This window comes from Lynx rufus, unplaced genomic scaffold (assembly GCF_022079265.1).
Source record: "Lynx rufus isolate CCGP_SWC_20201006 ecotype Redwood Valley unplaced genomic scaffold, mLynRuf1.p SCAF_5, whole genome shotgun sequence".
Lineage (NCBI taxonomy): Eukaryota > Metazoa > Chordata > Mammalia > Carnivora > Felidae > Lynx > Lynx rufus.
Window position 1 is genome coordinate 127,819,508 of NW_025814867.1, and position 1,065,000 is coordinate 128,884,507.

Consider the following 1,065,000-nt stretch of genomic DNA (forward strand, 5'->3'; position numbering starts at 1 on the left):
TGCATATATATGTATTTATATGTATATATATATGCGCACACATCTATGATATTAGAGTACATACATGTTAAATATATAATTCCTCTCCACTGAACAATAATTTATTTTTCTCTCTTGGCCAAACTTCTTCACCCTTAAGTTTCTCAATCACAAAACTTGTATGTACAGAAAATAATCAACAGCTTTGCTCCAGAGTATGTGCAAATGTTTTCATACAGCTCTGTTACTAACAATAATGACCTAAGCACAATGCATTTCCAAGGGAATTAATGGCTGGGGTTAATGGCCCGAGGCAAAACCAGCCAGTCATGGATCCCTAAGAAATGCCCTGTGCTTTGATCATTATTGCCTCATTACAACATAAAAATAATCAGCAGCAATTACAGTAGGAACTATGGGAACAGTTCAGCCTTGAAAATTAACTCTTTCAGGATCAACAATGCTGAATATTTCACTGCTTCCAGTGAATTTAGTATAAACAGTCCTGTAACCAAAAGAATTGATACAAATGACCCTGAAATATAATGTGATCCTGAGTGGCCAATATTCCAATTGAAATTAGCGATGTGCCTGGCTAAGCAAAGAAAGCAAAATGAGCCAGTGCAAATAAAACACCAAACAAGTCAACTTGAACTAAGAAGTTTTAAAGAGAAATTTATTTCATGCTCAGAAAAAATGAAAAAATGGGTACTACAATCATGCCCATATTTTGATGAATTCTAGGAAAACAATAATAAGGAAGAAAAAATATAATCTGAATTCCATTTTTCCATAAATTTATTAAAGTTTGGGTAAAGCAAAAATAAAATATTTTAACAATGCATATCATTTTTCAAATTATTCTGCATTTGTACATAATATAAACCTTTTCCAAAGCAATACATATGTTATTGAATTAAAGAATGCTTGGGTAAATTCCTATACATTGAACATGCATATTTTAATAAAAATCAGATGTAAGATTATATTTTGCTGCCTTAATGCTTCTGCAATAAGAACTTGAACTATTGCTCACTAACAACGTCTTTATCAAGAAATCCTAATGGGGTGCCTAGGTGGCTCAGTGGATTGAGTGCCCGACTTTGGCTTAGGTGATGATCTGGTGGTCTGTGGATTTGAGCTCCACCTGGGGCTGGGCTCTGCTCCGATGGATAGAAGGCTGGAGCCTGCTTCGGATCCTGTGAGCACCTCCCCCCCCCCCCCCCGCCCCTCCCCCACTTGTGCTCTGTCTTGCTCCGTCTCACTCTGTTAAAAATAATGTCAAAAAAAAAAAAATTAAAAAAATAAAGGCCTAAAGACTTTTTACATACTTTACCCACTCAGTTTCACATGAACATTTGACATAAACTTTTTTCTTTCTCTCCTTTTTTTTTCTTTTTTTTTTTTGGATCTCCTCCTTTTGCATTTATAAAAAAATGTTTCTTCTCTCTGATTACTTCTCCATTCTGTGTTTATCTCCTTGAACACTGCTATTCTCTTCCCATTCTCTAAATACAGATATTTATTGAGGCTTTTTTTGACATTATTTTTTACCCCTATCAGCACCCTAATAATTCTGGAGTATCATTTTCTTCCATAGGTTCAATGATTTTCTCTTTAAAGACATATGCCATGCCTATTTCTCTGTTACAGTCCTCCCCCAAGTTAATACTTCCTAACAATCTACTAGACATGAAGCCATATATACACTTTGACAATTCAAGATATTATATTTGAACTGGTCTCATCACCTCCCTCTTCTGCCTCTTTTAAAATCCTTCACTTATTCAAAACATCTACCTTTTGATGTGAGCATTTCCAGTCATCAGTTGAGTACTATTTAACTCCCTATCTAGGTACAATAGATTTGGTTTCCATACAATTCTAACATTCATTTGTCTCTTTTAATTACATACCTGCATCCCTAATTAATCTTAAATCTGACTTATTTCGGAAGACCTTATCTCGTCTTAAAATTTCTCTGTCTACCACAAGTAGTGCATTTTTTTTCTTGTTTAAAATTATTTTCTTTCTCGCTGAATTTTACTTTTTGGTTTGTTTCAAGTTTTTATTTAAATTCCATTTAGTTAACATACAGTGTAATATTAGTTTCAGGAGTAAAACTTAGTGATTCATCACTTACAGTAACACCCAGTGCTCATCACAACAAAAGCTCTAGTAGTGTATTTTTAATAAGACTTTTTCTCATTCTGCCTCCAACCTCCAGTTGGATGTAAAATTTGATGGGTATATGTGAACTTTGCGCATCAGATATGGGTCTGAATCTTGGCCTCAATAGTTACCATATATATGACATTGGAGAAATTATTTATTCCATTATATTCTCAATGTCGACATAAATAACAACCTATATTATAAGCTATTATAATATGTAAAACTAATAATTATAAGAAGCCTCTGATTTCATATTGATTATTTTGCCTAAATTTTCTCTGGATCTGGCAGTGCATGTACATGACAAATATGCTTGGAATAAAATGAATCATAGTCGTTTGGGTATCTGTTCCTTTATGATCCCCCTATCTTATTCCCACCAAATATATACACAGTAGCCTATATGCTGCCTCAAGGCAGAGATGGTTTTACTTATTTTAAAAATGTATTCAGTGCTGGTTTGGGGTTTCACTTGGGATACAGAAAATAGGAAAGAATAACACTCCCATCCTTAAAAATAACAACAGTAAAGCTGACCGATTTGAACTTCACAACTTTTCCTGAGCCCGTCAGAAAGCTGAGGCCGCAGAGTAATCTGAAAAAGCAAACAAGACAACGTATTGCCAGGGGAAAATAATCAATGAACCATATTCGCATATGACACAGAGGCTGGCAATATCAGCAAATTTAAAGCATAGTTAAATGTTTCAATGGAAAAGATGGAAACCTGCCAAGCTAGATGGCCATTTTCAGCAGAGTGATGAAAACTGGCAGAAACAGTGGAAATAATAGAAATAAAAAATCAAGTAAAAATGAGGAATGCCATCAGTAGGCTCATTAGTAGACTCAAGACTGCTTGGGAATAGACCAATGGTAGGGTATAGGAATTACCCAAACTGAAACAGAGGGGGAAAAAAGTAGGAAAAAACACAAAACCGTGAAGAATAGAACATCCAAAAGTTGTAAGACAATGTCACATGATCTAACATACATTTATCTGGACTTCCAGAAGTGGAGGAAAGGAACGGGCAGAAGAAATATGTGAAGAAATAAGAGCTAAGAATTGTACAAAATTAATAATAAATATCAACTTATATATTTAAGATGATCAGAGAACAGCAGGATAAAGAAATGAGTAAACTCACACTTCTAGGCATACCGTATTTAAACTACTGAAAGTCAAAGATAAAGAGAGAATCTTGAAAGTGGCCATTGGGAAAATGACACCTGAGATACAAGGGAACAAAGATATGAATTGAAGAAGTCTTCTTGTCTGAAACCATGCAAGTCAGAACACCATAAGTGACATCTTTTAAGTGATGAAAGAAAAAAACTGAGCAGTGAAAAATCTATACTAAGCAAGAATATTTCTCATCATGAAAGAAAACTATTTTCTGAGGTAAACCAGAACTGAGAAAAGTCACTGCCAATAGTCCTACACTACAAAACAACAACAACAAATTACCTTTTTTCAAGCAGAAGAAATACGATACCAGACTATAACTTGAATTTGCACAAAAAATAAACAGGACTGGGACTGAAATTAAAAAAAGACAAATAAAATTTATTTTACTTTTCTTTGCTCTGGGCAAAGTCTGTCTAAGTAAGTATCTAAGTAACTGTCTAAAAGTAAGAATAGAAGCAGCATGTCCTGCTTATATAATATACAAAATTAAAATGTATCAAAAGAGTAGCACAAAAGTAGGACAGAAGAATTAGAAAATACTCTTGTAAAATTATTTGAGAGTAGACTATGTAATTAACATTTACTGTATATACTAGAACTGCTACATTTTTTTAAGAAGAGGCATAAATTATATACAAATAATGGAGATAAATTGAATAATTAAAAACTGCTTATTCACCCCTAAAGAATGCAGGAAAGAGAAAAAGTGAAGCAAATAAAAATAATAATAAATAAAAATAAAAACAAAACATTAAAAAGTTAGAGAGTAGCTGGCAAATAGATGATTCTAACTATATCTATAATTACATTAAATGTAAATCGTTGTCAGATTGGATTGAAAAGGAAGGCATGTATGTTATCTACAGGAAACACACTTAAATATAAACATATAGATAGCTTAAAAGTGAAAATATGGGAAAAATTACACCACGAAAACACAAGTTTGGAATGACTATGTTAATATCAAAGTAAACTATAGAAACTAGAAAAAGAGCGGCAAAAAGTTATATTACATGACAAAGTGGTCAATCTCCCAAGAATACATAACAACCCTAAATGTGTATTCACCTTACAACACAATTTAAAAATAAATAAAACTTGATAGAACTGGAAAGGGAACTTCTTAAATGTCTAAATATAGTTAAAGACAACTCCTCTTTCAATAATTGGTAGAATAAGTAGATGTAAAATCAACAAGTTTGTAGGAGACCTACTGCAATATTTATTGCCTTAACACTTATAGAACATTTTACCCAACAATATAGCAAAATATACATTTTTTCATGTAGTTGGAATATTCACCCAAATCCATATATTATATGCCATAAAAATACTCTGATAAATATTAAAAATATAGATATATTTTCAGGCCATAATGGAGCTAAACTGACCATGAAAGTATAAAACTAGAAATAAATAACAGAAAACTATTTGGAAAATTCTAAAATATTTGGGATAAAAAAATTCACACTTCTATGGGTCAAAGAGAATGGCTCAAAAATTTAAATAAATTTAAGTAAACTGAAAAAGTTTTATGAACACATGAAAATAAAAATACAACATCAAAATGTATGAGATCCAATTAAAGCAATATGTAAACAGAAATCTGTAGTATTGAATACTTATAGTAGAAAAGATGATGGTGTCAAATCAGTAAGCTTAACATCCTCCACAAGAAACTAGGGAAAACAACCCAAAAGTAAATAACACCTAAAACAAATGAAAAGAAATAATAAAGACAGGATCCAAGAAATTGAAACATAAAAACAATAGAAAAAGTCAGCATTAATAAACCTCTAGATTGATTGACAAAAAAAAAAGAAAAGAAAAAGTGAAAAATGACAATATATTAGGAATGAAAAGAAGTCATCGCTACAGAATTCATGGACAATAAACTGATAATAAGGGAATGCCATGTAAAGCACATAGATGAAAGGGACCAATTCTTTAAAAGATATGAACTACCAGACATTACCCAAGAAGAAATAAACAACTGAAGAGTCTTACAAAATGAAGATTAAACATTACAACTAATTATAAATCTTTACTAAAAACTTCTAAATATAGATAGTTTCACTAGTGAAGTCTCTCAAACATTCAAGGAAGAAATAATTCACATCCCACACAATTTTTTTTTTTAAGAAAATACAAGGGACCTCTTCCCAAGATTTTTTTTGAGGTCATAATTACCTAAATATCAAAACCAAAGACATTAGAAGAAAAGAAAATCACAAGCCAAGATCATTCATAGTATGGTTATAAAAATCTTCAAGATAATTATAAAACCAATTCTACCATATGTAAGTATAGCAAAACACATCACAAATAAGCAGGGTTTATCTGAATATAAGACTGGTTTAATATTTGAGTACCAATCAATGTACTTCATAAATATTAGTAAACTAAATAGGAGAAACCCTGAGTATTTCAATAAATGCAGAAAAAACATTTGGCCAAATTCTATCTTCCATCACTAATAAAAATTCTTAGCCAACTAGGAACAGAAGCTTGATAACAGATTGGGTACTCTACAAAAGTACCCAATATCACCCTGATGACGTATTTCTCTCCCTCAAGATGGTGAACAAGACAAGGATGACTGCTCTCATCATTCTTAGCCAATCTCATGCTGGAAGTCATAGACAATGTAATAAAACAACAAAAGAAAAGAAAGGCATTCACATTATAAACAACAACCAAAACTTTCTCTATTCACAGACAATAGTACTGAAAAGTCTACAGAAAAAGTCCTAGAGTTAAGTAGTATTAGCAGTAAAACAAAATTGAAATAAGCAAGGACAATATAGTAAAAAAAAAAAAAAACAATTGCATTTCTCTACAGTAGCAATAAACAATTGGAATTCAAAATGTAAGATAAAATACAGTTTACAACAGCATCATAGAAAAATGAAATTTTAAAGATTAAGCCTAACAAGATATTTGCAGAATCAATATACTGAACACTACAGAAAAAGAGAAACCAAAGAAAACCAAAATTAACAGAAAATCATACAATTATTATGAATTAGAAGACTCAATAGTTTTGCTGATTCTTCTCAAATTGGAATTTAATGCCATTTCAATAGAAATCCTAGAATGAATTTTATAGAAATTGACAAGTTGTCAATTTTAGAATTTTATTCTAAAATTAATATGAAAAGGCAAAGGAATTAGGATAGCCAAAACAATTTTATAATGGAAAAACAAAGTTGGACAAAAAATTCATATTACTGATTTCAAGGTTTGTTTTAAGTCTACAGAAAAATGTAAAAAAAGATGATAGTACGGTATTGACAAAAAGAAACATGTATCATACATACCACATCTTCTTTATCCATTCCTCAGTTGATGGGCATTTGGGCTTTTTCCATAGTTTGGCTATTGTTGATAGCACTGCTATAAACATTGTGATGAATGTACTCCTTTGAATCAGCATTTTTATATCCTTTGGATAAACACCTAGTAGTGCACTTGCTGAGTCATAGGGTTGTTCTATTTTTAATTGTTTGAGGAACCTCCATACTGTTTTCAAGAGTGGCTGTAGTAGTAAAGGTGGATGGAGGGGAGGTGGGTGGGGTGATGGGTTAAATGGGTGTGAGCATTAAGGAGGGTACTTTTTGGAATGAACACTGAGTGTCATATGTAAGAGATAAATCAGTGGGTTCTACTCCTGAAGCCAAGACTACACTGTGTATTAACTAACTTGAATTTAAATAATAATAATAATAATAATAATAATAATAATTTTAAAAAGAAACATGTATCAGTTGAATGAAATAGAGTCAAGAAGTAGACCCACACTAATTAAATAATTTGATAAAGTTTCAAAGGCAAGTGAATGGAGTAAGGATAGTCTTTTCATGAATTTATGCTGGCAGAGTTGACATCTATATGAGAACAAAACAGATAAAAAATTGACCCATCTCTCACAATGTATGCAAAAATTAAATACAGTGTATTATATACTGAAATATAAAACCTAATACTACAAAACTTCAATACATTTATAAAAGTATCTCTCGATGAAAAAAAATAACTGAGGGTACTCGTTGAAAATAAAGCATATCAAAGTGGAGGTGGGGGTGAAGATGGGTGAAGGCACTTCATGAGTGCAGTCATCATGATGAACACTGAGTAATGAAGTATGGAAGTATTGAATCACGATACTGTACACCTGAAACTAGTATAATACTGTATGTTGACTATACTAGAATTAAAATTAAAATTAAAATTAAAATTAAAAAAAGAAAATATCTTTGTAGCCTTAAGTTAGGCAAATTTAAAAAAAATATGATCCCCCAAATCCTGATTTTTTTTAAAAGAAACAAGTGATAAAAATTGAGCTTGATCAAAATTAAATTTAAAACTTTTGTTCAGTGAATGGCAATATTAAAGGACTGAAAACACAAACTATAAACTGTGAGAAACATTTGCAGATGGTTTATCTGGAAGGATTTTATATAGAGAACATGTAGTGACTTTTCTCACTCAACAATGAGGGAACAAAAACCCAATTTAAAAAAAAAATGGGCAAAAGATTTGAAGAGCTATTTTACTATAAAATATATATAAAGGTGTAAATAATAATGTAAAACGATGTTCAACATAAATATTCATGAGGGAAATTGAAATTAAATCAACAGTGTCATACTATTAGAGTAACATTTTTAGGAAAGAAAGAGATGAAAAGAATGACAATAGCAAATGCTGACAAGGTCATAGAACAAACAGAACTGTAGCTGCTGGGAAAGCAAAAGTGATACAGCCACTTTAGAAAATACAGACAATTTAGGGTATCTGGGAAGCTCAGTCAGCTAAGCCTCTGACTCTTGATTTCAGCTCAGGCCATGATCTCACAATTGTGAGATTGAGCCCTGAGTTGGGCTCCACAATGGGCATGGAGCCTGCTTAAGATTTTCTCTCTCCCTCTGCCCCACTCCTCAACCCACATTCTCTCTCTCTCTCTCTCTTTCTCCCTCTCTCTCTCTCTCTCTCAAAAAGACAAGAAAGAAAGAGAAGAGAAGAGGAGGAGAGGAAAAGAAGGGATGGGACAGACAGTTTGGTCATTTGTTAAAAAAAAATAAACTTATAACTTATTCCCACACTTAGAAAGAAATGAAAACTTATCATCAAAAACCTACATACAATATTTATAGTAGTTTTGTTTGTAATAAACCAAAATTGGAAATAACTCTAACGTCTCTTAACTGGGAAGGAATAAATTGTTTTACCTCTATACAGTTGGAAACCCAACAATAAAAATGAATGAACTACTGACAGACTCCATTACATGTTTAAATCTCTTGTATATTTGACTAAGTAAAAGAAGTCAGATCCAGAGGGCAATGATATAAAATTTTGTATCATTCTACTTGTATGGCATTGTGGAAAACATAAAAATGTAGGGATGGAAGACAGATAAAAGTTACCAAGTGTTGGGGTTGGGGAACAGGGCTTGACTACAAAACAGTAACATGAAGGATTTCGGGGTTGGTAGAAATAATCTGTATCTTGTTATTGGTGGTATATGCAGAAAGACAGGCATTTCTCAAAATTTACAGAGCCAGAAAGAATAGACTTTGTTTAAGTAAGTTAAAAAAAGAATATTAAGTCTACAGGGCTTAGGAATGTACATTACCAAAAATTGGTGAAAATTAAATTAAATTGAGTGTCAGTAATATCACAAGTAATTCCAAGTACAAAACACAGATAAGTTCTATTGACCGGTATTAGGAAATATTCCAAGCCAAGGTTTCAAGGTTTCTTTTGACTTAGACCTAAGTATGTAGAGATCATTAAAACAAGGACTATCCTACATTTAAGCTGGGTTTGGAAATTTTTTGGGAACTTCTAAAAAGTGAAAACAGAAATTCTAGGAAAGTTTTCTGATGCTATAACATTTATTTCATAATTAAAAACTTTGTGAAGATTAATACATTTTGTTAGCATAACAATGTGTTTTCATAAATATGAAGTCAGCTTATATTTGCCTTTTTCCTATTTCTAAACAACTCTCAATGTATTGGTTTCTTATTGCTCCTATAACGAATTACCACAAACTCAGTGGCTTAAAACAACCCACATCTATTATCTCATAGTGTTGGAGATCTTCTGATCTGAAATGGATTCTCTTGGGCCAAGATCAGTATATTGGCAGGGCTGTGCTCCCCAGAGGCTCTAGGAAAGAATCTGCCTTCTTGCAGTTTTCAGCTTCTAGAGTCGACCTGCATTCCTTAGCTGGTGTCCTCTTCCTTCATTTTCAAAGCCAGCAGTATAGCATCTTCAAATTACTCTTTGACTTTGATCCTCTGCTTCCATTATCACATCTTCTGATTCTGACCAATCTGCTTTCCCTCTTATAAAAACTTTTGTGCTTACACTGGTCCCACAATGATAATCCGAATAATATCCCACGTCAACACCATTAATGTAATCACACCTTGAAAATCCCTTTTGCCAGGTAAGGTAATATATTAACAGGCTCTTAGTATTAGCATATACACATCATTGGCCAGGGCGAGGTGGGTGGTGGGGGAGACTTCTCAACCTATCATAGCCAATATTATAACCTCTTTGGTGCACACACGGGTGCGCGCACACACACACACACACACACACACAAATTTACCCATTGCCTGTGTAGCTGAACAAAGTTTCACTCAATTTATGCTCACATACTACTCAGTCATGAGCTTCATGTTGTCTTCTTAAATAGGACAGACTATAATTGAGTTATGCTTGCCAGAGAATCAACACCCGAGAGTCTCCTTTATTGTGTATGAGAAAGGATGGAAGACATATGAGACCTGAGTTTTCTCTAGAGAATTGCCTATTAGAAAACAATATTCAGCCACTGTATGTATGTCTTATCAATAAGCAGCTCAGACTTTGTCTGATCATAATGTCCCTCAGCAAATAGACAAAAACAACATTGAAAGCAAAACACAATTCCTTCTTTTTCCAAAGAAAAAAAGCAGGTCATTTAGAAAAAAAATATGTAAAATGTATTATTTTGTTCGATTGCAATATAGAAATTGTATATATAATATTTTTATATATAAACATTTTTGATAGTTTCTTTCTCTCCATTAGGTATTCAACACAGATCAGAAACACATGTGGCAAAATATGAGTGAAAAGAAAGTATAAGTAAGAAATTTTATGATTTAAGAAATTTTAGAATAACTTCATAGTGATATAAAAGTAGCCAAGAGCAGTTAGTCCTTGAAAGACACCTAGCTTTCTTATTTGAAGATGGTTTTGGGTGCCTGAGTGGCTCAGTCTGTTAAGCATCAGACTTCAGCTCAGGTCATGATCTCACAGTTCGTGAGTTAGAGTCCCATGTCGGGCTCTGTGCTAACAGCTCACAGCCTGGAACCTGCTTTGGATTCTGTCTCTCTCTCTCTCTCTCTCTCTCTCTCTCTCTCTCTCTCTCTCAAAAATAAAAAAAAATAAACATTAAAAAAAGATGGTCTAACTATGATTATCACGTTAATGTAACATTACCCATTTTATACTTAAAAAATAATTGGTGTAATAATTTGAACACTTCTATTCTCAAGTTCATTCCAAGTTTGTGACACCAGGAAAATCCACCATGTTATGGTTAAAAAATGATTCTGCTGTTCAATAATGTCAGTAAGATGTGTGACTAACAGTATCTCATTAAGGCAGATGATAAATACCTTGATTTCCCTCTTTAACACAAAGAGCTAACAAAGTATGGTAGGATTTGTTAATTGTTGTTTTCATCGGTAGCCGTGCTCATTTATACTCTATCAGAAACAAAACAAGCTTTGGTGGTTATATCTTTTAATAAAGCCATCTACTTGAACAAAAATATTCTCTATATATGACTTTTTTTTCCTTTTTATGTATTTCTTTTAGACATGTACATGGTAACTGTTCTCAAGATTCCTGTCATCTGCAAATATTTTTGTTCACATTCAACATGGACACAAATCTATACTATACATTTTCATTGTAAAAATAATTATGAATAGATGAATTTGTTAAGCAATCAGGCAATATTTAATTTTTGACCAATATTATGTGCCTAGCACATAATGAATGAAAAAGGAATGTAAAAGGAATACAGATAATGGTTCATATCCTCTTGAGTCTTGGAATTTCATTGGGGAGCATGTTTAATATGAGTAAAACACTAACAGGGTCAGTATGTATGTGATCTTTTAGATTGACCAAGAAGTAGATGCACCAAGTTTCTATGTGGAGTTACTTCACATTTTACTTCACATATTTATGGTTTCTCTCTGACCCTAGAGGAAGAGGAGAGGCTCATCTGGTTGGGACATTTGGGAGAAGGAACTCAGCCTCCTCCTCCTTGGTCTGTCTTTTCCAATCTACCTGCTGGCAGGGAGAATGGGTTCTGGTCAGCAATCTGCCAGACTCTGAGGTGTGGTTATCCAAATTTGGGGCAAAATATATGTCAAACTCCCTGCAGTCTTAGCTCTAGGTAGGTCACAATTTCCAATTCAGCCTTTCCTCATAATAAAGATGATATTTCGGGGCACCTGGGTGGCTCAGTCGGTCAAGCATCTGGCTCTTGATTTTGATTCAGGTCATGATCTCACAGTTCATGAGTTTGAGTCCCATGTCAAGCTCTTTTCAGAGCCTGCTTCAGTTTCTCTGACTCCCTCCCTCTCTCTCTGTCCCTCCCTGACTCTCTGTCCCTGTCGCAAATAAATAAACATTTCAAAAAAGATGATATTTCAAGCCCCCTTTTTCTCATTTGGTTCCAAAGTGGGTGGAAAGGAGAAGCACTAATATTTATCCCCCTAAAATGCCAGTTTTGATTCTTGATGCTCAGAGAAGTAAGAGAAACTGGAGGGCCCTAGGAGATCCTTGCAGGAGGCAGCCTGAAGTTGCTTCAACTGGGCAATGAAGGGTGAGCAGAACCCAATTAGGTCAAATGTCACAGAAAAGGGATTTAAGGCGAGTAAATGACATAAAGAAGAAAAGGACCACAGAGCAAGGAGAGTGATAAAGCTGTGGCAGTGAGGAAGCTGTCTTGGCCCTGGTGGGTAATTCTGGGGGCGTTTATAAGATTTGCTCATAAACATACACAGGTCTTGAAAGCTTGAGCGAATAATTTTGGCTTGATTTGTCAGGTTAACAGAGAAGTATTTTATACTCTGGAAAAGGGGAATGAAATTAAATTGCTTTTTCAAGATGATTCCAGCCGTGATGAAAAGGAGTTGGCCAGGGATAGACTAAATATCAGAGGGCATGGCAGATAGACTAAAGATTGGAAATACCAACCACATAACGTGTAGAGCCCTAGATATGAAGAGTTAGAGAGGGATGGAAGAAAGAATGAGCTGATTATATAAAATTGCCCATTTCCATGGGAAAATTTTCTTTGTGAAGGTATAACCTTGAGAAGAGCAGAGACAATTAGGCATATGGACTTTGTCTTCGAAAAGTATTTGTAATCATTTGAAAAGATGATTAGATTGCAGTTGTCCTGATTTTCAGCTTTGATTACCAAGCATTAATTTAGAGAAAATAGAATTTAAGAGCTTAAATGAGTTTTGGGGATACTTTAGATCTCACTGTATAGATAAGGAAACTGCGTCTTCAAGTAAGTTGGTTCAGGTTACATAATTTGTGTGCAGCTGGAACAAGACCAAGCATATAAATTTTTACATCAATTCTCTGTCCACTAAGCCTTGCTTGTCCTGCCTGAACTAATGCCAACCACATTTTAGGAGACAAATATACACAATAATATATTGGTGATAAATAACCCGAATGAGTTGTCCCTAGTAATCAGTAAATGTGTATAATACAGGATGTGTCTTCAGTTTCCTCAGAGATCATGCCATGCTGTATTGTAATTGACACTGCTCTAAAAAGAGATTGATTTTCTCTCTTACATGATAGTCCTTGTTGCCTTCGCCCCTTCACATTTATTCCCTCATTTAAAAATACTATGTTTTGGCGCAGCAAGGAATTTTGATCAAGATGCTTTAGGAGTGGTGTAAGGCTATCCAGATGATGCACAGGCTCTGTTTTAGCTGATGTGTGCTATGAGGATGGCAGCGATAGAAATACCCCATATGTAGCCGGGACTGAAAGAGTATAAACATATTTGTGGAGTGTTTCTGGACCCCTACCCTGCAGTGCACTTGACTGCAAACATCTAGAAATCTGCAGCTCCTTTTAGTCACTCCACAAAGAGCTGCTGTGTCTTTGGTTTCAGTGAACAAACAATTTGCTATGTGACACAGCTTGCTTCAGCTGTGTCAACAAGACGGGATGTGAATTATGACATGCCGCTGTGTCTATGAAAGCAGAAGACAGAAGTACATGATTACGGCCTGGAGCATGCGGTTAGGAAGGGAGTGATGGTACTTCTCCAGCATGGGTTGCTGATGGAAAACATCTGCTTCCCTCTCTGTCCCCTTGAAAAATTCCCTTGGGAAATAAGCCCTCGAGGCTGTCGCTCCCAACCAGGTCATTACCCTCAGCAAACTTCTGAGGCAATATTTGAATCTGCTGAGAAATCATTAAGAAATAGTACGGATAGCATGTTTGATGGAATAAAAGGGGACGTGATAAGGAAATGTGAAAGCTTGCTGCATTCTCAGCCTTAAAATATCCTCCGTGCTTTAGCTCCTAATTTTCACACTTCACAGCTGCTAATGGATCTCAGCGGAACTGAAGAAGGCTGTTGACAGAGAGAGATGTCTTTTTGTCATCTCTGTCATGTTCCTCGCCTTATTCTCATATTGAAAGTTCTTATTTGCCTCAAAGTCCCTTGATATCAGCTAAGTTGCTATTCTTTTTCTTTTTCCTAACTTGACAGTCTCTCTCTCTCTCTCTCTCTCTCTCTGTCTCTCTCTTTAAAGTGTTTTGCAGCTAACAGAATGATGTAGATAATAAAAGAGATGTCTGATATCTGGATGGCTGTGAGAGTTGTTGGAAACAAAGCCTAGTAGGGGATCCGGTGATGTGCTCTGGTACTTTGGGCTTGAGGCAAATGTAACGGGCTTTGGAAGACGCTATTGGCCCTCATATCTGGGATATTTCCAAACAACATAAGTGACATTCAGATGGGCCTCTTAAGATCCTTAATCAGGGCTAAGAAAAGAGAATTCAAGTTTATTCACTAACCACACAAATGTAAGCAGGTAACAGGAGAGAGAAACTGAGTTCATTCTCTTTAAAACCTTTGATGGCATAACATAATGATATCAACCTTTCTTAGAAAATGACAGACTCCTGGGCTTTCTCAGCTGAATATAGTCTCCAAAAAGTTCTAAATTCCTTTGTTCAGCCATTACATTTCCTCTTAACATTGTGTAATTAAAATGTCATTCAGATATACTGACATAATCTGATTATCTTTGAAGTTTTTCCATCTAATAACTCGATGGCCAAACTCTTTCCATTCTACAGGTTTTTCTTCCATATATATATTTTTCAGAAATATTTATAGTTGCTGCAGTAAAATAAATACTATTTCCCTGGTCCAGGTTTGGTTTTTGTGGTTTGGTTTTGTTTTGTTTGGCTTACATGACACTTTTTTGTCTTCTGAAGTTCTCTCTTTTTTTTTTTTCACCTGAAGGTGAGAACCTGTCTTATTTGCACAAAGTACAATTGGAAATTTTTATATGACTTCTTTTAACCTTATTCCCACTATTTTTCATATTTTCTATGAGATAAATATTGTGATATTCCCTTTAAAAAGACCTTATTACTAAAACACTAGTAATTTATTCATCTAATCCTAATACTAGGAGATGTTCTGCTTTTATTGCTCTGTTGCTTGCCATTAAGAGATGATATTTTTCCAGTACATCTTGACCGTTTCTTATCAGTCATTTGAACTTTAGGTTTCTTTACCAAATAATACAAACCTGAAACTTCAGTTCGTGTGGAACTCTACATGTTGAAATGGCACTTTTGGGCAGGACTAGAACATTCCAGAAAAGATATTCACTGCCAACAAAAACAATACCAAAAAAAAAAAAAACCCACAAAAAACAAAACAAAACAAAAAAAACACACAAACAACAATATAACAAAGCAACCCCCCCCCAAAAAAAATAGCCAAAAAACAAGGATCCTTTTCAGAGTATAGACTCAAAGTTAGGCATACTATTTACATATAAATACTTGACATCGTATTAAACCAATTCATTGCTTTTTATTTAAAACAACCATTTCACAAGAATTTGGAATCAGGTAAAATTGAAGGATTATAGGCTTTGCTATAAAACATGACTGTTTTTCTTTAGATATCTGACCTTGGAGATTTAAGCTCTCTGACCCTCACTTCTCATTTATTAAGCGGGTTTAACAATGACCGCGGAGTGCGGTTGTGAGAATTAAATGAAATTAGGGGAGCATCTGGGACCTAGCAAACTCTCTGAATATTCAATATTTCCGGCACTGTAAATGCCCAATTGAAATGTATGTCTACTTCCCTCTGCCAATAAGTTTTTTATTGGATAAAGCACCTGACAGCAGGAACTTTACAATATAGTTTTAAAAAACACAATAATATTTGTGATGAAATACTCAATAGTGGTTCAGAGTAAATATTATCAGAGAAAGGGAAGACAAGAAAGGTATAATAACTATGGAATGGTTCTCCGATGAATTGAAACTTAACCTTGGCCACGAATAGCACATAGAATTAATAATGTACAGCAAGAGGGGGAGCCATCGTAGTGAAGTAAACTCCACTAAAGATTGTGTGCTGACCAGAACAGTAAGATGCTGTGTTAGGGACAGTACATTTATGTAATGCAAGCAGCACTGTGAGTTGGAATAAAAATAAGATTGTTACAGAAGTTTGGACAAGTTTATGGGAGAATTTTTTTTTTTTAATGTTCATTTTTGAGAGACAGAGAGAGGGAGACAGAGGGCAAGTGGGGGAGGGGCAGAGAGAGAGGGACACACAGAATCCAAAGCAGCCTCTAGGCTCTGAGCTGTCAGCAAGGAGCCTGAAGTGGGGCTTGAACCCATGAACTGCGAGATCACGACCTGAGCCCAAGTCGGATACTCAACTGACTGAGCCACCCAGGTGTCCCAAGTTTATGGAGAACTTTGAAAACTTTGGAGGAGAGCTTGAAATTGACAAGGTGAATTGATGGGAGCCAATTTGATTCACTAAGCAGAAAATAATCTGACTATACTTCAATTCTTACATTGGCAAATAGCAAGTGAGGCAGCGTTTGCTTAGACAGCTTTAATTTCAGCTTCTACTGCCAGGGAAGATTTGAAAGTGAAAGATGGGAAACTACAGTGAAGAAATTCCTTGGGCTTGTACAATAGAAATTATAAACAGAAATAGTTATACTTAGAGGCATAGTTGTCAGGCTCTGAAGCACAGAGAAAAAGCCTCTCTTTTATGTACTGAATTTCTACAAATTCCAGACAGCTCCAAATGAGTTAGAACATATGGGTCCCAGAAGTAGACAAAGTGGAATAGATACAGGAAACAGAGTACTGGAAGATGGAGCTCCAGAAGAACTAGGATGCAAATGCTAGTAATGAAGGATCTCTCTAGTACTAATGTGGGACAAATATATTGTCAATAATTGAATTACTTGGTTGTTACGGCCAAATATGATTTGTTCAATTTAGTGTGTGTGTGTTGGGGTGTGTGTGTGTGTGTGTAGTGGGAGAAGGAGAGGCAGGAAGAGAGGGAGGAAGAGAGGGAGGAAGAGAGGCAGAGAGAGGCAGACAGAAATTGATTAAATTAAGCATCAATAAACAGGATAAAACTTATTTTCAATATTGAATTGTTTTCTTTTGGCATTAATAAGTTCTTCATTCAAAGAAGTTTTTCTTGAATGTTTATTTTGAGAGACAGAGAGAGCAAGACCATGAGTGTGAATGAGTGGGGAGGGGCAGAGAGAGAAGGAGAGAGAATCCCAAGCAGACTCCATGCTGTCAGTGCAGAGCCTGACATGGGGCTTGATCTCATTACCGTGAGATTATGATCTGAACTGAAATCAAGAGTCAGATGCTTAACAAATTGAACCACCCAGGTAGCCCAAAAGAAGATTTATTTTAGGAAAATGTATTTGAACCAGGTGAGGCAAACTGCTATTGTTAGTCATTACCTCTTTTGATAAGAAAAGCAAGATGAAATAGAACTTTGAAAAAAAAAAAGTGGAGAAGGAAAAAATAATATATGTGAAAAAGATATTTAAGAATAAAATACAAGATAAAATGGAATCCAAGTACAGGAGCCATGTTAAGGATAATGTTTTGAAAAATGAGAGGATCATAAACCTTGCCAGTCCAAAGAGAAAGAAAACCTGGGTGGGGCTGGGGACAGGGGAGTTGGTGGAGATATTGATTTTGATGAAAAGATCACCAATGGCCTTCCTAAAAGCAGTTACCATATATGATGGGACTTAAGTGGTTAAGGGGCCAGAGTCTAAGAAGTTACAATTGTTGAAGAAATAGAAGTAGCAAACTTGTATTTTAACTCACTAGAGGTAGCAGTGTTTAGGATACCACAGAAAAATATTTTTGAGGGGTGAAGCGGTGTTTGTTTTTTGGGAGAGGAGATCTGAGTAACTTATAGGAAGAGGGAAAGAAGCCAATGAAAACCATATTGAAAATTTAGCGAGGGGATAATTATTGATAAAACTTGCTCTTTTGTAGAAGTCAGGATGAAAGTGATTAAGCATTGAGGTATTAACACCGGAAAACAGGAGAGTCATTATTTTCCTCAAAAAAGAAAAGAAATGACAACAAGAGGTTGGAAGAAATTTAAAAAAATATACATTAGAATAACAACTGTAGACTATTAACAGAACAGGAATAGAACAAAAGATGAATATATGGACAACTGAGTTACAGCTAGGGCTTTCTGAGCTTAGTAATTACTATAGTAATTATTATGTGTGATCAGTCATATGTATGGACTTTATGCATCAATCGTCAACAAAGCGGGAGAGAAAACAGAGGATACTACAGGTATATGTGATTAAGGGTTTAGGAATGCAGTACAGGCCAAAGGTATGAGTGATTCTAGGGTGTCTTAAAGGGGACCTTGAGATGACAAATCACAATACGCAACCAAAGCAGAGAAGTGAGTGGATTCAATTCAGTTTAACAAATATTTATGGGAGGTCTCCAGTTTCAAGCCTGATGCTAGATCCCAGTAAGTGAGGAAAGAAAAAGACCAGGAAAATGAGCAGGTGCTGAAGGATCAGAGGCCACAACAAGAGCAAAATGGTAAAAAGCATTAGAACAGAGTGGAAGTGGAAAATTAAAAACTGTAAATCACAGAAAAATAATGCAAGTTCCAACTGTAGGCAAGCTCTGAGATGGGGCTTGCTGGATAACTACTCTTTAATTGTAAGTCATTGTAGTTGAAAAAAAATCTAGGAACTGTGGTGCCAGGATGCCTTATAGGTGATCAAAGTAGTTGATAAATGTACTAAGTAGAAAGACATAAAATAAAACAGGGAAGAAAACTTGTAGATGAAATCAAGGTCCATCTGGATAGCAGTAAAGGTTAGCCACAGGATTTAGAGATGAAGGAAACTGGAGAATGTTAAGGAGTTCAGAACAGGTTTTTGCATAATAGCAGTAATGAAACTGTATTCTAAACCAGCAATAAAAAAGTAAGTTATGTTGACCCTTCCTCCTAATCCAGTAATACAGAAGGGTCATAGAGAAGATGTGTATTTCATTTGATAAGGAATTGCTAGAGGTAGTTGTATCATTTTATAATACCACAAATAGCGCACTAGGACTTTATTTGCTCATCAGCTTCACCAAAATTTGGTGTTTCCTTGGGGCACCTGGATGGCTCAGTTGGTTAAGTGCCCAACTTCGGCTCAGGTCATAATCTCAAGGTTTGTGGATTCAAGCCTGACAAGTGGGTTCAAGTGCTGACAACTCAGAACCTGAAGCCTGCTTCAGATTCTGTGTCTCCCTCTCTCTCTGCCCCTCAGAGCCCCTCTGTCTTTTGAAAACAAATAAACATTAAAAATTTTTAAAAGTAATTTGGTGTTCCCGTTCTTTTGCATTTTAATTATTCCAGTGGCTATGTAATGCCATCTCACCGTGGTTTTAATTTGTTTTTCCCTGATGACTAATGGTTTGTAAAATTTTTCATGTGTTTATAACCATTTATATAGCTTCTTTTATAAAATAATATCTGTTCAAATATTTTGACCGTTTTTATCGAGTTGTTGGATATTTTATTGAATTGTATGATTTTATTAAGAATTTTAGATACCAGTCCTTTGACAGATAGTATGTTTGTGAATATTTGCTCCTAGTCTGTAGTTTATCCATTGCTTTTCCTAAGAGGATCTTATAATGAGCAAAATTTTTACATTTTATAAAGTTTAATTTATAGTTTTTCTTATGTAATTTTTGCTTTTGGTGCCATCTATAATAAAACTTACTCTACATCTAAGTCACAAAAATGTTCTATGTCATATGGATTTAGCTATATAGTTTTCACTTCACATTCAAGTCTATGATTCATCTTGAGTTGTTTTCTATGTATGGTATAAGTTGGGAGTCTGAGTTGATTTTGGTTTTCTTTCATCATGAATATACTTTTCCCATTAGATTATTTTAGCCCCTCTGTCAAAAATTAACTGAATTAACTAAAAAATTAATTGAAGAGTGGGCTATTTCTGGGCTCTAGTCTGTCAATTGATCTTGCTTATCTTTAAACTAGTACTACACTTTACTGACTACTATAAATTTATACCAAGTTTTGAAGTCAGTCATCCAACTTTGCTCTTCTTTTTTGAGAATGTTTAGAATATTCTACATCCTTTTTATTTTTATGTAGGTTTTGGAATTAGCTTGTAAATTTCTACAAAAAAAAAAAAAAAAAAAAAAAAAAAAAGAACCCTGATGGAGTCAGGGTTGTGATTCCATTGAATCTACGGTTTAATCTGGAAAGAAGTGACACCTTACCAATATTGAGTCTTCTAATCCATAAACACTGTGTATATATTTTTATTTAGATATCCTTTAATTTTTGTCAGCAGTACTTGGTAATGTTTAGTATAAAACTTATTTGTACTTTTTTATTAATTTATTCTTTATATATTAGATTTTTATTCTTCCATGAATGCATTAAAATAAATTAGCTTTAGAGTGCCTGGGTGGTTAAGCGTCTGACTTGATTTCAGTTCAGATCATGATCTCACAGTTGGTGAGACTGGATGCTGACTCCGGCTCTGCACTGACAGCACAGAGCCTGCTTGGGATTCTCTCTCTCTCCTTTTCTCTGCCTCTTTCTCTCTCTCAAAATAAAAAAAATAAACTTTTTAAAAAATTTAAAAAATATATATATTTATACTGACCCTGACCCAGTGACTAGGTGACCCAGTAAATTCACTTAGTTCTAATATTTGCTTCATAGACATCTTAATATATTTTACATTTACATCATATCAAGCATGCCAAGCATTTTACTACCTCCTTTCTAATCTATTTTCCTTATATTTCTTTGTTTTGCCTTGGTGCATTAGGAAGTAATTCCAATACAATGTTTAGTCTAAGTGATGTAGGCAGACATGCTTGTTTCATTCCTGATCTTATGGGAAAAGTGGTTAATCTCTGACTTTTAAGTATCATATTAGTTGAAGGTATTCAGTATATTCTCTCCATTTTTCTGATGTTTTCTTTTATTCTTATTTCTTGAGAAGTTTCATGATGCTACACTTGATCTTAGCCAAAAGGTCGAGAAGCAATAGAGAAATTTCATGATGAATGGGTATTGAAGATGTTCTCGTTTTTTCTTATCTTCTGAGAACTTTCATGATGAATGGACTTTGAATAGTTCCAAAGGCTTTTTCTTTATCTATGAAAATGATATGATTTTCCTTATTCTATTAATATGATAAGTTATATTAACAGCTTTTTTGTTTTTCATCTGTACCTCACTTCATGGGTGTGGGGTGGAAATGAGAGTCTTTTAGCTCCTCTAGTTCTCAAGGATCTCCCCCTTCAGCTTTTCTGAATTCCGGGTCAGGTGCATATGCAGCTCTGGGTGAAAGATACCAGCTTCTCCCAGAAGCTCCCCATGACATGAAAGTTTGAGGTGGTAAGAGAGGCATGAGTGTCAGTTCTCCATCGACTGTTTAAAATATTAAACCAGCTTTGCATTCCTGGTATGATTATCCTCTTGACCATTATGTTGATTTAACATGTATTGGTGAATTTGATTTGTTTATATTTTGTAAAGAATTTTCCTACCTATGTTCATGAAGGATATCGGTCTGTAGTTTCCTTTCCTTGTAATGACTTTGTCTAATTTTGTTATCAGGAACTTATTGTTTTATTAAACAAAATGGAAATGTTTCCTATTTAATTTTCTTAAAAATATATATTTTAATCTTTATTTTTGAGAGAATGAGAGAGAGAGACAGAGTGAGAGCGGGGGAGAAACAGAGAGAGAGGGAGACACAGAATCTGAAGCAGGCTCCAGGCTCCGAGCTGTCAGCACAGAGCCCGACGTGGAGCTGGAACCCACGAACCTTGAGATCATGACCTGAGTCAAAGTCGGATGCTTAACTGACTTAGCCACCCAGGTGCCTCTCCTGTTTAATTTTCTGAAACAGTTTGTACATGATTATATTATGTTTTCCTTAAATGTTTGATAGAATTAACCAGCGAATACATCTGAGGCTGCAGCTTTCCTTGTGAAAATTTTTGATAATTAATATATAATATATATTAGTTTTAATATGTATAGGGATGTTAAAGTTTTCTACTGATCTTGTGTAAGAAATGGTATGGTAATTTTCAAGAAAGTTGTTAATTTCATTGAAGATTTTCTGTCACAATTTGTATTAATCATTTGTATTTTTGACCCCTAATTTTTTTTAATGTTTATTTTCATTTTTGAGAGAGATAGCGAGTACGAGCAAGTGGGGGAGGGCGAAATGAGAGGGAGACAGAGGATCTGAGGAGGATTCTGCACAGACAGCAGAAAGCCTGACACAGGGCTTGAATTCACAAACCCTGAGATCATGACCTGAGCTGAAATCAGATGCTTAACTGACTGAGCCACCCAGGCATCCTTTGTGCCCCCTATTTTTAATGTGTCATTTTTTTCTTTGGCTAATTAAAAATTTTTCTCTTTATATTTCAGCCATTTGACTTCCACCAACTTTGGGAAATTTTTGCCATTATTTCTTAATTTTTTCTTTTTGTTCCCCATTATTTATCTTCTTTCCTTTTGAGATGTCAGTTACATATCTGCTACACTCTCTCTATGCCTTCCTCCAAGATTAGACTCCTATCCAATTTCTGCTTACTTTTGGTTGTTCTTCAGTGCTTTCAATTAGTTATTATTTTTTTCCCAGAGTTTATAAGTGCCGTTATATTTTAAAATGTAAGTAAGTGATAATATGTATGTATTATCTGTGGATTTTTTTTTCTTTTTAAACACTTAGTATAAACTATGAGTAAAAACCACACCCCCAAATGATTAGGTGATTTAAAAGATTGTACCAATTATATTAGCAATGTGATTTCAGAAATTTCTGAGAGACTTCTCTAAGCATGTATATATGCACATAGGAATAATAATATTATGCACCTCAAAGAACCATTATTAAACAAAATCCATAGAACTGTGTCTTGCCCATGCAGTTCTTAATGTATACATTATGACCAACACTGTTAGTATTTTTGAAAAGCAATACTAATCTACTTCACAAGCATAAATTTTTAAACTTAGAGTAGATTTCCTTAGAAACATTATAGGACCTTGTGTCCTTTAACATTATTTGAACCTATCATTTACAACTCAGTGTGAATTAACTTATCAAATTCTTTTCTAAAAGCAAATTCTTCTAGGGTAGATCAGACTAGGTAAGTTTTCAGTGTGTGTCAGAAAGGCTAAGTTAAAAGCCAGGGTCAAAAAGCTGGTTTATTTTTCTTTTATTAATATCTCTACTTGTTAGTGTTGTCATATGACTCCTTAAGACCATATTCTTCATGTAGCAATCTCTCTGCCCTATACAATTATCCAACTACATGCACACACTCAATGAAGTGGCAAAGTTTCACCAGAATGATGAGTTGGAGGAAGGTCATAAAACTTCATGATAGATTATAAGCCAAGGACAAAGGAAAAAGAATATGCTTTACACAAAACTTTATCTTATTCAAGTAATCTGCCAGAAACAGCCACAGTAGACAGAGTCATTAATTTCTTAGTTTAATAGTTTGAAGTGAATTGCTTTAAGGGATGTTCTGTTCAGAATAGAAGCTATTGTATGCCTTTGTAGGCAGCATAATTAAAGGTAGAATGATTACCTCAATGGTAATAACTGAATTTTGGACATAGCAATGAACAAATGATTTTGTGGATTGCTATCATCACATGAAAACATATTTTAAACAATAACTCTTTAGGCTAATGAGTTTGTTAATGGTAAATGAACAAATGACCTGAAACAGGGTGGGGAGATCTAAAGTAATTGGTATTAAATGATCTAGCAGAGAAATAAAATTAATTTCAGATCCAAACAGCCTTAAGGTATTATAGACTAGAATGAGTCTAAAAGTTCAGTTCATTAAATAAACAGTGAACAAAAGTAAGAATTCTTAGGGCACCGGGGTTGTTCAGTTGGTTAAGCATCCATCTTTGGCTCAGGTCATGATCTCTGGGTTTGTGAGTTCAAGCCCCATGTCGGGCTCTGTGCTGACAGTTCAGAGCCTGGAACCTGCTTCGGATTCTGTGTCTCCCTCTCTCTCTGCCCCTCCTCTGTTCGTTCTCACTCTCATTCTCTCTCTCTCTCTCTCTCTCTCAAAAATAAACATAAAAATAATAATTCTTAAAATTGTAACATGAAAATCAAATTTATATAGGTGGTTGTAAAATGTATAAAACCTCAAAAATTGGAATCCTTTTGTACATTTTAATAATACACATGTTATATTTGTATTCATTATGACAGGTATGATTTGTAAGCCTGGTGCAAGTTAAAATCATTTTATTTTAAAAACATTCCTTTTGATGCATAGATAAATTTTGGGAGTTGTTACTAACGCAAAATGCAGAATAAATTTCTTTTACTAATTGTAGAAAAACAGGTATGCTAAAAGAAGGCTCTGAAAAGATTAGCCACCCTGTGTAGGATCCCAGTATATAGGTGAAAAATTTAATTCAGCAATTTATTTATAAGTACAACTTCTGTCCATTAGCTTCAAATACTTAAACTGAAATTTCTCTCACATTGATTTAAAATATTTTTCAAAGAGCTGACACCTGACCAAGAAAATTAGTTTTAAAAAGTAATAAATGTCAACTTAAAAAAATCCTTCTGTCATCAAGTGATTAAAAAAAGGCTTATTAATAATAGCAATAAAGCATAGTAAATATTACATTGCGATGAAGTATTACTGATAAGAAAAAGACTATTCCAAACTTTGTCCTGTGGATATTTTGGTGGTTCAGAACAGATGTTCTACTATGCGATGATTTACTAAATAATAAATTGTTTTCAAGTTGATGTAATCATGTAACAATAATAATCATTCCTTAATTTGGAACTTTTATAACACAACATTCGACAGTCATTGCTCACAAAGTAAGATAATTACACAAAAATCAATTAACAAAAGTACTTACAATTAAATCTTAATTTAGGTGTGCCAAGAAAGGGGCCCTGCTAACTCAGAGAAGAAAGCAATTGCAAGCATGTTTTTGTTGTTATACAACTTTATAATTCAGATTACTTAAAAAAAGTGACTTTTCTCTTAGAAAATATTCTCCATTTTTGTTGGTTTCCTTTAAGTGCTGCTGCACCAAGATATTAAAGATATTTCCCATAGGATTCAAAATTGTCGATGCCAACACATGTATTAAAGGCATTAGGACAAGGGGAAGCCTCCTTTCTTCAAATATCAAGACAAGGAAAATCTTCTTTGATACCCCAGGGAACTCAGAGAATGTTACTAGAAAGCACAAGCTACTTAATGGCCAGGAAGGGCAATCCAGAAACAGGTATTCATTTCAGAACAAGGGTCCTTATTTTGAGCAATGGAGATCCCTGTTCCACTAATTAAGCTTTTGAAAAATAATCATTAGGGGTGCCTGGGTAGCCCAGTCAGTTACGTGTCCAACTCATGATTTTGGCTCCGGTCATGATCTCATGGTTGGTGAGATTGAGCCCTGCCTCTGGCTCTGGGCTAACAGTGCAGAGCCTGCTTGGGATTCTCTATTTCTCCCTCTCTCTCTGTCCATTCCTTGCTTGCACTCTGTCTCCCTCTCTCTCAAAATAAATAAACTTTAAAAAACATGTATAAAAAAAGAAAGAAAAATAAACATCAAATATACATTGGTAACAACTATAGGAAAAAAAGATTTTTCTGAAATTCAATATTCTGCTGGTAACTAAAGAGTACCTTGATAGAATTTAGCAAAACTTAGGCTCACAACTTTAGAATAATATGCAAATTGTATTTGTCTCTAACAGTTATGGGATTCAGACTTATTTTTCCAATAAAAAACTTTAATTTTAATTGCATAGACAAAGATTTTGTTATTACATTTTAGAAAGATTCTTTTGGGACTCTTAAAAGTTGTACTCGAAATTATTTAGTAATTTTTACAAAGGTACAACATGGAAGTATTATAATAGAAATGCAAAATCAGATGGCAGGTACTCAACAATAGTTTATAGAATTAGAGGTTTTATTCTGTCTGAATCTGAGTTCATATCTTTTGCCCTATACATTTAGCTCAGGGCCCCAACACCAAACCGAACACAGGAATGAACAAAGAAACCCAGGAGGCTTCATGTTCTCAATTTCCCAACTATCTGATCAGAGTATAGGTTAACTGGTAGATGATAACACAAAGGTGCTTATGCAGGTTAATTGGTGATTAAATAAGACTATCAGTGTGTTTCTTAGTGAATTTCTGTCATTTTCAAAGTATTTTAGGCTGGATGGAAACTTGCCAAGCCTTCAAGCTTATGAAACTACAATTCATGGTTATTAAGAGAGAATGCCCTAGAGAGATTAATCTGTGCTATCCCAACAAGCTGACCTTTTCCCAAAGACATAGCAATTTAATTATCTACTTTGAAAAGCACAATTATAGTAAAATTCAAAACCTGATTTATAGACAGGTTTTATATTCTCATTTATAATGCATGTAAATAAGAGTCTTTTGAGTTTCTTTTTTCTAGGATTATTATGTATGTAGCTAATAAGTACTAAATAGTTCTTGCTTTATGAAAGTATGGGCTTGTTTTTTGATTAAGTATCAGTTACTAGTAAAAAGAATATTTTAAGTTGTGATTGTTTTACAACAGGTCTTCACTTTAAATTTTACATGTCATTTGCACTATTATAAATAAACAGGTGCTTCCATCATCTGTGAACCTGAGAAACTTGACCTGGATAGGATTTCTATTTAAGTACATGCTTGTGAAAATGATTTCATCACTTATTTTCTACTTCATGATTCTATATTTTATCTCATAGAAGTACAAAGTAGAAACTCCTCATAAAATGAACTTTATGTTGGAGCTTACCATCATATGGACTTGAAATAACCTAAATTATGTTCTTAGTCAGCTAATCAGTTTCAAATATTTGTTGAAGATCCATCTACCTACCATCATAAGCCCTCTTCAGAGGAGGGAGATATTTGAAGGCACACACATACACATACACACACAACAAAGGACAAAGACCAGAGATATCAGTGAGATATCTGTGCTTGTTTGTTTCTTTGTTTCTATGTAGGTGTCTTGTTTATACCACAATGCTGACTACGAATTGCTAGCCATGTACAATGTCAATGCAAAAGGGATTCTTTGGAATTTTTGTTTGTTTGTTTTTATAATATAACATTCACATTCCCCAATGGGGATATAAGAGTGATTATTTTTTTATAACTTTACTTAATGTAAATGTGAAATTTTAGCACCCCTTGTTTTAATGGAACCTACTGTAGAAATGTAGATAAGAAAAAAGTTGGAGGCTAACAGTCATCCATGAGAGCAAGCCAGGAAGCTGGCTCAACCAAGACCAGATGGCAGACAATGCTCTCCAAATCCAGAGATGTTGTGAGAAGCAAGAACGAATGGAGAGAATGATGTCATAGAAATCAATAAAAAAGAAACAGCAGTTTGTGACTCATAGAGCCTAGTAGCATACTGTAAGCCTGAACTACACTATACAGTTAAAAACCAAACCAACACTTATAGGGCATGTAAAAGAGTTCCCTTACTTCATGTTAGCATTGCTGACTGTCAAATAGTTTCTTCTTCCTCAGTCATCAAAGTGTTTATATATAAATAAACAGATGTGTCTCTCTATAAATAAATATATGTAAATAAGTATACATAAATAAATGTAGACACATATTTGAAGCTAGATACTGTAGAAAAATGCAGAATAACAAAGGTAATAAGATATGTTCTTAGTTAGAACTTATAAATAGAAACTTATTTGTTATTTCTAAGATACAAATGCAAAAACATGTGCATGTATATGGCAAAATTGAACAGTGTTACCCAGGAGATACTCTCAGCTCAGAAGCATAATCATGGAGGTAACAAAAGTTTTCACTTAGAAATCTCTGAATATTGGGGGCACCTGGGTGACTCAATCAGTTAAGTGACTGATTGTTGATTTCAGCTCAGGTCGTGATCTCACAGTTGTGAGATGGAGCCCCTTACCTTGGGCTCCTTGCTGGGCATAGAGCCTGATTGGGATTCTCTCTCCCCCTCCCATTCTGCCCCTCCCCCACCTCTCTCTCAAAACGAACACTAAAAAAAAAAAGAAATCTCTGAATATTGGGAGCATATATTGAGCATCTAGTATCAATGGGAGATTCCAGGAAGAAAGATGGGACCTAAGAGTCAATTTCTCCTGCGCTTTACCATATGCTCCACATTCAATAGTATCAATTGATTGAGAGTTTGTGTAGTTTCTGGAAGTTCTGATATGATCCAGTGTTGTGAGAACCCTTTCCACAGGCACATATGTCCCTTATGCTTCCCCCCCCCCAGAATTTGAGGTTTAAATATTAGAGGAAAAATTAAAATATAATAAAAATAGATGAATGGATAAAATGTGAAATCAATTTAGTTTGAGCTATTCCAAAAAAAATTATTTATAAAAGATTTTTATTTTAATTTTTTAAGTTTATTTATTTATTTTGGAGAGAGTATATGCACATGTATGCACAAGTGGGGGAGGGGCCGAGAAAGAGGGGGAGAGAGAACCCCAAACAGAGTCTCTATTGTCAGTGCTGACAGCACCACGTCCAATGTGGGGCTTGATCTCATGAACTGTGAGATCATGACCTGCGCCAAAATCAAGAGTCCAATGCTTAACCGACTGAGCCACCCAAGCATCCCAAGAAGTATTTCTAAATACATGCTAAAAAGCGATGATTTGGGCAAGTTTATATATTTAAAAATACTTTAAAAGCCAGGATAAAATTTCAGTAATTCTGAATTGATTGGAGATGGGAAAGGCCAGATGGAGATATTCACTTTAAGAAAACAAACACTTTCGGGGCACCTGGGTAGCTCAATCAGTTGAGTGTTGGATTGTTGATTTCGGCTCAGGTTGTGATCCCAGGGTTGTGGGATCGGGTTCCACATTGGGCTCCACTCTCAGAGTGGAGCCTGCTTAGGATTTTCTCCCTCCCTCCCTCCCTCCCTCTCTCTCTCTCTCTCTCACCCCTCCTTTCCCTCCCCTTCCCCCTCTGCCTCTTTCTCCCACTTGTGTTCTCTTACTTTCTCTCTCTGAAATTAAACAAAAAAAAATTCAGAAATACACTAATTTCAGAAATACAAAGTGTCAAAAAAGTTTATCTTCTTTGAATAATTTCTTAAAAATTACATATATTATCTAGGAAAAAATACAAAAGAATACCTAGAGAAAAAAGCACAGTATGTGTGGAAACAGAGGATCTAACGTGTGAAAAGAAAGCTTGGAAGGAGAGCCATTCGGCAGATGTAGAACAACTAAAAATCAATTGGTCTAAATTCTAGTGAAATCCTACAGATTATAAAGGCTCAAAAAAGTATGCTTTCAGGAAGGAGGTGAATTCTATTAAACCTTATAATTAAGAAGATAGAATATCTTGGGGTGCCTGGATAGCTCAGTTGGTTAAGCGTCCAGCGTCAGCTCAGGTCACGATCTTGCTGTCCGTGGGTTCGAGCCCTGCATCTGGCTCTGTGCTAACAGCTCAGAGCCTGGAGCCTGCTCTGGATTCTGTGTCTCTCTCTCTCTCTCTCTCTCAAAAATGAATAAATGTTAAAAGTTTTTAAAAAGAAAATAGAATATCTTAACAATATAATGAAGAAATCATAGTGTATTTTGTTAATAAAGAGTGAAAAAATTATACAAACTCCAGATAAGATTCCATAAGGTTTGGTCCAAATTAAATTGGCATTACAACTGGGGTAAACTAACCTTTCTGACTTATGTTTTATTTATTTATTTATTTATTTATTTATTTATTTATTTATTTATTTCATAAACATGATAGATATTCCAAGACACCAAGAAACAGAGATGAGTCCAGTGTACCGTTGTTTCTTCGTAAAACAAGGAGACACAAATCAGAATAGCCTGGCATAAGCCACCATAATAAACCCTGTGGTTTCATGACTTTTAACATAATGAACATTTATGTCTTGGTTTTATCACAGATGAATGTTGGTCAGGTTGTCCTTCTGTGTGCCTTCTTGCAAAGACTGACCTTGAGAACCACACTCCTTCCATCATGAGGTTCTGAAGTTTCAGGGTTCTTGATTTTTGGTGACCAATGTGGAAAATAGAATGTGCAGGACATTGTAGGGGCCTGTCCTAGAAGTGGTAGCCATCACTTCTATCTATCTTCCATACAGTTCCATGGCCAAACTGCAGAAACACATGGATGTAAGTGAACATGACAGTTTTAGCCACAAATGTCAGGCAACATTACGATACTATCTGTATTATTTGATACCTTGTTATCTAAGGAAAATGCACTAAATGGCAAGGCTCACTTGGTCTTAAAAGGACACCAAAGGGTTTACACTTGCCTTGTCATAAAGCTTTGTGTGATCTACAGGGAACTCTTGAAAATGGAGAAATTATTCTAATCTTTTATTACTCCCTGGGGCATAAATTATGAGCCATAATATCCAATCATAACTCTATGACCTCATTTGAGACAGTGTCACTGTGCAGATCCCTCTCTATTCTTTAACAGGAAAATTTAAAAGAACACAAATATAACATTTGGATAAAATAAGATGTTTTACATGATTTCCACATACTTTTTATCTTATTACCCCCTCATTACAAATATGTAATGTTTCTTCTGGAAGAGAGGCAGTTTCACTGTGACATATTAAAAAATATGAAGTTTTCAGCTCCAATCTAATTTGCTTCCCATGAAAAATAAAAATATTATTGATTATAGTGAGTGTTGGGGAACTTGGATCTCCCAAATCAGCATTATTTTGAGGAATTGTAAGGATAAATAAATCTATGTGGCATTGAAACTTGCAACATTCTCCTTTGAATGGCACATAGATTGCCTAATTTTTTTTCTCCCTGTCCAATCACTTTATGTAGTGCCAGTGTATGATGTGTAAATAAACACCAAATTGAAATCAGAATTTATTGAATTTCAATTTCTAGAATCTGTAGGCAAAGCACAGAAGAATTCATTACGGTAACAGAGTAGAATATAAATACTATACGCTTTGTTGGTGTACAAGTAAAAGAAGGAAGTTAAGGTGTTTATTTATTCAAGTGTGAAGGTGGAGAGTGAAGTTTGTTTAAAATTGATGGAACACTAACTATAGGTTAGAACTGGAACAGAAGGTAGCAAATAGAAGAACTAAATTACAACAACTTAAATGCAAGATTGGGAACAGTATACAAGTAATAGTTACAAATTCATTATTTTTATTGGAAGGAAATCCATAGTGTCTAAATATAGTAAAGACTATAGACATAAACATATTCTGATTTGGGTTAACTAAAAATATGAAACATTGATGGTGAGATCTGATATTGAGGAGATGAGAATGAAGGTAAGGGACAGATAATTCATTTTTGCTTAATACTTTTTATTACTTGAGCTTTTTTTATGATGTGAATGCCTTACTTTATATGTATTACATTTATGGCAAAGAAGTAACTTTGCATTTATAACATATTAGTAAAATACATAGCACTGCCCTAGACATACAATCTTGATATGGATTCAAATATGGCCATGAAATGCTGGCATTCCAGATTCGCATGTAATATAAGGTATGTTGTCCAAGCTTCTATCAGATATGTGAATCATTTCTACATTCTTGTCATTTCTCAGCCATGCTTTAATGCTTCTGGTAAAAGGAAGCTCACTATATTTTTAAGTATAGCATGCTATCTTGTTTAGTAGGTCCTTTTCTATTATGCATCAAAGCTATCTCATTTTTACCTGGCTCATTTCTATTTGAGTTAATTACTGACAAAGTAATATTTGAATTAGGGGAGATTAAATATTAGAAATTTAATTTATAGAAATTTTTTTTCTCAAAAGTGGCAATAAAATACATTTATACAAATTATACGTTTGTTAACAATTCACTAAATCCCATTTAACCACTGTAAATGAGCACCAAGGGATGCATCAAGTTTGTCATCTGGAAGAATCACTCTCCCCCTGTTTACAATAATAGACCTGATTATTAAAGTGTACTATGATCCGTGAAGAAGTGCCTACAGCTTATTTTAATTCAATAGAAAATTACCTCTGTTACCACTGTAAGGACAAACAAAACTAAAAAAGCACTAATCTAAAGCTCCATACTGTTGATAATACATGATCATTTATGAGAGATTTATGTTATGGGGTGTAGGTTTTACAAGCTCTTTCAGTAGCCCTTTTGGTCTTGGGTCTTCTTTGTTATTATAAATTCATAATCATTCTCATTTCCTTGTTGTTGAATTTTTTGTTGTTACTTTCTATTTGATGTTTTTATTCCAAAGACAAGAGAATATGGCAGGGCATTTTTATCTGAATAATGCATGTTTACAGATTTTAATACAACTGACCCTTGACCACACAGGTTTGAACTATGCAGGTGCACTTATATGTACATGATTTTCAATATTAAATTGCAGTCCTATAAATGTATTTTCTCTTCCGTATGATATTCTTACTAATACTTTTTTCTAGCTTACTTTATTGTAAGAATACAATGTATAATACATGTGTGTTAATCAACTGTTTATTTTATTGGAATGCTTTCCAGCCAACAGTAGGTGTTAGTAGTTAAATCTGGGGGAAGTCAAAATTTATGTGTGGACTTTCAATCATGTGTGATGTCAGCGCCTCTAACCCCTATGGTGTTCAAGAGTTACCATGTATCTGTTATATCCATTATAATATATCTGTAAACAGATATCTAAACTCAGAATAATTTCTATAATGATATATCATCACAATCTTTTGCATTCGAGTATTTTAAGTTCCTTCTGAGGTGAAAGAGAATAAGTAAATTCAAAAGTTTGTGACATACTCTCTTGTCTAACACATAGGTGACACTGTGTGATGGTACTATGTGGCCCAGCATAGCAAGGCAACTCTGACTGTGGCTTCTGTTACCTGAGGAAGTCGTCATGGGACCCCAGACAAAAGCTTGCTGTCACACAGGTCCTAGACTCTTAACCTTTCAAAAGCAACTAGACAGGGCATGTGCACATTCACATACAAGTCTTTGAGATAGAAACCTAAATATCGTTAAAAATTGCTGGTTTCCGAACTTAACATCCCCTTCCCCATTTATTTCTTAAAACAAGCAACATGCTATGTTCTCTTAGACAAAAAAAAAAAAGAATGTATCTAAGAAGGACAATTTCTTCTTTTCAAAAAAGAACAAAGGCGATTCTGGGAAGAGTAGCTGGTAGCTACTGTGGAGAGATACTTTTTGAATCTTTCCAATAGCCCTGAGAAAATAAACAGACAGACAGCATCTACAACAAAACTAGATGGAAGTTATCCTCACTAATGACAAAAATAAAAGCAATTGACCCCTGGTTTCCAACCCAGGCAGCGTCACCCCACAGCCCAAATTCTTCCCAACCACACTATGTTACAAAGTGTATGTGAAGCTACCCTCCCACGGTTTTCATCTTCATGGGCTTGCAAGGTTACTGTTGTTGTGTAAAGGTGATGCTACATTGACAGCAGAATATGGATTATTCCCTTCTCACTGTGTCCTAGACACAAAGAAAATTAAGCTTTTTAAAAGTCAGCTTTCTCTTAGGAATGGCATTTATCTATGTTTCTTTGCTCATTTTTGCTGTTCTCCCTCACCTCCAACAGTGAATACTGGAATCTGATCTGTGATCCCCTAGAGGGAACTCCTAAGGCACATACACATGCTACAGAATACTACAACTTACTTGGTGACAAGAAAAGAATTGGTTGAGGGGCACCTGGGTGGCGCAGTTAGCTGAGCATCCAACTCTTGATTTTGGCTCAGGTCATGATCTCACAGTATTGGATCAAGCTCCACATTGGGCTTTGCACTGACAGCATGAAGCCTGCTTGGGATTCTTTCTCTCTCCCTCTATTTCTGTCTGTCCCCCACCCACACATGCCCTCCCCCCCTTCTGTCTCAAAATAAATAAATAAACATTAAAAAAAAGATTGGTTGAAAGTGACAGAATCTAACAATTTAGAGTGTAAATTCTATAGTTTTAGCATAATTATATACAAAACCCATAAAGGATATACTGTGGAATTCTGGTTATAAAATTGTGTGATTTTTTTAGTTCAGAACTGTAACCAATATACATAAAAAACTGCATCCAATTTTTCATTCTTCCAGGAACTATATATTCCTTTTTGTTGCCTCAAACCTTCCACTCCTTGACTGGTAATTCTTTCTTTCAGTGTTGTCATTAGTAGTTCTTGGTCTGTGTTTCAAGACCTTAAATCTCCATGATTATGTTATAGGGGAGGAACAATTTCTTTAATCTTTCAAGATCATTCTACCTGAACTAAGAATCAAACTGAGGAGACATAGCAACATAAGAAAATCAAATTTAGTAGCATATGTATAAGGAATCCACACAGACATGGAAATTCCAAAGACATTCAGGCAACTTGAGGTTTATAAGAGCCAAGGAAAGGTGTAGGGGTCTGAGAATACAAAGTAGAGAAAGATCATTAACAAGAAGGTGAAAGGAGACATTTGGAAAACAAAGGTTGCCCTGTTAGATAAGTTTCTTAGGCAAAGAGAAATCTCTGTTAATAACACTCTTCCTGGTATAAGCAGAAGTTGAAGGGAAGGTAAAGATCTTCTGAAGCTGCTGGGTTTTGATTGCTTTTAACTCAAAATAGCATTCATGTGAAAGTGGCCCATCTTGAGGCAGACTACCCTTGGCCCCTACAATGTCCTGCTTTTAGGTGTAAAAAATCACCTACTGTCTGCCTGTCTTATTATTGCAAGAACAGCCTTTTCATTTGCAAATTTGTACCCTTTCTCTGCATAGGTATCCTGAAAAAAATCTGCTCTCCCTTTGCCCCTAGGAATGATGGTGTTGTACTCTGTTGTCTTTGAAAGAAAGGGTCTCCTAACCTGAACACTGAATCTCTCTTGAGGTATTTCCTGTGTTACCCACCCCACCCCCGCCCCCAAACATCCTCCTAGCAACAGTACATTAGCATTATTTCCCACTTTACTCACAAAGTCAATAAGGCAAATGAAAACATCAACATGCATTTTCAGTACATTGTTTCTTCACACGAGACATGAAGGGTCTGGATGTAGAGTGTCCTCAGATACTTGGGCAGTGGAACAACATCAAAAGTCGGAATTATGCATCATGAAACTCTGAGAAACAAATGCCAGTGCAACGTGCCGAAGGATGCCAGACTGGCAGCAGGTACACAATCAGGTTTTAAACCCATAGTGCAAACCAGGCTAGGCAAAAACGATGGTTCCTGGGTTGAAAACAAGCAAGATAAACACCAGGAGGACTTAATGATGGAGAATTTCCAAGAAGACGCTGGTGATGAAGTGGTAATTTCCAAGAAGAATGTGGACAAAATAGCACACAGCTGTGGGAGCTTGTTATCTGATTCAAAAGTATTTGGGCCTGGGAGATCTAGAAATGTTTATGCATGAGCAACAGGACAGACATTGTTGTGCTTTCTTTTTTTCTTTTTGACTCTTTACACAAGGAAACCATTTAATTAGGAAGATACCAGGGTGAGACCTTTGTCTTGAGTATTTAAATTCCGATTTGGCAAGACATGTGAAAAAAATACTATTCTGAAATCTGGTAAAGTCAATATTAAAATATGATGATATAGTTATTCCTTTCTTATAAATTACATTTGGTAAATTGAAGATATGTGTGTATTATGGAACCTTACAAATGTTGGTTCTTCATTTTCAAAAATAAATTTGAGCAGCAGAGATTGGAAGAATTTGTATATCTTCCAAAATAGATTGCTAATTTTCAAATATAGTTAATATCTTGTGAAAAGAAGGATTTGAGTTTTATCATACCTATATAAACATATCATGGGACATAATAATTACTACTGTCTTTACATGGCAGAAGGAGATGGTGTATTTCTTGGACTTCTTATTAACACTCAAAAATTTCAACACTTCCCTGAGTCTCATAAACAGACTTTAAACATTTTATATGTACTTTTAAATATATGTCAGTTATAAAACATTTGCATTTGAATAATAAATTTTAACTTTCTAGAGTCAAATAGAAAGAGACTCTTTGAATCCAAGTTATTGGAAAAAAAAATATATAACACATGTTTCTTTTGGCCTAAAAAATAGTAGAAAAAAAATAGCCACCATAAACATATTCTTTAAGTGTATGTGTTCAAGAGTAAGAATAAGAATTTAATTTAAATTTCAATTCATTCTAAAATTTTATTTTATTTTATTTAGGTAGCAGAAATAAACATTTCTAGTTAGTTCTGAATTAGCATTAAAAAGCTTATTCTCCTCACTAAATCCTCATTAATTTTGCCACCATCGTAATGTCCTCCCATCCTGCTTCCTACAAGGAACATAGAAAGCTACTGAGTCTACCAGATGGGACTCTAGCTTTAATGGTCTGTTGAAGAATGGGCGGCAATCCTTTCCCTCCAGCAACTGAGCAATCTGCTGCACTCCGAGGCCTGCATTTTGACAGCTAAGGAAGTGAGAGGCCAAGATCTGAATTACATATCAAGTGAAAATCGCCTACCTGGCAAGATGGCATTGAAAGTGCCTGCTGAGCTATTTGAGTCAGCTGTCGGAAAACAGTGATGTTTTCGGAAACATGAGTGCTTGAGTTTTAATCACAGCTCTCTGTACTGCTTTCAGCAGAAATAAAAACTGCATTGGTATCTTTCTCTTGGTCAGACCCCCACCCCAGCCCCAGCAAAGGAACAAGAAAGTATAAAGGGAAAATACAGAGCAACATCACAGATTATAAAGCAAGGTTTGCAGGCTTACCAGGTAATAACACCAGAAGACAGAAGAATACTAGGAAATGCTTCTGTACTATTGCAGATAAACTAATGCTTGAGGGATACCTTGTTGACAAAGAACAACAGATTATTATTATATACTAGTAGATATCTCCCAAGAAGATATATTCATACTATATTAGGTAGGAAAGAATATTTCTCCTTCTTATAAAAGAACATTAGGCCATAAATTTGACCTTTCTGGTCATTTGTTAAAAACATGAAAGAATCATTTTGGTTCAGCCCATATAATAATTCATGTATCCAAAGCCTAAGTGTATCCTTTGAAGGACGGGTACATAGTTGTTCCATTTCTTTCTACACAGACTTTTGTCACTGTATACTATAAAAATAAACATATTAATTACTGAAATTTAGGGACTGTTTCTAGACAATAATATGTAACCACACAGTTCCTGATTTTAATTCTTATCTAGTGACGATTCATACAGTTGTCCGAGTAATTCAACGAAAACAAGATTAAGAAATAATGGGTATAGAGAGAAATTTTCAGACTTTGAAAGAAGTTAGAAATACCTATGTTAACATCTTTACTCAACTATTACTAGATGACAATTTAATTTACATAGGCTCAATTTCTTCATAAATTTAGGATATTTTTAGCAGAGATTTGTGAGAACTAAAATGATAGATTTTAGGTTCCTAGCACAGTGAAGGTGCTCAATATATACTACCTGGTAGGTATTATTTTATCATGGGAGTAGGAGCCATGGTAAGAGGGTGTATTCATTTTATATTGCTGCTGTGATAGTATCATGCAATTAACTGCTTACACAACACATTTATTTAAATCTTCTAATTCTGAATATCAGACATTCAAATTTTTTTTTAATGTTTTATTTATTTTTGACAGAGAGAGAGAGAGAGAGAGAGAGAGAGAGAGAGAGAGAGAGAATGAGCGGGGGAGGGGCAGAGAGAGAGGGAGACACAGAATCTGAAGTAGGCTCCAGGCTCTGAGCTGTCAGCACAGAGCCTGACGCGGAGCTGGAACTCACAGACTGCGAGATCATGACCTGAGCTGAAGTCAGACGCTCAACCGACTGAGCCACCCAGGCGCCCCTGAATATCAGACATTCAACATAGATTTTACAAGGCTAAGATCTAAGTATTAACGGGGTGTTCCTTTCTGGAGGCTTTAGGGGAAAATCCATTTTCTTGCTTTTTCCAACTTCTAATGGATGCCCACCTTCCTTGGCTCATGGCCCTCTTCCTCCATCCTCAAAACCAGCATGTGAGTGGAGTCCTTTCTGTGCTGCTATCTCTTGGGTTCTCACTTCTAGTTCCCACTTCCATTTGTAAGTATCGTTGGGATTGTATTACGCCCACCTGTATAATGTAGGATAATCTCCCTATTTAGTGTCGGTTTATTAGTAATCTTCATTCCAGATACAACCTTATTTACCCTTTGCCATCCAAGGATTAAGGCGTGGGCATCTCCAGAGGTATTCTGCCTACCATAGATGGCTATAGATAAAGTCAGTGTCTAGATTGTGCACATACAGACAAAATCATGTATGTGATACCATTAGTCATAGTAATTACGTTGTCTGAATTATTGTTGAGAAAAACAATTTCGTTTAGTATGACCTGAAGCCTTACAAAATTAAATTCCTGCTTTCTTCTTTCTGTGGCTGGGTCATAATTCCACTTTCTAGTGATGTGCCTGTATTTACCATCTATTAATAATAGACCTATTATAAACATATATACTCACCTAAAGCATCTGTCCTTTCTTAGTGTAAATCAATATTAATTTCATTTTGGGGCTTTCACCAGATCAAAAAAAAAAAGGGAGGAATACAGCTTTTTCCTTTCCCTCTCTCTCTCTCTCTCTCTCTCTCTCTCTCTCTCTCTCTTTCACTCTCTCTCTTTGACCTTGACTTAAGCAAGCCTCAGGGAAAAAAGAAATCTATTTTATTTATATATCTATGACACTTAACTAAAGATAAATTAAAAGTCAGTCACTTTATTTCTAAGTGGAATGAAAAAAACAAATTTTTCTTATTCTTCAAGACACATAAGACTCTCCTTTCAATATTCAAAATAATCTTCATTAACAGTGATACAATTCATAAATAATAAGAAATAAAATTTGTCACAAATTTCAAAAACTAAATTGCTTAAAGGACATTATGGATGGCATTCAATTACAACTGGGAATTTCCCTCTAAGCAACTTCTACTTTCAGGCAAAAAGCAACAAGCCATAGTTCTTGTTCTATGCCCATTGCAAATAACACCTTTAAGTCTCTCACTAGCTTTTTTTGCAACTAACTTTTCCTAATAAAGAAAGGTCTTTCAGATTGCTTCACCAGATGCTTAAACTAAAACAACCCTCATCCAGAAATTGATCAAAATCCACAACTCAATCTTTGGAGTCTGAAAAACTCTGTAGTCTGAGACAACAGCAATCATTTGGGGTACTGATCACTGAGAAATTTTAAAAAGTCCCCCAAATTTATCTGATTTTTCCATTTAGCCATTAGAAGCCAATGACCCAGAGTAAATTAGATTCAGATATTTTGTCATTCTCCTCTCTGGATTGATGTGAGGTAGTAAGACAAACAAGAAGGGTTTGCTTCCTCAGTTGGGAGTTAAGCAATGGCTTTAGGATTCTTACAGAATTGTTTGACAAAAGGCTTGATGTCTTTAGCTCAGTGCTTATCAAAAGTAAATGGGCATATAAATCACCCTGGGATCTTGTTGAAATGCATGTTCTGATTCAGTAGGTTTAAATTGGTGCCTGGGGTTCTGCATTTCTGAACAAAGTCATGGGGAAATTACAGCAGGCCTGCCAGCAATAATACTCTACTAAATTCTCTTCTCTATAGATTTTCTACTCTTTCCATTTACATTCCTTCATGAATTTTTTGTCTTCCCCCAGTTCTCTCCACAATTTCAATAGTTTTACAAGACATACTCAATTTTGCTGGTGGGTTTCATAGCAGTATGGATTATAAAACATGTATTTATCAAATATTTGCTGTACTTAATATGAAGGAAATATGACTGGCCTCTACCCTTCTAAAGACATGAGTTTTGTTTGTGTTTTGTTTTGTTTTGTTGAATCTGCTTTCCAAGAATTACTGGCTTCAATCTGTAAATCAATTTATTTTTTCATCTCTTACTACATTAAGCATTTTAAGCCAGATATATGTTTTATATTTTACTTTATTTTTATTTTATTTTTTTTATTTTATATTTTATTTTTTCCAGCCTTATTGAAATATAATCGACATATAAATTTGAATAAAGTTAGGGTATATAGCATGATGATTTGATATATGTATATATTGCTAAATGATTACCACAGTAAGGTTAGTTAACTCGTGTATCATCTCAAATAATTACCATTTGTGTGTGTGTGTGTGTGTGTGTGTGTGTGTGTGTGTGGTGAGAACACTTAAGATCTACTCTCTTAACAACTTTTAAGTATGTAATATAGTATTGTTAACATAGTCACTAGGCTGTACATTAGATCCCCAGAGTTTATTCATCTTATAACTGGAAATTTGTACCCTTTCACTAACATCTTCCCATTTCATGCCCCCTCTCACCCCAGTCCCTGGCAGCCACCATTTTATTCACTATTTCCATGAGTTGGTAAGCCAGATAGATTTGAATATGTACTTTGTATCATGCATTGTACTTGACCCTGGGAATAAATAATGAATAAGTCCATTTTATTGTTTTTAGTGATTTTGCTACCAAATGCAAAAGATAAGCCATATTCATGAAGATGTGTTTTTCTCCCGGCCATGAATCTATTGTTATAAACCATTATACAGAAATCAGTTTTTATAACATTACAAATTCCTTCCAGAGTTTAAGATCTTAATTTTCTCATTTGCCTTCAAAATCTCTAGAGATACATCCCTGTTGTATCTTCTAACACTGTACTTGTCCCACATAAGTCGGTGTAAATGGCTAGAATATAGTGCAAAGAGTGTAAGTAAGGCAATGCTTTCTTTCCATTTTGGATATGTCTTTGCCTTAGATAGTACCTACCTACTTGATCATGTCAGTTTAGAACTATAATCTTCCATATTGTCCTCATAGCAAATCCATATAAATTATGAGGTGTATTTTTTTCTGGCTGACTTTGGAACAGATTAACCCATTCCTCCCATCTTGACCCTAATGCCCAGAAGAGATAAACACATTAATTGTCAGAAGAGCCTTTAGCTTCCACCCTGGTGCAGAATTCCCTTCCCTATCCTCCATCCACGGCCTCAGCTAGACTCTGGATCTTTAGAGTATGCTCTTTGAGAAAACCCCTTACTCATTGCACAGAAAGATAAAAGGGAGATGTAAGAAAAGAAAGCCTAGTGGTAACCATACGGACTTTGGATCTGTAGTATTAAGATTCATATCCAAGCTTCACAACTTCCTCGTTAGATGATGCTGGGCAAGTCAGTTACATTTTCTCTACAATGGAGATAATGACAATAAAAGTTCCTATCACACAGGGTGCTTGTGATGATTATTAAATTACAGACAACACATATGAGTGACTGGCACATAGTCTGTCCTTGAAAGTTATTATCAGGAGACTCCATAATAGATATGGCTATTTTTTCATCTATACATGGTCTATGCTACCTCTTCAGTCCCCTGAATTTTAGTTCCTAAAATACTTGGTTTTCTGTTATTCTTTTCTATTATTTGTGAAAACTCTGTTCTATTTGATGAGATTTGCGATACAGAGGCAAAGATTTCCCTCTTTTTCTCAAGTATAGCAATGAACGTCCATTTAATGTAGACACAGCTATTATAAGTATAAAAATTCACATTCAAACTAACACTTCTATTTTTATGCTTATGGTTAGAGTTGCCTATAGCTTGAAATATACCCTATTTGCTTTCACTGCTTAATTTCTTAAACCAATTACTTCTCTATCCTGGCACAACTAATTATCTTTGGTCCATTCTGATTTTCTCCTAGGTTCAAAGATATTTTGAAACCATACCTCTCTTGCACTATTCTCAAGTTAATTGTGTTTCAGAATACAACTATAGCTATGAACAGAATTATATCATGTAACAGACTAACTTCCATTTCCAAGAAATTACCATGATTGCACAAGGTTGCTCAATTCTATGCAGATTAAAAAGAGAGCAAAAACATAGAAGGACTTAGGCATAATACCTTTTTTTACCTGTTTTAGCAAACGCTATATTCATTTTTCAGGTGGTGGGATATATTTTTCATAAGATAGTGATCTCTATAATTCCTATTCATATACCAAGTTCATATCTTAGGAATCTATTAAAAATTACCAAAGATAAAAAATATTCAAAAATTATTGATCATAACTTCACATTCAGGTGCATGATTAACACACAAATCAAAGGTAAAATGTTTGTTGGTGCCTTTTAATAAAGTTACAAATCACAAGTAGCCAATTATCTTGTGAGATATAATGGAATATCAATACTACTACTAATAAAATGTTTAGAGACAAACACTTTCCTTCATTTGAGCTGTATTTTATTTTTTTTATTTTTTATTTTTTTAAAAATTTTTTTTTCAACGTTTATTTATTTTTGGGACAGAGAGAGACAGAGCATGAACAGGGGAGGGGCAGAGAGAGAGGGAGACACAGAATCGGAAACAGGCTCCAGGCTCTGAGCCATCAGCCCAGAGCCTGACGCGGGGCTCGAACTCACGGACCGCGAGATCGTGACCTGGCTGAAGTCGGACGCTTAACCGACTGCGCCACCCAGGCGCCCCTGAGCTGTATTTTAAAAGCAAGGCATATCTCATTTTGTTGCACTTTGGTCTATTGTGCTTTGCAAATATTGCATTTTTTACAAATTGAAGGTTTTTGTGGCAGCCCTACATTGAGCAAATCTTTTGGCACCATTTTTCCAACAGCATTTGTTCCCTTCGTGTCTCTGTGTCATATTTTGGTAATTCTCACAACATTTCAAATTTCTTCATTATTGTATTCATTATGGTGATCTGTGATCATTGATCTTTGGTGTTACTACTATTATTCTTTTGGGTTACTACAAATTGTGCCCATATGAGACCGCGAACTTAATCTATAAATGTACCTGTTCTGACATTCCTCCATCTTTCTCCCTCTCCTTGGGCCTTCCTATTATACCTTGAGACACAACAACATTGACAGTTGGCCAATTAATAAACCTACGATGGCCTTTAAATGTTCAAACGAAAGGGAGAGTTTCATGTGTCTCACTTTAAATTGAACACTAGAGGGACACCTGGGTGGCTCAGTTGGTTGAGCCTCCAACTCTTGATCCCAGGGTCATGGGATCAAACCCCACACTGGGCTCCACACTGAGCATGGAGCCTATTTAAGATTCTCTCTTGGGCACTCTGCCCCTCTGTGCAGCTTGCATTCTCTGTCTAAAATGAAAATTAATTAATTAATTAATTAAAAAATAGAAATGATTAAACTTGGTGAGGAAGGTATTCTAAAAACCAAGATAGGCTGAAAGCAAAGCCTCTTGCACAGTTGGCCAAGTTGTGATTACAAAGGAAAAGTTCTTGAAGGAAATTAAAAGCCCTACTCCAGGGAACATGTGAATGATAAGAAAGCAAAACAGCATTATTGCTGAAATGGAGAAAGTTTTAGTTGATCTTTTGGATAAAAGATTAAACTAGCCACATCATTCCCTTAAGCCAAAGCATAATCTAGAGCAAAGCCCAACTCTCTTAAATTCTGCAAAGGCTGAGAGAGGTGAAGACACTACAAAAGAAAAGTAGGAAGTTAGCAGAGGTTGGTTTCTGAGATTTAAGGAAAGAAGCCATCTCCACGACATAAAAGTGCAAGCTGAAACAGTAAGTTATCCAAAGATCTAGCTAAGATAATTAATGAGGATGGCTACACTAAACATCAGATTTTTGATGTAGATGAAACAGCCTTCTATTGGAAGAAGATGCCATCTAGGACTTTCATAGCTAGAAAGAAGTCAAAGCCTGGCCTCAAATCTTCAAAGGACAGGCTGACTCTCTTGTTGAGGACTAATGCAGCTGGTGACTCAGTTGAAGCCAATGCTAATTTACCATCTGAAAATCCCAGGGCCCTTAAAAATTATGCCAAATGTACTCTGCCTGTGTTCTAACAGTGCAACAACAAAGCCTGCATGACAGCACATCTGTTTACAACATGGTTTACTGAATATTCTAAACCCACTTCTGAGACCTACTGCTCAGAAGAAAATATTCCCTTCAAAATACTACTTATTAACAATACACCTAGTCACTCAAGAGATCTAATGGAAATGTACAATGTTAATGTTGTTTTCATTTCTGTTAACACAACGTCCACTCGGTAGCCCATGGATTAAGGAATGATTTTGACTTTAAAGTCCCATTATTTAAGAAATACACTTTGTAAGGCTATAGCTGCCATAGATGGTGATTCCTCTGGTAGATCTGGGCAAAGTAAATGAAAACCTTCTGGAAAGGATTCACCATTCTAGATACCATTAAGAACATTTGTGATTCATGGGAAGAGATCAAAATAGCAACATTAACAGGAGTTTAGAAGAAGTTGATTCCCACCCTCATGAATGACTTGAGGGGTTCAAGACTCCTGTGGAGGAAGTACCTGCAGATGTGGTGGAAAGCAAGAGAACCAGAATTAGAAGTGGAGCCTAAAGATGTGACTGAATTGCTGTGATCTCCTGATATAACTTGAAAAGTCGAGGAATTGATTCCTATGGATGATCAAAGAAGTGGTTTGTTGAAATGATTTGTTCACTACTCCTGATGAAGATGCTGTGAAGATTGTTGAAATGACAACAAAGGATTTAGAATAGTAAATAAATTTAGTTGATAAAGCAGAGGATAAACTCCAATTTTGAAAGAAGTTCTACTGTGGTAAAATGCTATCAAACAGCATCACATGCTACAGGGAAATTGTGAGATGATGAGTCAATCAATGTGGCCAACTTCATTGTTGTCTTATCTTATGCAATGATCACAATCACCCCAACCTTCAGTAACCATCACCCTGATCAGTCAGCAGTCATCAATCAACATTAAGGCAAGACCCTCCACCAGCAAAAAGACTATGACTCGCTGAAAGCTTGGATGCTGGATGAAAACATAATTTGTATATGTTCCGGGAAAATGAAAAATTCATTTGACTCATTTTATGGCGGTATTTGTTTTATTTTGGTGTTCTGGAACTGCCACGTATCTCCAAGCTATGCCTATACGTTGACATTTTTAATTTCTTAAGTATTGGATAAAATTTGTCATTGAGGCCATCTAGGCATAAAGTTATATTTATAAAAGAGACTTCTTAGATATGAATTCAGTTTTTTAATAAATTTAGGACAAAGTTTTCTATTTTGTGTGTGTGTGTCAGTTACGGTGATTCACAAATTTATTTCTCTCCAGAAATTTGTTCATTTCATCTAATTTACCAAAGTTATTGATAAAAAAATATTCATTTCCTTACTATTTTTAATGACTTTAGAACTATGTGATGTCCCCTTTTTTATTCCCGATATTGATCAATTATAAATGTTATTCTTTTCTTAAACCAGTCTACCTTGAGATTTTTTAGATTTACTTTAAAAAATAAGCTTTTGTTGGGGTGCCTGGGTGGCTCAGTCAGTTGAGCGTCTGACCTCAGCTCAGGTCATGATCTCACAGTTTGTGGGTTTAAGCCCCGTGTCAGGCTCTGTGCTGACAGCTCAGAGCCTGGAGCCTGCTTCCGATTCTGTGTCTCCCTCTCTGTACCCCTCCCCTGCTCTCTCTCTCTCTCTCTCTCTCAAAAATAAACATTAAAAAAGTTTAAAAAAATAAATATGCTTTTGTAAAATTTTTAAAAATAAAGTGTGCATAGGCTAAAGTGCATAATTCTTAAATATATCCCTAATGAACTTTTATAAAACAATACACTCATATAGCCACTGATGTGGTTCAGATATAGAATATTACCCGCAAGTAGAAGCCTCTCTTTTAATGTCTTCTAGTCAACATTTCTCCAAAGTTAACCATTATTATAACTTCTCCCACCCTCAGTTAGTTTGGCATGGTTTGAAATCTCTTATAAGTAGAAGTGTACAAAATACACTTTTATGTGCCTGGCTTCTTTAACTATATACATTTGTGAGATTCACCCATGTTACTATGCATAGCAGTAGTTAAGCTGATCAAGGAAAAAGAAAAAAAAAGTAAGTACATGAAAAATAGCCTCTAGATTCCTGTGCTTTTGTGGAACGTTCTCTACCACCATCCTTCCACTTCCTTTTGTACAAATATCCAGTTATGTTTTAAACCTCTAGAGAATAAAGAATATATTCTATGCTTCCCTTACAATATCTACACAGTCCTGAACATGTGGTTGGTTCTCTCTTAAGAACCAAATCAACATTCACTGACCTGGCTGGAACAGTCAGAATCCTTTAGAATGCTACCACAGAGCGAAACCGGAAGAGAATGAGGTTTGGCATTAAAGATAAAAATTGAGTCTCCTCTAGTATCATCTGACTGACTAGATAAGTCATTTTATTTCTGTGTCTCACTCCTCTCCAGAGTGGGATTATATTATTTGCCTTATGCTATTCAGAGAAACAGTGAGAATCCAATAAAAGCATGTGTATGAATTACTTGTCATCAGTAATCCAACAGATTCTTTACAAATATTTTATTAATAAGTGAAGCACTTGCTTTTAAGACTAAAATCTTTTTTTTTGTTTGTTTTTTTGTTTGTTTTGGGTTTTTTCTTTTGTTGTTGTTTTTAAAGGTGGGAGAGGCAGAGGGAGAGAGAGAATCCCAAGCAGGTTTCACACTCAGCACGGGGCCTGGTACATGGCTCAGTCTCATGAACTGTGAGATCAGGACCTGAGCTGAAATCAAGAGTTGGGCGCTTAACTGACTGAGCCACCCAGATACCCCAAGACTCAAATCTTAAAAGGTAACCAAATCCCTGGCTGTCATTTTCTGCCAAATCTGTGCCCAAATCCAACTGGGCAGGTGGTGGTAATGATCAGACTGGACAGAGTAACTCTATAAACATGTCGTTTCCAAACAAGTAGAAAGTTTAATATGAGGTATGTGGAATAGTTTGTAAACTATAACATAAGACACATTTTCAAGGTAGAAATTTGTATTCATTTTAATTTTTTTTTTAATTTACATACAATAAAACACCTTTTCTTGGTATAGTGCTAGCTTTTGGTTTCATTAAGTTTCTCTATAGTTTACTCAAGTTCATTTTTCCACTCTTATAAATATAATTTTCATCATTGTGTACTTTTCTCCTTCCTTCCTTCCTACCTCATTTCCTTCCTTCCTGTGTAGAAGCTTAGAACATTGATTTCAGGCATTTTTTTCTTTCTTAATGAAATATTTAAGTATATAAATTTCTCCCTAAACACCACCTTAGCTGTATCCCACTAATTTGTTACACTGTGTTTGCAATATTATTCAGTGTAAAATATTTTTTAATCCTCCTTGAGTTTTTTATACGTGAATTTTATAGAGCTGCAATGTGTAATTTCTAAATATTTGGAAAATTTTGAGATTTTTTTATTTGCTTCTAGTTTAATTTTTAGGTGTTATTGTAAATAATATTTGCTACCTCTTCATTGCTAGAATATAAAGATTTAGTTGAATTTATATAGTTTTTGCTAAATTCAAATATTTGTTCTAGTGGCCTTTTTTTCTAGATCAAGATTTTCTCTGTTCACATTGTTTTCTGAATATAAACACAGTTTTATCCATTTTCCAATTTGTATTTTTTCATGTGTGTGTCATAGAACATATTTGGTATAATTTCCACTCTTAAATTTGTACAGTATATTTCGTGGTCCCATATATCTCTTTTGGTGCATGTTCCATGTACATTTGAAAAGGACATGTATTTTGTCTTCGTTGGATGGATATTCTCTGTATGTCAATTAGGTCATGTTAAGCAATAATGTTCACATCTTCTAGATTATTTCTGCTTTTTTCTTCTTCTGTCAGTTACAGAGAGAAGAGTGCTATAGTCTCTGACTCTGATTGTAGAGATGTCTGTTTCTCCTTTCAGGTCTGTCAAGCTTTGCTTCATGTATTTTGAAGCTGTTTTTCCATGCATACTATTATGTATTCTTGATGAATTAATTCTTTTACCTTTATAAAATGTCTCTCTTTATCCTTGCCTATGTTCCTTTTCCTAAACTTTGGCTTTGGCTGACATTAATATACTCAGTTCAGCTCTCTTAGGTTTAGTGTTTGCTTGGTGTAGTTTTCTTTTATTCTTTTACTATTAACTTATTGTGTATTTGTAGTGAGTTCATTTTTTTCTCCTGTTAATGAATACAATTTTTTTTTTAATTTTTTTTTCAACATTTATTTATTTTTGGGACAGAGAGAGACAGAGCATGAACGGGGGAGGGGCAGAGAGAGAGGGAGACACAGAATCGGAAACAGGCTCCAGGCTCCGAGCCATCAGCCCAGAGCCTGACGCGGGGCTCGAACTCACGGACCGCGAGATCGTGACCTGGTTGAAGTCGGACGCTCAACCGACTGCGCCACCCAGGCGCCCTTTGAATACAATTTTATGTTATTTTCCAGTGTCTGAAAACAGCTTTTTTTTTTATAAATTTTGGCCAGCTTTATATACGTGAACATTGTCTGGTACCATTATTCCCTCATGGCTGAATTGCTTATCCTTTGGTTATTGTGTCTATGAAGTTAAGGCTATATATATTGTCACCTTCATGTTAATTACTACCCTACCTCCATACATAATCCCTTTATTATTTCTTGGCAATATCTCTCTACACAATGAACAAGAGTTTGTATTTGTTTTTATGATTCCAACTGAAATGCATATTGCCTATATATAAACAAGATTTTTCATCAAGATGTATTTGTAAAAACCTCTAGGAACTAAAATACATATCTATCTACATACTTCAAATCATGAGCCACAATATGGATGAAAATCTAAGCTTCTTCAAACTTGAAATACAGGAAAATGAGGTTTAGCATTTCTTAAATATAATAGTATGTACCTTCAACATTGAACTCGAAGTTGATGATTGAAAATTACTAGCAACTGGGACACCTGGTTAGCTGAATCAGTTAAGCATCTGATTTCCTCACAGGTCGTGCTCTCACAGCTCATGAGCTCAAAACCTGCATCAGGCTTTCTGCTGTCAGAGCAGAGCCTGCTTGGGATCCTCTTTCTCCCTCCCTCTCTACCCCTTCCCCACTACCATGTGTTATCTCTCTCTCTCTCTCTATCTCTCTCTCTCAAAACTAAAATAAACATTAAAAAAGTTGCTAGCAACCAATTCCAAATGTAAAACAAAATTGATTAAGCATAGACTTAAGTGTTAAAAAATAATTTTTTTCCTATGTGATATTCAGATACACAGAATAAAGTCTCAGTTATATAAAAAATTTATGGATTTTATACTAAAAATCTTTTGGTAACAGTCTTATTAAGAGGAATGACACAATCACAAATAATTTATAGCTTAAAATGTTTTACATCACTGTAATAGGTTCTACCAAATTTCACTCAAGCATAGCAGTAGGATGTCTATATATTTTTTAAGTCTTTTTAACTGAGCTAGTGAATTTAATCTATAAAGATTAGTTTTTTTTTTCTTTCTTTCTAATTTGTGCCTTAAACATCACTAAATTAGGCTTTTTTCATTTTTTTTAAGTAGGCTTTATACTCAATGTGGGCCTTGAACTCACAACCCTAAGATCAAGAGTTATAGTCTCTACAAACTGAGCCAGCCAGGCACCCCAAGTTTTTTCCAATTTTAATAAAAGCTCTTAATGAATGATTCTCTATATGTTAGAAAATTCTACTAGTTTAGTTTTTGTCTATCGTCTTCATGTATTGGTATACTCCCCTCTTAATTATCTCCTTTATGTACTATAATGTTTTTATATAGTAGAAGTTGGTTTCTTCCCACCCTGAAACAGATTCCCAGAATACCTCACACAAACAACACTGGTTGGCAATACATATACACAAACATACATGCAGAGCTATATTATATACACATACATACAGTTTATATATATATATATATATACACACACACACACACACACACACACATATATACATATATATATATAAATATATATGTACCCAAAAGTAGGTATAGACATTCATAAATAGTTATCAATCATTATTTTAATTTCAATGTATGAAATCACCCCCAAAATATTACTAAATATAATATTATTAAATGTAGTTATTACTATAAAAGTTATCTATTGTGGATTATTTATTATCTACTATCAATGAAGAGAATATGATATAAAAACAGGTAATTGCACCTAACTAATTCTAATATCAGGCAAAAGAACAGTTTTATATACAAATTAATGTATCTTCACAGCAAGACATTTAAGTGGTAAAAAGAAAATTCAAGTTCTAAGTGACCCCAAATTTCTTATATAAATGTCCTGTATTTTGCCTAGGGCCTATAATTTTATGGGAACTGAGCTGAACACTTGGGAGTAGACCAAAAATATTGAGTGAAAGGAATTTAATTTTTTTTTTATTTTAAAATATTTTAAACTAGAGTAAGTTCAATAGAATATGTTTACAGATTAATTTTCATGGAAATCAAAAATCAAATAAATATTTTGCTAGTCATTTTTGTTGGATGTAGGGACTGAAATGATATATTTGTTTTAAGCTTTAGGGATATTTCAAGGAAACTCTGAAATTATTTTACAGTACATGCTATTACAGTAGCTAAATCTTAGTCACTAGCAATTAATAATTGGCTATATGTTCAGAATTCTCCTTGATTCAATAATCCTGGTTTAACCATTAAAGTCGAGTATTATAATTCTTCTACAGGCTATATTATTTATACTTCTTCCATAACAACCTTAATAATAAACATTTCTACTTTCCACAGTAAAAATACTGTGGAAATTTTTCATGATAAGTCTTGAAGGCACCAAGTGGAATGTTTCATACTGCTGAACATAGCCTGCTGACTTCTCAGTATCATGCTACATTTCCTTCACACTGGGCTTCCCATTTGATTTGTGTTTCTTTTAATCCCAGGTTGCTCATATGCTATCTTTGGTCTCCTGAGATAGATGCTGTTTTCTCTTTCCACATTACCTTCCCAGTGTGTTCCATGTGTTACAAAAGAAACATGATTAGAGGGACCTGAGGGTTTTATTCCCCAACTATGATGCAACCATTTAATGCAGTGACAAATACTTATCTATTTCAACCAGGTCCTCTCCTGATCTGATTAATCAATCATTCCCAAACTTAGACATTTTTAACTACAAAGGAGATAAATATTTGAAAAGTCTTGATCTAGTCTCAGACATTTTCTGAATGCATTTTCTTGGGTTCAGTGTTGTCTTATATGATAATGACTAAGAAATTGAATATATTATTTATAGTAACATAATTCCAATTTAATACTTTGAGTGTTTAATTTCCTAAATATTTAAGCCAACAGGGACCACTGAAACTTCCTAATATCAGTAAGATGACTCACTGTTTTCATTCTCTGTGATCCACACACTGATCTGTATTAAATGCATTAGTCCACAAAGAATTCACTCAACAAAATTTTCACAAGCTGGTGAATTATACAATCATCACACACTGAACAATGTAGCAAATCATTATTAAATTGTTACAATGATCTTATGAAAAGTCAGTAGATATTCTTAAATGTCTTTTTTGCACAATTCTGCTGTTTGGATTTTTTGTAATATTTCCAGATAAATAATATGTATTTTAGAAAATCAAACTCAGCCACTGCATAACATAGTTGATCGTTTTGAGCATGGGCTCTGGAACCCGACTGCCAGAAAGGAATTTAGGCTTGGTTGTTCATTCCAGTATTGTTTATAGTTGTAAAATATTGGAAGCAATCTAAATACTCACACATAGGAGAATGGTTGGATAAGTTATATTATATTCACACAATGGAGTACTATGCAAATGTTCTTTGTGAAATGGTATGGAGGTGTTTTCCATGGTATACTGTTAAGTAAAAAAAAAAAAAAAAGTAAATTGCAAAAGAACATAAATAGTATCCTATCCCTTTTGCAAGAAACAGGGAGATACAACAAAATACATCTATCTATCTTCTTGTTTGTGCAAAATAAACACAGAAAGAAGAAAACAGAAGCCTAAGTAATTTGTTACCTATAGGGGTTGACTGAGAAATGAGCAGAAAGCAGGATCTGTCTTTCTCTTGGAAGGATACATATGATTGCATTTAGGATGTACTCGATAATCCAGGATAGTCCCCTCCTCTTAAAATCCTTAGTATAGTCACATTTTTTGGCTATATAATAAAGCACGCATATGTTCCAGGGATTAGGATGTGGTTACTTTTTGAGGGGCTATTTTTTAGCCTCCCACAGTATCCATGAGTCCCTATCAATGTATGTAATTACAATAAATACATAAATGGGGAAAAGGGACAGCTCTTCATTAGAGATGACTTCAAATATTGAAAAATATAGATGGAGGTAAGGAAATAGAAAGTCACCATAGGCAAACACTATGTAATAATAATTGCAGAAGAAAACCATTAATGAATGCTAAAATCAGTAGGCAAATATTTGAAGAAAAAAATAGATATTTGCATAATCTTAAGGTATTTTTCAGTAGTATCCACCTTATTAATTACAAAGTGAAAAACAGTAATTTTATGTGGAGAAACCCAACAGACACCACTATTACCAAGAAATCAAAGTGAACACCAATTGTAAGACATATAAACATCATGTATGCCCAACCTGATGTACCAAGAAAGACACATAACATTTTTTTTGTAGTATTCTTGCTAAAATGTATGATGTCAATTTAATCACAAGCAAATTTCAGACAAACCCAAATTGAGGGACAGGCTACAAAATAACTAGCTGGTACTAGCTGACCCTAGCTGTCTCAGTTGGAGGAGACTAAGGAGACACACAACTAAATGCAATTTTGGATCCTGGATTGTTTTCTGGAACATAAAAGGGTAGTAGTGAAAAAAAGTGGGTGGAAGTTGAAGAAGATCATTTCAGTTTATAGTATTATATCTATGTTAATTTCCTAGTTTTGATAATTATATAATGACTCTGTAAATTCTTAATATTAGGGGAAGTGTGGGGAGTGGTGTATGGTATATGTGAAAGCTCTGCCTTAGCTTGTCACATATCTTTAAATCTAAAATTATTGCAAAATAAAAAGCGAAAGAAAAAATAAAGAAAGAAAAGGAAAGGAGGGACAGGCGAAGGAAGCGGGGAAAGAACTGTTTAGGTTTTATATAAACACATGGGCCCAGGGACTTTTGGGTGGCTCCGTCTGTTGAGCATCTGACTCTTGCTCTTGATTTTGGTTCAGGTCATTATCTTATGGTTCCTGGGATCCAGCCCCACATTGGGCTCTGCACTGATAGCACAGAGCTGGCTTGGGATTCTCTCTCTCCCTCTCTGCCCCTTCATGCTCGTGCACTTTCTCTCTCTGAAAATAAATAAATAAACTTTAAATAACAACAAATAAATTAAATAAATAAATAAATAAATAAATAAATAAATAAATAAAAAGACCAGCTCCTGGCCAAAAGACCCAATGGACCTAGGTGCTGGCCTATCAGCCATTTTGGTAGAGAAGTGTGATATATGCTTTTTGATGTGCTACAATTTAACAAAGGCCACATCACCATTCTACACACTAATACTAAAGGATGGATGGATGAATGGACAAATAAATAAGCAATCAAGGAAACTGTTTTTATTGCCAAGAAATATCTAAAGCAGACATCCTCACTTCTTTGTTGAGTCCATCTCATCCCTGAACTCTTGTTGGTATTACCAAATTCGTAATTAATCATGATGGGTAAAATTTTCTTAGAAATAAGCCCAGTTATAATGGATCAATAGTAATGATTTTATTATTTTATGATTTTAGTATTTTCTCTTTCTGATTACCAAAGTAATGCATACATGATTTTTAATTGTTTTAAAAAAAGAAATAAATGAATAGAAACGGACTGTATCTCTTTACAGAGTTAGCAGTAGGAAGGTTAGAGTTGTGTTGCTTGTATCCATTGGTAACCAGAAACCATAATATTACATTTTGCTTTAAAATCTTGCCTATCTTAAAATGGTCACAACTCTTTCAATATTGTCTTGTCAGAGTGTTCTTCTTCAACTCAGACCACAGGCTTCATATCACATATTACTAGTATAGTTGTTTGGGGAATCTTCCAAAGGACAGGTGGAGGTAGAATTTTTCTCTGTGTTAATTTTCTCTGTGTCTCTACTCCTGTATGCCAAGGTACTGCCACTGCCACCAACTACCCATAATTCCCAGACTGTTGAGAGAGAAACAAAGGTTTTTGGCACAGTGCACATCTCCTTACACATTTATCTCTGGACGTCTATTCAGCGAGTGGTAAAATTTGGATAAATTGTTCTGGACTCTTGAGATCTCAGGCATTGATGAGTTTGGTCACTACAGTCTAAAAGAGGAGTAATACCAGGCAGAGACTCAAGACCTTAATGCAAAAGTTCTGTCAAAGTGGCTGTCAGGTTTCCTTAGGGCCTAGACACTTTATGATGAACATGTGGGCTTTAACTGCACATTCTCAGAGAGAGCCTGATGCCAGATCAAAGGCTACAGAGCAGTCAGGCCACTGTCCCTTAATTGTAATGGCATCCTTAGCAACTATTTAAATCTACTTTGTGCATTCAAAATCTTTCTGGCTGATATTCTTTCCAAAGAGCAAAACTAACAGAATCATGGCATCAATTCAAAGAAACACTCTCTTATAATCAATTAATTTAATAACACTTGAATATTCAATTCTTGTGATATATAATTTATATCCAGATTATAAACAACTTGTTTTACAATGCTCAGGCCTAACAAAATGACCTCCTAAAAAGTGCTGCAACGGTTTCCTCCCCACACACCCCCACCCCCCCACCAAGGACAAACTCATCATCAAAGATATTCTAGCATGTCCTTTAGTAATACACTACATAAGCTCATATTCTAGCTCTGCTGCTATAATGTAATATGAAATCAGTTTATTGGAATCTTTTTTATAACCTTTTAAAATTAAGTATCTACCTGAACCAGTTAACTGTGTCCTAGATGCTTTTACATACATCGACTTAAGTAATCCCCCAGTGGTGTTAAACTGCACTTCCAGAGGTTAAGGATTTGCTCAGTTGCTCCTCAAGTTTATCAGAGGCACAATCTGAGGGTTTTTTTTTTTTACTATAAAATGTCTTCTCTTGTCCTTGTACATTGTCTTCTATTTTCACATAAGCTGCGAACCCTATGGTTGGTATATTTTTCAGGTGATAAAATGCAAAGAGTAAAATAAAGGCAAATGAGATGATTTCCACATAAACAACTTCCAGTTCCTCCTTCCTTGGTTTCCACAATGAACTAGAGCATATTCTGCCCCATTCCAAAGTGTTTCTCTGTGTTGGAAGGTCCCTAAATTTCTGTAAAACTCTGAGGTCTTCCAGAATCCAGAAAATTTGGTGGGTGAGAACTTTCTATTGAAAGCCAAGAATAGGTTGTGGCTTTGCCAATATATACAAGATGCTCACAGGTGGTAAACTCATTTGTAAAATGCATACAGTCTGGCTTAATGTTGCATACTGTTAAAGATAAGTGAAAACAAGGAACAAAGTTCTGGCAAACTTTACCGAGGCTTTGATCCCTCTGCTTTCAATGTATAGTGGCGTTTTTCCACAACTGTGGAAGGGAAAGATTATTTAAAGTTACATAATTTAGTCATAATTGGATACATGTGATGGTGCCTTATTTTAATGAAATTCAACACATTTTTCTAGAGGATACTTATGGTTAACTCCTTCTACCTTATGTTGTTTGGATACATTTCCTTTATATAGGATTTTATTCTAATAAATGTGCAGGTGGTAAAATAAACCTGATGTTGTGGTAAGTAAATACTTCCTGGGGAATAAGCTTTCCACATCTTTGCAATGAATGCTTACTTACACACACACACACACACACACACACACACACACACACACAAATGCTCTGTGTGTGTATATCTGGCATCTGGGCTGTATTAGTTCACTTGATATGGACATACAGTTTACTGTCATAGAGGAGACTATCCAACATACGACTAAACCATCCGTAAGAGTTATACTGTTCCTTAAAGTGAAATAAATACATACAATGCTTCATAGAAGAGCTTTCTGTTGCAAATATAAATTCTTGATATTTATTGGCAGTTTCAAAGTATGGAAGAAAAACCAGCAGCTGTGATTGTAAGTATAGATGCACTTACAATAAATAGGGGCTTGGAGCTAAACTGATGATTTAAAATTTATCAGAACATGATAGGAGTCCTCATTAACCATTCTGAGTTATTTGTAATAAATAAACTCAAGTAATTTTTGTCTGTGTTATGCTTCATCATGTTACTCTAATTCCTGGCAAATCCCCCTTGATTGTTTTGCTCTGCAAAGTGTTTTATTAATGTCCCTTTTAACATTCTCCACATTGCCAGTGGAAACCTAGACTTAGTAAAGAGATTACATTTCCACTTTTAGCTGTTCACAGAAACTTAATATTTGGATTCTAAGATGTCTCCATCTAAATTTGCAAAATTGATGCCTTTATCTAATCTAGCACATGGAAAAAAATCAATCAGCTGAGTTATATTCCTCTGTACAGGAAAAATGTATTATTAAATTCATGAGACCCATTGTGTTATAAGCAACCATATATCATATCTATATCTGTGTATAGATATATCATTTACAAGCAAACAAGTAGGTAATCGGCCATATATTCAGAAAATACTAAATGTTTTTGCCTCACATCTTGTACAGTATGGTGTGATGAGAATGTAACCTTAGTGTCAGAGATTTTGATTCAAATCTCAACTTTATCACTGAAAAAATTTGTAAACTTGGGCTTTATTTTTTGGTTTATTCATTTATTTTCCCAATTCAAACATTAGATTTTTTATCAATTAAAAAATCATTGACATGGCAGGATTGTCTATAGATTTTTAAATGGCAGAAAAAAATGTCTAATGCAGTGAATGGAGCATAATAGAGATTAAATAAGTCCCATTTTCTCTTCTCTTCTATGAGTATGTGGCCTGCAAATTTTCCATGGTAAATACTCAGTAAATATGTTTTCACTTGATTTACTTATCAGTTAAATATATACAAATTGACCAATTTACTTCAAATAGGTTATAAAGGCATTTCCAGAAAATAACTTTGTTTTTTAAAGTTTATTTATTTATTTTGAGGGAGACAGATAGAGTGTGAGCAGTGGAGGAACAGATAAAGAAGGAGAATCTCAATCAGATTGTGTGCTACGAGCCCGAAGCCTGATGTGGGGTTTGAACTCATGAAACGTTGAGATCGTGACCTGAGCAAAAATCAAGAGTCTGATGCTTAACCAATTGAGCCACCCAGGAATCCACAGAAAATAACTTCTAAAAATATGATCATAATTCCTCAGATCAGCTCCCAATATTTAGTCAATAATTATCATATATTGTTAAGACCTACTTAGGTAAAATTAGCATATATAATATTAATATAAAATAACATGTACAATAACATATATAATATTGCTTATTGATACATACTCATGTTTTTTTTTTTTTTTAATTTTTTTTTTCAACGTTTATTTATTTTTGGGACAGAGAGAGACAGAGCATGAACGGGGGAGGGGCAGAGAGAGAGGGAGACACAGAATCGGAAACAGGCTCCAGGCTCTGAGCCATCAGCACAGAGCCCGACGCGGGGCTCGAACTCACGGACCGCGAGATCGTGACCTGGCTGAAGTCGGACGCTTAACCGACTGCGCCACCCAGGCGCCCCTCATGTTTTTTAAATTAAAAAAATAAATTTACCTGAGAGTGAAAAATTTTGCCATAAGAATGCTTATTATGATGTTATGATTAGTAGTAAAAAATTGACAATGATCCAAGCACATACACATACAGGCACAGAAAATAAAGTATAAAGATTATTGGGAATGAGAGGAAACAAGTTTCTTTCACAGTATGTACAAAATAGAATTCATTTAATGCTGCATTTTGTTAATAGTAAATAAATGAAAATATATGTAGAAAATATAGAAAACAACAGAAATTAAAAACAGCTCTTGGTAAGGCAAGGCACATTATGAGGACCTTCTCTTCCTATATTATATATTTCTCTAGTGTTTGAACTTTGTTTTATATAGTGTATGTTAATATATGTTAATATCCTACAAGGAAAAAATATAACTTCCTGATTAAAAATAAGAAAATCAGGGAGCTTCTCCATAAAGACAAATAACCAGGGTAATGTAGCTCTATATTTTTCAGTTTTCTCATCTGACAAATGTCTAATCTACTTTACAGAATTGTGGGAGTAATTTGAAATAATTTAGGAGAGACTGCTCTGCAACTTGTAGTGCTATCTCATAATTTAAAATCTGAAGAATTTGCTTTGAACCATTGATAAGATTATCTCGCCTACCTCTAATTCCAGGTGGAAGACAGTGCAGTAAATGGCTCTTACAGAGATAAGACACTACCTTCTGTAGCAGCCAAGTTTAACTCCTTCAGAGACAGGCTATCATCATCAGTCTGTATTGCAAAACAAATCTCATACTTTCTGAGAGGAAAGCTCATTTACCAGCTTGTTGAAAAGCCTAAAGAACGGTTCCAAGCAACAATGGTCATTTGATTCTTTGTTTATTCAAATGTATTATTATGCATATGGAAGACACTTCGAAATATTTGCATTGACAAGCTAGAGTACTGAAGCAAGACAGCCTGAGCCATATGGTTATGTAATTATCATAAAGTTATCTAGAAGAGCATAGCTAAACCATTACGGACTATGTCAAAGATAGCTGGCTCATTTATAATGAATGTTGTTCTTTTCTTGTTTTTTTCATATATATATATATATATATATGACAGTAGATGGCAGCGTCCTTAGCAGCATTTGGCAGATTGAGGCAGTTAGTACCTAATAAAATAAGGACCACATTAGTTGTACTAATATTTGCTGCCCTTCATCCAAAGAAATTTCCATAATTATTATCATGTAGTTACATCACCAAATGAAGATCCATATTTGAATTGTGGTTTAAAATGCATACTGATTGTGATTTGATTAGTCATTAGCATACCAAATATGGAATCCACAAGCTTTTGGAAATGTGGGAGGCTAGATTTCAGTATCCTCAAACTGGATGATTTTTACCTTTCTTTAAAAAAAATGTACTTATGATAACCTCCAATGCATTCATTTCTCAGATTTGCCTCTAGATAAATGACTATCTAGGTTTAGACATTAAAATAATGTTCTACATTTCACTTCACTAAGCAGTGCTGAAACTTTCATATGAACCATAATCTGTCCATCCTTTAAGTAAATCTCAATTACAATCAGAAAATCAATTACAGCTTTCTTAGGAGAGTGTCCTTTCTAAACTTAATGATATTTAGATCCTTAAAATCTCATAATTTTCTTTCCAGGTATTTTCTAAGGAATAGATAGGAATTAAAAACAGAGTATTTTAGAAAAATCTGAGAAAAATTAAAATATGACATTTATTAAGATGAAATTATAATTTTTTACTTAAATTCAATGTGCAGAAAGTCTTGAATGCCAACAATATTCCAACCACATAGAACTTCACAAAACGGGGGGGGGGGGGTGGATCCTTGACCTTAGGGGGTACTCTTTGGTAGAGAGATGCTATGCAAAAATATCGATAATATAAAAAGCTATAATGGATTATATGCGCATAATTTTTAGTACTACTCCTACTACTAAAATATCAATACTAATAATAATTATTTTTTTAATTTCAGAATGCTTTATGTACTAGGCACTATCCAAGATACTCTAAACATTTACTTGTTTAACCTGTCCACACACCTTATAAGGTTATATGCTTTTATCATGGAAGAGAAAATTGAGGCTTGAGATGTTAGTTAAGGTAGAAAATGACAAGATTTGTCTCGTTCCAAGATTCTATTGAACACAGCAACTCATAAAATTATAAATAATATGTACAATACAAGACAAAATAGGATACATTATGCAGGAGAATTCAAGATATTAAGCAAAATTCAACGGAGTAAATTTTCAAGATCTTATTGGTTTTATTCAATGATTCATAAATCAGGAACATTCAATTTAGCAGACAGAAAATAACTTCAAGGAGATGTACAAAATGAAAAACTTATCGGCAGAGCAGGAACAAAGAAGTTATACCAGGTAAAAAAAGTGGTTTGGTAACGGTAAGATCACTTTTCTTGAGGGGATGGCAGGGTTCTATCAGCAGATTAGCTAACTACTGCTGATTAGGCAATTCTTGATTGACTAGTTTAAGATTCCTTTTCTGGGATACCTGAAACTGTAATTAAGTATTGGTTTGGTGACATGAGGCTTAGCACGAGTGACTCCATTTGGGGGTCTGTTGTCTTATTTTTAAGAAAGCAAAGGATTTTAATGTCAAAGTGGCAGGCAACTTTATCTGCTTTGTTCACAGATGTATGCCAAGTTCCTAGAACTATGTCTTGTCAATAAAAGATCCTCAAAAAACATTCATGGCATTGAATTACATCTCAAGGAAGTAAGTTTGCATTCATTAGATGTGGGGGTTGTGGTGTGAGTTGGGAAAGGATTCAGATGAAGTTATTTGAAGGAAATTTTACTGGTGTCCATGGAATAGTTACGTTCCTTTTTGTCAAATCTCCCACTCACTGTAGCTTCCCTGATTGCAAAATGAGCATTCAAGCTCTCTTGGAACCCTCTTCATGTTAAGAGAATTTCCAAAAACATTATCTAAATGTAGTAATATTTATATCAGCATGCTTAGATGCAGAATAAGAATGTGTCATACATGAGAAAAAAAAATCAGTGTTTATGACTTTGAAAGGCTCTATGGTCGTGCTTGTGGCCAGTAGAAATTAAGTTACTAGAGTTGAAGAGGGTGAGTACCTGTGAACTGATTCAATTCTACCAGATAGTCATAAACTTTGCAAGAGATAAGGCAGAGAGTGAAAATGTAGACCAGGTGCTGAAATCACTGCAGAAAGAAAAAGAAAATCTGAGCAACTTACTAAGGGACTGTATTAAAGGACAGAAAGCAAACCTTGTCAGTATGAGCTGACATGGGTGGAATGACTGTATTCTGGCCACTTGCAGGGAGCAAGGAATGTGCAAATGGTTTCTGTCGCTATGGATTCCTGGGGGAGTGCATTAGAAGCCAGATACAATCTGTTTTGAGGGAAAGGCAAATAAATGGAAGTGATATTTAAGGAAAAGTCCGAGAATAAATTCCTTCAGCATTTATTTACTGATTCTCTACATATACCAGTCTCTTTGCAGGACGCTATAGATGCAGAAATGTTTCTATTATCAAAATAATAAGCCTTGAAAAGGGCACAATTAAACAAAGGAACAAATACAAATCTGGTGAGTTTGGTGAGAGTAGGACTGAGCTAGTTTGGATCAAGTAGGGAGCCAATTTGGGGGCAGGCAGTAAGCAAAGGAAAGAAAAGGAAACAAAAGGTTTAAGAAGTATGACCAGATGGGATGGACATGTTGCAGTAGAAAATGAAAGTGTAGAATTTAAGGAATATAATAAGAAAAGTTATCTTAAGTAAAGATGAGTCAGACTAATTTTGATATTTGGACAGCTACTAGATATAACCATAAAATTATTAGCTAGCAAATACCTAGAAAAGCACAGTATTCAACCATAACTTAATATGATTTTATGAAAATTAATCACCCCAGAACAATTTAATTTCTCTATGACAGTGATAGCTAAAATCGAACAAGACATTTAATATATCTAGGTTTTAGAAAGGCCTGATGCAGATTTGCATGTCATTTTCACCAAGAAATTTGGAATATTTTGTAAGGTTAATGTATAATTGTATGAAAGTTTATATTCATAGGTGGTTATCAGTGAGTATGTGACAAACTAGGGTTACATATTGAGAGCCATACCACTGTGGTCTCTGTTCTAAGACCCAGTATTTTTCAAATATTTAATCAATGATTTAGGAGATAGCCCCATCCTCCAGCTTAGTGAGAACATTGCCCATTGTCCTCTTGGAAGACAGCCAACACTACAAGGTACAAAAATATAATTCAAGTCATAAAAGTCTGACTTAAAACATAAAGATACACCCTCTAAATTTAGAGACTGAACACTATTTGAATATATGCATTAATACACTAGCATAGCTCCAAAAGACAATAACTAAAAGCAGAAGTTCTTTTTTGTCCACAGAAGTCCAATTTATTAAGAATATCCACAATGCCTGCTATCTCTTAATTGGAGTATTTCTTCTCTCTCTCTGTCTTTAATTTTAAACAGGATGCCACAAACAAGATACCTAACAAAGGTTAATAGATACAATATGAAAACTAATATGTCAGATTTTTTTTTATTCTATATAAGCTATTCACATCCTCTTGTTCCATATTTTGCTCAAGTATTATTTGTTGAATGAATTGATGACTTGAAAGAGAAACTTTAGGGGCAATAGATAGTGAAGTAAAATTCATTCATTTCTATTAATTTGTTCATTTAAAAGGCACTTATTATGTTTTCACTATTTTCCAGCATTGTGTTAGGCACTGGGAATACAGTAATGAGTGAATCATCAAACCTGCTCAGAGTAATCAGCAAAGAAAAAAAAAAAAAGAAAGAGAAAGAAAATCAATAACTCCAATTATATGTCACAAAAACCATAAGAAATGCATGGCAGGACATTAGAGGAAAATAGAGAACAAAAACCTGTCTAAACTGATGGTGTTCTGACTAAAGCAATATTCGAATAAAGTTTGCAGTGAAGTTTCAAGGATGAGTTACTCTTCACTATGGTGTGTGTGTGTGTGTGTGTGTGTGTGTGTCTGAAAGTGAAGAGATGGGAAAACATATTCCTTGCAAGTGGAAATTGAGAGAGGAAGGATAGCTATACTTCTATCAGACAAAATAGATATTTTTTTTTATGTTTATGTATTTTTGAGACAGAGACAGAGAGAACTCTCCTGCGCATGTGCACACAAGTGGGGGGAGGGGCACAGAGAGAGGGGGGCAGAGGATCCAAAGTGGGCTCCGCACTGACAGCAGCAAGCCCCATGTGGGGCTCGAACTGGCAAACTGTGAGGTCATGACCTGACCATAAATCAGACACGTAACCAACTGAGCCACCCAGGTGTCCCTGGACAAAATAGATTATAAGTAAAAATCTGTAACAAGAGACAGAAAAGGTCATTATACAATGACAAAGGGGTCAGTTTATCAAAAGAATATGTTTTTGAATTAAAGATATTTGAATTAAATCTGATTTTTCTTGGAGAGTAGTAATGAGTGTTGAGGCTGGATAGGAACCAGGGTTCTTACTGGTATAAAATTTAGAGAAGCTTAATATAAAAGCTCCTTGTGTGTCAAGTAACTACCATCAATTTCATAAATTTAAAATAAGTGAATCTGAACTAGCATATGGACAAAGTTCCTTTTAAGTTGAACAAAGATTAAAATGTAGGGGAAAGGATCACTTGGCAAATATATTATTGGTTTTGAAAAACTTCCAAGTGTTTAAAAAGTAGTCTTCAAATCAATGATACCCACATGTCCAAGCTTTCTCATGCTCACTATTGAAAAATGAAAAGTAGAAAAAAATGAATAAATTTCAAGAAACCTACAACTTAGGAAGAATGAATCATGAAGAAATAGTAAATATGAATAGATATATAAGAAATCAATAATCAAAAATCTCCCAACAAAGAAAGGCCAAGAACCAGATGATTGCATTGATGAATTCTACCAAACATTTACAAAGTTAATGCCAATCCTTTTCAAACAAATGAATGAAAAGGATACTTCCAAACTCATTTTAGCCAAATAAGCCAAACAAGGACACTACAAGAAAAGAAAATTACAGGCCAGTTTCCCTGATGAACATAGATGCAAAATTTCTCAGTATAACACTAGAAAATCATAGTCAGCAGCACCATAAAAGGATTGTACACTGTGAAAAAATCAGATTATCCCTGGGATGCAAGGATAGTTCAACATACAGAAATCAATTTGATACACTATATTAACAAAATGAAGGAGAAAAAAATGTATGATCATCTCAATAGGTGCAGAAAAAAAGTCATTTGATAAAATTCAACTTCCTTTCACCATTCACCAACTCTCAGCAAACTGGGTATAGAAGGAACATACCTCACATAATAAAGCCATTTGTGTCAAGCCCACAGCTAACATCACACTCAATGATAAATAGCTGAAAGCTTTTCCTCTAAAATCAGGGGAAAAAAAAACAAGGATGCCCACTCTTGCCCCTTGTATTTAGCATAGTACTGGAAGTTTTAGCTAGAGCAATTAAGTAAGAAGAGAAACAAAATATATCCAAATCGGAAATGAAGGAGTAGAATTGTTTCTGTCTGCAGATAGCATGATCTTATAAATAGAAATCCCCAAAGACTCCACCACAATCAGTGTTAGAATTAATAAATGAATTCAGTAAAGTTGCAGGATACAAAATTAACATACAAAAATCAGTTGCATTTCTATATCCTAGCAAGAAAAAAAACTACCTCAAAGAGAAATTAGGAAAAGAGTCACAATTATAATAGCATGAAAAAACAGCAAAATACTTGGGAATAAATTTAACGAAGGAAGTAAAAGATATACATACTGAAAACTATAAGATATTGATGAAAGAACATCAATTATATTTCAATTAAAAAAAATCTGTCTTTGCCCACTTATTTGGAAAAATAAGTATTTAGGACCTAGAATTGATATCTAAAGTTTCTTCTTACTTTGGAATGAAATATATTATTTGGACTATGAATTACAAAACACATTTATTGAGCATTTATTTCATGCTTCCTGTGTCCTAAGTATTTACCTGTAGGACACTTGTTTCAGTCTTCAAAACTTATCACTATTTTAATCCTGCAAAAGTTTATTTCTCTCTCATGTGACCAATCTAGATTATTAGAATATTTTACTCACTGTGTTTATGTGAAGAGCCATACTGAAAGAAGCTTTCAAAATGATCAGAAAGGGGGAAAAAAATCATCAGTAAGAAGACAACTTGGCAAATTAAGCCTGGGTTCTTCATTCATCACTGTTGTTCACATTTAGAAGCAAGTCCCAGGACCAAAACTCATGCTAAAACAAAACAAAACAAAACAAAACGAACAAAAAACAATGGAACTATGTAACAAAAAGTGGGAAAGCTAAAAACATTTGGTGACCACAAAATGACAATCTAGATTTCTTGATTCTTGACTGTGGGCAATATCAGAAGACAATCTGGATTAAAATTTTCAAAGGTGAGAATATAAAGCCCAATGCATTATAATAGGATTCAAATTTTTTTCTTAATCATAATTTTGTACATTCATTTTTTTTCTAAAGGGCACAAGGTTACAACACCACCCCATGTTTTCTAAACATAGTATAATTGTATGCTATTTTAATGAATTTAATGCCTTTATCTGACAATATAGTACAAAGTATTAATTAACATAAAATAATACAATATTATGTAGGCCCAATATTCAGGGATTTCAGAAGTCTTGGTGTGATTAGTTGACTCAAATTGCTTAATGGGGATGCTTGCTTTCAAATCTGAAAGGGGGCACGATGAAAGAGAGAGACAGAGACAGGCAGAGGAAAAGAGACAGAGAGAGAGGTGATATAGGAAGGAAGTACGTTTTTAATGAGGGCAAAATCTCAAGGAAATATGTAATTTGATGTGCTTGCAAAGGTGAAATTTCAGGGGAGCCTGGATGGCTTAGTCAGTGGAATATACGGCCCTTGATTTCAGGGTCATGAGTTCAAGCCCTATGTTGGGTTTAGAGATTGCTTAAATAGACTTAAAAAAAAAAAAACTTAAAAAAAGGTGAAATTTCATTAAAAGAAATTGACCTTTGAATTAAAAGAAATATAATACAAATATATATGAAATGTCTCTATTGTTAATCATATTTATCCATATTCATCTATGTATAGATATTCCTGGGAAAATCACATACAGGGATGAATTTTGTAAACATATGAATATTTTTCTGCATTTCAATTTATTTCCAGTAATAAGAGAGACAATGTCCCTGAATTTTTTTTTTTTTTTATCAAATTCAGGACAGAACATCTTAGGCAATATGTTGCAGTGAGTGTTCTGATCTGGGAATATAAGGGACCCATCATTTCTGACATCATATCATATTTTAAGAGACAACAGATGCTAGATAAAATTATTACAATATCTCCCAAAAGAATCACCAAGGCAGTTCTTTATCATCTCTATCTCCTTTAAACTGCTTTTCACACTTCTATACTTTGCTTTTGAAGTTGTCTTCATTTTACCCAAAGCAATTAAGATGTATTTGGGAGTTTGGAAAATGTAATATATAATTTCCCTGGCTTCACTACTCTCTATTGATAATAAACTTAAAATTTGGATGTAATGTCTGTCAAAGACATTTTTAATATTTATGGATTTCTGCAAATGGAAAAATCTCAAAAATGCATTTACATTTTAATAAATGACATGTTTATTTATATATGCAACAAACTATCTTTTTTAAAGAATATAACTATATTCGATTAAGATTGTTCTGGATAATTCAAAACATTCAGTAGTCATGTCTATGGTTGATTAAATACTCCAGTTTTAAGGATAGCCATGGACAAGATCAGAATGAATGTATATGTACACAAAGAGAAAAGTTTACTGCTCTAGGTTTGTATGTGAGCTTTCTCTTTTACATACTTAACTTCCTTTAATTTTGAAAATGTACATGCCTATATTTGTGTGCATACCCATTTGTCCCTAAGCCATTGAAATGCTATTCTTGGAACTAGAGCTAGTTTTTCATAGCTGTGACTGTTTGAGTAATTGGGAAAATCACCCTGACAGAAAATCCCTTAGTCTATGTACATCAGCAATTATATCCATGGTGACATGACCCAAGAAATAAAACTTCAGGAGATTAAAGACTGAGTGATCTTGAATCCTGCCTCCAGCAGCTAAAGATCATAATTTGATATCTGGCACAGATTTTTTCTTGTGACCTACACAAAACAGGTTAATGATTTTTATGCCTCAGTTTCCTTATTTGTGAAATGTAGTATGAAAATAAAGCTGATCCCAGGGGGAAGAGGTGTTGCTGGGTTTACATGATGAAGTGTGATGTACATGCTGAGTGAATTCTCGTTATGTACGTTATGGCCAGATTATTTTCATGTTATGTAAAAACTAGCCAATTTATAGATACACACAGGTATTGTACTTCATATATAAAAGCCAAGGTCAGAAACGTTTTTCAATTATTATTTTTGAGAGTGAGTAAAAGCTAAAATTAGCTAATGTATGGCTTACAATTTTCTGCATTTTTTGAACAGGCTGCTCTTAGCCAATAATATGAGATATTAGTCTGACTTTAATTTGTAATAAAACAGAGCTAAATATACCCAGTTCTTCATTTCTATTATTTATTGCAGTGCTTGTCACATGAATGTATTGATTTTTGTGCCAACTTCTGTTCTTGTCAAATTTTTGTCATGCAAATTAACTTCTCTAAATGCAGTACCCTCAGTGTACTTTACAAAATATATTGGCATGACATTATAATTTGACCTTTACATCTTAGACTGAGGAACCAGGCCATTTTGGGTCTGAGAGCCATATTCTGTGCTTCATTTTATCCCATTAATTTTGGACTTTTATTGAGCTCTCCACAAAGTAAGGCATGGATTCTGCATGAAACTTTCTTTGAATGTTATGATTGAATACAGGTAGTTCAAATATACATTTTACATTTTTGAAACATGGCTGAACCATCTTTTTGAGCATGTTTAAACTAAGACCATTTATTTAAAGGAAAAACATGAGTAGAAGAGCAAAAATTGCATCCTGAGTTGACTGAAAATTCAGGAACTTACTTGAAAGGTTAATTAATTAAAACAGCAACAACAACAATAAAAAACTTGTTACTAATTCAGAGAGACATTGACATTATTTTATTTAAAATTCTTCATAAATTTAATATCCACAATCTGTGGAACAATGTGGAAACCTTAAAGTGCATTTATAAGGTTCAATAAACTATATTGTGGTTGCTCATCTCACCTGGGTTAATAACTAGCTAGGAAGAACTGGCCCATGATACAGGCCAAGAGGTAAAATGTCTCTCAATCACCTGGTCCTTCATTCATTTAGAAATATTCATTGAGCACCTTATATTTGCTAGGCTCTGCTTGTTTGTTTCTTTACATTATTATTTGTTTACATTTGAGGAATTTTTATACTTTTAGGCAGAGGAGGTTTTTTTTTGTTATTTTAGATTTTTTTTTGCAATAAGAAAATATTTCTGAAACTTATAGACAGTATTCTTTCCATTGAATCACAGCCGAGTTTTAAAATCAAAGACAATTGATAGAGTACTTTTTGGGTAATATTCAACTATTAGATAGTGTAAGGCTGTTATTTTTACTTTTTCATCATTTTCTGGGAATATTACTGCCCCTCTCCAAAATCAAACTTGATTATGCTCAAAGAAACACATTTGGACTAAAAAGAATTAGAAAAGATGATCAGGGTTCCTGGATGGCTCAGTCATTTAAGCGTCTGACTCTTGATTTTGACTCAGGTCATGAGCTCACAGTTCATTAGATCAAGCCCCGTGTCAGGCTCTGTGCTGACAAGACAGAGCCTACGTGGTATTCTCTCTCTCTGCCTACTGCTTCTCTCTCAAATTAAATAAAAAAACTTGAAAAAAAAAGAAAATATGATCAAAATCAGAAGTTTTCCAGAAAGAAAATCTCCATAAACATTTAAAATATATATTTAAGGGTAAACATTAAAATGACAAGCATCAAAATAAAAATGATATGTTTATATTATTTATAATATGTGTTATATATTATACTGTATGTATTATACTTATATATTGTATATAATGTTATTATATATTATATTAATATATAGATATAAATCTATATCTACATTTACATCTATAATGAATTGCTGTTATCAGGTATGATAACAGGTATGGGCCCCAAGGCCCATAAACTTCCTTTTGAAAATTCTTTAGAGAAGACTTGCAACTCTGAGTAATTTATCATGATCACTCTCCAAGGAAGTTCTGAGTTCACAAGTCTTTTTTCTCAATTTATTTCTGATGTCATTTCAGGTGATACTCGGAATAATTCTACTCCTAGAGCAGAGTCTAAGGAACAAGATGCAGGATTATAGGTTCTATAATGGAGCCTGCATTTTATAGTTTCCTTAAAGCCAAATAATATTAATCAGAAAGTCATGCAGGCAAGCCATTGTTGTAGTTATCAAAATTCTGAGTAAAGCAGAACCTAAGGAACCCAAGTATGTAATGAAGAAGAGGGGAAGGTAAAGAAAGAGATAAAGAAGATAAAGTGGATAATACCAGCTATGCGGGCATTCAGAATCATATGAACATCATTTTTTTATTTCTCTTTACATTAAGTCATTATAAGCCAATGTTGGTCCAGAAAGCAAAATTGTGCTTTTCAAGATTCCCGGTAGAGTAACTCCTGATCCCTTTATTCTATTCTTTCACAACCCAAAGTGGTAATGAGCATTAGAAATTATAGAGATGAAATGCTTCATAGAAAATGCAAATATGTCTTTAATTTTTAGCTTAGTGATAGCTATCAATGAATAAAATCTTATTCAAAGAACATTTTATAGTCGTCATTTTTAAACTGAGAAAATGAAGTACTATCATCATTCACTTTAGTGTTGGTTAAGAATTGAAAATTGGATTCAGTCAATGATAATGAAGATAAGTGTTAACAGTAGCTTTCATGTACAAGATAGGTCACTCTCTGTCTCACACACACACATGGAATGAAGAGTTAGGCAGGCTAGGATTGGATTTTTGCATCTAGAAAGACATCTAAGTTTGCCCTAGGTTCCACCCCCAAAATCACAAGATAGCCATCTGTGCAAGAAAGAGTTAACTAAGCAGGCCTATATTGCTCAAACCTTGCACAGCAGGCCCAACACTGGACCTGTCTGTGAATGGATTGGCCCTCAGCTGCTCCTAACAAATGAGGTCTTTGAATGTTCTAATTGATGAAAGTGTTTTGTAGGCTTGGAGCCTTTAACCATGCTGTACCAGTTTTTCCAGATAACCTGTGCAAGTGTGATTTACAGTGAACACCTGCTTTGGGGATCTGGAGGAACTGTGGCAAGTCCTGTAGGCATTGTATGTCCACGTGACCAATCCCCACTGAAAGCCCTGGGCTCCTAGGTCCAGGCACAGGTGAGCTTTCCTGATAGAAAACACTGTGTGCATGTTTTCATATATTGTTGCTAGGGAAATTAAGCACATGCTATGCAACCCCACAGAAAGCAGAATCTGGGAAGCTTCAGACTGGTTTCCTTTAGACTTTGTCCCATGAACCTTTTTTTTCTTTGATAATGTTGTACTATATCATTTTGCTATAATAAACTGTAACCATGAAAATAAGAACTCCTGGCTCCTGTGAGTCCCTTGACAAATCAACAAATCTGAGGGTTATTTGGGAACTCTTAACACACATAATATTCTCATATGAGGCATTAGAAAGGAAGATGTACAGGGGGAAGAAAAAAAATCCTTATCTTGAATCTTCACACAACATCTGTTTAAATCTCCATTTGCTCTCTTATCTTTATCTTCATCTGGGCACAATGCCCAGGGTTCTGTTGGCAAGAAAAGGAGAATGAATATTGGGCAGGCAACCAGCTGCATATTTGCCCACTCAAACATCAACATGCCCCTTATTCCACCCCCCCCATATATGGAAGAAACACAACCTTTTCTCAAAGAAAACCACCCCAAAATTCTCATAGGATTTCTACACAGACCTCAAGGCCCAGGATCTCTGAGTTACATGAAGATCTGTGCACATTATGTTGGGGGTGGTTCTTGTGACTTGTAGATTAAATTACTATAAGGGAAGAATGAGAAATACATAGCAGTCAAATGCCACCTAATAAAAATAGCCTTGAGACTTGGCTCTAGCAGTGGAATTTGTTTCTTGATTAGCCAGTATGATAGGCCTTGATTCATCTCTTGCATAGATTATCACCTGCTCATTTTCCTCCAAGGCCCTGACTTTGACCTCTGAGAGAATTTTCCTTGCCCAAGATCTCCTGATTGTATCCAAGGTGAGTATTGAACAGTATGCCCTTCTTGGGGGTTGTATAAAACCCATGGCTTGCTTCTTACTGTTACAATTTTAAAGGCCCAGAGATTTATTTGTAAATTGAACGGTCATACCTCCTTGAGACAAACATTTGGGATTTCAGCAACACAGTTGCCTAAAATTTAATATGCTTCTGGTCTATTTGTGTCCAATCATCATGACAAGTGTCCATGTGTAATGATTATTTTGTCATTGTTACCATATTTCATTCATTATTTATGACACTAGTGCATCAAAGAAAATCAAAATATTGTTTGTCTCCACCCTTCAGGGGCTTACAGTCTACTGAATGAGATGATACTTCAAAAAATGAAGCATTAGGAAAATAAGAAGCAGCCTATATGTATATATTTAAAAAAAAAGTAGAGCAGGCGATAGGTGCTATAAATACAATTCAATAAATACAGAGAGTCTCTGCTGGAGTAGTCCTGAAAGGCTTTGTGGAGGAGATTTAGAGGTGATCCTATGAAGGACAGATATTTAAAATAGCTGGAGAGAAAGAGAAAAGAACTGCTAAAGATTCAGACCAACCCACGTATAGGATGGCATAGATAATGAATACAGAGTATTTCCCTAAGGAAAAAGAAAGCATGATGAGATATGGACCTACAGATTGGTCTCAAAGATGTCTGTGTTTAGAGAATAAATATAAAATGGATAAAACGTAAGGGATATGCTATCCCAGATGGAGATTTGGCTACACCTGAACTGCTGTTGTTCAAATAAGAGTAGTCAACCTTAAGGAGTCTTGGGATACTCGGGCAGGATGGTAGGGAACTGGGTAAGGTGTCTAGGCATTTGACACTACAGGAGGTAATGGAGCACAGAAGTGATCCAGTTAGTATCTGAATGCTATAAGCAAGTTCTAATAGCCTGTGACCCCAAATTTAAAGGCAGCCTTCTTTTATCACCAGCATCAGTTAATATGATGGAAACTTTTCACCAACATTTCTGAGGCTATCGCAATGCCCGCAACTCCTTATTGCTTCCCCCAACTCTTTCCATCTCTTTTTCCACCTCCTCTTCTCCTTCCTTCTAGGATTTGGCCTTCCTCTACCCACCCTCATGTCCTTAGGGACCAACAAGGCATACTCTTTTTAATCCAAGTGTAGTTTTTAGCCTAAATAAGTTTATCTTTCATTATTAGCCTCTGTCTTTTGTTCTCTTTCTCTGGCTAGTTTAAGTAGAAAGAGGTTTATTAGAGTGCTAGAAGAATAATCTACAATAAGTCCAGCAACAATAAAAGTTAGGAAAAGCTCACCCTTTTTTTTTAATGTATTTTGAGACAATGTGTGCAAGCAGGGGTAGGTATAGGAGGAGAGAGAGAGAGGCAGAAGGAGGGAGGGAGGGAGAGAGAGAGAGAGAGAGAGAGAATGAGAGAATGAGAGAATGAGAGAAAGAGAGAGAGGGAGAGAATCTTAAGCAGGCTCCCCACCCCGTGTAGAGCTGATGCAACAGGGCTTGATCCCACAATGCTGAGATCATGACCTGAGCTGAAATCAAGAGTCTGACACTTAAAACAATTGATCACCCAGGTGTCCCATATTTTTCTCTTTGATAGTAAGCTCCAACTCTGCTCATCATAGCATTAGGCACTTAGGATGCTAGAAACTGTATATTAGAACTTGTACTAAAGATGAAGATAAGGCATTAGTGCAGTAAGTATCTCCCAGTCCCTGACTATACTTGCTTCTTTGTATGTTTTTCATTGCTCACTTCCTCCTTCTAAGTTCATGTATCTGTACCTACTTAGAAGAACCATAACTGCAAGGAAATCCACCTTCAAGGGAATCTGAAAATATTATCTATCTATCTATCATCTATCTATCTATCTATCTATTATCTGTCTATGTAGCTATCTAGCTAGCTAGCTATCACCTATCTAATTTATTTATTTACTTTTAGTTTACCAGTTTATTCATTATAGGAAATTTCATTAGAAAGGGGTTGAAATATTATTGACTTAACTCTTAATTCTCTTAAAATATCTCACTTCAATTTGTTGGAAACTATTATTTAATCCTAATGAATCTTAGAAAAAGTTATGTGAAGAAAGATTAAAATCATTCCCAATAGCAAAAAATAACCAATTTGATGAACCATATATGTGTATATGTGTACTATATATAATACATGATATATAAACATGTATATGCTATCTTTGAATTAAATATAGAGAACTTTACAAATATATTTAATCAAATTGTTCAAATCAAGCATTATTCAGAATATTAAAATATGTTTCATTTGTCTTGTTCGCAGTTGCCTAAGTACAGATTTAACATTAAGTTCAAGGGCTATTAGGCCCATTCATACTTCCAGGATAAGTATCCTTGAAGACACATAATACTGGTTTGTTGTCAATTATTTTCTTTCTGGACCTGTTCAGGTTGCAGGAGTTACCAAGTTTAGAATAGCATTAATAAAGGTTGAAGAAAAAAGACCACAAACATGAAAAAGTTCAATGGAAACACCTATAATGTAGAATTAAAGATAATAATGTTGGGGCACCTGGGTGGCTCAGGTGGTTAAGCAGGCAACTCTTGATTTTGGCTCAGGTCATGATCTCACAGTTGGTGAGTTGGAGCTTGTGTGCTGACAGCGTGGAGACTGCTTGGGATTCTCTCCCTTTATGCCCCTGCCCCACTCATGTGCGCGCGCGCTCTCTCTCTCTCTCTCTCTCTCAAATAAATTAAAAAAACATTTTAAAAAGATAATGTTAATAAAGGGACTTGACCTGAAGCATTCATATGAAACAAAATTTTGAAAGCTATTGTATGAGCCCTAAAGTGATCGGTTTACTTTTTCCCATGGTTTGCAAAATGTTGCCATTTTTTTCATCAGTACTTTTACAGACTTCGGAGCACAAGGGCATGAACATTAGGTGATTTATAATTTCAAAGACCATATTCACTATGGTGTTTGCTTTTCATTTTCCTACCCAAACTAAAATACAAACATGCTAGGCCACTTATTTTCAGAATAAATCCCAAAACAACAGAGTTTTAACAAAATAATTGCTCAATTATCAACACAAACTAAAGTTGCAAGTTCTTATTAAGAACTGAATATTCAAAATAAAGTCCAGAAAGAAAGAATGTGTAGCTACAGACATCTATTTCACTCAAGTATCCAGGTCTCAGGTCGTTGGTGCAAGGGGTTATGAACAAGATTGTAAGCCAGTGGACCAAATGGAGATATTAGGTTCTATATGTTTGTTTACTTTCATATAATTAAAAAAATATTATAGACCCTTTTTTGGGTTCTGTGTTTTTACATATGCTTCCTGTTTCTTTCTGCCAAAGTTTTCTCCAGCCCAGTTTTTAATTCATTATATTTTCTCTCTTGATATCTCAAAAATTGTAACACTATTTTATTTTTCAACCTAGAAATCCAAAACATAATGATCTTTTTCTGCTTCCAGAAATGTGGTTTTTGCATTTGGATGTATAATCTATAATCTATAATCTATAATCTATATATATGGATATATGCTCTGTCCCCCGTGTGTGTGTGTGTGTGTGTGTGTGTGTTTTCTTTTCCCCATCTTTCCTTTCCCATCGTCTCTATTTTCATGGATCTTGCTTTATGGGTCATCCTATAATTCATCTGTGGCTCTAAATTTCTCACTCAATTGTGTCTTTCAAGGAGTAAACATTTTCATCATCTCCAAAAATAAACACAAATTTTTATTTGACCTTTACATAGTTGTAATCTACTAGAGCTACACCATCTTTCTCTTTCATAGCTAAGGGTCTAGAAGCAGTATTTTCCTCTTCCTGTATTTACCACATTCCAATTCCCATTTGTTTTTCAGCTCACTACAGTGTGGCTTCAACTATTCAAGTGGAAAATGTCCTTAGAAAATTACAAGTCTCCCACATTGCCAAATCTCAGACACACTTTTAAGTTGGGATCCTCTCTCTTTTCAATGGCATATAGTCTTCTTAGATTGCTTCATATCCTGACTCTTGAAATGTACTCATTCCTGGCTCCCAGGAAATGAGTGTTTCATGAAACAGCATCTCAAAAATTTTCCTCAATTTTTCTGAACGTTCCTTCTCAATTAGTTTTCTGGGCTCTTCTTCTTGTACATATTATTTATAGTTGGTGTCATATAGCATTCTTTTCTTGGTTCAGTTTTCTTTTCACTCTACAAATTCCCTTCTAAGTGATCTTATGCATATCTGTGTACTAATAAGTGATAAATCTATGGTTGTATCCATATAAGAAATAGTTTCGAGTAGTGTATATAGAGTTTTAGATGTACATAGTTTAGAACTTGTATATAATATATATATACATATATATATACATATATATACACCTACAGTATATATGTGTATGCATATATATGCACATATATGTGTGTATGTATATGTGTGTGTGTGTGTGTGTGTGTATACATGCATTGAGTAGCATTGATTGGGTTTCTTATATAAATCTCACCCTTAGGCTGTCCAAAACTAAATTTAACACTCTCTTCCACTATTGCCCTCATTGCCTCTCTCAACAATCTTTTTTTCTCTGTACTAAGGGGATTGTTAAGCAATTATTCAGTATTCCAACCACTGGAAATAATCCTATTTATTTATTCTCCCCTTGTCCTACACATGCAGTCTTAAAAATCATTGAAGCTCATTTCCAAAAGACCATTCCATCCACATCTATTACCATTTCCTTAGTTCAGACCCTCCCTACTTCATGCCTAAATTACCATGGCAGCCATCTGTCAGGTATTCCTGTCTATATGCCCCAAATATCACTTCACTGCTCTTCTTAAAAAGTATGTTATCAATTCTTATTAATTACTGAGTCTTTATTCCCAACCAGTAAGTATTTTGTCTGGAGCTGGGAGGGTGGGGAGAAGAGAAATATAGAATTGGAGTATGGTTGAGGAATCAGGGCTCAAGTAAACATTCCATGTTGATTAAATGCTTACAGCGCACTATGTATTTTACTCATATTATCTCATATTAATCTTTTCAGTATCCCTATGGGCAAAGTATTATGATCCTCCAAATTCTACAGATAGAGAAACTGAAGTATGAAGACATTAAATTTCCCACCCAAGGTCACATATCTACTAACTGGAGTGAAAACTGAATCCGAGAAGTGTCAGTACAGGGCCATATTCCTTAGGGCTACATGCAATCATGAAATCACAGTAAGTGACACCTTTTGTCTTCCTGGATGAATATAAAATATCAAAAATCTAGTATAACAGACTGTTCTTTGAAAAAGAACTGCACTAAGATAGAGTGAGTTAGAGGAGAAGAAAGGTAAATGGAGCAGAATAAAACATAAAAAAAAAAATCAAAAAAGGAAAATTTTCTTCAGAGAAAAGGATGTGACCCACAATGTTAAGACTACTAAAATGGTAGACACAAGCTATTTCTTAAAAAGCTTTACAATTTTTCTTAGACAATAATTCATTACAGTTGGAAGTACACTATTATTAGAGTGTGAATTGTTTTTAATAACTATGGGTTACAACATTTTAATATTTTATCATAGTTGATAATTTGCAAAAACAAAATAAAGGAAGCAGTTTTCCAAAATTTTCAATGTGGCCTTTTATGCTAACAACAAAACACTTTATTTGCTACTAAAAAAGCACAAATACAGAGAATAGAGAAACTGTGTCATGTTATTTTAATAACTATTTCAATATGAATAGAATGAGACATAATGAAGAACACATGTTTGCTTGGTGCTAATGACATAACATTTTACAGTTTTATAGATAAAGCAAAATGCATAATTTGAACCAGATGTTGAAAAACTTTAGGATTAGTATCTAAGGACAAATATTTCAGAAAATATGTGGAAAGGTTACCACACATTTGCTACTGGGAGTCTTCTATGCGAGTGTCTTTATATTGAACTTTACTCTGTTTCTCAAAATAAAATTGCAATCTGTTCTCAATACTATATGTATTTTTTAAATCCCATAGGAGAAGCAGTTAAGCAAAGTGGTTAAGTGCTCAGATTCTGTAGTCACATTTTTGGCTTCATCATTTTCTGGCTGTGGGATATTGTGAAACTTAACCTCTCTGAGCCTGATCCATCATTCGCAAAATGCAAATGAAAAGTTGAACTTACCTCATAGGAAAATTGTGTGGCTAAGATTAAGTTAATACCTGAAGTACTCTCCACTAGAATATAGCACTCGATAAAAAGTAGCTAGTATTATTGTCATTGTTATTACTAGTACTTTTTTTTTTCATTATTACTGCTAGTAAAACATCCTTCAAAATTATTTACTGCTAAATCATTTCAGTCTTGCTCAGTTTCAGTATTAGTTTGGATCCTGAGAAGTGTATCGATTAGGCTTAAAGTTTGATGGTACAGAATCACATTAGTTATCCTCAGGTAATTGGGGCTTTTTTTTTTTTTTTTTTACAATATACAGGGAAGTTTGAAAAAATAGGAAGTGGCCTTAGAAGCCATTCCAGACCTAAAATATAATTTATTCCCATTCCTTATACAACTCTGGTTCTGTGCATCTGGCTATAGCTGCACTGATCCAGAAGCATCTCTACTGGTGATTTTTGCAGAAACAGGTACTGCCTGGGCTTTAGGGAAATGCTTCTGCCTATCAGGCACCCAGCTGCTTCTGCTGAGCCTGCTATCCTGAACTGACTCTAATGTCAATGTGATTTCAATTCAAGCTCATCTAGAAGGACTGCCTTGAAAGATTGGCCACCATAATCTAGCATGGTGTGTCCCTCCTATGTGGGGTTCTCCCCTTCATTACTACATAAACTGCTAGGCAGTAATGCTTTGTTAACCATGTAGCTAGTGGAAAGGGAACAGGATGTGGCAAGACAATACAGACATGTTTTATTATTTTGAGGCTTCTCAAATGGATCAGTGTAACTGGTAGATGTGTTGTGTAGAGTCACAACACTCTTGTTTAACTCAATGGTTTCTCTGATAACTCATTGGTTTTCTCTACAGTTTTAAGGCAGTGTTTATATTCATAACAGATTGCTCCAGGGAAGTCATTTGGTCCCATCTTTCCATGCCATCTTTGGGGACCACCTTTCCTTTGCTTCCACAGCTTGGCCAGGGACAGTCTGGACAGACATTTTACACACCATGACCTTGTTCTCTCACCAGGCCAGGCAGGCTCATCAGATTCTATTCCCTAAGGATAATCACTTTGCTGAGATACTTATGGTTCACTTCCTGGGAAATTAAAATTGGGATTGAGAAAGAAAAATCTGCTAAAGGGTACAACATGTCAGCTCAGGATTCATCAGCAGCCATGTTTTCTCTGATTTTATTTTGTGTTTTGTTTTCCTTTTGTTTGATTGTTTGTTTTAATTTGCTGTATTTATGGTCAGGAAAATAAGAATAGGCTTATTTTGAGAGAGAGAAAATTGAAGCAGCCATAAAAAGAGGCACAAGCCTTGAAGTTCCCATTCCCAGGCAATTCCTGAGAGTTAAACGTACACCTGTTGTCAGTTATGTGAGGTATTCTTGCACCATAGTAAGATCCCACTTGCGTAAGCTAGTGCCTGTTAGTATTTATTGTTTGAAACTAAGAGTCCTAATGACCAGTACAAAGATAATTTTTTCCTTAAATTAGGCACTGAAATGGCATAGATTATATATAAAATTTCCAGAACAAATTTTGCAACCAGTTTTCTGTCATAAAAAGGGGGAAATCTTTAATTATAAAGTTACGGGAATAATATGGTTTCTATGACCTCAGCTTCTCATTCTACCTTTAAGTTTTTTTGTTTCATCCTTGTTATTGAACTGTTTATACTTTTCAGTAACATACAATAAAAAATATTTAATTATCTTGGATCTTCAACTCAAATAGACACTAATTCTCACTGTTTAGAAATATAGATATAAATGTAGACAATATAAGATGGTATGTGGTTTGCACTAAATCTAGGATATATGTTAAATTTTTAAGATGAGTATCTATTACTAAATCCAAACTTTGATGTAAATTTTTTTTTTGGCCATTTGCCTTTTTCTCTAAATAAGTGTGTCTGTGTATGCATGTGTACATGTGTCTTATATATATAATTTTTGTATTATAAAATTTTTGTATTATACATATATTCACATTCTAAGACATAGACACAGAACTGGTCAGGTGGGTGATATTTAGTACAACCTGGCCTTAGTCATCCCCCAATCACAGTCCTAAAGACATTTCAAATTCCCTCTAATAGCTGTTTATAAATATTAGAGGTTTACTTTTTAATAATCTATCCTGAATGGTTAGATCCAGATAAAACCTACAGAACTCCTAAAAATGATATACATATCTAATAATTCTCTTTCTCAGGAATTTTTTTCTTTGTATGATTCATCTGATGCCTAACCATATTGTTGGAGACTAGGGGAAAGTTTTTTTTGATTTCCCTTCATCCACACTTTTTCTCCAGCTGTTCTAGTCATTATTTCTGGAAAACAAACTATCTCTAACTTAGTGGCTTGAAACAATCACCACCTGGTATGTGCACAGGTTCTGTGGGTCAGGGATTAAGATAGGGTCTTGCAAATATGTCTAGTCTCTGCTCCACGATTCTGGACCCTCAGCTGAGCAGACGCAAATAGCTGGGGATCACTCAAGTATTTTGGTACTAGATTATTCTGGAGCCTTCTTGGGATAAGAGACTTAATCCTGGGCTCAGTTTTACTGTCAACTGGGCTCTGAGACACCCAAGAGAAAGCATCTGGAGAGTGAGTGTTCAAAGAGAACAAAGTAGAAGGCACGTGGCTTTGTTATGCTATAGCCTCAGAAGTCATATAGCATCACTTTCCCACTCAGTTGCTAGGGGAGGGTATATAGACATCATTTTTTAAACAATTTTTTCATGTTTTTATTTATTTTTGAGAGACAGAGCATGAGTGGGGGAGGGGCAGAGAGAGAAGGAGACACAATCTGAAGGAGGCCCCAGGCACTGAGCTGTCAGCACAGAGCCCAAAGTGGGGCTCAAATTCAAGAACCGTGAAATCATGACTTGAGCTGAAGTTGGACACTTAACCAACTGAGCCACCCAGGCGTCCCTAGACATCAGGTTTTTTTAACGTTTATGTATTTTTGAGAGAGCAAGTGAGAATCAGTGGGGGAGGGGCAGAGACAGAAAGAGATACAGAATCCAAAGGAGGCTCCAGGCTCTGAGCTGTCAGCACAGAGCCCAACACAGGGCTCGAACTCACAAACTAAGTTCATGAACTGAGCTGAAGTTGGACGCTAAACTGACTAAGCCACCCAGGCACCCCAACACCAATTTTCAATGGAAGGAATGTCAAGGAATTTGCAACCATTCTAAATCCAATCAATTGAAAGTGGACATGAGAAGCCAAATGAGAATCTAAATATACATCATTGGTAAAACTAGATTGGAAATACTGCAGGGACATGTTACTTCCTCTTTCTATTTGAATTTGCATACCTAGTTGCAGTTAAAATCTCAGAGCATCAGCCTCTTCCATATCTCTCCATTCCATTATAGAGGAGGATAGGTCCTAGGATATTTATTACTTTGGAAGAGGAATGAGAAAAGAATTCATTCTGCTTGAAGGCAGGCAAGTCAGGGAAGAGAGCTTTTGATACACCAATGGTTTCCATGGACAAATTAGATGGTTCTCTGACCCAAATTCAGTGAAAGAGGAATCTCAAAGAGATTAATAGTAAACCAGTCTTCAGTTGAGTTCATGTGCCAGTTAAATGAAGTTGTGCTTTAATTTTCATGCTTTTGTGGTCATGATCCTCAGAAAGAGACCAAAATGTTTACAAACTAAAATAATATAGGTTAGATTATAAATATAATACAACAGAATAGAAAATATGAGGCTGCATCAAATCAGAATAATTTTTGTTGTTTGGGGAGAATTTTGTTATTCACTGTGTAAAACAAATTTCATATTATGTGCCATGGTTAAACATTATTGAAAGCCACTTCAGGGGCACCTGGGTGGCTCAGTTGGTTAAGCGTCTGACTTTTGGTTTTGGTTCAGGTCATGATCTCATGGCTTCATGGGTTCAAGCCCCACATCGGGTTCCAGCCCCACATCGGGTTCCATGCTGGCAGTGTAGAGCCTGCTTGGAATTCTCTCTCTCCCTCTCTCTTTGCCCCTTCCCCACTCAGGCTGTGTCTTTCTCAAAATAATTAAATAAAAACTTTTAAAAAGAGAGAGAGAGAGCCACCTTACCAGGAAAAATCCTATATATAACCAGAAAAAAAGCATGAGAGCATTCAAATAGCATTGTTCACTTTAGAAAAACAACCAGACACATTCAAACATCTGTAAGAATTTACAAAAGAATGGTAAATAAATTGTGGTATATCCAGGTAATGGATACTATGCAGCAGAAAGAATCATGAATAACAGTGAAAAGGACCAATATGGCTAAATCTTAGGGACAACGTAAAAATCATGCTTTTGAAGAATATTTATAGTATGATTTCATTAATATGCATTAAAACATGCAAAATATTAAAAAATAAATATAAAACAGATGCAATTAAACTTTAAAAATGCAACACAAATTTTACAAGGCTCAACAGGCTTGCATTTTCTTGAATCTTTGCTTACCAAAGTCCCTGGTTTACTGATGCCCTAATATTAAATTCACCCAATGTGATTGTAATTTCTGTGTGTTATTTTGGTCCCTAAGTGCCAGATCTTGTCTATTTCTTAATGTTCCTGACAAAGAAAACAAGTTATAAAGGTTTGGGTGCCCCAAAATTAAAGATCCCTCCTCCCACTTCATGGAACTTATTTGCTCCAATAAGCACTAGGTAGAGAGGGAAAATCAAAATTAAAAACCACATCAAACAAGACTCCCTGACCTTATTGTAAATTCTGGAAAAAGGGCAACAATTTTGTAAATTCCATTAATTCTTTGACATGATAACAAGTATTGATGATCTTTCCCCCCTCTAGCTATGATAAAACATGACACCCTGGTTATCCCTGATAGACAGACTTATGTCAGCTGAGCTTAGGTTCACAGATCAGGGGCTCTGGATAACTGGCCCTGAATAACTGGCACATTAGCAAAAGTAAAAATCAAGATTCTCCTTCCCTCTCCACCCTTCATCCTGCAGTTGTTCTCAGGCTCTTTTTCTTTGGTGCATCTCTTGTTTCTGGGAATCAAATTTTGCTTGAATGACTGCTGAATACACAGTTGCTACCTCGTAGAGCCAAACCATGAATAGGCAGACAGAATCAAGAATGTAGTAATCACTATATCATGGAGAAAACATTTTGTTTTCTGGGAAAATGTACTTTAAAGCTCACTCCTTCCTTTTATAATGAAAGAAATAACACTGGTTATATTTCATAGCATTTTCATGTTTTATGGATTTATTAGGCATAAAATAGCTTTTAAAAGGAAATTATCAAAGTGATGAGTCAGCTTCAAGAAGTTCAGTGTTTTGGTTCAACTGAGTACAATTACTCACATTTGATAATTCATTATAAATTCCAGGCTCCATATCTCATTTTTCTTCCAACTATTCAAATTTTATGTTCCTCCAACAGCTGTATTCAAGGTAAATTTGCCAAATGTGAAAATCATTTTCTATGCTGCGGAGACCAGTTGCTAGGAATGATGCTTCATTGTTTTTCTCTTCAATGGCATCATTAAAACTCCAGTCAGTTAATCATCAAAGGAATTACACAAACAAGTTTTTCAATTGCACAAAACATAACAAAGCTTGTCAAATTTATTTTTATACAAAATTTCCATGACAATAATGAAGCAAACACCAATGTCTGTCAGGCATCACAGTTTCTGCATCAGTTTTACATTTATCCATCCTCAACTTGTCAAAATATCATGACCATCCCCAAGCAAATGTATTTGCTTGAGATTTTTTATATACTTTTGCCAAAACAAGTTGTTTAAACACTGTGCATATCTGTGAGAGCTCAAACCTAAATGATAACTAAATATAAACAGGAATGGAAGTGGGTGCTTTTAGCTTTGTGTTAAATCTTTTTAAAAAAACCTCTCACTTGCATTAATGCTCTAATATAGTCTCATCAATCATCCATTACTAACTAGATTATGAGCTATTTCTCTGATGTTGCACTTTATTTTTTTTGTTTATTTATTTTAAGAGAGGGAGATCGAGCAAGGGAGGGGCAGAGAGACAGGGAGAGAGAGAATCCCAAGCAGTCTCCACACTATCAGCGCAGAGCCCAATGTGGGGCTGGAACTGATGAACTGCAAGATCGTGACCCAAGCCCGAGTCTGATGCTTTACCAACTGAGCCGTCCAGGCACCCCTGATGTTGCACTGTAAGCGGATACCTAGATGCATTTCTATGACATTAGAAAAGAAAAGGGAAAGAGGTTAAGTGAACTTCTTTTTTTCCCTTCTGCCAGGCCCCACCGTTTTCTCAATTAGAGAGTCTCAGACTGAAGGCTACAAAATACATAACACAGGGCTCTGAGGTAGTAGCAGAAGTCCTAAGTTTAGACATATACCAAGAATATCTTCTGATTTTATGACTCAAAGTTGAATACACAGGAGGGTGTTTGAATATAATAAAGATCTGTCCACTAACTGGTCCACAGGCTGAGCAACACTGATCTTGGTAAATTATTTGCCTTTCTTTATGATTCCAAAGATTATTTCTAGGTTTTTTATTCCAGTATGAATTAACTCTACAGTTCACAGGTGAGCTTTTTATCAGCATGCTCCAAAGAGGTTTTTTAAAATTTTCTTTTTAATAATATTCACCTAATGAAATATATTAAGATATATAAATATATATATTTATATATATTAATATATATAAAAAAACTCTGTATTTTTCTTGCTTTCTTCTCCATCCCATTAAAAATTTTAAATATTGAAAAAGAATCTCTACCTTGAAATAATAAAATTACATTTCCAAATGCATTAATAGAGTGAAAAACAATTTGCTCCAAGTTATTCAAAATAGTGTACTAACAAATCTTAATACTAAAACTAATGTGTTATAATCAAAATAAATCACAAAATAACAGTAATTAAAGCAAAAATGAAATATAGTACCAGATATTCACAGCAGTCTAATTAGCTGCTTCATCCTGCTTCAAGATTTCTAAAATAACTAGCAGTGCAAGTCCTAAAGCTTTAACAATTTGGTTAAATTTGCCACTAGCAAATGTTCAGTAGATACATAATGTTCAATAATAAACAAATTCTTTTTTTTCGGTTTTTGTTTCAAGTTTTGTTTTGTTTTTTTTAATTCGAATTAGTTAACATATAATATAATATTGGTTTCAGGACAGAATTTAGTGATTCATTACTTATATATGACACCGGTGCTCATCACAAGTGTCCTCCTTATACTCATCACCCATTTAGCCCATCCCCTACCTACCTCCCCTCTATCAACCCTCAGTTTGTTCTCTATAGTTAAGAGTCTCTTATGGATTGTCTCCCTCTTTTTTCTTTTCTTCCTTCCCCTATGTTCCTCTGTTTTGTTTCTTTTTTCTTTTTTTTCCCTCTAATGTTTACGAGAGAGAGACAGAGTGAGAGTAGGGGAGGGGCAAAGAGAAAGAGAGATACAGAATCCGAAGCAGGCTCCAGGCTCTGGGCTATCAGCACAGAGCCTGACATGAGGCTCGAACCCACCAACTGTGCGATCATGACCTGAACTGAAGTCGGACGTCCAACCTACTGAGCTATCTAGGCGCCCCCTTTGTTTTGTTTCTTAAATTCCATATATGAGTGAGATCATATGATATTTAATAATAAATCTAATGTGCTTGTTTTACTTTGATATTTTTGCTTTAATATTCTATGTTGTAATGCATTATTAAATACATAAATAATATATGTAAGCTATAAAAAAATAATATGAACCCACTACCCAATCTTCAAACTAGACCATTTCCAATAATTTGCATCTACCTTTAGGCCATTCTCCTATTCCACCCCATTATGTCTCCTTTAGGGATAACCACTATTTTTCATTCTGTTTACCACTTTCTAGATTTTCTAGTTTTATTGTGTGCTGAAGTAGATATTCGTGTTGCATTTTTTTTTTTTGAGTTCTGTCATTATATATACAACTGTTGTAGTCTTTCAGGACCCATTATGTTGTCCTGATCTGTTTCTAAAGGTCCATTCCTGCAATCATATCTAGCTGTAGTTTCTTTCTTTTTATGGCTGCATTTTATCCAGTTGTGTGAATGTGTCCCAGTTTCTTTATCTACTTTCTTGTCAATGTGATTTGAATTATTACAAGTTTACAAGTTTTAGAGGGACATGCCTTTCTTTTTCCCTTTTTTTTTTCTTTTTTTATCCTCACAAACATTTTCTTTATGTTCTCTAGGGTCTATGTACAAGCTGCTCATTAAATATATGTTTCCCCTTTTTACTGGGCACACAGACGACCTTTCTCAGATTTCCTTGGTATAGGCATGTGACTGATAGCCAAATGGGATGTGATAGCCAAAGTACCTTACATTTGGGATACAGCTGTTAAGAAGAGTGTTTGTCTTTTCTTCAATCTCTTCCCCCTGTACTACTGGTCACAGAAAATAAGAGGCTTCAGAAGATGGTCAAGGCTCAGTATGGAAAGAACCTGGGTCCCTGTTAGTTCACAACCTTGAGAGTTTCCCCAGATGAAATTTGGAACTGTCTCCCATACATGGAGAATCAGGCAGAAAAGAAAGAATCTTTCTTTTAGAAAGAAAGAGGCAGACCACTCCAGACTGGCAGGTGGCAGCTTCAGTTAGCAAGGGAACTTACAAATGAGGCTTTCTGTGGGTGGCATCAAGGTGAATAGATCTTCCCACCTGCCTTCCAAAACCTTAAAAGTTTTTATAGAGGCCTTAATGGGGTCCAGTGACATTTTCAACCTAAGTGGTCTCTACTGCATATTACTTTCTCAAGGATACATATTTGAAATGGCTCAGACTGTGGGAACAGTAGGTGGAACTCATATTCCAGGGACAGGGGAGGGACTAAGGAGCCTCTCCAGTTGCCTGGGTCCAGCATACAAGTCAACAGGCAATAATCCCGTCCTTTGGATGACCTCCTCTGACAGGAGGGGAAGTGGGGCAGAAGCACTGTTAGTGCAGAGTCCGATGTGAGGCTCAATCCCACAAACCATGAGCTCATGACCTGAACCAAAATCAAGAATCAGACGCCACCTAGGCACCCCTGTTTTGCTTTTTAAATTCCACCTATGAGTGAAATCATATGATATTTATCTTTCTCTGACTTATTTCACTTAACATAATACATTCTACTTCCATCCACGCTGTTGCAAATGGCAGGATGTCATTCTTCTTAATGGCCAAGTAATATCCATTGTATATATATGTTCCACATCTTCTTTATACATTCATCAGTTGATGGACATTTGGGCTCTTTCCATAATTTGTCCATAATCAATGGTGCTGCTATAAATATCAGGGTTCATGTGCCCCTTCTAATTAGCATTTTTGTATCCCTTGGATAAATACCTAGTAGTGCAATTACTGGTGGAGGGTAGTTCTATTTTTAATTTTTTGAGGAGTCTCCATATTTTTTCCAGAGTGGCTGCACCAGTTTGCATTTCCACCAGCAGTGCAAAAGTGTTCCCCTTTCTCTGCATCCTTGCCAACATCTATTGCTTCCAGAGTTGAAACAATTTTTAGCCATTGTTGAATTTCAGCCATTCTGACAGGTGTGAGGTGGTATCTCATTGTGGTTTTGATTTGTACTTACCTGATGGTGAGTGATGTTGAACATCTTTTTATATGTCTGTTAGCCATCTGGATGTCTTCTTTGGAAAAGTGTCTGTTCATGTCTTTTGCTCATTTCTTCACTGGATTATTTGTCTTTTTGGGTGTTGAATTTAATAAGTTATTTATAGATCTTGTATACTAACCCTTTTTCTGACATGTTGTTTGCAAATTTCTTCTCCCATTACGTCATTTGGAATGCCTTTCTTCTCTTACCTAATCTTCTATGTTACTATCTGCTATATGTTTTGTTTGCTCTTGTGCTGTTCATATTGATTCATTAAACAAATGTCCATTGGGTGCCTACTATGTTCTATTCTTGTTATGACAATGAACAGAACAGATGGAAATCCCTGCCTTCATAGAACTTAAATTCTAGTGGTTGCTCTACCCATATCTTGACTCACAAGATTGTTGGTTTCTTGATTTCTTTATGGTTGCTAATGTGATTTTCTCACCTGAACTCTTAAATGTGTTGTTTTGCTATCCTCAATATTCCTTCTAGCCCTTTCAGCTACAAACAGATGAAAACAGCTGACCAAGTCTTGACATTGGTTCCAGCTCCATGCACTATAAAAATCACTGCACAGAAATGAAAAATAAAGAAGTCCCGAGAACTCATTTGTCTGATCCTTGAGACAGATTTATTCTACATTTCACCAGAGTAGGAGCAGATAAAAGTAATAGAGATAAGAGACCACATAAAAAGATCAAGAAGTATCCAGAGGAAATTTAGCTTGGGATCTTAAACACTGTGAGTTACTGGGATCAAAATGAAAACTTTTTGTATGCCATTGTACATAGAGCTTTTGGAAATTTCTTGATCATTCATAGATGTTCTAAAGGTATTCTTAGATCTCTGAAATTGTTTTTCAATGTTATTTTTGTTTCTAAAAGATCAACACAAATGCCGGTCTGTTTTTTATTATATTTTTTGGTGACTATGTCAAATACAAAAAATGGGCTGAATAGACTGTGTTTGATAAAATGTACCAATTCTTACATAAGTTATATTTTATTGAGGAAAATTTCAATAATGGAAGGTAGAAATCCTTTGTTATTGTACAGCTATGTAAGAGTGAACTTCATTTCTTACCTATGTTCTATGTATTTTAATGTTTTAATTTAAAAAATAACCTTAGGTAAATTACACAGCAGGCTTTAAAAATGAATAATCACACACTTTCTACATCATGGATATAGGGCCTTAAAATTATCTTTGAAGCGAACAGAAGATCTTTAATTCACTACTGACTAATGCCATATGCCTTTCAGTACACAAGGGAAGGATTAATGATGTGTAGGAACATGTAAACGGAGAAAATCAGTCACAGGTGCTAAAGGCACCATAATGATTGCTTTCCTATGAAATAATAATCCCGATGTTCTTCAGATAGAAAATGGGATTCCTTTTGGGAATATAAAATCAAATTTTGTAACAGTTAAAGGCTATTTTTGTGAAGACATTTTCAAGTGGATTGATGAAAGAACCACATATGCTTTTGTGATTTATATCAAAACAGTTGTGTTACATTTTCTTGTGCACAAGAAACCTACTAAGTGAAACTTCTGAATTTTAAGCAGGAAATAGTAAGTCAAACAATGTTGAGCAATAGTATTTTTTTTGCTTGCTTGCTTGAAGTAAAAACTACAGTTTTTTTCTGTCATATTTTTATAACTTTTAAATTAGTCATTTTAGCTTATATGTGGAAATTACTTTCTAAGTGAATGATAGGGCTCAAAACTAGCAATATTTAATAACATTAGATTGTCTGATTAAGGTGCAGTACTTTATAATCCCACATAGTTGAAATATATATATATGACAAAGACTAGACAAACTTGCCTCCCTAGTTCAAACTAGTTCAACAATGAATTGTATCAATTCTTTCGGCAGTGAATTAATGCATTACTGGAAGAGTTTAGTCATGTTCAAATACTCGTCAGCCAAATGGCTGTCTAAGATATGACATGTGAATCTTTTACTCTGTCAATTACATAAATTGTTTTTAAATTATACTGTGGACCTGGAAACTGTCTTACAAAGATCAGTAAGACACTTCCATCAGCGTCAGAGGCCACTAACTATGGATTATGTGATTTAGTTTTTAGTAAAAGCAGATACAAGAAGGTGGTACATCCAAAGCTGTTTTTCATCCCATACAGAAAACCATATGAATTTAATCTGGTTTTGGATATTCATGTGAAATTTGAGCAACCTAGGTTACATACGAGCCTATAAATCTATCTTTGAAATAAGAGTCACAATATTTTATTACAAGGACGTGTGAAATTCTAGAACCTTGTCCATCTAGGGTCTGATTTTGGCTCATTGCGCAAATTTTAAAAGCACCCCATCCAAAATACTCTTAGATGAACAGCCTTCTCCACCCAACTGAAAATTATGGATGCAACATTTAAGAGTGTCTCAAGAACAATATATGTTTAGTTAGTACTTCTGTAATTCCTGTAAAACACTCAAATTTTCAATTTTTTTAACTAAAAATAAACAAAAAATATTTTTTAACAGAGTCCCTCTTTCATTATTTTACTAACTGGCAAGGAAGAGTTCTTCAGGTTAATGAACTTTCTCTTCTTTAGTGAAAGATTGGGCATAAACTATTGTCAATAAAGTATAGGAGACTGGCTTCATTCAAACACAACAGCTGAAGCCAATAAAGCAGTTTAGAATGAAACTATTATACCTGCCTTTCATTGCCTTTGATTTGTCTCAATAAAATTTGCATTTAAACATGGTAAGATTAGCTTGCTTTGCTACACTTCATATAAAAAACACTCCCCACCCCTACAAAAAAAGTTTAATTTATTTTCCAACTTTTATTTCCATAGCTTGATTGCTACTACATCTGTTGACATTTTGTATAAACATTCAGTAGCTATAGTACAAAAAATATGTGTGTGGTCATCCTAAATAAGAGGTAAATATTTGTTTCAAAAATACCACACATAGTTTAATTTGTGTTAAATATTTATCTCATATATAGCAACCAGATGTAACTGAGATTTAGTTTCTTCCTAGTATTTAATTTTTAATTAGAATGCTTCCTTTAATGTCTACTTGTCCATAAAAAAGTATACCTTCCAAATTTAAAATATCAATTTAGATTATATTTACTGAGTTGTTGATTAAATATGACATGTCTTACTATTTAAGCCACTTTAAAGGAACTGCATCGGTGTTGTCACATTATTTACATTAAAGAAAATCTGTCTTCAAAGTGAGCTACTTAGCTTTCTCTAATCATTTTGTAGATTTAAATTTTTTATGAAAGAATTAGTGTCCATAATAGTAATATGACACTCTTCCAGTAGAAAATATTCAATGGGTATGTAATAAAGGTAAACCAAAACAAATCAATATCAGAAATGAAGATATTTAAACATATTTTCCATATTTCCAATGTTAAACTAATTCTAGATTTACTAGAATAAAATTAAGACTGGTGTAAATTACATGAAACAAAATGGCAAGTTTTCAACCATTAATTGATGTTTCCACTTGTGGAAGAAGGGGCAGAGAGTGTAGAAGAGGAATAACTTACCTACTTTGACTCCACATGGCTGAAATTTACTAGGATAATTGACAACTTTCCCTTTGTAGTGCCCAGACTGGATCTCAAATCAGTTTAAATCATCCCATGTGGTGAAGTTTATCCATTTATAACACACTTAAATCTGGGAAATCTACAGCTATATGGCATTAACAGCAGGTCAACAGAAAATCACATCTGAAATTCAAAATAAACAAGAAAAAGACCAGTCAATCTCAAGCTTGTTAAGTGCATTTTTATTGATTGTATTTTCTTCTTTCGGTGTGAATCCAAAGGACACAAACTGGTCCTGTGGCTTTTACTCTTTCATTTTCCCAAACAAGAAAGAAAGGATGGTATAGAGAACAGGAACATAAAATAGCTGTTTCTGCAAAAATGATCACCTTCCTCATAGCTTCATAATTTACTCCCAGTCCATAAGGTCCTCAGTTCCAGTGATTGGGATGATGGATGACTCCACTTCAGCTACAACCAGCAAAGATGCTGCAATGCATCACTCTGCAGGATATACAATAGAACAAACGAACCAGCAGGACAGAATGGCAAGCAGGAGCGCCAAGGGAATTCTTTTCGGTGGAAGAGTGGATACTTGTTCCCTGGAATTATGTAAAATACAGCTTGTAAATATCGCTCCCATTGTGGACAAGTGCATGTGCATCTTGACAGAAAAGGGCAACACTGGCATAGAAGAATGCAAAAATATTCTCCACTTCAGTGCCCATATTTTCCACATGGCCAGATTTTGCATTAAACAAAGCTCCAGGTCTATGCCCAGTGAATTGTTGAGAATGTAAATATATATATATATATATATATATATATATGTGTGTGTGTGTGTGTGTATATTTGAGTACAGATAAAACCATTTATGGTTTTATCATTGAGATCTGATTTACTCTAAAGCTTGTAATTCAATACTAAAGTAATGCTAAATTGTTTGGTAATACTTGGTTAAATCACCATTCTAGGAACATCCCTTATGACCCCTATGTCTTTATGAGACAATATTAAATTCGAGCTGAAAAAATTAGGAAGTGAAACAATTTCCAGCAAATGTTAGCTCCTCTGCCCTTCTGCCATCAGTTAACAAAAGGAGCTTTGAATTTCCAGACTACACAGACAGACATATTCATTCCCACCCTCGTCCTGTGCAGCTTGCATAGGAAAGAAAAATCCTAACTATATTTCACACATTCTCACATAATCTAATAGAAATCTGCTCTGTACAAAATAAGGCTAAATGCTTATGTCCTGATAGGATCGTAGCAGCTAAGGCCTCATATCAACAGGGAATAAGAGTGGTTATTAGCAGTTCCTCTGAGTTAATAGCAACTAGCAAGAAGAAACTCCTTGAGAGATTCTTTTTATTCATTTATTTTTTTTTAATTTTTTTAATGTGTATTTATTTTTGAAGGAGAGAGAGAGCATAAGCAGGGGAGGGGCAGAGAGAGAGGGAGACACAGAATCCAAAGCAGGCTCCAGGCTCTGAGCTGTCAACACAGAGCCCAATGCGGAGCTCGAACTCACAGACTACAGGATCATGACCCAAGCTGAAGTCAGACCCCCACTGACTGAGCCACCCAGGTGCCCCACTCCTTGGTGGATTCTTAAAGCCAATTTACAGATTGCTTTTGCCAAGTTCTTCTTTATCTTTTACATTTGAAAATTTCTATTCTACAAGGGACTCTATTTGGGAATTTGTTTGTTCATAATTTTTATGCAGGAAGCCTGCTCTTCTACTTCCATTAATTACTAACAGGAACAGGGTCAAAATCATTAAGTACAACTCATAACAAGTAGTGTAACAGAATTTTGGGCGCTCAGGTCTATACTGCCCTGACACACTTAATATATATAGCCATAAAACAGCCTGTGTGTGTGTGTGTGTGTGTGTGTGTGTGTGTGTATGTGTGTGTTAGGGATAGTGGATAATCCATAATCTTAGCTAAAGTGATTGGCCTCATGACAGATGCAATGTCCTTTGTAAGCAAATGAAAAGATGTGGGTTTCATTTTTTACCTATTCTAGTAGACACATTTAATGTATTTCTTAAATCTCATGCAGGTCTTTAATTTGGTGGGGGGGGGCATTGGAAAAGGAAAATTGAAGTAAAGGAGAGATATTAGTCACAAAATTATATTTTGTATACATTTTATTTTCAGGAAAGAGATTCAACAATACTTTTGTTTGATGATGGATAATAGAATTCCTTGCTTTGGCTTCTCGGGACATAAGCTACATACTAAATCAATGTTTCCCATTGTGTTCTATAAAATTATTTGTAAAATAAACAAAAACAAAAACAACAAACAAAACAAAACAAAAGGTTCTGTAGTCAAATAAGTTTGGAAATACTTGGAAAAATAGTTAAATAGGTGTCTTTAGTGTACAACTTTGCAGAGCCTTTCATACTCTCACATGCATTGTAAATATCAAAAAAAAAGGGATATTGTACGCATTTTTTCCTCAAGTATATTTGTATTTGAAACTTTTGTTTTCACTTAAGGCTTCTTAATATTCTGAAGACCTTACATTCTGCAAAGCATATTTTGAAAAATAATGCTTAATGTTGCCTGCATACGTACAAGAAAGAACCTTTGGTTGATCTTATGTTTGGATCATTGTTGTTAATATCCTGAATTAGTGCAGTGTTACAACCTGTGCAGACTTCTCTCTGTTTATGTATTCTATTTTATTTTCCTTCTGCTGCTTTATAGAGCTACAGCCTTGTCTAAGTAGCCCATTTCTTTATTTGAAAAACTTCCAAATAGGTTGATGACGGTTGGTTACTTAAGTGACCTATGTTGAAGGAAAGAACTCCTTGATAACTATGACTGTGTGGCTTTGTAATCTAGAACTCTGAGTTGTTTCCAGCCTGCTTTATAAGAGAGATGCATTGTATTACAAATTATAAAATTATATACAGTTTATAGCTTTAACTTACACTTAGTTATTAAAATTCACCTCCATGTGACATTCAGACTCAACGTCAGTGAAGGAATGTGGAATCTTGCAGTAGAAATAGCACAACAGTAAGGTTCAAGACACCAGAGTTTAATCACTAATAACAGTATAATCCCAGACAAGTCATTTTCAGGGTCACAGTTTCTCATATGTAAGATGAAGAGTGTGATTCATATATTAGAATCTTTCATTCTGAGCATGGATTGGGAAATGAAAACTTGATAAGTATGAAGTTATGATGGCAATTCCTTTCTTGCACATGGGCCATTGCAGATGGAAGTCATTGAAGACTAAATTTGTATTTATTGTTTTTTTTTATTTTTACTCAAAACGTATAAACAAAAATAGACTATGATATTCTGTTTCTTTATCAAAACCTTGAACAATTAAGGCTACATTTCTACCCTATGTAGTCAAAGTATTATAGGTAAAAATATGTGTTGTTTACTACAAATTGGGCAAGGAAATCAGAGACTTTTGTTTCTAGCATAAGTATTAATCTATAGGCTCTTTTCTCAAAAATAGCTGTTAGCCTAACAGATTCAGAATTGACTTGCAGCTCTTTCAACACATCAATCTACCAACACAGAGCTTTTTTAGTGTCTCTCTTTTTAAAGATGGATGTGTACCTACTTGTTAGAAATCTTGGTACCATTTCTCTTAGGTATGTAGAAGATATAATAGCTTGACATTAAAAGAACTTAGCTTTAACAAAATATACCCATTAAGTGTCACAGCCAATTCTTCTTGGCAGGGAAGAAAAGGTATGAAAGAAGAAAAGTGTGAGTTCGTGAGAAGAACACAAATTAAGCCTTTTAAAATTCCTTTGGTTTAACAACCTACATGTCATCCATTGTTCAGTAAAAGACATTCATTACATTTTTTATGATTCATTGCTATATATATTATTTTAAATGTTTTAAATGTGTCAATTTTACCTTCCTCACATCCATGCGAGATGCTTTATGCCATTAAATACCTTGAGGGAAAACACAACCTTGAATATTTTTGAAGCTGTTCTTCAAAATTCATGCTTAAAAATACATTGTGACAAAAGCATATTTAAATGTTTACAACTTCCATGAATTATGAAAAAAGCCTTAGAGAAAATATAAATGTAAAAACAAACAATATTTCCTCTTGAAAAAGAATAGAAAAATATTTTACATAATCTGCTGGATAAAAACAAGTATTTTTCGTTTTGAAAACAGAGGGCAAATGTTCTACTTAATTTGTTGGGCCACTGTATTGTGGACTGTTCTTGTTTATCACTTTACTTCTACATCACTGGGGCACAATTGCCCGGATTAGAGACTACAGTAAGCTTGGTGAACGGGATAGGTGTTTAGTTAGGACTTTAAGGCACACAGATGGACTCCCCAGAGCCCTGAAACACTGAACCTTTTTCTACCTGCAGGGACCCCAGCAGGTTTGTGCCGCTGATGGGGCTGCTCTGAATGGAACATACCACAGGTCATGCTAATTAAGGAAGCTCAGGGAGGGACTGGGAAGGAGCACACAGTTTACTGCTGATGGTGGAGTGCCAAAGGTTAGTGAAAAGCGGGATTGTCTGCTGGCCCGGGAAAGATAAGAACACAAAGGGCAGAGAAATGGATTTGAATACAGACACTTATCAGTGTGCCTTTTAAACTACATAATGCTGCACATAATGGTGTGCTTTTAGCAGTAAAACTGGGAGTCCTGGTATGAATGTACCAATTTATTAACATCAATTTGTGTTACCATTTAAGTAGTTATTCTTTTTTTTTTTTTGTCATGAAGAAGCAGCATCGAGAAAACATTAGGTTAACTTCAAATAAGCTATGATTATAATGAAAGTCAGATGTGTCATGTAATTATAAATAGTTTTATATAGCGCAACTTTACTACCACATTAAGAAAAAATCTTTTAATTTCAATAACATATGAATGACATAAATCTCTATCTTTCCATGATTTACCAGTTATTTAAAAAATGTATGTTTACTTCCAGTTATTTTAAAAATAAATATGTTTATGTTTTCAAAATAGTTTTAAAATACACTTATGTTCATGTGGAATTAAACACCATATTCCACATAACAATATAGTTGCATTTTTAGTGGCCTTGTGATCAACTAACTCTGAAAACAATAAACCAGAATTAATTCATGTTAAATCCATTGTAGATAATTTTAAATTTAATAATTTTAAATTAAAATTTAAATATTATATATGCTACTTCATTATTAGTTACACTTCATTTGAATTATATTAGCCAACAAGTAATATTGCCTAAAGAACAATGACTGTTTAAACAACAGAAGACCCGTAACATGAATATTACAGATTTCAGTGTGTTTTACCGTGGAGCAGCTACTTGTTGATAAGCTGTGTGCAGTCACCTAAAGTGTAACTGGTGATATAATTGATCATTATGCAACTTAATTAAGGTAAAGTTTGTTTTTGTTATCTGCTGTTGCTCAACAAACTACCCTAACACTTAGTGGCTTAAAATCAGAATCATTGTGTTTGTGCAAGGGGTCAGGAATTCAGGGAACAGGTGTACTTGACTAGACATTTCTTATGTTTCATATGGCGTTTCCTGGGGTTACTCATTTGGCTGCATGTAGGAGGGTTATCAGCTAGAGACTGGGTTCATTGGAGGCATTAAGCTAGCAGGAGCTGAAAGGCCCAAGATGTATTTGTTCACCTGCATGGTGTCTCCATTTCAATGACTGGAATATCTGGGGGCCCCTTGGATATCTCTCTTTCTCTCTCCATGTCATCTCTTCAGTAAGGTAGCTGGACCTTTTCCCTGGCAGATAAGGGCTCCAAAAGAGAGGAATTGGAAGCTGGAGACAAGGTTTGACCTCAAAAGTTACAGTGCCAATTTCATTTAATTCTATTCTTCAACACTAATTCACCAGAGTAGATTCAAGGGGAGGGCAAAATAGACTCCAAAACTTCATGTGGCAGAATAGGAGATATTATTGTGGCCATCTTTAGAAGGACAATTTAAATCAGCTTAATATCTTTTGGTTTGCTATTTAAAAACACCATATATTGGGGCGCCTGAGTGGCTCAGTAAGTTAAGCGTCTGACTTTGGCTCAGGTCATGATCTCATGGTTCGTGAGTTCGAGCCCCACATCGGGCTCTGAGCTGACAGCTTGGAGCCTGGAGCCCCTTTGGATTCTGTGTCTCCCTCTATCTGCCCCTCTGCTGCTTGCACTCTGTCTCTTGCATTGTCTCAAAAATAAATAAACATTAAAAAACAAATAAAATAAAAACATCATATATTTTATGGAATTAACATTTAAAATTATAAATCTTATAGACATTATTATCTCTGGAGGAGAGGTGAGAAATATTTTGGGAAAGTTCCTTCCTAAATATATAAAATTGCAGTCATCCTGAAGAACAGTTTAATAAGTCAGAATCTGCACCCTCATTGCCCTGAAGTAGTGTAGAGAGAGCTGTTTCAACAAGAAACAAACCTCAACACACCTGGCCTCCCAAAGAATCGAAACTGGAATGAAGGAGATAAACTGTTATGCATGAGGATTTTCACCACCACTTAAGAATGGCTTTCATCTAGGGACGCCTGGGTGGCTCAGTCGGTTGAGCGTCCGACTTCAGCTCAGGTCATGATCTCACACTCCGTGAGTTCGAGCCCCGCGTCGGGCTCTGTGCTGACAGCTCAGAGCCTGCCTGCTTCAGATTCTGTGTCTCCCCCTCTCTCTGCCCCTCCCCTGCTCATGCTTGGTCTCTCTCTGTCTCAAAAATAAATAAAAACATTAAAAAAAAATAAAAAAAAAAAAAAAGAATGGCTTTCATTTAGAAACAAACTACTGACGTCTTGGTGGGCCATATTGTAGCCTTGCTCATGGCAGTTGAAAGTGGCCATTTCAGGAATTTTATAGCAAGGTATTGAAAACATGGTAACACCAATTTCCTAAAGGGTATACAACACTCACTTCTATACCCAAAAGGTGAATAACATTTTTGTCTTAAGAGATTTTTGCAAAGAATAGTACTGAAATCATGAACTCTAACTGAAATAAAATGTCCTTTCCTTTATAGATACCAATTCTTAGTTCTGAAAGGTAATAAAACAAAATATAATGTAAGAAGAGGATTTGATGCTCATGTATTTCAACACCCTCATTTCATTGGTTGAAACAAGAAAGCATTGAGAGGTGGATTCTGGCTCAGAGTCAAAGGATTAACACGTTATCAAGCCAAGACAGGAAACCAGGTACTTAATCTGATTCCTTTCCACCTCCCATTGCACCAAATTGATTTACATGACTTGCCTCTAAGGCTCTAGATCAGGGATCAGCAAACCATAGACCAACTGTCAAGTCCCATGCACTGTTTTTGTAGAGAGCATAATAAGAATGTTTTTTTCATGCTCAAAATGTTGAAAAGATATTCTGTGATGTGTCTTTGTACATACAAAATTTAAATATTAGTGTTTGTAAAGTCATATTGGAAAATGGCCATACCCTTTCACTTATATAATTCCTCTAGCTGATTTTACACTATACAGACAGAGTAAAGCAGTTTTGAAAGAGCTTCCTTTTGGTACACAAAGCCTGAAATATTTATCATCTTTCCTTCTAGAGAAAAAGTTTCCCTCCCCCACACTAGGTTTTTTCTTCTCTTATTATCTATTTATCCTTTCTTTCTCTACGCTTTCTGTCTTTTCTCTTTCTCAATCTTTTTCTTTTTTTTTCTCTCTCACTTTTTCCTAACTTCCCTCATTTCTCTCCTTTGTTCCTCTCAGAACTTCCTTTTGTGTTACCAACTTTTTCTTTGACTTTTGCAAATTTTTATGTCCTACATATATTTATTCACATATACCCAAACAAATATTTTTCCAAGTATTTTTTTTCAAGATGACACTTTGCCCCATAAGCAGAAATTCATTTCCTTCTAGTATAGGGAGAGATGCAGTCATCAGTCTCTTTTTAATAATTGCATAATTCACCTAAACCAAAAACATATGAAACCTCTCCATTGTTCACTAAAACAGAGAACTATTTAGATTTGCACTTGGGCCCCAAGCATTTGCACAGCACAATTCTTCACTTTCTTCAGGTCTTGGCTTGAATGTTTCTCGTTCATTAGTGTCTTCCTTGGCCATTCCATTTAAAGTTGCATGGGCCCCCACAATTCCATTTCTCCTCCCTATTTTCATTTTCTCCACTGAGCATAGGTCTGAAGCACATAATTTACTTATTTGTTTGTTATATTCCCCTCTAGAGTATGAGCTTCACGTGGTCAGAAATTTTATCAGGTTTGTTTACTGCACATCCTCAGTGCCTAGAACAAAATAAGGAGTCAATCAATGTTTTTTGAATGACTAAAAGAATGAATCTTGGACGTTTATACACATATAAGAAAGTCTTAATGACACAATAACCTTGATTACTTGGCCAAGATTGAAGCCATAATTTTTAAATTTTATACTAAAGAAAAGTCATTTCCCAAACTGACAAACTAAATTGCGAGGATTTGGCCCAAAAGACAGCTCCATCTTCTAACCAAAATTTTATTTCCACTTTCTCTAGCAAAATAGGACAGAGAGGAAACTACTGAGTTGTTTTACGATAACTTAAAATATTTAATCCTTTAGGTGACAAGACAATGCTTTAAAATCCTTTGGCCCAGGGGCGCCTGGGTGGCGCAGTCGGTTAAGCGTCCGACTTCAGCCAGGTCACGATCTTGCGGTCTGTGAGTTCGAGCCCCGCATCGGGCTCTGGGCTGATGGCTCAGAGCCTGGAGCCTGTTTCCGATTCTGTGTCTCCCTCTCTCTCTGCCCCTCGCCCATTCATGCTCTGTCTCTCTCTGTCCCAAAAATAAATAAACGTTGAAAAAAAAAATTAAAAAAAAAATCCTTTGGCCCATTTTAGATGACAAAAAGTAGTGAAAGAAATGACACCTGTTAATGGAGGACAAGAGAAACTTATATAATCTCAAATTTACAGACAAATTGAAGGTAGAGTAGAAAAAAACAATATTTTTCTTAATCAATGGTTCTAAAAATGTCTATAGCACAAAGATCCATCTCAGAATCAGCCATTGGATTTAATTGTTATGTCTTGTGTCCTTCAGTTTGGAATAGCTCCTCAATTTTTCACTAGTTTCTTGACCTTATTATCTTTGAAGTTTACAGACCAGTTGTTTTGTAGAATGTCTCATTTTGGGCTTGTGGAATGTTTCTTCATGATTAGAGAATAAGATTATGCATCTTTGGCAGGAATATCATAGACATGATGCTATTTTCTTCTCATTGCATTCCATCAAGTGTCATGTGATTTGTTTGTCCCATTGTTGTTGATGATACATTTTGATCACTTATTTAAGATGACATCTGCCAGCTTCTCCATTGTAAAATTATACATCTTCCCTTTCTGACTAATAATGGTAAGAATTTGGATGAGAAGTATAGGTACTACGAAACTACATAAATATCATATTCACATTCCTCGTAAAAGTATCAATTAACTTATTTAATCTATCCGTATACATTTGTGTTTTCCTAATGCATTCATTGGGCCATAAGATACTACTATCATTATTGTTTTGACATTCAATGTGTCTCCTCTATGTATGGAGGGAGGCCTTCTAGTTGGCTTTTGCGTGTGTGTGTGTGTGTGTGTGTGTGTGTTTATGTTCTCATCGTTCTTTGACTATGTCATTGCTTTCTGGCACAATAGTGTATTTTGAGTTGATCTTGTACTTTCCCTTCCCTGCCCTGGTATAATTTTCACATTTCTGTCTTTCCATTGGATTATTACCATTTCCAGGTCCTCTCAGAGCTGGGAAATGTAGAAGTGTGGATATCATGGCTTTCTTTCTCATGTGGGTCTCTGCATGCCCACCAAACCTATGTTACTCCATAATTGGGTAACAATTTGTTCTTTTAGAGCATTCACAAGTGCAATTAGTCACTTGCTCTTTCAGTAAAAGAGGTGAGTGGCCAATTTCACCTGCAATTAACCAATTACCTCATTGTTTCATTTGCCATGCTTGAGCCCAGGTGTTTTTACACATTGCTTGTACTGCATCCAAAACATCCAGAGACAGGTCAGGGGCAATTTTTCAAACTCTGTATTAAAGCATTTGAAGTAGCACACACTTTATACAATGGGGACTAAAAAATAAGAAATGGAATAACACAATTACATTTTTTTTTTCTGGTTATAATGAAATGCAGAATCCTCACATAGTAAAGTATAGAACTGCAGAATGGAATATCATTAGTGCTTGTAAAGCTCACTGGCTTGTGCAAAGGCTCTCGTTTCATAGACCATTTGTTGCAGTATCTCTACTAAGTCAGCAGATTTTAAGAAATGCATAATGGTGCTCTCATTTTATTTTCCTTTTCTACTTTTAAGGTAAATATAGACCTAGGTAGATAAATGATAGATAAAGATAAAGATAGATATGATTGAAAGGGATGGCTGCTAGTTTTCATTTCTTTGATGCATTTCAACAGCAACTAAAACATTTCATTTTCAATGAGAATTCCACAATTAAAACACCTTACTTCAAATTTAAGATAGGGAAAGAATAATTAATTGTGTCTGTGTTACTCGTTGGTCCCCATCCTTGTGCCTACCATAGATCTCACCTCATCTCCACCCCTTATCCTTAGTGCCTCTCAGTTGCAAGATTTAGATTTTCCAATTCCAGTAACTTGTATAATTAAAAGTGAGGGAATGATGCTGTACAAATGGTTGATTGCACCAGGTAAGTTGTAAATTGCTGCCTTATAGGTTAAAGAGTCACCTTGGCCATATACCATATGACTGATCTTCCTTCACCTGAGAAAAATGAGATTTGATCAACTGTTCTAGGAAAGCATGTGAATACATGTCTTGATAGTCTATTCCCCAGAAATAATTTTTTTTAATATTAAGTAATGGAGAGAAGGAAAGCATGAAATGCTCTTAAAAGTCTTCATACTTAGCTCTATTTGATAACAATTAGAAAACATTAAGATTTTGATTGAAAGTACTTAAAACCATTTAATATTTTTTTCCAAAAAAAAAGAAAAAAGCTTATTCTAGGGGTGCCTGGGTGACTCAGTCAGTTAAGCATCCAACTTCAGCTCAGGTCATGATCTCACGGTTTGTGGGTTTGAGCTCCGCATTGGGCTCCATGCTGACAGCTTGGAGCCTGGAGCCTGCTTCAGATTCTGTGTCTCCCTCTGTGTTTGCTCCTTCTCCACTCATGTTCTGTCTCTCAAAAAATAAATAAACATTCAAAAAAACTTTAAGCTTATTCTTATGTCACATTTCATAAAGTTACTGGCAACTTACTTTTTAACCCCCCAAAAATGGAAGTCCTTGGAATTTGCTTGACCACCTCCCCTCTTTTAAACAGATAGGAGTTCTATTTCCAAATACTTGTGTAACTGAATGTGTTGTACACAGACTCACTCTATCCTCTGTATTCTTATTGGAAAAGTCTCATTTTTCCATTGACTTAAGCATATCTAAAGAATAGAACATAGTTAACCTCACTCTGGGAAGTCCAAAAGGCTAATGAGAGGCAGGCACACAATAATTTAGCAAAGGAGATTGTGATCAGTGATAACAAAGTAATTAAACACACACATACACACATACAAAATAAGAAAATAATAGTAAGAGAATATGACCAATTTCATGGTGGTAGTGTATAAGGCATTGGCATGGTAGCATGGCATTCCTTACAGGATTAAGAAAGATATAAAGCCATCCCTTGAAGGATAACTACAGAAGAAGAGCCACAAGGATTTGGGAAATGTAAGAAATATTTGGAGGAGTGAAATAACTATTCACTCAATAATTTTCAAGCACCACTTCTAAAGGTTGATACCAAATCTTTGACACTCCTTCCCTTGAATCTAAGAAGACTCTGCTTTGATTAATAGAATATAGCAAAAATTATCCTGTGCTACTTTCTGGGCCAAGGCCATTTAAGAAACTGGCAGCTTCTATATCTTGTCTTTTGAAATACCTGCATTTGAAACCCAGCTCCTGCAATGTAAGGAAATCCAAGCAACAATGTGAAGAGGCCCATGTAGAGAGGAATTAAGGCAGAATAACCCCAGCTTAGCTCCAAGTGGATAACCAGTGCCCACTTACAAGTCTCATGAATAAGCCATTTTTTAACATGTATCTTCATGTTCCGGTCAAATTGCACCAGCTGATGCAATATGGTACAGAGATAAGCCAATCTCACTGATTCTTTATCTTCCCATATGCATATTGTTGACTAAAATATGACAAAAAACTTATTCTTGACAAAATAAGTTTTGGGATAACATGCTGTGAGATCAATAAATAACAGAACAACTGACATATACTCAAACTATACCAAGTCCACCATTACATAGAGAAACTGACAAATGTAAGTCCTGTGTTCATGGAACTTAGTCTGGTGCAGTGGTGCTGGGGTATAGGTATGAAAGAGAGTAGGATATGGTGGAACAAGAATTGAGAAAAGTAAGTTTATTAGTGAATGTAGGGGGTAAAACGTGGTTTTAGATGTAAACCACAGAAGTTTTCTTAAGTAGAGACTCATGCTTTAGGACAGTGAAGGGTAACATCAGTATTTGGGTTCACCTGGAGAAGGCAACACTGAAAGCAGACTGACTCACCATTTAATCTTCACTCCACACTTCTCTTCTGAACTTCATGCCTCTCTTCCAAAGAGCCATGTATTGCTTTAAAAAAAAAAAAGATAAAAAGGATGTATCACTTGACTATGTATAAGATAATCTGAACTACATGTAATATCTCACCCCTCCAGCCACTTACCTGTATTTTCATGACGTGTAGTTTCTTTGCTTTTGTTCCCTTAATATATTCCAGAAAATGTATTTATAGATGGTACTGCAGTAGAAAATATGATGAATAAATATGAAGACATTTTTGTTCACACTCTTCCAAAAGAGGAAGGACAAAAATGGTACAACAATAACCACAATATGAGTCACATACCTGGTACCATAAAATATATTTTCTTACAGCATTCTGATTCTTAGGCTCTAAGATTACCTTCTTCATCAAACATACCTGACAGTACCTTTGATGTTGGTTGACTAAAAGATAATAATCTTCATTTCCCAAAAATACACATGATCATTATCATAGGATCTATATCCACTGGCTTCTGAAAATTCTACATAATTTAAATGGCAAAAAAAGAAATTTGCTAAAAAGATTTGGGAAACTAACCAAATGTCTTTGGTCACAATTACCTATTGCTATAGTTTGTAAAAATGAAAGAAACCAAAAAAGACAAAAAAGACAGGAAAATGGTGTGTTACTTCTTAAGTTAATAATGAACCACCAAATGCATATGTGGAAGTTCACTGAATATTATTTGATGTTTGGGAATTATTGACCCTACTTATATTTTATTTGTAGCAGTTTGATTGTTTTGCATCAATATATTCAAAATAATCTAAAACAAGAATAAAAACAAAATATACTTTATCCATTTTTTTGGAAAAAATTTGGTGACTAACTGCCCAAATACATCCTCTTATTAAAAAAAAAAATTAAAGCTCTAACAACTTATTTTTTAAATAATAGCTCAAAATTACTGACAAAACTTAATGTCTTTATATTTTTTTAAAAAGTAGGCATACACATATTTTTAGTTTTTCAGATGGTATGAGGGAAACTTCACAGTGTCTGGAAGCCATATGCCAACAATGCTCAGTTATTATTAATTTATCTATGCATAAAGCATTGAAAATGATATTTCATGTCATAATTCATCTAAATGTTCATTCTCTTGGAACATTGCTTTCCACAGATAGTAACAGGACTTGGAACAAAATAAAATAGCAATATTATACACATTTTCTATTTCTGCATTTTTCCATTTCTGGAAATGGTCATAGGATCAGTTTGTGACAGATTAATATCATCCATGATCCTAAATCGCTAAGAATAAAAGTGCTAGATTCTTTCGGTAAAGTTGCCATAAGGACCAAATTTATTTTTTTAACCAATTCCTTGGAGTATCAACTGATTTTTAGTTTTACAGCATATGTATCTCATCTCCAACCATTTTGCCCCAATTCTAGTTCTTTTTATCCTTCAATAGTGAGGATGAGAAAACCTGGATGCATATGGATATGGTTGATTTGAAAAGTACTTTTTAAACATTTGGAGGTTTTTCAAAACCAAAAACATATTTGCCAAGTGATCTTTTTCCCCTACATTTTAAACCCATGTGCAACTTAAAAGAAACTTTGTCCATATGCTAGTTCAGATTCACTTATATTAAAATCATGAAAATTATGTTTAATAGCTATTTGACACACAAGGAGCTTTTAAATTAAGCTTCTCTAAATTTTATCTTTCAAAACACACTCTGTTCCCTATCCATCCTCACCACTCCTTACTACTCTCCAAGAAAAGATCAGATTTAATTCAGGAGCTCTAAATTAGATGCTTTCAATCTATCAACGGTGATTACATAATAAGGAAAAATGCATTCAATATTTTACCTCTTTCTACAGTTTTTTTGCTTAAATATCTCCATACAAGTTTTTAATGGCTTGACCTTTATCAGGATCAATAATCTGAGGAATAAAATAAATGTTTGTATTTGTGATTTTATATTTCATTTACAGTACATTAAATACATGAGCATTTTAGTACTTTGATATTTCGTTACGAATAATGCATGAGCCTTGTATCAGCACAAATATAGTAAAATTGTATAAAGAGAAAAATAATCTCATTTTCCTTATCCTCTGCCTCCTCCAATCCCTGCTGCACTAAGATAATCAATGTTAATGGTTCTGTGTCAATCCCTCCATACCTTTAAGAGACAGATTTATATAGTACAATTCTTTTTTAGGTAAAACTACATGTGAATAAAACCATGTGTGATTTAGAACTCAAGAGTGGGATTTCTAAGTAGTTAAGGAAGAGGAAGGGAGAATGAAAAGTCAGGTACACTTAAACTAATGGTAGAATGGAGTCTCCAGTCTTTGTCATATCTGAAGTCCTAACCATTGGACTATTGCATACTCACATTAAATTATGAATAAAAAACATAATAATAATGAATAGACAAGTGTTTAAAGTGTGAATGAAGGATGACCTGTGCTTGTTACTATTATATCACTTTATTTTTAATTTTCCCAAAAAGGTTTAAGTCAAAGTATTCATAAGTTGTTCATCTCTATTAACAAAATATTCATGAAATTATAAATTAGGTAAAATATATATGCATATATAAAGTAGGGATATATGTAGTAGGGATATATATATAATAGGGATATACATATACATAGTATAGTTCTCATATTGCAGTGTAATCAGAGCACCTCATTCCTGTTTATAAAAAATTGATTCTGTGTTGCCAAGAAATAATAATAAAAACAACAAAAATCAACTTATATGAAGTCAGTTTATAGGTTAGGGAAATTCAGATTCACAGTAACAAACAAGTTATCTTCAACTGCAGAAATTTTAATAATATAATTTCCTCTTTACAGCTATAAATGTATGGTTATAAAATCTAAATACAAATAAGCCCATCCAATGTTTGATTATATAAATTTTGCTTGAAAGTAATGACCTTTATTTTGCTCTTACCAGTAGTATTACCATTAGCACAATGCCTCATGCACATCCTTATTATTTCTATCACCCAGTGTTATAATTGACAAAGCACAAAGTCATGCTCAAACAGCCATTTATGCACACAGAGCAGCATTTATCCCAGGATAGACTGTATTTTGGGTTTCTTAATTTATAACTCTTTATTTTTTATTTCCAATGCACAATTTGGAAAGTCTTGCTGTTGGAAAACTATCTGAATGGCTATAGGATCCCTGACTAATCCCCTCCTCCCAATGAACACACCATTTTTTTTTTTTGGCTTATTGTTATAACTGTAATTGTTCTTTAATTTTTGGTGGATTATAACTGATCTACATTTGCATCCTTCAATCTAATGCCATTGTCAAAACCCCACCCTTCAAAACTCTTGTTTTGGTTTCTTTTTATTTCCTTTTTTTTTTTTTTCTCATTTCCTCAAACAAAGGGAGTGTTTGTTTATTTGTTTAAGCAAATCTTTTGTCTGAGTCTCTATGGTACAGATATGAGCACAGTAGTAAATTTAAAGGCTCCTTCATTCACATTAGATTTGGGGAATGCACTGATCACTCTTTCCTCTGTGCACAAGGCAAAGTAGCCACTGTAACAATCTTTAGTGTGAAAACAGTCTTTCCACATTTTACCAGGATTTGGTTTTCATTTCCACCACTGATGCAGGCTGGCTGGTTCTGAGGACAGAGAAGGGTACCCCAGAATCAGCTAAGGGGATTCTTGGCTTTGCATAGGATGGAAATGAAACATGAACCAAGGGGAAGTGAAAGCAGAGTTTATTGAAGACCTAGAACAGAGTATAGATACAGACAGAGTAAAGAAGACAGGAAGGTAAGGGTAGAGAAGAGGGTCTTATCTTTGTTTGGGGCCTACAGTTTTTGTTTTGTTAAGGATGGTGGTCCAGTGCACAGGTCTTCTCAGTAATCCTGGAACAAAGCTAGAGTACTTAGGTGTCCTCCATAAGTCACTCATGCCCTAGAGTCAGGGGTTTTGATGAGTCCTCATTCATGATGAGGCCATATGGTTACTCCCTAGATGTTATATTGTACTAGAAGGCTCCAAAGAAATCATTAAACCTTGACCTTTACAAGGAAGTACATGATCTGTTCTATAAAGTGTGCATAAGGCAGGGATGTAGGTCCTAACAAGAATGGAAGCAGGAAAGGGAGTGAATAAAACAATTTTTCACGGGATCACTTTAGTTTCCCTCTGTCACAGCAATCTCTAGATATTTTGAAAATGATGAAAACAAAACAAAACAAACTTCAAAGATCAAAACATCACTATTCTATTCACTTTTTACTAAAAGTGAAAACTCATGCACAATTATAGCCAAAGCAGCTAAAACAGGATTTTCCCTTTCTAACTTAGTTTTCACTGCTGTATACCTGATGGGCCATTTGGTAGATCAGATATCTCCTCTCTGATCTATACCTGAAAATGAAGTGAATTTTAGACATGTGAAGATATTCATGAGTCTGAAGCCACACTGACATTCTGTCAGTTTGATCACTCTCAGGCTACATTTCCTAAACCTTCAAATTTAGTAATACAGTAAAAAAGAGCCAACATTTATGGAGTACATTCATTGAAACCTGAATATGTTTTAGATACTGCATTGAGAACTTTATCTGCAACATTTAATTGAATCCTCACAGCCACCCTGAGAGAGAGGTATTATTGCTTTACTTACATTTACATAAAGGGATTAAGACTTAGACAAAGTAACTTGACTAAGATCACATGGCTAATGAATTTAAGTTAAAACTGTGAACTTTGAGAAATTCCAGCTCAAACAGAAGGGACTCTTATCCACCCCCCACCACCCCCTTTCTTAGATGTGACCAAGCTGTGGATATACACTGTAAAATTTTTCTCTTATCAGAATGGTCCCCTGACATTTGGGAAAAAACTAAGAGAATCTGTTTCCACAAAGTACAGACTTAAGTCTATACTGGGTATCGTGTATATGGGAGTTCTCTGTGCTATATTTATAAGTTTTCTGTCAATCTAAAACAGTTCTAAAACAAAAATTTATCTGGAAAAATGGGTCCATATATATACCCAATTAGTGTTTAAGGACAATCCATTTTACCACTAACACACATCTTCCATTATAATTTTATTATGTTTTTGCTAAAGAGGGACATAATAATGTACTCAGCAATGAAAAAAAGCTGTTTTCATTAAATCCATTTTTCTTATGTCAGAGTCTTTATTCCATATCTCAAAACCCAGATATTGCGTGGATCATGAAAACACACAAAAGCAAATTAAAGTAGTGAAAAGAAAAGTGTTTACAAAAATGTTATTAATGAAACAATCCATTTACACAAATGTGAGCATATTTTATATTCAGGGATACAGCAGGGAGTGTTGTAATGTAAAAAGAGATTTACAAGTGCAAAAGCTGAGGCGGAAAGTTTCAACTTCAAGCATTAAGATCTTAGTTCATAAATCTGAAGGGAAATAGGTATAAAATAAAAGCATGAGAAGATAGGGAAAAAATTGTAAAAGAATGTCTCTTTCATGAATCTCTGTGAATATACAGCAACACATAAGCTATAGAAAACCAGTTTACTGTTTAAATGATGAATGGGAGTTCAGTGGCATCAACATGGAATTTTCAAGTCAATGGAAAATAAACTCATATTGTTTAGGCAATAAATTATAGTATCCTAGTTAAAAGGGATTCTAGAACATAACTTTCCCTACTGAAACACCTTTTGCTGCTTTAAAAATGTACGGTGTTTTGAGAACAGATTGAAAGATTATCAAATACATACTAGTAAATCACAAACACGTATCCTAAAATCAAATTTAAAACTATTACACAGTTTATTAAAGAGTATTTGTTCTCTTGCTTTAAATGGAATGTATAGATGACTAAAATTTAAACCATGCTAATCTTAAAATGTGCTTTGGATGTCAACTAAAATTAATACATTCAAAGTTTTTATTTTCCTATTCAATTTAATAGGAATTCCAAAAGACCACTTCTTTTCAGAGAGAAACTTGTTGAAATAATTACCTATTGAGGACTAAAAATCCCAGAGGATTAGTTATGGATACAGAGCTTTCAAGTTTCTAGGCCACTGAATGGAATCTGAAACCAAACCCACAGGGACTAAAGAGCATTACTAGGAAAGGCTGTTAAATGACCTTTATCATATGGTCTCAGTGAGAGACAGGTGTCCACTGTTGTTGACCATCTGGGTTAAGAAGCAAGAACATAAAAGGGTATGATTACCCCTTAAAATGATCACCAGAGATTTGGTTTAGGCAAAACATTGGAAGTGGACAAGTCTGTGTGCAGTGAGTTAACATAATCTCTCTCTCTCTCTCTCCACACGCATACACAGCCACACACACACACACACACGTGCATATACGTACACACATTCTGTGTATACTTAATGTGAAGATATTTATTATAAAGATGATTCAGGGAAAGGAAGAAATATTATTTTTCCTTGAAAGAAAAAAAACTAAATTTTCTCAAGAGGTACTGAACGTGGATAAATGATATGTCAAAATCTTACACACGAAAAAGGAAAAAGTGTGTGTTAACTACACAGGTTTTGGAATTACGAAGACAAGCACAGAACTTGTTACAAGATAGTTTCAAAATGCAGTTTCAGAAGTTTATTTTCTCTGGTTTGGGAAACATTGAGCCATTGTCAAGATAGGTCTTTGAAAAGCTTTGGTGGGTGGAAAAACATTATATAATGTGCAACTGGAGAGCATGAGAGCAGTGGGCTACATACAAAATGAAGGATGATATTGGATCAAATTCATTTCATTTTTGCTATAAAAATTGTTTTCATAATCAAAAATGAAATTGAATCTTTATGTTTGCTATTGAGTATGAATATTAATGAGATTCATGTGGTAATGTTGGGGAGTGGGGTAGTAGTTACAAGTCGCCCCACCCCACCAAGAGAAAGAGTGAATCTAATACACAGTCTCTGTTACTTATTTTGGCCACAATCAGTGTGGAGACTTGTGTCTGGTATTCAAATCATCTTTCTACGTAGCATACTAATTTTAGCTAAGCTTCTTCTTTGAAAAATGTGCTTTAAAAAAAATTAGAGCTGCTATACAAAGACTTGAGAATGAAATGGGGGAAAGAGAGCCTGTGGTTGATGAAATGCAAATGAGGCTTGGCTCAGACAGCTGGCTGCTTTGGGATGACATGGGTGATAAATGGTTCTTAAAACATGAGCAGGCATCAGGCTCCCGATTCAGTGTCAGACTGGCAAAAACAGCAGTATTACTAGATGCTTCCTTTAATTAATGCAACACTACTGCATTAGTCCGGACACTGCCGATAAATGGGAAAGAAGTGATATCAGAGGTAATATCAGAAATCTTTCAACCTTGAAGCTGGGATGTGTTGGCCAAAAGCTGCAGTATCATAAGAGGTTTAATTGTATTTGTAATGTACCAGTGCACCATGACAAAAATGGGGAGATAGTGTAGTCAGGACCAGGAAAGGCTGTGATAAATGAGAGAGAATGAGTGATTACACAGCCAAGAAGACTGTGAAAACAGACAAAGGACAAGCAAATGGAAAGGGGGATTTAGCCACCACTGCAATTTGAACAGTAAGAACTCAGAGGAACTTTGAAGTGGGCAGAATGGTAATATTTGGTCCTTCAGGATTTGTCAGAGCTAAGGTATGCATATAACAACATGCCCCTAAATATGGTCAGACAGCATATACTTTGTAATAAATTACACTCTTTAATCTATATCTAAATACATGAGCTCTATTGGGACAACGTCTGAGAAATATCTTTAAGACACACACATACACACCCATACATGCTCACACGATATTTTAAGGAAAATATAATCTGAGACTGGCTTCCTTTTAAGAGGGTCCCCTTAGTCTTGGCTCAAATCCCCACTTAGAAATCAAAAAATCTTTCAGATGATACCAATATTGTAAGTATGTTGCAACAAAATAAGGCTTTATTAAAGAAAGTAACCCAGTAAATAATTTTCTGCAAGAAGCAAATGACAGAAAATTTGCCTCAAATGTGACAATAGACCCCACTCAGAACTCCCTGAAATCCATTCTCCTTTCCCATTTTGTTAAACTACAATCACTACAGCCACAATCACAACCACAACCACACATACATGCTGCCATCTCTCAACACCCTTCACAAAATCTCCCTACTCTGGTCCTGTATCTTTTATAAAGCTTTGCCCTCCTATATCCCTTTAGAGCAAGGGTAAGCAAACTTTTTCTGAAACAGGCCAGATAGTAAATATTTTCAATTTTGTGGGCCATAACATCTGTCTCACCTACTCAAATATGCTACTACAGAGCAAAAGCAACATGAGGCATTAATAAATGAATGGCTATGCTGTATTCCAATAAAATTCTACTTATAAAAACAGACAGCGAGCTCATGGGCACTTGGGCTACAATTTGCCAATCCCTGATGGAACATCCAAACTGTGGTTACTTTAAGCACAAAAGAGAGTCTGGCCAATAATTATACCTCTCCCAGCAGTGTTTACAAAGATAGTGTATGAGCTGGTTGGGGATAACTTCCTCTTAATGTGTGTATACTCAGGAGTGTACTGGGAAATCACCACATTACATTGTGGGATAGGACCCTTTCCTTCCCTTTCCTTCTGACCTTTGCCCTAGAGTAATCGAGGTCACCAAGAACTATTTTCAGTTGTAAAAATTAATCTGTCACCTACACCCAGGATTTTCTGCCTCTTTTTTAAAATCTTTATTGAAGTATATTTGACAAATAAGAGTGTAATAAATTTAAAGTGTACATGATGATTTCTTATACACTGCCAAGGGATTTCTACCACTGAGTTAATTAACATATCGAGCCATCTCACAAATGTATCTTTCCTTTTTTTTTTTTTTTTTTGATGAGAAGCTTTAACTTGTACTCTCTTAGCAAATTTCTATTATACAAAATGATACTATCACCTATGGCCACCTGTTATACATTAGATACTCAGAAGTTATTCATCTTATGACTGAAATTTATATCCTTTTACCAGTGTCTCTCTATTTTCCCAGGCCCCTGACAACTACCATTTCACTCTCTATTTCTACACATGAGAATTTTTTTTTTGGGGGGGGGGATATTTCACACATAAGTGATAACACACAGTATTTGTCTTTGGCTTATTTCACTTAGCATAAATGTCCTCCAGTTTCATCCATGCTGTTGTAAAAGGCAGAGTTTCCTTCTTTTTTAAAGTTAAACAATATTATAGATATAACACATTTTCACTGATGGACACGAGCTTTTTCCATGCCTTGGTTATTATGAATAGTGCTGCAGTGAATGTGGGAATACAGACATCTCTTTGAGATAGTGATTTTCTTTCTTTTGGATATATATCCAGAAGTGGGGTTTTGGGATTATATGCTGGTTCCTTTTATAATTTCTTGAAGAATCTCCATATTGTTTTTCAGAGTGGATGCACCATTTACATTCCCACCAAGAGTGTGCAAGGATTACCTCTCTCACATCCTTCCCAGCATTCCTTATCTCTTTTTGATAATAGCCATCCTAACAGGAGTGAGATGCTATCTAATTTTGATTTTGATTTGCATTTCCTTAATGATTGGTGATGCTTAGCACATTTTTGTGTATGTATTGGCCATTTGTATGTCTTATTTGAAAAAAAAATGTCTAATCAGGTCCTTTGCACAAATATATATATATATATATATATATATATATATATATATATATACTGTTGAGTTGTATGAGTTCCTTATATATTCTGGATATTAAGTGCTTTTCAGATACATGGTTTGCAATATTTTTCCCCATTCCATAGGTTGTCTTTTCATTTTGTTAATGGTTTTCTTTGCTGTGCAGAACCTTTTTAGTTTGATGTAAACCCACTTGCTTATTTATTTATTTGTTTATTTTGCTTTTTTTGACTTTGCTTTTGGTATCAAGTCCAAAAACTTATTACCGAGATCTATGTCAAGAAGCTCACCACCCCCCCATTTCTTTCTAGGAATTTGAAGATTTCAAGTCTATGTTCAAAGTTTTAATCTTTTTTTCAGTTGATTTTTGCATATGGTGTAAGATAGGGATCTGGTTTCATTATTTTGCATGTGGATATCCAGTTTCCCAACACCATTACTGAAGAGACTATCTTTTCCCCATGGACATTTTTGGCTAGTAATGCATTATTATTGAGCCAACTACTGTTTTTTTTTTTTTTTTGCAACACCTTTTAATTTTCAGGGTTAAGCTACAAAGTCCCTTCCCTGTGATTTGAAAGCAAAATATTTGAATTCTCATATAAATTTCATGTAATTATAAAGTGTTCAATAAAGCCTAGACAAATGATGTATTATCTTTAATTCTTTGTCTTGTAATGACCATGATTAATTAAATATATGGAAAAATGTATAAACTGTCTTTCTCCAGGCTTAAGTCTCACATCTATCTCTTGGATTTCGATCAATAGCACTGATTTTAGAATTGAATACATTATTCCTAATGTAAAATCATTAGTCTCTAACTTAGAGATTTTTTTCACATGGCTGTAACAGAGATCAAGCAGCCTTGCTATTCCTTAAGAACTTTCTTGTGTAACTTTAAAACTTATGTCAAGGAGTTACAGCAACTAAAAAACTAAGGATCTGTCCCCCGACCCCGTCCTTTAAGTGGCTCCTCAGGGAAGATGGATTGGACCGGGATGGGTTATAATTCTTTTTTCTACAATGTTCATGACATGCACTAATGAAAATGTTCACCTTTATGTTCCTCTTGATTATAACCAAGGAATTTTTGATGCTACATAGGCATAAATTTTTGTTTCTTGAACGGAAGAAGACAGGCTGGTTGTGGAATCTAATTGCTGAAAAGATGAAATTTGAGAACAAGAGGTCATTCTGAAGTTATAATTCTTTCCCACATCCTGACAAATTACTAAAATTCCTTTTTTTTTTTTTAATTTGAAGTTAAACTTTATTTTCTTAGGTTGCCTTATGGATTAACACTTCCAAAGACAGCTATCTAGTGTATAGTGAACCCCCGTAGGAAACTCACCTTCCAACATAAATGTAAACATACATGTATAAGTTGGCTGAAGAATACTTTTCTGAGGTCTATTGCAGTACAGACAACCGGGGGTGAAAAAAAGGTTCTTTAACACTTGCACCATTAAAAATAATGCATTAGTAGACAGAAGACATGAGTGATTGGCTAGAATCTCAGAAAGATGACTGATGTCTGATTTGTTTCCTTTGTCCAGAATGGGATGTATGACATTTAGGTGCAGGTGAGGATCATGAATAACTGTAACCAAGACTGAATCAGTTATATAAGAAAAAAAAAGTTTTATAACTATATTTTACTGGTTTGTATTGAAACAGACTATTTTCCTTGTGGTATTAGAAAGCTTCCAAACGTTCAACTCTTAAAGCTTCAAATCCTTAAGTGATCTATTTAGTTATCATTTTAGCAGTGTGTCTATCTATTTAATGTACTTGGAATAAAATTTTTCTTCATCTAAGACTTGATCAAAATATAACGAGGGTTATTCAACACTCAACTTGCAAGGGCAGGTGACTCAGAAGTTAGTTGCATCTCCAATCTATTAAAAAAAAAGAAGAGTAATTATTTACTTTTCTCATCTCTCAGGCTTATTCTGAGGATCAAATGAAGTAATGAACAACAGCAATACTTTGTAAGCTGTGAGATCTGAGATACTATAACATAAAGGAGATATTTTGTGTTTAAATATAACTAGGATTAAGGGGAAGAAACTGTTGGCATCCCTGGGTGGCTTAATTGGGTAAGTGGCCTATGCTTGACTTTGGCTCAGGTCATGATCTCATGGCTTGTGAGTTTGAGCCCCACATCAGGCTCTTCAGTGACAGTTCAGAACCTGATTGGGATTCTCTCTCTCCCCCTCCCTCTTTGCCCCTCCCTTGCTCTCTCTCTTTCTCTCTCTCAAAATAAATAAGTAAACTTAAAAAAAAAAGGTTAAAAAAAGGGTGGGGGGAGAAAATGTTGAGATATCTGTGGGCATGTCGATTTCTGTAGTTCAGTCTAGGAGCCATCATCATCTGGCAAAGAAACAAATTTACTGAATGATAACAATATTCATAATTTTTCATATTCATATAGTTATGTGTTATGGGCATTTAGAATATGCATACTCATATGCAATATATTTGAACTTCAAATTTTAAAGCTTTTTATATTTCAAAGTCCATTATTATCACCACCTTTCATTCTTTGTTCTTTGCTAGAGTCAGGCTAACTACTTGCTGCCATCTGCATTAATCCAGGTCTTTGCTCTTGACATCCACCTGCATTAAATATCTTTTCTTTTTTTTTTTTTTTTCTGTTTGATTCCTACCATCTTTTTAAGCTTCAACTGAAAGTTGAGTTCTTACATGAAACTTTCTCTGAATTCTCCATCATACTCTAATCTCCTTTTTTTTTTTTCCTGATGTCCTGTTGAACTTAAGCTGTAACACTCCATTTAGCACATGCCCCATCTCCAGTTTTGTCACATTGTGTTAATCTTGTCATTCCATTAAGCCTGTAATCCCCTGGTGAGCACAGACTATTGAGGAAGAGTGAGAATTGGTTCTCTCAACCTCCATGTTACATCCTTTAAAACTGAAGAAATTAGAAAGCTAGAAATATTCCTAGACTTTGTGGCTACTGTGATTCCAGAAGAGAATGAGGTTCCACTAGGGGCGCCTGGGTGGCGCAGTCGGTTAAGCGTCCGACTTCAGCCAGGTCACGATCTCGCGGTCCGGGAGTTCGAGCCCCGCGTCAGGCTCTGGGCTGATGGCTCAGAGCCTGGAGCCTGCTTCCGATTCTGTGTCTCCCTCTCTCTCTGCCCCTCCCCCGTTCATGCTCTGTCTCTCTCTGTCCCAAAAATAAATAAAAATGTGGAAAAAAAAATTTAAAAAAAAAAAAAGAGAATGAGGTTCCACTAGTTGAGTTATTTTGAGAAGAACTGGAGGGTAGGAATGAGGCAGAAGCCACTTTTTTTGCACCTCATTGATTATGCTGATATGCAATGTTATTAGCTATGTGCTGTTTCTCTTCAGGAACATTATTCTATTTCCCATTTTACCAGACTTACATGCCTCAGTAGCAGCAGCAGCTCTGGTGGAGCCTTTTTAACCCCATCTGCCTTATTCAGCTATATAGGAGTGTGTTTTTTAATTCCTGGCACCAGCAAAAAAAATCAAGTCAAATCAAGATCAGTAGCTCCCAGAGGCCTTGCCTTGACCATGCACTTGAAGTTTTCCAAAGTATTTCTGAGTACCTATTTCCTTCTGTTAAAACTCTTCCAGTTCAGAATTCCTACAGTGATTTCTTTGTTCAGCATTGAGTCCTAATTGATATAGTGGTCAGATATTATGTTTCCTCATTATCTCTGATAGGTCTTTACACAAAGTAGGAGATCTACTGAGATATTAATAAACACTTGGATGATTGTATTAATTATTTGTTGCTATATAATAAACTACACCCAAAACTTGGCAGCTTAATCCAAAACAAAAACAAAAACAAAAACAAAAAAACAAAAACGCACAAAAAACATTTATTTTATCACATAATTTCTGAGGGTCAGGAAGAAAGAAATACTTCAACTGGATGATTCTGACTCAGGGTCTCTCAGGAGGCTGTAGTCAATCTTTAGGCTGACATGGGAAGTAAACTTGACTGAGGTTGGAGGACACATTTGGAAGCACATCTATATGGGTGTTGACAGCAGCCCTCAGTTTGTCACTGGGGGTTGATCAAGAGTCCCAGTCCCCTCAACACATGGTCCTCTCTGTTAATGCTGCTCATGACATGACAGCTTACTTTCCCAGAGCAAGTGATCTGAGGGAACGAAGGGAAAGAGAAAGAGAGAGAGGAGCCTAGCAAAATGAAAGGCACAGAATCTAATGTAATCTATGTTAGAAGTTAAGTACCATTAGTTCTAAAAATTTGTCACATGGCCTAACCTTGTTACAAGGTGGGACAGGACTATAATACAGTCTGGATTCCAGGCTATGAGGGCTATCTTGGAGGCAGTCTGCCCTTTCCACTAATAATTCCTGTGTGTTCTACATGCAAAATAGTCTCACTTTTCTCCAAGGGCCTGAAGTCTCATTCCATTACAGCCTCAGTGTGATATCCAGAATCTCATCATTTAATCAGGCCCAGGTTCAGGGAGTTCTGCTTGTGTGTAATTCCTTAAGGAAAGCTTCATGAGTCCAGGTCCTTTCATTTTGGGGTCCTGTGATCTAAAGGGACATAGGATCCTGCCCCCCATCCACACACACGCCCAACAGACAATGGTGGAGCAGACGCCAGAGAACTTCTATAAGAACTCCTATCCAAAAATTGGGAAAACAGGAGGCACACTTACTGATCCACAGCTGTTCTAAAATCCATCCAGGCAAAATGAAAATTACTTGATTAAGACTCAGTTCAACTCCTCTTTATAAATGACTTACTGTGGTTCTGGGGTCCACCCTCTGGGATCTTCATTCTGTGCTGAGTTATCCTTTATGTTATGTTTTCCTTAACACAAAAAGAAATGTGTGTTTGCAGCTGCATCCTGCTTGTAGAAGTCTGAAAATCCAAAGGTTTTCATTTTCTACTCCCTTTCAGTCAAGCTTTCCATGATTCTCCAAATACAATTTTCTTTAAAAAAAAAATTTTTTTTTAGTCTTCTTGAATCTTTTTAAGGTTCATTCCATTAAACAAAAACTCCCGTCACAAATAACTCTGAAGTAAGTCCTTCTCTAGCTGAGCTTCTGCTAACATAGTGGAGGGAAACTCCCTAAAACTTAATGGGGCCTATTGTTTAAAGGGATTTGTGAGTCATAGCCTTAAAACATCTTTAGAAAACCCTTGGGGCGCCTGGGTGGCGCAGTCGGTTAAGCATCCGACTTCAGCCAGGTCACGATCTCGCGGTCCGTGAGTTCGAGCCCCGCATCAGGCTCTGGGCTGATGGCTCGGAGCCTGAAGCCTGTTTCTGATTCTGTGTCTCCCTCTCTCTCTGCCCCTCCCCCGTTCATGCTCTGTCTCTCTCTGTCCCAAAAATAAATAAACGTTGAAAAAAAAAAATTAAAAAAAAAAAAAAACATCTTTAGAAAACCCTATCTGACTCAATAGTACTCTGAAATTCCAACTTAGGTTTTTCTAAGGTTTTAACAATGCATTTGACAGGCACACCCTCCACTTGAAGACTGCCCCCCACCCCCAACCGTGACTGAATTTGCTCTTTGTAGGAAGACATTTCTTAGTTTTAGCATTGTTTGTTAGCCTGGAAAGCCTGTGAGTATTCCAGGCCATCAAGTTCCAGTTTCCTCATGTTCAGCACTTCTTCCGTAGCTTTTTTTCTTCTAGCATTTTATGATAAGCTCAAGAACAAACCAGGCAACATCTTCAACCCTCTGGCTGGAGTTCTCCTGATCTAAATGAAGCTGTTCCTTAGGTCTATTTGCTACTTTCCACTTTACCGAAAGCAACGGTGTCGCTAAACTTTCTGCCAGTACATACTAAAAATTCCCCATCTACTAGTTTCCAGTAAGACGGTCATCCCTCCTTCGGGCCTTTACTGTTAGTTAGCCTCTTCAAAGGCCACGACACACATTAAGCTTTCAGTAATGTTCTCTTCCAAGTCTTTCCAGCTTCTGCTCACTTCCCAGTTTCCAAGCCACCCCTGCGTTTTTAGGTATTTGTTATATAACACCACATACTTAGGTAGCAAGGTCTGTTGTAGTTATCTATTGTCATGTAACAATTTACCCCAAAAGTCAGCAGCTTAAAACCCACCTATGTATCATAGCACGCATTTTCAGAGGCTCAGGAATTCAGGAGCAGCTTAACTGGATGATTCTGGCACAGAACTTCTTATAATGTTGCACTCAAGAAGTTCACCTGGGATGAAGTCATCTGAAGCCTTAAGTGGGGCTAGAGAATATGCTCCAAGCTTTCTATCATGGCTATGGGCAGGAACTCAAAGTTCCTCACTGGCTATTGGACAGAGACCTCAGTTCCTCCCCACATGTGTATCCCCATAGGTCTGCTTACAACTCTCAGACAAAATGATCTGAGGTAGAGACAGGAAGCAGTCAAAATGTGAGATACAGTGACTTTTATAGCTTAATCTCAGAAGTTAATATACTATTGCTTTTCCATATTCTTTTGGTTATACAGACTAATCCTGATATAATGTGGGAAGAGACTACACAGAGATACCAATATCATTCAGAAGCTGGGATCATTGGGATACATCTAAAGAGTCTCCTACCATAATTGTTGAAAGATTCCCAGATAATGTGTCATGTCTTTCTTGTTAAATGTTTATTGAGTACCTATATCTGCCACAAATTTTAAATATAAATATATTTAATTAATAACATATTTTATGAATCATATGAATTAAGGTTCTCCAGAGAAACAGAACTGATAGGATATGTGGTGCATATGAGCATGGGTGTGTGTGTGTGTGTGTAGGTAGAAAGAGACAGAGAAAGAGAAAGAAAGAAAGAAAGAAAGAAAGAAAGAAAGAAAGAAGAAAGAGAAAGAGAGAAAGAAAGAAAGAAAGAAAGGAAGAAAGAAAGAAAAAGAGAGAGAAGTTTATTTTAAGGAATTAACTCACATGATTATGGAAGCTGGCAAGTCAAACATGCAAGATGGGCCAGCTTGCTGGAGACCCAGACAAGAGCCAATATTATACATCAAGTGCAAAGACTGTCAGGCTAGAGACCTAGGAAAGAGAAGAGATCCAATGTTTCAGTTCAAGTCTTAAGGCGGTATGCCGGAGAATCCCCCTTGCACCTGGAAAATCAGTCTTTTGTCCTCTTTAGGCTTTCAACTGATTGAATGAGGCCCACCTACATTAAAACTGGCAATCTGCTTTACTGGAAGCACACCAATTTAAATCTAAATATTATCCAAAAACGCTCTCATAGAAGCATCCAGAATAGTGTTTGACTATCTGGGCGTTGTGGCCCAGCTAAAATTTGACACAGAAAAATGAACCATCCAGAATTTAAGCACTATACTCGTATTTAAATAAGGTGCTAAGGTATGGTATTTTGGCATAATGAGTTAGAATATTTCTCCCACAACAATATCTATCTGTATTCACTGATTTGCCATTCAAATGAGGCTCACTCTCAGTTCAGAGGTGGTGGGAAGGTAATTTTTAGTCAGCTCTTACCAATGGGTAGAAAGGTAGTTTTATTCATGTCTACTCTTAGTGTTCACAGATTTAAGACTATCAGATTGGGGTGAGGTAACAGAAATAATATTTCAAGGAGGGCCATAATTGATCCCAGGAGAAAATTATCCAAAGAGAAATAAGAACCTAAATATCAGCTATCTTACCTATATGACCTGGGCATCTACACGAGAATGGTGAATTCATGTACAATGAGTGGCAGAAACAGTAATCTATTGCAATTTGACCATCTGATGGCATTACAACCCCTGAGGAGAAAAAAGAACTAAGGGAGTGAGTACAAACAGCTTTTATTTTGGCGCTCTAGACACCCTTCTGCAAGAACACCAAAAGAGAGTGAGATATTTTATTTCTCTTCTTCAAGAGACTGCCATGCTATATCGGACTTGGAAGGGAAAATTGGAAGCTGACATTATTGGCTGGGCTCTAAAGAAAGGAGGATGATACAGCAATTAAAGCATATATTGGCGCCTAAAGGGCCGGGGATAGATTGTGTCTCTGGAACACCATGGTGAGTAGAAGCTTAGACTGGTTTATGATCAACATGGAGAATATCAGCAATAGTAGTGTGAGATTAGACTAGAGATTAACAGTTCTGTGTGAGCAACTAGAAGCTTGAAGCTCATAAGACTGCAGTAATAACCCAAAGATTACCTAAACCGCACCTATTGGTTAGGGAGGGCTGGGAACATTTGGTTTACAAAAAGTATGTACATGATTTCCAAGTTTTCTATTTTCTAGAAGAAAGCTGTATCTTATATAATGTTCCTTGCCTTTTAAAAAAGCAGCAGTCTATACCAATCAAATATTTATTTTCCTGTGTCCTCATTCAAGAGAGAAGAAAGCATTAAATAGAAAAAAAATGCATACTGGGTAACAAGTAATGAGGTCTCTGGTCTTCATGCCATTTACTAAGCAAACATTTTAACCTAATTTCTCAAAATCTCAGTTTCTTCTGTAAAATGAGAATATTAGTCCTATCATTTGGATATAGGCCAAAAAAATTAAATGAGATACTATTTATGAAATAATTGGGTATGCTTCACATGGTGAAGCACAATTATTTTATTTTATTATGATTATTTACTGAAGAGCTATTCCCAGTCAGGAACCGCACAAAATTCTATCTTTCAGTACACACCTTTAAGTAGAGCAATCTGTGGCTGAGTACAAGATGTGATTTATTCATTTAACAATTTCATTGGAACTTATTCGTAACCAAACATCGTGATCATCTTTGCTTTTAATTTGTGACTTGATTTTCTTGATGCTAAATAATTCTACAATACAATTACCCATATTGAGGCAATGGGCTCTAGACTTATACAATCCCTAGCCAGCTCTAATAAGGAATCCTTTCTAAGCAAAAAGGGTAAAAAGGGCCAGATAATATATATTTTAGGCCTTATGGGCAATATGGTCTCTGTTGCAATGACCCAACTCTGCCATTATATCGGGAAAGCAGCCATAGACAATATGTTAACAATGGCTGTTTTCCAATGTACATTATTTTTGAAAGCAAGCATCAAGATTTGAGCCCAAAAGTTCAACTTTGATGACCCCTACTTTAAATAATTATTAGAATATATTTTGGTGAGTATATTTGTATAGTCTAAAGAGATCTATTCCTTGTCTTAAGATATACTTATTTTACAAGTTTAAAAAAATCCAAATGCATAGATGATAGATAGATAGATGATAGATAGAGATAATAGATAATAGTAAAAACTAACCCTGTATCCCACAGTAAAGACCTTTTATTATTTATGTATTTTGCATGTTGTACTTCTAGAATTTTTTGAAAATATATTTTTATTATAGATAATGTAAATCTTATTTTGATTACTACCCAAAGTCATATTACCTTTACATTTTCTCTTCTTGAGGAAATCATTGTGATGATCTTGATGGATTTTTGGACTAAAAAAATATTTATGTGAATATAAACATATATAGAATGTATCCATAAACAAAAATATAGATTTTACTTATATATGTGAGTATGACCATCTACCATTTATTACCTATACCAATGTATATCAGTGGTATATAAATATATCTTCTTCCCACATCCTACTGAATGAACACTTGATATTGTCATGTTTTCAATTTTTGCCGGTTCAAATAATTAAGAAAATAAATTTTTAATCTTTGCCATTTCAATGGGTTCAATTCAATCACTTCTCATTGTTTTAATCTCTGTTTCCTGATTACAAATGAATTTAAACTAATACCCTATGTTTATTAGCTGTGGTAGGCTAAATAACATCCCCCTAATAACTAGACACTAATCTCTAAAACCTATGAACATGATACCTTATATGAAAGAAGAAACTGAATATTAAAATTAAAGATTTTGATATGGGGAGATCATTCTGGATTATCTGGATTCTTCCAATCCAATCCTATGAGGTCCTACAGCATAAAAGATGGAAGAAGAGTCAAAGGAAATTAATGTAAGGACTCCACCTCTATTGCTGGCTTTAAAAATGTAGGAAGGGGGAAAATTTTCAAGGAATGTGGTATCCTCTAGAAACTAAGAATGACTCAGTTTACAGATTGCAAGAAAATGAAGATCTTGATGCCATGATCTCAAGAAACAGAATTCTTCCAACAACCCAAAGGTATGGGAAACAGATTCTCCCAAAGAGCTTCCAGAAAGAAATACAGCCTGCTGATAACTTGATTTTAATGCTTTGAGAACTGTCAGACTACTGACCCTGAGAACTACAAAATAATAAATTTATGTTGTTTCAGCCACTAAGTTTATTGTAATTTATTATGGCAACTATAGAATTGACATTAGTATTTATTCTTTTGTGGTTACCTGTTCTTATCCTTTGCCCATTTTTCTATCAGTTTGCTTGGCTTGCTTATTAATTTGTAGTTCTTTGTACATTTTGTTTACCAATCCCTGATTATAGTCTCTATTATATGAGTTACAAAAATCCTCTTTAGGTCTATCACATGCCTCTTAACTTTTTTTATGAGTATCTTGATATACAGATGACTTTAATTTAATATAGTAAAATGTATGAAAATATGTCCATTAAGGTTATGCTTTTGTTGTCTTAAGAAAACAGTCTTGGGGCACCTGGCTGGTTCAGTCAGTGGATCATGCAACTCTTGATCTCGAGGTTGTGCGTTCAAGATCATGTTGGGTGCAGAGATTACTTAAAATTAAATCTTAAAAAAAAAAAGGAAAAAAAAGGAAAGAAAAAGCAGTATTTCTTTTTCAACATGAAGAAACAACTAGACTATATGCCAGTTTCATCAGTAAGCTAATTCCTAGGTTGAGTGCTGATAATGTCAATTGGCTTCTTTTAGTTTCATGTAATAAGACACAGAATAGAAAAGTGGAAAAAAAAGAGATAAAAAGAAAATATGAAATTTCACTTTGTAGTTGTTATCCACTATAACATTTAGTTTCCATTTTAATATTTTAAGCAGTATAAAACTGACAGTTTTGAGTTTAAACAGTACAATATTGGCCATTTCACATGATTTGATGTATATATTCTTACACAATTTGGCAAAGTTTATAGTTTTTACATAGGTCATGATAAAAGTTAATTTTATCCAGATAATTTGAATTCCCACACTAGATTTTAACTGCTTTATAGGTCATTAAAAAATTTAAAGGAAGCGATATTAAAGTTATCACTAAAGGATACACAAGAAATACTCAGCATTATGGGGTGCCTGGGTGGCGCAGTCGGGTTAAGCGTCCGACTTCAGCCAGGTCACGATCTCACGGTCCGTGAGTTCGAGCCCCGCGTCAGGCTCTGGGCTGATGGCTCCGAGCCTGGAGCCTGTTTCCGATGCTGTGTCTCCCTCTCTCTCTGCCCCTCCCCCGTTCATGCTCTGTCTCTCTCTGTCCCAAAAATAAATAAACGTTGAAAAAAAAAAATTTAAAAAAAAAAAAAAAAAAAAGAAATACTCAGCATTGTTAGGCAAGATGTTTCTACAGGCATCTCGCTACATCTTTCCTTGGCCTTAACTCCCAGAACCTTGAAACTGAAGATTAGACTTGCAGACCATCAGAATAGCATTTTGCGTGGCCTGACGTTCCCATTTAAATCCTATTTATGTATTATGACTGTTACGCAATCCAACAATTTTCCCTAGTGGATCTACCCAGGTTTCTAGTTCATTTTTCAGCTTATACCCTTTCAGATAGGTGTTTTTGTGTGCCTTGCATGGATTTGAAAGATCGCCAGAGCAGATGTTAGCATAGTTTTCAGTTGGAACGTCTTTGCTGTCTTGCAGAAATGCAAGCTATCATTACTTGAAAACTGGATTTTAAATGTTTTGTGTCATTGTTATTGTTGCTGTTGTTTCTTTTTAATTGAAATCAGGCAAAGAAGGAAGTCAAATGCAAATATTAGCTATTGTTGGCTGATGGATACAGTGACCTCAAGTCTCTCACACAAAATGCTCTACAACTTCATGGGTTGGATATGGAAATATAATTTCTGTATCTAGTGCAGGCTTTTATATATTAAACCTTTGGGACGCAGAGGGTATAGAGAGCTATCTATATTTAATGAAGCTCTTCATTATCTGGGGATATAATTTAGGAAATATGTCATGCACTTGTTTCAAAGTCCAAATTTTGTGGTGGCAGATGGAATTAGTCTAAGAATACCCGAAAGTTGATTCTCTTTCTGAAGAAATGATAATCATTATAAATATTGTTATTACAATGATTTATTTCATCAGGGATCTAAGTATTTTATTAACCAGAGGTACAGCCTGGTATAATTTCAGGCTCTTTTTCTTTTTTTTTTTTCTCCTTCTGACAGACAGTTTTTTAGGTTAAAATTAAAGCACATTTTAATGATGACCTTCTTCTACAGGTTAGACAAAAGGGAAAGGTTAACCAGAATTTAGATAAAAACCAGTACATGATTCAGTTAACTGCGATTATTTAGCATTTTCTGACCAGTACACTACCATTTAGTCTATTTATTAGTGAATACCAGTACAGCAACAACAATCTCAAAGACTTAGTGGGTGGATTGAAGAACATTTATTTCAGTTTTTTTAAGGAGGGTCTACAGAACCCTACTCCATGAAATGCTCTGAAAAGTGTATATATATATATATATATATATATATAATACATTTGAAAACTGGTCTCTTTCTATAATATACATATATGATAGAAATAATATAATATATACATGTGTGTATATGTGTATATATATGTATATGTATATGTATATATGTGTATATATATGTATATGTATATATATATGTATATGTATATATAATTTATATACAACAGTCCAAGTTAACATTTTAAATATTCTTAGAATTACAGCAATAAAGAAATTTGTTTGACTCTTTTAAACCGGTTTTTCCCAAATATATTTGCCAATAGAGCTTTTGTCTTAAATCATAACTGTTGATACCTTTGAAAGCATTTCTGGAAAACAGATATTGTGAAACTTTGATTACTGATGAGGTCAGAATCTTAAATATTAAAATTCTTGTTTTGAAATATACAGTTGATCCTTGAACAACATGGGGGTTTGTAAGGCTGATCCCCTGTGTAGTCAGAAACCCACATATAACTTTTGACTTCACCAAGACTTAACTACTAATAGTGATTGGCTGGAAGACTTAATGATAACATAAACAGCCGATTAACAGATATCATCTACGTATATTCTTACAATGAAGTAAGCTAGAGGAAAGAAAATGTTATTAATAAATCATAAGGGAGAGAAAATACATTTATAGTATTGTATTATATAGAAAAAGAAGCTGTATAGGCAGAACTGCACAATTCAAGCCCATGTTGTTCAAGGATTAACTGTACTTCACCTTAAATTCTGGCCATGATCTACACAGAATGAGGATAATATACATCCAAATATTTTGCTTCATCCCTTTCCACTCCAAAAAATTAAATTGGTCACATCTGTTACACTGATCTCACTGCTCTCAACCACCTCAAATGACCTTTTTTTTCTTTAAAAAGAAAACAAAAGAAGTGCAAAATATTCCTCTTCATCTGTTTACCAATTAAGCATAGTGGTGAGTCATCATTTTTTTCCCTGTGAGTTGCAGAATTACTAATGTATAAACACAAAGTATGTCTGTTTTTAATAAAAAATCTGAACTCTTAGAATATTTTCAGGTATCTTTTTTATTAATGCTATGGCCAGGCTAAGGAGGTTAGATTATATATGTAGCTATATAGCTGTCCATTTTTTTTTTAAATATTAGATTTGAAATTCCACTTGGGAAAATGCCAAACACTAAAAGAGATTTATTATATGCATGACTATCCTAATCCATATACAGAAACTTACCTATCCGCACAGTACAGAGAGGATGAGCTCAATTAGGGAGGAAATTATTATTTCACTTTTTCAGTGAACTGTCATTTTTAAAACATTTTTAAAAATGTTTTAATGTTCAAAAACATTATACATAAGAAGGCAGTATGTTAAGTATTGGTTGAATGTCTGAGAAAGACAAAGATGGTTAAATCTCAGATTCTTAAAATCATCACGCAACTGTAAAAATGCAGGTATTTTCCCATGAGTATCATTATGTAAAAGGACACTTTAGAGGAAACTGGATTATTGACTAGGCTTTGGCCTGAAATTTCTTGGTGCTCTCCTACTCTAACACTATTTGTGAGCTTAATTTGGAGCCCAGAAAGAGACCATCATCCCCAGTCCCGCAAAGTATTTTGATCCTCATAATTTTACCATTTTAATGAGTAGTAAAGCCAACCACAAATTTAAAAAAAGAAAGAAAGAGAAAGAAAGAAAGAAAGAAAGAGAAAAAGAAAAAGAAAAGAAAAAAAAAGAAAGAAAATAGCATTTACCCCAAAATGCAAAGAATATCTAACCTAACCAATCTGCTTCCTGCCTTCTTCCATCTGGATCTATGAGAATGTTGCTGGGTCTTTCTTCCAAACATCTGAATTCATTGTGGTTTGAAGATTGCCTCCCAATGGGAGATGATCCATCTATATTTCCAAGAGTTCCCAGAGAAAAGAGTAACCAAAGATGTGTTCGAAACAGAAAAATGACAACTTGATGTGGAAGGCCTCTTAATTTCTTAGTCTGAAAACTCTGTAACATATCACTATAACCCATTTATGTCCTTGAGTCTAGAGTTATAAATGGGGAAGTAGAGAGTTATTGAATTCCACCAAGAGGTTATATGTACGTGTGTACTTTTAGGGAGCTTATATTATAGGGGTAGTTAGTGGCTGTCAAATAAGGCTACACTTCAGATTACATAAATAAAAATGTACCTGAGGCCCCACTCTAGACATCCATATGTTTTTTTTTTTAATTTTTTTTTTTAACGTTTATTTATTTTTGAGACAGAGAGAGACAGAGCATGAACGGGGGAGGGTCAGAGAGAGGGAGACACAGAATCAGAAACAGGCTCCGGGCTCTAAGCTGTTAGCACAGGGGCCCGATGCGGGGCTCGAACTCACGGACAGCGAGATCGTGACCTGAGCCGAAGTCGGCGCTCAACCGACTGAGCCACCCAGGCGCCCCTAGACATCCATATGTTTCTACAACACATCAAGATGATTTTTAAAGCTGCATTCTTTGCTTTAAATAGTCCTAGGATTGCCTTTAGTAAACAAATTGCAATGACAGTCATTAAAAAAGTATAGGGAATTATCTTCACTACATGAGTTATACTCAAAAGTCAAGTGGTAGAGTTGTCTATAGCGAGGAATATGTTTACAAGGCTAGTGCCTATAGTCACAACATCTCTTTGTAAGTGGAGAGTTTATTAACACAAACCAAGCAAAGAAGCCAGACTTTAAGTATAGGGTTAGGGATCAGAACAAGAGCTTAATACTGAGCAGAATTGTTTTGTTTTGTTTTTTTTTAATATTATTCAAATAGGTGTGTGGAAGGAGGCAAAAAAAAATAAGAATACAATTCACTAAATTCAAAAACTGAACTGACCATAATTGAAGCTTTCATTCATAATTAATGGCCTCTGAATCTTTTGTATGAGCATTAATTCTTACAGGTGTAGCAAAGCAGTAGTAAAATGTTTCAGGGTGGTGAAATAAAAGATACATTTCCATTCCCCCACTTACCTCTTCCCATAACATACACACATAATACATGTCTGTAAATAACAGAAAACCTAAGGATCTGCATATCTGTGGATGAGAGTACATGGGGATAATATGAGAGAATGTACAGCTGTCTCATAATTTTATACATTTTTACTCTCTAATATTAAAAGGAGATATGAACTTTTGAAATGTAATTGAAATATTACATATATAATATATAGCATATATGCACACACTGTTTATTTGTATAATACTTTTGGGGCACCAGAGTAAATGATGTAAGATTGCTGGATGTAGTGACACTTCAGGAAGGAAATACATCTTACATGAGGGACATTTCTTAAACATTTGATGTTACTGTCAATGAATCTATGGCTTGCTTCTAAATGAAAAACCTATTACCTTTTGATTCAAATTTAAGTGACAAAATTTTAGGGACATTATGGGCCTGTGTATATAATACATGGGACGATTTTTAATAGGAAAAATATTAGTTCACATAGGTCACTCAGAAAGAAAGTCAGCAAGGAGCTACCATGGGAAAATACTCTAGCAATGATGAAAATTGGAGCAAGTTCACAGATGTTTGGTCTCTGAAAAGAATGAGGTGCCAGTTATAATTTGCCTGTGGTGACCTTTTAAAATAATGTCAAGTCCCAAAGAACTACCACCATCTGGATGGCTGCTGGCTCTAAGACATGGATCTAAATTAGGCATAGAAAGTAAACCAAGGATTATCTTAAACAATGACAAACTGAACTTAATTTGTAATAGGTCTTTATTGGCTTCCTGATTTAGCCCATTACTCTCTCTATGTGGTTTCTGATTTCCTGGGTATTAATAAGCTCAGCCTTTCTAGCTACTCTCATGACAAGACTATTACACAATACACAAGAATGAGCCACTGCCCCTCTTCTGCTTGCTTCTAGATAGAGGTGCCCACCAGTTGAATAGAACATAGGACGTGTGTGATAGGTAACCACATAATTGTCTATACCTAATTCTAGCAAAACTTTTAGGAAAAACAATGGGTCTGTACTGTATCTGGGAACTCTTTCAAGCATATAGGATCAAAATAACCCTTTAACATATAATTAGTTCTAACGCACAGTACAAAGGTCTTCCCAAACTTTCTCCAGACATTCAACAAAGGTAGAACTACCTAGACAATATATGGCTCAACTATTAATTAGTATTTACTTGATTTCTTTTTTTAATTATAATTCTTTCATAAAGCACTAATCCTTTATTTAAAAATATGAGAAATTTTGTGTCTTGTAACCCCTACTAAAATCTTAACCCCCCCATTGTAAAAACTCTCATCGCGTTCTTAAATGACTTCACAGCTTCAGGTAAAAAAAAAAAAAAAAAAAAAAATTCAGAACGTCCTATAGTTTTTCCTGCTTTGTCTCCTATTATGTCTGTGTCTCCACAAATTCTTAGGTACCTATACCTTTTTTTTCCAGCTGCATTGAAAATCCATTTTATCCCTACTATCTATTCAAAATATCTTTTCCTCCTCCTATATCCAGTGAATAAAGCCCAATCAACATCATTTGTATTTTATATTGTTTCATTTTGTATTTCAAATCAAATCTGCTACACAAACCCTAGTAATTACTAAGGCTACATCTTTATGTTATTAAACATCACTGCCCCCCTCTCCAGACACACACAATTGGCTAGAAAAATGTGTTAATGGAAGCTTCATCAGTTATCCATTCCAAAAGTAAATAAATCTACCACCTCCTGCAGGCACAGCTCCTTACCTGGTTTCGCATATACACAATTTGAAAATATGGAATCTGGGAAGAAATAGTTGGGGTCTATAGGACTTGCCTACTATCCTTAAACTTTGTAAGTAATGGACTTAGCATTGAGGTTTTCCCTGTTGGTTTTGATCCTTTTATTCAAATGCCTTTCCCTCCCTCATATGCAAATCACTTCTCTTTGGCCACATTGCCATGCAGGGAAAAAAAAAAAAATCTTAAAATGTCTCTTCATTCAACAAACATTGAATGAAGACCTAACTTTGCACCAGATACAATATTATATTCTTGGGATATGAACATGATTCCTTCTGTAAGGAGCCACTGTCTAGTGGGGAGAATACTAAGCTAAGAACTATGCTAAGTACTACAAGAGACATAAGCGCCATGTTCGGGTGATACCTGAATTCTAGCACAGTAGGAGAAGAAGCATAGTGAAGAGTTAAATATGTTCCTATACACATCCCAGTTCTGCTGCCTAAAACTTATACAACATCCGTGGATAATTTTAGCCTGTTTCTGTTTTAAGTGTGCCATTAAGGGTAATGACATTTTTTGAAAATTACATGCAACATAGTAGGTGAGAAAAACAGGCCAGTTGTGATTATCAAGAAGCCCAGGGAAGAGCTTAATTCTCTCTGAGGAGGATCCAAGGGTATGTGACTCAAAAATTGACATGAGCCAGATCCTGAATTCCCCACAAGCTGAATTAAGAAGTTTGGGCTTAAACCTGAAATTACTTTGCATAATTTTGAGGAGGGAAATGGCACGACTGAAGTAACATTTTAGGAAAAAAACGTTCGGGTCACGTGTGTAGAACATGAATTGGAGACCTCACATGATGACTGTGAGGAGGAAGGAGAATTGCAGTGCTCTTGAATAGCCAGTGGAACAGTTCCATAGAGCTGAATTAGCTCAGTGGCCCTGAATTTGGATGGAACAGATACTGACAGTCAATTGGATGTGACAGAAAGGGATCAGAGTTTAACTCCAAGCATGCTGGCTTAAAAACTGGACATATGGCGTTACTGTTCAGTTGCTGACATTATTAAGGCATAAGCTTTCCCTAGCTCTAGTAGTGCCAAATGTTTGTGAAGAAATGTAACTAATGTCCCTTTGTAGTTTGTGGAACCAGATTCATAACATGTGGTTGTACTGCCTAGAGGAGAAAGGTAATTTGCTTTTAGGATAGTGCCAACTGTACATTTCATCTACTTGTTGAAACTTACTTTAGGTTTCCTGTAATCTGAAAAAAAAAATAAAACATCCTAAACCGCTCAAACTTCTCCTTTATAGATATATACTATTTCTTTTAAAAAAGGTTTTTAATGTTTATTTATTTTTGAGACAGAGAGAGAGCACGAGCAGGGAAGGGGCAGAGAGAGAGGGAGACAAGGAATTGGAAGCAGGCTCCAGGCTCTAAGCTATCAGCACAGAGCCTGACGTGTGGCTCGAACTCATGAATTATGAGATCATGACCTGAGCCGAGGTTGCATGCTTAACCAACTGAGCCACCCAGGCGCCCCTAGATATATACTATTTCTTTTTCTCTCAATATAGGCATATACACAGAATGAGAGCTCCAAATTTATAAAAGTGAAGCTTGCATATCCAGTGATCTTATCTTAGTTAAGTTCAAAGCAAGTACCTAACTCATTTTTGACAAAAGCTTTTTGGCCATATCTTCTTTCTTCTCTCTTATCTAACAAAAGGTGGTGTATTCTGACAGGAAAAGCAACATGATCAATTATCTTTAATATGATTATTTCATACCTTGACTTTCACAGAAATTTTTTTTTTTGCATAATCTTAATATCGTAACTTCTTTTAAACCCTAAATCATCTACATTACATAAAATCACATACATCATTATATGTATTATATATATTATTGTTAAAAAATAACAACACTTGGATAAATGGCCAGTAACAAATTTATAATACTACCTTTCCAGGCCACTAAAACATAATTGCCTTTCAGAGTCAACTAAAACTAGAAGATAACAACAACAACAAAAAAAACAATTAGGGATAATATCAAGCCATGGCAGGCTTAATAATGGCCCCCAAAGTTGTTGACATTTGAATACCTGGAGCCTATCCATGTTACCTTATACAGTAAAAGAGATTTTGTAGATGTGATTAAGTAAGTGATCTTGAGATGAGGAGATTATCCTGGATTATGGGAGTGGGCCCAATGTCACCACAAGTGTCTATAAGTGGGAAGCAGAGATACATTTTACGAAGTAGGTGATGTGACAATAGAAGCAGAGATGGGGGTGAGGTTGCTTCAGCAGCCTCTAGAAGTTGGAAGATTCACCGAACAGATTTTTTCCTCTACCTTCTAGAAGGAACCATTCCTGCTGAGTCTGATTTTAGCCAAGAAAGACTAACTTCTGATCCTCAAAATTGTAATAATATAAATGTGTGTTTTAAGCTACTAATGTAGTGGTAATTTATTTAAAAAAAAATTTTTTTTAAGATAGAGACAGAGCATGATCAGGGGAGGGGCAGAGAAAGAGGAAGACACAGAATCTGAAGCAAGATCCAGCTGTCAGCACAGAGCCCCATGAGAGGCTCGAACTCAGGAACCATGAGATCAAGAGCTGTGCCAAAGTCAGATGCTTAACTGACTGAGCCAGCCACCCAGGTGCCCCAGTGGTAATTAGAATAGCAATAAGCATCGAATATATATTTGATAGCAGAGAGGAGCGTACTGCTGAAAAAATACTTCCAGAAGTATGGAAGTAGCTTTATAATTGGGTAATGGGGAAAGGCTGGAAAAATTATAGAAGCATGATAGAAAAAACTATAAATTCAATAGAAAAATGTTCAAATCAAGCTTGCATTATAATTGCTTGATATTTTCTTGTAAATTATATATTGTTTATCTCCTCTAAATATAATGCAAGCTCCTTAAGAACAAAATTCCTGTGTTAATGATTATTATGTCCCCTATTTCTTGAGCAGTCCCTTACACTTACTAGGCTGTCAAGATATATGGTGTAGATTGAGTAAATAGTTTTTTAAAAGTGTTTGAAAATGAAATTTCAAAAAATGTAAATTGCCTTAAAGAGACTGTTATAGAAATATAGATGTTAATGACTCTGCTAGAGAGAACTCCGAAGACGTGAGGGACATGATAAGCCTATCTTCAAGAATACCCAAAGTGTCATAAAACAGACTAGATAGAAATATGGAGGGTAAAGGTGCTGCTTGTGAGATTTTGTAAGGAATAGAGGAATATGTTATCAGAACTGTAGGGAAAAGTATCTTCATTATACGGTGGCAGGAAACTTTGCAGAACTGTATTCTATAGTCATATAGAAAACAGAACTTGTAAGTGATGAAGTGGAAAATTAGCTGAAGAAATTTCCAAGGAATGTGTTGGGGTGCAGCCTCATTTATTCTTGCTATTTATAGTGGAATGCAAGTGGCTAGAGATAGATTGAGGTAGTAACTGTTAAGCAAAAAAGACAGCATTAATGACTGGGAGAATTCTTAGACTATCCTGATTCCTCAAAGAATGCTACATTGGAGAGTCATTGTCGGGAAGCATGCTCTGGAGAGAGAGCCAATTTTGTGGTTGAAAACCTTTTGCTAGTGCCTCTGAAGGATCAAAAAGTAAATTGTTCAGTCACATAGAAGTCCTTTGAAGAGGGTATGTATGTGACTCGGTGATCCCTTCAGCCATCTCAGCAGTAGCTACCCTCTGACTTCCAAAGATTCACGTTCATCTCACATGCAGAATACATTCACCTCATCCAAAGTCTTCAAATTTCTCAACCCATTATAACATCAAGTACAGATTTTCATATAAGTCTTATCAGCTGAAAATTCCCAAACCTCATCATCTAAATTAAGGATGAGTGAGGTTTTATAAATAATCCACCCTGGGGCAAAAATCCTCTCCATCTGTGGACCTATGGGGACCATTGTGGATTTATGACCTTCAGAACTGTAAGAGAATAAATGTCTTGTTTTAAGCCACTACCTTTGTGTTACAAAAGTTAATATTTGTTACAGCAAGAATAAAAAACTAATAACCTGGCTTTAAAACTTTAAAAACTTTGGTGTTTGTGGTTGGTAACCTCTCTAAATAATAAATAAAATTTCAATGAAAATTTGTCAAAAAAGTTATCAAGATTGTCTAGCAGATTTTTTTTTCTGACAACAAAGTAGAAAAATTTATAGGTTCATAGGAAGTCAGTAAAGACATTCTGTCTAACATGATATATTTTCATCCTTGTTTGAATGAGAATTGAGATATTCTTTTAACTCTAACCTTACTAAATTCCCTTAGGTCAGCAGCCTTTGGCAAGTTAACTTCTCTGAGGCTCAGATTGCTAATGTATAAAGGATGAAAAATAATACCTAATTTATGGGCTAACTAGCGGTGTTAATAACAGCCTTTGTAAATTCTAAAATAATAGCAATGTTAACCTTTATTATTTTCACCTTACTTGAGTATTTTATTATTATTTTAATATCTGTTTAAATAAATCCCTGTTGACCAAGGAAGGAAAAAAAATATTTGATTTTACTTAGGGATTTATTTTTTAAATGTCTAGAATTACAAATTACAAAGTTAAAAAAGATTTTTTGCAGTGTTCAAAATTGCTTCAAACTTTAATAAATGAAATACTTTTAAAATGAATTTCATTTTGTGTATGAACTGAGAACAATTAAGGATAAACTATCAGGTATTCCTTATTTTTAGGAAAACCTAGTTTATAATTTAAACTTACAGAGCAGATTAGGGAATTGCTATTTATTTGAAATATATCACCTAATGGCTTCTTTGAATAACTACCAACGGGAAAGAATTATACACATACATATAAAGTGTCTACAATATATATATTTTTAATATGCTGAGACTACAGGACATTCTCCAGAAAAAATAAAATAAAATAAACATAAAACCAAAAAAAACAGATTTTCTTTCCATTGGAGAAATGTCCATGTGGACATTCTCCAGAAGAAAAAAACAGATTTTCTTTCCACGTGTATACATTTTTTTTTTTTTTAACTTTGAACAAAGTCCCTCCATGCACACAAGGGCTATTTTTAGTTCATCATGAATATTCACAACAATGCATGTTATTAATAGTTTTGGAATCGTTTGCTTTTATACTTATGAATTTTCTTTACAGATACATTTCAAAATTCAAGAACTCTTTTTATGTATTTCCTGTCTTGAATTAAGAAAAATGTGTTTTAAGATAAAATGCTTTATCAATTTAGTTTCAATTAAAAAAAAATATTAAATAGGACAACACATATAAGGTACCTACCCAAATCCTTAATACACAATAGGCGTTTAAAAAATAGAAACAACTGTAGAAAAATAAAAAAAAATAGAATTATATGACATTATTATATTATTACTATTGTAATCAATTTAGAAGAGCCCAAAATGTTCTATGTACATAGATTTATACAGAGTAAGACTCATATTTATGCAAACACATTCTGTACATTTTTAATACAGCAAGAGAAAGAAGTAAAGTTTTAAAGGAACAAATTAATTGTTTTATGTCATATTTTAATTTAACAACATGTTTGGCTTACTTTTTAAGCTCGTTACACATTTTTAAAAAATTCAAATTATTTAGGTTCTATGATACATATAGGTGCTATGATACATACAAAACTGAAAAAAAAAAACCCTCACAGTTATGTTTTCTTTTCTCTCATAGCATGGATTTTTCTCCTTTCCACCTTTTTTATGTGCTAAGTAATATGCACATATTATCAGTATATAATGTCCACTTATATTGAACTTGAGATGGCATTGAGATTTAGCACTATTAGAATCAGAATCAGAAAAAAATGAGAACAGAAATCAGATCATAAAATCAGAATAAAAAAATAAAATCAGCATCAGATTCAGACATAAGAAATAATCAGAATAACATATTAACACTAGAAATCGCATCTGTCTAACTTTACTCCATAATCTTGCTATTTAAAACTATTAAATAACTCTTAACCTTGAAATATAACTTAAAGTACAAATATTGTTTAAAGAATTATAACTTGGGTGTTTTTCTTGTCATTTTCATTAATTATATATAATTTCATCACTACTGAATCTTAAGTAATATTAATATTAACATAGTAAAATATACTATATTTAGTCTCACTGTGCCCTCATTTTTATTCATGTTTATAGTAGAACATCTGTTTGGTTGACATTTTAAAAGTGCCTGTACTGAAATAAGGCTAGCAAATGTTATTTGACACCTCATATAACTAAAATTAATAAATCTAAAAACGCACAACAATAAGACAAGGTGATATTTACATCATTAAAAAACTACATAAGTGCTATAAACATAATTCACTTTTAAACATCTTTATGTGACATGGAAATACATTCAGCCAATCATAGTGCTTAGATATAAAAATGATCCATTTTTAATGTATATAGCAAAAAGTAGCTCTGGAAGAAAGCATATCTTATGGTATGAAATAAGAATATAACCCAATAAATAAGAGTTAATAGTATACATAGAAAAAAAAAAACAGCTTAAATTCAAGCTTTCTATAAAGAGAAGCAATGTGAATACTCTCAAAAGCAATGTCCTATATATTTTCAATGTGTGTTTGCCTATTTACACATATAAAGAACTCTTACAATAATGACACATCTTTGCTGTGCTCTATGCTTGTCAGGGCATTTTCATATGCGTTTAATTTTAACCTTATAGTCACTCTTTAAGGTAGACAGCAGACATTTGATCCCCATTTCACAGACAAGATAACTAAGACTTAGAGAGAGTGAATGGCCAACTAATGAATTATAGTAACATGGAAGCTATAGCTCTAATTCAACTTTTTCAATCCAAATTCCCCAAATCTTGACTTTGGGATGGTTTTTAATAAATATGAGAATCCGTATACATTAATCATGAGAAGGAAACAACATATTTCCCATTAGAACTAGCCTCCTAGGGTTCTCTGAAGGAATGAAGATGATGAACAAGGTTTGAGTTCAAAGGTCAGTCACACAAATATTACCTCTTCTCTGCCAAAGTATGAAAGCAACTGGAAAGACAAAAAGATTATAAAAATGGGAACCAAATACTACCTTTATTGGTACTAAAGTTGGAATTGTAGAATGTGGCTTGGACAACTGACAATGATACACTTCCTACTATTGATCCCAAAAAATCAGAAAGACATAACCCCTCTCCCCCACCCCCCAGTCCCTCACAGCCCTGGACCACCATGAACCTTTCTGTGGGGCAGAGCCTTAGCTTTTAGGGTGATCCTATAACCAAGAGCATCAGACTTCTGTAGGCAAGCAGACCTCACAAAAGAGAGAGGAAGAGGCCAAGGTTCTCATGCCCAGTTTATTCCAATACTTAACAAATAGATGAATGAGGAGGGGGAGAGGGGCAGGAGTGTTAAATGGGAGAGCCCACCCTACATGGAAGAAACTATCAGAAATGGGGAAGAAATGTGTCTTCTCCCTAAAAGCAGGTGTTAAATAATCACACAGACGAGAAATAGAAGTGAAAACTATTTAGATTTTCTAAAAGCCTTTTTAAAAGTCACAATGTGTAAGTATTTGCCATGGAAGGATATATTATTCAGATTAATGATTTTATTAAAATGAGACATTATGGTAACCCCATATTTATATTGGACCTGCAGTCTCCATTGAGCTATTTTAAAAATAATCTATACAAGCATGGCATACTTGACTTTTTCTGCCATCTCTTAAATTGATATAAGGAAAGAAGGATGCAGCTTATTAAAACAACTTTGATGACGGGCGCCTGGGTGGCTCAGACAGTCAGTTGAGTATCTGACTCTCGGTTTCAGCTCAGGTCATGATCCCACGGTCATGGGATGGAGTCCTGCATTGGGCTCCACGCTGAGCATGGAGACTGCTTGATATTCTCTCTCTCCCTCTGCCCCTCTCCCCCATTCATGTTCTCTCTCTCTCTCTAAAAAAATAAAAATTAAAAAAAAAAAAACAACTTTGATGAGACAGCATTATCTCCCAATTAGAGCTAGATTTAAGTGGGTTCCTCCCTTCTCCTCCTGGCAAAGGGAGACTTGTACTGAGTTTATTTACCTTAACCCATAGTTTTGAATTTCTAATATGGTAATAAATCTTATACTTTAGTCACCCCACCTCAAACCCCAGCTGAATTTTTAACTGTAAACCAAATTCTACATCTCTTTATCCATATGATGGGGTAGCAAAGATATTTGGCCCCTGATACCAACTTTTGCTGGAGTTATGACTAGAGAGAGTCAAATTGCTTGGTTACCATCTGTGTCATTTTGGATTACCTTGTAGTGTTGGTAGCCTCGTTTTTAGCTTCTGTCACTTCCCATCGAGCGTCATCGCAGTTCTTTGCTAACCCGTTCCATTCTATGTATGTATGTGCCTTGATGACAGGCTTCATGATGTCACGAGAAGCATATAACTAAATTGAAATGTATTTGGCAAACGTCAAACACTTCCAAATTTTACACAGTTAAATTCACATAAATAAAATGCAGTGAGAGGCTATGTATTTGTTTTCTTAAGGAAATCAATAAGCACATGCAAATTTAGAAAATTCGAAAGTCATGATTGGGGGTTGGGGGATAGAAGGTAGAGAATAATGCATATTCGACTCAATTTGTTTTTCTTCTGCCACAAAGAAACACTCTGATAGCTATTGCACTAACCCACCACGACTCAGAGTGTGGTCGACACACCAGCAATATCCCGGAGGCACTTGCTAGAAATGTAGACTATCATACCTCAACTCAGATCTACTGAATTCACATAAGACCTGATATTGAGAAAGCGCTGTATGATTGCATGAAAACAACTGTTCAAAGAGCATTCGGAGCCCAAAGCACATTGGGATTTTTTTTTTTTTAAAGAAGCATTTAGGAATAAAATAGAAATTATTGCCCTGTCCTTATTCAAAACAACAAAGAATCCACACCTGGAAAGTCTCCTTGATCCACCTCAGGAAATAATGGAGTTGAAGAACGTCTGGAGAACTATAAACTTAAATTACTGAGCGGAAAGAGGGCCTGCCACATGTGGAAGGGCTAAAGACTCATTCAGCCTGCAAACATGAAAGATGAAGCAACAGTGATCAAAGTTTACAAAATCATGAAAGGCATGGAGAGCATGTTCACTGATATTAGTGTCAAGGAGCTGCCTATGCTGGAGAAATATGTCTGTCCTCCACCCCGGCAAATGTAGATTAAGTGTCTGCTACTCAGGCAGCCAAGCAGCTGTTTGTAGTTACCAGGTTTACTTCCAAGGCAGGTTCAGTCAGGACCGAATCTCAACCGAGTGAGAGGAATATAAAGACAGGGGAGGCCAAGACAGTGCACTGGCTGTGTGTCAAAATTCTTCTTTGCTTCATTTCCATCCCCAATTACCTTTCCTCTTCACCCTTCCAAAGATGCTCTCTTCACTTATTTTTGCTGCCTGCCAGTATTCTCATATTATTTAACTGGACTTCACACAGTCTTTACTCCTTTGCTCAAGGGTGTGAAATGCTCTCTTGATCTGATCTCTGACCACTGCTCGGACACGCCAGTTTATCAGCTTTTGATATTCCTTCAGGCCACCTCAGCTCTTTTCGGTGGTTGATTTAGGATTTTTAGATGTCACTCCTTGGACCTTGCAGTGACTTCACTCAAAAAATGGAAAGTATTTCTCTATATAATAGTAAAACTATCCTGTAAATGGTAGGCTACAGAACTACAAATAAATTTAAGAAGGTTTGATATTGAAATCATTAAATCCATAGATTTTTTTATTAAAATCTATGAGACTATTTAAAGGAAGAAACAAGACTTAAATATTCCTGGTTAATATGATGGAGGATCTTTCATAAAACACCCCTAAGTAGACAGAGGCACAGCACTGAGGAAGTGAAATATACTTCTACTCACTGTGACATCTTTTTATCCTCAGTTGTAAATTAATAACATCATTTAGTTCTAAAGTCTCATTATGGTTGAGAAAAGACAAATAGAAATGTCTGGTAATATTTCGCGTATTTTTGTGTGGTTCTCAATTATTTCCAAACACATAGGATATAATTTTTAATTTTCCATATACTCCATATTTATACTTAATATTCCTTAATGATGATTACTTATAAACCCAATCTCCTTTCTTTTCCATGTTATGGGAAATGAATTGATAAAAGTGTACAGAAATGTGCATATGATGTATTTATAAAAGAGGACATTTGTAGATTTGAAGTTGTGGACTGGAAAGAAATTTAGTTCAGAGAAGGGTTTTTTAAGAAAAAAGAGAGAGTAATGGGAAATAAAAAGGACTAATCGATATCTCCTGAGTACCACCATGTGCCAGATACAGTACTTGTCCTTTAAAACACAACCAGGTATATTTCCTATAACCTCAGAGTTTCTATCCAATACCTCTGAGGCCAGAAAAAATATACTAGATGTCACTATACTTCCAGTTTTAAGTTGATTCTTATGTTTTCTGTACAATACTTATATAATGCTTGTTTCTGGCAACATTACCCCATCACCCAACTCCAGCTTGTATGTGGGAGGCAAGAGTGACAGAGAATTAAAGACAGTGGTGGTGAGGATTTATCTGGAGAGACTGGTCAGTGTGCTCTCCCCACCTCCTGTGCAGTAGGGTCAGGAAGGGCTTCCTCTCCTCCCAAGCTAAATAAGGATGGCGTCCTGAGGATCACTGGAGAGCATGGTATATATTGCCTGGACTGACAGATAAAGAGTCTGTTTTCTGTCACTCGTGAAAATCTGAAGAAGGAGAATGTATAACTTTTATCCCACAGAAAGTTTCCTTGCCTGAGGTAGGGCCAGCTGGTTGTGAAAAGAATTAATTGGTGATGTTTGGAGTTTTAATATGATATTGGGCTAGATTTTGAATATTAGGAAATAGAGACAATCCATTATCACCTAAAATTATCTGGAAAAGCTTTGGGCCATGAATGACTTTCACACAGAAGAAAACAATGTATGTAATATATGTTCTAGTCAGAACATCTCTCAGTGTACTTCAAAATATTCATAATATATAACATAATTAGGGGCGCCTGGGTGGCTCAGTCGGTTAAGTGGCCGACCTCGGCTCAGGTCATGATCTCACGGTCCGTGAGTTCGAGCCCCGCGTCAGGCTCTGTGCTGACAGCTCAGAGCCTGGAGCCTGTTTCAGATTCTGTGTCTCCCTCTCTCTGACCCTCCCCCGTTCATGCTCTGTCTCTCTCTGTCTCAAAAATAAATAAACGTTAAAAAATTTTAGAAAAAAAATATATAACATAATTATTAAGAGAAAGCATATCCATTTTTTTAAAAAAATATACACTTATGCTTGCTCATAATTAGATGCAAACTTGATTCATTCAAGCTAAGTCTCTTCCTTTTAGTATACTTCCCTCTCATCCCCACACTTACCTACCCAATGGTGAGGACATTAATGAACAGCAAAACAACTGGGAAATCAGTCAACTAAAATGAAATATTTGCCAATACAAATGAAAAACACATATTAGTAATGCCACTACCCCAAAAGAAATCAAAACAGAACATATGATTCAGGTAAGATCACCGTTAAAAAAAAATACACACACACACATATATACATATGTATATGTATATGTATATGCTTATGTATATACATATATATGTATATACATAAGCATATACATACACACATATATATGTACATATATGTATATACATATAGGTACATATATATGAAATTGTTCTTTTTTTCATTTTTCTATTGCTTCAGCCATAATTATCAAGGTATCAGTAGCTCCAAAATTTGTATCAGGAAAATTCATTATTTCTGATTACACAAAATATTAAATAATGGATCAAAATGCTTAGCTTGTCTCTGCCTCATTTACTGAAATGAATAGATAGCTGATAGATAGATAGATAGATAGATGATATAGATAGATAGGTTTATTTATTTTTACTGTCTCCTGGAACTTTAGAATTTAGTTTCAGTAGTACAGTTGTGCGATCAAGGACTCTATTTTCTAAGATATCTCAACCTTATCTTTTCTATAAATTTACACACTCTCATCCCATTGATAAGATTTATCAACATATGGAGCCCATCACTTCAAATTAACCACAAATTAATTAAAATAGATGTGGATAACAGAGTCATAAAAGATTTACCTTCTTCATAACCTGCTTTCCTCTTTTCTGGCTTCTGAGTCTAAAGTAATAGAAGAGAATTTCTGTAATGTATCTCAAAGTTGAAAAAGATATAGACAGTCTTGTTTTAATGAAATATTTACTATATGCCTGAGGAGCTTAATCTTTGAAACACAAATTTACTGATTTTCTATTAGATTCTCCCAACATCCATAAGCATTCCTTCCGTATTTCTCTTTACCTCTGCTTCCACAGAGACGAAAACAGAAAATGCCAAATACAAGCCAGAGGCCAGCTACCAGGAGAGGTAGAAACTTGGTGGGGAGTTTGAATAAAAGGCACAAAAGTTCTAGAAATTATGTTGGGAGTGAACAGGAGTAAGAACCAAAAGGAAAGTTCTCTACCTTAAGCATGAAGGTATCCCCACAATCTGTTCTGAAAATTTAGAAGTGAAGTCTCCATATCAATGGACTGAGCCTAAGGACAAATACAATGGGCTATATCTCCATCATGTTGTGAAACTTGCTGTTTGAGTTGAAATATTTAGTGTTCATGATTAAAGAAAAGTGATAATTATTTTCTACAATTCCTTGATTCTAATGAACTGTTTGTTGTAGTCTGCATTACCTAGAAGTGTAGGATTTGGGGATGGTACTGTCTAATATTATTACACTGTGACACAATATTTGGCTATGCCTTAACCAAACTATGCCACAGAACTAACCCTGGCAAGACACCGACATGACAATTAGTGTCAATATAAGGTACAAATAAGTGTACATACTATTTGCCATGCATTTATCTAACAAATGTTTATAGAGCATGATTCTTTGTCACAATACCCTCTCAGAGTGAAAAAGACAGAGAGAAAATGGAACATGGCCCCCAAAACACAGAATGAGACACAACTACAAAGACAAAACTACATCTTAATCTGAATTTACCAAGGATCGTTCCTAAGAGAGGTAATTTAAGAAAATACCAAAAGGTAGGTTTTGTAAAGAAACATGGAAGACTACATCTTTAAAAGAGTTTGTAAGGGAGTCGCATCACTTTTAGAGCAAGAAAGCTGATCCACAGAGAGAACTCAAGGAGACATCAATTCACTGATGGATACTTAGAGGTTCTAGACCAATGGTTTGGGGATTAGAATTAGACCAGGCATGGTGGCCTATTTTGGATATCATCATAGGTTAAAAGGTAAGGCGTTTTGCATTTGACCTGTATCAGAAATTCAGGAAACAAGGGATATGTAGAACATGAAAGTCTCTGCCGGTGAGGTTCTGCAATGCTTGAAATACTTGAATACATCATCCTCAGTGTACTAGATATCATCGACTTTATTTTATTTTTTTAAGTTTTTATTTTAATTCCAGTTAGTTAACATTACATTAGTTTCACTACATAGTATCACATTAGTTTCTAGTGTCCATTATAGTGATTCAACACTTACACACATCACCCAGTGCTCATCACAAGTGCACTCCTTAATCCCCATCACCTATTTCACCCAAACCCTCAGCCCCCCTCCCCTCTGGTAACCATCAGTTTGTTCTCTATAATTAAGAGTTTGTTTCTTGGTTTCTCTCTATTTTTTTTTCTCCTGTGCTCATTTGTTTTGTTTCTTAAACTCCACATCTGAATGAAATCATGTGGTATCTGTCTTTCTCTCACTGACTTATGTCACTTAGAATTATACTCTGGCTCCATCCATGTCATTGTGAATGGCAAGATTTCATTCTTTTTTATGGCTGAATCATATTCCATTGTGTATATACACTACATCTTAATCTATTCACCAATTGACAGCACCTGGGCTGCTTATATATCTTGGCTATTGTAAATAATGCCTCTAGAAACATAAGGGTGCATGTATCCCTTTTAATTTGTATTTTTGTATTCTTTGGGTAAATACCTAGCAGTGCAATTGCTGAATTGTAGGGTAGTTCTATTTTTCAACTTTCTGAGGAACCTCCTCCATACTGATTTCCAGAGTGGCTGCACCAGTTTGCTTTCCCACCAACAGTTCATGAGTATTCCTTTTTCTCCACATCCTCACCAGCACCTGTTGCTTCCTGTAGTGTTGATTTTAGCCATTCTGACAGGTATGAGGTGATCTCTCACTGAAGTTTTGATTTGTATTTCTTTTAAAGTTAGTATTTCTGGAGAGGAGCAGGAATAAAGGAAGGGAACCCCATTCTCTTAACCATCTAGGAAGTAATGGTTAACATGCTTCTTATATATTTTATATGAGTGATTGGAGACAAGAGAAGCATGGGATTAGGCATTGCTTAGGCAGTTGTGGAAAGGAGGTTATTACACTGAGGAACTAATAGTCTACCTCAGGCATTTAATTTGTCCAAAATTCCCCTGTAATTCTCACTAACAGTAGTTAATTTAGGTAACAGGGATAAAAAACAGAGATCCAGAGTAACAAAAAACTAAGTATAGCAGCCTTCCTGAAGTGAGTTGGGCAAACACGGCATAGAAACCATATCCTCTCATGGAATTTCTTTTGGGGTAGGGGGTGGGGGAGAGGGCATTATTCCAGGACAATGGAAACCAGGTGTCCCCAGGTATATCCCATTTGGACGTAAAACTTCAGGCCCAGCAATAGCCACAAAATTGGTACAGTTCTGGACCTTTCCCTATAGCTCTGTAGGAAAAGCGCAGACCCCAGCCTATACCGTCCTGTCAAATTTCTTCTCAGTTTGTACTGGAGGTCACCCCTTCCATCACACATATGCTCAGAAAATAGTCCTGACAGTGAGTCTGATTTTCTGCAGTGCTAATCCTTTCCTACTGAACTGCAGCCTCAGAGCGGGGCTGCCGGGCCTTCCTAGACATCTTACCTTGGGTTCATGAAACCCTCCTTCTGGTTTTCCTCTGTCCCTGCTTCAAACCTTGTGGCTAGGCTGAGACACTCATCTTCAAGGGTTGCAGTTAGAGCACAATCTGAGTGACCAACACTAGCCCACTCAGAATAACTGCTCCAAAACTACCTGACACCCACCCACATACTCACAGTGACCCCATGCCCTGAAACGAACTCAAAATGGTTTATATTCCCAGGGTGCCTGGATGGCTCAGTCAGCTAAGCAGCAGACTTCGGCTCAGGTCATGTGATCCGTGAGTTCGAGCCCCGCGTCGGGCTCTGGGTTGACATATCAGAGCCTGGAGCCTGCTTCAGATCCTGTATCTCCCTCTCTCTCTGCCCCTCCCCCACTCATACTCTGTCCTCTCTCTCTCTCTCTCTCAAAATAAATAAACATTAAGAAAAAAATTTTAAAAATGGTTCATTTTCTCTAACTCTTTAGGATTTATTCTTTTCCAAAGAGCTTCAAGGAATTACTTCTTATTGCTAGAGGATATTTACAAGTTCTGTTCACGAAAAGAGGCCAGGGCCAACCAATTACCCTCCCACAAAATTTTACCACTTCATGCTGTATCTCTCTGAATAGTTGCCCAACATCTCCCATCCTAGGCCAAAGCAATGAGAAGTTTGATGGTCCAGGTGTAGTTTCAATAAATGGCCTATCATCCTTGCTAAAATACTGTAATGTGTTTAGTTAGGTTTCTGAAATGAGTTGCACAGGATTTGTGATGAGATCAGCATTTACATTAGGCTTTCCGATCACACCTAGTTGGTTATAAAGAGCTTCACAACTTCACAATAATGCAGCAGAAACTTCCTGTTGTCAAGAGCATTGCAGCAGACCCTGGTTAGATACTCACCCATTCCATTTTCTCTTGCTGAGTATGCGGGAAGGAAATTTCAAAGATTCTTTTGAGGTTAGCTTAGAGATCCATCTGATTAGTTTTATCTAATGAAATGTGAGTGGAAGCGATATTTGCTACTTCCTGTCCTATATACTAAAATCTCCCAGAGGGGTGCCTGGGTGGTTCAGTCAGTTAAGTGCCCAGACTCTTGATTTCAGCTCAGGTCATGATCTCATGGTTCTTGAGATGGAGCCCTGCATGCATCTTGGGATGCTTTCTCTCTCCCTCTCTCTCTGCTCCTCCCCCATTCGTTCGTGTGCACATGTGCACACTCGTTCTCTCTTTCTCAAAATAAACATTAAAAAATTAATTAGAAAAATAAAATAGGGGTGCCTGGGTGGCTCAGTCGGTTAAGCTTCCAACTTTGGCTCAGGTCATGATCGGGTGTTTCATCAGTTCGAGCCCTGCGTCAGGCTCTGTGCTGACAGCTCAGAGCTTGGAGCCTGCTTCTGATTCTGTGTCTCCCTCTCTCTGTCCCTCCCCTGCTCATGCTCTCTCTCTTTCTCAAAGAATAAACATTAGAAAATTAAAAAAAAATAAAGTAAAATAAAATAAAATCTCCCAGAGATACTCAGCTAGAATGTCCTCTCCCATTTGCCCTGAGGACAAATGCAAAAAACTTAGACATGACTGAGTCACATGGTGAAAAGAGCCAGAATCTTCAAATCACAAAGTTGGAGAAGAATCTTGCCCAGGAGACACATCCAGTCTACATCAGACTTGAGATTGTGATGTATATGTGCATGTGTGTGTATGTGTGTGTTTGCATGCTTGAGTGTGAGTGTGTGTGTGTGTTAGTGTGGTGTGTGTGTGTGGTGTGTGTTAAACCATTGAGGTTTGTGGGTTATTTGCTACAGCAACTAGTGTTGAGCACCCTGTCTTGTATGGTGTCAGGTGATATCTCCTGGTTTTTATTTGCATTTCACTGATAATTACTGATACTGAGCATCTTCTCATGTGTCTGTTGGCCATATATATGTCTTCTTTGGAAAAATGCCTATTCAGGTTCCCTGTCTTTTTTTCAATTGGATTATTTATTTTTTGGTATCGGATTGTGTAAGTTCTTTATATATTTTGGATGTTGACCCTTTAGCAGATATATTATTTGCAAATACTTCCCCCGTTCAGTAGGTTGCCTTTTCGTTTTGTTGTTAGTTTCCTTCATTGTGCTAAAACTTTTTGTTTTGATGTACTCCCAAGAGTTTATTTTTGTTTTTCTGTTCCCTTGCCTAAAGAAACATATCTAGAAATATGTTGTCAAGGCAAACAAATGATAATTAAAAAAAAGTAATCAAAAAGATTACTAAGGCTTCCTTCTAGGACTTACTGTTTCAGGTCTCACATTTAGGTCTTTAATCAATTTTGAGTTTATCTTTGTGTATGGGGTAATAAAAATATTTCTTTAAAAAATATCAGATCCATTTTATTTTAGGCAAGGATGACAGACTTCTGTAGTGTTCCTGAGATGACATCAGCAATGCCATGTATCAAGCACTAAGGTAAATAACACATATTGCATAAGTTGATACCCAGTAAAAATGATTTAGGAATATGGTTTGTTTGAATGTATGTTGTTATTTCATTTTGACTTTAATAAAGGACTGCCTCTTTGGCTTGCCTGACAGCATGGATTTTTAGAATGTATAGTTTACCTTTGAAGCTAAGTTTTCTCTACTTTGGGAGAAGCACCAGGAAGAGTCCTTCAGTTGCATACATATAGGACAAATACCCACCTATCATTCAGGGATAAAACTTGAAGTCTTATAAATTGGAACAGAAATATTGATGGATTGTGTAGAGTTATATAAGTTGAGTTTATCAAGAGCCACACAATAATCTTATAAGTGATATTTTTTCTTGAAATAAGTAAATAAATACATTGGAATATTAGTAGCTTCTACAATAGGTCACTTGGGAGAAATAGTAGAGGTTTTTGGGAAATTCCTTGTGCACTATTGGCTTATCTTGTTCATTATATGTATTTCTTTGTTTAAAAAAAAAAGGAACACATACTACACATTTAAAAAGCAGTAAAGGACTGGCAGAGTACGTAGCTGATTATAAGTTTCTTAACCTTACATCCTGAGGAACTATGAGGGGGGGTATAGAGACATGGTCAGTTAATATTGATCCAAACAATTTAGTCTGCCCAGGTCTTGATGATAAACTAATGTTGGTAATGGACACTACCTTAGATCAGTAAGACTTTCCAATGACAGTAACCAGGATTGGTTTACACTTGGTCAGAACTAACTCTAGTGGGCTTTGGAGAGTATCTGAAGAAGAGAAGCCAAGAAATAGAATGAGAGCTCCTCAATTCAAGGAGTCTGTGTCAAAGCCATATTGATTTGACTACTAAAAGGTCACAACCTTATATTTAACATGAAGTTGGTGAAGCCAGACAGATAAGTTATTAGGCTCCTTTCCCCAAATTCTTTCTTATATTGCAAAAGTGTATAGTTATGAGCCCTTTCTCTGATGCTGATTATAGGTTTTCTTTATCCTTAACTTCATTCTGCCTTGCCTGCAGGAGGGAAAAGAAAGTAAAGCTTGAATGTTATTTTTAAGGCTTACTTGAACAAACATGGCATTTTCTTCCTTCAAAATGGCATCCTAAGTACATTCTAAACGGGGTTTTGACACTTGGGTAATCTCTTAGAAGTTCACCAGGCCTATTATAAAGGAATTCTGCTTCATCATAAGGAGACATTTTTGCCAGAGGGAGGCAGTCTGGCCACTTAGCTTCAAAGCCAACTTACTTCTACCCTACTAGCTCTAATTCTTCAGTATATTGTAGCCTTTAGCAAAATAGCTTTAGCAAGAAATAAGGAAATGCAATGAATGAAAAAAATCATCAAGGGCAATGAAAATAGCCTTTTGAGCCATCATCTCAGACTAAAAATATAAACTTTATCAGGTCATTCTCAAGTCAGTTTGCACTTGGCTAGTTAATGGCATGAAAGAGATGTGATGAAGTTCATCTCTACAAAACACTGTGATTTCTTGTTTCCTGGGTAGTAAGTATTTTTCAGCTTCATAGCTCAATATATAAAATGAACAAGTTGACAACCCAAGCCTCATTTGTTGTCATAAACAAAACAGGATGTATTTTCTCTAGGATCTTGTCACATCATTAACTTAGAGTACAATACGGGAGAGATGCCTTACTGCTCAAAATAATGTCATTGCTGTATTGATTCTTAGACCAACCATGATAAAAAGAATTAGCGCTGTTTTCCACCTCTCATTAAACAGAAGGGATGGAAGGCTTGAGAGAGAGGTTGATCAACTGGAAGATGTGAGGCAGTGGACACACATCTATCTTTCTCCTCAGAGCAAAACTGAACACTGTCCCTGGTTTGTATGTGTTAGTTTTTCCACATTTTCAAAAATTGCTTCATGTAAACATCCTATAAATTCAGACAGAAGAGATCACTAGTAGGCTCAACCAAAGTAAGAAACAGCTCTCTGATACCACAGGTCACATGACACCAGTACCTTCTGTTTAAATAGGTTCACATTGTCTGTCAAGTCTGACTAAACTGTCAGACAGAATTTTTTTTTTTTTTGAAAAGGCAACATGGTTATTCAGTGCACTTTTAAGAGAAAAAAAAATGTACTGGGAAGAAGAATTACCAGGAATAGCGTAGAAATAAAATTTCCTATTTTAGGCAGTTAGATAATAAATTGCTCAAGCATGGAAATGTGGAATACTTTACATCAACTGGAGAATTGTGGTTATTAAAACGATCTGTCAATAGAAACAAAGCCAAGTTTAGGTGATGAATAGCTAGCAGCTGCACCTTCGCTGCTCAGTCAGGAATTTATAATGAGGTGTAGGTGCTGCGTTTCTTTTCATTTCACTTTTTTTGGTAAATAAACAGAGAGGCCTAGAAACAGCCTCAGGATTATACTTACAGTGGATTGCATCCCGTGTTTTAAATGTTGTAGAATATTTATGTGTTATGAAGAAATTTGGGGGGATGAAGCAATGCATTTCTTCTGCTCATACTGTCTTCGTAACAAACCTAGCAGTCCATGAGAGCTTAGCTAAGAAAATTTATATCAAACATAAATGCCTATGGGTTGAGGATAGAATCTTTCAGATAATGATTACAAGCTCTGGACTTTCTTTTATACAAGAAAACAGAAACACATTAAAAAAACCATTAAAATCATCTTAAATCTTTTGAAACATATTTACAACAAAATTGACATTAAGATGAAACATTCAAACTAACATAGTGCCTGACTCCCATACTGTATTACCTAAAAGACCACTGCAATTTCAAGTCTCTATAATCCTAATATAAAATATAAATGAAATTGGAAAACTATGGTATAATTGATCTTGGGCTATAGTTACCTTTCTTGACTTCCTAGCCCTCAGTCTTTCTGAACTTTGTATCTAGGGCCACTTAGCTTCATCAATTAGCTCCTATCAATGTTCTGGACCAAAGTCTAACTCTGGTCAGGTATACTGTATGCCAGCTTCATGGAAAAAGGAAATCTTATTTATTTGACCAAGCCTATTGATTCTAAGAACTGATCTCTTTTATTTGTGGAAGCCCATTGACCAAAGACACCCAAAAACACAAATGCAATGTAAGAAAGTGAAGCATGATAAAATGATTTATAATAAATGTATATTTGTTCATTCAGTGACCAGAATATATATTTCAGGTGTGTTTGGTTTTATCCACAGTTTCTGAAAATTCTTCACAGCCATAAATGTGAATGAGTGTCTTATTAATGGAGGTGACTTTTGGACCACGTGCAAAAGGAGCAGGGGAATTGTAGCCAGGAGGATCAACCATGTGATTAAAGGGTTGGAACATTCAGTCCCAACCTCCTGACCTCCAGGGAGGGAAGAGGGGATGAAGGTTGAATCGGTGAATGGCCAATGACTTAGTCAATCATGACTATGTGATGAAGTCTCCATAAAAACCCAAGACAAGAGCTTTTTGGACTGATATTTTGAGAACTTTCATGCCTGGGGAACCAGAACACTTCCATGTGCCATCAAGACAGACCCCAAGCTCTATGTGGACAGAAACTTGTTAGGGACCTCACCCTATGTATGTTTTCATCTGACTGTTGATTCGTATCCTTTAATAAACTTGACAACATAAAGTGTTTCCATGGGTTCTGTTAACTGTTCTAGTAAATTAATTGAACCCAAGGAAGAGGTTATTGGAACCTCCAATCTGTAGCTGGTCATCAGAAGTATAACAGCCTAGGACTTGTGACTATTATTTAAGTGTGCTGTAGAGGGCCAGACTTATAGAATTGAACCTTTAACCTTTAACCTTTAATCTGATGTTACCTCCAGGTAGACAGTGTTAGAATTGATTGGGTATCTTAGATGCCCTGATGGTGTTATGTGTGGAAGAACCTCTCCCTGCCCCCAACATTGAAGTTGGGTCTGGGAATTGGATTAGGTTTATTAGTTTCCTGAAGCAAAAGAGAACACATACCAGAATTATTGTGGGGGCATTTGGAAAGACCATGGGAAAGAAGAGGATCTCTTATAGGGTTTTAACTTGGACTGGTTGACTCTAAGCAAGAACATAGAAGTGGGGGTCCCATTTTGAGATGGATGCATTCAAGAAGTTCTGCAGTTAACTATTTTAATAATCTTTATTCAAGAAATGGGAGAAATGAAACAGGGCTCTTGATGTCTTTGGTAATAAGGTAGCAATCACTCTGAACAACTGGTCATTGGTAATATTGTGGTTGTGGTGTGGCCTTGAGTATGACTCTGAGAAAAACATTTTTTTTTAATGTTTGTTTTTGAGCTGGGGGAGGGGCAGAGAGAGATGGGGGACAGAGAATCCGCAGTGGGCTCTGCCCTGACAGCAGCAAGCCCAATGTGGGGCTTAAACTCACAAACCATGAGATCATGACCTGAATGGAAGTCAGAAGCTCAACAGACCAAGCCACCCAATGTGCCTCAGAAACACTGTTTTTGTTAGCTTTGTTCCTGATCCATTGTGAAAACATTTGATTGTCCCTTATGAACATCACTGTCATAATTATCAGCAAGATTGATTTTTACTTTCATATTTTGTTCCTGATCCAAAGAAGTCTGTCCTACATATCTCAGCTTCTTATTTTATTCACTGGATCTCACTATCCTACTTGTTTCGGTTTTCTCTTCAATGGCACTATCCTTCTGTTTCATTACTAAAGACCCAGCACATGCCTCTGAATACCATTTGGCTGGAGTTGCAACAGTTTTGAACATATCTTCCTCATGCTAATGGCTTTATGGGACTCAGCTGCCAAACTGTGTCACCTGCCAGGACATCTGCCTGTTTTAACTGCAGAATATTTTAGTTGCTTAAACTTCCTCCATCGTCTGCTTCAGGAACTTTTCCTGATTTTCTGCCTTATCATTTTTGTTCTGTTCAGCCCCTCTTGCCCAACCACCAACTGGACTCCAACAGAAATGAAGAAACACAGAAACAGAAGTTGAAAATTTGGTCCAAAAAAGGAATGTTTCTGAATATATAGGTGTTTGGCAATTGACAATTCGTGCTACAGACCACACCAGTGAATATTTTGTTGTTATCGTTATTTGCCTTTAAATATGAGAACAAAACACATTAAATTAACCTAAAACAATTAGTGATGAAAGGGAAGTGTTTCTTCTTTGTTTCAAAACTGAGCCAAGATAGCTTGGGTTTAAGCCTGTCTATGCTTTTACTACCTAAGCAACGCGATTGTAGAAAACAATTATTTAACCTCTTTGTGCGTTGATTACCTTCCTCTGCAAAAACAGATACAATAGTCTCACCTCATAAGATTGTTGATATCTAAAATACATTGTGTGGCACGCAGTACCTTGCCATTATTATTTTTAATAAAGGTAATTACTAGAGATGGTGTCATTGGAGGGAACAACATTACTGAGACCAGCTATAAAATTAATATTAGGAATATTTCTGGAAAACATGACTTAAAAGGTTTATTCTTAACATTTAAATGATTCTTTTAGTTTAGTGCCATTGAACAGGAATATATATGATGACAAGAATGAGAATAATTCAATAACGTAATTTCTGAGATAATACACCTAAGGTCTGCCAATGTGAGTAACAGTGGTGTTGCAGGGCTAACACAATTCTTAAGTGCCACTGTTAGCTATGCTATTGTTTAAATCATGTAGCATTTTGTAATTTACATGTTCCTAGAGATTTTAAAAGTAAGTGCACGTTATAAATCAAAGGAATAATAACAATGACCATAGACATTATCTTTATCATCAAATAAAATATGACTACTGGATTATCTTAGGCACTTTCAAACTAATACTCATGTATAATGTGTTATTATTTTGCTTCCCTTAAATATTTGTTTTAACCCAATATTTCATATTCCATACTCATGCTTAATGTTTTGTGTAAAAATATCGGAATCTTTTGCCATCCAATGGAGGAATCATTTAAATTAGACTACTTCTATCAACCTTATATGTTTTTTTACTCCCAATATTGCACTGGACACAGACATGTAAAACATCACTTTGTCAGATGGAGATGGTGGCAGCTTTCTGAGCCCCGTTTAGCAAGCCCTCAGCACGACTGAACCCCTTCATCCTCGCCTTATATTTGCTTACACAATTTCATTTTCTTATCAGCCAATTCAACACAGTCCCTAAACCTCGGAACAGAAAGCTTCTATTGTACTTTTTACCTTTATCGAACTCCAGCAAGCATTCTCCACCTAAACATTCTTGAAAATTAACTTCAAATCTTTGCCTGAGGGGATTTCTTTTTCGCCTTCCAATTTTCCACTTCTGTGGTCCTCTCTTTGCTTCAGCATATTCTGAAATGTGTGCAGTTGATAGGAACACATTGGAAAGCCAGTGCCAAGGAGCACCCCACTCGTCGGCTTTTTCCAGGTGGCTGCTCTGGTTTCCTGTGCTGTGTGGTCTGTGGTGGTGGTATACGCCTAACGAGGCAATGGTAGTTGTCTATGTATTAGGTGTCTTGGTAGGTTTCAACATCTAGTCTCTCTCTCTCTCTCTCTCTCTCTCTCTCTCTTTTTTTTTTTTTAATTTTTTAACACTGAGACAAATTGTCAGGGAAATGAAATTTAAATAACAGTCACAAAAACTCTCCAATGTAGGTGACATAAAAGCCACTTACTAAAGTAAATCATATCTTGGCAACTTAATGTCTTGCAGTAATGAGAAAATTTGAAGTCATTCCTAGGAACGATAGATCATACAGCTCTGTCCTTAACAGGAGCTTAAGATAAAATGGCGGTGGGGGGGGGGCGGGGGGAGGCAATAGCCATTAATATAGGAAACAGCTATGAAAATAAAACTTACAAGAAGATATACTAAATCAAGATGTGAACATTTTAAAAATAGTGCTGCTAAAAATGGGAAGCAATTTTAGGCATAGTAAAAACCTTTTAAAAAAAATTGAAGTTCACAGTCTTCAAACCCAGCTTCATGTGAGGCAAAGCCCTAAAACACACAGAGAGCATAGTATGGTCACTAAGATATATGCAACCGAACCTTAAAAATAGAATGTGAAACTTGTTCCTTCTGATTGGTACTTACCTCTATGAAGTGTAGGTACATTATTTTATTCATCACAAGGAGATGCTTTAGAAAATAATTGATCACTTCTAGAGAACTGATTTTATCAAGCACAAGTAGCCATCAGATTCAAAGACGTTATCGATAGCTAACAAACTCAACAGGCACTGAATATTAAAGTTGATGTCAATGTGTCAATTGAATCCAGGCAAGCGGAGAGGGCAATAATGTTCCATGTATTTATTCTTCTCTTATTACCAATGTAGGAGTTGTTCATGTAGACACTCTAAAGAATATGGAGAAATTGAAAACAGAACATGAAAATCAACCACAGGTGTATCATCCAGAGAGAACCATCGCATGACTTTGTAGTGTCTTTTCAGCCTTTTTTGCATATTTTTATACATTACTTTGTGTACATGTGTGTGTTTTTATTAAGTTTTTAAAATTTTAATTCCAGTATTGTTAACATATAGTGTTTTATTATTTTTGTTAGGTTTTTATTTAACAATATAAAATAAATATTTTTGATGTAATAAAATATACTTCTAGAAAAATTGTAGACACCTATAATACTGCATTGTTTATGCAGTATTTGAAATCTAAGAAGGTAACGCATCTCAACAACTAACCTTAACTCAGGAACCTCAACTTTCAGTGATGGTACCAAATCTTAATCTTAGAATTAAAGAAAACTGAATCTCCTGTGGATGAGATTTACATCACATTCAAGATTCTTTTTTTTTCCTTTCTGAGATGTTGTTTGTATATTGGGAGAAAGTTATGCATGGTGGACATATATGCATGACTATTGGGTTAGAGGTAGTTTATAGCTGACTTCTTACATGCCTCTTCCCCCCAATCTGGTCCCTGGTTCTGGCAGAGTCCGCTGTTGCCTACAATTTCAACTTGGCACACATGAGTGGAAAAAAGGTACCTAGGTTCTAGATTTGATTTGATCTCATATCATTGATTCTTGCTGCTTTTGTGGTTTTGGCAAAGATAATGTCCATTTCCTCACTTTTTGGAGGATCCTTAGCCTTTCTCCTTTTGACTTCTGTCAGCATCAAAAGCTGAATCCTCAGAAGGTCTTATGCATCATCACTTGGCTGAGTGACTTCAGGCTTTGGTTCTTCTCTCTGATTCTAAAGAGCCTGGTAGGTTGTAATCTATACACATTGACACCCAAGGACAACTGGTAGGGGAAAGAGGAAGGAAGGAGTTTGCCTTCCTGGCTCTCCAACCTCAGCAGAACAAATATCCCCAAGCTGCCTTGGAGAGTATACTCAATGAACCCCTATCTTTAGAAATCTCTAGTCAAAGAAAGACACTTTATTTTGGAATCACTTCCTTATGTGTAACCATGGCTGGACCACAGTGCTCAGGTATCTGGCCAAACATTATTCTGGAGGACATTTCTGTGGAGTTATCTTTTGAATGAGATTTACATTTAAATCAGTGAACTTTGAGTAAAGAGGTTACCCTCCACAACACGGATGAGTCTGATCCAATCTGTTAAAAGTCTTAAAAGAACAGAGGACTGACTTCCCCCAAGCAAGAAGGAGTTCTTCTAGCAGACCGCCTTTGGATTCAGACTGGCATTCTTCCCTGGGTCTCCAGCCTATTGGCCTTCCCTGCAGATTTTGGAGTTGCAACTCCACAATCTCATGAGCTAATTCCTTAAAATAAATCTCCTGATGGTAGATGATAGATAGATAGATAGATAGATAGATAATATCTCTACACACACACACATATACACACACATCCTATTTGCTATTTCTCTGTAGAATCCTGACCAATATGCCATACCCCAGAAATCAGAGAGATTTTTTGCCTCTACTTCCACCCCATCTTACAGGATTGGGAACTTGGTTTTTACTTTCTCCTCCCCTTAAATTAAATGGTAATGTAATTTATCATTAAATTACCATTATATCTCCAAGCTCAACAGAACACTACACTTCCCCAAGCTATCCTGGAAAGTATACTTCAGTGAATCCCTGACTTCAGAAATTTCCAGTCAAAGAAAGGCACTATTTCTTTATTTTGGAATCACTTCCTCTTTAGTGGCTAATTTTATGTGTAACCATGGCTGGACCACAGTGCTCAGATATTTGGTGGATTAAATGGTAACACTCCCCTGTCCCCAAAGATATGGCCATATTTAATGCCTGGAGCCTATAAATGTTATATTATTCGAGAAAAGGATCTTTGCAAATGTAATGAAGTCTAACCTGTATTATCTTGGTGGACGCTAAATCAAATGATAAGGGTCCTTATAAGAGAAAGGCAAAGGGAAATTTGAGACAGATAGAAAAGAAGGAGACGATGTGATCGTGGAGGCAAAGATTGGAGGAATATGGCCACAAGTCAGGAAATGTGCACAACCGCTAGAAACAGAAAGGAACAAGGAATGAATTCTCCAAGGTAACCCAGAAGGCTGAGGGAACACTGAGCTGCTGACACGTTGAGGTCAGACTTCTATCCTTCAGAACTATGAGAGAAGAAATTGCTATTATTTTAAGCTACCAAGTTGTGGTCATTTGTTATGGCAGCTTCAAGAAAGTAATACACTCTTCCTCTTTGCAATTCAGCTTCCCCTTAAATTCCTTTTTTTTTTTCCCTTTCCTTCCAAGCACACTTTATACGGGAAAATGGAAGCAAGCGAGATAGAGAAGCAGATTCTTTTGGAATATATCCCATATAAATTTCTAGTCACTCCTCACCTACCCTTGAAAACATGCAATAGTGGCCAGGAACAGAGAAGGAATATCTTTAAAACAAAAAGCTAAAGAATGTGGCATCATTTAAAAATTTTCCTGTCGACCAAAAATTATCTTTGGTTCATATACTTTTACCATATCAAGTTAACCAATATTGAGGTTGTTGGGTATTTATCATAAAGAAGATAGCCGCAAATGATCATATTTTGGCTAAATCCTTACCCACAACAAGGATGGGGAATTTTTAAGTGGAAGTGCAGGGCTGTAGAAACTGCAAAGATTAAAAGATTCTGGCGTATTTATTATGCCTTCTTATTAGTCTCCCTGCTTCTGATTCAGTGTTTCCCAAAGTGTGTTAACAAGAGATATTTATTCCAAGAAGTTATTAGTGAAGAGGCAGCAGGTAGGAAATAAGTTCTGTAGTCACATTTCTGGATATTCATTACATAGTGGTAATTCACCATGTTTGAAAGAATCTATATTTTAAAGTCCTTCAACAGGACTCCTGCTTCCTCTTTCAGAGTCTGAACTCAATTTCTCGGTCTCTCTTGCAGACTGGATGGTCACATTTACCTTGTCTCCTCCAACCAGATGCACGTGCATAATTAGTTTTAGAAGGGAACAGAGTGAAATTACACATAATTATCAACTTAGCGGTGGAGGTGGCCAGCTTTGCTCGAGCACTTTTAGAAGAATTTCTGACATGAAACCTTAACTCTCACTGGTATGAACTGAGATCATGGACTTAAGTAGTCGCAATGTTTTGCCTTGAAAGCAGCCCGTGTGGTATACCACTGAGGTTTTTTCTTACTCTAGACCTTACAATCCTTGCTCTCAGGACCTCTTGGAGAATCAGTTAGTTGGTTCATATTTTTTGATAACTAACTTTCAGCTTAAACTCACTAGTGTGGTTTTTCCTTTTTTGTGATAAAAACATTGACCAACAACACATTAAATAAGTTTGAGAAACCCAGGGTTAAATTTTCTCTGCAGTTTTATTTACTAAAGACAACTTTAGCATATTTATTGTGCATTCTGACCTTCCAGGAAGATAAAGTATGCAGCTTTTCCTTAAATCTATTTGACTACAATATACTTACTCTGAGAAAAATCATATAAAAACCATGTCCCATGAAAAATTATTTGAGAAATGTTTCAGGTTTCTCCAATCTACCTGCCATGAGAAAGACAGAGTAAGCTTGCCAACATGCAAATCTTATGGCTCCCCTTTTCCATAAATTCCTCAATAGTTTTCTATCGGCCTGTAAGATAAAAATACAAACTCTTCAGTGAAACATAATATTTTACATATGCCTTTATTTATTTATGCCTTCTGACATTTAATTCCTGGTTCTGGATCCAACCGCATGGCCCTCCTCTGTTATCTCCTACTTTCAGTTTGACAATATTGAACTGCCTATAGATTCCAGAAAAAGCCTTGCTCCTCTCTACCTTTGTATGCACTGTTCCCTCTGCCTGTATCTTCTCCTCTGAGGAGTCTAACCAACTTTCTACATCTTAAAACTCTCAACTCAAATACTATATTCCTCTGTAGCATTGAACTTGACATCCCCAGGAATATTTAGGTTCTTCTCCTATTGTACTTGACACACACAACATTAAAGCGATTGCCTTATGAGCTCCAACTGCTTATTTGAAGTGTCCGCTCTTCGGTAAGCTATCATTCCAAGAGGACTCAGGCAGCATCTTCTTTCTTATATAAGGTCATTTGCGTGGAAAGGAGACTGGAGTACAGTTCTTTATAGAATCAAGTCTCCTGTCTCTGCTAGTGGATAAATCAAGTAACCTAATTCAGACTGATATACAGAGAAGTTCTTTACTTCTGGTCAAAGGTTTCTCCACACAGATTCCATTTTGAATGGAGGATGACAAGACACCTATAAGGATTATTCAGCTCACCTACCAGTTCCTTCCTGAACATGGAAGAATAATATTCTCCCATATTCTTAACTCCAGTACACTTGGGAGAATTGCCTTCCTGTAAATTTCTATTCACCCCTTCTCCACATGCTTTGGAGTCCCTTAAGGAATGTTGCTCCCCTGATTCCTGCCCTGTGATCTTGCCTCTTCTTCTCAAATTCCATTCTTGGTTGACAAACCTTCCCTTTGGCCTAATATTTCTTAGAATGAAATGAAAAGTTTCAGGTCTCTGAGATTAGGGAAAATACTGAAGGAAAGAATAGCTGTGTCAGCCTCAGGATCAAATATCAATAAGAAAACCAGCCATTTACATTGTCAAGCAAACTTTCCATAGCATAACTATTGTGTTTTTATGCAGAGAGAGATCTTTTTCCTTTTTTTTTCCTCTAAGTTGTATTTAAAGGTCCATATCTTTTATTTTACCTCATTTAGCACCGAGAAGGGACGCATTTTATGTCCAAGAAAGTGATAGTGATACATTGGTGGAAAACTCTCTCCTGCCATCTTTGCATTCTCAATGTCCAGCATGACGAGGACACATATTATGTATACGTAATTGTCTTTTACACTATCACAAAAAATAACAACTGAATATTTCTTTTTGTTTTGTTTTGTTTTAATGTTTATTTTTGAGAGGGAGAGAGAGAGAGAGCACACAACAGAGTGTGAGCAGGGGAGGGGCAGAGAGAGAGAGGGAGACACAGAATCCAAAACAGGCTCCGGGCTCTGAGATAGCACAGAGCCCAATGCCGGGCTTGAACTCACTAACCATGAGATCATGACCTGAGCCGAAGTCAGACACGTCACTGACTGAGCCACCCTGGTGCCCCAACAACTGAATGATATTTCTAAGTAAAGAGCTTAAGTGTATAATAAGGTGTATATTAACGATAATTAGTATCATGACAAGTGATACTGATACTGGAAGTTCTCCAGTAGAAACAGTATTTAGGTCACTTTTCAAAGCTTTTCTCAAAGTGGAACAAAGCAGCATTTGGAAGGATACACAGGGTCAGAAGTTTTCTTATTTGCTTGTTTTCATTTTTGTTTTTTAAGATAGGAAAGACATAAACATATCAATAAAATGAAGGGAAAAGCTCTTTGGAGAGTAAAAAGCTAAAAGTCTGAAAATTGAGGGCACAAATTAGGAAGTAATGTCCCCAACAAAAATGAAGGGAACATGATCTTGAACACACATAAAAGGATCCACTTTGCATAAGAGAGACACTGTCTTTCTATTGAGGATGGGGTGGATGTGAAAATGGACACAGAGGCAATTAAGTTGATCACAGATCAGTAATTTAAAGAAATTTGAATCCGAGAGCTTGTCTCTATTTAGGCATATAATATATATGTATTTTTTTGTTTGCCAAGAGTTGACTAAATTTAACTCAATGTGTGGTGGCACAGACCCATGTAAGTTTCCTTTTCCATTTTATTTATCCATCAGTTTTATCACTATTTCTACTTTCACTCATCTACTCTGCCCCTATTGGCACTTGTTCAAATGTCTTTTACTTATGATATTTATCTATCTGATGAGGCATTATTCCTAGCACATGCATGTGTAGATGCAGCTGGGGAATATGTCAGTGAACAAAACAGAAAAAAAAAAAAAAACAAAACACCCTGCCCTTGTACATTCTAACATGAGGAGAAGAAGCAGAAAAAGAGAAAACAAAATAAGTAGGTAAAGCATATAAATCTTAGATGGTCATTAGTGCTATCAAGAAAAAAGGAATAAAAATAGGAATGCCCAGGAAACATAAGGTTGGGGTTTCGATGGGGCAGTCGGAGTATCACTGAGAAAGTGACATTAGAACAAGTACTTGAAGATTTGAAGCCAAAGATCCTTAGAAAGGCCTGCAAAGCCCTGTACACCTGCCCGCACTCTACCTCTGTAAATGTTTGACCCACTCTGCCTCACTCTTGAGGTCCAGAAACAGTAGACTCTGTGCTGCTCTTAGAACACACCAGTACCTCTTGCATATGCACCTGCTCTTCCTTCAGCTATGACTCAGTGCCTGCAAATATCCAAACAGCTCACCTCCTTACCTCTTTCTACTTTTTCCTTAATTGTCACTTTCTCAACAATTCCCCAGGGAATGCATTTAAAATGAAACAGCTAGGTACCCTGAACAAAAATCGGAGACACATTGTATCTATGCTTAGGGTGGATGGGAAGAGGGTTCCCATAGATACAGGATACTCTCTGCTCCTTTTAATGGCCCAGACTGAGACAACAATTGCCAGATTTTCTTCCCAGCTCTCCAACTATGAGGTCCTGCTACCCCCAGGAAGAGGGAGTTAATAAAGTCATTGGGGCATCCAAAAAGTAATACATAAATTAACATACCTTCTACCCCCCATGTCTGCAGTCTCTATCCCTCTCCCTGCCTCATTTTATTCCATAAAATGTATCTCTTTCTAAAATGCTATAGAAATGGCTCCTTTCATTTATTATCTGTCTCCCCTCAATTCTCCTCTGCAGCCCCCATGGGCACACACACTAGAAAGTGACCTTCTAGGGAACGGGACAAGGAGTATTTCTTTTCTGTTTTATTCACAGATGTATTCACTGATCACCCACTTCCTCCCTGCAGTGCCCAGAAAAGTAGGCTTTCAGTAAATATTTAAGAAAGACATGAGCAGAAGGAACAAACCATTGGATATCTGTAAGACAGCTGGGCAATGCCCAGGGGGAGTGGGCTGAGGGAAAAGTGTTCCTGGGTTGTTCAAGGAAAGTAAAGAGACCACGATAGCCCAAATAGATGAACTTGGAGAGGACAGCAAGACAGTGGGCAAATGGTGCTGGGTTTTCTTGGCCCCTGAAGGATTTGGAAGCTTTGGGAGAATTTTAACAATTGACTGTCATGGGCCAAGGGCTAAAGCTGGGAGCTCAGTCAATAGAGCAGTGCAACAAGCCAGAGTAAATACGATGGAAGAAGCTTAGCTTCTTATAAAATGTTTGGTGTCATTTTGTGCTAATGTATTTTTAACGCATACAAATATTACTATGATGTTCTTCCTCTGTCTTACTTTTCTTTTTTCAGTCAGCAATATGTTTTTATAATCTGTCTATGCTGATGGGTGAGCAGCTAGTCAATTGCCTCTAATTGCTATGTGTTATTCCACTGTCCGCATCTATTTCATTTTTCCTAACGTGAACTAGAAACATGGCTAAGATTGGGATAAGCTGTCATTAGGGGAACAGTGTGAAGAGAATAACGGTAAGGAGACAATTACCAAGGAGAAGGGGAGAGTGTGAGCAACTCAGAACAGAAATGGGTTGGATTAAGTAAACAATGTTGGAATTTGCCAGATGGGGGCAGTGAAAGAAGGCAAAGGTCAAAGAACTAAAAGAACTGGTAAGAAACTGACCAAAAGAATAAACCCTGGGCCCTTCTGGACACTAACAGTAATAATAACAACAACAACAACAACACTAACAATAAGGTAGTTTTCCCTAAATACGTTCAGTACACAAGACACCAGGTAGGTATTCACATGCATTAATTGAGGAATGGACTAATACATTTGAAGAACAACAAAAAATCAGGTTTTGATACCACATTGAAATGAGCAAAGCACTTTAGTGAAAATAACAAAATGAAAGCATTAGAAGTATAGAGTATGATATTCAGAAGTACTGATACTTAATTTTCCAGAAGCAAATACTTTCAAGACTACAACCAGGTCTAGTGAATGTCATCACAGCTGGATGAGAAACTAAGATATGTTAGCAAATCATGTACGTGGATGTTGATGTACTCTGAGGTGATGGTAGGAAGTACGGTGGAAAACTGAGACGATCGACGTATACTGACTGCAGTTGTAATTGAGAGATAGACAATGACATCTTAACTTCCGTCCCATTGATGGGCAGGGAGGAACAAGAAGCCCATGCAGAGGATGGACCATGAGAGAAGCAATACCACTGGAGGTCAGCAGATTTAAAGCAACACAGAAGGAAATCAAGGGCAGACACTGAGGTAGAAGGCAGTTTCTTGACGGTGGCACAGGAGGCTCCAAATTGCACAATAATGAGGTCTAAATGAAGATAATGGGAGAAAGTACAAAACCATAGCGGGGGTCAGAGGAGGGAAGAAATGGCTGATAAAACAGGACTTGCAATTAGGCAGAGAGATCTCATAGTTCTAAATCAAATAATGGCAAAGTTTTCCCAGTTAATTAAATAATGAATTTAGAGTGAAATCTTTAAATCTATCTAGACAAGTGCTTTAGCTCCCTGAATCTAACCCATGCAGCAAGCATAACTTCCTGATGAGGAAAGACAGCCTAATTCCTCCGGCCCCCCCCCCCCGCCTCCCCACCCACCACCCATATATTCATGCACATATACAAAATAAAATAAAAATTTCCTGTTTGATCAATTGGAAAAAATATAAGATATCATCTCAATAACTATATTAAATGGCCTTTGATTCTCCTTCCACTTTTTAGAGCAAGTAAGAAATTAAATTAATCTGCTTATGACACTTAACAATTTTAGCTTTTAAAAATTTTTTCTGGTTAGTCCTTTGGCTCTCAACTTTTAAAGTAACTTTTTCTTCTTACCTACATAATATTTGATACACACACAAGACATTAACGGGTCTGAATTATAAATAGATATGCAGATGTCATTCTCTCACCTCAGTTTTTGCACATCATTCTAAAAATAAAATGTGATAAACTAGAGTAGTTTATAGTTTAGGAAATCACAGTGTGTTTATAATTCAAGTCATAGGATTTGTTGTTTAAAGTTAAAAAAAACTGTATTATTTGACTTCTAATTATAACAATTGTTATATATGTGAACATATATATATGCTTAGTTGTTATATATGTGAACATATATATAACATGAATATATATAACATGAATATATACACATACACATGTTCATGTTATGTGAACACGTATATTAAATGCAGGAGTCAAGGGGCGCCTGGGTGGCGCAGTCGGTTGGGCGTCCGACTTCAGCCAGGTCACGATCTCGCGGTGCGTGAGTTCGAGCCCCGCATCAGGCTCTGGGCTGATGGCTCAGAGCCTGGAGCCTGTTTCCGATTCTGTGTCTCCCTCTCTCTCTGCCCCTCCCCCATTCATGCTCTGTCTCTCTCTGTCCCAAAAATAAATAAAAAAAAAACGTTGAAAAAAAAAATAAATGCAGGAGTCAAATAAACTTCCATCTTTGAGCTTTGTGTCTTTCCTTGTCTCTGGCGACATTCACCAATGCTCACATACACTTTGAAGTGAACTTGGGCCTAACGTTGTTTCCACATATGTTATAAATCTCCCATAAGACTGATAGTGACTGGATTATGTCCTAAGAGGTTTCAGTCCACAGGGGAAGACCCTATTCTCTATTTTCCCAAAACCCTAGTAAAGAACATAGGTAACTACTCGTAGGGTGTGAACTCATTCCCATTGCCAGAGAATTGCCACGTAGAGCAGTTTACTAACGAAAGCATTCCACGGTGCAGAGACACAAGCTGAAGAGTTGGGCACCACCATATAACATCCGTTCTCGTTCACCGAATAGCACTGTGAGCCAGATGCAGGATGCAGGGATGAAATGAATGAGGAGTTTCCCTGGAAGAACACACAGTTCATTGAAGGAGACTGATGCATAAACAAATATTTATAATAATAACAATAGCTAATACACGTGCCTTCTTAGTTGTGGCCGAATAATCTGGAAGAGCAGGAAAGATTTTCCATTAATGGAAAGAAGTCTACCTTATTAGTAATCACTTGTGAACAAAACAAAGTCAAACATGTGATAACAAAACCTTTTTGCTTCCTCTAACCAAGAAAAGTTCAGCCCCTTTAAGGTTCTTTTCAGATGGCCATCAGGTGACTCTTTTCTCCCTGGCTGTCCTCTCTGCCTGCATTTTTGTGCGTCTTTTCACCTTTTTGGATTTTCCTGCGGAGTCCTGGTTCTAGGCTGAAAAGATGGTAATAGATCCTTATTGGCCTTCACACACAGAAGCTTTGGTCTTTTAGAGTCTCCAAAATAGAGGAGATACAACATAAATCGTTATTAGTGTATGTACTTCCACACTAACATTGAAGTTTTAGTGTACTTCCAACACTAATGTGAAGTTTCTCTAGACAAAACTGTTCCAGTATCAATGGACAAGGTCTGATAATGTGAAAAAATGATCCGGCTCATGGATTCTGGAGTCGGATTGCCTGGGTTTGAAACGCTGTTCTGACAGTATTTAACATCTTTTCTTTCCTCATAACATTGGTTGAGGATTAAATTAATGGATAAGATGTGTAAAGAGCAAGGAGAAATTGAAAAGCAAAACAAAAAAAAAAAAAGTGAGAGAAACAGCAAACCTCGTTCTGCCGTAGAAAAATAAATATGCAACTCTGGAAATTCAGGGGCATCAGGCACACTGGTTTTGTGTGAATCCTCTGTCCTGGTGTCATAGCTCCAGACCTCCTTCTATCTGGGAGAAATTCCAACTGTTCTGGTCTCCAAAAGGAACTGCCTCCCTGGGGCTGCTATTCCTGTGGCCATCTACGTGGAGTTAGTCTTAGCAGGTTGATACAGTCTTCTCCAATCATGTCAAAGTGGAGAACTGATTCACCCTCTGCCTCCAGCCTATTTGCCTTGCCAGGTGGGTAGGTTCTTCCCCATAATGGTGACCAACAGGTTCCAAGAGCCCAGGACTCTGATCGCTCACCTCTCATGTCTGCAACATGCTCAGATTCCTTATTGCTTTCCTTTTCTGATACTAATGGATGGAGGCTTTGTTTGACCATTTTCCCAGCTGAAGTTAAAGCAAACAGCTTCTATTTCAGTTCTGTAGAACCCAAGGACTAGTCCCGTGTATGCAGTTTCCTCATCCAGAGATACTTAACTGAGCTATCTCATTCCATCACCTTCCTGGCCACGAGAGTCTCAGGTCACCCCAGGGCAATTGGTTTACCTTGTTAATGGGAGGACATTTTCCATAAACATGGTAAGAGGGAGGTGCTAGGGAAGATGGAACTGGGTTGTCCTTTCTCCTTTGGTTGGTGAATGTTTCTCAAATCAGGGCCCCCATCTCCATTCTTCTGAAAATTTCATTTTTTTACGTCTTTTTAAAGTTTTGGAGCCCTCATTTGATTATCGCCTCCATAAAGTGAGGTATTTACAATCCAACCCTCAGCTGAGCACATAAGATCACACAAAGACTGTGGCTAGGCACTTTTTTGTTTACTTTTAATCTAAAATCTCTGAGAAATATCACATGGAGAGTTTCTTCTATAGAGTAGTAGTATGTGCAAGGTCACAAGGAGAGTGTTCGATAAACTTTTACTTCTAGCAAGGAAAACTGCATATAGTCTTAGAAATCAAGATTTTAAAGAAATCAGTCCCTAATGCCTTCTGGTCTAGAACAAATGGCAAGCAGAACATCACTGAAAAAATTTAGTCTTAAATTAGTGAAAATGAATTAAAGTCTGTCTCTTAACTAGCTTCTGATCTTGAATTATTTACCATCTCTGAGGCTTTGTCTCCTCATCTATAAAGTGGGTATACTTATATCTTCTTGATATGACTTATGATATAATAAAATGAGAAAACATGTAAGCAACTAGCAGAGTATGGTGATCATCATGATAAATCACAAAAACCCTCTTGTTTTTCATTATATTGAATTCAAATAATAATCATTGAATTAGTCAACTGTAATTTCCAAGAGTCAGTGTGGAATTTCCTACAAATTACAAAAAAAATAAAATAAAATAAAATAAAATAAAAAGGTCAAGTTAATTTACCTCTCTGGAATATTTAAATATAGCTCCTCTGAAGGAATTCAATGATTGCTTAAAGAACCATGTCTGGTGGAATTAGATGATTTATTTAGCTCCTTATCTTAGATTTCTATTTCCCCAAATAAAGAATCACAAAAGATTATGCTATTCCTGTAGCTGCATAATTAGTACCCACTGAAAATGTTTGTGCCATACTCTATAATGAATGCATTATTCTCTTAGTTGCAAAAAGCTCTATCTATAAGAGGCTGTATGTTTTTTCCAGATCATGGAAGTGTTGAAGTCAGTAATTGATATTATTAAATATGTTTACTGCTGATGCAGTGACACAGCTGAAATGTGCTTGCTTTTCTATGCTGAAAATTGATGGGATATTGAATTTGATTTCAGTTCTGCAGTGGATGTCAGCAAAACTTCAACATGTGAACCAAAGAAAGCAGGAACAGTTGATAAATGCCCTTTCTGAATTAGTCTCAGAAATGAGAGCGAATCAAATGCCTGTGGTAACATATGCTGCAGTTTCAGACAGAGTCGGCGCATGAAGCCATTAATAGCTGGTTCAAAGCAGGTTGTTATCCACAGAATGGATAAAGCAAAGCCCTGTGGAACCGGAAGAATTGGCTCTCAGCCGTACCTTCGGACCCAGGCTTGCTTGGGGCCTGGTCTATGCTTGTAGCTGCCTTCCTCAGAGATACACATTTTCTTTGCCTGGAAAGGTGACTTTTTTTTTTTGTTTTTGTTTTTGTTTTTCTCACCACACTGGATAAATGGTAAAGAGTGTCAGAAAAAAATAATCAGGCATATATAGATGAGAGAAATATGTTTGTAAAATAACGGCCAGAAACATGAGGTTTATGTTAGAAATAATGTAAAATGGATATTTCTTTTTTTTCCCTTTGCTTCTATGGTACATTGTGTCTAAGTGTGCATTATTTAGACAAAGATTTATAAATGGATATTCCCTTCCCAAAGAAAACAGCATATCCAATGTTTTCTGTTTCATAGTTTTTGTTGTTGTTGTTGTTTTTAAGTTGATTTATGTATTTTGAGAGGGATAGAGAGCACACAAGCAGGGGAAGGGCAAAGAGAGGGAAAGAGAGTACATCCCAAGCATGCTCTGCACTGTCAGCGTGGAGCTGGATGCAGGGTCCAAACTCATGAGCTGGGAGATCATGACCTGAGCCGAAACCAAGAGTTGGTTGCTTAACTGACTGAGCCACCCAAGCTCCCTGTTTCATAGTTTTAGATGGAATCTTTTATGCATATTAGGCTATTTCCAGGAAGGGTAAACATTTATATCTATTTTTATAATATCATTAATGCTGTAGCAAAAATGCTTCATCTTATTTAGTTGCTAGAACAACCATGTGACCGTGTGGCATAGCATTTTACTCACCATTTACACATTAGCATACTAAAATTCAGGGTAGGGAAATGACTTGGTCAGTGTCAAATAACTAATAAGTATCTCAGCGATGGCTCTGTTTCATCTATTCTGATTTCAAATTGAGTGGCTTTTTTTGTTTTCGTTTTATGCTTTTGTATATCAGAGCACCTTTCCTGCTTGCTTTGCACCATTTACCAACATAACTCAAAAGAGAAGAAAACTACCAAATTGTCCCCTCTATCGTTTCCTTCGTTAGATATGATTAACATTAAAGATTGTGTGCTCTCTGAGCTAGGATCACAGAATGTTAGACTCGCAGATGTTAACAATGATGTAATTCAACCCTTACACCAGGTTTGCCAAATCTTTTCTTCATCTACACCTCTGTACACTTGGCAGGACTTCTCCATTGTTCCTGTTCTATGGTTATCAACATATCAATTCCAACTTTACTTATGAGGTATATTCCCTGGGTCTGTTGCCATCTTTCCCAAATAAGATGTTAACAAATCAACTGGGTAATTGAAGTCATGTTATAAATGAATGGATTATAAGGCGTGGGCAGAGTAAAGAGGACTAGTGTGGTACCCTGGAGTCATTACCTCTGGGAGGCCTAAAGGACCCAGGGACAGGACAGACACTGGAAGCTAGAGAGCTACAAGAGAGGGCTGGAGTGTAATTGGCAAGGCTGAAGATAGGGAACCAACACACCAAACTCTCTTTCTTCTGAACCACCTACTATCATGCTATGCCTCCCATTATCTCATTTCTTTTTTGATAATTATAAACTGGAAACCAGATGATGTATTAGCCAAAGTGTATTTTAAACATAGCTTATGCTAACATATTCTTTGGAAAGCTAAGGTAAGGGAAAAAAGGAATGAGGTAACAAAGGGAGAGAAAATATTTAAAAAGTGCTTTACTAAAATAGCCCCATCTTTGTAAGCTGCAGATTGCTTGGTTCCACAAAGTATCTCCAGAGAACTGCTATGAAGCTGTGATGTCTCTCAGGAGTCTAAAGGGGCCCATTGGCTATTAATAGCCCCATGAAGTGTCAACGCTTCTGATCTGGACCATGTCATGCTTGGGCAGTAACTGGTCTCACGGTGTTTTCCACTCAGCAGCAATGAGGAAGCTGTAGGGTACAAGGAAAGAAGTGGCCAGCTTAAGCCAAGGTTCTATGGGGTGGGGACAGTGAGCAATCTAAAGGAAAGTGAACCATCAAAACAGAGGCACCTTGGGCCTTAAGTGGGAGGAAAGATCTAGCTCTATGATCTAAAGAACAATGTTAGCCCTCACTAAGGCCACACCACTCAGGGAGCAAACAAGGCAATGGTGCAGATCTAGGGATCTATGAACTGGGTCTGGTACAGGGGTAAGAGTGTCCATAAAGACCAGCCTCATAGGACGCAAAGGGAAAGCAGGAGCTGGGGGAGAAGAGAGCAAAGTGGGTCTGGAGGGAAAAAACAGAAAATATACATCACGTAGGTAAAAAATGAGAAGATGTTTCTACAAACTGGCCACGACATATTTTGCAAAACTGTATCTCCAAACCTTATTCTTTTTAAGATTCCCGAAGTTAAAGTGGCAAGATAGAGTGGTCTAGCGGTAGAGTCTGATTGCCCTGAGTGTAGTCTTACATTTTGCTCTGTCTCTTTTAGTGGTTGATTTTCATCCAATTGTGGTTGGATTTTCATCCAATCAGTGGGTGATTTTTCATCCTGTAAAACTGCATTGTTACACACAACCCACCCTCACCATTTTCTCAACACTGTCATCTCTTGCTGGTGCCTTTGCTTATTGCCAAACACCTAGGACTCATTATATTCCTTCCCACGTCATTCTTTACAACGATAACAGAATAATCTCTTAAAAACACAAAGCTGATCATATCATTGTCTCTTTTAAAAAGACTCTACCATCTTGTACATAAATCATCTTGTAATTTAGTATTGTAAAATAGTATGCCAGTTTTACGTGAAGTTTTATTTATCTCAGTCTCATAAAAGGGTCCAATTTGGTGTCTTTATAAGGGAGCAATATACTTTTCAATTTTTAGTAGATCTGAGCACAAGGAGGGCATGAATTTCACTAAAAAAAAATTGAGTGTGAGCATGCCCGCTCTAGAGAGAGCATGCATGCGTGTCCCATGTTACTCAATTGATTGCATTTTTTCCACTCACATTCTCTCTTGATGGAAAGGTTGTCCACTCCTCCTGCTTAGACAGACCATTTACATACCTTCATGATAGTTTTTGTGACATAGTTCAGTAATTTTCTCTAATTATCTCTCTTCCTCACTTCTTTAAGCCCGACAGCGAGTCTTAATCATGTGAGACTCTCAATAGTTGTTACTCAGTGAGTGGTTTTGATTGAAATATAGAATCGAGTGTATTAATAGTATAGGTTTTGCTTACAAGCCTATTTATTCTTCATTTTATTTGTATCTACATATATTTACATGTGCACTGATATTCCATTTTGAACACTGACTTAATTTAAAGGCATACACTTTCAGTAGTAAAAACAAAAACCAAAATATAGGTATTTATTATTTAATTATACAAAGCACACCCAAGAATATATAAAAAAAAAAGCCATTCAAAGAAGGGTTTTTGTTCTTGTTGTTGTGGTTGTTGTTTTGTTTGTCAAAGCTACTTCTCTAGCTTTTTAGGTATCCTATTCCTGAAAGGCATTAAATAGTTTTTACCACTTAATAAAAGCATGTCAACTCACCAGCTAGTCTGGCATCAGTTTCACAGTCTGTCAAGTGGGAGGAATAACATCTATCTCCTGAAGAAATGTACATAGCATGCCTAGCCTAGTTCCTTGAAAGACTAGTGGACTCCTCTACTCACTCTGTTGAAAGCTAATTTTTAACAATGCTTGATATATATATAAATTTGGCAATAAAATGTAAATATTGGCCAGAAGTCGAAGAATATTTTCATAATTGTAGAGTATGGCAAAAAATATTTCATTTTCATACCTTCAGGTCTTTATCATCATCTTCAGAAAAGGGAGTTAAGAAATGCTTTATTGACTTATTCATTCACTCGGCAGATATTTGTGGAGTTTCAAATTTGCACAACGCATGGAGCTGAGCACTAAAGATAAAAAAAAAAAGAGCATTGGTTCAGGTGTGGTGTCTTCCTGCCCCTTAAACAGATATAGTCACCCAAGATCTACTGGCTTGTGGCAGCACCTAATTATCATTCATGCCTGGGACGTGGAGTGTAATGTTCCTAATCTCCTTCTTGCAGAATTTGCTTCTGGCCTCCTCACCTCAGTGTCTGCCCCACCTTGAAAGTTTTACCAGTGTTAGAGATTTATACATGTGTTTTAGTATTTAATTCCTTCTTATACATTGCCTTATCATATTTAACCCACTAATTTTTTTCTTTTTGATAATTACAATAAATTTTAATTGTAATCACTAGTTAAAGAGAATATCATTTCTCCTTTCCAATGTTGTGGAAACTAACCTGACCTAGAAATGTATTTGCATTTATTAATGTCAAACACCATCTAGTTATCCGTAATTGTGATTGGAGCCACATGGGGGGAAAAGAAGTAAAAAAGGACTTGCCTACCTCAGCTGTCTAAACTCAGCTAACAATTAATATTTGCAGGGGCTGGAAAATGTCTTATAAGGTTGCTGCCAGGGCACACGTTGATTCACCCTTGAGGCATGGCATTAGGCCTCCAACTACATAACCCGGAAAGGAATTGTGCAGGTACAAAACAAATCCACAGATGAATTGCCCAATGCTTAGTTTTGTACTCCTCTGATTCTAAAGACAATGTCATTGGTCTGATTTGTATTAAGATAAAGATCTAATTATAAGTAAAGACTAGAAAATATTATAGAAACAAAGGATATTCAACAATACGAATAATACATTCTTGAACAATCATAAATTATTCTGATGTCTTTCCTCATCCTTGTCCTCACCAAGTTGCATATGTAAGGCTACCTTTGCAAAGATGGTACATAAAATTCCATCTGTGTGATTAAATCTTTTGGTATAGACAGGAGTGGATATAGTACAGAATAATGTTTTTCACCAGAATGTTCTTTTTGTTTAGGTGATGAGGGAATGGGGAGTGTCTGCAAATAGGAAATTTTCAAGAAGCTTAGTTCTTCCTTGCATGCATGACAATCACCCTGGCAACAACCGCAATAGCTAAATACAGAATGATAATTTCTTCACAGTAAGGAAATAAAATAAGCTATTAACTCCAGAACTAATATTATGTTAGAATAGTTTAAAAAGTACAGTTTTAGAAGGCAAGGGCACATTTTTGTAAATTTCTTCCTGTATTGACATTTGAACTTTGAGGCTGAGGGTAGATGGTACAAGTTCCCAGGATCTGAGTTCTGGAACAGGAACTAGACTCCAAATACGTTGCATGTCATTACCATGCCCACAGTTCTGTTTTGGTTTTTTGGCCCTGTTACCCTTTCTGAGGTCTAAGACAGTTTGTTTTCTTTTGTTTGTTTGTTTGTTTGTTTCACTAGTACCAGAACCCATTTTTGGTCATGTACCGTATTGCTAATGTTGATCTACTCCAAATCTGTGTAAATAAAATTGGAGCACATTTTGACACATATCTACTTTAGAATTGCAGTTCTTCAAGTAACACTGTAACATGAACATCATTATTGAATGTTCATGGAGAATGAAAATTTTCTCAATACTACCCTACGTCTAGATTATTTTCTCCTAAAACTGGTAAAATCAAAAAGAAAAAATCAAAGATTAAAATTTCTTTAAAACACAACATTAAAAAATAAGTTGAGTTATGCTGCTAGATTGATCCTTAAAGGTGAAAACTACTATCTTAGCCCCTCTTTGTTTTTATTGGTAAAGAAACTAAGGTCTAGTGATGTTAATTTAATAGGGCAAGAATAGAGTAAACCAAGAAACTATGAATGGAGCCAAGGTGATTTGTTTCTTTTTCTTTTTTTATGTTTATTATTTTTGAGAAAGAGAGACAGAGAGCAAGCAGGGGTGGGGCAGAGAGAGAGGGAGACACAGAATGGGAAGCAGGCTCCAGGCTCTGAGCTGTCAGCACAGAGCCCGACGCAGGGCTCAAACCCACAAACCACAAGATCATGACCTGAGCTGAAGTCAGCCACCTAACTGACTGAGCCACCCAGGCACCCCTCAAGGAGGTTTGCTTCTAATTCCAGTACCGTTTCACCACTCCATGCTGCTGGATTCTATTTAAGTCATAAACCAGTGTTTTCAAAATATAGACCCCCAGGGTCTACCTGCATCATCGTGATGCTCCCTAGCTATAGTTTCAAGACCACCTCCCGAGATTAATTTTGCAGATCTGGAATGAAGTATTTTGAATGACAACCACCCAGGACATCTGATGCACACTAAGATTTTAGAACACTGCCAGCAATGTGATACCTTGGATCACTATGTAGACACACAATAAATCCTGACTACCCGCTTCCCATTCATTTCCACTCAAATGTACATGGTATCTCTAATTCAGATATTAGTACTGATCCTCTGATGGAAAAAAAAATTAACATGTAAGACTTATCTATTTATTCAGTGAAGCAATAGATAGAGTGTAAGATTCGGTAACACAGATTAACTCTCATTCTATAAATGGTGTGCACTGAGTCAAAATCAGCTATAGCATTTTCCTTCTTCACAGAAGCTGGCAACTAGCATCAAACAGGATGGAGTGGATGTATTTTTCCTTAGCTAAAAGCCGCATACATATGGGAATGGTGAGATCCTCAAGAAATATTCATTCAGCTAGCAGCACTTGATTATATCCAGCCCCAAATTCAGAACTGGTGACATTCTGAAAAAAAAAAAAAGATGGGAAGTTCCATTTACCAGCTGAGAAATGACACTGCCGAGAGCCAATATTAATATTATTATGATCATCGGCAACATGCTAGTACCCATTTATTTGTGAAAGCTGTGATGCAATTTTCAACTGACAATGTTCAACAAGAATCAAGATAACATTTTTCATGTCAGGTTTTGATTTTGTTTTTGTTTTTGTTTTGTTTCAAGAGAGTGAGGGAAGGAGGGGACCGAGAGGTACTTCATATTGAAGTTTGATTGAAAACAAGCAAATGCCTGCACCAGTCTACATACAAGACGAGGCCTCAAGTTTTCTCATTTCAAGCCTGAGTAATTTAGATCATCTGGAAAGCACGTGGGTGCAAGGCCACGGATTCCAGTCAGTGTCAGTTGCCTTTGTACAGGAGACAATCAAGCAGCAAGGCACACTGTAATTTTTCTTTTATGTTTCAAAGGGTTCTTTAAAAAGATTGTATTCTTCCCTCACATTTTCATTGCCACAGCTGGTGACTCCCTTCTAAATGGTATATTAGGGCCCTCGAGCACTTGATGTCTATCTTCTCTTACTTGACTGACATGATGTGTGTCAAAATGTAAATAGTCTAATGCAGAAAGCACATGAGTTCAAGGAGAAATTATAAAACTGTTCCTGAAATGTCTCTGAGAGGCTGTGCTCTGAGAAATTTCAGCCCTGTGACCTCCCAGCCTTCTCTAATTCTAAGCTGGTGGATTTATAAAGTGTGCTAATGACCACACTAATCTATACCCACTGAAAGGACCAAAATGTTCTATTTCCTCTACTTGAATACACAGCGCTTTCTGCAGTGATCTAAAGCAGATTATTCACAGCTTGCAATATAGCCCTACCGTTCCTGAGAGCTAAATTAAATTAAGCCCATTTCAGATTCTTTTACTGGTTATTAGGAATAGTGCATTTCATGTTTGGAACCTTGCTCTAATGAGAGTTCTGTTGTTAATGAAATCATTACGCATCGATAATGCTGTCTGCATCTGACCAACAGACAATTGAATGTGGTCTTGGCATGCTAGAGATGGCAGGAGGTGAGAGACGTAGGACCATTTAGTTGGGCCTCCCCTCACCGTATTTTTCAGATGCAGCATTCTGTGTGAGCTGACGTTAACAGCTAATCCTGCACCTGCTCCTGGGAGGCATCTGCAGATGCCTCCCCGTTTTGCTACGGAGCCACTGCCTTGAAGGTGAAGATGGAGCACAATCTTTATCATGAGTCCTGGTGGCAGGAGTCAGGTTCTCTTGGCGGGTCAAATGCAGGTCTCAGAATCTGTGATTCTCTCCTTACTCTCATCTCTCTTACTCGCCATGTTTACTGACTGCCAGGTTTTGTGAAGTACTCTGCTAAAGATAGAGTTTTGGAGATGAGCAAGAAATTGCCCTCAATAAGCTAATAAGTAAATAGTTGTAATTGTTTATTAGTGACACAAGACAAATATTAAAAGAGACACCGTGAGGATGAAAAGGTGAGGTTCATTTGCATGATGATGGCATGCCCCTGTCTCTTTCTCCAACCAGGTAAAAGATCACTCCTTCTTCTCTTGCGTTCTTACAATACCTCCCAACTAATGGTTTGGCATGATCAGAGTGCTCCTACTCTCTCAAACATGCCTTGGCATTTCACACCTACCATCCTTTACAGGTTTCTTTTTTTTTTTCAGGGAATATTACATAATGTAATGGCCAAAATGACTTCTTCCAAACATGGCCATCTACTATTTCCCCACCTCTAGAGCACACAAACATCCTCCACACACGCTCACTAACTCCATTTTCTGTGGGATCACAATGTACTTCACTGTGAAGATAATACACAGTAGTCTAATTTGCAGAGATTTAGATCATTTTTTGAACCTGTGATTTATGTCTGGCTGTTTTGAGTAATATGATAATTTAAGCCAATCTCAAATTCTGTAACTGGCCAGGTTTACCAGATCAAAAGACTGTTGCCTTGTGTCATCGTATATTTTACAGAAACACATTCCATCTAAGCTCTGAGATCCTGGTTTCTAAGTCGTGTTGTCAAAACCAAACTTTGCATACTGAAGGGTTTCAACTTGTAAGCAGAAAAATTCAAGGCTATAGGAGCAAAGAGTTTCAAGTTCCTCACAGACTAAGAAATTTTCATGGACTAAGTATGAAAGTTAGTTGTTTTTTTCAGCTGATTTGTTGCCTAGTGCTCTTCTTTCTTATTTGGATCAGGGTAGGTGACTCTGGGGAACAAGGAAATCTAGAGATGATATGAACAAACTTGGCATTTGAGGATTGGCTGGTGTCTTCTGCTGATTTCTGAGAAAAGCTGTGAATTCCCGTAAGGTTAGGTTAATTTTCCTTTATGTACTGCATTGACTGTCTCCATTGTGTTCTTAACCTAAGTAATTCCATTTTACTTTGATTCCACAATATGCCTGTAACTTGTGATAAAGATAATCCATCTACTGAGACCCACAAAATGGAGGATGCCCCAGTGGTGTTGCCCATATCACAAATCAGCTGACATATAGGGAAATGCCTCACTATCAAGGAAATCTAAAATACATCAATCTCAATACCCCAACTCAGCTTTAACTAGCTTACCTTACCCTATAATATAGACTGGCTATATATAAAATCTCTGATCTTCCAGCTAAATCTTGTTTCCACGGTGCCACATCTAACATTCTATAAAACTCACTCTTGCCCCAAATCCCTGTGAAACAAGTGCTCATGAGACACTCTACTCCCTAATTCCATGGATGGTTTTACCTTAAACACATGACATCAAACTCATTATTAATTTTTTTTTTATTTTTGTCATTTGACAGCTGTCTCCTGGTGAAATGTGTTTATTTCTGAATTTGTTTTTATAAATACATTTGCATATAATGGTGTATTTATTTCTAATTGGATACAATCAGTTACATTAGGACTTCAGTTAATTTTAAAAAGTTAATATATAGCTTCAAATAGAATATTGGAATCATGTCCTTAAATCTCCTAGGTCACTATTTTTTTTTATTTAGATAGGGGCAATGTTATTGATGGTTAATTTTAACCATTACATGTTAATTCTTTTTAATTTCACTCAAGAAAAAGGTAATCTAATTTCATAGTTCTAGGAACCTATTGTTGACTAGGATGGAAATCTGAAGGGGCATAGTAGGATCCAATATTAAGCAGGTGCTTCACCACTTCATAGTGCAAGTTTTACATCAATTGAATAAGTAATGCATGTATTTCAATGCCAATAGGATGATAAAAATAATCCACATTTGTACAGCATTTTGAATGTTAAAACAAATACCAATTTATTTCATTCTCACAACCCTATAGATGGAAAAATTATTTTCAGTAGATAAATCATTGATGTTTCTCCCAATAGTAGAAAAAAAATCCCTCATATAAAACATTCAATTTGCCTAAAAGTGAGAATTCCTGGAATGTGATTTAGGTTTGTTTCTTTAGAGCTTTGAAGAAACAGCAGAGCCCCGCCATACCAGGTAGAGGTACCAACACTCACAAACTCCATAGGCAGGGATATTTTCATGCATATGTACATCACCTCATTCTTGCTGGTGAGGGGCAAGGAGTGTGTATGGATGATGTAAATCCACAAATAATCAACAAACTTCTTTGGCTCAAAGGGTTTGCACTTTATCCCCAAGGAGGCTTTGGTCCTGATCTCTACCTAGAAGGAAAAATTGACTGCTCTTTCTTCTTCCTTAGATCCCCTTCTCAGCTTGTGGCCATGAGACTCCCCTCCAGGAGTTTATGTAGTATCTCCATTGGAGGTCATCTTTTTTTCATCACCATCTGGAGGTCTTTTCCCAGGCACTTTGGTTACTCCTCCACCTGATTACAATATCCCACTGATCCTGTTTTGCACTCTCTGCTTCTTAACAGGATCTCTCTTTAGTGTCCCAACACCATAAAGAAGTTAATAATGCATAATGAGCTTGGACATCAATAGTTGGAGCTGTCGTGGACTAAAATCACCCTTCTCTTTCATGTCATCATGAAGGCAGAGTCTGATCACTGGCTCAGTGAATTCCCATGTTGTCAAGACAGACATTGTTGGGTGCTTTGTGAACAACAGTAAGCATGTGAGGATAGGCCATAGCAAATGCACTTCTCTCCCTTGTTCTATTCATCTGGAAAACTGATAACTTTGCGTCTGTCCTTGAAGAACCAGCAACTACTAGTCTGGAAACATTACCTTTGTCTAGTAAAATGCACAATATAATCTTGGCGGTTCCCTCATAAATCCAACTTGCCTTTCATTGCCTTTGGTTCCGTGTTGCTTAATAAATTATGATTAGCATGTTTAGCCACACTTTTTAAAAATATCTATTTTCTTTAAGAACATAGCAGAGTCCTAGCTTAGATATGTCAAGAGCTTCTAAAATCATATTATTTACTTTCTTTTATTACGTTAATAGAAAGGAAAATAGTGTCTGCTTTATGAATTGATTGCTTGGAAAAATAAAACACGCTTACAAAAGCGAGTTTTTGTTAAATGAATACATGAATTAACTAATCCTTTGAAACAACTTGGGTACATGGACAAAACATTTGGTTTGGGGAGAGGACAAGAAGTAGGAGGCAATTTGGGATCAGTATTTGCTCCAATGAGTGTAATTATTGTGTAAATTGTGGCTCTTGACAAAAATCTCTGAGTCCTGTGGAGATGTTGTTAATGCCCCGGGAAGAAGCCTGCCTTCTCTAGTGTGATTGCTTACAAAGATGCTGCTGCCTCCTTCCTCCTTTTCCCACAGGAGATGGGCAATTTGCCAGTGTTTCATTTTCAAGTGCCATTGTTCACCTAGAGCTTTAGGAAAAGCTCCTGCTTTTTGATTGTTAATCCAAGCCTAAATGATGACCTTTTTAAAAAAAAAATCCTATAACATTGTATAACAAATTTATTAGGCACTGACATTAGCCACTATGGCACAAAAAAGCTTTGCCACTTATTTTTTAACTTAACAAGTCATTTAGTAATTTATGCAGCCTGGGAATTACTTTATTGGTTTACGAAATCTCCCTTTATGAGTAATTCATTGGAAAAATTATAAATCTAGAGCCGCTTCAGCATTACCTTTCAAACATCATGCTCCAGTTACGATTCTGACAACAAAGCGGTGTGGTCATGTTTATTACATGATTTAATCCTTTTAGTGTCATATTTTACATTGCATATGTATATGACACTGAAGAAAAACAGTCCAATTGTCCTACAGTCTAAGGAAATAAGATACATTTATTCATTAAAGAAATTGAAGAAAAGGTTAAAGATGTTAATGATCATCGAATATGAGCTCATGCTGGGACCTTATGTGTATTAGATTTGGCAGTCTTGGACTAATTCTTCATATTTAACACACACTACACATTCGGGGGTAATTTCCTGTGTTTTATCATAAAGACTAAAGCCTGATCAAAATGGATGCCAGAATTTGAAATGGTTCTAAATGGTTCTATGCAAACATGGAAAGCAGGTAATCTTTGCTATTATCGCTCTACATCCCATTCAGCACGCTTGCGCTCCCTCCTCGTACCCTCACTTCTCATAGCCTGCACACCTTCTAGCACTTGTGGTCTGTCACTCACCAAAGCCCCTACCATGAGGGCATCGCTATGCTCCCAGCCTTTCCCATTTCCCACACCCTCAGTTCCAAAATTTGCTCCAAATGTTACATTCTTTAAGAGTCTTGTCTACTCTAGAGAACAAGAACACTGATTTGTCTTTAGGAGTTAATAGCTGGTAGTAGCTATTAATGTGACACCCTTCCCAGATATAATTTGCATTTAAACAGCTGCCTTTAACTGAAAGGAGTGGAGAATGCTGGCAATTCCAGACTCTGAGGCAGGGCCAGTGAAAGTGACTTTTTGCCACCAAGCCCTTCCCAGTACCCCTCAGGTGTTTAATCTGCTTAGGTAACATTAGGAGGCAGAAAAACAAATAAATAACATTCTGATTTCATGCCCAACTCTGATAATTACTGGCTATGTGACCTTGAGCTAGTTCTTTAGTGTCCTCAATCATAAAATAGGGCTAATAAGGTTTTATGGGGACTGAGTAAGATAGCTAAGACTCCTAAAAGGTTTACCGTTATAAGAATGTCAGTTAAAAATCTTTTGGTTATAAATGACAGAAATTCAACTCAAATCAGACATTCTGATATAGGAGGAGTGGGTTGTTGTCTAGGAATGTGTATTTTTTAGCAAGCTAAACAAGGGTAGATTCTGATCTGGGATCACACTTCAAAAAGCAAAGAACACTGTTTTAAGGGATCCATAGATGTGAAAAAGAAAAAGAAAAGAAAAGAAAAGAAAAGAAAAGAAAAAAAGAAAAGAGAAGAGAAGAGAAGAAAAGAAAAGAAAAGAAAAGAAAAGAAAAGAAAAGAAAAGAAAAGAGGCAGGAGATTCTAGACAATATAACTGTCCAGATCTAAAATCATCTGAAAGAAGGTGATGGAAAGCTCAGTAGGTCAGAGTACAAATGAGATTGAAATGCCATGCCTAAAGTAAACTGAATTATTCACTAAATATTTACTCAAGACTAATCTTTGACAATGGAATGAACTGAGTTTAAAGAAATATGGAAATTACTTATAATCAGGGAAAATAGTTGGACAGCTGTAACTGCGCTAACACGAGGTCGCTCCTTGGTGAGCCACAGATGGAAAGTGCACCAGGTATAGTTGTCACACGAAGACAAATTTATTTGCAGCAAATAAGGAGATCACAGGGAATGACTTCCAAAGCCATGATCCCCTGAACATGGGTGAGTGAGTTCCTTTTATTTAGGGTTAGGGTGAGTACTCAGAATTCGTGTATAGAGGCTGGTAGAAGGTCGCACATGTGCCTTGAGGAAACATGCTTATACATACATTGTATGTTATGTAAATGAGGTTTGTGTTCCTCCTCAGGTGGAGATTGTAGTATTATAATGAGGTAAAGGTAGCTGTCAGTCACTCCATGGGTCATTCCATGGTCCATCTGCGCAGGCATGAGGCGGAGGTTGAGCTCAAACCAGGTGGTCTGGAGCCACCAGGACTCTTCAACAGGGTGGTCGTTATTGCTTCAGGGGTAGTCTTAGTTTCCATCAAGGGATGCTCTGCCTGTCAGGTCTTTGGTCTGAGTTAAGAGATAAGCTGGAAAGAAGAGCTTAAGAAAAAATGTGGGGCAAAGTTTGTAGATATAAGCAGGTGGGCAGTAAAGGTCAGGTTTTGAGGTCTAGCTAGTGACACTACTATCAGTAACCTGACAAAAGGAGCAGAAAATGAAAGAGGTACCAAAAGACTGGAGATGATAAAATGTAATCCCATTTTTCTTTAAAACACCAAAACTTGGATTTTTCCAGATGCAGAGCAATGAATCTTGATGCCAACGTCAAGAGAGATTGCTAAAAAAAAAAAATGTTGAATGAAAGATGTTTTCTAAAAAAAATTTTTTTAAGTATCTTTTAACAGTAAAATTACTTGTTATGTAGAATTGGAAATCTTCACTGTACATTCTTAGAGAATGAAAGATAAACATAATGCCTTAGTATTATTAAAATGTAGTTTGGGGGTATCTGGATGGCTCAGTTGGTTAACCAACTGAGTCTTGATTTCAGCTCAGGTCACGATCAGTGTTTGTGAGATTGGGCCCCACAGTGGTCTCTGTCCTGAGACCCTCTCTCTTTCAAAACAAATAAATAAACATTTAAAAAGTAATGAAATGTAGTTTTAACATTGCAGACCCACCCCCAAAAGATCTGAGAGAACCCCAAGGATCTTGGATTCATTTTTTGAGAGCTATTTCTTCATAATTTTTAGAAGAACAGTATCATTTAACATAGACAAATAAAACAATATCTTTTTGAAGTCAGAAAAAGTATGGGAAACTTAAAATGTATTCTGATAAAAAAGTTAAAAAAAAACTGAAGAGTACATTTAGCAAAGAAAAAAAATAAAATTTAAGGAATCATGATATTAATATTCAAATATTTAAAAGGCCAAACAAAAATGAAGACTGATTCCTCTCCTCTTGAATTCACTGGAATTTTAGTGATTTGCTTCTCATGAATAAATTGAACAATAAGTGATACTGAATAACTTCCACAGCTAGGTCATACAAGGAGGTAGAGCTTACCTGATCATCGCTCTGGACAGTCATCCTTGGAACCCTGCCAGTATGTTGTGAGGAAAGAAGCTCAGGTCACATGGAAAGACCACATGCAAATGTTCTGGCCACCAGCCCAGGATGAGGTATAAATCAATAGTCAGAATCAAACACCAGACATCTGAATGAATAATGCTTCAGCAAAATCAGTCTTTGGACCCGTCCGGCTGAAGCCGAATAGAACAGAGACAAGCTGATGACTGCCAAGCTCTGACCAACTTGCAGATCATGATAAAAATGTATGTTTTTTTTTTTAATATTTGCTTTTGTTTTTGCTGCTTTTTTTTTTGCCACTAAGCTTTGTGGGTGGCTTGTTATGATGCATGAATATCTGAAACAAAGAATAGTTACTTCTTGAAGGGTTGCCACTAAATTTTTGGTGACAATTATATGAAGTCCAATTTTGGTTGACTATAGGAAAGATTTTTATGATGAAAAATCTATCCAAAAAATACACTCATAGAATGCAAATGTTTAATGTTGATAGAATTGTACCTTACAGTTATGTCCAACTTTTTCATTTTCCAGATAAGGAAATGTGGACTCAGCAAGGTTACATGATTTGCTCCTCTATTCTTTTTTTTTTTTTTTTTAAATTTTTTTTCAACGTTTTATTTATTTTTGGGACAGAGAGAGACAGAGCATGAACGGGGGAGGGGCAGAGAGAGAGGGAGACACAGAATCTGAAACAGGCTCCAGGCTCTGAGCCATCAGCCCAGAGCCCGACGCGGGGCTCGAACTCACGGACCGCGAGATCATGACCTGGCTGAAGTCGGACGCTTAACCGACTGCGCCACCCAGGCGCCCCATTTGCTCCTCTATTCTTTAATGGATCAGCCAGAACTAGAACCAAGGAATCTTGACAATTAACTTAGTTTTCCACTACACTACTTTTGTTAGGAAGTCTTGGTTTTCCTACTTCCAGAGCTCTTTAAAGATCATGACTTCCCACTTGTCAGGAGTGTAATAAAAGGAGAACAAGGATGGATTAGTGTTTTGACTAGATGATAGACAAAGACCTTTCTGAAACTCAGATGTTATGATTATATGACTTATAAAGGACATGTGTCTGGGGGCACCTGGGTGGCTCAGTCGATTGTGCCTCCAACTTAAGTGCAGGTCATGATCTCCCAGTTTGTGAGTTCAAGCCCCACATTGGGCTTGCTGCTATCAACACAGAGCCGACTTTAGATCTTCTGTCCCCCTCTCTTTGACCTTCCCTTGCTTGTGCTCTCTCAAAAATAAATAAACATAAAAAAAGGCATGCATTTGCACATTTTTGAGAAATAAAGGTCTTTCCTAAGCACACTACTTACACCTCTCTGTAGTCCCTGTCTCCCAAACTAGTAATTCGCATACTTTTTTATAATTTTAAATATTATAGTGTTTCAGTTGTTAATTATCATTCAAAGAGACTGAGAGTTTCAGCATGCGTTTCTGTACTAATTCATTCTACTGATATTTGTTAAGAGCCCACATGTGCTCCATGTTTTACACATTTAAAGAACTAAGAATATTAATTTCATCCCGTCCAAATCTAATTGTTCCAAATGTATTTTCATCTAATTTAAATTACTTTTTGTATTTATTCTATTTTTCTTTATGCTAATTTTACATGTTTGAAAAGGGTAAGAATTAATTTGCTATTTTCGTTAAATTATAGATTAATTAGTAGAAAACATCAAAAGGAGTTAAATGGACATATATTGTAATCATAGGAAGATGTAGGGATTTTTGTCACAAGCCTACATTGTAAGCTGGAAATACATAAACTGTCACTAAATGGAGTATTTGCTTTCTTTTTCCATCATTGTAGCTGACGTATCTGAGATGTTTAAGGTGAAAAATATCAAAGTAAAAGACAAGCATTTTCCATTTTCCAGAAGGAAAAGCACTTTAGTGTTAATTGCTATTTCCATACAAAATTGTGAGGAAACCAATACAAGTTACTGGTTGACAGGGCAGATCTATAACTGAACTGCCTGGGTTCACATCTCAATGAATCCACTTCTTCATTTTCTTACTTGGGATGAGTTACAAACCTCTTTCTACTTTCTTCATTCATAAAATGAGGATGACCCTAATAGCACCAACTTCATGTAATTGTTACAATGGGTAATGTGGTTAATATTTGTAACAATACTTAGAACAATGGTGCTGTACAGTCATTGGTGGTTTTTTGTTCTTGTTGTTTGTTTTGTTTTTAAAGATTTTTTTTAAATGTTTATTTTATTTATTTTGAGAAAGCACACGCCGGGGAGGGGTAGAGAAAGAGGGAGAGAGAGAACCCCAAGCAGACTCTGTGCTGTCAGCACAGAGCTAGAGGTGGGGCTTGAACTCACGAACTGCAAGTTCATGACCTGAGCTGTCATCAAGAGCCAGATGCTTTACCAACTGAGCTACCCAGGCACCCCTGTACATTTGTTAATTAAAATATGGGCACGTCATAATAGTTGGACTACTCTCCTCTTTCTTCTGATTAATTAAAAAGTTCAGTTTTGTAGACTTAACTAACATTTTAGGAGTAACAGTAATCTGCCCATTTATTTTTCCTTCTATTTTTAAATCCTCTAAAATCTTACAACTCAAATGGCTTACAATCATCATAGAACTATTTAAACTTAATCTATATTGTTCATTTAATTTTACTCTAGTTAAATGCACCTCAGGATGTTTGCTTCAGGGACATTAAACAAACATTGTTCACTCCAGAGGTAAAGATATGCTCCTAAATTTTCATATTAACTGTATAACCTTCATTCATGTTTAATCCACCTAAATTTTAAATCTTTGAGTGGTGTAGAATAGACATATAATTTTTTATAATCCTCATAGTTAGCTAGTTTCCCAGTGCCATATATTAAAGCCATCCATATAAAGAAATGTCCATATCTTTGTCATATACCAAATATCCATATATTCATGGCCTTATATTTGGACTCTTGAATGTAATTCATTGGTCTATTTTTTTTCCTATGCCTTGCCAGACTTTTTTTACTTTTACAAATTTATAGTAATAGCCAGTCTTTACTGAGAAATAGTGTAGCATTCAGGATGCTAACTACCAAACTATAGAATGCAATGAGAAAGTTACTTTGACACAAGTGAAAGATATGAAATCACTGAGGAGTGAGCAGTAAGGCAAGAAAAAAGTGGATGAAAGAAAGCAGGAATCAGCAAACAGTCCTCAAATGAAAAGCTTATTAATTCTCAAAGTGAAACTATTGTTAGAATTACAAGTCTAATCTCCAAGAGACTGACCGTATGTGACATTCAGACAGCTGTTTTAGCCCATTTATAATCTATTTAAGATACTAGCTTCAATTACCAATGCAAAACTCGATCATTAGCAAAAGTATCCTGAAGAATTAGACATCATAACATGGAAATTTTCAATGGGTCCAGGACGCCCTGGTGTCACGCTGACAGGTGGAAGATGTGGAGCGTGTCATTCTCACCTTTCTCGGGCTCGGTTGTAGAACCTAAGATAAGAAAGGGGGTGAATGAAGACTTTGACAAAAGAAACTAAATCACTTAAAAAATGTAAATAATCAGAAAGCTGCTTGAAATGTGACACAATTTTGTCTATATGCTGTTATCTGCAGACAACATTTTGAAATGTATCCCTTTCTGTTGGCTGCTAATATTGTAATCGTGCTTTATCCTGGATTTTCATAAGAATTCTGGACGATTTCAGAAAGACCAATTAATCAATGCCAGAGTGGATAATGATTTATGACCAGAGTAAAAATAGGAGAGCATACATTTCAATGTGGTCCCTTCTCTTGTTGACCAGATTTTTTTTTCTTTTTCTTGGAATGACTCCAAACATCTTGCTGGCAAAGAGGATGTATTTTTTGAGATAGCAAAGTTGTTTATTGAGCCTCTGAGTTCAATCAGCATTAGTAACTCTCACAGTAGAAGGAAAATTGGTAAGAAAAGGCTTAGTGTAAATCTTTGAATATGGAGTAACCCATTAGCTGGTTCAGCAAGTCACAAAATGGGACTTAGAATGTGTGAACACATTGCATAAAGAATGTGTGTTTGTGTCTATTTTAAAATATATGGGATAGTCTCTCCCTATCCAAGCATTTTTATTATGTTACCATATTTGTACCTAAGTATTTTGATACTATTCCTGGCATAGCACTTCCAGACAAAATGGAAGATATATATATTATTTTCCTGAGTTCTATATTGATCCTTCAAGATATCTGTTTCAGATATTCAATCAGACTTTATTACCTTTGTTTCCAAATCATAAATGGTTTAACAAATGCCCCATCATTGACGTGTATCATAGAAGAAGGTAATATCTTATTTCTTTGATGAGTGATTATGGGATACTACCTTTATACACTGAGATTTATGCTACTCTTTTCAGCAAAAGCTAGTGTAGGATGGTGAAATGAACAGTAATAAAGTTGGCAGGCTGAAAGCCGCTATGTGTGTCTAATGTCTGAAAAAGGAGTCTGCTTTTATGCAAATACAAATTGGCTGTGAAGCTTGTAATTCTAGAATCCAAACATCTAGCATGTGTCCTCTGTATGACCCAATGTGATTTGAAAGACAGAGCAGAGACAACGGGTGGAGAGGGCAAGGATTGAGAAGGAAAATATTAATGTCGTTTGTAGATATTTGTTAAAGGTCACTGCCTGTTAAGGAAGGAGACTCAGGAATGGAACTACTGCTAAATTACAATCTTAGTAAAAAAAAAAAAAAAGAAGAAAAGAGAACTGTTATTATTTTTCTATAGCAACGACAAGGGTTAATTAATATCTAACACTGCCTTTGGTATTGAGTAAATAGATGATTTCATTTTATTAAGTGTGTTGTGAATACTAACAGTGCTCCTTTTGTGAGAAGGAATAACAAAGAACAGGAGAGAGCTATGCCTGCTAGGTCCAACCTGTAAAAAGAGCCCCCTGCAATCTGAGAGTTGGCACCCTAGGACCATTCTGAACCATATTAAAGAGGTTATTGGGTCCCCAGTGACCACTGACATAAGAACTGGAAACTGTGGCTTTATATATCTATACTGGGTAGCTTTTGCTTGTTCTGCCTGGAATTCCGTCTTCTAGAATTCTCACCAGCAATTAAGAGTGCTGTCAACGAGGGCTATGTTTTCACGACTCCATCTTTTAAGCACCTTGATTGGTGCAAGAGTATAAATCTGACCAAAGCTGGTAGAAATAGGGTTCCTTGATTCCCGGCTAATGTCACAGGTCCAGGCTGGGGGACTCCACCACCCAAGACCAATCAGATACGTCTGTCTCTGAGATTTAAAACTTTAAGATGAAAAACATAGAAAGTATTAAAAGCCATGCTTTCTGCCACACAGAAGAAACTTTTATACTTTTGTATATTCACAAAAATAATATAATTAGGCAAATGGAAGCCCAGCTAGAGTCCTTCAAGTCCTGTTTCTAGGGGTTCCTAAGCCTCAACTACATTCCCAACTTTCTTATGTACTGAATGTTCATTTATACCTTACATTTCTTGAGTTAAAATATTGCCTGTGTTGTCTAATTAATACAATTTAGGATTTTGTTACTTGAAATTGTAAACCTCGACTAATATAATTTCCCAGGTCAATGATGTTCAGGTATTCTTGATTGAGGAATGGTTAGGTATCAACTCCAGTATACTACGTAAAAAATTATGGTGGCAGATTTCTGTCTAGAATTGATCAAAACTTTTTTAAATAAAATTACTTATATAAACTATATTTCAAGGATTAAATAATGCTGACAAGCTTCTGATAGTTAAGTGTTACACACATTAGTACAAGTATAAATTTAATCCCTTTATATGTGATTACATCAACAGAAGATACTAAATCATTTCTCTTTTTATTCCAGTTCACCAAAAAGTTTGTAGATTTTCTATATACAAACTAGGTCAAACTTAGCTAGATGACCACTAAGTAAAAATAAATACGTAATATAAGTTACAAATAGGTTAGATTTGTTTATCTCTTTAGGGATTTGTTTATTCTCTTTAACTATTTATATCTTTTTATTGAGATTCATTGATACAGCAGCTACCAGGTAGCGAGTAATGAAGACAGAACTCCTAGTCTTGAAAAAGAAAGTAACATCAAAATCCAAATAGCACACACGCACACACACACATACACACAGATGAGATAAGAATACCTACTTATAAGGATTCTGTTGTGAAAATAAAAATAATTCAAATTCAGAATGTTTTAGAAGAATGTCTTAGAAGAAGGTACTAAATGTATGCTAGATGTAAATGAACTCTTTCTCCATACCAGACTCATTCCTCACATTTGTGTTGATTTGTGATCTTTATATGCACCATTGTCCTTTCTTCCTCTTCTCTATCTTCTTCAACTTTTTATAAACAGACGCACTGATTTCCCATATGCAGATTCAGCATACCCAGTTTTCCTGAATTAGTCCCAGTTGAGCCAGAAAAAAAGTCTCCACGGCAGCCATACCGACCTCTCCTTAATTCCAACCTAATCAAATGGGGCTTTCAATCGTTAGGTCCCTCTACTTACCATTAAAGGTCCAGTCATTATTTCCCTCCCAAGTGTCCCTTGCTGCTAATTTCTGTAAAATAGAAATAATGCTGTATATCTCATGGGGCTGCTGTGATTATTAATTTTTAAAATGGAGAGAAAATGCTTAGACAAATGTCCCTCATAGTATAGCTATATTTATTATTTTTATTGGTGATATCTGTATTTATTATGTGACTTTTTCCTATCATTATTATTATTATTAATTATTTGTAAGTATTATCTTCCAAGGCCTAATTATGAGTGCATCTATACCTCTCAAACTAACATTCTGGTGTTTGCACTAAATCTTTAGGATTGATATTCTTTCTATAGTCCACTATCTTAGTTCATTAGTTCAATAATTCATTTATTTAGTTAATATTTTTCAATAAGCAGCAGGTAAAAGAAGGCTTAGATAAAAGACCAGAGGTGAGGCAACTGGGGTAGCAAAACTAACCTAGCCAGTTCAGCTTTGGGAGAGATGGACGTAGACAGGATGGTCATACCCATACACTATAATAAAGACATGGGTCTTTATTCCTGAAAAGGGGTAAGAAAGACTAGAAAAGAGGTCAGAGTGTCTTATTAGGTTTTTCAAACCATGTAACCATGATCTCTGACCTCAAGAACAATATAGGAAGAAAGACTGATATATAAATATACAATGTAATACAGTATCCAAAGTGGAATGCATTTACAAATAGTAATGCCAATAGCTAATAGTTATGAATATATATTATATGTGAAGCACTGTGTCAAACCTACTCATATGCTGGAGCTGGCTCTTATCTGCACAATGGATGCAATCTGGTACATATCTATTCAACTCTACTTCTAATTTCCCTTCCCTTCTTCCCTCCTTCCTTGCTTCCGTCCTTCCTTTCCTCTTTCATTCTTTCTTTCCTCTTTCTTTCTTTCTTTCTTTTTCTTTCTTTATTTCTTTCTCTCTTTCTTTCTCTTTCTCTTTCTTTCTCTTTCTCTTTCTTTCTTTCTTTCTTCTTTCTTCTTTCTTTCTTTCTTTCCTGGGGATCTGGTTGTTAAACACTTACCAGAATACACAGCCTAAATTATTTAAACCTATCATCTTACTATCTTATTTATTACATAATCCTGAGTTACTGAGTTACTATCATTATTCCCTTTTTTCAGATGGATTGTTTTAAAGTTTTGTGACCTTCCCAAGCAAATTAGCAATTGAGTCAAATTTTGAATTCAGTCTAATTCCAGAGTCTGCAGCTCTAAACATGATAATAGCCCAAAGGGGGTTGATATGAAGGTAAGACCTTGTGTAAAATGGCTTCCTAAAGTTGTGCTGGATTTTGTGTTGAACAGGAATTCAAGAATGGGCTTGGAAGATATGGGAAGCATAGAAGTTGGATGTTCCAGTTCTGATTTGGCTTTAAATGAAAGAGGAAAAGGAGAGAAAAACATCTTAGATGCTATCACACTGGTAAAATTCACCTGGTTTTTGCTTTTCTCCAGTTGCATTATTATGCATTAAAAAAACAAAAAACAAAAAAAAAAAAACTCTGTTTCTACCTTATCACTAACTGGCAATTCCTTCTTTCCAATTATCCAGGCGAATACCTTAAGGTTATTCTTTAAATCTTCCTTTCCTTTAAGTGTGAATCCATTTAATCAACAAATATGAGCTCTACTTTCAAAATCTATCCAGAATCTGACTACTTTATATCAACCAACAATCACCCTCACCTAAATTATCATCGTCTCTTGTTAGTCTCTTTGATTCCATTCTTGTCCTGTGGAGGCTTGGCTTCATATAATGTCCAGTAAAGTAAAACCATGTCATTCCTCTGCTTAAAACTTCAATGGCACTCTATCTCACTCAGAATAAAGTACTAAATATTTACCACAGTAGGGTCTGCACAAACATACTGGCTGAGCTATTTGACCCTGAACATGAATTGCTCCTTCGTGACTAGGGTAGGAAGAAGTATGTCTAAAATTCAAGGGAAAATATAATAAGAATGGAAAGAGAAGTGTAGATGTACTAAGCAAAGTTTTACAGACAGAAATCCCAGCTCAATCTAAAAAAGCTAGCCTACAGAGTACATCACATCTTAGAATTGTCCAAGTCAAGGTGTAAGAAAGTTGAGAATTCATACCCTCATAACAAAATTATTGTTCAAGAGTTGTGCCTGGAGAGACATAAGTTGTTTTTTTTTTTAACATTTATTTATTTTTTTGAGAGACAGAGAAAGACAGAGCAGGAGCAGGGGAGGGGCAGAGAGAAAGAAGACACAGAATCCAAAACAGGCTTTAGGCTCTCAGCTGTCAGCACAGATCCCAATGTGGGGCTTGAACTCATGAACCATGAGATCATGACCTGAGCCAAAGTCGCACACTTAACTGACTGAGCCACCCAGGTGCCCCGAGACATAAGTTTTAAGGTGTTTCCCACTCTAACTGTGTGAGTAAAATAAACTCAACATTCTGTGGACAGCCTCATGGGCAAGAGAGGCAGGTTTTGACTCTTGGAATCAGAGTGAATGAACTGGTTGATTTCAGGGAATGTGTGTGAAGTACAAACAATGTCTTATACAATCCACCCATTTCAGTGGTGAGATCCATGCAATCCTCACATTAAATTTACTGTACTGATTCCTCAAGAAGGTGCTTGGCAATACTCAGAAAAAAAAAAAAGAATTCTCAAAAGAAAGATCAGCAGGTTGAGCTACAGCTGCCACTGCTGTAATTGGTCTTGAGGCTTAGGTAATATTCATCATCTGCCTCTTTTCTCTCACTCTCGGCCAACATTTCTCCTGTTGTGGGCTAATGAAATGGGTGACAGATCTTTATACCTCAAGAGACTGAGCCCTTATTTGGCTAGGGTCTGTTCATGGTTAAAACAAAGTTTGAGATCACCAAGGATGCTGTAGTATGTCTCTAGAGGCTTGGATATACTAGTTTCTGCGACTTTGTGTAGAAGCAATTCTACTTCCTCACAATGATCAGGGCCCATTACCATTGCCAATAGGGTAACATTCTTGTGTGCAAGTCTACTGGCATGAGGAACTCAAAATGCCAGGTAGAAGTCATAATTTTGGAACTCTAGATCTGCCAAATGTAAAATTGCAAGGGCAAGAGGCACAGATTCTCTAAATGGTTCACTGGGAGTGATGGCGAGAGGGGTTACTTCTGCTTCCATCCCATCATTTCTGGACTCACATAATCTAAGTATCAGAGACTCAGGACAAAATGGCCATTAGCTAAAAAGTATATACCATATCAGAAATCAATTCTCCAAAGCGGCAAGGTATTATTTGCAAGTTGGATCCTCAGGCATGCCTTTGAGTGGTCATTGCAGCATTATATTAGGCCGTCAGGCTTTGAGTCGTATAGAAAATAGTAAGGCTAATTTTCCTTTGGGCCATGTTCAATGTTATGATCATTTTTCTGCAAAATGTGTCCTTTTATCTGAAGAAATATCATATAAGATAAAGTGTCAGTAAATCAGACACACTGTAAGCCTTTAAATACTGACCAAGACACTAAGGGCAGGAAAGGAAAACACATACCAACACATGTGTTCATTACTGCCTATTCCAGGGTGGATGAAATCTGATGTAATCATCTTGCTATCAAGTAGTTGATTAATCTTGAGAACTGATAGCATTTCAAGAGCTGAGCATCACACACTTTTGCTGACAAGTCAGACATTTAACAGCAGTAGTGGCTATTTCAGACCTGTTAGAATAAGCCCATACTATAGACCCATTTATAGCTAACATCTCTTTTACCATGATTAGTCCATTTATGGGTCTACTTTGTGAGCACTGGCACAGATAAGTACAGAGGGTAGTTGACGTACTGGATGAATCATCCTGCCCACAAGCTTATTAATGCCTCCTATGCAAAGTGTTCTCTAGTTGACATTAATGTGGGCTACAAAAATCTACACACCATGAGTTCATCCATATGTCTTTCTCTAGATTTCCTCTTCAGTCTTGCTCTTTCCAAGCTACTGATCAATTGGCCAGCCATTTACAACTGGTCAGGAATCTGGGTATGTCCTTACAACAGGCCACTTCTTTCTTTATGTGAGAGAGAAGAGTAGATGCACTACACAAACTCGGACCACTGGGACGATTTTTTTCTTGCCACTGTCTTTCAGGATTCCTTATGCAGAGGACCGGCAAGATCCTCTTGGACTCTACCATGGCATACAGCAGGAAAGTTTAAGTATCATTGATCAAGCCTGGAATGGATATTAATTACTGTCTTCCCTAGCTGTAAATATATCCATCCCATTAAAAACTCCAAGTTTAGGAAATGACCACATAATGAACCCATGTTTTCTCTGGAATTGGACAATAACTCCATTTATCACTTGGCATTCCTCTATAATAGGTGGTCACAGTGGGATTTGGGGTCCTTGATCTCATTATAGGTTGAACTTATAACTGACAACTTTCACAAATTCTGGGTATTCTACCACCCCCAATGTATACAGATTCTTTTGGGGAAAGATTGGGTGAATTGCTATAGCATAGCAGGATCCTTCCTCAAATTTACTTGTATCTTCTTCAGTCAAGCTCAGGTCTCGAAACTGGATGAGGAATAATAGTATTTCTCCAAGGTGGCTAATATCAGTTCATCTGCCCTTAATCTTTTTTTGATTATATATATTAAGCTATACTTTTTTGATTGTCCATTTTCCTGGTTCTTGAGAATACCATGGTAAATGAGCCATAAACATAGATCCCTGTGGGTCAGCGCCCCCAGGTTTCTATTCCAACCTTACTACCCATAATGCTAAATATACTCAACTCTGATGATTAAATGCTACCACCTAGCCTCTGCCTTTCTGTAATCATATCATCCCCACAAACAGCAGGTGCAGTTTCACAACATTTCTGCTTATTAATATTGGTCTCCAGTGGATAGCCATCACTCCACCACTGAGCTTCCATTTCCTAGTTGCTTGCAGACTTTAGAGTATAGACTTTCCAAGGCTATGAATTTATCATTCTTTGTAGCTCTGTAGGATTCACCATTGAGTTCTAAGCTTGAACCTCAGTGTGGGGCTCACTCTCTGGCTCTAGCTGAGAAGACCCTCTGTTAGTGCTGCCATGGAAGAAACTTTCTTTTCTTCTTTCTTTCTTTCTTTCTGAGAGACAGTGAGACAGAGCATAGTAGGGGAGGAACAGAGAGAGAGGGAGACACAGAATCCGAAGCAGGATCCAGGCTCTGAGCTGTCAGTACAGAGCCCCACACGGGGCTAGAACTCATGAACCTCAAGATCATGACCTGAGCTGAAGTCAGACACTTAACCGGCTGAGCCACCCAGGTTCCCCAGAAATTTTACTTTCATATTACGAATTGATCATTGACTTACCTGAACTTATCACTCTCTTTTTTTAGCTCATCAGTGACATCTGGCAAAAAAAGCAATCAATTCCACAATTTTAAAAATAACCATTACTCCTACATTACTTGAATGCTAGAGATATTGCACAAGCCAATACACCATCTCCCACCTTCAACCCATTCTGGTTTACCAGAAAGGAAGGTTTCAGTAAATGTAAGGCAGTTTTATACCAGGAATTGCCATCCATCCAATTTCACCAGTATTGCATCTCTGTTGCCATCTGGTTAAGGGTGACCTCACTGCAGAATTCCCTTCTGCCCATCTTTTTTTTAAACCAGCTCTGTTAACAACTATGCTATACTGTATTCTCCAAAATCATATTCTGAGACAAGGTTTGTAAGTTTGGAGTTATTAGAAATAAATAACTAAAAAAATGGCATAAAAGTGGGGTAATAAGACTTGAAAAGGGTGATGGTCAAGCAAGGGTATGCTATCAAGAAAATTCTTTTTTTTTTTCAATATATGAAGTTTATTGTCAAATTGGTTTCCATACAATACCCAGTGCTCATCCCAAAAGGTCCCCTGCTCAATACCCATCACCCACCCTACCCACCCTCCCACCCCCCCATCAACCCTCAGTTTGTTCTCAGTTTTTAAGAGTCTCTTATGCTTTGGCTCTCTTCCACTCTAACCTCCTTTTTTTTTTTCCTTCCCCTCCCCAATGGGTATCTGTTAAGTCTCTCAGGATCCACATAAGAGTGAAAACATATGGTATCTGTCTTTCTCTGTATGGCTTATTTCACTTAGCGTAACACTCTCCAGTTCCATCCATGTTGCTACAAAGGGCCATATTTCGGGGCGCCTGGGTGGCGCAGTCGGTTAAGCGTCCTACTTCAGCCAGGTCACGATCTCGCGGTCCGTGAGTTCGAGCCCCCCGTCAGGCTCTGGGCTGATGGCTCGGAGCCTGGAGCCTGTTTCCGATTCTGGGTCTCTCTCTCTCTCTGCCCCTCCCCCGTTCATGCTCTGTCTCTCTCTGTCCCCCCAAAAAAATAAATATTGAAAAAAAAATTTAAAAAAAAAGGGCCATATTTCATTCTTTCTCATTGCCACGTAGTACTCCATTGTGTATATACACCACAATTTCTTTATCCATTCATCAGTTGATGGACATTTGGGACCTTATGAAGATAAAAAGCTTCTGCACAGCAAAAGAAAATTCATAAATATCAAATTAGTTTTCCATTCCTATATAACAAATTGCTACAATTTAATGAAAAAAGTCCACTTATTAGCTCAAACTTCTGCAAGTCAGAAACCCAGGCAACTCAACTATATTCTCTGCTTAGGGGGTTACATGGTGAAAATCAAAATTACAGGCAGGTAGAGCTCATGTGGAGACTCATGAGAAGAACCTGCTTCAAAGTGTATTCAGGTTGTTGGCAGAATATAGTTTCTTGCAAGTGTAGACGCCGTTCATTTCCTTGTTGGCTGTTGGCCAGGGGGCACTCACAGCTCCTAAAGGCTATTGTGCACCTTTGCACATGGCCTCTTCTATCTTCAATGTTAGCAATGACCCTTTGAACCCTTCAAGTACTTCATATCTCTGACTTTCCCTTCTGCTACCAACTGGAGAAAATTCTCTGCTCTCAAAAAGGACTTGTGAGATGAGGTTAGGCTAATATGCCGTATAGGAACCTAGTTCCTATGTGATTTTGAGGCTGGCTGATAAAAAGCTGCTCTATAATGTAAGGTATTTGTCTCTCATTTGGTTTATGTAGTCTTGTTATTCACTGTAACACATTCTAGTCCTTGACCATCTGCGATGGAATGTCCGTCTACGTTCAATCAAAACTCAAATTAAACCTGACATACACATAGAGTAGTTGAAGTTAATATTTCTCTCTAATAAGGTCAACTGATTAGGAAACTTAATTAAATCTGGAAAATCCCTTTTTCCACGTAACATAACAAAGTCACAAACATAACACTATGAGGCAGAGATCATGGAAGACAGCTTAGAATTCTGTCTACCACAGTCTGCCATAGATTGCCATCAATAAATATTTGCATCAATTAATTTACCTATAAAATAAAGCTAATAATACCACATAATCACTGGATTGTTGTAAAGATTAGAATAAAAAATCTATTTAAAATTACTTATTGTAATAGTTGGCACATAGTAAGCTATAACAATTCACTTATGTAGTGAGCGTATTAGATTCTCTAAAGATGGACTTCAAAGGACCAAGCCTCCTAATATTCATGCCATATGTAATTCCCTTCCCAGGAATCTGGACTGACTCTTATGACTAACTTGTAAATAAGTAATATGTGATAGGAATAATACTGTCTGACTTCTGATCCTAGGACATAAGAACTCTTTTTTTTTTAAGTTTATTTATTTTGAGAAAGAGACAGGTTGCAAGCAGGAGAAGGACAGAGAAAGGGAGAGAGAGAGAAAACCAAGCAGGTTCAGCACTGTCAGTGCATAGACCAGTTCAGGGCTCAAACTCACCAACCATGACATCATGATCTGAGCCAAAATCAAGAGTCAGATGCTTAACTGACTGAGCCACCCAGGTTCTTTTTATTTTTGTCTCTTAGAATTCAGGCTCCAAGGAAAGCCAGCTCCCTCAGACTTCCATGTTCTGTGGAAGCTCAAGTTATTCATATGAGGAAGGAGCATGGAAAGAAAGATATCTGGTCAGTCCTAAGGTGTCCCACCTCAGGCAAATGATGTACCAGTTATTGAAGTATACATCCTGTATATCCATCCTTCAATGTTACAACTGAATCTTTAGCACAGTCCAGACCCTTCCAATATCTAACTGCAGTCTCATGGGAGACTCACAGAATCAGTAATGGTAATAATAAATTGTTGCTTAAAACCATTAAGTTTGCCATGGTTTTTTTATGTGGCAATGGATAACCAAAACAGAGTTTTAAGCAAGTTACTCAATTAAGTTCTTATTGTAGGATTTCCTTGTAGTTACAATTTGAGTTCTATCTTTTCCTGATTCCTACATGGTTTTGAAGCTGGTCAATATAAAGGTTTTCAGTCTCTCATTTGGTTTATGTAGCCTTATTATTCACTGGAACATACTCCAGTTCTTTGACCATCTGTAATGAATGTCTGTGTCTATATACAGTCAAAATTCAAATGAAATCTGACATACACACAGTGGTTGGAGTTAATTTGTCCTCCCTTGGCTCCCACTTATTACAGAAAGACCTGTTCATTTAAGTGTTTTCAAGTTACACGTTTCTATAGTTGGAAGTTATTACATGTTGATAGTTATCTTCACTGACATTCACTAGACTTGATATGCCGGGGAATTTTAAATGGAACTGAGAAACAAAGGCAATACAGTTATGCAGACACTGGAATGTGAAATAACACTCCAGTGACTTAAAGAAATGGGATCAACGTAGCCCTAATAAAATATGAAGGCTTTCCAGTCCCAGATCCTATTATCTCCAGTGATACTCTAGTTGTCTGTCTTTTAAAAGTGCAGATGCAATCCAGTTAGAAAAATGTCACAGCTCTCCTGCAACAACAGCATGCTCAACACTCACAGCAATAAAGATTTTCCCCATCAGTGAGCATTGTTGTCTTTGGTCCCTGGGACTGAAAAGTTTCCCCCAAAATCTCACAATCAGTTTGTTTGACAAGTGGGCTGATCTCAGCCACAATAGCAGCAAATGTCTTCTTTCACTTTGGTAAGTTGCCAAAATTAAATGAAGGAAATGATCCAAGAAGAGCAATAAACAACAGAGCCTGGGTGCTAGTTGAGTAGCCTCGCTTGGCATCTATGTCCAAGCAGAGTGCCTACATGTACTATTGTCAAGGGCTTATTGATGATAAATGGCAGAGAGGTCATTATTTCCCTGAACCCAATTGCAAAACCTCCTCATTCTTATAAGCACAGTCATGCCTGAAAGACATTTAAGGATATTTGTGACTGTCTAGAAGCATGAAGGCGGCAGTGCCAAGCTTAATGGGCAGAAATGTGCATGGAAAGAAATAGCAAAATTACCCAAAAACCCAAGACTTCAAAATGTATGACAGTGAAATAAGAGAAGTTAGATTCATAGAAGTGTAAGACCAACAAATTAAGAGGATATTGTTTAATAGGTTCCTTTATAGCAAAACTGTTAGCTGCACAAAGATTGTGCATCTAGCTAAGTTAGAGATCCATATTTCTCCTAATAAGGGACTCTTTTTTGCCTTGATTGCTTTCCCATTAAATCACATTCTATAAGTCGTTAATACAGCCATGGTGTATGTGCCTACTTGGAGGAGCTAGCAGGAATAGATCAACAAATAATCACAGAACTAGAAGAGAATCTAGAATTTTACTAGTTCAATTCTATCATTTTACCTTTCCCTCCATGATACCAGTCCAGACATTGAATTAACTGAAGCACACACAGCTCATTTGTGACAGTCGGGACTTGAACAGAAGTTTTTGCCTCTGGGTCCTTTGGTCATCCCATTGCTTTTCCTTGATGCTGGATATATCTATATCACATGCATATGCTTTCTCTTTAATTTCTCTATAACTTTTGGTTATATTATTCTTTATGTAGCCAAGGTCTTAGCATTGATGTGATGAGAGAGAAAGAGGAGGAAGAAGGGCTCCTGTTCTACATTTACTGGGTTTTAAGGAAAATGGTGCAAGCAACAAGTTTATGAATAAGAGAAAACTGCTAATGTTCCAATAAGGACATTCTATAGAATGTTAGAGATTGTTGACAAGGTATCTTACCGAATCTTGAAGTTAAAAGAGTATTAGTTTATTCCCTACTTTTTAAAAAAATATTTATTTATTTTTGAGAGAGTATGAGAGGGGGAGGGGCAGAGAGAGAGGGAGACACAGAATCTGAAGCAGGCTCTAGGCTCCAAGCTGTCAGCACAGAGCCAATGTGGGGCTCCAACTCACGAACAGTGAGATCATGACCTGAGCGAGAGAGAGATGCTTAACTGACTGAGCCACCCAGGCACCCTTAGTCTATCCTGTTTTGAGGAACAAAGCCAATACTTGTAAATATAGCCAAAAGGGGCTTTTACAATCAGACCACAACTTCTAGACTTCATTTTAAAGCTCTCCCTGCCTTTCTTCCCGAAGACTGTATGTTCTAGCCATATGTAATTTTTCCCTATTCCCTGTTGGTTCATCCTTTATTCCTCCTAACTTAATACTTTGGGTTTTTTGTTTTTTGTTTTTTTGTTTTTTGGGTTTGTTTTGTTTTGTTTTGTTGTTTTTCAACACAGCAATGTTCTCAGCTAAATGTTTGCTTTCCTAGACTGTCTTGTTGCTAACAGAGGTGGTGGGGTAGAAGGAAGATGAAAGGGAATGTGTGACTTTAGCTAAAATCATAGGAGAAGGGAAGAAGGTTCTAGCAAAGCTCTATCTTTCCAGGTAAAATAGGATGGCTGGTGACACCATTTTGTCTTTTCTCTTCCTTTTGACTGAAGTTTGTGTGTGATATTTGGAGCTCTAGCAGCCTCCCTGCCACCATAAAGGAAAGACATACCTAATTCCCTGAACCATATCCAGCAAAGACCTATTGAGACTTTTCTTCTTATGTAATAAAACAAAAACAAAAACAACAACAAAAAACCTACTGTCATTGAGTGTTCTGTTACTTGCAATGGGTAACATTCCTAACTGATACATTCTTCCACAGTGCCATTATTTTCCCATGCCTTTTCACATACTGACACTTTTGAAATGTTTCCTCTTTTTATATGAAATGTGTTATTTTACCTTTAAGAAAGTGATTACCTATAGCATTTCCTGTTGAATCCTTCTTCAATCCTCCATGAGTTGTTAATTCCAAACCTTTATGTGTCCTCATAGCTGTTTGTACTCACATTCATTAGGTATTTCTAATATGTTTATGATAATTTTGTATATAATCTATACAGTTTCTATAGACTCCATAGGAGTTGTATTAACATTAATATTCATTTGTTATTTCAGTTCTCTCACATTTATGATGCTGCAAAGCAGGAAGTTTCCATAAGCACACCACACTCACTTCTCAAGTATTGTGGACATCACATGTAGGCAAAGATGAGTCTTTGACTCTGGATTATACTGTTGTTGCAGTCTCAGGCCTCGCCTGGTAGAATCTTCTGTTCATCAGGCCTTTGTTGGATCTAATAAGTATTTTAGCTCTCTGCTCTACCCACCACAAAAGCTCCTTCTTCCTGGGAAAATGAAGTTCTGATCTGGGTACCGAATCTAGGGCAGCCCTGAATGGCATCTGGCGTACTGTGGGTCCTCGAACAATGTTTCATGAATCAATGAGACCAAGGAAGGCTAAATGACAATGTGCAAAGCTGTTTGGCTAGTTAATGGTGGAGCTAGAAGTTTCTTAAGCCCACACTCCTTCCTCCAGATGACCTTAAGGAAAACTTGGAGCATAATGAAAGCCGAACGGATAACACTGTTAGCAGTAGCTTCGATTCTCCGGGAAAATCTCTTTTTTGCAGTTAAATCTAGGATGTATAACTTAACAAACAGGAAGCCATCATATCCCACAGATGATCTGTGCTCTGTCTCACACTGCCTGGCATGCCATGTGCCTTGAAAGCCCATGGATAATCCAAAAAAAAAGCAAAGTGGAGGACAGCTCTGCTTCTGTTAGAGAATTTACAAGGTCCCAGTAGAGTTCGTGTTCTACTAGTCATATGGGGAAAAATCAAATAAATAAGCATGGTCAGATGAGTGCATGTGACTCAGTCACTCACTTTCATATTCATCTATACACATGCATACACCACCTACACCTACATATCACTTCATTTAGATGTATGTCAGCAAACTCAGAAGATAGGGCAAAGGGAACTGACAGAAGCAAAAAGACAGTAATCAATACTTGAGTTGCCCTGGCAACTGGTGGAGGGAAGAAAAGCTACTGCCAAGTGATTCTTATAACAATAGTCTTCCAGGAGAGTCCTGCTGTAGCACTGTGAACCATCTGGCTTAAAAAATAGGGGAGAGTAGTAGTGCCAGGGCATCACATTATTTTATTCCTGCTTCACCCTACCCCCCAAACCCAGGCTTCTGACAGAAACTAGTACTGATTCAGCTAAAAAAAAAAAAAAAAAAAAGATAAAAAAAACTACATAGGATGTATTCAGGTGAGGGAGACAGGAATTTTTTCTTTTTCTCTTTTCATTATCTGAAGTTTTAAAATAAGTCTTGTATTATTCTGCTCAGGCTGCCATAATAAAATACCACCAACTGTGTGGATTAAACAACAGAGATTTACTTTCTCATAGTTCTGGAGGCTAGAAAACCCAGCTTCAAACGGTCAGCAGATTTGGCTCCTAGAGAGAACTCTTCTCCTGGCTTTCAGATAACTGTCTTCTTGCTACTTCCTACCATTGCCTTCCCTCTGTGGCATGTGGAGAAAGAGGGGGAGAGAGGGAAAGAAATCCTTTCTATTATAAAATAAACAACGATGTCAGATTAGGGCTCCACCCATAGGACCATATTTAACCTTAATTACCTCCTAAAGGCCCCTTCTCCAAATACAATCACATAGAGGGTTAGAGTTTTAAATAGAGTTTTGGGTGAGAATTCATTTCATAGCTTAAAGTTTGTACCTTTCTCACATGAAAAATACATTAATTTTACCTCAACAGCCCAAAAAGTCAACTCACTTCAGCATCAAGTCTAAATTCTAAAGTCCAAGGGGCGCCTGGGTGGCTCAGTCAGTTGAGCATCTGACTTCGGCTCAGGTCATGATCTCACAGCTCGTGAGTTTGAGCCCCATGTCAGGCTCTGTGCTGACAACTCAGCCTGGAACCTGCTTCGGATTCTGTGTCTCCCTCTCTCTCTGTCCCTAACCCACTCACATTCTGTCTCTGTCTCTCTCAAAAATAAATAAACATTTAAAAAGATTACTTTAGAAATTCTAAGGTCCAAACTCCCATCTAAATATCATCTAAGTCAGGTATGAATGAGACTCAAGGTATGATTCATCCTGAGGCAAAATTTGTTGTCAGCTCTGAATCTGTGAAAGCAAAGTATGTACTTCCAAGTTACCATGGTAGGAGAGGCATAGGTGGGACATTCTCATTCTAAGAAGGAGAAACTGGAAAGAAGAAAGGGTGACAGGCCCCACCCTAGTCCAAAACGTGGGAGTGCAAATTCCACTCAATCTTAAATCTCAAAAATAATCTCCTTTTGTTTAATGCCCTGCCTTCCAGGCCTACTGGGCTGCAGTGTCACCCCCTGACTCTTTAGGGCATCCTTCTTCCTTTGCTGCTGGAGTCCCATCCTACCCATGCAGGGGGGCTTGTTCATGCAGTTATCAGTGATGGCCTCTTTGTCCAATGAAAAGTAGGCACAAATAGTCTTGCCCCTGGGACTATGGCGGGAATGGCATCTCTCATGATCTCTGAGCTGACTCTCGGGTCAATCTTCCTTTTTCTCAAAGTTTAACACATATGTTTGCAGCTTTCCTTCAATCCCTCCTATTTTCTGTTTCTGTCTGGTGTTTCTGCTGGCATAATGCCATCTCTGATCCTGCCTTCTACTGAGATGGGTGATTAAAATCATGCTTTATACTTGTAGAGGCCACTTTTAAACAACAGTCTTGAGCGATGGAGACCTGAATAAGGTAAAAGGACCCACTGTAACAACTACTGGGCTGAATACAAACAGGCTCATAAGCTGACCCACCTCATAATATCCATAAGCCCTAGCTGACCAATGGTCTACTTACAACCAGGCCCAGGTACCAAAAAAGGAAAATCCCATATGTTCCCATACCTTTTCCCACTAGACACAGCCCCCCACCCCTGCCACATGGCATACTGTCTCTCCTTTGGTGTCCTGCCTGCCATTCCCTTGTAGTGTATTCAGTAAACTTCTATCTCCATTGTTCTACCTTGGGTGAATTCCTTCACCCAATTGGGTCACCCCACACTCAAACTAATTGCTCTATCAACTGGATTTTGGTCATACCCTTTGTGTTCTTTTCAGAACCAACTTTCTCATTTTTTGCAATATACACAGGCTGAGAATTTTCCATATTTTCAAGTTCTTGTTACTTTTTGCTTAACAATCTGTTCTTTATTTCATCTCTTTCTCTCCTTGTGCATTTTACTATATAAACAGTCAAGATAAAGCAAGCCACTCCTTTGATACTTGGCTTAGAAATCTCCTCCACTAAATATCCAATTTCATCACTGGTAAGATCTACTTTTGACAAACATTTGAATATCCACACAATTCCACCAAGTTCTTTGTCACTTTATGATTGCTTTTCTTCCAGTTTCTAATAACCTATTTCTCCTTCCCATCTAAGATCTCACCAGAATGGTCTTTAATGTCCATATTTTGACCAACAATCTGTTCATGATTTATGTCTTCTGTAAGAAGATGGAAACCTTCTCTCTAGCTCTCCTCTGCTTTGTTTTTTGAGCTACCACCAAAATTACCTTTAGCATCAATATTTCTATCAACAGTCCCTTCTCCTCATTCTTGGCTTGTTCTAGCATGCACCTCAAAACCCATTAGGAGAACCTGGATGGCCCAGGCGCTTAAGTGTCTGACTTCGGCTCAGGTCATGATCTCATGGTTTGTGAGTTTGAGCCCTACGTCGGACTCTGTGCTGACAGCTCAGAGTCTGGAAACTGTTTTGGATTCTGTCTGTCCCTCTCTCTCTCTCACTCTCTCTCTCTCTCTGTCCCTCCTCCGCTGGTGCTGTCTCTCTCTCAAAAATAAACATTAAAAATATTAAACCCCTCCCCCCGCCGCAAAAAAAAAAAAATTACTCAGTTCCAAAGGAACTTCCTTATTTTTAGGTATTTATAATGGTAGGACTCCATATCTCAGTCCCCAGATCTGTATTAGTCAGCTTTGGCTGTCATAACAAATACCATAAATGGGGTGGCTTAAATGATAGAAATATGTTTTTCAAACTTTTGGAGGCTGGAAGTCTCAGATCAAGGTCTAGCTAGGTTGCTCTCTGGGGAAAGATCTCTCCCTGGCTTGCAGCTAGCCTCCTTAATGCTGTTTCCTCACATGCCCCTTCCTCTGTGGCAGGCCTCTTTTCTACCCGTCTACTCTTCTTATAAGACTACCAGTCCTATTGGATTAGGGCCCTATTCTAATGACCTCATTTAACTTCAATTACCTCTTGAAGGCCCTTTTTCCGAGTACAGTCACATTGGGAGGGCTTCAATACATGATTGGGAGAGGAGAGGACATAATTCAGTTCCTAGGGAGACTGTTCACAACATACAACTTTTTCTAAAACACAACTTGATGAAAAGGAAACAAATATTTCTGGGGTTTAGTAAATGGACATGAACAGATATGAATGGATAACATGATTTCCTTTTATTATAATAAATTATTCCAGGTGTTAACCAACTATTCTAGCTAGTCAAGGTATTTTAATTAGGTGCCATTATTAGCCACAATGAGGTACAAACCTATAGTTCAACTGGTAGCTAAAATAATTTCTTCTAACTATAAAAGAAGTATGATGCAAATTTCTTTACAGGAATGAAGAAAATATAAACTAGGTAATGCAATTGAAATTTACTTTGAAATTATGGGTAATTACCCAGAGTTTAGAGATAATTAAACCTAAAAAACATGTGCCCTCTTACCTCTTGGACCATCTTTCTAGACTAATTATACACTTTTGTTCTTCTATGGAGAAGGCAGCTGAGTTGGTTACTTTATTCTCCAACTCATATATGTTATAATTCTCTCTACAGACTAATGACAAGAGTTTTGTGATTGATTTTGCAGAAAAAAAATGGATTTAAACATGTAGGGTGTGAGGATTAATATATCCACTGTAACAAAGTCTGTGTTGTATTTTTCTTCAAATGTAACATGTAGTAATAGTTTTCTTCTAACAAGTGTACCTACATTTACAACATGCCTTCAGCATGTACTTCAGTGACTTCTCTTAAAAAATGATGGGCAACGGGGCGCCTGGGTGGCGCAGTCGGTTAAGCCTCTGACTTCAGCCAGGTCATGATCTCGCGGTCCGTGAGTTCGAGCCCCGCGTTGGGCTCTGGGCTGATGGCTCGGAGCCTGGAGCCTGTTTCCGATTCTGTGTCTCCCTCTCTCTCTGCCCCTCCCCCGTTCATGCTCTGTCTCTCTCTGTCCCAAAAATAAATAAACGTTGAAAAAAAAAATGATGGGCAAAACTGCTTAACATATCCACATGAACTTGGGCTCTACATTGCTGTCTAACCATATCTTAAACCATATTCATTCTATGCTCTCTGATAATGGCATTATCATAATGGGCCCAAATGGGAACAATATGACAACTCTTAAAATGAGATAATTCAATGACGGCTCAGTAGAAAAACTATATACAAATATGTAAGATAGATTGAAACCACACCCAAAAAGTGCTACCATACTTAGGACCAAAAAAGATTGTGGAATAGCAGTGGCTATGGAACCTGGGAAGAAAGATCCCTTTGGAGAAGACTTGAAAGAAAACGTGGTCTTTAGTGGAAGGACATTGCCTGAGGCACCCCCATAAAAAGGGCCAGAGAAAAAACGATCTTAACTTCTTTATTCTTCCCTCAACTTTTAAAAAAGAAAAATCAGAGCTCTGCAATGGCCAAATCTAACTACGAGCCAAAGTTAAGGGAATCCATTGTTATAACCTATACCAGTCATCTACTGGGGCAGAAAGCTGGATGGTGAAGAGTATTTTGGAGGGACAATAGCAATAGCCAACAAATGGGGTATCATTATGTTGTATTTGTGATTCTCTCTCCTCACTAAGGGTGTTAGCATATACCATTCCTTATCCTTGAGCAATCCTATTCACTTTGCTAATTATTATTTATTCTTTGGATGTTAGTTTAGAAAGTGATTTCTTTAGTTAAGCCTTTTTTAGCTCTTTATTAGTCAGGATATTTCAGGTGATACTGTGATAATAAATAACACTAAAATCCCAATGGCTTCATGCAATGAGGTTATTTCTTACTAGCAAGGCCAACTTCATGAGCCTGCAACATAGGCAGTGACACAGGACCTCATGCTCAAGAAGGGCCAATGTCTGGTTTAACTGCTTTAGTCATCTTGGTATTCTTGATTGTTTTTAAATTGTGGTAAAATATACATAACATGAATTTTTGCCACTTTTAAATGTACAATTCAATGGCATTCATTCAGTACATTCACATTTGCACCAAGCCCTACACACTGTATAGCCAGTTCTGTTCACTAATGGCGTATGTCCATCATGGGAATCTGCTCCAACTATTCACTGAGTCATCCAGGCCTATGGGATCTTCAGAATCTTGTATCTTCAATCCCAGAAACACATGGTCCCTCCAATGCCTCAGCAGGAGGAGAACAGTCCAACAGATAGGCACACCTGTTCTTCTATTCTGCCTTACAAAGATATGTAGTTGGAAAAGGAGGAGTATTTTAATAGTCTTTTCAGATAACAATGAATAGTCTTTTTGATAACATATCAAACTTGACAAATGGAATTTTCTGAAATTAAGTTGCAACGTAAAATTTGTAGCCATATCACTGAACTTTTAAAACTCTGTTACATTACAATCCATTAGTCTATCATGCACTTTGAATAGATCCTTTGTCTATGTAAAATTTTAAATATCATGCTATGGCCATTTGGAAAATACTGACTCACTGAGTTATGCAGATCTTCTAATTGCAGCCTCATTTTGTTACAGATCAAAAATCATATATACTAATATCATTGCCAGTATCACTAGAAAAGCCTTTAAGGTATTAGAAGGTTGTCAACTGCATGGTAGCCCGGGCAAGTTTTCAAAAATTCTAATTTTTTCTTGAAAGCTCAAATGTTTTCATTAATAATACTCTCATATTTGCTTGAAGTGTTAGGCTCACTTCTTCCATTTTTGAAAAAAAAATCTGTTGAATGTTCAAATAGGCAGTAGTTATTTTAAGTCAGTATGTTCTATTTTAAAAAGTGGTTACTTCAGTCCCACACATGGTTTATCTTGGAACTCCCATTCATATGTTGGTATAAAGCCGAAGTGCTTCGTGGGTGCTTCCTATCCACTGCATCACACATAACAAGATGCGTACTCAGGGTTTGAGATTTAACAGAGTTAATACTTTTTACTGCATCATCAAATACTCTTATTATTTTTTTTTAATGAGAATTGTGTGATGGTGAATACCATGGGCTGAATTCAGCTCCCCACCCCAAATGCAAGTGTTGAATTCCTAAACAGTAGTACCTCAAAATGTGACTGTATTTGGAGATAGAGTCTTTGAAGAGGTAAATAAGGTAAAATGAGGACATTAGAGTGGGCCTTAATCCAATACAACCTGTGTCCTTGTAAGTGGAGGATACTAGGATACAAAGGGAGGACCGTATAGAGGCACAAGAAAAAGTCAGCTACCCACGAGCCATGGAGAGAGGGATCAGAAGAAACTGCCGATATTTAGACCTTGGATTTCTAGTTCTCAGAATGGTGAGGAAATAAATTTTTGTTTTTAACTCAGTCTGTGATATTTTGCTACGGTAATCCTAAGAACTAATACAAAAGCTACAGTGAAGAATACAATGACTTCTAATACAGTTTGATGCTACTAATTTGATTTGTGCTAGAGGGGTAACAGACCTACCTCTACTTTTGCATTCTCATTGTAAGTATAGACTCAATGAAAAAGACAAATAGCATTTTAATATTGTAATAAAAATAGTGTTGACCTCACAGTCTCTCTGAAAGTGTCTCAAGGACACCCCAGGTAGAACCACTAGGTTATCCATATTATACATTTTATTTTATTATTATTATTGTTGTCTGGTCCCTCTAGCAGCCCACTAACTCCATCTTTTCTGAAATGTCTGATGATTCACATAAATCTGGAAAGATCTCAAGATATCTATTTTTGCTAGAATTTTTCAGAATCTGTATGAAACATGATCTCTTGAAAATAATTAACATCACATATAAGTCTCCTTTTGTATGATTGTATCTCCAAATGAAAAAAAAAATGTTTTGAATATAGCTTTAACACTCTGCCATTTTTTTTCTTAATTTAATTAGAAAGAGTGGGTAGGACTGGGGTAACATTATTCCATAACTAACTATATTTATTTTGTTGCCAACTCATTCATTGCATCTACTCTGAAACTATTTACACATTGGCAACGTGTTAAGTTATATTAAATCTGTATTTTTAAACCATTTTGGGGGGGGCATATTCTGTCTGCATCCAAAAGCTTTATCTGATCCAGGGGTATTCTAATGACAGTTTTGAAAATAAAAATTATATTTTTTCTTATAATTTACTCCTTGTGTTTAATATGAACCTTAACAATTTGGATTGGCAGTTCGGAAAAAGAAATTAATACTCTTATGATAGTAATAAACAAGAAACCAGAATTGAAATGTTAATAAGGCTGAAACCTGCTCCCTGTTTTCCCTGATAATTGCCCCTGAACCTTCCTGTACTGAGGAAAACCAGTGTGTATATGGCACATTCATCAACACCTGTATGGAGAAATGTAGTTTCACTCATTTCATTGATGAGTGTCTTGTTTCCTGAGTATATTCAGTGACTTCGTGGGGGGGGGGGTGAGGTGGAGTTCAACGAATGTACTGCATATTCCATAGCATAGCTGAGTTCCTTTAGAGGTAAGTTCTTTTGTGGGAGCATATGCCAGTATCATTTTTAGCTCAAGGACAATTTCTTCCATATAATGCCACATTCAGGCATTTGGTAAATGCTTAAGGTGGTGCAAGGATCTTCTCATAGGAAAATATTGACTCTGCTCCCTAAGTATATGCTGCTTAAGTGGATTGACCTCCCCAGGTATAAAAAAAAAAAAAAAACTGGTCTACCGCCTACAGTTTAACACCACCAATAAAATTGCCTTGAATACGTAATATTTACTGTGACTTCAACCCTCAGCTTGTATAAAGGGTTTATATTAAAAAATGATCTCTTTGAATAATAGTCCTCTGACTTTTGCAAAGCTGCAGTTGAAGATAGTGCTACTGCCTTACCCATCATTTATACAAAAAATCTCCTGCTAAGTTTTTGCTTGCTTGAGATTTTAGCAGAATAAATGTTTGTCTCTTCAGAGGAATTTTATGCTATTTACTTTGACATAAAGAGGTAAAATGATGCGGTATGATGTTGTGCTCCTCTTAGGTGGAGTTAAGTCCAAACTTACCATTCAACAGCCCTGTGACTGGTAGCTTCTAAACACATTTTTGTTGCCTTCCATTATGTTTCCAAGACTAATTAGCTTATTTTGCAAAATGTTTAGACTTTAAGCTCTTAGGGTATTTAGTCAAATGGAATAAATGCTTTTACAAGGAAAGTCACAATGCCATTCAACTTAATGTGGTAAAATAATTCAGTGGGTGCCAGGATATTCAAATCAATTCAATATTTAGGCAGCCCTTCAATTCGGCGTTGTGTCAGAAACTGGCAGTTGCAAAAGGAGTAGAAGCCATGGTATTTTAGTGCCGTACATTTTTAAATTTTTCACAATCTTTATTTAGAAAGTCTCAAATGGTTGGGAAAATAAATATACATGTCTTCAAGGGGAAAACATCATCTCTAATAGCACTAAATTCAAACACGGAAAACTTGAAAATCCCTGATGACAAGCTAGAACTAAAGACAGATATCAAATAAAGTGTGGAGCAGGAATAGTTTATGCCTGGGGAGCGAATCTAGCAAACTCACACTCCAGAGTAGGTTGAATATTGCCTCTAAGTCTCAGAGCAAGTATATTTGGTCAGAAAATAGTTTTGCATGCTGTTTGTATGTGTGTGTTTATGCATGTGGGTGGGTATCACAACATTAAAGTTCTTGTGCATTTTAAAACTATGGAGTCATTTTAAAAGAGAAATTTGCAGGGAATTGATGATTAATTATATTTTGCCATTTCATAATTATCCATACTTAGTCCCATGCTCTAATTATTTTTCACGTTTCTAAGCTTTTCTGTAGTTGGTCTTTAAAAAGAGATAATCAACAACTCATTAGGATCCTGGGGAAAAACAGAATGGAAGGAAGGAAAGGCAGGAAGACCAAGATTTGCTTTCAAATCTATTTTTCCCTTCTAAGTTTTATTGCACATTATCCTTGTTTTCATTCATGTATTCTTTCCAGGATATAGTTTTATTTGTTTTTGCTCCTTTTGTAGTTGGTCCTCAGGCAGATTATTGTTGCAAGATTTATCAGCATTGTGTATTGTCCTTAATTTTCCCTAATGAAGTTCCTATTTGAGCCCTGGGGTCTGGCTTGGCTCTGCCGCATTCAATTGCGTATGTGTAGAGAGTCGCTCTGCCCCATTTGGGATTGTATTGTATTAATCATAATTGGTCTCATTCTGCTTCTGTCTGGTATTTCTCGTTATTGTTTACATGAAACTATACACTTTCTAAATGGGGATATTTCACACTCTGTTATAATTATGATATTTATTTTGTTTGTCGATTTCAGCTTATATAACATTCTTCATTGGGAAACATACCACATGCATGGCTAGTTTGGATACATAAAATTTGGAGGTAGAATTGAATTTTCCCATTTACAAAAGCACAAATCCCCTTTGAGGATGAGGTGTCCTTACATCCCCAGAATGGAAAAGGAAGCATGTGAAGTGGTCGTAGGAGACTGTGTTTTGTTACGTCCTAAGTGTAGGCATTCTTAGTCTAACTCTTTTCATCCCATTCACTCTTTCTTCCCCAGTGTATCTTTGTTCTATTGTTTTCCAAACATTCCATACTATTGACTATTCCACTTACCATTTACTATTCTGTATTTACAATACTGTAGCATCTCAAGGCTCCATGCTTTTGCAGAGGAAAGTTGAAGCCCATATTTATCTCCTTTGTCTAGAAGCAACAGAGACTGTCTGAGGCATTATTCAGTCTGGGATGCCTATCTTAACTCCTGGAGTCTGAATCTGAATTAGGTACCCACCTTCCATATGCCACAGTAACACTCTGTGTATATTTATCATACCTTGCATTCCACCAAATTGGAAATGTTGGTTCAGTTCACTGGTTATTTCATTAGACTGTAGTTTCCTGTAGGCTAGAGACTGTATCATGTCTGCTGGGTCTCCTCCAGCCTATCTTCTATCAAATCCTTACAATCAATAGGAACTCAAACTCTTTTATCACTGAAGTCTCACGTGCCCATACACATCCTCTATGCCTCCTCCTACCTGTTAACTTCTCAAATTGATTTCTACAACACTCACTATCTTATATGATTTGCTTCACTTTCTACTTCTAATAAAATGTTCACTCTGTGCTTTATATTGCCCTCCAACTAGTTTATGAGATTCTATTATTTGTTATTGCCAGCCCCCACTATATTGTGCCAAGCAAAATACTGTGTATACAACATTTGTTTATTCATCTTAAAACATTTGGTCATTTGAACAACAAAATATACCCATTCCTTCATATATACATATGTATGTATTATATATATGTGATGTATATAATACATATAAATATAAATACACATATAAAATGAGAGTATGTATACATATATGCAAATATAAATGCATATATATAAACATAAATGCACATAAAATGTGTATATGTACGTATAAATGCATATGTAATTTGTCTAGAAAAATAGAGATTATCGGAAGAATTGTTCTGTCTGGAATACCTATCTTGACCCCCATAGTCTTTGTTGGTGTCCGTTTTTCAAAGTCTATGAGTCTATTCATCATATCTTAGATTCTACTGAATTGAAAACTATTCATATATGTACATGTGTATATATGCATGCGTGTGTGTGTGTGGATATGTGTGTGGATATGTGTATGTGTTTGTGTACATGGATGCGTGAATTTCCTATGACATTCATTGGTTATACAATACATTTTAAGTTTTATAATTCTTTTTATTTGGCTTATTATTAGAACAGATTCAAAATATCTTTCTACTTACGATTCATTGATGAAAACAGTTATCATCATTATAAATTTTAACCTTTTTAATAACTATTCAAATTATTTTAGTAGGACTTAGATGGTATTGGATATTTAGCACACATGTTCTTTAAAGTTGTCATACGTATATGGGTGTTTGTGCTATACTTTTTAGGTACAGTTGTGGAATATATATCAGGAAAATGCTAGGAAAAAAATAGTATCACCAACATTAATGAAAACAAGGTGTAATCCTTGGTGGACAATTACTTGCACAAGAAATGCTTGCACATTTATTGAAAATGTTTTAATCCCTCTTTTTAAACTGAATGTTCCTCTCCGTTTATGTCTTTTTTTTTTTTAGGCTGCTTCCATTTGTCTGTTCCATCATTTTTATTAGAATAACCATTACCCACAGGCAATTACTCTCAAATCACCTATGTTGGGGCATTTTAATCTATTGGTTGCATTCATCTACCATCTCAAAATTAATTAAGTAAATTTAAATCCTTCCTTCCTACATTTCACTTTAATTTCTCTTATATTCTTTTATACTTAATGCTGGCCACAGTGTCTGTAACGATAATACTCAATTTCTCTTTTGTACTTTTATATTTATCTATTTCTGAGTACACTCATTTTCATCATTACTTAATTGGCTGCATTTTGCTTTCCACCGGGACTTAGTTCTTCTGTATTGTCTTACCGAGAAATCGTAAGTCCTCTCTCCCTAGTTTTTTTTGGTATTTGTTTTGTTATGAAATTATTTTTAGCACTATTTGAAGTAGAACTTTGCAATAATCAGACAGTAGCCTTAAAAAGGAGTACATTATCCTTTTGTGAGAGTTGGGAGCTGGGTGAGGGGAGACAATGATTGTATTTTTATGCTTTAGATTTAGCCAAATGATTTGGAGACTTAGCCTACAAAAGGATTGTGGAACAGTGAAAGAACATAATGGAATCATACCTGTTGCCCAAGTGCTAAACACTGATCTCAGGTAAGTACTTACACTTTGTCATAAATGGGAAGGATACATGCAATTTCTCACTGAATAGTTTTTCTCTGTTATCTCTACAGAATACCTGAGATTCACACATTTCTTTGTCATGAGTTGATACCAACTTTAAAAAACCACAGCAAGGGAAAAAAAATGGCAAAGGTACTTTGGGACCATTAATGCAGAGCCTAGGGACAGAATGAAGTATGATTTCTAGGAGAGTATTTCTCAAAGTGAGTGTCCCAAACTCCTAGTTTCACAAGATGCCTCAGGACAAAGGTTTCTATGTTATATAACATTTGAGCAACTTTGAAAAGGAGTCAAGTAATAAAGAAATCTCTTTATATGTTCATCCATTCTTTTCTTCTTTATTTTTAAAATACCTATTAAAATTCCATAGACTATTTTGAGAAAGACTGGAATATGGATAATATGACAGGGTGAGGGGGTATGAATGAAGCTAATGCAGATTTTATTGCTTGAGAATATATTTAAAAGCTTTGCTCATTGTCTCTCTTCCCTTAGCTCAAAAAATTTCATCAAAAAGATACTTTCCTAGAGATCAGGGCTGTACTTAATAGAAGATACTGATCTATTTATGAAGGCAAAAGCTATTTCTGTTTTAACCACGTTCTATATTTCTTAGCACAATGTCTCAGTACTTGCTTGCAAAACTAATGAATAAATAACCAAAACAGCAACAACAAAAAATCCAAACCGTTTGTCAGAAACAAATTATTGGTAAATGTTGTCTAGAGAAACACCATATAAAAATTGTCCAAAAAAGTTGTCTCCTACCTAGAAGCTGCATCCATTAAGGTATTTTCCAGGCAAAGGATGCTATGGTGTTATGAGCTAAGGGCATTTATAGTGACCTGCAAATTCCCTATCATGGACATTGACTAGAGCCCAAGGTGAGTGTATTTGAATTATAAAAGTGCCTGTCTCTGATTAATTACCAAGATAACTGAATATATATATTTCTTGTAGCTTAACTGCTGCCAGGAGAAAGTGTGTAAGCTGGGAGGTACAAAGGCAGGTCACACCCAGCCATACAATTGTCTTGCATCTGTCTCTGGGATCCTTGACAGCTTTGCATCCCTCTCTTATACCAAATACCTTCTCTGCACCTGAAGGAAATTCCCTCTAAGGCTGAAAACCAAAACCAAGACTGCACTAAATTCATCGAGGTAAAAGAGTTCCTGAAACTTTTTGGAGACAACATATTATCTTCCTTTCCTGGTCTTTCCATGTGTCTTTTCTTTTGAATTCTTACAACGTGCTTTTCAGTTATTGCAGCTTTATTTCACGTCTTTGTTAGGAAGTGAGATTTAGCGTGAATTTGGCTGATACTCTCTTTGGATGATATAAAATACATTTTCACAAATTGACGACATTGTGTTATTTCTTGTTAAAATGCTTTCCTACAACACGGATATATCTTTTCTATGGCTAATATATAATAGTGAAGAGAGCGTAGTGTATCATTTTAATAAATCTTTCTGATAATTTTGTACTTTTGCCATTTTCAGGTGTTTCCGTAATGCACCCAGATTCAATAAAGCAATGATTGTTTTGTAATTCCTCTACTATTTGTCATATAGGTAAATGATAAATTTGTCTTTAATCACACATATTATGGATTACCATTATATTATATTAATGCAACGTTATTTGTGATTCTTCCAATACTATTTTATTTTCATGTTAATTTATTTTAAATGAAACTCTGAAGTGTATTACCCACCTACCATGTGCTTTAAAAATATTTTTTAATAAATTGCTTCAGAGTTCAATAAGTTCCTTTTTTCACTTTTACTATTACTATATAATTTTAAAGAATGCATAACCTTCTTTTTTATTTTTAGAAATAATTTGATCTTGTAAGTGTAGTTAGTGAAAAAGAATTAAATATTCATGGAGTATAATAAAATTGGGACTTTTTCTTTTCTATCCAGTCTCTAAGATAACTTTTCAACATCCATCATCTTAAAGTTATCATTAGCTACTCGAAAGCAATTAAGAAATATCCCCTTTCTTCCAATTCTCATACTTATTTATATTTAACGAATGATTTTTAAGGTAATTTTGTAGACAAGAAGTTTGTATACTATCCATCTGTAGGTCTTTATGGGGTGGGGAAGGTCAGATCTGGAAAGGAGGGCGTATAGAGTGGAATCTATGATATCAAATGCTTTTTTATATTCATCAGTGTCATTAGTATAGTCATTTATATAAGTCAGTTCCAATTTGTATTTACCACTGCCCAACCCATTACCACACGAGAAAATAAGATTTTGCATTTGGTCACAAAATATTAATGGGGTGTTGCACAAGTGACTGTATGGTCTGTTTTGATTATTCTACAAGGCAAGTCTGTTTTACATAAATGGCTTTTTTACAAATTTGAAATGTGAATATATTTTATTTTTTCCCAGTGAGTACACAATACACAATTCTTTGACAATACTATTAACCAATTTTATGCCAATTTCTTTTCTGGTCTAATAACATCAAATGAAACACATTAAGATTTTGGACGCTGTTTGGTGACTTAAACAAACTAGTTAAAAAAAAGTCAATCTATAAAACAAAGTATAAAAAGTCTACCCACGGCCACAAAATCCCTTATCTTGCAACACTTTAAAGTCACAATAAATGATTTTGAAAATGAGATAAGAAAAATCAGTAAACTGAAATTCATTTAAAAAAGGTATGGGGTTCCATTTGAAGTACACATTATAGAGAAGCAAAATAAAAGTAACTTCATCTCTAAGATAATGTGGAAAGACATGTTGCTTTACACCAATTCTTGGCATGTAACTTGATAAATACAATGTACAGAAGCAGATGTACAAATTAGTGAATGTCATGGATCTGCATATCTTTAATACTGATACACAATCACTTTCCAGTGGCGAAGATAAACCACAGTTTAGAGCTCATCGGCATTGTTATAATTATGTTGTCAATGGACAATTACCTAAATTTGTTGAACAGAAATTGGAGGTGTTCTATCAAAGCTCATATAAACTTTCAACTTGAATCCCATTGAAGATATATTTAAATTCCCAGAGCATTAAACTATGACAAAGAACACCATTTTATCTGTTTTGTTAGAGCAAGTATACGTGCAACATTTTTACTTCCCTTTGGTTATATGACATCTTAAGTGTTGGTCTTGATTTTCCTATATGCTCCCTTGTACTGAGTTCGAATCCTATGAAGGAATCCATTGTTGTCAAGTCCCTGGACTATCCCACTTTAAATACATCATGGAAAAGATCTGGGGAGGGGTGGGGCGACTCTCTCTGCACACACTGAGGCATTCCTGAGCTGGGACACTGATGGGCATTTCCCCAATGGAGACTTTGCGCGTTGAGAATGGAGCTGTATTGTTCAGGGCCTGGCTGCACCGTGGCATTGCCTGTGAGTGTGAGATAAGTTTACATTCTCTTTCATCCAGATTTCCCTCTGACAACTTATACAGGCCTTGTTTAGACCTGAAGAAGAGTGAGCTCAGTGATTTCTAATGACATTCATTGACTGGGCTACAAAATGAAAAAAATGACATTCTCATACATGTTTGTATTTCTTTAACGACATTCTGACTTATGCTGATTAGAAGCTTTTTACATATACCAAGTTGTCAAAAGCTTTTGATTTTTTTCCCAGGATTCCTGAAGTCATTTGGATTGCCACAGCATTTGATCTTGTTCTAAATCTGTGAGGATGATATATTGGGTGCAAGATTTTACTGACCAATTTATTTAAAATTAGATTTAAAAGGGTATGTGGAATATTCTAAAAGAACATTCTAGGTAACCAACCATAAGGTCTCTGTTGCCAAAAGCTAACCAGAACAGTTAATTTTTATACACTGAAAATAAGAAGGTTTAAGGCTATGTCCTACGTTATTCCCGAAGTCACTTGCATACACGTAATCTAATTTTGAAGTCTTGGTTTATTAGTCACATACACCTTTTACCAGGGTACAAAGTCTATGTGTAATAAATGTAATGAACTAAAGCTTTAATCTAAAGTGGGTTATAGAATAGCATAAAGAGGGAACACGAACAAAACTTTGTTTTTAAACGGAAAGAGGTGAAGTAGGGAACCGCATAAGTAGAAATTAAATACCTCACATCCTACTGTTGTGAATGTTATGTACTCATTCTTCACAGAAACTTTTCACCTTCCGTGGACAATCTGACCCAGAGAAACCAAACTGCATTCAAATCAGGCACTGATTATAGGAAGTTGCTACAGCATTTAATAAGTATGTTTCAGAATAGTTTTTTCTCTTCAGTGAAGAAATGAACCACATGGCACCAAAAACATTGGGGCCCATAAAGAACATTAGTTTCCTCCACTCTTGCCTGTCTTGATGCAGTCTCAGGAAACAAAAAAGGGAAAAATCAAATTATGTTATCCCTTTGCTATTACAAATATGACATAGAATTGGTGACTGAGCCAATAATGCATGGAGTATGAATCATCACTCAAGCGGGTCCCATATTTTACGATTGATTCTAATCGTTACATCGAATATTTTTCAGAGTACAACTACTGAGCACATCATAGGGAAAACATGAGAAAGTATAACTAGAAGTCGAATTTACAGCTGTTGTAGGCAGCACATGGAAAAATGTCACAAGTGGGAATTTCAGGGAAGTTTTCTTCTACTGGACTGCTTCACTATTCACATACAGTGGCTACATATATTTCGAAGCCATATTCATTTTGACCATACATGACTGATGTTCAGGAATTTCTTGTTCTCAAAGTCGTGACAACAAATGAGGCAGGACACTGTGATTAATGTCCACTTAACGAGGTTTGGTTTTATTTAAAAAGCGTATAAACATGCATTGTTTCTCCTTTAAAATTTTTCTTTTCAATTTACTCATTCAAAATGGGTCAAACATATTTTAGTCGGTAGCCAATTTCTGAGACTGTACCATAAAATGTTTCTTTCGATAAATCTACTTACTGTGAACTGAACATACTCTGAGCACTGCTTTTTAAGCACTTACAATTTGGCTATACATCTGGTGGCATGAACTTCACCTTTTAGTCAAACAAAACACAGAATTGTCTATAGACTGCATGATTTTTTTCAAAGTCATAAATTTAAGCGATGCAGCTCTATCCTCTAGTGTGTACTGAACATGTATCAGAAAGATGAAACAAGATATTGCAATAGAGTTTTTGCATTTGGAAGCAGCCCGAGTATGTCCTAATAATAAATTGCCTCTTTAACTATTTGCTAGATATTCTAGAGTTCATTTTGTTTGTTTCCTTGGGGAACTTCATATTAGATCCTGACTTAATGAGTTGGAGAGATTAATTATGGTAATTCAGAAAATGCTTCTTGAAAACACTGTAATACAAACACAGCTCTTGCGAAACACCTTCATTTCCTTTTGCTTGTTATAATTCTCAGATGGGTCAATTACAATGACAGGTAAAGTTGATGCTACATGTAACTTTCATTTTCATTTTCTTCTTCTTTCTCTTTTTAGCGAGTTTAGTACATCTTTGCTACCTGTGTATTTTAATACCTATTTAGCCTTAAGACTTAGATTTCCTTCTTTGACCCCTGCATTTTGTCAATAGTAAAAGCCACCTTTCTGCTTTTCTTTTTATTGACTCAGTCCCTGGTACTCAAGGAAGACTTCGCCAACACCACTGTTCCTTTGCATCTTCCTGTTTCTACACCCCAACTGCAAACCATCTCACATGATTGGTTCCAACCAGCATATCCAGCCTAGCTTACAGTACAGAAACTCCCTTCACATTCAGTCTTGTTCTTCATGTCACGAGGAGTAGAGATTTGTGCTTATCACCAAATAAAATTGCAGTGCAAAATTTAAACATAAAAGTTACACAATTAAAAGTTAATATATGGCACCACAGCCTATTAATTCACATATAGTACAACAGACCAATAAAAACAGACAATAGTATGAACAGAGCTAAAAAGAGTGAGCTTGCATAGCAACGCACAAAAGAAATTATATACAGAGGAAAATCCTTTTCTTCCTGGAGGGCGAGTTTTGTTTTCTTTCTTTTGTATATACTCCTGACAAGAAAGAGTTAAGGTGGGTGGTGTACTTAAGAGAAGAACACAAGTAAAATATCTGTGGGATATGTGTGGCTGTGTGTCTTTACATTGCATTTACAGTCTTTTAATAGTACATAAATAAAGAAATTGTTCATTGCACTGTTTAGTGTCATCACTTCCATGAGTTCAGACCTGGTGGTCCTTCAGAGCAGCTTTGCATGTCTCCTCTCAGTTACTCTACAAAGAGATTAAAAAAATCAGAAGTAAGTTTGTATTGAACGTAAGTAGTCTTTCATCCTGACCAGTATAACAAAAAGCGAAACAGATAATCAACGAAGATGACATCATCGGATAGCCTTGGTGAGTGTGTAAAGTTAAGAAAATGGACTTAGGGGAAGGGAAAGAAAAAGAAATGGCAAAACTTGGAGATTTAAAACCCAGGTAGAGCTATTTCTGCACTTCTTGCGAATCTCTAACTATTCTAAAAGTCAAAGAAAAATCCAAGTAGTCATGACTCAAATTAAAAATTATAAACATATCTTACTAATAATCAGATTACTAATAGAAAACAATAATGCTAACTCTAGTCAAGAAATAACTTACAGTCTGAAAGTACTTTTAGTTTCCATTATTTCATGACATCCCCCAGTCTGTGATGTAAGCATAATAGTAATGCGATTTTTAAGATAAGGGGGTGGAGATTAGGAAGGTAGTTTACTTGTTCTGGGCTAAGACTGGAACCCAAGGCTGTTCCTTCAGCATTGCTTTTAAGCTGAATTCAAATAAGCAGCTGAAAATACTCAACAAGTATAATTTGGACATTGGATAGCAGAAGTGGTCAATTTCAAGAAAAAAATTAACACCAAGAGTTCAGTGCTTCTTACTATGACATATTGTGACATCCTATCTTTCTCTGTCAGCTGATATTATATTTTTATAGATTAGTTATACTATCAATGCTGGCTCTTTATTCAAAAAGAAAATTGTATATATATATATATATATGTATATATATGTAATATGTTATTATAATCAAAGTACTTCAAATGAACTGAAATCAAAAATCAACTTTAAAAAGTTGACTCTTAAAATAAATAAAGAAAGAAAGAAACAAATAAATAGGGGTACCTAGATGGTTCAGTCAGTTAAGCATTAACTCTTGGATTTGGCTCAGGTATGATCTCAGGGTTGTGAGATCGAGCCCCGCATGTGGCTCCATGTGGAGCATGGGTCCTACTCAAGATTCTCTCTCACCCTCTCTCTCTACCCCTCCCCCAGCCCTCACTATCTCCCTCACTTGCACAGGTTCTCTATGAATACATACATACATAAATGAATAAATGAATAAAGACAGACATCAACTAGGGAATGAAAAATTCTTGAGGTTCTTTAAAAACTAACAAAGGGCCAATATGTTTCCCTTTCTTTATATGCTCAGTTAAAAAGGTAAACAAAACTACAAATAATTAACTTATAAATATTAAAATTAATTGTCTAAAGATAGGCAATTTTTGTATAGTATAAGTCAGACTTGAAATAGAAGAAATGTTTATTTAATAGACAGCTGGAAATAGCAATGGTCTACATTATGACCAAAACTGCTCAAAGTCATAAACAATTTTTTTCTCATAGCACAGCAAGATTTCTACTGTTCTGAAATTTGTCTATTGGGCCAATATTATTGTTGAGGTTCAGGACATACTACTGCCAAATATGACACCTTGGCACACTGAATATCTGAAGCTGAAAGAGTTTGAGAAACCAACAGAAGCAGGAAGGTCTCTTTGACCTCCCTCCCTCAACCCAAGTTTTTTTCTCTGAAACAGGTCCTAAAACTCCCACGTGAAAGATACCCTCCTTGTACCAGGAAGAAGGATATTCTTATTCCCAGAGACAGGGAGTTTGGGGGCTGAGAAACTGTGAAAACAAACCTTTTTAAACTAACCCTTTTCTTCCGAGTTACTTCTTTACCGTTGACTGCCCCTACCCAAACCCTTCTGTCTCCTAAAACCTTCACAAATTTATTGCTTCTTTGTCTAAAAGATATAATAGCTTTCTGCTCTGGTCACTACTTTGGGTCATGACTCATTCTCTTGTGAAGGCACCCATGTACGCTTTTCTCCTGTTTATCCTTTTTTTTAAAGTTTTTATTTATTTATCTTGAGAGAGAGTGTGTGAGCAAGGTAGGAGCATAGAGAGAGGGAGAGAGAATCCCAAGTAGACTCAGCACTGTCAGTGCAGAGCCCGATGAGGGAATGGAACTCATGAACTGCAACATCGTGACCTGAGCCAAAATCAAGAGTCAGATGCTTAACTGACTGAGCCACCCAGGTGCCCCTCTCCTGTTTATCTTTATCAGTTAATTTTCAGACCCAACCAGGGACCCTAAGAGGATCAAGGAAAACTTTTACCTCCCCTGCATTATTAACCCAATGTTAGTTCTGAATCACCAGAGCCTTTCAAATGTCCTAAAGCACTTACATAATTCACCTGTAAACTGTCCTTGACTATTTGAGCCCATGTATCCTATGTCAAGAAGGTCGCTGGCATTGCGCTGGTGACTTCCCCTCAAAGCCTCGGCTTTCCTAGGTCCAGTGGATCCTTTAGAAGAAGCTGTTCCTGATGAGCTGTGACCTCCTGGAGATGGGAAACTGGGCTTGCTGTAGGGCACCAATGTCTCCTCTGAAAAAGAAATACAGAGTGCTAAGCTAAACAGCAACATGGAGACAAAAGAAATTTAACTTTAAATATTAAGTTTAAGACGGGCTATTCTACCATTTCACTCTTTAGTAAAATTAAAAATAAGAGGTTTAAGAAGGCCCGGATATTAAAAGAATTTCCATGTGCCAACATTTCCTATAATAGGAACTAAAACAGGATTGAATCAAAGGAAATTTGGGGATAAAAATATAATATTACATATCACTTTGAACATTTAAATTCTTTACAAAAGAGAGCTGCAGACAACGAACCTTATTGTTTAACAAAAGCATCTCTGAGCATAATTTCTGGAGTTCAGTGAGGCTCCAATTAAATTTTTCCATGAAGACTGAATAAACATGGTGTTTTTCCACTTTAAATTATAGCGACATTCTCTCAGTCAATTAATATGAAGAACCATGTATTAGTTAAAATAAGCTCCTTAAATTTTTGCTGTTTCTTGGGATATAAACACATTATTTTAAAGATTGTGTACTTACTTAAAAGAAAAAGAGAGATACACATTTTAACAAATGATAAATAGTAAATAAAAAGTTTTTTTAAATGCAGCAACTCTCTACAAATAACTTGTTATGTGTATTATTAAATACCCAATATTTTGAAACATTTTTTTTCTTTCCTTCTTTCTTCCTGTCTCCTTCTCTACCTCCCCTTTTTTTTTCTTTCTTTCTAGATTTGAGCTACAATTACTGTGATGACTGCCACTCTATTTAGATGGTCTTTATGAAATCACAATAATCACATGGTTTTTCTCTCACAGCCTGCATGATATAGCTTCCTAAATGTTTCACTAAATCTCGACATTCAAGTTGATATATTTTGGTTCTTGCATACATTACATTTTCTCAAACTTTGAGCACCCAGTTGTGATATCGTATCATTATTAAAAATGCATGGGTAGAGGATATATCTAGAAAAGATGGAGTCCAAGTTCAAAAATCAATGTATAAAGAAACTCTCAAATGTCATCTGTGTTTGTGTGTACATTTTAATACTCAATGAAACCTGATACGAGAAGAAATGTTCCAAAAAATGTATTTCTATAATAGGCCCAAACAACCACCACTCCTCCAAAAAAAAAAAAAAAAACCCAACCACAAATAATGAAATTTATTTTGTGACAATTCCAGGAAGTTTGATTCATAAGTAAGAATATTTCCCAGTGAAATGTTAACAACCCACTAAATTTAACCAGCTGGAGAAACTGTAGGCCCTGTTTAAGCTCTTTTTTTCCTGAGAATACTGTGACTGGGCATTTCAGTACAACTTTTGTTATTTCAATGAATTCAACGAATTGACTGAAAGGAGCTCTCCTTTCAAAATGACTAGTTACTTCAGTCAAAACGAAACTGGTTGAAGGCAGAGATTGTAGTGACATTAAGACAAAATTTGGAGGTCTTAAAAGCATTCAACATAAACATTACAAGGCAAAAAAATCAAATTGTCTCCTGAACAATCCAGGTAAAAAAAAGCTTGGAGGTCTCTTGAGCTCAGACCTCTATGCAGAGGGTAAGGAACAATCCCCATGGGAATGAGACTTAAGATGTGTCAGTGAGCTCTGCCGAGGAATCCCAGCTTTTTAGTGATTCAAGGCAAACATATTTCAGATGTTCTTAAACAACTGCCATTTCTAAGTACCTGGTAGGGGGGGAAAAACAGGTAAAAGTCCACACTTTCTTAGGACTGTGCAGAACACACCTGATCCAACACTTTGTTTGTGTAGGGCTTTCCGTATATCTTCTTGGCGCTCTGTGGAGTTTATCCATTCTTGGGTTTGTCGCTGCCACTCTAGGGATGCTCTAGCTGGACAATCCAATGAGCTCTTTGTGTCTTCTAAGGTGGATGCTTGTGGTGTCTCCAGAGAGCTTCCTTTTCTCTCTGTTGAGGTTTCCACGTTACCAGCATGCTGGCTCGGGCCTATTTGCTGCCTTAAACCCTGACCTGGAGGGGGATCTGGTGGTGGTGGAAGATCTAAAAATTGTGAATAATGTTTAGAATGGACTACAATGTAATGAAAAATACAGGTTTTGATTCAAGATGAAGAAAAAAACCCGTGCCCTCGTAAAGGTCTCACTCATGCAAAAGAAATTTGGTGGGGGGAGGCAAAGGTCAGTTATTTCTACCTAAAATGCATATTATTGATCTCTTTTCTACCTTTTGATCACACTGTATTTGAAACAAAATTGACTAATTTCAACTATTATATGTGGAGAGTGTTTTCAATTGCACACTGAAGCTAATGTTCAAGGTATAGAAGGCATTTTATATTTTCTCCATATTTTATCCAATGTTCACCCCCACCTCCCCAAAGTAGAAATATCATGACACAAAATGACTAGACATTCTAGCAGCTGTGTTAATAAAAGTCCCCTGGAAGAATAAAAGCTGTCCTGCCAATCTCCATAGGAAATGTTGCCCTCGGGAAATTAAGAACTATATGCCGTATCATATGCAACATATGACTGCCTTTACCCATGTATGTGGTACATTTAGCAACAGTCAAAGGGTTAAGCTAACATTTATTAAATGCAATTAACATTCTGCCTGACAACCAATTCTGGCTGTTCGTTTCATGAGTTAGCTAATGAGTTACAACTAATACATTATAATCTTCCAATGTATTAATTTTAATAAGTAATAACCACTGTTCAGAGTACAGATAGAATATGCCTCATGGTGCTAGAGTAGACAATGCATCATAAAAATTTGAGATGTAGTAGAATAGATAACTTTGCCAAAAAGCTCTTTGAATTAAATATAAGATGTGAAAAAACTAAAAAGTTCAAATGCTTAGCCAATTTTTCATTTTCCTTTTATTAGTTAGCTGTTTGGATCATGACACCTTTATACTTTGTCTTCAACTGTGATATCATAGTCTCTTCTTTCATATTTCTTTAAGTATTATATTAGTTCTATTATATGATTTATGCCATTATACTAGTTCTAGAATTACTTTGTTGAAGATTTTGAAATCTCCTGAACATTCTAAACATTCTTTTGGATTATTATCTTGTAATTTTCCTGGTATACTACTGCAAACTTCTCTGTTCATCCTCAGAATATCAGTGATTACATAATGTCAATTATTATTGATATAATATTGATACAATATATATTGATATATTAATTATATATATCAGTGATATATAATTGGTTCATAAAATCAAATGCCATATATAATACACATATTTATATTATTAATAGGCGATATTGCATATAGATAGTCCATTATTTCCCACGCCATTGTTGTATTTGTGCTCTTATTTCTAAGAGTACTGTTTGTGACACTTAAAAGGAAGAAGTATAAATTTCTTGTGTACAAAAGACAGGCTTCCTCCAGAAAGGCTAAGTTGCTCTCTTTAAAGATTTTATTAAGAAGCTTTATACCTTCTTTCTTAACGAGCAAAATGATATTGTCCTCCACTGAATTGACAATAACACTCTCTTCTGCATCTGCTTTGGGAGTTCCCATATTGAAGCAGCATTCCCAATTCGTACGTATGTCCTCTTGGTAGATTATGAATTACTAATTATTGAAGGGAACAAGATTTCCATCTGGGAGAATACAGTTGCATTTGGAAAATTTCTTCCAAAATGAAGAGCTAATCCAATATCGTGATATCTGTTCGTAGAACAGTCCACCAAGGGGTGTAGTGTTTCCTTTATATTCAATCTGACTTCCTTCAGTATGTATTATTATAAATGTAAAGCAATCATTTCATTGGAGTGTTTGGCCTTAAGACTGCCAGCAGGGGGGAAATTATTATATTTGCTTTCAAAATAACATATCTTGTCATTGATTTTTATTCTCCATCAAAGGAGCTTCATTTTTAAAATGGACAAAATGGCATCTGCTTATGCTAGCTGAAATTCTGATTACTATTTAATTTAACCTGAAATTATATGGCTACATAATTAAGTCATATACTTGGAATTTGTATACTCTAAGAAGAAAGTACATGGCGTGCACATTGAAATAAACGAATTGGAAAAAGATGGGATTAAGAATGACTGTGGAAAAAATAAAAATACGTAATCAAATATGTTTACTTAAATTTATTATTAATTTCCATGTTGATTCATTTTGACTAAATTAATTCACTAACGAGTCTCTTACTGGCTTACTCAGGATTTGCTGTTATCAGGCACACAACAATCCAATGCAATATGTGCCATTATTATCCACTTTTTAGAAAAAAAAAAAAAGGCAAAAAGAAATCAAATACCTCCAGCTTGGATCTCTCCTCCCATCAACTTCAGACTCACATGACTAAATCCACACTTAGGTGTTCTACTTATTTAGAAAGCATCTACTTTCACATATCAAAACTGAGCCCTGGACCTTCCTTGGCAAAACATGGTTCTTCTCTAGTGTTCATCATCTCAAATAGTAGCAATTGCATTCTACAAGATGACCAAAACTTTGGCATAATCATTGACATCTCTGCTTTACAACCTGTATTTAATTTCAGTAACAAATCCTGTGGTACCAATCCCAAGCTATAGCCAGAATTCAACCTTTCTCATTGCTTCCACTGATTCTACCTGGGTAGAAACCTCTGACATCAATTCCCTATATTACTTCTACAACCTGCTATGTGGTTTTTGTGCTTCCACGTAGAAGTGCATTTAATCTATCTCAACATAAAAACGGGGCGCCTGGGTGGATCGGTCGGTTAAGCATCCTACTCTTGGTTATAGCTTAGGTCATGATCTCATGATTTGATTTGTGAGTTTAAGCCCTGCATCCAGATTGGGATCCTGCTTGGAATTCTCTCCCTCCCTCTCTCTGCCCCTCCCGTGCATCCCTCCTTTGGGAGCACATGGACTCTCTCTCTCAAAATAAATATACTTTAAAAAAAAATAAAAAGAAAATAAAAATATAAGTCAGATCATGTTACTCCTCTTCCTTAAACACACACACACACACACACACACACACACACACACACACACACCCCTTCAGTGGTTTCCTGTTCAAAGTAAGAGCCATAGAAGTTTAAGGTCTTTTGGTGCCTGGGTGGTTCAGTTGCTTAAGCATCTGACTTCAGCTCAGGTCATTATCTTGTGGTTTTTGGGTTCAAGCCCCATATTGGGCTCTGTGCTGACAGTTCAGAGACTGCAGCCTGCATCAGATTCTGTGTCTCCCTCTCTCTCTGCCCCTCCCCTGCTTGTGCTCTGTCTCTCATTGTCTCTCTAAAATAACATTAAAAAAGTTTAAAGCCCTACAAACACTGGTCCTTGCTTATTTGTCTAACCATACATTTTATTCTGTGGCTGTCTCTGCTTCAGTCACACTGCTTCTCTTTTTATCAAACAAGCTTCAGGCTTCCAGTTGCTGTTCTCAGTTTCTGGAATGACTTTTCCTCGATATCAGCATTGTTTTTTCCCTTTTAATCTTTTAGTCTTCTCTAATGTCATCTTCTTGGTCAAGCCTTCCTTGAGACTCTACTTAAAAAAGACCTCGCCTAACCTTTGTATTTCTCAACTTCTTATGTTTTTTCTCCATGACACTTATGACCATCTTACCTACTTTTATTTTGTTTGTCTCTATCTTCTCTCAACAGAAAGTAAACTCCAGGAAGACAAGGAATTTTGTCTGTTTGGTTTCCATTGCCTATCATTTGTTATGTGCTTAGTAAATATTTGAATGAACAAATTAATAAATAAAGAAATTCGCTCAATGGTCCAAGCCAGTCTGTGGCAGAACTAGGAAAGTTCTCTAACCAGGACATTAGGAATGAGGGGAGAACAGGCTAGAAGCAGCTGATCTAGGGAAAAAAGGTTGATGGATAGAAAAATACTTCCTCTGCCTTCTTCCTTCAGTATTGGTTAATATATTGGCTTGAAAAGGTATTCTTTGACTTATGCATGTAGAAGAGAAGATTTGGATGGAGCAATGGCTGCTTCGAAGAGAATTCAAAGGAGCAGAATGTTCCTTGACATGTGTGTGGGTTTTTTCATAGTCTTTAAGACAGAGCCTTATGTTTACCACCATTCCCAATTCCTCTTACTAGACAGAAGAGAATATCACTTTCCCAGTAGTTAGTCTGATGTCATGTGACAGTGTACTTGTCAGTGAGATGATAAGGGATATGCACCACTTGCAGGCCTGACCAGAGAACGTCTCAAGTGATCACTCTGTTTTTGTCTTCCCCTCACTCAGAAGCCATAAATGTCGCACTGTAAAAATGATGGTATCCCAATACTGAAAAAGCGTATTTTCTTACATTAGTACTTAGAGGAGAGACACCTGACCTTGATAAATTATTATGTTCATGGGAAACAAACTTTTGTGGTGCTGAGCCACTGAGGGATAGAAGTTCTTTGGTATAGCAGCTGGCAGTAATTATTCTGATTAATTTACTCACAAAACACAATTTTAAAATGTATAAAGCAAAAGTTTTAGTGTAAAAATGTCTAGGCACTAAGTGCTGCTAAACAGCAACATGCCCCAAAAGAATGGTTTGATTTCACATACAAATAATAAAAAAAATTATTACTAATGCCTGGATTGATACCATATAAATGCTATGACACATACATTTGCTATAAAATAGCAACATCCTTAAGGATAATCTGTAGAGTGTCATCTGCAATAAATGCCCTCATATCACAAGTAAAACATCATTGGATCATACACTTGGGAAGACATGGGAGCCAAAATTCCCTTTGCAATATCACTACTTCCAAAATATTTCTACTAACAACACATAATCCATAACCTGGCTTTGCAATGCTGGCAAGTTTAAAAGTTAGGAACCTATTAGTTGTTGAGAAAGATAAGCAATGTATTGATCATGCTTTAAACTAGGTGGAAGCTTGCTTTAACCAGACATTCTGCTAAAAATTGCAAGGAAAGAATTTTAGGAAGAAAAGGAGAGCTCTCTATTTTGTTGATTTATATTTTATACCTTCCACATATTCTGGATATAATCTTCAAACATTTCAGAAAAAACGTTTTTCTTCTCTTTTTCCACAACATTCATAGCAGAAAAACTATACAAAATTATTAATTCTGAGATTTATAAGTAGCATACCAGTGGGAGTGGTCCTTTTTATTTAGAGAGTATAAGATCAACACTATTGACTGCTTTAAGTGCTCAACTAATCTTCAGACCATCTGAGGCAGCGAGGCAGCGGTGAGCATTTTTGTTCAGCACAGGATATTCGCTTATAAAGCACCAAAATCTCAAGTGTACCTTTGCCCTCATATCCCATAAAACACTTCCCAATGAAAACAAAGTAACAGGAAAGATAAGGAAACCTAAAAGCTTTTAGAACAAGTTATGTTTGACTTGTAAAATCTTCCTTGCCTTAAAAAATGACAAAAGAAATCACAAAGATGGCTGCCAGATACAGACCTCCCCCACCCACCCAAACTAATAAAGAACAGATGTTTCTTTCCCAACTAGGCCTCATTCTGTCCTATAATGGTAAGTCCAAGAGAGTAAAATGAATGCTAAGGACTCACTCACAGCATCTCAATGCTGGCTGCACGTTAGATTCACTTGTGGAGCTTTAAAAACACTCATAATTGGTTTTCACCCAGAACAATTAAATCCCAATCTCCAGAGTACATTTTATGAGTTCCCTAGATTGTTCTAATGCGCAGATTGGCTAGGTTCACTCTTGTGGTGTTTAGTAGAACTACCTCAAGACCAACTCTGTGTGTTTACAGGGGATAGTGCTGAGAAGAGGGAACAAATTTACCTTTGGCTCAGACATCAAACTAGGCTCTTTACATATACCATTTTAAATATTCCTTAGAATAAAACTTCATGATAAATAGTTGTATTCCTACATTTAAATGTATGAGAATTAAGTTGAACATATGGGAGATAAATCCTGCTCTGTAAAGCTACTGAACTCTTCTTTATTGAAGAAGGACATGTCCCAGGAATATTGTGCTTCCTGAAACCAACAGTGTTTGCTGTGCAAAGACTGAATGCTATACATAAATAAAAGGATTGGAATAGATCAACAAATGGGCCATGGGCCAAATTCAGCCACTGCCTGTTTTATCAATAAAGTTTTATTGGAAATCAGTCACACCCATTCATTTATTTTTTTCTGTAGCGACACTCAGACTACAATGGCAGTGAATAGTTGTGACACAGACTGTATGGCCAGCTAAAGTCAAAAATATTTACTATCCGGACCTTTATAGAAAAGTTTGCTGACCCATCCATTCGCTGATCTGTAGCTAGCTTTTAGGCCTGAAATTCATGAAACTAAAAAAAGTTACTAAGTTACAAATCATTTCATGGTCTTTTTCAAAAGTGAAATACCACTGAAGTTACCTTAATTTGATATCAGAAATGTTCCAAATTTAGTATCAGAAATGCATGCCAAGTGCCCATGCTACCTATGTTTTTTTTTTCCCCCTAATCTCAAAAGGGAATGTTCACTAAAAGCATTGATGGAAAACTCCAGAATGGTAGCAAAATCAACATTGGAAAGTGGTATGGCATACATTTCTTGGGGCTTGGTAATATAGAAATAACTCCAGATTGTTAAAAAGAAAAAAAAAGAGGGTGTTTTATTTAAACAAGACCATATTGCTAGATTTTCTGCCTTGTTACGTAATTAGGCAACGCCTAATCTACCATAGCTACTTTAATGTAGGTTAATGACTTGCACAGAGCACACCTCTTCAGTGAGGAGACAAGAGACAAGGAAACAAACCTACCGTCTGTCATTCCTTCCCTTCGATGAGGCAATGCTGGTTGTTGGTCCATTCTCCCTCCCTTGTGTTTTTTAGTGGGCCGAGGCCTCTGACTCTGACTCAGGGCTGCACTGGTATTACTGTCAGTAGAAAATGGGCTGGTTGGTCGAGGTCTTTGAGAGGAGGTAAAAGCTTTGCCTAAAAAGAAAACAAAGGGAATGTGGTACAGAGGACGTTACAAGGCAGTGATTGTGCGTGTCTTGTATTTCTGCTTTTACTTAGACTAACCTATAAACTTGCCTAGAGATGCCATTTGAAGATACCAAATACTGGTGCATCTCCATAAAAAAATGCCCTGTTGCATTCATTTTATCCAATTTTTAGTAACCAACACACTACCCGCTGAAAAAAATTTAATAAATGAATAAAAAAACAAATCCACCAACCAAAAGCTTGAGATTACTTGGTTTATTATTTAACCTTGATGATCTCAGTGATATTTTCATGGATATATGCAAATTAATGCTGCTTTTACTTCTTAAAATTAAGGAAGTTATTTCTGAAATGAATTATGTACTGTCTTATTTGCTTCATCAAATTTTATCCTTGGAATCTTATAAACTCACTTTCAGCACAGAAGAAATGTGTTGAAGTAAATGCATTTGAAAATTTACATGAAAGGTCTGCTCAAAGACGTATATTAAACTGACCTTATCACCCATATAAATACACGATGAATTTTACTTCTTTTACAGAAACTCAATTGTATTAGTGTATAATATAGGATAGATAGCAGGTTAAAACCACCTTGCATATCCAAAGTGCAATAGGTATTTTCTGATGAATATTATTGTATCTGAGCAGACTCCAAATTCTCATTGCAAAATGAAATTGTGTTATGTCCTTTTTTTGAGCTTTAGTACATACCCAGGGAAGTTTATTTTGTGAAAAGGGTAGCTAATAAATTTTCAACATCTTATGATTTCAATACAGTGTTTATTATGGTGAGAGAGGGTTGGTTTATGTGCATGTATTTATTCTCTTGTGCATGTTTTCATTTCACACAAAATTATTGTATGTAGTTACATTTTCTTAAGTCAATGTGACATGATATTGCTTAATGCTTGATTAGATATTAGCATACATGCAAGAAATGCACTTATGCCTTCTAATTTATTAGTTTCCTTGCACTGTCTCACTGGTGTGCTTACAACTAGCCACAAAAAAACACTCAGGCAACATAAAGTTTCTGACTTATGCCTTATAAAGCAAGAAAATTCAAATAACCATTATATTACAACATACTTTAGTTCGGATGCTATATGAAAAATAAACCTCTGCAATGCTTGGAGAAAATTTTTTATACCATTTGACGATTCCTAATGCATACTCAAAAGAAATACTGATGTTATAATTCAGAGAAAATGTCCAAGACTGATTTTTATAACCTGAGAGTTTAGTGAAGGGTCAAAATCGTTTTTCTTCACTTTACTATTTGAATACTATTAAGATTTCAAAAATGCATTTAAAGTTTCATTAGTTTGTTTTGTAAGGTAGTTCAATTTAATTCATATAGTAGAACCTTCTTATATGTGCATTTAAGAATTACAGTCATATAAAAGCATGGATCATGCCAAAGTTATTTTTTTTCAGTAAAACAAACACTTACAAATTACTGATCTATTATTAGAATGACTCTCATATTCATTTTGGGGAAAATAATCAGATATATGAAAAATTACACAATCGGTACTCGATTATTCTCAGAAACCCAAAGTAGATTATGCTACAGAGCAATACGCATGCAGTCATCATTTTATTCAAGTTGCAAATGCAGTGGGTGTATCTTTAATTAGCATCCTTTAAAACAAATAATACATTATTGAGTTAAAATTTTAACAGCCAAACAATTAATAAGACCATCAGCCATTTGAACTGTTAGACTGACAGCCTTAGACCCAGTCACCCCATGCTGAGGGAGCCTTCCCAGAAAACCCATTTGCAGAAAGAAATGGGGCAAAGGAAAGTAATGGAGATAAAAGCTGAATAATTTTAATCACTGGGCACATTATTGATTGTGTGAGAATTTTGCAAAGTGTGAGTTATTGAAAATTTAATGGCAATCTCAGTTGCAGCTTGGCTGTAATATAGAAAGGAAGCATATTCCAATTAATCAGCAGAGCCATGAAGGGAAAGGGAAATAAAGGATAGAAGGTGGTGAGTAGGAGACCATTCTTGGCTCTGCAAAAGTAGCATCAGAAGAGAGTTCTGGTAATTGAGGATCCCAACCGTGGTCATGCATATTAAAGAAAGCCCTGCCGTCAGACTCACTGAAGAGAAAGAACAGGAGAAATATAGCTCGGTGTCTAAAGGATGAGAATCTCTCATGCAAAGAGTGTTGACTCGGAGTCTACCAACCTGTTCTTGTAAGGCTGGTTCCATCCAGCCTAAAACCAGCTTTATCTGCTGCTGCCACCAGTGCTTGTGCAAAGCTGCCGCTGGCAAAGATGGAGCCATCTGAGGAGCTACCTACACTAGATCTATGACTAGAAAAGTTACGATCCTCATCAGATGCAGAGCCCCATCCATTTACCATTGAACCTAAAAACAAATGTAGTTGTCTAGTGAGTGGGATATACTGGATAGCCCATCTGCTTGCACACACTCTGCTAAGGAACAAATAAGCTGCCTCAATTCCTCACTCCTCCTTGAGGCAAGTCTGCTTTCATCACCACTTCTCTAGCCACACGCAAGCATCATCCATGTTTTACACATTCCCAGTGCGGAAGAACGAGTGTTATTTAAAACCTGTATCTGTTTGCAACACGTGAACAAAACATGTTTCACAGGGTTCCATTCTTACATTGTTCGAATCATTACATACTCATTTTCCAAAAGAGAATTACTATGTATATCTTGTGTCCTACAATTCAGGGAGGAACGCTTTTGTGGAAGTAAATTATAGTGCGTAAACTTATCAAAGACTCAGATGAAGAAACAGTGTGAATATATCGTGAATTTAGTGTTGGCTTTAATGATAATTTCCATTAAATATACGCTTGTATACTGGGGAAGTGCTAGAATTATTCCAAGGATTTGAAATGCAAATTTAAATAATCAGGAAATATAACAACAAACATTATAAACCAAAAAAAATGTATAAATGGTATCAGAGCAAATAGACTTAGAACAAAAGGAAAAAAATGTATCTTTGAAAATTTCTATGAATTTCAAAGCTCAGGATACTTTGTTGGTATTTTAATTGTTTTAGGAATTCTAGTTTTCTCTTTGTTGCTAGTCTTTGTCTTAGAAAATTAACCATTATCAAGAATACAATTGGCATTATTATGGATTTTTCTGCAAAATACAACATGGTGATAGAGGAAAAGAATCACCCTTTGATGTGCAAAATATGAACACACTGAGAAATAACTTTCATTCTTAATTTTTTGGCAAGTTATTTACAATTTTATATTTTTTCCTCAACCAAGTAATACTGAAACCGTAATCTATTACGTAATATAATTAACATTACAATATTTATTTAAGTTGTATACCATTACTTCATGACACAGTAAAGTGCCAAGTGTGGCTTAGCCTAAATTTTATAAAGAGAGGGCAAAAAGAAGTATTTATAAGAAGTTAATTTTAGCTTTTCTAAATAAACCAATCACATATTCACATAAAGAGATTAAATTCAAATGCTAGCGATTCCCTCCCCGGCCCCCGCTTTTTCTCCAATGTTTAAGAGACAACAGTATAGTTAGGAGTGTTGCTGTGATGAAGTATTTGTATGTGTAGTCTGGGTCCCAGGATACAGTAACATGGGTTCATGCACTTGCAAGAGAGAGAGAAAATAGAAACCAAAGGGGTTAGAAGAATCTGAGAAGCTAAAAGGGTGTTAAGTGTAGCAGAGAAAGATAAGAGCTTTGATTCTATTTGCCAAAAGCACAGGGATACACTTCTTACTTTCCAAACAAATTCCCCTGACACAGGCCACTGCAAGGAAGCGCAGATAACACCAGCAACCGAGCCTCCTCTGAGAGAACCATTTCTGAGTTAATAATCGCAAGTCAAGGACCAACAGCCCAAAACGAAGGAAGAAATGATGTCATGGGCTTTGCAGTATAATGCTACGGTAGATAAGAAAAAAGAAAATCAAAGTGATTCAGTCCATGATCACCAGAGAATATGAAACCCTAGAACTGAGGATAGTTTTGAAATACACGAAAGCTCATTCCTGTCCCTGCTATGTACTGTTTTCTGTATTTCTAAAGGTCTGCTGAACATCTGCAAATAAATCTGTGCTATCTGAAACTCACTCTCCAAACAAGCATCTCCTTTCCTACATCTCCAATTTCATTCCTAAGCTCCTCCTGATTTCCTTCTGGTCCCTTTTGTCTTCAGCGTCATCGGAACTATTTTTCTCATCTATCACATGACTTGGTTCCTTCACTCAAAACCTTACCTAGTTTGCCAGCGCCACATTCAGCTAACGAGTTAAGCATCTGAGATCCTTCAATATGTAGTCCAGCCTCCCTTTCCAGCCCCAGACCCTCTTAAGAGCCTGTGTACTCCCACTGCCTTCCCTACGTAGCCTTACCTCTCATTCCTTAACACATCTCTGGATTGTCACTAACTCTATGGACCACTGTCAAACTTTAAAGTCCAAATCAATATCCCTTCTATCACCTTGATTCCACCTCACCTCGAACTCTGTCTTAGGAAGAATCAATTTCTCTGCTTCCTGTGTTTTTCAAACACTATGCATACAGTAGCGTTATAAGGTCTCTACAAACTATAGTTTGTTTCATATAAAGGTTTCTTCTTAGACAGTGGAACTCTAGAAATTAGGGACTCTTACTTATTTTCATATTTTTTCTATAGGTGCTTTTCTATAGGTGTTTTGTTTTCTATAGGTGCTTTCTATAGGTGTTTCAACAAACATTAGGCATACTGGATTAAATGTCTCCAACATTCTCATTACTCAGCATAATTTCTATGTGATTCTATCCCTTGTGCCATTTCCCAGCAATGAACTTATGATACTTATAGAAAAAATGTACTCAAAAGTACTTCTAAAAAATATAGTAAACAAGGAATATAATGTCAGTCAACTTTTGTTGATAACTTGGAAAACAGGAAAAGAAGTGAGTTATTACCCAAAAGGGAAAATTTTAAAAATGATTAATATACATATCTTGGCTATGCTTTGATACACTTGAATATAGATATTTGTCAATATCTTGATCAAAGTAAGATAATAATGTTATATTAAGTGGCAATTTACTTTTTTTTCTCCTGAACTATCTATCCACACTCAACCATCTATCTTAATGTATTTAGTCCATTTTTGAAATAACTGAGTCTTTTTGTTTTTTTCCCGTTAATGTTGGCTTGCTGTGTGGTTCCAGCTTGAGGATTTGACATTTTGACAAATAGTCTCTGAACCTGAAAATGTAGGAAAAATCCTATACCACAGCAGTGCCACTACAGAAATGCCACTTACGGACATCTCTTAACAGAGTTAGCTTGACTTTTTCAAAAACACTCTGTTCATCTCCTGTGATAGTGAGTCCTTCATATAAGGATTTCAATGTACAAGTTTGCCAGTCCCTAAACATACCAACTACTTTCCTGCCTTTGTGTCTTTGCTCTGAGTTTATCTCGATTGTTAATGCAACTTTCCATGCCCTCAGAAATCCCAGTTATTCATGAAGTTTTCTTTGGTGCTTTCTTTTTTCTTTCTCTGGGAAAAGAGAGTAGCATGGAAGACATGGCTTCAAGTAGGTTTTGGTCAATATAGAAAGAACACCACTTCTGTTTTCTTTACTACTCTATGTAAGAGCTAAGAAATTAGATAGATGACTTCAGAGTTGAAGACACATGTGTCATATAGATTTGGCCATGGTGGACCACAGGAATCCTCATCACTGAAGAGAGGCAAGTGCCCTCAGTTCCTATAGTTGAGTTCACCTTCAAATGGAGAGCAAGAAGGAAACACATCAAAAGAAGGCAATAGATTTTCTTTTTTCTTTGTCCCTTGGACTTTATCTTTGATAGCCCCTCTTCTGTAGTTAAATGTGATATATGGAGTGGGTGCATTTGTGCAGAACATTTTTATAGAAAATTGACAATACATCATGAATTAAAAACATATAACATAAATTAAATTTCATCCATGTTGTAAAATTGTTTTTTAAATATATTTTTTCATGTTATTTATTTTAGAGAGAGAGCATGAATGGGGAAGAAGGGCAGAGGGAGATAGAGAATCCCAATCAGGTTCCATGCTCATGACCTGAGCCAAAATCAAGAGACAGATGCCCAACTGAGTCACCTAGGCACCATATAAAAGTGTTAAAGTTTATTTAGCAATCACTGATTTACCCTATCTGTGGCTGCCATGCTTGTTCTTTCTTTAGATTTAAGCATCAAGAGTGACCTGAACATATATGTAAACCATTACAAGAAAGAAGACAATGATAGGAGGAAAAGAAAAACATTGATTCATGAATTAGAAAGTAAGCAAGTTTGGGGATAACTGGTTTACTTTCATAAAGGTAAATATAAAAATTAAAATTAAAATAAGATAAAAACAGAAAGGAAGGCAAACCATAAGAGACTCTTAAATTTAGGGAACAAACTGAGGGTTGCTGGAGGGTGGGTGGGGGAATGGGCTAAATGGGTGATGGACATTAAGGAAGGTACTTGTTGGGATGAGCACTGGGTGTTATCTGTAAGTGAGGAATCACTGGGTTCTACACCTGTAACTAACTTGAATGTAAATAAATAAATTTTAAAAAATTAAAATGAACATGAAGTGAAAGAGTTCAGGTAGAGATTCTTTACAAATTATACACAATCCATCCAATTTGACATGTTATAGCCCCAAACATAATCAATACATATTTAAACATTTAATGAAAAATGAATTTATGCCACATAGCCAAATTTATTTGTGTTTACATTTTCAATCTTCTGAAATTTCTCAGGCTTAAAGTTGCTGAAAGGCCAAAAAAATCTCAAATTTATTCAAGCTATTAAAGAAGAACTGCATATAGGACATTAAGTTGTTGCTCAAATGTTACTGAGCAGTAAAATACCATGATAAAGTGGCATCTTTCTGTGTCTCTATTACATCTTCAGCACTAAAATTAATTTATGATCAGTCATCAATTCATTTACATGTCGTTTTATGCTAAATCCTTCCTTGCTGATAAATGCTTATCCTTAGATCCATTAAGCTAGAGTAAAGTCTGTGCTTTATAATATGACCCTGCTAATTGTTGCATTACCATTTTTATGAGATACAAAAACTGGCTGTCCCCCATTTTTTCAGCCAATATTTAATCGAGGAACCCTTCCTATTAAGTGCAATCAGTCTAACTATGTGTTAAGTAAAATCTTCAGCTATACTTGTCTTTGGATAAATCAATCCAAATATTGACCTCTGCTTAAATGGAGAAAAACATGTCTAATATTTAGAAATTCTTCTCTCCCTCAAACATATTGAATATGCAACAATTCCACCTGCATTCCTCAGAGAGAGAAAGAATGTGTAATATACATGAAAGCAAAATAAGCAATTAAAAAATGTCTTCCTTGGGACATATGACACCTGTTAGCTTGCTCCACTCAGGTGAATATGTGATGTTCCCCTTTTATCTGCGAAATCTGAAGTAAATATTTAATTTATTTTTAAATACATCACAGTCTAAGATAATGATTTCATTATTTTTGGCATCATCTCTGAAATTCTCCTAATACTACAATATTTTCCTTAAGTTTTTGCAACAAAAACAAGGCATCAGGTCACACTTTTAAGTGGCCAATTCTCTAAAAGCTGTGTGGTCGAGTAAGGTGGTGAGGCTGCCAGGTTTTACTGTGTTCAAAATGATCTGGTTTGGGAGTTCCAGTAAAACCTCCAAAGACATAAAATACTGAAAATATAGAGCCGCGATTTCCTTTCAGCCGTGGTATTTATGTGGGGTCCAGCAGTTAAGGAAACTTTTATTCATTTCACTTCATGGCCTTCCCTCTTGGTTGTACTTTTGGTGATCAGTGAAGCAGTTAGAATCTTGGCTTCATGCTCAGGACATTTTCCTTCTGTCCTCTCTCACACTGCCTTCTGTTTCTTTTTTCCTGTGGTGGAGTCATTAAATGCAGGAAACACTTACCCTTGACTCCCATCATGGAAGATATAGAAAGAAGTATTAACTCCTCTCCCTACCCTGTTGCCCAAAAATGGTGAATTTGGCATTTAGGAAGAAATATAGCAAGCATATTCCTAAAGACTGAAATAATTCCATACGTTTACTTTCTAGCCCAAATCGGTGTGATGTGCTATAATCAAGATAGTTTTAGACTTTATTACTACCGAAGAGATTTAAATTATGCTATAAATAAATTAAAAATGAGATTCCCCACAAAAAGTGCTGATACAGATGATTCTTGTTAGCAAGAGTCACCATAACTGAATATGGAACTAAATGTAAGATAATAAGTAATAAAGGTTACGGCTAAAAATTAATATTTTTTACTCTTGATTAAGTGCATGGGGGAAGGATTAATGTTTCCAGAGATAAAATTATATGTTGTATTTGTATGAATATATATTCATATATGTACACACATACATGCATGCATGCAGAAAGGAAGAGAGACACAGAAAGACAGAGACAGAGATCTGTATGTTAGGTAATAGACCAAGAGATCATTTTCCTTTAAAATATGTTAAATTCAGAGATTAAAAAAAAAAGTTGGTCATATCCAGAGCAAGGATCATGGTCATTTATCTTGAAAGTAAGATACTTATTTTGAAAATTCTTTTGCCACCTATCAGGTGGGTATAACCTTAAAAGATGTTAAACCCCTCTGTGACCCAATTTTCGTATCTGTAAAATAAGAACTAAAATAGGTTTGTGATAGGTAAGGGATTTAATATATGTTAAAACTTTAGGACAGGGATCAGCAAACTTTTCTATAAAGTGCCAGATACCAAATATTTGAATCTTTGCTGTCTCTTTTCATTTGTTTCATGTTCTCTTACAATTGTTTAAATATGGAGGCAACATTCTTAGCTCATGGAGTCACAACAAAAAATCAGGTCACTGCTTGAAGAGTGCCTTGCACTTACTAAGGGCTATATATGCACAAGATAGTATTCTTCTTGTGGATGGCATTATTATCATTATCATTATTATCATATTTAAATTCCTAGCCAACAGTTTGGGAGGAAGAGACATTTGGTAAATGTTTGTTGTAGGAATAAATAAATAATATAGTAGACTTGCAAATACATTTTCCACATTACTGTTTTAGAAACTGAATGTTTATTTCTCCCTAAAATTCATGTGTTAAAAGCCCTAACCCCTAATGTTATAGTATTTGGAGGTGGGGTCTTTGGGAGGTAATTAGGTTTAGATGAAGTCGTGAAGGTGGGTTCATCAGACAGAATTAGCAAACTTTTAAAAAAAGACCAGAGAGCTTGCTGTCTCTCGTTGCCTTTTGAGAACACGCGTGGAGATACCTGGTTGTAAGCCAGGAGGAGAAATTCACCAGGAACCAAATCTCCTGGCACCTTGATCTTGGACTTCCCAGCCTCCAGAGCTGTGAGAAATAAATGTTTGTTAAGTCACCCAGTCAATGGCATTTTGTTAGAGCAGCCTAACAAGACTAAGACATTGAGATTATGGAATAGGAAACTGTTGATATTTTCCTTTCTTCTTGCTTTTCCATTCATGGACCATTATTTCAAAATTTAAGATGTCTATCACAAATTACTTAGTTGTTTTGAAAATATCTGGAATTTATATAATTATTTCTTTATAAAGATGGGCTCTGCACTTATTCCTTAATGTGATTAAGTGCTGGAATGTTATATATACAAGTAAAATACACACCGGCTTTTTAGCCCATCTCTGTGTTACCACTGAACTATCATTCTGGTTGGATTTAGAGTTTCAGGGAATGGAATGTAACTTTTTGTCCCATTTAATAAAAATGGTTCTTAGTCTCATGAAAATGAAAATCTCTACCAAAGAGTTTAGGTGAAAGTCATGACTGAATTCCTCACACCACGTACGAATTTAGAACCCTGAGTAAATTACAGTAGAATCAGAACCCTCTCTGTGGGCACTTACCATCTTAGAAACATAAAAAGCCAATGGCAACAGTGTCTGTTTTTACTGCCCACCTCAATTAAGGCCATTAAACTAGGTTTAAGGGTCTGAAGAAAACATAAACACATTAGAACAATATTCATCAGCATGTTGATTTCTGTAACATTTGGTCCATACATACATTCACCTTAGGGCCATCCCCATGTATGCTTACATGTGCATATGTGTGCACACACACACTTACACACTCACATATGCTTACAATCCTATTTATACCCACACACACCTACACACACTCACACAGAGCCCTAAATACACTCACACATGCAGTTATAATCACAAACCCTATCAATATTCTTTCACACACACATCCCACACTCACTCACACTTCCTACACACACACTTTTTAAAGAAAATATATTTACTTTGGATTTATATTTACTTACATTACACTTACACACTAGAAAACAAAACAAATTAAATCTTTGGTCATACCTTCCCCACAAAGTTACTGCAGAGGCAAAAAAAAAAAAAAAAAAAAAGGAAAAAAAGGAGAAGAAAAAAAAGAAAAGAAAAAAGGAGAAAAGAAAGAAAAGAGTTTCCTTTGGCTACTTCCTGTAGACTACAACTTCTTTCACTGAGAAGATGCATTATTCATAGGGCAAATTCATCATGTAATACACACCTAAACACCGTGAGGTTTTTATATACAGCAGTAATTAAGCAGTGAATTCAAGTAGGAAAACAGACTGTTTTCTTAGCAATAAAAGCTTCATTTGGAATGAACAGTATACCAGCTACAAGGAGAAAGGCAGATAGGTTTTAACCATGTTCATATTAGACAGCCTAACAGGTGAGCATGTAAAAGTGCGAAATGGCAATCTTCTGATTTATAGATATATTTATCATCTTTGACATTATAATATTTAATAAAAGGACTACATAGGCTATAGCTGCCCTTTTTTGTGTGCTATTATTGCAATTCTTACTGCATTCCTAATGGAGAGGAGTTCAGTATCATTAGTGAGATATGCAAAAATATGCAGAATTTTACCCTGAAGGAGATTATGTTGGAAATTCAGGCAAGAGGGCTTAACATAATAGTGCACTAATAAGTTAGCTCTCTGCATTCAAAGACTCAAACTTTTGCTTTGCCACCTTCAGTTGGATCTCGATTTCAAATCACGGCAGTATATCTGGAGTTCTTAAATCTTAATTAGCCTGGCAAGCAGACAGCCCCCAGGTAAGAAGCAAAACAAAAAAAGTGGGTTCCTGCATCACACATTGTATTATTCAGGAAGGCATAGAGAGGAAACATATAGGTCCTCATCCTTTTCCATCACTGTCCTAAAGAAGTTTCCTTCAGTGTTGGCTCAAGTCAGAGTGAAAAATCTTTGCAAGTTGGGAGCATACACATGAACTAAATGGGACCACGGTACACGCCTCCTAGGATGAAGATGATATTATCAAGGTAAATAGAGACATGGGTGATTTTTCTGAGAAGACCCAATGCCTGCAAAAGCAAGATCTACATTTGGGGTAGTTGCATCTTTATAGTCACATAAGAGACATTTATGTATGTGTGTCAAAGAATGGATATCTACTGGAATAGAAAGACTAAATTTTTACATTTCTCCAGATTCATTGTGTACACATTAGGATTCAAGTTTTTTCAACAAAATTGGATAAACTTAAATCCTTTCAAATAGGTTGCAGTCCTGGGATCATCTTAGGAGTGTAGCAACTGCAACATTTCACTTAGTGAACAAAGCCAGAGGACGCCAGAGGAGTAAACTGCAAAAATAACTGTATTACTTGGGAGAGGAGCAATTACTGAATCCAACGATATGAAATGCGTAAATGTATGGCTTATCTCGCTATACATTTTCTCCACACAATACCTTGTGCAACCTTAGAGAGGCTCATTCTGAAGACTTGCTTATTTTCATCAGTGAATGATTGTACAGAGTGAAATATCAAGAAGTGTTTGGAGATTGCATTCACTTTGTATGTTGCTCCTGATATACAAAATATATCATTTCTAAAAGTCAAGGTTTTTTTTTTTTTATGTAATAGACTTGGTTCCCCAGTAGAGTGAACTTTTCTTGAAAGCCCTGGATATAATTGAGTTTTCTTTCATGTCTTTAAGGCTTTTTAAAATTCATGAATTTTCTTATCATTTTTGCAGCAAAGCAAAAGTATTTCCAATCCTTTTTGAATTTTGTGTTTAATATTAACATATTTAAAATGTTATAGAAATAGCTGGAGTGGAATAAATCTTACATAAGAAAGTGTCTGATTTTTGATGCATTTGAGTGTAATAAATAGGTCAGTTATTCCTATTAAATCAGTTACGTTACCTGTCACAGAGCTGTCTAGATTGTCCATACTGGATCCGGGTGTCTGCTCTAGTGCCCTCAGGGGCCTGGGGATTTCTAAAGCTTCTTCCTCATCATCAGCATCATCATCTGGAACATCCGTTTCCAAATCGGAAATCAAGGCTCCGGACATGTAACCTAATGGTGGAACCGGGGGCTGTGGAGGTTGATTATTGCTTTGAATGTGCCTAGAATTCAAATGGGAGGAAAAAAAGAGGGAATTCATTAACAACCCACAAAATTATAATTAGAATTAAACAGCATGTTACGGCGACTAATTTTTTCTTCTTGCTTTCTATTAACTAATTTTGGAGCTTATGATGGTTTCTCAGAAGAGACAATGGGCTATGTATACATGACTAGTCAAAACCATAACCATATAAACTATTACACTCTTCTATTGGTATTCATGGGGTAATATACAGAGAAAAAATATACAGACCTAGTATTTTTGTGTAAATAAATCATCAAAGGAGAATAGGAACGTTTGCACAAATATTTAAAGTTGTTTTTGTTTTTGTTTTTGTACCATAAGAGTATAATAATTTTGTTTCCAGCTTAGTGTGGAAGTTGCATTCAGCCTGTGTGGAGGCCATATGAAGAAAAGATGTCGCATCAAGAGTTAATACCAATAACCCTTCTCCCAACCATGAGCACACTGCCTGACCTACAAGGCTTTCTTCCTGCAGGCTCCCCCATGAATCAGGCCGCTGGTTGTTTCCACTTTAACACAGTTTAAAGTAGGAATGACTACTTTGTGTTCAGGCTACTTATTTGTGCCTCTGTTTTACCTACTGAAGTCTAAAACACTTAAAATACATAAAAGGTTCATCTCAGCATTTTCTGTGTTTAGAATATCAGGTGTGCTAAACATACCCTTTGCAATGCATGTGTATCTTCAATCTCAGCCTTGTGAAGTAGACAGAATTCATATTTTCAGCTCTTAGAACCTACCCAAGGGATGTTCAAACTTAAGTGACTTGTTTCAAATGGCATGGTTAGCAATATGTAGAGTTGGACCTAGGTTCAGTTGATTCACTTTGTGACTACTTAAGAATTTCTTCTAGGTGCACCTGGGTGGCTCAGTTGGTTAAGCTTCCGACTTCAGCTCAGGACACGATCTCATGGTTCGTGAGTTCGAGCCCCGCATTGGGTTCTGTGCTGACAGCTTGAAGCCTGGAGCTTGCTTCGGATTCTGTGTCTCCCTCTCTCTCTCTCTCCCCCTCCCCTGCTTGTGCTCTGTTTCTCAAAAATAAACACTAAGAAAAAAATATTTTCTTCAGAATTATAAAATGTCATTATATCTATGTATAACAAATAAAAATGGCATATATATAACATATATATAACAAATAAAAATGACATATATATGTATAACATATATATATATAACAAAGAATGACATATATACATATGACATACATATGACATATGTATATATGTCATTCTTATTTGTTACTTGTTAGTTGTTATTTGTTCCTGTCATTAGGGAGTGAATATACCACATATCTTAATACAGTAAATCTTTTTTTTTTTGCCTTAATACAAAGTATTTAAAAGACATTGGCTATTTAAGGCAGATGTATAAGTGTTATGCATTTTCACCCAAATATTTTGAGTTAGAAATACAAGGTTATTTTTAATACCTGCATTTTGGGGGCAATTATTTCATTCGTCCAGAATTTATTTAACATCCCTCTCCCAAACGCATTCTTGAACTGGCGACCAACTCCAATGTTAGCAACATTATAAATTTTTCAATGGAAAAAAACCCTTAAGATGTTAGTTCCAGAAGCCACCTCAATATCATCAAGTCCACATCTTTAACTTAATGGGTCAGGAATATGAGGTCCCAAGTCATTATCTGACATTCATTATAGCTCATTTATGTAAAAATCAGAAAGTTTCTTAACTACCAATGCAGAATATCTTGAGTGTTGATGATGACATCCTGTAAATGTTGCCTCAAATTCTGTTTGTGAATCAAGAATGGACTGAGTCAAGTCATGAGCAAGAGAATACAAGGTGATATTTACATATATGATTCCTTCTCTAATGGTGTGCACTTTGGTCCTGGAAGGTACTAAATAAACTGACATTCTAGTCTTACATCATTGCTGACACCTCTTGAATGGAACAAATATACATTAATGTAAAAAAACATATTTCTTGAATTCAGCAGAATTAGGAGATAAACTAAAATAGGAAGAGGGTGCAAAACATTTACAAATATCTTCTAGTGACAAGCATGTGCTATGCACTACATGGGTCAATATATACAGAGTCCCTGGAGGTGGAGCCTAGGAATTATTATTTCTTAAATATTCCTCCTGTGATGTTGATGTACAGCTCAGATGAGGAGCATATTCCATTCCTGAAGGGTGAGATCCTGTGTGAGTACATAGAGGTTCATAACTTTTACATAGGGAGTCAGCAATGACACTCTGGAGGATTGTTGGACTGAACAGAAACATACTCAGAGAAAGAAACAGGGTTTTCCCTATGGGTACTTGGAGAAGGTAAAGAAGAACTAGTTTGTTCACTCATTTAGCATATATCTGTGCAACACTCACTAAGGGTAGTGCTCTTCTAAGGGTGGAAATACAGCAGTGAACAATTTAAGTGAAAACCCAAGCTCTTCTGAATAACAGCTATATTACAGCTAGATATTGTACTTAGTCTTGTATATGAGGAAACTCATTAAATTCTTTTTTTTAAGATGTTATTTTTAGTAATCTCTAACATCCACGAATCTAACATTCGTGGGGCTCGAACTCATAACCTCGAGATCAAGAGTCACATGCTCTACTGACTAAGCCAGGAAGAACTCATTTAATTCTCACACAATATGATGTGTAATAAAGAATTTGACCTTGCCCAAAGAAAAGCTAGGCTTTTGTCATGTGCTCCAGGGAGGTAATCTCTAAGTTCTAGAATATCCTACCTGATAGAAGTGTCTTTGTTCACCTGCTAATCTTAGGCTTCTCCAGAGAGTCCAATAATGTGATTTATGGTAGGGGCTTTTAGTCACATGGTATCAGTTTGCCTTCTGGAGGAGCTAGAGACTGAGGTCAGCCATGCAGATAGCTAACAATGTCTATGACAAAGGTTCAAGAAAGACCATGAAGCTCAAGGTTCACGTGAGTTTCCCTGGTTGGTAATACTCCATGCATATTGTCACACGTTGTTGGTGGGAAAGTAATGCTTTTCAGAACTCCTTTGGGAGAGGGCGACTGGAAGCTCTACCTTTGGAACCTTCCCAGACTCTGTCCTGTGCATCTCTTCTCTTGGCTGATTTTAATCTGTATCTTTTCAATATAATAGACCGTAACTTTCAGTATAATGGCATTCAGTGAGTTCTATAGTTCTTTCTAGTGAATTACTGAAACCAAGTGGTCTTAGAGACTATGCTCTTACATTGTATATGAGCTAATTGGTATTATCATCATCATTTTACAAATGGGAGACTGAAGCACAGAAATGTTAAGTTGCTCAGTGTCATATAGCTTGTAAGTAGTGACAGTGCTACTTGTCCCAACCTCAACTGCCCTCAGTCAAGTCCCCGACCAGGCAATCTGGAATATCTGAGGGTGGGGACTACATATCAATATATTTTAAGGTTATCCAGGTGAAATGCAGGTGAATTTGGGAACACCTAAGCTATAATCTGTGTCTTAAATTACTGAAGTACATGGCCACATTAAACTGAAGGAAATCCTCCAGCTCTTAAAGCAGTCGGCTTCAACTTAAATAGTGGTATTTTATGAAGCAGCCTGATGCAAAATAATACTGTTTAACAGATTTGCTTTGACCTTTGAAAACACATCTGATGATTGAGAAAAAAATGTTTAAAAACCTCTGGTTCTAAGAAAAGATCCTATGCTCATAAGAAGCTTTAAATAATACTCTTGGTTTTAGTATCTCTTTGTACATTTTGCTGTATTTTTAAAATAAATAGTTCATCAACACTGAGAATGAGATATATCTCATTATCAACTATCCCAGTAACTAAGAGTGTCAAAAAAAAAGCAAATACTATTTCATAAAAATCTAACTTCAAAGTACATCGTGGAAATCAACAGAAGATAATCAGAGGTATGTCACTGAGATTTCATTTTCAAGAGTCAGACTTATATGTCACTATTTGAGAGAAGAGAGCACACATAAAAAACAAAACAAAACAAACAAAAAAAAAACGACTGTACAAAATTGTGAGAGCCGGTCCCACTCGTATTTTTTCCATGCTTGCACAGGATATCTCAGTAGATTGCCATCAATACCTAAGGAAAGGTTATGGGTTGATTGGAAAAAAGGAATTTGGTTATTCTAGGTTTTATTTTTTAATGCACTTACTGTTACTAATATTGCTGTTTTTTTCTTCCTGTCTCATTTTATTCAGCCCAAGGATCTTTGAATAACTGACCATATGTGATTTGTAGAAGCTTACATTTACATATTCATGACCACATACAGAATTAATCACAGGCACTTTGAACAATCCAAAAGGAGCCTTATATTGTAGCACTGGAAGTGAGTTCAAGGATAAGCTAATCGAAGCTAAACTGTAAATCAGAAAAGATTCTGGTGTAGCCAAAAGCACTTTAGCATGCAATTCAGCAGATCTGAATTCTTGCTCCGGGTCACTCCTTAACCAGTTATATGACTTCGATCCAGTTATTTAACATTTTCTTGGTCAATTTCTTTACGCAGATGATAGAGGAACTGCAAAGAAGCATTTCTAACCTCAGCTGTATAGTTATATGAGAACTCCTTATGAATTTCTTGCAAAAGAACATCTCCTCTGTCCCTGTGCTGAAGGCATGGGTCTCCTGACCTAACAAGAATACATACCATGTTTGCTTTGCTATATCAAACTGATAGGCTCTGGTCAGCTCGTCCAGGTGAGCCTGCAGCATGGGCTGCATCTCTTCCCGTGGGGATGGAGTGAGGGTTGCAGTGGACTGCTGTCCAAAGGAAATAGCAGGCGAAGAAGCCACGCCTCGGACTGGAGGTGTCGGGACACGATCATCATCTTCTTCCAGTTCATCTTCCATACCCTGGTGTAAGTATGTTTGCACGGGTAATGGAGGACACCAGCTATCGCTGTCATAACTGAAATCAAGTGAGAAAATATAAACTCTATCAACACACACGTCCATACACACATACACACAATCATACTGGCAATAAATAACAACCACCATGGGAACAACAGCACCTAAAACGTTCTCTCGGTTTATTTTGTCCTGATTTCAGTTTGTTGGTGGGACCACGGTAAATCACCTGGCTGTTATCTTAATTTCTACTCACAATTACTACTGCTATCTCAATATCTCAATCTATTCTTACAAGATCTTATTAGCTAATTGTTACCCCACAGTTACAAAAGGCAATAACTTCCTAACAAACTTACTCATGTGGAAAAGCCAAATTGCTAATTACAGACAATTAATGAATTAATTTAGTGCCTTAGTGCTTGTAGATTTAACTACTTTCTTCTCCTGTTCATCCCTGTGTACGCCAATATTGATCATCAAAGAAGTGTCTGAGAATTTTACTTTTATTCTAGATCTATGCCAACCTTTCAGTCCATATGACACGTCAGTCTTTAAGACTTTGTACTACGAAATGGATTCAATGGCCCTTTGATGCTCCTGATTCTCTAACTTCCTCAGTAAAAACTCATGCTTGCCTGTATCTATAAAACAGACGTTCAAAAGCTAGCCTGAAGAAATACATATTAAAAAGAAAAATAACAACTTCTAAAGAGAGTATTTTTTTTAGGGACTCTGGTAAGGGAATATAGAAAATTAGCCCAAACAGTTTTCATTGTGACACAACATCAGTGGCATTTCTATTTGCACCTTCTCCATATACTATCATTTTCATAAATCAGAAAGATCCCAGTATGCTTTAAAAAGGAGACTAAAGAATGGGATAAACAATATTATTGAATAAAATATGTATTGAACGTAATACTATTGAATGTCCTATAAGTTCCACTTCTACTGAATCTTTCTCCAATACTTCACCTCTACTTTCATAATCACAGATCAGAATCCTTCTGATGTGAACTAGCTCATTAACTTGCTTTCCTAGTCTCTTGGGATTTCATCTCCGTCTCTTCTATCCTATCTTCCATGCAGACAATGGGATTATATTTCTAAAATCCTCATTCACATTACACTTAGGCTTTGAATTATTCAGTGATTATCACTATTATAAAAAAAAGTTCAAATTCAATAGCAGGGTCTAAAAAAAAAAAACCCTTTCCCATCTGATCAACCTACCTTTCTTTTTTTTTAATTTTTTTTTTCAACGTTTATTTATTTTTGGGACAGAGAGAGACAGACCATGAACGGGGGAGGGGCAGAGAGAGAGTGAGACACAGAATCGGAAACAGGCTCCAGGCTCCGAGCCATCAGCCCAGAGCCTGGCGCAGGGCTCGAACTCACGGACTGCGAGATCGTGACCTGGTTGAAGTCAGACGCTTAACCGACTGCGCCACCCAGGCGCCCCAACCTTTTTCTACCTATTTCCCCAACATCAGCCTACTGTATATTTTTTTCTAAACTCTGGGCTATTCTCAAATCATCTGCCTGTGAGTTCCAGTTCTTCCTTCGGGTTCAGTTCAAATGTTTTCACTTTTATGAGGTATTCTCTGCCTCTGCCATATGTAATTGATTGCAACTCCAAAATACTTACATTGTGGTACTCCCCATATTATATCGGGATTACTTGTTTCATGTCTATTTTCTCCTACTGTTCTATGAGCTCTTTAAACTTAGAGCTCCATCATTTTCAACTTTGCATTTCTAGCACCTGATACAGTATCTACCATATAGAAGTTTCATTAAAGAAACTAAAACTAGATGACTATTACAAGTGTATATATGTAGTCTTGACCTCCCTAACAAATCCTAACTCGTAAATGTCTAGATGATTCTCGAATATTTTTACTCAAGTGTCTTCATGTACCTTTTTAAAGCTGAATTTATTAAAAAAAAAAAACTACACATGGATGTTTCTAGCAGCTTTATTCATAATTGCCAAAACTTAGAAGCAATCAAAATCTCCTTCAGTAGGTGAATGGATAAATAAACTGTGACAAAGTTCATCCATAGGCCAAATTTGAAAATTTTCCAAATAATGGAATATTATTCAGTGTCAAAAAGAAGTGAACTATCAAGCCATGAAAAGAATTAATGGAAAATTATATACACATTACTAAGTGAAGGAAGCCAATCAGAAAAGGCTATGTACTGTATAATTCCAAGTATATGACATTTTGGAAAAGGCAAGACTATGGAGACAGTGAAAAGATCAGAGGTTGCCAGAAGTTAAGGGAAGGGAGGGATGAATAGGCGGAGGATGGAGGATTTTTATGACAATGAAACTGCTCTCTATGATATGATAACGGTAGATACATCTCAGTGTACATTTGTCCAAGCACACAGAATATACAACTCTAAGAATGAATCCTAATGTAAACCATGGACATTGGGTGATACTGATATATCAATGTAGGTTCATCAGTTTAACCGTGTATCACTTTAGTGGGAAACATGGATAGTGACTGAGGTTATGCATCTCTGGGGGTAGGGGGTATAGGGGAAATCTCTGTACTTTTTGCTCAGTTTTGTAGTTAACCTAAATCTGATCTGACAAATAAAGTCTATTTAAAAAATCCTTGAATCGATAATCCATGTACTTGATAACCATGTGCTAGGTAACTGCATCTACTTACAGAGCATGCAATCCGGTGGGGCAGACTGATACTAAGCAAATAATCAACAATGCCAAGTACTATAGAAACAGGGAGGAGAGGGGCGCCTGGGTGGCGCAGTCGGTTAAGCGTCCGACTTCAGCCAGGTCACGATCTCGCGGACCGTGAGTTCGAGCCCCGCGTCGGGCTCTGGGCTGATGGCTCAGAGCCTGGAGCCTGTTTCCGATTCTGTGTCTCCCTCTCTCTCTGCCCCTCCCCCGTTCATGCTCTGTCTCTCTCTGTCCCAAAAATAAATAAACGTTGAAAAAAAAAAATTAAAAAAAAAAAAAAAGAAACAGGGAGGAGGGAGAGTGAAACTAGTTTTGGGGTAGGACAAGGCTATGCTGACCACAGGAAAAGGGGATATTCTAAGTAACACATATGGTGGCCCAGAGAAAGAGAAAAGATAACAATATTTGAAGAACTCACATAGTTCCCTAACTGGTAAGAGCTGGAAAATAAAGGGAGTTGCCCAGAGATGCGGCAGGAGAGGTGAGGAGGTGCCAGATCATGCAGGGCCTCACCAGTCCTGAGAAGGACTGTAGGTGATGGATAGTTATACTGAGAGGTTTTTTACTGGGAATAATATCAGCTTTAGCTGCCAATTTTCCTCTTTTGTTGAGGCTACCTCAATAATCTACCTCAGTGAGTTGTAAACTGAAGACCTTGTTTGGACGCCCTGTTACACTCTGATAGGAATATGCCTTCAAAATATTGTTTATATTGTAGTATAAGCAGGCACACTTAAATATGTTACAGACAACAATTTTTGTTTTGTATTAGGAAATTCCATTGGTTAAATTTGTATTCCCATCTATTGACTAGGTAAGTACTTCTCTGACCTGAAAAAAATACATTGCTCCAAAATGATGCCATTTTGATCTGTTTTATATGTTGGAGATCAGAGTTAGATTTCATTAAAAAAAAAAAAAAGGTCCTTTTGTGTACAAAGTTTGCAACCCAAGGCCCCAGCTGGATTCAGTGCTTCCAGTTTTTCCCATCACGCCACTTACAAATTGGTCTATGAAATCATGAGAATTGTTTGAATAAAATATACTTTTCCATTCTGATCTATTAAAGAATTCAACTTATTTTGAATAAGCTGAACTCCTCCAATTTCATCTACCTTAATCTTACGGAGCCTTCAAGCCACAGGCTATATCCCATATTTTTATAAAGATTGCCCTGATAAGGCCAACTAGCACTGATATATTACTCTTCTGAACTTGAACTGACATTTTTGCACATTTACTTGGAAATTGATTATGCACAATGTTATGCCATTTCCAACATTGGTTTATTTAACTATTGTCTAATTTATTTTAGAATTTAACCTTGCACATGTTGATAGTGTCTTTTCCTCAAGTGGATTTATGCTACATTAAAATTATGGCATTGAATTACTTCTGTTTGGCCACACCTGCCATAATACTTTAAAAATAGTAGATGATAAGCCTATTTATTGATTTGAAATGAAAACACATAAATTGATTCATTAATAAAAATACTCATGATGTTCAATGACATGGATAGAGGTACAGAGTATAATGCAAGTATAATGAAGTCAGTCAGTCAGAGGAAGATAAATGCCATATGATTTCACTCATATGTGGAATTCAAGAAACAAAACAAATGAGCAAAGGGAAGAAAAAAAGGAGAGAAAGAGACAAACCAAGAAACACTCTTAGTTGTAGAGAACAAACTGATGGTTACCAGAGGGGAGGTGCATGGGAATACGGGTGAAATAGGTGATGTAGATTAAGGCGTGCACTTGTGATGAGAACTAGGTGTTGAATGGAATTGTTGAGTCAGTATATTGTACATCTGAAACTAAAATTACATTATATGTTAATTATATTGAAATTAAAAAAACAGGACGTTTAGGTTTCTTTTATTAACTTAATTTTTGACTTTAAATGGTATATTATAAAGTCTAACAAAAATATATATAAGAATCCTAAAAAAAAAAGGACAAAAATGAAACACCTGCCCATTTTCAAGAATGAAATGTGAGTGCTATTATACTTCATCCATAGTTATAATTAAATTTACTCCAGGGGCGCCTGGGTGGCTCAGTAGGTTGAGTTACGACTTCAGCTCAGGTCATGATCTCAGTCTGTGAGTTCAAGCCCCGAGTTGGGCTCTGTGCTGACAGCTCAGAGCCTGGAGCCTGCTTCAGATTCTGTGTCTCCCTCTCTCTCTGCCCCTCCCCTGCTCATGCTCTGTCTCTGTCTCTCTCTCTCTCAAAAATAAACATTAAAAAAATTTTACTCCATAAAATATCACATTTTTTTTGTTCCGTAAGTTAGAGCATGTATTTCCTTTGTTTATGTTGGCTTATTGCAAGGGATTTCCTACATTTGAATAAATAAAGAACATGTTTATATATTCAATCTTTAATTATTCTCTAAAATTCCCCTACTTCATAAGTAGTAAACTATCCTTGCTTCTAATAATCTAAAGAGAACATACATGAGAATGAAAATATGTAGACAGCATAAGAGAAACAAGAAATAATGTTATATGTATCATATGTTAAGTTTACATAGAAAAAAATTGTAATTAGTTGCACTCAACTCATTTTTTTGTTATTCAAATACCATCAGGCAAAAGACAGCCTAACCAAAAATTATACAAACACATTGCAGAATGTATTAAATGACTGAAAAATTTTCCAGTAGCTCTTCTTAAATAGAATGGGTGCTTATCATCACTTTTTCTGTGTCTTTTCTACAAAGGTAATCTAGAACGGGAGAGAGCAAACTCCACCAATGCAAAACATAGGCAAAACTGAATATGGGATTCATCTCAGAGGTTTGAGCAAGAAGACAAAAATAGAGAGATGAGGATAAAAGAAAGACTGGGAGAAGGATGTGGCAGAAGAGATGAAAGAATTTGGGACACAGAGCACATGATGCAGCCGGGAGGGCTTTTCACCATCTCTGGGGTGTCTGTATCTTAATCCATTCCAGAGCAACAAATGCTAGGTTTCAGACCATTTCTGAAGGGCAAGGAAGTAACAAATGATTCTATAAAGGTTATCAAAAGTGTAGCTTTGTTTTTAGTATTTTCTTCACATTTACAGATATATATCTTATTTGAGTGATGGAATTTCAACTTTTCTAGCAGTAGCATAAAGAAGACTGTGAAAATGCTCCTGATGCCAAACTAATGGTCCTTTGGGCCAACCATTCCTAGAAAAGATTTGTTTTGTTTTGTTTTTTGTTTGTATGTTTGGTTTTTTACTTATTGTCAGTGAAGTAAGAGGCATCAAATTATCTGTCTTGCCTGGGAAATAATGAGAAAGATGACAACAAATCAATGTTGCATGTGAACTAACTAGTTAAAGGCCAGATACAAATACCGAATTACTAATAAAAATACAATACAGTTCAACACCCACAAAAGCTTGCCAATCTCTAATTGTAGCTACAAAGAAAAGCATCAGATTTCTATTGAATCCTTACTGAATTCTTCCTGGCATCATATGAATGCATTAAAAATACATTATATTTATGGCTAAGGGTGAATATATCGTGATACATTTTTATCAAGCCGAGAGGGGTATATTGATGACAGAACATTTACCAGTTTTGTTATCAGACTCCCTATATGACATCCAACTCTCCACAAGTGGCCTTAAGACACCTCTTCAGATTATCTTCTACTATGAATATTTCAAACTCAACAAATCTCATACCAGTTGCTGAAGGATACACACAAGCAATTAGAATGCAATGTGATGTAGGACTGACTACAATAGAGGAGGAAGCTTAAGGAATAAGAAAATTAAGGAAAGGCAAGTAACCTTAACTAGAGTAGGATGGGGTTTTGAAGGAAGAGTGGGAAGTACTGAAGGAAAACTAATGGGGCTATTCATTTTCATTCTCATCTTTTATTTCTATATTTTTCCCCTTTGGCTACAGAAAATTCTCTCCATCTGCACAGCAAATGGTGACATTAATAACATTTAGTTGTAATCGTTTGTTAACAGTTTATTTTGGAATCTAGGCTACTTTAGGTTAGGGACCACTTCTCGTTATCTTTGCTCCTTTTGCTTCAGAAAGCTCAGAGCTGGCATCCAGCAACCACCTAACTCTGGGTACAATTATTTGTGAATAAATGATTCAAGATTCACCTCAACACTGAACTATCAGATTGCTCCTACTTTACCTGGTATACTTGGTTATCCTTTCCTGAATGCAAATTATTATTTTGTATACATTGCTCATCTAGGGCTTATCATGCAAAATAGTGTGTGTGTGTGTGTGTGTGTGTGTGTGTGTGTGTGTGTTTTCTGTTATCTACCTACCACTCCTGTGACTCCCTAGATCAGAGATGAGATCTTCCTGAATAACTGTGTGTTTGTTTCTTTCATTTCTGTTGCGTTTCTTCCTGGCACTGGGCTTAGCAATTGTTATGTACTTGAAAAAAAAATGTGTGTTGAATAAGTTCTCAATTATGATATATTATAAACAACAAAAATAAAAACTATGTATCTCCATAAGAAGTAGAGTTGCAGAATTCTTTTTTTTTAATTTTTTTAAACATTTATTTATTTTTGAGATAGAGACAGAGCATGAACAGGGGAGGGTCAGAGAAAGAGGGAGACACAGAATCCGAAACAGGCTCCAGGCTCCGAGCTGTCAGCACAGAGCCCGACGCGGGGCTCGAATCCACGGACCATGAGATCATGACCTGAGCCAAAGTCGGACGCTTAACCGACTGAGCCACCCAGGCGCCCCAAGAATTCTTGATTGTTAAAATAAAAATTATTAAAAACCAAGAGGTGACATCTACACTTTTTGTTGTTTGTGTTTCAAGAAAACGTTGGGGCACCTGGATGGCTTAATCAGTTAAGCATCTGACTTTGATCTCAACTCAGCTCATGATGTTACAGTTGGTGCAATCAATCCCCACATCAGGCTCTGTGCTGATAGCACAAAGCCGGCTTGGGATTCTTTCTCTCTCTCTGCCCTTCCACCACTGGTTCTCTCTCTGTCTCTCTCTCTCTCAAAATAAATAAAAACACCTAAGAAAATAAAAACTCTTAAACCTATATGAATTTCAAAATAAGCCATAAAAAATTCTATAGAAGAACTCATCTGTAAAATGTTCAATGTTAATATCATGAATAGCAGATTATAAAATAATCTAGGAAGTCTTTAAAAATCTTTCCTTTTCAATATTAGAAAACAAAAAAGTATAAATAGTATATCAAGAAATGGGCAAAGTCATCACTAATCTACTAATTTTAATTTACTCTTGTCATATTGATTTTAAATATGTGTTGTCATCACCAACAATTGAAAGAAGAACTTTGAAATATTAACATTTGAAAAATTAAGTCCAGGGAATAAGAAAATTGAATTCTGCTGTCAGTTTACTGACAGATTAGACTTTATTGTTAAGAGTGATAATTTTTATTTTAGGAAATACTAGGTACTTAACACAAATAACTCAAAGGTTCTTGAAAACCAAACTATAAGCTACAAAGACTTTTGAGTAGATATAATCAAAATATATATTTCTTTACCTATCTAAAGTATCCAATGGATTTTTATAAATCTTTTACAAAAATGGGATGCCTGGGTGGCTTAGTCGGTTAAGTGTCCGACTTCGGCTCAGGTCACGATCTCACGTTCGAGAGTTTGAGCCCCGCGTCGGGAACTGTGCTGACAGTTCGGAGGCTGGAGACTGCCTCGGATTCTGTGTCTCCCTCTCTCTCTGCCCCTTCCCTGCTTGCACTATTTCTCTCGCGCGCTCTCAAAAATATATAAACATTTAAAAAAATTTTTTTAAGAATTTTTACAAAAAAAAAGATTTTATAATATCATCCACCCTGACTAAATATTAAAATTATTTGGGTAGGAATGCCTATATATTTTATAGCTTGATGTTCAGAAAATAATTTATATCAAAAAATAAAAGTCTTCGGCAATATGTAATAATTCATTCATCAAATGAATATTTCTAATTCTACTGCTGGGCAGTAAAATCAAGTGAGACATTTAGCATTTATTTGGAACAAATAGTTTTATTTCAATGGGTAACAGCTATCATAGTCTATTTTTAAGTGGACTTAGTGGGAAAAGAAAAAAAAAGATTTCAAATTACCTACAATATTCATGTGATCTGAGTTCAATTTTTTTTTAAATTTTTTTTTAACGTTTATTTATTTTTGAGACAGAGAGAGACAGAGCATGAACGGGGGAGGGTCAGAGAGAGGGAGACACAGAATCGGAAGCAGGCTCCAGGCTCCGAGCTGTCAGCACAGAGCCCGACGCGGGGCTCGAACTCACGGACCGCAAGATCATGACCTGAGCCGAAGTCGGCCGCTTAACCGACTAAGCCACCCAGGCGCCCTGAAAATTTTATGTTTATACATGTTTGTCAGTACTATTTACTCTTCCCAATTCACAAATTCTATTTTCCCATTTCCTGAATACAGCCTTTAAAATGAAGATTCCTGAGTCCTGGATAATCTCCTCTTGTGGAAAGTACATCTTTTTTTTTTTCCTTTGACAGGCTCCTGTGACCTGGGCACATTTACATTATTGATATGTATTGCATAAGATCGTATGCAAAATTTAACTTTTTAAAAAGTCAGAGAAAATTTATTTCCTATTTCGAATGTGAACTTTTTAAAAATGTAAAATAATAATGATATGTATATAAATGGGAATTATAATCCTACAGAAGCAAGTAAAGCCCTTTTTGAGGAAGAGAAAGATGTAGAGAATAACATATAGAGAAGTATGTATATGAATACATAAGTGTGTTTGTGTGTGTGTGTGTGTGCATGCATATCTACCTACATCTCTGTGTATAATGTATATATATTTATATATATGTAGTATATATGTATTATGCAATCAAGAAAAGGTAAATGAGGTATTTTGAAGGAAGGAAATGCTGTGACATAGAATGTTCCAATTAAGAAAATTAATTTGGAGATATCTAAGATAGCAATCTGGAGTTACCTAAGATAGCACTTATTTAAAAAGAAAAGGACAGGGCACCTGGGTGGCTTAGTCAGTTATGTGTCTGACTCTGGATTTTTGCTCAGGTCATGATCTTATGGTTCCTGAGTTCAAGCCCCACATCAGTCTCTGTGCAGACAGCACAGAGCCTGCTTGGGATTCTCTCTCTCTGTCTCTCTCTCTCTCTCTCTTTCTCTGTAGCTCACCCCCCACTTGTGTGCTCTTTCTCTAGCTCTCTCAAAATGAATACATAAACTTAAAAAAAAAGATTAAAAAAGAAAGAAAGAAAAGAAGGGCATCTAAGGTGTCTCAATCAGTTTAGCATCCAACTCTTGATTTGAGCTTGATTTCAACTCTTGATCTCATGATTCATTAGATCGAGCCCCACCTCAAGCTCTGCTAAAGATTCTCTCTCTCTCTTTCTGGAGGAAGTGTATGAGAAGACTAGGAATTGTGAAACTAGAGCATCTGTTTCAAAGGCATATGAAGGGGCACCTGAGTGGCTTATTCAGGTGAGTGTCTGACTCTTGATTTCAGCTCAGGTCATGATCTCATGGTTTGTGGGATTGAGCCCTGTTTGGGATTCTGTGCTGACAAGCATGGAACCTTCTTGGGATTCTCTCCCTCACTGTCTGCCCCGCCCCTGCTCTCTCTTTCTCTCTCTTTCATGCATGTGAGCACACGCGCTCTCTTAAAATAAATAAACTTTTAAAAAATAAAAAGAAAAGGAAATGAAGAAAAAAAAATTGTGCTGTGATCTTTACAAAAAACAAGACAGGGAATAAAACATTATTCAAATAAACTGAGGTGTCTTAATATCTAAATATGTTTAAATTAAAAAAAAAACTTGGAAAAAGAAAAGCTGCCTTATTCTGCATTTTTCAGTTTCAGTGAAAAGCAGTAGTGACCTGGGAATTGTGAGGAAGACGGAGCAGTTAGAATTATTAAAATAGAAAAAAAAAGACTGAGTATATTTCTCCTCACTTGCTATTTTATTAGAGAATAAAAAGTATCAATGTCTTTCTGCTTTAAACTCAATTAACACTTAACAGAGGCAAACTAACTCTTGAGACATATTTGGGAAAGAATAAGGAAACTGGTCACATTTAAAGGCCCTTGAAGGAAATTTTCTAACTTAAGAGAGGTTTTGTTACAGAATGTGCAGTGGCTTGAACCTCTTTCATGTTCCAACCCTTAAATTCCCATCAAAGCCGATGATTAAATTCTCTACAATTACACCATGTGATGGAGCTCAACAGTAGGTGCTCTGCTATGGCCAGACGAGTCATTAGAAAGCTGTGAGAGATGATGAATCAGGTTATTTTAATTCCCTTTTCAACCCTGCTCAGGAGTGGCTCTTTAGTTCACAGAGCTGTGGACATTTGCTTTCAAACTAACAAGCAATATTATAAATGGAGGCTGCATTATCATGATTGCAGACAATCTAAGGCACTTGACAGCCAAGGATTCTAGGTTCTCAATATGTGCTGTGTTGTGTTTATCAGCTAAAATACAGAGATGGTGCAAACAACAGAAGTGGGGTTGTGCGGAGGGCAATGAACAGGGTGGGAAGGGGGCAGGGAAAAAAGTAAGAGAATCCCAGATAAAGACAAAGAAAACACAATACAGAGAAGAGGAATGCCCTGGGCATTCTGTTGGTATAGAAGACAATTTTACCCATTTTCTTGCTGTTCCACTGCGTAGTGTTCCAGCTCTGTTCCAGGAAGGGGCTGGACTGGGGGAGGAGGTAGAGGAACATTGGCCCAGGTCGATCCATTGTTTTTCTGAGGTTTAGAAGAGTTTTTAGTTTTCTTCTTTTTTCCACCTTTCCCACCTGCAAGTAATAATGCATCTATTCAGATATACCAAATATCAGAAGAAACACAGTCATTGGGTGGGAAGATGGATTTATGTTTTTGAAACACCACAATGAGTATATTACATTTGTTAAATGCTATAAACAATGAATTGATCTAATCAGAAAATGTTTTTATAAATCACTCAACATTATATTGCTTCTTTCCCAATGCATGAACTACAGTGCTGAATAAACCAAAAACATGGGTCCTGTAGCAAAAGCACACTTATTGATTTATTCATGTCTGCTGCCTCTACGTTTTCATTGTTAGACAAAATAATGGGCCATAACAAATTCTTTCAAATGTCAGATTTTAGTGCGTTTATAATGCTCTTTTGCATAATCTCTCTCAGTGGAAAATGCAGTGTCTAAGGATACAGGCTAAACTTTTCCATTAGAATTTACTCTAATTAATCCAAGAGAGTACAGTTTTCTCTCAAAAGTGACTGATAAAAATCAATCAAATATAATCTGGGTACTTATAAATCTTCCACAATGAGAAGTTTTATAGAATTTTAAACTAACGAATGGCGTAGTTATTTTTGCTTATAGTGAGAGTAGTTCCCAGATGTTTTAAGCATAGCATTTTCTAAAATTCCAAAAAGAGGGGGCGCCTGGGTGGCGCAGTCGGTTAAGCGTCCGACTTCAGCCAGGTCACGATCTCGCGGTCCGGGAGTTCGAGCCCCGCGTCGGGCTCTGGGCTGATGGCTCAGAGCCTGGAGCCTGTTTCCGATTCTGTGTCTCCCTCTCTCTCTGCCCCTCCCCAGTTCATGCTCTGTCTCTCTCTGTCCCAAAATAAATAAACGTTGAAAAAAAAAATTTAAAATTCCAAAAAGAGGGGAAAAATTAATGAAAATGCAGTGATCAGTTTCACTACTATTGTTAATACAAATTAGTTCATGCACAAAACATGAGCAAAAAATGACTTGGCAGCATATGAACCAAATCTGGAATTACTAGAGCTTAATGAAATATAAAAATAAAATTCATCATCTGTATAGTGTCATAGTTTTCACTCTTCCAAAATTGAAGTAAATCAAATTTCTTCCTAGATGTGTCATGGTTGATTGTAAGAATAAGTACTTCTGAAGCAGCATAACAAAGGATGTTGTTCTATAGAATGCAAGTAGCTTTCTTCACTCCTACTATGGCTATCGTTATATTTCCAAAAATAATGGTATTGACCCCTTGGGCTTCATCTTTCTGGACCTGAAAGTTGTGAGCATCAAACACTTGCAGCAGGGCTCTCAATAGACAGACATAGTACCAGAAGTCTCATCTCCTTTCTTCAACCAACTGTTAATCTGCATCAGCAACTGGCATCAGCTAGTTGATGATCAGCTAACGGCATCAGCCAACTCAGAAAATTATGTCATACAGTAATGACTTATTGGAGTGTCAGAAAGTAATGTAGCTGGTAAGCTGGGCAGAGACACTGTTGCCAATTATGGAAGTATGTCTGTTTTCTATGTCATGAGCACAGATTTAAAAGCTTATCCCTACAGACAGAGTGCTTTCTTCCTTCCTTTCACTTCCTATCCTGGGCAAAAGGAGAGGTATTTAAGAGAAAGAACAGCAGGTATCTTCTGTTGTGAGTATAACAGCTTAATCTGGGGTTGAAGACTAATTTCTCATGTATCTGTATAAATTACTCAATAGATATCACTTTGATTTATATCTGTAAAACAGATACAAATTTCCTATTTCTTTGGGGTATTTTGAGGGTTGAAAGAGACAAAGCATGTAAAGGGCTCAGATTGTACAGAAAGCTCAATAAATGCCACTTATTATTACTCTATTTCATTTCCTCTATCTTAGAGCAAACATGGTTCTACCTTTGTTTCTACAGCCTTTGTCAAGCCCGACTTCTCCAACCCCAATGAGTATCCCAGAAATAGTCTGACTCTCAGAATAAAAATAATGAAGTTGCTTAAATATGTCTATACTTCTTGATATAAGTCTATAATTTTTGTGTTTAAGATGGATGAGCCTTGACCCTTTGTTTCCTGATCGTGCACCAAAATCACAAACCAGGATCATATCTTTTGTGTAGTCTCAGAATTATATTTTAATAATTAAAAGAGGAATGGTTCGGGCTATGTGTTTTTAGTGGCTTTTCCCCTAGTTGGGCACCCTTTATTCCTTATATATTTATATGTGTACATTGGTTCCTTCACTCTTCACTTCACGGCACTTTAGAAAATGTTATATGATCACCACCAGAACTGAATGACACAAATAGGGAAGTTCTTCCATCTCTAGAAGCAAATTCTGTAACAGTAAACTTAATTCGACTAAACTGAAAGGGAATAATCACTTCACTCTTCACCTCCAAAAGAATGCTTTCTATCACCAATTTAACTAATTTTGTATTCAAATGTAGATGAAATAGTTAATAGATGATGAAACAGAGTTCTTTCTGAGTGTTATTTGGTCCATATTCACACAGTAGGACAAAAAAAAAGAATGCAGCAGCTTAACTAGAAATTACTATTACTGGAGTCTGAACCCAACTCTGCTGAGTTCTTTTCCAAGTTCAAAAAAGGCATTATCAGTTATTCCAAATATCAGACTGAAATATGTTTGGGGAGAGGCGCCTGGGTGGGTCAGTTGGATACATGACTGGCTCTTGACTTGAGCTCAGGTCACGATCTCATGGTTCCTGAGATGGAGTCCCAGGTGGTCCGGCTCTGCACTGACAGTGCAGATCCTGCTTGGGATTTTCTCTCTCTCTCTCTCTCTCTCTCTCTCTGTCTCTGTCTCTCTCTCTCCCCCCTTCCCTGCTTGCACTCTCTCTGTCTCTCACTCAAAATAAATACATAAACAAAAAAAATGGGGAAACAAAGCTGATGCAAAGAGGGAATTTGTGAGGGCTTTCAATCCAATGTCCACTTTCTCCTCTTAGGGGAAATTTCTGCTCTGTCATTGTGTGGAGTCTTGATGGGACTATGAATCAATATGTTTTGTCCTCTCGGGGAGGCTGGGTGGCTCAGTCCGTTGAGCATCCGACTTCAGCTCAGGTTATAATCTCGCAGTTTATGAGTTCAAGCCCCATATGGGGCTCTTTGCTAACAGTTCAGAGCCTGGAGCCTGCTTCGGATTCTGTGTCTCCCTCTCTCTGCACCAACCATCCCTGTCCCCAGCCTCGCTCATGCTCTGTCTCTCTCTCTCTCTCTCAAAAATAAATAAACATAAAACAAATTTAAAAGAATATATGTTTTTTCCTCTTTTATCAATGAGCTAAGAGGTGGGCTCTTCGCTTGGTGGTGGGCATACGATGTAGGCTAAGGATATTGTGTTTATCTAAGATCTAAACCTTGAGCTAAGCGAGCCACCACAGCTCGTTGTTGTTTCTTGCAACCGAAGATCCCCAAACATTTTAAAGTGAGAACTGTCTGCAGTATGTTTTATGGGAACATATTTTGAAGACCGTCAACTATATTTGACCCATTTCTCTTCAACTCAAAATGTAAGTATTTAAACTGACATTTATGCTGAACAAATAACTTCTTTGTATAGAAAATTATAAAAGTAGCTCATTTTCAAGTTAGTAAAACACATAATTAAAAAAATACTGGTGTATAAAAATATTTCATTACCACTACTGATATTGTGCGCTATATATATGTGTATATATAATTATGATTTCATATAGGTTTTGAGAAATCTGAGTTTTCTTTTATATTTTTTTAATGGTTAGATTTTTAACCCAAGTTCTCAAAACTTATGTATGGAATAAATTATAAAAGTGTTTCAAAGAGGATGAGAAATTCACTGAAATAATTTAGAAATGTCCAATTTTCTTTATTATTGTGATTATTTTATTGTGATTATTTTAAATTGATTTCACTGCTGTGTACAAATTAAGAAAATCATATAATATGATATGATTAGATATTCACAGGGCAGTTTGATCTTAAATTTGAGGCTTAGAAAACTTATCTATGATTATAAGAATAAATCAAATTCTGTAAGATTAAACTCAATTGGACTAAACTAGAAAGGAATAATCACTTCACTCTTACCTCCGAAAGAATGCTTTCTATCACCAATTTAAGTAATTTTGTATTCAAATGTAGATAAAGTAGTTAATATAATTCATAGATATATATAAATGTCACTCAGGAGATTAATGGATTAAAAAAAGCAGTAAGCACTATTGTGAATCATGTTCTGCTTACAATTACTCAAAAGGTAACTTTTAAAACTCAGTGTCAATCAACATATACAGAATATTTAATGAGAGATTCACAAAAGGTCTTATGTAATTCATGGCTTAATATATATAGATTTTTAAAATATGTATACTGCTTGGGACTTTACATATCTGGAATGAAATAGGCCTAGGATACATTACTTTTTAATTATTCAGTACAATTGTGGGATGCGTTATAAATAGATGACAGTATAAATGACATATAAGGTTATTCAAAATAGCCTTCGATATTACTAAGCCAGTTTAAATTCATAACAGATGTTTAAAATTTTCTGGATTCTATAATGTATCTAATTCTACCAAGAGCAAATGCCTCATTGTGGAGGGAAGAGAGAGCATTAACATTTCAGACTGAAAGGGTTCTATCTCCTGAGGAAAAGTCATTTAGTAAATGTTACCCTAATGATGTAAAAGAGTTAACTCTTTACAGCTTGGTAGCTTGTGACATATCATAATACACTATAATCCTTTACTAAGAACTTGTAGATGAAAAAAATTCATAAAAACAAATGGCATACCATTAATATGAAAAAATAAGCAAACGTAGTGGTGCGCACAATAGAAATGTGCAGATAAAGCCATCCGTCGTACAGTGTGCATGTTATGGTTGGAAGTTAGAGGGTGTTGACCACAACCTCCTTATTTTAGATGTGAGGATCCTTGAGCCTGGAGGATATCAGTGCTATTCACTACAATAGACATATATTTCTATCCAGTGAAAATTGGCCCTGAAGTGTGCTCCACAATGCCTACATGGTAGATTGTTAGTTTGTCTGTTATATCTCTGATAGATATTGACATTTACTATATAAAAGAATTATCGATATGAAAGATCATATTTTTGGGGGAAATCAATTGTGAAGAATAATGTCTGATATTAACATTCTTGGTTAGCACGGTAGAAGCACCTTACTCTAAATACTATCATTCGAGAGATAATAAATCCTAATATTTGGGAAAAAATTGTCCAAAAATAAAAAGGCCCATCCCTGGAATCTTAGTATTATGAAAAATGTCCCAAACAATTTGCATTTTAGCTGAATTTATCGTTGCTGACCATGTCATGGAACTGACTTTCCTGTATGATCTTTTTTTTTTGTTTTGAAGTTCTCTTGGCTTTTAGGTAGGGTTTACGGCAGATCAAACTCATCTGTTCTCTCCTAAATAATGGTAAAATGATACACTATTTTTGAGTAAATATGGTGTTGTACCCTTAGTACATAGTGACAGTGATTTTTATTCCCCCGCCCCTTCCCAAAGCATGATTTCATTAGGATACACTGCGATTGTCATTTGAAAGATAAATGCCTGACAGTGAGTTGTGATTCAGTATTTCTTCACGGTTGTTAGGAACACAGGTCATATGCTGGTGACAAACAAATATTTCTCCTTACTGTGATGAGACCAACCTGAGAGACTGCCACTCCTCTCTGAGCTGTTGTGAGAGCTGGTGGTGCTGAAATCCTGTGACTGGTTGTGTGGCATTCTATTAGACAATCCCTCAGCCAATCGGTAGTCAGGGATGTAAAGTAAGGCTAAGGGTTAAAGGGCAGAGGTCATAGTGGCATCATGTGATTAGTTCACAGCACAAGCCCATGCAGAACATGCAGTTAGCAATTCAGAAGCAGATGTCGTGGGACAGTGGAGGAATGTTTCCTCTATCCTGCCTAATGGAAGTTGAGATGGATTACTGATCACTCTATTGAAAAAGAGCTAAGCGGATGAAACCGATTGGTGTTGGAGTGTGGTGGCAGTGACGGTGGCGGTGGTGGTGGTAGGGATTGTGCAAGGTACTGAATACATGCCGATAATATTTTTTTAGTTTAGGTGGTGAACCTGGTAATGAGTCACTAAACTGAACAACAAATACTAATTTCTATCTCATGCACAAATGATGTGAAGATAACTCCTCGGGTAATAGGAACCTGACTCACCATTGTTACCTTTGTTCTGATCAGGTAGAGAATAACCAAATCCCATCAGATCTGTTTTTTGCTGAATCGAGCTTTTCCATTGTGGGTCAGGCAGATCGACGGCCAATTCATGTATGCTATTGGAATGCAAGATCTGTGTTGTGGCATATGGGGTAGCCTGTGTTATCTGGCTGGAACTGTTGTAAGTGGTTTTGGTCGTGAAGTCAATGCTGCTATAAATGGCTCCATCTGAGAGCATTGTTGCTGTTTTATCCCCTTGGCCTGGAACTGGTGGCAGCACATCTGTGGTGAACATAGGGAAATGAAACAATTTAATGATGCGCAGGAAGCCCCAAACTATCAGGATTGAGGATGAAAAATAAATGTGTCACGCCGCACGTTTGCATTTCAGCTGAGATGGGCTTTATGAGCCAATGAAGGGGAGATGATGTACAACCGTCGCCAAGCTATCAGCCTCAGTGACAGGCAGGCCTAGCGCTCGCCCTTCACGTCTCACTGCTTAACACATCCCTTCCCCCATCTTCTTCAACCATGAATGAGATGTTTGGGATATTTCACTACAGAAAAATGCTTTCGGTTGTGCATAGTGCTTTTAGAACCAATGGAGTCGTCAGCTCTTTACGGAAACGATGGTAAAAGTGATTCTACAAATTGTGGATGAAAACATCTTTTTCCACTTTACCCCAAAAGATATAGAATATAAGTGCTGAATAGACGCAAAATTTCCCAAAATTATAGTAGACAAGCAACGATGGGATGCATTTTTCTAAAATCCCAACTTGCTGTTTATCTGATTTGGTTTCACATTTCTAGTATGGAGTGGAACTGATGGCAGCCTTTTTTTTTATGACAAAGGAAAATTTTCATGAATAAGTCATTTTCACAATACAGCAGGACTGAACTATAGGAAAAGCAATCTGAGTGATCAGTGAGTTTAATTTATGCTACTAACTCTCAGTGAGTTTAATTTATACTACTAACTCTTAGAAGAGGAGAATTACAGTTTCAAGTTTTAATACAGCAGGAATAAAATTAAATTTTAGTAACAACACTGAATATCAATCAGTCCATTTATCTTTTGGTGTGCTGAATTATCTTTACACGATGCTTTCTGGTTCAGAAGTGCCATCTCTCTCCTGAGCTCTTATTTTTCCTTTTTTTAAGAAGAAAGATACTAAAATTAAAACAACAACAACAACAACAACAATAATACTAAATGGCAGATTTTCAATCATGTAGAGTTAAGAGTGAATCTAATTATAGTATGTTCCTTAATAATCTATGTTCTGAAAGCCACACTTCATAGGACTTTGGGTCATCAACCCACTTGATTTCTTCAATTATAGGAAGTTTTCAACTAGTTATAATAGTGTAATATTAAGTAATAAACCTAACTATCGTTGTACCAAAACTAAATTATCATCACAAGAAAAAGTGGAAGTAGAAATTTAGTCAAAATATCCTAAAATTTTTAGATTTGATGATACCTAATAGCACTTGAAACAAAGATTCTTATAAAAATAATAATTTGGGGGCACCTGAGTGGCTCAGTCAGTTGAGTGTCTGACTCTTGATTTTGGTCACGATCTCACAGTTGGTGAGATCGAGCTCTGCAACGGGCTCTGCATCTGTCACCACAGAGCCTGCTGGGATTCTTTCTCTCCCCTTCTCTATGCCCCTCTCCTGCTTGGACACTCTCTGTCTCTCTCTCAAAATAATAAAAATAAACATTTAAAAAATAATAATGATAATTTTTAAAGCTAAAAATTATCTTCTTTAGCAATAGCAACAAGACATGTATGTATGTATGTATGTATGTATGTATGTATGCATGTATGTATTTTAAGCTTATTTTTGAGAGAGCATGAGCAGGGGAGGGGCATAAAGAGAGCAGACAGAGAATCCCAAGCAGGCTCTAGTTTCCAGAGCAGAGAACCATGTGGGTCCTGAACCATGAACTGTGAAATCATGACCTGAGCTGAAACTGAGAGTTGGAAGATTAACCAACTGAGCCACCCAGTCACCCCAGGAATAAGACATTTATAATGCATTTTGTGCACTGTATAATTTAGGTCTTTCAGAAGTCTGGAATTCCAACTTGCTTTACAATGATGTGGGTATATACTTTATTGAAGTAAATATTTTAAATGCCTATCAGTGGATTTATTAAAGATATTCAATATATAATATTTCACAAAGTTTTATAAGCAAGTAAAATTGTTTTTTGATTTCCAGATCCCTTAACTATTTTTGTCCTTCTTGCTTTTACTTATAACTAGAAAATTTGATAATGAAAAAGTGTACTTCATTCTCAAATGTCAATATCATTTTCTTTCTCAAAGACATTTCATATTTAGTAATATATCAAAATTATGAAAATAGATCCTTCATTCTGCAGACATTTTCAGAGTGTTGTTTCTGCCACCTCTCACATTGTTCATTGGTAATATTAACTTGATAGTCAGGTTTCTCCAGCATGGACCCCAATTCCCCAAAACCTTGAACTTAAGACCTTCCAAAACTTTGTACTTAGACTGTGAGCCAGGTTAACTACAAGTTTTTGAAATGGTTACATGTTCAAATGTTTAAACATGGAAAAAAAAGTTGTCTGAGGATCTAAACCTATAGAATGTTATTCTGCAACAACTAAAGCTGAAGTGCTAGAAATAGAATCTTTCTCCCTGCTGGATAAAATTAGCCAGCCTTCAAGTCTAAGTGCTTCTCTATTGATTTGGGAGCCGCAGATTTCCTTCAAATATTATTTGATCACTCTTACATTTTCAAAAAACCATCGAATTATATTCAAACATTGAAATATTGGAAGACTATAGATGAATATCTGGATGTAGGGAAGCATCCTATAATATCAGCTGGTTTGGAACTCTGGACCACCCTTCCTCTAACAGATAGGACATGAATCCGTGCTTCCATCATTAGACAGGACCTTCCATTTTCCATTTCTTACAGCCGACATCTACCTTTCCTGAGTGCTTTAGGCTGACTTGCACTTGTTAACGGTGGAGTTTGAAACCTATGAATTACAGAAACCCTTTCCTCCAGGTGGAATCAGTCATGATTCATTTCTCAGCTTTTAGCACCTTAGTGATCCATGCATTTTTTCCTTTTGGCCTGGTACACTTGCATACATGACTATCTCCTTCCTGGTATTGTAAGATACTTAGGAACAGGAACATATGGGATTTATGTCTGAATCTCCATAAATTCCTCACCTAGTGTTTTGCAGAGAGTAAGCACTCCCTAAATGATTAAATTAATATTTTATAGTTTGTATTGACAAAATGCAGACTTATGCAATAATTAGTAACTTTATTATTCAAAATACTATTTTCATTACATTTCAACATGTATTAGTATTCCATTCTTAAAAGGGAAATGTCAGTATCCACAATAATTCTTTTAAGTGAACATAGTTATACAATCATACATGTGAATCCCACCTTGAGAATTGCAGAACAGTGCATATAAAAGAACGTAGACTTTAAAATGTGTTAGACCTATATTCTATACCTAGATCTGAAGTTATTCATTTTGATAAACCTTAGTTTCTTGGCCTTTAAAAGGTAAATATGATTATTTATTGTCTATGCCACACATTTATTATGCAAAGAAAATGAAATAAAATGTACAAAAAATCCTACCTACTCCTGGTACACAGTAAATGCTTAAAATACCTATCACACTGAAAGGAAACACAGTAAACCTTGCAAAAACTTCGTCTTGGCCTTGATGTTCACCTGTGAAATATTTCATAAAAATGAGGTAGATATGGAAGATAAACCTTGAAAATCTGTAAATGTATCCTTTGACTAAATTAGACTGAGACATTTTAGATGTTAGTGTAGCCTGCTACAAACTGAAAAAACAAAACCAAAACAAAACATATTTTCCATCTTTAGGCATTCATTTGTTGATGTAAAGAGAGAATGGTGCACTAATCACCTACAAATATAGCAAGTAAAAGAGGCATCTAATCCTTGATAGATAAAAACTTTCAGAACAGAATTTTTTTTTTACAAAATCATTCTGGGTAAGGTAGACAGGAGTCATCTGCTCTCCTGGTGAGGAGATGCTCAGACATAGAACCCACTCATGGAAAAGTCATAGCCTGTAATTGCAGGGTTCAGAGTTTGGTCACTAGGGGAGACAGCCATTTTCAGAGGCTTTGGCAAGTAAGAATCCTAAATGGGGTGGTTACAGAAGCTGAGAAGTCATACAACAATATATTTTTTTTAATTTTCTTATTTACTACACTGATGGTGGGCACTGCTGTATGTCACGCTTTGTGCTAAACCAGTATATGTAATCACCCATTTAATCCTTATTATATACCTATGACACGGGGATTGCTATTGTCTGTATTTTATTTGAAGAATGAGAAAAGGCCCTCTTTCTTAAAGTTGGTATTGACAGAATGCCGACTTATGCAATAATTAGTAGCTTTATTATTTGAAATACTATTTTAATTATATTCAAGCATGCATTGGCATTCCATCTGTGAAGAGAAAATGCCGGTATCCATAATTATTCTTCTAAGTCAGTATGTTTATGCACTCATGTCTGTGAAGTCCCCATCTGAAGTCTATAATAGTTTAGCCTAGCCCTGGGTCCAGCATTAATTCCACCTAGAAGTGTAGAAATCCTCTAGCAGATTGAGCCACACTTTCTTGGCTCATAGCACCCCTTTGCTAATTAATCACTCCATTTTCTACCCTAACTCCACTCATCACTCAGCAGAAGGCTGGATGACTTAACACTGTACTTGGATCCTAGCATTCTCCTCTTACAAATTCATTGATGCCTTCTGACTACCTTTTGGACAAAGTTTAAAGTCTCTCTGTGACTTAGAAGGCCCTCTGTTATCTGTCCCTCTGTATTTTTGTTGTTGTTGTTGTTGTTTGTTTGTTTGTTTGTTTTTACCACTTCTGCTGCCTACTACTTTATATTCACTAGGAAATTCATTCCTTTGTCAACTAAGTCTATGTCTTTCTTATTTACAAACCTTAAATGGTTGTTTCCTCTCTACACATTTTTCCCACAATTCTGACTAATCTCTACCCCTCCTTCAGATGTCAACTTAAACAACACTCCATTCATAGAACTTTCTTACTCCCAGTGGGCAGCTTTCTCATGCTGGGTACTGGCAAGGCAGCTCCAGTGCATTTACTATCTACAGAACTTTCCACCAATGGAAAAGTCAATTATTTCTGCCAAACTAAACACTGAGGCCACAGACTTCTCTTGTCTCATCTTTCTCTAAACCCACCACTCTCCTTTTGAATGGATGAAAAGGTAGCAGTAGGGAGGAATTATTTATAGTAGGTCAAATTCTGCCTCCTTATAAAGACCTACAGAGAGGATCGTGGCAACAAATTTTGAAGACCTTAGCATATGAGCTACTTAGCACCTTTTTGTCTTTTATTTGGGCCACTTGTTAACAATGATAGAACTAGATTTAAGTTATGTCAACTTAACATGCCAACTCTCAAGAACTGTCTACTCTATAAGATATATCATGTGAGGATAAGGACCATCTCTCTTTATATTGATATTTTATTTTTAATATCTGCCATAGTGGCAGGAACACAGGACATACTTAATAAATCTATGTTGAATGACATGTAGAGAACTGAAATGACTAGTTCAAAATCCTAATTTCCAGTTAGCAGCATAGTTCCTGATTTCACTAATAGTGTACGAATAGTCCTAAAAACAAAATGTATTATGAATATTGTCATTGTGGTTAGTAATCACTTCCTTAAAGCTTAGTTTTATTCAAGGTCATATAGATGCAATAGTTTTATACATAAAATATTTAGCACTGTTCACACATGCGCTACACTAATTTTAATTATGGAAGAAAATATTCTCTAGTACATGTTTTCAAAAACACTTAGGAGGAGCGCCTGAGTGGCTCAGTCGGTTGAGCATCTGACTTCAGCTCGGGTCATGATCTCACGGTGAGTTCGAGCCCCCTGTCAGGCTCTGTGCCAACAGCTCGGAGCCTGGAGCCTATTTCAGATTCTGTGTCTCCCTCTCTCTCTGACCCTCCCCCGTTCATGCTCTGTCTCTCTCTGTCTCAAAAAAATAAATAAATGTGAAAAAAAATTTTTTTTAAATTTTTTAACGTTTATTTATTTTTGAGACAGAGAGAGAGCACGAACAGGGGAGGGGCAGAGAGAGGGAGACACAGAATCTGAAACAGGCTCCAGGCTCTGAGCTGTCAGCACAGAGCCCGATGAGGGGCTCGGACCCACAGACCGTGAAATCATGACCTGAGCCGAAGTCGGCTGCTTAACTGACTGAGCCACCCAGGCGGCCCCAAAATAATTTTTTTAAAAAACACTTAGGAAAGCCAAGAAAACAAATGACAACATTTTGAATAGCACAACTTACCTCCACGTCCAAAATTCCCAATCTCATTCGGGCCACTATTGCTATTGTTTACTGGTAAACTCGTGGCTGGCCACGAATCTGCAAGCCATGGATAACTGGGATCACCAGCATTTAGAAGACCAGGACGGCTAAAACAGAAATTAAAGGGAAATCAACCCATGGAGCTCAATGAAAGATGTGGACACTTGTCTCATGCACAAGATTAAAGAATTGCGGAAGCTTTTAATTCACTTCAAATGAAAATGTGTAGGTTCTCAAGAATTAAGGAAATTCAGTGGTTAAGACTATATATAGCCTGTCAATAGAAGCAGAAGCATTCTGCCTGGGATTCTGCTGACATCCAAATGAATTTAGTTGTCTGCCCTGAAACTGGTGGGAATTGGCAACATAGCAGGATCCTGAAACAAGGTTTGATGATAAATTGGTACCTCAAGGGAACAATCGCTCAGAGTGACTGCTCAGTATCAGCCATTTCCAGGACTTTGGGCTATTGCTTCCTCGATTCCTGCAGCCCCCATATTTATCTGTCCCCTGTAGGCTGTAATCCCTGTTATGAGCCCTCATGCTTGATTTAGAGGCAAAGAACTTGAAGAAAATTAATGAACAGTATTTATATTGTTCCATCAATAGCACATTTCCAAATTCTCCAAATTGCAAAATATTAGGGGTATATGAAAGATCTTTAAGGTAATTAAAGATTCACTGTGATCTCATCCAGCATGTGAGTAGAGACTATGAGAAAAACTTCCCTCACATCATATTTAATAAAGAATTCCTATTTTTGATATAAAAGATGGGAATCCGATTCCTTTCCAGATTATTAGCATATTTACAAAGAAATAGCAACATCTATAATCATTGTACTTTATTTTTGATAGACCATTTGTGTGCAGTCCCTAAGAGAAACATGTGTTTCTATGGAAACTGCAATAAGAAGATCCAACTGCTTACTTGCTACATGCACTAGCTCTCATTAGACCTAATCTTTTTTTGCTAAAATATTGATTAAATGGGAGATTGGAAGTTATTACCAGAGCCTAATTACAATCTCCATATTGGCAAAGGGAAAATAGATGAGGATATATGGGTTTGTTATCAGCTTTTATCAATTTCAATTGAGTATCCAAAGTTGTGGAATCCAGTCCTATCAATCTACAGCCTATTCATCATCCATGAATCATTTACTTTGTGATCGATTATGTGTAATTGTTCACTCACAGCAATTTAGTGAGAGCCAATAAGGAGTCTTAAACAACAGCAACTTCATTTGCTAATGTCTAATTAATGCAATAAACATCCTGCTAACAAATGAACACATTCCTTGTGATATTTACTACTAATTTCTTCAGGGGCATCTGGGAGATATGAAACATCTGGACTTGATTCCTCTAAAGTGCACAACAGATAGATCATTAAACCTTGTGGTAAGCCATTTAATTCCTGCTAGAATTCTCAGACTTGTAAGTGATCGTTTATTACAATAATAGCCTTTACTATAGCGTTCTCAGTCCTGATTAAACTAAGAAGAAGAAAGAATCTTCTTAGCATACCTCCCATTGCTCATTAGTCCTCCATCTCCTCTTTGAAATGTAACTGTTAACAAAAGAAAGACACACACAAGTAGTCAATATTAATTACGATTAATAACAGCTACATACTGGTCCTTACTTTAGGGCTGAGGCCTCTGGGATTGTAACAAAATATAAGTAACATAATTGTACAGAGAATAAGAAGCAGTGGTTTGGCCCAGGGCAAAGCCATCGTTTAATAAGACATCTAAAAATACTTCAAGCCAATTGTATGGTTAAGTCAAAAGGGCAATTTGTACTTAGAGGTCAAAAACTCTTACAACTGGAATATATAGTGGCAGTGGAAGATTACATGCATTAATGGGGGATTATCAAACCATGACTTTTAATCTTAATATGTGGGTGTCCTAATTAGAAGGCACAACATAAAATGCACATAATAGAAATTGAAACAAAATCATTCATGGGGCGCCTGGGTTGCTTAGTTGGTTGTGTCCTACTTCAGCTTAGGTCATGATCTCATGGTCTGTGAGTTCAAGCCCTGCGTTGAGGTCTGTGCTGACAGCTCAGAGCCTGGAGCCTGCTTCAGATTCAGTGTCTCCCTCTTTCTCTGCCCCTCCCGCCTCACACTCTGTCTCTCTCTGTTCCTGAAAAACGAATAAACCTTAAAAAATTTTTAGAAAGAAACAAAATAGTTCAAACAGGCAATAATATTCTGCCAGTGAAAAAGATAAACAGGTATTGATTGACGACATATTCCTCATCATCACAGATCCTTTGAAGGACACCATTAATCACTATGAGTTGAACAACTACAGTTACAATAGACATAAACTATAATTAATAGAGAATAATGTGCTGAGTGCTTTGTTTTATCATCCAACCTTCACAAAAAATAAAATCTTCAAATATTTGATACTGAGTCTATTTAAATTGTATGTAATAATTGCAAAAACTTAAGTCCTTTATAAAACTCTTGAACTTATTAGTCACACCAACAAGCATCCCATAGAATTAAAGCTGGAGAATCTACTCCCTCCAGACACTAGATTCCATTCCACAAAGCTATCAACATAAAAATGGGTTTCAAGGATTGGCCAAAGAACGTAAATATCAGTTAGGATCCATCATTTCTTTTCCAAAACCTTTGAAAAGCCAAACATATTTGGTATTCAAAATGTTTCAGATTCAGAAAGGTAATATAATGCATTCTACAGAGAGGATCTAAGACAGAAACTCTATTCAAAGTTTTTTTTTTTAAATATGTTTGCAATAAAATACAAATATTCATGATTAGTGGGATAAAATCTATAAATAGTTTCACATTGGCATGGATCAAATTTTGCCTCTCAAAGAGTTAACTCTAAGATAATGGAAAAATTTTGCTGTTTAGTTTATGGATTGCAAAATGGCAATTCTGACTAAAATGAACATAGATCAGCTAAACCCATTCCTGGGGATGAAGGAAAAAACTGATGGCTATCAGAGGGGAGGTAGGTGGGAGGACGGGGGAAATAGGTTATGGGGATTAAGGAAGGCACTTGCTCTGCTGAGCACCGGGTATCGTATGGAAGTATTGGATCACTATATTGTACAACTGAAACTAATATTACATTGCATGTTAAATAACTGGAATTTAAATAAACACTAGAAACATTAAAAAAAAAACAAGAAAAAAAAAAACATTGCATAGATGTGAATCCAATATATCCCATATTTGGAATCTACAAATTATATTTACCACGATTTCCTAATGAGTAAATGTAAAAATAAAAGTTTATGAATTGATTCATATATATGTATATTCATACATATATATATGCGCATATATATATATATATTTTTTTTTAATTTGGTAGACAGAGAGAGCACTAGTAGGGGACAGGGACAGAGGGAGAAAAAGAAGAAACTTAAGCAGGCTCCATGCTCAGTGTGGAGCCCAGTGTGGGGCTTGAGCCCTAGGCCCTGGGATCATGACCTGAGCTGAAATCAAGAGTCAAATGCTCGACTGACTGAGTCATAATGTTAGGGGACATTATTCCCCCCAAGAATTGATTCATATCTGAAATACATAGAGCCTATATTGTCACTTAAAATATACAGACAGTAAATCATTTTAATTTGAATAATCTCTCCATAATTCATTTTTCCTCAAGTTTTTGCTATGAAATATGATTGCTCTTTAAATTTTGTCAATTTTCAAATGCAGTTCCCCAGTCCCTTCCCTAAGGTCATCCAAGGACATATCTCTCACAACATCATAATTAGGTGACATGATCATGATCGTGATTCCCAGGGTCTGTCAGGACTTCAGAAACATCTTGCTGGCACCTGAACTACATTGCCTCCTCAATTTTTCAGGTAACATCTCAAGTTCATTACAAAACAGTCCTGACATATCCTTTGCGTCTGCCCAGAACTGGCTTTGGACATCTCCTCAGAGAAGATGAAAGGACACTGATCGCTACTCTACTTCCTGACAAGCTCGCTTAAGTGATGGGAGACAAGAATCAGCAGTGGCCCATACCACATTGGGTCCCATTAATAATTGCCTTTAACAAAAACAAAAAAAGGATTAATTTGAAACAATTGATAAAAAAAATATTGAGCACTGGAGCTATTAAATAAAGTCCTGATTAAGGAAAAAAAATGTGCACACAAAATGTGAAAACAGTACAGCTAATTAGCTTTTTTCCATGTGATGTGACTTTCTAGTTATGTGTTTTTTTTTAATGGGCTATCAAGTGAATGTTTTACTCTACTAAAAGAGAGTTAAGATAATGTTGTGAATATCATTGTGAATATGCAAATAAGCAGGCACTGATAGGCTACACCTCAAAATGTGCTATTTCGAAGATCTGTGGAAACAAGCTAAGTATTTTTCCTAATTTAGATGCTCCTCCATCCCCATCCAAACTTTCCGTTATTGTTAGAGCAATAAGTGATATTAGAGGGGAAAAAAAAGGCAACTGAAGCAGAGGCCCAAAAATTAAATTGTACTTTTATATACTACTGGTAAATTCTTCATAAAATATGAATTTTAAAGTTCTAAGGCCACACTCAAAATTTTACCGAACAGAGAGCATTCAAATGGCCACTAAGCCCTGAAAGGATGCTCAGCATCAGTGAATATCAGGGAAATAAAAATCAAAATTACAATGAGACACTACTTCACATCCATCAGGATGGCTACTAGGCAAGACACAATAAATAACAAGTCTCGGCAAGGAGAGAAGTTGGAACTGTAGTGAAATTGGAACGGGTGGCTCCTCAAAATTTAAAAATATAAAATTACCATATGATCCAACAATTCCATTTCTGAGTATATACCCAAAATAACTGAGAGCGAGGTCTCGAAAGATATTTGTAGACCCATGTCCATAGTACTGTTATTCACAATAGGTAAAACTTGGAAGCAATCAAAATGTCCATAGATGGATGGATAGATACGAAAAATGGTTTTATATACATACAATTCAGCTATAAGAAAGGAGAGAATTCTGACATGCTAAAACCTGGGTGAACTTGAGGACATTATGCTAAGTGATATAAATCAGTCACAAAAAGGCAAGTACTATATGATTCCACTAATAGGAGGAAGTTGGAGCAGCCAAAATCATAGACAGGAAGTAGAAAGGTGATTTCCAGGGATTATAGCAGTGGAGGGGGAATGGGGTGTTATTATTTACAGGGTATAAAGTTTCAATTTGAAGATGAAAAAAATTTTGGAGGTGGATGGTGGTGATGATCGCACATCATGAATGGTTTTAATGATACCACTCTGTATACTTAAATATAGTCAAAATATAGTCAAAATAGTATCTTTTATGTTATATGTATTTTAACACATAGAATACTGGGGAAATATCATCAAGGTTAAATTAAAGACGTGTTAGAGAATGGAATCTATGCTAAGGACTCTATGCTAAATGTTGTGAGTAAAATATATTTAAATTTCAAAGCATTTAGGACATATCCATTTTCAATTTGTGTTCCAGTCATCATTAAAATACGTTTTCAAATGTTTCTAGACCTCTTTTGGCCAAATATTCCATACAGACTCTTATCTTTGCACCTCTGCATACGAAATGTACAAAGGCAAAAATAAACAGGACATTATATAAATGCATGACCAACTTAAAATGGTCCAGAAGCAGAATTTGGTATACATGAAAATTCTCTATTTTGTATGCTTCCATGACAAAAGAAACCCAAAAAACAAACAATCAAACAAACAAACAAACAAACAAAAAAAGAAACCCTAACTATAAAATGTTTGATTAGTTATCTTTGTAAAGAAAGAAAAAAAATATGACAAATATTCAAGTTTCCTTTTTACCACATACTCCAAACTTCTGGATTTGTTCCATCTTGAAAAGTAGACCAAAAGTAACTTTGTTGCATTAGACCATGAAATGAAAAGTAGACTAGAAATAAGGACAAGCAATTAGAACTCACAAATAGAAGTCATATATGGTGTTTTGATTAGCATTTTTCTCCTGTCTTCTTTCGTTTTCTTTCTTTCTTCCTTCTTTCCTCCCCCATCCTCCTTCTTTCTTTTCTCCTTTCCTCCCTTCCTCTCTTTCTCTCTTTCTTCCTTCCTTCCTCCCCTGCTCCCTCCCTCCCTTCCTTCTTTCCTCTCTTTCTTTTCTTTTCTTCTTTCTTTCCTTCCTTCCTTCCTTCCTTCCTTCCTTCCTTCCTTCCTTCCAGAGGGGGGAAAAATAAATGCCACAGAAAATTGCAAGCTATTTCTTCTGATTTGATTTGGCTTTCATTTCAAAAAGATGTTGAACTTCCTTGAATTTAAAAGCAAGAGGGAGGGAAAGAGAGGTCGTTGGAAAATTTGGCTCTAGTCATGATTTTGATAATCACAGTGTAATAACTTTGTGCTTACCAGAGATAAATTTGAAATAAGTGTGAATCTTTACCAGGAACGAGTCCCTACTAGTATATAAAGTTAAGAACTTTCAGGGAACAACATATAGAAGTTTTTTTTTTTTTTTTTTTTTTTAATCTAAAGCTAACTGGATCATGCTAAGATGTCCAAAAAGTTCTACAGACACCACAATCTGAAACGTTTTAGAATTGCATTAAATATTTTGAATTTATTGCAATATTTATAAAGGAAATAAGGTAAAGAGATTTTGCAAGTTTATGTCATACAGAAAGTACCTCTACTATTATCTGACAGGATTAATCCTAATCTCATGCCTGCTAGAACTGAGGGGGAAGGGAAATGTAACTACGTGGTAAATTGACATTTTGAGGTAAGGAAGCTTTCAGAGTGCCTATCTCTAGTAGGCCACATTTTCCTACTCCAAATGGAAACTTTAATGTTGCCAGCCAAGCCTCATTCCCTCTCCTGATAAGCTAGTTCTCAAATATGAATGTAGATTAATCCTCTTTTAATAAGCATTAACTCAGCCCAGATAATCAGAGTATAAAAATTCCATCAAATCTTTTAGCTCTCTTTGGATAGTTTTGTCAAATAATTTATATTTTACCAACAGTTTTAAAGCTATGTAAGAAGTGTTTAGCATTTCATAATTTGCTTACTCAATAATATATTGTTTATATTTGCTGAGTTTCATAAAGCCTGTTATTCGCAGAGGTAATATAATACTTATAAAGTATCACTCACCCCTTTAAAGGTGCAAAATATATACTTTCATTAAAAAGTTGATGACTTAAAAATTGTGAATAAGAAAAGTGAACAATGTAAGTTTGAAAAGAGTCATTAGCCTTCATGAGGAATATAAAATGGATATATATGAGTATGTATATTATATATACATATAGCAACATAGACCTCTCCTGTGAGCTACATGGTTTTTATTCAAACTTATGTTGTTTATTTATCTATTCACAAATACTGTTATACCTGTGATCAAACATTTACTCCAGATTCAAAAATCACCTCATATGCTCTGTTTTTTCTGCCCAAATCTTTTTACAATTCATTTGATGTTACAACAATTCAAGTGGTGAATTAGTCGAGCAGTCATGAACCTCACAAGCAGTGACAAGTAGACTTTTAGTGCTCAATGGAGCGTAAGATAAATAACATTGTATGATGCTGTATGAAAGTATAAAATGATTTCACATAGAATATAAGGATTCCCTTTTTTGTTGTTGTTCAAGCTGCCTTTCTTTGCACCATATGCAAAGAGGTGACATGTGATTGTATCTGAAGAATTAAAGAAAGGATAAATAGGAAACAATTGAATAAGAAGTTAGCATGTAACATTGCCCTGGGGAAATCTCCACTATCTGCTATGTAAAGAAACAAAGTATATTCAGGCCTAATTCTCCTCTCAGATCATTTAAATATATAAGTTTGCATTTAATTCATTATTTTAAGGTTATTTATTTATTTTGAGACAGCAGGAGTGTCAGAGAGAGAGAGAGGAGGAGAGAAAAGCCCAAGCAGGATCTGTGTTGCCATTGGGCTTGAACCCAGAAATCGTGAGATCATGACCCGAGCTGAAGAGTAGGACACTTAACCAACTAAGCCACCCAAGCGCCCTTGCATTTGATACTTGATATTCATTTTTACAATGTAAGGTGTCATTCACTAGTGTTCTATGATAAATATGTTAAATCCTCCAATATATGAAAAATATCAATACTGAGTAGCATGTTTTTATTTTATTTCCTTCTAAACATTCAAATATAATTTTCCACATGACAGATACACAAAGATTAGCTTTAAAAAAAGTCAGTAAGTTTTTGCCTGCACAGGGTGAGTGGAAGGCTGCCTGCTGAGAGTTAGAATTTCCAACCTGAAAGATATTGAAATGTCTTCCCACTAGTTAAAATCTTCCCTGTTCTACTTCTAGTGGTAAGAGGAGATTTGGAATGAAGCAGAGAAAAGGGAGTGCCGAAATCAAATTTTACCTGCTTTACAATTCTACTTAGAGTCAGTCAAGCTTTATTAAAATGCATGTATAGGGGCAGCTGGGTGATTCAGTTGGTCAAGCATCTGACTTCGGCTCAGGTCATGATCTCAAGGTTCCTGAGTTTGAGCCCCGCATCAGGTGAGCTTCAGCCTCCCCCCCCCCAACATAGGGTGAGTTCAAGTCTCCCTTTGGGTGAGCATGAGCCCCGCTTTGGATGAGCACGGGTGCCCCACTGGGTGAGATCGAGCCCCGCGTCAGGAGCCTCGCTTTGGGCTCCATGCTGATGGTGTAGAGCCTGTGTGAGATTCTCTCTCTCTTGCCTTCTCTCTGCCCCTTACTCAGTTGCACCCTCTCTCTCTCTCTCAAAAAAAAAAAAAGTAAATAAAACAAAATAAAATAAAATGTGTGTAGATATGCAAATTGCACGAAATATATATTATATCTTAATATATATAAATTGCACCAGATGTTTAAGTATAATCCAAGATCACAACTGAGGTTGGAAAGAAAGGAAATATCTTATGTTACAAAATTAATCTAAATACTTATCCCAAAGTAGACTTTTTGTTTATTTAGGGAAAAAAATTACCAATGCTCTCATGAATTAACAATAAAGTTTGGACACTATATAGACATTACCATGCAGTAAAAATGTGAAAACAGTAGGCTTTCCATTTTGTGAGAAAAATGGCATTGCTTTCATACTGGTAAAATTTAAAACATTCCCAGAGAAGTTTTATGAAAACCAAAATATAAATAGAACCAGTACAAATCAAGTATATTCCCTATAAGTTTTATAACACACTTCAAAGAAAGAAAAAAATAGCCTTGTATGAAATCTTTGTGCTCCTACAACATCAGAAATTTAAAACTTTGATACATATTCCACTAATCATTCCTATTTAAAATCCCCATTTTTAAAGTTGTATAAGGACAAGAATATGAAAATTTTAACAGGTGAAGGGTAAGATGTATATGGACGGAGATTATAAAAAAGATCATAAAGTCAGATATACATTGCTAGGTACCTGTGGTTTGGATTTTCATTTGCTTCTCACTTAGCAGAGAACATCAGTTGCTAGAAGGCAAATTATTAGTTGAAGGTAAATCCATTCTGGGAGTCAGCCATCTATCAATTAAGTATAAAGGTTTTGAAAGGCTGCTCTCTGGCTTGGCCTTATTCCAAAATATTTGAAGGGCATAGCACCTTCTGAGTTAGCAGTTCCTCTACAAGCAGATGGATATCAATCACAATGAGAAATGATAATAGGAACTGTACTATTCTTGTCAAGCTCAAAAACCAACAGATATTTTCAAATTAAATGCATAGGTTTTAAAAAGAACTGACGTTAAAAAAAAATAAAAGGGAGAAGAAAAAGAAGAACAAGGAAGTCTGATATAGTTTTACTAAAAGCACAAACCTAAAAGTTAAGAGAGCTATGTTATTTGTAAGGAGTGAGGGAATGAATGTGGGGGATAAAAATGCAATGCCTCGAATGTGGGTATCTTAGAACTTTGCAGTGAAACTAGCACGGTCAATCTTTTATTATTTTCACTTAGGTCAAGCAAAGGGATAAACATAAACTAGTCCATGAATTAAGTCAGTTCTTCCCTATGATTTAGATGATTTGTACGTGCATCACAGGGATGAACTGTAACATGGTGATTGATTAAATAGATGGGTTGATGGACAATACCTACAAGGAGTGAAAGTAGAGGACTGGACTGCAGAACAAGAAGTACATTAAATATCACGAATGTTCAAGACTCTGACACTTGGCAGTTATTACCTAGTATTCCTTGCTGGGAAGAATGCCTCCCTGATGTGGTGAGATAGCACTCAGAATGATAAAACACAAGGGAGAAACCATCAGCGACCAATGGAATATGAGAATGGGAGAATGATTGCAAGTCACAAAGTTTGGAATCCCCTTTTCAATGGATACACTATACTGCTTTCTCTAGTCTTTGAAACATATTCTAACCAGTAAATAATAAGCTTTATTTTCATAAGACACAGATATAAGCCATAACGTTAGAATCAAATCATCATATTTAAATACTGTTAAATAACCAGTAAGACAGCCAAGTGGGTCCTATCCCTTCCATTTTGCAGTATTTAGACATTATCAGTGGCTTAGAAGCCTACAAGCTACAGCAGCATATAAGCTTAATAAACTATGAAGTTTCTGTCAAAATCAGTTATTAAGACATTTATAAACATTTAAACTTAAAATTAAAACTAGAAATAGAAGACTGAATAAAATGTGTCAAAAAATTCTAAAATGTTTGTAGGATGATGTTAAACAAAAATTATTCCCTTCTAAATTCTAGAAAGTGTGAAATATTGTGAGACAACTTATTTTTATGATTGTTGTTAGAGGAAATGCTTAAAATGAATTGCAATTAAAATAATTATTAACCATAGCTTCATTACTGAGTTCACTCTTCTAATCACTGACTTGATAATTCCACCCCTCCCCTATCTCCTCTGCCTCAGAAATGTTTTGAAGGTCACAATTTTTGACTCCTTGAAATTCTGTTTCAGACTCTAAAAAGAAAACATTTTTGCAAATAGAATATCTAGGATCTTCTTTTTCTTCTGCTGCTTCTTTTCCTTCTCCTTTTTCTTCCTTCTAAAATGATGATTGGTTACCTTGAAATAGACACCCTCTTTAAGTGATTATTAAGTCATTTAATTCATGCCTCATCAGTCTTATTAATTGTGATGAGATTTTTTTTTTGCTTATTTTTATTTGCCGTCTGGGACATGTCCTATTGTAATCTGCGTCTTGAAATACTAAAAGCTATATTTTAAATATTTTTGTTCTTACTGAACATGTTAGTAATGCTCTTGCCTAAATCCACTTCTCAAATAATGGCTGCATAGCATGCAGTCTGTGTGTGTGTGTGTGTGTGTGTGTGTGTGTGTGTGTGTGTGCGCTGTGCTTGTGAGTGACTGTTTTGAAGAACTACTTGAGAAAAAAATGGTTACACATATCCATGTGCATTCTTGTTGCACTTCATTGGAGATACAAGCAAAAAGCTTGCCTTATGTTTATAACGTAATATGGTGAAAAGAGATGCATTAAAGCACGTTGTTTATAATTGCATTTTACAGAGCAGGTGTTTAAAACAAGCCCAAAACATCTATTCATTCATTCGTTCATTCACTCATTCGTTATTCAATTCCATTCCTCCTCTTTCATTTCATTACATTCCTAAAGATAAGAGGTTTTCTTAGCTAGAAACCTTCTCTTACCAGCATAATTACTGAGTCCCTTTCTCTTCTTTCTTCGCCAATACAACCAGATGCTAAAACCCATCAAGATTACCCAGCAGGCACCACCAATACCAGCTATAAAGGCTGGTTGCTTCACAACATCAGTGATTTGTTCAGTTATGCTGTTATTGTTTTCAGTAATGACAACTTCATTACGTCCCCCTGTGGAAGAAATAATAGTTTTAGTAAACATTATTATGAAAGTAAACACAGGAATACCTACATGGTGTACCAAAGGCAGAGAAAATTAGAAAATTCCTATGAAGGCAGGTAATAATTGTGCCCTGAGCCTGTCAAAATTATTGATAAGCGTATATTATACGTTTCAGAAGAAGAATCAAGTTATGAGTTTAAAATGTGATTAAGAACATTGCTCCCTTATGCTTGGGGTTACTATGAATAGATTCAGAACTGCTTCTTGATTTATTGCCTTATAAATAAGTACTAATGCAAGTGCTAGTGGGCAAAATAACAGCAACGTTTCTTCAGCCAAATAAAGCATATTTTAATATAGTCTTGCTAAAATAAAATTTTAAAAAGCAACTACAACATTCACAGGGTATTTATAAATTGTCTTTCCTCTATAGCACTGCCTAAGTTGAAGTGTTCAAGATTTAAAAATAGGTAACTTAATATTATCCTTAATATTCTAACAGGGAATTTATTTTGATCAAACAGCCTTTAATTTTTTTGGAATGTATTAAAACTACTATATAAAACAATGACAATTATAGAAGTATATTTTCATAGAGATTAGTGTCTATAATTAAAATGTCACAAAAAGATAAATCTCACATATTCCTTTAAAACTAAACTAATTTGAAAATCCACTTGTAGGTTTAATTAAAAAGACAACTTTAAAATTAATTCTAAGGTCTATGTTACTAAAGTAAACATTTACTTTTTAAAATTTATTTATTTTGAGAGAGAGATAGAGAGCAAGCAGGAGATGGCCAGAGAGAGAGGGAGGGAGAGAGAGAATCCCAAGCAGGCTCTGTGCTGTCAGCATACAGTCCAACATAGGGATTGATCTCAGGAACTATAAGATTCGGGACCTGATCTGAAATCAAATCAGACGCTTAACCAACTGAGCCACCCAGATGACCCACTAAAATAAACATTTAAATCTGGACTATTATTCTAGAAATACTCATGTTTTTGAGAATTTAGACCTCTCAGAGATAATTAAAATCTTAATCCACATTTTAAAATAGTTAAAAACTCATGGAATCATAGTATCACTTAAGAGCAAAGATTTAGGTTAGGTGTTTATATAAGAGATTAAGAAATTTACACACTGATGTGAAATTATTTGTAATGTCAACATCATATCTTATTAATTACTAATCAAAGGCTTTTTAAAAGAAATTGAAATCGAAATATAAGTGGCTAATTTCAACATATTACATCCAAAGATGTTCATTGTTTTAGTTATCATGTCACTACAATATATTAGAAAGAACACAGTCTTTGAAGTTTTCTGTTTGAATATCATCCCTGCCACTTACTAGCTTAAGTAAGCAATAACCTCATGTAGGTCACTTAATCTTTTCAAGTACCTGTTTCTGCTAGTTGGCAACAGTCCTGTTTCAAATATTTGGGAGTGTTATTTAAGATAATGTATGTAAAGAGGCTGATAGGAACGCAGTAGTTTGATTCAAAATTAGGACCCAGGTATAGGTACAGGTTACTTTAAGAACCACTCACATAACTTCAGGGATGTAAGTTGTATATTGTCCAGATGTGAGATCTGGAAAACCACAGATGACTTGTTTACTAGTTTCTTCTTTCTTTCAGGTCAGAAATTAACCTACATTTCCCAGACTCACTTGTAGTTGAAGTGAAACAAAGTGACTGAGTTATTGGCCAATATAGCAGGGGCACAAGTTATGCATACTACTTCCAGATCTGACCCAGACACTACTGTAACAATACTTGACATTCTCTTTCCTTCCTAATGTTAAATAGAAAAAGCGGATCTTTGGAGGATTCTGACCCCGCTCAAAGATGGCACAGCTAGTGACTGGAAGGATTGAAATTCCCTGAATAACGGTGGAGTAGAAGCCCCACCCATTCTGCTACTCCATACTAGACAGGGCTATGAATAAGAAAAAACAAACAACCTTTATTTTTTTAAGCCAATCAGTACATAGGCTTGTTTCTTACAGCTGCTAGTATTTTTGTTATGCATACTTATATTCTATTTCTGAAATGTCTTTTGTGTTAAATTCTAGATGTGAAAACCAGATTCACTTATGTAATAAACCTGGTTAATTTTTCCAACCTATTTGCCCTTTATTATTATACATATAAACTTAGTTTAAAATGTATTTAAAGGGGCACCTGGGTGGCTCAATTGGTTAAGCATCTGACTTCAGCTCAGGTCATAATCTCATGGTTCATGAGTTCAAGCCCTGCATTAGGCTCTCTGCCTCTCCCCTGCTCACTTGCCCTCTTTCAATTATAAACATTTTAAAAAATGTATTTAAACTGAGCTCATGTTTTCAATATGAGACATACACATATCTGGCGATTTTTCTAACCACTAATAGTTACTAAAAAGAAAACAAACACCTTACAGAACAAAGAGAAAAGAAAATGTGTCCTTCATTTGTGTAAAAGGTCCATAAAATATCATATTTGGTGTAGTGTGATATATGTTACCCAAGGTTTATTACTATTTCCTATGCTTCTGGTATTTTTGAAAAATGTTGTCAGTTGGACTAATTAGAGTATAGACAAGGGATGCATGTGACCTGTAATGCTCCATTGTTCTTGCAGACAAAAAATATAATGAAATGTAATGTCTTTCTCCCATTGGAGAGTAATGAAGAACAAAACTAATTTGTTGGACTAAAAATTAATTAGACACATCAGATTCGATTGTACCTATTACTGTGAAAGTTTGCAGCTGTTCCACATATTATTACCAACTATATAAGGTAAGCATTAAATGGCCAAATGATTAAAGAAACAATAGATATATTATTAAACAAGATTGCTTGAAAATTTTAAGTCAAAGTAAATTTGTTATATGGCATACTCTTTGATGCTTACATATGTAAATATATGTGGTTGCATTTCTGTATCTGTAAATGCAACAGTACAGAACTACGGACACTTTGAGGTAAAAGTCATCTTACCAGTGGAAAATACAGACAAAAGAACAATATTGCCTTTAAACTTGTGTAAGGCTATTTATTATCTTTATACAATATTTTAATATTCCCTTAATGGAACTTTCTGGAATGAAAACTAAACTGAGAAGAAATAGATGAAACTGTGCATAGTCTGGTATGAGACAAATCTAAAGTTATCAGCCATAAATTACATCAAATGCCAACACATGATTTAATTAAAGCAAAGTGGAAGTGTGGTAGAGCTTGAGTCCCTTTGAGTGCTGTTTCTAGTACTGACTAGAAAATAGAGAAAGCACAGATTGAAACAGAAAAAGAGATTAGCCATCCTAAATCACTTTTCAACTAAGGAATAACAGTTGTGTAGATAAGGTTATCAGACAAGATGTTAAGGTAGACGTGCTGGAGTAATTAAAGAAACAATTAAAGGCTTCTTCCCTACAACAGTAGATATTAAAAAGAAATAAATCTCTTGAGGACAAATAGCCTTTTCTGCATTGAATTGTGCGTGTGTGTGCATGCATGTGTTTTTATGTGTGAGTGCATGTATTTATTTTCAATTCTATTTGATTATAGCTTGAATATTGCATATTCTAGCTGCTTGAACAGAAGATAGAAATAGTGTTTATTACATATTTTTATTCATAGAAAATTTGGAAACAGTTATATGATACAGTAAAATAACCCAAAAGGTACTAGCTATACATTTGAACACAGTCCTTTTAAAATGATAGAAATTTAAGAAAATTTTATTTTTGATTTAAAATACTCTAAATTAGCTTTCTTTTTTTAAAATTACTATACAAATTGGATCCTGAAAAATTTAACAGAAACCCATGGGGGAGGGGAAGGAAAAAAAAAAAAAGAGGTTAGGGTGGGAGACAGCCAAAGCATAAGAGACTTAAAAACTGAGAACAAACTGAGGGTTGATGGGGGGTGGGAGGGAGGGGAGGGTAGGTGATGAGCATTGAAGAGGGCATCTTTTGGGATGAGCACTGGGTGTTTTATGGAAACCAATTTGACAATAAATTTCATATATTAAAAATAAAATAAAATTACTATACAATTGTTAAAATTCTTAATTGACATCACATGAGCTTAGTTAAATGGTATTCTTGTAATGTTGTACTTGCTTCCAAGTATAATAAATCCCCCAAATATGGGGAACAACACAAGTAGTCCTACAAAAAAGAAAAAAAAACCTTCCCTTGCTTGAGAATTTTACTTATTAATAAAGGTAATAGAAAAAACAGGAAATAAAAATATAGATACTTGATAATCTTTGAATTAGACATATTACATTTCATATATGCATGAGAGAGGAGAAATGCCTTAAAGCTTTGTTTACTTATCTGTTTCTCATAGAAAACAATGCTTTTTAAAGATATTTCATAAACATTTTTTCAGGGAAAAATTAATTGCATATATATATATATGCATACATGCATTATATATATGTATACACACACACATACACACACACACACACACACATATATGTCAGTTAAATCCTTTTGGGTGTACCTGTATTTTTCTCTTATTCCAATTTATTTTAGAAAATCTCAGAAGGGCAAGACTATAGGTTCCCCTCAGGTTAAGAAATTAATTCAGTCTGTATGACTAATTAAGAAAGGGAAGGCAATTTAAAGGAAAGTTAATACTATAACTTTTCTCTTTAATTCTTTTAATATATAAAAGAACAAAAACTTGGAGGATATAAAAAATCAACAATATGACTGAATGTTAAATCTCTTCATATTCAATAAATACTTTGTAATAAGAAACAATTTTCCAGAAATTGGCAGTGTGCTCTGTGTGTATCATTTCAAAAATAAAACAAACAGAAATCAATGGAACTGGCATATTCTTTTTTTTAACGTTATTTTTCAAACAGGGAGAGAGAGAGAGAGTGAGAGAGAGAGCAAGGGAGGGACAGAGAGAGGAAGGACAGAGGATTTGAAGTGGGCTTTATGCTGACAGCAGAGAGCCCAATGAAGGGCTTGAACTCACAGCCTATGAGATCATAACCTCAGCTAAAGTCAGACACTTAACCAACTGAACCACTCTGGTGCTCCCTGAGACATTCCACTGTACCAAACTCTCAGCAAATATTCTTAAAATATGTAAACTCTAGGAAGAGTATTTTTTTAAGAATTAAAGATACTAATAACCAAATGAAAGCAGAAAGAACTAAAAGGATTTGTCCCTTGAAAGCAGAGAACTCTAGGGGAAATCTGTACTTTTGAGGCTTTCTTTTCCCCTTGAAGATTTCAATCCCTACAGTGCTGGGCAGCTAGGACCCAAGTTGCAATCCTCAATTGTACTGGTCTGAGGTGTCAGAGGATAGTGTTCTGAAATGACAGAATGACTGAAAAATCTCACTGGGAAGCCATGTGAAAGAGCCACAGGAAAATGATATTCCCAAATCCCCAATCGACACTCTTCCCCTCCCCCAACCCCCGCAGAATCCTAAGGTTAACCCTTAGTTGCATGAAGAATGAAGATTCCAAACATCTCATGAAAATCAAAAGCTAGAAAGCTGAAAGGCTAAACAGACTTTCAACAGATGTCCACTGCAAAGATTGTGTTCAAACCTCAAATTTCATCAAGTTGGGAAAACAGATAAACATATTAGGTTTTTCACTGAACCATCTTGAGAGCCATGATTTAGAAGAAAAGATCATGTTGAGATTTTGCTTGAGAATAAGGTCAAATATAAACAGCCCTATACTAACAAATGTAAAATCCAAACCACCACAAGATCAAGATGATCAGCCAGTAACATAACTTACTTTAGAACAAAACCCAACTTTCTTTAGAAGATCACAAAATTTTATGGTATGCATCAGCAATATCTAGTATACAGTAAAAAAATACTAAACACGCAAAAACAAGCAAAATAACAGCAAAAGAAAGAAAGAAAGAAAGAAAGAAAGAAAGAGGCACAAACAACAGGAAAAAAAATGACCAAAGGTCAAGAGAAAAGGTAATCAATAGAAACAGACCATAAGATGATACACATGTTGAAATTAGGAGACAAGGACATTAAAATGGCTATTACAATATGTTCATGGACTTAAATTAATAGAGTCATTATAAACGAATATATGAGGGATGAAAATGTAAAAGAAAAACAATGGAAATAGTAGAACACAAAAGTGTATTATATAAAATTAATAATTCACTGGATATTTTCATTTCTGCCCATAAAGAAATAACAGGTATGGGACATGTAATCTCACCATAAATAAGTAGAAAACTAAGCAAATATGTAAAACAAAAGGGAAGCATTGTGAAAAAAGGGAAATAAACAAGGGAGATCATATTATTTTCATAGCTTTTGGTCAAATGTGGCTAAGTTAAAGAAATAGAGGAATTCAGGGACATTAAGGAAATTGAATTTATGGAACAAAATATCTGAAAAAAAATGAGTAACATAAAATACTTTCCTTAGTTTTAATTTACTTAAAAGAGAATTAATGATTTAAAGTCAAGCAAAAAGTAATACCTTAGTTTGTATATTGGTGTTTATTATATGTATAAGAGTAAAATTTTAACAATAGAAAAATATTGAGAGCAAGGAAAATGGAATTATATTTTTTAAGATCCTTATAGGCAAATCCTAGAGTAACCATTATTAAAAAAATAGTGGATATAAACTATAATATAGAGAATTATTTAATTCATCCAAATGAAATTGGGAACTTAGGAAACAGGAATAGAGTTAGATAGAAAACAAATAGCAAGATGGTAATTCTAAGCCAAAACACATCACTGATTACATTAAAGATAATGGTGTAAGCATTCCAATTAAAAGATTGTCATATTTTTAAAAACTTTTTAAATGTTCATTTTTGAGAGAGAGGGAAAGAGCACATGAGCAGGGGAGGGGCAAAGAGAGAGGGAGACACAGAATCTGAAGCAGTATTCCGGCTCTTAGCTGTCAGCACAGAGCCTGATGCAGGGCTCTAACTCACCAACTATGAGATCATGACCTGACCTGAAGTCAGATGCTTAACCAACTAAGCTAGCCAGGTGCCCCAAGACTGTCATATTGAATTTAAAAAAGAGTTAACATGCAGTTTAAATAACAGAAATGTACAGTTTCTCTGTAAAAGGATGGAAACAACACAAGCCATACAAACACTTATAAGATAATTAGCTATTAGTATAGCTATAGCTATATAACACTTATAAGATAATTAGCTATTAGTATAGCTATAGCTATATAACACTTATAAGATAATTAGCTATTAGTATAGCTATAGCTATATAACACTTATAAGATAATTACCTATTAGTATAGCTATACTAATATAAGACAAACTAAATTTCAGGAAAAAGATCTTACTGGCTTATAAAGTGGGGCATTCCATTGTGATAAAGGGTAAGTTCATTAATAAGATATAACAACCCTAAAATGTATTCACTTAAAAGGAGTAGTAAAAAACAAAAACGTATAGATGGAAATGAGAAATACCCAAATCTTTAATTACAATAAATTTCCAGACTCCTTTCTTATTGATTGAAAGAATCAATAGGTAGAAAATTAGTAACGACCTAAATAATACTACCAACTAATCTGACATGACATTTATAGAACATTCCACTGTAAAACAGAAATATATACATACTTTTCAAGTGCACAAGGAACATTCATTAAGACCTAATGCTGGGCCATAAAATAAGTCTCCATATTTAAAGGCTAAATTCATACAATATACATTCCCTGAACTCATTGGAATTAAATTATATATCATAAAGAAAAACCTATCTGAAAAATCCCAAAACATTTGGAAATATAATGATATGCTTCCAAATAACCTCTACAAAGTAAAAAAAGTCCTTTGGGGAAGTGAAAAGTATTTTCAACATTGTGATAAATGGAAACATAACACCTCAAAATGTGTAAGATTCAGCTGAACATGTGTTTAGCAAGAAATGTATAACTTTATATATCCATATTAGAAAAGAAGGAAGGTCCAAATCATTGATATAAATATCCATCTTAAGAAGCAACATAAAAGTAAGTAGAAGAAAAAAGAGCAGAAATTAATCAGAAAGAAAATAGCAAAGTCAAAAGTTTCTACTTTGAAAAGATTAATAACATTGATAAATCCATATCAAGACAGCTTGAAATTGAAGGGTAAGGAGCAAAAAAAAAATGGAGGAAAAAAAAGAGAACACAAATTCTCATCATTTAAGCATAAAAGAGATGACATTACCACACATCCTGCAATCATCACAACTGAGTGTATTATAAATAAAGAGGTAGTGCAAATAAGCATATGATTATAAATTCAACAACTTAGATGCATTAGACAAATTCAAAACCAAATGTCCATTTATCACAACCAACACAGGACTAATAAAATTCTAAATAAATGTAAATTCATAAATATAAATAGAATCCACAAAAAAAAAAAAACCTCTAGGCACAGATATTATCACTGATTTCGACAAAGTATTTAAGGAAAAATAATTAAAAGGCCTACAAAAACTCTTACAGACTATAGTAGAGAAAGGAATACTTCCCAATCCCTTTTATAAAGCTAAATACTCTGATTCTAAAACCTGACAAAGACATTAGAAGAAAATAAATCTATTGATCAATATCCCTCATGAACATGGATGCAAAATTTTTTTTTTTTTTACCAGATGTTAGCAATTAGATCCAGTAGTATCTACAAAAAACATATTTTGACCATGTGGGATTTAACCCAGAAACAAGTGCAAGATTTATTCACCTTTAAAACAATACAATAGAATTTACCATATTAAAACAAATAAGAAAAGAGATAGAATATTACTTGAATACACTCAGAAAAATATGTCACAACTATTAAAATAAATAAGTGAAGTAAGGTCAAAAGATAAAAGGGCAATATATAAAATTAACTTTATATATAATTTAGAACAGTTAGAAAAGGAAATTTTACAAACATACTTATAATAGTATAAAAAATCAAATAGGGAAAGTTTAATAAACCATGGGATGATATACTTATTAAAATAAATAAGCCTCAAACCTCAAACCACATGCAATTACTTTAAGATGAATTATAGACATAATTATAAGAGCTAAAATTATAAAGCTGCTAGAAGAAAATATAAGAAAATGTCTTTGGTATCTGTAGGTAAGACACAATTTCTTAGAAAGCACTACACATAAAAGAAAAATGTGGTAAATTGTTGTTCACTAAAATTTAAAAATTTGCTGATCAAAAGACACTATTAAGAAAATAAATGCATAGACCAGGAGAAAATATTTGCAATACAAATATATGACAAAGATCTGTACTCAGAATATAACTTCTTCTACCCAGTAACAAGAGACAAGCAATACAATTTTAAAAAGGCAGAGATTTGGAAATTTTACATAAGAAAATATGCAAATGGCCAATAAACACATGTAAAATTGTTCAACATCACAAGCTATCAAAGAATATTGACGTTTAAACGACAGTGAGGTAGTCTTTAAACTCATTAGAATAACTAAAATTATGGACTGGCAACTTCAAATAATATAGATGTACAAAAAGTGAAAGTCATATTCTTTGTTAATGAGAGTATAAAATTATACAACAATATGAGAAAGTGTTTGCAGGTTTTTATACACTATGTCAATCCTATTACCCAGAAATGCCACTTCTAAATGTTTCTCTAAAGGAAATAAAAACGTATGTCCTCAAAAAGACTTACACAAGAATATTCACTCTCTCAGGAGAAAAGCAGAGAAACAAAATATGATACATTCACCGACTGAATACTGCTCAGAAATAACACATATGAATTGCAAACCTGGGTAAATCTCAAAACACATTGTTTAGTGAAAGTTAGACACATATTATTATATTTTGCCTGATCCCACTTAGATATATTTCAAGAACAGGCAAACACAATGCTACTAGGGAAAAATGTTCTGTAATCATGATAGTAGATTTGATAGGCATTTCTTCTTGGGGCACCTGGGTGGCTCGGTAGGTCAAGTGTGTGACTCTTGATTTCGGCTCAGGTCATGATCTTAGGGTTTGTTGGTTTGAACCCTGCATGGAGCTCTGCCCTTACAGGGAAGAGCCTGCTTGGGATTCTCTATCTCCCTCTCTCTCTGCCCTCTTCAGCTCTCTCACTCTCTCTTTCTCAAAATAAATAAGTAAACTTAAAAAAAAAATAGGGATTTCTTCTTCAGGATAATATCCTCCGATTAAAAAGTTTCTTCTGGCATGTTTCTGGTTAAATTTTGATATTTTTCTGGCTAAAAGGAAGTATGCAGGTTTGAAATATAATGCATTTTTTTCAGTAACTGCCTCATTTCCTATTATATTTCAATGACATCAAAATTATTCATGAAATTACTGACTGAAAATTATTTTCAAATTAACTTTCAGCATTTAAAGACTTAGTGCTAATAATTTAAAGAAGTTTGTGGGAATCTTAAGAGCACAAGAAATTGCTAATGATTTCTTCAAGAAGCCCTAGTGAGTCAGCCTATTTGCCTATGTGATGAGGGCACCCTCTCAATCATTGCTGCATATCCACTCTTAGGAAATAGGTTAAAAAAACCTACACACACTGGTACTTACCAATTATTATCGGCTGCGGTTCACTTTTTACTCCAATCCCTGCACTGGTACTAGCTGCAACCTCTACCCGGTATTGAATACCTGGGAATAATCCACCAATTATGACAGATCGAATGGCTGCATCCACAGTTTTGTTGATATGGAATCGCGTTTCATTCCCCAGACACCAGATCTATAAAAATGTAAAGCGAATAACAAAAGAATATAAAATTATCCTTTCTGTTAAGTTGATGAAATATTTTTTAGTAGTAACCAATCTATTCTCTAGGCTTATAGAAATATTTGTAAATGACATTTTCGAGAGCCTAATTTTGCAGTTTATTTATATATGTGTATGCGTGTTTGTGTGTGTGTGTGTGTGTGTGTATTAAAGGAAGAACAATAATAAAAAAAGGAAGAACAATAAGGGAAGCTAAAACTATGCCATGTTCCTTTATACCTTATAATCAACACTGAACGCTCATCACACAATGATTCTTTTAACACTTCTGTAAAGTGGTCTTTGGTTATACACAACATTCGGGTATGGATTAAAACACATAAACTCCTCTGCTTAATTTATTTATCAAGATTTATTATGCATATAATCTATTAAAATACAGTGATTATGAGTTGTAATATCCAAGGTATATAGGCACACATCTAAGTAATTTATATTTTATTTAAGAAAATATTAACTTACCCAGAAGTAGTTAACAAGATTAATTGACCTAAGTTATAAGTATTGACTGAGATGAAATTAAAGCCAGTATTTACATCGACAGTAATAAATCTTAATATTGATCAAAACATATGTACACACACACATACACATGCATGAGAACAAAGTGGTGAAAAGTCTTTAAACACTGATGTGAGAGAACCTAGGCTTTTACCACAAGTAAGAATCACATTTTAAGGCATACTTTTTTTCTGAGATATGGGGATTTGTTACTGTCAAATGCATTACAAAAAGGATTACACTGTGAACATATATTTGTATTCGTAACACACAGTATTTCATAATCTACATATAGACACATAATTGGGAACACACATAGTTTGTTCCTGAAATGGGTAAATTCCTGACTTTTTATTTAAAATAATTCTTGTAAACTGTATATTTCTTTTATTTGCACAATGATATCTAAATTACTAATGTAGGAATATTTAGGCCTCACCAAAATATACACTTTGTTACCAAAATAAGGCAATCTCATATGAGTGAAAAAGGTTACAATTTAGGACAAAATCTATCATGTTATAATCAAAATCAGTATTTAAGTAAATGGAATTTTACTAAAATTTAGTTCCAGATAATACAAAAGTATAATCTTAACTTCATTAAAACACACACACACACACACACACGCGCGCGCACATGCACGCACGCACGCACAAGTATGATCATACTTTGCTGTTAAAACGATGTGCTCTAATCCTTGTAAAATGTCATATATATATTTATAATTATAATTATGCTATTGTAAAACTTATATTTCACACACATGTTTCTTTATAAAGTGATGGGAATAATTTTAGAGTAAGTGCTTCTGTACATTGCTTGTTCCAGTAAGTTAACCTTTAACTTAGGAAAATTCTATTTTGAATATATTATTTTTTATTAGAAATAACAGAATTCAATCTGCAATGATTTCAGTGCAATTATTCAGCTTCATTTTACATAACAGCTATAAACTTTTGGGGTGAGGTGGGGTGTCTAGTTTTCTATTCTAATAGATCTATCTAGCATGTTAATTTTCAAAATTCCATAAATAACTATTAATAGCAAAAATCTTAGTTTTGAATTTTTATAAGGTTTAATGAGGTGTTTTACCGTTGTATGTGTTCTAATCACATCACAGCTAATCAAAATTTTATTTCTCAAAGTTAGACTTCTTCTGTCTCTTAAACATCAAACGATGGCAAAAAGACAATGGATGTATACTGTTTCTAAACAGCAACAAATTTATCAGGAGCCTCTGCCTCCAACTTTCTAAACCTTGGAAGCATCTTTTTATGAGACCACAGTTTAAACATATCCCTGCTAAGGCCCATTACAAAGAAAGTTAATAACAATGATACAGGAAGTTTCTGGAAGGAGAGTTTCACTACCCACTCTTGAACCCAATCTCTCTAAATCTTTGAGGTTCTGAAATCATGCCATACTAAAAAAAACAAAGACCAAAAACCAAACACTCCACTGTTATGGTTTACTAGTCCAAGTGAGTTTGTGTTATCTGTGTCTTGGGGTTCGTTTCTAACTCCTTATGCATTTGTTTCTTTACCTGTCATAAAACAATATAAAAATTACGTTACACCCAGACTCAATCAGAGAGCCTTTGGAGACATGCTTCATGCATGTGACACTGAGACTTCTTTGAGAAGCTTCTCTGTGAGCCTTTCTTCTTCACTCAGGCCCTACCTTGTATTCTTGGATAATTCCATTCTGATGGTCTGGAGGAGGAGGATCCCAGGAAACACTAATACTTGTGCTATTGTGGCTTCCAACTGTCAGCACAGTGACAGATTGTGGAGGGGCACTTGGGGCTGCAGAGGAAGTAATTAGAATAAACACAAACTGTAAGTCTTGATGTGCATTAATACCGCTTATAGAATATGAGGATAAGTAGCATGAGGTCTGGTTTCCAGTAGTTCTGAATTTGCATGTATTATTCAACAGTGACAGTTTTTTTTTTAATGTCCTTTAAATATAATGGATAGATTTAAAGCAAATACAACAGCTGTGTTAATATGTGCTCAATAATAAATTTAACAACTTACATTCTAATGAGTGTTTTCTGTATGCCCAGCGCTGAGCTAAGTGTCATATTTAATTATCACACTAACCTCAAGAAGCAAAAACAACTCTTATCTCAGTTTTACAGAAAAGGAAAGAAGAGAGTACTAAGAAGAGAGCTGTCTAAGTCAAACACCAAGGCAGAATTTGAACCCAGAGAGGTCCGGCTATAGAACTTTGGTTATTTGACTCCAATAGGCTCTCTTTCTGGAAAAAAACAAAACAAAACAAAACACCCCTTTCAAAAGTATTCTGAGAGGATGCATTCCTCAAATTGTCATCAAATGTTTTCTCTGAATGGTGTCATTAATGACAGTCTTTTTGTTTTGTTTTATTTTGTGTTTAATAAATAAAATTAGAAACACAGCAATAAATTTCACCAATATAAGAAAATATACTTTTTTTCATATTGGGAAAAATAATTAACATATACATAGTCTCATAACGTAAGATTTAAAACTTATATAGATGGGCAAGACTTTCTGAAGTTATAAATGAAAACAGTTCATGTTGGGTCAGATGTGAAATGGATAGGTTTTAATTTCCTATACTTCTCATTCTTTATGGTTTCTCCTATAACTAATTATAATCATACTGAGAAAAGATGAGTGAGAAAAAAATTTCTGATTTTAGACTGCAGCATCTGCTCTCCAGTCTATCTGAGAGCTGAAAAATACTGATTTACAGGAATTTTATCAATTTTCAGTAAATCTCTGAGTAGGAAAAACAAAATGAAATACCAGTTGAAACAAAAATCAAAGAATTTTGTGGCATTAAAGGATTTCTGTGTAAAAGGATCAATGCTTTCATAACTCTAGAGTTTAATCCTTTGAACATATGTACAATTGAACGGTAAAAGATATTTTAAAAGCCTATTGATAAAGTCTCCCACGTTTAGTAAATTTGTCACTGAGGTATGACCATATTTGCATCAAGATATTGGATATACACAGACATGGTAGCACAATACCACTCTTTATTATTCCTCTATATGATAACATTGCTCCAACATAGGGCACAATGATATAAATCCAACCACGTGTTCACCAGTGTTGTGGTGCATTGAAAAATAACACTTTTGAAAACTGCTTTCTCATTTGCCTTGCTGCCTGCTTAGAGAGAACATCATTCCCGCTCTCCTGACAGGTCAGTTATTCCAGGGCTCAGCTTCTTTCTACAGATGTGGAAGAGCCCAAAACACTGCTTGTCATTCCCACATGCAACCCAGCTGAGTTCCCGTTTTTTACCTTCCGAAGGCCACATGCGTTGGAAATGAACGCATACCGAATGGTGCCAAATGTCTAGTCGAGAGGAAAAGTCTCACTATGGTGAGATTCATTTGTGGAAGGAAGTAGGCTTCAACTATAGCATTTTGTATCAAATTCGCCCACGGCACTCAGGAGTAGTACATATTTTCAATATAAAGTAAATTTTAACGGTGGATGAAGATATTATTAATTTTTAGGAATTTTTTCTTTACATATCGTACAAGTAGATTAATGGTATCTTTAAGATAAGTACTACAGCCCATGTCAGTGTATCACATTGTAAACCAATGTGAACATAACATTTTCACTGGGATGCTGATTAGAAGGTATGTATAACTTAACAGCTCTTTTGTCAAACATGAACATCTACATTAGCATAAGCAACCTACATACATTTTCTTAAGTTGTTCTCATATGGATTTATAAACAATGGCTTTTTTACAGAGCTGTGCACATAAAATTAGTAGAAAAGCAGAAAAGGAGGGGGTTATTGTACTTGGCATCCGACTTTTTGTACTCTGATAGTACCATATATTATAAGCCTCTCGTTTAGTGAAGGGGACACTGGTAAATTACTGATTCAAAACCACGTTAATTTCACGTCCATCACAGATTGACTTTAAAGTATCTGTGTGCAAGACAATTTCTAAATGGGGGAGGGGGAGGGAAAGTCACTAATAAGAATGCTATTGCAAACATGCAAGTGGCCTTCTGAATGAGAAATTAGGAGTCAGACTGGCAGAGCCCACAGGGAAGGAGGCTTATAAAAAACAAAACAAAACAGAACATACAAACAAACAATAAAAAAACAATGTAATGCTCTGGTACGTCAGAAAAAAAAGACAATGAATAGCCTGTGTTCTTGAGTTTCCAGTAGCCTGTCCCTTAATGAAGCCAAATGAGCTCAATCCATATTAAGAAAAATAATACGGGACAATATCATAATCAAATTCCATTGTACTGACAAACTTTGGAGTAAATGTTTACTGAAGAAAAATTCACATTACTTAAATGCCATTTTTAAAAATCTCTCAGATTCCGTGGGATTCTCAGAAAAAGGAGAAAATGACACTTCCTGAATTCACTTTTTATATCCTCTCTTGATATTCTTCTAAGGTAGGTGATAAATTAGAACTTCAACAGAAATTGGCTTCGTTATGTTTTAAGTTTGCCTTTTGTTAGAAATCTGAAAACTGACCTTCTTCAGTAGTACGAACTATTTTAGATTCACTATCCATTCCTTGGAACTCATTAAAATATGGTCGAACTTTAATTTCGTAAGTCACCCCCTTTTTCAGGTTGACTAAGACAGCGCTTCTCTCGGTTGGGACTTTGGCATCTAAATTCTGCCATGCTGATGTAGCCTGCAGGCCTGAAGTCTGACGATACATCACTCGATAGCCTTGAATAAACTGGGGCTGGCGATCAACCTGAAAAACACAGCATAAAACCAAATGGAAACATTTTAGATATGACAATGAACCCATCCTCATTTCTCTTGTACCTATTTCAGTCTTCAACTCTCTCATCTGGGTGACACCACTGCTTGGTAATTTATCTTCCTGCTTCTTGTATCTAATTCCAGTTCTGAATTCACATGGCCCTCAAGTTATTATTCCCAAAATGAAGAGTGGAACAACTCTCTCTCCTGTTTAAACTACTCCATAGTATCTAAGATATCTACTTAGTTAATTCAAATTCCTTAAAGTAGCACAAAGGTCTGATAAAGCCCAGACCTGCTGATTTGTCTAGCTTCATTTCTCATCTGTCCATCCTCTTCCTATATTCAACAGTTCCCATTTTTATGAATGGATATGTAATGTGCTGCTTCTCAGGAATTTCCATTCTTATCTTTTGTCCATTCACTAATGTCTTTACTCACTCAAAACCTTTCTTGAACTCCTACTAATCAAGTTACTGGTCAAACTACATTTATAACTAATACACATAAAAAAAATGCTGTGAATGAGATGGACAAGGAGCTAGGAAAACCTGGAGTAGAGAAGAAGTTGACAGAATCAGGAAGGGGAGAAAGCATTTCCCTGAAAAAGAGCAAGTGCTGGGATCTGCAAGGAAAGTAGGATCAATTATTCCAGAGGAAGAAGTGTAGAAACAGCATGTATAAAATTTCTATGGTGGGTTGGCTGGGTGGCTCAGTAGGTTTAGCATCCAACTCTTCATTTGAGGTCAGGATATGACTCCAGGGGCGTGGGTTCGAGTGCTGCATCAGACTCCATGCTAAGTGTGGCACCTGCCTAAGATTCTCTCTCTCTCTCTCTCTCTCTCTCTCTCTCTCTTTCTCTCTCTCTCTCTCCCTCTGCCTGCTCCTGCACATGCTCTCTCTCTTTCTCTCTAAAACAACAAGCAAACAAACATTCCTATGGCTGGAGGAAGTATATGAGAAGACTGGGAATTGTGAAGCTAGAGCATCTGTTTTAAAGGAATATGAAGGGGCATCTGAGTGGCTCAGTCAGTTGAGTGACTGACTCTCAATTTAGGCTCAGGTCATGATCTCACAGTTTGTGGGATCGAGCCCTGCATAGAGCTCTGTGCTGACAAGTGTGGAATCTTGATTGATCCCCTCTCTTTCTCTCTGCCCCTCTTCTGTTTTCATTCCCTCTCTCTCTCTCTCTCAAAATAAATAAACACACTTTAAAAAGGCATATGAAAAACTCCTACCCACTAGCAAATTATTAAATGAAAGACTTTAATTAATTTACCAGTTTCTAGCTCCCTGAATAGACCCACTATTGGCACAATTTGATAACTTTCTTGATCCTTTCATTCACTTAAAAGACAGAGAATAAGCAGCTGTTTTGAATGAAAATCTGAAATTTTGACTCTGAAAACTCATACCGAATAAAAATTTGAAGAAGCTCTATTGTTCACTCATAATAATTACATGAACACTGAATACATAAAAAATGGAACCTACAAATAAAACATGTTCTCCTTACACATTTATTAAACAATCTCTATTGGAGTTTCACCATTGTCTCATTTTCAGGGAGAAGAGGATTTTTAGCTTTTTAAATATTTTTAATGACATTTTTTGTAAGAATTGCTTGATTTAAAAATAACTATCACAGCACCTTCTTCAACTAATTTTCCATAGATTATAGCTTAATAGCCATATTCTAAGAAGCCTTTAACTTGACATATTTCACTGTCAAATAAAGTATAAAACTTAATGGAGAAGAGATGGAAGGACCTCATTTCAGGAAAAGTTGAGAGAGAAGAAATAGAGAAGATGAGGAAGAAAATGGTTATTTCAACTTTTTAAAAACTTCATCCAACTATTAACACATGAATAAAAGGTATTCCCTTATGTATTAACATCTAACATTTATTTTTTAGTTGCTGCATTTAACAATTATCTTTAAGTGAAAGCAGAAAATTTTAAAACACAGAACCTCAATCAAAATATAGTGGAACAAAGGGGAATTTTTCTATATTTAGAACGTCCAAGCTAGAGAATCCATGAAGCTGGTGGGCTGAACATATGTGTTTCTATGTCTAGCTAAGTCTTAACAACTTCCTTCATCCACTTCCATCTAACCCTCAAAGACTTTCTGGAATTAGTGCTATACTCATATGAGATTATGTCAAGAAAAGTTATCCCAGCTCTGATGCCAAAGCTCATGATCTTTGAATCTTTATCCATGCTTGGTGTTTGTACCAACAGGCATAATTTTTGAAGTGCAGAAGTTCTTCTGACACTACAAACAAGGCAACTCAAAAGCAAAAGTTAAATTGATGAGAGCAAAAGAGAGATGTCTTTAATCAAAACTGTCAATGTTCAAAAATTCCTTGCAGCATATGTTAAAACAACATTAAGCTGGCATTTTATAAACTTCTCTGCATTCGCTTTAAGTGAATTTATATACTGAAAGAAAGACATAACTCACAATAATAGCTTGTTAATACTGAAAGAAGCAAGCTGTGTTTTTAGGAAGAACATTAAGCAGCTGTTTCCAGATGAAGAGAGTGTGTAAATCAGGGTAAATTGGTTTTATCCATGTTTGGTTTTCATTAATTAAGTGTTTTAGGGACTTTATGAAGCTAATGTTTACTACACAGCATCGCCTTGCTCACTTCAGTGTACATTGCGTTTAACCAGTATATTCTCGTGGCCTGCTTAATAACTGAATAGTTTAACTTGGTTTTGTGCAGTTGCAATATTCTTTTCAGAAGAAAATTTGTTGTTACAGGTGGAAGCAGAAATGAAGATGCCGAACATTACCTTTAAAAAACTAGGTGGGATTTGTATTGGATATGTGTTCTGTACCACTGACTTTTAGAGCACATTTTGACAGGTGGTCATTTTCAAGTTAAACCATATGCTTGTCACTGATTTTATTAAAATTCTGTTTATAAGAAGGAGGATTTTCTTTACAGTTGATGATAATCAGAGTCCGGCCACAAAATCATGGGTTTACAGAATTTTAAAAATTTGTATTTTCTGAAATAGGAATAAAAAAGCATTGTCTTCAGGAAAAAGTCAAAGGATGAAGCAAGTTTCCATCTTCCAATCATAAGGTCCCAAATGAGCTACAGTTCAGCCTTTTAAATTTTCTAAGCTTCAGTTTTCTTTTCTTTTCTTCTTTTTTTTTTAGAGATAACTATTGTTTTATTTATTTATTTTTTTATATAACTTATTGTCAAGTTAGCTAACATACAGTGCATATAGTGTGCTCTTGGTTTTGGGAGTAGATTCCCGTGATTCATCACTTACATGCAACACCCAGTTGAGCCTCAGTTTTCTTAATTTGCTCAAATAATATTCATATTACATGGGTCCAGATACAATTAAATGCTATCATAAGTTAAAGAATTTTGTAAGTTGTAGGCATGCACAATGACAGAGCACCCTTGTTAAGTTAGGGATATGGTAAAGACAAAAAAACGTCCATATGTGACCCTCAAATCAGCATGCCCATAAATGTTTAAGTGAGATGCTTACCACCATCTTTTCAATTTAAAAAAAAAATCCATCTCAATTGAAAATTCAAAGTGAATTTTCTTTGGTGAGCTAAGCCTGCTAAGTGGCTGATCTGGATTAAGCTGAGATGTGAAATTCTAGTTTGCCAATGCACACTTTCAATTTCAGTAGCTGTGATGTCTAAAGGGCAAAGGATCTGTGGTTCTTTTTGTCCTTGAACAAAAACAAGACAGACAGACAGACAGACAGACACACACACACACACACACGAATAACTGTTTATGAAATAAGAGATTTATTGCTATTTTCTTTGTGAAACATTCATTTTCTTACAATTTTTGCCTACCCTCATTATAAGAGCAGTCATCTTTAGAAAGCACCCATTACTAACTACTGTTACTTCAAGATTAGCCTTGGTAAACCACGTCAGCTGGCCTCCAAATCTAAATACATGGGTTGGGGGATATATTTCTCTTCTCTAATATCACATCTGTAATTCAGATACTAACAGTGTAATAATTTATTTATTTATTTTTATTTATTTATTTTTTAACATGAAATTTATTGTCAAATTGGTTTCCATACAACACCCAGTGCTCATCCCAACAGGTGCCTTCCTCAATGCCCATCACCCACCCCTCCTCCCTCCCACCCCCCATCAACCCTCAGTTCATTCGCAGTTTTTAAGAGTCTCTTATGGTTTGGCTCTCTCCCTTTCTAATTTTTTTTCCCCTTCCCCTCCCCCATGGTCTTCTGTTAAGTTTCTCAGGATCCACCCAGTGTAATAATTTAAAGAACGTATACATTTAGCAGTTGAAAATATGACATGGAAGTAAAACATTTGGCTATAATTTCTTTAGCAACTGACCCCTCCCCCATTCTGACTTTATTTCACTTAAGTTACCTCTCAGATACACACTTACCTCATGTGTAACTACTGATTCGTGGGGAACAATACCCTGTGATATAACTGAACACTTTCTTTTTTAAAACAAAAATAAAAATGTATTAAAACAACTGATCTGATCATTCAACAGACAGTAATTGAAAGGGCATTCTGTAATAGATGCTCTGCATCATTTCACAAAAATGAAAAACATGGACTCCAGACTCACAGAAGCCAAACTCATGAGAGAGAAAGATATGCAAACTAATAATGACAAGCTTCGTGGGACACAGAGATGAATATGACAAGGTTCCTCTCCTGGAAGAACTCCCAGACTACAGACCTGCAATTTTGATCTAATTTGATTTATTCTTTTAAACTCAGTGACTTTTAAAGTGATTAACTTCATAAACATAATGACTTTGATTCTTACTCAAATAATTTCCACATTTAGAAGCAGCTTAAAAGAAGTCCTTTCAAAACTCCCCACAGAGCTGAGACTTTTTCAATTGAGATTGAAGAAAAATCTGCTTTAAAAATACAACTATTTGCTTGGCTTTCTAGTTTTATATTTGGCCAAAGTTACAGAGAGATGGAAGAGGCATGTCAGATACTACCCTTCCTGTGCCACTGGAAAAATGATGAGGTCATTATGTTCCTTCCATGGGAGTAGAAGAACAGAAATCATTATACACAGAAAACAGGATAAGTCTATGCAAAATAATGTTAAAAATGGAATCAGAAACAATGTAGTCTTAAATAATTATTATATACTTAGTTTTATTGTTGTTGAAGTGTTATCCACTTTTGTACTCATAGGCCAAAATTTTGATCATGTGATCTGGCTTAAGAAGTAACAGAATGTCCCCATCTAGGACCTAATGCCAAATCAATTCCACCATTAAAAGGTAGGCCTTCTGAATATATATTGGTCTACAGTTTATCTTTAAAGTAAAACACACACACACACACACACACACACACACACAAAAGTATATTTAAAGTAAATAAATTCTAATCCTATTTTTACAGGTGTGGGATATTGGGAATATTGTTCAACCTGAATACATTGGCTTCCTTTTATAAAGTTATAGAAGTACACTAACCAGCCTTAAATGTTATTTTGGGTTTTCCTGTTCTAATATGATAACGCCTTCAAATTTCCCCATATAGTTGAAAATAAGTGGTGATGCCTTTTCTGGTGCCTGAAGATAGAGTTAATCACTTCTTCTTTGATTGAAACCTCTCTATAGGGTACATATATGCCTGTTATGGCTCTTATCCCTGTCTATTGTCATTAAGAATTTCCATGTTTTTCTCAAGTAGATTTGTGTTTTTTTGATAGTTCTCCACCAGATCTAGTATAAAATTGGCCCACAAAAAATGTTTGTTGGGTTGGATTTCTTCAATGGATTTATTACTGAGGGGACACTGGAATAATTCTCTTTAATGTTATTTTATACTTCAAATATAATTAAGAACTGATGAAAAATAGCCAGTTTTCCTTTCTCAGCTCCCTTTTTGATGGAGTTGATAAATGGTTATTTCCCTAAAGAAACATGGACTCTAAAAGCAGATGGTGAAAATCCAATTTCTTCTTACTTAGTCATTCTTTTACTACAACAAAAGAGCAATGATAGTGACAAAATTATAGTCTCCCAGTTAATATCAAAATTAAAGTAAACATTTTGTAAGTATCTGTAACTCAAATGTCCATTACTTATACAATACACAAGATCTATCACAGACATAGAGGGCTTAAAGAAGTTGTGGTCTTCTAACATCCTGATATATTATGGATTTTTAGAGGTTATAATAGAGAAATCGTAGATATAAATAAGACGTTGGCACTAACTATGTTATGCACAGGGAAGAACATTATCTGGCTCTTCTCAAAACACAGACACATACATAGATACAAACACATATACACAAATGTTAGTATTCTCTAATATGACTAATGTGGCTATTTTTACGCTATTTGTTGTTTTTACTCTAGTGGCTACCAAGTGATCAAAACATTTTGCATTTTATATAACAGTGGGTAGGTTGGCATTTAACAATGATGGAATTGAATATTCCTAACTTATACTAACATATCAACTTGCTTCTTAAAATCCATTACTTTCTTACTATATATGTCCAGTTATTAAAACCATATTCATGTTTTGGTGCTGCTACTTGAGATTCGGCTAAAAGAATTTAGAGATGATTTATTTAAATTCAGAAAGTAACTCGGTCAAATTAAAAATTTTTGTGCTTCAAATGACACCACTAAGAAAGTCAAAACCAACCCACAGAAAAAATATTTATGGACAAAAAACATTTACAAATAATATATCTGATAAGTGGTTTGTATCCAATATATAACAAGCACAAGTCTAAAATAAGGACAAACAGCCCAACTTAAAAATGAGCAAGGAATTTGAACAGACATTTCTGTAAAGAAGATATACAAATGTTCAAGCACATGAAAAGATGGAAAACATCATTAGTTATTAAAGAAATGCAAGTCAAAACCACAAAGATATTCCACTTACACCTACTAGAATGGTTATAATAAAATAGAAGATAACAAGTGTTGAGGAAGTTGTGAGAGAAATTGGTGAGGATGTGGAAGAAACGAACTTCCAAGCATTGCTGGTGAAAACAAAATGGTATAACCACTTGTGAAAACATTTTGGCAGTTGATCCAAATGTTACAGAGTTATCATTTTACTCAGCAATTCCTAGGTAGATACCAAGAGAAATTAAAACACATGAGAGAAATGAAAACATATGTCAACATGTACTCAAATGTTTATGGCCCCCTCATTCATAGTAGCCCCAAATGGAAACAACTGAAAGGTGCATCAGGCGATGAATAAACAGAGTATGTGATGTATCTGTGTGATGGAATGCTATCCAGTAATAAAAAGGAACAAAGTACTGATACATATATTACAACATGTTTGAACCTGGAAAACCTGACACTGAGTGAAAGAAGCAGGACACAAAAGACTACACATTGCCTGATTTCATTCATATGAGAGGAACAGGCACATCTACAGAGGCAGAGAGTAGATCGGTGCTTGCAAAGGGCTAAAGCAGGGGGAATGGAGGAGGCACTCCCAACGAACACAGAGTTCTTTCTATTTTCAGATGATGTAATGTCCTAAAGTCAGATTTTGAGGATGATTGCACAATTCTGTAAATAGAGTGAAAACAGAGCTGCACACCCTAACTCTGATAGGTTAATTATATCTCAGTAAAGCTTTTAAAAAATAAGATGAAACACATCATAGTTCTATTACAAACTATCTTACTCTTCCATTCTATTGAATATTTTTCTTTTTTGCCATTGATTCCACCTTGATTTAAATGATGAGGGCTTCTGTTACTATTTGTGTGTTGATTCTCATTTTCCTTGTTTGATTTGTTTTCTCAAAGGAATAAAAGAAAGTGCCATTAACACTGCCTTTGAAACTTACCGTCCACGTGACTTGAACAGTGGTGGGAGTCAACACAACTGGAGTATGGAGACGGACAATGACATCTCCCAGTTCTTTCTGTACTTGTCTATGGTCCACTCCTTGTGCTGGTGGGCTGATATCTACAGAGATAACCATTCCCAATAGTTAAAAATTCATCATAAAATTCCAATTTGTATTGTATAAGACAATATTATAGGTCATTAGAAATAATTGCAGAGGAAAAAAATGAAACCTTTATTGACAAACAACACAACAACAACAACATTAGAGCATATTTATATACATACCACCCAGGGGCTAGGACATAATTTGAGAGATGATATTTATCTTTCCTAAAACAATATTAATAAAAGTGTTCATAATCTCTTACTCCCTTCAAATACATTGTTCTGGAAGATCTATTATTTGCTTATTAAGGAATAAAGTATGTGCCATAAGACTTCTTTAGGAACATGAGTTTTCTATAGACGCTGGCATATGGAAGGACTTTCCTGAGTAGTTAACAGAGCAATATCTGAAAACTGCTGTTATAGGAATTTTTTTAATCCCTTGTCCCAATTGGAAGACTGTGTGTTCTTACTCCTTGACCTATTCCAGACTGGAAGCATGGAAATAACATAATCAGGGGAAACTGAGAAGTGAATTATGTCACCAATGGTTAACAAAGTGAGTGAAAGAAGGGAAAATGCCCCTCACCCTCCAAATTCACAAAAATATTTTGACCGAAAAAAGTAGAATACTGATAAACTGTTCTAGAGTAATAAACTTTGAGCAGGACTTCAATATCTGACAAATAAAAAAGGAATTCAGCTGCTTTTTGGAAGTGATAAGAGAGAGGAGAGGGAAAAATCATTGCAATATTTAGAATGATATACTCTCAGCCATATATTGTTTGGCCCTGTATCCATCATTCATATAATACTATTCTATTGTTCCATACAATGGTTTATATCCTATGTGCCATTAAGAAAAAACTAAGATAAATTACATTCAATTCATCGAATTGATATCACAGACTAAATTTCACACATACTCAAATCAACTGCTTTAACTGGTGCACAGCAATATTAAGTTGAATTGTTTTTTCTCCAACTAATTTCTTTTTTTTTTTCCTCCAACTCTTTTTCAAGGAAGGAGTCTAATTTGAAATAATTCATTTTTAATCCTGTTTTCTCCTATTTTCTCAGGCCACAATACAACACTCTTGCAAAAATATTTTTAAGTGCATATCTCAGTCATAACTTAAATTGGGTACACTAACTTAAATCGGGACATCAATAGTGAAGGGGGTGAAGGTTATGGGCAAAATGGGTGACGGGGAGTGGGAGGTACAGGCTTTAGTTATTAAACGAATAAGTCATGGAATAAAAGCTATAGCATAGGGCACATAACCACCAGAAAACAAATTGGTGGTTGCCAGATGGGAGGGGGATATGGATGAAATAGGTGAAGGGGAATGAGTACACATATTTTGATGAGCGATGAGTAATGTATAGAATTACTGAATCATAATGTTGTATACGTAAAACTAATATAACACTGAATGCTAATTATGTTCAAATTTAAAAATAAATTAATATATATTTTTAAGCCACAGAATAGGGAACATAGTCAATGATGTTATAATAGTGCTGTATGGTGACAGATGGGTAGCTACTCTCGTGGTGAGCATAGCATAATACAGAGATGATGGCTCACTATGTCGTACACCTGAAACTAATGTAACATTGTGTGTCAACTATACTCAAAAAAATTCAAAAAAGAAAATAAAATTCTCAAGGATCTTAGCATGACTTGGAAGAATGCATTAATTTGGCATTAGCATTTGGTATATAATTAAAGTGTTGCCTTTATTAGTATTTGCAATTTATATCAATAATTTACAAACTTGATTATAATTAAAACAGGATTAAAATATCTTAGAACTCTTCTGCTGTTTTCCAACCCTCTGTACCAATCTGAGTAAAGCACAAACTTATCTCATGACTCAGGATATATATTTGCTGCTATTATCTGGAAAATGTAAATGTAAATAATAAAAAAAAATGAGTGAAAAAACCAGGACATTAATATTTGGGAACTACACTTTGGTGATTTTGTCCACAGTTCCAGTGTTTTTCATCCTTAACATAAATAGCATAACTAGTTTTACTTCATTTAGGAAAAAAAAACATTAATAATATTATATGAATAATATTGACCTTGCTGTCATATCTATGGTCTCCTGTGATATTGATAGGACAAGTATTTGCTGCCTTTCTAAAATAAAAGATTTCTAAGTTCTATGGTACTTAGTATCTTTAAGTATATTTAAAAACATCTTTAATATCTTTAAAAATGATGTTAATATCTTTAATATTTTAAAAATAAGAGCTCACATAGCAAAGTATTCTTTGAAAAGAAGTGCTTTGCTGAATGCAAAGCTGCTAAAAGTATGATGTCAAAAAATGATCCTGCCATTCAGACACAAAACATGAGTTTTCCTATTAAATATCTGTTAAGAGAACATAAGTCTTTTGCTCTATGTAGTCTCTCAACTGGAACAAGCCAGATCACAAACAACTTTTCATTAATCTTTTTTGACCTTTTCACCAAGAAGTTATTTTATGAGTCAAGATTTAGTGTCTGGCAGTTATGGAATGATCAAGAAGGTCTGCCGGATATAATCACAGCAAGAGTCTCCCCCATCCTGTTATCTTCCACCTTTCACTGCAACTGCACACAAAAACTGACTCTTTCTCTCTACACTAGTAAAAATGACCTTGTTACTGTAATTTCTTGAGTGAAAACCATATATGTCTTCAAGTTCAATAATTTAATTTACTCATTAAATCCAGACACACTAAAGGAGACTGGATCTAAGGAAGGTGAAATATAACCAGTTTCAGATCTTCAAATTCCTTGTTGTACTTTTTCTTTCTCTAGAGACAGGTTCTTTACCTACAGGCCCTTTATCATCATGGAAAATTAATCACATTCCTGCTTAGAGAACAATAGCAAAGTGGCATTCCCTCCTCCCTTGACTGTCATCATGTCAGCAACGTTACAAAATCACGTGGTGACTTTATTTCACTTGATTCCTTGGCGCCCTTCTCTGTTATAATAGCACGCTAGTTACTATCACTGAACTACATTGTAATTATAATAATATTTTTATGGCTGTATGGTGCTTTTCATTGCATAAAAATACTACTTTGAATTATATCCTGTTCAAAGCCTTTTACAAATAAGAAATAATTAACCCTTTCTCAAGAACCCTGTGGGAAGCAGGTTGTAACAAATAATAAAGCCATAGTGTCTGCTTTATTATTTCCAGCTACTACTAGTAGGAAGGGAAATTGTAATGCAACATCCTGTATTAACCCCTAGACTTCATGACATCTTAATTTGAAGAGACAGGCTAATAAAGATTAGAAGAAAAACTTCAGTTTTGAGATTATAATATGCTGGGTGGGTTTTTTTGAGTTTTTATTTAAATTCCAATTAGTTAACATACAATGTATATTAGTTTCTGGTGTACAGTATAGTGATTCAACACTTCCTATACAACACCTGGTGCTCATCACAGCAGGTGCATTCCTATATCCCCATCAGCTCTTTTACCCATCCCCCCACCTAGCTTCCCTTCGGTAACCATCAGGTTATTCTCTATAGTTGAATCTGTTTCTTGGTTGGCCTCCCTCTTTCTTTTTTCTTTCCTTTGCTTGTTTGTTTTGTTTTGTTCTTTAAATATTTTTTTTATTAGCCAAAATAATCACATACCTCACAAAGAAAACTTGATTTACTCCTTTCTGAAACAAATTGCTCCTTTAACCGTCTGATAAAAGACACTATAGGGATGCTTGTCAAACTTGACCAAACATCAGCTGGAGAGCACCTTACCACAGATTGCAGGGCTGCACCCCCAGAGCTTCTGAACTGCGGATCCAGTCTGCCTTTCTAACATGGTCCTAGGTGATGCAGATACTGCTTCTGTAGGAACTACACCTAGAGACTCTCTGCACTAAAAACAGAATTCTTGAACACTACGACTAATGATGATATCCCTATCTGGGCATTGTATCCATTAAAGATCAGTTTTTGCTATTGCAAAATTAGTTTCGAAGGTGGCACATGTTTCCTCCCTTTGAAATATGGTAAAGCCCTAACTTAGGTGATTTACTCTTACTATGTATATGGACCCAATTATTTTGTTTATCTTTTACTAAACAGACCCTGACAATTCCCAGAAGAGGACACACTCACCAAGGTGAACAGCAAGTTCCTTTCTCCTTCCCTGGATCAGGTCTAATGAATCATTGTAATAAGTGATCAGACACATGTATCTTTCCTCACACAATCCCATTGTTCTCAAAGATCTGCTTAATGCCTCCTTCCAGAACCAGTCATGTTTACAGCTATTGAAATTACCTTGTGTGCGCACAGGATCTGACATGGGGCTTGGGTCGCTCAGACCTTGGGGGTTGATTGCTCTGACCATGAATAAATAGATCGTGTTGGGCCGCAGGCCTCTCACTGTAAAGAGGGTGGTCTTCACATGGTTTGCCACTGTCTGCCAGCTATTGCTCACGGATTGGCTGAAACATGAACAGGACTTTCATTTAAAGAACTGTCTTAAAGGTATCGGAAATGGAGTTGGGCATCAATGACAAAAGTTAATGGCTGAAAATTAAACACACACACGCACAACACTTGAAGTGTTAAGCCCAATAAATGAAACATTTGGATGATTTCTGTTTATTCAACAACAAAGCCGAGCCCACCTAACGGAAGTGCCATGCACAACAAAATTAAACTCAGCCCAGGAGATGTGACAGCACTTTGCTAATGCACAGCAGCCCACTAAATGAATACCTGTAAAAGGAACAGAGGCCAAGATCACAACATCAAGTTTATACAATAAATATGGTCCTCGTAAATGTATATATATATATACCTTGAAAAGAATTAACCTGTAGAAAGAATAAATGGACTACAGAGTAAATTATGCCAATACATTTTCCTGTTACAAGGTGTGTTTTCTTTTGCATCAATTCCACATGCAATATTATAATAGAGCCTTCTAAAACTACATATCTGTAAAAGAAGAAAGGAAGCACGTAAGGAATATTTTCCCTTGGTCACATTTTTAATAAAATTGTACATTACATAGTACTGTGATTTCTCATCTTCAAATGGTGAAATAGCTCTGAAAATATGTGTGGAAACCCCTTAGCAGCCACTTACAGATGGGATGCCCATTTACAAAACTTTGTCTAGAGACAAATGCTGTTTTTGTTCATAACGAGAAGAAAATTGTGATTTTTCAGGGCCGACCATTTACTTTTCAGCAGTTCTTATATATTAAAGCATGAAAATTATAGAAAAACAGTATTTTGAACGTTGGACATGACATATTTATTGATCATTACCTTAAATAGATTAGGGAAGCCTAAAATGAAAGTAATGATTTGTCCTAATGCTTGAAAATGACAGTGGCTATCACTATCTTTATAAAGGCAAATCAAAGCACATTGAAACAATGCAAACTTCATTTTCTCATTTGTATAAAAATTTTATTAAATTTTCATGGTGATTTTATCATGACATTTGCTAATTTATAGTCGATACCCTTACATTGATGAAATTTTTTTTCAAATAGCAATTGGGCATATCTTTGTTTTAGCAACCAGAAGTACATGGAATCAATTCCGTGGCTGTAGTTTTTCATTTTTAAGGCATATCCAATTAATGTATTAAAATATAGAGCATAAAAACAATGGAATGACTTTAAGTTCTGCTTTAATTATTAGGAAGCAAGTTTCCAGGGTTCCATGCCTCAATAAATATTGCAGAACTTAAAAATGTCTGTGCCCAATTGAATTACTTTCTGCCTAGTTCTCATGACAAAAATCTCATCTTGAATCTTTACAATGGTCAGGGTAAAGAAGGGATCTATACGATTATGTCATGAGCTAGATCCCCATAGGCTTAGGCATGGGTAATGCATAATTTAATCCTATAATCAACTTATAAATGAAAGAATAACAACAACAACAAAAAACTAGAGTAAATCCTTGAATAAAATCAGATATAAAAGATAAGTACTGAAAATGCACTGTTAAACATGTTCTTAAGATAAAACAGCAGGATAGCTCACATGAGATTTTAGGATATAGGAGCTAAAGCAAAAACCCATGGAGAAAAGAAAAGGAAGTGTCCCATACCTGAAAGCCTCAATGATATATGCACTTGCTGGAAAGGCTCCAGGGGTACCTGGTTGCCAGGACAAGGTGACACTGTTCTTAGTAACATCAGTGACCTGTGGTTTGGATGGTGGCCCTGGCAGGTCACTTAAATCATAATTTTTACTGATTGTTGCTCCAGAGTCTATAGAGGACAAACAGAAAATGCTTCGTTCCTGATTGCATATACTGACATAATACTTAAAAACAGGAAAAACAGTCTGTTAAAGAAATTGACCTAGACAATGAGCAGTTCATTTTCATGAATCAAAAGTATATAAATGAATATTTGCTTTTCCGACATGTTACCAAATGCTTACTTTCACATAAGCTCTAGAATTGCTTATTCTTCAGAGAGAGATAATAAATGCACTTATCAAGGACAAAAAGCAAGAAAATCTCTCTCCTTAACTATATCAGATTGCATATATGCAATGTTTTGTGGAGGAATTGAAAAGTGGCATACGACTTAGTTTTTACATTCAATGAATTTAAAATCTGAATCTGAATTCTGAATCTTCAATTGTTATTTGGTAATAGCTAATCACTAAAATGGACTCGAGTTTTCTTCTGTTAAGGTAATTCCCAAGGACTCACCAGTCACATCCAGCACAGCACTCCAGGAAGTCTCCCCACTTGAACTTGTAGCCACACAAGTATAAGTACCAGTATCAGAAATCTAGTGTGCAAGGAAGGGAGAGAATTCAACTCTTTCAATTAATTTGTATTTCTTCAATCTCAACAAGGTAATATTTAATTTCTTAAAATGTGGTGTGTTATTTAGCTGTCAAAATTATTCATTAGAATGAATAATAGGTACACATAAAATATTAAAATAAACTCATATAATATATTATTTTATTCATAAAAGGAATTCAATGATTTTTTATTATACTTCTACAATTAAATGTTATTTGGTAAACTCTCTTTGACCCTCTTGCCTCCGTGGTAATGCCCTTATCTTTGTATAACTCCAATTTATAATGGGGCTTCGCTGTGTGAGAGTTACATGCAGGCAACTCAGGACAGAACTTTTCAGAACCTTATAAATATTCAGAGATGAGTAATGCAAAGCTGTCCTCTCTATCTCCAATACATTACGTTTCAATGGAGAAAATGTACTCAGGAGTAAATAAGCACTGAAATAACACAGGGCTGACTTTTCTTTTTTTTTAAGACATGGAGAAAGTGAAGAAGGAAAACACACACACACACACACACACACACACACACACACACACACAAAACCTAAGCAACTAAATCTCTCCCCATAAATAAATTAGTATTCACTTATATTTAAGTTGGAGTAGTGTGACAGAGAATGAAATAAAGTTGTATCATTAAAAACCAAGCAAACCATGTCTATGGAATCATTGCACTTTAGAGCTGAAAGGGACCATGCAAATAACTCATTCATTACTCTTTAAAGCGTACTTAAAAATTGCCATTTCATCGGTCACTTAAACTGTTTTTGTTATTCATTTGAAGAGTGGCAAAAGATTTTTAAAGTAGTTGAGAATACAATCAGTTTGATCACCAAACTGAATGAGGCAGGTCATCTGACATAAGATTAAAATTCTGTGATAAGGATGAGTCTAATTGTTGATGAAATCTGAGACTTCATGGAATATACCTGCTGGGTTCAAAATGTAAGTGCATTGGTGACTCAACCTTCCACAACTAAGTTACAGGTAAATTATTAGTGCATGGATGTTACTGCTGTGCCACTGTTTTAATTGATTTTAAATGTCATTATGTATTGTAACTTGAGTTTCAAAGTGCTCATCATTCAAACGGCACATCATTCTTTAACATGTTATCTTCATACAATTGTCTTCTATTATACAGCAGGATGATGGGGGATAGCCACTGTAGAAAGAGCCATTCTTTCAAATGTGGCTGTGCATGCATTATAGTCATTAGAAATCTCTCCATTTAAGAAGCATCACTCACAAACTAAATATAATGAGCCAAGGTTGGATTTTAATGCGATGTTCATTTGAATATGGTCTGTGAAAGAGTAAAGAATTTGCATTTTATTATAGCTGTTGAACTAAAATGTAGCACTTGTTATTATGTGCAAATGCTAAAATAAGTGTATGTAGGTAATGCTTCTTAACTACATCTCCTTGTCATTGTGTAGAGACACGGTCTGACATTAGCTGTGGTAGGTAGGTTTTAATGAGTATGGGAATATTCTACTTCTCGAAAGACACAGATTCAGTTACCAATTAGCTGGACTATGAGAATACAGTGTTCATCACGTTATTTTCCCCCCTTGCATTAAGTACCAGAAAGAAGGAAGAAAGAAAGAAAGAAAGAAAGAAAGAAAGAAAGAAAGAAAGAAAGAAACAGTGAGACACAAAGGAATATGACCTACAGAAACCTCTCTTGACTATATGAATGAAGTACTGTAAAGCACATTTTTAGCTCCCTTTAAAGACAGTCATTTTACAGAAAAAGAACAACATTTTCATACTGGAGTTTATCAAAAGCAATATCTGAAGCTGAAATATCATTGCTAAAAACTCACTCCTGCATTACCATCATCGCCACTACATTCATTTTTATTCCTTTAACTTTAAATATTTTCTTTTCAGGTACTTCATATCTCTTCTATCCTTCTCTCTTTATCTTTAACCAAGTGCTTTAAAAAAATTAATGTGCTGGCACACTCTATCACCTGCTTTTCTCCTCGTGTGGTTGGCTGTTGACAAGCCTCCAGGAGCTTGCATCCCAGAGAGACTGCTCAGAAGCCTGTCACAGGGCTCGAAGTTTGTTTGACATCATCAAGCACCTACCTTTAATTGCTTCTTTCAAACACTACTGGGGATCTTGACTATTCAAGCACACCCTTTAATTCAGCAGTACAGTGAAAATGCATTAACCTCCATGGCCCAAGACTGACTTTAGCCCAAAGAGAGAGGTTCAAGTGTTTACTCAAGGAGAGTTGGCATTAATTTTTTAATAACTCCCATTTGTTCAAAGAAGGTTAACAATTAATTTACTATCAATAAAAAGGCTAAAATCTGTACTAATTTACTTTTCTTTTAAGTTAATTTGACAGTATTTTTCTAGTTAAAGCGATAATTAATGCTATGTCTTAAAATGAAAATGAAAAAAAACTATATATTAATGTTATGAACAAATACACAAATTAACAAAAGTTTGTGTGTGTATGTACATACTGCAAAAAGAGTTCTTCTTCCTTTTTTGTATATGTCTGTGTGATACACTGATAAATACCAAATTAAGAAGTGATTGTAAATATATCTGTATTTTAAGATAATAATCCATGTTGTAATTGTTTAAAAATAGATGTTACAAAAAATATTTTATCTTCTTCTCCTAGTTTCTGAATGGGAAAATTCAGCATTGTTTTTCCCACCTTTTTTTTTTTTTTTACCTTGGTTCTACTTAAACATTTTTTGTTTGTTTAACATTTATTCATTTTTGAAAGGCAGAGAGAGACAGAGCGCGGATGGGGAGGGGCAGAGAGCGAGGGAGACACAGAAACAGAAGCAGGCTCCAGGCTCCGAGCTATCAGCACAGAGCCCGACGTAGGGCTCAAACTCACGGACCGCGAGATCATGACCTGAGCCAAAGTTGGCCACTTAACCAACTGAGCCACCCAGGCACCCCTCTTGGTTCTACTTAGATACCAGATTCTACTAATTGTTCATCCGCCAAATAATTTTTAATTAATTTTTGTTCATGCACTATTATATCTTATTTCTGGTTCTCATTCACAATCTTTTAATTATTCTAGCATGTTCTTCTATTTTAGTGTAGTGATTGCCACATGGAGGGGAGGCTGTCTACATTTTGTTGAATGAAGTGAATATACTTGTAGAAGGTGGGTGGTCCCCATGATAACATCCAACTGGTATTCACATCTTGTATAATCAAGTCCTCACCATGAATGTGTGTGGGAACTGTTGACTTGCTTCTAGACAAAAGAATACAGCAAGGGTGATAGTATGTCATATTTGTAATGCATAAGATGTCACATCTTATGTTACATAATATTATAATGCCTGTCTTGCTAGAAGGCTCTGTACTTTCTTGAGTTTCAGGAAGCAAGTAGTCATAATGGGAATATCAGTATGACAAGGAACTAAAGGCAGCCTTCAGTAAACAGCAAATAAGAAGCTGAGGTAATCAGTATGGTTACCATAAGAACATAAGAACAGCCATAAGAAACTAAATGCTGTTAACAATCATGTTGCTCAGAGTGAACCCTATCCCCAGTCAATCTTCAGATGAGACCATAACCCTGATACCCGATTGTAACTTTGTGACACCTGGAAGTAGAAGACCCAGTTAAGTCATGCCCAGACTGCTAACCCCACAGAAACTATGAGAGTAACTCTATGTTCCTTTAAGCCTTTAAATGTTTGCTAATATTGTTAAATAGCAGTAGACAGCTAATACGATATTCAGAAATAGGCATTTGAGTTGCTTCTGAAGTACGTTTAATATGTTCAGTTGGCAGGAATGGTCATTCTCTAGCACATCATCTTCTGTTAAAAGAACAACAATGACTTGTCCTTGCCCACAGGTTTAAATCTATACTCCAGAGCAACTTAACCAAAAATGTAAGATTTTCCACCCACTAGCCAAAGCTGCCTTTTATGTACTCAATCTTACCTCTAGTTTTTTCCACATAATAGTTTGGCCAAGCCAACTTATCCACAATTCCTTGAAAGCTTCCTTTACTCAAGAGAGTAAATCAGAAGCAATTGACACTTTCTAATTATAAATATCCTATTATTATCATTAACTTCATGTATTTAAGATTTTTAGCTTTATCATTTGGATAAGTGTGAGCTGGGATGAAAGAATAAAAAGTTTCTAGGTCTGTTATGAACTTATCACCAACATAAGGACTTTCCTTCTAATTTCAATTCATCATTTGTAAAATAAGATATAACATGGCCTACCACAAAAGGTAGAGCAACTGTACTAGTCTGTGAGATTTTAAGTTCACAAAGCAATTTTTCCCTAGGGTGATACTTATGCGGAAATGAAGATCCAAATACAAGTCAAACATTACTTACCCGTAAATTCTTAATCTGCAATGTTCCTTGTTCTTGTATAGTTGCTCTTGGATCTCTACCCAGAAAAGTAAATCCCTCCTTTAACCAGCTAATTACAGGAAGAGGGTCACCAGTTGCTTTACATTTCAGTAACGCTGTACCATCTACTGCTAGTGTTTGGTTGGCCGGGCCTTGTAGAATTATGGGTGGAGGTCTATCTGTCAAAACTAAAGGATACGAATATTTTCAGGATATTTTAACTTCTAAGAAGTTATATTATACGATTAGATGTGAATTACACACATATTATAATTTATTCAGCATATTCTTTATCCATTATGTATTTATCGTCTATATATACTATACATACATTATATTTACTGAGGACATACTATTATTTGTAACTAATTCTGAATTACCTACAGTAGATGACAATGAAATAAATTCTGACATTTTAGTATTGTTGAAAGTCTTAATCATATTGAAATTAAAATTAAAATATAGAGAGCTCATGGCAGTTATTCATAAAATGTCCATTTTGTCTCTTATAGGCATATTTAAGAAAGTCTGTGGAGTGTCATATGGGTATAAACAATTTTTACTTTTGCTTTTATTATAACTATATGCATAATACATAATATCACCCTTCAAAGCACCTTGCTGTATTTATATAGATTATGATATTTTGGTTGATGTTAAGTTACTAGGTATAAACACTTTATTTCCAAGACTATGACACTGGGAGTTAGAGTACAGTAATCCAATTTGGATGACATGATTTTACTATTCCTTAGAATTAAGCAAAGAAATCTATTTGTACTATATTTACGGTATGAAAAAATAGCGTTTTCATTTCAAATAAGTGTTTACCTATATATCAATTTCTATGTTCATCTGTGTAAAATTTATACAATATCCTAAACTTCTAGTTCAGTGTGTTTTAAAAAATATTTTGTAGCAGTATTTGCAGTGCCTTTGGAAGTATTTTCATAATGATTTAGGAAGTATATCAGAATGTATAGTATGATTTAAATGAGTGATACAAATAGGGAGTCAATTGGATGCAAACTTTCATCCAGAACTCATTAGAACACTACATAATAAAGCTGACATGTCCATCCATGTCCAAGTGAGGCTTTCTTAAGAGAAAGTTCTGTATTCAGCATAGAGTTTGGTTAGCTACCCAAAATATTTATGTATGTTTCTATTACATTTATGATATAATTACCAAAAATCTTTATATCATATATAAACACAAACTTCCACAGAAAGGAAAAAAAAAAGAATGGTGGATTTTAATGATTTGATGATTGCTAAGCAACTATGAGGAGAAAGTGGCTTTGAAGAAAGTAATCTTGTGTTAAATGTACGTAATCAAAATATCATTTTGCTCATTAATACTCTAATATTTTTAGTCCACAGCTTTCATGAATAATAGTTTATATGATTAGCTATTTCCCAATCCATATGCATGATATTTACTATTAGAATTCATGGTTTGGGGGGAAAAACATTAAATTAACCAGCACTTTTATAGCCTACCATGAGAAAGCCAACCAATTTTAATTTAAAATAGAAGTTATGAAATAGATCCACTGCATGTCAAAATACAGTGGATTTTCAATCACACTAACACTACTACCTCAAAATATATATTACAATGTGTGCTTAGGTCTGTGTGTGTATGTGTGTGTGTATGTAAATAAATATATATTTGTAAATGTACACATATACATAAATATATATGTATGTAACAACCTTATAAAAACCTAAGAAAACAATAAAATTTTGTTTTTATATTGTTTGTAAAGAAAAATTAGAACCAATTATTTCCTAATTTTCTTGATCAAATTCTTCATTTTAAAAATAAATAAAATAATCTTCAGATAGTGTGAAAATACGATATACACCAATACTGACTCATCTAGCAGTAACTGCACAAACTGATATTCAAACTGAATATTCATGGAAATTACTTTCTTTATGGGTCATAAATAGAAGGCCAATTCACAAAATATTATAAATGATTTCTAAATTTAATGAGAAAAATGGGTCTGCATTACCAGGGTAGAATCCATTTATTCAATTTTAAATATTCCTACTCCTTTGTTTCAATTTAAATATCTCTACAGAATTCAGGTAACTTCTTATGGCCTGTTTTTATTTTTATATCCCTGAAATCATTAGATACAGCCAAGGACATCTAATTAGTTTCTTTCTTTTTTATTGCTCAAATGAGTAGCTCAAAGTCTTTTTAATGAATTTGATCAATAAAGTAATTGAAAATCTCCTGGCCAGAAGGAATTTTCAGTTTCAAAGATGTTATGCGTGAGAGATGACCACAGGTTTCCATGACACTGAGGTCAAAGGTTAAATGAACATTTAGGGTTTCCAGTGATCTGTGAACAACTCCACGGTTTTCTCTAACTATGCATTATAAATCCTCAATAAACCATTCATATAAGATCATGGTGTGACATTTATTGTCAATATAATATATAAATACATTTCTTCTTTCCAGTCCCTTTAGATTCTATTGGCTCTACTCAGAATTCTCATTACAATTTTCTCATTCTCTGAGATACAGAGCAAAAGAAAAGAAGAAATGAACAGTGCCAATGAATTAATGAGAAGGTCTTCTAAAAGGATATTTTGAAATTCAAGTATATTGAAGCATCTTCATTCAATCTATAATCAGTAAAATTATCACTCAACAGAACATTTCATCACCATTAGCAATCTCATCTTATATGAACACTTGAGTTAAAAATACTTCCCAGAAAGGAGTTTAAGTGCAAAAATGTAGCAACAGAAACATCTCTATGGATGTTTTGCTTGTTTCTCTGAACACAACATACGTTTTTATTTTACACTGGAATTTCAATTGACTCTAAATTGCCCTGGGTCACACCCTCCAAAAAATGTTCCAAATGCAAATGATAGCTCATGTACCATTAAATTGTTAACCAATCTGAAAAATTCAAAACTATGAATAGAAGCAAAGTCATCAGCCAATGTGGCAAGTTAATATTAAGAAACAGTTATTTATAATAATAGTGTCTGTGTGTGTGTATGTGTTTATGTCTTGAAGTTAGAGTTTTTTTACTGTCAAAATCAATAACTCTATAACCTTCATTCAATGTTTTTGCAAAAGGATCTTCACTTTGTGATTGCTTACTTAAGTAAAAATCAATGTAGGAATTAATATTCAAGCCAGTTGTAACAAAATGTTCACAGTCATTTCAGTCATCAGGTTTAAACTTGTTTATCACTCTTTTACTTTGAACCTCAGAAACAAAGCTAGAATAACTACTGTTCCATGAGATTATGTCATCAACCAACACCAGGAAAATAAAAGTCTTCCTTTTCATTGCATCGGACATGATTCGGAATATCTGTCCTATCAATCGGCTCTTCTAATTCATCAATTTTGCTTTCTAAAATATGGTTTGCCTTTTACATAACAATTTCTTTATTTAGAAATGTTTTAGAGTCTGTCCTTTGTAAAATAATATAAGCAGCTAGATTAACGTGGAGGTCTTCAGGATTATGTTTGGAATATCTTTTATATATATCATATATATATCATTATATATATATCATATATATCGTATATATGATATATATCACATATATATCATATTATATGATATATATCACATATACAGTATATTTGATATATATATCATATATATATAAAACAACTTAGGCTATGGCCAGAATATCTTGTTTTCCCAGTATATGTACCTGGGTATTTTTTTAATGGTAGAAAATATATGGACTTTAAAAGGATGAATAATTATCTTTTATTTCTTTTAAAAAAATACATAGGTATTAAGGATCAAAACTCTTGCCCATATAAAGGAAGAATTTCTTAGCATTGTTACTCTTGAACCTGACTTCTTTCAGTTTCATGACAGGTCTCTGCAACATTAGCAGGTACAGCTATTAATGACTGAATGTTCCCTCGGCCAATGTTTGTCTGTTCCATTCATTCCTATTCCTAACATGGTGCTGAATCAGGCAATATCATGGACAGATATTTAAAAAAATATTTCCTTTCTATTAATTTTAAATTACCACATAATATACATGTAAGTTTGATTTATAAAAGTGCATCAAATTTCATGAGCAGAGAAGGAAGAAAATCAAAGAGGTCACAAACCAAAATTCTTGAATCTCAGAAGTCAGCATCAAGGGAAAATAAAAACCTCACAAACCTCAGAATATAGGAGAACAAGAGAGAATTTTTGTTTTAGTCATCACAGAACAAGGCTTAAATTCATACTCAGGGTCAGGAAGTATCTAAACTGCCTACCTATCAATTGTGACAAATAAGCAATCAGGGGAGAAAAAACAGATTATGAAAATCGCTATATTTTTTTCAACTATCACTATAAATGTAGCCGTTTCAGTTAAGATTTATAGTACATATGTACAAATAAAAAATAACAATTTTAGGATCCATCAGTAGTTTGGAAGGTATTTAATTAATTTACCTTAGTGAATGAATAATTAAAAAGTCATAGGATATCATAATGTGATTAGCTAACTGAAAATTCATCTGTTTCCACTGATAATATTAAACATGATATCTCTTCCTCTTTCATGAAATAAAATTATTAATGTCCATCAGAAGCAATCATGTCAGCATAAGACTAAAAACATATACAGATGACATTATACACACGAAGTATGATGTCATTTATTTAAAATAAGGCATCATTCTATTTTTAAGAATAAAATAGATAATCTTTGATATTCTTCTTTGGGAAAGCAAATGGTATTAAATCAAGGAGAACTAGAAACTGTTAAAAATGTTATTTTACCTAGAGTTAAACTTAGAAGATAAGCATTCATTTACATAGTTAGCAACCCAAAAATTTCACTTGGTTAAAATGGATCTTGAAATAAAAAGTACTATTTTCCTAAGACAAATCAAACAACAATATCGCACCATCAGTAACTTCCAGTTGAGCTTTTGCTAAAATGCTTCCAGCCACAGTTAGGGCCTGGCAGATATAATAACCCGCGTCCGATCGCTGAATGTTGGTTATTGTGAGGTCTCCAGTTGGCGAAACAGAGCATCTACTGTTGGGTTGCTGGGGTTGGTTTGGGAAAAGCAAGTTCTGTGGAAGAAACACAATCTCATCAATATCTTTTCCCATTCAGAAGGACAATTACATTAACGATGGCTATTACGATTACTGGAATATTGTTGGGAAAAGAAAATAAAGTTATTATAAAAATATGGTGTTGAAATGACTAAATGCCACATAGTGTTTCACTGGGAACTTTTTCCAAATCATGCAAAAATAATATGCTCTAAGAAGTCAACATGCTCTATTCTGAAGGAATAATCCTTTAAAATACCTGGATCTTTATCTTAACCATTTACTCTCTCCCTGACTTACTGCTACTTACTCAATATCTTTGAAACATGATTTACTCATCTGTAAAATGGGCATAATAATGACTCTCATCAGACATTGTGATAATGTGGAATGTAACTTAACTATGCATGTGAATTATGAACTGCATATCACTAAGGAATGCAAAATCGATTTCCACTTATCATTTTGAATACTTAATGTAATTATCTGAATTTCTCATAAAGGTATTCAAAAGGGTGTGGCCGAGACTGACAGAGAGAGACAGCCAAATATTCTCCTGCTATAAGATTTCTGGAGATTGTAACAGGTTTTTTTAAAATATTTATTTTGAGAGAGGGGGTGGGGTAAAGAAAAAGGGAGTAAGAGAATCCCAAGCAGGCTCTGCACTCTTAGCACAGAGCATGATGTGGGGCTCGATCCCACCAAATGTGAGATCAGGACCTAAGCCAAAATCAAGAGTCGGACGCTTAACTGACTGAGCCACCCAGGTGCCCCAAGTAACAGCTTTGAAAGGAGGTAGGTTTAAACAATACCATATATGCAAGATTAAGCAAATCATTGAAAATAAAAAGGAGATGCATAATGCTTCTGAAGTGTGCATGTGCCCTTAAAGAATTTCATAATATGGACTTTTTATGAAAAATTACTTTATTATACATCTCACCTTAAACACAAGCAGCTTAATCATAAAACTTTGAAAGTCCCTATATGAGAACAGTAATGTTAACTTGGATGACCCATGTTGCTTTACTGTTGTTCAATTAGGTAAAACATTTGGGTATAACAAATCATATTGAGATATGTTTCCAGGTTGGATTATAAATAAGAACGTATCAATTTTTATGTTGTATTTACTTACAAAAAAGCACATTATAACCCTCTGGGATCTGTTTCTCGACATAGTAATTAATTTTCCAGGTTTGTAATTAAACAGTTTCAATACGTTACAATCAGGAGGTAATAACATTCAATTAAAGGCCTAAGACACATTTTCACCTTAAAATGTTTTTACCCTTGAAGTAATACCAATGGAAGAGGATAAAATAGGGTATTAACACTTTTCAATTACGCTAAATGACTTTAATCCTACGAATGATGTCCTACTTTAATTAGAAGCTCTTCTCTTTATTGCAACATGATGGATGTCCACTTTATTAGATTTGAGTGTGACACTATAAGCCCACTTTACATAAACATTACCATGTTATTAAGCCCTTTCTAAAAGAACTGATGTTTGCAAGCATGTCAGGAATATAATTTCAAAATGCTATTGCCCTCCTATAAAACTTGTATTACTATATAAGGCTCGACATTTTCATGCATATGAAACAATTTGAGAACAAGCTAATTCTCTTGTGGAATCCAAATATATTACTGAAATAAACCACCTAAAAAAGAAGGGTCTAAATTTTAAAGCCACTTGCAAATGATACAATAACTCAAAGTATGCACTTTCCTGCAATTAGCCATTAGAATACTAATTTACATAGTACTAATACATCAGATAGGCTTAATTCTCTCTGGGATCTCTTCCTCTACAACGTAATATCAGTCCACCTTCTAAATGATTCGTTGACATGGAAAATGGCATATGATTGAGGTTAACCCATCATCTTTATTCGCTGCTTGTGTGACATAGGCACAAGAAAATGGATTGCAAGCAAAACCCAGGAATTCTACAGAACTCCTCTTGCCCTGAAGTGTCTGGGTATCCTATTAGTGCTAATAGGCATTATCAGCACATATTGAGGAATATGGACCATTAAGTCCAGGCTCTTAACTCTCTCTACTGATGGAGAGTCATAGATCACTGTAAAAATTGGATACTGGAGACAGTAAGACCAATTTATTTTTCCTAATATTCCAATTCATAATTTGAAACTTTACAATTTGCTCAAGCAATTCACTTTTATTCTCATTTACAGTCTCTCTCTCTCTTTCTCTCTCTGATGCAAGGGAGATAGATGAAGATAAGAAAACCAAACCTACGAACATAGTCAAATCAAATCATCTAACTGGAATTTTTTTCCAGAGATTAATGTCTCTGGGATTACATGCCACTTTGTCAAATAACAGAAAAAGAAGTACCTTAATGCTATTTGATTACTTTAAAAAACATTAAAGCAGAATGTAGCATATTTAAATATCATGTTTATTGGGCCACAGGACCAAAACATGTTCTGTTTTGACCAAAACATTATGATGCAATATCTTGTATCAACCTAGAGCTATTTTAGGGCATGATATTTACACATGATATAGCTGTATCTATATAATAACAACATATATAATAATGGTATTTGACTCAATACATGGATTTAAAGTGTAAATTTGCAACAATCAAGTTTCTCTACACCATTATATTTATAAAATTGATAAATAAATAACATATTCATATCATTATGTTTGCTATCAGTGGCTTAAAGGAGTAACTTTTATGGACCCCGTAGCCCCCCAGGGTGGGTGAAGGGAGGGAGCTACAGGAAAGAGAAAGGATCTTGTAGAGCTACCATGGCTCTGTAGGGTTCACCCATCCTAGGTCTCTCGAACACTGTGTGAGTCTGGGGCTTGGTGAGGGGCAGTAGTGTCCGGGCAGTGGGGGAGTTCAGGTCCTGGCATCCCTGGCCTGAGCAGAAGTATGAACTTGCCACTTCGGCCAGGATACAGGGGAGGCACTTCACATTCTCCTCATTTCTAACATCTTGTCAGACCTTCATAATGTGCAAGGCAGTTCCACGTAGAAACCAACTTAATCATGTAATCCTCATAACTTATGCAAAGTAAAATGTATTATTCTCACACTTTAGATTAAGAAAAGAAGCTTCAGTGAGGTTAAATAGTGCTATAAAGGTCGCACACTCATAAGGAGGGAAAATGGCTTTTGAATTCTTTCCTTTTTCAAGGTGTTTGTGTGTGCACGTGTGCACACACATGTGTTATAACTCTTTCATGTTGCTTTATACTCACTTTAGAGTTCAGGATGTTTTCATCAAAAAGCAAATTTTAAGTGAAGAATCAAGAACTTTTGTGAGTAGAAATCTATTCAGTCACTAATTAAAAAAATGAATATTAAAGCCTGGAATAGTTCTTTTTTTTTAAGTCTATTTATTTATTTGGTGGGGGGCAGAGAGAGAGGGAGAAAGAGAATTCTAAGCAGGCTCTGTCAGTGAGAAACCTGACGTGGGGCTTGAACTCATGAATTGTGAGATCATGAACTGAGCCCAAATCAAGGGCCAGACCATCAACCGGCTGAGCTACCCAGGCACCTCAGGCCTGGAACATTCTGATGTGGGATAAAACAATGGACAGCGCTTCATCTCATCTTTCCATCACTACCTTTACATCCCATAAATCATAAGGGAAGTGAATCAAACAAGGAGCTTGAGGAAAGGGAGAAAAACAGTTTGTCTATCTTATACTGAGCTGCTAAAACTGTTAATTTTGGGTAGTACAGGAATGTATAGGAATCGATGACATTTAAAGATGATGATGAAGTCAAACATCCTGATGCTTCTCTACTCAGATAATCATACATAAATTCTGACCAACAGTTTTTTTTTTAACATAGCCTAAAAATCTACCATTTTTAGATTTCCTCAGACTCTTAATCATGGTTTTCATTATTCCCCAGGAAATTCTTCCAGAATTTGGACTAACAATAACAGGGGCTGAAATCTCTTTCTGAGAACTGTATGCCTCCTTGAAGATGATTCTGGAAAGTCTACAACAAAAATATGTCTGGGTCCTTTAGGAACTCACTGATAAGTCCTTAGGCAAAGAACAGTTTCTAGTGTAAGCTAGAAATGCCATTCATTGCCTGAGAACCTAGAGGCCAAGTGCTTGTCCAAGTTTGGACCACGTTGTAAGTGAAAAAAAAATAGTGTATTAAATTGACTTTGAGCAGAGAGTCTGAAAGGCCATGCCACCCAGAGATAGCCATGAGTGGACAAACCAGGGCACGGCAAAGAGCAGACAAGTGTTGGCTCCTTCTGGTATATAATGTGTTATATACCCCACTATGAAGGAACCCAGAAGAGATGATGGAAGTAAATACTTCTCCCACTCTTAAATGGAAGTATCCTTAAGTTACCGGTAAAGAAAAGGTATTTATACTATCTGTCCATGAAAGGGGATTGAAACTGGTTTCTAGATGGACTGATAAAGGAAATATTGTTTGGCCGTTTTACATGTGCCTGGGATAGTCTAAGCACTTTTTATATACAAACTCATTTAATAATCCCAATTCCACTCACTGCAAAGAAGTAAAATTATTTTTCTGTTCAGAGATTTTAAGTAGCTACAGATTAGACTTTTTCAGATAATTTAGAACACAGAGTTGTACCTATTCTTTTTAAGAGACAAAATTTTGGACAACTCACACTAGACAATAAAGAACATTATATTTGAGCATGTTCTCTCCTTAGAAATAAAATAAATACATCATTGATAGCAAGAAAAGCCAGACAAAGTGAGGAGCACCAGAGATAGGAGGGGTTCAGAAGAGCAAAGTTCACACTCACCTGGCTGCCTTCTTTTTGCCAAAAAACAGCTGGCTGGGGGTTTCCTTTAGTTTCACAAGGAAATGTCACTGTTCGACCTTGAGCAACAATCTGATCTCTTGGCCTAACCACAAACTGTGGAGGAGCTATAATTTAAAAGGAAAGAAAGTATATAAATATCAACCATTGACAAAGAAAAAGATATCAGAGAAAATCTGGCACTACATGGATGGCTCAGTGCCAGACAGAAGCTACAGTTTTTAATTTTTTTTTTTTTTATTTTGTGAAGCATTTTCCAAAACATGATGGGGAAAGGAGAAGAGCACTCTATAAAATATAAGGAAAAGAAAAGTAAATCTATCAGTAGACATTTTCTAAATGTCGTATATTATTAATCCTGTAGCTCATATATTTGCATAGGAAAATAGATTTTTAATGATGTCCTAATGTTTTTAAGGAAAAAACATGGTTTCCCAATTTGGTTTTGTGTTTTGCATAGATAAAGGTAAAAAAAAATCACTTCGTTATACAAGTATGTCTTCTGAAATTAGTCTATTCACAAATATTGGCCATTCCTATATTATTTGTAAGACGTTGTTCTATGTGCAGAGATACCAGAAAGCTTAAAATATAATTCCTATCCTCAAAGTGTTTATATCTAGAATTGAAGAGTTAATGTGTTGAACACATCAAAGGATTGAAGAGCTGGGAATTAAATACAAATATAACTAATTATATAATGTCATGTATGAAAGTAGTTGCTTCTACTTAATTCATTTCATTTAGATAAATAAGCATTAGTCAGACAATTACTATGTTCCCCTACAGGACACTAAAGATACAGAGATAAAAAGTATCTATCTTGCAGCTTTCAAGGAACTCACAACCTAAGGGGAAACACAAAACATGATGACAACAGCAAAAGGAAGGTAAAACAATGATCTAAAACCATGCTAAGTTCAAGAAGCAAGAACACATCTCGTGTACACTGTGTAATCTGGCAGAAATGAAGGGTCCAGGTTTTGTAAACATCATTGGCTAAAAAAGATGGATTTGGATGCAGCCTAAGAAAGTCTTTGAGAAGCCCAAGTGGGGATTTTCTTCAGGCTCTTTCTACGCTAAGGAATGCTCGATGCAAAGCAAAATCGTTGGAAATTTTAACCCTCTCAGGAATAAGATATGGATTGTGAGGGAGGCACATCAGTCAACAAAGTAGGAAGTCTGGTTGGAAGATGAGGGAAATGACATAGGCAGAGATAATGAGACCTACACATGAGTAGCTCCATTAGAAAAGAGAATAAAATGATGGGGGTAAAAATCCTAAGGAAGTTCAAGTTTAAGTTGGGAGTTAACTGTAAAAAGAAAGAAGAAAGTGAAAGACAGGAGACAGTATAACTGGAAGTTTTCACAATGACATCTTCTACATATCAAAGCCCACTCCTGTTGAAGAAAAAACAGCGTATTTATTCCATGACTTTTCTCATCATCTGTTTACACTTTAAATCATTGCTGATGCTGAAAAAACTTAAGACCAAGAAAAAAACTTTAAAATCAACGTTAATTTTTAAAACCTGCTCTACATGGCAACCATCCTAAAATGTGAACTCTAAAAACAATTAGAACAAAAAAATGACATTCAATAAAGGTCTTTACCCAAAATTCTTTCAGCCCTTCAGGAGTACACAAAAGCAGGTCCAAGAACAGAGTAAATGTAGGGTAGCCTCACACATATAACAAATTACTCATTCTTACAAGAATGCTAGTATAGAAACAGCAGCCGCATTTTTTTTTTTAATTCACTGAGATTTGTAGTGACTTATTTTTTGGTGTTCTATTAGACTGCCTCCCAACTCGACACATTCAACACATACCCCAGGGAGAGCGGGAATAAATCTACTAAGTGAAATTTTCTTCTATAACTATAGATAACAGAAGACTCAGTCTAACGGGATGGAGAACCCAGATTTATGGATCTATTTGAAGAGAATGTGGTTTATGTTGCCTTGCATTTTCAGGAGATTACTTGCCTCTTACAATCTTCTTGTTATTTCTACACAATTTCACTGAATCAGCAGATACATTGATTTTTGTTCCATGTTTTCTAATAGGAATGATAGATTAAATCAATGTTACAAAATTACTTCAGGGACAACTCTTAAAACATTGCAATGTCCATTTTTCAGGGAAGAGGTGAAACTACCAGATTATTTACACCAAACAAGACTTAAGATTGGTCTCTATCGTCTGTAATATCCAAGAAAGTAATGTGTATTAAGTAAAATTTAATGATCAAATATAGTTCCCACTTCTTAGTAATCCTATGAAAGACAAGTTTAGTGCCAATATGGACACTAAGCCAGAAGTATTGAGTAACTTAGCTTGTATCTCATTAAATAAAAAGTAGATTTAGTAAAAATCATTTAACAGTATGATAGAAGTCACATATTCAGCTTATTTGTTCATTTGTATTGCTTTGGCTCACATAACTAGTTAGTAAAATCTTACAGCTCCATATGTGCTATGAAGCCTCTTCCTTATATAATTAATTTTTAAAATGAAATAACCGAGAATACACCTGATTGAAATCATCAAATGAAACACCAAATTACAAAATGAAAATATATTTTATAGTTTTCAGCATATTACGCCTACTCTGTATCTATCCATCTATTTCAGTAAAATGAACATCTATACTTTAATTATAACTACAGATTTCCTTAAATTTTTAAGCTTTTAAGAACTTGTTAGTAGATGAGTGATTTTGCAAAATGCTTTTGGAGTCTAGATCTTATAATTTTAACCAGCTGCTAAAAGATACCCCCCAAAGGGACTGGCAAATGACCACATCAATCTCTCCGCTTTCCTGAAAAGATAGGATTCATTCATTTATTCATTCAAAATGCATTGATTGACTACAAATTATGAGACATTCTGTTTGGTACAGAGGACGGAAAGCCAAATAAAAAATCAGCAGAAACTCCCAAGTAAATAAGTAAATAAACACAAATACAGAAGAGTATGATTTGTATAATAATACAAATAGCAGTGGGCATTGGGTGAGAAAACTTGGAAAAGCCGCAAACAGACCAGGTGATGAACATGGAAGAGGAAGATGCCGGAAAGGGCCATGGTTGAGTTGTGTTTTGAAGCACAAGTAAGAGTTCACTGGATGAAGAGAAGCAGGTCACTTGGAACAGACAGAAGCAGACATAAGGCAGAGACACGAGGGGCTGGATGTGTTAGTGGAGGGTAAATGACCTTAAGAATAAAAAAATGGAGATTCAAAAGTGTTAGAGGGACAGATAATTTGTGCTAAAATAGCTTAAATTTTGCCCTGAAAGCTATGGATACCTGTTCAAAAATGTTGATGCAAGAAAGATGTAATAAAATTTGTGTTTTAGATAGAATGTTCTTTGTAAAAGAGAAAGGACAGATGTGAGGCTGGAAAATCTTAGCAAGCCAGGCAGAAAATCCAGTAGAGGACCGTCAGTCATGGTAGCAATTAAAGAGAACATTTCATCAGAACTCTTAAAGGACAAAGAAATTCTGCAATATTACAATGTAATATTTGCTAATAATGATAGAACCTAAGAAGGCAGGGAATCCATTTTTTTTGAGTTTTTACCCAATACTGAACTTTTTGAAAGACCTCTAACATAATACTCTCAGCATTTGTGTTGTTCATGCTGTGAAGTACTCTTTCACATGATGTTCATTTATATTGTATTTTTATTCCAAATTATTATAAATATACTCCACTTCTAATGTACCAAATAGTTTCTTATCACCAGAACTTAAGCCACACTGGAATGGGACTCACCTTTATCATTTCTAAAATTGAACAAACAAAAATAAACATATCAAAGCCAAGCAAAAAAATTCAAAAGTATTTAAGTCTCTGAAAATGTACATCCTTTCCTATTGTCACTTTCATTTGGACCACCAAACAAATTGCATCAATCACTTTTACTTCTATGGACTCTGTCTGCTCAAGATCTATATTGCAATCTTCTGTGAAGGGATATCAGCTGAAGGAATTTATTTTTGAGGTTTTAAAATGAAAAACTGCATCAATAATTCTTCTGCTAACATTTCACATTTTCAGTATTTCTGCCAGGTGGCAGTGAAAATGGTTTGAAAAGGCAGTGCTTGGCTGAAGGTACCAATGGGAGGGAGTAGACAGAGACGTGGCATTTTATCAATACGGCACTGTAGCAAAAAGTGTGCTATACATAAAATGGATTTTCTATGATGCTCTCATTATACATAAAAAAAACATGATTGGGTCCTCAGGATGACAATTCAAAACACACATTTAAACCCAATGTGAATTAAAGAGGTTGAGTTATAAACTCCAGAACAATATGCTACTTACAGAAATGGCAATTCTCTTACATATTTCTAAGACAGAAGACTATAAAATACATATTTATATCCTCTCTAAAATCCAAAAGCAGTAGACAAATCTTTTGTGGCTGCGATGTAATAACAGAGTTGCTTAATCTGTTAAATGATTATACCTTATTGTTACAGCTGTAACAAGAAGTGAGATGAAGAAAACAGTGGTACAATTCAGTGTTCAATTGATACTCACAAGTTAAAAACAATAGCTTTAGAGGAAGAACGTGTTGTGTGCTTTCCAGAGAAGTATACCCACATATAAAAAGGTCAATTAAGATTAGAGGTCTGGTATTGTTCACTTGAAACTGCATTTTTGAGAATTTAAATACAATGCACAGTAAATTAGATTTGATTTCTGCTAAATTATGCTTTGATACTGCATTCAGCCCAAGCTGGCTTCAATCAAAGTCACGCTACAGCTCTGTTATGCTAATGCCCCGCTGGTGGAAGTGAGTGGGTGTTATGGAAATCAGATGGCTGAACATGAGTAGGAAGCATAGGCCATGCATGAGGTGGGCTTGGGGATGAGGGGATGAGGGAACCAAAGGTTAATCACATCATGTTCCGAGTTGTTTTTACAGGAAAATATGACTTTCTATGGCAGGCATGAACATGGAGATAGTCATGCAGCCGTTGCATACATTAATATGTGACAGGATAGTTACAGGCACACTCAGCAGATCTTTCTTTGGGTGTAATTTTTGCTTGACTGAATAAGCTTCTTATTCTGTAACAATAAACATTTTGAAATATGTATCTTAAAGAAGTAGAACATGTTTTTTGGCTATTTAATATTTTTTTGCTTGTTAAATTCTAAAATATTCTATGAGCGTGTTTGAAAAACACACTCATTTGTCATATGCTTGTGTTAAATATTTGTTGAGTCATAAATTGCTGAATACAACAATAATTAACATTAATTGAGTGCTTATTAAATGTCAGGGTGTATGCCAAACCATTTGCAGGCCTTGTCTCACTTAATATTCAAAGAACCCTATGTCTTAACTACTACCATGATGATATGAAGATCACAAACTAGATCCTATAAAGGGAACACAGGGTTTTCAAGATTAAAGCACTAGATTGGAGAACAGGTTTGACTTACGGTGCATCTAACACCATTGTTGGAACTCTTAAACACTGAGCCTTTAGATTAACTTATCTGACTTCAAACCATGATCTGGCTAAAATTTGTCATCTCTAGTACCAAACAGAAAGGTAAGAATTATACGCTATGTTTTCCAATACGGCATAATGATGTTAAAATCATAACATTATGTTTTTCCTAAATATTTGCTTTGTTAAAGTAGCAGAAAACCTATGATCTTACTCTTTCTGTACTACTTAAAAGTACAACCTTTCTTAAGTATACTTATTTCATGTCATTCTTTATTCAAAAACCTACAGTATTTTTTTTCTAGAGCTTGCCCTTGCAATGCTTGCAAATTATTCTCCTCAGTGCAGCATTCTGGCTTCCATTAACTGGCCCAAAATTTTACCATCCTGACTCTCATCCCAAACCGACTCCAGTATTTCAGCAGAACAGCCTCCTTTCAATCACTCCCACATGTATTTTCTTGTTCTTGTTGTTCACCCATCTTGTTATCTATTATCCTTTGATCCATTTTGTTAACAATGATTAACCTGAACACACTCTACGTTGTACTTTTCTTGTGTTCTTTCCACTTTAAAGTACCTGCTCTTGCTTGCATGGCTTTTTTTTCTCTATTTTTCCCCCTGCCTAGGTGTCTTCCCGGAATAGGGGAGAGGTATCATTTTGTGTTGAAATGGTATCTTTATTTGGCCTGGAAAAGCCTCAAATAGGGAACACTAAATGGGTGTCTTGAAAAAAAAAAGAAAACAGAAAGAGAGTTCTTGATCTCAAGCAAATACTCAACATTTTTTTCCATCTTATCATACCAGAAGGATATGACACACTCCCACCAGCGACAGTGACTCACTATTGTAGTAATTCGGGTGGAGGCATGCCAAAGAAAATACGTTGTTTGAAGAAAATCTCCCAACTGATTCTGATATGCCCCTCTGTAGAGAAGGCCCCCCATTGCACATTGGAAATTTATGACACAAAGACTATCAATGAGTAGCCACCATGTGAGAGGGATAAAAGCAATGCAGAAAAACAGAGGAGTTGTGTAACAACCAATTCTAGATGTTGTTGCAAAATATTAGTTAATAGGCTTACCTCCCCAACAATAAAGAGTGAAAAGTCATTTCATTAAAATGCAATATGGAGTAGGAATAAGAGATGAATATTTACTTAGTTTATCACCAGAACAGACTGACTTCTAATTGATAAATGATTGTTTCTTCAACCTATTTAATTCTGTTTAATTTTTACTATTTAACACTTCATTTGACTTCAAAAGAATTTCTGTTAGTATTATTGGAAATGCATAATGTCAAAAAATATTTGATTTGAAGCTTATTAACACATAATTCATCTCAGAGGAAGCAATGCATTTATAATGGAAAACATAATTTAGGGATATTACATTTATAAAGTTTGTTTAATCACATTTTATCCATTTGTCATTATTCTCAAGGAATACAAGTGATCAACTTGCTAAATTACCTACCTTTCCAGTTAATCCCTTTCTTGCTGAATCCATGGCAATAACTCTTCTAGAAGAGTGCTATATCTTCTTTCTTAGTCAGTATCTTACTTCTGGCTAATGTTAAAAATTCTTATTCCATGCTAAAATGCCAGTATCTATACCTTTTATTTTCACAACAATCTAATAATCTAATAATTGTCTATCCATATATGTGCATTTCAAAAATCTAATATTTATCAATCATCTATTGATCATCTACATATATAGATATACTTCTTTACTGTCTAAATGAAAAGGTAAAAGTACTAAATGGCATGCTGCTTTCAGAAACATGAAAAGAAAAGTAAATGTCCATACGCAATAGAATGACTACAGGAAATCACAATTCTTATGTTCTTCACCTATTCAGACTTTGCATTCTGCTCTACCTATGAAAGGTCTCACATACACACATTGCATTCAATCCTGTATGAATAAAGACTTGTAGCGATCATGAAGCTATTACTCTTTACATTTTTGAAGTGCTTTTATTAGTCTTTAATTTTTGAAATATTCTTTAATTTATTGATTATGGGAAGACTACTTTTTGAGGATTCAAAAATAGCTAGAACTCTAAAAGTAACTCATGGCCATTTGAAATCTGATGATCAAATGAGGCCATTGAGTTAGTCAAATGAATTACACAGTGTGACTATAAAATCATGTAAGAGGCCTTCTATATATGTGTAGGAAGCAATTCCAAAGAGGGTTGAAAGTACCAACTTTTAGTAGTAAGTGTGACACCCACACAAAAGTATGCATGTTTGGTAATAGCGGTTAAAAATCATTTTTTGAAAAAATTATAGTCACATAATATACTTCTCCCTGAAAAGGAAAAATAATATCAAAATGAAATAATTCTATGATTATAGAGAGTGCCTAGAATGCCTTTGAAAAGAGTAAATTCACTTGGTTCAAAATATCTTGACATTTGGATTTTATGGGCAAGCACAGAAAAACAGTGTTATATAAACATAGCTATTTTGGATTTGGTCCTAATTTTTTTTTAAGACATCACACCGTTGGAAAACACCATGGTAATAAAATTATGCTAGAAATGAATTCAGATATTGGTTGGCACTTTCAACTCATAATACTATTCAATTATTTTAAACAAACATTTTTTGGTTTTATTTTGTGCTAGGAGCTGAAGGTTCTAAGATCTCTGTCCTCTGGAACTCACTGGTACCATGGAAACTCACACGGAAACAATCAAGTCTGATGCAACATGAGGAACATGAATGAGGGTTGTAATACAGGATGTCCTACCATTATGACAATAACTTGACTCAGTCTGTCTCCAACAATTGGGGAAAGCATGAAGACAGGAGGAGACAGAGAAAGAATGAGGGAGAGAGAGAGACAGGTTGAATTGTTCCTTGGAAATAAAGTAGATAAGGAAGGGAAAGTGGGATTCACAGAGGGAAAAAAGGCATGCATTATATTACAGATATGTTTCTCAGACTGCAACAATTATTACCCTGACCAACCTACATGACAACTTTTGACAAATCAGTCTGTTTGTTGAAGTGAAGGATTATGTTGCTAGAACCATGAATTTTTTCCATGTAAATAATTTTCATTGGTTTTAGCAAGTCCAATTTAATCCTCTAATGGTATTAAATATTTCTGCATTGCAATAAATGTAATAGTTAATTCCAAAAGTAATAATTTGGACAGGCTCAAAGATAATTTTAAACTTTATTATATTCCAGATTACCAAAATAGATTTCATTCTGATTTTAGGTTAAGTACAGGAAATCATGTAACTACAGTAAATAATTCTGAGATTCAACATGCAAATTTCGTAGACCTTCCAAATTCTACAAAAATTATAAATTAAGAATACTTACAAAAATATGTCAAAATTTCAAACAAATTTTGAATTGTTGAGCACATGTTACTATATTATTCTGTCCATTACCAATAGTAGTTTTACTTCTGTACTTGCTTTCCTGATTGACTAAAATACTGAGAACAAAATAAAATTTTGTTTTCTCTAAAGGATTTCACATTCTCAAAAAAAAAACTTTTAACGTAAAAGCTAATGAATTACCAAATAAGGCAATATTTACATTATATTTTATATCTCATTTTTTACCAACACAGAGAGAATAGTTTAACGAGTAATGAAAAACACTTATCTAGATCCTAACCTGGGAAAACTAGACTTTTCACACTGCAGATAGAAGGGGCCATAAATATGGGGGTGAGAAGGGGATTCTTCAAGTAAATGGTGAGACAAGACATCCATTTTCACTCACTTAAACTGTCAACTTGCCAGAACTGTCATGTCAGCACTTGAGCTAAACCATGAAGGCTGATCACATCCCATTATCTCATTTTTTTAGAAAAAGATTGCATGAAGATGCCAATCAGAAAAAAAAAAAAAAGGAAAAGAAAAGAAAAAGAAAAAGAAAAAAAAAAGGAAAAAAGGACTTGGAACCAAGAAACAAATGTACTGATGCTGAAGGGCTGCTTAGTTAACGGAATTTTAATATGCAACTGCAATGTTTCTTAATAACATTAATTACACGCTTAGTAAGGCACCATCCTAACTCATTAGTGCCTTCTTTTTGTTGTATTTTATCTCCTACCAGCAGAATGGGGACTATGTGATTGGCCTGTTACCATTAATGTTGCTTAATCTTTTTATAGCACTATTTAAAGCTGCTTGCATAAACATTTTCTAGGCAAATATTACCTATGTATGCATATGTGTGTATCAATTAACTGCACCAACATTTGGCGTGCCCCTACCACATGTAAGTGTTATGCTAGACCTAGAGGCAGCAGAAAGATAAATACAACAATGTATTTACTAACAAAGAGCTAATAGTTTTGTAGGACAGATGAAAATAATATCCCTAATAAATCTGGAAAGCAATGCTTGCCATAAGAGAGATTTTAAAAGTCATTCAGATATATTTTAACTCAAAATGTAATTTAACTTGGTAGCTTATATATTTTTAATGCATCTAATTATGTACTATTCCCTTGAGTGACATTTAATATGTTTAAATAAGTAGAGTCATAATTCAAATGTCATGCATATAATTTTTAGGTGTAATGCATATCATAATATCTGTTTTAAGGTACACATATACACACATATATGTATCATGATATCTCTCTCTGTCTATAAGTTACTATTACTTATATAAGTGAAAACTTTGACTTTCTTATAAGGTGAGACTAAAATGTTCATGCTTTTTTTTCTGGCAATAGACAGGGAAATCTCTTAATACTTATTTCCTAATGCTATTTCAGTCCAAAGTATTATCTTATTTTGATGTTTTGTATTTATAGTACTTTAATTTTAACTGCTAAGTTAATACATTTAGTGTTTATTTTATTCTTATTTGGAAAAACTCCAACATTAATGAGTATTTAAGTTTTTTTGATACTCGGGTTAAGATAATAGAGTAAAGGTTCATTGTTCCACTTTCCTCTATTTACTACCAAAGAAACTAATAATGTACAAAAACTACCATAACCCCAAACCACAAATGGTGAACTACCCTTACCAAACACAGTCAAGTCTGGAGAAAATGAGGAAGTTTGGTAAATACCAACTAGCCTCCATCCACAGTCTATCAATACCAATTCCACAAAAACTATGTCAATGGTGTGGAAGTCCATCCCATGGATCTTAGATGAGAAGAAGAAAATTTAGAATCAAGAAGGAGACTTGGGAAATAGGAGATGTGACTTTGTAGACAACCAGTTACAATTCAGAAGTTGAGGAGAAGGTACCAAAGGAAAGGAAAAGCCAAGCATACTGTTAATGGCCAAATTGTAGGGTGGCCTCCATGAACTTCACTTACTGGAGAAACTCCCATGATTATGTTATGTTACATGACAAAAGGAATTATGTAAATGTAATTAAGGTTACTACTCAGTTGACCTTAAGATAGAGAGAATAATGACCATGGGTCTAACCTAATTACACGAGTATTCCATCAGGAAATTTTCTCTACCTGCTAACAGAATGGGGAGTCAGAGAGATATAGAGCAAATCATACAAAAGATTCAACAGATCATTGCTGACTTTGAAGGTTGTGGGGGTCATGTGCAAAGGCTAGCAATTGAACTGTGAGCAATCCGTTGCTGGCAGTCAACAAGAACATGGGGACTTTAATTCTACAGACGCAAAGAACTTAATTCTGCCCACCAACCTGAATAAATTTTTGAACTGGATTCTTCAGGAGAGTTTCCAGAGAAGAGCTCAGCCTGGTCAAAATCCTGTTTATGGCCTGTGAGATGCTAAGCTAAAGACTTAGATAAGCCTGTTTCAACTCCTGACCTAGGAACTGTAGCCTAATAAATGGGTGCTAATGAAGTTGCTCAATTTGTGGTAATTTGTCATGCAGTAGTGGAAAACTAATACACCTAAAAATCATTTTTTATTATGAAGCAGTAATTATGAAGAAAAATGAAGAGAAAATTTCATATGGAATACGGAGAGCTTATAACTTAAAAGAGATTTGCTGTGTACCACCAGGAACACCAGCATACCAAGAAGAAACAACTTCTTTTTTGATAAAATATTCAAGACGTCAGGCCTAGTACAGATTACTGAATGACCCTGGTACTTCCCACTTTCTCTTCTCCAAACATGCAAACTCTAATCTTCAGCAGTTAACTAAATGATTAATAATCAGGTAGGGCCTAAAACAGGATCTATATAGAACAAAATAAAACAAACTATACAGTAACTAAATGTATAATTATTGACAGAAAAAAAACATATTCAATTAATAAAAGAAAGAAAAAGAATCTCTATTGTCAAAAAATTACCCAAAGAAACACAGAAATACTTTATACTAGTTGTCCATAGACTAAATGAAATTTCATACAACAGGGTCTCTCTTTTTTAAAAGAATCAAATTAAAAAAAAATCTTTGAAAAGGAATAAAAGAGCTCAAAGGCAACTGGAGGTGAAGAATATTATATTTAAAGTTAGTAAGGAACAAAAGAGAAAATAAAATTAAGAAATGAATATATTTGGAAACACAAAAATGATAACTGCAGTTGAAACAGGGGGACAATATAGGAATTCAGAAATCAGACAATATGGGGAACCAGGATGGCTCAGTTGGTTAAATGTCTGACTCTTGGTTTCTGCTCAGGTCATGATCTCTGGTTCAAGAGTTTAAACCCCACCTCGTAATGCCAGTACAGAATCTGCTTGGGATTCTCTCTCTCTCCCTTTCTCTCTGCCCCTTCCCTGCTCGTGCTCTTTCTCTCTCTCTCTCTCTCTTTCTCAAAATAAATAAATTAAAAAAAAAAAGAAATCAGACAATATGAAATAAAAATGATGACTGAACTGAATAAATTATTATATTGAACTGAATAAATATGGAATTAAGATAAAGAAAGCCAACATAACTCATGGGAAAAATTAGCAAAAGATAAAAGAGAAGAAAACACTCTTCAAATAGAGTAAATTACAGCATGAATCTGCAGATTTGAGGGGCTTGTATTCTAAGAATGTTACTTACAGGGTGACCAGAACCAAGACATAATCCAGCAAAGTTACGGAAGAAAGGACTACACTGGTATTCAAATAGTAAAATGGAATCTCAGCCAAAGATAAAAATATTCTACAAGCCTCAGACTTCACTATAGTAACATTCCAATACTAAAGCAACCCAACATTTTTGCTAAGTTCTGAGAAAAAATATGACTCGATAATTTTATACCTATCTTCTTTAGAGGCAATGAACAGACATTGTCCAACACACAAGGCCCTTGAAGAAGAATCAAGTCAGTGACTCAAATCATCCAACCATGAGAAGTAACTAGCACTTGCTTTTCACTTTAATAATTAGCATTAGCTTATTTTAAACGTTTCTCATTATGGAAACTGTTGGAATGTACAAGACAAAACAGAATGCATTATTTTTTTACCTCCTATTTAATCAAAACATATGGAGCAATGAAAACGCGATGCTCAATAAAAATTAAATTGGACTCTGCATAAGGTAGCTAATTAGCGCCAGGTGCAGGAAACATTAAGTGCTTGTAGGAGGGAGATGATTACCTCGGGTCATGGGGTAACAGCTTGTCCAAGGAAGAAAGTCTGCAGGGAATAAAAGTATAGGTTTCCTTTCAAGACACACTCAGGATGCCTTTTGCAGAAAAGTGGATCTTGACATGAAAGGGTTCATATATAATACCTACATGTTTTCTGATTTAAAAAAAAGAAAGCCTGGAATATTTCCAATACTAAGTTAAATTATATACAGCACATAACATTTTCCAGATTTCAAGGTGGGTAGAGGGTGGTGGTATCAAAAATATCAATTGCCTTATTCTGTAAGTAATGTCTACTTTATAATTTTTCCTGAATGAATTTCTCAATTACTCACTTTTTATTGGATCTCTTGGTGGTCTCAGTAATGTGCTTTAGAGCATGTTAAAACAAAACTGCACTTCAGTTCAAAAGAGATTTTTCTAAAAAGAGGATAGAATTATTTTTGTGTTTAAGCAGTGAAAACATTGAAAAAGCAATGTGCCTATAGATTTTTGTTTAGAACAGTGGCTGCTTCTTTTAATTAATAATAACAACATGGAAATTTTGCCTAAAACATATATATTTCTAAATACCTACAAACTCTGCTGTGGCCAGTCATGTTCTTCCATCAAAAGAACACATCGTTTTGAGTCACTAAATAAGGAAATATGTACACGATTCCATAAAGTTGTGTATTGTCAGTTTGTTTCTGATGTTTTAAGCAAGTTTCACCTGATGCACACAGCTTTTCGTCTCCGTACTGGAGGCAGTCAGCATCTAGCATATGGTGTACATGATAGAAAACGGAGCAGGGCTCAACTTCACAAGCAAGGCAGCTGGTAGATTTGACAGTTCTTTTCCAAATTACTCATCATGTTTTGAGTTGCTGCTAGGAAAAAATGTGTTGCCCATCTCCAAAATAGATGTTCTTTTTTATTTTTAAGCTTGAGAAAGGCTTCCAATAGAAAATAAGACAGATGGGTATAGGAAGCAAGTTATTTATCCCTATTTAGACTATTTTCTTCTGTCAGTTCCCTTATCAGAACTTATCAGAAGAGTTTTCCAAATAAATGGATATTTCCACATTTTTTGCTAACTGTGTCCTATGATGTACTTTTTCATCTCATGTAAAGAATGACTCTGGAATAGTAAAACGTCAAAGCCGCGGGAAGGGCTGGCAGACATTTGATAATCAAAGTGGCCTTTGTCTAGATTCTGTGGTAACCAGCAAATATGAAAGTGGGATTAAAGGACTCTTTTCAGACGTTGATAACATTGCAGGCGAGGAAGTGAAATCTGGAGAATACTCTTCTTCATTGGCAAGTATGTGATTGTCTGCTTTCAGTAATGTCTCCCACACCAAGGATCCTCTAAATCAAGAGTTATTCCTACAATCTCAAAAATAGAGACCAGAAGGTGTTTATTCCAACTGCAAATTGCAGAGTTGCCAATTCTTTAATTCAAATGCAGGTCATAAGAGTTATACATATGGACAAAACTCCCAGTTTGGGGGTTTATAATGATTTCTAAATGGGCTTTCCACCCATACTACCAAGTGTTTTTTTTTTCTTTACCCTATATGTAATGTAATGATTCATTCTGAATCTTTACAGATATTTTTACATTTTAAAAATAAAAATTTACAAATTAAATTTAATTTACAAATTAAAATTTACAGTATTTACATACTCTGGAATCTGAATATATTTCTAATTTTCTTTCAAAAGCTTTATATAGGAACTATCCCTTAAATTTTCTCTAAATTTTATAAACTTGGTGCATATTTCTTCACCTAATTTATATGGGACTTCAAGGCCAGATTTTTTTCTCCTTTCTGTGGCTTCTACTTTGTTATATACCCTTTATGCTATCTCTATGAGCTTCAAAGTTGAAAAACTTACGTTTCAGTCCACTAACAAATACTAATATTAATGTACTTTGCAGAGAACTTCAAAGTTGAAAAATGTGTGTCGTAGTCAACTAACAAATATTAATATTAATGCAGTTTCTATTATTTGAATATTTAATTTATTATTTACCTGATTTGTACCTTCTTACATTACAATAAAAGTTGGCATATCTATCACTCCTGAATTCAAATTCATGTAAAAAGTTTATGCAAAGATTCATATACACCAACAATGAAGCAACTGAAAGAAATCAAGGAATCCATCCCATTTACAATTGCACCAAAACCCATAAAATACCTAGGAATAAATCTAACCAAAGAGGTGAAAAATCTATACACTGAAAACTATAGAAAGCTTATGAAAGAAATTGAAGAAGACACAAAAAAATGGAAAAAAGATTCCGTGCTCCTGGGTAGGAAGAACAAATATTGTTAAAATGTCAATAATACCTAAAGGAATCTACATATTTAATGCAATGTCTATCAAAATAACACCAGCATTCTTCACAGAGCTAGAACAAATAATCTTAAAATTTGTATGGAACCAGAAAAGACCCCTAATAGCCAAAGCAATCTTGAAAAAGAAAACCAAAGCAGGAGGCATCAAAATCCTGGACCTCAAGCTATACTACAAAGTTGTAATCATCAAGACAGTATGGTACTGGCACAAGAACAGACATTCAGATCAATGGAACAGAATAGAGAACCCAGAAATGGACCCACAAATGTATGGCCAACTGATCTTTAAAAAGCAGAAAAGAATATCCAATGGCATAAAGACAGTCTCTTCAGCAAGCGGTGCTGGGAAAACTGGACAGCGACATGCAGAGGAATGAACCTAGACCACTTTCTTACACGACACACAAAAATAAACTCAAAATGGATGAAAGACCTAAATGTAAGACAGGAAGCCATTAAAATCCTTGAGGAGAAAGAAGGCAAAAACCTCTTTGATCTTGGCCACAGCAACTTCTTACTCAACACGTCTCTGGAGGCAAAGGAAACAAAAGCAAAAATGAACTACTGGGACCTCATTAAAATAAAAAGCTTCTGCACAGTGAAGGAAACAATCAGCAAAACTAAAAGGCAACCGACAGAATGGGAGAAGATATTTGCAATGGACATATCAGATAAAGTGTTAGTATCCAAAATCTATAAAGATTACCAAAATCTATAAATATTATCAAACTCAACACCCAAAAAACAAATAATCCAGTGAAGAAATGGGCAAAAGACATGAATAGACACTTCTCTAAAGCAGACATCCAGATGGCCAACTGACACATGAAAAAATGCCCAACATCACTCATCATCAGGCAAATACAAATCAAAACCACAATGAGATACTACCTTACACCTGTCAGAATGGCTAACATTAACAACTCAGGCAACAACAGATGTTGGCGAGGATACGGCGAAAGAGGATCTCTTTTGCATTGTTGGTGGGAATGCAAGCTGGGTGCAGCCACTCTGGAAAACTAAAAATAGAACTACCCTACAACCCAGCAATTGCACTACTAGGTATTTATCTAAGGGATACAGGTGTGCTGTTTGGAAGGGACACCTGCACCCCAACGTTTATAGTAGCACTACCAACAACAGCCAAAGTATGGAAAGAGCCCAAATGTCCATCGATGGATGAATGGATAAAGAAAATGTGGTATACACACACACACACACACACACACACACACACACACACACACACAATGGAGTATTACTTGGCAATCAAAGAGAATGAAATCTTGCCATTTGCAACTACATGGATGGAACTGGAGGGTATTATGCTAAGTGAAATTAGTCAGTCAGAGAAAGACAAATATCATATGACTTCACTCACATGAGGACTTTAAGAGACAAAGCAGATGAACATAAGGGAAGAGAAAAATAATATGAAAACAGGGAGGGGGATAAAACCTAAGAGACTCTTAAATATGGAGAACAAACAGAGGGTTACTGGAGGGGGTGTGGGAGGGGTGATGGGCTAAATGGGTAAGGGGCATTAAGGGATCTACTCCTGAAATCATTGTTGCACTATATGCTAATTTGGATGTAAATTAAAAAATAATAAAATTAATTTAAAAAAGTTTATGCAAAGAAAAAGCAAGCTAATTTCCTCATTATCAGTGTCGTCTCTGGTGATCGACTAAAAGCATATCCAACGTTCAGTTTCCAAAATTAATAGCAGTTGTCAAGTTTAAAGTATAGTTCTTCATATTTCTGAACATTGTCATAAGTCATTGGAGATAGATTTATGAAATGACAGACTTTCCCAGAACAAAACACAATGTGTCAAAAAGCTATTCTTTAGTTCCAGTCCAATGGGAATTAAAAAAATCATTTTAAACAAGAATAAAAACAGAAATAACTTCAAAATGCCTTGCAGGTGACAAGTACATCCCAATACTCTCTGTGCATCACATTTTCTATTAATGTACATCTTTTCTATTTATGAGTTTTAAATGTATTGGAAATTATTAACATATTGTTTTATGTTCTGGGAACTTGTGAAGTAATATAAATCAAGTGGTCATGGTTTATCGGCATAAGGTTTCTACATATAAAGATCTACAATTTAAATGTTATTTTTCCTGTTAACCAGAAAAGTCATCTTATTGTTTCCCATTCACTTCTTAATGTTTTATATCGTACCATAGATATGTAAAGTTATCATTAATAAGAATTCATACAACACTAAAAAATGAGGCTTAAAACTGTAACATATTCTTCAATTTCTTACATCACCAAGTGTAAAAAAGCATGATCAATTTAATAATTATATTGAAAGAAAACAAGATTGTATTTTATGACTGCAAGACATAGCTATGTTTCAAAAACACAAAAGTATAAAATAATATATGTCTCAGAAACTAGGAATGTTGATCAATATTGGCATACAAAGTGTTTCCACATATATAATCCGACCTGAACTCATTTCATTCCTACAACAGCTTTGAAAAGTCAATATTACTATCTCCATTTTCTAGGTGAAGTCACTGAGGATCAGGGATATCAAACAACTAACAAAAGAAGCACTGCTCAGAAATAGCAGACCAGAAACTCAGATTGGGAAACCAATGTTCTATTTTCTGTATTGTTATGTATGTAAGAATATACTACATAACAATAAGGTTTGTGAATGTTTCAACTAATGGAAAAAAAATGTTATGAGTTTGGACCAATATATATCAAATGTCAATGTCAAGTCAGTGTATTAAGAAAGATTTTGAAGTTAGATGGACCATTTACAGAGCTGTGTCAAATTGACAATTTATTAAAGTATCTCTTGTTATATTAAAAAAGAAACATACTAAATTCATTCTCCCATCCATCCATCCATCCATCCATTTATGCATCAATCTGTTCATTTCCTTATAACACAATTACCAAGATTTCTTTTATTTAAACATGTATTGGTTGGTTAAGCTAAACTTTAAAAGAGATGCAGAAAGATTATTAGATCAATGAATTTGAAAAGATTTTTTTTCCAAATGTTTACAAATAATTACCACTTAAATTACTGCAAATGCAAACAGTTAACTTCACTTTTGCAAAGCTGAAAGAAGGATGAGATATATTAAAACCACCAACTTTCCATGCCAAAGAACACAATTCATCCTTCCCTTTCCCTCTTAGTGTAAGCATCTCCTTAGAATAACTTGAAGCATTCTACCACATTTTGCTTAAATAGGCATACAGATAATAAGTATACAGCAGTTAAAAATGCCCATAATAAACAAGGACTTGAAGCTGTTTATAAAAAAAAAAGTGCATCCAGTAGTCAAACTTCTTAACTGAGTTCATAATCATTTATCTTAATGAATATCAAGTATAACTAATACATGATTATTTTACATATACAGGAAAAAAGAATTATTGTATTTTTCTCTTTAAGAAAAGTTAGCAGTTTATAGTATTAAACATTCATATATTATTTTTCAGGAAAATCATTACCTATTCATTGTTAATACCAAAAGTCACTATAAAATGTTTATCAAACTGATGAAAAGATCAGGAGCAATTTTTTACAGAAGACAGTCCCTCAAGTAATATTTAAACATGGGTGATAAATATATTTCATTCTCTTAAATCCTAGTATGCGTGAGTTATGAAGCATTGTACAAAGCCATGCTAAATGGATAGAAGGATGGCTACTTACCAACAGGGCGAGCTGTAGACATTACAATGGTGTGGTGAGAACATAAAGAAGAAATTAAAAAAAAAAGAAAGAAAAGAAAATTATCAGAATGCATGATGTGTAATGTTACATTCAAGTATGGACAGTAGAGTGATTTCTAGTCTTATAATTCAAGTATGAACAGGATGTCTGAGTTTGACTAAAACTGAAAGTTATACATATAATTTTAAGAAAATAATTATTTTGCATTCCAGAATTAGCTCTATGTGATGTGAGAGATAATTTCATGTAAAGTTTGATTGTCACCACTTACTATAGTTATTATTTCAAAGAACTTTTTAAACAGCCTGTATTACCCCCAAAGTTAAGAACCTGATGAATATAACCATTCAAGTCACAGACTAGCAAATGTCATGTCAATAAAAGAAGGCCTCACTGTCTGATTTAAATAGGAATTGGATTTTAAGCATGGTTAGTCAGAACCATTACAAGGACTACAGAAAAGCCCCTGACGCTGCTTTTCAGCCAGTAATAAGTTAAGATCACATCACTTTTCATCCGTGGACAGGGTGGATGAAAATATAACAAATAGGTTGGAACATCCTTAGAGATTTCAACTGAGTAGCTCCCTAACTACTGTTAAACGTTTTTCTTCTTCTTCTTTTTTTTTTTTTTTTTGGCAGAGGGCAGGAAACAATGACTGACAAGTTGATTCTTGTTCACTCTGAGAATGGCTTTCAAACTGCTGCTTCAACAAATTATTATTATTTTTTTATTATACCATAACTTTCAATCACTAACATCATTAGTAATAGGCTGGCCCTGTTATTAATGCATAGCAATTGTAAGAGACACACATGGGCTTAATAGTACTTTCTTTACAAAGAATAATGCCAAATCAATTTAGATAGTAAACCACTTTATATAAAAGCAATGGAAAAATATAAAAACATATGGTGCCATTATTCCAATGAAGAAGAAATATATTTAGTAGCATTTGAACTTTTATGAACTCTTACATTCAAAATATAAACTTTAGTGACAAACAAGTGTCTCACCCACATCCTAGTGGATAGCTCTAGTGCATATATAATGTGACTCTAGAATTTAGCATAGTTTTGTCTTGATGATGTCTCATTGGACATGATGAGATGGATATAGTCATTGAAACCATATTTATAGGCATTCATTCACTCAACCAATACGCCATGATTCTAACTTTGTGCATTTTCTGAAACAATATGGTGCTGCCTATTTAGGAGATGCATGCCTTATATTATTATTTACTATTAAAAGAGGGATTAAGATAATTCAAAGAAGAGCAAAGCAATTATAGCAGCAGGATGAAAATTCTAGCTCAGTGAAGCTCTAATGTGTCCTACAGTCTATGATGTGTTCCCATAGCAAGAGGAAGAAAAGAAGAATGTTGCCCAATGCACAATTTCTTTCCAATCTTGGGGGGAGGTGCACAAAAAAAATAATAACCAAGAACAAGATATCAGACGAAATCATAAAGTTGTGCCTTGTTCAAAATATATATCTCTTAATTTATCAACATCCAGTAGGAAAAGAACTTTGTCTTTTCGTTTTTAATTTGCATTTTCAGGTGTCACCTGAGGCTAAATCTCAAACACAATGTTTCATTTAGAAACGAAAAGGCATTTTGAGTCTATGATAATAAAGAGAGAAAAAGAAGAAACCATGGTGAAAAATCAGGTTTAAAAAAATAAAATATATTTCTCTTTCACCTAGTCTAGGGTAATTCAAAAAGGAAAAAGTTTTATTGCCCTAGAAGCAATATAGTTTTTCCAATGAAGTCTTGATTTATGCAAAGCCAATTTCAGCAATTGAAATGGGGAAAAATGTTTACAAATATGCAGTTTGTGTTAACACATTCTGGAGCCATTTAAAAAAGCTCTCTTAGATCATGAATTATTTGATTAGAATATAAATGCTAGGAGGCTGGTTGTTGTTTAGCATTACTTCTTTCTAATTTTATGTTCCTCAAGTCAGCAAAGGGAGCCACTTGCTGTTAAATTTAATTTTATAGTCTATTTTCACCTTATTTTGAAGTGGAAAACAACTGAGTAAATCTGTGTTCCAGATTTTGACTACAAAAGTCCTTTTCCTTTTCCCCAATTGAATATCATGATAAAATTTTAGCAGAAACATCCCAATTAAACTTCTTGTTTTTGTTACATAGCAACATTTTATCTTGAAAAAAACCCCAGCAGGTGGATGTTTTCAAAATCAGCAAATTAAACTAAACTGTGTCCCTGCATTAAATGGATGAAAATGGATGTGGCCTCTTGGGTCGGTTGACCCTGTTCTAATAAAACAATCCAGGGAAGGGCTAACCATTTCACGTACGTGCATAGAAAAATGAGCACAGAAAAAAATTAAGTCATAGATAATATGCGTTTTCTCCTGTTAACCTCTTAGCATGAGAAGTTCCAACTGCTTTTCCTAATGGTAAAAAATATTTTTAAACAATATTTTACTCCACATTCTATTGTCTTATGGAGATTCTTTTTCTTTAACCCTGTTGCTGAGGTTCATTCAGTCTTAGATGAGTAATAAATACATACCACACAGATTAAACTCTCTAATCCATCTACAGGACACAGATTAGGGGAGAGACCATTTAAGGTTTGCTGATTTAAAAAAAATCCTATTAAAAACAAAAAAACTCTATTAGTTTTTTAAGGTAGCTCTAAACATCCATGCGAGAGGAGCATGCTTTGTTAAATGAAATGTTAAACCTGAAACTTTCAACAAATTACGAAAACAATTAGCTGGGAAATATTTTAAAGCAAACAGACCACTTCATGTCTCATTCAGCCAAGCATTCAAGTATAAAAAGAACTGCTGCTTCTACAAACAAACAACTCCTCACATTTTCTCACCATTTATGTTTAGTCAGCAAATATTTTTTTTTTTTAAATGGAACATTTCTTGGGGGGGTGTTTATTTTTTTCCCCCGCTCACTTTAGAAACAACAAATAAATAAGCTTTGGGGGAAATTTGGTCAAGTGATTGTTTTCCCAAAGAACTAGCACACAAATCTATATTAATATAGAATCACCTACAGGGAATGTAGATTAGATATAGTAAAGTGGCTTACAAAGACTATCAGATTTTGATAATATATAATCAGTGTATATATTTGATTGTTATATGATCATAGCTTTTTATGATCTGTTAACTAATGAGGAATGGAAATGTTTTTAAACAACTAGCTTGCCAATTTTGTCTAAATCTGTTCTGTACCTAAGTTCACGCTAGAATGTCTGGATGGGAGGAAAAAATGGATTCAGTGGAATAAAAATGGAGCAATTGGAAAGTATGGAAATCATCAATATTTTCCAAGTCGTTCAAAGTGCATGTCTCCTAATAGTTACCCGAAGGAAGTTAAGTTTTGGGTTCTGTTTGTTTGCTTGTTTGTCTTGTAGTGGTTTGATGCTGAAATCATGGGTCAGCAAAAATCATTTTTGGTCCAGATGGAGGACCAACATGAGAATCCCTGACACATTTCTCACCAAGCCAAATTCCTCCAAACCTTTTCACCCATCTGTGAAAACTTCTGGGAGTACAGCTGCACAAGGTAGGAGGTGTGACTAAACAGGATGAGATATAACTGAGTCTCTCAGTTACAGGGTGCGAGCATGCAGCTGACCTGATAAAGGATGAGAGGAGAAGCCATCAGTTGGGGTGGTGGGAGAAAGGTGGAAAGAGATCAGAGGACGTGCTTGCCTATCGCTGTTTGAAATCCCGTGAGTGTAGGGGCGCCTGGGTGGCGCAGTCGGTTAAGCGTCCGACTTCAGCCAGGTCACGATCTCGCGCTCCGTGAGTTCGAGCCCCGCGTCGGGCTCTGGGCTGATGGCTCAGAGCCTGGAGCCTGTTTCCGATGCTGTGTCTCCCTCTCTCTCTGCCCCTCCCCCGTTCATGCTCTGTCTCTCTCTGTCCCAAAAATAAATAAAAAAAAAACGTTGAAAAAAAAGTTTTTTAAAAAAAAGAAATCCCGTGAGTGTAAATGATGTGGTGGGTGATGTCTCTTTGGCAAGAGTAAGTGTAGATGCCCACATGGTACCACTTGGTAGCTGGGGCTATATAATGTACTCATGTGAGTCAACAGGCACCACCAGGAAGACAGCTGATTCATTCTACCTCACTGTAGGGTTAAGTACTGCTTTCTTTCACTCCTAACCAATTCCAGGGAGTCTATAAATGAATATTATTCCCATGAATGAAAAAGTGCATGACACTTTTCCCAGAAAGTGAAAGTTGTTACAGGAGCCACACTATTTCAGTTATTCAAGGCCAATGAACTTCACAAATCACTCTCTCAATCAGATTTTCTCAATGCGGTAGCTCATTTGTATCCATTTTCCACCCTGCAAGCAGTGTCAGTTTTATTGTTTTTAATTGCTTCTTGGATGCTGAAATAAAAAGAATTTCAAAGTAGTACTCTACTAGTATAAACCCGACAAACTAGTAAACAGAAAACAGAGTACCTTTGAAACTGTGACACTTAAAAGCAGTAAATACTTCAAAGCGGTGGGACCACGAAGACTAGTATAAATCTTTTCTACTCTTAAGATTTACTTTTAAACCATATTAACTATTATTCATTAAATTAAAAAATCGCTTCAAATAATCATCCTTTTGAACCAAATTTGAAAGTAATTTTATTTCAATTAATAATAGAAAGGACACAAAATCTAAACATTTTAGTAAAAAACAATAGAAGAGTATCAGCTATTATTTTGACTGGGAGTTCACTTACCAATTTAACCAAATATTAGTCTGCTGATTCAATTGTGTTTCCCATCTTATGTTTCTTACCTCGGACTGTGAGAGAAGCAGAGGCTTCCACTTTTCCAACCCGATTCTCAGCAATACACATATAGGTGCCTTCATCTGTACTCATGGCCTTTTTAATTCTCAGAGTATAATCATCTTTGATGTCATACCTGTGTAGAATACGAATTGGTCTTATTAAATAACATTTCAGCTATATTAAGATAACACTGTTTTCATCTTCATTTCTTCTCTTTTGTGACTGTATTTCAACTAAAACAAAACACATGTACACATACACATGTAATATGCCGCCACAAAGTGTAATTGCTTAGATTTAAGGTTTTACTAATAAGATCATTAAGTTCATATGTGACTTCTTGCCGTTTGATTACCAATGATCGATACTTTATACACATATACATCTCTTACTGCATCAAAACTATAAAAGGCATTAAAAGCACTTTAAACTTTTCCGTGGTAGTTCTTAGATAATAAGGAAATAGTGTATATTTCAGTGTCTCAGTGAGTTGTATCATTTTGTAAATTATGCTGCATTTAAATATCGGATTTAATTTGGGGGCATCTTGAATATAAAGCTAAAATATATTAAAGGGCATTTTTTCTCTTATTGGCCAATTGACACAAACACCTGGTTGAAAGAATTAAGAAGGAGCCGGGGTTTTTTTTAATTAGTAATATTAACTCTTAAAATATCAACATGACCTGGAGTGGTTTTTGGAAATGCACATCCTCAGCTCTTTCACACATATTTATTTGCTTACTTCTATTTTTTTAAGTTTATTTATTTATTTATTAAAAAAATTTTTTAACGTTTATTTATTTTTGAGACAGAGAGAGACAGAGCATGAACAGGGGAGGGGCAGAGAGAGAGGGAGACACAGAATCTGAAACAGGCTCCAGGCTCTGAGCAGTCAGCACAGAGCCCGTCGCGGGGCTCGAACTCACGGACCGTGAGATCATGACCTGAGCCGAAGTCGGACGCTTAACCGGCCGAGCCACCCAGGCGTCCCCATTTATTTATTTTGAGAGAGACAGAGACCGTGCAAGTAGGGGAGGGGCAGAGAGAGAAGGCGAGAGAGAGAATCCCAAGCCGGCTCCACACTGCCAAGGCAGAGCCTGATGCGGGGCTCAAACCCACATCTTGGGGTTTGAGATCATGACCTGAGCAGAAACCAACAGTTGGATGCTTAACCGAATGAGCCACCCAGGTGCCCCTCATTTCTATTTTTTTAACAAGTAGACTAACACAGTAGCTCAGAAAAGAATTATAAAATTTTAATATGAATCTGTTGAAATGCTTTCATAAGAATATGCTTATTAGATTCTAAGAGATTACGATTACATAAGCAGAAGAACAAAGCTATTATCATCCTTTTCATATCTGATCTTTCCTCTTGATTTTCACTGATGGCCTTTGTTATTTCACTCACACAATTTTGCAATAGCTTTTGACTGATCACATTGACTTTCTTCCTCACATATATCACGCAGATAAAGCTGTATTTTAAAAATATTACCTTAATTGGTTCTGTCTGCTCACAACTAGCTGTGATTTCCTATTGCTTTCAGGACAAAACAAACTTTTTAGGCTTGCATTGAAGATGAGTATAATCAGATTTCTTCTACTTCTGGCTTTAGCTAAAAGAATAATAGCTTATGTTCATTGCAGTGTAAGACCTAATAATAGTTCTGTTTTATAGAGCTTTGAGTGACAAAAAGCAATGTCTATGAACCAGTCTTGCCAACTAAACGTAGCTATCCATGATCCTCTATCCTCCAATAATGCTGGTTACTTTATTGTCAGCATGTTTTCATTTAAACTTCTGCTGAGTTACAATGTCATAAGTTGTTAGGAAAGCTTTATCAAACTCTTGTTTGAAGCTTTCCATCTCAATAAAAACTGTAATTACTCTCTCCTTGAAACCTACTGCTATACAATCATTCTGCACTTGCTTACTTTTTGTATTTGTTTATTTTGATTAAGGCAGAGATCCTGTCTGCTTCACCCATTGCTATACCCTCAGCCCCTAACACAGAGCTTTTAACATCCAGTAGCATAACTGAGTAGTTTAGAGGACAGTCTCAGGAGCCAATGGCCAGAGTTCTAATCTAGGAGTCTACTTCCTCCTATGCTGGTAAAAGTGGACAAGATACTTAAACTCCCTGGGCCTCATTTTCTTCATTAGCAAAATGGTGCTGACAATAACAACTACCTCATGGAGTAGAAGTGAACTTTGAAGGAGACGTTACACATAAAATGCATAAAACTAGGATACAGAAAGCACAATACACATTATCTATTTTTATTACATCTTATTTTTATTATTTTTATTATTTTATTTTTATCTATTTTCATCTATTTTTATTACTTTATTTATTTTTAGTTTTATTACACCTGAACCTAGTAGGAGTTCAGGAAATATTGGCTGATTACATGATGAATATCTCATTTCTTACTGATATAAGGGTCAACCAAATCTAAATGATTGCAAGGCTGCAAATTTGCCACATTTGTCCAGTAGGGTTTTCTTATGAGCTACATTTACAGTTTAGGAGGACAAGTCCTGGGCTAAAATGCATACAAGAGTAACAGTGCATGTAAACTTTCTTTGCTTAACTTTGCCAATTAAAAACATGAAAAAAATTTTTTTATGATGGCTTCAGAAAAGGTGCTGGTGATGTATTTAATGTATTTAATGTCTAATAAAAATAATCCTTCCTACAGTTAGCCTATTTCTGCGTGACATGCTAAGCTCTCGGATACAAGGATTGAATAAAAATATAGTAGAACAGATCAACAAAACCAGGAGCTGGTTCTTTGAAAGAATTAACAACATTGATAACCCCTACCCAGATTTATCAAAAAGAAAAAGGAAAGGACCCAAATAAATAAAATCAAGAATGAAAGAGAAGAGATCACAACCAACACTGCAGAAATACAAACAATAATAAGAGAATATTATGAGCAATTATATGCCAATAAAATGGGAAATCTGGAAGAAATGGACAAATTCCTAGAAACATATACACTACCAAAACTGGAACAGGAAGAAATAGAAAATTTGAACAGACCTATAACCAGTAAAGAAAATGAATCAGTAATCAAAAATCTCCCAACAAACAAGAGTCCAAGGCCAGATGGCTTTCCAGGGGAATTCTACCAACATTTAAAGAAGACATAACACTTATTCTTTTGAAGCTGTTCCAAAAAATAGAAATGGAAGGAAAACTTCCAAACTCATTCTAGGAGGCCAGCATTACCTCGATTCCAAAACCAGACAGAGACCCCACTAAACAGGAAAACTACAGACCAATTTCCCTGATGAACATGGATGCCAAAATCTTCAACAAGATACTAGACAACCAGATCCAACAATACATTAAAAGAATCATTTACCATGATCAGGTAGGATTTATTCCTGGGATACAGGACTGGTTAAATATTCACAAATCAATCAACATGATACATCACATTAATAAAAGAAAGGATAAGAACCATATGATCCCCTCAACAGATGCAGGAAAATATTTAGCAGATATTTCTAATTCATCTCAAAACACTGAATTCTGGTTAGAGTTTTGTTACTGGCTCTTATTTAACTTAGTAAAGTCGCTTCACAGCACTCTGAATTTTTATCAAAAGCTAAAGGAGAGGAAGATAATCTTGAGTGTCAATAAAGGCCTCTCTGGATCAAACACACATGAAAACCATATTCTAAAAAAATTTTTTTAGTATTTATTCACTTTTGAGAGCCAGAGCACGAGTGGGGGAGGGGCAGAGAGAGAGGGAGACACAGAATCCGAAGAAGGCTCCAGGCTCCGAGCTGTCAGCACAGAGCCTGACACGGGGCTTGAACTCACAGACTACGAGATCATGACCTGAGCCAAAGTCAGACACTCAACCAACTGAGTCACCCAGGTGCCCCAGTATTCTAAGTTTTATAAAAGGATACTTATATTATCCATGATTTATGATTTGTCGTTGAGGAAAAAAAAAATAATGAATTGTATGTTGCCTCACGGTTCAAACAAACAAACAAAACACAAAAATACACATCCATTAGTGTATAGCATACTCAGAATAATCCTCTGAACCAGAAATTGTCATTTTACAGATGAGGAAACTGACCCTTAGTCGAGTGAAATGATTTGCTCAACGTCATTTTACTAATAAGAGAAAAATCAGAATTCAAACCTTGAACACTGCCTCTCAACCTGGTGCTTTTTCCACTCCTTATGTACCCCTTTCCTACAGTAAAATACTTTGTTGAATTTTTAACGTAAGACATATATGCCACAATATCTATATCACCTGGATAGAAATATAATTTCACATTCAGCAAACATAATTATACCTTATGGCAAATTTTACCTCACGTTAGATAAATTCATTATATAGGGAACAACATGGGGGATAGAGTGACAGAGCTTTTTATATCTTGCTTTAGTAAGAAAAAGTATTTAGGAGAGCCTGGGTGCCTCAGTCAGTTAAGCGTCTGACTTTGGCTCAGGTCATCTCCCGGTTCATGAGTTCTTGGCCTGCAGTGGGCTCTCTGCTGTCAGTGCAGAGCCTGCTTCAGATTTTCCGTCCCTCTCTCTCTGTCCCTTCCCTGCTCTTGGGTGCATCCCCTATCTCTCAAAAATGAATAAATACTTTTTTTTAAAGTGTTTAATTATAACTTACAGATTACATAATACTTGAACCCCAAATCAGAAAACCCGAGTCTGATTTGAAATCAGACTTGCTAAGATTTCTCACTTTTTTAAGGAGTTAAGAAAGCCAAGAATAGTAGTGGGGATACTGTATCAGTGTTTTAGTATTTTTAATTGTTTTTTGTTTATTTGTTTGTTTGTTTACCAAGGGTTCCTTCATCAGGGATCCAAGTAATTGTGCATTCTACTCAATAATTGTAATTTGGTCTCCATAAGAAAAATGAAAAATGAAATGCACCTTAGAGGAATAAACTGAATTAATCTTAGCTACTAAGAGACAACCTTTCAAAGATACCATGCTAGTATCAGAAAATAGTAAGTAAACTTTTTTTTTTTCTAACTATAGACAGGGTTTTAGTAGCAGGCTGTAAAAGTCTGGATAAGGACAATGGTCTGGCGGTATGGAGATTCTGGTTAGAATATTTGCAGGATTCCAACTAGGTACAGAGAGTACATGTATCCAGGTAATAGGTCCATTTGCAGTGAGATAATTAAGCCTGGAGAAGAAAGAGGTTTTTGCATGATATTTTTTTTAAGATTATTTATTTTTAGAGAGAAAGAATGGATGGGGGAAGGTCAGAGAGAGAGGGAGAGAGAGAGAATCCCAAGCAAGCTCCACACTGTCCACACGGAGCCCAAAGCAGGGTTAAAATGTACAAACCATAATATCAAGACCTGAGGCGCACTTGACCAAGTGAGCCACTCAGGTGCCCCAGGATAATTTTTAATTATAAAGTGCTTCCCTATATAAAGTGCTTCCTGGGTGGCTCATTGGTTAGGCGTCCAACTTTGGCTCAGGTTATATCTCACGGGTCACAAGTTTGAACCCCAAATAGGGCTCTATGCTGACAGCTCAGAGCCTGAAGCCTGCTTCCGATTCTGTGTCTCCCTCTCTCTCTGTCCCTCTTCTGCTTGCTCTCTCTCTCCCTCAAAAATAAATAAACATTAAAAAAATTAAAGTGCTTATTCATTGGAATTAGTAGATGCTCATTAAACACTGCCTCATTTCAATTTACCTTTGAAAATCATTGACATTTGAGAAAATTATAATAAAAATGTAATAATTTTAATTATTTTATTCAAGAAATCCTAACTTTTAAGGAGACTTACATTTCTCCTACATGCCAGGTACTACCTCTAAGACTTTTCCAGCTAACACATATGTTTCTCAGTCCCAAAGTTTGATATGCACACATTTCTGAGGGACATACTGTCTTATGACAATTAGAAATAACTGCTAACTACACTAGTCTTTCTGGGTCCCATCACACAAAACCAGTAAACCAACCATAAAAACAACAACAAAACAGATTTGAATACTCTCTGATATCTTGGGGTGCTTAGAATCTTTAAATTCTCATTTTTCACTGGATCTTTGCCTTAGAGAAGACTGTGAATATTACCAGCATTATGGATTTATTTAAAAGTATTTTGAATATATATAAAATGTCTGAATCTTTCCATCAAGAGAAACTTTAAAAAGCTCCCCTTCTGCAACCATCCATCAACATTTGAATCCTGTGTGCCACAATCTACCAACCAGTCTTCCAACTTATTCCTATGATGAATGATCTCTTTCATTTTTGAACATCTCTATTAGATGATCTATAAATGATAAAACACTTCTTCCAGAAGTTTCAAGTAATCCTATTACTTCCTGTGCCAATCAGAAAAGTGCACTCTCTCTCCTGCTTGAAGCCATCTGAATTATTTCACTTTTAGGTCAAATATTTGTAACAACAACTGAATAATGTGCAGCAGATATATAATCTAAGGGCTTTAAGAAGAATGAAGAGCATCAATACAAATTCATCGGTTGATATACCTAAATATGATTATTTCATTCTACCTAAATATGGCTTCTCATTCAGTCACTCAGAATAAAACCAATTTCTATAATATTCAATGTTTTAGATAATCGATTCCTTACCTATCTGTCAAGGCTAATGTTCACCCTCTTCTAACCACATGACCCTTCTTTTCCTTGTTTAAAATAACTACCTCGTTGCTGTCACAACTTAATGGAATGCCCTTCCCCCACATCTTCCATTGCCAGTCCTTCTTGACTTTCAAGATTACTTAGATATTCCCTCAAAGTTGTCTTTCCTGCTCAAATAATGTGAAGTAGCTTTCTACCCACCAGTAATTTTTTTAAATGTTTATTTATTTATTTTAAGAGAGAGAGCAAGAATGCAAGAAGGGGAGGGGCAGAGACAGAGAGATAAAGATAGAGGGAGAGAGACAGAGAGAGAGAGAGAGAGAGACGGAATCCTAGGCAGGCTCTACACCATCAGCCAAGAATCCGGTGCAGGGCTCAATATCACAAAACATGAGATCACAACTTGAGTTGAAATCAAGAGTTGGATGCTTAACCACCCGAGCCACCCAGGTGCCCCCCCTCCACCAGTAACTTTAAAAGATTACTTTTCTTTCTTTTTATTTATTTTTTTATTTCTTTTGTTACTTTTATTATTTTTTAAAGCACATAACTCTTTCCAGTTTTTAGCTTGTTTGTTGCCTTTCAAGAGCATGTATGTTCCATGAAAACAAGAACTGAATCCCTCTTGCTCCAAACTATTCACCTCCTGTCCTATAAAATACCACCTGTGATCTTGGATGTGCTCAATGAAGGCTTATCGAATGAATGATGAACCACCCAACAAATGCTCAAAACTACTCTGTAGTTCTTTCTTAGCAGGGCTACTAGTAAAACAGAAAGATGAACTAATTTGAAATATATCAAGAAATATAGTAATGTTGTTAGGTTTATACATCAGCAGTTAGCTCTGGAATGTAGGCTAAATTGATATCAACATAATGCTATAAATTTAAGAACTCAAGATATATAATATATAAATGCTACTTTCTCTTTCTAAAGAGACAAACCTAAAATAAAGAAGATAGCAAATCTTGACCAGCAACTAGACATTTGGTTTACATGTTATCATCATAAATTTCCCTCTGTAAATTAAAAACATCAAAAAATAATCTCTCTTCCTACCACAGAATAAATAAAGTGACTCTAGTAGAATATCTAATATAAATGTGAAGACTATGAGAAAACAGAGTTAAAGCTTTGTGTTTTGCTGAATGCTTTCAAATTTATCATCTCATTATTTTGGCAACTAGGGTGGTTTCTAATCACATGTCTTGTGAAAATAAAACAATGACAATAAAAATACATTTGCATAGTGTTCTCAAATATACTCTTTAATTTATCCTCATAAAAATTCTGGTAGGTAAGGAGGAAAAATATGATTTCCCCCACAAAACTTAGAGATACACAAAACTTAGAGATATAAAGTTCAACCTGACTGAAAGCAAACTATATAGCTTTTTAATAAATACACTTTTATAGGGGCATCTGGATGGCTCAGTCAGTTTAGCCTCTGAGTTTGGATCAGGTCACGATCTCGCGGTTCATGGGTTCGAGCCCTGCGTCCGGCTCTGTGCTGGTAGCTGGTAGCCTGGAGCCTGGTTCAGATTCTATGTCTCCCTCTCTCTCTTCCCCTCCCCACTCGTTCTCTGCCTCTCAAAAATAAATAAACATTAATAAAATAAATATGCTTTTATAAAATATAGTATAGCAGAATCTGGGATATAATGTTTAATTTTATTCCATATGTATCCCAAGAGGAATTGCAGACATGACAATCATAAAGGTGATGTACATGAATTTAAGCTCTTCACAAGTAAAAATGAAACTTAGAAGAATACTATTTCAGTAGAGAAAACCATGAAGAACATGAATCGGTAAACATAGAGATATTCAGTATACCGATATTAAGGGTGAACACTTGAAGCCTAAATTAAATACCTCTAGGTGAAGTGGGTGGGGGTACTAATTAATTATATAATTAGAATAAAATACACAGAAATGAGTTATTCTAAGAAGCTAACAGATAATAAATTCTGAGACAGACTAAATAACTAAAAAAAATTGAGTGTAGTTTAATATCCTAAGTTTAAGATTAGAAAAATAGCACTTCGCTATCCAGAATGCTGAAATTCATTGGTAGCAAAGATTTAGACCGTATGTGAATTTAGAATCTAGATTTTTCATCAACTATATTACAGAGGTTAGAACTTCATACCAAGAGACAGCACCAAGATTCAATTTTTTAAAATAACATGATGTATAAATCTATAAAGAAAAATTAAAGTAAGCATGGGGATACTACCAAAATAGCAGCTGCTCCTATAAATTTTTCCTTAATGGGTTCAATAAATAAATGGTCAATGCCTCATGGTCTGGGTACAGAAATTTATACTGGGTAATATAAATTCATAATTGCAATTTGGTTATTTGTGGGCTGAACTATGCACGAAAACAAGGTGTGTGTGTGTGTGTGTGTGTGTGTGTGTGTGTGTGTGTTTGCCTCACAGATGTTTTTAAATTACTGCAATAATTGATATTGTTTAAAGTTTTGATATCTTCATATACAAGTTTGGATTTTTGAATCAAGGTCTATTTTACTTTAAAGTACACACCTTTTCTCCTTTATTACATTGCCAACCCAGTGGGTCTAATACAGTGGTGCACCGCACAGCTGGGGACACTATTCCTCCCAACACCACTCAACCACTGTGGCAATTTCTCGTCTGAACCCTGAACGTACCCTGATGAGCCCAGGGGACTCAAGCACATCATGACCTTTAGCAATTTTTACAGTAAGAAGTATCTTAGGTCAGAGAAATGATAGACTTGCAATGTGATCAAATTAACTCTTACTTGCAAAAACTTAAGAAATACAAGAACCGATTTTAAATAAACTGTATCCCAAAACACTTCAAAACTGAAAAAGAAATAAATATGTGGCTCATTCCTAATTTCGCATTTAGGCAATGTGAGGCAAAAATGACAAACTTCCTTTCCAAAGGCCACACATTGAGGCAATTATAATCAGGGAGAAAACTGTCATGAGTATCTACTACTAGCCTCTGTTTTCTCTAATGGGTCATCATTTCTCTGAGATAATAAATTGCCTCCAAAAACTACATATATCACCAGCAATTGGACGTCAAATATTTCCACAGGTCCAATAAATGTGGCCTTATTTCTTATATTTCTTTCTGGATAAGCTGGGATGTGCACAATACTAATCTCATTGATGCTTTTCACTACTGCATTGGATAATTGGAGAAATAATCATTTTTCCCGAGAAAGTAAATATTGACTGAGTAATACACAAAACTATGAAAACAACTCCTTACATTTAGAGAGATCTTTACAAAAGAGTTTAATACACGGTTTCACAACAATAAATGATTTAGAAAAAATTGCCTATTTCCAAACACCATTTTATAGAAGATTCTGAGATTGTTGTCTTGAGCTGTAAAGAGACTAGAATCTGTGTCCTCTGCAGCAAGTACATTTATTCTTCTAACATAGAGTGATACGCCCCTTCCATTTGACATGTGTGTTATTGCTGTGTGTGTGTGTGTGTGTGTGTGTGTGTGCGCGCGTGCACATTGGGCAGGTGTGCATTTCTGCACCAGTGATTTTATATTCAGAGTTTCAAAAGTTAAAGAAAATAACTTTATTAATATTTTACTCGATATTTCTCTAAAACCAACTATAATCCTAGGAGCTTCATACATGTGTTTACTAATATATGCACACTTTAAAATCATTCTTTAATTAAACAATCAAATGTACTTAAATTTTGCCTTGATTTGTTCTCCCTTTAAATAGTTGAGAATCAATTTTAAATAAGTAAAGCATACTTCCTATAAAAGAGATACTTTGTAAATATGGTACAATATATATGATCAACATGTAGGAGGTATTGTCTGACTTTAATTAAAACCAGGGGGGAAAGAATGAAATAGAGGGGCAAAAAAATACTGGTGAGGAAATCCTAATAGAAATTGGGTGATTTTGATTGTAAAAATCTGTCAGTCTCAGACTTACATAAATGCAGTCATTGTTGCCAGGTTTGATTAATGACAGTTGTACAATCATGTGCTGACAGTCCTCACCATAAAGATACCTTTTTTTTTCTGATATGGAACACTGCTGAAAAATGCAACCCAATCAGATTTGGCCCCCGGACAACATGTGCTATCATCACTGTACCGTGAATTGAGATTGATTGGTAACCAGCTGTGACAAAGTGGGAAAAGAAGCTCTGTTTTTTGTGTTGTTTTTTTTTCCTCCAAATTAAAAAAAAAAAAAAGGAAAAGGAAACTGAATTGTGTCAAAACCATTACCATATGTTCAGCTAAATAATAAACAAAACAATAAATTTATTTTAATACTTAACACAACAGTGTATGTGCGAGGCTCTGTTTATGCGTGATCTTATGTTTGATGATCAATCTTAAAAGTGTTTCAAAAGTGAAAGTGTTATTCATGTTCAAAAACCAGTACTATACTCTAAAATCACTTCTAAATGTAAAGGATCTCTTATTCCTTTCATGGATAGTGAGGAGATTGCCTATAAATCTAAGTTTACTTTGAAGATACCAAACAAAATTTTTGAGAACTGGCAACATTTTATACATAACCACATCGCATACATTTCTCATACTTTGCAATCCCTAATGCATTGTAACCTTCTAGGATAGGAACTTTTCCTGATTTTCTGCCTTTTGTAAACATAATTCACATAATTTAGGGACCTCCCCTTCCAAGCTTTCCACAGTGGCCTTAGAATTTAGGAGGAGTAAAGAACAAAAGAAAATACAACACAATTTCTATTACAAGGTGGAATTTTACCAGGTTCATTTCAAGCCTGTGTATCTCATTGCCTTGCTTGAATTATGTGAGGATTCTGCACGAATAAAACTTCCTGAATGGCTGTTCTCATTTCACAAGCACCTTTGTTTTTTTATGAGAGGAAATTTATTTTCTCAAGATCTTTACTTTTTGAAATCACCTACTACTTCTCGCTACGAGATGTCTGGCTCTAATTTTAGAACAAATGTTTTGAATTAGCACTTAACATTTTATGATGTATCTGCTTTATTAATCATTATGTTGGCCATTGGTAAAAATTATGAATTAAACCAGGAAACATCAAATGTCTAGGTAAGTAAATATGACTTTACTCCCTAAAGGAGAGTTAAAAAAAAGTTTGTTTTCAATTTTCAAAATATTTGCACTCAATCCAAATAGCTGAAGATAACCCTACACCTTTTGGACTCTTGCAGAAAATGAAGAAATGTCTACAATAAGGGCCATTCCATAGTTCCATAATTCAATGCAAATTTAATTATGGAGACTTCATATAAAAATATCGCAAAGGCTATTGCCCTGCTTTCAAAAGAAGGATTTTTAGGGGCGCCTGGGTGGCGCAGTCGGTTAAGCGTCCGACTTCAGCCAGGTCACAATCTCGCGGTCCGTGAGTTCGAGCCCCGCGTCAGGCTCTGAGCTGATGGCTCAGAGCCTGGAGCCTGTTTCCGATTCTGTGTCTCCCTCTCTCTCTGCCCCTCCCCCATTCATGCTTTGTCTCTCTCTGTCCCAAAAATAAATAAACGTTGAAAAAAAAATTAAAAAAAAAAAGAAGGATTTTTAGGGTAACAGTTACTCGTGAATCTTTCAGAGTCATTCACTGATAATTAAAGACACACTTATCAACTAACTAACAGCACTAGCATGGATTCCAGTGGACACGGAGATATAGCCATTTAGAACCCATGGTGATGAGTTTCACCTGCTCAAAAAAGCATATGTTAACAACTCACAACATTAAATTGAGGCACTCCTATATAAACATACACTTTCTTGGAGAAATTTAAATCTTTTGCTCTGTTCAGGCTTGAAAGCGGATAAAATAGAAAAAGTTGCTCAATTTTCCTAAAACAATCTTTCTGCTCACAATTATCGCAACAAAATCCTTCCACAGACAACACTTGAAACTGTCATTACAACTCATGTAAGCGTCTCTTGGCAACCTAAATCTCAGGTGATAATTTCATACTCTCTAATACTTAAAGTATATCCTGAAGTCAAGCTCTTAAATAAAATTGAAGTCTGGGAGCCAAAATGAGCCCAGTGGGTCATTATCATGCTGGCAAATGGATACCGAGTCAAGTTTTCTATACTTTAGAGACAACTTGGGTCACATTTTCCTTTTTATCTATCATTATACTATTACTAATATCATCCTAATTATAATATATAATAATATATAATAACATACAATACATAATACTATATATTATAATTATATTGTAATTGTATTACACTTCTAAAAGCTAAGGTTTGCAGTTTGAGGAAGAAATATTTACGTATTCTTTCAGGATTCAGGTCATAAGAGTTTCTGGGCAGGGCACCTAAGAACAGTATGAAGTGCAGGTATCTTCTTAAAAAATAAAAACTAATGCAACATTCATTGGAAAGGGAAAGAAAATAAAAAAATGTGGAAGTTCAGACTTCTAGGGAAATATTAAGAGGCAAAGTCGTCTCTGAAAAGAACTTGCTGTACTGTGCTGGGAGCCTCTACTGAAAGCCAAGATGAAATTTAAAATATGATGGCATCTGACTCTGCCCTAAATAACCAAACAGTATTTTAGATTCTCTTGGCTTCCCCTAAAGGCTCTCCTCGTTACCTCCATCTGAGGCATAGGTGGCTCCCTCCTTGTCAGCCTGACCATAGATGGAAAACCCTCTACCAAGTCTCCCTTTAGCACAGCTGAGGGAGCAGGACATTCTCCAACTGAAAAGCTGAGAGAAAATAAACAAACAAAAAATGTTTAAAAATGCCCACACTAGGATAAAAATACTATAATTGGTTTAATGAAGTGCAGATTTCAGATCACAGGGTAAGTAGGCCCCAAAGAACACTCCCGGGGTTCCCTGACGCGGCCGACCATCTTGAAACCGGAGCCTCTCTCTGGGGCTGGAGTAATTAAACTGAACTGCAGCTGAGCCCTTCCAGAAAGGCCAAAGCACACCGCTCACCCCAAACTAGAAGTGCCTGCGAGTTTTAATCACTGTAGCCTGCTGCCATGTTTTGAGTGCCCCTGTCTACCCATCTTCCACTCCTCTGACAGACAATGGGGCCTCCGGGGATTAATTCTCTTGGTGTACTTGTGAACAACTGTAAAGTTCACAGCCTGTTGTCTTTAGTCACCACCCGTTTCCATCTTCTCTTGTTATCTTATTCTCTCATTTTTCACTTCTACAGTGAGCTTTGTCTCCTCGGATGCAACCTCTCACAATTGCATCTTGTAGCCACCTCCACAAAATTTTTCACTATGCCTTCTGGAATACTAGTTCACTGACCTGTAAAACTTCCTTATACTCTCTCGCAGAATTTTACCTTCACTTCATGTCTTAATGAAAATCTGGCTTTTTCCTGAGTTGGTGAAAGTGTGGAAGAGGAAGGGATGTAGGAAGTATACTCCCTGCCACTCCAAACAATAACTCAGTAACTCAATAACTCAGATCTTCACCTGAGCCGAAGTTAGACTCAGCCAGTCTAACTGACTGAGCCACCTAGGTGCTCCTACCATCTTCTTTATATACCAAGAGTAGACTTACAAATGCTTCAATTTTCCCTCAACTGGCTCTCTAGAGAAAAGTCCATCCAAACTTCTAAACCTGCCCAGTATGTTCTTTCCTGACCTAGTCTCTGCTAACCTCTCCAGTCCCACCTTGCACTATGGCCCACTTTATACCTGAGCCCTCAACTGTACTCCAGAATTCTCAAGTTCTCTCCTGCTTCTGCATCTCTGCATATGCTGTGTCCTCACATCTGGACTTTTCTCCATGCCTCCCCACTCCCCGTTTCTCCCTCCTTATAGCCTAACTACTTCTGCTTATACTGGTATAAAATCAATGTGTTGATATCTATCTACACTTCCAGGGTTTAAGCTTCACAAAGGCACGGTCATGCCTTTGTTCACAGTTGTATCCTCAGAGCTCAGTACAGTGAATAAAGGTAGTCAAGACCAATTTGTTCATGAAAAATTAATTTAAGGCTATACACACACAGGAAGAGGGAGGTTCTATTTTTTCACCAGTATCAAACAACACTGATAACAAAATGCCAAATCTGTATAATAGAGCGTCTGTGGACAACACAAGACACATTCTGAGCATTTAGACTCACTTTGTTTTCAGTTCCCTGAATTTTGACTGAGTTTACTTAAATTGTATCTTCTACTCATAGTTTTTATCTCAAACGTTTTTCTGTGTTCATTTTCTCCAAATCATTGACTAATACCATAATTAACAACACACTAGAAGGGCCCCGGAGCAATCCATAGTTTAATGGAGATACTCAGTTACAGAGTATACTCTTACTCACACCTGTCCTTGTTCTGTGATTTAACCTGTTGCCTAGATAAACAAAAACAAAACCAAAACAACAACAACAACAAAAAACTCAAGTTCAACATACATCAGTAAGAAAAAAGTGAGGTCCAAAAAGTTTAAGAAAAAATTATCTTTATGATAAAAATTATCTTTAAGATAAAAATTATATGATAATATATCTTTTATCACTGATAATCTTTTCATTATACCAAACATTAACATAAAAGGGCTTAATTTTACAATCTTAAAATTAGAACTGTGTGTGTGTTTTTTTTTAATTGACATGCTATTCACTATTTGGCAATAGAAATTTTGTTTTGATTGCTATAGGTTTTCTTTCTTTCTTTCTTTCTTTCTTTCTTTCTTTCTTATTTATTTATTTATTTACTTACTTATTTACTTATTTATTTATTTATTTTTGGTGTTATCTGCAGATAGGGCACTGACCTATCATTGCTAATTACATTATTGTTTTCAAAACTGCAGAGAGCTTTTAATATCATCTTATACTGATTTGCACTAAATTTAAATCCCTTAAGTTTAGAGATTGTGTGTGTGTGTGTGTGTGTGTGTGTGTGTGTGTGTATGTATACATCATGTTCTACTTTCTGTCACAGTCATATAAGATTAAACTCAAACCATTCTAGAGATATTAGAATTTCATTTAGCTCATCATAGCAGAAAGGCCTATTTAATTATTTTTATTGCTATCCTTACTATGCAACCATCCTTGTGATTTATTCAAATAAAATAATATCTGCAATTCCTTAAATGCATTACTTTAAATGCTTTTAAAACTTACTAGTATTATTTCCATATGTTTGTGTAACTAATTAGAACATGAAAATTTATGGTAAAAATTGCAAATAAATCACAATTAAGGAAAGCATTTTGGAACAAATAAAGTGGTGTAGGCAGGTTAAATTATCCTTTAATTTAGAAATAATTTTTGACTTAAATTCATTCAAGGAATTTTGATTTTACAACAGGACTAAGAAATGTAACATCAGGTTTGGAAAAGTGGATCTACTTCATAATTGTGTGTTTGGTTAGAAATTAATCTCCACTTTACATTCATTTAGAAGAAGGATTTTGGGGATTAAATCCACAACAATCCATAAAATTCATAGCTTACACCAGATGTTTTTGACAGGCAGCTTCTTGTACTCCTCTGAGTCGAGAATGAACACTGTGCAATAAGGGACTGCAAGTTCAGAGTGAAATAGATCTTCAAATGTGCCATCTGTCTGGTGGCCTTGTGATCCTTACTGAACAACCTTCAAGAAGATTCCATTGGTGTTGGAAGGGAGCATTATCTGAGGTAGAATGGAAGTGTTCTGCATTATCAGTTTGTGTTGTGCTTTGGAAGATTCAAAGGGCTCTCTCTCCTCTTTACTTCTGCCCACAAAAACCTCCTCATGAAATGTGTTTCTGGAATAATTTAGAAATTCAACACAGCTACATAGGGGCACTTGTCATCATTAAGTGTGTAACATACCATAGAGGTTGGTAGATATATTTGAAAATAGAAGGTTCAGACACTTCTCTAATTAAGCTACTCTTAACTAGTTTTATCAATTCAGCAACTATTTAATGAGCAAGAAATATAAAGAAACATTTCATGCCTCATATATTCTAGAAAATATGCAAGAATATACATTTATCTGAAGTCATTAGTGAAGCAAAGGACCTTCTTGCATTTGGTGATGACCTATTTATGTCAAGTCTTGCCATGGCACTATTTGTCCATCTCGCTGGTATAACCTTCATAGCCAAGGCAATAAGAAATGACTTTGAGGTCTATTTCTTTCAACAACATTCTATTATTTTTGCCTAACATTAAAAACAAAATTAAAAAGCATATAAAATAGCATTCAGGTAAGCAATTCCTACTTCATCTTTTCTACTAGTTCAGGGTTTCTTGACCACAGCACTTAGTGACATTTTGGACTTTTGGGCCAGATTATTCCTTATTGTGGGACTTGTCCTGTGTATAGTCAGCCATTTAGCAGCATTCTTAGCCTCTCCCCTCCAGAAGACAGTAGTACCTAATTCCCCAAATGCAGCAATCAAAAATGTCTCCTCATATTGCCAAATGTCTCTCTGTAAATGGGAGAGGCAAAGCTGGCCCTCGTGAAGAACCACTGCACTAACTGTGTCTGGTGAGCACCACATAGCAGATACAGGGCTGGACATTTAAGAATGAAGATAAATATGGCAAGGGGAGTTGGGAGACAGAGAAACAAACAATTACAATAACAAGACTAACACTGTTTTCGCTTAGTTACACAGAAATTTAAAAAAAGCCAATGGGTGCTCGCTTCGGCAGCACATATACTAAAAAAAGCCAATGGCTATTGAGTAAAAAAAATGGAATGAAGGGTGTTTAAGATACAAATGGGAAATGAATGCAAGCTTTCATGTCAGAGAGACCTGCGGTTTGCATCCTGTTTTGCTACCCTCAGGTCCTGTGACCTTGAGCATTGTGCTCATTGTCCTTAAGCTTCATTTTCCTGCACTGTTAAAAAAAAAGGGATTCATAGGGTGCCTGGGTGGCTCACTCTGTTAACCGGCTGACTTGAGCTCAGGTCATGATCTCAGGGTTTTTGAGTTTGAGCCCTGCATTGGGCTCTGTGCTGACAACTCAGAGCCTGGACCTGCTTCAGATTCAGTATCTCCCTGTCTCTGCCCCTCCCCAGTTTGTTCTGTCTCTCTCTTTCTCTCTCTACCCCCCTCCAAATAAACAAACAAAAAAAGAGGGGGAGGTGATTCATACTTTAAGGCTATTGGGGAGATTAACTATAACTGTACAAGCACCTAGCATAAAATCAGTGGGCCCTCAAAAAAATACCATACTCTTTATTATTTTAATACAATTTCCTGTAAAGATAAATTATTTTAGAGGCACTCAGCTGGTTCAGTCGATATAGCATGCAACCCTTGATCTCTCAGTATTGCGAGTTGGGGCCCCACATTGAGTGTAGAGATTACTTAAACACAAAATCTTAAAAAAAAAGATGAATTATTTGAGTGAAGTAGTTTAGACAGTGGACTTGAGGGGTAATGTGCCTAATTGGGTTCAAATCTCTACCACTTGAATTTGCCCCTCAGATTCCTCCTTTGTAACATAAAAATGATAAGAACACTTGTTTCATGAAGAAACCGTGAAGATCAAATGAGTTATCTACATGTAAAGCACTTGAAAAATTAGCTATTGTCCCATAGTCAATTTGAAGATACACATTTCTTCTATTTTAACATCTCTGACATTAAAAATCACTTTCCATAGATGACATATTATATTTGATCAAGCAATTTTTTTTCTTCTTCATTCAGAGAAAGTATTGTCAGATCTTACAAACAATTCCAACTTGAATTCAATGACTTATAATATTATTATAGGACTAAAAATAATAGTTGGGTTAAACAAATATTTTGACTTCTGTATTTAATAAAGACAACACTTCTTATCCAGCACCCAAGGTATAAACCTCAGTATTACTTTTATCCCCTCTTTCCCCATGAATCCTGACATAGAATCTATCTCTTTAAGGAAAAACAAAACAAAACAAACAAACAAACAAAAAACAAAAACACAACCTTTCTTTGTATTGCCATTTCGTATATTCACAGGAAATAACCCAAAAGAATCCCCTAACTACCTTTTAAGCAACTTCTTACCAGGTATGCTTACCTCTGAACATTCTCTACTCCAAACTACCCTACATAAAATTTGAGAATCAATTTTTTAAACCTAGAGACAAAGACACATTTGTATTGAATGTGCTCCAGTGAATCCCCATTTCATAGTGTGTTCAGTATAAAACACTTTACTTGGAATTAGAGGCTTTCATAATAAAGCCTCAGCTAACCTTGTTGGCCTTAAGTGCCACTCCACTCCACTCCAGGCAAACGGAACCACTAATTGTTGGCATATTCTTTCCGCCACCAATGGTTTTTCATCCTGCTTCCATCTCTAGGAATATTCTTTGCAGCTCCACTTATGAGAATTCTATTCTCCTTTCCAGACCCATCTCTAACATCACATGGGACTAAAGCAGCTTTTCCTTTCTGCAACTCTAAAGAGTCTGTATATCATAGCTTTTTTAAATAGTTTGCTTTATTTAGTAATTAACATTATACATATCTCATACCCTCCCCTCAAATCCTTGAGAACAAACTCATCTTTTTTTAATTTGTTGCATTAGCAACACTAAAAATGTGCAATGAATATGTATGATTCTTTTTGAATTTTTGAAATGTAACATTTTATTAGTTCACATTAGAGATATTTGTTATTCCTTTGAGAGAATTGCCATCTTGCTATAAATTGTGTTCATAGTAAGGTTAAAGATATTTTCTTTCTCTCTCTTTATAAAATTCTTCAAATAAGGGTAAGAGTCCTGATTGACTTTTTTGATTCTATTATTTGTGGTATAAATGTTGAACAAAACTTAGAAAATGTGGGTTGATGGATGAAGTATTTATAGCTTCCATCAAACATATATTTTACAGAAAGTGCCAGTTGTATGAATGGCTGTGATAGTTAACCAGGTATTCTTAATAAAGGCACCACACACTCATACATTTGATGAAATTAGTTGAAAGGTATTACGGTAGGTCATATAATTGTAACAGTCACAATAATCTTAAGAATGATCAGCAAAATTTCCGCACTGAGATCTTGTCACAGGTCTATCCTATAGATTTATATGACGAATCACTTCTCAGAAGAGACTTCTAGTACTTTAATTTCTTGGCAAAGGTTCACTGTGCCCCAATAGCAGCCCCCACGCCTAAATAGGTCCTTTGAGAATGAAGCTCCAATGAGTTGATGCTATGCACCAACTAAAGTAGATTTCTTCAATAATTGATTCTATTCTGTGGAATAGGGTATGTTCTTACAATGCTTTGAAAGCATTTGGTTTTTGTATCTTTTTTTTGACAACTGTATCTCCTTCACACACTAAGGAAGACATACCCCTCATTCATCATGTTATTGTAATACTAGGTCTCAAGTTATTCTTTTTTTTTTTCCTCTTTCTCTTTCAATTCATACCAGTTGATTTGAATAATTGATTTGAATAACCATAATGATGATGATGATAGCTCTACACTTGAGGAAATATAGAGTCTAGAAAGACTCATTCCTGTCAGGGACGCGTGGGTGGCTCAGTCGGTTAAGCTGACTCTTGATTTTGGCTCAGGTTATGATCTCACAATTTGTGAGATTGAGCCCTGCATTGGCTCTGTGCTGACATCGTGGAACCTGCTTGGGATTCTCCCCTCTCTCTTTCTATGCCGCTCCCCCCCCCCACATGTGCATTCTCTCTCTCTCTCTCTCTCTCCCTCTCAAAAATAAACAAATAAATAAATAAACATTAAAAAAACTTTAGAAATCAGAACTGTCAGCCAACACATAACTGCCTATGGAACTGTTAATAAGCAAATATTATCAAGAAAATATAAAATAATGCTCTTTTAGTAAAATTAACCATTGCCTAAGTGCCATGAGACAATGCAGATGAAAAGAAGAATTACATTATCATGCTCTAGAAAAGTTCATTGTTCTAGATTTATATACCTATACTATTTAATTCTCTCAGCAAGCATTTCTTTAGCTTCATTTGTATTACCAGTGACTTCATTTTTATTTCCAGATACAGTGGTAAGAAGAATACAAGACTATATTAAAATAAAATATTCTGTGATGATAAAGACAGAATTGCTTTAAACTTTGTTTCAGTGGGCTATAGGAAATAATGATATTTTTTAAATGATGCAAACTTATTTATTTGATACAATATAATGGATTATATAGTACTGATAAGTGCCATTATGATAAAAGTTATAAAAGCATTAATATGTACTTTATTACACAGATGTATTTTGTGACCATCTAATAGGCAAGCATTTACTAAGCTGTTTTTTTTCCTAATCTACAATCCCAAATGGAGAATGGAAAAAAAAAATTGTTCCCACTTAGCACTTCTAGTTAATGGTCAAGATTGTGGACCTTGAAGCCAGTCATCCAAGATACCTTACTAGATTATTGACTTCACCTTACTTACCCTCTTTGCATCTCATGTTTTTATTTGTTATATGGGAATAATAATAGTATTTATATCATACGGTTGCCATAAGGATGAATGTTTTCATGTAAAACGCCTAGAATAGGTATGATATAGAGTAAGTATGATGTAAATATAGTTATTAATATTATATTTACAGGAAAGGAAAATGCAATAAAAACAACTCTTTTGAATCAATATTAGCCTTTTCCTATAAAAACCTAAATAGGCATTCAGGGTCAAAGGCAATTTTAAATTTTTAAAAAATGTCCATATATACATAAAAATCTGATAGCATATATGCAAAACATAAAAAAAAAGTAGTTATCAGTTATAAATGGTTATATGAGTAACTTTACTTTTCTTCATTAGGCCCATCCATGTCAAATTTGCTTTTTTTTCCCTCCTATAAAAATGTGTTATACTTTTTAAAGTGTGTTGAGTTGTTGCCATTCACAGAATGATGCCATTTCAGAATTTAAAGGCACCACAGAAACCATCCAATCCAACTTGCACATTTTGCAGGCACCACAGAAACCATCCAATCCAACTTGCACATTTTGCAGGTGTAGACCCTAGTACTCAACATATTATGTAAATGATTTAAAACAGCATGATGCATTTTTGCAGAGCTGGGATAAGATTGTTAGTCTCCTAAATTCAACTTTACCTTGTAAGCCCACATTGCAATTACAACTTATTAAGAACAGCAACAGCAAAAAATCAATCAGAAGCATATCTTAAGAAAAACCCCTGGGTGATTAAAAACCATCTAAGTGATTCTAACAACAAATTGTCATATGAAGGCAAGGATTTGTGTTAATATAGTCAATTAAATAACTTTCTTTTTAATTTTTTTTTATTTTTTAAGTTTATTTATTTCTTCTGAGAGAGAGAGAGAGAGAGAGAGAGCTGGGGAGGGGCAGAGAGAGAGAGGGAGAGCAAGAATCCCAAGCAGGCTCTGTGATGTCAGCACGGAGACCAATGTGGGGCCAAACTCACGAACCATGAGATCATGACCTGAGTCAAAACCAAGAGTAGAATGCTCAAGCAACTGAGCCACTCAGGCATCCCTCCTTTTTTTTAAATTTATTTTAAGAGAGAGAGAATCCCAAACAGGCTCCATGCTGCCGACGTTGACCCCAATGTGGGGTTTGCTTTCATGAACTGTGAGATCATGACCTGAGCTGAAACCAAGAGTCAGATGCTCAACTGATTGAGCCATCAGGCTCTCCAACTTTCTCCTTTTTATATTTTGTGTATAGTTGAGGTAAGAATCTAGGGTACTAGAAAGTGTGTCTCCAATGGTAAACACCCAATATATCCACCTGAGTCTTGATACAATGACTGTCTCTTGGTAAACCTTTGGCTTGTCCTACAATTTGGGCTAAGTAAAATGCTGCCCTAATCCTGATCTCTGCCTAGGGAATTCTCTAACATCCTACGCTATGATGGAAGAAACAAACCTGCCCTAGCTTCTATGTTGGACAACACCCACATGCCAATGACAGGTGGCACTCAGACAGATCCTTTTGCAAACTGCACCTGGTCTTGGCTCTGCCTTGACACAACACAAGAGCTGCCAGTTAATGGGCATCTTTGACTTCGAGGCATTTCATATTCCAAGTGTGTCCCAGCTTGTTAGTTGACCACTGGCCAGAACCCAAATTGGATGCCAGTTCCTGCATTGTCCCTGAGCTGAGATTCTCAACAGATGGGCCAATGTGGTCACAGGATGAGGTAACTTGCACTCTTCAACCTAGGTGGCAATTAGTTTTGTGTTAACAGCAACTATTAGCACCTATTTGATGAAAACACAGAGAAAGTACCATTTTGGCATCCCTCTGAAAGTTGCTAATTAATTCTGTTTGTAAACAAATATCTATATCTTCAGCTTCCAAGAAGGTAACTTTGACATGGTCCAAATATAGATTTCCAAAACATGAAGACACTAGGTGTGCTTATGAAGTTGGTCTAAAAATTACACTTAACATTCCTATAAAGTTATTCATGATACAGCGTTTCTGAGTATCTAAAATTTTATCAAATATAAAATTAGTCAGTGGCTCAAGTCCATAAACAATTAATAATCACATAATTACAAAGCCCAATAGTTTAAAATATATGTTTTATGCTGGAAAGATTTTAAATCAAGTCCTAGCTCTAACACGTATTATTGTGTGACTTTGGAAGCAAGTTACTTAAACTTCTGTTTCCATAGCTCTCAAATGAGGAATCATATTATTTTAGAACACTATTTAAACTAGTGTAATTAACATATGGAAAGCAAAAGTGCGTGGCAAATAACAAGTCCTTCAAAACTACATGCTTTTGGGGCGCCTGGGTGGCGCAGTCGGTTAAGCGTCCGACTTCAGCCAGGTCACGATCTCGCGGTCCGTGAGTTCGAGCCCCGCGTCAGGCTCTGGGCTGATGGCTCGGAGCCTAGAGCCTGTTTCCGATTCTGTGTCTCCCTCTCTCTCTGCCCCTCCCCGTTCATGCTCTGTCTCTCTCTGTCCCAAAAATAAATTAAAAAAAAAAGTTTATTATTAAAACTACATGCTTTTATTGTTACATAATCTTCTTACACAAGTGATGTTTTTTTTTTATTATCAGTACACAACTGATATGATATAATGTGTGAAATTTGAAAGTCCCAACGCAAATGTCTTATTACACTGGGCCTACAATAAAATATGTTGACCGTATACAAACTTTGAGAGGTAGAAAAATCAGAGGTAACTTTCAGGCTTGGCAAACTGGCTGGAAAAATTTATAAAGAAATCTATATGATTTAAAAGCAAAAGTGGTATCTATTAAATCAGTAAGATTTTATGTTTCTATAGAAATTGATTGGCCAAAGAAATTGAGTATCCATAGAAATTGTATACTTTATATTTTTCACCTTTAATATATTTTCCTTGTAGTTTTCTAGGTAGCTAATAAATGCCACCAACCAGCAGAATTTATAAAACTGGAGCACTTGTTACGTGTATCCAGTGTATAGTATTTACATTTCTTTGAATGAGTTATATGATTTTAATAACCCTTTGAGTTAGAATGGATGGCATAATTATTCACCCTGTACAAATGAGTCAAAGTGTAGGTTAGTTATTAGTCCCCTTGCATTTCTGGTCCATTTCTTCGGAATGTAAAACACAAAGAGTTGAAAAATCTTCTTCAAGGTCACACTCCTAGTTAGTGGTAGAGAAATATGTCAAACACCATTTCCAGAACATGGGAGTATAACTAAACTGATTAAATGATTGAACAGTGTCAGAACAAGCCTAAAGTTTAATCTCTGAAGATGGCCTCAGTATTCTTCATGTTATTCATAGCTACATTAAAAGATCTCACAGTAATTGTGCATGTAGTTCTATTTTCTTTTCTAGACAGAAATGGCTAAGGCATCTATACAGCTGAAAAATTACAGAGTATTCATTAACACATTTCTTTATATTTCTGAGCCTTAGGGACCAATTCACTTTTCAGATGTCACATACAATGTTTATATACATTGCTTTTCTCCTGCTCTTAGTTCTTTCTGTTCTTAATTTTTTTTTAATTGACCAATCTTGATCAGCCTACCAATCAGCATGGTTATTTATCAGGAGCCCAAATTACCACATGTCCTTGAAGCAAACGCTGTATGTGAAGAAGGCCCATCTCCTCAGCAGGGTGGCGGAGCACCTGTTCAGCATCTCCGCATCCCAGAAGCACATTCTCTAAACAATGGAGCTTCAAAACAATTAATATAAGAACATTTTCCAGGGCTAAGTGAAAAGAGCCACTTAGTGTAAAAAATGCCACACACACACAAAAAAGAATTATAAGTGGTTCTATTCAGTTTCTTTTCTTAAGGATTCGTGTATTTATGTGAATCTCGCATTTCATGGAACTAAGAACTCTAAAAAGTCTCTCTTAAAATAGACTTGCACTTCAGAGAAAGGAATTTGTCAGTGGCTTCAAGAAAATTGATAGAATTTTCCACCATATATCTTGCAACTCTTATTCTCTAGTCCTTTATCTATTTTTATGAAATATTCATGAATTATATCTAGTATGTGCAAGCCATCAACTGCATTTAGAATTTGCAGGCATACATAAGAATGTAAATGGCATATTTTATTTCCTTTTTGCTCTGACAAGCTATTATAAACATTCCTTTCTGTACTCTAGATCTTTATTAAGAAAGTTAGTGTCACTTTAGAGTTGGTTCAGAAAATAAATAAAAATGAAATTAAAAAATCATGGAGCTAACCATATAGTGATATAACTAAAATTTATATGAATGGTAAAGGATGCTAAATCTCATATTTACAATTCTTTAAAAGACTGGTAATAATTAACTGAAACACAATCTATACTGACAAGACCAGATAAGAAATTACAATCAGATTAATCACACTACTTTTTAACTAATTTCTGAGAAGGGATATTTTTATTCTTCTCGCTAATATTAGATTGAACCAAGTATTGTCATGTTGGTGTATTTTAATTTAATTTTTTTATTTACTTCATTGTAAATTTATTATTTCCTCTTTCTTTTTACATTAGAACACAGTATTTTCATAAAGCTTCAGCATATAATGCATATTATATTTATTTTTGATTTTGGTATAACAAAAATATATAACATCCCTACGATAAGGTGGAGCATAGCACAGATGAAACATAATCACAGAATTAAAATACTGGCAACTTTTATCACATGAAACACTTTATGGAAAGATGTAGTGAAGGCACCTGGTCATCAAGAGAGTATTAATTAGCAAAAAGGTCTAGGTTTGCCTGTGAAAAAAAAGATATACTACCCAAGGAAGAAACTAGGATTACTTTAGGCCTGAGTTTCTTTAATGTATGTAAATACTTTTCTATATCACCCATCTGGTTAACATAAAATAAAAAAAATAAACAATCAATAACTATATTTATTTTGCTTAAATATATTTTTTTACAGACTAATGAGCATTAAAAATATCGGAGGCACTTAATAAATGTAGGTAAATCTGAAAGCGTAACTTTTACAATTTAAATTATGCTTTAACAAAACCTGTATTTAAAAAAAAAATCATTATACCAGTACCTGGGTAGCTCAGTCGGTTAAGTGTCCAACTGTTGATTGTGGCTCAGGTCATGATCTCAGGGTTATGAGATCAAGCCCTGAATCAGGCTCAGAGCAGAGCACAGAGCCTGCTTGGGATTTTTCTCTCACTCCTTCTCTCTCTCTCTGCCCTTCCCCTTCTTGTTCTCTCTCTTTCTCTCTCTCTCTCTCCCTCTCTCTCTCTCTCTCTCTCTCAAAAATAAAAGAAAATAAATAAATAAAGTTTAAAATAAACAATCATTATAAATAACAAAAAAAAATGTCTTTCCCCCCATCTCCTGTTTTGTTCCCTCTACCCACTTCATTTCCATATTGGTATGTGAAAGTATTGCTAGCCTTAAGAAATGCTACTTTTCCCACCTCACCAAAATACTCATCAAATCAAAAAAATACCAACTCACCAAGGGTACATTTTAATTTTATTAAAGATAAGTACTGAGAAAGGTCAGGAATTTCAAGGCTAAATCAAAGAAAGAGGTATATAAGTCTACTAAAAATAAATTTTCAAAGTAAAGGAAACAAAAATACTCCCCCAATTCATCTCTGGTTACTGCAAGTTTGGCACAGATATCTTCTTCTGTGCTGAAGGTTTAAATAGCTATCACAGCATTTCATAAATTTATACTTGAATTGAAAAGCTTTTCTTGTCTCCAAAAGAAAAATAGTCACATATTACTTACGTAGTAATTACAGGCTATGCAGCTGCCCTACAAAGCTTTACTATAAATGTGTTAAGCATGAACCACTACACAAACCTTATTCAAATTGCATTAAATGTTAAGCCAAAGAAATGTCATCCTCCACACCACTTCACACAATTGCTTACACAAGAACAATGGCCATCTCCCTAGTCTGAGACTTAAATAATGTAATAGAATCAATGTTGTTGATTTAGGCTATGGTTGGTTAAAAGTCATTACTGTTATTCCTCACCAAGTAAAGAGGTCTATTTCCCCCTTATTATGCACAAGTGAAGCTTATGCTAATGCCTACAAATCTAAGAATGAATAAGCTTCTTTGAAATACCATTTAAAGATTGAGAACTCATGAAATAGTACCTCGTTTCTATCATGATAAAAATATTGACCTCAATTTCTATATTGTGCTGATCCTTACTTTAAGCCTTTCTAATGTACAATTGAAAGCTTATACAGCATTTCCATTTGCTTAATACTTTAAAAATATTAAGCTGGTCACACAAAGCACTGTAGTAGTATCATGCCAGTAATAGAAGAATAAGGAGGCCAGAAACCTATGAAAATGTTTTAAGGAAAGTTAATGGAAGTAAGATTTCTCAAAATCTCAACCTCACCTTTAGAGGTCTTTATATCATCCATTCTAAACATGTAGTATTAATAGTATTGTTTGCTTTTTGTGTATTATTTGAACTTTGAAGCAAATGAATTTGGTAAGATTGGAGAATATTATAGCAACTAAAGGTGTCAGGCTTATGACCTAACACCTACAGAAATTTGGGAACAAATTAAACTGGGCTTGATTAAGTTTTATTTTACCTCAATTCAAAGACATAGAGCCATTAAAATGCAACACACCCATACTACTTTCTATTTTTGAAACTTTTTGGAACTGGATCTTGTTTAATGATTAAAAATGGCAGAATCATGAGGGATGTTATATAGACATCATTAACCTCTGACATCATGTGACAAAAAAATGGCATTCTCTGTGGCTTTCTTCCTAACACCCCACAAATCCAGTCTAACCATGAGAAAACATGAAACAAATCCTAGTTTGGGGTACCTGCCAGTACCCCTTCAGGCTGTCAAGGTCATAAAAAAAATGAAAGACTGGGGAAATATGACAAGCAAATGGAATATTCTATAATATCCAACTAAATAAATACCCTCGATTGGAGACTGGAGCAGAAGGAAGACATTAATGAGAAAACTGGTGAAATCAAAACAATGTATAAACTATAATCATTATGTATTACCATTTGTTCATTCAGAGTAACAAATATTTCCTAGTAATGTAAAATGTTAATAATAGGGAAAACTGAATGTCAAGTATATGGGAATTCTCCATATTATTTTTGTAACTTTTCTATAAACCTGAAAATATTCCAAAAAAAAGTTTTTGTTAGTTTGTTTGTTTTTAATGGATGAGTATATTTACTCCCAGTAACTGAAAATTAACCTTTGTGTACACTAGGCTAAATTTTACTATATAATTCATCTCTCAATCTTACATCAACATTTAAGAATTACACATTAACTGCTCTCAGCTCCATCAACTTTTCTTGCATTTTAACCCACTTCCCCACTGAGAAGACTTGAGGAACTTCACATTCACAAACTCCTGTAACAACACTCCTTTAAAACTAGATGTCTAACAGCAAAGTGACATAGAGGTAACTTTCCCTACGATACAGGCTAAAAAGTTAACCAAATTAAAATATTTACTTCTTTTATTTCTATAGATTGCAAAGAATGTCTCATTGAGTGTTAAAAATGTTTGGTCCATTTGAGACCAGTGCTGTTGATCATATGACTTCAGAAAATACAGTATCAGAGAAATAATGATAAATAAATCAAGATTTTGAAATAAATGCATAAATTCAGGAAAGTATCCACAGTAGTTGCTGGTGAAAGCAGATAAAAGGCAACCAATGTCTGTGTAAGCAAGTTTAATTTCAGTCAGTTGAATGAAACCAAATTTCTCTCTTTTTTCTTTTAGGAAAAAATTACAAAAAAGCCAGGATGTCAAATCTTATTCAGATGATTGTAGTCGGTTTGATGGCTGATGGCCTTAGTTTCAGAAGGTAACACTAGAAGTAAGGCAAAACTAATCTTAAAGCTAAACTTGCTCATTATATGGGGAAACAAAAAAAAATACTTGAATGATTTATTTGGTCATAAAGGGCAAGGTCTCAGAAAAATCTAGACAGCAAAAATGTTAAGTGTATTTTTATAAAAGGATAACAAGCATGTTTGGACATACCCATGGAAGTTGAGTGACTAGGTTAAGGAGTTTGGTGATAGGAACATTAGATGGAAAAACAGGTCTCCATGAAGACATGGAAAGTGAGAAAGTGACAGGCAGTCCCTAAGTGAGAAGTTCCCTCTGCGGATAGTGATATCCAGGACTTGCAGCATTTTCAGTGTTGTGTTGCACAAAACCTCTCCTTTACTCCAGACCTTGAAGTCAGCTAGACTCAGCAGCCTTTGGTGAGTGATGCTCTGGACATCACTAGGAAGGCAGACAGCATCCAGTGTGGGCTGAAGCATCATGCCAACAGAATAGTAGTTGGAGGAATTAGGATAAATAGTCAAGAGTTCACTAGGAGCAGAATAGCAGACCTAGGAGGGGCCACCTCCGGAAACTTTGATATTTGGGGGCAGTAGATGAAGTGGAGAATCAGGCATTTACGTGAAAATTCAGTGAAAGAGCAATTGAAAGCTTGTAGGACTTCAGTATATTAAACAGCAGATACGTGGCTTGCATATGTAAAAATCAGATGTCTGGAAATAATACACCAAGATATGCATGTCTGATGGTAAAATCAGGATTTTTTTTCCCTCCTAATTATTCAGTGGTTATCTAATGATTTTCCATCTGTATGATGTTCTTACCTTCCTCTTGGCAAGTCTGCATCATCCTTTTTCCACCGCACAGTTGGTTGAGGATCTCCCTGGACCTGACAACGAAATTCTACAGCCTCTTCCTCCAGCACCACCTGGTTAATTGGCCTCCTGAGAAATGTGGGTCGTTCTTAGGAAAAAAAAAAGGGAACAATGGTAAAATGAAATCAATGCTGTGCATGTCTTAAGAACATTATCAAAAAAAAAAAACTATCTCAACTATATCTTGATAAGACCTTATTAATCCAATGCAATTGAATAAAATAAAATATTTTGGAACACAGAAGTAGTTACGGTTTGTATATAAGATCATATAATCTTTTGGGAATAAAATGGATTCTTCAGTGAATTCCTGAGCTATGGAAAATCCTATCACAAAAAAATCTGAACAGCGCATTCCACAGAAACACGGAAAGATATAAAAACGATTACTTTAATCTACCCCAATAGCTGAGTGAGAAAACTGAAAGTTGAAACTGATGGAAACTATCAAAAAGGAAACTAATATTAATGTTCCATCAAGAATGCTAGCATTAACTAACTGGAAATAAGACAAAAAAACAAAAACAAAAACAAAAACAAGAACCCTACAGTGAATACACACAAAAAGTTGTGCTCTTGCACATGGTGTTATTTAAATTTTCCCACTTAGGCTATCACTTCACAAAGACTCAATACTTCCACATATGTTTTCACCTCGTGTATGGAAAGCTATCAACCCGATTTAATTTTTCTTAAATATAAAAGCTGTCAATCTGATTTTTTTCTTAAACAAAAATCACCATTATTATTAATTATTGTAAACTACTGTCATACATAATTTTCTAAGACCACTTCAATTATCTTCTCCTCAGTGTTTCACAGATTTACCCGTTTTTTCTTTACTTAACTTTTATGTTTCTTTATTTCTCTAGTGTTCAGGTTCAGTTTTCCCATCCTTTACTCCTTGTTGTTAATTTGCACCTATCACCCTTAATTTGCATTTTCCACTCCTCTACATATAGCTAGGGAAAAATAAATCCCTGTCTATGAAAATTTTACCATTGAAGAGAAATATAAAACAAACAGTAGTTTTACAAATCTCTAAACACTTGAATTTCTTGTCTAGTTTCTTCCCTTTTTGATAATGGTCTGATACAGGACACATTACAACTTAAGATTTCATTAGCACATGTCTCCAAATCATAGGCAGTCCAATAGTTCTACTTATTGAAGTAGAAAGAGAAATCAAGGAAAAGAAAGATGAAATCCATTGGGAATTGACACAATTTGTCTGGCCATATGGTCGTATTTAGTCACTTAAGACTTTAGTTTCAAACCCAATTTAAAAATGTCAATAGTGGCATAAAAAAAATTGAAACATATTTAGAAAAAAAAATCTTTAAAGAAAATCAATCACTTCAAGTAGCATATATTAAGAATATAGGATGGAAGTACATAATTTTATTGACTAAATAAGATCTAGATTTATAAAATAAATGTGTAAGTTGCAATAGACATATTTTATTGCATTAAAGTCAACAATCATTGGCATTCAGAAGGAAGACAACTCCATCTCTCCAGCGTGAAGTTGACAGTAAGGATCAAAATTTTCTCTAAAACAGCGACCTGAATATTAAGCATTAAGTACCTGCACTCTGAGACCCCAAAATCCCAAGCCATAAAACAGGCAAATAGAACTTCTCATGAAGAGGTTTTTTTAATGAAGAATTTAGAAATAAAGAATAAGAACTTGGAAGGGGGAAAAAAAAGGTGCTCCTAATTAGATTTTAGGTAGTCAGAATCAATTAACAGTTAAGTGTTCCCAACCCCACCCCTGCTCAAAGACAGAACAAATCTTCATGTTGGATGCAGTCATTTCGTATTATTCTTTTGAACCTTGGACACTACATGCTCCCAACAACTATTTTAGCACTGGCTAGTTGATACTGAGCTACTGTTTCTGGCGGCAAAAAGGCAACAGGATCAGTATAGTATCTTCATATGAGTGCTTAGAATGTTAATAGCAAAAATGAATCATTAGCCCAGAAAGCAGGATTGACTTGTTTTCTTTGCAATCACTCAGGGATGTTCATTCTATTCATCTAAAACTGAAATACCCAATATTAAAAGACAGCTAAGCCACTGTTGATGTCACTTGAGATTGAGAAATGAGGAATTTTCCTGCCCCCTTTGATTTTAATGAGTGTATTGTACTACAACCTCGTATATGGACAGAAGTCATTCCCTCACCCACTCTTCCATTTAGCACATATTAACACAGCTTTTCCTATGTCAGGCTTTGAGCTCAGTAGCTGGTGAACAGCCAGCAGCTTGGTTTCATCAGAAAAGTGGTGGGATGGGCACCTGGGTGGCTCAGTTGGTTAAGCTTCCTACTTCAGCTCAGGACATGATCTCACAGTTAGTGAGTTCAAGCCCCGTCAGGGGCTCTGTGCTGATAGCTTAGAGCCTAGAGCCTCCTTCAGATTCTGTGTCTCCCTCTATTGCTGTTTCTCCCCTACTTGCACTCTGTCTCTCTCTCAAAAATAAATAAACATTGACAAAAATTTTTTAAAAATTAAAAAAAAAAAAACAACAAAAAAAGAAAAGTGGTAGGAAATGAAGCCAGTCAGATAGTGAATGGCAAGACCATGAAGGGCCTTTCAGGCCATGTCAAGGAATGTGAGTTCTGCCCTAAGAGTGATAGAGAGATGTTGAAGTGTTTTAAGTACAGAAGCAACATTTTAAATAAACATGTGAAAAAGATTGTGTTGGCAGATCTGTGAAAAATGAACTAGAAGAGAAACATGAAGCAGTGAATTAGGTCAAATGTATTTTGTAAGAAATTACTTCAGCTTTGGCTGACACGATGGTTCTATGGATATGGAAAAGGGGCAGAATGAAAAGGTATCAAAACTGGGTGATCAATCAGAAGTGGATATTGAAGAAGAAAAGTCTAAAAGGATTCTCCAGTTTCCATTTAGCAGATTGGAACAGATTGGCAGGTAAAGCATGGATATGGGGTGTGTATGTCTATGTGTGTGCAGATCATTTCATCACAGAAATGCTAGACAGGAGAAAAATGAACACCTATGCTTAAGCCATTGCTGATCAGGTTTCTGTTACTTGAAGTTAAATGCATTTTTTTTTTACATTATTTATTTTTGAGAGACAGAGACAGAGTGTGAGCAGGGGAGGGGCAGAGAGAGAGGGACACACAGAATCAGAAGCAGGCTCCGGGCTCTGAGCATCAGCACAGAGCCCAACACGGGGCTCGAATCCACAAACTGTGAGATCATGACCTGAGCCGAAGTCTGACGCTTAACCGATTGAGCCACCTAGGTGCCCCGAAGTTAAATGCATTCTTATTTAAGAAGATAAAGGAGGCTACTTACAAAATAGAAGGGAAAAAGAAAAAGTAAATGTGATCATACCTAGATATAGAAAAGCTCTTGAATTTCAAAAAATAAAAATAAAAAATAAAAAGGGAATCAAAAGAAACTTAAGCATGGTGAAGATATTTTATCAGAAATTAAATCAAAACCTCTTTTTAAAACTAGTATGCTAGGGGTACCAGGGTGGCTCAGTCGGTTAAGCATTGGACTCTTGCTTCATCTCAGGTCATGATCTCATGGTTTTGTGCATTCGAGCCCCACATGGACTCTGCTCATGGCATGGAGCGTGGTTGAGATTCTCCCTCTTTCTCTGTCCCTCCCCCACTCACACTCTTTCTGTCTCTCTCAAAATAAATAAATAAACTTTAAAAGTAATGCTAAAATCATGCCTATTAAAATCAGGAACATGATGGACATGCCAACATTAGTAATCAATAAGAAAAAGAAAGAAAAGTGTGCGTATTGGAGAATAGAATAACAATTTTGATAATCGATAATTGCAACAAAAAATAAGAACTACATAGGATCAATGTAGTAATGTTGACAGTATTAGAAAATGGGTGCTTTTAGAAAAAATGTGACAAATTCATACACTGCAAAATTAGTAAGTCACTGGAATCTTAAAGCTATTTCTATATTATCTATCTATCTATCTATCTATCTAACATGGAAAATTTTCATGACATGATGCTAACTATAAAATAAATTGTATAACAGTATGTGAGACTAGTTCCATTAAAATACACATGAATATTTTCAGGCAAAGATTTTGTATGCTTTCTTTAACATACTACCTGCCACAAAGTTGCAACATATGAATGCAATGAACCCAAAGGATAAACTTTACATTAGACTTATTCTGAAACTATAATTATTAAAACTAAAGTTGTCTCTTTATCCAGGGGACAGCATCAGGATCCTTGAGGGTTTTATGGCTTTCATACATGTTCTAAGCCCCACTGTTTTATATGGAGACACGTGGAAGAACCTGATTTATAATTCAAGAAGAAGGAAGATATAGGATCCCCTGCTGCTGTTCTGATGAACCCAGCAGGGGTGGACAACTTCGCAATGAACTTTTTCTATTCCCTTCTGCCCTCAAGCAGAGTCTAGTTGCCTAGCAACTAAATAACCACAGGAGAGTATGTGGTATAGAATTTTTGGAAGTCTAGAATTGGCTCATGATGGAAATGTAATTCAATTGACAGGAAAGAGAAATAAAAGACAATGCAAATAAAAGTCATTTGCACATATAGGAGACATCAAGATGGGTTTTATACTGGAGTAACTTAGGTTACACCTTCCAACAAAGTGACACTGACATTTACTAATATGTTGGAGTTTGGTCACAACTTTTAAAGTATTATTCTGGGAATTTCCGTAGTGCCCATTACAGTAATTATCCCTAAATTGTATTATTCATTATTCTAATTGTTTTCTGCTAATTATAATAAAATCACCTTCTACTACAATTTAACTGCCTACAAAAAATGGTATGTTAAAAACTGTAGGTTTGCCTAACATTTATTAAATGGAAATATATTTTTTGTAAGAATCATTTTCCAGTTTCCTTAACTAGACTTTATTTCCAGAAAAGTCTGAGAATCAGAAACATGAATATTGAAGACTAAAGAAGTTGTACAGGCAGAAAACATATTTTTAAAGGCTTTGCCTTTGCAGTGACTACTATTATTCTAAGCCAAACAAAAGGTGTGCTTTCAGACACAAATTATAAAAATTATAAGGAAATGTCTTGGGATTTGCTGTTTTATGTCAAAATGATCTGCAAATAAATGTAAAGTTATAAGGATTAGATGGTAAATTGGTAAGTAATCCCATTTGATACCCATTAATGCCCCAGGAGTTTGTACCCCATGAAACTTTGCACAATCAAAATAAATATATATGAAACATCCTGAACTACTAAATAATGAGAAAAATTCATTTTGAGGCATGTAAATAAGGTCACTGATTTTTCCATGTTATCACCTTATGTCTGATCACATATTGAAAACTCGGGAAAAATCTCAAGGGCTGTTTCCTAACTGCTTATCAATTAGATTAGAGTCCCTCTGAATGGCCTGATCCCTAATTATATAGCCTTGGAGTGATCAAAGGCAATGTCTTTGCCAATGCAATTAACATTTTTTTTTATGTGAGATTAACTGGATTTGAATCACCTGCATAACTTGCTTACAAGGTTAATCTCTCTTGAGACAGTAGTGTTGTTTGGCAGTGTGGTACTATGTAAAGTACAGCTCTCAAGTAGTCAGGTCAATTTAGTTTCAAATTGGCATTCTGGAAAATCCAACTGTGTGTGGCTATAATAAAATCAAATGCCAAGTCTCACTGTAGTTATGCCAATAGTGTTGAGAAAACAAAATGAGAAAACAATTTATGAGAAAACAATAAATCTGAAATGGGGTTGCATAATATCTCTTAAGTTTCTTATTTACATGCTACAGTGAAAGAAATTAAGTCCCCACTGAACAAGTTTCTCTTTTCAACTGCATTGAATATGGCTGTAAAATTGGCAATGGCTGTGTCATGACAGCTCTTACTAGGATAATCTTAACAATTTTTTAAATAATCTTTGCTTGACATTATGAAACTGGTGTTACAGCAATAATCACATAGGTAAGTCCTTTAGGTCCTATAAGACCAAAGGCATGAAATAAAAGGACAGTAGAGGTAACCACTGCTTGTAAACCTTATCTTAACTTCAGCTGGCCTGGAAGTACTTGCCAAGCTATAGTGTCTATTAACCTGGGAAGTCAGATGGCTAGCCTTAGTATGTCTCTTTTTATTTTACTGGGTATGCATGAGGGGACAGGGTTATGATAGCCATTGAATGTGAATTATTGTGCCCTTCCAAAACAGACTGGATGATAATGATCAGACTGTCTGAATGTGATTAAATAAATCCTGGCTGCATTAACTTTTTTTCTTGCCAAGAATTTTCTTTGTCTGAGAGAAGTCATCCTGTGAAGTAAAGACAAACATAGGTAAATGTTTTCAGAGGGGAAAAAATGCTTCTCTCACCATATCTTAGAGGCAAAGTTTCATGTTATCATTGATAATGTGATGTAAAAGGTCTATTCATCTTACTACTATATTAAATCATTTAAACAGGGTTTGGCACATGGGAGGTGCTCAAGGGATGTTTGTTAAATGAGAAAATGAATAAGAAATGTTTTGCTGTTTTAAAGTTTGCAAGCAAATATTATTTAAAAGATAGCTTTCAATAACAGTCTTAATTTTAATAATGCCTTATATTTGGAATTCTTAAGTGAAGGCCCCAGGATATCAATAAAACTTAGATATTTCTTATGGTTTGGCTCTAAGATATCTTCTCTAATAGCTTTGCCTACTGGTATTCTCTAATAGCTTTGCCTACTGGTACAGTCAGGCCACCACCTAAAATCTCTAATCTAATTACTGAAAATCAACATCAACAGCCCTAAATTCTGTCCTCATTGCCAATGAATGGCTACTTCTCAATCTGATCATTGTACAGTGAAAGCCATCAGTTGACACAGAGTTTCTAATAGTCTTTTTAGTGAGCAGCTATTAAATATGAATGAACAACAGTAGATCACTTGCTATTTGAAGAAAGCCTCCAGTGTAAAAGACAGAACAAGGGAGAAAAGGAAGTGGAGAGGGAGTCAGAAAAAAATGAAGCAGGAAGCATCACAAGAAAGTTTTATTTGAAAAAAAAAGAGTTATTAAAATCCTGTGACACAAGAGAATTTAAACTATCCATGAAACAAGAACAGAATATGATAAATGAGGAAGAATGAGAGAAAAGAAAGACCTGGGAGGTTTCACATCTAATTAATAAATATATATTTGACATATAAACTGAATAAAAATTATGGGAAAGGATAATTCACTAAATTGTTTAGTAATTATCAGATTGAAATTGTTCACCAAGTAAAGGGAAAAAAAAGTGGCAAACTGAGGCATAGTATTGAAACATTTTAGAACACTGGAATAATGATATAGCACTAAAACTGGAAAGAGGAAAGAAAGAAAGAAAGAAAGAAAGAACGAATAAAAGAAAGAAAGAAAGAAAGAAAGAAAGAAAGAAAGAAAGAAAGATCACATAGGAGTCAGAAGCACAGTAGACTTCCCAAAGCAACAGTAAAGCTGAATGATTTTGGAGGAGAGATTTTAGTATTATAGTCAAAGTTTTTTGTTTTTGTTTGTTTTTTTAACTACATTTTATAACCAGCCATAGTATCAATTAAGTTTCAGATAGAATACATGCTTTTTACCCTGAAATTTATTCTAGGCTCCAGTCAAATAGAAAGCAGGAGAGAAACACTGTTCTGATATAGGAGTTAACCAGGAAAGAAACAAATACAGGATGCAACAAACAGGAAATCCAGCATGAGAGAAAAGGGGAGTAAACGTCAGGATGAAATTCTGGAGTAGATCTGAACAGCATCCAGCCTAGTTAGATTGGCAGGAAGTCTAAGGCCTCCAGGAAGGCAGTAGCAAAGACAAACTTAAGAGCTAAGTAGAATGTAAAGGATTTTAAACCTTCTGTTAGAGAATGCAAGAGTTCATGACAGGGGTAGACAAACATAACTAAAAGGAAAAAATGGCTTTATTGTTAATTTGAAGAACAAATAAGTGCCAGAAAAGAAATGCCATCATAATAGTGTAACATTTGCTCACAGTCCATATTTACATGGTTCTAACCACTCAAATTCGGAATCTTAATACAACCCATGTTTCTAAAGTCTATATACTGAAGGAAAGAAAGAAGGGGAAGTAGAGGTGAGAAGGTAGAGAAGGGGATATAAATGGGTCAAATCATCATCTTCCAAATAGGAAGTCAAAATAATGTATAAAACTGCAGAATATGGATATATTTAGAAATATAGAAATAAATCCCAGAAGAAAACATAAAACAGTCTTGTAGTTAAGTTCAAAGATGAGGACTGTGTGTGTGTATGTGTGTGCGTGTGTGTGTTTGTGCGAGTGTGTACTGGAAGGAGGGGTGGGGCTAGTTATTTTTGTATTTCATTATAAGTTTGGTAATAGTTCTAATGTCTATTAGTAGTGTAACATAAAATGTATTTTCATGGATTACTTTGATAAGCATTTAAAAATCATTTGGAAAAATTTATGTCATTTTTAAGTGACAGTGAAATTTTGGATAACAGATATCTCAAACCTACCCATAATTAGAAATTCAATTCTAGTTTCTCTGACAGCAGGATCTTTAGAACTTAATTAATATACATAAAGTGCTAGGGAGTATTCTTTTTGAGGGCATCTAGACTGTGCCATAGATTTTAGTGTCCATTCACACTTTGATGCCTACTTCTTAATTTTATATTTGGTACTTCCCACTTAACTAAGCTGTTATTTATGACCAACATCTATTAAAGAAAAACAAATAGAATAAATGATTCATGGAGTATGGAATAGTAACATTTTGAAAATTAAGTTACACTGATCATGTCTTTGTCTAAATAGCAGATTTTTACAAGATAAACTGAAATGTTCAAACTAAACAACTTCTAAGTCAAGCCCACACACTAAAGAATCACAATACTTGTGGATGGCTGTTGGATACCAAAGACCTGTTATTCCTTTCACTGTTTTTCTTGCCATTTACGAGTGAATTAGAATTATACATTTTGAGCAATTAATACCATCAATTACTTTTTGTGTATAACGTGCTTAAAACTTTTTTTTAACATTTATTCATTTTTTTGAGAGACAGAGAGAGACAGAGTGTGAGTGGGGGAGGGGCAGAGAGAGAGGGAGACACAGAATTGGAAGCAGGCTCCAGGCTCTGAGCTGTCAGCACAGAGCCTGATGCGGGGCTTGAACCCACGGACTGCAAGATCAATGACCTGGGCCAAAGTTGGGTGCTTAACCGACTGAGCCACCCAGGTGCCCCTGGGTATAACATACCTTAAAGTAAAGATTGAGTTGCAAAGAACATTTAAAATCTTCTGTAGCTACAGAGTGGTCACAGTAGCCAATTTTTTTTTCTTTTTAAGCAGAATTGCTGCTACATGAAAATAAAATTGAGAGCGGGGAGGGGAAAAATGTACCCAGTTATACTTTTATAAACCCTAGGTCAGAAATAATAATATCTAACAATGATGAAATATAAAGAGGTTTATTAGAAAATGTGTATGGATACAAAAGCACCCAAATAAAATAAAGAATTCCCCATTACACATAGGACACTGGTTATTTTCTCTAAGAACTGAACAAAGTGCCTCTCTCAGGCAATCCTTGTCACATCCTTGATTTGGACAATCACTACTGTTGTTATGTTTTATTTCTGGGTTCAGATGATGTTTTCTTATCAATAATGGAATTTTAGTTTTTCCTTCAACTTAATACTGTACTTATAACCCCCAGGTCAGTTCTGACTAGTTTACACCATCAGATAAATGTTCTTAGTTTCTTAAATCAATTCTTCCAGAGGTACTGCCCCTAGACAAATCCAATCTCTTTGCTTTATGGCTATTTTCAAAATAATTTAGAAGTTCCCCTGTAACTCCTGACATGTCTAAGGACCTCCTATATTTCCCATCATGTCTTTAGGGAACATGAGGTAAATATTTCATAACACAGTCACATTTTGGTAAGTCTAATTGCTTTGGTAATGACATTAAACCCTTTCAATTTCCTTTCGAAGGCAGTATGTACTTTTGGAATGCAACATTTTTCTCTTCCAAAGATTGTGGCAGTTACAGAAAAATAGTAATGAGTGCTTCTTTAAATAGAACAGCTGTACGTGTGGGTTTTCAATGCCAATGTTCAGTGACCACTAATTTCATATCTTACCAGGAAAAAACTGTATTTTATTCATTATGGAGTGAAGCACATTTTGAGACTCTTATAGCTGACTGCATGAAATTGAAGGGCAAACTGATACTTGCCTGAGCTCTGCGGGACAGAAATTTACATGCATACTTTGAGCAATTTTATTTTTACTATTCAATTCCTTTAATGAATTATGGACTTTCTCCTGGTTTGGTCATTTGGGACTTCAAGCTGCTTAGTATCCATACGGAGTATTACCAGAGATTACTCGGTACTCAGCGTGATTGAAAAGAGAGGCCTGTTCTCAGGTACACATTCATAAAGCACACCTTAATGCTTTAAATGTAATGGAAATCATAACATGGCTATTTTGCTTTGGGGCGCTCCGATAACACCATGGGATGGCACATCTCAAACTACAAAAGCAGTTTCTTTTGGAATGTATGCAGAATTCTGATGCTTCGCTCAAACATGTTATAATGACCAGCAGTAAGATCTTACTCTAATTCATTAAACCAGAAGATTATTTTGCTGGCACGAAAAATAACTTAAAAATCACACTTATCTCCTATGTTTTAAAAAAAATCACACAATATCAACAATAGTCAAATATTTTTAAGCTACAGATATACACACACATGCATACATACATATACATGTGTGTGTATATATACATGTATACATATGTGTGTACGTATAGACAAATATCCATACACAGACTTAAGTGGGATTTCAGTGACTTCTGAAGGAATATTTCATTTTCCAATATCTTTAGGATCCCTACTTTCCCTAATTTTCTGTAATTTTATTTCTTTTTCAATTTTTCACAGCTGCCCTATAGCATTTTCCTTTTTTGTTTACTGTGCCGTCTTTATTCTACCCAATTTTCTCTTTCCTAATGCTTTGTCCACAGTTTCTCTGATACAGATCTAATCAAGTTTTAACCTATGAATTCTATTACTCTGCTAAAGAGTCCCTTGGTTCTGAAATCTGAAGAAACATGAATATCATAGCAATGAGGTAGGGAAGCTGATGGCACTCCATTTACAAAGTTTACAAAAAATTCCATCTCTGCTGTTTTTCTGCTGGGCCCCATGTACTCATGCTCCATATTTTGCCTCTGAGTAAGCCAAGGAAGCTCTGTTCCCACTTCAAGGGGGAAGCAAGAAAGTCAGTCCTTCTCTGAGTTTTGTCTTAGGGCCCAAACACCTGTTAACACCTAAGAAAAGCCAGATCCCAAACACATTCCAGGACGTTAGCTTCAAACAAACTTCAGCTGACACTGGCATTAATACCACCCCTTCTGTGATTTATGGAGTGAGACCTATTGTTCACCTGACACTTGCCTTTGATTGGACCCTACCCTGGATTCCTGGACCCTTAGACCCTTTTGAATATAAACCGTTAGTCTCAAGCAACAAACAAAACTCATTCTTCTTTCTTTCAGAGTCTCCCACTCTGTCTGCTATTCTCTGTCATGTATACTATTCAATAAATGCTATTTTCACTTACTCTGGCTCACATTTGATTTCTACCCTGTGTAAGCCAAGGATCCTTTTGGATGGTCCTCGGGGACTCTCTCCTGGGTTCTTGGACCCAGCCTGCCTGCATTAGCAAGAGAGTTTATGGTTGGTTTGTTTTTTTCCTAATTTGGATTGTATATATTTATATGTATGTGTGCGTGTGTAGCTGGCTAGTTTTTTTTTATCATAAGCTAAAACTGCAAATATCTAAATTTGAAATTTTTTTTTTTTTTTAATTTTTTTTTTTTCAACGTTTATTTATTTTTGGGACAGAGAAAGACACAGCATGAACGGGGGAGGGGCAGAGAGAGAGGGAGACACAGAATCGGAAACAGGCTCCAGGCTCTGAGCCATCAGCCCAGAGCCTGACGCGGGGCTCGAACTCACGCACCGCGAGATCGTGACCTGGCTGAAGTCGGACGCTTAACCGACTGCGCCACCCAGGCGCCCCTAAATTTGAAATTTTTAAAGCAGAAGACAAGTGAAATGTATTTGCACTACACTAAAAAAAAAAAAAAAAACACAACTTACCCAGTGTCTTACCCATAAAAGATACTTAATAAATACATTACAGTGGATAAATTTTAGATGGATATAATATCTCAAACAGAATTTGAGAAAGATGAATTTTTTTTACATTCTGATGAAAGGGAAAATCCTATAAATATATATGAATAAAGTAAATGAATTATTGTTTCAAAAGTTCTATTTTTATTCATATCACAGATTTCATCTGACGGATAGAACCAGAAACCAAGACAAATCCAGTCCTTCGCTACTCACCATAAGTCATAAGCAACTGTCCTTCTATGTCCTGATGTTTAGTATTAAAACATATTTACAATCTGAGGAAAAGTATATATAAATAGCAATTTATAATTTAAAAGAGAGTTTTACCAAAGACAGTCACTTCTGCTGGATCACTGTCTCTTTCTCCCACCATATTGGTGCCAACACAGGTATACATCCCTGCATCGCTTTTCCTCGTGTTGGAGATCATCAGTTTTCCACCACGAATCTGTTAAAAATTAAAAAAAAGAAAGAAAGAAAGAAGAGAAAGAGAAAGAAGGAAAGAAAGGAGAAAAAAGAGAGAGAGAAAGGAAGGAAGGGAGAAAGGGAGGGAGGAAATGGAAAGGAAAATAAACAGCAAAGGGAAGGTGACTAATAAATCATTTTGAATATTTAAGCACAACATTTTTTTTCCCCTCAAGGAAATAGCTCAGTGTCTAAGACAGAAAACTTTCCCAGTATTTTGGCATGTGTCTTTTCTTCTCTTAAATTCTCCTTCAGGATTAACCTCCATATTCCCTTTCTAGAAAATGTGTTTCATTCTTTCTCTCATCTGGTCCTATTTTGAGTCTTGTGAGTGCTTCTTAAATCTTAATGGTTAATCTTCACTCTGAAGTAGGTTGAATGAATTGCTATTGATAATTTGTTATCAGAAAGAAGTACTAAATACCTGCTTTTGGAAATATAATGGAATCCAACGGACCCAAAGTGATTCAACAAGCATTTACCAAGTACCTTTATGGGTTCCGCAGTGTTCTAGGCACTTGAGGTTCAGTAGGAAACCAAATAATAAAAACCTCTGCTTTCATGGAGCTTACATTTCAGTTGTTAGCATTAACTATTTATGTCTTACCTTAGCTGTATTTATGAAATAATTTTTGAAGAAGAAGGCGGGGGTGATAAAAATAAATACATTTTTTAATAATGAGTATGAGTTGGTACAAATCATTGGCTTCTAAAATGTGTTCCCTAAATGTTTCCTAAATGAGACACATTTATTGACTGAATAAACCAATGAAAATGTTAAAATGTCTGTTTGTTAAAGAGGATATTGAAGCAGAACTAGGTTTTTAGTAAGTGTATCAGCAACTCATAGCTTCTTTTCCAATTTTGTTTCTTTGTATTTATATAATTCAATGATCTTAACATCACAATGGCTGAGTGTTCTTAAAGAGATATGAGATAAGAACATGCTGGTTTCCTCTGGCAATTTTTATCTCCTAGGCAAACAAAATCCACATAGGCATGTTCTCATCAGAGATATTTCAGGCTCTAAAACTTGTCATGTCACAAAAAAAGGACTTTCAACTTTGTTTTTCCATGGAACAAAAAGACCATCAACCTATTAATTAGGTACAGTGGAGTATAATAAACTATAAGTTATAAAAATGTCCATGGAGGCCACTCCTCCTCCCCCTGAAGCTGAGTTTGGCAAAATTACTTGATTTGACAGATGAAACTAAAGAAATGTTTCAATAGAAGGAAAGTGCTAGCACATTGAGACTTATGTTTCCTTGCTGCAGCTGGAATCTTGAGACCACTATGGGAACCAGTCTGAGCAGGCCTGCTGGAAAATTATAGGCCAAGAGAAGAACGAAGATGCCCAACTGGGTGTAAGTCAATTGCCAGACATGTGAGTAAGGTTATCCTAGATCATCTGGCTGCCAGCACATCTTTTAAACAAGCCACAGAAGCATGAAAAAACCTAGCAAAGATCAGCCAATCTGGAACAGAATGAAGAATTGTCATCTTACCCACAAAACAGTCTAAATAAAATGGTTATCATAAGTCTCTGTATTTTGTGGTGGTTTGTACAAAGGGAAAGGTAAATGACGCAAACATGAACTAGAAACCCTTCCACATTGATTTAACTCTGTCACCAGGAACACATTTTCATGTTTGGTACCCAAACACAGACCATTGAGAGCCAAAGTGCCCCCAGTAATGCAGATCCTCATGCTGTCAAGAGTTTAAGCCAGAATCATAGGAATATATATTGTGATCCCCTATATGGCCTGTCCAGTTCTGTGTTATGGTGTAACCATAGTGTGCATGGAAAAAAAAAATCCTCATTTACAAGATATTTTTAAATAGACACCTAGACTATACGGATTTTTGACAGAAATGTCACATTTGCTCAGAGAAATGGACATTATTTTAAATAAAGTATGTTTATTCTCAATAATTGTATTAAATATAAACATTGTATTAGGAATAACCTCAGAAGTTTGAGGCATTTCTACTGTTTCAGTGGACTGGTTCCCATAAGTGTCATAAACAAAAGTTGAGTGGATTCCACAAAACCATAAAATAATTGCATGTCTTTCCCCTTTTCTACCTCTTTACAATGTTCTGGGTGTTTTGTTTTGAATATTAATTGTTATGAACCTAATCACCAATTTCCCTTGAAAGCAGACTATTCTGCAAGAGCTAAACTGCGGAACCATAAAAGTCATGTTTACTTTGATTTTACTTCATACCTGCTAAACTTTTAAATGAATTCATGTATAAAATTTTAGTTATAAACATTGAAAAATTGGAAAAGGTGCTTGAAGGACCTATCACCTCGAATCATTTTCTCTTATAATTTTGAAAATGGTGTAAAAAGAAATGTTCTAGGTAATTTGTTTCACAGCCATCATCTAACCTTTATCATTCATGTACAGCATGATCAATAAATGTATTTGGATATTAAAATAAACCAAGTCATCAATATTGTAGTGCAATGATGTATGTATTTGAGATGTTAAAAAACCTAAGTCATCAATATTGTACTGCAAAGACATATTTACATATTCAGATGGGTGCAATTATTACTATATCATCTATACCTGAGTTGTTTAATTTCTGTCTCTTTGAAGACTCATCCTAAAGTTTTTTTGTTTGGGTTACTCCTTTTCAGTCCTTTCAATGCAGTCTAAATGGTAATCAGCATTCGATGCTATTCTACAATTTTATTAACAATAACAAAAAATAAAATGATCCATTTTAAGACTTGATATTCAATCTCTGTAGGAATTAATTTTAATTTAACTCACACTTATTCTTTCTTCCTTGTCATCAATTCGAACTTTGTCTTTTTTCCAGTAGATGGTGGGTTCTGGATGTCCCCTGGGAGGTTGGCACTCCAGGATTGCGGGCTCTCCAGCTGCCACTACAACATCTGTGGGATTTTGCCGGAAGTCATCTCGTAACACTGAAGAAAAATAATTCAATGTTTTTGAAAGAAAATTCAATGACAGCAACTTTAGCTTTCTCTTGCAAAAAGTGACTTCAAATCTTACTTACTTCATTTTAATAAACGTTGAATATTTACTGAGAACATAGCCATGTCCATTTTAAAATATTCTAGGGTCAACCTAAATGTTCAACAGGGAAATGGCTGACTATGTAATCATGTACCTTTGCTATAAATCTAATTTAAAAAATAAGAAAAGCCTAAGGAAAATAAGAAAAGAAATACTTGTGATATAGTTTTGAGATTAAATATTCAAGGTACAATATTTTTTATGCAGTATGATCCTACTTTCTATAAAGAAAAAACATATATACACATATGTATACAAATGCATTAAAATAAACACGTAAATTGTCAAGTTAGACTTAAAAGCCCAAAACAGGTCATGTGCACATGGTCTGTGAGCACATATGTATGTCAGTCTGGGAGGGGAAGTGGAGTGAGGACTTTTTGAGAATGCATTTTCTCATGACATGAATATGGACAAGATCTACACTGTTTTCATTACACTTCAGAAGATAGACTCATTGTTCACCCTGCAACGCACTAGCACCCACATACACAGGGCTACATTTTCATTCTCTCTGCTTCTCCACCTGCCAAGCGACATCTGGGCAGCGTGACATTCAGAGCAGAGATATCCCTTATAGCAGTTTGGCCAGTCTGAATTTCCCCTCCTTTCATTAGGAGAACAGCAGGTTGGACCTCCATTGTAACCTCCGAAAATCTGGCATGCCTGGCTCTCCAAATGTCACCTATCTATCTGTGTGTGCATTTCTTCTGTTGGCAGGATGAAAAGCCTGGAGAAATGACTTGGCCCTATCAGATTGCAGGATGCTGGGTTTCTTTAGCAAATAAGGGCCATGTCTATTTTAGGATAAGCATTCAAAAAAGTAGTTCAGACCAGGAATATACCATATACCTCAACAGCCTTTGCTTTGTCTAGCTGCCTTGACTTTCCTATTCTTTTATATTCCAACAATGACAACTTTGTTTCCTAAGTATATCTAAAGGCAACACACACAACACACACACAAAACAAACATATGAACATACAGTGCATTATATCTATGCATATATATATATATATATATATATATAAATTGGTTAAGCTATTTGAAATCAAAATTAGGTAGATTCTGGTAGTCTGTTATGTAAATCATCTGTTACAAATGTGGATTAGGTCAAACCAACTGCCTTTGGTGTCCTATAATGAGACCCACTTCAGCACTCTGCTCCTTTTTGGGCAGAGTCTCTAGGTTAATTGTCATTCTACAAATAAATAAAAATTCCCTGGCCTGAAAATAGCTCCAGAGAGACAACTGAGTGACTTTTAGGGCTTTTCTTCTCTTTTCTCTTGCAACACATCCTTTAACACGGTTTTCCATCTTAATGAAGTCACGGCCCTTTTAGAGATTAGAGAAACTTGTCTCCGTATTGAAGGAACAGTAAGAAAGAATTCAGCACAAATTGCTCACTCTCAGCTTATAAGCTGATTAATTTACTGCCTTTGCTGCTAAGGAAATGTGTTCCATTTTAGCATGGTGAACTGCACATTTTTGGTTCTCTTGTCTCACTGGCAAGAGAGGTGTGATTTATATGCATAGGATTTGCTTCTGAATGGGCTGAGAGAAGAGTGCATTTAATGTGACATTCAGGCAGGGGGATGGGAAGGGGTTAACATCGTGGTTCCCTTTTGCAGGTAAATCCTCCTGGGAAAGCAAGCTGGTGACTCATTTATATTCTAAATACAGAACAGCTGCCTATTTATGCAATGTTAAGACATGCAAAAATATGGTAACAGAGTGGTGAGCACCCCTACAATATCCAGTACTGGCAACAAATGGTGTTTTGGCAGGCCCTCAATCTGTTCCAAAATGACACATCTGGCCAGTTGAAGGACCTTCTCTAGAACTGGTCCCCTAACAAATGACACGCCAAAAAGCCTCTGCTCAGATGGTACTTAAGGCCATTGCAAATCATTCAGAAACACAGTGTTACATCAATTTGCAACAAGCCAAATTAAGAAAGGAAAAAAAAAAGGTCCTTTGACATGGAGGACAAAAAGGAGAAAAATATCATAACAAACTAAGGACTGCTACTCTTAAACAATGTAACATGTGTTTATGGCGTTCACAAAAAGAAAATGACTCCAATTTGCAAATGAAGCCAAGAAATCTAACATCAACTGTAATTTTAGGCTTTCAGGCTATTCACCCAGAGAGTAGGGTGATATAATAGTATAATTGGTACTGTACCCTCTTCAACTTGTAAAATGCTCTTTGGGGTTTTTGGAGCATCCAGTTAATTCATTTTTTGCTTAGTGATACCATTTCTTTTACCTTAAATCTTTGGGGTAATAAAATGTGTTTCTTCTCTGTCTCAATAAAACATTCAAGAGAAACACATCCTTTACACCAGGTCCTAGCACAGAATGTACAAAACTTACTCTTAGGGAAAAGTGAAGTCAATTTTACTCTTCTCACACCGTACCAAAGGTTAAGTATGTTCTGATATTTGCTTACATGTTTCCGAGGTTTTGATATCCATTCATTAATATTAGCAAAATAAAATGAAATAATGTTTATTATTTCCAATTTTTATGCTAGTTATCCATTTCTGTCTTGGATTTTGCCCTACACTTTATTGCAGGTGATAAAGAAAAGAAAGTGTTCTTTGCAGTAAAGAATTCATGCATGTGAGGTGAAAGGAAGTAAAATGGTCTTGTAAATGTAGGAAAGCAAAGCAAATCTAAATTAACTCTATATTTTTTTCTCTTTAAGCCCCTATTTTAGAAAGAATTGAGGGCTACATTTTTGATGTGGCTTGACAAATGAGCCAAAGCAAGGGCACACGCAATACGTGTAATAACTAAAGCTCCAAACAGTTCTTTATGTAGAGTGAAACAAAATAAAGTAAATAAACCTGATTAACTGAGAAAATAATCTGGTTACAATGACAAAAGCTTAGTGGATAGTGATAAATTATGCTTGAAAGAAAAAAAAAGATACAAATAGGTACAGTTTTGATATAGCATTTTTTGTGGAGCTAAATTTAGATACAAAGGTTCAAATCCCCTGGACTGTTGGGGGGGTGTCTAATTGGCTAGAACCCAAATATTCATTTCTGTATATGAGCTGAAAACCATAAATGAGAGTACACCTAGGTACTCATAATCTGGGTTAGATTTGCATTCTTTTTACATTGACATGCACTGTGACTTAGTAAGTTATTCTGGAAGATCAGAAAGTTTTGAATTACTGTGTGTTTGATAAAATATAGTTCTTAGTCATGACATAAAGATTTGCAACAAATTAATTCAATTCTCCAGGAACATAATAAACACAACAAGGGACTTGGCACTGTCCTATAAAATGGTGAAGAAATACGAAACAAGCATGACATGATAATGCCTGTGGTAGGCTTTTTCTTTAATATCCCTCCCTCCTGGCATTTATTTTCATGTGTAATCCCCTTGCCTGTTCTGTGGGCTGGACCTAGTGACTTGCCTTTAATGAATAGGTTATTGTAAACTTATGGAATGTCATCTCCAATATTGGGTTATAAGTGATGATAACTTTCATCTTTCTTACTTTCCCTAGCTGTTTTCTCTGTCACTCCCTTTCTTCCTTTATGGAATTCCTTGATCATGTAAGATACCTTTTTGCTCAAAGAAGAGGTCCATTTGACAACAATCTAAAGGCAGCTTCTAGGCAACAGCAAGCAAGGAACTGAGGCTTTCAGTCCAACAAGCTTCCTCAATCGAGCTTTCACATGATAACACAGCCCTAACCAACACCTCACTGCAGCTTTGTGAGAGATCCTTAGAGCAGACGCCTAAGATATATCTGGGTTCCTGATCCACAGATGGAGAATAAATGTATGTTATTTTAAGTCACTGAGTCTTGTAGTTTGTTGCACAAAAATAGGTAACTAATATAATGGCCTGAAAGAGTTTTAGATCTAGTTGTGCCTTTACAGCTTATATCTTTGGCTCCTGTTTCCTCATACCACCTTCTTTCACTCACCAGGTCCTCTCCCTTCTGTCCTAAATCAACAGCTGTCAAGAATTTTAAAGACATATATTTTATATCTTTATATGTTTTATAAAGTATTTTATATTTTATATATTTTTTTACATTTTTATTTTCTATTTTGTCAACATAGACAAAGCAAATCATGACTCAGGCATTGCCATCTTAGTTTATTAAGATAAACTAGCAATGACAATGAGATGAGGCTACATAATTAAGAGACTAAAAGATGTATTTCTGAATTACAATGTATGCATGCTTCTAAGTAGTTATTAGAAATACAGAGCCTAGAGAAATTACTGATGAAAGTGTTCATACACACCATTGGATAAAAAACATCACCCGCAACAAACTAAATTGATCATGAGAAAGGTAATCTAAAAAGAAATTATAATTAAAAGCATTGTTAGCAGCAGTAGAAACTGATAGCAGCTCAGAGCAATACTGATAACAAGGTTTCTTTGCCAGCAGGGTTTCTCTCTGTATGTGCCCAGAAACTGTCACAGCTGTGTGGCTCAAGACTTCTCGGTAGAAAACATACAGAGGAACGTCTAATTATCAATGTACATTAGCATATGGTGGTGTGTTGGGTTGAAAATCTCCCCCAGATAGCCCTTTGTTTCTTTACTTTTTCCTGTTCCTCCCTTCAAACGTATACCGTTCCTTCAGGGTCAGCCTCTGACTTAGTCTATCCGAAAAGTTTTTCCTTCTATTCTCACACTGGACTAGGTAAGCCTCCAATAGGCTCCCATCTTGCAGGGCATCAGAAGAGCTCATCGAGTGTTCTTGATAGGTTGAATCGATGAACTCCTCTTCAAGAGGTGTGTTGTAGTCTTTTCCTTATTACATTAAACAAACCAAAATATTTTAACTTGATTTTAAAATGCTGTTTAGGAAGAACAGTTTAAGCTGGGTGGATTTAAGAGACAGAATACTTGAATTGCTTACCGATAAGCCCAGAAATATCTAAAATAAAATCCAGTCAGTTCAAGGTCAGAAATCAATCCATCAAAGACACAACAGATTTATGTCAACTAGTAAAACTGTTAGAACAAATTATACTATCGGTATTATAATGGACTAGAAAAAATATGCTAGCCATTCCTACAGCTGGTGTATATTGTTTCCCTATTTCTAACCACTACCACTACCAGCCCCACCACTGCCTATATCATCACAGGGAATGGGCAGGTGTAATGCCAACCAGACTGAAGCTTAGGTCTTCTACCTCTGAGGAAAGAACACTATCTCTTCCTGCTGTACTAAATGGCTGCTGTTGACAGCCAGGCTGTGACCCCAGGGGGAGCTCCAGTCTGAGGATGAAACGGAGGCCACGCACTTGAAAACATCTGGGTTCTTGAGGACCTATCTGGATAAATAAATCCTGAAGACTGGGCTAAATCTGGGCTTTCTAGTTACATGATCTAAACAACCTTTCTTTCATATTTAGACCAGTTTAAATTGACCTGCCCCCTTTCAACTGAAAGGACCCCACTGACAAGCTATAGTAATTCTGTATTTTTCTGAAGTTTCAATGACTCAAAGACCAAATACACTGAAAGAGGAATCATCATTCACAACAAACTATTTTATTATACTTGGTATGATCAAGCAAAATATAGTCAGAACAGACAGGCTAGCCACCAGCTAAATAGATGATAAAATCTGGTATCTAGGGGACAAGTCATAAGTGGTTTCTTCTGCACAGAAGGGGAATGAGAAAGAAAGGACTCAGTGGGGAGACGTCCTGCTACTGCTGTGCAAGTTGACACTCTGGCACTTTGGCACCCCTGCAGCATGCTGACAATTCCAAACTGAGACGCTCTCGCCCTCCCACCCCCGCCCCCGTCTCTACTAAGACTCCCTGTGCAAGCACATTCAGTCGGCAAACGATCCTGATAAACCAGTGATATGAAGTGGAGCATGCTGAATAAACAAGGATGCCCTGTGACTTGTTCATTTTCAAGTTCTAGCATTTTGTGAAGCCTGGTAATTCTGCAGGGAATAAAACACACACATACACAATTCACAAGAGGAATGGCCAGCCCCAGATTTCTTAGCTAAGCCTTTCTTCTTCCCCCTTTTTTTTTTTAGCTCTGTTCTGTCCTCACCAGCAATATAATTTGAAGTCCTGCTAAGAGTGCCAAGTCTTCCTTAATGTTTTCCATTAATGTTTAAAACTTGCTGAAGGATTCTTAGAAATTGCATGGAAACATCTTGCTCTCTGTAATTTGTATCCGTAACCTCTGTAATGCATATGTTCTCCTTGGGGACCAAGTGTTGAGATCATTCATAAACTCTTGGATCACATGTGGCACTGCAAACTGGTGACATCTGACCACAGCAGACTCAAGGCCTGCCTCTGGCAATCATTTCCTTTGGTTTGAGTTAAGGAGCCGGCAGTTGGCATACCTTCAACACTTGGAAGTCCTATTTTTGGCAAAGCCTAGCATCTGATATTTGACAGGGATCTGCAAACTCTATCCATTAGCTTAGGAGGAAGTTGTGGATTGAAGCTAATTAATGTTTAATCAACTCCCCTTTTTTTCTTCCTTAAAGTGCCATCGTGCACAAAATGTTCATGTGGGAATGATGCCTCCAGAATCACAGAGAGCTCAAAGGGATGAGAGCATCTTGGAGATGTGCCCAAATATAGTATGTGAGGAGGAGGATGGTGTCTAGAACAGCAGGTATCAGTCTAAACACATTCAAGGCAATGCCTTCCTATATTCAGAAGAAAAACCTCCCCTGGATACCCTCAAAATATTCTGCTCTGATTCCCAAACAACTTCCTTCTAGCACCTGCTCCATTTAGGGGTAATTCCAATCTTGGTTACGGAGGTGCCTACAACTCTGGGTAATGAAAAAAATAGCACATTGAATTTAAAATTCAGAACTACAGAGGCTAGCATTTTTTTTTAAGTATTATGTAATGTTTTTCAGAATGGTAACAAGGGGAAATACCAGATTATGTGAAGCTTACAATACTGCGTCCCATTTTCTCTAGATCTAGGTTTGAGTATAAACAAACAAACAAACATACAAATAATCACAACATCTTTATAGGATTTATATTTACAGGCTGATTACAAATAGCCATCTGTCTGCTTCTAGCTTTTCAATCTGTTTCATTTCCCATGAGCCTCAAGTCTTCAGCCAAAGCAGTTAGGCTCTTAGGTACCAGGAAGGCTTGTTACAACTGCTTTATACATCGCTCTTTTTGCCCATTACCTCCCATTACTTCCTCTCTTTTCTCTTCCTGTTCATTTAATCCTCACTATTAGACCAAATAAAATAAAAGCTTGAGAGTACTGAATATCATATATGCAGATATGTTAAAAAAAGGAATTCAATACATTTATTTAAGAACACATTTAAATTTAAAATAAACATGAGTATATGTTTAAATTCTAACTTCCGGATTCATTACTGCTGTACAGCTACATCTGTCAATTTGAATAAAGGAATAAAGAGTGCTATCAAGTAAATATTAATGTGCTGCTCCATTGTGGATCCCCATAGATTACCACCCTCCTCCTGCCTTGTTAGTTCTTATCTGAAGGCATTAGTTTTTACAGCATTCCAACACTGCATAGTTCACAGAGGTACACAATCTCGACAGCATCTTCCTGTCATTCCACCCTGTCCCGGTATCAACGGGTTATTACTCCAATATTTCTCTCCCATGGTGTATTCTGATGTGCATGATCAACATGAATTACAATGCCAAGTAACTGCCAGATGTCATGAGTTATAAACTCAATAGTCTAAGGATTATTACACATTAGGGCACCCTACAGTGCAAGGGTGTCCTGGAATTTATGTGTTATTTATTACCTATTGGCAGGGTCTCAAAGTAATCTCACCCCTGCTGATGAAATGAGGGTTGGAAGGAGAAGAAGGTCAAGGTTAACCTTCCTTGTCGAGAATGCCAGTTACTTCTAAACTACTGTTGCTTTATCTTTTTTCCCCTCTACCTGAAACTCAGTGAAATCTCTGAATAAAAGAAATATATATTATAATGCGTTTTTGGACCTTCAACTTAATTATGTTGATTGCACAATTTTCATCATGTTTCTTATTTTAACAACACATTTCACAACCATAACCAGTAGAGGTCCGATTTGGAAGGTAACCATTACACCATTATAATCCGTAAATCTGAAAATGACCACTTTGAAATCACATTGTTTATTTTCCTGTTTTACACAGGAACATAGATCAACTACATGAGATTTATTTACATTTTTAATGCAACAATGAAAGCATTTTTTTAAAAAAAAATTTGTGTCCCACATGCCTGTGGACTTTTCAGTCTTTCCCATCCAATATTAAGATTTGCATATGTCCATACCACAAAATATGGCCATTATTCTAAGCTGTCATGAATTTTGCTGAAATGGATGTAATGTGACATCCTATATTCTTCTAGAAATGTTGTATTTGATTACAACATGACACAGAGTTTGAAATCTTTCCTAATGCAGAATACAGTATATTTATTTTCAAATTGGCTGATTAAAACTAGCTCTATCATTTCTCTATTCTATCCCAAAGACCCAGTAACCTTCTTTTCTTTTGCCAAGTGAATTCTGAATGCTGCAGTTAACATTCAGTAATCTCATTACCTATCTAACATAAATCTTCAAAAGCATCACCATGTTTTGACAGCTGAGCAGGAGAAGAAGCAAGGAACATACATACCCAGGCACTTTTTATGAATGCAAATGTGCTAAAGACCACACTTAAATGATTTCAGAAAACTCGTATAACACCATTGACAACAACTGGAAACAATGCGCTTGACAATTTTTGTTTACCTATGAGAAGCACAATTTCACTTCTTCCTGATGCTAAGTCCACAACCCACCTCCACTCCACCCACTGTCATATACTCTATGAAAACAAGCTGACACCAAGAAAACCCAACAAACAAACAAACAAACAAACAAACAAAAAAACAAATATCATGTTAGGGTAAGGAATACTGACTTCTCATGATGAAAATTTATTGTAGGTATATTTTCCTGAAAAGTGTTTAAATATTTATTTCAACATTCATGTATACTTTAATCAAAACTTCATATCTTATATGAAACTAGAAAGATGTCATCTTAAGCATGGAAGTTTTTTAAAATATCCCTCTCTTCCTCTGACATATCCTAGAGTCATCCTTGGCCGTCCACAGAGTACATGGTCAGCCATAAGGGAATAAATCTTCTGAGTCTCTGGCTATATTTTTATTCTCTAGGCTCCACTGTTATTGTGAGGACAAGGTAAGTAATACTTTTCATTCCTAAATTAAGACGAAGAGTAAATAGAGCCACTTCCTGCTTGGAGAGGTGCCAACTCCCTACATACAGATAACTGCCTCATTGCATCTGATTGTTTTAGCTTCTGTACCTGAAAGGATACCAAAACTTGATAAGAGTTATCGGAATCCATCAAACCTTCATTATTTTGTCCTATTCAAGGCCATTTGTGATACTACTAAAATTAACAAAGTATTATAATACCAAATTTTGGCCATTTTTAATCACAAAATATCAACTGCTTCACCCCACTCATCCCCAAAACTGTCTATAAATGGTCAAATTAGAGACATTTTCTTGATGTTTTCAACAAGCAGTCAAATTAAAACTCTTCTGAATGTAGGGCAACATGTCTAAAATGTGAGCAACAAAAGGAAAATCTGAAGTTGTCAAATGGGATAAATTTCAAAATAAATTAGTAGCTCCCAAATAATCAGATGTTACATATATTTATCCAATGATGTCTGAAACACATGTTTAATACTACTCCTGGCATGTTTCTCCCCACATTTACTTAAAAGAAATAGCTTTGCTTCAGTAAGTTTCCATGAAAAATGGCTTCAATATATCATGAGGATGTCATCAGTTGACAAAAGTACCAGGTATGGAATTTGGACTAAAATATCTCTCACTTTCCTACTAATATCCCAAGTAGCCACCAAAAATTTTGTTCATTTCTTGTGAAATCTAAAATCAATTTTAGCTATAAGTTGGATCACCATATATTACTCCATACTAAGCACTTTGGAAAACAAAAGGAAGCATTCTTCAGAATGATGCCAGGGCAGTTCCAGCAAATCCAGGTAGGACACTCACTTGCCCCCGTCTTTAAGTCTATGTAGTTTACCCTCTAAAACTCTACTATCTCGTCCTTGCCACTCAATCATAATACTCAACCCACACTGGCCTTTCCTGGAACACAATGAGCTCCTTTCCGTCATTGGGCCTTCATGCTGTTGGTTTTCTCTTCCTGAAATGCATCTTACTTCCTCTCCACCATTTGCTCAGGTGCTTTCATGGGAACTGGAACTTGCATTTAATTTATGTTTATGAAAATACTACTATTTGTTAAGGAAGCAATATGGCATTGTGGTTAAAATAATGGATGTAGTCAAAGGATTGGGTTTGACTCAGCTCTGCCACTTTATTAACCAGATGGTCTTATACAATCTGAGCTTCTTCATCTATATAAAATGGAGATAATAAAGCTTTTGTCTTTGGATTGTTACAAAGAATTAAAAAAGTGGGGCGCCCGGGTGGCTCAGTCAGTTAAGCGTCTGATTTTGGCTCAGGTCATGATCTCATGGTTCCTAAGTTCTAGCCATATGTCAGGCTCTGTGTGACAGTGTAGAGCCTAGAGCCTGCTTCAGATTCTGTGTCTCCCTCTCTCTTTGCCCCTCCCCTTGCTCATTCTGTCTCTCTCTCTCTCTCAAAAGTAAAAAAAGAAAAAAACATTAAAAAATTAAAAAGAATTAAAAAGCAATCTTTCTAAAGCACAATGTGACATAAAGAAAGCACTTCATAAATGAGAATTGCGTTTGCTGTTGGGAAATAGAAATGCCAGTAAATAAAAAGGGCTTTACAATTCTATTTTTGTATCTAATTTCACATGAGTTCAATGGCTGTCAATTTTTAATTCCTCTGTCAAGAAGTTAATAATATTCAAGAACAATGTGTATAAAATATTTCCTACTTTAAAGTCTTGATAGACTGTCAAACTCTATGCAATTGCTAGTAGATAATGATAATTATTGGAGTGAGTACTATAGGAGTTGAGATTTATATATAATAGTATAATTCTAAGTCAAACATATTTAGATATTACTTATGTTATGTTATAAAGTATTAACAGGACAATAAAATATCATTGATTCCTCCCAATCAAAAAGTTAAAGTTTGGCCAGTTTTACCCAATTTATTTAAAAAAACACAAAATTTAATGTTTATTTATTTTTGGGAAGGAGAGAGAGAGAGAGAGAGAGCACCAGCAGGGGAGGAACAGAGAGAGAGGGAGACACAGAATCCGAAGTAGGCTCCAGACTGTCAGCACAGAACTCCTCTCAGGGATTGAACCCAAGAACCAAAAGGTTATGACCTGCGCTGAAGTCAGCCACCTAACTGACTGAGCCACCCAGGTGCCTCTTGCTCAGTTCATTTCTAAACGGTGATTTTAACATAACATTTAATTTTGCTTTAGTGGATATAGGATAAATTAGAGATTCTTCACTTTCCAATCACTTCTAGTTGTAACTACATCTTTTTGATAACAGAAGAGTTTTTCAAATCATTCTCTTCTTTTAATTTTTTTTTTATTTTTAAGTAATCTCTACACCCAATGTGGGGCTCAAACTCACAACCCCAAGATCAAGAATCACATGCTCCACTGACTGAGCCAGCCAGGTGCCCTTCACTTCTTCATTTACTAAATAGGTACCGCATATTTTGTTGTTACAATGTGCTATGTAACACATTTAGAAGTATGAGACACTTCAAGCCTAGATCTTGACTTCAGAGCACTAAAGAGATTTAGGAGGGTTACCATAGAGAACTCAAAACTACAATCTGAAAGAAAAGGGAAAAAAAAAGCATCCAGTAACAGAGAACTACATTGAGAGGTGCATCAAAAATGCTTTAAAGTCCAATGGAGAGGGGCACCTGGGTGGCTCAGTCCGTTAAGCATCCGACTTTGGCTCAGGTCATGATCTCGCGGTCCGTGAGTTTCAGCCCCGCGTCAGGCTCTGTGCTGACAGCTCAGAGCCTGGAGCCTGTTTCAGATTCTGTGTCTCCCTCTCTCTCTGACCCTCCCCCGTTCATGCTGTCTCTCCCTGTCTCAAAAATAAAATAAACATTAAAAAAAATTAAAAAAAAAAGTCCAATGGAGAGAAATATGGCATTCAACAAAGAAGGCATTTTAGAGGAGCCAACTTCAGAGTTGGGTTTGGAATATACAGCATATGCTTTAATTAATTACAAAAAGGAAAGAATCACGCTGGAATGTGCTTGCATGGGCATAAAACAATCTCCGGAAGAAAACCTAAGAAACCAATATTAACAAACGTCTTTGTGGAGAAAAAACTGGGAAGTAAAAGACAGAAAGGGAAGGCTTCACTATATCCATCTTATATTTTTTGATTTTACAACCTTGTGAATGCAGTAATTGTTTATTAATATTTATAATGAACAACGTATGAATAAAAATAAAATCGACTCTGAGTGTTTTACAAGTGTACGCTCTATCCCAATAGATTCAACAGAGTTGTAGACAGGGTATGGAAACCTGGGTTTTCCCTAGTCACTCAGTGACCCAGATAGCAGGTTTACAGAAGAATGGCGATTTGAAATATAAATGTCAACAGAATATCTGTAGGTTGATGATAAGCGTGAGATCAAAATATATAACTTGATTAATTAGCTTTTTTCTAAAATAGAATAAAAATTCAGAAAACTTGAATATTGAGACGACCTCTCTTCATGGATGGTCAACTGCAGCCTTACTATGAGCTTTGTACAAGAGATATGGAGGTGAGTAAGATGACACTTTTTTTTTTAAGTTTTTATTTAAATCCTAGTTAGTTAATATATATGGTAAAATTGGTTTCAGGTGTAGAGTTCACTGATTCATCACTTACACGTTTAACACTCATCACTTACACGTTTAACACAGTGCTCATAACAACAAGTGCCCTCCTTAATACCCATCACCCCTTTAGCCCATCCATCCACCTCTCTCCAGCAACTCTCATCTCGTTCTCTGTATTTAAGAGTCTCTTATGTTTGCTTCCTTCAGATGACAACCTTTTGATGCACACCTAGGCCTCGTAGTGCCTGAAGAGAGGATTGGATAAAAGGCAAGGAGGATATGGAGGAAGGAGTAAGTAACGGTGACTATGTTTTAGTTGAGAGAGCCTCGAAACCATCACCTGTTAACTGTCTTCACAGAATGCATCAAAACCAAAATATCATTTATTTAAAAAAAATTTTTAACGGTTAATTTTTTTGAGAGAGAGAGAACGTGAGCAGGGGAGGGGCAAAGAGAGAGGGAGACACAGAATCTGAAGCAACCTCCAGGCTCTGAGCTGTCAGCACAGAGCTCGACACGGGGCTCGAATTCACAAAACCGTGAGATCATGACCTGAGCTGAAGTCAGACACTTACCCGAGTGAGCCACCCAGGTACCCCCAAAATATCATTTATTTAGAAAAAGCTCCTCATCTCTCCCAAATGGTAAGTTGTGAGTCTACAAACCCGTTTTAAATATGTGAATCAAGAAAATTATAAATGATTCATTCTTTAAAAATAAAATCTTGTCTCCAATTGAAGGTAGCTCTTCATGGAGTTTTCTTTATTGCAAATGTGAAAAAAAAATCATTTAACTTAATAAACATTTTGATTTGTTATCTTAGATATGTCTATGCCTTATATATTTCATGTGATTTGCATATATAAAAACATCATTAGCTTTTTATTTTAAAAGTGAGGAACCAGGATACGTGTATGTACAGATTAAGTATAATGATATTATTCAATCTTTTAATATAATTTTTCTTGTAGGCTGATAGTTGGTGGTATATCATAAAATGCATTATATTACATCTTAAACAATATAATTAACTATTGAGGAAACTTTCTCTATCCAGTAAATTCAACTTTGTCTAATCCTCGGGTTTATGATAATGTCAGCTCATTAAAATGTTAGTTAAAACTCATTAAAAGGCACACTCAGAGGTAACAGCTTCATTACTGTAATATGAGGTAAAGACAAAGAGAATACTTTATTATCATTTAATTGTTTTCAGAATTGAATATATTTGCATAATAAAAAGGTTCATTGTATATTTTCAATAGTCTTCAAATATTAAGCAGCCCAATAACTTAAAAATGCATTTTCTAAAAATGATTTTGTTACTGCAGAATTCTTCTTGTTCTTTTTCATTTAGAAAAAGTTGGCATATTAGAGATAGGAAATGATTTGAAATAATATAAAATATGTTACCATAGTCTATTTCTCTTTCAATGTTTATAATGTTTAGATGAATAGGATTTCCATATGATAGTGGATGGCTTAATCAAATGTTGCAATTAATTGCCTTCACTAGATATGTCAGTAATTTGTAAGAATGAAAAGTCAGGTAGAAATTACATTGGAAATTAGCTATATCTCCAATGCAGATGTAATTATTTCATGTTCACCTCCCATAGTAGCTTAGCCATAGTAAATACTTGATAATAGTGTTGAAAGTTAAGATGTGGAAAATTCATATGAGTGATTTTTTTTTGTATTTTTCCCTAAATCTGACATGATAAAGCCATTACCATTAAAGAACTGCCTAAGATAGATCTAATTTTATTATATATTTCCTATCTTGTATCCTAAGATACTCTCCTAATTTTCCTCCCACTAGCCAACACTCTTGCATGTACTTTGCGAGAAACTTCCTGTTCTTAAAGCATAGTCACTACTACTCAAAAATGGAGTGCCCTCAGAAACACATTTTTCCAAGTGACCCTCTGCCAATCCTGCCTCCATGGTGATGATTCTAAAGTGAATGCCTCTAGCCTTGAGCCCTTTGGAGCTCCAGACTTGCTTGCTTGACATTGCCACTTGAGTGCCTAAAAGTATCTCGAATTTAATGTGACCAAAATTGAATTCTTGACTTTTGTCACACAAATCTTCATTTCCCCAGTCTTCAGTGTCTTTGTATATGGTGCCGTCATATACAAGCTGCTCAAGGAGTTATTAGTTTTCCTCCATTTTTGTCCATCGTGGACACACACACACACACACACACACACATACAATCTTGGCCATCAGTAAGGCCCAATGATTGAAACTTCCCCAGAATTGATTTTCTTTACCTCCACTGCTGTCATTGGTTTGAGTCACTATTATCTCACCAGGAACAGTGAAGGTGACTCTTAACAATATTACTTTAGTCTTACCCCTCTTATAATCAACTCTCCACACAGCAGAGTAATCTCATTAAAATCATAAGATAAATCTTGTCATCCTAAAAATTTTCCAAAGGACTCGTCACATTTACGAAAAGAAAAATCAAATCCTTACTCTGACCTACAAAGCATCTTAAGATCTGGCTCTCATCTACTACTATTCACGCCTCTTACTCCATTCTCCCCAGCCAGTCTGGCTCTTTTCTTCTAACAAGGCAAATGACTTCTTTAGGTCCTATTCATACACTATCGCTGTGAAATTTTCTTTTCCTAAGATTTCCTTTTAGCTCTCCTCTTTTTGTCCATCAAATCTCACTTTATATGTCAATTCTTTGGGTTCCCCTCTTAGGACTACCCAATCAAAAGAAGCAACAAGATCACACATATCACATCTTTCTGGTATTTTTCCCCTTGTATATCACATATCACTATGTGAAATTATTATAATTTGTTTATTTGTTCCTTATCTATCTGCCTTCAGTAGAATGTAAGCTAACTCCATGAAAGCAGGAACTAAGTTCATTTTGTTTTTTGTTGTATCCCCAGGGTCTAGAATGTTATTCTTGGCACAAAGTAAATGCAGAGTAAATATTTATTGAATGAATAGATGAGTCAAGGATTTCAATTCTCGCCATCAGCTAAACTGGATTGAGTTGATTATTACATATGCATCATTAGAAAGTTACTTAAAGTGACTTAATGATTTTACTGAATAAATGTACAGAGAGTTGTTTGTTCTTTATTTTAGTAAGTAATACAGTATGCTATGAGAGACATTATTGGGGACTCTCTTCCTTGAAATGCTAGTACTGTCTTATTTTCAAAGTTAAAAACTAACTCACAAATTTCAAATTATTCAGTCAGAAGAAAGAATCTCATGTCACTGCTTACCACATTTATAACGATTTCAAGTTCATGTTCTGAATGTTTATTTTAAAATATTTCAGTTTTCTGGTAGAGTGGGGTAAATCAAAGCCTAATAATTGATGCGATGTCCTGCCTAGAAGGTAAGTGGAAGCTTCATGATAACCCAGTATGGTAGGTAGGTTTATGAATGAAAAGACAGCTGTTTTCAAGATGCCAACTTCATCCAGTTAATAAGCTAGGATATGAAAATAAATCTTCTGTTTTTATTCTAGAGCCTACACTTAAAGATTATGGTGGTGAAAACTTAGGCATAACAGACATATTTTGTAATTCCTGAACCTAATGATTAAATATACTAAAAATAATTTAACTTGGTAACTAAGATGTTCATTATAATCAGTTATTGTATCATGCTGTGAGATGGTGATTTCAAACATTAGGCTAAATCTATGTTTAACTCAAAATTCATACTGAAACTTGCTTCTTTGAATAAATCTCTAATATGAACTTGATTTTACACAATTGTTTTTTTTCAAAAAAACCCAAAAACCAAAAACAAAACAAACAAACAAACAAAAAAAAAACCCTGAAGAACAAAAGCCAATGGTGAGTGAATTGCTGATAAGTATTATATTGCTGTGTTTCTAATGGTAGGAAGTTTTTTTAATGGTACGCTCAAGACCTCAGAATTAGAGTCTTCCTTTTTCTTCCTTCCTTCCTTCCTTCCTTCCTTCCTTCCTCCCTCCCTCCCTTTCCTCCCTTCCTTTTTTTTTGTGTTTTTGTTTTTGTTAATATGTAAGTCAATCTCTACTCAGCCTCAATCCTTTCTTCTCATTTTTAACAGAATATTAGGACAAATATGCAGCCATCTTAGAGATAGTTCCCTTCTCAGAGTGATATAATCATTATGAGGTTATAATTTTTCCAGTTAAAAGTATAGCTAGAATCTTGCTTTAACTATTCCTTACCCTCTGCAAGTTAGGCCCTGGTATCTCACAGGTTTTGGTGAAGGAAATCATTCCGTTTGAGTCCTGACATCATTACTTATTTGCTATGGGATTTAGGACAAGTTATTTACCCTTTATAAGCTTCTGCTTCATCATATGTAAAATGGGAATAATGGTAACTCACCCAGGATGGCAATGAGAATTAAGTGAAATAATTTTTGGCATTTAGCATATACCCCGCAAAGAGGAAGTTATAATATATACTCCCTTATAAGGTACATATATCCCCACAGTGATAATTACCTTGATTATGTTAATGGATTTATAAAGAAATTGTAGGTGACACACAATAAAGTGGAAAATTCTCTATTATCACACAAATTTAATAATGTAATATTTAATGAGTAATGCTGAATAATATGTTGCATAAGCAAAATAATATTCGTTGGTCTAAATAATCAGTTTAAATATTTATGCTAATTTTTAGATGGAAAAGTGACACTTTAATTTTGCTTTATATTAACTGAGAAAAACATAATCATTTTCTTTTTGCATAGTCTTAGTAAAAAAAAAACATAGAAAATGTGGGTCAAGACTTTTAGCAAAGAAGGGATCACAACAGGTACAAAGTAGGTGCAAAAAATGACTCTATAATGTCAAGCAACTTTTATATCTAATTCTTAGGGAACAATCATTTAGTCTTACTTTAAATGTCTATATTTCAACACAAAAACGTAGCTTCTTAATGCAGACTTTCACTATGCTCAAATTTATAAGACATTTTCTCTCTTCATATTTTTAATTGGTGAACACATGTGTTTTCATTATTTACTAGATTGGGTACCAGATCCTCAGTATTATATTAATTATTGCTGATTAAAGATTAAAATTGATCATTTATTTCAAGATCACAAAAAGAAAAAAAAGTTCAAATAGTGAGAGGAAAAAACAAATCAAGTGCTTTAGTTCCTAGAGAACCTAAAATCACCTGTTCCTGAGAGTTCCATCTTCCACTCTCCAAATCCCTGCTAGTAAAAGAAAAGCAGTCCAGTACACCCCCTGACATCTTTAATTGACTTCCTAGAGAGCGTTATCAAGAGCTAGTCAAGCGGGGCTAATAGTGCCTGCAGATTGCTCACACATGGCAAAGCTGGGTGAGCTGGACTTTGAAAGGGCTAGAGGAAGAGTATAATCTCTACTCCATGTGGGGGCAAGAACTAAGGGTTATCTGAAAAGCAACAAATAATCCTTCAGCACTCTTGAGACAGAGGAAAGACGTGTAATAGGAGCCAGGAAATTTGGTGCCTAAATGCAGACTCCGTGGAGATGCCTCCTATCCCCATATTTAGATTGTGCCCCTGAGTTGTTTTAGATGATGGGACCTGAATGTCAGCAAAAGACACCGGCCTCACTGAGTCTTCCTTTTGACAATTAACGTTGTGTCTTCTGAGAGCATATTCTACCTGGAAGAGCTGTGCTATGTTGAAATGAGACAAAAACGATCTGGCAGAATCAAACAAACCCAGTCATCTCAGTTAAGTTTAAAAGATCATCCCCATAGGGAGGTCAGCACATATGGTGCCTAAGATCTCTGCTTGGAATGCTGCCTAGGCACATCGGGATAAAAAGAAGTCTGTTTGTTTTCTTTTCATGTTAGTTTTGCCACTGAATTTCTCGCTTCTGTACTCAGTATTTAATTGGAACAGAATGAAAATCTTGTATGCATATCTCAGCACGTTGTATCTTTTAGCTTTTATTAAAACATCATATTTTCACGTGAATGTTTGCCCATCAGTTCCAAGACTGTCCGCTACTTCCTCTCTACCAAGCTAAGATTCTTTCCTTTGAAGCAGAGCCAACCCTTGACATATCTTCCACCGCCAACAAAACATAAACAATTATGCTTCATGTCTAAAGACAGCAACTTCTGTTCACTCTTAGGTTTAGATATTCAATGACTCTTTTCATTTGCTTGCTGTGTCAAACTATGAAAAACTTTACATACAAGTGAAAACTACGAAATAGCTTTTAACATTATTGTTCTTTTCTAGCTGATATCCAGTTGAATTCTATTTATTTGTAGTTCTATATAGAATGTGCTATGATATTATGCCATATTTTTACAGCAGGCTACTGAACAGTGTGCTCAGAATTCAAGGGGATATAGAGAAACTGATAGTATTTTCTGAATAATTCCTCTATCACTTTATTACAAGAAGACATGAACAGCCTTGATAATGTCTTTTTTATAAGAGGAAAGGAAATAAAGATTTACATCTATTTTGCAGATTCGTTCCACATTCAAAGACACTTTATAGACAAAGTTCCTTAATTATCATTCACTTCCAAAGACCTTACTATAAAGTGAAATGTGAATATTGTTTTGCAAATGAGATCATATATATGATGATGGTATTTGATGCTTATTAATGAATGATTTAAAAAGGAATATTGGCTATTGTCAACCACATTTTTTTAAAGAAAAAGAAGAAATATCTTTATTCTTCTTAACATTCAGATACACATGTTTTGTCTTATTTAACCATGTTCGCAATGTCAGCTACTATAGGACTTTTTTTTTTTTAGTGTCATACTTTTTGAATGTTTCTGTACATTTGCCCCTAGTTAGTGTAACTTAAAAAAAGATTTTTCATTAGTGATTGGAATTGCTCACACATTTTTTCTTCAAGTTTTATTTGATGATTCTATATTATCTTCTCAAAGGTGCGAAAAAAAGTTTTTTACATTAATCAAATAACATACAAGCTTTGATAATTATAATGGCAATTCTATTCATTTTAAATTCAGTTAAATTGGTAGCTTTGGAGTCAGCATTATAGTTTCATTCTTCTATATTATCGCATGATAATTTTACCTTTTGAAGTTATAAGCCATAGAATGAAACAAACAAAAACAAACAAACAAACAAAAACTACTTTAATCGGCAACAGTAAATTACTCAAGCAATTTCTCTTGCCATATCCTAGCATTAAGCCACACACTTGTGGGAAGGCAGACTAAATCACAGGCGCAGCATGGGTGTAGGAATGAGTGCACTACAAGGCAAAGCTATGGTGCCCAACAAACTTAATTAGCAGCATGGCAACTCCCATTGCACATGGATGGTTATAAACAAATAATAACTAACATAAGTAATCAGAAAGGAAGAAAACAAAAAGAATAGACAATGAGATAAAATTACCTATCATGAAAAAAAATAATTCTAGAAATTTTTAAGGGTCCATGATGGCCTCTTATGAACTTAGAAGAATGTCCAAGAAATATTTAACAGACAACCTTTCAACAACATGTGAAATATTATAAGTCAGATATGCTACGGATTGAGAATAAATGTCTGAACACATGATGCCAGTACAGAAATAAAGTGATATCATAGCATAAATTATAGCTGTGTAGAAGATTAATACAAATATTTCCATCTTTCTGCCTCAAGATATATTAGTATAAGTAATGACTAAATGAAAAAGTTCCTCAATATAAAACCTGGTATGCAATCAGGAGAGTTTTGATTGCAAAGGAGTCTGGGGTTCAGCATAAGTGCATGACCGAAGTGATGATAGTGGAAATGTATCGCAATGGATGAGGCAGACTAGAGACTGCTACCTTTAGCAAGGCAGGGTACCAGAAAATGCAAAAACAGAGAAATAAATTGAATGCTCATCTCTTTTTTTTTTTCCAAATGCAACCATGTTTATATGATAAACAACAGAGTAGCAATCAAAATAAACATCAATGACCAGAACAAATTAAAAAAAAAAAAAAAAAAAAGGAATGCACTAGCAGATATTTGTGCTATAAATGGATAAACAGTTCAACAGAATGGTATACAAGAAAGGCTCAGCTTAAGAAGATTTTGAGGGAGATGCCGATCTCAAATAAAGCTACACACAAGTTCTATTGTTTAAATTCCAATGAGGGTATCTGGTTAATCCAGCTCTAATCATTGAGAATAAGGAGTGAGAACAAATGTGCTGATTTAACAGGGAGAACAACAGAAAGGGCATGCATTTAGAAACACTTGAAACACATCAGATATCTTGCAATCTCCTAGTGATTCATCCTCACTTTTCTTCCTAGAAGCTCACATTATAAAAAGGTCAACTTGTTATTTGCCTTTGATTTGGGTAGTTAATTAATGTAAATTAATCAAATGATTGTTTAATTACAACTTCATGCCATGCACCTGGAAAATAACAGTTAATAAATATAGTTTCTGTCCTCAATGATCTAAGCATCTAATGGAAACCATGGTTAAAAAACAGGAAATGTTAAATAATTTTCAGAAATAATCAAAAATATCAACTTAATTTTATATACTTTATTACTACAGCTATTTGGCAATGGGAAAAATCTCAAATTATTATAGCTCAATTAATATCTTCAAATTGGTGGATTAGATTATTTCCAATTCTTTTTAGCCCTTACATCATTCTATACCATAAATAAAACAGTAATGGAAACAAGCAAGTGTAGTCAATGAATGTGAAATTGTAAGTTCTAGTTAATGGATATGATTAGAAATTTAGAGTAAAGTAAGAAAAAAAGAAACCAACCTTTAAAACTGTAATTTATAAGAATCAACCATTCAGATGAATGTTCACGAGGAACCACTGTTTATTAAACTCTTCCCTTCCAAAGTCTAATATAGCGATTAGGAAGTTGCTCAGTAGATGTTAACTGAGTTAAAAAGATGATGTGGAAGATCATTTATGGAAAAGATATATTTTAATTTTCTTTTATAAGTATTTTTCCGAATTTTTGGAGTAGTTTAATAGATGAGGTAGTACATTTAATTTTGGACAAGTGAGAAAATAGAGTAATGGTGAGTGTAAGACATTCAAGTGGTAATATTCAGTAGGTTTGGTATGCAGATGTATTGTAACTAGGCTGGAGAAATGTTAGCACCCATGAAGTAACTGATGATATGAGACAAAGGCATTGCTGAAGGAAATGGTAAAGTTCTTAAGAGAATTCTAATACTAACTTTACAGAGCAAGTTGAAGAAATGGAAACTGTAAAGTTTGCTGAAATTTGATTCACATTGAATTGTATGTGTGCTCTTGATATTCAAACATATTCCTGCAAATCGAATGAACTTTTCCATAGATTTAAATTATTAAGTCATACTTCTATAGAAAAACACATTTTGGGGTTAGGACACACAATAATCACATTTATCATATTAATCATTTTAAAACTGATTTTGCCAGCTACAAGCTGGGTCTTGTTACAATAATAGCTAATACGCTTATTGAGTAGTTGCTGTATACTGGTTTCTGTCCTAAACACCTTGCAGGCATTATCTGTATTAATCTTAAAAATATTCCAGAGGTGGATATTGTTAAATTGCAATCCTACTAATGAGAATCTCTAGCCATACAAATATATACCTGGTAACTATTTTGCCCGGTGTTCCCATTGACAGTAAAGTGTAACTGAAAGATTGGAATCTGCAACTGTTTTATCCAAATCCATGCTCTTTTTATTCACTACATAAGTTTGAAACATAAACACATTGAATTAACCTGAATTTAACTGTACATACTCAGAAGGAGACAGAGACTGTATTTCTACAACTCTGCCAGTTCCAAACACTATTGGATTTAGAAATCTGTTCTCTCACATTCTCCTATTCCACATGTAATGTAAGCACCTCATTATTCTGAATGTGATTAGAGAGTATGATACTTTATGGATGATTTGAGGGATTTTCAAGGATGAATTTTACATTATTTTGCCTGTGAACTAATTTTTAAAATTATTTCCTATTTAAATGTAATTCAGCAAGATGTTTATGGTTTTTCTAGAGGAGAAAATGGAAGGTAGGGAGAAAAAATGAAAGGAAAAAAGAGAGAAAGGGAGAAAGCCAGGAAAGAAGGGGGGATAGGAATGAAGAGGAAATCAGATAGACTTTACACATCTTGACCGATAATGGTGGAATACTCAAATTTCAAAGAGAGATCTTGCACTCATCTTCTCATTTATTCATTTAATATGTATTAAATAAAAACCAACTTTGGGCATGCACTGTGTTACCATCAGGGGATGCAAAGCTGAGCCAACACACACATGAACCTTGTAGGCTTTCACTGAAATAAATATGCCCTCCCATCAGGAGGACATTAAGCCAAGATTGTGTGATCTAGATAGTAAAAAATATGGGAGTTCAAAGAAAAGCACTGTGAGATCATAGAATTTAGGAGAAAGGTAGGAATGGGAGAAGATCGTTTTTTGTTTTAAGTGTGTTGGATTCTTTTGGAATGTCAGTTGAAAATTTTGTTTTTTATAGACAGGAATGATTTTTAAAACTTCAAAATTCAAAGGTTTTAAATGGAGAGAATTAGAAATTATAAATGTTGTTTAGTGAAACTTGAAAGGAATTTCAAGCTATTGAAGCAAATTTTGATGTAAGGGGGAATTAAAAATGGATAGAAATCCACTTATATATCAGCTGTTATGATTTCCTTTGAGAATCAGACTGTTCTCAAATCCATTTGAAGTTTTGAAAAATTATATATATATATTTGAAATTAAAAAAAATATAGCTATTGAAACTGATTGATGAATATAATAAAATACGAAAGGCAACTATGGGGGTTGAGGTATAGTTTTAACTGCAGAATTCCAAATATGCATTCAACAATTAATAAGTTTGAGTATACTTTGAATTTTAATTTATAAGGGTCAAAAATTAACTCTCTTATTACTCATATTGAATGCCAACTATTATCTCAAAAATTTATTCTAAATATGCAAAATGTAAATAAGGTATTTTTCCTCCCACTACCTTTGCTTTTACCTTTCTTTGACTTATGAATATGGCAAGGAAATCTCTAGTCTTTCTAAAAGAGAAAGGCTTTAGAGTTGTTCTACTCACTCCACCATCTCAGATATTAAAAAAATCCAAAATCACCAGGAAAAGTAACTACAAATAATATTTAATTTTTTATATTAACTCCCTGGATAAAATAAATAAAAATAAAAAATTTATTACATATACTAGTTCTACTCATCATCATTATCACATCATTCTTGGGATATTATTATCCAGCAGGTAACCATATGAGTATGTAACCTCCAAAACTCACACCAGCTTTCAAAAGATTATCTCCAGTTCAAAGATGCATGCTTCTGAGTTTTAGAAATTGACTTTCCAAATGTCATAGAGCTTAGAGTTGGAAACCCAGCGCTCTTTGTCTCTAAAACATATACTCCTTTTACTTCCCTTACTAGAAAAGGGCTTTTACCAGTTTAAGTTGCATGATTAATATTCCATGTTAACAATAAGGAGTGAAGCACCTCATTCAACAGCAAAGTGTTAGATGTTGACTTGAACACTTTAACAACTGCATTCTCAATTCAAAAAAAAAAAAAAAAAAGCTGACTCCACAATGCAATTATTCTAAAATATGCCCAGAGAAAAGTGTCTAGATATTATCTAAAGATTAGCAACCAGGTATTTCTCATGTGGAAAAACAAAAGCTTCTGGCACACATATTACTAATTTACAACAATTTATTTTTCTGTTTACAGGAGACCTGTAGTTTTTCTTTTACTAGAACTGAACTAATAGAAGCTGAACCAGAAAATTAATTTATTAAATGGTGGAATTCATTATTTCTATTTTTATGTCAGTTAAAAATAAAAAGCCCATTGTGCTTACCAAGGAGGTCTGTGCTTTACTCTTAGCAGAGCTGGAACGGCTCACTTGATAATAAAATACTAGCCAATCCCCTACGGTCTTTTTCGAGGTCTGACTTTGCTCACTTGAGAGACACCATTTTTTTCACTTGAATAATTTTGTATAAATAAACTCAGATTTTGCTAGCTAAGCACGTGGAAGTCATATAAAGCACACCTAATCACACAGTTTAAGCATTCAAAATGTAGCATATCACAAAAACTGCAGTGCTGTTTCTGTCAAAACCTGTCACCTGATGCATAAAATTGTTGGTTTTATGAGTCATTTTTCAGTGAACTCTAATGGAAACATGGTTGATGGGAGATTTTAATGAAAGATGCAGATTTCTTTTCCTTTCTTTGAATGAAACTCAACCAAAACTGTCCTCTCTGTGATTAAAATTAACACATTGTGTGGATAGAAAAATACCTTTTCTAACATACTTCAAAGACTATAGATTTTACAGGATATATATTTTCCCTTAACTTCTCTAGAATTATATTTGCCAATCTAATTGCATATCCAATAACCTAAAAATTCATTTGCTTCAATGTGGGTTTTTTTTTAACTCAAAGATGAAACTTAAAGATACATACCTTTTTTTCTCATCACTATTTGTTTTTATAATCTTAATAACCATTTGTTGCTATCATTAAACCTGATTATTTCATGCTATGAACTTCAAGCTCAAGCTTTCTTTTCTAAAATTTAACTAATATTGAGTTATAGAATATAACATTTGCCAAATGTTAATTCCAAAGATCAATCTAATTATACTTTTTATGATTATTTTATATCTTCATGTTAAATCAACTGACACGTTCAACCGAATATACAGTACTTTTAGAAATGTTTACACCTTTCATTTGATGACCAGTAAAACCACAAAACTTACTTAGAGAGCTAAGATACTTACAAACAATTCATAGAGATCTTTAAACATATATAGATAATTTTGTACTTCAAATAAAACAATATAATCATATTAAATGAAATGGATTATAGATGGATTTTATCCAAATTTCCTCAGATAATTTATTTTCACATAGATATGCATATAAATATTTTTACCCTGGCTCATATAATTGTCTTTATGAAGAAAACATTAACTGTTGGTCTCAAGCCCAGAACTCAGTGAGAGGTTGGAGGTGACTCTCAGGCTCAGTAAGTGGCAAAGTTTTGTTGCCCAGTTTGCTAGTGAAATTGCCACTCTCTTGAAGCAAAGATTTCTACCTGTTTTATTTCATTTGATTGGATAATTTTTCTTTGCTATCTACCATGTTCCAGCCAGCATAAGGCACAGAAACATCATTAATACCTGCCCTTTCCTAACAGGCATACACATTAGTTAACTCTTGATGTTGTTTTTTTTTTTTTTAATTTTTTTTTTCAACGTTTATTTATTTTTAGGACAGAGAGAGACAGAGCATGAACGGGGGAGGGGCAGAGAGAGAGGGAGACACAGAATTGGAAACAGGCTCCAGGTTCTGAGCCATCAGCCCAGAGCCCGATACGGGGCTCGAACTCACGGACCGCGAGATCGTGACCTGGCAGAAGTCGGACGCTTAACCGACTGCGCCACCCAGGCGCCCCTAACTCTTGATGTTTTTACCCCCTCAAAATTTAGTAGCTTAAAAAAAGCCAACTTAATGACTTACAGCAACTATTTCATTGGCTCTCACTTGTGTGGCTGAATGATTTAGGTGAGACTTTGCTGAGTGATTCTTCTGCTCTTGCTTGGGGCTACTCATCCATCTATAGTCATCTGGGGCATCTACTTGGAACTGAATGGTTGAAGATAGCCTGATCCACATTTCTAAGCAGTTGGTGCTGGCAGGGGTTACTGGTATGGCTATAGGCTGAATGGTTGGACCACTCTCCCTACTCGGTCTCTTAACCCCAAAGGGTCTAGGTCAAGCTACTTCACATGGTGGCATCAATGTTCCAAGCAGGCCAGTGTGAAATCAGCAAGACCCCCATGAGGTGTATGCTCAGGTTATCAATTCTTGGCATTCTATTGGCCCAAGAAGTCACAAGGCCAGCCTAGTTTCAAGCAGTAGAAAAATGGACTCCTTCATCTTTATAGAAGTGACAAAAATATACTGTAAAGAGTATAATTACAGGGGTGGAAGGAATTATTGTGCCCATCTTTGCAAACACTCTATCATAGCTCTATTTTATTTTTTTAAGTTTATTATTATTAATGTTGTTTTAGGAATCTTTACACCCAATATGGGGCTTGAACTCACTATCCTGAGATCAAGACTTGCATTCTCTTCCAACTCAGCCAGCCAGGTGCCTCTCTACCAAAGCTTTAAAACTTAATGTGACACTTTATAATGTTTATGTACAATACGCAAGAGTTTATACTCAACGAAATATTTCTCAGGCACTAGGGATTTAAATTGCTCAATATCATAGGCACTTTTTTCTACCTCTTACAGTCTTTCAAAGAAATAACTAAAAAATTAAAAACAAAACAAAACATAAAGGTCTAATAAACGTAGGTTCTCTTTTTCTTTGTTGTGTTATGCACTAGAAATTCTCAATTAGTGAGCTTTAATTTTGGAACCAGCAGGTGAGGCCTCAATTTTACTTGTAATTTATCAGGCAAATGTTCATTAGTTCAAAGGTACACCATTCATGATGTGCCTGCAGGAACTGTATGGATATCATATATGAATTCCATCCCAATCAAGGTATGATGCCAATTTTTTTCCCCAAAATTTACATGGCCTATCTTGTGACCCACTCATCTCTCCAGAGATGTCCCATGAACATAATGAATGGGTTTACAGGGCAAAAATGGACTGTTATTTTAAACTTTAGTGCATAAAAATCTTAATGTTTAACAGTGTGTTTTTCTCTTATGTTCTCAGACTTTAACAGATGTTAACAATCCAGCAATACTAAAGAACCTCATCATTATTAATGGGTGGAAAGAAAAGCACAAGTGTTGAATATTCCAACACATGGCAATCAGAATCCACGTCTCTCATTAGGACAAGTTTCATCAAAATATTAATGGTGCCTTCTTCCTGTATATACAAAAACAGATAGATATTCACGGACTGTCTAGCAATACTGCTAAGTAACTTATTAGTCTTGGCTGTTGTTACGGAACATTTCTGGGCATAGTATCAATTTAAATCTCAATATATGTGAGAGAAACTTCCCTCAAATAGCAATGGGTTATAGGCAGGGTTTCCTTTATCAAAGTCTGCTCTCACTTTTCTTTGAGAAAAGTTCTGACTCTCAATGAAATTAAATGGCATCTGATTGACTTGCTTACACTTTCTCATTTCCCCAAACCATTTTGTTTCATTTACTGCATTCTGTCACAATGAAAGTGATTTGGGGATTTAAAATGGATTCATCCTGCTCAAACAGATGTCAAAGATGAGGTACATTGGTTTTAACAACTATTTAGGGGCCATGAGTGGAACAGCTTTTCCCATGTAAAAGCCTATCGTGAGCATCCAAAGGATTGTTGTCTGTTTTTCTCCATAGCTATATTTCACTAAATTTTGTCAAATTTACTGGGCAAATTTTTGTGCAGAGAACTGACAAGCATCTTTAATTTAAAACACTTTGTTAATGTATTGTTGAGATTGTAGGACATGGAAATTAGTTTTGTTTTACCAGAAACTACATTTAGCATTTGAACAGTGTGCAAAATACACAATGTCTATTTTAACATCCATAAAGTGATTTTAAAAGAAAATCAAAAGTTATACCCTCATATCCAGCTTCAAAGGATGTGACAGCCCAATGAACAGATTTGGACATATGCTTATTCTTTGTTGTATTTTTTTTGTAGTAGCAGAACTGGTGTGTGAAGAGAAATTAATATTTGCCTGGTGATTAAATCAGGCATGGCTTGAGTTGGTGACATCGTAGTTCGAATACTGTTTAGAATTGTTATTTTTTTTCAAATCATGTAGTATCTATTATAAAATATTACCATATGAGGCGGAGGAGAAAGAGAATATTAACTGCCTGTGTCACCATTTTCTTTGTGTTTGTGTGCATGTGTGTGTGTGGCTTTGATGTCTACAATTGTGTCTTAGTAAGTGATTCTTTGACAATTAGATGGCGCTGAATAGTATTTAATGACCTGAAGCATGATGCTATTAACATCAGCTTGAGAGACAGAAAAAATCAATACAAATTTTGCTCACAATTAGTAAATAATTCAATGATTTCTTGCTGGTTCTCTAGAGAGGAGAGTTGTGGCATCCTTGAATTCAAGGGAAGTTAATCTGGATTAATTTCTACAGAAAAGCTTGTCTCACAAACATGATGAATAAAGGCCTAAGTCTAGATGTGTCAATGTCTCAGGGTAATTGGAGCTACAGACCCAAGTACTACACATCATCCGCGGTGATTATCTCACCTTTGTAGCGCGTTAGATATTTCAGGTACTCCTATGGTATATATTTCCAGGAACACCTCGCCTCCTGGGGCACCTGGGTGCCTCAGTGGGTTGAGCGTCTGACTTCAGCTCAGGTCAGGATCTCACAGTTCGTGAGTTCCAGCCCCGCGTCGGGCTTTGTGCTGACAGCTCAGAGCCTGGAGCCTGTTTCAGATTCTGTACCCCCCCACCCCCCGCCCCTCCCGCACTCACACGCTCTCTTTCTGTCTCTCAATATTTTAAAATTTGTGAAAACACGCTTTTCCATTGTTGAAAAGCAACTGTTACCTTTCATTCCAGGAAAGTGAATGGAACAAAAGCATAACTTTATATGTCTTTCTTTTTTTCTAAGAAACTACCCTGGGAATTCTAGCTTACACAGTTACCAAGTTAAGCTATGTCTGTATTTAAACTGCATTTACCTTATGGAGAGACTTTCTGGAAACACTTAGCAAATCCCTAACCTCGTTTCACAGGATGATCTACTGTTGCAAAAGTCTTCTTTTCTTTTCATTTTATGAGATTTGGTCAAGTCACTTTCAGATATGATCATTTTTATATGGATACTTCAGGGCGAGATTATAAGAAGTATACGTAATTATTGAGGAGGGGTACCTTTTGCAGGCAGTTAACATGCTCATATTGCCCAAATAAGTTTTTGTCTGTTTATTTTAACTTCTATCTGACCAACTATGACCATTATTGAATGTTATGTTTGTTCACCTGGTTGCTAGCTGAAATATTCTTAATCCCAGGATCTTTTTACTTACATTAAAAAAGGACTGCAATTTTTTAAAATGTTTCTCTCTACTCTTAGCCCAGAGTGGCTAATGATGCTAGAGGCCAGGTTCCCATCTTTCTGCTTTCATGTCAGTCATCCCCCTTAGACACTGAATTATTTGAGTCCTTGAAAAGGCTGCATCTAGGGGAGAGGCAAAATATGTCAGTGATACAGCAGGAGATGTCACCAAACTGGTATGGCACATCAATCACTTACTGATTTCTATTTGCCAAAAAAAAGGGCAATATGCCATTTAAAGAATGAGAACGGTTCCAAACCAGCTCCGGTTTTGGAACTGAAAAGCACCACACTGCAGACATGTGGCCCATCCTGATTCAGTCATCGCAGTTAGAAAGGGTGCCTCCCGACACTGCAAACATTGGTGACAATTCTGCTGACAACTCCTAACTCGAGATACTACTAGCTAACCAGATACGAAGCCCACGCCCTTCCTCTACACATTACATAATGTAAATAAAGGTCTTTCCTGAGTCCCAAAGCCCTAGATGAACAGATGTGCTCTTTTCAGTAATGGCCACCTTTTTCCCCATACACGATTTTATGTTCGATTCGCTCAGAGACTTCACTGTACAGGCAGCATTTGTTCTTTTTTTCTTTTTTAATGTTTACTTATTTTTGAAAGAGCACAAGCCAGGGAGGGGCAGAGAGAGAGGGGAAAACACAGAATCCGGAGCAGGCTCCAGGCTCTGGGCTTTCAGCACAGAGCCAGATGTGGGTCTCTAACTCAAAAACTGTGAGATCATGACCTGAGCTGAAATCAAGAATTGGACTCGTAACAGAGTGAACCACCCAGGCCCCAGTATTCGTTCTTCACGGAGAAGTCAATACTGCTAAATCAAGAATTCCCATGAACATTCTAAACTCTTTACTCCTCTTTAAAATTTCTCTCAGGGTATCAAAATGTTATTTTCAATTACCTAAACATAGCAAAGTATAATTTTCTATCAAAGGGCAGACTAAAAACATCAACAGGTAGAAACTAGTATAAGAGGACATTCAACAGAGTTATTGAGGATATTTATGTGGTGATATGAGTTAATGTATACAGAATGTCCATTAAAATATGAAAGTTTTATATATACATATTCACCTAATCAGAATAAGTACATAATTACATACTCAAATCTACCAAGCACCATAAAAAACTTATATTCTCTTAACCTTATCCTCTGTATTAATTAGGTTAGTCTTTCTAATAAAATATATAAATATATGAACCTAAACTAATTTATGCAAATATATGTGTAGGGAGGAGAAAGATGAATATTAAAATTCTACTCAGCAGTATTCCTGAATTTTCTTTATGTAAAGTTTAGAGGAGAATATTGAATAAATAGAAGAGAAAATTTAAAATCAAAGCTGAAGGCATGGACAATAATAACTGACAAATGCAGAAATAATCAGAAGAAAAATAAAAGAAGTGAGAACACTTAGGGACATTATCTGCTTAATTTGTAAAAGCATGCAGCTTGGGGTGGTATATACAGATGATTTTAGAAGGCTGTAAAGTTGGTAACAGTGACATAGGAATCAAAAAAGAAGTAAGATTTGGCTCTTTAGTAGCTAAACTCATGCCATTACTTTTATTCCTTTTTTCATCCAAAATGGATGGCCATCTTAAAGTTATGTTTGCCTACTGGGTAACTTGCCTATGACTTGCTTGGGAAAAGAGAGAGTTCTCCAAACAAGGTCAGAGGATCTAAATTCTTTTTATTAATATGAAAAGTGATTAAGATGTTCAATTCCAAATTGCTGATCTTAGTGTCTGATAAGAAGAACATGGAAATGTTTTGGAGGAAAAATGAAGTTAATTTTGTATTTTTTCTCAAATTGTTCTAGTATTACAAAAAATTCAATTTCGGTGGAAGTGTCCTGCCTCTAAAACAGGAAATCCCACTTTATTATTCTGAGAGGGTGCTTCATGGTATTGACAATAGCTTACTTGTTACAATATTGAGTAGCACTGCATTGCACTGAGTTGACAAGTATAGACAGAGTATTTTATGCACCAGGAGATGCAAGTGATGTTGACCCATTCATCCAAGGTCTTAGATGAAGAAGTCTTGGAAATCTACGGTTTCAAAGGAGAAAAAACAAATCCATATGAAGCTGAATTTATTTTTCTTCTTAGTCTATTTCCCATTCTGGAAAAAAATAATAATAATCAACCTTTCCTAAATATCTGACTGTATTGTTTTGAAGATTATTAAACATAATGTCTGAGAAATGACTCTCTAAACTTCTCAGAGCTACATAAATATTATTTTTAAAATATTTTTTAATGTTTATTTATTTTTGAGAGATAGAGAGTGAGCAGGAGAGAAGCAGAGAGAGAGGGAGACAGATTCCAAAGCAGGCTCCAGGCCCTGAGCTGTCAGCACAGATCCCGACGCTGGGCTTCAATTCACAAACCATGAGATCAGGATCCAAGCCAAAGTCAGATGCTTAACCGACTGAGCTACCTAGGCACCCCTATACAAATATTATTACAAACAACAATATGAGTTTTAATTTTACATTTATTTTTCTTCTGATTGTATCTGACCAAACTCCAGTAGTCCATAGAGGTGTCAAGGGATCCAACAATGTTAGACTTGAATTTCATCTTATAGTTGGTTGCTTACTATCTTTAAATATAAAAGAAAATAATATGTGATAAGATATATTTTATATCTACCAAAGGTGCTGCCAATTTAATTCACTTGAACTTGAATCTAACTGACATTCAGAGCTTGAATTCAAAAGTTTTCCTGAGTACTGAATGCAAAATTAAAGTGCTTATTATTAGTAGTATTTACACAGCATTGTAAAGTTTGCAAAATCATTTCAGGCACTTTATATAGGATGCTCACATACATTAAATTACCACTGATTTTGGATCTGAAGGTTGAGACTTATCATTAGATTTTATGATATTTTTGTTGACAGTTTATTCACTTGTCAAAAAATAAAAATGAAACTTATTCACTTGTAAAATGGTACAAATGAGAATGCTACACACATAAACTCTGGTAGGGCTAGTTGATGCTTAGGGAAATCTGCTATGTGGGGTAGGGTACATCACAGTGCTATTTCACCAATACCAAAAGATATAACATTAGTCATAACAACATGAAATAGACTATAGTACTATAGACTCTTAATATTCATCAGTTTTAGATGCTTATCATCAGACATTTGTAATCATGATAGGTCTTTAAATACTTTTTAATTACATAGATTGTCTCTTACATAACATAATGGTCTTGTGCAATGGCTATACTCTATTTTTGAGCTGTAAATAGCATGCAACAATTCATGACTGTAAACTTCATATTACTCTTACATTTTAACTAATATTTAGAAATTAATTCTAAAAGGTTTCGTGTTTAAACCTAAGGAAAACAAGCAAGTTAAAATTTAAAATGTTTTAAATTTTAACTTGCTTTTCTTGCTTTATAAACAAAATGTCGATAAATCCCTGCAAAAATGATCATTCTGAATTTGTTTTTGAATTGCCAAGAATAATAGCTTAAGGTAGCATTCTTCCAGTATCTTTAAGCTTATTCACCAAAATTGATTTTTGAAGTTTAGAAACTAGCAGTTTATTGTCTACAAGAGGCAAAAAAGTCACTCTGAGAACCTTGACCAAAGACATTTATCTTATAAATTTTACTCTGGGTGATCATTTTTCTCTTTTTTTTTTCTTTTTTTTTTTTTTTAGTTTGATCCCAAAGGTCTCACTCAAACAGACGTTCTTTGGAATACTGATTTCTTTTACAGTGCAATTCAATGTATAAAGGAATTCTTTCCTTGTTAAAATGTAGACATGGAGATCCATATTTGTTATATCTTATTTTTAACTTTCCCCAAATGCTTTTTGAGTACTGTTTTATAATAACGTTAAGTAAGATGTGTTCCTATTTTTTTTAATGTTTATTTCTTTGAGAAAGAGGGAAAGAGCATGAGCAGAGGAGGGGCGGGGGGGGGGGGGAGACCGAGAATCCCAAGCAGGCCTCACACTGCCAGCATAAGCCCACGTGGGGCTCAAACCCATGAACCTTGAGATCATTACTGAGCAGAAATCAAGAGTCAGATGTTTAACTGACTGAGTCACTCAGGCGCCCCAATATGTTGCTATTTTTCTTAAGTTTATTTTGAGAGAGAAAGACAGCACGTGTGCAGTGGGGAGGGGCAGAGAGAGGCGGAGAGAGAATCCCAAGCACACTCTTCCATGCCAGAATGGAGCCCTGCAAGGGCTCGATCCCACGAAATGTGAGATCATTAACCTAAACTGAAACTAAGAGTTGGATGCTCAACCGAGTCCCAGATGCCCCTGTTGCAATTTTTAACATAACAATCATTATCTTATTTTTACTATATATTATTTTCAGTAATATACATATGATGTACATAAATACACACATATATACACATTTCTGTCACTCTTTTGAAAACATTACATGCTGTGCCCAGCAGACTTCAAAACATGTTGCTTGGATTAAATTAAGAATACAATGCTCACACTGAAGAGAAATGGAGAAAAGCTTCCCCATGAAAAGAAACACACCACACAAAACAACTACATAAAAACAACTGAACAATGAGAGTCACACGGGGCCAACTTGCAAAATGAAAAAGAAAATGTTCAGAAGGAGAGGATGACATGTGGGACTATCGCCTACTCAATACTCTACATTTTTCATGTGCATGTTCCCCATTGGACGTTGACTTTCCAGATTCAGTATGAAATCTTTGTCAAAGAATTGCACAGATTTTGTTAAATCTAAAAAAACTTAGGGAAAGAAAAGGGAAAAAATGGGGAATGCAAGGAAAAAAAAGAAAGTTGACTTAGGGCTTTTCCTGGATCTGGGTGCTCAATGCAAGAGATTCCCCTCCCATCCCTTTTCCCTACCCTCAAATATTTTTGGAGAGGTAGTTTCCAGAACTAGGTCAATTCACACCAGTGGAAATGGAAGAGGAACCTAGCAAAACTGATCAATATCAAAGACTGTACTTTAGGCTGTGACTTTCCTTCTTTCCATGTAAGAATCAATAAATAATAAAAGTAGGTTTTCACATTAGTAATGTGACTTAGGGGAATTTTTTTTAAAGGTTTATTTATTTTGACAGAGAGAGAGAGAGGGAGAGAGAGAATGAGCCAGGGAGGGGCAGAGAGAGAGAGAGAGAGAGAGAGAGAGAGAGAGAGAGAATCCCAAGCAGATTCCTCGCCCTGAGCCCAATGAGGGGATCAATCTCATGATCACAATATCATGACCTGAGCAGAAATTAAGAGTCGGATGCTCAACCAACTGAACCACCCGAGCATGAAATTTAGGGAAATTTTAAGATATTTTTTCTAAGGAGAGACCATAAGAAACTACCAAAGGTTAACTTTACTATAAATACATTCTTTGATTGTTCATATTACTTCTAATAGAATAAAAGATTTTTAAAAACCTTCAATTTATCATGTAATGACCCATATACATTGGCTGAGATAGTATATATTTACAACTACTAAAACCATATGCACAAATCATTACAAAGAAATAACTATTTATTAATATAAATGTAAAATTAAATTTATTGAAAAATAGTAGGCATTGCTGTAATTTAACTTTTATTTGGATCAAAAGACTCGAGTTATCAATTAATTTTGTCATTCAGTACAAAGAAAGATGTAAAATGGCATACAAAAGTAATTACAAGGACAAAGTTCTGGATTCAGTAAGTACATGATAGCCATCTATATATTTTAAAAAAGGCTTTTTTTATTGACCAAATGATAAAATGTGCCATATGTAAAGACAAGATAAAGAGCCTCAGAAGAAAGGATATGTTATCAGCAGTGATCATTTTATTAAACTGTATTTCTTTCATTGTTATAGTCAACATGTACTAGGCTAATATAAATTGAAACAACTTGTACATTTTAGCTACATTTATATTCTTTGTTTCTCAAATTGAACCTATATATAATAAATAACTTATGATTTTAAAACTATAGATTAAGTAAAAATTTAATTCCACGTGCATATTTTTCTGCCACATCATTCATTCAGCAAACACTATTCTGCTGCCTGGTGGACCAATACCACACCAAAGTATTTAATGTGGTTAAAAGACATTTAGAATAGGGGTGCCTGGGTGGCTCAGTTGATTGAGCGTTCAACTTCGGCTCAGGTCATGATCTCACAGCTCGTGAGTTAGAGTCCCTTGTCGAGCTTTGTGCTGATAGCTTGGAGCCTGGAGTCTGCTTCGGATTCTGTGTCTCCCTCTCTCTCTGCCCCTAACCCACTCGCATTCTGTCTCTGTCTCTCTCAAAAAATAAATAAACATTAAAAAAAATTAAAAGGCATTTAGAATACACCAAATCATTCTGTTATACTTTAGATATCTTATAATTTTGTTTGTCAATGACACTTCAATAAAGCTAAAGAAAAAAAGCCATTTGGAGAACAAGGTATTCTAAGCATGAGGGAGCCTATCTAGAAGAGATCTACAACATACTAGAATGTGAAATGTTCTGTTCAAAATGTTCCTTAATGCAAGGAACCCTCTTTCTAGTGTAAAGAAGACATTTTTTTTTCTGTGGCTCTTGTTCTATTCTACCCTGAACACCATAACGATTTATTTCAGCACATGCCAGAGCACAGAGGAAGAGAAAAATGCCGTCCATCTTTTCCAGAGTTAAATTGGATATCAAATTACTAATTCATATGATAAGAGGCCACAAAACTATACAGCTTGATAAAATATAGATTCAATGCAATGGAAAAATCATCAGATTCTTCCCTTTTATAAATGACATATTCCTCATATTTTAACATATGTCCTCGGTCATCATGTTCAAATCCTGAATGAAGTAGATAAAGCAGAGTGTTATTTCAATAAAGCTATGAGTTCAGAGTCTGGAAATTTTAAGATATTAATTGCTTCTTAATGACTTACAAGATATCATTCATTTTTTTGCTATTAACTTAATGGCTAATTGATAATGGTAAATATAGGGTTCTATTCTATTTGATTAACATTGAGAAAATTAACTGCTAAAGCTGATGGTAATTGTAAAGACTTGAAAAATATATATAATATTCTTTGGTATTTTGCATTTTTGTCCTCCCCAATTATAATGGTTATAATTTTTGCTGTTCCCTTGAACTACTGAGATTGCTTTTATTTTAAATGAACCTAATAATATAGAATACTACCTACTTGATATCTCTACATGCAATACTACTTTGAGAAACTATTTCATTTTTTAATTTTTAAAATTTTTTTAATCTTTATTTATTTTTGAGAGAGAGACAGAGTGTGAGCAGGGGAAGAGCAGAGAGAGAGGGAGAAACAGAATCTGAAGCAGGCTCCAGGCCCTGAGATGTCAGCATAGAGCCCAATTTGGGGCTCGAACTCATGAGCTGTGAGATCATGACCTGAGTCTCATGAGCCGAAGTCAGACACTCAACTGACTGAGCCACCCAGGCTCCCCTTCAATTTTTCTTATAAAACTAATTATGAGTTATTCAGTTTCCTAGGATAATTATTTACTAATGCAAACTCAAAAAAAAAAAGATATGTCTTATTTTGTATGTACTTAAAAAACAGTTTAGCATAGGGGTCTGCAAATAACAGCCCTTAGGTCAAACTAGTCGTTTTGTCCATTTTCTTATGGCTAGTGAGATAAGAATGCTATTCATATTTTTAAGTGGTAATTTAAATTGTTAATTATATACATGATATCCTTTATTTATATATTTATATATATTATAGACATATCTATTAATGCTAAAGTAATATATATATCATATATACATATACATGTATAATATAATGATATAATATATATATCATATATGCATATATATATATATATATATATATATATATATATATGTATGTAAAATCTCAAAAACAACTACTAATAGCCTGGTGTTGACTGGAAACCTTACCAATAATATAAAAAGTCAACTAACACACATTTTGTATGTTATACAAATGTATACCTGTATATACACTGTATTCTTATAATAGTGTAAGCTGGAGAAAAGAAAATGCTATTAGGAAAATCATAAGGAATGGAAACTACAATTATAGTACTACATTGTATTTATCGAAAAATATCCATATATAAGTGAACCCACACAGTTGAAACTCATGCTGTTCAAGGGTTGTGTGTGTGTGTGTGTGTGTGTGTTCCCTTTCCTTTGGTATACACGCCTTTTCATATACACTCTTTTCAGACTAAACACCCTTAAATACTCCAGCAAAGTACGGCTGCTCTTTCACAGATCATATATGTGTAGTCTCTCCATGCATACATTTTATACCAATTTAGTATTTGAGAAAACTCAGTGTCAGGTCTGAAATGCTGGGAAATCAGTATAAGTGGGCAACAATTTGTACAATTCCTCATCTTGCTTGTCCATCTTGGTGGTACCATTGCTATTTGCTTAGCCACCTCAGGGGCCAGTCCTGATTTGTACAGAAAGAGGAGGAGAGAGTATTTCCAGACCAGTAAAGGCTGCTGAGACTGAAGAGTTTGTATATGAAACTGAGTGTATACTGAAGAAGAATGGCTATTGTAAGACAGTGCAAATCTCTCAGACATCATATACAAGGTAACCTAAGTCTTAAGAATTATTTAAGTTGTTACAAAGCATAGATTTTCATTACCACATTAGTAGGTTTTATTTACTATCCTAGTTTTGCATACCATCTCTTTGGGCTTCCAACTGATAGAAGTTCTGGTATCCAAATCCTAAGATAAGAATAGACTGGGGCACCTGAGTGGCTCAGTTAAGCGACCGACTTTGGCTCAGGTCATGATCTCACAGCTCGCGAGTTCAAGCTCCGTGTTGGGCTCTGTGCTGACAACTCAAAGCCTGGAGCCTGCTTAGGATTCTTTGTCTCCCTGTCTCTCTGCCTCTCCCTCCCCTTGTGCTCTGTCCCTCTCTTTCTCCCAAAAATAAATAAATGTTTAAAAAAAAAAAAAGAATACACTGGTCAGAAAACACACTGTGCTCACAGAAGGCTGTCATATTTCACTTTCAACATTTTCAAGAGAGATTTTCTTTGATTTTTCAGAAGGAATTTTGAGTGAGTAGGAAATTACCAAATAAAAACTGAACCATTTTCTATGCCAGACTATGAAAACAGTGTCAAATCCCCTCACTTACCTGCAAGTTGTGATGGATGATATAATTAATAAAGGAAGTTTTCTAGTTCCATTTCACTTAGAAAGCTTAGACATTCTCCAGTTCTATGCAAATATATATATTTTTTAATGTAGACATATTTATTTTGAGAGAGAGAGAGAGAGTATGCATGCTTGTGTGAGTAGGAGAGGGTCAGACAGAGGGAGAGAGAGAATCCCAGGTAGGCCCCACACTCAGTGTGGAGCCCAACACGGGTTTTTTTCTCATACCATGAGATCATGACCTAAGCCAAAATCAAGAGTCTGATGCTTAACTGACTGAGTCACCCAGGTGCCCCTATACAAATATATTTTTTTTTAATATAAGAACCAAGGAAATAAACAGATAAGATGCTTTCTTAGGAGGTACTTAAAACTATGTATATCTTTTGCTAACTTATAAAACTAATAACAACTCTGATGTATTTTTGTTTCTAAAGTAATAATAACCGCTGCTTCTATTTAAATCAAATATATGACTCATCACATTATAATTTCAGTTCTCAAGCACAAGTTTTAGAAGACAAAAGGAAATATTGTGCAGTAGCATTTGAGCTTATTTGAAATGGCATCAAATAAAATAGATCCTCACATTATGAACAAAATTTTAGAAATCACAAATTAAAAACATAATAATTTGCCAATCATTCAAAAAATGTTGATGCTGACAGGACAACTTATTGCTGAACTGGGTTTATACTATCACCACAGGCTGGGACCACTTTAGCAATTAGAAGAAAAAGCTGTCATCCTTTGTGAACTGTGAATGACAGAAGATTTGGACTATGCGAGGTACTCAGGAACATATTTTCCTGCATGGATTACAATTGCAGTGTGCTAATATTGCTTTAGACCTGAACTATAAGGTATGTAAAAATAGAAACTGATGTATATGATTGGTCAAGGATTGCTAGTATAGAAGATTCACCACACTTCTTAATGCTAACACAAGTTGTATAAACACAGAGAGGGAACACGCAGTATGTATTGCATGACTATTGCTTTGTAGAGTTGACAGATATTTCCTGTGAATATAAGTTATCATGGTTGTTTGTTGTCCTTTCTGTTTGGTTTTGGGGAGTATTTTTTATCCTTATGCATTAGGTTTTAAATCAAAACAAACACTAAAATTGGCTTTAAAAACCAAGATAACATCTAAATAAGAAAACTCCAAAGTGCATATACTTTTGGGGAGGTAATATTCTGATTATTTTTATATTATTTTATTCTGAAATCCAATACTGCTACACATGAATTAGATTCTATTTTATTTTTGTATCATCTCATAAGCTCACATCTCACCATACTAGAATCCTCAAAAATCCCCAAAGACATGCTAAGTTGAATAATTGATAAACTAGAATATCTTTATTCTTGAAGTACCAATGTTGATACAGAATGACACCTAGTTTTTCTCTTAAAATAACAAGTTCCAGAAAATAAAAACTGCAGATGGGAGGAAAAAAGAAAGTTTGTGGTAGGCAATTTTTATCCATAGATATAATGTCGCAATTAGCCTTCTGTGGTTCTATAATATAGTGGTTAAGACTTTACAAAAATAATTTTTGCATATGCATATATTTTACTATAGCATATTAAATTTTATTCCACAGGGAAGAAAGCTAGTATCTGATGAAATCGCACTTTATGATTACGCTAGAAAATGTTTCTTCCATCTCTTAACCTTTTACCAGCCCAGCTGGATATATCTGATTTTTTTAATATCTGAAACTTAAGAATATCTGAAGGTAATATAAAACATGGATTGGAGAACCTGCATTATAAATCAGACACATTCAGCTCTCTAAGAACATGCACAGCTGTAGGAGAAACATTACTTGGAGAATTAAGTCCAGAGTCATAATACATGCATATGTTTAAAGTAAGAAATAAATGGTTCTATTTGTGAAGGGGTCAACTTTATGGTACCAAAATATCATGAAAGACACAAGAGATATATTGAATAATATGGCATTTTATGTTCCACATTAAATTCTGCCGTCAGGTTGAAAGAATGTATGCCTATTCTAATAAAAACCTGGAAAAGACTGAAAGGTAAACAGAACCTTTGGTTCCCAGAGGACTATACAGGTCAACCATTAGGATCTAAATAAAGCCTAGAGGGAGGTGTCAGAGAATTCTGGACTTGAGGACATTTGAATATAAGTGTTTGATAGAGGCAATTGGAAACAGGTTTTAACAGGAAAGATTTCACATATGGTAAAATGAGAAAAATACTGAGTTCACATAACACCTTTATCTCACGAATACACAACAAATTCATTCTCAATTAAGAAGTGTGTCTTAATTTCTTCCAAGTAGATGGTGACATAGTATTTTAGTCATCAAATATTTATGCTGTGAATTTTTTGGACAGTAAGTCTACTGAATTCCTTTATAAACAACTATCACATAAACTTTGAAGATATGTTCATTTCATGGTGTCCAATAATCTTGGATACTGTTTCTTTCATGACCTTTTCCCACCCTGTTTCATTCTTAACTGGTCTATGCTACACGTTACACATTGATCTGTAGACAAAGCATTGTCACATGAAATCAATATATCATTCCTTTGGTATTGAGACTGGCTTTTGCTTAGTTTACTTTCATTTTTTAAAGTAGATCAATAGTGCTAAACTGATGCATTACAAATTGGGGGTACAATTAGTATCTGTCTTCAAGCTAGTTAACATGGGAATACAGCTTGATGGGTAGACGTTGGATGGAAAAAAATCTTTTGAAACTATTAAATCTGTATTCAAAATCACCTCTAAAATATGAGTGTTTTAAAAATAAAATTGTAATTAAAACCACAGCTACTTTTCACATTTCTTACTATATACTTGGTTTAAGAAGACATTTTCTTTTTAGATTAGATATTTCATAAAATATTATTTGAAATAAAAAACTTTCCATTGATGTATCAGGCAAAGGAGTTCTTTTTGAGTGTATAACCACTGGTCTAGAAAGAAAATAAATGGATTCATTAGAGTATTTATTTAAGATACTTAGTATTGATTTAAAATATATTTTCTGAGAAAATTAGCTTTATTTATCTACATTAAAAATGCAGTTATAATTTTGAAAAGCCCAAGAAGTTAAGAATTAACTTTTCACACTTAACACAGTTACTTTAATACCTTCTCTACTTACTTTTTAGTTTTTATCACAGGTTCATCTCACTGGTGACAAAAGAGCATTGAGCCCATTTTCCTTCAATCTCATCAATATATTCATTAACAGGACTTCATCAATCTCACTGCACTAAGAAAATATTAAATCTTCTAAGCATATTAAAATTGATTTCATGATTTGGGGATCCAGTATTCATTATTAGGCCATTTCTTCATTTTATATGGGAATGCATTAAAAATAACAATATTCAGACTAAGTGGCCTTAAAATAAAAGAGTGACATCCAGTGCAGCCATTATCTATGTAACAGTAATAAGGTACACAATTTATTCAACTTGACCCTTAACACCAAAAACACTGTTACATATTGATTTGCTCTTCCCTTACCTAGGATCCAGTTGCTGGACCTCATCAACGTTTCATTATACATGCCAACGGGGAACAAGGAAGAGAGCAAATAACCTAAACCTTCTTTGCAGTATATTACAGTGCACAGTTTGAGGGTCTGATAGCCTAGGTTTGAAACTTAGTTTTACTTAGTTTACTTAGTTTTACCATGAGTCCTGTTAACGATAAATATCTTATAATACTGTGCCTGCTAAATGAGCTATTCATTCAATCAGTAGATTCAGCCAGTAGATTTGTTTCTTTCAATATTTATACAGTTGTTGTGTTAGGGGATAGAGGCACAGCCCTAACCAGGAATATATAGCCCTTGCCCTCCTAGAGATTACATTTTAGTAAAGCTGACAGATTTTACATAATTATGTACTAATTTAATTAATCATGATTATGACAGCTACACATGGGAAATCTAGGGCACCTTATGTAGTCTGATCATTCTTGGAAAAGTCACATTAAGAATATGATTTAAGTTCTATCAAGAAAGTGGCCGAGATATTGTCTAGTATAGGGAAGCGGGGGCCTTCTCAGCAGAGGGAACCACATGATCAAAGATAGGAAGAAGAATGGCATGTGGAAGGAAGTGAAAAGGCTACATAAGGACCATGCAAGGGGACACCTGGGTGGCTCAGTTGGTTAAGCTTCCAACTCTCAATTTCAGCTCAGGTCATGATCTCACAATTTGTGAGTTGGAGCTCTATGTGAGGCTCTGCACTGACAGCACAGGGCCTGCTTGGGACTCTCTCTCTCTCTCTCTCTCTGTCCCCCCTTCCCCCCACACTTGCATGAGCATTCTCTCTCTCTCTCTCTCTCTCAAGAAATAAATAAACTTAAAAAAAGGACCATGCAAGGACTGGTAGGTGACATGAACAATATTGGACTTTTTCTGAAAAGCAAAAGGAGGTCGTTGAAAAGTTTCAAGGAGAAGAGCGACATGAATAGGGCTAAAAGTGGCTTCAGGTAGACCAGATAATAAGCTGTTTCTTATTCCTGTGGAGAAATGCTGTTGCTTTGACCAGGATGGTGGCAGCGTGGATAGAAAGAAGCAGATGGATCTGCAATGATATTTAGGAGAGAAAATCCACTGAATTGATGAGACACAGAAACTAAGGGAAAGGGAAGGGACAAGATTGACACAGCAACTCCTGGACTGCAAAATTTCATAAATGGTGGAGACACTCACTAGTTCACTAACACAGGAAATGAAGGAAGAATAGAATAAAAGCAAAAGAAAACAAAACAAAACAAAAAAACCAAGACTGAGCCAAATAGAAATGTTTCCCAGTACACAGTTGGATATCCAGATCTGAAGCTCAGAAGATGGGTTACTTAAGTTTTGAAAATTTGAGTTATCACTTTATAGAAGGCTGAAGCAGTAAAGTAGATGTGATTGATGGTCAAGAGAGATCATATAGGTGAGAGGTTTGAGAGCACATACAACTCAGTCTAGAACAACTCAATCTTTGAAAGATTATATAATGATGATGATATCTAGGAAGGAGGAGGAACAGTTCTTAGAAAAGAAGAAGAAGAAGAAGAAGAAGAAGAAGAAGAAGAAGAAGAAGAAGAAGAAGAAGAAGAAGGAGAAAAACATTTGGAGTTCAGTGCTGGAGAATGCCAACCACCTTGCTGGGCCCAAGGCAAATATTACATCAATGTCATTGAGCAGTGATAGTACCAGTATAACATAGAAAAATAGAGCATAATACAGAACCATTTAGGAAAGTTCAATACAGAATAGGGAATATCTAGTTTATTTTCATCTCTCCTGGCTAATAAACTGAGATATCCAGGAGTCACCCAGGAATGCCCTTTCCCTCCTCACAACTGCCTATAATACCCTCTTTATCTCCCATCCTTGCTTTAGTGGCTCCTGACCAAGACAAAATCTTTTAACTTTCAACTTATGTACACACAGTACCTCACCCCAAGACTCACCCTGAGGAAGGTCTCAGATGCAGAAAGGCTATAGTGGGAATAGTTGTGGTGAGATGGAAGGAAGCAGAGGAGATTCAACCCTGCAAGTGACCCCTTCACCATTAGTCTCCAATACAAGCAATATCCCCAAATCTAGCCACACTTCCTCACTTCTCCAAAAGACCAGAAAATGATGGAAGAAATTAACCCAGCTCCACTCTCTACATGTCTCCACTCTCTTATATCCCCTCCTCAGGCCTTGTGAATCAATTCTGGCCACATGAAGTTATACCAATCACTGAATGGTAGGGCAAGAAAATACAAGAGGAAGCTATGAGCCACAGCAAGCAAGCATACTGCTCTGGTCAAGAAAGATCCATACCTAATCTTCAGAGTGAACACTGAATAAAATTACCCACAATTCACTCTCCTTATGGTGTTAAAGATTAAGGACTACCTAGCGATAGACAAACTTTTTCTCTGAAAAGTTTGGCTTTATAGGCCAAAAGGTCTCTCTTGCAACCACTAACTTTTGCCACAGTGACCCTAAAATACCCATAGACAACATGTTAAAAAACAACCATGGCTTGGGGTGCCTGGGTGGCTCAGTCAGTTGGGTGTCTGACTTCGGCTTGAGTTATGATCTCAAGGTTTGTAGGTTTGAGCCATGCATCAGGCTCTCTGCTGTCAGCTCAGAGCTTGGAGCCTGCTTTGGATTCTGTGTCTCCCTCCCTCTCTCTGCCCCTATCCTGCTTGTGCTCTCTCTCTCTCAAAAATTAAGAAACTCAAAAAAAGAAGAAAAAAAAATACAAGCACGGCTGCGTTCCAATAAAATTATCTTACAAAATTAGGAGGTAGACTGGATTTGGCTCTCAGATCATGGTTTGCCAACCCCTACTCTATAATATCATTTGTGCCTTCACAGCCTTCAGACACTGAACTAAATCAAGTTTTGTAGACTGGCGTGGGATAACTAAAAAACTATATCTAATACTGTTTCTATGCAAAATGATCCATCATGTTGCAAACTATTGTTTACCAATGAATTTGGGGAACTTGATAAATTCACAGAGGGCACCTGCATTCCTTAAACAGAATTCACTTTATTGATACATGATTAAAAGGGAAAAAAATGTCATTCCTTATATTTCCTATAAAATTATTTAAATTCCACCACTCTAGCTTGAAAATGAAAATATTTTGTTTTATAATTCCCTCTTTGTCCTTGTTCTATATTCATTAATAAAAACAGAAGAGTTAAAACATTTTACAAAGATTTTATTCCAAATTGCTAAAAACAAAAGTATACTGCTAAAAAAGGAAGCATATTGTATATGCATTGTATGCTACAGAGGGGATTGTTCTGCCTGGTTTTGCTGAATATTTATAGCTGTATCAATATCTAACACAAGTCTCTTATCCTTATCCTTAGTTACCGATTTTGAAATTCAAGGGTATCTCTAAAACTGTTGGAGTTTTCACTCTGAAAACAATGAAACAACAGAATCAAGCCACATGTTTTTATTATTGAATCTTCTGTATAGACTTCCTTCTAGACCGATAGACTTTTAAGATTGACAGTAATGACAACAATCAAAACAATCACCTCTCTAAATTTAACCACGGGTAAACATCTTCTCTAGGCTTAAGAATTGAAGTCAACTAGCCTGCCCCTTTTCATTACTTTCATTACAGCCGTTGTCTTTTCTGGAGCCCAATTAGAGATTCTATATTCCTTAACCCATAGTTATTGAACAGTATCAGCCAAATACTGAGCTAGATGCTGGGAACACAGGACTGACTGGGAACACAGTCAGATAGACTGCTTTGGGAAGGCTCAGACTCCAGTGAGGCTGCCATTTCCGGAAGAATGTGTAAGTAAGGTCATCACTAAAAGCTGAAAAGAGAAGCTTAATTTAATAGAAATCAATAATTATTTATATCTAGTTTTGAACTGTAGGTGACTTCAACAATTAATTAGAAAATTATCCTGTAGAGCATATAGAATGTTTAGCTTTTCCTCATGACTATTGGCTCTTCCATAGATACTTGCTGAATGCATGGATTTTTATGTAAGTACCACATGCTGATTGATCATAAAGCAGATCTCCACGAGTGGCTTTTTACATCCCTTCTCAGTTATGGTATCACCATAACCTCTTCATCCACACATAAACTGTTGAAATCTTTAACTCCATCTTGCTCCCATGCCCAAATCAAATTGCACCGATTTTCCCACTTTGGTTCCCATTGATGTTGAGATGATCATCACCTCTCATACACTAAGCACTTGTTTGCTGTAGCCAGCTCATTCTGGGTCACAAGAGCCAAGAGCTAAATTTTCAGGTATTTTGTGAGTTTATTGATAAATTATGTACATTTACAATCGGTGGAAAGCTGAAAAAAATTTCAATTTGAAGAATGTCATTGATATAAGAATAAGAAATAGTTTAACAGTAGGTCATATATTAGATCTAATGAAAATAAACTTACTGGGAAAAGAATTAGCAGATTACGATGCAACTCCATTTGGCAAATTATGGCTGAATTGCAACCACGGATCGGCTCTAGATATAAGACTTTGCCGGGGTACCTAGGTGGCTCAGTTGGTTGAATGTCTGATTCCTGATTTCGGCTCAGGTCATGATCTCGGGGTTCTTAAGATCAAGCCCCATGTCATGCTCTGTGCCAAGAGCATACAGTCTGCTCTCTCAAAATAAATAAATAAACATTAAAAAAAAGAGTTTGGCAAAAATCAACCAAAGCAATCTGCGATGAGATTATAATAGAGGATATTATATATTTTATTATTATGTACAAATTGTGTGTTCCATATCCTTGCATCAGTAAAATTTAGAATAATAAATATTTGCATGAATGCACATTTTTATTTTGGTGAGTTGTCAGTTAAACATCTAGTAGCACATCTCTGATTAATAGCCACTCCCTGCTAATGCACACACATGCATACAAAAGCAATGACAACAAAAGTTCAAAGATGTCTTCACAGATAGTAAAAACTTCTTAGCCTTTCCTCCAAGATTTTCCACAAAGCATCCTTCCCTATATCCTCATGCAGACCTTTGACTTTCCTCACTCTTCTGGTCACTTTCAGCAAAGTTCTCTTGCAGGTTCCAAGATAAGACTTTGCTCTTATCACTCTCCCAGTCTGAACTGATCAGTTTTCCTCCCCACCTGTCAATTTCTACTCATCCTTCAAGAACTGGTCCAAGTCCTCCCTTCTCTACAGAATTTATTCAAAACCACTCACCAAAACTGCCTTAGATTTCTATCTCTTATTCAATGTCTTTGCCATGTTTCCAGGCACACGGGGTAGAATTATATGAAACATGCCTATCGTTGTCTGTTCCACTACTAGACCAACTCGATCTAATCCCCTGGTCACAGCACAGTAGACTCTCACTCATGGGATCTGGCATGCTAATCCAGATGTGTGCTTTTTCCTCTCAACTGTTGGCAACCATTAATGGGGATTGGAGCTGAGAGGCCATGAAGTTGTAACTTGGATGGGACCATTTCATACCACAAGTAAGAGGTTTAAACAGGGAGAACTAAGAGACATCAACATGCAGAAAGAAATAGGGTTCAGAGAGAACACTGTGTTTCACAGAGAAGACGGCAATCTTGTTTTTCGACTTTGCTACTTTCAACTTCACTTTCCTTACTTGCGTGAAATAATGGGTACACCTTTTCAGTAAACGAACTTTTCACGTGAATCATTTTGCTTGCTTGCTTATTTATTTATTTATTTATTTATTTATTTATTTACTTACTTCTTGTAACCCAAAGATGCATGGACAGAACAGAACAGGAATGTCTTTGGTTCTCTATACTTTTTTAAAGGACAATCCTCAGACACCAGTAGAGTAGATTTTACTGTTTGGTTGATTGCATAAAGAATTTCCCATCAGGTTGGGGGGAGGGAGGAAATACCAGTTTTCTACTCTTCATTTCCATTCAGTGCTTTCTAACAGGTACTAGTTGGGGCCATAGTGATGGCTTAAAAATATGTGGAAAAGTCTGAAAAAAGAAGTCAGGTGCATTTATGGGGTGGTACTAAAATGCAGCTGCTGGCCTATTCACAGAATCACTAAATGAAGAAGTAAAACAGAGGAGACAGATTGTATTTGTGACCTAGCATTCTCCCATATTCAAGAGTAGTTGAAGACACTTTTTAAATTCATATTTGGGGATTAAATAACTTATTGCTTATGATAGGTCATGACTCTAAAATTTGCTCTGTTGTTTTGTTATATATGTTTCTAATATTTTCAGATGAGGCAAAATGAAGCTTTTTAACAGATACAAATTACTTAGCTGGTATAACTTTAGATCAGCAGTAATTATTCATTTGGTTCTAATCTAAAAAAAGTCAAAATTCTACAGTATGGTTCTGACTTTCTCTTGCACAGATATACATTTTGACACAAGGTGCATTCTTTTTGTTTTATTATTAAAATGACAATGTTTAAAACTAGAAAAGTTCTTGATGTCATGCACACATGCATTAGAATCCTGGTATGCAGTGGACCAACATAACTACAAAATAAGTATTTCTTGTAATACAATTTTGTCCAGCCACCACAAAAACATAAAAATAAATGGAAAATGAGCACTGTTCTGAGAACTTCAAATGGACATTAACACTAAAATATTCCCTAACCTTTGATGTGAATGCCTGAAACCTGAAATATTTCCATTGTTATATATTTTAAGTCACACAGATTTGATACTGTATCCCTATGAAACTTCCTCTAGGTGTAACAAATAAAATCACCCACTTCCTCTAGGTGTAAGAGGAAGAGATCAACCTTCTAAATGAACAAGACTAAGGACTATGTGTACCTAGGTAGGTTCAAAATGATGAAGATTTCAGTAATGCTACTAAACTGCATGCACTTCAAAGCTATGCTGTAATGATTTTTATTAAACAGGTAACATTTGTCTTGTTGCACTTTCTTGGTAAGTCACAATATTTTTCTGTTCCTGGAATGAGATATCACAGTACGAATTCAAAGATAAGATAAATGCCAAGTTTTTAATGAAAAACCCAGCTCAGCTCAACTCTGCCAAAAGACGTGGCTAACGGTTGCCTGTAAGTTTAAAAATAGAACATAAAATTAATCGTTTTATATCAAGGATCAATGCAAGCTGAATAGTCAAAATTATTTCTCCTTATTAACCATTATCTTTAATGATTTATTGCATTCTTTATTGATAGTTTAAATTATTCCAGTGAGGTAATTAGCAGATCTTGCAAACACAACGAAGCTGACTACATGATTCAGGTGAGATGAGTCAGCAATGTTCCAGGTGCAGAAACTGCAAGCCTTGCACTTGGGAAAATTATGGTTTATGAATTAACAACTTGCTGTTATTTCCTTCTCTTTCGCTTTTCACCAGTGGGAGCCAGCAAGCCTTCCACCCCAGGCAATAGCCAGCTTTCTTTCCTCTGGGACTGGAAACTTTTGCCCCCGTGCGCTCCTCACAATCATCAAAAAAACACCTATTCTGCGCACAGGAGTTCAAATCCTAGCTTTACCACTTAGGAGCTATGCAAATTTAAGCAACTGAAACTAACCTCAATTTCTGTATTCATAAAACAGAGATAAAATTGTGCCCATCTCAGGACAGTATGAGAATTATACGAGACAACACATCGACTGCTTACAGCACTGGCTAGCACGTTATAAATATAATACACATTTACTATTTTTTATTATTAGTTTGGCCCTGTCTTTTCAGTAGTCTGAAACATTCTGAGGTCTGACAATATTTCTATCAGATACAACTTCAGTAGCAGTGGCAGGGGGTAGCCACTGGGGCTAATCCCAATGCAAAGATTTTTAGGGTTAACCTCTGTTCCAATGCCTACGCACATTTACAAACTGGTCCTACATATTCCACACATTATGTATGACCTGTCCAGTACTCCAGGTCACTTTTCTGTAGCAATGGCATTTCTAGAGGATTCAGCTAGGTTTAAATTAAAATGTGAAGTTCATTGTCAGCAAATAACAAAATGAGTAAGAGTCTCACGAGAGAACACAGAAATTGAAATATTCTTACCCGATGTGAACTTTGGGAGCTGAATTACACTTATTTATATTTTTATAAGTTTCTTTTTACATTCATATACACCTTTGGGGGGAAGTAAACTGAACTGGTAAATTATTTGAATTTTTGAAGTTGATTTGAACACAGCTTTCGCTAGGCAAGCAAAGTTTCCCTTCTTCCCTCTATTTCTCCCTTCTTTCTTCCCTCCTCGCTTCCTTCTTTCCTTCCTATCCGAATAATATCAATTATTCTTTTCACTCCTGAAGGACATGGGTGTGCATGTGTGAGTGCTCATGCACACATACATGTACATATATTTATATTTTATATATTCATATATATTTACATTATATACCCATTCAGATTAGGTTTGATTTTCTCTTTATGATCAAGAAAAAGAGAAATTTTATCACCTCAATTATCTATACATTTGCATTATTCAAGTCTATATCTGTCATCTAAATCTCACTCCTGATTTCTAAACCCTACAAAGTGTCAATCAAGCATCACAAATAAAGCTTATAAAGCTGAACTCTCCTTCTCATCCACCCCCCCCCCAAACCTGCTCACACAATGGTTCCCATCTCTGTTGGTGGCTCAGCCTTTCATTTTGTTGCTGACGTTAGAAATCTGTAAGCTGTCCTGCATCAGTCTCTTTTCCTTACATCACAAAGTACTTCATCAAGTTCTCACAGCTCTATCATCTCCCTAGTACTTCTAGAATCTGCTCATTTCACTCCACTTCCACTGTCATTACCCTAGCCCAATCAACCATGCTTTCTTGTCTGGATAACTTAATAGCCTTCTCACTGACATTCCTACTTCTTTCTTCTTCCTCTCCAATCCATCCTCAATATGCAGGGATCTTTTCCTGTTAACACACTCCCCTGCTTAAAACACTCCTGTGCTTTCTTATAACACAAAGAATAACTGAATCCTTAGCATGGGCTGCATATTCATGCCAGATCTGGTGACTCTGGACCACCCATCGTCCTTACATGCAGCCTCCTCCTTTACCCCTCACTCATGAGTTCCTTTCGCTGGTCTACCACAGGTTCCTTTAGCCCACAAAGTTCTTACCACAGGACCACTGCATATATGGTTCCACTTCCCTGCCTAGTAGTTTCTCCCTGATTGGGTGACCCAATCTTTCATCTCAGGTCTCAGTTTACATGTTACTCCCTCAGAGAGAACACCTCAGGAGCACACCTTCTCCAGAATAGGACACCCTCCCCAACTGGTTTACCACATCATCCATTTACTTCTCTAAATATATTTTCAACAATTTGTAACTTTTATTATTCAATTGTTGATTATCTATCTCCCACCAATTCAAAACTCCATGGGGGCAAAGCCCATGCTCATTTTTTTCTTTTTTTTTTTTTTGCCATTGCATCCCTGACTGCTAGAATGCTGAGAAACATATGGTGAGCACTCAATAAATGGTTAAATGAACAAAAATGACTCAGTAGAGGAAACATTTAAATATTAGCCATGAGTATGAGTCCAGCTGACACATATATAATTTAAAAAATTAATACTCTGAAACCAGTTGATAATAATATCTTTTTTTTTCCAATTCACAGTAATTGAGAGAGGATACCTATGGTGACTTTTCTTCGTAAAATGTTATAACCAAGGCCAAAAACAGAAAGAAAAATTTCTATTAGCTGTGGATGTCATGCGATGGAAGGGTGGTACATGGGAGGCTTAATACCAATCCTAAACTATATTGTCAAGGGAAGATTTCTTTCCACCAACTTCCTCCAACGCTGCTCCTTATGAATTCACACACGCAAACACACACACACACACACACACACACACACACACACAGTACTCACATTTATCTGTAAGAAACATATAAAGGAGAACTAAACTATCTAAGAAATCTCAGTATTTTAAGAAGCTAACAGAAATAATTTGATGGTGATTAAAAAACGAAAAAGAAGAAGAAAAAAACCACTTTATAGTATCAAGGACAAAAGGCCAGTTGTTTTAGTAAAGTAGGAATATATTTATGTTTAAGCCAACTTTTAAAGTCTGAGAATAGGGGTGCCTGGGTGGTTCAGTCTATTAAGTATCCAACTTTAGCTCAGGTCATGATCTCATGGTTCGTGGGTTCAAGCCCTGTGTCGGGCTCTCTGCTGACATTTCAGAGCCTGAAGCCTGCTTTGGATTCTCTGTCTCCATCTCTCTCTGCCCCTTCCCCACTCATGCTCTGTCTCTCAAAAGTAACTAAACGTTAAAAAAAAATAAGTCTAAGAGTATAATCAATTTTCAACCCTGTTCTAACTTTTTATGTAGGATACTTTTATAATTTGATATTTATTTTTCAACCTAGATAGGACAGCCTCTAGCATCATACACACACACACACACACACACACACACACACACACACACAAACACAGATAGATAATAGATAGATAGATATAGAGAGTAGATAGATTATAGATTTAGATAGATATAGATATAGATATATATGGCAAAAACCAAAACCGCATACTTTCAAAGGACATGAGGATGACCATTGACTAGTTTAATATTCTCTTTGCTCACTCTTCTCTGCACACTTTAGGCTTTCCTGCCTCAATGTTTTGCTCATATCACTCCACTCACATTCTCCCATTTCTGCCACCCACCTTAATTTGACCCATACTTTCAGACTTGATTTAAATCTCAGTTATACAAGATTGTCACTGACTGTCATTACCAAGAGTTATCCCAGAGTTACTAATTCTTTGCTTAAAAATCTGTGCCAAAGATCTCCCAAGTGTTGGAGACATTGGTACCTGAAGGTGAAGCCAAGTTGTTATAGAATAAGATACATTAGTGAGCGCAGGTTTATAAGCAAAGAAATATATTAAACCCATATCAGTTTAGATTATTTTTAACATTTTGTTTGTACTCTTCCAGCTCTAATTCAACTCTTAAAGAGTAATGGCAAGTTATTTTTCTGAGCCTCAGTTTCTTCATGTATAAAATGAGGGGCAGAAGTAGAAAACCTGTAAGGTCTCTCCCAGTTCAATAAATACATTGTCACTGAATTATTAACATAGTCACATATTTATTTGTTCAGCACTTACTTAGCCTTGGTTAGATGCCAATCATGTCAATAAGTTCTATAGATACAAATAGGTTGTGACATCTACTCTCAAGGACACAAATATGTTATGACATTACCCTGAAAGAATTACTTTTTAGGAAGGACCAGGGTGGGGTAGGCACATATGAAATCACATACTCTAGGGTACTGCCGTATATTGACATATTTTAAATATAAAAGGTAGCAATCAATAAGGTGGTATCCACCTCATCCTGTGAATTTCAGTAAAGATACTTTGAGCTTATTGTGCTCTAGCCAAAACTATACAGTTGGGGAAAGACCTTCCCAGAAGAGGGACCAACAAGGACTGAGACATAGAATAGAGGGAAAGCGGGATATTAGGTTAAATTATAAGTTTGTAGTCATACTAGGTCAACCACAGCTTAAAATGGACAGTTTTATATATTTCAATCTAGTATAATCTTAGCAATAATTTCTTTCAATATTTTACTTATGGTATTTGTTCTGTATTTTGCATCTGTACTTATGGTATTTGTTCTGCATTTTGCAAATACTTATGGTATTTGCATTCTGTAATTACAGTAAAACCTTGGTTTGTGAGCATAATTCATTCCAGAAACATGCTTGTAATCCAAAGCACTTGTATATCGAAGCAAATTTCAAGAACCATTGGCTCAAGTTTGATCATGTGACATTTGGCTTCATGTGCTACTCATATTGCAAGAAATCACTCATTTATCAAGTTAAAATTTATTAGAAATGTTTACTCATCTTGCAGAACAGTCGTAGAACAAGTTACTTGCAATCCAAGATTTTACTGTACTTTGAAAGCTTGTGGCATGAAAGGTCCATTTCTTATATAAGAATATCATTGACTCGGAGATAGCTACTAAATAAATATGTAATTAATATGATGATAATTCATTTAGACTTTAACATTTTTTTGATGTTTATTTGTTTGTGTGTGTGTGTGTGTGTGTGAGAGAGAGAGAGAGAGAGAGAGAGAGAGAGAGAGAGCGCATGTGGGTGGGGGAGGTGCAGAGACAGAGGGGGACAGAGGATCTGAAGTGGGCTCTTCCCTGACAGCAGAGAGCTCTATGCAGGGCTCAAATTCACAAACCATGAGATCATGGCCTGAGCTGAAGTCAGACACTCAACTGACTGAGCCATCCAGGTGCCCTGATAATTCATTTAAACTTCAAAAGTGATTAATCTGAATAGCATTGTAGAGACTAAATAGTAAGGTTGAAGAAATCTTGCTTCATAAACTGGTTAAAAGTATAGGGTCATCATTTACTTAACTGCCATATAGTTTGATTCTTTTCTTTTTGCCTAATAAGCAATGGGGGAGGGGGGAGAACCAGTTACTTATACCAACATAGTATTATATTGCATCTGATCCCACAAAATCTTCTTTTTTTTAATCATTTAACTCCTAGATTATACAATTCTGACTGCCACAGAGAATATACTTAGACTATATATGGGGCAACTGGGAATTGATAAATAATGAAAAATAGTAATTTACATAAAAGACTCAATGATTACCTTCCAGTGGCATAGCTCGAAAAGTGAGCAAAGTGTTTTATTCAAAGAGTACTTGAGCACTCATAAAATGAAGGCACATTATTTTCCAAGCCTTCTATGCTTTTATCAAAAGTCATATAATTATATAATCATAGGCTGACACATCCATGAAAAATAGGTGCAAATCACCATGAGTGTCCAAGCAATGCCTGCATGCTTCAGCAATAAAGATGGAGTAATTCAATGAGGGGAGGTCAGATAAATGTTCAGAAACACATTAGCCATGTTTTGCAGAAAAATACTAAGATGATTTTAAAATCCATGCCTGAAACAGTTCTGTTTAAATAATTCTGTGGTTCGATATCATTGAGCTGACTGTAACTTTTGACACAGCAGTTTGGGAGCTGATGGATTCCAGAATTATACTTCTATCCTAGAAGGACACAGCAAAGACATTAAAAAAAAATGTGTGCTAAATGCCCACCATATGCCACAATTTGTGCCAGGAATATTTTGAGATCCAAAGATAACCACAACATTGGGCAGAAAGTTACATATTAACTGTAAATGCCTTCTTAACCTTCATTTCTATTTCTGGAGAAGATTGTCTTGACATAAAAAGATAAAGTGGGTATAATAGGGAAGTGAAAGGTGTAAAATGTCAAAAATAAGAGCTTGCTAATCCCCCATCCTTTCTATACCAAGTTGATTTTGCCTTCAGGTATTAGTACCATAAGAGCACATAGGCTTCTGTGCAGTTAAGACTGATGTTGCAATTAGGTAAATGGCTTCTTGACTTTTGTGACTTGTCTGCCGATGTTGGCATTTTCTACGGTGCTACCTCAGCAGTTAAAATTGTCAGAAGAGTATAAAGCAAAGTGCCCATTAAATGAAAGAATACAAATCAGTGCATGAATCTAGTATTTCATGATATTTCTAATCCATTTGAATGGATTTTGATGAGCTCCAAATTAAAGGAGTCTAAATTAATAGCATTCATGTATAAAGGAAGATAACATGCTTTAACACTAGACATTCTTTTTTTAAACTTAAAATGATTTAAGGTCTAACTACTTCATTCGCTCATTTTAATAAAATATTTACTTAAACTACTGAAAATAAGATTATCAATGGATTGCTGTTAAATCCTTTTTGACTTCTATTTTCCTCTTTCTACTTGTCATTTTCCTCTCCAGTTGACTCATTTCTGCAGACTTTTTAACAGTATTATGTTCACTGAAGGTGCTTGCTAGTTCATGCTTTTAATGATTAAAATCTGAGGCCCAGTTAAAAAAAAAATGCCTAGATAGAGCATTTTCCTGGAACTGTTAGGAAAAATTTTGTGGATTTTTTTTTCTACCTATACTTATGCTATTATATGGACTAATCTTTACAAAGCATTAATACCTGATCCGTATGGAAATATTCTTACACACAAATTCAAACTGATGTTGTGTCACTTCTGTCAAATGATATTAAGGCATAATGTTGAAAATGACAGAAATTCAAAGATGCTACACATGGCCAGTTTGCGATGAAATGAGAAAACTTGAAATGGAACTTCTCTGGATGTTTGTCATGATGTAGATATCATTGGGGAAGATCATTAACATAAAACACAAATATATAGAAATTATATAAAATTTTAAAAAGATAATACTCAATATTTACATGAAAACAAATGTTCCATGTCATTTCCATACAAACCTAATCCCTAAAATAATGCTATTTTCAGATTACAAAATTAAGGCTCAGACTTGCAAGTGAGCATGCCCACAGGGCAAATTACGGTGGAGGTCAGGTTCTACTTCACATCTATGTGATTAGAAAGCCTGTGATTTTCTTCTTTCTATCTTAAAAAAAAAAAAAAATAGAGACTGAGGTGGGAAAATACATGCGTTGGAAATTCCAATGAAACTCTGACTTCTGAATCAACTCCACTCTTCATTTTAGAAAGGCATGTCCAAATCAACGGAATGTGGTAGCCTGAAAGGAACCTCAGGCACAACAGGAGTTAACTAACAGCACATATTTTCTATATGAATATCTGACCAGTATAATTTCCTTTTAAAAACTGAATCAGAGTGACAGACAACACATTTGGTAGAGCTTCAATCCCGCCCGCTTGGCTGAAATCATTAGAGGAGCAGGTGGCTTTCATTCTGTTGGCCGTTTCCCAGTTGTACAGCTGCTAAATGGGGAAGTAAAGAGAGCAGCCACTCCCAGAAGGACGTGTGCCCAGGAAATTTGGCCCTATGGGTGGACCTCTTCTTTCTGAATAGCAAGAGACAGAGCAAAAGCTACCTTTTATATTTTATTTTGAGAGACACACTATACATACCATATACATACATTTGGATATATTAAAAATCATTTAAAAACAATGTCATTAAAAACAATGACTTTTTATACATATTGATTTGATTAATGAAAGGTAGCATGTAAAATCTTTACCTTATGTATTTATTTACTACAACTTCTTCGAACTAGAAATTTATGGAGCCACTGCAGACTTAGATCACTCTTACATTTTAGAGCCTTCTCTTCCACCTACATGTATCATCTTTTTATAAAACAGTGAATTCAGGAAATAGGGTTTTTGTAATTGGGGGAAGGAATATTTTGAATACCTACCTTTAACTTGGATCAGTGGTTCTCAGGTCTTTAGGATTAAAGAATTATCCTGGATCATTATTTAAAATGTAGATTGCCTCGGGGCGCCTGGGTGGCTCAGTCTATTAAGCATCAGACTTCAGCTCAGCTCATGGTCTCGCTTTTGGGGGGTTCGAGCCCTGCACCGGGCTCTGTGCTGACAGCTCAGAGCCTGAAGCCTGCTTCTGAATCTGTGTCTGCCCCTCCCCTCCTCTGTCTCTTTCTCTCTCAGAAATAAATAAAAGTTAAAAAAAAAATTTAATGTAGATTGCCTCATCCGAGTTCCTGAGATCTCGATTCAGAAGGTGCAGAGTTGAGCACAGTAATCTGATTTTTAACTATTCCTCCAGCCCCCATTTGCAGGAAGACCATATTGAAATCTCACTTGAGAAATAACAGCCTGATAAAGCAACTCAAGAACTTGAGTCCCAGCACAGAAATTAAATCATTTTAGAGTTCTTGGTTTTATTTCCTTTTTTAAAAATATCAATTTCCTTATAATGGCATTTCATATTAAACTCTAGTTTACCAAATATAATTCTCAATCCCAAACAGTAGGGTCTTAGGGCTATGTCTACTATAGCTTTCATTTTTATTATCATAGTAAGTGGCCATATAATAGTGTTACATGGTGGAAGTGGTTTTGTAGCAGAAGGCAGAAGCAGAAAGCACTAAAAAGTAGGTTGCTTATCGTACACGGAGTTTCATTTCCATAGTCACATAACACACTACTGTTATAATGCTTATGCCTATGTATTATGTGTTTCTTTTTTCAATTTTTATACCAATATATGTTCTCATGTTCAATTTATTTTATTACTACTCTGCTTATCACATGTGTTTAGAGATACTATTATTAATTAACCACTTTACACTTCAGTTTTCTTTCCTTTGCTAAGAACATGCTAGTACTACCTTTAGGGTAAAGATTAAATGAGATAATATATGAAAAGCCTTATCTGAATTCAATACATGATAGCTGCTGTTAATAATATTTACTATTATCCTGTTAGATAGGTCAATGTAGCTCTGTAAACTGACAGAATATAATTTAAGTCTATGATAGAACATTACTGAAACCACACCAATGAATTAAGTTGCCTTAGAAGACCTGTACAGTATCTGCCTCTTTTTCTTTCAGAAATTAAAACAATAAATAATGAGAAATCGTTATTTTTCATAAGTAGGCATGGGGCAGTTTCTCCTTAGAGCCTCTGGAAGGAACCAAATCTTGATTTCGAACTTCTGATCACCTGAACAAAGAGGAATAAATTTCTGTTTTAAGCCACCAAGTTTGTGCTAATTTAATATGTCAGCTCAGGAAGCAGTTGCACCTATTATTTCTTTTTTCCAACCCTCTTTTGTCCACCTATAAACAGCTATTCTTTCATCCTTTATGGCATATGGAACTTGCCACCTTTAGTAACGCTTTCTTGATTTCTTAACCATTGTTTCTTGGTGTTCTCACTGCTTATCACTTTTTAAAGTGTTGCAATGGAACACATTATATTCTATCTTGTGTTATTTAAATGTCTGTCTCTAACATATTATTAGCTCTTAGAAAAGGAGGTTGGGCCTTACCCTTTTAAGTCCTGTAACTTCCAGTCAAACAGTTTGCACAAAAGTCTCAGTTATACGAATGCATGAATACAATATTTTTCTCCATGGTACTTAAAAGAAATTTTAGTTAAGTAGTATTTAGAGTGTGAATCTCCAAGTAAAACAAAAAAAAAAAAAGAGAGAGAGAGAGAGAAATACAAATGAAAATGATAAAATAAACTATGAAGGCGCCTGTGTGGCTGAGTTGGTTAAGCATCTGACTTGCGATTTCTGCTCAGGCCACGATCTCACTGTTCATGAGTTCGAGCCCTGTGTTGGACTCTGATGATAGTGCAGAGCCGGCTTGAGATGCTCTCTCTCCCTCTCTCTCTGCCCCTCCCCTGCTCATTTGCAAATGCACGCTTTCTCTCTCTCGCCTTCAAAATAAATAAATAAACTGAAAAAAAGAAAAGAATAAATTTTAGATTGTAAAATTTAACATTATTAAATTAATTCTAAGCTATCTTTGATAAGTTGAGCCACGCTTAATAAAAACTACCATATAATTAGAAAGGTTACTACTTATATCTGTAATAAAAGTGTACACTTGCTTTGGGATATAGATGTACCCAATAAGTTGCAAAGTTATGGTTCTATAATAAGAATATAGCCCCTGAATGAGAAAAGGCTAATTAGGAGAACACCAACAAAACTGCTGCTCAAGTACTATACTTGTCCCATGCTAGACCAAGCTGCCATGGCTTCAGACACTAGAAGTGCCAAAAAGGCTGCTGTGACCTTTTCATAGATCTCTCTGCAGGTTTGAAAATTGTTCAGGGTGAGGTTAAAAACAAAACAAGGGAGCCTGGGTGGCTCAGTTGGTTGAGTGTCTGACTCTTGATTTCATCTCAGGTCATAATCCAGTAAAACAGTTATGGGTCATGGGACTTAGACCACGCTCATTTCGGAGCCTGCTTGACATTCTTGAGACTCTCTTGCTCTCTCTCTCTCTCTCTCTCTCTCTCTGCCCCTACTCCCCTGCTCACAATCTCTCTCATCCTCTACATTTGCTGAAAGGAAACAAAACAAAACAAAACAATAAAAACTGGCAAAGCAACACGGCTTATTTATTAAGTCAGTTAGTATATTCATATATTCCTTATTTTATCTTTTCTGCTGCCAAAAAAATACCCCAAAACAAACAAAGCAAACAAAAAAACCTAAACACTTTCAGATATAATGAAGCCATTTATTTGAAAAAATATTAAAAATAAAAACAAAGAAAAATTTTCTTAAAAGCAGGTAAAAAGTGAAAATTGTAAATATTTTAACAATGAAAGCAACTAATATATTTGCCATGATTATTCATTAAATTTAGCTCTAAGTTTCTAGGTAAAAAAGCATTGCATTGAGTATATGTGATGTCACAATAAAAATAACAATATCAAATTCATGTGAAATCTACCTGTTGTAGGTACCACTTTCTGAGTATGAGAATATTATGATAGCATAATTAGAAAACAGAAGAAAAAATTGTGGCATATCATGAATTTCTTTCATTTGTTAAAAAAATGAATTTACTAATTTTTGAAGTTTTACAATGTATCAAATACATAGACCAGAAAGATATAAATCAATGAGGTCTTTGTGGATTGGTCAAATAAGGAATCTATTCTGTCATTAAATAGCCTTGGTGTATAATTAATGACTTGGGAAATGTGTTAGGGAGCTTGATGTATTTATTATGTATGTTTTATTGAAGTTCTTGGAAACCTTAAGACTATGCCCCAAAGCATTTTCCTCTGGTCACATAATCTATGTAAGAAAAGTAAACTATTTCTCCTCTTTGATGTGTATTACCACTTCCTTTCTAACCATTTTGCAGTTTTGTTTTATTTTTATTAATGGATTGGTTGAATGTGAATATATAATAACTAAGAAGAAAGTAAAATATTTCTGGCTAATCTTATAAATGACAAAAACCACAAAACACACATACACACACACACACACACATAAAACAAAATTTCAATCAAGAAAATGTGGTCATCATGCACTAAAAATATTGGGAACCCTTGCTTTTGCTAAGTATATAATGAATTTGTCCTTTAGTACTGAATGTCCTTCACATCATTTTAATTGCACCTAATTATTGCTAATTTTATTTCGCTATTTCTGTTGAGTTCAAATGATAAATCCAATGTCCATTAAAAGAAAGGAAAGATGTCAAAGAAAAATCCCAGACTTTCTAGCTGTTTCAAACTATCGAACACTGAACACACACATAATGAACTCATTGTGTTTGGTCACCTCCTGACCCAAACTGCTCATCCTCTGTATTCTATATCTTGACAAATGACATCAAAGTGTAATTTTTACCCTGATCAGAATCCTGTAGTCATTGTTAGTTGGTTCTCTTATTTTCCAAATGAGTCTCAAGTTCTGTTTCCCTTCCTCTAAAATGTCATATTAGGATCTACCCACCCCCCCCCTCTATTCTATTGCCCTTTACTTTGTCATTTCCATATTATATTTTTCCTGGACTATTGCAGAGGACACTTAATCATTAATGACTGCCAGTTTGGCCAATCTCTCCTCCACATAGCTACCAGACTTATCTTTCTATAATACAGACATGATTATGTCACTATTGATGTTTATAGAATAATATCCACACTCCTTACAATAAGACTCATTCAATATGACTCTAATCTACCTGCCCAAGCTTAATTTCTGCCTCTCTCTTTGTTTCAGTAATTTTCAAAGCCTTAGCTTTGCTTTCCCACACATCTCCCAGGCAAAGTTAAACATTCACTCTTCTGTTCCATATACTTTTATTTCTCTGGTTCAGCACTTACAAACATCTGATACTAATTACAATAATGGTGAACATATGCCCTGAATATAACTGAATAGTCCTCATGTTAAATATTCTCTCCTGTTGTCAGCCCATGGGTGGGGTGATCCGTCCTGATTTTTGTTTAGAAAAAAATGGTCACCATATCTTGGGGCTTGTCCCACCAGATAGGCAGCTCCCTGAAGGCAGGGTGGGGTCTTAGTAAGCATGAGCACTCAGTGCTTCTTTGTCTAATTAAACCAAATTGGAAAAGGAATTCTCTGTTTATACAAGTGGACTATAAAAGGAGCCATATGTGATAGATTACCAGAGATCTCAACACTGTCTGGAAATCTGTTCTGTTTCAACACAATTCATTGTTTTTCTACAAAACAATGGAAGCCAGTTTCCATTTGTTTGTTTCCACAAACATTAATGTGAAAAAATGATCTTGCATCGTGACCTGTACCCTACAAAAATCAAATATATATGATTATCTACCTCCTTTACCCATATAACTGCCTCTGGGCCCATTACCTACCATGTGTCATGAATGGATGATCTATGTGTCTAGAGTAGAGCAACATCTCCACTTGTCCCTAGCCCCCATCTCCTTGTGTCCACTCAAGGACAACTGCTTCTGTGATTTTCCCCTTTCTCTTCTGTATTATTAGCTTTTCCCTCTTTACTAGATGATTCCCATAAACACACAGACAAGCTTTAACTTACCTCATTTTAAAAACAAATGAAAACAACTCTTCTATTGCCCCCACATTCCTCTTCTGATGCTCCCCAACTCTCTCTTCCCCGTATTGCAGAACTCTGGGAGTAACCTCCTTACTTGGGGTCTCCAATTATTCTTCTGTCATCCTCTCTTGAACTTTTTGTAGTAAAGGCTTCTCCACGACTCCTCCAACAAAATTGCTCCTATAGTGGTTACCAGTGACCTCCACATTGCCATATCCAATGATCAGTTCTTGCTTCTCACCTTCCCTGACTGTTCAGTAGCATTTGACTCAGTTGAACATTCTCTCCAACTTTAAATATCTATTTCACTAACCTGAGACATCATATACTCATTCAATTTTCTGTCTACTGGCTAATGTTTTTTTTTTTTTTTTCTTTCTGCTTTGCTAGGTCCTCTACCTTCTTAACCTTTAAAATTACAGTGACCCAAAGTTCAGTCTTGAGATTTCTTCTGCCTCCACACACTCCCTGTAGAGTGTTATCAAACCTCATGACTTTAATTACTACATGGATGCTAGTATTCCAAATGTCCAAGCAAGATCTCTTCCTTGGACTCATACCTCCAACGACCCACTTACTGTCTCCATTGTTAGATGTCATCAGACATCAAATTTGACTTATCCATAAAACCTTCACCTCTCACAGTCTTTCATTTCAGTAATGGTAATTTCCTTCTTCCAGTCTATCAGATAAAAGGTGAGTCATCTTTGACTCTTGTACTTTTCTCATAACCTCACATAAAGTGTTCTAATCCTGATGGGTTTAGATTCAAAATTTATCAGATCCTAATTATTTCTCACCACCTCTACTGCCCCCACCTAGTTAGCTCTCACCTGGATCACTGTATGTTATTTCCCTGTCTCAGTTCTTGCTCCCATGTGGGAAGTTCTCGACTCAATGCCAAGAGTTATCCTTTTAAGACATAAGATGTATTTCATCTTTCTCAAAACCTTTCAATGGTCTAGCTTGGTATCAAAGCCAAAGTCCCCAGAGGAAGTGCATGACCTGGCCTCTGTTCAATACTCTTACCTCAACTCATCACTCAGTCTACCTTCTCCTGGACCAGGCTACTCTGTTTGCACAAACCTTCCAGCACTTCCAATTTGGGACCTTTGCACTTGTTCTTTCCTCTACCTAGAACATTTTCCACCCGCACCCCTCACCCCCATTGTTAATTTTTGTTATTTTTCAATTTCCCTTAAGGCTTCACTCAAAATTCACCTTCTCAGGGAGGTCTTCCCTGACCACTTGATCTAAAATCACAACTCCCCAGCTGCTCACCACCCATCCCCTCCAAATACACATAAGGTTTTTCCCATTTTATGCTTTCTCTCTTCTACAACTCAATCATATGAACAATATGTTCTCTTTATTTGCATTTACTGTCTATATCCACTTCTAGGAAGAAAGCTCCATGGAGATATTTTGGTCTCTTTTGTTTCCTCTGGAATCTTCAGTGCCTAGAACAGTGCTGAGCTCAATATCATGCTTGGTAATTTGAAAAAAAAATATATATATATATAGAGTTTTGAGAATTTGCTGCACTGACTCATCCCCAAAAGCTAACAGGTATTGGTTATAGTGGAAAAGGAACATGCTTTCCTAGCTCAGTGCCCCAGGCAGAGGCTAGCTCAGTATCAAATACTAGTATGGGGCTGGGCCTACAGTGAGCAGAGAGCCCCCAGGAAATGGATTAGGAAAGCATTTCTGGGAAGAATCCTGGCAGGATGGCGCTTTTAAGGCCTTTGCAAAGATTTTCAGATCTTTAACAGAGAACCCTGGGCTTGGCTGCTCAAAGATTGCCTAGAGCTTAGGTGTTCCAAGAACCAACACTTCTGGTATGAGATCGCACTCTATTTACTGGGATCCAGAAAGCAACAGACCCAGAGATTTAGTCAGGGAGCAACACTGCTCAAATCAAGGTTCTTCTACAAGATCTGAGTCCGTAGATCTGGAGGAGGGATGGGGGAGTCTTTATTTTTTAGAAGCACTGCAGCATTAAGCAAATGTCACGTGTGCCTTTATAAAAACCTATGTCATAACCACAATTTAAGCTACTCTGGCTAAGAGCTCAGTAGTTCTGTCCCTTCTGGACCTGGAATTGGTCCCACTTAGTTTTCTAAAGTGCAGTTGCCTGGGAGCCTTCTGGGCATCAGGCTCCATTCAGAAGCTTGCTGTGATTGCTGTGGTACTTCCTTGTTTTGTCAGGGAGGTGCATGAAAGCACTACAGCTCTCTGGCTTGCTGGGCTCACTTTAATCAAATGATCCTGCCCACTCTGCCTAGAAAGTCCTTTTGGTACTGCCCAAAGCTTAACCAGTGAGAATTCCATGTGAATTAACACTGTCCTCTTCTGACTCAGAAACATCTCCGGGAGGTATGAGGCTGTCAGTCTACAACACACTAATGAATTTAGGCCATTTTTCTAATAGCCAGTCAAAATCAACATCACTAAAGTGGGGAGGAGGAAAAACATAATTTAAACATTCGAACTTGATAGATCAGGTTGGTGAAGAAACGAGAAAGGATGAAATGTATTTTTGTATGTATTTTTTTAGCATACAAACATTTTTGAAGTTTATTTATTTATTTTGACAGAGACAGAGACAGCGTGAGCAGGGTAGGGGCAGAAAGAGAGAGAGAGAGGGAGAGAGAGAGCAATAGAGAGAGAATCCCAAGCAGGCTCCGCACTATCAGCACAGAGCCTGATGTGGGGCTCGAACTCATGAACTGATCAATGACCTGAGCTGAAATCAAGATTTGGACACTTCATCGACTGAGCCACCCAGGTGCCCCTATAGTATAAAAACATTTTTAAAGCTCTTTGTAAAATGTCTTGCTCCAGGCTTTGTCTTACAGCTTCATCCAGTTCTCATCTCCATTACCAAATAATATTATTAATGTTTTCTATGTCCTTCCAAATATGGTTCATGCATATATTGCTACTTTGCACAGATACTCATATATGTACCTATATGTTCATTTGTCTTACTTTTATAAAATAGTTTTAAATGGGAATGTACCATTAAGCACCATTATTTTTCCTGCCTAATAAAGTATCTTGGGAGCCTTGCTGTATCAATGCATAGTGGCCTTCCTGTAATCTCCTACTGACTTCATCCTATTTAGGTTGATGACTATCTTTTACTATATAAAACAATGCTATAATGCATAAATTTATACATAAAATGCCATTTTGCATGCACACACATGCACACACCAATTTATCTGAAATATACAATTACTCAAGTGGAATTTCAGGGTTTAAGACTACAGGCATTTTATAAATTTAATTCATATTGCTAAATTGCCCTCAATAAAGGTTTTATTAATTTGCACCCACACCAGCAATGTGGCCTCAGGGATGATCTTGGACAAGCCTGCAAAAAGCCTACAGGCACTTCTTTCCTAGGAGAAAGGATAAATGGGCAACAGGAGTCAGGAAAATTCTGAAAATGATACTAAAATATTTTATTTCCACTCTGTGCTTATGAGAAACTAAAAATCACTGAATACTTTATTGTATGTAACCCAGTCATCTTTGTGAGTCATTCCATACCAGAACTGATACAGGCCAAAAAAAAAAAAAAAAAAAAAAAAAAGAAAGAGAGAGAGTTATAACATTTTCTAACACACTTCTAAATGAAATTTTAAGACCAATAATAATAAATTTAGAATTGTAAACCTTACATTAAGGGTAGGTGATTTATATATTAACACATACACTAAAACCTTTGAAATATAGAAACAGATTCCACACAGATCGATCGCTCTATCTACATATTTTTTAAGTTTATTTATTTATTTTGAGAGAGAGATGGTATGAGCAGAAGATGGACAGAGAGACACAGGGAGAGAGAATCCCAAGTAGACTCTGTGGTGTCAACATGGAGCCCAGTGCAGGTCTCCATCCCACCAACTCTGAGATCATGACCTCAGCTGAAATCAAGAGCCAGAGGCATAACCAAACGAGCCACCCAGGTGCCCCCACAGACAGATATATTAATCCATTTATCTGTCATGGCTCAAAATTTGTGGAAGATTTCTGCATCAAATGTTAATACAAAACCAATTTTGGTACACTAGCTCGTACGTAGAGTCAAAATCATCGCATAGCTACTGTTTCTAATAGGGCATATATATCAGTTATTGCATGCAATTTACTGGTCACTTGGAAGATAACCCATTATCTTGTAAAGATTAGCAAATATACATGTAATTATGTAAGAAGTCGTTTCTGGTTCATATGTATTTTTACTGTGCTGTTCTAAGTGTGAATATCTCTAGATTTCAATTTAAATCTTGATACTGAAAAATTATGTGACCAGAATTTGTGTATGTATTGAGGGTGTGTGTGTGTCTGTGTGTCTGTGTTTATTATCAGTATTCACTTTGGTCCTTTGCTTTGCCTGATAATTGGAAATATTAGCTAGAGACACATTGCGATTGGGCTCCATATCTTCATCAGAATCAATTGAGCTGCCAGAACATTTTTAATGCTATTTGAAACCGTTAATGACAAAGAGTCATCTGCTTACCCATGGTCCAGTCCTTCTCCAGTGAAAATTACTGGTCATGAATCTGGTGAACATTTACAGGAATCTGCAAATGAAACAGCTAAATCCTTGCTGACAAGGAGCCTCATAAAGGCGGCTCATTTATTCTCTCAGGGCACTCATCCCTGCCACTGGGATCAATAGAAAATCTCATCTGATATATTCTTAAATGCCATAGTGCAAATGCTCTCTTTGCAATTTTGCAGGAGAAGAGGCCCCACATCTACTTTAAGGGACTGACACCAAATTCACTAAATAAACACAAATAACTTCATCCTGAGTTTCCTTTAGTCTTAAAGCCTGAGAATACAAATCATGTTTTTGTTTTTCTCTCATTTTCTAAAACAAAGTAAGAATCAGATATTTGAAGGTTTTGATATTCACCACTAAATAAGAGTTTATGATTTGGCCACATAGCTAGCAACATAAATATTAACTGCTTCAGAGTCTCAAACAAGGTATGAATTAGCAACTTGTTGTCGTAGAACTGTTCTGTAACCTTTACTGGTTTACTCCACAGAAGGCATTTTAATCTCCATAAAGGACTTAAAATATATATGTATTTGAGATGCTAGCACCAACAATTCTAAAACACAGCTAAAAAGACAGAAAAGGACTCAGTGTAGCCTAAATAGAAGTTAAAACTCTGTTAGCAATTGAAAAAACAGCAACAACAAAATAAAATTTATTATAATAGGTTTTTAGCCCAGAACCTGATAGGATATTACAAATATGGCAGAAAAGATTTTACGTCTTCTATAAATGCCCTCCTTTATAAATGTCATGGCTGCTTACTAGCAATTTGCTGTTTAATTAATATAGGGGGTCTGTCAATTCTAAAATCTTAACATCCTAATAAAATGCCTTTTGGCAAGAGTACAGATTCTATTATGGCTGGTAAATTAGAAGGCTAGGGTATCTGTAAAGGGGCACGTGCTTCCCTTTCAACTTAGAAAAGCTTAACAAGGATATTAAACCTTTTTATTCTTTCCTTCATTAAAAAGGCAAAAGTAAAACAGCACATACACACGCACACAAAACACATTCATACAAAAATGTACTATGGAACTAACATACCTAAACACACAGAGGTGTATGTATTCTAAGGAGAAGTCAGTAACTACCTGGCGTATTTATTCGCCACACTATAAAGGCTAGAATGTTCCTCAAGGATAAAATACCTGGATGTTTATTCAGGGAAAAATTTTGCTTTTATTTTTCATTTCTCCTCATCCCCACCCACCCACCCACCAATTGCTATTATAGTTGTAAATGCACAATTCACTGACAAATCTGTACAAAGAATATAATTTGGGGGTTGGGGGAAAAGGGCATAACTTTCTAGCATAATCAAAAGTAAAGGTTTATACTAGTGCAGGTTTTATTGAATCTAGTAGTAACAGACAAGGTAAAGAAATGTAACTCCATAATCCTGCCAGTGACCAGGTATGTATTACTACAATAGTTTTTTTTTTTCTTTTTAAATCAAAACTCCAGAAGAGAATAATCATTTCTATACTTTTTCCATGCAAAGGCATTAAAAACCATAGTCTTAAAGATGAGACATCATGTCTTAAGAAAGCATGTGCATCACTTTTATGAAAATTTGCCTTTTTTTCTTAAACTGTGAACATAGTTTGGTTTAGGCAATGGCCTAGGAGGCAACAGGCCAGCAGGAGGCCAGGAGGATTATCCCTAATTACCTCATGTTTCACCTTAATTAACTCCTGATACAAAAAGTAAACGCTGCAGGAATGATGGGGAGACCTTAGGCCAGTCGGCAAGATATCTAAGCTCTCATTGTTTGCACATGATAATCTTTCTTTTGAATTTCCCTTAATTCCTCCAAAAGATCAACTGATGGGCACACAACTGCACTGTGATTAGTTGTGCAACAGAGATATTATGCTATTTTTCATATTTGTTCTTGGCATGGAAACCACATTCTCAACAAGGCAATGTGTCAGTGAACTGTCATAGTACTTTTCATTATATTTGTTTATAAGGTCATATAAATCGTGAAAAGCTCTTCTAACAGACTCAGGACAAAGAATCCTGTGGTTGATATAATATTTATTTCAGAAGATATTTCACCAAACCACTGATAACATTTTTTTTGAATCCACCAAAAATCCATTTTCTTCCACATGTCCCTGTACCATGTATTCCTTGATAGCAGATGGTAATGTGGACCCTTCCTATTTGTTCGTCACTTATTATTGATAAATATCTACAAACATAAAGGGAGTTATAGCTATTAAAAGCAATAAAGTCTTTTCTCCTATCCTTCCTCATAAAAGTGCCTCATCACTGAGGTCTCACCACATTGCAATCTAAACTTCAAATAAAGTTCAAACATTTGCTAAGTTTAAAATATCTAATGGATGGGGGCACCTGGGTGGTTCAGTCAGTTAAGCATCTGACTTCAGCTCAGGTCATGATCTCACGGTCCGTGAGTTCGAGCCCCACATAGGACTCTGTGCTGACAGCTCAGAGCCTGGAGCCTGCTTCAGATTCTGTGTCTTCTCCTGTCTCTGCCCCTGAATGCTCATGCTCTGTCCCTCTCTCTGTCTCTCAATAATAAATAAACATTAAAAGAATAAATAAAAAGAAATATCTAATGGATGGGGCACCTGGGTGGCCCAGTCAGTTAAGCGTACTACTTTGACTCAAGTCATGATCTCAAGGTTTCTGAGTTCCAGTCTCATGTTGGGATCTGCGCTGACAGCTCAGAGCCTGGAGCCTGCTTCAGATTCTGTGTCTCCCTCTCTCGCTGCCCCTCCCCTGCTTGTGTTCTGTCTCTCTCTCTTTCTCTCAAAAATAAGTAAACATTAAAAAAATACATCTAATGGAGTGGGGGCAGGGAGTAGCACTGAAGCCTAGAACTTAAAAATGTGTAAAAATCCAATGGACTGTGAGTAGTCACACTTTTCCTTTTAGCCTTATCCATAAATATATTCTAAAATCCTGGGAAAGAAAACAAATGAGACAATACCTATGCTTAGCATCAAATTAATTATGATTGCTACATATAACGATCTTGCAGTCAGCATCTCATTCATATTTAACATGTAGAGATAATATAAGGTCATGTTAATAAAAATTTAAATCTGTTGCCTCAAACCTTGCTTATAGGAACTAAGAAAAATAAGTGACTCATTAATATCTGATTCTGTCATTTTAATTCTAATTTTTATTTGAAAGATAAAAATCAGTACATAGAATAAGTATAGAGGCCTCTAAGTTTTGCCATTCAGCAAACTTTTCCTGTAAAGGGCCAGAAAGTAACCATTTTCAGTTTTGGGTGTGGCTAGATTTGACTCAAGGATTCTTTTTGCTGACCTGTGCAACATTAATAATATTTCTTGCATTCCAACAACATTGTGGGGCGTTATTCCTCTAATTTCCCTTAAACTTCTAAATTCCTAAAAATCTCTGATCGTTTAGTAGACTTGGAAAAATTATTTGGCAAAACGTTGTGCTTTCTAAAATTAATATTTATACTTAATTGATTAATGACAACTCTGACTTCTGCACATTTTTAATCATTGCCTCATTTTAGTTGCAATGTTTACTTTTATTATGTGGAACACTGCCACACTTACTGCAAAGTCTTAATTGTTATCTGAGGTTTAATTGTAAGGATAATATGAAGATATTAAAGGTATGATGGTAATATTTTAAAAAAATGTTTTAATGTTTTTATTTATTTTTGAGACAGAGAGAGACAGAGCATGAGGAGGGGAGGGGCAGAAAGAGAGGGAGACACGGAATCTGAAGCAGGCTCCAGGCTCTGAGCTGTCAGCACAGACCCCAATGCAGGGCTTAAACTCACGGACTATGAGATCATGACCTGAGCTGAAGTCGGATGCTTAACCGACTGAGCCACCCAGGTGCCCCTGGTATGATGGTAATCTTAATTTTTTGTTAATGAAACCCATCTGAAGTATTGAAATGATTACATATTTTTAACCAAAAAAAGCTTTAAAATATTCTTCTATTCCTATGAAAAAGTACAATTTCTACATCCCTAGTGATTGAAATGAGAAGTCTTAAGTCAAAGTAAGTAAATATCTGTGCAACATTCATTCACTAGCATATGAACTCATTCATTTATTTTGTTCACTGAGTTATAGATTTTTACTCTTCACCTATTGTGAACTCTCAGCCCTGACCCAGCAGTCTATGAAATAGGAAGCATCTGATATTTCAAAAATAACTGGGGATGCAAAGATATATCATAAGAGAGGTCACTGCTTTCCAGAACTTCGTAGTCTGGTGAGATAGATGGGTGAGTGAATAATTCTGTGAATTTTCCACTCAGAGAAGTATGTGCATGTATATGGATCAAAGACACACAAGACCTGGGGAAACATCATCACTTGCGGAGGGTCTGAGAAAATTTCAGGGCAGAGACAATGCCAAGGCTAAAGCTTTACTCAGCATCCATTGAAATCTGTCCTTCAAAATCAGTTCCAAAACCTGAGTCTTTTTTTTGTCATGCTATCATCTGAATACAATTCATTCCCATTGACTGAAATTACCCTCATTTTATTCTGTTGGATTTTTAAAAATTCTAACAACACATGTCAAGTAATTATAAGAAGAAGAGCGAATGAATATTTCACTTTCCATTTTGCCAAATGTCCCATAATTGATCCCAGGTAAGTTCCCCCTCCCCCATTAAATTCTAAGAACATCCATATGTCCTTGTAAAATGTTACATTAATCATTTGGAGAGAGTTTTTCACCTTTCATATTTCATTTGAACATATGCAAAGAATGACATGCTTTGAACTGCAGAACGCATTTTTTCATATTAGAAGCAAGCACTGGGATTCCATGTTTATGCCGTGCCATATTGCCGACCTTTATGATCCCTTGTTATTTACGTGTTTATTCCTAGACTGATTACTAAGTTTAATTATGACATCTGTAGGCTCTTAAAATGTCAAAGCTTGTTGTCCAACAACTGTGAGAAGAAATACTGTAAGTGACACACAGAATAAGAAATGTAATCATGAAATTATCTGCTTTATATAAACACAACTAAAAGTCAGTTTTGCCTCCTTACCTCTTATATACATGCTCACACACTTAATGTTTATAAAGAGGGGTTGTGTACATAAAATTACACATGAAATATTATATTTCATAAGGCTTTGCTGTCTTTTAATGATTTCCCCATGCCTAATGTTTGTTTTAAAACCAAGCACCCATGAGTAATGATATTCTATATAGAGACCATCACATAAAATTTTTGCAGCCTCGATGTACTGAGGAATTATTATCCTGCAATTCCATCACAGTCGTAAAGGAACTGTGGTACTTGGGTATCTTTAATTGGATGCACCCATTTGCTTGTGTTGTTTTAATACAGCAAATGCCAAGTGAAAAGCAACCGTTTGTAAGCATAGTGCCAAATTGTAACACTGACCTGCTCCAAGCTATCCACGTCTGAGAACCAAGTGCCAATGGTGAAACCTTATTCTCTTAGTCTGATTCAAGCTCCCCTGTCCTTGCTTGGGTGCATTACTCCATTGAAATGTTTGGTCTATCACTGTTTATTAATTCCACAGAATATGTCCTTTAGAACTTTCTTTCCAGTATCTTGATGCTCTCTAAAGTACAGCAGACCACCAAGTTTTTAAATACATATCTCTTTTATATGTCCAATAGGTTTAATTTTGCTTCCCTCTATTTAAAGAGTTAGGATAGTCTTCAAAATGAATTATACTGCAAAATCCAACTCAAGAAGCATTTGAAAAAAAAAATCTGAGTTGTATCCAGCATATTTACAAGGCAATATAAATATATGCTGTCCTTGTCCAGAAGATGTTTAAAATCTAGCTATGAACAGAATATTTGGGTTTGTGAAAAGGTCCATAACACTGGGATGAATGGGTGCTTAATTCTAGAAATATAAACAAACTTCTTTTGCCTTTTAAGGTTTGGAATCCCCCTCCCTGAGTTCAAGCAAAACAAAATAAACCCTGAAGTAATACACGACCAGCAGGATGACATTAAATATATATTCATAATACATCCATTTAGAACTGGGTTTTCAAAAAACTGTAGGGCTTATGAAGTAATCTAACAAAGACACAAAACTTCTGGACATATTTAACTCCTTCTACAACATCTTCGTATCCCCAGTGTCCCTGGCTTCCATGGAGGAAATAACCAAGAATCCAAAGAACAATCTGAAACCCCACAAAGTCCTATATTTTTATTCTTATAAGGACCCTCCCAGGGAAGGTAAGAAAGACCATAAAAGTTGTCCGCATGAGTTAAAACTTACTTCACAATAATAATAATAATCATAAGGCATGGAAATTAACAATACAAATTTTGTATTTAGAAAAAGGTTGGATTGTAATTAGAAATTTACCACTCAGTAGATGTAAAATTTTTAAACATTAATTTAACACAGCTCTACCTCATTCTACCTCATCTTGAAAATGGAGATCTTAATATCAGCCTCATAGGGTTGCTGAGCACATTAACTATATCTGCATCTGGTTCATGCCTGAATGCATAATAAACTATCTAAACCAGCCATAAAAAAGGGCTCTTTAACCAATAATAAGGCAATCACAAAACAAGCACAGCTTATCAAAGAGAGCCTCCTCAGAAGAAGAGTTGCTCACAATATTTCACTCTTAAAACAGTAATGCAAAGTAACTCTTCCAAACCATTTTTTATAAAATAATAAATTTAGAAGAAAAAAATGCACTAGGTGGATAATTTTGATTAACTAAAGAGAATTATCTGGCTTTTTGGAGCTATGCTCCCCAATGTCTGATTTACTTGACAAGGCCCCCAAAGTGACTCTAGAAGAATCCACAGTTGATTTCACATTATCAGTTCTTAATAAAAGCTGCAGGAAAGAAACTATGTGCGGTTTAGAAATATCAATACTAGTAATTATTTAAGATGTCCTTAAAGTCATTGAAACATTTTAATAGTTCTGTTTGATTAGAATTTACCTAGAGGCAGATTACTCATGTCACCCATTCATTCCCCTTTGATCTGAATCTATCATTTTTTTTTTAAGTTTATTTATTTATTTGAAAGAGAGAGAGACAGGGAGCCTGCACAAGCAAGAGAGGGGCAGAGAAACAGGGAGAGGGAGAATTGCGAGCAGCCTCCACGCTGTCAGCACAGAGCCCAACACCCAACACTGAGCTTTATCTCACAAACCCTGAGATCACGACCTCAGCCAAAACCAAGAGTTGGATGCTTCACCGACTGAGCCACCCGCGTGCCTCTAAGCCTATCATTTTTTACGGTTTGAATTTTTCAAAGCATAATGACAACCTGGGCCAGAAATAATGGATCTTTTTAAGCAAAGGCAAGCTCCATGGTTAGAGTAATCACAAAATGGAAATTTTAAAAAGTAGATTTAAAAATCAACTTCAATGCTTCTGTTCCTAATTCCATCCTTTTCTCTACCTGCCTATCCATTTTCCTAGTCATGTGTCTCCACATACGGCCCCCTCCACCTCTCTTTTCCCACCTGCCACGTGTACAGCAAAATATCTCCCAGCCCAGAAAAACCTGGCCCAAGGCAGTACACTGCACTGATTTCAACTTACACCATAGTGTGAGGCTTGTATGTCATTTTTAGCACCACGACTCCTAGAGCTATGTGATTTTTGCAGATTACTTAGGGTTTATATGGTCTATTTTCCTGAGGACAACACAAGTTTCTATTTTTGACACATGTAAAAGGCATTTTAAGGATAGATAGGTAGAGATGGATGTGCACACACAGACAGACACCCCTCATGTATTCTTACCCTTGAAAAGGTGAGACTATACTTAATACTGTTAAGTACCACATAAGTGTCAGTCATTATCATGGCAATCCTAAGTCAATTTACCTTTGGATATATGATTGTCTCAGTCAGTTTGGGCTGCTAAACAAATTACCGTTGATAGGGCGATTTAAGAAGCAAACATTCACCTATCAGAGTTCTGAAGGCTGGGAAATCCAAGGCCAAGTTGCCAGCAGATCCACTATTTGGTGAGAGTCCCCTTCCCGGTTTGCAAATGGCAGTCTTCGTTCTGTGACCTTATGTGGCAGAAAGACAGAGAGAGGGGAAACAAGTGCTCTCTTCTCATAAGGGCATTAATACCATTATGAGGGCTCCAGTCTCATGACCTAATTACTCCCCAAAGGTCCCACCTCCAAATAGCGTCACATGGGATTTGGGTTTCAACATATGAACTTGGGGGAGACACAACATGAAACCCATAACAATGGTTTCATTTTCATTAAGTTAAGATTTCATCCTCAAGAAACGTAGGCATTTCAAGACTTAGGACTTTCTTAGAGTTTGGCTTTAAGAGGTAGAGTTTGAAATTTGTGTCAAAGGACATGGATTTCAGATTCTTGATTCAGCAGCTAAAGTTGTATCCAATTGTGATGTAAAAACAAAACAAAACAAAAAATAAAACAAACAAAATATTGTGTGGTCAAGCCACACATTGTAAAGAAACCACCAAGAGACTTCCATAAAATATGTCTTGACTAAAAGACCAGGATAAATATGTCTTTTGTCACCAAAGAATGTTTTCATTAGGGTACCCTGTCTGCTGAGATTTTGGGGGGAAGAACTGTAGATATCAAGGAGATTAATGTACCAAAATAAACTTAACTCTCTGCCATTCATCCAAAGCATTTAACCAGGCTATTCCAGTAGTTAACAGTCTTAAGTGCCTTCCTAGAATTATTCATTGCAGTTCACTTAAGTATTTTCTTGAATCTATATGTAATGAGAAATGGAAGGAGGGAAACATGAAAGCAAACAAACAAACTTGGCAATTTAACTTGTCTTTTCAAAGACACTCTCAAAGTCACCTATTAGCAACCAACTACTAAATAGCATCAAGTCTTTGTTAGTTTCTCAAGCAGGAGCTTGAATCCTTTAGAAAGGAGGAAAAAAAAAGACCTCTGTTAACTTCAGGCTATTTTACAAGACTTGGCTTAAAGAGGTCATTAAAAAAGAAGCCCATTAAAAATCTATGTTGTCTATAAACTTGACCCAGAAAAGTTTCTTACCAAAGTAAATTATTTTTTTTTATGTAGGTAATCTTACATTGTACAAAATACAGTCTAACGATAGACTACAAAGTTTAATCTCCCTCTCTTTGTTCCTGTCTCTTAAAATTTCAAGAACAGATAAATAGTAAGGGGATAGTTACTAAAATTAAGAAAAATCTCTTCAGCTTGGCATCAAGACCTCCCACAGCTACGCTTTCAGTCTGAACACTCACTTCTTGCCACCCAACATTCCAAACTAATTCCTGCATCTTCTCTGAAAATCCTCTATTTTGGTTTCCCTGAGTCAAGAGAGATTGCAAATGGCTCAGATGCCTAAAGCCCAGTTAAGTGCAAAAGAGAAGGTTAATATAATTGGCTTAAAAATGACTCATCTGATTATTGAAGTAAATATTAGTGTATATAATTTATATATAAATTACACTGAAATGTAATGAAACATTCATAATGAAATATATGTAATGAAACATAATGAAATATAATGAAACATTCATAATGCACTACATAATTCCTCATGTTTATAAAATATAAAGAAAACTATACACTTAAATGTTAAAGACATTCTTTTGGTACTAGTACTTAAAAGTTTATTTTATTTTTTCTCTTTCTATTTGTCTTTCTCCTTCTGGTTTGTTCTTCCTGCACATTTTTTTTCCTAAAAATAGCATATACTACTAAAATAAAGATTTTTGAGGTAAACTCAGAATGCAACACAAACCTAGGAACAGCACTTAAGTTTTTTCCACTTCAAGACAATGCAGAGCTCTTAAATGTTATACATTACATTTAGTAAAAGAAAAATAATCTTTAAAAATAAATACCATTTAGGGGGTGCCTGGGTGGCTCAGTCAGTTAAGTGTCCCACTCTTGATTTCGGCTCAGGTCATGATCTAATCGTTGATGGGATCGAGCCCCACATTGGGCTCAGTGCTGACAGCGGGGAGCCTGCTTGGGATTCTCTCTCTCCCTCTCTTTCTGCCCCTCTCCCACTCATGCGTGTGCACACATGCGCTTTCTCTCTCTATCTCAAAATAAATTAATGAACTTAAAAATATTTTAAAAAGTAAGCCACTTATTAACTCCAATTTATTGCCAACAAACACTTTATGAATCATATTGGAACATTCATGGCATTTATTTATAGATAAATGTCATACATACACACTTTATCTAAAGGAAGACATACATCTTTGCCAAACACTGTGGTTACTAAATACAGAGAAGTTACATGAAGAAATTTTTTATGCAGGATTTTTTATTCAAATCAACTGATTGTATTCTCATCTATAAAGCTCCAGCTCCAACCTGGGTTATCATAAGCCAGAAGATGGACAGAACTTACTAGGTAAGAGCATATGCTATGATGGAACTCCTACCAATGAGTGTCTAATGTCTTTGATTATTATTCTCAGTTATACCTGGTTTAAATGCATTTTCATGAAGAGCATTTCCACCCTGTATATTTTTATGTAGTTTGAATTCATTGAATCTCTTGATTTGGTAGGGTACAACAGAAGGACACAGCGTGACCATTTTTACCAACTAAGCCTTTTTGGTCTTGTGTGAGTTGCTGGGTATGCACAGAGTGATTCTCTTTTGGATTCTCTTTTTTCAGAAGCATGATTTATTTCTACAGTAACACTATGGATATTTTCTTTGTAAAACATTATTAACACAACACACACAGATTCAAATATAACCTACCTTTAAATATCCTTTGAGTATTTATAATCAGGAACTTTTAACATGTATTTATATTTAATTAAAACTTGCAAAAGTTTTCTCAGTGCATTCACTTTTATTATGGACCTCAAACGATGAACTCTCCATCCCCTCCACAAAGAAAAGCCAAAAAATGTTCTATTCATAGTGTCACTGCATTATGGAATAACTTGACCAGATAAGTGTCTCCCTTTCCTGTGTGTATCTAATGCTATAAAACAAAATTGACAACATTAAGACAAATGGCATGATGAAGTTTTGCTGACTAATTGCAAGATTCAAACTATCCATCCTCATTGGCAGTTGACAGACTTCTATAACGGAGACACACAACAACAGCAATCTAATCATGGCAGAGTCTAATAGGATGATTGTGTCCAGAAGACATTTAGCAGGGTGGGGGGAGGGGAAGATATCACCACCTGCAAATAGTTACGTGTCTAAGTACACTAAATTAAAAAGCAATGACTCTGAATACTTGTGTTCAATTAGTCTCTAGTGACTAAAGTAACTACAACAGTTATACAGAATAATTTTAAAGATCAAGTGTTTTATGTCATTACTCTTTTGTCACTGCATTGTCATTGGAAGGTGATGAGGAGGCTCTCATAATTTGATTTTCAAAGACAAAACAACTGAGAAACATAGCAAGGAAGAAATTTACTTAGAGGGAACAAGAAGCTGCTTAGCTTTAGAAGGTTTACTCATGCTTCTATAATTTTCCCACAAATTATGAATCTTTTATGCTAGAGTGGTAACTGAAAAAGCATGACCTATCATCATCATTTAGCCTGTAGACATGCAAATAGTAACCCAGGAAGCAGATGAAACAAAAATCTTTAATTTGAACTTTATCTTGGGGGGGATGGATGCAATTGAGAATGTGCAAACATTTTCTTTAAAAGTTTCTCAGACGGGGCGCCTGGGTGGCGCAGTCGGTTAAGCGTCCGACTTCAGCCAGGTCACGATCTCGCGGTCCATGAGTTCGAGCCCCGCGTCGGGCTCTGGGCTGATGGCTCGGAGCCTGGAGCCTGTTTCCGATTCTGTGTCTCCCTCTCTCTCTGCCCCTCCCCCGTTCATGCTCTGTCTCTCTCTGTCCCAAAAATAAATAAACGTTGAAAAAAAAAAAAAAAATTTAAAAAAAAAAAAAAAAAGTTTCTCAGACATAATTTTAAGACCTTATTGCTAGATTTGAAAATACATAATTTTCTTATTCAGATATCCAAAGAACTAAGTTATTGCAGAACGATTTTGCAGTAGTTGAAATGTCCAGCATGCTTCCAAAATTAATTAGAGGGGTGGAAAAAAAAAGAGTTCTGAACACAGGCAAAATGACAGCACTTTGAAACCTATGGCTTGTTCATGTCCTAAAGAATAAAAAAATCTATGCAAAATATAATCCAACAAAATTATAGTTAAATAAACTTAAATGGTAGATTGAGGTATCACACAACACACATTAAATTCCTTAAAAACTTTTACTGATAACTAAATAATTAAGTGAATTGTTATTAACAATTAGACTCTCATAAGGGAGGAACTACACTGTATTATACTCTACTACCATTAGAATCCTTTACAGAACTTATCCTGATGTCATTTTCTGGTAAGAATACAGAAAAACTTGTTGGACTGACTAACAATGATAACAATCAATTAGTGTTAGGTTAGACCTTGGGTATTTTATTCGTCCACAAACATCTAAAATAAGATCTAAGTAAAATACTGACAATAAAATATAAGCAAAGATTGAGTTTAAAGGCCAAATTAGACCATCTGATATTCTTACTCCTTCTAATTTTGCTCCTCTCCTAAAGCATAAATCTCCTTCTAGTCCCTCCAAAACGTTCAATTTTTAATAAAGCAACATCTGGTTTCAGGAGGAGGCTACACTACCTGCTGTTCCCCCACCCCTGCGGGAAAGTGGAAAAGTAAGCAGTTACTCAACATCACTTTTGTTATCCTACTAACAGCTGTGGTTTTTAAAGGGATAAAGCAGGAGAAATTAAAAATGGGAGTACTGGAACACCGTGTGTGGAATATATTGTGATACATTAAGTTACATTAAACTTAATCTATCCTAATGGAAAATTAGACTGTGGCAATCCTGAATGGGATGGGGGCAGGAAGGGAGCAAATGCTGGATTATGTGGTAAACTATTTCCATATATATAAATAAATTAAAATAGCAAAAGAAACCATTAGGGAAATTATTTTCTTTGCAGATTGTCTTTGTGAGTGTAAGCAACCTGTTAGTACAAAAAATGGAAAAACACTGGGCCTATTGATGCAAGTAGGACTTTAAATAAATTCTCAACTGAGTAATAGTTATGAATGAAAAAACTGGCATTGAATTTTAAAGATGGTGTAATATGACTAGAAGCTCGTTCACGTCTTGATATCAACAACTGTTGCTGATATTCATTCCACAGAAATCTGATGAGGGAAGATTTTACCTAAGGCTATATTATAGCTATAGTGACAGTTTTTGGAAACATTAACAATCTAGGCATCATTGGTATCTTTATTGTTATTTTTGAAGACATTTTAATATTTTTTTTAGTGTTATTCTAAATGGAAAAAATGGGTATTCAGGCAATGGAAAACTGACCAAAGGTAAAATGAGCTAGAGTCACTTAGTCTGCATTCTCAAAACCCTTATTTCGGAAATATTTCAGGAAAAAGAAACGGAGAAGTTAACCTCTTCTGATCACAAAATAGGAAACTGCGATACCAACTAGGCTATCCTCCTAACAATCAGTATAGAAATATGTTTCGTTGTTTTTTTTTTTAATCGTAATTCAATATTTCAACCTTCTTTTAACTGGTGTTTCTTCTTCCCTTTATTATCCTTAATATATTCCACTGAGAGTTTTCTTTCACTTCAAGAATAAGGAGGCGACCAGCCAACGGCATCTCCCTCCCAGAAGCCATTGCCGTGAAAACCTGCACACTAATCAGAAGTGGGTCAAATGGTCTTCACATGAAAGCATCTAACAAGGTCCCTGAGGAAGCCCCTGTAAGTGGCAGCAGGGAAGAGCACGATTGCTTTTTTATGGAAGACGGATGCTAGCTTCCATTGGCCCATCTTAAAGTACAGATGCTTGCTGCTTTGAAGTTACTATAATCACGCTTGCTTTTGAAAGACTATTATGGTGTTGAAAACAAATTCCCCGAGATTTGGGATCAGAAGCAGTTATGAGGGCTTGCCATGCAGGGAAAGACTGCACACATAAAAACGACTTTTTTTTTTTCTTTTTTAAGGGGGGAGGCATGGTTTGGTAAAAAACAAAAACAAAAACAAAAACGTGTGCGCGCGCGCGCGCGCACACACACACACACACACACACACACACACACACAAACTTGTAACCTTTAATTTCTCAGTGTCCAATTGTAAATGTTTAAATCAACTTAGTTTAATAAAGTCTACTGCAGATTTTAATAAATTTGCAGAATGGTTTATACATGTATATAAAATTAAATTCAATATAAGATGAATGTAAAATTACATTCTATAGGCTTAGTATATTAAGAGAAGAACCCTAAATTTGGTTGCAAGGAACAACCAAATTGATCAAGTTAAATATGCAACAGTTAGTGTATGAATAGTAAATTAATGACTATTGAATAAGAATAGTATGACATTTCGATCAATAAGGCTATAATAAATTTTCTCCAAATAAGACTATTTTGAACAGGACAGGTGTTATTGTCCTGGCTATCTGATATCTGTCGTCATCAAATATCATTGTTAGAGAAGTCTATCATATGACATAATAGTTAATTCATTCACGAATCTATTCACATGTTTGCAAGTACCTTACTACATGTAGCCATTGTGCGGGACTATAATGATAAGCAATTTTTCTTCCATCCTTGAGAAACAATATTTGGGCATATAAAATGAGATGGAGTATCTATGTTTATTCTCTGGCTTCTAGAAGTTGTAGTTCATGCTGTTTTCAGCTTCTAAAACTCTAAACTGCTTTTACAAAAAAAAATACAGACAAGAAAGACTAAATATAAATTTCCACTCAAATGCAATTTTGCCAACCAGGTTAATGAACGTAATTTTAGAAGTAAGAAGAGATTGAAAAGGGGAACTGACACACCATTCAATTTCTATAAGAAATAAAAATATGTTAACTGGTATTATGTCAATGAGCAAATGAAATTAGAACATGAGATTTCATTAAGAAAATCTGCAATAAATCCAAATGTGTCATTGAAGAAGGTTTAAAACATAACTGGAAAAAACTGGAGCTCTTCCTAACACATAGAAATAAACAAATGCTCTATTAATATATGTGCTTCAATTTAATTTAAAAATGGCATTAAAGTCTTTGGAACCTACCGTTTTATGAGTATCCATGTTAAAATTTCTAATATCAGAACAAAATAATGAGAAAGGTCAAATATTAGTGACATCACAAACTTGTTTTGTCCAAGATTTACTTTGTATGTATAACATGAAACAGACCAAAGTTCATAATACTTCTGCAAATTCAGGAGGAAAAAGACAAAGGAGTAACCTCCTTCAGGAATAAAAAAAATAGTACTATGTTTAAATCCCACAAAATTAATGTTTAGCTCAAGGATTTGCTGTTCATCTCAGAACCCCTCAAGCCTGAGGCAGGATTAGGCCAGACTCATGTTCGAACAACTGGAGGAAATCAATGGATTTCACTTTATTAATAATTAAAAGGCTAATGCAGACTGGCAAGTGATTAAAAATGTGTAGAACACATATTTATTACGGCAATTTCAAATACCTCCACAATATATAATTTTAAATTGGGCCACACAAGAAAGAGACAGGTTATGCTAAATAAGAACAAGTAACAGACAGAAAAAAAAATTAAAAAAAAAGAAAAAGAAAAAAAGAGGCAGATTCCATGTCCACTGTAGGTTTAGCAAAGTTTCTGCCTGAAGCGGGGTAAGCAAAGCTCATAACTAGTTTGGATCTATGACACAATGCAGGGTTATTGTTGCAGCTCATTCGGACACCCATAACTAAATTAATCCCTATTAGGATTTGTCAAGGATGACAGAAACAAAGTTTGCACAATGAAGGACATTAATGCTCTTCTGACAGAGTCAAATAGGTTGTGTTTTAGCAATTCAAAAACAGTCTACTAAAGATACACATTAGACCACACAAGCAGTACCTCATTTCTAGAATCCACAGTAACTTCATTATTGTAGCCACCAATAGTTTAAATATGATTTATGAAGTCAAAGAATAGATGAATACACTTCTAAACGAAAATGCCAACCTTCAATTTAACATCAAAGCTTCCTTAAATATCACTGCTTTGACAGTTCTTATTTCACACTGCAATTTCTTCTATAGATAAAAATTTGTTATGCATGAGCTGGCTAAAATTAAGTTTTTGAAATAATAAGTCTCAAGGGATTAGAAAGAATATGGACAATAGATCTTAGGAAGCAAATGAGGTATTCCAAACATACTAAGGTGTATCCACTTCTTCCCTTACAAAAAGGAATCCCTTTTGTTTTCATATTTACATACCATATTATAATACATATTCAGGGAATTATAGTGGAATTTGGATTTGAACAAACACTTGAAGCTATGAGCAATTTGCTAGGAACATGTTTTGTCTTGCACTTCCCTTATTTCTCAACTAGTACAACACCTGGCTGTATGAAAACATTAATTAATATAAGATAAAATAATGTTCTCCTCACAGTGCACAGACTGTGCACTCCCTGGACTTCGAGAGAAATATGCTGGAAGGTGGTGCTAACTCTTTTTGGGGGAACATAATGGACATGACACCATGAGACTCAGAACTCAGGAGGGCATCTAAGTGAAGGCAGACTTGGAATGCAAAGGTACTGGAACAATCCAGAAAGTGTAGGGAAGGGAGAGGACACATGTGTTTACTTATCTGAAAGTTGAAAGAGCTTCTAATGAGAGATAAAGACTGGAGAGATGCTCTAAGATGTTGGGATGCTGGGGAATCCATGGACTATCACCCCAATAAGAATGTTTTAGACACTGTGTAGACTGAATGTGATGCTTGCGGGAATAATGGACAATCTGGATTGCCATATATCTTTAAAATATAAATGATCACAAATTACTTTAAAATATAGTGTTTATTCTTTTTTTTTATTACATTTTGATTATAGTTTTCATAGATCAAAAAGAAAACCAAAGTACTTAACTTCGGGAACTTTTTTTATACCGATTTTAGTTTTTCAAGGAGGAGGCTAATCAGTTTACAGATTATCTGTAGATTAGGTAACATAGAGAATCTGGGGATGCACTCAAAGCTATATTGTTGATGTGGATGAAGGGGCTCAGAGACCAGCCTGAGGCCCTGGCTCCTACCATCATCATCCCACCAACTCTTACTCTCATATAGGTGGTCCAGCCCCAAGATGGAGCCCACTTCCCCTGTTCTGAATATAGATCATCGTACACCATCGAGTAAAATCACAAATTTATAATCCTCTTTTCATTCCTTCAGAGTGAATGTGTTTGACATTATGAAGTGTAAGGCAACAGTATAACCTTGTCCTTCCATGGCCTGGAGGAGCACCTCTTTGGATTTAGTATCTATACTAGCTGCAAGTGATATCACAAACACACACCTACATGGATATAATGTGGTTATGCCAATGTGATCTTGTTGAAATATAAAAAAAAAATAAGAAAAATATTAATGGCTTAGGTCAAAATTAAAATTATTCAAAGAAAAAGGGGAGTAAGGAAATACATACATATAGTTAGAGAGTTATACATATATATATTCTATATAAACACATATACATATTCTAGATATTAGAATGATTTCTGTAATACTCTCTGATTTTCTTGATTAGTTAAATCTCCAACTCTATTGGACAGTGCTGTCCAAGAGAACTTGCTGTGATAGAAATGTTTTATATCTGTGCTATTGAGATACAGCCACCAACACAAGCAGCTATTGAACAGTTAAAATGTGGCTAATGAAAATGAGGAACTAAATTTTATATTTTATTTAATTTTAAATAATTTGACTGTAAATAGGCACATGGAGCTAGAGGCTACTGGATTGGTAGCATATACCTGGGATGGAGGGATTTTTTAAATAAGAAATTAAATATAAATAAGGAAAGATCTCCATAGCCAAATCTGAGTTCAGTGTATGTTCTATATTTACAAATGCTAAATCCTCTTTCCATTTAAAAATTGGTTTTAGAGAACGCTGCTTTTTAAGACAAATTTTTATAGATTTTATTGGTGTATTAAATTTCCTCCCTGATTTACAGTCAATTTACTATGGTGGTAAAAGGCCAAATTGAAGAGTGTGATAAAGTACTCAAGATGCATCACTCCTTCCCAGCAGAAACTAGAATTTAACATTAATTGTGAGAAAAAGAAAGAAGAGGGGGAGAATGAGAAGGAGGGGGAAAGGGGAGGAGGGGACTGGGGTAGGGAGAGAGGGAGGAGAGAAGGGATCATAATATTGATGTAGTGGAAGGAATCCAAAAACATTTTCATCGTTCAATATAAATTGAGAAAAGAATCCCACATCCATTTACATTTTAGTAAAATTTTACTTTTATAGGAAAAGTACATGTATGAGTATATGAATGTCTACACACAGAGTTTGAGCTGGCAGCTTATAGATATTAAGAGAATATAACTAACTTTGCTATAAACATCTGACTACTTGGCAAGGGTGAGTGGTGGGACAAATTATATTCATTTTCATAATCAAAGCAAAAATACTTCCACATTTGACCTTCAAATGTTACCCATTTAAGAAAGAAAAATGAAGTTAAAAAAGAGAATTAATCTAGCTGAGAAAATTAACTAAATTTTAACAGTTAAGAAAACATGTTTTAATTAAACGTTTTATGACCCTCAAGTGCTACTAGAAATGTACCTGATGTAATTAATACTAAACTAAATGTTGCTATAATGGTGTATTACTTAAATGTTTGTAATCTGAAATGTATACTACTGTGTCCATTATGAGAACAGGCTCTGAAGTCAGATAGAATTTGAATTGATTCCACTTAGGATACCACTGGCTGTGCAATCTTGTGAAAAGTATTTAACTTTTTTAAGTTCTAATTTTCACACTTGTAAGGTAAGGATAATATTAATTGTCACTTTTGAGGGTTCCTATAAAGATAAAATAATAAAATACAAGTAAAATACTTAGCACAGTACATAGCTCTCCCTATTAGAAAACACTTGATAAGAATTACTATTAGAATAATAAAATATAGATGTCATTACAAATTTATTTTACAAGCAGCATTTCATATTTTTGTTTTTCTTTGTTGTATTGTTGTTGCTGCCGCTGCTATTGTTAGATTTTACTTTTAGATTTAAGATTAGAAATGAAGTGATAGAAAAATCTCTGGACAGAGTGTTAGGATCTGTGTTCTAGGCTCAAGTCTCTATCACTCCTCATTTTTTTTTTAAGATTTTATTTTAAAATCTGAAAGTCCCAGCGTAGGACTCGAACCCACAACCCCAAGATCAAGAGTCTTATGCTCCACCAACTGAGCCATCCAGGCACCCTTTTGTCACTCACTTTATTGAGGGTTTTGGGTAAATCATCAAAACCCTTTGGTGAAGTGTCTTCATTGTTACATGAGACAGGAGAACACAGCAAGTTCCCCTTATAGGACTGTGAAAGGAGGTGTCTTATTTCATTTGAGAGTTCATTCCAAAGACCTCACAGAAGTGAAAACTTTTGTAACCCAATTTTCCCACAAGAAAAGATGTAAAAGGTATCTGGAGGAGGAACTTCCTCAGATATACCATGGTAGACGATTAGGTTTCTTCATAGCTTATCATTGTTAAACTCTGTTCCAAAGTTATCACCAGATGTATTTGCTAGATCCAAGCACTGCCTTGAAAAGGTCACATCACAATTGATATCACAATTGATATGGAAAATATCTGAAATGATTATAATTGTGAATGTTAAAACAAAAGGGCAATACTACGAAAATCACTTACAGATGATCTAATAAATGCTAAAACAAAGAAACACATTTTATATTTGAAATGGTAGGTGTTTCTACCTACCAGAGAATGAAAACTGTCTCCTAGAAAGAGTCAGCAATGTAATGAGCCCAAAAGCTTTGAAATTGTGGAAATTTTTGAAAAGTTTGGGGTAGAGAGAAGAAGGTTTACACCACTTAAAGTTTTGTTCATTAGTGGAAATGTCCATAAATCTAGAAGTCATATTCTAGATCTCAATATTTCAAGTTTCCATAACTCAAAGTCTAATTGTATTTCATTGATGGTTCAAGACTCTATAAGGAACATTCAATATATGTTGCAAATTTCTTATTGTATGTATTAAAATGACACTGAGTATTACTTGTGTCTCAGGTAAAGTACTAGGCATATAGACCAATGAGGCACAGTCTTTGTGTTCAAGCAGTGTATAATCTTCTAATAGTTGACTACAAGGCTATCATGCAATTGTTTCTACAAGATGAAGAGAGGTACTTATCTTCTGTTCAAATAGAGGATCTGTTTATCTATCTGGGAAATGGGCCTAAGGAGTACTTTTCAGTCTTAGGCATTTTTTTTGGGGAAAATAAATTTGAATATAATTAATAATGGAAGCTCCACAGATTGGAAAGAGATGAATTAGGGGTTCGTAACTGTAGTGTAAGTCATTACACAGTCAGACTCTGGGAAGCAAGTATTATCAGAGTATCTGGGAGAAATTAATTAATATATTTCAGACTGGCATTAATAAGATCCTCTTTAAAGAGTTTCAGTTGATTTATAGATTTTAGCACCCTGGTAAATAATTTAGCACTAATCTCCACCAAATATCACATATATTTATGATGAGTGCATAAAGAATGCATGCATTTATGATGAATGCATATTTATGATGAATGCATAAAGAAGGTATAGGAAAAAGTAGTACCAATCCTGATTCTCTTTTTCTGGAAATATTTTGCATGTAAAAACACTCAGGAGAATGTGTTTTGCTTTTGTCAACTGGCCAATTCTTCCTAGAAATACTTTGGAAATTTTTTATAAAACTCTTTTAGTTAAGTTGTTCGAAATATAATTTTTTCCTTCCCCAAACATATATGGATGAGGTCTTGGAATCTGTAGTGATTTTATTTGAGCTTGTCTAGGCTAGTGCACTAAAACGGAAGTGATAAACATCTATGAAATACTAAAGATCATATGATGGATGAAAACTCTATTCTGTTGTAAAGAAGCATGGATGAAGCAAAGAGAAAGAAAATAACCCGAATCTTAAATTTCCTACAGGTAGCACTCTTCAATCTCCTCTTCCTCCTTGGTAAAGTGTAGAAGAGAGTTCTGGACTCAGTAGCTTGTGGATCACAAAGAATAAACCTACCTTTAGGGACCTACACAAAACTTTCAGCCCAATTTTGATTGCCCTAATAATAAACCTTGAAATTCAATACAGTTCAATGTAGAATTAAGTAAGGGAGACTCTACAAGTCATGATTAATGAAAATAATCATAGGTGTATAACAGAATATAAAATGGGAATGTCAGAAATGTCTACTCTGTCTCATCTGAAATTTTAATTATTTTTTGATATCCATTTCCAGGTTTAATCTTATCTTACACAGCTTTCTATTCACAGTAGGCCTGCCATTTCCTCTGTTTAGAAAATAAGATCAAGAATGAAACAATCTTTATTTTAATATGTGCTCACTTGTTGGTATGTCCCCAAAATATCAATTCCTGACTCCACCAGGAATTTTGAATTATTTGCAAGGCCTCAAGGACAAACTTAGCTTGGGCATTTAATGCATATTATCCAAGGGGTGGGGGTTAAAATGAAATCTCCTGGACATATCGTATTTATCCCTAGAAAAAATTAGATTTCATGTCAAAATGGTATCAAGTCTCATATAATCTCCCCACCCCCAACAAATCAGAAAATTTCCATGATGAATTCACATGAACAGTTGAACATACATGAATACAAAAGGACTATCAAGCAAAACAAAATAGCAATAGCAAAAATAAAGAAGTCATATGGGGTGAAAAAAAAACAAAACTGAATACTCACATCTGTGGACACATGCAAATAGAATTTCCTGAGATTTTCTATGCTCATGTTGACAAGTATCCTTGCCCGAAGTCACTTTTCTTCTTCAGAACCTAAACATTCACAAATATCTAAACTTGTGATTATCTAAGCATGGGTAGTGTGTGTACTATAATATGTGCCTCAAGGGAACTGCAAATGTCAGGAAGATGCAAAAATAGTCAGAGTGTGAAATCATCAAAGGCATACCGAAAGTTTAGAAGCTATCATTTAAAAGGCCCTTCATGCAGAGTTTCTCTGTTGAAAACAGCCCTGCATTATATTTCTGAAGATCTAAGTTAAGCTCAAGAGACTGGAAATCTGATAATGGCTTTATGGGCTAACAGGGCATCCTGGATACGTTAGACCTTCTGTAGGTTCCATGGAAACAGAAAATGTAAGAACGCTGTCTTGATTATTCTAAATGTCTGCTTTAAGAAGAAATGGGGAGAAATGCCAGTTTCTTTTTCAAGGGGAAAAAGGAAAAGGAACACTCTGATCTGACTCTCTTTGAGTCTGGGGCTGGAGTAGGGATGCAGGAATGGCATCAAAAGATGGAGGTTTCTCACACATGCCATTTGAGATTGTACTAATCAGTGGGGAGAATAAGAGAAACATTTCTCTTCACACAGATTTATCACTGAAGATAATCTCTGTAACACTCACCGCTCTGATTTCAAAAAAGAAAAAGAGAGAGATAAAGAGAGAAAGAGGAGAAAAGAGTGACACTTTAATCCAAGAAATCAAAGTATTTTAAGAAAATTAAGCACAACTAATTCTGTCAATTATTGAATTCTAAAAAATCCCCAGATGTAATTTATCTCTGTTATTACCCTTTTATTTCCATTTTCACTTTGGTCCTGTGTCTTTTAACCTTCCTTCAAACTCTCTATTCTCCTCCTCTGTGATGGACACAGAAGAAAGATCATCAATCGGCCAGCATCCCATGACATCCCTACATCCAAATCAGCGGTGCCATACTGACAATGGGAAAAAATAATTAAGAAGGAAAAGTTTATTTTTTTTAATTTTTTAAATGTTTATTTATTTTTGAAAGAGAGGGACAGAGTGCGAGGTGGGGAGGGGCAGAGAGAGAGAGAGAGGGAGACACAGAATCCGAAGCAGGCTCTAGGCACTGTGCTGTCAGCACAGAGCCATGACACAGGCTGTCAAACTCACGGACTGGACCGCAAGATCATGACCTGAGCTGAAGTCAGATGCTTAACCAACTGAGCCACCCAGGCGCCCCAAGAAGGAGAAGTTTAAACAGCTCACTTTGCTAGTGTGTTTCAGATTCTAAAGTAAAATTTGCATTATTTTGATTTCTTACAAAAAAGTAGGAGGTTTTTTTTTTTTTTTTTTTTTTTTGGCTTGCTGCTGATTATAAGAAAAGAAATTCAAATTTAGGTGGTTCACTGATGGCAGTTATTTTGATAGATGTTTCTTGTTTCATAAATTTAATATTAGTAGCCTACTAATATTATCCTATTGCACAGAGGTGCAAAGTAAAAGTGTTGAAACAGAAAATGTGCTTTAGGAGTGACTATCCATTAAGTCTTCCTGAGTGTTTTAGGGCAATCCAAATAACTTTGCTTCTCCCAGGAGATAAAGACAGATGATCTGCCTGGCTGAGAAGTCGAGGATGAAAGCTAACAACTGAACTGCCACAGGATAGAGACCCTCTCAGGGGACCTGGTAAGGCAAATGGGAGCCTGAAGCAGATTGTCATCTAGGAGATGAGTCAGGAGTAGCAAGACCAGGAAGGAGACGATGGGTACAACAGGGAGAGATTCCAAAGAAAGGGCTCCACAAGAGCCAAGGAGTGTGTTGAAAACAAGTAGCAAGAAGGTCAAGTGGGAGAATTTCAGAGTACCAGATTTTAGAGGCACAATAGGGTTAATTCACGAAAGATAAAAATTATTTTAAAATATTTAATTTTTTCAAAAAAATTTTTTAACATGTATTGATTGATTGATTGATTGCGACAGAGAGAGAGCATGAACGGGGGAGGGTCAGAGAGATGGGGAGAAACAGAATCCAAAACAGGCTCCAGGCTCCAAGCTGTTGGCACAGAGCCTGACGCGGGGCTCGAACTCCCGGACCGCGAGATCATGACCTGAGCCAGAGTCGGATGCTCAACCGACTGAGCCACCCAGGATAAATTTTAAAAATTTATCCAAATTAAGAATGTAAAAACACATTATTCCATATTTTACTTTAACAGTATCACATTTCTTCAAGGTATATAGCTCAAATTCATTACAGTTAAGCAAATATTAAGATAGAGACATTTAGGACAGTATAGGAGTTATCAATTTTAAAATGTTTTCATTGATTGCCTACCAGGGGCCAAACAACATCCCACATGCCTTAGATACAAAAACCAAGTCACCATACTTTATTTAAAGGTATCGTAGACTACCAAAAAGAGACACGTTTCAACAAATACATATGAGAAAGCGTTGGCAGGTACCTAGCTAAGCTGTGGAAACGGCAGAGGAAGTGACACCAAGGATAGATGACAACCTTGACTGGTTCCACATGCTGGGTCAGGGGTGGTATGACCAGAGAAGGCTTCCCAGGAGAAATGATAATTGAACAGATCTTAAGGAGAGATCTTACAAGCATCTATGCAGAAACAACTGCATAGTCAACCATGACCCAGAATTATAAAACATTTCAAAGAATCTATGATTGCTTCAGTGAATGCAAGGGAAAATTTACTCACCTCAGTAATGCACAACCTACCTCAAATATCTTTATCTACACCTATGTTTATGCCTACATGTATATTTACCCATAGCTACCTAGTGACTAAGACTATATAGAGTTGCTGTCAGACGTGGAGCCAAATCCTGGCTTTGCCACTTAGTAGAGACATGGCATTGAGCTTTTTGAACTCATTTCCTCATCTGAGAGCCTACATAAGTTAAGTTCAGGGGTAAAAAGTAAGAGTGCTGGAGCTAAATGTCTTGCTTATTTTTTGTTTTGTTTTGTTTTGTAGTCTTTTTTTGTTTGTTTTTGTTTTGTTTTTGAGAGAGCTAGCCTATGCAAGTAGGGGAAGGGTAGAGGAAGAGGGAGAGAGAATCCACAAGCTCCACACCCAGGGGCAGGGGAGGGGGGTGAGGGTAGGGACGGGGTGGCCACCTGGGGCTTGATCTCAGACCCTAAGATCATGACCTGAGCCCAAATGAAGAGTCGGATGCTCAACTCACTGAGCCATCAAACGCCTTTTGTTTTCTTTTAATTATGGCTCTACTGAATCCTAGTTCTGCTGTTTTCTTAGCCAGTTAAATTCTCTGCTCCCCATTTCCCTGTCTTATAAAAGGGGGCTAATAAAAGGGAGCTACTTCATAGTGGCTCAATGATTTAATACATGCAAGGCTCCTAAATCAATACCTGGTAAAGATAAATTTCTCAATAAATATTAGCTGCATTGCCAAACTGTAGAGAACAATTCTTAACTATTCCGTTGCAATAAGATTATGGTAATTTCCAAAAATGTTACTTCCCTTCCAACCTCAAATGAGAAAAGACAGGTAAGTCTTTATATGTTTTTAAACAAACAGGTCTAAACAAACAGGATTCTTTTTTTTAGTCCTTTTGCTAAGAACTAGACTTAGTTGGTATCACCATTTAAAGAATGCAACAGATAAAGCTTTCTTCCAGTACATATAGACATGACCTAAATTACTGCAAAGAGAATACTCCAGAGAATCAGAGGAAAGAAAATAAAAAGTAGCCCTCACTTTTGACATATACCTGATTGTATCTTCTGATTAGTTCTGAACTGCTCTGTTTTGCTGCCAGGCTGAAGAACGACAGCCATTAGTCACTGCTATTAAGTATTGTTTAAGTCCAGCCTAATGGCAAAGGGTTACGGGAAAGTACACAAAGGATTAGACACCAAAAATCCTGGGTTTTCCTTTTGAAATGGATATACCCAACTAAGTCAGATACCTGACTCCGATTGCAGTAAGTCAATAAGCTTCACTCACTTTAACAACATGGTACGATGGCCAGACACACTAACCATGGACCATCATGGTCTCTCATATTTTTCATGTGGTTTTGGGGACCTAACTGACTTGTATATAAATGCCTATTGGATTTGTATTCCACAAATGAAGTTCAACAAACAAAACTCAGTTTGCGTACAATATAAAATGCAATGCTTATCTAACTATAGAAACGGAGGAGGATCCTCTCTGGTATAGATATTGAAGGATCACCATAATATATCAACTAAAATTTCAAGGATCAAAAAAATAGCATATAGCATATTAACTTCTGTATAACAAAGGGAGAGGCTAATGTACCTTTTATATGTGTATTTGCTTGTATCTATCTACACAAAATATTTTAGGAGGAACAACCAAGAACTCTGAAAAGAACAACTGGATGGGCTCACAAAGTAACTTTTTCTGTCTATTCTGTCATACTTTTCAATTTTGAATCATGTAAGCTTACCTTATCTTCAAAAATAAAAACAATATAGATTTAAGACATAATTAAATTTTCTAAAATAGGTAGGAAAATCAGCCTCTGGTCAAGCGCATAAATCACTACATAAAGGGGCACCTGGGTGGCTCAGTCAAATGGCTGACTTCAGCTGAGGTCATGATCTCATGGTTCATGAGTTTGGGCCCCGTGTCAGGCTCTGTGCTGACAGCTCGGAGCCTGCTTCAGATTCTGTGTCTCCTTCTCTCTCTGCCCCTCCCCCACTTGTGCTCTGTCTCCCTCTCTCAAAAAACAAATAAACATTAAAAACAAAATTTTAAAAAATCTCTACATAAAATTATGATTTTAGTAAACAAGACCTTTTATCCTAAATACCTTAGATTTGGAAAAGAACAAATTCGGTTTAGGAATTACTGCTTGAAGAGAATGAGGGAATAATTTGGGCTGACACTTTCTCATGGATACAGTAAGATTGTTTTCAGGAAGGAACCACATTTGATTTTACCAAATAGTATCATATTAATTACATTCTAGAAATGGTAGAATTAGCAAGTGAATAGTCATTGGATATTATGATAGCCAAAGCCAATATGTGCTTACAGCTCTTCCGCTCTAACCCCAGCACTGTGCTAACACTGAGGCTGTACCCTCAACGGGCTTACTGTCTCATGGGGAGTGTCATTTAGAGGTACATAAGATGTGCAGGTAATTAGAATTCAGTCAGATTAAGGCAAGTTAAGTGTTGGACATCTTGGGCTTTATGGAAAAGTGACTTTAGAATGGCCTACAGGAACCACACACCTGGATTTCTTCATGAACCCTTCATTGCTTGTGATATTTTAACCTTAATGCAAACTCAGAAGGAATTGAATTTGTGCATACAAACTTCATAAAAGTTAGATAATGTCTAGTGTAATGCTGGTTTGTTTTCTGTAGCAGTATCTGTGACAGGATCTGGTATCAGTAGCTATATCTCTAACAGCTGTATCTCCAAGAGAATATTTCCTGGACTGTCCCTACATCCTTCAAAATGGAAGTCTAAGAGCCTTAATTAAGGTCTTTAGAGACAAAGATGGTCTATTTGAGACAGGAATTTTTTTTCTTTTTTTCTAAGTTTATTTTTATTTATTTTGAAAGAGATAGAGAGCAAGCAAGGGAGGGACAGAGAGAGAGGGATACAGAATCCCAAGAAGGCAATAAGCACAGAGCCTGACACAGGGCTCAAACTCATGAACCATGAGATCATGACCTGAGCCAAAATCAAGAGTCAGATGCTCAACCAACTGAGCCACCCAGGCTCCCTGAGACAGGAATTTCTTAGTCTGAATTGGCTTGCCAGGCTTTCTTTCCTCTTTACTAGTTGGAAGTACTCTAATAATAGCCATTTTCATGGCGCACTTAAAAGGCTTTTAGCTCCTACAGAGCACCTCTGTGCAATTACTCCTATGTGTGCTGAGGGATGAGTGTGAGCAGTGACCATTTTAGGAAAAGTACGTGGTTATAGTACAGTGTGTATCAAGTTTGTAGACAAATGTGTGGGATAGCTCACATATAAAGGTGTCTTCCTGAAAGAAAAGAAGACAACTGAGAACCTACATTTTGCATACAATGGAGGCCATTTAACATCTGACGACTCTTCATTTCAATTAGCTTAGCTTGAACCCTAAGGTGTTACTAGTTTTTAGACAGATTCACAGTAAAAAAGTCTAGACTAAAGGATTAAATAAAAAATTACTAGTCATCATAAGTGAAATCATGTGTGAAGAGAGGAAGTTATATCAGCACCATCATCTGGAAAGCAATATGGTGAAGTTCTAGGTTAAAAGTTTGATCTTTTAGGGGCACCTGGGTGGCTCAGTCGATTGAGCGTCCGACTTAGGCTCAGGTCACGATCTCACAGCTCGTAGGTTTGAGCCCCACGTCTGGCTCTGTGCTGACAGCTTGGAGCCTTCTTCAGATTCTGTGTCTCCCTCTCTCTCTGCCCCTAAGCCACCTGCACTCTGTCTCTGTCTCTCTCAAAAATAAATAAACATTAAAAAAAGTGTAATCTTTTACAATAAAAAAGTGTACCCTTTTAATGTTCTACTCTTAATTATTTATATGACAGCTGCTTGATGTGACAAAAAGGAAAACAAAAATGAGAAAGAAGAAATCTATCTTATTGTCATTGGGAACTGAGTGGAGTTTAAATACATCTACTCAATGACAACAGGCCCTAAGAAACCAGTTTTAGCTTCATTCATATACCATACCACACTGAAAGCAAAGGTTGTTTCAAAGAAATGTTTGAAATATTCTTTTATAGAGAAATGCAAATTTAAAACAAGAAAACAAGAAGCTGCTGAGTCAAATACTGTTACTAAATTATTTCCGGATTAAAGTAAAGGATTCTATACATGCCAACAACAAAGTTCAAAGTTATTAAGTCGCTACTTACTAATTCAGTCAGCACATCCCCATTACTATATTAGTAAACTGACAGCAAAGTATGTTTAAACTAATAGAGTAAAATCTTATAAGAGCAACTGAAGATAACAGAGTAAATTGAGAATAAGGCCAAACAGAGAAATTCCAGAAAATAAACGCAGAGAAACCTAAGGAAGCATAGTGAATTATACTGAATGCAGCAGTAATCAATAGAGAGGTTTAAATGACAATATTTTCTCTTGAACACAATTATTGAAGGCTCCAGAAAGTCAACATATCCTTAATTAAATATAAATTGCTGACACTGAAATTATATGTATTTTTAAAAACCATACCCATTGCCCAAGAAGAATCCCTAAATTCCTTTCTTTCACAGAATTTATTCTAGTTACCCCAACCTATTTTTTTTTACTTGATTCCAACCCAAATTTCAAGGCTTTTAATATTTTTCTTTTAAAAATACCTAAACAACAGGGGTGCCTGGGTGGCTCAGTCAGTTAAGCATCTGACTTCAACTCAGGTCATGATCTCATGGTTCGTGGACTTGAGCCCTGCATTGAGCTCTGTGCTGACGGCTTGGAGTCTGTGGCCTGCTTTGGACTTTGTCTCTCTCTCTGCCCCTCCCCTGTTCATGCTCTGTCTCTCTCTGTCTCTCAAAGATAAATTAACGTTAACAATTTTTTAAATAAATAAATAAAATATCTAGATAACAGATAGAATGCACAATTGGCCTCATAGTATTGAAGAAAGGATTCAGAATCTGTTTTGGATTTTGTAGTCCAAATTTTTTTTTTTTTTTTTAATCTTCTTTGGTATCAAGGTTGGTATAATCATTCCCAGGAGAAAATGACAATGCCAAGAGCAGGCCCAGACAAGAGCAAGCCAGAGGAGATGACCCTTTCTCTTTCCTTTGGATAAAACCCCACTGTGAATTGTCTCCCTAAAGTGAGGGCTGCTGCCCCTTATAATTTCTCTGATATATCACAATCAAAACATGCATTTTTTTCAGTTCCCTCTTTTCACCAGGAGGTAGCGCTGTTCTGGAGAGAAGTAATTCCCTTGGTGCTCCTTGAATTGGCTTTCAAGTTTGTTATGAATACTATTATTTTTGAGGACTGTAATTTTTTTATATGCTAGGAAGCCTCTACAATAAATATATAATACTAATAAGTAATAAAGGGCAAGGCTTTTTTAATAACAAAAAATAAGCCAATTAATTGATAGATATAAAGATACAGAGATACATAGACAAGACATTTGCAAAGAATTACTTAAGTTCAATGAAGTTAAAGTGAAACCCAGAGGTAGTATCACTTGTATTTAGTTGTTTCATCATTAATGCACAAATAAATAAATTACTAGATGGAATAATACTGACAAAGGTATAATTAAATATACCTTGATGGTTTGCAAATTTTTCCTCTAATACTTCCCTTTCCTTCCCAAATTAAAAAAAAATCTAAAATGATAACCATATCTTGTTTTAATTATGACTGTATTACAATAAATTTATTTCTCATCCATGATTTTAACATAACTGGTTGGGTCAATGGGAAAAGTATGTCACCTCTGCTTGATCTAAACAGAGAACTTTAATAGTTAACACAGTAGTACATACACTTCTTGAACTGTCAGCTGTCAAAAACACCATTAATAAATAACAGAGTAGATATTATTCATGAAAAAAGAAGCTCAGCTCAGAAGTCTTTAGTAATAAAGCCTTAATCCCTGCCAATCATTCTATCTTAAGAGGAAGGAACTGCATTTAATGCAAATCCAATGATAACAGTTTTCACCTGAACTACAAGTAACCAGCAAGATCTGCCTCCACGCCTTCACTATTTTCCTCTACTGAAAGAGAATTGCATGTTTCCATTCCAGGAGAATAAAAATTTATTCTTTAGTAAACTTTAGTATGCATTGTATGTGAGCATAGTATGTTATTCTTGTGTTAAGTCGATGGAAACAATTATTCTATAATTTTGAGCTACCTACCTTTATAAATTTGCTACTGTCAGTTATATTTTATGCACAATGAGATCATCTGTTGTCCAAGAGACTGATACTTTTCAGCTTTATAATGAGGTTCCATTACTTATTTCCTTCCTGCCTACCAACTCTACGTGGCATAGAAAGATAGTTAAAATGTAGTATTTGTGGAGGAAACTTACCACCACACTCAGAGTGAAAAAGAAACTTAAGGCTTCTTTTAGTAACTCTTAACATTGACTTGTGACTTTTTTTTTTTCTGTTTGAGAGCTTCTTCATCATGTAGAAATTGACTCTGCATAAATCTGGCAGATTTTTATTTTTTATTCTTTTTAGTTTTTAAAAAAATTTAAATGTTTGTTGTTTAGAGAGGGAGAGGGCCAGACGGAGAGGGGCACCTGGGTGGATCAGTTGGTTAAGCATCCGACTTTGGCTCAGGTCATGATCTCACGGTCAGTGAGTTCCGGCCCCAGCTGGGAGCCTGGAGCCTACTTTAGACTCTGTGTCTCCCTCTCTCTTTGTCCCTCCCCCGTTCGTGCTCTCTCTCCCTTTCTCTCAAAAATAAGTAGTAAAAACAATAAGAAAAAAAAAGAAGACTCATCCTAAGAAGCTTAGTTTGCCTGTATTATCTATGCTATGTATATGATGAGTATACTATCATCTCACTGAAATTTCAAAAAGTTCTAGCAGGTAAATACTACAAATGAAAATACAGTTGTTAAGTAAATTGTCTGATTTTACACACCTAGTGTAAGTAAAGTGTGGATTGAAACCCAAGAACATTTGATTCCAATGTCTATGTTTTTAAATAGCATGCTATATTATCTGCACCAGATTAAGAGAAGACAGAGACAGAAAGACAAAGAGAAGAGAGAGACTCAGAGAGGTTAAATACATTCTAAAATGTAGGTTTTATCCTGTAGTACCTAAAAAAAGTAGTTACGGAGAAGACACAACCATGAAAACAGTTACATAATCATTTAGAAAAGTACGTGATTATGTTTTGAGATGACTTTTGTGAATTTCTTTGTATTAGCAATAGTTTTCTCATAAATGAGATCAGGCATGTGAAACTGCCAAGCTTCACACTTGGAACATAAAACATTGTTAAGAGCTGTAAAATACATTTGAATTTATAAGTCCAATTCTTGATTTAGTTTTACCCTCATCAATATGGAGTTGAAAAATCATTATCACCTCTTTTTATCCTTTACTTTCCTCATGATATCTGCTCTTCTTGTAGGACCCACTGCTACAACATAACTTCAACCCAGCCCCGTGCTGGCTGAAACACACCACAGCTGTAAATACGCCACGACTTTTCTGAATACTCTCAGTCCATTTCCCTAGACTATCCAAGGCTGAGATCCACACACTTTTCCTCTTGTGGCATAGACAGCATGTGTTTTAGAATTTGGGGGTCAGGGACACCTGACCCATTGGGCTCTGCACTGACGGCAAGGAGCCTTGGGATTCTGTTTCTCTTTCTCTGCCGCTTCCCTGTTTCTCTCTCTCTCTCTCTCAAAATAAAGAAATTAATTACTTAACAAATAAATAAATACATGCATACATACATAAATTGTAAGAAATAAAATAAAATAATAAAATAAAATAAAATAAAATAAAATAAAATAAAATAAAATAAAATAAAATAAAATATGGTGGGGGTCATAGTCTCTGTTATTAACTTTATCTGCTCAGCTTTGCTGTTGTAGCAAAAAAAGTCAGAAATGAATGAGTGTGGCTGTGTTCCAATAAAATTATTTATGGAAACTGATACTTGACTTTCATTGAATTTGCATGTGTCCCAAAATAATATTCTTCTTTGAATTTTTATTCAACCATTTTAAAATGCATAATCATTCATAGCTCACAGGCCATACAAAAAACAGCAGTGGCCTGGACTTGGCACTGGTCATTGTTTGCTGACCCTTGCTCTAAACCACAGACTTCCGTAACAACTCAACTGGAATGAGTCCACTGTTCAGCCCAATATACCCAACCTGTAAATTATCAAGCCTCAGGGTACCCATGGAAGGATACCCAATGGTGGGAGGATACAATTGTAAATTATCAAGCCGCAGGGTACCCAATGGTGGAAGGATACAGTGAAAAACCTGCATCAACAGAAGCAAAATGAGAAAGAGGGTGGTAATGAAGAAAGGGACTCAGTATCTTGTAGCTCAACTTCAGGAACTTTATTTCTGCATGCACACACATACCATACCTCAGTGTACTGAAAGGTGATTGGACTCATTCACACTAGTAAAGAGACTCCATTGTTATGTGAGATATACCAAAACTCTGAACTCAGTTTTCTGAGTGATGTGTTATGAGAATCCGCTTCTATATAAGAGGTTAGAACTATCTAAAGATGGCAAATCAATTATCCAGATCCACCAAGCCCTTACTATTTCCTAGATATGCACCAACCATTTAAAATTTTGGCTCTCTTTGTGGTACTTTATTCAGATCATCACCATTCTGTTATGACAACCATTACTTTGGACACATAACAAATTGGGAGCATTTGGGAGCATTCCAGCTTTCAGAGGACTAGCATAGTCTTTGTAATCTGATTTGCATCCCTCTAGCTGCATCAGCAATAGGTTTAAACACAGATTTTTAGGTGGTTCTGCAAATGCCTGAGTTCATTCATTAGATGTCATTTATTAATAGTTTTATAACATGTGGATGACCTTTCTCAAATACTATTGTCATCTAACACCGAACTTCAATGTATTAGTCACAGATGTTCATCTTTTCATCTACATAAGAAGGTCAGGGACAAACTACTTGTAAGAATGTCACTCTTGGGAAAGAAAACTCTATTTGATTACCAGACAATCTCATACTTCATCTGGCTTCAGGCAATCATAGAAACCCAAGTCAGTCCCCCCCAGTGAATAGTCTAGCATCCTTTAGCAAGGAATCAATATCAAGATTCCAACAAACCTTAATTTGTATTTCAAATTGTCCCATTATTTTTCACAGGTGAGTATAACTCTATGGGATCCAATAGTGATAAACCTGCAGCTTCTCTGTGGCCCTGTAGAACTGTCTTGTGTGAGTCATTCTTGAAGCACTGATCTCTGCTTTGGCCCCCTGTGCCTTCTGGCAAAGTTTCTTCTTTTGATCTATAAGGAATTCATAGTTATCCTAGAAAGGTATGAGAAAAAGTCCCACACTTTCAAGAAAGCATGCAACCTGCCTGGTTATGGCCTATATCCACAAACCTACTACTAGAATCACTTGAGGTTTTACTTGGCTATCTTTTTGTTTGTTTGTTTTGCTTTGTTTTCAAGGGACTCTCATTCATTTCCCAGAACACTTAGACTGCATCTGCTCAGTGACTCATGGTAGGGCAGCATTTCCCTTGGAACACATTCTGTGAAACCTGCTACACTCCAGGATTAAACTAGAGCAAAGAAATTGAGGCAACTAGTGTGCAAAATTTAAACAGACACTCATCCTAGGGTCCTGCATAACACCTGCATGACCTTCAGAGGGAGACTCTCCTTAAATTTTTCATGCTAGGCACCTGACTTTTAAGATGGTGTCCACTCCTGTCCAAGAACAAGGTTGGCACGTGTTTACTCAAATGCCTCCATAACACTGCATCCTAGGTACTGCACTTGCCTCAATCTGGTCCCAGCTCTGCCATAGCTATATGCAAGGCCAACCTCAGACAACACTATTCTACTTTCCCTGAATGAATAAGAAGATGCCTATATATTTTCTGTGATAGTGTCACCAGTGGTTTGGTATTTGGAGCCAGATGCCAATGCCAGATAAAATTTTAACATCCTGTAGGTTCTAAATACATAGTTTTTGAATTAATAAACTAATGTAAGGTGACTTTACGGTTGTTCTGACATATATTCATACCTATCAATACTGTTAAACTATAAGATAAATGCCTAACTTTGATATCTCGAAATCTGCACTGAAAACCTTTTGTAGTGTTAAGTAATCAATTCGGGAAAGAAAGAAGTATCTTCACATTTAAAATGTAGGTAGGCAAATGTTTTAAGATTATCATAAAAGATGCAGGACAAAAAAAAAATCAATGAAAAAAGCATTACCATGCACACACAAACATGGAAGTATGCACAGGAGTGCGTAGCAAGGAGTAAATAAACACGGAGTCTGTATCTTGGGTGGTCATGTTGTCTAGTATTTTGATGCAGTCCCTGTTTTGAACATTAGTATATTCAGTAAAGAATAACATTCAGCATAGTATAGCCAGAGAAGTATCAGCTAATGGGCAAACAATCCCTGGAATTTCATATAGCTAGTGGCTAGAGATGAGCAGATTCAATGCTCAAGGTTTTTGTTTGTGGGTTTGTTGCAATTTCATGCCAGGGACAAACTCTCACTTCAGAATCCCAAAGCCAGTCATTATATACACGAAATTTTCAAATATGCAGGCACCTATGAAGTGTCTATATTATACATACACATTGACATGAACACATGAATAAATAATAAATTTTATACATGCTCTTAGATGCTTAATTTTGGCTTTCTTCTTTTTTTTTTTAATGACAAAGAATAAAATGTATTAGACTCCAGAATTGCAATTAAAAAAAAAAAGGAAAATGATGATGGAAATTTGGTATGGATGAAACACAAAGAATAAAGGCACTTGTATACTATAAGCTATACCCTTTAAAGACAACTAGAATCTGTTTAATAGTCAAACACTTGGTACATGTATCACAAATACTCTAAGAAAATATTTACAATGAAGAGAGAGAGAGGTGACATTAAAAACATCATCCTAGGGGCGCCTGGGTGGCGCAGTCAGTTAAGCGTCCGACTTCAGCCAGGTCACGATCTCGCGGTCCGGGAGTTCGAGCCCCGCGTCGGGCTCTGGGCTGATGGCTCAGAGCCTGGAGCCTGTTTCCGATTCTGTGTCTCCCTCTCTCTCTGCCCCTCCCCCGTTCATGCTCTGTCTCTCTCTGTCCCAAAAATAAATACACGTTGAAAAAAAAAAAAAATTAAAAAAAAAACAAAAACATCATCCTATGTATAAGATGTAATTTTTCTCCTTTAATTTCATAAGTTAATATTCTTAGATGGAAAAAAAAAACCTTAAGTTTCCAAAAAACTGTATTATCATTCAAAAACCCATTTTTCATTTCTACTAAAGACTGTTACAAAATTCTGAAGCTCATTAGTCAAATATTTACATAAAAAATCACAAGCAATATAGTAGAGTTTTCAAATGCAGGTAAATCTTAGCAGTCTAAGAGTTAACATGAGCACAGAATCCCTTTGGGAGGATAAACAGAATAAATTTCTGGAACCTAGAGGTAATATTTCAACCACAGAGTTTATTACACACAGTTACGTTGCTAAGCATAACATGTCCCACAGAACCACAGAAAATTACTATTGCTATTCTGGAAGGGTGAGACTCCATCTCTTCCTGATAATCCCATAGTAAAATGAAGAAAATGTCTCTTGGCATCTTCACACCTTTAATTTCTCATGCTGAATGTCTTTTTTGTTTTATTACTCATCTAAGAAAACTATCAAGAGCTCAGTTATTAACCTTAGTGAGTTATTACTATTTTTAAAGTGGAGATGATTCTCAGTGTGTGTTTTAGAAACCAGCCATCACTTATTGGGTGGAAGGTGAGGGAGTGGGGCAGGGAAAGGGATACTATACTCCAAAGATACTCACAAGGATATAGATATTAAGGATACAGATACAAAGGAATACACTAGCCATGTCCTTAGCAAATGGACACTTGTGAATGATCAACATTTCGCTTTGGTTAATCAACAATCACTTTTTGGTTAATCACCATTCAATCAGCACAGATTTTCTGCTTACACTTTTTAATGTATATAACCACATGGAGACATGATCATATAGTACCCAAGGATTCTTTGAGCTCCAGACTATAGTGTATGCACAGAATCAATAACAAGCAATGAGATTATAGTCAAGAAACTGCTCAGGTTTCAATGAAGGAGGAAGAACCCTGGGCAGAAATCCCCACACAAGATAAATTGTATATCCTACAAGACTTGCCAGGTTTCTTCAAACTCTTTCTTTCTAAAGATTCATAGGTGGCTGAGTAAATTTATTATAATATATATTTCTTTTCAAACTCAACCACAACAAAAAACCACCTTGTTTGTACTTTCATTTGGTTATCATACCTGGACTGTTCTGTTATCTGAGTGTTTTATATTGAATTATCCTTTAAAAAGAGACAGAAGAGAAAAATAATAATAATTTTCCCTACTCAAAAGTATTTTTCTAGTCCTTGCAACTCCCTTGGATTTTTCTAGTCCTTGTAATTTCCTTGGATTTTGTTAGATAAAACTTTTCTCTCCTCTCCAATGAAATACATTGTCCAATATTTGGTCTAGAGCTTCTATTCATACTTCTATGTCTTTGGGTTGTCTGGGATAATTCACTGAAGGCATTTTAATGGAGTCTGTGCTATACCATGAGAGCGTCATCATATTAGCACAAAAATGAGCAAGTGAGTCACAATTCACTATGAATTTTCCTACTGCTTATGTGAGTAGTTTACATGTAGCCAGGAAGGCTTTACTAACTTTCCACACCTAACTTGTCTGCTGGATCTCAGGTGTTACACAAAGCAATGAATCATTCTAAGAAGATAGGACAATCCTTTCCAGTCTAATTATAGGTATGGGACATCTATTTAGACAAAGGCCTATTAAAGCCACTGAACGGACCAACAACCCATCAGAATGGTACGGAGATTATCTTAAACCGAAAACATCTGAACAAACCACAGCTGCAGGGAAAAAAAAATTATCTAAACTGAAGCAGAGTCTCCTGAAAATACAGCTGTCATTAACCACCCACCAAGGGAGTTTCCTACTTGAGAGAAGACTGACTCTTAGCACTGGGAGATGAGTTCAGCTGCCATATGCTCCCCCTGGAGAAGCTTCCAGCCAAAAAGGAGACTGCGCATTAGCTTCAAGATAAAAAAAGTCCAATATAACCTTCTAGACTTTTCCACCAAACCCCCAAATGTCATTTTCATCAAGCTTGTTTATAAATCCTTACCCCTGGGTATACTGGCATATGCATACCCTTACATCTGGCTATTCTGTAAATTCCTCACTATTGAATACTCCCACATTTGTCTGAATCAAAATTTTTCTCCTGTTGATCTGCTGTCAGTCAATTTGCAGACCCCTGACCTCATGGACCTAAGCTGAAAAAGGAAGAGTCTTTCTCCCAACACCAGCACCAGGAATTAAAAGCATTATCATCTTATGTAATTTCAGTAAACACATTAAGTGAATTATTATTTTTTAATGTCATTATTTCATTTTACAAATTGGTAAATCAAAGCTTAGAGAAACTGATTGCTCAAGGTCATATCAACTAGCATAAGGTAGAACCAGTATTCTGGCCCTGAAATGATTTTCTTTCCAATATGCACTACCTTACCCACAGAGCCTCTGAAAGGTATGTATATATGTATACATGTAGTCATATCCATATGTATATATCCATTTGTGAAACATGGATGGACCTAGAGGGCGTTATGCTTAAGTGAAATCAGTCTGACTCAGAAAGACAAATACTGTACAATCTCACTTATACGTAGAATCTTAAAAACAAAAATAAACAAAAACACCTCACAGATACATAGACACAAAGAACACATTCACTGGTGGTTGCCAGAGGTCGGGGGGGGGTGGGGTGCAAAATGGGTGAAATAGTCAAAATATACAAACTTCAATTATAAAATACGTAAGTCATGGAGACGTGATGCACAGCATAGTGACTGTGGTTAATAACCCTATACTGCACATTTGAAAATTGCTAAGAGAGTAGTTCTTAAAAGTTCTCATCACAAGAAAAAAAAATCTTTATATATGGTGACAGATATTAACCATACTTAGATCATTTTGCAATATATATGAATATTGAACCACTATGCTGTACAACTGAACTAAAACAATGTTGTATGTCAATTATATCTCCATTAAGAGAAGGGAAGGGAAGGGAAGGGAAGGGAAGGGAAGGGAAGGGAAGGGAAGGGAAGGGAAGGGGAAAGGGAAAGGGAAAGGGAAAGGCAACGGGAAAGGGAAAGGGAAAGGCAACGGGAAAGGGAAAGGGAAAGGGAAAGGGAAAGGCAACGGGAAAGGGAAAGGGAAACAGAAAGGGAAAGGGAAAGGGAAAGGGAAAGGGAAAGGGAAAGGGAAAGGGAAAGGCAACGGGAAAGGGAAAGGGAAATAGAAAGGGAAAGGGAAAGGGATGGGGAAAGGGGAAGGGGAAGGGAAAGGGGAAGGGGAAGGGAAGAGTAGAAAAGAGAACAGAATAGAAGAGAAGAGGAGAGGAGAGAGAAGAGAAGAGAAGAGAAGAGAAGAGAAGAGAAGAGAAGTGAGAAGAAAAGAGAAAAGAAAATAAGTCAGTCCCTGAAGCCTTCAATTGAGTGGCAACCTGGTAATTATCAGTGTTTTAGTTCTAGCTGAAATATTTTCTGATGGTATTCAATATCTCCATATGGATGTTTTAGAACCAAACCCAAAATTTAATTCATGATTTCTCTCTTCAAACTCCTTTGTCTGTTTCCGGGAATGGTGCTACCACACAGAGCAGAAACATGAGAGACTTTTTAAACACTTATATCTTCTTTAACACCCACACTTAAGCCATCAACATTTATTTTAATTTTCTTTCCAGAATAGCTCTCAAGACCATCCAATCCTCCCTAAATACACTTCACACAACTAGAACATGAATGAGGGCTATTTTTGTATAGCCTGCAAGTTACATCTTGAAATGGTTAACAACAACAACAACAAATTAAAAACTACTATATGAAAATACTATGAAATTCAAATTTTAGTATCAAAAAAAGTTTTATTGGACCACAGCCACACTTCAATTGCATATCACCTATGACTTGTCTAAAAGTAGAAGCTGAGCTTTGCATACTTGCAACAGATAATGTATGGAGGTAAATCCTAAAACATGTACTACGTGACATTTTCCAGAAGAATTAACCAATCTATTTTGTAAAGTACCATGATCATTTGGCTGGAGGAATTTACTGACCACCCAGGAAATGCTTTATAAACCTTCCAGTCAGCTCTACTCTCCTTCAAACAGCTAGATTCATCTTTTCAAATGGAAATTTTATTATTTTCTTGAAGCCTTGCAAAGTTTTCTCATCGGTTTCTAAAATATGGATCAAAATGCCTACCGTGTCCCACTCTATCTTTTTACAGACCTCCTCTGCAGCCTTTTTAGTAACACTAACTGCTCATTGGATTTCAACCACAGATGCTTGCTTTCAATTCCTTTCTACCAAGAAATCCACTTCCTTTCTTTAACCTGCCACTTGCCCAATTTAGTCCCAGTTAGCCTTTGGTTTTAGCCCAAATTTTACCTCTTCGGGGAAATTTTACCTGAAGCTCCCTCTTCAACACATTAGTTAGACCCCCCATTGTAAGAACAGTTTCCTTCCTTACAGGCTATTCTGTATTTGTGAGATTATGGGATTAATGTTCTTTTCCATTAAGTTATAAATTCCAGGAAGGCAAGGATTATATTTGTTTTGCTCCTCCTTTAGGGCCTGACATTTTTGGTACCCAGTGAACATGTGTGAAATGAATTAATGAGTGTACATTAACAAGATCCTAAATTTATTTTTACTCCATCCCTCAACCATTAAAAAAATAACTGGGTCACTTACACACATTTTTTGTTGTTGTTGTTACAGACATTTTTAAAGAGGATTTGATGTATAACATTTTAAAACTAATTTCCAATACTTTTTTCCTTTAAATTAGTGTTGCCAGTTGAAAATAATATATAAACAGAACGACTTGTGAAATTGAATTTGAGATGAACAAAAAACACTTTTTAATATAGCTAATGTTCCATGAAAATATTTTTCCCCTTACTAAGAAAAAAACACCTATTCGTTATTTATCTAAAATTCAAGTTTAACTGGGCATCCGGCCTTTAATCTGGCAACACTACTTTAAAGAGGTCACCCATGAAAAGTAAATTTGATTTGCCTATTGAGGTTCTATCTTGGCATTAGCATAAACAGATTACAAAAGTATCAAGGAAGCTGCCTGATAGAAATGAAGTGATATAAGATTTTAAAGTAATAATGCTTGTTTATGGAATTGAAAAGGGCATTATTTTAGAAATAAGCAAATCACCAGAATTAAGACAAACAAACCACCAACAACCTCTCCTAAGCAGAAAAATAACAACAAAAAAACAAAAAAATAAAACCCCCAAAACCAAACCAATACAAAACAAAAACACAAACAAACAAACAAACAAACAAACAAGGCTAGGCAACATGCAGATAAAAAATTTTAGCTCTGAGTCCCTATGAAAACCTTTGGATCTTTCCAAACATGTAAAATGTGGTGAGATAAAAGTGCAAAGAGTTAAACTGAAAGAAGGTGGGGGTGGGACACAGGCCCAGCAATTTAAGAGAGCAGCTCTTGAAGTTTGCGAACACACAAAACACTTTGCTTCTTCAAATATATCTTTAGTTTGAAATGAAAGCTAATGGCAGATTACAGGTCACAGTTTTATGTCTGTAACTAAAAACAAACAAACAAACAAACAAAACCCCTCCTAACATCGTCAATGGTTATATAAGGCTTGCATGCACTAAACTATCACAAAGGAATTTACTGATAAAACACAGACATTTATCATCTGTATAAGCCCAAGACCGCATTTATAGCATTTAATAATGACACATTCTAACAAAGCTCATTGATTTTAATTACCTAGATGAATTTACTTTCCCCTATTCCCAACCTGCCCTCTACCCTCTATCACAAAAAAATAAAAATGTGTGATCATTAAAGCTACTTTTCTATAAGTGCCAAATTTGTGACAACTTTTGTAGGAAATAAATCCTTCCAGGGCTTCTAAATCTTGGTGGAGTTTAACTGCATTCCAATTCTTGCAAATTAGTGCATTTGCAGCTAGAATATCTAAACTGCTCCCCTGCTGTCCAACAACAGGGCTCCCTGAATTTGATGACTAATGAATAGTCGGCCTGACCACAGGTTGCTAGTGAGTATTACCTTAAGTGCTCAAGTTGATGCTGGGGGATTCCATTCCTAGCAAGGGTGGGAACACGGTGGAGACTTAGTACTTCAATTTTAACACTTCTTACCTATGGATTCATCTATTTCTGAATTAAGGACTGAATTAAGAAAGCTGTACTTAAAAGGTCTTTTGTTTGTTTTCTCGAGTGGTCTATATTTGTCTCTTCCACACAATCTGTTCTGGAGGCAACCCAGACCATCATACACTCCCACTCCCACCAGGAAAGGTATCCTTTAGCAATCCTTCATTTCTAGAGGCTCACTGGACAAGGATCCTTGCAGAGTACTCTGGAGAGGCATATTTGAGGTCTCTAAATCTGCATAGGCAAATTTTATTTTTCCAAAACAGATACTTCCTGCCTGAAAGGACAGACCTGTCATCTCTTTTCTACATTTTATTTTTACGCTATAAGGGCTTGAAATAGTCTCTCTTTTGAATTTCCCTTGATCACATTCCATCCATAGCATATAATAGTTCCAAGCTCTCTCAGCTGACACGGAAATGCATTTTTCTATTACCCTTTACATCCCTGCTAGTCTAAGCAGATTTGCCCAGGTGCTTCAGCTTTTGTAGTTCAATGAACAAGCAGATGTCCCTGAGAAGCGAATAATATCCAGTTTTCTCTTGTTTCTTCTGCATGTCTCCCCAATAACTTTTGATTCCTATTTAGACACTCCTGCATTGCTTTCTGTTCAAGATAGAGCAGGAAGTCAGTGTGAGAAAGAGGGCTAATCTTTCGCTTAAGAAAAACAATTTTGTTTCCGTGAAGACTTTCGGCTAGAGAAGAAAACAAAACAAAATGGAATAAACAAAAAGAAATGCGAACCATACTCACTGACAGCTTTTCCTACCATGATTTTGCATGTCTTGTATGCCTACTTTAACAATTTACATCACCAAAAGGTTATGTAATAATTTGTTGGACAAAAATACTATAAGCTGTTCTGAATTAGGAGTTTGAGGAAAGGTAATACAGTTTTATGCTACTGGTTTCTTAACTAGTGTGATGCCTTCCCAATCTCTTTTTCTAAAGAAATTGTTATTTAGATAATAAATCTCAACACAGAATAATAAGTGCTAAGGATTAAAACTGTGTGTACTATTCAGAAATGAAGTGTAGCATATATAGATGCATGTTTCAATGGTTTAACTGGTTTTATTTTTTTTAATTTTTTAATGTTTTTTAAAATTTATTTTTGAAGGAGACAGAGAGAGAGAGAGAGAGAGAGAGAGAGAGAGAGAGAGAGAGAGCACAAGTAAGGGAGGGGCAGAGAGAGAGGGAGACATAGAATATGAAGCAGGCTCCAGGCTCTAAGCTGTCAGCACAGAGCCCAATGCGGGTCTCAAACTCACAAACTGTGAGATCATGACCTGAGCTGAAGTCAGATGCTTAATTGACTGAGCCATCCAGGCACCCAGTTTAACTGATTTTAATGCTAAATATCTACCAAAATCAAGAATGAAACCTTACACTTAAAAAGAAGGACTTTTCCTGTTTTCCTGTTGTTAGGGCTTGAATTGTGTCCCACAAAAAGGTATATTGAACTCCTAACCTCTAGTACTTCTGAATGTGACCTTATAAGGAAATAGATTTTTACTAGAGGTAGTTAGTTAAAATGAAGTCATACTGGAATGTGTGTGTTGATGTAGGGGGGATCGCTAAATAAAAAAATCATCAGTGTTCTTATAAAAATATGTGAAGATACAAGAAGAGATCGCCATGTAAAGATAGAGGCAGGGTTTGAAGTCATAAATTGTAAGCCAAGGAACACAAAAGGAATGAGAATCACAACCAGAAGCTAGGAAGAGACATGGGAAGATTGTACCTAGGGTCTAAGGGGGTGCAGGGCTCTGCAGAAACCTTGATTTCAGACTTTTAGACTCTGAAACTACCCATAGAGAGTAAATTTCTGTATTAAGCCAACCAGTTTGTCACGCTTTGTTATAATAGTCCTTGAAAAGTAATACACCTGTTTATCCTTCAACATTTTTAGGGGGGATAAAGTCTGATACTGGATCTTTCTGAGAATACACTGTTTCTTATGCCTGGTAGCAGTTCAAAAGTGAAAATACAAATATGTTGCACCCATCCCTATTAAACCTCTCAAAAGTTTAATTCTTTGCTAATCTTTCCAGAAGAAAGGTAGTTTTAACTTGGACCTCTCTTCTCTACTTTTTCTCAAATCCTGTTTTCTGTTTCCCTAGCTCATCTCCTTATAACTCATCTGATTTAGGCCTAGCACCAGGCTCCTTCACATTTCTTTTCCCAACTGAAAAGTTGCATTTGGTGACAGAGCATGGAGGTTAAGAACTGGGGCTCTGGGGTGAGTCAGTAGGCTTGAGTTAAAATTTTAGTTCTATCACTTGATTACTGGGTGACGACGGATAAAAATGCAGGCTCATGTAGGTCCGTTTTCCAACATATGTGAATCACAGAACTGTTGTAAGGGTTAAATGACAACATACACATAAGACATTTGTGAAAGTATTTTAACATACAGTAACTTCCCCCAAGATGTGGTTTAATATTTATATCATGATAATCAAGAGAAATCATAATGGTATCATCTCATTCCATTTCAAACACTTCTCTCCCCACCTCCAATTTTAAACAATGTTTGTTATATTTCCTCAGTATATTTCCCATTTATTTCCTTTGTGCATCTACGTAAAACACACAAAGATACACACACGGGAATATTATTCAGCCATAAAAAAAATGAAATCTTGCCATTTGTGACAACATGGATGGACCAAGAGGGGATTATGCTGAATGAAATAAATAAAAATAAATAGAAAGACAAATACCATAAGATCTCACTTGTCTATGGAATCTAAAAACAAACCACCAAACAACTCACAGAAATAGAGAATAGATGGGTTACTGCCAGAGATGAGGGGTTGGAGATGAACAAAATGAGTGAAGGTGATCAAAAGATATAAACTTTCTGTTAGAGAATAAATAAGTCCTAGGGATATAATGTACAACATGATGACTATAGTTAATAACACTGTATTGTAAGGTACTGTCCCTCGTATATTGTAACCATTTATTAATATGTATTTCCCCCCAAATAATATATATATTTTTTTGTTTTCTTAAAAATATTCATAAATAGTATACTATTAGACTTCTTCAATTTTCTCACTCAACATCATGTTTTTGAGATTTTTCCCCATTGATATATGAGTGTCTAGATTATTTAGGTTAACGGCTGTAAGGTACCCCATTGTATGATTATTCTGACTGTTTATGCATTTCTTGACTGCCAATATCAATAAAAGAACAAGCATATATCTAAAAGTCAACAATTTTACTTTTAGATAAATATCTCGAGAAATACTTGATGCATATTTATTGAGAGTAAATGAGTAAGAGTAAAAACTGCAACAATGTTTGTAAGAGCATTATTTTAAATCTTGAAAACAGTCAAACTTTACAAAACATATAAAGAAAACTGTGAGATTTTCTATAGAATCATACCCAAACCCATATCCCCTGCAGAAGTGAACTCCTGTTAACTTTTAACCATTTGCTGTGCATCCAATTGATTTCCTTTGTACTTACTCTCTCCCTCTACTTCTCTCCTCTCTCTCAATCTTAATTTCAATCTCAATCTCTTTCTCTCACACACATAATCACAAAAGGTGTGTTTTTTTAATTAAAAAAAAATTAAGTTTATTAACTTTGAGAGAGACAGAGAGAATGTGAGCATGGAAGTTGCAGAGAAAGAGGGAGAATCTCAAGCAGGATACAGGCTGTCAACGCAGAGCCCATGTGGGGCTTGAACTTAGGAAACTGTGAGATCATGACCTGAGCTGAAAGCATGGGTCAGATGCTTGACTGAATGAGCCACCAAGGTGCCTCCAATTTTTTTTTTTTTAGTTTATTTATTTTTTGAGATAGAGACAGAGAAAGAGCAGGGGAGGGGCAGAGAGAGAGAGAGAGAGAGAGAGAGAGAGAGAGAATCCCACGAAGGCTCCACACTGTCATTGCAGAGCCTGATGTGGGGCTCAAACTCACAAACCGTGAGATCATAATGTGAGCCAAAATCCAGAGTCAGATGCTTAACCGACTGAGCTACCCAGGCACCCCTCATAATCACAAAAGGTTGTTAGCTAGCAATGGCATCATGCTAAACAAACTGTTTTGCAAGTTCTTTATTTAATATAGAACTTTCCATGACACCAAATATATCTGGTTCATTTTTTCCAATGGCTGCATATTTTATTGTTCCAATGAACCAAAATGTACATATTGATTCCACTATTGATGCACAACAATCTATGCCCACCTATAAAAGTTTTACTATAGAATGGAGTCCTGGATGTGGAATTGCTGAATCAAAAAGTAATGAGGATAAACATCTTTTTATATGTATATTGGACACTGTATTTCTTCAGCAACCTTTTTCCTGCTTTGCCCATTTTTCTTTTAGGTTCTTTGTCTCAGAGATTGAAAGCTGCTCATTATATAGTATGTATGTCAATACTTGGTTATATATGCTATGCATGTTTCTTTTGGGTTGCTGGCCTTATAACTTTGTGGTATCTTTCACCTTATACAAATGTGGATTTTTTTATATTGCAAATTTTCCCTAATTTTATTTTTTGTTTTGCTTAAGAAGTCATTCTTCATCCTAAGATTATATTAAATAAGTCCCCTGAGAATGCTTTTAGTGCTCTCATTGTTTTTAACATTTAAATTTTTAATTTAGCTAAAATTATTTTTTCCCAATTACTTTTCCCAAGTAGTCTCCTTGCTACTTGTATCTAATCACTAGAGCTTCCATCAGTTCAATTCCTAAAAGGTTTCCTGAATCAACCATTTCTCAGGACTTCCATTGCTCCCACCCATGGAAGCCATCATCTCCCTTGTCTAACCTGCTACAATCACCTCGTAACAACCACAACACTAGGATACTCATCAGAGCAGTGGAGTTATTTCCATAAAATATAAAGCAGCTGACATCGCCCTCTGCTCAAGGCCCTTGGTGTATGTGCCAGAGTATGAATGCATGGTAAATCAAAGAAGGCAGACTCAAAAGGCTACCTAGACTTTGATCTAATGTGTAAAATACTCTGCAAATGGCAAAACCACAGAGACAGAGAGCAGAGTCATAGTTGCCATCAACAGGAAGTGGAAGGAAGGGCTGACTCCAAAAGGACCCAATGGAACCTTCTTTGAGTGACAAAATTTTCTTCATTTTGATGATGGAGATGGTTATCTGACTCCATATGTTTATCAAAACTTACAGACCTATCTGCTAAAAAGAGTGAATGTTACCATTTGTCAATTATACCTCCATAAACTTGACTTAACAAAGAAATTTCCAGTGGCTCTCTGCTGTATTTGAAATAAAATGTAGCTTCTTATTTTTTACAGTTTTATTTTAATTCCACCTAGTTAACATTCAGTGTTATATTAGTTTCCGGTGTATAATATAGTGATCCAACACTTCCATGCATCCCCCTGTGCTCATCACAAGTGCCCTCCTTAATCCTCATCACCTATTTCACCCATCCCCCCATTCCCCTGAAATGTAGCTTCTTATCACAATTTATAATGCTCTGCCTGAAATCAGGCCTATGTCCTTCTCAATGTTATCTGCCACACCTTTCCTTTTAACTCATTCTGACCCAAGCATGCATGGCTTTTTACTCTTTTGGAACCATGCTGAGCATGTTCTGAGGGCCCTGAATTTGCTCTTTTCTATGCCAGAAATACTTTTCTTTGTGATTGTACTGGTTAGGATTACTAGCTTCTAAAAAATACCTATGTTCTGGCATTGGCCACAGGGATTCTGAGTCAAATAACACCCTCATTCAACATACTTCCACACTATGGGAGTTCATGGAGATACAGCTATTTCAATTATCAGTCAAGTTCCTCATCTAAAACCAGGACTTAGGCTTTCCAGAGATATCTTGGTCTCACTACTATAAAGGGAGTTTGCTTATTTACATTCTTTTTCCAAAGAAAATTTGAAATGTCTTCTGAAATCCAAAATGTAAAATCAAATAAGACTAAGTAGATGAATGTATCAAGGTGAATGAAAATTAACATAGGAAAATAAGAAAAAAAACTTCAGTGAGACCGGGACAAAAAAAGCTGTGATATTTTGTATTAGTCCTAGAGATGTGCCCTAAATTGCTCTGCACTTTCTAGTCTCCAGTGTAAACTGAGAAACAATCATTTTTATAACTCTCAGCGTCCATGATACCAACAACAAGTAGATCAGGAAAGACAAGACTATTTTTGGTACTGAGCTTGGAGATATATTTCTCCTGGGAGCTCTCATGAGGTGTCCACTGGGCAATGCAGAGAACAACATCCTTAACAAAATTCTTACGGTAAATAAAGTAATGAGTTTCTCAGGGCTGTTTCTTCTAAAGATTCTCAATGTGGCCCAAGGGCATAATTCCAAAAAACAATTCAGAAAAACAATTCAGGCCTGGAGTTGCAGGAGAGACTGGGGGTGGTAACACACAGTAATTAATGTAATTCATCTATACATTTTTCTATACTTACAGTTTAAATAAAGAAGAAATTTTAGATTTTCTAGGACAATATTTTCCAACATATATTCTGAGCAGTGTTAATAAGTTATTGCATTAAGAAACAGTTTCCATGGTAATTTATCCTATACATGAAAGAACTATTTTGAAGCATATGAAAGAAATTGAATACCGAATACTCTTCCTCTTTGAACATTTTTGTTTCAGCACTGCTATTCTTGATTCACATAAAACGAATGGACTTGCACAGAAATATACCATACTCTTCCTGGTTCTTAACTATGCACAGACATATGCTCTCTTCCTATTAAGGTTTAACTAAAATGAGACCTTGTCTTAAAACTGCCTTCTCTGAAGAAGCAGTCACTGTTCAAACTCTCATGTCATTAACAAAACCCCAAAAGTGTTTGTGTCCCACACTGCAGAACTGTATCACCTGGCTACAGGTATTTCTTGGAGGAGAGACTACAAACTTGAACTTGAGCCCAGAATTGATTAAAGGGGCTTATAAAATGGTCTTTAAAAAATTAACATTAATAATAGCCTATGAAAAAGCCTGAGTCAATTAGAACTTTTCCTTCATTACAGAATTCAGTGGATCCATTTTGGAAAGTCTATTGATAACCTGTAAACAGGAGATTCAATCAAGCACTGGCAATATATGACCCAGAAGATTAATAGATCTGTTGGGACGAAATAAACTGATTATAAGGATTTTGTGATGGACCTTATGAAATGAGATGTTTACATCCAGATATTCTGCATTGTCACTTTCCTGACCTCTCAATCTGGCCATGTTGTCACAGAAGGAAATACTTTGCAACATCCAATGTCTGTAGTAAATTAACATAAAATCAACTCAACATAAAGACTTCATTCCCATTGATGACTTCTTCATTGCCAAATTGGTGCTAGTGATATTGAACTCACAAAAAGGTATGATGAGGGTAACTCTCAATGATTTGTCCATTAAAAAAGAAAACAAGCATTAACAAAAGCATTAAAAATGATCAATTGTTTTCATAATTGATGTTCCTCCTTTTGGTAACATCGTTGTGCACAGATGCAGACACAGGAGGTCAGACAGCCCATTTAAGAGTATCATCTACAATACAGAATGATCCACAAATTACGAATTATAATGAGTTGTCATCATCTCTGAGTCAAGAAGTTTGACAACACATCTATAATTTTGCCCCTATACTCAGATCCCAGGTCTTCTGTGATAACTTTAAAAAGCGTACATCTTTCATTATGCAGCTCGGTAGTACTTTGGCCTGAGTTTAATACAAGCTCCTTGAGAAAGTTAGTATGAAATGCTGATACCTGCATTTCTTGCTGCTAGATACCCCAGAATATGTTGTGCTCTTTCTACTTATAATGTTGACATAATGTGTCCTTCCTGATTCATCCTTAACAACTTTAGGCTAATGAGAAATCATGGTTAATTACTAGAGTGATGTTCCTTTTTACTTGCAGATAAATGTAAGCTTCCTGATGTCTAACACATCACACCTTCTTTGTATTTCCACATGGATGACTCTGCCATCTTGTTGAGGGAAAAATGTCCAAAATGAGGTCCTTAATGTTTTCAAAGGCTGAACCCTTTATCTCAGTTCACACCCCCCCACCCCCCATTCCTTAGGTCCCAGTTAGTGGGCCTGGAGATAACTTTCCTTCTCCTACTCATCAACCCTTCCACCTGCCATCATTAGTTCCTTTCATGCTCCCTCCAGCACAGTCATGTCACCTGTTACTACTCATTTTTCACTTCTGTGGTAACTGAATGGTGCCTTGACTTTAAAGAGGAATTTTTAGCACTAAGACTAAAATTCAGGTGTTCTTATTTAATCACAATGGCAGTGTGTTTTGATGTTTATGTTGCTCTTTATTTCTTGAAACTAATTATTCAAGATCTGACTATGGTATAATAGAAATTTGAAGTTGTCAAAATAAACCTCCCTAAGATTTTCATCCAAGATGAAATAAATTAAAATGGAGAGTAAGGAGTAAAACAAACAAATAAGAAGAAAGCTTTCTTTCTAGAAATAAACTATGTTCCCTGAATGCTGTTAGCTATTATTCAAAACTTAAAAGGGAGGAAGACACCAAAACATAACTCACTGAAACACATATAAATTATCAATGAAAACATTAAAAACAATCTGTGGCCAACTGTGTTTGGGAAATCAGAAAGTCAGCAAGTGTGTGTTTAGCTCTCAGCCTGGCTGACTTAGAAATTTGGTTTTCTTGGGGCGCCTGGGTGGCGCAGTCGGTTGGACGTCCGACTTCAGCCAGGTCACGATCTCGCGGTCCGTGAGTTCGAGCCCCGCGCCAGGCTCTGGGCTGATGGCTCGGAGCCTGGAGCCTGTTTCCTATTCTGTGTCTCCCTCTCTCTCTGCCCCTCCCCCGTTCATGCTCTGTCTCTCTGTGTCCCCAAAAAATAAATAAACGTTGAAAAAAAAAATTAAAAAAAAAGAAATTTGGTTTTCTTGTGTGAAGACAGAAAAGGAAAATTGTCCATTGGGCCTCTCTAAGTGTCCTATTCCCTGCACGAGTTCCTCCCCACTCCCTCTTACAGGTGACCTTAGCCAAAACGTTCCTTCTTCACTCCTTTTGATAAAAATCCAAATTGCCAAAATGATGACTATTAATCTGCAAGACCAATACCTCTCTCTGCTGAGAACCAGAACTGTCCTTGACCAACTATTTCCTTAAGTTTGCTGAATTTCAGCTGATACTTCCTGCTAATGTCCTATTTTTAAAAATCCCCTCCTCCTTCTCTAAATTAGGACTGTCTTTCAGGGTCTTCTCTTGCCCAGCATTTCAAATATAGGCTGACACTCTGAAAGCTCTGGTTCATTTTCTTCCACAGCTGAAAGATTTAAAAGCACTTCCATATTCAACGGAAGTGGGAAAAAATGCAATTAGCCAAGTTAGGGAAATTGATATATAAAATCACAATCTGATTTTTTAAATCCTTAGAAAATAACTGTCAAATAAATCAGAATATATGTGACAGAATGATCTCCCAAAAGCAAGCCTCACAGAAGCCAAATCATAATCATAAGGTCAATTTATTAACTTTTAATAAGAAAACAGTTAACATCAGAACAAAATCGCAGGGAGCACATTTTGCCAGGGATTTTTCTGCTGTAGGGAGGCAGAGCATGGAAAATCAATTATTAATCATAAAGTTGTTTGGTGATTACAGAATAAGAAAAAAAATGAGTTAATGAGATGAATCAATGTTCACTGGTATCACTAAAAGAGTCTGACTCATCCATGGACACAGAGGTCCTGGAATCACAATTTACTGGTTGAATGAAGCTTTACTCCCTTGGATGCATTTTACTAGCTTTTGCTTTTGAGTATTCTTTTCAAGTGCCTCTAAGTCTGTCTTACCTTATTAAAACTTTCTCTTTAGAAATGGTAAGCCATTTAATCAGGAAAGGTCCCTTTGGTTTAAAAGCAATTCTAGTTCTTTAAGGAAACTGATTCATTATATGTTGATTTCATAGTGTAACTCTCAGAAGGCAATCTTATTTCTTTATTTTCAGGTTCTTGGGGGACACTGCACTGTAGCTCCCAAGAACAGACAACACTATATTTTTAGCACCTATTGTAGTGGAAAGAAAACCAGGTTACGAGTCAAGAGAGTTGAGTTTTGGTTTAATCTCTGACACTTTAACTAGTTTTGTGACCTTGGGCAAGACATATAATTGCCCTCATTTGAAAAATAAAGAAGATGATACTTGCTGTATCTACCATAAAGGGTTGTAGCCAGCACCAAAACATCAAGGACTCACATATTTACTCTTTTTTTTTTCTCACCATTAAACATTTACTGACCACCTACTATATTCTAAGCTCTGCTGTAGGCACTGAGGTAGTGGGAAAATGCAGACAAAAATAATCTGCCCACATGGAGTGTATAGTTTAGACTGATGATAGGTAAGTGATCAGAAGATAAAATAAGAAAGAGGACTTGGAAATACGTGGATGGGGAGATTGCACTGTAAAGAGGAGTGACAAAGGAAGGTCTCACGGAGAAGGTTTATGAAGAAAGACTTGAAGAATAGGATTGCTGACCAAATGGATATGTACTGTAAAAGCTAGGGGGAAAAACCAGTCATCTGGGAGAACACAAAAGGAAGTGAATGCAGACTTGGCAATGGGGAGGCTGTTGGGAAAGAGGTCAGAGATGGGATGTGCCCTGGTGCTAATGGAGGAATGTACCAAATGGAGGGAAAGACAAACTTAGAGAGACTCGTTGGGAGGATTTTGCCATAATTCAAGTAAGAGATACTAATTGACGCTGGGTGGTGGCAAAGGAGATTAATATAATCTATTTTCAGAAATAGATTAAAATAAAAGAAACACATTTTCGCTATGGATTTCATAAGGGATTGGAGAAAGATGTACAAGACCAAAGATCTTTGGTCTAAGTGAGTGGAAAATTGTGGTTAGAGCAGGTTTTAGAGAGGGAATTAGAAATTTTAGGAGTTCAGTTTGGAGTACATTAATTTTGAGATTCCTTTTGAACATCTAAATGGAATATTAAGTTGATAATTTTGGAAGTTCAGGGAAGAAGTCCAGGCTTCAGGTATTACTTTGATGATTATCAACATAGAGAGAAAGTAGTTAAAGCCATTAAAATTGTTGAGATCACCTAGAAAGTACATTTTGATAGAAAATGAGGAGGTTGAAGGGCCATGAATGGGGGGACTCCAAAATATAAGGTTTAGGCAAGAAAGTGGAACCAGCATATGTATCAAAGAAGTGGCTAGGCAAACAGGAGAAAAACAATGCAAGGTGCCTGTCCTGGAAGCCATCAAAGGGAAAAGTGTATCTAGAATGAGGGAGGGATCATCTGGATCAAATACTGATTATAGGTCTATTAAGAGGAATACACAGGGGCCCCTGGGTGGCTCAGTCGGTTAAGCGTCCGACTTCGGCTCAGGTCATGATCTCGCGGTCTGTGAGTTCGAGCCCTGTGTCGGGCTCTGTGCTGACAGCTCAGAGCCTGGAGCTGTTTCAGATTCTGTGTCTCCCTCTCTCTGACCCTCCCCCGTTCATGCTCTGTCTCTCTCTGTCTCAAAAATAAATAAACGTTAAAAAAAATTAAAAAAGAGGAATACACAGACATGGCCATCAGATTTAGTAATGTGTAAGTCACCATGGTTCATGATAAGGGCAGTTTAGGTAGAAAGACTATGGAAAAATGTTGGACTTTAGGGTGGGTTCAAGGAAAAATTGGAAAGAAATTGCAGACAGAAAAGATAGATAAGGGAAGACAAAGGTGAATTGATACAATAAAGGTTCTTTGTGTTTATTTTTTGCTGTTTTTGTTGTTGTTTTAATGAGAGAAATAAATATAATCATGTGCTGATGGTAATGGTCTAAATCAGAGAAAAAGAGAGGGGACCATTGCCACAGCAATATTTTTAAGAACAAGGAAGGGAAAATTATGATATTTTTTATTTATTAATATAAAATCAGAAATGAGTTCAGGTATGAAATGCAATACAATACACTGTGGTAAGCAGAGGCAGGATTTTAAAGATATCCCTGGCAGATTCCCTTCCACTGGTCAATCAATCAGTACTGCTGTAGAGAGACTTTGCAGGTGGAATTCAGGTAATCACCTGCAAAATGGGGAAATTACCCTGGATTATATAGATGGGCTCAATCCAATCTCATGGCTTTGAAAGGGAGAAAATCTCCTCTGCCTAAAGGCAGAAAAGGCAAGGTAGGAGGGGATTCAGAAGGGGATTCTACCTTTGAGAAGGACTCAACTCTCTGTTGCTGGCATTAAAAATGGAAGAAATGGGCCACAAGACAAAGAATGTTGGCAACCTCTAGGTAATAACCACTCCTCCAGCAGACCCCCCCACCTCATTCCCATTGTCAACAGCCACCAAGGAAATGAGTTCAGCCATACAATTGCAAGCAACTGAATTCTGTCATGAACCTGAATAAGGTAAAGAGTAGATTCATCCCTAGGCTTCCAGAAAGAAATGCAGCTTTGCCAACACCTTGATTTTGACATGAAACCCAGAGGAGGAAAAAGCTGATCCTTGACTTCAGAACTACTAAACTGTGAAATAATATATACATGCTGTTTTAAGACATTAAATTTATGGTACTTTATTACACAGCAATAGAAAATAAATACAAACCCTATTTTTGAAATGCTGCTCAATGACACTAAAAAAACAGCTGATGTTATAAGAGTTGAATGAGAAGTAATAAAACTAGACCCAGGAAGTAAGTTGATATTCCATTCTATTAGCAGTAGAATTGAAGGAATAATCATAAATGTATGTATAATCATAGCACTCATGAAGATTATAAAGGTACATTTTTAGTTTTTTTAATGTTTTAATTTTTATTTTTGCGAGAAAGAGGGAGAAAGAGACAGAGCACAAGCTGGACAGGGAGAGAGACAGAGGGAAACACAGAATCCAAAGCAGGCTCCAGGCTCTGAGCTGTCAGCCCAGAGCCCGACTTGGGGCTTGAACTCACAAACTGTGAGATCATGACCTGAGCTGAAGTCACACGTTCAACCAACTGAACTATGCAGGCGCCCCTCAAATGTACATTTAACTTAAAATTATGACTTGCGGGGCGCCTGGGTGGTGCAGTCGGTTAAGCGTCCGACTTCAGCCAGGTCACGATCTCGCGGTCCGGGAGTTCGAGCCCCGCGTCGGGCTCTGGGCTGATGGCTCAGAGCCTGGAGCCTGTTTCCGATTCTGTGTCTCCCTCTCTCTCTGCCCCTCCCCCGTTCGTGCTCTGTCTCTCTCTGTCCCAAAAATAAATAAACGTTGAAAAAAAAAATTAAAAAAAAAAAAATTATGACTTGCATTTGTTGTAAAGAAGATTACCCTTTGACCTACAAATCTTTAAAGTATATCAAGCAAGGATGCCTCAATGTATCAAATGCAAGCTAAGATTGAAAGATCATTACCTGTTTAATCACATAAACTGCTCCGAAACACAAAAACATCTAATGTTTGGTGGAAAGGATTATCAGACTGGTGGTTTTGTTTTAAATGCCATAGAATATGATATGCTTCATACGAAAATTAGCACAATGATAGAGGTACATTAATATACAAGAGCCAAAGAACCAACCAATAATATGTGCAATTTCAGAATGTACCATGTTAGTCACTATAGAACAGCATAATTAACATTTAACCTACATTAACAGGCAAATAATGTGGCTAACATTTTAACATAATAGACCAAATTGGCTGTTAATTGGTTGAAAAGATTACTACAGCAATGAATTGAAGAGTATACTGGAAAATAATCACCATCAATTATGCTGGACAATGTCTTGATAATTTATTCCCAGCATATATTTTCACCTTTTGATTTACAGAGGTGTTTAATATCATTATTCCATTAAATAAAGTTAATTTAAGTGCCTGATCAGAAGAAAGACATTGTTATATAAATGTGTACTCTGGAGAACAAATATGGATATTGAAGTTCAAAGATAATTATGTCAGTTACTGGTTGAAAAAAAAAATAACTAGGGATTTATTTATGGGCATCAATTCCATGAGTCCACATACTAAATACTAAAAATACTGTTTCTCCCTGAGGTAGCCAACCTCTAAGATGGCTACAAGTTACTGTCATCTCCTGGTATTCATGACCTTATATAGTTCCCTCCCACACTGAGTAGGGTTGACTTGTGTGAACAATAAAATACAATAGTATAGAAGTGAGGGCATGTGACTTTCAGGAGTAAGACAAAGAGGACATTGCTATTTCTATATGCTCATGGATGGCTCAGGAGAAGTCAAATGCCACATGAAATCAGCCCTTACTAATATCTGAACTAAAACCTCATTAACAGGTATTTTTTCATGTTTTGGAGGAATCTCAAAAGCCAGAACCCTATATTCGTGACCCATATGAACTGTGAAGGATAACGGATACTCATTGCTGTTTGAAGCCTCTAAGCTTTGGGGTAATTGGTCATACTACAATAGTTAACAAATGCACTCCAACTCAAAAAATGGAGGGTTAAAATGTTCATTATGCTAGCTTAATGGGTTAATCATATCCAAAAGAAACGGATTGTTAGAAGATGAAGCACTTTAAAAGCAAAAGGCTTTTAATATGAATATTTTCAAAGGTACATAAAATTATAACACACACTATGACAACTCCCAAGTACCTGCCACCTATCTTTAATAGCCACCTGATTTCTTACCCAGCTAGCACTCCTCCCATCTCACTTTTGACATATTTCACTTATCCCCCTACTTTTTTCTTACATATTTTAAAGCAAGACCTACATGCCATATATTTTAAGAAACCATGTTTTTGATAATGTATTAAGGAAACTGTTTCATTTGCCTGGATCTTTATAAGGGTGACTCTTGTCATTCCAACTTTAAGTCAAACATCACACTCTCACTGTGTTCTCCAGAGGACTTCTCCTACCACCCTGGGAGGATCACTGTATCTCTGTATCAAGGTTACTTTTTTATATTCTCTGCATTTACAACTCTTGATCATTTACTTACTTGTTTATTAATTGTCTCCTTTCCCTAGAAAATCAGCTTGAGAACAGGGATTTTATTCTGACCTCCCACTCAACATCAACCCACATAACCTGGAACCTGGCAGATAGCACAAGCTCAATAAAACAACAACAACAACTGTGGAACATTTCATTGTCTTCATCTTATTCATTACATTGGTTTGCAGGCTCTGAGGTAACTCTCTTATTCACCCACGTCTTTGCTTTGGACTTGCCTTTCCCTGGTGTTTGCTCCCTTTCTCTTTTCAACTGAAAACTCATTCTCATGATTAGATGTTATCACCAGTGAAAAGCCATTCATTTATGAAGAATTATGGACACACTTTGTTTTTCTTTCAATAGCAAATTATGTTAGGCACTTAACATATTGCTCTGAAACTGTTATTTATTTATTTATTTATTTATTTACTTACTTACTTACTTACTTACTTACTTACTTACTTATGCCAACTATTGGCTCCTAAAGGACAGAATGTTGTTAGTTATTCCTTAGCTACTATGCCCCTTGGTCTACCCCTCTCCTGCATTTAGTCGGCGCTTTATCAGTATACAAATAAGTGGACTCATGAATGACAAATAGAAGCAGTGCTCAATCTGTTGTACATTTCCATTAAGGTGATAAAAGAAGAAATTATAGCTAGAATATAGAACATTATTTAATATTTGAAACACATTTTTTAAAACATGTTATTTTATTTATTTATTTATTTATTTATTTATTTATTTATTTATTTTGAGACAGAGAGAGAGAGACAGAGAGAGAGACAGAGAGACAGAGCATGAGTCAGGGAGGGGCAGAGAGAGAGAGAGACACAGAATCCGGAGCAGGCTCCAGGCTCTGAGCTGTCAGCACAGAGCCTGACGCGGGGCTCTTATCAATGAACCATGAGATCACGACCTGAGCTGAAGCCAGATGCTTAATCAACTGAGCCACCCAGGGCCCCTTGAAACACATTTTGTAATTTAGCAGATGTACTCCCAGCATATAATGAAGATTAAAAAAACGTACTCCAACTTATGGATAAGACACCAATTATCAGTTATCTAAATCTACAAACACCTCTTACAGCTTCATGTGGTAAGTGCAACAATTCAGTCCCCTCTGCTGCAAGTCAATTTGTGCCATAGGTACTTACTATGGACTGAACTATATCCCCCCAAATTCATCTGTTGAAGCCCTAACCCCCAATGTGACTGTATCTGGAGATAAAGTCTTTAAGAGTTACTTGTGGTTAAATAAGGTCATAAGGGTGGACTCTTCATCCATCAGGACTCTGTGAGGACACAGTGAGAAGCTGGCAGTCTACAAGCGAGGAGGACAGTTCTCACCAGAATTGAACCATACTGGCACCCTGTTGCTGGACTTACATCATTCAGAATTGTGAGAAAATAAATTTTTGTTGGTGAAGCCACCCGCTCTTTAATATATTTTTATGGCAAACTGAGCAGACTAATAAAGTACACTTGTCTCTGGAACAACAGGGGTTTGAACACTGGGTCCACCCATATGAGGAATTTTTTTTTTTTTTTTTACTAAGCATACTACATTACTATAAATGTATTTTTCTCTTCCTTATAGTTTTCTTAATAATATTTTCTTTCCTCTAGCTTAATTTATTGTGAGCATATAGTATATAATACATATTACATACAAAATATGTGTTAATTGACTGCTTATACTATCAATAAAGCTTTCAGTCAACAGTATGCTGTTAGCAGTTAAGTTTTGGGGGAGTCAGAAGTTATACTTGGGTGTCCAGCTTTGCAGAAGGCCAGTGCCCCTCACCCTCACATTGTTGAAGGGCCAACTGTAGTTTAAAAGCAATCACTATTGAGGAACACAGTCATGGGCTTCGTGGAACTTATAAAGATATATGATAAAATGGACCTCACCTGAGAGACACTTACAAGGAGGGGCACAATGGGTATACCAATAAAAAGAATGTGTGTAGGGGGAGAGGGCATGTTCAACAAAAATGATCCAATAAAAGATGCCAAATTGGAGAGCTGGGGAGAAACATTCATCAAGAGTGCAACACCATTGGTACCAGCGAATGGAGAGTCTCCAGCTTCTCTGTCTCAAAGGAGCTTCCTAGTGCCTCTTAGGGTACAGCAAAGAGCTCTTCGGATGTATTAATGTGGAAAACATATTCACGCAGCCACATAAGCAGATATTCATACATGTAACTGTCTGGTTACAAAAGAATAATTCTCTCCGCAACAATTATGGTCTATTTTATTTTTTAAGAATCAACTCTTGGAATTCCAACTAAAGCAGACGGTCTGTTTTTGTTTTACAGTGACCTCACACTGCGCTTTCAATCCAGGTGCTGAGAGAACAGAGCTGACACATCCTACGCTTTCGAGACTTTAATGATGCCCAGAGCTTTCATTTTCTTTTACACACTGACAATGGAAAACATGGTCTCCTTATGTACAACATAAAACCTAATAAAGTATCCAGCTGTTCTTTCCCTGGTGATTCCTGCTGCTTCTAGCTGAAGTACAGTAATGTCAAATTTTCATGAAAGGGTTGGAAAACATACTGTAGAATTGTACTATACCAGAATATCCACACTACGCTCGCCTGTTTCTTTGTGCCTGCCTTTATATATCAAATACACACACAGAAGCTTTATTTCCCAGTGGCTTAAACCTAGAAGATAATGCATATTCTTAACATCCAGTGATTCCTACATTGCTCTTTCTTGCAATATTCCAAGAATATTCTTTGTTCTCTTTTATTTTTCTGCCTTGGACTACAGATGCATTCATTTCTAATAAATGCAAAGATGAAAAGAACTAGAAATATATTTATAATTAAGATCGTCTTAATCAGAATGAACTTATGACCACTCATGTTCTACTTTGCCTCTAGAAAATTCTACTATGTCTATTTCACAAAGCACAACCTGTGGTGTTTAGGTGCTAAGCTGGATTGCAATGATCAACACTACATTTTTCCAACACTGTAATGTGTAACTCCAAACAGCCAGTACCAGTATCTATAATATAGAATCTTAATATTCTCTTAGGTGGAACAGATCCTTGAGAAGCAATTTGAAAGTTTGAGGAAATTATTTTTCATTATGTTATGTGCTGCTGTTTCACCAGCCACACAAAATGAGATTTCCTCAGTTCTCATTAGCCACTGGGCTTTGAATATTTGTGGGCAAGCTCAGAGATCCACATAAATTAGTCAAAATAAGTTAGACTTAATGTGTTGAATGTTTTAGGTCTTAAAGGTATAAGAAATATAAGTATGTAAAATGACTACTACAGACAAGTTTAAATGTACAACCAAGATTTGCTTTTCCATTTTTTCTGATGTGGTCATTTTAGGGATGGTGATTCCCCCATGACTGAAGAAAAGGCCAGATGTGTAATATGTAATGATTTCTGTTCATATCAGTAGCCCTACAGTGGGAAACTTTGAGAATTAACCTCTTATATGCTGGTACTCAAGTAAGGGAGTCAGCAAACTTTTTCTGTTAAAGATCAGAAAATAAATATTTTAGGATTTGGAGGCCATATGGTTGCAGTGTGAAAGCAGCCCTAAACAAAATTTAAAGTAGTGGTTCTGGCTACATTCCAAGAAAACTTTGCATCAAGATTTAAATTTCAAATACTTTTCATGTTACAAAATATTATTTTTCTTTTGATTTTTTTTGTCAACCATTTAAAAACATCAACAGCATTCTTAACTTGTGGTTGGCCAGATTTGGCCCGTAGACTATTGTTTTGTGATTCCAGTTCTAGCACAGAATCAATGACAATACCTCAGACTCTAAAGCTAAACTTTTTTCACCTAGATATCTTTGCATCATCAGAATTGTTAGCTAGTGCTTCTATGTCATACTGTCATTATCTACCATATGGAATACGTTCTTACAGCTGGGTAACTAGTATTATAATTAGTAACCAGTTTGTATAACCTGAACTTTCTGGGCAAGATCTGACAGCTCATTTAGAAACAAAAGCCATCTGATATAAAGGATTTAAATGAATTTGAACATACGGTTCCCGTGAATAGGAGCAACCCAACTGGGTCTTCTTGTTAGTTTGTAGCCTATGCCAGCCAATGAAATAGACCTTAAATGCATTTCTAAATATGGTGATTTGTGTTTTTATGTCTAATTTTTAACCTCATTTTGCCATATAACTCAATAGTGCAAATAGGCAACAAACAATGATTTAAAAATACAACTGTGGACTCCTGCAAGTATCAAAGAATGAAAATCACTTACCTAATAGGGAAACAAAGAGCCAAGTCATTCAGAATCAATCAGCAATCATAGTTTCCAAATCCACATTAGTAAGACATGAAAGAAAAGGAAACAGAATAATTCATTAAGGTATTTTCTTCAGAAAATGACTTCTACACAGTCTCATTACTAATTCTATCGTCAGTAAACCACCACTGTTTGGAAAACCAACTGGAGGCATTCTTTTACTGTTCTCATTACCACTTATTACAAAGAAATGATTTTAGAAATATCTGATAAAAACCTGTATAGTACTTGTATAGCTAATATGAATTGAACAGTCTTACCACTTATGATAGCAAGCAACATAGCACAGTTTTGAAAATGACTTGAATGAAATCTCTATCTGAACATCAGCAGGCAAAGGGCCAAGGTGGAATTTATACAATGAGAAGGAAATTGAACAATTCAGATATGTTTATGGAAAGCTTGCAACTGGGGGCATCTCATTTGCCATCAAATAAAGCTGTTATTCATGATGTGCAGCAACAACAAAAAGTAGCTGTCTGGTATGAAAATTTTGCCAACAGGGCAAATCCAGGCAAATGAGCAGTTTTCAAATAAATGCATTGGAGAGGAAAGAAAAAAATAAAACTATAAAATGTTTGCATGATGTTTCCTAGCCTCTTCAACTCTTTCTTTAATATATATTATGATGCCTAAAGCCAGAAATTCATGAGTAGGTCATCATTCTCCACAAATACACCTTTTTATTCTACGCAAAGACCATAATAATAATGCTTTCTTCTTGCAGACCTAAAAATGACATCGATTTTAAAAGATTCCCCAAAGATACAGGAAAATTGAAAAGCTGCTCTTCTTTCATTTCAGTGGATCGCTCTGATGCTATACTGGCCAAGATCATTTCTTGCATTTTGAGGCTCTGATGTTATCCACTAATGTAGGTTTTGCTAAAGTTTCCTATTCTGAACATCTACAATTACAAAGTTACATTTTTGGGAAGGTTGAGATTCAAGCAATTAAAAGATTGTTTCCATATTAGAAAGACAGTGAAACATATTTAGAAGGATCAATCTCATCACATCTCATCTCATCAGATAATTTCTTCATTATCTGAACATTTCAACATCTGTTTTGTTGAAATTACCCATGTAGCCACATTATCTGTATAATGAACTCATGCCCAAATTCTCTTTGCTCACCTAATCATGGTCAACGTTTACTAGGTTAACTGCAGATATCTTCTAATCATAACCTAATCCTGGATACCCCTACTTTAACCATATCTGTTTTTTTTAACTATGATTTTTTAAAAAAAATTTTAACCTTTATTTATTTTTGAGACAGAGAGAGACAGAGCATGAATGGGGGAGGGGCAGAGAGAGAGGGAGACACAGAATCGGAAGCAGGCTCCAGGCTCCGAGCCATCAGCCCAGAGCCCGACACGGGGCTCAAACCCACGGACCGCGAGATTGTGACCTGAGCTGAAGTCTGACGCTTAACCGACTGAGCCACCCAGGCGCCCCTTAACTGTGATTTTTAAAAGGTATGCAGTTTTCTTGTGTGTTTATCATTTGCCCAAAAAATTAAGATAAGAAAAGCTCTCTCTGTGTCCCCATCCTTCTCCATAGGGAAAAGTAAATATGTTACAAATGATTAATATGATAAGTTAAATAAGCATTTTGAAATTGTACTGAGGACTCACCTATGTGCTGTTTCTATATTAGATAAGCAATTCCAAAACAAATCAATTAATTAAATTGACTAGTTTTATTATGTCAGCAGCACTTATCAGTAAAATATGGAACCAAAAATTATTTAAACATCTTACTCAATGGAAATGCAACAGTTCAGAAAAAAAAAATGGTATTGTTTTGCTAATCTCAAACACCTAATCCTAGCAATTTTTTTGACTGTGACAAAATATATTAGGATGCTTTAAAAATACTGAATACTCATAATTGCAGATTGCAGATACTCAAAAATTGCAGATTTTTAGTATTTGCAACATATCTAAACCGATATTTTAATTTAATAGTTATATTCCATGGTTCCTTAGAGATTTTTGTATGGTTTTCCCCCCTTTTCATTTCATAAAGATTAATATATTCTTTAAAAATAATCACCACAATGGGGCGCCTGGGTGGCTCAGTCGGCTGAGTGTCTGACTTCGGGTCAGGTCATGATCTCGCGGTTCGTGAGTCTGAGTCCCGCATCGGGCTCTGTGCTGACAGTTCAGAGCCTGGAGCCTGCTTTAGATTCTGTGTCTCCCTCTCTCGCTGCCCCTCCCCTGCTCACGCTCTGTCTCTCCCTCTCTCTCAAAAATAAATAAACATTAAAAAAAAAAAATCACAACATTGCCTCATTGCTCTGTATCAATTATTTTCATGTGTTTGCTTTTTGTATTTTATTTTTAGAGTTATTTATCTGAAAAACATGAGCTGTGTCTTCTTGATGTTCATCTGCTCCTTTTTCAACCACTCTAGTGAGGTCATGATGATCCTATCTGAGATCTCATGAACAATTCCAGAACAACCAGATGTGGGGGGCTGACCAAAACAAGAGAGGAACAGATGGTATCTAAAAAACAAAGTGCACTTCCATAAAAATATCCTAAATAACGAGAGCTAGAAGAAGCCCAGTGTGGACTCTGAAGTATTTCCTCCAAACAAAGATTTTTCTTAATCCCTTGATCAAAATAAAACATGAGTTCTAGCTTGTTTATACTTTAAAAATAGGCCTGTAGTCCCCCTTCTCTGATGCCTGTTTTCTGAAACGTAGATTTAGAATTAGAAATAACCTCATTTTCTTTGTTCTAGACAAGCATATTATTACCAACCATAGTTGTTCATTGGAAATTTGAAAGTTTGGTAGAACGTTTCAAGGATGCTGGGATTAAACTTCAACCAATACTTACAGATTTATTATTTAGAAAAACTAATTTGATTATACGGGTTTGTGGAGTCAAGTCGAGATTTTCAAGCAAGGAAACAGAAACTTAACTAATAAAATTATTTGGGATAAACCTCTTATATTGCTTATACATACATTTTAAAGGGTCTACCATTTCTACCATTTCAAGGGCTCTACAAAGTCTAATACAAAGACTCCCCCCCCCCGCTAAATTTTGTAACATGTTCCTAAAAGAAATGAATTTAGCACCAAGATTAGTAAATGTTTATGTGATCCTAGAATCAATCTACTTTGTAATGTTCTTACTTAATGTTTTGTGTAGACCTAAAGTAATAGCTCTTTGGGACAGGATATATAGTTTGCAAGTTAGTTATTAAGTTCAAGTAAGATGAAGGAACAATGCAAGAAACATAATCAGTACATAATTCCATCTCATATACAGTATTTTTTTTATTAAAGTAGCCTTGACATACAATGTTACATTAGTTTCATGCGTACAACATAGTGATTCAATATTTCTATATTTTATGCTATGCAATATAGCATTTTATAAAAATTATTCTCAGAGATACTCTTTTTAAAAATATATATATTTATTTTTTAAGTAATCTCTACACTCAATGTGGGGCTCAAACTCACGACCTCAATATCAAGAGTTGAGTTTTCTTCCGACTGAGCCAGACAGGTGTCTTGTATCATAGTGGTTTTTTTTAAAGTTTGTTTGTTTGTTTGTTTGTTTGTTTAGAGTGAAAGAGCACATGAGCAGGGGAGGAACAGAGGGAGAGGAAGGGAGAGAATCTTAAGCAGGCTCTGTGCTCAAGGCAGAGCTGATCTCCCAAATGTGAGATCATGACCTGAGTCGAGATCAAGAGTCTAACGCTTAACCAACTGATCCACCCAGGTGCCTCTTGAAAGTACTTTTTCAAAGTACTGTGAACTCAAGCTGAGGTAACATAATACATTTCAACATAAAAATGAATTTTGTGGTTCAAATACATTAACTGTTGAACATGAGTAGCCTTTATTAAAAAAATAAACACAACGCTCTAATTTCCCTTCTGGTCATAAGCATGGACATAATTGGCTGCCTCATTCTTAGCCCAATATTTTGTGGGCTAATCTTGGGAAAGAAACGTCATTTTTCTCAGAACAAAATTTTCCTTCTGAGGAAGAAAGTCATGTATCTTCTGATAATTGTGCCTGCTGTATGGGTGGAAAAGGCAAACTGCGCATGTTTGAAAGAAAAAAAGAAGACATTTTAAGGCTCCAAATTTATCTTTCTGGCAATGCCTGTTTAGAAATAGTAGTTGACATTCTAATAGCTAGAAATTGGTGGTGTTCCTTTTGAAAGTGAACAATTGCTTCTGGATGTAAAATCAGCAGTTTAAATTATCTGTACTATACAAACTCATGATGACACTTCATCTCTTGGGGACCATCTTTCCTCCTTTCCCTTTTTTGAGAACTCGTATTTCCAAGTATTTGTTGGACAAAGACATCACCTCTTCCTGGAGACACACAAAACTTAGCAAAACAAGAGCGGAACATGTCTCTCCCTTTTTCCCCTCCAAATATTTTCCACATCCTTTATTTTTGACCTTGGTAAATGGCTTCGCCAATTGATTCAGTTTCACAAAATAGAAAGCATGCTTTTTATTCACCATTACTCTTTGCCAGCAATAAATCTTCACAGACTGCCTATATTGTGCCAGGCAGTGGCACAATACACCATGCTTGGGGAGGGAAGGTGAGATCTTTCTCTGTCTTTGCTCTCCAAGGTGGTGGAGGGAATGCCCTATTCCTTCTATCAACTACTTTTTTTGTAGAAGGCACTCATGAGTTTCTTGCTGGGCCTACTGCTAAATTTTCAAATTGTTTTACAAATGAACAGACCCTACCCCTCTCCCAAACCTAGTCGATCTACCACACTGCTACTAGAAGAATTATCCTTATACTAAGAACAGAAGAAAAAGATGAGGAGAAGAAAAAAAAAGGGGGGGGGGAAGAAAGAAAAAAGGAAACAAGGGAGGTTGGAGAAAAGGCCAGAGATGGGAGATACAGAGACTAAAAGTTCACAAACAACTCCCTCTGGACCCCCTGTGGCCCATAGGACAAAATCCACAGCTTTTTGGCTTAACCTAAGAGGTCCTTTGTCATCTGACTTCAAAATATTTAGTCTCACTTCCCATAATGCCACACTCTGCACACGATGCCTCTGGCACAGTGACTCTCTGTTCCCCTATAGAGCCCAAGGGCACTCTTAAAAAAAAAAACTCCTCGGGGCGCCTGGGTGGCGCAGTCGGTTAAGCATCCGACTTCAGCCAGGTCACGATCTCGCGGTCCGTGAGTTCGAACCCCGCGTCGGGCTCTGGGCTGATGGCTCAGAGCCTGGAGCCTTTCTGATTCTGTGTCTCCCTCTCTCTCTGCCCCTCCCCCGTTCATGTTCTGTCTCTCTCTGTCCCCCCCCAAAAAAAAAAAAAGTTGAAAAAAAAAAAACTCCATTTGTGCAAGTAGGACCCCTCTGTTTAACTCTTTCTTTTTCTTTTTCTTTTTCTTTTTCTTTTTCTTTCTTTCTTTCTTTCTTTCTTTCTTTCTTTCTTTCTTTCCCCTTCCTTCCTTCCTTTCTTTTCTTTTCTTTCTTTCTTTCTTTCTTTCTTTCTTTCTTTCTTTCTTTCTTTCTTTCTTTCTTCTTTCTTTTCCCCCAGCATATTCCTGCTCATTCATGAACCCATCTCAAATACCATTACTATGAGGCCATTCTTGCCTTTACCAAGCAGTTACTGGAGCCCCCATGCTTTAAATTCCACCCAAGCCTTAATAGGCTATTAACAGAGCCTCTTTTCTGTGATTCCACAGTGCCTTGCATACAGCACAATTACTGCAATTTCCACATTTTTAGTTTATGAGGCTGTTTCCCCCATCAAATTATGAGGGCTCATTAACTGAATATTAGTTAGCACTTAAATTTGGCACTGTCTATCTCTCCTATTATAGTGTCAGCATTTTTTTTTTACTGTCAGCACTTTAAAGCCAAAGTTGTCTTATCTAGCATATATACAGGTTCAGCTGCCATTCAGTAAGTGATTGTGCTTTATTTCTTCTTTTTTCTTGGTATCTTCTCTAAGTCAGAGAATGACCTAGCACTTAGTATACTTTATGTCCAATAATCCCTCAGTAATTATGACCACTATGATCATGCATAGGCCCAAATAAGTAGCAGGTGAATTACGAGTGGGCTTGGGGTATGTAGTAAAGGAACTAATCTAGCGAATGAATGGAGGTAGAAAATCTTTATATCCCAATGTAAAACTAAATACCATAATGCTCTTTTTTCTAATTGAGTTAAAAGCATAGATATGGAGATGAAAGATAATAGAAGTAGAGATGAAAGAACAGACTTTTTGGGGGGCCTCTATCTTTCTGATTTTTCCAGGTGTGAAATATGATCACTTATCTGCTAAATTCAAATGAATACAGAAATTCAATATTAGTCATATAGTGTACTTAAACAACCTTTGGAGAAGACTATTTGTCTCTTCAAGTTTTAACTCCTCTTTGTTTGTGTGATCTGTATCTTTGTGAAGGTCCATCTTTCTTGCCTACTGCCATAGACTTGAAAATGTCAAACGTAATGAAAGAGATAACCTTACAAAATAGATATGTGTCTTGCTCATACTATCCTATAGGGAATTCCCTTATGGGCTGTGTAGAGTTTTCAGGACCTCAAGTAAACTTGAGTTATAGGGCTTAATAATTGCCACCTTTGCTGCAGGTTTGTGTCTCACTAGGGCATACACCATCAAAAAACAATTCGTGAAAAATAGCTTGTGTCAATTTTTTCCTGCCAGGCTTAAAAGTATCTGTCACTCCTCTGAGCACTACCAAAGAGCTATTGCCTCTTCTTATGCCAGGAAGCCTGTTATTTTGTAAGGAATATCTGAGAGCTTTAGAAGTGCCTGGGTATGTTAGGGAATGAGGAAGGGAAAGTGGGAGAGAAGCATATTTGTGCATGAATGAAGCACTTAATGCTTCCTTTTATCTCAGGCCTGGAAAAGAAAGAAAGAAAGAAAGAAAGAAAGAAAGAAAGAAAGAAAGAAAGAAAGAGAAAAGAAATCCCTCTTAAGACCTGAAAAACTATTTAATGGATTGTATTGTATGAGGATAGAAAATTAGTGCCTGCAGCTAAGCACAGGCAATCTGGGACGGGTCCACCAAAGATGTCATTGGAGATGATGTTCAGCTTCATATGGGTCAACAGTGCCCAAGGCAGCATTACACAGCTCAAGTGCTTCTCTGGCCCCCTCTCACTTTCTGCCCTGCCTCTGTCCTCCCAAGATCTTCAGTCATAACTTCTTTCAGTCCTTGATCCCAATGTTCTTATTTTTCTCTTTGGCTGCCTACAAAATCTAAGTACACCTGAAAGTTCTGAAATTATCACTTCCTACCTACCAATTAAAACTTTCATTCTTTCTGGATAGTTGACTTCACCTAGGCATTTAGAGAAAAGGACTTGTAATATTTATCAAGAAAATTCACCTTAAGGTATAGGTGTGTGCAGAAGAATGGATCTTAGATTTTGCCTTTAAAAAAAGAGAGACAGAGACAGAAAGCTTACTAAATCTGCATGAATTCATTAGTAGAGTGTTTGGGACAGACATTCTAATCAGAGGCCTGCTGGTTCCCCTGGCCTATGCTGGATTAATATTCTTTTCATACACATCTTAGAAAAAAGGGGCATTTCTGAAAAATGCCCACCTCCTACCAAACTATGCGTAATTACGTGAAAAAAAAAACTAATGTGATGATTTTCATTATTGAAGCAAGGAAACAGTTATACAAATCAGTCTTTGTTTTGCATACCATATTTGACTGCAGATGGTTATAACAACCTAGTATACAAACATTTGTAAAAATTTAGGCATATGTGATGGTGAGTTCTGAACACATGAGATAAAACTCACCACCAGGTTTATTTTCAAGAGTCATGTGTGCAATGATTTGTCACTATTTATTACAATAACAACTCTAGTTCTCTTCACAAACAGATGTGCTAAATTCAAATCACTGGTTTATGACAAAATTATAGGAATAGATTTTTGTTCATGTAGACCTTTTCATTTAAAACCTTCTATATTTGCATTCTGTTCATAATTATTCATGTAATGAAACTAAATTCTGGGATTCTTTATGTTTTCAACTGTATGGAAGCAGACAGCTTCCCTTCAAAGAGTAAAATTAGAACTAGAGTAGAAGTGGTCGAGGAAATTTAGGAACAGCCAAGTTTAATTAAGGTGTTTCAGATACTATCTTTAGAAGGCATGATTGAATCAACAAATCTAAAGCTGTAACCTCTTCACAGTTAATAAAATAGCTAATGCTGGAATATAACCAAACCTCAACTGAATCCATTATAATAAACTGACTTAAACCAGCAGAACTGTAATCACATACATTGCATCCTGTCAAATAATTCTTTCTGGGGGAAAGAAAGGAGTCTGGACAAAGTATGGAAAACGGTAGATTGTATTCAACGCCAACTAGAAATGGGGAAGAGCAAATCATCAGACACATTTCCTGATTAAAGCAAGGAACTTTTCCATGGCCTGGGTGAAATCTGCATTAAAACTTGATCTCCCTCTGTTTTAACCCAGTATTCAACAAGCACCTTTCTGATGATGAAACTGAACTAACACTAATAACAACAGTAGCCCTTAATGCTACTTATTAATTTTGTGCCCCACATGAGAGCTAAGGTATTTACATTGTAAATACCTTTAGCTTTAGATTTATTGATTTAATCATGCATTATTTCTTTTCATCATTATGATAATCTAAGAAGGTATGAATGGCAACTGCTCATTTTCTAGTTAAGGTGTAGTGAAGGTACATTAACTAGGTCAAGGATACATAAAAAGAAATTGATGGGGTCGGGATTCAAGGCTACAGAGTTCAGTTCCAGAACTTAAACCATATACTCCATTAACTCCACCTCTGAAAAAACCACCCACAAAGCTGAGGATCAGGCTAGATGATGAAGCCACAAAGCCACTGTGCTAACTGCAGAGACTTCCTGGTTCATCTTCCACTATATCTTTGCATCATAGTCCTATAATTTTAACAAATACGGGTGGTCACAAAAATTTCAGATGGAAACAAAGGCAAAAGTAAATATATCACCTGGTTTCTTTATCCATTTTAAAAGTATTAGGCAATAGATATGAATATATGTTATGTCTACGCATACCAAAATAAAGAGTTTTATTCAACATCAAAGTTGTTATCTGAAGAGCAATGTTAATTTGATTTCTATTGTACGAAGATCTCAAGCAATTTCCAAGGGTTTATTTATTTTTTTAGATGTTCATTTATTTATTTATTTATGAGAAAGAGGGTGAGAGAGAAAGGGAGAGAGAGAGAGAGCGCTGGGGAGGAGCAGAGAGAGAGGAAGACAGAATCCCAAGCAGGCTCCATGCTATCAGTGCAGAGACTGACTGCAGGGGCTTGAACTCACGAACCATGAGATTATGACTTGAGCCAAAATCCAGTGGGACGCTTAACCTACCGAGGTACCCAGGTGCCCCTCAGAGGTTTTAAATACAGAGAACAAAGAATATCAATGGTTATACCAATATCATATCTAACCAGAAAGGCAACAATTTCAAGCTTGTAAAAAAACAGTGGTAACACTGGTAGTAACTTTTGGTTCAACTGAATATCAGATAGTAAAATTGGGATTCTTTGAATCTCATAAAATCTAGATATCAGATTTGCAATACTGTTTTTTTTTTCTTTGCCTTAAGTATTTGAATTCAGCTGCTAAGAGGGAATTTTTTTTATTGCTATAAAGTAGAAATTTGATTACTGATAAAATTTGATACAACACTCTGGGGCATATAAACCACATCTAAGAAAATACCCAGCTTTATTGTGTTTCAGACTACCCAACTGCAGCTGTAAGTGTCCTCAAAATGTCACCAACAATAAACTGCAAAAGGCTTCACATCTCCTCATTAAACAGTCTCCCTAAGGCACTAGGCTGTAAACAGAAATTGCCTGGTTCCTAAGATGGAGCTTATGAATTCAGACATAGACATTGGCACTTTCACTAAACACAAAAGTTTATATTTTGAATCTTGTTTGTGTAGTAATCAGTGCAGAGTACATAGAAGCAAAGTATTACTCTAGATAATTACCATATTAATGGGCTTAATATATTTCTGTCATATCCCAAACATCTAGGGCACATTTTGAAATCTAGATTGGAGACTGTGTATTCCTGATACCCTGGGGCTCTTTTCTTGTCAGATTCAACAGTGCACCCTCCAATGACAGAAGACACATCTAAGTTTTTCACACTGAGTGACAAGATCTACATCATATAGTATATTATACATGACTTACCTTTTCTTTAAAAATGGATGAAACAAGTCAATCAAACATTGAGAAACAATGTCACATAGCTAACTTATTTCATGTTGGAATCAATAATCATCAACATTTAAAAAAACCACTAATACTTAATCAAATAAACAAAGAATCTTACTGAAGAAGGACAAGACAATGCTTAGTAAATACACATTTTTACAACAGGTCGTCAGATCCGAACACAAATTTATTTGGTTGCCTTTCAAGGCATTTATGACCACCTACCAAATTTTTAATTTTTTACTCTTGTGCCTGAACACGGTATTTCAAAGTGATCTTCTAATAACCCCCTAAACACACTTCATGCCACCTCTATCCATTTGTCTGGATGTGCTTCTTTACCACAGTTGTGGCTCGGTCATAACTCACTGCCACTCACTCAAGTCTACATTTGATAAACATGCCAGTTCTAGGTCATTCTCTGACACAGCATGGACACCAAATCACCAATTAAGTGGTACTTTGAAATATGCCTTCCATTTGGACTTTGAGGTAAAGTGGAGGAACCGGTGGTTTAATTTATACTAAAAGAAGTTAAAATTTGTGTGTGTGTGTGTGTGTGTGTGTGTGTGTGTGTGTAAAAGTAGTAAAATTGCTCAGTGGTAGAGAAGGAATTCAGTTTGAATTTGTCTAATGCTATTTCTACTAATTTTTCCTTCATACTCTTAAGTTTCAGAGCTATGAGAATTACATAAGATAATATATGTCAAGCACAGTATCCATTCCATCAGCTCCCACTGCTTACGTCATTGTGCTTCCTTTCACATGATACTAAAAGTAGATGCAGGTTACAATCTTAACATGGTCAGTATATATCAACAAGTTTTGGGGTCTGCTTGACTCTTGAAATTGGCTGCACATGAAAATCTCTTAAGCACTATGCAAAGTAAAGACCCAATAAAAGGTGCTGGGCAGTGGGGAATGGGAATTAAGGTTACATACCCTGGAGAAAATGACCAAAGACCTTACTATTATATCACCTTCACCGGACTGAACTCTTTTGGAATTGCCTTTTACTATACTTATGGGCAAAGAGCACTCTGGAGGATGTTTATGTTTCATAAGTGATATGGGATTGCTCTTAACGTAAACAAGAGTTTGTGTTGTTCCATAGTCTGAACACAAGAGTCAGTAGTATTTGTTATATTTTGCCATGTGGGCAAGAAATGAATCTTAATTTCTCAAACAATAGAAGGAGAATAAAAATAGAAACAGAAGTTCCCAGAAATCTCGCCTCAATCAAATTTTATCCACATGTATCTGTCTAGAAAATCTTACATCTGGTATTTCACATTCCATCATTTTTCTCTTTATTAAAAGCTTGGATTCTGATTTGCTCCATGCTATTTAAGCTTCAGATTATTTATTTTTATCCTTCAAAGAAAGACTACATCAATATCAACATTAGATCATTAATTAATGGGGAAAACCCAACTGCCAAACTCTGTTTAGGCACTAACGTGTGTTTTAGAGAAGCTCAGATAAGCACATAGGAAAGCAACAGAGCAGAGGGAAGTTCAGGGGCTTTGACAAAAAGAATGCAAGGAAAGGAAAAATAGAGAGCTGAGTTCCAGCATTGTTCTTGAGATTACTGCCAAACTATCACAGATTTTTCAGCAGTTTATGAAAACAGTATTTTGTGTTTTCAAATATGCTCTTAAATTTTTCACAGGATGTATCAGATGGGATGCATTCTTGTCATTTTTGGATTATGTGGAGAAAACAGGCATGCAAAAGACCAAGAACAGCATGTGGGAATAACACTTTCCATGCTATTTTTATGCCACTTTTTTTTCCTCAGAGTATAAAGTGTTGTGAAACGTTAGCAGGGGCAATGCAGTGTTAAAAGGTTTTAAACTATATATCTATCTCTTTTATTGCATTGAAGTGCCCTGTTACGTTTTTAACATATGCCATTATTATTAATGCTAGCCCATCATCATTACTGTAAATTAAACAGCAGATCAATTGCCACATAATAGCAGAGCAAAGGGTATACATAGAAAAAAAATGATGAAATGCTGGCAGGTGATTCATATTTTTAAAAAGCTAGATTAAAACTTTAGATTTGGTTAGATGCTGCCAGTCAATAAATTCTGGCTTAATAGTGTGGCCCTATAGGATACAAGTTGGTATATCATTTCAGCTTATAAAAAACTTACATTGCAAATGGTGTTCCATGTTTTAAAATAATAATTTACTTGAAAATGTGACCTAAATTTTATTGATAAACTCAACGGCAGCATGTGGTTAATTACTCAATTCGCTGAGTCCTTATGGTAGCCTCCTATGTGTCTCTACATCACAGGTTATGGGTGCACCAGAGAAGAAAAGGCTTATGACAATTTTGGCAAGGGAGGGGATGTGTGGGAGTAGGGGGTGTATAGAGAGGATGGAGGGAGAAGTGGAATGAGGTGTGTACAATAGGAACATTCCAATCATTTGCTTTTTAATACAACATGTAGCTACTAAGCATAGTTTCAGAAATATTGACCCATGTGCAGCCAAGATCCAGGATTATGTTCTCAGCCTTTGACAAGCAGGGTCTCTGCATGCACCTCACTCTTCTCTTCCCCACACATGGTTCTTGTTCTCAAGAGAAAGGCCTTAATCTGCAGAAGGAGGTTACAGCAATGGAGAAGGGATAAGGAAATAAAGAAAACCTCAATCTGTAAATTATCCTCTGTGTCTCTCTTATGTCCAGGACACTACTCCCAGAAGGTATAAATCTACCTGTCTCTCTAACCCTAGAAATGACACCCTGAATGAAATGACTCTGAGGGTATCCCCCCCCATCCACTCAAAAAAAAAAGTTTTTTTCCCCTCCAATACTGGACCCACAACATGGGTTAGGAGTATTCTTATAGAACTATTATTATACAAAGAGATTAGACTTTTATAGTAATAGTTACAAGTATATTCAGTTACATTATGGGTTAAATAGGATTTGGAGGGCTGTTCAGGAAACATCTTTTTTTTAAACGTGTGTTTGTTTGTTTATTGAGAGAGAGAGAGAGAGAGAGAGAGAGAGCGAGCACACACATACAATTAGGGGAGGGACAGAGAGAGGGGGAGACAGAGAATCCCAAGCAGGCTCTGTGCTATGAGAGCAGAACGATATTTTTATGGTATATGACATCCCAAGTTCTAAATTGTCTATAATTTATCCACAGACTTTTACAATATGCTTCAGTTATAAACTGGGAACTGTCCGCACTCTGCTCCTTTCTGACATCAAGTACATTTCACTACCTCAGTTAAAGCAAAAGGCTAATTGTTGGTTCTTGGAACACAGAATGAGTAAAAAAGTCTTCAAAGCAGAATTTGCATTGAGGGATTCAAATAGAACCCAACTAGGAGGGAAAACAGCAAATGAGGGGTACCTCTAGCACCACCAGGGAGACTTTGCAGGAATTAGCGTGTGTTGTGTTAGTTCTTATCCCTGAAGAAGCAAGGCTAAGCTATTTGAAGCTGCTTTCTCAGAGGGATTATCTCCTTCAATCTGTTTTAATCACAACTAAATGCTTGCAATTGCTATATACTGAGCTAGAATTAGAGAATCAGAATTCCATTAGATCTTTGAGATTTGGTTGGAAAAAAAAGAACCACGCACACTCACACACACATACACAAATGCTTTCTCAAAATTAAATGGTCATTTGCCATTGTTCGGATTAATCAAGAAATATAGAAAGGTTATATTTTTAAAAACAAGATCAATGCATAAATAAAATATCATGTATATCATATATGAAAATGCTTTAGAGTTTAGAGATGATTTTAAGAAATGGTCAAATAGATTCTTCAGAAAATGGCTGCATTTGCAGGTGGTCCCTATGGCTAAAAGTAAGTAATCTGAAAAACAGAATGGCAAACTGAGCTACAATTTATAGACTAGATATTATTTACTGCTTACTTTGCCCATTACTAAGATTCTGTATTAACCACAAAAATCCTCACACATTTATTTATGACTCTACAAATTTTTAGCGTTCTCAAAGAATGTGTTAATCTATGTACTGTGATGAGAGAATTCCATGTATGATTAGAATCATTGCATCAGATAGAAGCTAACTCACAAAAAGCTATGAGGTTGATAAAACCTCTCTTACTTGCAGTGAGTATTTGTTAGACAGTACAAATTTCCTTTGATGAAATGAACAATTATTTTATTGCATTTAAACTAAAAAATAAAATAAATAAAATAAAATAAACTGAGGTTCACTGAAAGAATTCCATCAATTTAGAGTCTTCAATTCCATGAGAGAAGAAGTTTAACTCAAGATGAAAACATAGATCCTGGAACTAGACTGTCTGCATTTGAACCATGATTCTACTGCCTTCAAGTAGTGCAATCTGTCCTGTCAAATGAAGATCGAGATAATACTGCTTATCTAAGATTGTTGTGAGGATTACATGACCATGTAGTTTACTTAATAAATGGAACTGCCAGGAGCCCAATAGATAGTCACGTTTCCTATTTGTGTGAACCTCACTTAAAACAAAGGATCACAGGGGCGCCTGGGTGGCGCAGTCGGTTAAGCGTCCGACTTCAGCCAGGTCACGATCTCGCGGTCCGTGAGTTCGAGCCCCGCGTCAGGCTCTGGGCTGATGGCTCAGAGCCTGGAGCCTGTTTCCGATTCTGTGTCTCCCTCTCTCTCTGCCCCTCCCCCGTTCATGCTCTGTCTCTCTCTGTCAAAAATAAATAAACGTTGAAAAAAAAAATTTAAAAAAAACAAAGGATCACATAACCAATCAACCAGGTGAATTTTTATTTTCAATTCTCCCCACCCTCAATTTCAAGACTTTAATGGCTACCTTATAGACATCAATAGGTTCACATTTTGCCCAAGAATGTAGAGCTATCAAGTAATTTTATGCTGACATCAGTTGCCTCTTGACAGCTCTAAGATATGAAATAACAAGCAGTCAACATCAGTGCTCTTAAATCAAGCCCAAGGGCCCCCATGGCACCAGACAGTGTCAGCTTGTTACTGCTAAGGAAATGTCAGTCCAGTCAAAGTGTGGTGCAGTTGTCAAATTCCTGGTTGTATCTGCCCTGGTATAACTAACATTCTATAAGGTAACATTCATAAAGATGCTATAATGTTGCTAAAAACCCTGAAGCAGAACAGCCAAGGTGGCTCTCAGAGTTCAAGAAGTTGTTTGACTTCTTCCATCACTGAGATTCCCTCCCTCCAGGAGACAGACTCATTTTCTCTGTGGGCATGACATTTAGGATCAGGGAGCATATTTTCTCCCTGCAAATGTTATAAGAATATACAAGCAGACATCAGTATACATGTGATTACTGACTATGGCTTGCAATGCTTATGAACCACTCCTTATTTACTCCTTAAATGCTTTGGCTTTCAGAATTACTTGCCCCCCCCCCCCTTATATTGTAACTGCACTTTAATTTCCTTCTACTTGGCACTGGCCCTGATATCCTGCTATTATCCATTCTCAGTCACAGCATCTTTGCCGGGGTAAGTATCACTTACCTCTAAGGTGACACACGGGTTGAATGAAAGGATCTTATTAGAGATTTTCTATTTTTATTTAATTTTTGAGAATAGTTTCCAGGTAATACATATGCTCATTTAAAAGATCCATTTTTGGCTATGCCTATAAAGTACGGTGAAATTTTGACTCTGTTTCAACTTCCCCTTACAACAAGCCCATTTCTAGGCTCTATGCCACAAAAAATAATAGAATGTACTGGCTGTTCTCAGTCCTATTTTGCCAGTAAATATCACTGCTCATAGATCCAGTTTTTCATTACACTTGGCGAAGACCTTTAGTAGCATTTAAGGGCTTCAATCCCATAGTACTGTACAATCACCAATCAGAGTTCCATCTTTTGAGCCCATACTAGGGAACTACATTCATCACCATACTGCAGTACCTGGATCTCATCTTTTGCTGACACTACAGACAGTCCCCTGTGACTTTTATCGTGAAGAGTGTGTTGGGGTTAGAACTGGGTTATAGTCTATGATCATTAATCTAAAGTCTCACTGTGGACTTTTGTGTGCAGCAAATTGCAAGTCTCCCTCACCTTCTTCATATACCAGTGTCAAAGGAAAAACTTACATCTGTGCTATAAATCAATTTGAATATATGGTAACAGAAACAAACATATGGGTTAAATTTCCTTGAAATTACACATGGTTATAAAATTGACCTAAAAAAAGCACTTGGAAAAACATGTTTGGGATTTGATTGAACAAAAATATTTTAAAATATCTCAAGCTGTTTGGCAAATCTCAAAAAATGCCAAGCAATTTCCAAGTCTACTCACAACTTCCTTTGTCTAACACGAGTCTTTCAAAGCATGACAATGTGTGTGTGTGTGTGTGTGAGAGAGAGAGAGAGAGACAGAGACAGAGGGAAAGAGAGAGACAGAATGAAACAATGGGCTTTGTAACTATCTTCAGAAGTTCATCTATAAAAACAAACTAAAGAATAACATTGCTCAATTTGCTAAAAGATTGTTATTAGTATTGCAAATTTTTATCAGGTACAAGTTCAGCTCTCCATACAAGTAGATTCCAAAGGTATGTACTTGGTGTGATTAAATGATGCCAAAATTATTTGACATGAATTTTCTTCATCAAATGGCATATTTTCTACAGAAAAACTATCCCTTTCAGTTAATTTGGGGAAAAGGCACAGGTTAAAATGCAAATGTGTTACTCTATTAGCATGGGGTAGCTCTTCAGATCACATACTTAATCTCATCATATACTTGATATCAGGGGCTTGATGTAACAGTTGTAACAATTAAGTCTCAACTCAAGACAGCAGATGAGAAAAGTAAAGAGCATGAGGGCATTTCCAAGGAAGGGTTGATGCATTTGGGGCATGACTGCCATAATCTTGGGCAGTTGGAGATCATTGGATAGTGAAAGTGGGGTAAGCATGGGGGGCTTCTAGAATAGAGAATGTGTTGATGGACATGGGGGGTAAAACTTTATTTGATACAAGTAATTATGCCTGTGTTTAATACCTGTAATTATTATATACATATGTGTGTATGTGTATATATAGACAGATAGATACATCCATTTACATTTATGTAATATATGCTTCACATATATTATGTACTTTATACATATGTGTATATACATACATTACATACAACATATATATGTGTAATTGCAGGTATAAGGGTACTATATATATGTGTGTGTGTGTATAGTTTCATAATGAAAATCTGAGACTATAAACTTGAAAATATCTATATGTCTATAGAATATGCATAAAATAGAGCCATTGAACCAATTAAGGATATTATCTAAATAAGCGTTCATATATCTCCTGACATCCCCATTTCTTTACTTATGGTTGCCTATCTTGGTCATCAATTTGCTAAACTTGCTTCTGATCTTATCTTCAGAATTTTACGTTCCTTCACATCAGTGTGCAACTTTGCCACCAAAAGCTTTCTTAAGCAGTATGTTAGGCAAACAACACTTCCAATTAGAAATGATCACTTCCAACTGACCTCAGAATAAAACCACAACTTTGATTGTGCTAATTCTCCATGGTATTTGTTGAGGCAGACTTTCTCAGCAGTATTTGTTGGTATTTGTTGAGGCAGACTTTCTCAGCAGTACTTTTAAATTTGAGTCCCTCCTCATTCTATGTCTCCTTTAAGTCATACAGTAGAGTGAGAAATGTAACTCCTTCCAAGAAACACTAGGCTAAGACATCAAACTTAAACACAAAACCGTCATTTCATCAGGCAATTTTTGACTACCTGGCATTATGAGAATGAATCTATAAGCTTGTAAAATTATTCATACTTATGCGTGTGACCTAGGGGTCAAGAACCTCATCTTCCCTCATTTGATAATTTATCATGGTATGAACCTGCTCAAGGTTTGCTTTAGGAAAGTTATTAAAGAATGTGTTCCATTCAGCTCTGCCCAGATAAGCCCTCTATACTTGAAGGCCCATTTGCCCTGATTGCTCAGAACCACTCCCTGAAGCTCTTTGTGCTTTGGTAACACTTCTATATTGTGCCCAATCTCTTGATCAATTCACCCAAACTTCTGTGCTTCATTGTTCTCCCTGGCACTCAGGACAGTGGCCACTCAGTCCTCGGTGTACTCCCCTTTATACATATCTCTACCAGCCCTGTCTCATTTGCTTACTCATCTATTTGCTAGACTCTCTTAGGTCTTGTTTGTATTTCCTCCACATTGTCGAGCGTATAGCACATTCTTGGTATTGCTTAAATACTTTCCAACTGGATAAATGAATGTAAACAAATAAATTCAAGTTATAATTACAACTCTGAACTCACCTCAAGTTCCATTTAAATTCTAATGCTTAATTTTTAACTATCTGCCGACTATACCACCTCTCTCTAGAATTTTTATCATTCTGAAATATTTTATATATGAAGAGAAGGATTTCAAATATACCTCCCACCCAATTTACACTTAAACTTTTAAATTACTTTAAACACATCTTATAAATGGGGAAAAATGCAGACCCATTCTACTAACTATCTTATCGGTCAATTGGAATCCTTTCATTTGGAATTGTGTATTGTATTTGTGGGTTACTGGAGAACAAATACATAATAAAGTACTTTTGTTCTTTTTTTTATTAAAATTAAGTTTACTAATTGAAAAGATTCTTGAGTTTTAAGGAACTCAGTTTTAGCTGCAAGGCACATTAACATGTCTAATAAATAAATTATACATATTAGATAATGTTTTTAAAAGATAATGCCTGTTAGTTTTCAAACATTGGATCATAGTCCATAAGTGAAATACCACTTTGGACCACTAGAGGGAAACTACTTTCAAACTCACTAAAGAAGAATTTTGTCCCCTTGTGATTCAACAAGTCCCCATTCCTGTCTAGTCAGGTATTTGGTCAACATACAAATTAGTATCCTTTATTAACAATAAACATAATGATAATGTTTAATCAAATAAAAGTCCTATTTTCTAAGAGCTAGAAACAAAGACTCATATAACTGGCAACTGCTGTTTGCATCCCTCTAGAGGCAAAAGGAAATCTATAATTTGCCTTGAGAAAGTAGAAAGAGATCAGAGGCAAAAGACAGAAGCGGCACCAAAGTGCACTCTTATTCCTCTACCATCTGTCACAATCCCTGTCATTCCCCAAAGGCCATGTTTAAAAATGAGACAAAAGGGAGCTCCTAAGAACTTGAAAAAGGTAAGCATTCTGAATCAAACTGAATATTAAAATTCAACCATACAAGCTAGAAACTGCCAGAAATCAAGAGGAAAAATGTCTTCCAGTATAAGCCTATAGTGAGGAGAAGGGTTTTAAAACACGTAGGGAAAGAAGAGAATGAACCCAAAATAAAACCTTTAGAACTATGTATTTCATAGGGAATGGCTGTATGTCTTGAAATTTATTTACTTAGAATATTGGATTAAAATGTAGAGACATAATTTCAAGAATTATTATACTGCTATGATCTGAACAGATGAATTCATATTACATGTAATAAATTTATAATTGCTCAGCTGTTATATACCGACAAAAATTAATCAGGCACACAAATGCAGCCCTAAGTCATGGACTGACCACGTTATCTTTTCAGGCTCTCAGCTCTCTACCACTTGGGGGCAGACTAAATAGCATAAGGAAAGAAGGATAAGCAATATAGTCAACAGATTCTATAAGTGATTTTTAAAATATAAATGGATGAGTGGAAGCCACTTAACTGCCATTTGGATCTATCTCACATATACCTGAAGAATGAAAGTATTATGACACAGCCAGAGTATAATTTGAATAATTCCACACTTTTTTATGGAATATTTTATGAAAAAAATAATAATAATGCCCCAGGCATTAGTGATAGTGGAAAAAGATACTAGAGAGTCTTTTTTTTTTCCTTTCTATTTCCCTATTCTCTTTAGAGGTTTCCACTAAAGCTATTTTACCAATAGAAGAGTCAATTGTAGTACAAACTTCCCAGCCAATGGACAGATCTCAGATGGATAAATCTCAGTGACCAAACAAAGGTTCAGCCTATATTGATAGTCAATGCTTGTTCTGTCAGTCAGCATGGGCAATCAGGTTTCTGTTTGCAGCAAGTCTAGGCAGGTCCAAAGACAAATCCTCCTCTTACTTAAATTAGGAGATTTCTGTAGGTACACCTGATCAATGACTGATGTCATTACAACAAAAATCCATCTTTCCACACATAGAAGAAATGTAAAATATAGAATATATAACAATTTGCTCTTTCTCTGACCATAATTAGAGTAAGGTATGAATTAAATGTATCAGAGTTCTGTGGATTCATCTTTTGCTTTCTTTAGATTCAAAGGATGGTTTTCTGAACACCTGATACATGAGCAATTAAGCTCATAATGGACTTGGCCAATGCCCATATTGTCAATGTAGTAAGATCAAATTAAAATGAAAAGTAGAAACATAATTACTTTCCAGGCATTGTAATATTGGACAAGGAGCACAGGCTAATCAAGATCATTGACTTAGTCACTTCTTTAGAAGATGGATCCACAGATATGAATGGAAAAATATAGAGATTGATAGAAGATGAATAATAACCACACTCATCTTAGAGAAGAACCTCAAAGACCCTAAAATAATTCCAATGACCTAAAGTACAGTAATTTGATAAATATTACCTTGACATTGATTTCAATAAAACATCAATAATCTTGAACTTCTCAAGCGTAAAATGTAGAAAAAAAACATTCATCCATTGGTGGCAGTACCAACTACTTACAGAATGATTATTATATCCTAAGCATCGTGTTTAGTCATTCAACTACACATGTATTGTCTAATTTAGGATGTGATTTTGTGAATTAGGTGCCATCTTCTTTAAAAAAAAAACTGAGGTTTAAAAATGTTAAGTAATTTGCACAAATGGTATGGCCCTGGTGTGAATTTAAGTCAGTTTCACTTTGGAACCTATAATTTCAATTTACATTGTCTCTTGTTAATTATAACTCTGGTTTGCTGAGATTCCAGCCCAGCGAAACAACAATTATAAGTAATAGAAATATTATATCATTATTATCCATTATGATAAAATAGCTCTCTTTGGCAGAGATCACCAGTTTTTGGTGTAATACTTTTATTCTCCTTTTCTTTGTTTATTAATAGAGACCTAGTTTTAGGAGCATGAATAATAAGCAGTGACAAAACTATACTGCACAGCCTTCCTCACAATGTGTGGCCTTCTGATAAAATGCTGGATAAAAAATGTAAGCAAAAACACCTGTTCTTCTTAAAAGGGGACAGACTCACTAGCCACTTACCCTTTAGGTTTTTGTCATTCTCATTATTCTATAAATAAGATTCTGTGAAGACCTTCTTGCAAACCATGCAGGCAATTATGAGAGGAAGTCCAAAAAAATTACAAACACCTTGGGTACATTAATCCATAATTTCTTTATGACATTAATTTTTAGATATATTTTACTAGCAGTTGAATAAAGTCTCTAACTGGTAATAGTCTGGTTTTCTGAAATGTAAGGAACTGGAAGATACAAACTCAAAGTCACTTCTAGCTCTTAAACTTTATGACTTTATTAGATTAAGCATCCCAAAGATAAGGAGAGACAAACAAGTCAACTTCACAAGCATTACTGTTTGGTCCAACACTGTAAAATTTGATTAGGTAAAGCCCAGACTTGTTGTAATTCATCACAGAATGCCATTCACCCTTGGACCTTGTAACTCAAATATCTGAAAGCAGTTTGATCAGATAAAATCAATGTGGTCTGAATAATGAAATTTCATTTTCATTTACAATTGTGTGATTGTTTATATACCATCACACTTACAATGCTTCTATTTATGTAGTTGTTTTAAGACTGATCTGCAAACTCGACTTTCATGCTGTTCCAAGTTCATATTATTTGTGTGTAAAGGTCAGTTTTGTTTTCTCCCTTTTGCAAAAATGGAAACTGAGGCTTTGGAGACATGAAGTAACTTTATAAGTCACAATAATGAGGTCCAGTACTCTTCTCCCTGTCCCACATTTTATTATTAGTAGTAGTAGTAGTATTTAGAATATCCCTGTACTTACAAAATAATGGTAATAACTTAGGCAGATAAATATAAAATCTCCAAACAGATTGATTTGGCTACTGAAATTTAGCCAAAAAGGCCAAAAGAAAAGCCTATTTTTTTAAATAAAACAACTGTAACCATATTCCCTGTGGCAATGTTACTTTCCAATGAATTGAATAAAACAACTTCATGGTAACAATTTCTCGGGTAACAATTTGTGGTAACAATTTCCCACCCAAAATGGACTGATATATGTTGCTTGGAGTACAATCTTGTTGAAATATAAACACTAGATGACATATTTTTAACAGTTCCCTGTCAGCCCTATGATGTTAGGATTCTATGATTCACAGTCTCTACTCTCTAATACTTACAAATAACATAGAAAACACAGAAACGATTAAGTCTCAGGAAATGGTAAGAAAATATGCCTGAACTCTTTGATGGCAGAATTTCATGTGTAAATCTTATACCTGTTGAATCAATGTCATAATTATTGGGCTTAGTTACTAATGACACATTCACTGTTTGTTTTGATAAGACAAGCAAGACACCTTGAAACAAAACAAAATAAAACTCCCCCAAACAAATGAACAAATACATCAATAGTACATAGAAGACAACCCTGTTGAAAGAAAATGAGACCAATGCAAGAAGCAGTTTTTGAAAGGAGTTTAATTTTTAAATATGGAGTCAAATTGGCATCTAGACTAAATAAGGTTGGCAGAAATGGGTCTCTACTGGGGTTGGAGATTTGTAGTTAATATCTGTATAATCATTATCATTGTATACCAAATGGTTTTGATTGTCCCCTCTTTTCAGACACATGACTAGGTTGCCTTCTGGCTTCTTTATGGTTTTGTGTGGCCATGTGACTTGTTGCAGCCTGTGAGTTGTGAGAGGATATGGCATGTGTTACTATAGATGAAAAGATTTGCGCTGATGTGACAGCCTCTGGAACTCTCCTTTCCCTCTGCCACTGTCATCAGGGTGTCAATATCCCTTCGCCCTCCACAGTGAAGTCAAGGCCCCAGTCAATTTGCAATAGGGATTTAAACCAAAGGAATGATAAAAACTTATTTTGCTTTAAAACCACTGAAATTTCAGACTGTTTGTTACCACAGAATCCCTAACCCATCCTGACTGATAAAATAAAAATTGGTACTTGAAATAATGTATGTACACTTATGCTTTTCTTGTTCCTTTAATTTTTCCTTGACAGAGGGTGGAGTAGGTTATATCATTTTCACATAAGAGGCATTTTCTTTTATTGAAAACAGCTGCTAGGTTCCAATTAGACATTTTTGAAAATGAAGATAAGCTTCATTCTGTCAGCTGCGAAATTAAGCATGACTCTAAAAGCCATCAGGCAAGTGGGATAAAGGTCGTAGATTTATAGATTTGGTGATAATTAAGATTTCTGAATTTAAAAAAAAAATGTGTGTTGAGTCATTACCATGAGTACCTGACATACTAAATTCTGAAGCGTGGTTTTCTATTTTACTCTCAAGATAAAGAAGGACTATTTCCTCTCTTTGCTCAGGGTAGACAATTCACTCACTAATAATACAAACTATGTGTACTTTTCACTCCAGACATTTAAAGTTTAACAGGAGAAAACATACACTCATCGAACTCTTCCTTGATTGAGGAATCTATCTTTTATACTTTATGGCTAGAGAACAAAAAATGATGAATTATCTGAATTTTCTAGGTACACTCACTCAAAACTCTGAAAGGAGATATGGATTTCTATTTTACTGTCTTACTACTTCCATAATGGTTTATTTATGAACTGAAAGGTAAGACAAAAAGAACTCAATCGCTTTCTTTTGTGTTTTCAGTTAGATACAGGAATGTGAACTTTTCTATTTTTCTAAGGGCATATATAAACCTGACTTCATTAAATGCTTCCAGATAATACAGATAAAGTTGATCATTTGCAAACAATACATGGATGATATGATGCATACTGGGGATCAAAACATACTTGAAGCCACTAGCAGGTTGTTTTAAAAATAGCTCAGGTATGGGGGGAAATGGGTAAAGGGAATCAAATAGTACAAGCTTTCAGCTATAAAATAAATAAGTCATAGGGATGAAATTTATTGCTTAGTGGCTATAGTTGATAATACTATATTGCATGTTTGAAAGTTGCTAAGAAATTAGATCTTAAAAGTCCACATCACAAACAAAATAAAATAAAAAATCAATTGTACTTATGTAAGATGACTTACGTTAACCAGACTTATGGTGGTAATCATTTCTCAATGTATGCAAATATTGAACCATTATGTTGCACACATGAAATTAATGTAATGTCGTGTGTCATTTATAGCTCAATAAAAATGAAGACAATTAAAAACATAGCTTAGGTATGTAATGACAAAGCTATTCAGTAAACAAATCATTTCTATTCTTGTTTTTTTTTAATGTTTATTTATTTTGAGAGAGAAATAGCACACAAGAAGTGGTGGGGTGGGAGGCACAGAAAGAGGGATACAGAGAGTCCCAAGAGGCTCAGTGCTGTCAGTGCAAAGTCCAACATGGGGCTCAAACTCACAAATCCTGAGATCATGACCTGAGCCAAAATCCAAAGTCAGACTCTCAACTGACCGAGCAAACCAGGTGCCCCAGTACTTTTTTTTTTTTTTACTTTTCCTTCTTCTTCTTCTTCTTTTAGAAAGAAAGAGAGAAAGTGCAAGTTGGGGGGCACAGAGAGAGGAGAAAGAGAGAGAGAGAGAGAGAGAAAGGGAGAGAGGGGGGAGAGAGAATCTTAAGTGGTTCCACATTAAGTGCAGAGTCCAACGTGGGGGTCAATCTAACCACCCTGGGATCATGACCCCAGCCAAAATCAAGAGTTGGACACTCAACCAACTGAGCCATCCAGGTGTCCTGTGTACTGTTTTCACTTTTGTAGTATCAAATGTTGTAAACATAATATGAAAAAAAATCTAGTTCAACTGCCTTTCATATATATGAATAACTGCTAGAAGAGGTAAATTTTTTAAAAACTGTAAGTTTTCTGAATGATTTGCTTTGAGAGAGGATGACAAAGTGAGATAGTTGCTTATAGAGAAAAACTGATTATGGAAAAGAATTTGTGATCAAAATTAAGGCACATTCTACTCTCAAATACGGCAAGAACCTTGAGATGTTAAGTAGTTTTGTTTTACTGAAGTGGATCTAGTTGAATTCCAATGTCCTGTGAGTAATAATGATGGCCACGATGATTGCTATGTAAGAACTTTCAGTAAATACTATTTTTTTATTCTTAATCATCGACCCAGTGACTTCAAAATATTTTCAGCAATTATATTATCAACAAAGATGATGATAACCTTAGCCAGATAATTTAAGAGGGAACAGAAGTCAATTAAATAGCCATATATTTTGCTAATTGACTATATGTTGGAAAATCCTGTTATGCAAATATGTGCCTCATCTTCTTTGATGTTGTCTGTAGCAACATTTTTCTAGATATTTTTCCTAAGGCAAAGGAAACAAAAGCAAACATAAACTATTGGGACTACATCAGAATCCAAAGCTTTTGTGCGGCAAAGAAAAATCACAAACAAAACAAAAAGGCAAAGTACTGACAAAGAAGATATATGCAAATGATATATCCAATAAAGTGTCAATATCCAAAATATATAAAGAACTTACATAACACAACACTAAAAGAATACCCAAATAATCCAGTTAAAAATGGGCACAGGACCTGAACAAGCTTTTTTTCAAATATGGCACACAGATGGCCAACAGACACATGAAAAGATGCTCAACATCATTAATCATCAGGGAAATGTGAATCAAAACCACAATGAGATATTACCTTACACCTGTCAAAATGGCCAGAATCAAAAAGACTAGGGATAACAAATGTTGGCAAAGATGTGGAAAATAAAGAACTCTCGTGAAGTGTTGGTGGGGATATAAATTAGTACAACCACTATGGCAAACAGCACAGACATATCTCAAAAAATCAAAAATAGAAATACCATATGATCTAATAATTCCACTATGGGGTATTTACCCCAAAACAGACACTAATTCAAAAAGATATGTGCATCCCTGTTTATCGCAGTATTGTTTACAACAGCCAAGATATGGAAGCAACCAAAGTATTTATCAATAGATGAATGGATAAAGAAGATGTGGTACACACACACACACACACAAACACACACACACACACACACACACACACACACACACACACACTGGAATATTAGCCATATAAAAGGATGAGATCTTGCCATTTAAACCAACATGGATTGACTTTGAAGGTATATGCTAAATGAAATAAGTCAGACAGAGAAAGATAAATATCATATGATTTCACTTATATTTGGAACCTAGAAAACAAAACCAATGGACAAACAAACAAAAAGTAGAATCAGACCTATAAATACAGAGAACCAACTGATGACTGCCAAAGGAAATGAGGGGTAAGAGTGGGAGGATGCGCAAAATGGTTGAAGGGGAGTGGGAGATACAGGCTTCCAGTTATGGAACAAACTAGTCATGGGAGTGAAAGGTGCAGCACAGGGAATATAGTCAATGGTACTATAAAAGCATTTTGTGACAGATGGTAGTTACACTTGTGAGCATAGCGTAATGTACAAGTTATTGAATCACTCACTATATTGTACACCTGAAACTAATGTAGTATTTGTGTTAATTATTCTCAAAAATAAATTGAAAAAATGACTTATCTATAAAATCTGGGAAATCATATCAAAGATACACTTGATCAGAGTTATAGAAAACAGATATTCTAGTGTACATACAAACACACAACATTGTTGGATATGCTAGCTATATATAGTTGTGTGACCTTTGGCAAAAACTAGAAACAAAGCTGAAAAGAATGACTACATAAATTACAGCCCAGGCAACTGATGAGGAAAAGAAAAAAAAAAAAAAAAAAGAAATGAATACATACATTGAGGGAAATCTCTTATCACCAAAATTGATTTTTTCATGCATTTTAGATTTTGTTTTGATTCAATAAATTAAATGAGTCAGAAAATGAATTTAAATCTACCCACAAAAATTCATAATAAAATGTATGGTGGATTACTTCTGCTATGACATTTCAATTCACTCATCAGAAGACATCTGATTACTCATGAGTGCTTATATTACATTAGCCTCTTTACTTATGACAAAAGGCTGTATCAGGACTAATCCATTATGGGTTGTTGTTTTCTTTTTCCACTTAAAGCTCATCACTACTATCCACATTACATTCTATATTTAAATGGTAAGACATTGAATTGGTAAATCTTGTTATATAATATAGAGTTGTTCTAAATTATTTCTTCTCTCTCAGAATACTGAATAATTAAGATAACAGAGCTTGAGTCTTCAGTGAAACAAGATTATATAAATTTCTGCAATACCATTTAATTTTGAAACATCTCAAGTGGAAAGAAATGCACAGTTTTTCTGAAGTTCACAATAGCTCTCTCTGGATTTTATTTTTCTTTTTTCTAAAACCATATTTGACCTGAACAGCAAGATGAATAGACACAGACAAAATCTTTTCTTCTAATATATTCTCAATTGTAGAGATGTGATACTCCAAACAGAACTGGAGCCACTGTCTTGCTTTCTTAGTTGTTTTGGTATTCTCAGGACAAAAAAAAGGAAATTAATTTCTCCTAAAGAGTTCTCCAAAAATATCTTTCTCAATTTAATTTCTCATAGGTCTTCAACTGGCTGCAATGCTCTATTAGAGATGTAGGGGATATAATTTAATCCAAAACTTTTTTTCCAGAGACCATCAGACTATACATACTTAATTTGGTTAAGGTTTAGATTCAGCTTCCTAACAAGACAATTTGCCATACATGGACCATAGATTTGAATTTATATGTATTTAAAAATCTGGTTTGTGATCCAATGAAAGACATTTAAAGTAAGAGGAGAAGGTGTTTTCTAAACCATCATAGGTAGGAGAGGCCATCTTATTCTGAATGGACAATCTCTGGATGGCCATCCTTCATAGAAATGAACTTGAAGTTTTCAGATTTTTTTTGAGAGAGAGAGAGAGAATGAGCAGGGGGAGAGGGGCAGAGAAATAATTTTAAGCAGGGTTCACGTCCAGTGCCAAGTCCAACATGGGGCTCGATCTCACAACCCTGAGATCATGACCTGAGCAGAAATCAAGTAGGGTGATTAATTGACTGAGCCACCAAGGCACTCCTTCAAACTCTTTCAATACAAGAAAGAGCAAATGTCTAACTACCACTTTTTCCTCATTTTCATTTACTCTGAATTATCTGTAGAAGAAGAGTATATATTGATGAATGAAGAAAATCATTAAATTCTTCTACGCTTTACTTTTGTTGTTTTTCAAGTTTCATTGCTTTATTTTTTTAAATTTTTTTTTTTCAACGTGTATTTATTTTTGGGACAGAGAGAGACAGAGCATGAACGGGGGAGGGGCAGAGAGAGAGGGAGACACAGAATCGGAAACAGGCTCCAGGCTCTGAGCCATCAGCCCAGAGCCCGACGCGGGGCTCGAACTCACGGACCGCGAGATCGTGACCTGGCTGAAGTCGGACGCCCAACCGACTGCGCCACCCAGGTGCCCCAAGTTTCATTGCTTTAAATATCAGAGTCATACCCACAGCAGACACAAATGTGGTTCTTGCTGATAGAAATGTTTGATTCTTCCTGGAATTGTCCAGAGGGATGTTTCATCAGGGTCACACAGTCTCTAGAGATGGAAAGATTTACATTTTGTCTTTTGCAAACAGGGCAATTGTTTTCACTCATCTGGGAAGGAAACCAAAAATACTGGTCCAGGGATTAATTTGGGAGCCAAGCTATAAGGAATAGAGTTGCCAGATAATCAAATGTAATACAAATAGTTTTATTTTTTAAATCTGGCAATTCTAATTATGAGCTTTTCATCACCATCCAGTAGCTTCTTCCAGGAGAATGCAGACGAAGGGATCTCTCCAGAAGCACAAAGCACCAGGCACACTAGACAATCAGCCGAAGCTCTTTCTGCTCCCTCTAGAGCTATGTCATGTATGCACAAAGCTGCTATTATTTTGTAAAATGACATATTTAAGGTGATAAGGTACCATTTTTGAGGTTGGGGAGGAGGTAGTGAGGATGCATTATTATTATTTTTTTTAAGTTGACTTATTTATTTTGAGAAAGAGCTAGAGTGTGAGCAGGGGAAGGCCAGAGACAGAGAATCCCAAGCAGCCTCTGTACCAGCAGGCAGCATGGAGCCCAATGCGGGGCTGGAACCCTCGGATCCTGAGATTATGACCAGAGCCGAAACCAAGAGTCGGAGGCTTAACTGACTGAGCCACCCAGGCGCCCTAAGGATGCATTACTGAACATTTTTCAAGGGTAACTAGCATGAAAAGTGATATCCTACATTATCAAATGCAGAGACAATATCTTTCATACATGATGCCTTTGCTCCTGATGGGAGCAAAACAACATCAGTATGACATTTGATTTTGAAGCGAAGGTTTCTAAATGTTTTAGCGACTTTTGAAAGCACGGTTTGTAGGATAGCACATTCCTCTAGTTCTTGTACTAAACTGTGAGATCTCAATTAAGAATTTTTTTTATTACAGAACCATAGCAAGGAGATAAATTTCTTCCACACACATACTGACATAAACAAGTTTTATGTTAGGTGGTTTATGTCTCTATCTTTTTCAAAGAATGATTTATTTTCAAAACTCAATTTGGCTTTCAGAAAATAGTTTATTGATCTATTAGTGAACTTATCTCTTTGAAATAGTGTCACACTGCATTTTTTAAATGTGTGTTTAACAGAAGCTAAGATTTTGCTCTAGAAGAAACACATTGCAATGTGTTTAATGTGAGATATGTTTCATCATACTAATAACCATATTTTACAATTTTGAGTGTTGCATATACTTTGCTTTGCCCAAATAATCAAATGCTTTAAAAAGATTTTTAAGATTTTCTTATTTTTAAAAAAATATTTTGGTTTTATATTTTATTAATCAAATTCCATTCCATATGTATCAACAGAGCTCTCAATAAACAAACAAACAAAAAACATGTGGGAGATTTCTGAAAGGTAGCTTTTACCCAAGTAGACTAAAGCAATATTTTGAAATTTGTTTAAACAGGGCTCTTTTAAAATCCAATACTTACATAGATATATCATTGGTTACTGAATAAATGAATACATTTTTCAGTATTTACTATTTGAGCAAACTTGAAAACTGAGATAGAAAATATATTTATTTTCATTTAATATTTAAATTATTCTTCTATTTCTAATGAGACTATGTGAAAGAAGAGAAAATAGGATATTCTCATTATTTCCTCTACCCAAAATATTTCCATGTCTTTTTAACTTATTTTTATAACAGAAAAGAAATTACCTGAAACAAATATATACAACATAAGTTATTTAAAAAAGTCTTTTTTTTTTCTAAAGAAGCATAAAGGATATACACACACACACATAAATATCTAGGTAAATATTCAGGCTTATTCTCCTTTAAATATTATAAAACTTATTTCATATTCCATCTTAACAACTCTGGAAAAATTTGAATTTTTATTATTTTTACATGGAAGTCTAGCAATTTTTCAAAATTCAAAGTAGTTTTTTGTTTATTTTCTTGTTTCTTTTTTGTGGCCTTTTTTTGTTTTTTTTTTTTTTAATTTTTTTTTTCAACGTTTATTTATTTTTGGGACAGAGAGAGACAGAGCATGAACGGGGGAGGGGCAGAGAGAGAGGGAGACACAGAATCGGAAACAGGCTCCAGACTCTGAGCCATCAGCCCAGAGCCTGACGCGGGGCTCGAACTCCCGGACCGCGAGATCGTGACCTGGCTGAAGTCGGACGCTTAACCGACTGCGCCACCCAGGCGCCCCTTGTGGCCTTTTTTTGTACTGATGGCAAATGATAATTTTAAAATAGGTACTAAAAAAAAGTAAAATAGTTATTGAACTTGGAGCGAAGATGTTGTCCTTCAGGCTGAGGATTTTTTTTTATCATAGGCTTTAATTCAGTTTTGACAATGCCCATGTGAACATGGGTGAATTCACAGACTTAAATTTAATGTTTCAGAGTTGAAGATAAAGGGAGAAACCAACAATATCTCAACACCACAAACTGTATTCTTCTATCCTTTTTACATCCCATCTGAGAGCATCATCCCACAACGTGTCAGCTTATAGTGCTGACGTATTGCTGTGCATGGCACATTCTGGGACTTGGATATGTAGGCAACCTTCAGTTTTATAGTCTAACACTAAGAAAAAAGCAATCAGGGTGATCCGCTAGAAAATGAAATGAGGCATGCTTCCACAAGGGCAGCTGAAATTCCTTGGTTTACACCTCTGTTAGAAATGCAGTGTTTAAAAATTCCACAATGACAATTGGATGCTTACTGTATATTTTTACAACTACACTTGAAGATTATTTATTTTTCAAATGTCACAAAACAAGGTTCAAAATCTCTGCAAAATCAAAGCAAAACAGCCATCTACTTTTATTGAGCAACTTTTCAAACAGAACTGCTTAAATTAACTCATTACTGAAGACAACTGAGAGAGTCCTTATGAGCAATAAATATTCCGAGAGGAGTCAAAGAGCTGGGGGAGTAAATTCTTTACAGACCAGTTATAACAAAACCCAAAGAGAAATAAATAATGCAATATATAGAACTGATCATTGTAGGGTGAAATACTACAGGCTTACAGATGCATTTGCCAAAAACTACATTTACCTACATATCCTCTACCTATCTGACACATTACAAATAAATTTACTCCTCTCGTAAGAACAATCTTCTAAGCACAATACATAGATGCATGTACCAAATTTATCGCACTGCTATTGGACCAGAAAAAGATCAAATTTTCTCATACAAATAAACTGAAAATGGTTCTTCCAATTTAAGGCCCATAAAACACTTATTCAAGATAAAAGCAGGTTATTTAGCAATATTGGAGTTCTTGAGATGCGCTATGTGTGCACCAGAATGAAATAGAAATTTCCGTGATGGAAAATCATCCTCCTTCCCTCTCGATACTATAATAACCTTTTAAATCATGTTTGACATTTGTAAGTTGAGTGAGCTGCAGCCCTGTAAAGTCTATGTGGTAATATATGTGGTAAACCCTTTCTGGAGCAGTAATCTCATTGCTGTGTCTAACGGCTCTCACTTCATGTGGCCGACTGGGCCCCAAGAGACTTATTTGACTCTGCCTTTCTCGAGCCACTGGTTGCTAATGTTCCTTATTATGAGGAAAGCAGAAACGTGCCTTCAGGCAATGGCCACTCTGCTAGAGGTACAGCCACCAGCCAACCTTCTGCTGAGCTGTTTTGTTTTAAACTATTAAATATGCACATGCGTTATACAAAGGGGGTTCTTTGTGCTTCAAAAAACAACATGACAGTGATATTTACTCTGCTCCAATTGCTAATCTGACAAGCTCCATCTGGTAAGCAGACCCTTTATCTTCCCATCACCCTAAATCTCCGAAGGAAAGTGGACACTAGTGGCATATGTCCATGGCTGGTCCTTATGCTTAACGAGGTAGAATATTTATAGGTTTAAACTTTAAGGATACCTATAAGACATGTTACTTGGTGTTGAGAGGAAAGCTTTTCCACTAAACAGAGCTACATGAGTCCATTTTCTATCACCTCACTTTCCATTTAGAAAGGAAGCCCAGCAATGTATCTCCTTACAAAGGTGAAGTGGAGATTTAATTCTTCTTAAAACATTACATGATTCAGCATTCCCAGAGAAACCTCAGCTTATCCTTAGTTCTTGACTTCTCGCTTTTATTTTTATTGTCTTCTCATTGATCGGTCTTTCCTACTCAAGAAAGCATTGTGAAGGCAAGAAATGTATATTATTCCATACATAGACACAGAAGATGCTAATATTAGTTGTATGAATAAATGTAGACACTTCCACTCTGTTAAAAACATGGAATATTTATATTATAGGAGTATAGATGGTGTGAAAACAATCCTTCTACCATATCCCCATATCAAATGCATAGGTTGGGTATTTTTGCCTTCCACAGTTTACTAAAGAGTAAACTCTTGTCCTTTGTTACTCATTAAGCAACTCACTCATGGAGTGTTCATCCTGTGCAATCTATATTTGTCCATAAAAATATTATAGGGATTCCAATTTTCAAATTAACATAGTACTCTCTACGTATATTTTAACCTATTGTGTTTTGTCTTGTTTTGTTTGGATGGAGTGCTTCAAAACAATTAACACAGATTACTTCACAGTTCCTAAGAGTCAGTTCACAAGTGGGTGAACAGGGTAGTTGTGGCTCAAGGTCTTTTACCAGTTTCAGATAGATTTCCACCATTGTAGCCGTCATTTTAGGGACTGACTAGGGCTAGAAGATCTGCTTCCAATCTGACTCACTCAGGTAGCTTAGCTAGCAAGTTGGTGCTGGCTGTGGTCAGGGGCTGTCAGTTTTTTTCAGCTAACCTATTGTGCATTGTAGCAGTTTAGAAAGACACTGGCATGGAGGTACTATTATATATTCATATCTAGAAATAAATGTGTATCCTGAGGGAATTAGTAATATCTATCATTGAATTTGGTAGCATATTAAGTCCCATGAATTCCAGGTATGGAGGGATTAAAATTAGTTATTTGTTCATTTTAAGGAAAGAAGTATTAGTGCTGTTTCCTATCAGATGTGGACGAAAAAAATCTGAACACGAAAAGATAAAACATTGTCTTACTAAATTTGTGATTTACATACAATCTGAAGCCGACTTTATATGATTGGGATATAAAGGTATCTAAGACTTTGGTTTAGAAGTGGGAAATAAATGATGAAATTTCCTTGGCCATTTTCTGGGTCACTTTCTCACTACATAGGTCACAACCAGCGGCTCTTGTTGCCTTCCAAGTACGTATTTCAGCTGGATTAATGTATTCTTTTTATTTAGAGGATAATTAGAACATTTTCCAGTAAGTATTTGAAATTACAGTTGATTTTAAACTTTTCAAAATAATAGAATGAGTTGGAACACAGTAGAAAAGATTTGGAAATTTGGCATTATCAACTAGATTTGGTGCCCATAATTACCAAAACCTTTAGGAATTTATAGCTCAAGGGGCACCTGGGTGGCTCAGTTGGTTAAGCCTCCGACTTCATCTCAGATCATGATCTCATGGTCTGTGAGTTCGAGCTCTGCATCAGGCTCTGTGCTGACAGATTAAAGCCTGGATCCTGCTTCAGATTCTGTGTCATCCTCTTTCTCTGCCCCTCCCCTGCTCCCACTCTGTCTCTCTCAAAAATAAACCTTTAAATAAATAAATAAATAAAAATGTATAGCTCAAGAATGTTCATTAAATATATGGAAATATACATGGGTACACTTATTGGTTTATTGGTTTTATTTGCTTAGCTAGTACAACTTACAATTATTTGGGGATGATTGTGAAAAGTGAAGGGTTAAGCCTAACACTTATGTATGTATGAAGAGAAGGGAGGCTTTAGTCAGAGCAATAATAGTTATGCTTAAATTAAGTGCTCGCTATGAAAAAGGCGATATTCTCAGTAATTTACTTGCATTAGTTCAATCAATCTTTTCAACCACCTTATGGGGTTGGTACTATAATTACACTCATCTCATTAATAAGAAAGCTGAGGCTCAGAGAGGTCAAGTAACTTGCCTGAGGACACATAGCTAGTATGTGCCAAAATTTAGCTGTTTAGCTACAGTAGTGTGTTTAGCCACCATATTGTGCCTCCAGTAATATTTGAAGTGACAATATTTGACAACTGGCTTCTGAACTAAGGGGAGTCTCATTTTAGCCATTATTAGGAGTACAAGGGAGGCAGTTAGAAAAGGAAATTTCTCATTTAACTGTTTATGCCTATTTTGCAAATAGATAATTTTTGTGCACATGTGAATTTAGATATCCACATTTATATGTGTGATAGGATCTCATTAAACATTTGATGAATGGATAAATTGATAAATGAATAAATACATGGATCTCTGTATAAAATATATCTATATCACTCTATCATTATAAAAGCTATATATGGGGGAGCCTGGGTGGCTCAGTCGGTTGGGCAACTGGCTTCGGCTCAGGTCATGATCTCATGGTCAGTGAGTTAGAGCCCCACATTGGACTCTGCACTGGCAGCTCAGAGGCTGGAGCCTGCTTCAGATTCTGTGTACTCCCTCCCTCTCTACCCTTCCCACACTCGTGCTCTGTCTCACTCTGTCTCTCAAAAATTTTTAAAAATGTTAAAAAAAAGGTTTTAAAGCTACATACGAATAGTTAGAATCCTCTACTGAGCATCATGTCATAAATTGCATTTTGCTAATGTAATTGATTATATTATCAGCAATGATGGAATCTAATTAGATTTCTCCTAATCACCATTGGTAGTTATCCTGACAATAACATTACCACTAATAGCAACATATTAGGGACTCAGTATGAAAATTATGAATAAAAATATCTTTAGAAATGTTGTCCTTTTAAATCAGTAATGTATGATTTAAATTTTTTTAAATGCACCTATTCTTCCAATGTAGGTTTAAGACAAGTCCCCAACTGCATCTATTTCAGTAGATTATAGCACTTAAGCCTCTCCTATAAAAAAGTTCTGGATATACCCATTATCCAAAATGTGGAGGTTTTAATGAAAAACAAAAACAAAAACAAAAACTTGAGGTGGAGAGAAAGAGAGAGAGCAGAAAAGTAAAAGGTCACATGGTTTATTCAAAAGTGAAATGGGGCACCTGGGTCGCTCAGTTGATTGAGCATCAGACTCTTGATTTCAGCTCGGGGCATGATCCCAAGGTCATAAGTTGGAGCGCCTCCCCCCCTAGCCAGCTCTTTGCTGAGCATGGAGCCTGCTTAAGATTCTCTCTCTGCCCCCTCAACACCCACCCCCAGCTCCTGCACATGCTCTCTCCACCTCTCTCAAAAACAAACAAACAAACAAAAGTAAAGAATATGGAAGAATACCAGAGTCACCTGACTGGCTCAGTCTCTAAAGCATGCTACTCTTGATAGTATTATGAGTTCAAGCCCCACAGTGGGCATGGAGTGTACTTTAAAAAAAAAAAAAAAAAAAAAAGGAAAAAAAAAGGTAAAGAATGCCAAATGAAAAAATGATTAGGTTTAATGTATAACACTTTTTTCTTCCTCTTACCAACAACTTATTTTTTTTTCTTTCAGCCTGTTACTAATAGTATCTTGTGTAGCATAGCAGAGATAAAACTAAAAATTCCAAACCAATATAAAAATAACCTTTTTTAAAATTAGAAAAATGAACAGATGGGTTGGACTGTTACATTCATGCTTCCTATATTGTACTAAATTGAGTTAAAAGGAATAACCATCTCTTGGGGTCCCTGCCTAAATATCTAGTTAGAGCCTGAATCTTAAGCTACTATTGATTACCTTTAATTCTGAGTGGCTGCATCATAGACTAAATTAACTGTCTCAATAACTCTTTCTTAGAATACATCTTGGAATATGTAAGACAGTTTTTACAAATGGATAAAACTCTAGGCAGAGTTCAATAGCTTAAACAAGAGCAATAATAAACATGTGATTTCCCTATAGCATTAAATATTAAATTCTGTATCAATTTCTTTTTGGCTCTGAATCTATGCTAATCTGCAAAAGTGATTAAAGTTACAGCATACGCATTGCTACCCATGTTGTGTATACACAATATATAACATGTATGGCAGATTTATATGTTTATGGGTGAAAGAATGAGTTATTTTTTCCAAGTATGAGAATATGATGAGTGTTATAGAAATATTTGCATTCCATATTTATTTTCATGACTCTGCCTTTTTCTGTGTCACCCAGGCTCAGAATGTTTGAAGTAACTTGGAGTCCCCACCTTCCTTCTTTTAGTTGCATCTAATTGGCAGACCTTGCCTGTCATTCCTCTGCTCTTTCATCTGTGTCATAGTCTTTATTCTTACAGCTGCTCTCTAGTCCCACTCTCAATTAGTCTCAGCTAAGATTTTGCAGTCATGACTTAATGCACCTCTCTACTTTCCTTCTTTGTTCTCTCCAAATCACCCACGGCTCTCACCAAAGTTGCTCTTCCTAAAACACATCCTGACACCCCCATGCCACTTCTCTCTATCCCAGTGTCCCATCCCCTATCTCAATGTCAATTTACGTAACACTTACCCTCATATTTTAGGCCTGCCTGGATGCAACTCCAATTCACTTTCCTAACTTTATTTTTTAAAAACGTTTCGCATTCAGTGAAACACCACTGATTTTATTCATACGTGCTTATCTTTTCCCTCTTTCTAAAATACTTTTTCCTTATTCTTCACCATATACATCCTACTTACCATTCGAAATCTGGTTCGAATTCTACTTTTTTTTTCTGTGAAATTTCCTGGACTCTCATAATTCTATTCACCACAAAAGAAGAAAATAACACCTCTGGCTTCTCAGATTTCCTGGCTACTGATTATTCTAGACATTATAACAGACTTTTCATAACCAGTGTTTTATTGTAATTATGTTCACATTTGTCTTATCTTCCCTACTAACTAGAAGCACCTTACGTGCATATCTATTTGATTCTGCAGTGCCCAGCATGCTGACATGTACTTAGGAGACACAAACGAATGAATGAATGAATGAATAAATGAATGAATTTGTCCATAACAGAAAAGAATTTGAACTCGAGTCTCCTCAGTTCCCACCAAGGTGTTCTGTTCACTCCTCTGCTGATGGCAACTTGCTATTTAGTCAGCTGTGAACGTTATGGTGCCCCAACTTCAACACTATACTTTCACAGTATCAAATAACCCTCATTACAATTTTCCACGACTGATGTAAACCTTTCCCCACTGCAATTCAGTCTCCTTATATTTTCCCCTGGTCTGAAGGCAACATGACGGAGTAAGAAGACAAAAGGCCTATGAGGTTAGCAGTCTGGATTCTAGGCCCCCCTTCTCACAAATTTGTTAGCTTGGCAAATCAGTTAGCCTCAGTTTTCTTACTTGTTAGATGAGAGGTTTGGACTGGCTGATTTGAGAGTTCCTTTCCAGCTCTGAAATTCAGTGGAGGTGAAAGGCATAATCTGCTAACCTTGACCTTTAGAAAATCATTTTACATGCCTGAGTTCCTAAGAATTATTATTAAAAGACTATCTTCTCTGGTGCTAGTTGGTATGGTTCTAATACTCATTCTGAGCTCTGACTTTCAAACTCTGTGTGAATATTGTTCAGTTCACGCTGAGAATTTCCCTACATCTGTGTCACAGCCCTCAGAATTTCCCTGGAATTCTTCACCCAAAAGGCTTCATTTCCCTATCACTGAATCCTTTGACGGTTTTAACGCCATTCATTATTTGGTTGAGGAGGCTTTGCTGAATAACCCACAAGCTTAATGCCCGGCCTCTTTGGGTAGCCATCCATTGACAGACTCCTGCATCTGCTGCCTGGTTTTTCAACCATCTTGGCACTTGTCCAGTGACTCCTCTTCCTCTTTCTGACCTTCATAAGTATGCCTCTTCATGTCAATGTGACTTCTCTCCCAGACATGGTCTGTTTTTCTCCTTTCTACCCATGTTCAAGGTCTGTTTCCTTCCTTTTCTATCCTGTACAAACTTCTTTTACTTCTTTTGTTGGCCACTTTCTTTGTCCTCTCTTCAATGTACAGACTCTGAGTGCTCAGTGGGGTCTAGAAAAGTAGAGGCATTGATAAAATTGTGTGGACTTGACATAAATGTGGGAAAATAATCAGAACCAAGTGACAGAAGCACAAATGTTTCAAGTTACAACCTAGATGGCAGACAATTGAAAATACAATACAGTAAATGTGCTATGGTCTATGGCAAACTTCCAGGGGAGGACAGGATTCTGTCATTTCATCACAAGTATTCTGGAAGCCGGTTCTTTTAACTGGCTCTGCCTTGAAAGAAATCATCTCTGTTCTGTGAAAAGGGTACTTAGACAAACACCTTAGGGCGCTCATTTTAACTTCCTCTCACTTCCAAAAACCAACAGATTCTTGTTCACTCTGAAGATTAACGTGCCCAAAGTTTAAAATCAAAAATATCGGTAATTATTAGCTCTAGATGAACATTAAACCCACTAATGAAACCCCCAAAATTACGCTTACATATCACCTCCAGGTTGACTTGTTTGGGCCTGGATATCAGTATTTATAAAAATTTCCCTCCAGCAATCATGAACCATGCCCCTTGGTATTTATCCAAAACGGTTAAAAACTTATATCCGAACTACCCCCTGAACACGGATGTTTACAGCAACTTTATTCATAATTGCCAAAACTTGGGAGCAATCGAGATGTCCTTCATAGATAAAGGACAAACGACGAACTACGTTACATCTAGATAATGAAATACTATACAGCATTAAAAAGAAATGAGGTATTAAGTCTTGAAAATACTTGGAGGAACCTTAAATGCCTATTACTAAGTGAAAGAGCCAATCTGAAAAGGCTACATACTGTATGGTTCCAAGTATACGATATTCTGTAAAAGGCAAAATCATGGAGATAATAAAAAGATCAGTGGTTGCCAGGGACTGGCGGGGTGGTGGGGGAAGAGTGAATTGGTAGAACACAGATAATTTTTAGGGAAGTGAAAATAGTTTGTATGATAACATAATGATGGATACATGTCATTATACATCTGCTCAAACCTAGAGAACATAAAACAGGAATAAAATATAATGTAAACTATGGACCCTGGATAATAATGTGTTAGTGTGGGTTCACAAATTGTAACAAATATACCACTTCGGTGGGAAATGCTGATAATGGGGAAGGCTATGCATATGTGGAGGCAGGAGGTATATGGTAAACTCTGTACCTCCCTCTTAATTTTGCTGTGAACCTAAAACAGCTCTCTCTATCTCTATCTCTATCTCTATCTCTATCTCTATCTATTATCTATCTATAATAAGTAATTGTCATGTTCAATTGAACTTGAAAACTCAGTCTGACTTAGATCCACCTCTGGTGGCTGGGAGACCAGAGGGCTAAAATTTATCTAATGACTGTTTAAGAACCATTTTGATTTTTTATACATTTTCTGGCTTTGTGATAACTTAAATCTGAAGAAAAAGGAAAAGATTTATGTTTCTCCACTCACTAATGATCTCAAAAAAATGACTCCTGTTAATTTAAAAGTATAGACAAGACAAGGAGTCAAAATATGAGAGAAAAAGCACAGTCAACCCTGTTCAAGTGTTTCCCGGAAAAAGGTGGGAAGTGGCAGGTGGGTAACATGTCTACTAAATGACTTGAATGGCTTCCCATTACTACTCAGCAAAGATCTAACTAACTCTGCATCTTGGCCTAGAAGGCCCTGTGCAGCCTAACTTCTTTCCTTGCTCTTCAGTCTCATGTTACACATGCCTCTCTCCAATCCTTCTTTTCTTTGCCTTCCAGAAGCAGTAGCTGACCTTTCAGCCTTATTAAGCTTTTTCCATGCTTCTGTCTTACCACAGGCCTTTTCTATCTGCCTATAATGTCTCCCCAATGGTTCTTAAACTTTGGATATTCTGAAACTCTCAATGCCCAGGTCATGCTCTGAGCAATTAAATCAGATTTCTAGAGAGGGGATCCAGGCATTAGTAACTTAAAGAAACCCACAATTTCTAACATCCTTCTGATGTGCAACAAAGTATGTGACCCAGTGTCCTAATGTCTTCAGCTCATCTGCTTAACCTCCAAATGAACTTTAGGTCTCTGCAAATTTTCACTTTCTAAGGAAAACTTCCTTAATTCACAGTCTGGTTAATACCTCTGTGTACAATCTCTCAGGACCAACCACCTTTCCTCATATCACAGGGTTAATATTATATTTATTAGTTGGGCCTACTGTCTCTATCCCAATGTCAACACTAGACTGTACAATCTATGTAGAGAGTGATTGTATCTGCTTTTGTTAACCAGAGTACCTCCAGTTCCACAAAAACAAACAAAAACAAAATTTGCCAATATCCAGATCCTTAAATTCATAACATATACAGATTTAATAAATCATCTGGTCATCATACAGATTTGTAATGGTGCTATAAATATATTGACAACTTAGCTTCTAACTTTTAATGATAACATTATGAGATCTGATTATACTGGTAAAGATAATATAAAACAGTGTAATAACACTTTTCAATTCTGGACCCAAGGTATAATCATTTGTATGCACAGGCTTGAATCATCCCTAGTCTCCTTCATTTTCCCCCCAGTACAAATGAACGCAATCCACTAATTGTAGATCCGTTGTAACACATTCTGTTAATGCAGTTGTTCGGGAAAAGTGTGATTACATTTTTGTTTGGGTGTATTTTGTAAAAAATCTGCCACGTTGAAAATTTCCTCAGCTGTTGGTTCACAGAGGGTGTCAGACCTGTGGGCTGTCACATGGTCAAATAAGGAAAACAACACAACAGGCATGTTAATTAGTATTGCATAAGCACAGCCATAATGAAGTCTAATTGCTTTGCTGTGGCAGTTTCCATAAGACCCCAAACCCAAACCTGTACCAGTCTTCCGTGAAGAAAAGTCAAAACAATGGGAATTTTTTTCCAAAAAAAAAAAAAACTTGTATGCTTTTAAGCATACTGGCTTAACATGCAAATATTCTATAGAGATGTTTGTCTCCTGAATGCTTTTGCTCTATACCACTATCTCTGTACTTTTCTCCTTCTCTATCTGTCACCATCATCCTTTCCACGCACACATTTTTACTAACTGCTGTTCATCTGATTCTTGCCATCTAAACTAGCTCCCACAATTTCTAAAAACAATTTCATGCTCGGTCAGTTTTGCAGTCTGTATTTGATCTTCGTGTAGAAAAGAGAAAGAACAAAATTTATCACGACACACATAAAATAACCCTGTTCTTCAATAAACCCAAGAACTAAATGGCAAACCTAACAGTTTTTCATGAACCTAAATTACTACACACAAGATATCCACTTTTAATCAAATTTGGAGTGATTCAATGAGGAGCTAATAGCCAAATGCCAATTTTATACATAATATCGTCACTGACCCTAAAGGAAAAAAAAATAATAAAGTCTGTATGTGCTTATTTGGTCAGTTTCATTCATGCTTATGTTAATTTAATTCAAACTTTTCAAGGAACAAGGACTGTCAATTACATTAAATTATACTCTAGGGAGAGGCCTTGTGAACAAGTGGATTACAATCTGCAAAAGAAAAAACAAGACATCAAAGCATCTCAGTGATCTGAATTGCCATCATCTTTTAGAATGGCATCCTAAGGAATTTTAAGAGCAGCAGAATATGAGTGGCTCCTCTCAAATATCTAAAATCCTCTAAAAATCCCTGTCCCACATAAATAGCCTTTTACTATGTTTCTTTAAATTTTATTCTTGCAAAATCAATAGTTTGGATTCCGACAGTCTAAAGATGTGAAAGAAATAGCGTGCTTCAAGATTTGAGGAAGGAAAATAAATTCTGAAGTATCTAGGGATTGCGTGTTTCAAAAATAATCCCAGCTTTATTTCTTTTTTTTTTCTTTTCAATAAAAGGAAATGTATCATAAAAGCATTTTGAATTTAAAAAGGAATAAGGGGTTATTGGTTTGGAGGAATAAGAATAATTCCTGCAGCTGAATTCAGAAATCCATTAAAAGATAATGTTAAAACAATATCTACCCATTTGAAAAGCATGCTGCGATTCCATTTTATGGGATTTTTTGTAAGGGCATAACTCTCTAAAGGGAGCATGTGTTCATAGAGGGGTTTGTGGGTGTTTATGTGTACAAGTGAATATGTGTTACTGTGCATATAATATAGCATCTTACTTTACAAATACTCATGGGTTTATTTCAAGAGTAGAAGGGATTGTATGATGAATCAATTCCATAAAACAATAGCTTAAGAACTCCAGATGTAATGCTTTTGCACTTTGTCTAATAAGCAGAGGGATTTGTCAAAAAGGGCCTTCTTTTCTAAGAGAGTCCAAATGAACATCAACCTCTATTTTTATCTGTTTAGAATTCTAAGTTGTCTTTTGCTTGTACAGAGGAATCAAGAGTGAAACCATTTGCACTTCCATCTTTGCAGCATATTATTCAACATCTAGTAAGGTCCAAAGTTCTGACATATAATTTAAACAAACTCCTGGCTAAAATGCAACGAACAAATAAGAAAAAAAAAACTAAGAATGTTTCACATAGTTTTCAGGGTACACTTCAAGAACAATAGACTAAATATTTATTCAATACATTCATGTGAAGGATAAGGGGAAACCGCATGGATAAAATTGAAAAAAAGCCAAACAAACAATTTTCAGCATAGTTCAATACATAAACATTGCTTTTAAGTTCCTCTCAAAGTTACAAAATGAGTGTAAGAATAATCTACACTGATGACGTCAAGAAGGCAATTTTATCATATTTGCAAAAAAGATATTGTCTTGTAATTTCAGGTCTCTATGCTCCCATAGTATCTTTGGATATTTTAAATTCATTTTATTTATTAGTATGGAAGATCTTCAAGATATATAGGATTCATTTAATGAAACATGGTATAAGAAAATGTCTATAGTAAGCTACCAATTTATAAAACACAAAGCTTAATGCATATGCATAGATTATTCACAGATGTTAGAGATTTGTGTAAGAAAAACAGCAACATTTGTTACTTCTAAGAAGGAAATCAGATGCGTAGGGGTTAGAGTGAGAAAGAAACCCAATTTTCCCTATGTAGCTTTTATACTTTTGGTTTTGTACTAATAAAGCGTCATCCTTTTAAAAATAAACAAAAGTTAATGTTAAAAATATATTTGACTACCATTGTAAACCTAGATCTTTATGGAGACTTTTTTTATCTTGCCTTCAAGGAACATGTATGTAGTTTGGAAAAATGAGTGAAAAATAAAAGACCGATTCTGTCAAAAGTTGCATATTCGGGACACCATATGGGAACAAGGTTGGCCAAAGTAGAGTCCCATTTGATTACAGAGGCGTGTGTGTGTGTGTGTGTGTGTGTGTGTGTGTGTGTGTGTGTGTTGGTGTGGACTGCGTAAAGCTGTGGAGAGTAATGTAGATATAAGTGCATAAGTGCTGAAGTGAGGCAAATGGATCAGATGGCAGAAAAAATTTTTTCATGATTGTAAAAGCAATCAGTTATACTAATAAGCAGTCATACTTATTTGATTGTCTTTCCTTTTCTGTCTGTCTTTAATTTTTTTTCTTGTAGTCATTTTTTAAACTCAAGTATAAATACCTACAGTGAAATTCACAAATTATAATTGTTCAGGTCAATGAGGCTGTACACAGTGAACATACCCACGTAACTTGTACCTCGATGAAGATGTGTAACCTTACCAGTCTCCTAGAAGTCTTTATTATTAATACCCTTCCCCCATACATGCACACCCAAAGGTTACTAACAGTCTTTTCTATTTCCAAAGATTAGTTTTTCTAGTTGTAGAACTTTAAATAAAGGGATCATATCACACATGCTTTTCTGGGTCTGGCTTCCTTCACTTGTTATGTCTATCAGATCCATCCCTGTTGATGCATGTGGCAACACTTGACACAAAAGGGTTAACCTTTTTAGCCCTTTTGGCTAAATAATTACACATATTCATTACCCAAAAGTGTAAAGCATGGAAGTGAGAAAAGGTTAATTAGGCATTAAAATCTGTGATTTGTATTACACTTTACAATTCACCTTCCTACATATTTCTTATTTCATTTGCCCTGTACAATAACACAGGCTATTGGGAGATACTATTATTATTGCTATTATTATCATTATTATTTTACAGATAAGAGAGTTTGCCTTACTTGCTGAAGCTTTTATTTAAACAGCAAGTAAGGGGTTAATTGTCATTCACACCCAGGGTTTCCACCTTCAAAGTACATGTGGCTATAATACAAAATGACATTATCTACATTATTATTTGAACAAAGAAAATGGAAAAATCCATTTCTCAGCTTCCATGACCTATCATTATTCCTTAGAAAATGTGATGCCAATGCTAGGTAACATTTGTGTTGCATCTACTACAGGTCAGGCCTTTTCCTAAGAGCTTATATTCGTCCATTTAATCATCAGAAAAATCATTGTGAAGTAGGTGCTATCATTATCCCTATTTTATAGTTGAGAAAACTAATGCCCAGAGAGATTAAGAAAACTTGCCCAAGATCACACAGTGAGCTAGTATATCTAGGTTAGTAAACTCCAGTAAAGAGCTAGAGAGTAAATGTTTTAGGTTTTGTGGGCCATACTGTCTTTGTTGTGACTATTCAGTTCTATCCACTGCAGGACAAAAGCAGCCACAGACAGTAAGTAAATTAATGGGCATGGCTGTGTTATAGTAAGGCCTTATTTCCAAAAACAGGCACTGGGTCAAATTTCAGCCCACTGGCTATAGTTTGCTGATTCAGTATATCAACGCTCACAGAATACTTGAAAATACTTTATGCAAATTCTCAGTAAAACTTAATTTGTGGACGAAGCTGTAGAAACACTTGCAAAACGTAAATATTAAAACATGTTGCAGAAGTAAAGCAGAATATATCTGACCCCAAAAGCATCTAGTTAGCTCGATTCCATCATAAGTAGCTATTACATAGTGAGTGATTTGAATCCATCAATGCAAGTGCATAGCCTAAGCCAGAATCAAAGGACGAGTGAAAGTGAATTTCCTCTATAAAAAGTTAGCCTCAACCTTTCCTTATTTATTTTGCATATGGAACAATCTTTATTCTAGGGCTTGAATAATCAGAATTGTGAAAAGTGTTATATTGGGCAAAGGCTGGATTTCACTGGTCCAGGAGTTAGTAAAGAAAACTAGTCAGGTAGGTTCAAAAGACTCAAATAAAAAGAGCAAAATTAAAATGTATAAATATATCATCATCTGTAAATTTAAATATGCAATTTCCATCATTTTAAAGAGTAGTTGGTGAGTATATTTTTATTTTAGAGATGAAAATGTGTCTTACTCCTATAAAGAAGTCCAAATAATAGCTCTGCCATTTTTGTAAATTGTATGCTTTGCTTGCCCTTGTCTTAGAATCCAGTTTATTTTTAAAACAAACATTCTGAAAATCTTTGATATCACATTCAGCAATCCATCTGCTCCAATGTAAATTCTTTCAAGTGCAGGTGGCCTGTAACGTTGTGTGAGAGCAATTAATGAAGTTTTAAATCTCTTTTGCTCTTTCACGCTCGGCTGGATGGTAAAAAGGGGTCATCATCTTTCATTCTCTAGCTTAACAGTATACACAATTAGATATTTTCATGCCTTTTCATTTCCCTTTTAGATACATATATTATACATGTTTTCCGGGTAGTTCTAGATGCAGACCAAATAAACTCACCAAAGGAAAATGAAAGTATTAACATATAACATAGGTTACATTAACAATGCTTTAGAAAAGAAAAAAGTGTTATAAAGAAAATATTTCAATTTGACATAATTGTCATTTGTATTTTCAAGATTACAACAGCAACTTAAAAAAAAGCTTTTTACACTAACACCAATTATTTAATGGAAAAGTGAAAAAAATGAAATATTTATTATGTTTCATTTCATATGTAAAAATTCTCTTCATGTGTTAGTATAGCATTCACTCTAGTTACGTGATAATTTAATGGCAGATTTATAAATTAATTGATTGGACCCCCCAGTTTTTTCTGATTATATATTATGCTTTGAGCCTAACAGTGACTCAGATCAAATTATGCTTAAAATAAAATGTATTAGAACTTGTTTAATTTATTACCTTATTTGTGTAGATATACTTATTGTAGTTTGCTAAGTGCATTGAGAATTAATTTGTCTGACACTGAACTCACATTTTATAAGGCAGAGATGGTGTGGATAGCTTTGTGAAGAGCCCACTTGTTTGTTTTAACCTTTAAGATTTGTGCTTCTACATTATAGAGAGAAATATGTCCTCATCATTAAAATCAAATTTGTATATTAGAGTACATGTCATTTATAGCAATAATTATGGACACACAGTAAACAATGAAGAGCAAGGAATAAAGTTTCTGAAGGAAGTAGCCCATACAGTAAGTCTTGTCATTCTGGCCACCTACAGAAATGTATCTATAATACCAGTTATCTGTCATCCAACAACCATACTATCCTCTGTACACACTTATAAATTGTATAAAAGTAATTATATTTTCATGTTTTAATTCACTTATTTAAAAAATTCAGTCATAAAAAGAGAGGGGAAACACTAATGAAGAACTACAGTGGTTGATTTTTAACAGCTTTAACAGTAAAATATTTGCATTTTAAGGATATTTCTAGTATTTTTTTTAATTTTTATTTATATTTAATGAATAAAATCTTAACATAAGGACTTAGAAAAGTTATTGTCTAACTGGAGACTTGCTATATTGAAGTCTGGAAAAAAATCTGTACTAAAACTGTCTGAATGAAACCTTTTGCTTTTTTTGTTTCTGTAAAAATATAATTTTTTTTGAAAATCAAAGTCTGGTTTTAACAGAACAAAGGACTATTGAAAATTTCTCAGAAAATAAAACTAAAGTAGACAGCAAATCTGATCTGAACAACTCAAGACAGAGTGCATGCACATTTGGGACCCATCCACTGTCAAGTTGAGGTCATGCTCATAACAAAATGGAAAGTTGCAAGTATCTTCTGCTAGGGTGGTATATGCGACCACTGAATGAACACTTTTTCTAGTAGGTTATGATGGAAAGTATAAGCACTGCCCATAATGCCTTTTCTAAACAACAGTTGATAATCCAGCTAGCTTTACATCCCACTTGATTTCTCTAGAGGCATTTATTATTCTATACCTTTGCATATTCTGGTCCATATGCCTAGAATTTTTTTCATCCCTAAGTTTCTACTGTGCCCAAATGTCACTCACCTAGTCCTTGGACCTAGTGCCAGGCATTCCTTCACTTTAATTCTTAGTTATGCTTTTTCAATGTGGATTTTCACTGGTTTTATGTCATGAGTATACAAAAGCATGTCTAGGGTTAGATAGATGATCAATACAATGAAAAAGAAGGTGAAAACACTGAAAGGAAGAAAAACACATACTTTTTTTAAAGTCAGAATTAAACATCAAATATTACCACTCACAAGAACCTAAAACATATAAAAGCATATTGTTAGTAGGAGCTTCATGAGACCACTTATTTATCTTATTTTCTAGTGTAGGGCTATGATCAAACTAGTGTGGAAAAAATATTTGATTTGTTCTATGGATTTATAGCTCTAATCATTCCTTTTGATTACAATATGGAGTAAACATTAAAAGAGTTCATTAGAAAAAAGTGCCCATCCTCTCAGTAGCCAGGTCAAGTGAAATCTGTTCTTAGCTGTCTACTGGAGGTTAGGGGTGATTGAACCAAGAGAAGACATGATTTCTTTTCTCTAGTTGGAGAGACAAAGCATTCACATACTTATCTACTATAAATTAGCTATAATTGGTTAGATATCTGTTTTGTAGGGTATATAATAAACCAACTACAAATATTGTAGAAATTCAGCAATGAAAAATATCATCGTGACTTAGGCACGTTGGGTAAAGTCTCTGAGCAGAAGGATTGTTCATGTAACCCTTTGGGTGGTGGCAGAGAAAATTTAATGATCATGCATTTATTGGAAGCATAAAAATTGTATAGAAATCAAACGAGAATGGGACATCTGATGAGCAGTGAGAACGATGCGATGCTTTGTATTGTAGAACAGCCCTCAATGCTAAAGATTTGAAATCATAACCAATAGTTAATCAAGAATTAGTAAGTCCCTAAAAGAGAGGAAAGGCCTGACCTACTTAAAGAAATAGTTAAGAAAATGCACTTTAGTTTACATTGAAGCAAATATATATGGCAGTTTTTCAAAAAGTAACCACTAGGTATTTTTTCACTCTCCATTAATAATTGAATATCCATGTGGGCTTGTGTGTATAAGACACCAAAATCCAAATAATCCTCTAAAACACAATTTAACATACATGATAAATTAAGTCCCAGCCACAATATTCTAGTTAATAACATAGACTTGGTAGAAAAACAGACACCAAGACTGTTTATTCTTAATATTATTATTTTCTTCTACTTTGAAGTCATAATAACTAGAATGTACTTAGTTTTGTGTTCTTAATATTTAAGAAAATACTGTCTCAAATGGAGGAGTAAAGAGGACTCCACATGTTAGTGTATGTATTCTTGATGCCTTATTTAAAATTTTAGTCATTTAACTGAAAAAAAAAAACAAAACCTAGCTGGATCTGGACTAGTCCACTAAGGTTTCCAATATTTGCATGCTTAAAAAAATGCATATGCATGAATTTTGAAGTAATCATTATGAACACACCCCACAAGTTAAGCAGAATTTCCTACTATACATATTCAAAATGTCTTTTTCAAATGCTAATTTGTTAATTACAAACTTTTTCTCAAGCTTAACTAAACTCATAGACTTCATTGCAATTCATTTGCATAATGTTTCCAGTATAGGCAATGGCATCATTAAGTGACTGAAATTTTGCAAATGAAAAGGTACATTTTATTAAACCTCAAAGGAATAAGTTTGTTGTTCAGGGCAGTTATACTCAGAAAAGATATACAGCTCTGCAAATTTAAGCAGTTAAAAATAAATGAAGCACTACTCATTTTATATGGTGATAACTATGTGTGTAAGATGTTTTCAGTTTTCGTAGGGCACTATTTAATTATCCTTCACACCTCTCACAGCAACAAATAATCAAGAACACCACTAATAAAATATTGGGGTCTAGAGTCTAAGAAATATGATTAGCATCTCTGACCTTCTGTCTCCTACTCAGTAAAAGTGCTACTGTGAAGGTGAGATGATTTAGTAAGTAGTTAACTAATGCCAGCTGTTATCACAATTATGATTATGACAGTTGTTAGTTTCAAAACAACCAGTTCTGAAGTTCTGAGTTGAAGTCACATTTCTTGTTTGCCATTTTTTCATCCTGTTGGCTATTTTGTTCTTGTATTTATTGCTAAAATGTCTACAACTGTAAAGGCGGAAAGATATTACCACCCAAAGCAAGGGTATAATTAAAATTTAAAAAGTAAAACACAAATTAGTCAACTCTTATTTTTATACTCTCTCATTGTGACCATCAGTAAACTTAGCTATTAAAACCAGTATTTAAAATGCAGCATGGGTATTATTTTACTTAAATATAAAATGTAAAGGCTGCTTTTGGGCAAGCAGGTATGGGCGATGGAGTGTGGAAGGGTCCAGAGCAACTACCTGGCTGAGTACAGGCAGGCCCATCAGGTGACCCACCTCAAAATATCCAACGACCTAACTAACTGGTGGACTACTGGTGGACTACTACTGGTAACTAGGCACAGTTACCGAAAAGGGGGAGATTCCATGCATTGCCATAGCTCCTCACCTTCCCTCTTTAAAAACAGCCTCCTCTCACTACTTCCTTTCAGACAGCCTCTCCTCTGCCTCCCTGCCCACTGCTCCCTGTGGTGTAGTCAATAAACTTCTATCGCCTTTGTTCTGCCTCAGGTGAATTCTTTCACCTTCCATTCCTTTGCCTCCACCTGGTCATTGCCCCAACCTATCAGAGGCACCACATTTAGATGCGACATAAAATTGGCATAATACAAGTATCTGTTCTATAGTTTGTTGTGAGGAAAAAATTAGAAAATCTATGTAAAGTTAATAGCTTTGTACCTGGCTTCTAGTAAACACAACATATTTAATAGTAATTCATAAATTCTAATCATTCACATTTCAACAATCTTGCGTAAATTAGTATTATTTGTGAAATCTGTGTGTCTTTGCATTATATTTATTTCCTAGTAAAATGACTCTTCCGCCCAAGATATAATCCCTGAACACACATTTACTTATAGGGTTTGGAGAGATATCAGTTACATGGTAATAGGAAGGCCAGAGCTGAGGTTGGATATAGGATTCTCAAATCATCATTAACATAGTAGGAGCCTACTCCAGGAGCTATTGGAGTTGATTATTATGACAGATAACCTCAGTCCTTTAGCACTGCCTTTTCCATAGATTTACATAGCCTTTCACTCATGGAACAAATATTAACTCTATGTCAGTTATGAGAACAAAAATGTAAGCTCTTTGCTTACAAGGGAAGAGTCTAGCTGTTTCTCATCTCTTCCTATCCTCCATGTACTTTCTGAAATGGATAAAGAAAACTGTGTTCTCTTGAATTGTATAATTATTGAAGCATTTCCAGGTGGAGATCAGAGGAGATAATGACCAAGAGAATGACCAAAAAAAAAAAAAAAAAAAAAAAAGAAAATCCCTATGCATGAGAATGTGTCCTAACTATAGCTGACACAGCATGCATTCAGAATGGGGAAGATTTCAACGCCAACAGGCAAGCATAGATTCTTGGGGTGGGGGAGGCAAAAATTAGAGTATTAGAGTATTTTTACATATAAAAGCACAGCTATACATATAATACATAAGCAGATATAGTCTATCTGTACTACTAAGATTTTATAGGGATAGCATTTAGGAAAAATTGTTGAAAAAAACTCCTTTCTGAAGTCCTAATGAATAAACAAAGGTGAGAAATGTTATGCTACAGATATCAGAGTTGTTTTTTTTCCCCTCAATCTGTTAACTATTAACACAAAAGGACACACCTAGAAAAGAATAGATACAAATAAAACGTATGGAGAGAATGAAGAGAAACATACATAATTTTTATATACAACATTTAGGGATTTCACAACCTCTCCATAGATTGTAAAATCAATTCAAATTATATAACGCATCCCTAGCACATGGATATGTTTGCACTGCACCATATGTAAAGGAGGAAAGAATTGGATATGGTAATTTAGGAAATGCATGCTTCAGTTTGCTTTAACAGCTTCATGTAGACAAAAGTGAAAGCCCTGAAGAACAAGACAATTTAAAACAACTTTTTCAAATACCAGATCACATCTTGTGGTCCATCTAGAGATAAATTGGGAGATAACAGTTTTTAGGACATATTTGATACCATATTGTACACCCAACTGTGCTCCTGGAAAACTCTTGCACCAATTATTTTTTTGCAATTTATACTATAAAGCTTTATTATTTTGTTATGTGGCTAAGAGTCAGAATTTCAATACTGTAAGCATGGGGAAAACATTCAATAAAACAGGAATAAACTAAGATAAAGAATAGATGCACAAGGGGGGCCTGGGTGGCTCAGTCAGTTAAGTGTCCAACTCTTGGTTTTGGCTCAGGTCATGATCTCGTGGTTCATGGGATCAAGCCCCGCATCCGGTCTGCACTGATAGCACAGAGCCTGCTTGGAATTCTCTCTCACAGTCTTTCTCTCAAAATAAATAAATTAATTAAAAAAAACCACAAAGAATAGATACATGAAAGAAAAAAAAAAACCTAAAGATATTTGCATTCATATACCAGCTAATTTTTTTTCAAGTGTTCTATTTCTTCACTAGTGGTACTTACAACTGTAAGTACAGAGCAACTCTGCTGGGGGGAGAAATAGGGAAGACATAAAATGAGTGATTATTCAGACAGTGTGCTCTTTATATTTTGGCAGGATCTCTGCATACACTCAAATTCCTCAGTGACCCGGCATCATGAGATGCTAACATTCCTCCTGAGGCTATATCCAAAAAGGTTTTGACATATGATAGTTTTGAATGGCAGAAAATTTAGTTTTGACTTAAAGTTTATAAAAAATTCCCTCATCACACATAATATCTCCTCAAAACGGTGCCTAAAATTTTGTCTTCAAAACAAACCAAGTTTTCAAAGTCAATTACGTAAGTTGGTTTGTTGTGTGTGTGTGTGGAGGGGTATGTGTGTGTGTGCACGCACACATCTGTCTATTGAATTATGAGATATGTTTTCATGTTTCAAATAGGAATTCTAGATTTTTGAAATGTTCTTTATCAAATGATTCAGTTACTTCTCTAACTGTAATGTGAATCCAAGGTGGTTATCAGTAATTCAGATAGTTAACTGAAAAATATCCATGTGTCAATACACTTTTTAAATACATAAAATAATGCCATCCTTGACTTGTTCAAATTCTTAGTAACAAATTTTGATTCATAAATATAGATATCCAACTTTTATTTTTTTTTTCAACGTTTATTTATTTTTGGGACAGAGAGAGACAGAGCATGAATGGGGGAGGGGCAGAGAGAGAGGGAGACACAGAATCGGAAACAGGCTCCAGGCTCTGAGCCATCAGCCCAGAGCCTGATGCGGGGCTCGAACTCCCGGACCGCGAGATCGTGACCTGGCTGAAGTCGGACGCTTAACCGACTGTGCCACCCAGGCGCCCCCAACTTTTATTTTTAAATAAATCTTTCTTTTCGTTCTAATCTGAAACAGAAAAACATTGTAACTGTCTACTGTCTTACAGGCGACTTTAAATTCATCTCTTTGACTCAGTTTATGAATCCACAAAATGATGCTGTATGACTATCCATTCTAAGTACTTATTTTTAAAATTGTTCATAGAGAGGAAGAAAGTACTTATTAAGAGAAACATGATGATGTTTACGAAAACAGTTTGAAAGAGATGCTACATCTTAAAATTCATTCTATCTATTTAAATCCCTAGCTTATGATTTTATTTTCTTTTCCAAGATGGAGAGCTTTTAAAAACATCATTAAAATGAACCTGGATCTCAGAATATTCATTAGGCAGCCATCCATGCTGCTATTTCAAAGTGGTTGGGAAGTGACAGGTACAGTTGTTACCCAACCCAATGACAGATAGGTTTTGCTAGTTTTCAATGTCAATTCTAAAAATTTTATTTTCATGAGTTAATATAAAACATTTTTACAATATATACAAGTGTAATTTTAATAAGTGGCTAGCACTCCCCATCTGTCTGACAATAAAGCCATTTAAAAAGAGTGAAACTAGAAGAATCATGCCAAGTTATTTGGCTTTAGTGCTTCTTAGACAATAAAAAAGAAAAAAATAGACCATATGTTTCCTAATTTTCCCACAACACTTTATATGCAAACTTGGATGTGAATGCATGTATTTTATATGCACTTGTGTGATAAATTTTTCTTGGGAAAAAAGTGCTTAGTTTGGTTAAAATTTTATACTTCAATTTATTCTGTTCAAATGCTCACATTGCAACCAGAAGAATATATTAGGGCTGTAAATTATTCCATTAGTAACTTCATTAATAAAATGTTAGCATGGCTTTAATTTATGGGCAAAATCAGAAAAAAAGTCAAATTATCTAGATAACATTGACGTGAAAGTGAAATAAAAGTTTTTAAAACCCTATTTGTATATAATTGCCATGCAATAAAAGTAACCAATTTTAGTAAAGAATTGGATGGATCTTGAAATTTCTGTAGTGTGATACAATAACCACCATCTTGATGATACAATCATAATAAAGAACATTTCCATCAACAACCACACAGTTCCCCTTTGACCTTTGCAGTTATTCCTCTCCCTGAAACCACGGATCAGCTTTCCATCAATACAGTTTTACCTCTTTGAAAAGTTTGTATAAATAACACCATAAGGCATGTAATTATTTGAATCCAGCTTCTTTTATTTAGTATAATGTTTTAACAGTTATCTGTTATTCTGTATCAGTAGTTCCTTCTTTTCCTAGCTATGCAGTATTCCATTATACAAGTATACCACAATATACCACAAATGTATACTCACTTATTGATACTTAGGTCATCTCTAGTTCCTTACCATGATGATTAAAGCTGTTATTATTGCAGTCACAAACAGATATATGTGTAGACATAATCAACATTTCTCATGCATAAATATCTACAAGTGGAAGTGTGGGATCATGGTAAGTGTGTTCTTCAGGAGAAACTGCCAAATATCTAAACTCTACTGTTTTGCCTCCCCATTAACAATGTATCAGAGTTCCAGTTGCTCCAAAATCTCAACAACGTTTGATATTGTCAGTCTTATTAATTTTAGTTAACTTAGTGTGTGTGTAGAATATTTCATTGTGGTTTAATTTAATCATCTCTAATGACAAGAGTGAGCACCTTCTCATGTGCTTATTTGCTACACATAGGCATTCTTTGGTAAAATGCCTATGCAAATTTAAAACATTAACTGAGTTGCATATTTTCTTCTTATTGAGATGTAAAAGTTGCTATATGTTTTTAAAATAGTCCTTTCAAAAGCAAGCATTTAATTTTTATGAATTCTAACCCATCTTTTTTATTATGATTTAACAACTTATAAGAAAATCTTTGTTTACCCTAAGATCATTTGATTTTTCTCTGTTTTTTTCCCTTTTTAAAATTACAGTGTTAATAAGCTCTTTTATTTAAGCTAGGATCCGTTTTGAGTTAACATGTATGTAGGGCACTCAGAAATGGGATAATAGTAAAGGTTTTAAAATTTGTTTTTAAAATTAATTAATTATATATATGTATGACAGAACTATTTGTTGAAAAGACCATTCTTTCCTACATTGAATAATCTTGATACATTTGCCCAAAACCAATTAACCATATGTACAGGGAACTATTTCTGGATTCTATTCTTGATGTCTATCATCATATCACTATTACACAATCTTGCTTACTGTAGCTTTACAGTAAGACTAGAAATCAGATATGTAAGTCATCCATCTTTGCTCCTTTCTACAATTGTTTGGGTAAATAATGCTTATTTATTTATTTATTTATTTCAGTAATTTAAAGAAGTCATCCTACTGTCACGTTAGCATGCATAGACTACGAGGAGAATTTACTCTCACTTTTATCATTGTTCCTTTTTAAGTATTGTGTCTTTACTTCTAGATTCCTAAAAATCTTTTTTCCCTAATCAGAGGTTTTTAATCATTTGATTATAATGTACCTTGACATGGTTTTCTTTAGAGTTATACTCCTTCAGCTTTGTTGAGCTCCTTTAAATCTGTCAGCTCGTAGTTTTCATTAAATTGGGAAATTTTCTGGCTATTACTTTCATAACTACTTCCTCCATCCTTTTAATTCTCTACTTCTGGAACTCTACATAGAGGCTGACTTGCTTGGTATTGTCCCACTATCAAGTAATACTCTGTTCATTTTCCCCCCTATTTCTTACTTCTGTGCAAATTCTGAATATTTTCATGTAACAGTTCTTTTAGTTTGCTGATGTTTTCTTCTTCTTTTTCTGTTAGTCCTCCTGTTAATCTCATTCAGTGGATTTTTTTCATTTCAGCTGTCATATTTTTCATCTTCAAGAGACGGATCTTTTTACATCTCCCATGTTTCTCCTTATCATGTTCATGTTTTCTCTACTTTCTAGAACATATGGAATCTGTTTATGACTGTTTCAACTTCACTGGCTACTAGTTCCATTATCTATGCTGTGTTTAGGATTGCTGCTGCTGCTGCTGCTGCTTCTTCTTCTTCTTGGAGAAAGAGAGGGTGGGGAGGAGCAGAGGGCAGGGAGAATGAATCATAACCAGGCTCCACACCCAGTGCAAAGCATGACACAGGCTGGATCTCACACTGTGAGATCATGTCCTGAGCCGAAAGCCAGAATCAGATGTTGAACTGACTAAGCCACCCAGCTGCCTCTAGGATTGCTTATAATTGATATTTATCCTGGATATGTGTCATATTCCCTGCCTTTTTGCATGCCAGGTAATTTGTGACTGAATGATGAACACTACCAATTTTAAATTATTTCCTACTGGATTTTTGTTGTAATCCTTTAAATAGTGTGCAGTTAAGGGAAATCAGCTGAATGCTTTTGAGGTTTGCCTCTGATCTGTTAGGACAAGTTCAAGCCAGTTTTAGTGTAGAACTAATTTATCTCTACTACTCAAGTGATATTCTTTTGATGATTCTACCCATTGGAGGGAACATAAACTTTTCCCAGCTCTGTGTGAGTACCAACAGTTTTGGTATTGGGTAGTTTCCTTCCACTTATGAACTGATTGCCACTAAGCCAAAGATTTCAGGGGACCTCTCTGCAGTTCTCTAGAGCTCACTCTCTTCCCCTCCACCTTGAAATTTCTTCTCCACTGCTTGTAAATGCTAGATACACCAGACTGTCCAAATAATGATCTCTTTGTTTCATCTCAGTGAGACCAAGAGGCTCATTTGGGCCGCCTTCTTTAGACAGTAGTCTGGAAAGTACCACCAAGAAGAAAGCTAGAGAAACTGCAAGACTCATCTTTTCTGTTTCCCTTTCCTCACACATCACTGCCTTGAACTTCCTCCTACCCAACACTGGAAAAGCACTGTTTTGTATATGTTGTCTGGTTTTCTAGTTGCTTAGGGTCAGAAGATAAATTTGAAGCATCCATCCATTATAACTGAAATTAATTTTCATATAGCATCACTGATAATGATACCTTATATACATTAAAAAAATAGTTCTTTTTATTCATTGGCTTTGCTTCCTAACAGTTATTTTTATAAAATATTATTTCTCAATATTTAAGAACTATTTGTCATAACTTGTGGTTACTATTATTTTTAATGTGATTTTGCTTTTTATCAAGCATGAATTTATTTTTTTAGCATACCCCTACATCTCAAAAGAAAAAAATTAAACATCATGCAGAACAAAAAAGTACCTTTTATGGCCATTTTGAAGATTTAAAAAAAGACATACCAAATAACAGTATAAATTAAGGCACAAAAATGTTTGAATATTTGAAACAAAACAAGTAAGAGTAGATAAAAAGACCATTAGAGCCAAATTAGAAACTAGCAGAAAAGCCTTAAAAAGAATAGAAACCATAAAGAGTAAAAACCTGAAACTATCCTAGAGAAAATTTCATTTTTGTTATAATTGTGTATAATATATTACCTACACTATGGTAACAGCTTTGTAAAACTTTTAGAATTATTTTTTGTTTTTCTGTGTATTAAGACTGAGATTCATGCATATTCTTCAGATATAGTTGGAATTATCCAGTCATGATTCCAGCACTTTAGCAAGGACTATCCATGCTTAAGTCTGCCGGACAAGGGAATTTGCAGACATCTTCTACCCTTTAAGAAAAGACTCTGACTTAAAAACGCCATGTAACAAAACTTTATTTCATAAATAACTATGAAGTTTCTTACAAAGATAAGCCACAATTACAGTAATGAAACTGTGATAACTTATGATAAAGATACACATGGAGCAGAGTAACTAATGGATAATTGCTACCACTTTTATATTAACTTGAACCCAACATTTATAAATCTTTCCCCATCACTACCAATTTTTCATTTTGATTAGAAAGCTTGGATTCTTTTTCAAACATTTTTCAAACTAGTGCAATTTAAAGTATCAGTTGCACGAATTCTCCATCTATGGGTTTAATTAAGATGGCAAACCAAGAAGGTCGAGAGAAAAAGGAAAAGAACGTTTTCATTCACGTGGCGTAAAATTATAGCCACCTGCACTCTGTTTGCAGGGTTACTAACCCAAATGAAAAGCTCAGAATTAAGTACTTCCTTCTACACTCTGCAGGGAAGTGTATCACAGAGTGAGGGAAGGAGCCATTCTTCACCACTCACACAGGCATGCTAAAAATAGCACTCAACACTCTTGCTGCAAGAACTTGTTCAGAAGATAAAAAGGCTGTTGGTTAACCATAAGGAAAAATTCTCAAAATGATGAAACAACATGAAAAAGGAAAAGTCAGGTTCCATGGGAGCATCTAATTTTGCTACAAGGAAGTTGGTTGTTAATGTGTAATTAAGGGCACCTAAAACCCACAGTAAAAGAACACCAGCCTACATCTGAGCAGTACTTAGATTTTTTTTTTCTTTTTTGCTTGTGATTCTATCTCTGACTTCATTATGTTTTGTACAGGGGCAATAAAAAAATGTCACTAAAAAATTATTGATGTGATTCTGTAGTGAAAGACTAAGAATAACACACTTCAGAGAATCTAATCACAGTTTATGCTTACTTCCTTACTCGGTGCTGATGTTTCCTTGATCTTTCAGCTGTTGCTTCTAAATACTTTTCAGGTTAATGCTTGAGACACTCACTTCTGTCAGGAGATGGTACCATGTTTTTAAAATGTTACATAAAACAAACATATCCTCCATAATGTATTATACCTTTCTATTATAATTTTACTAGTGTATTTCTTTCTGCTTTTGGAAGGCTTCCAACTGTTGAATATTTTTTTTAGGAATTATTAGAGAAACATTGAAAATATTCAGGTATCACTGTAGTTTATACTGCAAGTTTTTATCAGCAGAGAAGGTAATCTTGTTTAATATTATATTCCCAACACCTAACACAGAGCAGCTCCTGAATAAATATTTGTTGATCTACTGTATACATTAAATAGAAGATATAAAATCATAGGCATAATGCATAATTTTTAACAAAGAAGGTGAAATTTCTCAAGGCTGAAAATGTAAAAACCTATCCTACATGTGCATTGATAAAATGATATTTCTTACATAAGAGTACAAAAAAAATCATCTCAATTATGATATATAGTCTCTATTAAACTAACTCTAAATTTTCCTTAAATATTTTGCATGTCATTTCAAACACAAGTGACTATTCTTATATCATTTATGTAACTTTTGTATTACTGTAAACACATCAGCAGCAATCTTCAAACATGATTGATTAGGGATTCTTGTTTATTATGATAATATGTTGAACCACTGAGTTCAATATTGAGGCATTTTAATGGATATGTTCAATGGTATAACTTAATGTGATACCAGATACATAATTCTGAGAAGCAAATTATATCTGAATGGCTCCATTTTCTTAGTGACTATGTCAGAATGTGACTGGGTCTCACTCTGGCGATAACAAGATTACTTGTTATTTTGTGGGCCAGCATAAAAAGTAGGTCAAAAGCTGCAAGTCTTTCTAATGTGAGACAAGAATGTTTAATCAGAAATGGTATTGACTTGAGCATTCTAGAATGTTCTTAAAGAAAAGGTTAATTTTTGGTTGTTTCTGAGGAGTACTAACATTACAGCTACAGAATTTAACTACGGAAGTAATGGGAAATGAAAAGTGATATAGAAAATAGAATAAATGAAGGTAACTACTTAATTCTCACTTGTACCAGCTTTGGTTGATACAGTTCAATTCTTAAAATTTGAATTCAATTTAAAACATAATTTTGCATTTTTATACTTTGAAATGTTTCATGTGCCATTTGTTACGTTTAAATTTTAATTAGAGGGCTTTAAAAGATTAATATAATTTGCAATGTAGCTTTCACTTATTTTTAAAACACACAATGAATTCTAGCTGCCAAATTATAATTGAGAAGCAATCACACCAGGCCAGAGAAAAGCTCTTCTGCCAACACAATTTCTGAAAACTATCAAGATTTTTTCTAATATATGGGAACGATGATATCAGTGATTCATCCATGCTTATTAGTAATCTCAGAAATATATATTATAGATGATCATCCCTTATGCTCTGCTAGATATAGGAAACTTGGGAATTTTTCCTTTAAAATGTTGGTCCCTTTACAGGCAGATATATTGACGCTTTATCTTGGAAAACCCCTTGCTCACCATGTTTTCATTAGAATTCCTAAAACTATGGAACAGTAACCTCAAAGGGGATTGTTTATTAGAGTTTTCTAGGCACCTTATATACTTGTGACTTGCAAATGAATTCTAAATGAATGCTAGAAGTGCCAAAATCCAAAAGAATAGCCCATGTGGAAAAAAGATGTATCAAAGCCTAAAGGATTTATGTTTAAATTATTGAAATTCAATTGTGGATGCATGGCTTATTTATGCTGATTTTCTTTCTGGCTGCATTGTATGCTCTAAGTCTACTGGGTTTAGGACAGAAGACAATGACTTCTTTTCTGTATATTTTAATATTTTTTCTACATCACTTGTCCATGTTGATAAGACTAGTGACTCAAAAATGAAAAATTTTCATGTAGCATATGTGTAAGTCAACTTCCTTTTCATCTGTCCTTTAATTGACTCTGAGATCTGGATTTTCACCGCAGAGTGAGGAAAGCATTCATTTGTTAAAGAAGAAAAGTTATGAACATATTTTTTATACCAATAAAGGAAATGCAACCAAATATAGTGAAAATGAAAATGTTATAGACCTAACCAATATTTGATGGAACTATTGCATAAAATATATCTTGCACACACCATGAACACTGTAGTAGCAAGCTATGTAGAAGCGGAAGTGTTTTATGGGAAGCTTATTATCACAAACACAAAAGTAGACAGAAGTATCTTATTGCTCTTTGTATAGATGGGTGGTGCCCTGGAGAAACCTAGGGTCCAGCCAAGAATCTATGGCTGTTTCATTCTTCTTATACACCTCTGGCTTCTTCTCGGTTGCTGCAAAATCTGCCAAGAACTGTCCTCAGAAGAGGAGAAAGAAAGTAAATATGAAAATACTTTAGACTCTGCATTAGCTAAAGACGTATTCGTGTTGCCTGCAATGATGTTCTTTCTGAATTCTAGGGAAGACTCTTTCTTAGACCTTATCCACCTGATGGGCACAAGCATATGTCAACTTACTGACTGGCTTTCCTAAAATAAGGTATATTTTACTGATAAGCATGGCATCAACTCGTATTCCTTCATTTTTCTCTGTTTGATGGGAAAATATGAAATTAACACAGTATGTACACAGAAACTTTTTCTAGTACTATGGTCATTGGTTTTCTCCCAAGTGGCATATGACATGACCCAGAAAGCATACATTACGGGAAGATTCCAGTGCTGATGTTGAGAATTCATAATCTTACGGTGTGAAGCCTTTCTTCTGGAATTGACTCAGATAAAAAATTAGAGTACACTCAGTATTTAAAACATACACTGTACTTTTCCCCCATTATTTCATATAAATGTCCTCATATCTTTTTTTAAAACTTGCTTCTGGGTAGGAATTAAAATATATTCATTTTTCATTGAGCATAGGCTCCATTTTTTATTAGAGAAAAAAGAAGACCCAGACAAAAGAAGCTAATTAAAAAACACTAAATGTTTCTCTGGTGTGGTGTATGAACAGTCTTTAAGAATTATGTTATAACAGTAAGCTGTAATTATAACATGGTATAATAATGATATAATTCAGCAAGCTAAAAGCAATTCTACTATATCCAAATACAGTAAATACCCAGCAGGGAAAGCATTTTACAACAACTTGCTTTCCTGTTCTATGCAGGTCATATAATATTTATCTTTTATTTCACCGAGTGTGATCATGATACAAAATAATGTGCTCTGTTGTACAGAAAGGGTTAAGTTATGGCCTTTGTGAGCCATTAGTTGGAGATTTATTGGGGGAGTTAGTGAGTCTATAGTTCAATATGTGGTGATTGAACAAGGACCATAGGTGCAGAGACGGGGAGAGGAAGAGAGCTGAGGCAAATGACGTCCCTAGGGCTTTACAACATATGGCCCATCAGTCAAGGGTCAAGCCCCCTCACAAATTGCATGCACTTTACATAGCCATCTGCATCAATAAATTACTACTCTTCTGTGGCCAGGCACTAATGCATGAGCAAGAAGGATCAGCCTCACTTACAAATAAACTGTTTTATTTATTCTTGTTCATTTTGGCCCCATGGTGTGACCTATCTTTCCACAGTAGAATTTTTTTTCCCATGGTCACTTCAACCCACTAACACACACCCTAGCTTTTAAAAATGTACACTTGTCTTTTGCAGAATGATAAAATATGCCTTATAGAGTAACCAAGGTGCAGGTGAAACAGGTCAGAATGCCCATGAGAAAGTGCACCTGGGAAGAGGAAACTTCAGCACATTCATTTATCTTCTTTCTCTCCACTGAGATTCCCCTTGATGCCCAATAGCTGGCTGGCTGGGGAGAACTTCCAGGAATACTGTACTCTGCAATTTTAGATGTTGTTCACTTGCAAACGAAGACGGTCAGCATGAAAGCAACTAGTTCTTTTGACTATCAAAGCAAAGAACTTTTGAAACTGGAAGTCCTAACCACATTTGAATGGGCATACAAAATTGATCTCATTTGGGATGCTTTTTGTGTACTTTCAGTTATTAGTTTTATTGCCCTATCTCTATTTTTTTTATGTTTTCCCTGCTTTTACACAAAAATACTGAAGTTTTGTGAGTCTGACAATATCTGTTATATTTAAAATATGACAAAAATATATAATACTTGGCACCATATCAGAAGCCAACACTTCTGAAAAAGTATAAATATTGGAAAAGTTCATCAGTTTGTAGCTATGTGATTGGCTGGTGGTACATTTAAAAAGCCAACTTTTTTTTTCTTCATAAAACCAGGATATTTGGGGAGGAAAAAAATGGAAAAGAGTATGAGGAGGAAGACGTGCCTACTTTGAGCCAGGCATTGTGATTCTCATAAATCACTCCATTTAGTTCTTGCAACAATCCTCTGATGTGGGTATTTGTTAGCACTATTTAACAGATGACAAAATTGAGGATTAAGCAATATTAGGGGATTTTCCCAAGATCACACAGTGAGAAGAGGTGAAACAGGGATTAACAGATGGTTTTGCCTGGTCCAAAATTCACCACCACTCATTCTTCGAAGAAAACAGAAGGCAAGATGGAGGGAAGCTGTGAGGTCCATGGAGGAACTGTGTGGAGTCATGGAATCCCAGGGGAGGGAAGGCCCCCATATGCAATATTGCTCAACCCCTCCCTGCTACTTTCACCTCATCTGTACTAAGAAGTACTCACAGGGAACAGAAATGGGGGAGGAACAGCAAGCAGCTCAGTTAAAAAAACAAAAGCAACAGGCTCTCTGCTCCTCCCCGTTCGACAGACAGCCACATCTTCTGGTGCAGTGCCAGCCGCGTCCCCGAGACATGTTGGTGAAGGTCGGAGTCAATGGATTTGGCCGTATTGGGCACCTGGTCACCAGGGCTGCTTTTAACTCTGGCAAAGGGGACATTGTCGCCATTAATGACCCCTTCATTGACCTCAACTACATGGTCTACATGTTCCAGTACGATTCCACCCACGGCAAATTCCACGGCACAGTCAAGGCTGAGAACGGGAAACTTGTCATCAATGGAAAGCCCATCACCATCTTTCAGGAGCGAGATCCCGCCAACATCAAATGGGGTGATGCTGGTGCTGAGTATGTTGTGGAGTCTACTGGGGTCTTCACCACCATGGAGAAGGCTGGGGCTCACTTGAAGGGTGGGGCCAAGAGGGTCATCATCTCTGCCCCTTCTGCTGATGCCCCCATGTTTGTGATGGGCGTGAACCACGAGAAGTATGACAACTCTCTCAAGATTGTCAGCAATGCCTCCTGCACCACCAACTGCCTGGCCCCTCTGGCCAAGGTCATCCATGACCACTTCGGCATCGTGGAGGGACTCATGACCACAGTCCATGCCATCACCGCCACCCAGAAGACCGTGGACGGCCCCTCTGGGAAGCTGTGGCGTGATGGCCGAGGGGCTGCCCAGAACATCATCCCTGCTTCTACTGGCGCTGCCAAGGCTGTGGGCAAGGTCATCCCTGAGCTGAATGGGAAGCTCACTGGCATGGCCTTCCGTGTCCCCACCCCCAATGTGTCTGTCGTGGATCTGACCTGCCCCCTGGAGAAAGCTGCCAAATACGATAACATCAAGAAGGTGGTGAAGCAGGCATCAGAGGGCCCCCTCAAGGGCATCCTGGGCTACATTGAGGACCAGGTTGTCTCCTGCGACTTTAACAGTGACACCCACTCTTCCACCTTCGACGCTGGGGCTGGCATTGCGCTCAATGACCACTTTGTCAAGCTCATTTCCTGGTATGACAATGAATTTGGCTACAGCAACCGGGTGGTGGACCTTATGGTCCACATGGCCTCCAAGGAGTAAGAGCCCCCTGGACCACCAGCCCCAGCAAGAGGAAGAAGAGAGAGGCCGTCAGCTGCTGGGGAGTCCTTGCCCCCGTTCATCACCCAACACACTTGAGAATCTCCTGACCTCCAGTTTCCATCCCAGACCCCCTGAAGAAGGGGAGGGGCTTGGGGAGCCCTACCTTATCATGTACCATCAATAAAGTATACTGTATCCAACCAAAAAAAAACAAAAAACAAAAACAAAACAAAAACAAAAGCAACAGAGATAAGAAAAGATGCACTGTAGGTGGGAATGCAAACTGGTGCAACCACTAAGGAAAACAGTATGGAGTTTCCTCAAAAAATCAAAAATAGGAATTACCATATTATCCAGCAATACTACTTCTAGATATAGATCTGAAGAAAATGAAAATAGTAACTGCAAAAATACATATGCACGCCTATTTAATTGTAGCATTATTTACAATAGACAAGATATGAAAAAAAAAAAAAAACAAACAACCCTAAATGTCTATCAGTGGATGAATGGATAAAGACATGTGTGTGTGTGTGTGTGTGTGTGTGTGTGTGTGTCTGTGTGTGTGTATAGTATACAATATTCCATATATATATATGCACACACATATATACATGCACAATGGAGTATCATTCAGTCATAAAAATGAAGAAAATCTTGCTATTTGCTATACATGGAATGGACTTTGAGGGCATTATACTAAGTGAAATAAGTCAGAGAAAGACAAGTACTATATAATATCACCCATAATTTTTTAAATATTTATTTACCTTTGAGAGAGACACACACACACAGAGTGTAAGCCAGGGAGAGGCAGAGCGAGAGGGAGACAGAATCTGAAGCAGGCTCCAGGCTCTGAGCTGTCAGCACAGAGCGTGACACAGGGCTCAAACTCACGAACCGAGAGATCATGACCTGAGCTGATACATACTGAATTAAAAACAAACAAACAAACAAACAAACAAACTAAACAACTTCACAGATACAGAGAACAGATTATGGTTGCCAGAGGCTGGGGTGGGAGATGGATAAAAATAGGTAAAAATGGTTAAAAGATACAAACTCCCAGTTATAAAATAAATAAATCCTGGGGAGGTAATGCACAGCATGGTGACTGTATTTAATAATACTGTATTATATATATGAAAGCTGTTAAGAGAGTAGGTCTCTACAAAAGTACTGTTATATGCTGGTACACCTCAATAAAAAACAATTAATTATAATTTTCCTTTTTTTAAGAAAAATAAAAGAGAAGGAGTAACTGGAGATCAGTACATCTCTGAAGTTTAAATGTGGCCAGAAACAGGCTCAGTGATTGCCCAGAATAAGGACAGGTTTCACTCATAAGCTGCCTGTAGCACTGAGTAGAGCAGGAGTCTGAGTGATACCCAAGATCAATGAGAAAAAAAGACAAAGAACGGCTTAGAAAATAAATCACATGAGGAAAAGAGGAAGTTTAAGGAAATATCTGGGCCTAATGAGATATTTTTGAACTTACCTGAAAAACTGGTAGAAATTTCTTATACTTTATAAGGGTAGGTCTGGATATTCTTTTGGAAAATATTCTGATGCTTCATATCTTATTGAATATGCAGGATACCATTATATGTACAAAATTATTGAGATACGTATCCTTAAAATTTTTTCTTTTTATGGGTTGGGATGTGTTAAAAGGGCAAATCTGGACTCTCATAAACCCTATGCAGTTCTTTAAATACTCCAAAGTAGTTTACCAATGCAAAACTTAATTAATTACCTTTTAAACTGAGAGCATATAGACAGAGGCATGATTTAGTATGAGAAACACAGATGTGTACTTCACATCTGAGATTGGACTCTAGTTCGTGAAACATATTAGAGTGGACACAAGACCAAAGTCTTTTGATTTAGATGGAAAGTATACAGTAAGATTTGCATTGTAATGGATCCATTGACCCCTGGTCAAGATGGAATTGTCAATAGAAGTGTCTTATGTATGGTATGAATCATATCTAATGGTTCTATTAACATCATATTGAGATTGAAGTCTCAAGGAGCATGACTTAGAATAATGGAAATGGAAAAGGACTTTATTTATTATTTTCATTTCATTTCTGTAAGTGTATTTTTTTCACTTTTATACCATCTCTCATAAAAAGTAGGCAATGATATACCTATTAAAATAATATCAAGGCACATAAGCTTGTAAAAGCATCTAATTTTAAAACAGATGTTTTTCCCCCAACAAGATCAATTCCCTAATGGCCTACACCTTAAGGAATAAGGAGAATAAGGACTAATGGAAAGAAGGGTGGATTCGCAGTGAGCAAACATAACATATTCTGCTCCTCCTGCCTTTGACATACTGTGCAACCATAGGCAAATGACTCTCTCACATTCTTCAACTGGAAAATGGGGATAACATGATGCCTGTCTTTCTTCTACATCACGGGATGTGAGGATGAATCAGATAATATAAATGAAGCACTTGGAGCACATTAGAAGAAATTGGTTTTTGAGTTACCATAATTATTTAATGATGTCTTATTCTAGTTCCAACGGATAGATTACATTCTGGATTTAAGTAGTAAAATGAGCAACCATCACTCCAGACAGCTTTCTAATTGTTCAAGGTATTTCTGAAGGAATAGGAATAAGAGATTGTTATGAAGTAGTATACCTGAAGCAATAGTATCATATGCCATTTTAATTTCTAGAATGTTAAAATATAATATCTTAGCTACATTCTCCATTTATTTTAACAGTTAAGTGGAAAGGCTGCTCACTATTCAGACTCGTCAGCAGCACTACAATGACTAATAAAACTATCAGTGAGACAGGAAGTGTTAAAGGGACAAAGATGGAAAAGCCTCCATCTCACAGTATGTGCAACTATCTACTAGCAATAACCACAGTGTAAAGCTGTGGTTCTAGCAGATTCCGAACGGCGATGGAAGATCATGCAAAAACAAAAAAAGATTGAATTCTCTAGAACGATCAAGTGCAGGAACTAAAGGAGACTTTTCTCAGTAGACAGAGGCTTTTTCAAAATGGGGGAAAAGTCATAAAAATGTAAAGTTAACATTCCTATGATGGCTGAGAATAAATCTGAATAAAACAATAAATCTAGATGAAAATTACAACCTTTATCCACACGTACACAAGTAGAAAGGAAATAAAAATCTAGAAGTTCATGTGAAATGGCAGTTGTTACAAAATCAGTTTGATATAAAGAGTAACTGAGAATAGACAGGACCAACAATGAAGGAAGAGTTCAGGTGAGAGATTCACTAACAAAGCTGAAGACAACATTTGTCCCTGGATGTTTTAACTTTCACTTTAGACCCAGACCAGGACCTATAAAACCAACAAATATCCTCTGTTATTATAAACTTCTGATACAACTGTGGTAAAAAATATTTTAGAAGAAAATCATGGTCGTACTTTCCATTGGTTATAAGCACTTAATTAGAATATTTAGAAATTCTTATTTAAAAAATGGTATTATTCTCTTGGACGTAGGCCTTGGCACTATATTTATGACTATATCTCCTCAAGAAAGGAAACAAATGCAAAAATAAACTACTGGGACTAAACCAAAATAAATCTTTTGCATAGCAAAGGAAACTATCAACAAAATGAAAAGGCAACCTACCGAATGAGAAGATATTTGCAAATAATATATCCAATAAGGGGTTAACATCCAGAATATATAAAGAACTTGTATAGCTCAACACCAAAAGAGCAACAATCCAATTAAAAATAGGCAGAGGAACTGAATAGACATCTCTCAAAAGAAGACATAGAGATGGCCAACAGATGCAAGAAAAGATGCTCAAAACTAATAATCACAAGGGACATGCAAACCAAGACTACAATGAGATATCACCTAATACCAGTCAGAACGGCTAGTATCAAAAAGACAAGAAATAACAGGTATTGGTGAGGGAATGTAAATTGGCGAACCACTAAGGAAAACAGTATGGAGGTTCCTCAAAAAATTAAAATTAGAAATACCACTTGATCCAGTGAGTCCACTATTGGAGTTTACCCAAAGAAAATAAAAACACTAATTCAAAAAATATATGCACCCTTATATTTATTGCAGCATTACTTACGATAGCCAAAATATAGAAACAGCCTAAGTGTCCAATAATGGATGAATGGATAAAGAAAAAAAATATATATATATATACATACATACATACACACACACAGAGAACGTGTGTAAGCACATGAGAATAGAATATTATTCTGTGCTAGGATACTCTCCCTAAGGAAAGAAACAACAAAACAAAACAAACAAAAAAAGCAAAAACAAAAGCAAACTCAAGGCAACCTGGCTATATGCGTACCTGACAACATCCTCCACAACCCTGTAACATGCGACCACCTAATCAGACTACATGTTTGTGTGTTACCATATATGGGAGACAAAGACTTAGAAAATATATAAACACTATGCCATGTGATGTTTGGGGCTCAGTTCTTCCGTAAGAACCCAACTGAGCGGTGCTGGCACAAATAAGTTCCTTCCTGGAAAGAAAAGCCTTGGTGTCACGACTCTCTGTGCGAGAATCTTGCTACAATTCAGCCATAAAAAATAGATATTGTCATTTTTGACAACATGGATGGGTCTAGAGGGTATGATGCTAAGTGACATAAGTCACAGAAAAACACCACATTATTTCACTTATATATACAATCCAAACAACGAAACAAATGAACAAACAAATCACAAACTCTTAAATACAGAAAACAAACTGGTGGTTGCCAGAGGGGAGGTGGGTGGGGGAATGGGTGAAATAGGTGAAGGAGATTAAGAGGTACAAAATTCCAGTTACAAAATGAATAAGTCATGGAGATTAAAAGTAAAGCATTGAAAACAGCAGATAAATAGTTTATTACTTAGCTTTCAGGGAATGCCGCTGTTTGTTTTTTGTTTGTTTGTTTGTTTTTAGAGAGGGCTTTTTCTACTACTAATGTAATTCAGAATTTTAAATTTCTTTACCTTATCAGATGACCCTACAATTCATTTTGCAACTTGTTCCACTGAGGTGCAATACAACACAGAGAACGGAATGTTCCATTTAGCGATGGTGTGATCTCAGAGAACCTATGTAAACATTGTGTCTCAGGGTTTTGTTTTTGTTTTGTTTTGTTTTCATATGTAAAAGGCGGATGATAGAGAACTGTCATGGGGATTAAATTAATCAATAACTAAAGTGTTTAGTGTAATTCTCAGTTTGTAGCAAAGTTAGCTCTGATCATCATCATAGTTATCATCAGCATGAGCATCACCATCACCAACTTTATCTGTTCTCTCAAAGATTTACTATAATCACTTGCCTGTTTTATAACATCCCAACCCTGATTTATGATGCCCAATGACAATGGATAAAATATGCATGCTATCCCAAGTAGCTTTTAGAGATTTTTAAAATACTTTTTCTAGAGAGATTTTTAAAATATATTTTTGGAGTGTGTGTGTGTGTGTGTGTGTGTGTGCTCGCACGCACGCAAGAGAGGTGCGCTTACTCTCCACTTCCAGGTTCAACTTGAAGAAGCCCCAAGGGTTCCTTCAATAGCACTCTATTACTTACAAGGATGTATAGCCAAGGTCCATCCAGACTTTTATGGAGAGAATGCTCTCTCATTGTGAATGCACAACTCCCAGTACACTTATCAGCACAAGCACCCTTTCGTGAGTACTTTGGGCAATAAAAACCTGGTTCCAATTGATCATTTAACTCACTACTTTTTTCACCTCTTGCACGTCTTTAGCAATTTAAGTACCACAGCATTGTGGCCATTTTTTTCAATTTGCAAAACACAGATTTCAAAACAAAGGCAAAATAGCACCCTCTGATGTGTTTTTCAGTCACGGGAGATCATCTGCCCCATATAACCTACTGTGTCACTTGAGACTATCTATTTGTTTAAGTTTCCTCCCAAAGATATCCTCCAGCTACTGTATTAAACAATGCAGTTGGTGATGCATTTGTTCTCACCCATAATAGTTTTTGAAGATACAAAATTGAAGTGGTAAGTATTACTAGGTGGGCAGCTTTAAGTCACAATTTTTCAGAAAGTCTGAGAATATGTCAATCGGTGTAAGGATATTTTAGAGTACTACAAACTCTTCTCCCATCTCATTCACACAAAAGATGAAGTCTGAAATGCATTCTTTTGGCAACAGAGCCGCCAGAGGTATTTTTGGTCCCAAATGGTACTGACTTTCTTCCAACTAAGGCAATAAACCAATTTTAAAAAAATATGCATACAAACGTGCATATATGAGCGTATATGTCTGTGTATCTTAGCATTTTACTGCTGATATATGAATGGTAATATTGTCATGATTTTTGATTAAAACATATTCTTGTACATAAAAGCACAGATTCTCCAGAACAAAGGATTAAGCCACAATAAAAGCTCCCTTTTATGCTATTTCCTTAGAGAACTGACAACACAGTGTAGCAATATGTCTTGTTCTTTCCAAGACTAAACATCGCTTAAAAGGTCTGTTCTCAGTCTACAAAAACGCTTTAACAGCTCATTCCTATTTAAAGTGTCTTTGGAGAGAATATCATCCTTCCCTTGGATCTAATTGTCACTGTTGTCTTAAGTGGGTACATTACTTGTAAGGTTGCTTCTGTAAACCCGTCTGCGTGTTCTCCAAGAACACATTTGCCATTTGGGCACAGGCACACTCCACAGTCCTGTCTCTCTCTCCATTCCTGGATATATTTAAAATGAAGCACCTAGTTCCTATTGCAGACATACAGCACAGAGGCAGATCTCCAACCAAATTGCTTTCCCATATGCTCCCTTTGCCCCAAGTTACTTCCTCAGATATGTGACAGGCTGATTAGAAACCAGTGGTCTGGGAGCACCTCATTTCATCACTAATTCTGTGTTGGCAGCCTGTCTGTGAAATTCCCATGAAGCCCAGCTACCAGGAAGAGGTTTCAAATAGCTCAAACAAATGCAGTTTCTGTCACGTTCCCTGCCTGGCTGTAGCTGCCCCACATCCCTACCCCCGAAGCCACCCCGGGAAGGTGACATTACGCACCGGGGCAGCACAAGTATTCGAGCATTGAAAGTGAAGGGGATGTTGCACAATTATTAGGTCATTTCATCATTTCAGAGACTCGATTATCGTGATTGACTCTCTTGTCAGTCCTACCATCATCAAATAATTGTACAAACCTCATCTAGACTTCCACTCTGGATCTATGGCCTGTGTGACCTTGGGTAAGTCATTTAAATTCCCAGAGCCAATTCTTCTTGCCACGTGTAACACACTAAGTGAGTGTTTGAGCTGAATCTTCTTTGTGCTGTATCGCTTCATTTAAACTGAGGGGTTTATTGCAATTCAAAACAGTGCATCAGCTTGGTTCACCTTAGAGAAATTTCTTAAATTACAGTTCTATGGATCACAAAAAGTCATTTTATCCATCCAGAGTTGCAAGGAAATCTTCAAATGACCCAGTCCATTGGCTGCTGAGAAATAATGACCACTCCTTTTTTTTTTTTAATTTCACAGGAATTAAAATGCTGTTTAGTTATGCTGTGAAGTATTATCACCTCAATCAATATGCTACTTCAATAAGTTGGATTAAGGGCTATAATAGGGTGTGTCTTCCATGCTCCATGTGTTAAATAATATATTCATTAACTTGTAAGAGTATTCATATTCATCCACAAATGGGCTGCCGATCCGTGAAAAACATCCTCTCCTAGTGTTATGCACCCCTTTCTTAATTTTGATGACCACCTGTTTTAGTACAGGGCATTGCAGATACATTAAGAGGAATAAGTTGATATGGTGTGAGAGTCATTTAAAAGGAAATTCTAAACGGAATGACAAGAGGATCTCATAAACGGCCTGACCCTCACCATGTCCCACAGGTAGTGCCACGGCCCAGCAAAGCTATTAGTGTAAACATTCAAGAGACAATAAAGAAGGCTGGCCAGAGCCCCAGATGGTGCTGCCGTAAAAATACATTCCGAAGCTTGGCATCTGGATTTTGCAGCTGCCATGGATAGCCCATATGTGGCAATAAATATTGGTTCTGAGGTTGGAACGGCTAGAGGTTAGGGTCAAATGGAACCATCTGAACCATCACAATGAAGCAAACAGACAAAGCACGGAAGTGATTGTGAAATGACATGTAATTTTTCATATCTCTTACTTCTCTTATTATTGTCAGCTGGTGAAATGCTAAGGTAAACTTTTAGGGAGGAAGAGTTTATTTGTCAAACAACAGCAGCTAGTATGCATTCCTGCTTCTTTGTTCCTGCTGTGATTTTGCTCACTTCCAAATACGAAGCTCTACTCTTGTCATCTAATTGTTTTGTCATCTTTTAAATTCTTAGTACTTGTGTCCAGCTATAATTATCCTTTATGACACAACCTCTTAGCAACCAATTGTCTTCTTTTCCAAATGTACAATATTTGTGTTCATGTATTTTCTTAATCATTCAGTAACTATTTTATTGATTATTTACTATGGACCAGGCACTGCTCCAAGCACTACAGGTAGAGGGATATACAAAACAAAGTCCCAACTCTTAAGATGCGTCCATTTTACTAATGTTAACTTATCCATTCACTCCCCAGTATTTAGTAAGCACTAACCATACACCATATGTTTCTCATCTGAAAGGGAGAAGAAATTTTGTTCCAGGGGACAGACAAGAAAACAGACAAAAATAAACGTGTGAAATGCTAACTTCAACCATAAAGGATAATTTCCTGAGAACACAGAGAAGGGTCATTAAATTGGATATGAATATGACAAAATTATTAGGGAGGGCTTTGCAAAGTAAGAGAGACCTTAGTTGAGAATTGGAAGTTTAGAAGGAATTAGCTGAAGGGACATTCAGGAAAAGGACAACCCAAGAAAAGAGAATGGAGTCCTCAGAGCTCAGCCAATAGTTTAGCAGAGGTGGAATGTCAGATGAGAAGAAAATACGGAAAGAAACTAAAGGCACAGTGGACAGCTGTGGACAGTCATCAAGGGCTTTTGCAAAGCACCCATGAATTAAAAGATATTTAGAAAGTTTATTTATTTATTTTGTCAGAGAGAGAGAGAGAGAGAGAGAGAGAAAGAGAATGAGCAGGGGAAGGGCAGAGAGAGGGAGAGCGAGAACCCCAGCAGGATCCATGCTCAGCACGGAGCCCCACGGCAGGGTTCGATCTTACAACCCTGGGATCATGACCTGAGCCAAAATCAAGAATCAGACGCTTAACTGATTAAGCCACCCAGGCACCCCAAAAGATATTTTGTCTTCAAGGCAACCTAACTGGGGAGATTTATAGGTAATAAACACAGATAAACAGATAAAAGTGATAAATTCCCCAAGAAAGATATTTTGGAAGTTGAAAAGAAAGATCTGGCTTATTTATAGCCAGAAGATCACTGAGGAGGCATTTAAGCTGAACTCTGAAGCAAAAGTAAGATTTTATAGAAAAGGATTGTGGGCAATTGGGCAAAAATGAGCACTGACCTACCTGAAACTCTTACTTGGACTTTGAAAATGATCTGCTCCTCTGAGGAAAATGTGTATAATTTTCTTAAGTAGTAAAGTTAAGAAAATTGAGGAAGAACGTATGATTAGAAAAACTGTAACAGAGACATAAACTTCTATAACACCCATGTTCTCCCCTCCAACCAAGTGACCTGGTATATTTTCTAATTATTTTGGTTATTGCTTAAACTAGCACTAATCTCACTTCTAACTTTAAGGTCATCTAAAATTTCCAGATATCCTTTCACCTGAAACCCATTCAAGTGGATTTGGACTATATCTACCTTGCTAATTTCCTATACACACTTTCCATGGCACATGGGACTCCCTCATGCTGGCACATTATTTCAAATTTACAGAATGTATCTTGATAGGTTATAAAACCAATACATTTTGTCATATACTTCCTATCTAGTGGAGTTTAATACCTAGATTGCCCCAGATTCCACTCAAGGCATTTAGCTAAAAAACTGTTTAAATGACATTATAGCAAAGCATTTTATTTATGAGATAGATTCAAATAACGTGCCGTGGCATTATTTTTATGGCATTATTTTCATGGCATTATTCCTTCTTACAGATCATTTTTTGTCAATGTGTATTGTGTCTTAGCCATTAATATAATCTGAAAATACTGGTAACAGTACCTTCAGTTATACCACTGATCTCTCATCTCGTAAACCGGAATTCAAAAATCATAAAGATCCTGAACTCTGCTCAAGTAATCAGGTTAGGTAGGTAGTCAATCCTATGCTAAACTAATGCTGCTGAAAATGTAAGTCTGACCATTTTTTGCCAAGGGTTTTTCACTATTTACCTAGAGACTACGTTGTCCTTTATTTTTACTGACAGTTTGCATTTTCTAAAAATTAATGCTTTTAATTTCTTTCCATCAATACCTTGTGGCTTCCTCTTATTTCTAGCAATCATTTCTTTTGAAAAAGTGTTCTAGTTCCCTACTCAAGTCCAAAACGCATGCCCATTTTTCATGGTCTCTGCATTTGACTACAACAGCTTGCCAATTAAATCTTGCCAGGTCTCATCTCAGCATTGAAAAGAGCTTCTAAAATCCCACCTGCTCTGTGAAGCTTCTCAGCAATAAAGACCATTCACAGGGCTGTGTTTGTTCTGCCTTGTCATAACCTTTGGGCTACATCCTGTTTGCTGAAAAGCCCATCTTTTCCCTGATATGGCTTGCTTAGGGCCCAGTCTGCTTTGTGTACCATGTATATTTAAATAATAAAACAGAAGCTAGTGATCACAGGGACCCTCATTTCAGATTATCAAGTGTAAATTAGCCAAGTGTTTTGATAGCTCTTAATTATTGACAACAGACAGTCTCATGGAAGAGTCTGCATGAGCCCCGTGTCTAGGTAATACGAAACCTCGCTCCTCTCCTTGGCAATTACATGTCTGCTGAGATATGGGAAGGGGAGGGGGACCACCAGGTGTCCACCAAGAAGGATAGAATTTGTGGATTAGCAAAAAAAAAAAAAAAAGTGAGAGCTAATGAGGCTGTGTTCTAGGAGGGCTTTCATTAGCAGTGCTGTATTAGTGCATAATTTGGAGACCATTTTCAAAAAGCCTCTAAAAATTGCCTGAGAAATCAGTGGCACACAACATAAATTACTGAGCCAGGCAGGCTGGCTTACTCAGACATTGCAGAGGTTTGTTTGTTTTGGTGGTCCTTGTGAGCCTTGGTTTTATATTCTGCTCTTAACAAAAGGCTCTCTTGGGTCAAGCTTATTCCTCTTTATGCCTTTCTCTATCAACATTCTTAAAAAAAATACTCCATAATACTAACTGATCTATTATTGAAGATTTTTTGTACAATTTTTTTATACTAATACTTAAACTTCCCATCATCTTTAAGTTAAGTAAGATATAAGAAACTATCAAGATGTTTATGCTGAGGAAAATAGAGATTATTGGGGGAGTATTGTTCACACACACACACACACACACACACTGAGAAGCACACTAAGCATTTTACTCTTTTGACTTCTGTTTATACTTTATGATGTTGATGTTCTCCTTATCATGCACATAAGGAAATTGATTAAATAATTTTCCCAAATCACATAACTTGTATTTTGGTACAGACTTGCTCTTAACACAAAGATGTATTCCAAACCTTTTAAGCATTACAAAATATAAAATAAGTGCTAAGTATTGAAGATTTTTAAAACTATTTCTAAGATGATAAAGTGCAAAGAATTTTAGATCTCGGTTTTGTTGGCATCTGTAATTTGATCTATTAACCCTATTTCTGCTACTGGAATTAAAACAGGAAGATCACTAGCACCTAAAGACAAACGATCTCAAGACAGAATCTTGATCAACTGTTGACAATTAGGTGGCTTCATTGGGTTAATGAGTTTATAGACACATTCGCTATCACATACAGAGCTTCAATAATTGATCATTTTGGAATCAAACATATTTTTTGATGTGATAATTGAAACACATGCTCAGGGCTGACAACAAAGCTGGCTTACAACTACTCAACCTCCAGACACAAACACTGTTGGTCAGTTTTATGAACGCAGCAAAATGTCTACAAGTAACTGGAAGCCTTCTGTTCTTACACATGCAGAGGATTTCCGTTGGCAAGACTGTTTTCTCATTGCTTTCTATGGAATAGATTAAAACGTACTTTCCAGATAAAAATTGTGTTGGCGTTTGGGATCCACTTAAAAACACCATGTCTTCTTTCACTATGACTACAAAAGAATCTGAAATGAAATTTAGCTCCTATTCTTGCTCATGGTTTTCATCCTGTGGCATCTGTAAAATAGCTTTGCTCTCCAAATCAACAGGGTTCCTGCATCACTACAGTGAGACTTTGGGTAGCAACTCTGGATGATGTATACTGTGTTACCCCAAACTCTTTGGCCCCTGAGTTCAGAAACTAAGTTTAGCTACCATGGACATTTTGCGCTTCCCAGCACTTATGAGGTTAATTTTCCTCACTGGAGCCAGTCTCGGAGATATACATACTACCACAAGGTGGCAGTAGAGATTTGTGGTCACATGGTTAGGAACCTCCAAGAATAGGCCTTAAATACATTCATCATCTAGCCTACATTTATTACTTATTAGTTGAATTGTTTTTCAAACACAGAATCCTTTATTCCAGGCTCATTTTATTAATTCTTACAAACTGTCACTTTGCCAACAATTTTCTTTAAACTAGCAGGTGCCTTTAAGAAAGGTAGTCTCTACTTTTAGACTTGAATATCTTAATTTGATCTCAAAAACCTCAAAAAAGATTTTGGTTTCCCTAAATTCATATTTCAGTGGATAACATCACATTTACATTTTTTTTCCAAAAGAAATTTCAGTCTCCCCAGGATTAACCTAAATGCTACCTCTCTAGATATCTGGCATCTTGGTGAAAAGTCTCAAGTCTACTTTTCCCTTTGACAGTAGAGTTGAAACTTTGTATTTCAGTGTATTTTTCTCTCTAAGAAAGGATACAGTAGCCTGTTCCTATTATGCACAAAATTGGCAATTGAAGTTTAATGGAAAGGTCATTAGACCTTGGGTCAGAAGATCTGGGACCTTGTCCTTACTCTGCCACTTTTTTGCTGGGTGACATTGAGCAAGACACTTAACCCCTTTGACCCTTGGTTTCCTCTTCTGTCAAAGGGAAATGCTGGCTCAATAAGGAAATAAGAATTAAATAAAAGCAAACGAAATAAGTGCCTAGAACAGAGCAGGTCTTTAACAAATGCTACACTCAAGGTGCTTTAAATTCTAACTCTAAGTTGACAATCAACAAAAAGATTATGGAGAATAAAAATAGCTTATAATAAAAATAAACTTTAAAAAATAGAACAATTCTTTCCTTTTTTCTAACAGTTCTGAAAGGTGTTCAACATTGCCTAAGACCACATGTAAGAATCTTTGGTAGTTCAGCTTACAGATTTTAAGTTCTCAGTTTAGAGAAAGGAGCCAAAATCATTCTATCAAAAACCCAAGAAAGCACTATTTTAATTACTTACTGCATGGTAAAGGTACTTCAAAGGGTTAGTCCTCTTTTACTCCCTAGAAAATAACTACCACATTAGATAAACTAAGGTTTGTATTGATCCAATTAAAACATTAATATGTTGACTTAATATAGCAATCACTTAGTAGCAGAAATTATGTCTTCAGAGAAAAAAAAATCAAGGCAATATTTTCATTATCTTCCCAAACAAAATCAAAATTAACTGCTTAGCTAAAGTGTCCTTAAGCATAGTGATTAAACAAAGTATAAAACAATATCAAAAGAAAAATTATGTCCAATATGTGTTTTTTAAAAACTATTTTGAACGAATGTATCAAATATTATATATTAGGATTTTTAAGTGTCAATTTATATTCATGGTTGTAGGTCATTTCTTTACCACTCTTTCAAGTTTATTGGAATCTAGAGATTAGAATCCATACCTGTCTCAGTGAAAACCACAATCTTCTCATGGAAATAACTCATATATTTGAATGGAAGAATATGCTATTACCCCACTGCGACATGTTGTCATTTCTCAGTGGCAGAGAAGAAAAAAAAGAAAAAGAAAAAAAAAAAAAGAAATCTGATTGTCCATCATTCTGAAGTCATGCAGGCCAATTGATCACATTGTATGATTTTCATTGCCTAATTAGATTTGGATTCTTCCTACCAGGAAAAACTTTGTTTCATGCCATGACTCATATTTCATAAAACTTTGGTAATACCAGATTTAATTTAATTTTTTATTTTAAAAAAAAATTTTAATGTTTATTTATTCTTCAGAGAGAGGGGGGGTGGCATAGAGAGAAGGAGGCACAGAATCCAAAGCAGGCTCCAGGCTCTGAGCTGTCAGCACAGAGCCAAACATGGGGCTTGAACTCAGGAACCGCAAGATCATGACCTGAGCCGAAATTGGACGCCTAACCAACTGAGCTTCCCAGGTGTCCCTAGATTTAATTTTTTAAAAAGACAAAACTTATGATTTTTTAATAGAACTATTCAATGAATATTAAACTTATTTCTGTAGTTTATTTCACATAGCTCCTTTTGTGAATAAATTCTAGATAAGTCATTTTTTCTCCACCTGATTTAATTTCAAATTATTTTTCCATACAAGTGTATTTAAATACCTGAATCAACTTGCAGAAATACTTCTTTGGCTTGTATGAACTTTACAGTTAATTTTTAAATTCAGCTATTAAAGAAGTCTCCTAGGAACTACAATTATCTTTCTAATATTCTCATTCAAGTCCAAACTTAGTGCTGAAATTGTGTATATCAAGGGCAGTCCACTTCATACAGAATCAAATATAAACATCTGTTGGCCATCTGGAGAAACACAGATATGCTGGCTTGAGCACTCCTAATCTGTGCTTACTTCTTCCTTCTCAAAAATTTGTTTGCAATACTTCCTAGTTTTCTTTAACTTGGGTCTTAATGTGCTCCAGACAGCTCTGTGATGCCAGCTTCAATGCACCCATTCATTTTTCCAAACAACATAAATTGAAGGTTAATACAACTAGCCATATAAATTAAATTAATGGTATTTTGTCACATAGAGTAATCTGCCTTTTCTAAACAGGTGACCAGTTAGCATTCATTTACCATAACTTTCTGTTTCTTCCTAATTTAAAAATAAGATGTAAAATGTTTGTTCTTTCAAAAGAATCAAATGCCATTTAAAATGAATGAAGTGATTTATGAATAAGCCATGCACACATTTGTCACTCTTAGTCACCATACTGAGCCTGGGCTTTTTTTTTTTTTTTTTTTTAAGAAGGCGTGGTCTCTCCTTGCTCATGAATCACAGCTGCAGAAAAGCAAACACTGAGAAGGACACCACTCAGGGGTCATTAAGACACAATCCAGGTGTATCCCAAACCAAGTCAAAGGACTGGCAAGGGGGCAACATAAAAGAGAATGCCTATTCCAGTCAGTTATCGCTTTAATGTTTGATTCTGAAGCAAAAGTCTCGTGTCTGCTTCCGCTGGTATTTTGTGTACACAGCTCAGTCATGGTCCACAAAGACTATATGTACTTTGTCTAGTTTGACTAATTTACCTTTAAGAAAGGATTAAAGAATGTTCAAACCTGAAAAGTAAAACCAATCATTGGCTCAAGTGACATTAGTTTTCTCTCTGAGATACACTGCATTTCAGCATATGGCCCCAGCTCTGCCTCACGTCCAGCACGAGGAATAAGAAAGACCAGGGATTGAAGGAGGAAAGGGAAAGGCATTTCCGCCAGTGGAATGATAGAGACAAAATGGAAAGAAGCTGAATATTTGTTGAAAGCCCAATACAGGGCAGCCCAGTCATCTTGGACAATTACCAAACAGAATCCTCCAAATGATCTTCCGAGGAAGGCTGAGGGCCTCCATTTTAGAGAGGAGGAGACTAAAAATGACCCCACGATAAATAACTTGACCAGGATTACAAAGTGAATCAATCAAAATTCAAGACAGAACTCAGTTCTAGGCCTTTCTAGATCTGCAGTTAATGAACTACTCTGAATTATCGTGGTTTTGAAGTAAGCTAGTCATTTTTAGTTATGACTCTATAATAACAATATTTTAGGGCTATAATTCTGACTTCCTGCATGTATAGCATTAGTGTGCTATGACATAACAGCATTTTTCTGTATTTATGTAGAAAAAAATTTCTTTGGAGTGGTTCCTTAAAAGCAGGGTTCCTCAAGTAAAACTTATATATGGAAAATCGGGAAAAAACAGAAAATCTAACACTCTTTAACTTTACAGCCAGCTCTTAGTTTTCTGTGCGTCTCACAGGTCCTAGATGGCATCATCATCATCCTATAGAGTAGTTATATTCAAATTTGGTTAGAAAAGGAAAGATTTTTTTAAAAGAAACATTCTCTCTGACTCCTAATATTAATTCTTATTTGCTTCATATTACTTAAATATGAATATGAGTTCAGAAATATAAAATAAGGTAAAGTTTCATATGTTTACACCCTTAGGCAATCACAAAATGTTTATATATAAAGCTATGCGTTTTCTAAAATTTAGATTAACAACTTCATTTTAAGTTGGTAGGTGACATTGACATTCAGCTGAAACTAAGTACCACCTTCAATATAAAGATAAAGCAGACTGCCAGGCACTGTGTGGGGAGCAACTATCCTTTTCTGTTCGAAAACTGCAAGAAGTTTTCAGCATAGTACGTTGCCTTAAAGTCACTGATTTTTCCTAATACTTCATCTGTATGGAGCTTTGGTTATTTCTCTCTAGATCACAAACATTAAGGAAGTGTCTTCTGGAACAAAAACAACTGTAAAAAAAATAGACACAGAAATCACAGCAGAATACTTTGTCATAGCTGGTTTTCAGGTAACCCAGAAAAAAGCTGTTTTGTTGTGCTTTTTTTTTTCCAGGTCTCAATGAAATAAACACCCAAATTTAAAAACATGATGAAGAGTGGGAGAGAGCCAAAGCGTAAGAGACTCTTAAAAACTGAGAACAAACTGAGGGTTGATGGGGGGTGAGAGGGCGGGTAGGATGGGTGATGGGTATTGAGGAGGGCACCTTTTGGGATGAGCACTGGGTGTTGTATGGAAACCAATTTGACAATAAATTTCATATATTAAAAAATAAAAAAAAATTAAAAATTTAAAAAAAGAAACCAAAAAAATAAAAAAAAAATAAACTGTGAAATAAGGAGGGAAAAAAGCTAATCTGTTTTCATTATAGAAAATACTTGTAACTATTGGTATTACATGTATTCTAAATCCAGACAAAATGTCAAGAAAAAATTTTAAGCATGTAATCAAGGATAAAGATGAGGATTTGGGTTTTTTCCCCTTTGTATCTTAAAAATGTAGGTTACAAAATATCTTGGGGAGCCTGGGTGGCTCAGTTGGATAAGCATCTGAATCTTGATCTCAGCTAAGGTCATGATCTCACGGTTTGTGAATTTGAGCCCACGTTGGGCTCTGTGCTGACAGCACAGAGCCTGCTTGGGATTCTGTCTCTCTCTGCCCCTCCCCTGCTTGTATTCTCAAAATAAATAAAATAAATGCAAAATTTACTTCTCAAAATAAATAAATAAACTTTAAAAAATAAAAAAAAAATAAAAACATGATGAAGAATCTTTACACTTATGAGAATAAAACTGGTAGACTGAAATATAAGAAATACTTCTATCAAATGATCTCTCAAACTCATCAAGTAATTTTCTTTCACAGGGTTATTACTAATTTAACAATGTAATTTTACTTGTTTAACATCAAACAGAATGGGGCAGATCTAGGTCTCAAATCCAAATCAGTTGGATGCCTTGAAACACTAAGGGAAATGGTGGGGAAATACTAAAATCCAAAGGAAAGAGAACATAACATGGGCAATTTCAGCAACATTGTGCCTTTCAATCAAGGAAGATAATTCTATCACTCAGAATTTCTGGTTGTAGGGGAAATATTTTGTAAGCAACACAATTACTCTTATTGAAGAGCAGAAGAGGAGCCCATGTATTTGTGAGCAAATAATTGAAGGATGACAACTGGCCTCATATTTGAGATGTGAATATCCAATTACTCTCATCACTATCCACAAACATCGTCCAGCCCCCATGTGCACAGTACTCTCTCGGAAGACCTTGCAGCACAACCAAATTCCGAAATTTTACAGAAGAAAGACAGTATCTTCTCACCTAGAACATAAATAGAGTCTGCTGATTTCTCCCCTAGCTCCATGACAACCTCCTCTTGCCAGCTCCAGGAATAAAGACTAGACTCAAAGCCTGAGAGCTATTCTGAGTTGCTCATGGGAACAGCATTATACAGTTTCACAGAAATCATTAGTGATACATTTAAGTTAAATAAAGCGGTTCTAAGCATGGAATCTTTAACTAGCCACATGGACTAAAGACTTCAATCTGTTTAGAATGATTCATCACTCGGTAGATAACCACCCAAATAATAAATGTAATTGTTGACTAGAAGTGAAATATTTTAAAGGTTGCCCCCATTTTTTTTCATGAGCATTACCTTAAACTTTTCATTAAGTTGAATATAATTCATCCTACCCCTCTTCGACTCTCAGCACCAGTTGTCAATGACCAGTTAAGCAATAAAGTGTTTGGGGGAGGCAAATAAACATTTAAATCAAACAGTCAATATATCTTCCTGTTTCTTTGACTGAAAAATTATGCCCCAAGAGATAGCTTGTGTAAAATAAGATGGGATCCAACTATAATCAAGAGGCATATTCTCTCCAAGGAATGGCATGTATTTAAATTGAATTCATTGTTTACCAAAAAATGATAAATTGCTTTCCTGATAGCTTTCAGAATATTTTAGGGAATCTATACAATACTGCCTTGTAGCTCCATCAGAACGAAAAATAAAGCGTTGAGTGCCAACACGTCGAGAGAGTTGGCATCTCATGATTCATGCTTCCTTGAGAATGCTGAAGCACAGAATGCCTTTGCCATGGAGAAGGGCTTATTTTGCTATCTCATATTTCACGTTTACTCTTACATGGTGGCTCAATACCTAACGGTTTAGATCTGGTCCTATTACTAAATAATTGTCCATACAACTGAGAGTTGATCCAACCCATATAGGTGGGATCAGAGTGAGTGTAGCCACATGATCTCGGGGTTCAATATTCTTACAGTGGACCTCCCCTTCTTACTTACCCATCCAATATGCACCTGTGTGTACCCTTAGTGGTTTGAAGCCAAACTCACGTTTCAATCCTATCACCAGGATCTTCTGGGATTCAGGGAAAACTGATGGATCTCTCTTTGTGGCCAGGAAGGTGCAAGCTCGTTAAAAAGTGGGTTAGATTCACTATTCCTATGCTGTTTACCCAAGAGGCAGGAAATTCAAAATAATAAAGGTAGGGAAGGATGACTAATTACAAATTATTCACTTTGTTCATGGTACATATTTATTATTTGACATCATAGTACTATTTCACATGTTTTCAGTTCACATAATTTAACTTTCTTGCTCCTAGTGACTACCAAAAAAAAAAAAAAAATGAACCTCATCTCTGATTTAATTAGCAAAACAGCACTTACACAGTTATTACAGCAGCATACCTACTGAATGGTATGTCATTTATTTTTATGCCTCAGTCAGATCCTTCAGCTAAGTATGACTCCCAATTTTATAAGTAACTCAGCAATAGCAAGATCATTCCATGATACCTGGTCTAACTTAAAATGTTTTAAAATATCGTGACTCCATTTAAATCCTAACATATTATGGTTGTATTTTAAAAAGTCACATTGTACGACACATCAGCTTCAAAGAAAGCAGCAGCAGCAAATAGCAGAGATTTTCCCTCAGTCTCTATGAGAATCAGAACGCATACTTGTTGGCCACAGTTTCTCTGAAGTCTCCATTGTATTCGCAAAGCCACATCCTAAAGAGAGTTGAGCTAAATGAGTCAGCATGTTAATTATGTGCTCTGGGAGCACAGAGAAGAAATAAAGAAGTTATTACCTTCCCAAGTTTCTCAGGTAATGAGACCCACTTCTGCAGATATGTGGCACTGTACCAGAATCTATCATGAGAATGAGCTTTGCAGTACAATGCACAGAATTAATTTTTTAATGAAAGTCCTCTACCAGTATTCTGAGTCAAATCCACCTGACAAATGTCACTGGTCAATGTCATTACCAGTTAACCAGCACAAGGCCTTTAGAACAGATGGTGTAGCAAAGCCTGTTCAGGGAGGCCGGCTAATTTCAGCCACCCTCCCATGAAAAGGAAATAAAATAAAATTGGCTCCGTGTCACTCAATCATGACAGTACTTTGGATTTCTCCCCCATGATGTTTTTTAGCCTTGAGGCAGATATGACAGGCGCCTTATTAAATTCCAAAAATAAATGTGGAGCAAGAAGGCAGTGCATTCCAATGAGACATCCAACTTGTTAAAATGCAATACGCATAAAACTTAGCTCATTTTATTTTTAGCCATCTTCCTCATCATTTTAAATCAAAACAGAAATATATTTGTAACCATAAACTAGGTGAAAGTAGTCCAAAGGTTTATTTTTTTTCTTATAAAAACTAGTTATTATTCATTTGTTCACAAGTACTTAAGTTGGGATTTCCCCAAAACACCTCCATCAATATCTGGAAATAAAGCTAAGAAAAAAAATGAAAAGCTTCATGGAAGATTTCTTACTCTGTATTTTAGCATCTTCCATTCATCCACTAACAATTCCTTAGACAAATCCAGTATTTATGGATCCCTCCCTGCCTTTCTGCACACTATACATTTTCTTATCTGTGTTTTGTCTCAAACGATTCCATTGCTGTCCAAAAATTTGATTTTCTCCATCTTTCCCCTACAGCATCATAAGTAATTACTCTTCCTTCTGAATTTTTACAATATGTGTCTTGTTCATCTACTAATTAGCACATAATTCATTTATTTATTCTGCTTCATATGTTGACTAATTTCTTCCACTAGAAACATATATATTGTCTACTAGTTGCCCTTGTTGCGGAAAAGAGTCCTTATGCATCCTTATATAACCTAAGGCATCTGGCCTGAGGCCTTCTACATATCAGAGACTCAATAAATGTTAAAAAGAAAAACATGACCAATTACATATATCATAATGATACGATCACTATTGGTCCATCACTAATTTACTACTATGAATCTAAGGAATTTGGAATCTTGAATACTATGATGCAATCCAATTCTGAAGTCCCAAAATGTGTATTTTGGTACAATAAAAAACAGATTTCAGAATGTGTTTCTTCACTTCAATGAGGTTTCAGCTGGTGTAGAGACATGGGCTTTGAGGAGATTGCTGGGGAAACCGCTGACTCATTCCACATAATAATGATAGCTAACATTTGCCTTAGGATTAATAGTATCTAAAGTACTTTTTTTAAGTTTTAATTTAAATTCAAGCTAGTTAACATGCAGTGTGATATTCGTTTCAGGTGTAAAATATAGTGAGATTCAACACTTCCATACATCACTCAGTGCTCATCACAAGTGCACTCCTTAATCCTCATCACTTATTTTACCCAACCCCCTACCTACCTCCCCTGTGGCAACATCAGTTTGTTCTGTATAGCTAAGAGTCTGTTTATTGGTTTGTCTCTCTTTTTTTTTGCCCCTTTGTTCATTTGTTTTCTTTCTTAAATTCCACATATTAGTGAAATCCTATGGTATCTTTCTCTGACTTATTTCACTTAGCATAATACGCTCTAGCTCCATCCATGTCCTTGCAAATGGCCAGATTTCATGCTTTTGTATATATAACCCCCTCTTCTTTACCCCTTCTTCAGTGGATGGAAACTTGGACTGTTTCCATAATTTGGCTATTGTGGATAATGCTACTATAAACATTGGGATACATGTATCTCTTTGTATGAGTATTGTTGTATTCTTTGTGTAAATGCCTAATAGTACAATTGTTGGATTATAGGGTAGCTCTATTTTTATCATTTTGAGGAACCTCCATAATGTTTTCCACAGTGGCTGCCTCAACTGGCATTCCCAACAACAGTAAAAGAGGGTTCTCCTTTCTCCACATCCTCACCAGCACCTGTTGTTTCTTCTGTTATTAATATTAGCCATTCTGACAGGTGTGATATCTCATTATAGTTTTGATTCATATTTTTAATGAATTAATATTAAAACATTCCTATAGAGGAGGAAATATTAACTTGGTGTTATAAATCAGAAAACAGAGATTCAAAAAGGTTAAATCAGGTGGGCAAGGCCACCCATCTGCCAATAAGGTGACAGTGCTGGGGTTCAAGTTCCAGCATGTTAATGACAAAAATCATGTACTGTGCACTTTCAATTACTCCACAGTTTCACGAAGCACAAATGCACCTTCCAAGGAACCTAGAGGAGACTGGACTAGCAAAACCAAGACATCGTGTCCAGAATATTTACTCCATTCTACTCCAGTGAGTTTCTCTTACGGGCTAACATCTGCGGAAATGAAACACCTTCCATGACCAGCTCCAGAGAGCTCTGGAAAAGTTCTTTCCCTCCAGACCAGGGCGCTCCTACAGATACTCCTAAGGGTCCCCAAGCCCTTGGAATTATAATCATGTAGGTCAGTACCTGGGTACAAGCTAGCAATGATAATCCAAATGATGAGTAATGTGCTAAAATTTAACTTATTTTTATCGGGTTGTATTGTGTTAAATAATATCTCTCATGTGAGAAGCGAATTAATATTTTTCAATGTCAGGTACAATCTGAACTGTTATGCAAATCATTTTTACATCTAGGAAAAGGCATAAGGTTAAGGCAAGATCAAAAAGATGAGAAGGGCTTTTGCTATACCTATAATTCTTCCAGTGAATGTCTCCTGCGACTTCCTCCATCAGAAAGTTGACTAAATCAGGCTGGAGGAGGTATGTGGGTTCTCATTCTCTCTCTCTCCCTCTCTCCCTCCCTCTTTCTTGTTTGATTTGATGTTTTTACTTTCATTTAATTAATTTGAAACCAGGTAATATCCGGAAATATTAAGGCACACTATAATAAGCCATATATTACCTTCCACACTGAAAACTCATACAATTTGAATGTCTTATATTAGATATGAAAAAGAAGGCAGTAGAGTCGGTACTAATATATATATTTTTAAGCAAACACATAATGATACCATCAGCTGCTCTCTCCTTTGCCTTAGAATTTACTCTACATGTTAAAGATTATCTCCTTCTGTTCTTCCTTCTACATTTTTTCTACTTTTCTGTTGAAATTCAACAAGAAAGCTGTTTTAAGGAAGAACATTTGCTGTTTATACCACCCTCTTGTAAACAAGTCGTGTCACTGTTGATGTAATGTCATATCTATAGCAAAGCTGGATGCATAGGAACTTCCCACACATTGGAGAAATTATTTTAGTAAACTGCAGAAGAGAATATATCCTGAATAACAACAGCATTGAAGGGAGTGTTTGTTTCTCTAGCAAACACCTTACCATACCTTAGATTTAAATTGCTTTCTCTAAATAATTATTTTTTTTCAGTCAAAGATGGTACAGTAGAATATATCCCACAATTTTTTTTTTTTTTTTTTTTTTTTGCTTGCCAAAACGGAGCTTTGACAGGAAAGGATCCTGCCACCTCTCTGGCCAAATGCCATGATTTTGCCTTTTGGTTATATTTTAAGTAACCATTTTCTTTTCTTCTTCTTCTTCTTTTTTTTTTTTTTCCTGACACAAATATAAATGTATCCAATCTTACTTGAAATGTGTGAATCTTTAACACTAAGAGCCCCTGCCAACTGCAATCCATAAGGCAATACATATTTCAGCACATTATTTGAGTGTTCTCTCAGTATAAAAAATAAAAGAAAATAAAAATAAATTGCTAAAAGAAAGAGTTTATTTTCCACATGTTAGCAAAATATCTACAAAAGAGTTCACAGATTTGGGTACAGTACATGTCTGTGTTTATCAGCAAATCTGCTGATAATAATAAAGAAAAGACTGTTCACTAGTCACTAAAATAGGCAAAGCTTTCAACTTTTGACTTCTTCAACACTTGGTAGTTTGGATTCTAATCACATAAAGGAAAGACTGATACAAATGGATGATCTTTTCTTGATACTTAGTTTGCTTCCTGGTATTGATTAATCATACTGCAGTTGTGAGAAGCCCTGAAATAGAGGTCAGAAGATGGATGTTTTTATACTAGCATAGCTACTATTTATTTCCTGTGTGAGCCTGCCACCTGACTTAACTTATCTGTGCCCCAATTTTCTCCTCTGTCATTTGGGATCCTTAATGATTTACCTCTAATCTTATGAAAGTCAAATGGATAGTGCTTATTGTTTTTATTTATTAGCATGATTCCTATTAAATAGGTGAATTAAAAAAAGGCATTTAAAATATAAAGTTTTATTGAAAATAGTGTTTTCATTAAGTAGCATAAGCTGAATTTGAAGGAAACAAGAAAATTGAAATAAAATTTGTTTTCGTACAATAATTATTTTACTTTTCGATTTGTGCATTGTATGGTTTGAGTTAAAGTTAGAAGTAGAAAGATGAGATCCTCATTCTGTTAGTACCATTCCAAAAAAAGTGTAATTTTCACAAGTGCTTCTATTTCACCAGACTTACAGGGTGTTGTTGTGTAAAATTTGACTTAATTAATTAATTAATTTTTTAAATGTTTATTTATTTTTGAAAGAGAGCATGAGTGGGGGAGGGGCAGAGAGAGAGGGAGACAGAATCTGAAGCAGGCTCCATGCTCTGAGCTGTCAGCACACAGCCCTATGCGGGGCTCGAACTCACAAGCCGTTAGATCACGACCTGAGGCGAAGTTGGATGCTTAACAAACTGAGCTACACAGGTGTCCCCCAAAAAGGTGAGTTTATTAAAGTGCAGGGACAGCACCTATGGGCAGGAAGAGCTGCCAGTTAAAGTTTGACTTAAAAGTACATAAAACTTTTTGATGATTTACCTCAGCTAGTCTTTGATATTTTATAGGATATTTTACTATCTGAGGACAACCAGTAAAAAGTTTAGTGAATACATCTGTCTGCAAAAGACCAGTTAATGCATAAATGATCAAATATGTCCAAAGCATAGAGATTTCTGCATAAAACAGAAGCATTTTTTTAATCCATTCATCAAATCTGGTTATCAAGAGATGTTTATGTGAAGTTTGTGAAGTATTTTCATTTAATTGTCATACCTGCCAATCATCCCTGACCTCTTGCCTAATCATCAGACAAAAAGAAAAATCAAAGAAAACGTGTAAAATAGAGTTGTAGCCGAAATTTGAAATTACTAGAGTCTGATGTTCATTTTTGGTTGTGTTTTGTTAGCTGGTTTGTTTACAATTTTCCATGAGGTCTGTGCTGCTATGTAAAGTTATACAGTTTCCCCAAACATATCCATTTAGCTATCATTTTCCCCCTTCTATCTGAGTGGAATAGTATTCTACCTTCATCAGAAATATGAGTGATTTGCTGAACTCAGTAAAAAACATGAAATTTTAATCAAAACACTATATACTTCTCAAGATATTAGCTACCTCTTCTTTTTATTTATTTATTTTTTTTTTTTTCAATGTTTATTTATTTTTGGGACAGAGAGAGACAGAGCATGAATGGGGGAGGGGCAGAGAGAGAGGGAGACACAGAATCGGAAACAGGCTCCAGGCTCTGAGCCATCAGCCCAGAGCCCGACGCGGGGCTCGAACTCAGGACTGTGAGATCGTGACCTGGCTGAAGTCAGACACTTAACCGACTGCGCCACCCAGGCACCCCTTTAGCTACCTCTTCTATCTGTAGTAGTAGAGAAAACAAGATTATTCCACTGTACAAGTCTGTATCCTAGGATACTGCTGCCCTGAACATAGTACTGAATACAGAAAGTACTTGCTGATGTCCAAGGTGGCCTGTTGGCCTAAAAATGTCCCAACTTAAATAAGCGTTTTTGAAAGAGATGAAAAATGTGATCATAATGAGTAACAGAAAAATATCCTTAGTCTACTAATGAAATAGGTCTCTAAAAAATAAAATTAGATTTAAAATATGGCTAAAGTTATAATTAAAAAATATTTAATAATACATGTTCTTTAAATTAATTTTTCATTCAAATCCATTTTAATGTTAAAAGATAACTATTAGAAAAATTTAAGCCATCAGTATTCTCAATAAAAATGGTCAAATGGAAAGTAGTAATAGTGATTTGAACTTTGTTTTCAGGGGCAAAGGCATCAAATGCTAGTACCAGAATTTTCTGGCAGAAGAAAGGTTAATTATCCAAATGAATGCTTTCGAATCACATTTTAACTTTGGCAGTCAGCAGGATCGAAATGTCTTAAAATAAATATTCTTAAATCTCTGGGACTTTCTGTCTAATACATAATTGAACTTAAACTTTTGCCGATGCATAATATCACAGCTTTTGATGCTGCATTAAAAAAGCATATATAAAAGTACTATTTGTTCAAGTTAATATTATATAGGTAAATTCAACTCACACCATTACTGTCTTTTTCTCCCATACTATTGAATTTGTAAGACTTGAGCTAGATAAAATCTTTCAGGTCATATAACAGTTTTAGTAATTAACAATTAGCATTTATACTATCCTATGTTTCATATCTAATCAGCACTTTTATGTATTATATTTTTTATCTAAAATGTATGTTTTAATGAAGCTTATTTAAACATTATCATAACACATTATGAAATCTACCCAAATGATACAAAGTCACTGTTTTTCAAATGGTCATTTTTTTTAGGGGGGAAGATACAATAACACCTCTTTCCATTTTGTCTGATTGAATTATTCTGTCTTCTCTACTTCAAATACTTCAATTACAAAAATGCATAACTTTTCAGTGTTACAGGGAAAAAATATATAGCCACAATGCTAAATACAAGCAATCATCAGAAACCCCCAGAATTAAAGTAAGGTCACTTCTTCCCTTGATGCTGACATCATCCTCCTGAGCATCAAGGAACGAATCCCAAAAGTCCCTAACCAATAACCATGAAAGCTGTGACATTGAGAAGATAAGCTCTAAACAGACACTATTTGAACCTTTGTCATTGAATTTTTAATTCTGTTTCTTTTTCAATAAACTCGTCCCATCTGATGACTTTCCCAGAAAGAGTGAATGTTACACAGACTAAGCACTTACATAGGTCAACACGAAAATTACAAAAGAAAAAATGATAAAGAGATTGTAACATTTAATTGAAAAAATATTAATAAAAGTCTATTCTTTTTAAGTAGTTTCCTTCGCTCCTTGGGGGATAAATGTCCCTTTCATATGCCAGATAACCTTTAAATAGATGCATCTTTCATTTCAAAGCATGCTCTAAAAAGCAGCAGATTGTCTCTGTGATTCACCTAATTGTATTATGCTCTGTCCACATTCACATGAAATGACTGTGGTATAATTCTTGAAGCCAAAAGAATTCCACCGTCTGAAAAGTAATAACCGATATCCAGGCATGATTAGTACTCAAATATTTGACTGCTCTCTCCTCGAACCCTAATCTCACTTCATTTTAACATGAACAACCACCCTAGGTTTTCTGAGATGGTAATGATGTCACAATCCCAAGGGCAGAAGTGGGAGAAGGGAGGGGAGATGAGTCAGGTTTGATTTCAGTAGACAATATGAGTTGTTGCTCTTCTATGAATTTTGACATTGCCCTGGAATGATGGAAGGATCCTGTTCAAAGCCAGCCCAGACAAAGCAATATTAAATATTTAATTTCCAAAGGCAAAAGCCCAAGGTCCCAAAGCTCCAGGAAAGCTAATGGTCCTCTCCTTAGTTAGGCTGTAAGGGGCAAAACAAATTCAGAACTAATTTGACTATACTATACAAGGACTTTCTTCGGGAATATTTATAAATCCCAAGGTTCTTTTAAAAAATGTTAAAACAGAAACACAAATATAGCATGCATATTTTTAAACTGTGCAAATATTAACTTCTATGCATATTTATATGCTAAAAGGATTCACTAACACATATCTTATCCTGTATAAGGATGTTAAGAATCAAATGAGTTTTAGTTTCCTTTAAGTATTATTTTTCTTGAGGAAAAAAAAAATCAGATTTAAGTTAAATAATGAGGATTCATTTGCTCTCATTTGCTCACATTTTCTAAATTTAATATAAACATCTCATTATATATGATATTAATTTAAAACATAAAACCTATATGAACACCAATTTACAATTTGGTTATAATTCGTAAACATTATTTAAAATGGTAAACTTTATACGTAACATGGTATAGCTATACAGAAGTGTTATACTAGAATTTTGTTAAAATTTGAAATACAAGTCAATCCCCATTGTCTTCTAGACTCAAACATGGATTCCATGTACCGGATCATGTCATTTTGCATATAATAATAAACAGGGTATCCTCCCTTCTGTAACACACAGAGGCCCATGAAGCAGATGTTGCCTTTGTCCTCTGACACCAGGGCCTAATAGTGTACTCTTGTAAATCACACTGCCTTTCCCAATGTAGAACTGCTTCACATGGGTCACCTATAGCCCACAGAACTACCAAATAAATTAAAGCAAGAATTGCTTTGTTCAAATTATTTAAATCACATTCAAAATACAATACAAATAGGCTTCATCTCATTGACATTACTGAACTGTTCATGATGTTATTAACTTAGAATTTTCAGACATATTAGTTGATGAGGCAGCAATCAATCAGATTAGCTATGCGGAGACCTAAATTGACCACAGAGATAAGTAAAAGCTATTATATGACCTTGTTGCAGACTTTTCTTCCTTTTAGTTTTCCCATATAAGTAGAGAAAATATAGTCTACCTCTTCATATTTGATTGGTTTGGTGTATTACAAGCACCAGTCTTAAACACAGCAATTTGAACTCAGAATATGTGTCAGAAGCAACTGGTGAAAGTAAATAAAAGTTATTGTTTATGTTAAAGGAATAAAAATCATTTGACAATTATATATTCCTGTGGCACCAACCCAGAAGTACTTTGAAACGGTGAGGCAATTGAAATCGACACCTGAATATCGCACCAGATGCTGGAAAGGGGGCTCATGGGTCAAACAAAGAATAATAAGAAACAGTAAGAAATATTTTTTGTTTGTAATCTACTGGAAGCCATAGAAATACATATGATTGACAAAAAAAATCTAAATAAAAATCTAAAGTCAATAACGACTGAATAAATCTGATTGCTAAGAGAGGTTTTTTTATGGGAAAAGAAGTGGAAAGTTAAGTACAAAAACAAGGGGACAGATAAGTACAAGAAATATCTGGAGGGACATCAGGGATTCCATGTTACTAGACTTACAGTTTAGAAAGAAGAATGACGAGACCAGGCTGGAAAGGTTGGCTACAGGGAAACTTATGGAAGGGTGTGAATGCTATGTGATGAAACCTGACTGTTTTTGAGTCCTGAATCTGGACAATGATAAAAAAGAAGACAGAAAAAATAGACTTATAAGAAATAGAATCAATCAAAGGTAGATATTTAGTATCAGTATATAAATGGACTGGAGGAATGAAGTCCGTAGGAAAGAGAACTGTTTGTACAATAGCCCAGGACAGTGGTAATGAAAGCTTGAACCAGGTAAATGGCAGTACTAACAGGAAAAGGAGATAGATGTGACATTAATGACAAAGGCCTTGGCTACTGAGTGTGTGTAGGTAGCAAAGAAAAGGGATCTTGACTGAATATTGAAGAAGAATAACCAAATATCCTTATAGAACCTAGATCAAAAAAAAATGGAGAATGGTGGTATCACTAATATGAAATAGAATCCAATGAAAAATGTTTAGGGTGAAAGCAAGATATATAGCAACTTAGCAGGAAGAGAGCTAACTATGAGGTTGTAGAAAATTGACAAGCATGGTAGTTAGAGCAGGGAACTAAGAGCACCTACATCTCAGGGATATTCTCCTACAAATGGCCACCACCTCCCACACCATCAATTTCTCTTCAGTCCTGGATCATCCTCCGTAGCATACAAGAGTGCCAGAGTATCTCAATTCTAAGAAGCTTCATAAGTCCATTATACTTCAGAGCCAACTTTGGAAAGAAATTATACTCCTTGTCTCCATCTTTTCATTTCCCATTGTCCTAATCTACTTACCAACACAATCTGGAAGCTGATCTTACCTGATTCATCATTCTTTTTTTTTTTTTATATGTTTATTTATTTATTTTGAGAGAGTGAGAGACAGAATCTCTACCCGGGGCTCGATTTCAGGAACCTTGAGATCATGACCTGAGCTGAAATCAAGAGCCAGACAATTAAATGACTAAGCCACCCAGGCGCACCAAGATTCATCATTCTTGTGTCTGGACCTTTCCACTTGCGCTTTCCTCTTTCATGATTCTTCTCCCTTTGGCTTTTGTAGGATGGCCCCTCTTGGTCTCAGTTCAAATGTCACCGAATAAGAGAGGATAGTCCAGATCATGTTGTGTCAATAGCTCCCTTGATCCAATTACTCCAAACATCATTACTTTATTATATTTTCCCATAAGATTTAATACTCATTTTTAATTAAATTATTTAAATGTTTCTAAATTCATTTTTTTCTCTCTTTCAACAAGCATGCAGCTCCATGATAGCTGGAACATATTCCATCCCAGTAACTTGTGTATCTCCAGTTTCTCTAACATTGCCTGACTCGTAGTATGTATGCAATAAACAGTGACGAAAAGAAAATCAATGAATTTGAAAAAAGAAGGAACAACACAGAAAGGTTGAACATAGGAATATAACCAAGAGAGTACAATATCACTGGATTCAAAGAAATAAATATTCAAGGAGAGCAAACGCTCAATAATGTGAAGGCTACAGAGAACAAGGACTGGGTAAAGCATTAAAAGACGTTAGTTTCAGCAGAGCCACAAGGTTAGAGACTAGACTCTAAGAAGAGGGAATAGGATAATCCACTTCCACAAGGGGTGCTCAACAGATAGAGTGGGGACAAAGACTCAGTGGAGAAAAACAAGTAAGAACTGTCAGGGACAAAATAACATTTGACAAAAGAGTTAACAGTGTAAGAAATAAAGCACCAGTTTAAAGTGGAAGTATCTATCTTTGAAACTGCAAGGAAAGCAGAAAATTTTAAATAACATATAAGAATTTATAGATAAATCAGATCAAAGATTTTAGCATGGCTACCTCTTATTTTCTTTGTAAAGTGGGAAGTAAGATTTTTAAGCACTCATACAAAAGAGTTGGGCAGAGCATTAAAAGACGCAATAAAGAATAGGAGAACCTAAAAAAAAAAAAAAAAAAAGGATAAAGAATAGGAGAACCTGATCAGGGTCCTAGAATTTATCTCCCCCTCCTCGTTTTTAAATGGCTTTTACTTTATCCTAAGGCTCATACCACCAAAATATTATGTGATCTTACTGACCAGGATTATTCTGAACTAGTGAGAACGTAACTCACAATTTTAAATAAAGCAATTTTTTTAACCAAACCTTCCAAGCACATGTTCAATCACACAAATTGCTTTCATTAGCTGAAAATTAAACTACATTTTGAGTAAATATTTTTTAAAGCATGCTTAAAATGAAACATTAAATCAAAATAGAGGACCTAAATGCTCACCCCTGTTAACAATTCTCACCAAAGAGTTAATAGAAGAACAATTACGCATTCAAAAAAAGTCTAATTTTAAGGAAAACCAAAATTGTTGTTTGAAATATTCTCTACCAAACAACTATTCAACGTTTTTTTCTTGATTTAAAAAATGTCCTGTGCTTTACAGAAACTTGAGTTTCTCTATACTTTATGCAGCAACCAACCTTCTAGTTCTTTCATCAAGACTTTTTGAACAATAAACCAGATTTCAGATAACAACTTGAAGATTTGCTTGAAGGATCCTGACAGAAAAGTAAACTAATGTAAAATTAAATTAATTTACTCTAATAAATAGGTGTCCACTTGATATAGCCGCATACATCTATTTCTAGGATTAATATACCTTTAATGTTCTTTTCCCATTGGCTTTGACAGGACCCATTGCATTCACTTTTGCCTTCAAAAAATCTATGTTAACATTACATTTGTAACTTCTATTCGTATTATTATTGTTGTTGTTGCTATAGTTTAAAAAGTAGTCTCAGGGTGCTGGGGTGGCTCAGTCAGTTAAGCGCCTAACTCTTAACTTTGGCTCAGGTCATGATTTCACAGTCCGTGAGTTCGAGCCCTGCATCAGGCTCCACACTGATAGTGTAGAGCCTGCTTGGGATTTTCTCTCGTTCTCTCTCTCTCTCTTTCTGCCCTTCCCATGCATTCTCAAAATAAATAAATTAAAAATATAAAAATAAAAAGTAGTCTATCATGAATGATTTATGTAACAACCGTGTATTCTCTGATACAGCCCAAAAATGTACTTCCTAGCATAAAATCATTTAATAAAGCTCAAGATTTTTATTTACTAGATAAAAGAATAACTTTACTTCTACATAAATTACCATGTACATTTACCATCAAATCTAAGACAGCCAGATCAAACAATTTTTATTATTTTCTTCAAATGTTTATTCAATTTTGAAAGAGAGAGCATGATTAGGGGGAGGGCAGAGAGGAAGGTGGGGCAGGGGATCCGAAGTGAGCTCTGTGTTGACAGAGGCAAGCACCATGCGGGGCTCAAACTTACAAACTGTGAGATCATGTCCTGACCGAAGTCGGGCACTCAACTGACTGAGCCACCCAGGTGCCCCAATAATTTTTACTATTCTATAAAACTCTGAAGTAAAAATATACCTAACTAGTATCAGAGAGTGAAATTCTGAATATAAGTTGTTAGGAAAAATAATAATTTCGTGATTCCCATGGGTTGAAATATGTATCACCTAAAAGAAACAAAGATATGCAACATGAAGGAAGCAGGGTATGCCCTGCCCAGCAGCAAACACTGTACTGCCACTAATGAGCTCATCCAACTTGCTCCATTCATTTAACTTTCCCAAGCCTTGGTTTATGTATCTAACAGCTTTGATGATATTCATGATGTTTGTCTCTGGGGGTGTTTCTGAAAAGCAAATTCGAAATGTATACAAAACCATCTAAAACTATACACAGCTGCGTAATACAGTTCGGTATTGAATCACACACACAAATATACACACAAACGTAAACACACACACACACACACCTACACACACACCTACACACACATAACAAGTAGGTGTGTTTGTGTCATTATGTCTCATTTGAGAGAAATACGTTACAGAAACGATGCTAAAGTCTTAGAAATTAAATCAGCCCCAAATGTAAAAACAGTTTCTTAGAGATTAAGTTCATTGGTGTAGCAGCTATCTTTTCAAAAAAACAGGCCAAATGAACCTGGCAGATGGAATTTTTATTGAGCCACATAAATGACTTGCATGAAAACTAAAAATGAGTAGTTCAACTATTTTATTTATTTATTTATTTATTTATTTATTTTTTTTTTTTTTTTTTTTTTTTTTTTTTTTTTTTTTTTTGAGAGAGAGAGGCAGAGTGCTAGCAGGGGAGGGGCAGAGAGAGAGGAAGACATAGAATCTGAAGCAGGTTACAGGCTCTGAGCTGTCAGCCCAGAACCTGACACGGGGCTCAAACTCACAAACTGTGAGATCATGACCTGAGCCGAAGTGAGTCTCTCAACCAACTGAGCTACCCAGGCGCCCTGTGAGTAGTCCAACTATTTTAAACTTTTTGTCCTATCCGCTAGTTTGTTGACTTAATGAGTTTAACTTGGATTAGAGCATTTCAACAGAGTAACTTCTTTAAGAGATCAGAAATAATTAGGTCTTTTACTGGATCAGTTCAGTGATTCTCTCTGAGTTTTATTAAGATTTTATTTTTAGTCTTGCAAATAAAATAAAAAACTGTGTGTGTATGTATGTTTCTGTGTATGTGAATTACAGTATCTGCTCTCCTATTTATTTAATGCAAATCCTCAATAAAATCCTGGAATTTTAGCTAGTTTGAAATCAATAATACAGAGAACATATTGAATGGTTCTGTAAAGAAGCATTTTAATTGGATGTTTAACCTATTATTTGAGTCTGAAGAGTAGTCAGTCAAATATTAGAAAATATGGTGTTGGATTAAACTTCAGCCTTATTTCTCTTCTATACACACCCATACCCATTAACATTTGCTATAGTTTCCAACACGTGGGCTGACATATTTGTTATGTCTGTTTTGCAAGAGTGAGGTCATAGAGTTCATAAAATACAGCTCTGCATGTGTGCGGAAACTAGTTTCACTATTTTGACTGACTTGACAGTCAATGACAAGGTAAGGCAGTTGAATGAACAATCAGTTATTTGATTGATTTGAGCGGATAGTATGACCTGTTTCCTCTCTCTCGTCCATCCCCAAACCCCACCTCAACCTGATCCAACCTGTCCGTCAAATCCATCACATACAAACTAGTTTGTACATGTAGACATTAGCTTGGGAAGAGCTACTGAGTGCATTTCTAAAGAAGAGAACTATCTTTACAAAAAATTAACTCTCTGGTATATGTTGTCCTTTCCTTAGAAATGGTCTGTGCTTGAGTGTCTGCCCAATAGCAATACAAAGGAAACAAATTTCTAATTATTTTACCAGAATCCTATTTTAGGAGTCAAAATGTGTCACTGTAAACTTTTTCCAATAACGACCTTTTGAAAAAATCTTGTTCAAGCCCATTAACCGGAAAATAATCTATTTTAAGTATTTTTCTTGACTGTCCTAAGTGGAATCAGGGATATAAGGCAACGTGACAAAGTTGTATGTCTGAATTTTACACAAATATTTTACTTTTTATTTTTTTTAAAGTTTCTTTATTTTTGAAAGAGAGAGAGAGAAAGCGAGAGAGAGAGAAAAGCACAAGCAGGCGCGGGGGCAGAGAGACAGGAAGAGAGAGGATCCCAAGCAGACTCCGCACTGTCAGAGCAAGGCCTGATGCAGGGCTAGATCCCAGGAACCTTGAGATCGTGACCTGAGCCAAAATCAAGAGTCGGACGCTTAACTGACTGAGCCACCCAGGCGCCCCTTATATGAGTATTTTAAAAGACATATTTGTTGTTTTTTTAACTGAGGATTATGACACCTTATATGCCTTTTTTAGTCAACATTCTTTAATTTGATTTATTTTTTACTTGGATTTTGGGGTAGTTAACATAATTTATTAAGAAAGATTACTTTTGTATGCTGACAAATGAAATACAGAACCTATGTTTTCCACTAATGCAAAAATGAAATTATAAACCTAAAAGCCTTTTTATAAAAATCAAATTTGCTTCTAAGGTGACTTTTTATTGTATAAATGGACAAGAATTTTTAATATAAAATTACATTTCCATTGGCATCACAATTCAAGTTTTTAAGAAAAATCAACTTGGTCAGAACCACTCATTTTGAACTGAGTGACCTTGTCCTTGTCAATAGAAACAATATGAGGGGTCAAACTTACATTGTTCTAAGTGCATTTAGTGCAGGTAACAAAATCCACAGCATGTCTGAGCTGTGTGAGATAGAAAGCAGGTAAAGATCAGAAAGGAGAAGATAATAGGGGAGATAGTAAGAAATGGGGACTGAGAAAAACTGCCATCAAATGAAATCCAACACAGTAGTCTCATGTGGAAATTGAAGAAAAAAAAAACATTAAACTGCCTAAAGAAAGAAGATGAAAGAAAGAAAATGTTCATGTAGTCCTAATAGGGTCATTTTGTTTTACTAGGATAACAATCTCTTGCTGTTTCCTTATTTCTTAGCAACATAAGTTATGTTATTGCAGTCAAAATAGCTTTAATTGAATCTGTTTGTGTAATTTCCATATTTCTATAGTCTCCCTACTTCTATAACATTCCTAAAATAAAAGATTCATGGTATATTATTTCTTGCAAATAATAGAGGAGTAGAACTTTATCTGCAAATGTTTATTTCAATAGTTCTCCAGATGCTCAGAATAGCAATGGGTTATATCATATGCTTAACTGACTCTCATGATACAGAACACTCTAATTAAAATATTTCTCCCTAAAATCTCAACTTAAGAAATACTGTCCTAAACTAAACATCATGAATATCTTCCTCTGATACTGAAACTTGCGAAGCATCGAATCTCATATAGAGGGGGCACCTGGGTAGCTCTGTCGGTTAAGCAACTGAATCTTGATTTTGGCTCAGGTCATAATCTCACAGTTTGTGAGTTCGAGGCCAACACAGGAATCTGTGGTGACAGTGCAGAGCCTGCTTGGGATTCTCTCTCTCTCTCTCTCTCTCTCTCTCTCTCTCCCCCTCTCTCTGTCCCTCCCATGTTCTCTCCCTCTCTCTCTCAAAATAAGTAAAATACACTTTAAAAAATCTTATATAAAAATTACATTTCTGGCTGAAAATAAAGGACTTTGTTTAAATGTTTATAGCTTTTTATATACTTTTATAAGCTTACGAGTGTGAATTCAGCTTCAATGAAAGAGTCACTTTTTATTCTTTTAAGTGCATTTTAATACACTATTACACACAGTCACTTGATGGTGAATATGCTCATAATTGATTAAGCTGCACACAGTATTCCACTCTATCTCTTTAGTGTATATATATATATATACACTATGATTTTTAAATATATATATGTATACATATATATATATATATTTAAAAATCAGATTAAGTAAAAAATGACCCACACAGAGCTTTATTTAATTTATTATGGAATTTATGTTTAAAAAAAAAAGGTTGACAGTAATGCATGGCTGCAAGTATATTAAAGAAATTGAACTTTGAAGAACAAAAGTGGAAAAAAAATCACAGGACTTCACCCAGTCTGAGTATATTGTAGAAGATGAGTTTCCTCTGAGCAACAGAATCCAAAGGTTCTTAGAAAGAATAAAAAGGTGCTTTTTCATGATTACATATTATGCAAAATTGACTGAAATAGAATCCATTAATGAAAGCAAAACAGGAGAAAATATCCTTTAAAAAATCTATTCTTTGTTTCCAATAGAACAAAATAATATAAGCTTAGGGCCAATTTATTCCATCTTTCATTAAAAAATGCTGAGAATAAATTTCATTAATTTTGTAAGGAAAAGTCTCTATATCTTTTGTGAAATGCATACTAAAATACCTAGTAGTGAAGTGAAATGCTTTAATATACATTAAAAGAGATAAAAATTATAGCAATGTATTAGTTACAGTAGAATCTAGGTCATGGTTATAGATCATCAGATCATTATGCTATTTTCTATAATTTTGTATATGTTGAAAAGTTTTTGTAGTAAAAAGCAAAAAAAAAAAAAAGAGACAGAGAGAGAGAGACCCTATAATGATAAATTAGGCCATTTATGTTAAATCTGTACCTACGTTCGAACCTTTTCTGTACTTGATGCAAACCTACCAACTAAATGTTATTTATTAATCTTATAGGACACTATCAGAAATCTTCTCTAGGGAGAAATGTCTAAAAGTGTGTCTTATCTAGCATCCATGTAATCAAGAATTTCAAATGGGTTCTCCTACCTTTTCTCAGACTCTGACCCTTTCTATTATTTTAAGAGAAAACTAGTAAATAAACTTTTGATTTTAGTTTAAAAAATAAACTGCCCCTGAAAAAAAAAGGTCAAAGATTAAAAACAAACTTTAGGATAAGCTCTAGAATTAACATAGATTTAATTCAATAATTACTGTAGGTAGAATTATTGTTAATATGGATAGTGATAGTATGGAAGCATTATAAGTCCCAAGAATACTAAATGCTGTTCTTTGTATTTTATGAACGCATTTTCTAAGTCAATAAGGATTTCTTTGCAAATGTGTAAGCCAAGATGCCATAATCTTAAATTAACCAGATATCTTTTCCCTAAGCCATCCTATGGATACTCTATTTTACTTAATTACACAGCCTTTCAGCTCTGGTTTTTAAGCTTTCATAGTTTATGAAAAACACTGTCCATTATCTTTGGACTTGAACTATATGGAAAGTAAATTCAGAAATCTGTGCTGGGGCCCAAAACTACTTTTCCTTTCCTATAGTGAAAGAACTTTCTTCACATCAGTTGAAAACATGTTAATCAGCACTGTTAGAGAATATGGTTTACAACTAGTAATCCAAACAGGATGCTGCTACTTTTAAGATCACAGGCTAGAAGTGCTCTAATTACAACAGATCATTTTAAAACACAGAAGGGGCTGGGGCGCCTGGGTGGCTCAGTCAGTTGAGCATCTGACTGACTTTGGCTCAGGTCATGCTCTCACGGTTCGTGAGTTCGGGCCCCGCATCGGGCTCTGTGCTGACAGCTAAGAGCCTGTAACCTGCTTCTGATTATGTGTCTCCCTCTCTCTCTGCCCCTCCCTGCTCACACTCTGTGTCTCTCTGCCTCTCAAAAATAAAGAAAACTAATAAAAAAAATTAAAACACAGAAGTGGCACTGCCTCATTTATACAAATTTAGAAGGAGATGACTTGTAAATTCATTCTAAGAGCAAAAGTATATATTTAATTGCTTTATAACATTTGAACAACAGTGAGGATACCACATATAAATATGATACAGACTGCTGTGGGAAACCCAGCAATCCATAGAACATTAACAAAATAAAATTTCAAGCTAACCACTTAGACTTGATGCAATCACGTGGAAGTTGACAAAGAAAACTAGGAGGAAGACAATATGAGGTTTATTTCTTCTCCAGCTTTAATAAAGCATTGTACTAACTTCTAATATGATCTGCAAATAAACACAGCCTAAGTCACAGTTTCCCAAAGTGATTTTTCTGTTTGTTTGTTTTTAATATTCAAAAGTTAAATACACCTGGGCAACTCAGTTGAACCAAGGTATCACAGATATCTTTATTACAATTTTGCAGAGAGTAAAATGGGTAAAATTTAATCATGAATCTACAGGAGAAGGCAGAGTAGGTAACATTTGACTTTGGAATCCATTTGGTATGAAACAGAGAACGGAGTAGACAGGCATGCGTAATTAGTATTCTGCAGGTCACAATTTTGGAGAATGTGGGTCTAAACCTCAAAGAAGCAAACTGACATCAACTATGCATCACATAAGAAAATGTTAGCTCAAATGCTTAGCTTAGTTTTTCCCTTCTGTTAGGAAAGAAAGTTAGCAATATTTAGCATTAGTATCCATTGAATATGAGTATTTTGCACGTAGAACTGTTGTTAACAGTTTTTTAAAACTTGAGCCCTTTCCAATGTGAAATATCAACAAAAGTAGAAATATTCTGAAATTCTTTTCAAGTCCTATTTGTTTGAAAGTTTACAATTTATTTTTATAGTTGAACTATTAAAAGCTCACAGGTCCATCATTGTAAGTAAAACAGTACAACTATTAATAAAAGTAATGTCACCTAAACTTCCAGCTTGGGTAACACAAGAGCTTTGAAGGTGACTAAAACAGCAAATGAAGCAAGATCATTGTACACCTCAATGATCTTGGAAATCATTTTCCCAGGGTAGAAGGAGAAGAGGTCACACATACACTCTATTTGATTCTATTTTGACAGGGTGAAGTGGATTACCAAAACAACAGTTCATACATATTTAAAGAGGAAGGAAAGCACTCCTTGGGAGCTTCAGCTTTAAGTGCTTTCTCCACCAGATGTCTGCGTTTTAATGGGGCTTCTTATTTAGGAAATGAAAATGAAATTAGGAGTAGACCACATTTTCCCATAGAACAAATGTGTGTATCACATGGAGCAAAGGGACATATCACCATGCTGTCTCATCAGCAGCTTAAAGTTAAAAAAAAAAAAATTAGGTGGGAAAGAAATGCTTTTTAAAAAAAGTTTTCTTTGTAAATGCCTGTATATAAAGATAAATTACCTGGACATCAGTTGTTTCCAATGACCTAAAGAAAATTTGAGGAGAGAAAACCAATAAGTAACATCTGAAGGGAAAAACAGACTCTGCTTTGCACGCTAAGTCTCTCTTGGAAGTTCTTACATTCTGTTATATTGGAAAATGTTACAATATATATTTTTTAAAAACCTCCTAGAAAGCTTTCATTTCATTATCACTGAGTGATTCCTACTTTGAAAAGCCTCTGTGATGTTCAAATTCTTCTGACAGTAGACTATTGGTAACATATAATCCACTGAAAAAAGATACACCAAATTAGAGATTAAGGGATCTTAAACAGGTACTGGTCTCTATACTTAATTCTTCATACTGACATTTATATAAATTCTCTTTTCCCACTAAGTTTTTTAAACAGGAGGGTAAAATAAGATAGAGTATTAATATTTCACTAGAATACATATTTTTAAAAACAAATGTGCATATATACACACACACATATATATGTGTGTGCATCTTATGACTCATTTGTTGGAAACTATTGTGTATCTTCACCAGAACCCCTTTCCTTTGGGAACTCCTATAATTTTTGTCCAAACGGCCACGTTTTCACATGTCCCAGTAGACTGGTGCATGAATGGGCACTCGAGCTGAACTGGGCAGTCAATCCTTTTTATCTGAGGGACATTCTGTTGGATGAATTTTTAAAAGACGCATAAGAAGGTCAGTTTACGGGGAGAGAGAGAGAGACCCCGGAAGTCAGATAGGAGAGATGCAAGAAAAGATTGCGTAAGGGTCTGAATGCTGGTGTTAGGCGCAGCTTTCTCTCTGTGCATTGGATGAGTGGCACTACTATCAAACACTTGGATAATAAAAGCCTCTTTAGTTTACGTTGGTTGAAGTTATATTTCTGTTATATTTAACAAAAGACTACCAAATAATACAACGCACTCCAAAAAACTCACTTTAAAAGAGCAAACGTCTTCTATCTACCTTGAACGTGATCTGACTAATGGGATTTGAGTTGTAGAGCCAGGCAGTGCAGGTAAGCAGAGCACCAGCATGCACATTCCGCCCTGCAGAGGGGACCAAACCCAGAACAAGTGCTCCCAGAGGTATGAACCACAGAACCACGTAAAGACAAAGCTGTGTACCAGTCATATTTGGGTCTGTGGTGTTCATGTAATTGATGTTTTCCTTGCCAAAATATTTAGATCACAAAAAACCTGAGGAATATTGGCAAGCTTTATCATCACATTCATACAGGTCACTGAAAATTGCACTTAATGCTAAATGCTATCTTTGCCTCCACCACTTGGCTTATATTTTCTGTGAATCTACTTCACCTATTTATTTTTGTAATAGAAAATGTGTGATTTCTCTTGTTATATAACATAATAATACTTAGGATGCAAGTTAAACAATAATTAATCTTTTTCAAAAAGATAAATGGGTAACTGGCTTGTATAAGACTGAAAGTTCATTAATGTCTGAATGATAAAAGAGATACTAATCTCTCTTCATTAGTCAGGTGAAGCTAGTTACACCTACTATGAGAATGTATTCAGAACTTACATGATATTAAGTACACATCAATGGAAGATTCTATGGTTCAACTAGAACATTAGGAAAAATGTCCATTTAATCATCTTGACAGATCCATGCCTTTATTTTTTTTAAAAGATCATTTAAAATTTCTATAAAGAAATCTAATTGAAACTCATTAAAATGGTAGAGACGATAATATTCTCATATTTTAGATTTATGGGGAAATGACAAATATAAATGAACACTTTTTAATATATGTAAAGCACTGAGTTAAAATGAGTAATTTGAATTAAGCAATAGTGTGGCACACTCTTATTTCTAAGAGAAAGTATATCTATATTTTAGTTGATGTCTGAGTGTAATATTTGTGTGTGTGGAAAAGTTGCCAGTTTGTAAAGACATACAGGCATGTTTTCTGAAGCTCTGTTCTGAATATTTTCTATTGTCATCTATAGTTTTGTTTGGATATGTCATTGTTCCTATCTTGCCACAGGATTTAAATGCCTTAAAGTAATTGAAATCTACAACTTTTTACCATCTCATAAATGTATTTGAAGTTAGTTTCAGAGATCTAAAAAAATCCTGTACAATTTGGACTTTTACCATGAAGTGAAATTAGTACAGGTCTTTTACATCTATAAAGCATTTTTTTTAACACTACATCTAATTTACAACTGTGATTTAATGAGGGAAAATGCTGCTGTTTAACCACTTTATAAATCAGAAAACTGATGTTTATTAAAGGTAAATGACTTCCTCAAGGTCCATGGTCAAATTGCAGGACCACAATTCAAATCTTGAGTTTCTAATCCAAATCTGTTACCCTCCAAAGGAAAACACCCAGTGTGATATGCACTTAGGTAGTTAATATTGTTCTCTCAAGAATTTACTTGTAAAATAAAGACTGATGAGTTTGGTGTTAATCATTCAACCAAACCAAGGTGGGGGGGGCAGTGTTGCAAGGTAAGTGAAAAGTAGTAATAATGAGCAAAGGTACCCAAAAAGAAGGTGATAAAACATAATGCTAAAAATATTGGAAAGAGGAGACCTTAATTCAATCACAAACATTTAATTAACACTTTCAAAAAACACATAAAAGTTTAAAAAAGTATAAAAAGACATTTTCCTTGTACTCTGTTCTGTTTTACATTTTAGGTGTAGACTATTACAGAAAAATGTATAGTTTTCAATGGCTTAAAACTTATAATCTAGCAGGAAGGTCAGATATTAATCAAACAAATAAATATATCACTATAAATTGCAGGAGAATTATAAAGGAAAAAAATAGGGTGATATGATAACTAAAAGAACTCCTGTAAGGAGAATTCTGTAAGGGAGAATTTCAAGTGAACTCTGAAAGTTAGGTAAAAACCAGACAAGCAGAGACAGGATATAGGGAATTGCAGGCAGAAGAGAGATTATTAGTATGACGTTGGTGAAGGTATAGATTAGATCACTAAGGGCCGTGTTTGAAGAACTTACTATTTAGTCCCCAGTCCAGTCAGAAACCATAGTGGGCAAGGGTATTTAACACATACATACATGATGATTGGACCCTACAAATGATCAATGCAAACAGAGATATGTATACTCTTAAATCTGGCTCAAAATTTTCTTGGAAACTGTAAAGGAGTATTTATTTATTATAAAATATCTTTCTTGAGATTCAAAGTTAACTTTTGCATGGATAACCAGGGCTTGTTACAATGTATCCAAAATGGACAAAAGATAAGCTAATTTTAAAAGAATTAGATATTAACTCATATAGATGGAAAACTACTCCAGCCTGCAACGTTAATCTGCTTTTTGTGTGTGTTCTACTGTGCTTCTTTATAAGCCTAGACCCTGAGTTTTCATATGAATCCAAATGCTGTGAAACTTAATAAAATTAATAAAAGAACATTCATCTACATTGCTAGCTCACATGAGTGTAATACCTAAAGAAATACCTCCTACAATGTTTTATGTAACTGGTTCCCTTCAGGTGTCATGCTAATAAGCGTGGATCAATTAATAACTGTAATTGAAGCTGAACATAATTAAGCATTTAATTTTGAGCTATTCAAGTATAATTCCATTAATATCACATCGTGAAACTGGGGCTAAATAAAGAATTATTGACAAAAGATAATTGGGAATCAAAAAGATTCATCATGCAGTGATGGCATGACTTAATCAGGTCCAAACTGACTATTAAGTATGTATATCTTCAAGTAGAAAATAGAGAAATAAAGGACCTATGCACATATGAATTTCTGCTTGTGATCTTTACACCCCTAGTTTTCCCTTGATGAAATTATCTCTTGTACCTTGAAGCTCTAACATCAGTTACATAGTATCTTAAAATGGATCTTTACATTTTTAGGCTAAAGATAAAAAGTGTCCTCATGCTACTGATTTCCCCATACAATCTTACATACTTGCCATTGGGTTTTTTTTAAAGAAGACAAAGTAACAAATACATTTACAAGAAAAATATGTCAGTCAACACAAAACAGAAAATAATCTTCCATAATTTCATCTCTTTAGAGATAGAAATAACTCATTATGGAGGTGTTTTGCATGGGAGGTTGTTTTTGTTTGTTTCCTTGCACATGTGAGATTTTATTTTGGTGTTTTGTTTGCTTACAAACATAGGATAACAATCATTTGGTAATTTGCTTCCTTTACTAAATAATATATAGTGAATATTTACCATGTCAGTAAAGTAAATATAGTTCTAGCACAGAATTTTTAATCTCTGCAGAGTATAATATTGTATTTTTATACCGAATTTCTTTTAACCAACTTCTCACTTTTGGGTATCTTTAAATTAATATTTTAAATTATGATATTTTAGATTAATTTCTATAATAAAATATATTGTGAAGAATATCATTATACATAGGTCTCTGAACACAATTTAAGATCAATCAATGGAAGGAAACTACTAGGCTAAACCACAGGCAAATTTTGAGATCATTTTCCAAATTATAGGGGAAAGGTGATCTTTTGAGATATTTTTAGAATATCTGCACAGGATGCTGCTAAACTACAAGAATATGAGCTTATTTCCAAAGTAGTCTTGAGAGCCCAAGAGCCAAATCCATAAATGCAGCTTGATTTATATTATAAAGATACTTAGAAACAGCTTAGAGACACAGTATGTAAAGGTTTGTTGTTGTTTCTTTTAAAAAGGGGAATCTTTTTAGGAATTGTATATCTCAATTGTTCTAAAACATAGTTTCAACATCAGAATCACCTGGATTGCTTTGTAAAAATACCTATCCCTGAACCCCACTCTAGACATAATAATAAGTATTTCTGAGTATACAATCTGGGAACTAGTGGCATTTAAAAGTTTCCTAAAAGATATTGATGTGGCCAGCCTGACATTTGTCCCTGGACCAGCATTTTGGATCAAACTGCCTACTCTAATCCTTTCATTTGGTAGATTAGGAAAGTGACTCCACACACATTATGGTGTTTGCCCAAGTGTCTAGTTAAACAAGCAGATAGAGACCTCTAAATCTCAAACCAGTGTTCTTTCCACAATATTAATTTGCTTCAATTGTTGTCAATATGGCATACCCATGTGCTGATCAGCCCACTGGTTCCACCGTTAAATGAGCAATCAGGAAAGAAATGGATTATTTAATGATATTCATTGCATGATCTCACAAAGTGGAGCCCATGCCTTATGAATCCTGTTTATTGCTGTTTGGATCTCAGTTCTTTTTTTAACCTTGAATTTATTGAAAATTAGATGAAAACTATCAAAGCAGTACAGTTTTACACAATCCTGCCCTCAGTAAAGGTGTCTTTCTGTGACACAAGTCCACTAAAATATGAACATTTCAATAATCAGCAACAGAGAATGTTTTTTAGATTGTCCAAGGCATATAAATATTTAATTGTTGTTTTTTTTTTCTACTGACTATGTGGTCTTAGATTTATAGAGCATGAAACAAAAATACTGAATTTTAGGGGCACCTGCGTGGCTCAGTTGGTTAAGCATCTGATTTCAGCTCAGGTCACGGTCTCACAGTTCATGAGTTCGAGCCCCCCATCGGGCTCTGTGCTGACAGCTCAGAGCCTGGAGCCTGCTTCAGATTCTGTGTCTCCCTCTCTCTCTCTGCCCCTCCCCCACTTGTGCTCATCTCTCTCTGTCTCTCAAAAATAAATAAATGCAAAAAAAAATTTTTTTAAATAATGAACACATGCTATAATGTCAGGAAAACTGAGTGTAAGGCATCCAAGTCCATGAGGTTTAAAATAATTACTTGGGGAGCTTGGGTGGCTCTGTTGGTTGAGCATCCAGCTTTGGCTCTGGTCATGAGCTCACGGTTCATGGGTTCGAGCCCCACGTCAGGCTCTGTGCTGACAGCTCGAAGCCTGGAGCTTGCTTTGGATTCTGCGTCTCCCTCTCTCTCTCTGCCCCTCCCCCACTTGTGCTCCGTATCTCTCTCTCTCTGCCTGAAATATAAACAAACATTAAAAAATATTGAATTCTAGTTTTTCCTTACCATTCACCTTTGTAGTATAAAACTCACTGCCAAATTAATTCTAAAATAAAGTCATTAATAGATTAATATATTTCTAAAAACCTTTATTAAAACTTACAAGACCATGCCTACCTCTCAAAGAATCAGATTTGAGGTCAATTTCTTAGAATTTTCAAAAATTCCACCAAAAATGGAGAATTATTTACAATATATCAACCATAATGTTCTCCTCAAAATACATAATCTCAGTCCATTATTCAAAGCAGCCCAATGGCTTCTTTCTTTAAAATTCAGTCTAAGTGCCTAGTATTAACAAAATACAGCTCATTGTGATTGAACGTGCCTTTCTCCCTGACTTATTTTCTGCTACTTTTCCCCTCACCTGCTATGACCAATTACATTGGCCTTCTTTCTCTTCAAGTCCGCCAAGCTCTCACACATTTGGGCCCTGAAACCAGCAGCAGCTCTGGAGTACCATGCTTCTGCTCGAGAGAGTTACAGGGTTCTCTCAAGCAAATGCCTCTTCTTCAGAGATACCATGCCTGACAGCCATGTCTAAAATGACGCCAATAAAATATTTTGCAGCAGATTTTAATTCTCTACAACAGTTATTATCTATTTCTTTTTAATTTGCTTGTTTGTATATTTGTTTGCTTTTTTTTCTATTTACCTTGCTCCCCTTGTCCCCCAGAATATAATCTCCGGGGAGTCGGAGCTATGTTTCTATTGTTCACAGCTAGAAAAAATGGTAGGAAGAATGAATGAATGAATGAATGAATAATTTGTATAACAGATTGGACATAGTATTATAGTTAATATTTTATTTCTTTGTCAATTTTTCATTTTCAAATATATTTTTCATTATGTGAAATAAATTTGTTATTTTAATTCATGACAGTGAGAAAGTCAAGATATCTCTGTATCACGTGAAATATGAATATATGGTTTTCTTACACAAAACAATAATTTCAGGGGTGTCTGGGTGGGTCAGTCAGTTAATCATCTGACTCTTGATTTTGGCTCTGGTCATCTCACAGTTCATGGGATCAAGCCCCACATTGGCCTTTCTGCTTAGAGTGTGGGGCCCGCTTGGGATTCTCTCTCTCCCTCTCTCTGCCCTTCGCTTGCTCTCTCTCTCAAAATAAATAAATAAACATTTAAAAAAACACAAAATTTCAAAATGTCAGTAAGTCATTGTGTCATAAGCCATATGGCCCTATGCTTATTGTCTATCTTCAAACAAATATGAGACTGAGTTCTCATTTATGACTGTATAATAATAGTGTCTTCTATTAAGTATTAAATTTTGTCCAGCTTGATAGGTTTTCAGGAGTTAAATATCAAGAGGTCAATGAAAACATGCTAACAATTATAATACTATTCATTACCAGTCAACAGAATGTTGTCTGTCATGCCAGCTTGTGAAACTCTACTTATCAGTTTCATTTCAATTGCCATGTTCTTTAAAACAAAAGAAAATATAAATTTATGGTAAGATTACCTGATACAATGTTTAACTTGATCAACCATATCAAAACAAAAATCTCCCCCGATACTACATTTCATCCAAAGAAAAATGTAGTTCTACAGACTAAGAGAACAATATAGTCACAACTCCTGAATTCTTAGGGAGCTTTGAGTTCCAGGTGAGATACTTTTTAAAGAGATATAAATGAGTGGACAAGGTCATGGGATGAATACATTTCCTAATCAGTCTGTTCACACTAGGCAGAGCTTTGACAAATGGTTTAGAATCACAAAAGAGACTGGGAATTAAACTCAGCATCAGCTAGTTCTAATGCACAAATCTTACTCTTTACAGGAGAGAGCTCATGATAGATTCGTTATCTGAGCCAATTGCTGCCCTCAGATATCCAGGGACAATTCCCACAGTGGGAAAGAATCATCACAATCTCGTGTTGAGTATGAAATCAATTCTCAGGGGTACGAACATCTTTAGTGCCCACACTTTTTTAAAAGCAGCAAGGATCTTAAAATGTGAGCGGCATGTAAGGCATATCATTAATAGACTTCACTCAAAGTATTTAGAGGTTGAAACACAGAGCCAATAAATCTGCAACTGCTTCATATTAACCAAGGATACTCTGAAAACAGCTGCACACTAAGAGCCCGTGACTATCTTTTTGCGATCACTGGAACTTTCCTTCTAATCCTGTGCATAGTGTACGGTGCGTGTGAAACAGTGAAAATAACTGATCAGCAAATAGTGTTAACAGTGAAAATAATTCTGGATCTCATATAGGCACAACATACAAAAATGTCAGTATGAATTACACTCTCATTTCTTAGGTCATGTCTTTATCAAAAAATGATGTTGAGATCACAGTCTTTTCATGTATATTCCTAAGTATGTTTTAAAATTAAAATGATGGCTAGGGGTGCTTGGGAGGCTCAGTGTCAAACTGAGTGTCCAACTCTTGGTTTCAGCTCAAATCATGATCCCAAGGTTGTGGGACTGAGTCTTTGATCAGGCTCCGTGATGAGTGTGAAGTCTGCTTGAGATTCTCTCTTTCCCTCTGCCCCTCCACTGCTCTCACATGCACTTGCTTAAGCTCTAAATAAATTAATTAATTTAAATTAAAACAATTAAATTAAATTAATTTAAAAATGATGGCTAAAGTTAAAAGAAGCAAAACTATAAATTCATGAATGGATGTTTTCTTTAAATACCTAAATATAAAATTCACATCAAAACTGTAATTCTGACTTATTTCATATACAACTAGGGTGAAAATTGATTCTTAATATAGATAGTATGACTGCTAGAATGGGTTTTATAGTCATGTGAAGTGGATACTTTAGGATGACCTTTCCTAAAGAAAATAGACATAAAATAATAACTCTCTCATTTCTTCCACTCATACCCCAAACTCCTTCCAAATCTTAAACTTTTGATGGGAGAACTAGGACTTAATATCACATGCAAATAAAAATATTCCTCACATTCTCTATAACTGTAGTTTGTGTGCCCAAATAAATCAATTAAATTGATATAATGTCCATATTTAAATGAAATTATTTTAACAACATTCTGTATTAGTAGTTTATGGGTATGAAATGTTATCTAGAGACTAGATTACCTTAAGTCACCAATCCAGTGATAAAAGGAAAAAACAATGGCCCAACCAAGTGCCATGCTTTGTGTAGGGCCAGTCAGTAAATAGTGTGCAATCACGTAACAAATCAAGAGTACTGCAGTGTATTTGAAATGTCCATGGAATGGGATGGCTGGGTGGTTCAGTCAGTTAAGCGTCTGACTTCAGCTCAGGTCATGATCCCACGGTTGGTGAACTCAAGCCTGGCATCGTGCTCTGTGCTGATAGCTCAGATCCTGGAGCCTGCTTCAGAATCTGTGTCTCGCTCTTCTCTCTGCCCCTCCCCTGCCCGCACTCTGTCTCCCTCTCTCTCAAAAATAAATACACATTAAAAAAAAAGAGTTTGAAATGTCCATGAAAAAATAAAAGATCCTAAATGTGTAACAGAATATTTTCTCATAAGAACATATTGCTACAATATTTATATTCATGGAAAGAAGGCCCAGCACTAGAATTATCTTATGCTAAGAGGGAAATACTATCAATTAAAAAAAATCCATATCTTCATCATTATGGGTTGAACTATGTCCCCCTAAAAGATATACTGACAATGTAAACCCCAGTACCTACAAATATGACTTTATATGGAATAGGGTCTTTCCGGATGTAATAAAGTTAAGGTGAAATTGTACAAGAGTAGGGTGGGCTTCTAATCCAATGTGGCTAGTGTCTTTATAAGAGGATGAGAGACAGACATACAGGAAGGAGAACACCATGTGGAGACATAACCACAGAGACAAGAGAGCCATGTGGGCACACAGGCAGAGGCTGGAGTTAGGTAGCCAGAAACCGAGGAATGGTTGGGGCTATCAGAAGCTGGAAGAGACCAGGAACCATCTCGTGGAGGATTCACAGACAGCATGGTCTTTGATTTCAAACCTCTGGTTTCCAGAACTGTAAGAAGTAAAGAGCATAAATTCCTGATGCTTTCAGCCACCAAATTTGTAGTAATTTGTTACAGTAGTCCTAGGAATCTGATCTTGTTCCCCATAAACCCACTTTGAGAAGGTTTCTACGTAATTTATTTCAATATTTTCCCACTCATCAAAGCGAGCTTATTATTCCTTAAAGCCCTTTTTTGAAATAAAATCGATTATAATTTTTTTTTGCCTATGCATTAAAAAAGTGTGATAATTCCTCCAATTGCACAAAACATTAAGCTACTTTAAGACTACATACAACTAAACTACTGGTATGAGTATTGACACATTCCTACCTCCCTGTGTAAGTTCTGGTTAATTAGATTGGCCAGTACTAGACATTTTCTTAACGAAGAAAAATAAAGATAATTTCCCTTGGAGCATATTTTTTTTTCTTCGTCTACACACTTACAGGAGAAAACACTAAATTATTAAAAGTAATCTCAGGTGAAACACTCGGTAGCCAAACTTCAATAAAGAAAAAAAAATTGCATATTCTAAAAATATTATAAACATTTTCCTATTTTAATTAGAAATGAGGGGGAGTCTAGTAGTTTAAAAAATGTTCGAAATACAGATTTAGACATATAGATACTTTAAAATTATAAATTCTGTAACAGAAAACATGGTACTTAAAGGTATAAAGCTATTTGTCAAAGATAACTTCTAAAAATATTTCATATATTTGTGTGTGTGGGGGGGAATGGTTCCTTAATTCTAAGTTATCATGCAGCTTACCAAAAAAAACATTTATTTGATATGAAATGTTCACGTAACAGAAAGAAGTATTGTGTTAACAAAAAAGTGGTATTTTTAAATTGTATCCATTTAACACAATATTATGATCAGTGTGACTATAGGAAAACATTACCCAATATTATGTAATTGTTATGAAGCAGGTGTAGAAATGCAAAAGAGAGAAACTGATGGTACTTTGTACCATCGAGTAACAACTGAGTTGTTACATAGAGTAACAAACTGAGTTTGACTATTGATCATATATCTGTAGCCACTCCTTTGGGATCCTGCAAAATTAAGCCAGATTTGGATGGTAGGCCTGTCTCAAAACAGACCCCCCCCAAATTTTTAAAATATTCTATACAGGTAAATCATTCTTATTTACCTTCTTCTGTAAAGTGGATTAACTTTCTACTTTCTGGGGATCAGTGTGGGTTAAGCCAGGCCATACTATGGGTCGTATTATCTCAAGATAAACAGTAGCCAAAAGAAAAGAAGGCCTTACTCTCATCTAAGTTGCCCTTTTCATGCAGAAGTAGTTTTGCATTGAAGTTAAGAGTCCAGACTTTGGAACCTCGCTCCTGTACCTACAGGCTGTGCGGTCCTGAAGATATTCCAGAGTCATCTGTACTTTCGTGTGCTCATCTACAAAATAGGGATGATTATAGTTCCTATTATGATAGAATGGCAGTAAGAACTGAATTTGTAGAGAAGCCACAAAGCCTCATTCAGTAAAAACATGAAGCAGTAAGAAAGGAAAAAAATATATATGTAATTAGTAAATTGGCATTTAGTTTTTTGAAAAAGACAGACAAATTTGATTCAGTAACTTTTAAACAGCAAGTACATTCAAACACTTTAAACCTGCCACTTATTTTTTTTTTATTTTTTTAATGTTTACTTAGGTATTTTTGAGAGAGAGAGAGAGAGAGAAAGCACAATCAGGGTAGGGACAGAAAGAGAGGAAGACACAGAATCCGAAGCAGGTTCCGGGTTCCAAGCTGTCACCACAAAACCTGATGAGGGGCTCAGACCCATGAGCCACGAGGTCGTGACCTGAGCTGAAGTCAGACACTTAACTGACTAAACTACCCAGGTACCCCTAAACCTGCCACTTTAAATGTTAGCACTATCATTGGATCCTGGTGCCTTACTTACACATCAATCACACTTACACTGCTTTCCCTCCCAAGGAAATGTAAAACCTAATTTATTTTTATATTATAAGCATTTCCAAGAAAAAAAATAGTTTCTTAAGATGATTTGCAAACTTTCAAAATGCCATAAACAGTTTATGCCTCACCCGCAAGAACTGAATGTGATCAATTATTCCATGACATATTTGCACCAAGAATTTCTTAATACTATTGACCAACAAAATCAGAAAAGTGGGTGAGGTGCCCTTCTAGCAAAAAAAAATATCCTACAAATTGCACAAACCCTTCACATAGCTAGGATGGCACATTTATGTGCAATACTTTGTCTTCCAGCATATGTGGAAATGGAGAGCCATATTATGTGTTTTATTTGATTCCTTTAGGCACAGTAGGACACAACAATCCACTTTCCAATGCCAAGAGAGACAGGTCTTCCTCCAAATCCCAGATGACTTTACAGCATGAGTGGGCTCTCAGAATTCTCTGCTGGCAACCAATCCAGCTGCAATTTATGAGGGGCTGAGATTCGATGTTCCTACATGCTAAAAGGCACTGTGGATGAAAATATCTCTGTTGGGGAACCTCTGAATGAGAGCTCTGCTAGAAACCATCCTTGCTGAGTGTTTCTTGTCAAAAGGCTTTTCAGTTAAATTCAGTCATGTAATTCTGAGTTGAGTCATTTGATTTCATGGGGCTGCTACAGTCATCCGAAGAGATACTTCATAGGCAATAAAGTAAATATTTAATGAATGCAAGAAAGGAATAAAGAAAGAGAAGGAGATATATAATCAAAAAGACAGGGAGAAGGAGTAGGGAACAACAGTGAGTGCTAAACAGTAAGAGAGGAAGGAAGGAGGACAGGAAGGCAGGAAAGCAGGAAGGCAGGAAGGCAGGAAGGAAGAAAGGAAGGAAATCAAGTATTAAGTTGAGGGCTTTCTTACATAATGACTTCATTACTCATGCTAAGGAAAATCAAATTGCCTATAAAGAATAAATTTTAAAGCAATAATGGGGTTAGACAGATAGGAATAACTATATTTTAGATCATAAGCCCCACCTGGTCATTTCCCCATGTTTTAATGACAAGGGTGATAGGACAGGCTCACATAAAGACACTCACTAGTGGTTGTTACTATGTTATCTCTCCTGGAATAGCACTAAAATGTTTTTCTTCAAACCATTCAGCTTTTCTCTGTTCCTCCAGAAGACAGACAGGTAATCAAATGGAGCAAATTAGAATAAAGTACCATGAGGTAGAAGCGTTCCACACTTCAGAAAACGTGTCTATAGCAGTTTGAAACATATGGTCAAAACTCAGAGAAAAAGCCCCGCAATCAGCAATTTCACAGTTGGCTAGCTTCTCTCTGATCTTTGATATTTATTATTCTTCACTCTTTCTTTGACTTCTAAGTAGGTGCATACCTATCTGAACATGCCAAAATTAAAGCTACTAGTTTAATCAAAATGTAGATTACATGAGAATCATACACACCAACAAATTAGCTCTAAATAGCCTGTATACACAATTAGTTTAAATCTTAGGAATTTGTGAGCAAACTAGATGTATAATTTTTAAGTTAGTAAACCCAGTAGGCCATCCGTAATTTGTCTGCCTTTGAAGATCAAGGTATAATCTTCATAAAAACAATATTTAGTAAGTTGGCTATTGGCAGTTGTATAGCATTGTATCTTAATATAAATTTCAGAATACAGGTCTTTCTTCACAGAAATAACACCACTGATGTGAAAACAAAGACCCAGGGGCGCCTGGGTGGCACAGTCAGTTAAGCATCCAAATCTTGATTTCAGCTCAGGTAATGATCTCATGGTTCATGGGTTCGAGCCCTGTGTCAGGCTCTTCACTGACTGAGCGGAATCTGCTTGGGATATCTCTCTCCCTCTCTCCGCCCCTCCCTTGCTCTCATATTCACATGCTCTTTCTCACTCTCTCAAAACAAGTAAATAAACTTAAAAAATCCAGTTAGTATAAACACTGTATTATATTTTATTATTTATTATGATAATAGAAGTATAACAGAGATCTTCAATGAAAAGCCAAGAGAAAAATATTTATTTTCCTTGTATCCTATCCAAATTCATGATTTCATGATTGCTTTCTGTACCTACATGTTTTCTGTAGTTTGGTTTGTTTTTTCATTTCTTTTTTTTTTCTTTCACAACCTTGAAGTATTACTCTGTGGTATGTAAGTGTATTGTTGATTTATTATATTTAGAACTTGGAAGGTCATATAACCCAACCATTTCCCTCAAAATCTAACCATATGTCCAACAGTTACCCTGGATGCTTTTGAAAAACAGAAGTTCCTAATCTCTGCCCCATACTCATTAAATTAGAATCTCTGAGGAGTGGGTCCATGAGTGTGGATTTTTAACACATTCTTCAATAATCCTTTTACTCTAAAATTGGGGTATGTCTTCCCTGAACTCACCAGTCCAGTTATGCAGATAGTCATGCATAAGGTCGAAAAGTACATTTTAGGTGACAAACGCTTAGATGCTCTAAGCTCAGTTCAGTGTAAACATTCCAAGCAGTGCAGAAACACTCTGTTATTGTGCCATGTACAGGGGATACAAGGCAAACAAAACTACTTTTATATAGAATTTATAGATGGAAAATTGGGGATTATAGCATCGGCCAAAAAAAAAATATATGACTTTCCAAACTGTTTTTACGTTGTTCGTTGGTCTATTCAAGTTTAGAGGTCTTGTTGTTAAATCAATTTCAGAGGCATAAAGAGCAACACAATGGATATAACTTTAAAAATAAAAAAATTAAATTGTAATTTACATCATATGCTCAAATTCCAAGTTAATCTGAGATGGTTGCAATGGAACCATCTCATGTTACTTTTTGGAAGGATTTTCCTTTTACATTATCCTATGACATTTAAAAAAACTCTTTTTTTAAAAAAAAATAATGTTTATTTTATTTTTTAGAGAGAGAGAGAGAGAGAGCACACGCATGTGCGGGAGAGGGGCAGAGAGAGAGGGAGACACAGAATCTGAGGCAGGCTCCAGGCTCTGAGCTGTCAGCACAGAGCCTGATGCAGGGCTTGAACTCATGAACTGTGAGATCATGACCTGAACCAAAGTCAGCACTTAACCAACTGAGCCACCCAGGTGCCTGCGTTTATAAAACTCTTAATGATGAAGTAGTGAGATATCACCTCACCAAAGGAAAAAAAACTGTGAAGTTGTAGAAAGAGCACAGAATCCAGAAAGATCTGTGCTCAACTCCAGGTCACCCCATTTTATGAGAGGTGTGTCCTTGACCAAGTTAGTTAAAATCGGTATAGCTTTCATTTTCCACACTTTGCACAATGAGGTTAACACTACCTTACCTTTCAAGGCTGTTGTAAGAATAACTAAGTGATACAGCACTAAAAATGACCAGCACCTAGTAGGTGCTCGAGAAATAATAACTAGGAGAACAGAGGCAATGACAAAGGCAGCATGTATGCTAATTACAGTCAAATCACAAATACTCATTACAGCAAAGAGAGACCTGCAACCATGCAGTTATGGATTACTCGGAGCCTGAAGGCTTCAATGGGGGAAGGGAGTGCTTGGCCTGTAGTGTCTGAAGTAATCCTTGGTTGCCAGTTGGCATGTCATTCAGAGACGATGTGCTTAAATAATATGTGCTCTCCAGTCACTCTTATCTGAAGGATGACAGAATATGACACCCCAAAATATGCCATTTTGCTATAAGGATTATTTTGAGCTAAAGGCACTTGGAAATTAGCAGGTCCAAGAAGGGTGCACTGATCCTTTTTCATCCTGAAAGCAGGAAATTAAATTCCCATGTGAAAGATGGTCTCCCTGTACCAGAAGGAAAGAAACATTCTTACACCAGAGATGAGGAGTCCAGGATGAGAGAATACTGTACAAACAGACCTTGTTAAAATACTTGTATCTTGTTTTAGTCTCTCCATATATTCAGTTACTTTTCCATAACTGCCTCTCTTCGTTCAACCTCATATATATACGCACTTAGGTTTTTGCCTTGGGTCTTCATTTCATTATAAATTCATATAAATTTGTATGCTTTTCTCTTTTTTATTCTATTCTTTTGTTAGAGAGCCTCAGACACAATCCTAAGATATTGAAAGATTTGTTCCTCCCCTACATATCAAACACACCATATTTTACATAAAAATATGTATTTTACATATATATATGTATATATATATACACATATATATATATATATTTTTTTTTAAGAAAATTAACTGGCTTTCAGGGACCTCTGCTTTTAAGAACAATCTCATTGTGATTGTCTTCTTTTTTCTTAGTCCACAGTCAAGGCTAAGAAAGCAGCTGAACTATGGCTCTTCTGATAAAATCTCACAATTGAAGGAACATCCAATCTACATGTTAGATGAAGAATACCATCTGCACTTGACACAAATAGACCAACGAATGGGGACCTCAAATAACCCTTACCTCAAAGTAAACACCATTTTTAAAAAAATTCATATGACCAATCAGGGGGGTAATACTGTTTTAATTTTTCTAAGTTGCATTTCTTGTGTTGCTTTTTGTGGCTCTGAAACTGATCCAATACCAAGCACAGCTACCAAAAGTAACCATATCTAGAATCTTTGAATTGTTTTCTATTTTATGCCCTTTGCCTACAGTAATTAGACTATATGATGGATTATACAGGTTACACATAAACACACAGGCACACACACACACACACACTATTGGTATATATTTCATTACTACCAAATCCTTGTAAATCATTGAGATAAAATTGTTAAAATGAAAGCACACTAAAAAGAAACCTAAAAAACAAAAAAATGAAAGCAGCCCATAACACCTTCTAAATGTGATCCCCTTTCCAAGAGTAAATAGCCTTGTTGAATCCTTGCACATCATTTCTTATACATATACATGTAAAAACACATAAATTAAATGTATTTTATACAAATGAAATCATGCTCTTTCTACATTTACACTTTACATTCAAAAATGTGTAAATGGGACATTTCCATGTCAACTCATAAATCTCTATGAGTACACTATTCATATGTGATGCAAAGAGACTATCAGAATGAGAATAGCCTGCATCACTGCCTACTGTGCACAGATGTATCAGCTGAAGGACAAGAGGTCAACCATTTTGACCAAGGAATCACTGACTTTTCACCTACAATGAAAATAGCTGAATTAGCATTTGTGATTTTTTTTTCCTCAATACTCTTGTGTTCGCTCCCTGAATACAACCTGGACACCACCATTTAGATAGCAGTGACTCACTGCACTTACTCAAACCTTCAGCTAGCTCATTTGATGCCTCCAGCTCCCCAAATAGTGATCAACCCTATTGGTTGATCTATTGGTTCTCTATTTCAGTTGCCAAGGGAGAAATAGGCAAAGAGCTTGCCTAAAGAAATAGTGGTTCTCTATTTCAGTTGCCAAGGGAGATAGGCAAAGAGCTTATGCTTCAAGCCACCTTATATAAAAACCCCAATGCACCAATGCATAGCAAAATAAGAGAGAAAACACTTGCATTAAAAAAAGGAGTCAAGAAGTACTACCACAAGGAATGAAAACCCAGGAAGGAATCCTGCAAGAGATTATAAGATATCTTTCACCAGCGGGGTAACACTTCACTTTACCAACTACTGAATATCATCCTTCTGGGAATCATTACTATTGATCACTATGTCATTTATATGTATCACACTGTATTGTAATTATCTGTTTACACATCTGTCTCCCTGGAGCCTAGGGTCTTTGAGAGTAAGGACCATTTAAAGTTTATCCTTGAAGACCAAGCACTTGGACACAGAGTATATTTTTATTAAATACTTATTGAAATGAAATGCCTTTCTAAGAAACATTTTGGAGCCTAAGTCGTGTACAATTGAAACTCTTTACCTTGGTCCTCAAAAGCTCACGCAGTTAGGCTATCATGGCCTTCCATCCTCCTGTGAGATAACTCCAAACCTTGTTCACTCCTCTCCAGCCACTGGGGCTTCTTTCAATTCTTAAATTAGCCAACTGCTTATTTTGTTCAGGATCTTTAGGCAGGTGGTTCCTTCTTTCTAGACTTCTTTTCTTCTGGGTCTTTATGAGACAAATTCCTTCCATTCTCAAATTTCAGATTAACTCTTCCTTCCTCAGTGCTGACCACTCTGACCAAGCCTCTCTGCTATTTTCTATCAATGCATGCTGTTTAATTTTTTTTTTCAGCACTTACCCTAACTTCTAATCATTTTGAAGGTGGATCATTCTTGTTTAGTGTCTTACTCAAATGAAACAAGTTACATGAAGGGAATGTACCTTAGTGGCAGGATCATATGATATACATCCAATTTTGAGGCCTTCACTGAATCTAAGGGTAGAATGCTAGCTCTCCAAGTGCCTTACTGCATTTCTCTTTCTCCTCTAGCTGAACTTCTGAATACGGCAAGATGGCAGATGTTTGCAGGTCACAGTCAAGAGGGAATTCTTGACTAGCTTGGGGAAATATATACGCTGGATACAAAGGGCTTTCCCCCAATTGTTTTAATGTTCAACAAATATACATTATTTCAAAGTAATATAACTAGGATATCATAAGTTTTCTTTTATATTTATGGGTTACAAAAGTTGAAAAGCCATGTTCTGTAGCATTGATTCATTTGTTCACTATCTTATTCATTCAAGCAAATATTTACTGAGCACCAGCTGTATGCCAGGTGCTATGTCGAGTGCCAATGATACCACTGTGAACAGGACCAACTTGAGGCCATTGTGAAGATTATGATCTGGGAAGTCAGAAGATAAACCAAATAGAGAGACTTGACTGGTGGCCCCTTTCTCCATCCTCAAGACCAGCAATGGTGCATCTCTCTGACCCATCTCTCATAGTCACACGTCACTCTGGGTACAGTTGGGAAGGCTCTCAGCTCCAAAGGACTGTGTATTTAGATTAGCTCCACCTAGATAATGCAGGATAACCCCCTCATCTCAAAGCCCTAACAATTACAGCTGGAAGATCCCTTTTGCCCTGTAAGACAACATAGTCACAGGTCTGAGATTAGGATGTGGACATCTTTGGAGGTCGATTATTTTGCCTATGACAGGAAGCTAAATGAATTACTTCTCATCTTCCTTTGTATTTGGATCTTTGGATGTGTGACTTACTGTCACTTCCATTAGAATGGCATAAAGATAGAAGTCAGCAGTGTTCAGACCAATTTCTTCTCCCCCCACTCCCCAGCCATTTTCTGAATAGTCCCCAGTTGTGTTTCACTGGAACCAACAAACTCCCCAGTGAAATTTGTTTTTTAAAGAACATAAGAATTTAACCAGTTTCTACTCTGCTCCTACATGATGCTTAGTAACCAGTTACTTTTTGGCACTGTGTCATACAGTCCCAGTTAAGAATATTCAGACTGTGAACATTCATCACCAGGTAGATAAAGTCAGGCCATCTGTTGCTCAGTAATGAAGCTTTCCACATAAATTTAGTCAATAGTAGAAATGGTTGATAACTACATATGTAGTCCTTTTTAAGCTTGCAAACATAGTATATGTGAAATTCCAGTTGGGGAACTTGGAAGAAATAAGATTTCAAAATTGGATTGATGACTTTCCCCCAGATAAATCATGTGGAAGACTTCCTATCCAACAGAAATATATATATATATTTTTTCATGAAACCATAAAATATTTTAGGAAATAGCCAATGGTTTCATGTATGAGAACACTGGACCTAGCTGAATAGTTGGAGGTTTTGCATTATTCATTTTACTTTGTCTTTTTCCTCTTTCCACTTTCTTCTTTATAAAAAAGAATTTATTTGGGTCTCTCTTTTCCTTAATTAAATGAAATTATTTCCAAAATGTCCCTACTTTTTTTGATTCTATTGTGTGTGTGTGTGTGTGTGTGTGTGTGTGTGTGTGTATGGTTACATAAGTTAAATTGTCTAATGAGTAAATCTAATCATTGAAATTTATCTCCTAATTTTTCCTGATTTTGCTTAAGCAGGTACAAGCAGCAAATAAAGAACATTCTTGTTTGTTTGATTGTTTTTCTGTGTTTATCTGAGTCTCAGAAGTTTGCTTAACCATTATCTTTTGGATCTCTTGTTGTGCCTTAAGTAGGGCCATTTTTCTTACCCATATAAATTAAAATAATAAAAGATTGACTTAAAATGAATGCATGCACACATAAATAATAAAGTGTCTATGTATAATATATGTACCTATACCTTTGAACTGCCAAATATATTTAAATGTATCCTGATAAAATACATACTAAATTATTAGGTAAAAAATAATCTTAAAAGTATAAAAGAGCCAAATTTAACTAATTTTGTTGAATTTTGCAAGAGGAAAAGAGATGGTCTCCTCCCCATCAATTTTTGTTAATTCTGTAATAGAAATATTAAAATCCTTCTCCAACAATTTATTACAAACTTACAAAAACTATTTAAGAATCCCAAATAGATCTTGGTTTGAGAATTTTGATTCTTTATAACTGAGTTCCTACATTTTCCAACTAAAAGGATGACATTTCAAAACTACATTTTTAATGAGACACTTAAGTACAGGTAGTACTGGGCTAATTCACACACACAGTTGTACCACAGTGTATAATAGCTAAAATCACATGACAGGTTTTCAAATGGATTTCTCATGTTCTCATAAGAAGCAAGCAGAGCATTGCTCTACCTGTCTCTTGCTCCTCTATTTAAGCTCTCTACGGCTGCCCTCCAGCAAGGTGCCAGGGAATGCTCCAAACATATTTGATTAGTTTCAGGCCTTCATTTTTAGCGACTCATCACCCTCTTAACAGCAGATGATGCCCCCTAGTTCGAATCAATGTGAGTGGCCCTGGTTACCATGGGCTGGATTAATGATGAAAAATGTGTCGTCAGCCTAGAGGTCCTTGGACATTTATCACCCAATGGGTCTGCCAATTGGTGGGCTGCCCCTAGCTCATCAGCACAATACTTTCCCAGCTTTAAAGAGATAGTGTTCTTTTCAGATTAATTTAATGAGGCCTGGTAGGTGGAGAGAGGGACCTGGAAGACAGTTAACTTGACAGTTAACTTGATAGATTTAGGTTCTATACATTTCAGTACTTCCATAACAAGTGTGTTTCCTTTTGAAATTTGCAAGGCAAGTACACACTGTATCTGGAAGTCTATACTTGGTGGTGTTTCATTCTATTTTTTTTCTTATAAAATAAAACTAGAAAAAATTACTATTATAGATATGACAGATTTAAAATGTTTGCTGTTAACTATGATATTTCCAGAAATCTTAAGTGCCTGATTAATTATCAAAATGAATATAACCTTTAAAATTATTTTATCCTATCTACTCTTCTTTTTTTATTAAGTTTATTTATAATTTTACTGTCAGCTTAGAGTTCTTTTCTTGAACTTGATCATTAGTGCATCTACTTTCATTTGAAGATAGAAAAGCTGTATAGAAGCACCTTAGGTAAGTTATCCTTTTTTAAAAAATTACATTCAATCTCTATTCAAAAATGCTTCCTTAACATTTCATTGACCAATTCTTATACTTCTCCAGCTCACCAAACTAATGGATATGCAGAAATTAAAATGAAAAAAAAAAACTATTCTATATTTTGTAAACAAGTCAGGTATAATATAAAAGTTTCAATGACAAATTGCTACTTTGGCAAATGTAACAAGAAAAAAAAAGACATGCTTATTTGAATTTAATGAAATTGAGAACAAAATAAGTTATTTAAAAAAACTTGTTAGCCACTGAAAGGAAATAACACACTTATGTCTGGGAGGGAGAGATGAGATATTTTAAAGTCATTTCCAACATGGAAAATCCTGATAACATTGCCCCTTTATTCTGAAATTTTCTTCTAAGAGCCATCTGATATTCAATTTTTAAGAAATTATAATGATTAGTATGAAAAATGACTTTCTGATATGAATCAAATATTACAAATCAAGCTTTACACTATAATTACTCCTTCGTCCAATGCTGTTTCTAACAACTCATTAATGTAGTCTTATTTTTTTCAATTTTTGCCTGAAAGATAAAAACCTGTCATTTCATAGGAAGTTCTAAAAAACACAACAAGTCTATGACACTATAAGTTAACAATAGCAGTTGACCTGATGTTTATTCCAGAAAATTTGTAAATATTTTTTCAGATTAGTCAAAAATATCCGTAAACATGATTTAGATTTACCCTATGAACCTATCATTTTGGCAATTAATGAGTTCTCAGTAAACACTTACTGAGCTGAATAAATCAACTCAATATTCTGCAGTCAATGAAAGAAATATTAAATACTAACCTATTGTATCCAGTAACAGAATGTTAATATATGAAAGAGTATGGAATCTGGAGTGACCAGAGAATATGAAAGAGAGATTAAGTAACACCTAAGAAAGGAGTTACTAAAGGTAACAAATAACCATGTTAACTTTGACACAAGTGAACTTACATGAAAAAGACACAGGACAATTAGATGTTAGCAGTGAATGAGGCCAATGACAAGAAGAGAGCTTAACAGGAGAGTCCCCTAGAGAATTTGGAGGAAGGCTGTAAATTGATCTACTGGATTAAGCTGCCACTGATCTTACTATCAATTGTAACTCTAAGAACTAGCTGTAACATTTAGGATGTTTTTCTGGGTGGGATGTGAAGTAATAAAGACAAAATCTTTGAATCAGTATCCCATGACCATTTGTGTTTGCATAACCTGTCATCTCACATAAGTTAGTCTTTGTGGGTTTTTGTTGTTGTTCTGCTTTTGATTTTTGACAGCGTTTGGGAATAATAAAACAGAATGCAAAACTAAGCTAATATTTGAATAGATAGGTTCCTGATTTCCATATTAAAAAAATAGACCCACATACATTGGTAAAATACATAATTCTTAGTACAGCTATAATCAGTAACTAGAACTTCAGAAAAAGGAGAGTGCTTCACTTTCATTCTTATATTTTTTTTTTCAGTCTTATGTGCTTTTGTAAGTTTTAAGACCTATATGGGGTTTAGCAAAGAAGAAATCCTTCCAAAGATTGACTAGTAGAATGACCACCAGGGTGATGATATGGTTTTATTTACCCTTGCTGATGAGGTCATGGCCTATTCTCACCTTCTGCTAACCCGAGGTCATGATCCAATTAGCAAAATGAAGGAAATTTGTCTATTAAATTATTTTGTTGCCTTAAAAATGATGATTCCAAACGTCCACAGATTCATCAGAACTTCCCTACTGGTCATCTTAGTAAGCCCTCACATCAAGAAGAGTCCTTTCTGTATAATTTTTCAAAGAGCTAGGCAGGACTCTGCCCTGGATACCGGCATTATCTCTGAAGCCAAGAAGTGACTATAACATCACAAATTTTGTTCTAAAAGCCATTTTCTACTCCTTCTCGTTGTGATTATCCCACCAGGGTGAAATCTCAAACCATATTGAAATAACATTTACCTTTTAAATTGGTATTCCACTTACAAATCAGGCACTTCTGTGAACATACTGTGGAAACATATTCTATTTGTATAGCACAGTACATATCAAAATAAAACAGTGCTGTTTCATTGGAAGGAAAAGAACTTTCAAATTTAATAATAAATGGCTAAGAGCACCGCATTTGTTGTCTATAGGACCATTAGAAAATACTTAAAAAAATTACTGGCTAAGAAAAGTTACCTAGTGGCTCCAGTCAATCCGCAGATAACTCATTTTGCTAACATTGGGATTAATACTAAACCTGAGTAGCTGCAGTTAAAATTTAAAGCTCTGCTTATTCCAGGGACACCCAGCTGGCTCAGTTGGTGGAGTACATGACTCTTGATCTCGGGGTCATGAGTTCCAGACCCATACTGGCCGAAGAGATTACTTTAAAATGTTTAAAAAACATAAATAAACAATAAAGTTATACTGATTCTAAAAGAATTGTCTCCAATGAATGCATAAAGACAATCCAGCAAAGTAGAGAAATTTGTGGTAGTGTGAACCCACTGACTTTAAGAATTGGAAAATACTCATTTTAAATTCTTAGACAAATATACTTCCCCTCAAAAAAGAAAAAAAAAGCATAGCCAACATATTAAACATACTCATAAAGCAGAACACATTTTTTAACAAAATTATGAAGGTAAGATAAGTGCATCGCGGGTATATTGGCATTTACATTTTATTTTTAAACTGCCTTAGATAAAAGAAAGACATGTCTTCTCTGCTAAGCATCAAAAACTACATACCCAACTTTTCTGAACAATGTGAATATGCTTGCTTTTTCAATGTAGTTTACCACTCCGTTTGGATATTACCACTCAGCCCCACCAATTGCTTCCCCAAACAGAATCATTATTCATTTTATGACCATGCTGTGTACTATCCACAATCATCTTACATTTAAAAGAAAAGTGCTATTTATAATGTTTATCCTACTTGCCAGTATACTTTTACAAGTCTTTGACATGTCAACGTGAAAATTTATAGATGTACAATAAAGCTTCATTGTAAGGATTTTCAAATAAACTAAAATGCATTTTGTGTTTGTCTAAAAGGCTCAGTAATGAAGCCCTGGGGACTTGTTTATGCATAGTGTTTTCCCAGCAGGAGAACCAATATTGGTCAGTTCTCCATCCTCAGAGACTTTTCTCACTAAATGGAACAGCATCAGCTTTGTTCTTTAAGTCTAATTAACAACCAAATCATAAATTGTAGTCTTTGCCCAACTGGGTTAAGCTTTCAACAATATTTGTGTTAAAACATTCCTACTGCCTTGAGTTTTAGCAGGTAAAAAGGAAAAGCAAGGACAAAATGGTAAATACCAAAGGCAAGCTAGTGTGCAAGTTTAATGCATTAGCCTCTTATCCCTAGAGATCATGGTTCCTATCTGCCTTAGGTCGCACTTTTAAAGAGTTGAATGATCTGGAGAAATCCCTCATGAGTATTTAGCCCTATCACTGAGTCCCTGAACAATTAAGACTCTCTGCTCAATTTATGGCTCTCAACTGGACTCACTGGTAGCACAACAGGTCAAAAAATTAAGGTGCTCACAATAACTTGTTCGCACAGTAATCTTACATTGCTCATTAGGGTTGTTTTAGGAATAAATACACTAATATTCTCAAAGTACAATATCTGTCACCCAGTAAGTCATTAATATAAAGTAGCTCATATTATATTACTTCCCATAACTTTTTTTCTCCTTTCTATTACTGACCATAAGAACTTAAACAAATATTCCAGAGATGTAGAATACCTGTGATTTAGTATCAAGTAAGAGTCTATATGTGAAAGGCAAGGTTATTTATTTTTATCTTCGTAAAATTCTGCATTTTTGCTTAAAATTTGTGTTGTTGTTTATAATGATTGAGATATTTCTAGGAGCATTTATTTTTTTATTATTTTTTTAATGTTCATTTACTTTTGAGAGAGAGAGACAGAGAGCTAGCAGGGAAGGGGTCAGCACAGAACCCAACGTGGGGCTTGAACTCGCAGATCATGAGATCATGACCTGGGCAGAAGTCGGACACTCAGTCGACTAAGCCACCCAGGTGCCCCTAGGAGCATTTATACTAAAAGTACTTCTGAGATGCAAACTTTTTTTCCCCTGAATTTCTTGTACATGTTTCTTGCCAGTGGGGCCATTCACCTTTAAGATAAACAACTTTAGCACTTTTGTGCACCACTATAAATTATAGAAGGAAAACAGGTATTACCATTTCAGAAGTTCCCGAAAGTTACACCAGCATAACGAACTTGTGTATACACACCTTGCATTGCATATAGTCTAAGAGTGTAATTACTGAATAAAACTCTCCTTTTCAAAATGTAATATAGAACAGCAGAAACAAATTCTTTTTAGGCATATTCTTTTTAAAAAGGCTTTAGCCAAGATAAAAGTACAAAGTATGTTCAGCCAAAACGTAATGCTTCTTTGCTAGATGCTGCCTGCCAAGATCCTGTGAGTATTTGACAAATTATAATGCTGCTTCACTGTTTTTTCTAAAAAGAAGTTATATAGGTTTTGTCTGAAAAGAAAATAGAGTTCATTTTTATTGGATAAATTGGGAGGAATGCTAAAGACAGCATTCAGGTCAAGATTTGTTTACAGAGCTTTCAGAGACAGTATCTTTTATTTTGAGAAACATCTGGCACACGACAGTTAAGAGATCAGAATTCACTTTTACTATTTTACACAGAGATAAAGCCACCCTGAACAAGTCGCAAATGATTACAAGAGTATTGTCTGGCACAGCCAGAATTTTCCAATAAGTTTAAGTTAATTGTTCCTTTTTAATTGTATTCTAGTCTTTTGTGAATGTTTGGAATATAATGGGTGTTTAATGGAGATATGGATCTTCTTTGCAAAAACTCATGCATTCTTCAGAAAAAGGTTCACATTTCACATAGAAAAATGCCTCGTGAAACAGATACGTAGTTTCAAATTCAATGCTAAATCAGCCTGAACTACTTTTTCATGGAGAGATAAAGAATATGGACAAGACCGCTAAGATCAGTAACTTGAGCTGATTGTAGTACCACAAAACTCAACTAACTTGTTTAAAACGATTGCCTTTGTTCTGCTTAAGACACAACTACACACACAGCTGTCCTAACCAAATATTTTCTTTTACCCTAACATTTATTTTTATATTAAAATAATACATATATTGTGTATATTCACATGCCTACTTACATGTTTAATAAAAATCTCACCATACAATAAACATCATATTTTAAAGACTAATTATTTCAGGGATATAAAATGGAGAATAAAGTCTGCATTCAAGAAAAGAAGTAGAATGAACAAGCACTGTTTTGACATGTTCAAGGTTTGCTATTTCTTTGTCATAGTGATTGAGTGCTTGTAAGTGATACATTTTACCATACCCCTGATAAAAGAGGGCACAGATATCTTCTTTAAAAAACAGTTATCATGACATATGAGGTAAATATAATTTATCATCTTTCCATGGTCACTTCTAAGAGGGTTTGTTACAAATCTTATCTTCAGTGTTCGTGTTTCAGCAAACCTGGAACTTCTTCAGTTTCCATGTAATCTTCAAGATGGTCCAAATTTTAACCCTATCATATCTGTTTACAAGAGTTCACCATGTCAAACCAAAGCAAATTAGTACAACAGCATTTCAAACTTAGTCACATCAGGAAAATGAATTTCTCAGAGACTACACTGGGAAATCAAATGAATGAACCCGCAGGAAGATTCTAATTCAGCTAGAATAACACAAGTCCATTTTTACAAAGTATATAACTCAATACTTTTATTTAAAAATGAGTTCTAGGGGTGCCTGGGTGCCTCAGTCGGTTAAGCGGCCGACTTCGGCTCAGGTCATGATCTCGCAGTCTGTGAGTTCGAGCCCCGCGTCGGGCTCTGTGCTGACAGCTCAGAGCCTGGAGCCTGTTTCGGATTCTGTGTCTCCCTCTCTCTGACCCCCCCCCCCCGTTGATGCTCTGTCTCTCTCTGTCTCAAAAATAAATAAACGTTAAAAAAAATAAAATAAAAATGTGTTCTATTTAAGTAAAACTTTTGTATTTTGAACTAGAACACCAAGTGTCTGTCTGTTTCCCTCCCTCCCTCTCTCTCTTTCCCTCTCTCTTTCTCCCACACACACACAGACACACACACACAGACACACACAGACACACACACACTCAGACACACAGTTATAGAAATAATCTGGCTTCAAGTTGTAAATACCTGCTCTTAAACTAGAAATGTTACCATCTCCCACCATGCATTGCTTGAAAATACATCCAAAAAATCCTTTTCTTCTAGACTGCTTTTGGGCTCTGTCAAGGCTATTGATCTAAAAATATTCATACCCAGAAACGTATGAATATCTCTTCACCTTTGTTTCTAGGGCATTAATGAGGAGGCAGGTGTCAGAATTTTTCCCCGTAATCCTGACAGGTCATTTTGCATATAAAACACATCTAGACTTTAATAACCCTCTAGGGTAAAGGTACCTCTATTTTGACAAATATTAGTCATATTACTTTCATATTACTTAATCCTTCATATTACTTAATCCTTTAGTTGAAAAAAAATACACTAATTTCCCCAATATGTTTATAAGTCCATTTGGTTGCCTTTTCCCTTCAGAGAAAATCATGTATAAGTGAATAAGCCTACTGGATTTCAAACTTCCCTTCCTTCCTTCCTTCCTTCCCTCCCTTCTTCCTTCCTTTTTTCTTCCCTCCCATCCTTCCTTTTGTTTTTGTTTTTTTTGTTTTTTTTTGTTTTGTTTTGTAACATGCAATTCGAAGGAAGAATCCACATAGTATTAAAGGGAATTAATATGTAAGCAAGGCATAGTAGACCTGAAACTTTTCATGTTTAACATTATATAAAATACACTCTTTCTCATTTACTTCATTTGAAAATATTATGCCAATATTTTATGGTAATACAGAGATTGGAAGCCATTTTACTTATAGCACACATGTGATACAGACAGTGTATTTCTAACTGGATCAGAACAATTATATTTAACATTCTTTATACATTACTGAATTTATCTCTTACTCAATTTTAAAATAAAGAGGTAAAGTTATTCTCTGATACTTACACCAGTGCTTTATGATGAAAGAAAACACATACCAATTCTAAATTTATAAATTAATTTTGAACATAATACACTTTAGTTTTTATTCTTGAAACAATTGAGATTTGGAAATTAAAAGAGTTGCATAATTGCTTTTCCTACTGTAGAGATTCTAAATGCAGAAATGAATAGAATTTGAGATTGCCTAGGATTTTTTAAAAGGAAAAAAATAAGTACAAATATGTAAAATTCTTTACAAAACATCGAATGTAAAGACGTACAGATTCTGCAGTGGGACAGAAGTATTTTATAAGTGCAACAAGTCCTTTATAGTCATCTGCCTATCAAAACAAGAGCAAAGCCAACTATAAAGATAAAAATCCTCATTATGAATATAAAGCTTTTAACTAAATATTTAAGTTTGTCTACTTTTAAGTATTATGAATTTAAAACTGGCATATAATAACTTTAGGTGGAATTTGGGTTTTGGATAAATGGGTCCTTTGGGCACCAAACAGAACTTTCAGATTCCCAAGAATGGCAAAAGCAAACCTTATGCTCATTACATTTTAAAATGAAAGAATTAGGGGTACCTGGGTGGCCCGATCAGTTAAGCATCCGACTTCAGCTCAGGTTATAATCTCACGGTTCATGGGTTCAAGCCCCGCATCCGGCTCTGTGCTAACAGCTCAGAGTCTGAAGCCTGCTTCCGATTCTGTATCTCCCTCTCTCTCTCTGCCCCTCCCATACTTACACCCTATCTCTCTGTGTCTCTCAAAAATGAGTAAACATTAAAAAAATTTTGTTTTTTAATTTAAAATGAAATAGTTTAACTTCATTAAATGGCAGAAGTTTCAAGTTAATCTAGGTAGACAAGTTAGTTTAATAAGATCAAATACTAATTTTTGATTCTTCTGCTAACCACCCTGTAGAACAAATATCTTTTTTTTTTTTAAAGGCTCCTTACATCCTCCATAGGCCTTCTTTTTTCTTTTTTTTTTTCTTTTTTTTTTTAATTTTTTTTTCAACGTTTATTTATTTTTGGGACAGAGAGAGACAGAGCATGAACGGGGGAGGGGCAGAGAGAGAGAGGGAGACACAGAATCGGAAACAGGCTCCAGGCTCTGAGCCATCAGCCCAGAGCCCGACGCGGGGCTCGAACTCACGGACCGCGAGATCGTGACCTGGCTGAAGTCGGACGCTTAACCGACTGCGCCACCCAGGCGCCCCCAGATATCTTAATATAGATGGCTTATTTAAGCCTACATCCTGTTTCATTTTTATCTTTACAATGAAGGATCAGTCTTACTGTCTTCATTTTCATTTAGTACAGTGGGAATTTTGCAGGAGAAACAGTAGCAATGATTACATTTGTGACAATGATTACAGAAAAAGTACAGCTTTTACTTCCTGCCTCCAGAATATTAAAAGTACAAGTTTATAATCAGCTGATGCCAATGTGGTTCATATTGTATGATATGTTATATATTTGTATGTATGATATTGTTATATCTATCTATCTATCTATCTATCTATCTATTTATCTATCTGTCTAAAACAATTCAGCGGACCAGTTAGATCTGTAAATAATATTGCCTAATCAAAAGAAGGTTAAAGCAACTTTGTATTAGCCAATCAGCAAGAAAAATCAGTAAAATGCAAAGTAGTAATAACTGATAGGTTGCAAGCTTGAAGCCAGATGAGCAGTTAGAATTCTAACTTGGCACAAATAGTTGTATGATATGCATCATGTGATGAAATCTCATGGAACCATAGTTCCCATGTCTGTAAAATGGGATCACTGTATCTACCTTCAAGAATTGTTACCAGGTTTAAAGAGACAACCATTAAAAACCATGCTCTCATTACAGAAAATAAAATAAAACATACAAACAAACAAATCCTCCCTGTGTCTTGGTAAAAGTCCTACACAGCCCTCTGTGCTCTGGAGAAACTATTTGCCTTGGACTGAGGTCCACTCATCATCAGTTGCTTTCCATCAGAATTTAGATTTCTCTCTTGCCTGGGTCATCTCTCTCTCTCCTGAAGGGTCTGTTCATCCTGCTGTTCTTTCAAACTATGACCTTCTACCTTACTAATAATCACTTACTTATTTTTTATCCCCTTGCCATTTAGAATAGAAAGTTATCAATATATGGACTTTGCTCTTTATAAGATCATCACTGAACTTTCTGATATTTAAACTTTTGGCCTTTTCCCCCTGACTTATTTCACTTGTTTCCCCATAGCATTAGCTATTGTTGTATACTTCTAATCTCCTTTGTCTCCATGATGTTGACGTTTTGTATCCCTTGTAGTTGTCTGACCACTGCCTTGTTTCCTTATGTGGTTTGATTTCTTCTCTCTTCCAAAAATATTCATTCTTCAAAAACCTGTTCTTCAGCATTATCTACATCCTACACCTATAATGTCTTCCTACACCTATAATGTCTTCTTTAGTAATTGGTCCTGAACTAACATTCTAAACTGATGACTCTTCCACTTTATATCTAAGTCTAAGATGTTTATGATATACTTCAAATGGTAGATCTCCAAATGAACATATTTTCTTTCAACATAAACTTATCTCCACCCTCACTCTTTTTGATGGGACCTATTTCTATGGCAGCCTTGAATCTGTACAAAACTTTCTCAAATTTTGAAGGATCTGTTGTCAGATATCTCCTCCATCCGTTATGCTCTATTTCTATGGTTACTTAGCTATTTCAGACTGTGATTACAATTAATTCATCAGCAAGTTCTGTAAACTACTAAGTGCCAGGCTCGATGCTAGAATCTGAGCATGTAAAAATGAGCACTGTATTATCTGTTTTATTTTCCCAATTGCAGATCCCAAAATATCCTCTAAAGCTTTTCTCTCCCAATTCATTACATATATAAAAGAAGCAGAATATTTTCGTATGAGACCCATACTCAGAAATAGTAGATGTATTTTTACTTTCTATATGATAATATAATTTCTTTATTTTTTTAATTCTTAATTCTTTTTTTAAATTTTATTTAATCCAAGTTAGTTAACATACAGTGTAATAATGCTTTCAGGAATAGAATTTAGTGATTCATCACTTACATACAACACTCAGTGCTCATGCCAACACATGCTCCCCTTAATGTCCATCACCCATTTAGCCCATCCCCCCAAGCAACACCCCTCTGGCAACCCTCAGTTTGTTCTCTGTACTTAAGAGTCTCTTATAATTTGCCTCCTTCTCTGTTTTTATCTTATTTTTCCTTCCCTTCCCCTATGTTCTTCTGCTTTGTTTCTTAAATTCCACACATGAGTGAAATCATATGACTATCTTTCTCCGACTGACTTATTTCACTTAGCATAGTTCAATCCATATTGTTGCAAATGGCAAGATTTCATTCTTTTTTATCACCAAGCAATATTCCATTGTATGTGTGTATACATACATATGCCATTGTATATATATATATATATATATATATATATATATATATACACACACACACACACACACACATACATACACACCACATCTTCTTTATCCATTCATCATCAGTCAATGTACATTTAGGCTCTTTCCATAATCTGGCTATTGCTGACAGCACTGCTATAAAAATTGGGGTGCATGTGCCCACTCGAATAAGCATATTTGTATCCTTTGGATAAATACCTAGTAGTGCAATTTCTGGGTTGTAGGGTAGTTGTATTTTTAATTTTTACAGAAACCTCCATACTATTTTCCAGAGTGGCTGCACCAGACTGCATTCCCACCAGCAGTGCAAAACAATAATATAATTTCTTTAAGCTGACATTGAAGGATTACCTGATAACTGCATTTTACTTGTATTTGAGAAAACACAGGTATTTTCTTATCTGTGTTTTCACTCACATTATCCCACCAGGTTGAAATGCCCTCTCTCTTTCATGTCCTTGGTGTGCAAACCCAATCCCACCATCTGTTTTTACCCAAAATACAATTGCCAACTTTCCACCAATCACTATTTGGTTCCCATAGACAGAAGCAATTCTTTGAACTTTCAGCATTCTACCTGTATCACTCCTAGATTTGATACTTTCCACTCTATCATAGTTCCTTAACTTCACATGTCATCCCTTATTAGAATGTAAGATCATTAACGGCAAAATCTACATCTAATTCATCTTCCTATCTCCCACAGTGCCTCATACATGGGGAATGCTTCATAAATTTTCATCAGTAGGATGGCTGCACTGCTAGTTTTGAATTATGTTCAAGAAACCAAATATTTCGAGAATCTCAGAATTTAAAAGTGAAGTAAGATTGGTAAGGATGAAAGACATGTACTTTATAATTAGTCAACATCAGCTCTGGAGGTTCAGGTAATGTTGTCCAGCAATAAGAAAACCTCTAGAGTCCTTTTTATTACACCTATCTTATAAACATGCTCCTAATCATTCAATGAACATACCTATAAATATTTTTATCCTGGAGGTTTGGGTGGTGTTTAATGGGATCTGATGATGTCCAGGGCAATAAGGGAATAGATAATAAACCTCAGATGCAACCTAATATAAACTACAAGATGATTGAAGACAGCAGAGAAATTGGCACTGAAGTGTTCATGTGATAAACAGCATAGTACAAATCAACCAGGATAGCAGCGATTTTTATGAATCACAGCATATCACTTGAAAATAAGAAAGTTAATCAATTAAACAGTGATTTACTAAGCATTTACTATATGAACAGTGATCTGTACCATGTTCTGGAGGTGACCAAAAGGTCCAGTCTGTGTGAAGTATCACGGCAATTGAACCTGACAAAATACGCAAACAATAACTTCCATCACTATCCTATTAGTTTGTATGGCTGCCATCACAAACTACCATACTGTGGGGAACTTGAACACCAGAAATTATTTGAGATCAGGTATTGGTAGAGATGCTTCCTTCTCGGGCCTCTCGCCTTGGCTTGTAGGATGGCTGTTTTCTCCCTGTTTCCTCACATGATCTTCCCTCTGTACGTGTATGTGTCCTAATCTCCTGTTTATGAAGACATCAGTCTCACTGCATTAAGACCCACTCTAATGATTTCATTTGAGCTTAATCACTTCTTTCAAGACTCTATCTCCAAATATAATTACACTTTGAGGTACCAGTCATTATGACTTCAACATATGAATTTTGAGTGACACATTCATCCTGTAACAACTATTACTACCTGGCCATGTGTCTAGTTGAGGAAGTAATTGCTATGGCAACACTGGAGAAGAAGCAACTTTGAGTCTCCTGGAATTTCTAAAGATCATTGAAGAGCAAAAAATGAGGAAAAACTTAAAGCTTTGAAGGTTGGAACAAGCAAGGTTTTTTGTTGGTGTGTTTCATGTTTATGTTTTGTTTTGAAAACATTTAATGGGTTAGTAACAATAAAACATGAGTTGGCATTGGTGAAAGACAGAGTGGCAAAGATAGTGTGGAATCTGTAGGTACATGCTAAAGGCTTAGGGGAGGGAGCAAGCTCAAGGAAGTTTTTTTGTTTGTTTGATTTTGTGTTTGTTTTTTCTTATTTCTTCTACCCCCTAAGTTAGGAAGAACAACTTGTAAAACATTCAGAAATGCTTAAGTAACATTTTCATTTAAGGATGGATTTGGTGACTTGTATTTTACGAAAAGGGCTTGTATTCAGGAGGTCTCAGATGATGTCATTTATGGCCTGGTTACATGCATCTCTAGACATTCTTTACTAGTACCTTTATTTTTTAAAATTTCTTCTGCTATAGGAGGGCATCATCTTTATAGAGAGACTGTGCAGCTCACCAACTCCTTGTACTTCCAGGGATAAAGCTACAGATGGCACTGAGCCCTGCTTCTGTCAGCTCACTATTCATTTACCTGCTCAGTCTACAGTCTGTCTTCTCATCAGCTGATCGATAGGTTGGCAGCTCTCTTTGGCTAAACTACTCAATTTAGGAGGATGGACTGTTGCTCTCTCATGCATTATTCAATAGAACGGGCTCGAATTCAATCCCTCCCCATCCCACCTCAGACAGAATTAATCACTCCCTCCTTCAGAATTACTGTTCTAGCTTGTACCTATGTCTATTACTGCGCTGATCACACTACCACCTTACAATTTATTTTCATGTCTTTCTCCTCTCCTAGACTAAGGACTCCTTTAACATGGGGGCTATGTAGATCTTTATTGTCCCAACCCCAAGCACAAGGACTGACTGTTAGTCCTTCAAACACTGTTTGTTGAATGAATAAATGAATGAATGAATGAGTGAATGAGTTATATGGCTTAGCCCACTACTATCAATATAAATTGTTAGTGCTGTATAGAATACCAATATGAGTTGCACACATAGTTGGTCTCAGCTGTTGAAAATTTCTTGATAGTCTCAAATCTCAATTGGCTTTGTTAAGTTGGTTTAAAACATTGCCAACCATAAGTTATTTTCAAAGCAATAAAATAAACCTCTATGAATGAAACACTTACAGAGAATCAGAAGGTGACTTTTCATAACAGCTGGATACATATGGCTAAAACTGTACTGATTTTTGTGGCTCATGAAGGATTCAAGGTTACCTTAACTAAAATCAATCATGTACCAATAACAGAAAGGTTAATAGTTCTACCTACTTAAGAAATGCTTGATTTAATCAACTTTATTGGACTTAACCACCAAACTATGTTAATCAATTTACATGTGTCTTTGCATTTCAAAATATTTTCAGTATAATTAAACATTTGACAAATTACATATACTATAATAACAGACATCATTAATACATTCTGAAAGACACAAAAAGCCAGCATATTTGTGCATCATTTTCCTTAGTTATAGTAGTCAATAATACCTTTTCAGTCTAAACATTTTATGTTCAGAGTGATTTGGTTGAGTCGTGTCCTTTGTCCTCTTTAATTTCTGCAAAGATTTTAGAAATGGAAATATACTTTACAGCTTAGGGATCCCAGGCATGTGTGAGAAAATATTAGCTAAATATTACCATTATGTCCTGATTTTTTTGTCATTTCACATGTTTAAAATTATATACTGAGATAAAGTACTTAATGTGGCAGAACAATCCTATCTTAAATTCAGACCTAACATTCTCAAACGTGGATGAATTTATTCCCCAGAATGACACACAGCTTTGCAACCTACATGGAAACAAGGAAAAAGTCACTCTATTAGTTTCTCCTGTGGGAATGGGTTGTATCTCATCTCCTCCACAGTCATCCTCTCCACAGCATGTCAGGTAATCTTGGCAGGTCACCTAATCAAGTCAACAGAAGTTCAGTATGAATTCACTACAAACCCTAAGCTGTTGAAACTTCCTGGACAACCAAAAGGCATTTCAGATTATCTTCAATGTTTCCTCTATTACAGCAGGTGGGCAACATTAAATGTTGGCAATCGAGTGAGATTTAAATACTCTAGTACTTTTAAATTCTACTTTTATTTAATTAGACTCTGAAGGTCACATGTGGAGGATTATTACAATTCATAGTAATAAGTATGTGCAAATTGTTATACTGAGTTCTGGTAATAAGTTAAAGGCAACTCAGTAAAATCTGGACCAGAAGTAATGCTTTTTCAATAATATTTTTACCTGAGAGCTCTAAAGGTCAGTGTTAACATCTAGGTGCTTTGGTGGGATTTTATGGGTGTATATTATGGGCCAAACAAATAGCACATATAAAAGTATACCTTAATATTCTTTTATATAATTTATCTCTCTCTGTCCCTCCCCCTCCCTCTTTCTACATATATGTCTATATCTATCTATAGCTATCTATCTGTCTACCTACCCACCTACCTACCTACCTATCTAGATATCTTTATGTACAAGTCTTAAGATATCTGGGAAGTATTTGAGAAGAATTTGCTTTTAAACAGAATTACGAGATGAGATCTTTAATTATATAGAGATAATATATCCCTAATGTGTTTATGAACTTCATGGCACTTCCTTTTAAATTTATTTTCTTTCATTCAACTGAGATGGAATATAGAAAAATGTATAAAGGATAGTCATAGGTAGTTTAGAAATATTTTCTATTCTTTATCTCTTCCCCCAAACCATTTAACACTTTTGTTCTCAACTGATTAAACTTTTTCTTCTACATTTGGTTTGATGGTTCACATAGGTTTATTTTTCTAGACCTGGGCTGCACCATGGAACTCATACAAAATATGCTACTTGTTCTGTTTCCCCTTTGTGGTGCCATATACACTTACAAGTGTTCTTAGTGGTAAACAGAAGATTAAATTTAAGAGTTACACCTCATCAACACTAAACATGGGGGAAGGACGTCTGTGGCTCTTTTCCAGGCGGCAAATTAATGCATCGCTGGCAGTGGTACTCCAAACAAGCCTTGATGCTTTTATCGACTGCCTCACCATCTCAAACACAGCCCGGTATTCAGTCAATACTTGTCAGTCCATGGGAGTCACTAATTCACTGTTGCTGTCAGCCTTCCTTATCTAATTACAAATGGGCTCCTGTTCATGAAGGTATCTCCTTAACAGAGTATACCCAGGACTGCAACTTGTTAAGAGACAATGTAATCAAAACTTTACTCTTTAAGACCCCTTCTTGTAGTCACATTATTTCCTTAATAACAGCAATGTTTTTTTTTTTCTGTTTTGTTTGTTATGTTTGCTCATTTGTATCTTTACAGAAAGCAACAAAGTCTATGGGAGAGTTAAGATTATATATTTATGCGCAATATATAAAAAAGTTGATTAAGGATAGCAACAGAAAAGAGTGTCAATCCATTCCTTTTAATGCCATTAATTCTTATTATCTTGATACTGCACAAATTTAAACTGTGACTTTTTTCCTGCCTCCTACTTTTCATTAGATATTTCTCCTGGTCTAAACATGTTCACATAAAATATTTATGATTTTTTAAATAAACAAGTTTCTTCAAAACATGAATTTTGTTAAATGCACATGTATTTGTATACCTTCATACATTAGGCAAAAGAATAAAATATATTTGCATGGCAATACAGAAAAAAAAACAATTGAAAAGGAGATAAGTACATGAATCTTCTATTTAATTTTTTTCTTTGTAGGTTTATTAAGTAAACGTGCCTATAGCAATTCAATCTCTTGAGAAGTGAAGAGTTATTAGCAAGTGACCAGGAGTTTTGAAGCCTATTGTGTTAAGGATGGAAGGGACACTGACAAACTATACCTAAAGGCAGTTGCTAAATATTAAAGCTCTCTGAATTTTCATTATGCAACAAACAGTTTAAAAAAAGTTTTTCATATTGAGTATTTCTAAGGAATATTCTGTGGCTCATAATAATGAGAATAACTAATTTAGAAATAAAAGGAATACATATAGTAAGTAGCCACACAGTACATGTCACTATGTACCTAGGATACAAAGTACATCACAATGAATTATTTTGGTACTATTGGCTGAGACCCTAGTCATCCACATTGATATCAGTATTCAAGCATACCGGCACCAGTGTGGAGTCTAAACAACAAGACCAGAGAGAACAAGATAAGATTTCTGTTCCAACTCAGACTCAAACTTAACATTTTGAAAGAAAAAAGATTAAATTTGCTTTTGTTATACACAGCCTTCCTATTTTCAAGATGTTTTTGCAAAGTACAAGAGAAAAAAAAAAGAATAGTTATATCTTTAAAAACATTAGTAAAAAAATAAAAATATTTAAAAGCAACCATGATGGGGCACCTAAGTGGCTCAGTTGGTTAAGCGTCCTACTCTTGATTTGGGCTCAGGTCCAGATCTCACAGTTTTCAGAGTTCCACCCTGTGTCAGGCTTTGCAGTAACAGCATGGAGCCTGTTTGGGATTCTCTCCATCCCTCTCTCTCTCTCTGCCTCTCCCCTGCTTGAGCTGTCTCTGTGTCTCTCAAAATAAATAAAATAAACTCAAAAAAAATAGAAGCAATCATGAGTCAAAAAATCTTATGCAAATTGATGGTTTTATATATACCTGGCAACAAAAAATTATATGTACATTGAGAAGGTTAAAAATTATTTCAATGAACTCGAATGGTACGTATTTGAAATACAATATTAGCTGCTCAGATTTTTAAAATGTTCCCTTTGCTGGTTCTCCTGAGCATACATTCTCAACTGTTTAATAAAGCAGAGTGTCTTTCATTAACCCGAAGAACTGAGATCAATTTCTGAGTGTGCGTTTTTGTGTCAACAGGTTTTGGAGATTTCAAATCAATGCTGTTGAGCATGAGTTGAGGGCTAACACACGGAAGAGCACATTTTCCTCTAAAATATCAAAATCTACAGGGCGCCTGGGTGGCTTAGGCAGTTAAGCATCTGACTTCGACTCAGGTCATGATCTCACGTTTTGTGGGTTCGAGCCCCATGTTGGGCTCTGTGCTGACAGCTCAGAGCCTGGAGCCTGCTTCTGATTCTGTGTCTCCCTCTCTCTCTGCCTCTCTCCTGCTTGCACTCTGTCTCTCTTTCTCAAAAATAAATAATAAACATTAATTTATTTAAAAATAAAATAAAATATCAACATCTACAACTGAGGCATCAACATACAGTTCTACGTGGCAGAGCTTGGAGGTATTCTAAAATCATACTCTAATTGGTGTGTTGGTAACTCCAGTTCCACAAGACAAAATGATCAGTAAACGGGCAAGATAAATATGGATTATACATTATTGAAAGGGTACGCAGCAGATATCTGCAAGGTCTGCCTTTTCCCATTGCTGTTTCCATCTTTCCTACTCCATAGTGCCCCCACCCCCACAGCCATTTCTCTTCTCCTGTCATCTTTTCTGTTGTCTTTACTCTGGAACTGATGTTAAATTTTATGTTGTTTTTAGGTTTACCTTCCATGTACCTCTTTCACATGGAAGCTCTTTACGGACAAATCTTTGTCTCTATTATCTACTGTTCTGTACATGACATTGTAGATGCTCACTATATATTTAGCTGAATAAATGTGTTAGAAAACATTGAAGGGATTGCAGAAAATCAATTGACAAATGCAATACTCCTTTTACACATTTGCATTCATATTTATGAATGAAAGGGAAGTCTATGTTGATTAACTGGAAAGTATGAAGGCAAATTACTTACCAATTCATCCCCAGTCTTTGTAGGGTATATGTATGGCATTTCTATCCTCTTTCCTATTGATTACAAATCTAATTTTTTTTTTCAACGTTTATTTATTTTTGGGACAGAGAGAGACAGAGCATGAACGGGGGAGGGGCAGAGAGAGAGGGAGACACAGAATTGGAAACAGGCTCCAGGCTCTGAGCCATCAGCCCAGAGCCTGACGCGGGGCTCGAACTCACGGACCGCGAGATCGTGACCTGGCTGAAGTCGGACGCTTAACCGACTGCGCCACCCAGGCGCCCCCAAATCTAATTTTTAATATACATGATTAATCAGAAAAATGGAAAGCTACACTGAAAACATCACCAACAAAATGTAAATGATCATATTATAGGAAACGATCATATGAATAAATAAATAAAAATATTATTTGGTGTTTAAAACAGATAGGTTTTTAGAACCAAAGGGCAGAATGAAGAGTGTATCTTGTACTGGTCTGGTTAGATGAAACAAACAAACAAACAAACAAACAAACAAACAAACACTTTTAGAGGCTTTAGACTTAAAACCTGTTAAATGCAAAGGTATTTTGGCTGCTTTTTTTATATTTTCCAGTATAATCCATGAGATATATCCAAAGTTTTAAGATACAGTGAAGTGAAAGTAAACAAATAGTATGTCACCAAAATTGACATCTGTTTGAACTACGTTTGTGTATCTTACGGATTTTTGAGCCGAGTACTTAAAGAAGTCACAAAACAAATTACCTATAGTATATTCAAAGATATACTTTGCAAATAAGGAAACTAAATTATTTTTGTCCCAAAGGAGATAGAAGTTGATTGAATACACCGCAAGGGAGTGGCAGGTAGCACAGAAGAGGACAGACTATCTGCCATTTTTGTTGTTTTTGACGTGGAGGGTGTCAAGTTTGTGTTTCTGTTTCCCAGTTTTGGTCAGATTCTCAGCCTTGAATGTGGAAGTCCTACTTAATAAAGGTAAACCATAGTTCACCAAAATAAGATGGCACATAATTCTGGATCAAAATTCATTCTGATAGTTTGAACATAATGCAATTTATTCCTAAGAAAATGAAGAAATTATTTTCATTAATCTAAAATCTTTTTTTTATGTTTAAGTATGTGTGGATATAGTTAAGATCCACAGGTTTTTGTCAGCAGAGATAAAGAATAATAAATTGATAAAATAGGAAAAGAAAAAAAAAACAACAGGGACACCTGGGTGGCTCAGTCGGTTAAGAGTCCAACTTTGGCTCAGGTCATGATCTCACAGTTCATGGGTACAAGCCCTGCATCGGGCTCTGTGCTGACAGCTCAGAGCCTGGAGCCTGCTTCGGATGCTATGTCTCCCTCTCTCTCTCCCCTTCCCCCACTCACACTTTGTCTCTCTCTCTCCCCCATTTAAAAAATGGGAAAAAAAGTACATCTTGGTCTTACTTTATAATGAAATATGCTTCTGAAATGCTGTGTATAAGATAGTTTATAAAACGTTATATTTCTCCATTGGCTTGCATTATAATTTTAAAGATGTTTGAAACTTAATAAAAAATATAAACTCTAAAATTTACTTTAATGATTATGTGTTTATAAACAAATAGTCTAAAGACACACAAACCCTGAAAGTATTCAAACTGACAATCTGTCCACATAAACATCATATACTATTTATTAGGCATTCTCACTGGCTTATTCTTTTTTTTAAATTAATTTTCTTAATGCTGTATTTACTTTTGAGACAAAGAGAGAGACACTGAGAGAGACAGAGAGAGAGCATGAACATGAGCATGAGTGGGAGAAGGCCAGAGATAGAGGCAGAATCTGAAACAGGCTCCAGGCTCTGAGCTGTCAGCACAGAGCCCTACATGGGACTTGACCTCACAAACCGTGAGATCATGACCTGAGACAAAGTAAGATGCTTAACCAACTGAGTCACCAGGTGCCCCTTCACTGGCTTATTCTTATTTAAGCAGTCAATCTCTGTCCATCATTCTTCAGGGTCTCAGTACTGATCACTAACTGAAGGCTATTTCTTTACAGACTTTGGTAAAAGTAAACACTCTATTCTCAGCTCTGAAGTATATGAAATTTGACCACTTTCTGCTTCTTCAAAGTCTCTTTCTTTTCATTATTTATGACTCCCCAGATTCATTCAACCTTTTGGAGTTCTCCTTTCCTATTCCTTCTATTGCTCTTGCTACCTGCTACCTAAATGTAAGTGTCACTGCAAGCTAACTCTCAGCCTTCTCTCTCTCTCTTACTTTTTCTGTACTTTATTCATGATTCCATCGACTCAAGAGTGTCAACTTCCTCTAACTAGATGATTCCAAAGACTATTTTCTGCCACTGACTTTTCTCCTACTTATGGAATGACATTTCCAAATTTGTATCTGGGTTTCCCATTAATATATCAGACTTAACAGGTACCAAGCCAGAAATCACCCAAATCCCATTGTCTTCCTGATATTCCAGTTTTCACCAATGGCTCCTCTATATTCTCATTATGAATTTAAAGTCTTGGAGTCATATCTTTCCACCTTACCTTTGATCCTATGGTCCATGACTATTCCAGCTCACAAATCCTATAAATTCTACCTAAACTATTCTGACAAATATATCTCCTTCCCATTCCACTATCACCTTCCTGATTTAGACTCCATGGTTTCTCATCCACACTACTGTAATAGCTTCCAAATGATTGTCCATGTTATCAATGTTTTCTGCTTCAATTTCTCCTACAATTGCTAACATGTAGCCCCAGAACTGTCACTTCATGTTCAAAATGTTTGATAACCCCTCATTATACACTAATTACATTAAGTCAGAATTTTTGAGTCTACAATTCAAGAACCTCTGTGATATAGTTCCAACCTACATTTCTGTTCTTATTTCATGCTACTTACCTTTAGATGCTTCACATACAAAAAAGTAAAATATATATATGTATATGTATATATATATATGTATATATATATATATATATATCTCAGGCAAGTTTTTAATCTATGACTCACTTTCCACATCTGTAGAATAGAAACAGTAATAGACCTTTTCATACAGTGTGAAAAATAGATGCATTGTTAATTCAAACCATTAAGACTTTGTGACTCACTGTATGCTTCAGGTATTAAAAGTGAGTTATAATTGAGGTACCCGGGTGGCTCAGTTGGTTAAGCATCTGACTCTTGTTTTTGTCTCAGGTCATGATCCCACACTTCGTGAGTTCAAGCCCCACATCAGGCTTTGTGCTGACAGTGCAGAACCTGCTTGGGATTTTCTCTCTCTCTGCCCCTTCACCACTCTCTCTCTCTCTCAAAATAAATACATAAATACATAAATACATAAATACATAAATACATAAATAAATAAATAAATAAATAAAGACATAAGTGAGTGAGTTATAGTTAAAATATTTCATGATGATCATTAGTAGTATTTTATGTTTTGGCAGGCTTTAAAATGTTACTATTTAAGAATATCTTCAAATGGCACTGTCTTTTGCGGCCTTTTAATTTTCCAAAACTAAATTTATTTTTTTCTAAGAAATCTTACAGATTTTTTTTTAATTTATCTATATCGTTCTGTGTTTGACATGGATGAGAGGTGGGTATGTTTCTATTTTAAGGATGATTCAATAAAGAGTGAAATTCCAGAAAGAATGGATACGTGTGAGATATAGAATGGGAGTAAATGAAAATCATAAACATAACTAGATAGGTTAGCCTTAGGCAAGAGTCAGAACAGAACCAGAGAGATAAGGATAAATGAAGGTTTGGAGCAATCTTTAGATAAACAGAGAAAAATAAGTCACCTAATAACTACATATGTCTTCATGAAATTCAGGTTGAAGTTATCCTCTAAGGTGGTATGAGAGGAGGGGAGATCCACAGGAATGAATCAGTTTAAAAAAAAATTAAAAAAAATAAACATTATAGGCTGAGTTGAAATGTTTTGATTTAAATGCTTTTCAATTTAAATCTATTAATGGAGGTTAATATAATAGTTTCTGGATTGTATAAAGAAATCTCTTCTCCTTTGCAAGAGTAATTTATATTATTTTAAAATTTCAAAACATTTTAATTGTTCTCTATGCTTGAGGCAAAGCTAATTAATACTGCAAGTCTTACTTAAAATTCACGATTAGAAGGATTTTCTCAGTCAATTGACACTATAGGGATGGCACACCTATGACCCAGTTAATATTTTGGTTAAAAGGTATAATAACTTTATAAAATACCTACTGTAGGAAACCTAGCTTGAGGATAGAATTCTACTCATGAGGGAAAAAAAAAATGAGTGATAAATGAAGAGTCTGGAATGCAGTGCTGAGGATTAGGGTTATTCTTTCATTCTTTCTTATACTTGCAAATAAATAAATAAAAAGATGTGAAAAGTTGGGGATATATCACACACGAACTTTTAAAATGCCTAAGTCATTGTATATCACAATGAGAAGATAGAGCATGCCAGATGGTAGGTGTTTGGAATCAAGAGCAATTTCCCTTATGGTCAATTCTAAAACAACAAAGGTTGTAGTTTCTAATCTCGAGAGAATTGAAGGAGATAATATTCCCTCTCTCTAACCATGAGGCCTTCTAAGACCCTTCAGATATGATATCTCCAGAAACAAAATATGCATTGCTAAATGATTACAAAAATGTTTTTGAAATGATTAAATATTAATAATGCCTTAGAATAAATGGATATACACATGCTTTCTATGTAAAAATAAATAAATAAATAACAATGTCAGACCTGTGTTAGGATGGATGGATAGATAGATAGATAGATAGATAGATAGATAGATTTCATTTGTTTCATTATTTCATTTCTTATGGAAACTCTTTGAGATGGGCATTAATATCCCTACTTTACAAATAAGGAAATTGGGGGTCATAAAAGTTCAAGTAACTCACCCATGATCAGATGTTTTTATGTAGCCAAGTAAAGCCTCTCTGACTCTAAATCTAAGTCTTTGTATTACATATGTGAAAGGAAACACAATGAGGAATAAAAAATAGCCCTAAAATATCAAGGTCATTTCTTGTTTCCGAAGCAATACACTTGCCAGATTGTTAATTGGAAAAAAAACAATAATGGCATGGAAACTTTTCATGAAACCTGAACACTCTCCTGGCATTGAAAAAATATATATATTATAATACATAAAGATTTTAAAAATAAATATTTGGCAGTCAGATTTCCAAACTTCTAAATGATATATCATTATAACAGAGGCTTAAATATATAAAAATTGCTAACGTACTATCTATTCTTAAAATCTACTTATATCTTCTAAATAGCTTTTCTTCCTTTACAAAATGTCCTTAACTTCCAAAGTCTTTAAACATATGGGCCACGCTCTCTAAATTATGGGTGGCTCTTCCTAGGGATTGATTCTGCCTTGTTGATTTACCTTGTCTATCTACCTGACATCTCCACTCCATTCAGAGTTCATTGAATGCAAACATTCTTCTGATTAATGGCTAATTTATTATTTGCCTTGCAAATGTTTATCTGCTGGGAAATGGGATAAATACTTCAGTTCTGACAAGTAGGAGGGCCACTATTTTAGTCCTGATGGAATGGTCAGTTGATGGCATCCCAGAGGACTTGTGCCCTGCCTTGGTTTTCTGAGACAATCTTCTGAAAAGCTGAGTATCTATTTTTAATGAGTGCAATGGAAAATCAATTAGCCGGTGGTTTATGAGAGGAAATTAAAATAACTTTTGTACACCATCTTACAAGCCCTATCAGAAATAACCTCCATATGCAATCACTTGACAGTATTGTAACCTACTTACTTAAAATAAAAGGACACCACCAAAACCATAGACTTGTCTACATATTTACCAATCTTGAAAATAGCATCGCTGAAAGCACTTAAAAAAATACATACACATATAGATACTGAAAATTTTAAAACCAAAAACAAAATAGGCAAATATGAAAATGTTAACAATGTTTTCCTGTAAATGGTAGGTAATTATTTTCATAATTTGCACATTTTAATATCTGTCTAATTCTATAAAAGAACATTCCTTTTAAATCACATAAAAAGGGGCACCTGGGTGGCTTAGTCAGTTGAGTGTCCAACTCTTGGTTTCAGCTCAGGGCATGATCTCACACTTCATGAATTCAAGCCCCACGTTGGGCTCTATGCTGAAAGGGCAGAGCCTGCTTTGGGATTTCTCTCTCCTTTTCTCTCTGCCCCTCCCCGGCTTTCTCTCTCTCTCTTTCTCTCTCTTCCTTTTTCTCAATAAATAAATAAATAAACAAAAAAAAACATAAAAAAATATCATATAAATCATATTTAAGAACATGTTTCTCACAAAGAAAAAATGCATCACAGATGGTAGAAAACTAACATTATATATTGAATTATTTTCATCTCTACAGTGACCAGTTCTGTAGAAAGCAACTCTCATGAGGCAACTGAGTAAAAGCCTAGAAAGTATTCCCAATGTATCCTTCTTGTTGAGAAGTAGACAAAAATGTGTTTATCTATGTATTTACAGGTATTTTCACTTTGATGTTAAGATTATCTGCAGTGGAGAAAATTTTCTAATTCGTACAAAACAAAAATACCTGTAAATTTGACTGTGTAAAACCATACTCATTGTGAACTTTTCCAGTCAAATTCCAGGAGAACATAGTAAATTTATGAAATGCCTAGCCTGAATATAATAAATTAAACACATGAAATTTATGAATTAATACAAAGAAAAATCTTTTCCTGAGGAAAAAAAATACAATTAATTGGCAATTCCCATGCTCCAGGTAGTCTGACTAGTTTAGGTGTTAGCTTCTCTACAACTAAATGTAGGCATTGGAAATATCATTCTTTATCTTTAAATTTGTTTGAAATTATTATACAAACCCGGGCACCTGAGTGGCTCAGTTGGTTAAGCATCCAACTCTTGATTTCAGCTCATGTCATGATCTCATGGCCTGTGAGTTCAAGCCCCGCTATGCTGATAGCTCAGGGACTGCTTGGGATTCTCTCTCTCTCTCTCTCTCTCTCTCTCTCTCTCTATCAAAATAAATAAACTTTAATAATGAAATTATTAAACAATAGGACAAAAAGAAAGGGAAAGATGAACCTTTGTAGAAAATTCAGAAGTTAGGTACATGTACTACATACCCTACCCAGAACTTAAATGATGCATTTTTGAAAAACTGATAGAGGTCAGTATTTCATTCTGATACTGATTCAATGCAATTCAAAAGTTGTACATTTGGACTTTGGCCAATAACATGAGACCAGGAGGAAAAGTCATAAAAGTTATCTTAACTCATGAAATATACTACAAATGTAACTATTTCTAAAGAATAAAAATTCGCCTTTCAAACCCATCTGAATTCTCCAGAGTCTATTTTATTTAGAAAAAATAAGCAAAAATGTGTTTTTTTCTGATATTAACTCTCAAACAAATAAGCCAACAACTAATGCTCTCCCCCCATCTCCCCCCCCCAAATTCCATGATTAATTTTCTAAGCAGGATGAGGCAGAGTCCATGTTACATCAGAGGTAAAGGCAATGTGCTGTGGCCTTGTTATTCAGACATCATATATGTAACCAGTCCTGACAACTGCTGATTATATCTTTTTTACAGAAGTGCTTTCCTCTTTTTTTGTTTGCCAGTTATATCCTCTAGTGTATATGCCAGTGCAGGCAATGTCCCATCACTGGTAATTGTCACTGGGCTGTCTGTCAGTGACGAGGAGAAAAGGGTGACAGCCTTGACATCACACCAATCATCCCTCTGGAAAATTGATATTGTCCTTCCCAGTAAACAACAGCTCAAGAATCGACCAGTCTCACCGGCACATCCCTGAACAATCAGCTTCCATTAAGGGCAGAAGCCACACATTTATCCCACCGCAGTTCAATCAATAGGCAATGGACTTTTTCTGTCCCTTGTAAGCACTCTCTACTTGTATTCTACACTTAATACCCCCCAATTATAAACACCTTGTGGTCCTCGTTTGCCTCACTAAAATCCCCAGTAAGATTTAAGACGTCAATTTGGGAGGTGGTAGAGAAATCCCCAATGTGTATTAAATATTTTATTTTTAATGTCATTACTATGCAAACATTGGAGAGACACAAATTTCTGCCCATGTAGATTTCTGCCTTGCCAAATTTTTAAAATATTTGCCATAACCTTACATCTCTAAAAGCTGGAGGATCATACTGTGCTATTTACATGTAAAACATAGTTACAACAAAATGAAACCAGATAACAGTCCAGTTGATTCAGGCATGGCTTTCTAGTAAAGTGATACGTGCTTCACAGGGAAGTACATATTTTTTTAAGAAAAAAAAGCAATTGTTACTGACCTCATGGCAATGGTGACATTCTGATTAATGTTCAAAGTATTCCAAATGCCTAACTCACAGACACTGAAGGATTCTTATCATTGAAAATGCTCGACAGTATTAATTATAATACAAGACCATTAAGTGCACTATTTTATCAGTGATTACAAATACATGTAATTAGATTTGCATTGATACATTTATATACTCACTTTCTTTCACAAAAGAAATACACTTGGGATTGTTTTAGGTTGTATACCCAATGACTTTAAGGAGATTCTAGGACTTTAGGCATAAATAAAAACAACCTTGTCCATAATGACAGTGGTTTAATAATATATAGGCAGCCATCCAGATAATACCACCTAGGCAGAATATGAGAGTAGATAGAGAAAAGACAGAATTCAGCGACAGCTGACAAAGAATGTACACTCTTTAAAAGGTGACAGGTGTCAGCTCTGGAGGGAAGGCAGTGGCTGAAGGATCATGCCAGAACACTCACTTGCTGATTTATGAAGCTTCCCTGGTGTCAGTCTGGGAGCATGATGTGCTGCTCTATTTCCGGACCAGAGTTAGGTACAAAGGAAGGAACCAGTGAGGGAAGCCCATCACTGTCAGATCCCACCCCACCCCTTGGAGCCTCTGGGAAAACTGCGGTGGGGAGGCTTCTGCTCAACTCCCACCCCCTTTGTGGGGAACTGTGGCTGTTTCCCTTGTAATCGCCACCTTTTTGGCACACTTTTAACTCATGAACTACCTTCTTGAAGTGACCTTTACCTTTAGAATTAAAAAGAAAGGGGAAAAAAAAGGTGAACATCAAGGCAGATTACTAACCTGGGTTTCCAGTTTAAGCACAGTCATAGGTAACAGAGAAAAGTTTTCACTGAAATAGTATAGATAAGTAGGTTTGATTTACAGGTAAACAAAAAAAAGGAATTTTAAGAAACAGTGTTCACAAAAGTCCAACCATATATATCAATATTCCATTCAGCATATGAAATTTTTAATAATATCAATGGAAACATTTTCACAGGAGTTTAAATCCAATTCTGATACCTAGTAAGTCAGGAGTCTTATGATCTCTCTCTTTTTTTTAATGTTTATTGATTTTTGAGAGACAGAGACAGAGTGCAAGCAGGGGGTGGGGCAGAGAGAGAGGGAACACAGAATCCGAAGCAGGCTCCAGGCTCTGAGCTGTCAGCACAGAGCCCGACGTGGGGTTCAAACTGATGAGCCATAGATCATGACCTGAGCCGAAGTCAGACGCTTAAATGACTGAGCCACCCAGGCACCCCCCTTTTTTTTTCTTTCCTAAAAGGAACTTTCTTTTCTAAAAGAACTCCTGTCTAGTAGATAATAATAAAGATTCATTAAAGCATGGAAGACAAAACATGAAACAAAATGGCCATTTTAGTCATGGTATCTGAAACATCCCATTAAGAATGCTAAAAAAAAAAAAAAAAAAAAAAAAAAAAAAAAAAGCTAAGTGTACAAGTATCCAGGTGAAGTTTTAAAACCAAGAGATTGTTGAACACTTTACCTGGAACCTAGTCTAATGATTTGATTATGACCTCAGTGGACACATCTAATGATTTATTCATGAGTTTAATGGACACAGACATATATTTTATATATTCACATTTGTTGAGAAGATGGAATCTGAATGTTTCCCATTTGTATATGTACAGGTACAATGAGAATATTGTAGGGGGCGCCTGGGTGACTCCATTGGTTAAGCGTCCGACTTTGGGTCAGGTCATGATCTCACGGTTCGTGGGTTCCAGCCCCACATCGGGCTCTGTGCTGACAGCTCGGAGCCTGGAGCCTGCTTTGGATTCTGTGTTTCCCTCTCTCTCTGCCCCTCCCCTGTTCGCACTCATGTCTCTCTCTCTTTCTTTCTGTCTCTCAAAAATAAACAAATATTTAAAAAATTTTAAAAAGAACATTATACACATGGAGAGAGTAAAAATCCTATTTCTTTGCTCATTTAATCCTCTCCTTTGAACACTGGAAATGAAATTACTGTTCCCATTTTCTGGTAGCACTTAAAAACAAAACACACTTGGCAGAAAAACAGTTATCTAAACCTGGGAGAACACATTTGCATATATGAGAATGGACAAGTCTGCACACTCCAGCACCAATTTTGTCCTTCCTTGAAATGGATTCTGATGTTCCTCAAAATGATACAGGCAGGACTCCAAGTGGTGAGAAGCAAAGGGAACTCTCTGGGAGGGAGAAACTGGATCCATTTGTTTATTCAATCATGAAAATGTTCTCCAATTAAACAGACTTTTTTGCTGTTGTTTTATTTTGTTTTGTTTTTCATTCCCTGCTATGGCTTACATAAGCTACGGCAAATAATCACAACTGCATGTTATCTGTTATAAAGATATAGCATTCCAATGATATATACACACACATTACTATGATATAAACACATTACTCTAAGAGTGTGGGGAATGTAACCTGTTCCAATAGCTCCACTGTCTGAGTCTCTATGATTAAGGAAATGAGAAAAGAAAGATCAAAATTTCAAATCGGACTTGCTATTTCCTGTTTTTCCTGCAAGTTTTTAAAGCTACAAATTCACACATGTAATTGAGTAGAAAAATACTCCCAATAGAGGACAGATAACTCCATATAAAGGATTACATAGTGACATTTCTTTTCACTGGAGACAGTCAAGACTAGCATCAAGATTAAGCACCATACTGGTAACACAGCCATTCTGCCATTGACTTTATCATGTCTGGGGATAGGAGGTATGGTAAGCAAAATTCTTGAAGGTTTATTGTTGTCAGACACAGGTATAGTGATGGAATGCCAAGCCACTGGGAAGTTCACTGCACCCTCAGCTTTTTACCAGAGGGATACAATCAATACCTTAATGGGGATGTTTGGAATCAACCTTTTGAGAACCAAACTGGCACATTACAACACTTTTCCAGGCTAAGCACTGAGTTCATTTCCTTTTCTCATCTGAATTACAAATCCCATTCCTCTGATCAAAATGAAGACTGGTTTCTCATTTACAAGCTCAGAGTTTTGCTCTGTTAATGTTTTACAGGGAACAGTAAAGTTAATGCAGCAGTGAAACATCATGTCACCCCTCTTTGTAGATAACTAGAGAGGTTTCCATATTCCAATAATTCTGAAGGAAGTGGCACAGAATCTACCATAAAAACATGGCAAACTTGTGAAGTGAGAAGATCCAAGACATCTTCATAAAATCCTAAAATCTTAAAAATATATCCACTACTGTAACAATGCTAGTATACTCCACAAATGTGTTATATTATCTAAAGCGTCATACTTCCCTAAAATCTAAGCATGACACAGAAAATGAAGTGATTATTGAAGGGTATAGAAAGACACGTATATATTTATGAAATGAAATACAGTTGGCCCTTGAACAATACATTCAAGGTTGGAACTACGTGGGCCCACTTATATGCAAACTTTTTATAGCACAGGACTGTAAATGCACATTCTCTCCCTTATGATGCTTTAAATAATATTTCCTCTTCTCTAGCTCTACATATAATATACAAAATATGTACTAATTGTTTTTTTTAATGTTATCAGAAGGACTTCTGGACCACAGAAGGCTATATGTAATTAAGCTTGGAGAAAGTCCTAAGTTATACACATGTTTTTATTTGCATGGGGTGCTGGTGGCCCTAACCCCCATGTTTTTTTTTTTTTTTTAATTTTTTTTCAACGTTTTTTATTTATTTTTTTTGGGACAGAGAGAAACAGAGCATGAACGGGGGAGGGGCAGAGAGGGAGGGAGACACAGCATCGGAAACAGGCTCCAGGCTCCGAGCCATCAGCCCAGAGCCTGATGCGGGGCTCGAACTCACAGACCGCGAGATCGTGACCTGGCTGAAGTCGGACGCTTAACCGACTGCGCCACCCAGGCGCCCCCTAACCCCCATGTTTTTTAAGGGTCAACTATACATAGGAAAATAACACATATATAACTGTAACTGTCACTCTAGTAGCCCCTCTTATACTTAGAACTCAAGGAAAGAAGAAAAGTTCTCAAGTGGCCCGTGGGGTATACAACAGAGAGTATACTTGATGGTGTGAGGCCAGCCAGCTCTTCAAAAACTGTTTTAACCGCTTGGAAATTTAAATTAGACAAGTTGTATAGAATTATTATAGCATAGATTCAAATCTGAATGTTCTGAAATTCAATTCAGAACATAACTGTGCATAGAATATTCAAAAGAATGTAGGAATAATTGCTATTCTACCCAACGCAGTAAATGGCAAAGTATTGATATAATGATCTATTCCATAGTAGTAACACTATTTCAAATATGGTATCATGGTCATACATAATGTTTATATAAAAATAATAGAATTTTAGCAATCGAAAGGAATCTAATCAATTCATTTCAAAGATGAGGAAGTTAAAGTCTAAAAAGACCAACACATTTCCCCAAGTTCACATAGTTTGTAACAGAGTTGGACATGGGTTTTTCTACCTGGAAATCGAATGAACCTATCACCAGGTCACTTATTTATTACCTCATAGGGACGAGATACTAAATTAGATTTTTAAAAGAAAAAAAATTAAAAGACCATAAATACTAATTAGTCCAAATTTGTAACTTTTTCTCTAAGACCTAAGTATATATGAGACGTCTTTCTATAATACATCTGGCTTGGACTCCTCAAAAATTTTTGTGTTGTGAAAAATAAACAAAAGTGCTTAGAAAACATTCAACATGAAGAGATAGAGAAAAAAGAGAATAAAAAAAAATAAAGCCTGATCTTAACTTGGATCTTGTACCAAAAGTAATAATGCATATAAATAGAGTAATTGGGAATATTTGGCTATAATGGTGTTGTATCAATATCCAGTTTTTGAGTATGAAAACGTTTTTGAGATCATGTAGGAGAATGTTCTTATTCCTAGGAGATGCATGCCAGAGTACTTATTGATAAAGTGTCACTATCCGTAAGTACCGTTCAAATGGTATCTATATGTAAAGAGATAAGGGGACTTTCGCAATATTTGTTAACATTTTATAATACATATTTATTTGTTGATATTTTATTGGATATTTATTTATTTAAATATTTATTAATATTTAGTTTATACACTAATATTACAACTTTTTTATATATTAATTTTTTTTCAAAACAGGAAAGTGGGGATAAAATAAGACTCAACCTCTGAAGGCAGAAGTCAGGACACCTATTTGGGTGCTGGTTACACAGGTTTGCTCAGTTTCTGAAAATCCATCAGATTGAATATGTGTGAATTATTTTTTACTTTTCTTCATGCGTGTTATAATTTAGCTAAATTTACAAAAACATAGGAATCAGGCAATACGGAAAACTCATAAATGTACTAACACATTATCACTGATGTTTTAAAATGTTCTCAAGCTGGCCTAATTCTTTAAATATGTAAATTAAATGTGTGGAGACACAAAATGTCTCCAATTGCCACAGTGATAATAAAAAGAGTTGTTTATTTTTCATTTTCCATATCTGGTAATGTTCTTACACAAATTCCATGTACCATTTTTATTTTTATTTATTTATTTTAGACAATTGTAGATTCATATGCAGTTATAAGAAACGATATAAAGAGATGCTATGGACCCTTGACCTAGTTTCCATCAATGGTCACATGTTGAAAAATTATAGTACAATATCACAACTAGAATATTCACATCCAAATGCTATTTTACCTATATGTTTCTGTATTAGAGTAGATTCTCTTTACAGGCAATGGGGAACTGATGAAATATCTAGTTGAATTCAAATATATTCATCCTAAGAAAACAATTCTGTGTGCATATGAATATATCTGTATTTACCTATAGACATACAGGCATGCATATAGATAGGTATCTAGCTAGCTATCCATCCTTCAAGAGAAACCATTTTTGGTAACACCAAAAATAAATCTGAAACATATACAATTGTTTAAAATAAATGTAAGACATGTAAATTTATAAACCCCCAAAACAATTTTCTTTAGCTCCTATTATATGCCCCAGACCATGTAATACTTACATGTTTGTATTACATGTAAGTTGTTTAACAAAAATGAGCTGTCACTTGAGAAAACAGATATTAAACAAATGAACACACAGATATAATTTCAAATTATGAAAAATATTATAATGTGAAATGACAGGGTACTATGAAGAAAAATAGCAGGAGAACTCTAAGGAATGTCAAAGTATAGCTGATCACCATAAGTAAGGAGTTTTATAATATACAACATTGTGAAATGAATGGCCCAGAACACAATATATGTCATTGGCTTATTGTAATCTCTGTAAGTTAATAACAGTGTAATGATTTGCAGGATTGCTGTCAGAGTCAGCTAGACCTCTCCATTACAGCAATGATGAACTCTCATTCTTTGATATTTGTGGATGATTTATATACTGTAAAATAACATTTGTGAAATCTCTGTCTGGGTTCTTTACTCCTATCGTGTGTGTACATGGCAAGAAGAGTATTTTTATTATATACATTTTCAAAGCTAGGGGACATTGTTGACATTGGGAAAGGCAAAAACATTGTACATATTGAAAAGAAGCAAAATTTGTAAGACCATCTCTACTGAAATCTCCAACGTAATAACTCTCAAGACTGAATTGGAGGATTTTGAGTGTCTTCCACATCTAGTGTCAATCTCCACCCCTCCCCTCACACATCCTGATCCAATGCTTTAAATCGTCTCCGGGCTTACTAGAGAAAAAGGGAAATGTATACTGTTTGTAAATGATAAGTTATATGATTCATGTAGGAGGGAGATTGTTTTTAATGTTCTAGGCCGCATCACTTTTAATCAGGGAGAGAGTGACACACAGGCAGGTATCTATTGTTTTCATTAGCAACATTTCAAGAATTCATTAAGACACTAAACTTGGCATCTATAAGATGGTACTTTTGGATCTTACCTGTGGAAATACTATTGTTTATCAGTTGAAAGTTATTTTAATTAAATTCAGAAGACAATGGTAGCTGTTTTCCTAACACAATAATTTATGTAGTATATCTAGATATGTAATATCAATGTTTGTTAAGCCATGTATTATTTTAATATCCATCTTCTGGGGCACCTGGGTGGCACAGTTGGGTAAGCCTCTGACTTCGGCTTAGGTCATGATCACACAGTTCCTGAGCTCGAGCTCCATGTCGGGCTCTGTGCTGACAGTCCAGAGCCTGGAGCCTGCTTTGGATTCTGTGTCTCCCTCTCTCTATCTATCTGTCCCTTCCCCACTCACACTGTCTTTCACTGTCTCTCAAAAATAAACATTGAAAAAAAATTAAATATATCCATCTTCTAACTAGAATTATATATTTTTAAAGCACCCCAAAATTTTAAAACCTGTACCATGAAAACAAAAATATAAAAATATATATTGTGTTATTACTGGTACAGACATAATATTTATTCTGAAACTGCTTTGTTGTGTTTTTTTTTTCTTTTTTAGCTATTCTATTTTGCAGACTATGCTTTCTGCCATATGTCCTCTTTTTGTGATATTGGAGAGCTACGACTTAAGAAAGTTTGTAAATGTCCTAAGTTAAAACTCAGGATTTTAACTCTCAAGTTGTTATACACTGAATGTGAGAAGACATGAATTACATCTATATCTTCTTTAGAAAGAGATTTTTTTTATTGGTACAATTGAATTTGCAATAGAGAAGTTTTGTTCCTATATTACTTTCAGACCACGACTTTGTATATAATTTGGATCAAGTTACTAATTTGACAATCATTTGGAATATTCTTGTGCAGAAATAACTACATATTTCAGTAAAAAAAAAAAAACATGACAGCAGAGAATGGGATGAGAAACAATAGGACGGAGGCAGAAAAGAATTAAAAAAAAAACCTGAATGATTGTTGCCTGTCACAAGAGAAACAAAGAGAAGATGTATTTTTAGAAAATACATGGGAGTGAATGAAAGCTAGAGTATTAATTAATTTTCAGATTGAATTCTTTTTTATTTCTGAATCTGATTTCTTAAGAGGAGCCAAAAATAGAATATCTTTGGGCCATATTTCAGAAAATGAAAGCACATTGCTATGGAATCACTATCTAAATAAACAAAGTTCAATTACTTTACTTCTGTCATGTTATGAACAAGTATAGGAGGTTAATTACTCTGAAAAAGAAAATAATAATCTTTTAACCTTACTTTTTCATATCAACTAACGACTGTATACACATACTTGTCCTTAATAAAGAGTTGAAACATTTCTTGAAGAGTGGTCACTGGGAACCTTTAACATTATGTTAACAACAGTGACACCATAGTCAAATGAAACCCGTATCTAGCTCCATATGCAAATGAAGCACCATAAAAATGGTGCCGAGGTTGCATTTTATGGAAGATGGAATCTTGTGTTGCAGATGCAAAAATCCAATTCCAAATACATAATTATTATTACGGTCATAATGCGTGTTTCTCAACACCTAAACAAACAACTAAAACCCCCTGGGATTGAGATGCCCTAGGCAGTCATGCTCCATTGGTTCTATCTTTCTGAGAAGTGCAGACCATGAAGCTTACAGGAAGGGAGGGTTGTAATTAGCAGCTTCTTCCAACCCACTGGAGTTCTCCTTCTTTTACCTATCTGTGTAACCAGTTAATCATTCAGTCAGAAAGGATGCTTTAATAACACTTTACATATTCCAATGCGTATTCTAATAGGAAATTGGGAAAGTTATCATAGCAGTAAATTATTCTTCAGGAGACCAAATTTACAATACAAGCCATTCAAGATCAACATACAGTTTCACATTCAAGTTCTACTTTTTAGTTTAAAATTACAGTATCAGTATTTCTTGAGGTCAATATAAACTGTAACTCCTATGTAATTACGTACCAAGAATGCAGTAATTATATGTTTGGTGTGTAACGTGAAGTAGCATTACTATAGCTGTAGTTCAAATATATTTTCTGTACCACATGTTGGCAACTCTTCACGTCTGAACTGCATGGCACACCCCAGAGATATCCTGAAGAGCTACATCCTAATTACTGAACTAAGTTACATATATCAGTTTGTAAAATGAAGTAATTCGGGTAAATAAATAATTGGACTTCTTTTTTTTTTTTTCATTGTATCAGCATCTTCAACTTCTGGGGCTATATTATTAAATAAGTGTTTTTCAGTAGTAAAAGAAATGGCTAATCATCTAACACACTAATCCACTAAAAATACCTCAAGATCATGTAAATAGAATAACATAAATAACATGTGCCCTACAAAAATAGCTTCACAGTTGGTAAGGAAAAAGTATTTCTCAAGACAAGCCTTATACAAATAACTGTGTCAGTATATTTTTCAAATAAGGGTTAAAATTTCTGAAAACTTTTATTCCCCTTCATACATAAAATTGCTGTCATAGGTAAAGGGCTTTCCTAATCACTGGAAAAGCACATCTATACTTACTTAGGAAATAAATAAGTTTTCCATAAAATATATGAAAAAGTATGCCTGTGTTTTTGCCCTTCACAATTACTACTAAGATAATAATCAGAGAAGGTACAGTTTACATTCTATAATAGTGTCCATAATAGACACACACACAAATGTGTTATCTCCGGTTAAATCTACATTTCTCTCTTTATTCTTTCTCTTCTTTTTTTTTTATAACTAATTCCCACACTAATGAAGTTGTGGGGGGCTAATTTTAGAAGAAACATAGAACCAGTATAACATGATATATTATTGGCAAAAAAAAAAGTTTACAATTTAATCCCACTGTTGAAGAACTTAAAATATAAAGGATAAGAGTAAGTTTAAACATTTTAAATATAGCCCATCAGTTCTCTCAGATGAAGAGAGATGAACCCAAGTAGGAATTCTCCCCAGTTTTAAAACATGATTTATTTAACTTGCACACTTTAATAATTTCAATATATTTATATGACATACCCTGAATTTTATATTCTTATTAAGTTATCCAAGTTTGGTCACAGATAGACTACAGAGAAACATTACTATTCATCTCCTTTAATTTTTTTTAATGTTTATTTATTTTTGAGACAGAGACAGAGTGTGAGCAGGGGAGGGGCAGAGAGAGGGAGACACAAGAATCCAAAGCAGGCTCCAGGCTCTGAGCTATCAGCACAGAGCCCAACGTGGGGCTCAAACCCACAAACTGTGAGATCATGACCTGAGCTGAAGTTGGAAGCTTAACGAACTGAGCCACCTGGGCACCCTATTAGTATGCATCTTCTGAGAGGAGTTTTTAATCCCTGGATTTGGACAGGTAGACACACGTTATTCTCATTTTCTAGACAACAGTAAACAAGTCATGTGCTGTTCTTCATGGATGCCACTGAGGACGAAAGAAGGGAAAGTACCGGACACAAGTACTATTAGCTGGGCGTTCTCCACGCTGAACATCCACTGGGGAAGTACTGTGCAAGCATTGCTGCCAAGTCTGCGGTAGGAAAACTAGGGAACCTCCTAAAACACCCCCTAGTGCAATAGCTGGGAAATTCATTACTAAAATGTAGTCATCATCTCGCGAAAGTACAAGCAGATTGCACACATTACCTCCCGCAGATTGAAGTGGGAATAACTAAAAGAAAAAGGGTAATGATGGTCGGGGGAAATTGAATTTTCATGGCACTTATCTTCTGTGCCATTCTATTTGCATGAGAACAATGTTAGCTGCAGACATTACAGGACCCTAATGAGAACAGGAGCCTCTCCCAATGGGCAGGATCCAGGATGGGTGTTGATGAGACCAATCTATCAATGGGAGTTTAAAAGGTGCAATAGTCCCTGCCTTCCTCAGAGCTCATGTGGGTGGGCCTTCCATCTAAGGAGAGAAGAAATTAAGAATGATGACTGGAGAGAGTTCAAAGCACACTTGCCTCTCTGTCAGCTGGCCCTTAATGATAACGTACTACTGCTTTCCTTAAAGAGCTTCATGTCTCATTCAGGGTAAATGGTGAAAATGTGGCATTTTAGAACCCATGATGTGTTTTTCTATTGATGCTGTCAGTGTGACCAGCCACTAAAGGAAGAGTTGTTTGTCAGCTCCCATTCTCTTCAGTGATTCATCAAACACTGGCAGTTCATGCATGCAGTATCAGAAGAGGAATAAATAACTTAACAGCTCCACACTGAACACTCACATATTTTATTAAGCTGCCACCGACCCCAGGGCAATTCGGCATGTCAGGAGACAAACTCTTCAGGCGGAGGTCTCTTAGCGCATACTTGAGATACAAGCTAATTCCTGCTACAAGTATTTATTACCTAAAGATATGAAAACATCTCTTGAGTTACAAAAGCTCCAGGTGCATTTTATCCTTTGGCCCTATTCTTTATGTCATAAGTATACTAGTAATGATATTTGTTATTAATGTATTCAATTTGTAAACCATTTTTCCTCCAAATAATTCAACTTGCAGTATCCCCAATTACATATATTAACTTACCTCATATGGTGAGCCGTCTGGTTTTCACACACTGAACTACATTAGTGCCTGAGTGGTAGCTTTCTAAATCATAGCTATTTAAAGGCAAGTAACAGTCTTCAAACATTGATAGCAGGGGCCGTTCCCATATAGGCTGGATAGCCCAATTACTCATTGAGGGAGGTTCTGCTAACCACATTTGGTTATCAACAAGCTCCACCCCATGTGGGAACAGGGGGTTTACTGGGTCCTGGCGTGTGTCCAACTTACACATCGTCAACATAAACTCCTTCAAAGTTTCCATTGTTAAACTTTTTCACCCCTGGATCAGCCTACAGGGAAATGGTACTTAACTATACTTTCTGTGACGACATTTAGAGGCTAGGTACCTTGAATGAGATTAATTTCATATGAGAATTTTCAGTTACAATTTGTCCACTTCCCTTCCCTTTGTTTAAGTCAAACAGCTGAATTACGAAGGCTTGGCTAAAGGCAGGGCTGCATTTCGGGATTTCTTCTGTGCCCTGTTACTCGCCTGGCTCCCATAACTCCTATCAAATTTTACTAAATAGGTACTCACTAAAATTTAATATCTAAGTAGCAATGTTCATTCTCCAGAATAAAATACAGTTAATCTCTGTTTCCCAAAAGCTCATTTAAAGTTAGTTTTAGAGCACAGAATGTATTTCCTCATACATTTGTCCTCCTCCTCAACCTGTAATAGAGTGAAGCAAGGATGTTCAAATCAATTCATGATCAGCATGACCCAAATGAAGGAATGCACAGCTTCTTCACTTGTTACTAATTGCTAACCAGTCCCCACCTCATGGACTCCATTGGCCTTCAGGGTTACCTTATTCTTTTCTTTTTTTTTTTTTTATTTTTTTTTTTCAACGTTTATTTATTTTTGGGATAGAGAGAGACAGAGCATGAACGGGGGAGGGGCAGAGAGAGGGAGACACAGAATCGGAAACAGGCTCCAGGCTCTGAGCCATCAGCCCAGAGCCTGACGCGGGGCTCGAACTCACGGACCGCGAGATCGTGACCTGGCTGAAGTCGGACGCTTAACCGACTGCGCCACCCAGGCGCCCCAATTCTTTTCAATGGGAGTAGAGCAAATGTGTAAAAAGAACTGCTCTGTTCCCATACAGAAAGCAAAGGAATTCTCCTCCAAGTATAAACTTGTTATAAGTTTCTTCCCTTGGCAATTCAACCTGGGAATTGGAGAATCATTAAGCTTCCATAATGAACTAAAACTTTTAGCACAGGACATTGAAGTTAAATATAGTTTACAATAAGAACATTCAATTAATTTCTAGACATTTAAACCTTTTAATTATATGCTATCCTAAATATAATTAGGGACACTAATTATTAAGTCTGTTATCTCTTGCTTAGTAAGTTGTAATAAAACTGAGTTATTTGCTTATTCTGTTTCAGTGGCCATAAATTTGTAAGTCAAAAATAATAAGAAAGATGTGAGGTGATTGTTGGATCTATGGATTATGAAAGATATTGGTTCCCAATATTTGGTGTCCATCAGAGTCATTTGGATAGCTTATTAAAACATTTATTGCTGGGCACCATCCCAGAGTTTCTGAAAAAGTAGGCCTGGGGTGGGGCCCAATAATTTATATTCCTAACAAGTTTCCAAGTGATGTTAATGCTGCTGGTGTGGTAACCACGCTTTGGAAACCACTGATACAGGAAAGATTACAGACATTAGAGACAGAAGCACTCTATTCAAATCCTAGGATGTTTACTCACTAGTTAGCTTAATCCTTCTAGATTCTCATGAATCAATAAAAAGGAGTTCTAAGCACCAGCACAAATTTATAACAATTAAATGAGCTGCTGTGAAGTAATACCATATTACAGGAACTTAAAAATATTAAAACTTTATTGCACAAACACTACTAAAATCTTTGGAAAAAATGCTGTAATTTGTCACATCAGAGTGTGAATGGAATGTATTCTGTCCATTAAATTTCTAATGACTAATATGTGTGCCAATGGATTTAACTAATAATGGTTTTCCAGTGTCATATGTACATCAATCAGACATTCACAACTCAACCCGGCAGTAAAAGCAAACCAGTTGATATTTGAGATTCAACAAAATTGGCAATTGGCATCAATGAAATTGATATTACTTTCACTGTGGAAAATACAAAACATTATTTATATGTGTAAAAATATGATCTTATGTTATTTAACATGATTTCAGGTCAATTCAGATCTGACTGCATTTCCAGCACATCTAGGCTACATCACCTCTCCCCCTCCTTTCCAAGTGGAGCCTACTTCTCTACTTTCTCAATCAATCCAGAAGGACACATAACTTAGGACAATGGTGAAGGAAAACACCAGGAAGAAAAGCTCAGAAACCTTAATTCCATATTGGTTATTCTTTATGTTTCCCAGATTATGATTCCTTATTATTTATGATCTTAGGTAAAAAAGTGGTGATTGAGACTAAAACCATGCTAAAATTATATTGAAGACGGGGTGCTTCACTTGCTACTAGGGTTACTAAAGTATTTTAGCAAATTGGAAAAGTGCATGACACTCACAGGAGTTTTATCTTGATCCTAAAGGCAAGAGAAACTATTAATTACAGATGTGACATGGTGAGGTTGACACTAAAATTACTGTGACTTAAAGGTGGAAAACAGAATGAACACAGACCAGGGTGGATGCAGGTGGGTCATTTAGAGGTAGTCCAGGTGAGAAATGGTAATGGCAAGATTAGGGTGATGCTGGTGGAACAGGAATAAAAATTAGGATCAATTGGCGATACATTTAAAAAATTATATCTTGATTATGAAAGGAGGAAGAGAACAGTGTCATGTACACAAGGAAAGTTATGAGTTCGGTTTGGGAGATGCTGAGTTGAAGAATCTTGGAGACAGAAAAGGAGATTCAAGTAGGCAGTGAGCTTTATGGGTAGAGCTCAGAAAGGCGGTCTGGACTGAAAATAGAAATATGCATGCTATATAGAATGACAGGCAATAAAAACAGTTAATGCAGATAAGGGCTTCTAGAACAAGAAGAGGAGAAGGCTCCGTTACAAAGAAAACCACAGGCCCCAAATGGCATCACTTAACCAAGTTACCAAATCTGTTCTTAATCCCTAATCTATTTGCAGTTTCAACCTCCCCCCCAAAATGCTTAGAAAATGGTAGTAGATACTTTATGTGTATGTTTCAAGAGAAAATTCATTAGGGAATTTAAAGTATAGGTTACGTTCTCAGAATTTGTTTTTAGCTTAATCACATTATATTTTTGTTACAAAATCTGCTAAGAAATGCTTTGCTGCCTACTGATATATGAAGGGCTGTCAAAAAAGAAAATAAAGTAAATTGTTCCATACTACTCATGGTGACAGAACAAAAACTGAATGTACGTAGCCTAGGAGGCAGTTTTCTGCTTAAAATAAATGAAGTCCTACTAAGTATTAGACTTGCTAATAATAAAATGGATTACATTATGAAAGGTAATTACCTTGCTAGTGTAAGTATTCAAGAAAGGGGTGAAGGGCTATTACCCTATTGTAAAATAGTAATGTTAAAAATAATATTGGGTAGAAGGCCGCATTAAATTATTATCAAGTTTCTTCCAATATTTAGTATATGGACTTAACTTGGATATGCCCTATACCATGTAAATATATAGGTCTTTTTTTTTTTTTTTTTTTTGAGGCTGGTCACTTACATTCATTATTTCACTACGAGTACTGTCTTTTTCCTATCTAGTTTTCCTTTATTATTTAAATGATCTGTGCATCTTATGGGGGACTAGTAAGTCAACTGTAGCTACACAAATAGTCTGGTTCCATCATTTGCTCTTAGGAATTCATGAAGATGTATTCAAGTATACACTTCCCAGGTTTTATTTTGGTTGTACTGTTACAATGCTAATTACAGGTAATGCTGTTTGCTGCATATTACATGGAGAGTAGTGAAAGAAAAGCTGGCTTTCCTCAATTCACTTAACAACCACATTTCATTCATGGAATGGTATAAACAGATTTTTAGAAAGACACAATCCATGTAACATGATTCAAGAAGAAATAAAAAATCTGAATAGACATAAAGCAAGAGAATGCACTTGTAACCAAAAACAAAACAAAACAAAACAAAACAAAACAAAAACTTCCCACATAGAAAAGCCCAGGCCCAGATGGCTTCACCGGAGAATTGTCCCAAATGTTTAGAGGAGATTTAATACCTATTCTTCACAAACTCTTCCAAAAACTAGAATAGAGAATACTTCCCAACATATTTAGAGACCAGTGTTACTGTGATCCCAAAAGTAGACAGAGACATCACAAGAAAAGAATAATGCAGGCCAGTATCTCATAAATATGAATGCAGTAACTCTCAGCAAAATACCAGCAAACCAAATCCGTCAGCATATAAAAAGTATGTACTATGACCAAGAAGTATTATTCCAGGAATGTGGTTTTGGTTTAACAAAGAAAAGGCAATGAATGTAATATATCAATTAATAAAAGAAAACAATAACCACATGATCATTCCAACAGATGCAAAAAAAAAAAGACAAATTCCAACTCCTCTTCATCTGCAAAATATTCAACAAGAAAGGAAAATAAAGGAACTTCTTACCCTGATAAAGACCACCCAGGAAAATTCCACAGCTAATGTCATACTTAATAGGAAAAAAACTAAGTACCTTCTCCCTATGATGTCTGGTCTATCATTTCTCTTAAACTTCATACTGGAGGATCTAACCTGAGAAATTAGGCAAGAAAATTAAATAAAAGACATACAGATTGGAAAAAAGAGTAAATTTTTCTCTGTTCCTAAATGATCCTGTGTATAAGAAAATCCTAAGGAATTCACATATACAAAAAGGAAAGTATTAGAATTAACAGTTTAGTTAGGTTGCGAAATACAAGTAAAATTGATTAAACAGAAAATAAATTTAAGAAAACAATTCATTTATAGTTTCTTCAGAAAGGATAAAATATGTAGGAATAAGTTCAGCAAAAGTAAGTATAAGCCTTATACATGGAAAACTATAAAGTACACTGAAATAAATTTAAAAAGACCTAAATAAATGGAAAGATATGTCATATTCATGGGATATTGAAAGACAATATTTTAAAGATGGCAAAACTCCCCAAACTGACCTATGTATTCAATACAATTCCAATAAAACTCTCAGCTGCTTTATTTGCAGAAATTGGAAAGCTAATCTGAAAATTCATATGTATAGCCAAAATAATCTTAAAAAAAGAACAAATTGGAGGACTCAGATTTCCCAATTTGAGAACTTATTACAAGTCCATTCTAATCAAGTCAGTGTGGTTCTAGCATAATAACAGACATATGGGTCAATAGAATATAACTGAGAGCCCAGAAATAGATACACATATCAATGTTTATTTAATAATGGATATTGGTACAAAAAAAATTCAGTGGGAGAAAAATTATTTCTTAAACAAACAATGCTTGTACAATTGGATATCCACATGGGAAGGAGTAAAATTGGGCCCCTACCTCCCACCACATATAAAAATTAACTCAAAATTGATCACTACCTAAATGTAAGAGTTAAAACTATAAAACTCTTCGAAGAAAATATACTGATAAATCTTGACTTTGGATTTAGCAATACCTTTTTAGATACGATACCAAAAGCATAAGAAAGTAGATGACAGATAATAGAAAGATAGATTGATGATAGATGATAGAGAGAGAAAGAGAGACAGACAGACAATACTTCAAATTTAAAACTTTTTGCTTTAAACAATTTGTCCAAAGATAGTGCAGAGAATGGGAGAAAATGTTTGCAAATCATATATCTTATGAGGAACTTGTATCCAAAATATATGAAGAACTCTTACAACTCAACAATAAGAAGACAAATAATTCAATTAAAAACTTGGCAAAGGATTTAAATGGACATCCCTCCAAAGAAGATATACAAATGATCAATAAGCATATGAAAAGATGTTCAACACTATCACTAATCAGGCAATGTTAATGAAAACCAAATGAAATACCACATACATCTCCCAGGGTGGCTAGAATAAAAAAAAAAAGATCAACAATGATTGATAGAAAGGATGTGGAAAAAATGGAACCTCCATATGTTGTTGGTAGGTTTGCAAAGTAGTATAGCCACTTTGTAATATAATCTGGCAATTCCTTCAAAAATTAAACATAAAGTTACTATATGACCTAAATCCATTCCTAAGTATTTACCTAAAAGAATTGAAAATATATGTCCAAACAAGAATTTGCACACAAATGTTCATGGAGTATTATTCACAATAGTCAAGAGTTAAAACAACTCAAATTGCCATCAACTGATGAGTGGATAAACAAAAGGTGGTACATCAATGTGTTGGAATATCATTTGTCCATAAAAAAGGAATAAAGTACTGAAACATGCTACAGCATGGTGAACCCTAAGAATATTTTGTTAAGTGAAATGAGCCAGATGGAAAAAGGCCATATATTGTATCACTCCATTTATTAAAAAAATGCCCAGTATAGGAAAATCCACACATAGAGAAAGAACTTTAGTGGTTGCCAGATGCTGGGTAAGGGATATACATTTTCCTTCCACCATGAGAAAAATATTAAAATTAGATAGCAGTAATAGCTGCACAACCTTAAATATACTAAAAACCACTGGAATGTACACTTTAAAAGGGTGAATGTATGTTATGTCAATTATATCTCAATAAAGCTGTTATAACAGATAACCCATGGTATATGGAGTAACACTAATACCAATTTTCTTTACATGTGGGAACCTAGAAATTCTACATCAATAGTAGAACAATGCTTTTTTTAATGTTTATTTATTTTTGAGAGAGAGAGAGAGAGAGAGCAAAAGCAGGGAGGGGCAGAGAGAGAGGGAGACACAGAATCCCAAGCAGGCTCCAGACTCTAAGCTGTTCTCACAGAGCCTGACATGGAGCGCGAACCCACAAACCCCAAGATCATGACCTGAGCCAAAGTCGGAAGCTTAACCAACTGAGCCACCCCGGCGCCCCAAGCAACGCTTTTCACTCTTTAATGTGCATCTAATATACCAGGGATCTTTGTTAAAATGAAGATTCTAAACCAGGAGAGGTCTGGCGTGGGGCCTGATATTCGACACCTCTAACATGGTCACAGGTGATATGGATGCTGCTTGTTCAAAAGGCACACTTTGAGTAATAAGCTCCTAGAGTCAAAGCCGTCTTATGTGGTGGCCACCAGACACACATGGCTATTAAGCATTGAAATTGTGGGTAATTTGAATTAATATGTGCCCCAAGTGTAAAGTCTGCATTGGATCTCAATGACTTAGCGTGAAAAAAGAAAATTTTAGATCTCATTAATAACATTTATACTGATTACACATTGATACAAAATTTTGGATATTGGGTTAAATATAATGGTAATTTCACCTATTTTTTTTAGCTTTTTAGTATGACTCCCAGAAAACTTTACTTATATCGCTTACATTATATTTCCGAGACACTGTTCTTCTAGTGCATATTCTCAGTATCACCAGCAAATAGTATTGTTTTACTACATAGGACAAGACATTATCAGTATCAAGAATGTTCTTAGTTGTCATCAGCTGTAAACAGGTCATAGTTGTAGTACAAATGTACTGTGCAGAATGAATACAATTAAAAAACTTAAAGGACTATACCCCAAATATTATGTATAGTGATCTTAAGAAGTGTTATCAAAAGATGAGCAGAAGGAAAGTGTCTTTGAATAATATAATACAGCTGAGGATTGTGATGGTGTTAGAGTGGTAGAAAGTATATACTAGAGCCTAACAAAAGCAACAGAGTAGGGGAAAAAAATCTAAAGGCTAGAGCTTAATGGGAGAGATGCCATGAAAACTAACAGTATATTTATTCATGCCAAAATATAAATTTTACCTATATGCACTATGGAAATTTATAATCAATACTGCTTAATCCCTTCAACCTCAGTAAAAGATGTCATTTGCAAATGCAAACTTTAATATAAGACATAGAAAAAAATATCATCTTTTGATGCTGAGCTAGAAATGGGAAATAAATGAGTCTTTTTCTATGATTTAAAGTGGTGTTGGGGACTTACATCATTAAATAAGCATAAAATAGATCAACTTAAGCATTGTTACAAACTTAGTCAAGGACAACCTGAACAGCAAATCAAAGTTATATGCTGACCAAAGACTGTAGGTTGAAAGATTGGTGTCCACATAAAATTACGCTGGCGATTAGAAACAGAAGATTCACAAAACATTCATCCTGGCAAGGTGGATGAATGAATCTTTGAGGTTGTGACTAATTGCACACTTATTAAAAATCAAAAGGGCCAGGAAAAAAGTAGGAAACCAGGCAAAGATAACAAGAACTTTAATGCATCTCTCACTTTTTTTGTTTTGTTTTTTTAAATTTTCTCTAAGATGTCAAAACATTTTCTTTTAATTTTTTAATTTTTTTAAGTTTATTTATTTTGAGAGAGAGAGAGAGAGAGATTGAGAGAGAGAGAGGGAGAGAGAGAGAATCCCAAGCAGGCTCTGCCCTGTCAGTATAGAGCCTAATGTGGGGCTTAAATGCACAAACCATAAGATCATTACCTGAGCTGAAACCAAGAATTGGACTCCTAACCGACTGAGGCCACCCAGATGCTCCAGGCACTAGGATGTCAGAACATTTTAAAAGGCATTCAGTGAACCACATGATACTATGCCAAAACATATATAAAGGCCAGTATCGAGGTTAATTTTCAATGCAAAACTGAAATAAATGATTTTTAAGTTCACATACACCTTAACTCAATGTCTACACATGCATATTCACTAATCAATTTTACTAAAAATACAAATGACCTCTCATATTGTAGATATATTATACTATCCTGGTACAATTAAAAAAGATATTCTAATGAGCAGAGCAGACATTAGGTCACTAACGCCAATACTATATGAGGACTTCCCACTATGAGAACTGATAATGAAAGAAAAAGATGAATGTTGCATTAATGAGTTTAAGAGATTTCATTTAGATTGGGGCAGGGGCAGGATGGGTATGCCCAATGAAGACTTACTCCCCTTGAGTCATCATTTCAAAGGATGGGTAGACGTCACACAGAATATTGACAGAATTGAAAAATACTGCAAGAAAAAACATAATATATGCAAAGGCTCTGGGGCAGGAGGTTGATAAATTTATAAAACTTAAAATATTAGCCTGAACCACAAAGAGAAAGGAAGAGATACAGTATAATACAGAGAAAATAAGTAAGAATTAGTCCATGTAAAACCTCTTAAGCAATGGGAAGCTACTGAATGTATTTAATATAGAATATGACTTGATCAGATTTTATTTTGATATATCACTGAGAATACAATGAAGAGGAACATGAGTTAGAAAGAAATTGTGGTAGTCTAGGTGAGATGTGATGGCTGTTTGATAGAAATGAAAAAATTGGAATTATAGGAGAGATTATTTATTTATTTATTTACTTACTTATTTATGAATTTATTTTGAAGGAGGTGTGCAGAGGGAGAGAAGAGACAGAATCCCAAGCAGGCTGCGCACTGTCATTGCAGAGCCCGAGCAGGGCTCAATCTCAGGAACCCCAAGATCTTGACCTGAGCTGAAATCAAGAGTTGGACACTTAACCAACTGAGCCACCCAGGTGCCCCAACAGGAGGAATTTTGAAGAGGTGAAACCAATAGGACTTGGTTCTGGGTTGGATATAGGGGTTAAGAGAGGCAGGAGTCAAGGAGGCATAACTAAACAAACAGACACCATTCCCTGGACTAGCAGTTCGTGAAGAAGTCGCTTTGGGGTTGAGAGACGTCGTATTAGTAAGATTTTGGACATTTTGAGCTTGAAGTGTTCCTGAGACTTTTAAGAACAGTTGTCAAATGCAGAGTTGGAAACATGGATCTGAAGCTTAGCAGAATGGTCTGCCTCAGAGATATAAATTTGGTGTCAGCATATTTGCATAGTTGGAAACATGCATAGTTGTTTTGAGAGACATAAATTTGGCGTTAGTACACAGGTTACAATTAAAGTCATGTATACGGATGAAATAGTTTAGGGAGCACGTATAAGTTATGAGGAGGACTTAGGACCAAGCCTTAAGGAATTCAAAGTTTTAATAACCTGGTATATAAGAGCAATCCTACACACAAGAAAGGGAAAAAAAGCCAGAGATGTAAGCGAATAACATGATTTGCCTCACCTGGAATTAAACAGTCTTCTTTTGAAGGGGAATTCTTATTTATCCCTGAAGCCTCAGATAAATTGTCATCTTATTTCCGTGGCATGTTCTTAACCTGCACAGCTTCGCTGAATATTTGCACACAAAATTCTACTTTGGCCCATATAATATCGTAATAAATTTCTTATATTCTTATATACTCTTTGGGGGATAATAGATTATGAAAGGAAATAACAACGACTCTTTTGAGGATAAAAGATTACTAAAGGAAATAACAACTAAATTCTACCCTGGAAATTACATCTATTTTTGTCTTGAGACTAACAACACACCTAGGTTGATTCTTTTAATTTTGATAAAAAGAGGGGCGCCTGGGTGGCGCAGTCGGTTAAGCGTCCGACTTCAACCAGGTCACGATCTCGCGGTCCTTGAGTTCGAGCCCCGCGTCGGGCTCTGGGCTGATGATGGCCCAGAGCCTGGAGCCTGCTTCCGATTCTGTGTCTCCCTCTCTCTTTGCCCCTCCCCCGTTCATGCTCTGTCTCTCTCTGTCCCAAAAATAAATAAACGTTGAAAAAAAAAAAATTTAATTTTGATAAAAAGAGGTTAAGTCCTAGGTTCATACTTCAGTGTTTCTTTTAAAGTGTAGAGTGTCACACCTAATAAGAAAATTATGATAATGCAATTTGATTTTAATTGAGAAAATAAACTGTATATGATTAAAAACTCAATTATACTTGCAGCTCTTACTGGTATCTACTATGTCTTGAAAGCATCTGTTCCTACAATTAATTAAACTTGACTTTTACATGGTCGAATTCTGCCAACCATAGTTTCCAAATCATTTCCATTCCCTATTTCCATTCTGCCATAGAATCACATCCATTCCTGTTTCTTTGTATTGCTTTATAATAAACTACCAAACTGCCACTATCCTTGGGAAATGAAAAAATAAAGAGCTAGTATCCTTATGGAAACAGCAACAACAAACTTCTCATTGCAGGATTTCATTAATACAGCCAAATCTGGGTTTATAATTTATAAGGCTTCTCCTGCCCAGCTTTGAAATATGATGACCTATAGACACTTTTCTGTTGTTCTCTATAGAAAAGGGTGGGGGTGGGGAGAAGGACAGCCTCTTTCTTGGCCATAGACATTTTATTCAAAAAATTTCCCTTTTCTGAGATACAGACAAGAAAGAAAAGAACCACCGCTTGAGACAAAATGTTCCTCTCAACTTTCAGAGACTTTTTTTTTTACTGTTAAAAGATTACAAAAAATGACCTCAAACGTGAATGAGTTACTCATCTGTCCTTCTCCACATTTTACTATGAAGAATTTTTCTTTTGTTCTCAATGCAAATGGTCATTGGTTCATTTTCTCTCACTCGGGACAGTTATGTCACATCTCTTGACTAATACGCATGCATTTGCCACTAAAAGACATTTTAACTGAGAGCTGTCACATCCGTCATCTCCACTCGGCCTGGTTAAAAATTTTATCTGCCGTCTTGAATTAATTTCAGCTTGCCTGAGCCCAGCAGGGGAGTTTAGAGTGGTTTAGTTAAATTCTTCATTTCAAAAGAACATTATGGTTCCCTATTTAGAGTTTTCCTCCACATCTAATTTTTGTTTCACATTACTGAAACAATGATATAATTATATATCCACTGAAAAGGGGGGAGGGGCAAGAACAAAATATTAAGTAAAATAATCATCCAATTGTCACATTTTCCTGAGGAAGCATTTTCTTTCACTTTGTGCTTTTTTTTTTTTTTTTTTTTTTTTGCCAATTTTCCTGTTACGGCACAAATTAGCTATAACCCTGCCTAAACAGTACACAATTAAGAAATAAATATGCAGAATTTAGAGAAAAAAAAAAGCAAATGGGAAACAGAACACTAATTGACAGTAGAATCACAAAAGCAGGAAAAGAAAAAGCAAAATGGGAATAAAGCCTAATCATCAAAATATTTAATACAGATCACATCAGGGATAAGACTGGATGGAACCACGTCAATAATCCATGTTCCTCAAAGCTGTTCAACAGTTTGCTGTCCAGGCAGCCAACACGCACATTGGTAGGTGAGGAAGTTCACGCTGTGAGTTGGATGACAGGGATGTTTGAAGCTGACTAATGCCACCAGAAGTTTCTAAATCTTCTAAAGCCACTACTGACCTATGGAAATATAAAACCCCTGCAACAAGTACCAAACTCTTGACAGATGTGTTGTCTTATAGGTTGTAAGTTGAGTTCTCTGAGCCTACACACAGCTACCAAGAAAGCTTAGTAAGAGCGTGCGTGGTTACTAATTCTCCAGCCAGTGTCGCTAGTCTACCTAAAATACTACTATCCACATAAGTACGTTGGTGCAAGATACCATTAGAATTCCCAGCGTTTCCAAGCTTTTAATTAATGTATTTTGGTTAGTAGTGATCTTAATACCTTAAATCACAAACAGCAGAATCATTCTTGTGTAGCTATAATTCAAACAGGAAAATTTCTCAAGCATTTCGTTAAAAATTTTCAAAGGGAGAGGATGTAGCACATGCTTCTACTTTTATTTAATCAGGATTGTGGAAATTATACCTTTTAATTAAGCTAAATTGGTAGTTTAAAATTCTGTATTTAATTTCTTTATTAACCATACGCTGTATTATGAAACAGTGTCAATATTTTGTTTCATATTTAATGGCATTCATTTGACATAATGGTATGGAATATTTGTAAAATCTCATCTGGTATGAATTATTTTTGTGTCTATACTCTAGGAAAAACTGAAAAGCTGTAATACCAATCATCTCTTCTCTTTAAGATTATCCTCACTTAACTGCTGTAAGTAAAAATGTGTTTACTATTAAATAATGTGTTTTCTTGGACAGAGAACATGAGAAATAAATACACAGTAGTTACTTTTGCATATGCCTTTAATGTTGCACAAAGAATAAGAAATAAGTTGTTTAGGTAGTTTTTCTTTTCTGTTAAATGTTATAAGAGTAGAGACAGAAACTAAATTTTCATGCAGAGATTATCAGTGGACAGGAAGAAATGCCGACTCATATTTGGGTTTCCCCCATTTCCAATGTAAACAACTAGCCGTGAGTCATAATATGTCTTCTTGTAAAACAGGCAACACAATATTGTGTTATTAAAATCCTTTTAATCAATGGAAATGATGAAAGTGGCTAAATCAAAAGTGGTCACCAAAATAGTTGATTGCATCGGGTGAGGGGCACTGAAGACGGATGCACAGAAGTGTTTTAAGCCTATATCCTTTAAAATTTACTAATTCAGCCATCTGGCAAGTTTACTGCTATTATTATAAATTCTTATTTAAATGATAATAAAATCACTTGCTGACAGGAAATTAGTCATGCAAGGGCCTGCAGATGCACTGCCTTCTGCCCAGACCTTGGAACTCTGTGTGCAAAGTTCAAGGCTGCTCATTTGCTCAAACCACATGGGGTAGTGAAATGCTGACAGCTTTAAGTCTTTCAAGGTATCCCCAAATTCAACAGATCTTTTATAACTTTGGGGGATATAAGTGTGTGTATGTGTGGGGGGGTGCATTTATAAATGTCGGATCCTCTTTCCAAGTGATTTCATTTTTTTTGTTAGATTAAATGTTGAAAACCCAAAGAAAAAAGCATACGTCAGTCTGTATAACTTTTGCACTAATTCTTGGCACAACAAAGTTACAGCAAAGTTTAGTATTGGCAATAATATTATATTAAGACTGCCACTTTGATTCTCTAGAATTATTTTGTCAATTGTATATGATAGGGAAGTACATCACAAAAAATATTTTAACATACAAAACTGTGCTTTATGCAGGAACTATTTCTATGGAACTTGTAGGATGATGGTAACAAAGTTGTTTTTGAAAGGATTTTGCCCTTAGAAAGAAAATATATTTAGTAATGAAACTAAGTATTTTATCTTATGCAGATCATGGCTAAACTTGCTAAACATCAATATTAACAGGAATGCTGTCTAATATAACATAACTTATATATTGCATTACTCTTTGAAAAAACACGATTATTATAGTAAATGCCCACCTTTGGTATCCCAGTAGGTGCCAGTATTCCCTCTTAACAGATGAATATCTTGCACCTCAGGCAGATTAAATAACCTACCCAAGGTCACAGAACTACAAAATACTACAACACAATACCAACTGTGGCAGCCACTCATCAGGTTTTCTGACTTGAAACCTAGAAGACTTGACACACGATTGCCACGGGTCATCACTAAGAGTGGAAACAAATTGAAAGAGCCATGTTTAACCAAACAAGTTGCAAAAGAAAGCTGATGGTATTATTTCTTGTCAGGTAAATAACTTCCCAATGCAAACAGGTGTGTATTGTATATATCATAGGTACGAGTCCATGGTACAAAGATTTACTAAATTTACTACGAACTTCTGAAGTTCTTGTTATTTCTTTGATACATTAGACTGATTACCTTTTGCAATGACATCATTTGAAGGTTTTAAAGAAAGGTAAGTTTAAAAAAAGACCCCAGATAATACGATTCATCATTGTATTCATAATTTTGTTTCTTTTTAAATTTTTTTAAATATTTATTTTTAAGAGAGAGAGAGAGTGTGAGTGGGGGAGAGGCAGTGAGAGAGGGAGACACAGAATCTGACACAGGTTCCAGGCTCTGAGCTGTCAGCACAGAGCCCAACGTGGGGCTGGAACTAACCGCAAGATCATGACCTGAGTGGAAGTGGGATGCTTCACTGACTGAGACACGCAGACACTCCTATATTTACAATTTTCTATGTTATTGAGTATATCACTTATTGACAGATAAGATCATCAAAACGAGCATTAACCTTGTTTTAACTGAACCTCTCCTCCATTCAACTTAAGGAGGAAAAAAAAAAAAAGATTATTCTTACAGGGAAAACTTATCTTCTATCAACCGATACTGTTGATCATGCTTTCCCATCTCCCTAAAAGCTGGTTTTGGCTCTTCTGCACGCAGTAATGAACTCCTTTCTGACAGAGCCATCACCCTTCCCCTCCTTGCTCCACCCCCCTGCGTCTATTTAAATTCAAACATGCACAGCTCATGTATAAGCAAACAGGTGCAGGGATCTGGGGCTGCCAAACCCGGAGCAGCCAGGAGGTACATGTGTATCTCGCTGATTGTGGCACACCACTGATAGAAGACGACAAGCCCAGACAATGGGGAGGGTCAGTAGGTGGCTCTTTGATTTCTCTGGCTTCCTGACACGGCAGCAGGCTGGGAGTCTACAGCTTGTAGAAGAGCACTACACTGTAAAATTTAAGTAGCAGGAATGAAAATTCTAGATGACCTGAACAGCAGCAATCTGTGCTTTCTAATCACCACCTTCAACATACTGGCACATGAGTGTTACCTCAGAAACTTACGACACCCAAAATTCCAAGCCACGTGTTACCTTCCTCAGAAATTTCAAGAAACAACAGCAATAATGCCACACCTTACACACAAATGGAGAAGCATGCTATAAGAATTTCAAATCATTTTTAACAATGAACAAGTATTAATTAGAAACTAAGACTGAAAGGGCACCTGGGTGGCTCAGTCAGTTAACTGTCCCACTCCTGATTTTGTCTCAGGTCATGATCTCACGGTTTGTGGGATCGAGCCCTGATTCGGGCTCTTGAAGAGTCTGTTTGGGATTGTCTCTCTCTCTCTCTCTCTCTCTCTCTGCTCCTCCCTTACTCGCACTCGTGCTCTCTCTCTCAAAATAAATAAACAAACATTAACAAAAAAGAAACTAAGACTGTTGTCAGGTTGTTTATTGGTCATGTAGAAGCCATCTTTTCTATCAACACTCTCACACAAGTTTATGACATATTTATTTCAGTTTTTTCATCAATTATCACATTCAGTTGGTGGGGGTAGGGGGTAGAGTCATAAAAATAACCTCCTTAAACCATGAAAATGAAACCTTGGTACATTTAATTTTAAAAGATCCATCATGGTTCTATAGTTTGCCTATTTTTAAAGCATATGGGAGTATTTTGAAACACATAAAATTTTATGCAATGTTTTATTAACACTTTTAAATAGTGTCTCTCTTAACTTTTTAAAAAAAATTTTTAATGTTTATGTTTGAGAGAGAGACAGAGAGAGAGCGTGAACAGGGGAGGGACAGAGAGATAGGAAGACATAGAATCTGAAGCAGGCTCCAGGGTCTGAGCTGTCAGCACAGAGCCCAATGTGGAGCCTGAACTCACAAACCGCGAGATTATGACCTGAGCCAAAGTCCAATGTTTAACTGACTGAGCCACCCAGGCGTCCCTCTTTTAACTTTTAAAGCAATTTAGAAATTTTATTTATATGTATTATAAATGTACATAACCTAAAACACAGTACTTATCCTTTAGAAAACTAGCTACAAGAATCACAGTAATATCCTAGAAAACTGAACATATATTTTTGTAACCATAGTTGTCATGGCCAAAATGTTCAATTTTCAAACATGTCTCCCTTGAATCTGTATTTATGTTATTTTACCTTAATACTTTTGAAAAGACCAAGAGATGACGAACTCCTTTCACTTTTGGAACTTCTTTGTTTGATTTCTTGAGTTCCTGGAAATGTGCAGTCCCCACATCATCCACGTAGCCCATGTTCAACCCAGCTATGCTGCACTAGTCACTCTTCAGATATCTGTTGTGGCCATCCTGGACTGTGAAGTACAAAAGCCACAAACTTCCTCTATTTGTTTTCAGCGTGAATCCAAGGTGACTTTATTATTTATAATATTAATATTTTAAAAAAATGGCAACAGACAAATGAATCAGGGACACTGACAGCTTCCTGTCATGATTCATACTTTTGCATTTAGAGAGATTAAAATGAGACAAAACAAATGCTCAGAGAAGTGTCTACTGCCCATTTTTATCATCACGCTCTATTGAGCAAGGTATTAATAAATAATTGCTTCACAGGCTCACGCTATCTTTGATATTTGAGGCATGACCCTGATTGAGAACAAAGTATATCTAACTTTATCACAAAACTTTCACTAATTCCATTGATGAAAATTCTACTTACTTCTACCTGCTTCCACCAGTTGGCTTTTTATACTTCTTAAAAATTAGTAATATAACTTCATTTCAGATCTCCAGTACCAGATATCTTATCATAATTTCATCCATAGAGTCCACTCAAATATGAATTACTATATTTTATTCAATATTTTATTGAAGTTTACAAAGTTTACATAAATTGTGTTCATCTATTTTTTCTTTCTCTCCTTTTTTTTAAAGTTTATTTATTTTGAGACAGAGATAGAGAGCAAGAGGAGTTAAGGGGCAGAGAGGGAGAGATAATCCCAAGCAGGCTTCATACTGTCAGTGTGGAGCCTGACACAGGGCTGGAACCCACGAACCATGAGATCATGACCTAAGCCAAAATCAAGAGCCAGACACCTAACCAATGGAGCCATTCAGGCACCAGGTTTTTTTTTTTTTCTTTTCAAACAAGGTTATGAGTTTATGTACATGAGGATAAATATATAATATACACAAGTAAAAATGTAGTATTCTCTTTTCAGAAGAACATGCTAGGAAGAAAGTTGCATGAAGAAATCATACATGAAACATGTTAAGAAATTTAAAATGTTTAGAGGCACTATGATCATATACGAAATTTTCAAGAAGAAAAGTGATGGGAGGGCACCTGGGTGGCTCAGTCGGTTGAGCATCCGACTTTGGCTCAGGTCATGATCTCACAGTCTGGGAGTTCGAGCCCTGAGCCTGCTTCGGATTCTGTGTCTCCCTCTCTCTCTGCCCCTCCCCTGCTCACATTCTGTCTCTCTCTCAAAAATAAAATAAAAACAAAAACAAAAAAAAATTTAAGGAAAAGTGATGGAAAGGAAAAATTGATTATCAAGAGTTAAATTATGTGAAAAAACCTGGAAGTTCAATGGGATTTCAAAGCTGAAAGGGTGACGATGATCTTGAGTTGTGGGAGAGTAAGTCTTGATAGAAGAACTACTATTTAAGTTTTGTTGTAGGCCACATTTAAGAAAATGAAGGGCAAACTGCCTAAACAAGAAAAGGCACAGAGTCAGAAACAACATCAACATAAGTGAGACATTAAGGGGTTTGGTCTACACAGAGAAGGCATTTCCTGATAGAAATTATGAAATAAAAGGATTTCATAAATAAAGTGGGACCAGATGATGCAGGGCATTGGCAGCCCATCATTGAAGATTCTTCTTTCTTTTTAACTTAATCTGACAGACAACGTGCTTTAAGAACAGAAAAGCATCAAGGAGAAAGTAAAGTTTTTGTCACAATTAAATTATCAGTAAGCGTATAGGATGGAAGGGAGTAGCAAAAAGTCTAGAAAAGGAATGAATAAGTGTTTCTAGGAATAGTCCAATGTCTGTCAGAATAGTGAATATGAAATAGTGAATGTAAAAAAAAAAGAACAGGAAATGTATGGCAGAGTAATTCTAGAAGAATACAAATATTTATATATCCGAGAATTTAGCAGAAATACATAATATTGCATTGAAGTGGGAAAAATAACAAACAAGTCTTCGGCAATAAGTAGTAAACACAGCTGAGGAAGAGGCAGTGTGTACTATGCTGATTTTATAACAGTTATAAAATGTAAAGTGACATCCAACACTTTAAGTGGATGAATTGTATGGTATGTCAAGTATCTCAAAAAGTTGTTAAAAATGGTGTCAGGGAGGTGAATTGCAAAACTGCCATAAAGTAACACAGCCAGAAGTTTGCTTTTGCTGCTGGCTTGCGTTAAGATACACAGAGCCCAGGTTCAAATTTAGTTTTGCCAGATTTCAATTAGTGTAATCTTAGGGTGAGTTACTTCATTTCTCCCAGGCTTACGCATTTTGTTTTCCATTTGCATGGTAACTGCTGGGGGGCAAGCCCTGTGCTGAGTATTAGGAAAACTCTCTTCTCATCTGGAAAGACAGCTCTAATAATAACACCATCCTGAGCTCTGGTGAGGCCAGGCTGCAATTCTACATGGGCTTAGCATGGCGTTTGACCCACCTCAAGCCCTCAAAAAAGGTAGCTGCCTTCCCTCACTACGGCAAGCTGCAGAGGGCTCCCTTTTAAAGCAAATAGAGAATTGATAGACCTGTGCTCCTTGAAGGCACCCATGTGTGAGGAGGAAGTGATGGGACAGAAAGAACTTCTCCCTCCATTAATCCTGGTAGGGAAGCCCAAGAACTGACTTGCTTGGTACTTGGACAATTTATTTTGTGTTCCATGTGTACAAGAAACCAGTAGCACAGAAGTCAGACATCACAAAATCATCTGATATAGCTACCTTTTAGACTTTACAATTTCTCCTTTTCAAACAGTTAATTCTATTTTATTAGCATTTTTATTATATACTTAATATTAGTTTATCATATATTGGCACTCCCCGAGAGAAGTATCACTTTGGAGGAAGATATATAGATGTTTGCATGTGAATGTGTGTGTTCCTATTCTTTTAAGTATATACTTAAATATACTTGTCTATACAAGTATATTTCCACTATGTATTCAAAGTGAATGATATATTAGGAGTTTAAAACTATTAACTATAAGAATATGGTTTCCTGGTTAAATTGCCTTTTAGAATCCATCTTTAATTTTAATTTTAAATTTAAACTTCAATCTTTAAAATTGGAGAAAGGTGATCTCAGGATCTGAGTCTATATACACATATCTAATAGGTTTTAAATGCAGAAGTGACAAACGGAGGGAATGAAGGAGAAAGAGAGACAGAGAGATTTTTCTAAGTTTTGGTGGCTCTTTTCCAAATACTCAGTAACCATTCGATTTGTAGGAATGCATAAGTGTGCTAACTGCAGACTGTACTTTTAATTGAATACATGGTCTTCAGTCATTTTGAAGGTATATTAGCTGAGTAATTTGCCAACTCTTCCAATCAGTAAACAGGTAGTATAACATCGGAGTAGGGGAATACCCTAGTGTTAGCACAATTTCTGCAATAGAATTTTACCCAAGGATGCAGCAGAAATGAAAAATCATTCACTAAGCCTGTTTGGTCTGCCTCTAATTTATCACGGCTTACATCTCTTGCCTGCCAGCAGAGCCGAATTCATACGTTATTGTCCCAAACCTGTCACTTCCTGGACTGCTTTTTAATCTTCCTCTCTGAATTACATTCAGAAAGGTCACTGCTATCCAATTAGAACCTTATCAAAGATGCACACGCAGTCCGGATTCACGCTTATCGAGAATGGGTCATAAATCCAGAAATTGCACATCACAAAGTGCCATTACCATAATGAATAACTGAGGAGGGGATAAAAAAAAGTGACAAAACACCTGTGTATTTTCTAGTCTTTGACTCCATTCTTGGGGGTATCAAGAAAGGTGAGCAACTGGAAGGTAGGCAACAGGGCAACGGAGAAGAAAAGAAGAAAAAGCAATGGTCTTCAAGAGTGTTCCCAAGAGCTTATCATTCTGTTTGAAGAAATATATGTCTAAGAACAATGACTGATAATAAAATAAGTGTATCTGTTATGAGACGCTTACATATTTCACTTTAGAATATAAAGGAAAGAGCTGGTTGGCCAGAACACAAAATTATATACCCACAACTCATTACATTTCTATAAAGACTTGAATTCTTAAGTATCTAAATATGACTTGCTATAAGAATCTGTTAGATTTGTTCATTGCAGGAAATACACAGCACACTTCCTTTTAATTCTAAATTATCGTTGGGTGATAACTTTCTGGGAAAGTGATGGTTTCTTTCATCCTGAAAGCAAATGTCCCACTGACAATTCATCACAGCATACCTAGAGGTAACTTGCTATATAACACTCAAAGAGTGCAGTAAATAAAAATTTTGATTTAAACTAGTGAGAAGCAAGGAGGGTTTTTTTTTCATTTTATTGAGATATAATTGGCACTCAGCACTGTGTAAGTTTAAGGTGTATAGCACAGTGACTTGTTGCTAATGATTTATCGTGCAGCAGGATTTATTACCTTCTAGAAAGAAGAGAAAGTGGTGTTGCTATAGATTTTCTTCCAACAGAAAGTCCTTAGAGTATTTAAAATAAAATGACCAAAGGAATTTTAGGAAAATTGTTGATTGTATAAAGGAAAGCACCCCATTTTAACCTCACACCCTATTCTCTTATGTTATAAAGTGCTAGAAACACTGAACCTAGGCTAGACTCATAAGTTGACGGGAGTGCAAGAATTCTAATACCAAAGGCCACTTGAACAGAAAGTCTCCATTGCTGATGCATTTCTGATTTGCTCTCTTTATGTTTTCAGGGTCAGTTATCAGCAGACTCAATAATGCATATTTCCACAAACGCTGATTCCAGGGAAACTGAAAAATATTGTATAATTAAATGTAAATGAACCCCTGACTTAATCTGAGCAGCGCAAATTACTATCAAATTATAACATAAACGAAATATCCCTCTTCTTACTCCTTCAATGCTTAGTGAACAGAGCTATGCAGCTTTATCCCTATAATGGTCTTAGCCAAATTTTTCGTTTACTCAGAATTTAGTTACAAAAAGAGCATTATTCACCCCCCACCCAGCTTTAAAACATTCCATCTCCCTCTGAAAAACTAAGCTGGGTTCAGAAAAAAACGCCACAATAAAACTAAAGCCTCTCCCTCTAAGGCACTACAAGGTCATGCCGTTAAGAGAAGCATTTGCATTCCGTCAGGGTGCTCATAGTCCATGTTTAACAAGCGGAATGGAATTGTCCATTTGTGGAGCTTAAAATTACAGAATCTCCCTAGAACCATATATCTGCGGTTGACAAAGGCAGGGCACGCAGCCACCCTTCCTTCATCCCCTCCTGCCTCTGGTTTTCAGTAGGGCTCGGACTTTAGCTGGTCATGAGGAAGTAAAGATAGACTCCCAGGGTTTTGATGTTGACAAGCATGTCATCCATAACTTAGGCTCTGACATGTGGCGTTGTCAGGATTTGCCTTGATGGGAAAGTGATTGACCTTTGCTCATAATTATCAAAACAAGGGGAAGAAAAGTGACTAGCGAGGCAGCTGCTACTTCGGCTGCTGTCCAACTCCAGAGAAAGTGGGGACGAGAGGTCCTTTTAAAGTCTGAGGGCAGGAGACATGGCTTACATGAACACAAAACTGTACTGGAAAGTGCAAAAGAGTGTTAATACTGATGTGCTCTGAAGGAGTGTTCTGCTGGGGGAATGTGCTGATCTTTCTAGCTCAGAACAGTTAAGTGACTGAACGGGTTTCAAATCTGCATCATACAGCCACATTTCCAAATCTCTCAAGTGATGCAGGATTCAAAAACAAACTTGAGGCGGTAAATTAGATCTTTCCTGTTAAGCTCTTAAAGTGTTGGTATATCTGATTGCAAGGCTACTTAGTATTAACACACCATAGGTAAGTTATGGTTTGATGTACTGTTCCAAGTACGGTCTATTACTAGACTTATAATTCCATAATTTTAAAATGTAAATGGAGTATATTAGTGAAATTAAATACATGAAAGTAGATTTTTGTTATTTTATTAAAATATTCGGAAGATTTCCTTGTCTAGTACCAGATTCTTAATATCAGGAAAATGTTCACATATATCTAAAATTTTTCAGCGTATATATATTTTTCCAGCAGGGCAGTGGGAAGCAGCTATACTCTTCTCTACTCTCATTCTGTATGTACTCTTGAGAATAACCAGATTAACTCCCGGGAGCAACTGAAATGTAGACTTTCAACATTTTTTCCTCTATTGCTCTTTTTGTCTATTCTCTACTCAAACATATTTTCCTATAGATCCAGAGGTTAGAGCTGTCCAGACTGCTCCTGACCATTTTCCCTTCAGTAGAATATAATTCATAATACATTCTCATTTCACAAATAATTTGAAGCACAGTTCAATTGCTGAACCATGGTCTAGCATCAAAAGCCTTTTACTTTTCAACACAGACCTAGACATTTTTCTTTCTTCACAGCCAGTCACTTTCGCTCTTGCATTCATGCATATGCTTTCTCCTTGCTAAGAGTGGAAGCCTACAATTGGCTAAGCCTCCCTAAGCTTTGCAATTGTTCCTGTGATTCCACATTCAGTGTGCTTGCTTGTGACCACTTTCTGGCATCAAACAGAACACAGAAACAATCATTCCAAGTCTTTTTATCTTTGTTATTTGTTATACTGTTGACTTAAAACTAAAAATGGAACTTTAAACAAGGAGTAAAACACACACACACACAGGGTTTTAAACACTCTACATGCTACATTTAAAGGCTTTTAATCATCATTTTAGTCCTTTTATCTATTTCTTCATATAATGATTGGTCTCTCTTCTGCTAATCACAGTCCATGCTGTATGCCTAACATGAAAACATGTATTTGAGTATTCTAAACTAGATGCACAAAAGATTCTGTAACAGCTTGCATGTTTGTACTCAAAAAGATTTTTTCCATTCATGATTCTGTCATTGAAAGTGTCAAGGTATCTAAATTATTATTGAGAAGAGGTTCCATAAACCAGGTTTAAGTAGTTTGGTGAATTAAGCAGTATGCAGTAGACACTAGGATGCATTGTACTATTACAATTAGCTGTATTTTAATAAAATTAAAATTAACTGTATTTTAAAAAGATAGAATGAGAGTGAAAAGAGACTATGGTTGTTCAATGGGCTATGTGAATTTCAGGCTATACGAAAGCTAGTATAAAAACTAGACTTACAGCAGTGGGCTGGAGAATTGGACAATATCATCAAATGATCTCTCATGATGATAACAATTAAGAAACTACATTGCAAGAGAAATTTTGGAGGAAATAAGAGGGAAGGTTCATGATAGTCTGTCAGATTCAAATAGGTGTTAAAGCCATCTATGTGTTCCAAGTTTTCTGTGGTGTCTGGAATATTGTGAATGCTAAAACTTTTCGTTAAATTTAATTGTTTTTACTTGAAGCTCCACACAGAGACCTTCTCTATCAAGGGATAGCCCAGCTCTAAGAGGGAGAATTCTGAATACACTGTGCTGTATTTCATTCATTAAATTTCCAGCTTAAGCCTATAGAACTGAGCAAAATGCATCTTCTCCTCCACATTTCCTTACTGGACAATCGACTCTTATGGTCAAGCAGCCATTTAGAGAGTTACCCTCAAGCACAGACTTGTCTGTGCTCACTGGACTGTACAATCAGAATCCCCTGGATAATAGGGGGGAAATTTTCCTCAAAATTGGTGGGCATAGAGCCAGAGTTTTAACAACTTCTATCATCATGTAGTTTGTTACTTCTCAAGTCCCAAAAAGTTAAATGCAAATAAAAGCAAAGAATAATTTTAATTTTGAATAATTTTAATTTCAAGAATAAAGTGAAATTCACCAAAGCATTTTTAAGACTAAAAAAACCCCCACATTTTTTCTTGCCCCTTCCTACATAAAAGGTAAAAGATACCAAGATAAGAATTAAAGAGTAGTTTTCCTTGGACTATATTATTCTCCAGAGACGCAACAATTCACATGCAATAATTTAGCATATCTTAATAGAAAACAGTACATTGGCATTTAATAGTAAGCTATTTTCAAAAAAGCCTAGGTCTGACTCAAGCCAAGATAAAATTTTAGTTAAAATATCTATTTTTTTATGAAGAGAACTCTAAGGTCTATTTTGAAGGTCTCTTATAATTTGTTTACTGCTGCCACAGTTAAGAATAACATTTCACTGGGGTGCCTGGGTGGCTCAGTTGGTTGGACATCCTACTTTGGCTCAGGTCATGATCTTGCGGTTTGTGAGTTCAAGCCCTGCATTGGTCTCTGTGCTGATGGCTGGGAGCCTGGAGCCTGCTTTAGATTCTGTAACTCTCTCTCTTTGCCCCTCCCCTGCTTGTGCTCTGTCTCTCTGTCTCTCTCTCTGTCTCTGTCTCAAGGACGGATAAACATTGAAAAAATTGTAAAGAAAAGAATAACATTTCACTTCTGCGATTTATCCCCCTGTAATAGCCCATTTTGCGTTCAACAAGGAAATGTGAGGTATCTACCGAAAGCCAATTGTATGCACAATCTCTCAAACCCAAAATACTTTAAAAAGATGAAAAGTAGTAAAAAGTGCATCTCTATTACTGCTACTATCTTTGTATATTGCACTATATAAAATTCCTTTCAGACACCAAGTTAAGAACAATGTACTTTTACATTGTTTGGGAACATACATTCTATACGTGGAGAAAGAGAGTTATTATGAGAATTCTCAGCAATTATACTAACTCTGCTCTGAATATTTTCCTTTCCTTCCCCCGCCCCCGCCCCCATTGATGTTGAAAGGGAGTATCAAGAGTTACCACCGGAAGTAAAGAGATGGAAAATTGTTCCAAATAGAACTAGTCTCTTCAAGATCCTTCATGTGAGTTACAAGAAAGGTCAGAAGAGTAGCTAAGCCCAAATTTCTGCAACCAACGTTATTATTTTAAGGTACTGCTTTATCTGGAAATCAAGATTTGACTGTAGAAATAGAACTAAAACAGACCCACGGTAGATTTCAGGTCACTAGAAGATCAAGTTAGCACCCTGACAAAGCACCATGTTGCTGTTTGGCCCTCATGTAACTTTTTACATTATAAAACTAAAGTTTAAACTCCATCATTCCCGACTATTTAAAATCATGACCCAGGGGTTTTCTGTGTTGAAGGCTGCCAGTAGGATTGCCAGGACTGTGTAATTGCTGCACAAGCCTCTTACAACCGGCTTCGAAGCTGATCTATGGAACCACTCAATTCCACAGCTGTCAAAGCACCGATACCAACTGCAGTTAATGACACCGCATCATCCTCTAGCTCGTATACCTGCCGCCTTGCAAACAAATAGCCACAGGCAGCAAAGAGTGGGGGGGCCACAATGAACGGCAGATACCATATTTATCATAATCACTATGATCCACGGTAGAGGAAAATCAATTTCTCTTAATCGAGTAGAGTGACTTATTAAGGGTTATGAGTCCTGGCTGGATAGCTGTACTGATTTGATTATGTTGGGAGGGAAATTAGCAGTGGCCTCCTACACGGTCTTTTCCTTTGTCTTCAGGCTCAGAGTTTGTTATTAAATTATTATCTTATAAAAGCCTTAGTGAGCAGGTCATTCTTTGATCAAGAAGAAACTGAGAAACAAAGTGCTGAAAGGTTTCAGAAGTGCTGACAGGTAGAGATGTGAACACTCACAATCAGAGTCTCACTGCAGAGTCATTGGTTCCTAACTGAAAGGGCATAGATACAGCATTCGCCCATGCCAATGTTGGAACCTTCTTGAAAGAATCCTAACATGAGCTAAAACCTTTGTCCTTCAATTTCTCCCTCCTGTTTTTGATATATAGCCTCACACATCTGATAAGTAAGGCACCCTGATATGCTGTCTGAGAAGAATAGATCAGTAGGTTAAAAGTCATTTCCATTTTTTTAATCTTTAAATACTGCTTTGACCAAAATCAGTAGTAAAAAACCAAAAAGTTAAATGTGCATTGTTTTTAACCCTCCAGATTTTTAAAAGGTCACAAATCATGAACAGAAAGTAGAAAAAATTCTGTGGAACTTAAAGTATTTTCTCACAAGAACCACCTTTCCTTGCCTACCTATCTCTGATGTAACTTTGGGGAAAGAAAACAATAAATTTCAGTTGTCTTCACTTCTGTTTTTCTGAACAGTTTTGTTTGGAGTTTTACAAACATGTGAGCAACCATCAGAATGGTTTCCCTCTCGGTAACTAAAGAAATAAGAAAAGGATTAGGCGTCTCTTGCAACATATATAACAAACAAATATGGCAGATATAAAACCCTTTGGAAATAGTTGTATTTTATAAATTATCCACATGTACAACCAAATATGTACAATTTTTCCTTAGTAATAATATATTAAGATATTAACTAAAATTACTGGGTGGGGGCACCTAGGTGGCTCAGGGGGTTAAGCATCCGATTTTTTATTTTGGCTCAGATCACAATCTCACAGTTCATGGGATGGAGGCCCACATCAGGCTTTGCACTGACAGCATGGAGCCTTCTTGGGATTCTCTCTCTCTCCCTCTTCTCTCTCTCTCTGCCCCTTCCCTGCTTGTGTGTTCTCTGTCTCTGTGTCTCTCTCTTTCTCTTTCTCAAAATAAATAAATACAAATATTTTTAAAATTTTATAAATTTTTCTAGAAGCAAACATAAAAAAATTAAAGGAATCCCAAAACAGAATGTGGTTTTAGTTGAGCAGAGTTACTAGATTGCTTTCTCTTTGTCTTTTGCAAAACACACAATCCATGAGATATACATAATTCCTTTAACAATGATACATTTGTGTTTTAAACATTTTAGATTTCAAATATTTTGGTCAATATAATGCCAAGATTCTTTTGGTGGTCTCAAAGTTCTTAAAAGTGTTGCTATCTGATTTCCTCATGAGTGAAGTTTTATTGCTAGTACATTATATTAACAATAGAGTGATGCAATTCTTACAAATAGGACAGTCGTGGTTCCATAATGTGTTATTTTGATAATCACGCAATGTTTTCTGTTTCCTCTCTCCAGTGGCCTAATCACTGTGTCCTCAAGAAATTACCTGACAAAATGTAATTTTTTTTTATTCTATAATCTCCCTTCACCTTTCAACTCTCATTCCAATGGCTTTTTGGTCTTTATGACCCAGAAAAAAATTAAAATTGTACTTATAAACCATAATTACTGTAAAATGTTTCAATCATGCATTTTACCACATAAATAAATAAGTACAGAGGTATACTGCAAGATTAAAGAAAGCAGGAAGTAAAAAGTTTTTTATATGTCTCCATTCTTGGTTCTTTCATATGTTGTGTTCTAGAAAAGATTAATAAATGTCTTCTATCTATTCATTTCTCTTAGCATACATTCATTTTTATAACCCTGCAACCTAGCATACATCCTAACATACAGAAGGTGTTCAAAAGACATTTGCTGAATTAAATTCAACCAAACTATAAGCATATCAAGCATAGTTTACTTGAATTATTTTCTCTCCATAGATTTTTATTCCTGCTAGTAATCCACATTTTTCTAGCACTTCCAATTATTGGAGACATTTCCATATTCTAGAGACTAAAGACTGCTATACTTAAAAAGTCAGTGGTCAAAAAGATTCAGTGACTGGATAGAAACTTCCATTAGCCTATTAGAAATAATTACAATTTTCCAAAACTACTGATACATAGGTCATTTATTTCATCTAATGTCTATAAAGGCATTAAAGGTATTTTTGGTTGATCAGGCAGTAATGAAGAGTGACTTTTTCATAAGGACTTTCCTGGTGGTATAAACAATTTTGTTTGTGAATGTAATGATAGCTCAGTCAAAATGGCCCTTTCTAAGAACTAAAACTACTATAGCTAGTTTGATGATAAATTTGAATCTGATAAAATTGACACATTACACCAAAAAGACCATATTCATCAGAGAGTTCGAGAAACATTTGCTACTGAGCTCTATGTAGGATCATTTTATTGCTTATCAGTCAATAATCGCCAAATACATTCAAGTACTCTGTCTCCTGGCTGAGAGAAATTAAAACTACAATAAATCTTCTGACATACAGTATTACAGTATTATTAAACACCATCATTCAATACTAGGATGTTGGATAAAAATCACAACCCTATAATAAATCATATGTATTTTGTAGGTAAAGATTAAAATATACTTATCTTTATTTTCATAATTTTATGAGGGAGTCATGGAAATATATTAGGTCATATTCTAAAGGAAACTACGCATTGAAAGTAATCCACTTCAAATACACTTTAAATGACTGACTTCAAAATAATCCATCTAATAATTTAATAATGTGTTTTCCCTATCTTTAATGACCAGGTTTTAGAACATTATTCTTTTTAAAAAACACAGTCACATAAAGAAAATACATAAACACTATATCAAAAAGTGTTAATTAACTGTCTTCTAATTAATTTAATACTTCCTTTGTTAAATGGTCAAATCTGATAGAAACTTAGGAAACTAAAGAATTGTTCCTAAATTCCTTAGTCTAACATGTAAATTGAAATGAAGAGTGTGGAAACTATATCATATTTATTCAACAAATTTTATTGAGCATTGATAATTGTACTAGGCACTTTGATACATGTCATAGATTTTTAAAAAATAAGAAATATATACTTCTGCCCTCTTTAGACTTAAAGCTTATCAACAATTTACTTTTCATATTTATGGATCCCAAAGATTGTATGCCCCCCCCGATGTCACCAGCAGTTTTAATAGCTCCTCCAGCACCAGACTTTAAGTCTCTTGACCAGTGACTCTTTTGTTGTTAGCAGTCTTTAGTCACTAATTGCAGTTGTCTTAAAATTTACATGCCACCTGGGTCCAGCAAAGTAATGTATGAGTAAAGCATTCAAGCTGTGGATAAATCTGGTTTGTAGGGCATATGGAGATCTGGAAAGAACAACACTCACCTAAAAGCATAAATGCAATTAGAATACAACAATAGCAAAACACTGTGAGGGCTAACAGAGTCTATCTATACTTAGCCTTTGGGCCACCTGCTCTAAAATATGAAAAAAAAAAAAAAGACAGAAAATTCAAATACCTCCAGTGTATCTCAGGGGAAAAGTACGTGTGGTGGGGGGAGGGAATATCCTTCATGTGAACACTCAGTATTAATTAAGTCTAGGATTCTACCAAACCAATGGAATTGGAAAGGTAGAAATGACATCCATGTAAAAAATACACTGGATCTGTACATCTTAGTCACTTTAAATGCCATTCTTTCTTTTTGCTAGCTGTCTAAAACTTCTCCAATAATATGTACCAAAGGGGAAACCAATAAGAAACTCTAGTACTATAATGAGAAAAAACAAAAGCCAAATTAAGAAATCTATTTCTGTAACTAGTTATGTAAGATGTTCACATACACTCACACACAAAAAAAGATTCACACATAAGCAATGTTATCTTTTTTTAATGTTTTTAATTTTTAATTTTTCTTTTTTTTTTGAGAGAGAGAGAGACAGAGAGAGAGAGAGACAGAGAGAGAGAGAGAGAAAGAGTGTGAGTGGGGTAGGGGCAGAGAGAGAGGGAGACACACAATCAGAAGCAGGCTCCAGGCTCCGAGCTGTCAGCACAAAGCCTGAAACGGGGCTCAAACCCACAAACCGTGAGCCATGACCTGAGCCGAAGTTGGACGCTTAACCGACTGAGCTACCCAGGCACCCCAGCAATGTTATCTTAATATTGTCAATATAACAGATTAGTAAAAGGATTATGGGAAATTACATATGTATCTATTTTAAAGTAGTCACTAAGAAATCATGGAGGGTACTTTGTTTTCCTATACTAAAATGGAAAACTTTCATATATGCACATACATACACACACCCAAGAACATGAAAAGAACAAAAAAGAGCACTTCAGTAGGAAAAGCACTTAAACAACAGGAATAGCCCATTCACAAAAGAAGAAAAGAATAAGGCAATTATCACCCAACAAAAGTTTTAGCCTTACTAAAAATAAAATGTAAACTTGCTGAGATAATGACTTCATTTATCATATAGGCATAGGGAAATGTCCTAAAGGAAGCATATGAGAAACCTGCACTCTCAGGAATTACTGAGTTTAAACTAAAATAGCATTACTGAAGAACTTTCAAAAATTCTTAAAAATATCTATACCCAGGGGCACTTGGGTGGTTAAGCATCCAACTCTGGATTTCAGCTCAGTCACGATCTCCCACTTCGTGGGATTGAACACCAAGTCAGGCTCTGTGCTGACAGTGTGGAGCCTGCTTGGGATTCTCTCCCACTCTCTCTCTGTCCCTCCCCCACTTGAGGTGGCACTCTTCGTCCCTTTCTCTCTCAGAAGAAATGAATAAAATAAAATAAAATAAAAAAAAATATATATATATATATATATATCTCCCCAAACCCATTGACTCAATAATTCTATGTGTGAATTTACTTGAGAAAAATAATCAGAGATGTGCACAAGAATTTTTATCATAGTACGTATTTTATAGTTCATACGTTCATATACAATCCTGAAAAACTAGATATGACTTAAATATCCAATGATGAAGAAGAAGAAACTTAGCATACAACGTGAAATGGAATGTACAGGACAGTGAAGAAAAAAATGATCTGAGAAAATATTTATAAAATGTAAATAAGCAAGAAGACACAGCTACCATGATAATCTGGAGGAAAAAAACCCACAAAACATATGCATACATACAAACATGCAAAAATATAGTTATCCACAAATCATTACCAGAGGACTTCCAAGTAAGTTTATTTTTGTACATCTACACTCACATATTTTTCAAATTTCTGCATTGAATATGTAAGCACTGAGAATATGAGCTACTGGAGGCTACAAATGACATTTTTCTGGTTTATTCACTGACATACCCCTAACATGGCACTTAACCTGGTACACAGTAGGCACTCCAACCATTTGCTTAAGGAATAAAAAGTACATATAATTTTTTAAACAGTCTTCATAACTCATAAATGAATCAACCTTATATAATTATAAAATTATATGTATAATTTTCACAAAAACCTTATAAGGCTAGAATCATCATCCAACTTTATAGGTGAAAAAAACTAAGATTAAGAAGTTAAGTGATAGGTAATCAGTAATCTATGGTAAGTTATCTGTAACTAGGACTGGGGAGAAGCTCTTTTGTTTCCACTTCATCCTTTGGGCTCTCACCTCAACAACAACAACTTCATCTGTTCTGCTGGTCAGAATATTACTATATATAGATTTCCTATGTATAATATATAGTATATATATTTCCTGTATGTAATATATAATATATATTTTCTATATATATTTCTATATATTCCAATATATATTATATATATGTATATGTACATATGTACCTATTTTAAAGTAGTCACTAAGAAATCATGCAGGTTACTTTGTTTTCCTATATTAAGATGGAAAATATGTATTCAAACTAATCCACTTCAAATACACATTAAGTGACTGACTTCCAAGTAATTTATCTAATAATTTAATAATGTGTTTTCCCTATCTTTAATGACCAGGTTTTAGAATATTATTATTTCTTAACAACACAGTCACATAAAAAAATACACACTTTATCAGAGGGTGTTAATTAACTGTCTTCTAATTAATTTAATACTTCCTTTGCTAAATGGTCAAATCTGATAGAAACTTAGAAAACTAAAGAATTGTTCCTAAATTCCTTAGTCACTTGTTTGTCTATTTAATTCACTTACTTAGACAAGCCAAAACTTAAGCCTTAACTGATGACACAACCTATGAGGAAGTGTCACTCTAGTCTTCCGTTTTATTCATTTCTTAGGACAGACAAAATATCAACTTAATGTGGAGACATTATTTTAGGAAAAAAACACCATGCTATACTTGTTAGCAATTAAGAGATATTGCACAGAAAATTTACATACAATATGAAAATGTTCTTTTCCTAAATGGAGTTTTTCTTTTTTTTTTTTCTTTTCTTTGTAATGTATATTTATTTTTGAGAGAGAGTGTCAGAGCTCAAGTTGGGGAGGGGCAGAGAGAGAGGGAGACACAGAATCCGAAGCAGGTTCCAGGTTCTGAGCTGTCAGCACAGATGTGGGGCTTGAACTCACAAACCGTGAGATCATGACCTGAGCTGAAGTCGGATGCCACCCAGGCATCCCCTAAATGCACTTTTTCAAAATATTAGGATCAACCTTAAATCAAAATTATAACAGTCTACTCATAAAGGGTATCTCTGTTAAGATAAGGGAACTTTATAATGCATGATGAAAGATAAGCTGTAACAAAGGACATAGCAGTGATCATAAGGATATGAGAGAAGGACAACTATGCATGAGAATGTACCAGAAATAAGATGTGATGAGTTTTATGAGCAAGATGGAGCATCAGATTACTGCACTTGAAACAAAAGCAATGTCTGTGAGGATACTTTTGAAGAAATCGTAGAGATGCATATGGAAATTGCAGGGTTGCAGGAGGAAGAGTGTGGAGAGACAGAGTTTCCTTTAGGTTAAAATTTCTACAGGACTTTTCATTAACCAAGAAAAGGAAGTTTCAAAATCAAATATACAGGAAATATATTCCACAAAGATGTCAACATCTTTCACAAGGAAATAAAAATAATTATTGTGCATCTATATTCCTTCTTTCTCTCAACCATAACTTTAAAATGTTGATAGAATTCCCTTGAGAACTTGCTGAAAGCCTGACATTAAACTACTAGGCAACATACAAATGAAAAGTGCTGAATAATTTATTATGAACTGGTGATTGTGGACAGAAATGTCTAAAATAAGCTGATAGAGACTTAATGATCAAGAAGAAAACAACTAAAAATATGAACTGGAAATACCAAACCACAAGGGATAATCTTTTTAATCCAGTGTTTGCTACTGTATTTCTCTTACATAAATTGGAATCACTAAATCTGATTTGTGAATTTTAAGTAGGCCAATTACGGATCAAACAGATGATTACTTCATTGCTTCTATAATAACACAGCTAGGTAACCAATTCAAACTTATATTTAATGGCCGTACATTTTCTTTTAAATCATCTTCTGAATACATTTTGGAAATGGACTGTGACAATGGTTTCAGCTTTATTCCTCTCTTCAGCTACACGTCATCACAATTTTGACTGTAATGAGGTTACTCTGCATCTGTCTGTCACAAATAACCTAGTAACAACTAAATGGATTGCCATCAATCTTTCAATTAGAATGTATAACTTTATTAGCACAATATTTTTCGAACTGATTGTATTACTTTGAAAAAGGGCTTTCATTTACTTTGTCATTTAGGGTCAAATGTGTGCAATCGCTGGGAGCTGAATAAATAATAATAACCTGTTTTGAATTTGTAGGCTGTAGACTTGGCTAACATGTTTTCCCTTAATTATGTAAACTAAACAACTAGTAGTACACCAGAAGTAGAAATGAACCAAACGCAAGCATACTTTTATGACTGTTCTGTATATTTTATTCTATAATGTCAATTTCTAACAATCACACTCTGTAGAATCAGTTGTTAATCACTTGACTCATCATGAAAACTTCATAAAAATTATAATACACTATATAACTGGTAAATCCATATATTCAAAAAAGATTATCCTTTTGGTGAAGAAAACTCTTTCTATAGCCAAACATTTTTTCATAGTTCCTTATAATGAAAAGTTTAGATTCCTTCATGTCACACCTTTGATCAAACATTCTAAGCACCTATGTACAGCTTAGACAATCTCTGTTTTCTCTCACTTCTCAATCTTTTCTTTGTTCATGAGAGAGAGTAGTAAATGTCTACAGGTAAATCAAGCGCTAGAATTTGGCTAGAGCCACAAATTCAGCAGAATTAATATTAACATATTAAAACAATAGCACCATATCTGAAAGAAACGTAAAATAATTAATGAAACCAACACCATTAGAGGAGCCAAGTCCCTGGAAAGGTTGGAAGCTGTGATTTGCACTTCAAAGGCAAATCTATCCCTCCAGCATAATCACCTGGATCTGCCTAAACAACACTCTGAGAGGTACAAATCCAGAGATATTCATGTGGCAATGACTGTGACATTGTGCAGACAGACTACAGCTGTTATCATTAATATGGCTTTCCTACTAAGTATTATATTATATTATAGTTCAGGTCTCATGGAAAATAAAGGTTGCATCTAAACACTACCTAGAAAATAAGCAGAAACAGGGACTTACTATTATCTAAACTAAGTATTTGAATAGTACCTGGATTCTCCCCTTTTCAACCCTGATATTCCTGTATCATGAGGATATAATCTTTTTATATTAGAGTTTAATAGTTACAATAATTAAAAGGCCAGTATCCTGTATGGCAGAAAGAGATATAGAAAGTAGAAAGGAAGGGAAAAAGAAAGAAAGAAATGGAGAATAAAGATAGAAAGTAAGAGGAGAGCAAAGGTGAAGGGAGGGAAGGAAGGAGGGAAGGAGCAAACGTAAGTCCCTGGAAGCTGTAAGCAATTAAAATGGATAAATCAATTTACTACTTTTAATCAGAACTAAAAATGGTAGCTCAAGTAAGATGTATACTGTAGTGTGCATTTATTTCATGGCTAACATATGGCATAAAAAAGGTAACTGCACTACTATTCCCAAAGTCAGTATTCCTTTTACCAAAATGAATACAAGAACCTGGCAAATATCTCCACTCTTCCCCTACGTTGGCTTGATTGTGCAAAGTAACCCATTCCCACCAATTCCATGAGGTGTTAAGTCATAGAACACTGATCTCATTGTGTCATATCTATTTTCGATGATGACCTAGACATAGTCATATTGCTTCTTGGATACTAAAAAGAAAAAACAAAAACAAAAACAAAAACACAAAACAAAACAAACACCTCTACTTTCGTGGTTCCTGTTAACTCGGCTCTACCTGACCTAGACATCTGACACGTCAATATTTTAAATTCTATTCATGCCAACCTGGTCTTCTTATAACCCTTCAAAAAAACCAGTTTCTTCCTGGCTTCAAGCGCCTTCATTCACAATATTATTCCTTTCTGATATGCCCCCATTTTCCTCTCTTCCAATTTTTTAAAATTTTAGTTTGGTTCAAAAACCATCTGTCCGATGAGGAAGGCTTTACCCACCTCTCTTACCACGGCCCACATCTAGCTAAGGGCTCCCTGGTATCTTATGAAAATGGCTTTAAACTATTTGAACTCTCTGAAGATTCAAGAAAGGAAGGAATAGATGACCTCTGCTTTTATCCGACCTAGACTCTGGACACTGGGGTTTCCAATAAGAATTTGTTTCACGAACGTATTCAAATGCTTCACACGCAGGCAGGCACACACACATATGCACATATATATGTATATATATTAAAGCTTCTGTCCTATAGCATCTACTTATATTTCTCACCTTCTTGCCCACTGTCTATAATGGTCAACAGTTCCGCATGTGTATGTTTAATTTTTCCAATTAGTATATAAGCAGTCAAAAAGCAAGGACCACACCTTAATTCAAGAGAAAAGCAAGCTAGATTCATAATAAACTATAGTTAAGTACTTCCCTGATTAAATAAATAATTGAATAAAATACTTCCAAAGTTTACTAATAATCAGCCTCAATTATTTTTTTGAGTTCTCTAAGTTCTTACACGTCTTTGCAAAAGCAATAATCTAAAAAATATCTCACTATATAGTAGAACTATATAATATAGTGTAGAACTAAGCTAAAAGTCACTTTGCAGAGCATTTTAAACTTCTACCTTTACTTTTCTAAATGATGTTGTTCCATGTATGTTCATGAAAACCAACTGGTTAACTTTATTGTGAAAGCATTAAATTGTATATATAGGGCTAATATCTTTATCAGCAAACTGCTTTCTGGAGTTCAGATTCTGAACTGACTTTGTTTTTACTGCTGATTCCTCTCCATTCTTCTCCTTTAATAACAAAGTAATATGGTTTTGATCAAACCATCCTTTGCAGCCTGAGAAAATACCCTCCCAAGCTGTTCCCAGACTTACTCTGGAAGACCGTACATCGGAAGCAGTGAAATAGCACATTGGCTCAAAGGCCATTAGGCAAGAGCTAGGGAAAAAAAGGCAGGGCATTCACTTTTAATTTCAAATCTATCAGACATGGCTTGTCGACATTATGTCATTGGCCTGTCAGAATGAAAGAATACAAGACAAAACTGTTTTAATACTTCACTGCTTGCAATATTACCGCAACACCACATGTGGAATAGATCTGAGAAGTAAGCTTTGAGTAAAGCATCATAGCTTCATTTTTTATGTTGTCATCACTGTAAGAAAGATATTTGACTGGACTTCAGCTTTTTGAGTGGCCATTCTCTATGAGTTTAGTACCAGTGTAGCAATAATCTGAGTTTAAATTAGCTAACTTTGTGGATTTCTACATCTTCTTTGAATATGAAAACGAATGAAGAATTCCCATGTTACCCATTTCAGTTCACACAAAAGGAAAGATATGGCAAGAACTAAGTTATAACCTCAACTCTTCACCTAGGCAATGCTTACTCTGTACACATCTGTATGGATGACCACCAAATATATATCTGGAGGCTTAGGTCAAGGGGCAATAGTCAAAAATTAAAAACAAACAAAAGTTCTTATGCTTATGATCACAAAGTAAACAGTCCACATTTGTATTGCTGGAAACAGACTGTTGAACATCCTTATTTTGCGCTCTCTCCCAACACCCCCCTCCCACACATACACACTCACTTGTGTTTTGAACAATAAGCTGCTTCATCTACATAGAACAAGAGTTATACTTCAATAAACCAAGACCCTGAACTCACAGACTCAGAATTGTTTATTGCACTTCATATTCACAAATAGATCAATCTTAAGAATTCTCCCTAATATCTAATACTCTAGATATTATTTAAAGTGGAAAGCTATCCAGATCATTGAACTGACACGTGGGAAATGTGCCAAAAGTCTCCTCTTACTAGCTGTATGGCTTTGGGCAGAATATTTGCCCAATCTGCCATTTAATTTCTTCATAAAGGAAAAAAGAAAATAATATCCTAAACATCAGTGGCTTGAAGTGAAGATGAAATGTTATATGAAGTTTCCAGAATATAATCAGTGTTCAACTTATGTAAAGGAAAAGCTGAATGTTTCACTGTGAAATAACAGAGCATGGATATTCAGGATTTCATAAATATAAAGAGAACCAACACTTAGAATTATTACGATGATGAGAATCACCTAAGAGATTCCAACTAATATAATATAGGATAAAATTTCTAAGAATCATTTCCAACAGAGCATTATGGCTTGAACAAAACAAAGAGATCTGGCTTAACTAAGATAACTGGAAAATATTTAAAACAGAATGTCTCATTCCTCACTCAGTTTCAACAGGTCAAGGACTTACAATGGATAGACAGTGAAATGGATCTCAGTAAAAGTCAAGAATTAAAAAACATTATCATTAATACATACATTCACATTGACGTAGTAACACTAAACATCTACTAAATAATGCTGAAACCTATTTGTTTACCCAAACACAGATTAATAAGGCATTTTTTGGGGTTCCTAAGTGTAAGGAGTGTGTGAAACAAGGCTGGCTACAGGTACAATCAATTTCCAGCTTTAAATTGCCCTTTCAACTCAGTGTAATAATTGCTCAATTGTTTTCTCTTAGTTTTTGTTGTTGTTAGTTTTTTGTTTTGTTTTGTTTCATTTTCCCTAAAGGCTGTATTCAGACTTAGCTGAGATGTATACTATTCTGAATACAGAAGAGAGCAATATACTTAGCTAACAAAGTTTTTTTTTTTTTTTTTTAAAGCCAATTGCTATCACTGTAATTCTAGCTATGCTATTGAATTCTATCTTTGTAATTGCTGGAAATCATAATTGTGCCATGCTAAAGTTAAATTCATAGAATAAAGGGAAACTTTCCTTCTAAATTTTGTGTAGTTACATCACATTTAAAATTTTCCTATCAACTTAATATTAGCATATCATCAGTTTTTTGAGAGGCAATTATAATATGAATCAATCCAGGTCAGAGGTACAATATGATTTACTTTGAATCCTTTCAGCTCACATTGTAGAAGCTTCATAATTTGCCAAATTCCCCTAGTGCCTAAATCCTTTCAGGTCATCCAAGTAAAATTGTTAGATTTCTATGCCAGTATCACTGACTTAGTTTCTTTTCACATCTTCCCAAAGTTATCCCGCACAATGCATTTGCTGGACACACTGGAATAAATGCCAATGCAGGTGACAAGTTAAAATAATCATTCTTTCATCCACTTATCAAACTGTTCCTCACAATGCTTTAAAAATGGAATTTAAATGCAGAAAATCAAGGTCGTTGATGATGCAAAGCACTAATCCAATAGTATAAAAGAAGCGAAAAAATATCATTGATGCTTAATAGGGTTGATGAAAAGAAAACAGTCCATGATAAAAGTCATTCCAAATTACAAATTACTGATTCAAATGCTCACAAGGGCAATATAGAAGGCAGCATTTAAAAACTGTGGCTCTGAGCGTCTTCTTACATTACATTTTAGTACATGAAATTGGCCAATGTTAATGTCCTTGCATGAAAAATCATTACATGTCAATATGAATTCTGTAAAACCGTAAGTCTTGGACTGTCAGCACAGAAGTCTCTAAGAATGGATGGCTGTGTATTCTCTTCCTTACAGTCTGTGTCAATGAACTCACAGAACATTAAAATAACATACTTCACATTGCTGGAGCTTTATATACATCATAAGGCATTTCCGCTATTTTGTTGAATTTCTTAGTCTCCCTGTGAGGTTACAGATGATAATATTCATTTCTGTGTGAAAGCACCTGGCAATCTAACCTAGCAACATTCTTTTACCCAAAGAAACTTCAACACAAGCAACTCATATTATTGAATATTTTAATCTAAGTTGATGCACTTTTATGGAATCACAAGTTTCATTATGATGGACTGATCCACATGATCTTTATTCCAAAATAACGTATGTCACTTTTCCATGTTGTTTGTTTGATTTTTATGGAAATATCTGTTGACCTACTCCTGGCAACTTACATACAGTTTATATGTTAGAAATTGCAAATGAAATTTTTTATGTTATTTCAGAGACAAGTAGGGTGTAAAATAAAAGGAAAAGATAAATTTAGATGTTTAACAATTAATCAAAATATGGAGCAGAGAGTGGCCCCTCCCCCAATTTTGAAAGCACAGGGTAATATATTTGAAGAAGTATTAAGTGTTGTTCATCATATTTAAGAAGTTAAAGCAATGATGGATGTGGAATGTTCTAATATTCAGGGGGGTCGGCCTTTAAGGAAAATGTTACAGTGGCTTCCCTGTGATTGCTCAAATCAATTCTCCAAATCAAATTCAAGTATTCTAATCTGACCTCCTTGATTTTTTAATTGTGTCTTATCTGAACATTCATGACAGTGTTTCTGACTCGCACATCTAGATTCAAGAGAGGATCCTAAAATTTGCATTCATCCAAAAATTTTCCTGCCAACTTAAAAGTCTCTCCCAAGGAGAGATGGGTTGATTAAATGCCATACTCAACTGCTGAAGGTTCCCGCAGAATCATAAAAGAAACCTCACATATTTTTAAGACAAATCAGGAAGTCTTTAGCAATGAAAAAAATGACCATATCGCCTGTAACATTGTCAAGTTATCGCATATTGGAAAAAAGCTAGACATTCCACAGGGCCTGTCAGTTTTATGACAAGAAGTTTGTATTAGTGAATAACAGAAACTGTAATGTCAATGAGCTCAATCTTTATTTTGTGAACAAAGATAATATATATTTCTAGGGGTGTCTGGGTAGCTCAGGTAAGCATCCTACTCTTGATTTGGGTCAGGTCATGATCTCATGGTTTAGGAGTTCAAATTCTGCCATTGGGCCCTGTGCTGATAGTGCAGGGATTCTCTCTCTCTCTCTCTCCCTCCCTCTCTCTCTCTCTCTCTGTCTCTCCCATGCTCACACACACTCTCTCAAAATAAATAAATAAAACTACTTAAAAAAATAAAATAAAAAGATAACATTTCTAAGTTCTTATCAGCATGAAAAATCAAGAAAATGTGTGAAAGTAAGCTCTTTAAAGACTCAGAATCATTTTTAGCTTCACAAATATTTTTATGAAAGCACACATAAATATTAAATGTTGGATTGTCATAAAGTAGGCCATTAGGTACACAGAATATAAAGATACAGGAATAGTCACATGAAATATTTACAAATGAGAGCCAAAATAGAAGTTAAGCTTATTATCTGTTGTGACCTATTAATTTCTCAAGAAGTGTGGCCAGATTTCAAGATCTGAGCACACATTAAAGCAGACTAACCTGAATCATATTTGTTTAAAAAACCTAATCACAAGATCACTCTTAAATTTTATGTGAAAGTTTGAAATTGGAATGTGAAGAAGATTGTGTTGGAATAAGTTTTAATGAAATAGAGGAGTAGAGTATATCTCTATATTGGATTAGCATTTGCTATATGATTCTTCTTATTATTAGAATCCATTTGGGATAAAAGAACCCCTTACAGTAACAATAAATAGAAGAAAGGTATTTATAAATACTTTTTGGATGAATTTGAATAGTAGGTATTTGAGTTATTTTGTTTTGCTAATCCTGTAACTTCAGTAGACCAAAAACTTAAGACTGCTATTTTAATTCATTAAAAATTGTAAATAGAGTATTTTGACACAAGTAATCTTTTTATATGTAATACAGTTTCGAAAGTATTTCCAAATACCTGTTTCATCAATTCCAAAATATGCTTGTTAAAAGAATGATAAAAACATCAGCAAAATCAGCACAGCATGTTTAAAGTACAAGTCAGTTCTCATTCCGGCCATAAACAATGTAAGCTACTAGGTGCTTTTAAGTTTTCAAGTGTCAGGGCAAAACTCTTCTAATTCCTGTGACTTCTGTCTTATTAATTCTGAGCAAAATATTTCCAATATCCAGCTCTGTGATCACACAGGTAGCTGAGCATGTTATTGTCGAAATGAATGTGTTATGAGTCCTCAGATGATGGACTGCACTGAGGCCAGATGTCAGAGGTGCTGAAATTGATAATCCATCAGTAATTTTCTATCTGTCGCAATAGCTCTGACCCATTGAACTAAATAAATATGTTTAATCACTGACTGGTCAACTTATCAAATGGTGCCCTGGGCGAAGGGGAAGGACTTGTCAAATGTAGAACAGATAAAGCAAGAACCACAGCCACAGGCAAGAAAGTAACTGCATCCTTTATCTCTACCCCCTTCATACCACCTTAGGAAAACAGACTTAGGAAATCATATTAGGAAAGCAACTTTCAGGCTAAAAAAGAACAGACAAATCCTTCCTTAAAGTTCTAAGGCTTTTCTTTCTTTTCCCTATAAACGAAACTGTTCATATATTTCAGTTAGACTGCAGTTATATAAAGACATACCAAGTTCAATGACTGAACACCAATAATGGGGAATGAGTCAAGGAAGAGCTGTATCACTATTGTTTTTTGCCATGTGGCAATAGCGATTGGATAATGAGCTCACTAAGTCCTTAAGATAAAGCTCTCCTCTGGAAAGAGAAATACCCTTCACCATTCAAGTAAGCTAAGGGATTCAAAACTGCTGAATATGAACAGTTACATGACAAGCCCATTACATACAAACATTAATCATAGTTAATGAGATAAAAGCTTTCCTAACGTGTGACATTGGGTAAGTGATAGATCAGCCATCCTTTCAATGAATGTGCCAACAGCTATGTGATTATTAAAGGCCAACTGCCATCACTGTCCAGGAATGGAGCAAACGGAGATTAGATGCACTGCACTGACCACAAACAGTAGGATTTCTCCAGCAGGATTCATGGAGGTGCCCAAAGAGCGCTCACAGTATTAAGTTCTCTATGTCTTACTTTGCCACTGCCATGAGCTGGCAGTCATGACACAAAACTCTTGAACTTGTTTATTCACACTTGTTTAATCCTGATTCTACACACTGACTCAGCCTGTGGGGTTAAGAAGATGGATGAGAGGAGCCAGGGCCATGAAGGGGTCAGGGTCATGATGTCACTAGATCTCATTAACTACATCACTCAAGACACCAGTCACTCCAAAGGTCACTCCAACTGAGGACTCTGGATAGGTAAAGGAAAACCAGTTGGATGAAATGAACTGATTTTTCTTAGAACTGACATCACCTATAAAAAGCAAACTATATGAAATTTGATTTCTAGAGCCACATATATGTACTTGTTAAGTTAGTTTGAAGAAATGAAGAATTGTTGAATCACCATATTGTACACTGGAAACTAATATAGCACTGTATGTCAACTAGCTAGAATTAAAATAAAAGCTTTAAAATGTTTTCCAAAGAAAAGAAATCAATAAAATTTAAAAGGAGAAATGAAGAATAAATCACCTACAAACTCTCAAGAAAAAATAGATAAACATTGCTAAAGGGGCCATCAAAGCCTAGTTAGTTAGTCCATGAATTAACAATTATTATGATTTCTTACCTTGTCAAGTTCGGACTACCATATATGTTAGCTGGTATAAAAAGGTAGAGAAAAGGCTAGTATTCACAAAGCTATCACCACAATTAGAAAGCTGAAAAACTTCTTTGTGGCAGAAAAAAATAATGTTTTTAATTTATTTTACAGAGATATTATAAAATAGTTGGCAGTAAGACCCTTACATGAAAACATTCAAGAAACCACAATGTTACACTGCGGAAGGACTTACTAAACATGTTTGTAACGTAGATTATTTCTATTTCCTGAGTACATGTGCAAGTCATTATTACGAGACATCCAAATTCCTAATACTTTGAAGAAATAAAAACTGAAATTATGTTACATCTTATCCAATTTGACCAAATTATAGAGCTATTCATTTATATGTGTGGTATTTCTAGCTTTTATTTTACTGAAGCATTACACAAAATTTAATACATTTCATAGACTATTATTAAAGTGATAGTGTTCACAAATAAAAACAGTGGAAATAATGTTTATTTCTGGCGGTAATTTTTTTATTTTATTACTTTTCTATAGTTTCTAGCCTTTCTAAAATAAGAATATAGTACATAATAAGAAAAACATATGAAAGTAAAATACAAAATAAAGAAAAGTAAAACAAGCAAACAGATATTCACAGCAGAAAAGGCTTTATAGTAATTTAGATAATATTGGTCCAAAGAGAAGGGAAATGTAATATTGCTCTAATATACGCCTCCTTATGTATATAATTATAAAATACAGGTGAAAATATTTTGGTAAATAGCAAACAGGCATTTTACCTAATAAAATACTGTATACACCAAGTACAAGTCAAATATATAAGTAAAAAAATAATTTGTTTCATTTCCTTTCTAGAAAAACAAAACAAAATCCAATTTATATGCTAGAAATTTATATTTGTTTGTTTTCATTAAACTTAAAGAAACCAGAAATACTGGTTGAGAATGTACATAATTTTTCAAAAAACACCGCTTACCTTAGACCCTAATGCCTGAATGAAAAAGAAAAATGACTTAATTACATGGTGACAAGGTGAATAGGGATTGCATAGATGTGGATACATAATCAGTTCATTCCTTAACAGACATGTAAGATTAAGGAAAAACCTCATTTTACCATTAATATTATCAATTACTCGTTGTCAACCAGAATTCACATGAAGAAATGGTAAAAAAAAAAAAAAAAAAAGTCTTATCAGGGCTAAGAAGAAAGTTGGAGGAAAGGCCAGTTAAAAAGACTGCTGCTAAATTTACTTGACATCCAAAGTTGGCTGTTCTCAGTTTTCTGGAAGCAAATGTAAATGATATGTTAGAAATATCTTTTTTCCAATAAACACGTTGACCCTTTATACTAGCTCAGTTCGATTTCCCTTTTCTGGAGGACAAATGATCTAGTCCAACCTCCTTACCTTAAATTCAAGAAAACAGACCCAGAGAGATTAAAAGGTTTCCCCAAAATCATGGACTTAGTTAACAGTAGAAAAAGGCCAGAATCTGGTGCTTTCTGGGAAAAGAAATTCCCAGAATTATCTTCTCTCTACCTTGCTGTCTCATGAAACTGACTCCCGTATTTGTCATCTCAAGCCTGCCTCTCATCAGCTGGGAGCTCTGATTAAGTCAGTTCACTTCTCAGGACCTCAGATTCTACTTTTGAACAAGAAGACTGATGATCTCTAAAGTTCCTCCAACCTGCCAGCTTCTAAATGCATGATATTATGATGACCTGATTCACCCGAAGGTTGCTTTTTTTTCCGATTTAATCCTACATTCATTTCTTATGAGAAAGCTTCCATTAATGCCCCTGTAATTAACATCAAACCCAAATGGAATGAATGGGAGATTTTCTTATGCACAGGATAAGGACCCTTAAATAAGAATGAATAATGATAATATTTCCCAGAAGACAACTATGGCAGCCCTCAAGTATGATTAACTAGACCACTCCTTGTCTCTCTTTCTCCACAGAAATAGAACAGTTCATTTGCATGTCATCTGATATAAAGAGAGATTCTAGCATATAATGGGTTATTACCATTGGGTACTTCATTAGTAAAGCTGTTCCTTATGATGTGACAGAAAAGAAAAAGACAAAGTAAATTGAGATTCTTACATCTCTATTAATGATACACACATTTGAAGATTAGATCCTATCAGCTTATCCATCAATCCTAAAGAACCAAACAAGTACTTAGGAAGGGTTTTGCAAGTTGACCCCTTTCTAGGTAGTCCTGTTTAACAACAGGCTTTTGAGAGAAGCTGCTTTTAAAAAGAAAATCCTATATGAATATTAAACACAGCATTTCCCCCCTTCTTTTAAGAATATTCAAAGCAGACCCAGGAAGAAAACAAAAATAAATCAGGCTTTCTATCAAGCTGCTCTTGAATCTGGACATGTGGTTCCTGGGGAATTATATGTTATAAATGAGGGGTTGGGCTACAAAATGCAATTAATTTAATTGCTTATAATCTCAAAGGATTTCAAAATAAGATGTGTAAGACGTATGCACAAATGGGATTTTTCCAAGGACTTTTCATGAAACATGATAATACTAAATTTAAGGACATTATTTCTACTTATGAAATTCCTTGTGACTAGGAAAGTGATGAGGATTATTTTGCAACTGAACAGTTTACCAGCACTGTTTTTTTTGTTTTTTTTTTTTTAATTTTTTTTTTCAACGTTTATTCACTTTTGGGACAGAGAGAGACAGAGCATGAACGGGCGAGGGGCAGAGAGAGAGGGAGACACAGAATCGGAAACAGGCTCCAGGCTCCGAGCCATCAGCCCAGAGCCCGACGCGGGGCTCGAACTCACGGACCGCGAGATCGTGACCTGGCTGAAGTCGGACGCTTAACCGACTGCGCCACCCAGGCGCCCCTACCAGCACTGTTTTGTTACTTTGTTTCATTATTGTGGAGGCTGGTTTTTCCTTTGAGGAAAAACATGAAGCAAACCCCTACTAAAATATGTAGTTGTACATAATTTTTAAAATTCTCTTCTGACCACATCATCACATTGGTTCAGGTTTGCCTATAATTCCTTAAGATCCCAAGAAGGAACAGGTGCATGATGATCATTGCCCCACATGTAAGGCAAAACCTGCAGCTTCCATCTACTGGTCCTTTTCATTCCTCAAAGGTCAACAGAACAAGTATGTTCTCTTTGTCTTGACAGTTTTTGATGTGCTTGGTGAGAACTACAGACCTACCAATGTCTTCATTGCTCCTGGCTGAATAAACCCAGTTCCTTCCACTTTCCCGACTTGTGACAGTCTTAAATCCTGGATCTTTCTCTTCTAGAGGTATTCCAGGTTTAATGGTGAATTTAAACTGACACTCAGAACTACTGACAATATTTCACACATTTTCTCAGCAGTAAAGAATCAAACTGGATTACATTTCTTAATCTCAACTATTAATGCAATTTAGAGTAAGAGACTTTCAGCCGCCAAATAATGGACCCCCATTCATTATCATGCATTAGGGACTCTTTACTCCCATGAACAACCACACCCCTTTTACATTAACCTCTCCTTCCCCTTAAGAAATGCCTATCATTAAATTCAAAAATCATGATGGAGCAAAATCAAAAATGGAAAATTTCACAGAACTGTATGTAGTATGTACCACATGTTGAATTTATGAATTTCAAACTATGAATTTGTAAGTCTGATTAAGTAGTTTTAAGCAGATCGTGAACAATTAACAAAAATATGAATTCATCAGTATTTGAGCAAAACATTTAAATATTTAAGAGTTACAAAATAAATTATTCAGTTCCTAATAAGATATCTCTTATGTATATTTTATTGTCTACTTAAAAGAGTTGGACAGCTTGTTTATTTTAATTTCTAATTTTGAGTTCTTTACAAATTCATAGGAAGTTGTAAAGATAGTACAGAGGTCCTTGTACCTTCACGCAGTTTCCCCCCCAATGGTTACATCTTATATAATTATTCTACTACAATACCAAAACTAGGCACTTGACATTGGTACAGTGTGTGTGTGTGTGTGTGTGTGTGTGCATATGTGTGTGTGTGTATACATGGTTCTATATCATTTTACAACATGTACACATTTGTGTAACCACCATCAAAATCAAGATACACAACTATTTCATCACTACAAACATCATTACTTGTTCTCCTTTATAGTCACACCCATGCCTCTATTGCCCATCATCCCTAAGTCCTGGCAACCCCTAATCTACTTTCTATCACTATAATTTTGTCATTTTGAAAAGGTTATATAAATGAAATCATACAGTATGCAACCTTTTAAAATGGCCTTTTCCACTCAGCATAATGCCCTTGAGATCCACCCAACTCATTATATCAATAATTCATTCCTTTTTATTGCTGAGTCGTATTCCATGGTATGGATATTTTGTTTAATCATTCACCTATTGAGGGACATTGAGTTGTTTCCATTATAAATAAAATTGCCATTAAAAATTGTATATAGTGTTTTGTGAAGATACAAGTTTTCATGTCTTTTAGGTAAGTGCCCAGGAGTGCAACTGTATAATAAGTGTATGGTTAGTGTTCAAAGAAACTGCCGGGGCGCCTGGGTGGCGCAGTCGGTTAAGCGTCCGACTTCAGCCAGGTCACGATCTCGCGGTCAGTGAGTTCGAGCCCCGCGTCAGGCTCTGGGCTGATGGCTCAGAGCCTGGAGCCTGTTTCCGATTCTGTGTCTCCTTCTCTCTCTGCCCCTCCCCCGTTCATGCTCTGTCTCTCTCTGTCCCAAAAATAAATAAACGTTGAAAAAAAAAAAAAAATTAAAAAAAAAAAAAAGAAACTGCCAACTTAATTTTCCATAGCGGCTGTACAATTTTACATTTGCCTCAATAATGTATGAGAGATCCAGTTTCTCTGCCTTCCCACCAGAATTAGGTAATGTCACAATTTTATTTTTATTTTATTTTATTATTTAGTTATTTAGGTTTTTATTTGAGCTAAAGGTACACAGTGATATCTCATCCCCTTCTTAATGCGCATTCCCCTAAGACTAGTGATGTTTAGCATCTCTTCATGTGCTTGTTTGCCATCTGTAGGTCCTTTTTGGTGAAACATCTCTTCCTGTCTTATTCTCATTTTCTAATTGGATTGTTTCAGTTAATGTTGAGTTTTAATGTCAGAGAAAGACAAGCATCATACGATTTCATGCATATGTGGGGTTTAAAAAATGATACAGATGAACATTGGCTGGGGGGGGGGGAGAGAGAGGCAAACCAAGAAACAGACTCTTAACTATAGAGAACAAACTGATGGTTACCAGAGGGGAGGTGGGCGGAGAGACAGGTTAAATGGGTGATGGGTATTAAGGAGGGCACTTGTGATGAACACAGGGTGTTACATGTAAGTGGTGAATCACTGAATTCTGCACCTGAAACTAATATTACGCTATATGTTAACTGGAATTTAAATAAAAACATGCAATGAACAAAAACAGAAACAAAACAAAAAAGAAAAACATGTTGAGTTTTAAGAGATATTTACACATTATAGATATGAGTCTTTTATCAGATATACGTTAAGATATATGTTGTTTACAAATATGTTCCCCTAGAATATTACTTATCTCTTTATTCTCTTAACAGGATCTTTCGGGGTGCCTGGGTGGCTCAGTCGGTAAAGCATCCGACTTCAGCTCAGGTCATGATCTCGCCGTCGGTGAGTTCAAGCCCCGCGTCGGGCTCTGTGCTGACTGCTTAGAGCGTGGAGCCTGTTTCAGATTCTGTGTCTCCCTCTCTCTCTGACCCTCCCCCGTTCATGCTCTGTCTCTCTCTGTCTCAAAAATAAACGTTAAAAAAATTTTTAAAACAAACAGGATCTTTCATAGAATAAATGTTTCTCATTTTAATGAAGTCACATCTAGTTTTACAGTTTGCATTATGGCGTCATGTCTAAAAACTCTTCACCAAGCCCTAGGCACCAAAGGGTTTATCCTACCTTCTAAAAGTGTTATAGTCTTATACTTTGTATTTAAACCTATGATCAATTTTTAATTCATTTTTGTATAATGTGTGTGGTTTAAGTTGAGGGTTTTTTGGGTGTTTTTTGTTTTGGTTTGGTTTTTGGTTTTTGTTTTTTGTTTTTTGGGTTTTTTTTTGCCTATGGACATCCAATTGCTCCAATATCACTTACTGAAAACACTATCTTTCCTCTTTCAATTCATTTTAAAATTAAAAGCAGTTATTTGAAAGTCAAATTGACCAATGCTAATGATACTAAACACTGGACTTAGAAATTATGAAAGTCAGCAAATGTCTATGAGAAAATGCATGTCAGTATGTTTATAATTCTCAAGAACTCTAGAAATATTATAAAGGTATCATTATTATTATCATGCTCCGTTTTCTATAAAACTTAGTCAAGTTATCTTTAGATGTTAAATGATAGATGGCTCATCTTATAAATTGGATTCTTCATCTTCAAGCTGCTTTGGCCTGCAAACATGTCAATAACAACTGAAAGTGATGGATCTTCCTGATGCTGATATTTGACAACTAGGAACTGTACAGAGAAAATCAAATTACTTGAATAAACTAATGAGCTCTCAAATGTCAATATATAACTAAATAAAAAGAAAGAAAAGATTACCCTTTCTGTTGTTTCTTTCCTTTAATATCCCATGAGTCACAGAATTTTAACACCAAAACAAAGCTTTAGACTTCACCTAGTCTGGTGTCAGCATTGTATCTATAAAAGCAGATCACCATTTCTGAGTAAAATAACTAAAACAAAGGCTAATGATTTCCTCTACACATTGAATGATTTCGTTTAAAAGAATCAAGGAGGACTCCTACCTTAGTGGTGAACAAAGAAGACCCTAGAGGAAGGTTGCCTGAGTTCAAATCCTGACTCTTATTACTGTGTAAAAAATTATGAGTTAATTCTTTGGGCTTCAAATAAAATAGAGACCAAATAACAGGGTTATTTTGAGAACTTATAAATCATAAGTATAAGACATTAAAAAAAGAAGCCTGCCATTTAGTAAGCAGTAGCAATTAGTATTATTCATTTTCTACCCAGAGAAATCATTCCACTTCTGCAGTTCTCTTAGCAGAATCAACCCCTTCTTCCTTTGAATCCCCTCAGAATGTCAGCCAGAGGACATACCACATGTTGTATCAATATGTTAACACACTGTGACTTTATGAGTCATGTCTTACTCTGTTGTGTTGTTGTTGTTGTGGTTTTCAACTGAAGTTTTAAAAAAATACGTAATATAAAGTATACTATCTTAACCATTTTTAAGTGCACAGTTCAGTAATGATAAGTATATTCACATTGTTGTGTAACGGATCTCCAGGTCTTTTTCATCTTATGACAATGAAACTTTATACACGTTAAACAACACTTGTTCTAAATATTTGTATCCTCAATACCTAGCTGTATACTTAGCAGCTAGTACTGTACAAAAGTATAGCAAACAGAATTTATATCATCCCAAGAACCCATCTTCATGACTTAAATGCTTATCAATTCTCTTTTGGAATGCCATCTCTCCTTTTTCTGATATCGACTTAATTCATCAGCGTAACTCAACCCTCATCCTACTGTACCTTAACTTGCGGTAGATCTCCCCACCCATGAACCCCCATGCTCCCATCCAACACACATTGTGTTTAACAAATCTCCTTAGTACTACACTTCCAAGTAACACTCCTTAATCAAAAACGCCAAAGGACTGCTTAGATCTTCAAGGAAAATGTAGTAAGCTCCTTAGGATGTTGACTCATTACCAATCTCTATTTCCTTATTTAAATTATCTCCCTCTACTCCCCTACATCCATTTTCCAAATCAACATATGCTCATTTTCTCCCACACTGGCCAAGCACAACCTTAGGCCTTTGCTTTTATACTTCTCTCCGGTTTCCAAAGGCCACTTGCATTCATATTGATCCAGAAGCATTTGGTGCCACTTTGACCTCCAATGGCATGCTCTGTCAGAAGGCCCTTACCCTACACCACAGTGGAGGGTCACGTGATGAGGCTGCCCAACCCTCTCACTGGTAACACAAGGACCACTGAGACCTGGATCTCTTAAACCACTTTCAGTTCCTAACAACTAGAAACCCAATAAAGATGTTTTAAAGGACTTAAGGAAAAATACTGAATATGCTCACTCAATGTGAATAAGCAGAGAAAACAAGGAAGAGGAAAATGAGGCCAGTTAATATATATAAAATGGTTTATATTAAATATGACTTCTGGGGCGCCTGGGTGGCTCAGTCAGTTAAGCGTCCGACTTCAGCTCAGGTCACGATCTCGGGGTCCGCGAGTTCAAGCCCCGCTTTGGGCTCTGAGCTGATGGCTCAGAGCCTGAAGCCTGCTTCCGATTCTGTGTCTCCCTCTCTCTCTCTGCCCCTCCCCCGTTCATGCTGTGTCTCTCTCTGTCTCAAAACTAAACGTTCAAAAAAAATTAAAAACATAAATATGACTTCTGTTATGAAAACAAAATAGTTACATTATATTTCCATTTAGAAACTATAAAGTTTGTTATAAAAATCTTGGTACAGATTTAGATGTTAGATAACCACATTAAAAAACATAATGATTGCTTTTATAAATACTTGTATAACTAGGAAATGGCCTGATTTTCAGGGGGAAAGGTATAGATAATAAAAAAAAAAAAAACAAAAACAAAAACAAAAAGAGCTCCTTCGCTGCTTACATGTTAATGTAAGCTGAATTCCCAACCTTTACTTGCGATGCTACCAGTGAGCCAAAGACAAACAGCCAGACTTTTGGAGCCTGTAATCCAGGGTGACAACCTTGTTTGTCGGCCTTTTGAGGATCAGTTGTACGACAGGTTTAGATTAATCAGTGAATACATGATTACAGATGGTAGATTTTCTGCAGAAACAAAATAAACATACCAAAAAAACCTGTTGGGATTCACCAGGGTCTGGGCCTATGTATCAGTCTGTCTGTCACGTCATCAAAACACCTGTCTCCCTTACAATCCTAGCTTCATTTCTACTCAAGGCCCAGAAACACTCATCTATTGCTGTCTGAGCAGCCCAGGAAGGTAGTGCTAGGAACTTTAGAGAGATAATAGAAATCACCCCAAGCAGGAGCCCAAATTATTTCTTGTAAAACATCTATCCAATTGCCAAAAATGTATAAATATCTCCTAAGTTTTCTTAAATGGTGGTTGGGAGTGTTGTTTTTGCTTTTGAAAATAGCTTAAAGAGAAAAACCAATTCCAATGATACAGAGTAAAACACTTTATCAGTTTTACAATAGAACCTCACCCTTTGGCCAGTGAAGCCACCAACTGCCACAAGAGGAAATTGCAGAGCTGAATAAAATTTCACGTACTGTTTTCACTTCTATACTCTTATGAGCTCACCATATACACCCACTCACTCATGAAAGAAGTACAATCTCCTTCATGAAAAGATAGAAACATTGTGGGGGCTGCATGCGAACGGAAACGTGTATTAGACGTATCAGAAACGAATTCAATCTAAAGAAGAAAACTGGAGACCCGGATTCTGCTGAAACACAAATCTTGAGAGAAAAGCTTATAAGTTGCAGCCCAAAATTACGTTTTCTAGGTATAATGTCAACCGTATCAACTTTTATTTACACACCAATCAAAAGCTAATAAATTGAAGGCTTATACGTGGGAAATCCTCCAAAACCTTGACTTTTTTTTTTTTTAACCACATCTGAACAGTGTTGCTGGGGTTGAAAACCAGCACTAACCAGAGCATGTTTTGTATTGACCCATCTTGGCATCATTATGAACAGTTTTGATTGTCACTCCATGGATAGTATTCACATATTTGCAGACCTCAGGACAATACTGTTTTCAGAAACAATCTTTTGAGAAAGGCAAAGGACATCAAGATTTCACTTCATTTATGTGCTTTCCCTGGAGTCAGGGTTAACTCATGTTAATTTGAGTGACTAGCAACTTGAGACTTGTACCAAAGAGGGGTTGCATGCAGTCAATTCAATCAACAGAAACCTGATATCAAAATATAGCATACCTATTTAAATAGACCATAAATTCAAACATGTCCCCCAGCAGCAGCAATTTCACACCTTCACTTGCGAAGCTTAAGGAAACAACATGTATTTGAAATAATTTGATGGAGTTTCACAAAATTAAAAGGTACACACACAGAACAGCCCAAAATAACACAGATGTATGCATGTGCACATACACACGCTTCCACAAACATCTGTTTTCTGATACCAGAATGTTTGCTACTTTGTCTTTTGTTTCCAGTTGAATTTTTTTTAAATAATCTCAACACCCAATGTGGGGCTCAAACTTACAACCCAAGATGCAGAGTCATAGTCTCTATAGACTGAGCCATCCAGGAGCCCCCAGGTAAAGATATTTTAGATTGATTGATGCCTACACATTCATGGCTTATAATACATTCTACTGAGTTCACAGATTTCTTTTAAACCAACCTCAGACCAGCACTGTGGGTGTGGGGCAGAACAAATCTATAGAATGCAAACAATATTTGATTCTCAACATTACTTTCCTCTTAATACTATCTGTTAGAAGGGATTATTCTTGTATTAAGATTAATGGCCTGTATTAATTTGCTATAGCTGCCATAAGATTGGGTGGTTTAAACAACATACATTTATTTTCTCACAGTTCTGGAAGCTCAGAATCCGAGATTGAGGTGTTGTAGGGTTCCGTTTCTTCTGAGGTCTCCCTCCCTGGCCTCCCCCTTTTTGCTGTGTCCTCACAAGGTATTTCCTTTCTGCACTTGTCTCCCTGGTGTCTCTCTACATGTCCAATTTTTCTCTTATAAGGATACCAGTCTGATTGAATTAGGACCTAATGTAGTAGCTGCATTCTAACCATTCTAACGGTTCTACCTTCAAATAAACTCACAGTCTGAGATACTAGGGGTTAGAGCTGCAGCGTATAAATTTGGGGGGAACACAATTCAGCCCATAACACGGCTCAAATACTTTGGGCTATGAACATTTTTCAGCTATTAATATTCCCTACCCTACAAAAAAATTCTGAATTCTTTCTTAAAATTTGTACAAATACAAATGGAAAAATCATGAAGAAATCAGTTGCACCTACATTCTTTACGGTCCAAATCTACGAATATCAGCTCCAGATTGACTCACTGTCTCTTATGCATTAAAAAGGATAGGTTTGTTTGTATGTTTATTTCTTTTAGGATAGTTATGGTGTGATAACTTCAAAGTTACATTAAGTTCCTCAAAAAGTGAAACAGATTTACCAGCCATATGACAGCAATTCTATCCTTAGATATATACCCAAGAGAATACCCAAATGAAACCAAATTTCTACACAAAAAAAAACTTGCACAGGAATGTTCATAGCAGCATTATTCATAACATATAAAGAGTGGAGAAAATTCAAATGCATATCAACCAATGAGCAGATGTATAAAATGGGGTATATCCATTCTATAGAGCATTATTCAGCAATATAAAGGAACGCAGTACTGATACATGTCATAACAAGGATAATCCTTGAAAACATTATAATAAGGAAAAAAAGTTAGTCACATAGACCATATACTATATGATTCCATTTATATGAAATATCCAGACTAGGCAAATGTACAGGGATGGAAAGATTAGTCTTTGCTCAGGGCTGAAGCCGGAGGGTTTGAGAGGAATGGGGATTGACTGCTAATGGGTATAGGGTTTCCTTTAAGAGTGATGAAAATGTTCTACATCAAGTTGTGATGTGGGTTGGGCAACTCTGTGAATGTACTGAAAAACAATGAATTGTACACTTTTAATGGTAGATTGTATGGTAAGTGAATTAAATAAAGCAATAAAGCAATTTTTTAAAAAAAGTTCTCCATGGTTCAACATTTTTTGAAATTTAACTTATTTTGTGTCTTTATGGAATATAAAGGTAATTTGCCTGGCTAACATTCATTTGCAGCCAAAATAAAATGAAAGAAAAAGAAAAAATTCACATACATATCAACTTGGAAATATCAAGAAACTACCTTGTGTTCATTTTTAATGCCACCTGTGACCTCTATTACTAAAGTCAGTCTACTTCTGTAACCTCTCTTCCTTGTACAGATAAAACATCAATTTAGTTGTGGATTTAAAGCAAACAGGATCATTATGTTTGCAGAGTGTTCCATAGCTTTGCTATTCTAGCAATCTGTGACCTATAAATAATGCAAGACCTTTTCCTTGTCTAAATGACTTTCTTGCAGCATGAGTCTTGATACACAGAAAGAAAGAGAAGAAAGAGAAGAAAGAGAAGAAAGAGAAGAAAGAGAGAAAGAAAGAAAGAAAGAAAGAAAGAAAGAAAGAAAGAAAGAAAGAAAGATCAACCCACAGTCATGGAATTCCATCTATTTCTAGTTCCCCAATTAAATTATAAACCGCATCTATTCTCTCTTTTGTAGTTGCATCAAAAGCCACCTTTTAAATATTTTGCCATTTTATTTTTATCAAAGCAAAAGTCTATCAGAGCTAATCTGTAAAGTTTTTGTATTTTGCTTTTGAAGTAAGGAAAGCAAAATATATATATATAGAGAGAGAGAGAGAGAGAGAGAGAGAGAGATCGGTTTCTCTGTGACCCCTGACCTTTGAACCACAACCTCCTTGCCACTAAAGCGTTCAGCACCTCATTTAATCTCCCCTCTCTACAGTGGCATAGTGCTGAGAAAAGGAAACAGAAAACATAATCTGGGGACTTCATCAATTTTTCATGAATTTTCATTTAGGCCAGAACCCCCTCTTACCCTGGTCGATAGATCAAGCTGCTGTCATATATTTACCACCTGGGGCTACAGCTGCTATCTCTAGGGGTTACCACTGACTCAGGCTATATCACAGGCAGCCACAAAATGTGTAAGGACCCCTGTGCTCCTTCTGCTCCAAACACAGGGACAACTGGTATTCACACTGAAATCCTATCTGCATCAGCTATGCCTCCACTCTCTTGGGCTCACTGGAAAACTGTATTAACATCTTCGGTGCCAGGTGCTTTGGTGGGAATCCCACAATTCTGTTTCCCAAATACGTAAAAGTTGCTTTCACCTGAATACCTTTCTTGAGTTCAAGTGATTTGAAAAGTACTTTCTGGATTGCTTTTTTTTTTTTTTTTTTCTTTACAAACTAAGAGGGAGAAAGCAAACATGAGGTAAGTGATTGGACACTCCATATCAATGATGCCCTCTTGAATGTTTTTTTTTTTCCTCAAGCGCATTATTATGTTACATAAAACTGAAGTTTGTATGAAAGGAAAACAAAAAAGTGTTTTTACAGTATGGTAAAGAATGGGCTGACTTCTCTACAACCTGCCAAGATAGATGGTTATCAATAAAATTGCACATTTCATTTGACAGCAGAAACCAAGATTTTTGAAATTAAAAATGAAAATCAAGGCAAAGCAAAGAGAGTCCAAAAATTACCGTATTTTTAAATCAATAATCTTTTCACAATAAAAGTTGTAACAAGTTTGCTACTTATCCGTATACTCTTAATCACCTAGATACCAGAGATCAGTCATTCTCAACTGATTTGACCCCTCAAGACACAACTGGCAGTCCAGAGACATTTTTGGTTGTCACAACTGGGACGGGGGGGGGGTTGGGTGGGGGGAGCAGGTCTTATTGCCATCTCCTAGGCAAAGGCCAGAGGTGCTGTTAAACATCCTGCAATGCAGAGCACAGCCCCACAACAAAGAATTATCCAACCCCAGATGGCAATAGTGCAGAGACCTAGATACCTTGCTCTAGTTCCCTCACAATCCACTCACAGCTAAATTCTTGGGAGAATGGCAGCATTTGCCACCCCAATTCCACCGCTGATTCATTCTTCAGCTGACATGCTCACTTTCCACTCCTAGAGCCCACAGGTACTTTTTATTTAACCGTCACATGACATTTGCATTGCAAAATACTTTTTCTTTCTTAAAATTATTTCCTTTTCTTGTCCCTTCACTCCCCGTACGCCATCACGCTGATACCTCTCAGCGCCTCCTGAGCCAGTACTTCCTTCCTTTGTCCACCATTAAATATGGGGGTTCCAAGCAACAGGAGTGACCTCAGCCCTTATTAACCATCCCTGACCACAGCCTGCCTGGGCAGTCATGTCTACTTCTTTTTCTCCTCTCATCACTTTACCCTCTATGTGGTAAAGACCTCTCTTCTCAATTCTAGAAATTCCCTTTTTAATGGAACATGAGATATGTTTACCTCGAGGTCTCATTGGTATGTCAAACAATACAGCCAAAGCTCACCTCAATCTCCTATTCCCATTTCAGTTGTGTCTTCTCTCCTGTACCCGCCACCCCTACGGATGTAGCACTATAGACCTAGCCACTCGACAGATACAAACAAACAAAAAACCAAAGAAGCAACCACTGGGAATCATCTCATATCCCCTGAATCCTGAAACTGACCATAAAGTGATATGCCTTATAATTTCTAAATATGACTCATACTATTTCCTTCTTTCAATCTTCACTGCTATTTTCAGTTCAAAATCTGATATATAGTCTTTTCTGAATGATTTGACAACTTATTGACTCATCTCTGACTTTAATCATCATCTCCTTAACCCAATTTTCAATTCTCTTTCAAGGACTATTTTACGTAACAAAAAAAAATCTACTTTCCCAACTTATGGTGCTCACCAATCTTTCAAGCTACCTTATAGTTCTCATACACAGTGTTGCTAGGCTTCCATTCCTTCCTTTACTGGATGAAAAAGAGATGTGTCATAATTGAGCATTTAGGTTACGTGTTCTAAATTATGAAGGCCAAACATGTACCTCATCTATCACTATTGTTGTATCATTTTATTTAAAAATATATACCTTGGTAACAAATAATACTGAAATACCACAATGCTTTGACCCAAATTTCCATATTAATACATTTTATGAAACACATAAGGAAAGACAGATGACTGATGATCTAATGTGAAAGAGATGAGTAGCATATAAATGGGTATTATTTGATCTTGTGTTGCCTCAAATGGCATGAACTGTTGACACGGCATTAGAAGAAAGAATTTTATTCACTAGCTAAATCCAATTTAGAAGCCTTCTTGTTTTCCTCTCTAGGTCAAAAAGTATTTTTAGAATTTCTCAAAGCTCATTGATTTAAAAATAAAAAGTGCTACTGTCACATTACACAAGAAGAAAATCATGGTTTAAAATTTTCCTCCTAAAACAAGTGTGATTGATTATTAATGACACAAGTAGGAAAGCGAGAAATCTTTAGATTAAATAAAAACACAAGATGAATGCATGTAGGGAAGAATTTTAACAAAGCTAAGGTTCAGGGGAAAAAATGTTTATAGCTGCCCAAAAATAAAATGACTGGCAATTTAGATAAACTTTAATATTAAGAAGAAAAATTAGTTGAAGATTAAAAACAGATATTTGCTGCTGAGTAGATAAAATTTAAAAAAAAACATTTTAATTAAAAATTCTTTATTGCTATTTATGGAGTAGGCCAAATTTCAATTAGAGTGTTTTCCCAAATATGGCACAATTCCCTAAAATTAAAATTAGACTAATCAGGATCTGGTCTTCAAATCTCCATTAACTTATTGCCTAAGTCTTCGTCACTTAACCATCACGGGCTTCATTTTATCTATAAAATGGGAGAATAATGCCGATAATATTTCCTATAAAGGGAGGTGGGGGGGGGAATCAATGGAATTTGACATTGAAATATTTCAATGCGTTTGAAAAATTCCAGGAATAAGATATTTCAAAATAAAAATAGAAGAGTCAGGAATATTTATTTTTGAGGTTTTTGTGTGTACATTTCAAATCTCACTAAGCTGCATCTAATTTAGCTACTTTTTGAAGTCAATTATAAAAATGAAATTACCTGGGACCTTGTGCAAAATAGCATTGCTAGCTAAGGTTCTAATGCCCCTATCGCAAAGTACTTCACAAAACAAATTTGGGTTTTAGAATTCTTGTAGCCTTTCCTATTGGACATACACATTTCAAGCATTAGTGTGTTTCAGATTTCCTGGTACAAACTGTAAATCAAAAGTTCAGACACTTAAGAACAAAAGCTTCCATCTAGGTAGCTGAAGAAGAAATCATATGATTTTATTTACTAAAAGATGCTTCCCTGTGTAAAGCTGATGTATTCCAGAGAATTGCAACACACATATATGCAAGTTTCCCAATCCAGTTTGATAACATGTAGCACATGAGTATAACTACCAAGTTTAATTACAGACATGAGACGCTGAGCTATTATTTTGCACTCCCTTCCCAGCTACATAAATAAGTCTCATGCATCTTGAAGCATCTCAATTTTCTTATCTATGAAGACCTACTGGTACAACCAGAAAGGTGAAGAGTAAATTTTTTACATCCAATTGTTACCATCTTATTAATGATCAATTCCAGATAAAATCTTTCCACAGAATAGCTAATATCAAAATTTCATGGTACTGTTTAAAATAGGACACAAATTTGATCCTTACCTATAAACCATAATAATAACAATAATAATAATAATAATAATAAACAAATCTATCATGTATTTTAATACATTCTGGAAAATAATGTATGAACTTACGAAGGCAATGTTCACATAGATGCAAAGCATTGACCTCTTGACTTACTAGTGCTATTCGGGCTATCTGCTGAACAAATATATATATATATATATATATATATATATTTTTTTTTTTTTAAGTGCCAGAGGTCAAGCCTTTAACTATTGCTGACTCCCAAGACTGAACAAGACCCTTCCATGTATAAACATTTTGTCCTTATAAAAACCAGGTTTCTTCCCTGATGAGTTTTGTTGGTAGAAAAAATAAACAAATAGAGTTGTTGTCATTGTTCCTGTATTCTCCCCTACACACCTAGGGTAGTGATTCCTGAGTTCAGACTGGAAGTAATAAAAGAGTTAATATAATCTAGGGAGTATATTCTTTTTAAGGTCGTTTGTTAAAAGTTAGATTTAGCAATACTAACATAATAATATAATATAATATAATATAATATAATATAATATAATATAACATAACATAACACACTATATATAGATAAGTAACACAAACAGGTATAAAATACTGAATTTATGCCCTATATTTGAGGCCATGTTAGACATAAATTTTGCATTTCAAAATAGCTGACTTTATGGGGCGCCTGGGTGGCTCAGTCGGTTAAGCATCCGACTTCAGCTCAGGTCATGATCTCACAGTCTGTGAGTTCGAGCCCCACATCAGGCTCTGTGCTGACAGCTTAGAGCCTGGATCCTGGTTCAGATTCTGTGTTTCCCTCTCTCTCTGCCCCTCCCCTGCTCATGTTCTGTCTCTCTCTGTCTCAAAAATAAATAAAAACATTAAAAAAAGTTTTTTTTAATAAATAAATAAATGGCCGACTTTAATACTTGATTATATCTTTCATTAATAATTCCAGTTTTAAATATCAGCATCATTGCCACTTTGCTTTAATGTAAAAGCATAATTTCCACTTTGATTCAATATAAATAAATTTACTGTAATACCATAGCTTGACATTATTTTGACCAGCTTTCTTTGGAGAAGGCAAAGTAAAATTATGCACAGTGTGTTGACTTTTCTTCTTTAGGTATTAAGTAGCCACAGGGACAAATCAAAGCTTACTAAAAATAAATCAAAGTTAAAGTGCACGCCATTTATAAGATTCACTGTGTTTACTTACATGCCACTTCCAGAGATGCATTTCGACTCACTGCTTCACCGAGATAGTTCCTTGCAACACAAACGTAGCTTCCTTCATCAGGTTTGCTTCTGCGCCCATGTACAATGCGCAAGAAGAATAAGGATCCGCTGGGCAGAAGCATCCTGTGAGACCGGGGATCATCCTTGTCAGTCTCCACCCGCTCACCATCCTTGTACCACTCAATGGTGGGCGTTGGCCGGCCCTCTGCCTTACAGTTCAAAGTGGTGGGCTCTCCCTTAGAGACAATGACATCTGAAGGGTGCTCCACAATCCGTGGCGGGAAGTCTTCCTGGCGAAGACGAGATCCTACAAACAGGACAGAATGAAGACAAGCTTTAACATTTCCTTATCTATAGCTCTTGTTTGGCTTAGGTTCACATTGAAATCCCCAATTATTCAAAATGCCCTTATTACTATTTTATTCATGCTTCATTCTTTGGTTCTTGATGCAGCTCCTAAGTCGTTGCCAGTCCTTTGCAGAATGTGATAATATACCATTGCATTAATATGTTAATTCTGATGAGTTAGGTTTAAATTTTCCATGAATTGTGACAAGCAAAAGTAAAAGAGAATATGAGATTTTCTGTCAGGCGCTAAGAAGAGTAAGATTAATCTCCTATCCTTGAAGTGATTACTATCTACTGGGGGACAAAGCCAAGTGGGCAACTATCTAGAATATACAATGCAGTGTATCATACTGGCATTGTGTCATCAGATTTAACATAAAAAGATAACCCACAAATTATATACAAATATTAACTCAATTTAACAGATAAGGAAGCATCTCAGGAAATGACATCAATTTCCCAGAAATGTAGAGGAAATAAGCTGATGAGGCAGGATTTGAACTCAGGGATATATGACTGAGGAATTCAAGTATAAATCATTATATTAAAATAAAATAAATGTTGCATGGAGGTCCAAGAAATGCATTACAGGAAGAGAGTGGAAAAAGAAATGTTAACTTTAACTGGATTATAATGAGGCCTCCCCCGAAAAGGTGACATTTAATTGAGCTGTAAAGAATAAAACTATGTAAATAGAGGGGAAAAGACATTCAAATTGAAGAAACAATGTGAGAACATGAGAGTATATGCATAAATAATATATTTCATAATCAGGGAGGAAATTGATATGGCAGGTGGGGGTGAAGGGTAGTTTTGGAGCCCAGAAAAAAGGGCTTTAAATAACATGCTAAGGATTGTGATCTTCATTCTATATGGCTAACAGATTTTGAGGGGGCAGTGACATGACTATCTGTATTAGATAGTTTTGGTGCGCAGTATAAAAGATAAAGAGCAATGGAGGCAAAAGGAGAAAGTTACTTAACTATTCTGGAGAACAATAAAAAGAACTTGACTTTGAGAAATGATGCTGAAGGTAGAAAAAAGAAGACAGAGGCATACCATAAAATAACCCTTGATAGAATCTGCTATCTCACCATAGAGTCAGGAAGAGTTGTAGGCACCAATGACTTCCTTGTAAGTACAATGAAAGGGGAGCCATTAAGTGGTAGAAAAAATAGGAAGAAAACAACCTGTTGGTATTTTGAGATCAAAATTTTCATAATGTGTTGTTTTATATATTTTTAGTTTATAAGGTGTCACTGGCCATTATTTGTGAAAGGGTCTTACCAGCTCTTGCGCATAAATCTAACAGAGATGGTGAAAGAGATAACCGTGTCAGTTGGGGTGCCTGGATGGCTCAGTCAGTTAAGTGTCAGACTCTTGGTTTCAGCCCAGGTCATGATCTCTTGGTTTGTGAGAGCGAGCCCCATATCAGGCTCTGTGCTGACACTGTGGAGCCTGCTTGGGATTCTTACCCTCTCTGTGCCTTTCCCCTGCTAGTGCTCTCTCTCTCAAAATAAATAAATAAACTTAAAAAAAATAACCATGTCTGAGGCCATAATGATAGTCTAGATACAAGTTTTAACATTTTCCAACCAATCATCTAATATTAGCACATTTCAGCTTCAAAAATAAATAAATCTGAGAAATATTAACTTCCCAAGGTTGTTGAATACAATTTGTTATCTCATCAGATCCAAGAAGGAACTTAAACATTACAAGTGCTGGGTACCTAAAGCAAAAGAGTACAAAGGTCAGAATTTATTTTTTTTTTAAATGCACTAAAAAAAAACCCAAAGCATATAAATATGGACAGGTAATCACCTTGTGCATCACAATAACAAAGAAGGTTATATATATATTGAAAATACTGGATCACAAAAGCAAATGAGGAATTTCAAGAATATAAAAAGAAACAATCAGAAAAGATCTCAAAGTATTTAAATATGAATGTTTAATCACAGTGGCAAATCAGTAACATATTCCCAAATGTAAAGATCTGGTCTCAGAGCCATACAATCTGATCCTAAAATGGAACAACAGTTAATCTTACTCCTCATGTAACAGGCATATAGGCTACAATCACCTTGTTTAGATACCTTTCTTGTTCTCTAATTTGCCACGTGCACTTATCTGCAGCCCCCCCATGTCAAAGTTGTTCTGTTACTAAAACTAAGCAAGTCAATCATCCATGTTATTAGAGTGCTCTTCACTTTATCACATAGTTCCCCACCTTATTTGGCAGTTGGCCCAGATAAGGCCTACAAAGAACCTGAAATACACAAATACTTATTAAATAAAATAGAAAATAATGGACTTATAAAAGGAAAAAAGGCAAAATATCTAGCCCCCTTAGCAATTACACCTAGAATCCAGCATGTCCAATAAGCCCTCAGAGAATTTTACCCATTAATCACTATAGCATATGTAAACCTAATCTGGTGTTTTCACCCTGGGATATTCTTCTAGTCATTGTATTCCCACTGTTATAAAAACTTCAAAAAGACATCTACAATCTAAATGGAAGAGGTAAAACTATCCATTAGAAGAAATTATAAGAGCAAATTTTCATGACCGTTGAGTTAAGGAAAACTTTCTTGGACACCAAAAGCACATGCAACAAATCAAACAGATAAATTGGACTCATTGGATTTAAATATTTGTGCTTGGGGGGGGGGGGGAATCAAAAGAATGAAAAGACAACCCATAGAATCAGAAAGAAAATATCTGCAAATCATATAGCTGATAGGGGACTTATACCTAGAATATAAAGAAATCATAGCATAATAAAAAAAATGCAAATAACCAAATTTTAAAATAAGCAAAGGATTTGAAATAGATATTTTGCAAACAAAGCCAGACAAATGGCCAATAAGCACATGAAAAGATTCTTGACATCATTAACTACTAGGGAAACATAAATCAAAATCTCCAGTGAGACATACTTCACACCCAGAAGAATGGCAATAATGAAAAAAAAAAAAGTAAAATAACAAGTATCGCCAGGGATGTGGAAAATCTGGAAGCCTCATACATTGCTGGTGGGAATGTAAAATGGTGCAGCCACTTCGGATAATATTCTAGATTTTCTCAAAAATTTTGGAATTAACATATGACCGAACAATTCGACTTCTGGGGATATAACTCAAGAGAAAGGAAACCTTATAGCCACACAAAAACTTGTACATGAGTCTAATGTAATGTTCATAACAGCATTATTCATAATAACCAAAAAAAAAAGAGAGAACCCAAATGTCCATCAACTGACTAATACATGTTGTACATCCACATAATGGTATATTATTCAGCAGTGAGGAAAGAATGAAGTCCTTATACACACTGCAACATGGATGAACCTTAAAATCATTATACTAAGTGAAAGAAGCTTATCACAAAAGGTCACGTATTACATGACACCATTTATATGAAATGTCCAGAAGAGGAAAATAGAGACACGATGCAGGTTTGTCATTATCTAGGGTGGGGAATAGGAGTTGGATGTGAAGGGGTATCAGGGTATCTTTTGGAGGTGATGAAATATTCTAAAACTGATTACAGTGATGGTTGCACAACTCCGTGATAATAATAAAAGCTATCATATTGCACACTTTCGATAGGTGAGTTATGTGGCATATAAATTATTTCAGTAAAGCAATTTTTAAAAAGTTATGGGTAAGGCATTGTGAACAAGCTTAACATAAGGGGTAAGAATTCATATTCACCCATGCCAACAATTAGGTTATTATCTTCATTTATAATTCTTGTTTTGAAATATAATCATCAGGTCAGCAATATCCAACAGGGCATAAAATAAAGCTGAAAGGTTTCACCATATAGGTTGATAGATACACAAACAAAGACAGACATGTAGATCTACAGAAATATATCTAAATTTTAAGATGTTATTAAAACTGAGGGGATTAATTCTGAACTCCCTTAAATTCAGACATTATGCAATATAGCAGTGACCTTAAGATAGATAAGCTTTAGGTAGGTAGTGAATTCTTTAAAATTGTACAAAAATGGGTACTCTTGTGTGGGCAGAACAGGAGAATCGTGAGGGGACCAAAGATTTCATCAAATTTGCAAAGAGGTCTGGGTCTTTAAAATTAGGAAGGACCACTAAAGTACTAGGTATGCTACATTATTGGGCCAAATAACCCAATTATTTCGTTAAAAAAAAAAAAAAAAGACAGCTGAGTTGTCAGCCAAACTTAATGGGGATTCAATACTGAACAGTAGAGGGGGCTGTACTTTACATGAAGTGTCCTGAAAACTGTTGAACTTTGACATCCAAAGGCAAATTGGAAAATACAGGACTCCCAGCCCAACCCAGGACCTACACAATCAAAATCTGCACCCCCTCAGGGATGCCTCTGCAGGCAAAGTTTGAGAAGCATTGTTGTAACCAGTTTTTGCATGGCCCTCCCCTAAGAACGTTTTTACATTTTTAGTGTTGTTAGAAGACTAAGGAGAAGGAGGAACAATTAAAAAGAAGGTAGAAGAGGAAAGAGACCTCATGTGGCCTAAAACGTTGGAAATATCTGCTGATACTTTACAGAAAAAGTTTGCCAATCTGCTTTAGAGTACCTGTTTGTCACTTACCATTAATAACTAATTTTTTCACTTATATTTCTTTTATATAGGATCATAAAACTGTTTTCTCCAGATTTCAGATGGGAAAAAAAAAACAACTTTGACTGCAGTGTTAATATTGCTCATGTAATTATTTGGGATTCTTATACGAACGGATCGGCTAAGCAAAATATCAGATTTACCTGCAATTCTAACTTTACTTGCAGCAAGTCTAGACACCTTTTTATTTCAATTATTAATAGGACAATCACATAGTCACGTGTTTGTTTTTTTTTTTAATTTTTAATGCTTATTTATTTTTGAGATAGAGAGAGAGAGAACATGATCAGGGGAAGGGCAGAGAAAAGGAGACACAGAATCTGAACCAGGCATCAACACTGAGCCCAACAAAGGGCTCGAACCCACGAACTGAAATCACGACCTGAGCTGAAGTCGGATGTTTAACCAACAGAACTACCCAGGCACCCCAGTCAAGTTTTAATTAAAAGCATTTTATTCAACTTTCTTCATCTCTTATTTAAAAAAAAAAAACAAAACAAAACAAAAACAGAAAATAGTCACAGGTACTTAAAGATGAACATCCAAATGTTTATTGTTGCTAACCATGAAAGTAAACTATAAAACAGCCAAGTGACTTGTTCATAATTAAAGAGCTAACAGAAACAGAATTAGAACTTAAGACCTTTAATCCAAAATATTCAGGATTCTTAAAAACTGGATGTAAGAATAAGTAAAGAACGCACATTACAACTACCCTAATTCCAAAACCCTCCTCTAAGTTTGACTGAAATGAGTCAGATAGATGCCTCTAATCACATTTTCCTTGGTTTTCAAAACGTAATTCTCAGACTACCAGCATCAGCATTACCTGGGATATCTCCTTAAAATGCAGATTCTTGGTCCCCACAGTGAACAAGAAGCATCAGAAGTTACAAATGGAAGAGATCTAAGACACTCATTTTTGGTGCTGACCAGGAGAAGGTCATGCCCTCTGACCTGATCTAAACTGGTCTGGAAAGTCATGACTTATACCTGGCAACAAATTAGTCAGGTGCATGCAGAAGCATCTTTGAATGAGGTTCTAAGCACCCAAAATTACATAATGGATTTTTTCTGCTTCTCAGGGATTCTCAAACAATGATTTTGAAATGATCGTTGGTAAAATATTTAATAAAAAAACAAACTGAGTAGTTTATTTGCTCTTCAAATGTTAGAGAGTTGGAGTAGAAGTATAAAATCCTAACTCATAAATATATTTATAAATATATTTAATATATATTTACTTAAATATATATTACTCAGTGAGTGCTAGAGTAACTTTTGTTTTTAGAGTGACTTCAATTACACAGTATAATAAAAGAGAATAAAGCACCTAGAAGAACACTTGTTGATTTCATTTCAGAGGTAAACTGCTCCTTCCTCATTGTTCACTTAGAGTATAGTATTTCCTTGAACTAAGCTTTACTTTTCACTCATATTTCACTCATAGTGAAAGCTATACTTTTCACTCTATAGTCATATCTGGTCAAGTTAAACAACACAAACTTTTCTGATTTTTTTTTTAAAAGGCAGAAGAAATTCTTGGCAAATACACTCCCTCCAGCCAAATTTCTGTGCAGCATCTGTTGTTGTTGTTTTTTCCTAAAAACAGACACAGTACTATCTCCTAGTTAATAATAACCATGTGTTTTGCTGTTGTTATTTTCTTTTTTGTGTGTGCAAAAAGTACCTTTATTAAAGCATAGGGATAGGACACTTGGGCAGAAAGAGCTGCACTCTGATTGTGAGGAGTGACTGATTATATATGTTTAAGTTGGGGTTATGCAGGTAGAGATAAAGGAAGTCTCTAAAGGAATTTCATATGTTAAAGAAGACTTACAGGATCCTGGAGGTCTGGCTATTGTCAAGCTAAGGTTGATTTTGACCTCTAACAAAGCATTAAGACAGTTATGAATATTTTCAAAAAAAAATCCTAGTAAGACTAAGCCAGCAAGGTTCTCTCTGATTACTCAAATTTTGAATGTGACCAGAGATACTTCCTGAAGTTTTCCCTCCCTCAGAGAGGTGCATAGTGCTACATGAAAAAAATCAAGGCTTCCTGACCCATCACATTGAGTAGGAGGTCACTGTGGAAGGAAAAAGGGATATGGGTTATTAACCAGCAAATATTTATGCTTCACTTTACCAGGTGCAAATCAGAATACCAAATGACTCATCAGCCAGTTTGGATGATGAAAAGAAATTACACATAGACTACCAGGACATGTAGTGAGCACCTTATTTTTTTTTTCTCTTCTATAAACAAAGATTTCCCCCCTCAATATTTCCTCCTTAAAGCCCTAATCACAATGCTAAGAGTTGATGTTTTCTGAGGTCATTCTTGCATTAATGTTTTTCTGCACGGTAAATTTTAGCTAGACCAGGTTGATCCCTTTATACTAGATTTCAAAATGAGTTGTTACTGCTTTCTATTTTGCCAAAATAAATCCTATCAAAATTTTCTCCATGGAAAGCAACATATCTCAGTGCCACTATAAACTCCATCCACACTGATTAGTGAGCTAACATAATTTGTAATGAAATGGAATTGATCACTCCATCAAGTCTGTCCTTGTAACTTTTCTATCCTTGAATTCTTCATGATGAATAAATTCTAGTATACTTCCTTTATGAGGGAGGGGGGAAACAGATCATTTTTCCCCCCACGTAAGTCCTATATATGATAGGATGTGGTGAGCAAGTCAATATTCAGGAAACACAAAAACTGTTTTATCCATTTAACCTTAGTAAAACTCTCTCAGGAGATGACCTGATTTGGCAATGAATTAAATAAATTTATAAGATTCTCATTCCTTCTGGAAGCACAGCAGTACCATGTTAAAAATAAGTTTAAATTAAAATTGAGAACTCCAAAAACTACTTATTTACTATAAAATTTCTGTATGGCTTTTCAATGTCATAAAACTAAAGGGCAAAGTATATGAATGGGAAGTGACAAGTATAAAAGATGTTTCTTGTCAAACTTAACAGGTAACCTTGATTCTGGAAGTTTCAGTTATGCACAATGGCATCCAGCAGCATCCCCATTATCCAGTTTTCTAGGCCCAACAGGAAGAAGATGAAGCCACGAAAGACCCTCTCATCTCAAATCCCCACATTACAGATGAGAAGAAAAAAGAAATAGAGAACCAAAGAACTGAAGTTTTTCTCCAAAACTGAGACTACAAGAACTACAGTTACCATATCTAGGAATACAAGCTGTTTTTAGGATGAGTTTTCTTTGTCCATTATGCCTCTTTCTTAGCCATATTTTTTTGGAAATTTAAAATGGAAAGTCCCAACCAAGCACTAGATTTCAGTTTATTTTTGTTTTGGCTTAATTGATTTTTCCCCCCTGGGTCATTGTATGCATTAGGTATATGACCTTAAGCAAGTTACCTAAACTTTCTTATAACACTACTTTGTCATCCTAAAATTGAGGCAAATGGAACAGTAAACTTCTACAAATTCATTGTTTCATAACATGACAATGGCTGTCACATCATAATGGACATAACGACAAGAGAAGATAACAGGTAGCAGGCTTAGATTTACTAGCACAGAGCAAATTTTTAAAGATACATGAGGTAGATTAATGCTCATACTTTTAATAAAATATAAATTAGAAAGTTTGCCTTGATAAGTCTATCAAAAGAAATGGCTAATCAAATGTTTTCTTAGGGAATGCTCCAAAAGTTAACAATGCTTTAAAAACTTTTGTTTAAAAACTAGCTCATGTAACCCTTGTAATTTATTCTTACATTTCTATGAAATTTATTTCCATGGCCAATAAATACATCGTTCTAAAAATCATCTTAACCAAAACCAACTGCTAAGATAGGGATGCTTATCTTAAAAGTAAATATTTTATGAATTATGTAAAATACAACCTTAGTCAAGATATTTAACATTTCTTTCCTTATTCAGGGTAAACAGGTTGCTATTTTAGGGGAAAGCAACTGAGACAGATTTCATAAAACTTTTTCTCTGAATTTCACAAGTGTATGTCAGGGCTTTATTTAAGTACTCTTAAAAGAAATTGCTGAAGATACTAAAAGTGGAACACATTTTCCATATTTTTTTCCTCCACCTCCTTATGTTATTTAGTACCTTCATTATGTAAGTTTTAATTGCTTTTTATTACACATTTTCTGGCTGCCTAAATCCAATGCACTGAGCCGCCGACCTCACCTGAGAAGGTGGATCTAGGCAACACAGCCCCAACATACAGGGGAAGGCATGACTGTTTGGGAAAGTTAGACCAGTAGCCAAAAGAAACTGAAGCCAGGAGTAGACACATGGGGATATCTCTACAACATTGCAGAGACATTTTGAAACCACAAACCTGAAAGGTTTTCAGTAAATTTTTAGGAGTGATTTCCTCTGGAGAAATAACAAATTAATTTCCTACTTTATGAATTCATTTTCCAACAAGTCAGTGTGGAGCCAATGTATTAACCTGGACACTCATCCAATACTATTTCAAATCAATTTGCTACACCTTACCATGGTTGAAGGCATTCTTTAAAGAGTGATTTGCCACCAAATCAGAGGTTTTCATGGGTTATGTAGATTTGCCTTACAATGACAAAGCAAACTCTATTCCAGGAAGATATCCTTGAAATTCATCTTCTTATCATCATATTTAAAATATTTCAATGTGGTTTCAAAATTTCATTAGACTTTATAAGAGATATGCAATGGGACAATTTCCAAACTCATTAAAATGTTTAACGATGTTTAATTTTCTAAAAACATCAACATATATTTGATGGAGACTATGAACTTATTTCAAAAATATGGCATTTGTTTTATGTAAGATCCAATGGAGTGATAACATTTAACCTTCTACTTTATTTCTTAAGCGATATATTTTGAAAATTCTGTAGCAATAGTGTTAACCATTGTAACTATAGATTCCAAAGCCCCCAGTGTCAGCATCAGAAAACAACATTCCTAACAGCACTCATATTTTACATGCATGCTAAACTTTGTTAAATATTTAGTCTCTGCTAATTGTGTAGAACTCGTGATATATTTTCCTCTAACCTATTTTATTATAAACTTAAATTGAGATTCAGTGACCTAGTCAATATTGCAAACTTCTTTTACCATATAGTATACTAAAGATTTTTTAAAAATAAAATTGAAACTATCAGTACAATTCAGAAAATTTCTTAAGAGAATAATTGCTAAAGCATTACCCAAAAAATTACAACTGGCACGAGCTACGTATTAGCTGTCTCATGTCTAATGCACACAATGATTTGAGCCTTGTTCACTTCCAATAGACAGTCTACAGTGACCCTTAAACAACTTGGGGAGGGGGCTGTAGACTCTGACTCTCTAACTCTGTCGACCCCGTAGTCAAAAATCCACAAATCCATGTATAACTTTTGCCTTTCCAAAATCTTAATTACTACTAGTCTCCTGTTTACTGGAAGCCTTACCAATAGCATAAACAGTGGATTAACATATATTTTCTATGTTATACGTATTTTATATTATATTCTTATAATAAAGTAAAATAAAGTAAACAAACTATCATTAAGAAAATATGAAGGGAAATTCATTTACGATGAATCTGTCTTTTGCTTCAACAGCGTTTGGATAGAAAGACCCTGATATGCCCTTCTTCCAAGTTCCGACTACCCTCCAACCTCTTTTCTAGCCACAGCCTTCAGAACCATCTTCTCAGCTATCCTCTGCCTCCCAGACCAGTCAACAATGTTTTTGGGGGTTTTGTTTTTGTCGGTTTGTTTGTTGAGCTTAGCTCCTTATTGCCGACCAACCATGAGCTCCCATATTCATCAAAATTAGTCCACTGAAATAGGGGCCACAAACAACCCTCAGGTCAACATGTATCTGTGGCCCTCCTACACTTACCTCTCTCTGGGTTTCTATTTTGACCATAAGTGGCTCAGGAGGACAAGTGCCACTTATTTGGGGGCTGGTCGAGGGAATCTCAAGGGTGTCAAGTGTCTCTTGAAAACGCAAAATCAGCCCAGCAGCTGTGCGCTCCCCTAGGAAGTGCAAAAGCTGTCCCAATATAAATCGGTAAAACCCAGGGTGCCGTGGAAGCCACCATGGTCCTGAAGAAGAATCTGAACTAAGTCCTTTTGTATCTGCACATCCTGGGTTCTGCCATGCAAACCTCCACCTCTGTGACTTCCTGGAGAATCACTTCCTGGTTGAAGGAGTAAAACATCAAGAAGATGGTAACCACCTGACTAACCTCCACAGGCTGGCTGGCAGGCCCTGACCCTGGGCTGGGGGAGTAGCGCTTTCAAAGGCTGTCTCAAGAATGCATAGGAGCCTCGAGAGGCCAGTGGCTCTTGGGGAGCCCCTTTGATATCCCTCTTGGTGTCAGAGCCTCTGCCTGAGCCTCTCCCTGCAGGCACGGGGAAGCTTTTTAACCCCTCTGGAGCCCTCGAGCAAAACGTGGATCAGGTGCAAACAACAAAGCTTTTTATAGCCAGAGCATTACCAAAAAAAACAAAAAACAAAAAAAACAAAAAATGGGTATAAGTGGACCTGTGCAAGTTCAAACCCATGTTGTTCAAAAGCCAGCTGTAGTTATACTTAAGAAGTTGGCCTAACATATGAATCTCACGGCATTGCTCTATTATCATTTTTTGATATGGTTCTTAAGCCACAGATGGGCTCATGTGGAATGGCAGAGAAGAGATGTCAGAAATTGGATGCAAATTTTTGTGAACATCTGTGCATGTGCCTTTTTATAAGGTACATCTTTGGCAGTTAATAGAGACTCTCTTAACAAGAGGACTCTGACTTAAAATTGTTCTTATCCAGGTGCTGGATCAGATTGTGAATGCAGGCTAGTTTCTTACCTTCCCCACATGTTGTTTTCCTTATCTATAAAACCTATCTAATAACAGGACATATCTAATAACATTGCTGAGAAGGCTGAATGATTTATTTCCATGTGCAAAGCACAAAGTAAGCACTCAGTAAAGGTTTACTTAATTAATGTTAGTATAAAGTGTAAATTTTTTAGTAGGATAAACTCTCTCACTATACTCAAAGGAATCTATGGCTCTATAAAAACAAAGGGCTACCATCCACAAAATGGTCTTTTTTAATGCAATAGTATGTCATTCAAAATACAGCTTCTTCCCATCTCTGTACCATGATTTGTTACTACTGCTTGTTCCTACCTACCAATTAAAGGTCATTCTGAATGATATACCCTACCTACATTTCCCCGAAGGCTTCATGTTTTCAACAATTCTGGGCTTGCATTTGTCACATACTGTACTCAGTTTTAAAGATGAGGGGTGCCTGGGTGGCTCAGTCGGTTAAGCATCTGACTCTTGATTTCAGCTCAGGTCATGATCTCACAGTTTGTGGGTGCAAGCTCCATGCTGGCTCTGCACCGTCGGTGGGAGATTCTCTCTCTCTCCCTCCCTCTGCCCCTCCTCTGCTCATGCTCTCTCTCTCTCAAAATAAATAAACTTTAAAGATGAAAATATTAGGTGCTAAGTCAATATGTAATTTAAATTCATGAATAAATATATTCTTTTTTTCATTCTGTTAATGGAGCTATATTTAGATACCTAGATTTTGACTTAAAAAAGCCTCTATAACAGCTTAAGAAAGCTTCTACTTTTGTAATTCGTGACAAATTGTATACCTGAAACTTTAGTACCAGACATTACTACCTTGGCATGATAAAGAAATTATTTGTGGATTATAGTAATTGATATTTAATTAAATATTAGTGCCTAATAATTCTTTGTACCCCTTTAAATATTTTCTTGAAACAGATTATACCATTATCAATTATTTTTCTTTATAAAAATCTTAAAACCAATGTGTGATAAATACATGGGAAGCTTCTATTTCAGGGTTGCTTTTGATCATAAGTTTAAAGAGAATAAAAGAATATCAAAAGACATCTTTCGAAGGCACAATAATATGAGTTAGGTTCGCTCATTATTAACCTTAATAATATTCCTGTTACAGGAATATTATTAGAATACTGTCTGAAATTAACTTGCCAGGGGTTTAAAGGGGTGGTTAAAACAAACTCATTTTCTTCCTTTTCTTCCTTTTAAAGCAAAATATTACAATTTTATGAAATTGTGTGCCTTTAAAATAAGGCTAAACCTCTTGCAACAAAAGACTCAAGTCAATGATGAGTACAGTGATCCCAAAGATGAAAAGAAAGATTTTCTCTCAAATGGTGGGAACGGCTATATTATATTCAGGGTTTTTTGTTTTGTGAAATGGCAGGTTGGAATTCTTTTTCTGAAGCCTGTACCTTGGAGAGTAAAGGCAGTTTATAAAGGTAGCTGAATACAACTTGTACTTATCGCTTTGTCTTTCACTGTCACACTCAGAGTGAATGGGTTTTCACAGTTGACCAAACTGAATGGAAGCGACAGCATCACATTTCTGCAGAGTTATTTGCAGGATACACACTAAAATTCACCTTTAAAGTGTTTACTCCACTAAAAACACGCTGGACAAAATTTTGATCCAGAATAGGTTGAAAAAGAGGCCATGTTTAATCAGCTGCAAACAGCTCTTAAGCTTGGAATTAAATATGTGTTTAAATCTTTAGAATATTGTAGAAAAATTTCAAGCCAGCATTTTGTGCCTCACTTTATGCATTGAATTAAAGAATCAATATAAACTTCAGTTAATCTCTTTAAGAAAAACATTCTATCCAGTTTTATTTAGTAAATCATAATGAATTTGATATGACATCTGTTGTAAGGCTATACAAATGGTTGGTTAAATTTAGACTGGAAATCAGAGTTGCTTTAGTCTATTAGATAAAGAATATGAGTTACCTTAATCATCAGTATACCTTTCATTCAAGGGGCCTACTTTGTCTTCATTTTTCTTTATTTACAGTATCTGTTGATGCCTTTAAAAAGTGAGTGATTTAATAAAACTTTAAATTTCCTTTCAAGGGATATCTTCTGTTTCAGAGCAAAATGACCACCAGATAACATCATTACTGCAACAGAAATACCAAGTGTAGTTTTCAGTTAAAAGATTTGGTGTGCATAGAGAAAAAAGAACTTGTTTTTCGACTGAATGGAGAAAAGCAGCAAATGAGAGTGTTATAAATGTTTCAAAATGATCATGTTCTGGTTGAATTATGTTTCGCTGAAATAGATCAGAGACTCAATTCCTTGGGTCTCTCAAAAAACATTTGCAGTTTCTGGAAAACTTACGAAAAATGTTATTTCCCATTCAGTTCATTTACTTTGAAGCCTTATCAGATGAAGGATCAAATGAAACCGATCATCCCCTGGTTTTCCCAGGTTATTACCATGTGGATATGGACTTAACCTCCATCTAGCCACTCTCAAAATGAAATGCCTTCTTTTCACAAAGCAAAAGGAGTGGAACACATAGAATTATTTTGGATTATGCTAAAGGAAAAGAAAACATTGACAGGCAGGGGAATAAAAATGTATAGAGTTATAGCAATTATGAAAGACAAGAATAACAAGAGCTTAGATTAGGGTGCTATTTTTTAAATGTAGGAAGCTGCTTTTACCGTCAAGTACTCAATACATCAAACTCTGACAAGTTGGATTTTATAAACAAGCAGAAACTGAAAATCTGGAAGAAAATGAAAAGTATGTGAATTTATTGTTTTTAAAATGTTTATTATTTTTGAGAGAAGGCAAGTGGGGGAGGGGTAGAGAAAGGGGGCACATAGGATGCTAAGAGGGCTCTGCACTGACAGCAGTGAGCCCAATATGGGGTTCAAACTCATGAACTGCAAGATCGTGACCTGAGCCAAAGTCGGACACTCAACCAATTGAAGCACCCAGGTGCCCCAAACAGTCGTGAATTTTTAGAGTATAATGTTGTTTGATTAACATTTCATGTAGAAGAGGACTTTCATAGGAGCCAGTAATAACAGTGCTTTGTTCTTTAACAAACTACAACTGACATTTAAAAAAATTACAGGGGAGCCTGGGTGGCTCGGTGAGTTAAGCATCTGACTTCGGCTCAGATCATGATCTCACAGTTCATGGGTTCGAGCCCCGCCATTGGGCTCTGTGCTGACATCTCGGAGCCTGGAGCCTGCTTCAGATTCTGTGTCTCCCTCTCTCTCTGCCCGCACCCCCTGCCCCCCGCCATTCACATTCTGTCTCTCTCTCTTTCTCTGTCTCAAAAATAAATAAAAATTATTTTTTTTAATAAAATGAAATAACAAAATAATTACAGAACATGGTTATTGGTTAGTTGTGTTACAAACTTCCAGAATAAATGGGAGGAAAAATATCTTTGAGTTATATGTAAACTACTGAACTAAAAGTCTAAATTGAGTCTAATAATTCCTGACTCGGTTAATGCCTCTCAAGGTGTGTGATGTAGGCCTTGTTCTCTTCCATGCTTACCACAGGGAACCCATCCCCATTCACCATGACAGGTATCGTTTATATGACAAGAAGGGTCAAGTCTCCAGGTAAGGAAAGCTCTACGCTTGGTCCAGTTGCCCACATGAATGTTCAATTAGAATCTCAAATTCCATAAATCTCAAAACAGATCCCTCACCTCTCTCTCCTTGTTCTACACCCCATGCCCCTCATCTTTCTGACATAAGCCCATTTACTTCAGGTCCCTCATGCTAGAAATCCCACTTAGAAGGATTAACTCTTTAATTTCTTTCACATCCATTCAGGCATAGATTCCTATGGATTTTTCCATTCTTCCTTCTTTCTCTCATGTTATATCTGCCTCTCAGTTCCATCCCTCTCTAGACTTGCATCACACTATCATTATTCCAAAAACTTCACAGTTTATCTGTTCCAAGTATATACTATTCCTCTCCCTTGTCACTCCATACCCAGAAAAATATATATAAGGATTTCGGAGAGCTAGGTATAACTTCTTTAAAGAAACAAATAAAGAAGTAGGTTAGCCAAGTAAATCTCAAACATTCGTGGGATACTCTAAATTCTTCTCATTCCCTTGGCCAGTAGAAATCCATTTCTTTGGCCAGCTGAATTACAAATTGCACTTTTGTAAGTCCAGATTTTGCATCCAGGATTAAGCAAATTGCCCTGTGAGTCCTATGATGAAGCACAAAACTCTGAACCAGCATGCCAGGGCTCTGCATTTACTTGGACAGTGCTTCCTCATGCTTCCATAATGTCTTTGCAACACTGATTTATAGTCAAAGGTGCCAGAACATCACTTACTATATTAAAAGTTGGCTGTGTCTCTCCATTTCTGAGTTCACCAAAAATTTGAAAAAATATGTCAACTGCAAGGGGAAAAAATGAGATGCAGAAGCCCCCATTTCCTGGAGGTAGTTTATACCTGATATATCTATCTGAACTTCCTGTACTGAAAGCAAGCCTGTGGGACAGCTGATTCATACGTATCCAAAAGTGACGACGCAAGCATCGATAAAATCTGGCTGATTTTTTCTATTTGGCTTTCGAGTGCCTTTAAATATAAAACAGAGAAATATTACCTAATAAATAGGGGTCTCAAGTTAATTTCTGAAAAATGTTTGTGAGATGATTAGCAAAAATAAATATTAAATAACATGAAACCATGTAGTAGCACTGATGTACTTGACATGCATTCACTAGCCTCAGTATCTGTATGTCTGATATGTGGGATTTGAACTCACGTATGCAAAAACACTGAAACACAATTCACGGCAAAACTATATCCACTGTCTAAAGCCTATCAACATAAAAAAATGGGGAGATTGTATGGTCATTAGTTGACAACTAAGTGATTCCTTTAATTATCCTCGTTGGGGCTCAACAAGGTATTAAACACCCAATAATCAGTCACAGAAACAAAGGCATGAATGAGAGCACAATGTCTGGCTTTGCCAGGCTCCATAAGCACCACCTTGATGTACTGATGGTTCTTAATAAAGACAAGACTCCCAATTAGATGGCTGACAATTGAAAACTGAAGCAACAAACAGGAACAAGGGACTGATCCTCAGTACTAAATTATTTCTAGGTGGCATTGAATACTCTCACAACAGCAAAAGACAAATTTGGAGGATCGCTTTTTACTACAACAAGGAATTCTGCTTTACACTTTATGCTTTGCAAGCTTACATCTTCGTTTGATTTTCTACTTTCTTCTATATTTTGCTGGAATCCAGCTTGATACACTCTCTCATTATGATCAGCTTGCACTGATGAGTATACAGTTAGAAAGATGGGCCATATGCACTGCTTAAATATAAGACCCTAAACAGAAAGTGCATAGATTCTGGATTCAGACATACCTCAGGCTCAATCCTGGCTTCTAGAGGGCAGGTTATTTTTGAAGCAGACAATATGAGCATCAGATTCTTTTGCCAACATTAAGAGTGTCTCCAAAAACTACCCTTGTATTGGAGTCTGGGAAGGATGTAGAAGCTTCAGGTGAGCATGGGGGAGGAGTGGCCATTTATATAAATATATCATATATCATAGCACATATCTATCCATATATCTACCTATCTCTGTCTATCTGTATCTATATCTTTATCTGTATCTATCTCTATCTATATATCTTATTCCTACATTAAGAGCATTGCCCGAAGAGCTCATTGCCTATAGAATTTCTTTGTTAAGCCAAAAATTAATACGCTTTTGTACAAGCCACTGCTTTCCTCCACATAGCAAAAATAGAAATTCTTCTTGCCTGCACACTGGCAGGCAGCCCACATTTGCCCGTACTACGATTATTTCTGAATGACTTGGCACAACCTTTAATGGTATGCTTCTTGCATCATAGGATTCGATGTTCCATTTTTGCCCATCTCATCGCTTTAGCCTTCAGAAGCTGTATTTGTCTGATTGCTATTAATACAGGGATACTTCTGCATGGCTGTCCTTAGATTCCATACTCTTGGGCTGCCTTACAAGGGAGACCACCTTTGGATCTCCACTGGCTCAGTTCCTTTGGACGGGATGCAAGACAGGCTGCCTGATGTTGAATTTCACTGCTGTGTCCAGTGCTGTAATATTGAGGTTCCTGTGTCAATACCCTTTGGATTTTAAAGAGTCATGTTCCCAATATAAGCCTAAGCACTTAAAATGTTGTGTTTCTTTTAATTTTGTTTCATCAAACTTTTTTCTCTAATGATCAGGTCCAAATACTTTATATCAAAATGGACAACAGTAACAGCAACGTGCGATTTTCTATAAACTCGCACATAAATAGCACATGCGCATGCGCGCACACACACGCACACACACGCACACACACACAGGTATAAACACAGTCACAGAATTACAGGAACAGAATTTTTCTCATTCTTCTCTTCAAGGAGGAATCTGGCATGCAGCATTAATGTCAAACTTGAGTCATTAAATAAAACTTATAACTCAAGTGAGTATCTTATAAAAACCAAAACGTAGAGTATATATAATTACATTATTGGATTAATATAGCTACTCTTTTTTTAGTGGAATTGTGCCTAGTTATTAACGCCAGACTTCAAATAACGATATATTTATGAAGAGGAACACGTGAGCAAAGATTTTAAGCTTACGGTACTCATGCCAAAGGCATAGGCATGAGTATGCATGAGGAAAAGGACACAGGTCTCTCTGTCAACTGTGGCTAGCTCAGCTGAAGGGAGCTTTCCAGTTCTTGGCAGAATAACAAATTCTCAAGCAGAGAGGGGATAAGGGTGAGATTTTTTCTTCTGTAAGTAACTTAATGAATGAAGTACTAATTAACATTATGGCATTGATAAATGGAGAGAGAGATTAGGGATGTACTCGATATTCAGACCTTCGCAGATGGACTGTCAAAGCCACATTAATTCCTATCTCATTGGAGCATCTGCTTCTCCCATAATCCACTGCCCCTTGGTACGAACAACACAAACTGTTGTGACTCAATTCGATTTATATCAATCTAATTTCTCTTAATCCAATTTGTATTCCAATCTACTACCTTCTAATCACTTAAATCTTCAGCCTCCATCTGGTAAATTTTCTCTCAAAATTAACCGAGCAGATGCCTCTGCGATTGTATTCCACAGTCAAGCTAATCAGACCCTCGCAGTGGCCTATAGAATCCACTGAATAGGTACGTGACTTACGGTGTTGCCCTTCCAGTTACAAACTCTGTGAGGTAGGAAGACCATTTTATCTATCATTAATTGGTTCATTTGCATAACACTGCTTGGGAAGGAACACTGGTCGCAAAAGCCAAGAGAAGAAAACTATAGGAAGAGAGCAAAATGTGCTCATTTGTCAAATGAGCTTTGCAGTTCAATCTGTCTTGTTTTTAGGTTAACAAAGGTGAGGTGAAAATATTGTTTGATAGTTCATGGTCTTAAAAGCTACCCTCTGCATGCTATGGGATTAGAGGAGTTTTGTCTATTAATCACAAAGTCATTCTGTGGTTAACAGAATTTTGGTTAACAAACATGTTCTTAAAATAAGCTTCTGAATTTCAGAAGTCTGCACTAATTGATTCACCAGAACATATGTGATATAAACAATACAGCCCCTGGCTAACATTGACTTTCACTCCCATGGAAGTTCCACTGTGATCCATAATTAATGTCACAAATTAAATGTTCCCCTATGAGCAGACTGGACAGCACTACCTGTGGAATAAACATCATTCTGAAACACAGAGTAATTAAGAAAAGATGTAAATAAATAAAGGACCAGGACATATAAAAACAAACATTATATTGAACTACTTAGAGGTAGAATTGATTTTCATGTAAGACTTAGGAGATTAATTTCATTAATTTATAGCCATACTTTTTACATAGTGTGTCCCGATAATATTGTAAGTTTGTTTTGTTGTTTTTTTTCAAATTTCAAGGCATAATGAAGAGGAATATTGCAATACTCAATGTGGCCACATAAGAAATTATCCTTTAGAAAACTTTTGCCGTTAGAAAAACCTGAAAGATTAGCCAAGAAAACCATTAAATCTAGAACATAGTCTATCTTAGCTTGAAGAATGTCTAAGAAATCAGTCTCATTAACATTATGAGACAGAAAAGTATCAAAATGCCTTCATAAAACAAAACATAAACAATTGGATTAGAGTAGAAAGTGAATTTGTTTCCTCAGTTCTGACTAGAGTAAGATAAAAAAGACATGGCCTCATGATCAGACAAACACAGTTTGAGAAGTCAGACAACATTGGACCTTCTGAGAAATTGGTAGAACAAATAAACTGGGGTTGGGGGAGCAGACAATGAGAGACAGTGAGTGATCCATTCCTCTATCTCAGCAGAAAAGAGTGAGTGACACAACCACTCAGTGATAAAAGCAACCACTTCTGGACCCAGTTCAGGTTCACATTTGCTGTTCTTAGCCCAAATTGCTTCCTCTGTAAAGTGGGTTGAAAATTATATCTGCTTCTATATACTGTGTTGACGATAAAATGAGATCACCCAGGTAAACCACACTGCTTAAATTCTAAGTCAGCATGTGAATATAAGACATTAGGGCCATTTAAGAACATGGAGTCTGGGCTCAAATTGGAGATCCAGACCTAGGAGTTGGGTAAGTGCAGGCAACTTACTAACCTTCTTGGTAACCTGGTGTAAAATAATGATGATAATATCTCCTACCCCATGTTAGGGGAAGAAAATAATTAATATATTTAAAGTATCTAGATAAGTGCCTGAGACAACATGTCCCATGAAAACATAAGTCTGTTATATGATAAAAATTAAGAAAGCTGTCTTTATATTGTAAGTTCTCACATAAGTCTGGAGGTGCATTAACTGTTGACTAGCTACAGAGTAGTGTCTATTTTTTCAATGGCACTGTTCTTTTCAGTATTAAAAGTACGTTATTCTATTAAAATAATAGAATTATTTTGGATGCTACAATGAGGTCTATCTATAGATAATATGCTTTATAAAGTACTTTTCATTGGCTCTTACATGAAAACAGTGGTCTCAATGATATAAGTAACTTTAGTAATTACTGACACAAATAATCCTTGTATCCTATGTGCCAGGCACTGTACTAGAGGAAAGGAGCCCCACCTTCAAGGAGTTCAGAGTCTTGTGCCGTGACAGTTTGATTAAACCCTTTTTCTCTTCTGCGCAGTAAAATATCTGAAGCAGACAGGTCATATGTTTCTTTGAATGCCAAGGAAGCTCATATAACTGACCCAGAATTATAAAAGTATGGATCAAAAGCCCACTTTCATGATCCTTATCCCAAGGAGAATATAGAGATAGAAATGAGCAGAGATTCTAGAACATGCAGGAATGATTCTGCACTCTGCTGAGCCACCTGTATACTCAAAGAGAACCCCATCCATGCAACACCTCTGATAAAGCAAAGAATAACCTTTGGGGCACCTGGGTGGCTCAGTTGGTTAAACGCCCAACTTCTGCTCAGGTCATGATCTCACTGTCCATGAGTTTGAGTCCCACATAGGGCTCTGTTTGACAGGTTGGAGCCTGGAGCCTGCTTTGGATTCTGTCTCCCTCTTTCTCTCTGTTCCTCCTCTACTTGTATACATGCTCTCTCTGTCTCTCTCTCTCTCTCTCTCTCTCTCTCTCTCTCTCAAAAATAAGATAAATAAACATTAAAAAACTAATTCTTGATGAATAAGATATGAAAGAGTGTATTTGTATTCATATATATTATTAAAAAAAAAAAAAAAAAGACGACCAGATGCTACTCTAAAGGAAAAAACAAAACAAAACTTGAAAATCTGGATAAGATTGGAAGGTCTGTTTGGTGAGGGATCATAGTCCCAGCTGATACCAATCATTCCTGTCTACTCTTTTACCAATGGCCTCTCAGTGCCAAGCCCCATCCCAGCAATCATGTACCGGAACTAAATCCAGAATTGACTAGTTTTGCTGGTAAATTGTACATAAGAGTACAGGAAGTATTCTTATCAATTGTTGTCCTAGAATTTTGTTTATTTATATAGATCTTATTTCTTCTGCAAGATTTAACTTCATATTTTTGGTGCCTAGCACACTACTCTGGTGTATGCATACGTTTAATAAATATGAACTCCTTTTCAATAGCACTAATATTCAATAATAACAGCAAGGATCACTATACTTATATCTTGTTGAATAGGCACCAGGTGCTTTACAAAGATTATTTTATTTCATTCTTAGTACAACCTTTGTATAATTATCCTTGAGTTACAGAAGAGAAATCCAAGAATTTAAATCGCTGTACAGATTTATATCCTCAGCACTCAAGATTATCAAAACATAATACAAAATTCTGTGCTGTTTTTCAAAAAGCAACAATATATACTTCAAATGTGCTGCGTATTGTGCTTTTTTGCCCCAAGATTTTAGGAAGCATTAAGTACATTCATCAGGACAGAGTACTGGTTTGTTTAAATGAGCTGTTCCAATACTATCTTTGAAACTCCCTATTATCAAACCCCTTACTCAAACAAAACAAAACAAAACAAAACTTCAGCATCATCAATTTTAAATAGTCAATGGGGTTCAGCACATTCTACTCCAAAACAGGGCAATTTGGTATTGATTATTTCATGCTGAAGGAATATGAGAAGTGGCAAGAACACCAAGGACTTCCTGACCTTCCCCTGAAGCAGGTCTTCAAATAGTCATGGGAGAGGTGACCTCCCTATGCCTGAAGGAAAGGTGTGTCTTTGTCTCTGAAGACTAAAGGACAGAGAGGAATCTGAAGCAAAAGGCCTGGTTAAGTTTCCTCCATTTCATTACACTTACCTCATACTCTTTGTCCAATCACTTTTTCCCAGGACTTTCTACTCCTCATCAAAACTCACATAAAAACACTTAGATTTAACTACTTCTTGGGGTCTTCATTTCCTTATTAAGTCTCCCGTGTCACATAAAACTTATTAAGTAAACGTGCATGCTTTTACTTCTGTTAATCTGGGTTTTGTTCCAGGAGCCCCAGCCAAGAACTAAGAACGGAAGAAGGAAAAGATACTCTCCTCCCCCTACATAGATCTTTACAAAACTTGCACTGGTCAATATCAGTCTGCTGAAACTTTTAAGGCAAAAATGGAAGCTCATAACCTGGAGCTCTTTTACTGGAGAAGAAAGCTCAAAACTCTCTGTAAATGCCAAGCCTATAATTTTAATTAAGGCAAGTGATTAATGATTCATGTAGATGTATCTGTAGGTGATAGTAAGTTATATGTGATACAAAGTGCTACATTATTGATATTAGAATTTATAGTAGGTTGTGGTGAGATACAGCTTGGTAAGAGGATAGTTTGTCTTCCCTCTAATTTTACTTGTTTCCTTTACCTTTTAAAATCTCTATCACTTAGAAAAGCAAACTTTAAGCAACAACAACAACAAAAACACAAACCGTTGTTAGATGTTTTTGTACCCTATTTGCTAAAACATCTTCCTTCTCCCAAACAAGTTTTAGACATTTAAATTAGGTACTATGTATACAAACAAGTCTAACCTAATCCCTAAAAAATTAGAGTGTTTATAAGAAAAAGCAGGAAGCACAAGAAAGCACAATAACATGGGTACAATAACCATAGTGTAGGGGAAAAAAACATAGAAATCATACATTAGATCTTATGATAAAGTCAAAAAAGAAAATTATAAAAAATAATGAATCTTTTAAAATAAAACCTCAAAATAGTAAAATGAACTTGAGCTTTTCAAACTGTTTTCCAACTATTATCATTCTTTTCCTGATTTCAGCAAAAAACAGTAATTTCAAGTCCTATTAGTGTGCCATTAAAGCACCATAGTACATGACTTACCATCCATCTAATTATGTTGACCACATTTTAGTGTATATATTATCATAAAATACAAAAAAAAAAAAACAGAGTATTTGTTCTATTAGTTGTTTTCCTCAGGGGATTATTAATTAAAAGAAACAGAGTAAGGCCCACCCACAATGACTCTTAGAGCATTCCTCCCTCATCACCTCCAAGTTCTTAGTAAATACAAGGACAGGAATCCCAAATCATCTCAATGCACTGCCCAGTCTTGGAAAGAGGGGGGAAATATTACTCTTAACTCTAAAATATTGCTGATGTCCCCAATTTCTTTTATTACTCAAATTCATCAGTATGTTCATCTGAGGTATTCTTATTTCTACAAAGCATTCTATATACTGTACCTTCAGATACAGTTATGACCAAAAACACATTCTCAAGTAAAATTAAGAAAGAAAAATACATGGGGCGCCTGGGTGGCTCAGTTGGTTAAGTGTTGGGCTTCTGCTCAAGTCATGATCTCACGGTTCATGAGTTTGAGCCCCACATAGGGCTCCACACTGATAGTGTGGAGCCTGCTTGAGATTCTCTTTCTCTCCCTCTCTCTCTACCCCTTCTGTGCTCTCTCTCTCTCTCTCTCTCCAAAATAAAAAAATAAATTTAAAAAAAAAAAGGAAAGAAAGATACAACTGGTAAAAACCTGGTTGCTCATGCTACAAGGCTAATATTAGGATGCTACCACATAAATTACAATGCTAACCTATAAAGAGTTACATTTTATGTATATGTGTACTTATTTATTGTTGACCACAAGCTAAGTGACTTCTCCCCTTATACTTAGGCCCATTTATCATAAGCTAGGTTTTACTGTATTCAAATTTTTAGTTATGAAAATTTAAGTGATATGACAGAAACATGAAACCCAAAACCATTTTACTAAAAACAGTCAAAGTACAGTTTGACATTTTTAGGTCCTTCCTCTCAAGACTGGGTAAAGAAAACACAGTACTTTAAATACTCAGAGAGGAGGGGCGCCTGGGTGGCTCAGTGGGTTAAGCCTCTGACTTTGGCTCAGGTCATGGTCTCATGGTTCGTGACCTTGAGCCTTACTACCTCCAGCTCTGTGCTGACAGCTCAGAGCCTGGAGGCTGCTTCTGAGTCTGTGTCTCCCTCTCTCTCCCTGCCCCTCCCCAACTCACACTCTGTCTCTGTCTCTCTCTCTCTCTCTCAAAAATAAACATTTTTAATAATAATAATAATAATAATAATAATAAATACTCATGAAGGAATACTTCCTTTGGAGGAAAAGTTTGCTCCACTATGATCTCACTCTGCCTTTAGGGACATTTATGCTGAAATCACATTACTTCTTCAAAGGACTGCATTAATTCATTCATTCATCATTTATTTATAGGTAATGTGCCAGTGGCTCATATACATCACAGAAGGAACAAAAAACAATAAAGGTGATGTTTTCTCTAGGAAAGTTTACTCTAAAAATCGGAGAGAAATACAAAGCCATGAAGTCACCCGGGCACGACTTTTTTTAATTGAACTTGCTGTATTAGTTCTTCTTCCATCCTAAAGGAAACATCTGTCAGCAAACCAGCTGAACTAATAAACACTCTAATGTGTTAGAAAAGAGTATGACTTGATTCATTCAAAATATAATAGATAAATACAAAGACCCTCCCAGGAATGTAACTAATTGTGTTAGTAGACATTTGCAAGGAAGCAAGACACATAAAAAGTCGTCTGTTCCTAACTGCTTCTTTTATGTTCTAGAGTTATTGGACAGGTGAAAGGGGACAGATTTTAACACTGAATCTTCGAGAAAAGATGAGGGAACACGAGTCAGGATGATACTGTGACACTTCAAGGGAGCCTTCACACATGTGGAGGACCAAAAATGCAATTACGTCCCATACTAATACTTGGAAAAACTTACAACGTACATGAATATTTTTGCTACATCTAAATTTAAATCTGTATTTATAATCCATAAGTGGTTTAGTGCTAGTAATAAATATGAAATATTAACACTACCTGTTTAATGAGAATGCATTTGTTTGTACTGCACAGGATTTTAATTTGCAATGGAATTGTTGTGTACTTTCATATTTGTATTACGATATATATGCCCAAATGGTTATCAAAATAGCTAGTTTCCAATAAGTTAAAATGTATGATTTAATTAACAAGCTTCATTTACTCTCTTTCCTTGAGTATATTTTCAAGTCATAATCTCTGGCCAGGCATAAAGCCACATGCCTGCATAATTTCACACTCAAGGAGAATCCCATGCCCACAGGACAATCCTATCTGTTCACCCTCAATGTGAGGGTCAAGCTGTGTAGTCCTCAGAAAGTAGCATTAAATAAGACAACATAATAATGCACTAGGGAGGAAATCACTTAATATTCATGTTGACAGAACAGAAGATTAATCACGGGGATTTTGTGCCCTCAAAGAGGACTCAGGAAGACCCTAGGTCCCAGCTTCAGGAAAGCTGATTGCTTTAAAGTAGTTCACAAGCAACCCTGTGATGAAACACTAAGGTTTACTGCAAATTGGCACTGGGTGACAAATGAGGCACCTTTCTTACTTCAACTTCAAGTTAATCTTATTGTCCCATGGATCTTTGTTTTCGGCCACACACCCACTCTCCTCTTTTGTACGGCAGGGCAATCTTTGCAGTGAATTTTAAACAATCATAAAGAATATTTCCTTTCATGTTTACTTCACCCGACAGGTGATTTTAGAAGCAGCACGCTCCTTTCTCTTCGCGAATAAAAACGTGTTCCTAGCACTCTGCTCATTTTTTTACGGCAAAGAAAACATAAGAATAATAATGGTCGGTGTTTACCAGGTATTCAGAACATCAAGTTAAAAGCATTCAACCTGTTAAAGACTATTTTTAATGATAGTGATTAAATATAATTATAACCCTTTTCCCTTGAGCAATTTATTAACCCCTTAGGATTGAATACTTGTTTGCTGTAATTTTTAAAGGGCAATTGTTTTCATATCTATTGAGCATTTTCCTCAAAACCTATCTACAAAACCACACTCAACAGCTTCGATATTACAAACATAATAAAGGCTTAGCAGGTTCATTTCCTATTCATGTTTTGTAAATGATTTCCCTTTTGACTTCCGGTAATCATTGCATTTAACTAAATCATGATGGCCTAACCGTTCTTCCATTTAAAAGAAATGAACTTCACTCTGTTATGTTTATAGTAAATAAAGATAAATGCAATCATGATTTTAAATAAAAACAGATTACTGTGGGAAACAGCCTCAGTGAACACAAACTTTGGGGACGATGAATGTTTTCAGTCTCTAATACATATTAAGCATAAAATATATTCATTCACAAATATATATGTGGAGAACTTAACCAGGCTGGCACTGAGTATATACTAGTGAACAAAACAGAGACTACCATCTGGTTGTATATAAGTATATAGTATGTAAGTGTATATTTAAAAACTGTGGGGGTGTCTGGGTGACACAGTTGACTGAAGCATCCGACTCTTGATTTCAGCTCAGGTCATGATCTCATGGTTCGTACGTGCGAGCCCTGCATCAGGCTGTGTGCTAATAGTCAAGAGCCTGCGTGGGATTCTCTCTCCCTCTCTCAGTCGCTCCCAAATTTTTGCTCTCTTTATCTCTCAAAGTAAATAAATAAACTTTTTTTGAAAAATGTGATAAATGCCATAAAGAAGGATGTAACAGGAATAACTCATTTGGATTACTGGACATGAAAGTTTTCTCTAAATAAGTGACTCTTAATCAGAGTCCTGAAAGATAAATGTAGTTAGCTGAGGTAAGAAGTGGAAAAGACAATCCTGGCATGAGTATCCAGCATAGGCAGTCTCCTGAATGGGAAAGACCGTGGTATGTTCTAGAAACTGAAATAACATCAATGTAGCTACAGCATATGATGAGGGACAGACTAGTGAAATAAAGTTTAAAGTAGGTAATGAGGGCCAAAACTATGTAGGAATTTATAAGGCCCACTAATGAATACAATCCTATCATAGTGCAATAGAAACCACTGAGATGTTTTAAACACCTCAGAAAGCTAACATCATCTGGTTCAGCTCTTCAAAAGCCACCTTGGCTACTCTAAGTAGAGTCCTGTGGAAGCCTGGGCATCAACCAGGAGGCTCTTCAATAGCCCAGAGAAGAGATGATACAGTCGGAAGCTGATAATTCCCTAATCACTTTTTAAGTGGCCTAGAAAGACCCTGAATCAGGCACAAAGACAGCAGTGCCTAACAGGAGGGAGCATGTGCACACACCATCAATCCCAGCCTTCACCTCAGATGGACTCTGCTGGAAAGTGTCTATGCCCCTTGGGCAAGCTGCTCAATGGCCATGCTTTGAAACCACCATCATTCATTGCAAGGAAATAAGAGAAGAAAGAATGGATGAGAGAATTCATTTCATTTTTCATTTATGAGGTTTGCAAGTGGGGGAAGGAATCGCTTTTCTTATTTCTAGGCAAAAAGCCCGAGCCATGAATTTTCAGGTAACAAAAATCATAAGGGACATTTATGCTGAAAGTACCGTTTCATTTTAATTTCATCCTATTTTAAAGTTTTCTGCCATACTTTTTACTGAATGAACAGGTGTTTCTAAAAAGTAAGTTTTATCTGGGCTAGAGACTTGTTCATTAATTGCACTTTATGGGGAAAGAGCAGCTCTAGTTTGGAAGGGGATATACGCCATCTTAGAATAAAAAAAATACTTAGACTATTTCCTCAGAGGGCTGTAGACAGAACTACTGACAATGGTCGCTCCTCGAGTGGAGACTGGCAGACAGGGCTAGAGGGGGGACTTGTTTCACAACGCAACCTTCGGTAATTTGAAAGATTTATAGTCTGCTAGTACTAATAAAAATAAATAAGCAAAGAAGCAAATTAATAAAAGAGCCACCCATGATTTCTCCCTACTCTGTAACACGCCATTCTTAGTTTATACCTAATCAATCCAGCAGCGCGTCTTCCAAACCTGGTCCCACTTCTTCCCATTTGTACTGAGTAGCTGCCCTCCTCTCTATAAGGGCCACACAAGCTTTCCCTTATCTCTACTCCTGTCCCATGACAGCCCATCCTCTACACAATAGCCAGAAACACTTATTTAAAATGTACCTCAAATGATGCTACTGCTTCTGTGCTCAAAACCCTCCAAGCTATTTTCTTTGTATTGGAATAACATCCAAACTCCTCACTGGGATCTACAATACCCTCTCTATTTTATCTCTTGCCTACCCCCACTTTCATTCTGTACTACCCCAGCCCCTTTGCTGACAACTTTGTGAGCATATAAGCTGTAGAGAGTTGACCGATACCCGGCCAAAAGTCATGTGCATCCGGACCCATGATGTAGCCTTATTTGGAAATAGGGTCTTTACAGAAGTTATTAAGGTAAGGGTGGAACTACAGTCATACTGGATTCTAGTGATTCCTAAGCCAATGAGGGTGCTTTTATAAGAGACAGAAAAAGACATACAGAGTCATTGGGGCGGGGGGGGGGCGGGGGGGAGTCCATGTGAAGATGTTGGCGGAGATCGCAGTTATGCTTCCATAAGCCCAGAGACACATGGGAGCACCAACACTGAAAGAGGCAAGGAAGGGGTATTAATTTCCTAGGGTGGTTTTACCAAAGTATCACAAACCAGGAGGTTTAAACAACAGAAACTTCTCACATAGTTCAGGAGCCTAAAAACTCCAATCCAAAATATTGGTAAGATTGGTTCCCTCTGGGAACTGCAAAGGAGAGTCTGTTCCAGGCCTTTCTCCTAGCTTCTGGTGGTTTGCTGGCAATCTTTGGCATCCCTCAGCTTGCAAATACATTATTCCAATCTCGGCCTTCATTTTCCCATGAATTCTCCCTTTGTCTCTGTGTCCAAATTTCCCCTTTTTATAAGGACATTGGTCATATTAGATTAGGGCCCCACCCTAATGACCTCATATTAATTTATCTCTATAAAGACTAAATCTTCACAAAATAATCACATTCTGAGATACTGGGTATTAGGATCTCAACAAATCTTTTTAAGGGAGCACACATGAATCCATATGAGGATTCTTCCTACTGCTTGATTGTGGACTTCTGACTTCTAGAACTATTAAAGAATGAATTTCAGTGGCTTTTAAGCTAGAAAGTGTGTGGCTATTTGTTATGACAGCTCTAGTAAATAAATATATTGTACAGGCTTCCTCTCTGATTCTGGAAATATAAAGTGGAAATATTCTTTTCCACTTTAGGGGCTTTGACTGGCCTCTTCCCCCTTCTGGAATGATTTTCCTGCGGATCTTTGCAAGACTGGCCCTTATACAGGTGTTTGCTCAAACATTTCCTCCCACTAAGACTTCTGCTTTTATTTTTTAATTTATTATTATTATTTTAATTTGAGTGTGCAAGTAAGCAGGGGAGAGGGGCAGAGGGAGACAAAGAGACAATCTTAAGCAGGCTCCATTTCCAGCAGGGAGCCTGACACGGGGTTCAATCTCATAACCCTAGAATCACAACCTGAGCTGAAGCCAAGAGTCAGAAGCTCAAGTGACTGAGCCACCCAGGCGTCCCAAGATTTCTGATGACTCTATCTGAGAAGGCCTGGCCTGCCTGGCACTCATAACACTATATAGTATCTTTAAACACCAATCTGTCTTTATAATTACCTAACAATTGACTTGAGTGCTTGCATATTATCCTCTCCTCCTCCCCTGCTAGCTCTAGTAGAGCAGGTACTTTGTCTGTGATGGTCATCATCTAACCCTAGCACCTAAAAGGATGTTTAAAACAAAGGTACCCAGTGCATGCTTGCTGAATTAATTAATGAGCACATAAAAAAGTCAATGTAACCATTGGACATTTTGACCAAGAGCTTGAAAGCTTATGCTTGAATAACTGAAGTACTAGAAGTCATTGACTCATAAGAAAAAAAAAAAAAAAGAGGGGTGCCCGGGTGGCTCAGTTGGTTAAGTGTCTGACTCTTGATTTCGGTTCAGGTCACGATGTCACGGTATGTCAGGCTCTGCACTGACATTGTGGAGTCTGCTTGGGATTCTCTCTCTCTCCCTCTCTCTCTGCGTCTCCCTCACTCACACCCTCTCTGTCTCTCAAAATAAATAAATAAACTTGAAAAAAAAAAGGATTCAACTATAATAGTATAATTTTATTAGCCTATTCTTTTTTTTTCCACATTGAATAAACATATGTGTCAGTAAAATTTTCACGTATTTCTCCTAACTCCAACTTTACCCCTTTGTGTTAAATATACCAAGCTAACAATTTTCCCACATGATAGCGGACGTCTGAAGTGGATAGCACTCTGATGCCAATTAGCCACCTTTTCTGGCAAAGTATCACCATTCTTTCAACCATTTCTTATATCCTGTCTTAAAATCCACCTCACACTTCCTCCTCCTCTCTCCTAAGTGATCTCCTTAAATGAATTCCAGTTTGTCTATTTCTGTCTTAAAATTTAGCACTCTCATAGATGGTCCCACAGCATACATTAGAGCAAAAGCAACATCCCTTATATTTTAAATCCGAAATCAGCAAACTTATTTTTTGCGGGCAAGAAAATCTGATTGAATAAAATTTTCACTTAACGTGAAATATTATTTTACTCTTGATTGTTACTCAACTATTTCCAAATGTGAAAAAAATTACAGTTTGTGGGCCATATGAAAACAGGTGGCAGTCCAAATTTGGCCCAAAGGCTGCAGTGTGCCCACGTCTACTTCAGATAATGTATTCTATAATAAACCCCTGGAATCTCACTAACATGTGGAAGTGGGTTGTGTATCATACTATGGAATAATATTGAATTGAATTTCACAAAAACATTAAAATCCTTATCTACCTAGTCTACTCCCAATCCTGTAGTCTCTCATGCTGTTTTGATACCATTTACCCTCTTCCACAAATGAATAATATGCTTGAATTATATTTTCAAGATATGTTTTCTCTTTAGAATGAATATTAAACTTGACTGCTAAGTGACTAGTTGGTAGGAGGTTTTAGAAATTAGTGCTAGAAAAAAATGATTATGCTCTATTCTATACAATGCTCATCTAAACAAAGATTATTCTCAAAAGGGTATTTCTTCATTCTCATTTCACAGAGTCAAAACAAAATGGCTTCTATCACTCCTTTGGGAAATGATGGCACAACAGAAGGAAACATCTTTGCAAATGCTGTCTTAATTTTACTCGTTTCTGACACATAAGACTGGCAGCTTTCTTTCACCATGAAAATATGTTTTCTCATATCAAATTAGATTCACACCCCTAACATAAATATCAACCAAGAAGCCTGTGCGTTCCCAGTGGTGAGAGAGAAAAACAGCTCCAAAAGAGGACAGCCTCTTCCTCCCGTGACAACAGAACAACAAGGACAAAAGCAAATGGTACTTCTTTGGAAAATTTTGCAAATATACACTTACAATTATCTTGGAAACAACTAAAAATGGACCAAGAACAAAAAGAAAGAAGACAAAATAGCAGAAAGATAAATACTAAATAAATATTCAGTCATAACTGTTTAGAGTTGAAGAAGATTATCTTAAGCAGGTACATCCTGTGAGGAATTAGTAATGGCGATTTTAAAAATCACTATACGAAGTAGTCATCAATAAAAGAAAAAAAGAAAAAAAACAAGTTTGAAATATCCTCTGTAACCTATTTAAAAACTGAGAGAACCTGTGGATGGATGCATGCCATGTAGGATTAATTCCCAGGAATTTCATACTGAAAGCAGTCTTGGTTTTCCCACATACTTCCTAAAACTCTATGTCCTCTGAGGCTGAAGATAATATGTCAGTAAAGAACTGATGACATGCGTTGAAAAATTTATGAAAAAAAAAGAGACAAATATTCAATTTAGCAGTGAGTATATGCCAAGCATGTTGGTAGCTGTTCTCATGTGTTATCTTGGTTAATTCTCCCACGAAAATCCCATGACATTGTCCCTAAACTTTTCAGTATGTTAGTCACATCTAACTCAAAAGCAGTTGATTTTAGAGACACATAACATAGATTCTGTTTAATTTAGTACAGATAAAACCCTTCCTTTTTGTACTCACAATTGTCCATTGGCTTAACTTTCACTAAATACGGATGGTAAAGAAAATATTGGCTACAAGTAGCAAGCAAAACAAAAAAAAAAAAATAACTTTGAGAACCATTCAGCTGATGAGAGCACAAGTGACCACACACAAGAATACCCTTTCAGCCACGTATGTTTGGAAGGACTCTGGCTTCAGTCCGTATGATTTACAAATGAAATTATGGCTTAATTAATCCAGCATTACAACTTTGGTAGTCGCTAAAAAGGAAGTAGAGGTGCACCTGGGTGGCTCAGTTGGTTAAGCATCTGACTCTAGATTTTGGCTCAGTCCATGATCTCATGATTTGTGGGTTCGAGACCTGTGTTAGGCTCTATGCTGACAATGGGGAGCCTGCTTGTGATTCTCTCTCTCTCCCTCTGCCCTCTTTGCTCTCTCTCTCTCTCTCTCTCTAAAAAAATAAATAAATAAATAAAATAATACAATTTGATAACCCAAACTCAAGTGTTAATTTTAAAAATTACTGCAATGATACCAAACACTTGCTTTTGTTTTCTTTTGAGTAAGTAGATGGATAATGCGGGTAGAACTGTTGTACGTTTTTGTTTTTTAATGTTTATTTTTGAGAGAGAGAGAGAGAGTGCTCATGCGAGCACACATGCACACGAGCAGGCGAGGGTCAGAGAGAAGGAGACAAAGGATCCAAAGCAGGACTCTGTGCTAACAGCAGAGAGCCAGATGCAAACTCACAAATCAAGAAATCATGACCTGAGCCGAGGTTGGCTGCTTAACCAACTGAGCCACCCAAGCACCCATGTTTTACATTTTTATTTAACTCTCCACTACACAACACTAAGCAAGCATTCCTTATACATACTTTAGAATTTGTACTATCAAAAACAAAAATAAAAACAGTCGTTGTGCCCCAAAATCTAGATTAACTATATAATTGAAATAGGAATATTTTTAACATTAATGTTTACACCTCCATACATTAACTTGTTTTCCCCATTTTTGGTCTTTTAAATTCACCATTCACATATTGTTGCATGATTTACAGGGTGACACTATATACAAACACCTTTCCACATAGAGTTTTTCTGGCTAAGGAACTTTTTCAAATTGATCTACTGTTAACATACACGATAACATCTTTGAGAAATGTTAAAATCTGTTTGTGATTAAGACAGGAACGTATGGAACCAAGAGTTGATTTTTAAACCAATTATTTCCCCATCTTTTTTGACATCTAGTATTATACCTATGCACTTAAATTTTTAAAGTTTATGATAAATATAAATAACTTTCAATTTATTGGAATATAAAGACAATCTTTATTTTTCTCAATATAATTGAGTGAAGGTAGTAATGAAACTACTGGTGAGATCAAGAAGGTGGCCGCTTCAAAATCATTCCAACTTTTATCTCTTCATTTCCCACATGCACTCCCATCTTAGTAAATGTATTAGATTGTTATTGTGCTATTACCAATTACCAAACTTATTATGAGGAGACATAGTTCTTTACTTCTAAAATTGAAGGAACATATTCTAGGCCATTTGTATAGATTAAAAAAAAAAAAAGACGTAGGCAAGAATCTTCCTTTATAGTAGAAATACCTTTAGCTTTGATGCCAACAAAATCCTAGGAGAATGCCAATTACGCCAATTTCACAAAAACAGACGTATGGTGATTTTGAGATATAGACTATTTTACACCAGGGACAAAGTCCAAACCATTCATCTCAATTTACTTAGGACCCAAGGCTTAATTTGAACTCTGACCTTAGAGTGCAAAGGTCATCTGTATATCCAATAACAGCACAAGGCACTATTTTCAAAGAGAAACATACATACTTACCTTCATATTCCACTAGTTTCTCAACTAATTATTCAAAAATGATATTATTTGACTATTTTATTTGTCCCTTAAAACAACCCAATTCCAAGAAATGTTTAAAATTTGGGCCATTACTAAGGTAACAAAGTGTTTAATCAATAGTATGGATGATGGCCATTGATTGAAACTCCTCATTTAAGGTGCTCTCAATCTTGATCACTGATAGTCAAATGACATCTGACTAAAGATTGCTAAGAATCTTGTTACTCACTGACTTTAATGGAATTTTGAAAATAGGTCATAGGAATGACAGGTAATTGGGTTTAAATGAAAATACAAAGCAAAACAATGAGCTATTTTTCACAATTAATCATGAAGAAAGTTTTGACTTGGTCATTCATTTCTTATAATGAAAAGCAAAAAACTTTATTTCTATAACAACGAGTTGCAACCTTTGCTGACCAACCTATCTATATTAAGAATACAAGTATTCCTATTTAAAAGATCTCTTCAACATGTAATTTATTGCCCTACTCCTTCCCAGGGAGCTTCTGAGAATTAATGAGACAATTGCCAATTGCTTGAGGCTCCTTAGGGAAAGAGTGGTATAATATTACTAAACATTATTGTGATTATTATTTTTTTATATGCAGTCCCCTCAATTTTCTTCCACTAAGGAATTTAGTGCCCTTGGTTAAGCCAGACCCACCTTGCCTTTACATCACTGAATAAAAATACTTTGTGAGCACTCCTGCCTCCCAAATCTGAAGAGACACACAATTCTGGTCACTTTCCAGACCCACTTCTGTTGCCTTCAGTTAAGCATTAATGCTATCAATACATTCCTATCCCTTTGGCGGGCATCAGCCTTATGGAAAAATGAGAAATGAGAACATCAGGGAATTATTATTGCAAATACTTTATTACAGAAAATAATTTGCGTTCCCTTTTTCCAAAAGGAAAAAAAAATATTTGAGTGAGAAAGCACAAATCATTATTATATAGATAGGATTCTGATTCAAGTATTAATCTGTCCCCAATTTTTTTAAAGATTTTATTTTTAAGTAATCCCACGCCCAACATGGGGCCTGCACTCACAACCTTCAGATTAAAAGTCACATGCTCACTGACTGAGCCAGCCAGCCAGGTACCCCCCACCCAATTTTTAAATTGTTACAACTTTCTGCACTTTTTATTATTGAATGAAATATGTTTGCATTATATCTTGAAATACCGCTAATATTCAACTATTAATTTTATTAAAATACATATAAAACAAATTTGAGGTTTACATAAAAATATATTTTACTGTGAATTTTTCATATGCTTAAATTTTATTTTATAAGCTCTTATAAACTAATCTTTATATTTTAATCTCCTTTCTTTGAAAGGAATAAACTGACATAATTGAATACATTCTCCTTTTAAAGTAGTTTTTAAAAATAAAATCAACTCTTTTTGATAAAAAAGTGATAGTAAATAAAAACAATGAACTCGCACACTTTCTTTTCATGACATTACATAATAGAAAGCTTAAAATAGTAACATAGGCACATTAATCTTTCTGCTGGCTTTAAAATTAACATGAGGGGAGGCTGAGTGGCTCAGTCCGTTATGCATCTGACTTCGACTCAGGTCATGATCTCAGGGTTTGTGAGTTCAAGTCCCGCATCAGGTTAGCTTGAGCCTTGCTTCAGGTGAGCCCCACTTCTCTCTCTCTCTCACCTTCTCTCTCTCCCTCCCTATCTCTCTGCCTCTCACTCACTTTCACCCTCTCTCAAGAAAAAAAAAATCTTTAAGTCAACATGAAGAAAACAGGTTTGGCTTTCCATCTAGGTAAGTAAACTAACAATTACAACACTAAATGTATATTACGAATGAGGAACTGGTTTTATTCACACAAATATGGATAGGCTATAGCCAAATCATATTCAGAATACATGAATAGTGTATATTCAGAAAGTAATGAGTAGATAATTTTTAATTTGTATACACTATTGATGAATTCAGTAAAACCAAGGTTAAAGAGTAATTTTTTGCTGAGTCTGGAACAAGTAAGGACAAAGAAGGGCTTAATTAAGTGGGGCATTTTAATTTAATTCCACAAGTATTTAGTGAACACTTTTTATGTGCAAAGTTCTCTGCTACCCACAGCAAGAAGTAACAAGGAGGAAACAGCTCCTGACATGATGTAGCATAACATAAGTATGATTCATAATGCATGTACATAAATTATTGTAAAGTAAGCCTTTTTAATGTAACTGGTCTGCATGGAGGCTCCACATAGCATCTAGCAAAATCCAACTCTGTTCTCAGCCCAAGGTAACCCCCTCTGAATCCTTTTTTCATCCCCAGAGTAGTTGAGGTTCCCATACAATATGCTTTCATGCCGCCCTGAGGCCACCCCTAAGCTAACAGCTAATCACACTGTATGCAGTATTCAAATGTACCATCGGACCTCTTTTACTAGCCTGTAAATTCCCCAGCAGGCTAACAATCCTCCAATGTCTCCCCACTGCCTTGGAATAAAATTCAGAACCCTTACCTACATAATCTGCAGTCATGAAGCCCAGCCTTCTCCTACCTTTCCTTTGCCCACAGCTTTCCCTTCTACTGTTCTAGGTTTTCAGAGACGTCAGGGTCTCCCCACCACCACTCCCTTCAGGACCTTATATCAGCCTGGAATGCTATTCTCAGATCCCATTTCTCACATGATTATCCCTAATTCCACAGCCTCATCATCAATATTACTCCCCGGGAGGCCTCCAGGCACAATAAACTAAATTTTGTACATATTTAAATCTCTTCATGACACTGTACTTTCTTCTTTTACAAGACTTAAATTCAATTGTAAGTACAAACATATTCAGTATGATTATTACCTATCTTTCTCACTAAATTGAAAGCTCACTACACTATTATAAGCCCCAGGACAATGCAGAGGCTTAGTAAATATCTTTTGAAGGGAGTAATGAATGAATGCACATCTGTGCTATCATCTAATAAAAGTCACACACCTGGTAATAGCAAAACAAGATGAGATTTTTTAAAAAATAGAAACTTACTCCTTAGTGCCATATTCTGCAGATCTATTTTCCATTACTTTTCAAGAATACTTAAGGTCTTCGCTAACCCTGAGAAGAGGTACAAACTCATTCTCAGGTGTGTTATGGAACAGGTGGGCAGGCTATACCAGATAACACACAATAATCTTGTTCTTTAAATTACAATAACAAGGCTATTGCAATATTACTTACATTCAGCTGGAACTTGCCAGGTAACTAGACGTTAGAGTACTGTAGTTATAGGTTCTATCTGAGTTTTGCCTCAAACTACGAAATAAAGCTAGGTTGTTATCAAGCTAAAATAATGTATGCATAAAGGTGTTTTATTCATTTACTCAAATCAGGTGATATTTGAGAGCTTTGTAATAGACAATGAAAATGTTACTTATCGCCAATATTGCAAAAGAATTTTCTTAATAGAAAATTAGGAAGAAACGTTAGTATTTCTTTTTCTAATATTTTGTATGTTGTTAATATTTCTAATGTATTATAAAAACAATACACACACACACTTGCACCTAATAGTGAAATTCAATCATAATCCTAATCCAAGTACATATTAAAAAAAGAAGGGGCGCCTGGGTGGCGCAGTCGGTTAAGCGTCCGACTTCAGCCAGGTCACGATCTCATGGTCCGTGAGTTCGAGCCCCGCATCAGGCTCTGGGCTGATGGCTCAGAGCCTGGAGCCTGCTTCCGATTCTGTGTCTCCCTCTCTCTCTGCCCCTTCCTCGTTCATGCTCTGTCTCTCTCTGTCCCAAAAATAAATAAACGTTGAAAAAAAAATTAAAAAAAAAAAAAAAGAAAAGAAAAACATAAAGCCATAAAATCCAAAGCAAAAAAGGATGGCTTACATGTTGGTAATTAACTCACAGGAATGCTAGGACAAAAGTAGAGAAGTTCAAAACCATTTGAGCTTGCTTGTGGACATTTTTAACTAATTCTAAGCATTTCTATTTTTGCATATGTGTGTTTGCATGTAGTTTTATGTATATGTGTATACATATGTGCATGTATATGTATACATATATTACATACATTTGGGTAAATATATATTCCTTAATCTATAAAACATGGTGCATAGTTTAGTAATTATGACTATGGCCTCAATTCAACCATTTATGTTTTATTTTAAAAATATTAAGCAACATATTTGAAAAAAAAGTAATTATTTTTATATTATTGTATCTACAAGCCTTAACAAAATTGCCATAAAAATCATGTCTTGTACCTTAGTTTTGAGTTATCGGTATATTTGGAGTTGTGAAAACTATACCAAATATACTATAGATTTTTCCATAACTGCTTCATTCCCAATATTATCAAGTTCTCAATTTTTAAAATTGTCCATATGAATGAGAAGTTGGTAGTTTCTCACAATCCAAAATGAAATATTACACAGTACTCGTGTCTTCTTATGTATTAAAGCATACCAGGAATAAATATATTAATAATTCTAAGCAGTAGAATATTTCACTTTACTATATATATATATATATATAATATATATATAATATAATTATTATAATAATTAATTATTATAATTAATAAATTAATTAACTAATATAATATATATATATAATTAATAAAAAATTAACTAATATAATATATATATATACCACATATATATATGGCTTAATCATCGTGAATCTCATCAAGCAAAATTAGGTCTTTATAAGCTTACCAAATTTGCTTGAAAAAAGACGGAAGAAGAACAAGTTTTTACACAGATATATCCAGAAAGGATGACTTCACCATTGATAGCCTTAGCTACATTATAGAAAAATCTGGGAAACAAGATATTGGATCTTTGTGGCCATCATCCCCTTTTCTTGTTCCAAGGAGTTTATCTTGTTGGAACTTTCTTAGATTGAGTGTGGCTTCATAAAGTTGTTTCTCAAATATTTCAGGCCTTCCTGTGATCTAATGTTTTCCCACGGAAGGCAACTTTCATCTTTGAGTAAGATAAATACATACAAAGTATGTCCTAAATCCTCTCCCAAAAGACATTATTCATATCATGCACTCATTTATAAGGACAACTCAACTACTCTAAGTACTCTATTTATCTTTTTGAATTAATGCTGCTTAAAGTATTGTGTTTTATAATAATCACTATTTTGCCTAACCAAGTTCAGTTTCTAAATGTTCTTTTGGTTAACTTGACCTTAATTTTAAACTTGACATTAGAGGGGGAAAATAAGAAATGACATAATAGTTAACACAAATTTACAGAAATAAATTGATTGGGATTGGGTATAATAAAGTTACCCCACTCATTTTGATTAGTTCCTCAGGGTACGAAAATGTACTTTAGTTATATTTTTGTAACACAATTTACAGTCCAATCCAATTTACGTCATTTCATATGTGGATATACTGAACTTAAATGAGTCCTCCAACTTCTCAAATTCTGTATAACCTTCACATGGAATGGAAATTGAAGGTACTCGGGAGTATTGTGATATGATAACAAGTTAGGAAATCACAATGCATAGGAAAAAAGGTAAATGAGTCCACTATATGTTCTTTTGAAGCATCCATATTTCTATTTTAGATCCATTATGAGACATTCTGTACTTCTAGTCATTTATATGTGCCTCATCAGCAAACTAGTCCCTCCAGAGTTCATAGACTATTATGAAAATTAAAGCCCTTTCATCAATACAATATGCAATTTATTGGTCCAATAATAAAACCAGGTGAATAAACTTTATGTAGAGACTCCTACTATCAAGGCCATCCTTTTCAACATTAAATGCTCTATGTTACAGAATGATGGATTCCAGATGCAAAAAGATTTGATTTTAGTGGGAAGAGGTGGTGCTCCTTGAACAGAAAAGAAAATCTTTAAAAAACATTAAACTATAAAAGTAGGTTATAGAAACATACAAGGGTGAGTTCCAGGTGAGTAAGTTTGGCGTGCTATTTCTTAAAAAAGAATGAATGCCTCTCTAGTTATTCCTGTACCATAACTCCAAATTTAACATGTAGGCACTTAATTATCAGGGCTCCTATGTCATTATTGACACATTACACTTTAGGAAAATATATGTAAGACACACATATATATTGATGAAATTTTGTAGAGTTAGACTCCCCTCAACAACTGGTTGCAATGATGTTATGGCACCGTGCCCATATGCTTTCAAACGTTAGCTAGGATATTGCTCCACAGCATGTCAGTAACATAAAACTGACAAACTAAAACCAATTAGAAACTCTAGGAATTGGCCTCCTCACCTCACTGTCCATCTCAACTTATTTCTTACTTTTGTATTACGGAGATACTGGCTCTATTCTATTTCTGTCTATCACTATCTCACACCAGGAACAAAAAAATATGAGGAATTCTAAAGACCAGGGGGAAAGGAGCCAGCACGGTTTTACAGTAAGCTGAGAATCTCACTTGTACAATCATCCCTGGACCATTATCCTCAGGCTACGTAGCTTATTAATCCTTAAGTTTGTACGGAGGACATATTTACTTTGAAGAGTCATTGTCCAGGCTTCCTTCTCTCCATGTCATACTTCCTTCTTCTACTGTAAGGAATCAAGATCCTTCACTTCGACAGGAACTTTTACTCTGGAACATATGTGGGGACACACGGCATAAAAACTGTCTATAAAGAACAACTTAATTATTCAATATTAATAGAGCTCTACTCTGTGCAATTCAGCAGATATAAAATGGACCAAGAGGTAAACATGTGCCTTCCTGTATACTGACAGAAAGTAGAGACACCACTTGGAACGCTTTGTGATTTGTTCTTGATTTTGAAGACACTGTATTTTCTATCCAAATGGAACTATTTGAAGTTTTCAATGGAAAGCATGTATACAGTAGTTGGTGTTATACTTTTAAATTACTTGCAAATCTAGGGGTGCCTGGGTGGCCCAGCTCAGGTCATGGTCACACAGTTCGTGAGTTCGAGCCCCGTGTCTGGCTCTGTGCTGACAGCTCAGAGCCTGGAGCCTGCTTCGGATTCTGTGTCTCCCTCTCTGTCTGCCACTCCCCCCACTCACGCTCTGTCTCTCTCTCTCTCTCTCTCTCTCTCTCTCTCTCTCTCCCTCAAAAATAAATAAACATTAAAAAAAATTTAAATTACTTGCAAATCTAAAGCTGAGTTCAAATTTATACAAGCTCAAACAAGTAGAAAGAGAAGAAACCACACGTAGCCAAGAACCACCAAAGTCTTCAAGAACATCTACAGAAGATCAGCAAAGAAGGGCATGAAGAAAAATCATTCCTGTATAGTCTGAAAGATTATTAAGGCAAATGTACTTGAAGGTGTCTTATTTTTGATTCACTTTTTCAAAATCCCAATTTAAACTTAAACCCTTAGAAATATCTGCTCTTGTACTTTCTCTTTACTTTGTTCCCCTATACCCAGTCCAATACTGTCCAATCTACCTCCACTACCATTTCAGAATCAGTCTCTCTCCATCCACATCTAGTGGTTTTCTGTTTGTTTATTCCCTCACTATTTTATCCCTACAGGACTTTCTCTGCCTTTGGTCTTTTCATCTTTAATAACACCTTGATAGAGGTCACATCTTGTATTTTTGAATAACATTAACCCACTTTAAAATTTCTAGATGGAGTTTTTTTGCCTTCCTTCCATGACTGAGCCTTTCTCAGGAAACCTTCAACTCCATTTCCAAGAGGAATATTCTCTCTATCCCTATACCTCAATTAGAAACACCACATCGCTGAGAATTGGAGGGAGGTTAGCAAAGAACCCTGATGTTTCTCCACCCCATGTTTACAACTAGATATCACCCACATCCATGTCAAACTGGAGAATGACCTGAAGACTGGTAGAACAAACCCCACAACTTAATATAGAGAAGAAGCTGCATCTGAAAGGTTAGGAAAGACAGAAGGGCAGGGGGAGGCTGCTAGCAGGAGGGAGGGAGCTGATTAGGTATGGAGGGTGGAGAGACAGACCCTCATACCAGGGAGCTACACAGGGAAGATTAATACCCATAATGTTCGGCTTTCAAATCAAGAGGGGCTGAATTCCATGAGTTTGTATAACTAGTGGGCCTTGGATTCTGGAGCTTTAAAAGTCAGCTGAATCAGCACGGGGCTAGCTAGGAGAGTGAATGATACTTGGGTCACAGCCCTTAAAGGGCCAGCATCCTGTGCAGAGAGGCATCATAAAAACAGTAGTTTATACTACACCTGGGGGCAACAGGAGGCAAATCTGTTCATGCTGATTTGGGAATGTGTTGAGGGACTTCTCTAAAAATGAGAGAGCTGGCAGGTGCCATTTTCCTTCCCCCCTCCATCATAAACACAGATCCATCTGTGGGAGGTGGGGCTACACAGACACTTGCTGTCTCACCTGCTAGCAGTGTTCTAAGCCCATGAGCTCTGAGGACTCTCCCACTCCAACCCTGCTAACCTTGGCCATCGACTCAGGTTATATTTTGTTAATGCACATGCCTATTCTGCCAAGGGGTACACAGCTGCCACCATGAACCACACCTAGCCACCCCAGTGTGCCTACTTATGCCTAGCCATCACCACATGTCACACCCAGCCCCAGATACATCATGCCCCCAGCCATCCTGGGTCATAGCCCCCAGCCATCACAGTATTTCAGGGTACCCAAAATAGAACTAGTGGCCCAGCACAAATTTTACTAACATCCTTACTGGTTCTCAAGTTCCCCATCAGGCATGCCTCCTCAGAGCTGACCTGCCTGGGTGCCACTAACACCACAAAGAGCAAGCACAGCCCACAATAGGCAGAGTCGGTTCAGGTGACTGCACTGAAAGGAAAAGTGACTCAGACACAACAGCAGGGCATAAGCAATATACATAAAATACTCTCCTGAAATGCCAGGTTCTGAAAACTGGAGACACTGCACTGCAAGGCACTCCAGGACCTCTTCTTCATAAAGTTCCTACTTTCAAGAACAGGATACATAGCTACTTTCCTTAACACACAGAAAGAGACACAGAAAAGCAGACAAAATGAGAAGATAGATGAATTAATCCCAAATGAAGGAGCAGGACAGGGCTATGGCCAGAGATCTAAGTGAAACAGATAGAAGTAACATGCCTAATAGATAATTTAAAGCAATGATCATAAGCATACTCACTGGACTTGAGAAAAGAGTGGAAGACATGAGACCCTTAACACAGAGATAAGGAATAACATAGCAGTGATAAAAGGCTCAATAAACAAAATGAGAAATATGCTTGATAGAATAAACAGCAAGATGAAAGAAGCAGAGGAATGAATTAGTGACCCAGAAGACAGAGTAATGGAAACTACTCAAGCTGAACAAAAGAGAGAATTATGCAAAACAAGAATAGACTTAGGGAACCCAGTGACTTCATCAAAAGTAATAATATTGGTATTATAGGAGTCCCAGAAGAAGAAGAGGGAGAAAAGGGGGCAGAAAATTTATATCAAGAAATAATAGCTGAAAACTTCCCTAATCTGGGGGAGGAAACAGATATTCAGATCCAGGAGGCACAGAGAACTCTCATCAAAATCAACAAAAGTAGACCCACACCAAGACATATTGTAATTAAATTGACAAAATATAATGATAAAGAAAAATTTTTGAAAGCAGCAATACAAAAGAAGTCAGTAACTTACAAGGGAAAACTCATCAGGCTAGCAGGATATTTTCAACAGAAACTTTGCAAGCCAGAAGGTAATGACATGATATATACAAAATGTTGAATGGGAGAAAATCTGCATCTAAGAATACTCTACCCAGCAAGGCTATTATTCAGAAAAAAAAAGAGAGAGAGATAGAGTTTCTTAGACAAACAAAAACTAAGGATATCATGACCACTAAACCAGCCCTGCAAGAAATATTTAAGCAGACTCTTTGAGTGGAAAGGAGAGATGAAAATGATAATATAAAGGTAAAAAACACAAAAGCAGTAAAGATTAATATTTCTATAAAAAATCAGTCAAGTAACTCATAAAAATGATATAAAATATTATAATATATATCTAACACGTAGAAAGGAGAGGAGAAAAGAATGGGCTCAAACTTAAACTACCATCAACTTAATATGGACTGCATATTGGGGTGCCTGGGTGGCTCAGTCAGTTAAGTGTCCGACTTCGGCTCAGGTCATGATCTCACGGTTTGTGAGTTCGAGCCCCGCATCAGGCTCTGTGCTGATGGCTTGGAGCCTGGAGCCTGCTTTGGATTCTGTGTCTCCCTCTCTCTCTGCCCAGCCCCTGCTTGTGCTCTGTCTCTCTCTCTCTCTCTCTCAAGAATAAATAAAACACTAAAAAAAAATTAAAAAAAATAGACTGCATATGTCAAAAACGACAAATAAATATGCAAAGAATAAGAGAAAGAAATCTAAATATATCACTGAAGAAAATCAGCAAGCATGAAAAAGATTAAGATGAGAAAGGTTCAGAGCATATCTTCAGAAACAACCACAAAACAAGTTATTAAATGGCAATACATATCTATCAATAATTACTTTGAATGTAAATGGACTGACTACTCCAGTCAAAAGACACAGGATGACAGAATGGATAAAAAAAAAGTAAGACCCATCTATATGCTGTCTACAAGAGATTCATTTTACATCTAAAGACACCTAGAGATTGAAAGTGAGGGGATGGAGAAATATCTATCATGAAAAAGAATGTTTGAGAAAAGGAATGTTAAAAGAAAGCCAGAGTAAGGGGTACCTGGCTGCCCCAGTTGATAGAACATGCAACTCTTGATCTTTGGGTCATGATTTCAAGCCCCAAATGGAACTAACTTCTAAAAAAAGAGAAAAAAGAAGAAAAAAGAAAAAGAAAATAATAGAAAGAAAGCCAGCATAACAATACTTATATCAGACAAAATCAACTTTAAACCAAAGACTATAACAAGAGACAAAGAAGGGCACTATATAATAATAAGGGGACAATCCAACAAGAAGATATAACAATTATAAACGTTTATGTAACAAAATACATGAAACAGTTAATAACAAACCTAAAGGAGCTAATCAATAATAATACAGAATAGAAAACTTTAACACCCCACTTACATCAATGGACAGATCATCTAAACAGAAAACCAACAAGGAAAAAATGGCTTTGAGTGACACTGGAATAGATGGATTTTACAGACATATTTAGAACATTCCATTCTAAAACATCAGAATACACATTCTTTTCAAGTGCACATGGGACATTCTCCAGAATAGGTCACATATTAGCCCATAAAACAAGGCTCAACAAATTCAAGAAGATCAAAGTCATACCATGCATCTTTTCTGACCACAGCACTATTAAACTAGAAATCAACCACAAGAAAAAATATGGAAAGACCACAAATACATGGAGATTAAATAGCATGCTACTAAACACTGAATGGGTTGACCAAGAAATAAAAGAAGAAATTTAAAAAATACATGGAAAGAAATGAAAATGAAAACACAATAGTCCAAAACCTTTGGGATACAGCAAAAGCAGTTCTAAGATGGACGTTTACAGCAATGCAGGCCTACCTCAAGAAGCAAGAACAATCTCAAGTAAACAACCTAACCCAACCTAATCTGAAGGAGCTAGGAAAAGAACAACAAAGCCTAAAGTCAGCAGAAGGAAGGAAATAATAAAAATTAGAGCAGAAATAAATAATATAACAACTAAATAACACAATATAACAGATTAATGAAATTAGGAGATGGTTCTTTGAAAATATCAATAAAATTGATAAACCTCTAGCCATATTTATCAAGAAAAAAAGAGAAAGCACTCAAGTTAATAAAATCACAAATAAGAGAGAAGAAATAACAACCAAGACCACAGAAATACAATTATAAGGGAAAATTATGAAAAGCTATATGCCAACAAATTGGACAACCTAGAAGAAATGGATAAATTCCCAGAAATGTATAAACTACCAAAACTGAAATAAGAAGAAACAGAAAACTTAAACAGACTGGTGACCACCAAGGAAGTTGAATCAGTAATCAAAAATCTCCTAACAACAAGAGTCCAGGACCAGAAGGCTTTCCAGGGGAATTCTACAAAACGTTAAAAAAAGACTTAATATCTATTCTTCTTACACTATTCCAAAAAAATAGGAAAGGAAGGAAAACTTCCAAATTCATTCTATGAGACCATCGTTATTCTGATACCGATACCTGATAAAGACATGACTTAAAAAGAGAACTACAGGCCAATATCCCTGATGAACATAGATGTGAAAATCCCCAATAAAATGCTAGCAAACTGAATCCAACAACACATCAAAAAAAATCATTCACCATGATCAGGTGGGATTTATTCCTGGGTCACAAGGTTGGTTCGATATTCACAAATCAATCAACATGATACACCACATCAATAAGGGAAAGGGGATGAACCATATGATCATTTCAGTAGACATAGAAGAACATTTGACAAAGTATAACATCCATTCATGGTAAAAATCCTTAACAAAGTAGATTTAATGGAAACATAACTCAACATAATAAAGGCCATTTATGAAAAGCCCACAGCGAACATCATCCTCAATGGGGAAAAACTGACAGCTTTTCCCCTAAGGTCAGGAATAAGACAAGGATGTCCACTCTCACCACTTTATTCAATATAGTACTGAAAGTCATAGCCACAGCAATCAGACAACAAAAACAAATAAATGGCAAACAAATCAGTAAGGAAGGGGTAAACCTTCACTATTTGCAGATGACATGAGCTATATATAGAAAAACCAAAAGACTCTACCAAAAAACTTCTAGAAGTGATAAAGAAATTCAGTAAAGTCGCAAGACAGAAAATCAATGTACGGAAATCTGTTGCATTCCTATACACCAATAACGAAGCAGCAGAAAGAGAAATTAAGAAAGCAATCCCATTTACAATTACATGAAAAACATGGGGCGCCTGGGTGGCGCAGTCGGTTAAGCGTCCGACTTCAGCCAGGTCACGATCTCGCGGTCCGTGAGTTCGAGCCCCGCGTCAGGCTCTGGGCTGATGGCTCGGAGCCTGGAGCCTGTTTCCGATTCTGTGTCTCCCTCTCTCTCTGCCCCTCCCCCGTTCATGCTCTGTCTCTCTCTGTCCCAAAAATAAATAAAAACGTTGAAAAAAAAAAAGTCTACAATTACATGAAAAACAATAAGATAGCTAGGAATAAACCTAAGCAAAGTGGTGAAAGAGCTGCACTCTAACACAAAACGCTAGAAGCAGAAATTAAAGATGACACCAAAAAATGGAAAGACATTCCGTGCTCTTGGCTTGGATAAACAAATATTGTTAAAATGTCTATGCTTCCCCAAACAATCTACACATTTAATTCAACCCTTACCAAAATACCATCAGCATTTTTCACAGAGCTAGAACAAACAACTCTAAAATTTGTATGGAACCACAAAAGACCCTGAATAGCCAAAATAATCTTGAAAAAGAGAAGCAAGTCTGGAGGTATCACAAGTCCGGACTTCAAGTTATATTACAAAGTATAATGATCAAATAAATAATAGTAAATAATGAGACCATGAGAAAAAACACAAAGAAGAATCCCAACCCATGTAGTCAAACTTAGGTATTATTTTCTACTCCTGTTATTTTTGCAACTCTCTACAGAACAAAGACTATAACTTTTTTCACATTTCTCTTCAACTGTACAGCCCCAAAGGGTGCATGTCTAATGAGACCTCACTTTTCTTGAAAGTAATAAAAGAATTATGTTCTGGATCCTGTTTAACCAATGAGTCTGATTACAATTCTTGTCTATTTACATAGTGGACTCATATTGTGTACTACCTTTCTCTTGAAATGAAATGCAACTTTGTACTAATCATCTCCTATAATTCAAGAATAATTTTAAATATGAGTATTTTTCATCTAAACTTAACTCATTGCTTCCAAATTTTTTTGTGACTCAGTCATGAAAGTAGTTGGTAAAATATTTTAAACATGGTTACATTTTTGCCAATCTTTTCCTTCAATATTTAAAAAAAGGTTTAATGGGATCCATTTTTATCATAGGCCAGGATATACAGAGTAAACAAGTACATCCTTCTCTAGTCTTAAGAGGACAGGAATTTTCCAAAAGAAATAAGTCTCTGTACTCACTGCTGCTTCTATTCTACCAAAATCCCTCTCACACTCTCATGGTCTAGCAATGACGTGCAAAATGAGAGAAGTATTTCAACTGCACTTAAGCCACATTCATTGAAAGAGGATCTCCCAAGTTAGTGGTGCAACACTCCCTAAATGGGCACTAGAATCTCTTGACCTTTAAACTGGGGCACAAAACTCCTAATTTGAATCACATTCTCTCTGCCCCCACTCCCATATTTATCCCCTGGGCCCTTCCAGTTTTATTGGTTTGCTGGCTTCTCCCTCTACTTATATATCTAGATTTCTGATTATTTCCCTGAAGAATTCGTTTACGTTCATATACCAAATGAAGCGTTAGTTCTTACTCTGTTAAGAATTTTTGCAAATCATTTCTATGCTCATGGGTCGGGGTGTTAGGGAGAGTTAGGATCCAATAGCTTTCTAATGTTGGTTTTATAATTTCTTTTTATCATCTTGTTCTCAATTTTATATCACTAATAACAATGTTCAATCGGACCTCACTTGAAGCTGATCTCTAGACATCACCCACCAAATCGTTACATTTTCATCTCTGATTGCCCTTGGGTATTACCACCTCTTAACAAGGTATTTCACTTTCATAGAGTGAAAAACAGGTTGCAGGAAGCACCGTGCAGAGCTTTTTAAATGTTGTTTGTTCTCATATTCAGACTACAATAAAGGCTTTTCAATGAACATGAGTACATATAAAAGGACCGGTCTAGGCTGCTACATCAAAAATAAATTGAAAATGTAAAGTGAACAGCAGAATGAAAATAATTGTAAAAGAACACTAAGGGTTTGCCTACTTTATTATCTAAATATTACCAGTCGTGATGACATGATAATCACACTAAAAATAGTATGAAAGCAAGCATCACCTTGCATTTTCTAGTTGCCAAACACAGGCCATCAATTGGAAGCTTTTCTATTGATGCGTCTCAGATGATTAACAAGGTTCCTAAACCTCAGACAATTTTATTTGAACTATGCCATGTATCCAATGTAATCAAAAGATACAGAGAAGAGAGATCATAATGATAACATCTCAAGTCCCTTATGCTAAACTAGCCTATAGATATCAACATACATATATACATAAATAACAACTTCTTTGTAAATTACACAGTCTCTTACACTCAAGTGCTCATGGGAAACTAGCACCTGCCACCCTTAACACTTTCTCATTAGATGCTTCTCTAAAATCTCAAGAGTACTGTAATTAGTTTCTTTATCAAACAAACAAAAATGTGATTTGGGTGCTGTGAAAGAGATCAGCTTAGACAACATTTTGAATATAACATCTAACATCACCTTTTTAGTTTGATGATCATCACAAACATTGCCAAAATATAAGAACAGTTAATTGATTTTTTTTATAAGTGTTCACTTGGGATATTTTCACCATTTCAATTGTATCGTAACAGTTCATGAAACACTATTAAAAAAAAAGACTATTTCAGGTATTGAAAATTTAGCAACTTCTTTGTCTAAAGCTTTGACAATGTAGAAGATCTAATTTGCAAAGGAGCCAAAGTACTATGAAGACCTTTCTTGTCTGCCTTTTCCCCCCCATTAAAAACAGAAGGTATTAATCACCCGATTTCAAAGGCAGCTGACTGATGCTATTCACTGAGTAGGGCATTCTCACTAATGTGGCTCCATGAATAACTCTCAAGGCTTTTATTATTGCTCTGAGTGGACTCTTAGCAGCACAGCCTCCCTTTAGCAACCCTCATCCCCTCAGGCTCCAAAAGGATTACAGATAGCGGCTGAAAGAAAGCATCATTGGTAAAAACAAAAGTTTTTAAGGGGAAAAAAAATGGGAGTAAAGTGGACATATTGGAGACAAGTCATGATTCATGGCCTACACTGTGTTCTGCCTCCCTTTCTCTTACTCAATACACTCTTTAGTTTTACTGCGGGATAAGAGGAGACCAGCCCACTGCACTTCTCCTAGCAACCAATATCAGTCAGCAAAGAAGGCATGTCATCTGCTCAAAGGGAAAACGGAAGAATTTGGGGTCATACAAAGCCAGACACATGTTCTTTTGCATTTGATCCCAAATTGATTATCAAAAAGGATTCAGTAAATGCTAAATAATTCTGTTTTATGTGAATGTTAACAATCCATAGAACTAAATATCAACTTGTCCACTTGCTATATAGTAGAGTTTCAAATGCTGGTCCAATTCATTTGATTCAAATGTTCCATTTTTCACTTTTCCAACATCCCCCCCCCCACCAGCCTCTTATCCTTCAGAGATTGCCCCTCCCAGGTACATCCTTGTACCTCCTGGACTAGTTCTAATGCAAAGATTATGTGTAAACTCCTACAAGCACTCCATGTTCAGAACACTTAAATTGAATCCTAAGACAGACTATAAAAGCAAGTGCCTGGTTGTCTTTCTGTGCAAGCCATGTTTAGCTGCTGCTTAGAAAGATAAAAACCACTTTCTGAAAAGAAAAGTTAAACAAACTCGGAATTTAAACCTAACACAATGAGACACATTTACTGGGAGCCTCAAAAATCTGGGGAGAGTTTCATAAGATCCAACTGGTGAACATCACAGGTGTTACAGTTTAACTGAAAAGTACAACAATAATTCATAGCCTGGAAAATGTTCTTCTTAAAATAAAAGTTGTCTGTTGGATTGTGAGTAGAGGGCAGGCATCAAAAAACTCAAGTTTATTCATATCTTACAGCCATGTGTGTATGGGGCAGAGGGATAAGAAGTATCTTTGCCCACAATCTGTACCCACATGTTATACATATTTTTCTCATTCTTTTTTCCTTCATTTTGTATTACAAGTTGACATTACCCAGCCTTTCGAATCACATAGGTGGATTGAAACACTTAAAAACATACTTAGCTACAAAATCACCTACATGTTTTCAAGATGGTGAGTGAGGAGCTCCCCAGTTAAATCTGTTAGCACTTCTTCTCTGGTGAAATTATTAAACAGTACTTGTGAGGAGAAAAGGAAGCTGAAAAATCAACTGAGTGATTGCTGAAGATTTGTGAGTACAGGGTGCAGGTACCATGAAAATATGGTAACTTGTGAGACTATCACTGCAGTGAAAAAAGTAGCTCTGAGGCCATCAAATTCATGTTCTAACTCTTCACAGTCCATTTTTCATAAAAAAAAGTGCTGTGGAATGTTCAGTTATCTGGCATTTTCTTTTCAAAGGTTACATCCTTCTTACTGAGTTTCTCTTCCAATAGATGATCCAGTTGGGGAGGGGTTCACATAATTGGCATTTGTGTGATGGCTTCCTGTTGTAGTTTCTGCCATGCAATGATTTTTTTTTAATGTTTATTTTTGAGAGAGAAAGAGAGTGAGTGGGGGAGGGGCAGAATGAGAGAGAGGGAGAGGGAGACACAGAATCCAAAGCAGGGGCCAGGCTCTGAGCTGTCAGCATAGAGCACAATTCAGGACTCGAACTCACCGACCTCGAGATCATAACCTGAGCTGAAGTCAAATGCTCAACCGACTGAGCCACCTAGGTGCCCTTCAAAGATATTTTAGAATACACAAGCTGTTTGTATATTAAGGAGGGAAAGGTGAAAAGTCTTCTGTAGTTCAAAGGATCAACAATAAGATTGGTTGTCAATAACTACACTGTTATTTGACAATACATTAAAGTTCACTTTAAAATAAAGATACAGACACATCTTGGAATGGCTATTGCTAGGTTCATCCTTAATGTTACCCTGAAATTCATATTCCATAATTATCAGATTCACTTAAATGTTTAGTTTCACTATGTTTTAGCATTTGCTAGTATTTGGAAATAAATATTATAAAACTTTAAAATGTGTCATAACCTCGATTTATGCAATGTATAAACCTTTTCTTTATAAAGAAAAATTCTTCATTTAATTTTTTGGAAAATCAGAAGTTCTCCCTTTTTTGACCATACTTTTGAACATTTTTTTTTAAAGTTTATTTTGAGAGAGAGAGAGAGAGAGAACGCACATAAGTGGGGGAGGGTCAGAGAGGAGACACAGAATCCAGAGTAGGCTCAGCAACATCAGTGCAGAGCCCGATACGGGGCTCAAACTCACTACCCGTGACATCATGACCTGAGCAGAGATCAAGAGCCTGACGCTTAACCAACTGTGCTACCCAGGAGCCCCATGAACATTTTAATTGTTTGTAACTATTGCACAGGTTTTAGACTTTTATTTATTTTTCTTTTTTTAAGTTTATTTTATTTATTTTGAGAGAGAGAGAGAAAGCACACGGGAGGAGCAGAGAGAGAGGAAGAGAGAGGGGATCCCAAGCAGGCTCCGTACTGTCAGCATAGAGCCCGATGTGGGGCTCAAACTCACGAACACTGAGATCATGACCTGAGCCGAAATCAAGAATCAGCCGTTTAACCAACCGAGCCACCCAAGTGCCTCTAGACAAATCTTTCAAACAAAAAAGTTTTCAAGTGGGTGTTCCTTGTTTAAACTTGAAAAGAGATAAAATGAAATAGTTGAGTTCTATTCCATGTTCTCCAACTTATTTCCAAAAAGGCTTGGGACCAAGAGCTAGGGGAAAATATCCCACATCAATCCTTAAGATGGAAGTTAAAAAGTGGCTATTAACTCAGTTAGTCTCCTGAGCTAAAACTGCTGGGTTGCATATGGTTCTAGTTACAGTGGCCATAAGCTAAGTACACTGGCTTAAGACTATTGTTGTCTCAGTGTTATTATTTTTAATTCAATTTATTCATAAAGAAACCATACATCCCACTGGTCATTAATGGATAAAAGCGGATGCAAATCATAAGACTGGTGAATTTTGCCTATCATCCATATTCACGTCATTAAGCCCACACCAAAATACAGGGTTATACCCTAGGCGGATTGGACAATAAACTCATTACACCCAAAGACAGATATATATGGTTTTAGATAATTTCTTTCCAGCCTAAATTTTCTCCTCAATTGTAGTCAAACATAAGCATAAACAATAAGACATTAAACTAAATTACTTACAATAATAGAATTTAAGGCTAAGTGGATGCTGGAGATTACACAGTCAGGTCTCATCTTTTTTTAAAGTAAGTATCTAGGGGCACCCAGGTGCTTCAGTCAGTTAAGCACCCGACTTTGGCTCAGGTCATGATCTCACAGTTCGTGAGTTCAAGCCCCTCGTCAGGCTCAGTGCTGACAGCTCCAAGCCTGGAGCCTGCTTCAGACTCTGTGTCTCCCCCACCCCCTCTCTCTCTCTTCCCTTCCCCTGCTCATGCTCTGGATCTCTCTCTCTCTCTTTCTCTCTCTCTCTCAAAAATAAACATTTAAAAAAATGTAAAGATCTAAAGTCATACAATTAATTAGTAGGAAAGCAAAAGCTGCAGTTCAGAGCTTCTGACCACCTAAAGTGTGTGCCTTCCACGAGAGTGATGATATCATTTTACTCAGGTTATCCATTTTGATTTACACAACCACTCAATGTGGGAATCTAATTAATGGATAATTGTCAAAATTATTAGAGTCACTGTCTATACTAAATGAGAGAAAGATAAGTAGGCTATTTAGAAAAAATATGAGTGCAGACTGTTAATTTTTACAAAGGATTTTCGATACCAGAAGTGTTTACTTAGAACCAAATAAGTTTGTCTTACGCAATATTGATCTTCACGGTACTCTATATTAAAAGCACCAAGTAAACAATATTCTGGATAAAATGTAAATCAGTCAGCATGAACCAAAATGCAGGTTTATATGAGCATGCTCTACTTGTTAACAAATTGCTATTTACAGTAGGCCTCTCTTGTTGATTCCTTCCATTCATAATGCCACTCACTTGGGAATCCCTCCGTAATCAGCATATGATGCAATGGTAACACACCTGTCTGGCATGTTTGGCACAGTTGCATAGGCGTGGCCACAGATGATTCCCCTTAAGAGGCAATAAAAGTCCTTAATCAGTCACCCGAAGACTCATACTTGAAAGATGACATGAAAATTATCATGAAATGCATCTCATATGCAGCCCATAATCAGCCTGATAGCCAAAGTCCTCTTAAAATTGCTTATAGTCCACACTAGAAAAGGAATAATGATATAATAAGAATAACAATAAATAACACTTAGAGGCGCCTAGGTGGCTCAGTCGGTTAAGCGACTGACTCTTAATTTTGGCTCAGGTCATGATCCCGGGGTTGTGGGATCAAGCCTCGCATTAGGTTCCCTACTAAGCACGGAGACTACTTAGGATTCTCTCTTCTCTCTCTCTCTCTCTCTCTCTCTCGCGTGCGCACGCGCGCTCCTTCTGCCCCTCTTCTGTGTACACACTCTCTCTTTCTCTAATATTAAAAAAATTTAAAAAATAAATAAAATAATAATAAAAAACCCCACTTAAATGGTGTTTGTTATGTACCAGGCACTCTTCAGAACATTTTATATATAATTTCTATATATATAACATATATACATATATATATATATATACTCATGTGTTTTCATGTATATATGTTCATATATAAACATACATATATATATACATATATATAAATACATTTATTCCTCACATTGATTGTATAAAATATATATTATCACCCTGTCCGTTTTATAGATAAGGACACTGAGGCATAAAAACTTTAAATTACTTACTCAAACTCACTCAACAGTGTTTGTTGACTGACTCTCTTTCGATAATCATCTTCCACTTTGTCCCTTATGGACAACCCATGTTACAATTCAACTAGATGTCTTGCCTTTCCCTTAGCACACCTTCGCATCTCCATACCATTCCTCCTGTTATTCCTTTTGCTTTAATGTAATGTCCAATCTTTCTGCCTATTAAGACCCCACTCTTCCTCTAAGTGACCCATTTGATCTTGACTTCTCTCAGATTGCACCAGCTGGAAATCAACTATTCCTTCCCTGAGTTCCCACACTATGCTGTATATACCTTCAACCACTTACCAGCCACTACTTTTGCTTTTGTGACTGGAACATGAGTTATCTTGTCTTGCATTGGGGGATCTTGCTGAAGGTGGGAACTATTTAACAGGTCATTATGTTCCTCACAGAGCCCACAGCAAGTTGCCTTGTTTACAAATGGATGCTCTATAAACATGTGCTAAATCAAATAAATCACCTCAATGTATCAAGCTAATTGTCCTGTTGACATGCTCACAAAACAGCTGGCCATTTCATTTTTATTTTTTTTATGTTTATTTATTTTAGAGAGAGAGAGAGAGAGTGAGTGCGAGTGGGGAGGGGAATATCGTGAGAGAGAGAGAGAGAGAGAGAGAGAGAATCTGAAGCAGGCTCCAGACTCTGAGCTGTCAGCACAAAGCCAGACATGGGGCTCAAACCCACAAGCCGTGAGATCATGACCTGAGCTGAAGTTGGACGCTTAACTGACTGAGCCATCCAGGCGCCCCAACAACTAGCCATTTCAGTAACAAGAGTCTGGAATCCTTGTTGAAGAGTTCCAGGGCTGAGAAGTTGGAAACTGTCTCTCCAGAGAAGCATGATACATAGAAATAAAGCATCTCTCAACTATAGTTTCAGTTCTACCATTAAGTAGCAAAGGGATCTGTGACAGAACACATAAAATCTCTGAGCTTCAGTTCTACAGGTGTCCAACCAATGACAGAGTTGTACTGCATAAGTGCAAAACTTCCAGCTCTGACTTGCAATCATTCCATGACTTATATTTAGTATTACTGAAGTCTCTGCTGAAAATGAAAAGTTCAATTTGGGTTAATTTCAATTTGTAAAACTTTATGGAGTGATTGGAGAAGACTTAGAAGACAATCACTGAGGAGATTAGAAATGAGCACAGATGGAAATTTAAGGTTTATTATTATAATATTAAAACTATTTCACTATAAGACACCATATCCAACTCATAAAAGCCATCCAATGTTTGCTTTCCAAGGTGAATTAAGAGAATATATTTACCCTATATATTGTTAGTAGGAATGTAAAATGGTACAGTTGTTTTGGAAACCAGTCTTGCAGTTCCTCAAAATGTTAAACATTAGAGTTCCCGTGTGACCCATCAAATCCACTCCAGGTACGCACTAAAGAGAAATGAAAATACATGTGCACACAAAGATTACTACACAAATGTTCACAGCAGTAATATTTACAATAGTCAAAAAGTAGAAATGACCTAAATGTCCATGAATTAACAATTCAAAGGAAAAATGATATGGAATACTACTCTGCAATAAAAAGGAATGAAGTATTGACATATGCTACAACATGGATGAACCTTGAAAACATCAGACTCAGGGAAAGAAGCTAGTCATGAAAGACCTGATATTATATGGTTCTATCACATGAAATGTCGAGAATAGACAGATCTATAGAGACAGAAGCAGACAAGTGGCTTCCTAGGACTGCCAGAGAACTGGTGGATGAGGAAATAGGATATAGGGTTTCCTTTTTTTTGGATAACAAATAAGGTCTAAAATTAGATTATAATGATGGTTATATAATTCTGTAAATATGCTAAAAACCACTGAGTTGTATATTTTATATAGGTGAATTGCATAACCTATGAGTTACATTTCAATAAGCTTGTTGGGAGAAAAAATATTTAATTAGCAAAATTTAGGGATGTCTATGTTGGCCCTTATCTTATTATTATTTCTTTTTTCGTAAATTTTCCAGTTAAGAATCCTTTGAATTTTTTTCTCTAAATCAAAATTAGGTCTATAAAGAGGTTCTACCTACCAAATTCCTGAATATATTTCAATTTAATATCAATAATGATAAATAGGGCCCTGAACATAATGATTGCAATAGCAGACAGAGTAGAACAACGCCCATTATGGGTATTGTTTAATCTTCTTCTTTTTCAATTATTAGTGAGCCACATATTTGGAGACTAATTTTAGAAGTAATCCAAGTATAAAAAAAATTTAAAAAAATAAAAAAAAAAGAAGTAATCCAGGTAATTCTATCTCTAAATATTCACTTTTCTTTTGCTAGTGCATACATGGAAATCTGCCCTAAATGTACAGAGAAGTCTCAATTTCTAAACTAGATATCATCATATAAGTCAACACTCCTTAATGGGGAGAAAATGTGTATGCTCTTATTAAGTAACCTAAATCATTTAAAGGAGTTCCCTGTCTATACACATAACATTCAACAGTGTGCTAAAAAACAGCGGTGTTGGGGCACCTGGGCAGCTCAGTTGGTTGAGTATCTGACTCTTGATTTAGGTCAGGTCATGATCCCAGGGTTTTGAGATCAAACCCTGCAGCAGAAGCCTGCCTAAGATTCTTATTCTCTCTCTCCCTCCCTCTCTCTCTCTCCCTCCCTCCCTCTCTCTCTCTCTCCCTCTGCCCCTCGTCCCCACTCACTCTCTCTATATATAAATAATAATAAAATAGGGGCACCTGGGTGGCTCAGTTAGTTAAGCATCAGACTTTGTCTCAGGTCATGATCTCATGGTTCATGAGTTCGAGGCCCTCATCAGGCTCTGTGCTGACAGCTCAGAGCCTGGAGACTGCTTCAGATTCTTTGGCTCCATCTCTCCACGCTTCTCTCTCTTTCTCTCTCTCTCTCAAAAATAAATAACCATTAAAATAATAAAATAAATAAAATAAAGATTAAAAAATCACAGCAGTATTAGTGTGGGCTTTGGGGGGAGAGTGACCGTGAAAACTACCACTACAGAAAATATTCTTGGTTAGATAGAAGGTCAAATCTTTATCTTCTGCCGGGTGAAAAGCAGAATATTGAATCACCAGAAATAATGATGTCACTTGTGTCAAAATACTCATGCTTGATAACTCTCTTTCTGTCTCTCACTAGACACACATGCACAGGTGCCCACACACAGACTCCAAAATAAATAAATAAACCTTGTTCAAATGGTAAATGTTTCATGTGTTGAGGAGGGCATGAAAATAAACATCTCAAAAGACTCCATAAGCACATTTTCATTTATTCAACAAATATTTGAATATCTCGTATGTGTCATCCAGTGCTCCAGGCACTGGAGGAACATTATTAAACATGACAGACAAAACTAAGTGTCTGCCCTAGAAGCTCAAAGAGTCAGACGATAAATAAACATTTCTAACTACCTATTGTTGGGAGAAAATTCTCCATGTGCAAGATTTCTGCACATCTTGCTAGCAGAGCCACTAATACTTTTATTAAAAACTATCTTTTCAAGTATACTTAGATACCAAATAGTCTTCTAAATTCGAGATGGACTCTCTTTTTTTTTAATTTTTTTTAACGTTTATTTATTTTGAGACAGAGAGAGACAGAGCATGAACGGGGGAGGGGCAGAGAGAGAGGGAGACAAAGAACCAGAAGTAGGCTCCAGGCTCTGAGCCATCAGCCCAGAGCCCGACACAGGGCTCGAGCCCAGGGAACGTGAGATCGTGACCTGAGCTGAAGTCGGACGCTTAACCGACTGAGCCACCCAGGCGCCCCTGAGATGGACTCTCTTAAGAGCAGAAGGCAGATATGCTTATTATCCAATATAGTCAAGACAATATCTTCCTCTGAGGCAAAGGTTAGGCAGTGTGCTTATTGTCTGTTATAAACTATCTGGGTTCCCAAGATCAGGGTCCCTCAACTGTAAGGCTAACCCACTATGTGTGCGTAATCTCTCTGGGCCCCACTATACCGCTTCCAAGGCATTTCAGGGGCAAGGTAAATCGAAACAAACATAACATCATGCTACTCGCTATGGCATGACTAATGAACTCCATCACCTCTGACCCAGAAGTCTCATTTCTTCCCCCAGCATTCATGACGTTGTGGCAGCCTAACTTCTTAGCTTGCGGGTACGGTAGGTGTCAGTCCCTTTATCATTGTTTATACACACACACACACACACACACACACACACACTTCCAGGAGGTAATAAGTGCTATGAAAAAAATTAAGACAGGTAAAGGAGGAAGCTCGATAGTCTTTTAAGGGAAGTAATTTTAGATAGGAATGCCCATATTTCTGAAGAGATGTTATTGGATAGGGACTTATTAGATCAATTGAAAGATTTACCCACGCAAAAATCCATGGAAGTATATTTCTGTTAGAAGAAAGAATGAATGCAAAAGCCCTGAGTCAGAAACAGAACATTAAAAAGAAAAGTTTTAAATACAGGTGGGGAGTGTGAGCAGATGAGGGCAGAGAGGCAGAGAGGGGCCTGAATAGTCTTGTAAACCATTGTGAAGAGTTGTGAGTAGAAGCCATTACATGGTTCTAGGCAAGGAGCTGCCATTACATGCTTTTAAAAGGTCCCTTTGTCTAGTGTGGAAAACTAATTTGCATGGGGCTAAGGTGTGGGGAACAGAGGGACAAGAATGGGAGGTGGAAAATCATTTATCAAACTATTGCAATAGTCCAGTTTTTGACCGGGATGGTAGTGGTTAAAGTAGTAAGAAATGTTTAGTATCTAATTATTTGAAAATGCATCAAAACAATATAATGGATGGGATGGTGGATGGATTAAATAGGTGATGGGTACTAAGCAGTGCACTTGTGATGAGCACAGGGTAATATATGGAAGTGGTGAATTACTGTATTGTACACTTGAAACTAATGTAACACTGTATGTTAACTAAATGGAGTTAAAATGTAAACTTTAAAAAATATATAATGGATGCTTAGAAGAATAGATGAATGGATGTTTGTGGTAATCAAGTACAGTAAAATAATGCTAGAATCTAGGAGAATGTTCACTATAGACTTCTTTCAGCTTTGCTGTATATTTGAAAATGCTTAAATGTTGTGGGAAAATCACAAACATACATAAAATCATTGGTATCAGGATATATTTCAAAGGGTTTACTAGCAAGTTGGATGTGGACTATGAGGATAAGTCAAGAATGACTTCTAGTTTTCGGTCATGAAAATCTCTATGAATAGTGATGCCATTAACTCAGCTGGAAATGAGAAGCAGATTGTATCATCAGCTTGAGTCTGATTTTTTTTTTAATTGAGATATAATTGACATATAACATGATATTAGTTTTAGGTGTACAACATAATGATTTGACATCTGTGTATTTTGCAAAATGATGACCACAGTAAGTCCACTTACCATCTAAGTGTGACATATGCTTATTAGATATCAAGCAAAAATGTCAAGTAGTCAGCTGGATATGTCAAACACTGTTCCAGGCACTATATTCCTTCACACAATGATTGCAGCAATTTGAGAAGTATCAGCATTAAGATGGATTTCAAACCCATGTGACTAGGGACACCTGGGTGGTTAAGTCAGTTAAATGTCTGACTTTTGATTTCGGCCCAGGTCATGATCTCATGGTTCATGAGTTCGAGCCACACATCAGGCTCTGCACTGACAGTGTGAGGCCAGCTTGAGACTCCCTCCCTCCCTCTCTCTCTCACTGCTCCTCCCTCCACCCATGTGCGCACGGACACGCTAGCTTGCTCTCTTTCTCTCTCTCAAAATGAATAAACTTAAAAAAAAAAATGAAACCCACGTGATTAGATAAAACTTCTTAAGAATGAGGTGCAAATGGACAAGAAAACACTAACTACTGAGGCCTAGGTTACCCCAACACAGTTTTGAATTAGAAATAGGTATCGGGTGAATATACCATACTTTAGATAGCATATTAGGTCTCTGTTATGGTATTACATATACGGAAACATTGAAAAAGTTGATGGGAATTTCCCTTTGAAAGACTTTATGTAAGTATTCATTCATGCTTTATTCAATAATTTAAAGAAAGAAAAAAATCTATATTAATATTAATGTATTGATAGGTTGATAGGTCTATACTGGGATACACTATAAGAAACATAACATATTTTCCTTTAAAAATAAATCTGTAAAATGGCAGTCTGTAAATTTCCATTGTCTGAACACAGATCAGTAGACTTCCATTTGTCTAACTGGAGAAAGACTGGTTCTATGCAAAATAAGTTTGCATAAAGGTATAGAGTATTGCAAAAGAAAAGTGTTGGTCAAGACCCCAATTGGATATATCCAAAAGTAAAACACTATTAATATATCTACTTTAAAGGCAGATTTTTCTAAATTGTCATTCAAGAAACATATCTTCTTCACTCTTCAAATGTAAATGTTTCTCTAATTCTTTCCACCTGGTCCAAAAAAAAAAGGGGGGGGGAGAAAGAAAGGAAGGAAGGAAGGAAGGGAGGGAGGAGAAAGAAGAAGTGGAAGAGGAAGAGGAGGGTCAAGACAAGTGGTTGAAGAGGGGAAGAAGAGAAATAAATAAAAGGAGATCTTTTCACTAAAACCCTTCAAAAACCAAATCATACATTGGAGGTAACTGTACCTCCTACAGACTTCAGGAACTACTAAAGCAGATATTACTAGACACACACATTCCACATAACTAAGTTCCTCTCATTACAGTATATGTATCCCAATATGTGTACAATGTGCTTACAAATCAATATTTTTATTGTCAAAGATGCTATTTTATAGAAGCTGCTCAAGGATGAGATGACCAGAATTATTATTATTATTTTGTATAATCATGGCTTTTTTTTTCTTTTAAGATACTCTGTTTTGATGTTCTAAGAAATCTTCTTGGTTTAAGGTCCACAGGTTGCCTAGAATCAAAGGTTATTCAAACAAAGTCAATTCAAAGTGATATCACTACATAGTTGTAAGAACAAATTTCAGGTTATTTATAGGCAGTTTAAGTTCTGAAGTGGACTACATATTGCTATGATAATGTGCCCATTACTAAAAGAAACACTTTAGCAAAATGTATGAGATTATGCATCTACACTCTGCATGCACATTATCTTTTTCTCCCCAAATATCATGTGTGCCATTTTCATTTAAGAATATAAGATAAGAACATTAAGAATTAAAGATAAGAACATTATTCTTATTTTGAAAACATCTTTTCACAACGGTAAAATTACTGAATTGACACAATGCACGGGCGATGGATGTAATTAAAAAGCGTTGTGGTAATTTATGTCTGTTCCCTGTAAATGACTATAAAACCACAGTCTCACTTAAAAATAAAGAAAATCTGGAGAACAAAAGCTAAACGTGATACATATTCTCCTATGGAACAGTAAAGAAAAATATGCATGCCATTCATTATTCTGTATCAAATAAGAAAACCTTCATTTACAACCCAAATAGAAAAGTTTGTCTGTAGCTCTCAACTAACTTAATGTTTATTCTCTATGGATTCCTACAGACACAGGATACTGAAAAATCATAAATAATATTAGCACATATCTTCTATGAGGAGGCAAAACTCTAACATTTTTCACATACTATAAAAATGCACATATAAATAACCTACCAAGCAAATTTCAATGCAAATCTATGTATCATTTGTCACTGAATAAAATTAATTTCTGTGTCTAGCACGAGGATAGTCAGTATATCTTTGAAATGGTACAAGCTTCTCTAAATTTGAAATTCATGGGGAGAATAAGCACACACTTCTAAGAAGGATAATAAGTAAATAGAAATCATAGAATCCTGGAAGAGAAAGAGCTTAGAGATCTTACAAACCAACCCACTCATTATATATGTGAGCACTCAGTCCCAGTGTGTTGAAATAGCCTAGAGGGCAGTGTTGTCTACATCCCAAATTTTCAACACTCCCCATGGAGAAGCTGTCATCATTCTGGAGTAAACCAAAGACAATCCAATGTCAAATGTATGCTCTATGTACTCATTCAGTAAGTGTCCACAGCTTCCTTTGCTTCTGGAGTAGTAGACGTTAAATATAAAAACTAGTTTCACAAACAAACAAACAAACAAACAAAAACAAACCAAAAATTACCATTCCTTTTCAACTTCTCAACACTGCACATATTTCACTACATTGCCATGAATTTTGCTGCATAATTGTGGCCTAGACATAAATTTTCCCCTTACCCTATAATATTAAATCAGAACAAAGGTCCTAGGCGTGTCTCTGGGACATGAGGGAGGGGTGAGGAAGGGGGAGAAGGAAGAGAAGAAGGGAGGCAGGATGGGAGGGAGGGAGGGAAGGAAGGAGAGAAACGATGTCTTGCTACTGCTGTTCCAGCAAGCTGGTTAATTGCATTTGTTTCATATATCTCCAAACACCCTGGTACATTAATTACATTCTGTAACACCAAGCTCTTCTGATTCCCTCTGTCACTTCCACTGAGCAATTTAATTGTATTCCTCTTAGCTACACACTAATTCCAAAAGAGAAAAAAACAACTTGGTGATGATTCTATAGTCTAACATATAGTTTCTGCATGCATTTCTGGTATTGAAATATGTAAATTCATGGTTTATGAGGACATATTATCCAAAAAGTTATATCAAAGTCTTCTTATCAGGATAATCCAACACACTTGGGAGAAATACGTAAACCTTTTGGTTAGGTCAACCTAAATGTATCGTAAAGGTAAATGTATTGAAAAAGAAAATGCATGGTGAATGATCAGGTAGGACTATAGATATTGTCACAGTGTGATTCATAATGATTAATTCCTAAACATCTACTACTTAGAAGGAAAAAAGAAAAAGCAGTGTGCCCACATGAATGCCTTGCCTACTATCGCTGGGGGCAAAAGTACTCATGTAGTCCATGATTGAAAACAGCCACTTGACAGTAGGTAAACTCATCTGTACTGCCTCATGTTTATAGAAAGCCTTCCTGTTTTGAGTCTGATACGCTGGGTTCTGTGCAGCAGCAGCTGCCTGGAACAAAGTTAGCTCCTACAGGCGGGCAAAAATAGGCAGTGTCCCAAATAATGAATTCGTCCACAATGCAAATGCTGGAGGAAAGTTTATGTAGCAACAAGCTACCATGATGGCTCAAATATCTGGACCAATTCACAGATTCTTTACAAGTACAATTATTGCAAATCTAAAGTACTACAATCCACATTAAAAAAAAAAAAAGCCACGCTCCTGTCTTCTCTTTACACATATCCTTTCTATCAATTTAAAAACTGAAGACCCTAGAAGGTTAATACCAAATGTTCTTTCGACTTCTTACGAACTAACAAAAAAAGCATGTTAATGATTACTTCCACTCATCATTCAAAAGAGCTACAAGAAAGGATTTTGCAATCCTCCCACAAGAAACTGACATCCTGTGAAAATATCCCAGGAAACCATATCTGAACAAAAGACAGGAGAATCAGAGGCAGACTGCTGTCTGCTTGACAGACTGACTCAACCCAGAGGGAGACACCTACAGTACCTGTTTCAGATCCCCATTGTGTTTGCCACTGGGGACTGAGCTGAGTGTTCTGCGCCCACAGCCAGCCCCGAGCTTATGTTTCCCCCCTTCCTGGAGCCTCGCCCAGTCTTACTTTTGACAGTTTTCTCCCTGTGATCTAAATTCTTGATTCTGATTTCACACTAGAAGAGCACTCACCAGCAATAAGTGATACACATCGATCCCTGAGATACCCTGCCTCAAATTCCTAACCCACTGAACCTTCATTCAAGTGTCTATTACTATTTTTCTTTACTTAAATTTCTAAGCCAAAGTTCAGATACAAGAACAAACACCAAATAGCAGTAGGCACAAGAGTATTCCAGAGATTTACTGTAATATTCCTTTTTCTAACAAAACTAAGAGCCCATTATTTATTATGCAACTCCCCCATTAATTAAGCAAATTGCAATAATAACAACAATAGGTGACTACTAACGCCTTCCACTTGCAGCAGTTGAGAAACAAAGACTTAAAATCTCTGCCCCCCAAAAGTCCCGGTGCCTGACCAAAAGGGACTAATAGACACAATGTCATTTTATTGATGGCCCACAACTCATTCAGAAATAAATGGGCTTTCTGGGGGGTGGGAGGAGGATAAAAGTATTTTTAACTTACCATCAACCCGAACATATAAAAATCCACAGAGCAGTAGTTGTGTAAACATCAGCCGACTCATTTTGACATATTAAAAAGGATCCAGATTGTTTTAAGAAACCAATCCCAGAGAGCAAAAGTACAAAAATAAGTATCAAAAAAAGAGGTAGGTCCAAAGTTTAGACTTTCCTAGATGCTAATTAAAGTCAAGAAGAGCAAATCGCAAGATCAGAAGGGGTTAGTGGAGAGGTCTCGAATGGGGCACATTTAGCTCCATCCAAATTAACAGAGGGCACTCCAAAGGCTGCTGTATTTCCACACTCTGGCTTCCTAAATTCCCACAAATTCAGCCCAGCCGGAGGGATTATTCAAGTGTGTCTAACCCTCTGTCCTCAGGCTCCATTGCCTTCCAAAGCCAAGTTCTTTCTTCAGCAGTCAAGAAGATGAAGAGGGAGGAAAAAGACCTAATTCCTAGAAAGTGTTCCACAAACTTGCCAGCGCGCTGCCGAAACACCATTGGCCTGCCTACTGGTTTTCCTTGCCCGGTCTCCTTCTCGGTAGCCGCTCCACGTCCAGAGTTTTTTCACTTAACTTCCATAGTAAGGATGTGTCAAAGCAACACTTTGCAGGCGGGCCGACTTGGCGGGCCTCTCCCTCGCAGCCTCGCTGCCTCCCTCCACCACTCCCGCTTCAGAAAGAGGCAAAGGGAAATCAGGGCGACTCGGGTGGAGAATCCGAACTCCTACGTGGTGGGGCTGCAAGGGAGGGAGGGAACGAGGGGCAGGGCTGAGGCAGCGGCCACCCTCGCGGTGCCGCCTGAGAGCGACGGTGAACCGCGGCCGCGGGCGACCGCCGAGCGGGGCGAGCGAGCCCAAAGCCCGGGAGCGGGCGCGAAAGGGAGCGCGCAGTGCAGCCGCCCGCCCCGGTGCAGCCGTCAGTCCCTCCGCTGCAGCCGCCGCCGCCGCCGCTGCTCCCGCGGCCCCGCAGCAGAGCGTCCGCCTCCTCCAGCAGCTGCCGAGGGTGGAAGGACTTAGAGGAGGGAAGGCGAGGAGGCGGGAGGGGTGGGGAGGAACGAAAGCTGCTAGGAGTCTGCCCCGGGGAGGGGGGCAGGGGTGACGCGGGGGTGCGCTGAGCTTTCCGCCTCCAGAGTCCGCCACCCGCACGTGCAGGGGGCGCCAGCCCGCTGGGCAGTCGGGGGAAGCAGGGGAGGGGAGCCGAGATTCCTCGGGGGGCGGAAATTAACAAATTTGGAGCCCGAGCCACCCGTCAACTCCTTCCCCCTCTCCGCGCCTCCTGCCCGGGGCGGGGATAGGTAGGCTCTAGTCCCCGGCTCCTCGCGGCGTCCCGTTTAATGGGCAGGTAATTTTCTCGGTGAGTGATTCCATGGAAGCCCTTCCTAATTATTCATCCCTCCGTCTGCCCGAGATGCACGCGCTTTCTGGAAAAAGATCATCCTCCAGGACCCAGGGCGCAGCCTCATTACCCGTTAAAATCACACAAACACTCACTCTTCACCTTTTAGCAAAATGAGAAGCTGAGCGGGAGGGAGAAAAGGAAAGGAAACAAAATATAACCACCTTTCGAAGCGGAAAGGTTGTGTGTGGGTGCTTCCTATGTCGTTAAAAAAGCACAAGAAAAAGAAGGGGGGGGGGGATTGAACAGAAATCTCTAGCCTCTACCGGCTTGTTTTAGCCAAGATCTATGGCCCCCTGAGGAATCCCCGGGGGAAGAAGGGAGGGGAAGGGTGGCATCCCCTCTTATGTTACTCAGTTGCCTTATGACCCCGCAAAGATGAGTTTGACGCGGGTTTGTGGCATGCAAGGAGTTCAGCAGAAGATGCTTAGGATGGGGAGAGGGGATCAGAGAGCTCGGGGCGAGAGGTGTACTCGAAGCCCTTATCCCACAGAGACTGGCAACTCTGAAAGGAAATTTCGGAAAACACAGGATGGAGGAAAGCTGAAAACCCACTGAGCTAAAAGAAGCTCAAAAAGAGCCGAATTTCAGCCCAAAGATGACAGACCCTGAAAATTAAGGCAAAAAACACCAAGTCAATGCCATCGGGACCGGGGATGATTAAGGAAGGCCACGTTGGATCAAAGGGATGCCAGTGTCTGCGGTGCCCCCGGTGTGGCCGGCGTGGCCAGGCCCACGTGTGATCACAGGCTCACTGGTAGCTGTTTGATGCCTGTTCCGGTGATTAGAAGGCGGGTTATGGGAACTCAACGCAGGTCCCCGAGCCCTGCTAAATGCTGGATAGTGAGTCTTTAGTTCCCCCTACTGGAAAATATTAGGAAAGAGGCTCTCTGTTTGAGGCCGTTTCAGGCCTTTTGTTTGGTGGATACATTTTGGCGTTGCCACTTAATTCAGCTCTCCTTTGCCTGTTACGGACGTGATATTGTGTGTTTCAAATAAAGGGTGAGCGACGCTTAAGCAATTAGGAGAGCTCTTGTGGCACCTCAACATGCTTGAAAATTATGGTGATGAAATAGTCTTGCAAAAAATAAAACAAACCACTTTTCTTGTGAAGCACTAAGAGTAATTTCAGGACACTTTCGATCTACATTATTTAGTTGTAAAAAAAAAGTGCATTAATGTGCTGAAGTTAAATCACTGGAATCTTCACAGTAAGGATTCTGACTGTGTTATTGTCTTACCACTCTCTGAAAGAAAGACTAAACGTGCACATCTTTTTGTTTTTGTTTTTCTTTTCTTTTTGTTTTTTTCCCCCCAAAGGGCCAAGACTAAATTAATACCCGTCTTGGAAAACCTCAAAATTCATTGGAGTAAAATTTCGTATTTATCTGAATACTGAAAAATAATTGATTTTTTTTAAACTTGTATTTTAAAACATTTTGACAAAGATTTAGCTTAAGGGATTATAAAGTCTACCTCAATCCTCTGAAAATACTATACCCCCCCACACACAATTTCTATCTAAATCTAATTTCCTTACATGACTACAACAAAAATACTCTGAAAATAGAGTCTTCCTAATAAAATAATACAGAAATTAACAAAAGACAAAGATTTAAAGCCCTTAAGTTTTAGCATAGGTCTCAGAAAGGAAGGTATTGGAACATTTCACCTGGAAGAGTTTTCTCATGGCTATCAATTTATAGGACAAAAGATAGAATCCATTTTATACTTGATAGACTCACCATGTATAGATACTTTTCCTTAAGTGATCTATAAAATCACTCAGAGGCAGAAAGGGTGTGTGTGGGAAGAAGGGGAGAATAGGTTGGAGGAGAATGACCTACCATTTACTATTGTCCTCTGGGGCAGAAGTGTGGCCTCATATCTCATAGAAAGTTGTCCTTGTGTAGAATATGACAAGCTCATAGAGAGGAAAGGCTTACTTAAAGGAAATCGCTCTGGTTATATTTACTTGGCCAAGCATCATCATTTTGCATTCATAATACTTTATCTACTCCGAGTGTCAAGACAGTGATTTCAGTCTTGTGCCACTTTTTGCTATAAATTACCTACATTATGTAATAATGATATCTATAACAAAGGAATTTGGAGTCCATGTTTCATAAGTGGTATTTTTTTATTTATTTTTAAATTTTTGTTAATGTTTATTCACACAGAGACAGAGTGCGAGTGGGGGAGGGACAGAGAGGGAGACAGAATCCAAAGCAGGCTCCAGGCTCCTAGCTGTCAGTACAGAGCCTGATGTGGGGCTAGAACTCATGTACGGAGATCATGACCTGAGCTGAATAAAGTCGGAGGCTTAACTCACTGAGCCACCCAGGCGCCCCTCATAAGTGATACTTTAAAAGAATGTTTTGTCCAGGTGCCTGGGTGGCTCAGTGGGTTAAACGTCCAACTCTTGGTTTCAGCTCAGGTCATGATCTCAAAGTTTGTGAGTTTGAGCAGCTTCAGCTCTCAGCTGACAGTGCAGAGCCTGCATGGGAGTCTCTCTCTCTGTCCCTCCCCCAGTCCCCCCCCCCCGCCCCCACATGCATGCTCTCTCTCTTTCTCAAAATAAATAAAGAAGCCTTAAAAAAATAAAAGAATGTTTTGTCAGTATCTCATTTGATATTAAATGTGACTAAGGAAAACTGATGACATTTTTAAAGAATCTCATACCAAGTAATGGTTTAAGATTATGACCAAAACTCTCACACTGTCGATAGCAGTGAGAGTCAGCAGACAGAAATGTCATATGGACAACATTAAGTCCAAAGGGAACAAAGACGTCTCCTTCTTGGAGATTTGATAAGATCTGTATTAGAGAAATCTGTGTATTTCAATTAAATTTAGCACACCTCTAGTGAGCACTGTCTACAGAAAAAAATAATAATTTCTCACTGTAATTTTTTCTTAAAATAAAGGAAAATCTTTAAAACTTAAACATTCTACTAGAAATTGGAAGTTCAATTTTAGCGGTGCTTTAGCTACAAAAACATTTTTTAAAGGTTCGCAGTAAGACGTAAACTAGAAGTGGCTTAGAACAAGGAAGAGAGTTTAGAACAAGGAAGAGAGAACCAAATCAGAGAGTTTAAAATACAGAAGATGAAGCGGCCTTTTGGTTTCAGTATCTTTCCAAATACAAATTGCTTCTTCATCTCTAAACAAGCAGCTGAGTGGAGAAGTGTACATGGAAATCTAGGCTCCTTTTATGTAAAACTTGGAATGGTATTATTATGTACTCAAAATGTGCCTACCAGATAAATATACATTTTAATACAACTAAAGACAACTGTGTGTAAGAGACTATAATTAACCCTAATCTGGGTGAGGTGATCAAATGGCCTTCTTTGTGATTGTTCTTCTAAGTTGGCATCATAGAGAACCATAAAATACTCATCTGAAGGCAAGCTGCACAATATATGATGCAAAATATTAAATATTTCTTTTCCATATGAGATTCTTTAAAAATGTGGTGTAAGTGGAAAAAAGAAACATTTTTTTTTACTCTTTCCAACATACTCTTTTTATTATAATTGTAAGATAGTATATATAGGCAAATCAAACGTTTGATCCATGATGATAATTTTCATATCTGCCACCATGTGGTGAGCACTGACTCTATGTCAGGGATTTTTCTAGCTTTTAAAAATTCATTACAGTGTTTAATTCCTATAAAAGTTTTATTATGTGGTTGATATTATTCCTATGTGCAGATAAGAATACTGAAGATTAGATATCTAACCCAAGTTAATAAAAGATACAATATCCCTTTGAATCCAGAACCAACCATCTAATTTATGCTAAGTGTTAGGCTATGTTTCCTAAGATTAATTGGAGATACTTTCCACATTATAGAAACACTTAAATAAATTTCCTTGATAAATTTAAGAAAATCCCTGATGTACCAAAAATATAGAAATATGTAATCAGTTTTTGTTTGCAAAATTACAGAATTTTTAAAGCCAAGAGATAACCATTTGTTATCTGTTCAGTTTCAATTTTTCTGTATAAGATTGTCTTACCATATTATCCAGAAACACCACATTTAGGGTTGTTATCTACAAAAAGATATGAGACAATTAAAGTAAGCAGAGTATTAGAAATCCAGATCAGAAAAGGATGACTCATTCCTTCCTATGTTATTTTTTTATTATACTCTACCTTGTTCGAAAAGTGAACAAAGGGCGCTTAAATAAATTAAATATTGGTCTTCTGAAATATGTTCAGAGTATCTAATTTCAATCAATTCATTTTCAAGTTTTCATCAATACTCTTATATATTTAATAAGTCTACCTACATATGTATCTATTGATGAACAGTACTTTGGGTGCATTACTTGTAGTTATTAAAATATTCTACTTTTAGAAATCTGGAATTTAAGTTGACTAAAATATAGCAATCTTTCATAAAAATGAAGTGTTTCCTGCCAAATACCATCACTTGTGATCAAGAAGAATTTTTTTCTTTCTTTAGAATTAAAGTCAGTTTGGAAAATCATTTCCTGTCTTGATTGAAAAGTTGACTGACACTTTCAAATTTAGAGCTCTTGAATAAATAAAATGCTACAGCAATTGTAACTCGAGGCATAATTTCTCTAACTGCATACACCTTAAAATTTGGATTTTTTAAAAACATATAAAAAACATCTCAGAGTTCATTGACAAAAATTATATCTTCAGGGTACCTGTGTGGCTCAGTTGGTTAAGCATCCGACTTCAGCTCAGGTCATGATCTCATAGTTTGTGAGTTCAAGCCCTACATCAAGCTCTCTGCCGTGAGAGCAGCCCATTTCAGATCTTCTGTCTCCCTCTCTCTCTCTGCCTCTCCTCACTCTTGTGCACACCCTGTCTGTCTCTCAAAAATAAATAAACATTTATAAAATATAATAAAAGAGTTTGAAAATATATATCTTTATAATATCAGTACTCCACATTCTGCAGTTGCCCATCTCTCTCCCTGCCTCCATTTTTTTTTTTTAATTTTTTTTTTTCAACGTTTATTTATTTTTGGGACAGAGAGAGACAGAGCATGAACGGGGGAGGGTCAGAGAGAGAGGGAGACACAGAATCGGAAACAGGCTCCAGGCTCTGAGCCATCAGCCCAGAACCCGACGCGGGGCTCGAACTCCCGGACCGCGAGATCGTGACCTGGCTGAAGTCGGACGCCCAACCGACTGCGCCACCCAGGCGCCCCCCTGCCTCCATTTTAGTAACGTCTAAAACTTAACCTCTACCCAAGTGAAAAAGTACCAAAGACAATAACCTCAACCTTAGATTAGAAAAGTGCTTTTTATAAATAAGCAAAGTTGTCAACCTCACAACCTCACTATAAGTGCACATCTCTCTGTGTCCTCCAACCATGACAGGCTACGTTTTGCATGTGTGCATGGTCTTTTTGTGCTCCGTATTTTATTATCTCTATTTAAAGCTTTTGAGTTCTTATTTTAGTATATAGCCTAATTTCGATGACATTAAGTAATACACTTTTTGCTATTTTTACATCACAATATCATGAACCAGAGAAAATCCCTTTGATTCTTTGCCAAACTATTTCAAGTCCATCTGCTCCAATCTGGGCCTTGTATAATTGAAATTTACCAATGCATAACTGTAATCCTAACAAGGAAGATTTTTAAAATCCAAAACAGAATTTCTGTTGTTCTTACAAAGAAGGGTTTGTCAAAGATGGGAGAAGAAGCTTATCATACCTATAGGTCTCAGATTTTTATGTTATCTGCTCTCCGAGTGTCTTTTAGACATACTTAACAATGGATTCCTCAGATTCAAAAGAAGTTCCTTATTCTCCTTTACAATAATATCATGGAATTAATCCAAGGGCACGTGTAATCCAATTGAACTGCCTATGTTTCTATCATACAGAAGAACTAAATCTGTTTGGGAGCAGATTCTGATTTTCTTCCAATCACCAGATTATCTTATTCTGCCTGATAAAATAACTTCTGACTGCCTGTGGAGTACTTGAAGTCCTTCTTTTCACAATGATTACTAGAGTTTTGGTTGTTAGATAACATCAGGAAGTCTAGATAATATAATTTTGCTTAAAAACATGAGAGATGTAAATACACATTCTCTTCCTTAAGTGATAAAGTGAAATCTATGGACAAAATCACCATGATCCAAATTTATAGACAAAGCTGCAAATCAAAGAATAATAATGACATATACAGTACCTCATGTCAAAATACTTTAATTTGGATGAAATGTCTTTTAAGCAGTTTCTACTGATTTATCTTTTACTTAAAAAGGAGTATAGGAATAAATGATTTTTGCTCTCTGAGTAATTTCAGCTTTTCCTTCATCTACTGGTACTAATGTCAAGGGACCAATGGAATAAATGATTAAGATTGAAAAATGCTAGTGCAGCTTCTAACAATTTAATAAAAATTGTATTATTCCTCTATTGCATTAGCTTATTTTCATTTTTAATATATTTTCTTTATTTTCAATAACTAGTTCCTTACATTTAAAGGAATATAAAATTTAAGAATGTATTTTATCTAATATAAAGAATAATATAAGAATTATAAAATATTATATTATAAAATATAATAATGTATTATATCTAATATAAGATATGTTGGGCATCTAAATACATTTATGGGTTTTAGCAATGAGAAAATTTTTACCAAATCTCTTTCTTTAATTTCTCTCTCTCTCTCTCTCTCTCTCTCTCGTTTGTTTGTTTGTTTGTTTTAAAGATTACTCATTTAGGATTCTTTCCTTTAGCCATCTGGCAAACATGAGTGTTTGAAGTACTGATTTTATAGACAGGGCCAATGAAAATTACATAGCATGATGATCATTGCGGGATTTTTTTAAAGCCTGTATCTATAGCTCTCTTAAGTCCAGGTTATTGCTTATCTTTTATTCCGTTTCTTTCTTCTTCACTTCCCACCAAACACATATTAAAAAGACATTATGACACAAAGCTGGATGAACATTTACAGGGTATCTGGTAGTCTATTTTCCAGCCTTCATTCTGAATCATGTTTAAACTATCAAAAAGAGATGAAAATTTAAAGATTTCAGTGATTTTACAATATTCTTAAGTAAACCATTCACGTGTGATCAGGAATTTTTTTTAGTTTAATACATATGTGAAGTAGCATTTCTACTCCATTATCTCTACTAGAAGGTATGATTAATGGGTACCTAAATGTGAAAAGATAGAGCATGCTGGCTAAGAGCTTGGACTCTGGAGCAAGCAGATCTGGATTCTAATCTTGGTTCTACCACCCCCAATGTGATCTTAACAATTGCCTCAACTGAAACAAAGATAACAATAGTGCCTATTCAGAAGAGCATTTGAATGATGCACTTAATGGCTTTGGCACAATGGACATTTTAACTGGTTTCCAACACTTTGGTCATTGGGGTGTACTAATGAATCTCTCTCATGGTGGCAAAGAGAACGTTGAATGTTAACCCAAAATCATCTTTCCTTTCACTCAAAGCTTGGCCAAGTTTCCCAAATTTCCCTGCTTCCCTTATAGTTAGATTAGATCATGTGATTGAATTCCAGCTAATGGAACACAGGCATTTCTAGGTCTGGCTTCAAAGATCCCTCCCATACCTTAGGGTTCCCCCAGACAGAACCCTCTCTGACTGTTGTTCTGTCATTCATTTGATGATTAAATCCTATAGAAAACAGCTACCAGATGGAGTGAATGATAAATGAATCCCAGAATGATTGTGCAGAGCAGACTATCCCACTTTGGTTCCAATCCTTCAACTATGAATTGAACAATGAATAACTTGTAATGTGTTAAATTATTGAGTTTTTAGTATTCTTTGTTTTAGCACATAGCTTATCCTGGCAAAAATAATCAGTTCCTTTGAATTTTGCCTTAAGTATGAATGGAAATGTAATGTATTTCTTCACAGGACATTAAACTGAGATTAATATTATAAAAATTAAATTATAATACCTACATTTTTAAAAATGAAATAAACTTTTATGTTGATTGTCTTAATTATCACAAAACATAGAAGGGTGGTATTAATTTTAGGCCCATAATTCAGAGTTGTTAATGTAAACTCAAATTGATGAAGAAACTTTTCAAGTGTCAAAATTTGAAACAGAAACTTACAGCCAGTATCAACAAAACCTATGATATCACCGAGGATCAGCTAGGTTATTCCACAACAGTTTCTCAATTTTTTTTTTCACTTCCACCTCTAAGAGCATGTTTAGAGATTTTTTTTTTCTAATCACCTCTCCATGGGCCTTTAATACCAGGTACTGTATATACATACTTTATACATTAAAAAGTAAGATTTTCTTTTGCCCTCAAAAACCAATTTTATATTTCTTCTATTGAGAGTGCATATTCTACACATACAAACAATTCCCAAATCTCAAGCAACAAAGGTTATTTCTTTCTATATTGTGAGTCTGCTGGGGACTGTGCTCTACATCATTCTCATTCCAGGACCTATTTCCTGAAGAACCATTTTCTAAACAAATGGAAAGGCAGAATATAGCTGTTAAATCCACTGGCTGGAAACAATGGCATTATTTCTTTTATTTAATGTCTTGTTGCCACACCAAGACACAAGACCTAGCCATTCCCCCTTCATGAAAGGTAGAAAGCTGGATAATTGTTGAACCACTCTATTACTATCACACATATCCATCTCCTACAGACATATTTGCTTCTGAAAGGAATTGTGTGACTTCGCTATGGCAATATTGGTTACTGCAGATTGAAGAGAAACTCTGTTTGATTATTACATGATTCCGTCCTGGGTTGAGTGGTGTTTCCCAAATTCATGTCCATACAGAACCTCAAAATGTAGCCTTATTTGAGATAGGGTCTTTGAAAATGTGGTCAAGTTAAAATGAGTTTATATTGGATTAGAGTGAGCCCTAATCCAATGACCAGTGTCCTTATAAGAAGAAAGAAATTTAGATACAGACACAGAAGCCACAGGGAGCAGACAGCTGTGTGAAGACAATGGCAGAGATTGGAGTTATTTCACCTTTTGACAAAAAATGCCGGAGCTATCAGACCCTGGGAGAAGCCAGAAGAGATGCTTCTCTAGAGCTTTCAGAAGAAATTATGGTCTTGTTACATCTCGATTTTCTAGCTTCTAAAACTACATTTCTCTGGTTATAAGCCACCAAATGTGTGGTATTATTTTACAGCAGCCTTAGGAAATTAAGATAGCCATTACCTATTTCAGTAAATTCAAAATGGGAAAATAACTTTCTAATTACTAAACCAAAGTGGATAGATGGTAAATTAGTAGAGTCCTTGGAAAATAATGGTGATATGCATTCTATATCTATTTAAATCAAAAGTTTAATATATACGCACACACACAAATAGACACATCTATATCTAAATTCAAAGAAAAATTAAAATTTAAAAAGTTTACTTTAAAATTCCATTCTAGAATTTCAGAGCTGAATGGTAATCTTTAAGATCATCTATCATAATCTCATTATACCGCTCAAGGATAAGACACCAATTTAATAATAGACATTCATAAATTAGTCTTTTAAGATTTATATTAATTTAACCAAGATAATTTTAGAATTTAGATATTCTAAATTCTATTGTCAATTGTTATTACAACCTCCAGTGCTTTCTGATTAAAATTTATTATATACACATTAGCACATTTTAAATTCTTTGTATAATTAGAATTATGAAAATTAAAAAATAACTTTATATCATGCAAATATTAGAAGAAATACTAAAATCTATTCCATAGTCTCTATGTGAGAATATAAATAACAATATTCAGTCCTAGCTCTATTCATATTTATTACTGAATGCCTTTGCAAAATGTCATAAATGTTATCACAGAACCAGATTTGTACAACAGACTTTGGCAGTGAATAGAAGACTTAAATTCTTTCCTTTGTTGATTTATATAATGTCTTTTGACAGAGGAAGAAGGCTTAACTCTCATCTTTTCACAGCTCTCCTTTTAAAATAAAGAAAAAAAATTAGCTAAATCTCAGTTTCTATGTCACTAGTCCATTTCCCCCATCAGTTTTCTTCTACATCCAATTAGAAACAGCTAAAAAAACCCACAATGTATTCAGGGCACCTGGGTAGCTCAGTTTGTTAACCACCTGACTTCAGCTCAGGTCCTGATCTCACAGTTCTTGAGTCTGAGCCCCGCATAGGGTTCTGTGCTGACAGCTAGGAGCCAGGTGCCTTCTTAGAAGTCTGTTGTCTCCCTCTTTCTCTGCCCCTCACCAGCTCACACTCTGTCTCTCTCTCTCTCTTCTGTCTCTCCCTCTCTTAAAAATAAATAAACATTAAAAAAAAACAATTAATCTTTAAATAAATAAATAAATAAAACAATGTATTCTCCAGATTTAGAAACTCCCCAAATTACCAAACACAGGACCTGTCCTGGCAACCTTTTCACATGTACATTAGCCCTGACAGGAGCCAGCCCATCATGATAATTATTAACAAGTAGCAATAAATACACAGGCCCACTTCAAGGAACATAGTCTCATCAGTCTGTTACTTTTAGTTTAAAGTGACATCCATAACAAAGATTGAAATATATCACAAGCTATATTTATACAGAGAAGCATACATGAAGTTCAGACCAACATCTGAACCAAATTCATAAATAGGTGTACTAATCAATGATATTTTGCCCAGTACTTAGTGCTATGTTTTGCACAAAACTTCAGTGTGAAAGGGAGGTACTAGAAAGAAGAAAGAATTTTTCACTTGTCTTATGGTCACCAAAGTAATAAAAAAAAAAATACAGAGAAGATAGATATTAAAAGATTTTGGAGGGATGCCTGGGTGGCTCAGTCAGTTAGGTGTCCGACTTCGGCTCAGGTCATGATCTCGCGGTCCATGAGTTCGAGCCCTGCGTAGGGCTCTGGGCTGACAGCTCAGAGCCTGGAGACTGTTTCAGATTCTGTGTCTCCCTCTGACCCTCCCCCGTTCATGCTCTGTCTCTCTCTGTCTCAAAAATAAATAAACGTTAAAAAAATTTAAAAAATAGATTTTGGAAAGGAGTAATACATTCCACAAATATTCAACCCCATTCATGGTAGCATGGAGCAAAACATCGCATGCATAGAACCAGGAAGAAAAGACAAGTGATGTCAGATTGTTTGCTAAGGTTTTGGAGGATCTAAAACAGATCAGAGGTAGAGAAAAAGATTATTCATTACGAATGATAAGAAACAAAAAACAAAAAACTGAGGTTCTGAGAATTTAAGTAATTGCAACAAAAGAGTGCAAAAACAAATAGTGCTGAGACCTGAATGACATCAGAATCCATTTCATTTCTATGAAATTGTGTTAACTAATTTAATGTTAATCATTGTTCTCCAGCTATAAAAAGGGTGTGTAGAATTTTTTTTTTCCGAACATTTTTAACTTGAGGAAAGCACTGACGATTTAGTAAGCCTGGATTTCAGAACAGTTTCTTGTTTATTTGTCTGAATCAAGTATGAAATGGAGTAAGAGAATAAAACAGAAGAAAAGGAAAATAAAGGTGTGGGACAGAAAGGCAGGAGAATGAGTCAGTAGAGAGGAATGTTGGATAAACTTAGTCTCTTGAAGATAAAAACAAACAAGAGAAAGGCGTGTGATTCCATATTCTTTGGGCTGCTAATTTCACTTCTCAGCCTAGTTAGTATTCTTGCTTTTGATTTCTTTCTACCCACTTCATTTTTGTCTGGTAAGAAAACTGAGATGTAGCCTCATTATTTACACCACAGCCCGTTTAGCTGCAATCCTCCCCTTCACCCCCACTAAATTAAATACATTAGTACTTGACTAATACCCTTAGCAGAAATCTGAGTCTGACTTTCCATGATCTTTAAGGGAGCTCTCACTGCTTAGAGGATTATATTAATTGCTATAGTTCCATAAAGTGCTATGCTGACATAAATGTGGCAAAGGTTTTCTTTAACATTCCTATCATGACATGGAAAGAGTTAAAGCACCTTAGTGAGTGTCATGTAACAATTTCCTGCTCAAAATTTGGTTTAACATTTACTGTCCAATTTACTTTTGTTGCAATACATGCTCTCCGGGGTGTCCAAACTGGTGATGTCTGTGTGTGCTTTTGCATTAACTTTGAAAGCAATAGATTAACAATTCAATCTTGGCCCCTTTCACATGTGCAATGTCAGTTTCCTGGAGATGTCACTCTCTGAGTGTTTGGGCCATCAGCCTGACAAGAGACCTAACTGCATTAGGAGCTTCAGGGGGTTTCTTCCTACCTGTTTCCCTCAGACTGAGATTTCTTTTTTTGTAATATGATCTTGTCATCACTATTGTCATCAGAAAGACATATAAGGGGGTTATTAACATTATTGTTTGTCAGACTTCTATATTCATTCTCCTTGAAATAGTACTGTCTCAACTGAGGAATAGAATTATATTTTGCCTTGTCTCCAGAAATGCTTTTAAATTAGAATTGATGTTTAAGCTACATGACTTTCCACTGCTGATGTAATTTAGTTTTTTTTTTTTTGAATGTTTGATAAGTAGCAGTATGACTCTATTCTTCTAGTTACAAATCCATTAACCGCCCCCCCCCCAAAAAAAAGAGCTGTTGCTCTATAACAGTAGCTTTTATGCTAAAGACAAATACCAAAATACATTATCCTAGTCAAAATGCCTGCACCTATTCCTGGATAAATTTCTTAGGCATGAGAAATTTCAGTGGTTGGAATAAATAAGATCAGGGAAAAAAAATGATTCATTTGTTCAATTCACTCAACAAATTTTTATTGAGCACTTTTACACGCCAGGCTATAACAGAAATAATGTCTGCCTCATAAACACACATTGCCTTTCTGGATTTTAGTTCCTTCATCTGTAAAATGAAAGAGCTGGACGAGTAACTTATAGAAACTAGTCCCCTCTAAGAAAAAATATTCTATGACTTAATTTTGCTCACATAGAAGACATTTCCAATGATTTCAGCTCTTGTATTAATAATCAGACTTGAGCCCTTTGCAAAAGGTAAGGAATCATTGCTTCAAGTGTCAGATTCTGTGAAATAAGGTTGCTTTGAAGGCGGTGATGTGGGGTGGTGTTTACTTTGTGGCTTTCATTGGCCAATCTAGTCCAATCCTTTATGTTTGCATTGATGTGAAGCCGTCAGAATGTTAGCAGTTTTTCTTCACGGCCAAGTGTAGACTGGAATGTGTGGTCATCCCTGGTTGCTGGTTCATCTCTTACATTACATATGAATAATGTACTCGCCTTATCCTAATACCTCAACCCTCTTAAAATATAAGAGGATCCCTGATATAACACAGCTTATAATGATACCTATATAATATCATAAGGGTCAGAATTTACCTGTCGATATTAAGTGGTCTATAGGGATTCCATTGAGCTTCGTTATTAAAACTTATAAGACTGAAAGAAAATACAGTGCATTCTCAAGATTAAAACAAGAAAAGAGACTTAACACCCAGCATGAGCATATACACATTTCTGTCATTTGAATATCTTCTTACAATGAGCATTTAGTTTTGACTGTTGATTTGATGGTGGTTGTGTGATCGTGGTGAAAGAAATTTTTAAAATAAATAAATGGAAATGTTGAGGTGTGCATAGCAGAATTATATATGCCCGTAGACACTGTTGAAGGTTGTTTCCTTATCAGGTACCACTTAAAAAATAAAACTATGTAAAACATCCAGCTAAAGGCAGCAACAAAGAAAATACTTCTCAAGGAGTGATGCAGAGATTTATGTGGGTATCTTCAGTAACTGCTCCAGGGATTCTTTCATGTTAATCCCCAAACACTAAGTCTGTAATACTTTCCATAAGCACCCTACTAGCCTATTCTAATACCCCTCTGCACAAATGATACCACCCAGGAGATTTTCCCTAACAGAGTTGTAAAGATTCTTGGGATCGTTTGCATTTCAAAAGAAATTCACTTAAATCATGAATCTTTTGTCTAACCTTATGTCATCTCCTTTTATGTTCAGTTAGGAGCAATTTGTCTGTTCTTTCAAAAACTTTGGTTAGTTATCATGTTAACTAAATTTCCAAGTCACTATAGGACATTACTCTGGTTTTGACCTTAGCAATAAGTTTATGTCTGAATTTGTAACACCAAGAGAACTGGGAAGCTTCTGCCAATTTAATTATGGATATCACTTGGGACATGTTTAATTGTATTTTGTCTTTAAGATATAACATTGTAGCAGAACCCCAAATAAAAAGAAACAATTTTGGAGGAGTCTTATGAGCTAATGGCAGGTTTAGGAAGTCATTAGTGAAGACAAGTCCAAAATAATAATTAAGAGTTGGAATGCAAATGACATTCGTTGATCTCAAACATCTAATAACAAAAAATTAAAAGAAATAATTTTTTCATTACAGTGAAAAGTTTTGTTAGAGGTTTATGGCCACTTCCTTTCAACATGACCATCACACATTCAAAAGGGAGGAGCTAGCCACCCAGTCTCCTGCCTTTTAAAGAAGGCACACTAAATTAATTTACTGCCAAAGGACAGACCTTCTGTCTTTTCAAAAAAGTCCAAGAGAAAAAAAACAAAACAAAACAGGAAAAGGTCAAACTCGTGGTCATTCCACTAATGCGTCAATGTCTTCACTTTATGGTATTCATATTTTCCAAATCATGTCTTTTCCTTTTCTAATATGGTATTAAGTCACAAATCCAAAATAAAGGCAGATTTCTGGAACAATAGTTAACATATGGAAATGTTCCAAAATGGTGATACTAGGATTCAGGCTATGAAAACAAATTTGAATTTCTTTTTCCTCTTCTTTTGCTTCATTATTATTCAAAATGCAATCCATAACCACTGGTACCTGCAGAATCCCCACATCTCCAGCACTTAATTATTTTTCTCAGTGACAGGCTACAAATCCAACGTTAGGTTTTACTTTAAGTACCCCATTCTCCCTAAACACCGGATCATAGTATCACATGCATTTATGTCCACGAAATCTACAATTTATTTTTTTGAAGCTGAGATGACTCCCTGTTTGTCGGCCCCTGTCCCTCTCCATCAGCTACTCAAGCTGCCTGTTTGACTGCCTCAATTTCCACACAGTTGTGCCCAGTGCCAGAGCTGTTTCTTCAGTGACACGAATATTCAGACAAATAAACACACAGGGCTTAATGTCATTCTACTGGATGTCCCTGAGATTCAAACTCACCCATCTGGCATCCTCTTCCTTCTGGTTTCCTCTTAAATATTTCTGAGATAATAATTCGATCATGCCGAAATATTCACACAATTCTCTGCCTATTCAGAAGTTTAATTGGGTAGGGATGTGCTAAACCAATCTGTAAAGCGGTATTCTGGGTGCCTGTTGAGAATTTATAATAACTAAGTGAATCCATGTTGGTCTGTGTCTTCCCTCAATGTACAACTGACTTTCTGTGCATATATTTGTTATCAATGTACATGATATACAAAGAATCTGACTTATTAGACCTGAAAAAAAGTTATATCAAACACTACATTTTTGTACTCCAAGAAGGTAAACTAAGGTGGCTAATTGTAACTATAAAACATGCTGTAAGTATTCTTAATTTAAAAAAAAATATGCATGAGTCTTTTATTGTGTCATCTTATGTATATTTTATAATTTTAGCATGATCAATATTTATAAACACTGCTTTGGCTATAGATATCAAACACTAACAGACTCATTAAAATAAGAAGCTAGTAAATTGACAAGAGAATTTCACTAGTATAGGCAGACTTTAATTTCTCTGTCTAGGTATGTGTTTGAAAGAAGTGTTTTAAAATAATTCTGTGTAGATAAGAGGGTAATTAGGATTTTTTTTTCATACTTGTCACTAAGAGGCTGTATTCTTTCAACACTGTGTCTAAATTCCTTGAACTCTAAAAATACTAAAACCTTTGACATACAAATGGTTATTAAACTTATTGTACATCATGACATTTTAAATCCAGTCATAATGTATCTCAACTGTTTTACAATCTTTTGGAGACTGATTTTTTTTTATGATTTTATTGCCTTATCCACTATTTGCCTTACTTTCCAGTACTTTTCTGGAGAAAAAAAATAGTTTGCAAAAATATTATTGCTTAAGCCAGTCACAAAAGGACAAATAGTATATGATTTCACTATATGAGGTTCTTAAAGTAGTTAAATCTGTAAAGACAGAAAGTAAAATATTGGTTGCTAGGGTCTGGGAGAAGGGGGGAATGAGGTACTTTTAATAGGCATAGAGTTTTGGTTTTGAAAATGGAAAAGAGTTCTGGAGATTGAAGGTTATGACGGTTGCACAACAGTGTGAATATACTTAATACACTGAAACATACATTTACGAATGGCTAAAATGGTAAATTTTATGTTATGTTAAAATGATTTAATTTCATTTTATGGTATATTTTCCCACTATTGAAAAGATATATTAATTTGCATGTTTTCTTTTGGTAAGCAGATTTTTCCACTGCTTATTATAGAAAATGTGTAAATACTAAAAAATATAAGGATAAAATTTTATACAACTCACAATCTTACCATTCAAGAAATAAACAGTGTTATCATACATTTCCACTTTTCTCTGTATAGTGCTTTATAGTTGTGAGCTTCGTATTTATTATCCTGTATTCTCTTTTTCTTCCATATAATGTTGAAAAATAAAACTTTTCTATGTTACTAAACTTATAAACACCATTTTATATGGCTTATGATATTATATAATATGAATATACCATATTTATTTAATAGTCCCTTATTATTTGACATTTAGGTTATTTCCAGGATTATTCTGTTTCCTTTAATAAACAACACTGACTTGAACATATTTTCTATAAGCTATTGTTCACATTTTTCATTTCTTCATTAGAATTTATTTTTTTTTTTTAATTTTTTTTTTTCAACGTTTATTTATTTTTGGGACAGAGAGAGACAGAGCATGAACGGGGGAGGGGCAGAGAGAGAGGGAGACACAGAATCGGAAACAGGCTCCAGGCTCTGAGCCATCAGCCCAGAGCCCGACGCGGGGCTCGAACTCGCGGACCGCGAGATCGTGACCTGGCTGAAGTCGGACGCTTAACCGACTGCGCCACCCAGGCGCCCCAATTTCTTCATTAGAATTTAAATGTTTGCTTAAATAGATTGACTTACTGACTCAAAGGACATGAACTTTTTCAGATTTAATATGCATTGCAAAGATGCTGCTGAGAAAAACAGAAAAAAATTACACTCTCACAGTCCATGAATAAGAGTGTCTATTTCACTAACGCTTTTAAGTAGAGAAAGTTCTCCCCATCCAAATATCTGATAAATTATTCAGTTCTCAGTTTTTACTGCTTCATTTGTGGTTTTATTTTTACATTTGACTATAAAAATCAAGATGTATTTTCAATTTTAGTATAGAGTGAAGTAAATATCTCAATTATGTTTCCCAAAACCTACTCAATTTTTATTTATTATTCCTCCTTTTTCTACTTTTAAAAACAGCAAAATATCTTTTAATAGTTCTAACAATATATTGAAAATAATGATGGCTAGAATCAATGATTGTCCTTTATGTTGACAATGCAAAGCATTTTATATACATGAACTTGATTATTGTCTGGATTCTTATTACCAAGTCCCCATCACTGTAATCTTTACTAAGTTAACCAGCTAGAAGTGGTAGAATTGGGGTTTAAATCCAAATCTGTTGTCAGGTAGGATCCAAAATCTTAACCTCAAGAGACATCATTTTATAGAAACCGACTAGTCTCTTTAGATTCGTTTTTCAAAATTCTCCACAGAATTTTTAAAACAATCTCTTAGCAAAATTATAAATACTGGTGGATGAAAGAATCACTCAAAAATCATTTAAAGTGAAAATGATAAAATACTCAAAATGGAGGGTCAGTTTGGGCATTCCCGACTGTTTTCATCCCCTGTGACATTTTTCCTCCTGGAATTCCCCACTTACTATTTCTATTTGCCTTCTTCCTTCCATTCTCTTCAAGGACCCTCTGTTTGTGTTAATACTTATTTTTAGGAGCACTCATTTAAAATTTCTCCTAAGCTCCTTGAGGTTCTAGTAGAGGACCATTGCCATGTTAGATCGCTGATAGAAAAAAAAAAAAAAAAGATGCCCTATCTTGGAAGGAAGACCTTGCTGGCCAACCACCAACATGGGGAGAGATGAAGAGGAGGTACCACTTTTTCTTGGGATTCCAACATGGCAGAATCAACCGTGACAATCATGAGGTGACAGGAGATGCCACCAGATTACCCTTATACACCAATAACTTGTATTTTTTTAAAAATCTCTATATTGAGTTTATAAATGTTAGAATTAAAATGAATTTAAAATATTGCTCTGAGTTGATAAGAGCTTTCACTTACCATATATATCATGTTCCTAAGCTTTTCTATATAAAGACAATAGAGAGGGCTTTAGCTAGGCTTTCAATATTCTATTAATATAAATAACAAACAGAAACAAAGTTAGAGCCTTATGCCCATAACATTTTTGATTATCAATTACAGTGCAAGTCAAAAAGAAATGGAATGTTTATTGAATATTTATTAAAAATCGTGCGAGTCACAGCATGTATTTAAAAATAAAATTGGGCTCTTCAGATACATGTCCACACAAAAAAAAATAAAGTAAAAGCATGCAAATAATAAAGTAAGTAATCTTATAATCTTCATGGTCTTATGTTTTCTCCTGTTGTGTTTCATTTTTAATTTTGCCTTTTTTTTAAGTAAATGATTTATGTAGGACCTAAAAGTCTTTTTCTAAGGATAGGACAAAATGTAATAAGATGTTAAAATCTTTCCAATTTGTTTCAGCTTAAGCAACTGTTAAAAAAACTAGTTTTGTCACTCTAAGATGATTGTGAAAGAAAACCATGTTCAATCTACTTCATACACTTTAATTTCTTGGGTTCTAATAGCCATTGGATGTTCACTCTAATGGAGTCAAATAATCTTTTCATAAATCCGTGTGACTTCCCCCATTTATTTACTTTACCTTCCTTTTACAGTAGAAAGTTTTCTATTGTGGTTGTTTTGTTTTTAGCTCATTTCCTTCAAATTTAAAATATGAAAGTTTATAGACACAAAGTCTGATCATTTTCCACCTAGCAGATTCTGGAATTAGGTGCAAATTCCAAGGCAACGTTCTCACGTTTTAATAGCCTCTTTTGTTGGTTTTTGGTCTAATGTGTTTTTATTTTAGTTCAAAATTCTAGACAAAATAAAGATCTCCTGCTTTGATAATAGCACGAGGTAAGATTATTGTGTAATGAACTATATAGTAAGTTAAATACGATTGACAGCTGATGTACCCATGGGCTTTAGAGGAACTTTAAAGTCTTACATAATCTATGCTACCGATAGCTGATCAAAATCTTACTAAATGTTATCTAAATACATGAAACTCACTTCATAAAGAAATGTAATCTGTCTGCTTTCATGCTCCTATGGAACTTAGGTACCCTTTGAATAACCTTACTCTCTTTACATTCAAATGTTCTGAGCATATAGGGTAGCTGGATGTGAAAAGATGTGAAAGTTGGAGAGATGTGTCCAAATCCCCACCCTAACACTCCTGGAAGTGTGGCCTGGGGCAAAGCTCTTCTCTGTGAACCTCGGCGGCTTCACCTAGAGAATGGAGAAAATGATTGCATTGCCAGGCTATCGTAAGTATTAGAGGTCATACTAGATTAAGCCATATGAACATGTCTTTGTAGATTAAAAAAGTCAAATAGTCAAATAGTGACTATCTCCTATGTTTTGACCTAATGTATATAAAGGTCATATCTCGGTTACATGGTATTAACATTACTATTACCAGGAGCTGGATTTACAAAGATAAATGAATATGATGTCGTTTTTGGTGGTTGAGAATCTTACATGCATATAAGATAGTGAAAGTGTGCTATTAACAAGCAACAGTAAAGCATTATCAGGTTTTGTTTTTTGTTCTGTTTTTAGAGAAGAGATATAGATTTATGGATGGGTCTAATTCACAGAGGCACCATGATCTGACAAAGCAAATTAATATGAAGTGTAAAACTGCAGGTGAAAATAATATATGAAGACATGGACACTGAGAAGTAAATAAAACCAAGTAGTAATACCAGATATGGATCAAGTTATATTTCAAATATATGAATATACCCTGCTAATGTAACAAGTCATTTAAACAGGTTTTACTTTCTTGTTAGGTTAAAGTTTAAGCTTCCTCTTCTGTTCAGGCAAACTATCATTGTCTGGTTTTCAAACTGCGGGTCATAGACTGGAGGTTGGGATGTAATGCAGGAGAAATCCACCTAAGCCCAACTTTAGACAGCCCCTCTCTTTAGTCTTAGCAGGTACATTTTTAGCATTGTATATATCGGGGGTTCTTACAAGAAATAAGCTGTTAAAATTGTTTGGAAACTACTGGCCTATATGTTTAGCCCCTTCTAACTCTAAAATCCATTGATTTTTATAGCTCTACCCAATATCAACACTGCTAAATGTCATCCTAGAATATAATTTGCATAGAGTTGTTTTAATCGTGGGTTGGTTATAGGTTAAGTATTTCTTGATCCTTCAGTGACCTTTTAGGAGACATTCCAAGAAGACAGAGTAAAAATGGAGTGTTCTCTTAAAATATCAAAGGCAAGGAAAAGATACAATCACTAATACCACGTTAAATTTCTGTGCTTCCCATAAATCCCATAAGTGTACACAAAGGCCTTTTCATTACAAATTGGTCACAATTTTTAGAAGTGACAGCACTAATAACAATCCTTAAATGATATTAATCATGTTTAAAGAAAAGAGATTTCGCTTTAGTAAAACATTAGCTAACTCTTGTTAAATTGATTTTGGCCTTCTTGGTTAATTGATTTTAAACACTATTTCCTTAGAGCTTTTATGATGAGCTGCTCTTGGGCGGTGGTGGGGCGGGGGTGGGGGGGGATGACAAGCTTTCTCCTGAAATACTGGCTAGAAATATGTTTCCTTTTTCTCTTAAATGAGTGCTTTCTCTTTTAGGAGACTTTTTGTAAGTTGAACTTTTAATATGTAGGAATGATACAATTTAAAAAGCAACTGTCTTAAGTTCATTAGAATTCATTAGATGTTTATGATTGTAATCTATGATTTTTGATGACATAAACACGACAATTTTAACAATAGAAACCTAATTGATAGAGTGAAAGATTCATCATTCAGCCAAAGTAAGAAAGCAGGAACGCAAATGCTGAATGAGACTCTGCTTGTTCATTTAGGTGCTTTCTCTTTCTCTCTCTCTTAATTGCCAGCATCAATCCACAACTCCTTTGCTTGTCTGTGATAATAGAATAAAACTTAGGTGGTCTTTTGACCACCCCCAGTCTCCAGCTGCCCCGGGTCGTTCCTCCCTTAACAAAACCAGGTCTTTTCTGGTACAGCACCTCCCATTTTAATTGACCTGGCAACTCCACGTTTTTTTTTTAGGTTTTTTTTTTTTTAATGTTTATTCATTTTTTGAGAGAAAGAGTGAGACAGAGCACCAGTGGTGGAGGGGTAGAGGTACAGGGAAACACTGAATCTGAAGCAGGCTGCAGGCTTCAGGCTGTAAGCACAGAGCCTGCCACAGGGCTCAAACCCACCAACCAGGAGATCATGACCTAAACCCAACACTTAACCAACTGAGCCACCCAGGCACCCCTACAAGGTTTAAATAGGGATGGAAGAGTCTGATGGTAAGAACTTCCAATTCCGTGTCATGTTCTCAGAGGTTTTACACCTTACAAGGTGAGTGTGAAACTGCTGGGATCTGTATCACAGGGTAGCCCTATGTGAAGTCACATGCTTGTATGCTGGTCACCTTATGAATAGCACAGGCCACTCCCTATTCAAGCACAGCTGTGCCTGGGGAAAGACTGACACCCTCCCCCAACCCCGTCTATTGTGATCTTAATCAGAGTCTTGCCAGGGTCTTCCAGTGGACAAATTACCTAAGTTGCTTGGGAAAGAGGGATGTCAAGTGAAAAAGTAATCCATTAGGTGGTTGTGTGGGGAATGTTGAATAAGAGACCAGACCAATTTAGCAGCCATTAAAAAACTTTTTAATGCATTAAAACTTTAGAGTCTGTCAGACCAAATGTTTATACCCTCTCAGATTCAGGCTCAAAAAACAAGGAAAATGAGATTTCGCTCAACAGTAATCATCCTGAAAGTATTTGGGCAGATGTCACTAAAAAAAAATTAACCATGGAGAAACTAATGTTTATCAAAATGCTCAATCTGGGTAACTGATATTACAGAATGTTCTAGGTTAGTGGAAGTGCATAAGCATTTTCAGTTTTTAGAGATACTGTTCTTAACTACATTCGCTTAACTGATGAAGGCATCTGTGATAATTAAAATTTGTTTTAACTTTAGGATCTTAAAAAAGACCATATTTACTAAAGATACAGAGATACTACATTACCCAAACAGAAAGGAAGCAACAGCATGCTTTATCTAATCTGTTCCTCCCTACAGATTTCATTATCTTTCACTTATGTCTAGAGCTTTAAATGCATGGGGATTGAGATGCACTATTTCTTGATGCATTTAAATACTATACCATATTTATTGAAAAACTATGCAAATCAGTAGACTCATGCAGTTCAAACTTGTTATTGTTCAATGGTCAACTGTATTGTTATTTTAATAGATATCTGTAATTTTTATTTAAATACATGATTTGTAAAATAACTTTACATCTGTTATATTTGCTTTCTAGACCACATTCTTCATCGTACCCCACTATAAGAATCATGCCTTTGCATTTATAAGCCCAAGTCAATGGGAAAATATAATTTAGTTAATAGAAATTACCTCTACAGCCAATCTTTCAGAAACACATCTGTCTTATAAATTAAGGTGCACCTATAATCTAATTTATTTTATCATTATTTTTCTACTTTCCTTTAAAAATATTTCAATTCTTATTAGATTAGTGATGTGATGCCTAGTGATTGCAAATTGTATTATGACACCAATATTGGCTAATGCTTAAAGATAAAAGGATTTTTATAGAAATTTCTATTTCTTTTTCTTCAATGAATATATCTCCAGTCAACTATATTTTCTAAATCTTACTTTAACATCTGAGATCAAAAGAGAAACACCTCTTCTAAAAAAAGTGGTGCTATTAAAGAAACTGACATCAGGAAGTGAAAAGGTATTAGAAACAGAAATCTGAAATGTGGAAATGGGATTAATAAAAATATGCCCATGCAAAGAGATATACAGCTAAAATGGATTTAGGAAGAGGCCATAGAAAGTAACACAGAAGCTGATCATCAGAACTTGAGTTGACTGAAATAAAGATCACCATGCCAACTTCTAGGCATTTGAATTCAGTATTTCTGGGCTTGGGCCTGAGAACATGTATTTTTAAACTTTTGTCAGGTAATTCTGATAATTAGCCAAATTTGGCAATTATTGACTTATAAGTTTCCATAAGACCAACTTTGACAATAAAAGCTTCTCCCCCCAGTGGTCATCTGATCTTTCTAATCCATCCACATAACTGAAATTCCTATGATTAGGTGACTCTTCAATTTACAACAAAGCATACATAGTATTTCCCAGAGACTAAATTCACATATAATTCAAAATTTGTTGGGTAGTGTCATAGAGTCATTTACCATTTGCTGTTTGTTGACATGAACTTGGGGAGCTAATTTCTATACAGGAAGTTTCATGAAGCCTTGAAATGGAGAGCCAACAAAAGGGGTAAGATCCCAAAGACAAATTTGCAGATATCCATTGTTTGGTGTCTCTCTGCTCTGAAGTCATACATCTTAACATGGACCATGAATAATTCTAAGATATGCAGTAGTAGACCCAGGGATACAGAAAATCACCATGTAAAATGTGCATATTCCTAAAGTATCAAATTTGTGTATTTATTTTATTTATACTATAATGGACATAAATATATTATGAAGTGAAACATTTTATATATCCTATGAAATATATATATATATGTATATATATATACACTTAGATTAGAGAGGGAGAATAAGAATACACTTCAAAGAAATTTCAAGCCTACATAAAATTGCTTTAGGCTGGGTGCTCATATCTCTTTTTTTTTAATAACATATCACCAAATGATAAATCAATTCATTACTTTTGTAAATATGGGTGAAAAACCTTATGAGTGAATTTTCAAAATAAGTGTCCTAGCAGGAAACGTATGGCACACTCTAACTGGTATTTTGAGGATAGTTTAATGATGGTACTATTTACAAAAGTTTATGTAATGCTTACAGAAAATTACACTGGAGGTATTACCACCCCTAGTCCTGGAAAGCATAGCTGTATGGAGATGTCCCTCTGACAGGACTGTGGCCTTTTGTAGAGGGCTACAGAGATGCAGCCACCTTGGGTCAATTACTCTGAAAGGAATTCCGGTAAAAATTTCCAAGTTCACCTTCTTCCTGCTTTAAAATCACTTGCAAGTGCCCCCCATTGGCCAAACTCAAGTACAAGCCAAGTTTTTGATATTGTTCCAATTGATCAGTCTCGCAGGGCATCAAACGGGGTGAAGGGTGGAGATGGGCCTTGAGAAGCAAGCAAGAAGATACCCGACACAGGGAACAAGTCATTTTGATGCTCCTAATATGTATACTTATTTTGATTTGCATGTAAAGATAGCCATTCATTCATTTGACAAATATTTACTGAATAGCTTCTATGAGCAAGTCTCTGTGCTAGACAGTAAAGATATAATAGTGAAACAAACACACAGTAGTCTTACATTCTTAGGGCTTTCTTTCGGTATATAAAGAGAGAAAGAAAGAATTTTAAGTGCTATAGGTTTTATGAAGAATAATACAGATGGCGGGTAGAGAGTGACGGAGGTATGGGTTTCAGTGGTGTTTTACTTAATAGTTCAAGGGCGGCCTCTGCAAAATATACAAGAACTGTGTGGAGCCAGCCATGAGGTAATTTGAGGAAGGCATCTCAGGAAGAAGGAAGAGCAGGTGGAAAGGTCCTGAGATTCTAACAAGCTTGGAATGTTTAAGGAAGAAAACAAAGGGCCAAGGAGCCAGTAAGATGGTGGAGTCTGATGGGAAGTAAGGTTGGAGTGGCAAGATGTAGTCTGCTCACACGGGAAATTGTGATTTATTATGAAAAGTGTTGTTTTCATTATAAAAGCAGGTGTCTTTGGAGAGTTTTCAGTAGGACAATTGTGATCTGAAAATTTAAAAAGTTGCCCTGGTTATTCTTCCTTCAAGAGTAACAGAAAACTGGTGATAGAACTACTGCAATAGTCCAGGCTAAAGATCATGGTGGTATGGGTTGGTGGGAGGTAGAGATAGGAGAATCAGATTCAGCATGTGAGTTGAAGGTCATTCCTATACATGTAGTTCAATTTTACTGAAATCAAACAACTAATACAAATTTCGAATGGTCAAACTCTTCCATCTACTGCTTCTGAAATCAACCAAGTTCAGTGAAAACAACATAAAATTAAGCCTATTAACTGATCCTTTAAATCAGCTTTTGATTTTGCTTGCATACAGTCATTTCAATTAAATAGAATTCTGAATTTACACTACTTCAACTTAAAAGCTGAGTATATCTGTAAATCAAGATCTAACTGGGTTATAAAAGTTATTTTTCATTAATGATTCTTTGGTAAAGACATATAATTTTAGAATAACACTTTCAAAAATGCTATTATCCTCTCGAGTATTCTAACTAAACATATACAAGTGTGGGAACACCAGCTGTGGCTAAATGTCATTACCATTGTATTGCACTTAAACATTGCTTATGAAATAATTCTGCTTTTTAACTATAACCCGTATGCTGTGAATAAATTAGAATTGTCAAGAATATGAACAACATCGGATTACAGTTTTAATTTTTTTAATTGTTTAAAATTGAGTTTGATTCATTGCTAAAAAAAAATACCTTAACTTTTAAATAAGTTAGTCTACTTAACAGTGATTTACTCAAATAAAAAAGAAAATCAACTCAGAACCTCAATGAATTTTCTCAATATTTAAATGAATTATTGGTAGAGTGAGGACAGGTATTCACAAATTCTGATTCTTGGTCCAAGGTTTAACATTTATGGTAATAGCAATCATAACAATCATGCTTATTATGAATCAGTTACTGTACTAAGTCCTTTAAACAGGTTATATTGCCTAATTATACCTTTAAAAATATATATTTTTTAAAGTAATGTCTACACCCAACATGGGGCTTGAACTCATGACCTTGAGATCAAGAATTGCACACTCTTTCAACTGAGCCAAGCAGATGTCCCTATTTAATTCTTTTTGAAGAAAGGGTTAATTTATCTTCATTAGACAGATGAGGAAACTGAGCATGCAGAAATATGCTTTGGTGTCCCTACTGCTGACTTTATTATAATGCATTTATCATCACTTTTTAAAGGGAGAACATCCAAAGAGTAGGAGGCCAGTAAATGAACAATAGTTTATACATCTACTCAGCAAATGTTTATTAAGCTTTTACTTTATGTCATATAATTCCAGGTACTGGTGATAAAGGAATGAACAAAGTAAGTAGAAAAGTCTCTACTACTGTGGAGCTTCTCCATTTAGGCCTTTGAATTTTCTGTTTAGTTTTTATTGTTTTCCTTTTGGATGATTTTAAGCAACTCTGAAACAAGGCTCTAACATTAATATCTCAAGATATGTTTTCCAATTCTATACCTCTAACCTACATCTGACAGACCTAAAAATAAAAGGAACAGGTGCTCTTTGGAAACGATGGTTTATGCTGTTTAAGTTACTCTCCTGTCATTAGTTTCCAGTGTAGGCTTTCCTAAGCTGTATGTCCTTAGAAATCATGGGCAGAGGGTGTGTCTGTTTTATTAATTACTATAACTTCAGTGCTTAGAAATGTTCTTAGCTCATCTTTGGTAATAACTGTTGACAACTTTTTTGTAGATACCTTCTTTGTTTTCTACATATAGGACTCATCATCTTACCAGATACAAAGTGGCAAGAGTTATAATCAAATGTGTCTTTCTTAATGTGGCTCAATGAACAGAATCAGAATTCTCCCAATTACAAGGAAAGAAATTTGAAGCTGGAATTGACATATATTTCTTCTTCACCTCACCTAATAATTAGGTTTTGACTTAATTGGTCACACACTATGTACATTTTACCACTTTTAACTATAATTCCTTCAGAATGTACATCCGTTACGCATATATATTTAGCAATGAGAATAATCATATATGCATGGTACAAATGATTTCACTTAGAAAAAAATCAATTCTATATATGGATACTGTTCTCAAATGAGAAGATATTGCCCTCTCTCTTTCCTATATTTATGGTATCAGTTCATTTAAAAATTTTTTTAATGTTTATTTATTTTTGAGAGAGACAGAGACAGGATGCGAGTGAGTTAGGGTCAGAGAGAGAGAGACACAGAATTTGAATTCGAGGCAGGCTCCAGACTCTGAGCTGTCAGCACAGTGCCCGATGTAGGGCTTGAACTCACGAGCTGTGAGATCATGACCTGAGCCAAAGTTACATGCTCAACCAACTGAGCCACCCAGGAGCCCCTCAGTTCATTTTTTTATAACACCGATTGTGCAAAGACTATATTTAATTTAATTTGGATTTGGGCTTTGTTTTAGATTACACACTTAAGAAACCAAACTTTCCTACTATTTTTATTTTTGGAAAAAATCATACAGTGATGTATTCTTAAAACGCAATGATGCTAATAATTTTGATATAGTGTGCTTGAAACACCAGGAACATGAACTTATTTTTTCTGATGGTTTCCAGGTGGGAAAAATGAACTATGATAAAAAAATTTTAAATCTATAATTTTAGCATAAACTGTATATTCAGATAAGATATATTAGAATAGACTAAATCATGCAATGTTGAAATCCATTTAAAATAATAATGTTTTGCATAATTCCTTGACTAGTAGAAAAACCAACATTTAAATGTAAACTAGAGAAGCACTTTTGGAGAGTAACTTTAGAACTGAATAGAATTGTTAAAAAAATGTATATACTGAGACCCACTAATTTCCTGTTTTTGAAATGTATCTTATAGAAATATCTCACGTATATGCTTAAAGATGTACATACAAAAATGCTGTGGGATTTTTTGCAATGAAGAAAATTAGATCCTACTTAACATCCAGAAGTACAGAAATGGAGAAGTATTATATATACCCATAGTATGGAATAGTATGCAGCTACTAAAAAAAAATGTAGCAGATTCATATACACTAGCATGAAAATACTTTGCAAAATTTTTAAAAAAGCAAGTTGCAGAGGGGCACTTGGGTGGCTCGTTTGGTTAAGGGTCCTACTCTTGATTTTGGCGCAGGTCATTATCACATGGTTTCGTGAGTTTGAGCCCCTATTGGGCTCTGTACTGACAGCAGGGAGTCTGCTTGCGATTTTCTCTCTCCTTCTTTCTCCGCCCCTCCTTCCCTCATGCTGTCTCTGTCTCTCTCAAAAATAAATAAATAAACTTAAAAAATTATTTAAAAAAGCAAGTTGCAGAATATTATCTTTAGTAAAATCCCAATTTGTTTAATGAAATAAACTGTGTAAGCAAGTGTCTGTGTGTGTGTGTGTGTGTGTGTGTGTGTGTGTGTGTGTGTATGTGTGTAAATGTAGAGAACACAGATAGAAACGAGACCTATCAAAATATGGACAGAGGCACAGTCTCTAAGAAATGTAGTTGGAATGATAGATGATATGAAGATAGCTGTTCATAATTTTGAACAATGCAGACTTGGGTAAAAATGAAAAGTATATAATGAAAGTAAAATAAACATGGATATGTATTGAATTTTTTATGAGTTAATAATTATCACCTAAATTTCATAAATTCAGATACCATAAATTGGTTATATAAAATATTAACAGTTATAAAAATCACATATGTTAGCATGGATTTAAATTAGGGTAGATTTCCTCACCTCAGCTTTTCAAAGTCAGTAGTCTCTTTCCACACTTTGTTACCCAAGGTCAACTGTCGTCAGAAAGTAGATGATCTTCCTTCTGACATTGTCAGAAAGTCAGTAGTAGTCTAACACTAAGTCTAAATGCCTGTGTCATTCACCTCACTTCATCTCATCACATAGGCATTTTATCATCTCACATCATCACAAGAAGGGTGACAACCGTACAGTAAGATATTTTGAGAGACAGAGGGAGACCACCTTCACATAAATTTTATTATAATCCATTGTTATAATTGTTCTATTTTATTATTACTTATTGTTGTTAATCTCTTACTATGCCTATTTTATAAATTAAAATTTATCTTAGGTATGTATGTATAGGGAAAACCAATATGCATAGAGTTCAGGACTATTCATTATTTCAGGCATCCACTGGAGGTCTTGGCACATAACCACTGAGGATAAGGGGGGGATCCTACATCAGCTGAAAGAAAACTATCCTCATATTCATCAACAAGGCTCTTCCAGACCCTCGCTGTATATTCTGTCTCTTCATAGTAGCCTTAAATGTTGATTAAAGAAAGTATGGTTTCTACTTTTGGATCTTTAATTAATTCTTATTACCTCGGTTGAGCCTATTGCTTTAAAGTCTCAATAGATTAAGGTACAAATGCCCTTTGACCTTTTACTTAATCTCCATATATTTTCCTCATTGTTCCTAAACAAGCTATATTACCTTTTTGATATTTTTTTAACTAATGAAGAATTTACAACTATTAACTATACTTCTTGTTATATTTATTAAGATTTAACTCGATTTTTATAGCTTCCTTTCATATTTTTTATCACACATCCCTTTGTCATTATATCAGTTTTATGATGTTTTACTTTAAAACTTTTCTATACCTCTTTTAGTTTTTATTCTCTTATGTATATCCCCAAAGTAGTTTCTCTAAATTTCATTTTTTCCTCTTACTGTAGAGCAATGGTAATAAATATTTTAAGAGTGCTTTATCATTTATAAGGTACATTCTTAGACACTGTTGTGGAATAAGTTTACCAGTCCTATCAAATAGCCATTGTTAGGTCCAATTTACAAAGAAACAAAGAAACAAAAACCCAAGCTCTCTCCCTCCCGCCAAAAAACACAATAAAGCACTAAGTTTCAGAGAAATCAAAAACCTTGTATACAATTTACAGAAAGAAAACTAAGACTCAGAGAAATCATGAGACCCGAACTGACTTATAATCAGTAGGTAGCAAGTTGGGATTATTTTAATCTAAATCACTTTCTTGGTTTTTTTTTTTTTTTCCTCATCACACCCTGTGACCTTTTTCTTTCTGATTTCCTCTCATCACTTTCACAGTTATTTTTTCTAAAATAACTTTAAAAGTCTTACTGTAGCATTTCCCCTACTTCCTTTCTCTTTCCTTTAGCTCTCCTCAAACTTGGATGCACATCAGAACTTTTCAGGGACATTTAAAATAACACAGCTTTCTTGAACCCATACATACACACATACACACACGTGCACACATATTTTACTATTCATCTTTCATCATCATTTGTTTAGTATGAACATTATAAGTGTCATACCTAGTTCTGGATGGATCAAACTTGAATTTTATTTTATTTATTTTTTTTAATTTTTTTAAACGTTTATTTATTTTTGAGACAGAGAGAGACAGAGCATGAACGGGGGAGGGTCAGAGAGAGGGAGACACAGAATCTGAAACAGGCTCCAGGCTCTGAGCTGTCAGCACAGAGACCGACGCGGGGCTCGAACTCACGGACCGTGAAATCATGGCCTGAGCGAAGTCGGCCACTTAACCAACTGAGCCACCCAGGCGCCCCTCAAACTTGAATTTTAAAAGTGTGATGAATCCTTAACATCATAACAAAACAGGCTATTGTGTCCACCAATGATGCCGTATCCGCAGGATACCTGAACTCTTTCTTCTTAAGATTGTTTTCCTGGGGCGCCTGGGTGGCTCAGTTGGTTAAACATCTGACTCTTTTTTTTAAATAAATTTTTTAAAAATTGTTTTGAATGTTTATTTTTGAGAGAGAGAGAGAGAGAAAGAGAGTGCAAGTGTGAGTGAGGAGGGGAAGAGAAAGAGGGAGACACAGAATCTGAAGCAGTCTCCAGGCTCTGAGCCATCAGCACAGAGCCCAACGCGGGGTATGACCTCATGAGCTCTGAGATTATGACCTGAGCCGAAGTCGGACGCTTAACTGACTGAGCCACCCAGGTGCCCCAACATCTGACTCTCCATTTCAGCTCAAGTCCTGATCTCACAGCTCCTGAATTCAGGCCACTCCGTCAGCATAGAACCTCCTTGAGATTCTGTCTCTCTCTGCCCCCCCACTGCTCGGGGCTTACTCCTTCTCACAATAAATAAATAAACATTAAAAAAATGGTTTTCCTATGGGCCATCCCTTCTGGAGAGTTGTTTTGTCAAAAGAGGGAAAACATCTGAACAATCTCATTTTTAATCACACCTTAATTCTCATAACATTCTCCCCACTCCTCCACAAGAGGAGCTTTTTATATATTTAAGTGAGGAACCAGAATGACTGATTATGTAAATTAGCCTTCCTAGTTTATCTTCCATAGGGTGGTAACCATCTTAAAGTTTTTGATGCTCTTTTTCGTTCTAAACTGATGTGTTCTCTTACCGCTGCTGACCCAACTCTCTCTACACACTATTGAAACAGCAGTGTGATATGGTATCTGAGATGCAACAAGCACTTTTCTGAAACCATAAACAGGTTTCTACAATGTACACTGTTTAAGTTGTTCCGTTATCATTACTACAGAACAGGCTTCCTTATGGTTTATATCCTCAGAGATTATGGGCAGAGATTTTGTCTGTTTTATCAATTATGATAACTTCAGTGCCTAGAAATGTTCCTGGCTCATCTTTGGTTATATCTGTTAACAACCTTCTCAGATTGCTCATGTTTGGGTGAATACAGAAGTGACTGTCCTCACCTGTTAGGCAGTAAAGATTATCCTATAGTCAAAAGAACCTGAGAAGTGTTTGCATTTGCAAGCACATATATGTATAGTCTAAGTAAAACTCTTCCGATTTTCTTATAGAGTAGAAGGTTATCAGTAAATTAGTTTTCAAGAAAATGTATTTATCTAATAATTTACTCATTAAAAAGTAAAGATTTGGAAAACCAATGAATTCTTTGAAAGACGAAGAGACAGAATATTTGTAGATACTCAAGTTTTAATGCAAACAACGTTCCAACTAGAAGAGAAATGCTTTTGTCCTTTTTTATCGTATAATCTTCCTTAAGAATCTGAGGGTATGACAGCTATGGAAAGCAATCATATTCTTGGTCAAATTTCTTCAGAATCATATACACAAACCATAAATAACCCACTCTCATCATAGAATCAAAAATATCAGACTACCAATCCATTAGTCACTTGTCTAGTCTCCCGTCAGCCTTCTGCTGTCATTTATGCCATTTTTTTATTTCCTTAAATTTATAAAACACTTTTTTATTAGTCCTCCTAGAGGATATGTATACATATCAATGCCTCCAACAAAGCTCTTTCTCTTCCCACCTAGCTTATGAACATTATCAAAATATAAAATCCATTTGAACAACAAGTAAAATTATCAGTACTGAATGATACTTGCCTTTACAGCATAAGTTCATTTTACTTATAAAATATATTGACTCACAAATATAAGGAATTACACGCCAAACGGATAGTACACTACCATCACTTAGCAGGATACTAGGGAGTGTCAAATCTGTTCCAGAATCCATGTTTGGTGCTGTCACTACGAATGCAAAGAAGACATGGGCTCTGTCTTCAGGAAGCTCCTGGAGAGGTTGGAACTAAGCTCTGTCTTCAAATACTTAAAGTGCATTGCCAGACACCAAAAGTGGGCAACTAGCCACAGGGAGTTAGAGTGCTGTTCAGTGCGGATGTCATTTGAATGGGGAGAGGTTTGACAAGATATGAGCAGTAGGAAGGAATTTGCAGCCAATGGAAAAAGCCTATGGAAAAGGCATGATGTTTGGGGGGCAATATTGCCCGTGAAATGTACAAGAGGAAGATTGCAGGGTAAGATGGCTGGAAAAACTGCTAAGGTAGGTGGAATCTATAAAAAATAAAAGTTATGTCATCACCATGATATTATTTCAGATAATCATCTAAAATACCTGAAGAAACAAATACCAGCACCAAAACATTTTACTGAAGGCAAAAGTCTATAAATGGGGTTTTCTTCTGACTTCTGCTATAGTTCTCTCAGTAATCAGTCTGGTCCCAAAAGAATGAATGAGAACTTTGATGATAAGCAGCTTTCAACTGAAATCAGACATTTGGTTTAGATTGGTTCCCTGGATAAGTTAGAAATACCATAGACATTGTATAGCTCCAGGCAAGTGATTGACCTAACCAGGGTTCCTATTTTCAGAGGGAGTAAAATGTGGAAGTAAGTATACCTTCAATTACAGTCTCTGGTACTTTCAATCCTGCACTATTACTCAACTAGATGTCAGCAAGGAACAAAGAACTAAAAGCCGAAACCATTGTTGCCTATGGATTTTCTTTATATCCTTTTCTTTTCTTTATTTTATACCACTGGCTGAATTACAAGCCACAAAGCTTGTTCCGATATTTAAGAAGCTAACCCGAAGAGCTATGAAGATTTTATTAATGTCAATAGCCATTAAATCCTGAGGTTTCTAAAAAGTTTAACGTGACAACAATATAATCATGTTACTGAGGCACATTTTTTAAGTGCCCAGAGTTTATTACATAGGAATTTATTATAAACATACTCAAAATTAATTATGCTTGGCTTAGATAAGAAGTTAAAGTTTTCAAAGCTTTTTTTTTAAAGCTGATTTATCAATTGAAATACAATTAAAGAAGTGAACATGAATTTGTATATGAAAACACATTTTTTAAAATTCTTTTTAATATCTATTTTAGAGAGAGAGACAGAATGTGAGTGAGTTAAGGGCAGAGAGAGAGGGAGACACAGAAGCAGAAGCAGGCTCCAGGCTCTGAGCTGTCAGCACAGAGCCTGACGCGGGGCTCAAACTCGTGAGTTGTAAGATCATGACCCGAGCCGAAGTCGGATGCTCAACCAACTGAGCCACCCAGGTGCCCAGAAAACACATTTTAAAGTTTGGCTATGTATTCTTAGGCTGCCAAGTCCATAACGAATGGCTAGTGGATCAGCCAATTAGATAAATTCTAGGCTGAGAGAGAAAAGATGTATTTCACAACTTTCCCTGGAAAGATCCAGTAGATCCGATTAAAGAATCCTCTTCTAGAAAGCCTACCCTGAAGTTAGTCTACTGGGTAGAGAAGTGGCTTGAAAAAGAATAAAGACTGATGATTATAATAATTATTTGTTGTTGTTGAGCATTTATTTAGTATTTACAGCATACTTTTCTAATTACTTAACAAGTACTGTCTCATTTGTCCTCACAGCACTATGAGTTAGGTAACAACATTAAAGTATTCCCCAGAAAGAAATTTCTTATTTTATTGCCCCTCTGGATTACTCTTGGATATGGACATCTCTTGTTCCTGTGTTTTCCTCAGCTGTAGACACAGCAATTATCATGGGATTGATGTGTTCCAGGAACTGCGGAAGTGATGTGCTGATTCTTATTTCATAGAGGATATTGTTGCTAAACCAGGTAAAGAACTATAAAGGTGCTACTGAACAAAGAATGTTTATTAACTTTAAGCATCTACAATATTCAGAAGTTCATAGAGAAAAACATTACACACTCTCTATGTGGAGATAAAAAGTAGGGAATGATATAGTCAATATACTCAGGTGATAGGTTGTTTTTTCCTTTTGTTTTTCCTCATGGTTATACAATATAAGGTTTTTAGGGAATATTTCAATTCATCTACCTTAATTTCAGTGTATTTCTGGACATATGGTCATTCATAAGAATGCTTTGATCTTGTCATTAAACATGAGTGTTTGAGTAGGTATTTTACTCTTCCTTTTTTGTTTTTTTTTTTTTTAAAGCAAGCTCTACACCCGTCATGAGCCTTGAACTCACAACCCCGGGATCAAGAGTCTCATGCTCCACTGACTGAGCTAGCCAGATGCCCCTCCCTCCTCCTTTAATATTTATTCTGGATATGTACTAAATAAATATTATTGAACTATTTCTCTGGCTTTCATGGGTGTGCCAGATAAAAAAGAAAAACATAAAAAGGTAACATAAACCGCAACTAAATTAATAATTATCTATGGGCTGGATTTAAAGACCGAGACAAAAGATATCATTGGAGATTAAAATCCAGATTGAAGTATTTTGCCAGTGTTTAGACAAGACTAGAAACTTCAAAGCTGAAATGAAGTCTTATATTTGTATTAGCTCTTCTGTAACTAAAGATGACCCCTTTCAATATAATGTTGTATCTTATTATTCTAGTATTAACTGGACCTTTGAATATTCTCAGCTACTTTAATAAAGTATCAGTTTTAGAGTTTCAGAAAATTATTTGCAATTATAAAATAGTTGATGCTAGACTCTGACAAATATTTTAACCCAAAATAATGTATTATCAATATAATTCACGTCTTTAAATAGATCCAGAGTCCTTAGGATTTAGGTTTTGTAAATATATAAATATTAGGGTAAAATGTTCAGGGAAAGAAACATCTTATTTGATGTGTAAATTAATGCAAATACTAATTTCATTAATGATGCTGAAGTTAACTTTTCAAGTCCCATAATATGGAATATAAAGTTCATTCCAAGAGTTGAAAGTGATAATCTAAGGACAAATAAAATAAAGCATTAATTTGAACACCAAAAAATGAAGAACCTATGATGTTAGCGTGGTTGAAAAGTAAATTCCATTAAAAAATATTTCATGCATGATAATTAGTAATAGAGGACTCATATGTATTTCTGCAAATGTATTTACCATAGTCTTTCCAATGACATAATATATTTGAAATGCTTTCATTCATTTAAAAAGTCCTCACCGATGGTCAGTTTTTTCCCTGACATTATGCTAGAATTACCTAGGTGGAAAGAACACACAAAGAAGAAGACAAGGTCCCTAACACTAAGCAGGAAGATGGTCACACACATGTGTGCAACAAAACATATTAAGTATTTTTGGAGCACTAAGACAGCAGTGATTGTTTAGTTTTAAAACAGCCCATTCAGGATTAGAAATACGTTCATAATGACATTATTGTTTGAGAGTGACATTAGGAAGGATGATTTTGCCTATGCCTAAAGAATCTTGGCACCAGTAGCCAATTGGGAGTTCTGGTCTAGAAGCATCATAAATTTGAAACAGGATGGGGTTTATCATGTCCTTATGAAATTCAGAAGTTACAAGTTGCACCACTTAGAAGACCTCGAAAAGCCCCTTTGAAAATCCCCTCTCAAAACCCCCTCCACACGTCTTGCCAGTGTTATCCATCATTGACCATGTCTGAAAAGATCTCCTGATCTTAGAATATGAATCATATTTATACTGTGGTTTGAGATATTTCCATTGTGATGCTCCCAATTCTTTTTAATATTTATAGAATGGTGCTTCAGTCTGTTGCAAATTCAGAGCATATGTTCACCAGTGACAAGAACCAGAAGAATGCCATACATTTTATGAACTGTTAATAAGTCCGTAAACTGATTGTTTTGTAGCCAAAACTCTGCTACTACTGGCATTAACCGACATTCCAATTTTGATTTCTGCTTCAAAATGAGTCTGTTCTAAAGTAATGGCTCTGTTCTTGCCCTACTTTTGCTCAAAGTAGCATCAGATTTCATTTATGGCACATAATTTTAGGAAGAAAAAGAAGTGGGGCTGCAGTGTTGCTTCTTTGTTCTTAGGTGAAGCCGGCATTCTCTGTTTTAGATTTTGTGCATATTCCAGAAAGTTAGGAGGCACACAGTGTCTGTTGGGTAAACTTGTCAAGCCTCAGCCTGGCTTTTAAATACATGCTGTTGGAATGGATAGATTAACACCTATAGAATGTCAGGGGAGGTTTTGGAAAGTACCTGTATATCTAAAGCAATTCATTATGCATAAATTACAAATGTATATAACAAATTACATAGTATCTGCAAATATGGTTTTCAATTACAATGCATGTCGATTTGAATGATAATTACAACTTTATTTTAATATTATTTTGCTCTGCAGTTTCCATCCCACTTCCTTACATTCAAGATACCTTTCCCAGCAGATCAGCATCATCATTAACAAATGTCTATTGGGACGCCTGTGTGGCTCACTCGGTTGAGTGTCCTACTTCAGCTCGGGTCAGGATCTCAAGGTTTGTGAATTTGAGCCCCACGTAGGGCTCTGTGCTGACAGCTCAGAGCCTAGAGCCTGCTTCAGCTTCTGTGTCTTCCTCTCTGTCTGCCCCCTCCCCTGCTCGTGCTTTGTGTGTCTCTCTCTCAAAAATAAAATAACGTGAAAAAATTAAAAAAAAAAACGAATGTCTATCAATTATGTACCATATTCAAAGTTCTGTTTTAGTAACTATGCATATAAAAATACATAAGACATGATCCCTATCCTCAAGGTTTTTTTTCTGTCACCAGAGTTCATAGTTTATATTTGGGTTCATTCTTGGTGTCGTGCATTCTATGAGATTGACAAATGTATAATGACTTCTATTCTCCATAATAGTATTATAAGAGTATTTTAACGACACCCAAAATCCTTTGTGTCCACCCTATTGTTCACCCTTCTTTTCCCTCAAACACCTGGCTCATGGAATTTTAAGATATCTGAAATGGCCTAGCATAGGATAAAAATAGCTAAAAACATTAGCTACCCACAAAATAAGTTCCTGAGTGTTTGCAAACATAAATAGCAAAAGGTTTCAGAAGAAGGAATGACCACTTTGGCCTGAAATGACCAGCAAAGGCATAGCTTAAGTGAAACATAACAGGAGAGGCAGGACCTTGAATAAGTACAGGAACAGAGGAAAAGATATTTAGACTGAGACACTGGCAATGGGGGACTTTGGAGATAGGTTGTGTATATGGTATGTCTTTGGCATTTAATATTTGTTGTTTTAACAATTCTTATTAAACCCAAAGACCTTTAGTGACCTAGCAGGAACACATAATATATATGGCGGTGAGTCACTGGTTAAGAGAGTCCATCCACATCTGGCCATAGTTCATATGGGAAATGCCTCTTCCTCAGTGGCCTATTTCTATGGGAGCATTCTTAAAGGTCTGGGGTAGTATCTTTAGCCAAAACTAAGGATTGATACTTTTTCTGCTCTCCACTCTTCCTGTCTCTCTTAGTGGATATTAATTAGGCCATCTTGTCCCAGGCAAAAGTAAAATATAAAGGAAGAATATAATAAGTCTGGAATTGTTGGGAGTTATAGAGTATAGATGGCCAGAAGTTTACCAGAAAGTATATGTTGAGTATTTTATGTTTTGTTCTAGTTGCAGCAAAGGATACAAAAGCAGTGACATTTATCTGTATCTTCAAGTTTGCCAACACAGAAAGGAAACAATGCATGGCACAAAACACACAGGTTATTTTGATAGGGAATTGGAAAGCACGTACTTAAAATGCTGAAGGTCAGCACTGTGAAATGAGTCCTGCATTAGGAACCTTGACACTGGCAGAAAGCGTACAACTCTTAAAAAATGTATTCATGCAAATCTCAGGGGCCCTTCGTGTATGTTATCAGTCTTGACACAGAGTTCTTGCTAGAATGTGGGTCTCTTCTGTTTTTAGTCAAGACCTGGAATTCCTGTAATTATTACTAGAGGGAATACTATTAACTAGAATGCAATTTCTCCAGGGGATAAAACAAGAATGACATTTCTAAACTATGTGATGTTATTTTAACAAGGAGTCATTTGACAGAAGCATTTGGTTCTGCTGAGTTGTGAAGACATAGGTAAAAATATGTGTAAATAACAGTGGACACATTTTTCATTTTAAGTTAAAGGGCACTGTTATCTGGAGTAAGGGTCTTATAGGAACCCCCAGTTATCTGCAAGAGGGTTACTGACTTTATTAGTGATAGCCTCAAGTGCACTCTTGTACTCACACTTGGTCAGATTGAGAGCCAGCCGGGCTGGAGGCAACAGTATCAATCCTAAGTCTGAGCGGAGGAACAGAAGTACATTTCACAACACACAAACAGGTGTTGGGGATCGTCACCCATTTTACGGTAAATCTATGTTCCATTAGTCCATGATTATAAATGTACATCATCACTCTGAGCTGTATGCCTAATTACAAGACACAGAAAACCTTGTGGATTTGGACTAATTTGGAGGGAGGCCAGTATGAACTTTAACACAGTGTCATTGATTTTGAATATAAATATTAATTTGAGCTGAGAGCTAATTAAATACTTATAAGCTGAAATCTTGCTGGGATTGCTTCAATAAATAGATAAGTTTATTAAGGTCATTTAAAACTGTTTTATTAAGCAAATAAAAATGCTTCCTACAATCAGGCTTACACCCTCAATATTCTTGGCAAATCTTTCTGCAGTGTGTGTGAGAAGGTGCACTTAATTCAAACTTTCCAGAGAATTACCAGCATGCTGGCTTCATTAATCACTAAGCTCCCCGAGGCGTGAAAATTAGTCATAGGCTAGTTGTACACTCACCGGAGAATATCAAGATGTGAAGGTTTTTAATACTCAATTGTATAACTTTTTCACTAAAAGGAAATATGATCTATTTAAAGTAGCTACTATGCACAGTATGTTATGAGCCTCAGTTTCCATACCTGTAAATTATGAGTAATAATATTTGTCCTACTGATTATTGTGAGGATTACATATATATGATTTTTGTCATGTGAGGATTTAAATATATTTGGAAGTTTCCTTTAAAACTCTATGAAGTATAGGGGTGCCTGGGTGGCTCAGTCAGTTAAATGTCTGACTTGGGCTCAGGTCATGATCTTGTGGTCTGTGAGTTCGAGCCCTTCATTGGGCCTGGAGACAGCTCAGAGCCTGGAGCCTGCTTCAGATTCTGTCTCTCTCTCTCTCTCAAAAATAAACATTATAAAAACACTCTATGAAGTACAATATGTATGTTAAACCTCGTTAGTATTGTCTGAGACTAGGTTCTTTGACTTTACATTTTCAGTGCAGATTTATTGAAATGTACCTTCAATTTCTCCTGTTCTCCCTCTCATCTTGGGTTAATGTTTGTACAGTCTAGCTGAGTCCTTCTGTTTCCTATTTTCCTTCTTTCCCTCCTTCTCTTCCTCCCTCTTTTCTTTCTTGTATATAGCAATTCAGAATGTGGCCACATATATCCTTTTTAAAATTTTTCTTTTATTTTTAGAGGGAGAGAGAGAGTGAGAGAAAGGGAGAGAATGTGGGGGAGGAGTAGAGAGATACAGAGAAAGAGAATCTTAAGTGGACTCCACATTCAGCAAGGAGCACGAGGTGGGGCTTGATCCCACAATCCTGGGATCATGACCTGAGCTGGACTAGAGTCAGATGCTTAATTGACTAAGCCACCCAGGTACCACCAGAATGTGGCCAAATATATCTTATGGAGTTCCTATAAAGGTTGTTGTAAATAATTGTCATATTGATTTCTTACTTTGCTCATTTACTTATATTTAGTGTAAAATTAAACTTCAGCCTTATGCTCAAATTATTCCTAATTGTAAATTAATTAAAATTCTACCCGTATTAGCATCTGGAATAGATTTGACAGTAGTATTTTCAAATTTAAAAAAATGGGACTTACTGATTAAAATAAAGTTTTGCCAAATTAGGTTATGTTTTTGTTATATTGCTCACTGTAATACTTTGTTCACTTTTTGATAAAATGTGGAAATTTCTAGAACATTTTTATGGCTTATGGGATGCTGAGGACAAAACATTCACAAAGGTTTCTCCAGGAAAACAGGATATAATTTCATGAGAGTACAATCTCTCTAAGGGCAGGTATCAAGTTACTATTTCTTAACAGGATACCTATAAAGCCTTGCACACTATTGGCTCATACTATGTCCTCAATAAAGACTGGTTAAAAGATAGAATAAAAGATTTCTTACTACCTATCTTGATTCAGTATTTAATCAGGCTTAAGATGAGAATTTCAGGGAAGTTATAAGACAAATGGTTTATTTGTATTACAACTGCTATTATCCTGTTTGCTCACTGCAATCATGCTGGAGTCAGTTATAATCACGAAAGAAAGGGATGACCAATAAAAGCAGCTTCTAACTTACACAACACATTCAAAAAGTTTGGAGTTTATATTGGGAACTCAAAGAGTGCTTTTTCTTAGAAACAACCTTACAAATAATTAGGTTCCCAGGCCACAACACAAATTTCTATTTAATCATTAACAGCTAAATTATGTTACTATTGGAACAAATCTAAATTCAAAGTTCTGACAGATGATGGACGTACAACACAGGAAAAAAGAAAAAAAAAAGGCTTTTTTCTTCGTTTCTTCTTACAGAATTGTCCAATGCTAACATTTCAAAAATATGTAGATTGTCTATTGGACTCATTTACCAGCTTTTTCTTTCTTGTTTTTTTTTTTTAAACTTTGTCCTACTTAAAGGCCCCCCAAATTTTCAGGAACCCTACCCGTCAAAGTGTGGCATAAAACTTACCTTTCTTTCCTCTTCCTGTTTAAATAGAGCAATTAGGGTGGAAACATGCTAATTAAACCAATTCACACTGAAGCATGAATGACTGAAAGCCTTTTAACAAGATTCAAGAGAGATATTTGCATTTGTTTTTTTTTAAAGTAGGTCATTAACCAACTCAACTTTAGTTGAAAGGATTTCGAGCACTATTTGAAAGCAATGTTAAAAAAAGAAATAGATGATGTGAGTATGAAGACATTGTGGGGCTGTTAGCTAGAACAAATAAAGGTTTCTTTTGGATGATTTGTATGTGATTTTTTAGGATCATTTTCTCTAAGGTGTCTTTGAATTTCACAAATTCTTACTTCTTCGTTTTTCAAGACAGAATTACTAAAACCTGCAAATTTAAATTTATCTAATTTTGTAATTTAAAAAATAATGCTTCCCATTGGTATAACATTAATAGCTCTTTTTAGAAGGTAGATAGAACAAAAATTGATGAATAGAAGATTGGCTATTAAGTCAGAAGTTTTGAAAGCAAGGAATGTTTTGATTTTTCTTACAACTTTTTTTTTTCCTAGCCCAAATAACCTTTGAGTTCTTATTTTATAGAATGCCCATGGTAGAAAGTAAGTCTCTTTAAAAACAGAAAACCTGATCTGTACACTCTCTAGTTTCTTGTGGCTCAGTACTACCTGTGGCATTCAGCAACAGGCCATCCGTCCCTGTATACAGAAACAAACAAAAAAGTTTCTCATACTTTTAGGAAAAACTTGTTATGCCAAGATTTCAAACAAATTTCTCTCATGAAAAATTGGTCCAAGTACATTGTTTTTCTCACCCTGTGCCTCAGGATGTGTGATCTTCAGTAACCCGCTGCTATTTTTACCAGGGTGGTGCTAAGTCTTTACTGCTGCTAACGTGTATCTGTCATTCATTTAGGAGAGCAGAGCTTTAAATGCGTTTATAAGGTTTTTTTCGTTTGTTCGTTTTTACTAAAGGTAACATTAAAATATATATTTACTACTCTCTGGGATATAGATAGCTTCTTGAGAATGGTTGATATGGTCTGCAAGACCATTGGAGACAAGGACCTAGGAGTGAAAGCAAATTAATGCCACTGGTTTAATTCCTTCTTTATATTACACTCCTCTTATCTCACTTATTTTACCAGAGGATGAATTATTCTGTGGGAGGGTAAATCTATTTTTTACAATGTATTTTACTTATGCTACAGGATAGTAAGTAATTTTGGGGAGGACAAGAAGGTCTATGTTCTGGTTGGCATACATTTCACATTCATAATAAAAACAAGCATCAGCACTGAAGACCTGGAAGTTCTATTTGGTCATAGAAATTTATAAGGGACAACTGCTTTAAATTTATATAGTTTTCCATATGTACAGCAGAGTGAGTATCTGATTAAAAGCTTTTCAAATAACCCTGCTTTTGAGGATATATGTCCTCCAAGCAAGGGTCAATAGCCTTAGTGGAATGAAAAACACGAATTCAGAGCTTTTTGAACCCTGCCATACTCTATATTCTCTGATAGTTAAAGCCTTTCTACTCCCACTAACGATCTATTCACTTGGTTTCTTATTGCAAATCAATAAGTGTCAGGATATTCACGCTGTGCATATTAATACACTAAAAGCATTGTATGTTAATTTAACAATAGGGCCTTATATGTATTTTCTACGGTAAAGAAATTATTTTTTCTCTTCCTTGGGTTGCCAATGTATTATCTCTTCTAAATTCGCAAAACTCAATAAATACTATGACAAAAACAAAACAAAGCAAAACAAACTGAAACAGCAATGTGGAACCGTGATTTATCCAGCTCCCTTGAACAAACACAGAGGTTCTAGCTGATGGTGGTTGTAAAAATATGAGCTACATTTCATTGTAATTGGTATCGATGACTTCAAACTGCATAAAGTGAAAACTAGAAAACAGTGTATACTGTGAGATGATATTGCATTTAGATTAATTACTTATATGATTTAGAATGTTGCAATACAGTATACTACACAATGGTTTGGAGGAACTCCTAGCCATCATTTCCTGTAGGAAAAAAATGACCATACATAAGTTTTAATGGCTTTTATTTGGTAATGCTAATAGCATTGAGTTGTATGCTGAATATCATAATTTTTAAAAATATTACCAACATTAGGTAGAGCTAGTGTTTACTAGCTTTAATATGTTGATTTTCTAAATTGTTACATTCATAAAAAACATCAAACATTAAGCAAACTTGATATTTCAGAAGTTCCCAGTTTCTTTCAATAATGAATTTGCGTAGGCAGTATATTCTTGTGTCCATATGTCCTCACTGGAGATATATGTAAACAAAAGCTACCTGGTTAAGCTGAAGAAAGAAAGCCTTCTGGCTAAGGTTATCAGAATAGTAATTTTAAGAGGGGAGAAGAAAATAAATCAAGATTGACCCTATAAAGTTGGTAATAGGTCTCAACCCCGCTGTTGCATTTTTACATTGTATTTTGTTTTTAAATAAATTGGGGAAGAGTGAGGGAAATTAAATATCTATTTTTCAATAAGCCTCATAAAGCAAGTTACTGGGGTTGAGAAGGAAAACAATAGTCTTACCATTCTGAGACCTATTCGATCTCGAAAGATAAAAAAAAATTATAAATTTAAACCATCCATTACTTTAAATCCAGAGGTTTAATGATAATAATAGGATTCAGGAGGAAGAAAGATGAATAAGTCTGTTAGGTGTAAAAGAAGCACAATCATTTCCTTGTTCACACACGCCCATGTGCCTATGTGTGTGTACACAAGCACACACATACACCATGTCAGAAAATTTTATTTCATCTATCATTGTAACTACCTCAAATGTTTTGTCCCAAATATCCTGCCAAATTTCTCTCCACACTGTCATATCACTGTTCTAGCACTAAATGCTGAGTCTTATTGAGATACTGGGATTGTGGCTAGGTGAAAAATTGGAGCCTATAAGAGGAAACATCTCCAAACAAGGACTAATCTAAATTGGGGTGCCTGGGTAGCTCAGTTGGCTAAGCATTTGACTTCAGCTCAGGTCATGATCTCCTGGTTCCTGACTTCAAGCCCAGTGTTGGGTTCTCTGCTGCCAACTTGTAGGCTGGAGCCTGCTTTGGATTCTGTGTCTCCCTCTGTCTCTGCCCCTCCTCTGCTCATATTCTGTCTCTGTCTGTCTCAAAAATAACTAAACATTAAAAAAAATTGAATTAAAGGGGAGCCTGAGTGGTTCAGTCAGTTAAGTGTCTGACTCTTGATTTTTGCTTGGGTCATTATCTCACCGCTGTGGGATCTAGCCCCTCCACTGAGTGTGGAGCCTGCTTGGGACTCTCTCTCTCTCTCTCTCTCTCTCAAAATAGAGAAACATTTAAAAAATTTAAATGAAATATTATTTTAATAGCATAATACTCAATTTTCTATTACTTTTTTTTCAAATGTTACCTTAAAAATAGTGGCATGTTAATAACACACATTTCAGCCCAAATGTTCCTTAAAATATAGATCGATTTTAAAACAAAATCCCTCCCAAACTATTTACTATGACAATAATTGGTAACAGAAATTGTGTTTTTTAGTCTTGTCATGTTATATGTTGCTTATACTCATTAGAGTATTTGTATAGGGTGGGATCAGCCTGTACAGATTCAAAAGCTACTCTATTTCATTGGTCAGTTTACATAACTTTTCTGTGCCTCAGTTTCCTAATTCATAAAATGGATATAATAATATCTGTTGTAAAGCTCTTAAAATATGATCAGCCTGTATAAGTCCTCAATAAATATTATCTATTATTATCTACTCTCTGCAACTTATTTTACTATTTTAGCAATTTCACATTAAATGATTTTCCTTTTTTTATTATTAAAGTATCAATTCTTCTGTTGGTAAGTGAAAATAAGAATGGAGAGTATTGACATTTAGCACCAAAGAATCACGTTAATAAGGATTTTAAGGAGATAATAAATATGAAGAGAGAGGACTAGCGTCTCTTCCATGAATCCTGAATTATGACATAATATTTTATGCCAAATACATTAATTTTCTAAATAGCACAGTGGGGAAATTTGGAGTTTCTCTGTAGAGTGGGTTTTGAAATGTGTAACCTCAGAACGGGCAGGACTGGAGATAACCAAATCTACTTACATGTAGTGTGGGGCTAGTATCTATCCACTTCTTGATCTCAGAGCACAAACTGCCTTTCAGAAAGAAAGTTGTTTCAGGCTTTGTTGTCAGAACAAAGAATCAGAGGCATGCAGGTCTCAGTTCTATGCAACAAAGGCAATTACTGCAGTGGGAAATAACAGGGTGTTGAAAGAAAAGCCTACACCAGCAGAGTGAAATGGAAAATAAAGAGACTTAACAAGATAACTCAAAGGAAAAGCAGGAAGGAAAGAAGGAGGGAAGGAAGGAAGGAATGAAGGAAAGAAGGAAGGAAGGAAGGGAGGGAGGGAGGAAGGAAGGGAGGGAGGGAGGAAGGAAGGAAAGGAGGGAGGAAGGAAGGAAGGGAGGGAGGAAGGAAGGAAGGAAGGAAGGAAGGAAGGGGGGAAGGAAGGAAAGGGGGAGGGGAAAAAAGGAAAGAGGGAAGGAAGAGGAAGGAAATAAGAATATTCTAGATTTCTGACCTTGACCATGACCCAAACTCCCACAACACAACTTAGGTAAATTATTGATAGGGTTCTGTGGAAAGTGCTTTTTAGACTGACTTATTCACATAATTGACTCAATTCTCAATTTACTACTTCACTTTGGTGGTGGGGATGTGGCCAAAGAGGATTTTTGGCAACCATCCATTCCCCTCCTGACCTCTTCCTAATCAGGTTAACCACAGATGGAAATACTTGATTTAAACTATAGTTGTATTTGGTCCTTGATGAAACTGGGAAAAACAAATTTACAACCCTACCTTTAGAGATGGTACAAATGAGTACTTCATAGGATTATTACAAAAGTCTGATTTTCTAACAGGAGATAAGAAGAGCAATTCTGTAATGACCATATCAGGAAATAGGTTGCATAAAATTTTAGTTTGTCTTGTAATTACCTTTCAACCAAATAAAGTATAGCTTATGTATGTGCATTTTAATGTAAAAAAAGTATAATTTTCAAAAATAAAAGCATATATGCTGAAAAATTATCTTTATACGTTATTTTAATACTGCTTTGTTTTTAATTCTTAATCTATTCGTGACAGAATTAAACCTTTTAAATATTAATAAATATACTTTTAATTCATTAAATGGTTGCCATGCAAAAAAAATCTTGTAAGCTAAATGAAATGCATATTTTGGGTAATTTTAATTTAAACTACTCCTAGGGGGATACCTGTTTATGCACAAATTAACTTGGTAATCAGCACTGATAATAAAGAATATGTAGGAACTACTGTATCATTTTGAGGGCGGGGTATAGAAGAGAAAAGTGTAAAATTATTGATTTGAACATAAAATATACTTGGCTTTTTAAGAAAGTGAAAGATCAAGCTAAGTTTCAAAAAATGCATGAGTTCTTGATGGTATAAATTCCCTTGCAACGTCCCAGTAAAATATATTAATACATAACTTTCGCCTTATATTTTGTGACTACTTTTCCCCAAAGACAAATACGGGCAAGTAAATACTGCTAGAAGGCAAGAAACTCAGCTATAAACCCTGATGAAGATTTCAATCAAAGGGAAGTCACACATAGACTACAGCATTAAGAAAGAAAATAACATCATCCCCTCCCCCACTTTCCCCATGGCAGTGTGGAGCTTAAACAAAATGAATAGTGCGAATACGTCTGTAAAAGCATGGTCTTTGTAAATGGTCAAGATCTCTAGAGGGCAGTGTATTAAATTGCAGATATTATCTAGCTAAACCCCAAATCATAAAAGCATGAAATTAGTAATTGACTCAATTTGCCTCATTTATTAGTAGCTCAGACCTCTGCTTGAATTAATATTGCCCAATGGAATTTCAAGTAGTGGTGACATGGCGTATCATGACAGAGATTAGTGCCTGCTTCTATTACTGTAGTTCAAACGTCCCACATCCTCCAATTAGGTTAGCTCTAATCTTACATGCATGCTTTTGGCATTTTTATTGTCAATAAGACGTGACATCATTTTTTTTATAACATCATGTTCATTTTAGTCAGTGGGGGATTCATTCTGCCTTAATTTAACATGTTCTTTTCAGTTGCTTGTTGCATCTTGTTCCAGCTAGAAGTTCTCTTATTATATTTTCTGTTGGTTTCAATAATATATATCAGTTAAAGGTGGAGGTTAATGGTCTATCCATACCTAATATACAAATTGTGAATAACACACTGAATGATGCAAATAGCATAACCAAGAGCAATTATCCACTTTTTAACATTGTATTTTTGTAGGTGATGATTAGTATTTTCATACATGTACATATTGATTTTATAATGTTATAGCATCTCTTTTTAAAGAATTGCTAATATTTTTATGTTATTTTAGTAATAACTAAAATATTTTTGTCTATGAGAATTAAGAAAATTAATCCATGGTAGAATATTAGTACTTTTATGGTCATTATGGTGATGGGTTACAGGAAATTAAGACACTATTTTCTGTTTTTAAATGATTAAAAATACATTTTATGAAGAAATCATTCCTTATAGAACCCACATCAACCTAGGTACCGGAACTTCACCATAAATTTGGCCTGCATCTTGAAAGCAGTAACATAAATCTTTCAAGCAGTGGCAACTGCTCAGAATTTTAATCTGAGCAAATAGCCCTGCAGATAAACACTCTACATTTTGCAACTTGGATTGTTGTAAGTTTTATCATTGGTCAATGAGCACTATATAGCAAATTATTTAAATAGGTGCTTTGGGAGGTGAGGGGAGAAAAAAAATAGGTGCTTTGACTTTAAATTACTCCACACCATTTATTAATGAGGATATAATACATCTTTGCCATTGTGGTGGTATAAGAAAACAATGCAAGTATACAGAACAGATGAAATATCATAATCTGAATCTATTTCAAATGCTTATGAAGTCATTTTTTTTTGTAGTCAGTGTGTAATAAAAGAACATCTTTAAAAAATGAAGATTAAAAAAGTCCTGTCCAAAAATTGTATTAAGAGAAGGGAAGTAATTGTTACAAATGTCCTTGTAAGATATTTCCAACAGAATTAATGGCCACATGGAGTTAATGGCCCTAGGACCACAGGCACTTCCAGTTGATCATTAATCCTCAGGAAGTACTGGCATTGCATATGTTATTGTTGAAACTATATATAGCCAAGAGTTCTACTCTGTGCCTTCATTGTTGCTTGAGTTATATCCCACCTGTTGAGTTAAAGTTGACTATGCAATGGAAAAATTTCTGAAGGTCATTAGCTATTATAAGCAATAATTATCAAGTTGATTTTGTCCCCCTAGACAGAAATGAATTGCTGCAACTTCTATGCAAATATAGGTTATCTTCACTTGACAATTTTCCTAGCCACTGTTTTCCAAAAACAGATATTTATAAAAGTTTTTCAGTATTACACATACATATCTTAGATACTTTCCGATGTTTAATAGTATTAAGATTGATTATAACTATTAATTAAACATCTAAAATTGAAAATGCTGAGCCCAATAAATTCATTTTACTAAGATTTTTGAACGAGCCTAAACTTGAACAAAAGAGGAAAGAAATAAAAGAAGTAGAAAGGTACGCTTCAACATAAATGAAGACTACTCACATCATTCCATATTGATTAATAATTATATTATTATTTAACTCACATCAATTTTATATCAAGTAATAATTCTGAATGTATTGTTTTGGTTTGAAGATAAATTATGCATGTATATTTACCTGTTATTACAGTAAATGTTTTTGACATATACATATATGTATTTTTGTGTAAAATTGAACAAATTAGAAATGAAAGAATAGATGTAATTATGTTTAATAAATTTTGTATTAGAGTAGTATAAAATAGTTTTTCTAATTATACCTCTTTTTGTCCTTTATTCTACTACTTCACTACTCCACTCCCTCAATTTTCTTTTTTTATTCTTCCTATACCACCCTGATCCTAATACAACCTATTCCTATATGAATCAGAATTTATACTTCTTTTCATGTTTTATGAAACATGTCATTCATGTCATTCTTGCTGTTAGGTCCACCCTTCCCACAACCTTTTCATGCATTTTTTAAACATTTTCCAGAAGAATGGTTAACTTAAAGAAAAAGGGTCCAAACCCTGTCCGGATTACAGTAAAAGCTTCTATCTTCCCTGGTGCCAAACCACCATCATAGCCTAATAGAATATGAATATCTTATGGGTCAGCCCTTGGAGAACTGTAGGCTTAGAAGAGGCCATGGTTCTGGTTTTGCTTCTTTTATATTTTTTTCTACCCTCTCTTAAACTCTCTGTTTTTTTTTTTAATGTTTATTTTTGAGAGAGAGGGAGAAACAGAGAGACAGATCAGAGACACAGAATCCGAAGCAGGCCTCAGGCTCTGAGCTCTCAGCATAGAGTTCTATGGTGGCTTCAAACCCACAAGTCGTGATACCATGACCTGAGATGAAGTTAGACACCCAAATGACTGAGCCACCAGGCGCTCCCAAAACTTGCTGTTTTTAAATGATTTGATCTGCCATAGTGAGTCTTAGAAGAAGGCTGAGCTGCAATAAGCAGGGAACCAAAATATCTCGTGCAAATTCCCTTCAAGTAGTTCAAGAGAAAAGAATTTAAAGAAGAGAGAGACGGAATGGTAAGTTTCAAAACAGTTTTGAAGTCTTATAACCTGAATATGATTCTTCACTCTATCGGTTTTTAGCTGATTTTGGTCAAGTGACTTAAACTTGTAGGAATTTGGTTTCCTCATTTAAAAAAAATAAAGTGAAGACATGCTACTATTATCTGGACACAGTGAAATAAATATGATCATGAATGTGAAGTTACTTTCTCTGTTGTCTACTACATAATAGGTTCTTAATAAACATATTTTTTAAATCTTTGAATGAAATCAGATCAAATCTACGTGTTTAACCAATCAGTATTCCTCAAGTACATACTTCTGATATTTCATCACACATAAGGTCAGACTCTAACATTTGGTGAAGAAAAGGAATTAAAACGATCAATATGGACATTATCAATTGAATTCGTGAATGAATCTTATTAATAAACCTTTATTTGGTTTAGATAAATGTATTCACTAAATTATGTATCGTCTACAAAATGAAGCATATGCTTTTCAAATCCTTACGAAAATTTGAAAATTGTTGACCTAGTGACCTCTTTTCTAAATATTGAATATGTTAAATACTGAATTGAGATAAAAGCAATGCTAAATTGTCTTTAATTACTTAGCAGTTACCAAAACTGGATATTCTACAACTTGGGTATGACTTTTTAAGTCAAATAAATAAGAGGAATTGTAATGGTAGGGCACCCGGGGGGCTCAGTTGGTTAAACATCCGACTTCAGCTCAGGTCATGATCTTGCAGTTTGTGAGTTCGAGCTCCGCGTTGGGCTCTGTGCTGACGTCTTGGATCCTGGAGCCTGCTTTGGATTCTGTGTGTGTGTCCCTCCCTCTCTGCCCCTCCCTTGCTCATGCTCTGTCTCTCTCTGTGTCTCAAAAATATATAAATATTTTACAAAAATTAAAAAAAGAAGAATTGTAATGGGTATTTATTTTTAGAGATTTTCATAACGAACCATGGTGAAATGGAAAAAGATATATATATAGAGAGACATTCATTCACTGATGATCCAAATATGAAACATCACTTTCAATATAATTTCTGATATATTTTAATGTTGCATGTAACAATTATATCTAAAATTATATTCGATATTATTCATATGCAATTACAAAATAAATAGGTATAAATTTACAAAATATAACTCTCCCTCACAGTTTGTTTCATGATATATATTCATGCGATAAAAGTATACTTCAGCAAAAAATTCATAGGAAAAAAATTCATATGAAAAATCAAGGGACCCAGAATAGCTAACACATTCTTGATAAAAAAGAACAAAGTTGAAGGACTCACACTTGCCAATTACAAAACTTATTACAAAGCAACACCATTCAAGATAGTGTACTTCTTCATAGAAAAAGAAACAATCAACGGAATGAAGAGGCAATCTATGAAATGGTGAAATTTATATTTCAAGCCATATACGAAATAAGGGGTTAATATCCGAAATACATAAGAAACTCAAGCAACTCAATAGCCAAAGCAAACAAACAAATAATAGGATTAAAAATGGCATAGAAGATGAATAGACTTTTTTCAGAGGAGATGTACAGATAGCCAAAAGGTACATGAAAACGTGCTCAACATCACTAATCATCAGGGAAATGCAAATCACAACCACAATGAGATATCACTTCATATATGTTAGAATGGCTATTATCAAAAGAACAAGAGATAGCAAAATGTTGGAAAGGATGTAGAGAAAGGAAACCCTGTACACTGTTGGTGGGATTGCAAATTGATGCAACGAGTGGGGAAAATACTATGGAGTTTCCTCAAAGAATTAAAAATATAGCTGCGATATGATCCAGCAACCCCAGTTTTGGTTAAATATATGAAGGAAATGAAATCACTATCTTAAAGAGATATCTACACTCTTCACTGCAGTGTTATTCACAATAGTCAATACATAAAAACAACCCTAAGTGTCCATCAGTGAATGAATGGATAAAGAGAATATGGTATATGTGCATCAAATTATCATACTGAACACTTTAAACTTAACACAATATTACATGTCAATTACATCTCACTAAATATAGAGGGAAAAGAGAAAATGTGGTGTATATATTAATAGAATATTATTTAGGCACAAGAAAGAAGAAAATTCTATTGGCAACATGGATGTGGCTTGAGGGCATCATAATAAGTGAAATAAGTCAGACAGAGAAAGACATTTACTGTATGTTGTCATATACATATGTAAGATCCACAAAGTCAAACTCACAGAAACAGAGACTAGAATGATGAATACCAGGGGCTATGGGGTGAGGGAAATGGGGAGATGTTAATTTAAGGGTACAAATTTCCAGTTATAAAATGACTAAGTTCTAGTCATTTTAGTTAGCTGGGTGCTAACATCCAGCATGGTGACCATAGTTAACAATACTGTATTATATACTCAAATTTGCTAAGAGAGTAGAACTTAAATGTTCTCACCATAAACTCACAAAATTGTAATTATGAGTTGATGGATGTGTTAACTACCATTATTGGGTAATCATTTAGCAATGTATACATGTAACAAATCATCATGTTGTACACCTTGAGCTTACACGATGTTATATATTAATTATTTCTTAGTAAAACTGGGGAAAATAATGACAGAAATAATAGCAATAGAATAAGACAATGTAGTATTGGCATAAAGATGAACATGTAGATCAATGGAACATATTTGTGAGTTCACAGAAACCCTCACATCCACAGCCAATTGATTTTCAATAATGGTACAATATTACTTAATTGGAAAAGTGTCACTGTTTTCAACAAATAATGCTAGAACAACTGGATATCCACATGCAAAAGGACAAATTTGGATATCTACTTCATATCACATACAAAAACTAACTCAAAATAAATCAAAGACCTTAACATAAAAGCTAAAACTTTGAAAAAAAAAGGCAGGGGTAAATTTTAGTGATCTTGCATTTAGTGATAATTAAAAAAAAAATGACACCAAAACAGAAAGCAACAACAGTAAGAAACAGATCTATTATTGGACTTCATCAAAATTAAAAACTTTTATACTTCAAAGGACATCATCAAAAAAGTGGAGACACCCACAGAATGGGAGAAAATTTTCACAAATTATAAATCTGATAGAGAACTTATATGTAAAATATAAAGGAATAATAAATATTATGTCATTAGTAAAAAGTGAAACCACCCAATTATAAAATAGGCAGAAGATATGAACAGATATTTGTCAAGGAATCTATACAAATTACCAAAAAGCACATAAAAAGATGTTCAATATCATAGTCATCAGAGAAATGCAAATCAAAACCCTGATGAGATACCACCTCACACCTACTAGGATGGGAAAATAAGAAGTGTTGTTGCGGATGTGAAGAAATGGGAACCCTCATACACTGCCAGCAGAAATGTGAAATGGTGCAGCCACTTTGGAAAACAGACTGGCAGTTCCTCAAGACTAAACATAGAGATGCTGTTTGATTCAGCATTTCCACTTTATACATAAAAGTTCATAGCAGCATTATTCATAATAACCAAAAATGTGGAGACAACCCAAATGTCCATCAATTGGTGACTAGGTGACTAGATTAAAAAATGTGACATATTTATACAATGGAATATTATTAGGCAATAAAAGAAAAAAAAATGGTGATATGTGCTATAGCATGTGGATGACTCTTGAAAAATTAGGCTAAGTGAAAGAATCCAGTCACAAAGGATGATATATTAAGACATATACAAAATGTCTTAGAGTAGGCAAATATCTATGTTTACCATATGATATATATCTATCTAATATGAGGTAGAGAGACAGAGAGAAAGAGAGGATTATTTGTTACCTAGTGCTGGGGAGTAGGAGGAGTGGATGGAAGGTAGAAATGGAGGCTTTCTTTTTGGTGTGATGAAAATGATATAAAATTGGAATGATTTTTGACATTCCTGTTAATATAGTAAAAAACATTGAATTGTACCCTTTAAATGGATGAATTGTATGATATGTGAATTATATCCAATATATCTACAAAAAAGGAAGTACTTAAATGATAATATTAAATCCATTTCTAAAAATGCTTAGTTCAAGTCGTATAAATATTGGAAGAATAGGCATTTTGTTTCCCCTTTACATTGAACATTTTTTTCCTGTTATTTACGCTATTACAGTAATGTGATCGGTGGTATTCTGTTTTGAATCTCCTAGCAAGAAAGGTTGATATTCCAGCTTCCTTCTATCCAGCAGGCTCTTACCACCATACAGTAGCTGAAGCTCTCAACATACAGTCTTTAGTTGTTTTTATAGATTTAGGAAGGCTTCAGTAGGTTAAGGGGAAAAAGGGAGTGCTATTTCTATCTTCTGGTTGCAATGTGGTTTAGCCACTACCAACCATGGAAAGCCCTTGAGATTGAACTTCATCTGCATCACACTGAGCCATTCTGGAAGCTGGAAGGCAGCTGAAACTAGCAATGGAAAAACATCCCCCATTTAGCTTCACCACCTTCTCATGAATCAAATTATTTCTTGGTGTTTGGGACCAGATGTGTGCCCTTCTTGCACATCTCCATATATTGCCAGGTTTACGCCCTTTATAACCTTAGGGAGCAACTCAGCAGAGAGAAATTTTTTACCGGGCTTCCACATAAAGTTTGGAGCAGGAAGTTCTTCAATTGTCCATGAGTATAGCTGATTCCTAATTAGTGCTTGACCTTATGAAAGTGTCCAAGCCTCAATGACAGGAATCTCCTTAAGATGCTATGCTGAGAGAATATCAGAAAGATAATACAAAATACATGAGGCAATGAAGACCTTAAAATGTAAGTGTGTGTGTGTGTGTGAGTGTGTTTGCATACACAAAAAAGTAAGTGGAGGAAGTCTACTTTTCCAGCACAGTGAAGAACAAAACAGAAACAGAAACTGAACAGAGCCCTCAGAATTCTGAAATATCCTTGGAAGCCTTTGCTTGGCTAATTTCCTTTAAAAATTGCGATGCATATTTGGTATATTTGTTTGTGGAACCTCACACACACAGCAGGGTGATAACATACTTTATTTCCACCATTGATTACATAATGCAGCAGTTTCTCTTCTCAAAACTAGTCAAGCATCTGGTTACCTATTTTATTTTTCTCAGGCATAGACAACTCAGTTTTTCAGAACCCCCAAAATATCCTCTATAATGTTGTTTTCATTTTTTAAATCCAAGGAGTATTGATTTCTCTGGTTATTCATTTTGATTTTGTGAGCAGTATAGTTTCACCTGGCAACAGAGAGCTAAACTCAGCTATTTAGAAGAATCTATCACATTTATTCATTGTTAAAAGATGCTCCAATGCATTCCTGTAAATCTCAGGTCATTAAAGGCACTTGTGATATTCTTTCTTTCAAATAAAAAGATGTCAATATGTATTTTGACAGGAAAAGTAAAATGAGTGCTTTGTCTCACATAGGATTAGTATTTTTATTCTGAGATCATAAGACTTATGTATAAAGTAACCTTCAATATATTACAATTAGTTGCTACTCAACAAAAATAGACTTCTAATGTAAAATGTAACCTGAATCATAGTCTTGAACGTATACTCTCACTATCTTGAGCTAGATTACTTGCTTTACTTAGGTTTGAATTTTCAGTCACTTCAGTCATAAATTTTTAACATTGTTGAAAACATAACCATAGAGATCACCAAGAATATTTTCAGGTCCATATATAATTCAAACTCAAAAGTTCATACACAGAAGAATATCGATGTTTGGAATCTTGAGCTTTGAATGAATGCACAGCAATTCATACATTTTAGATTATTACCAAAAATCCGTGGAGATAACTTTGAAATATAAACTGATTTTTGTTAATTAAGCACATTCATATTACATATATATTTTCTGATGAGGATATATTATTTTTATCTGAAATTCACAGGTTATTTTCTTATATTGATAAGTATTATTTTCAGAAAGATACTAAAATTGATTCTAGTTCTATGTGGCTATCAAATGCTTTACATCAAAATAAAGCATACGAGATACAAATCAATTTAACTGCAGTTAAAGCAAAGCAGAAGATATAAAATGTTTAGCTGAAATCTAGTTATGTTATAGCTTTCCCCTTATTAGAAGGTTAATAATGAATTAAAAAATTTATGAAATTAGTTGTCTTGACTTAAGGTATCAGAGCTTGCTCTAGTGAGCCCTATTTCTATTTATAAATGTTCTCAAAGAATATCTTATAATCCGTGACAGAATTCTTTTCTTGCACTGGCCTAAGCCTTAGTATAGGTTTCCATAAAATAATTATCCTATTTACATTCGCCTATAATGAAAATGCCTTAATTATCTACAATTTATTAATAACCTTTTTAGACATTACATAAAACAACAACAACATTGGCCATCCACCCTCCCACAAGATCAATTTTATATTCAGAAATCATAACAAATGTTCACTATTACTCTGTTGAAAAACTTTCCTCTCAGTAAAGCTCTCATTGAAAAAGTTTGTTATAATGCAATGCATAATAGACAGTGATCTTGAAATTGGTGGGGTATTGGTAGATATTAATATATACGTAGTGAGCCGCCAAGCTTGTTGAACTACTCAGAGCTTCCTTGTATGAGATTAGCTGGGATAGCTAACCCTTGTTACCTCATGCACTGCTTACTCTCCCTTCTGGTATTTGGCTTCAGTTTCAATTTGCCTGAAAGCATTTACATAGGGATGCCATTACCAGCATGAATAACAAAGTCATAAAACTATAAAGCAAAGTCTGGAAAAGAAATTGTGTTGTTCAGTAGCAAATGTTGAATAGCAAAAGTGAATCATATATTATTAAAGTGAACACCGGATTTATACTCTGATTTAATTATTTGTTCTACTTTGGTTTTCAACAATACCATAAGGTGAACTCACTTATTACTTTTCACTCAGGTTCAACATGATGTTCATGCATTTTGCATTCTTTGATATGAAATTCTTCTTAGCAATGGGATTTCAAAAATAAAAATGTTTTGTTTTCACGTATTAACTTTTCTAAACATTTGCCCATATTCTCGGATGAATCATTCATTTAAACAGCTTTCAAAGTGGTAAAGCACGTGTGACTCAATAGAAATCAATACAGAGAGTCATTATGTGTCCTGCTTGGGGCTGGTGGCAGTGGGGGCAAGGGGCTGGATAGACAAGATTATTAATTGTCAAGGAATGTCACTATTCATGTTACATGTGAACTTGCTTACCAGCCATTCTTTGTAATGTTTCCTACGGACATACTAGAAACACAATCTAAAGATTAAACAGATAATAGCAGTCACTGCAATGTCATTTCCATACAATTTAGAGAACGGTCCACACTTCCCATGACATGCTTAAAACAATAACAAAAAAATACGCTAATGGCAACGTCTATTTGTGTGCTTGTGTGAAAGTGTTATTGAATCTACAAAGAAACTTATTTTATATTATTGAAAAATAACAATGGCCTTATACTTTGGGATATTGAGACACAAGCTACAAAGTAACATGAAGACAGTACAATATACTTCCATGTTTCATCTACCCGGAAAATGTCTGTTCTGCATGTTTTCTATCACATTGACTAAATTGAATTTGTAAATCCCTATTCCTCTCTTTCAGATTCTGTGAAGGGAGCTTCAGTTTAAATATTTAAGACATATTGCCACTTCATATTCTCTAAGAACTTCTAACCAAAACGCCATGAAAAAATAGTATACTTTGACCCTGGTAGAGGCTTAAGTTTCCTTTCAAAGAGTTGGAATTCGGTGGCGCGTGAGACTCTATATTCTCACTCCCTATCTGTCCATTTTATTTTATTTTTTTAGTTAAAAAAATTGGAGGGGGCACCTGGGTGGCTCAGTCGGTTAAGTGTCAGACTTTGACTCAGGTCGTGATCTCATAGCTCATGAGTTCCAGCCTGTGTCAGGCTCTGTGCTGACAGTTAAAGCCTAGAGCCTGCTTTGGATCTGTGTCTCCCCTTCTCTCTGCCCCTCCCCTGTTTGCACTCTGTCTCTCTCTTAACAATAAATAAACATTATTATTTTTTTTAATTTTTAAGTAATCTCTACTTAAAGGGCTTGAACTCATAACCGGGAGGTGCTCTACCAACTAAGTCAGCCAGGCATCCCCTAGCAGCCCACTTTAGGAATGCCTATTCTATGGTCATCAATCTAGCATACTGGAGTTCTAGTTATATCTATATCACAGTTAAATCCTGCCTTCATTAGCAAAATCAACATATGTATATAATTTATTTTATAAATTTGTTTTTTAAATATTTTTTAAAAGTTTATTTATTTATTTTAAGAGAGAGAGAAAGTGCAAGTGGGGGAGGGGCAGAGAGAGGGTGAGGGGGAGAGTTCCAAGCAGACTCTGATCAGTCAGTGCAGAGCCTGAACCCATGAACCAAGAGATCATGACCTGAGCCAAAGTCCGATGCTTAACTGACTGAGCCACCAAGCACCCCTATAATTTATTTATTTATTTATTTAAGTTTTTTCAATATATGAAGTTTATTGTCAAATTGGTTTCCATACAATACCCAGTGCTCATCCCAAAAGGTGCCCTCCTCAGTACCCATCACCCACCCTCCCCTCCCTCCCACCCCCCATCAACCCTCAGTTTTTAACAGTCTCTTATGCTTTGGCTCTCTTCCACTCTATATAATTTATTTTTTTAAAGGTTTATTTTTGAGAGACAGAGAGTTGAGGAAGTGGGGGAGGGGCAGAGAGAGGCAGACACAGAAGATCTGAAGCCAGCGGCTCTGTGCTGACGGGGCTCGAACTCACAAACCACAAGAGCATGCCCTGAACGGAAGTCTAACGCTTGACTGACTGAGCCACCCTGGCATGCCTACGTATATAATTTAAAGCATGTCTGTCAAAAGAGTTTTGGAGATACGCTATTTAGAAACATTTTCTTTTTTAACTGTTAAGAAAACTGACCTAATTAAAAAAATATGCTCGGATTTCAAAAAGTATTGATGTTTTCACAACTACAGTGATAAAATGACTGCAGTTAAAGTTAAAGGTAGAATTCAAAAAATAATATAAATCAGGAGATGCTCTTGTAAGGCAAAAAGTAACAGTTTCTTCCAAAAGTAAATCAGGAAAGAAATCTTGAGGAAAATAGAGGAAACAACTTTAACATCATTGTCGCTGTTATATGAAATGTCAAGCCGAGACAAGAGATGGAGTAACAATCCTCTACATCAGCTGTCTCCAATCCCTGGGCTGAAGCACCCTATAAAGAAGTGCTGAAAATTGTTGCAAAGTCCCAAGAGCACACCATGTATTTTTTTTTTTAATTTTTTTTTCAACGTTTATTTATTTTTGGGACAGAGAGAGACAGAGCATGAACGGGGGAGGGGCAGAGAGAGAGGGAGACACAGAATCGGAAACAGGCTCCAGGCTCCGAGCCATCAGCCCAGAGCCTGACGCGGGGCTCGAACTCACGGACCGCGAGATTGTGAGCTGGCTGAAGTCGGACGCTTAACCGACTGCGCCACCCAGGCGCCCCAATGTATTTTGTACAATGTATATTCCATGCCTATATTACCGGTTTCTTCCATATGTTACATAATGAGATATAAATTCTTATTTTTTTTAAGTTTGTTTGTGAGAGAGAGAGAGAGAGAGAGAGAGAGACAGAGCATGAGCAGGAGAGGGGCAGAGAGAGAGGGAGACACAGAATCCGAAGCAGGCTCCAGGCTCTGAGCGTCAGCACAGAGCCCAGTGCAGGCTCGAACTCAGGAACTGAGTTCATGACCCAAGCTGAAGTCAGATGCTTAACCGACTGAGCCACCCAGGCGCCCCTAGATACCAATTTATGTTAAAGCATTTCTGCATTCTAAGCATCTTGTTATTTTGCATCAAATACTATTACTATATTATGGGGGTTCATTTCATTTTCTTAATTAAGAAGGAATCCTCATACAGAATGAGGATGGTTTATTATGGAAGATAGGAAAATGAAGACATATCTTTGCTGCCTTTAAGTGCTGTACCATTTCTGCTTTTCTGAATGGTATCATTTAGCCAACTGTAACAAGCCATTCCCATCCCACAAAGCCCTTGAAGAGCTACCATACCAATAGCTGGGGGAGAGAGGCCAAGAACATTTCTAAGAATAGATGGGTTTAAAGACTAAGTGAAAAAGGCACATTTCAAGCAACAGATCTCATAGGAATTTAGAAATGAAAATTTGTAATGAAGTCCAAAAAGGTAAATGCAACACCAGGGGGGTTAATGGAACAGAGAAGAATTAATAAGTAAATAAATTACAAAGCTTGTGAGAAACATGCGTTCAGTGACCAGATCACCTGTATTAGACTTCCCCCTTACTAGGTAATCAACCTTGGGCAGGTTACTTTCTACATCTGTAAGCCCAAGTTAAAAATAATAGCTATTTTGTGACTATCAAATAAGTTAATTCATAGGGCTTTACTAGATTATGACAGTTTCTGGCCAGCCCTTCATCAAACATTTTCCCTTCTCCCCAAATAATAGAATTACGCCCCACCCCCATAAGAAAAGAGGTTTTGAAAGGCTTAAGAAATAGGTCGAAATAATTGCCTCCTGTTTTAATGGATACAAAAAGAAGCAGTTTATTAGAGTTTTTGTCTTTTTTAATGTGGTAAAATTTTGCCTTTCAAATAAAATATTAGATAAAATTTTCCCTTTGTTTCATGAATGTGAAAAGGCTAATCTTTTCTAGAAAGACTATTTTAGAAATGGAAATAGTGTGATTTGTTAATATTATCATCCCAATTAGAAGAAGTGTTATGAAATGTTATCTCTTATGTGATTAACAGCGACTTAAAACTTCTCATACTGCCACAGCTTACCCTAAATTCATCATATGGAATTTTCTTTCCTTGGGTTTGTTATATCCCTGCCTCCAATTTACTGCAGTTTGTCAATGGAGTGATAGCCCTTAAAAGATGATATTGTCTATTGCATTTTGAGCTAGACTGGGAGACTTGTGTAATGGGATTGGGGTAGCACAATTATCTAATTTTTTATTATCTTACTATTTGAATTCCAAGCACAAGTTCTCATACATAGTTAGAACTTTTAAATGTTCACTATTTCATTGAAATTTGAGAGCTATTGTTCAGAAAAAGTCATGACATGTCTCCTGTGTTTGTAGTTAATGCCCATGACATATTGAAATATGGTGTCTATCATACGTGAAGACAATATTACTGATAATAGGGTTTAAGACGTGGTGACTTTTTTTTTCCTTCACAGTAGAGGTTTGGCTTTGGGTTCTACATTAATTATTATGTTCAATAATAATGTGAATATTATAAATATTTTTTCCTGCAGTATTCTTAATACAGTGGTATGTATACTGACTTGAATTCTGTAGTGATTTCTTTTTTCAAAACCTATTTTTGTTATTGTTTTTGTTTTAGAGACATAGAGAGAGAGAGAGCATGCATGCACAAGCCAGGCAGAAAGATAAAGAGAGAGAGAGAGAATCCCAAGAAGGTTTACACCCAGTGTGAAGCCTGACTGGGGGCTCCTTCCCACGATCCTGGGGTCATGACCCAAGACAAAACCAAGAGTTGGAGGCTCAACCGACTGAGCTACCCAGGCACCCCAAAACATTTTTTAATGCTTCTCTGCCTCTCTCATGATGAGAGGTAAGGAAAAAAATTTATAATTACCTGATGTAGGTAATTTTCAGCAGACTACTGGAGCAGATCGCCCACTGAGTTTCTGGGACTTGGCCTAAGGTTTTGGCACTAGTACTGGCAGAGTTTAGGTTCAAATGGAAAAGTAAAGGGAAAAGAAAGCCCAAACTTGGAAAGATACAAATTTTATGCTTTGACACAGCTGAACTTGGGTCTCAATTTATCTTGTTGTAAGACGAGGTAAATAAACTCTGTTCACAGAGGCCTCTCATGACGACAGGCCAAGGTTATTTATGTCAGCTGAATGTTCCATAACTTATGAAATACAAACACTACTTCTATATTGAACAACTAAACAGCTCTTTAAAAACTTTAAGCATAAGAAAAAGAAAAAAAAAAGAACAGTAAGTTTCCCTATCTCTAACTTGTTAGAAGCTGATAATGTTATTTTGCTGTTAGTCATCCTTATTATAAAAAGCATCACTTATATTTGTGTACATAATATATATGCATATATGCACATATGTTCATGAATGTGAACAAAGAGTCTCAGCCATGCCCCCTCCTACTAATAAAATACAATTAACACTGTACTATATATTCAAATTTTCTTAGAAAAAAAGTCAGCAACAAATAACAAACTGGAGTACTAGACAGGTTAATGAAGAAATATTAAAATTTTTTTCAATATTCAATTTCCACAAAAAATCAATCCACATAAGTATTTTTCTTGAATGGAAGGTAGTGAAATGTGCTTCATTCCCAAACGTAAGATGCTTTGTAGGGATGGAGCCTAACTAAGCAGGTGAGATTTCTGTGGAGACTGGAAACTTGTCAAGTGTTTTTTTTTTTATTTATTTTTTTATGTTTACAGATCAATTGGTAAGAAAGAGGTCCACCAGCAATTTCCTCTACAGAATTTGTTAATGTGTTAGCTATGATTCTCATGGGGGCTCTTGAGCTGAAGGAGAAAAGGAAAGAAGAAAAATACAGTCTCTATTAAGGTTATTTGGGAAACACAAGTATCAGATGTTAAACAGTGAAGTTGTCAGGGTTTGCATTTAGATGTGATCAAAATGAAGTTTAGTGTAAGTATATTATTTGAACCTGTTTAATCTGCTTTGTGATTGAATTGCCAGGTTAGAGCCTGCTCACGGCTGTATTACCTGCCACATGAGCTCCATTTGCTGTGCATTTAGCAATTGCTGAGGGCTTAGTACACCACCACTGGGTGAGTTGAATCCAGTTAGTAAGTTCTTAACTGAATCTGCATCTCTTAGTTTTGCTCAATAATTTGCCTGCAAAATAGAAGCCTTTTGAACTACAAACTGCATGCGAAAATGTAAATGTTATGATTTTCATTTAAGCTCGGTAAACTACCATGTGTTTGTCTATCTGAAGAAAAAAACACACATGAAGAAATTTCTTTTGACAACTAAAGTCAAATTGATACATTCAGAGTGTGTGGCCTTTTAGCTTGCTCATTTTTTATGGGAAAAATTGAGATGTTTATTCCTGCCACATATATGTGTTTATCCTTCATTTTTTTAATATATCCCATCCCACATATAAAAATCTAACTTATGTTAATTCAACCATGCCCAAATTGATAGTAAACCTGGTTACATAAGTTCAGTTTATATAGCTATTAAGTAATTGGATCTTTTTCAAATTCAATATATTTAGATCAAAACATTCTGGAATATTTAGTATATCTTTCTCCTATAGTAGGATTTGTAATCCTTTTACCATCATCTCCATGTTAAAGGGAGCAACACATCAGTGTCAATCATAGCTTGAGAGGCAGAAGTTTCTGAGAGAAATGATGGGCAATTAATCATAGGAGATTAAATTTGGAATGGAAAAAAAAGGCTTTTGTCATTTTTAAGGCAGAGAAAAGATATTCCTTCATACAATTTTTCTTCAGTAGTTTGTTATTGTAAGTAACTATATACAACAGGTGAATATACATTAATTATTACGTGACTCTCAAAGGCAGAAGTTCATAGAGCAATGGGAAAAGCCTGGATTGAAAATAAGGCAGATGAGAACTTGAATCTTCGGTCATAAATATATTAAATATGTAATGTTAGCCAAAATTCCTTAATTCTTTCTGACTCGGTTTTTCTTGTCCACAAGATGGAAATAGCAATCACATACATTTCATAAATTTGCAATGAAAAGTAACAAGATGATATATGTGACATCACATGACTAATGGAAGGGACTCAATAAAAATAATCAAATCTAAAGAAACTAACAGATGAGGTGCTGATATGAGATGAATTTCTTCTTTAGAAATTCTCTCATGCTAAATAATCATTTGTCATTTGTTTATTTTAGTGAAATGTTATTGGTTTACTAAGTATTCCAACTGAGCCATTTACAACACTAATATGGATTCACTACACTGATTCATTGCCTTAGCCAGGCATCAGTCCTCATGCATCCTTACCAGTTTTGTTTCCTGGAAAGACTCCTCTGCCACTTTCCATTTAGCCCTTTTCCAGCTTGTCGATTGAAGCTAGTGAAAATGGAAGCCAACCAAATGCTTGGCACCCGTCCAGGCCACAAGGCTCACTCATTTGAAGACATTAGTTTTTCATCATGTTTAGAAGGGTACTTCTAGTCCTGATTTGGCTACAAAGTGAGGTCACCTCTCAAATATGAATTAAATAACTGAATTCTGGCTAAATTTATCTCCTGGTAATTTTCTTTCTTTAAATGATATATTACATTTCTTTTTAAAGAATAAGTTGTGGTCACACAGTAGCATTTTCTTAAAATCTTCTTTCCCGAAAGTAAAGGAAATGGTAGAGTTAGGCCCTTGAGAAAGTGATGAATCCCCTGACCACAGAGAAGCAAAATGACAACGTGGATAAATACGTTGTCTTTTAACCCAACTTTCAAGTGACTGTGGCCAGTCACAGCAGAAATTGTAATGAGGGGTCTATGGAGAATGGTTCTTCAGAACAAACCAGTAAAGCATTGGTGGAAATGTAAGAAAATGATAGTGGTCCCAGAGGAATTTCCTTTCTTCCAGGCTTACACTTTGAAGCTTTGAATTCTGAACTTTTGAACTATGTTGGCTTTATTTCGTCCCTTTGGAGAGATTTGCAAGGTACTCTTATAGCACTCACTATAATTATATTCTTAAAAATTAATGATACAATGATTTTCAAAGAACAACTGTCTGCTTCAAAAATTCTAAAACTAGCAAACACACAGACACACAGACACATACACAAAGCCCTTCTGATATGATTGGTTCTAACACAGCTTAAGAAAAAAATAGTCCTCTTTGTTAAATCTCCGAAGCCCCCAATAATTTATAATAAAGCTTGTAAGTCATTATCAGAGACTGGAATGCTCTCTTTATAACCAGGAAGAAGACATAAAGGGAAAGCTAAAAGGGTAGAAATCAAGAGAGAAAAACCAGCATGTGGCCAGCCGAGGATATACAACTGAGGCTGAATATATTCTTCAAAAGAATTATTTTTAACAAATCATTCTCAGTTTGATATATGATTCAGCAAATGTACTGTCTCAGGTTTTGTGGCTCTTTGGTACTTAGAGACAGAGTACATCATATTCTCTAAAATAATAAAATTAGGTTATTGGAACAATTTACTGGAGCTTAGAGACTCTCTTGCAACAAAGACTAGTCTCTCAAAGACCCTCTATGTGCTTTGCAGACCAGTTCAATTTCTGGTATAGTATAATGAGAGAAGCCACAGTCACACAAAAGGGGCCTGGTATTTCAATTAGTCATTAAATTTTAAAGCTTCATTATTTTCCAGAAGGAATACTTTAACCTTGTTTTCTATATGAACATGTTTATGTATGGATCCTAAAATCTGCAGTAGGTAAGGTCAAATTTCCTAGCCACCTTATTGAATTCTGCAATTTTCACTTCTTTTCAAAGCTCATTGAACTGAACCAGTTCATATTCAACTGAACCACTTGATAGCCCCACCTTACAAACAGTTAAAGAAATGCCTTTCACTTGTTTTGAGTCTTTATTTAATAAATGTATAAGTCTCCAAATGCTGTAGTACCAAAACACACATTACCTAGATTAAAACATAAATTAATGAAAAGCTATCCATGCTGGGTAGAATAACACTGAGACAGATCACACAGTTACACAGCTGTCACTGAATTAACTTTTAAAAATGATTAAAAGGGAGATATAAAGTCTTGAAAAATGTAAACCACTGAAACAGCATTCTAAAATATAAACCGTGTTGTAAAAAAGGTAACGTACATAATGAGAGTGAATGTCGCATATTTGGCTGACGGTATCCATCAATCATTGATGAAATTATAATATTTATGATGGTTTTCTGGCAAACAGTACAAACCTGATGAAAACTTGCCTGTGACAGTATACCATCCTCAGTTTTAAAAATTGAAATATTCAAGATGTAACCTTCACTGGAAGCTAGTAGAACAGGAAAGAATGAATTGCAAGACACTTCTGGGAAACATAGAAAGTTTGAATCATTGTCTTAATCATTGATATTTTACCAGAATATCAGTTATTTTGTTATTAAAATTTCATATATACATATATGTGATTCACAATTGTATGATAAATATTAACTATTGATTTTATGCATGTTAAATTCATGTAAATTTCCAAAGAGGAGACATTAATTAGATAACTATGAGACTTCCATAATATATTAATATATATCATCATGTTAATAATATATATGATTAGCATAACTTAAATTAAAGAGTTGTAGATGCTTCCTGGAACAAATGGTTACCTATAATGATATTAGAAATTGTATAAATATAAAATACATCTACAAGACCAAAGTACAAGACACTATGCCTCATATATATTCTAGAGAGAGTTACCCTAGATCTATTTGCCATGGACAGTTTCTCTCTCAATCATTATTGGATGATTATCAGAAATACTTAAAAATTATTGGAAATATATTAAAATATTAAAATTTATATGTGATGTTTGAGTGTAACTAGGAATTTGGATACTCAAATCATGTCATGCACATTCTAATTCACTCCAAATATCAGGAAAAATATAAACATAAACAAGGAAACAAAAAAAAACCCAAACAAAATGTAAACCTTCCAAAGTCAAGATGTAAAAAGATCTTGGTCACTTCTCTAATACTACCAACAATGCAAGACTTGTGAGATCTGAGATATAAGCAATCAATTTTAACAAGAGGGAAATAGTATTGTGGGGAAAATGTACATGGTAAACTAAGTCCTCAGCGTTCTTTTTTTATGTTTTGCTAATGTCTTAAGTGTGTATGTATAATTCTGGATATGTCTTTTTACCTTTACATCCATCAGTAAAATGGTTACAGTAGTAGTTAACCTACTAATTTGATGTGAGAGTTAGAGGGGTTGTATACAAAGTGCCTAGCAAACTCTCTGTGCTATGATAGACATTTAATAATGGCACATTTAGTGTAGCATTTGTATGCTGCTTGCTGAATGTTGTGGGGGGCCTTGCACTTAACGCAAAAACTGATTACCCAGCTGTTACAGGTAAAATTGAGATGTATAGATGAAATTTTTTCTCCATATATCTTAAACCTCCTGTTTTGGACCCATGGTAAACATACCAAATATTGTTTGAATGCTTACTGTGTATCAGGTATTTTATCTCTGGATCCTCACAGAATCCCAAAATACAGGCACTATTATTATTAGTCTTATTTTACAGATTAGGATACCAAAGCTGAGGGCAGGTGAGTGGACTAGCTTGAAGTCACAGAGCTGGCAAGTGAAAAGTTAAGATTTGAACCCAAACAGTTTAATAACAGTGACTAAGCTCTTACCTATTCAACCATAACCTCTCCACTTCTTATCTTCCCATTCATCAGTTATGTATTTGCTCATATTCTCTCTTCTCTTCATCTTACTCTCATTATAAGACTTAATATAAGACACAGAGTAAAAAGATTTAAAGCATACTTGTTCACAAATTCTGGCTCTGCTATTTACTAGCTTATGACTTTGGGAATTCTTACTTAACTATACCATGACTCAGTTTCCCATAGTAAAATGGAAAGAAAAAGGAATCACACAGGTAAAACTCTTGAACATAGGCCCTCAATAAATATTATACATGTATCATTTATAGTCAATAAACTATGAGTATCTGCATTTAAGCAATCTTTATGAGTCAAATAAAAGATCTGCCTAGTTAAATGAATGTAAAAAAAAAGGACAGGTAGGAAAAAATTTATTGATATGAGTAGTCTTATACCAGTGCCCACGAAAGGAATAAGAATCAATATTAAAATAATAATGGCTTAGCAGCTACCTTTTGCATTATGACATTGTGGAAGTTTCTTTACAGAAATATCTAATTCTTATCACAATTTAAGAAAATATTATTTTTTCATGTCTAATGGACACGAAAGAACAGATTCAACATTTAACTTCTAGACTAAGGTCATACAGCTATCAAGTGTCAAAACAAGGATTTAGATGCTAAAGCATATATGCTTTCCACAGTTCCAACCTTTCTCTCTGCACAGTATGGGCACACATATCTTCCCTTTGGTGGAGAACTGGCCCCAAGATACAGCTATGCAATGATTGAGGAATAGGAGTTGGAACATTTGCAGATGTTTATTGAATCCACACAAACACGAAGGCAAGGAGAGTTGGGAAGGCAGAGGCTACTGATCTCTAATGTATACCTGGGAGGTATACCTTGTCCTATTTCAGCGATAGAGGTAGGCTTGCCAGAACGCAGGTCATCTCTGTCCATGGAAGTGATGTTCAGGTTCTCTGGATTTGGCTGGCAGGGAGACCTCTGCTATAAGCCAGAAGATGGGTGGCTTCAGCTTAATAAGCAGGAGATCACCCTTTCCACTCCTAGTCCACCATTTTCACCCAAGCACACTGTCGGCTCAAGCCTTTTGCTGACTCTCAGTGCCTGTGTCTACTTCTTAGTCTTATATCCTTGTCCACTAGTCATGTGACATCATGTGACATGGCAGTAGGAGATCTTTTAGAAATACCAAAAAAAAAAAAAAAAAAGCTTAAAGTCCATTTGGGGTATCAAAGACATTTAGATGTGATATTTTGATTATAATAATTAATTACAAAGTGGCCCATGGAAATGTTTTCTAGTCATTAAAGAGATAAACTAGTAACTAGTCAATTTCTAGGTAATTGTAATGACTATAAGTCATGAACAATAATAAATCTGAACTGCTTGCTGCTCACAATTTTAGGTTATATCCAGTGTATTACTTCCTAGAGCACCAAACAAACAAAGTGGAAATACAAGCACTAATGTCAATGTAAAGTGTAGAAGAAAAATACTTCCATTGCAAAGGGAATAGCAGAATCTGAATCTGAGACATAGAACGACCTATAATTGGTGATCTAATCAAACCTTATTATTTTATTTAGATAACAACTAAGGCAATGAAGATGATATATTTGGAGTCTATTAAGAGCTGGATGAAATTCAAAAGGTCATCAAAAATTTGATCAATCATTTAAACCTTAATATGAATTAAAACCAATGTGATGCCAGCCCCAGTACTATCCATTTTTCCCTTAATGACTACATGTATGAGAAGCAATCCTGGATTCTCACCATTTCCACAAAACATTTACAACCTTTAACAATGTCACACTTTACTGTTTAACTTGTTCCTCCATGGGGAAATATTCTAATCTGCTATTCACCCTTGAAGTTGAACTCAAAATCATATTTTCTTTTTCTTTTCTTTTCATTTAGTGCAGTGACTAATCCTTTGTGTCTGTGTTATAATTAGCCTTGAGTTCAGTTGGTCCTAGAGGTGGGGAGAGAATAAAACAAATGGGATAGAATCTGAAAACTATTCTGGCTTTTTTTTTTTTCCCTTTGGCTGTTCTTCATGGATTTTATGTTTAAAACTTTAATTTTCTAGTTTTTAAATTTACATATTTCCGAGTAGCTTTTTGTAGTACTTTGATAATATAGGTCTTTTTGATTTACAGGCTATCTCTCTAGGGACTGCTTGGAGAAACAAAGGAAAATAAATAAGAATAGAGGAAAAGTTATTTGGACAATTTTATTGCTGCTTATTTTTTATATAATCTAGTGCTTTACTGTCTGTAAAAGTTTAAGCAACGCTAGTATGGGAATAGAGATAAAAAGTTCAGTGCTCAAATTTGCCAAATTCTCTATGAAATATCTGAACAGAAACAGGTCTAGAGAAGAAGCATGTATTCCATAAAACTTTTATTCTTTAGATCACTCTGTATAGTCATGGGGCTTCATCAGTACGAAATTCCTTTTGTGGTAAAGGCATATTTTGATCAGGTGCACAATTGTAGTTCTATGTGCTTTCTGAAATTTTCATTTGAAATTCATTCTGCATCTCTTTTATATAAGAACTCTTTAAAATGTTAGTTGAAACTAAGATTGATCAAAACAAATATTTGGAAGATGAAATACATAAACTAAAACAACTGATCCAGATAACCATGTTTATGTAATCAGATCCGTTACACATTTTATGATCATATTACTAAGAATATAGGGTTTAGGACTAGTTCCAAATAATCAGTATTAAAAGGGAAGAACATTTTGTTCTGACCCCAATATACAGAGTTTTTAATGTTTTAAAAAATTGTTTTAGTCTTCCCTTTATCCTCCTAAATTAATTTGAGTAAAAACATATGAACATGATTTCCTAATTTTTAAGTTGATAGCTGAAGTGTTTAGATAATAATGTCTTAGATCCATACACCAAAAATTTTCTGTGAAGCATTCTTGAAAAAAGAAAAAGGAACATTGTGATATGTGCACCTTTTCAGCTATCACATATTTGGGTTTATTTTACATTTTCCTTTGAGGTCCAGGGAAATCTAAACTATGTGGGTTTTTTTGTTGTTGTTTGTTTGTTTTTCCCTCTGTGGCACATTAGCATATAAAATATAAATATTTAGAACTATCCATGGAAATTTTGATTCAGTAGGGTTTGTATCTTTTAACAAGCTTCAGCGCAGATTCTGATGATTCGGCAAGGCTAAAAACCACAGTCCTAAAGACATCATCTGACTGAATATGGGCCCAATGTTGGCCCAAGGCAAAATTTTGCTAATGTTCCTAGATTTTTTAACTGTGCCCAGTGCCAGTGACATACTTGTGTTCATATGCAATAAACTATTGGATGTTCAAGTTGCTATCTTAGGGAAACTACTAGATGCTTGACAAGTGATAACAGCAATCATGAGGTAGATTTAATTTTAATAATATGAAGTTCTGAAAATTTTACATTTTGTTTTCTTAGTTATCTTCTCTTGATTATATTACTTTATATTTTTACAATGCAAATAACACTACAGCTTTTTCCTCCCAGGTATTAAAAAGGTTATTATAATGAAAATACTATAAGTGGATTTCTTAAATTATGAAATTCTGTGATAACATTAAAAAAAAAACAACAGAGTCTGTATCACCTTTACATCTTAAAGAGCTGTTCACACCTTTCTAATTTCACAGGAACTCCACTTAAGGTTGACTTCATTTAGGTGTGAGTAGTCACCTCTAAATATTTATTGAAACATTTTTTTTCTTTTTCTTACTTAAAATAATCTTAACTCTTGATACCAGAGTTTAGTGGAAAATTTAAACATATTTTAAATTAAAACAATATTGAAGGTTATATTTTATATTTACATGCCATAGTAGACACGTATGCTCACCTACATTTATAAAGGGCTTGAGAAAAGAAAAAGATCAGTGTGTTGTTGAAAGTCAAGGTGATTAGAAAATGGTTAGCAACCCACATCAACAAGAAATATAAAAAGATATTTCTACTGTAACTTCCTCTACGTTTCTTCCCAGTATTGAGCTATGGTCACGGTGTGGGTGTCAATTCATGTATTGCTAACGTGGAATGCATTTTTAAAAATAATTATAGCTAAAAATAAACCAGTATTATTTGGGGTTGTTTGTATAAATTCTGCATCTTAACCTTTAAAATTAACCTCTATTCAGAAATGTCAAATTGATGAGAAAACTCAAGAACGGTTTTTGAGTAGTTTTCACCTGTGTAGCCAGCCAAGTGATATAATTCATAATTTTTTTCTGAGATACTCAGAAAACTGTTAACTCTCAATTATCTGTAACATTTCCTAAAGCAAAGTTATTGAAAGCAAACCATTAATAAATTATTTCTAACAGGAAAAAAAAGCCCAAGAGTGAAATAATAATGATGGATAAGTTATGAGGAATATGAAATGGAATTTAGACACTGAAGTATTTTGGACTCCTCATTTCTGCTTGATTTTTTCTAGCATTTCCCTTCACACACTCATCAGCAAGTAATCATTTTATACTTGTGAAATGAAAACTCCCTTTAGTTGTCCTCACATAAATTCAATAAAAAATTAAGTTTTCATAAACAGATGGAAATGGTCTCTTAACGTTAAAGAAAATGACTTACCATCCATTACTTATTTAAATTCAGAAAATGAATAACAAATGTACATATGAAAAGCATAAGTTCATGTGACTGGCAGGGATGTGCCTACATCATTAATCTCTAACGACAGAAACTTAGCAGCCTTGAATACTTGTATTTGTTAATTCCCTGTGATAGAAAACTACCTTTAAACACTGTCTTTGAACACAATGTTTGCTCTTTCTCTGCTACTTATGCAAACGGTGTCACTTCAGTACTCAATGAGCCCACCACTAAATTGGTCCTCCACAATAGGTCTGAGATCAATAACTAATTTTGAAAACTGATTAGTTTGCACCAGAGGAGTAGACAGTTCCGAATTTTGCCAGAGGACATAATCAGCCAGTAAATAGAGGTATTAGTGCACGAGTAATAGGTTGGTAATACAGCCCAACTCCACCATAAACTCTTTTCCACAAAGGGCAAATTGAGTCTTTATAAGCAACTTCACTTGTAAATTAAACTTTTTTTTTTTTCTTATGTTGAAATAAAGGTTGGTTTTATTGCTCTACAGAACTGGTTAATAAGAGTTGTTTGTAAATGAATTCTAACTCAGAAAGCAAGCTCAGCCTTGGGTAACTGTTAAAGATCCACAGACATATTTATATATATCAGTTGGTTGTGAATTCCAGATGTTTTCAACATGAAAAATATGTTATGTTCTAACACTTAACGTTGTATTGTTAGCCATTCAGAAGATATATCTTTCTGTTAGATGGTGATATTGCTATGGAGATAACTGTAAAAGTGTGACCTAGGAGAAGAGGTGGGAAGCAAATTGTTTTAAGGGAAGGAAGAATATCAATTATACCAATAATTGAAAATATAGTGAAAAGGTAAACATCCATAATTACTCCTAGAAAACATATGTAAATGTCTAATGCATAAAAATGGATGTTGTTTTAGCCTCTTGCATTGGCTTTATATTCAGCTTCATCAAGTGACCATGTGGATAAAACCTGACCACTTGATTATAATGTGCACTGGCACTAAACTGAACACATAGCTTTAAAAATCATTCGAAATGCATAAACTACATGTATTTGGCCATGGCTAAAGGGTCATGCTAGTTCTGTGATAAAATGAAACTTCAGAAAGTTCTAGTAAAGTATACCCTTCTTAAAAACTTGAACAGTTGGGATTCCACAAGCAAAGCAAGTCTACAAACCCGTGAAATGGCACTAGGGTAACATAACACTTCAGATTAAATTACTACTGCAGAGTTGCATCATTTGGATTGGGATTTTAAATGTATATACCCAGTGCAATTTGATGCCTAAACTTGAGCGAAGAGAGGAAGAACAAACGGATGAAAACCACAAACTGTATTTCAAATAGAGATTATTTGTTTTAATATCGGGTGGGACCTAAATACTTAGAAAACCGATTGTAATTCAGAACCTTAGCACACAATGGTGGCAGTGCTGCGAGAAAGCGTTTAGTCTGAAATATATAATTCACTTCAGTGAAGAAATTAATATTTGTTCTTTTTCGTTTTTTACACTCTAAAGAGTAACATTCCACCCGTAATTCCATTTGGAAGGAAAGCAGTGAGAAAAAGAAGGAAAGGAGAGAGAAATGAAGGAGAAAAGACGAGGAAAGGCAGCTCTTTCACTTGCTGAAGTTTCAATGCCCCTCAGAGGACCTACATGTGGGTAAACTGCGCTCATTCTTCCAATCTGGTTGTGAACACAATGTCCTCACTTCAAGTTCATCCAGAGTAAAATTTTACCACTTTCTTAACAAAGTGGTATATGGGAGCTAGCATTGATTCCTTGCGAATTAGTTGGAAAAACTCACAGATGATGTTAATTCAAATATTACAGAAACATTCCAAGCCCTGGTAAAAGACCTAACAGTGTTCTAATGTTTAATAACCTTTAATATTAGAAACATGATGTTGATTGAACTTTGGGGGAACACGCAGTGAATGGAAGTAATAGGGAAAGAATATTCAAGGGAACTAAGTTGAGTTTTCTTTCCTAAACAAGAGAATATTGGAAGCAAATTGGACATAATAAGTAAATAAAAATCAGAATACAGAGAGACTATTCTACCATTTATCTGCTAGAAACACACTGTTATTTTTAGTACTTGAAACAAACAAACAAAAACGGCAACAAACTAAAACATTTTGATAGTTTATTCATAAAAATATCAATATTTTGAAAGGAGATGATATATTTAAATTTAGATATGAAACTTCTATATGTTAAACATGGAATTTGAAACAGAAGCTTAAAGTCTGTTTTCAGGACATAACAGTGAATCTTTAGGACCCTCAATTTTAAATATGTGACTTCGGGATTATACAAATGTTAGTTGAGAAGATTAACTTGGACCAACATCCCACCACCCTCCTTTGTTTATCAGACTGGCCTACTCACAAAACTTTTCTGCTGTGTTCTTAAAAATTCAAACTCTTTCATATTGCTCTGATGATTTTAATTCAGTGGTTATAGGGTTAGAAAACAGGGAGTTATTTCTTAAAGAGTATAGAGGTTCTACTTGAGGTGAAGAAAATGTTTAGAAACAGATATTCTTGATGGTTACACAATTTTGGGAATGTAATTAATGCCACTGAATCACACATAAAAAATGATGAAAAAGATGGTTCAGTCCATTAAGTGCACAACTCCTGGTTTCGGCTCAGGTCATGATCTCACGGTTTGTGAGTTCGAGCCCCACGTCGGGTTCCATGCTGACAGTGTGGAGCTTGCTTGGGATTTTCTCTCTCCCCCTCTCTCTCTCTGCCCCTCCAGAGCACGTGCTCAAAATAAATAAAATAAACTTCAATTTTATTAAATAAAGTAAATATCTCAAAATAAACAAAGTCAGAATAAATAATCTCTAATTAAATAAATAATACATTTTCTCTCTCTCAAAATAAACTTAAAAAATGATTAAACTGGTAAATTTTAAGTTATATATATGTATATGTAATTTTTTCTTAAAAATTTTTTTTAATGTTTATTTTTGAAAGAGTGAGAGAGGGACAGAGCATGAGCGGGGCAGGGGCAGAGAGAGAGGGAGACATAGAATTTGAAGCAGGCTCCAGGTTCCAAGCAGTCAGCACAGAGCCTGATGTGGGGCTTGAACCCACATACCGTGAGATCGTGACCTGAGCCGAGGTCAGATGCTTAACCGACTGAGCCACCCAGGCACCCCTATATATTTTTTTCTCGATTATGTCCATGGAAAATTGCAATTATATGCTTCCTGACTTTGATATAAAAGTTAGGTTTGTAATTATTTTCTCCATTATGACAATGGAATGTCAATATATTCTCAGATTTCAAAGGCTGTTGGCATGATGTTATTATTTTTATTGCTTAATGACAGTAAAATCATCGTGAGAATCATTGGAAACTATTTTTTGGACAATATTCTTTATTTAGCTTATCCATACAATGTTGTTATAAGCAGAAACCTCAAGCCTTTGTCTATTTTTATTATACTTTTATGCTGAGACACTGTTTAAGAGTCTGTCTTCTGGTTGTGGGTATAGGGGTTTTTCAGCTAATCTCTGAAGTGTGTAGATAAAGACATGGTGTTACATGTGGTGGGAGAGATCTATGCACTTCAGGTGTGGCAAACTAACTAGAATAGATCCTTGGTCTGAAATAAGGTGAGAAAATACAGTCAGAGAACTGCCTGTATGGTAAGATTATACAAAATGATTAATAAAGTGCAGTTGCATGTAAGTTATGTTTTATTAGGTGTTATTTCAATTGCACTGTCCTAATGTATTGGCAGAAGTTTCCCAAACAAACTAGTGGTTGATGAAAACCTATTGGGACATTTAAATGTGCCCTTCTCTGTAGGGCACATTTATAGGTAAATTTCTCTATGCGTAGGCCTCTGGGTTCATGTTTTATATATTGAAAGAAAGGTGGTCTCAAACTTGATAAACATTTTCCAATTTAATTCTGCTGCCTAAATATTTACTCTGTTGAATAAATAAACGAATCAGTTGGGAACTGTAAATGTCAAGTCACTGAATTTTCTCACTTCGTTGTTAAGTCACTCAGCACATATAACTGAATAGATATTTGAGAATGAAAGACAGTCAAGGTTAAGACTACAGCTTTATGGCATTTAAAAATTCCCTTTAGCAAAGGAGCACTTGAGTACAGATTTGCTCTAGTGGAACATAGGATGCCAGCCTTTATGCGTACAACAGTAACACACACACACACACACACACACACACACTTAAAAAGGAGGAGCATCTGGTCTTTTATGTTAACTTATTGAGATTAAGTTATAAGAGAGGGAGTGATGTGTGTGTATGTGTGTGAGAGAGACAGAGAGAGAGACAGAGACAGAAAAAAATAGAGTTGGAGAGAGACAGAGAGTGTGTGTACTTCCAGGACAGTATCTTCTCACAGGTAACCAACCACATTCCCTAGCAACCATAATACAAAATGATGTTTGGTATATCTTGTACTTACTCAACCATTAATATAGATTGAAAGGACCATTTTGTTGTAAAAGTTAATTTCCAAAATGAAATTCAACATTCTATCAGGGAAGAGTGCTTGGTGAATTGGAAGTCTATTGAATTCTATGAATACCAGTGAGACAATGGTGTCCTTGAGTACATAGAATAGAACTGCAGCTTTTTAGGTCTCATCCTTATCATTCAGGATAATATTAAGTTTGAATTAAATGCCCTTAAGTCCCCTTTGCTCCCTAAAGCTGCCTAGGCACACTACAACACATGGACATATTCTGCTCTTTACTTGCTGTCACTAAATATTCATCCCTTGAATGAGCCTTACAAATATGTGCAGCTTAATCATTTGGATTACACCAAGTTTCCTTCATGGGAACAGTCATATTTGTTTGTTTCAAACTAAAATGCACACTCACTAAACGTTCTTCTTGTGGCTTTCAAGATGGGTGGCATTCACAAACAGCAGAGAGCTGAAGTTAACAGCTGTCCATCTTCACAAACTTTCTATTATAATAAGAGTATGGTTTTCAAAAATAGAATCATGCTCAGAATCAATTTTTAAAACACTGGATAGCATTTGTATTTAATTTTCTATCTTGAAACTTAAAATTTCAGCATTAGTACATTGTCATGATTTTTGTCAGAATGGTATGGGATGACAAATTTTTCGACAGGTTTTATGATGATTACTAGTGTTTGACTACATCAAAATGCTAGAATTACTAACTACCATTTGGTAGAATTTTATGGAATGTGTGCAAATTATAGTCAAGAAATTAAAAAAAAATTGACATCTGTACAAGTTAAAATCTGAAAGTTTAGTTGTTTTTTTTTTTTTTTTTTAATTTTTTTTTCAACGTTTATTTATTTTTGGGACAGAGAGAGACAGAGCATGAACGGGGGAGGGGCAGAGAGAGAGGGAGACACAGAATCGGAAACAGGCTCCAGGCTCTGAGCCATCAGCCCAGAGCCCGATGCGGGGCTCGAACTCACAGACCGCGAGATCGTGACCTGGCTGAAGTCGGAGGGTCAACCGACTGCGCCACCCAGGCGCCCCTGAAAGTTTAGTTTAATTCAAACTAAATGAAACTAAATTTAGTTTAATTAAAACTGCTGACCATGATGAAAGAGCAGCAAATGTAGTTTATAAATTGTATTTTAATTATTATTATAAATATATATAACTACTGAATATTTTATACATAAATATATACAAAAATATGCGCAAACATTTGCTAAATATATAGAAGAGAAAATTATGCCATGTGATTATTTCATGACTCTACAAAAATTTATTTCACAGGCTGAATATGAAAGTAGCCTGTAACGAGAGAGTAGTTTTGCCTTGACCTGATGTAGGAATTATTCATGTCCATTGACAATTAACTATTGTATCAGGTGACTTAAAAAATGTTAGTAGACATGGTCAATTTGAATGTAGGTTGAGTTTTCAAGAATATATTGACTATGTGATGGACCTAATATTTCATATGCCATTGACTTGTGCTGATTCAGAGGGACACGTTACTTTCAAAATAAATTACCAGATATAATTTACCAAAGTTATGTACTTATGGACCATGCGTATTAAAGAATACATTTTTCATCCTGTAGAACAAAGTAGGGAAAAGGCTGCCACTGGAAACTTGATGACAAAATTGAAGAACCTGAGAGTTTCCTGATAACAAGGGCTATTTACATGTACTAATACAGCCTTTGGCAATGAGAAAAAATCTGAAGGTATAGCAGTTAGTTATGAGAAAAGTGAGAATAGAGACAATTTTTAAATCATGCTTTATAATAGTCTAAGAATGGCTCAAATCTTGTGGACCGGTGGAAGACCATGTTTTTAAAAGAAGTTACCTGTTCTTACTAAGAAAAATTTTAATTAACTAAATAAGAACAAAGGAAACACTCTTAAATAGTACATCCTTCCTGTTCTATGGGGAAAAGCAAATATGATGATATGAAAATCAAAAAGTAATACATCACTTAAACAAGTTAAGAAAGGGATTAAAACCAGTATTTTGCCCTTTTCTATCTTCATATAAATGCATGCTTAAAACACATACACACATGCACACATAACTTCAAATTTACTTTCCCTGTATTAACGTTACTTCAGGTGACACATATATTGCAGAGAAGTAAATATAATTTCAGATATATCATCAAGTTAGTGTTGAGTGAACCTAGAAGACTGGCATTCAGTAAATGAGGATGTTAACACTCTAAAAGAAATAGGATCTGTTAGGAAGGAAGATGATATAACTAGAGTGTTAGTTCACAAACAGGACAGTGGAAATGCATTGGGGAAAACAAAACAAGTTGTAGGAATACATTTCAGTTCTTCAGATGGGTAAAGAAATGGTTGATGGAATTCAAATTCAGATCATGAGAGAACTGAAGCCAAGTATAAAAAGATGGTGGTTTTAACTTTCTGTATACCTGTAAAAGCTGATAAGTTCTTGACTTTTATTGCCTTGATGATAGCTAGACTGTGAGTAAATGAATCTATCTTCAACTCATATCCATATGAAAGTGACAGTGAAAAGAAATAAAGCACATCTTAGAGTTTCTTATAACCTGGGGGGGGGGTTCATTGGGCATGACCCAATTCACACTTTAGATTGTTGCTACTTAAAGCATGGTCCATGAACCACCTGCCATGATAAGATATGTACAGCAATTGAAGTGTTTAAAACTTCATGTTAACTGAAATGGCTGTGACCTCCTAATATGTAATTATTCTAATAGTTCACTTTAATACATTTTACAAAATCCATAATGGATTAGAAATAAATAATAACAATTTCTGGATTATATATAGCTTTGAAATGAGATTTGCCATTCTAGAAAATGAGGGTTTTATGTGTACATGGGAATTGAAGTTTACAAAAGACTAAGCAATGAAAAGACTAATTTGATTCTGTTAGAGAAAGAAGAAAACCAAGAAAAACTCTGGCTTCCTACTTGCGTAGAAACTAAAGGATTCTACTGTTGGAAAGAATGGAGTAATTTCTCAATTACTTTTTTACTATCTCTGTCAAAGACCACAATCTTCAAATTGTAAAATAAGTATTTATATAAGGGATTCTAATCTCCCCAAATTTAGGAAACTGTAAAGAAAGCCTCTACTAGTACAAATTCATTAAAATATCTGGCCTCTGTGAATTGTATCCCAGGGTATTGCAAAGGTGATCACCAAACTAATTTCAGGAACTTTGGAGAATTTGTGACAAAAAAAGAGATGTTAAAAATGTATATGTCATTCTAATTTTATGAAGTGGAACACAATTGGTTCAGCTAACCATACCAGGATGGTTTGTGAACTTACTGAGAAAGCAATGATTACAATGCCTCAATATGATTCACTAAGAAGTGATTTTAGAATAAATGTCTTTTGGGGCGCCTGGGTGGCGCAGTCGGTTGAGCGTCCGACTTCAGCCAGGTCACGATCTCGCGGTCCGTGAGTTCGAGCCCCGCGTCAGGCTCTGGGCTGATGGCTCGGAGCCTGGAGCCTGTTTCCGATTCTGTGTCTCCCTCTCTCTCTGCCCTCCCCCGTTCATGCTCTGTCTCTCTCTGTCCCAAAAATAAATAAACGTTGAAAAAAAAAAAATTAAAAAAAAAAAAAAAGAATAAATGTCTTTTCTCTCTTTGTAATGTTTTTAGGCAAATAGAATACAAAAACAGAGAGTACACAACAACAGTAGAAATCTTGTTGATTTTGCCTGCAGAATATTCCTTACAGTAGTAGCCGACTCAGCTCTTTTGGGAGTTGGCCGTGCCTCTTCTTTTAATTTCATGTCATTTTGATGGGGTTAACCCTATACTGGGTCCAGGGACAGACATTTGATCCGCACAAATGAGAATGATATATGGATTTTTTTTCTAGAACTACTAGAAAAGAGAATATCAACTTCTGGTGGGGTTGCCAAATTTATGAGAGTTAGCTGGTTGTCCTTCTACACTTCTTAGGAAAAAATAAAACCAATATGAGAAAAGCATATCTGAGACATGAAGCTGATTTTTGTGACATCATTCGTCCACCGGAAATTAGCTACTTTAACTACTGGACTTTTCTAGTACATCATGCAAAAAATCCTATCTCTGGCTTAAGATACTTTGATTTGGGACTCTGTCATTAAAGCTGAAAATATTCTGACTTTATACTCAGTATATATGAACATCAGTAGATTATTTGTACTGGAGACAAGATAAAGGAATAGGGGCTAAATGTAAGATAATTTAATGAATTGGAAATTAGTAGAATGGCCATAATTCAGCTTTATGGTTATTGTTAAATAACACAGGTTTTTTATGTTTATTTATTTATTTGAGAGAGAAAGAGAGAGCAAGAGCAGGGGAGGGGCAGAGTGAGAGGGAGAGAAAGAATCCCAAACAGGTTCCATGTCAGTGCAGAGCCCAGTGCAGGGACTGACCTCATGAACCATGAGACCATTACCTAGGCAGAAATCCAGAGTCAGATGCTTACCCAACTGAGCCACCCAGGTGCCTCTAAACAACATGGTTCTTAAGTAAATGTCCTGTAATACTTCAGGTTTATCTTTGTCACAGTAAGTATGCTTCCAAATGACTTGGAAGAAGAAATAGAAGATGGGACTGTATTTTAAAATAACAAACCTGAAAAAATATTTCCATTACAAAACCTTGGGAATATTTGCTAAAATAATATAATCATGATAAAAAATGCTTGCATGATAACAAAGGACGTTCTCAAAGACAAAAAACAAAGCAGCAAGAAGGCTGATTAAAAATCTCTTCACGGGAGCCACAGTTGCTCAGTGAATTTTTAACAATCTCAGCACCCTTAAGCGTCAGGTTTTAATATTCATCTTGGGAACAAGAAGAGGCAAGGTAAACAAGTTGGTCCCATTAAAGTCAGGACCCTTGAAGGACTACACTTTTAGTGAAAAAGTCCACCCACTAACCATTGGAAACAGGTGGGTAGCCTCTCAGACTCAACCTAACTCGTAGATTAAAAAAAAAATGTCTCTGTGAATTCATAATTACATGACTACCTTCTATCTAGTTTGGAGTTCAGATTTACTCTTCCTGAGAGAGACAAGATTTTAATAGAGAACAAACTGATGGTGACCAGAGGAGAGGGAGAACGGAGGTTGGGTTAAATAGGTGATTTGTAGGTGATTAAGAAGTTCACTTGCCATAATGAGCACCAGGGGATGGAAGGAATTGTTGAACCACTATATTTTACACCTGAACTGAAAATACCATATGTTAACTAACTGGAATTAAAATAAAAAAATATATATCTTAACACATCAAATTATGTCAATATGTACTTGGTATCAAATGAAAGCAAAAAAAAAAAGCAGACACAGACCCATGATTACAGAGAACAAGCTGGCAGTTGTCAGAGGGGAGGTGGGTGGGAAGATTAGCAAAAAGAGGTGAAGGGGAGTAAAGAGGTGAGGGGAGTGGGTGATACAGGTTTCTCGTTATGGAATGAGCAAGTTACAGGAATGAAAGAAAATATGGTCAATAATACTGGAATAGCATTGTATGGTGACAGATGGTAGCTACACTTGTGAAAATAGTATAATATATAACTTGTCAAATCACTATGTCGTACACCTGGAAGTAACATAACATTGTGTGTCAACTATACTTCCATGAAAAAATACATAACCAAACACCAAAATAAAATTACTCTTCCTGCTTCATCTAAAAAACTTCAAGTCCATAAATTAATCAAAAGTTTTCCCTATTGTTAGCAATGGCTTGTAGATGAGGTGCGGCCAGAAAAGAGAAAAAAAAAAAAAAAAGAATTCTCTGGAAAAACACACTGTCAACCTAGACTCCACAGGATTCTAATAAAACATGACATGCTTAATCCAAAATTGAATAACACATGAGGAAACACATACCAATATGAGTAACAGCTAAGAATTGCCCACCACTAGACTACCACAGAACGGAAATCTAGAAATGTTCATCAGAAATAAAGGAAAAATATCTTATTAGAAAGTTCTGAGATTCAGTAAGTAATGGTGAGCACAGATATTGAAAAACATGTGGAAAAATAAAAACCAAAATTGACTATAAAGCAAATAAATAATTTCCAACTTTAGGAGATTAAAGCCTCCAGCAAGATAACAACCAATGACATGACTTGAAATAAAAAGTATTGTTTTCGGATGAGAATGGTGACAGAGCACAGAACTGCATCATATGCAACTGATTGAATTGAAGGAATTCAGAACTGTTAGCTAAGAGAAGACACAACTTTGGGACAATAAAATCTTTCTTAAATAATTGTGAATGATGTAATGTACTGAAAAACATATTTTATTGTGAATCTTACTAGGTAGTAAAGCAAGAAACAATGAAACAGATATATATATGTATATATAGGTATAGGTATACATATATACATGTATACATATACACATATATACAGGTATATACATACATACATATATATATCTGTGTATATATGTGTATCTATATCTTTCTCTCTCTCTCTCTCTTTATATATATATCCTTTTGTTCCATTAAGAAGAGAGTGGACTTCCTCAAAAAGACATAAGTTTCTTGTCTCTAGAGATATCATACATAAGTTGAATGGCTGCTTATATGTGTTCTTACAGAAAAAGTCAAGTACTAAACAGATGGGTTAAATATATTATAAGATTTCTTCTGAACAAATACTATTCTGGGAGTGTGATTATAATGTAAATATTATTTTTTCTTGACTCATGAAAAAGGAATTAAATGCATTAATAAACCTACCAAAGATATGGAAACTTTTATCATATGGTGATTTTTCAATGGTAAGAAGAATAGTTTCCAAATTATGCTTCCATTTATGATGGAGTAATAGAACTAGCTCTACCCTATCACCTGAAACAATGAAAACGCCACACTAAATATATGAAACACTGCTTTTCAAGACATTGGACATCAGGCAAAGAAAGGCATTACATTTCTGAGGGATGATGGGGAAAGGAGCCCTATGTTTGCCCCTAGGTTATAAACAGAGACAAGAAAACAACAGCTAAAAGAGCATGAGTGAGTTGTGGAAACTCTTTGGATGGTCTGATATAGGTGCAATTGTAGCCTCTCAAAAAAAAAAGGTGTATTTGGGGTTGGGTAGAAAAGATGTGTAGAGAAAAATGTCCAATTTTTTTCAAAATTTGATGAAAAGTATAAAACCACCGAACAATGGAGCTTAATGAACCCAAGCACATATGTACTGCCTAACAAACACCCGAATTTGTGACAGAATACTTCAGGTTCCAATTCTTCTTCTTCTTCTTTTTTTAACTTTATTTATTTATTTATTTATCTATCTATCTATCTATTTATTGAGAGACAGAGAGAGAGATTGAGTGGTGGAGGGGCAGAGAGAGAAGAGAGATAATCCCAAGCAGGCTCCTCGCTGTCAGCCCGGAGCCCAGTAGGGGGCTCAATTCCACAAACTGTGACCGGAACTGAAATCAAGAGTCGGTCGCTTACCTGACTGAGCCGCCCAGGTGCCTCTCCTTTTTCAGTTTCTTAAAACATACCACGTTCCTAAGTGATGTCTAGAATCTTTTAGGATTTAATTTGGAGCTAACATACCTGTGGATTTACAAAATTATAAATTTCTTAAAAAAAAAAGAAAATTGTACGTCATTTGTTTTGTAGAGTGTGAGATGAATGTTACTTGAGAAAATTCTATTATCTGAAAATATCAACTATTGGGGCGCCTAGGTGTCTCAGTCGGTTCAACATCAGACTTTGGCTCAGGTCACCATCTCACAGATTGTGAGTTAGAGCCCCACGTCGGGCTCTGTGCTGACAGCTCAGAGCCTGGAGGCTCTTTTAATCTGTGACTCCCTCTGTCTCTCTGCCCCTCACCACTCACACTCTGTCTCTCTTTGTCTCTCAAAAAATAAATAAAAATAAAGAAAATATCAACGATTTCTTTTTGGTGATTCAGTAAACACAATTATTTTGTTTTAGTGTAATTAACCTTGTTCATTTGTACTTTTAAAATTTGCATTAGTGAGGGTAAGTCTAGCATTTATCTTTTCACCATCTATAAAAAACACATTTATAAATAAAGTAAAAGTATAATATGACTCCACATTATGTATACAAAGTGCTTAGAAAAGTTTTAATTTTCAATGACTTACTAATTGTAGACATACTATTTTATATGAGACAACTGGGAATTTAATAGAAACAGATCTTTTTATTGGAAAGTCTTTAACTGCTAAGTTAATTCTAATTACATGTATTTTAAAATTTAAAACTTTAAAAAATAATTTTGACTTTCTATAAATTCACCATAATTTTTCTTCAATTAGTCCAAAGTATTCTTTAAAGCAATACTCTGGACTAGAGGGGCACCTGGCTGGCTCAGTCAGTAGAGCACAAGACATCTTGGGGGTTATGAGTTCAAGCCCCAAGTTGGGCCTAGAGCTTATGTGAAAAAACAAATTTATAAAGCTTTGAATTAGACAAGTAAGCCCAGCTTGAATTGTTGTCAATTTGTCATATTACCATATCTTCAATTTCCTCCTTGTTTATAAGTTAGGATTTATATTACCTGTCTTCTGTGTTCCTTAAGGAGTTAATAACAGCATAATATCACCTAATAGCACTCAGCACAGTATATAGGACAATGTGTACTATAAAGATAACAGACAGGGGCGCCTGGGTGGCGCAGTCGGTTAAGCGTCCGACTTCAGCCAGGTCACGATCTCGCGGTCTGGGAGTTCGAGCCCCGCGTCGGGCTCTGGGCTGATGGCTCAGAGCCTGGAGCCTGTTTCCGATTCTGTGTCTCCCTCTCTCTCTGCCCCTCCCCCGTTCATGCTCTGTCTCTCTCTGTCCCAAAAATAAATAAACGTTGAAAAAAAAATTAAAAAAAAAAAAATAAAGATAACAGACAGAAACTAACCTAACTCTCAGTAAACTTTATTAACTTTTCAAGGAACTAGGTAGAAAAAAAAGTGCTGGCAGGAAAGATGGCTTCTCTCTTTTTTACTCCTTGCAATAGTTCTATATAACCGTGAATGTGTGTTAGTTTTTAGTCTTTTGTGTAAATCCCAGTTATTAAAACAGGGTCATTATTTTCTAGTTTGGCAACTGATTTCAATTGTAAAGAAGCAGTAACTTTAAGTGGTACCTTCCAATATGTTTTACAGAAACTTAGCATGCATTTTTCTGACTTTCTTAAAGATCTAATTCAAAAATTCATTATCTGGGAAGTTTGGGATCACTAAAAGGCAGGTTGGAAATATGAGAAGAGCAATTATAATTGAATGACAACCTTAATAATAAACAACAAGAGTCTTTAAATGTTCTTGCCAGGTCAGCAGACACAGCTACTAACAGAGCAATGAATGGTATGTAAAGCTCAAGACAGAGAAGGTTGGGGGTTTGTGAAGGGGAATTTCCGAAACACAAATACCAGTCCTCTGAGGCAGCTCTTTCAATAGTCCATGATACAGACTTCTTAGAAAGGACCAACTGAACGTAAACCTACTGAAGAAATGCTAAAATAAATTTGAAAGCACATTTTATTACTGGAATGATACAGACTTCTTAGAAAGGACCAACTGAACGTAAACCTACTGAAGAAATGCTAAAATAAATTTGAAAGCACATTTTATTACTGGAATATTAAAAGGTATTCCTTCTGGGTTCCTGGGTGGTTAAGCATCTTGACATTGGCTCAGGTCATGATCTTGCCATTCCCAAGTTCGAGCCCTGCGTTGGGCCCTGGGCTGACAGCTCAGAGCCTGGAGCCTGCTTCAGATTCTGTGTCTCCCTCTCTCTGCCCCTCCCCTGCTCACACCCTGTCTCTCTCTCTCTCTCAAAAATAAATCAACATTAAAAAAATGTATTCCCTCCCTCTCTACACACAGCTGAAGAGCTCACATGAGGTTAGGAAAACATTAAAGGAGGAGCATTGCATTAAAGTCTATGTCTGTACAAAATATTTTTAATAGTAGGGTAAGAAGAAAATAATGCCACAAAAGTGTGTATGACAATAAAGCTACACGTCTTAAGAGTCTAAATGAACTGGAGTGTGACCTTCTACGTACAGTTCAGTGTTCAACATAAGATGAAGCATAATATTTTAATAATATTATTGTTTCTCCAGCTAAGAGATAGAAAACTGGAGTAATAGGAAGTGAGAGATGAAGGACTTCTTGGGGTCCATCCAGATCAATTCTTTATTTATAGATGGGGGAACTGAAATGAAAAATTAAGAGGACTATTCAGGAGTATCTTTCTACTTGCTACATGAGATGTTGCCTAATTTATGAATCACTTAATAAAGTCAATTGTATCTTCAACAACAACAAAAAAAGGGGACTGACTGTTCAATGCCAAAGAGGATTCCAACTGGAGTTGGAATCATCTAAAACTAGACTTCTGGATTCCCAGAGGCCAGTGTTTCCTGTGAGCCCCGTTGAATTGTTTCTATTTTGCATGTCCCCTGGAGTCAAGGAGATGGGCAGGTACAGCCAATGTAACTGAGTGTTAAAAAGCAAACCGAGTCACATGTGAGGTTCTGCACTTCCATAAGCAGCTGTCATGGGCATGTTCATAAATGAAGCCAACACTCTTTAAATGTCAGTGGTGCTTCCCGGGCAAAGAATCAGAAGCAAGCTCAGTGGACAGCCTTCCCTTTCTACATTGAAAAGAATGTTGCTTATGTAATGCATTTATCTTATGAGAAATCCCAGTCTGTGGAAATAGGGAGTCAGAACAATTAAGTGGGGTTGGTTGTTAGATTTGCATGTGCTACTTAGCCCGTGATGTTTCTCTTATAAAATTGAAATGTTTCACTCGTAAAAGTGAGGTGTGCTTTGCAAATGAAAACCAGGCATTCCACTGGGGTGATAAAAGTGTCAAACTTAGAGCTGCTGGGTTGAAGGATGAAAAGGAAAACAAATCAATGTGTTTCAACAGGAAAACATTTAAAGTAGAAACCACTAAATAGTTTAAGTCTCCAGGTTCTAACTAACTATAAATTTCCTATATAGTAATCTAAATATTCATCGTATACACAAATTTCTTTTGTATCATAATGACTTAGGGTAACTTTCAGAAATGTATCGCAGGGTCTTTTTAGAAAATATATTGCATGGTCTTTCTACAGAATTGTAACATTTATTATTAATGCCAAGAAAATATGCTTTCTTTTTGATAAGTTTTAGTAATAACTAAATTTTAAGTAATTAATACTTAATTACTAGTTACCTACAAATTATATTCTAAGAGAGTCCATTTTCTGTAGTGGAAGAGATCTTATTCTTTAATATTAAAACATTTGTATTTTTAAATTTTGCTGATTGGTCAAAGAGATTTATTAGGCAATAATCATGTATCAGGCATTGGGTTATGTTCTAGTAATATAGTAAAGATCAAGTTCTGTTGTAATATGGTAAAGTTCTACTATAGCAATGCCCTCCCAAAGATTATGGAGAAGTAAGAAAGAGGAACATAATAATTACAAAGACATTAGAAGGGAAAGGTCATTGGGTCTAAGAGATTATTGTTTTTTAAAAAAAATTTTATATGATTTTTTTTTTTAACGTTTATGTATTTTGAGAGACAGATGGGGGGAAGGGCAGAGAGAGAGAGAGAGAGAGAGAGAGAGAGAGAGAGAGAGGATCCAAAGCAGGTTCCATGCTCACAGGGCAGACCCTGGTTTGGGGCTCAACTCACAAACTGCAAGATCAAGACCTGAGCCAAAGTCCAACGCTTACCTGACTGAGCCACTCCGGTGCCCCTAAGGGATTATTTCTATTGTTACAGGTTATAACACAATTTAAGAGATAACAAGATAAAGGAGAAGAAAGCTTCCAAGGAGAGGGAACAGCATGTGTGAAGATTTGGCTTTAAAAGAACTTGGCTTAATTAGGCTTTAGGGGAAGGCCAATGCAAGGCAAGGAAGACCTTGAAAGTTAGGGAGGAAGTGGAATAATATTGTCCTGGAGAGGAAGGCAGAAGTCAGACCATGAAGGACCTTGTGAGTCTTACTGAAGAATTTATGTATGCCAGGGGCACCTGGGTGACTCAGTCATTAAGCATCTGACTTCGGTCCAGGTCACAATCTCATGGCTTGTGAGTTTGAATCCTACATGGGGTGAATTCAAGCCCTGCTTCGGGTAAAACATGAGTCCCCCTTCAGGTGAACCCTGCTTCTCTCTTTCCCTCTCTCTCTCTCTGCCCCTCATGGGATTCTCTCTCTTTCTGCCCCTCGCCCACTGTGTCCTCTATATCAAGAAAAAAAAAAAAAAAGAATTTGTGCTATAATAGGATACATTCTAAAGCACTTAATGTAAACTAGTAACATAAAACATTTTGAATAATTTAAAATGCTGGAACCATTTAATAAATTATTTTTAAAATTATCCCTATATTGATTGTTCAGAGAAAGTAGTAAAGGAGTACAAGAATGGAAGCAAGGAGGCCAACTAAAACTACACTGGCATGTTAACTGGAAAAAAGTATGTTGGCAAAATAGATCAAGAAGGATGTATTCAGTTGAGACATAGTTTGGACGGAGGATTGACAGCATTTAGTGATGGAATAAGGGACATTTTAAAGATGACTCCAAAACTTTAGACTTCAAAAAAAGTGTGGCTGAAGGTATAAGTTGGTGAGAAAAAAAATTAAGGATGGAAAATATTTGGGGGACAAATCAAGGGTTCTGTTTGGATATGTTAAGTCGAAAATGCATTTGAAATCATTGTTGACCCTGTACTGAGAATAGCAATTAAATTAATATGGTAAAAAACCATTTAATCCTCTATTGTAAAATCTGTATGGATGGGCCTAGAGGGTATTATGCTAAATGAAATAAGTCAGACTGAGAAAGCCAAATTCCATATGATTTCACTCATATGTGGAATCTAAAAACAAAACAAAACAAAAACAAAACAAACAAAAAGCAACCAAAAAACACAAATGAATAAAAAAAAAAAAACAAAAAGCAAAGTCAGACTATATAAATAGAGAGCAAACTGATGGTTGCCAGAGGGGAGAGGGGTTAGGGGAATGGAAAAGATGGGGAATAGGAGATATAAGCTTCCAGTTATGGAATGAGTAAGCAACAGGAATAAAAGGCACAGGATAAGGAATGTAGTCAATGACATTGTAATAGCGCTGTACGGTGATAGATGGTAGCTACACTTGTAGGGAACATATTATGTACAGTTGTGGAATTGCTATGTTGCACACCTGAAACTAATATAATGTTGTATGTTGGCTATACTCAAAAAAAAAGAAAAGAAATTAAATCTATAGCTTTAATATTTGGCAGTTTCAGAATTTCTTATTGCCCCATCCCTCATCTGCCATGCCTCGTTAGAAATTAATTGTTGATATACAAACCAGTCTAGAAACTTACAGAGTGTTAAGAAATAGTGTTAGCAACAGATGCAGTCAGCTATGAAACTAGTGGGTGTGCAACTTGTTATATATAATGGTGAGAAAATGGGGCTATTGAACACTCTGTTCTGTGTTCATAGTCTTTAGATGCGGGGGGGGGGGGAAGAAAACTTCACAAGAAAGGAATAATGTGCCTTATCATTAGTATTGACTCTATTGAATATTTACTCATTACAAGTTTTACCAACGTTAGAACTACAGTTTTCACAATTCATTCCACCAAATAACAGAATAAACATGTCTGCTTTCACATATGTTACCATAAAGGTTTATCAAGAAATATCTAAATAACCTCAAGAAAAGTTAGCGGAAAAATAAACATATTTTGAAAACCCAATTAGTGCTAAATATAGGGCAATTCTTTTCCCTTTTTCTTTGTTTTTATTATTATAAAATATCTAAAATGGAACCATGCACCTTTAATTTATTATGCCAAATCAATAACAGATATTATCTTTCAATTTCCTGGCTTATTCACCTCCTTTTCTTTCTTAAACAGTTCGGTACTTTGCATCTTCTTCAGTGAAACAGTGCAGGGCTGGGTTTTTCTGTTGTTTGTTTTTTGTTTTTTTGTTTTTTGTTTCTTTGTTTTTTTTGGTGCAGAGGTGGCTACGGATTGAGCTACATGTGGCCAACAATCTAAGAAAGGACCAGAGGATTCGCTGTACCTGTAGTACCTGTGGTGTCACTCATGTGAGCTGACTATCTACCAATTTCTAGAACTGTAGTAATTCCAAGACGAGCAGGTCAGCTGAGAAGAACATAGTGTAGGCTGGTGGCCCTGGAGGGCTAGACCCAAATGATCCAGCCAAGGAATAAGTTGATAATGGAAGCAGGCCAATTAAAGAGTAGAGAGATACAGAGATAGGGGAGAGTGTGCAGCCTCAAAGAAGGAAAAGTAGCCATGATTGCCATCTAGGTTCTAGGCACCAGTTTTCGGAGGACTGCCTGTACTTTCTAACTATTGGTTCCATGATAATTCCTGTATTGTCACACTGACAAATAGCACCGAGTACCACCCTGACTTTTTACTTGAACTGATTTTTTTTTTTCAAATAACACAAGAAATAGTACTAAGTGAACATGCCGAAATGTGTATGGGTGGGTGGAGGGTGGCATGACACCGTATATATAAAGATGGCTATTTAACCTCATGCATAATATTGAAACACTGAGGCCAGTATAAATAAATGCTGTTATATCTATAAAACTGGAAATTATAAACTTGTTGCACGTACATGCATTGGGTTTGGAATTAATGCTAAAAATGTACAATCATAGTTAGTGTGATGTCAAATACATGGAAGTGGTATTCTCTAGAAGGGTGATGGGCTGATAGGTTATTATTTTATTTCACTGGCTTTTCTTTATTTTTAAATTATCCAAAATAAGCATGCATTGTTTTCCTAATCAGAGTAATAACTACATAAGAAAAAGAAAATATGCTTATCATAAATCAAAACAAGGAACAGAATGCAAGATTATAATAAACTATGATTGTACTTATAATTAAATAAATAGAAGGGTATATCTTGATATGACTTCAGTACATTTTTATGGTAGCAGAGTATGGTTTTCTTCTCTTTTCTTTTTTTTTTTTTTGGTCTTTTTACTATTTTGCATAGCCCTTCTCATAATCTTTAATAGGTAGCATTATCTGCCACATATCAAGCATGTTTTGGGTAGACAGTTGAATCAGGTATCCATAATTATGTTAGAGTAAATTTACCTGGCCCTTATATGGATAGCCATATGTTTTAACTTCCCAAACCTGTATTCTGTTGTGAGGATCAACTGCTGAAATACAGAAGTATCTTATCTCACGACTACCTTTCACTTCAGGGTTTTGCCAAGTTCAAGCAGGAAAATGAAGAATCAATCAATGTGGTGGTTTGAGGATAAGGAGGGAGAGGTCAATATGAGTACTGGTTTATGGAGTCACTGAACACTATAAAGGGTTGGCTAGTTAATCTAGATGCTGATCTTCATTTTAACACGCTGGCAACCTCAGTAATTGTCCTGGAATAATGTTTCAAACAACCACATCGTAGCCAGATATGCTCCTAAGAATATAAATACTTAACTAGGTTTTACATATAGAGAAAAAGAACCAAATTTAAATACAAGAAGGTTAGAGAGTAGAACTGTGTTAAACACCAAAAACGTAATTACTATATAGTCTAGAAAGACACTACTGCTCTAATTAAAACGAGTTCTTAAAACCATTTTCTCCACCAATGTCATAAGAACAACCACACTTCTGTAACTAGTCTCTTTACGTGTAACAGGAATATTCATTTACAAAGAAAGCCTACTAATATGGACAATTTGGTGCTAGATGTAATGCGTTCACTCCAGCAAGAAAATTAATTTATCAATTCTTGCTTTTAACACCTCATAAATACTCAGGCCACACCTTCTCTGACTTAGAGGAGCAAAACCATTCACAGTAATGTTTTCATTTTCTGCCTTGAAGCTGTTACACATGAAACCCTTAGACATTTAAAATTCTTCTCAATTTCAAATGTAATCTATATTGAACTGAATTTTAGAAATTTGTATGCAATTAGAGGCTGTATGGATATTTCATATTTATAATAATAAACACACAAATCATGGTTAGAAGAGGACATAAGACAAATCACTTTTCCGTTATAGAGATTTTCACATTATTTTGGAAAGTTACAACATATCTATGACTCCCTGAATTAAAGTAGGTTTCTGTCCCTGCAAATACATCTATTTCTTTTATGAGAGTGTAAATTCACTCGTGTATTTCATATCTCTAGTGTCTACCTTTCCCTCACTTCTTTTTCCATGTGCACATCATGCGCCACCTAACATGATGTGATGAGAAGGGCATAACACCACTTTTGTGGAATTCCTGCTAAAATGCATTACTTCAATCTATTCATAAGAAAAATTCAGGCAAGTCCACATTGAGGAAAACTGTAATGAAATAATTGACCTGTACTCATCAAAGCGACAAGGTCAAAAGAAGAAAAAAGAAAGAAAGACCAAGAAACTGTCCCAGGTTGGCGGAGTATAAGAAGATATGGAATATAGGGGTGCCTGGGTGGCTCAGTCATTTGAGCACCCGACTTCCGCTCAGGTCATGATCTCATGAACGTGAGTTCGAGCCCCGCGTGGAGCTCTGTGCTGGCAGCTCGGGCCTGGAGACTGCTTCGGATTCTGTGTCTCCCTCTCTCTGTTCCTCCCCCACTCACACTCTGTCTCTCTCTCTCTGTCAAAAATAAATAAAGATTTTTAAAAATTAAAAAAAAAAGAAGATATGGAATACAAATGCAATGTAATATCCTGGATTGGATGCTGGACCAGAAAAGGAATATTAGCAGGAGTATTGGCAAAATTTAAATTAGGTCTGTAGGTATGTTAATAGAAATGTATCATTGTTAATTACAGGTAATTGGATAAACATTAGGAGAGAGTGAATTAAGGGCATGAGAACAGTGGGTATTATGTTTTGCAAAATTTTTTTGTTAAGTATAGTATTAAAGTAAAAAAAAAATCCACATTCTTAGCCCAAAGGGCTTGAATTTTTATTTTATGTGTGCAAAAAGCAAGACAATTCTAATAATTCCTACAAAAGATCTTGGCATTGCAGAAAATTTAACTAGAGAAATAACACTTTTACCCTTCTGTCACTTCCAAGTTGAAGTGAAGATGTTTTCCTCATGAAGCATATGCCAATAGGACACTGATTACATTTTATTCATGCGTTTATTTTTTTCTATTCATCAAATCATAAATGCCACAAGAATTAAAAAAAATGATATTCTAAAAATTCAGAAATAGTAAAATATAATTACCACATTAATTTTTCAGAGTTGAAACCTTCATTTATTTAAAAAAAAATGTGCTTACTTATTTATTTATTTTTGAGACAGAGAGAGACAGTGCATGACCAGGGGGAGGGGCAGAGAGAGAGGGAGACACGAAATCAGAAGCAGGCCCCAGGGTCTGAGCTATCAGCACAGAGTCCACCATAGGGCTCAAACCCACAAATCATGAGATCATGTCCTGAGACTAAGTCAGACGCTTAACCAACTGAGCCATTCAGGCGCCCCTGAGTTGAAACCTTTAAATCTCTGAAATGTTGTTCGAAGACTAGTTTTAAAGGTGGTATAATACGTAGGTTTTTTTTTTTTCCTGCTTTTGACCGCATGCTATATGCAGGCTACTTGGCTAGGAGTATGACAGCATGACGTTGAGGGAGCAATTTATGTTGACTATGAATGAAATTGTCATTATGCTCAATAATCTTCCTTAAAACAAAGTTTCTAGAACACAATATAGTTAAAGCTTTTAATGGATGCACTGTAATCCTAGATATTCCTTAAAGCAAATTTTATGCCAGTAAATATTAAACTCCTGAAAACAGTGGATTGATATGGAGTTACTGGCAACATCCAAACTATTTTTATATAAATAATATTCCTATAATGAAATATTATTTTAGGAGAGATAGGATTGTGTCTTCATGAAACAGACACATATAATGGCAGCTGATGTCTGGAAAGTATTAGATTGTGGTTATAATAATCACTATAATTGTAACAGTTCATGCTAGCGCAACTGCACATCTATTCTTCATTTGTCTCTAATTTGTTCTACATATGAATATATGACCTTCATCAATTTAAAGTGCCATCCCTTGGCTATGTGGATCATTAAAGGAAATACATAATGTATGAGTTCCACAACCCAAACTTAGAGGGGGGATATCTTTGTCACAAGTGTGAAATCATTGCTACAAGGCTGCCTTCTGAGATTTAATCAAAATCAAGTCAAGATTACAAATGACCATCAATCAATACCAGGGTTATTCATACATTTTGTTTTGAACAGAGGAGTTTCATTCACAATTTTGCACCCCTTATTGATCATTAGAGCAACTAAGATCATCGAATTATATAGATAACCTTTTTTAATATGAAATTTATTGTCAAACTGGTTTCCATACAACACCCAGCACTCATCCCAACAGGTGCCCTCTTCAATGCCCATCACCCAGTTTCCCGTCCCTCCTACCCCCCATCAACCCTCAGTTTATTCTCAGTTTTTAAGAGTCTCTTATGGTTTGGCTCCCTCCTTCTCTTTTTTTCCCCCTCCCCCTCCCCCATGGTCTTCTGTTAAGTTTCTCAGGGTCCACATAAGAGTGAAAACATATGGTATCTGTCTTTTTCTGTATGATTTATTTCATTTAGCATATTGAAGAAGAAGACCAAAGCAGGAGGCATCACAATCCCAGACTTTAGCCTCTACTACAAAGCTGTCATCATCAAGACAGCATGGTATTGGCACAAAAACAGATACATAGACCAATGGAATAGTATAGAGACTCAAGAATTGGACCCACAAATGTATGGCCAACTAATCTTTGACAAAGCAGGAAAGAATATCCAATGGAAAAAAGACAGTGTCTTTAAAAAATGGTGCTGGGAGAACTGGACAGCAACATGCAGAAGAATGAAACTAGACCACTTTCTTACACCATTCACAAAAATAAACTCAAAATGGATGAAGGACCTGAATGTGAGACAGAAAACCATCAAAACCCTAGAGGAGAAAGCAGGAAAAAAACCTCTCTGACCTCAGCCACAGCAATTTCTTACTTGACACATCTCCAAAGGAAAGGGAATTAAAAGGAAAAATGAACTATTGGGAACTCATGAAGATAAAGAACTTCTGCACTGCAAAGGAAACAATCAACAAAACTAAAAGTCAACTGACGGAATGGGAAAAAATATTTGCAAATGACATATCGGACAAAAGGCTAGTATCCAAAATCTATAAAGAACTCACCAAACTCCACACCCGAATTATATGGATAACTTAATGAAGATAAATAAATTTCCTATAGGGCATTGCTTTTCCAAAGGACAAACAATCTAGCCATAAGAATGTGCTGAGTTCAGTGGAACCAGTTTATTCAAAGAGCACAACATAATATTTGGGATGACAGAATAATTAGTGAGTTTGCTTGATAGTAAATCACAAAGAGCCAAGAGGAACTATTTTTGATTAATACTTTTGGGGGCTCTATAGTATGGGGAATATGAAGAAACTGATTATTAGGGAAGGAATATAGCAAACATGATGATGACGCTAATACTATGACATCATCTTGACTAATCTATTTTAAGAAATATTATTTTATGTTCTACTTCCTCTCTGCTTCCTCAAACCTAGTTTCAATTGCAGAGTTTTAAAAAGAATACTGTCATCCTAACAAAATACATGTATCCTGAAACACTTACAAAATATGTATGTCCAGCATCCTGCAATTTAGCCTTGAATAGTAAGGATAATAGATTTTTCAGGGAGATGGCTTCATCACACTTAGCTAAGTTCCTCTTTCTGTGATTCTCTAAGAGTAGATCAGACTCAGACATTGGGAGACTTAGACAATTGTTTTCAGGAATGCCTAGGTGTCAAAGTTATGTGAAGAGTGAAATGTGAAAGGTCAATTCTTCTGTGTTTTCTTCAAAGTACCACCTATCAGTACTAACTTCAGTGAAAGTTTAGCATTTGTGTTCAGGTAGTTCTCTTAAGTAAATATGAAATCTTAGAATGGAGGTTTGTTTTCTTTTGAACTGATTTTTTTGTGGGTGGACTTTTGTGCAACAATCAGAAATAAATGGCTTTTTTTGGCCAGAAGTTTCTTTGCAGTTCAAGTGAAGAGGAAAATATAGCTACAGCATATGGCGAGTGGAGGCATTACATAATACACTGGGGATTATAGTTGCAAAATTGACTTATGATTTATATTTCTTTTCAGAGATGCGTGTGTGTGTGCGTGTGCATGTGAGTGTGTTTCTAAACATGCATACAAATTGATGAGACAGGATCATTTCTTTTTGTGGTCATAAGATGACATTTCTATTTACCTTGTACATTATCTAATGGTATGGACTAAATGTCTCTTTTAACTCAGTACCAAGATGCTGAGCTATTTATTATGCACATTAAATGAATGTAGAAAATATTTTTTCAGTATTTTATTTTTCCTTTATGACAAAAATGTTATGTTCTTTTTCATGTCTTCTAAAATACTAATTCTAAAGCAAGCGTGCTACCAGATTTCTTAAGTTTTACACGCTGTACATTTTTTTTTAATTTGTATTCTATGCTTAGAAATCCTGAGAAAACTGAAAACCTACTTGGTATTGAAAGTCATTAAACCATATAAACTACCTTAAAGCCTTTGCATGATGATTCTCAGTGGAGATATCTAGGCATTTATATTAGCTTAAAATATGTGTTTAACATCCTTTTAAATAGAATACTAGGCTAACAAAAGAAATAAAAATATTGCTGATGACAATGACAATATAATAAGCTGAAAACTCTTATGGGTATGTATATATGCACACATGTGTATGTTATAAAACACGCAAAGATGTGGTGTATAATATTTTTTAAATGTAATATAAATATTTAAGTAAATTGCAAGTTAATAAAGGAATCAGGTTTTATGTGTTTTTTGAGGTGGTGAAGAGGCGTATGTTTGACCTGAAGTAAATGTGTGTTGAATTGCAGTCAAATGAAAACTGATAGCTTTCACTATTTTACTTTCTGAAGTAAAATAAAATAAAAATTAAGCTGACAATGTGTTATGTATTTCTAAGTATAAAAATGCAAATGGATTTTAGTTCTGTTCATCCATTTCACTAATTTCAAAGTTTTTCCTTAATTGGCTTAAAATTAAAGTTTTTTTTTTTAAAAAAATTTTATTTAAATTTTTTTTTTAATGTTTGGGGCGCCTGGGTGGCTCAGTTGGTTAAGTGTCTGATTTCCACTCAGACAATGATCTCGCAGCTCGTGAATTCGAGCCCTGCGTCAGGCTCTGTGTCGACAGCCCAGAGCCTGGAGCCTACTTCAGATTCTGTGTCTCCCTCTCTCTGCCCCTCCCCTGATCATGCTCTCTCTATCTCTCTCAAAAATAATGAATAAACATTAAAAAATTAAAAGAATTTTAATGTTTATTTATTTTTTGAGAAAGAGACAGAGGGAGACAGATGACAAGCAGGGGATGTGCAGAAGAATGAGGGAGACAGAATCTGAAGTGAGCTGTCAGCACAGAGCCTGATGCGGGGTTCAAACTCATGAACCATGAGACCATGACCTGAACCCAAGTTTGATGCTTCACAAACTGAGTCACCCAGGCAGCCCTAAAAACCTTTAACTTAATGACTAAATCAGTGAATTTTAATTTTACATGTCAGTTAAACTTCAAACCAAACAAAGGAACTGTAGCGAAACTAGAAATTTTTGAACGCCATAAGAGAGCAACAGAAAATACTCCCTCTCTCTCTCTCTTCCTTTATACAACCCTTGCCCCTATTTTTATCTATTCATTCATAAAGCTCCCCATTTCTTTTCCCAGGCTTTTCTCTAAGTACTGGGAATACAGCAGTGCAGAAGATGGTAAACATGCCAACACTCATAGACCTTACATTCTAGTGGAGAGAAAAAGGGAAGAAGCTTGATAATTAAGCAAAATATATGATGTTAGTGATTAAAAAGTAATTAAGCAGCGAAGATGAAAAGGAAGGGCTTGAGATAGCGGTTGTAGTGTTATTTATGGTAAACTTCACAAGCTACATTTGAGAGAAGGTTTGAAGGAAGTGAGGGCGGGAGACGTGCACAAAGAATGGTGAGGAATATTCCATGCAGGAATGCTCCCTCAGATGGGAGTGTGCCTGACACATTTAAAGAACAGCAAGTAGGTCAACGTAGAGGGAATTAAGAGGAAGATGAATAAGGATGATGTCAGAAAGCTCAGGAGAATGGAAGGGAGAACACTATATGGGTTTCAACTTTTATTCCGAGTGAGATCTGAAGCTACCACAGAGTGCTCTGAGCAGTGCTTTCATATCCCTTGTTACATTTTCAAGGGTTACCTTGTCTGTTAGTTTGAAGGTGGAGGGGTCATAGTGGAGACAGAGAGAACAGTTAGGAGGTTGTTACAATGATTCAGGGGAGAGACCATTGTGGCACAGGCCAGGTTGACAGCAGTGGATGTAGTGAGAAGTGGCTGTATTCTGGATATGTTTTGAAGATAGTGTCAAAGGATTTGCTGACCAAACAGGTATTGTTCACAAGAAAAAGAGAAATCGCTTTATTCCTCTTATTCCAGGGTTTCTGGTCAAAGCATCTGGAAGAACGGAGCTTCTCCCTACTGAGATGGTGACAAGGCAGAAAATCAGCAGCTCAGTTTTGGATATTTTATACTTGAGATACCTGGGGTAGCCAAGGAGTTGAGGAGAGACTAGAAAAGGTAAAGAGTGACTGAGAGAGAGAAAGAACACCAGCAAGTTCTGGAAACCTTGTGAAGAAGTCTGAGTTGGTACACTTTTTGAGATCCCTGAGAAATTTCTAAGAATGGGTTCAGAGAAAAGGGGAAACTAAGTACATGGAGGCAGAGAAGTCTCCCTTAGTCTCAACGAGACTATGTCAACATGCTTTGGGTAGGAACTGGAAGGCCGTTGCTCCCCGAGTGTTAGTTTTCTACTGCAGCTGTAAGAAAATGTCACAAACTTAGTAGCTCAGTAATAACACAAACGTATTATCTATAGTTCTATAGGTCAAAGGTCAGACTCAGTCTCAGACTGAAATCAAGGTGTTAAAGAGGTTGCATTTCATGTTTGGAAGTTTCGAAGGAGGATCTGTTCTTTCACCTTTTGGAGTTTCCAGAGGTCACCCACACTCCTTGGCTCATCCTTTGTCTATCTGCAGAGGGAGCAGGATTGCATCTTTCTGATACATTTTTCTTTTTCCATTTTTAAGTTCCCATGGATTACATTGAACCACCTGGCTGATCTAAGGTAATCTGCCTATTTCAGTTTATTTTGTAAATTTATTTATTTTGGGGGGAGAGAGAGAGAGAAAGAGAGAGAAAGGGAGGGGCAGAGAGAGTGGGAGACAGAGTATCCCAAGCAGGCTCCACGCTTGTCAGCACAGAGCCCTGTTTTGGGCTTGATCCCACGAACTGTGAGATCATGACTTGAGCTGAAATCAGGAGTCAGACGCTTAACTGACGGAGCCACTCCGGTGCTCCCTGATTTTTTTTTTATTTTTTTAATGTTTATTTTTGAGAGACAGGGACAGAGCATGAGCGGGGGAGGGGCAGAGAGAGAGGGAGACGCAGAATCAGAAGCAGGCACCAGGCTCTGAGCTGTCAGCACAGAGCCGGATGGCTGGGCTCGAATTCATGAACTGCGAGATGATGACCTGAGCGGAAGTTGCACGCTTAACCACTGAGCCACCCAGGCGCCCCATCCTTGCCTATTTTAATGTCAGCTGATTAACAATCTTAAACATTTGTAACATTAATTCTCTTTTACCATGTAAATTAAAACAGACTGACAAATTCTGGGGATTAGGAAATGGACATCTTTGTGTGTGGGGGGCTGTTATTTTGCCTACCGCAGTGAGAATATAAAATGCTCTTGGATGAGAAATCATTTTTTTTTCTTTTTATTCATATAAGCATATTTATTTTTCCACTAAGCCTAATCATTTCCATGTAGGTAAACAAACCAGGGCAATATATACACAAAGTTAAAAACACATTGTTGCTTAACCAGTTACGGCAACACTCTTGAAAGGTAATAGGGAGGTATATGCAACATACGAAGTTTAAAAGGCATCCAAATTGGCAAGGAGGAAGTCAAACTTTCACTATTTGCAGATGACATAACGCTATATATAGAAAACCCAAAAGATTCCACCAAAAAACTGCTAGAACTAATAAATGAATTCAGTAAAGTTGCAGGATTCAAAACACACAGAAATCTGTTGCATTTGTATACAACAACAATGAAGCAGCAGACAGCAGCAGAAAGAGAAATCAAAGCATCAGTGCCATTTACAATTGCACCCAAAACAGTAAGATACCTAGCAATAAGCCTGACGAAAGAGGTGAAAGACCTGTACTCTGAAAATTATAAAATACTGATGAAAGAAATTAAAGAGGGCACAAAGAAATGGAAAGACATTCCATGCTCATGGATTAGAAGAACAAATATTGTTAAAATGTCTACCCTACCCAAAGCAATTTGCACATTTAATGCAATCCCTATCAAAATACCACCTACATTTTTCACAGAATTGGAACAATCTTAAAATGTATTTGGAAGTGCAAAAGACCCCGAAGAGTCAAAGCAACCATGAAAAATAAAATTCTAAATTTGGCATATGCAGAAAAGTTGAGGATGTAAACGGATAGCATACAATAACGTTGACTATATGGAAATTGAGAAACATCGCGTGTGCAACTGCTCAGTTTTGTTTTGTATTGTGCAAGTGAAGAAAGAGCCAAAGCCAGCACATTGCCCTGGAGGAGATGGTAGAAGGAGAGCTAGATTTCGGTTGCCAGGCACAAGCAAAGTCAGGAAGCGTGGACAGAAACTGGTATCAGGAAAATCTTATGTCCACAAAGTTTAATAAGACAAATATGCAAGAGAGGATTTTATGTCAATATTGGCTCAAAAACAATAATAACGAATATACAGAGGGCAAGATGTAGAAGCTCAGCTTTAGAGATAGGCTTCTCGAGTGGTTTTCTTGAAGTCGATAAGTTCCTTTGTATGGCACTGATAATTTTCCATGTTCCAAACAGTTCTTGTGTGCTATTAAGCTCTGCTGAGAGGTACACCACCAAAGGCAGTCTCTGTGAGTGGATCTTAAAAGTGCTCATCACAACAACGAAATTAGTAATGTGATTGATGTTAATTAGCTTGTGATCATCTTGCAATGGCATATAACAAATCATTATGTTTTATACCTTAGACTCATACATTGTCCCATGTCAATTATGTTTCAATAAAACTGGAAAAAAAAGTCTTTTATGTGTCTTATTTCTGTGAAAAATACTCTGCCTTCAAGTAAAATGATTATTTACTAAACTTATGTTAGATGTAATGTAAGGTGCTATGTTCTCTGATAACATAAAAATGCTGCTATTTAGCATTTTACAACAGCATGTATGTGGATAGAGCACAAGCATAGTAAAATCTTAAATAGGCAAATATTTAATAGCAGTACATTAACAAAATGTGCATGTCATTTCATAAGACCACAATGTAGGGTTTTATTAGGGGGAAAAAACTAAAAAAAAAAAAAAAAAAAAAGCAGTTTTATTTTGTATCTGACTCAATAAAAACTCAGTTTAAACCTGAGTGGGAATTCAGTAATAGTGAGTCATTATGGGTTTTTAAGAACAAATGAGGTGATCAAAGCACTATTGGAAAGAGATTAGTCCAGCATGGCAAATAAAATAGATTATACAAGGAAAAGATCAGAGTCATAAAGACCAATTCAGACTTTATTTGAATCATTCAAGAGTACAATAATTTAAAGAGAACCACTGTGTTTAGAAATGGAACTCAAGACATAGCTGGGAGAGAAATTGTGAAAAACAAAACAAAACAAAAAACCAGAGAGGATGAAAATAAAAAGTAAAACAAAACAAAACAAACAAAAAACCCGGGAAAATTTGATGACCATGAATATAAAAATGATAGAACCCAAACTTCTATGATAACACTCAGCCTGGAGACACTGAATACAAAATACCACGTAAATAGTGAAAAATTATATTAAGAAACTGTTGGGGGAGGTGGGGGGTGAAGTGGATGAGGAGGGAGGATATGAAGTATATAATGAGTTTGTTTCCTTTGAAGGTTCATAAATGGAAAAAAAAGTCTGTGCAATTTCATAACCCAAAGATACTCATTGAAAACTGTGGTATATTTGCCTCCATATTTTTCTATACTTTTAAAACATGTATTTAAAAGAAAAGAGCTGTACTCTTTATTAGCAAATTTGAAGAGGTTTTGATGAAAAAAACTTCTTATATATTGTTCATATAAAACAGTATTTCCTTCCTGCACAACAATTTGAGAATATTGTAAAAATTACTTAGTTTTAAAAATAAAAATAAACAATACTTTTAGAATTTAAAAATGCTGAAAAAATACTTATAGACTTTGTTCTAGTAATCCCATGTCTAGGAATCTATTGTGAGGAAATAATCAGAGATTCCGATTATTTATGTACATGGATGTCTATTACTATGCTGTTTGTAATATTGAAAAATTGAAAGAAAACTATGGATAGTTTAGCATAGTTTGTTTTGTATGGGAATTATCTTAAAAGGTCCTTAGAAATTAGGAAAAATTTACTGAAAAACTTATTTGACCAAGAAGTTTTGTTGCTGTTGTTGGGGAGAGGGTAATTTCCCAACAAACTTTGTGGAAATGTATTTCATAATGCTAGTTTTATGGACATATTAGAGTTGTTTCTACCTGAATTCAATGATAATTAATTGACTATCTAGTAAGATATTCTATATCGTATAAGAGGAGTAAGAAAAAAATTAGGAATAACAACCAGAGTCCAGCAATGCTCCCATAAATACTTCTGTATTCTCAGTAATTTCTTAAGTTCAGTAATTTCTTAAATTCAGCAAAGATTTAGTCTAAGGTGAGGCTGGGTAACAAATTTTAGTTTAGTAAATTACTTTGGACAAAAATAATTACTTTATCCATTATTATTAGATAGGCTTCAAATGCTTGAAAATGATTCATCTCCTTTGGTTTTTAAATGAAATGGATCCTCAAATAGATTACAGTGGTGTCTCTTTGAGCTAGACTGTCCTCAAAAACAGATTATTTGGAGTCATTATTACTGATGAGTTCTTTAACTCCCCTCTGTAGATTCTTAGCTCAGTTCACGCTATTGACAATTTCAAACTTAAAAAAACTTCCTATGTTTTGAAGTATCGGATTTAACCCCATCTTTTCAAGAAACTACCCAGATCTTCTGTCTTTACTTACTACCTTGTATTGATAATCATTAAAAGTGAATGCACATCCATGTTAGTAAAGTAAATTACTTATGGATATGAGCTAGGTGGGAGAAACCAAGCTTTACAAAATGAGTTATGAAGCTACTAATGACAATACACTTTCACAATACTTCAAATACAGTATCCTGATGACTTTTATGAATGACTTAAAAATTAAGGCAAATTATAAAAAATGTCCTTTTTGTAGGTGAGTAGGGTACTTTTTTCGGAGTGAAATTTCCTATGGAGACATTTCTATAATTGGCCCCTAGGATCAGTTTTCTCTCATTCTTCACACACCATTAAAATACCACTCCATTTTTATGTTACCCTCTTTGCCTAAGTATCCTCATGCTCAATAAGAACCCAAAATATCGGGGCACCTGGGTGGCTCAGTTGGTTGAGTTGGTCCGAGTTCGGCTTGGGTCATGATCTCATGGTTGTGAGTTCCAGCCCCGCATCAGGCTCTGTGCTGACAGCTCAGAGCCGGGAGCCTGTTTGGGATCTGTGTCTCCCCCTCTCTCCACCCACCCCCACCACCCACCCCCACTCACATTCAGGCTCTCTCTCTCAAAAATAAATAAACGTGAAAAAATTTATTAAAAAATCTCCAAATTATTCATACAAGCAAAAGAATTTCAAAACATGAGTACAAAAAATGTGGCCACATTTGACTGAACTTCATGTCATTTAGACATAGTCAAACTTCTATGACACAGCAACTCTGGGAGTCTGGAGAAGAAAAAGCAATTTGAATCAAAATGTAAATATGAAATTCTTAGGTAGAAGTTAAAATTAAAGCCATCATATTTAATTGAGGTAGAAATCAAAACATACTATCTTTTAGCCAAATGGAAGCATGGCAGTTTTTAAGACCATCATTTCAGGAGAGGATTGCGTAGCCACTTAGGACAGGTCTGTCCCTGTCATCATTCCATTGGCCCCATCTCTGAAATACAGTTTGATCTTTTCTTTGTCCAGGCTTTTTCTAGTCTGATTTTATCCGTGTAATTCTATAGAACATAGTTGGCGCTTATTGAATATATTTTAAATGAACCTACCATGATCTCGTGACACGTTTCAGTCATGAGATCTTTGTAATTCCAGTTAGTTCTCTTTCCTAGGTGGCTCCATTTCCTGGGGTTGCATTTGCTCTCCCTCAAATAGCACTCCCAGAACCAACCCCTCTGGCCCTCGCTACTGTATTCCCTCCCGTGCATCATGCACTGAAGAACACAAGAAAATATGAGGAACACATTGTAAATGTGAAAACAATATTCCACTCTTTTCAGTCAATTAAAAACACCTCTGCCATGTTGTTTAGGTATCCTCCCTCGAAATACATGTGACCTAACTTTAGCATTTTGATATGGAAGACATTTAATACACTGATGTTTGAAATGAAACAGTTTACGGTTAAATGAAACTAACTGTAAAAAATATCTATAATTTACCTCTGCAGCAAGGGTTTCTCTGGTGTCTTCTGTGCTTTTTTCAAGCCCAGCTTGTAGTCTTATGACTGCTGTTCTAAATTCTTGTTTGGACACATCGGTTATGTCTGTTTTGAACAAGTCCCTGGCTGTGATTTCTTCTCGACCTTTCTTTTGGGGAGAATTCCTCCATCTTGTCATTTTGGCTAAGTTTCTGTCTTTTGTGTGTTTTAAAAGCTTGTTGTGTTTCCTGCACCTGAGAGCATTGCTATATTAAGAAGGGGTCATGCACTGTCCAGGGCCTGGAACTTCAGAAAGTATTTCTGGTGTATGTTGTGTGCACTCTGTTATGTTTTGGCTGCTCTATGCCACCATTTAGTCCTCTGCAAAGCTCTTCCTTGCTTGCTGTAGTGGAGTGTTTGGACCTTTAATTAGGTGTGCCTTGATTTGTTTGTTGAAGTAACCCTGGAAAAAAGAGGAGGGTGAGAAGAAAGTTTGATCCCCAAAAAAGAGAAAAAGAAAGGAAAAAAATAAGAAAAAAGAAAGAAAAGAAAAGAATAAAAAACCTTGCTTGATCCAAAAACAAGAGTAAAGAAACTGAAAAAAAAAAAACCCATAAAAAACAAAAAAAAAACTATGAGCCTGATTCAAAAATAAAAAAAGAAGAAAAAGAAAAAGGAACTGTCAGTGTTGTTTTGAAGCACTGGATTTTCAGTGCCCTTGTGTATGCAGAGTTCTGGCTGTGCTGGCTGTGCTGGTCTTCTGGAGGAGAGGCTGGCTGTGTTGGCTATGAGTCAGTTTTGCCCCAGTAAATAAGCAATTGCCAGGAATGGGCAGAGGGTGGGGGAGGAGGTTGGTATAATTGGGTCCCACCTCCACTGGGGGATGCTGTGGTGCTCTCTGAAGTCCCACCTTGTTGGTGTTGGGGGGAAAATGGTATCACTCCATATCTTTCATCCCCAGATTGGGGATCTCACACCCCCTGCAGTCCAGGCAGTCCTCACAGAAAAGCAAGGACCATCAGCTTCTCTAGTGCCACAATTCTCTTGCAATTCTGTATTACAAAGCTGTAATTATCAAGACGGTCTGGTACTGGCACAAAAACAGACACAGGGTTCAAGGGAACAGAATAGAGAACACAGAAATGGACTCACAAATGGCCAACTCATCTTTGACGAAGCAGGAAAGAGTATCTCATGGAAAAAAGACAGTCTCTTTAGCAAATGGTGCTGGCAGAACTGGACAGCAATAAGCAGAAGAATTAAACTGGACCACTTTCTTACACCATACACAAAAATAAATTCAAAACGGATAAAAAGACCTAAATGTGAGACAGAAATCCATCAAAATCCTACAGGAGAAAAAGGCAGCAGCCTCTTTGACCTCGGCCACACACCTTCTTACTAGAGATATCTCTGGAAACAAGGGAAATAAAAAAATGAAAATGACCTCATCAAGACAAAACACTTTCGCACAGCAAAGGAAACAATTGACAAAACTAAAAGGCAAGTGATGGAATGGGAGGAGATATTTGCAAATGACATACTGGGTAAAGGATTATTATCCAAAATCTATAAAGAACTTATCAAACTCAACACCCCAAAAAACAAATAATCTAGTGAATAAATGCGCAGAAAACACAAATAGATACTTTTCCAAAGAAGACATTCATATGTCAAACAGACACATGCTCAGCATCACTCATCATCAGAGAAATACAAATAAAAACCACAGAGATACCACCTCACACCTGTCAGAATGGCTAACATTAACAACTCAGGAGACAACAGATATTGTGAGGATGTGGAGAAAGGGGAACACTTGGGCACTATTGGCAGGAATGAAAACTGGTGCATAGCCACTCTGGAAAACAGAATGGGGGTTCCTCAAAAAATTAAAAATAGAGCTATCTTGTGACCCAGCAATTGTATTACTAGGTATTTATCCAAAGGATGAAAATCTTGATTCAAAGGGGGCACATGCACCCCAATGTTTATAGCAGCACTATCAACAATAGCCATATTATGGAAAGAGCCCAAATGTTCATCAACTGATGAATGGATAAGGAAGATGTGGTCCTTTTATACAATGGAATATTCCTCGGCGATCAAAAAGAATGAAATCTTGCCATTTGCAACAATGTGGATAGAACTAGAGTGTATTATGCAAAGCAAAATATATCAGTCAGAGAAAGACAGATATTATTTCACTCATATGTGGAATTTAAGAAACACACCAGATGAACATTTAAGGGGAAGGGAAGGAAAATAAAGTAAAAACAGAGAGGAAGGCAAACCATAAAAGAATCTTAAATACAGAGAACAAACTGAGGGTTGATATAAGGGAGGTAGGTTGGGGGGTGGACTAAATGAGTGATGAGTATTAAGGAGTGCACTTGTTGGGATGAGCACTGAGTGTTTTATATAAGTGATGAATCACTGGGTTCTATTCCTGAAACCAATACTGCACTGAATGCTAACTAACTTGAATAATTTACTTACGTTCAAATGTAAAATCTGGAAAAATATTTTCCAAAGTTTCAACATCCATGCTAGGTATTATTAGGCAAATATGTAATGTAACCCAAAGATAAATCAGAGCTTGTAAGGTCTTTATAGTCATTCACTTATTTATCCAACAAGTATTTATTGAGTTTTGGTAGAGAAGTTAACTTGTAATGTTGGTCACTGTATTTTGCATTTCACACATAATCTCACTTTATCATTTTAATAATTCTATATATGACTTATTCTCGTTTTGCATATGAAGAAATGAAGCCCCGAGAGTCTAAGTGTCAGAGGACACACTGTCAGGTGGCTGAGTTGAGATTCCGATTTATGGCATTTTTAATCTAAATTCCTTGAATATATAAATACAATGATGGCTCAATCTGATTCACTGAGTTTGTGCAAAGAACTGGTAGGTATGCATTGGGAATACTAACATAAATTGAATATGGATTCTGGCTTAGGTAGCTCTTAGTAAAAGTGATAATATAGATACATAAATCTACAGTCATGCAAAGTAGAATGTTATGGTACAAGAATAGATATAGGTCTATTATAGTTTATATGATAAAATCTTGTTTATTTTTTAAGTTTATTATTTCTGAGAGAGAGAGAGAGAGAGAGTGTGAGTGGGTGAGGGGCAGAGAGAGTGGGAGACAGAGAGAATCCCAAGCAGGCTCTGCACTGTCAGCACGGAGCTCCAAGAAGGCTTGTTAAACCATAAGATCATGACCTGAGCCAAAATCAAGAGTCAGACGCTTAACCAACTGAGCCATCCAGGTGCCCCGATAAAATCTGTTTAGATGAAATTATAACTAGAAGATCTGTGTATTTTTGTTCCAAATTCTTAAGTATTTTGTCCACTGAACAATGGAAAAAGAAAAGATTGAACCTAAAAATAACAAATGATTTCCAAAGTCAAATACAACTATTATATAACACTGTCGTGTTTTCAATATATTCGTTTTTGGTTTGTGAGTAAATGCGTTAAGAACAAATGGAATATTTCTAGATCACACAAACTCATGTTCATATTTTTTAGTTTTTCATTCCATTGTTTTTTCTCATTCATCTTTTAGATCTGAATTGGGAAAAACACAGGAGGAAGGGTCAGGCTGCCAGAGGCCAAATTCAGCAGCACAACTGCTTAGTTTCAGGTCCCTCGGCACAGTAATAGACAGGGCACAATGTTTCTGTGATTAATCTTTCTGATGTACTGATGATAACTTTGTGGAACAGAATGATTACCAGTGGTTATTGACTCTTTTCCCCCATTTTTGGCCAATGAACTAGGCCAATGAGCCAGAAGAGCTCTATTAGAAAACCAAAAAGGAACTAGAGTTGTTAGCATTTTCCTTTTCTCATTATGGCCATTTCCTTCAGTTCACTGAGTTTGGACAGAGCTTATTTGAGGAAACAGAGACTGCATTATTGCTAATCATCATACACACACACACACACACACACACACACACGTACTCAGCGCCATTTTAGCCATACTATATTTAGTTATATACCTGTTTACATACATGTGTATTCTTTCATAGTAAAATCAAAATGGAGTGATTGACTTTCTGAAGTAGAACATTATCGGGGACATTACCCTTTATTTTTAGAAAGGATGATAATGGTGTTCAGAAGCTAAATGGCAGGGAGCTGTTACCTTTGAGCCTCCAGCAATGATTCATACTTTTGATAGCTCTGAGTGAGTTAAGCTTTGTCTCTGTCATAGCAGCCTCTTTACACCTGGATGAAGGCATAAATCCTGGGGACAACAGAAGCAGTGGAGCCCGTATATGCTGTCCTTTATGCCAGAAGCAACTCTGTGACAGTCAGAAACAGGAAGAAATGTAAACATTCCTACTATTATTGTGTTCTTCAGGAAACAAAGCTTTATTTCATTGAGTTATATTGACAATAGATAAATGAATTCCTGATCACAAGAAGATTGAAAACATGTTAGTTTTTCCCTCCCTCAGGAAAGTTGGAAAGCCCAGTTTCAGTGACTAAATGAAACAGTAGCATTCAATGTACAGCATTGACTCTTACGTGGCTTTGATGGAACCAGAAGCTCTGTGTTGAGTACGAGGTCTTTACAACGAGTCTTGGGACTCTGGAAGGCTCCTGGCCTAAAAAGTCTGTCCAGTGAGATCTGGGGGTGGGGGAAGTAACAAGGAATGAGTTCCAGTTTCACCTCTCAGACTCTGTGAGGTGCGCAGACAAGTGAGGATCTTTTAGAGTAAGCTGGGATAGATAAAATTGCTTTTCACTTATCATTCCAAGAGAGGTCTTCCTGGGCCACTGTCTTCCCTCCTGAAATATGTCAACTCCCATCTCAAAATCACACCTCTTCCTCTCCCTTCTCATGCTTCAAGAACAAAGGTGTGAGGTTCTTTCAGTTGAATGCTTTGGTTGGGTCTCAATTTTACTACTTATGCCGAGATGGTACCTAAAGCTACAATTATCATTTCCTCCTTGTTTTCGAAGCAGTCGGTTAGTAGAACTACCAGAGTATAGGAATGTCTCCTTCGGCTTTATATTTTCCAGCTTCCATTATAGTAACTTGCACATTACATTCCATAGTAGTTGAATAATTCTTTTTGACTCAGTTCTATTTGTATTTTTATTTGTTCATAGAAAAGTATTTTCATTCGCTTTGCAGAAAACTATGAGGTTTTATGATTCTTCTGGTATGCATACTCACATCTCAACACATTTTAAAACAAAACAGAACAAAATTGGGCAACTACCCCAGCTCACATGACTCCAAACAGTCAGATATGATCCTAACATTCTACTAACATTTTCGTCTTTTAGAACTATAGCAACAATATGACTATTTCATGATTGATTAGTGTTCTATTTTGCTCACTATCTCAAGGGCTCAGAATGGTGCTTGTCATGTAAAAAGTGGCCAATGCTTCTTAAATTATCAGTGCAAATATTTGAGTTTGTACATGGCAAAATTGGGTACATTTAAAATGGATATTTCTCATTTGGTTTTTTCCCATTTACTTTTTATAATTAAACTAAATTAATAAGAGGAATTCTTCATGGGTCGAACACATATCCAACTGTAATACATTCTAAATCACCAACCATGGAAAGCATATATTCAAGTGATGACATCAATCAATTTATTATGGATCAATTTGCAGCCAAGCATTCCCCTAAACCTGTCTAATGTTTTGGCAAGGAACTTGAAAGGACTCACTAAAAATTTATTAGTGTAGCTTGAAATAGGTTTTTTTTTTCATTTTCTGGCTCAACAAAGAGAATACTGTTTGCCCTCTGAACATATAGATTTTATAGTTTAACGTAGTAATGGGTATGCTTGCCAAGAATCACAGTTTTTAATGAGCCTTTATTAAAACCATTGCTGTGTTTTAGCTTTCATTTTATGTACTGCATTTGTATTTAAAACTCATTCTATTTAAATTTGCCTGTTTAGTAATCAAACTTAACTAGTAGCTTGGAATATATCTTGCATCACTTTGCATCTTCCTTCCAAAAGATTTGAACCTAAACTAGTTTAATTAATTGATACTAATGTTGAACATATGCATTGTGTAAACTTTGAAAGCAGAATTCACATTCATGTTAAAGAGTATGTTACTTTCATATGCAATGCTTTTAAGTGAGCTACAACTTTGAAAGGCTATTTCAGAGACTGATTTAAATTTCAAAAGTATTTGTTTGGTGCAGTAGACACAGCACCAAATGAACAGCTTTGTAGGTTACTGTATATTATAAATTAGTATTTGTTGTCTATAGAAGAGACCAAAGAGTAAAAATTCAAAGTGAGACCTGGAAGGATGAACTTTTAAACTCCAGGTCTGTGTGCAATAAAACTTAGTTGCTGCTCTTGACCAAAAAGTGTCAAAAGTGAACCTGTTATTCCTTGATGAAATCTGAATGATGGCAGCACATTTATAAATAAAATTTTCCTAAACTCTCTCATTTTGAGAATGTTTTATGAATAAAATAAGTGAGTTTTGATTCCTTCAAGTGTTACTTTCTAATAAATATGATATTTATTTTTTAAGCTTCTTTGAGTTATAATTGACATACAAAAGAAATGGCACACATGTATGTATGTACCTTGATTAGTTTGGGCATATATATACATTTGTGATACCACCATTATAATCAAGGTACTAAACATCCATTACCTCCAAAAATGCCCTTGTGTCCTTTGATGTGTGTGTGCATGTGTGTATGTGTGTCCTTTGTGCTAAGGACCCTTAATCTGAGATCTATCCTCTTAAGATATTTTAAAGTGCATAATACTATAATGTTAACTATAGATACTATGTTATACAGGTAAGGTATGGAAACAAAGCAAATGTCCATTGGTGAATGAATGGATAAAGAAAATGTGGTATATACATACAATGGAATATTACTCCTATTTTAAAAAGAAGAAAATTCAGCCATTTGTGACATTGTGGATGAGTCTAGAGGACATTATACTAAGTGAAATAAACTATTCAAAGCAGAACAAATGTTGCATGATTCCACTTCCAAGAAGTATCTAAAATAGTTAAACTTATAGAAGCAGAGAATAAAATGGTGGTTGCCAGGGGCTGGGAGCAGGGGGAGGAAATCAGGAATTGTTGCTCAGTGGGTATAAAGTGTTTTTGTTTTTGTTTTTTTAATGCAAGATAAATAAGTTCTAGAGATCTACTCTGTTTTCTATTACAATAATGAGACTTTAGGCTAATTCTCTCCTCAAAATAAAAGAAGAAAAACACGTTCTTAAATCAAGAAAAAATGAAATGGTTGAAAGACAAATGATATATTAGTTGGCAAAAGTGGCCTGAATTTACTGGATTTTGGATTACTACACTTTTTTCTCCCTGCTTTTTGAACAAGACTCTACATTTCTGTTTTGCACTGGGCTTTACAAATTGCATAGCCATTTCTGACCAAATCTTATGTGTCCAATTTTCTTATTTAAGATGAATAAGTTAGGTGGGATTTTTTTTCTATTTATCTTAATATTTAGAAAATATAACTGATCTTTGACAGTAAACTTTGTCAGTCACAAAACAAAAGCTTACACGTGACTTTGCAATAAAGCATACTGCGGAGTTATTAGAATTCTGCAAATAGTTTAGAATTTCTAGTTTTGAAAAACTGCTGCAACATTGCAAAATGAATAGCCTCAGGTTTAAAAATGCATATTAAATTTTAAGATCGATTTTCAGTGCAAAAGGATACAATTTTCAATATGAGGTTTAGATGAACCAATTATTAAAAGACAATTATTACCTTTTGTAAAGTGTATATACAAGTGCTTATGTATATACAAGTGCTTTGAGTTGTTTATAAATCAGGAAGCCATTTCTTGTTTCTTGTACGACCCCTACAAAATTGTTGGAAATGTCAGAGGAAACATGAAATGGTTGCTTTATAAATTTACATTCAGAATTAAATTCAGACAAATGTGAAATTGATTTGTATGAAGAGATAAATCTTTTAAGAAAAAAGTTCCCATTGAGGCTCCTGGGTGGCTCAGTCTGGTTAAGTGTCTGACTCTTGATTTCGGCTCAGGTCATGATCTCACTGTTTTGTGAGTTCAAGTCCTGAGTTGGGCTCTGCATTACCCTGAAGAGCCTGCTTGGGATTCTTTCTCTCCTCTCTCTGTCCCTCCTCTGCTTGTGTTCTCTCTGTCTCTCTCAAAATCAATAAACTTAAAAAAAAAATTCTTGTAAAAATCAACAGCTTCATGTGTGCTAAAACTTGAACTAAAACTTACATTTTAAAATAATTTATCAGAAATGTCCCCAAATTGTCAGTCTATAAAATGTTCTTAACAGTTTTGGAACATCAGAATGATACTCTTAAATTAAAAATTATCAAAAATTGTTTGCTATCAAACATTTGACACCACTGTGAATTATGTGGATTGAAAAAGAAGTTTTTAAAAGTATACATTTGGATGACTTAATACATTCATAGAAAAATAAGCCAGAAAAATCTTATGATCAGTAAAGACATCATATTAACAAAATGTTAATGTATTATATGAAATTATGACACCAAAATATTATTTTTTTGCAATTTGTAAGTTATTACTCATGTGTTACCCCATCATGTTTTATAAGTAATAAAATATTTTAAAATAAATTGCTTCATATCTTAGTACTTTTAACTGTACCCCTCCCCCCTGCTTTTTGTTTTTTTTTAAATTTTTTTTTTTTCAACGTTTATTTATTTTTGGGACAGAGAGAGACAGAGCATGAACGGGGGAGGGGCAGAGAGAGAGGGAGACACAGAATCGGAAACAGGCTCCAGGCTCTGAGCCATCAGCCCAGAGCCCGACGCGGGGCTCGAACTCACGGACCGCGAGATCGTGACCTGGCTGAAGTCGGACGCTTAACCGACTGCGCCACCCAGGCGCCCCAGCCCCCCTGCTTTTTGAACAAGGGACTCCACATTCTCATTTTGCACTGGGCTCTACAAGTTATGTAACCAATCATGATCAGTCTTGTATGCCCAATTTTCTTAAACAAAATAAATAGGTTAAGTAGTAAGTTTTCTTCATTTAATATTTAGAAAAGTTAATATAGTACCATTTCCTTATTGTGATCTTTCCTTTTCCAGTGCCTTGAGTCACCTTGATTACTTAACTTTCTTCATACTTGCTTATATTTTCCAGAGAGATAAGAAAAAAAAAATCCTGGATTTAAAATATAAGCCATAGTTTTCTAGCTCACCAGATTATCCATTTGTGTGACTGTCACCAGCCAGATTTTAAAAAGAACCTTTTTTTTTTTAACCTCAATGAGAAGTTCCCACCAGCCATCATTGGCCATATTTGACACAGCTGGTGAATGAGCAAAAGACACAAATTGTTACAAAATCCCAAAACAAACTGCACTCTTCTTTCAGCACCACCTGGGGCCTCTTAATGTCTGAAGCAGGAAAAGGAAATATGCAAATGTTGATATTCATTTGCATAGAGCTGATTCCACTGAATAGTTTTCTTGGGTTTCCTAACATTTTCATGGTTTTTTTTCAGCACACACTTATCAATCATTTTTCTTGTCAGTGAAAATCTCATTTTTTTTTTTTGTTTCCATGTTAAGTGTTGCCTGAAGGTTCTGCAATTTCTGAATCCTCTCAAGGTAAGAATTTCCTTGGAAAATTCTATAATTCTCGACAGAAAAGGAACACCATTACTGAAAAAGCAAATAGCAATGATCCCAGTGCATAATAAGCAACAGACTACCAGACTTCATTCTTTACTTTAATGGGACTCTTGATTACCATACGTAGAACATAAAAATGAAGCAGAAACATTATGGGTCTGATGCCAAGATGCAGTGTTCTTCCCTCTGGGTATGGATACCCCCCTGTCCATGGATCCCAGCCTTGGTTTATCAGTTATTATCATCAGTTGCTATGTTTAACAGCCACTAAAATTTAAAAGTCCTATTCAAGTTAAGGTGTATCTCCTTTTCCAGTCAATTTGTACTTTTGGGGAGAGGATGACCCTACAATTAACTAAAAAAATAAGCCAGAATCTCTCTGTTCCTCAGATGGATTAGTACTTTCCTTATTATAAGACTTTGTTAATTGAAAAAACGAAATAATGAGTGAGGGAGGCAAGGCCTTTTGTTCTCATATTCTTGTGTGAACTCAAGGAATCCCTTTGGATTTATTCTTTTTCATTCTCTTTTTGAAAAACATTTGGAAAGAAATCCATTGCTACTATTCCTGTATGATATATAGGACATGGTTAAATCCTGAGGTATCATCAAGGGAGAAAATTTTTTCTTTTCTTTTTTTTCTTTCTTTTATTGTATCTACATGATATGATGAATGTTGTTTAAGCCTATTGAAAGAAAGAAAAAAAAAACGAGATGGAAATGTTATGGTGTTGGTTTATTTGCTCTTTTTCTTTAATTTCAGATGACCACATAAAAATCATTCTGGCTACTTACTACCTAACATAGATTTTTAAATATACTGAGGTTCACAAAAATTGTGTTTAAAACACAAAAGTGTGTCTGTCTACAAAGCCTCCTTCATTTCCATTTTCTATCAATTTTATTTTGCTGTATCAGACTTTGTTTGCCAAAGTTAAGATTTCTGCAAAACCATGTCTCATTCAAATGTAAGTATCTGTGTAATTCACATCAAAAGGTCAAGTAAAAAATGAGCTCTTTAAAACAACCCCATATTTATTCAAAAGAACTGTAAGCAACCATTACATTTTATAATTTTTTAAAGTCTATTTATTTATTTTGAGACAGAGAGAGAGAGCATGGGGGAGGGACAGCAAGAGGGAGAGAGAGTGAATCCCGAGAAGGCTCCCCACTGGTGGAGCCTGATGAGGGGCTCAAACTCACAAAGGGTGAGATAATGACCTGAGCTGAAATCAATAGTCAGATATTTAACCAACTGAGCCACTCAGGCTCCCCCGCAACCATTACATTTTAAAACCTATTCCATAGGTGTTGTGGATTGAACGTTCTGTCTCCCCCCAAATTCATGTGTTGAAATCCTAACCCTCAATGTACTGGTATTAGGAGGTATTGGAAGGTAATTAGATGATGAGGGTGGAGCTTTCATAACAGGATTTTAATACCCTTACATAAAGAGGCAAGAGAAAGATGGCTTCCTGTCCCTGCTTTCCTGGGCAGAGATGAGAAGATGCCTGTGGATATGAGAAGATGGCTGTCTGCAAACCAGGAAGAAAGTCTTCACCAGACCCAGTATTAGCAGCACCTTGATCTTGGACTTTCCATCCTCCACAACTGTCGGAACTAAATATTTGTTCTTTAAGCCACCGGGTCTATGGTATTTTTGTTATAATAGCCCACACTCACTAGGACAGTAACCTGTAAGCAGGAAAGGACAAGGAAGTCACAGAACTAGCTGCCTTCCTAAAGTCATGCTCTTCATTCTTAATGCCTTCGCCCATGAATACTAAGGCTAAAATCATTTCATGTTCTGTCCTTACACTTTTACGATGGGTTTCTCAGTACACAGAAGATGCAGGGCTCATGTGTATCACGTATATTTCAAACTGTTTGCTAGACATGGATAAGCACTGGGAATGGCGAGGTAAATAAAACAGTAATCATCTTTCCTGTCCTGCAAGCTATACTCTGCTGGGAGAGACCAACAATAAAGAAATAAAAATCATGAAAGAATAAAACACCATATTAATAAAACTACAAATAGGTGTTTCAAAAGATAGAAGAGAAGGTTTTCCTGAAATTATGTTCCTGTTTAGAGGGACTCGGTTTCTGTTTCCATTTGTAATAACTTCACTTTGGCAATGGTAAAGCCCAATAGATAAAAGAGCACATTCTTCCCTGCCTTCCTCTTCTCTTTGAAAAGAGCTCTCTTGTTTCTCATCTGTAGAAATTATTCTCATTTGCTTTCTTTCTTCCAACATGCACCTTGTTCTATAACCAAATTGAGAAAGCTTACCAAAGTATATGCAATATTATCTCATTTGTCATTGATCTTGATGTAGTCTCTCTAATACCAGTGTATGTATTGTAATGCATATACCAAAAGACATTGCACAACTGTATAAATTTGTCCCAATTTCTGTGCTCAACTTCCTGATAACTCTGAAAGAGAAAGACATAATATTGACCAAAAAATAAAAGTAAAAAACATACTAACAATTGAGAAGTGACACAGATGTTCTTGGCACCAAGATCTGAGAATTATTTCGCTTGTGGTTCTTTAGGAAATTGAGTACCTATGATATCATAGTAACCATAGGTAACAGTTATTCATAATATTAAAAAAAAATTAAGATGGTGTGCAAATGAATGCTAATATACAAAAAAAGCCTAAATCTAATCAGGGAAATGATGAGATTATGTCCCATCATATCTGCATTTTGATTCTAAAAATTTGGTCAGCATGGAAGGGTTTACTCTTGTTGGTAAATTCAGGAGGCACTTAGCATAGAAGTCTGTATAATGCTGATAACCTTCAGGTTGTAGATTGTGGGTTTAATGTATGTGGTATACTCTGTGCATTTGAGAATAAATTTTAGTGATTCCCATGAATATAAATATTTAAGGGTAATTGTTACACACTACCAACACAAAATGCTTGGTAAAAGTCCTAACTTTTAAGCAATTATTTTAATTCAAAAATTTATATCAGGAACTGAATCAAATTTCAGTCTGTTTTGCACTTAACTCATCTTAAGGGGCATTATTTACCAGCAAGTGTTTGGAACGGCCCCGCAGTGGTCCAGCAAGTAAGTGGCTGAATTCATGTAACTGCCACAGTGTTTCTGGGCAGAATAAAATAAATCTCTTAAACACACACGGTGCATTTATTTATTCACCAGATTTAGTCTGTCTTTAAAAAGCCTATTAGAGTTTTTAACTACAAAATTTTGTAATAAAAAAAGACTCTTAAGATGTTGAATCACAGATATCTTGATTTATTATAGTACTGATAATGCATAGAAATAATGTTTAAAGAAATATTAAAGTAATATGTAAAATATACATGCAGCATGCAGGTAGAAGCATATCCTTAATCAGTTCTAAATAATAGACCTATTTTCTTTTCCTAAATTGGCACCTGTGAGTAATTGAATGCTATGCCCTTAGAATACCTTGCATGCTTTTATGGATAGGGAGAGCCTGACTCCCTCCATAATGATGATCTTCAAAATAGGTAAAATGTCCAGAGGGATGTCTCTTTAAGACCTCTCCCACCCCATAAAATACTCATTCATACATCAACTCAGGCAGTTTCATGGGGGGAGGCCCATTTTGAAAGAGGGTCAAGGTTTCAGATTATAAAGTCGGAAGGCTCATCATACTTTGCCATTTCCTTTCTCCTCCCACCCTATTAATTCAAAATTTTTTACAAGGAGCGACAGTAATTAGACCTGATCTGGACCACCACCAAGGTTTTCTATCAAATTTCTTTCCTGTTTATGTTTGAGTTACTCAGAAGTTATCTGTGTGCCCTTTGGACATTTAGGGCCTATTTTTTTAAACTCCCTCTGTAGAAAGAATGTAATCTTAGCTGACTTGGCTCTGGATTGTATCATTGTATTTCTCCATTTCAACTGAGAAATCTCAGAGTAAAGAGCAAAAGTAGTAATTCATCATAATAGTCCCCTTCCTCCCAATTTAGGGAAAAAACCCACACTTTTTTTGTTTAAAAGGCTTCATTGCCTAAGATTGACTATATACTATGCAATTAACTGCAGTTGAGTCAAACAGAAGTTTTATCTATAAATTATCCTCTTAAGAAACAATTTTAGTTTGTTTCTCATATGATTTTTTTCCTTTACCTCTTTTTGAAGTTTTATTTGGGTCATTAGTTGAAGAATCAGAAATTGGAAAATAGAGCTAACAAATTTTATCAATTCAAATTATAAGAAAATCTAGGATGTTAACTGGCTACTGATTATCATATGCTGATAAAGTAGACAGGTTTGTAAATTATTTTATCTAGAATTTCAGCCTTCTGAGAAACCTATGTTCCTTTATAGATATCCTTGGACAATTTATGTTGGGTTGTTGCTATGATTCATATAATTTCAAAAATCTATCGGAAAGACAATCATTACTTCAGAAAGGAAATAAATATAATTTTCTTATCTACTTATATCTTATTTCTGAGTATAAGCCTTATTGTACTCCTAGAAATAAAAACTTCTCAGGTGTGATTGGGGATAGGAGCTGCTATATCATGAGTTCTCTAGAACTTTAAGGGATTTGGGGGAGCATCTAATTCAGTTCTTTCCCATCACAGAAAAAAAAGAACATATACAGAGAAATAATTTGCTCAGGTCACAAACTGATGACTCAATCAACTTTAGAAATTTGAGTCTTGGGGTGCCCGGGTGGCTCAGTCAATTAAGCATCCAACTCTCGATTTCAGCTCAGGTCATGATTTCGCAGTTCGTGAGTTTGAGCCCCACATCTGGCTTTGCACTGACAGTGTGAAAGCTGCTTGGAATTCTCTCTCTCCCTCTGTCTCTGTCCCTCCCCTACTCATGCTGTTTATGTGTCTCTCAACATAAATAAGTAAACTTAAAAAAAAAGAAACTTGAGTCATATGTCTAGTATTTAATATTTTATATAATATTTTATATTCCATTATGCTTTCAAAATTGGCTTTTAATGTTATAATCTGAAAGTGTATGTGACTGAAGGGTCCTATTGGAGATTAATTAGAGGAGTTTTGGGTTTTTTGTTGCCTGCTTAGAAAACTTATAGAACATCTGATATAGACATCATATACATTGTTGGTCAAAAATTTTTCTATTTAAATAATCCACTAATGAAGTTTGAGAATGAAAAAACACTTTCAAATTTGGTAACAGTAATAGCACATATTTGAAGAATCTGGAAGAACTGCAATTTTTAGCTACAGAACATCTATAGTTACAGGCACTGCTGACAAACTTCAGTGGATTGCATAATTGGGTACACTAAAGTCTTTCTTTACAAACTGAATTTAAAAAGTAACCCTTCTAGAAAACAACAGTTCTCCTCACCTAGCCTACTCTTTGTAACTTTGATTGTCCTTTTCACCTGATCATTGTTATTTGTCAGCCTCAATTCTAACCCATTTCTTAATCCTTGAAGAGATACAACTCTAATTTCTTTGCACTTGGGGTTTAAATTTGAAATCCACTGCCATTTTCCCCCATGACTTGAAGGGAGGAAAACATATATTAAGGAAAGGGTTTCCAGTTCTCCTTGGAAATATAAAGTGGTAATGAATTTCACAGAGGCTCCAATACATCATTATGAGGTATAAAGAAAGGATGACGTCAGATCAATAAGACTTGTGTTAGAAACAAATATTATACCACTTGCTGACAGTCATTTCCCCTTCCTCAGAAAGGACCTTGTTGTGTGCCACAGGGTTTTTGATCTTAAAAATGAAATCTCCAGCAAGCACCACACTTCTTCATTTCTTAAAGTAAGTTCCTGCTTAGCTGCTAAATTATCTCTTACTTGTTTATCTCAGAAGTACAGATGGCACATTTTAGAACCTATCCAAATGCCCACCAACACATACACTATTAAAACCATGTATTTTTCTCGGGATCACTCAGGAGACAATCTTGTGAAAACTATTTGAGTAGAGTACATAAAGCACTGGGAAGTAACGATAAAAAAGAACTTGTCCACCTGAAAACTTTTTTTTTTCAAATAATTACATGACACTTGCCTCTTCTCATAAGGAAATAACATAAAAAGTACATTAATGATTAATGCTGTATGATATATATTCATTTCTTGTAAGCATTATTTACATGGGCAAAATGTGTTTGATTTCTTTTTTCTTTTAAGGTGTGTGATTTCTAAAACCTTGTTTTCAGAGCCCATTCAAACCAAGTTTTTTTTTTTTTCTTCAAACCAAATTTTACCTTTCTTATCATGTCATAAGTGTATAAAGAAAAAAAATAACTTAAATAGCGTCATGGTCATGAAAGTTCAACAGACCCATCTATAGTTGCTGAGGATATATTTTCTTTAAATTCAGTGGGTTTTACAGCCGCTAATAAGTTAATAAATGCTGTAGATTTTTATAACAGTGTCCCAATCAGATAATTAAGATAACTTGAGTGGGACATGGAAGTAATGCTTCTCTGAGAACAACTAGCATGTAAGAGGAGGAACGTTTAGGGGTGCCTGGGTGGCTCAATCAGTTAAGTATCTGACTTCAGCTCAGGTCATGATCTCAAAGGTCGTGAGTTCGAGCCCCACATTGGGCTGTCTGCTGTCAGCGCAGAGGCTGCTTCTGATCCTGTCTCCCTCTTTCTCTGCTTTTCCTCCACTTGCAAGCATGTTCTCTCTCAAAAATATAAATAAAATTTAAAAAATTATGTAAAAAAAGGGGAGGAAAGTTCATAACCATTTTAACCTAAACTTATGTGGATTTTACGAAGGTAATAGCAGTAGTTATGTGTTAGTTTTGTAGCATTATTTAACCACCATGAGTCCATATTGATTTTAGGTATTAACAAAAATAGTGGGAGGAAGTGGAAAGCTCAGAGAAATTAAGAAACTTGTTACAAATAGCTCTTGAGAGGAAAATCTGGGACCCTATTTTCTGACCTCATGTCCCACACTCCTTTCCACGCATGATTCTGCCTCTGCAGTAAATAGTATGGCAATGAAAAGAAAATATATTTCCCTTTTAAAATTTTTAGTCTCTTGGAAAGACCAGCTGAGAATTTTACCTGAGGTAAAATTTGCTTTAAATTTTGAGTTTAATAATCTAGAATTCTGAGACTTTTTGAATAATAAGACCTAAGTATTAAAAGGTTTTCAAAAGATGCTGGATTAAAATGCCAAATTAAAAATAATCTACAGGGGCGCCTGGGTGGCGCAGTCGGTTAAGCGTCCGACTTCAGCCAGGTCACGATCTCGCGGTCCGTGAGTTCGAGCCCCGCGTCAGGCTCTGGGCTGATGGCTCAGAGCCTGGAGCCTGTTTCCGATTCTGTGTCTGCCTCTCTCTCTGCCCCTCCCCCGTTCATGCTCTGTCTCTCTCTGTCCCAAAAATAAATAAACGTTGAAAAAAAAAAAATTAAAAAAAAAAAAAAAAAAAAATCTACAAATAATTACTGAATAAAGTGAGGTCAGATTCGATTGATCTTTATACCGTCATTTCCCTTGTGCCAGCATATTGTAGTCAGTGTGTGTGTGTGTGTGTGGGTGTGTGTGTGCATGTGTGTAAAATAGATAAAAAATCTTGTTGGATTCATTTCTGTCTGTTTACATGTGGCTATCCAGGGTCAATCTCAAAAGTTTTGGGGTCAAAGCACCCCAAATTGTTCCAAGGCACCATTAATTGTTCCAAATTAAAAAAAAACAAACTACAAAAATGTTAAAGATGATAAGAAGGTGTGTTGTTTCAGTTTTATCAAGCTGAAGGAATAAGACAATTCTCTTGATATTACGTACCAAGTCCTTTATTTGAACATTGATCACCTTGGAGGTGTAATTCCTATCAACTTCCCTAATACACAGGTTCCTCAAAAACAAGTATATAAGACATGAAGAGTGAAATAACTAACTCTCCTAAGGAGAAAATTTTTCAGTATACCTTTCACTCGTATTTGTGCTTTATCTGGCTTTCTTTTTCCAAAATTAATCTTTCGCCTCTGCTGGTGAATTCTCTGTGCCTCTTCAGCCACAGCTGCTCACCAAAGGATTGCCTAAGTAAATCGCTGACTGCAGTTCGGAGTGTAAGTGCCACAAGGATAAAAGCTGTGAGGTCCTTTTGACAAACTTCGGCAAGTCTGTGGTTTGAGAATCGTTCTACTCTAACATTTACTCAAACCAATCACCTTGGTTTTTCTGCCAAATGGTTCCATGTCAATGACTGACATATCTGCGTCTATGCTGAGAGTGCTGCTTTGTAGGTGAACTACATTTTATCATTTGAGTCAAGAATTAAAGTTGGAACAGAACCAGAATGTTGGGGCTACCCAGTTGGAGTCACATATAAAACTTTCAATACTAATTATTTGCTTCACACACCAAGCTTCATCCAAAGAACAGAAAGGAATCAATGTTACAAAGAAACTTCTTTTAAAAAAATGTTTAGGGTTGACTATTTATCTGTGGCTTTTGACTTATTTGGGACATGGTAGTAAAACAGAGAGGCATGTACCAATATCTGTGAGGATCATTTCACTTAGCCATTTAATTAATGACTGTGTTCCCATTAGACTGCTCTATTATGGTAGGAATTATGTAAATGTTTGTCTCTCTTTTTGGCTTCAGTATCTAATAGACTCTATCCCATAGTAGGCACTCAATAAATATTATCAAATGATTAAGTGAATCTTCGAGAAGTCAAGAATTTTTATTTTGTCCTATTTTTTATCCATGGTGAAAAACTGTGTCTGTTACCATTATTAACTTGATTAAATATATCTGCTATTGGCTGCAAGAGGAGAGAAAATGAGATGGGGAGGAGGGGTAAAAGATACAAGAAGTAAAAAATGCAGAATCCAACTTCATTATACAGTAAGATTCTAAAATGTTTGCTTTACTGAGGGAAATTCTATCATCTTTGTGTAGGAAAGGCATAAAATTAACTTAAATACTAACATTTTTCATAAAAACTAAATTACTATGCAGTCTAATGGGATCTTAACCAAATAGACTTACAAATTCAAAATGAATCATTTAATATACTTGTAGTCAAACTGGGAGATATCAATACAGAAATGAAAGAGGATAGAGTGAAATCTATAGTACAGTAGGGAAAAGGGATGAACATTTAAATAATTATATTACGAGAGCATGTGCAGCAACATGGTTAAGAAAATAGATTCTGGAGTTCAAACTGCCTAAGTTTTAATTCTAACAAGGCCATTTACTGTGTGTGCCCCAGGTGAGTTACTTAACATCTCTGTGTCATAGTTTTATCAACTACAAACTGGATAATAATGCTGGTACATATCACATAGGGTTAGTGTGAACATCAAATACATTAGCAATTATATATTACTACATTCCAGGTTATTTTCAGATAATAACCATTACTGTTAGCTGATGAACTCAGTGAATTGCCAGCTGCATGCAGTGTGTCTGTGTAGCTGAATAACCCAATGAATAAGGAAGTTCTTTTGAAACTCAATTGCCCTAATATTTTTTCATGAAATATATCTAAATGTCCCCCACACCTACACATACTGCAATCTGATCTATTTCATACATGGTTGTAAGACAGAAATATTAAATTCAATTATATAATTTAATGCTAATATATGATTGAAGGAAGATGTTTATGTCCAGTATTAAGATTTTACTTTCCATAAGAAAAAAAAAAAAAAACAAAGCAAAAACGAGTTCGTTTTTGGCATGAGAATGGCTAGTGGATCTCACAACAGCTCTTTATAATTATCTGTGAACTACAATAATAAGCAGACTACCATTATACATGTTTTTAAAATCTCATCGCATACTTGCTTTGAGGAGAAGTTCATTTTCTGCCTGATATAACAAACGTAAGCCACAGAAGAAGAAAAATTTTTTTCTAGTTTTTATCGATAGCTATCAATCTTCATATTTGTCTCAAAACTTTGATTTGATAGGAAAAACGAAGATATTAAAAGATGAAAGATGAAGTTAACTCCAGGATCTAAATTTGGGAGGTGTGGGTTCCAGATTTTTATAGCAGAGATAGTAACAGATACTTTCATGATACTGTCTCAGGACAACAATCTGGTTTTCCTGAGCTCAAAGATGGCGGCTGGGTGAGGAATCTAACCAACAGGAAGAAGATCCACAACAATTTATGTCAAGAATAAAAAAAAAAAATTCCCAAGTTATATCTTGGATTTTTATACATGATTTATAATTTTTAGCACTGGTAGTCTCCTGGTGGAAAAGATAACAGATATAGATAGATATAGATATAGATGATATAGATATAGATATAGATATATATTTTTTTAATTAGGAATTCCTTAGTAGGGGCCAAGACAGTGAAGAGGCACTCACTTGGGAATCTGGAGAAAAGGGTTTGAGTTACGGCTCTTCTAGCTTTCTATGATCCTTCTGTGCTTGTAGATTAAGGTAAGGTTTTATGATTTGGACTAGTGGGAATCGATCCTAATCGATCCTTGTAATTCTCAAGATAATCTGATACTTGAAAACATACACTTTAAAAATGCATATTATAATGTCATGTGTCAGGTCATGAAAGTCTCCTTAACTTTACACTAGTTTCACGTGGAATTTTTCTACTCCGCTAACGTATGTGCCCTCAATACTTGGCCGCCTTGCCCTTAATCATCTTACTCCCTTTATTCTCAATTATAATGCTTTTTCATTTCTAGAGTGTAGGACCTGCAGCTGAGGAACTAAAGAGCAGAGGAAAAGCATGGCTCTCCCCTCAGTTGTCTTCCTCCACAGTGGCTGGAGTACAACATCGTTCTCCTCAATACATTTCCACTCCTTTGATCTCACTCATATCCTTGGAAAGTCTGTCTAGAATAACCAGAATTTAAGCAAAACTCTGAAACTTAGTTTTTCTTCCAGTAATACTTATGTTAAAAAATTCAACTCAACTCAACTTTGGAGGTATCTTGCATGATTTCTAAAAAAAATTATTTTTCGTTTCTTACAGAAGCAATGCTTCAATCTCTCAAAAAACCATGCATTTGGGAGAAAAGATAAAGAAGCATAAAGGATATCTCTACCAGAGTTAGTTTTGAATAAGAGAAACGTAGTTCAGAAATAATCACTGGTGGCAGTGGAAAGGCAAAAAGGGAATTCAGTCACAAACTCACACTGAGCAATGATAACGTTCTGGAGATATAAAATATGCGATTTTTTCTGCCCTTGAATGCTCACCTTCCTAGGGTAAATACAGATAGAATAATAGGCAGATCAAAGATTTAGGACCAAACCAAGATGCATACTTATACTAAATGGATTATAGGAGCCAGTTCTTTAATCCTAGTCAATCTCACTTGCCAGCAGGTGGAGGCAGCGAGAAAGGAGTGCATTGTCTGGTTCCATGACTGAAGAGGTATGAGGCTAAAACCTCAACTTGGAAAAAAAAATCTTCTATGGAATCATTCCATTAGATAGATGCTATGTCTTAAAATTTTATTAAAAGAGTAAGACACTTCAATTATATCTTGGTTTAATACATTTTGTCAGCTTACCTTTTATACCCAATTGCTATATTTAGGAACATTAATATGACAAAATGGGTTAAAACAAATTTGAAGAAAAGCTTTTTCTATAGCTCATACATTTTGTTGTACTCTCTAGGTATGATGGACAATTCTTATAGTTCTGTTACGGAATCATGTCTTTGCCTTAGCACACATATGTTTACATCCTTAAAGATATATTAAAGTGTTTTCAGCAAATTCATTTAAAAGTTAATCCTAAAAAAAACCTAAAATATGATAAAAAGTACTTGATTCTTCTCTATACATTGCCATGTGTTCTGGGGAGAAAGATGAATTTGATGGTTGTTCTTAGGTGTGTGTGGTGAGATGAAGGAGGGAGCAGGAAGAAAAAGTTTAGGGTTAAACCAAACTAAATAGAAAAAATTAAAAAAAAACCCATGTGCATTAAATCCATCAATTACATATGTGAACATATTTCTTAAGAAATTAAATTGGATTAAAAAAGTGTTTTAAGGGGTGCCTGGGTAGCTCAGTCAGTTAAGCATCCAACTCTTGATTTCTTCTACATGTGGAACCTGCTTGAGATCCTCTCTCTCTCTCTCTCCCTTTGCCTCTCTCCCCCACTTGCACATGCTCTCTCATTCCAAAAAAAAAAAGTGTTTTGAAAAGAAAGAAAACAGTCATATTTCTCAAGCATCTGGGAAAAAAAAATAAATAAATGATAATTAATTAACAAACCTTCCTTAGAACTCAAAAGCGTCCTTTGTTACCAAGAATGCTTCCAGAATAAATATTTATCGCATTCTATATTACCTACAAGGGATCATCATATACCTGTTTGTATATGATGCTCCCTGCATCATATATAAAGAAACAAAATTAATTTATAATTTCTTTAAAAGATGTATATTGAGGAGCATCTGGTTGGCTCAGTTGGTTAAGTCTCTGACTCTTGATTTCAGCTCAGGTCATGATCTCACATTTTGTGAGATCGAGCCCCACATTGGGCTTTCACTGACAGCGCAGAACATGCTTGGGATTCTCTCTCTTCCTCTCTCTGTCCCTTACCTCCCTTTTACTTTTTTTTTTTTTTTTTCAACGTTTATTTATTTTTGGGACAGAGAGAGACAGAGCATGAACGGGGGAGGGGCAGAGAGAGAGGGAGACACAGAGTCGGAAACAGGCTCCAGGCTCCGAGCCATCAGCCCAGAGCCCGACGCGGGGCTCGAACTCACGGACCGCGAGATCGTGACCTGGCCGAAGTCGGACGCTTAACCGACTGCGCCACCCAGGCGCCCCCCTTTTTCTCTTTTTAAATAAACTTAAAAAAAAGAGCAGATATATGTTGAGTGCCTACTGTGAGCCAAGGATTTAAAATCGAACAAAACGCTTCAAAATGCTTGTCCTTGTGAAGCTTATATTCCTGTACCAAAGAAATAATACAAACAAAAATAAAAGAGTTAAATATATAATATGGCATTTGGGGATACATTATGGAGATAAAAGTAAATTAGGAAAAGGGATAGAGAATACCCAAGTATTACAATTTAATAGAGGGTGAAAAGGGCAAAATCCACATTAACCTTTATATTTGTGACTGGTATCAGTATGCTGTTGCTCCTCAGAAAGTCAGATGAACTCAGGGTCTCATTACAGTGAGAAGTTTTCATTGAGTGTGTGTAACTTATGCTTAGACTCTGTTTTATTCAGTATTTAATTTATTCATAAGCAATAATTTGGCTTAGGTTATTCAGCCTAAACAACACAAGACTGTGAATGTATTTTTCTTCATTCTATTTTCCTTTAAGAGTAACTGTGAGCATAGCTGCTGTAAAACACCAGATGGAAAGGAAACAGTTTGAAACCATCTTTTCTTCATCTGCATTGCCATGGTACTCAGTTTCTCATTGCACACAGGAACTCGAAAATTCCAGGTCTCAGATGTGGTTGCGTCTATCCTGGGCTGCCTACTACAGATTTGCCTTCAAATGAACCACAGGAATGTTTATTTCTTAATAATCAACAGCAGCTTCCTTTGTAATGTGTTGTTTTGATTTTACATATAGGCTGACAGCATCGGTCCCAATTTCTAGGTTTGGCTGGCAGGTCACTTTCCCTTTGGGAGCTTTAAAATCATCAATATTAATTTAATGGTGCCTAGTTCTTGTCAAAGGCTGTGGATAAAAAGAAGCAAGCCAAACTAACAAACAAACAAACTTCCAAAGTCTTAACTAAAATGTGACAATCCATGACAATCCAGGATCTATTCATATTGATGATCCTTTTAAGGATTTGACACAACTTCCTTATTATGCATGGTGTATAACATTATGACACCACCTGAAGGGATACGCCATCTAATGAATTGTGACAGAAGGGTCTTCTCCAACTAATCTAAGCTTAGAGTCAAACTTAAAGTTAGTCAAACTGGGCAAAAGGTCCACTCCCATTCCATCACAGAAGGTCAAAACTTAGCCAATAATATTGCTTCAGAGCAATAAATCTCTCAGTATGTTTCAAAACATATACTAATGAGTACAAAATACATAATTATGAGTATAATAATTAGTCATTAATATTCACCTAATTCTAAATAATTTGGAGAGTGTGACATTGAGGTAATGAAATGTGAGATTAACCATACCCCAGAGAAAGAATGGAATGCAAACGATGAGGGTGGGGGCTTTGCCTAAGTTGGTCACCTTGAACAATGTCTCACCCTTAAGAACTGCTCAATAAATGTTTGATTAATAAATGAAAAAAATAATATCTGTTCATGTCAAATAAATCTGTGTGGATGTCAACATCATATCCTTGTAAATTAAAGGATTATCCTTTTTATGGAAAGAAAATGGCTATTGAAGAAATTGAATAATTTAAAAATAATTTACAAAGATTATAATTAGATAATATTAAAATTAATGTGTTAGTGTTACATAGCAAGATTGACATCAAATGTTTGTGAAATAAGGTGTAAATCTAAGAGATAATTTAATTTTTAGATCCTAAGCAGGAGGCATTATTTAAATCCACGTACATTTTTTACATTTGTTATATTATACAATGATATTTTCTTCATTACTCACTAATCATCTCCACATATATGAGCTAGCATGCTTTTGACATAGAAACTGGATTAGATTTTTGCTTTGTTCAATCACCCTATATTTTTTTAAAGATAACAATTGAGAAAAAAATTGTGAACAGACTTTTAAATGCCAGATCAAGAGCTCTATCAAAACTTTCCCATCCCCTCTTTGAAAAAAAATCTGGTTTTATTTATAGTACTACACTAGATTGGCTGTAAAAAAAAGAGAGATTTTCCTTCTAAGGAAAGTGGAGGAATGTTTGCATACATCCTGCATCTGGTGCTGGTGATTTTGAAAACACATGGAATCGGTGCGCAATTACCCTTCTTCCATGTCTTAGGGTTGTCACGTGACCCATTCTTCTTTCCTGTCAAACACGTAGATGATGAGGGCTTTGTACTTGAACGTCTACAGTTCCTGGCATGGAATCCTTCCCTCCCCCCAATAATTGGAGTATAATAAATGCCAGCTAGATATACTCTTTTTCTTTCTATACTGGAGATAGCAGAACGTATATTTCTAAGAAATATTTGTATTAGTAAAGAAATGGAGATGACCCTAAAAATACAGAGACATTTATGTTAATGTAACAGTGTTTCTTCACATCACCATACATACTACTGATGGAAATTTTGCTGTTCTCAAACAAATGTAAGCAGACTCACTGAACTGATAAAAACTAAGTAAAATTCCTCCGAAAACTTAATTGGGTGGCGTGGTGGGTAGAATCTTTTGTTTTATATATAAATGTTCTCTAAACTGAAGTTGGAAATTGTTAATATTCATTTGTCAAACGACAAAATGAGATTAAGAGTACTAAATACAGGAAGTTAACATGTAAACAATTGCTATTTCACAATGGTTTTTGAGTACATATCAATGGACATATATATAATAAGTTAGAACTTATGTGTATTAAACTTTCCACTCTGTATACTACCTATAAATTCTGTCTATCAGTAACCATCTTTAGTATAGATGCTTTAAAATTGTAATTTGGTACTTATTATTAGATGAATTTATTGAATCAGACCTGTTAGAATTGTTCATTTGTCATATTTTTCAGGTTGACTGATGTGATTTAATTGTGTTAAAACTGTACTCAAAATATAAAGGAAATTAAAGTGTAGCACTTTAAAAATATAGCTTTTATATTAATAAGACATACATGTAATTGTTATAATTTATATTTATCTTACAGAAGTGTTCTATCCTGTGTTCCCTCCATGAGATACAATAATTTTAATTAAATAATAAAGTACACCAAAAGACTCAGCAGTAACTATCTGCTATTGTGAATTCTATGGGGGAAATGAACAAGCCCTCATGTCCTTTTTGAGAGACAATTCAACACATTTCTATTCATATCCTTTAGTGGTCAAGAGGTTATCTCACCATAAGTAGTATTCTGACGCGAATATATGTTGTAGAAACCCAGATAAAATAACTATGAAGGTACAGAACCTATACTGAGTTATTAGCATTTTTGTAATTTGTCATCAAGTATTTATTTAATGATAGATTAAATATATGACAACATGATATCACTATTAGATATCCAACTGAAGAGAAAGCTTCCATGTCAATTGTTTACTGGTTTAGTCAACAACATAGAAACTCTATTTTAAATCCAATTTAAGAACTTAAAAAATTGGAGGCCACACTGTCTTTGAAGAATTTCATTTTAACCAGATAACCAGAACGTACATTTATAAAGGGAAAGGTACACATTGACAAGGTTGATTTGACCTTCAGGGCCCTCTAGCTTTAACTGGTACTTTTATTCTCCTAGCACTTACCTCTTTACAATCAAGTCATGTTGGTTAGTTTACTGTGTCTGCACTTTATACGGACATCTGCACTTGTCACAGGGCATGATTTTTCTATGTGCTTGGTATTGATGTCAGTATTACACCTTCTGTTTTGCTTTTTTAAGAATATGAACCTCCTGTGTCTTAGACATTTTCAGGGATAGAAATTCCGGGCCTCACACAAATCATCAAAAAATTCACTGGGATGTTTCAAAGTTTTACAAAACTGCTGAAGCTCTCTTTAATGTAAGTTAAAGCCAGTGGGTTTTTTTTTTTCTTTTTTAAGGCAGCTGTTTCCTGATGTTGTTATGCAGTTACACAAGAATATAATTAGCATTTTTTATGTGTGTCTAAACTTCAATCCTATTCCAACTACTGATAGATCCATCATAACTATGAAGTGAAAATGAAAACTGTTTTGCATACTATTTATGCACCATTATGTAAACTGGGTACTCATATTTTGGACACTCAGTGCCCATCATATTTTTAGACCCATGTCTAACTAAAAGATCTGAGAGTACTCTAGGGGCACAATGCTTAGATTCACATACAGTAGTGACAGCTGTCCACACTCTGGACTAAGCACTAAGTGTAATTTAGCACCCCCTGCCTCACCCAGCAATGATATAGCAGTTAACGGCAAATGAAGTCAAGATTTGATTCCTGCATATTTCACATTTTAGAGATTAAGATATACTATTTTAAAAATACTCAGAAATTTCCAAAATGTTGACAAATTCTCCTAAATGTTCTCAAATATTTAACATCAGAATTATTGTGTCCTAAAATATTTAAATTGTCCTTTGTAATGAAACTATGATAAATTCCCAGTTAACAATAATATCAGAAAATGAAAATTGTATCAAGTAAGCTATATAAAACTATAATTTCAACACTTAACTTTAATTTATGGACTTGGTCAAATTCCAGTTGCTATTTTTTTTTTAAGTGAGAGAGTGAGAACAAATAGGGGAGGAACAGGGGGACAGAGAGAAATTCTCAAGCAGGCTCCACGTTCAGTAAAGAGCCCGACTTGAGGCTCGATCTCACCACCATGGGATAATGACCTGAACTGAAATTGAGTCAGATGCTCAACTGAGCCACCCAGGCACCCCTCTAATCACTAATTTTAACAACTGGATAGGATTTATATTAAAATCTAAGAATTGAAGATTAAAGCATTTTATGTGAAAGAGCATCATCTATCCCACCTCTCTTCACTCAAAAGCACTTATTTAAAATATAAAAATACTTTTATTTATTTATTTTTTTTTTTTAATTTTTTTTTCAACGTTTATTTATTTTTGGGACAGAGAGAGACAGAGCATGAACGGGGGAGGGGCAGAGAGAGAGGGAGACACAGAGTCGGAAACAGGCTCCAGGCTCCGAGCCATCAGCTCAGAGCCTGACGCGGGGCTTGAACTCACGGACCGCGAGATCGTGACCCGGCTGAAGTCGGACGCTTAACCGACTGCGCCACCCAGGCGCCCCTAAAAATACTTTTTAATACTATTTGTCTTTGTATTCAATGCAAAATTTAGTCAATATGCCCTTACAACTTTAATAAACAAAAAGTTCTAAAATTCAAAAATCAGTAACATGAAGAATTCAAAGGTTGAGGCTGCTTTTACTATTTTAACTGAAAATACCATTTTTCTCTCAGTTTCAGGGGTGATCATAGTTTAATTCCTTATATTTAAAGATAGGCTTAATATTAAATAACATAGAATTCTCTAAATAGAAATATTGATGTATCATCCTCAGGTTTTTTTTTTTATTATTATTTTAGATTTTTTTTTCAAGTAATATCTACACCCAACCTAGGACTCAAACTTACAGCCCTGAGATCAATAGTCTCATGCTCTACCGACTGATCCACCCAGGTGCCTTCATCCCCAGATATTGATAGTGTACATAATGTTTGTAGTAGAAAATAACAGGTTCATTACATATGAATGTACATTCATTACATATGAATGTAATCCAGTTTCTATGGAAATCTAACCCAGTTTCTATGTCAAAAGCATGCTAGCTCATATATGTGGAGATGATTAGGAAGTAATGAAGAAAATATCATTGATTAATATAACAAATGTAAAAAATGTACATGGATTTAAATAATGTGTCCTGCTTAGGATCTAAAAATGAAATTATCTCTTAGATTTATATCTTATTTCACAAACATTTGATGTCAATCTTGCTATGTAACACTAACACATTAATTTTAATATTATCCAATTATATCTTTGTAAATTATTTTTAAATTATTCAATTTCTTCAATAGCCATTTTCTTTCCATAAAAAGAAGGGTTAGGAATAGATTTATTTTTTCTGCCAGAGATCGAGAAAGCAGTCTTCTCTCAAATACACCAAATTGGCAGTGACACTGCAATTAGGGCAATGAGCTCCTGGTGGTGGGTCAGGTACAGGATTCCAAGTAGAGATGGGACCTCCCTACGTGTTTATGATGAATGAGAAGGCATTCAACCTGTCCAAAGAGCAAAAAGAAATTCCTATTGTTCCTAAATGCAAAAGTTCAAGTAAACAAAAAGTGCAGTTTTGACAAAGTGAGGAATGCATAGGGCAGTCTTGGGAGAATTTGAGCTGTCAAAGTGAAATGACTTAAAAACGTCTTATTCCAAACCAGAAAATATATAAATAAATAAATAACCATAAAATAACCAAGTTCAAGTAAATGAAAACTATGTTCTTAAACAGGAACATAAAATGTTTTCTCACATGCTCTATGATGCAATCTTATATTTTAAGTTGTGTTAGCTATTCTGGTGTACTATTGCAGAATCTCAAGAATTTAGCTTTGCTACTTATGAATCCAAAGGAAAGTAAAACTTCATTTTATGAAGGTTCCTACTACTGTTTTCATAGCAACTTTAAAAGTTTTTTTTTTAATATTTATCTACTTTTTAGAGAGAGACAGAGTGTGACTGGGTTAGGGGGAGAGAAAGAGAAGGAGACACAGGACCGGAAGCAGCCTCCAGGCTCTGAGCTGTCAGCACAGAGCCCGACTTGGGGCCCGAACTCAGGAACCATGGGTTCACGACCTGAGCCAAAGTCAGACACTTGACCGACCAAGCCACCCAGGCGCCCCTTCAAAGCTACTTTTAAAACATCATTATGTGAGCTTGTACTTGGTCCTAATCATATAGATTTCACCGAATAATTACTAAGGAAATTATATAGTACTGTGTTATAAATATATGCTGCGGTAAAAGTTAATGAATAACAAATGTATTATAATTAAAATATAATAATTGTAAATATAATAGAAATATAGAATTTTATGACATTAAATGTATGGTGCTCTGGGCTCTGTTTTAACTACCTCAAATTTTGAATTATTTAAAATGTATAATGATTAGTTTACAGTGCATTTCATTTAGGGGCAATATGAAGTGGGCATTTTGAGTGAGCACATATGTGTTTTGCTTGAGGGACTTGTTGATAAATTTATTTTATATGTTTACTTTTTAAAGCCAAATAATATTAGGGCCAAAACATTAGAAAATTTAACTGATCCTGAAAATACTTCTTTTTTTTCCAATATATGAAGTTTATTGACAAATTGGTTTCCATACAACACCCAGTGCTCATCCCAAAAGGTGTCCTCCTCAATACCCATCACCCACCCTCCCCTCCCTCCCACCCCCCATCAACCCTCAGTTTGTTCTCAGTTTTTAACAGTCTCTTATGCTTTGGCTCTCTCCCACTCTAACCTCTCTTTTTTTTTTTTCCTTCCCCTCCCCCATGGGTTCCTGTTAAGTTTCTCAGGATCCACATAAGAGTGAAACCATATGGTATCTGTCTTTCTCTGTATGGCTTATTTCACTTAGCATCACACTCTCCAGTTCCATCCACGTTGCTACAAAGGGCCATATTTCGTTCTTTCTCATTGCCATGTAGTACTCCATTGTGTATATAAACCACAATTTCTTTATCCATTCATCAGTTGATGGACATTTAGGCTCTTTCCATAATTTGGCTATTGAGATTGCTGCTATAAACATTGGGGTACAAGTGCCCCTATGCATCAGTACTCCTGTCTGAAAATACTTCAAGAAGAGAATATATAAAAGAAAAGGAAGGTAAATATGATGATGAAGAGTAGGAAATAGAGGAAGAAAGAACAAAAAAAGAAACAAGAAAAAATTTTTTCCATGACAGAAATGCTGCAATTTGAAGATAAAAGTCTATTATTATTTGCTTTGAGAGTTTCAATTATTTTTTAATTACACAAAATTATATTAGAAAGAGGCTGAGAGAGCACATGAGCAGGGGAGAGTGGCAGAGGGAGAGAGAGAGAGAGAGAGAGAGAGAGAGAGAGAGAATCCCAAGCAGGTTCCACACTGAGCATAGAACCAGATGTGGGGCTTGATCCCACAACCCTGGGATCATGACCTGAGCCAAAATCAAGATTTGGAAGCTCAAACTGACTGAGCCACCCAGGCACCCCTAGAGTTTCAATTTTTACTAACATGTTTAATATGGAAAGAATTAAGACAATACGTTTTTTAAAAATTTAATATTTATATATTTGTTTTTATTTTAGAGAGAAACTATGCAAGCAGGGGAGGGGGTGGAGAGGGAGAGAGAGAGAGAGAGAGAGAGAATCCTAAGCAATCTCCAAAGTCAATGTGTAGCCCAACACAGGGCTTGATCTCATGATCCTGGGATCATGACCTAAGCCAAAATCAAGAGTTAGTTGCTCAACTGAGCCACCCAGGGTGTCCCAACACACTATTTTTAAATATATTTTCTAACAAGACAAAAAACAAAACTAAGTCACCTAAAAGAAAACATCCTTGTTTTTTCCATACAAATATGGTCAGTCCCATTTGTTTTTCTTGAATTAAAAAAAAAAATTTTTTTCTGATTTATACTGTTGGATTAAGTCAAACCTGTTATGATTCAGAAAAAAAGTGTGACTTGATATAGATGAATGTGTTTTCTCCAGGTACTCTGACTCTGACGAACAGACAAAATAAGTTTTTATATTTCTGAGCAAGATTAAAATTGACTTGAATAATTTTTAGTTAGGAAACAATTCAGAATCCAGAACTGTTCAAATGAGAACTATGATAATTTACTTTACCTCTGGTCATAAAATATTTCATTCTCAGACATCTCTTTCATATAACAACACTGCCAATGGCAGGCAAATATAGTAAATAGATCTGTTTTTCAAAGACACATCATTCTTCAATAGAAAGAAAATTATATAATAATAATTGGAAATTATTTTATCTTCAAGGATACATGAAAGCAATGGCATTATTATATACTTTGACATACCAATTCAAGATAGAGAGATATACTAAATCACAGACATCTATGATTTAAACAGGCATTTATCAGTTTTAAAAGACAACAGCCTGATCCCCAGCAATAACAAAAAGATAATTCAGTTATCGTATTTTTGATCCACAGAGATGACATTTTGAAATATCAAAACATATACAGAATCATATCTGTATACCAAAAACCTAATAGGATCTAAAATGCACTGAATTAACAAATTGTAATGGAAATAATGGTAATAGGTTTTGTGAAATTGGAGGAAGGAATGTTTTTTCTCCAGAGATAAGTAACACCTAAGTAACAGCTAAGTAACCACCTAAGTAACAAAGTATAGGCCAAGAGTTCTAAGAGAGATAGGACTGTCCAAGGGAATGCTTTATTAATCCTTACCACTGAAAATTCGAACAAATTCCATATCATTTAGGCAGAATGTTTTATCAATGCATAGCCTTTATGTTAAGATAATTATTTAAGTTTTGGTTATAAAAATTAAAAAATGAACTAATTAAAATAGTTTTCCAGAGGAAATAAGCTGTACTTTCAATTAGACCTTACCACAATTTTGAAGACTTTCCTCTTTCCTATCCCCAAGATTATCCCTGGCCATTCTGTCCCTCTCCAATGAAAGAGAAATGAATCAAATGAATTTATGTATGCAAATGACTTGTCAAAAGGGGAAGAAATGATAATAACATTACAAAAAAAGCACACATAGGATAATGTTTAATAAATACTTTCAAAAAGCCAAAAATGTTAATTTTAAGTAATTGATAAAACTGTGAGATATTCCTGGGAATGGAATGGTCTCCATTGTTTTCTTTGGAAGAGTTGGCCCTGGGAAGAAATCAGAATAGTTATTTATCTTTTGAGGTAGGAGGTTGGCCCCACTATTCAGGTAATGATGATAAGTTGAAGGGTTGTTAGAGCATGTAGAAATTGTCTTCAATTGTTCATATTTTCTCAGTGAATTAACAAGCAAAATGATCAGCTTACAGAAAGGGATGGAAAGGATGTCTTATAGATTTGAGAATGGAAAAAAGTATCAGTCTTGGGAAGAGAGAAAATGAATTTGCTAGATAAATGAAGGAGGAGTTCTTGCCTCCATTGAAAGTCATTGGTCATTAATATAGAATGAATCGAGCCAATCTGGTTGTGTGTTTCCCTCCAGCTATGCAGGTAAAAAGTAGGCAAGGAATTTAATCAGATTTACATTTTTGTCAGTTGAGTAGGGCAGATGAAGAGAAACATTGCAAACCAGGAGAGCATGTATTTGAGAAAGTGATTATTAGGTTGGTCCAGGAAATTGAAGTCGGGTAAGGAGAGAAGTGAAGTAATATAGGACTATCAGACAATTAGTCTATGAATTAGAAATCCATAAGGATTGGAATTATTGTTGGTAACTGGGCACTAGATGGGGTGGACAGAACAGATAGGAAGTGACAGCTATCAGTGGAATGCTTGATTGGAGATTATGGTAATGATTATTGGCAGAGGCAAAGAGAGGTTAAAATAACAGGAGGCAAAGTCCAAGAAATCAGGGCACTACAGTGTTGGATGTGTCAAATTTGTGGATATCATTCATAATCACAAAGATTTAAGGCTTCAGTGAATTTTCATAGGGAAGCTGCCTAGGAATGCAGATCTTTGTGTGCTGTTGGTGCCCTTCCCTTGTGTGGTCTCCATATAGGGATGGGGTTACTAAACCAGAGACTGAAACAGAGTTCTGAATGTTCTGGAAGACATTCCCCACCTCCCATCTCCTTTAATAATGTCAGTATTTATAGCTTCATTGCCATAGTCTTCCTAAAAATCCATAAGTCCTGATCTCATAAATGTCCTATATTCCTAGTAGTTCAAATCCCCACAAGGAACTCAACTCCCAAATCCTCTTTGTGCAGAGACTTTTATCCTTGTATGCATATTCCTAAATTTGCCTACCATGCCACCTCTCTTGACTTCTAGCACTCTCTGGTAGTCATGCCACTTCATCAAAAAATCCTTCAGTGTTGTCAGCTTCTTCCCTGAATGTTACAGAACTGAAATTGCTATTTCTGGTGAGGATATTGTTTGCACTGTATCCCCTAAAGTGGAGGAAACGTCATCTCCTTCAACCTTTTTCCTTGAGCTCATTGAAATTTAGGCCATTATTTCTCCTCCTCTCTCTCCAATTTATTTTAGTTTCATGAAGCTTACAACATTAAATTCAACCATCTACCAATAGTACTTGTTTTGGTCATCCTAGAACCTTTCTGTCATTCTCTGTTTTGTCTTGAAATGTTATTAATTAGCACTTTCCTGAAAACTCTCTCTTCCTCTCCCATACCACACCTGCCATAATTCTTTCATTTCAGTATCCATATCAACTCAAGAAGAGGTAAAAGGACCAATAGACCCACAACCATAGAAAATACTGTAAAATTATTAGTTAGATATCTAATCTTAAAGACATTAAATTTCTAATGGTTTTACATTGATTTTTATTAAAAAATTAAAGCTAATAATTCCTAAGTTACTTAAACTGAGAAAGAACATAGAAAAACATAGAAATCACTCCACCTTATTCAACAAAGTATCATATTCTTAATACACAAAATTGGATGATAGTAGCACAGAAGAAAGCTATCGTTCAATATTAGGAAGATAATTTAATGAATTATGAAGGTAAATATAAAATTCTAAAACACTGGCAAATAAAATCAAAAACTTTAAAAAATCTACCATGAAAAATACAAAGGTGTTAAATATTAAGAATTATACAAATGTCATCCATCATGTTAATGAGTAAAAAGTGAAAAAATAAACCATGTGATTTTGATTGATGTTGAAGAAGCATTTGATGACATTCAAAATCCATTCCAGACTTTGTACTTGCTCAGCAAGCTTGTGAAAGAAAGAGCTGTCTTGATTTGATAAAGAGAATCCACCAGAAAACTTCAAGAAATGTCACACTTCATGGTGAAATATTAGAAACATTACCACTAAGGTGAGCAGTCAGATAAGGATGCCACCATCACTGACTGACCCAGTGCAACAAGCAAGAGGAATATTCAGAGTGGCAAGTGGGGGCGCCTGGGTGGCTCAGCCGGTTAAGTGTCCCACTTCATCTCAGATCATGATCTCACGGTTCATGGGTTTGAACCCACTGTGGGGCTCTGTGCTGACAGCTCAGAGCCTGGAGTCTGCTTTGGATTCTGTGTCTCCTTCTCTCTCTCTGCCCTTCCCTGCTTGCTCTCTGCCTCTCTCTCTCTCAAAAATAAATAAACATAAGACAAAAAAGAGTGGTGAGTGATACTGAGTAATGTATGGAAGTATTGGATCGCTATATTGTACACCTGAAACTAATATAGCACTTTATGTTAACTACACAGGAATTAAAATTTAAAAACTTTAAAAAAAGAGTAGCAAGTGATTAAAAGGAAGACACAAAATTGTTATTATTTAATGATAGTGTCTACTGAGGTAGTACAAAATAATTAATGAAAAAGACTGTTTTCCTGAAACTGGTTGGAGTATCCAGTAAGAGTCAGTTATAACTTCAACGTAGAAAAAGCACATTATAAGTGATCAATAAAATATGATAGAAAATATGTAATTCACTATGGTAACAAAAATATATGAATTAACTATAAATCATCCTAAGAAGTTTTCAAGCCCTGTATCAAAATTTGGGGAAAGATCAGTCCAGAACAGAGGAAGGACAGATCCTTAAAGGGAGGCACTTGAGATGAGGGCAGAACACCCTTGATATTCCCATTTTACTTTTTTAAAAATATTTATTTATTTTTGAGATAGAGAAAGACAGAGCATGAACAGGGAGGGCCAGAGAGAGGAGACAGAGAATCTGAAGCAGGCTCCAGGCTCCGAGCTGTGAGCACAGAGCTCCACACGGCGCTCTAACTCACGGACTGTGAGATCATGACCTCAGCTGAAGTCAGATGCTTAACCGACTGAGCCACCCAGGAGCCCCTTGATATTCCCATTTTAGAACTGCTTAGCCCAGGGTCACCTGGCTGGCTCAATTGGTAGAATTTGTGACACTTGATCTTGGGGTTGTGAGATTGAGCCCCATATTCGGTTTAGAGCTTACTTAAAAAAAATAAAGGTATAAGAAAAAACCCTGCTTAGTCTAGTAGTTTTTGTTTTTTGTTTGTTTTTACCTGATTTTATTTTTTAAAATTTTTTTAACGTTTATTTTTGAGACAGAGAGAGACAGAGCATGAACGGGGGAGGGTCAGAGAGAGGGAGACACAGAATCCGAAACAGGCTCCAGGCTCTGAGCTGTCAGCACAGAGCCCGATGTGGGGCTCGAACTCACAGACCGCGAGATCACGACCTGAGCCGAAGTCGGACGCTTAACCGACTGAGCCACCCAGGCGCCCCCCTTTTTTTTTTTTAATTTTTTTGTTTTTACCTGATTTTAGGTAATGAAGTGGCCAATCCTGTGGACTCAAAACAGATAACCTGAGTTCAAAGCCTGACCACATAATATACTAAGTATGTTTGTTGATTTAAGCCTTCTAGGCCTCAAATTTATATTCTTAACAACAAAAAGAATGATGATAGTAATTATTTTTATTGGACTGTTACTAAAAGTGAGATATGCCATGTAAATTTCTTAATGCAATGTCTGTCACATGGTAATAGTTCAATAACCCACTATCATTTTTCTCATGGATTATTATCATATCTTCCTAACCAGTCTCTCTAATGGTACCCCTGGCTCTCTACAATCTGTTCCCAACACACAGTGATCCTGTTAAAAAGTATCTTAGATGATGGTAATCTTCGGTTCAGAATCCTTAAATGGCTTCCTTTATATGTGAGTAGAAGTCATCCTTACAATGGACTAAAAGACCTTTTTATTTGGAATCATGTTCTCTCCCTTTTCCTACTCCATTCCCGCTTCTTTCTCAGGGAACTTGAATTTGTGCTTCCTCTGCTTGGAGTACTCTGCCTTAAGTTTGCTGACTCACTTCCTTCATCTCTTTGCTCAAAAGTCCCTTTAGAGAACCTTCTTCACCACCCTATCTAAAACTGAGAAATGGGTACCTGTGTGACGTCTGACTCTTGATTTTGGCTCAGGTCATGATCCCAGGGCCATGGGATCAAGCCACGCCTTGGACCCCCCCACTGTCAGCAAGGAGTCTGCTGGGGATTCTCTCTCTCCCTCTCTCTTGGCCTCTCCCCTGTTCTCTCTCTCTCTCCCTTAAAATTAACTTAAAAATATATAAAAAAATAAAAATAAAACTGAAAAACAAAACAACCCCCAAACTCTCATCCTAGCACTCCTTATTCCTGTTTTCTTTTAAAATTATTTTTCCATTATTACTATATAATAGACATTATACTTGATACAAATATCTACTATTGTCTTCCCTACAAGAGTGTAATCTACATAGTGGTAGGGATCTTCACCTGTTTTCTTCTTTCCTTTCTCCCTTTATCTAGAACAACTCTTGGCATGCGGTATATATTTAATGAAAAATTGTTCCATGACTTGTTACTCCAACATTACTATAAACTGGAGCATTGAATTCATTTCCATGTGTTAATGTACTTACTACTAAATGGTACCAATTTTCATCTTTCAACAGCATATTTTTATGGCGATTTTATCACTTTGCTCCCTTTAATTCCTAGCATAGGTGAGCTCCCTTTCAGATGTGGTGGTCCTTGATTATCCTGACCTGTGATTTTGTGAATATCCCAGGTAGATCTCTCTCAATCATTCCTTGATATCCATTTCTTTAAGATCCTATGCTTTAACACGTTACAATTAAAGGAGAAATAATGCCTGTATTTCAAATATATTTTCCATAAGCTTGAGAATCCAATGCCAAGAGTAAAAAAAAAAAAAAAAAAAAAAAAAAAAAAAAACAGCCTCAGTGCTTATACTGAGCAAGTGAGCCAATCCTATCTCAGTCAGCAATTTGGCTCAGTAAAGGGTTTCTCTATCACTGTAAACATGAATCAGGTTCTCAACACTTACCATCAGTCAAGCCTTGGGGGCACAGCTATGATTTGGAGAAGGTTATAGGAAGTTGTGTAGGCTTGGCTCCAACAGAAGTGCCACTGTGGTGTATAAATAGTGTGAAGAATGAATAAAAATGATGAAGAACGTCTTAAAGTTCTGACCAAACAATCTGTCAACTTTTGAGGGCATTACAAGATCCTGGAAAAATTGGCTTTTATGTTAAAGGTTATTAGTCCTCAACAGATAATCTTTTCTGGAGGAAGCATGAACCAAAGTGGAGATTAGAGGATTTTAAACATTACACACGTGTGAACATTTACCAAAGAAAATGAGCCGATAAATCAGCTTCCTTAACTCTTTCTGGCACTGATAAAAACCCAGAGCCCAAATCCTTCAGTGGCATAAGATAATCAAAAGCATGTTTTGGAGTGATGTGTAGACAATGATTCATAAATAGTAAAGCTGGCAATGTCATATGGTAACAAAATCTACTTAACATGATTCTTCCCATATATGGCTGCAATTATAATCTTGATGGAGAACACATATTAGTTTGGTTGAGGTTTTTATAAAATTTTATCTAATCCATGTTCACATGTATTTTAATTGGATTTTATTTAATTGGATCTATATTTAAACTTTTGGAAAATCACTAGTAACTCTGGTTCTACTGATGTTCACCATCATAACACTTAACTAGATTGATTTAAAAGTCTTCTTTTTGGGAGTGCTGGGTGGCTCAGTCAGTTAAGCATCCGATTCATGGTTTCAGCTTGGGTCATGATCTCATGGTTTTCAGATCCAAGTCAGGCTCTGCACTGAGCATGGAACCTGCTTGGGATTTCCTCTCTCTACCCCTCTCCCACTTGTGCATGCTCTCTCTTTCTCTCAAAATACATAAATAAAACATTAAAAAAATCTTCTTTTGGGATCTTGCTATCCATTAACAGTGATATTGTAATTTGAATGTATTTAAAGTCACAAAAATATTTTGAATTCCCTAGTGGTGGATAAATACAAATCTATAGTAATAGAATTTTAGAGGTAATTCCACATGAGTGTTTTAAACACTCTTGTTTTTTTTTTTTCTAATAAACCTTATCCCTCAAATCACTCTACTAGTTCCATCTTATGCAAATAGTAGTTTGAGTGGGAATATGACAAGTCTTTTGGCCTGAGATAATATATCTAATATGGCTTCCTAAGGTTTGACTAATACATGCACACCAGAGAAAGTATGCACTTGAGTGTACCCATAATGTGACTGCAGGAGAAGACTGGTGCTGGAATTCAGGTTTTCTTGCATCAGAGAATATCAGAAAAGATTTTTGGAGGGAACTGTGTTTATTGATTTTAGTAGCAGGACATTTTAAAAATATATATATTTTAATGTATAATAATGTATTTAAATACATTAATGTATTTAATGTAATTAAATAATGTATTTATCTTTGAGAGAGAGAGACAGATCATGAGCAGGGGAGGGACAGAGAGAGGAAGACGCAGAATCTGAAGCAGGCTCCTGGCTCTGAGCTGTCAGCACAGAGCCTGATGCGGACTCCCACTCACCAGCAGTGAGATCATGACCTGAGCCAAAGATGGATGCTTAACTGACTGAGCCACCCAGATACTCCAGAACATTTTTTTACTGAAGCAATACCCAGTATCTCAATTTAATAACCCGAGCTTTTTTTTTTAAGAATTTCACTTTTTAAAATGCTTATTGATTTTTGAGAAATAGAAAGAGTAACTGCAAGCCAGGGAGGGACAGAGAGAGACAGAGTGGGGCACAAGATCTGAAGAGGGCTCTGCACTGATAGCAATGAGCCCAATGCAGGGCTCGAACTTACAAACTGCTTGATCATGACCCTGAGCTGAAGTCTGATGCTTGACCAACTGAGCCACCCAGGAATACCACCCCCCCATCCACCCAGTCAAGTTTTTTTTTTTTAATTGAAGTATAAAGATTGGATGGGAAAGGGAGAGGGTAAAGACCATCCCACTCCCCCCCCCCACCATCTCATGTACCATTGTGCTACCTTTGATGTACCTCCTCTGTACCTTAGGACTCAATAGGAGATTCTTTGAAAATAGATCCACTTTTTACAATTTATTTTTACTTTAGTTAATTTTATGTTAAATTATTTATTGCCTAGAGGCGAGAACTGGTGGGCACAGCAGTTTAATGCCATTATTTAAAAGCTGAAACAACAGAGAAGCCAGGAGGCCAGATAATTTCCCTAGGATCACTTGGCTGGTCTTTGAAATGGAATCTGGATTACTGCTTTTCTCACCACATCAACCCTAAAAAAACAAACAAACAAAAAAAAAAAACAGAAAAAAAATGCTTCCTGAAGCAAAAGCAAAACAACCTCATTAATAATCAAAAAATGCACATTGAAACAAGGAAGTGCCATATTTTTCCTTTTAAATGGATACTTTTGAAAGAAGCACTACTACTTAAAACCTGTTAGCAAATACTAATGATTATCCCATAAAAATAGTACATTTTCTAAGATTTAGCCTAGGACTGCCAGATAAAACTTTCCTATGACGTTCTTGCTCTGTCCAGTATGAAGTGCTACTAGCATTTCAAATGTGGCTAGTGTGACTGAGGAATGAAATAATAATTATAGCTAATTTACATGTAAGTTAATGTAAATATAATGAAAGTAGCCACACGTGACTAGGGGTCATCAAGTGAGCCCAGACCTGGTCCATTCCTTCCTCTCTATATCATCTCTCACCACACTCTCATCTGTCATTCTATGACTTGTCCATATTAAAATCCCAATTTTATGAATGGAACCATTCTCCTCTGACTCAGAGCCAGTCTGTTAGTATCATTTCCCAATTTCTCACTGCCCTTCTCTTAGCCAACATCTATTCACCTTTCATGTTTTGAGAACATGATGCTTTTCCTGAGAAGGTGTCTGAATCCTCCAACCCATTTCTACCTTAATCCTGTTTAGATAGTATCTACCTGAGGCAGATAGCACTTATTCTTCCAGAGGGCACTTATATGTTTGCTATCTTTTTCCACCCTAGAGATTGTAAGGGTCTCTGTGGAAAAAGCTGTGCCAGTTATAAGCATATCACTTGCCATATGTATTTTGAACAAATGAATAAATGAATGAACAAATGAATGTTTAAATATCTACCTAATTGTATTAATTATATTTTTGAAAGGTTGGCAGAAAAAAAAAAAACATGGTTGCAATGGGGAGTAATATTGTCTTCTCTCAAGCAGAGTAATGACAGACTAATTCCACACTTCAGTCTAACAGTAGTATGATGAATTGATTAGATGGACTATTGCTTAGAAATCCATTCAAATAGTCAGCTGCGGGGTAATGATGGTCTGGACTAGAGTCATTCAAATGGCCATGGAAAAGAAGATGTGAGTCTGAAAGACATGTTGGTAATTGGGTTGAATAGAACAGAAAAAAAAAATGAAAAAAAACCTGATTAGTCAGAAACAATTTCGAAGTGTCTTTTGTAAGAAATTCAGAGTATAGTAATTTCAAACAAAGATATTACATTTGGGAGGTAAATAAAACTGTGGTTGATATATGAATAAAAACAATGATATACAAGTAAATTCAGAGGTATGTCTAAGTGTGAAATGTCTAAGTGACAAAATTACATAAACGGTAATACATGACTATTGAGAATGTAACTGAGAAATCAAACTAAAAGTTGGGGATATTAAAGCCATATGATTATTTGCGTGTGTTTTTTTTATGGAAATCAGTGCAGGAAGAAGAAAATAAAATGGTAACTAAGTGTTTAAATATATGCAAGGAAATAGACAGAAGGAAATGGAAATACCAGAAGACTATAAATATACAAAAAAATCAACATTAATGTTTTAAATTATTTTTAAGTTTATTTATTTATTTTGAGAGAGACAGAGACCGTGTAAGAAGGGGAGGGGGAGAGAGAGAATCTGAACAACGCTGGATTTCTCGAACTCATGAAATTGTGAGATCATGACCTTAGCCAAAACCGAGAGTTGGACGCTTAACAGACTGAACCACTAGGTGCCCCAACACTAGTGTTTTAAAGGGGGGGGGCATGGTTAAAGGTATTGACGTACCCAGAGAAACTGAATTGGAAAAAAAGTGAGCCAATGAAATTTGCACTTAATCTTAGCCAAAAGGCCGAGAAGCAATGAGCGCCAATGAAATTTGGATAGTCTTAGTAGAGTGATGTTTGAGACAGTTCTCATTCTTACACCTTGTGTAAAGCAGAAATGTTGACATTCCATACTTCTCAAGTGGCCAGAGGGTTCTATTCCAGATAGGAAACCATACACTTAGAGGCTGGGCTTGCTGTATTATTATTATTTTTATTTTTTTAATACTATTGGGGACCGGATAATATTTTGTGTTTTATTTTATTTTTAAGAGATAGAACGTGGAGGTCTGCTAAAAGTTTACCCTTTAAAGCTTAATACAAGTAATTTTAAAGAAATATTTGTCATTTTTTCGTATGGGTCTATAACCCATAGGGTTTATATGGATTTTTTTTTGTAATAAGTTAGTCTTTTAGCCCTTTGGGCATAGAACTTCAAACAAAAACTTATGTGCTAATAATGTATTAGGAAGTGCTTTTCCAAGGAAGTCACTGTGAGAGACAAGGGAAGGGGGAGAGCAAAAATACAGAGGAGAATTACCAAACTTTCTATAATTTGTGTCAAGCACAATTTCACCATGTTTAAAAGGTAGTCTTAACTATCAAATCTCAAGTCTATCTTGAGGTAAAGAAAGGAGAATTTATACCTCATATTCCTAATTATATTGTCATAGGTTTGCTTCATGAGCTGTTAATACACTCTACTCCCTCTACTCCACCCAAATACATACACTTCCAGGTGGCCCACAAGCAGTCCCTAATGTGTCCCATGACATCTCATGTTTCAGAAACAATAAGAAAGCATCAAGGAGAAAGGCAGAGTGTGCCATGTGGGCGTCAAGCAAGATGCAAGTGATGTTGGCTAGTGCAAAGCCAGTACTTGCAGTACCGGAATGAGATAGAGTCCAAAGGCCTCAGAGAGAGACCCTCCTACGAAGTTCGTAGATGCCACTAAGAGTATCTGATGTAGTTCACAAGTACCACCCACTTTATTCTTTCTTCCCTGACCCTAGCACTCAAGGGTGGCAAGCATACAGCCTCTAATTTGAGTTCTATTTTTGTGATGGGGTAATTATGGACAGTGAATGTACAAGTGTGCGAACACAGATATTTTTAGATAATACATATCCTGAGATAGTTTGAGTAGGAAATAATGGCCTGGCTTTCTTAACTCTGATATTAATAGATAATGGTAATTTTCATACCAGCTGTATTTTGTACAGCTTGGTCTTTGAAATCTTATACTCTTGAGATAAATCTTTATTTTTTAAAAAATATTTGTTTGATAAATATTTCATCATCCTGAGGTGTGCTTTTGCCCTTTCCACCCAACAAAACTTCCTGAATCCTTAAGGCTAAATTAAAAAGTCATCTTTTCTGGGGCACCCAGATAGCTCAGTTGGTTGTGTCCAACTTAGGCTCAGGCCATGCCTTTGTGGTCTATGAATTTGAGCCCCGTATCCGGCTCTGTGCTGGCAGCTCAAAGCCTGGAGCCTGCTTCAAATTCTGTGTCTCTCTTTCTTTCTGCCCCTCCCCTACTCACGCTCTATCGCTCTCTCTCAAAAATAAATAAACAGGGGTGCCTGGGTGGCGCAGTCAGTTAAGCGTCCGACTTCAGCCAGGTCACGATCTCGCGGTCCGTGAGTTCGAGCCCCGCGTCGGGCTCTGGGCTGATGGCTCAGAGCCTGGAGCCTGTTTCCGATTCTGTGTCTCCCTCTCTCTCTGCCCCTCCCCCGTTCATGCTCTGTCTCTCTCTGTCCCAAAAAAAAATAAATAAATGTTGAAAAAAAATTAAAAAAAATAAATAAACATTAACAAATTTTAATAAAAAAAGTCACCTTTTCTCTAAGGATAGTGTTGTATAGTTGAATCTTACTTTAGCTTAAGCTCTTAAGTCTCTTTGTAAGTAAAAATTGAGGACAGTCAAAAATAACCATGAAAATAATTTAAATCACCCACTAGAAATAGTATTATACTTATAAAGATTATATTATATATAATAATAATTACATAATAATTATTATAGTGTATTATTTTATATTATTATATAATTATATATATGTATAATTATGTATATATAATCCATATATATATATATATATAGTTTATTTATATAAATCTATATGAAATCTCCTAGGTCTTGGCTACTCAGTGTTTTCTGTGTGGCTTCAAGTCTCAAGAAAGCCTTAAAATCAGTCACACATTTCTTCTATCATTTTTGCTCTTGAGTCTCAGGCTTACTTGCATCTATTGTTTATTTAATAGAGTTAGGTATGTGACTCAACTCTACCGACCCAGACCTTCTCAAAAAGATTAACCATCTCTCCTTTGCACTTTGATTTCACCCTCTTTGTGCTATTGACAGGCAGTTTATCATATTTATCGTGTCTATTTGGGGAGATGTGACAGTGAGGCATTCTCTACAGTCATCTCCCATTTGAATATAATGTTTTGTCTCCTTAGAGAGGCACTAGCATTAGAATTAAAAAATAGGAAACATTAAAATACAATCTAATAGGAAAGCATCAGGAATAATAATATGAAAAAAATAATAACCCAAATATCCCTAGGTTTCTAGCAATTTGCTGAATAAAAATCTATTCCCTGATTTGATCTTTTAGTTGCTTACAACTGTGTTCCTAGATGGTAATGCTGAGAACTGAAGCTAGGAGTGGTCATGGTCCCAGGGGAGTCCTGTTCTGCAAATCCTGACTTGACATAGGAGCCGTCTCCCTCAAAAGTCTTCTCTGTGGCATTTCCCTACAGCTCTAACAGTATCGTGTTTGTTCTCTACAGAATCATCCATTTTGCTGAAAAGTGAGTTCCATGAAGACAGGGAGTATTTCTTATCTTTGTATTCCTGGTGTCCAGTAGAGTTTAGAGGATAATAGGTCCTCAATAAATCTTTGAAGATATAATGAAAAATTTTAAATTATGAATGTTTCCACATAAAATTGTATCAATTCTTAACAGTCATCTCAAAGCATATTATATTAAATTAAATTTCATTAGCTGACAATGAGGATATTTGTGTTTATGGTATTTATTATTGTTATATTATAAAACAGAACTATGCTGAATTTAAACTCAATTCCTAAGAAGCTTTTTTAATTTATCATAAAAAAACAAGTGGAGACGTGCCATTTAGATGATTCATTATAGTGTTTATGCCCATACTAAGCAAGAAGAGATAATTAAACCCCCTAGTGTGTTCACACAGAGGCTTGATAAATGTTTATTAATTATTATGGATGTGCTATAGATAACAAAAGACAATATATATTGGGTCATTTAAAATCAGCTGGTGTCTAGTTTCAGAATTGAATTTTTCTCATTGCATTGCTCTATTGCCTGAATATAGCTCCAACTTGAATAATTAAATCAAGGACTCTTAAGCAAAACTCTCTAATGCAATCTTGAAAGAGAACGTTGTTGAACAACAAGTTCCAGAACCAACCCTACACTGAATATTTCTAACAATCTTAGGAAACCATTGGCTTGATAATAGCTGCTCCTTGGACATCAGAATTTAATTAGGCAGTCTTGCATTGGACACCAGATAAAGTAAATGGATAGTTAGCAACCTTAGATCACATGGCACGGAATAAATCATAATACAAGACTTATTCCATTTGCTTCCTTCTATAGTGAGATACTAAATTGGTTTGAGATAAATGGTTTGCATCATATGCCTCTGTTGAGGACAAAAACCAGAAAATGACACTATTAATATACTGAATTTGCCTCATTATTCAGGAAGATTAGAATAAAGAACCAAGATAACAGGTCTGTAGATTGTTTTCCTAGCATATTAGAGGGCTTTGCTAATGACTACAAAGTTTGAGATCATTTATATAAATCGCAAAATGTGAGGATGGCAGTAGTGTTAAATAATTAGGAATATGTTTCAATAATATTTCAAGATTTCTTACATACTTATAATAGTTTTTCCCTTGTAAGCTTATGAAGTAATTAATCTGTGTAGACTTTCCTAATAGATTAAAACAAACAATATACAAGAATTTTTTCAATGAAAATTTTAGGCCATCTATTTATACTTATACGTATTAGGGAGCAAATTATACATATGACTGCTCATGATTCTAGGTAATTATTTCAGGAAGAGTCATTACACTTCCTATTAAACAGTTAGGATACAGCCAATTAATGCTTTATAAAATTTAGAGCAGCTCTAAAATAAGTGATCTAATGGGTGATGATAATATTTTTGTTTGCTATCCTGTAAGCAGATGAGGTCATTCTCCTTCCTTTAGGCAGAATTTCAAGTTAAATTTCCTTTTACAGATATGGTGTCCTTAACATGGACACAAAAAATTGATAATGGAAACTAATTAAAGCTGGGAACCCCACACCATTTGATATATCATACTTAAGAGTTACTCATTTTAAAAATTCTCTTTCACAGAGTAGCTTACAGCTTCTATGTAAGACTTGAGGTTTGGGTGTAATAAAACTTTAGTTTTTGGGGTTACTGGATGGCTCATTCAGTTAAGTGTCCAACTCTTGATCTCAACTCATGATTTCACGGTTCATGGGATCAAGCCCCACATTGGGCTCTGTGCTGACAGTGTGGAGCCTGCTTGGGATTCTCTCTCCGTTTCTCTCTCTCTCTCTCTCTCTCTCTCTCTCTCTCTGCCTCTCCTCTGCTCTCTCCTCTCTGCCTCTCAAAATAAATAAACTTTAGCAAAACAAACCAAGAAACAAAACATTAGTTTCTTAGGATAGAATTCTTTTTTTTTTTTTTATTTAAAAATTTTTTTTTTTCAACGTTTATTTATTTTTGGGACAGAGAGAGACAGAGCATGAACGGGGGAGGGGCAGAGAGAGAGGGAGACACAGAATCGGAAACAGGCTCCAGGCTCCGAGCCATCAGCCCAGAGCCCGACGCGGGGCTCGAACTCACGGACCGCGAGATCGTGACCTGGCTGAAGTCGGACGCCTAACCGACTGCGCCACCCAGGCGCCCCAGGATAGAATTCTGTATGAGAACAAATTTCTGTCAATTTCATAGATGGGCAAAAAGACTTAACAGTGGACAAATGCAGTAAATAATCATGAACGAATTAATACAGGTAACTTATTTTCCAGAAAGTTCTCAATAGATTTTGAAAATCATTTAATCCTGATACTCAGTTTTGTATTATATCAGAGCTATGTATTTTTCTAACTTTATTTTTTGTTACTTCAATGCATTTTTTGCATAGTATGCTACAGGTAACAGATTCCACAAGTGGCAAAAACACTAATGTTATTTTCAAGAAAGGGAAAAGCTATTTCGTCTCTTTGAAAGTATTTGAAATACAAGGAGAGAGGGTTGAGGGGAGATAGAGCTATCTGAGAAAGCAGTGATGACACTGTATTTTCAGATGGGCTGAAGATTAACTATGTACTAAGAGGTAAAAGCCAAGCAGGTAAATGAGGGTATGCAACATACTGAATAGTTCTGATTATATAGAATTATTGAATGTGACATTAACAGAATGACAGCACACTTGTTTCATCACCACAAGAATTTGTACTGTTAAAAGCAGTATTGTAACTAACAACAACAGCCTCAACAAAACCCAAACTTAACCTATAAATCAAAAACCAAGCACGATAAATGTCACCCACAAAGAAACTCAACCTACCACACAACGAATGCCCTGGTGATCTTGCTGAGTCAAACCAAACAGTAATTACGAGGGCAGGCATGGAAAACAGCAGACAGAGTTATGTTTGATCACACATCAGGCTTTGCCTTTCTTTCTTTCTGTCAGAGTCAGGGCCATAATCATAGTGCCCCATTTAGATGCCACGTCTGGGTCAAAAGACATATTCAGAGATCCAAATAAGCACTCTGAGTGGGAGAAAACTATTGACCTATGAACATCTTTACTTGCATGCTGATTTTTATTCAGCATGTAATTTATTCTGATGTAAAATGGAAGATACATACTTTGAAGTTCTAGAATAACTTTGCAGCAGGAATATGTCCTAATAGTGACATTCTTCCAGTTATTCCAATTTGACAAATTCCTGAAAATTTGGGGAATGGCATAGGAGGTTAGTAAGTCAGTGCAGTGTAGCAGATGAGGTTCAGAAACAGAAGGCTCCTTTAACCTCAAGTCTATTGCAACTGTGCTTTCCTCATTTTAAAATGTAAGAACTAAAGAATTTCTAAGAACCCTGCACACTTGAAGATTCAGTGACTGTATATATTTTTATACATCTAACTTCAGGTTTTAAAATACAGGAATAAATTTACATTCTTTGATTTGAAATATCCTAGAGATTAAGTATCATTAGGTGTTGTTTTAGGGTGTAGTCTTTTCTGTTTTAAGGATTCCCTCTTGTATAATTCTATACACTCCGATCCAATTTACTAACAGAGAAAGAGATACAGGGCACTGTGGTTAATTGCAGAAAATCATCACCAATGACTATTTCTGAGGTCTGGTAAGCCATCTGAAAGATCAAACAGTACACAAAACTAGGTACAGTGTATTATAATTAAGCATCACAGCTAATGGCCCTCGAACAAAACTCTGCTGGAAGACACAGTGATTAGAGACACCTGCGGGTTAATAATTAGAAGCATCTGAGCACAGAAGCAATTAATATAGGAAAACTCTCCCAGGAGAGAAAAGGCTGAGTAATAAACAAAATAAGATTCCTTCCAAATTCTCATTTTAAAAAGTCTGTGTTAATAAAGTGTCACCAAGTCCAAACTTTTTAGGAATGCATTAAAATACTTATACGTAGTTGTTCTATAGCATATTTCTTTAAGTTCACTGTACTCATAAATGTTTTTACCTAGTGTGATCAGCAATGATTATTTTTCTCCATTTACCAAGTGAGTAGCAAACAATTTGGAGCTATTAAGGATCAGGTATGAGAACTAGTTGTAATGATTTGCTAGGCAAAACAGAGACCACTGACATTGATTTTATATCTAACAACCTGATTTTTCAAACTAAAAATCATACTAACAGGTCTAATGAACTATTGTAGGTAAAAAGGTCCTAACTTTTGAAGTGTGAAACTGCTTTGGTCTTCATATGGAAACATTTGCATCATTTGGGGAGAGCCTGCTTTTTTAAATATTCAATAAACACTCTTGGCTACACACCGAAATGTGTTCAGCTGGCATACAGTCCTCTATTTTGGGCTGACCATCTTTTAATCTTTATTGTGTATATGTATATGCATTCCTCATTTCAAAATTGTATCAGTTTTAGACATCTTAAATACATAATATTCAATTAGGTGGCACTGTTCATTCTCTGTTCCAAGCTGATTGCAAAAGTAGATGTTTTGAGGGTATATAGCAAAGGCTAATGTATTCCTAAGCAAAATGGAAAAATGATAAACCAGGAAAAAGAGAGACATTAAAGGACATTAAAGGACTGCTCTGGCCATGTGACCTAATCATTAAAAAACACTTCCAGGGGAAAAAAATTCTAACATTACAGAAAAACGGATTCATGAATTATGTATAGTCATAAAGGCCCTTGGAAAACATGTAAAATTCAAGCCCTAAATCATTATTTTGAGAACTACTTCTATTATTTTTCTTTGTCTTATAATGAATAATTTGCAACAGAATCCCAATGCGTGTACACCCTATAGCAAAATTTACTTGGTCAAACATGAAAGATACCATACTCTAATTTATTTTTGCTTTTACCTTTTTGATAGTATTATCTTTTGTTCACAGGGACAGATGTTAAACAGTTTAGGACACAGTGGTTCAGATTTCTGATAATTAGTGTCTAAATTGACGGTGAGCAAACATTATAGACAGTATAAAAGTTCCAAAAATATTAGCTTTATTATTATTATTATTATTATTTTATCATTGTAATTAAATGACTGCTTCAGAATGTCTCTCTTTGTATACAATCCATATCAGATTTGTTCTATTACTGTAGCTCTCTCTGACTTCTTAATTGCCCGTGTTAGCCTCAGTCTTCTAGACTTACAATAACCTCAGAGGCCTTTATAGATATATTCTGTTTGCTATGCTTATTTCATTGCTTTGCTTTTTTAAAAAAAAAGTCCCTTAAATTTGATTTTTCTTCTCTTCTTTTTTTTTTTTTTCCAAGAAAGACATTACACTTACAGGGATTGTTTAGATTTTTCTCTCTGTCATCTTTTCTCTGGCACTTTGATACTCAAAGTGACGTCCCATGGGCCTCAGCTGGGAGCTTGCTAAAAACACAGATTGTTATACTACTAACCAGGACCTATTGAATCACAGGTTTCACTTTAAGAAGATCCCAGGAAATCCAAATGCACATTCAAGTTTTAGGAGCATTGCACTTGGCACCAAGTACAGACTGGATTAAAAATGAATATATGATTTTTCTCCTCTTCTCTACACATTTCCTCTGACTTTCAATATAAAAGTGTTGATTGGAAATGGCATAGAATTTCAGTAGAGGAATGGATATTAGCATAAAAGTAGAACTGAATAAATCACCTTGGTGGGTCTTTTTATGAATAAGTCCTCCAGTTTGGTTCAATTGAAATTTATATTAAAAGTAAATTAGATTTAAATTTAAGAATATTATTAAATTATACCCCTCTCACATGTTTATTATTCTAGCTGAATATATATATATGTATATATATATTTATATATTTATTTATATACTTATATATTTATTATATAAATATTTATATATTTATAAATATTAAATATTTATATATTTATATATAAATATTATATATATATTTATATATATACATATATATATATTGCATTTAAAAAAAATTTAAACCATGATATATTTTCTCTTTTTGTAAGCACACAGAGAGGAAAGGGGAGCATGAAATGAATCATCGGGAGGTAAAAACAAACATTTACTCCATTCATTTTCACATTATTCACATACAGCTTAGAATTTTCAATGATTATGCTTCAAGTCTTCAAAGCCTTGCTTCCTTTTCAGTCTCTTTTCTATTTTTATAGTATCTGTGGGTATCTGGGTAGGCACCACTGGTATGCAGAATTAAGTCCTAGACTACTTGTCTCCAATGATAAAGAGTTTCTTTTTTCTACTGAGTAAATGATAAAGGAAAATGGTGGTAGTTGGCAAAATTTTACTTAGTAATCTTGGTTTACAATTTTTAGTGTTGATCTTAGCTCAGACTTTCCTATTCAGTATTAGGGTCTAGCAGTGATCTAACTTATTGAATATAAAACAAATATCAGATTATATTTAAAAATTTTTATATTTATTTCCATGGGAAATGTTTAAAGAGAGCCTAAAATATTTTTCATTGTAAGCCAGTTACATACCTTTAGAATGCAAAGGATAAATTTTAGTGAAAGAAATTTTGACATTGCTTTTCCTGTTATTACTTTGAATAGTCACTAATAAAGAGGAATAATGAATAACTCTCCTTTGAGTCAGTTTTAGTTTTTATTTCACTTATTTAAGGCTGTTTAAGAAACTTTGTAAAACCTCAATTGCTAAAAACACTTCAGTAAAATTACCATCAGCCAGAGTTTAAAAGTTTCTTTTATTTACCTTGTATCCATTTCTTACAAGGTTTCTTGAAGTTTCCGTAAATGAAGTGCTCAATGAGTCATGGGGACAGAATGGGCTGGACTGAATTGTGTTCCCTCAAAATTGATATAATGATCCCTTAACCCCCAATGTGACTGTGTTTAGAGATTGAGTTTTTAGGATGTAATTACTGATTTGAATTGAGGTTTGAACACCCTTGGGGACAAAGGGAAAGCCAGTTGTTTTCTTAAACTGATTAATTGAATTTTCCTACAAAAAATATATATGAAATTTCTATACCTAACTCATTTTATAGGTAAGTCAGTGGCTCTGGGCAGAATTGGCATTAAAATTATTTTGTAGGGCTTCTACACATAATCCCACATGCTTCTTTCTTGAGGGTGGGATCCTAATAAGACAGAATCAGTGGCCTTATATGAAGAGGAGGAAATCTCCTTCTAGACTGCCCCCACATTTCCTGCTTTCTCTCTCTCCACCCCCCGCCCCCACAAACACTCAAGAAAGGCCATATGAACACAGCAAGAAGGCAGATATTTTTAAGCCAGGAAGAGAGCTCTCACTGGAGTCCAGCCATACTGGTCCCCTGATCTTGGACTTCCAGCCCCAGAAGTGTGAGAAAATAAGCTTCTATGGTTTAAGCCACCCAGTCCAGGGTATTTTGATATGCCAACCTGAATAAACTAAAAGAGATTTGCTACTGAGAAGTGTGGCAAAAACCAAAAAATGTGGAAGCAACTTTGGAACTGGGTAATGGCTGGAGGCTGGAAACATTCTGAGGAGCATGCTGCAAATACAAATATTAAAGACGATTCTGGTGCAATCTCAGGCAGAAATAAGGAACTTGTTACTGGAAACTAGAGGAAAAGTGACCTTTGTTATAAACTGACAGAGAACTTCACTGAACTGTCTTGTAGTTTATTGTGGAAGATAGAATTTGTGAGCATTGAAATTAGATATTTAGCTGAGAAGATTTCCAAGCCAAGTGTTGAAGGACCAGCTTGGTTCCTCCTGGCTGCTTACAGTAAAATGTGAAAAAGGAGAAATGAGTTGAGAAGAAATTATTAAGCAAAAAGAAACCCAAACTTAAAGACTTGGAAATTTCTTCGTCTATCCACATTGGGAAAAAAAAAGAGAGAGAGAGAGAGAAAGGAAAAGCATTTGTGTAGAAAACACCAAGACTATGACTGGAATATCACTTGCTAAAAAAAATTATGGGATTATGCAAGCAAAGGTACTGTCAGCTTCAACTTGAGGGGGTGGAGAAAGGATGAAAGTAAAGAAAGCTGTGGGACTTCTTGGATTTGAGAGGACGGGATGAGAGAACTATTCAGTAGCAAATAAACTCTGTTATAGAAGAAGGAAAGATGAACCTGAAGGTGATTTAGAGATTGTAAAGACCACATCCTTGGTTTCAGCTGGCCTGATGACCTCTGCCTTGGGGGCTGGACCTCAGCCTTGCAGAGCTATGGGAGTGAGACTCCCAGCTAGGGCTTTGGGGGTTGACTCCACCAGTCCTGTGAGCCTGGAATGCAGAGCATCAAACCAAAGAGGATTATTCTTGAGTCTTAAGATCTAATGGAAATTGCCTGCTAGGTTTTGCACTTGCTTGGGGCCTGTCACCTTTTTCTTCCTTCCTGTCTCTCCCTTGTGGACTCAGAATGTGTAATCAATGTCTGGCTGTCCTTTCATTGTATTGTATTTTGGAAGTAATAACTGTTCCACATATTCACAACTGGAGAAGAATTCGACCTTAGGATGAATCATACATCCAATCTCATAACGGATTTATATATTTAGATGAGACTTTGAATTTTTGGGTGTTAGTTTGGTAGTGGAATAAGTTAAGACTTTGAATTTTTGGGTGTTAGTTTGGTAGTGGAATAAGTTAAGTGGATTATTAGGGTAGAAAGGGCGTATTTTGCATATGAGAAGGATATGAATCTAGGGGCCAGGGTGGAATATTATGGACTGAATGCTTACTCCAAAATCCACATGCTGAAGCCCTAATCTTCAATGTGATTGCATATAGAGATAGGTCTTTTAGGAGATAATTAAGAATAAATGAGGTCATATAAGTATGGTCTTGATCTGACAAGATCAGTAGCCTTAAAAGAAGAGGCAGGGAGAGACAGAGAGAGAGATTCTTTCTCTTTCCTTGGGTACACACATACCTCTTGTGAGAGAAGGCCATCTGCAAGCCAGGAAGATAGCTGTCAGCAGAACATGATCATGCTGGCCCCTGATCTTAGACTTCCAGACTCTAGAACTATGCTAAAATACATTTTTGTTGTTTAAACCACCCAATCTCTGGTTATTATGTTTTGGCAGCTGGATCTGACTCAGAGAGCGGATATTTATAGAATATCTACTATGTGTCATAGAACTTTTGAAGATGCAAAGTAGAAAATGGTGGTTTAAAACAAAAGAAACAAAATAAACCTGTCTCATAAATTATTTCCTACTAGGAATAAAAAGGCTATAAAGAGTTGTGTGTTAACTACTAGCTCCTATTTATTACCCTTCCCACCAACTAACTCCCTTCTTTCCTCCACCTCAAGTTCTAAGATACATTTTTTCCCCCTGTCTCTCATGTGCTTAGTATTCCAGAGTTTCTACATGGCCTTAGAGCACAGAATACAATTAGGCTTGGTTTCTGACCTAACAGCATATTATACTGAAAGAAAAATAACTTCAGGTGTGTGTTGTTTGCATATGATTCAGATTACCAACCTTTGACCAGAACCAAAATATTTCTCAGAAAAACCTTTAAGCTAACGTTAAACTGGTCTGTGCAGAGAAATTCCATTAACACATTTCCTGGTCAGTGCTACTGCTATGAGAAGCTCCAACTTTCAAATACTAACAAAATAATACCATTTTATGTTACATGTTCATGTATAAAATATTTGTGTAATTTGAGAGTCTTGGAAAGCATGGAAAACATTAAGTTTTGTTAACTTTTATGGAAATACAAAATACCTTCTTAGGATTTGGGAAAATTTTCTTTTCTAAATTCGAATGTCTTAAAAATATATCTGGAATAGTATCTGGTATGAATGCATTTATTAACATCTAGGGCACAAAATAGCAACTATTTGTAGTTTGGTTAGACAGTATTTATTGTTCTGGAGGAGAATGTCAGCAATTTCTTTTTTCTTTCTTTTCTTTCTTTCTTCTTTCTTTCTTCCTTTCTTTCGCAATTTCTAATTGCAGTGAAATAGCAAGAGGTTCATAAATTTTACTTCTTGCATGCAATTATTCTTGTTAAGGCCTTATTCCATAGAACACAGGCATTTATTTTTGCAGAGTTGAAAGTGAGGTCAAAAAATGCAAGCCAGAAAAGGCAAAGAATGTATCTCCCACTAGAATCTCTAGAAGAAATGCAACTCTGCTGACACCCCAGTTTTACCACTTTTAAAATCCATTTTGGACTTCTGACTTCCAGAATGGACTAAATTTCTATTGCCTTAAGCCACTAAGTTTGTAGTAATTCATTAAGCAGAAATAGGAAACAAATGCACTCTACAGAGCAAGGAAATAATTTTCACATTATATCATTAAACAATTAAGCCACAGAAAGAGTTAATTCTGTTACATATGTAGCATTTCAATTAAGTGTTCCCATGGAGTCAGGCAGTATGTTTTCTTGTCTTAGCTTTGTCATTTGCTAACTGGGAAACCTCAGGAAATCACTTCTCCTGTCTGAATCATGTGTCCTCTTCTTTGCATTAAGTATGAACGAATTCAACAAAATCATCATCTCTCAAATTTTCTTTACTACTAATTCCATGCCCTTTCAAGGCTTTTCTCATTCACCTTCTATTTACATTTCAATGGTGCCTGGGTGTTTCAGTCTGTTGAGTGCCCATCTCTTGATTTTGGCTCAGGTCATGATTCCAAGGTTGTGGAATCGAGCCCCACGTCTGGTTCTATGCTCAGCACGGAGCCTACTTGGGATTCTCTCTCTCTCCCTCTGCCCCTTTCCCCTACTCATGAGCATGCTCTCACTCTCTCTCTTTAAAACCAAAAAAAGATTTATTTATTTATTTATTTATTTATTTATTTATTTATTTATATTTATGTTTAACTATCAATGGACTTTAATTTCTGGTTGTTTGAACTATGGTAAAAATAAGTGCATTAAAATGTTTTTGTTTTTGTTTTTGTTTTTGTTTTTTTTTCAAATAGCCATAATTTCCTTCTGTCCCTGGGTTTTTGATATGAACTTCTGTGTTGGGTTGTGGAGGAAGTGGAGGCAGAATAGCCTCTCCACTGGCTTGAGAATCAGAGTATGAAGACCTTCTTGGCTTTGAAAATCTGACTTCAAACAAAACCATGCCAACCCAATCTCTGGAACATTTTATATAGTTTGAGAATTAATCAGGAGCATCCTTGGGGTTTCTTAAGGAGATTTCTGGGCAATAATGAATAATTGATTGAAAGAGAATAAAGAGTCAAGAGATTTGATGGCAGCTTGATCAGTTGTTTCATCTAATAACTTGCAGTTTGGCTTTGGAAGATTCTTAAGTCTGAGATGTAGTGTGGGCAGACAAAAACAAGAGTTAATGGCTCTTCTAAGTCAAAGACATTTTTTTTATTGGTCTGAAAACAAACAACTAACTTCTACATAGAATGTTTAACCTAAAGCTTTTGTTTAACCTACTGGCACTTAGATTCCTTTTCTCAAATTCCCAGGGTGACTTATCTCTTCAGTCAATCAAACGTGGCTGGCCCACTAACCTGCTCTCCTCTCTAACTTGGGGGTCTCAGGGAAATTGACATTCTTTAGTTTACTTCTGTTATGCTTCTGTTTGGTTCTTTCTCTGTTCTATTTATTCAGCTAGTGCCATTCTCTGTTTCAAGGCCACCAGGGTCAATAACCAAATTAGGAGAAGACTAAAGCCTTGTCATTCTGGGTGATAAACTTCAGAATACCCCGTGTGCCTCTGATAATTGGAAAGAAGCAATGAAAAGAGAAACTTTTCCTAGCATTGGCAGCTCATATGCCAGATGAGCAAATGTTTTGAGAAAGCTTTCAGAGCAAAGTATATATTCAAAGTGTGTGCTATTGCTGTTGTTTCAAATCTTGCCATTTCTGCAAGTGACAGTACAAGGCAGCCTACGGAAGTGAGAGATGCCGCAAGTTTCCAGGAAGCACTTTGTTCAGTTCATTCCATAATTCAAAGAACATTTGGGGAAAAAAATTGGATATTCAAACAAAAAGTTTGCTGACTATATAAGGAGATTTGCTGTTTCTCAAATGCAGAGTGTCCTCAGGAGTCTGTATCGACACAAGGTACTACATAAAAAATAAAATAATTCCCATGGTTTACAAGTCATTCAATATACCCTTATTCCAGTTCTGAAATAATTAAAATATTTATGAAGCTTTTCTCCTTGCCCTAGAGCCCATGAACTTTGCCTTAGAAGAGGCTTAAATATTGACTGATCCATTGTAATGTGACATTTATTAACCTATGTAATGTTTAATGTGCACGAAAAGTAATCTTGGTTTAACATTATTCTTCTGAAGAATAAAAAATTGGGGGATGCTCTTTTGTCAAGTGAGAGTTAAAAATATGACTTGTTTTTCTTATCAAAGATATTTAAAACATCAAAATTCATGTGAATTCTTTGTATGAACAAAGCAGAATACCACTTTTATATTACACTCTTGAAATTGTCAGCATCTCACAATATTTAGGAACTTCATGCTGCTTTTGTTCACTTTGGTATAATGAATGCAATTTTTTTTCCTGCCCAGTCACACTGATGACTCTGGCCTACATTAATATGAAATACTTAACAGATGCAATGGAAGCAACAAAAGAAAGCATGTAGAAGTCTTAGCAGTAAGTGTATTCATTTAATAGAAGCAGAAATATGTGCAGGCCAAACTTTATAAGTCTGAATATTTTTTTGACTTTTTTTAAAATGTTTATTTATTCTTGAGAGAGAGAATGACAGATAATGAAGGGGCGAAGGGCAGAGAGAAGGGGAGACACAGAATCCAAAGCAGGCTCTAGGCTCTGAGCTGTCAGCACAGAACTGACTCGGGGCTTGAACCCACGAATGCTCAAGACCTGAGCCGAAGGTTGATGCTTAACTGAATGAGCCAACCAGGAGCCCTGTCTGAATATTTTTAATGCAAACAAACTTGGTGGTAAAGATGCACTTAGTTCTAATTTAAAACTTGTAGAAAATATATTTAAAAATATCTTGATGTCATAGAATTCATTTTTTAGTAGACCTTACACAGACTGGGGCCTTGTTGACTTTAAGTTTCATAAATTGACAGAAAGGGTGACTATCAAATTCCCTTCATGGAATGAAATAAATTATTTGAAAATATAAGAATTTAGAAAAAGTATTGAATTTGAGCGATTTATGTATCCCATTCTAATATGCAGAGTTCTTTAATTTCTAAAGACTAAAATGAAAATAAAAAAGTTTTAATCCACAATTTTAACTGCAAAGAAACAAAAGTGTTTTTTTCCCCCTGAGTATTAGGGTTATGAATAGTTTATAGTTTTATTGCATTTTTCTGTACTTTTTCAGGTTTCTACGAATTTCTGAATTGCTTTTGTGATTAAAATTTTCAGGATATTGTACAAACATCCTATTCAAGTCATAGTTAAGTGTTTCCAGTAAGAACACACTAGCATCTAGTCTGCAAGACAAATCAGAAAAATAAAATCACAGGAACACTTTAGTTAGGCAGAGTCTCTTACTCAATCTATAATTACTGTATTTTGGGTTATGTTTCTAAAATTTAGGAGATAAAATGTTTGCAGAGTACCAGAAAATCGAAAATTGTTATTTTCTGTTGGTGAGTCAATTAATATTTCAGTGACATTTATGACAAATCTCCAGGTGTTACAATGTTCCAGGTTTAGAGCTTTCATTAAAAAAAAAGAACCCAAAAAATTAACAAAACAAAACAAAACAAAACGATGAAGACGTACTGCTGAGCGACAGCCCTGTCATTTCTTCCGCCAGGTTTCCCTCCCTATAGCCATCTGCAGCCAGAGCACTTCCACACTAATTACAGCCATGGTCAGCCCAATTTTGATGGCACCAAAAAGTGGTCTCTTTCAGATCTACTGCTGTCACAGTCAGCCAGACACAGACTTTTCATGAAACAAGTTATCTGCCATTCACAATCACAAATCTCTAAATAATAGGTAACAATCACAGACATGCTCCTCAGCTCCCAATTTCCAAGAAAAAATGTGATTTTCCTTATAGGTTCCACTAATCATTTCCTGAAGTGAGTTAGTGATTGCTTGCATTTTAGCTAAATAGGTATTTTTCACAGACAAAATCCTCGATTAAGTTAGGTAAAACTCCACGAAGTACAGAGGAATTAAAAATGAAACTGAGGTATATAGTTATTTAGAGAATTCAAAATAGTGGCTGACAACCATAGATTTAGAGAAAACAGTTCCTGAGAAGAGCTGATCACCACATGACCCAGAACAGAAATAGAGCTACTAAGTCATATATCATTTTAAATTCCAAAACTACTGAATAAGCTTAATGCCTTTGTTCCTGTTGTTGGTTTTTATAGATATAAAGCTACATAGCTTGATTAAGTAAATCTGTTATTTAGAACTGTCTACATATTCTGTTCTACTCTGGAAACATTCTCTTAGTTAATTTCACAATTCCCATGCTTCATAAAATAAAAACTAAATAACAATACATTTTATGACCCAATTTTATTTCTTTGTGTGGTAGATGAGGGAGAAATTAGCAAATTTCCTTTAATATTTAATTATTTAAAAGTCAGAAGAAATTTATCTCTTATACTGTCTCTAAGATAGAAGAAAAGAAAAAAAAAGAAAGAAAAAGAAAGACTAATGGAAAAGGCAGGTAATCGGAGGATGACAAGATGTATGGGAGGAAAGCTGGGTTATAATTAGCTAAATTTTTTTTTAATTTTTTTTTCAACGTTTTTATGTATTTTTGGGACAGAGAGAGACAGAGCATGAACGGGGGAGGGGCAGAGAGAGAGAGACACACACAGAATCGGAAACAGGCTCCAGGCTCTGAGCCATCAGCCCAGAGCCCAACGCGGGGCTCGAACTCACGGACCGCGAGATCGTGACCTGGCTGAAGTCGGACGCTTAACCGACTGCGCCACCCAGGCGCCCCATTAACTAAATTTTTTGACTCAGTATGTGGACACAAGATCTTGGGTATCTACGTCATTTTGCCTTATCCTTTAGATAACTGGCATTTTATGAACTATGCAAGATTCATTTTCTGCCATATAAAGTATTTGCTATTTAACTTGTATGTTTCTCTTAATTTGGGAATACAAAGAAAGATTACACTTTATTTCATATAAGAAGTTATGTTGATTTGTTGGTATATTAAATTTACTAAATTAATATTGATTGAATGCCAGACAGTGTCCTAGAACCTGGGTGAAAAAGAGACATCGTCTCTAGAAATGAGACTGAAGGACACATAGTCTCTAGGAATTCATAGTCCAGTGAGGAACTGTAGCCTAGTGCAGAGATATCCCTCCCTGGATTTACAACCAGAGATGATCTCCAAAATTAGGCTCATACACATCATAGGAATTTGGGCTTCCTAGAAAACTGGAAGATCATCTGAACACATGTTTCTAAATAACAGTGTTGGTTGGCTGTAGGAGAATCATTTGGGAAACATTAAAACAAGAAATTCCTAAGGTCCATATCACGTCTATTGCATCAAATTATAGAGGTGGGTTGAGAATTCACAATTTAAAAAATGTCCCCAGGTAATTCTGATGAAAATCAGGTTCATGATTGATTGCAAAGTTCAAAATCTTCTTTATGGGTGGAGGGGAGGGGGTATATATACAAAGAGGTCAATGATTTGTGGCACAAGACCACATAGTTATTATTTATGCTGTTTTCACATAGTTGTAATATTGCTGAAATGGAAAATTATTCAAATATTATTCTGTCATGCGCCAAAGAGAAGAAACACATGTTAGCGCAATATAAGTTATTCTGCTAACAGGGGCTTTTGGAATTTGTGCTACTCTATGTTGTAAAAGCAGTGCATGATTTCATAAGCATCATATGATATGTAGGGACTATATTTGGTCTTTTTTGTTTGTTTGTTTCTTTACTGGGTCTTGCTGTGTAGCCAACAGGGAATTTTATCCTTTGTCTCCTATCATCTTTTATACTTTAGAGACAAGTTTCTGTATAAACAAGGATGGGAGAGTGGTGTTTACATTAGTTTAGTGATATCATCTACTCCAACTACAGCATACTGTTTCACCCACAAAATTCCCTGCATTTGTTCAGTTCTAAAGAATTTCAACGAAAAACATCCTTAAACTTTCCATTTGTGTCCCTTAAAATTAGTATCTTTCCTTTATAATTATATTCATTAGTACATATCACAATCATCAGTAACACTTTGACAAAATATTTTTTCTTACTAAATATATATTTATGTATTTTTCTTTGATAATATCTTTAAATACATATGTCTCTAAAAATATCATAAATAGATTTTTTTTGTATATAACAGCTTATGGGTATATTTTAGGAATATTTTGTCCCTGATCTCTCTGCAGTAGAAGGCTAAAACCACCTCTCAGTTTGTTTCTGGGAATATTGCAAAAGTCAAATATCTGTACAACTCACAGCTTTGCCAAAACTGCAGAAACTTGCAGATTCTAGAAGAAATCAGTACTGCCCAGGAATATTGGGAGGTCATCATACTATATGTCTCCAGCCCAGGGATCAGGGAACCAATATCTTAATCCAGGTGGTTTGAAGTTCCTCCAAGGTTTGCTGTAATTCAACAGATACTAGGAAATTGGGTTTGCTGTAATTCAACAGATACTACGAGGGATTTAAAAACTGTCTTTGAGAATTTAATAAATCAATTGGGAGAGAATATTAAGTGCGTTATAATTTTTTGGGATTGGGCATGAAGACTGAGTGAGAGAACAGAATTAAGATTGTTAACAACAACACTTTTAATTTAGAATCAACCAAACTGAAACCAACCCACAAAACTTGGATGGCACGTCTTTGCTCCCAGCATAGCGTCAGAAGTATAAATAGCCCCAGCAAGTGGCAAATTCGATTATGAAGTGGATCTATTTTCTCAATATGAATGAAGGCGACATAATTATGTATACTATTTTTAAGAACTCTTCTAGCTCTGACATTCTGTTTCAATGGTAACAATCATGATATGAAAAAAAGTGGTCAATATCTCCGAGTCATACAAAATATTCCCCAAATGCTTTAAACATCCATTTGTTGCCAAAAAAAAAAGTTATTTAAGTCACTAACAATGTATGTGGGCAGATCTACATCCTTAATAGTATAGAGGCAGTGTACAGAGAGTCAAGAATACCTGGGTTTGAATCCTAGGTCTACTGCTTATGTCACGGTCAGCAAGGCACATGAGCTGTCTGTGCTTCAGTTCCTTCATCTACAAAAACAGCATAATAATTTCTATCTCTTAGGGTTTGCAGAGGATTAAATGAGTTAAGAAATGTAAAGCACTGTGGAAGACAAAAATGTGCCCTGAATGAATGCTTGTTAAGTGTTATCATCTCTTTTCTCTGATTTAATTTTTGGACGTATCTATCTCTCCTGAACTAAAATACTCTACTTAGATTTAAAGTTTTCACACAGTCCTAATATTACTGCTATTGTTCACACAGTCCTAATATTACTAATATTACTAATTAGTCCCAATATTATTTAGTGATATGCCTAACAGAAGAAATACATATTAGCACAACACATGCTATTCATTTGACAAAAGTGAACTTAATTCCTACTATTTTATGGTGTAAAAGCAAGGAACGATTTTATATGTTTCAGAAGCATAATGTGACATTAAAAGACTATCTAGATATTTCCCTTTTATTCCTGTATTGTTACCATTGTTAATCCATTTATTGTTGTAAAACATAATCTGGTTCCTGTGATTTCTCATGGAATTTTTTGGATGAGATTTTTACATTCACATTACTTAGTTAACAACAACAGATGTAACTTGGATGTCATCTGATAACTGTATGATACAATTTGATAAGATGCTATCAGAAACTTACCAGTGAAATTAAAAAAAAATTGGAAGTTGTGATTTATTGTCTTGAGATGTCTTGTTTATGTTGGAACATATTGATGAATGTAACAAATACATATTTGAGAGTGAGAACTCCATCTCCAAAGAGAGAATTTATGGCTGGTTCTTATTCATTAAGGAGTAATGAGTCAAGACAAACATGTTACATAAAGAAGAAAGTGGAAGATGAGAGGAAGAGGAAAAATTATTTAGAAGAGCATTATAGTTAAAAACTGAGAACAAACTGAGGGTTGATGGGGGGTGGGAGGGAGGGGCGGGTGGGTGATGGGTATTGAGGAGGGCACCTTTTGGGATGAGCACTGGGTGTTGTATGGAAACCAATTTGTCAATAAACTTCATAAAAAAAAAAAAAAAAAAAAAAAGAAGAGCATTATAAAGTCATAATCTGAAACCCACGAACTGCAGATGTTTAGGGGAAGCAATATTCATAAATTAGGGAGGTTGCCAAAACGAACCAATGTTGAGTAAAAAAATAGTTGTAATTTACAATATTGAAATACATATGTATTTCTTTTACTCTATCTGAAAATTGGTGATAGCTATATTTATACCCTGTATCTATAAAATGTATACTGTGGGGCACGTGGGTGGCTCGGTCGGTTGAACTTCCAACTCTTGATTTCGGCTCAGGTGGAATGGAGCCTGGGTCCCTGCTGAGGGTGGCGCCTGCTTTCTTGGGATTCTCTCTCTGCCTCCGCCCCTCTTCCCCGCTCGCACTCTCTCTCTCAAAACAAACAAAACAAAACAACAAAACCCCCCTGCATACTGTTATATTCATAAGATACTTCTAAAATAGGGCTGGATTATATTGTCTGATGATTTATAATGAAAAAAAAGTAGGGCGCCTGGGTGGCTCAGTCAGTTGAGCCTCCGACTTCGGCTCAGGTCATGATCTCACGGTTCGTGAGTTTGAGCCAGGTGTTGGGCCCTGGGCTGACAGCCCGGAGCCTGGAGCCTGCTTCAGATTCTGTGTCTCCCTCTCTCTCTGACCCTCCCCCCTTCATGCTGTCTCTCTCTGTCTCAAAAATAAATAAACATTAAAAAAATTAAAAAAAAAAGTAGTTTGTATAAAGGGGGTGGTGTGGGAAGGGGATGATATTGTCAAGCCTCTAATACCATGAGAAAGCATAAACCTGTGGGTGGTGATAGGGCGTGGAGAGTCCCTGGCAAGATATACATACCTGATATTTTGATCACTTGCTTCAGGTATTACTGGTGGCCCTGAGGTCATGTCTAAAACTCTACCAAAAAAACCAAGTTTCTGTCTGTTTTAAAGCATTTTACTTTTCCTGTTTTCATGCAGTGAATTAAAGATTTCCCCCAAAAATGTAGGAGTTTTCAAGGATAGAATCAGTGAATGTTTTTCCCTAAATGAACATTTATTTTATTTTTAGAATTCCTTTCTTATTTGAAACAATTTACAAGACTGAAGCTGCTAATGCATTCTATTGGAAGTTGATGTTAACATTTTCTGTTAAACCAAAATAAAATGAATACTCAGGTTTATGTTGGATACCTTTCTGTCCTGTTTTGAAACAGCATTAAATAAAAGTGCACCCCAGATTGAGCTTCAGTAATAGTGGCCTTTTAAATTTTAAATTTCCATGGATTCAATTTTTCTTAAATCCAAGCTAAGACTGACACAAACAAATAAACCAAAGAAGCAAAATTAATGCATAACATTTTACAATGCACATAAGCCTCTTATAAAATGGTCTTATCTGGAAGATGATCCCTGAGCCTCTATGCCTCAATAGCACTCACATTCAACAGACCGAGACTTGTATCTGTATAATGTTTAAATGTCCGATTAACCTATATTTCTACTAAAATAAGAAACTGATGCCTTATGACAGGCCAAATGACAAGTTTTTCACTGAACAGGATTTCCCTGGGGAACAAAGGTCAAGCTGATAGTCCATTATATGCCATTTCCTCCTGTCTTACAAAATAACGGTAATTTAGGCTAGTGTTAATACTCTTCAACATATAAACACTTAATAAATGTCTACTGAATTGAACCAATGCCCTGCTCCTTCCCTTGCTTAAAAATAAGTGGTGGTCATGCTTTTCAGTTAATATGTAGCTCCTATCTGGTTGTGAGACAGTACATTATATATTCCAAGTCACTTAGTGACTTTACCCTGGTAAGTAACTAGAAATGGCTGAACAATTAACATATGGTTCATTAAATGAGTAAGATCAGGCCCTTGAGAAAATCCCCGGGCACTGGAAAGTAGCAGTCGAGATGTGCAGGTGTGTCTACTTATAGCTAGTGTGGATTATGAAAATTATCCTACTTTTCTCTTATTCAAACTGATTACGTATAAACAATCACTCACATTTTTCATTTGTTTTTTTTATTTGCCAAAAATCAAATACTAAAATGAAATAACTACCAAATCTATGGCAGAAAAAAATTATGTAAAAAATGCTTGTTTGAGGTTTAAACCCTAAAATACTATTTGAGAATTAAATGTAAAGAAGAAAGATAGATGGAATACTTCAAATGACTAATTAACAAAGACAGTCATAAATATTTCTCTAAATTTGGAGTGCTGGATAGTGCTACATTTATCATTATTAGTTCCCAAATGGATTAGCTTTGTTTTATGGTAAATTAATAAAAGTAACTTTTTGGCATATAATTGAGGTTTTCGCAACAATATTATTTTAAAATAATATTTATATTTAGAATTCTAAACTTGGAGTAAAAATAAGTACAAAATAATATGTAAACAGCCTAAGTTTTATGGCAAATGCTTTATGTGATGGATAACAAATCGTGGAAAATATAAGCAGTGCTCTTCCAAATGCCTTGTTTTATTTTCAAAATATGAAATTAAATAACTTTATTGCAGAGCTAAACATATTTTCTTTCCTTTCTTGTCTTTTTCTTTCTTTCCTTCTTTCATTTTAAAAAAAATTAAAAAAGAGTGAAGTATTTTTAATGTTTATTTATTTTTGAGAGACAGAGCGCAAGCGAGCTAGGGGCAGAGAGAGAGGGGGACAGAATCTGTAGCAGGCTCCAGGCTCTGAGCTGTCAGCACAGCGCCCGATGAGGGGCTCGAACTTACAAATCTTGAGATCATGGCCTGAACCAAAGTCCTGAACCAAAGTCGGATGCTTCACTGACTGAGCCATCCAGGCACCCCCCCTTCCTTCTTTTAACATATTTATTTATTTATTTATTTATTTATTTATTTATTTATTTATTTATTTAAATTTTTAACGTTTATTATTGAGAGAAAGAGAGAGACAGAGCATGAACATAGGAGGGGCAGAGAGAGGGAGAGACATAGAATCTGAAGCAGGCTAACAGCCCAGAGCCCGACGCAGGGCTTGGGCTCACAAACCGCGAGATCATGACCTGAGACAAAGTCGGACGCTTAACCCACTGAGCCACCAAAGCACCTCCCTTCCTTCTTTTAAAAGCAGCTGATGTTACTTACCCATATGGAGTAGTAAAAATACATAAAATATTCTTCACCACTTTGAATCTAGAAGTTATTTGACAAACTCATGGACTTCTCTCTCTCTTTGATGAAATTAAATAGAGTGAAGCATGCACCCTCAAGACAGTTTTTAGACAGGAAAAGATCAAATAAAAGCAATTACACTGTAATTTCACTGGTAAGACTTAAAATAAGGAGCCTATTGAGAAGCTCTTTCATACTTCAAGTCCTGTATAAGTAGCCCAATTTTTATGTTTAAATTAATATAATCATACTGAAGTACACACTAAAATACAAGGTAGCTATAATTGATACTAAAATTCTACCTGCAGGAATAAAATGCCTCTTAATTCAAAATGTAATATAGCATTTGAACAAAAAATAAATTAGATCAGACCTGCTTAAAACAATCTTGGGGGGTATAGGGGCACCTGGGTGGCTGAGTTGGTTAAGCGTCCGACTTCAGCTCTGGTCATGATCTGACCCTTGTGAATTTGAGCCTCGCATCAGGCTCTGCGCCTCAAGCCTGCTTCAGATTCTGTGTCCCTCTCTCCTCCCCTCCCCTGCTCACACTGTGTCTCTCTCTCAAAAATAAATAAACATTAAAAAAAAAAAACAATCTTGGTGGGTATAGCAGGATATTCTTTATGGCTTTTAAAATTTCTTTCAATACCTGTAAACAACAGCTTATCTATCTACCATGGGCCAGAGTAACCAATATTAGTGGCAAAAATATCAGTGACCCCTATCTGATAATCTGGAATAATATGGCAAGTGTAGTATAACAAATCTGGTTAACCTTAGTGATCTGATCTGTACCCTTCAGCAACCTAGACTATGGTAGAACATAGAAGTACTTATGTGTCAGAGATTATGTGTTCTGCCCTAGTGATCGTGTAAAGCAGTGCTATTCAAAGCATGGTCCGTTGGGCCAGTGTTGGTCCACAAACAGCTTGTGACCAGTTCACAGCTCATTAAGTACAGAACTTGAGAGTGAGCATTGATAGCAATTTGATATTGATTTGCAGTTGTGAATTCTAAAAATAATTAAAAACCGGGGGCTCCTGGAAGTCTCAGTTGGTAGAGTATGTGACTCTTGCTCTCAGGGTCGTAAGTTCAAGCCCCCATGTTGGATGTAGAGATTACTTAAAAAAAATAAAGTGCCAAATGTTTATGGTTATCTGCATCTCTAGCAGACTGATCATAAAAGATGGCTTTAATTTATATTGCTTTGACTTTTTATTTTCCTAATAATTTATTTTTTATTGTATTATATCAAATATTGGGCCAAAACAGAATGCAAAAGAAAAACAAATTCACAAACAATGGTGTACCTCATCTGCTTGCCTATATTTTTGGATATGTTAAAAAAAAGAAAAGAAAAAGCACAGAGTAGAAGTAGAATATCCTGTGAGATGTCTCTAGGGAAAATGAACTTCATACTTGACATTTTTAATGACAGCTCAATTTCTCAATAATTTAAATTCTGATTTTCTGCTATTATAACTGCTTTCAATTTAGCTATGCTAAATCTATTAGCAAGACAAGTATCATATTGTACATTATTAAAATTTGTCTTGACCTTCAAAAAACTGCAAACTAGTTCCATATTGTGTCATTTGACATTTTTAGTTATTTTAGTACAAGTCTCTTCTTAGGTCAATTTTACAACTCAGATGGAAAACAGCATTTCTTAAGTTCAGACCATTATCAACATTGATTTTTGTTGTATACACACACACACACACACACACACACACACACACCATTTGATAATCTACTTAGCTAATTGTTGGGCAAGAAAACATTTTTCTTTCCTTCTGGTTGCAGATATGGAAGTTTAACCCAATCCCTGTCAAGGCATAGCTAAACCTCTTTCTCCTTATGCATGGCAAATTGCTGCTTATATGTGAAGACCTGCATGTACCTACACACGTACGGTGACAAAATTTTTTGATGAATGTCAAAATAAAGGCACACACTGGGAGTAAGAAACGCTATGATGTCAACTTGAGTTTCTGGCAATTCTACCTTAGAGACATAATGGATGAGAAAAAATGGAACATGGGATATGAAATGCAGAGACTAAGAGATTCTTGTGATTAGTTCTGTGATGTCTTTGGAATAATTTTCCTATTCATCAAGATAAAGTGAAGGAAGTTTAGTACCTTAACTGATATTCTGGAACAAAACGATTGAAGTGAGAAATTATTCCATCTACTTTCTTTCATACAGTAGGAATATTTTACTGAAAATATAAATCAAGGGAAATATTCTCAATACTATAAAACAACAATCAGATTTGTAAACTCAAGGAACTTCAGACATGTAGCCATCAAATCAAACATACTGTGAATGACAGAGTCCCCATAGGTATCATAAACATTTATATATTTTTTAAATCTATGACACCAATCCGATTAAGTAAGTGAAACCATTCTGGAGGAGTAGAATGACAGGTAGCAGATTACTGCACCAGAGAACTACACTGGACTCCTGGGGAATGTTCAACCACCTGGAAACATGCATTCTTTTCTACTAGAAATATTTACATTTCATGACAGAGGAATTCCTTAAGTATCATCAGGATTTTTCTCACTTAAAGAATAAACACCTTGTTAAATATCAAGAAAAGGCACTTAACTTGGCAAAAGGTAATTTAGCTATATTCATCAAGCATTGATTTAGATTACTTATATAGTCTAGGGGCTCCTGGGTGGCTCAGTCGGTTGGGCATCTGACTTCAGCTCGGGTCATGATCTCACGGCTCGTGGGTTTGAGCCCCGCGTCGGGCTCTGTGCTGCCAGCTCAGAGCCTGGAGCCTGCTTCAGATTCTGTTTCTCCCTCTCTCTCTGCCCCTCCCCCTGCTCATGCTCTGTCTCTCTCTGTCTCAAAAATAAATAAAAACATTAAAAAAAGATTACTTATAAAGTCTAGTGTTTTTCTTGCTTGAGACATTTATTGGTGGAGGTAATTATTTTCCTTACAGGCATAACATGCATTATTATAATAATTATATATAATAATATATTTAACTTCATGTGTTTAACAGCTCTACAAACATTTATTGAGTACCTACAATTTTGTATCTGAACTGCAGATAAACAGAGAAGTCTAACAAGTACCCATGGCATTTACAGTCTCAGAGGGAAAATAGATATATAAAATTCCCCTTAATCAGAGTAAGTTCTACACTACGTTGTTTGATATATACAAGATATAGTGATCTATGAGTATGAAGGTGTAAATGAGAAACTCAACCTTATTGAAGATAACTACTAGGAAAGTAATGTCTGAGTTGGATCTTGAAGGACATAAAATAAAACTAACAAGAAAGTAATATCTGAGCTGGATTTTGAAGGACATAAAAGGGGGGGAGGGATTTCCATGTTTTTCTTGAAGTAGCATGCACAAAGCCACAAAGACAAATAAATGAACAGTCACCTCCAGAGACTGCAAATAATTTGATGTGGCTGCAAGAAGTGATCAGGTGTGTGTTCTAGAAAGTTGACTCTATCAGCAATGTGGAGACCAACTTTCATAGCATTTGCCTTTTTGGAATGACGACATTAAAATAGGTCAGCGGCAATGGCAATGGAGAAGAGGAAAAATCTGGTACTGTTAAAGTTATAATGTATAAGATAATAAATATTGGAGACCATTCATCAAATCACCAAAAAGATAAACATGTCAGGTACTGGATTTTTGTTAATTAACTAGGTGGGAGGGGTTCTTTCACGATGTATACATATAATCACCATGATGTACACTTTCAATGTCTTACAATTTTATATATCAATTATATGTCAATAAAGTTGAAATTGAAACATGAAAACATTATTCTTGTATTCTTTATCAATGTTTAAATTAATACAAGGCCACCCCGAACAAAGACATCATTCTTTGTGGTTGCATGTAGCCACAAAGTTCTGGCTAATGAGATATAAAAGGAACTATATTGTGTAGCAGCTTCAGGGAACAATTCCTACCTACAAGGTGGAGAATTTCCTTCAATCTCTCTCTCTCTCTCTTTAAATCTCTTCCTTTTAATTGCTGCCAAAACTACAGGCATGAATGCTGGAACTCTGTCTGTTCTCTTGAAGTCTCCTTTTTAGAAAGGGAGAAAAGTGACCTATGAGTCTGACTTTCTGGAGATATAAATAAAACAAAGTAAATGATCATATTTAAGCCATTTTCTGAGTTTCTGGAGATATAAATAAAACAAAGTAAATGATCATATTTAAGCCATATCGTTCTTAATCCACATCTAACAGATGTTAGAAGTGAAGAAAAAGAGAAAAAGCAAGTAGAGATTTCTAGCTTGGAGGATTACTGACCTTAATAAAAAGGGAGTTAAAATTCATGTTCTAAGGGAAGATACTAACATTATATTTAGAAATTTTGACTTACAAATACATCAAAGAGTGACATCAAGAGGGAGTGGTCTAATAGGTGGTTAAATATAACAATCTGGAATTTATGCGAACGGCCGGATATAAAGGTATGAGAGGCATAAAAATACGTGCAGTGGAGGCATGTTCTTGACAATAGATATGATGGCCTTCGAGAGTGCTCAGAGGACATAAGAGAGTTGAGAAAAGAACTGTAGAGAACACCAGTGTCTAGACTGTGGTGAAAGAGAGGAGGAGCAAGAAAAAGAGAAGCAATGGTGGTCCTGGTCCTGGTCCTGGTGCTGGTGCTGCTGGCAGTGGTATCGACAATAGTGGTCATTGAATAATTTACTAGGCAATTACCAGATGCTGAGCACTTCTGTAAGTGCCTCCCGGGTATTAACAATTTTAATCCTCAAAACAATCCTATAAGGTAGTAGCGAACTCATACGGTAAGTTCTGTTATTACCCCCCATTTTAAACAGGCACAGAGAAGCTCAGTTGCCCAATATTACACCATTAATGGTGGCGTCCATTAGCCTGACTCCAGTGCCCTTCCTCATCATTATTCTACCCTACTTTCCCAAAGGAAATGGGAGATGTTCAAAGGATTCTGAAGAAACGCTAACTGCCATCATGGCAGATAGAGTGAAGATTTGAAAATGATGAAGTTGTTGGCTCCTACTAATATTGCAGACAGGTCAGGGGAAGAGGGAAAATAAAAATGACTAGATTTGAAATTTTGGAGGTCACCAGTGACTTCATCAAGAATCCCCTTAGTGGAATGATGAGTCAAAGTTTGATATGGATGGGCTGATGAGAAAGTTCATGCCTTCCTTTTATCACACACACACACACACACATACCCATGCACGCACACATTAAATAAGGGTAGTTTAAAAAAAGTGGATGAGGCACCTGGGTGGCTCAGTTGGTTAAACGTCTGACTTCGGCTCTGGTCATGATCTCACGGTTAGTGGGTTCCAGCCTTGCATGGGGCTCACTGCTGTCAACACAGAGCCCACTTTGTATTTTCTGTCCCTCTCTCTATGCCCCTCCCCCACTCTCTCTCTCTCTCAAATTAATAAGCATTTTTAAAATGGATGAGGCAAAGGAGAGAAAGAATGTAGCATTTATCTGTGAATTAAAGGTGAGAGGCTGTCAAATGTCCATCGATGGATGAATGGATAAAGAAGATGTGGTATAAATATATAATGGAGTATTACTCAGCATTCAAAAAGAATGAAATCTTGCCATTCACATCTACGTGGATGGAACTAGAGGGTATTTTGCTAAGCGAAATTATTCGGTTAGACAAATTATTCAGAAAGACAAAGATCATATGACTTCACTCATATGGGGACTTTAAGATACAAAACAGATGAGGGAAGGGAAGCAAAAATGATATAAAAACAGGGAGGGGGACAAAAACATGAGACTAATAAATATGGTTGCTAAAGGGGTTGTGGGAGGTGGGATGGTCTTAATGGGTAAGGGGAAGTAAGGAATCTACTCCTGAAATCATTGTTGCACTAAATGCTAACTGACTTGGATGTAATTTAAAAAATAAATAAAAATTAAGAAAAAAATAAAAATGAAGGTGAGAGGCTGTGAGAAGAAAATAGGGAAAAAAGGCTTTTTTTAAAAAATTTGTTAGATCATACAGACTTAAGTATTATTTATCATATATGTAGTGAAGAAGTCATTAGATTATTTGAAAGTGTGGAATAAAGATGGAAAACTAATGGGTCAAGTTGGAAGAAAAGGTGGTAGACAGTGGCATCAATGGGTAATGTGGCTGGATTAGCCTGAAGCACGTGAATGTGAATTTCATCATGTTTTAGTAGTAGTGCAAATTAAAGATAACCTGAAAGTAATGCATTCTTAACTATGCCCTGAGAACAAAGAAAAGGAACAAAACCAAAAAGGACCCAGAGAACAACATCCACCATAAAAATAGTATGGGGATAATTATGATAAAACGTGGTTTCTAGCATGAGCTCTGCCACAAATTCATTGACAGAACTCTTCTTTAGAATTATGATCTCTCAATTTTCTTATTTGTAAATGGCCCCACTGAAACATCTTTTTGCATGGAAAAATGGAAAAAAGAAAAACCTCTGAGAAAAGATTAGCCCCCCCCAAATTTATTATTATTGGAGGAAACATGAATAAACTGGAAGCTTCCAAGTAGTGTAGTGACAAAAATACCAGCTCTGGATCAACTATGCCATAGCCATGCAGTCTTTGGGAGTAAATCACTCAGCCACTCTGGACCTTGATCACTTTTGTAAAATAAGGATAATTGTCCTTAGATCAAAGACTTACTTAAGGATTAAACTATAAACTTATATGAAATTATTTTATAATACAAATTACTATGTAAAGGCATGAAATTCTTTTGGGTATCATGAAATATCATCCATAACAGAAGATGATAATAGCACAACAAATGATGAATGGCATCCACATCCAAATATCACAGTGATGGTGAGAGAGAGACTTGCCACAGATGTCACATCTGCTTTTCTTATTGTTCTGATGAGTCACACTTAATTTTGAACAGCAATGCAGTTCTGTGAACAAAGGAAGTGGTCCAGGGGATCATGACTCCGCTGGACAGTGAATGGTTAACTGCCATATGCTATCTGGCAGAATAGTGAGAACATGCATGGTCACTATCAGCAGGGTGGGGAAAAGATGTTGCCGGAGGTTGTGGCTGAGGAAGTTTCAGTGCACTTATGGGAAATCTTTCTGCTTTCCCCATGTGGTCTCACCACATCCTCACGGATCTTCACAGTGGGGCTCTTGGGAGCGATGTAAAGTGATAGGCAGGGACAGGAAGGCAGACAGAAGATGGGAAGCAAAGAGGTACCCAGCTTGAGAGAGAGATTGGGATAGGAAGGAGGAAGCTGAGCTCTGGGGAGGAGGGAGTCATCAGATGGCTACACATACTCTATCTGGACTGGGATACCCAGGAAAATGGGGGATGGGGGAGGTTGGGGGGGGAGGGTAAGCCCAGAGTGAAACAGTAGAAAAATCACTCACCAAAAATCCATGTGGGCTCTTCACAATGATATTTCACTTTTGTATATTTCTAAAATTTCAGACCCTCTAACATACATGAGTACAAACCTACTGCACACGAAGACTTAAAAGTTTTGGATATTCACGACCTTGATAATATTGACCTTCCCTCTCTTGAAAGCCATACGTTCTTTGGTCAGTCTCTCTTTGCTCCCTGTTGCCTCTCACAGTCCTTTATCCTCTGACATCTCTTTACTCTTACCTGACAAAGTAGATGTTCAGTGCTCCTGGAGTCAACCTCCTGTTTATATGGAACTGATGCTCATATTCAAAACTTGGAACTCAGAACCTCGTTCAATCCATGGACTCTTGATTTTAATTGCTTACAGATTTTCCTTGCTTTCCATTGACCTCTGCCTAAACCTGGTTTTTCCCCAAATCCCATCATCTTTCATGAGACAAATTCCTCTCCTTGTCCTCACTCTATTTCTGAAAGCACTGCCACTATGTGGTTTATCATCCAGGACAGAAACCTTGGGGGTTTTCAAGCCCTACATTTAATATATCCTCACTGTTTCACATCATTAACATCACACAAATTTAGATCTTTCTTGTCCCACATATGACCTACCGTGCCAGCTTAGTGTATTCTCTTTATTTTCCCAAATCATTGCTTGCATTGTGTCACCTTACCTTTCAAAACACTGTAATAGTTCTTAGCCGTTCTTCTATGATTTGACTTTAGATATCAAATCTTACTTCTCATTACTCATGACATGTTTGGAAATTAATTTTACAAAAGTGTTTACTGGGGCACCTGGGTGGCTCAGTCAGTTGAGCTTCTGACTCCGGCTCAGGTCATGATCTCACGGTTTGTGAATTCGAGTTCCAGGTCGGACTTGCCGCTGTCAGCACACGGCCTGCTTTGGATCCTCTGTCCCCCCGCTCTCTGCCTCTCTCCTGCTCAAGCTGTCTCTCAAAAATAAAATAAACATACAATTAAAAAAAAAATTGGGACATCTGGGTGGTTCAGTTGGTTAAGCATCTGACTCTTGGTTTCAGCTTAGGTCATGATCTCATGGTTTTGTGAATTCAAGCCTTATGTCCGGCTCTGTGCTGATGGTGCAGAACCTGCTTGGGATTCTCAGTCTCCCTCTCTCTCTGCCCCTCCCCTATGTGTGCTGTCTCTGTCTTTCTCAAAATAAACAAATAAACTTAAAAAAATAAAAAAGAATTAAAAAAGTATTTACTGAGTTGCTGTTATATGTTGGCACTGTGATAAACAGAAATATAAATGGCACAGTGCTGTTCTCCAGGAATTTAAGACCTAGAGTGAGGTGGGTGAACAATGCAGCTTAGGCTATTCTAGAAGTATGTAAACAGGATAATGGGGATCTTGAGAACAGGCACTTAATGGAGACTCGGACCACAAAGTAAAATTTCCAAAAGAAGGAGAAAAAGAAGCTGAGTCCTACAAGACAAAAAGGAATTAAATGGGAAAGATAAGAGATGAATACTGTGGGGATCAGTATGGGGATCAGTAGCCTGAGGATATATGATATTTTTAAGGATTCCTAACTTGCTTTTTTAAAAAAAAAATATTTATTTATTTTTGAAAGACAGCGAGAAAGAGCATGAGCAGGGAAGGGGCAGAGAAGGAGACACAGAATCCAAAGCCGGCTCCAAGCTCTGAGCTATCAGCACAGAGACCGATGTGGGGCTCGAACCCACGAGCTGTGAGATCATGCCCTGAGTTGAAGTCAGATGCTCAACTGACTGAGCCACCCCGGCACCTCCCTAAATTGTTTTTTTTTTTTTTTTTTTTTTTTTTTTTTTTTTATGGCTAGAGTAAAATGTTTAGCTATAAAACTAAAGAGGTAGGCTGGAGTCAGTTTATGAGGGACCTTGTGAATAAGACTAAGAAATCCTCATTTTATGCTGAAAGCAAGGGGAAGCTGTTGAAAGATTTTAATTAAGATAATGAGTTGTGTGGTCATATTTGCGTTTTAGAAAGATGTCTGGCAGCAGAGTTGAAAACACTTGGAAGGTCTGGTAGTGAAGTAGAGAAAACTATTTGAGAAGTTTGGGTCTCTCACAGTCTTGGGAAAACAGTAACTGCTTAAAAACAACACCTTCCATCACTACCACCAAGGGAAACAAAAAACAAAAAACAAAAAACTTTTGTTCACAGTCAGTGCGGAAACCCGATGGGCCAACAAAATTATTTTGGGTAGTAAAGATGCATTAAAATAAAAAAAAATTCAAATATGTGTTTACTTTGCAAAACATAGGGATCAGCATTTCATAAATCATAAGTAAAAATAACTCCTTTGAGTTCAATAACAGGCTAAGGAAATGCCTTCTAATTCCCATGGTTTTCTCTTTTTTTAAAAAAAAATTTTTTTTCAACGTTTATTTATTTTTGGGACAGAGAGAGACAGAGCATGAACGGGGGAGGGGCAGAGAGAGAGGGAGACACAGAATCGGAAGCAGGCTCCAGGCTCTGAGCCATCAGCCCAGAGCCCGACGCGGGGCTCGAACTCACGGACCGCGAGATCGTGACCTGGCTGAAGTCGGACGCTCAACCGACTGCGCCACCCAGGCGCCCCTATGGTTTTCTCTTTTAATCTGTTAGATAGTTTTCTTTTGTAGTTTATTTATAGATAATTAAGAATAGAGATTCATTAATTTACTGTTACATTATATTTAGCTTTTCAATAATAAATTGGGGCTGGGGAATGCAGATTCTACTTCATATGAGAATTTTAAAAATATATTATTTGAGGTTCCTGGGTGGCTCAGTTTGTTATGCACCCGACTCTTGATTTTGGCTCAGGTCATGATCTCATCGTTTGTGAGTTTGAGGCCCATGTTGGGCTCTGTGCTGACAGTGGGGAACCTGCTTGAGATTCTGTCTCCCTCTCTCTCTGCTCCTCCCCCACTTGCTCTCTCTCTCTCTCTCTCTCAAAATAAATAAAAATAAACTGAAAAATAATAAATAAATTCTTCTTAGCTTTAAACTCCTTACATCTAATATGCCCCATACGTAAAGATACTATGCAGAACCAGAATTAAAGAAAACACTTGTTGTGTGGGATTGTTGAATGTGCATGTTATTCTGAACCCTTCTCCCCACATTTAATTCCTGCAATCTGTCTGCCAATACATGCTTCTTAGTCATTTGCTGTAGTGTGCTTTCACCTAGAAGGTTTCTGTACATTTTATAGAAGACCAAGAGATAGCCAGCACTATAAAATATTTAATTATGGTGTGGTAGACCAGCATCATCACTAACTAAAATCTTGTTAGAAATAAAAGTTGGGGCGCCTGGGTGGCTCATCTGGTTAAATGATCAACTCTTAATTTTGGCTCAGGTCATGATCTATGGTTTGTGAATTTGAGCCCTGTGTTGGGCTCTGAGCTGACAGCACAGAGTCTGCTTGGGATTCTCTCTCTCCTCTTTCTGCCTCTCTCTCTCTCTCTCTCTCTCTCAAAAATAAATATGTAAACATTAAAAAAAAGAAATAAAAGTTATTGGGCCCCACTCCAGATATACTGAATAAGCATCTCCAGGGTTATGGCTCAGGAACTATTTTAGCAAGCTTTCCAGATGATAATTATGCATCTTGAGAAGAATTATAGTAAAAGATCAATCCAAAATCTAAGGATGATTTTAGTTAATGAAAAAAAATAATTTTGCTGCTGTGAATGTCTAGACTTTTAACAGATAACCACAAATATTCACTAAAATCGTACCAAACCTATATTGGCTCTGGTTGAACCAATTATATGTTCACATTCATGTAACAATGATCTATAGGAAATATATGCCATTAAGCTCCTGAGACTCCTACATCCACAGAGACCTGATCAGCTCATCCAGCAGGAGATACCAGCACATTCAATAGAACATACATTCAGGATAGGAAATGAAGGTCCTTCGTGCAAACTTAATTTTAATACAAATTACCCAATGAAACACAAAGGTATACTATTTTCAATGAGTTTGTAAGAATAATTGTCAGTCACATTTTTTTTCTGAATTATATCAAATATTCTTATTTTATAAATTAGTTGTTTGATACTGACAATTACAATAACTTAACCAGTGGTATAATGTGCAGAAACCGATTAGAATGCATTGCGAATTAAGAAACAAAGCATTTCTTTTCTTGATGGAAATCAAATAAAAATGTCAAACTGCTGCAATCAGACATCCTAGATATGAATATTCATTGGCAACTGTTCATGGCAGATTTATGAATTCTTTCACCTGCTGTTAGGAGGAAAAAGGAAAACATTAAATTGTCAAATAAAGCTATTAACATAAGCTAAGAGAAAAAAATATATACACAGATGGATGCTGATCTTGGAATTATGCAATCTTATCAAAAAAGACCTATTTCTTTTATATCGTGAACACATTAGTTTTATGCATGCAGATTGCAAAGGTCTGAGATTTGAACTCAGTATCCACTAGTAGCACCCTGTCTTATGGTTTATGGAGGACAGTGAAACCAAACATCTATCACCTTGTCATGTAAAGCCATGTGTAAAGATACTCATTAACACTCTAAGTCATGCTTAGAAAGTCTGCTTCCTTCCTTCAGCAACATTTACATCAACATCCACATACACTAAACTATTTTGCCCTAAAGAAAAGCTTTTGATTAAATTAGAGGATATAATTTAAATGGATGATAACAAACTGCTTCAGTGGATTTGTTTTGAAGGTTTAGTAATGAGAAACCATATAAAATGTTTGTGTAGGCATGTTAGGTTACTTATTTAACCATGTGTGAATTTCAGTTAATTTGTGGAATACGGTTTCCATGGGCATTTTTAGTGCTTCCTGATTATTACCAGGGTTGGAGTGCTACAAAAACATAACATTTCCTGGAGCACTTAGGCATTTTCATTTATTGACAAGGTGAGGATGAACAGAAGCAATAAAAACTGCACTTCAAATATCTCGTTATTTTCTCATACACAATTTGATTCTTGTTTGGTTCAGATATTTTTTGGCTTACCTTTTACATTTCTTTTAGGTTACTATCTTTGACCTAATATTTTAGATAGGTATAGAATTTTTCTCCTTTTAGTTTCTATTATAAATAAATATATATCTAGTATCAATGGACTGTTTTATGTTAATTAGTTGAATGAAATAGTAATGACACCATTAGGCCAAGAAAACTTTGGGTTGTATTATATCCAATAATCATACAATTTCAACCAAATATTTAGCAAAGGAATTATGCCATTTTTCTACAAGATGAAGCATTTGAAGAGAATTAAAGAGATCTGAAACAAGATCCATTTCCTCTATTACTGTTCCTCAACTATGCCAACAAGTTAAACTAGAAGTCATCTGAGTGTGTTCCCAACACATTGGTTTGGTTGACAAAACCAAAGTAAATGGTGCTGAATCCTCAAAAGTTTGCATTATCACATTCATTCATTGTTGGTGGAAGTGTAAATTAGTGTTTTCGATGGAGGATAATTTGCTAACATTTGTTATGGAGCATAATTCATCCAACATATAAAAATTAAATATGCATACACCATTTAAGCCAGCAATTCCATTTCAAGGAACTGAATGTATAAACATTTACCATATTCAAAAGTATTCATTGCATCATAGTTTGTACCAGCAAATAATTGAAAGCAACCTACATATCTATAATTAGGGGACAGTTTAAATAAATCATATTCACCCACACAAAGGATTATTTGCAGACGTTAAAAGAATGTGGTAGTTCAACATGTACTGATGTGGACTAATTTTTCAAAGTGTATTTTGAAATCAAAGCAGCAAGACATAAAACTGTGTATATAATATGCCTTAATTTTAGTGTAAGACACTGAGAAAGAGAAAGGGAATCTAGTTTTCTGTTTATTCATTTATCTGTGTATCTTTCCAGGATATGCAAGAGACTCAAAGCAAGGATTGTTTCTACTAGGTGAATAGGGTAGGGATACGCACACTTTTCATTCTAAATCTTTTTGCATTTTAAAGACATTTATCATGTGAATGTACTAGGTAAATAAATTTGATAAATAAAAAAATAATTGCAAATAATTCATTTCTAAAATATGCCACAATATGATAAGCATGGATTGAGGGATACATAAGAATAAATGACCATATTCTAAAGATTCCACTGTTTTGCGTTAGGAACAATTAAGGAATATTCTTCCAATGTCCTTTCATTATTTAATTTTTTATCCAATCAGCTGTACTTAAAAATTTGCAGCCAATGCTACACTTTTAGACTTGATTATATTATAGGCAGTCTCCTCCCAAAATTGCACACATGTAAACACCCACAAATTTGCAATAAATCCAGGGGACTTATTTATTGTATCCACTCCAAGGCCATCCATGGATCCCTAACTCTCCATGAATCTTGGGCTAACAGCCCCTTATTTGAATAGTGACATAAATGTAGAAATTAAATATCATTCATTTGCATTCTCAAATCATGTAAAAAGACTCTAATAATCACTTTGAGCAAGACTTCAAAAATAAGTAAATGTTTTAAAATGAAATTTGTGATTATAATCTAAGCCAAAGTAACTCCTGAAAAACAATACATTTATAATCTCAAGTGGCCATCTCTCCAACTTCCATTTAGTTATTTTGTACCTTGGCAGCAATTCTATCATCACTGAAAAATTTTAAAATACATAGGCTTGAGAAGGAAAAAAAAAAAACCCTTAATATTAAGAAAGTGTTACTATAGTCAAAGAGTTGAAGAATAATAATATAGAGGTTGCATGCTTTTAGAAAATAACATGAGACCAGTTTCAAGGATGCGATGAAGCCTGACGTTATTTTAAGATATAAATCTCATTATACATATTAATCCAGAAATAAACACTATTGCCTAAAAGAGTAGTCATTAAGATACTACCTCTTTGAATGCACACAATTCCCTAACAATTACTCTAAATTGCTTAAGTAACATATATTTCCCAGGAAACACCTGATAATGATTTTATGTACATGTAAATAGATTTTCTTTTAGTATTATATCTACAATAATCATTATGCTATTTAAAAAATAATAGTAAATACAACACCAAGTGCTAAGTACATAGGCAGAGTACCTAGAAACTGTATTTGCTAATGTAAAATTTTTAATTACTACAAAACAATGAAGATATTTAATCACACATGTTATTCTTAACATGCTACCACTGTTCTTTCAGATTAGGGCTCTGTATACGGAGGTTTCCATCAGTTGTTTTTATGGGTTTGTTTGAGCTGCTCATTTTCTCTGTCTTAAAACAGTTGAAAAGTAGCATAACATCTCTTTTCTTTGACCTCGTCTGACAAATTAAATATTCAACAACCCTGAAGCATCCATTACCCTTGAGATGACATCATGATCTCAACAACACTCCTTTAGGCAAATCAACATAATTGCCGCACATCTAGAACATACTGAGATTCTTCTTAGACAAGACAGTGAGAGCCTCTGCTATTAAGAGGTCAGGATTAGGTTTAAATGGCTCAGGTCTTAGATTCAGCACTTTATTTAATATCTGGGTAAGAAATACAGTTTTCCTTTAACTAATAAATGCAGAAAGACAAAGCTATGAAATCCATATTTATTGAGTATGATGGGAAAGAATATTCTATACCATTTATTTTGGAAATCAAAGCATTTATCAAAATACCATTTTCACCCAGTTTTTTGAAGGAACAAAGGTAGCTAATAGGTAAACTGAAGCACTTCCTAATAAGTGTCCCATTTAAGTGCTCACTCAATATTGATGATAGTTTTACCGGCTCATCTAATTATAAAGCTAGACATCTTAACTCAGGTCTTATTTGTAGCGGATCTCAGATATTCTAACGAGTATCTGAGAACAACAATAAGAACAGCAACAATATTCACAAACCAATTCTTGTAGAGAATTTCTTATATGCCAAACACTATTCTAAGTATTTTTAGATGATTTAGTTCAGTTACTTCCTTACAGCCACCTCATGATGGAGGTGATGTTATTAACTTGTTTACAGATGAGAAAGGTGAGGTGAAGAGGGATTTACCTACCTTGCTCAAGGTCACAGAGCTTGTGGAGAATTTAAATCCAAACCAAGGAAAGTTATACATGTAAACACTACAAAATTACATTGGACATTAAAAAGATGTTTTAAATCTTTTTTTTTTTTCCAAAAGAAAGTTCACAAGACTTAAGGGTGATGATTATCCAATGACATCATCCAACAGGTATTTCTTAGTTACTGTTAGATATTGTGGTGGATGCAAATAAGAAAGATCTGAATGACAACCTATATGATACTTAATAAACGTAATAGAAAGGTAAGTGTTTTTTTTAAATGCTCTGTTTTTTATTATTGTTTCCACTTTTATCAAGTAAGAAAATAAAATATATGGGACAAAGAAGCTTTCAATTATTTCTGTAACTCTCATCTATATATAGCAAAATCTTGGTTTGCGAGCATAATTCACTCTGGAAACATGCTTGTAATTCGAAGCATTTGTATATCAAACCAAATTTCAAGAACCATTGGCTCAGTTGTAATCATGTGATGTGCCATGTACTAATCGTATTACAAGACATCACTTGCTTATCAAGTTAAAATTTATTGGAAATACTCGCTTGTCTAGTAGAACACTCAGAGAACAAGTTACTCACAATCCAAGGTATTTTCTTTTTTAAGCTTAATTATTTTTGAAAAAGAAAGAGAGAGAGAGAGAGAAAGCAGGGTAGGGGCAGAAAGACAGGAAGAGAAAGAATCTCAAGCAAGCGCCACACTGTCAATGCAGAGAGCCTGACTTGGGGCTCAAACTCACGAACCATGAGATCATGACCTGAGCCGAAAACAAGAGTTAGATGCTGACCTGACTGAGCCACCCAGATGCCCCATATATATATACTTACAACGACTATATTTAAAGCTTTTTTAAACTTAAATTTAAAGTTTTTTTTAAATATAGTGGTTGTAAGAATATAATTAAAACAATGTTATTTAACTATTTTATGATGTTACTTTATAGTTTTTTTCATCCTATTAATTTAAGTCTCTCTGACTGGTTTCTAAATGTTTACGAGGGCACCTGAGTAGCTCAGTTTGGTTAAGTGACCAACTCTTGATCTCAGCTCAGGTCTTCCTTTCATGGTTCTGAGTTCAAGCCCTGCACTGGGCTCCATACTTGGCATAGAGCCAACTTAAAAATTCAAAAATATATATATAAATAAAATAACTAACTAACTAAATACATACATATATACCTCTGAGCTGAGCATGGAGCCTGCTTAAGATACTCTCTCTCTGCCCCTCTCCCCTGCTCACTCCCTCTCTCTCTCTGATAAACAAATAAATAAATAAACACTTACAAAATCTGTAACAGTCTACTCTTCTGACTAACCTTCAGATTCTCTATCTACGATGAAGCCTTCCCTGAAAACTTACATCTAAATGACTATAAAGTAGGTGATTGGAAATGCTCACTTGGTATAAACTATGCCCAGTTACATATTCACATTTTACTGAAATTTTTAGGTATTATTTCTTGAAGGCTAATTGTCTGATTTAATTTTCTTCATCATTCTGAGAGCAGCTCTATCCAATATAATATTCTGCAGTGATGGGAATATTCTATAATTGTGCTATGCAACAGAGTAGGCACTAGACACATAATAGCTATTGAACAATTGAAATGTGGCTAGAGAGACTGACAATTGAATTTTTAGTTTTATTGAATTTTAATTAATTTAAATTTAAAGTTAGTCACATGTGGCTAGTAGCTGCCTTTTGAAGAATGTATGTCTACAGTGATTTTTGCAGAGCAGATATTTAATAAATTCTGTGGAATAAATGAATGAGTGAATGAATGCATACACAAAACTTCTTAGGTTCTATGTTGTTGTTGTTGTTGTTGTTGTTGTTGTTTTTAGAAAGAGAGAGGCACAAGTGAGCTAGAAGCAAAGAAAGAGAGATTCCCACGAGGGGCAGAGAGAGATAGGGAGGGAGACAGAGAAAGAGAGAGAGAAGCGGGTCTCACCCAGGGCTCATGTTTTTACCTGAAGCAGGGCTTGAGCTCACCCAATGTGAGACTCAAACTCACCAAAAATGAGATCATGACATGAGCCAAAGTCAGATGCTTAATGACAGAGCCACACAGGCACCTAACTTCTCAGGTTCTTAGGAAACATCTATCTGCACCCAAACCTTCATTTTCTAAAGTATGACAGACCATTTATGGAAGCAATCCTTCTAGGGATTTCTGTCTTAGAATCATAAAGTTAGTCTAGAAAGAGGCTCTAGATCATTTATCTATCCAAATCCTTATTTGACAATGAGAGATGACTGAGTCCAGGGAAGACAAGTATCCTTGTTTCAGAGCTAGACTGTGAAGAATCAAGGACTAGAGCTCAGGTACTTTTGTTCTCAGGGAAATAATATTTGCCATAATATACTAAAATTTTATGGGTAATTAACTTCTGTACATGACCTGTCCATGAGATTGTAAACCTAGTCTAGTGTTTTGCTTTGGCAAGGATTAAAATACAGGTGGTTTACTTGGGGAGAATGAAGAACACTGGTAGGAAAGTGACACAGGTAAGGTTAGGTACAATAAAAAACATTATCCAGACAGTTATTGTGGGCACTAGAAATAAATTCCATGAAGAAAGTTCTTGATATAGTTTAAAATGCATACTTCATAGTTGCCCCAGTTTGGTGAAGTTTGGAGAAAGGAGGTGTCAAATGAGGGAGCTGGAATATTTCTCAGCTCCCATCAGTCAAAACTCCCAGGCTTTTGGAAATAAGTAGAACTCAATGATGAGGCAAGGCCAAAGACATATTGTTCGGACATCTCTCACTGAACTGAGATTTTCATTTCAGTTATGTACCTGTGGAAGGCAATTTAAACATACGCAAATATACAATTGCATACCTATGTGGATGTGTATATGTGCTTTTTTTTTTTTAGTTTAAATTCAAGTTAGAAAACATATAGTCTTGGTTTCAGGAGTGGAACCCACTGATTCATCTCTCACATATAACACCCAGTGCTCACCCCCAACAAGTACCTTCCTTAATGCCCATCACCCATTTAGCCCATTCTCCCACCCCTCCTCCAGCAACCATCAGTTTGTTCTCTATATTTAAGGGTCTCTTATGGTTTGCCTCCCTCTCTGTTTTTATCTTATCTTTTCTTCCCTTCCCCTATGTTCATCTGAGTTTCTTAAATTCCACGTATGAGTGCAATCATATGATATCTGTCTTTTCTGACTGACGTATTTCACGTAGCATAATACACTCTCATTCCATCCATGTTGTTGCAAATAGCAAACTTAAATTATTTTTTCATCACCAGGTAATATTCCATTGTAATATATACCACATCTTCTTTATCCATTTATCCGTTGATGGACATTTGGGCTCTTTCCACAATTTGGCTATTGTTGATAGCACTGCTATAAACATTGGGGTGCATCTGCCCCTCCGAACCAGCATTTTTGTAAGCTTTGGATAAATTCCTAGTAGTGCAATTGCTGGGTCTAGGGTAGTACATTTTTAATTTTTTGAGGGAACTTCATATTGTTTTCCAGAGTGGCTGCACCAGTTTGCATTCCCATCAGCAGTGCAAAAGGGTTCCCCTCTCTATGCATCATATATATGTGTTTTCAAAGTAAGTTACTTTTACCATCAGAATAAAAATAGACTCCAGGGACAACTTTGTGAGGACAGGTTTGTCGTCTTTCTTTAGGTTGAGGAAGGCAGGTACAGCCCATGGAAGGATGTGATGAGGCTGTGGTAATTCTTTTCATCATCTGTCAAACGCTCATCATGACTGGGTCTCACCAGCTCAGTGACAATAACATCCACTTGCTCAACAGCACTGGCCTCCAGAGTAAGGTCTGTCAGAAACAAGATGTTGTTGGTTGGCTTTTGGCAATCCTTTGGTCACTCTCATTCTCCACTTTGTGTCCAATCTTGATATCAGAGTGACCATCAACAAGCTCAAGTTTCTCTCCCTCTGTAGAATGGCCAAATGATAACTTCTGGGCCTCTACACTCCCTGAAGAATACATATACACCTTCCTTCCAGACTGTCTCCATTTCCTGACCGCTGGAACCACATTGTCAAAGAATGCTGCTTTTATGTGCCCAGCTGTGAATGCCGCCCTGCACCTGAGGCTCTGCAGCTGTTTCATCACCGTGGTCTTTCAGTCTAGAGACTTCTGCCAGCACCTCTTATCCACCGCTGGCCTGGATCACCCACTGCAGGTCATCTGTTCTGTTCCCAGAGGCGGCAGGGATGGGAACAGCCCAGTCCAGGTGGGGATCCTCTTCAGCCTGTTTCCCCCAAAGACTGACAACATCCTGCTGGCACTCTTCTTCCCAGTGTGTCTGCAGATAGTCTTTAACATTTGCTTTGATGGAAGGAAATAAAATGTTTACTGAGACAATTGGGGTGGCAGTCACAGCGACTTCAGCAGACACGGAAAGCAGGATCATTTCTCTACCCAAATTGGCCTCCTGGAAGGAAGGGCAGAGGGGGGAGCCGGCTGTGCCCTCCCTCCTGGAGGGGGGAGGAGTCCAACACCTCCTGGACTTCTGACAGCCCAGCAAGAATCTCCCACTCTGCAACCACGTGGGGGTCTGAAAAACGAGGAAGGGAACCAACTGCGTGCTCCTCAAGGTGGATGAGACCACTGCACAGGGGGCCTGAGCTCCTGAGCTGCCTAGGCCCGGAGGCCAAGACCTAGATTTCCTTGACTTTAGGACAGGTTTCTAAGTGATTTCCCTACTGGGAAATTTATGTCCACAGAGCAAGTCTAAGGACTATATTATAGTATAATTTAGCAACCCAAAAGTGATAAAACAGATAATAATCTTTGTCAAAATTCTATTGCCTTAGGTATAGAGTCATTTGGAAACACATGGGTTGAAACTTGGGAAAAATGTTTAATGTGACAATTAAAATTACTTTCTACAATTATTTTTTTGTTTGTTTTTGTTTACATTGGATTCCGTTCATTCTTTTTAAGTTCAACATCGATCCATGTTACTAAATGGAAACTGTGGACATGTGTCTAATAAAATCTAAATAGTTAAATACATTGGGGCAGTGGTTTCTGAAACCTGTATCAAAATAGTTTGCTCAGCTGATTGTGCACATCTCTTCTCAAGCCCAAGTTCAGTGAAGAGACGTCATGGTGGTAACCTGAAATCCAACATAGTGGGAGTATCCACACCACAGAGATCATCAGTGTTACAAATCAAGTTGTCTCCTTCCCCACCCTGTCCTTAAACATTTAGCACCATCATTTATGGGTATGCCCCTACACAGCAAACTGAGCCATCTCAGGACTCATAACTAATTTAATTCAATGTCAGATTTATTCATAGAAGCATTGCTCCCATGCAATACGTGATAATCTGGCAACCAAATTGTTTTTTCTGGAACAAAAACCCCCACAAGAATCAAGAGATGAGGTGCTCCTTATGAAATTCTGTCTCTACACTACAGCATGAAAAAGTAATGATGTAGACAGGTAGTGTCCAGACTGATATTTTTATGACAACTAAATTGTTTCTTCTTTAATTCTGGGACCATCACATTTCCAATTTTTATTGTGTTATGAAATCACTAAAAATCTTGTCATCTCTTGTCATCTCTCATCTTAATTTCATGACTGAAAGAACATTTAATACTAAAAAAGGTAAAAAATATATAATAATATATAATCTCTGAATAAATTGCAATTCTTTCTAGAAAAGAAAAATTTGCATTCTTACACTTCCCATTTACTATATATTAGTACAAGCTTTACAGATGAGTACTTTGGAACCCTCACAAGATAATTATGTTAATTTTTTCTTAATAAGTCATCAAAATAAGAATATTGAAAAAAGATAATATCAAGCCTTTGGACAATGTTGAGAGTTGCAGGCGCCAGACAGAAAACCCAGTCACACTGGCAAAGGCCATAGCCTGTCTATAGGTTTCTTAGCTGAGGATGACTTTTCAGATTACCTAAATTTATGACTTCCTTCTCTGTGTTCACTCCAATAGATGTCTTATAAGAAAACATTTTTTTCAGGGGGCACCTGGCTGGTTCAGTTGGTAAAGTGTGAATATTGTTCTTGGTGTTGTGGGTTTGAGGCCCACATTGTACATGAATTAAAAAATAATAATAAACCATTTTCAGTATTACTTTTATACATAGAATATATGGAAATCTCCAAACACAAGAATGTAGCCTCCTTACCAGTTATCTTCCATTAACATTAACGATTCGTCATTCTGTTTTTTTTAATATATATAGATTTTAAATGTTTATTTATTTATTTTGAGAGAGAGAGTGTGTGCAAATTATGTGCAATTGAGCAGGGGAGGAGCAGACTGAGAATCGCAAGCAGGCTCTGTGCTGAAGGAGCAGAGCCCAACTCGGGGCTCAATGTCATGAACTACGAGATCATGACCTGAGCTGAAATTGAGAGTTGGTTGATTAACTCACTCAGCCTCCCAGGTTCCCCAGTAGGCCGTCATTTTGATTCGTACATTAGTCTTATGTGTATTTCACTGAGTGTGATATTTTCTATGAATTGATACCATGTGGTTTCAGAATGAGTAAAATGAGAACCCTATCTTAGAGACAAGGTGAACTGATTCATGCCTGGCCTGATCAACTGGTTCTGGTAGCTGATCTGGCATATCCTGGAATCAACAATGCCTTGTGGGCTTAAAACTATGATAAATATTATTTCAATATATTTAAAAATGTTCATTTATTTATTTTATTTTTTTTAATTTTTTTTTCAACGTTTATTTATTTTTGGGACAGAGAGAGACAGAGCATGAACGGGGGAGGGGCAGAGAGAGAGGGAGACACAGAACCGGAAACAGGCTCCAGGCTCTGAGCCATCAGCCCAGAGCCCGACGCGGGGCTCAAACTCACGGACCGCGAGATCGTGACCTGGCTGAAGTCGGACGCTTAACCGACTGCGCCACCCAGGCGCCCCAAAATGTTCATTTATTTTTAAGTGAGATTAGATATTATTATTCTTTATGTAATTATCTCTGGAAAATTAGTGCCAATGCATTTAAAAGTTATTTTTCTGCTTCTGAATATGTAACAGGAACAGTGTGTATGTTATTATGTCACACCTTCTTCTACTAAAAAAAGATACATGAGAAAAAAACAAAACTCTTATTCAGTAGTAAATCAACTAAGTAGACACAACCAAGTGTGTATTTGGCATATTTAACAAAGCAGGCAATAGCTCTAAATTAACACTGAATTTGCTTCTGTAAAGGAGAATTATTATTGACATTTCCAGCTTGTGGGGCCACTGAGAGTGAATAAGTTGATTGTTGTTCAATTATTTAATTAAGTTCCAGGAAACATGTGAATCACAAGGTCTGCCAGAATTAGCACTAAATTATAGAAAAAAGACCAGTATTGGTCAAAAGCTGACAGCAATGATCACTGAGAGCATGTTATGGATTGACTGCCTTTGTCAGCTAGTGTATTGACAAGGCAAAATGTCAAAAACTAGTTTTAAAATTTTGAATTAAAATGATTTTAAAAAGAATAAGCAAGCATGAATAGTTTAGTGAGTTTAAGCATACAGGGTATTTTAGCTTGTATAACCTCAGAAGAGCCACTCAGTAGGCACACATACAAAGACGAACAATTTTCTCAAACCACTTTTGGCCCAGAAAAACATAATGAGTGTTGAGAAGAATAAGCTGGCAGCATTAATAGTAAATTGAAGTTCACTAGTTCCCCTTTATTTCTTGCTTTGATTTCCATAGTTTCAGTTACCTCTGCTCAACTGTAGTCAGGAAGCAGATGATCCTCCCTTGGAAAAGGACAGGTCCATATAGGTCACCAGCAACCCTAGTGCTATGTCACAATGCCTGTGTCATTCACCTCACTTCATCTCATCATGTACGTGTTTCGTCATCTCACATCATCAAAAGAAGGGTGAGTATAATACAATAAGATATTTAGAGAGACCTCATTCACACAGCTTTTATTATAGTATGTTGTTATGTTGTTCTATTTTATTATTATTGTTCTTTATTTCTTACTGTGCCTTATTTATAAATTAAGCTTTATCATAGGTGTGTATACACAGCAAAAAAAAACCCCAGGAAATATGCAAAGTTTGGTCTTATCATCACTTTCAGACATCCACTGGGGGTCTTGGAACAATCCTCTCTGGATAAGGTGGGACTATTGTATTGCCTCTTCAAAATATCATATGGAAATGCAAAAGTGAAAATACAAGAAATCCACTCATTTTCAGGCTTTCATATTTCTAAACATGTTAAGATGTTTAGCATATGTATACCTTAAACATAATCCAGCTAGCACAAATAGTACAAATGTCTTTCAGGGGACTAGTATACATGCAATGGATAGCTATTGTGTTAATTAGAAGTGTGAAAGAACAACTGCATTGTTTTTTTCCAGTAGGGTATGTATGCATATCTAGCATCTAAATCTGTATCTATGTCTATATGTCCTTTATGATCAATTGCATCTATCATAGAATGACAGATGTGACCAAGGAAGAAAAAGCAATAGATCTAACACAATTTTATTTTTTTAAGTTTATTTATGTATTTTGAGAGAGAGAGCGCGAGAGAAAGAGGCAGAGAGTGGGAGAGGAAAAATTCCCAGCACGTGATGTGCGTCTTGAACTCATGAACTGTGAAATCATGGCCTGAGTCAAAATTAAGAGTAGGCTATTCAACCAACTTAGCCACCCCAGGTGCCCTAATGCAATTTTTAAAAATTTTATTTCAATGTTTATTTATTTTTGAGAGAGACAGAGACGGTGTGTGAACTGGGAAGGGGCAGAGAGAGAGGGAGACACAGAATCTGAAGTAGGCTCCAGGCTCTGAGCTGTGAGCATAGGGCCTCAAACTCACAAACTGCAAGATCATGACTTGAGCTGAAGTCGAGGCTTACCCAACTGAGCCACCCAGACCCCTAATGCAATTTTTTTTTTTATCCAGGTTTTGGTTCTATACCACATGCCAAAAGTCATCATTAAATTGGGATGAATTTTATTTCAACCACCAAAAATAATATCATTTCTGGAACACAGATGAGAAGTAAGCATTTTTAAATTGCTAAATAACCCCAACATTTCATTTTGTGAACTATGGTATTGGGGTTTTAACTTTTGTTTTAAGCCAAGGTTACAAGGTTCTAGTAGGCTATGAAATCTTTGATTTTGTAAGTTACAAAAAATAAATAAATAAATAAATAAATAAATAAATAAATAAATAAAAGTGACTACATTTTCATCAATGAGAATGTTCATATAAGTCCAAACTACAAACAATTTGGATATTGTCTAAAAGATCTTTCAGAAGGCCTTCCTGGTTTAATAGTTGGTCTTTCTCCTTCCTCTCCTTCTTCTTCTTCTCCTTCTCCTTCTCCTTCTCCTACTCCTTCTCCTCCTCCTCTCCTTCTCCTCCTCCTATCTCCTCCCTCTCTCCCTCCTTCTCTTTCTCCTCACTCTTCTCCTCCTCTACCTCTTCTCCTACTCCTCTTTCTCCTTCCTCTTCCTTTCCTTCTCTTCCTCCTCTTCCTTCCCCTCTTCCCCCTCCCTCTTTGTTTCCTTCAATTTGCTATCCCTGATTAATTGTTTTTACTAGCCTAAAGCCACTACTCTGTTGATCTTTCTAATGCAGTAAATACATTTCTATTTTGGTAGTGTATAGGTTTTTATTTCTCCTTTATTCTTAGGCAGAAGAAAGAGACAATGGTGGAAAAGGGAAACCTCTAAATTGAATGCTGAGAAAGGAAAATAAAATCTTATACAAATTGAAGGAAACTTCTGCTTTTCGGAGACATCGATAGCTGTAGGTACATAGGTGTAGGTATATAGCTGTAGATATATTATGAGAGGTACATAGCTGTAGGTATATTATGAGGTACGTGCGAATGAAACTCCAAAATCCTATTTGGGATAAACCACTTATGGAACTAATGGGATGCAGGTATAAGTAAGGCTCAGAGGAAAACCGCTGAGGAAAATGCAGAGGCTCAAATATGTAATGTTAAATTAGATAATTTAAGCATTTTTCTTAAAAAAAAAAAAACAACTATTCATGGTTTTCACTTGCTACTGCCCTATGATCTGAACCCCACAGCCTTGATGTGAAAAATCATTTCTCTGATTAAGTAGTTTATTTGCATATGTAGTTCACTACACACACAGATCTTTCTATATGTTCTGATTGATTGGTGTGAAGTTTCCACTGATCCAGAAGAATTTATATTAAAATTGCTTGGTAATGTGAAATATGTTCAGGAAGATTAGAAACCTATATCATATTCCCAGTAGATTAGACTATCATTCATAACAGTTGCATCCAAACTAATTCTTAATTACATGAAACATTGTAACCCCAAATAAACATGCTATTTATACAAATAATGTAAGTGTTGAGAAAACAAACAAATAAATAACAACAACAAAAAAGATGCCAAAATCCCTTAGCAACAAGGAGCCAGATTACCTCTAAGGAAATTAACTTTACTAAGTGAATAAAATAACCTAAATCCATTAAATGTAGAACTCCTATATTTAACAGATGATACAGTTCAACAATTCCACCCTATATTCTGCACCTGAAAATATATCAGGTTTTCTTTTTCTTCTTTTTTTCCTCCTGCAATCAAACTCTTCTTACTACAAAACTAGGGTATCCTAAATCTTCCCCTGTTCTCACCATACATCAAAGTTATGCCCAGCAAAATCATAGCTTCTACTGCTTGTGTTTTCACGAACAATGCTTCTAAAATATTAATGTACAGACAATTCATCTGGGGAACCTGAAAAAATGTAGATTTCAATTCAGCAGGTCTGCAGTATGGCCTCAGATGCTGCATTTCTGATAAGCAACCAGATGATGTCTTTCTGCTCTCAAGTAGCAGCAGGGTCTTAGACACAAAGAGAAGGTATATTTCACCAAATCTTTAAATCATCACAAGAGTTTTGATGTAAAAATCTTGCAAATATAAATAGTTCGATAAGAATAAAAATATAATGTAGTGGGAATTATGACTGTATCCTCAAGAAATAGCTAAGGAAACTGAACTAAGGAAAATGGCACTAACCATAGAGGTCAATACCCCCTGTATTCCTGTCAAGAGGAAGTAATGCTTTAAATTTCTCGTTAACACTCATAAAATATTTACTATAATAACAATGTAATGCACTATAGATGCACTTGTGCTCTTTTTTGAGTCATTTGGTACCTCTCAATGCTTCTTCTGGAAGCAAATTTTGAATAAAACCTGATATCAATAAATACTTTATTTTTTTAAATATTGCTGTTAAAAATCATCATTAAAGACAAAATTGCGAGCAAAAGCTATAATTGATGGTGTTTAAAGAAACAAATATAACTAATTACAAGATACCTCTGTATATCAAATGAAAATTCCATAAAGATGGACTCAACTTCTACTTGCTAGATTAGTAGTAGACAATGCTATCTATTTTTGTTGTCTTTAAATCTATGGAAAGAAAAGACAGGTGGGGTGAGCATTGGATTGGAGAAGGAGAAGTTCTGAAGTAAAATTATCACCTGCGTTCAAAACTTCCATAGCCTCTGTCCCTGAGCAGTTAAATAGAGATAATAACTCACTCACACAGAGCTGGGACAATGAAATGAGACAAGGCATAGAAGATGCTTAGCACTATGCCCGTGGTTAGCAACCTACAATTACAAGCTTAAGTTCTTAGTACTCTTAACAATCTGAGTTTTATTCATTGCATAAATGAGGACATATTTATAAAGCATTTTTAACTTGTTTCTCCTAATAACCACAATAATATCAATTCCACTATTAATTGAATACTTACATCATATCAAAAATCATGTGAAAAGAAGTGAGTAATTTCTTTTAGCCCTCATACTTGTTCGAGGTTTGTATTTTAAAAATTACCAAAGTCAAGAAAAATAAAGTGGTTTATGTAAAATCGTTAGAGTTTATGCAAAGCAGAACTGATATTTCAGCTTAGATTTGCCTAACTTCACAGTTCTTTCCACTACAGTGGTTTTTAAAACTGCTCCTTGTGGGGGCACCTGGGTGGCTGAGTAGGTTGAGCAACTGACTTTTGACTTCAGCTCAGGTCATGATCTCAGGGTCCTGAGATCAAGCTCCCTCACTGCTCCCCCCCAACCCCTTTGGGCTCTGCACTGGGTGTGGAGTTTGCTTAAGATTCTCTCTCTCCCTCTCCCTCTCCTTCTGTCCCTCCCCACACTTGTACGATCTCTATCTCTCACAAAACAAAATACAACAAAAACCTCTTCCTTGTGGTTTTGTCATCTGTGAAATGTTATTAATAATGTGGACCACACACATTGTTTTAAAAGTTAGATCAAATGATGGGGTGCCTGGGTGGCTCAGTTGGTTAAGCATCCCACTTGGGCTCAGGTCGTGATATACGGTTCGAGAGCTGAACCCCATGTCCGGCTCTGTGCTGACAGCTCAGACCCTGGAGCCTGCTTTGGATTCTGTGTCTCCCTCTCTCTCTCTGTCCTCCCGTGCTTATGCTCTGTCTCTCAAAAATGAATAAATGTTAAATAAAGACAAAATTAAAAGGTAAATCAAATAATGAATACTGAAAAGCCAGTACAATGCCTGGTACAAAATTAGCAGCTAATAGTCTCTAAATACAGTCATAGATGAGTGATGGAATGAATATTAGGTTTAAAATGGGTTCAGATTACAATAGCAACAGCCATGGTAACGTTTTCAATCTTAAGACTTTGTCATCATCCACTCTACCCTTTACTACTGTCTATGCAGAGTTTCCCATCATGCCATTGATTCTATTTAGTCAGATGTAGCATAACATTATTATGGCACAATAAGCATTCTGCCTTCTTTGGATTCCTGGCAGAATATTCCAAACACAACCTTCCTTTTGCTGATGCTGTTAATTGCACAAATGCTCACGTCATCTTGTTTAGACTATGGTTTCATCCTGTTTTGACTATCATGTTGCCCTTATGCTGGTCTCCCTGTTGACAGACTTCAGCTGGTACATATTGTGCCTCAAAGTCTGATAGGCATCAGCTGCAGCAAATAGACAACTTCTGCTTCAGCTAGCTGCCAGACACAAATTTGTATTAAATTGTACTTCTAATTCGCCTTAAGAAAATATTTTTAGATTTATGTATGAAAGATGTCCTTCCATCGTGAGCATTTAGAAATGTCTAATTCACCTTTTTCAAATATGTGCTGAATTAAGTGGCATTAAAAAAAAACCAACAACGGCCCTTTCTGTTATATGTTCTTAATAGTGGTGCCTTTTATAAAGCTACCATTTATCTTTTATTAGCATTTTCAAGGCTGATGAAACTGGATTTATTACATGTACAGTAAAAAGAGAAGACAGGGATGTCAGAATTGTTAAAGTTTTCTCCTAACAACAACAAAAAAGCAATTTACTGGCCCCCACCCAAACAAATGCCACAAATGCTGGCCGGTTTAGTGCAGTTTTGCGACAACTATGCATTCCATTATTTTTCATCTTGCTTCCCCCTTTATATTTGTGGTTTTAGCTTATATGAATTATAAAGACCAAATTTTAGGGACATAGAAAAATGTAGAGGAATGCTGTTCAGGTCCACAGCAGAGTGTTAGGAATCTAAACATGGAAATCAGAAGCTCTGTCATCTGGGGTCACATGTGTCCCTGAGTCCAGAATGTTATTACCATTTATCTGGAATAGTACAAGTCTGTAATTTTTCCTCTTTGGATCTTTTCTCATCCACTGGCTCCTGCACAGACTCCAAGATCTTAGTTCTCTAGAATGTTGTTTTTGTTATGTTGTAGACACTTTCTTTTTTGGCTACCTGGTTTATATCACCCCTCCTCTGTTCCTGAGCACACTATTTTTGTTGGAGATTTATCTCTGTTCACTGTGAATTGTCCTGGTACTATGGAAATCCAGCTGCCTTCCATCTACTACTGTAATAGAAAGGATCAGAGCTTTGTATTCACCACTCAGATATAGCCAAGGAGTGGGCATGTGGTTTATATCTGACCCATGACCGACGTTACCTTCAGGGACTTAGAATCTTGGGAGAGTGTCACAAAGGTAGAAAAGATAGCTGGAGTTTGTTTTCTTTCTTTTCTTTTTTCTTTTAACGTTTACTTATTTTTGAGAGATGGAGAGAGAGAGAGAGAGAGAGAGAGAGAGAGAGAGAGAGAGAGCGAGCAGGCGGGGAGGGGCAGAGAGAGGAAGACAGAATCCGAAGCAGGCTCCAGGCTCTGAGCTGTCAGCACAGAACCTGAAGCGGGGCTCAAACTCATGAACCTCAAGATCATGACCTGAGCCAAAGCCGGACACCCAACCAACTGAGCCACCCAGGCGCCCCTCGAGTTTATTTTCTTAATTTGATAGGCCCCAAGCAAAAGCGGGAGGGTCCCAACTGGAATATACTTATGATGAACACTTTCCTATAATTCCTATTTCTCCTTTATCTGGGGCTTCCCAAATCCTGCCCCTTTGTCTCTTGACTTCCCTTGGAATATTTGAGCTCTGTTTACAAGTACGATATATTATTTTGCTTATTTTAGCAAGACGTGAACCAAAAACTCTGGATAATTGCAACTGAGGAATGACATTTGCTAATTTCAGAATTTTTGATTAATATGATTGTCTACAATATGAAGTATCAATCCCTTAGAATCTGGATCAGTTCTATTCTCCAACATTGCTGGCTACTTTTACCCAAACAAATGTTTTACATAAGGTGGACTGATTTATTTCTGCATGCTCGTGTGTGTGTGCGCGCGTGTGCACACTTTATCTATATGTATATCATCACTCCCTTGAATGGAATATCCACTACCAATCCCTTCCTAATTTCTTCCTTTTCCCTCTTATTTGAATCCTAACTATCTTCAAAGTCCAAATCAATATCCCAGTTCCTCTGTAGTGAAACCCACGATGGCATCCCCTCTGTTCAAATTTTGTAAAGGTCATTTCTGTGTAGTGCTAATATTCAATTAGGTTTTGTAGCAGGATTAATTCAACAAAATCTTATATTTTCCCATGTGCTTTATTTCATCAACCAGACTAAATTCTACCATGGATGGGCCCAATGTTACACCCCATTGAATTCCTATAGTGCTTAGCATATTGTTTCATGAAATACTTTTATTTAATTTGCATTTTCATTCTCAACAGTAATTCCTCTTTGTTTTTAGGGAATTCTTGCTGTGAGGTTTTTTTTTTTTTCCTTTTTATATTTAGAAAGTAATAAGTTGGGTGACTACTTTCCTATGCTTTGCGATTTATGTGTATTAATGATGTCATTTTTTTCTTTTTTAAAGCGTTTTACATTAAGGAATATATGGGTTGTATACATGGATGCATCCAGTTGCAGTAGAGCAGAATATTCAAATATTTAAGAAATGACAGTTTGGCGGTTTAATAAGCTGATGATACCTAATGGTTATTTAATACAAACCATGTGCCACTCAGTGCACAAAGTCCATATTGGGAGATACTATTTTTATCCACTATATTTACAGATGAAGAATGTGACATTAATGACTTTGAAGAGCCTATCCAAAAATTCCCAGCTGATAAGGGATAGAGCAAGTGTTAAAAATAAGTCTTCTTCCAGAGCCCAAACACCGAACAACAATACCAGCATTGTTGCAGCTTCAGGATATAGATCAGCAAAGGACACTTACAAATTAAAAACACAAAATTAAAAACATAATGATTTAAAAACTATCCTCAGTGATTATAGAATAGTTTTGTTTATGCGGTGATTTATCCAATCTGATTTTGACAGGAACTAAAAGGATTGACTGCTCTTAAGATACCAAGGCAGGTCTGTGACTAAATGCTCCAAAAGACTCCCACTGGAACTATTTCTTTTCAGAACATATTCTAACTCCTTAAATGGACTTTTTTTATTTTAAAAAATACATGCATTTTTATGCCAAATCTCCAAATGTGGATTTAAGCTAAGGTATTTTTGAATAATGTACAGCATGTACATTCACATTTCATTAGGTGAAAAATATTACCTCTTCAGTTTTAAGAACATTGTGCATACAGTCTGGAAAATGCTCCAAGTTAAAGAACACTAAGGAGGCAAAAATAAATTCAAAGTCTGGTCCTCAAGGTAATCTTAGATGGAGAAAAAAATGCCATAAGATATATTATTATGACAACTGGAAAAATTTAGATATGGACAGTATGTTAGATAGTATGGCATGAATATTAAATATACTGAATTTGACTATGCTGTGGCTGTAAACAGATTATACTCATTCTTAGGAGAGACCCTTTGAATTATTTAGAGTAAGGGGATATGTTGTCTGTAGTTGCCATCAAGTGAGTCAACAACAATAGCAATATGTTAATAATATTCATGAATAGAGGATGCTAAAATAAGCCTGGTAAAATGTTAATTTGTGAATCCAAGTGAAAGTTGTGAGCTAACTGAATTATGAAATTTTTTTCACATTTAGAACTTTTTAAAAGCATAGAAAATTTAGAAATAACTGTAAAATGTTAAGAACACTGTTTAAAATGGTTTAACTCTTTGAGATATAAAATATTTTCTAAAATATCCCAACTCCTTTAATATAAATACTTTTATTTATATGAACCAAATACCTATATAGCAGTTGTTTCTTACTGAGCATTTTTTTTTTACAAATTGCTTAATGATTAATTTGAAGCCACCTAGCACAATGAATGATTTTTAGTACATGCGTTACGTAGTATCTTAAATATTCTACAAATCTAAAGTGTTTGAACTATGCAGCAACTGCGATGTTTAGTGTAAAATAAGATCCATCTTCTCCAACTCACTTTTCCTTAGTTTTATAAAGTTGCTTGAATGACAAACTATAGTATGGAAAACTACGGTGAAGCATTATAATAAAAATGCACTATCGGGGGGCACCTGGGTGGCTCAGTCTGTCAAACGTCTGACTCGGAGTCGGCTGGGGTCATAATCTCGCGGTTCTTGAGTCGAGCTCTGCATGGGGCACTGTGATGATAGCGTGAAGCCTGCTTGGGATTCTCTCTCTCCCTCTCTCTCTCTCTGCCCCTCCCCTGATTAATCTCTCTCCTTCAGAATAAATAAACTTAAAACAAATTTTAAGAAAAAAATGCCCTACCTAAATACAATGCATGTAACTGGTAACATTAACTTGGTAACATGACATGAGAAAAGGCATTTTGTCATATAATAATAAAACATAACATAATATATATATAACATAATATAATATACAATTCCATAATTACAGTCAGTAATTCAGTACCTTGCTCTCAACAACTGATAGTGCATTTTGACAGAAAATCACTAAGAATACAAAAGATTTGAAGAACACTATCGACCAAATTGGCCTGATTGATATTTGCAGAACATTCCACCCAGAAGCAGAATAAATATTCTTGTCAAGCATGTAAGGAACATTTATTGAGAAAGACGATATCCTGGTTCATAAAGTATGTCTAAATAAATTCAAAAGGATTCATGACTTACAAAACAATTTTTCTGACCACAATGAAAGTAAATTAGAAATAAATAAAAGGAAACTACCTGGAAAATCTCCAAATACTTGGAAATTAAAATACTTCTGCACAACCCACGGATCAAATAAAATTCAAAGGGGGAATTATAAAGTATTTGGACTCTCTAAGGAAAAACATAAAGTTATGTGGATTAAATAAAAATGAAAACACAAAAGACAAGGAAAACCTAAAGAAAATGAAACAATTAAAAATAAAATCAATATTGGGGCACCTGGGTGGTGCAGTTGGTTGAGCGTATGACTTCGGCTCAGGTCACAATCTCACAGTGTGTGAGTTCGAGCGCTACATCAGGCTCTATGCTGACAGTTCAGAGCCTGGAGCCTGTTTCTGATTCTGTCTCCCTTTCTCTCTGCCTCTCCCCCACTTGCGCTATCTCTCTCTCTTTCAAAAGTAAATAAACATTAAAACATTAAAAAAAAATAAAATCCATATTTTCCCCATCACAAGAATTTTTTCAAGAATTAAAGCTTTATTTTTATTTTCCTAAGTAGGCTTCACTGCCAGCACAGAACCCAAGCAGGGCTTGATCTCACAACCCTGAGATCAAGACCTGAGCTAAGATCAAAAGTCTGACACTTAACCAACTGAGCTACCCAGGCATCCCCAAAATTAAGACTTTAAACAAACTAACAAGTTAGCACACTGTTTAAAAGTAGTGAGCAAAGTTAAGAGGATAACAGTTCATTCATAAAAGGGCCAAAGTTAAGAATGTAAGGACCAAAGATGGTGGTAGTGGCAGAGAATTTGTTTTTAATCAAATGTGGCACTGGGAAAAATTCAATATCTGTCACATACAAAAATCCCGTAAAACATTTAACTATTAGAAACATATTGGAAACATTTCAGGTCAAACTAAAGCACAGTGGAAGATCATATAGGAAATCCTTCATTGATTGCTACTAGTATATAATGTATTAATGACATCTTCAAAGTCATTTATTCATTCATATAACAAATATATCTTGAATGACCACCATTCCTATCCAAATAAATGCTCACCAAATATAAGCAATAATTAAAAGCAAATATTCAAATGGTATCATCATTACTAAGTATGTGATATAACAGATTGTTCCTATATCCCATCTGTCAAGTAGGACAGAGCTGATTGTATAACTGACCTTGAGTTAGTCTCATTGGTTTTAAATTCAAGAATCCCAGGTGTCTGCTCATGATGTTTCAAAAGGATTTCTCATAAGTTAAAAAGTTAAATGTTATGTGTGTTTTATTCAAATAGTGTACATGGTCTTAGATGTTAGAATATGAATTCCAGATAAAAATATAATTTATTCTTTAGATTTGGGACCATGAATTTTCAAAAGCCAGTTTAAATGAGCAAAAGTAAGGAACAAAAAGAAAAAAAACTGTGTTGGAAAATGGTCAGTGAGTGTTTGGATAGTTCAACTACTAAGAAGGCAATAGGAAGGATGCTATTATCTTTGAATACCTAATTTTAGCCAGCATAATGACATAGTGGGCACTTTCAATTATTTTTTACTGACTGAAAAAAATATTTAAAACTTGTGTTGGTTTGAGAGTGGTGTGCCCCTGAGTGCATTTACAAGTGTACAAGAGTGAGATGAGGCAGAGAGGGTGGGAGGAGAGGAAGAGATGAGAGAGAAGCAAAGAATTGAATGGGTGTGTGAGAACAGAGGACAGTAAATGACTGGTGGTAAGAGTTAAGTGCAGTTGTGGAATACAGACAACTTTCTTTGTGCATTCATTTTTGGTATAATCTCACCATACAACACCAATCAAGGTCTAAATGTAAACCATTGACTTCCCTTCACACTCTTGTGTTTCCACATAACATATGTCTTCTAAATAGTCTGTTTCTTCATAATTCTCAGATAAAACACTCTATCCCACAATCTTTAATTTTTATTAAAATATTATAATTTTGATGATATATCTGATAAGTGGTGGTAATCACATATTACTACATACTATTCTTTTATTGCAGGAGGGGGCTACGTGTGTGATCCTGCCAAACTTTGCCAACCTGTGTCTCAATGAGCGAAAGAGGATGATAAAGGAAATTATCTTGTTCACATATTTGACATCTGCAGACTATATATTCAGACCTAATAGGGATTTGAAGCCCCTTTCATTTTATAGACGTGGGAACTGAAATCTCAAGAGGTAAATTCACTTGTCCAAGGTCCCGTCCCTTGTAAAAGCTAAAATGTCCTAACCAATTTCTGCACTTCTTGACCCTGAAACTGAATTTTGATAAGACGCTCGCATTCACCGTTTCCTGTCACACTGGACTTAAGAGACATGTGCTTTCTCCCAAAAAGCGAACTTTAGTCTTTCTCTTTGTTCTTATGGTCTGAATTTGTATGAGTCTCACTGATACATATTTGAAATACTACTGCTTTGATCATGTTTTCCCTCAGATGAAGACTGCCCAATTTTTATACTTCTGAAATCTGTCCTTGTGTTAAAATTTTAGGTATAACCCATCCTCACCCTAACTATAAAATGCCTTCTAACATTAATCTTGAACAAAGACTTCCCTCTCTAGGCAGACATCTTGTTCTTTTGCCACCTCCCTGTCCCATCCTTCCTCACTCCCACAAGCATTCATACCCCATGAACACCTTCCGCAATCATTTTTACTTGTTTATCTTTTCTTCTCTTTACCTCAAATGGGTTTGTCTCCTTTTTTCCTACTTATCCAAATTATACCACCCTTCCAGAGTCCTATCAACTCCCAAATGTTTCTAGAAGCCTAACTCCTTTACATCTAGTCAACAAAGACACTTTCCTTTCTTGAGGGAGCATTTATCTCATATCATGATTCTAAATAGCACTCTATGTTGCATTAAATAGTGTCATTTTTCAATTATTTTCTGTGTTTAGGTGTTGTCTCCACAATCAGAGTTGTTAATTTATTGAGGCAAAGACTGAGGCTTATATAAATTCTGTAATCCTAGTCATTAATGAGTATGCTATAACTTCATATTGATTTTAACGAAGGGCAGGAAATAGCCTGACATAATATCCAACAGTCCTCAAATTCTATGCTTATTTAGAGACACATTAAATTGAAAATTAGTTCAATAAGTCTTTACTTTCTTTGGATATAATATGAAAGTACTTTAATTAATTCATTGATTTGTGTTAAATATTTTCAGTCTTATGTAGAACATTTCAGAGTGAAAGCATTAAATGAAGTCAAAGTTATTAATTAATCTTATTGGTGGTCATTGTACTTGTCTTCCCAACATTCATTTTATTAATTTCAACCTTCCCCTCATGTATAGCAATCATGTAATCTGAAAGGGATTGATTTCTTCTTTCTTTCTCTACTTCATGGATTGCTTTGAGTCTTCTAAACAAATAAGTATTCTTTTCTATTCCAGTAAATTCCAGTAATCCTGGCCTAAGCTAGTCAGCACGTGGTATTCTGGGTACGAATCTGGGTCCGTGTTGACCCATTCAGCACAAAATTTAGCTAATTTTGCCAACATAAATTCTTTCCTTTATAGGAACATGATCCAATAAGTCTTCTAAAAAGTTTAAGACAATTTATATTGGAATCTCCTTTAAATATAAATCAAAGCATCCTAATGATTGTTCTTGTTTGTGACGTTTTAAGAGAATAATTTGAGAAGCCATTAATAATTTTTATCTCACATAGATATGTGTGCTAAAGAAAGGAAAAATGATTGGAAGTGAAATGAGAGACAACACAGATTTATAAAGGTGACACAGGAGCAAATGACTGCAATGGTCTCCTACAATGACTTGACTCCTGGGGAAAAGCTGATTAATTTAATATTGTAGATATTTTCAAAGGAACTTAAAATGTAGGCCTCATCTCTTTATTGCTACAAGAAACACATTATGTAATGTTATGCCTACTAAAAATATAACCCTATACAAATTCATGCCTTTACATATTCTAGTAGATTTTTCACAATAATCCATATTGTTTCTGTGCTAAGCCTGTTTTGTAGATTGGTTAAAATCAGCAAGTGTGTTTTCAAAGTTCTTTAAATAGATCATTGGACTTATTATATTGTAAAATTGCATATTTTTAATTTGAAAATATTCTTTTTATTATGTATACAAATAGCATTGAGAGAAAGATTATGATTAAAAAAATAAAACAACCCTTCCCCAATTCTTAACAGCTTACGAAGATATTTTTGACCAGGATGCTTCTAAATGTACACAATATGTCTAGGTATTATTTTGTATATCACATGTAGTAATTGGGCTTAATATCTATTGAAGAAAACCCAAGTGCACTGTGATGAGTGCTAACAAGAAGGATAACTCTAAGATAATGAGAATAATCTTAACTGGGGTGTGCCAAAGTGTGACTTTTGATCTGTATTTTTGAAATATGAGTAGAATAATGAGGCAGGGAAGGGAAACAGCACAAGCAAAGTCATGAAGTAGAGAACATTTTGAAAATTCTTGGACTGCCTGAAGGACGTAGGATGTGACAAAGTCCAGATTGTAGAAAATGCTAAAAATATTATATTTTATTATGTAAGCAATAAGGAACAAACAAATGTTTTCTGAGTAGGAGATAATATTAGACATTGCTTTGGGGAGGATATTCTGTTGGAGTTATGAAAGATGGATTAGAAAAGAAAAAAAATAAAAAAGGAGAACCCTCTGCAAAGAATTAGAACAATAGCAAAAATTGAGTGCAGGGAACACAACAGATGTTTCTGAAGTGATTGACAGAACTGATAGAAGCTAGTCAGTTGTGAGGATGAGGGAAAAAAATGTGTTACAATGGCTGAGGTCCACAAATAACACAAATATTTCTTGCAATAATCAAGAGGGTGAATACTGAAGGAAGAGCATGTATAAGAAGACAGACTGAGTTGTGGGTGTTCAAGAAATTATGTTCTGGAAATCATTGGGAAATCTATGCTGGGACTTCAAAAAAGAGAGACCAGGACTGGAGAAATAATATCTGTTAAAGCTCCTCATTATACATGAAAATGAAGATGACTGAGGATGTTGCCATAGAAAACATAGCATCTAAAAGGGTGAAGGGAAAAGAATATGAGAAGAAATCAAGACAGGAATTTAATGCAGGAGGAGAATGAGGATAAAGTACAGGGAGGGTCCCTCAAAAGAGATTTTTGTAAGGATGGAGGAGATGTCATCCAATGCTGCCAGGACATCAACTAAGATAAAAAGTCTGAAAATACATGACTGGGTTTAGCAATAAGTAGCATTTTTGAGAGGACATTTTCAGTACCTTACTGAGAGAAAAGATTAGAGCAGGCTGCCTATGAAAGCTGAGGAAGCAGAAACTGCAAATAGAGAATAAATGAGTTCTGGGGGGTTAGGGGAAGAAATCAAAAGGGAAGGTGATTTAGGAAAGGCAGAATTAAGGGAGGGTTTTTAATTGGATTGAAGGGACTCAGGCTTTTTGTGGGCTAAGGGAAAAGAGAAAGGGAGGATGCTGAACTATGAAAGGCACTTAGGGAAAAATCATAAGACAACATGTAGACTAGAAAAAGCCACACAGGAGGGGCTCAAAGGCAGTCAGTTGTAAAAGGGAAAAGATGATTTGTTTCTCTGTGAGAAGAGGTTACCAAAAGTTCTGTTTTTTGACAGGAATGGCAAGGTGAGCTTTATTCAAAAGCTGTTGCACTATATAAGGATCAGAAACAACACAGAGGATAAGGGACGATAAGCATATCAAGGTGATTGTATATACTTCCATACATTTTATGTCAGTTATGTGGAAACGTGTCCCATAAACATGGATTTTTATTGTGAAAGTGAATATTTTATGTTTAAAACAGCCTAGAAAATTGTTACTACTAATGGGAGAGTGCCTCCGAGAACCTAATTAATGGATGAATTTTCAAACATAGCTCATGCCTTTCAGTAATACACACCTGAGCTCTACTCATTTTAGTGCACTAATAAGTTTTATTCCTTGCTCTCCTTCCACACCATACAATGAACATTAAGTTAGTGCTAAGAATAAATAAAAAAGAATTACACAATTATAAATACAATTATATATTATATATTATACATCTATAATATACATTATTCTACATATAATTATATATGCAGTTATATATACAATTAATATACTGTTATATTTAAATATATTGTGTCTAAATGGAAGAATAATATGAATTAAATATTATTAACATAAATCATTTAATTAATTAAAATTATTAATAAAATGTATATTATATGTTATGATTATAAAATATAAATGACTATAAATAAAATAAAAACAGGAATCATTTGGGGCGCTCAGTTGGTTAAGCGTCCAACTTTGACTCAGGTCATGATCTTGTGGTTCGTGAGTTCGAGCTCTGTGTTGGGCTCTGTGCTGACAGCTCGGAGCCTGGATCCTGCTTCAGAGTCTGTTTCTCCCTCTTTTTCTACCCCTCCCCCACTCATGGTCTCTCTCTCTCTCTCTCTCTCTCTCTCTCTCTCTCTCTCTCTCTTTCTCTCTCTTCTCTCTCTCTCTCTCTCTCCCATATATATGTGCGTGTGTGTGTGTGTGTGTGTGTGTATACACACACACATATATATGTAAAATAAATAAATGTTAAAAAAATTAAAAACAAAACAAAACAGGAATTATTTACTGAACACCTACCATGAGCCAGCATTGTGCTAGATAGGGACTTTATATATTATTTCATTTATTCCTCATAGCCACACAGGGAAGTAGAAATTGAGACTCAAGGAAAGGGTCACCAGTTTACGAAAGGCACAAAGCAAGGGCAAGACATGAATTCAGGTCTCTCACAACTGTATTCAGGGTGTTGCTTTAAATAAGTCTGTGACCATGACTAATGACATAATTTTACCTTATCTTCTAGTTTCGATCTGTGGTGGGGGTACAGAACAGTTGATTCTTATCTCGTATCTACAACTCTTTAAGCTCATCTCACAGTTTATTTTTTCTGCAATAAATAAGTCTAATTTCTTGACGGTCCTTAGTCTTTTTTCTTCCTTTTTACTTGGTTGGTACTGTCACTTTATCACCTTTCGAGAATCTGTGAGGTAGTCAAATCATAGCAGTTGTAATTTCAAAGGTTTAGCATACCAATATTTTACCTAAGCTTTCATGTTATGAGCTCAGCAGTGAGTTTGTGGGTGAGACTAATAGGAAAAGAGTCTGTAATATTAGGCAATAATGTAACACTGAATTTGGAGGAAGTGGCTGAATGAGGTGCTCTGCAGCGTAAGTACACTACCCTTACTCTGTAGAGTAATATGCCAGCTACAGAGAGTCCTTAACCTGAATTGTGAGAATGATTTTATGATAAAAATACTGCATGGTGAGTCTGAACACCAAAAACTCATTTGTGACTGTGCCACTAAATGTGACCTTGGTTTCTTTAACGTTTCTTTAACGTTCTCTGCTGCTGTTTACTCAAACTTAGAAGAAGGAATTTGTTAAACAATCTTTCCAATTCCACATAGTCAATAAAACTGTTGGATAAAGCTCTATTTATAAAGAACATCCTGGGAGTAGGGCTTACCTTAAACTAATGGGTTTTGGAGGAAAAACAGATGAATCACTTTCTTTTGGCCTTTACATATAGACCAACTTCTCAAATGGTGAGTGATCAGAAGCGGGAAGGAAAGAGCAAAGACTAGATGTATCCATTCATTCCTTCCCTGACATATAAAACTCCGAAATACCCCCCTGACCTCAGTTAACTGTGTAAGTCCAAAAGGGCTTTTGTTTTTCTAAGAGGAGTTAAATAAAAATTACTCTAAATGTTTCAGGAGCTAATGCTGCTCTTCGGATATCTTTGTTCAAATCTCTTGTGATTTACTGTCATAAAAATTTCTGAACAATACCACAGCAACTCTACCTAACAAACGAAAGAGAAGCCATAACCGTATATTGTCATGTGCGACAAGTTAATGTGGAGCATTTTCTAGTGCTGCCCTCTCCAGAGGTTCCAACACACAAACATCAGGCTGAGTGTATTTAAACAAGCAGAGTTTGAATTCATTCCAACCTTTCCATTTACAGCAATTTAAGACTATTTGTATTCAGGAAACAAAATAACAAGGGACAGCTGTTTCTCCACTTTGCTCTTACTTCTAGGCTATTTAAAAACACTTTGACAAGTTAAAAATGTAAAAGAGCATCATTATAATTTAGGGAATGCGTAAGTCAGGTAAAATTATGGAGACTAGCATAAAATCAATAGTTTCCTTTTAAACCAATTTTACTAACGAGAACTAGTTTATATTTTGGAATACAGGCAATGTGCTAGGTATTTATATGTCATATATCTTCAGCTTAAGAGATTCAAGAACGAGCCCATACAAGAACAGAACATTACCCATGGGTGGTCCTACATATATCTAGTCCTCTGAAGCATGCTTATATTGTTATGGGCCATACCACTCAAGCCCACCAGTAGCTGAAGACCACTCAGCTGATGCGAATAGACATTACCTCTGCATTCACCATTAGCATTTCAAGTATAAAGATGTTACATAAGTTAACTCTTCCACTGATTACTGAAAGGAAATGCTGGGCTGATAAGGCTACCCCATCATCTCCCTAGAACAGTGGAAGGGATCATACCCACAACCTTAAACTGCCTTCACCGTTATTCAACCAAACAATGAAAGGATGATGTATGAGGGCCTAGGGTGTGCCTTACATTATTCCTTCTACATGGCAGATTGTAATGCCATGCTTGAAGAATTCAAATTTTCAATGCTGGCAGAGCTTTGCACAACCAGAAATTTTCTAAGATGATCATAGCCTATTGGAAATCTACCTTTCAGAACTCTGCATATGAAAAATGAGTTTGGAATCAAACTCTAAATTGCTGCTTCAAAATGTGGCACTATTATAGCTACTTAAGAGAAAAAAACACAAACCCACTGATTGAATGTGCCCAAAAGAATGATTTTGATTTAAACAAACAAAAAAAAAACTAATCAACAGATTTTTCTTGCTTCCTAGGACGTGTGAGTGTTGCTTCTTTTCCTGAGATACCACATATGAATATTAACAAAAGAACAGTGCGCACAGGAGAAATGCTGTTTTTGTAAAGTCAATGGGATGAATGTTAACAGTTTTAGGAATATGTTATGGTAAGGGGGAGGGGTTTGTCCATATGCATGTGGTTATTTTTAGGTAAGTAAATTACCTTCCAAAGGAGCCAGATGGCTCTAGGAACACATCTGCAGCTTTGGTTTTCGTTTTCTCACTCCTCACACTGATAATGGCAGGGTCATTGAGGAGACGGTCACAAGCAATCCTATGAAACGTACACTGCCTTGTGTAAAAACAGGCAGAAATATATACTATAGATTTCTTTAAGCTAAGGCTATAAGAAGATGGACTTCTATCATTGTTAAACCAATTGACAACATTTCTCTTCAAGGTTGCTGTATGGAGAGGTAAGGAACTTGTTGAGGGATACTACAACACTGGGGGAAATTCTGAGTTTGAAGATTATCCATGAATTAAAAGCCACCTTATTTGGGGGAAGTATTGTTTGTTTATATTGAAAATAAAAATTATGACATTGTTTTCATCTTATTCAGCTCTAAAAAGGGAACTTTGTGGTGATACAAAGCACATTATGCAATAATTTCGTGGCATACCCACTGTGCCAGTCATCAAAGTTTTGTGCCTTTCCACTTTCCATGTTTCTTTGCCCTGTTTCATGCTACTGATGCTGGATCCTGGAAACACATCTTCCTTTCCAGCTGGCAAGATGTTAAGCCTTTTTTGGCAGCAGGTGCTGGGGGGACACCTTCGGAGAAGGGGTTCTCTGCTTGTTTCTGGTACAACTTCTAACTAATTCTTTTTCCTAGTACATGACTACAAGTTGAGTGGAGGACATCTAGTGGTTCTCACATTCCAGGAAGCTTTCTAGAACCCCTAGGGAAGCTTCCTTGTAAGTTTTGCGAGCTCACAAGCCAGCATCTTTCCCAGGAAGTTTTCGTGGGAACCTGGCAGACAGTTTCATGTTAGCTATGGTTGATCTGCATCATCTCAACTAACTGTGCCATCCAGCAATCACTGCCATACCCTCTCCAAAAAAGTCTGACTCTCAGTATTGGGGGACAGGGCAGGAGGTAGGCAGTGGGGCCTCTTACAAGTTTGCTTCTTCCTTGGGTACTATGTCTCTCCCTAAAGGTAGTACCTGCTCTCCATATTTGCTATTTCTGAATTCTTTGAAGTTCTCTTCACCCTTTTGTTGGTTAATATCCTGTTACTACTTAACCATTATATTAATATGAAACTTTCCATGTTCAAATCACTCATGTGGCTTCTGTCTCTTGACTAAATCTTAACTTGTACACTCAATTAAAATATTCAGGACAAGATGGATAATAAGACATTTTAATTAAAGAAATGAGTGGGCAGCTGAAAGTAATAAAGTCTGGAAAAATATGAAAACACACAAACTGGGAAGGTATGAATGAGAATAGACAAGTGTGGCAGAGAGTATAAGCTCTTCATTAAAATCTGCCCTTCTCCTCTTTAATACTCCCAGAATTATAGCCAGACACAGAACTGCCCAGCTGGTCTGTGTTTACTTGCTGCCTTGCAGTTATGTGTGGCCATAGGACCAAGTTCTCACCAATAGAGTGTGACCACAAGGGATACATGCCATATCCTTTTCTGGGACTTGAGAGATCATGCATGTCTCCATTACATTCTCTTCCTCCTTTCTGATCAGAACACAGAAGTAGAGTGGCTCAGCTATGACCATACAGATGAAATAGTGCTCTAAAGGATGATCGAGCAACTATTTAGAAGGAATCTAATTCCTGAATGACTGTGATGAACAGAGGTGCCATATAAACCTGGATTGCTTATGTCAAACCTATTTCATAGACAGAGGTATGTTTATAGTTATTAAGCCACTATAATTTGGAGTCTGTTTGTTATAACAGTTTAGTTTTGATCCAACTAATATAACTGTGGAGAAAGTCACTATTGTTCCTCTGTCTCATGCCTCTATTTGACCTAGATGTTATTATCTATAATTGTTCATATATATTAAACTATTATTCCACTATTTCCATATCCAAATGTGTTCGATTGAAAAAATATTCCCAATCTGTAGAACATGGTCTTAACCTTCTTTGATGTATAGATCCCTGAATTTAGTGATTCATCACTTACATATCACACCCAGTGCTGATCAGAACAAATGTCCTCCTTCATTCCCATTACCCATTTAGCCCATCCCTCCATCCACCTTCCCTGTTGCTAATGTTATTAATTCCTATTTTGTATTCCACGTGTCAATAGCACATGACCTAAAACTAGGACTCAGAAGTCCTCTTACCATTATATGAAGAAAACGATAGTTTATGACTATGTAGGGCTACATAAAAATAATGTTTTAACCTTCACTAGTAATTAGTGACATTAAAAACTTCTGACATTTAAAAAAATAATGAATATGCACCATATGTCAGGAACCAGGATTTTATTGAACAAGGTAGACCTTGTCTTTGCCCTCATAGATCTTATAGTTTAGTGAGAAAGACAGATATTAAATAATTAGAAGGGATGGGGCGCCTGGGTGGCTCAGATGGTTAAGCCTCTGACTTTAGCTCAGGTTATGATCTCACAGTTAGTGAGCCCCACTTCAGGGTCTGTGCTGACAGCTCAGAGCCTAGAGCCTGCTTCAGATTCTGTGTCTCCCTCTCTCTCTGCCTCTTACCCTGACCTCTCTCAAAAATAAAAATTAAACATTTTTTAGAAATTCCGTTGGTTCTTTTGAAAAAGGATTATTTTGAAAAAGAACATCTAGTAGGAATCCAATGAATGCTGTTATTAACTCAAACTTATAAATAGCATTTTGATGCAGGTCATTTACAGTTCAAATACGTCCGGTAAATAATTTACCTGATAAATGCCACAAAGCATTGATTTTTAAATGCATTTGATGTTTAGTTTGGGAACTTAAAATTAGAGTTTTATCATTCAGGAATCAAAACGCATTTGCCTTCCTATTATTATTTTCTGCAGTTGCACACCCTTTGGTAGGGATGGTAGGGATATGTGAGTGGTTGACCCTGGCAGAGGGGAATATTTTACCACTGAGATTGTTTGGAATTGTCAGTACATATTATAGTTCAAAGCTGACCAACTTTTGGTCAGTTCATTACTGTTTAAAGTTCTCTACCCACAAAGAACCCAACATGGAAGGCGCCTGGGGCAGAATATTCCTAGTGTCCTAACCTCTTGTGATACCACTAATTTTCTGCACTGATCTTGGAATCATACAGTCAATAATACTCTATACATTAATGATTCTTTTGAACTTGGATGTTTTATTATTTCTTAGCATTTATTATATGCCAGACATGGTCCTAAGTGCTTCCCAGATATGAACTCCCAAATCCCTCATAACAACCTTTTAAAGAAGATAAAAATAGTTTTTAAAAAGAGTAAGGATTTTAGTTCAAAAACTTTTCATTTATAGAGTCAGTATTTTTCTATGAGCAAAATGACTGGTAAGATTTAAAAATTGTTTGTGCTGTAGAATTGAGTTTTACTTTGTAGACTGAAATAACAGCTATTGTCTGGGAGGGAATTAATTTGACCTCTTTGAAATGCTAATTAAATTCTTATCTACAAACCCAATATTTGCATTGTTGAGCTATGTAAAGGAAATATAAAATCCATAGGCTTGATGAAATGATAAAAGACATTTGTTTAACGAAATCATTAAAAACGAATAGTCACTTTTATTCTGGGCATATATTCTGTCCCACATGTAAGAACAAAACAAAATAATACCAATTCATAGAAAGCATATTACACTTAACTGTATGTGGTGTTTGTTATTTAGGTTGTTTTGACAATACACAGAGGAATATTTCCTGAATTTTAAAATTAAAAAGACTAAGTTAATATGATTATGCCTTCAAATAAACAGTTGAATGATGTCGGTTTGATTTCTGTGAGCTTATGAACTTAAATTTTCACCAGCTTCCAGGTGTTGATTCTTGTAAGTCAAATATCATTTACTCTTGAATATATTTCTATCAACATATTCTAATTTTAATTAAAATATTCTTAGATAGTAGAAAAGTTTGTGGCCTAATTTTCAATAGACCTAATTGATGCAAGAATTAATAACAAAGAGATACACAATAATCCACACTACACTATATGTTTTAAATAATAAGTGCATATTTTCAGACTCATACTTCAATCCAATTCAAAAAATACTACTTTCAAAGTACAGTAGTGCAGTGAATTTTGTCGACTACATACCCACTGGGATTTCCTAATATAAACAAGTTCAGGCCAATAAATTACTGTCATTTTGTGTAATTCATTTGGCTATGGCTGAATTTTTCCATTTTTAGATTTTTATTTTATTTTTATTAAAAAATTAATGTTCATTTATTTTCCAGAGAGAGACAGAGAGACAGAATGAGAGTGGGGGAGAGGCAGAGATGGAGGGAGACACAGAATCTGAAGCCAGCTCTAGGCTCTGAGCTTTCAGCACAGAGCCCAATGCAGGGCTTGAACTCACAAACAATGAGATCGTAACCTGGGTGGAAGTCAGACACTTAACCGACTGAGCCACCCAGAAACCCCTCCGTTTTTAGTTTTTTTTTTTTAAAGAAAACTGTATATATACCAATACTATCTTTCCTCTTTATTATGGCCCTACCATAATGGCCATAAATTAAATATAATCATAATAAAATAAGATTTTATGTTATATTTTAATTATCGAATTCAAAGTGATAAAAGAAAAACAGTAGATTTACACTTCTCCATATGTAATGGACTATTGTGCGCCTAAAAGGACACTATTTATCATATTGATTCAGGTGTAGAAATTATTTCCTATTGAAACTAATGTCACGTCAATGTTTTATAAATGAAATCTCCTCTTATAAGAAGGAATGTGCATGTTCATGTCTATGGATGATTGAGAAGGCTAGAGGTGTTGATTTAGATGGGATATAATTGTACTTGAAAGTCTGATGCTTAAAATCACTGTGAATCAGAATAATGTATACATGGAGCAAATCGATCAACAGGGCTTCTCGAATAACTGACATGTTAGTGGGGCTATATTGAACCAGGATTGAACTCAAGTCAGACTGTCACTCATGATTTACCTGGCAGAGCATTTTTTTTGAGTGAAAGTGAGTTATGTCTTTGATTAGAACACACAGAAAAATAGAGTCATCAGATAGACAGAATAGAGATTGACTTATTTAAAAACTCCTATTGAACCAAAGCCAGTATTTATCCTTCATTCTCCCAACATAGGTTTACATGACACAGACACAGGTCCCAGTTGAAGCTGCTCTATAAAGATAACAGCAGAGCTTTTGTTATTGCTCTGAATATACTTTAAACCAAAAAAAGGCATATTGGATTACATCTTTTCACTGTTTTTGTATGCTAGATGCTTATTCATAAAATTAATTATCAGTAAATTAATCTATAGTACCAATCTTTCTACTATAGAACATCATCTACTAGCCTAGATGTTTAAAAAAAAATCCCTTAAATTCCAACACAAGTGGCTCTCTTAGTGTTCCAGAGAGTATTAACATGCTCTCTTTCTCTTCTTCAAGTTACATTTTTTTAGTCATTTTCTGGGGCTTGGGATGCGGAAAGAGGTTTCCAGAGGGTTGGACACGTTACAGCACAGCACTGATGTCAAGAAACACAACTATCTAATAAAGCTCAGTAGCTTAACAGAAGGTTCAGCTCAATAAGGGATTAGAGAGACAATATTTGTCTAGAAGAAGGTATCCAAAGAGACAACAGACTTTCTCATGTCCTAATCTACCTAACCCCTGATCCCCACTTCCTTTCCCTAATTCTTACTCATTCTTCATATCTCAAGTTAAATATCATTTGCACAGAGATGTCCTCACTGACCCCCTGACTAGGTTAAGTACCTTGTTATATTCGCATAGCATTCTCCACTTCTGTTTGGTATAATTCATTTGTAACTTGTTTATCTATGAAGCTTTTATCTAATTTCACTGTATATCTCCAGTGCCTTGCTCATAACAGGCACTCAAAAATATTTGTTGAAAGAATGGATAGCTGAGATCACTAATAGCAGTTATATATTATGATGGGTTTCAAGAGAGAAAATCTAAGATGGAGAGCGTGAGGTTGAGGAGTTGATACTGGATCATTTTTCTGTAACATTTCTTAATAATTTCCTTCTTTTGGTTTGGAGTCCCAGCTCTTTGTTTTAGCATAAAGAATACAATTATCCCAACGATGTCTTGACAGACACAAACATACTTATCTTTATAGTACACAATCTACAACACCACAATTTTCACCAGCTTAATGAATGGTGAAGCATCAGGCAGCCATTTGAATCTTCTACCCATTCTTTGTTTATGTACTTAGAGACTCCAAGTGTTGACAGTAGCTCTGAATTATTTTTAATAGGCTAATGGTTGACATTAAAACAAACCACATGTACTTGAGCATGACAAACATCATATTGAAAGTGTTAATATCATAACTATCTCACGTATTACACTGACCTTGCACTTAAAAACAATAGCAAACAATATGCAATCGCAAACAATAGCAAAGCAATTATGGTCACTACTTGATTCTTAATCACTTACTTTGACTCATTCCATGATTTCACTTATTTATGGAACATTTCCTGATGACAATTCTGCACTAATTCTACTGAATACTGCAGGGTACTAAAATTTATTATTGTAAATTCACTTTGAACATTAACTAGTCTTGGAAAAAGGCACATGTTTTTATAAACATCTTACATTCTTCTATAGAGTGCCACTGATAACAAAATTCCCAATCCACATTTAGTCTTCAAGTATCAATGTCCTGCCACTGCAATAGGGACTTTGTTTTCAATTACTCAGCACTTGCTGGCAGAAATGTTTTCCTTTTTCCTTCTTACACTCTGTTTGAGTAGCAAAAAGGATAACACATATCAGGCAGTTTAAAATCCTCCCTGGTGTTATCCATAGGCAGTTAGTCAGAAAGCTTTCTAAGGAAAAATCCTTCTCAACAGAGAAAAATATACTTGAATATTTTGTAAGGCACTTTGTAGAGATAGAAATAAATGGGGAAAGCTACAAGCTGTCGAATTCACTCCCCTGATGTGTCTTTGCTGTCATAGGAGCAGGATTTAATTCAAAACTCAATACCGCTCTGGAAATTTACTTTCCTCAAGAAAAGTGCAGCCTTGAGGAGAAAGTAATTACTAAATATGAGTGAGGAAAGGGAACAATGAACCGAAGCCTAAACAGATCATTATAGTTGTTACCAGAGGGTTTCGGAGTCAGGAAGAGGAAGAAAATGGTATGTACATGTTTGACATTTTAATATTACACTCTCATTAGCTGCTTTCTAAACTCTGAAATGTTTGACATGTAATAAACTACCCAGAAGATAGGCCATTTTCTCTAGCCCTTACCGAATGCTCCTATTTAAAATAAAAAAAGAAGAAAAAAGAAGAAAAAGGTGGAAAAAGTGGAAGAAAAAGGTAACGTGTGACTCCAATTTTAGAATTCTACAGAATGGCTGAAAATACAATATTCATCATTTGGGACTAGCATGAATCAGCACGAGTATTTTTAATAGTTGTAACCTACTCATTGTTGGTTGCATTAACAAATTTTCAATTTTATTGGACATCATTTATTGCTATTGACTGGTAAAAGATGGAAAAGATTTAAATATTTTGCAAATTTAAGTTTAAAATAGTTCTATTTAATGAGCCCCATGAATCCATACCGTAACTTATAAAAATTTCACAGAAATAGGGTTGATGTCTTTCAAATTCTCTACGAGAGTTGAGGTGATATTTGCTATCTTATTCTGTACTGGCTGGTAAGACATTTGATGTAAATTTTTTTCTCCTGGATCCTTTATAAAAAATTAGATACTGAATTTCTCTAGTACAAAGAATAAACAATAAAAACTATTGTTAAACAATGGGATCACTAGCTTGGCTACCCGATCAAATGGAATTTAATAAGAAGCTCATTTTTCTGCCCTAATTTCAGAGCTATCAGACTAACAATGCATGTTTGAAAATCCTAAGTGAAGAGAAGGCATGACTATGAACTCAACTACAGACAATTGTGTTTTCTTCTCTGGATCTTCAGCACTGGCAGATACTCAGCAAATGCGGTATTTTGTTTATCAGTATTACATAGTGGTCTGGTTCAGAAAATAGTAAATTCCTTTATTAAAAATTTCTCATATTTTTCCAGAATTTTTTTCAATGTTCCTTTCAATTATCCCTTTTGGCACAAGGTGAAAGAAGTCTATTATAAGGACAGCTGCCAGGTGTAATACGTAAAGTTCCTTTTTTATTTCTTGAATTACATGGTTCCCGGACCCATCTCTTAGGACTTTATTATAATATATTAAGACATGCTAAGTGCGTATTTTGTATAATATTTAATTGATCAATGGGAAAAATGAAGTTAGCTTTTTTATGTATTCTATTGCTTCAACTCATTTAACTTAAAGAATATATTTATTTTTCCCAAACTAAATTTAGCTGCTTCTTATTAGTCAAATAGGTTAATTTTAACTCATTACAGAAATGCACGTTTCCAATGCAATGGACAAATTGGCATGTACTGTATTTACTCTGAATGTTGAAAGCTGCTGAGGTTTTTGTTGTTTAGGAGTGGTGGAGACAAAAAAGAAGTGGAGAGGAGGAAAGGGACAGATCCTTCAGGCTTCTAGTTTTATTCAAGTTTTGTCTTCTACCTCTACTACAGTACCTTTTTTATTTAAGTGAATTTATATTCCTAACGGCATTGCTCGAGAATGTTCATTTTCTCATATACTAACTAGACTGATGCTTTGTTTTTAATTTGCCAATCTAGTTTGGAAAAATATAATGCCATTTTATGTTTATTTTCCTGATTACTCATGAAATTGAATATTATTTTTGCTTACCAAGCACTTGTATTTCTTTTGGGAATGACTTAGTTATGTTTTGCCCACATTGCTAATTATGTGGTCATTTAAAAGTGACTTATTAAAAGATTAATATATAATTTTCTAGTTTCTCATTTGTCTCTTAAACATGTTCATGTTATATTTCACTGTTCTTAAATTAGTACAAGCAGATTTTCCATCAATAACACAACACAGCCCTTAATTTTCATCTTCAATTATATCTCATATAGAGTATGCCAAAGATAGGGCCTCTGAGATATACACATATATGCATAATGGTGAAATTCTCCTGATAGCTACCTGAGCAGCCAAAATGAATATAGATATTGGGCTATTTTATTATAGCGTTGAGTATGTAACTACTTAGAATATTTACCTGTTTTTCATAAATTTGGAAATTGTTACTTTACAACATCACTTATCATGTACAAACTAATAATAAACTAAAGCATTTGTCTCTATCCAGATTTTTAAAGCTTTCTTACAACAAAACCATAAAATTTTAACATTGGAGGCAATTACTCTTGTTTGTACACAATATTATTGTTAAACAGACTTTTAAAAATGTTTTGACCAAAAAGATGGACAAAACCAATCTAAACATGTCCTAAGCCTCAGGTTTATATTCCCTACATATTAGTAAACTTTTGTGGTACTTCAATTTCAGGTTTTTTTGGCTAAAGATCAATCAGTGTTAAAGTTTCAAAACAGTAATGTTATTTAAACCTGGGAAATATCTGAAAATATAATTATTTGGGCCTTGCGTATGTATACATACTTGGAGAAAGGGGCTGCAGGCACAATTTTCTTAATGAGCTATGACAATACTTAAAAGCATCTGTGTGCTATGCTAATTTGACTTTCCTGATAGGAATTGTTTTAATATTCTTCCAAGTTCTAAAGTTTGCCTAGTAAGAGTGCCAGTACAAACAATGAGATGTGCTTATGTATTCTGCTTTTTCAGGAGTCTCCCATCCAAGTTCATTTTGATTTGTATTATATATTGTATATTTGTATTACATTTTGTATTTATAAATATGCATCCTAGCATAGACATAATATATATAATATTATATATATTTATACATGTATCATTTCTATGCTAGGGTAATTTTATTATGGGGAACATATATTTAATTGGATTTATGATAATCATTATGCCACTAATAATTCTTGTGGGAAACTTTTTTCCCTTAGTAATTTTGTCCTATATATTTTATAGTTGCATCTTTTATGTTTAAAACGTGTTGACTGGGTGTCCACTGATATTTTATGAATATATTTTAGAAAGCTCTACTGTCTTATTTTAATTATAAATATCTTAATTTGAGAACTATTATTTTGTTTTTATGGGTAATTGAATATTTCCTCAGAGAAATAAAAGGTTTCATCATGAATAATTGATTCTATCCTACATAAAGGTAGAAAAAGGCCATAGATGATTAGGTTTATTCTGCTATTCTTTTCTCCCTCCCATTCTTTCAACTTTTCCTTTTTTAAATTCAGGATAAAGCCTTCTCATTTACTCCAATCTTCTCCAAATCCTTTTTCAGATCTATAAATCTCTCTAGTAACTAAGGGCCCAAATGTTTAAATACCTATGAACTTTAGGTATGGAATGATCTACTACAAACATTGTTTTTCTTTGAAAGATTTTTTACATTAAAAATTCATATGAACTTTAAAAATATATGTATTGTATATGTGTATATATACATATATATATTTCAAGATAATAAATAATGTTATAGACCTGAAATCATAAAAATACTAGAAGAAAACATAAGTTGTAAACCCCTTGACATTGGTCTTGGTGATGACTTTTTGAAATTGACACCAAATACACAGTCAAAAATGAACAAATTAAAAAGTGGGACTGCATCAAACTAAAAGCCTTCTTCAGAGAAAAGGAAAACATCAATGAAATGTGAAGGCAACCTACTGAATGGGAGAAAATATTTGCAAATCACATATCTGATAAGGGGTTAATATCCAAAATATATAAAGAACTCATACAACTCAAAACAGACACAAAACAAACAATCTGATTTAAATGTGACCGAAAGATCTGAATAAACATTTTTCCATGGTGTTCCATGGCCAACACACACATGGAAAGATGCTCAACATCACCAATCATCAGGAAAATGAAAATCAAAACCCCAATAAGATATCACATCATACCTATTGGATGGTTATTATTAAAAAGACAAGAAATACAAGTGTTGGTGAGGATAAAAAGGGATGCTTGTACACTGGTAGGTAGGAATATAAATTGGTGCAGCCACTATGGAAAAGAGTATGGAAATTCCTCAAAAAATGAAAAATAGAGCTACCATATGATCCAACAATTTCACTCTTTGATATTTATTTGAAGAAAATGAAAATACTAACTCAAAAAGATATATACAGCCCTGTGTTCACTGAAGCATTATTTACAGTAGCCAATATAAGGAAACTACTTGTCTATCAATGGATGAATGAATAAAGAAGATATGATGTATATGTATGTATGTAGGTGTGTGGATTGAATACAATAGGACATTATTCAACCATAAAAAAGAAAACCTTTCTATTTGCAACAGCATGGATGGACCTTGAAGACATGTGAAATAAGTCATACAGAGAAAGATAAATACCATATGATCTCACTTTTATATGGAATCTAAAAAAACAAACAACAACAACAACAACAACAAAACAAGCTCATAGATACAGAGATTAGATTTGTGGTTACCAGAGGCAGAGAGGGTGGAGGGTGGATGAAATGGGCGAAGGAGATCAAAAGGTACAAACTTCCAGTTATAAAATAGGTAAGTCATGGCAATGTAATGTATAGCATGGTGACTATATTATATTGCATATTTGAATGTTGTTGAGACAGCAGATATTAAAAGTTCTCAACACAAGAAAATAATAATTATGTATGATGGATGTAGACTTACTGTGGTGATCATTTTGCAATATGCAAATATTGAATCATTATGTAACACACCTGAAATTAATATATGCTAATTATACCTTAATAAAACTGTATAGGCAAAATATACACTAAAAAAGAAATAATGATGCAGGTAATTCAACATAAAATAAATTTGTTTAGGAAAAAAGTCTTTGAATACTATCTAGATTCCTGAAACAAAAATACCAGTAACTACAAAATACTAGGCAAGCAGTCTGGAGAACACATATAAAGATAAAATCTCTAAAATCCAGCACAATCTGCCTCTTAATTTTTTCCTGATATGACAATGATTGATATTTGGTTTTCCAGGGTGGAAAAGCCAGGGTTAGAGTTGAAAGTGTCTACATAGGTAACAATTCACCAAAACTGGTAGATGTAGGCGAGTTGATTGCAAAGAATCTGGATGAGGTACAACTCAACCAAAATTTATAACATGACACTCAAAACGAAATCCCATGTTCCAGATATGCTCTGACAAGCAAAGGGAATGGTTGCAGGACTACTTTTCAAGAGCTGTCTGATTTTATCTCAACATTCAAGAATTCCATCAGTTTTAAGATCTTACATAAGCAATATTGTTTTGTTGGTAAGAAAATGGAACAAGAACCAACACAAAAGAAAAAATTCTCAGTGACTATTTTTTTTTCAACCTAAAATAAACAATACCAGCATTTTTTCCAGGTTCTTCTACTTGGAGAAGCTGCACATTTGCCAACGATGATGTGCATCCCAGAAACATCTGATCACAAATGCTACACTCCTCTCGTGAAGCCACTGGATTCAGCTAGCCTATATACAGTCTTTTCTCAAACTTTGAATATTATAGACTTTAAGATAATAAAAATCTTCTAGAAAAAAATGATGTCTACTTATTAGTCATGCAACACTATGAGTTTGTCCACCTCATCACGAAGTCCTTATTTAGTAATGAAACGCTGATTAACACTGATTAACTGATAGATCACTGATTAAAATGGTTCATTAGGGAAGTAACTTGCATCTTATTAATAAACAACCAAATTATCCTCATCTCACAAACTGTCGTCAAATAGTTTAGTCTTAGAAGAAATTTCTCTGCCCTCCCCAAATAGTAATGCTTTATCTCTTAATACCTTTCTTAATTTCAGGGGCACCTGGGTAGCTCTGTTGGTTTAGTATCGAACTCTTGGTTTCGGCTCAGGTCATGATCTCACAGTTTGTGAATTTGAGTCCCTGTTGGTTTGGCTCCATGTTGACAGTACAGAGCCTGCTTGGGATTCTCTCTCTCTCTCTCTCTCTCTCACTGCCCCAGCCCGCTCTCTCTCTCAAAATAAACTAAAGAAAGAAAGAAAGAAATAACAAAAACCTTTCTTAATTTCAGAATGCTGGTTTTTTGATATACACACAAAATGGAATTTTTAAAGCTTATTAGACTATTTTTGTCCTCAGGTGAATTTTTCACCATTCCTGAGTAACGTTGCATAAAGTATGACACATAAAAACTGCATGCCAAATACTGAGCTAAATGATAATATTCAATAGTCTTTAATCCCTATAAACAGTGTCTGTGGTAGGTATTTAGTCTTCCTCCTTTTACTTTCAAGATATGATTGTGGCCTAAGGCTTATCTTATAGCTGGATATCTTTATGCATCTCTTGAAGATCACATCTGAAAAATGCTTTATTTCTATACAGAAATATCCAAATGTCTTCCTCCAATGCAGCTACTTTCCCTAAATGTCATCTGTGTTATCTTTATATCTCATATTTATTATGTCTGATATTCTTCTTTCACCCAAAATTTAATACTGGAAAGTAACTGTGGTCTGATAGAAAGTCATTCTAGACTATAAATAATCAAAAAATTTAGTCTGGGGTCCTGAATGTGCCCTGATTATGTGAGCTTTGTCAGAGTCATTGAGTACCTTTGACTCAATAAGTACTCTTATTTCTAGAACAATATTAGAATAGTACTTGGTATCTTCCTCTACTCTCCAATGTTATTTAATGACTAAAACTAAATAGTCCTAGTTTCCATCACCCTTTTTGTTCTGTATGACTCTGCAGTTCTCACGATTGATACCTTTTTAATCTTTCAGTCAACCATGCTCTTGGAGTCATCTTAAAATTCTCATAGTTTGAACTCTAAATCCTGTCAGTTATATTGTACTGACAATTCACTTTATTATGAGTATTGCATAATAATATCCCTCAAATACATCCCTCTCTTCCTAATTCCAATGTATTCTCCATGATTCTAGATTTAATTACTTCTTTCTGAAATAATATCAAAAGGCATCCTAACTCTTCATTGGTCTTCATTTTATATGTTCTCATATCTTTCCTCTACTTTCCTTAATTGAATTTTTTTTTCTTATTTTTCTTAATTCTTCACTCTATCCTTATGTTGTAAAAAAAAAGGATATAAGTTGATTTAAAAAGAATACCTCCTCTCTATTTAAAAAAAAATTTTAATGTTTACTTATTTTTGAGACAATGCAAGAGACAGAGTGCAAGCAGCAGAGGGAGACACAGAATCTGAAGCGAGTTCCAGGCTCTGAGCTGTCAGCCCAGGGCCCAACACGGGGCTCCTACTCACGAACCGTGAGATCATGACCTGAGCCGAAGTCGGACGCCCAACCGACTGAGCCACTCAGGCGCCCCTCTCCTCTCTATTTTTTTAAAGCGGAAACAATGATGAGCAAAAATGGAATAATAAAAAGGGGTCCCAAGTGGGGTTTGAGAGAATAGATGTCTAAATAGATGTATGTGATCATGTATTAAGCACCATGAGAAACTAATAAAGCATTTCATTCATTTGTTCATTCATTCGTTCGTTCATCCAGCACATGTTTTATTTTCTCTAAACAAATTGTTCTTTAGAGAGGATAGTGTCTACTCTCACAAGGTGATCATTGGGAGAGCCAGGATCCCACCAGGGAAATGTGGCTGACATTAGTAGTCTTTTTACTTCCCTGTATCGTTACTTCCATATTAATTTTCCACTCTTTCCACTAAGTTCTTCATTCCCTAATCACTTACAATATAATGACGTACCTGGCCACTTCGGCTCTACCTTCTATACCCAGACTCATTACTCATTCCTTTCTAATACAAATGATTGGAACATCATCATAATTTATCTGCTCAATTATTTACATATTTCTTGTATATTAGATTGTTTAAAATAGGAAAAACCTCTTCAGAATACATATAATCGGTTTTCACTCATTATATTTTTAAGCCATATCAGAGATTTTTTTGATGTTTTATATATCTCAGAGAGAGAGAGAGCACAAGTGGGGGAGGTGCAGAGAGAGAGGAGGACAGAGGATCTGAAGCAAGCTCTGCACTGACAGCAGTGAGCCAACATGGGGCTCGAAATGACGAACCATGAGATCATGACCTGAGCTAAAGTTGGTCACTCAACTGACTGAGCCACTCAGGCACCCCATAAACCATATCAGAGATTAAAAAAAAATATGTCTTGAGTGCCTCTTTACAATAGGCTGAAGGTACACCACCTGTTTGTTATGAGTATTCTTCATTGTAACATTATTTTTAAAAGTTTTTAATGTTTATTTATTTTTGAGAGGGGGAGGGAGTGCGAACAGGGGAGGGGCAGAGACACACACACACACACACACACACACACACACACAGAATCCAAATCAGGCTCCAGCCTCTGAGCTGTCAGCACAGAGCCCGGCAGGGAGCTTGAACTCACAAACCATGAGAACATGCTTTGAGCTGAGGTGGGACATTTGACCAACTGAGCCACCCAGGCACCCCATCATTGTGATGTCATTTAAAAGAGTATAAACACACACAGAACTCACTCTACTTCTCTAGTAAATTTGTACCAGAAATTTACAGATAGAATCAAAAGATGATGAGGGAATTTTCAAATTTTTGTTAGTTATAAAGTAGGTGGCAAATAAAATCCTTTAGTAGGTGTTCTCACTAATGAACATATCTATAGGGAGTCTTCCACATTGTGGCCTGTCAATAAATGAAGAAAGCTGAAATTGTTCATTTAATGGAAAATAAGAATTTTAAAAGGGATGTGTTTATAAGTTATTTTCATGAATGAACACAGTAGGAAATAAAAATACCAATGCTGAGAACTAATTTGTTACAGAAGCCTCAACTACAACTTGAATTACAAGCAAAAATCTGCAAGTTAAGACTAATATAAAGGATCCTGTTCCTGACATCCTGAGAAAAAACATAATTTAACAAAAATCCATTTACAAAGAACTCAGATCTATCACTCTACAATAAAACTGAATGACAGCATATACAACTATTTCACATCCACCATATATGAGACTAATCTTGTAAAATTGCCATAAATAAAATAAATCAGTGTAATTCCCTTGTAACCAGAAGTTTTAAAAAAACTGCTTGCCAGTTTGTAAAGATGGTTCATTTATTATTATTTTTATTTATTTATTTTATGATTATTTTTTGAGAGATAGTGTGCATGAGTGGGGCAGGGGCAGTAGGAAGGGGAATGAGAGAAAGAATTTTAAGCAGGCTCCACACCCAGTGTGGAGTCCCAGGTGGGGCTCGACCTTAGGACTCAGGACCCTGAGATCATGACCTGAGCCAAAATCAAAAGAGTCGGACACTTAACCAACTGGCCACCCAGGCTTCCCTCTAGTTTTTATTTGAGTAGAGTTGACACACAATGTTACCTTAGTTTCAAGTGTACAATATAGTGATCTATCAACTCTATGCATTATGCTATGTGCACCCTAAGTATAGCCACCACTTGTAACATATAGTGCTATTACAATACCATTGACTATATTCCCTATGTTGTACCGTTTACTCTTCAACTTCTTTTCCAGTTGTTAATGTACATAAATGCAGCTTAATTATAATGATTCTAATTTATCATGAATCCAATATAAAAACTTGTCCATAGGTAACTATTCAATACGGAATGTGATTTTGCAGTTCACAATTGGGGCCAAAGTATAATACTGAGACAAGAGAGATAATAGTATGTTTTCTTAACATATGCACAGATTACAAATTTACCACAAAAAGTAAATAGGGAAAATCATGTGTATATATATATATATATATATATATATATATATATATATATATAATAAATCATATATGTATATATATTAATATATGTATACTATATATGTGTATATTATAAATAATATGCTTGTATATTAATATATAAATTAATATATAAATATATATAATAGAAGCACAGGCAAGGCAAATGTCAAGAGAGGTAGGTCACAGACAAATTTGATCATTTGAGTACCAGATGTTTATCATTTGAGTACCAGATGTGATACCTTAACCACAATTTTCTGTATTGTAGACTAAAGCTCTTACCCATTAAATGTTGCTGGGAAATCTACTATGTAGATAGATTTATTTATTTATTTATTTATTTATTTATTTATTTATTCATTCATTCATTCATTCTACTGTGTAGTTTTATTTTTCTTAAGTTTATTTATTTTTGAGAGAGAGAGAGAGAGCGAGAGAGAGCGAGTGAAGGAGGGGCAGATAGAGAGGGAGACACAGAATCAAAAGCAGGTTCCAGGCTCCGAGCTGTCAGCACAGAGCTCTACTGGGGGCTGGAACTCATGAACTATGAGATTATGTCCTGAGCCCAGGTTGGACACTTAACCGACTGAGCCACCGAGCCACCCATGCACCCCCGTTCTGTGTAATTTTAAATGGTAAATATGCTAACCATTTTGGCTGGCATCTCTGAGAATTTGAGGTGCTTCTTTCAGAAGATGAAGATACTTTTAAAGTCACTATTTCTAAAATGTTTCATTTCTATTCATGTTTTCTGGCAAACTCCTACTCAACTTTTAAAACAAAATCCAAGGAACCTTCTTTTCAAAAACTTGACCGGCTAGGGTTTGTTATAATCTACTTTTTTTATAGGTCTCTGTTCCACAGAATTTACCACATTATTTGGAGAACATTTGTTTATTCCTTGGGTTTTCTGGAGTCCTTGTGAAAGAATAGGGACTCATTTCTGCTTCAAGAGGAAAGTGGAGAAAAATTTTAAAAGGGGAAAAATACATTTGTGTGTGTATGCATGTAACTACAACATGGATATGCACACGCACGCGCACACACACACACACACACACACACACACACACACAGAAAATAAGCAGACCAATGCCCTGATAACTAGAATTAAAATTCTAGAAGAAATAATAATATAGAAAATAATTAACATAGAGAGTGTGATAAGGAAAATTGTAGACAGTAAATAATCAAAAGGGAAAGGGAAGAGGATTTCAAAAGAAACTTCAAAGGACTAATTAAAATCACCCAGATATAGAAAAAGCAGACCTTCAAGCAGAACCATGTAATGCATTAAGAACACAGACAGCTAGAGGAAGAAGACTAGATGTAATCTTAGTACAAGAGAAACAAGCTTCAATACAAAGAAGGAAATTGATTTCACATCAAGGGAGGGACAGGGGCTCTTTCTTTGGTCTGTAAATGAAAAAGAAATATAGAGGGGGACTTTAATTTAGGATACCAAGGCTATGTTTGGAGATGTGCAAGATCCAAGTTTGAAGATGTTCGACCAAGAAGTAAATTAAGAAAAGATTCAATTTGTAGATGTGTAACACTCCACCACCTCTAAAGAAATATGAAGGGAAAAAATGATTTAACCCTCTTACATATTCCAGCATACCAACAGAAGTGTCTGTTAGGGCAGACTTTCTACTGTGTCTTAGGAAACAGACAGGATTGCAGAAAACAGAAAATGACCCACAGGCCAAATATTTAGATTCAGTCTGTAAGACATGAAGGATACTTATTTAGATATAAATGCCAACAGTTTGGAATATACTTCACACACATTCACATTCATGCATACACACACACACACACACACACACACACACACACACAAATATGGAAGTAGGTCAGTAGAATTAAGAAGCTTTATGAGCAAGAAATAATAGAACTTATATATTACTGTTTTTCTGACCCAGGCTACAGTAATAGCTAAAAATTAGTATCTCAAAAGCTATGAAATATCTATATGTATATATACATAGATAAAGAAAGAAAGAAAGAAATCAGAGTAAAAACAGTGGTCAAAAGAAAAGATGCCTAGCTCTCTTTTCAAGATGCCTTGGTGGCAGGATATATTTTAAACGATATAAAGAAAGCATTCAAGGGGAGGAGTAAAACCAAAGGCTTTAAAGAGAAGAGTAGATATTCCCAGCTGTACAAGTGTTCAGTGGAACATGTAGTTGGAAAAAAATAATCAAAAGTGAAGTGGAGCAGAAACAGCCAAAATGAAAGTGCAAAGGAAAGACATTTATATTGACAGAGTCAAGAGAAGAACAGAAAAAAGAAGTCAAATAAAAATAAAGATTCACCTGTAGAAATTCTAAAGTTCACTTATTCATTCAGCAATCACTTATTAGGAGCCTACTGTGTGTCAGATACTATGATATGGAAGCTTAAAAATGAATAGGCCACAGCACCAGTTCTCAAAATGCTCACAATATTTTGGGATTATACCCCCAAAAGGACTATAACCACAATGCAATATTTATCCTCATTGATCTCCACTGGTGTGCATCAGGTCTTAAAATGTTTTCATGTTTTTTTTTTCTCTATAGCACTTTGCTAGTGAGCACGTATAAAGAATTGATATAAATGCTTCAGAGTCTGTTTATTAAAAAGAACATTTGCTCTGATGTGAAACTAACGAGGTTTCATTCTGCCAAGGTTGAAAATGAATTCATATTAAGGCACTGCCTCATGATAAATACTCAGGAAGTGTTAGCTATTATTATGGTACTTAATATTCAGAACAACCTTTGGAGGTAGGTCCTATTATTATTCCCATTCTAAAGAAAGGCAAGACAAGGTGAAAAGAGATTAAGGAATTTAACAGTAATTGCAAAGCTCATCGTTGACAGAACCAGGATTCAAATCCAAGGGTTGTATGCCCTCAAAGCATGAACTTTAATATCCTAACATAGTTGTCTTTCAATGTAGTTTATGCCAAAAGTTTGACCTCAAAGCACAAAGTCCCCAATGAATACTAGCTGTTACTATTATTAATATAAGGATGCTGTTATTTATGACATCATTTCTCAGTCTGTGTACTTATCATTGTTAGATAACAGGCTGCAATAAATCACCGGCCTTCTTTCTACACCATAAACATACCATGCTCTGCCTAAAGACTTGTGCCTGCAGCTCGCTCTGCCCAGAATGCTCTCTCCCTTCAGATCCTCACATGAGTAAATCTCTCCTGTGATTTGGTTCTAAGCTCAAATTGGCCCCTCTGACAAGCTTCCCTTGATCATCTAGTCGAGGGCCAGGCTCACCTCTGGGGCTCGCCTCTAGGGCTCATTCTCCACGTTAGCCAGTGCCACTGTTGGCACTCATCAGTCTCTCATTTGTTTACTTTTACTGTCTCCCCAGAGAATGTGACCACCATGCTCCTTCGCCTCTGTATCCACACAAGATAGGAGATCAGTAAATATTTGCCAGAAGAGTAATGTCACTAGGATGTTTCCTTATACATAGACTTCACCCCATAAATATAATTTCATCACTCCGCTTGCCCACCCATAAACTTGAGCAGAAAATCTGAATTTCAAGCGAATGCATAATTTCCCTATAGCTTCATGTTTTAGTTCCCTTAAACTTGTCATTTGTCAATTTCAAGAGCCATGGTTGTATAGGACTTAGCTAAAAGTGACTCCAACTTCTCACCATGGTCCTCCTACTCATTGTACATTTTCTTGCAAGTTGCTAAAAGCACTGATAAAGTTTGTTTTTGGTGTCCAGGCTGGAGTCCAGCCTGTGAAATAAAATTAAAAAAAATAACCTACAATATATGATCCTGCACAAATATATAATTTATTATGCACAGGAAAATTAAAAATTAAGTAAACCTAGTACACTAAGCAAAACTGCTATAATAATTTAAGAAAAGTACAGAAAACTAAGGGTTTTTTTTGGTTGTTTTGAATGTATTTTCTTCCTTCCCCCACCTTCTCTCCTTTCTTCTTCTTCTTCCCCTTCTTCTTCCTTCTTTTCTTCTTCTTCTTCTTCTTCTTCTTCTTCTTCTTCTTCTTCTTCCCATTCTCCTCCTCCTCCTCCTCCTCCTCCTCCTCCTCCTCCTCCTCTTCCTCCTTCTCCTTCTTCTTCTTCTTCTTCTTCTTCTTCTTCTTCTTCTTCTTCTTTTTAAGTAGAAAGAAAGGGATATTTTACTATCTAGGGGAATCTCTTTTGTCTCAGGAAGTATGTTCAAGTTAATCAGATGAAAGCTAATGGCCTTCTCTGAATGTCTCAAAAGTAAGCAGGAAAGTGAAGAACCCAATTATTACTACAGTATCTCTTTTATCAAGTAGGTGACAAATTATACAAATGTTACTAACATTTATTACTTCATTACTTGTATCTTTCAAGGTCTTACCAAAATTATCTTTGGTAGAATACTTTATGCCCTTATTTATATCCTACCTATGCAAATGAGCTCAAAAGAAGATCTCTAAATATAAGTATTTATCCATGGTCTTGAAATGTGTTCTCTAGAGACAATAAAGAAAACAGCTCTCCAGGTAACTTTCCATAAGGCATAGACTTCCAAGTTCTGTTTTTCTAGGGGCTCACATGTCACTTGTTCTTGTCTTCACCATGCAGCATACAGCTGAATATTTACTAAGTTAAGGTTCATAGGCTCCACATCACTATTAAAGGCATTTATTTTACCATCTACACTCATCATTCCAGGAAACAATATTTTTAGGTCAAAAGAAACTATTTTGAAAGTGGTATCTTATAGTGGTTTTAAGCCCCTCCTCCATGAGCCCCCAAATAACCTGGAAGGTCAGATACTAAGAATAGTAGATTTAGTAAGAAGATACGCAAGACAGTTAAAATACTATATACCCAGAAAAATAATTTCCTATGTGTTTGTATTGGATTATTAGAAAAATGCTCACAAATTATCTTGTGAAGTAGTCATTTCTATTTTACAAATAAAGAAATTGTGTATTGGAAAGAATGATTAGCTTTACCAAAACTGACTAGTTAGCCAGAAAAAATATCCTAGTGAAAATACTTTAGTAAGTTAGTATAAGGGTGTTACTTTTATTTTAAATAGATTGGCACAGGAAATGCCGCAAGTGATTTAGTCTGGATATATTTTATATTGCTACCCATATTTAATAAAGCTGTAATAAATTTTAATGAAACCCATTTGCTGTAGGGTCAAAAAATGGCTTAAAACACAATCAGGACATGATATATAGAAATGAATAATATAGATTGTTCAGATATAGAAAACCATTTTAATGATAATAACCCATCTACAGCTTTATCCCAAATTTCAAAGCTCTTGATGTATTACCTTCACATATAATATATTTATAGGATTTTTCTTTAAAGTTAGGAACCCTACGAAAGTTCAATAGCTTTTATTATTCCCCTTTACAAAACTAACAGAAGGACCATTATTACCAAAGTGCAAAATGCAAGTGTTTCTAAATTCAGAATGAACTTTACCTTTAAAAATATGATGTTAAAATACACTTTGGCTCATTTGTTTGGATTTAAAGCTATTACGGATGTTAAATTTGAAATTGAAATTTTCCAGAATTTATATAAAATAAAATATGTTCTCACTAAAGTTGTATAGGTTTTTCACTATTTTTCTATTTGCCTCAATTGTAAGGGAGCTCAGATTGACAAAGTATAAAAGTTGACTGCTGAAAAGTCAATTAAAATATTTTACATAAAATTATAATTAATAAATATCTCATGGCAGTATTATCTACAAATTATCTCACAACAGTAAGAAGCAGGAAGCAATACAAATATACATCAGCAGAGAAAACTAGATAAGTAAAATACAGTATAGCTATATACTGAAAACCAATACAACAATGAGAATAAATTAACAATAATATGCAATAACATGGATGAATCTCACATATACTACACTGAATGAGAGAAACCAAATATTAAGACTACAGAGTATATGACTCCATTATATAAAATATAGAAGAATGCAAACTAACCTGTAGTTTAGAAGTCATGAAAGTGTGGACCTTTGGGGGTATGCCGTGACTAAAGGGGCTGTGATGAGTTCTTCAGGAATACACCATCAATGATTATATTTTAGTTTATATATAGGAGATAACCAGATTCTCTAGAGAAAATGTTGAAGAAGGGGCTCTTTGTAAATATACAAAATATACAACAAGCCAGTTTACCAAGGCTTGAACTCTCTTAACTCATGTTCCGGCCAAAATGGTGCCATCAAAATTGGTAACCTCAAGTGTAGTGAAGGTAAAGAGATTCAGAGTAAAAACAAGCAAGTGAGGAGGAAATTTGCTGAAAATTGATTTTATGACTGCTTTTACAGACATTTCAGTCAAATATTAAAAATGAATGTGGCTAAATTAGCACCACTGGATAGGCAATGTCATGGCGTAGTAGTGTTTGGGGCTGCATACGCATCATTGCGATTTCTGAAAATGTACTCGACAATTCTCCTCACCAATCCCTTTGTTTTAGTGGCAAATTCCTGTAATCATCCTAAGGTTCAAGTTTGGATACAATTTCTCATCTCACTTGGAAATCCTAGTTATTAAGAACAGACCCAGGATACCTTGTTTAGGGGAAACTATCGCCTCAGGAGCATCTTCGTCTTTGATTGAACAAATGATACTACTTTTCAGAATGGGTGGATATTTTGATTGAGTAGTTTGAGGCCAACCCCAAATTCTATTTGAATATGTACACCAATGATTTTTTTAAACTGTGTCTTATAACCAGTTGCTAAAATAAAGATTCAATCTTAGTTTGAACTTCATTATAATCATTAAGATGTAGAAACTGCAATAGTTCATACGCGACCAAATGAGGAAATATTTACTCTTTGGACTGTTTTAAATTCTTTCCAATTTGTGTAGCTGGGAGTGTGTATAACATGCAGAGTTATGGTAGAATCAAAAGGTTCCTCGTGGGCTTGCTATATATTCTTTTTCTGAGCCCTTGACTTAATACATGACATTCCTTTTTCTTGACATTCTATTTCTTAAATCAAATTTGCTGTCCCCTAAATTGGATGGAAAAATCAAGTTTCATTTTGTGTTATGCTCTTTGTCCTTTTTCACTTATAAACTCTACATTGATTTTAGTGAGGCACTCACCACAGCTTATGAACTTGGGCAGCTTCTTTGAAAAAAAGAAAATGAGTTCGCTTGTGCACCCGTTTTCCCCAAGCCCTTCGCAAACTAATTACTGCATCTGCAGTACAATAGCGAGGGGAACAGAACCACACAGAAGGTTAGGAAAGGCAATCAGCCAGCATGCTTCTGTCTGCACAACATCCTGTGAGCCAGGATGCTGCCTTATCTTGTGATGATTACCCCCGTATACTGCAAGTAGCCACCAGTCATTAACTCCTTGAAGAACTTCAAGTGTAATTTGGAGTTGCCAGTGCAGTCTGCTTCTTTATATAATGGCATCCTAGGCCATTAAACAGTAATTTGTATTGTTCTGCTTGGGAAAACAAAGGCATAGGACTGTTTTTTTTTTTTTTAACAGAAAAAAGAAAAGAGTAATTTATAGACAGACAGACAATAGAGGACCTAGGCTACGGGAAAATACTGGCAAGCTCAGCGCACAGGGAAATAACCGCCCTGCATCTAAGGGTACAGGATTCTTTGTGCCTTTGACGCTAAGCAAACTCTAGCCATGCTCTAATGAGGTGCTTTCCTCCTAACCTATGTGAAGCCACTGACATTTGGCATTTTGGGAAGATAGATCAAAAGTGGCCTACAAGCCTGTATAAATGTTTAACACCCAGGTGCTCGACTTGACATTTTCTTGCTATCTAGCAGCTGCCTGATTATTTAAGGATTACCAACAGTCATTGAACATGGAGAAAGGTCCACCTGTACTAATCATTTGCTATAATAGGATCAGTGTTCAACTCTCAGGTTCTTTTGATTATCACTGTTAAACTTTCTCTTAGGTCCCCTAGCTTGCTAGAGGAAAAAGACTTACTGAACTGTGCTATATCAAAGGGCCTACTATTGAAATATTAGTGGACATTTTTTGTGTGTGTCTCCAACAATAGCTGTTTTCTCTTTAAGCTCAGATAAAGAATACAAAAAAATATTTCACTGTATAAATGTGCTATGTCATTTCTATGGTCATTATAAAATCATATATAAAGTGGATATAATATAAAAAATCCTTTCATGTCAAACTGCCGTAAAGTAATTTTGTAGTCTAATTTCTTATCATAAAATTAATACTAAATTGACAACATCTACGTTAGGAGACAGTGGTGTCTGTTCTAGCCCAGGTCCTGTCTCTGATTCTTTATTAGATACATGAACTTAAACAAGTTAATTTCTCTGAGCTTCAGTTTCTCCAGAGTAAGTAATTATAATAGGTTTGTTAAGAGAGAAAATAAGAACTTTAAACAATATGCTTGGTAGAGTAAGGGCTAAGTAGGGCACACCAAGCTTACACTCCACACTATTTCAGGTGGGAGAGATGGAATTTATAAGAGTATGTGTTGTGTAGATTGGAGGCAAAATTATCCTTTCCTTTTCTCCCAGATATTTTGCCCCAAGACTACATTTATTATTAATAATATTATGTCCTTGGTGTAATCTAGGCACTTAATAGATAGGAGTTCTTTGTTTTTACTAACACTTCCCTTTGCCATTCCTTTCCTTCTGTTATACTGATAATAGAACTGGAATATTTTAGAAATAAGGATGGTCAGTAGAGGAGATAAAAGGAAATCCCATTCCTTTAATTTTGTCCTCTATTTGGACCAATATAAAATAGAATACTGCTAATTTCTCAAGGTTGTTTTAAATCTTGTCAACATCAGATTTATTTTTATTGTAATTGAGGATTGCTATCTGGGTGCTCAGGTATGTTCCTGCACTGATATCATTGTAGGTTGCTGTAGAAAGCAAATGAGATATGGCTTGTGAAAATACTTGGCTAATAGCATACACTGGAAAACGTATGCTAATTGTTTTGTTATCTGACACTTGTTATAGACTTAAATACTTTGAGGGGATTTGTGTGTGCGTGTGTGTGTGTGTGTGTGTGTGTGTGTGTGTGTGTGGTTTTCTTTCTTTCTTTCTTTCTTTCTTTCTTTCTTTCTTTCTTTCTTTCTTTCTTTCTTTTTAACCTTTCTGGGCTTTTAAAATGTATTTATTTCACATGCCAGGCAAATCTCTGCCTTAATCTATACTGGTTGGTTGCTAAGTGAGTCACCAGTTTTGTCACTTCTGAGAGAGTGACAATGTGTACCCCATTTACCATTTTGGAATATATATTGAATGTAATGCACTGAAAACATTTGTGGATATCAAAAGAATTTTGCAAGTAGACTGCAGAAGTCATATGCTCTTTATCATGTTGGGGTTGAGTGTTATCTCTTTGTACATTAGGTTTTGGTGCTCACTAAACAAATTTAAACATTACCCTCTGGTGAAAGTAACTAAGAATGCTATGGCAGGGTTTGGCCAACTATGGTCCATATGCCAAATCCAGCCAGCCATCTGCTTTTGTATGGCCCAGAAGCAAAAAAAATGTTTTTTGTTTTGATTTTTTTTACATTTAAAAAGGTTGAAAAAAATCCAAACAAGAATGCTATTTTGTAACATATGAAATTTATATAAAATTTAAATTTTAGTGTCCATATGTAAAATTATATTAGGATACAACTACATCAATTTATTTAGATGTTGTCTGTAGTTGTTTTCATGCTACAATGGTACAGTTGAATAATTGTGACAGAGACCATATGGCCCAAGAAGCCTCAATAATTACAATCTGCCCCTTTAGAGAAAAAAAGTTTTCCTGCTACTGTCCTAGGGTATCATTTAAAACTTTAAAACTATTTAATATTCTCCTAGATCAAATAAAGGTAGAATATATCTCTGTCATTAAGTACACATTGATCAGAGAGGCAAACTGGAAAAATGTATATTAGATATGAGAATATAGGAGAATACAAAATCTTGAAAGCTTAATTTCCTGAATATTTATGAATAAATAAATGGAGAGAATTAAGTTCTAACTACAGGACATATGGGTTTTCCAGCTCTGATATGGGTTGATAAACATACATACATACATACATACATACATACACAGTATACATACATACAGAGTTTAAAAAGTAAATTTGGGAGCAGGAATTCGATTAGGACTCAGTGATTAAAATTCGATGGGATAGTTCCTTCCTTCTCCATACCCTCTCTAAACCTGACTTTTACGAAAATAAAAACTTAGAAAAAAATTAAGTATGAAGATATTTATAACAGATCCATATTAATTTGGATATTAAGACTGATAACCTCTTAAGATAAGGCATAATGCCTCCAGATCTAACTTTCATCAGTATGTAGCACTAGTCTATATGTAGTCACTTAAAATGTGTGTATCACCAAAAGATTCTGCCCAAGGAATCTTATGCCCTGACATTCATCAGATGCCCAAGTTTCATCCCTTTGAAATATCTGCTTTGAAACAACCATCTTGGCAACCTGCTTCCATCAAAACCAATTGTTCAATGTCTAGAGACATTTAGAAATGATGAGGTAGAGGTGTAGTGTAAGTGGGGAAAAATACCTGGGAGAAGGTATAGTACTAATGGGAAAAATACAAAGGAGAAAACAATACAAGCATCATCTTAATAAATAACTAATACTAATATTTACTGAGCACTTCTCTGGTCTTTAGATTCTATGCTAAGCTCTTAAATACATCATCTCCATTACTTTTTGCAACAATACTATGAGGTAGGTACTAATAGTATGACTAATGCTGCAGAAAAAGAAGCTAAGAAACAGTGACACATTTTGTTAATTTCAGATCAGTATCTGAAGTCCAGGAATTTTGTGCGTGTAGGGGGCAGGGGAGAGTTTTTCATGGGATATTCTACTCTAGGTTTTAATCACTAGGCAAGTGAGTTTGGCTTATTTGTCACTCTGGAAGTTTTTGGTGGGAGTGGAGGAGAATTTATAAAAGTATGTGTTATGTCATGTGCACACAGACATAGCCAAATGTAATTCTTCCTTCTCTCTTAAGTAGTTGGCTCTGAGTGTAAGTTATTTCAATTTCTAGAACAATATGCAATATGAAATAAATACTGATTTAAAGATAATTTAATTTTATTTCTTTTTAAAAAGAAGTACCATCAAACTGTTGATTGCTATGCCAATTATACAAAGAATAGCAGAAATGTATGATTTAACAAATAAATAAAATATATTTTACCCTTGGTATATGTATTATTAGGTGAGCTATTATATTAAAACTTTGTATTATGAGGGCATTCTCACAGATGAACTTGAGCCAAGCTTTCTTCACAGCTTAACAAGATAGTCCTACTTCAGTGAAGGCTTTAGTTGATTGATTTTCAGATCCTGAGAATTCCCAGCATATAAACAATTAAAATACAGGGTATTTATTATACAGTGCCCTGCCAAACTTGAACCTCAGTTTTAATTTCCTGTTCAGACTGAAATAGTAATGGAAGACAAAAGGAGGAGATGGGAGCTTTAAAAGGGATTGAAACTAAAACCAGCCAAGGATAAAGAGGATGAAAAAAGAATATGTGCTAATGGAGAAAACTTCTCCATGGTGCCATAGACTGGGCTCTCTGGGGTCGTTTCTTTAGGACTCAGCCTGGAATGATAGGAAGAGCTGGGAATATGGAGCAGAAAAGACCTGGGTCAAAATCCTTTACAGGGCAACTCCTAGCCCTATAACTTTGCACAAATACTTAGTGAGAACCTAGTTTGCACATCAGACATGAAAGCTGTTATGAAGGAAATAGAGTATCTAAGACAGGCCTCAGTGAAATAATTATTTTACTAAACGGAAAATTTTAGCTATAGTAACTGCTGTAAGTGAAAGTATAAATAAAAATTCTATGTGAGGCTGTAAAAGAGAAGACAACACAGAAACATCTAGAAGCCTTCACTGAGGAAAAGACTCCAGCTAACATTTGAAAGTGAGGAGGGGTAAGCAGAAGGAGAAGGACTGAGAAACAAAGGCACAAGCAAGGAAATGTGGTGAAAGAGACACAGTGACTGTGAGTTGATGAAGGAGGACTTTTTGACAGGAGCAGAGAAGTGAGATAAAAGCAGTAAATGGGAACCTTGTTTATCTTTTACAGAGTGTTAGCCTGGACTTGAAGTAGATGACTGACAATAACATGATTTGAGAAGTACTTAAAGATGCTACCATTAGAATTTTCCCCCAAGGTCACCTGGGTGGCTCAGTTGGTTAAGCCTCTGACTCTTGGTTTTCGCTCAGGTCATGATTTCATGATGGTGAGATCAAGCCCTTAATTGGTATCTGCACTGACAATGTGGAGCCTGCTTGGGATTCTCTCTTTCCCTCTCCCTCTGCCCCTCCCCTGCTCTCTATCTCAAAAATAAATAAATAAATAAATAAATAAATAAATAAATAAATAAATTCTCTCCCAGATATTTTACCATTCATTCATCTATTTAGTTAATGAACTATTTCTAACTAGACATGGGCAGTCTTCACTTTGCATCGTAGTGCAGGATTATAAAAATGGCTGTGTAAGCTGAAACCATGCAAAGAAATTATAATATCAATGGGAAAATGATATTTGTGTGGCTTAAAAATTATAGTTAAAACATCAAAAATTTTCTTATTCTCAGTTATTAATGTATAGGGAAATATAAATAGTAACAGTAATTATTAATAAAACACTGATTTAAATATTGGAAACTTTGAGAATGGAAGTGTATTATTTCTTTATTAAAAATGTATCAACATAAGGGAAGGGAAATAAAAATAATATAAAAACAGGGAGGGGGACAAAACAGAAGAGACTCATAGAGAATAAACTGAGGGTTACGGGAGGGGTCGTGGGAGGGGGGATGGGCTAAATGGGTAAGGGGCACTAAGGAATCTACACCTGAAATCAGTGTTGCACTATATGCTAAATAATTTGGATATAAATTAAAAAAAAATAAAACAAGTTAAAAAAATGTATCAAGTGTGGTTTGAACAGTGGTTGCCTTCTTATCACATAACTTGTGATCTGGAGTGAGCATCTTTGCTCTGCCTTAGTGAATTGTCACACTTCTTCCTAAGTTTGGGTCCGCTTCCAACATTTTATCTTCTACACTTTCAACGTTATGAAAATTTCTCTGAGAATTCCTTTAATGTCACATACTTTGTCAGAGCACTTGCTCTGGGATGCCCTCAGCCTTTTTGTCACTACCATTTCCCTAATTTATGTTGATAAGTACCCCTTCTCAGTTGTCATTTCTCTGCCGTACTAGTTTAATCTTTGTCGGTCAATTCCCTCTTTCAGTTATCCACTTTTACACACACCACAGGTTATCACTGAGAGATAAGTAGTCAACACCGATGTGTGTGTTGCAGTTGCTATCTGTGTGCATACTGATTCACAGGTATGTGGTCACTAACCACAGACAGGCTTTCAAAGAAGTAATCTGTCACTGATTCTGATGCACATCTGTATCTTACAGCATGATTTTCAGATAGTTCCAATAAGCAGGCAAGGTTGAGGCACACTGCTACAGAAAATCACAATACTGGGAAAGAAACACTATAGGGAAATCACAAAAGGACTTTTTAGAGTCTTATGCTTACATAGATTTAATTGATCTTTGTCTCCATACTAACTAAGTGGTCATCAATTATCAATAAGTGTGATTGATCTTTATATAAGAACCAGAGGCATGAGCATTTTCTACACCCTATTAGTAACACCCAGGATAAGACATATATGTGCAATATTTTTTCAGGTCATAAATAAAATATACAAAACATCATTAACAATTTAGGATATATAACTATCAAACAAAGGTGTACATAAAGGTTTTGTTTTATGTTTCATTTTCAGTGTCCATTACATTTCAAAACCAGCTTTGATAATTCTGCTCAATTCAGCAGAAATCTCATATACACTAACTAGTATTTTAAAATTAAAGCCATTTATTCAGCAGATGAGAAATTAGAGTTATTACTTATCTCATACATAATTCTACCAGTCATCCTGGTAGCAATCATTTCTCTCCATAATATCTCCTTAAAAAAAGTCAATAATCTTTTCACAGTGGATAATAACTTACACAGCGAATGTAAAAAGAGTGTTCAACTCCTTTGTGCAATCAACCCAATGTCTTTTGTTAAGTATGTATGACTTCAAATCAGTGTAAAATGGCAGTCTAGCAGTTAAACAGTGTGCATTGCTGGATCTAATTAATTCTACTATTTTATGCCAAAATTTCCATTAGTTCCCATTAAAGGTCTTGATGTAGTGCAGGCTCCTTTATGTTTTGTAGTTAAAACAATCAAACTCCATTTCAAATTAAGGATTATACTGCAGGAATGAAGGAATGCTACTGTGGCTCTCTAGCATTGAGTTAAGTTACTTACTTTTAACAGGATATTCAGAACATGAGTTAACTGCACAATGGTTACCGTGTAATAAATACATCAACAGAATACTTAAACCCATAGGAAAAAAGCAGCTGGGAAAAAGCAGTTAGGGGTCTGCCCTATGTGTTATAGTTTTATGGTAATATTATAATATGCCATTGAAAACTAAAGTTTCACCAGGGTTACTGGAAATGTTGGAAGCATCAGTGCAGCCAAATTTAATATTATTTTCCCCCTTGAGATTTATACCTCTGCTATATATGCTCATTTAAAGATGCCATTCATTCATAATTCATTGTATAGTTTTAGAAGTCTTCTTTTGGTTGGTAAATAGTAGTTACTGCATACCCACTGTGTGTAAGGAATCATCATCCCTGTGTGAGATAAATAGATGACTGAGTCACATGGGAAATGAGCCATGAAAAAGTGAAAAGGAAGATCTTCACCAGCTCCCAAAGGGTGGAAGCACCCAGGACTCTTTCTAGTAAATATCAAGAACGTTTCATTGTCCACTTTATGTTTTTGTGATTGATGCCAACTTTCTTTCTACTTGGCCAATACTTGTTGATGTAAAGTAATCACAATTATAATCTATAATAGATAGCATTTTAGTTCTCATTAAGGACTTTTTAAATACCAACATCAATATGAGTGCTTCTCATGTGTGTGTTTGTGTGTGTGTGTGTGTGTGTGTGTGTGTTGACTTCCATAGGCTTATTTTTTATTAATCAATCATTCATCATCAAGCATTACCTGAAAAATCACTATAAAGTAAGACTTTTTTATATTAGTAGTTGGGGCTAACACTAATATAAAATTATGCTAGTTATATTATTACACTTCAGTCATGAGGAGTTTATTTAAGATAGTTACAAATGTAGAGATTCCAAAATTTTGAACATTTTTAATAGTACCCATCTC

The 1,065,000-nt window shown here is 35.5% G+C and overlaps 2 protein-coding genes and 1 pseudogene across 2 annotated transcripts; 1 reads left to right on the top strand and 2 right to left on the bottom strand.

Moving 5' to 3' along the window:
• Nucleotides 1-191,933: 191,933 nt before the first annotated feature.
• ROBO2 (roundabout guidance receptor 2) lies at nucleotides 191,934-753,142 on the bottom strand. The gene is made up of 31 exons (XM_047100461.1): nucleotides 753,112-753,142; nucleotides 752,624-752,950; nucleotides 398,408-398,565; nucleotides 395,478-395,598; nucleotides 382,874-383,012; nucleotides 353,150-353,277; nucleotides 348,326-348,337; nucleotides 329,244-329,368; nucleotides 324,288-324,459; nucleotides 319,352-319,557; nucleotides 314,889-314,970; nucleotides 314,274-314,436; nucleotides 312,478-312,644; nucleotides 308,065-308,186; nucleotides 299,965-300,196; nucleotides 297,124-297,248; nucleotides 294,720-294,891; nucleotides 283,979-284,161; nucleotides 273,839-273,881; nucleotides 272,289-272,416; nucleotides 265,875-266,156; nucleotides 265,350-265,475; nucleotides 259,544-259,700; nucleotides 247,970-248,230; nucleotides 243,101-243,306; nucleotides 233,035-233,217; nucleotides 230,641-230,814; nucleotides 223,647-223,919; nucleotides 221,709-221,909; nucleotides 194,256-194,295; nucleotides 191,934-192,090 (listed from the first exon to the last, which is right to left on the bottom strand). The coding sequence occupies exons 1-31, from the start codon at nucleotides 753,140-753,142 to the stop codon at nucleotides 191,934-191,936; spliced, it is 4,896 nt and encodes a 1,631-aa protein (XP_046956417.1).
• Nucleotides 591,592-592,740, top strand: LOC124526662 (glyceraldehyde-3-phosphate dehydrogenase-like). Its single transcript, XM_047099774.1, has one exon. The coding sequence runs from the start codon at nucleotides 591,611-591,613 to the stop codon at nucleotides 592,613-592,615; it is 1,005 nt and encodes a 334-aa protein (XP_046955730.1). The 5' UTR covers nucleotides 591,592-591,610; the 3' UTR covers nucleotides 592,616-592,740.
• A 256,713-nt stretch (nucleotides 753,143-1,009,855) lies between the features above and the next one.
• On the bottom strand, nucleotides 1,009,856-1,010,611 carry LOC124526102 (enolase-phosphatase E1-like; annotated as a pseudogene).
• Between the last annotated feature and the right edge of the window lie 54,389 nt (nucleotides 1,010,612-1,065,000).

Coding starts and splice junctions, on each gene's coding strand:
- ROBO2 (XM_047100461.1), bottom strand. CDS start 753,142: ATGGTATATTATCACATTCTGCAAAGGACTG. Junction 395,599..398,407: donor ACAAGGAAGAAAGAATAAGT/GTGAGTTAAATT, acceptor AATTTTTAACAG/ATTCGTGGTGGAAAACTGAT. Junction 248,231..259,543: donor GTGGAACAGCAAGAAAATGG/GTAAAATTGTCT, acceptor ACTTGATTTCAG/TTATGACAGCGATAGCTGGT.
- LOC124526662 (XM_047099774.1), top strand. CDS start 591,611: ATGTTGGTGAAGGTCGGAGTCAATGGATTTGGCCGTATTGGGCACCTG.